The sequence below is a fragment of the Delphinapterus leucas genome, chromosome 1 (genome assembly GCF_059928025.1).
Source record: "Delphinapterus leucas isolate spDelLeu-1000000601 "Yukka" chromosome 1, BTC_Dleu_Yukka2, whole genome shotgun sequence".
Classification (NCBI taxonomy): domain Eukaryota; kingdom Metazoa; phylum Chordata; class Mammalia; order Artiodactyla; family Monodontidae; genus Delphinapterus; species Delphinapterus leucas.
In genome coordinates, this window is record NC_143129.1 from 114,756,863 (window position 1) to 115,797,420 (window position 1,040,558).

The following is a 1,040,558-nucleotide window of genomic DNA, read 5'->3' on the forward strand; positions in this document are numbered from 1 at the left end:
TTGAAACCTGGACTCAGTGGTGGCCTGCACTAAATAAAGTTGAGATGCTAGAAATCTCTCGATACATTTTAGAGGATTGATTTAAAAGACTTAGGGAGATAGGATGCTTGGAATGGATTTATCATTCCAGTCACCTATTCATTAGGTCAGTTAATCATCATGACCCAGTCGCCTATCTCCAAATATGTCCTGAGAAGGCCCAGAAGACCTTCTCTTCACTAATGCACTGAGAAAATAGTGAGGAGAATGCCAAAATCCTTTGAAATTACTGTAGCTTCTGTCCTCTAAGCACAGGGATGAAATTAGGAGATTATGCCATTGAAAGGGATCCCCAGTTCCCTAGTGGACATAATAGGATCCAAAAGTGGCAGAGACCAAATGACTGCATTTAACCATCAGAGATGAGGTAGTGGTGGTTACCATAATGGACAGGAGCGCCAGAGTAGTAATCATAGTCATTTGACTAAGAGGGATCTTTTTTTTTTTTTTCCTGCGGTACGCGGGCATTTCACTGCTGTGGCCTCTCCCGCTGCGGAGCACAGGCTCCAGACGCGCAGCCTCAGCGGCCATGGCTCACGAGCCAAGCCGCTCTGCGGCATGTGGGATCCTCCTGGACCAGGGCACGAACCCGTGTCCCCTGCATCGGCAGGCGGACTCTCAACCACTGCGCCACTAGAGAAGCCCCTAAGAAGGATTTTTAACAGTGGATAATTGATCATGATATCCCTACAATGAAATGGACGGACAATCTGCTAGGATCCTAATTGATCTGTATAATGAAAAGTTGATAGATCTGATAGAGACCTAAACTTCATTACCTTAGTGGGGACCTACAATATCTTGTCATTGGCTTCTTAACTCATGGCTATTAAAATAGGACCACCAGTTGGTAGCCCCTAGAACTGTCTTTTCTACAGAAATAGTAAGCCAAAGCAATACCATATACCTGGGGAAATTCTAGTGATTAGTGCCACCATCAAAGACTCGAAAAATGCAGGGTGATGATTCTCAACACACTAGCATTTAACCTACCATTTGGCCTGTGTAGAAGATGAATGGGTCGCCTAAGATGAATTGGTCTACATCCAGATGCAGTCTTTTTATTAGGTGAATAAGCACAATTCTTAACACCTAACGTTCAGATATCACTCTAAAAAATGTCTTTTATTCATCCTAATATGCATGAAACAACTGAAGTCATTCACTTTCATTTGGAAGTGAGAGAATGGGGGAGAATTTATTGCTTTATGTAAGGGCTTTGTTAATTCTTTAGCTCCCTGTCATAATTTAGTGTGCAGGAACAGTGATGATTTCCTCAACTTATGGGACATCACTTTTGTCTACTACATTTATGATATTGTGCTGATAGGACCTAATGATCAGGAAGTAGCACATACCATAGATGCCTTGTGTAGTAAATTGTCTTTCCCATAGATTCTATGGACCTTGACACTGTCCCATTCAGAGGTGGAATGTTTTACTCTTTCCCTCAGATTTGGGCTGGCTCTCTATTTTATTTTAGATAACAAAATGCAGCATAAGTGATTCTGTGTAACTTCTGTGGCCATAGAGCTGCAGCTTCTGCATTTGTTGCTTGGAACACTTACTCTTGGGATGAAGCTGCCATGAAAAAAGCTCAGTTCGGTCACATGGAGAACCAATAGATAGAATGGAAGAGGTCCTGGCCTCCTGAGTGAACCCACCAAGTCACCAGACATAAATAAAACCATCTTGATTAGTCCAGCTTCAGCAGCAATCTGGTTTCAGCTTGGTGAGAGACCTCAGCTATTGCCACATGAACCAAAAAAACCACCCAGCTGAACCCTGCCTGAACTTCTGAAAGAAGTTCAGAACAAATAAAACAGTTTTTGTTTCAATCCACTAAGTTCGATAAAATAAGAAAAGGAAACCAAAATATACTGGAAAGAACACATGCAATTCAGAGTGGGAAAATGACAATTCAGGGTTCTGCTACCTTACTAAAATTTCTTGGGCCCAGTGGTCTGGGATATATTAGGTTACCCCCTCAATATTAAAGTTGTTTCAACTTGCATCCCCTTGGATCACGATGTTGGCTAGGGTCACTTATACAGCTGCATTCAGGGAACAAGGCTGTGCCTTGAAAGTCAACTGGCTCACAGGTCTACCACCTCAGGTGAGTGGCTCAAACAGCTGGGATCTGGATGGGTTTCCCTCTGCAGCAGGGTAATTGGATTTCTTATATAGTACCTGGTTTCCAAGAGAGGAAAGCAGAACCTGCTCGGTCTCTCAAGGCCTAGGTCTGGAACTGGTCTAGGATCACTTTCACTACATTCTATTGTTCAAATTCAAGAGGAGGGGAAACAGACTCCACTTGTGATTTGTGTGCAGGGATGAGAAGAATTGTTTGTATGCCATTTTGGAAACAGTTTATTACACCACCAAACTTTTTTAAATTGCTTTTTTATTTTGCTAAGTATTGCTATTCATCCTGTAACTTTTAACTTTTTATTTCATTGTTTGCAATTTTTACATTATAACATACATTTGTTGTCATGAAGAAGAAAAACACAATTTTCATGCAACACTGCATTGCTGCATCTTACATACAAATGTCCCACTAATGAGTTTAATGATTTCAGGCACTTGATATTTTAAATGCTTTATATCAGAAGTTTGCACACCATGTCCTGTGGGCCAAATCTATCCTATTTATTACTTATTTTTGTAAATAAAGTTTTACTGGAGCACAGGGACTTCCCTGGTGGCACAGTGGTCTTAACCACTGCCTGTTAATGCAGGGGACACGGGTTTGAGCCCCGGTCTGGGAAGATCCCACACACCATGGAGCAACTAAGTCCGTGTGCCACAATTATTGAGCCTGCGCTCTAGAGGCTGTGAGCCACAACTACTGAGGCAGCATGCCCTAAGTACTGAAGACCACACGCCTACAGCCCATGCTCCGCAACAAGAGAAGCCACTGCAATGAGAAGCCCACGCACTGCAACAGAGTAGCCCCCGCTCACGGCAACTAGAGAAAGCCCACACGCAGCAACGAAGACCCAGTGCAGCCAAAAATAAATAAATAAATTTATTTTAACAAAAAGTTGTATTGGAGCACAGCCAAGCCATGTATTTATGTATCCTCTATGGCATCTTTTAAGCAACAGTGGCAGAGTTAAGTATGACAGAGGCTGTATAAGCCACAGAATTTAAAACATTTAATGTGTGACCCTTTATAGAAAAAGTATGCTGGTCTCTGCTTTAAATTATGCAGAAATCCTTGGTGCAATGTTTCACAGGTGGTCAAGTGCTTAATGATATTTGGGGAAACTGGGGGTTTTGAATGCGCTGGAATGAACTGTTATTTTCCCATTTATGTAAAAATGGAATAAGGGGGGCTTCCCTGGTGGTGCAGTGGTTGCGAGTTTGCCTGCCGATGCAGGGGACATGGGTTCTTGCCCCGGTCCGGGAAGATCCCACATGCCGCCGAGCGGCTAGGCCCGTGAGCCATGGCCGCTGAGCCTGCACGTCCAGAGCCTGTGCTCCGCAACGGGAGAGGCCAGAGGCCCGTGTACCGCAAAAAAAACCCCAAAAACAAACAAAAAGAAAACAAAAAACAAAAAAAAAATGGAATAAGGGATCTTTCTATCCAGAAGTTCACTATCCAACAAGATTTTAGCAACAGATTAGATTTAGAGGATGAGGGATGCCATATTTACTTTACCTGGACAATTCAGTTAAATAAGTCAATTTGAGAATCTTATGTAATCATTTTGAGATTTTGTGAATGTTTCCTCTTGAATGTCTTACACAGGTGGTAACTTATAATACCAATGCAATTTAATTAAAATAAGTTTTTTCTTAACAGCAGCCTAACATCTGTGTACAATTATTTTTCTAATTATGGCAAGTTAGCAAGGTTAGCTAGAATCCTAGCTTAGTGCTAGAAAAATCCCAAGAATTATGTTCCTTGCCCCCAACTCTACCTGTCGTCTTCCTCTTTTCTTTTTTATTTTTGCAGATGAGAGGACTAGCCCAGAGAAGCTAGTTGACTTGCCGAAGGTTATGATCCATCAGTGAGAGAGTAGGTACGTATATCCGCAGTTCCCCGTGCTTATTAACATTTGCATATATGGAAGCTAATGTGTTGGGGAAGCTAATGTGTTTTTTCACACACACACACACACACTGTATTTTATTTTTACAAGAGATAAATAAACTGGTTGGGGAACTTTTTGCTGGACAATCATAGCGCTGGGGGAGGGGGGGCGGCGGGGGGGGAAGCATTGCTGGAATCATCAGTGGAAAATATTCTTTAGTGAAACCAATAAGACGTACGCCATGGTTAAACTGCTCAGTTGATAGTGGCTCTATTTGTGAACCTAATGTGATAGCCTACGATTTTGAACGTTAGGTTGAGGCATTAGATAACTTTTTTTTTTTTTTACTTTTCCAAATAGAATCTGGCCTTTTCAGTTTATAAACCATACCAGCTGGCTGTAGCACAGATACAAATAATTTGTGACCTGAAAGATGCCTTCGAGATCACCGTCCGGTTCCCTCATTTAACAGGAGAAAATAGGCCCAGGAAATGATATCAGATAAACAGATTTTAGCTGTTTACATTTATAACGAGCTTTCTTCCAGTCGCGGTTGCCTTAGTTTTTTCAAATCTCCTCCTTTAAAAAGCAAAAGCAGGACACTTGCAGGCCAAGTGTCAGATAATTTGGAATCCATCAGCCTTACTTCCCTTTCTGGTTGAACTCAGTTAAGTTTTACTAACTACACACAAACGCTACCCTTCTCGGAAAACAAACGGTCGCCGGTCGGGGGAGTTCACTGGGAGAACCAACAGAAAGACAAAGCTGCTCTCCCGGGCTCCGCCCCCTCACTCCTGCCAATAGCAGCAGACGCCGGCGCTCGCTTTCCCGAGCTCGGCCAATTGGCTGCGCCGCTGCGAGCCCGACGGAAGGGGCGGGGCGGCCGTTGCCAGAGAAGCCATTTGCTGGTTACCAACTCGGCTTTGTTCCGCTTGCACCTTGTTGGGCGTTCTGCCACCGCGAGCCGCTCTAGGAGGTCGCCTGCTTCCCGCGTCGAGTTCTTACCTTCCTAGCTTTCACCCGCTGCACTGCCCCCCGCGTCCCGCTCCGTTCTAGCCGACCCAGGGCTGGAGAACACAGGTATGCTCACGGGCGGCTTACACTAACGTTCGCCGAGCATCAGCCTTGGCGGCCCTGGCGGACCCCTTTCACAGCGGAGCGGCGGCGGGCTGACGTCACGGCGACGTACTGACGCAGCGGTAGGGACGTCGGCGTGCTTTTGGAGGGGGAAGCAAGCTTCCTCGGCTTGCATGACCGAGGCTTAGTTACCGCGGGCAGCTCTGGGGGCGGGGCGGGCCAAGGTGGGTCACGGAAGTGAGAGGCCCTCGCGTCCACCCAAAACTGAGCTCAGCCGCTTTCTGCCTACACCATCCTCTCCCCGCAGACAGACAGCCTGGGCTTGGGAAAGGCAGCGAGGAAGTGTGTGGTCCCTGGGACAGCAGGGCAGATCTTAGCCGAGGTGGGCTTGTCCAGGACGGAGCCCTGACCCGGCCGGCCCCGGGCACTGCATCGTTGCTTACCGAAATAGTGCTCTCTTACGTATACGGCTGGTTTTTAAATGCCCACCATATAATGTGCCAGACTCTGGTAAGCTCCGGGGCTCCTTAAGTAAAGAATACTCCAGGCCTCGGGGAAATAATTCGTTCTCCAGGGTCCTAGAGTGCAGCCTCAATTCCTTTAAGTGTGTGGTTTGGGCAGGTCACTAACGTTACTGCCTTCAGCTTCCTTTTCTGTAAAATGAGGAGGATAAGTCACTTTAGAGTGGTTGTAATAAAAGAGATTAAGTTAACCAGTGCCAGGTTTTGAGTAGGTGGTCAGTAAGTGGTGCTTGTTTAGTGAGGAAACCATAGCCAGACTTTGGCTGGTGTTGGGATAAAGTCTATTGCAGAGACGAAGTTTCCCTATCATCTCACACATAGTAAGGTTTCAGGTGTTTTTGAATGAATGAGGTTCTTGGAGTAGTTTTAAGCACCACTTGGTTAGTTATGGTTAAAGGAATAGACTGCGGCAAGCCTGTCGGCTTTTAAAATGTGTTTGATACCTTTCTGCTTTAATAAGATTGTCACGGCAATGTTTGTCATGGCCCTTAACAGCCAGGTATCCATTTTTTTGCTTCTCATTTTCTTCTAATTTCACAATTGATGTGTATTAATAGGATAGTTTTTGCATCTCAAACACCCAGAGGTATGAGAAAATGGCTTTGTTTATATTGCTACTAATCACTGCTTAGTTTGTGCAAGTGACTGAGACCCAAGTATCTGGGTATAGCAATGAGGCTGACAGAACATCTATCCCCTTGGGCACAGTTCTGTTGGAAGTCAATAATTGTTCTCCTGGGCTCTGGTTTAATAGAACTCAGTCAGTTTTTGACTACATTGAAAATGACTTGTAATAATTCTGCAAAGAATAGATTTTGAAAGGATTGTTTTGAAGAGTTGGTTCTATACAGATAACTCAGGCCTGCAAGTAATTTCAGGAATGGTGAATGACTCAGGACGATTTTTTTTTTTTTTAAGATGAAAAAAATTAAGGAGAAGGCCTGGTGGGAAAGCAGCCCCAACAGAGTGACCAAAGGGGTCCTAAATTAAACAAACAAAACTCCCCACCTGTAAGTGTTTCTACTTCATTCTGTTCAAACCTCATGACAGCTTTGGCTGGCAAAGCTTATTCTCATTTTGTAGGAGAGAGAAACAAAGGGCTGTTGAAGCTAAGGGTTGTCTGTGTCAGGTGGCTCATAAGGACTGTGAACTGATGAATCTGGCCCAGTGTTCTTTCTTTTTAATATGCTGCCTCTGGGTCATCAGGAATGGTTAAATTATGTTCAGTCTATCTGTACTCTGAGAAGGAAGAAATAATACATACTTTTAAAAGATTTTCTTCAAACTGGTCTAAATTAATTTTTGTATTTAAAAGGATAAGTAATCATTTCCTGCAACTTAGATGTGGAGCAATCCATTCAGATGGTCATGGGTAAATGAGGGGTTACATTTGATCATTTCTTTCCATACTGATCTCTTGCTATTCCTGTATTCTAATTCCTTCATTGTTTTTCTTTTTTTTTTTTTTTAAATCACCAGTGGCAACAACTTTTGATTTCTTCAAAAATTTTTGTTGGAAAAGAATATTGGAATTTCATCTCTCTTGGGACCCTAATAACCTGATCACTGCTTCTCCTCTCGTCTCCTCCATATGCCGAGTCCATTTTCCAAAACACCACTGTACTTACCTTTTATTTATTTTATTTTATTTTTTTTTTTGCGGTACGCGGGCCTCTCAATGTTGCGGCCTCTCCCGTTGCGGAGCACAGGCTCCGGACGCGCAGGCTCAGCGGCCATGGCCCACGGACCCAGCCGCTCCGCGGCATGTGGGATCCTCCCGGACCGGGGCACGAACCCGCGTCCCCCGCATTGGCAGGCAGACTCTCCACCACTGCACCACCAGGGAAGCCCTGTACTTACCTTTTAAAGATGCACTTCTGATCTGTCATTCTCCTGCTTAAAATTATTTAATGGTCTGTCCTAACCTTTAGGAAAAAATTCAAGCTCTTGAGCTTGGTATACAGTGTCTACTTTCATGTGTCCAGTCTCATCTTTTGCCACGTGCCCTTTCAAATCATGTTCCGTCATGATTCCTTGTTCTTGCTGGTACTTTACCCTCTATCCGGAATGCCTGTTTTCTGTTCCCTTTTGCGAAGCTCAAACTTGTTCTGCTGGACTCTACTGAGGATCCATCTCTGGGAAGTCTCCCAGGATCCTGCCAGTTGCTTTTGCGGTACCTGATGAGTCCCCGTCATAGTCTTTAGAACACTGGATTTTAGTGGTCTGCTCACTGCTCTCTCTTTAGACTTGTAGTCTGTGCCTTCAAGGAGCTCAATCTTGTTCATCCTTCATTTCCTTGTACAGAACAATTGTCTTTTTTTTTAATATAAACTGAATTTATAAGAGTGCTAAAACACTCTTATAAAAGGGAAGTTTGTATGTTACTTTCAGCTGTGTAGATTCTTATATTTATATTTCAGTACCTGATGGCTTTCATTCAAAACTGAGTTCCACCACTTTCTTACTTGTAATCTTGGTCAAGCTGTTTTCTAAAACTTGGTTTCTTCAATGAGTAGCCTTTAGATGATAATAGCAACAGTGTAGGTTTTTGGTCAGTGAACCTGACCTATGCCTCTCACTGATTAATTTTTGAGGGTAGATGGTGATGGGTATATTTGCCCTCACAGATTTAGTAGCAAGTTTAAAGAAGAACTAAAATATTACCATTTATGGAGCAATTAAATTCTAAACTGTATGATTCTGAGAATATTATTAGATGTTTAGGATTCTTGGTGGGCTGGATCAGTCAGAGGAACATTTTGAGAAGGAGGGAGGACTTGGGCCTTGAAAGTATGTATGTATCCTTTATTTACAAATCAGTCACTCTTCCTGTCAACTTTTTTCCCCCGTATTATCCAATCTGCAACGCTTTTACTTTTAAATTCCTTTATTCATTGGACAGAAGCATTAGCTAATTACTTTTCAAAGTTAATCTCTCTATATCAGAAAATGTTTTTTCCAGTTTTGATAGCCTTTACTGATAAGTTCAGTTTTCCACTTCTGGTTATTTTTACTCTGCCTACTTCCAAATTTCGTATACCTTATTTTTTTTCACAATGGAGTCCAAAAAGGCATACAGTTACTTCTCTAGTAAACTTTTGACTAGTGTTTAGTGTGGGAAATTAGCAACATTCCTGTATCTACTTGGTATTCTTTGCTGAATATTTCATAGTGAATTTTTCAGTATAAGCTGTGTGCTTTTGTTTGAAGCCAGTGGGAGCTAGTTTTCCAAGGATTAGTGTTTGGCAAAACAAATTGAAATCTGCAAGATTCATATGCTAGTCTCTTTAGAGAGATTAGTTTTGAATACATACTTGGAGCTGGTTAGTTTATGTAGAACAATCTAGGTGCTGCGGAAGGTCATGGACTGATCTTTCTTTTCTCTTACCATGGCCAGCATCATGGTCCCTGAACAGCCATCCCTCAAATGCTTGTTGCTGGCCAAAATGGAACATAGTTAAATGAGTGTAGCTGGATCAGCATAAACCCATGACCACACCTGGAAGAAGCTTTAAGTACATGCCTTTTGGGTAGGGGACTGATAAAGTCATTTCTGTATAGGAAATTTAATTCTTTAAACATTAAAAATATTTTAAATTGCTATTCTTTAGGGATTTGATCATTAAGTATGTGTGCAGAATATGTGTCTTTGTTTCACCACTAACAAGTTATACAAAAGTGTATTACGTTTGTAAATTGGCAGTTTATTCTACATAATTGAAAACATTTTCTTGTGAAATGTCTGCTTTTCCACTCAAGAATACATTTGGTCTCCCAAAATGATAGCATTTTTTATAAAGGCAGGATTTTTTTTGCTAAAGAAAATTATTACATTGTTCAGCACACATATGTTTTTGGTTAAAGTATTGTCACAACACAAAAATAGTGGAGTACCTTGGAACCTCTCAACAATATTTATCCTATATTCATTTCTAGATTGTGAGAATATGATAGTTGATAATTTCTATGCAAATATTTGAGACATACCCAGTTCTCTGTTTCACGTTTTGAGAAATCAGTAATGAAGATACATTTTAGAATGTTGGGCTAAAAGTCATTCTAAAAATCCCTATTTTTGTAATATGTTAGTTTTATTTGTTTACCCTTTAAGATAAGATACAATTACTTATGTTGTATGATTTTATCATGTGACAAAACTTATAGAAAAATTATATAAATAGCTGCCAATAGCCCACAAAGCCAAGCAAGAACTAAAGTACTGATACCAAACTGAATCTTACCTCATAAAATGTTTTCAATAAATTGAAGATCTCTACCCTCTTACACTGATTTGTGAACTTTTATTTTAAATATATGAACTATTTTTCTTTTAATGATCCCTGAAAAGATAAGTAAAAAAGCAGCAGTCTTTATTCATCTTATTCATTAATTGCCCTAAGCCTTGAGTCCTCTCCTTGAAATATTGCTTAGCTTTTACAAGGCTTATAGGTGCTGAGAATTCCAATAAATAAGACGTTCTTTTTTGAGATTCCATTGTACAGAGAGACGAATATTTAAACAAGTGAATGGACAAAAGATGAGTACCAAAACTGAACAAATCAGTAGATGATAATTTTCTTGATGGCAGTGACTTATCCAAGCATATTCTTCTTCACCTTTAGGTTTGGGTTTTCATTTGATTTTGTGTATCCATATGTTTTTAATTTTTCTGGGCTACCAATAGCTCAAAATGTTGTTATGTCCTAATAACAGATGCGTGTTTGCAGCATTCAGGTAGATCATCTTAGACTATATGTATCTTATTCAACATTTCCATTTTGACGTGAGTTTCTACTATTGAAAAAATATGAGGATGCTTTTCACTGGCCTGTATCCTAAATATTTATCTTTCTGGTATACAGAACCTTTGGACAAAAAAAATAGATAAATTTTTACAGACATTTGAAAGGATTTCTGGATTGCTAATTAAATATAGTGAATAATTTTCAACCTTTAATTTCACATCTACTTAAAGTATTGAAAATTCTTGAACATATGTATTTTATGATACAGATAAATAAAAATAAATTACAAAGAGGTAAAATATCTCTGAAAAAATGCAGAAAACCTTAAATATCACATTTGATTTTGTATAAACAAAGTTAGGGAGACACATTTCCATATATTAGATTTGAAAAACTACAGCCTTAATGATTGCCAAAGCACTAACTCATTACTTAAAATGGAATCATTTTGAAGAAATTCATAAATATTCACATTTTAAAAATGACATCTCCAAGTTTGAGAGAAAACAATGAGATTATTTAGTAAAACTTAGAAGTAATGTCATCTGTCCATCCATTATTAACAAAGAATAACTTAGATTGAGCTTTTTTAAAAAATATGATTTATTTATAGGAATAAATGAATTTAATATTGAAAAGTCTACTTTAAGAAAATAACTTCTTTGTAGCTATTGTTGCCAAATACTTTCAAAAGTATCTTAAATTTTTACTGTTACAGGCATGAATAACATACATTTCCTATTGGATAAATCTAATGCAACTGAGAATGATAGTTATTCTGTGGGTTTTATATCCATTTTCTAGTCCGATTGGATTAGGATATTATTATAATACTTCAAGAAATAGACTAATAGTAATTTCTACATTCTTGTGAGTATGTAGAAAATAGTGGGCCTTTTGGAAACTGTGTGGAAGTTGGATGATTATGCTATGCAATTTTGATACTATTTTGAATTAGTATCACAATGAGTAGCAATTATAATTTCAAGTTTGTCTGTGAAATATTATTCTTTTACAGATCTTTAGGATTTTTATCTTATTGGGTAATAGCAGGAAAAAAGAATCTACTGAAATGACGTTTAATAATTAAAATATTTCCTAGATTTCAGCTTATGTGGAGAACTTGTTGTGGAAGCCACCTATAAATCCATTTACCGAATTTATGGAGAAGCCTATAAATGATGGAAGTCATTCAGAAGAACTCTTTTCCCATTTTAAAAGTATACCAGAGAAAGAACATTTACCACGGCATGCCAGTGAAAGTCATCTCAGCTGGTATTCTCAACAATAGCAGGGGATAGCTTAATTTTTTGATTTCAGGGTTTCATGTTTTGTCCATACTGTAAATTATTTGAATCAAATACAGCATTCTTTCAAGAATATCATCTAACAGCCTAGTAATTTATATTTATTTAATCTGATTACAGATGTACTCATTTAGCAGAATTTGCCTAGTTATTTTGGAATTTTAGTGAAAGCAATTAAAAATGAAAACCTTACTATAAAAAAATTTGTAAAGTATATATCTTTCTAACTAATGTAAATGAAAATGTAAATACTATGGAATATTGGAAATATAGTTAATGAGTACTACTTCACTGTCATTTGGGATATTGCTATCTAACAAATACCTGTCATATTTTGCTTCTTTAGTATGGAGAGTGCACTTGTTATTTGTATGACTCATTGCTCCCCAAAATAAGTCTTAAAATACCATGCTTGTTGCTGTGGATACTATAGTCCAACTTGTAGTTTAGCTTAAATGAAAATGATGTTTGGTCATATATAATCATTCTTGACTTTCTGTACATGGTTTTTAATAATGATAACTGTCTTTAGTAGCAACCATCTTCATTGGGCCCATCATTTTAAGACATCTTAAGTGGTGCTTAAGAATACAGTCTACTTCTTAGAGACATAGCCTCTAAGATGCCATTCATTGTTGCTGAGCCATTACATTATGTTCCATAAAAGAAAAAAGGTGTCAATTAAAGAAAGACACAGTGCTTTCTTATGGCTTGGAATTTTATTTATAAATATTGAAAAAACTCCTTCAAACTTATACATAGATTTTTAGTCCAAATAACTCTGCACTTATATAAAAATAAAATGTGAATGAAATAAAGTAGGTAAGGTATTCTCAAAACTTCTTTATACTCAAAGCCCAACTCTTATGAGTTACTTTTTGACTCAGAGTTATCCTTGCTATTAAGAGTATTGGTGATATGTGCTGGTATTTCTTAGGAGCATCTATAACTGAAATGAAATTTATTGGTGATGGGCTCTTACAATATACAGCAAGCCTACCTTGGGGTCTTGCTTCTAGAATGTTGCTAAACATTCCTACTTCAACAACTCCTCCAATCCCTCTCTATGACCCTTTGTTGTTACGGGTTAAAAAAGTGCTGTACCCCATCTCTGGGATCTTCTTCAAAACATTGGATGCTCATTCTGTAAGTTCTGGACCTGTACAGGAAAGACAGCTAAGGACTGCTTCCAGACTGACAGAGATTGTAAGAAGCATCCCAATTTCGGGATGTAAAAATGTGAGCCCCCATACCCGAAGATTTATCTTACAGTGATACACAGTAATGTCTGTGTAAAACGTAATCAAGAAAGCAAATATTATCAGTTTTGTTTTGAATGATAATAATGTTTTATAAAGCCAAATGTGAAGGATTTTTAGATATTTGGAGAGGTTTAGTTTTTTGTGTTCCATTTGTTTAGCTTACACATTTCTCTGGAGGAATTTTTTTTGTGAAAAACAATAGGTTTCAAGAAAGCATTTTGGAATAAGGTCTAGGAAGACAAATCTTTTGGCTTTGGAGTAAGGGAAGAAAAAAAGACACGAACACATTCACACAAATCATTTTACAAACAGGAGAAGAGATGTTCAATAATTATCAAATAGCACAGGGATAATTGCTGTTGGTAGTCTTTGTGTTTTACATATCTTAACATTTTAAAAACTGTCTTTCCATGTGTAGTTAAGTGTAGAAAAAATATGGAAGTACAGAAAAAATTCATTTTCAGTGAAAATTTACTGTTATATTTTGCAGAGCAATTTATGGAACTGTAGTATTTAATCATGCTTTGCATTAAAAGCATAACTAGTTTATGTAACAGCTTTAAATTAAATTTTATTTGTGCATATCTAATTAGCCTAAAGCAGGACATCCTATTTGAGAAGACCAAATTGGAAGCAACATTTAAGGAAGCCGAGTTAGCAACTTGTTCTGTAGAATTACTTTTGCCATTATTTAAGGACACCATTGAAGAGATTAGTTTTGAAAATGTGAGTACTTGCCTAGTGAATGTGTAATAAGATGAGAAGCTAGGATAATACTCAGAATTCATTAACTGAGGTCTCATATCTTGTAGTAGTTATGCTCACATACTGGTATTTGATATAAAAAATGCAGGTTTATTAGTGTTCTTCATTCCTGTGTCATTAATTGCAATTATTTTCCTCAAAGAGAATCTCAGGCATGTATTTGATGAGACGCTAAGCTAGAAAGTACCTTGGTGCTTGACTAGAAAGTACCTTGATGCTTGCCTTACCTGAGTTGAACTAGAGTCAACTTTTCTCAAGAGTGAATTTAAAATATTCTTCACTCTCACTCTTCACTTTCACTCTTGAGAAATGAAATATATTTTCTATAGTATTGTGTGGAATAGAAACCTCTATTCTAAAAGTTCAGTGTACTAAAGTTTGAGTTAAGGACAAAAAAAATAGATTGTATTCTGTTAGTTTTATTAAAATGAATGCCTGAAATACTTTAGGGTTTAAGCCCTTATTTTGATTTCATTTTACTTTAGAGCCATGTAACATATACTATTTACTGCTGAAAAACCTGGCATATCTTACTACTTCTATGTGCAAAAGAATGATTTTATTACTAGGAAAAGTATTCTTTGATAATAGTAGTATTATATTTTAGAGTGTCTTAATGCTATGTCTTAAAATGTGTATGTGCTTCTTATATTTTGTCAGACTGATCTTTCTGCATCCAATTTGAAGATTTCTAAACAGAAGGAAATATTAAGAAAAGAATTAGACTCCTTTAAACATTTAAAACAAACTTTGGAACATCTTCTTAGAAAGACAGAACACCAACAGGTAAGAAATACTAAGCACTATTTTAATAGTGATATTTCTCGCTTGAAGGTTATATTATTTCTTGAAATTAAAATATTGGTATATTTGAAATGGAAATGATTCTTGAATTTTTGTTTGAAATGGCAATCATTAACCCCCACTTTCAATGTTTCATAAATAGTTTTACATGAAAGCAGCATATTTTTATAGAAAATATATTTTTATTTTCAATCTCAAAAACTTTCATTATTTGTTATACTTCATTTCAATTGATTACAATAAAATACTCTTAGAATTTAAGCCCTGTGTACATTGTATTTATGCATTCATATATTCCTTTTTTAACAGTTTCACTGAGATATAATTCACATACCATACAGTTCACCGGTTTAAAGTATGCAATTCAGTGATTTTTAGTATATTCACAGAATTGTGTAGCCATCACCACTATCAACCTTAGAGCATTTTCATCACTACAAAAAGAAACCCATTGCCCTTTAGAATTTTACTTCCCATCCCCACTACCCCTCTTTAGCCCATTATCTACTTTTTCCTCTATGGATTTGCTGATTTCAGATATTTCATATAAATGAAGTCATACAGTATGTATGACCCTCAAAATGAATAAACATTTTTCGTTCTTATTTAAAATATCTACATGGAATTCTGTTATTGATTTGCTGTAATTTAAAAAAATTTTTTTATTTTATTTATTTATTTTTGGCTGTGTTGGGTCTTCGTTTCTGTGCGAGGGCTTTCTCTAGTTGCTGCAAGCGGGGGCCACTCCTCATCGCGGTGCGCGGGCCTCTCACTGTCGTGGCCTCTCTTGTTGCGGAGCACAGGCTCCAGATGCGCAGGCTCAGTAGTTGTGGCTCACGGGCCTAGTTGCTCCGCGGCATGTGGGATCTTCCCAGACCAGGGCTCGAACCCGTGTCCCCTGCATTGGCAGGCAGATTCTCAACCACTGCGCCACCAGGGAAGCCCCCTGCTGTAATTCTTTAAAACATTTCTTTTTGCTAGACTTTAGGCTGTTTATAATTTTTACCTGTTTACAATCAGCATTGTGAGCCTCCTTTGTATACAAGATTTTTATTTCATTGGCTTGTACTTTATGAGGCATTATTTAGAAATTAATTTAGTAAATTAACTGATTTCATAAATTATGGATTAAAAATTGATTTGGAACACTTAAGCAAAAATCTTTCTGATGGTTAACTTTTAAAAAAACTGAACTATGCATAGTAGTTGTCCATATTAATTTCTTAAGTGATGCTTATTCCATTTTCTACTTTTTTATGTAGAGAAATATAGTTTGTGAACACTGATTTACAACTTCTTTTTTCCACAGAGAGGGGACAGTTTATCCAACTTGTTAGAGAAGCTAGCTGATAATGAAAGTGAAAACACTGTAAGTCTTTTTAGACTTGGTGTCTATTTTTCTGAAATTTTTTGTTTGTATGCTGGTTGGTTTTATAAAATTAGCCAACATTATCCAAGTTGTGATATTTCTAACTTTTACATTGTATTTGCTGAAGACTCTTAAGACGAAGGTACTTGAAAAGGAGACCTATATCCAAGAACTTTCTTGTTTGTTTCAGAATGAAAAGGTAAGCAAATTTTGAGCTAATTCATCAAATTTTCTTAATATTGACTCCCTCTTTCTCTTCTTTCCATCCTGGCCCCCATATCCTCATAAATACATATAGAAATATTTTTAGATTATTTGGACATTTTTACAAGTTTATGCATCAAATATAATATCTTAATTTTTTAAGAGTTTTTTTTTTCTTTTTAGATTTTTGTGGTATTTCATTCAGGGTACTTGGCCTAAGTCAGGGACCTATGTATAAATATATATTTCAATTTTAGTATAAATTAAGGAATTTCTGTGTTTGTAGGAGCATTTTAGACATACCCATAATTTTACTTAGAAGGATAGACAGGAACTTTTAAAAAGAGATAATTAGGAGTTATTAAATTAAAAAGGGGAGGAGAAAACATCCCCCTGGTTTTATATAAAGTCCATTTGTAATTGGGGAAGTGTTGTACTTTGCTCTTTAGCAACTTTTTAGATCATGTCTAAGTACGGTAAAGTTTAATATTGTGAAAAAATACATCAAATAACACATTTTTGCTTTGTTTTGTTTTCTCTTATAGGCAAATGCTTTGAAAGCAAGCCGTTTGTCACAATCAGTAAAAGTAGTACATGAACGACTACAGTTCCAAATTCATAAAAAGGAAGCAGAGAATGATAAATTAAAAGAACACATAAAGGTTATAAATATTCACCCATTTTTATAGTTTAATTGATAAAACTAATGGACAACAATAAAGTCTTTGCTTAATTCTGGAATTTAGTGGTTTTGAAAGAATTCAATTTAAGTGTTGCCATGGGAAGTACATATTTGAGGTAAATCTTAAGATTTCTGGTCTGTCTAAAGATTTGGCTCCAAATACCAATATAAAAAAAAGAAAAATGCTGTGACTTTTTAGTACCAATCTGGGAAGGATTTATAAAGTTTGAATTACTTTAAAAATCTCTCCTATTATCAGTTAATTTATATTAACTTGGAAAATTAATTTGGAAAATTTGTTAAATATAAAAGAGAAAATTAAAATACTGAAACCATTAATATTTGGTATATAGTATTTAGTCTTTTATGCATCTATACATATACATACATACTCTCACCCATATTTAGTAAGCAGACAATATACTAATGGTAATAACGTTAAGATCAGTTAACCTTGCCTTGGTGTTTAGATAATTGAGTAACCTCCTTGTTACACAGTTTAGCAGGATAATTAAGAGGAATTTTCTGGTTTAAACTGAGCAGTTTAAATATTCTTGTGGAAGTCTCACAGTCACTTTGAGATGAGAGTTTGAGGTTGCTGTGGCATGACAAGCTAACTGGATCTACTGTCGTTATTTTTGTCAACGGAAAAGAAGCAGTGTTCTCGCTTTTGGAAGAAGTGTGTTCTCGCTTTTGGAAGAAGTGTGTAAAGACAAACCTCACTGAGCGTGAGGACTTCTGTGTTAAATTTCTGTTTGCTTTTATCCTCCTGAATCATGGCAGATGTCTGCAGTCCAGGCACATGTTTCAAGACTGCATATGGGGGGTTGTTTATTTTTTCTTCAATGGCAAAAAGCTTTTGCCCATCAAAGGGACATTAAGCAGGCTTATGTGGGATATAAATTTTGTCTTTTGTCTGCCTACAGGTGCTTTTAAGCACTTTCCCCCAAAGATTCCCTGTGTTTTTTGCATCGGTGTCCTAGGGCACTGCAGATGAACTAGAGTTGAAATTGTCTTGCTCTGTCATGGTAAATACAAGAGAATACATGTAATTTAACATCTCAGATCATATACTTCAGTTTATCTTACTTACACAATTTTTAATTTTGTCCTCAAATAGAAGTTGGGGAAGTTCTTGAAAATACTTTCTTCAGTTTAAAAATAAAATATTTAAATAACTTTTTAAAGTTAAGTTTAACAGTTCCTTTGAAATCCTAAGTTTTGCCATGATATTCACCAGTCTAATACTTTGAGTTCACATCCCCTTACAAAATGCTACTGTTTAGAAATGATTAGAAGAAGTTGCGTTAGGTCATGGATTCTTTTACATTCCTTCTAACACACAGTTTTGGAATTTATTTAGGTTTAACAAGTTTTTTCTTTTTCTTTAAGACTACAAACACAATGAACGAACTCAGTTTAGCAATATAAATTTCATTCTTTTAGTATTGTTGATGACTCAAAAATTGTATTGGGTCTTTTAAAATTTTTAATTACATTATAATTCTCTGAGAACTACCCCAAAGGTACTTTGAACTCATTTTTCTTCCTAGATCTTTAAACTATAGTAATTAGAGTTAGAATATTTTCACATTTTAGAAGAGACAGAGAATAATTATCTTTATAATATGCTGCAAATATAATTCTTAGGAAATAGGAAAAAGCAAATAGTTGACTCTAAATATACGTCCATTCGTTTGGCAAATGACTGTGAAGGGGTTATTTTGAAACTATAAAAATAATTTGATAGTTTCAGCACACTTCCTAATAGTGTTCAGGCATGGGATTTGATAAATCTAGTGGGAAAGTCTTTACTGGAACCTTGTTCAAAAAATTTTATTTCACCTTTAGTGATAAAGGTTTTTCAACTGAAAGCGTAGCTGTTATTCATGATGTGATGATGACACCCTGCGGTTTTTTAGAGGAATGACAGCTGTATTTCTTGGGTTGGTGGAGAGGGTTCTTCGCTTCTCTTAAGTACTTTTTATACTTATTTAAAATGTTTTCCCCAACTACGTATTAAAACGTTTCGTGGGATTTTTTAGTTTAGATAGATTTTTAAAGACAATTTAGGAATGTTTTGCTTCTTCTCTTAGTCTACCAAGTTACTTTTCAAAGAGATCAAGTCTTTAGATCTTGTTTAAGATGTACTTCTTTTTTTTTAATTTAATTTTTTTAACATCTTTATTGGAGTATAGTTGCTTTACAATGCTGTGTTAGTTTCTGCTTTATAACAAAGTGAATCAGCTATACATATACATGTATCCCCATATCTCCTCCCTCTTGCGTCTCCCTCCCACCCTCCCTATCCCACCCCTCTAGGTGGTCACAAAGCACTGAGCTGATCTCCCTGTGCTATGCGGCTGCTTCCCACTAGCTGTTTTACATTTGGTAGTGATATATGTCCATGCCACTCTCTCACTTCGTCCCAGCTTACCCTTCTCCCGCCCCATGTCCTCAAGTCCATTCTCTACATCTGCATCTTTATTCCTGCCCTGCCCCTAGGTTCTTCAGAACCTTTTTTTTAGATTCCATGTATATGTGTTAGCATATGGTATTTGTTTTTCTCTTTCTGACTTACTTCACTCTGTAGGACAGACTCTAGGTCCATCCACCTCACTACAAATAACTCAGTTTTGTTTCTTTTTATGGTTGAGTAATATTCCATTGTATATATGTGCCACATCTTCTTTATCCATTCATCGGTCGATGGACGCTTAGGTTGCTTCCATGTCCTGGCTATTGTAAATAGTGCTGCAGTGAACATTGGGGTACATGTATCTTTTCGAATTATGGTGTTCGCAGGGCATATGCCCAGTAGTGGGATTGCTGGGTCATATGGTAGTTCTATTTTTAGTTTTTTACGGAATCTTCATACTGTTCCCCATAGTGGATGTATCAATTTACATTCCCACCAACAGTGCAAGAGGGTTCCCTTTTCTCCACACCCTCTCCAGCATTTATTGTTTGTAGATTTTTTTTTTTTTTTTTTGCGGTATGCGGGCCTCTCACTGTTGTGGCCTCTCCCGTTGCGGAGCACAGGCTCCAGACGCGCAGACTCAGCGGCCATGGCTCACGGGCCCAGCCGCTCAGCAGCATGTGGGATCTTCCTGGATTGGGGCACGAATCCGTGTGCCCTGCATCGGCAGGCAGACGCTCAACCACTGCGCCACCAGGGAAGCCCTATTGTTTGTAGATTTTTTGATGATGGCCATTCTGACTGGTGTGAGATGATACTTCATTGTAGTTTTGATTTGCATGTACTTCTTAATCTCAATTTTAGTGGAAATTAAGCATACTTTTTGTTGATCAAAAAGTAGAAAAACTCCGTCTTTTACTATGAGTCCTTTAATTTTTTTTATTAAAATGTCCAAGGAATGGAAGACTAAAACTTAAATTCTGTAATAATTTTACATTCTTTTCAGAATTACACAACTTTCAAAAAATGTTAAGGCATTAAAATCTTAAGTCTTTAAATTCTTAGATAGTACTCAAATACTTTTAAATAGAAAGTCTTAAGATAATTTGAAGTGAAAACATGAGAGTTATCACACTAAATCATATCCATCTTTCACCCAACCTAATGTTCTGTGTCTAGTTATAGCCTCAAGAAATACATAAGGAAACAGTTATGTCAATTAACACTATCAAATTCAATGGATAGAAACATGCCGTCAAACATCTTTTTACCCTTTTTTTAATCCTAACTTTTTTATCCCAACTCTTATTGAACCCTGTGTAGTTTTAGAATAATAACTTCCACAAACTTACTACTTATTAGGCAAAGTAGTACTTTTATTCTCCTTGATGTAACTCTTTCAAATGTCAAAGCGTGCTCCTTAATTCTAGTAAATTAAAATTTGGTACATAAGTTTATGTTTATCTCATCTATACTCTTCATGATCTATAGATTTTGATCATATATCCTTTAAGCATTTATTATTTTAACTAAAGAGTCCTAATATATTTGGGGAGCTACTGATTCCTTTGAGCTTTTTGTACCTGTTGTTTGAATTGTCTCCAGCTAAATTATGTTTTTCGATTTGCAGTAACTAATACTATGTATAATCTAGATGGGAAATTTTTTAAAATTCTAGTTAATCAAAAAAGTTTTAAGGAAATTAGTGTTTTTACTATAATCACCAATATTAGTATCTTTAGTAAGAGTAGTATTAGTTTTATATAGGTTTATACATTTTAAATTTGCATTCTATAACTGGTTACAAATAAACATTGGTGAAATCACCTTTCTTCACTGTTTTGCTTTTTATTAATCTTATGATTAATCCTTTTGATAAATTCTGTGTGGAAGATTTTACATATTTTCACAATGTTTATGTAAACGTTGGCATTCTAAAATAATTTAATTACTGCTAATGTTTTTTTAGATCTTAGAAACCAAAATATCAGAATGGAACTTGCAATTGAAAAAGAGTACGCATGAGGCTGTAACGATGAAAGAATCAAGTAGGCAAAAAGCTATAGCTCTAAAAAAGGCATCTAAAATTTACAAACAAAGGATTAAACATTTTACTGGAGACGTGGAAAACCTTACTTCCCAAATTAGAGAGCAGGTAAGTTATATACATTCTTCCTTAAGGAATTGTTTTATGTACTTAGTTTATGTAGTTAACCTCATAATGCTTAATATAATAATTTTGTTAGAAAAACTTTACTCATACATTTTTGCTTTAGCCTTTATTTTGAAAGATTACGTAAAATGACAGATTTGCATATTGAATTATATCAGCATTTCCTTGGGGCTTTATTTAAAGGATATGTTAAGTCCCAAAGCATCTGTGGTCAACTAAGGGTAACACCACTTCAGTGCTAATAGCATATTAACATTGAATTAAAGCATATTAACATTGAATTAAAGCACATTAACATAATATTAAAGGCTCTGAGAAGGCCTTCAGAAAAAATAAAGCAGTGCCAAGGAGGGTATTGAATTCAGAATTTTCCACCACTTATTTAACCACAGAACTCTTGTTCTACCCACAAAGCAACTCTTGGAACTGGTTCTGAGGAATACCAGATTGGGAAATGCTGATTTATGTTATTAGACCGTATGACTTTATTCAGTAATTCACTTCACTTAAACTCCGTAATGCATTTAAAACCATTTGCTGACATAAACCCACCATGTGAAAGTTATCTTTGGGTGTATTAACAAAGTTGAAAAATGGACTTAGCGTTTTGTTGTTTTTGATGAATTATATTTATTCAATTACCAGTTAATAAAATATTTACTCTTTTTAATGTCTCACTGGTATCCTACCTCTTAAGAACTTACACTATGGATTGTAGAATTATCAGAGGCTTTTAGAAATGAAAACAGACATGCATAAATGCTTGTATAAACAAAACAACCTAATATTTTATAAGCTCAACTGTTAACATTTTAAAACTCTTAATATTTAAACTACATTCAGAAGAATTTAATTAGATGAAAGAATTGAGCATTAAGTGCAAAATCTATAAGGCTGTAGGCCTAGTTGAATGCCTGAAAATATTCTTGAGTGGTAAAAACTAATTGAGTCATTAACATTCTTGGGATTTTCCTGTTTAACTAGCACCATGTCACCCATGCCCCAGATCGTAGTATAGGAAGACTTCTCCATTTGTTAACCTTGTGACTTTGGGTAAGCTTCTTAACCTCTCTAAGCTTCAGTTTCCTTATTGACAAAATAGGGGATAATAATACTGCCTGTCTCATATGATTGTAAGGAGGAATAAAGGAGAAAATATATGTCAAAGCACAGTGCCTGGCCAGACTACATTTTTGCCATATTGGCCTCCTTTCTATTCCTCTAATGCATGGAGTGTGTTTGTTTCATTGTTTTGTGCTGTTGCCTGTGGCTGTAATGTTCTTCTCAGGCTCAATAATAGCTGATTCTTTTAAAAATCATTCTGGTATCTTTTTACTTGACATCTCTTCAGAGGGGCCTTCCTTGACTACTCCTTTAGAAGTAGTCCCACAACAATTAATTGCATCAGGGTCTTAAATTTTCTTCTTAGCCCTGATTTTATAGGTAAAATTTGTAAATATCTTAATTTATATTCTAATATAATTGCCCAACTTACACTTTATAATGCATCTTAATATTCATTTACATACAATATAAAAATAGAAAACTAGTCTTTTGTCAATATATTAAAAATATTGCTTTAAAAAATATAAACAAATGTCTTGCACATAATAAATGCTGAATAAATACTTGTTCAGTGAGTGCATAAATGATGGAAGGAAAGAAGGAAGCACCCAATAAATGTTAACTGTTCATATCACTACTTCTGAGTCTTCTGATTAATAATTATTGGCACTGTTGTCATTCTAGTGAATTTGTTTTTCTGTAGACTGTAGAGAAGGGGTACAATGGTTACAGATCTCTAGGTGGATTTGTAAAGAGTAGATTCATTTGACAGTTATTTATTGAGAATCTGCTTTATGCCAGGCACTGTTCAAGACCCTAGTAATGAACAAAACAGACAAAAATTTCTACCTCTGGTAGCTCACATTCAGAGTGGGTAACCAACCACTACCACTCTTACTTTCTTGCTGACAGTACTAGTGTTTGAAAGCCAATGGGGTGACTCTACAAAACAGCTTGGCATAGAACTACCATATGACCCAGCAATTTCATTCCTGGGTATTTATCCGAAAAAAACTGAAAACACTAATTCAGAAAGATATATGCACCCTAATGTTCATAGCAGCATTATTTATAATTACCAAGATATGGAAGCAACCTAAGTGTCCATCAACAGATGAATGGATAGAGAAGATGTGTGGTGTGTGTGTGTGTATACACATACACACACACACACACACACACACACACACACGGGTGACTATTACTCAGCTATAAAAAAAAATGAAGTTTTGCCATTTGCAACAACATGGATAGACTTGGAGGGTATTATGCTACATGAAATAAGTCAGACAGAAAGACAAATAAGAGTTCAGTAAATATAAAAGGAATTACCTTCAGTAATTACGAAACATTTTTTGAAAATAGTTCCATCAACATCCTTAATATGTTAAGTTGGAACTGCCACTATGTGCATATAAAGTAATAGTATTATCAAGTCATTATTAAAATTTACTTTAAAGTTTTCCTGTGTTCAGATTTGTACGCTGAAATTTTCTGTAACAGAAGTTCCATACTTTATAGGATGAGTGTTTCCTTGTTTATAATGTATTTATTTTTAGGACCCTGGACAAAACCAGTGTTATGAAATTACAAGATGAGTACTTTATGTATGTTTTAGGAAGCCAAGTTGTCTGAAACAGTTTCAGCTTCCAACGTCTGGAAAAGTCATTATGAGAAAATTGTAATAGAAAAAACTGAATTGGAAGTTCAGATTGAAACAATGAAAAAGTAAGAAAAAAAATTTAGAGCCTTTTTACTGTTTCATAAGAAGTGTTTTCTGTTCTTTCCAACTTGAGTAATTTGTACTTTGGTTCTTATGGATTACATGTGGTAAAGCTGTTTTCTATATGATTGGCTATTTTTGCTATTTATAATTTATAAACTTTCCTTAGTCTACTTTAAAAATGCAATAAAAAGGATTACCCATTAAAACTGCATTGGTGTTCACAAATTATTGTTCCTTAAAGTGTCTTACATGCATAACAAAGAAAAATCAAAAATTCACATATTTTATAAATATATGTATTTACATATATTTATATATGTAGTATAATATATTTTTTTATAGATAAGCAGATTTTAAAAAATGTTTTTAACAACAACATCAGCAACAACAGCAAGTTTTTAAATTAATTTATTTTATTTTATTTTTTTGGTTGCACCGGGTCTTAGTTGTGGTGGGTGGGCCTTTTAGTTGCAGCATGCACGTGGGATCTAGTTCCCTGACCAGGGATCGACCCTGGGCTTCCTGCATTGGGAGCATGGAGTCTTAACCACTGCGCCACCAGGGAAGTAAAAATACATATATTCTATACTTTGTAATTTATTATTAAGCTAACAATAACTATATATTTGTTTTTGAATGTTTTACTTTCTGTATATTTTCTTCAGTTTTATCATTGAAAACTAGTGTATATGATTTGCTTCTAAAGATTATTTATTGCCTCACTTGATCCTTTTATTTAACCTTTTCCCTGAAATTGTGTGTATGTGTGTGCACATGTATGAATGATAGAAAGAGAGACCTACCTGTGGATCATAGTTTAGATGTTCTACTGACTAGCAAAGAGAATGTTGTGTAATTTTTCATTGGCGTCATCAATGGATAATTATTTCTAATCAGTTACTCAGTAGTAGTAACCTTATATGTAGATTACGGCTTCCTATTTCATTTGCAGTATGAGTTCTAGTAACTTTTGAAACTACCCTACAAAAATAATTTCAGAAACACACTGTTTGAATGAAAATTTCTATGACTTTTATAAAGGCAAATTATTAATCTTTTGGAAGACCTGAAGAAAATGGAAGACCATGGAAAAAATTCACGCGAAGAAATTCTTAGAAAACTTCACTCAATTGAATATGAAAATGAAACTCTGAATCTTGAGAATACAAAATTAAAGGTACTATGTGTATGTGTGTATGTATATATGTATAGTATAATGACAACTTAGTCTACTTAGTAGAAGTAACTTGAAATAACAGCAGGTTTAGAGTAGTGCTCTTGTATCATTTTTTTCCTTTATGTTTCTCAGAGTTTTAGAGTATCATTATAAGAAACTTCTAAAACTATATCTATATATCTGTATGTACACATATATGCACACATACTTATATAGAGATATTTAGCTGTTTATAGTTGTATATACAAATACATGTAAAGGTTGTTTTCAGCAGTACTAAGATTTATGAAGTTGAATAACTGTCTCTTTGTCTCAACCTAAAAAAGTTTATTTACTCTCCAATTTTAGCAGTTAGGCGAATCATCCAAAATTACATTAACTTTAATGCATAAGATTATTTCTAGGTGTCACGGTTACAATAGGATATAGCCTCAGGCATGGTCCGTTTGAAACCAGAAAGTATGTTCTTGGCTGCTTCATAACCGGAAAGAATTTTCCAACTTAGTCAAATCCAAGGGATGATTGGTTTTTATGTGTACCCAGAGTAAAGATGGGGAAGAAGCTTTTATATATTCTGAGGAAAAGGGTATTTGAGTTCCTAGTCATAGATACATGTAACCTGATGAGACTTGACTAAAGATGATGGCGGCATTTTCAGTTCCTTAATACTGTTTTTGGAGGACAGTAAATAGAAGACAGAAAAGAATCTGTTTATGGAAAAGAAGGCCAGAATTGGCAGTTCAAAACCAGATACGGCATCAGAGAACCTAGCTACTTTTTAGCTCTCTACTCTGCCATTCAAATAGCTGATGGGGCTCCATCCATTATAGCCAAGATTCAAATAACAGGATGGAAGGAAACAAAAGAAGAATTATCTCCCCCTTTTTCCCCGTCTCCTCCTCTTTAGAGAGACTTCCTGAAAGTTCCATACCAGTCGACTCTTTTCCTTATTTAGGTATATGGCCCCACCTAGTTACAGGGGAGACTAGAGAATGTAGCCTTCTAGTTATCCTGAACTCTAGCCAAATACGAATACTCCTTATTTCCTGCAGCTTGTTTATGTTTTCCTCTATTCCTGTAGTTTTACTGTTCTTACAGTTTGGAATGCGTTTTTTCTCAGTATATAAATCCTACCTTTCCTTTAAAGTTCAGTTTAAATGCTGCTTCCTCCCAAAGTCTTCTCAATTAGGATGAATCTTTCCTCATAAACTCCCATCTTTGTATGCACAGGATAATCAGGGGAGGTGTGACATATAGTTAGCTCTTATTCAATATTTATTGAATTAATTCTTTAAATATTTTATTCTAGAAGAGGAAGCAATTTTATTTATTATGTTTATTTTCTTAATTTCCTTGGTATCCTTCAGAGAGGGGATTAGAAGGATATTTCATTAATTTTAAGTCTGGTTTTTAATTACATGGTAATGGAATTAATTTTAAATTACATATAAAAATCATTGAGTTAAAGTTTACATATTATATTCTATAAATAATTCAAAAACATGTATTTTTAACTCTCTGAATTTTGTTTAAGGAAAAACATCTAGGTATATTTGGCATATGTTATGTACAATGTAAAATTGTCTAGATGTTGTATTTCGTTACTTTCAATTATTTTAGATTTTAGTTTCAAATGAAGAAGATACTAGCTGATACTGTTTCTAGGGCCCCAGTGACCTCCTCTATTAAAAACAACAAAAGTTATTTGGAAGGTTACAAAGTTCTATTTGTTCATTATAGAAAGTTTGAAAAACAGAAAAGCACAAAAGGAAAAATTTAAAAATCACCTATAATCTCACAACTGAAAGATAAGTAAAGTTACTCTTTTAGCATATATATATAATTTGGGGGATTTTGGACTACTTCCAGTTTTGGTTTTTGTTTTTTTGTGCTATTATAATATAAATAAAAATGTGGATACGTTTAGTCTTTTTGCATGTATATTTTCTTAGGATAAATTTCTGCAAGTGGAATTATATGGTCAAACGGAAGACCCATTCTTAATGTTAGTTTTATATATTTCCAGGTCACCCATCGTAAATGGGTCCCTATACTTTTTCCCGTACTAGGCAATTTTAAAACAAATCTCTCCAAATTTGATAAGTGATCTTATCTAGTTTTGGGGATTTAAATACCATCTATATCCTGGGGGCTCTCAAATTTATATCTCTAGCCTAGACCTTGCCGCTGAATTCCAGACATGTATTCTACTGCTTACTTGAAATCTCCACTTGGGTATTTCATAGGTGTCTCAAAGTTATCATGTCCAAAATAGAGTTCCTATATTCCCCAATATGGTTCATCCTACAGTTTTCCTTGTCTCAGTTAATGGCAGTCATCCTTTCTGTTACTTGACTCCTTTCTCTCACACCTGCTTCCAGTCTGTCAGCAGATCTACTTCAAATATATCCAGAATTTGACCACTTCTCACCAGCATCACTGTCATCCTGGTTCAAGCCACCATCATGCCTCGTTGTTATAGTGACTTCCTACCTCTTCTCTTTGCTTCTGCCCTTGCCCCTGCCGTCAGCATTCAGTGTAGCAGTAAAGTAGTTCCTATAAAAATGTAAGTCAGACCATGTCACTGCTCTGCTCAAAACCCTTCAGTGATACCTTGATTAATAGAGTAAATATCTACAAGGCATTATACTATCTGGCTTTCCATTACCTCTCTGACCTCATATCCTTCCACGCTTCCCTTTGTTTTCTTGCTTTCTGCCACATTGGCCTTCTTGCTTTTTCCCCTGACTGGCCAGGCTTTCTCCCACCATTGCCTTTCTCTACAGGAATCCTCTTCCCTCAAAGAGCCATACTTCCTTTTGGTGTTTACTCCAAAGTCCCTTTCTCAGGAGGCCTCCCTGGCCCATTCCCAACTTGTCCTTACTGTCTTGCTTTTGTGTATGATATATTTTACTTCTTGTTTTTTGTCTATATACCCCTTATTTGTGTCTATCTATACATGGAGTACATTAAGCTCACAATGGAAGGGATTTTTGCTTCTTATGTTCACTACTAGAAGACTATCCATTGCCTAGAGCATTTTTTAATAACTAGTAAGTATAATTTTTCATGTATTTGTTGATCATTTACATTTCTGCCTTTTGGAATTACCTACTCATTATCCTTTACATGTCTTTTTTCCTAATTATTATATAAGACCTCTCTCTGTATTAATCTTTTGTCATAATCTTTTACTTTTTTCACATTTTGTTAGGCTCTTTAGTTTTTTGAGGGGCTATGAAATTTTGGAGATATATGTACATGTACATATGCATGTATATATATGCATGTGTGTGTTTGTATGTGTGTGTGTATATTATATCTTTTTTTCCTTTTCGGCTTCTGTTGGGAGTCTCACATTTCTGCACATCTGACTGCCTGTGATCCAGATACAGACTGTCTTTTCAAGGATGTTTGTATAGTGAACATCCTTGGAAGATAACAATGTTTCCTTCTACCAAAAGGCATGCTTACTGCCTGTTATAAGAGATTTGGGTTCCCTAAACTCAGAGTTGCTTCTGTATACAACCCACCGCATGTACACGTGTCATCTGGCCCTCTTGGTGTTGCTCTGCGGGAAGTGGGGCTTTGGAAATGAACACAAATGCTAATATCTGGCTACTGCTATTGCTTTGAGTAATAAAGAAATTAAGACTCTGACCCAGGAGTCTTGTGTCTTCTGCTAGCATGCATGAAACTGTGCTAGGCTAACTGGTAAACTTGGAGGATAAAATCTCAGAATCTTACAGTTCATGATATCATCTTTTGATTTTATGCTTAGTTAGGTTTTTGCTCTCCTAAAATCAAATCAAATTTTACCTGGATCTTCTGTGAAAAACTTTAAGCTTAACTTTTAAATATTTAATACATTAAAATAAATATATAATTGTTTAATATAAAAATCATGTTTGCTGAAGGCAAATAGTTAAATCTGCTTTTTTCCTAATAAATGGTTGTCTTATTACCATTATATAGTGATCCATATTTTCCCCATTTATTCAAAAATCCAACCTTTGTCATATACTAAATATAATCTTAGTGTATTTTTCTTTTTCTATTCCATAGACCTCTATATTATTATGTTAGTGTCTTAATAATTTTAGTTCTTTATACATTTTAATATCTAATAAGTACTGAGATTCTCTAGTATCTTTTAAAATTTTTATTAGTCTCTTTATTTTTCCATATGAATTTTAAATTAATTTTGTCATATTCCTCTTCCCCTCAACTGTTATACTTTTGGTTGTAATTACAGTAAAGTTTTATTGATTTGGAAAAAAGTGATATGTCAAGAGTATTGAGTCCTCCCTTCCAGGAACATGGTCTTTCTATTTTCCAAGTCTTTTTCATCAGTAAATTTTTAAAGTTTAAAAATAGGTCTTGGGGCTTCCCTGGTGGCACAGTGGTTGAGAGTCTGCCTGCCGATGCAGGGGACACGGGTTCGTGCCCCGGTCCGGGAAAAATCCCACGTGCCGCGGAGCGGCTGGGCCTGTGAGCCATGGCCGCTGAGCCTGTGCGTCTGGAGCCTGTGCTCCGCAACGGGAGAGGCCACAACAGTGAGAGGCCCACGTACCGCAAAAAAAAAAAAAAAAAGGTCTTGAATAAGTCTTATTAAGGTTGCTCATAAATATTACTAACTTCCTGAAATTCCTAATTTTAGATGGTAATTATATGCAATCAGAAATAATTATTTTATTAGCTTCATTGATAAATGAGTTATGTTTTTTAATGGTATAGCACTGGAGTACAAATGAATTCTAATGATTTATAAAATCTATTTATATATTCCTTAATAGACTACACTAGCTGCTTTGAAGGACGAGATTGCCTCTGTTGAAAATGAGCTCTTAGAATTGCAAGAAGTAGAAAAACAACAGAAAACCCTTATTGAAGTTTATAAAACTCAGGTGATCATTGCATTTATTTTAATGTTTGTTAAATTTGGTAGATAATTTAAAACACTGCATTTGTTTATGATCTAAAAAAGCAGAACTGAAGAAAGGTGGAGTTATTATTTGTGATAAAATATGATATATCCCAAATATTTCTTAAGGTCCCAAATACTTTTATAAAATGATGATTCTGCTGATTCCTGATTTAAATATCCTGTGTTTATATTGGTTATTCCTAAAAGTAGATCTAAAATTAATTACATAGGTGTAATGTGAACCTATAATAATCCTGTTAGTTAATTTTGGTTATATCTGTCATCTTGTATTTTTAATGGTATTGATTTAGAATAATGACTCCCTTCAAGGGTCATTAAAGCACAATATTTCCTCTTTCCAAATAAATAAAGTATAATTCAGATTTACTCACATGAAAGACCTGGAAAAGAACAGATGACAATATGTATGGAATAGAGAGTGTGTTAATTGGTAATTTATAGAAAAGCTTAAGTATTAGAAAGTATAAGAAAAACTTCATTTGAAGGATGGGACTTATGTAGGTCCTTGAGTGATGGGTAACAAACTGTCAATAAAGAGCTTGATTTTCTTGGAAGAGAGTGTTTGAATTGAAGAATAATGAACTAAAGGTTAAAACTTAAGGAGGGGCATAATGTAGGTAAGTAGGAAGCGCTCCATCCCAATGGTTTAGATAGGAAATTGGAGTTGAGACATCCAGTTAGAATATTGCCGTCATCCCAGCTGGAGGTAAGAATGGAGGCTGTGATGGACTGTGCAGTGCGTTACTGGGAATGTCATCTGGGTCTTCCAGCTGGTTGTTCTGGTTTAATCCCCCATCAAGAATACTGTAGATGAGTTACCATATTCTTGACTCTGGGCCTTGTATACAGTGCTCAGATATTTTTTGAGCAGAGTTTGATTCGGAGTGTGAAATAATTGGTTTGGGAGCTAGTTTGGACCAGAGACTGATTCTTTAAAGTGACGTGGACCTGCAAATGAGGATCTCTCTCTAATATTCAGAGCTCAGGTGAAGATTCTAGAAGTATTGATGGGAAAAGACAGGTAAATCATAAGAGGATTGTGGATTAGAGTAGAGCACTGAGTGATTCCTGTATTTAAAGAAGGAATAACATTAGATAAACATACTGAGAGTATTAATAGGAAAATGATAATGGGTTTAAAATTGAAATTTTAAAATTTAAATTCAATTTTTTAGCTTTTTATTTCATACAGTGGTCCTACTAATAAAATAATGCATCTTACTCTAATAATATATTTTATTTTCAGATACAGAAGTTGCAAGAAGCAGCTGAAATGGTGGAAAGCAGATGTGAAAGTTTGCTACAAGAGAATAACCTAATAACAAAAAACAAAAATAAAAAATTAAAGAAGGTAAGTTTGACATTTTAAACAATAAAATAATGTTTTATGTATGTTTTGTACTTTATGAATTTTATATAAATTCTTTAATTTGGTCATTTTCTTTAGTTTAGACCTAGAAATTATCTGTTCTCGATTTCTGTGGCAGTTTGTTTTCTAAGGACATGACGTTTCATCCAGGCTTGAAATGTTTGTTTGTGTGAATTTTTTTTTTTTACTTTTTCCAAAATATTTGGGAAATAACATAAATGTATAATTTTTCTGATACAAGAGCAGACTTAAGTAGCAGAAAAAATGGTTATTTGTCACTGAGCTTCATGCAGAGTTGAATACCTTTCATTTTTAATCTTACCTTTTTATTCTGGTAGTAAATCTTTTGTGTAAAAAAGCAAAGTAAATATTCTCTGCTAAATGCTTTTATGGAAGAAAAATAACATTAAAAAACCCAACATCATTTACTTTTTTTTTCACCCTATTGCCAAAGAATGAGGGGAAGTTCAGTGTTGGCAAGTTATGATGTTTTTGTGAATATTTTTAAGTTTTTAAATGAAACTGCATCCCTTTTTGGGTCTTTTCACGTTGTTTTGGTAAGGAAGCAGCAAAAGTTGTAGGACGCTGACTCCCCTGACTCCCGGCTGGGGACATCATGGGATGTTACTGGTCAGTTCCAACTGAGTGTAATAAGGTGACTGTCTCTGGGTCGTCCCCACATCTTGGAATTGAGAAGTCTGAGTGAGGCACCAATGTGAAGAAGAGGTCAGCCAGAGCAGACATTCTGCTGGTTAAAAGAGATAAAGGTAGCCTATCAAATGTGCAACTTACTACTTAGAATTATCAATACTTTTCACCTATTTTTAGCAGAGCAGAGAAGAAATCATTTCATACCTCTTGATCAGTTTTTCTCATGAGACATACCAATGCAAATGTCTCCTCTTTTGTAGGCAGCACTCTAAATAAATGTCTATTTAAAAAGCCTATTCAAAAGGCCAATGGGGCAGGAGCCTGTGGTTTTCAAATACTGTGAGGTCACAATGTTTTCTTACTGGTATTAAACCAGACAAGCCATTATTATTTTTTTTTTCTAATGAAATGCATCCTTTTTCTTTCCTACTGTTTTAAGTCTCCTGGTTTTCTCATGGGCTCTTAGATGTTTGGGGACCCAGAGGTAGGCTTTGTTCTACTTTTATCTTTTGTGATCAAGAATGCCAGATGTTGCACAACAGCTCTGTGTGTTTCCTGTCTCAGGGAAAGAGTCTAGCTCTTGTTTTCCCTCCCTATGAACATCCTAAGTGCCCTATGTCTTGTTATTTTTTCTTAACTAGCAGTACAAGCATTTTTTTAGGGCTGCTTCTTGTCACATCTCCACAAAAGTGCCACAGTGAAGAATTGCAGCAGCCAAAGAGATTAATATAGATACAGTTAGATTTGTTCTTAGCAACATATAACATTAATGATCAAAGTATAGTCTACTGAGTACTGATGATATTAGCTATTTTGAATTTATATACAGTAAACCCACTGATTTGGACTAAGCTGAGCACCGCAAGGCTGCTCTAATTGAAATATCTGAGTTACCAGATCGAATGACAGAGAGTCTAAAGTTACTTTAGCCTGATGGCTGGACAGCAGAAAACTACCATACCAGCTTTCTTAGTAATATCTATACTTGAATATAAATGACAGAATTCAAAAAAGTTTACTTTCCTAAGTAATTTAAACAGTCTCCCTGCAAGCTAATATTACCATAGTCGTTTATTCAGCAAGCTTTTTGGAAACTAATTGAAGTCCAGCCCACTTTTGAGTCATACATTCTTATTTAGCAGAGGCTAACTTAAAGTTTATTCTTATTTATTTGGTTAAATCTTTTTTAAAAAACTATTATACCTAAAACATTTACTATATTGCAAGCATATCTAGTATTTAAGATAGTAAAATCGTTAATGCTGAATGTGTGATCTTGCACTTATTTCCCTAATGCTACAACTCAGGTGAGAGGCCAGATGGAGTCTCATCTGAAGGAGTTAGAGCACGACCGCGATTCCTTGACAGCAGCAGAACAGAGGCTTCACGAGTGTCAGGAGAGCCTGCAGCACCACAAGGGGAAATGTGCAGACCAAGCACACGCCATTAGGGAGCTTCAGGGCCAGGTGTCCAGCCATCATTTTGATTTTTGCTAGATGTGTTAAATGCTTTGGAATAATTTCACCAGTTGAGGGTACTCATGTCAGGGGGTGATTATTTTACTCTCATCTAAATAATTTGATAAAAGATCAGTTTCATGCAAATACTATATTATTTTCAAGGTATTTTTTAAAATATTGGTAATTAAATTTGCTGATTTAGTTTATTCATACAAATCTGTATTTAGACATTTGAGGACATAGTAATAGCATGAGTGAAGGAACAAAGCTATGTTTACATGTATATTTTTTGATGTTAGGATAAGGTAAATTATTGTAATTTACCTTACAAAAACTAGAATTTATTTCAATTAGAATTATGTACCAAGTTTATTTGTATTATTCTCAATTATTTTTTTCAACATATACTTTTTTTACTCCATCAGAAGAGAGATCGTGGGTGCCATACAGCCATCTCTTAACTCAATGCCTAGCACATAGTAAACAATAAATCTTTTTTTAATTAATTATTTTTCAAAGAAGCTTGTTCAAAGGTGGTGGCAAGTCTTTTTCTTTATTTGCAGAATAATTTTAGGAAGGATTCCCTATCTTTCAAATGTAATCTGGATTTAATATTGAAATGCATCCTCATTTTAAAAACAGGCAAACAAAACTTTGCTGAGTTTAAGTTCCTGAAAAGAGATCTTTCTAGGAAAATGTCAGATCACATAGATAACCTAAATTACTAATTGAAATTATGAGAAAAATTCTATTTTTATTTTTCAAAACATCTTAAACTATTTAAATATAGCTTTTGAAGCAATGGGAAGAATATTCTGTCTTGGCATGGGCAGGTGTGTCTTTGGTTGATTTGCTTATCTATTTTATTTTGCTTCTCACAAATATGGTTTTTACTCAGAGTTACAACTTCACAGATATTCAATTATCAATCACTATCTGTAAGTGAAACAGAAAACTGTAAGAGTAACCCTAAGTATCCAACAATAGGAGATTACTGTTTAAAGTCTTCACATTTACTTAATAAATGTTCTTTTTCAATAAAACATTACTCAGAATGTTTTAATTGCCATCTTTCAGTAAAATTTTTCATAGATTTTCCGTGAGGCAACGTAGTTTTTTTTAAATTAACCAGGAATTTAAGAACTTGTATTTTAACAATGTAATATTTCTTGGTGTCTGTCTGTATAGGAGTAATAATAATATTTATACCTTCTTCTTTTTTATAATTGTTCTAATGATAAACTATATAGATTTCTTTGGAAGTTGATTATAAAGAAAATAACCAAGAAAACTTTTTTCTCTTTTAGGTTGATGAAAATCATGATCTTCTGACAAAGCTTTCTCTGGAAGAGGAAAATTATCTTATTCAGTTGAAATGTGAAAACCTTAAACAGTAAGTATTAAATTGACTTAAAATTGGTGTTACCTTTTTTTCTACACAGTATAATTTTAAAATATATGTCTTCTGTAAAAAGAAAATTAGAACAGATGGATGCAGAAAATAAAGAGCTTGAAAAGAAGCTGGCAAACCAAGAAGGATGTCTTAAGCATACCAATCTTGAGTTTAAAGAGAAATCTGCAGAATATAGAGCATTGGCCAGACAGCTGGAAGCTGCTGTAGAAGAAGGAAGACAAAAGGTACAGATGGCCTTTATTCAGAAACTTTTTAATTAGTTTACCAAAGAGTCATCTTTTGAAACAGACAATATCTCATCTTGCCAAACCTACAGTTATTGTTTTTATCCTGATGACAGGGTGAAGGGAGCAATTACATTTTTGTTTTTTACCTGCTTTTCCCTTTTGGAGCTAAACAGATAGATTACTGGTCCAGAGTTACTTCACTAAATAAATGATGATGTGGCAGGGTAAAGGGCAGAGATGGAAAACACTTTAAAGACGTCCCCCCTCTTTTTTTTTTAAATGAAACCACAGCAAATATGCAAATTATTGAACCGTTTGGTTTTGATCAGGATTCAGTGAGCTATAAAGCTCAACTCCCTTTTCTTTTGGCAAATGTTGTTGTATAAATAAATACAGACAAGAATTAATTTCCGGTTAAATCCATCTGGATAGCATTTAATAAATATCTCACTGTCTGTCAAGCATTCTGCTAGTGCTTATGATGCAAAGATGAATAAGACCTGGCCTCAGCTCTCAGGACACTCACAGTCCAGTAGGGAGATAACATGTGAACAAACAAATGTCATCCTGCAAGTAGGTGCTACAATGCAGGGAAGATACAAGGTACACCGAGGGGGTGTGGTTAGTTCAATCTGGAGAGGAGGGGAAAATGATTCAGGAAGATCTCAAAGAAGAGGTCAATTTATCAAGTGATTTGAAAATGTAATCTTGAAAGACATGAGGTGGGCTTTGGAATCCACAAGAAGTAGATTTGAATTCTGGCTCTGACACATTATACCCTGACCCAGGGCAAGCTACTTTCTAAACTTTAGTTTTTTAATTGATAAAATGGGGATGATGAATTTCCTCATAGGATTGAATGACGCCAAAAGGAGATTGTCTATACCCTGATGACTCTCAGAAGTATATCTCCGCCCCAGACTTTTCTCTATCCTGACATCTAAATTCATATATTCTGCTACTTATTTGACATCTCCACTTAACATAGGCATCTCAAACTTAACATGTCCAGCACCAAATTTTGAATCTATCTCTCTAGACTCTCTTCCACCCATGGTCTTTCCCAAGCCTGTTAAAGGCAGTTCCACAAGGGTGAGATAACATCTGATATCCTTGAAATGTGGCTCTTAAATTGTAAGTGTCATATAGATATATTTTGATTTTTTTTTTTTTAACTCCAGGAAAGCAATTTAAATTGACTTTGAAAGACACATCATTGAATGAAAGCTAAGTAGTAAAATGTACTGCCAATGATAAATGTGTAATCCAGATTTCTCAGTCCCAACCTTTGGGAGGAAAATAAGAAGTGACTTTATCCTGGGTTCAGACTAAATGGACTTTGGAAATGCTAGGTGCTCTCAGATTCCTTCTCACAAGAGTTCAGTTCCCAGAGATGTGTCTGCCCTCTCCTTTCTTTCCTGCTACAATGGAATATGGGGTTGTCTTTAGTTCCTACCACATGAGGAGTGCCATCACTGCACTGTCACCATTGTCTACACTGCTGGACATTGTAAAGGACACAGATACTTGTCCTGAGGGCCCTTTCTCCCACAGCTTCAACTCCTGCTATCCTCACAATCACCCTTGGAATTTGTGCACAAGAAATCTTTGTAAATAACTTAGAACTTAGTCCATGGGAGTGAGATTAGAGGACAGTCCTTTCTACTAGCTCCTTGCTCCTGAACTAGTCCCTGCGTCCACTGTCATTCTTATGGATCCAACCCAGCATTCCTGCAAATAGGCTCCAAAGTATCTGAATCCTTGGATGAATGTAGCTAAGCTAGACTTTCTGCTAAAATAAGCCATCGGAGAAATATGAAAACTCAAATTCAGAACATTTTGGAAGTGAATGAATGAAAAACCAATCTCGTGTGTGTGTGTTGTAAATATCACCTACCCTGCCCCCAGTTATGTCCATCCAAGTCTATAATCAGCGTTGGTTGTGGACTTTATATGTCCCACCACCACTCCAGACACCATGGTAAATATAAATACTGTAAAACATGGCAATTGGTCAACACGTTATAGAAATATAGTATTGAGGAAAACCTACCAACGTCACAGAGCAGTGCAAATACGTATACCTCTTCCACTTCAAGCTAATTTTTCAGGTACTTACACAGCAAAGAGGAGAATACATGCTTACACTATGCGTTTCTCAAGATAGAACATCTTTAAACACTTTCTAATTAAATTGTCTAATATCCAAATAATACCTGTTTGGAAAGAAGCGATACAGTATAACTATGTCAAGGCTTTAAATCATATTTTAAAGAAAGCACATTTAGTTTTTTCTTTTAATTGAAATTACAGGTTTCTGAAGAAATAGAGAAAATGTCATCTAGAGAAAGGGCTTTACAAATTAAAATATTAGATCTGGAAACTGAGCTTAGAAAGAAAAATGAAGAACAAAATCAACTTATTTGCAAAATGAACAGTGTAAGTATTAGTATGGCTTAATGTATTTTCATTAAAAATAAGTTAGCATTTAGCATTCTTACCTTGGAGTTTAGTTATAAACAATTAAAATACAAAGTGAGGGGAATCAAGGCTATTGCTTTACTGATAGTATTAAAAATAACAAATAATATAAATCATAAAAAATAACAATGGGGGCTTCCCTGGTGGCGCAGTGGTTGAGAGTCTGCCTGCCGATGCAGGGGACACGGGTTCGTGCCCCGGTCTGGGAAGATCCCACATGCCGCTGAGCGGTTGGGCCCGTCAGCCATGGCTGCTGAGCCTGCGCCTCCGGAGCCTGTGCTCCACAACGGGAGAGGCCACACCAGTGAGAGGCCCACATACCGCAAAAAAAAATAAAAAAAAGTCAGCATTTGGGCAAAGAATTATTATCCTGCATCCTTGGTAGCATCTATTACATTTCCCCCGAAGTCTCATCAGGCCCTTTCCCTGCATATTACTTTTACATGACAAATGCTTAATAAAAGTTACAGATATCATTGACTTATTTTCTTTCTAATATGAATTTTTCAGTTTTTAAGATAAACACTTATTATGAGTTAGTTTTGATATGTCCTAAATAATGCATATTATATTTTAGAAAGTTATAAGTTGGTGTTAAGTGAACATTTTACATCTGCATGTGAAGTGGATGCTTTGGTCCACTCAGCCATGAGATGAGAATACCAAATTGGCTGTGTTTAATTAGTCTTCTAATGTTTTTTCCTAACTATTCATGAAACAGTCAGATGACATAACAAACTGTGAAAGCTGGCACTAGTTGGGACTGAATTACTTGAAAACTATCTACTTAACAGTGACACAGGAAATAATACTTTATTTTTTCCAGGAGCCAAACTCCATGAAAACTATTTTTTCATTCCCAAGCATCTAAATCATTGAAAACCTGAAAGGTTCAAAAGTTAAATGAGTTTTGACGTGCAATATTTTAATTTTATTGCCATCAAAAGTTCCATGGCAATTTAATCAGAACAAAACATTTCTCATCTTTAATTTAGCACAGGCCTTCCCTTTATTTCAAAACTTTTTTTTTTAACTCACTGTCAGACTTTCTGTTGTAAAATATGTGTGACATTCTTTGTGTAATTGAAACTTCTGAAAAAATAAAATAAGTATTAAGATGAGGTGTGTTTGCTATAATATTCCCAGTACTTGGGAATATTAAAGCTGCTAAAATAGGTAGATTTAAGATCTGATGTTTTGCTAAACCTGATCATTTTTACAGTAGTAAAAAACTAGAATTCTAACCATAGATTTAGACATTGCTGAAAAATGGGTTTATGAGTTCTTTCCCTTCCAGGGGGCAGTTTAGTTGGCAATTCAGTATTTGTTTTGTATACAAGCCTTAGCTCCATCTGAACCGTAAGCACCCTGAGAGGCTGTCTCATAGTTAATTGTATGCTGGTGTCTTCTAGGGTGCCCTGCCCACAGTGGCAGGCCTCTACAGATTTTCTGCCCAGGTGCCCCGGGGGAGAGCGGAGTGCTTGCACAGACCCCCAAGGGTGACCCTCAGCAGCTTACCTCAGACCAAGAAGCCTGAAATGTCTTTGGAGTCTTATATATTATACTAAAACCCATGTATATTTTGCTTTCTACCTTACAGTATGTGTGTTTGTATTAATATTTTTCCCTCCCAAGTTGTTGAGTAAAATCAATGTTCCTCAAAGATTCACTATATCCATTCTGTGACTTTGTGTAGCTCAGCCTAGCAAGTTGTTTCATACCACCCACCACACTTCCCCTGGGGGCATCGCTCAGTTTCACAAGTTATTGGGTGTCATTGAACACCTGATAGGAAGGATATAAAAGATTTTTCTTCTCAAGGTGCCTACATTTTAGTTGGAAGCTAGGTGATATTTGCAGCCTGTCTATCTAAAGTATTTTCAGTGAACAGATCTCTTGGGAATTTATATGCAGCTGAATATTTTAAAAATACATTACATTTAAAATTTTTTCCTCAAAGAATACCTATGATATTGAGTTCATTTTATTTTTTAAAAGATTCTAAAAATAAAATATTCATATTATCAAAACTAGAATTCTATCAGTTTTTAAGATAGCAAAAGTCATTCTTTTAGGCAAAGAAAATGGCAAAAACTAGTATTAAAATATGTCATGTTAAATGTAATAGAAATTAATTGTGACAGTTTTAAGTAAAATTCATTTGAGTTAATCATGTTAAATATGTAATAATTTGGGGCTAAGTGAAGGTGTATTACAACAAACTCTGTCACAGTAGAGATCAACCATGTATGTGCTTTATTCTAGATTTTAAAGAAAAGTGAGCTCTAAGTTAATAACACATCAGATGTTAGGATTCTTTAAAAAAATTAAAAACCATGTATTCAATTATTGTGTATATAAATTTTGGATTATGACTATCCTTTGATATGAATGTCATTAATTATCTTTATTTCTTTTTTTGTTTAGAAAGCACAACATCAGGAAGTATGTTTGAAAGAAATACAGCATAGTCTTGAAAAGTCGGAGAATCAAAATGAGAGTATTAAGAATTATTTACAGTTTCTTAAAACTTCTTATGTAACAATGTTTGGATAAATTGTTGGATTTATTTTCTATAAGCAATAGGTTTTTACTATGAGTCTAAAAAGTAATTAGATAAAAATTAAATATACTATCTGTTGCTATATTTTATGATTTATGGGTGGTACTATTAGGGTTTTTATGTAAAGATTTTTGAAACATTTATTATCCAGTTGAAACTTTAAAACAAGATACATGTTAGTATTCCTTTTTTGCTGGATAATCTTCACTTAGCTCTGGATTAATATCTATTTAATTTATTTTGGTTTTTGGAATATTTTACACACAGAAAAGAAGCCAGAATCATTCTTTGTAGCAACCATTCAAGTGAATTTGTAATAAACCTAGGCCAATTATGAGCCAAATACATGATTTTAAATAATGTATATAATTGTTTTACATTATGGTGCTGTATATTTATATATTAATATAATAAAGGAAAATATTCTGGATACTATTTTTAATAATGATATAATTGCATACTTTCTAAAGATACCAAAGGTCTCAGTGTACTTAATATTGTTTCAAATATGCTGAGATGCCATTATAATTCCTGTGAGGTTTTAAATATAGAATTTTAAGTCATGGCTACTAAATGCCAACTGACGGTAACAGGTGAAAATATGTTGGCATGCATTGTTTCTTTATAAAGAATAGGCATTTAGGTTCTCCTATTAATTCATAGTCTCTTTTGTTCTTCATCTTATGTTAGTGATTGTCTGATATTATTAGTGTAGACATTCTGAAACCCCTGAGTTAAGTGAAAGATTAAAGGAGAATAACTTGTCCCACCCCTACCCATGGCCAACTCACATGGGATGATCAAAATAAACACTCTTAATCCCAGGAAGCTTTAGAATAAGGTGTTTGTTATTGGGATGATGTAGAAGAGCTACCAAGAACACGTTCTCTGTAACCTCCTAGCCTATGTGTCAAGGCAAGATACTCTAAAAGGGGATGGATGTAATTGACAAGGGATCAAGTAGTAGTGACTCCTCTCAGAGAAAGGCTTGAGAGCTGTTTATTCAAAGAACACTCAGGTCTCAAAAGATTGTTCAAAGAGGCAAGTTGTGTACTACACAGTCCAGCCTCTGAACAGAGCTTAGTCCCCGCAAGGTGTTTTATCCACTTCTGACCAGAAATGGGGGCCTGCTTATCTCTGGTCCCCTCACTCCTAAGACTGCCATGTCATCTGCAGGGGCTTACTTCCCTGTGACCCAAATAGCAAAATACAGTAATTTCAGAAACTGGCCACATTTCTTTCCCAGCAATTGCCAACAATATTAGAGTTGCCTTTTAATTTTAAATCATAGTACTTGTGGTACTAAAACACATGCTTGACCCTTGTGGTCCTTTCTTCATCTCCTAAGGCAAAGACAGCCTTAGGAAATACTCACGTGAAAGAAAACTAAGGTTCTTGAGTATATCCCACTAGACTGTGAACTCTTTAAGGGCAGAACTGTATCTTATTTATGATTCTGTTTCAGCCACCACATAATACCTGATATGGATACTCAGTTGATGTTTGTGAATAGGTAGATAGATGGGTGTTAAGAGAGGGAGGTATTCATATTCCTCCCTTAGATATGACAAAACGTAAGCATAAAGGGATTAACTTCTGTGGCTGTGATATAAGCAGCAGCATTACTGTTATTTATTGAGTACTAGTCTGTGCCAAAGTTCTGAGTGTAGTACATGTATTAATTCATTTAATCTTTATGTCTGATGAGAAAGGTGCTATTAATTAGGTTTACTCTTCAGGAAACCAAAACACAGAAAAGTTAAGTAACTTGCGCAAGGTCACACAGCTAGTAAGTAGCAGGCATCCAGAGTCTCTGCTCTTAACTATGACCGTACTACCTTCATGTATATTTCATAAATAAAGGTAATGGTTTCTTTTAACAATCATGCATTGCTTCATCGATGAACACTTTCTCTTTTTTATATTTTTAATTTTTATCAAAGTAATTTGTGCATATGGCGTTTAAAAATTGGTCCCCACAATATTTCAGCTGGACTGTGGAAGGAAAAGACTTACTGCAAAGTCCCTAAGGTTAGTACTCAGATGCTAGTGACACAGAATAACAAAGGAAGTTTGTGGGAGCCAGGAGAACTGTAACAATCTCTGTGCTTAATGTTTCCATGTGAAACATTAAGCACAGACATTCTGCTCTTCTGACGTTTGAACCAAACTCAGCGTCAGGTTCAGAGTCAGTCCCCTGGAGTCCCCAAGTAGTGTTTGCTTCCAACTTCCCATCATCCCAAAAAGCCCTTGTTCCCACAGTACTAACAGGCTGGCAGGATATTCTCTTTATCCTTGATACTCAGGGCCTCATGACTTTCTTAAGTTCTAAAAGTTTCCTTCCATTATTTGTGGGATTATTACCTCTCCACATGTTCCTTTCCTCTTCCTTGATTTGTCTCCTGGATCTGACCTCCACGCAGCTTACCTTTTCCCTCAGGGTATCTGTCACTGGGTTTCTTGTGAGGTATTTCTTCCACCTGATTTTTCTAACCACTTACATGGTTCTCAAGGGCAGTCATTCTCTTTTTCTGTTGGGTACTGAATTTCTAAATAAGTCAGGATTGATTTTTAGTTCCCGAAAGTGTTGGGGTTTTTCTCGTTTTTTTGTTTTTCAGCACTGTAATTCCATTCTTTGTTCATTAAAATTCTCTTGTTTCTTCCATTGGTTCTACCTCAGCAGCCATCTCCTGTTTCTATTGTGTTGGCCATCTTTCTTTCCGAGAGCGAGAGCCGTAAGTGAGTTTTAATTTTCCTTGCCTGTTCGTGGTTGTGTTTCCCTCAGTACCTGCTAGCAGCCAGCCTTGCACATTTCTGGGGCAGTATCAAACTAAGTGGTGAAAGGCATGATGGCTTCAATACTCATGGGCCTGAAACCTCTTACCCTCTGCTGCGGTGCTGTGAGCAGCCATTCTGCTCCCAGACTTTTTCAGTCACAAGTATCATTGTTTTTCCAACTACCAGTAATGGAAGCACTTTACTCCACTGAAGAGTCTCCTTCGAGGTTTTCTGGGGTCAGCAAGTTTGTTGCAGAAACAAGTGAAGTTCACGTTGGAGGGGAGCCCCGGGCAGTATCTGTACCTGGAACAATGTGCAGCACTTTAAAGAATGAATTCAGTCTATATCTACTGGCCTGAGATTTGTGCATGATTTTTATTTTTAGGGTAAAAAAATCACAGAATTTTTTATTAGGTATGATTCCCTTTTTATAATCAAAACAAGCATCTCTCCATTTGTGTGTATAAGTTCGCATATGTTGGTATGGGCATGGAGGAAGGCGTAGAAAAGCCTACATGCCTTGGTAGGGGTGGAGGAAATAGTAGTAACTTTTCACTTATTCTGATGAGATTATATTTCAGTTGTTTTTTCTAGTCAGATAGTAATTTAAAGGTTGAAGGACAGGCATGATAGGTATAGAGTGGAAGAAGAGTAGGCTTGGTGAGAGGTTATGGCCTGAGAATGGAATACTGGAATTTGATTTTCAGAGGTGGAGTAATTTGGGACAAGGAAAAAGTGGAGAGAATCCTGCTTGAGGAGGAGCTGGAGGTCACTGGAGTCCAGGATGTTGAGCTGAGAAGCCTTGGGTGTGAAGCTTTCTGGGATGCAGAAGGCATTGGGTAGAGCTGAAGGACAAGCATCCTGGTTAAATGTGAGTGGATGAGTAATGACTCCAGGGAGGAATGAAGCCTTGAAACTCTATCGGTGGTTTCTGATTGCATTTAGAATAAAATCCAGAGTCCTCAACATGACCCTCAAGGAACTGCATGTCCTGGCCCTCACATTCATGGCCTTAAGGCCTTGTCCCCCTCCTCAGTGTAATTATGTTTCATATTTGTCTCACTAGATTTTAACCCTTATGAGGATTTACTGTTCTGTAGCCTATAGCTAACACAGCGCCTGGCACATAACAGGCACTTAAGTACGTATTTGTTGGATGGACAGATAGATGATGGGTTAGTGATATTGCCACTAGATCTGATCTTCAAAGTAGGGAGAGGGGATTTGCCTCCTAAAGGGAAATTATATGGAGTCTGGGAGAATGAGTAGCTTTCATTCCTGAGGGCTGCAAGGGAAGCAGTTTCCTAGGTGAGGGGTCAGGTTTCTGTTCAGGCAGAGGTAGAGACTGAAGAGACTAGGGTGTAGAGACCTTGTCTATAATCAGATATGCTTTCCAGAGGCCACAGTGGAAAATGGGAGGGAGCTGGTATTGGGAGTCGGGAAGGTATTCAATAGAATGGGTTCACTTAATAGCTGTTTGCTTCAGATAATTTAACTGGAATTTCTCTCTTTTTTTCTTGTCTAAGAATTAATTAAAAAATCCCATATGTTGTCTTCTTTTCTTTTGATGCTACTGAATTGGGAATTGATTAAATCCCAAGTGTAACTTAGTAGTTTTGATTTATTTAACATTACAACTAGTTGCAGTACTTTCAGATAACACACACACACGCAGATGCACACACAAACATTTAAAAATAATATTTTCCTTGAAATTTAAGATTTCCTTAAAATGTTAAAGTTTAGTCTTATTTTTAAAAATAACTTTAGTATCTTCTTTTCTTCTTATGTAGGCATAGTTTGGGGTGGGCACTGGAGGGAAGAACTGTTAGGAGCCCTTTATATCTAGTTTGTTATTAGTAGATGAAAATATTGACAATTGATTATGGCTAAAACTATAAAAAGTAAACCTGTGATTAACTATCATACATTATTTGATTAGAAACATTTTAATTATATACTGTGAATGCTTTTGGCAAGCTTAAAGTTTATTTTTTGCAGCTGTTTTGTAAAATAGATGTCTTTCCCTATCACTTAAAAAAAAGAACTAACTAAAGAGGACATCTAAACCCAAGGTGGTAAGATATGTGTAAATGGTCCTTAAGTAAAAATAAATAATTTCATCTTAATAATTAAACTTCTTGAATAATAAAATAATAAAACTTCTTGAATGTTACCTGAATGTAATACTACCTAAAACTTTTTTATTTTTAAAAGATTTGTTTTCACTTCTACAGATAAGCACACTTAATTACCTTAAAACTTTATAAATTTTCATTTCTATGCTAGAAGTCTATCTTGGCTTTTACTATTTTGAACTTATCTTACTTGAAAAATTGTATTTTAACCTTTCTGATAGTATCCATGAAGTTGAAAACTATCAGAAGTTGAAGCATCTTAAGAAACAGGAATTGTAATTTCTAATGATCTGATTCATGCTAAAACTCCAAGCATAACACTTGAGGGTAAAACAGACACAAAGATTTCTATACTTTCTTTTTCCTGCCCAACATATAGAGAGCTGTTACAAATTAATAAAATATAAAGGTCCATCAGATAAAATGGCCAAAGGATAAAAACAGACAACTCATAAAATAAGAATTACTAATGACCAATAAACATTTTTACAAGATGTTCAGATTTGTTAGTAAAGAACTGTAAATGAAAACTAATCTTTTTTCCCTACAATAATTTAAAAGAGGTAATCCTAGTATTGACAAGATAGGGTAAAATGAGAATGATCACGCACTACCAATAAACTTACTGTCCCATTACCTCTGGATACATCATAATAATTATTGCTCCATTGTTGCATAGTTGTTTCCATGTTTCTGCAGTGAATATCGTCATCATGTACAATTCATTGCCTGCATCAAATTATGACTTTAAGATAAATGCCTAGATGTGAATTATTGTATCAAATGCCATGAGAAATTTCAAGGTTCTTGAAACACAGAATTGTTCATGCCATTTGCTACAATAATCTGCAATTTAGCCGTTTATCCTGAAGTAACAATTCAATGCTAGCAGAACTACTTCTGTTATGCCATTCCATTGCTTAGCTAGTGCCTGGCATCTAGTAAAAACAAATCTTCTCATTCGACATTAAAATGAATATAAATTTGGTCACATCATCTCTCGATTTAGTTATAACTGTCAAGTAGAAATCTGAACATGCTTTGAAAATTATATGGAATTCTATAATTGTAAATATTAATATTTGTTCATAATTTTAGAAGGCTATATTTTTATTTTTCACTAATATTTAGTTGTTAGCAGTTTAAGTAATACCCGGAGCTGGTGTTTATTCTCCCACATCTCTATTTATTGTATTATCCATTTGTATTAAAATTTTCTTTTGTTGTTAAAAGTCAGGTTAGGTTGTAGTTAGTATAAAATGAATTCCAGATATGAATTTCCATTGGACTTATATAAAATAGTTTCTACTTCTCTGTGAATTGCCTTTTCACTTTCTTAATTAGGACTTGCTGATCAGTATTTTTGTTTGGTCTTTTAATTCTACGTGAAGTTTATTAAGATGTGAACTAACCAGTCTTTTAAAATAAATATCAATAATATTTGTGGTCATGAGGGGTTTAGTCATATCTCTGGTTCTTTTTTCCCCCTCCTTCATTTACTTTGGAACTGCCTGAGTAACAGTTTTTTTTTTTATTAACATTGTGTTAGTTTAAGGTGTACAACTTTTTTTTTTAAATAAATTTACTTATTTACTTATTTATTTATGGCTGTGTTGGGTCTTTGTTGCTGTGCGTGGGCTTTCTCTAGTTGCGGCGAGCGGGGGCTACTCTTTGTTATGGTGTGCGGGCTTTTCATTGTGGCAGCTTCTCGTTGCGGAGCACGGGCTCTAGGCGCACAAGCTTCAGTAGTTGTGGCATGTGGGCTCAGTAGTTGTGGCTTGTGGGCTCTAGAGCGCAGGCTCAGTAGTTGTGGCGCACAGGCTTAGTTGTTCTGCAGCATATGGGATCTTCCTGGACCAAGGATCAAACCTGTGTCCCCTGCATTAGCGGGCGGATTCTTAACGACTGTGCCACCAGGGAAGTCCAGATTTTTTTTTTTTTAATTGAAGTGTAATTGACCTATAAATGATGTTACTTCCAGGTATACAACATAATGATTTGATATTTCTATACATTATAAAATGATCACCACAATAAGTCTAGTTACCATCTGTCACCATACAGAATTATTACAATATTACTGACTATATTCCCCATGTTGTACATTCCATCCCCATGACTCATTTATTTTGTAACTGGAAGTTTGTCCTTCTTAATCAGAGTTTAAAATTTTTTTTTCCACATCTTTTTGGGAGTATGAATGCTTTACAATATGTTAGTTTCTGCTGTGCAACAAAGTGAATCAGCTATATGTATACATATATCCCCATATCCCCTCCCCCTTGAGCCTCCCTCCCACCCTCCCTATCCCATCCCTCTAGGTTGTCACAAAGCACTGAGCTGATCTCCCTGTGCTATGCAGCAGCTTCCCAATAGCCATCCATTTTACATTTGGTAGTGTATATATGTCAGTGCTACTCTTGCACTTCATCCCAGGTTCCCCTTCCCCCCCGCCATGCCCTCAAGTCTGTTCTTTACGTGTGCGTCTTTATTCCTGCCCTGGCACTAGATTCATCAGTACCGCTTTTTAAAATTCCATATATATGCGTTAGCATACAGTATTTGTTTTTCTCTTTCTTACTTACTTCACTCTGTATGACAGATTCTAGGTTGTGTTAGTATTCTCCAGAAAAACAATATATATGGTATTGGCTCACGTGATTATGTATGGAGACTGAAAAGTCCCATGATCTGCTGTCTGCAGGCTGGAGTCCTGGGAATGCCAGTGGCATTCCTCAAAGGCCTGAGAGCCACTGGTATAGATTCCAGTCTGAGTCTAAAGGCCTGAAAGCCAAGAGTGCTGAGGGCAAAAGAAGATTGATGTCCCAGCTCATGTAGTCAGGCAAAGAGCCAATGAATCCTCCCTTCCTCCACTGTTTTTGTTCTGTTCTGGCCCTCAATGGATTGGATGATGCCCACCTACACTGGAGAGGACAGTCTGCTTTATATATGCTCTGGATATGGAATTTCCCTCTAAGCACTGGTTGTCTGTATCCCACAAGGTTTGGTATATCATATCTTCATTATCATTCAGTTTAAAATAATTTTAGATTTCTATTTTGACTTAATATTTAATCCATGTATTATTTATGAATGTAATCCTAGTTTCCAGGCAGTTGGTTATTTTCTACTTATCTAATTTCTAACTTCCTAACACATGGAGATGTTTCAGATATCTTTCTATAGTTGGTTTCCAGTTAAATTCTTTTGTGATTAGAGAATATACCTTGAATGGTTTCAGTCCTTTGAAGTTTGTTTTGATTTGTTTTAGGTCAAATTAGTTGATAGTATTTTTCAGGCCTTCTTATATTCTTAGCTATTTTCTGTCTACTTGTTTCAATTACTGAAAGAGTTGTATTAAATTCCCCAACTATAATTGGGAATTTGCCTATTTTTCCTTTCAGTTTGATCAGTTTTTGCATTATATATTTTGAAGCTCTATTGTTAAGTGTATATACAAGTAGGATTGTTATATCTTGTTGAATTGACAGTTAATATTATATAATGTCCCCCTTTATCTTTGATAATATTCATTGTTCAAAGTCTACCTTGTTTAGTATTAATAGAGCCACTCCAGCTTTCTTTTGATTAGTGATTGCATGCTATATTTACTTTTAATACTTTTATTTTAGGCTATCTATGCCTTTATATTTAAAGGAATTTTCTTGTAGATAGCAATATGAGAGTCTCTGCTTTTTAATTGAGGTGTTTAGACAATTTGCTTTTAATATAATTAATAATATGGTTGAATTTAAATCTACTATCTTGCTAATTGTTTTCTAATTGTCCCATTTGTTTAGTTTCCTTTTTCTCTCTTTTCCTTCCATCTTTTGGATTAATTAAATATTGTTTTACTATTTAATTTGTATCTCCACTATTGGCTTATTAGTTTTTTGTTTTTTTGTTTTAGCAGTTTAAAACATACATCTTTAAGTCCTTACAGTCTACCTTCACATAATAACATAACACTTTACCTATAACCTAAGAACTTTAAAATGGTATAATTTCATTGTCTCTCTCCCATCCATTTTGCTATTATTGTTATAACATTTTACTCCTGTATTTGCTATAAACCTCACAATACATTGTTACTATATTTGCTTTGACAGTTATCTTTCAAAGTGATTAAAAATAAGAAAAAATGTGTTTTATGTTTACCCTCATTCTTACCATTTCTGGCACTTTTTATTTCTTTTTTTTGATCTATTTTTCCAGTTGGTATCATACTCCTTATGTCTGAAAAACCCTTTAATGTGTTTTGCAGTGTAATTCTGTTAGAAGTAAGGTCTCCCACTTTATCTTTTTCTGGAAAAAAATATTTAGTCTTCATTTTGAAAGATATTTTCACTTTGCATAGAATTTTAGGTTGACTTTTGTTTTTCTTTAATTTCTCTAATGGAATTCATTGTCTTCTGATTTCCATAACTTCTGACAAGAAGTACAGTGTCAATCCTATCTTTGTCTCTGCATTGATTCTTGTTTTTTTTTCCCCACCCCGCTACTTTCAAGATTTTCTCTTTATCTTTGATTTTCTATAGTTTAACTATGATGTGTCTATTTTTCCTTTTTATTTTATTTTTTAAAAATCATCCTTAGTGTTCTCTAGGCTTCTCAGATCTTGGAGGGTTTTTGTCTTTCATTAATTTCAGAAGATTTTTAGCCATTGCATTTTCAAACGTTTCTCCTGCTTTGTTCTCTCTTTCTCCTCATTCTGGGACTCTCATTTCCTGTATGTTAGACTTTTGATATTGTCCCACAGGTCTTGGATGCTCTGTCTTCTCTTTCTCTTCCTTTCTTTCTCTCCCTCCCTCCCTCCCTTCCTTCCTTTCTCCCCCCACCCCCATCTCTCTCTCTCTCTCTTTTTTCTGTCTCTTTCTCTGTTTCTTCATTTTGGTCTGGATACTTTCTATTGATCTATCTTTCGGTTCACTGATTCTTTTCTTGGTTGGGTCTGGTCTATTAATAAGTCTTTTGAAGAAGTTCTTTATCTCTGATGTTGTGCTTTTTTTTAATTTGTAGCATATCTGTTTAACTTTTTTATAGTTTCCATTTGCTGAAATTTCTCATTTGTTTATGCATATTGTCTCCATTTTTTCACTAGTTCCTTTAACACAGTAATCATAGTTATTTTTAAGTTGCTGTCTAATAATGCCAACATTTAGATCTTTGCTAGATCTAGTTCTGTTATCTTGACAATGGATTTTTTTTAATCTTGCTTTTTTCTGCATCTTATAATTTTTGATTGAACAATGTACATTGTGGGTAGACAAATAGTAGACATATACATAGTATTTATGCCCAGGATTGGGTACAGCTCTTCTTCTGTCATGCCATTCGTGTGGAGGGATGAATCAATGTACTCAGTAGTTTAACTTGGTTTGAGTATCCTTGTTGTGATTACCTTCAGAGCCCACAAATTTCAAATCTCTCCAGCAGTTACCTTGTGTTTATTGTGGGGTTTGGGGGCGCCAAACAGTTTTTCTCAGTATGCCCCTCCCCTCTCAACTTTCAGCAGTCCCTGCACACCTGCACCATAGAGGGTGTCATTCTCCACTCTCTTGTCCCTTCCCCAATAGACTGTTGTTTGCTACTCCGTGCTAAGCTTGTGATGAAGCAAGAGGCTGTCTCAGTTTTGCTGGTCCTGCCTCAGTCTTCAGCAGTCCTTTAGGGCCTCATGGTGGGGAGGGTTATCAGTGTTCCTTTTCTTCCTCCTTATGGCAGCCAAATTCTGCTTTTTATCTGTGTGTTGGGAGGTGGGGTAGGAAGTAAGTCAGGAAAGCAGTTTTCTCTACGTCTCCCAGTTGTATCAAATTTCTAATAGTAAAGGTGTGTAAAAATCTCCTACTATTGTATGTTTTTCTATCTCTCATTTTAATTGTCAGTTTTCAGTGTTTCTGTTTTGACCTTTGTTACTGTATGCATACAAATTTAGAATTGTGATGTTTTCCTGTGGTTAACTCCTCTTATCATTATTAAATGTCTTTATTGATCTCTAATAATGCTTCTTGCCCTAATGCCTGTGTTGTCTGATATTAGTGTAGTCCTACCAGCTTTCATTCATTTAGTGGTTACATAGTGTATCTTTTTCCATGCTTTTATTTTCAACCCCTCTATGGCTTTATATTTTATTTTGTAAGTCACAAAATATATTTTGTTTGTTTGCTTGTTGCTTTTTCAGTTTGATAATCCCTATCTGAATATCTTAGCGTATTTGCATTTAATGTAATTTCCAATATAGTTGGATTTATATTGATCTTTTTTCTCTATTTGACCCACCTGTTTTATGTTCCTTTTTCTCTCCTTTGATTCCTCTTCTAGATCAGTCAAATATCATTTATTCTAAATTTTCTTCTATTAAAAAAGCTGTAGAAGCTAAAGATGCTTTATATTTCACCAAAGAAGGTCTACCCTTTTTCTGTTAAGTAGACTGAGTGAGGACAGGCCAATTGCCTTAATCCAATCAGCTGATTCAAGGCTGGGCTATTGTTTTGGTAAGACTCAGTCTAAGTCTACCTCTGGTCATCCCTTTTTCTATGACTTGTCTCTTTTGGACTTTGAACTAAGAATCTGATGGGTCTTTTTCTCTTCAGCATTGATTGAGTGCAGGTAATTCTGTTCTTCACAGATTTTCAGGTTAAGATTTTAGCCAGTTTGCCCCACCTAGGCTTCAGAGTTCAGGAAATGGCTTTATGAGCAAACATGCTGTATGTTTGAGACCCTTAAGTCTCCAGTGTTTTCCTCCATTTCTCACCAACCCACCCAAATCTCTGCTGGCTTCTCTGACCCCCAGAAGCAGTCTTCTGCCAGGGGCCAAGCCTGAATTCTCAGTGTCTAGCCATGTCCAGCACTGGCAACTGCCCCCTCAGAAAATATGACTTATTGAACGTACAAAGATGATTAAGACCTATTTCTTTCCCTTACAACGATGCTTGCTAACCTTTTGAAAACCATAACACATATGGAAAATAATATTCTTTATGTGAAATTATAGTAAATAGAGGAGGGTAGTTATAGCCAGAAGTTTCTGGCCCAGAGCTCTAGCCCACATAGGTCTTGACCAGATCACTTTACGGGTTGAGAAGATCAGTATCTCCATATCTGTAACCCACTTGTGGCACTGATTGGGACCCTTTGCCTTAAGAGATTCATGCTGAGCTGGTATTTGCTTTTATGTTCTAGCCTTTCTCTTGTGAAAGACACTGTGAATTTCTTCTTATGCCCCTTGGGGGAGAACTGGTACTAACTCCAGATGCCTTTGGATCTGAGATGGTAGATGTGTGGGCCAGAATCCCTATGCCCTTCCTCAATCAGGCTCTCTAATCCATGGCTCATCCAGACTACTTATATAACCTGTTATATGGAAGCAGAAATTGGTGTATTGTTAGCCTGTTTACCACCTCAGTTTCTCCTCTGTTCTCTCTCTGCATGTTACATATATTTTTTAATATTTATTTATTTATTTGGTTGCGCTGGGTCTTAGTTGCAGCTTGCTAGCTCCTTAGTTGCAGCACGTGGGTTGCTTGCTAGCTCCTTAGTTGTGGCAGGCGGGCTCCCTAGTTGTGCTTGTGGGTTCCTTAGTTGTGGCATGCGAACTCTTAGTTGTGGCATGCATGTGGGATCTAGTTCCCAGACCAGGGGTCGAACCCCAGGCCCGCTGCATTGGGAGTGTGAAGTCTTATCCACTGTGCCACCAGGGAAGTTCCCATATTTTTTTCTCTTCCAGAGAAACACATAGTTTACATTGTATGGTGTGCAGTGTGGTTTGGCTTTGAAATAGTGGGGGTAAAGTTATCATTTGCAATGGGAAAATGATTGAAGCAAAATCATATGTATGGTTGAGTTTTACACTTATTTGTAATTTTATTAACTTTTTAAATTCTAAGTCTGTGGATAACTTTTTTAGTATTTTACAGTTGATAAATGCAGGTTCTCTCTACAGTTCTGAGAAAACCTCTTGCTTTATTAAAAATGTAAGCTTATGTCTAGTCACAAGTGTTTTATTTAATTTATAAATAATTGAACCAATAATAAATTGAGAGTTTACTGTGATAGCTGATGATGTGCAAGATTATTAGAATGTATTCACACATTAGAGTTTAATTGATTCAATGCAATGTCCTTTTATGGCTTGATAAATATGTAAAGAGAGCAATAGCCTATGATTATGGCATTAATTCCTGCTATAAGTAGATTATAATGAGACAGTAATTCACCGTAAATGGTCAGTTGGGGGCAACTGGAATGGCTAGGACAACAAGATTCCCTAAGCTGATTTACAGTCATGGGGTTGGTGCTGATGGTGGGAGCATTATAAATGATGGGCTGCTATGTGTATGTTAGTTGTGAGCATTAGCCAAGCAGAGCTATGTTTAATGAATCTAGGCCATAGGAAATAATGAAGACTTTGGCCCCCATGATAAAGCTTTATGAGGCTGCAATAACTTCCTAATAAATAGTTCAGAAATAGATTAGCAAACCCCAAATCGTTAAAGGCAAAAGGATCCAGTTATGATTCTCTATCCAACTGCTAATAATGAGGCAATTCTGTAACCATTTACTTCAGTTAATGATTTTGGGTTCCCAAGTAAAGGGAGACATTTTTACTAAAAGAAACGAATAAGTTACCTATCATATGTTATTGATTAATGGATTGATAAGAGTAAAGAATGAGGTGTATGGTAAGATGGAGCACATTTAATGTTTAATGATTATTAAGGCAATGGGAGAGAGTATAAAATGGAGTTTCTTAACCCTAGTTCCCAATTAATTTAAGTATTTTTATCTATCAGTATAAGTTTTATAGTTTTCTTCAAACTGCTTACACATATTTCTCTGTAAAATTATTTCTAAGTATTTGGAGTTTTTGTGTAGCTATTAAGAATTGTTAGCTTCTAACTACTGACGAATAGTGTATACGAATACTATTAGTAATAATTTTTATATTGTTTTTAGTCACGTTACTAATTAATTCTGTTAGTTTTCCAGCTGATACTCTTGCCTTTTCTAAATAGGCAGTATAAGATTGTAATTAGCAGTATTACTATTTAACACTGTACTTTTGTTAAGTATCATTTGTGTTTAAAATGTCTTTTTACAAATGATTTATTTATATCAGGATACAGACAAAATCCACACATTGCATTTGGTGGGCATGTCTCCTAAGTCTATAACAGTTTCCCTTCCTTTATTTTTCATTTATTTATGGAACATTTGCATTTATTTATGGAATACATTGGGTCATTTGCCCTAGAGAATTTCTTACAGTTTGTACTTGGCTGATTATATCCTCATGACATTATTTAACATGTTTCTCCATCTCCTGTCTTTCCTGTAAACCAGTAGTTAGGTCCAAAATCTTGATTGAATTCAGCTTTCAGTGTTTTTGGCAAGAACACTTCATTGGTGGTGCTGTATGCTTTCAATTGCATCACGTTAGGAGCAATGTAATATCTGGTTGTCCTATTATTATTAACATTAAAATGGATCAGTGGATTCAGATGATGTCAGACTGATTCATTCATTAAAAAATAATTACATCAACTTTTTATCAAATGCTTTTAAGCAGCCATTGATGATCACTGACAAGTCTGTTATTTTATTAGAAAATCTTAATATGGTGATTTTCTAATTCTATTATTATTCTGCATTTATTTGTTACACCTTTTCTATTAAAAAAAAAAAATACTTTACCTCGTCAACTCTTTAATTATCCTGACACAGAAAGCTGAAATGCTTGATTCAGTTTTTAGAATAATGAGTGAGTGCCTAGCAGCCTCCAAAAGTGACAAATAAGGTTTTGGGTTCTTCAGTATATTCTTACAGACAGATTATATATGTATGTATATGTCTATTTTAACCCATTGCAGTAATTTATTTTCTGTTTAAGTAATGAAAGACTCTAATGCTTTCAATTTATATCTGGCCATTTCCTGTACTAGTGAGTGAGGTGTGTAGGTGGGTGTGTGTGTGTGTGTGTGCCTGGTTTTCATTTTTTGGCTTGTTTGTATTTTTCTTATTTCATATATGTGTTCTTAAAGATTTCCTTGCTTTCATTTTTATATTATAGTAAAAATATGGTCTTTGTAATTTCTGCTGTTGGGAATTCATTAAGTATCTTTTTTACTTCATTATTAATTTTCTAAATCTTCCTTATTTTGTCCATTTTATCTGTCATAGAGTAATGCTGATGTATATTAAAGTCTTCTACTGCATGTCTACTTCTGCCCATTTTTCCTTCTGCATGAAATATTTTTATTCTGTGTAATTTAATGTTGTTATTTGGATATTATCTATGCCTGTTAAATGATGGCTAAGGCCGTTCACTTTCTAATCCTTTCAGGGTAGCCACAAGGTTGATGACTTATGTCTTTATTACAAATTATACTATTTAAATAGGCTTCATTGTCTTGTTTTATGCTTTTTTTGCCTTGAATTATAATTAGATGGTATAAATATGTACCTCTGCATACTTTTTTCTTCATATTTGTCTGATAAATTGTGCCTATTCCATTGGTTTTATTTTGTTTCAGTGACTTTTCATGGAAACAAGGAATCTGCTACTTTTCCCATCCTCTCCCCTTCTCAGTCCTTGATAATTTAGTCTGGGACTGTAAACTCCATCATTTATTGGTTTTATAATAGTGCAATATAAAATTACTTTAAAAATAAAACTTAATGTTGTAAAATAATCATTTAAATTTATTTTTTTATCTTTAACTGACTTCATAGGGGTCCACACCTAGCCTGGAAACCCTGAGTCTCGTAATAAAAGCATGCTAATGAGACTTCAAAATTACTATGAAGAAGATGAGGAAAATGCTCTTTCCTTTTGTTAACAGGTAAACTGACATTTAGTAAGAAGGAATTTGGGGCTTCTTGATTTTTAGGATAGATTTAAAAAAAAAAAAACTAACATAAAATAACATATAATCATTTCAGTTTTTCTGTTTGTTCTTAAGATAATTCTAGATCTAGGTTGGGCCTTACTGTTTTGAAACTTGTTCTTATATATGAAGCTCCTTTTCAAGTTTCAGTCAAGGTAATTCTTTTTCATGACTTCTTTTTCAGTTTCTTCAGTGATTGTTGGTCTCACACAGTTTTTAACTTAATTTTATCATTAATAATTTAATTATGAAGATAATATATGTTTGTTTAAAAACAAATTCAGAGGGTACTGAAGAATATGATGTGACAAGTATTACTTCAGCTGCTTCTCATCCCAGATTCCACTCCCCAAAGTAGCCACTGATAATAGTTGCCTAATCATACTGTTTAACCTTTAAAAGATAGCCTAATTCTTTAAGTAATTTAGTCTAAGAAAGAAACAGTAGCTGGTTCTTTTACAACTAACAAAAATTAATTTTCAATACTTTTAAATTTTAGTAACTCACAAAGCTAGAGATTACTGAATAATATTTAAAATGTTTGTTAATGCTGAAATGGCTAAGTAAAAATTTGTCTGCAATTTATTTTCCTTTGTATTGAGTAAAAGCATAAGCTACCCTTTTTAAAAAGATGTTTTTCTATATTTCTAATAGGTGTAGCAAGTTTCACTATTCATGTAAAATCAGTGTAAAATTCTAGTGATTCAAGTTCTATTTAAAAATGAAAGTATGGTTTATCAGTGGCCTTTTACATGTTTTTCATCTTAATGCAATCCTTTTAAGGCCATACATTCCAGTATCCAGGTTTTAAAGTAGTTTGTATACACCCAGCAGGCAAGGCCATGACTTTAATCACTTCCTCACCAGAACTTCAATTATGTGAAGCACTTTTTAATTATCCAGCTGCCCACAGTCTATTCTTAGTAAACAGCCTGACTTGTACACAGGCAGTATATTCCTCTGTGGCAAAATTAAGCTCACCACTTTGCACCCCACCCATGAAAAAGCTCTGTGAATTAAAAGCTACTAAATTAAGTGTGTATTTTTAACAGCTTCAATTTTAAAGTCAATTTTGGTATGAAAGTAGAAGACATTTTTTTGAAGTACAAAAATGCTATGTTGGCCTTTCATGGTCTTTTCAGAATGCAGTTTGTTTTTCAGGTTGTCTATTTACAAAGTTAGTTTCTTTGGCCTAAACAAAACAAAAATACATTTTGTTTTTCTGAAGGGAATATATTTAATCATCTTGCCCTATCACTTTTATTTTTATGTTATTTAAGAAAGAAAATTCTGAACCAAAAAGAACAATTATAGAAAAAGAACTTATGTCTGAGGACAGGGCTGTAGGGTAGCAGAAAAGATTTGGAAGCCTGGGGGTGGCAGGGGAAGCATAGAGCTGAAGTGTAGCTGGGCTTAGCATTTCATGCACAGATCAAAGCCTGAAATAAAGTCCTAAAATTAAGAGAAAAGTAGACTACATAGAATTAGTGTGTTTTTTTACTTCCTAGTGATGGAAAACCTATTTTTCCCAATGAATGCAAATAGAATACAAAGTCATTTCAGGAAAAGCTTGTATAGGGTTAATGCTTATCTAACATATCCACTCAAGAAATGATTAATAAGAACCTGTTACATGTAAGGCCCTGTGCTTCTTTTATGTCATAATGTAGCTCCTATAATTTTTTACCTCGTGATCTGAAGAAAATGCAGCATTCAAAATCTGAACTTAGGAAACATGCTAGAAACTTGTGACCTCCATCAGTACAGTTTTCCTGCCTTTTCTTGCCTTCATCTACTATAGAGGCTAGAATATCTAAAAACTCAATGACCCAGCTTGCCTTACAGCTAGAAGTTGCTTGATGGGATTATGGCCAATGACGTGTAAAGGAAAGGAAGGCTGCTGGTGCCACATGGTCTCTTTCTGCCAAAGGGCTCTGGAAGTGCTGCTGTCATCACTAAGGGTGATAAAGCTAAAAGCCAGGAGCCTGGGTCCTTGAAGGTATCCTGGACCACCATACTAGCTACAGACTGCCTACTGTGGGACTTCTTGTGATGTGAAATAAAGAAACCCCTTCCTTGTTTAAATCACCATTGGCTGGGACTCCTATTACTCCTAGCTGCATGCATTACTAACTGACTCAAGGAAAAATTTAATTTGGCAATAAGCATGACAGTGGTCTTCATATTCCAGATTTGCGGTGGCCAGTCTCCAAGATGGCCCACAATGATCCCCGCCTCCTTCACACCCTTGTGCAGTCCCCTCCCACAGTCTGCCAGAGTCGCTGCTACAGCTCTGTGACACGGTAAAAATTACAAATTTAACAATAACTTTAAGATCATTTATATTTACTTTCTATGAATGTCACATTTTTCTTTTTACATATGACATGTTTTCTGGTCAATTATATATCCTTTTTTAAAATTGGAAAATAAAATTTTAAAAAATAATTTCTAAAATTTACTTATATAATACTATATGTCAGTCTCTCTTCTATGTTCTTCAACTTCATTAACCCACTTTTTTTCTTCAAATAACTTTTTGAGATATTATATCAACCACAACCACTTTGCATTTGGAGAAACCAGGCAGAGAGGTTAAAAATCCTGCCCAAGGCTACACACCTAGGAAGTGGCAGGGCTGGGATTTGAGTCTATAGATAGGCTGGTTCCAGCATTTGTGATCTTCTCGCCACATAAAAATCACCTGTAATCCTGCTAACCAGATAAAACCGGCCTCCTCTCTGTAGATATGCTAAAACAGTTGTACTGTGTAAGTTGCTTACTTCTTTAGCATAATAGTTCCCTGGTGGTCCTGCAGTTAAGACACCATGCTTCCACTGCAGGGGGTGCGGGTTTGATCCCTGGTCAGGGACGTTCCCACATGCTGTGAGGTGTGGCCAAAAAAAAAAAAGAAAAAAAGGTCAGTTCCTGCTGGCATTCACAGTTCCTCAAGTATCATTGCTCCTCCAATTTTTCAGCACTTATGACACTGCTGAATGCCATCTGTATTCTGCTGGTGAAGCCAACTGTCAGTCATTGTCCGCTCAGGCAGTGAGGACCAGTAGAGGGAATACAGTGCAGAAGAGTGGTTGGAAAGATTGGAGGAGCAAAAAAAGGAAGCTGTTAAGTTTACCTAAAGAATAGTAACTGCTGGCAGCCACTGCCATGCCTAAGACGGGAGAAGCAGGAAGGAAGATGCTGCTGCCCAGACCCCAGCCACAATCACATGCCTTGAGGCTGCTGGAACCCCACTGCAGCTGATGTACAGGGAGCAGGGGGTTGTGCAGCACTGGAAATGAAGCTACACAGCCTTTATAACATCCTACAATGCGGGGCATTTTATTCCGCTTGTGCAAGCCATCGGGGTTACGTTTCAATCATGATTACTGATAGGCTAACTTCAAAACAATGGCATCGAGAGCCCTTCTACGCTTCCTTGGTTGTGTATTGAGGATAGAACCTTTTTCTCAATTGTCCCTTGACCTGGATGGAAATGGAATGTAGTTAAAATTAAAAATGAAATGAAACAAAACATCCTGCCGATGTTACAGGATTCTAGGAACCCTCCTGTTCAAACCCTTTTGCTTGTCAGGAGCTCAGGCTTACCTGCTGCTGCTGTGTGTGGGAGCTGCCTCCAGAAGAAGGGAAATCCTCCACATTTCCACTCTGCCAGGGAATATGGAAAAGACTGGCATATACAGACTTCTGGCTTCCTGCAGTGGCAGGGTTTTTCCGGAGGGGGGTGGGAAGCATAGAAATGTGGAAATGCAACCACAAGCGAATGGCCAACAAGCAGACCAGTCTTTAAAACATATATCTTCCCTTAACACGTTTTTCACACGTGAATATTTTCACGTTGTTAAATAGTCTTCCACAATTAATGGCTGTATCATATTCTTTGTTAATTATTAATGTTCTGGTTGTTAAGTTTATTTGCTGTGTTTCCTAGTGTTAATTTTCCCCATTTTCTTTGAAATTTTAGTTGAAGGTTTATCTTATGTGGGTGTTTCATCCTCCTCCTCTCCAAGCTTCCATGTTTATCAGTTTTTTGGTTGCCTGCACCCTTTCTTCCCCCACCATCTGTAGCCCAGGATATGGTCTTAGTTGTAGCTTCAGCTCCTGTCCCTCGCTCCGTGACTGGAGATAATCAGAGATCTAGTCATTGAGCTGGAAAAGGATAAGACCGTCCTTGCCTCCAGCTTTAGGAAGGGGACCACGCTCTGTCACCCGACGCAAGTCCAACGCTGGGCTGCCTGAGGCTTCGGCTCCTGCATATTGCTGCAGGTTCTCTCTTATCCTGCTTTTGAATGTGACTATGATTTTTCTTTACATAAAAAAATCTATCATTGCTATGTTTACAGTAGAGGGAGGAATGTAAAGCACAAATGCATAGTGTCATAGCAATGATAAATCTGTCTTAATACATTTAGTTGACTTGCTTGGGTTTTCTACGTAAATAATCATATGACTCAAGAATAACAAGAACTGGAGCCACCATTTAATCAGTACTTACTGCATGGCAGGTACACCCTGCCGGGCACTTTGCCTACATGTCAGGACTTGGAAGTGGGCAAAGAGAATTACTGGTGTCTTTCAGTGGAGTGCTAGGCATTGGCCAGGCGACCCTCAGGGCATTATCTGATTCCAGTAATATGTACCTTCAATTGACTAGATTATTTTACAGTTCCATAGGGGTAGCTGTTAAATTGTGAAAAACAAATAGCAGTGCAAATAATTCCTGTTCATAACAAGGCAAATGCAGTTTGACTGGTAAATTATAAAGCTTTGTTAAGTCAGATTCTCATTTGGACAGGTCTTACCATCTTATTGGTTCCCTGAGTAAATGAAGAGTTGAATAAAATCTTTGATACATGTCCATTTTATATTTATATGAGTCATGATTTTACTCTTTTGAAAATTATGCTTTAGCATACATAGTATCTTCTAATAGGCACAACCTGAGAGATGGGTATTATTCACATTTAATAGATGAGAAAACTGAGACTCAGATCAAATGGCTTACCTGCTTAATGTCAAATTAACTAGTAAGTGGCCGAACTGGGATTTAAGTACCAAATTTTGCTGTCTTCAAGATCTATGCTCTTATATATTATTGCCTACCTTGGAAAAACTCCATCTGATCACAAATAAAATGATTTTTTTTCAAAAATATATTAACATCAACGAGACAGTAATATCTAAGTGTTTGCTCTATGCCATGCATCAAACTACATGTTTATGTGAATTAACTAATTTAATCAACAGATGAGAAAACTGAGCCTATAGAGGTTCAATAACTTGTTCATGGTTTTCCATGCTATTTCTGGTTTTTTCCCTTCTTTGTTCTAATGCAGCAGTACCCAGCATTAGCTGCACATTAGAATTATCTAGAGAGGTCTTAAAAAATCAGTTTATCAGAATTTCTTAAGAGGTTCTTAGGTGACTCTAATAATATGTAGAATCACTTTATAAATGAGCCCATTTAGCATCTTGCTTCCCTATCTAGCTGATACTTAAGAGAATTAGACAAACCTTTTTATTTTTCCTGAGACAGCTTAGAATGGGAATAATGGGGCTGAGATCTGTGCTGTCCTGAAGTCTGAGTGTCTAGAAGTGTCCAGGGTTTAAATAAAAGCATTTGAAGAATCGAACTCAGCTGAAGGTCAAATCATAATAGGACCTTAGCATATTGAGAAACCATCTCAGTAGTAAGTAATGACTGTTACATTGACTCGCTAAATCAATAAAATCTGCCTTGTACTGCCAAACAGTAACACTTATAAAAGTCAATATTTGCTAAGGAAATGTTCTCTTTCTGTGATTTAGAATATTTGGATGGCCTAGTAATATTTTTTTAATAAACTTCCTTCCTCATCTCCTTGCCCACAGAGGCAGACAAGGCGGCTTAAAAGCCATTCATAATCTTTCGTTCTTGCTTTTTTCTACACAGTGGCTTGAAAGCTAGAATATTCACTTTTCCAACGATCTTTCCACTAGAGCTGACTGTATGACCCAATTCTAGCCAGTAAGATGTAAGTCGTTGGATGAAACTTGGAAACAGCATTTTTAAAGGAATAAACTAAGCTTCCTTGGTTCCGGAGGCAGATGAATAATGAGGTGGTACAGCAGCCATCTCATGACCATGTGGGGAAAAGCCACCTGCCAAGAATGGTGGGGCAGGAGAGGAGGACCGCCCCCGGGTTCTTTTTTTTTTTGTTTTTTTCCGGTACGCGGGCCTCTCACCGCTGTGGCCTCTCCCGTTGCAGAGCACAGGCTCCGGACACGCGGGCTCAGCGGCCATGGCTCACGGGTCCAGCCGCTCCGCGGCATGTGGGATCTTCCCGGACCGGGGCACGAACCCGTGTCCCCTGCATCAGCAGGCGAACTCTCAACCACTGCACCACCAGGGAAGCCCCTGCCCCCTGGGTTCTTGATGGAATCAGGGAGTTCATGTACCAGCTCTCCACAGCCTTACATGAGACATTTTATTACGTAAAAATTAGCCCCTTCATTATTCAACCACTTTTAGTTGTTTTTTGTTGTTATTGCTTGCTGCTGAAGAAGAAAAAAAATAGGGGGGAAGGATGCTTACAAATCATTTGACTTTTTCTTCAGTTTTACTGAGATATACTTGACAAATAAAATTGTAAGGTATTTAAAGTGTGCATCATGAGGATTTAAAATGTATATACATTGTGAAAAGATTCCTCCCATCTATTCTAGTTAATTCCTCCCATCCATCACCTCACATATTTATCTTTTTAATTTTTTTTTTGGTAAGAACATTTAAGTTCTACTCTCTTAGCAAATTTCAATTATACATTGCAGTGTTATCAACTGTAATCACTGTGTTATACATTAGAGCCTCAGACCTTATTCATCTTACAGCTGAAACTTTGAGAAAGTTTTCTTATATAATTGTTACAAGTCTACAATTTCAGCCTTTTCATAAGAGGAGAGATTTTACTTCTCAAAAGTGAGTAAACTGTATATAAAACACGTTCTGATTGATGCAAGTAACTCATCCTTTTCTATATGGATTGTCATTATATTGATTATTGATGGAGAGGAACACAACCATTACAGTTTTCTCAAAGGAGATGGGTAAGCTGTGGTCAGGTGTTTTTGAATGAACATGTCATTTCATCATACGAGCTTTATTGAACATGTTCACTGATGTCTTGCACCCATGGAATTTTATATCTGTCAGAATCCATGATCCCATTCAGTCTACGTGAAATATAGGTTGACAGTATCAGTGATGCCAGAGGAGACTCTTCAGAGGATTGCACTCCACCCTCTACAGAAATGTTTCCTTGATAAAGGAGCTATGAAATTCCTTTGGCGTAATCTCATGGGGTGAGGTTTGCATATATAGTGAGCCATTTGTTATAAAGGTCCTTGATAGATCAATTCTCATGTATTATTTTTAATTTTTGAGCATATATTACTGCCATTTTAAGAGTTTAGGTATTACTAGGTCTCCGGAAAACAAGCACAAAGCATTACGTTGTACTGAACACCTCTTGGTCAGCAGGGAAGGGACGGGGAGCAGTGAGCCACATAAAGAGCTTGACTTGGGGGTGGGCAGGCAAGCCCAGGATGAGGGCCAAGAGAAGTAAGAGTCTCAGCCCTAATTGCAGTAAAGTTTGGACATGAGTGTTCAATAGGTGAGTTGGATACAGTGTTTGGGGAACCAACTTCACAGAGAGAACTGAAGAATGAGATAAGAACTCTCCAGCTTTCTTCCATTACACCCATAAGCTCACGTGTGTCCAACTCATCCTTCCTTGTAGCACTTCCACCACACTGGAATCACTCTGCCTCACCCTGTCTGAACCTAATCCCCACTCTGGGCCCTGAATCCCAGCCCTTTGGTGCATGCTCAGACCTTGCTCAGGACATCACCCCTCCTCTCTCCTCTGTCTTCACTTCATTCTCTACAGCATTTAAATGTATTTAAAGTTGGTCAATCCCACGCCTTGCCTCTCATTACCATCCTCTCTCCCCTTTCTAAAGCTAGTTTTCTTTATTCAGTTTTGAATATTTGCCTCCACTTGTGTACCTCCCATTCTCTCCTCAACCAGCTAAGCCTGCCTTCTGCTACCACGGCTTGACTGCAACTGCTCAAGCCACTCTGGCCGCTCCAGCTGTCTCCTCATGAGGCTTGCCAGCCCGTGTTCCAGCCCCTGCTTCCCCTCAGACTCATCTCCTGTGCTCTCCCCACTCGCTCCGGCTCATCCAGTCCCACCAACCTCCTTTTTATAATTCAAACCCCACAAACCCTTGTCCATTTCCAGGCCTGGGTACTTGTTCTTCCCATAGCCCCAGCTTCTCTCCCCCAGCTCTCACATGGATGGTTCATTCTCATCCCTCAGGTCTTGGCGCAGATATCCACTCTCAGAGAGACCTTTCCTGAACAACACATGGTGTGTGATCTTGGGAACATCACTTAACCTCTCTGTGGTTCAGTTTCTCGTCTATAAGTGAGGAAATAATTGTACCTCTACCCTACGGCTGTTATAAGGATTAAATGAAATTATACACATAGTCTTTAGAACAAGACCTATACCAGTAATTTAGGATTAATTATAGATAGCTGCTTACTATTATGGGCAACATTTTTGTCATCTCCCTATTTTCTTCCTTTGTCGCAATTATGAGCTGTGATTACATTGTTTATTTATTCATTTGCTGTGTGTGGCATGGTAGGAGGCAAGGTCCGGAATGACAAGGGACTCATCTGCCTTGTTGGTGTTTTTACCCCTTACGTCTTGCTTGAGACTACAGCACGGTAGGGCACAATACGTTAGGCACTTCAACAGCTCTTTTACCTCGTGCTACATTTGTCATTGTTGACCATGCTTTTCTTTCTGAAACTCTCTCTCTCTCTTTTCTTTCACTTCTTTGTCTTTCTCTGCTCATACCTTTAAAATGCTAGGACAGGTCTGAGAGGGTCCAGGACAGAACAGCAGTATGGGAATGGGTGGATGAGGTTTGGGTGACGTGCCACTGCCCCACACAGTGAGCTGGATTCACAGGAGCTCTGGTAAGAGGAGGGAAGGATGGGTGGAGCTGCTGATTATAACTGAAGAGGGAAACCTCAGACTGAGCCTACATGGGGTGAAGTTGGGAGCAAAGGGCTTGGGCTTCCTCTTAAAATTCTAGATTAATTCATCATGTATCAAGCACCCCATGTGCCCAACTGAGTTAGGTGTCAGATTAAAAAATATATACATCAAATATATAGATGTGTAAATAAGCACTAGCAGTTTATTATGGGAAGTGCTATGCAGAGGTGTGCACAAGGTACAAACTGGCAGTGGGGGGGTGATCAGTTGTCTGGGGGTGCTGGGAGATTCAAAGAAGAGTAAAAATATGAAATAGGCCTTACATTTATCAGATAAAGCAGGGAAAGAAATCCCAAGTTGAGGTAATAGCACATGCAAAAGTATAGGAAGATTTCTCATCAATATTCAGTATGGTGGTTAGAGCTGACATGAAGACCGGCCTTCCACTGTTCACCTCCCCAGCCAACCAGAAATATGTAGCATCCCTGTGATTGTTATAAAGTTGAAGCAACTTTCTGAGGAGAAAATTTTATATGGATTTTAGACTATATTTTGGAGTGAATCTCTAATCTATGGCTTGCTGTGGTAGATGGCTACTAGGCAATCTTAAGCCTTCTGAATATTAAATTCCAACTCATAACAGTTCCAGTTTTAGAAGAGAGAAAGGTTAGAGGGGTGAGTGGGAGGGTGGATGGGTAAATTGACTGGATTGGAGCATGGACAGCTGGGAGGATAGGAGATGGATGCCAAGGAATCCAATAGAGAATCGGAGTGGTGTTGCTTTATTTAAAGTTTTGGTTGGGTAATGTGACCTGGGAAAGCCATCCACATGTTTCTATACAAAATTTTTATTTTATTATAATAATAACAGTAGTTTTACTGAATATATACTATGTGTTATATACTGAATATATACTATGATATTATTCCAGGTTCTTTTTATATATTATCTTTACCCTGGAAGGAAAGTAAGAGGAACCTGAGACTTGGAGAAGTTAATTTACTTACTCAAGGTAATAAAGCAAGTAGATCTACTTAAATCTAAAGTAGATTTTTTTCATGTTTTCTTACCATATCAGGGGGACAATTTGTACTTTCTTAGCAAAGACACAATTTACTTAGATTCCCCACTTTCATATCTAATCACTGCTCTGCTTCAACAATCCTCTCCAACTCTTGTGATATAAAAGGGCAGTGAAGAATGGCACAGCTATTCTAATAATGCTTCTCCCTTAGTATAACTGGTTTTTCTTCTAGCACAGAATGAACTTCTCCAATATGAAGTGCTTTCTTTTGTGCCTGAACAGTGGCCACTGCAGTCAGTTTATTCCTGGAATCTTCCTATTTCATGCCTTTCCAGAGAGAATACTACTACTGTACCCATTGTGGTTTCTGTTGTTTGCAACTGAACTCTCCTGGTTGGGCTAAGGGAATTATTGCCAGTTATTTGATGGTTTGTAAAATTATTGAAGGGCTATAGGAGGAAGCTCTAGGCTGAATTTCTAGGAACAACTCCCAATTTCCAAAATCACACAGCTTCTGCGTGGCCAGGAACTTCACAAGCTCTTGAAATTTGCAGGAAACTGATGACAGGAGAACCTTAATGCCTTTGCCCAAATCCGCAGGCACAAAATGAAAGCCTCCCACCTTTTCTCTCCGCTCAGGACCAGCTTCATGAACACAGAACCTGTGCAGCCAGTCGAGGTCCCACCCTTAGAAGGGCGCCACTTTTGTAGTTTAACACTCCGAGGTTGCCACCCTAAAATTCTTGATTTAAAATTTGTGTTATGAGGAGAAGTCCTTTGGGACAGTGGATTATTAATGGGGAGCTTCGAGCCTCAGCTCCCTCCTCCTGCCACTTCCCTGTGACAGGTTCTCGGCCAGCCTGTCCCCTAGACCTAGCACCCCAGGGCTCTCCTTCCCTGCCACTGCCCAGTGACCATCGCCTCTCCGGCCCTGGGGTTGACCCGGCCCTGTGTGCGAGGAGGATTGGGATTGGTTCGCGTCAGGCGCATGCGCTCCTCGATCGCCGACAGGGCAACGCCGCACGGTCCGCGCTCCTGGCGGGTAGCAGCGCGCGTTCTTAGTTGCAGGGAGAGGTTCTTACGTGCCTCTATCCAGGTGCCTAGTGCATCTGGGCGTGGAGGTGGCAGTACTTTCAGAGTCATCCATCCTCCGTGGGTTGGGGTGCCAGCCCTTGGGAAAGAGAGATGTCTGACGGGACTTCTGGAAGCTTCGGTCGGTCCGGCAGCTGGTGGGAGAGGAAACCCAGCAGCCAGTGGGTCGCAAGTGCGCGCCCAGTCGTGGGCAGGGACCCTGGGCCCGGTGAGTGTCTGCACGCGTATCTGAGTGTCCTTGCTTTCTGAGATCACACCACAAAATAGCAAACAAAAAGAGGGGCTTAAAAAAAAAAAAAGAAAGAAAAAAGAAACCACCTTGATAAATTGTGGAAAAGACCACAAAAGGAGGGTAGAAGTTCCACCCCCTGCTTTCTGTACAGGGGCCTCGTGCTTTCATTTTACACTGGGCCCCACGAATTCTGTAGCTAGCCCGGTCTCCACTTAATTTAGTTTTAATCCAGGTCTTTGATAAGTGCACCTGATTAGTGGAATCCAAATCACATCCTAAACTCATTTACACGGAGTCTGGAAAGTAGTTTTTAGCTTTCTAACCTGAGTAGGACATGAAAGTACTGCAGTACAGGGAGGAGGTTGGAATTCGTATTGAGACATGCTGCTCTATGTGCCACAATCACCTGCATCGTGAGTCTGGCAAGAGTGGTACCTGGTCTGTACACTAGGCTCCGTGGGGCAGGGGCTGGATTTGGTTCATTCACTCCTCTGTCCCCAGTTCAGAATACAGGGCCTGTCGCATGGTATGATCCCAGTATTTGTAGAACTGAATTGCTAATCACCATTTTTTGTATATTCTAGTTATTAACCTATACATCTAATGGTATATTCTTTCTTGCCATAGTTCATATTAACTGGAGATCTTCATTGCTAGTGACAAATTCATATTCAAATGCAGTAGGTTAGTAAAAAAAAATAGGCATATGGATTATACTTAGTGATTTATTGTCATGTACTGGGCATAGCTAATATGAACATGGTACCATATGTCTACTGTGCTTAGGGAATTAAATCACTATGCCATTATGAAAACATTAATAATGTTTACCCAGCAACAGAAACCACCAATATGAAATTACATTCCTTCTAGTCTTCACCTTTCGAATTTCACAAACTGGAATTAATTTCAAAGGGAATGTGTCTGGCTGAAGTGTATTAAGAGTGGTCAAATCACAGAATATTCTATGGAAGAATTAGTTTGATTTAAAACAGGAATGCCCTGCACAGAATCAAAACTTTTCATATACTTCTCACCATCTGCAAAATGGAAAGTAAAAATATTTCCACAAAAGGTTTTAATTAAAAAGACTTTTGGCATGTGTGTGTATAAAAATGTCTCAATTACAAAGGTTAAAGTTTATACCTGAGATTTAATTAGCAGTCTACGTTGTGTAGCTGTGGATTGATGACAGTGAGGACAGTTGAGAATATGTTAGATGATCAGATCATCCAAAGCAATTCAGGAAGCAAAGCTACACCTTTCAGAACTTACCTGGCTATCCAGGAAGTGGTGTGGGGTGGAGGGCTTATCCCAAAACTTTGTTAAATAAAATAGGGTAAAAGAGGTCTTTGGGATCTCCATCCTTAAATGTTCTTTTCAGGGGCTGCATGCTGGAAATCTGGCCTGACAGTCTGACAGGTTCTGAATTAGATCTAGTTATAACTCAGAGCATATGAGTTACTTACTGGGAATCAATAAGGTAACTGTGTGAGTAACTGCTTGTGATTGCCTATAGGCACAGTCTGGCCTTTGAGCCAAAGAAGGGAATAATGGAATTCTGGTTCATTCGAGAAAGGTGGAGCAGAGAATGTTGACTTTTATAATCCAGGTAATCTTGTCTTTCACATCAATCTGACTGCAGGCTTCATCCTAATCCATTGTGTCTCTAAATTAAATAGTTACACTGACAAAGTGTTACTGTGATAACACTATAAATTATGGCAACAATAAAAGTTATCCACCCAGATAATCCAGAGTAATCTCCCCCATCTCAAAATCCTTAATTATATTCGCAGAGTCTGTTTTGGCCATGTAAGGCAATATTCATAGATTCCAGGGATTAGGACATGCTATTTTTGGGGGGAAGGGATATCATTCAGCCTAACATGCAAGTTGTCTGAAAATTTGCTAAAACTCAAATCTATTTACTTCCTACTATCTCCAAATAGAACATCAAAGGATGGAGATTCCAAAGACCTACTTTTGTTATGACTAGCAATCATAAACCTAGGTTTCTTTTATTTTAAAAGAGGGCTGTTTGGGGAACATCTGACAACATAATTTCTGTTTTAACTGTCCAGACTAATAGATATAGTCTTCAAAAATCCTGAGGGTCAGATTTGAATTAAATTTTATTGTGGTCATTTTGTATGTTATTGAACTTCCTAAATTATTATGTGCTTCTGCATGTTTTTGATCAGCCATGTGGAAGCTGTAAAACCTTGAATCTGGAATGATTCAATATTATTTAATTTTTATCGCCTTAGGACTGATAGGTTACACCTTGAACTAGATTATGGCTGAATTAATACATTTTTTTCAATGAATTTACACCTAACATACCATTTAGCATATCTGGACTCTGAGCATAGTTATTGAATTATTATTGTTGTAGTTTGAAAGAAATGGCAAGTGCCCTGTTTCGGGACCCAAACTTTAAATACAGGGCTATCTCATCTTTTTTCCTTCTTATGACATTCTGAATACTATGTACCTCACTAAACAATTTTGTTTGTCCTTTTTTTGTTAAATATTTTGGTGAATTAGAAAATGTAGCCTTCAGAAGCCCCTCATAATCTCTCTTGCACTTGAACTATTTTCTGCTGTTGTTTTCACTGTTAGTTATAACACCCGTGACTGTACTTGGGACTTGTAGTTCTAGTTCTTTTAGTTGCAAAGTGCCTGTGATATGCTTAGCACTTCTACTGAGCACAGAATCTATGCCAACCGCAATGCCAAGGGGAAGGTGAATATAAAGAGGTCTAAGACTTGTTCTGCTTTCTCCAGACTGATTTCTGCACTGAGACCTGGACTTACTTTACCTTAATTTCCAGCATCTTTTTTACTTTCCAGCACATAGTCAGCTCACAGTAAATGTCTGTGTTCTATTTTGTTTAAAAAATTTTTTAATTGAGATATAGTTGACATCATATTAGTTTCAAGTATACAACATAATGATTTGATATATGTATGTATTGCAAAGTGATCACTATAATAAGTATAGTTAGCGTCAGTCACTATACATAGCTACAAAAAATTTTTTTCTTGTGATGAAAACTTTTAAGATCTATTCCCTTAGCAACTTTCAGACATGCAACACAATATTATTAACTATAGTCACCACGCTGTACATTATATCCCCAGGACTTACTTGTTTTATAACTAGGAGTTTATACTTTTTGACTCCCTTCACCCAATTTACCACCCCTCCTGTAAATGTCTGTTTAATGAAAAAAAATTGTTTAATAAGTAGTTGTTGAATGAATAAACAGTTTAGAGATTGAGCTAGTTCTGAAATCAAATAACTGGGGTAAAATGCTTCTGTCTTCAGATCACTTCTAAGGGGTGTGATGGAGGTGTGAACAGGGTGTAACAGGACCCACCACTTCAACCGGGGAGAGTCAGAGAAGACTTTGTAGAAGAGCAGTCACATGAGTGAGGTCTGGGAGAAAATGAGTCCAATTTGTGGAATAACCACTTCTTTGAATTTACTTGTTTCGTTTCACTACTTAGAAACTAGATGGGCTAGTTTTCGTTTTGTCTCCATAATAGCACTCGAAGGAATGTTGGGTTTGTGTCTGCCCCAGCTCCTTCTGCTGGCACTGGAAGGAGCAGGGAGGGAATGACTACTTGGGAAGAGACAGGGAGCAGAGTCAGCGTATAGCACGGCCCTCCCAGGGAGGAAGGAGACTACAGAGATGAGGAGAAATGGGGCGAAATGTATGGGGAAACAAAGGAGGAACCTGTGGGCAGCTTCTTATTTAAGAATGTGTTTATAAAAAGTCATTGTATTTGAGAATCTGTTCTTTGTGAATATATGGTCCATGCATGTATCCTTTGTATTTTGACCACATCTTGCCTCTCTGGGAAGCAATGAATACTGACCCTCCTCTTCATCTTGCCCCTAGTAGAAGTCCCCTTTCTCTGTCCCAGCTCTTTCCAGCTGCAGCAGCAGGAATCTGGGTGGAGACAAATTAAACACTCCTTAAAATGCTGTTATGAAAACTGGTGAACTAAAAGTTTACATAAATTTTTAAAAGCTATTAAAACTATCCCATCCAATGTGAATTGTTGTAAACTTTATAAATAGTTCAAAGGAACAAGAATATTCGGCAAATCGGCCTTGTGGAAGGTTGGCTTTTTGCGGTTGACTTTTGGCAAATTGACCTAGAACCAGTTTTGAAGAATTAACACACATTCACCTAGCAAAAATGGGAAAGGGCATTCCAAGTACAGAGGCAAGATCAGAAGAAATAAGTTTGGCAGGAACAGGTATGTTCATTTATTCACCAAATATTTTAGAGCACAAAACCTGCCCTTGTGAAGTGAACAGTCGCACCCTCATGAAGCTTATGTTGTCTCTTTTACATAAATGTCTGCCAAATTATTGGTTTTAACTCCTTCCTTCCCTCTCTCCCCACCCCCTCCAGAGAGAAACATTTTAGATATTGGATATAAATTGTGATAGTTAGGGGAACAGTAGAGATAGAACTAGAATGAATGTAATTGAAGTGAAACAAACTAAGCTTTTGTCTGAAGAAGCTAGACGAGATCCCAGAAATTGAACAAAATTGCAATAGAAGGATAAAAAGCATAAATTGAATAAGAAAGCAGTAAAGCAAAAAAAAATTAATAAGTAATATCAAGAGCCAGTTTTTTTACAAAAGTCCATTAAAATGATGTGTTTGGCAAGTTCTGACCAACAAAAAAAGTTAAAAAACACAAATGCAAATAAATGTTTTGAATGATGAAGGATATATAACCATAGATAGAGATTAAAAATGTAATGAAAATGACGATGCACAACTTTGTCATTAAAAAAGAAAATTTAGATAGAATGGATTGTTTAAGCTAACCAACATTTCAGCACTCTAACCCAAATTTAAAGCATCTTCTTAATTTAAAATTTTTTCTCTTTACTCATTTTCAGTTATTGGTGAAGGGGTAACAAATAACTTTCCGTAATACTTACGAGCCAACACAATCCAGTGGCCGTAACAAATTGGTCAGAGTAGGCACAACAGGAGAGGAAGTATTTATTGTCTAGTTCTAATTCAATCATTTCCCTTTATTGTTAGCATTGTTTGCTACAGATGGAAAAGGAATCCTGCATTGGTTAGAATCAAAAGACACAGTTCCAGAATGACATAATATAAGAAAAATAAGTGAATTAGAATAGCTAACCTTTGACTAAAAAGGTTTGATTAATGACATAATTTTTTTTTTAAATGCATTATCTTGAAGCTATAAAACAATGGTCAAAAAGGAGAGTGGGAACATCTACTTCTGAGTAAGATGGAGTAATAGGGACTATATTCTCCTTCTTACCAGAAACAACCAACCCCCCCAAAAAAAAAGAAAATATAGGGAACAGTGGTTTTTAAGACACTGGGCATCAGGCAGCAAAGGATAGTGGTCCCTGAGAGACAGGAAACAAGAACAAGATGAGCCCTATAATTACCCTGCTTACCATTTGAGAGAGTTTTCAGGCCGCAGTACTGGGAGGGGGAGCTCAGGAGAGTACAATGGACTCTGTGAGTTGAGTAGATAAAGCTGAAAGTCCAGGGGACTGAGGTGGCTAGTGTTCACAGGGCAGAGTACTGGACAGGAGAGAGCTGCACAGAGAGAACTGAAGAGATCTGTAAAGGGTCCCCTCAAGTATTCAGCTGAGTAAAGATTAGCCGTTGCCTGTGAGCAGACCAGCTGGGGCTGGAGAAAGAAACATCTAAACGTATTAGAGGTAGCAGTGCCTGGTGTTCACACAGGATAAAAAAATATAGTTACCCCTCCCACCAGCCAGACTAGAAAACCCCAGGATTCACAGCACACTGGGTCCAGTACACAGAAAGATCTTGCCTTAGTGGTGGGGAATAAGCTCTAGAGTAATCATTGCTCTGGGCCAGTCTAGCAAGATGTAAAAAGGATAAAACTATTTCCAGGTAATTTAACTGCATCCCAGAACAAAGCTCTAGAATATTTAAAGGAACACAAAAATATACACTATGCAACAAGATAAAATTTACAATATCTGCTAGTTAATAAAAACTTACCATGCAAAGAAGCAGGAAAATATGAACCGTAGTGGGAAAACAAATCAATTAATTGAAACTGACTCTAAAGATTTAATGCAATCTCAGTCATAATCCCAGCAGCTCTTTTGTAGAAATTGATAAACCAATTCTAAAATTCGTATTGAAATTTAAAAGACCTAGAATAGCCAAAACAACTTAGAAAAAGAACAAAGTTGGAGGACCAACATTACTTGATTTAAAGGTTAATGTAATGTTGTAGTAATCAAGACAGTGTAGCATTAGTGTAAAGATAGAGAAATAGATCAGTGGAACAAAATAGAGTCCAGAAGCAGACCCACAATTTTATGGACAACTGATTTGCAGTTTTCTGAACAAATGGTGAGGGGGAAAAAAGGAACCTCAATCCATATTTTACACCATTTGCAAAAATTCACTCAGAATGGATCATAGACCTAAATGAAAAACCTAAAGCTATAGAACTTCTAGAAGAAAACATAAGAGAGAAGATTTTTGCTGCCTTGGATTAAGCAAAGATTTCTTAGATACATCACTGAAAGCAAGATCTATAGAAGAAAAAAAATATGTGCATAGATATATTTGATTCCTTCTCGCTGTGTCCTCATGTGGTTTTTTCCTCTGTGCGTGCCCATCCCTGTGTGTCTCTCTGTGGACAGCAGCCGGACTGGATTAGGACCCACCCTAATGGCCTCATTTTAATTTAATCGCCTCTTAAAAGTCTCTTTCTCCAAATATAATGTCCTATTCTGAGGTAATGGGGCTTAGGACTTCAACTTATGAATTTTAGGGGAATACAGTTCAGCCCATAACAGCATACAAACACTTGTATATAAAAGTGTAGCAGCTTTATTAGTAACAGCTTAAGAGCTAAAAACAGCCCAAATGTCTGTAAGCAGATGAATACACTGTGGTATAGCTATATTATACACTGCTACTCAGCAGTAAAGGAAATGAATTGCTGATGTGTGCTACAGCATGGATGGATCTCACAATAATCATGCTGAGTGAAAAAAATGACCAAAAAAAGAATACATGTTGTATGATTACATTTACTTAAAATTCTAGAAAATGCAAACTAATCTATAGTGGCATTAGGAGATCAATGGTTTCCTGAGGACCTGGGTTTTAGGATTACAAGGGAATGGAGGAAACTTTTGGGGGTGGTAGACATGTTCATTATCTTGATTGTGATGATGGTTTCATGGGTGTGTACATATATCAAAACGTACAAAGGTGTACACTTTAAACATACGTAGTTTATTGTATGTCAATTATACCTAAACAAAACTGTTTAAAAAAGAAGATTGTAACTAACAGCATAGTATAACCACTTTCTTTTGGAGGTCAGATTTCTACAGTTCTCAAGTCTCTGGTGCATAGATTATGCACCCAGAAAGTTTTTGAAAAACATGCTGGAATGGCTTTGACAAGCCAGCACTCTAGCTTACCAGAGTAAGTAAATTCGTTCCTTCCTAGATGAACTTAGAAACCCTCATTCAGAGCCTGCTTGATTTTACTTAACACACAAGTTCAATTAAGCTTGATAAGCTATAAAAAATATTTGAAAAGAGGAGGTGGCATCCACATATTTGATGGAGTATCGGTGAAAAGTGATTGCCAGTACAATAGGAAGAGAAAAGAACTTTGAAAAGTACTTAGAATTTCACTCTGCAAACACTGACTGGTGATGAGTATTCACTGAGATAACTGAAGACAGTATCTTTTGTTAATAAGGCAGGTAAGAATATAGTAGACTATAGAAAAATTTCTTACAAAAATGAGATGAAAAATGTTTTAAATACACAAGAGGTAATTTTCAGTTATGTGAAAAATCTGTGAAAGTAGATACCTTGCTGACTCACAACAAAGTGCCTTTGAGGAAAGTCATAAAAATTACAGAAAACACTGGACTTAAACTAAGTCAAACATTAGAAAGAGCAAAAGAATATCCCACCATTAAAAGTAAAATAGACAGGTCCACTCCAGTCTTTTTCCTTTACAAACATTAATGTTTCTTTGTTTTCCTGAAGTGCTCAGGGTGTTTAAGTTGACAGAGAGGAAAGAACTAGTCTTAATGTTTATGGCTCCAAGATCTGGTTTCCAGTTAATTCACATATAGCTCAGAATGTTAATAATTGAAAGTTGATCTATTTTGACTCTTTGCCAACTTTATGACTTAAACATATTCTTTGACCATAAATCTTGTCCTTTCAGGGACAGTTCTGGAATTAGGCTCAGAATTGTGACAGGATGATTCTTCCTTACTGAAAATTACGTTCCACTGTTTAAAGCATTTTACTATGCTAAACCTGTAATGAAAATTTTTGAAAGATCATGTTTCTAGGAATCCCTAAAGAAGAAATGGGCCGTTCAGTGATAACACTGAGAGCAACGGAAAGCACACTGCAGCAGACGGAAACAAAAGCTTCTTTACAAGAGACTTTGATTCCAGAAAGGAAAGAGAGCTAAGAAGATCAGTACGTTACAGTCAAAGCCCACCCTGGCATGGCCTAGAGAGGACAGGACTCAGTTGAGCTCTATGGGCAGCTCCCACGCTCATCTCTCACAGTCCAACAAGTCAGCATAGAATCCAACGAAATGGGTGATACGTTGGGGTGCTCTGTATAGCGCACAGGCAATAATGGGATTTCCTCTGGAATAAGCCTGGAGTGAGTTGGACATTTCTTCTGCCTGCATTGCTCTTGACAGTGTATAATCCAAGATAGTTTCCTTGGCATTCCAAAAAGCTACCTAATAGACTGCAGTAAATCCCTTTCTTCTTAAATTAGCTAGAGTGGATTTTGTTATTTGTAAAACATCCTGCAACTAAGAACCACGCCCGTAATTGTTGCCATTTTAAGGAATAAGCTAGCCACTGTAAGAAAAGTGACTCCAAGTACAGTGGTTTAAATGGTTTAGAAGCTTCCTTTCTCTTCGTATCACAACTCAAGATGGGTCATTGGGTTGTGCTCTACAAAGACATCAGAGGACCCAGGCTGGTGGGGCAACTCTGCTATCTGCTGCATTTGGCTTTTCTCTCTGGTGCTAAGGTGTTTGCTCCAATTGTCTTCAGCTGCACTGCTCTGTATGCACATTCCAGGCCATGGGAAGGAAAAAGAGAAAACTTAGAAGGACAACAGCTTTATTTTGAAGGACATGAAGCAGAAGTTGTTGCTAAAACCAAGTAGCTAAAACCAAGACTCAGAGCCTCTTGAAGATTCAAGGGAAGATGGAAATTGTAATGTCCAGCTGGAGTGGTCATTAGCCTGGCCAAAACTCGCAGGGTGTGGGGAGTTATCTTAGTAAAAGAAGAAGGGGAGACTGGATATGGGGAAAATTCCAAAACTTTATTCAAGAGCACATCATCACGCTCTTGAAACCTCAGAGATCCCCTGCAGATAGGCTCTTGCTCTAATCCTTTCTCCCAAAGCAAGGACACATGCGAGAAGCAGCACAGCAGTGGAAATGTCATAAAACATTTTTCTCAGCCCCTCTAAATGGCAGTGTAACAGTGAAATATGTCCATGGTTATTGTGACTCTGAATAAAGCAGAAATAAAACATCTAGGTTTTAAAACATACCAACTCCTTCACTGAATGTAATGAGTACCTGTTATATGTCCACACTGTAAGATACAGACATAAACCAGACAACCTGGGCTGCTGCCCTTGTGATGCTTACATTCTAGGATGGAGGACGTACACTAAAAAGTTTATTATGAATTTATTATTTAATTATGGTAAATGCTTCAAGGAAATAAAGGGGGGGACATAAGTATGTATATAAATACAGGAAGTTGACCTAGGCTGCAGAGATCAGGAATGCATTTTCTTCTTAAATTGATACTTATCTACAAAAAATTATGGACAGATTTACTAGTAAAATAAGTTTATCTCTGCAAGTTGGAAAATTGTCTACAGACCATCCTATTTCACCCTTTGGTTATAATTAGATTTTAAAATATGTATTAAAATTTAAAATATGCATTTTTTTATTGGAGTATAATTGCTTTACAATGTTGTGTTAGTTTCGGCCATAGAACAAAGTGACTCAGCTATATGCATACCTATATCTCCTCCCTCTTGAGCCTCCCTCCTACCACCCCCCCCCACCCCACCCAGGTGATCACAGAGCACCAAGCTGAGCTCCCTGTGCTTTACAGCAGCTTCTCACTACCTGTCTGTTTTACACATGATAGTGTATATATGTCAGTGGCTCTCCCCTTTCCCCCACTGTGTCCACAAGTCCGTTCTCTAGTCTCTGTCTCTTTTCCTGCCTTGCAAATAGGTTCATCAGTACCATTTTTCTAGATTCCATATATACGTCTTAATATACAATATATGTTTTTCTCTTTCTGACTGACTTCACTCTGTATGACAGACTCTAGGTTCATCTACATGACTACAAATGACCTAATTTCATTCCTTTTATGGCTGAGTAATATTCCATTGTATGTATGTACCACATCTTCTTTATCCATTCATCTATATATGGACACTTAGGTTGCTTCCACGTCCTGGCTATTGTAAATAGAGATGCAGTGAACACTGGGGTACATGTATCTTTTCGAATTATGGTTTTCTCAGGGGATATGCCCAGTGGTGGGATTGCTGGGTCACATGGTAGTTCTATTTTTAGTTTTTTAAGGAACCTTCATACTGTTCTGGATAGTGGCTATATCAATTTACATTCCTACCAACAGTGCAAGAGGGTTCCCTTTTCTCCACACCCTCTCCAGCATTTATTGTTTGTAGATTTTTTGATGATGGCCATTGTGACTGGTGTGAGGTGATACCTCATTGTAGATTTTTGGGTTTTTTTTGCCGTACGTGGGCCTCTCACTGTTGTGGCCTCTCCCGTTGTGGAGCACAGGCTCCGGACATGCAGGCTCAGCAGCCATGGCTCACGGGCCCAGCCGCTCCACGGCATGTGGGATCTTCCCGGACCGGGGCACGAACCCGTGTCGCCTGCATCGGCAGGCGGACTCTCAACCACTGTGCCACCAGGGGAGCCCTCATTGTAGTTTTGATTTGCACTTCTCTAATGATTAGTGATGTTGAGCATCCTTTCATGTGTCTGTTGGCAATCTGTATATCTTTTTAGGAGAAATGTCTATTTAGGTCTTCTGCCCATTTTTGTATTGGGTTGTTTGCTTTTTTGATATTGAGCTGCATGAGCTGCTTATATATTTTGGAGATTAATCCTTTGTCAAGTGCTTTGTTTGCAAATATTTTCTCCCATTCTGAGGGTTGTTTTTTTCTCTTGTTTACGGGTTCCTTTGCTGTGCACATTTTAAGTTTCATTAGGTCCCATTTGTTTATTTTTGTTTTTATTTCTCTTTCTCTAGGAGGTGGGTCAAAAAGGATCTTGCTGTGATTTATGTCATAGAGTATTCTGCCTGTGGTTTTCCTCTAAGAATTTTATAATGTCTAGCTGTACATTTAGGTCTTTAATCCATTTTGAGTTTATTCTTGTGTATGGTGTTAGGAAGCGTTCAAATTTCATTCTTTTACATGTAGCTGCCCAGTTTTCCCAGCACCACTTATTGAAGAGGCTGTCTTTTCTCCATTGTATATTCTTGCCTCCTTTATCAAAGATAAGGTGACCATATGTGTATGGGTTTATCTTTGGGCTTTCTATCCTGTTCCATTGATCTATATTTCTGTATTTGTGCCAGTACCATACTGTCATGATTACTGTAGCTTTGTAGTATAGTCTGAAGTCTGGGAGCCCGATTCCTCCAGGTCCGTTTTTCTTTCTCAAGATTGCTTTGGCTATTTGGGGTCTTTTATGTTTCCATACAAATTGTGAAATTTTTTGTTCTAGTTCTGTGAAAAATGCCATTGGTAGTTTGATAGGGATTGCACTGAATCTGTAGATTGCTTTGGGCAGTAGAGTCATTTTCACAATGTTGATTCTTCCAATCCAAGAACATGGTCTATCTCTCCATCTGTTTGTGTCATCTTTAATTTCTTTCATCAATGTCTTATGGTTGTCTGCATACAGGTCTTTTGTCTCCTTAGGTAGGTTTATTCCTATGTGTTTTATTGTTTTTGTTGCAGTGGTAAATGGGAGTGTTTCCTTAATTTCTCTCTCAGATTTTTCATCATTAGTGTATAAGAATGCAAGAGATTTCTGTTCATTAAGCTTGTATCCTGCTACTTTACCAAATTCATTGATGAGCACTAGTAGTTTTCTGGTGGCATCTTTAGGATTCTCTATGTATAGTATCCTGTCATCTGCAAACAGTGACAGTTTTACTTCTTCTTTTCCAATTTGGATTCCTTTTATTTCTTTTTGTTCTCTGATTGCTGTGGCTAAAACTTCCAAACCATGTTGAATAACATTGGTGAGAGTGGGCAGCCTTGTCTTGTTACTGATCTTAGTGGAAATGGTTACAGTTTTTCACCATTGAGAACAATGTTGGCTGTGGGTTTGTCATATCTGGTCTTTATTATGTTCAGGTAAGTTCCCTCTATGCCTACTTTCTGGAGGGTTTTTATCATAAATGGGTGTTGAATTTTGTCAAAAGCTTTTTCTGCATCTATTGAGATGATCATATGGTTTTTCTCCTTCAATTTGTTAATATGGTTTATCACATTGATTGATTTATCTATATTGAAGAATCCTTGCATTGCTGGAATAAACCCCACTTGATCATGGTGTATGATCCTTTTAATGTGCTGTTGGATTCTGTTTGCTAGTGTTTTGTTCAGGAGTTTTGCATCTTTGTTCTTCAGTGATATTGGCCTGCAGTTTTCTTTTTTTGTGACATCTTCGTCTGGCTTTGGTATCGGGGTGATGGTAGCCTCGTACAATGACTTTGGGAGTGTTCCTCCCTCTGCTATATTTTGGAAGAGTTTGAGAAGGATAGGTGTTAGCTCTTCTCTAAATGTTTGATAGAATTCGCCTGTGAGTCCATCTGGTACTGGGCTTTTGTTTGTTGAAAGATTTTTAATCACAGTCTCAATTTCAGTGCTTGTGATTGGTCTGTTTATATTTTCTATTTCTTCCTGACTCAGTCTCGGAAGGTTGTGCAGTTCTAAGAATTTGTCCATTTCTTCCAGGTTGTCCATTTTATTGGCATATAGTTGCTTGTACTAATCTCTCATGATCCTTTGTATTTCTGTAGTGTCAGTTGTTACTTCTCCTTTTACATATCTAATTCTATGGATTTGAGTCTTCTCCCTTTTTTTCTTGATGAGTCTGGCTAATGGTTTATCAATTTTGTTTATCTTCTCAAAGAACCAGCTTTTAGTTTTATTGATCTTTGCTATCATTTCCTTCATTTCTTTTTCATTTGTTTCTAATCTGATCTTTATGATTTCTTTCCTTCTGCTAATTTTGGGTTTTTTTTGTTCTTCTTTGTCTAATTTAGGTGTAAGTTTAGGTTGTTTATTTGAGATGTTTCTTGTTTCTTGAGGTAGGATTGTATTGCTGTCCTCTTAGAACTGCTTTTGCTGCGTGCCATAGATTTTGGCTTGTCGTGTTTTCATTGTCATTTGTGTCTAGGTATTTTTTTATTTCCTCTTTGATTTCCTCAGTGATCTCTTGGTTATTTAGTAGTGTATTGTTTTGCCTCCATGTGTTTGTATTTTTAACAGTTTTTTTCCTATAATTGATATCTAGTCTTACAGCGTTTTGGTCGGAAAAGATACTTGATACGATTGCAGTTTTAAATTTACCAAGGCTTGCTTTGTGACCCAAGATATGATCTATCCTGGAGAATGTTCCATGAGCACTTGAGAAGAAAGTGTATTCTGTTGTTTTTGGATGGAATGTCCAATAAATATCAATTAAGTCCATCTTGTTTAATGTGTCATTTAAAGCTTGTGTTTCCTTATTTATTTTCATTTTGGTTGATCTGTCCATTGGTGAAAGTGGTGTGTTAAAGTCCCCTACTATTATTGTGTTACTGTCGATTTCCCCTTTTATGGCTGTTAGCATTTGCCTTTTGTATTGAGGTGCTCCTATGTTGGGTGCATAAATATTTACAATTGTTATATCTTCTTTTTGGATTCATCCCTTGATGACTATGTAGTGTCCTTCTTTGTCTCTTGTAATAGTCTTTTTTGCGTGTGTGTGGTACGTGGGCCTCTCACTCTTGTGGCCTCTCCTGTTGCAGAGCACAGGCTCCAGACGCGCAGGCTCAGCGGCCACGGCTCACGGGCCCAGCCGCTCTGTGGCATGTGGGATCTTCCCGGACCGGGGCACGAACCCATGTCGCCTGCATCGGCATGCGGACTCTCAACCACTGCGCCACCAGGGAAGCCCTGTAGAACTATTTTAAGGCTATGATTTTCCTCAGAATTGTGTGAGTAATGTGTAGTTTTCTTATTTTTTTTCAGATGTTCTGCAATTTTAGTTTTGAGTTTTCCTCTTTGATTCAAGAGTTTTTTTAAGTGAGTCTTTAAAAATTTCAATAGATATAAGCTTTCTATTTTCTGATTTTATTGTTAATTTGTCTTGTCGTATTGCATATTGATCAGAGAATGTGGTTTGTACTATTTCTACTTTTTGTAATGTATTGAAGTTGTTTTTGATATTAGTGTATCATCAGTTTCTGTGAATGTTTCATGGACACTTAAACAGAAGGTATAAACTCTTTTTATTAGGATATAGGGTGTGATTTTTTTTTGTGTGTGTGTGTGATATGTGGGCCTCTCACTGTTGTGGCCTCTCCCGTTGTGGAGCACAGGCTCCGGACGTGCAGGCCCAGTGGCCATGGCTCACGGGCCCAGCCGCTCCGCGGCATGTGGGATCTTCCCAGACCAGGGCACGAACCCGTGTCCCCTGCATCGGCAGGTGGACTCTCAACCACTGCATCACCAGGGAAGCCCCGGGTGTGATTTTTAGAATCAGATTGGTCTAATTAATTGTATTAGGTTTTCTATATCATATTCTTAGTTAATTTTTTCCCCTCTTGATCTGTCATGGCCTGAGAGAGGTGAATTAACGTTTCCTATTGTAAGTAGGTTTTTGTTTCTCCTTGTGTAACCTCTAATTACTTGGTACATAAATAATCATAAATGTTATATGGTTACTGTGAATTACCCTTGGTATTATAAAGTTATAGTTTCCTTCTTTGCTTCATTTAATGCTTTTTAACCTGAGTGTTCTACCTTCTCTGATATTAGATTGAAACCTTTGCTTTCTCTTTCCCTCCCCTCCCCTCCCATCTCCTTCTGTTCTTTTTTTCCTTTCTTTCTTTCTCAGAGCATATCAGCCTTCTGGAGAATTTTGCCACACCCCAGCAATGTATCTTCACCTAGCTCATGCTATAACTGAGTTTTCAAAAGCTCATGCCACCATTCTATCAGGCCAGCTGCTTTAGGATGGTGGGGAACATGGTAAGAATAGTGAATGCCATGAACATGTTCCCATTGCCTCACTCTTTTGCTGTGAAGTGAGTTTCTTGATCAGAAGCAATACTGTGTTCAGTACCATGCTGGTGGATAAGGCATTCTATAAATCCATGGAATGTAATTTTGGCAGAAGTATTGCATGCAGAAAAGGCAAGTCCATATCTAGAGTGAATATCTATTCCACTAAGAACAAATCATTGTCCCTTTCATAATGGATGTCGTACAGTGTAATCAACCTGCCATCAAATAGCCGGCTAATCACCCCAGCGAATGGTGTCATATTGGGTACTCAGTGTTAGGCTCTGCTGCTAGCAGATTGGACGCTCAGCAGTGGCCATAGCCAGGTTGGCCTTGGTGAGTAGAAGTCTATGATGCTGAGCTGATGCATAACCTCCATTCCTGCCACCACAGGCACCTTGTTCATAAGCCCACTGGGCAATGACAGGGGTGGCTGGGGAAAGAGACTGACTGGTGTCTATAAAATGGGTCATCTTATCCACTTGATTATTACAATTCTTCTCTGCTAAGGTCACCCTTTGGTGAGTATTCACATGGGGCACAACTTCTTCATGGGGATTTTTGTTCATTCAGAGAGATATATCCACATACCTTTTTCATCAAATTTCCCCATCACAAATTTTCCAATCATGTTCTTACCAAGTTCCTGACCAACCAGCCAGCCCATGAGTCTGTGTACAGTTGCACATCTGGCCATTTCCCCTTCCAAGGAAAGTGAGCAACTGGGTGCACAGCTCAAAGTTCTGCTCACTGGGAGGATTTCTATTCACTGCTGTCCTTCAGGGATATCCCAGAAAGGGGCTGCGGTGCTGCAACTGTCCACTTTCTGGTGGTGCTTGCATACTGTGCAGAACCATCTGTCAGCCAGGCCTGGGTCTCCTCTCCCTCTGCCAGCTGATTCTAGGGAAGCACAGGTGCAGGCTGGGAGAGAGAAGGCTGCGTAGCAGAAGACCTGTTTTCTGTTTTCTTCATTTTGCTTTCTAAATGTGATTCTACTGAGATTAAGAAAGGTTTGGCATTTTGTTCTACTACTTTGTGATTATAGCGTCGTTTAATATTTTTAGTTCTTCATAAACTTAGACATTGTCTATTAGTTCTGTTTTTTGAGCAATGATAAAATTAAAAGCTTTCCTATTTCTCCTCTTTCCCTAGCTTATCTCCATCACCTGGCTTTAGAATTTACCTTTGTATTGTTAAATATTAATACAGATATTACATAGCATGTTCTTTAAATGATATCCTTTTACTACAGATACTACCCAAGGGAATCTATGTACTTTTCCTCCCACATTTTCCCCCTTTTTCTTGCAATTTTTGTTAATGGTATAATTTCTACTTTGTTAAGTCATACAGTGTTTATGTTCTCTTACGTCACTCTAATCTCCACGCTTGTTTTAGTCTTAGTTCACATTTAAGTATATTAAAACTCATGGCCAGTCCTTTGTGTTTAGAAGTTTAGTCAAGAAAGAATGGGAACAATATTCTCTAAATTCTTGCATGTTGTAATCTGTTGTCTGTAGCCTGTAAATTTAAAGCCCTATTTGATTTGATGTTAAATCCTCAGTTCTTGCTTTCTTTCCTTCAGTATTTTCTAGATTTTGTTACATTTTCTGGTGATGAATATTGCTCTGGAGAAATCCAAGATCACCCTGATTATTTCCTTCTTTATAACACACTTGATCTTTTTGCCTGGTCACCAAAAGTGTTCTTTCTTTATCTTTGAAGACAGGTAAATATGCTAGATTATGTCTCCATGTTGACTGTTTTGGGTAAATTCACACAAAATGGTGAAAGCACAGTCTGTGGCCTTTCATTATATAGAGTTTACTTGAATTATGTTTTTAAATATTTGTTCTGTTCCATCATTTAGATTTTCTTAGGGATTCTAGTTATGTGTGTGTTGGATCTCCTATACCTGTCATCTGTAGCTCTCATTTTCTCTCAGTCCTTCTTAGTTCTTCCTTTATTTTTATTTTACTGCATTTGCTGTTCTAATTTTATCTCCTATACCCCTTGTATATTTTCCATAATATGTTGCCCCTGATCTTTCTTTAGTCTTATTCTAATTTCTGTGGTGGTTTTAGTTTATTCCTCTACTTCTCCCCTCCATTCTTACAGCTCATGCTTCACCTTCTCTTTCTCAATATTTCCTTCTTAAGATCTGTTTTGTGGCTTTCTCTTATAGAGGAGGTTGTTTTTATTAATTCATGGCAAACCTTTACATTCACAACTTCATATGCTCTGTGGCAGTATTGCTGTGGTGAATGGTTTTCTCTGTTAATAAATTTGCCACTTTATTCCTTGTTTTTATAGCATCTTTGTATTGATGCTGTGCTATTTATTAAATTTTCCGTATTGAATGTATTGAATTTTGATTCATACAAAGATACATTCTTCAGGAATGTACTGAATTTTCCTATATCAGCTCTTTGCAAAACTTTTCTAAGGTGGGAAGAGGCCAGGACAATCTTCCACATTGGTGGTTTTAACAAAGACTCTCCACTTATTAGCTGACAACTAAGCTTCTGTGAATATAGCTTATCTGTATGGTTTTTAGCTACCCCTGATTCCTCTCTTTCTCTGAATGAACCAGCTTCAAGGGGGCTTCTTTTGATATTCGTCTCATCTCCAGTCTTGCACCTTGTGGGTTCAGGCAAGGGATATAGCTTCTGCCCCTTAGAATGTGTCTCTGAACTTCAGGAAGTGTTTTTGTTTGTTTGTTTGTGAATTTCTGATATTTGCCACTGCTGTGCCCTCTGTGTCCTGCTGTGCTCTCTGTCTCCTCCCATGGGGCTTCTGTGCAAACTCAGTTGCTTTTGACAAAATTTACAAATATTTTGGAGTCTGAGCTGGGTCCATCAAATATAGGTTTGAATTTTTGTTTCCTATACTTCCCTCTGCCTTTGTATGTGTTACAGGAATAAAGGGGGACTACTGAGTGTATGCAACCCTGTTCCTATAGGATCTCAGTGTTCCTTTTGTTAGTTGCTCAGGAATCTAATGATTCTGACATTGATTGGATATTTTATATATAAACCTACTTTCCTGCCATGTATTGAGTCATTTATGGATGAGTTTATGAGAATAATTTGTAGGCATCCAGTTATATGCGCTTTAAGCAAAATTAAATAAAAGCATCAGGAAATTATAAACACAGTGAAATAAGACTGAGCTCATGAATCCAGTGTTTTCAAAAGAAAGATGAACTAAAACATTTTTCTGGCAATAATTCTTTTCATTTGGTCTTTCATGTTCTCTTTCCAGAATGCAAAAAAAAAGCAACCAAGAAATCAAGAAACAGCTATACAGTATCATCAAATCCATGTTAAATCCACATATGGTTTGGAAGTATTTGAGACCTATAAGCAAAGGAGATGCTGAACATTTTTTTCTTTAGTTGACAGTATCAGCATTATTAACTGTTGGATGATGCTAGAAGTACTCTTAGCTCTACCCACTGGAATATACCCTTGTACCTTAACCCAATACCCCAGAATTGACATTCACTTTTACTTTCAGATCCCAAGACCTAGCCTACAGTCCACACTGGTCTTGACAAGAGGAGTGGACTTCTGAAGCCCATTCCAATCCAAATCTTGTTCCTTGGTATCCCTGCAGCTGGTCTGGCTACCAGTGGTGTGAGCCAAAGGTCTCCAGCTGTTTGCTGAGTCCCATAGTGGCCCTAATTTTTGTAGCTGTTCTGACATTTGGGCCACTTCAAGAGGAAGTTCCGGGTGTATTTCTGTATGCTTATTGCTACATTTTTGTATAGATCACTTTACCTTTCTTAGCTCTTAAAATTTTAATAGTAATGCTTTCCTTGCTAGTTTCACAAATTCCGTTTTATGTGGATGTGAGGGTTAAATGAGCAATGCATGTGAAAGTACTTTGTAAGCTGTACAATACTAAACAAACGGGAATAGCATTATCTAATTTTGTTTGGCAGCAGGTAGAAGGGGGTAGGTAGCACAAAACCACTTGTCCTATAATCTCAGTGATGGAAACCAGTGGAAGAGAGCACATGATAAGCTTCTAAAAATTGTGTTTAATTTTCTTTATTCAGTTACATGCTTCCAAGTGCTAAATGTCCAAGTCTCTCTTAATTATGCGTCAGAACTGGCAGTGTAGCTTGACATTTGATCTACACACCTGGCCTGGAGAGAATATCAGTCCCAACTATATTCTTAGGCTTGCTTTCCTGAATGACTTTTTTCAACACATTGGCACCAGCTGTGGCTGCAAAAACATTCAAAGCAGCCATATTTAAATGCTTTAAACTCTAGTGAATAGTTTTTATTGGACCTAACAAAACTATTGCCAAATGCAACGTATGACAGCAAGACAAACTTTTGAACAAATTTTTAAACACAATGTGTGTAAAACATTTTTTTTTAATCTTGCGAATTATGATAGTTTGATCAGTGTGTCATTGGAACCTTGATTCTGATTTTCAGAGCCAACTGGATTATAATGCAAATAGGCCTAACACATGAGTGAAATTTTTCTTTGGCACCAGACTTGGGCTCCACTGATTTGGCTTTGAACATCCACTAAGTTGCTGAGAAAATGCCCTCTAGTAGACAACCCTCTGTTCCCTGTTAAGGGTACTCTGCACCCTGTTTTAGAAACAGGGTTGGCTTTCCCAAACTAGGGCACAAGCATTGGATTGGACTTGCAAATAGAAGCCGGGAGTCCTGTAGAATCCTAGATTTTTAAGATTCTCCTCAGGTCATTTATGGGATGCAGTGAGAGTGGACCAGTAAATCTTTAGTTTTCAAGGTGTGCAAGGCTTTGGACTGCTAGCCCCCAGAAATCCCCTTGAACCACATACGACGGTAACAAAGACAATTCAGATTGAGTATTCAGTCATTCATTTTCTAGAATTAAAATTATTGATAAGGATATTCTGGTAACTGCATTTACCACTATGAGTCAGGCAGCGTACTAACTACTTGGCATACGTTATCTTTTATAACAACCCTGTGAAGTAAGTGTAATTATCCCACTTCACGGATCACAGAGACACACAAAGCTTAAGCGACTGGTAAGGTCTATCTACAGAGCTTGTTTTCTTAATCATGATGTTCCTCAGTTCTTTCATCTAAGCATGCCATCTATTGTATTAATTTAGGCTTTGTAATATTGTGGCATGGCAGAAATTCATCACTTTTCTTTCCAAAATTTAAGAATTATAAAGCTTTGAGTAAATACATGTGGACATTTGGAGAACAAATGCTGACTTTCAGACTTTGTGTTGGTATTTTACTTGAAGAATTCTTCTGGGATACATACATATGTATAACATTCTCTTCTGAGATATATATATATATAACATTAGGCCAGAGGTTGAATTCTCCTAATTCCCAGTGGGTGACAGCACTTCACAAACATCCATTTGACACACAAACATGCTGAACTCAGAAGCATATCTAAGACGAAAAATGTGGACAAAGAATCACCCTAAATTTGTGCTGACCCAAGGCAGTTGTTTATTGTCATCTCATCTAACCAAACACATTCCTCCTAGAAATGCAATCAGTTCTTTAGGTGAAAAGAATTACAGAATCCTGTATTTGCACACCAGCAGCCTCTCAAGGATAGAAATCTCAATTTGCTCACAACTCATGCAGTGGTGGTTCAGTCTCTGAATGAGCTTAGCCACTTCCCATCTTGGTATATTGAGGGTAACTTGAGTTTGAAAACTAATGTCAGTTTTACTGATTTTATATTTGACAGGGGGGGCATGAGGTAGTTCTGTTTTATTAAGTTTTTAATCTTATAGAGTTGATATGTTCCTGCATATAACCTGATTAACTTGAAATAAGATTTCCCGTAAGTAATATTTAATTTTATTTGATTTACTGTGTATTTTCAGTTCAGTGTTGACATCTGTTGAAGGTCACTAGTCCCATGGATATATGCAGACATAGTCTTGCCTAAAGCTGAGCATATATGAAAGTCAGGCAGCAGCTTAATAAACTATGGTGCATGCTGCCAGATGAATTCTTTCCTAAAGTAGATTTGAGAGGGCAGTTCTGTGTTCTGTTACCACGTACATGTTAAATATAAGGCTCGTATGACCTATATCCAGATGTGGAGATCACAAGGTCTCACTAATGATTAAAGTATAACTGCATTTCAATGGATGTTTTCTATTCTTTTTGTCATCAGTAATAATTTTGGTTATCCATTTGATAGGCAGGTCATCTTACCCCCATAACTGACTTTGGAAATGTAAGGGATTCTGCCATTTAAAAAAATAGGACGGAAGACCTGAACTCCTATACATTTAAAAAGTTACAGTCTTTTTAAGTCTTAAGCAAAACACACACTATTTCTGGCAATACACAATGACTATGTATACCAAAAGCAATACAGACACACCTTGTTTTATCATGCTTTGCTTTATTGCACTTTTCAGATAGTGCATTTTTTACAAATTAAAGTTTTGTATCAATCCTGTGTCAAGTGTCATTTTTCCAAAAGCGTTTGCTCACTTTGTGTCTGTGTCACATTTTGGTGACACAGAGTTTCGAAAATTTTTATATAAAATCATTGTTACATATGTTATGGTGATCTGTGATCAGTGATCTTTGATGTTACTAATTGTCATTGCTTTGGGTTTCTGTGAGCCAGTTCACTCATATAAGATGGTGAACTTAATCATGTGTTTTATCTGCTTCACCAATGGGTCATTTCTTTGTCTCCCTCCCTCTTCTCGGGCCTCCCTATTCCCTGAGATATAGCTGTATTGAAAATTAGACCAATTAATAGCCCTACAGTGACCTTTAAGTGTTCATGTGAAAGGAAGAGCCACACATTTCTCACTTTAAATCAAAAGCCAAAAATGATTAAGCTTAGCGAGGAAGGCATGTCAAAAGCTGAGGTGGGCTGAAAGCTAGGCCTCTTGCACCAAACAGTTAGCCAAGTTGTGAATGCAAAGGAAACATTCTTGAACGAAATAAAAAGTGCTACTGCAGTGAACACACAAATGATAAGAGAGTGAAAAAACCTTACTGCTGATATGGAAAAAGTTTTAGTGGTCTGCACAGAAGATTAAACCAGCTATGGTATTCCCTTAAGCCAGAGCCTCATCCAAAGCCAGGCCCTAACTCTGTTTAATTCCATGAAGGCTGACACGGGTGTGGAAGCTGCAGAAGAAAGTTGGAAGCTAGCAGAGGTTGGTTCATGAGGTTTAAGGAAAATAGCCATCTCCATAACATAAAAGTGCAAAGTGAAGCAGCAAGTGCTGATGTAGAAGCTACAGCGAGTTATCCGTAAAACCTAGCTCAGATAATTCATTAATATGGCCTCATTAAGCAACAGATTTTCAATGTAGATGAAGCAGCCTTATATTGGAAGAAGATACCATCTAAGACTCATAGCTAGATAGGACAAGTCAATGCCTGACTTTGAGAAGTCAAAGTTTCAAACTACAGGCTGACTCTCTTGTTAGGGGCTAGTGTAGCTGGTGACTTTGAGTTGAAGGCAGTGGTCATTTACCATTCTGAAAATCATAGGGTCCTTAAGAAGTAGGCTAAACTGGGCTGCCCTGGTGGCACAGTGGTTAGGAATCCGCCTGCCAATGCAGGGGACGTGGGTTTGAGCCCTGGTTCGGGAAGATCCCACATGCCATGGAGCAACTAAGCCCGTGAGCCACAGCTACTGAGCCTGCACTCTAGAGCTCGCATGCCTAGAACCCGTGCTCTGCAACCAGAGAAGACACCGCAATGAGAAGCCCACGCACCGCAACGAAGAGTAGCCCCCTGCTCACCACAACTAGAGAAAGCCCGCCTGCAGCAATGAAGACCCAATGCAGCCAAAAATAAATAATTAAAAAAAAAAAAAAAAGAAGTAGGCTAAATCTACTCTGCCCGCGCTCTATAAATGTAACAACAGAGCCTGGATGACACCAAATCCGATTACAACATGGTTTACTGAATATTTTAAGCCCACTGTTGTAGGAATTCTCTGGTGGTCCAGTGGTTAGGACTCAGCACTTTCATTGCTATGGCCTGGATTCAATCCCTAGTCAGGGAACTAAGATCCCGCAAGCCACGCAGCGTGGCCAAAAACAAACAGCCAAAAAGGCCACTGTTGAGACCTACTGCTCAGAAAAAAAGATTCATTTCAAAATATTACTGCTCATTGACAAGGCACCTCATCACCCAAGAACTCCGATGCAGATGTACAATGAGATTAATGTTGTTTTCATGCCTGCTGACACAACGTCCATTCTGCAGCCCGTAGATCAAGGAGTGATTTCAACTTGGATGTCTTATTATTGAAGAAATACATTTCGTAAGGCTTTGGCTACTGTAGATAGTGATTCCTCTTGGGCAGAGTAAATTGAAAATCTTCTGGAAGGGATTCACCATTCTAGATGCCGTCAAGAACATTTGTTATTCATGGGAAGAGGTCAAAATATCACTGTGAACAGGCGTTTGGAAGAAGTTAATTGCAGTCCTCGTGGATGAGATTTTGAGGGGTTCAAGACTTCAGGAGAGGAAGTAACTGCAGATGTGGTGGAAATAGCAAGAGAATTAGAAGTGGAGCCTGAAGATGGGACTGAATTGCTGCAGTCTCATGATAAAACTAACAGATGAGGAGTTGCTTTTTTTGTTTTTTTTGCGGTACGCGGGCCTCTCACTGCTGTGGCCTCTCCCGTTGCGGAGCACAGGCTCCGGACGCGCAGGCTCAGCGGCCATGGCTCACGGGCCCGTCCGCTCCGCGGCACGTGGGATCCTCCCAGATCGGGCACGAACCCGCGTCCCCGGCATAGGCAGGCGGACTCTCAACCACTGCGCCACCAGGGAAGCCCAGGAGTTGCTTTTTATGGACGAGCAAAGAAAGTGGTTTCTTGAGATGGCATCTTCTTCCTGGTGAAGATGCTGTGAAGATTGTTGAAATGACAACAAAAGATTTAGAATATTATATAAACTGAGTTGATTAAGCAGCAGCAGGATTTGAGAGGTTTGACTCCAATTTTGAAAGAAGTTCTACTGTGGGTAAAATGCTATCAGCATTGCATGCTACAGAGACATCGTTCATGAAAGGAAGAGCCAATCGATGTGGCAGACTTCATTGTTGTCTTATTTTAAGAAATTGCCATAGACACCCCAGCCTTCAGCAACCAACCATCCTGATCAGGCAGCTGCCATCAACATCGAGGCACGACCCTCCACTGGCAAAAAGATTATGACTCACTAAAGGCACTGACGATAGCATTTTTTAGCAATAAAGTATTTTTAAAATTAAGGTATGTACATTTTTTAAGATATAATGCTATTGCACACTTAATACATTACAGTATAGTGTAAACATAAATTTTATATGCACTGGGAAACCAAAAAATTCCTGTGGCTTGCTTTATTGCAGTATGCTTTATTGTGGTGGTCAGGAACCAAATCCACAATATCTTTGAGGTACATGAAATCAGGATTTTTGTTGTTGCTGGTGTTAAAAGAGTGTGGCTTAAAAGACTTACCCCAGGGGCTCCCCTGGTGGTGCAGTGGTTGAGAGTCCACCTGCCGATGCAGGGGACACGGGTTTGTGCCCCAGTTCGGGAAGATCCCACATGCCGCGGAGCGGCTGGGCCCGTGAGCCATGGCCGCTGAGCCTGTGCGTCCGGAGCCTGTGCTCTGCAACGGAAGAGGCCACAACAGTACAACAGTGAGAGGCCCACGTACCGCAAAAAAAAAAAAAAAAAAGACTTACCCCAATAAATTATTAATTTCTGCAACTTTTCCTTCACCTCATCGCCTTCTCAGACGTTTGGGGAATTAGCAAGTGGAGCCCGTTAAGTAGGAGGCTGGCTACTTCCTGGAACTCTTTGGCATTGTAAAACGTCTTGGTGCCAAGCACTGACACCTGTTGAGATGATCCTGTCAACATAGTGTTCCATCTGCGCAAGGCAAGGTTGAGTTAAAAGTACAGAAGCCCCATAGACCAGGCTTCTGCCCCTAGCATGTTTCACAGAATTCCAGCTCAGGTCAAGAGATGTTACTGGGAAGAATCTTTCTGACCCTCAGTAACTGTAGGAAGTGTTAGCGGAAAAGAGCTTGGTCTCTGTTGGCTGATTTAGAGCAAATAAATTAAACTCTAAGCCTCAGTTTCCTCTTCCAAAAAAAGGTAGGTGAAATATAGGTATCATAGGGCTGTTTGAGAGTTGAATGAAAAAAGCATGAAAATACTTAGCACAATGCCTAACATATATTAAGCCTTCACTAAATGACACCTCTACTTTATATTTTAAATAAAGACATACTGTGAATCAGCCTTTGGGTGGTCTGTGAAATTTTTGTTCTTGCTGGAATCAGTCAAACTGGGAATAGTAATTTATTGCATGGGGCGTGTGTCAAATTTGCTGTGGGGGAAAGTTTCAGAACACTGTCTGGTGCATCAGCAACAACCATGACAAACCCAAAGAAGCAAAATGCACAAAATTTTCATTATCACGTCCATAACCACCCTTGGAAACGTTTACTTGTGTGGCATATCTCCAATATTAGTTGAGTTAATAAGTCATCTGTGCTGGAAAAAAAAAATCACTTGTTTGCTATCAATAAATGCATTCCATGATTTGTCTTATCTTTCATTGCATTTTCTCTAGAGAATAGCTTCAGAAAATTGTTTTTTGTTTAAAGTTCAGTTTCAGTTTACACTCTAAAACTGTAAACAGAGAGGCAAATGAAACAGTAAAAACCCACAGCCCAACTCAATGTATTTGGTAAAAGAAACAATTGGGCACTTGACAGCTGTGGTAATAATGGGGTAATGTGAACTGTATTTCTGTTTGCTAAAAGTCCACAGATTGTCAAGAGCTTATCAGGAAGCCAGTAGTATCTCTTAACTAATATTTCCTAAACTTTCAAGGAAGGCCTGCTGTATCATATTATACCGTGAAATCTACAGTCCTTTGATAAAGTATGGTTCCTAATTTCAAAGCACTCATTTCTGCCAACATGAAATCTCAGACTACACTGAGAAACAAGTCTCCAGAGCAGTGGTTCTCGAATTGGCTTCATACTAATCGCCTGGGGAACTTTAAAAAATCTTGATGCCTCCAACACCCTTTTCGGGTGGGAAATTCCCCATCCCCACCGTAAGAATTTGGGAGCTTTGATGTCATCCTCAGGCTTCCTGGCCTCAATCAGTAGGGGTCAGGAGAGACCCACTTGCTTGGAGTAAGGCCACTCCACTCCAGGCTTGGGGATTTCACTTGTTGCCTGGAAGATGATGAAAAGGGGAGATGAAAGACAAGAATATGTGTCATTAGAATCATGCAGCCACTCAAGAAATGTTCTAGGTATCCCTCCAAGTCACATAATGAACCAAGGGTCTGTGGTGTTACCTAAGTATTTTTGAACAGCTTAAAAGAAATTGCATCTGTCTGAGTTTTCCATATTGGACTGTCATTATCTATTTGTAGTAGTCTCTTCCTGGTACATTAGTAGGTCTTAACGTTAGGGATTATATTCATGAAAGATAAATATTAGAATGGGGACAGAGGAAAATAAAAGCATGTCAATGACTTGTGTGTCAGCTACTAAGATAGAAGAGACAAAGGCAGATAATTTTCTGTAAGTACATCTCGTCTCATATTTTATTTTGAAAAATTAGAATCCTTCAGAAAAGTTGAAAAATTGGTACAATAGAACCCCTATGCCTTTCACATCGAGTCACCACTTTTAAATATTTTGCTATGTCCTCCCATTTTGTTGTTGCTGTGGAACCACTTGCAAGAAGAAACCACCATGGCACTCCACCCAATACTTCAGTACATGTCATCTGAGAGCAAACACGCTCTCCTGAATAACTATAATAGCATTATTGTGATGAAGAAATTTAATATATGAGGCATATTTGAATTTTCCCTATTGAAATCAAAATGTCTTTTATACCTCTCTATACTGACAGATTAATTTTTTGCATTTATTATTTATTTATATTTAAATTGAAGTGTAGTTTATTTATAATATTACATTAGTTTCAGGTGTATAGCATAGTGATTCCATATTTTTATAGATTATACTTCATTTAAAGTTATTACAAAATAATGGCTGTATTTCCCTGAGCTCTATCATATTATCCTGACACATTTTAAAAGAGACTCCTGTTTAGTTGTGAGGATAGATTTAATCATTCAAATTAGTTAAATATCAATAAGTCATGTAAGTTGACAATTCTTAAAGAGTTGTATTTCTTCCATTAGCAGAGTGGAGTTAAAATCTTTGTGCTTTTTTCCCCCAAATTTATAAAATAAAAAAAATACTACAATTAAGATGCAAGTAACTTTGCCTTGGATCAAGTAGTATTTATTTAGGGATTTCTTATCTTGGGCCAATTTATCATGATACCAAGATACCATATCTACTAAATAGATTAAAAGAACTGTAAAAGAATATTATGTGTGACGATATGATAATCAGTTTGAAAATCTGGAAGAATCATATGATTTTCTATAAAAATATAAAGTGCCAAAGGTGTTCTAAGAAAAGGTGAAAAAAAAAAAAACAAACCCCTGATAGACACCTAACTATATACTACTAGACTGGAAAGACAATTAAAGATTTCCCATAAGGAAAAAAAAAAAAAGATATGCCACAGAAGCAGGTACCAAAACCAGACACTTTTATAATTGGGTTCTATTTAATCTGTCAAAGCAGGTAATACCTATATTATTTGTGTTATTCCAAGCCATAGAAAAAGCTGGTAAACTCCCTGATTCATTTTAGGGAGTTAGCATAACTATAATCTTAAAACCTGATAACAGCAGTACAAACCATAGGAACAGTTATTGAAAAATGAACTCAAACCTATAAAAAAGGATCAATGGGAGCCATATTTGCAACAAATATATAAGAATAATATCAAGACCCCACTGGCTCGTGGTGCTGAGACAAGTTAGGTGGAAAGCACTCCATAGTGTCTGAGTAGGAAATCCTGGGATCAAACTCGGAGACCTTACCTGGGTGAATCCTGGAATGTATTGCTAAGATGAAATGGAGAAACCAAATTTTTCAGAAGATTTAGTTATCACTAGGAAAGTTCAATTCATAAAGGCTTCCTGACATAGTTTTTATCTTAGCTGAAACTTACTGAAACCTGAATATGTGCCAAGCATTGGGCAGAGTACTTTCACATTATTTTCTAATTTAATCCCCACAACATCCCCATAAGGTAGGTACTATTATCCCCATTTTGAAAGTGAGGAAACAGACTTTGCAAAGTCATACAGGAAAGGAAGTAGCAGAGCCAGATTTGAATCCTGATGTGAATCCAGTCCTGAACCACCCTGGGTATGTTCTCCCTAAATCCACCCTGCTGGCCTTCTCATACCCACCATCTTTGTACATGCTATTCCTTTTGCCTGGAACACTTAACCAAAATAATAGTAGTGGTAACAATAATAAAGGTTATTATTAAAATAATGGCTACCATCTATTGAGTGGTGAGGATGTTCCAGGCACTGTGTTAGGCATTATATACATTATACACATTGTTTCATTAAATCCTCCTAACAACCCTATGAGGTAGTTATTATAAGCCCATCATTCAACAAAATATGGTGGACTATGTGTTCCAAAACCACAGCGGCAGGATTTGGGAGAGCAGTGGTAGGTGAAGATTGGTTCTTTCATTTCTGAAAGAAAATGTCTTGGTAGGCAGCACCGTATTTTATCAGCCTAAAATACTTCCTGACAAGAGTAAAAAAAAAAAAGAGAAATCTCAATTTCTCTTTTTAAATTAATTTTTATTGGAATATAGCTGCTTTACAATGTTTTCTTTTTTTTTTTTTTTTCGGTACGCGGGCCTCTCACTGTTGTGGCCTCTCCCGTTGCGGAGCACAGGCTCCGGACGCGCAGGCTCAGCGGCCATGGCTCACGGGCCTAGCCGCTCCGCGGCATGTGGGATCTTCCCGGACCGGGGCACGAACCCGTGTCCCCTGCATCGGCAGGCGGACTCTCAACCACTGCACCACCAGGGAAGCCCAATGTTTTCTTAATTTTACCTGCTGTACAGCAAAGTGAATCAGTTATACATATACACATATCCACTCTTTTTTAGATTCTATTCCCATATAGGTCATTACAGGGTATTGAATAGAGTTCCCTGTGCTATACAGTAGGTTCTTATTAGTTATCTATTTTATATATAGTGGTGTGTATATGTCAATCCCAATCTCCCAGTTTATCCTTCCCCCCACCCTTTCCCCCTTGGTAATCATACATTTGTTTTCTACATCTGTGTCTCTATTTCTGTTTTGTAAATAGGTTCATTTGTACCATTTTTTTAGATTCCGCATATAAGCGATATCATATGTATTTGTCTTTCTCTGTATGACTGACTTCACTCAGTATGACAATCTCTAGGTCCATCCATGTTGCTTCAATTTCTAAGATTATATTTTTACATATAGTTTTACTACCACTGAAAGATCATGAATCAAGCTAAAAGAAGCTGTTGAAAAGTCTTGGTGGAGTAGCATTAAAAATATTTCACATGTAGCCATGGAGATACATGAATCAATTAATCATAAAAGAAAACTCTGCTTAGAAAAAGAGACATCCATCTTATCTGATAGCTATATTCTCACATAATTTCAGTATCTTCAGGTAAAGTTAGAAACTACTAATACAGCAGAAGATAACTACTACATATTAATTGTTCAATACTCCACATATATAATTTCCTGTCTTCCATGGATACCTGTCTTCAGTATCTGTGGTATCTTTCTCATTGCTAATCTCATGTGTTTTTTTTGTCTTTTTAATGAGACTTACTGGGTCTTTCAGTTTTTAATATTTTCTATCTTTTTCTTTTTGTTAGTTTCTATTTCATTATTTTAATCTTGTATCTTTATTAATTCATGTCTCCTACTTTCTATTGGTTTATTTTGGTATTTTTCTAATATTTAAAGTTAAATGATTTAATTTGAATCTTTATTTTGATAATAAAATTATTGAAGGAATAAATTTTCATCTGAATTTAGCCTTAGCCATATCTCATATATTTTAATATGAAGTGGTCCTTTGTTACTGTCTAAATAATTTGCTTTTACTTTGTTTTTCTTTTTGTTTGTTTGTTTTGCGTTACGCGGGCCTCTCACTGTTGTGGCCTCTTCCGTTGCGGAGCACAGGCTCCGGATGCGCAGGCTCAGCGGCCATGGCTCACAGGCCCAGCCGCTCCGCGGCATGTGGGATCTTCCCGGACCGGGGCACGAACCCGTGTCCCCTGCATCGGCAGGCGGACTGTCAACCACTGCGCCACCAGGGAAGCCCTGCTTTTACTTTGGCTTAAGATTATATAGAGTGTTTCCAGTAGTTAAGTTTTTATCCTCTTTTTATTGTTGATTTCTTGTTTTATTGGACTATAATCAGAAAGTAAGGCCTGGAAAATTTTGTTTTCAATAGTGTATTAAGGTTATTTGTAGCCAAATACGCAATCAAGTATCACAATTGGAAGAATGTGTATTCTTTGTAATGTAGATATTTCTATGTATACATCTATCAGATATATACGTATTATGTTTCTAAAGTTGTCCTTATTTTCAGTATTGTATTTGGGTTCATTAGCACCGAGGAAACCAAGAGTTTCTTTGGTGCTAATGTTGCTTGGCATAAAAATGTTGTATCCTGGTTGTGAATGATACCTTTTTTCATTTCGTAATGTCCTCTTTCTCCTTGAATGCTTGTTTAGTCTAATGTTAATATTGTAGCTATGTTTTCTCTTTGTGCATGTTCTTCCGTTTTCAGCAATCACTTATATTTGCCTTTTCCTTGTTCTTTCCTTTCAGGGGTGTTTCTTATTAATAACATTGAGCAGTTAGGGAGCAGATGCACTTCTCCTGGGGAACCTGCTGGTGACCACTGACCTAGTATTTGCACCAAGCTGTAGTCTCTCTCGTAGGTTTCAAGAAGGGTAGGTTTTCCCTGTGGCTGGTCCTTTTGCTCCCACCTGAGTCCACAGAGAATGAACTGAATCTGATGAGTCCCTGGAGGTATTTGGGAAACACGAAGGCTCAGACCCATTCTGAGTCACCGAGAAACCTTTTGGAAGGAGCCATACTTTAGTCATATTGAGATTCTGTCACTAATTTCACTAGCTGTGTAAGCTTGTTCAGGTTAACGTCTGTGAGACTGAGTTTCCTTATCTGTAAAATGCAGATAATGACTTCACAAGGTTGCTGTGAGGATTAGATGAGATGATATATCTGACAGTGCCCAGAGTGTAATAGTCATTCCCTGTTTCCTTTTTCACTCCTCAGGAAAATCTGACTGAACAATGGTAGCAACTGTTTCTGGGGACAGAGGGTCTTCAGAATTCTTCTAGGCCAGGGAGCATGTCACAGAACTGTAGTATAGGTTTGCTACAATGCTGTCACCCTAATGTTTATGTGAAATATCTAGTGGCTTGAAAAGGAGGAAAATACAGCAGACTGTGTCCTTCAGAAGCCTATAGCCATCCAACCAAGGGATGGTGCTACTGGTGGTCAGACTATCTGACTTAGGAGGCTTCTTCTTTCCTTAAGTCTGCTAGCCCATAAATGGGCCCCAGGGCGGCCCTCCTCTTCCCTTCAAGCTGGGTTCACTTTCACTGTCTCCCCAGCCGTGCGCATCTGACAGTTACTTCAGGCCTCAGACACGCTAGAAACTTGAATTGTTTTATGCAAGTCATTTGAAAACGCAGAGTATCAACTGTTCTTTCTTGGGTTTTCTTGTAAATCTGTTTCAAATTTATCTGATTTTCTTCTATCCAATTGGCGCCTAGGTCCTACTATAGATTCTTTGGCAATAAATAAAAGACTATCTGTAGCCATTTTGTTAAAATGAACATTTAGAAATATCCTATTGTGAAATAAGATTCCTTTGTTCTCTCTAAACCTCAGTTCATAAAAATCATCCCCGAAGAGCTATTCTATCAAGCAGCACCATTTATTGATATATATCTAATCTTAAACTAACAGAAGCTTTTTGGGATGACTTAGGGATGACTGCATTTGTACACACTAGATAAAATAGGACTCTCCCCCTAATCTGGCCTATGTAGTCCCTTACATAGAATATGACTTCATTTTTTTTTTTTTGGTCTATTATCTTTTGGGTTAAACTTTTAATGCACTGTCATTGTTTTTTCCTTTCATAGAATCATTAAGACCTTACATCAAATATATCACCTCAGATAAAATTTTTGTTTTATTTTTAACTAAACCACGTTGAAAGAACAGATGTGAATTAAGGTAGGTGGAGTTAGACTAAATTAAAAGTACACTGGATTACTGACTCTGTTGGAAATTTTTCTAAACTGCATGATGTAGTCAAACAAAATCATTAGCTCTCTTTTTTAAAGTAAACAGTGTCTACATATAAATTACACTGAGCAGTGTATGTGATTATGACGTATAAATAGAATTTCATGGCATTTACAGTGGCACACACAAATACCTATATGCAAATGTAGGGTGGTACCCAATGCCCTTTCATTTAGCAGTTGGAAATTGATCCCATCATGGGTGATTAATATTGGAATTAGGGTCTTGCTAGCAGAGCATGTAGAACATTTCATCTTCTATTTAGGATCTGAACTGCAGTCACACTGAGCCATGTTTCAGTCTCCAGGTTGATGCTCACCCTCTGCTGTTACCTGTTATGCCACCAAAGAAGCAGCAGCAGCAACCTCACAGCCACCTTCGGGATGAAGGCAGCACACTGGCTCAATTTTGTGCTGGCAAAGGGCAAGGCTGGTGGCTTAGCCCTGGGAAGTGCAGGCCTGCTGTGATATCTCCAATGCATGGACAGCACTAAAAAGGAACTGGGTTTCTGCATGAAACTAATTTATATCAAGGTGTCTTCTAGGAACAGCATTATTTTGATGAGTTTTTGGCTTCTGATTTCAGCCTCTTTCATTCACTTCAAAGAACTTTTAAAAAATGTGTCTGGACTTTGTACTTAGCAGAGCACCCCAAGGCAGGCAAGCCCACAAAGACCAAAGCTACAGAAGGCACAAGCATGGTACCAGGCACGTGGAAGTGCTCAACAACAGTAGCCATTATATTATGGGAGACAAGGGCAGATGTAGAAGTGGTCTGTAGACTTGGTACCAAGCTCAGATTTTTCCATTTCAAACTAGAATTAGTTTTACTAACTGAATCCTCATGGATAGAGGTGAAATCTACACACTTGCTTGGATTCCAACGAACAAGTCTATCAGAAGTGTCAACCATTCGCCTCTCTGGGCTTCAGTCTTTCCAGTATTCATTAAAACTCCCCACACAGTTGTCCTCTCTGATTCTTGTTCTGTCTGCCTTCCACAGCTTTTAGCACTCATTGTTTCCACTTCCTTACCATCCACTCTGGCCTTGGCTCTACCTCCATTGCCCTTGCCTGTGTCTAACTAGTTGTCAGATTCTTATCTTCCTTGATGTCTTTGTAGCAGTTGACACAGTGCATACTCCCTTCAACTTGAAACTCTGTCTTGGTCTCCATGACAGCACATGACTTTTTCTCTAACTCCTCCAAAGGTTCTGCCTCCTCCTTTTGACCCTTAAATATCTGTCCTCAGCTTTCTCCTCAGTCTGCATGCATTCTCTTAGCAATCTTGTCCATTTCCTTGACTCCAGCTACCACATACACACATGCCAAGATCTCCTTGGCAACAAGAGAACTCTAAATCTTTACATCCAAGCTCTTTTTCAACATCTATACTTGATTTTTTTTGCAGACACCACAAGCTTACGTGTTCAAAATGGAACTCATCATCCCACTTAAACCTACTCTTACTCCAGTTTCCCAAGCCAAAGTCTTCTTGTACCTCTCCCTCTGTGCCCCATAGCACCTTCCATATAATTCTTATACAGTATTGTGATGTCTTTTTTCTTAATCCACAAGAATATTTTTATCATTGTTTTCTTGAGATGTAGTATAACGCCTATTACAGAAGAAATCACTAAATAACCTCAGAATATAGGAATGCTAGAGAATGTTTCAAACTACCTGGGTTGTATTCAATTTAAATTGAAACACTCAAAATACCCACTTGAAGTGAAAAGTCATGTTTGAGTTCGTTTAGCAAACTCTATTTGTAAAAAAAATGCAACCCAATAATTTATATGTATATTCAGCGTTCACTTTGATTAAACATTGTTCCTTGGACTATAGTGACTTAAGTGCCTCCAGGTTCCTTCTTGTCATTGTCTTAGAGAGACCTGCTCTCATCTCCAAGAAGAGTAGTTCAGCCAGCCACCCAATCCCTTTACTGTCTTCAAGCACCAAACTGTATTTGATATTTCATATTCATTTATTTAGTATTAAATACCACATGCATTGAAATATTCATAAAATATTTTATTGTCTGGATCCTCACTTCTGGAGTGTAAACTTCAGGAGAGCTAGTACCTACCTATTCTATCTTGTTCATTGCCGTATCTTTGGCACTAAATCAATTGATGGTGCTGGGGCCACAGACATGTGTAGGTGTTCAATAAATACCTGGTGAGTGAATACTCAGTTGATACATCTGTTATTAAAAACAACAGGCACTAAGTCGTGGAGATATGAAGCATCATAGCCGATTCCAGGAACTGCAAGTTATTTAATGTAAGGGCTGTTGCTGAGGACTGTGTCAATGATAACAGCGTTCATTTAGCTCTTCTGTGTCTGCCGCTATCTAAGCTCCACTTACCTTATATCATTGAACCCCTATGGCAGCCTTGGAGATCAGTACTATTATTATCCTCATTTATGAATGAGGAGGCTGAGGCTCGAAGAGATTAAGGGCAAGTAGCAGTCAATGACAGAACCCAGAGAGAGAAATTCCCAGACCATCAAAGGCTCTTGGAAGGAGTTTGAACTCTCTCCTGTGGTCAATGACAGGACATTGGAGATTGGCAGGCAAGAGCCGACTTGTGTTTTAGAGGGATCATCGTGGGGCAGTGTAGAGAGAAGAATGGAAGAGAACAAAAGGGAAGTCAGGGAGCTCAGTGAGGAGACTGTGAAACACTCCTAGCAAGAGGCCATGGCAATGACTCCAAGTAAGGCAAGGGGGTTCAGATTTAGAGGATTTCCAGGAGGCAGGTAGAATTTAGCAGGCAGCTGGTTGTGGGTATAAAGCAGGGAGGCACTGAGCATAACTCAGGGGACAGGGTGTGATTTAGAGGGATGCGAGATAGCAGACATATATTCCCAGTCCTGATGTTTGGGCAGAGGCTCCCAAAGCCATATTGCTCATGCCTGCAGTTCCTCTGTGAGGTGGGAAGGCCTGAAAATCAGCACATGAAGTGTTTGGGCTGTTGGCAGTTAATGAGATCACGCTATACTGTGGAAATAAATCAGAGACAAATAGCTTTCTTCTATCATAGTTCCACATTGTAGACTTAATCATGTTTTCACTGATGTTGCAGAAGTAGCGTTTCAGGTCTTACTCCTCTCCCATAAAATCAGGGCAGAGGTTAAGGGTGTGTGTGTGTGTGTGTGTGTGTGTGTGTGTGTGTTGTTTTAGTTTATTTTTAAAGAATTCTGTTGGTAGATTTTTTAAAAGCTGCACTAGAGATTCAACTAGTTCATTGTCCGTTAGTGATTTACTCATTCTACACAGCCCATATCTCACACAGGCAGACCTCTGAGAAGGAACCGAGCCCTTTCAAAGGCCTGTGTCGCGGCGTGCTCAGCAATGTACTTCTGGCCGCCCTGTGATGGGAGTCAGAGCTCAGTTCCTCACAGCTGTGGCCTCCCTTTTCACTCCACCCAAAGCAACACTGCCTTTTTGCCTGGAGGACTTTCCTGAAAGATACTTCTGAGGCTCTGCTCAATACAGAGATGCTTTTGATTCCTGAACATGAATCAAGGCAAGTCTCCTACCAGCAAGCCAGGCTATCCTATGACACAGCTCACAGTACACGTGCTGGGCACGTAGACCCTGAAATTGAACTCTTCACTCTCTAAGTTGTTTTTATTGTCTCCAGCCAGTTAGACGGTTGAAGGGAAATGCTAAACCAACAAATAATGGTTTCCAAAGGAAACCTCCCAGTTCAATGAAAGAGTGTGTCTTCCTTATTATGGGAGATGTCGTGTCACAAGTGGGGGTTTTGTGCTCAGTTGAATTAAAAAAAAAAATAGATCGGTCTTAAAAACTGTTAATGATAGAACACGTGGCATAAATTATACTGTAAACTCCAGACAACTCGGAAATTATAAACATTGCTTAGTCAAGGCTTTTCTTTTAACGATGCCCTGATGTCTCTGGCACAGCCCAGAGATAATACTGATTTCAGTCAGTATTATTTTATTTGAAAGGAGGAATTTCTTTTCCAAAAATTGTCTCTCTAAGAAAAGCTGTCTTCCTGGCCAACTTCATGAAACATCTTGTGCCTATGGCCTGTATCATGTCTTGCCTACGGCCAGGGCCAGACAATATGAGATAGCACAGAAGGTTAGGGGAAGGAGAGTCATGGGATGAAAAGAAACTACAGGCTTGGTCCTGACATGGGCAGGAGGCTGACTCAAGACAGTGGGAACTATGACGAAATAAAGACTGTCAGGACTCTGTGCCAACATACTTGAGACCTGGTCAGAGTAAGCATTTAATTTAGAAGATCTTCCTTGGTTTGCCTATCAGAACAGCTTTCCAGGGGTGGGGAAGCAGAGAGATGTCTTTTAAATGATAAGAATAATATTTACAACTGGTTTTTTTTCAGCTTTTAAAATTTTTTTTCAAATTTTTAATTTTTTTTCATTTTTCAACTTTTTAAATTTTTTTCAAATAATTTTTTCAATTATTTTTATTTACAACTGTTTTTTATTAAGCACTTGTTATAGGTCAGGCACGTGTCCAGATACTTTATGTACAATATCGTATTTAATCTTAACAACCTTTGAGATAGGTACTATTATTACCTCCTTATTACAGATGGTAGCTGGGGCTCAGGGAGGTTAAATTTTTCCCAAGATCATATAGCAGGTACAGGGAAGCCAGGATTCTAACCCAGGTCAAAGCCTACACAACGAACTATTAACAGCTATGTTATACCTCTTCCCTGAGGATTAATTAAGAAAATGTGTGTAAAAGTGTTTTGGAAGCAGCAAATGCTGTAGAAATGCTAGTAGTGGGTTCTGGAGTCAGAAAAGCAGACCCATTCCACCTCTTAATAGCTCTGAGTATAAGTTTTGTTAATACTTTTAATCCCAGTCTTACAATATTGGAGAATCAAGTTGGAGGCCAAAGACCAAAGACCAGCTCATCTTTGGTCATCATGATGAGAGCCCTTTCTTTTGATACTGGTCTTTAACAAGTGTTCCACTTTCCTCGAGCCTAATTTAACTAGAGCCCCTTCATCACAGTCTTTTCTTGCATGCTCACCCCAGATTATGTTTTTACTTGAGACTTGTCAACCTGTAAATCACACAACTGGTTAGCAGAGGAAAGATGAAAGGGTGCGAAGGTTTGATCCAGCACATCCCACGGTTGGAACAGAGATGTATGCCTGCCCTCTGGTTTATGGAAAGGTAGCAACATATCTATAAACAAAGACTCTCTGTGATATGAAAAAGAAAATTTAAATGAACAGGAATATTATTTTTCTAATTCTAGAAGAACATTTTTTTCTTGGCCAGAAATGGTTTAGGCAGTTGATCTAGCCAGTGCACCTCTCCAATCTGACAGATCCCTGCCATATGGGGATGCTTTGGCGCAAATGTTCCATGAGTCTCTGAGTTCATTCACATGGCAGATCTCCCTATGCCATATTCATTCATTCACTCAGTAAATGTTCATTAGACCTGTACTCTGTGCCAGGTGCCGTGCGATTTAGATGATAACCAGTCCTGGCCTCAGAAGGGGTTACAATGTAGTGGGGAATTATAGTATAAACAAAAATAAATCATAATAAAACATGAATATGCTATGAGAAAACTGTGAATAAAGTGCTAAAGAAATGCAGGAAAGGGAGCCTGTAACTGCCTCTAACTCAGGCAAGATAGGGTGGGGTCAGGGTAGCTCCTTTCTGTGTTAGTCCAACAGCAGGCCTCAGAGAAGTAGGAGGTAATTTGGCGCCTAATTTCTGACTCGCTTCTCATTCTCAGCAGCAGACTGGGGCATGTTGAAAAGCTAGAGAAATAGACGTTTAAGTGAAATTCGATATTTTCACGCATTTGAATTTTAGTGAACGATAAGTTGGCAGTCACAGAGCCCACCCATCCCAGGTGTTGTGGCCTCAAGGGCAATAACTGCCCTCCACCTTCCAGGTGGTACCAATACCAGCACTGAGCCGATGCAAAAGCTTACATTCCAGTGGCACAGCATAGTCACATAACTAATGAGAGGCCGTTTATTGTCTAAAGAATTATTTGTGAAAAGCATGGCTGTGTCATAAATACAGCTCATGCTTCTGAATCAGCTCCATCACTTAGTAGCTGTGTGCGAAGTTGAGCAAGGTGGTTTGCCGATCCTCAGCTCCCCCGTGTGTAACAAAGATAACAAAAGCCACTTAAGAGGTTTAAACGTGGCATAGAGAGGAAAAGTATTTTTCAAGCCTTAAAATGTTACACAAGCAATAACTAACATTAAGTATCTCTTTCAGCTAGTGATTGCTATTTATATTCCCCAGAGACTTTTGTACACAGAATCCCACTAAGGAGACCAATGGTGGACAGGTTGGTCTTTAGAAGATGTTTTGGAAAAGTATATCCAATACAGAAGCTCTGAAATGTGAGCTCCTCTTCTGTCCACATCACATTTTCAGCAGGTTCCAGGATAGCAGTTCCTGATGACTTCCAATAGTTGATCTGTGCTATTTAGAACAATGATCTTTGAGAAAAGGTGCTTATGACCGTCACCAGTAACAATTTATAATAATTTGGACTTCTGACTTTTTTCCTCTTTCTACTTGAAAACTTAAAAAGGCCTTTGTGGAGAATTTTTTTTTTTCCTTTTGAATACGAGAATTGTGGTCAGAATTCAATCCAAACCAAATTTCAAATGTGGAATTATAACCCCTACCTCTGCATGGAAACCATGGAGCCCCTTAGCCAGAGTGGCAGTTGGCAGTTCTCCCTTGTTCTCCTAGGACACATGCAGCAGGATGCCAACGAAGAAAAAGAACGGGCAAGGAACATGAGGGGAAATGCTAAAACCATCTGTACAGAGTTGGGTTTTATACGCTGCTGGTACAACAGGGTCCTTCCTGTTAGCTTCACTAGAGTCCAGTCCCCCTCCCATGACTACAATAAAAAGAAGAACCAGTAAACCTCTCACCGTATTGATTTCAGAGAGTTAGTGTGGTTCAGTAGAGGGAAAATCAGGGTGGGGGTCAGGAAACAGGGTTCTAGCCTGGCTCTGTCATTAATGCACCCTTGGCATTTATGGAAATCCTATTAAAACCCTTTGCAGGGATTCCCTGGTGGCGCGGTGGTTGGGGGTCCGCCTGCCGATGCGGGGGACGTGGGTTCATGCCCCGGTCTGGGAGGATCCCACATGCCGCCGAGAGGCTGGGCCCGTGAGCCATGGCCGCTGGGCCTGCGCGCCGCGACAGGGGAGGCCACAGCAGTGAGAGGCCCGCGTACCGCAAAAAAAACCCCAAAAAAACCCACAAAAGAACCCAAAACCCTTTGCAGTAGGCCCCTTGTCCTCTCTGAGACTCAGAGGCATCGTCTATAAACTGTGGATGTTTACAGTTATAGCCACTTCAGAGATCACGGTGAGGAAAACACAGTGCAGTGTATATAGTATTACTTCAGGCTTTCTGCACTAGAAGGAGAGACCCAGGGCTAGCCTCTACAGATACTCAGACTCTAGGGTGCTGGGGAAGAGAGAACACAATTGTCCTGGAGCCCACGTTTATGACCTGTCTTCTGTTCCTCTTTCCCTAGGCCATGTCTAGAGTAGAGGAGAATTATCTTGCAGTGCGGGCACTACATAATTCTTCTGGGGTCTGTGCCCATCACCCCTGCCTTCAGATGGGCTAGACAATGCCAGAAAGACAAACCTGTAACTGCCTCACTCCCATCCATCCATGCCCCCCCTGGTGCTGGGGGCATGGCCCTGCACCTGCAGACTGGATGCTCTTTGCCTCTGCCAACCTGTGGTCTTGGTCGTGGACCAGCTCCTGTAACTCTGGTCCACAGTCTCAGTGGGTATTTTTATTTTCCAACAACAGTCGCCTGTTCACTTTGGACTTACTATTTTCTGAAACACTTAGACAAAAGGTTGTTCAAAAGTTGGTTATAATGAGCTTTAAATAAAGACAGAGAGATAAATGGAAAAACAGAGATAAGTGGAAAATCACCTGATAATTTAAAAAGTTATCTATAAATAATGTAAAATTTAAAAGATAAATAAAAATTGAAGCAAAAATTAACAAGTATGTCTTCTATCTGAATATGGAAGATTTAAGTCTCCAGTTGCAGTTGTGTTACAGCATAATCATTCCGGTTTGTTGGTTTATTGTCCCTTCAAGTGGCCATTAATATGCTCTCTTATGGGGCATGGGTCACCACGGGGTGGCCTCTGCTGAAGATATGCTTTAGCAACAACTGCTCAGTGAAATGGCCTAGATTTCTTGTAATACTGTCCTCAGGTCATGGCATCTTTCTTTTACCTTTCTTCCAAAATGCATTTATGCATAACTTGTGTGTAGTCTTCAAAGGAACCTAACTTCTAACCAGTACAGGCATAGGTACAAATAGAAACTTCCCTAGTGTTTACTTGTGGATTATTTTCTACATTTTTCCATTTCTAAATCCTCCCAACAGACCAATTTTCTTTGGTAACAAAGAATACATTTCTCTTTAAGTTTGTGAAAGGAGATACATAAAATTCTCCAGACACATGTTTAAAATGTGTGGTCAAACTGGCATCTGTCCTTGGAAATGGCCAGTGGTGGAGAATTTTTAAGTTTGTCTGATGATACCTCAAAGAGATTTTTTTAATGGAACATTAGGCCCTCAATTATGAATTGTTGCCACATTTCAGATCTGCCCAGCGGACCTTTCAACTTTATGCTGTTTTTGTTGTTAATGAAAAACTCCATTCGTTTATGAAGCCTGGTTCTTCTTAGTGCTTTGACTTTAGAGAAGGATTTAATTTAGAAATTTAACCTGTGGAATAAACTATGTTTCACGTGAAACCATTTAGAGACAAATGGGTTTTTGTAATGCTATGAGATCAATTTATATTTCGCCAACGAATTGCCGTATTCAATAGACTCAAAAAGCATACTGTTAATGCAAAATTTAAGCTATGGAAAACTTGCTTGTCCAAACACTAAGAAAGAATTTCCCCTCATAGCCTGGAGTCCTCTGCTTTGTTGATCTAAGATGTCAAGCACTGCTGCAGTTACCTGATGCAAGATAAGATTAAAACACAGCTAACACACAGCTGAAACACAGCTGAAGATTAAAAAACACTGAAGCACGGCAAATGATGGGAAAGTGAATGACCGAGGCAGGAAGGAGGAAAATAAACTCACATTTCTATGAAGTTATTAAAGGAAGGAATTGTGGGGAGTCAGGTAGTCTATTTCACATGTCAGACTAAGCCAGAATTAGTTTGCTTAGAAATCCACAGGCAGACACTAGGTGCAGTGATTATGAGCCTGGGCCTTGCTGCCAGACAAATACGGGTTCAGATCCCTGCTCTTCAGAGTGACCCTGGAGTTTTACTTATTATCTCTGTGGCTTTTTCCTTATATGTAAAATGGGAAAATAATTCCTACACTGGAGAGTTATTGTCATAATTAAATAAAAATGCTCCCCTTAAAGCTCTTAACACAGCACCTGACTTATTTCATGCTTAATGATAGGAGGAAGTCCAGAAACTTTTAGTTTTATTACAGTTAAGAACTATAGAACAATTTACCCTTTACTCTTTGTTTAAACAATGTTATGTTGAGACATTATTTACATACCATAAAATTTATCCAATGTTTAAGTGTATAATTCAGTTATTTTTTGTTTTTTTTGGTAAATTTATAGTCATTCAGCCATCACTGCAATCCAAATCCAGTTTTAGAACATTTTCATAACCACAAAAAAATGTCCTCATGTCTATTTGAAGTTGATCTATGCCTAGGCAACCACTGATCTGCTTCCTATCCCTACGTATTTACCTTTGCTGAACATTTCATATACATGCAGTTGTATAGTATGCAGTCAGTTGCAACTGTGTTCTTTCACTTAGCCTAATTTTTTTTTTTTTGAGATTCACTCATGTTGTGGCATGTGTCAGTTTCTTATTCCCTTTTATTGCTGAATAGAATTCCATTACATAATGGTATTCCCCGCTCTGTACAGTTTGCTTTACTCCGACTTGATTTTACGAAAAACCCACGTTAGTACCTGTTTTTGCTAACCAAAAGAAATCCAAAAAAGATGTTCGCTTTTGCAAAAATAGTGTTCAGAATTTGCTCTGCAGGGAGCCATTATACAGTCATCACCAACCCAAGCAGCAAGAGTGGCACTGCCAAGCTCCTTTCCCAGGAACTACACAGCATCAAGGCCCCATAGATTTTAACTGTGTCTGTGAGCATTTATGCTTTATCTTGATTTATTTTATGCATTCAGTTAGTAAGATGTGTCCTAAGGTAATTGCTCCTTCGCCTGCCACCATTTAGGCTTACAAAAGGTTTCTTAGAAACCCACTACTTTTGGATAGTGGAGGAAACCCATATATGGACATAACACATCTTGTGCATCCATTCACCAGTTATTGGATTGTTTTTAGTCAGTTTGGATTGTTTCCGGTTTGGGACCATTATGAATAATGCTTCTGTGTACATTTACATACATGTATTTGTGTGGACATATATTTCCTTTTTTTTTAATAAATTTATTTATTTATTTTATTTTTGGCTGCGTTGGATCTTCGTTGCTGCATGCGGGTTTTCTCTGGTTGCTGCAAGCGGGGGCTACTCTTCGTTGCAGTGCGCGGGCTCCTCACTGCGGTGGCTTCTCTTGTGGCAGAGCACGAGCTCTAGGCTAGCGGGCTTCAGTAGTTGTGGCTCGTGGGCTCTAGAGCGCAGGCTCAGTAGTTGCGGCGCATGGGCTAGTTGCTCTGCGGAGCTCAAACCGGTGTCCCCTGCATTGGCAGGCGGATTCTTAACCACTGTCCCACCAGGGAAGTCCCAACATATATTTTGTTTGGGTAGATTCTTAGGTATGGAATTTCTGGGTAGTATGAAAAGTTTATATTTAACAATTTAGTAAACTACCAAACTGTTTTCCAAGTTTCTGAACCATTTTACATTCCCACCAGACATGTAAGAAGGTTCTGTTTTCTCTACATCATCACCAGTGCTTGGAATTATCTGTCTTTTTTACTACAGTCATTCTAGTAGGTATGTAGTAGTATCTCATTATAGTTTTAATTTGCATTTCCCTAATGAGTAATGACATAGAGCATCTTTTAATGTACTTATTAGCAGCCCATATATCTTTGCTGGTAAAATATATTTTTAAGTCTTTTGTCCATTTCTTAATTGGGTGGTTTGTATTACTGAGTTGTAAGGGTTCTCTATATATACTGAATATATACCCTTTATCAGATAAAAATATTTGCTAATATTTGCTCCCGGTCTGTGGCTTATTTTTTGAACTTAAAAAGGCACCATGAAGAAAATGAAAAGTTTTAAATTTTGAAATGAGAAATTAAAATTTGTCTAATTTTATCGATTTTAATGGATTTAATGGATTATGCTTTTGGTGTCAGATCTAAGAACTCTTTATGTAGTCCAAGCCCACAAAGATCTTCTGCTACTATTTTTTCCCAGAAGTTTTTTTAGTTCTAGCTCTTAAATTTAGTTGTATGATATGTTTTGAGTTAATTTTTACATAAGGAGTAAGGATCTATAATATTTTTTCATCTGGAAGATAATATTTTTGTATGTGGTATCCAATTGTTCTTATACTATTTGTTGAAAAGACTAGCCTTTCCCGCATTGGATTATCATGGCACATTTGCTAAAAACCAAATGAGCATACATGTAAGAGTATTTTTTAGACTTTCAATTCTGTTCTATTGATCTAAGTGCATATCCTTGCGAGTGTCCTGATTATTGTGCAGAGAGTCTCCTCTTATATCAATACCACAGTGTCTTGATTACCAAGTGTTGAGATCAAGTAGTAAGGCAGTACAAGTCTTCCAACTTTGGTTTTTTCCTATTGTTTTGATCAGTGTAGGTCTTTTGTACTTCCATAAAAGTTTTAGGATCAACTAATCAAATTCAATTAAAATGTCAAGTAAGATTTTGATAAGGATTACTTTGAATCTATAGATCAATTTGGAGATAACTGTCATCCTGAGAATGTGGAGCCTCACAATTTACGAACATGAAGTATCTCTCCATTTATTTACATTTTCTTTAACTTCTCTCAGCACTGTTTTGTAGTTTTGGGGTACAAGTTCTTCATTTATTTTGTTAAATTTAGCTCTGAAGTCTTTCTTTTCTCTATTTTCTGAGAGTTTATGAATGATTGGTCTTATATCTTCTTTAAATATTTGATAGAATTCACCAGTGAAGCCACAGGGACCAGGTTTTTATTTGTGGGAAGATTATTAATTGCTAATTGCTAATCCAACTTATTTATATGTCATAGGTCTACTAATATTTTCTATTTTCTATTTTTCTTGAGTCAGTTTGATAATTTGTGTCTTTCTGTAAATTTTTCTACTTCATATAAGTTACCTAACTTGTTGGCATGAAGTTATTCCTTTTAATTTCTTTAGGGTCAGTAGTGTTGTCCTCTCTTGCATCTTTGATTTGGTTAATTTCTGTCTTTCTTTTACTAAGTCAGTCTAGCTAAGGGTTTGTAAATTTTGTTGATCTTTTTAAAGAACCAACTGCTGGTTTTATTGTTGCTCTTGTTTTTCTGTTTCCTGTTTCATTCATTTATGCTCAAATCCCTCAGAAATAAACACAGTATTCCAAAGTTTCACCTTTGTTCCATGCAGATCATTTTTTAACCTATAGTTACTGAAATTGAACCAAAGAGGATCCTGGAATATCGTGTTAGTCTTTGAGGGTATAAAGGTGTCTTCAGGCCTTCTCCAAGAGGCTTTTTAAATCCCTAAATCTCCAAATTACTCTCCTGCCATGTGCAAAGCTTTCACACCATTTAACCTTTATACTTAACCCTTTGCTCAGACAACCTCCCCCAGACATATTTTCCATAAATAGCCCAGACATGACTCCTCTTACAATTCTATTTGGGGGAAGTCCTCTCCTTAGGAAGAGAGTGTGAAAAAAAAATTTTGGCAAAGGTAAACATGATTATAATTGACAAAAAAAGATTTTTATCTTCATCTCCTTTTTCTGCCATCTCATAAATCCACTCAAAACACAAAAAGAATAAATGAAAGTGATCTTAGCCCTCAGTATACAAACTTCTGAAGGAAGCATATGCTTTATGCTTTTTTCTGCTGTTTTGAGGGTCTGTTGAGAGATGCTAGTGAAGTCAGTTTCCATCAAGGGCTTCTGCTTGAGGTTGAAGAAGGTAGAAAGGGACTGGCACTTTTCAAAGCATAATAACTTGACAACTGGTATCAGAAATGTGGCAAGATAAACAGGATGATTACATGTCTGCAGGATGTGAGTATAGTTTTTTTCAGGAAGCCTTCCAAATGGTCAAGTTTTTCCAAGGGAAACATCAGAGAAAGAAAGCAAACTACTTAGGAAAGTTTCAAAATCATAGACTTAGACTGAAAACATGGCTCCTTGTAAACTGAAAAATTTTAGTCTAGCCAGTTAAATGCTTCATGATCACCTGGCCAATTTCTCCTCCCTTCTTTAGCTTCAAAAAGAATTTTTTCCTTTTTCTTCTTTTTAAAAATAATTAATTAATTAATTTTATTTTTGGCTGCTTTGGGTCTTCGTTGCAGTGCACGGGCTTCTCACTGTGGTGGCTTCTCTTATTGCAGAGCACAGGCTCTAGGCATGCGGGCTTCAGTAGTTGTGGCACGTGGGCTCAGTAGTTGTGGCACACGGGCTTAGTTGCTCTGTGGCATGTGGGATCTTCCTGGACCAGGGCTCAAACCTGTGTCCCCTGCATTGGCACATGGATTCTTAACCACTGTGCCACCAGGGAAGCCCCCAAAATAATTTCTTAGTGATCTTGATGTATTTACAATTTGATCAATGATGCAAAAACAGCTGCCAGATCCTGCCTGCCCAAATCCTATCCTGTGATGGTGATGAAAGATCTGCATGCTGTGAACCAAGTCTGGCAGGTTACAAGGAGCAACTTCTGGACCTGAAAAAGGGTTCTAGAATTAGGGTAATATGAATCCATGGGTGCCTGGGAGCCTGCTGAGATGTCCTCCATAGTCATCTGTTACTGGGTTTCTACTCAGCTTTCTGCTTTGTCTTCTCTGTCATACCTATCTCACTCCTTCCAGTCTCCCTTTCCTAGGAGCTGGGTCAAGCTTCCTGCTTCAACGTGGACACATTACTTGGTGCTAAGGCCCTGTCACTCACATGAAGATGAGTCCCACCTCTGTCCAGAGAGCCCTGGAATTTCACCACCAGCCTGAATCAGACTGGTGAACTTGCTTGTGATACGGCTTGCAAGTGTGCCAACTCTCTCCCCTAACTATTATATCAGTGGTTACTCCTCTCTCCCTAGCAGCCCACAGTTCAGTGTGGAACTCATTGCTGAGGCCACACAGAACACGACTACATCCAGAGAGAGTTTTAAGAAGCCATAAAGCAGAGGTTTGCTAACTCTATGACAGAGAATGTGCTGGTTTTTGGGAAAGTCAGTGGGCTTAGCGGCCTCTGCTTTCTTCCTTCAGGTTTTAGGAGCAAAGCAGCAGAGAAGCCCTTCAAGCTGTAATAGAATAAAAGATTTTAGTTGAGAGGTAGTCATCTCCTTCTCTGCCTAGTCAGCCCACAGAATAGAAAGCCAACTCAGCATCCAGCATTCTACTGTACAGTATTAGGTTTCAGTAGTAGCTGCACATATGTAACCAAGCTAGGCACTGGCCCAGCAAACGCATCCCAGAATATAATCAGGGAGGTAGGATTTGCCTGGAGTAGAAGCTGGAAGGAATTAATGACAACTCATGGTAAAGCGGGTAATGCCAGGAAGACTGGAATATAGTGTAGGAACAGGGCATTAGGCACCAGAATGCCTACCCTATTTGCTGCTTCTCAACACTGCCCTACCCGATGCTTTACTTGTGGAAGCCTGGCATGTGACGGAGTCCCTCAGTGCTTTCAAAAAGAAAGAGGCATGGCTGCAATCTGAACTGAAATGTCCATGACAGCAATCATAAAAGACAACCCCTTAAGAAAAATTTGTGGTGGATTTTCCAAAGAGAAGAGGAATCTGTGAGTTGGCCTGTCTCTTAATGAATCTGTCTGCTTCTTTCTTGAGTGCGAACCAAGCGAACATCTGCTTGACAGAAGACCGAACACGATCCTCAGTAGAAGTTCTCAAGGGATTGCTGTTAAATGAAAGTGTTTTCGCCCCTTTAAAAAGTAAGTCTGAGTTAACAAAGAGTTTGTTTTGGTGGCAGTAGGAGACTCAGCTCTATGGCCAACAGCTCTCTTCCATTAAAGATAACCTGAGAACTTTCTTGGTGTGGAATTCCAAAAGCCATTCCCTTCCAGTTCCTGTTACAGTATTGTGAGTGATGCCATGTCCTGCCTGCCACAGGGGCTGTCCCTCTGCTCATTCCTCCATGAGCTATTGGGCATTTTGCCACTGTTTACATTCACCTGCAGGTGTGTGAGACAGGTATATTACCTCTCAGAGTTTATACGATTTAGTGAAGGTCTCATTTGAAATTAAACAGATGAGTAATAAATTCTACCCCGTTTCACAAGATAAGCATTAGGCAAATGCATGTTACAAATTTCCACCACACAGTAGACAGAAATGAGCAGTTTTATGTCGTTGTAGAACCATAGCTTGTTAGGAGTTGAAAGGGACCTAGTAGGCCATATAATCCATCCCTCACCATGGCATCTCCATTATACCTAGGAAGAATACCTCCAGCTCAAGTCCATGAGGAAAATGTGCTTTGCAAGATTTGGGGTGTTTCAGATCAACTCTGCATATTTAAGGAGGGAAAATGAAAGTTTCTCCCCTTCTTTTCAATGGGAGGTTAGCAATCTGCAAGTTTCCATTCCAGCTGGAAGCGCATGTGTGCTCTCGCTCTCTCTCATTCCCTCTCTCTCTTGCTGTCTGCACTGTATGCCTGCTATTCTCGTGTGTTTAATACTTTTCTGGCATTCATTTTATATGGTATTGATTGTAGCATCTTACATGTACATATATGACCCTCCTAATTAATTTGAAAATATAACTACATGAACTCTGGATGCATTGGTGCCTCCCACTTCATTTGGTCAGCTGGTTTGTAGAAAGTTTTTTAAATCTAATTTTTGACTCCTTGAACAGATCATAATTTTTTCAGATACTTCTGAAAAAGTAGGCCTTAGGGTACCTCATGACGAGTTATCCACTATCTCACTCTGACCTCAGATAAACCTTATGAAGAATCAGGGGCTGCTGAGTTTCTTTATCTGCAATGTGAAGATGCATTTAGATTCATTTGGTGCTTCTCAAACCTCTTCACTTTGGAACCCCTGATGACAGGAAAATAAGTACCTACTCCCTGAGTTTGAGGCTACTGGCTGCAAGTGAGATTCTTTTGAATCTCACTTTTTAAAATTAGAAATACAGGTAATTTCGCATTGTATTTTGCAATCTACTTGTACAGCAAAATAACTTTTGCTTCAATCTTCAAGTCAAATTAAGACTCAGGAAGATTTCACAGTGTTTATTCAATTGCTTTCTGCACCGCTGGTGCTGAGAAACGTCCTTCAGTTTGAGGTGCGTGAGTCATCACTCTGTGATCTTATACTTTGTATAGCCATTCATTAGTAGAATGCCTACTATATGCAAGGCACGTGGCCAGGCTCTAGTCTTGGACTAGGGCATTATATTCCACCACCGCCCTGAGGCTGATTGTTGGCCATGTTCATGATACAACTGCCATGCAGAGTGGGGTCTCAATAACTATTTATCGATGACTTGGTTCCATGGTTCCCAATGGCCTACAGGGATAATTTTCAAATCATGGCCCCTGGACACTCAGAGTTTAGTGGCAGTTCTCCTGGCTCCGCATGATGGGAGGCTGGGGGTGGGAGGTTGAACTTTTCCCTAGTCAAAACAGCTTTGCTTTTGTCTGTTTGCTGTAGTAGGTTTCTACTTACAGCTTTGTTTTTTGTAGATGTCCTTTATCCAGTTAAGAAGTAACCTATCTTCCTAGATTTCTGAGAGTTTTGGCCAATAATTGATGTTTGATTTCGTAAAATGCTTTTTAACCAACTGTTGAGATTATTATATAGTTTTTCCTTTTTACTTGGTTAATATGATAATCTACATTGCTTTTAATGTTAAACCAGACTTGGATTCCTAGGAAATTTGTGTTTTCCTTTTTATATATCATTGGATTCAGTTTGCTAATTTTTTTTGTTGTTCATTTAGTTTTCTTATAATGTCTTTGTCTCCTTTTTGTATCAGGGTAATGCTATGACAATTTTCTGGAAGACTTTGTGCAGAATTGGTATTATTTCTTCCCTAAATGTTTGGCAGAATTTACTAGTGAAGTCATCTGGGCTTGGTGATTATTTTGTGGGAAGGTTTTTAACAAAGTCAACTTATTAAATAAGTATAGGGCTAATCAAGTTATCTGTTTTTTCTTGAGTAAGTTTTGGTAGTTTCATGTCTTTGAAGAAACTTATCCGTTTCACCTAAGTTGGCAGATTTATTGGCATAAAGTTGTCATAACATTCCCTTATTATACTCTTTTAACATCTGTTGAATCTATAGTGGTGGTACCTCTCTACTCCTTGAGGTTGGTAATCGTGTCTTTCTTTTTTTCCTGATCAGTCTAGCTATATAGGTTTATACATTTTATAGACCTTCTCAAAGAACCAATGCTTTGTTTAATTGATTTTTCTCTATTCCCTATTTTATTGATTTCTGTACTGCTCTTTATTAGTTTCTTTCTTCTACAATTATCTTGGGTTTAATTTGTGCTGCTTTTTCTAGTTACTTAGGTAGAAGCTGAGGTCATTGATTTGAGACTGTTCTTCTTTTCGAATGTAAACATTTAATACTGTAAATTTCTCCCTTAGTACTGCTTTAACAGCATCCTACAAATTCTGATATGTTGTGTTTCCATTTTCATTCAGTTCAGAATATTTTCTAATATCTTTTTTGAGTTATTTAACCCCTACGTTATTTTGAAGTATGTTATTTAGTTTCCAGATATTTGGGGATTTTCCAGATATCTTTCTGTTATTGATTTCTTTACACACATGCACTGATAAGTATTCCACTGAATACTCAAGGGGAAACCTCTGCAGATTTCCAGTTTCTCTCTGTACAGCTGCCTCCTCTATAGTACTTTGTCCTATGAATTCTCACTGCCTTGATCACCCCTGGCTCTTAGCTACATCTCCTTAACTCAGGATGTCCTTTGGGTGCCTCCTGGCACCCTTTCCTCCCTGTATCTCCTTTCCCTCCCTGTATCACACCCTGGTAACTCTCAGAGTTTAAAGCTGGAATAATTGTAGGGCTCACCTTTTTTTTCTTCCCATCTGTCAGAGACCACTATTCTTCATTGCTGATACCTGTGTCTTGAAATGTTTGTTCTATGCATTCTGTTGGATTTCTGGTTGTTTCAGACAGGTGAGTAAATCTAATACCTGTGACTTCATCTTGCCTTGAAGTAGAAGTCTGGACTGTGTTCTTTAACATATGTATTCATCCCTTGCTATATCTAATATAGTACCATTTGCATGGAGAAAAAAATCCATGTGCACAGATGAAGTATACAGGGATAGGAGGCAGAAAGCCTAGGGTCTAGTCCCTGGTGCTTGGAACAACTGATTATGTGCCTTGGGCATTCATTTAACCTTCCGAATGTAGTCATCTACCCTACCCAGTCTAATAAGAAGAAGAATTACCATTTAATGAGCATGCGCCATATGACAGGCACTGTGCTGAGAGCTTTATGTAATTGTCTTATTTAATACTCACAAGGTAGCTTAGCAAAGATTATCTCATTGAATCCTCACAGCATTCCTGTGAGGTAAATTTTATTAACCCACATGTCATGATAAAGATAAAGATAAAGCCTTTGGCCCAATTAAGTGTCTTGTCCCAGGTCACTCATCTGGTCAGTTCCGTAGCAGAGTTCAAACAAATCCATTACCTATGTCCCACTGCCACAGACTTGACAGGTTTGTGAAAATTAAGAGAGTTAATGGATGCAAGCATGCCTTGCAGAATGTAAAACTTAGTAAAAAAAATAGTAACAGCTTGGTAATAATAATTCACTATCAGTGAATTAATCTCATTTCTGACTGTTTCTGTATATACCTCTAAGGAAAAAACAAATCAGTGTTCTCAATTTCGAGATGAAAGTTTCAAGCACTTTGAGATACTTTATTATTCAACATGTCTATAACTCATCGTGGTTGTAAGCAAAAAGAATTAGAAGTTTACATCACAGATTTGCTAAAAGTGAAGAATATTTCTCCTTATTGCCTTTTATCAAGATTGCACAGATACAGAGCCCAGTTCGATGGGGCCTTTGATTTTCTACCCTGTGCTAGTTAGTGAAGGACTCTAGTGAAAGGAATGTTTTATCTTGTCATCTGTTTATCAGACAGCTGGAGTCTACAACAAGTCCACTCTGCTTGCCAAGCCAGACTTCAGGCCAATTAGGGCCTCTGCTCCAAGGGGAGAAGAATATGATTTGACATGATTCAGGCGAGGTACATGTGGACTGGCTCACAGACAGTTTCACATTTTGTTGCCAACAGCTTAGGAATCTACAGTCTTTTTTCATATGAGGTTACATATGAAAAAAAAATGTGTGTTTTTCTTTTGTTTTTATTACTGAATTGTGCAAATAAGAAGAGGGAGCTAGTTGGCCCACTCATTTTTGTCTTCCTAAGAATGCTGACTTTCCAATTTTTAACAAAGGGATCTCAGACTTTAACTTCTTAAATGACCTAAGAAACGTGGTTGAGGTCACTAGAGGGAGAATACAATTATGGACTTTATAGAGAGCAAACAAATAGAAAACTCTTAGAGGACTGATGTGTTTTTAACTTTTTTTTTTTTTTTTTTTTTTTTCGGTACGCGGGCCTCTCACTGTTGTGGCCTCTCCCGTTGCGGAGCACAGGCTCCGGACGCGCAGGCTCAGCGGCCATGGCCCACGGGCCCAGCCGCTCCGTGGCATGTGGGATCTTCCCGGACCGGGGCACGAACCCGTGTCCCCTGCATCGGCAGGCGGACTCTCAACCACTGTGCCACCAGGGAAGCCCTCTTTTTAACTTTTAAGGGCATGTTCTCAAGTCAAATAGCTGATGGCACAGATCAGTGCAGCGTTTGCAATGTGTTCATGTAGAAAGCTGCTGACTTCTAAATGCCGCTCATCTGATAGGACTACAATGACAAACTAGAATGTTACTTATTTTTTCATGTTGGAAATAAGAACCTGCTTGTTTGCTGGTTGGTTTACTCTTTTGCCTCCAATCCTGTCTGGTAGAAGAACTTGCACATAGAGCTTGCACATATGGATTCCTGTCCATCACATACCTCTGGTTGTCCTGTAAGCTGTTTCATGCTAAGAATTTGTCTCAGGATAAAAAAGTCAGGCAAGTGGAATTATATTTTCCAATCAGAAAATGCCAACATACAGATTAAGAGGTCAATAGTGCCGCACTTGGCCAACCAATTAAAAATGTTTCTGTTGAAATAGTCCAGAGTCATTATATCTTCATGTATTCATTCATTCCACTTTGTTGAAAATATTTTTTCTCTTCTACTAACATGATACAATTCTTTAACTAAGCAGCCACTAGAAATTCTGGTCCAATCACACAGTCTTTTCCCAGTAAGAAATAGTTTCAGATTTCTGGTTCTGTCTTGAGAGTTTTGGTGGGCCTACTAAGGCAGTTCAGGAAGTAGATGGTTGCATCAGTATGTTCTTTAAATCATCCATGAACAGCAAAAGTGAGACATATCTCATTCATCTTTGGATTCCACGTATCCAGTTCAGTGCCTGCACATAGCACGTCCTCAGTAAAGGTTTGTAGTGTGAATAAATGATGAAGACTTTCCTGTCTGGCATCCTGTGAAAGATGACAAAAGAATCAGGAAATTATTTGCATGTTCCTTGAGGAAAACCTTTTGGTGATTCAGTGATGGTTCAGGTTGGAATTCTAAGGTCTCTCCCAGTCTTATGATTCTATCATTCTGTTTTTGTTTGTTTGTTTTGTTTTGCGGTACGGGGGCCTCTCACTATCGTGGCCTCTCCCTCTGCGGAGCACAGGCTCCGGACGCTCAGGCTCAGAGGCCATGGCTCACGGGCCTAGCTGCTCCGTGGCATGTGTGATCTTCCCGGACCGGGACATGAACCCGTGTCCCCTCCATCGGCAGGCGGACTCTCAACCACTGCGCCACCAGGGAAGCCCTGTACCATTCTTTTTAACATTGAGTTTTCAACATTTCATTGGATATAAGTTGAAGCATTTCTAAACCTTTTCACTGAAGAAAACCTTCTTGATCTTGATACTAAACTGCTTATGAGCGAGACCCAGAAAGTTACAGTGAGGTCTTCTGTCATGTTAGGCTTTCATTAGCTCAACATTAGCAGAGCCCAGCTGTCTGAAACCAAATAAGAAATATTGATTGAGTGTGAAATGATACTTGCTAAAAACATCTGAGCTCTAGAACCTATGTGAAGACAATGTGAAGTCATTTTTCATCACCAGCACACCCAGCCTTATCCTTGAAGCTTTATCTGTTGGGACTTCAGTCCTATCAGATTTTTTGAGCTTAGTAGGAATGCTTTAAAAAGGTGCTGCTATGAAATATATTGTAGTACTGGTTAATTAAGCTACGTATTTTTCTTTTGCCTCTTTTCACAGTTCTTCCAAGATGATGACTGACAAGGAATATTGTAAAAAGTCACATGAGTGGTACACTTGTAGATAATAAGAACAGAGAAATAAAACATGGGATCTCAGCCCAGCTTTGCGGATAGCTGCCAAATCCATCTTTTCTGTGGGCTGGCTGTGCCTCTTTGTACTCACCAGTGTGCCTTTCTCTCCTTCTTGCTGCACTCTACTTCTCTCTTTTCATTTTTGTATGATTAGGTCAGTGGACCATAAGCACCTGCCTGTTACACATGTTTTAGACCTTCTCATACTCTTAATACGCGTATGCTGTTAAAGTACAGATTCTGATTTAATAGTCCAGGGGTGGTAGGGTGGGAGAGGTTCTGCATTTCTAACAAGTTCCCAGATGATGCCTGTGCTGAAATCTGTACTTTGAGTACTGGGCTTTAGACTAGAGCAGTTGTACTTCGTTGTATGTTTGTACATAGTTTTAGTTTTTAAAATCCTGATACCCAGACTGTACCCCAGGCCAATTAAATCAGAATCCTTGAGGGTAGATCCAGGCAATGGCTGCTGGTAAGTGCTAGCAAACAGCTCTCCCTGATTTGTAGTATTTGCCAGTTTCCATGATGTAAATACCCCCATCATTTCAAGCCACAAACATAATGCCATGGAACATGGAGTTGGAAAGAAGTGCTAACATTCGGCCTGTGAGCCAGCACACACTGTCTTCAGCACACCACTGGATCCAGGCATCTTCATTTTTATAGCTCCCCAAGTGCGTGAGCTGTAACTGATTCCCTTTTGAGGCCAAAATGGAGAACTGCTGTTTTAAAGTTAAACTGTCTCTATTACTTAAAGATACGTTTCTTCATTCAGCGTTGGTGCCCTGGACTTTTGTATCTGCCCTCTACTCTCCTACCTCATTAGCCCACTTTCACTCTCAAAACCATGTTAGGATCTGACCAGTGTCACACCCCTCTCTTGTGCAGTATACAGTTAAGTGCTTAGAAATTCCAATATGATACTACTTCTGGAGCCTACTTCTACTCAGTCTCACCCCACCTGCATGAGTGTTACTCCATTCAACGATACCTGTTTTTGTGTAAGACAGTAGAATGGCGGCAGGCGTGTTGTTTTGAAATCCAAACTGAGAATTCTTCCAAAGTCAGAGTCAAGTCCTCAGGAACAGCGGCAACTTCTCCTTCCAAGTTTAACTTTCAGCAAGTCCACTCACTTTATTCAAGGGACATGTGGAGCAGGGAATGGATATCCTGAAGATTCAACTTCTGGCTCTGCTACTGATTGTTCAGTGACCCTGGCCAAGTAACTTATCCTTTCTGAGCTTCAGTTTTCTCACAGCAAAATGCAGATAATAACTGTACTTACTTCATAGGATCATCATGCCTGGCACAGAGTGGGCACTCGGTAAATGTTAATTATTACTACAGCTCATACTACTAGTATAATTCTACTGATGGTGATAACTTTGTGTTCTGACCGCGCAGGGACCCCAGATATATATCAGTATAGAGACATTCAGAAGGAAGGAGATAACCTAGCCCGGGTTCAAGCCTGGCTAACAGCTCACAGCTCAGGAACACCCCCAAGCCCTAGGAATACCCATACCCTCCACAGCACAGCACCACATATTTTTGTCTTTTATCTAACCCTGGCTCATAACCTCAACTTTCCTTTCTTAACTTCCTCACTCTCCTTTTATGAATTGAAACAAAGACCTCCTTCTTTTAGCCTCCCAGATACAGAAGCCTTTATATGATAATTTTTTGGTGGGAAGGTGAATGAGAATGAGGGAGAAAGAACGAATTATCATTTCCTTTGTTATAATTAGAAAGATGTCTTGGTTTCAGTGTCCATCTGTGGCTCCCAGGCTTACTGAGAACACCATGAGGACTATTTTAAAGGATGGACAGAATATTTGTACTCAGGAAGAATTGATGTTTCACAGGAAAGAAGCGTGGACAAGTGGCAATCTCCCACATGGAAACTTTCCCCCTAACTGTTCACTTCCTTAAACAGAAGCCACTTCCTTTGAATTGTGGGGTGTCACTTTTCTTCTGAAATACACCCCTGCTTCCTGGTTTATGACTGTTACGCATGAGAAAAAGTTTGTTTCAGAGAAAAATACAGCATACTTGTTACACGTGATAAAATGTATTGGTCATGGCAGTTTAATTCGGTGAGGGGTTACAGATTTCATTTTGCAAAGAAGCAAAATTTAACCTTTGGTAAATGGCACCTGTTTTATCACAGCGTATAAAATAAATCTAAGCAAAGGAATTTTCTCTTTCAAGGGCTGATTAAAATTCACCTCCTCCAGACTAACTCCTTGATCCAACCCCCAACAAAACAAACAAACAAACATCGTCAAATATGTTTTGGGAATCGTTATGTGCCACATATTATGCTGGGTTCTCTCACATGAGTCGCCTCTAGTCAGAACTAAGTGCTCTCCTTCAGTCTCCCATTATACTTCTCCCTCATTTAGAGTGGGGATAACCTGGGGAAAGGGAGATTGAATAAAGACACAGCATTGATCCCAGAGAAATATGCGTGTCTAAGCTAAGGCTGAGGGAATGGAGAGAAGGGAAGGTTAAAGAAGTGGAATTAGTAAGCCTTCAAGCTTGAATAGATGTGGAGGGAAAGGGCAGGGTGGGATCAACATTGCACTCCAGCTTTTAGCTTTGGGTGATTCAAAATTGAGAAGGTCGAGCAGATTGGAAGGTCTATGAAACTACTGACTTCAGGCAAAAATGAAAGAAGCTGATTACTATGCACTAAATTATAAAATGACTACTTCATTTTATAAACATTGATTTTGATTAATAGTGCCCCTCTAATGCTTTCTAATTAAACCATCAACCATCAGGACTTACTAAGGATGGGGAATTAGATACAGCCAAGTTTGTCCAGAAAGAACATGAAATACTCTTAATGTCTTAGCCTGAAACTAACAGGTTTGTTCACTACACATTTCTTGAGCATTGACTCTATGGCAGGTGCTGAGCCTGCACAGATGGGTGGTACTCACTACCTGTTGTGGTGAAGCTCTTCAGTCTGGAGAGACAGATGTGCAAATGATTAACTGCGATAGATGTGATAAATCCTATTGTAGAGCTACACAAGAGGCAGGGGCAAGGCACCCTCACCATCTACCCACAAGCCTAGGCCAGATGGTGCCACACCCCCCACTGGACATATTTGCAATGTAAAAGACCTGATCCTCGATTGTTACCACCTCCATTGTGCCCCCTTATAGTCATGTAAGGAAGAGAAGCTGAGAGGACTTAAAACTTTGGAGTCAGGCAAATCTGAGTTCCAAGCCCAGATCCAAACTTGTTACCTGTGTGACCTTGAGCAAGGTAGTCTATCCTTAAGCCTCAACTTCCTCATTTGTAAAATGGGGATGACTACCACTTCATCAGATTATTGTGAAAATAAAACTGGGTAAGGTATGTTAAGTGGATGTCATATAGTAGGTATTCAAGGAATATTAATTCTGAGACTGTATTCCCATTTTCACTAATGTTTATATAGTGTCATCAAGAAGGAGTAAAATTCTACAGATGAATATTTAATCATACTCTGAAAACTTTAGTGTAAACTAAAGTGGGCTAGAGTCAGCACATTGGGTCTGAGCAGTGTGTGTGTCTCTAGTAAATAGTTTAACCTTGAGAAAAGCCTCTTACACTGCCTGCTGATCTTATCTCCAAGCCTGGACTTTTCTCTTTCCAGGCCCCAGAAACTCCCCTGTTAAAAGGAGATATATACTGGTGCTAACATAATATTTCTTTTATTTTACTTGTTTATATATTGAATAAATTTTTATTTTTATGTAAGATGAACATGTAAGTTTAAAAAACTAGTAACTATGAATCATAAAATGGAAATGTTCATCCCCTCTGCATCCTCCACTCCGAATTTCAGTCAGCCACTTTTAGCATTCTTCACTGTTTATTTGGGAATTTACCTCTACGTATCTAAATAACATCCTTACACTACAATTCTTGGTTATTTGTATAATTTTAATCATTATTCATTGATTTCCCACTGTGGGAAAAAAGGATTTAACACTCCTTTCATAGATACACACACACACGCAGACACACACAGACACACAGACACACACACACCCCACTCCTCTTCCATCCTTCTTATATAGATCATAAATGTTGGTTAGATATTCAAATTTTACATTGTTATTCACAGTTAAGTCAGATAATGAATATGATTACATACAATTGCATTTCCTTCCTTACACAAATTTTTTGTTTCCCTAAAGGTAATAATTTCATTGCTTTCCTGTTTGCTTAGTTTTCCTCCTAGTAGCACTAGTTCGTCCCAAAATGCTTATAAAAAGTATGTGTCCTTTCACTACCTTTGAACACATCTGGCAATCTCTCAGTTTGTGGAAGACATTTCTCTTGAAGTCCTGCATCCTTGTGTTCCAAATTGGGCTAGTTGCTCTCCAGGCCTGCTATGTAACCAAATTCCTGGGATCTTAATCTCCTTTCACTGTCTTCCTGGGATACTCTTACCGTCACTATGGTGATGGGTTCTCTATTTCCTGGATTCCATGTGTTCTTCCTACTTGTTTTACTCCCTCATTTTGTAGAAGCACATTGTCCAGTAATGTTTTCTAAAAGGGGAAGAATGGCTTTTGTTTTTGGATACTGCATACCTGAAAATGTCTTTATTCCACTCTTACATTTGATTGATAGTTTGATTTGGTATAGAATTACCAATACAGGTCAGAAATATTTTTTTCTCCCAATTTTAAAGCATTACTCCATTGCTTTTATAATTGGGTGCTTTTCTGATTGTCAGTACTTTCTAGGTGAACTGGGTTTTTTTTGTTTTATGTATTTATTTTTTAATCACTGTAAACTTTAAACATGTTCTGTTTAACTCTGATGTCTTAAAATTTCACAATTACGTGTTTTAATGTAGGTCTATTTTCATTTATTGTTAGCGGGCCCTTTCAAACTGGAAAGTCATCTTTCTATTCTTAGTTAAGATAATTTTCTTTAAATAATACTAATATGCTCTGAAGTCATGAGTTCAAAAGTCACTTTCAGATTTGTTTTAATTCTTTTTGTATTGAAGTAGAGTTGGTTTACAATATTATATTAGTTTCATGTATAAAATATAGCAATTCGATATTTTCATAGATTATACTCCATTTAAAATTATTATAAAATATTGGTTATATTCTCTGTACTATATATTACATCCTAGTATATTATTTATCAGATTTTTAAAAATTTCTTATTAAAATTATTGCTTGACCTTTTTTTGTTTTTTTTTAAATTTTTTAAAAAGATTTTTATTGGAATTGTTGAACATCAGAATTACCAAAAATGTAATTTGGGTATTACTTCACAAATTACTTATTAATGCCAATTTTCATCATTTTTTCTGTCCAGAACTATAAAAGAAAAAAGTCTTTCTAATGTAATGAAAAAGATAAGCTAAAGATTAGTATATGTAGCATGTACTACACTTTAGCTAATTATGCTTATGAGGTCGATTGTTGTATGGAAACTCAACCTCATTTATTGGACATCTTTAGAAAATGATCAGTTCCACAGAGAAATTTATGTACACACCCTTATTTTCATTTTACCTATATTTAATTAAAATATGTTATTTATTTGCCTAACTGAAACCAGGACCGCCCTTTTAACAGACCCTACTGAGTATTTATTTATTCTTTCATTTAATTAGTCAACAAGTGTTGTGTAAATTTTTCTTGGTGAGTCAGGATCATCTTTATACATTATTGGTAGTGTTAAACTTCAAGACAGTTTTGCCCTTAGGTGCCGTGAAGTTGTGTAGTGGAATTGGCCTCAAATACAATGCTTTGAGAAAATTAACGCTTTTTGAGAAAAAGCTCATATGACTCAGTAAGGAAAAGAAAAACAACCCAATAGGAAAAATAATAAACAGGTATTTCACAGAAAAGGGATAACACATGGCTCATAAACATATGAAAAGATTCTCAATTTCTTAGGGACCAGAGAAATACAAATTAAAACCACAATGAGTTACCATTGTACACCACCACTAGCTAAGCCCGACAAATCCAAGTGTTACTGAGGATGTGGAGCTATAGACCTCTTTTATACTGCTAGTAGAAGTATAAATTTGTGTAATTCTGTGGAAAACAATTTGGCATTAGCCAGTAAAGTTGAACATGCACATCCCTGCTACCCAGTGATTCCATTCCTAAGTGTGAACCCTACGAAAAATCTTACATCTGTGTAGAAGATGTATATGAGAATGTTCTGCCAGTGTAGTTTATGGGGGAAAACTGAAACAACCTAAATATACATGTGCTGTAGAAAAGATGGATGAATTGGAGTGTATTCATACACTGGAATACCATCCAGCAGTGAAAATTAGTGCCTTATAACTATTTGCATCAATATGGATGAATGTTATAAATAATGTTGAGGGAAAAAAAAGGAAGTCTCAGAAGGAGACATACAAGTGTTTATCAATTTATATAAAGTTAAAAAGCTGACCTTACAGAATATATTTTGTAGGGATATATAAACCTCGATCCAACTATAAAGAAAAGCAAAAAAAAGAAAAAAAGATTAAGAAATAATGCCTAGGTATTATCCTACTGAAGATGTGCCTCGAAAGCTGTTGAGTCACTGCAGAAAACCCTTCAGTAAGCATGTGTGAAAACCGCGCGCTAGCATCACTCCTGGGACTGTTCTGATCACCCTCACTGGGCGCCACAGAGGCAAGAGGGTCATTTTCCTGAAGCAGCTGAGCAGTGACTTGCTACTTGTGACTGGGCCTCTGTCCCTCAATCAAGTTCCTCTGCGGAGAGCACACCAGAAATTTGTCATTGCCACATCCACCAAAATTGATTATCAGTGGTGTGAAAATCCCAGAACATCTCACTGACGCTTGCTTCAAGAAGAAGAAGCTGCGTAAGCCCAGGCACCAGGAAGGTGAGATCTTCGACACAGAGAGAGAGAAATACAAGATTACAGAGCAGCGCAAGGTTGATCAGAAAGCTGTGTACTCACAAATTCTGCGAAGAATCAAAGCTGTTCCTCAGCTCCAGGGCTACCTCCGCTCTGTGTTTGCTCTCACAAATGAAATTTATCATCACAAAGTAGTGTTCTAAACTTCTTACAAGGAACCTTAGTAAATAACTCGGTCCATTAAAAAAAAAAGAAATTATCCAGAGAGTATTTACATGGGAGGAGGGTGGGTTAGGGGTATGATTATAGAAGGACACAAAGAGGGATTCAAAGACATGGTAATGTTCTATATTACTTCAGTATCATTTCATTAAACCAATATTTCCTAAATGCCTGCTATGTGTTAGGTACTGCTATAAGCACGTAGGAGTACAAGAGCCCTTTATGGAGAACATATTCTACAAGAAAAGACAAAAAAATGAATGAAATAAATTATTAAATTATTATTGTTTTAGAAGGCGATAAGTTCTATGGAAAAAATAAGAAGGTGAGGGAGTTTAAGACAGAGCAGAGTGAGCGTATGGTTTGCAGAATTAAATGAGATGAGGCTTCATTGAGGTGACATTTGAGCCAAGATTTGAAGGGCATGAGAGAGTAAGCCACATGGCTTTCTGGGTGAGTAACATTTTAGGCAGAGGGACTAGCCAGTGCAATGGACTTACTATGGCAATATGTCTGATGTCTTCAGGAAGACATGGGGAGGGCACTGGAGCTGAAACAGAATAGGCAATATGGTCAGAGACGTGTCAGCAGGGCTTTATAGGGCTTTATTAGATGCTAGGTCAGAGATTGGCAAACTTCTTCTGTAAAGGACCAGATAGTAAATATTTTAAGCTTTATGGGCCATAGGGTCTCAGTTGCAAACACTCAACTCTGCTGTTGTAACATGAAAGTAGCATAGACAATATGTAATGAGTGGACATGGTTGTTTTTGTATTCCAGTAAAACTTTACAAAAATAGATGGTGACTGGATTTGATTTATAGGCTGTGGTTTGCTAACTCCCGTGCTAGGTCTCATGGGAGGCCATTGCAGGTTTTTGAACTGAAGAACAGCAGGCTCTGACTTAGTCATCTAAAAGAATCATTCTGGCTGTAGTGTTAAGAGTAGATTGTAGAGAGTGCCAAGGGTGAAGCAAGGAGATCTTCTCTTGGAATAATCAGGCGAGAGGTGATAGTGGCTTGAATCTTGACGGCACAGCTGAGGTAGAGAAAAGGGGTCCGTTTCTCTGCTTTTGACAGTAGAGTTAACTGAATTTGCTGATTGATTGGATGTGGGTGTTAGAAAAGAGTCAAGGATGGCTGTAAAGTTTTCAGCCTGAGCATCATTTAAGGAGAGAAATACCCTTTGTGGTTGCACATTATTTTTTAAATTATATATTATGTTTTATAAACTTTATGTCTGGTATATTTAACAATATTTGTTTTAAAAGAGAACGTGTTCCATCCAAGATCTGGTGTCTTATTCAGCAGCTTAACTAACCAGATTTTGCCTCCTTATCCTATTTCACAAACAGAAAATTCCGTTTTCCCTCCTTCCTATTGCATTTTTTCCCCAAGCATATGAGCTGCCAGAAATAGCACAAAATGACCAGACTGACTCGGGAGAGGAAGAAGCAAAATGTCTAGAAGAAATGGAAACTTAAGATTCAAGATTCTCTTGAGCATTGCAGTTTTTTCACCATTCTCCTGAAACCAATCCCCTATAAGGGAATATCACCAGCACTACAGGACAAGTAGGAAGGGAAAGAAAGCTGGAGGAAGGGTAGGCATGGGAAGAGAAAGGGAAGGAGAGAAGGAATGAAGGAGAACCCAAAGGACTGCTGGCTCTGTTGAGATGACACCAAAGCAATAGCTATAATTGACGAGAAGAATTTTTGTTAGATAAATTTCAGTTCTCCCAGCGTTTACTAAAAGGACAAGAGAGAAGCTTAGGAAGGGGAAGGAAAACAAGATCCATCCCTGGGACCCTATGCTGAAGTTGCTGTAGTGTATTCAATAGTGCTTTTTTTTTTTTTAATTTATTTATTTTTGCTGTGTTGGGTCTTTGTTTCTGTGCGAGGGCTTTCTCTAGTTGTGGCAAGCGGGGGCCACTCTTCATCGCGGTGCGCGGGCCTCTCACTATCGCGGCCTCTCTTGTTGCAGAGCACAGGCTCCAGACGCGCAGGCTCAGTAGTTGTGGCTCACGGGCCTAGTTGCTCCGCGGCATGTGGGATCTTCCCAGACCAGGGATCGAACCTGTGTCCCCTGCATTGGCAGGCAGATTCTCAACCACTGCGCCACCAGGGAAGCCCTCAATAGTGCTTTTGACGATGGTGGCGAATCCATTTACAGTGAAGTGATGTCACTGTAGAGGCAAAGAATTGGGGTTTTTTCAATATCATTCAAAAGAAGCAGACGAGAACAATGAGCCTTATAGAAGCTTAACATATTTATACAGATCTCGGAATTTTACGAAAAGGAAACTATGGTAGGATTGAAAATGATTCTTACTCCCATGGGAATTTATAATTTACAGGAAGAAGAAAAATACATACAAAAACAAAGAAGTGAATGAGGTGGGTGGGAATATGGGGCTGCCCCGGCAGGTTGTTCACACTGGAGCTCTGGTGCTCTGGTGTGGGCTGTTTCTAAATTCCAAGCATCTCCTGAGGCTCCTGAGGCTGAGGGCAGAAAGAATGTTTACAAACTATTTCTGGTCTAGAGCCTCCGTCCACACTTCATCTAAGTCAGCTCCATCCAACCTTAACATCCATAACATTCTGAGAGTCAAAGCTTGCCCTGGACTGAGATTCCAGACCAGATTTAGGTCTGAGAGGAAGTAAATGTGTCTTTCCCTGACACATCCGAGACAAGGAGAGATACCAAGGTAGAAAATTCAGACTAAGCCAGAAAACGCCAGGGAGCCAGAGGAGAAAGCCTCCATGGAAATGCCAGTAACAGCCCTAACCTGGGGTGCAGGGCAAGTACAGAGAGAGCCAGGGGTTCAGAATTGGACTGACGAGAGTGAGCTCAATTAGGCGGCATCAAAAGGGAGGTGAGAGCGGGAGCCCAGAGACTGTTGAACATCTGCTAGCATTTGCAACTTGAGTTTACGGATCGTGTGGGTGCGTTAGCCTGGCTTAAAAGTATCAGGGGGTGGAGTAGCCACTTGGCACAGACTGGAACCACATGGACCTCCAGTGGTGGAGTTGGGAGTTGAGGCTGGAAAAGGACTTGTGGGACTACTCACTCCTTGGGGCCGTACACCAGAAGCAGGGGAAGACATTTTAAAACAGGAAATGTTGAAAAAAAAAAAAAAAAAAAAAGGAGGGGAAAAGGGTATTTGTTGTAATTATAGGAATATGGGCCCTGAATATGGGAGAAGTTTTGTTCCAACTTCTCCACTTACTAGGCTGTGTGACTTTGTGCAAATAATGTAAAATTCCTGAGCCTAAATTTTCTCATCTTTAAAACTGAGATTATAATACCCAACTCACAGTTATTGACATGGTTCTATATAATAATATTACATATAGATACATACAGGTTTTATATACCTATATGGACTTACATAGTGCTTGGTATCGAATAGGTGCTCAATAATTGATAGTTCCCTTCCTCTTTTTTTTTATTGTCATGTTCCTTGACAAATGATTAGATTAGTCAGTAACTGATTAATTTATTGAGAAGTATTATTTGTATAAAAATGTAATACAACTATGGACTTCAGTTAATAATGTGGTAATATTAGTTTATCAGTTGTAACAAATGTATCACTAATACAAGTTGTTAATGACGAGAAACTTTATGTGCAGGGAAGAGGAGGTATATGGGAACTCTTTGTACTTTCACTCAATTTTTCTGTAATCATAAAACTACTCTAAAAAACAAAGCCTATTTTTTTTTTTTAATGTATGAGGTACAGCAGGTGAAGATAAAAAAGTAAAAGATATGGTCTCTGCTCTCTAGAATTTTACAGTTAGTTGAAAACACAGACACACAAAAGGGAAGAGCTAGTTTATGAGGGCAAGGCATAACTTTTTAAGAAGTTAAACCAGGGTTTCTCCACAGCAGCCCTGTTGACATTTTGGATTTATGTTGTCAGGGCTGTCTGATGCACTGTAGAGATTTATCAACAAGTTTACAGATTTTGCCCTATGTCCCTGCGAGGCAAAATTGCCCCTGGATGAGAATCACTTAGTTTTATAAGTTGTCCTCTTCTTTCATCCCCACCTTCCATTGACCCATCAGGAAGTTCTATATTATGTCCCTCTTGTTTACCTTGGATCTTATTTTGTACCATGAAGTATGCCCTGAGATATGCCCTCTACCACTAGAAAGCTGCTACATCAATTGAGGGCGAAATCACCCTACGTGATGTCCCTGCTTCTGCACTATCTCCTTCAATTCATTTTCCTCACGGGATCTCTGTTCATTTAAAAACATAAGTCCAAAGCATATCACCCCTCCTGTTTAAGCTCTTGTGCAGGGATTCTCAACAGGCTGCACAATGGATTCACAATTGAGGCCTGAAAGTACATAGTGATGCCTGTGTCCCACTCCCAAAAATGTTGATGTCATTCGGCATCAGGTTGTTTTTCTGAATTTTAGTCTTGGTGTTTTATACTGCTCCATCTTTCAGTTCATTAATACTCCGTTCACTTGTGTCTAACTGGCATTAAATCCATGTTCTTAATTTTTAATTTCACTTAGAGTATCTTTCAGTTCTAGAATTTCTATTTGATTCTTCTGTATCTTTTATTTCTTGAACACATTAATCATAGATGTTAGAGATATTAGATAGGTACTTTAAAGTAACTGAACCACCTGTAGGTATGTTTTAATTTTTTCTTTTTTTTAATTTTGAATTTATTTTTAATTGAGACTTTATTTTTATAAAGCAGCTTAAGGATCACAGCAAAATCGAAGGGAAGGTGCAGAGATTTTCCATATATGCCCTGCCCCACCCAACATGCACAGCCATCTCATCATCAACATCCCCCACCAGAACGGCACTCTCATTACAGTTGATGAACGTACATTGACACGTCATAATCACCCAAAGTCCATAGTTGACATTACTGTTCACTCTTGGTGTTGTACATTTAATGGGTTTGGACAAATGTGGGCTACATATTGTATGACTCCAAGTATATATGCCATTCTGGAAAAGGCAAAACTATGGAGACAGTAAAAAGATCAGTGGTTGACAGGGGTTTCAGAGGAGAGAGGGAGGGATGAATAGGCAGAGCACAGAGGATTTTTAGGGCAGTGAAAATACTCAGTATGTTTTTATTTTCTGTTGATTTTTAGTAATTTGCTTTGAGGGGAAATTGCACAAGACTTTTAGGTTTGCTTCTGCAGTCCTCACCACTCTGAGATTGCCTTTCAAGGGAAAAAAGCCAGTGTGACTATGAAACTGTGCTTCCCTTCTCTCAGTAATCATAGTCCCTTAAGTCCTACCAGAGTTGGTTGCTCTCCAATGACTTCACATAGTTGTTTTGTGTACTTTGTTTAGCTTTTAAAATTATTTTTTATGGAAGGATTACTCTAATTTAAGCTACTGTATAATATCTGGTACCAGAAGTCCTGGCATTGGAATTTTTTAACGCTTTCCAGGGGATTCTAAAGTATAGCCAAGATGGTGGTTTACCATTGTATTAGATTTAACAATTTATAACAACTTGTCTTGGCTTATAAATTCTGTAAACCCCAGGGACTTCTCTGCTTTATTCACTACTATATCCATATCATCAAGAACAGTATCTGGCACATAGTTGAATTGATTAATCAATAGTGTAAACATTAATATAAAAGCTATCATAAAAAATGCCCCACTTTAAGGACAAATGAGGGGCCTTAAGGAATGCAAACAGTAACAGTTTAGGGAAATGAAAAGAGGGCTGTGTCCTATTAATAAAAAGCTTTCCAAATAAAAAATAACTTAATGTCTCATCTCTCTATATGAGTCTAAGCTTTGGAATATTTATCTAACTGAACTCACTTTAAATGAAAGCTGAGGTCAATGGAGTATGAAGGATGGCTTTGATGATGCCATAAAATGTGTGGGTCAGTGTTAAACACTTCACTTCTGGGGTGAATGATATCAGGGAGACCTTGCCAAGAAATGACTTAAGCTAATGTGAGATAATAGAAAATATATTGGTCCCTGTCTCTGGTTCCTGGCACAGAACTCCTGAAACCCTTGTAATTGCCTAAGTGATAAGAACACTAGGAGAATCTTTTGTTCTAATATTTGGTCTTTGACCCCAGTTCCTGACATAGGGCTCCTGAAACCTTTGTAATTTCCTGGGTGATAGGAGTGTCTTTTGTTCTAATGAGGTGACTCTTGCTGGGCTCATGGATGAAGGCTGGTTACCAGAAAAACAAAGCTATGATTGGAAGCTTGGAATTTTCAGCCCTACCCCCCATTCTCTTGAGAAGAGAGAAAGCCTGAAAATGGAGTTAATGATGGACCATGCCTCTGTGACAACGCCTCCATAAAAATCCCCAAACTGTGGACTTTGGAGAGCTTCTGGGGTGGCAAATACATCCCCAACTCCACAGAGACAGAAGCTGCTGTGCGCAGGACTCTCCCAGACCTTTCCCTGTGCACCTCTTCATCTGACTGTTCATCTGTATTCTTTATCATATTCCTTAACAAACTGATAAACTTAAGTAAGTGTTTCCCTGATTTCTGTGAGCCACTGTAGCAAATTAATCAATCCCAAGAAGGGGGTTATGGGAACCTCTGATTTGTAGCCAAGTTGGACAGGAGTTGTGGGCAACCTGGAAATCTGTCACTTGCGATTGGCATCTCAAGTGAAGAGCAGTCTTGTGGGACTGAGCCCTTAACCTGTGGGATCTTACAATATCTCCAGGTAGGTAGTGTTAGAATTGAGTTAAATTGTAGGACACCCAGGTGGTGTCATGAAGAATGTTTGGTGTGGGGAAAACCTCCACATATTTGGTGACCAGAGGTGTCAGAAGTGAAGTGTTCTGTGTGCAAGTAAAAGAGAAAGGCACGGGAGGTAGACTGGACTGAGGTTTTTCCTTTACAGCTGAAAAGAAGCAGAAAACTCCAAAGAATGGGGTTGGTAGTTTAGAGTTAGAAAAATTGCAAATTAGAGGGACCAGCTGGCCCAGCATTTGAATTTGCTAAAATGTGAACTCCAATCAAACCCAGCTGAAACAGTCAAAACAAAACAAAACAAAACAAAACAAAATTTGCTCTTAGGATCTCAGAGTTTAAAGAGATTTACAGAAGACCAGGGCAGCATTCATCTCTCCTGTGGGTCCCATAACTTGTGATATTGACCTAAGAAAACGAGGACAGCATATTTTTCTCTGGATATCTGAGGACTGTGTTGGCCCCATATGCTTTACATCTCTTCTGGGGTTCTTGCTACTTGTCAACTGGAGGGTTTTTCACGTTGCTTCAGAATCTCAGAGGGACTAGTAACAGGTGAGGTCAGTGAAATGCCTTGGTGGCATTTACTATTCCAGTTAGGAGCCTTTACATTTCTTCTTTTTTTTTTTTTAACTTTATTTATTTATTTTTGGCTACATTGGGTCTTCGTTGCCGTGCGCAGGCTTTCTTTAGTTGCAGAGAGCGGGGGCTACTCTTCGTTGCAGTGCGCAGGCTTCTTATTGCGGTGGCTTCTCTTGTTGTGGAGCACGGGCTCTAGGCATGCGGTCTTCAGTAGTTGTGGCACGCGGGCTCAGTAGTTGTGGCTCGTGGGCTCTAGAGCGCAGGCTCAGTAGTTGTGGCACATGGGCTTTTGCTCCGCGGCATGTGGGATCTTCCCGGACCAGGGCTTGAACCCGTGTCCCCTGCATTGGCAGGCGGATTCTCAACCATTGCGCCACCAGGGAAGCCCTACATTTCTACAGTATAAATCTCTCCTCCTTCTTCCTCCTTGAAATTTCTAGTAAAGCCTGGTATAATCACTAACAAACACATGCAAAATGATCTTAAAAGCCAGGATGGGGCTGCCTAGCCCTTTGTAGAGCTTGTTACCGACAGCTCAAAGGTTAAACATTATGAACAGGAGTAAAGACAACTGGTAGGTAGCCTAGAATTGATAGTTTTAGAATTTCAACTGGGATATATTGTGATTTAGGAAAATAAATAGAGGGACTAACTCATGTGGAACTGTGTTTTCTTGTGGTCCTTGGAGGGAGACAAGGTTGAGGTAAGGAGAGAGGGTATTTCTGGTTGAAGCTCGGGGATGACCCAGCTCTGTATAACCTTCCTCCTTTTACAATGCTGATGTTACCGAGTCCAAGCTCACTCTGCTCGCGGCACAACAGGCCAATAAGCCGTAGACGAGGTGTTGAGGCAAGGAATATGACTTTATTTGGTAAGCCGGCAGACGGAGAAGATGGCAGACTGAAGTCTCAAAATAACCATCTTATCGGGCTTTGGATGCCAGTTTCTTTTATAGCACAGAGGGGGAGGAGATGAGGAAGTAAAGTAAAAAGGCCATAAGTTTTGTAAATATCCCCTGGAATGGCCAGCCTCAGGGAGGGGATGTGTTAATTTCTTCTTTCTTGCAGCCATCCATGGGGTGGACAGGGTCCGGATGTTTCCCTGAACAAAGGCACTTTGGTTTAACATTCAGGCAGAGAGACAGGGTTCCCCATGGCAGGCCGTTATGTATAGACAGTATCCTTTTAGTGAACAAAAGCAGTGGGAAGCAAGGGTTAAAGTAAAAGAAACAGTTCCAACAAGTAGTCAGATTTGGCTCTTCCCTGTTACACTGCTTCAAGGCTTCCATTGTGGCTATAATATATATTAGGCATTTGTCATTAAAATGAGAGCTATAGCCTCTAGAAACCACAGTACTCTTGGGCTAAATTCATTGCCTTTGACTGAACCCAAAGACCCTTGTATTAGTTTCCTTGAGCTACCATAACAAAGTACCATGAACTGGGCGGCTTAAAACAGAAATGTATAGTCTTCACAGTTCTGGAGGCTAGGATTCTGAAATCAAGTTGTGGGTAAGTTCATGTTCCCTCTGAAACCTGTAGGAGAATCCTTTCTTGCCTCTTCCTAGCTTCTGGTCCTTGGCTGGCACCTTTTGCATTTTGGGGCTTGCAGCTGCCTGATTCCAATACCTGCCGTTATCATCACATGGCACTCTCCCTGTGGTCTCTTCATATCTTTTTATAAGGACATCAGTCATATTGAAATAAGGACCCACCCTAACCAAGTATAATCTTATCTTGACTAATTACACCTGCAATGACTCTGTGTCCAAATAGGGCACATTCTGAGGTACTTCAAAGTTGTGTTAGGACTTGAACATATCTTTTTCGGAGGGACATAATTCAGCCCATAACAGCCCTCATGTGGGCAGCCACGTTAATCACACCAGAGATGAGAAGAAACTATCTCCTCCATGATGGAACCTAGTTCTATGTTAATAATATTTTACTGGGATGGAGACATATAGCTACATGAAACATATCTCATTTTCTCTGTAGGGCTCCCTCCTCCTCTTTTCCTCACAATTAACTCCTTTCTGCTTAATGATGTACAGATATACTACCCAATGGTGATAGTGCAAAATTTTTCTTGACTGAAGGAATGCCTCTATTGATATTTATAGGGAGTTATTGACCCAGACTTAATGTTTGCTACCACTTCCAAGGACTATGGCTTCAGGGTGAAAATCTACTATTTGGAGTGAGCTTAGTGGTGGAAATGAGAAAGTATCTGCCCTTTTTTTAATCTGCCTTTCCAATTTGTTTGCCAAGGTCATGTCTCCCTGTGATAGAAGCCATTCACTCTTCACATACCAGGCAGCTTACGATGGCTCTGAAGTTATTAGAAAGAGAGATGGGAGAGAAGTTGCCAGATGATTTTTTTTTCTGACCGTCTGGAAAAAAAGACCACTAAAGTCTGTCTTAGGAAAGAGCGTTAATCCCCAGAACCCGCACACACACCCTTGTCGTGGGTGAATATTTGAAATTTGCGGAGATGAGAAACAAGCATTCAGTTTATAGCACTGCTCTTAACCAGGATTTCCTCAAGGGCAACAGCTGTGTATGAAACTGTTAAGAAAAGCAAAGGAGGGTATTTACATAACAGGAGTGCTTAATTTGCATATGCCTATTCAAATTATATTGGCTGCCGTAAGGGCAAGCTGGCGCAAAGTGAGAGAGTGGCATGGACATATACACACTACCAAATGTAAAATAGATAGCTAGTGGGAAGCAGCCGCATAGCACAGGGAGATCAGCTCAGTGCTTTGTGACCACCTAGAGGGGTGGGATAGGGAGGGTGGGAGGGCGGAAGACTCAAAAGGGAGGAGATATGGGGATATATGTATAGCTGATTCACTTTGTTATAAAGCAGAAACTAACACACTATTGTAAAGCAATTATACTCCAATAAAGATGTTAAAAAAAAAAATAAGGCAGCTTAAGAAGTCCTTATTTCTATCTTGAAGCTTGGTAATGCAGCCGCATGCCACGGAAAGAGTATAGGTTCAGGAGTGAGAAAGATATGGTTGAATGCATGTACCTCAGTTGTCAACTTGGGCAATCCCTGAGTCTCAGTTTCCACATTCGGAAAATGTGTAAGTCAAGTTTCTCAGGCTTCAACAGCTGTGCTATAGAGTTCTTAGGAGAGTGTGCTCTTGAATCCGATGGTTCCTAATTCAAATCCGCTAGTCGTATTACTTAATCTCACTAAACCTCAGTTCATTAAAATGAGGGAGGATAATAGGACCTGTCTCGTAGGGTGAAAGGTTGGTAGAAGGTGTTTTAGGCTCTCTGTAAGTAAGAAAGGATAAATCATCCTCTTGATGATACTTGTGCACTGACCAAATGAATTTATTGAAATGATTTCAAGCTGAGTGATAGCTTTGCTCTAAATATGAATCTAGATTACATTCATACGTGAAGCATATGGTTTACTCAATAGAGAGCTGTCCACCCCTAGGCTACAAATGCTGTAGAATCATTACATTCCAAGGAGAGAATAGGAGTTTGTTTTCTCTCTGCTTTTCTGCTTTTTGTTTCGATTTTCCTGTGTCTCAGAGATGCTGAACATGGGGCATGGCCTTGGCAGAGACTCTCCATCCTGGGTAGCATTTTCTGGAGTCTAACCAAGTGCTGAACAAGAGATAAATGCTTTATCAGACATGAATAGCCCTTTCGCCTCTCCTCCCACCCCCACCCCCTACCTCATCTCATGCCATGACTCACCCAAGTTCAGTTTGGAAAGAGAACATGAGTTGGATAAAGGCTGATCTTGTCCTGGGGGTCCAGAGGACTGTTCCAGGATCAACTCATCTGAAACACTTCCTGGTCCATTCGGAGGGTACTTTAGGGGTGGCATGAAGTTTTCAAACCCCAGGGTGTCTTTGTGGGGTAGAGATGACCCCCTTCAAGAAACTGGATGGGCACAACCCCACCCTGAATCATTCTAAGAAGCTACACCCCAGAGCCCTCTTGCTTCTGGACTTGGCCTCCAGGCTGGCCTTCCATGACATCCTAACCTGCCTTCCTTGGCACTGCCAGCTCTGTGTTTCCAACCTTTGTGCTCAGAGGCACAAACGCCTTTTGTATAGAAAGCCATAAGAAGGCAGCTCGGGTGTCACTTGTCATTATTTTCACAAGGAGGACTCTGGTGCCCGTAGAAACTGTGGGTTTGACAGTTTCCCAGGATTTCTCGCAATCACTTTTTCTTTTTCTTCCACAGCTTAAAGCCACTCTGCTCCCCTTTCTGCCTCACTGTTACATCTATTAGGAACTGTGTTGTCACAGTTGCTTTCTCTATTTCGTTATTTGCTTAGGCTTAAATATCAGACTTGTTCTGGCATGGAGCTGGCCCAAATTGGAGAGAAAGGCAACAGAGTGGTCAGGATTAAAATCCCAAATCTTTGAGACTCTGCTGAGCTGCCAAGTTAACATTTCTATGGGAGTTGAATGAGCAGGCTCTCCACTCGTGAGTCTGGGAAGAAAGTTAATTTTCACCTCTGGATCTTCGATCAGATTTCATTCGTCTAGTTTGTTTAATTTAACTGTGCCTGCTGAGCACCTGCTGTGTGTCAAGCGCCATGCCATGTGCTGGGGATACAAGCTGAAAGAGGCATCATTCCTATCCCCAGGGCTCATTATGACAGCGCCCCCTCAGTGAGTTGAGAGTGTGCCACTTCAACCATGGGAAATCACAGTCCCCATGCCATGCTCACACTGTTTGATAGGCTGAATCCTGAGCATGCCTCACTTAGAATATGCCCCATTTTCAATCTGCCACAATGAACTGCTAACCCTTCCAAGGTAGGAGCAAGACCGCTTGCAATTTCCCAGCATCTAGGACTGTACATGTAGTGATAAGTCTACCTGACACCAGTGTGGCACTTTAGAGTCTGTAATATATTCTACTTACCCCTATAATGCAGTCAGGATAGATGCTATTTCCATTTTACTGATAACAAAATTGAGGCTCAGAAAGGTCACATGGCTCTCCCAAGGTCAGGCAATGAGGAAAGAAGTGACAGAGCTAAGACTAGAGCTCACGTCTAATAGTCACCGCCCCCCGCCCCACCGTTTTTCTTGCTACAATTTATTCAAACCCAACAATCTGATAATGATCGTTTAAAACTATTAATAATATTCTTGTATGTGTTTATGATGAATAGACAGGGAAAATACTACTTCAATTAATAATTTGCTACTGGTACACTGTAAATAACATCTCTACTTCAAACTCTCTTTTTAGAATAAGGCAAGAAATAAAATTAAAAGGACAGGAGAAAAAAAGAAAATGTGAGATGATATAACTTGGTTAAGAATTCACTTTGGGCAGGTTGATGAATTTACTAATCTTCTATTTCTTCACCTGTCAAATAGGAATAACGTTAGTACTGATTTCATACATAGTAAGCAACAAATTGTAGCTATAATGATTACTATTATCATTGTAATTGCAATTATACTAAACAAACAAAATAAAATCTTAAGCAACTCTGGCTACTTTGGTAGGTCTCCTGAGTCTCTTTGGAGAGCACTGAACTTCAAGCCTGGAGTTTCTCAACCAGGGCCTTTCCTTGTTTTTTTTTTTTGCTTTGTAGATGCTTTTGCCCAGAAAGGTATTGCTTTTGAAGAATTAGGAAAGAAGAGGATGGCGGAGGTGAGAAAAGAAAAAGAAAATTAGCAACAGCTTTGCCGGATCAGGCTAATTTCCTTTTAAAGACACTGTTGTTTCTAATGATGTGTCAGCACAATGGCATGTTTGGATGTTTTCTTTAGGAAAGAAAATGGGTACATTTCTACAGATGTGGATTCTGAGGTAGACAGAGGCTTCGAGCTGGCTGAGCTGGGAACTGTGGTTTGATGAAGAGTGTCAGAAGCTGGGTCTGGTTCAGGGTCTCCCAGGACATGTGCTGTGGGTGACTCAGTACCTTAAATACAGACACTAAACAATAGTACCAGTGACTGACACTAACACAACTCATGGACTTCCATGGAACCTATAGCTTAATAAGCTTCATGCTTATACCCTAAAGGAAGGTAAAGTAAGAGAAAGCTAAATGGAAAAGTGTCCAACATAGTTGTCCTCTGAAATCACTTGGGATTGTATAACTGAAATGTCAAAACACTGCAGGCCTTTTACTGCGCCACCAGGGAAGCCCACTGCAGGCCTTTTAAAAGAGCAATTACTAATTGTTTGTGAATAGAGTCTGGATAAGTTATTTTGTTTACTTTTTCCTAATTAAGTGATCCAAACAAAGTGGAAGGATTTTGAGTCTTATGATAGGTATTTTTGACCTGCACTGTGCAGAAGGGGTAGGGATACTGTGGTTTTCAAAGGGCGTGACCACGAGCATTCATTTACACGCCACAGGTATGTTCTGGTTTGGTCCAACAGTCCTTCCCCTAGGAGCCACCTACAGTGTCAGAGGGTCAAAGTTTATTTTGGATTGAATAAAAATGAGACATGTGAAAAGCTTACACATACAACCTCTTTTTTTACACGGGAACCACAGTCTTTTCCATTTCCTCTTTAAAACTGAGGACTGGGAAACTCATCAAGGAGACAAATTCATTCATTTTAAACATGTTATATAACACAGGATTGTGAGATCAGGAAATGAAATGGAAAAGCCATTTCTGCCATCAGGCTTGTAGCGGTGTGTGGTGGGGGTTTACTCTTCATACTGTAGTGTTGTGGATCTTCAGCCTCATGTGGCTTTACATTCAAAAACTCTAATCCGACCACTTGTACTTGCCATCTCGTATCTGGATATTTGCAAGGTTGTCTCATAATTATTTGTAGAATTCATAGCCTTTATCAAATTATGAAAATGGTCTAATCACTGACATACATTACACAGTGCTTGAGAAGTTACACACTTTCAATTATGCTAAAATGTTTTCCAAAGGAATCAAACATATCTGTTTTCCTGTTTCCTTTTCACATCCATTACTTAACAGAATCTAGAAACTTCCAGAAGTATTTTCATGTCATGAAAGGAGATTATTTATGTGAGAAGTATCCAGTCCAATTAGCCCTAATCCCTTTAAATTAGGCAGCTATATCTTTTGTTCTATATTATACATATACTATGGTGTAATAACATATGCTTCGTTTGTATAACTTGAAGTATTCATTATTTTGGTTTCAGTTACGCTTTCCTGACTAAACTGTTAAAAAGTCGTGATCTTTCCACTTTTGTTTCTCATGTTTCCTATTGACCCTGCTCCTCCAACCCCCTTTGTGAGAGATGAAAGTCAAAATGCATACATGTAGAATACAACATTGTTCCAATTTGTTTGAATTCTTAAGCGAAAACATTCACTCTAGAGTTCACAATAAAGTGAAGCAAAATCCCAAAATAAGTTTTGGCAATATAATCATCAGGAAATTCCTATGGAAGAAAGTCTAATATCTGTGCCTGTGAATGGGACACAGACCTTCTCAGAGAGGGTGAAGCAAGATTCCTGGAATAAAATAAGTGGTCAATATATGTTTTTTATATTTAAAAAAATTAATTGTGGCAAGAACACTTGACATGAGATCTACCCTCTTAACAAATTTTTAAGTGTGTAACTCAATATTGTTAACCATGCACACAGTGTTATACAGCAGATCTCTAGAATTTAACTGAAACTTTTGTTGAACGGAACCCTTGGTGTCACCTGGGAGATCTAATTGGTACCAACAGCGAAAGCAGGTTTGGGGAAATGAAGTGCCTAAAAAAGAAATGTAGGACATTAGAGAGTGTGGATGTTGACATCATCCCATGGGTTCACTTTGAAGAAAGGAAAGAAGATAATTGGAAGAGAGAGAATTTCAGAATGCTCTTCATTTGATAGTGAATGTGGACAAAACATGAACAGAGATTTGGGTTGTATCTTTATCATCTTTTGTTTTTTTAAAAAAGTACGTTCTTTCAGGAGTTAGCACTTACTACTTCACTCTGAAGAAGATAAATATTATTCTCAGCTCCAACAAAATGTGTTATTCCCCAAAGTCAAACAGGAACGGAGTGATCAGTATGATAATAAAATGCAAGTTTTACTACTCCATTTCCCTTGCCTTTCCTCCAGGAAGCTTGTATTTGGATAGGTTAGTTTTCAGATTTCTCAAAGTCTCTACCTATTATGTTCTGCTTATGACGAATTAGACTGTGGTAATTAGGAAGAAGGTCATCACATCCAAAAATATAAAAGTTAGATAGTGGTGGTAGAAGCAGTATTGGTATTAATTAACCAGATTCTTCCTGAGTCACAGTCCTTCCCTTGACACAAATGAAGAAAATGTCTAGAAACTGAACAATATATGTCCTTATGGCATAATTTTACATGTTACTTAGAATTCAACTTTGGAAGGACCTACCTCTGTTGCTAATGTTTTTGTTTTTAATTGAAGTATCATTTACTATGGTAAAGTGAGCAAATATAAATGTAGAGTTCAAAGCATCATCACAAAACAATAACCATGTAATTAACATTCCATTCAAGAAACAGAATATCTCCAGCTTCCTAGAAACCCATCTTGTGCTCTATTCCAATCACAAACTCTTCATTCCTCCCCTAAGGTAACCACTATCCCAAATGTTAGCACTACGGTTTAGTTTTTCCTGTTTTTAACCTTTCTGTATGTGGAAACCGAAGAGTCTATACTATTTTGTGACAGGGTTTTTCACTCAATATTATGGATGTAAGATTCATCCATGCTGTTTCACCATAGCAGCTATTTGTTCATTTTTATTGCTTGTTGTATTCCACTGTGTGAATATAGTAAATTTATTTATTTATTCTTTCTACTAATGATGGACATTTGGATTGTTTCCAATTTTTGGCTGTTATGAAGAGTGCTGCTAATGAACATTCATAAACATGTTTCATGGTGCACACGTGCATGCGTTTCTATTTAGTACATACCTGGGGTGGAATTGCAAAGTCGCCAGGTATGCCTGCATTCAGCTTTAGTAGATAATGTTAAAAAGGTTTCTAAAGTGGTTGTACCAATTTAGAGCTCCATAGTAGTGGTGAGCATTCCCATTGTTCCACATCCTTGCCAAAACTTTGTATAATCAATCTTTTACATTTTACTTATTCTTCTGGGTATTTAGAGATATTTCACACCGGTTTTAATTGCATTTTCCTGATGAATAATGAAATTGAGTACTTTCTCATTTGTTTATTGTCCATTTGGATGTCCTCTTTTGTGAGGTGCCTATTCAAGTCTCTTGCCTATTTTTCTATTGGATATTTCCTTTTTTCTTACTGATTTTTAGGAATTCCTTATATATTCTGAATATGAACACTTTGCTGGTTATATCTGTTATATAACTGATATATATATATATATATATATATATATATATATACACACACACACATTTTTTTCACTACATGACTTGCCTTTTATTTTCTTACTGGTGACTTTTCATGAATGAAAGTTTTTATTTTCGGGGTAGTCTATATCAGTCTTTCCCTTTATAGATAGTCCTTTTATATCCTGATTACAAAATCTTACCCTACCCCAAGGTCGTGAAGATATCCTCCTATGTCGTCTTCTAGAAGCTTTACTGTTTTGCCTCTTGCACTAAATTGGCAATCCATCTGGGATTTATTTTTGTGCATATGGTGTGAGGCCTTAAGTTTCATTGTTTTTCTGTATTAATGTCAGTGGGCTCAGCATGCTTTATTGAAAAGATCATCGCTTAACCACTGCTCCATAGTGTTGCTTCGTCACAATCAAATGCCCATGTATGTGTGGGTTTGTTTCTTCATTCTCTATCCTGTTCCCTTGGTCACTTTCTCTGTCCTTGAGCTATTGCTGTTACTACATTGTCTAAATTTCTGTAGCTTTATAATAACTGGGAGAGTAAGTCTCCTTCACACCTTGTTGTCTTCTCAGAGTATATTAACCATTCTTAGTCACTTGCATCTCCATATACATTTTAGAATTAGCTTGTTTATTTCTACAACAAACCAAAAGCCCTGAGCTTTTATAAGAGGTTGCATTGATTCTTTAGTTCCATGTGGGAAAAAGTACTGTCTTTGGAATAGTTAGTCTTCTAATTCATGAACATGGTAAGTACCTCGACTTATTTAGGTCTTCTGCTTTTTTTTTTTTTTTTTTTTAACATCTTTATTGGAGTATAATTGCTTTACAATGGTGTGTTAGTTTCTGCTTTATAACATAGTGAATCAGCTATACATTTACATATATCCCCATATCTCTTCCCTCTTGCATCTCCCTCCCACCCTCCCTATCCCACCCCTCTAGGTGGTCACAGAGCACCGAGCTGATCTCCCTTTGCTATGCGGCTGCTTCTACTAGCTATCTATTTTACATTTGGTAGTACATATAAGTCCATGCCACTCTCTCACTTCATCCCAGCTTGCCCTTCCCCATCCTCGTGTCCTCAAGTCCATTCTCTACGTCTGCGTCTTTATTCCTGTCCTGCCCCTAGGTTCTTCAGAACCATTTTTTTTTTTTTTTTAGATTCTGTATATACGTCTTAGCATATATGATAGTGTATATATGTCAGTGCTACTCTCTCAGTTGGTCCCACCCTCCCCTTTCCCCCACTGTGTCCACAAGGCCGTTCTCTAGTCTCTGTCTCTTTTCCCACCCTGCAAATAGGTTCATCAGTACCATTTTTCTAGATTCTATATATATGTGTTAATATACAATCTTTGTTTTTCTCTTTCTGACTGACCTCACTCTGTATGACAGGCTCTAGGTTCATCCACATGACTACAAATGACCCAATTTCATTCCTTTTATGGCTGAATAATATTCCATTGTATGTATGTACCACATCTTCTTTATCCATTCATCTGTCGATGGACATTTAGGGTGCTTCCATGTCCTGGCTATTGTAAATAGTGCTGCAGTGAACACTGGGGTACATGTATCTTTTCGAATAATGGTGTTCTCAGGGCATATGCCCAGTAGTGGGATTGTATGGTAGTTCTATTTTAAGATTTTTAAGGAACCTTCATACTGTTCTCCATAGTGGCTGTGTCAATTTACATTCCCACCAACAGTGCAAGAGGGTTCCCTTTTCTCCACACCCTCTCCAGCATTTATTGTTTGTAAATTTTTTGATGATGGCCATTCTGGCTGGTGTGAGGTGATACCTTATGGTAGTTTTAATTTGCATTTCTTTAATGGTTAGTGATGTTGAGCATCCTTGCATGTGTTTGACGGCAATCTGTATATCTTGTTTGGAGAAATGTCTGTTTAGGTCTTCTGCCCATTTTTGGATTGGGTTGTTTTTTTTTCATATTGAGCCGCATGAGCTGCTTGTAAATTTTGGAGATTAATCCTTTGCCAGTTTCTTCATTTGCAAATATTTTCTCCCATTCTGAGGGTTGTCTTTTGGTCTTGTTTATGGTTTCCTTTGCTGTGCAAAAGCTTTGAAGTTTCATTAGGTCCCATTTGTTTATTTTTGCTTTTATTTCCATTTCTCTAGGAGGTGGGTCAGAAAGGATCTTGCTGTGATTTATGTAATAGAGTGTTCTGCCTGTGTTTTCCTCTAAGAGTTTTATAGAGCCTGGCCTTACATTTAGGTCTTTAATCTATTTGGACTTTATCTTTGTGTATCGTGTTAGGGAGTGTTCTAATGTCATTCTTTTACATGTAGCTGTCCAGTTTTCCCAGCACCACTTACTGAAGAGGCTGTCTTTTCTCCATTGTATCTTCTTGCCTACTTTATCAAAAGTAAGGTGATAAATGCGTGTGGGTTTATCTCTGGGCTTTCTATCCTGTTCCATTGATCTGTATTTCTGTTTTTGTGCCAGTACCATAGTGTCATAATTACTGTAGCTTTGTAGTATAGTCTGAAGTCCAAGATCCTGATTCCTCCAGCTCCATTTTTCTTTCTCAGGATTGCTTTGGCTATTCGTGGTCTTTTGTATTTCCATACAAATTGTGAAATTTTTTGTTCTAGTTCTGTGAAAAATGCCATTGGTAGTTTGATAGGGATTGCATTGAACCTGTAGATTGCTTTGGGTAGTATAGTCATTTTCATAATGTTGATTCTTCCAATCCAAGAACATGGTATATCTCTCCATCTGTTTGTATCATCTTTAATTTCTTTCATCAGTGTCTTATAGTTTTGTGCATACAGGTCTTTTGTCTCCTTAGGAAGGTTTATTCCTAGGTATTTTATTCTTTTTGTTGCAATGGTAAATGGGAGTGTTTCCTTAATTTCTCATCATTAGTGTATAGGAATGCCAGAGATTTCTGTGCATTAATTTTGTATCCTGCTACTTTACCAAATTCATTGATTAGCGCTAGTAGTTTTCTGGTAGCATCATTAGGATTCTTTATGTATAGTATCATGTCATCTGCAAACAGTGACAGCTTTACTTCTTTTCCAGTTTGGATTACTTTTATTTCTTTCTGTTCTCTGATTGCTGTGGCCAAAACTTCCAAAACTGTGTTGAATAACAGTGGTGAGAGTGGGCAACCTTGTCTTTTTCCTGATCTTACTGGAAATGGTTTCAGTTTTTCACCACTGAGAATGATGTTGACTATGGATTTGTCATATATGGCCTTTATTATGTTGAGGAAAGTTCCCTCTATGCCTACTTTCTGGAGGGTTTTTATCATAAAAGGGTGTTGAATTTTGTCAAAAGCTTTTTCTGCATCTGTTGAGATGATCATATGGTTTTTCTCCTTCAATTTGTTAATATGGTGTATCACATTGATTGATTTGCATATATTGAAGAATCCTTGCATTCCTGGAATAAACCCCACTTGATCATGGTGTATGACCCTTTTAATGTGCTGTTGGATTCTGTTTGCTAGTATTTTGTTCAGAATTTTTGCATCTATGTTCATCAGTGATATTGGCCTGTAGTTTTCTTTCTTTGTGACATCCTTGTCTGGTTGTGGTATCAGGGTTTTGCTGGCCTCATAGAATGAGTTTGGGAGTGTTCCTCCCTCTGCTATATTTTGGAAGACTTTGAGAAAGATACATGTTAGCTCTTCTCTAAATGTTTGATAGAATTCACCTGTGAAGCCATCTGGCCTTTTTGTTTGTTGGAAGATTTTTAATCACACTCTCAATTTCAGTGCTTGTGATTGGTCTGTTTATATTTTCTATTTGTTCCTGGTTCAGTCTCGGAAGGTTGTGCTTTTCTAAAAATTTGTGCATTTCTTCCAGGTTGTCCACTTTATTGCCATATAGTTGGTTATAGTAATCTCTCATGATCCTTTGTATTTCTGCAGTGTCCATTGTTACTTCTCCTTTTTCATTTCTAATTCTATTGATTTGAGTCTTCTCCATTTTCTTCTTCATGAGTCTGGCTAATGGTTTATCAATTTTGTTTATTTTCTCTAAGAACAAGCTTTTAGTTCTATTGATCTTTGCTATTGTTTCCTTCGTTTCTGATCTGATCTTTATGATTTCTTTCCTTACGCTAACTTTAGAGTTTTTTTCTTCTTCTTTCTGTAATTGCTTTAGGTGTAAGATCAGGTTGTTTATTTGAGATGTTTCTTGTTTCTTGAGGTAGGATTGTATTGCTATAAACTTCCCTTTTAGAACTGCTTTTGCTTCATCCCACAGGTTTCGGGTTATCGTGTTTTCATTGCCATTTGTTTCTAGGTATTTTTGGATTTCCTCTTTGATTTCTTCAGTGATTTATTGGTTATTAAGTAGTGTATTGTTTAGCTTCCATGTGTTTTTATTTTTTACAGATTTTTTCACTAATTGATATCTAGTCTCATAGCACTGTGGTCAGAAAAGATACTTGATACAATTTCAATTTTCTTAAATTTACCAAGGCTTGATTTGTGGCCCAAATGATCTCTCCTAGAGAATGTTCCTTGAGCACTTGAGAAGAAAGTGTATTCTGTTGGTTTTGGATGGAATGTCCTATAAATATCAATTAAGTCCATCCTGTTTAATGTATCAGTTAAAGCTTGTATTTCTTTATTTATTTTCATTTTGGATGATCTGTCCATTGGTGAAAGTGGTGTGTTAAAGTCCCCTACTATGATTGTGTTACTGTCGATTTCCCCTTTTATGGCTGTTAGCATTTGCCTTTTGTATTGAGATGCTCCTATGTTGGGTGCATAAATATTTACAATTGTTATATCTCCTTCTTGGATCGATCCCTTGATCATTATGTAGTGTCCTTCTTTGTCTCTTGTAATAGTCTTTATTTTAAAGTCTATTTTGTCTGATATGAGAATTACTACTCCAGCTTTCTTTTGATTTCCATTTGCATGGAATATCTTTTTCCATCCCCTCACTTTCAGTCTGTATGCGTCCCTAGGTCTGAAGTGGGTCTCTTGTAGACAGCAAATATACGGGTCTTGTTTTTGTATCCATTCCGCCAGTCTATGTCTTTTGATTGGAGCACTTAATCCATTTACATTTAAGGTAGTTATCGATACGTATGTTCCTATTACCATTTTGTTAATTGCTTTGGGTTTCTTATTGTAGGTCTTTTCCTTCTCTTGTGTTTCCTGCCTAGAGAAGTTCCTTTAGAATTTGTTGTAAAGCTGGCTTGGTGGTGCTGAATTCTTTAGCTTTTTCTTGTCTGTAAAGGTTTTAATTTATCCATCAAATCTGAATGAGATCCTTGCTGGGTAGAGTAATCTTGGTTGTAGGTTTTTCCCTTTCACCACTTTATTATTATTATTTTTTTGTGGTACGCGGGCCTTTCACTGTTGTGGCCTCTCCCGTTGTGGAGCACAGGCTCCAGACACGCAGGCTCAGCGGCCATGGCTCACGGGCCCAACTGCTCTGTGGCATGTGGGATCTTCCTGGACTGGGGCACGAACCCGTGTCCTCTGCATTGGCAGGTGGACTCTCAACCACTGCGCCACCTGGGAAGCCCCGTTTCACCATTTTAAATGTGTCCTGCCAGTCCCTTCTGGCTTGCAGAGTTTCTGCTGAAAGGTCAGCTGTTAACCTTGTGGGGATTCCCTTGTATGTTATTTGTTGTTTTTCCCTTGCTGCTGTTAATATTTTTTCTTTGTATTTAATTTTTGATAGTGTGATTAATATGTGTCTTGGCATGTTTCTCTTTGGATTTATCCTACATGGGACTCTCTGTGCTTCCTGGACTTGATTAACTATTTCCTCTCCTGTATTAGGGAAGTTTTCAACTCTAATCTCAAATATTTTCTCAGTCCCTTTCTTTTTCTCTTCTTCTTCTGGGACCGCTATAATTCGAATGTCGGTGCGTTTAATGTTGTTCCAGAGGTCTCTGAGACTGTCCTCAATTCTTTTCATTCTTTTTTCTTTATTCTGCTCTGCAGTAGTTATTTCCACTATTTTGTCTTCCAGGTCACTTATCCGTTCTTCTGTCTCAGTTATTCTCCTGTTGATTCCTTCTAGAGAATTTTAATTTTCATTTATTGTGTTGTTCATCATTGTCTGTTTGCTCTTTAGTTCTTCTAGGTCCTTGCTAAACGTTTCTTGTATTTTCTCCATTTTATTTCTAGGATTTTGGATCATCTTTACTATCATTACTCTGAATTCTTTTTCAGGTAGACTGCCTATTTCCTCTTCATTTGCTTGGTCTGGTGTGTTTTCACTTTGCTCCTTCATCTGCTGTGTGTTTCTCTGTCTTCTCATTTTGCTTAACTTACTGTGTTTGGGGTCTCCTTTTCACAGGCTGCTTGTTCGTACTTCCTGTTGTTTCTGGTGTTTGCCCCCAGTGGCTAAGTTTGGTTCAGTGGGTTGTGTAGGCTTCCTGGTGGAGGGGACTAGTGTGTGTGTTGTGGTGGCTGAAGCTGGATCTTGTCTTTCTGGTGGGCAGGTCTGCGTCCAGTGGTGTGTTTTGGGTTGTCTGTGACCTTATTATGATTTTAGGCAGCCTGTCTGCTAATGGGTGGGGGTGTGTTCCTGTCTTGCTGGTTGTTTGGCATAGGGTGTCCAGCACTGTAGCTTGCTGGTCGTTCAGTAGAGCTGGGTCTTAGCGTTGTGATGGAGATCTCTGGGGGAGCTTTCGCCGTTTGATATTACATGGAGCCAAGAGGTCTCTGGTGGACAAATGTTCTTAACTTGGCTCTCCCAGCTCAGAGGCACAGACCTGACACCCGGCCGGAGCATCAAGACTGTCAGCCACATGTCTCAGAAGAAAAGGGAGAAAAAAAAAAAAAAAAAAGAAAGAAAGAAAAAAAGAAAATAAAGTTATTAAAATAAAAAATAATTATTAAAAATTAAAAAATTTTAAGTAATAAAAGAAAGAAAAAAAAAGAGAGCAGCCAAATCAAAAACCAAATCCACGAATGATAACAAGCGCTAAAAACTATACTGAAAAAAAAAAAACCCTAAAAAACGGAGAGACAGCACCCTAGGAAAAATGGTAAAAGCAAAACTATACAGACAAAATCACACAAAGAAGCATACACAGAAAAAGAGAAAGGGGAAAAAAAAAATATATATATATATATATATATCGTTGCTCCCAAAGTCCACTGCCTCAATTTGGGATGATTCATTGTCTCTTCAGTTATTCAAGAGATGCAGGGTACATCACGTTGATTGTGGAGATTTAATCCGCTGCTGCTGAGGCTGCTGGGAGAGATTTCCCTTTCTCTTCTTTGTTCGCACAGCTCCCGGGGTTCAGCTTTGGATTTGGCCCCACCTCTGCATGTAGGTTGCCTGAGGGCGTCTGTTCTTCGCTCAGACAGGATGGGGTTAAAGGAGCAGCTGATTCGGGGGCTCTGGCTCACTCAGGCCGGGGGGAGGGAGGGGCACGGAGTGCGGGGCGAGCCTGTGGCGGCAGAGGGTGGCGTGACGTTGCACTAGCCTGAGGCGCGCCATGTGTTTTCCCGGGGAAGTTGTCCCTGGATCCCGGGACCCTGGCAGTGGCGGGCTGCACAGGCTTCCGGGAGGGGAGGTGTGGAGAGTGACCTGTGCTCGCACACAGGCTTCTTGGTGGTGGCAGCAGCAGCCTTAGCATCCCATGCCTATCTCTGGGGTCTGCGCTGATAGCCGCGGCTTGTGCCCATCTCTGGAGCTCGTTTAGGTGGTGCTCTGAATCCCCTCTCCTCGTGCACCCCGAAACAATGGTCTCTTGCCTCAGGCTGTTCCAGACTTTTTCCCGGACTCCCTCCCGGCTAGCTGTGGTGCACTAGCTCCCTTCAGGCTGTGTTCACACAGCCAACCCCAGTCCTCTCCCTGGGATCCGACCTCCGAAGCCCGAGCCTCAGCTCCCAGCCCCCGCCCGCCCCGGCGGGTGAGCAGACAAGCCTCTCGGGCTGGTGAGTGCCGGTCGGCACCGATCCTCTGTGCGGGAATCTCTCTGCTTTGCCCTCTGCACCCCTGTGGCTGCACTCTCCTCCGCGGCTCCGGAGCATCCCCCCTCCGACCCCTGCAGTCTCTGCCTGCGAAAGACCTTCCTAGTGTGTGGAAATCTTTCCTCCTTCACAGCTCCCTCCCAGTGGTGCAGGTCCCTATTCTTTTGCCTCTGTTTTTTCTTTTTTCTTTTGCCCTAACCAGGTATGTGGGGAGTTTCTTGCCTTTTGGGAAGTCTGAGGTCTTCTGCCAGCATTCAGTAGGTGTTCTGTAGGAGTTGTTCCACATGTAGATGTATTTCTGATATATTTGTGGGGAGGAAGGTGATCTCCACGTCTTACTCTTCCACCATCTTGAAGGTCTCCTCTATTTGGGTCTTCTTAAATGTTTTCTAGTAATGTGTGTGTGTGTGTGTGTGTGTGTGTGTGTATGTATGTATAGAAGTCATGCACAACTTTTGTTAGATTAATTCCCAGGTATTTGATTTTTCGTATTTGCTATTGTGTATAGAAATTTTTAATTTTCTGTTTTCCATTTGTTGCCAGAATGTAAAAATCAATTAATTTTTAAAAATTTTACTTTGTATCCAGCAAGTTTGCTAAGCTCATTTATTTTTTCTAATAATTTATCTGTAGATTTTTTTGGATTTTCATTATAAACAATCATATTGTCTCTGAATAACAGGTTTTGTTTCTTCCTTTTCAATTGTATATTTTTTATTTGTTTTTCCTACTTTATTAAACTGGTTTGGAACATCTTGTGTTTGATAGCAGTAGAGAGTATAATTGTCTCCTCAATCTCAGAGAAAATACTTGCAATATTTCACCATTAAGTGTGTTGTTTGTAATAGATTTTTTTGGTAGATAGCCTTTTATCAAATTAAGACCATTTCTATTTCTAGCTTGCTTGTGAGTATTTTTCATGAATGGATGTTCAATATCATCTAAAGATTTTCTACACATTCTAGAGATAATCATATGGGGAGTTTTTTGCCTTTTATTCTATCAACATGATAAATTACATCAGTCAGTTTTTGAATGTTAAATCAATCTTGCAGTTCTGTAAATCTAATTTTGTCATGGTGTATTATCCTTTTTATAGACTGTCGGAGTCTGTTTACTAGTACTATTTTGTTTAGGATTCTTATCTCCAAATCATGCGTGCGGTTAGCCTGTAGTTTTTCTTTCTTGAAATGTTACTGCCAGGTTGTTTTGGTGGCAAGTTTTTGTTGGCTTCCTAGCAGACTGCTCTCATGCTCCTTCTGGCTTGAAGAAGTGAGCTACCATGAAGGAAGTAGTTCACATACCAAGGAATGACAGGGATCCTCTAGGAATTGATGTTGGTCACAAGCAGGAAACTTAAATTTCAGTCTAGTAGCTGCCAAGAAATTAATTCTTCCAACAACCTGTGGCAGCTTAGAAGTAGGTCTTTCCCTAGTCAAACCTTCAGATGAGAACACAGGCCAGATGACACTTTAATTGCAGCCTTGGAAGACCCTGAGCAGGGAATTCAGATAATTGGTCCCTGGACTCCTGTCCCATAGAAACTATAAGATAATAAACATGTATTATTTTAAGCTTCTAAGTTTGTTGTAAATTCTTATGTAGCAATAGAAAATTGATACATTTTCTGTCTTTTGACATGTCCCCTCATTATTTGAGCACTTCTATACTTTATGGCCCAACAAGATAGTCCAGACTCAGCTTGTCCTTTCTCTGAGTAAACTTGGAATTAACCATTTTTCCAAGGAACTCTGGTTCCTTTCAGTGGACACTGGAATTTAGAAAATAAGACCTGGGTGCCAGTTGTACTCAATAATATTGGGTGTCTTGTTCCTAGGCCTTCTCATTGGACAGAACTAAAGAATGTGTGTGTGGGTGTTCACATTTATATTCATACTTATTTCTGTATCAATCTATATATATTGAAAAACATGAGTTCACACTGAGCCCTCCCCCCTCTTCTAATCCATCACCAGAGGACTTACTCTAGTTTTCTTTCTTTCTATATTTATAATTCTCTTCTCTGACAGGAGAAACTTGGTTCCTACCATCTTCATTATGTTAATATATTGGGTAATTTCCTTCTTCATGTAACCTGTCTCCCATCATCTTCATCATTCTCCCTACTTCGTAGGTGCCTTCTTCACCCTGCTTAGTCTCCATCACCCAGTGCTAATGCCCCATCACCCTCAAACACACCTATTTTGCTAGGCCCTACCTAATGGATTATGAACTGAATTATCCAAGAAGGAGGTGAGGTCTAGTTATTTTTGATTGAGCACCAGACATGATGTATGAAAAATCATAGAAATGACGTGAAGCACAGAATGATTTTCTATTCCCCCAGGGAGTATTTATATTATTGCAGGCAGGTAGGGACCCTATCAATGCCAGATCACTGTAATAAATACTTGTGATTGGGATAATTTGAAACTAGGCCTCTATCACTACAAGGACCTGTTTCAAGTTGGCCGTTATTCCTAGTTTCCAACCAAAGCCTCTCCCTTTGGAAGTTCTTGAACTCCAATTTTTGTCCCCCTAACTCCATGAAGCTGACAAAAGCTCTGCTTGGCTTCTGCGGTTCTCAGCTACCACTTCCAGAATTAGAAGAAATCCCTTGGGGAAAAAGGCCCCCCAAAGCTAGGCTCTCTGAATTTGCTTCTTCCAGGTGTTACCCCCATAGCTTTCTGATGTGTTCAGGCAACTTTTTTAAAGTATATTTTGTCCAGTCTCCCAGTTATTATCAAGTTATATAGTCTGCCTTTATTGGGAGAAAAGTCCCCATTAGCAGCTTCTTATTTTTAAACTAACGTATAATCAGTAATGTATTGTGTTCTTAGGACCATTTAAGCACTTCATATGATTTTTCTCATTTAATTTTTACAACCACCTTATGAGATAGGTACTATTATTTATCCCATTTTACAAAGTTTAGTAAGATTTGGTAGCTTGCCCAAGGTCATACCGCAGTAAGCAGAGGTCAGCTCACGTCTGTCTGACTCCAAAGCCTAGGATTTAAAACACTCAGTTGTGATCTTTCCCACCATTAACCTTCATAGCCTAGAAACAAAACACCCTGTAGGGACAGTGTGGATATTAGCCTATTGAAACAAGTTTGAAAGGGAAGAATAGAGCAGAGACATTTTCTTTATTTGCTTAAATGACTCTGAGACAGGGCTCAAAATACTCAAGCACTCAAGTTTGGGCTCAAAGTGCCACATTTATCTCTTCCTGTTATCCAAACAAGAACTATGATGGATTTAACATTAAATTAAAAGACTTAAATGGGGAAAAATATCATCCTAAACTACCTTTATATACTTTGTGGCATCAATTAACTCCCTATTCAGGAGCTTGAGTTCCTTCCTCCTGTGGTAGGAATCTGTCGGTTCACATAAAATTGTGCACCATGACCAGATGTTATAGTGGCAGACAAGCAAGATGTGTCTCACTGATGCATCTGGACAGGAAACCTTAAATATGGTTTTCTTTTCTTAAAAAAAGAAATCCCAGCCACATATGTTTTTATTTTTCTTCTCAGCATTTGCTATATGAACATAGGACATGTTACTACAGGCACACACCTCAGGAGAGCAGTAGACTTATCAAAAGATTTGAGGGGCCCTAAAATTCTTTTAGGGATGAAGATTCAGGTATTTTCATCCCAGATACTTTTCTAAATACATTTATTTTTACTCCTTTATGTGCAAACTAGGACCAGTTGGCAAAATTTTCTTGAAAAATTTGGGAAGTTATTCTTCTTCCAGAAGGAGTTCATATTTTCCTATTGGCAGACTTTATTAGTGAGATCATGAAGCTAGTGTTCTGGACTCTCAGTTTCTCTGTGGATTATTACTTTTATTGTACCCCCTTGAATTTTTAAATATAATTAGTCTTCAAAGAAATCAGAACTCTTTCTAAGATGATAACTATCCTTCCTTACAAGGTGTTTGTGAAGTTTGTAAAGGATAAAGGGATGATTAGTGTTGATTACTTCTTCCTTGAAGACGGAGGCATTAAATACTGACCCCAATTACACAGCCAAATGTGGAGTGGTAAAAACTGTCGCTTGATATTCCAGGCTCTCTTTGCATTGTTTTTTTGTCCATTTGGTCTGCTTTTTGGTTTGTTTGTGCATTTTGGGGGGGGGGTTGGGGATCCAACCAGCTAGTAATGATTTTCTGAAGTAGATTCCCACTTGGTTAGTAATATATGATCATGCAAGTTATATCTTATCTAGACTTCAGCACTAGTAAATAAATGGATACAGAGGCACTTACACAATAGGAATCTCTTTTCTTTCTGCTAATCGAAATTCTTCTGGGAGAGGCAGCACATTAAGTCATCAGTACTCTTGTAGAGCTTCTTTAATTTTTTTTTTAATTTTTAAAAATTTATTTATTTTATTTATTTATTTTTGGCTGCATCGGGTCTTGTCTAATCTTGCAGGCAGGATTTGTCTAGTTGTGGCGAGAGGGGGCTACTCTTTGTTGCAGTGAGCGGCTTCTCATTGCGGCATCTTATCTTGTTGCAGAACACAGGCTATAGGCGCGTGGGCTTCAGTAGTTGTGGCGAGTGGGCTCAGTAGTTGTGGCTCGCGGGCTCTAGCGCGCAGGCTCAGTAGTTGTGGCTCACGGGCTTAGTTGCTCCGCGGCACGTGGGATCTTCCTGCACCAAGGCTTGAACCCATGTCCCCTGCATTGGCAGGAGAATTCTTAACCACTGAACCACCAGGGAAGCCCAAGCTTCTTTTATTGAATTTAGCATTGATATAATCAGGTCTAGACTGACAGGTGTGAACCCTAGGTAAGACGGTCATGGGACACTCCATCAAACCAATATTTTAAAAGTTGTTTTTTGGTTTTTTTTTGCGGTACGCGGGCCTCTCACTGATGTGGCCTCTCCCGTTGCGGAGCACAGGGTCCAGACGTGCAGGCCTAGTGGCCATGGCTCACGGGCCTATCTGCTCCGCGGCATGTGGGATCTTCCTGGACCGGGGCATGAACCCGTGTCCCCTGCATCGGCAGGCGGACTCTCAACCACTGCGCCACCAGGGAAGCCCTAAAAGTATTTTTTAATACTTAGTGGAGATGGTAAAAAATGATTCCTAATAATGGAAATAAAATAGAAATGACTTCCTGTTTAAAATAAGGAATTTATGAAATGTACTTATTACATGCAATTTTTGGAATTAGCTTCTTGGGAGGTATGTTAAATTATTTAACATGTGAATAAAATAAATCGCTCCTTCCCAGTATATGTACCAAGGCCATGAATTATTCAGATTCAGAATTTCAGCTTCAAGCTTCTGAGAGATGGCTGGTCTCAACTGTAAGTGTACTAAAGCAATGGTCCCCAACCTTTTTGGCAGCAGGGACCGGTTTCATGGAAGACAGTTTTTCCACGGATGGGGTAGGGGATGGTTCAGGCAGTAATGTGAGCGATGGGGAGCAATGGGGAGCGGCAGAAGAAGCTCCCCTCACTCGCCCGCTGCTCACCTCCTTATGGACGGCCTGGTTCCTAAAAGGCCACGGACCACTACTGGTCCGTGGCCTGGGGGTTGGGAACCCCTGTACTAAAGAACTTACTCATAGATACCACAACAGACTAAACTGAATTAGAGATAAGGTGTGGTTTTGACCCAAGAGCAGTTTTCTTCAGCAGATTCGCATTTGGTAAGTTCAACTTGTGTTTTACCAGATACACATGAAGTCATGGGTAAAAATCTGAGTTGACTGGCACTGAGTTTCCAATTTGTTGAAGACGGTGTTTTAATGATTCTTGTAAAGTAACAACCTTGGTAAATGCCTAGCAGGCTTGACCCTTTACCTCAGCCCTGGCTGTGATATTATCAGCTATACTGAGGCCTGAATAAGCTTATCTTTATGAGGGCATTTTTTAATGGTATTAAACTTCGTAGGATCATAAGAGCAGTTCTATTTTAGTCTTAATTCTAAGAATTACTTTCGAGCAATTGGTCTGTTTATACCATTCAAACACTATGAATTGGTCAATTGATTAGATTTCTCTTTTAGTTATTGTTACTTAGATGTTGAGCCAAATTAATAACCTATTCACAGAAAACTCATAGGACTTTATGGGTAGAAAGAAACCTTTTTAAAATTAGCCTTATCCCTGGCTTCATTTTATGTTCCTACCATTGTTTTTCTTTCCTACTTTCACTTAAGCTATCTTCCTTTATTTTAGGTATCTTCATAAGCTGCCCTTAATCCTTTCTGGAAGGAGAAGAGGTATATGTAAATAAGTCACTGCAGTTGCTAACTTAGTAAAGACCTTGCGTATTAAATTTGCAGAGAGAGAACAGAGTTCTGAGGGAACAGAATATTATTTCGTGAGAGTTGGAGGGAGGCTTCCAGGGGAAGGGGGGTAGTGGTTTGGGCTTGTGCTTGGCAGGGAGAAAGGGGGCTAACTGAGCAGAGGGAGAAGGACTCTGAAATCGAAGTTGGCACAGCACAGATGACTGACTTGACTTGTTTCACGTTTCTGCAGAGGTCAGGCCCTTTGAGACACAAAGCCATCAGATACGTTATTACTGGAAATGCTTGTGGAAAATTGTTGTATGCCTCAATTCTAGTAGCATCTACTCTCCTGTTCATTCCTGCTGTTCTCCAAGACATACACCTGGGGTTAATTATATTGAATTACTTCTAACATAAGTGGCTCATGATCCTCCTTCTCAGATACGTCCCTTCTCACTGACATATTTCCCTTCCCTTCTGTTTTGTCTCCCTGCTAAGAGAAGACTGAACCCAGTATGGACCCTGACCCAGATTCTCTCTCCTATAACGGTCAAGATGGAACTCAGAGGTGCTAGCTCTACTCCGTTCATTGCTTGAACAAAAATATGTAAGCTGAGAGTCTAGTTCTGTCACAGCTTTGCTTGTCCACAGAGCAGAGAAAACTGATCTGTATTGAGAGACCAGAATAAAGCTGGGCGCATAGAGGAGCAGGCAAGGATTCCAGTGGAGTTCCAGAGTGGGGGCTTCCTGATTTCTGTCCCGCAGGAGGTCCAGCTCCTGACTCTTGTTTCTTTGTCAATGTTTTTCACCTTCTGTAGTTGAGGTAGCTCAGGTAGCTGTCTATCACTCAAAGGTGAATGAGCCCCTACTGAGACATTAGGCCTGAAAAAAAATGCATCCAGTGAAAATCACCAAGGATATACTTAGAGATTTAAATATAACACCATCCATTCAACAGGTATTTGTTGAGGCCTGCTGTGTTTATCCTCACTTGGAATAAACCATTGGACCAGATATATCAAGTTGATTACTGTCTAGTAGGGGATAAATCCATAAAGTTGGTTAAATGGCAGTGCGGAAAAATGTTTACTGGCATGGAAACATGTTCATAGTAAATTGTTAAGTGAATTAAGGAATTTATAAAAATGTATGTATAATACATTTGCAAAACCATATATATGTGTATGTGTGTGTGTATATTTAAATACATGTATATATACATATATGTAAATATATGTATTTTCTCTTTCAATCTGTACATATATATTTGATATATATAACACACATATCATGCATATATCATGTATGTGTACAGATTGAGAGAAAAAAAATGAAAATAATGTGAGGACTTGAAGGTTACCAAAGCATTAAAAGTGATTGTCACTCTGGTGAGATGATCATGGGTATTTTTTTTATTGCCCCACTTTTTACTATCTGTATGTATTATTTTGAATAAAAATTATGAATAATTTAGAATGTACTCTTGGAAGTTCTTCAAACATGTAAAATAGTATGTATTTAGCAAAATCTGTCTGCATACATGCATCTTTGTAAACCACAGTAAAAAATAAAATCAATAATTAATTCACATCTGTATCCAATAAGAGGATGAGGGTTGGGAAACTCTAGATAAACACTAATGTAAAAATGCTTTTCATTGTAACATTTTTCCAACTAAATGACATTGTTAACAAATATAGATGAGTTTTATTTTGTTGTGTCATTCAACAAGCATTTATTGAGTTTTTCCAAGGTGCCAGGCCCTTTTCTAGGCTCTAGTGGTACATCAGAGAATAAAACTGACAAATGTCCCTGTTCTTGTGAAACATATATTCTTTCAGTGGCAATCTTTTTAGAAAAATAGAAACTTCCCTTGAGTATGGGAGACATCCCTTTTAAGTGTCGGGTCTCCTGATCCATCCCCGTATACATTCCCATGTGTAAGCCACAATGCTGCCATCATGACAGAATTCTTGCATTCAAGCATCTTTCTTTCCCAGAGAACATACAAATACGTAAAGGATAGGGGATTCAGATATGTGGAAGTATAGGGTCAATGGAAGTGTGTAAATGACAGACCCATCCTGGACTTTATGTTGGACGTAGGTGATGGCAAGAAGACGTATTGCTGGTTGCTGAAGCTATCTGAGCAAGATCTGAAAAATAAGTGGAAGTTATCCAGGTGAAGAGGCTGCAGGAAGGGCATTTCAAGAAAAGGAGGCAAGGAGAAACAGGACATGTGTCAGGGAATGCAAGTGGTTCATTGTAACTGGAGCTTAGTTTGCAGAGCTGGCAGTGACAAGAAATAAAGGGGTCAGCAGAGGCCATATGTTGTTCAAGAGGCAAAGTTGTGTAGTCAAGGGTGTGGCCTTTGAAGCCAGACTCGGCCACCTTTTAGCTGGATGACTCAGGGAAAGTTACCTAACAGCTCTGTGGGTCAGTTTTCTCACCTATAAAATCGGTTAATTGTACGTAACTCATGGGGATATTGTAAGGATCCCATGAAATGATCTATGTAAAGTGCTTAGAATAGTAAGAGTTCAATAGATGTTAAGTATTGGTGATGTCACAGGGCCTTGGTGTGCAATGATAGAAAACTTGATGTTCCTTTGGCATTTTTCAGTTTCTCATTCAAGGTGATAGCTAAATAGTACTGTGCAAACAGAAGCAACTCTGGGGCTAGCAAAGCACTAAGAGAAGGTTATATATGTGGCCACATTGTGTTTGTCCAAAGTTACTGAATTTAAGTTTTTATATATAGATAGTCGAATGTTCTTGTCTCTCCAGTAGGAGATAATTTTGTAAAGGTCATACCTTTTTTCATTAATTGAAAATTGGCCAATTTCTTGTATCTATGAATATATATGTTGCTCACATAAAATGCTACAACATCTATTACTATGGTTTTTGTTCTGAGAGATAAAGTAAACTAACAAGTCTGTTAGTGACTGAGATCTGACTGGTGGAAATTACTCATGGTCCAATAGGTCTAGGAGTTAATTAGTCATGCTCCTTGAGAAGAGTACAGGTTGCAGTAATTCTCTTTGCAATAATGTCATGCATTTTAGATTTGATGTGGCTGTAACAGCTTTTTTTGTTCTAAAAAAGTATCTGGCAACAGCCAGTTCAATGTTACTACTGAAACATCCTCAAAACATAAATAACTCTTCTTTTAACAAAAGCTGAAAATACCCTATTACATGGTTTATGCAAAGAGCACGTGTATGAATGATGCAGGAACATGTTCCTACATTAACAGTGGAGTCATTCTCATTCATGGTCTAGCGAGGCTCCTGTATCTGTGAGGTTCTAGCTGGTTGGCTAGTTTCCTTCACGGGAGAGCCACCTCTCTGTTTGCAAGAGGTACCAAGAGTTGACCTCCAATATCCACTTGTCTTTGAGTTTTAGCTGGGCCTGTGGTTATGCAGTTAGAGACTACATTTTCCAGCTTCCCTTGGAGCTAAGAGTGACCATATGATTGAGAAGTCCATGGGATGAGAGTGGAAGGCATGTGTGCAGTTCCCAAGTTATGCCCTTAAAAAGACACTGCCCTCGAGCTCCTCTGGGAATGGATGTGGTTGTAAGAGCCAACTTTGACCAGTGAATGAAGGCTACACCCTAGGAGATGTGGAAGCAGTAAAACAGAGAAAATCTTGGTCCCTAGACAACCCAAGTAGCAAAGTCATGACCCCATCCCAGCCCCTAACCACCTAACAGCTTAGACTTCCACATAAGAGAGAAATACATTTTTGCTTTGCTTAAAATAATCATTTTTACTTTGTTAAAGCAGACCTAATTAATACCCCAAATAATAGCATCCAAAATACCTTTTTTTTTTTTTTTTTTTTTTTTTGGTGGTGAGATGTGGACATGAAGTAGATGTCACACGTGCTATGTTAAAAACGTAATGTTGTCAGAGCAAAGTGATCAGAGAGCCCCCATCAGTGAGCACAGTCACCTGGAAGAAGATTTTAGAGCAAAGAGCTGTGTCTGCCTTTTTATTGCATTGCATCCCCATTATTAGGAGCAGTGCCTGGCACATAGTAGCCCTTCATAGATTATTGTTGAAAAAATGAATGACAGATCCAAAGCAAACCAAGCAAGACACACCAAACATGGGTGGAAACTGAGTACCTGATATAAAAGAAATAAAATAAGGAAACTTTAAGCAATGTAAGCAAAAGAAAGGGCATGCAAATAATAACGTTAGCATTAATGAGAATTAATGCCTCGCACCATGCTAAATGTTTTCTGCTCATTTTAGATTTAATCTCCACAAAAATTCCATGAGGTAAATATTATTGCCCTCATTTTACAGTAGGCAAAATCAAGACTCAGCGAGGCTGCTGCTACCACAGAGCCTCGCCAGGACTGGAACTCAGGTCGCCAAATTATGCTGCGCGTGACTGCACTGAAACATATTCTCAAACCCATCATGAAGCCAGTAGATTCAACCAACAAAACATCTTCCTTAGGGCGTTTAAGGATGAGGTGGTCTGTTCATGGCAAAGGGTGGTTATGACCTAGGAAGGTATGTTCAGAAGTTGAGAGGAGGAATATTATGCTTGAAAATATGGTGCTTTATTAAATAATTTTTAGTATAAACTTCTTAGTATTTTTCAAGTATTAAGACAGTATAGGGCATAGGAAGTCCAGAATGAGATTAAGGGTTTCAGTGTGACCTTGAGTACATTCTTGAAGTTCTTTAAGACTTGACTTTTCTTTGCTTTCCCCAAGGGCTGGGCCAGCTGGCAGCTCAGGTCACAGGCAGTTCTAACTCTCTGTGGTGCTGGGATCCCTGATGAGCTTCGGGAGGAAGAACATAAGGGACCCTTGGATGAGAGTGGGCTCGTTCAGGCTTTTATAAGTCACATACCTGCTTCTCTGACTTGTAACGAGCAGTTTAGGGGCTTAGACTTGTGGTTAGCAAGGCTGCGCCTAGAGAAAATTTGAGAAGTCAAGCAGAGTTGATTTAGGTGCTTTCTCAATTTTCAGTTTTTATCTTTTGTCTGGCCACCTTCCTAATCGCCTCCAGACTCCCAATATCTTTCTCCCACTTGTCTACACTGCAGAATTATTCTTATTTGAATTTCTCAGAACATTTTTCCAGGATGTCTTCCTTCCCCAGGCAATGCCTGAGCTTTCGGGCATTTTCAAATCTATTCCCCAAGCATCTGAATTTCACTTTCATCATTCCCCACCTGCTGGCTAACTAGCTACTCAGCTGCAGAAACTAATCAGGGCCATGGGGATAATGCTTGGAAATCACCTCCTTCCTTCTCCTATAACAGGGACCCTTCAGAGACTTTGCCCCAGGAGTCTAATGGGACATGGGTAGAGGAGCTTTTGGGGTTTGCATAAGAAAGTTTTACTTAAGACCAGATCTGTATGAAGAATTTACATACTGTTAAGAGAGTTTTCTTCAGTTCAAGCCAATGTAACAAATATTAATTAAATGTGACCGTGTGGCAGCTGTTGAAGTTTTTTCACTCTCATGTAAGCTCCAGTCCAAGTCTCAGGATAGTTAAAAAAGAAATGTAGGGTTCATTTCTAGAAAGGGTTTCTGCACTCGACTGCTGCCTCTTTTCCAAGTCTGGTAACCTGGGGAGTATAATCTAGGTAGAAACCCAGAGTCTCCTTTACTTATCTCTGTCTTAAACCCAAAGCAAGTCCCAAGAGATTAGCTTCCTGCTTCCCATTCTTCATGACTCTTCTTAGAGCTCCAGAATCACAAGGACTTCCTAAGGGAGAGTGCCTCTGCTGTCAAGTGACAGAGAAAGGAATAGAGCATAGAGATGAGAAAGTGGCACAGTTGCTTACAATCAGTGTATGTAATAAACATATGCATTTCTTTGGAAGTAGGGAATTATAATATCATGATAAATGCCACACTACATTTATACATTAATTGCCACTGACCACAGGGTTTGGAAGTTTTTACGGAGATGACTATTTTGAGCTGGGTTTTGAAGGGTGAATAGGAGTTGCCAGTTTAAGCAGTGGGGAAATTCCAGGCCCTGGAAAGTGCATGAGCAAAAGTCCGTAGGCGTGAGCATGCGTGGAGTGTTCAGGAAACAGCATGGAGTGGTGTGGGGCTGGATCATAGGATATATGGGACTGAAGCTGGGAATATAAGTGGAAAGATGACTGACAGTAGAGCTTATGTATTTGACCTGAAGAAATTGAATAAATGAGAGTAAATGGGAGTGAGTCTTGACATTCTCTGGGACCGGGGAAGCACTAATACTGTATGGGAGCCTAAAGGGATAATCTTAGAGTAGTTGGGAAGTATAGACTCTAATCCTGGTTTTGTCTAAACCAAGATCATTTGGTGGCAGGTTGCTCATGAATGCTGTAGGAACTGGACCAGGTGACCCCAGTTTCCTATCATCTGCCTGTCCTTTCCTATCTGCTTTTCCTGTTTTTAGGAATGTCAGACCTAAGCTAATATTATTTTGTTATGGTGCTACATGTGGCTCCAGGATGTGATGAGGGCGATTGTTATTGATTTACCATTATTGGACTCTGCCTGAAGCACCTTTATGGTAGTGACTATTTCAATTTCATTTTCTTCTCTAACTCTCCAGGAAACATTTACCAAGTCAGGGTCTTATGTTTCTTTACTGGAAAGCACTGACTGTTTTATTAAAGTATATGACCTCGATCCAAAAGCTTTGAGAGGGGTGTGTGTTTGTATGTAGAAACCACCATTATGTCTTGGAGTCACTGAGAGAGTTGAATTGAAAGTCCTTCTATAACCTGGCAATAAGTGTGACATCTATTTTCGGTAGGAAGGAATAAAGAGAGGTGTAATTGGTGCTGCCATTAGCCGACACAAGGCAACTAGAGGCTGTATCAGATGTTTATACAGACCACCTCCTACCCTTCTGGGATTGTAACCCATCTGTGAATAGGGTACGTTACAGAGCAATCCCTGCCATGTAGGGAAAGGCTGTAGCAGTCAAGCTGACTTGAAAGAAAATCCCAGCTTTGTCCATATTAGCTGTGTGATTTGAATAAATTGCTTAACTTTTGAGAGTTTCAGTTTCTTCATCCATTAGGTGATTCTTCTTAGGGTTAGTATTAAGATAAAATGGTGATCAAGTATGTGAAAATGCCTGGCTCATTGCGTAAGTGTTCAGTCAACCGTAGAATTATTTCCTCCTGCTGAGTCATACATAGCTCCCAATACATCTTGCTCAGCGTCTCTTTTTAGAATAAATCATCCCAGTCCTTAAACCTTTTGACCAAGTCTTGTTTCCCAGCCTCTTGTTATGTCTGTGGTTGTTCACAGACTTTACCTTTGGTTCTCTTTTGGTGACACTTGAGAACAGCCCAACCTTTTAGGAGCTGATAGCCACAGCTACATGCAGTTTCTTTCTCACCCATCATACTCCTTCTACTTTCAGTATCCTCCCTCCTTCTGGAACAGAGGCTAAGCTGAGACGCTCTTAGCCACCATCCTCACACCCCTCCAAATGAGGGTGATGACTCATCCTCACAGCAGCCATTCCTGAGAAAGGCTCTTGGCAAGACTTCAGCTGCTACCAAGATGCAAATAGTGCCCCTGCAGTTCCCTCCTTTCTGGGGATGGTGCAGTCATAAAAAAAGACGGAGGGTCTCTCAGTTGCAAATCCACCTATAGCATTGGTAATTCAGCAATGGATAGAATGACTGTATAAATTATTTGAAGGTCCAGAATTGACAGCACTGCCAAACAATCCTTCATTAATGTGTAACTAATGCAGAAACAACGCATGGCTGGACCTCCAATAGTGGATGGTTATTTCAACTGGAACTGAGCTGAAATACCAATTTTTGTGCTAATTGTGACCAACAACTGCCAAATAATGAAAGAATCTGAGAAAGTTTTCCCCATTACATAAAAGCAATCACATGCTTGTTTAATTAATATTTTTAGCAGACATTCAAGTGCCTGTTGTGTGTCAGTATGCCATTGTCAATATGTCAAGATGCTATTCTTAGGGACTTAATATCCCATTAAATGAGAACATTTGTGATACTTACAGTATAACCAAGTCTGTGTCGTTGCATTTAAATCTCTTACAATATTATTTGATTTCCACAAATGCCAGAACTGAGGCAACATCATTTATGCCTTTGTGTGAAGTAGATTGAGATTCCACGAGTGGAGTTTTGAGATAAGCCTTTTATTTATATGTAGCACCATAGCCTTCATGGATTCCAGGTTAGTGTAATGATCTAGCTTTCCTATCAAAAATGTTTTAGAATTACCACCACCATGCAAATTTCATTAATTTTTATCCTTTCAACTTAAAAATATGTTTGAGTGCTAAGACAGTGCTCTACACCTTATTTTGCTAACTCCTTGTGCCTTTCCAGAATGTTTATAGCATTAAAATGGTGGTGAGGTAGTTGTAATGGTAAGATGAGACTCAGAAATGGAACTTTCCACAATAGACCACTGACATTTGTCATAAGACTAGCAGAGGACCTACAAACTTGGTTGCTTGGCAAATTTAGATCTTTAAGAAAAAGGTCAAATCAAATTTTACTTGAAAACTTCAGATAAGAAAACTGAATTTAGAAGGTCCTTTTTGAGACAGAGTTATTAATGTGTTTAAATCCTACCCTAAATTTTCAGTTCTCCATTCTTATACTATTATTATGGTTTTCTTGAGCTTACTTTGTGATTTCTAATGTAATTCAGTTGATAATTGGATTACATTTCAGGTAATGCATTCCATAATTATTTCAATGCACATTCTAAGTACAAGGAACTGTTAAGAAGCTAAAAAATCTAAGTCATACAATATTAGACTCAAAGTCTTTTAGTCTATTTGTTTAATTTAAAATTGGCATGTCTCTACTCAAAACTATAAATCTTTGAAAAGAATTCCTGTGCTTTTCTTCCTTGCCTCTACCCTGAAAGTGGAGCAAACACCCCTCCCCCGCCCAAACAAACAAAAAGTTTCTAAAATATATGTTTGACTAATGAACAAAGGAATGAATCCTCTGAGCTCTATGCAGGCACTGTGGGGTTGTCATGAGTCACAGCACCATTTCTGGGGGTCAGTGGTTCTGCCTTTTTTTTCTTGAGTAAAGATCATGTGCTTGGGGATAACTCCCTCAGTATAGATTATGATGTAACATTTCAGGTTGGGGAGTTGTTATAAAGCAGACTTCTTTGCATTTGCAAAAATGTGGATGACCACTGAACTAGTCCAAATCATCTCTGGAGGGTAATTTAATTCAAATATGTCCTCTTCAAATCACTAGATAGTTGGACAGTATTAATGGGTTCTCCTTCCTGCTACAGTTGCTAACTTGACAAGACCTTTTCTTTCTACTATTTCTCAACCCCAGAAATTCAATGAAATGTGCCAGTAGGAAGATACTTCTCACTGCCTCCTTGCTCCCACAGCTTCTCTGTTTAAAAAAAAGGGGGGGGGGATATTAAGACAGTAGCCAAAAGTAAAATTTAGCCTTGACTTCTTCCCATCTGTGTGTTGAACTAGTTAATTTTTCTTTTTCTCCACAAAGGAGAAATTAATTACCAGTCTCTACTGAAACTGGCAGGCCAATTTATTGACTGATAACCAAACTGGTTTTCTCTTGACATATTTTGTTTTTTCTCTTTCTCATAACCAAACATTTCAACAAAGTATTTCTCCAGCTGTTAAAAAATACAGTTCTTATCACAAATGCCACATGACTTCATACATAGAATATGAAAAACATGATCTTTGGTCGTCATATCTTGTGATTTAGCTGAATGTGGGTGAATTTAAATGGCAGAGTCTGAAACTCTGAGATAGATCTGTCCATTGGCTTGGCCATCAAGTATTCAAGTAGGCCAAGTGAAGGAATTTTACAGATGTATCAGGGTTCTCCAGGGAAATGATAGATAGATAGATAGGGTCTTTTATATATATCACATACAAATATATATAAATAACATATATATATATATATATATATATATTTTTTTTTTTTTTTAAAGAAATTGACTGGTGTAGTTGTTGGGACTGGCAAGCTTGAAATTTGTAGAGCAGGCCAGCAGGCTGGAAACTCAAAAAGGAGTTAATGTTGTAGTCTTGAGGCAGAATATCTTTTTTTCCAGGAAAACTCAGTTTTTACTTTTTCAGTTTTCAACTGATTGGGTGAGGCCCACCTATATTATTGAAGACAATCTCCTTTACTTAAAGTTCACTAATTATAGATGTTAACCACATCTACAAAATATCTTCATAGCAATGCCTAGATTAGTGTTTTATTAAATAACTGGGTACTATAGCCTAGCTAGGTTGATGCATAAAACTAACCATATGGCAGGTATGGTAAAGAAAACATGGACTCAGATTGCACTGCTTCATGCCTCTCTGCTCTTGCAGAAGCTGTAACCACCATCTGGAAGGCACCCTCTCGTGTTGTCCACTTATTTTCTGAACAAGTTTCCTACTTGCTCATTCAGATTTCACCCCCTTACTAAAATATGGGTCATAGAGATGAAAAGAAGTTGGAAGATTCAAGAGCTATTCAGGAGGGAGAATCAATAGGACTTTGTGACTGATGGATTTTGAAAGTGAGAGAGGGAAAGAAAATGTGAGATAACAGCCAGGTGCCTGCCTTGGGCAAGGTGACTGGTGGTATTATTCACTGATGCAGAAAATGGAGGAGGAAAATAGATCTGGCAGAGAATAGGATCATTTGAGTTTGGGAATGGTGAGTTTGAATTGCCTGTGAGTCATGGTGAAAATGTCTAGAGGAAAGATAGTGCTCAGATCGGAGATCTAAGTGAAGCATACAGATCTGGACTGTGTCTTATGTAAACGAGAGTTGAAACCACCGGAAGAGAAGAAGTCACACAAGAAATTACAGGGAGTGAGAGGAAGACCAAGCGCAGAATCCTGGAAAAACATCAACATTGAAGAAACAGGCAGAGAGAAGTGCCAGTGAAGGAGACTGAGAAAGAATTGTCAAAGAAATAGGAAGAAAGCAGGAAATGTTGTGTCACAAAATGAAGGCAACCAGTCAGTGTCAGATGGAGCAGACCCATCAAATCAGATGAGGTCCAACATGCCGTCCATTAGAATTAGCAACAAGGTCATTGGTGATCCCGGAGAGAATATTTTCAGTGAAGTGGTGGGGGGTGGAAGTAGAGAGCAATAGGAGGAAGACTAGGTAGGATGTCAAGACATGGAAGCAGACAAACCTTCCACTGACAAGTTCCATCCTCTCTGTATAAATAAAGTGACTGGTTCTTGGATTCTAGCAGTCTGGATTCAGTTGCGAGATTGAAACCACATGGTGATTTAAACAGGGGTAGTTTAATATAAAGAATTATTAAACTGTGATAGTAGAGTAACTTTAGTTTTTAAGAATACTCGTTATGGTGTCCTAGGGCCAAAGGAGATGGGCAAACTTGGAAAAGGGCCCTCTCCCTAAGTGTGTGGTTCATATCTCATTGGACAAATGTGTGTTTGAGCCCACCGGATGGCAGAGAAGTTTGCTGATTTGCTGGCCAGAGCTGGTCTGCAGTCAGAGACGAGCAGTAATGAGCCCTCTGCAGCACCGGCAGGGCTGGCGAGCCACAGCTGGTGGCCACTGCGTGGGTTTGCAGTGCAGTAGGAGTGGGACACCAGGCCTGCTGCAGCCCGGGTGGACACCTGGTGTCCCTATGGGGAGGAATGTGAGGTTGGGAGGAGCACAGCATTGAGGGGACTATGGGAAACACCCCTGGAGAGGGGAGTGAGTTCAATCAGGGAGTCAGTGCCAGCAGGAGGCCCGAGGTCTGTATGGAGAGGGCAGCACAGACATGATCATCAGGCCGTGATGGGGGTGCAGTGTCCCTGAGGGACAGCGCCTTCTGGGTGAGTGGCCGGGGCTGAGTACCACCAGATGTCCTCACACCCACCTTGTTGATCCACCTTGCTACCGGCAGAAACCTCCGGAGAGCCCCTTCGTCCTGCAATGCTGCTCCAGTGCTGTCTACTGAGAAAGCTTAACATCATGCTTACTTTAACAGAGAAACGCTTAAAGCAATTCCATCCGTTATCAGAGAGCATATATTTGCAGGGTGAATTTGGAACTGAGAGACAATCAATTTATAGTGGCACAGACACCATGTAAGTTGCTACTTTGTTTACCAAAGACCTTTCTTTCCATCTCCAGTAAATATGAATGACATAGTACCAAGCTGGGAGATCACAAATTTGTAGCAGCTCCACTTCACAGAGTTGTTTGCTTTTTCAGCGGTTTTAGCCACCCAGGTATAAGATAGACAATGCAGATAAAGTATTGACCCGGATTTGGCTGGTGGGGAGAAAGAGGGAGAGAGTGAGCCATGTGCCAAAGTCTTCAGTGAAAGTGAGGAAGCCTTCCGGAGACAGTAAATGACATTACCAGGAAAGGATGGAAGTGGGACAGCGGAGTAACAGTCTCAAGAAGGAGAAGCTTTTACTAGAGTGGGGAGGATTGGAGAGGTTTGGAAGCAACTGAGGGAAGCCAGGAGAAGGGCAAGTCCTTCTCTAGGCCCAAGGGTTTGAAGAGACTAAAGATGTAAGGAAGTGAGTTAACAATGGAACAAAGGTCCAGAGACCATAGTAAGGGAAGGGAATGATCCACAGCAGACTGTCCCCGAGCTGAGGCATTCCATAGCAGTGAGAGTGTGACAGGGAAGGGTGCCTGGCCTTTCAGTAGGGAGTTGAGAAAAAACCTAAATGACAACGACTCACTTCAAATGTCCTCACTTTGCTCCAAGTCTTTTTGGTATTTGAAGTGTATTTCTGGTTTCAGTGATGTGATGAGGGCTGCCACAAGGCTTGCAAGAACACAGAGAGGGTCCCATTCAGGGCAGGGCTTTCTTGGTGTTCAGAGGAGTGGTCAGGGTCCTGGTTAGGGATCCAGGATGCTTGTGAAATATTTATTTATTTATTTGTTTTAAATTTAGACATTTTTTCAGTATAAGAATAACATAACTACGTTGTAGAAAATTTGGAAAGTGAGAAAAAAGGAAAAAATAATACTATAACAATTTAAACTTTCTCCTTCTAGGGCTTTTTCCTATGTACATTTAAAAATATTTTTATACTCTTAATGATACTCTTAACGATACACAATTTTATGTCTTTTTACCTTACAAATCATAAACTTTCTTCATGTGACTACATGATCTTCACAACTATAATTTTAAAGGTTTTCATAATAGCTCATTTGTCAGAAGCATTCTCATTATTTCTCTGCTGTTGAGTTGATTTTTTCAGAATTGTTAGCAAGTTGCTCAGTCAACTATGATTTGTGATTGTGAGTGAATATGACTGTTCATTCATTTTTGTGCCAGAGTCAGTACTTTTAAAATTCTGGTTTCAAAATCATAGCTATTCATGAAGAGTTTCCTAGGCTACATTTTGAATTCAGTATATCTTTGATGACATCATAGTGGAATGTGTCTTGTTCAAGAGGGAGGTACATAACTCTGATGTTTCTTTGACTCAGCATCAAAGGCTTTTGTGCATTTTTGGTCTTTTATAAATCAGAAGTAAAAGAAGATAAAGGAGCTCAATGTCTTTAGAAACAACACATTTCTATAGCAGCTATAGATCTGGAAGCTTATTCATTATGAGCATTTCTCACACTACCCCCATGCCTGCTTTCCCTGGTTCAACTGCAGCTGCCTCTCTCAGTGTTTCAGTTCTCACCTGTGCAACTGGATAAAATATTAGGCTAAAATAAATTCCTAAGTGTGTTTTGGGATGGATTTTAATTACCAGAAAGCCAGTCTCTGAGGAGCCTGGCTATTCTAACAGCAGAACGAAAGAGCGAGGCAGGGAACAGGGGTTTGAGGAACCCTGAAGAAATCGGTGCTCAGTTAGTGAACCTTAAGGCCTTTGCTCCCTGGGTCTAGGGACAGGATTAATCTCAGAACCTGGAATGGTGTCATATTCTCAGGTTGGGGTTAAGTGGTCTTACCTGTAAAGGTTAGCAATAGAACCAAGTAAGTGGTCCTTCCATTATCATTATCACTATAAAACCAGAGCTTTGTTGGAGGTGTGCTGGAGCTGACTGGTACCAGATCCCAAGAGCTGAATGTTAAATTTTAAGGAATTTTGCAGCTGGTTGATTCATGTTGGTAGTTTGAAATCAGCTATCATAGGAGTATTTATGCCTTAGGAAAGACCATCACAGAATTAAATCACAGAAATGCTTTTTTCTCCATCCCAGCTCCACCCCCCAACTCCAGAGATCTGTGTTAAACATTTACCAGCACATCTCTGATGGTACCTCCATCTTTGTCACTGGGCAACTTCACATTTTCTCTTTTTGTTGAAGAGTCAACCTCTCTGAGCTTCAGTTTTCTCCTCTGTATAATGTGAAACCCTGAATTTAGATCTGACAGAGATTTTAGAAATTATTTAGTCCAACCTTTTTATTTCACTAATGCTATTAGCATGTGGTATATTTTTTCCTCAGAGATAGAAGCCATGGATCTTGGTAGGATAATCAGCATGACCCACTCAGTCTGAAGCAGGATTCTTGGCAGTTGAAGCCTGAAGTGTTGCAGACCTTGTCATGGTGATGAGCTAAGCAGTAATAGGAATTCCAAAACTCAGAGCAAAGGCCTGGACTGGGAGCCCAGGTAAGCCAGTGGGATCCGAGGCGGGGTCAGTCGGTCATTCCAGGAAGAAGCAGGTGAGTTCTTGTGGTTTGATGAGTTAAGGTGATGGTTTGAGGTGGGAAAAGATAAGGTCCAAACCTGGGCTAAAATCAGGGTTTCATTTAAACAGGTGAGACAATCATTTGACAATGTCCAGGTGGTAGGACACTAGATACCAGAAAAAAAAAAAATCTGTTTTTCAGAAGTTGATGCTTAGGTTCAGGGAAAAAAAAAAGTCTAATCATTTGATATCCCTGGAGAATCCAGGGTCTTTTTCAAATTGCCCAGCATGCACACTACACACACAATATTAAAGCACGACATTTGCCAATAAAATCTTCTAGAATGGAAAGTCCACAGTGAACTTTGCCTTAATGATATAGAGGCTTTGTAACCAGGGAAATAGTCTTGGTTCCTCGTCCAAAAAGATTCTTGAAAGACATAACAGGAAAAAACAGGTGGGGAGACCTACTTTTTTCCTTAGGTTCTTCTATTCTTTTCATGATGTTAACCTCTACTTCCACATTTTTTTCTTTATTCCAGTAACTATTGGGGTTAATTTTGATTGCAGAAACCTATCTCGGAATTGGCTTGCTGCCTGAAGTTCAGACTGTATAGCTGAGTTCACTAGCCTTTCTTCACATGCTGAGCAATTAAAAACAATAAATCTTTTCATTTAAGTACAGTTTGCAGGTGAAGGAATAGAACACCATGATCAGACAAGGGCTGGCATCAAGATAGAAATCTGGTCTGAGGAACAGGTACTGAGGGGGAGACAGTTCACGTGAACTTGATTAGGAGTTAATCAAGTTAATCAAGCCCCTTAGGGGCCAACATCAGAGCCCCATTAATGGGAACTGGAGTTTTTAATTTAGAGGAAGATTCTCAGGTCACCTTGATGAGAGGCAGCATAACTCTTAAGAACAAAGGGTGAAAGTGAATCTTCATGTAGTGTGGATTTAGGGAAACACCATGAACTATGTTACTGCAGAGGAATTGGTTTAGAATAGTCTCATTTTTCTAGTAACTAAGTGATGGAAGGAAGGTGTCACATTCACAGGTATCACTAATAATAGCCAATGAATATTATTCTCCCATGAAACAGGAGTCATTTGCCATAGTTTAGTCATTGGAAGTTCTCTAGTACTGATGTCAGAATTCTCCACCTTACCATTCTGACACAAGGAGGCACCCTTAAGTTTATTTGCCATAAAGCTTGCATGTGATTTCTTCAGTGTTGGAAGATTGCATCATCTCTGTTTCCCCATGTGTTTTAATTTATCCTAATTTTTGCCAGTGTCACTTTTATTCCCTCTCTGTTGCCAAATTTATAGATCATACATTTATTTGAAATTCCATTAATTTGTTTATAGGATTAAATTATCTACATCATGCCAAATTAAGCAGTATTTGCTAAAATTTAATACCTAAAATACTTTATTAGGTTTTTTCTTTTTTAGTTTTAGCTTGTATTAGAGGGTGTTTGACTTGCTGTAATTTAAATGGTATTTGATGAAAATTCATTGGACATTTTACAAGCTAAACCAATTTTAGCTTGTAAACCGATTTATTGGACATTTTACAAGCTAAATCAACTGTAGTTTTTTTTAGAAAACCAATAAAAGTTTCTCACAATGTTTAACCTTTCCGCCTTATGAGATGCATATTGCATATTGATGAGATGCAAAATGCATTATGAGGATATTGTTATCGTGGATTTATATGGTCAGCTTTTCCCCGCAGGATTATCTACTCAAATATATACGATGGAACGTGTTTTTCAGCCTGTTCAACAATAGAAACATAAAATTTTGATCAGTGAGGGCCCAGAGTGGATGGGAGAGAAGGGGCTGGACTTGGGGCACTGGACACAAATTCTATCCTACCGTCCATTACACAATTCTAAATCGATATGACCAACGTGCTAATTTATAAAAGATGCCATGTGTGATGTTCAGTCAGGGAAACAGGATTTGGGTGAACTAATAAAGTTGAGATGAGAACAGTGCACAGCCTGAAATTAGGCACTTGGTATTATTAGTCATGGGCGCTAAAGGCAACGGAAAAAAATATATTAGTGGGGAAGAGGAAGGTACATGGCTAGTGTAAAATCACTGCTGGTTACGGAGTGAAACAGTTCTGTCTTAAGAAAGCATGCCGTATCGGGCTGTGTGGTTGTTGAAAAATTGGGGAATTGATTGATTGACCTTCACAATAGATGGCCTGTGTGGAATGTACCAAATGAGCACAAATGGAAAACAGCTGTTTGTGTATTCCAACGCCAGTCATCAAGGAGGCCAAATACAATCAAGAAGTTCTGCCGTAAAACAAAGACATCGTTGTAATCATCAGGCTGCTTTTTACACATTGTCCTAAGATCATTATGTAATTGACCCTCTTGATAAATTCTTTTCTGCCACTGAGCCAGTTCTTTTGAGAAGTTAAACATGATTTGATCTTGAAAGACTGAATGACTTACACATTAATAGCCATGCAAGGCAGGCATCAGTGGTGGAAGAAAGGGTACTGTTTCAGCACTTCTGCTCAGTAGTGTCTCAGGGCTTTCTTCTCTCATTCAGTGGTTTCACAACACCCACACCCGTTGTCCCCCGCCCACCCCCCCGACACCATAGTTCAATTCCCAAGGATATTAGATCAATTCTGAGCTGTTTGCTGTTGTCATTGTTTATGTTTCATAGGTGTTTCTAAGATGTTTCTACAACATCTACACAGTAAATAAGCTAACGTATAGTCAGCCTCATTATAGTCCACAGACAATTGAACATAAACCCTTTTCAATAAGAAAGATTCTGCAATAAATTAGGAATAATTGGGTTTAAAAAAAATCTTGGTCAGACCACTCTTGGTTAAACCAACCTAGTCAAATTTTCCTTGCCTTTTGAATTCTTCATTAATTAGAGTTAGAGTGGAAATTTAAACTCCAAACCAGAGGAATGTGTAAGTACCACATTCTCTAGCAGGCAAAGCTTATTTCAACCTTTTATCCTTAATTCAGCTCTCCAGCACCTTTAGAGGTTCTGGTTGTTCCTTTGAAGGTTATAGGAAACTTTCCAAGATATTATCTATAAAACCACTTGAAAAATCTGCTATAAAGTTAATATTTAATTCAAAGTATTTCTGCCCTCAGATTTTAAAACTTTTCTGTTTAGGAGAAAAATGGGTTACTTTATGTTTTAATCATTTTAATTTAATTTTTACATCAACATGTGTTTATGAAGTTCCAGCACGTGCTAGTGAGGTGTTACTGAGACCAGATTGTCATGTAAAAGGTAACACATCTTTGTACGAGTTTAAGACGTTTGCAGGTCACCTCTCAATCATCTATCGTGACATACAGGAACACTGAAACTCAAGGTAATTTCTGCTGCTCTCTAGACATGTCAGGGAAGGGGTTGCAGTGTTTGAGATGGACAGATGAAGCCAATTTCTGTAACCAGGAACCAAGAAATAGAAGGTCACCGGGGAACGGAAAAAAAATTGTATCTGGTTGAGAGCAGAGAAGTAAAGGGGAATGAAGGTTGAGCTGTAGAGCTTTATCTTTAAAGCTAAAGGTTCAGAGTTTGGTTTTGACTTGAGAAAAAGGTGCAGATCATGGTTTTCTTCTGCAACTTCGGATCCACTGCAACGATGGACAGGCCTGTGGAGGTTTCACCAGCAATTCCTAGGCCGCCATCGGGAAACACAGAATTGGGGAAATACTGGTAAGATCGTTTGACTTGCTTTTAGAGTGGAGCAGCACTGTACAGATGTAGGAATAAGCTATCCACCCACCCCTGTGTTTTAATCTAAGTAAATTCTTTAATACTATATGTTGCATTCTTTTACCTATGCAATACCATGGTTAGAGGGCTTTTTTTTTTTAAAAAATAGATATTTATTGGAGTATGATTGCTTCACAATACTGTGTTAGTTTCTCTTGTACAACAAACTGAATCAGCCATATGCATACATATGTCCCCATATCCCCTCCCTCTTGAGCCTCCCTCCCACCCTCCCTATCCCACCCCTCTAGGTCATTGCAAAGCACTGAGCTGATCTCCCTGTGCTACGCTGCTGCTTCCCACTAGCTATCTATTTTACATTTGGTAGTGTGTATATGTCGATGCTACTCTCTCTCTGCCCCAGATTCTCCCTTACACCCCGTGTCCTCAAGTCCATTCTCTATGTCTGTATCTTTATTCCTGCCCTGCAACTAGTTTCATCAGTACCATTTTCTTCCTTTTTTTTTTTTAGATTCCATATATATGCATTAGCATACGGTGCTTGTTTTTCTCTTTCTGACTTACTTCACTCTATACGACAGACTCTAGGTCCATCCACCTCACTACAAATAACTCAATTTCGATTCTTTTTATGGCTGAGTAATATTCCATTTTACATATGTGCCACATCTTCCTTATCCATTCAACTGTCAGTGGACATCTAGGTTGTTTCCATGTCCTGGCTATTGTAAATAGAGCTGCAATGAACATTGTGGTACATGACTCTTTTTGAACTATGGTTTTCTCAGGGTATATGCCCAGTAATGGGATTGCTGGGTCATATGGTAGTTCTATTTTTAGTTTTTTAAGGAGCCTCCATACTGTTTTCCATAGTGGTTGTATCAATTTACATTCCCACCAACAGTGCACAGGGGTTCTCTTTTCACCACACCCTTTCCAACATTTATTGTTTCTAGATTTTTTGATAATGGCCATTCTGACCGGCGTGCGGTGATACCTCATTGTGGTTTTGATTTGCATTTCTCTAATAATTAGTGATGTTGAGCATCTTTTCATGTGCTTCTTGGCCAGCTGTATGTCTTCCTTGGTGAAATGTCTGTTTAGGTCTTCCGCCCATTTTTTTAACTGGATTGTTTGTTTTTTTGATATTGAGCTCCATGAGCTGTTTTTATATTTTGGAGATTAATCCTTTGTCTGTTGTTTCATTTATTTAAATATTTTCTCCCATTCTGAGGGTTGTCTTGTTTATGGTTTCCTTTGCTGTGCAAAAGCTTTTAAGTTTAATTAAGTCCCATTTGTTTTTTGTTTGTTTGTTTGTTTTTCCATTACTCTAGGAGGTGGGTCAAAAAAGATCTTGCTGTGGTTTATGTCAAAGAGTGTTTTTCCTATGTTTTCCTCTAAGAGTTTTATAGTGTCTGGTCTTACATTTAAGTCTTTTAATCCATGGGAAGTTTATTTCTGTGTATGGTGTTAGGGAGTGTTCTGATTTCATTCTTTTACATGTAGCTGTCCAGTTTTCCTAGCACCACTTATTGAAGAGGCTGTCTTTTCTCCATTGTATGTTCTTGCTTCCTTTTTCGTATATTAGGTGCCCATATGTGCGTGGGTTTATCTCTGGGCATTCTATCCCGTACCATTGATCTATATTTCTCTTTTTGTGCCAGCACCATACTGTCTTGATTATTTTAGCTTTGTAGTATAGTTTGAAGTTGGGGAACCTGATTCCTCCAACTCCATTTTTCTTTCTCAAGATTGCTTTGGCTATTCGGAGTCTTTTGTGTTTCCATACAAATTGTAAAGTTTCTTGTTCTAATTCTGTGAAGAATGCCATTGGTAGTTTGATAGGGATTGCATTGAATCTGTAGATTGCTTTGGGTAGTATAGTCATTTTCACAATATTGATTCTTCCAATCCGAGAACATGGTATATTTCTCCATCTGTTTATGTCATCTTCGATTTCTTTCATCACTTTTTTATAGTTTTCTAAGTACAAGTCTTTCACCTCCTTATTCCTAGGTATTTTATTCTCTTTGTTGCAGTGGTGAATGGCAGTGTTTCCTTAATTTCTCTTTCTGATTTTTCATTGTTGGTGTATAGGAATGCCAGAGATTTCTGTGCATTAATTTTGTATCCTGCAACCTTACCAAATTCATTGATTAGTTCTAGTATTTTTCTGGTGGCATCTTTAGGACTTTCTAAGTATAGTATCATGTCATCTGCAAACAGTGAGAGTTTTACGTCTTCTTTTCCAATCTGTATTCCTTTTATTTATTTTTCTTCTCTGATTTCCGTGGCTACGACTTCCAAAACTATGTTGAACAAGAGTGGTGAGAGTGGACATCCTTGTCTTGTTCCTGATCTTAGTGGAGATGATTTAAGTCTTTCACCATTGAGTGTGATGCTTGCTGTGGGTTTGTCATATATGGTCTTTATTATGTTGAGGCAGGTTCCCTCTATGCCCATTTTCTGGAAAGTTTTTATCATAAACGGCTGTTGAATTTTGTCACAAGCCTTTTCTGCATCTGTTGAGATGATCATATGGTTTTTATTCCTTAATTTGTTAATATGGTATATCACACTGATTGATTTGCATATATTGAAGAATCCTTGCATCCCTGGTATAAATCCCACTTGATCATGGTGTATGATCCTTTTAACGTGCTGTTGGATTCTGTTTGCTAGTATTTTGTTCAGAATTTTTGCATCTATGTTATCGGTGATAGTGGTCTATAATTTTCTGTTTTTGTGATGTCTTTTTCTGGTTTTGGTATCAGAGTGATGGTGGCTTCGTAGAATGAATTTGGGAGTGTTTCTCCCTCTGCAATTTTTTTGAAGAGTTTGAGAAGGATCGGTGTTAGCTCTTCTCTGAATGTTTAATAGAATTCACCTATGAAGCCATCTGCTCCTAGACTTCTGTTTGTTAGAAGATTTTTAATTACAGTTTCAGTTACATTACTTGTGATAGGTCTGTTTATATTTTCTAATTCTTCCTGGTTCTGTCTTGGAAAATTGTACCTTTCCAAGTATTTGTCCATTTCTTCGTGGTTGTCCATTTTATTGGCATATAGTCGTTTGTAGTAGTCTCTTATCATCCTTTGTACTTCTGTGGTGTCACTTGTGATTTCTCCTTTTTCATGTCTAATTTTATTGATTTGCGTCCTCTCCCTTTTTTTCTTGATGAGTCTGGCTAGTGGTTTATCAATTTTGTTTATCTTCTCAAACAACCAGCTTTTGTTTTATTGAACTTTGCTATTGTTTTCTTTGTTTCTATTTCATTTATTTCTGCTCTGATCTTTATGATTTGTTTCCTTCTACTGACTTTGGGTTTTCTTTGTTCTTCTTCCTCTACTTGTTTTAAGTGTAGGGTTAGATTGTTTATTTGAGATTTTTCTTGTTTCTTGAGGTGAGATTGAATTGGTATAAACTTCCCTCTTAGAGCTGCTTGTGCTGCATCCTGTAGGTTTTGGGACGTTTTGTTTTCATTGTTATTTGTTTCTATGTATTTTTTTATTTCTTCTTTGATTTCTTCAGTGATCTCCTGGTTATTTAGTTGCACACTGTTTAGCCTCCATGTATTTGTGTTTTTTACCTGTAATTGATTTCTAATCTCATAGCACTGTGGTCAGAAAAGGTGCTTGATACGATTTCAATTTTCTTAAATTTTCCGAAGCTTGATTTGTGATCCAAGGTGTGATCTGTCCTGGAGAATGTTCCATGTGCACTTGAGAAGAAAGTGTATTCTGCCACTTTTGGGTGGCATGTTCTATAAATATCAATTAGATCTATCTGGTCTGTTGTATCATTTAAAAGCTTGTCTTTCCTTATTTATTTTCTGTTTGGATGATCTGTCCATTGATGTAAGTGGGGTGTTGTTAAAGTCCCCTACCATTTTTGTGTTACTGTAGATTTCTCCTTTCCTGGTTGTTAGCATTTGCCTTATGTATTGAGGTGCTCCTGTGTTGGGTGCATAAACGCTTATAATTGTTATATCTTCTTGGATTGATCCTTTTATCATTATGTAGTATCCCTCATCTCTTGTAACAGTCTTTATTTTAAAGTCTATTTTATCTTATAGGATTATCACTACTCCAGCTTTCTTTTGATTTCCATTTGCGTAGAATATCATTTTCCATCCCCTCACTTTCAGTCTGTATGTGTCCCTAGGGCTGAAGTGGGTCTTTTATAGACAACATATATATAGGTCTTGTTTTTGTATGCGTTCAGCCAGTCTGTGTCTTTTGGTTGGGGCATTTAATCCATTTACATTCAAGGTTATTATCGATATGTGTGTTCCTATTACCATTTTCTTAATTGTTTTGGGTGGTCTTTTTCTTCTCTTGTGTTTCCAGCCTAAAGAAGTTTCCTTAACGTTTGTTGTAAGGCTGGCTTGGTGGTGCTGAATTCTCTTAGCTTTTGCTTGTCTGAAAACCTTTTGATTTCTCCATCAAATCTGAATGAGATCCTTGCTGGGTAGAGTAATCTTGATTGTAGGTTTTTCTCTTTCATCACTGTAAGTATATTCTGCCACTCCCTTCTAGCCTGCAGAGTTTCTGCTGAAAAATCAGCTGATAACCTTATGGGGATTCCTTTGTATGTTATTTTTTGTTTTTCCCTTGCTGCTTTTAATATTTTTTCTTTGAATTTAATTTTTGTTAGTTTGATATGTGTCCTGGGGTATTTCTCCTTGAATTTATCTTGTATGGGACTCTCTGCACTTCCTGGACTTGATTGACTATTTCCTTTCCCATGTTAGGGAAGTTTTCAACTATACTCTCTTCAAATATTTTCTCAGACCCTTTCTTTTTCTTTTCTTCCTCTGGGACCCCTATAATTCAAATGTTGGTGCATTTAGTGTTGTCCCAGAGGTCTCTGAGATTGTCTTCAATTCTTTTCATTCTTTTTTCTTTATTCTGTTCCTCCGCAGTTATTTCCACCATTTTGTCTTCCAGCTCACTTATTCGTTCTTCTGCCTCAGTTATTCTGTTATTGATTCCTTCTAGTGTTTTTTTTTTCATTTCAGTTATTGTGTTGTTCATCTCTGTTTGTTTGTTCTTCAGTTCTTCTAGATCTTTGTGAAACATATCTTGTATTTTCTCAATCTGTGCCTCCATTATATTTCTGAGATTCTGGATCATCTTTACTATCATTACTCTGAATTCTTTCTCAGGTAGATTGCCTATTTCCTCCTCATTTATTTGGTCTTGTAGGTTTTTACCTTACTCTTTCATCTGTGACATATTTTTTTGTCATCTCTTTTTTTTTTTTTTTTTTTTTTTTAAATGAGTGGGATTGTGTTCCTGTCTTATTGGTTGTTTGGCCTGAGGCTTCCAACATGAGTTTGTAGGCTGTTGGGTAGAGCTGGGTCTTGGTGCTGAGATGAGGACCTCCATGAGACCTCACTCCGATGAATATTCCCTGGGGCCTGAGGTTCTCTGTTAGTCCAGTGGTTGGAACTCAGAGCATCCAGCGCAGGAGCTTCGGCCTGACCCCTGGCTCATGAACCAAAATCCTGCAAGCCGCGTGGGATGGCATAAAAAAAGAAAAGAAAAAGAAAGAAAAACAAGAGAACAATAACAAAGTAAAAAATAAAAGTAGACTAGGAAACTGATATGTTAGAAAGAATATAAAAATAAAAATATAGATGAATCAACAACAGGAAAGTACATCAGTACTACAATAGTAAAAAAGAAGAGGAGGGAAAAGAAAAAAGAAGAGGAGGGAAAAGAAAAAAGAAGAGGGAAAAGGCCTTGGCTGTGGAGGGTGGGGCCTAAGCAAGGGTGAGGTTTGGGTGGTGGACCTATGCTTAGGACCCACAAGGCTGGAAAAGGCCCTGGGGGCTGTAGGGGGTGGTGCTTAGTCTCAAGGAACAGAAGGGGCCCAGGCGTGCCCTCCACCCCTGGTCTCAGAGGGCAGGGGACCTCACCTGGGAGCCCAGCAGGACCCACAGGGGTCCTTCTATGCCCCCAGGACCCACGTGGCCTGGAGGAGACTTTGGAGGGGGGGATACCAGCCTGGGGGCTCAGCAGGCTCCCTGGGCCCAAGTGGGCGGGGCAATTGCCCCTGCTCCTCACCTGCTCTTCCCAGAGGGTCCCTCCCACCTGCCTCTCCTGATCTCCCCAGCCTCAGGGGTGCCAATCCTGTCTGGCCTCCCCTTCTCCTCCCCGCCCAGTCCCCCCACATCCTACCGGTTCACTTGGGGGCTCCTCCCGTCTCCTTGGGCATCAGGGTCCCCCACCAGTGGCCAGCAGGCACCCTAGTTGTGGGGACACGCTAACTCGGCATCTTCTCACACCGCCAGCTTGACTCCAACCCCACCCCCTCAAAGGCTTGTTTTTTAAAATCTTTTATGTACCCTTACTAATTTAGCAGTTCAGTTTCCTAAAATATGTGTGTGTTCACATTATTTGCACCTTTAACTGCCTTAGGGCATTTTCATTGCTTTCATCCCCATCTGTTTCAACTTGAATTTAGCTACTATTTTTAACTCAAGTGTTAATTGCCTTATTAACACCAGTTGGCTTCTCTCACAGTAGTTCATTGCTCCCAAGCAGCAATTAATTTATCCTGACCTAAAAGATTCCTCTGGCCCTCTTGCCTCTCCAGCTCTCTCTGAACTACCTTTTTAAAGGAATGGCTGCACCTAGCCCCTGTTGCTTTTAATTCTTTCACTGTTGGCTGTTCCCCTTGAGTGAGGGCTACACTCATACTTAAAGGACCCAGATTCTTATTATTTAGGAAACCATTTTTAAAGGACTAAGACACATTACAAGGTCTCATTACACAGTTTCAAAAACTGGTGAGTGTGGTGAGGGTGGAAGACAAACCTGTAACTTTTGTGGAGCCCTTATACACATCAGGAATTCTGCGGAGCACTTGTCATATGCTCTAGTATTTAATATTTACAATACCTACATTATCCCATTTTAGAAAAGAGGAAATATAGGTGCAGGCTCACAACTTCTAAGAGGAAAAACTAGGAACTGAGTGTAGATCTGCTCAACGCTAAGACTGTTGCACCGTTAAGAGGTAAAAGAAACAGTGGGGATGCGACATTGAGTGAGAGCCAGACAACAGTTTGGACAGGATGGGAAAGAGAGTGAACTGGTGCTGTGTTCATGTCATGGACTGAGCCTCTGTATTTCATCATTTGTGTGCTCGGTGCTTCAAGTTCAAATATTATTGGAAGGCAAAGGTCTACAAGCAAAACAGCCCCATGAAAGAACCCAAAGAACACTTATTTCCCAAGGCTTTTTTGGAGAACCTCAGGCTCAGAACAAACAACTCAGGACAGAAATTTAAGCTTGAACACAGAGATTCCTTAGAATGATACGCTGGATTTTTTGATTTAAAGGACCTTTGATCTCCTTCCCACTTCAGAAAGGCCTTTAAGGCTCCACAAAGGACTGCTGGAAAAGCAAGGATTCGGGTAAGGTCCATCTTATTTATTTTGTCATTAATTCTAATGAGTCACCCCTGTAAAAATGCAGTTCTGTCTCTTTGCTTTTGATAATTATTAGAGATAACAAAATTTGTGATCAAATATTCTAAAGTGGCTGCATTGCTGTGATAAACACAATGAATACACTTAATAATCTCATGTACTAATTAAAAAGCTTGAAACATCTGGAAGGGAAAATATGGTTCAGTGAACAAAACACCCTGAAGGTTATTTTAATAATAATAATGACAACAACAACAACAACAGTGGCAGCTAACACTTATTGTGGGTTTTCTACGTGCCAGGGACTTTTCAAAGTGCTGCAAGTGTATAACTCTCCTTAATCCTTATAATACCATACATGATATACCTGATAAGTGCTAGTATCCCATTTAACATATAATAAGTAAAATAAGTTATCCAAAGCTGGGGTTCAAATCCAGGAGGCCTCTTAACAACTATGTTATGCAAGAACACCATTATATTTTTGTGGGTTCAGTTAATTAAGTCTTCAGGCTTACAAAGGTCATGTTTTCTGTTATTTGGGAAGACATCTAAGCCTCCTGACAGAAAAGAAATATTAAACAAATTTTCAGAGCCCTAAAACTCCCTGGAAAGGATACCACATGCCAGTCTAGAGCAGGTCTGCCAACCTTTCTGTAAAGGGCCAGATAGCAAATATTTTAGGCTTTGTGGGTTACACAGTCTCTGTTGCAACCACTTGGCCATTGTACAAAAGCAGCTCTAGACAATATGTAAAACACTGAGCGTGTATGTTCCAGTAAAACTTTATTTACAAAGGCAAGCAGTGGACCAAATTGGGCCCAAGTGCCATAGTTTGCCAACTCCTGATCCAGGGCGTTGGTTTTCAAGGCGTGATCAGGAACATCACATGGGCACTTGTTAGAAATGCAAATTTTGGGACCTCTACTCTAGAGTTACTGAATCAGATACTATGGGGCATCACTTATGTGTTTTAACAAGCCCTCCAGGTGATTCTGATTCATGCTACAGTTTGAGAACCACTGATCTAGTGAAAGTGAGCTAATGTTTATCCAGTGCGTGCTTTGTGCCAGGTGCTTCCAATATTTTATTCTCATTGAGTCCTTACAATGATCCTTTCAATTAGGTATTACTCCCTGTTTTACAGTTGGTACAGCTAAGGCTCCAAGAGGTAAAAGGACTTGGCAAAGACTGAAATGCAATTAAGGAGTACAGCTGAGATTCAAAGCAATGGCTGCTCAACTGCAAAGCATACCTTAACCAACATACCTCCAAAATAATCTTGAAGATCAGTCTATTCTCACCTGCTGAATTTACAGTTGAAGGAATTAGGGACCAAATAGATTAGGAAGATTTACCCCAGCCTATTTCTCATTAGGGAAAGATTTATTGAGCTTCTGTGAACGTTAGAAATTATTCTATTCACTTTGTGTATTTTAGCTCAAATAATTCTTTCAAGAACCAATGGAGGTAAGAATTATCCCATTACAGAGGTGAGGAAACTAAAAGGTAAAATAAATGAAACTGAATTGGCCAATGTCCTTTAACTGTCTGGACTTTATATAACTTCAGAGCTCTTTCTTCTTCCTCATGCTGCCTGCTTACCCAAATTTTGTATACTCCTACTTAATGACCTCAGTTGTGTGTTCATAATTTAGGGAGGTGGTCGTGTGTCACCTATCCTAACTAGAACTGTGATATCTTAGAAAGTATTGTGTGCTTTTGGTTGAAAGGCTTTGTGTTGAAATTTGGATTTTTATTTCCAAAGGAGATTTTTTTTTTTTTTAACACAAGTAAAACCAACTCCGGAAATGTGAACAAAAAGAATTGAATAAGAATGCATTTGAAGGATGTTTATTAACACTCCCTAGAATTTGGCATTTTGGAACTTAATACAAGATCACTTTGTTATAACATCTTTCCCTTCCCCCAGTTTCAGTGTTTTCTCATACATAACACTTAAAAGTCCCAGCCAAAGACCCATAAAGCAATATTTTCCCCCATGTAATGGTTTCCTGCACATAGAGTTCAAAAACCTTGTCTTCTGGAAAAAATTATAAAGAACTTCCACAGTATTAGAATGTAACTCACACTCCTTAAAGATCAGTAACATTACTTAAACATATCCCCATGTTTAAAACACCTCTTCTTGTAGTTGTCTTTCCATAGTTTATAGTATTATTCCCCTCCAAAAAATTTAAAAAGGAAAATGAAGTGTGGCGTTCCTGCCTACAAACCATATATTTTGAACAAAATCCAACTAAGGATATTTTTTAAAGCTTTGTTTCACAATGAACTTAAAAAATGAAGAAAAAAATGCCCCCCCCTTTTCTGTAAGTTACTGTATTAGTTTCCCAAGGTGGCCATAACAAAGCACCAAAAATTCTGTGGCTTAAAATGACAAAAATGTCATAAACAAAACAAAAAGACAACCTACAGACTGGGAGAAAATATTCACAAATGATTCTACTGACAAGGGATTAATTTCCAAAATATACAAACAGCTCATACAACTTAATAACTAAAAAACAAACAACCCTATCAAAAAATGGGCAGAAGACATAAATATGCATTTCTCCAAAGAAGACATACATATGGCCAATGAGCACATGAAAAGATGCTCAACATCACTAATTATTAGAGAAATACAAATCAAAGCTGCAAGGATGTATCACCTCACACCAGTCAGAATGGCCATCATTAAAATGTCTACATATAATGCTGGAGAGGGTGTGGAGAAAAAGAAACCCTCCTACAGTCTTGGTGGGAATGTAAATTGGTGCAGCCACTATGGAGAAGAGTATGGAAGTTCCTTAAAAAACTAAAAGTAGAGTTGCCACATGATCCAGCAATCCCACTCCTGGGCATATATCCAGAAAAAACTATAATTCAAAAAGATACATGCAGCCCAATGTTCATAGCAGCACTATTTACAATAGCCAAGATATGGAAGCAACCTAAGTGTCCATTGACAGATGAATGGATAAAGAAGATGTGGTACATATATACCATGGAATATTACTCAGCCATAAATGAATGAAATAATGCCATTTGCAGCAACATGGATGGACCTATAGATTATCATACTAAGTGAAGTAAGTCAGCCAGAGAAAGACAAACATCATATGATATCACTTATATGTGGAATCTAAAAAAATGATACAAATGGCCTTATTTACAAAAGAGAAATAGACCCACAGACATAGAAAACAAACGTATGGTTACCAAAGGGGTTAGCAGGGAGGAGGGGGTAGATAAATTAGGAGTTTGGAGTTAACATATACACGCTACTATATATAAAATAGGTAAACAACAAGGACCTACTATACAGTACAAGGAACTATACTCAATATCTTGTAATAACCTATAATGGAAAATAATCTGAAAAAGAATATATATATATATATATATAACTGAATCACTTGAAACTAACATAACATTGTAAATTAACTATACTTCAGTTAAAGAAAATGACAGAAATGTATTCTCTTGCAGTTCTGGAGCCTTAAAGTCCAAAGCCAAGGTGCTGGTAGGCTCATGCTCTCCATGTGAAATACTAGGGAAGGATCCTTCCTTAGCTGTTCCTAGCTTCTAGGGGTTTTGGTGCTCCTTGCTTTCAGCTGCAGCGCTCCAGTCTCCGCCCCCATCATCACATGGCCTTCTTCCCTGTGTATCTGTGGCTCTGTGTCTGACTATCTCTCTTTCCTTTCTCATACGGACACCAGTCATTCTATTTAGGGCCCACCCTAATCCAATATGCTTCATCGTAACTTGGTTATATTTGTGAAGACCCTATTTCCGAAAAAGGGCACATTCACAGGTAATGGGTGTTAGGAATTCAACCTAGCCTTTTGGGGAGACACAATTCAGACAACCATAGTTATCAAGTAATTAAATATACATTACTTCAGCCATGAGAATACCTCTAAGCACTTCACAGTCATTGCTTATACAAGAACTAATTTATTATTTTCTAGAAGAAAAACTTGGTCAATAGTCAGATTTTTGGTTAATAACCAACTTATGTGTACTTATTGCTTCTGGTTGGCATTTATGAAGCTACTGGTTGGCATTTTAAAGCACTATCATTCTTATTAATATATCTCCTTAAAATTATTCAATAACAACAATAATAATTGTAATATCTATGAATTAAAATCTTCTTGTGCCCAGCACATGTGTAATGCTATTATTCTTTTAATCCTTGTGATAATCCTATGAAGTCAGTATAATTATTACCCATATTTTACAAATGAGAAAACTGAGGCCCAGGACATTAAGAAGCTTGTCCATTGTCACACAGCTAAGTAGTAACTGATGAGGCCAGGATTCAAGTTTCAAAGTTGGCAAACATCTGTTTCTCTGGTAAAGAGTACCTACTTCCTTCCAGTACTCAGGAAAGCACCTGAGGGCAGTTTGGACTGAAGTTGATGGAATGCCAACAGGTTACCTTTCTTTAGAGTCCCCTTGCCAAAGTAACTGGAACGGGTATGTTTTCCTGGTGTTCACTCAATAGCAAAGATTTGTGAAGCACATTCTCCATGGGTTAGGCACCGAGTTAGGCACCAGAAATTTAAATCAGTCAATCAGTCCATCAGTCAATAAACAAACAAGTAAATAAAATGCAGACTTTAAAGCAGCCTACTATCTAATGGTTACCACGCTAGCTAAATGAATTATGAATTATTTCACCTTCTGCTATAAGCTTCAAAGCACCCAACAGCACTTTTTGGAGTATATTCTGCAACAAAAAGAAAATTTAATGTACAACAACGTGGATGAGTCTCAGAAACAACTGAGCAGAAGAAGGCAGACAAGAGAATACATACTATATGGTTCCATTTATACGAAGTTCTAGAAAAGGTGAAGCTATAGAAGTAAAATCAGTGGCTGCCTGGGGCAGCGATGGGGGAGGAAATTAACTGCAGTGGGGCATGAGAGAATTTTCTAGGGCAATGGAAATATGCCATATCTTGTTTGGGGTGATGGTTTCACAGGAATATACATTTGTCAAAAATATCAAGTGGTGTACTTAAAGTGAAGCATTTAAAGAACATATCTGTGGAATCCATTCTCTTCTGCTTGGTAAGTGGCAAATCCAGGTAACTTGATCCCAGTCCAGGTTCTTTCTAGAATATCGTACTAATTCTATATAACCACTTGCTGACGCTTTCCAGCTTGTTTATTTAGTTTTTTAGTAGACCTTGGTTACTATTTGCTCATTTTCATCAAGAAAAAAACTTCTAGGAATCACACAGTGGTAGTTAGTACCAAAGAGTTACTGAAGTTTCCCTGTGTTTCTGAATTTTTCCCAAGTAAAATTCCATGTGTTGGAACCATCTGGCTTATTTCTTAGCAAGGGGAATACTAGAGTGGTTTTTTAAAGTGAAGTTTCCTTCCTGGGAAAGTAACTTTTTCCCTAAATAATGTAGAGAATTGGAGAAATTTATAAATTTTTAGAAATATGATTTCAAAGAGTTGTTTTGGTACTTTATTTTTTAATTTCAATTGCTTTGGCCATTCTTAAACAAACTTTTGAGGATTCCTAAGAAATGCAACATGCCGTAGCTATTGAAAAGTTGATTTTATTATCATTTTTCTCCTAATCATCTTGTATTGATGATTTCATATTTGATTTGGAAAAAATCCCGGTTTATCCAAGTTTAGATAATAATGTCTAGGCATTTTGATATTAATGTTTTCTTATTATTCACTTACTCGGTAGACTTTAATACTTATTTTCAAATTCACATACACATTCACACATATATGGTTGGAAAATATTGAATAGTAACATTGTGACAATTCTATTTGGAAAACTGTTTTTACTTAAAAGTCACATGTTGAATTATGTTTGGAAAATGTCAAAGTGTAATATGAAAAATACAGTCTATTTTGAAATATTTCTTAAGAGACTGGATTAGGAAAAGGACTTGTTGAGGGAAAGCTTGAGTGGATACTGAGAAGGGAATGAATGAATAACCTGTAAAATACATTTGAATATAAAAGGAATCCTAAAGAGAAGATAAACTAAGAAGCACAGAGAAAACAAGACGTGTGGCAGAGGAAGGGATGCTTCAAGTACATCACATTTAAGCTCCTCCTTGTAAATTCTGAAGACTGTCATGAGAACAGCTATCCTGTTTGGGGAAGGAAACAGATTTGACATAGGAAGTGTCACATTTCTGCCAACATGCACTAAATTCTGAGCACAGCATGACCAGTTCCGATTGTTATTTTTTTCCAATGTCCAATGTCATGTTCACCTCCCCCAGTGGTCCCATCCCTTGGTAAACTCTGTCTTCTAAATTCCCTTAGCCTGTGCTCTCTGCAACACTCATATAACATGGAATGTGATACTTTGTACAGTATTTGTGATAAGCTTTATGACCTTTGGAGGACAGCGATTGTGCTTTTTCACATTTGCATCCCTAGAGCCTAAGACAGCATTGATATAGATCAGGTCCTCCTCAGTGATGATGAGATGTTAACAGTAGACTGTAACAACTATAGCCCCTCTACACTTTCCACCCAACATTACAGCACTTCGTATTTACCACACTGTAGGATAATGGTCCATTTACTTTGTAGAATTCTCCTCTAGGCTATAAGATTCTTGAGGGCTGAGATGTTTTACTCACTTCCTTACTCTCAATATCTTGCACATCATAAGAATCTAAGAAGTATTTGTTGTATAAAAGTATGAATGAGGGAACTGAATCAGGAGGGATGGATTTTAGTCCTCTACCACTATTTGTTCAGAAATATTGAGCAAATGACCTAGCATCTCTGTGTCTCAGTTTCTTTATATACATATAAAATGAAGGTGTAGGATTTGATAAGAATCTAAGGTCTAAAAATCCATGATTTAATGATCATGGTGATAGCTTAAAATAGAAAGATGCTTTAGTTCAAATACTGAGTCAGTAAGCTAGATGATATCAGCTCTTAGCAATTGGTTTTCTCCTGCCTCCAAACCTCTCATCACCTGGAACTCTAAGGACCCCAGACAGATCTGCTTGCTGAAGATTTTGGGAATGTCATTATATCATAAATAGCAAAAAACTGGAGACCCCAGACCCTGGAGAACAAGTGTGAGAAGGTGATTCACACCAATAGTTCAGCAAATGAGGCAACCTATTTACACTTTTATCCAAAGGCTAATTTTCTAAGCACCTTGGTCTTCTTCCATTGCCTGCTCAGGAAGAGCATCAGTTGGTTTGAGGAATTCTTTAAATTGATAGGCACAGAAACCTTTATATAGCCTGCATACATTTGTTGAGCTCTGTGTACCCACACTATTGTAAGCTCTTTATGTATTTTAACTCATTTAATTCTCATAACAGCCCCATTTGACTGAGGCAAAAATAGCCAAGGTTATACAGCTAATAAATCATAGAGGCAGGGTTCAAATCCTCACTGACCCCAAAAGGATATTAAAATGGTGCAGTTTTAATAGAAACCTCACTTTCGCAGGCAGGGGTGCGTATGGGGGTGTCAAAAATGAATAATTTAGACTTCAAGACAACAAGGATTTATTGCCTTCATTCCCAAACAGCTTTGCCTATGCGTAGACTACAGAGATGATTCCCAGACTTTGCATGTGTTTGGAAAGCCAGTTACCAATTCCTCAGAAACCAATAATGGGATTATAGTAACGGGTGATCTGAACTTCATCCAGGTCTGGTGGGTCCCGGGAGCAGACCTTGTCTGACAGAATGCAGCTGTGCTGTCAGTCAGCGTGTTGAGGCAGGTGGACCTTGTTATGAATTACGGAACCAAATAGAGGACTTAACAGGCAAAGGTTGCTCTTTCCTTCTAGACAGAAGATGGGATATTTATCGGGTGGCTCTTTGGAGAGGTTTTACTCTGTTGCTTTCCATTCTCTCAGGATTCTGTAAACCTTATGATTTGGGACAGAGAACAAGAGTAATTCTGGTTTATACTCTTATTCGTATTTCCTTTATTCATTATGTTCCCATATTCATATTTAATAACTAAATAAAACTGTAACACACTGAGCCCCCTTCTTTGACACAGGGGGAGTTGTCTTCCAAAATGCTGGCAAGTTTTCTTACTGGAACCAAAGTGTTTTGGCCAGTATGTCTGAGTCTTTCAGCAAGCATTATTTATAAGAGAATCACAGTTATTGTTTTGGCTTATATTCCCAAAATATTTGCAGCAATTTCTGAGTGGGATATGCCTAACCCTTGATTTGGAAGACTAAAAAAGGCTCATGTATTTCTCCTTAATGAATTCAGTCAGGCCTGGAAACCTTAAATATTAAATAAGTAAAGATCTCCCAGGGTTTTCTCAATTCACATTGTTTTCTGATGAAGCAGTAGGTTTTTCTAGTCACCAAAAAGTGTACTCTTAGCGTGGAAACCAAATCCTCAACAGGGAATGAATCCCTCCGGTGACATCCAGGGACGTCGTTGTCCTGCTTCTGACAACAGCCACAGGGGCTGGGAACTCACTTTCAAAAAAGAGGATTTTTCCACATTTTTTGGACAACTCTAATTTGTAGAACGTTCTTTTTATATTGATCTGAAATTGTATCCCTGTAGATTTTACCTTCATGGATATTCTTTCTTGCTCTTCTTTGTGGGCTCCTCTTCTTTTACCAAGCCCATAAATTTTGGTGTTTCTCGGAAATCAATATACTTTTCTTACATCACGCACTGTCCTTGGACAACCTGTGGTTTCAGGGTTCACCTACATAGTGATGAGTGTATCTCAAGCCCAGCCTTTTATGCTGAGCTCCAGGTCACGTCTACCTGGCTACCTCACAGTCACCTCGTATTCAGTTTATTCCAAACTTATTTTACTCTTCCTTGGATTTTTGAATTTGGTGCGTGATGCTACTACCATCCACTCAGTATTCCTAAGAAGCCAGGAAGTTGTCTTGGGTTTCTCCCACTCACAGTCCGTTAATCATGCAGTCCTTTGATTATGCCATATTAAAATCTCATGTATTTCTCTACCTCCCCAACTCCACCACCAAAGGTCTTCATTGTTTGTTGACAGATAATTATAAAAGCTTATAATCATATGGTCTCTTTGCTTCAGCATTCACCCCCTTCAGTCTTTCTCCTTAACTTCTCCAGAGTGAACCACCTAATATTTAAACTTCATGACACCATCTGCTCAAAATTCCTAATGGTTTCATCTTGTGAGAGGATAATCCTAATTTGATGGCATTTACAATCCTATAGACACACCCATTGGGATGGCTATTTATAATATACAAAGAACTACAACTCAACAAACAAGCAGTCCAATTTAAAAAACGGGCAAAGACTTGAATAGACATTTTTCCAGAGAAGATATAAAAGTGGCGAATAAGCAAATGAAAAGGTGAAGAACATCATTAATCATTAGAGAAATGAAAATCAAACCACAATGAGGTACCTCTTCACGTCCGTTAAGATGGCTACCGTTTAAAAAAGCCAGAAAATAATGAATATTGGCAATGATGTGGCGATATTGGAACTCTTGTTCGCTGCTGGTGGAAATGTAAAATGGTGCTGCCACTATGGAAAATTGTATGGTGCTTCCTCAAAAAAATTAAAAGTGGAATTACCATATGATCCGGCAGTCCCACTTCTGGGAATATACCCAAAAGAACTGAAAGCTGGAACTCAAACAGATGTATTTGTATAACCATCTTATAGTGGCATTATTCACAACAGCCAAAAGGTGGAAGCAACCCAAGTGTCCATCAGTGGATGGGTGTGATGAATGGATAAATAAAATGTGGTATATACATACAATTAGTTAAAAAGGAAGGAAATTCTGACACATGCTACAGCATTGATGAACCTTGAAGATACCATGCTAAGTGAAATAAGTCAGTCACAAAAAAACAAATGCTGCATGATTTGACTTACATGAGGTACTTAGAGTAGGTAAATTCATAGACACAAAAAGTAGGATAGTGGTTGCTAGGGCCTGGTTGAGGGAGAAATTGGAGAAGTAATGTTTAATGAGTAAAGAATTTCACCTTGGGAAGATGAAAAAAGTTCGAGATTGGATGGTGGTGATTATTGTACAACAATGTGAATGTATTTAAAGCCACTGTACGCTTAAAAATAGTTAAGATGGTCATTTTACTATATATTTTACTATAATTAAAAAAAAGAAAGATCCTTTAGAGCCTGATTCTTAGCTATCTGTTCTTGTTTATCAACACTTGCTCTGGCAAACCTGAGCCACTTGTAGCTCCTCAAACACACTCAGCTCTCTCATGAGCCAGTGCCTCCCTGTGTGCTGCCTGGTGGTTTCTTACACCTTCTAGTCACTGCTCAAATACAGGCTGACTCTCACCCTGGTTTGCCTGGGACCGAGGGGTGTCTCAGAATTCAGGATTTTCAGTGCTCAAACCAGGAAAGCCTCGGGCAAATTGGGACAAGTTGGTCACCCCAACTTTATATCCCAACATTACATCAGTTCCAAATTTGCTCAGCATCCTCAAATGTCCCCAGTGTCTTCACTTAAGAACCTGAAAACTTTGACTTGGGAAGAGCCAAAATCAGAGCTCTGTGATGTGCTAGAAGATATTTATGAAGGTATCTATTTTTTAATTAACATCCCTTGAGTTCTTTGGCTTGTGTCATCGTAGAAAACATATTTATCTTTTTTTTCCATTAGATTATCATAAGAATGCCTTACTAAGATCCAGATATACTGAATCAAAATGCACTCCTTTTATCCACCAGTTTTGCCAACCTGTCCAAAAATGAAATTAGTCTGTCAGATCTTGTTCTTTTTTGAACTCATCCTGGCTTCACATTAGTCACAGTTTGTGTATGTGTGTGCACGTGTGTATCTGAACAATTCTTTCCACTAACCCCTCTAGAACCTTACCTTGGATCAATATTGATTCACTTATAAAGGAATATCATATTCTGCCCTGTACCCCCATTCCCACATATTTCATACCTGTTCAAAAATATTGAAGCCAACAAAGGGAACGAGAGATTTTCTTCTCCTGACTGTATTAGATTCAGAAGCCAGTATTCAGTAGTGTCTATGTTACTGAAATATGTCTCTCATAGCACAGACTTGGGCTCTGCCTGCTAATACCTGCTGAACTGGCTGAGTCCAAAGCAAACACAAAATCTAGGATTAATAGGAATGTTTGTTTTGCATGTAAGCTAGCTATATGAATACACATTCATTTATAGGGATATAAATACAGGTCTGATTAGTGGCAAGTCACCAACATTAAAACAGTAATTGTTACCATTTGGGGAGGTTTGGGGGCAGGTGGGTCCCAGTTTAAACTGATAGCTTAAGTAGTTGCAGCATTTGTTTTGTTTCCAAGTAAAAACAGGGCCTGCACCAAGCATCTGGGGAAGAGAGCTTTTTCCCTCTGTGACAGGACAGTTTATTTGCTGCCTTCAGTGTAAGTAAGCTTCATAGGGTTGCAGATAAGAAGCAAATGTCCAACATGAGGAAGAAAAAGGGTTTATATTTAATGTACAAACTAAATTCCTGGAATTGAAATCTTTAGCTGCTCAATATGTTCAATTCCAGAAACTTCTGCCCTGGTTCTTTATTGTGGCACAATGAATCAATTCAATTTCCTAATCATGGACACCATTTGTTAAGTATGTTTTAAGTCTTAGACTAAAATGTCAAACAACCAATAAGCATGAGAGTAATTATCTAATGATAGTAATAATAATGATACTACTGTTGTTATTATTATCATCATCAGGAAGACCTGCAATCCTAATATGGCTCTGCCAGTCGTTGGCTCTGTGACTTTAGTTTTGTCTTCAAGTTTGTTTCATAATTTGTAAAGTTGGGATAAACAGTACCTGGATTGCAGACCTCATAGGACGGTTAGGAGACAGTAACATTTATTGAGCATGTGCTATGTTCCAGAGATTATTTGGCACCTTTCATGGATTATTTCATTTAATCTTCATAGCACCCACATGAACATGAATAGTAGTATTACCCTTCTTTTGCAAACGGGAAAACTGAAGCTGAGAGAGATTAAATAATGTACCTGAGATCCCATGCCTTCTAAGTGGCAAAGCCAGGATTTGATTCCATACTGGGCTAAGGCCACACTTCCTATAGCAAACACATGGACTTTTTCAGCTATAAGCTATAGACCTACCTATAGAAATATAGGTACACGAAAAGAAAATGGATTCATCCAGAGTGGGCAGGGGATTTTACGCACTCCTGTGGACTTCCTAAAAAACCTATGTGATTTCACAAGCCCAAAGTAACAGAGCTGGCAGAATCTTTCAGAAGTATCATGTAACAAAGGTGATGTGTATATAATACTGAAACCGTCGTCCATTATTTCCATAAATGTGACTAATATCACAATGTATTTAAAAGAAGCATTCCACCCAAAGAAGATATTCATTCATGATATTCAAATGCTACTCAACTTTCACATAATGGAAACAGTCCTTTATACAATCTGGACCATGTGCTTAAAAATCCTGCCCTTCATATGCCTTCATTTATAAAATGCTGATGGGGGAGAAATTCATCTACTGCCGTCCAACACTGTTTCTTTTGCATTTTATTCAAACCAAAGATTTTTAAGAAGAACATCCATCTCTCCTAGAATTAGCTGGTTATCCTTGAAGACACACTCTAATTCTTTCCATTTCTTGTATTTCCTAAATATTTTCTATCCACACATAGTATTTCTTTAACCAAAGTAATGCTCCATACTTTTTGGGCTGGCACTAAGGGAATTCTAAATACTTTCCTCTTGATTATATATTCCAAAATATATTGTTCTGGCCCTAGGCTACAGATATTTTGTTTTACACACTGGAAATAGTGGTAATGAGGGTGGGGAAATTAAAAAAACTAATCTCTGAGAAGAAAACGATCAGTGATAACAGTGGGCACATACTATCCTAAATCCCTAATTTTGAGACAGCTTAAGCATCAAAGTGTGTTTACATTTCATTTAGTTTTATTCAGTATTGACACAAACTATTCCATTAATTTAAAGAGCTGTTAGAACCCTTAAAGGGGTTTTAAACACGACTAAAATTTTCTCTGAGAAGAGAAATGATTTATATGTGATCCAACTAATACCTTCCAGTCAACTTACTTCCTAAATTTAAAATGTGGAAATAAGAGCTGGATAAATAGACTTAAATAAAGAGCAGCAATGAAAGAGAAATTTGTTCTTGAGTCTTGTCTCTCTCTCCACACACACACACACACACACACACACACACACTCTCTCTACAGGTGCACAGGAAAAGAATTTTGATTTAATAATCTGTGTGCAAACATGACAAAAAATAAAATAGAAGGGAAATAACTCTACATGATTAGCTCATATGATTAGTATAAGCTTTCATATTTTCTTGAGCAAAGTAGGAGATGTATTATATCACAGTAAATATTAAAGCCTATGAATTTTATGTCAGGAAAAATAATTTTAGAAGGTGCAATTCGAAGGGTAAATTTAGAAAATTTCATCTTGGAATTCTTGCCAATCTGAAACCTTTGAGGTCTTTGAATAAATAAAAGTGTGACTATGTTGGAAATCTTATTTTAGAGCACAAGAGGGTCAAATATAATCATTTGGTTTCAGATTCCCTATTGGATGAGAGCCAATGGAATCAAATGTAGTTATATTGAGTACTGCTATTAATCACGCACTCCTCTTATTTTCAGGTCTGCCTGGAAACAACTGTGGCAGACAGATAGGGCTGGCACAGAGAGATCAGAAATGAGAGAGCCGTTTCCAAGCAAGGACCTAGATGGGCCTCAGAGGAGGAGCCATGGACAGACTGCAAAAGTGATTGAAACTAAAAAACAAAGCATTTACTTCTAGTGGGGAAGGAAATAATCTCTCACAAAACTTCCCACCGTAAGCGTTTAAGTAAATAGTAATCCTTCGTATACTTGCCAACACATTTTTTTCAGCCTAAATCTTAAAACTTTTTAAAAATATTAGAAATGTGACTAGGGGAGGGGTATGGCAATAGAGGGGAGGGGGACACACAGAGGCTTAAAGGTACTAATAATGTCATATTTCTTATATGGTACTGTTATTTTTTTAAAAAAAACTTACATACACACATGGTGTACTCGCGTTCAAGGATCTATTTCTTGATAAAATTTTTTCACATTAGGAGATGCCATTTAGTGGTGCTAATATGATTCTAAGCACCTCGATTATCTGTTAACATACCTTAAAACTTTTATTTGAAAGCTCTTTTATTTATGTACATCTAGAGCAGCATCGCACAAACGATGTAACATTAAGCTGCTTTTTTTTTTGTTTTTTCCCCAACAACTTTTAGACTAGAATTTTGTCCTGTGAAAAATGAAGGAAATTGCCGAGGAGAGTCAGGAGAAGTAAATCTGAGTAGAAATTCTCCTTTCTCTCCTGAAATACCTGTTACTCCCGTAAAATGGCTCCACAATAATAGGTCTGTAAAGAAATTTATGTGGAGATAGCATTAAGAGGGTTAGAAAATATATATCTCTTTACAGAATTCTCCCCCAATCAGTCTTTCTTCTATCTCCAGCATGCTACCACATCTGGTATCAGGAGCACATTGTTTGCAGCAATTATTTTTATTTTTTATTTTTTTTAACATCTTTATTGGGGTATAATTGCTTTACAATGGTGTGTTAGTTTCTGCTGTATAACAGAGTGAATCAGTCATACATATACATATGTTCCCATATCTCTTCCCTCTTGCGTCTCCCTCCCTCCCACCCTCCCTATCCCACCCCTCCAGGCGGTCACAAAGCACTGAGCTGATATCCCTGTGCCATGCGGCTGCTTCCCACTAGCTATCTACCTTACTACGTTTGGTAGTGTGTATATGTCCATGCCTCTCTCTCGCTTTGTCACAGCTTACCCTTCCCCCTCCCCATAACCTCAAGTCCGTTCTCCAGTAGGTCTGCGTCTTTATTCCTGTCTTACCCCTAGGTTCTTCATGACATTTTTTTTTCTTAAATTCCATATATATGTGTTAGCATACGGTATTTGCCTTTTTCTTTCTGACTTACTTCACTCTGTATGACAGACTCTAGGTCTATCCACCTCATTACAGATCGCTCAATTTCGTTTCTTTTTATGGCTGAGTAATATTCCATTGTATATATGTGCCACATCTTCTTTATCCATAATTATTTTTTTTAATGGAAAGAGGGAGGGGTCAGGAGAGAAATTCCTAAAGTTTCAAAGGCAAAGTTCCAGTTTTAATTTAACTTTTTATATATATGTTTGAAAATGAATGGCTCTCCGCTAATGCTGTATAGCTTTTGGAGTTCATTCAGAAAGGGTTTAAAAATGGAAATATTGACAGATTGTGAACTTCAGCGGTATAGGTGGTGCCACTGTAACACTTGACTACATAAGGCATGTTGCCCATTGTAACAAACATCCCTATGGCCATATTTAAAATGTTTTTAAACTTTATACATGCACACACACACATACATATTTGTTCGAAGGGTAGACCAAAATAAAATAGAGTACTTAGTGGGACACTCTGCTGTACATATGTGTCCCTTTTGTCTGGTGTTTGGACTCAGATTATCCTAGTCTCTTGGCTATGACCCTAGAACTGATTAAGGTTCCCTGCCAGAGAAAAGTGAGCTACCTTTTAATTGGTAGCCTCCATTTAGTTCACTTCACAAATGAACAACATAGAATCTGTGCTAAATGGCTAGAAAAATGAGCCATTACATGGGAGGGATGAGAAACAGGTAACTCGGATAGCAAAGATAATTCATTAACAGACAGTGGGCTCATCTTAGTTTTTGGTACTTCCGGGGTTTTTTTTTTTTTTTTTGAGCAGGAAGCTAGGCTACAGTAGGTGTGAAATGATCAAATTGGATAACCTTGAGATTCTGCTCAAAGGGAATGGGATCGTATAGGATTAGAATGGTGGACTCAGTATTATGCAAAATGTGTCAAGAGTATGTTACAATAAGTATGTTACACTTCCCACCGAAAGTCAGAATAAAACACTCTTCCTGCACCGCATGGCTCAAAGCACCTTGAAGAGCCTGGGCATCCACGTGGAAGAACATATTATGTAGAGCTCACTAGCTTCTGGACCAGCAAACCAAGAAAGGAAGATTATATTCTGCCAACTGTTTTAGATGCACATTTGAGTAAATTCATGAGACTGAGAATAAAGGACCAGAACAAAAGGAGAAAGATCCTAGCATAAACAGACTTGAGAAGGAAATAGTGGCAGCAAAGAAGATCAACAAAGCTTGCGTGGTAAGAGACAGGAAATATATATTGTATCAGAACTGAAACATTTTCTCACCATCCAAGCTAAGGGTTTTTCATCAGTTTCCCTAGTGAGGAGGGATTGAGGATTTTGTCACTCGTAATCTATTATATATAAACACGCCTTAGTTAGCTATGTGACAAGCATATATAGTTATCATCCCAAAGTGCTTCTTAAGTCATTTTTATGACTCTTTGTGTCACCTTCTTAAAGCCCGCAGGTAAAGAACCCTTCCAGCTATTAGCCTGGGGCTCCTGTCTGGTTATTGCAGCCAGAGTAAACACCCCTTATTACCTTAACAAAGTCTGTGTCTCTAACTAAGGTGCATCATGTTCTAAACACAAAAAGAAGTCAACTTCTAGGACCCATCTTTTAAAACAGGGGTCCCCAACCCCCTGTTAGGAACCGGGCCGCACAGCAGGAGGTGAGCAGCGGGCAAGCGAAGGAAGCTTCATCTGCCGCTCCCCATCGTCCCCCGTCGCTCGCATCACCGCCTGAACCATCCCCTCCCCCCGCCCCCACAATCCGTGGAAAAATTGTGTTCCATGAAACCGGTCCCTGGTGCCAAAAAGGTTGGGGACCGCTGTTTTAAAATGAGCAAAGTTTAAGCATTTATCTCTCAAATATTTTCTCAGTTTCAAAGGAATGATGGCCATTTGCACTAGTATAAAAGACTCTTCTAGACTAGTGGTTAGAGAAGAAAATTAGGCTAAGTCCAAATTCCTGAAAGATACTCTGTGATCTTTCCAGCCTCATCACTATATTGTAGCCATTCCAACTGCAGTTCCCTGATCATGTGCCAGAGCCTTTTGTACCTCAGTGCTGTTGCCTGCACTGCCACTTCCACGTGGCAGTCCAAGCTTGGCTTGAACTTTCCTGTCTATTTGGCAGATACTCATTCTTAAAGACCTGAGCTTTACCTGTTCCCACTCACTCTCAATAGAATTGTGTACTATCTCCTTTGTGCCTCAGCTGCCCTATATCACCAGTTGATTTTTCTTTCTTTTTTCCTATCATATATATCAGTTTGTTTTTTGTACTAGATTCTTTCCCTAGCAGGTTATAAGCTCCTTAAGAGTAGTAATTATGCCATATATCTTCATGACCCCAGGTCTTAGAACATTGCCAGGAACATAGTAGGCATGCCACTCTTTATTCATTCATTCAATAAATATCTAAGCATGGAATTTTAATTAAGCCATAGTTATTCTGTCCAGGTACATGTGAATAAGAGTATTTACTCATTAAAAGATTTTACAGGCAATCAATAAGTATTGTGTTCAGTAACTAAGTCAAGAATTGTTGGACATATCATTAGCCTATCTGCATCACAGTTTTTTGTAATACCTGTTAAAAATTCATATTCCTGAACTCCACCTCAAGCATAGAGGCTCTAGACATAAAATTCAGAAATTTGTAAAAAGCAACTCATGTGACTTATATACACACTAAAATTTGAGAATTGTTGGATTCCAAAGAGCACAGACTTCAGAATTTGATGGATCTGAGCCGGGGTTCCGGCTCTACTATTTATTAACTGAATGCCCTTGGAAAATAAACTCTCAGGGCCTCAGTTTTCTTACTTAGAAAATGAATATAATAATATCTCCTCATTGGGTGGTTGAGATAGTTGTAACATTAGATATGTTAAAGCACCTAGAACTGTGCCCATTACATCGAGGTGCTTGGGAATATCGGTTCCTTTCTTGTCTTCCTATCCCAGCTTCACTTTGCTCCTCCAGGTCCCTTCACCAATCAGAATACCTGAAAGTAAGCACCACACATGGCCCTTAGTCAGCCTCTGTGCAGAATCCAAATAATCTTGGCATCATCACAATAATTTTGAATATGATTGCTTGAACTCTATACACATGCTAAAATATTTATTTTGCTTTTTCATCTCATGGAACTAATCAGACTTCGATATGGGTTATATTAAATTTTTACTTTGGCAAAAATGGATATCCCCTTACTAAAGTACGCCAAGACTTTCAATCATGTGCCAGAAGCTGTAGACATTTGTTACTTCCCTACTAATTTGGGGGACTGGACCGGCAAATTAACTTTTCCTCCTCTTCCATGGAATAGCAAATATTTTTATGATCTTTCATAAATATTGCCATTATTGTTGCAAGAATCTTATTACAAAGTATGGAAAAGTTTCTTCGATTTCTATACCTCAAGAAATACTCTTACCATTAGTTTGTTTTGCCTTCTTTGAAAAAGTGTGGGACCTCTATTCACTTTGAAATTGTTGAAAAAGATCAAATAGATACGATTCAAAATTCCATATTGAATTTTCTCATGTTCTTAGTAAGCTGAGAGGAATTGAAACTGAAAGTGCTGATACAGAATCATGAGTAGGAGTTGCAGTTCTAATGAGTCGCTGCAGGCAGATAGCTATCCACAATCTGTTCTCATCTGGCTTTTGATGACGTTATTGCATCACTCGTTTCCATAAATTACGTTCTCTGTAAGTCTGTAGCATTTTGTATGAGTGTTCATGTCAAATACACTAAAGATATGACATGAATTGTTGGAAAATTGTAGCGCTGATTTCAGATGGGGAACATAAACCTTATTATAAAAGAACCAAAAATATAACGAAACACGAGAGCAGCAAGACATTCTATTTGGCCCTTTAATACTTCCAAGTGTTAACTATTACTCAAATGTTCTAAAGGAAAACTGTATATCATGTCCTGCCTTACGTTTGAAATTCAAAAACTTGATTTTTTCTCTACTGTGTTCTTTCCTCAGCCTCTTCACTCCTAAGTTACCTTCTAAATCAGATTCCATAGATACTCAAGCAAACATTTGTCAGTTGCCGTGCAACCTAATTGTGGATTCTCTGTAGTCCACTTCCATTCAGCCTATCCCTTTCATCAGTAAAATAACCTTTCCCCTTACAGTACATGATTTTGAGAAAATTAATATCCAGTTAGTAGAAAATTAGCCTTAGAAGTACTGAATATGAAAAACACTAAGTTTATTTCTGGATAGAGGCATGTAAACCTGTCATTTTATAATTTCAAATGTAAATTCTACCTGTCCTAGAAGACCATTCCAGTAGTGGGCTCCAGCTTGCTTTTACACATTATGGAGGAAAAATTACCAGAGGTTTTTGAAGATAAACTTGGCAGCACGACATTTAAAATGCAGAGTTTTCTCCTGGCATGACTATTCAAGTCTGTATCTGACTACCTGTTTGGTTGTCCTAGAGTCCAGCTCAACTTATGGATCTGCCTTTCTCTGGCTACACAAACTCATTTTAATCCATGTATTATAGCTTTTAGCTTCTTCCCTAGCGTATTCTCCAATGTTAGTTATTTTAAACCATCCGCATACTCCTCAGGAGTCCAGTCAGTCCAACTATCTCCTTCAATCTTGAAACTTTTATTAGTTTTTTTTCTGATTTATGTAAATAATACATGCTTATTGTATAAAATAAAAATAGAAAAATAAAAAAGAAGAAAGGATAAAATTTAATCCATCATCACTAATTTCACCACCCAGAAATTATTTACGCTACTATTAATTCTTTGGTATATTTCCCTTAAGTCTGTATTCTAGGATAAATAATATACACTGTACACACCCATATATTTTGTATTGTATATATTTTCTCATCCTGTCTTGAAATATTTTAAGAATTTTGTGTTAGGAAATATCTTTCAAAACATTATTTTTTCATTGTTGCATGATGTTACATTATATGAATGTACCATAATTTGTTTATGTAGAAATAGAATCATACTGTGATAATCATCCTTATGCATATGTTTTCATAGGCAAGTCTGATTATTATTTCTTCAGGATATATTTCTAGAATCAAAATCACCGATCAAAAAATATAGCTTTTAAAGTTTCTTAATCCATATTGGCAAATTTCCTCTAGTTTTACCTAATTTACCCTCCTCCAGCTGGTATAAAAGCACCAGCTTCAATCTACCTTTATCAATGTTGGATGTTATACTTTCTCTAAAAATCCTTGTCATTTGCTCTTTTTTTTTTTTAAATGGGAGCTTAATTATTTTAACTTGCACTTCTTGAATTGCGTTCATTAAATGTTTTAATATGTTTTGGGCCAACTTTATTGCATATTCCTTTTGCCCATTTTTCTACATTGCTATATTCATCTCTTTTCTTATTGATTATAAGAAATCTTCATGTATTAAAGGTCTTGATATTCTATTTAAAAAATGACCTAAACTCTTTGAAAGTATCAAGGTCATGAAGTGACCAACCGTCCCAGATTTCCTCTGTCTGAGTTGCACTCCCAGGACATGGCACTTTCAGTGATGAAAGCAGGAAAGTTGGGTAAATAGAGATGGGTTGTTTCCATCTCCTGGCTATTGTAAATAGAGCTGCAATGGACATTTTGGTACATGACTCTTTTTGAATTATGGTTTTCTCAGGGTATGTGCCCAGTAGTGGGATTGCTGGGTCATATGGTAGCTCTATTTGTAGTTTTTTTAAGGAACCTCCATACTGTTCTCCATAGTGGCTGTACCAGTTCACATTCCCACCAGCAATGCAAGAGTGTTCCCTTTTCTCCACACCCTCTCCAGCATTTATTGTTTCTAGATTTTTTGATGATGGCCATTCTGACTGGTGTGAGATGATATCTCATTGTAGTTTTGATTTGCATTTCCCTAATGATTAATGATGTTGAGCATTTTTTCATGTGTTTGTTGGCAGTCTGTATATCTTCTTTGGAGAAATGTCTATTTAGGTCTTCTGGCCATTTTTGGATTGGGTTGTTTGTTTTTCAGATGAATGGATAAAGAAGATGTGGCACATATATACAATGGAATATTACTCAGCCATAAAAAGAAACGAAATTGAGCTATTTGTAATGAGGTGGATGGACCTAGAGTCTGTCATACAGAGTGAAGTAAGTCAGAAAGAGAAAGACAAATACTGTATGCTAACACATATATATGGAATTTAAGAAAAAAAATGTCATGAAGAACCTAGGGGTAAGACAGGAATAAAGACACAGACCTACTAGAGAATGGACTTGAGGATATGGGGAAGGGGAAGGGTAAGCTGTGACAAAGTGAGAGAGTGGCATGGACATATATACACTACCAAACGTAAAATAGCTAGCTAGTGGGAAGCAGCCGCATAGCACAGGGAGATCAGCTCAGTGCTTTGTGACCACCTAGAGGGGTGGGATAGGGAGGGTGGGAGGGAGGGAGATGCAAGAGGGAAGAGATATGGGAACATATGTGTATGTATAGCTAATTCATTTTGTTATAAAGCAGAAACTAACACACCATTGTAAAGCAATTATACTCCAATAATGATGTAAAAAAAAAAAAATAGAGATGAGTTGGTCACCCTAACTGAGGAACTGTTCCAGATTAAAGGCGACTAAATGCAATTAAATGCAACATGGGATCTTGAAGCAGGAAAGATGAAGGTTTACTACAATGTAGGGAGAAAACTGGTGAAACTTGAATGGGTATGTAGATTAAAGAATAATACTGTATGAATATTAATTTCCTGATTTTGATAATTTAACTGTGTCTGTGGAAGAGAATAACCTTGTTTTTAGGAAATGCACATTTAAGTGCTTAGGGGTGAAGTGGCATAATGTCTGAAAATTACTTTCAAACAATTGGGAGAGAGAGAGAGAGACAAAGAGGGAGGAAATAATAAAGTCAACATGGTAAAATGTTAGCATTTGGGGAACATAGGAGGAAGGGTATTTGGAAAGTTTTCATGCTATGTTTAGTAACTTTTTATAAGTCTATAATTATTTAAACATAAAATGCTTTATAAAAAGAGATTAATTGCTATGCACTACAAATACTTTCCCCAGTTTTCCATTTGTTTCTTCATTTGTTTATATTGGGTGACATTTGTATTTTTTTTTTATTTTACCACTTGAAAATTTTAAATCATACTTCTGTTTTTCTGAAAACCTACAAGTCCCAGAGAACAGGCACGTCTGTCTGATGACTTTTCTCCCTAGTTCTTAGAACAGTGTTTGAAACCTATTGCTGCCCAATAAATATTTGATAGATAAATTAATAAATGTAATCTTTCCCACTCTGAAGAAGATATATTTTTACATATAATTACTTCTAAATCTTCACAGAGTTAAATATTTTTATAAACCCATTAATGCATTGGAATTTACTTTGGTTGTACACCATGAGGTGGAGATAAATTTATTTTCCCCTAGTAGTTTCAGCATTATTTGTAAAACAGATCTTATTTGTGGAGTTTTGAAATGCCACCTTCATCATATACTGAATTTTATATCCTTATGAGGATCTGTAGCAGAAGGTTATATTCTATTTCAGTAGCCCCTTGTCCTGAAATGGTTATATCTTGAAAAGAAGGGAGGGAGGGAGAGAAAAGGAAAGAGGGAGGAAGGAAAAATGGCAGAAAGAGGAATTATTGAGAACATCAACTTTATCCAGAGTCAGTCTGCATGAGTTTACATATTCATTGCCAGTTTTTTGACCTCAGGCAATTTAACTAAACTTTTTCTCCTCCTCTGTATAAAATGGATAATAAGTAGTACCTACTTAACAGGATTGGTAGAAAATAAAATGAGTTAATATATATATAAAATAATTAGAGCACTACTCATGCGTAGTAAGCATTATGAAGGATTTGCTATATTATTAGTTTTTGAGTTCCTGTACTCTTATTTAATAATGCTGTATGCTTTTTGTTCTTGCTCCTTTAGTTCTATATTGTTTCCTCCCACTTTCTGTAGTCTATGTCCTTGACTCTCTATTCTCCACTAAAATATTCACATCTTTGAAAACAGACTCTACTGTCAAGGCCTCAAATACCATTTTAGGCAGATAATGAAGAAGTCTAAAACTCTAGCTCTGGCCCTTCTCTTGAAGTCTAGCTTCTAACTCCAACAGATCTTTGGGTAGTTCCAAAACAGTGTCCTACCAAGATCTCAACATAGTATGTCTCAAACTGAGTTAGTTGTCTTCCTTTTGCCATTGGCCAATGGCATAATTTCTTAATCATTCAGACTTGAAATTTAATCTATATCTCTTCCCTTCCCAATCTAACCAGTTATCAGATCTTCCTGATTCCTTTTAATAACAATTCTCTCATTTAGCTTTTCTATTGTTCCTACCATAGTTCACAGTACAAACATATTTCAATACCTACACCGAACTTTCCCTCCAGCCTTCTCTTTCCAATCTTAGCATCTGACGTTAAGATCAGTCTTCTTAAAATGGGAATTTGGAACATAATCATTTAATTATGTTTCCTATTGCCCATAGATTAAATTTAAACAATAGAATGTAATCTCCATGAGGGGAAGAATTTTCAAGCATTTTGTTCACTGATGTAATTGAGTGCCTAGAAGAGTTCCTGGCACATAGTCGGTGACACAATAAGTGTTTATTGAATGACTGAATGAACCCTTATCCTGGCATTCAGGGACTTCCATAGTTTGCCCTCGACCTCTCTTCTAATGCACGAACCTGTAACCCAAGCTGATGAATCTACTCCTTTCCCCTGAATATAATTCAGATATCTTCCTCTTGTTCAATTGCTATTAGTCTCCTACTCAACATTTCTAAGCATACTGTCTTCTTTTAAAATATTTTATTTATTTATTTGTTTTTATTTTTGGCTGCATCGGGTCCTAATTGCAGGATCTTCGTTGCGGTATGTGGGATCTTTCGTTGCGGCGTGCGGGCTTCTCTCTAGTTGTGGTGTGCAGCGTTTTCCCTCTCTAGTTGTGGCATGCGGGCTCCAGAGCATGTGGGCTCCATAGCTGAGGCCCACAGGCTAAGTAGTTGTGGCCTGCGGGCTTAGTTGCCCCGAAGCATGTGGATCCCAGTTCCCCAACCAGGGATCGTCCCCTGCACTGGAAGGCAGACTCTTCACCACTGGACCACCAGGGAAGTCCCTCTAAGCATACTGTCTTTCTCTTCTCCACCTATGTAAATCCTCTTCACTTTTCAAGGCCCAGCTAAATCCCATGGTCTTTGGTTAAGCTGTATTAACTAATTTTATCTATGCTGAACTCTACCATCCTAAAAAGTCTATGTCATTTAAACTTTACATTGTTTATTTTTTTACTGGGCAAATGCCTCCTCTCCCACAATCAAATGTACTCTATTTGAGGGTATGCATACCCTTTGGATGCTTCTGCATGAAAAGGGCTCTAGTAACTCTAACTAGCAAATATTCTCTTCTTATATTCAAAGAACCTGAGATACATTTTAATGATAATTCCATTTCATACAGCTTTCAAATATTGATCAACATTGTGAACAGAAAAAAAATATTTTTAATCCTTAAGTAATTGAAGAGGAAATGGAGACAGAAATTGGGTGAGTTACTTGAGATCTGCTTAATTCATAGTCTATTCTTTCCACCAAACCAAATTACTTGTCATTTTTTAGTTGACCAGTAGTCAAAAATAGATACACTGTAGGAATAGAATACTGTAGAAATTCTTCAGGTTAAGAATGAATATCTTCCCTTGATACTGGGTTTCTAGGAGGATTCCAGAAAGCCGTGGCTATTTGTTACAAAAGTTGGGGGGGGGCAGGTAGTTACAGTGGCTGTTTGGCATGTGACACCTTAACTAAGTGATCAAAGTTAGCATCACTAGTCATAAAATACATCAACATTACGTATACTCAATACGATGCCCTGAGAAAGGCACAACATCACTTCAGTGGTATTTTAGCTGAAAATACAAAACCTGAATCATGGGACTACATCACACAAATCCAAATTTAGGGACCTTTTACAAAATGACTGACCTGTGCCCTTCAAAATTGTCAAAATGATGAAAGATTAAAGAAGACAGGGAATTCCACAGAGGGCAGGAGACTAAGGAGATATGGCAATTTATTTAATATCTTTGTTAATTAATTAATTAACTAACTAAACAACAGTGCAGGATCCTAGATGAGATCCTGGACAAGACAATGGACATTTGGGAAAACTGACAAAATTTAAATAAGATCTATAGATTAGGTCTATAGATTAGGTATTGTATCAGTGTTAATTTCCTGGTTTTGATCATTGTACCATGGTTATGTAAGATATTAACATTAGAGGAAGTCAGATGAAGGCTATACAGGAATTCTCTTTACTTTTTTAGCAACTTTTATGTAAATCTAAAATCATTTCAAGATGGAAAGTTGAAAAATTGAGGAAGAGGAAGATGGATTAAACTGTGTTCTTAGAGGAAAAAGTCCTCCAGATTCCAAGGGCCACACCAGTCATTTCCATTCATTAATATGGTCACCTTAACTTTTATAGTGTGTATGTAATGCGGGATGCCTTTCAGCCTGTGGAAGGGTCATTAGCTGTGGATGGTGCACAGTATAGACAAGGGAAACTTGGAGAAATGATATTCACTGGTATACAGCAGTCATTTATTAAACAGACATACCAAATACTATTTTAGGTGCTGAAAATACAATGATGAGCAAGATAATAGGTCCCTGGCCTTCTGGAATTTCCAGTCTTATTAATGAGAAGGATAAAAGCAGAATTTAAATTTTTTTTTTCTTCAAAGTAGACTTCTCAGTATGAAGAGGCTGTGGAGAGAATGGGGACTTACATCGAAAAAGAAATTTATTACAGAAATTGGAGAAGGTATTCAAATTGGTAAGGCCGAGGTGTGTTCCTATGCTTTTGTTGCATAACTGCAGAACATTAGTCCACGCTTGTAAGCAGGAGAAAGGCAGAGGGCAGAAAAGTGGATTACAGGAGAGAAAAATCAGTAGAAAGTAGTACGGGGACAGACTGAAAGGAAAGAATGAAGTGGAGGAGAGGAATTAATGAGAACTTTTTGCGGTCAATTAATAATACGACGTAGGCCACAAGCATAGCTGCAAAAAAAAGCAAGAGAGTCGGAGGACAGTGAAGGACTCCGCTGAGCTAAATGTGATTTCAGAAGGTGTGTGTGAAGAGGATAGAGAAAAGGGGGAATGGGAGACACTCAAGAGAGAAAACATCAAATTGGGGACTGCTGAAAAAGGAAACGGTACATGGACACTTGGAGGAAGGTTACTAGTCACCTACAAGCTTCGGGAATGTCGAGGGAGTACAGCGTGGGAAGCGAGAGGGTCGGAGCTGTGCCTGGGCGGCTGCGAGCGCGCCCCAGGCGCGGCGGGCCCAAGGGCTTGCGGACAGGGGCGCCCCAGCCGGGCGCGGGGTGGGGGGAAGGTTGCGGGGCGGAGGGGGAGGTGTGCACTACGTTTGGTGACGTCATTGCAAGTCAGTGAGCGGTGAAATTTAACACCAGCCGGATTTGCTTGGCTCCACTTCTTCCAGGGGAAGCAGCCGGCGTCAGTCAACGCCGAGCGCCTGCAGTTGCCACCGGTCCCCTCGCACGGACTAGATTTCCGAAGTGGGTGTGTGTACTTGTATGACAAATGTTCCAGCGCGGGTTGTTTCCAAGGACTTCCTCCCGCACTTCATCTCCTTCCCTCCCCCCACCCCTTTCTCCTCCCAGGCCCAAAGCAGAGGACTCCACTGGAGTCACGGAGTCGTCTTTGAACCGCAAGTGAACTCGAGGGCTGCACTCGCAGCCGAGCTCCCGCTTCTGCCGGCGCCCCGCCGCCTGCCCGTGAGGTCTCCTCGCCCGCCCTCCCAGGGCAGGACTACCCCCGGACTTGTCTGTTACCGAGCTAGGGAGCTAGGGAGCCTAGCTTCCTACCCTCCGGGTGCTATTTCTTTCCTCCTTCCCATCTCCCCCCTCCCCTTGTGGTTATTGTTGAGGTTTTGGAGCATCGTTTTCATGTGATTTTTCCCCCCCTTTTTCATGGACAGTACCTGCACCCTTAGCAGTTCGGAGCTGGCTTCTGTTTTCCGTTAGCGCTTCGCCGTACGGACAAATGCATACAAATGCATTTAGGAGCCCGCAGGACAAGGCGTGGACAGGTCTCCCACACAGCAAAAACGTAAGTAGCCCACACGCCAGGACAGGGGTTAGAGCACCCCCTCTCCCCACCCCCTGGATCCGCTGAGCCCGTTGGAGATCTGTGCACCAGCTCCCTGGCACTTTTTTGAAGTTGGGAGTCGCTGAACAGCCGTGGCATCCTCCTGTTGTCTCCTCAATTTGTAAAATACTGTGTTTGAAAGGAAGCCTCCTGCCAGTGGGTCTCTCAGACAGTTTATGCTAAAGAGATACTGCGGCTCGGGAGGAGAAGCTCGCTGGCTCGCGGCCCGACGCGGGCAGCCGTGGCTCCCGCAGCTCCGGAGCTGGACTCGGACGCCAGCCCAGGCTCTAGCTCCCGTCGCCCTCGCGCCCTCCTTCCCTTCTCCTCCCTCAGAGCCCTGGCTGAGGTCTTGTTTCCCTGCGGTGCTCCTCGGGGCGTGCACTCTGGGTATTGCTGGGGCGCTTAGGTGTCCCCTGGGTTCTGTGCGCGAAGCCTGGACCTGGGCACAGGCGTGAGGGCAGGGTTGCTGGGTAGGGGGAGAAGGTGCCCACAGAACCTCGGGCATCAGGGCCCTCCTGGACTCGTGGGACTCAGCGGCAGTCTCCTGTAGTTGTTAGGAGGCCAACAAGTGTGCTGCCCATCTGGGGCCCAGGCTGCGCCCTGGTCACTGGAGTGTCACTGCGGAAGGGGCTGGACGCGGGGAGGGGGGCGGGGCTGCTGCTCCCGGGGAGTGTTCGCGCCGACCCCGGCTGGCACCCCACCTTCTCTTTGGGCGCTGTACCTGCTCCCACTGCCTCACTCGGAAAAGAGCGTACATTGGGGGTGGGGTGGGGCGCATGGCCTTGGCTGGCTGCCCTGGTCCCCCTGGAAGAGGTCAGTGGGTTACGCAAGTTTGATTCTGGCCCCGGGGGCGGGAGGGACGAAAGCGACTGCAGTCGTTCTCTGCCACTAGGCTGCCCCTCGGGAGAGTAGGTAGGAGGAGGGCCGGGGGCAGAACTGACCGTGCAGCCAAGGGGAGGCGCGGTGCGGAGAAAGACCGCCTTGTGGCAGTGTTTGTGTGAACATGTGCTTCCCAGCCGCTTGCAGCCGAGCCTGGCTGGGGCTCGCGCCCTCTCTCCTCCGACTTCTGGAAGCCTGGGCAGGCAGCCGGCTTCCCCAGTGACAAGGATGCACATCCCCAGGCGCCCGCAGCGCGTGACTCAGTGAGCGGGAAAGCTCGTAACCTCAGCAACCGCGTGCGTGCGGCGAGGTGCCCAGGGCCCGGGAGACCTGACACTTCTCCACCAGGGTCCGAGAAGAGGCCAGACTCTGCCAGCCGCCTGACCCAGAGCGGCTCGCGCCGGTCTCATTAGTTTCCCAAGCAGGTTTCCCGCCACTTTTCTCCGGTGAAGTCCCTTGCATGGACCCTCCCGGAAAGAGGGGTGGGGAGCGCAAGGGATCCTGAGGGACCTGGCCCATCTTCCCGAGGGTCTAGGGCGGGTGGAACGGTGGAATGAGGCTTGGGTACCCGCGGATCCAGAGCCACCAGGAGCGGCTGGGTGAGGTCCTCCGCGTCCTGTCCAGCCTCCGCCTCCATCCATGTGCCCTTCTTGCTCTCCGTGTCAGCTCCGGCCCTAGGGCTTTACCTTGGCCACTACTCGAGGCCCACGTTGCTAACATTCCCCATGGTAGTTGTGACCAACCTCTCAGATTAAAGCAGATCTTCAGCTCCTAGCCCCTGTCTTGTCTGGTTTACACTTCCCTTCCAGACGCTCCCAGAAAAGGCCCTGCATAAATTCTTGGGCAGTTTGGAGTTTGTAAATTGGGTCCAGATGACTGCGGGGAGGGAGGCAGAGAAACCAAACAGAATGGATTACATCGAGGAACTTCTGAGGAAAAATTAGACTATGTGGAATGGGGAAAATAAAATCCTTGTGGAGAGACATCAAGGTGGGTAGGGGATCCTGCGTGAAGGCCCTGGTCTCCCCTGCACTCCTAGATGGGCTCCCAGCCAGGGGCCTTGCAGCCTCCTGCGATATCCAGTTTGTTCCATGACAGTTCCCAGTGGGGGTGGGCTGCGGAAAATTAACGGTAATTCAAGATTACATCAGATCGCAGCCCCTCACAGCTCCAATCACATACATGCAAAGTAGGGAAAGGTAGTTACTGATTGAGCTGAGAAAATTGTTTCTTGAAAAAATCCAGTTTCTGTGAAGAATTAAGAGTTCTTCAGTATGAAGTTAATGCTACCGGCCTCATAGGGAAAGGGACTTAGGAGAAGCAGCTGACTGGCTGATGATAATGTCAGGCCACTGAACTAAACCTTAGAGCGCCCCATGAAATCCCTGAGATTTTAACTTTCCGCCATCCTTTTGTGGTGATGTTTACTGTGAGAGCAGGAGCAGTTTTTTTTTATTTTTTTTGCGGTACACGGGCCTCTCACTGCTGTGGCCTCTCTTGTCGCAGAGCACAGGCTCCGGACGCGCAGGCTCAGCGGTCATGGCTCACAGGCCTAGCCGCTCCGTAGCATGTGGGATCTTCCCAGACCGGGGCACGAACCCGTATCCCCTGCATCGGCAGGCGGACTCCCAACCACTGAGCCACCAGGGAAGCCCAGAGCAGTTTTTTTAAAATCACAATTCTGATGGGTCACCCAGAAACATTTACAGTTTTAAAACTAGATCCTTAAAGACATTTTATTTCCAAGGGCTGCTCTTAGTTAGATTACCTAATGTGAATTTGTGGAATTAATAAAAAACAAAAATTAAAACCAAGAGTCAGTGTTAGATAGATTGATTTAACATGTTGTCGGAAAGTCTCCCAGGCAGGCTACTATGGTCATTAAAGCGTTTCTGTAACCAAAGGGGGAAACAAAGTTTGGTATATAAACATCTATTTCCTAGCTAGCATGAAATTCTATTTTTAAAGTTGCTTAGTTATCCTTGCATTCAAATAAATGTTTAAAGTAAACTGATGTCTCAGGGAGAGGAATTGTAATTTATAGAAAGTAACTTTGAGTGTTATTTATACATTCTGCTTGGTAATCGGTGAAGCTGCAGGAGAATAATAAATTTTATTATGGGAATTTGAACAGCTGTACTAGTTTCCTTGCCATGCTTTGCAACTGTGACTTGTTTTAGAATTTGTAATTCTGAGTAAGAAGTGAAGTAAAGACGATTTCATTTTCATTCTCATAAAAGGCTAACATTCTGCCATTCATTCACTCATCATTTACTCATTTATTCAGCAAATGTTTACTGAGCTCCAGTTAAGTGTCTAGCATGGTTCTAGGCAGAAGTGATACAATGATTGAGCAAGACAGAAGCCTAATTGCTGCCCTCCCAATGTGCCCAGTTTAGTATAGGAAACAGAAAATGAAACAACCAAGTATAACAAAATGAGATAAGGGTATACACAGAAGGACATCTAACAGTCTTGGTAGTTGGGGAAGGTCGGGAGGAGTACTACTGGAAGGAAAGGCTGACCAAAGGCAATGAAATCTAGACTCAGACCTAAGTGGAAAAGGTATGGAGCTTTACAGACAGAGAGAACAGTAAAAGGCTCAGAGGTGAGACAGCACAGTGCATTTGAGGGCCTGAAAGAAGTGAAGTTGGTTGGAGCACACATTCTAGGGGAGAAGTGACTGGAGCTGGATTGGGAGAGAGAAACAGAGACTAGATCATGCAAAGCTGTTACTTTCTTAGCTAAATAAATGGAGGTTAGGATCACCTGGCTTTTTGATCTTGGGGTCAGTGTGCAGGTGGAGAATGTCAGAGAAGTTATATATTTGTTGAAACTCAAGACCACCTGGTAGTCTCATTGACTGAAGATTGATACATTCATTCATTTAAAAATCTTTATTTAACAGTAGTGTATGCCAGAAACTTTGCTAAGCTAGGCAGTAATCAGTTTAACAATCTCTGTGGTACTGCAGGGAGAGACTATTTTAAGTGTATATTTCTTCCCTGCTACTGACTGGACTCTAGGCATTTTGATCACTTGAAGTCCTCAAGCATATTTATCTCCTTTGCATTTCATGAGTTGCCTGTATGCTTGGAATTTAACCAAAAGTTCTAGTATGTTTCACACTATATTAGTTATACAAGTACCTATTGAGTTGAATTCATTGTGTATAAGTTTTTGACAACACTTTACTCCCTACTGCTAGGATAAGAACCGTTTTTCAGTTATTTTGGGAACAAAGTACAGAAATTTTACTATTACTGGATCTTAGCAGCTAGTAAAGAGCAAAATCTGTAAAGCTGTCATGACTTAGAGAATTTTTTGGCTTGTAAACGCAGTGTGATGGAAATTGTTGAAATTCTTGACGTATATTACATGTATGTTTTTCAGATTAGTCTACTTTTTCCAATTGGTTTAAATGAAAATCGCCAATTCAGTAAAAGAAAAAAGTTTCTTATTCACAAATTGAACCTGTGTAGGAATGAGCATCGGTAACTTGAGGACATGTATCATAAAACCTGAAAGTCTCATGGGTGCCCTAAACAAAAAGATGCCTGAAATTCCCCTGAAGTAACTTAAACCCTTCAGATAAAGGGAAAGTTGAATAGCTCTAAGAATTATTTAGGGAAGATGCCTGGGATGGATATTAGTTCCTTAAATATTCTCAGTATGGTCTTTAGATATCTATTTCCTGCTTGATCCCCTCTAGGCCTTCACCCTTCACGTGTCTGGTCATGTTTTGACTGTGGCTTATGTCAAACTGAAAATGTGGCTAGCAGACCAGACACACAGAGTATTTCACATTTTGTTATATATCCTCAGTAATATTATGGGTTATATTTGCTGAACATTTATTGAATGTTTCTTACCATATTGTTAACTTCTTTCAGACCTGGTCTGATTTTGTTAAATGTCTGAGTATATGTACTTCTGTTACTTTATATTAATGACACGTGGTCCAGACATACAAAAAAATGAACAAAAACAGGCATGGTTTGAATATTTGAAAAATATTCATATTTAATACACTAACTAGACTTTTTATTAGGGTACACTAAATGTATGAACAAATTAGCAAAGTAGACTATTTTAGGTTACTTAATTTAAAAAGAATTGGCCAGAACTGTAAGAGGCCCTTTCCCCAGCTGTGGTTAAACGACATGCCCTTTATATATAGTGATTTATACCACACCTTGCTAAGAACGTAGCTTGATTTTTGTCCTCTAATGCCAGTATATTACTAGGATTCTGCCATACACACAAATTTGGGGGTTTTATATTTGGAATTTAAAATATAAAATTTATATTATGTCATCACATAATAGATGAGTCAGCTAAGACTCAGAAACTTGAAATAACCCACCCAAGGTCACAGAATGAGTTTGAAATAGAACCAGGATTAGCCTTTTGACTCCTAGTCTAGTGTTATTTTCTTATTAACCATGTTGTTCTCTCTGCAGCAACTTAATAGTTTTAATTTTAACCCATTTAAGGACTCCAGCATGTCTAGCATGATATGCACAGCATAACAGCGGCGAAGCCCAAAGCACAGCTGCTACCCTTGAGAACTCTATCATCTGCTAATGTGGAAATGTGATTTTTTTTCTTAATTAAGTAAATGTATCATAAGTGTAATATCATGGGGAGGGGGGGAGCAAAAGCCAAGAAATAAACAAGCCCAGCTCAACTAGACATTTCCCAGAAAGCTTGGATTCATTAGACATCCATTTTATTCAGTGATAGAGTTGGGCTCTTTATTCAACCTGATTATGTCAATTAAGCTTGATCTCTTCTCTGTGTTCCAACTTCAGAGATGAGAAAAAACAGTTAAAGTGAAAAAGAAGACTTCCACTTACCTTACCACAGCAGAATTTTTTTAAAAAAATTCTTCTTTCCCTCTTTGGACATCCAACTAAAAGTACCCTTAATTTACTTTACTTTTTCCTAATTGTTAAAAGAATTAGGTTCACAGGGAAGAACTGAATTCCTCAGTCATTGAGAGATCTTACTATTATTCCGTTCCTGTTTAAAAATATTTATTGTGTCAATTTTATGTAAGAAATTGATAAAAGGTGAAGACCTGTTACTTGCTCAGATATTTACTTACTAATTAAAAGGTACAACAGGGCTTCCCTGGTGGCGCAGTGGTTGAGAGTCCGCCTCAACCGATGCAGGGGACACGGGTTCGTGCCCCGGTCTGGAAAGATCCCACATGCCGCGGAGCGGCTGGGCCCGTGAGCCATGGCCGCTGAGCCTGCGCGTCCAGAGCCTGTGCTACGCGATGGGAGAGGCCACAGCGGTGGGAGGCCCGCGAACCGGAAAAACAAAGAAAGAAACAAACAAACAAAAAACAAAGAAAAAAGGTACAGTATATATGGGCTATATAATACAGTTAAAATTAAAGCATCAAGAGTACAGAGGTGAGGAAAAGATCCAGTCCTCTTTAGGGATGATGGGGAAATTCATGGAGCAGGTATTCAAATTAGGCTTTGATGATACTGAACATTGTGACAGGTGGAGACTGAGAGCTTTTCAGGCACTTACAAGGTCTGTCCATGGAGTAGAGAATAACATGATATGGCTGGAGCTTTGGGATGTCAGATGTAATTGGTCCATAGTGCTAAAAAAAGAAAGGAGGTTGAAGCTGAATGATAAGGGCCTTGAACACCTGGTGAGGAACTTGACTTTTCCTGCTCTTCCTTAGTTGTACGGTCAGGCCATTCAAGATGGCTGTTCTCTTGCTCTCTGTAAATCCCCTGCTCGACCAGGCCCTGCTTCACTCACATGACTATCCAATCTTCTTAATTATAGGACTTAATTAGTAACTGCCCACCTGTCCCCAGCCGCTGGTTTCCCTGGTAACTGATGAGCCAACCTGATGTCAATCCTCCCTATAAATGGTAGCCTCCTTCTCCTGCTGGAAGGTTGCTGTTTTGTCCTGCTTGCTGTCTGCTAGGTACGGTGCTGCGGGTGTTGCTCCAGGACCTTTTGCTTCAGACTTGTAAGATCTCCTATCCAACAAACCGTTGATGTCTCCTCTGTCGCTGTTTTGGGGCTCTTTTTTCAGTTTAGAGGTTGGGCAACTCTGAGGCTTGTCGGCCTGTGCGGTACAGCCCGACAGTTGGCCAGAAGTTTGGGGCAGAATTAGAAAAAGAGAAAGAAAATCACTATTTCATATCATTGATCTCTCTCTTAGTCATCAAATTAGTACATAGGTACGCTTACCTAAGGTGTGGCTCAACTGATTTGTCATAATCTCCTAAAATCACCCGGCTGAGGGATGATGTTTGATGTGTTCAGGTTTTCCTGCCTCACGTCAGGAGTAGACTTGTTAACATATCTAGAAAGAACTTTATTTTCCATTTTTTTCCCCTGAGGTCATGGGAAAGTCTGAGTTGGCTGAATTGCTATGTGAATAGTGCTAGTTACTGTACTCTTCACTAGTTAGCTTTATTCTGGATGGAACAGTGCCTGTGGGTTATTTCTAAGCTCTCAGTGAGCCAGATTACTTTGGCCAGGTGAGAAGTGCATCCTTTCATGTTGCATTTTCTGTTAAAACAGCATAATTCTGATATACTGTCCTTCAGTGACCGGAATCTTGAGCTATTTTCTAGCCTTACCGGTGTACGTCCTGCCAGTTGAAAATAGAAATTTGAAAGGAAAAGAGCCTCCTTTTACTCAAACTCTAGACCCCATTGGGATCCATCCTGGAGCACCCAAGGAAATTATTTTCATTTCACACTGTGGTCCTCAGCGTTGCACATTGGAATCACCTGAGAAGTGTTTAAAAATCCCTGTGGGACAAATTAAAATCAGAATCTCTGAGGGTGGGGGGTGAGGAGGGAAGAACCCAAGTATTAGTAGTTTTAAAAAATCACCAGGTGATTCCACCATGCAGCTCGGGTAAAAAGATGCAAAACAAGTAGGCCTCACATCATCTCTTGAGCATCATCTCTTCCAGTAACAGTGGTCCTCGGTGTGTGGTTCCCCAGATCTGCATCATCAGCATTGCCTGAGAACTTGTTATAATTGCAAATTTTTGAGTCCCACCCCAGACCTACTGAGTCAGAAACTCTCAGGGTGGAGCCTGAGAAATTTTTAACAAGCCCTCCAGGTGATTCTGATACCCACTCATGTTTGAAAACCATGATCTAGAGCAGTAGAAAAGGATTTTTTTTTAAAGGGTCAAATCTTATTTGTGTCGTCATAAAATTAGATATATGTGATTTAAGCAAAATATTAGGTTATTTTAAGTTCAGTGTAATTATCAATAGTAAATATTCTAAATTGTTTTTTCCTCAGAGTTTGGTACACATGCAATCAATATTAGAATCACCTAGTTAAAAATGTATACATGCTGAGGATCCACTTCAAATTTATGAATCATAGTCACTGTGGGACGGCCTGGAATCTGGATTTTTCAAAAAAGCCTCAGGTGGTTCTTTGGCAAACTAACATTTGAGAACCATCTCATGGATGACACCATATATGGGAATCTTTTATAGGCTTCATTAAAATATATGGTCCAGCTATTTGCCCATATCAGTTGAAATTTCTATAATGATTCAGTTGATTAGTTTGTAGAGTTAATGATTGTTAAGTATTCTATCAAAGTCTCATAAAAGCTGTGCTCTGTTTTAAGTATGACCATAGAATGTACATTTTTCACTTACTGAAAAAATGCGTAATACTATTCTAATACAAATGTCCATTATAGCAAAGAGGATAGTATAATTTTATATTGTGTATAAACATACAGTTTTAATAGTATAATTCTATATTGGCTTACTTTGTGACATTAACATGCTCCTTACTGTTGATAAAGGTAAAAACATAGTGATAAATAGAAAATGTACCAATTACTACTAGCACACCAGGAACTTAATAAAAATGATTTTCACAGGGTTCTGTAATCATTCCTTGCAGAAATGTATTTTCAGAAATGTCATTTGAGGAGTCTGAGTTAGACTAAACAGAATCAGTCTATATTGGCAAGAAAAACTAGGTAATAAAATAGTTTTCAGCATGCTCGTCATTACTTTGTGAAACTATCTCTGATTTTCGGTTGGTAGGTAAAGCCAATTATGAAGACTAATCAATAAAATCTATCAAAAGTTTGGTTAAACTAAAAAATCACAAAGTATTTTTACCTTGCTCATCAATGTGAATGAATACTTTGATTTGTAGCGGTTGAGAACTGTGTTCACAATTACTGCTCATCACAATGGTCAGTGTTGACATCTACAGGTCGTTAGTATTTTCAGAACCAACGAGTCGTGAATCTAGTGCGAGTGATTTGAATATGATCTGCAGATAGATTTTATATAAAAACATTTAAGCAAATAACTGGTTCCATCAATTTATAATCACTGTGGTTAAGTGACTGTAAGTTGTATTTTGTGCCAATCTGTAATACTTTGTAAAATTACATGTATGGTGATTTGACATAGTATATACTGCTAATAATAATTTCACCTGTACTAGTTCGCATTTATTGAGTTTTTCCTGTGTGCCAGGTACTGTTTGGGGTACTTTACGTGAAGTTTTTTAGTGAATATTCAAAAACCATTATGAGATAGACTTAATAGATGGAGACACTAGGGCACAGAGTAATATAAAGGGTGCCCAAGACACACAGTAAGTGGCAAAGCTGGAACTTGAATTCAGAGCCCTTGCTTTTAACCAATGAGTATTAAAATACTGTGTTAATTAAAATAATAGCTTAATTCTTAATCTTGCACTAGAGTTCATTTTGAATTTTATGATTTATAGGTCATAAATGTCCAACTAAGTTTTTCACAATTGTTTTTCTTTTTTTAGGAAACTGCTTCTTCATTTTATTGTACTATGTGTGTCAGGGGGTGCTGTTCATGCACAAGATCAAGGTAAGAATGTTACCTTGTTACTTATTTACTTATATAAAAAGTCAGCTTCCAGACAGCAAAAGTGCATGACTTTTCAAGTTGTCATGACCTTAAATTCAACATTAAACAATAAAAAATTCTACCCAGTACAATGAGAAAGTACGGATGAAGAAACCAATTTTGGGGGAAATATGACCTTTAAGGAATTACTCATATCTTCTGTCTGTGAAATTGCTTACCTTTTTAAGCACACTCTCTGTAAAAGAGAAGTTTTGTACAGTAAAAAGGCTTTGCTTGTGACTTCATTTTAAGTGGGAGTTCTTGGGGGTGGCAAACTGTGACTGAATTACCTTTGCACTTCTTGAAACAACACAGACATATACTAAATGTTCCGTCTAGATTTACATCATTAAGAAACAAAATAAAATGTGAATACCAGGGGGCTTGGGATTTCATTTAATTCAAATGGAGAGGTTTAGAAAGTAGTTGAAGGTTTTGTTTTGTTTTTGCTTGCTATCTAGTTGCTCTGGTGGTATGGTGATAGAGTTTGGGGAATCTATATACACCCTAATTTATTTATTAAACAACATTTAAATAATATTTTCTGTTTGCCACCATAATATCCTAATTGCCAGTGATTGAAATGTGAATAAGATAATGCCTGTGGCCCCAAAGTGAAAAAACAAGTGCCTTTGTCAAAGGTTAAAAAAAAAAAAAAAAAAAAGCCAAAGTCAAAGAGAAAAACCCGGGAACTGTCCTGGATCTACAGAAAATACCACTGTGGTCCTGATTTTTTTTTTTTTCCTCCTCTGCTTTGTATCAGCAGGGGTGCCGAATTTTTCACTTGACAGAACCAACTTTTCAATTCAATGACCAATTCAAGGTGTCACTTGTCAATGTAGTCAATTAATCAAATAATAGTAGAAAAAGACAAGTAAACAAAATAGATGTAGGTAGAGAGAGGGCACAAAGGAAGGGGTGGTACTCTATTGACCAAATTGACCAATGGACATAACGTTAAGTATTCCGTCGAATACCACATATATGAACTAAAAGGTATCACGGAAGGCATTTTCTAACTGTCTTTTATGGGAAGATCATTAAATCAGGTCACATGTAACTTCATAAATGCTATTTTTGACCAAGTCATTTCTGTTACTTTAGTTTGCTTTAAGTAGCCAAGAAGAGGAGAGAAACTCTCTCTTAATTTCTTGCTATCATTACTGTTACAGTTTCTGAGAACTTACGTTACCAGTCACTGTGCTAGTAGAATATACATTTTCTTCATCACTACCTCATTGCAGGGTTTTTATAATTATGCCCATGAATTGCTGAAACCAAGATTAAGAAGAATAAATAACTACCCCAAGGGTTGCAGGCTAATAAATGGAAGAACCAAGATTTGAACTCAGGTATTTAGACTATAAAGTCTACAAATTCTTTAAAATTAAGCCTCTTGGACAAGAGAGAAGATAAAGAGGATAATTGCCATTATTAAATATCTATTTTGTGTCTTGTCATTTGCTGGAATTTTACATATGTGATTCTAATCCTCGTAATGAACCTGTAGGGTAGGTATCATAGATGAAGAAACTGAGGCCCAAGGAAGAGGCTTGCCCAGGCTTATATAGCTAAAAGCTGAATTTGGGCCTGTCAAGTCTGACCCAAAAAAAACAACAACATCAAAAAAACCCTACTTCTTTCCATTACACATACCCTTGCTTTACAGTTGTCATCTGTTAGTGTTATGAGTTTAATAACTTACAAAATGTGTCATTATCCAAATATTAAAAAACCTGGACAAAGATATAAGGAAAACTGAATATTTATGAATAGATTTTTTAAAAAAAGTCAGAAGCAATGAAAGGAGTAAATGAAAGAAATAATATTTCTTTCAACCTTAAGATTCCATTTACAGAATACAAAATGTGCTTTATTTCAGGGTGAACATCTTTTCAGACTTCATAAAATTTTATTTTGAGTTCTTAACAAGAAGAAAAATACTTTACAAACCTCTTTGGCTTTATAAAATTTAGTACTTTTGAGAACAAAAATGAAATGAAAGTAGTGGTATGTTATTAGAGACTTAGAAGTACTGTTTTCCTAAGATAGTTTGCTGTTGAATTGGCATGATACAATAATATCTAATCAGGAGGTTATAAAAACATTTTCAGAGAAATTGTGATTTGATAATGATTACAAATATCATTTGCAACCTTAATACTGCTGAATATGTATACTTGAGCTAGAGATGATCCCAAAGTAGACTTCTCAGAAATACATATAAATACTTATTGGTGCTTATGATAGTTGCCAAAACTTAAAAAAAAAAGTAATACAAGTATATAGTTTAAAAAGTCAAGTTGTGCTACAAAATATATAACAGAAAATAATATCCCTTGACCTTACCTAGTCTTGCAATCCTTTACCCAAACTTTCTTTTGGTTTTACTCTCCATAGTTCTTAATAATATGCTTGTATATTGTATTGACTTCCTATTTTTGATGAAGAGGGTTTAACATTTTTACACCATTCTATGCCTCCTCTTCACCCTCTTATTCTATCCTCTCTGTATGGTTTTCCTCCTTTTTTGTTGTTGTTGTTTGTTTTGTTTTCTATTGCACTATGACTAATTCTTCTCAGATACTCCAAAAGAATTTTAAAACTTCTTTGAAAAATATTTTTTTACAAATACACCAAATACTCTAACCATTTGAGTTTTTTTTCTTGGAGATATTTCTTCTGGAAGCTAAGATTCTGTTCTGCCATGGATTGGTAGCTGTCTAAGCTTCTTGTAAAGTCGATGTCTCTCATCTGTGTTAGATCCAGTATCTTGGAACTCATATTTTCCTTTTGCATTGCCCATTTCCTAATTTGAGTGGAGCATATCATCCAATAGCATCCTGAGAATGTGTACTTAGGTGTTATACTTCTTGCAGCATTGCATTTCTGAGAATGTGTTTATTTCCCCCATATGCTTGAGGGTAGTTTGGGTGGGTATAGAATTTTAGGCTGTAAATAGTTGTCTCTCAGAATTTTAAAGACTTCCATCTATTGTCTTCTGGCTTGCACTTAAAAAATCTGATGTTATACTAATTCTTGATTCTTTATGACCTTTTAATTTTCCACTTTAAACCTTAAGATCAGCTGTTTATCCTTGATATTTTGAAATTTTGCAATAACGTGTTTTTTCAAGTTATTCTGATGGGTAGTCATTAGGCCTTTTCAATGGGGAAATATCTTTCATTTTTCTGGGAATTTTCCTGTGTTAGTTTTTTCTCTCTGACATATTTATTTCTTCTTTCTGTAAGTTCTATTGGTCAGATATTGGATCTGGATTGAACTCCGTATTTTCTTATTTTTAGCTCCGATTTCCCATCTTTGTTTTCTTTACATTTTATATCAGATTTTCATGAGTCACTATTCCCAAATACTTAAATTATTTACTTGTGCTGCATTTAAATTTTTAAGAGATTTTTCACTCAGATTGCATCTTAAAAAATAACATTTTGTTCTTGTTTCTTTGACATAATATCTACTCAGGTTTCCAAAGATAAAAATAATTTTTTTTGAACTTTTATTCTGCTCCCTGTATTGTCTTTGTTTCCCACAAATTTTGGTTTGCTTTGGTCTATTATGTTGGAAAAATTCTTCATAAGTCTATATTACCTGTGTTATCATTTAAAAGCAAGGCAATGAAAATATGCTTGGAAACTCTTTTTGCATGGGTGGGCTTGTTAACTGGTATATTCTATATAGAGCGTCATAAATGAGCATTGCTGACCATCTCGTTGTTGGACCGCAAATGTCTAAGGCTGTCCAGTTTCTTTAGAGAAGAATCCTTCAATTTCTTACTTGTAGAATATAATCCTGGTTGCCACTGTTATTGGAGTTAAATGATACAAAGAGGTTCTTGGGAGGGGGGGAGTTGCTGTCTCACCATTTAGTATGTAGATTTTTACTGAATTCCCTTGTTCTCATTATGGCGCTTCTTTTCCCTCTTCTGCTAGGATTGATTCAGTGTTTCTACATAAGAAAGCTCTAATCTTCAGTTTTGCTCTCAAAGCTTCTTATACAGATTTTCAGACCCTCCCCTCTCTCCCATATGATGCCTCATGCTTCTCTCCTGAATTCAGTGATTTGGAGCCTTCGGTTGTTGAGCCTTTTCAGGACTTTGAAGTGTGAACTGGCCTGCCCATCATTAGCACTTCCTTCTTAAAGCCCTTAGTGTTCGTCAGCTCTAATTCTTTCATGTGTTTTTCATCTTTCAAAAATTCGTTGATATCTCTTATCTGTTGTTTCTTCTACCCTTTCACTTTGCCTAGGTAGTTTTAAATGCCTAGGCATTTTAGTGAGACTTTAAGACTATGCAGAGATAAACATCTGTTATTTGCCATGTTTTCAGTTCTTCCTTTAACTTTTAGCACAGCTAAGAAAACCATTAAAATATCCTGTTCATAAATATAAACCTTTCTTTTATAACCGAGGTTTAGGTATAACCAAATGAATAGATGATTCTATTTCAAGAAAAAATTATTTAAGACTGAGTTTTCCAAGGATTTGACAGAAAGTTCCCTTTTCTTATATGATACAGTCTCCTTATAACTCTGTTGGTGGGCTGGCTGCCAGTGAGGTAGGCGTAGTTGCAACACCTCTGTGTGATACCTTACACCATATGAGATGTAAGCTAATTGTCAGCATACACAGCACTCCTCAGGTTCATGATCCCTAGGTGTGCAAACCACAGCTGTAGAAATCTCTGTGTAAAATGCGTGTCTCCAAGAAGAGTATTTTCTGTGGAAATTAACCCAAAAATGTGTTTGTTGTAAGAAGCAGCTCATTCTAGTTGCAGTAACTCCGAGCATTTTCTGCCAAAACTCCTTATGGACACTTAACCAAAAATTTTACACATAGGTTAAAGCTTCATTTCTCATTTTATAAATAAGTCGCTTTTATTTCTTTATCCAAAATAGATGTACTTACATTAAGAATACTGTTTTTTTTTTGTTTTTGTTTTTGTTTTTCGGTACGCGGGCCTCTCACTGCTGTGGCCTCTCCCGTTGCGGAGCACAGGCTCCGGACGCACAGGTTCAGCGGCCATGGCTCACGGGCCCAGCCGCTCCGTGGCATGTAGGATCTTCCCAGACTGGGGCACGAACCCGTGTCCCCTGCATCGGCAGGCAGACTCTCAACCACTGCGCCACCAGGGAAGCCCAAGAATACCGTAAAGTCAAAATTTCCTCTTCTAACATACCCAGTGACAGTGGTGCACAGGTATTCTGGAGCCAGAATCCTGGGTTTAAGCCCAGGTTCCACTGCCTACTAGTTACGTGACCTTGAGCAAGTTCCTTACGTACTTTGAGCCTCAATATCAGAAACTTAAAAGTGAGGATAAATAATTCTTACTACATAGGTTGTTGTGGGTAAAATGAGAACACATGTAAAGTGCTTAGTGCGTGGCTATTATATACATGATGAGCATACGATAAAGTTTAGTAGAAAAAAATACTCTGGATCCTTTCCTTTTCCTTTTTCTATATACTGATGATATTGAAAAAAATAAAATAAAATAGTTGGTCTTAAACAACTTCCTTTAGCTCCTTAACTCAGTGAGCTGGAATTCAAGAAGCCTCCTTATTTGAGTCTTAATTCTGGCACAGACGATTTGGCTGAGGCTATATAGAACAATGGAAAGTGGATATTAGGCACTTATTTAGTTATTTAGTCAATTTGGGTAAATTGGCAAGGAAAAGAAAAGTATATTGAGGCCTGTATGATCTTCCTCATGTACAACTCTGATTTTATTTTAAACAATCATTTTATTTTTTCATTCCTACAAACTAGAAAGAATATAGCTTTGGTGACTTAACTGACCCAGATACATGAAAATTTTAAACAGTGAGAATTTGTTAAAATTAAGTGCTTTTTGTATTAACTTAGTTAATTAATAATGCACAAATACTGTAATTTATTACACTCCTAAATGATATTACTCTATTTTTTAACTAAAAATTGATAACTTAAAAATCTTTTAAGCTACTAATTTCTAAGAAATGTAAGAATCCTTACATTTTGAAAGGTAACCATAATACTACCCTTGTTCCTCCAGTTTGTGATAGAATATTGTTGAATGTTGACAGGTAAAATGGTTCTTTGGCTCTCTGTACTTGTAAAAACAAGTGTAACCATTGGCTCTCCCATGTCTGTTTCTTTAGGCATATACTCTACTCCACCACAGAGTCAATTATGTAGCCACTGGAGTGAGTCAAATGCTTGGGTATGAGTCATAGTTTCGTCACCTATGGAGACGCAATTTCTCCTTTTTGTCTCCCTTTCTCCCCCCACTTCCTGTCTGTCTCTCTTTTCACCTCCCTCTCATCTTCCCTCTACCTGTCTCTTTTCTCCTAGCTAGTGATAATATCATACTTCTTATTATATAGGTTTCAAATGAAAGGCAAGTCAGGTTGGTGTCTGTGCCTATAGCTGAGCATTAGCCTTGCAGGCTTAGAAGACTGATTTTTTTTTTTTTGGTAGATAGCTTTTGCTTTTATTTGAATGATATTATACTTATCATATTGCTTTTCATCTAACAATATAATTTGGAGATCAGTGTAAGATAGGTGCTTGAGGGTGAGCAACTGAAATTGATTCTGGTTTATTAAAAAGCAGAAAGGTTTTTCTTGAAAGCTATTCTGCGGTTCACAGAATTGCCAGGAAGTCTAGAGAATCAGGTCACTAAGAACAGAAACCAGGGAAATTATGGACCAAGACCACAGGTAGAGCTACTCCCCAGGAGGAGTATGGGCCACTGTGGCCACCACTGGATGGTGGACACATTCTCCTCTGTCTGTCTCTTCGTATCACTTGTTTCAAATCCAAAGCCCAAAATGGAGATGTCTGTCCATATCGCCAGCTGCTAAGGTGTGGCAAAAGTGTGTAAATGGCCTTTTCCTGGTCTGTAAAGAAATGTGACAGCCAGTCTCTGTCTCCTAGAAGTTCCTTTTCCTGCTTCCATCGTGTCTGTTAGAGGTTGTCCTCACATGCTTGGTGATCCCTGGCTCGCTGTTAATATTGAAGAGGGGGACACCAAAGGGACGACTGAAAGCTCTGTGTGTGTGAGTGGGGCTGGTGGACTAATTGGTTTCATTGAGGGATCTCTGTACTTAACCTTCTCTAGGTCTTTCCTCTTGGGAAGTGTTGTTTTTTGGCAGAAGAATCCACCAGGTTTCTACCTGGGGATGCATGAGTCTGGTTTCCAGAGCTCTGGGACTTGGCTGGGAGGTTTCTGCAGAACAAAGTTTAATAATGGTCATCCTTGCCTCTGGCTGTACTGGAACTATTTATTTTTCCATTTTAAGATGTTTCTAGAAGACTGATTTTTATTAGCATACTGAGAAAGGATCTATTTGTTACTAGTATGTAACAAAACAACAACAAACCAAAACTTGAACTGAAGGCTTAAAGAGGAGGTAACACTTGAACTGAGTCTTGTAAGATGCGTAAACTTGGCAAGGAGGGACATACTTACCAGGACTCTGAAAGAATGAGTTTTTGTAAGCTTTGATATGGCAAGAAATTCAAGGAAAAGTTAAGTATCAAGAATAGGAAATACCATGGAGTGAGAAGATAAATCATTGAGAAGAAACGTGTAAACCAGTGTAAATTAGGGGGCAGTCCCAAAGACCACACTTACTTCTGACACCAACTGCAAGTTTGAGGGTCCCGTCCCCAAGACCAATTTCAGGCTCAATAATGCTCTAGAAGGACTCACAGAATTCATGAAATCTGTTATACTCTGTTATGGTAGATTACAGCAAAAGGATACAGATTAAAATCAGTCTAGGGAAGAGACTCGGGGAGAAGAGTCTAGGAAAGTCCTTATGTGGAGTGTCCAGTTATGCTTTCCCAGTGGAATCATGGTCAGTGCCAACCTTCCCAGCAATAATATGTGATAATATGCACAGGATATTGCCAATCAGTAAAGTTTATTAGGAAGGTATGGAATGTGAGACTAGAAATATAGGCAGGAGGTTATATCATTAAGGGCCTGAGGGCAGAAATAAGATGATTGAGTTTAGTACTAAAAGCTGTAAGAAATACTGATGTGTTGTTGTAGGAAGGAGTGTCATGAACTAATGTTCATTTTCTTCTGTGCTTTAGGAAGCTTTCTCTAGCAGCAGTGTGGATGATGGATGGGACAAGGATGTCTCACAAGAGACAGAGAAATCTATTAGGAGGCTAATATTAAAATCTGACTAAAGAGAGCCTAACTAAGGCTTGTGTTGGACTTGGTGACTGAATAGATATGGAGAATGGGCGGGAAGGGAAGTATCAAAGATAATTACCAGGTTTCTGGGTTAGATGACTGGATTGATTAATTCATTCAAGCAATACTGTGGACCTACTTTGTTTTTAGTCATTGTCCTAGTTGTTGGAATATTACTGTAAAACAAGATGAAGGTCTACTCTGAAGGACTTACATTTCAACTAGAGAGCCAAGTAATAAAGTTTATATATACATACATTTTTTTCCCCTAAATTTTCAGTGTTATGAAGAAATTATAAAGCTCAGTAAGACATTAGAGTTAGAGAGTTATTGGGGCAAGGAGGATAACTGTTTTATAGTTTAGGTAATGTGGCCAGGAAGAGCCTCTCTGAGGAGGTCACATTTGAGCCTAGATCAGAATGCACTAAGGGTTTAGAGCATTCTAAGCCAAGAGAAAAATAAGTGTAAATGCTGTGAGTTAAAAATGAGTTTAGTGGTTTTAAGGAATAAGAAAAGACCAGTTTGGATGGAGCAGAGGTGGGATGAAATGAAGGGAGAGACGAGATAGGTAAGAAGGGAACTGGTGACATAGGTTTCATGCACCCCGTAAAACTCTGGATTGCACTTTTAGTGTGATGGGAAGCCATTGAAGAATTTTGTTCAGGAGAATGCCATGATATAATTTACGCTATAAAAATGTTACTCAGACTCCTGGAGAGTGGGGATCTTCACTGAGAAACGCACTAAAGGAAAAGGAACGAATCTGGGGGAAAATGTATTGAGTTAGAAGTGTTTGTGGGATAACTAACCTCTACTGGATAAATTCAGTGGGCAATTGGTTATTCAAACCCAGAAGAGAGGTTTGTGAGTCAGCATATGTGGTTACTGAAACCATGGTTTGGATGAAGTCATTAGGCTTGATGTTTATAGTTAAAAGAGCAAGGCGTTGTCTTGGCAACACCATGATGTATTCTGTTTAAGAAGCAAATAGGTGGAGATACAGTCAGTTCTGCCATCAGGCTACATATGCATTCCGAAAAGTTGCCATGCTAATAGACTGGCTCTAGAGAACTGCCTACATTCAAATTCTGCCTCTGAACTTCCTAGTTGGGTGACGTTGGGAAAATCATTTAAATTCTCTGTGACTTGTTTTTATAACTGTCAGATGGATTAACAATAGCACATACTTCATTATGTTATGAGAATTATGTGGCTTAATACAGTAAAATTCTTAGCATAGTTCTTGGTACATAGAAACAGTTTAATAAATGCTATTATTCTTATTCTTTAAATAATATAAGCCATCTAATAAAGTGCCTGTTGATAAAGAGTATTCTTTAAATACTAATTTCCTAAGTGACACAAACTACATTGATTTCCTGGTTAGAGCCACTCATGAAACAAGTAACTTACTATAGACAACTAAGATTTTTCTTGCTATATTCATCAGTACCAAATATCTAAATTTAAATTTGCAATTTGGTGGTATCCAGGGCTAGGCTTAAATTAATGTAAAAATTCTGTATTCAGATAGAAGACATTTTCTTTTTTCTCCTGTTCTCCCCACCCCTCTTGTCTGTGCCTTTTTATCCTTAACAGTTCTCTACAGGCATACCTCATTTTATTGCACTTGACTTTATTGCATTTCTCATATTGCATATTTTACAAATTGAAGGTTTGTGGCAACCCTGTTTCAGTCAAGTCTATTGGTGCCATTTTTCCGACAGCGTTTGCTCACTTCATGTCTGTGTCACATTTTGGTCATTCTCACAATATTTAAAACTTTTTCATTCTATGTATTATGGCCTGCGATCAGTGTTTTTATTTATTTATTTTTTTTTGTGATACACGGGCCTCACTGTTGTGGCCTCTCCCGTTGCGGAGCACAGGCTCTGGACGCTCAGGCTCAGCGGCCATGGCTCACGGGCCTAGCCGCTCCATGGCATGTGGGATCTTCCCGGACCGGGGCACGAACCCGTGTCCCCTGCATCGGCAGGCGGACTCTCAACCACTGCGCCACCAGGGAAGCCCGCGATCAGTGTTTTTGATACTGTTTTGCAAAATGATTACAACTCGCTGAAGGCTCAGATGATGGTTAGCAATTTTTAGCAATAAAGTAGTTTTTAATTAAAGTATGTACATTGTTTTTTAGACATAATGCTATTGCAGACTTAATAGACTACAGTATAGTATAAACATAAATTATTATGCACTGGGAAACTAAGCAATTTGTGTAACTCACTTTATTCTGATACTGACTTTACTGTGGGGGTCTGGAACAGAACCTGCAATATCTCTGAGGTATGCCTGTGTTCTCTTCAGTCAACATCTACTCAAAGGATTTGCTAAACATTCACAGTGAGACATGAGAGGGTAAAACTAGAGTAACAGTTAGATTTCACATCAGATACCAACTCTGGTGGCTACCTAGAGAATATTTTCCACTGTGAGATTTCTGTTGGGAGAAATAACCCTGCCATGATTAATTAGGCTTGCCAAGGGAAACGAGGTGGTATGGAGAATACAGTGGCTGTGAGACAATGTGGCAGGTAGACTTTGAAGATGGTAGACTTTGAAGTCAGTCTGTGCTGAAATCCATTTCTACCGTTCATTAGCTGTGTGTCCTTGACCAAGTTACTTAATCTCTCTGGACCTCAGATTCTTCATCTGTGAAATGAGTATAGACTTTCAGTATAAACTTGAAACCATGAGATATTTTCTTTCCATTTCTGTTTCTGGATATCATACTAATGATACAAGGTGAATGAAATAATAAGTGAACCTGAAAACTGCATTTTCACCAAAACTAGGGGACTGGTATAATCTGCAGACTCCCAAAATCTGCTGAGAAAAGCAGGTGCCCTATGGAGTAAAATCAATAGTAAGATTTCAGAAAGCACCAGCAAAAGCCAACTTCCTAAAGGTGAGGAGCACACCCTGAAGTATTTAACCTTTAGCCTTTGTACAAAACAAGTGTCACAGGATCTGGGGAGGACCGAAGCTGCCCAGAAGGAAGTATAAGAAAGAATCACAGATAATAGCTAAATGGCTCAGTGGGGACAGAGCTCAGAAAATGTAAAAATCTGCTTCCTAAGGTGAAGGATTCATTCTGAAGTATATGCCAGTGGAAGGGAATACAGGGGAAGGAGAGAGGAGTTGTGAGTGGGGCTGGCTGTGGAAGTCCTCCTGGACCGGGTTTGGTTCAGAGAAGGAGGTGGGGCTGTATCAAGGAGCCATTTGAGAAGGAAACTCCGGTAATGCTGAAATGGAACCTTTGGGTTTTGAGATTGGGCAGGCATGGCCCTCCATCTTCTCTCCCAGCATCCTTCTGTAAATTGCTGGGCTATGAAACCATAAGTAACGAACATAGAAAGACACAACAAGGTAAAATGTAGGGAAAAACAGCAAAAACAAGAATGCATACATTAAAAAAAAAATCACCCCTGAAGGAAGATCATAAAGCAGAAATATAAGAACTCAGGAAAAGGAAGAGATGGTAAGATATTAAAAGGAAATGAACTGTGAGCTTGTAAAACTCAAAAGAAGTGGTAGGGAAAAAAACCCTTTTACAAATCGAAATGAAATTGGAACATGAAGAGATAAGACATAGGAAACACAAAGATATGAGAAAATCAAACAAATGGAACTGAAGATAAGGAACATTTATAGAGAAATGATATAGAGGATGGCAGTGGAGATTCAACATACTTATAATAGGAATTTTTGAAGGAGAAAATCGAAACTATAAAATAAAATAAATATTCAAGGGTGTAATTCATGAAGTTTAAAAAAAAAACCCCAAAACAAAAAAATGAGACTTGAATTTATACAACAAATGGGCATACTGTGTGCCTGGAAACATTTATCCAGAATGGTCAATATGAAGCCATATCATAATAAAAAATTGCTGTACTTTGAAGATAAAGAACAGATCTTTTGGGTATGCTGTTAAAAAATCGAGTCACTTGGAGAAAAAAATTGTCTGACTTCAGATTTTTCTCTCCTAACATTCAACACCTAAGGACAGTGGAACCATAACTACAAGATATCCAAGGAAAGAAAATACCAACAAAGAATGTTACATTCGGTGAAAATTAAGGTACAAAACTACTAACAATTAAGTCAGGAAAAGTTCTCATGAACCCTTCTTGATGAAGCTAATAGAACATAAACTTCAGCAAAAAGTAAATGAGAAAACAGCTACAAAAGACTGGCTCTATTTAACAAAAGAAAATATGGGAATGAAACAGAATCTAAATACCATATGAACTAACAATGTAGGAATGGTACAACCACTATAAAAATGGGAGGAAAGGGGAAAAAAACTCCGGGAAGTAGATTAAGTTTGCTGATTGGCTTATCAGAAGCTGGGAATTAAAAATTATCCAAAGCTTGTAAATCAAATACTGTAAGGATAGTATTTAATAATGAAAAGGTAAATACCAATAAAATCCTATTGACTAATATTAGGTGGTAAAGGGGGAAAAAGGAGAAAACAGAAAAGGAAACATTGTTCACTGAAAAATAGATATGTCTAAAGGGGACTAGGGATATTGTATACATTTATAATTTTAAAGGTCAACTTTAGAATAAAAATACAAACATTTCTAATTTCAAAAGAACTACATACAAAAGTAAAGTAAACAAAGCACAAAAACAAAGCAAAGGAAACAAAGCACATAGTGACTTTAAAAATTGGAAAACCTAAAATATGACAGATTAAACAAACCACATCAATAACTGTAAATAGATTTAATTTTATATTCAAAAAAATTTTTTTCAGATTAGATCACAAAACAAACTCCTTCCTCTTTACCTAAAGCAGTGTTTCAATGTAGGTGAAAATAAAAGCATGGGCAAAGGTATATCAGACAAATGCAAACAAAAAGTGGGGCAAGGGGTCTTAATCCCAGATAAGGTGCAGTACCCAATAAATGTATGAATTTTATGACTATCTCTGCATAGCAATCATAACATTAATATTCATAAAGTTAAGACCACATGAGATAAAAGGCCAAAAAGACATAATAGTGATGAGACTTTCTTTACCTCTTAGTCCATGAAAGATTAATTGTGTAAAAATAAGGGTATAGAGGATATAAAATAAACAGCGAGGTTCAGCCAACTGGTATTAAATTCTATGCCCTGAAACACCTTTGTAAGTGCTTACCAAACTCTATTGAAAATTGACCATTTATTAGGCTAAGTTTCAAAACCAAAGTGCAAATTAGACACTGTCTTCTGATCACAATTCTGTTAAGTTAGATTTTACTAACAAAATTAGAAAACAAACAAAAACCCTTCTAACTGGAAGATTTTGCATTTCCTCTTAAATCATTTGGTTCAATGGGAAAATACAAGTAAAAATTGCATAGTTTCTAGAAAACGACAAAAATGAAAATGTCACACAAAATGAAAATATCACATCAAAATCTATGGGATATAGCAAAAGCAGTATTGAGGAAATTTATTGCTTAAGTGCTATAAATAACTAAGTGCTCATTGCCAGAAACTAGACAAAGAATCAAATAAACCAAATGAAAATAGGAAAAGATAATAAAGATAAACGCAGAAATTAATGATACAGAAAGCAGACAAAAATAGCAGAAAGGATAAACAAATCCAAAGGCTATACTTTTGAAATAAGCAATAGTTATACTAGAGAACAAATAGAGGATTTCTCTGGTGGAGCAGTGGTTAAGAATCCTCCTGCCAATGCAGGGGACATGGGTTTGATCCCTGGTTCAGGTAGATCCCACATGCCACGGAGCAAGCCTGTGAGCCACGACTATGGAGCCTGTGCTCTAGAGCCTGCGAGCCACAACTACTGAGCCTGTGTGCCACAACTACTGAAGCCCACACGCCTAGGGCCTGTGCTCTTCAGCAAGAGAAGCGACCGCTATGAGAAGCCTGCGCACCGCAACGAAGAGTAGCCCCCACTCGCCGCAGCTAGAGAAAGCCCGCGTGCAGCAACGAAGACGCAAGGCAGCCAAAAATAAAAAAATAAAATAAATTAAGAGTTCTAGAGGCAGAGTGGGTTTGAATGCCACTCTGCCACTTATTTAAAAAAAAAATAGAGCAAAATATTCAAAATTGGAAAATTATATAGAGAACCACAGAAATAGGGAAACAAAAAGAATTGTAAGGGAATATTACATGAAGATCTCTGAGTAATACATTTGAAAGCCTAGAAGGAAGTTATTTCATATAAAAATATAAATTTAAAAAATTGATTAAAAATGTAGTTGAAAATTAGAATAAATCAATCAACGTAGAATAAATTAGGAAGGTGAATGAAGAGTTATCAATGAAAAAGCCAACATAAGTTTGGTTTACAACTGAGTTTTATCTAACTTCTGAAAAGAATTTTAAAGGTATTTAAACTGTTCTGGGCCATAAAAAATAATGAAGTTCAACATTATAGTCAGATAAAGATAAGGGAAATAAGAGGAAAACCACAGGCCAGTCTTAATTCAGAAATAGTGATGCAGAGAGTCTACATAAGATATTCTTGAAGAATCCAGTAAGGTATTAAAAGAATAAAATATAACCGTCAAGTAGATTTTATTTTAGAAATGCAAGGAAGGTTCAGTCAAGAAGTTTTTTGTGTAGTTAATGCTTTAAAACATTTGATTTTTAAAAAATCCTAGCTATTTGTCATTAAAACTCAGAAATAGGATTGAAGGAAATATATATGTATACATATATATTAGAATTGAAGGAAGCATATATATATATGTGTACATGTATATATATATAAATATCAAAAATGTATGTATACTAAAGTTTTAAAATAATACTCTTTCTAGTAGAATTTCATTCTAATAGAATCAGAAATTTGAGGCCGTACATAGTATGGGTTAAATACAAAGACTGGTTTTCTTCGGGCAAGTAGCAGCCCTGGATATCATACCACATAATTTTGACTCTTCCTTTATGTAAGAATAGCTGATCTGGCATCATAGAATGCCAGATCATGTTTCCCATACTTTATTATTATATATATTTTAAGCATTGTGATTTTCACATTAGCAGTGTTTCTTCCATAGTTTATTTCTTGGATTGAGAATATCCTTACAAGCAATTAGCATTGGTTAAGAGTACCCAAAGTCACAGTTTAAGTATGTTATGTTTCAGAAGTGTAAATTTTCATTGAAGATTAGGAATGATTTAGCTGGTAATTCATATTTTATGTTAAAACAAACAGCCATATTATGGAGTAAAATTAAATTTTTTTAAAAATTATAATTTTAAAACATGAGAAGTCAAAGATTTTTTTGTGTGTTTTTATGGGGCCTCTTTAAAGTATTTCCCCAAATTCCTGGAGATGCATATAATTTATAACTGCTGTTACGAATATTTTGGTGGACATTTGCCACTATATTTGCGATTTGTAATAAAAGTGAGTTATCAAATATCTACTAATTTCCTATAAAAGGAAAGTTAAGATGATGTGTAACCTTGCTGGCTAATCTTCAGAAATCTTTGTTTTTCCTCATTTATCATAGTGATGAATGAACAATTCTTTAACATTTCTTGTTGGAAATGATTATGTACATACAATGATACAAATGGGAGATTTATAACCCAAAGAATAATAAAGATCACATGGCTGACTAAGCTGTCCTGTATCCTTGAGAAGTTTATTATCTTTTACAAGTCCTAGAGTTATAGAACTCTAGAAGTAAATGTCACATCTGATTAGATTCTGTGGGGCAGATTCATTCATTCAGAAATTATAGAACTATTTGAAGGCAGGTATAGTAGATATCCAATAAGGAAGCAGACGTAGAATCTGTCTTCAAGAGTTTATAATTGGGTAAGGGAGATAAGCAGTATACTATCAATAACATTACAATGAAAACCAAAAAAATCATAATTATATAATGTATATAAAACCTATATTTTGTAATAAATATTGAGAAACTCCGCAAACTGTTTGGATTAACAATTACTCTGGAGGACTGAGAAAACAATGGAAGAGACAGAAATTTAGAAGGGAGAGAAAAAAATACAATGATCAGCAACAGTAAGAATTTAAGTTCTCTTGTCCAGGAGTTTCCAGGGTGACTGGGTACTTTATGTATAGCACACACTTAAGGCATTAGGCATAGGGAGAGCTCTTATGTGACCTGTAAATTCTCGGAAGGTAAAACGAAAAACAGCCTGAAAAATTATAGTTTAAACGGTTGTGTGAACTTAATTTATAAAATGGTTTCCAAATTAAAAATTTCTTTTTGTAAGTATGTCCCTAGTTTCTCTTTAACACAGAAGTCATAAAATTTTAAGTTCTAAATTAAAGATATAAATGACTATCTGGGAATCTTTGAACATGTAATTCATTGGAGTAACAAGTTTCCTAATTGGGAAGAATAAGAGAACATTTATTAAATTTTGGGTTTAGGAATATTGGGGTGTATGTATGTGTGTGTTTCAGATTATGAGTATAACATTTTATTTTCCCTTTCCATACCTCTCATTACCTAGAAATTAGTTATTGATAGAGCATGTTTATTTTAGGGGTTACTGTTGATACCTACAAGGAAGATTGTAGGTATACTCAAACATTTATATGAACACATGAATGCATAAGAGTAAGATTCTTTCTCTCTTTCTCTTTCTCTCTCTCTTTTTAATTTCCAGGCATAGATATGCTTCATCAACTAGGCCTTGGAGGCAAAGATGTAAGACATGCATCATCAGTGACTGCTGTACCATCATCATCTACACCATTACCTCAGGGGGTCCTTTTAACGGAATCGGGTGTCCTTTTAACAAATGATTCTTATATTGAGTCACCTCTCGTGAAAATTTTACCAGTCAACTTAGAAGAGCCATTTACAATATTAATTGGTTTACAGTCACATAGAGTAAGCAATGCATTTCTCTTCAGCATTAGAAGTAAAAATAGACTGCACTTAGGAGTACAGTTATTACCTAAAAAATTAGTGGTATACCTTGGAGGAAAGCAGTCTGCATTTTTCAACTACAGTGTTCACGATGAGCAATGGCACACATTTGCCATTGCTGTTAGCTATCAAGTTGTCTTAATGTTTGCTGAATGTGGAAAGAAATATTTTAGCAGAGAGACTCTTTCGAAAGTTCAGACCTTTGATTCTAACAGTGTATTTACCTTGGGAAGTATAAATAATAATTCTGTCCATTTTGAAGGAATAGTATGTCAGTTGGATATTATTCCTTCTGCAGAAGCATCTGCAAACTATTGCAGATATGTGAAACCGCAGTGTCTCCCCGAGACAAGCCTTCTTCATACAACTATTGTACCAGCTAAGATACCAGAAAACTCTCTCTTGCCCAAAAGATTTGGTGAAAAAGTACTGTCGGAGGACACACTTACCAAAGGCAGAAGCATTCTAGATTCCAGAAATGATTCTACGGCAGTGCATAAAGAACTAGAACACCAGATATCAAGATCTCAGTTAACTTCTCTTTGTTCAGAGAATGTCTCTGCTGTGGATCTTGTGAACCATGTGATTCAGGCCAAAGAAATGATCACTGAGCAACTTACTCAGGCAAATCTAAGCCTGCCAATGACACATCATAGCCTCAATGAGCCAAGGAAAAATAGCAAGGAGAAATTTAGTTCTCTTCTAAACGTGTTGGACAATATCACACAACATAATGATAAAGAAACTGGTCTGTCACCATTTAAGAAGATATCATCTATTCTTCCACATATAAAACAAGATACAATTGAGAATGTCAAGAAAGCTATCACAGCAAATCTACACACTAATGAACTTATGGAACTGCAGCAGACTTTGAACACAACTTTATACAGAGTGACAGATGAGCCATCTGTGGATAATCACCTTGATCTAAGGAAGGAAGGTGAATTTGATCCTGATGCTACTTATCCCTTCGAAAATAGCTATGAAACTGAGCTTTATGATTATTATTATTATGAGGATCTTAATACAATGCTCGAAATGGAGAATCTAAGAGGGCCAAAAGGGGACACTGGACCTCCCGTAAGTTACTGTTTTTAAAATGTGTCTTAATGCACTAATTTACCAAACATTTTGAAAGGAGTTCTCTAGGCTGAACAGCACAGAACAGATCTGTCTTAGAGACGTACCCTGGGTTACAGTGAGTACATTATGCTTGCTGTAATATATCCAACCGGAATGCAACCCTGGGTCAAATATTGTACTTTTTTTTTTTTTTTTTTTTTGGTTTTTATTGGAAGGCTGAAAAGTTTACCTAATTCTGGTAAAGTGGTGAGTAAACTATATGCTTTTCTTGTTCAGGTGAAATTCAATCAGGAATTCAACTGCTAAATATAGATCAGCATTCTTTTTTATGAAAAAAACCCATAGGCTTAATGCATAGTCATGTTAAGAGAAGGATATGAAAGTTATAGTAGACTAAATAAAAATACTTTAAATACATTATTAAATATACTTTCAACAAAATCATACCAAAAATGAATTAAAATAGAGTGTAAAATTTTAGATAGAGATATTTTATAGTGAGTCACTGGGGAAAAGCAAACCCTTACATTATAGAAATTAAAATATTTCACTTAGAATTGTAAACAGTAACATATTTCATTATATCTTTCATGATATAGCCAATTTACACTTATGGATTAATAAAAGTTCCATCTGCCTCATACAAAAATAGCCAGTCAGCCCATCAGTCCATCAGTAGAAAAAAAGCCAAGTCACTTACTTAATAATGCCTAAGTAAAACTATGAGATAATAGACTGATTTTTTTCTTTTAGCTCTGAAATTATTTCGTCATGTAGGTGCAATTATAGATGGACATTTGAAAATTTTTTAATCACTTAAAATTCATTTAAAGCTATTTAAAATCACATTAGGAACATTATGTTTTTGCCTTTCATATTTTTGAATACCTTAAACAATCAACTTATATGTTTTTAGAAATTGTTTTTTAGGTTGCAAGCAGACTAAAATATATCAAGGTATTTCCTTTATTTGATGAAAATAAAATTTGAATCATTTGTTTAGTTCCAGAAATCATAGGATAGGAGATGACACCACTTGCTGAGCTTGTGTTTCTTTTGCGGTTATTACTCAGTGATTTGATAGGTGTTGAGCAACTCTTATTAGTGTGAATGTTTAAAGGGTTTAATAAAATCTGAATAATATAGAGAAATAAACTTTTCAGCTGTGACAGTTATCAACATATTAGTAATAAAATTGAGCCATTAGGCAGGTCATATTAAACAAACAGTTATGTAAGCTATTTACTTTCTTCAAAAAAAGTCAGTGATGAGTGTTAATCTCTTCTCTAAATTCAAGAATAGTTGTTTCAGCATTGGTATATTCAACAGATACTAACTTAGTCTCTGCTTGGGCAAAGCAGAAACACAAGGTATGTATAACAGAGTTACTGCTCAGAAGGAGCTTACATTGTGGTAACGGGGACACAGGAAGTACATTTATAATTATATCTCAGGGTCAAGTAAGATTAAATGTCACTGAGAGATACAAACTAAGTATATGGAGTACACATTTTCAAAGGGAAGAAAAATAGTTTTTGAGGGGATCCCTATGAAAGATCACTTAAGGCTGAATGTGTTCAGGATAGGTTCTTGTGGACAAAGTTTTCAGAACGTCAGCCTCAAAGAATGGATACGATTTTGATAGGTGAAAGGAACTGGCATATCTTTTATGTAGGAGAAACAGCAAAATAGTTATAATTTGAGTTCTTATTAATTTTTGGTTACCTATAACCAAAATAGTTATAATTTATTGAGTTCTACCATGGTAGCAGGCACTCTACCATGCCCTTTACGTTTGTTATCTTAAAAGAACTTTGTAAGTTTGGTATTATTATCCTCATTTTTCAGGTTAAGAAACTGAGGCCCAGAGGAATTAGTTTACTTGTCCATAACCACATTGCTAACTAATGATAGAGCCAGGATTTTGACTCAGGTTTTCTGCCTCTAAAGCTCAAACTCTTTCATGATATTAGGCTGAATAATGTTAGACAAATATAAGACCCAAGACAGATGTGGACAGGTTGTAGAGGTCTTAATTTTCAAACTGATAGTTCTAACTTTATCTTGGTTCTCAGTGGGGAATTCTGTAGGTTCCTAAGCAGAGGCATGAATAGGGAAGTCAACCTGGTGGCAGTGCTCAGAGCAGACAGGAAATTCCTGTTATCATCTGGATGTTACAAGACTAGGACATTATCTAGGATGCCAGCGGTGAAAATGCAAAGGAGAGGTGGGATTCAAGAGGTATTTTGAAGGAAGGTTTGGTAGAAACCTAGGAAATTAATTGGACCTAGGGACCAAGTAAAAAGGTAGAGGATCCAAGATGGCTTCTAAGGTTTTAAGCCTGTGGATTGAGAGAATGGTGATACCATTACTAAAACCAATAATTAAGAGAGGAAGTTGATTTTAGGAGAAGAAATCAAGTTAAAACATCTAAGGTGCTGTTGGCAAATCAGTAAGGTGTTGGAAGAGTTGAAGAAGCTGAAGTAAAAAAGAGAGGTCAAAGTAGGGAGTATAGATATGGGAGTTTTCCTGTCAATATTATATCAATAGTTGAAGCTATAGAGTCAGATAATTTTCAAGGAAAGGAGTTCGGCATAGAGTCGAGAGCCAAATCATGAACCATGTTTGCTTTGTGGTTATAGAAGAAAGAAAAAAGACAGCAGAAATGTGACGGAGTAGTTAGAGAGATGGGAGAGAATACAGTATACTATCACAGAAGCCAAAGATGAGAGTTTTGAGAAGAAATTGATCAGCAGTGCTGAAAGCTACAGCTGAGGACTGAGAAAAAGTGGAGGAAATCCTTTGGATCTTCTGTTGGGAAAGTCATTATTGAACTTTGAGAATCTGACTTCAGCATAGTGTAGAAGTCTAAAGGTAGATTTTAGAAAGCTAATGAGAGAGTGAATGGTGATGAAATGATAAACTTTGTAGAGACTGCTGCACTGCTTCTTGAAGTGGATGTTACTGTGTGAAGTCTGAGGCCTGCCTGATTTTTCCTACTTGTAGGTGGCTGTTTTTCCTCTGTATGCCCATGCAGTTCTTTTGTTATCTTTGAAGTTCATTTCATCAAACCTGTTAGGTTCTGTATCAGTTTTTTCTGGTACTCTTTTGATCTGAAGATTATTTTTACTTATTATAGAAAAGTCTCTCCTTATATTCTCAGGTATTTTCTTTTCCATTTTTCTATATTATTCTTCAGGCATACCAGTATATGTTAAATGTCCTTTGTGATGATAGTATTTATTATCTTCTCTACAGTCATGTCCATGTGATTGCATTTTTCCACTTTGTTTCATGTGAATTCAGTTAAACTACATCTATATCCCTTAATTGATTTTTTCAGTTGTAGTCAGTTTTTATTGTTTCTGACCTGGCTTTCATCTATAATTGTTTCTTTTTTGCTCTTTCAATCTTTAAGCTCTCTGGCTCACATTTTATTACCTTGGTTGTTATTTTTAATGTCTTATAACTCTTCTTTGAGATCTCATTTTGTAGAAAAATAGCATCTTGAAATTTTTTGAATCTATAGTGAACTATATGAACTTTTTCTCTGTTGCATGGAGTGATTCCTCTTCTGGTAAACAGTTTTGATCTACTTTTAATTTACGTTTCTGTCCTCACACTTTCCCCTCCCCTCAATACGCATAGGTCCCTTGCTGGTTTCTTTCTGGTTATTACTCATTTTTAAAATAAAGACAACTCTATCTGGGTCACTATTTGCTTCAGAATTGTATAGGGAGAGGCAAAGGGAAGTAGTGGTACACAACATCAAATTTAAGTTGCTATCTTCAACACCTTCTTTCCATATTTATTTTGTCCTCTATCCAGAAACATGTCTCCTCTCATTTTCATGTACGTGAAGCCCTCTATATTGCTCTGAGAAGTGATATGATGATTTATGCTCTTGTCTTCTACCCCCTCTCACAACCAGAAATCTCCTGAAGTTAGGAGATTTGTTGCAGATCATGAAAATGGGTTCTTCCTCTTCAGCTCTACTTTCCTTACTCCTGGTTGTTTGAACTGGGTCTTTACAGGGTCATGAATTATATGTCCTGTGGCTTTCCCATTTCCTTAAACTTTACTATTGTTATTAAAGGATTGTTGGTATGAACTTTCTGGACTGATATACTTTTAGATATCTGTAGCCTGTCCAAGCTTTGACGTCTGAAGAGGTTTTTTGTTTGTTTTTTGTTTTTGGTCACCTCTCAGCATCTTTCCTTACTCCAAACTGTCTCAATATTTGGAAGAGAATTTTCATATTTTTGGTTTGTGGTTTTGGTCTTTTCCTTGTTTCATCAGAGGTGTTTTCTTCTTTTGGTGTTTTTTGTTGTTTTCAGTGGTTTTGAGGGAAGGAGGGTTCTCATTCTCCTATCTTTTATATAAATTCTCTAGTGATCGATTTAAAATATAAATTAGATCATGTCATTTATCTGCTTAAACTCTTCAGTGACTGAAGAGTAAAGCAGTTAGAATAAACTAAAAACTCTTTATCATGACCCATGCAGTCGTATATCATCTGGCCCCTGCTTTCCTCTGCAACCTCATTTTGTTCCACTTTTGCTTAATCGCACCGTTGGGTTTCTTTTATCTCCTTGATAAGACTGTAATTTTTCTTTGTTTTGTTTTATTTTACTCATGCCCTAATTCATTTTATTCCTATTTTCTGGAATTTTATTTTCTCCTCTTTCGTTACTCCTCTTCATTTTTTAGATATAACTTAGCACTTCCTCAGAGAAGCCTTCTCTGATACCACAATATAAATTATGTACACTGTTGATCTCTCTCGGTTGCTTGTTCTTTTCTTCATATCACTAAATAAAATGTATATTATGTGTTTATTTATTAATGGGTGTTTTTTTTTATCTCACTGCCACCTCCAGGAGGGTTTGATGTTTACTAATGTTTATTGAGTGAGTGAATGAATGAATGAGTGAATGAATTATAGAGAGAACTTTAGATGTAGGACTTCCAAGATTAATTGACCAGATATTACTATCTCTTAGAAGGACTGAATACATTTGCCTTAGTATATATATTACCCTAGTAATAATAGTATTATAACTAACATTAATTGAGTACTGCCTGTGCCCCAGCCATACCTTTTAAAAAATTGCTCTATAGTTTATTGGTTAAGTACTGTATATCAGACATAGTTACAGGTATTTTATATATTACAATATCTTTAATGCTTACAATAACACTGAAAAATAAATTTTTTATCATCAGCATTATAAAGATGAGGAAACTAAGGCTTAGATAGAGTAATTGACTTGTCTAGGGTCATTCAGCAAGTAAATGATTGAAGCATGATTTGAATCTAGATTGGATGATTGCCATACCATTGCTCTTTTAATTGAATTATACTTTCTCTTAATAACCAATAACCTGAAAGTTAAAGTGCCTTTTTTAGTACTTTATTTATCGAAAATAATTCATAAAAAACATCATATAAAATTACTTCTCTGGTTTCTAGAAAATGCCTATTAATAACCTGTTCTCAAAGATACGGAAATGCAAAATTGTGAAGACAAGTTAAAATTGAGTTTTATTTATTGCTCATTAAACAATTCAAATATTTCAGTCACAACATAAAATATAGTCTTTTCTCCTTAGTATCTAACATTAACTGTAATATTAACTTCTTTTTCAGTGTGAATGTAGTAGTGTTTTCTTATGTCACAAAGTAGCGTGACAGGGCAATAAACCAAACTAGATATTTTGTTTTAATTTTGCATTTAGTTTTTATTTTTAGTTCTTATTTTGGGGGACTTCAAATCATCAGCTGGTAAGTTCTGATGATAACAGCAGAACCAGAAATAATTTGAAAAGAATTTTAATTTTTTTGAAAATAAGTGAAAGTCAGTTTTTGATGGAAGCTAGTGATATAATAATGATGCAGAATATTTGAATGGCTCAGGAGGGAGAACAGAAATATTACTCTTCTGTGGTTGAATAGGAATATTCCTTTTCTCTTAATATTAGAGAATACATGAAAGGTTTTTATTAAGGAGTAGGAGAAGGAAAAAAATTAAAAGGAAAATGGACAGTTTGAAATATAAAGAGCATTAGAAAACTGCAAAATGACTGTAGCATTAATAAAGGAGAAAGTTTCAAAGATAAAAATGTTACATAAAAATGAGGATCAGTAGACCATGCTACTTGTTAATGGTAGGGCTAATATCTTAACCTTGATACGTCTCATTTCAAAACTTGTAGTATTTTTACTGCAGTAATGAATGAATGTTTGTAAAATGGAATGTGCGTATGCTCTGTAGACATCAAGAATAATGCCATGGCAGCAGAGTGCACAGTAACAATGAAACTAATGGACAGATGAATGAATGAATATGTATTAACCGTATCCCAAATGAACACTTATTCTTCTACAGTTGATTGTTAAAGCAAAAAAAGACGACATAAGGCATAATATGAGGAAACAAAGTAGTATTTCCTATTTCTTATTTGATATATTTAATAAGTGACATTTAAAGAACTCAGAATACTTTAAAAATTGACCTGTTTTTGCTTTCATATTTTGTTTTTACAAACCATTTAACTCTTATTAGTGACCTCCTGGTATGCTGCATTTTGTGTAAGGCAGATTTATTACTGAATATACTAGAAGGATCTCATTGTAACAGTTTAACGCATTACACAGATCCTTTGTATAAGCCTTTTAAAAGAACATAAAATGGTTAGTGCTTTAATTTTTCAAGGCAAGTCTTCTGTTGAAATGTGTTTGAAAAAACCTGTAGTTGTTTGTCTCTAAACGCTAAATTGAATTCCTCCTTCAGTAGTAAAAGTAAATTTAGGTAAAAAACTACCCACAAAACTACTAGTTATGGTCCCTGTGAAAACCAGATACAGTGGCCATAACCATAAGTCATAGACTTCCTGCTGCCATATCTAGCCAGATTAAAGAGGACATCTTGAGTTTCAGCTCTCACCCCTGCTGATTAGGGTGAGGGGTTTCATGTTGTTTGAAAATCATCAGTTGGTAACTAGGGATGGAAAAGGACCCCTGGACTGAGACTCTTAGCAAGACTTGTGAGAGAGGATGCATCTGTTATCATGCCTAATATCTCAGCATTTGTTTTCCAAGGGTCCTTCTGGCCCAGCAGGTATCCCAGGTCCATCAGGAAAGAGAGGTCCACGGGTAAGTAGATGGCCTCCGTTTCTCACTTGCTGTTAGAACTGGTAGCTTTCCAGTATGTTTTTTCCTAGTATTGTACAGTATGTACTTCCCTTGGAAATCTGCCCTGGATTGGCAAAGGTAGGAAATTAGCCCTACCTTTGCCAATTCAAGAGAAGCCTGGGAATACGTGCCAGCTGTTTATTCGAGTATGAACACCCAGCCCCAAAGCATTCTCTGTGAGCACGCTCAAGAAAGATAATCAAATTTGTAGATTAGTGACTGTTTGAGTGCTATTTGTAACATTATTCTTAGTTATAAAGTGATCTCATCTGCAGTTGATAGTCCAAGGTGGGGTTCATTTACTTTGGGAAATGAAAGAGTGGGCGGCCTTAAAATAGTACATTCCTGGATTATATAATGGAAAATATTGGAGCTATAAAGTAAAAAAGTAATTGTTCTGAGGAAAAAAAGCTGCCTTAAGGATAAGCAGTAGTTTCTCACATTACACAGGTCCAACAAAAGATTTATTGCTGTGTTAGAATTAGTTTCTTTCCAACCTCAAAAAAAAAAAAAAAAAAAGAATGGACTTCTACTAGCAGAAATTCTTCAAAGAGCTAGAAAAAGAATTGTGATTGTGTGTTATAAAGACAAATGCAAATGCCATAAATGATCCACTTTCTTTACTGATTTTTATTTATCACATAAACAATATAATGAAAAATCACCCTAAAATGTTACTCTAAATGGTCCCGTTCACATCAAGATCTTGTCCATATGAGGCTGAAGATGATTACTCACTCCCTTGTAGCTGTTTGACATTTCTTTCTTTATACTTGATGACCTACCACATTCCTCCCAGAGTGTCTTCTAAACTTGCCCCCTCTCTTCCAGCCAGCAGACCATTTCTGTCCTCCTACTTTTCTGTCAGGAGACCCTGGATCCTACTTCCCTGAGGGACTGAGTTCACCTTTACACTAATTGCATTCCCTCTCCACCATTAAGGCTGTTCTTCTCCCACAGCATGACCTTTTTCTCTCCTTAGATTCTATCTTATTTGGCAACAACCAGCAAGTCATCTTTTTTAAAAATCCCAAACTTTCATTGATGCTAATTTTTCCTAAAGTTATTGTCCTTGCTCACTCTTGCACTACTGAGCTTTGTGAAGTAATCCTTTATACCCATTGCACCCACATCTACATCAAAAACTCATTTGTTAATCCTTATAAATTTTTCCATCTGCTTTATTGAAATTTGTTTTTGAAGACTACATGAATGAGATGTCATGAAATCTAATTTTTGCCCTTAGTTTTCATCTTGCTAGATATACCTTCAGTGTTTGCATTGCCAGCACCCCTCTCCTTTCTGAAACATAATGCTCTATTAGTTCAGAAGTGAAAAGACAGATAAATAGATAATTAATAACTATTTATGTGTCAAGATGGAGGTGTAGCTGAAGAGCGCAGGGGTGTGGTACTAAGCCCAAATGAGTATAGGAGGCCTGGAAACCTGGAAGACCTTCTGGAGATGAATCTTAGTCTTCTACTTGCTGGTTGTGTGAACCTAAGGTTCCCCATTTATAAATGGGAGTAAATAACCACCTTGCAGGATTGTTATAAGGATTAGTAATTAAGAAGTAAAGCATTAGCACAGTTACTTGCACAATAGTAGGTATTTAGTAAATAGAAGCAGTTATTGAATTCAAATTGACAAATATCCCTTTTTCTTTTTTGGCCTCCCTTGTGTGGCTTTTGGGATCTTTATTCCCTGACCAGAGATTGAACCCAGGATATGGCAGTGAAAGCACCTAGTCCTAACCACTGAACCACCAGGGAACTCTCCAAATTGACAAATATTCATTGAGAGGTTGCTATGTGCTAAGTACTACGCTGGTAATATTAAAAACAGACTCTTGGGCTTCCCCGGTGGCACAGTGGTTGAGAGTGCGTCTGCCGATGCAGGGGACATGGGTTCGTGCCCTGGTCTGCGAAGATCCCACATGCCACGGAGCGGCTGGGCCCGTGATCCATGGCTGCTGAGCCTGCGAAAAACAGACTCTTTTCAAAGAATTTATAATTCTGAAACTAAACATATGTCATAAGGAAGTTAAAATAGCAATAAAATATTTAAATGACAGAAATATCCCAAGGCAATATACAACTAATTGCAAATAAATAATTTTACATGCCCCAATTTCTGTGGAAATGAGTAAGAAAGAGAAATCCCTTCATGCTGGTGTAGCCAGGATTTTAAAAATGAGGTGGTATCTCAGTTGATGCTTGAACGTGATTTGGGCAGGTGTAGGGGGGCAAGGTTAAATGAGGTAAGTCTTTAAGGTACGCATGATAGCATAAACAAAAACCCAAGTGCAGAAAGGGTTACCATATGTTGAGAGGAGAGTAACTAAACAATTGCACTTTGTTATTTTTAGGCTTCTTACTCTGCACAACTTTTAGAAGTAGCACTAAGCAATGTGGCTAGAGATAGGGGTGGTAAATAAGGGACGTAAACACCTCAAGGACAGTGTTTTGAAGCAGAAACAGAAACCACAGTTCTGCTCTATAATTAGTCTTCTCCAAGACTGAAATATCCAAGATCTCAGAAGAGATAAAGAACTTTGTAAAATAATATATCCATTTTAATGAATTACATAATATTTATTTGAATGTTATAATAACCACTGTCTGTTATTTGTATCTAGATCTGTGCTAAGAATGATCTTTCTTTTTTTTTTTTTCCACTATTTGCAGGGCATACCAGGGCCACATGGAAATCCTGGGTTACCTGGATTACCAGGTCCAAAGGTGAGTGATTATTAGTGAGTATCGTAAAGAAGATCTTTAACTTTTAAAAGCCGACCTTGGGATATTGAGGATCTCTGTCATTTCCAGAGCATGATTCTTCAGCAAGATGGTCTTAGCCTGGCAGAGAGCCAAGCTCCTCTGGAGCCCGCCGCACTTGGATTTATATATAGCTAGTGGTAAAGGCAAGCACAGCCCTGCTTTGGTATTCCAAAGTCTTTATTGTCAAAATATGATGGCAATATATGGAAACCCCTGAAATATACAGATTGTGATTTGAGTAATTTACCTTAAATCAAGGCTATTTTAATGTATAGATAAGTACTGAGGAAATAAAATATCATTCATTTCCCTGTTCCACACTTACCTAATATTTTTACCTGAAAAAGATCTGTGAGGATAATGCTTATAGGATACTCATATTTTTATGAGAACAATTAACCTGAAAGCCTGTATATATATATATGTATATATATATATGAGTATACATTGTTGTGTAGTGGTAGCATGGTAGATAATAGTGTGATAGATAGTAGTATGAGTATAGTAAAAATGGATGGAAGAATATATACCAGGCTGGTTACCTTGAGAGCAGATATGGAATTGGAAAGATAATTAAATTTATATATATGCGTTAAGCATTAGGGTTTTGGTTTCCAGTAACATCATGAATATTTTAGGGTCATTAATAACCACTCTGCTTATTAATTATCTCACTCAAAAGTAACCATATAGATGTTACCATATAGATATAGGTTAAGATAGGATAGAGCTTAAGAACACAGGTTTTGGAGTCTTAACTGATTGGGGTTCAGGTTTTAGCCCTCTTGATTTGTATGACTAGAAGAAAATTACTTGCTTAGCGGCTTTAAGCTTCACTTTCTTCTTCTCCAAAATAGGAAAAATCATAGTATGTCCTCAGAGGGCTGGAGTGAAGGCTAAATAAATTGTGAGTAAAGCCCTTAACAGTGTTAACATGTCATAAGTAGTATCATTATTATTAATATGTAATAATGATCACAGATATTTTAAATCTAAATTTTCCAAAGTTTCTCATCACTGTCAGCAATTTTTTGAGTTTAATAAAGTATCTCAGAGAGAAAAAAGACTTAACTAAAGTCTGGATGTGTAACAGTGAGAAAAATGACAAATGCCTTCTAAAGAAATTAGAAGTTTGTTCTTAAATTTGTGATTCCCTAGCCTTCACGCTTTTTGGGGGACTTTCAGGATATTTAGTGAAAGGCTAATGTAGTTGTAAAGACCCAGCTCGTGTTTTTCCACAGAGGTGAAGTTCTAGGGGGCTTGCCGTCCTGCTAACACCCTGATCTCCACAACAAGAAGGAAGACAGAATGGGGGAGGGGGGGTTCCACATGGTTTGTGTTGTCCTCCCCCTTCCGCTACCTTAGCCAGTAGCAAACAGATACTTGAAACAAAAAAGATAGAGAATAGGGTGAGGAGAGATGAAGGTAGAGATAGTGGAAAGCCTTTGATTTAATTGACTTCTTAAAATGTATGTACTTATTCAGGAGAAAATACTTGAGAAAATGATGAACTTTGTAACAAAAAATTTTCATTGTCCAAAGATTAAAAACAGGATATTTTTTCAGTGTTGACTGGTATGAATATGTGTCTTTGGTAAAATGAACTAGGAGAGATGAAATCTTAATCTCAAGATTTCTCTTTAATATTATATTTAGTAGTGTGAGTATAATTTTGACTATAACTATTTACCAATAACATATTTTTATGAACCCATATATTAGGGATTTTAAAACCTCCACTTTTAATTTGCAAGCAACTAACTGAACCTCTTGGGAACTTAGTTGTATAGACCTGAATATTAGCCTTTAATTCATATTTAATTTGATAATTTGATAACCATGTTCAAAATAGCCAAGACTGACTATGATTTGTTTTAACTGCACATATTTGTGGAGGACGTTAGATTGTGACAGGTGTTAAAAATCACCACTGTGTCTTAAATGAATCAAGTAAAGCTTGTAGCATGTGGTTTGTGAAACCAATTTTCCAAGATATTTAATATGCACTTTAAAGTAATCGGGATTAATAGAACATTCAAGGCTTATACTTTATAATCCTCTTATAGTATTTATTCAAGACAGTGCAATAAAAATGCAAATTTCATTCTCTCAACAATAAATTTTGACATGTAATCACAGGATTTATTTTTCTTCAGAGAACAAACATCCCTTTTAGATTAAGGGATTTTAGAGTATAAAGACATTTTCAGCATTTTTCTCTTTTCAGTTATTGTTTAGCAAGAATAACATAGAATTATTGGCCTCTAAGGAAATTGTATAAAGATTCATCTTGTCGCTTGGACAAGAAATGATCTGTCCATTTCAAAAGGGGTTACCTGAACCTATGAAAAGACCAAATTAAGGCAATTGCAAGTTTAGAAAGGTTTAACTGAAATGGAAAATACAATGCATTATGGAACCTTTATACAGTCATATTTGGATTAAGGTGCTTTATAAAAATTGTTAGAACTGATACCAGGGTTCTTGGCCTTCCCTAATCAATAGAAATTGCTAGTTCCTTATATGGGGTGAGGGTAGGGGTGTGTCCAAGGGTCGGGCCAGAGGGGTGGCTTAGGTGTTTTGCCCACCCCTTTGGTTGTGTTGAGTTCAGGGGGCATGAGCAGTACCTGGATTTTGCTCCCAGCTCTTCAAAAGTGGCAGTTGGGGTTTTTTTTTTGGTCTTTTTGTATCTTTTATCCATAATTTGTCCCAACTGCACATGCACACAGTTATTTTTAGTCCCTGATAGTGTCTTTGTTGCTTGAGGAGAGGTTTGTCCAGGTGCAGGCATTGCAGCACTGCAGCAAAGAGTCCCAGGTCCCAGCCTGTCTCAGAACCAAAAGGTATACCTTATATAAGTTAATGGCATGAAGCACGTAAAACACCTGGTAGAATACTTGTGTGTAGTTGACACTTAAGAAAACATTATTGCCCTTTTCTGGAGGAGCTACTTATAAGGTAACTAGGCTATTTAGCAATGAAACTTTTACTGAAAGTATCACATTTATTATTTGTTAAGTAAAAAAAAAAAGTCTTGTGGCTCTTATGAATGAAAATACCTTAATATAGTAAAGAAATATGTTCTATTTATAAGACTATTTAAAAGTTTATAAGAATAAAGCTTATTTTGCTAACATACTCTTGATTGATGCAAAAATTAATTTATTTTCTGTTATGCTCTTACAATTAAGTTAGTATTTATCATAAAGGACAAAAAGTGTAAACTGATCTTTGGTAGTTCTCAACTCTGTTCGAGCAAAATGAGTTTTCACACATCTGTTCGTCTTCCTTAGTAGATTCTGAGTTACTTGAATGCAGTGGCCAGATCTTACTCATCTTTGCCTTTGTGTCCAGCCCAGTGCCCAGCATGTGTTGGGCACTCAATAAATGTTAAACTGAAACAATAAGCAGACTTAACATTAGAAACAAGGCACTGGCATCATAAGGGAATGAGAACTAGCAGTTATTAAGCATATAATTATTTTATGTATGCCATCTCATTCAGTTCCACTTCAGTTAAGAGTACTGTTCAGAGCAGGCTTTATTACCTACAGAAGAAAACATATTCAGAGAGGTAAGTACTTAACCAAGGTAACACAGCTGTAACTGGCATCAGAATTAGATCTGTTTTACTCTTTCCCTTGCACCAATTTGTCTCTACTAACATAGTGAGTTCATTTATGAAACAGCACCTTAAAGAGGAAGGGTTTGGGTAGGGTAATAACCTAATGTAATTAAAGACTTTCTGAATTCATTTAGTAATAGTAACAAAATATGTCCATTCCAAGGTTCTAGCTTATCCTTTGGATACTGGTAATAACATATAAAGTCCATAAAGAGTGAAACTGAACTCTAGCCTCTCAGAACTGTGTTGTTAAATTGTTAAATAGTAGAAGAATAAAATGCCACACAAAAATTTAGTGGGTAATATAGCATTTTTCAGCATTATTAAGACTAATTGATTTAAAACAAAGACTATTGAGTTCTTTAGCTGAAATCATTAGTTGAAATCAGTAGACTAAGGGTAGAAATATTGTCTTCATAAAAAAAAACAACACAAGGAAGTGAATTCTGTTTCTCTATTTGCTAGAAAGAATGACTTTTTTCTTGCCACCAAATGCCTTCTGGGTCCACAGTTCATCATATTTACTTATTTAATATGAACTTTATTCGCAGGGTACTGGACATTTTTTATTACTATTAGTTAACACCTGATCAATTATGCAGTAGATCTTTGGACATGAGTCCAAATGCAGAATCTAGATCTTTGGCCTACCCTAGCCTACACTTATAATTCTAGTCCAGGCAAACTATTTGCGTCCAGATAGTTCGTTTCCCAAAAGCGCTTCTTAAAGGCAGCTTAAAACCTTCCCATGGACATTCATAGCTTATATTACTTTAGTCAGGTTCAATAGCTCCATCAAATTTGATCCAGTTAAATGAAAACATCTAACCTTAATAAGCTGCGATAACAATGTCCCATTAGTAATATTAAATGAGATGTTATCAATAATGTTAAATATTGAATTTCCAAGGAATATATCTTTGTGCTGTTTTATTCCTGGTTTTGACCCTCTGCTACCATGTCTCCATCGTTATTTCTCTAAACTGAAAGTCCCATTTTCCTTGTGTGTGAATTAAATAAATGTGTTGAGTATAGATGCTGACCCATTCTAAGAATTTTTTACTGAGTCAGATTGCTATGAATAATTTTCAGTCCAACATTCTGAAAATGTAAAGTATGATAAAATGGTGAAGACTGAGGTGCTCCTATTAGTCTACGCAATGTAGGGACCTTTTTGTAAAGGGCCAGACAAATATGACAAATACATTAAAATTTTTTCCTTCTAGCTATCAAAATCTGTTGGGTTCATGTTAGAAGGATTCAGGAGCCAATTTAAAAAGGCTTCCACTAGCCAAAGATTGGTATAATTTGAGCATCATTAAGGATAATAACTGTAGTGGATTGAATCATAACAAATATCTCTAAATCCATGAGTTATAATGTAGTTAAAAACAGACAAACCCTCATTGGTCACCTTTAGAGGATGCTGGGGAATTACATCTATGAGATTGTCAAATTCTCTGACACCAATTGAATATTCAACAATTCAATTCAGTTCTGACACTACCCCAATTTACTGTCAGACTCCACAGATTTAAGGGCTCAGTCCCACAAGACTCGCCACACTTGAGATGCCAGCAACAGATGTGTTGCCCAGGCTACTCACACTTCTGCCTGGCTGACTTACATGTTCAGGGATTCCCATAATCTCTTCCTCTCTCCCAGGTTTGATTTTTTGCTAGAACAGCTCACAGAACTCAGGAAAACACTTTAATTAGGTTTACCAATTTATTATTAAAAAAATACAACTCAAGTAGCTAAATGGTAGAGATGCATAGGGCAAAATGTGGAGGGTGGGAACCTGGAGCTTCCATGCCCTCCCCAGGTGTGTCATCTTCCCAGCACATCAGTGTGTTCACCTACTGGAAGCTCTTGGGATGTCTTTGTTCAAGAGTTTTTTTTTGTTTGTTTGTTTTTACATCTTTATTGGAGTATAATTTCTTTACAGTGGTGTGTTAGATTCTGCTTTATAACAAAGTGAATCAGTTATACATACACATATGTTCCCATATCTCTTCCCTCTTGCATCTCCCTCCCTCCCACCCTCCCCATCCCACCCCTCTAGGTGGTCACAAAGCACCCAGCTGATCTCCCTGTGCTATGCGGCTGCCTCCCACTAGCTATCTATTTTACATTTGGTAGTGTATACATGTCCATGCCACTCTCTCACCCCATCACAGCTCACCCCTCCCCCTCCCCATATCCTCAAGTCCATTCTCTAGTAGGTCTGTGTCTTTATTCCCGTCTTACCCCTAGGTCCTTCATGACCTTTTTTTTTTTCTTAGATTCCATGTATATGTGTTAGTATACGGTATTTGTCTTTCTCTTTCTCACTTACTTCATTCTGTATGACAGACTCTAGGTCCATCCACCTCACTACAAATAACTCAATTTCGTTTCTTTTTATGGCTGAGTAATATTCCATTGTATATATGTGCCACATCTTCTTTATCCATTCATCCGATGATGGACACTTAGGTTGTTTCCATCTCCTGGCTATTGTAAATAGAGCTGCAATGAACATTTTGGTACATGACTCTTTTTGAATTATGGTTTTCTCAGGGTATATGCCCAGTAGTGGGATTGCTGGGTCATATGGTAGTTCTATTTGTAGTTTTTTAAGGAACCTCCATACTGTTCTCCATAGTGGCTGTATCAATTCACATTCCCACCAGCAGTGCAAGAGTGTTCCCTTTTCTCCACACCCTCTCCAGCATTTATTCTTTCTAGATTTTTTGATGATGGCCATTCTGACTGGTGTGAGATGATATCTCATTGCAGTTTTGATTTGCATTTCTCTAATGATTAATGATGTTGAGCATTCTTTCATGTGTTTGTTGGCAGTCTGTATATCTTCTTTGGAGAAATGTCCACCCCCTCCTCTCCCTGGAGGTGGGGGAGGGAATGGGGCTAAATTCCTACGTTCCAATCACTTGTTAGCCTTTCCAGTGACTCACCCCCATCCTGAAGCTCTCTAGCTCCCTCTCTCGAGTCACCTCATTAGCATAAGCTCAGATGTTGTCGAAAAGGGCTTGTTATGAATAACAAAAGACACTCCTGTGACTCAGGAAATTCCAAGGGTTTTAGGAGCTCTGTGCTAGGAACCAGGGACAAAGACCAAATGTATATTTTTATTATACCACAGTGTCATTATTTTGAAAAATGGTAAATAGAAGAAAAATAAAGGGAAAGAATAAATTTTTTCTTAAGAAATTGCCTTGCTTTTCTTACAGAATTGAACCTTAGTGCAACCAAATAGTTGACAAAGGGAAGTTTCTCTTTACAGAAAAAGCTAGTAAATGAAGAAAGAATGCTAGAGTTAAAAATCACCGTTTTTGCAATCCTGATGAAGAAGAGGTTGAAAACAATAGAAACAACTCAGGAAGACCAAAGGCCTTGAGGCAGGAGACTGCTTGGCAGTCTTTGAGGAATATCTGAATGAGATAAGTGGTAGGAGATAGATCAGAGACATAGCAGGAGCCAGATTATGTTGAATCTTGTAGGTAAGGATTTTGGTTTGGATTTTACTCTGTGTTAGATATTTATTGGAGAGTTCTAAGTAGAAAGATGATACCATGCAATTTATGTTGTAGGAGGATGGTTCCGGCTATCACAGAGAATAGATTGGGGTAGGGGAAGGGTAGAAATAGGGGCACCAGTTTGGAGACTTCTTCACTGGTCTACCCAAGCTCATGCCATGGGTGAGGATGGCATGGACTAGAGTCTTAACAATGGAGATGGTGTAAAGTGGTCAAACTCTAGATGTATTTTGAGGTACAGTTAACATAATTGCTGATGAGTCACTTATATGGTGTGAGAGAGGAGTCAAAGGTAATCTAAGGCTTAAGCAGTGGAACAGCTGGTATTGTGGGAGCTGCCATCTACTGGAATGAGGAGGAACATGATTTCAGGTTTTTACTTGTTTTGTTTTTGCCTGGGAGGAAATCAAGGGTTCATTTTCATTAATTTTTTTTTTTTTTCCTTTTTCCCTGCTTTACGCGGGCCTCTCACTGCTGTGGCCTCTCCCGCTGCGGAGCACAGGCTCCGGACGCACAGGCTCAGCGGCCATGGATCACAGGCCTAGCCGCTCTGCAGCATGTGGGATCCTCCCGGACTGGGACACGCGCCCGTGTCCCCTGCATCAGCAGGCGGACTCTCAACCCCTGCGCCACCAGGGAAGCCCTCCATTAATGTTTTAAAAGAGCCAACTTTTGGCTTTGTTAAGTTTTTCTATGGACCATATAATATTTCATTGATTTTTAGCTCTATTGTAACATAAGCATTTAGAGCTATGAATTTCTCTCTAAGGACTGATTTAACTGCATCCCACAAAATTTGATGTGTTGTGTTTTCATTATCATTCAAGTTGAAATATATGCTTTCTTCATTACTCATGGGTTATTTAGAAGTATGTTGTTTTTTTTAATGTCCATCAGTTAGAAGCTTTTCTAGTGATCTTATTGTTGCTGGTTTCTAATTTAGTTCCATTGTGTTCAGAAAGCACACAGTGGAAGAGTTTAATCTTTTAAAATTTATTGAGGCATTTTATGGCCCAGCATGTGATTATCTTGATGAATAGTTCACGTGAACTTCAAAAGATTCTGTATAGTGTTCTGTAAATGTCAGTTCAATTATGGTGGCTGATGATGGTGGTCAAATTTTCTCTGTCCTTACTAGGTTTTCTCTTGTCTAGTTGTTCTGTTAATTACTGAGAGAAGTGTGTTGAAATACCCAACTCTGATTTTGGATTTTATTTCTTTAGTGTTTAGGAAGTGTTTAGTTAGTGTTTGCTTCATGTATTTTGCAGCTCTTGTGTGATGCATGCATATTTAAGGACTGTTATGTCTTCCTGATGGACAGACCTTTTTATCATTATCAAATATCTCTGTTTATCTTTAGTAATACTCCTCTTCTTGAAGTCTAGTTTGATAGTAATAGAGCCACACCAACTTTTTAATGCTTATTGTCTGCCTGGTATATATATTTCCTTTCCTTTACCTTTCTATATTTAAAGTTCATCTCTTATAGATACTGTATAGTTGGGTCTTTTTATATTTATCTTGGCTTGATAATCTCTGATTTTTAATTAGAATGTTAAGTTCATTTACATTTGTGTAATTTTGGTATGATTGGGTCTTGGCCTTCTGCATTGTCATTCCTTTTCCATTTATCCCAGGTGTTCTTTGTTCCTTTATTCCCTTTTTCTACCTTCTTTTGGGTTAATCAAATATATTTTAGTATTTTATTTAATTTCTCTTGGCATTTCAGCTGTATCTCTGATTGATTTTTAGTGGTTGCTTTAGGGATTACAGTATACCTTATTAACTTATTGTAGTTTACTTAGAGTTATTATGGTAATATTTCATGTAAAATATAAGACTCTTGTAACATTACAATTACATTTACCTACTATCCCCCATCCTTTGTGTTCTGTTGTCATTTATTTTACATCTATGTCGTTATAAACCCAACAGTAAAACGCAATAATTTCTGTATTAAGTAATCAGTCTTATAAGGAAATTAAAAGAAGAAACAAACAAGAGAGTCATTCATATTTCCTCATTTATTTTCATTTCCAAAGCTCTTAATTCCTTCCTATAGATCTGAGTTTCTATCTGGTGCCACTCCCCTTTAGCTAGCAGAAATTCTTTCAGTAATTCTTTGAGTACAGTTCTACTGGTGATGGTTTCTCTTGTTTTTTGTTTAGCTGGAATTTATTTTGTCTACGCTTTTTTGAAGGATAGTAAAAAAAATTTTTGTAGAGTAAAAAAATCTTGGTTGAGACTGTTTTTCTTCCAGCACTTTAAACATGTCTGATGTTCTCACATTTTGGCCTTTACTGTTTTTGATGAGGATTTAGCCAACATTTTTATTCCCCTCAATATAATGTGAAAATTTTCACCAGATGTCTTAATGTTTTTCTCTTTGTCTGGCTTTTAGCAGCTTTACTATGATGTCTGTAGGGGTGGTTTCCCTCAGATATTTCTTTGGGCTTCACTGAATGTCTTTTTACCCATAAAAAAATTTTTTTAAACAAATTTGGGACATTTTTGGCCATTATTTCTTCAAATAATCTTTCTGTCCCATTATTTCTCTCCTTTCCTTCTGGGACTCCATGTATGTTATACTATTAATATTGCCCCACAGGTCACTAGATGTCTGTTCATTTTTGCCATGTATTTTTTTTCTCTTCTTCAGATTAGATAACTTCTATAGATCTGCCTTTAATTTCATTAAACTTTACTTCTGCCTTCTCCAATATGATGTTAATCTCATCCAGTAAATTTTTATATTGAAGATACTGTATTATCAGTTCTAGGTTTTTAGTTGACTCTTTTTATATAGTTTTCATCTGTCTGCTGATATTTGTCTGTTCACTCATTATGATCATCTTTTCCTTTAAGCCCTTGAACATATTTATAATAGTTAATAAAATCTTCAACTGCTGGGCTTCCCTGGTGGCACAGTGGTTGAGAGTCCGCCTGTCAATGCAGGGGACATGGGTTCGTGCCCCGGTCAGGGAAGATCCCACATGCCGCGGAGTGGCTGGGCCCGTGAACCATGGCCGCTGAGCCTGCGTGTCCGGAGCCTGTGCTCCGCAACGGGAGAGGCCACAACAGTGAGAGGCCCGTGTACTGCAAAAAAAAAAAAAAAAAAATTTCAACTGCTAATTCTAACTTCTAGGTCCTCTTGTGGTCTGTTTGTATTGACTGCCTTTTTTCTTTACCTCAAGTCATATTTCCCCTTTTGCATGTCTAGAAAAATTTGATTACATACTGCATGTTGTGGATGATATGTGGATCTTTAGATGCTGTTACCTTTCTTTTTAATCCTTTGGAGACTTGATTTTTGTTCTGTAGGTGCTTAAATAACTGGCTCATCACCTTAAACTTGTACAGGTTTGGAAACTTTTATTTTTTTATTGGAGTATAATTGCTTTACAATGTTGTGTTAGTTTCTCCTGTAGAACAAAGTGAATCAGCTATATGTATACATATATCCCCTCCCTCTTGAGCCTCCCTCCCACCCCTCTAGGTCATCAGAGAGCACTGAGCTGAGCTCCCTGTGCTATACAGCAGCTTCCCACCAGCTATCTGTTTTACACATGGTAGTGTATATAGGTCAATGCTACTCTCTCAATTCGTCCCACCCTCCCCTTCCTGCCCCCTGTGTCCACAAGTCCGTTCTCTATGTCTGCATCTCTTTTCCTTCCCTGCAAATAGGTTCATCCGTACCATTTTTCTATATTCCATATGTGTGCATTAATATACAATATTTGTTTTTCTCTTTCTGACTTACTTCACTCTGTATGACAGACTCTAGGTTCATCCACATCAAGGTTTGGAAACTTTTTTAAAGGGCAGATCTCTTTCAGTTTCACTTATAGTATTAGTGCAAGTCCATTAGTCCAAGAATATAGTATTTGCTTCTAAAGTATAACTCTCCCTCAATTTCAATGGAAAGGTATTTATCGAACTATTTACCATGTTCTTCTAAAATGATGTGGCTCAAACCCCAAACTTTCTCCTTTAGTGACCAGCAGCTGAAATTTGTTAATTCTTTCAGCCTTTTAGTTGATTTCTGCTGAGTTCTTTAGGATCTATCTCATGAAAACACATGTCAGGATCAGCCAAGAATTAAAGAAAGTCTATATTCAAGCTTTGGGGGAAGCTGACTTTCTTTTTTTCTAGGATTTTCTCCCTCAGTTTGCGGTCGTTTTGGTACTCCTACACTCTGTCCTCTGATACCATTAGCCAAAAGGTTTATGTTTTTCTGCTTGAATTCCAGCCACTCTGTGCAGACTGGGAAGTGTCTTTAGGAGAAAGGCTCTATAAGTGTGTATTAAACCAAGTGTGGTTTCTTCTTTCAAGAGTTGAATCCCCTCCAGCCCTGTTTTTTATTGTTCTCCTGTGCATTCAAATAGTTGTTTTACATCTCTTGTCCTGACTTTACAATTGTAATCTTCAGGAGGATTAGTTGCATATATGCTACTCTGCCACTATCTGAACCAGAATTTCCAAGAGTTCCTTTTTGATCGTATTCAATTTGAGAGGACTATTTAACATCCAAGTGGAGATATAAAAAGGATATATGAATCTGGAGTTCAGGGAAGATATCATAGCTAAAAATATACATTTCAGAGTCATCAGTGTATATATGGAATTTAAAGCTATGGAACTGATGAGGTCACCTAGGGATGAATGTAGACAAAGAAGAGAAGTGTCAGAGGACTGAGTCTTGGGGTACTTCAGAGTTCAGTGTATTAGGAAGATGAAGAGGAACTAGCAAAGGAGACTGAGAAAGAATGACCGATGAGGTTAGGATAGTGGTAGGGACAAAAGCCTGAGTAGAGCAGGTCTAAGAGAGAATGGATGGAGAGGAAGTCTTTTAGTTAACATAGACAACTTTCTAGGAGTTTTTCTCTAAAAGGGGACAGTATAATGGAGCAGAGAAGGGAGATGTGGGCTCAAGGAAAGTTATTTTTTAAGATTGGAGAAATTACAGTGTGTTTACTTGATGATGGCAGTTATCTTAGAAGTAAAAAGTAAAATAATGTAGGGAAGACAGTTCACCAATAGTGTCCTGGTGAGAGACAATGTGGGGGTTTGGTTATGAAGGCAGAGTGTTTTGGAACAGGTTAAGGTGAGGTGTGGTGGATTTGGTTATGAGAGCTTGTGAAAGATGAAAGCAGGATAACCAGCTGAGAGTAAAGAGAGGGAAGTTATGAAATAATCGTCTATGAAAATGGGAAAGTCAATCGACTGAGGCAATTACTGGACACACCAAAAGACAAAGCAAAACAAAATCAATGTAAGAAGTCATGAATTTCAAGTGAGATTTGTCAGCATTAATTGTTTTCTCTTAATCACATTCAGCTGCTAGGGATAGGGTCAGAGTAGGTAGAGAGTTTATATTTAAGATTTTCCACGTAAGCTTATAAGACAGAGGGAGAAACAGGCAATGGTGTCATTTATGTATGCAAGGAAGTGATTAGAATATAAGACACTGGTATTTAGGCTGGCTAGGGATGGGAAGTGAGACCACGTGGGGGATGAAAGAGTGAAAACATGATGGGATCACATATTAGCAGTTCCAGTGGGTCAAATAATTGTTAAAATTATAAAGGCTTAGAGTGAGCTAAAAAGATAAGAAGTACTGGTTAGAGAGTATAGTGCTTAAAATTGAGATTATGGACTTGTGCAATTATTGCTAATATTAGAGCCAAGAATATTCAAATGGTGCTACCTCAAGATTGTCATTTAGTGTTTCCTTTATGATACTCTACCAGTTTAGCTCATTCATACTCTGAATTTTTTAATTCCAAATTCTTTCCATTAAAATTTTGCTGCACTGTCAGTAATTCACTCAAGAGTTGTGTTCTCTGCTTTTCAAGATGGCCATAATTGTAAAATTTATTTTAATGATTGTATTTAGTACTGTTATTTTTAATACTAACTACTAACATCTATGTAATCTATAGGGGACTTGATCCTAAATCTTTCAAGCTAATCTGAGTAGGTATTATTATCATTCCCATTTTACAGAGGAGGAAATTCAGGTTCAGAGAGATTAAATGACTTGTTCAGTCTTTTCACTCTAAATCCCAATGCTCTTTCCATTATATTATGTGGACTCCAATCTGATAAATTTGTTTGAACATCTTAATGGGTCTCATACCTTAGGGAGTTTCCCTCCTTATACAGAGAGCCATCTGGAGATCCATAACAGTCTAAAAGAGCTACTCTGATAATGAGGATTTTAGACTATAGCAGATCAGTAAGATAGGGGGGACTTTTGGAATCCTTGAGTAATAAAATGTAGGCAACTTCCTTTTCTTCTTATTCATACTCAAAAGGATATATAGCTCCTTCAACAAAAGTCGTGTAGGAGTAAGTAAAAGTCAGTATGGAAGGTCAATTATGATTAATTTATAAACATTTTTAATTCCAAGGAGTTTTTGAAAAGCCAATCAAGTGTGGCTAAAAGTGTGTCAGGAATCATAGAATAAATAAATAACAAATAAGTAAATATGATTTCCCTCATAAAAAGGAGGGAAAACGACAGAAATTTTGGAGTATTTTCCTTAAATGCAGAAAAGTATGCCCTACTTCCTTGACATTTCAGGCAAACTTGGCATGTTCAATAATCTCTTCCTCATGCATTTTATACTAGGATCAGTATACAACTGGCCAGGTTAAAAGCATTTTCTTCATACTGACTTAAATTTCTGGTTCTAGAATATGATGTAATCAATTAACTCAAGCATATTTGTGTGGCAATAAAAGAGATTTGACATATATCTCTTTACTTATGTTGCCAAGATGTATAAAGCTTCTGAACAAGAAAAAGGTCTGTCTTTACATCTGATTTTTATTGCTTAATTGACTACTTTCTCCCACTCTTTCAATTTTTTTAAAGTGGAAGATGAAATGTCAGATGATGATGTCAAGAAAGCTGAAAGATAATTATATTAAGGAAGTTGGTATATAATAGAAAATTCAGATAGGACCGAAAAATAAGAGTTTTTAGTGTGAGAATTCTAAGTAAAAACATTGGCCATAAAGAAGTTTTATTATATTCAAATTTCTCAAGGGTTATCATTTCTTAAGTTCCTTTTAAATTTGTTGTAAATATTGCCTCAAATCAATTAGTTAGGCTTTATAATAGATTAAAATATATAAAAATCAATAAGATCTTAATTTAACAGATGTTGTGATATGAGAAAGAAAATTGACCTGATTTACCAGTACTTTTCTAGGCAGTCTTAACCAATTCTGTTAACTTTTCTGGACCTTATTGCTTCTTTCTCTGTAAAGGGATTTGCTCTATAAAGGGATAAGCTCTAATCTCTCATAAATTCTAAATAGATTATCTTTTTTTTAGATGAAGAGTTGAGTTCTTAAATATTAAGATATCACTAAAGCTATTTGTCAGGTCTCATAATTTTGTAACGAGTGATCTAAAACTGTATTAGTGGTAGAAGTGGTAATAGCTATGAAAGGGAAGAGGTCAGACTGGAAAATAACCTTTTCCTTAAACATTTTTTTTTGATGCTTGGATATAGGACTCTGCCAATGAAGACTCATTTCTAATTTGTAAAATGAAAAGACTTACTGGGGAACATGAAGGACTTTTTGTCTTTCTTCTTTCATCAGTCAGTTTGAGAGCTATTTCAGGAGTATCCCTCCCATACCATTCCCCACCTCTAACTTTGAACTGTAAGCCTAACGTTTTATTTCACCGAGAAACTAGAAGCAATCAGATGAGAATTAGCTCTCATTTTTTTCCCCATTACCAAGGCTAGTGACCTAATATCTGTACCCATATATCCTACCTTTGAAATTGTTGTACCAGATTAATTGTTCCTACTGAAATGTCTCTGCTTGGACCCTGGATCCCCATCTCCTATGGCATACTCAAGAGAAATATGCATTTCTCCCAAATTACGCTCAATTTCTCCCTTTTTTCCTAGATCATTCGCATCAACAAAGTAACTTGCTATATTAGTTTCCATCTTGACAAAAAATTTTAAAAGCCTAAGCCCTCTCTTAGAACTCACATCTTCTTTCTCCTGAGATGTGGTGTACTCCTCTTATTTCTCTACTTGCCTTGCTACTCAAAGCTCCTGTCTTACCACCCATGACCTTCATGTGTTCTTCTTAACCACTCCACTGATATGGCACCTATCAAAGTCACCAACCACCTCCAACTCTCCCAGCAGCCTCTCCTCACATGACTCATTTTTTCAGCAGTAGTGGACACACACAGTTGGCCGTGCCTTCATTCTGAAAATGTCTTCTCTACACTTGGAGGCTCCACAATCACCTTGTTTGCCTTTCAACTTACATGCTGTGTCACCTCATTCTCTCTTGCTGTCTTTCCTCCTCCAATTTCTAAATATTAGAACATACTTAGTGAACCACCCTCCTTCCTCTTCTTTTCTCTATATTTACACTTTTTCTCAGTAGTCTCACCCTTTACCATGGTTTCAGATACAATTTATATTCTGGTGACTTTTGATATCCAGCCTCAGCATCCAACAGCACACACAGTATCTCCACTTAGAAGTCTAAGAGACACCTTGCTTTTAACATGTCTGAGAGAGAACTACAGCTGTCATCCAGTCCTACCGTTCTCCCCAATCTTTTCCATCTTTGTTGTTTTCCCATTGTACGTGGACTTGATGCCAATCTGTCTCTCTCACTTCTCGTCCTGGAAATTATGTCCGCTCTGCCTTCAATATGTATTCTGAGTTTGGAACCCCCATAATGTCTGTTCAACACTACAGCCAGTGGTATCTTGTTAAAAGTGAAGACAGATCTGAGTAAAAGCCAAGCCACAAATAAGGCTCTATAATTCTTTTTGTGTTCTGGCCGCTTTTGTCTCTGAAGTGCACGCCTGCTTCTCTCCACTTAGCACCTGTTACATCGGGCAGCCAGCTGTTTCTCAGACAAACCTCAGGCCTTTGCACTTACTCTTTTCTCTGCTGGGGATGCTCTTAGTGATCTCCCTTTAGATATATTTACAACTCCCTTCCTTACCTCTTTCAATTCTCTGGTCAGATCACTTTCTCAGGGACGGTTCCTCCCACTGCACCCAAGGAAAGAGTCCTCTGTGTCCCGGCTGGCCACAGTTCCCTTCCCCAGCTGCTGCTTTCTTCCTGATACTTATCTATACAAGAAATTGTATTTTTAAAAATTTCCATTTAGGGCTTCCCTGGTGGCGCAGTGGTTGAGAGTCCGCCTACCGATGCAGGAGACACGGGTTCGTGCCCCGGCCTGGAAGGATCCCACATGCTGCGGAGCGGCTGGGCCCGTGAGCCATGGCCGCTGAGCCTGCGCGTCCGGAGCCTGTGCTCCGCGACAGGAGGGGCCACAACAGTGAGAGGCCCCCGTAACGCAAAAAAAAAAAAAAAAAAAAATTCCATTTATTCTTTATTTTTTTCTCTCACACTGGAATGTTAGTTAGCCTAAAGAGGACAGATAACTTGCCTGTTTTGTTCATCCCTATGTGTTCAGGAAGTTGTTCAATAAATATCTGTGGAATGAAAGAAAAAAAAAAAGTATCCCTGAATATGTGAAGGAAGACATGACTGTTTCCCTACTTACCATAGGGTGAAAATAACATTTAGAAATGGAAAATTATTATTAGCTAAGAATGGTAATGAAGTCAGAATTTGAATGATAAAGAATCTCAATTCTGTATTTCATGAATCATGAAATAGAAAAGGAGATATTTTGCTAGTATGCAATAATAAGAAAGAAAGAATACTTTACTATTGTACCAAAAAATTTTGGTTGAAACCTAATGTCATGTTTCTCTTGATATATAAAAGATAACGATTCCCAAGTATGAAAAATACCTTTTTATAACAGAATAAAAAGAATTTTGGCAGTTAGAGGTTTTTTTATTTTATTATAAAAGTAATGCATGTACATTGCAAGATTTTGGAAAATATTTAAACTTGGAATGATGTTTTAAAATTTTGAGAATTATTATAAGCAGTTTTATTTTACTAAAAATAACTAGTTTTCCCAAGCTAAAATAGGAATTATAACTCAATATGTCACAAAAATGGAAAAGTTAATAGAGCCTTTATGTAGTTCCCTTGAAGAAGGATGTTTCATTTGTTCTCTACGTCTGCGTCTCTATTTCTGCTTTGCAAATAAGGTCATCTATACCATTTTCCTAGGTTCCACATATATGTGTTAATATACAATATTTGCTTTTCTTTTTCCGACTTACTTCACTCTGTATGACACCCTCTAGGTCCATGTATGGATATGTATGGATATGAAGGGGGAAAGGGGTGGGGTAGGAGGAATTGGGAGATTGGGATTGATACATATACACTATTGATACTATGTATAAAATAGACAACTGAGGGGAACATACTGTATAGCACAGGGAACTCTACTTAATGCACTGTGGTGACCTAAACGGGAGGGAAATCCAAAAGGGGGGGATATGTGTATATGTATGGCTGATTCATTTTGCTGTGCAGTAGAAGCTAACACAACATTGTAAAGCAACTATACTCCAATAAAAATTAATTTAAAAAGTAAAAGTGACAGTTACCTATAAAAAAAAAAGATGTTTCAATCGTAGTATAACTTTATTGATTAGAAAAATCAGGTATGTCTGGGGAATTTCTAGGAATCTTCTCAACATTTAAAATTAAGGATAAGTGAAATATACACTAAAAAGGTAAATAATCCTTGTACATCTCAATTTCAAATACGTAATTTTATTCAATACCGTATAATGTGTGTAGCATCTGCCAATGCATACAACCAAAGAAGTATGATATATGTAGTTTATGTTTCATCAAGTGTTTTATAACTGTTTTATTTAGGGCCCCAAAGGAGATCCAGGTTTTTCCCCAGGTCATGCTGTTTCTGGAGAAAAGGTAATTATTCGTCCATGAAATAAAATCATGGTGATATATTTCAAGCTTTTAAAAATCATTTTTATCTTTTTAAAATGTAGATTTTACTTGATTTCAGACAGAATATATAGATAACTATTGGATTTTAATGAAGGAAGAAATATTTGAAGAATCAAATAAACAGTATTATCAGCCCAACTTTTCACTTTAAATCATACCATTAATTTTTTTGAGTGTCTACTTTGTCATGCCCTTGTGCTACCTGTGAACTAGGAACAGATGGGGCAAAAAATTAGAACAAGATACTTTTGGTCCTAACCTTAAAAATGTTGCTGTTAGTATGGATGCCATTGTAAATTCTAATGCCATTTTACACCTTTATTTCTAGAATAGTTCTACATACTTATCTTGTTTAAGTACCACAGTAACAGTGAGGGAGGCGGTCATCATTATCTTTTTTCCAGCTGAGAAAACAAGATTCATAGAATTTAAGTGGATAGCAAGTAGATGAATTAATGATGTATCTAAGTTTTCTGACTTTCAGTACAGTATGCTTTTTATTTTATCATAATGCGCTCAAATACACATACACATTTAGATAAAAAGAAACGAATGTTTCAAAGTAAAGATAGCAGCGAAAATCTTTATTAAGAGGAAGATATTGTTTTCCAGTGAGGATGAATACAAGTCAAGTATTTAGGTATATATCTGGGAAGCTTTATTTAGACATGCACTTGATGAATGTGATACAATTATAGGATGTTTTTGTTTATGTAGTGTACATTCACAAACTTTTAAAATCCCTGAATAGTTTTTGTGGTTACTGGGTTGAAATCTTATCCTTTAATTGGTTTACAGAAACTCTTGTAAACATAAGAAAAATTACATCACATTAATGGATATTATACTAGTAATTAAATCCTCAAATTTAATCTAGAACTGTAAGAATTTCATTGCTGTGTTGGAACTGAGTTCACTGAATCTAAATAATTTAGAAAAAGAATGGAAGTTTATTGTTAGAAACAGTATTTTCATTGGTTCCTTATTTATTACAAGGAAAAAAATTCTGCAGTCTGAGAAACATAAATGCCATCTTTAAAAATCTCTAAATATAAAACATTTGGTTTCTTAAAATTTAGAAATTAGACATCCACTCTCTTTTGGTGACTGCTTTAAATAAAGTCCCCAAATTACGTATTCAGATTTTATCAGATGCTTATTTTTATCTTCCCTTGTGCCTTCTCTGTACAAAATATAGGGTGGTTCAGTATGTGTACAGTATCTGTATAAAATACAGGGTGATTCAGCCTGCGAATTGTGACTTGGAAGTATGTCAGTGGGTTTTTTTTTTTTAACTTTTTGAGTTACTCGTATACTAACCGTGGTCAATACTATATAGAAGAAATGGTAAGATATAGGATTTAATAGAATGTTTTCATTGAGCTTTAAGTGAAATCCAACTTTCAAAATGAGATATTTTTAAAACGGTAACATTTAAAAACAATTTCTCAGAAATTATATTTACATACAATTAGGTTCAAATTTACTGAAGAGACAGGATATTTATACATATACAATACAAATACAAATAAATAAAATACAAACATTAAATTGGTATGAGTATTGGGGGATTGGGAAACAGTTGAATTTTATTTTTAAACATTTAGCTATTTTTACAATAAATGTATAATCAATAATGAAACAATAAAAGCAATGCAGATTCTAGTCCTTCTGCATGTAATATCCAGTAAGTAACATCTCTCATAGAGCACACCTAAGCGTTTCTTGTGGGGCCTCAATGGCAAACGAAGATAACTTTTAAATAGTGGTAAGTTTTCCTTTCCCACAAGACGAGTGTGATATTATTATTCTCACTTTTCAGGTGGAGAAACTTTGAAGGGAAATCAAGTGATCTACCCTTGATTAGAGCTAGTAGAAGATGAGCCTCCAGTCTCCTGTTTCCTAGTACAGTTTTCTTTTCCTTCTATCAGAGAAATAAGTGTCAAAAAAAAAAATGTATAAACCCATCATCCCATAACAAATGGAAGCCATCCTAATAAAACACTGAGCAAAAAAAACATTAAAATATTAAACATATGGAAAAGCACTTTATAGTTAATCAGAAACATCCTTTTCCCTTCTGATTGTTTAATTTGATGACATATTAAAGTAGATAATACACTGAAAATTAAATAGTGCCTAAACAGTCATTAACGAGTTTATTTAGGGTTATTAACTAAGTACTCTTTTTCTCTTTCAAAGAACATACTTTTTATCATGCACAATAACTTTGCCACAGCAGGAAGAGGGAAAGGAACAGAGGCGAAGAACAAGTGTACCACGAGTAAACTGGTTTAAGATTATACCCCCATTCCACTTTGACATGTTTCATCCTTGTCAATTCACACAGCCTCCTCTATGTCGTTGTCCATTCTACCCACCACAGACACTCCTTCCCCCTCACTGGTATAATTTCTCCTTCCTACCCTGCTCACAGGCCTTCATCACATTTGGGGGAAGGGGTTGGGGTGTGGGGACAGAAGGCCCTAATTTGCGAAGTTGGGTCTGTGAAGTCAAACACACGGTCCTCCCAATAAATTTTCACTGCAGCCCCAGAAACGGAAGTGCCCCTTTCCCTGGTGCATGACGAGAGCCCAGTCCTGCCTCCCACCTCCCCCCCGCCATGCCATGAGGTTCCACATGGGAGTCCCATCAGGCTGTAGGTCCTCACCTAGAAGGGCAGGCCTGAGCTGTCCACAGCTGCCTCACAAAGCACTGGTAGAATTTTTAAGTAGATTCCTTTACATTTTTAAAGCACGGTAAACTTTGGGAAAGATGAGAATTTGGGAAGTAAGGACATTCCTAGAGAGAAGGACATCAGAGAAAAAGAAGCAAGGCCTTAGAGGTGGGGAAGTACTGTCCAGGTAATCAGCACTAGAAGAGATAAGGGCCGGGAGCCTCAGAAAAGGTCTCGAACAGTCCCAGAAACGAGGTGGACCTTGAGCCAGATAGAGGAGATCAGAAATGAGTGCAGTAAGATCTGGACGTCCAAGATGAAATCCTGCAGCAAGGAAATTATAATTTTCAATTCTCTTCCATAATATTAAACCTCTGTTTGTGTTTTGTTCTTAGGGTGATCAAGGTCTTTCTGGATTCATGGGGCCCCCTGGTATGCAAGGTGTTAAGGTAAGATGTCGTTTTACTTTGATGTATTTGGGTGCCATGTGGATCTGGGTGCTCCTCAGCTCCTAAGATCTCATTCTGAAGTTGAGCCCAAAGTCAATGTTTTAAATTCTTTTCTTCAGCAATAGGAATTAGGGTGCTGTCCTAATCCAGGGAAGTGGTGCCCACCAAAGACAGGGTCTTAAGAAAAATAAAAGAAAACCCTTCAGATAATGATGGGGACAAAATTCACATGTAGGAGAAAGTCACTGATAGAATTTTGGAGTTCTCTTTTTTTATTAGGGCAATAACTTACTTCTAAAACTTTGAAGTCACATTGTAACTTTTATATATCCAAAGTGAGGTGCATTTGGATGTAGGTAAAATACTTGGCTTTTTTTTAAAGAGTTTCTAATTTTATTAGGAAATAATAAGCTCTGCCATGATATATACATGAATGTGAGGCCTGAAGCGTAAATAGAGTAGAAGTGAGGGTTGGGGATAGCTAGTAAAAAATAGTAGTCATATGCATATGAGTTGGCCTTTTCTCGGGTAAAAAGGAATAGTAACACAGCTGCTATAATTATTTCATAAAATATGCTGTGCAGTTTCCTGAATTAACACAAGTGTAAATTCCTCTCAATATATTCAGCTTGTCTTTTTCTCAAACGCTGAGTTGTTGATTTTCTACAAGGGATGAAGAAGATACAAAATTTCTGTCTAAGGTATTAAAGGCCCCAAAATATTGGAGGGCAGTATTTGACTTGATATGGGTGCCTAAATACACTTCATAATGAGCTCTGTTGGTGTCTTAGTGTGTCATATTCTTTTCCTTTTGGGAGATTTAGAATGGAGATGGTTTTCTGGCTCTGGTTAATTTGTTCAAATTCTATCTGCCATTTTCTAGGTCCTGTCGACCTTGGGCAGGTTGCTTAACCTAAGCTTTAGTTCCCTCATGTGTAAAATATGAAGATAATACTACCCACTTCACAGGGAGCTGTTGGGAACATGGCATGGGATAATCCATGCAATAGAGTGTCAGAAAAATAGCAAGCCGTTAATAACTGTTAACCATCAGCTATTTATCTGGTTTTGGAAAGGATCCTGACCTTGTTTGCTTCCCTTCATAATCCCTTCTACAGGGCACAATTGTAAATTGATTAAAAAGGTTTTGATCTCATGGAGTATTTTTCCTCCCATGACCATACCACACCGTTATTCTTATGGCATTTAGACTAGTCTTCATCCTAGATAGTACTTAGAATCTGACAACTCCTTTGAGGTTGTTGGTTGCTTCCATGAAACTGCAGAGTGATCGTTCCTACCAGAATTGGTCTTGACATACAGTCATGAATCTGTCTGATTAATGCTACTTAGTATACCTCTGACTGCTAAGTGTACCTCTGAGGAAACTGTACTAACGAATCGCATCAAACAAAGAAAATCTCATAATATGAAAATTACCTTAATAAATTGTATTTGATATTAAATATACAGCTATTGCATCCTGAAGAATGCCACTGTGTATGAGAGAAAAACAAACTAATCATTACTTTCCAAGGTTAATAATGCCCATGGTTCATGAAATTAGCGTTCCAGAAAGGGAAAAATTATTGATAAATAAAGCTTGAGTCGTGATTGTGTAGAGGAGTATGTAAAGAAATACTATAGAGAACATTTTAAAAGACTGATTTTAACTATTAGAGCAGATTATCATTTTAACTTTGAAGTTTTACTTACTTAAAGCAGAAGATATTATCTTCCAAGGACTTATGCACATATTATATGAGCCTTGGCCCATCGATATTTTAAAATATTGAGAATATATTATTTTTGGTCTGTATAAGTCTAGTAAAGTGAAATAGCATTAAGTTAAACAAACTGGGTCATGGATGCATATCTTTCACAGACTTCTTTTCTCTTACACAGTTTTTTAAACTTTTAAAATCTGGCTTGTGTTGTTAACGAGTAGAAACAGACACTGTAGAAGTCAGGGATCTTGCTATGTTATCAATTAGCAACTATAGCTGAATTTTCTCTAGAGAAGGTTTGGTCGAAAGTAATTAGAAACCAAATTACTTTCTGATAAATGAAGCATCCACGGTTCACTATGCTTTGATAGTAGTTCAAAACAGTGTTAATATTTGAGATGATTTTGTAGTTTTTCTGAGAATGCTTTCCCTCTTTTCAGAGTGTGTCTAATAATGGAAACTGTATATAGATTTTTTAAAAACAAGTATTGCAGGAAACACACATAGGGGCTCAATCTAAACCTAAACTAACTCTCCACGTAGCAGGCTTGGAACAAGTTTCCATCACACTATCTACGTGCATGTCTTACTTTAATATGAATGTGCAGTAGAAATACTGTCACAATGAGCTTGGTAGACTCTTTCTGTTCCTATGGTTTGTATGAAAGGAAGAAGGACCAGACTGATTATTTATGGAATTTACTAATTTTGGTTCATTTTTTGAACCACCTAGGTCATTCTCAGAGTTACTTCCTGCAAACAGGATCCATTCTAGGAGTACCTAGAATAAAAGTTCATATTAGTTATGACCTAGGGACTCCTATTCCTTCATCCTTTCAGTTCTACCCCTAAAATGCTACATGAATTCTTAAGGTCAAGACAAGAACTTAAGGTATTCATTCTGTAAGTGATAAATCTAAGATAAGCCCAGAGAGGTTAAGAGAATTGCTCAGGGTCACTCAGAGTTACAGCAGGATCAAGAGATAATACTTGCTGATACTGAATCCACTGTGCTTTTAACAGTCTGTGCTTACTATAAAAGATGAATAAGGTACTTGGGATTTGATTAATATGAAGTTTATTACATATTTTATCTATCAAACTATTTTTGAATTATTATTATAACTATTATGGTAAATATTAACAGCTCCTTTCTTATGTGTAATATTATAGTCTATGTGCTGAACCCTGTATCTTTTTATCTTAAAAACAACCCATTGAGACAGATAGTATGTTCAATGTGTCATAAATAAGTTAATTGAGGTATAAAATGTTTAAGGCATTTACCCAAGGCCACATGATTATTAACTGACAGAGTTAGGACTCAAATCCAGGCATCTTTGACATGACTGTTCTCTTAATAACTTCAAATACTGTTTCCCCATATATTAGTTCATTATGCCAATATTTGTTATATGTGAGTTTGATTACTTCTGACTACCTCAAGCATGAATGCAAGAGAAAGTAAAATTTTGTTTTTTCCTGAAAGCCAAGGGAACAAATATAGTTTTGGATGACAGGTAATAATGACATCATTATTCCTTTTCTCTGGAAGTATCTGGAAATATTACAATTCTTTAAGTAGTCTTTGAAGTGGCTGCAAGAAAGTTGTGTGTAGAAATACTGACAACTCATGGAAACTGTTGAGATAAATAAATGGAAGATTAATATAAAATGTTCTGAAAACTAGAAGTAATATTGAGATAGAAATAACAAAGCAAGTAAATCAGCAGCAATATTTTTACTCACTCTTCAGTAGATTTTTTGGTTCGCTTCTGCCTTTTCCCTTTTATCTCTCACCCCTTGACTTTTTTTTAAAGATTAATAAATTTACTATATTAAAAATAAGGCTTTTTTTTTCACAACAAGGTACAACACAAATAGTGAAAATACAAGCCACAGACTGGGAAAAAATATTTGTAACACATGTAACTAACAAAGAACTAGCATCCAGAACATGTAAAGATTGCACAGAAATCAATAACCCAATAGAAAAATGGGCAGTTCACAAAACAGCAAATCCATTGGTCACTTAATATGTGAAAAGATATTTAACCTTACTAGGAATAAAGGAAATGAAATTAAAACAATGAGGTATCATTTCACAATTGTCAAATATCTAAAGTCTGAAAATACCTACTTTTGGCCAGATGAGATACAACAGGAATTCTCATTTACTGCTGATGGAACTGGAACAACCACCTTGGAGCACGATTTGCCATGTCTAGGAAAGGCGAAGATGCACACTGCCTAACACTTAGTAATTCTGCTCATACGTATATATCTTAGAGAAACTCTCTAACACACATACACAAGAAGAAATTTTAAAATGTTACCTGCAGCATTGTTTATGAAAACAAAACAGTAGAAACCCCAATGTATTTAAATTTTAAAAGGATATATTTTGATAGATTCATAAAATGTAACAGAGTGCAGCAGCTAAAATGAACAAACTAAATCTACCTATTTATGGCAACATGTATAAATCTCAAAAATATAACATTGACGAAATAGCCTCAAAGCATTTGTATAGTATAATATATATAAAGTTCAAAAACATGCAAAAATACATTATCAAAACAACTTACAGAAATTTATGCTTTACTGAACAGTGAAACATTGTATTTATATAAAAGTATAAAATCATGCATATTAAAAAAAAGTGCTTTTCTCTGAAGAGGGACAGATAAGAATGAAATCAGGGGGTTTCATAAGGAAAGGCCCTTGAATTTTTTCTTTTAAAAAATCTGAAATCAATATTCACACCTTGACTTTTTTTTAAAAAACCAGTATTACCACTTTAACAAGCTGTGTGTTTCCCCAGATTGACTGGTTACATTGCCTCAACTTAGCCACCTTAATATAACTCTTATTTACCTAGGAACTGAAGTATGTTTTCACTTCCCACTAAATGTCTAAATTTGTGCCAAAAATCAGATAAGTTAGATCCAGAGTTCATGCTGTGTTGGTTGGAACACAAGAGTCATAATTCTGAGCTTGGACTCCAGATGAATTTTTAAATTGGTTTTTAAATATAGCTGATCATTTGCTACATTACTGTTGGAAGTCTGCTTTTTAAAATTGTAAGAACATTAACAGCAATTTCAATTGAAGAAATTTTTCTGGGATCGAGAGGATAAGCCAGATGAGAGCAGTTAAGCACATCTTAGCATGAAGGTATAACTCAGAACAATTGTGAAATATGAGGCACACATTTTAAAACAGATGATTATGAATAATGTATGGCAATATTTTTCTGAATGTCAAAAAATTCAACTACTATACTTTTAGTAATAATTATAAATCAGTGTGAATTCTTATTCTAGTTTGATGGAATTATTTCAGTTAAAAAAATCTTTCCATTACATGGGAGGTACACAGTTAACATCTTTATAAAGTTGGAAGGGAAAGAAGAGCTGAAAAAATCAAGTGGAATGCATTATGATTTATCAGTCACTCAAAACCTATACAGCTTTTCATAATCTATTTAAAGCAAGGACAGTACTAAGGAAGTACAGCAATACTGAATGTTGATGAGAACAACAATAAAAATAAAATCCATGCCCGGAGAAAGAAATAAGGGGAATTCTTATGTTCCATAGTTAACGCTATAGATCATCTTCTCACCTGTGCAATATTCCTGTAAAAATCTGCAGAGCTACGTTTTCCTTTGCTTGGTTTGCAGTTCAGCCTTAGTACTGAAAGTCTAACATAAAAGCTGCTGCTTAGGGGCTGTGCTGTCACCACTGTGACCATCTACTCTGCCCTCTGCCATTTCCACTAATGGAAGGGGAAGCTAAGAACGAGGCAACACATACTGAACTCCCTCACAGGCAAGCCCGTGGCTACCAAAGTGATGTACTCTGTGGGACTTGGAAAACGTTCCTTCATCCAAAGATATTTTCCTCTTCTGATGACATCCTAACATTAACGATAAATTCATTTGGCTGAAAGTATTTCAGTTCCCAGAAGGTTTTAAAAAAAAAAGTCTGTGTCCTCAGAAAAAGCTGTTATCGGTCATTTAGCACCATCTTGAGAATTAGTGTCATACTGTTTTTCTCCACAAGAACTAGTTGAGAAGGACTACAACTAGAGTTGATGGGGCCAAGGTTAAAAACTGAGTACTGGGGCTTCCCTGGTGGCGCAGTGGTTGAGAGTCCGCCTGCCGATGCAGGGGACGCGGGTTCGTGCCCCGGTCCGGGAAGATCCCACATGCCGCGAAGCGGCTGGGCCCGTGAGCCGTGGCCGCTGAGCCTGCGCGTCCGGAGCCTGTGCTCCGCAATGGGAGAGGCCACAGCAGTGAGAGGCCCGTGTACAGTAAAAAAAAAACAAAAAAAAAACTGAGTACTAATTAATGTAGGTTAATTGGTCAATATTGTGAGGAGTTTGGGACAGAGGTGGGTAGGAGTCCGTTGTGTGCGTGAGGGAAGTATGTTCCAAGAAGAAGGGGAGGTGGGTAGGATAGAGAGGTCTGTGTGGTATTCATTCTCTAATTTAATTCTCTTCAATCTCTCCAGTTACCTGAAATCATTCTTCTATTTAATTTTTTGAAAACAGTTAAACTCCCTATTCTTAAAACTTCAGGAACTTTATTGCCTTACCTCAAGTAGTACTTACATGGTCATGGTTGTTGATTTTTTTTTTTTTTTTTATCTCATTCTGAATTCTTGCTTAAGCCTTCTTTTTCAATCAGCTATGGGCGTCTTGCCACTGTTTCTCTAGTTTGCCATAGGTTTCCCTGGTTATTTTGACCAAAACATGGCTACAAACCTTTGTATTCCTCAAGGCGTTGCTGACGTATGAGTCCTGTAGTGTTTGACAGATTTTATTAGATACTTGGAATCACCTGATCTGTAAAGGACTGCTATTATTACATTACAGAAGAGGACAATTTAATACTGGCTTTCAGATAACAGTGCAGTAGCAGTGGCCTAAAGGGAAATATATGAGTGATTTAGCAGTCCTTAAGTGCAAGGTCTATATTTTTGCACTGTGGTATTTCAGCCCAGTGAATGGTACATAGCAAGCACATATTAGTAGTGAATGAACATTGCTGCTCGTAAGTTTAATTGACTGTGCCCTTTCACCCGGTGCTAGTGGTTATTTTCCTCCTCAAGGGCTGCTTCTCAAGTCAGTGACCCTTCTCACCTGTCTTATTTTGCCTCGGTCCTCTGGCTCCAAACACCCTTCGTCCCATTTAGGTAGGGTGAGTAGAACTAGTTAATCTGCTACTAATGTCTCAGTGATGTTGCTTTTCACATGATCATGTATAAGGCTAGCCCACCTTTGCCTCAGCTTCCTGAGACTAGACAGAAGCAAAAGATACAAGGAAGTTGCTTCAACCAAAAGAGTAGTTTTGAGATGAAATTTGTCACTAACTCTGGAATGCTGCAGTTGTTTTAATCACATCCTTTTGTCCTACGGTTCATTCAGGAAACCAGTATTGGTAAACAAGGTATAGTTCCTGCCTTCAAGTAGCCTACCGTCTAAAAAAGGAAATAGATACTAAAGTAAATCACTAAAAGTATATTATGCTATAACAATTGCAATGATTAAGATGTGAAATTTTTATAGCAGCGGCTGAGGGATCCCTAAACTTCTTGGCAGTGGAGGTGGGGGAGTTTTTAGAGAACAGGGAAAGAGGCAACATCTGAGCTGCATCTTTTCTTTTTTTTTTTTTTTTTTTTTTTCGGTACGCGGGCCTCTCACTGTTGTGGCCTCTCCCGTTGCGGAGCACAGGCTCCGGATGCACAGGCCCAGCAGCCATGGCTCACGGGCCAAGCCGCTCCGCGGCATGTGGGATCTTCCGGGACCAGGGCACGAACCCGTGTCCCCTGCATCGGCAGGCGGACTCTCAACCACTGCGCCACCAGGGAAGCCCCTGAGCTGCATCTTGAGGATGCAAGTTATCCTAATGATACTATAGTTAGTAGACATGTATGCTGTTTACACACAGGTGATGACATAAACCAAGGCTTGGAGGCAAGAGCAGTTCCTTGTTTTGGGATTATGGAGTGTTAGGTAGGAGGTGTCAGGAGATAAAGTTTGAGGGACATTCAGGGGTCAAATTATAAAGGAACTTGTATGCCATGGTAAAGCATTTATCATATGGTAGAGAGCTACTGAAGGATTTTAAGAAGGAGAGTGCCAGAGGCAAATCATTTAGTCTCCGGAATTTCTTTGGCATTTTTGTGGATTCTACAGACAAATGCTCCTACCTTTCTGAAACCTAAAGTTTATGTAAGGAGGCCCAAGATAGAAAAGCAGAGTGGTAATAGAGAAGTTGTCTTATGCCATAGGGGATACTTTCTCATATGTAGGAAAAATCTTTTTTTTTTTTTTAAATCTCAGATTTTTTTTTTTTTAATTTTATTTATTTATTTTTGGCGGTGTTGGGTCTTCGTTTCCGTGCGTGAGCTTTCTTCTGGTTGCGGCAAGCAGGGGGCCACTCTTCATCGCGGTGCGCGGGCCTTTCACTGTCGCGGCCTCTCTTGCTGCGGAGCACAAGCTCCAGACGCGCAGGCTCAGTAGTTGTGCCTCACGGGTCTAGTTGCTCCGCGGCATGTGGGATCTTCCCAGACCAGGGCTCGAACCCGTGTCCCCTGCATTGGCAGGCAGATTCTCAACCATTGCACCACCAGGGGAGCCCTGTAGGAAAAAATCTTTATCTCAGTGAATATAAGTCCTTCGCATTTAGTGGGGGAAAGAACTGTTAAAAGAAGAAAACCATTTATATATGAAGTTGACAACATAGAGATTATATCATCGAGAATCTTTTCAATACATATATACAAGCATTCCTCACTTTACATGGTTCCAATATAGACAAATTTCACTTAACACGGTTTAATAACACCAGTCTCCCACCAACATGGTTCAGATTAATCACACTGTGATTAGCTGTGTAAAGTATAAACTTTGCTACTGGCTCTTCAGCTTACAAGTCACTACATAAATAGTAAATGTGCATCAAGATCAGTGATCAGTCACATTTCATTGAGAATCTGTTGATGATTGTACACGACACATCTGTTAGTTCATGCACAGACCGCAGAGTGTGTAGCTGTCTTGCTTCCTTCTCTCTGATAAACTCATGTGGCATTTTACACAAATGGATAATCAAAAAAAGTAACTGGTCAACAAAGATGAAAAGTACAACGAAATAAAGAAATAGTGATAACACAGAAATTGAAATTAGAATCAAATATAAATGGAGTTATAGAAGAAATAGCTGATCCTGGGGCACTGCTGCCATTTGAGAGACTCTACATATGCAGACAGAGGACCTTGGTAACGGCAAACTTGTTTTTATTATTTTTGTTTAAGGCAAATTTTTTGACATAAGAGGAAAGGGTTGTGATGAATAGGATAGACACGTCCCAGAGGAGGTTACAACAGCAAAAAAACTTCACGTTAGAAGAACTCTTGGAGCTATTTCATGACATTGAAAGTGCAAAGGATGGAATGTTGGGAGCTGACCCACACTTAGAAAGGAGTATGACAGTTTGCCAAAACATAGAATATATGCTTGCTCTGTATGGTTATTTATACAAGAAAAGCACTATTCAAACTACTCTTCATAAATTTTTTCTAAGAAATGGAACTTTAATTTCTCACTATTTCTAACGTTTTAAATTACACTGTACTAAACTAATATTTAACATATTTTTCATTTCCCTATACAAAGGTAACTGACAGTGAGACTTTTAAACATTTGACAAAAAGTTTTAAAGGTCACAGAACAATTGCAATTTTTCCCATTATTAAGATTGCTTGGCATGGTTTCAGCTTATATGGTCAGTTTCATGGTCCTCTAGTACCGTGCAAAGCAAGGATGGCCCTATATGTAAATGGTACCACTGTTTTCCTTATGGATAAACATTTATGTATCCAAATTTTAATTACTTGGGGGTAGTTCAGGTATATATTTGAAGTTTGTTTCTTTTCCATCCCTTAATATTTCTGATTTTGATTCAATTGTATCTCTTTTTTTTTTTGGTCCTGTGTGGTCACCTGTTGATAACGTATTTGTTAGGGTTTAAATTGTTGTTAAAATAAGTATTAAAATTAATATCTCTATATTAAAATTAGATTCTAAACCCTTTTTATTACTGGAATTCTTGGCAAGGCAAATTTATATCACAACAAAAATTGAAACAACCCTATAACTCATTATAATGAGTTTTTAATCTGTTCTAAAACAGAACTTGTACATTTTTCTATTGGCATTCCTTAAGAAATGTGTTTACATCAGTTTCAGTATATTTATCAGAGGAAAATCATGCATTGTTAGTTACTTGGCCTTTTTTGTTATTTTTCCTATGTGAGTATAGGAAGAACAATGACTCAAATAGTATTTTCAAAAGACTACAATATAAACAAATTTTTAAAAGTAAAGTGTCAGGGAGACTTCCCTGGTGGCCCAGTGGTTAAGACTCCGTGCTTCCAATTCAGGGAGCGTGGGTTTGATCCCTGGTTGGGGAACTAAGATTACACATGCTGCGCGGTGTGGCCAAAAAATTTAAAAAAAAATTAAAAATAAAGTGTCACGTCCTTAGATTGGAGCTATGCCAAAGCTTGAATGTAGGCATTCTTCCCAGGAACTTATTCCCTTTGTTTTTTAAAATATTACAGACTAGTATTTAAGTAGAAAACAAATGAGACCTGTAGTCACAAATTAGGGAATAAATGGAGGCTTTTATACAATAGTGGTGCTAACTCCAGTATATTACAGTAACATATTATTACATTGAAAAATAACAAGATATTTTTTCTCCCACTTATTACCTTTCATTTCAATATTAAGAGAATGGAGATATCATATTGAATACTTAGAATCTATTTTCCCCCAAGTAACCCTCAGATTCCTCTAAGTCTTTACATCAATTCATTTATTCATCCAAATCTTTCCATCAATTAATTAACAAGCACTTACTATATTCTAGACACTGGGGATACCACATTGAATAAAATAGTTCAGGAGCTTAAGTTTAAACTCTTTAAGGGGCATATATATCATCTCTAACTCTGCCCTCAAACCTAATGTATAATCATGTTTCTCCTAGACTCTCATAATAGCCTCCTACCTGACCCATTCTCTTTCCATTCTGCTCATCCCAGAGTCCCCATCTTTGTTTCAGGTCATATGCCCATGGGAACCTGAATCTGTTTTTTTCTGATACATACCTCAGTGATACATCAGTGTTACTTGAATTCTTCCAATGCCTCAAAGCCTGAATTGACTCTTATAAATGCCTTTGTTTTTCATTCAATGAAAGGTGAAAAAAAAAGTAGTGACTTTAACAGATTCAACTAATTGCAGAATGCTGGCAATTAAAAGGAGATTTAGCAGTAGTTTAATTCATTGCTGTCATTTTACAGATGAAGACTTTGAAACTCATGATATAGCTATTTAGTGGCAAAACTGGATCTAGAGCTCAGTGTGCTTGGTCTTTTCATTATTATTAGTAGTAAACCAAACCAAACCAAAACCATTTTGTTTCACTTCAGCTCTTTTGATGGCAAAGAATGGAGACTTAGGCTATCCCAAGGAAGAGAGAATTATTTCAATCCTCTCTACAGCATTAAGGGAAATCAGGGACCCATGGAATCTAAAAATGGTACTGTAATATGACTTAGCCTCACGGGGGCGGGCACTGATTCAAAGCAGCTCTGAGTATCTAGCAACATTAGCTTGTGGATCTTTTACTGTACTTTTCTATTAGCACTGCTACTCATCTCCTCTCTCTGCATCTGCCCTTTTGTGTTATCTGACTTTTCCTCTGACAAAAACTTTCTTTCTCAGCACAGTTTCTGCTTACTCTAAATTTTTTACTCATACTTTGGCTTTCTTCTCTTCCTCTTATCCTTTCTTTGTCAGTCTTTCTAGCTTCAGCTAAGTACCTGAATCAATCCTCCCTCCCTCCTTCCTTTCCTTCCTTCCTTCCTTCCTGTTGAACTTAATTTAAAAAAGAATTTGATTGGCCCAGCTTCACCCTGTTTAGGCAAAACTCTCCATTCCAAGTGGCCTCATAGGCTACTGGCCGGACTTCATATTGGCTTCCCTTAGGTTGAATGCCATCTCCTGGGGCTGAGGTGGAGTAGGAGGGAGCTCATGACTATTTGGTGCTGCCTTTGTATTAGAGTCTGTGGATGAGGAAGAATCTCTCCAGAGGGAGTTGTACATTCAGAGGATATTATGATCAACATGTCTAGTTCACTGTTATAAACTGCTTCAGGGAAAGTAAGCTAAAGAAGTTGTAGCACCACTGCATTCTGTTTCACCAGGGCTGGGGAGGGAAGAAACTCTGGTCAGAGAAACAGATAGTGGCCAAAGAAAGGGAAGCATGTAGCTAGCTAGACTCAGCAGTACACAGACATAAAAACAAGTAAGTAAATATATAAGCACAGTTGTTTTTTGTTTGTTTGTTTGTTTGTTTGTTTCTGGTACGCGGGCCCCTCACTGCTGCGGCCTCTCCCGCTGCGGAGCACTGGCTCCGGACGCGCAGGCCCAGCGGCCACAGCTCACGGGCCCAGCCGCTCCGTGGCACGTGGGATCCTTCCAGACCGGGGCACGCGGGATCCTCCCGGACCGGGGCACGAACCCGCGCCCCCTGCATCGGCAGACGGACTCCCAACCACTGCGCCACCAGGGAAGCCCCTATAAGCACAGTTTTTAATAAAAAAGAAAAGGAACTAGGCCCATGGCGGAGAGTTTCTCTACCTGTGTACCTCTCGCCCTGGTTCCTCATTTCTCATCTTCCTGACACTCTCTTAGGAACTCCATCCTTCTAGAGCTGCTGCCTCATCCGAGGGAGCCACCACCGCTATCTTAGTGCTGAGGACATTTCTTATTTCCCGTTATTAAAAGTGAAAAAACTTAGCTTTGTGGATATTTTATTTGGAGAATCTTGTGTAACATTTGGACAACTGAGAACAATGTACGTCTTCTATTTTGTAATTAGGCTGGTCTTTAGCTATCTTAAAAAATATATAAACTCAGTGAAATTGTGGGTATATGAGATGCAAGTGGTAAATGTGTAACTTTAATAATGCCATGATTCATGATCTATAATTCCTTTTGTTGGTTTGTCGTGGTTGTGTCTAAAATTAGTGTTTGAACATTTGATGAGAATGAGGACAGCCTGCATTTGAGTCTGAGACAAATATAGGCATATTAAGTAAATAGAAGGGCAGGTTACTCAATTCTTGATAAATCTAACTGTCAAACTGACATGATTCCACCTTACTACCTACATGACTTTGGTCATATCATTTAATTTCTCAGAGCTCAGTGTTCTCACCTGTAAAAATGAGGAAGATACCTACTTCACAGGATTGCCATAGAATTAGGTGAGGTATTTGGAAGTGGCTGGTGCAATGTCTGGTACATAGTGGCTCAGTGAAACTGCTTTGTGCCTTCGTTCCTTTTTCCCCCTCCTTTCTCATGGCCACGTCTCTGATCTCTAATAGCCTAATCATGAAAGAACAGAGCTCGCAGAGGACAGGGCATTTCCTCTGCCCTCTTGCTTTTTCTTCTGTTATTCCCTTGTTACAAATATGCTTACATATACAGATAACACAAAAATTTTTGTCTCCAACTTTCCTTCTTACATTTCTGGTCTTCTCTCTGGTTCCCAAGAGACCTCTCTACTTAAACATTTACTTTTGTTTTAAGTTTATCACCTCAAAACCTGCTTAAATCATTTCCTTATTTTTCAAATAGGTACCTCTTCTAATTTCCCCATTGTCCCAGAGTATCATTTCCTTCTCTAATTCATTAATCCAAGTTCATAAACCCTCCGTGATAGGGTGTAATCCTGAGTGACTCTTTTCACTCTGTTACTCTATATCTTAAAACCCCAAAAACTTATCTTCAGTTTGCAGTACATTAATTTGAAGTTTCTGATATTTGTAAACTAACTATAATTTATTTCAGGTTTTTGAGGTTTGCTTAAAATCCTAAAAGGTTCTTTTAAAAAGGAACTTTTTCTTGTTCTTTTATATACACCAAAATCTAGTAAACAGCAGGTTGATTTACTGATTGTTGATTAGAGCTGTACAAATATGCTCCAAAGTGTCCTTTATTTCTTTCTTCCCTTCCTTTCTTTTAGCTTCCTTTCTTTCGCTCATAGAATATCTTTCTAGAGGATAAAAGTTATTATCTCTTTTATATCTTTGGGTGTTAGTGATAGAAATTAAGATTTGATTTTGGTTCTTATTTGGAAAATTTTTTGTTACTAATTTCTGTTTTTTAATTGAGGTATGATTGATATAAAACATTTGTTACTGATTTCTTAGACAGATGGACCTGTGAGCAGCCTCTTTTTATTAGCTCATTCATAGAATGTTATGACAATGTTTTAGATTAGAGAAACTGCCTGAAACTGCCAGTTTTTCAATAATTACAAACAGATTATGCCTGAGGGCATTCTGTTTCAGCATTAATGAACTAAAACCAACTTTTAAAAAGCTTAAGCAAAATTTAGCAGATCCATTGCTAGATGCCAGCCTTTTATAAAAGATCCTGTTTTTTAAAATTCAGTACTATGTAACCATTTTAGTTGATAACAAATCATTCAAATTACACTCCAAATTAATTAAGAATTACTAATGCGAATTTATTATTTAATAAAAATTAAATTTTTATTAAATTTAAAAGATTACACTTAAGAAATAGATTAGTAGGAATTACATTTGTATTAATGGGAAAACCAAAAGTTGGGATGAAAGACAACTGTGGTTAGTTATTTGGCTCAAATGGGGTTACTTTTCATAGTATGTCTTCACCTTTACCCTTGCAGGGTCTCAAAGGACATCCAGGGCTCCCAGGACTCCGAGGTGAACAAGTAAGTATTCTTCCTTTATAAGACTTGCATCTTCTCCAGTGAAAAAGACATACGGTAGGGAACTCCATTGAGAGATTATTTTCCCCCGTGTAACTCTTTCAATTTTTCTTAATGCTTTTTACTCTGTTTAGTACAGGAAAAACTTCTAATTTATTATTAAATCTTGTGGGTTTTTTTCATATCTTAGACTGACTTTCACTGTCTGCCTAACATGCTCCAGCATTCTTAAACTTCCGTTGTTCATAAACCACTGTGAGAATCTCATAAATGCTGTGTATTCTGTCCGCGGATTATCCATGCATGCACACACACTCATATGCACACACATATATGCACTGATTTTTTTGTACGTTTCAGGGGCTTTCCTGTTTCCCAAAGTCTATCCACAGCTGTTAGTTCCCTACCATTGCATGAAGGAATGCAAATAAATTTTGATAACAATCCAAATTAGAATGGCACACCTGCTGTTTGTTGTCCATTCTACACATACACGTATATGTAAAAGTCAAAATAGTTTGGGAACTATTTAGTTTTTGATCATGTTATTCCTTCTCTCTCCCACCATAAAATAATGTATCATTATGTCATAGGAAGAAATAAAGTCATATCTCTTGTTTTCAATAGAATATATACTAGGCCAGTATGAATAAATCAGTGAAAAGGGTAGGAGATTAGATACTAACTAAGGTGACAAATCATTATTGGAGATTTAGCAAAGAGCCTCAGGAAACCCTAAAGGGAGCTCCAGAAAGAAAAGTGATGGATTATCCCTGAGGGAAAGATAAATGAAGAAATAAAGCCAGTTTTCCCTTTTATTCATGTAAGAGGGACAATACACTCTATTCAGTCCCTGAGGCACAATTTTTCAAGATTGCTAATTACTAGACATGGCAAGCAATATATGTATCTGTAGCAAGTAAAATCTCAGTTTCCTGAAGATCATACGAGTGCTGAAAAGCATTTGAGCATTTATGGGAAAAAAAAATCAGAAGGGCAGGAGGGATTAGTTCCTGGGGAGGAAAAGAAAATCCCTAGAATACTGCTTTGGCAGAAATTCTGTGTAGATTTCAATGAAGAAAACCTGACACATCACAAGTAAGTGAAAAATTGGCCATTTGTCAGTACTGACCAGTTTACTCGCAACTGTTCTATAACCTAGTTCTGTTAGTATACGTGTCATTGTTCTGAGGGTGGTATGCTTTTGAGAAGAGTCTGAAATCAGTTTTAAAGGTTGGAAAATGTATTATTGGAATCAGTTCTTTCTATTTTATTTATTTCCAGAAGTAAAAAGACAAAATTGGTGATAACTGTGAGGAACAACTAAAATCATTTTGCATTTTCACTGTGGAAACACTGTGGACATTAAGAGGAATGTAACTAATTAGCTAGGAGACATTCCCTTCTGGAAAATTTGTAGATATCTATAAACTGGCCAGCAAAGACTTAGGAAAGTAATTATATCATCTGGGCAAGCTCTAGTAATAGGAGCTTTCATTACGGAGTCTTTATTAGTTGCCAAACTGTACTACTGTTAACTGGAAGTTCAAGTAGTATAATTATTTATTTAATATTTCCATATGTTAACTCATTTAATACTCCACAACACTAAGAATTATTGCAGTTACCCCTGCTTTTAAATATATTTTTACACATTGTTCTCTTTTCTCTACGCAATAATCCTGTGACCTAGATATTATTATTGTATTTTACTAATGAAAAAAAACTAAGAGATAGGGAGGACCCATGCTGGCAGTGCTGGGACTCTCAGTGAAGTCTGACTGACTCAGAGCGTGTGCTTTAATTCTCAGAGTGAGAAGTGGGATTGGGGCAGGTTTACTATTCCTGATTTTTCCAGGGGTAGAGATATAACTTTGTGTCTGAATTCCTCCATTCGATCTACAGATTTAAGTGAGCCATTTTTTAAATGCAGAGTGAATTGAGGTATAGTGCTTTGTTTTGAGTTTCTTTGGAGCTGCTCTGGTTGTCCAAGTGATTTTAGGGTGTGGTTGGCTTAGAATATGTTTGTGCCACATAAGACTGCTGAAAGCTTACTCGTTGACTTTGTTTACTGTTATTCCAGTAGAGCAGGATTTAATCATCCAGTGGTGTCCTCTTGTGTATTTCTCTGTGCAGCTGGAATGTGTTATATCTCTACATGTTATCTTAACACCCTCTATGAAAATCCGTTCAAAATCAGATTTCATTTATGTCTTATAACAGATTGCTTTTTAGTTGAGGTCAGTTAACCTAAGTTGGCTAGGAAACTAATGAAAGGGATGGTGATTGGCATTAGCCAGAACCTACAGAATGAAAACAGCCTGTTACATTTATTTCAGTCTTTTCTATTGGCATAACCAAGTATAAAGTTTTGTGGATGTCTGGATATAGGCCTGTGTGTTTTAGAAATGGATGGGGAATAAAGGAAGCAGTTGTAAATAGACTGAAGCAAGTCTCATAATTAGAGGGCTTTCCCTAGAGTACTACTTTAAGTTATTTGCCCTTCAAACCTATACTAGGGAGGCAGCCTTGAATGGTGGTCTCTGGAGTTAGACTTGCTGATTTAAATTCTGGCTTTCTACTTACTAGCTGAGTGACTTCCCACTGGTGACAAACACTTCATGTCTTACTTTTCGCATCTGTAAAATAGGGATAATGGTATCTACCTTATAGGGTTTGAGCAGATTAAATAAGATAATACATATAAAATTCTTGAATTTTGGCACATGATAGGTGCTCAATAAATGCTGTTATAGGAATAAAGTATGTATTATATATAATATTAATAAGGTAATATCTAGTACATAAATATGGTTTCTGAAATTTATAGGATATAATCTCTCTACGTGTAGATGAAAATTTTTTGTTACTTCTTAGAAGACAACTGTTTATTCACATTCTGTTAAGTTGTTCATTGCCATATATATGTATAGGTGTCTGTATGTATATGTATATATGTATGTATGTGTGCACATGTATATATATGTGTGTTTGTGCATACACACACGTGACAACTTTTGTCAGATTGTCTGAGTTCACATCTAGGCTCTGCTACTTACTCACTGTGCCATCTTGGGCAGGTTTCATAACTTCTCTGTATCTTAGTTTCTTCAAATGTAAAATGGAGAAAATAGTATCTATCTCATAGATGTAAAGTAGACGTAAAGTGGTGGCGTAGGATTGGCACATAAAAAAGTGCTAAGTAGGGCTTCCCTGGTGGCGCAGTGGTTGGGAGTCCGCCTGCCGATGCAGGGGACACGGGTTCGTGCCCCAATCCGGGAGGATCCCACATGCCACGGAGCGGCTGGGCCCCGTGAGCCATGGCCGCTGAGCCTGCGAGTCCGGAGCCGGTGCTCCGCGACGGGAGAGGCCACAACGGTGAGAGGCCCGCGTACCGAAAAAAAAAAAAAAAAAAGTGCTAAGTAAATGATAATTGTTGGAGCAAGGGAAGGAAGTGGGAGACAACAGGGAGAAATGAGAGAAAACAAAACTGAGAGATGGATTCTGAGAAAAGTGGAGAGAAGGACAAATTAGGAGCCTACAAGTCTAGTGGAATGGGAGGGTAAAAACTTTCCACTGTGATGCTCCATTTGCCTTTTTCTTGGTCTGTTTTTTCTCTAGATTTTCCAAATTTTAGGAATTTCAACGTATTTCTATTGTTAAACCGGAGGTAACACTCTTCTGTATACTTCAGATCAGAGGGGCAAAAGAGCTAGTGTCTTTTATTATCTCTTTTCCAAACAACAAACCGGAAATGAATTTTACATAATAAAGAATCTATGAAATTTATCACTGCTGTCACCATTTTTGGTTAAGTAAAGACAGCTCAACACATATTCTTCTGGTATTTCCTTGGTTGACAAAATTTAACAGACCTAAACTTTGAATAAACTGAATGAATGAATGAATGAATCATATATCAATGGAAGAAAGTAACAGCGAGTGGAGGTATTTCTTCTCACTTTTCCACACAGTTCTGCAGCAAGTTTCCTTTCTTATGCCCTTGAGACTCGACATATCAGCCTTCCTTGAGCAATCCTTGTTTTAAATCAGGCATACAAAGTTGTCAGTGCAAAATGAATTTCCCATCCAAAGTTGCTATGTGACTATTTAGATAGACCTATGTCATGATACAGATATTTACCACTTAATATCCATTTGCTTATCTTCTGGAGCTCATGCTCCAATAGTTAAGGAGAGTTGCAGGATGACTGAGACAAGAAGGAGTTAAATCCATGAAGATACTGGTTATTATGAAACGTACCAACTCTTTCTCTAATATGTGTTTTAAAGGTTATGTATCACTGGATTTTTCCACCCTAGATTTATCATTACTAATAGTCAATGTCTCATTTAGGTCCCTAATGTAATGTGTTTATTTTTATTTAGCCATTTTATCTCATTTTCATTTTAAATAGATGACTTCAGTCAGATAAGCAATGTGCAGGACCCTTAGTATTTTTATATGGAAAAAATATTCTTTCCAAACTTGGGTATTATGAATGCACCAATTTTGTTTCCTTGGGTTTCTTTTGACTTTGTTGTACTGTTTTATTATTTTTCATTTTAGGGGATTCCAGGATTCACTGGTAATATTGGTTCACGTGGTTACCCTGGCAGGCAGGTGAGGTAACTATATTTAAACTTCTGTTTTTATGTGCCTCTTGGTTAATACATTGTATGTTCTGATTTCAAGAGTTAATGTTCAAATGATAATTGGTTTACTTTTATTAAATAATGAATTACTCATAACAAAATAATTCCAAAAATCCTAACATCAAAATTGTAAAAATCCTTCAAAAATTTTACTGCAGGAAATTTTGCTTAAAATGAGAGTAGGATTTTTAAACAGGTTTGATGTGAGTAATATACAATGGAACCTTCTAAGTTAAAATGCCCAGTGTGCTAATAAAATGTTAAAACAGCCCTGCTACTGATTTTACAGTACTGCCACTGACTAAAACGAAGTAATGGTATGAGTTAAGGCTCTATATGATAAGCAACATTTTTTAATAATACAACTATAAACACTTGGGACACAGTTGGCAACGCTACACATACCACTATCTGAATACTTTTATGTGAACTGGATTCAAGTCTTTATATACTGTTGTGAAAATTCATTCTAATCATTTCATATTTATTTCCCTTTAATTTCTAACTTTCTCTAGCTACTTCATGTAGATTAATAAGAGAACAAATTTTCTTTCTTAGGCTTTCATGAATTGATTACTTACTCTTGAAATTAATTATTCATTTAGCATACTGGAAAACTACATTTATATAAAATATCTTTTTATATTTTTTATATACTTTTTATATATCTAAAATGTATTTTAGATAAGTTAATTAGAAGTGTTTTAAAAGAACACAGTTTTCCAATAAGAAATAACGTAAAAAATAATTTTTGTTACTGACAATGTGTTAATCTACTTTATTTAGATATCTAAAATATATTCGTGTATAGATTATATACAGTGCTTCTTTTGGTTCTGAAATTCTAAAATTCCTTGAATAGATATAGTCTTCATTAAGTATACAGAGTTCTGAAGTTTATACTTGTGAAATGATACATTTTCTATGCCCTTTTTATTAATCTATTTATCTACAGCTCTTTAAAAAGTACTGTAGGATGATGATGATGCCTTTTATTCACACTAGGGTTTAGCTGGACCAGAAGGTAATCCAGGACCTGAAGGTGGACGAGTAAGTAAGCATTGTCATCATTTTGTTAAGTATGCTTGCATATGAGTAGAATGAAGTGTACAAAATACTTATTTTCACACTTCCATAGAAACTTTGAATGTAATGCAGGTTTAGCCTGGAAAGAAACACACTTATTAAATAGATATTTTCACTGTTAAGGCCATAGAGAGCAGTCTTATGGTGGTAGGTTTTACATCAGTCTTTGATAGCTCCTATATCTACATCATTTATTTTGCTAGCTCCTAGCAAAACGTCTGGTATGTTGAAAATATGCTCTTTAAGCATTTGTAGTATTATTTATGTGTGGACATATATAGACCTAAGAAATAATGATGAAAGAAATATGAAGAGGCAAAAAATTCGCACTCAAGGCTGAGATAATAATACAAAAACTATCTGGAGTAAAGAAATATCTGCAGAGAAAGAAATAGGCTTATCACATTCAAGTGTATACCATTGCACTTCCAACCGTTAAAGAAGTTGTTAGCCACTTTTAATCATTAAGGGAGCAAAACAAAAAAAATTACTGTGATGTGTTATGTTGTGTGCCACAAATTAAAATCAAAGCTGGTTCTAGGAAAAATTAGTAAACTAAAAATTTTTTTTAAATTCTCTATTTTTAAAGCCAGTTATTTTCTGGAATCTACATCTGCCTTATATTATCTTAAATACCTTTTTGAAATAAGGAAAACAAAAAGTATTTAGACAGTATGTACTATAATGATGCCTTAATTTTAAAAAATTCTTAAACACTTTCAAATACTTCATATTTCTTTTGCTATCAATCCTATGAAGTAGCAGAACACATGTATTGTCTCCATCTTACAGATGAGAAAACAGTAAGCTATGGAACCGACATGATTTGACAAAGTCATAGCAGAACTCACACCAGCGTTTCCTCACCTTCAGCTCTGTACTGTTTTAGTATCCCATGCTGTCTCCACCCTTGCATTAAGTGAAAACATAATGGGGAAAAGTCATGTATTCTTTATTAGAAACTGCACCGAAAGCACATATTGACTTGGATTTGGAAAGCAAGAAGAGATTAGTGGACAAAGAACATGGGCTTTGGAGCTCGACAAGGACCGCTTTTTTTTTTTTCTTAACCCCTTGTTTACTAGCTTTGTGACCTTAGATGTCGTTCAACCCTTCTGTGCCTCATTTTTCTTACCTTATTAAAAGGTGATAATGAAACCTACCTTTAGGTGGTTATGACAACTACCTGAGCTTAATTAATATTCTTAAGGCACAGTGCCTAGCACATGGCATGCACTTTCTATGCAGATTTTATCATTATTATTAGAATTTGGGAGTTTCTTCTGCATGTGAGCTAAACTCCTAGACCTGTTACTTGGCACTGTGCAGTTTTCTCTTACTACATTTTCTCATCTTGCTTCAGTGATTCCTATAACTTTTCTAATTCTTCTTTATATCATTTTTGTACTATATTATACATCCTTTTGTTGCTTTTTTCCCCATTTGTACTGACAATTATAGTGTAGGTTGTAACCCTTTTTAAGCTTTTTTTAGGTTTTGATGGCTGACTTCATAAAAGCATTAAAAAAAACAAATCTAATCCTTTTCTGACTAATTTAATTGATTTAATCCTTTAATTTTCCTTTGGGAGTGAGGGAAGAGTCAGAAGATTCACTTCTCTAGGTTTCATATTCACGAAGAGTCTCAAATGTAGACTTTAGACATTAACTCCAAATATGGTTAAAAAGACAAAAATCATAAAATCACACTGACAGGATTATGTTTTTCATTTAATTTGGGTCCTGTTACTGGTCTATACCACATGCTATACAATATGAATTAATATTTTTATAAATCATGATAAATTACCTTTTGACTGGCTCCATTGTTTGACTGCATTTTTTGGTGTTAAGATAATTATTTTAAAAATGTAAATGTTTAAAATAAATCATTTTGTAACCCTCCTTTGGTGTTTCTTTGTGTAATAACGTGCTAGGTGGCTCAAAAAGTAGAAGTATGTAGGCCTCCCCCGACCTTTTAGTGGCCCTGCTGGTGACACAAAATTGCCTCTACCTGGATATACAACCTTCAGTCCAAAAAAGCAAACACATATGTGCTTTTTGTTTAATTTTTTTTTTAAATTTTTTGGCTGTATGGCATGTGGGGTCTTACTTCCCTGACCAGGGATCAAACCCGAGTCCACTGCATTGGAAGCGTGGAGTCTTAACTGCTGGACTGCCAGGGAAGTCCCTTATTATTTTTTATGTTCCTTGTTTCATTACATACTAAACTCCAATTTAGTGGTAGTGTTTTGAGAATGACCACAACCCCATATGATTTCTTTGGTGGATGCAGCTGACATTTTATTTCTGTTAGAATCAGCATAATAATTATCAAAAAACCTTTATGAAACACCTACGTAATTACTCATAGCATTGTTCCCTTTAAAATCTTTACTTGTGGGCTTCCCTGGTGGCACGGTGGTTGAGAGTCCGCCTGCCAATGCAGGGGACACGGGTTCGTGCCCCGGTCCGGGAAGATCCCACATGCTGCAGAGCAGCTGGGCCCGTGAGCCATGGCCGCTGAGCCTGCGCGTCCGGAGCCTGTATCTTTACTTGTAAAATGTTGTGCTGGTACTCTGTGCAGACTTCGTTGAGTAGAGGTTTAGCTCCTGAGTCTTCAGTTGAGTATTTAGTTTACTGAGAAGTGTACATCAGTTAGGGTGTTTGTTCTTTTTATTTATAAGCAAAACTCCAGTTGTGTATATTAAAACAAAAGTTAACTGTTTTTAAACTTGAGGCCACCTGTAGTTGATATTTCTGAAAGTACATGTAGCTTGTCATCATAATCGTAAACGTTTTGGTATCAGAAATACTTTTGGATGCTTCATTTTAAAAGAAACCTTCTCCATCCTTCAGATGCTTGGCTTTCAAGCAAACAAATTATAGATGTTTTATCATTAAAGTTAATTAGAAGGAAACTATTTTTCTCTTTTATTTTATTTTTTGCTTATTCATTCATACACTCTGTAGAACATAGGAATTTTAAAGGTGTTTTTCCTTGTCAAAGAAAAGTGCTTGTCTTACTGTGGCAACACCCAACTAGCTTTCACCCTCAGGAACTAAATGCTTCCCATGGTTCTTATTCCAGGAAACTTGGAAATGATTCCTGAGACACTTACTTTTAAAAAAAATATTGTGGTAATACATATTTAATATAAAATTCACCATTTTAATTATTTTTAAATGTAAGTTCACTGGTGTCATAGTCCAGGCTGCTATAATAAAAATTACCATAGACTGGGTGACTTAAACAACAAACATTTATATGTCACGGTTCTTCAGTCTGGGAAGGCAGATCCAGTGTTTCATGAGGGCCCACCTCATGGCTTGTAGACCGCTGCCTTCTTGCTGTATCCTTATGTGGCAGAGAGAGCAATCATATTTCTTTCATATCTCTTTTTAGAAGGGCAGTAATCCCATTCATGAGGGCTCTACTCTCATGATCTAATTCCCTCCCAAAGGTCCCACCTCCAAATACCATCGTTTTGGGGATTAGGCTTCAATGTATGAATTTTGAGGGGGCATAAACATTCAGTCCATAGCGGGAGGCAATAAGTACATTCACATTGCAGTGCGGCCATCACCACCGTCCATCTCCAGAACTTTTTCATCTTTCCAAACTGAAACTTTGTATCTATTGAACAGTAACTCCCCATTCTCCCTTCCCCCCGGCTCCTGGCAACCATTCAACTTTCTGTCTCTATGAGTTTGACTACTCTATGTACTTCATTTAAGTGGAATCATATAATATCTATCCTTTTATGACTGGCTTATTTCACTTAGCGTGATTGTCTTTGAGATTCATCCACCTTGTGGAATGCGTCAAGATATCCTTACTTTTTCAGGCTGAATAATATTCCATTGTATGTATATGCCACATTTGTTTGTCTTTTCATCTGTTGAACATTTGGGTTGCTTCCACCTTTTGGCTATTGTGAATAATGCTGTTCTAGGTGTACAAATGACATTTACTTTTTCAAAACCTGAGTTCTTTCTTAATGTATACTATTATGGAAAAATTTACTCTGAAAAGGCACCCATTCTCTAAGTCAAAATAAGTAGACTTTATTTTGAATTTAGTCAAAATGGCCTCCTGTATCTCTTCTTCAAGTTCTTTTATACCTTGGGTTTCCTCTGTGTTCGTAAAACCATTTTTCTTCTCCCATCTCCATCCAGTTCAGCCTCTCAGTGGTTCAGGGAAATTTCTCTTTGTTTCCTCCTAAGGGCTCTATTCTACCCTTAAGTCTTCTGACCCATCTGCCCTTCAAATCTTACATCACTCTATGAGCTCTTTCTATGAGTCCCACATCTCCACTTCCTTGCCAAGATAATTAAATTTAAATGCCTCATCACCACAGTCTCAAAATGACTAACAGAACTCATCCTCTTTCTACTAAACTATTAGCTTTCCTATTTGTTTTCCATATTTCTATCAGTGGTTACCATTTGCTTATCAGTCCAGTATAAACCTTAGAATCATCTTTGCCTCAATCCTAGAGATAGATACAAAGACCAGTGGAACCACTGTAATCCAAATGAATTCTATAAACTGCAAATTTGATTATATCAAAACTCTGTCTAAATTTTTTTGAATGCTCAGTATAAATCACAAACTTGCCATCATCACATAAAAGACTTTTCATGATGTAGCCACTGTTGCCTTTCCAACCCCCACTCTTGCCTACCAATCACACAGAACTATTTGCAATTCTGTGAAAATGCCATGTCATTTTATTTTTATTGATTGATTGATTGATGACACATTGTTAGCCCTGCATAAAATGCCTTTCCTTTCCTTCAAGACTCAGCTTAAATGTTGCCTCCTCTGTAAAACTTTCCTAAATCTTCCCTCTAGGCAAAGTTGGTCATTCTGCCTTCAAAGCTTCTGTATCTTGTATTTATCACATCACATAATCATGTCACAATTATCTTATGATATTACAAATGTATGACTCTTTTTCCTAATAAACTATGAACTCCTTGAGGGCACTGATTTTCATATTCATTTTTATAATTCCAATTCTTGGCACACAGTGAGCACTAAAATGATGTTTTGTGAATGAGTGACCCAGACTCATATTCCTTCAAATTTGGACCATTGAAACAGCATTCTAACACATTTTCCTACATTCAGTGTTTCCTGTCTTGGGTGTATTCTGTATCCTGTCCACAGATTAATATTTTAGAAAAACAACTTAACATCAGGGCACTACCACACTCCCCCAAAGTCCAGTAGCTTCTTATCTAAACTATAAAGTCTAAAATTCTTAGTCTGAAATTTAAGGCTCTCCTTAATCCATTCTCTAAACTACTATACACTTTATTAAATTGATGAAACAGGTTATTATTTGCCACAGGTGAGATCTAACTAAAGTATGGTAGTATAAAGTAGCTTCAATTGTTATTTTACTCCTTGTTTCTCAGACCTATTGGAATCTCCCTGAGGGCACAATGGGTCTGCTTCTCTCCAAAGCATCTTACATGTAAGAAACTGTCAGTTAACCATTTACAAATGCTCCCTGAGTCCTCTCTATCTTGTCTCTGCTTACTGTAGTGCTGGTTGGAGCGTTCTTTCTCCATCCTCTGCTTATCAAGACTCTATCTACTCCACAGCCCTATCTCAAGTGCCAGTCTCCTTTGAAACCTCCTCTGACTGCTTTTACCTCCTGCCACATTGGAATGAATCTCTTCCTCCTCCATACTTCTTTTTCTTGGATACCTCCATTCTGCCTTACAACTTAGTTAATTGTGTATCTGTGTCTTCTGCCCTTTGTAATATTCAATGTAGAAAAGAATTTGGGCTTGTTGATTTTTATTAGCCACTATGCCTTAAGTTACATTTCCTACTTTTTTTTTTAATGAAAAGATTGAACTGTAATTTCTAGAAGAAAAGACACAAGATTATCCAAACTGTTATGCCTTATAATTTCATATTACTAGGAATAAATTTTAAGTATCTCTATTTAGAATTATTTACAGGGTGAATATTTAAGTGAGATAATACAAAGATTATTTGCTTACTTTAAGGGTTTCATTGGCTTTCCTGGAGAAGTAGGACAACTGGGACCTGAAGGAGAAAGAGTAAGTCTATTTCCTTCAAATATTATTTCTAACGTGATATACTTAGGATAAAGTATAACAGGGCTTATAAACCCAGATGTCGGGCAGTGAAACAAGCCAGCTTTAAGAAAAGTCACCTACCAGAATTATAATTAAACTCTCTTAAATTTTACTGAATTGTGTTTTAGGTAAGTGAGGTGATATAAATATTTATGGTTAGCAACTTTAAATTGAACTTTTAAAAAACACAAATTGATATTATCTAATTATGAAAATTTTATTTTGTAATTGATCTTTAATTTGAGTAGAAACTCTTGGCAGGGTTTGTATTTTACAATGCAATGTGTAATAGATCAACTTCAAAAGATATATTTTTTGGGGCTTCCCTGGTGGCGCACTGGTTGAGAGTCCTCCTGCCGATGCAGGGGACACGGGTTCGTGCCCCAGTCTGGGAAGATCCCACATGCCGCGGAGCGGCTGGGCCCGTGAGCCATGGCCGCTGAGCCTGCGCGTCCGGAGCCTGTGCTCCGCAACGGGAGAGGCCACAGCAGTGAGAAGCCTGCGTACCGCAAAAAAAAAAAAAAAAAAAAGATATATTTTTTTGTTTAATAGTGGAAGATAGCTGTTCATAAATGTAGGTACTTGTGAATAAAGTAGAATCTTTGCCAAATATTTTGTTATACTTATAAAAATTAACAAGGATACATACAGAGTTCTGGCATTCCATCTTCGTCATATCTAGTTTTCAGTGCCATATGCAGTTCAGTGATTTCTAGCTGCATTTCTTCATCTACACTGTCAATACTAATTTTTAAAAAAGTAGAATCAAACAATATTAGCATATTCTCAGGTTTGAAAACAATCATATTCCGAATTTAGCATTTAACTCTATTATTATACAAGTGCTGTTCGGACAAATTTTTTTTCATATCTGGAAACTGATTTTTGCAAATGAAAATAAATCGGATCATTCTTTGCTAGATGAATATTTCAGATGTATAGTTTTTTGAGTGAGTGAATTAAATCACATTTTCTTGTAGTTACTTGTGAATGCCTCCACAGAGAAGAAACATTCAGAGTTTACATGTGCTGTAATGACAATCAAAATGTTTAGTTGTCTTTGGTGAGAAGAGGTGAAGATATTCCTGTGGTGAGCGCACAGGTCATTTCTTTCACTTGCAAACAATATCTTCAGTGTGATCCTACAACTAAGCCCCTTAACTACTATGTAATACAGCAGACTTACAGATGATGTTTCCAATCTATCATGCAAAGAATTGAACTGCTTCTTATAGACCCAAAGGAGTATATATAGTTTACATTGTTAATTACTGTGCTGCTTATGATACAATCCTTCCCTGACCTGTTGGAATGAAGTTATTTCTAGTAATTGATGTAATAAATAAACGAAAGTTATATGTCCTTGCAAAATGTCATCATCTTGAATTCAAGGATCCCTGTGACACTGACTATCAATAGGCACAATGCCTATAATCATACTCAGTAATTTCGACTAGTTTATATGAATATATCAAGATTGTCTCAAACCATAAATATAAGACCCTTTTGTGATATTCTGCCTATTATAGGTACCATGTCCTAATATTATTAGGCTACTTCAAAATTCTCACTAAAACCGTGAATAGTATAGCTAACCGGGTGGTCTTATTATGTTATGAAATATTTAAGTAGAGAAAAGCCAAAGAAAATAATGTTCTAATCACTCCTGAAAACAAATGGGAAGAAAAAGTTCTTTCTGGAAGTCAATAATATACACATGCATGTATATATGAAAAAGTTCTTATATAATTCTATCCGCACTATCCTTAGGTTTTCTGCTGAGATTTACTGAAGCTACTAAAGTTTTAGAAAATAATTATTTTTCTTAAATGCTTGGCTATATTATGTAAAGATGCATGAAATCCTCATGAAATGAGTCATATTGCGCATCTTTGAACTCTTTTTTCAATAGAGAATATTAGATGAATATTTATTAAACACTGTTGAATTAAAGTAAATGGATTACTTTAACCATTGATATCTGCTAACTTGTCTGTATATACAAAAACCCCAAGCTACATGGTTCTGACATATTTCTTAGTCCCTGAGGCTTATAAAAGTGATTATAAGTCTCAAAGGATTTTATCAGTTAGTACACTTTGGACTGCAAGTGACAGAAGATCCCATTTCAAACTGGCTTCAAAATGAGGAAGTTTAAAATAAATGATGATAATGATAACAGCAAATGACTTATTGAATGGTTACATCTATATACAAGGCTCTATGCAAATACTACATACGAATTAGCTCCTTTAATCTCACAACACCCAGTGAGATAGGTAGTATTATTTTTCTCACTATAGATGAAGAAAATGAGGCATACAGAGAGACACACTTACCGAAGACTGTATATAGGTAATAAGAGCAGAGCCAGGATTTGAACATAGATATTCTGGCTCCAAAGACTGAGTACTTAAGTACTATGCCCTACAGCTGCTTCTTATGACCAGAAACCCATAGGTTAGGTGGGATCTAGGCACAATATGGTCCTGAGCACAGTGATATCATTATCCTTCTCTCTGCTTTGCCTTGACTAATGCTGGCTTTATCCTAAGGCTGGTTTCTCATATGATTGCAAGATTCCCAGTGCAAGGGCTAAATATGTCTTTGTTTATGTCCAGCCAGAGACAGGGAGACAGAGAGGAGGTAATTGTCTGTTGGGTACAGAAAATAAGACTTCCTGTTTGTCTGGTTGTACCAACTTTGGTTGCATGCCACCTCTGGACAAATAACTATCACCAGAGGAATGGCAGGATCCCATTTGGAAATACAGATGGGATGGATTTCTGAATAAAATCAGAATTTTTGTTATGAAGAAGGAAAGGGGCCACTTGAGTTAAAATAATACATTGAAGCTTTTCTGAATATCACACCAGTTTAAAGGATAACTTATTTTTCCCTTTGGCATACTTCATAAATTGACGGTTGAGAAAAAATAACTCATTAATTGATTCAACAAATATTTACCTTTTTGAAGTATAGTTGATTTACAATATTATATTAATTTTAGGTACACAGCATCTTGATTCAGTATTTTAATAGATTATATTCCATTAAAGGTTATTAAAAAATAATGACTATAATTCCCTGTGCTGTTGAATATATATCCCTGTTGCTTATCTATTTTAAACATAGTAAATTGTATCTCTTAATCCCATACCCCTATCTTGCCCCTCAATCCTTCCCTCTCCCCACTGATAACCACTAGTTTGTTTTCTGTATCTGTGAGTCTGTTTCTGTTTTGCCATATATATTTGTGTGTTTCATTTTTTAGATTCCACATATAAGTGGAATTATCACACAGTATTTATCTTTCTCTGACTTACTTCACTAAGCATAATATTCTCTAGATCCATCCACATTGCTGCAAATGTCAGAATTTCATTTTTTGTGGGCATGTAATACTCCATTGTGTGTATGTGTATATGCGTGTGTGTGTGTATACACAAGCACATATATCCATATGTGTGTGTGTATATATATATATATATATATATATATATATATATATACATGTATGGATATATTTATCCATTCATCTGTTGATGGACCCTAGGGTTGCTTTCCATATCTTGGCTATTGTAAATAGTGCTGCTATGAACATCAGGGTGCCTGAGTCTTTTCAAATTAGTGTTTTCATTTTTCCCAGATATTTACCCAGGTGTGAAGTTGCTGAATCATGTGGTAGTTCTATTTTGAGTTTTTTGAGGAACACCAATCCTGTTTTCCATAGTGGCTGCACCAATTTACATTCCCACCAACAGTGTAGGAGGGTTCCATTTTCTCCACATCCTCGCCAACATTTGTTATTTGTGTTCTTTTTGATGACAGCCATTCTGACAAGTTTGAGGTGATATCTCATGTGGTTTTGATTTGCATTTCTCTAATAATTAGCAGTGTAAGGAGTCTTTTCATGTGCCTGGTAGCCCACTGTATGTCTTCTTTGGATGCTGGGAAAACTGGACAGCTACATGTGAAAGAACATTAGAACATTTCCTCACACCATATACAAAAGTAAACTCAAAAGGGATTAAAGACCTAAAAGTAAGATCTGAAACTATGAAACTCTTAGAAGAGAACATAAGCAGAACACTCTGCCATAAATCACAGATCCAAAAATAAAATGTTTTTTTAGATCTGCCTCCTAAGGCAAAAGAAATAAAAGCCAAAATAAATGAATGGGACCTAATTAAACTTAAAAACTTTTGCTCAGCAAAGGAAACCATCAACAAAACAAAAAAACAACCTACTGAATGGGAGAAAATATTTGCAAATAATATGACTCACAGGGAGTTAATATCCAAAATATATAAATAGCTTATACAACTCAATATCAAAAAACCAAGCAACCCAATCGAAGAAGGGAACAAATATTTACTTTTGACTTTTTCATATTCTAGGGTGCTCCTGGGATCCGTGGAAAGAAGGGTCTTAAGGGAAGACAGGTAATTTGATTCTTGTTTTATGAGGTATGGTTTAGAGGAGTATAATCTAATTATATGCATATTTCTCACCTGTTAGACTACAAAGGTAGTTGTTGTTCTTGTTATCCACAATCCATCTCATTCAACAGAGTTTAAAATTTGCCACTTTAACAGCCTATCCAGTAATACCTGAGAATGTGAAGGAGTATTTAGATTAAAAAATAACTCGAAATGTAACACTTCTAAACCATTTAATATACCAGTGGGAGAGACCTTTATCCCCATGACAAGGTGCTAAAATTAAAATGTCACAGGAAATACATGAACAATGTAAAACACTAATGATAGCACTATTCACCCTCATGTTTTAGAGGTTTTTAAAATGCCTGCTTCAGATGTTAGCTCAGAAACTGGTTTCTTATATTTTCATGTTAAAAAAAAATCAAGTGAAGTAAATTCTTCCAGATAATATAATAATTTCAGAGGTGGGAGGAAATTTTGACATTATCTAATACTCCATTATTTAACAAATGAGAAAACTGTAGTTCAGAAAAAGCATCCTCGGGTTATCCTGGCTGTTAGTATAACTAATTAGCCACCTGCTTTTCACTTGTGCTGTTTTTTATTACAATTCAAAGATATTTATTAGGGTAAGACATTCTGTGCTATACTCTGCTCTCTACTCTGTGAGGAAGAAAACTGTCTTTAATAACAGCTTTTCTAAAACTTTGGTGTGTATAATTAAAATCCTGATTATAATACTAAAGGATTACAAATCTCACCAGAATGTTCATATCCTTTTAAAGCATTTTATTCTTTGAGCTTTGCAATATTTCTTGAAGATAGAATAGGACAATGACACTATTATATGGGTGAGGAGAACGAGGCTCAGTGACATTAAAATACTTGCTCAGAATCCCATAGTTAAAAGTGATAAAGAATTGAGCCCAGCTCCTTTGAATGTAAATCCAAGATCCTTTTCCTTACTACATAGATATTTCTGCTGTCTGTCTTCTACCTCACACTACTTAGAAGAACATGCTTTATGTTTTCATGACATATGGCCAAAATGTGATAAACTTATTTTATTTTTTATTGGAGTATAATTGCTTTACAATGTTGTGTTAGTTTGTGCCTTACAATGAAGTGAATCAGCTATATGTATACCTGTATCCTCTCCCTCTTGGACCTCCCTCCCACCCCCCACCCCCAATCCCACCCATCCAGGTCATCACAGAGCACTGAGCAGAGCTTCTTGTGCTTTATAGCATGTTCCCACTAGCTGTTTGACCCATGGTAGTGTATGTATGTCAATCCTAATTTCCTAATTTGTCCCACCCTCTCCATTCCCCCCGTGTCCACATATTCATTCTCTATGTCTACATCTCTATTACTGCCCTGCAAATAGGTTCATCTGTACCATTTTTCTAGATTCCACATATATGTGTTAATATACAATAGTTGTTTTTCTTTCTGGCTTACTTCACTCTGTATGACAGATTCTAGGTCCATCCACATCTCTACAGATGACCTAATTTCGTTCCTTTTTATGGCTGAGTAATATTCCATTGTATGCACATACCACATCTTCTTTATCCACTCATCTGTCGTTGGACATTTAGGTTGTTTCCATGTCCTGGCTATTGTAAATAGTGCTGCAATGAACGTTGGGGTGCATGTGTCCTTTTGAATTATGGTTTTTTCAGGGCATAGGCCCAGTAATGGGATTACTGGGTCATATGGTAGTTCTAGTTTTAGTTTTTTAAAGAACCTCTATACTGTTCTTCATAGAGGCTGTATCAATTTACATTCCCACCAACAGTGCAAGAGGGTTCCCTTTTCTCCACACCCTCTCCAGCATTTATTGTTTCTAGATTTTTTGATGATGGCCATTCTGACTGGTGTGAAGTGATACCTCATTGTAGTTTTTTTTTTTTTTTTTTTATGGTACGTGGGCCTCTCACTGCTGTGGCCTCTCCCGTTGCGGAGCACAGGCTCCAGGCGCGCAGGCCCAGCGGTCACGGCCCATGGGCCCAGCCGCTCCACGGCATGTGGGATCCTCCTGGACTGGGGCACGCACCCATATACCCTGCACCGGCAGGTGGACTCTCAACCACTGCGCCACCAGGGAAGCCCCCTCATTGTAGTTTTGATTTGCATTTCTCTAATAATCAGTGATGTTGAGCATCTTTTCATGTGCCTCTTGGCCATCTGTATGTCTTCTTTGGTGAAATACTTATTTAGGTTTTCTGCCCATTTTTTGATTGAGTTGTTTGTTTTTTTGATATTGACCTCCATGAGCTGTTTGTATATTTTGGAGATTAATCCATTGTCTGTTGCTTTGGTTGCAAATATTTTCTCCCATTCTGAGGGTTGTCTTTTCATCTTGTTTATGGTTTCCTTTGCTGTGCAAAAGCTTTTAAGTTTCATTAGGTCATTTGTTTATTTTTGTTTTTATTTTCATTACTGTAGGAGGTGGGTCAAAAAAGATCTTGCTGTGGTTCATGTCAAAGTGTGTTTTTCCTACATTTTCCTCTAAGAGTTTTATAGTGTCCGGTCTCACATTTAGTTCTTTAATCCATTTGGAGTTTGTTTTTGTGTATGGTCTTAAGTAGTGTTCTAATTTCATTCTTTTACATGTAGCTGCCCAGTTTTCTCAGCACAACTTATAGAAGAGGCTGTCTTTTGTCAATTGTGTGTTCTTACCTCCTTTGTCATAAATTAGGTGACCATATGTGCATGGGTTTATCTCTGGGCTTTCTATCCTGTTCCATTGATCTATATTTCTGTTTTTGTGCCAGTACCATACTGTCTTGATTACTGTAGCTTTGTAGTATAGTCTGAAGTCTGGGAGCCTGATTCCTCTGGCTCCATTTTTCTTTCTCAAGATTGCTTTGGCTATCAGGGTCTTTTGTGTTTCCATACAAATTGTAAAATTTTTTGTTCTAATTCTGTGAGGAATGCCGTTGGTAATTTGATAAGGATTGCATTGAATCTGTAGATTGCTTTGGGTAGTACAATCATTTTCACAATATTGATTCTTCCAATCCAAGAACATGGTATATTTTTTCATCTGTTTATGTTATCTTTGATTTCTTTCATCATTGTTGTGTCATTTTCTGAGTACAGGTCTTTTGCCTCCTTAGGTAGGTTTATTCTGAGGTATTTTAATCTTTTTGTTGTGATGGTAAATGGGATTGTTTCCTTAATTTCTCTTTCTGATTTTTCATTGTTAGTGTGCGTAGGAATGCAAGAGATTTCTGTGCTTTAATTTTGTGTCCTGCAACCTTACCAAATTCATTGATTAGTTCTAGTAATTTTCTGGTGGCATCTTTAGAATTTTCTCCGTATAGTATCATGTCATCTGCAAACAGTGACAGTTTTACTTCTTCTTTTCCAATCTGTATTTCTTTTATTTCTTTTTCTTCTCTGATTGCCGTGGCTAAGACTTCCAAACCTGTGTTGAATAGGAGTGGTTTCACTTTAAAGATTTTAACACATTAAGATAAACTTACAAAACTGTCAAGAAATGAAAAGTAAGCCAAACATTTTGTTTTCTTGCAATTTCATTCAACATTCAAGTTAATCTTGTAATAATTATAACAGCAGAAACTGTACCATCATCATTACCATCATCACCAATTTTTAGTCTCAAGCACTTTGTTAAATATTTTGTATGCCATCTCATTTGATTACACTCTATTGTACTTCTGAATGTTAGTATATTCTTTACATTTTATCTCTCTTACACATATCCCAATAGAAGTACCTCTCTTATGTGTCAAATATCTAATCTAAATATGCAGATTGGGCTGTCTCAAAATTGATAGTAGGTGAAGTTCATCTTCTTTATTCTTGTTCTCTATTCTATGTCTTGATTTTTTTTCATCCATCTCCTACCAAAGTATGCTGTCAGTAAAAGAACTAATTAATTTATTTATGCTATTATATTATTTCCAGTGCTTAAAGTGTTACCTTACCCATTAGTAATTATAGTTTAAGTATAGTTTAAGACAGAATAAGTAATCTTTAATGGTGGAATTTTAGGCATTGCTGAGGAAACATTTTCACAGAGTCTCTGTGATATATCACTTAAGTAGCTACCATCTTTATTTATTAATATAGCTGGTCTTATATAGATATTAACTTTATCTTTCCTTGGGGGGGGCTGCATTGGGTCTTCGTTGCTGCATGTGGGCTTTCTCTAGTTGCATCGAGCGGGGGCTACTCTTGGTTGCAGTGCGCGTGCTCTCTCATTGTGGTGGCTTCTCTATTGCTGCAGAGCACGGGCTCTAGGTTCGTGGACTTCAGTAGTTGCAGCATGTGGGCTCAGTAGTTGCAGCACACAGGACCTAGAGCACAAGGGCTTCAGTAGTTTTGGGACACAGGCACAGTAGTTGTGGCTTGTGGGCTCTAGAGCACAGGCTCAGTAGTTGTGGCGCATGGGCTTCGTTGCTCTGCGGCATGTGGGATCTTCCTGGAGCAGGGCTCGAACCCATGTCCCCTGCATTGGCAGGTGGACTCTTGACCACTGTGCCACCACAGAAGTCCCTTAACTTTATCTTGACAATGTGTAGGTATTATCTACTTCCCTACTCTATAATGAACTGTAAAACCGTCCATGGAAATTTATAGATAACTTCTGGTTTCTTACTCCATAGGGAATTATAATATTATCCAACAGATGCTATTGAGTTCAAAAGAGGAGTTCATGAAAACTGTGGAAAGATAGTGAATGGAATGATCACTGGGTTCTTTTTTTCTTGAGTGCACTGTTCTTTATATTAAAAAATTTGTAAAGTTTTATTTCTTTAAAGATATATCCCTTTGTAATAAATTTAGATCTTAGAAAAATTATATTTGAAAAACACATGCATTCCATTTTTCCTAAATAGTGTTATAAAAAAATCTGTCTAGTGCTGTACTGTGTCATGTATACTATATGTACTTTCTCGTTTTTACCACAGAATGATTTGACCATGTTTATGAGGAAATCACTGTATTTAGACTAAGATACAGTTACAACCACAAGTCAAATTATGCCAAGGTTGACCTCAGAGACTGTTCCAGAATATTATCCTATGCATAAATGCTCCACCATGTTATGTTTATTATAAGTAAAATCATCTTCAGATATCTTTGACATTAAGTAAGGGCAAACATATTATTATGGGATATTATGTGGCATGAGACACATATTTCAATTTAGATGATTCAAATTCCATGAGAAGAATGGTTACTTATTACTGTTTTAATAATAGTAAAAGGAAAATATCTTTTGATAACATTTCCACTCTCTTTGACGTGGAAAGATATTAGGTGTGTGAATATAAATATGGCCTTTTTCTCTTGGTCATTTATTAAATTATGTATACTGTTTGTTGTTATATATGAAGTAGATATTCAAATACGGAAGCAGAATTAAAGGATCCAGGCCAACATAAAGAGCTGACAGAAACCATACATGTGAAAGAAAATACAGAAACCTGGAAATGCTGAAATCTAAAAAGGACCCATTTAAGAAATTTTTGGCTATGCATATGTCAAAGACTGTTAGGTCCAATCTTCTGCTGGTTTCATAGCTATTTAGAAGTGTAGGTTGGTGCTTCATTAAGGTACAGCTATGTGGATCCCATCCATGTTATTTCATTTACTGTCCTTAGAATTTCTAAGATGTACTTTATTATAATCACCACTCCCCTTTAATTAATTTGATTAGTCTTACATTGTAAATGAGCTTGTTTCCTCAAATTTTAGGTAGATACAATTACTCAGCCTTTGAGCATAGCATATGATTCAGTTTTTTAAAAATTGAAGTATAGTTGATTTACAGTGTTGTGTTAGTTTCAGGTGTACAGCAAAGTGATTCAGTTATACATGTATGTATTCTTTTTCAGATTCTTTTCCATTATAGGTTATTATAAGATATTCACTCTAGTTCCCTATCCTATACAGTAATAGTTCCCTATCCTATACAGTAAGTCCTTGTTGTTTACCTATTTTATATATAGTAGTGTGTATCTGTTAATCCCAAACTCCTAATTTATCCCTCCCTTCTCCCCCTTTCCCCTTTGGTAACCGTAAGTTTGTTTTCTATGTCTGTGAGTCTGTTTCTGTTTTGTAAATAAGTTCGTTTGTATCACTTTTTTAGATTCCACATGTAAGTGATATCATATATTTGTCTTTGATTACTTCACTTCATATGATAATCTCTGTATCCATCCATATTGCTGCGAATGACATTATTTCATTCATTTTTATGGCTAAGTAATATTCCATTATATATAATTAATATGTATATTATATATATTCCATATAAAATGGAATATATGTGTGTATATATATATACACACATATACATATGTGTGTGTATATATATATATATATATATATATATATATATATATACACACACCACATCTTCTTTATCCATTCCTCTGTCAGTGGACACTTAGGTTACTTCCATATTTTGGCTATTGTAAATAGTGCTGCTATGAGCATTGGGGTACATGTACCTTTTCAAACTACAGTTTTAATCTTTTCTGGATACATGCCCAGGAGTGGGATTGCTGGATCATATGATAACTTTATTTTTACTCTTTAAGGAACCTCCATACTGTTATCCATAGTGGCTGCATCAATTTACACTCCCATCAATAGTGTAGGAAGGTTCCCTTTTCTCCATACCCTCTCCAGTGTTTATTGTTTGTAGACTTTTTGATGGTGGCCATTCGGACTGGTGTGAGGTGATACCTCATTGTAGTTTTGATTTGCATTTCTCTAATAATTATCCATATTGAGCATCTTTTCATGTGCATGTTGGACATGATTCAGTTTTAAATAATTATTGTAACATGTAATTTGTAGAATAATAGTAACTCCTTTTAGATAACTCCTTAAATTTTATGTAACATATTACACTTATATTTTTAGAGTCTCTGAAATTAAAGCCAGAAACTGGTAAAATAAATTACTTCACTTTCTGTATTATAAAATATGAAACACTCTGATAGTCAAAATAGTGAAGGTAGTAGGCATAGAAAACTTCAAAATCCAAGTTTAGGTCACTATAAATATAAGCTTTTTCGGATTACTGTATTGGTTTCTAACCTGAGTACTAAAGCTCTATGTGTGGTGTGAATAGTTCACAAAAATATGAAAGTGTATATGTATTGACATGACATCATATACCTGTGCAGCATAGAAATATATAGGGGAGTAGTCAAAGTCCTGTCCAAAATTGTTAGTAATATTGCTAAGCTTAAGTTTGGGAAGATGTTGCTATAAATCATATGCTCATACTGGTTGCCAAAGAATCACTTATTTCCCTGAGTAAACACTAAGCATGGAATTAAGTTGTTGTGAGCCAGCTTCCTTAGTGATGTCTATATTGTTTTAATGAAATTATAGACTTACAGGTAAGAGATATCCTCTCCTAGACAGTATAAATATTATGTGAATGCTATTGAAAATGGATACATTTTAAAATAACATATTATTTTGGTTGTTTGAGTTATTTATTACTTAGCCTTGTACTGGTATTTTTTACATTAATGTTTGTGTTAAGTTATTTCATTTTAAATCTTCCCAGAAAACTCTTTCTTCCCCAAAATAAAACATTATATTTATTCAGAGTTTGCAGATAAGAGTTAATATTTGTCACATAATGTGTTTTTGCTTTTTCAACCAGGAAAAGTAAAAAACTGGTTTTGTTAGGAATTTGGTATATTTTAGGATCAGACTGTGTAAAAGTAGTTTTATTAACAAATTCATTTGTTCCTTAGTCTTGGGTTGTTGACATTTGAGAAGTGGTTTTCTTCCTTGTATTGTAAACTATTTTTGATTTTTGGATCCTAGTATTAGGTACTCACTAATCACAATTATTTTAAAATGCCTTATGTAATCAGTTACATATTAGTCAGTGTTTGTGTGCTCGTGCTTTTTGATATTGAGATACTATAGTTCTTACCTCTTCCTTTTCTTCCCTCCTACACTCCCTATAATGTCACAATTGGATCAAAATCCTTGTTGTCAGTTAATATTAGAGATCTTAAAAACAAGGTAGTAGACCATCTTTATTGGTCAGGACTGTTTTTAAAATACCAAAGAACTCCTGTTCTATTTTACATGTTTTACTGTCTTTGAGAAGCTTCTTGGAGCATATGATATGAACCAAATTATTTAAAAGCATAAAACCATCCGCTGATTTATAATAGAAAAGAAGAATGCTGTTTAAAAAACTGGGAGACACAGGGAAAGAGGATATATATGTATTTGTTAACTTCATATTTTATATATGTTACTAATTCCAAGCAGCTCTCTTTTTAATGCAAAGTTTCCAAACTTCCTTCTGTAGTGTGCAGTCAGGAAATTCTATAGCTGCTATTAAAAAAGCATTTTACAGGGCTCCCAGATTGATTTAATCAGTAGTCTCTTGTAGTAAGTTGAAGCAAATTTATGTAGCTCCACGACCTAAAATATCTCTGCTAGAACTGATTTTTCCAGGATTGAAGGTAACATGATATTGGAGATTTGGACTGACTCTCAACAGTACCTAAAAAACTGTTGTCAGAATACACAGGTTTTCTAAGGACTTTTTCAGATCTGATAATAATAGATTATAAATAATCAAATCATATTATATTTGAAGTTTGACAAAGAGCAAAAGAGTACTCAGTTTTCTTCCTATGAATATCAAAGTATCGCAGCCTTAGAATAGTGGACAAAATAACACCCTTAAGGCACCGGAACTTCAGAGATGTTTACCTTTCCAACTATACAAAGGAGTGTCTCCTTTTCTCTTACAGCTTTCTGTTAGAAGAGTCTATTTAAAGTAAACTGTATTTTGGCTTCTAACTCCAGTGTTAGAATTTCAGAATATAAAATCCTTCTGTTAGACATCTGTTATTAGTTCTATCTTTAGCCCCAAACAATCTTAAATACGTATTGCACAGCCGTGTTTCAAATACATACATTTTATGGAGAATTTGGAGACAGTGTTTTCTTTGTCCCAGGAAAAGTTTGAAGTTAATTCATGAAGAAAGAACTACTGTTGCTAGAGCATTACAAAATATTGTCATTAATTTTTCAGTGATTCTGCCTCTTTCAGGAAAAATGTATTTTCTGGATTCTTCTTTACTGGGATGATCTGTAGTAACTATGTTTGGCTAACTATAGCTTGACAAGATGTATGAAGAGACCAGGACTTTGAATTAAACCCATCTTCAAGGTCGGGTCAGTTACTGAGAAGAGGGATGCCCAATGAACTGTAGTTGGTAACTTTGGGGAAGCTCAGGAAGAGCATGATTTCATAGAGGTATGACACCAACAAATGGGAATTCAGGCAGGCATTTATTTTCAGGGTGGATAATGTAAGGGAAAACTCAAGAGAGTCTTGTAGGTTATCAAAATCAGGAGTGTGGAAATGTGAGTGCAAATATGGAAGTGAGGTTTGGCTTGGCTTGTATTCTCAGTGTGGGAAAATGGCAAGAATGAGGCGTGACCCTTACGATTGAGGGATAATGTGTGGCAAAACTGGTTCTTGAACACAAGAAAAAGGAAGAGTCCAATTCCCAGAACTAGAGTACAAGCTGGTAACCAGTCTTTAAGAGCAAGGCAGGAACTTGAGCCTGAGAACTGAGGCCCAGATCATAGCTAGTTTAACAGCAAGCCTGACTTGATGCCAAATCTCCAAGAATTTGTCTAAAACCCATTAAATTCCTACCTAAGTTTAAAATTAGTCTCAACTGTTAGGACATGGTTGACCTTGAAATGTGGATCAAATTGTCTTACCTATAAGGAAAAGAAAGAGTCAGAGACTGGATTATCACAGAGCACTTTACACTCTAGCCTTTACCTACAATAATTGTGTTTCCCTTTGAAGGATTTTAAAGTATCAGGATTTTCTAGTAGTATGTATTCATGTGTAGAATGTGTAAAATTAACCTCTGGGTTTTATGTTAGTGTGTCTAGTCCTAGACAATTTAGTGCAGTCTTCTGTTTTCATTGCTTTGTCTTGGAAAAAGTTGAATTTCTGTTTTTATTGGTAATGCCTGTTTACTTTATCACTAATGCCTGTTTAGTATATATGTCTTTTATGATAATTTTAATTTATCTCTACTTTAGATTGAATATATTGTTTCTAAACATTTGTTCTTTAGAAAGAGCAAAATGTGTTCATAGTTAATTGTAGTCTTTAACAGAAAAATTTTGCAATGCTTTTATTTTTTAATTCCATAAATATAGTCACCGGTATTTTATGGTTATTTTAGTCCTCGTGTTTCTCTAGTTATTTTATATTCAGTGTTTATCTACTGTCTTTGTAGAACTAGGAAAATAATTCTTTTACTAGACTCCCTAAGCAATAAGTTTTCCACTGTTTCCTGATATTTAGCTATACCACCAAGTATAGTATCTGTGTGTAGTCTACAATATTAACACCACATATATATTCAGGCATACCAAGTCTAGAATACTTCTTTTGTTCTTAGTGTTTGATAACAGTACAGTAAGACCCAGGCAAGAGAGAAACTTGATCTGGGCTGTGCACTTTAGAGGACCCTGTACATCACAAACAAATAAAATGTATTTAAAAAACTCTTGATTTTCCCATCACTCAGGATTTAGCACTTAGCATTGGCATTGTATGACCTGTAATCCTAGACATCCATTCTTGTTATTACGTATTAGTTACCTATTGCTATGTAACAGATTGCTCCATGTTAGCAGTTTAAAACAATAATAATAAATATATATTATTTCTTATAGTTTCTGTGGGTCAGGAATTTGGGAGTGGCTTATTTGGGTGGGTCTAGCTTAGGGTTTCATATGAAGTTACAGTCAAGATTTTGGGCAGAACTGCAGTCATCTGAAGGCTTGACTGGGGCTGATCTGCTATTAAGGTGGCTCACTTACTGGCCGGTGGGAAGTCTCATTTCCTCCCCATGGGGAACTCTCCACATTGCAACTTGAGCGTCTTCACAGCATGGCTGTTGACTTCCACCAGAGCAAGTAGTCCATGGGAGCAAAGTGAAAGGTATAGTGCCTTTTATGACCTAGCCTAAGAAGTCACATTCTGTTATTTCTGTATTCTGTTAGTCACATAGGCCAGCCAGGAGTCAAAATGGGGGGTCACTACACAAGGGCATTAATACCAGGTAGTGAGAATCATGAGGGTCCATCTTTGAGGCTGGCTACGAAAGTATTTTAATAATGTTCAAGGCTCAGAGAAATTCTTCTCCACATCTCTTTCTTATAACCTCACATCTGAATACCATGAAGTTTTGTAGCTGGTACCACTGCCAACATTAGAGACGGAATGAGATTGTGATGAGGACTGAGCAGGCAGTAGAAGCACTTCGGTTGAGGAAAGATGAATTTACTTATCTAATTCTCCTTTTAGTATGAATGCAATAGGCTCTTGTATAATGAAGTACTGCTTCAAGTAATGCAAACCTTCTATTTTCTTGCTTCTCTTTGTGTTCTTTGTGTTCGGCTTCAGAGGTAGTAGAACTAGTGCAATATTTGCAATAGCTGAGACTGAGAAATTCCCAGAGACTGAGAAACATTTTGTATTATTAAACAATTCATATTACTCTTAAATTTTGTATGTCATAGGTATAGAAACAAAATTCATGAAGCATGATAAAAATTGTTTATGTAGGCAGCTAGATGGATAGGAAATTGTAGAATTATGCAGTTTTAAAAAGATATTTAATTAGATTACAGTAAAAATGTTAAAGTAAATATAAAATTTTAAATTTATTTAACTAATATTGATTATTCATTGATTATAATTTTCAATAGAGAATTGAAAGCAGTAGAAAATCTTCAAAAAGATTATTTCCTTAAATTCTTAAAATCTAGAAACAGTTTGAGTACTCTTACATTGAGCATTACCACATAGTAAATTCTGCAAATAGGACTTTATTTATAGGAGATTTGATTACCAATTATATTAGTTTTCTATCTGTTGCTACATAACAAATACCACAAACTTAGAAGCTTAAAATGCACCCCTTAATAAATCTCATAGTTATCATCAGTCAGCAGTCCAGATACTACTTAACTAGGTCTTCTGCAGTCAAAGTGTCAGCTGCTGCATTATCATCTGGACGCTTGACTGGGGAAGAGTTCACTTCCAAGCTCATTCAGGTTGTGAGAAGAATTCATTTCCTTGAGGTTGTAGAACTAAGAGGCGCTGGCTCTTTGCTGGCTTTTGGCTATCGTCCAACTTCAGGTCCTATGGACTGTCCACAGTTCTAGAGGTCATTCACAGTTCCCTGCTGTGTGGCCTCTCCAACACAGCTGCTTATTTCATCAAACTCAGGAAGACTCTAGCTTCAGGCTGCTAAGATGGACTCATATAGTATAACATAATCACATCATTGGCATCCCATTACCTTTGCTCTATTCTATTTGTTAAAAGAAGCAAGTCATAGTCCCACCACACACAGAGGGAGGGTATCATACAAAGATGTGGGCAACAGGAATCATTAGGATTCACCTCAAAATCTGTCCACTACATTGATCAAACAGTGGAAATGAGGAAGAACATTATTCATAACTTGAAGAGATCAAGTGAAATCCCTGAAATGTCATATTCTTTACAAAATAAAATTTTACAACTGATCAAAACAATGAAAATGTAAAAAAGAGACTTATGTTCACAGAAGTAACAATGCAACTCTGGCATGCCATTTATTTACTTGTTTATTTGTTTGTTATTGAAGTATAGTTGACACAACATACAGTGTTGTGTTAGTTTCAGGTTTATAGCAAAGTGAATCAGTTATACATATATCCACTCTTTTTTTTGGCTATCGTCCAACTTCAGGTCCTATGGACTGTCCACTCTTTCTTAGATGTAATGGCCTATATAGGCCATTACATAGTATTGAGTAGAGTTCCCTGTGCTATACAGTAGGTCTTTATTAATGATCTATTTTATATATAGTAGTGTGTATATGTCAGTCCCAGTCTCCCAGTTTATCCCTCCCCTCTTTCCCCTGGTAACCATAAGTTTGTTTTCTATATCTGTAACTTGATTTCTGTTTTGTAAATAAGTTCATTTGTACCATTTTCTTAGATTTCACATATAAGTGGTATCATATGATATTTGTCTTTCTCTGTCTGACTTACTTCACTCAGTATGACAGAGAAGATGATTATTACATTCATGAAATTGGCAAGTTGGGCAAAAAGGACAAAAACTCAAGCTTTCCTATGGATGATTATCCTGGAAAATGGCCATTATATCCTTTGGTAGTAGGAGGATATTTCTAAGAGAACACAGTTTGATTAAATTAGGGGTTATAATTTTCCACTAAGTAAATATGAGAGAAAATTTAGTGTTTCATTTTGCAACAAATTCTATCAAGTGGAGAAAGAAATTGTAGAAACTGTGTCATTTGTATTCCAAGTTCGAAGGCAGAGTGTTTTGTCACTACTCTTCCCTATTTCACAACCAACCTTTAAGATCATTTTTTTTACAATGAAGATATATGGTTGCAAATACTTAGGTTTATTTTATTAAAGGAATTCAGAGCTTTACCTGCAGTAAAAAAAAAAAAAATGCATATAGTTGCCAAAATTGAAATAACAACTGAATAACATTGTACAAGCAGTGACATATTTAACAATATAAAACATTGGCATGATTTTCTTCAGAAGAAAATATATGTCCAATATGTAGCCAAATATAATGATGCTTTTTATGGAATTAACTGTACTATATTTCATGAAACAAGAAAATGTAGGAATTATTTCAAATATTGATGACACGATGGTCAACATGTAAGATGGGTTAAAACAAAAAGATATCTCTATCTAGAATAGAGAGTTAAAAATGAACTGCTTAATGCATAGTAAAGTGAGAGGAGAAATAATACATAAAAAATGTTAAAGTAGGTGTATTCTCAGTTCACCTAAATTGTTTCGGGGGCAAAGTGAAGTTGAACAGCTAATATTTATTATACGTATTATTGAACTACCAAAAGAATAGGAAGTTGAAATCAATAAGTACTTATTTTGTTGTTTTTATGCTGGTTGTAGAAAATACAGGCTTTGTGATAAGTGGAGAACTAATCACGGTTCTCTCCCTTCTCCTAGCAGGGAGAAATCACTAGTTGTGTGGGATGCTGAACTGGAGAGCAGCTCCTCCCACTGGATGAGGGTGGGGGGCCAGTCGGTCCCAAAGAGCACATTCTCTAGGCAATCCTGAGTGAGTCCCCAAAGATGTTTTCAGCACTCCCACTCCTTGTTCAGACCAATTGTTTCCTTGTTTTTTGAGAAAAACTTTATTAAGATGTAATGTACATACCATAAAATTCACCCCTTTAAAGTGTACAATTCAGTGGTTATTAGTATATTCATAGACTTGTACAGCCATTGCACTAATTTTAGAACATTTTCATCACCTCAGAAAGAAACCCAACATTGTTAAGCAGTCACTCTCCAATTCTTCACCACATCACCAGGCCTCAACAACCACTAATCTACTTTCTACCTCCATAGATTTGCCTATTTTGAACATTCCACATTAATGGAATCATGTAGTATGTCCCCCATTCTCTATTATTTCACTGGGGTTTCTGGAAAACCTACTTATGATCCATCTAAAAAATCAATCATCTCTTATGTTTCAGATTTATTACAGTATTTTTCTTTTACTTTTTCCATTACCTGTGTATCACAAATACTTTCAAATACCCATAATAATTCACACTGAATGGAATGATGTATTGCAGATTTGTGAGCTTATGGTCAACAGGATTTGACTTCCAAGGACAATGAGAGCAAAATGCCTGCCTGAATTTCAACTGACTTTGAAGGGGGTATGGCTGCAATATGTTTGACTATACAGATGGTTTTTGCATTATCCTCTGATTACAAAATAAGAAAAACCACTCCTAGTACGAGTTAACTATGTCTTAGAAACATCATATCTTTTTTTCCATTGTTAAACCATCTTTTCAACTTAGCCCATTTGTGTTTATACTAGTGAACGAGTGATTATTGGCAGTCTGTTGAACACATAATATTTAATACTGACTTGCCTAAATAAAAGATTATAAAAATCTAATAATATACTTTATTTTGTTAGCCTTAAAAGTTTTTAAAACTGAGTGTTGTCAAAGTGTTCATAATAAGTATTATAAAGAATTTTGTAAAGTAGCCTTTTAAAAAGGGAGCTTTGAAGTTGATAAACTCAATGGTAAATCTCTCGAGAAAAACTTTGAGTATATAAAGCAAGAGTAACTGAGTAATTGAGTTATTTTACAATAGAATTTATAATGAGGAAGTGTGTTAATTTACTGTCCTTCACAGTTTTACTGTAGAATTCTCAATAGACCTTTGGGAAGCTTATATTTCAATCTCACTGCATTTTGTATTTACAATATTTATGTGCATTTTCCCTTTTCTTAAATGACGTTTTTACATGTTGTATTGTATCTTGGAATGGTGAGTTAAAGTGTTTAATATAGCATGGTAGAACGAGCACTGACTCTGCAATCAGACTGCCTGCATTCCAAGCTCAGTCCCACCCAACATTAGTGGGTGCAAGTGACTTAACCTCTCTGTGCTTTAACTTCCTCAACTATGAAGTGAGGATATTAGTACTCATTGATTTGACCTACTGTGAAGATGAAATGAAGTAGTGTATATATAATAATGTGTATAAAGCCTTTAGCCAAGGTAAGTGTGCTAAGCATATGCTAAATATTAATAGTCATTTCATTCTCTGTGGTGTGTGTATAGGAACAGCATGAAATAGTGCACAAAACTAACGGATTGGTCAGCTGGAAATCTTGGTTCTGTTTCCTCTCATTCAGTGATTCTTTACATAATGGATAGCAAATATCTATTTTCTCCAGCTTAGCTTTCTGTATATATTGAGTGGCATGTAAAATAATTTTATAAACTATAGAAATAGTGTACTTAAAATCAATTAAGTGTTATGTAAAACAAATACACATTTTTGTTGCACTATAATTTATAGGTTAGGAAATAAATATTTCCTATTACTAAGTTCCTTATCAGAAAACACAGCAAAAATGAATTCTTTATCTATTTTGGCTTTAATAGCATTTCTTTCTTTTTCCTTTGGGCCAGGGTTTTCCAGGTGACTTTGGAGACAGAGGCCCTGCAGGTCCTGATGGCAGTCCTGTGAGTAAATTGTGATGGTCCACTCTTGCAGTCTAACATCACTCAAGACTTCATAGCAACTGTACTTGCCATTCTCATTATCACATTCCTGACAAGCACTCTTGGCCAGAGAGTTTTGATACCACTGAGCACATTCCACTTTGTGGTTTTACAGCATAGAAAATAAGACAAAAGCGTTATAAATTCTGTTTTGAGAGATAATCATTAAAATTAATTATTTTGACCATGTTAAACATGACTGATTATTTAAAATATTAGAAGTATGCAATCACGATACTGACTTGTATATTTGTGGGGAGGGGCATGGGGAAAAAAGCCTTTCATGTACATCAAGGTACTAACAAGCCTCATGTAAAAATTGTGCATTTGGTGATTGCTCTTTTGGACTCAAACCTGTCATTGATCTACCTTACTTTTCAGTATTTTATAGAGAAGTCTTTTGGGGGGATTGTTTAGATATCTATGTTCAGATTAGGGAGTTAAAATTCTAAAATTAGTTTAATTATATTATCAAAGGATGATGATGGAATGCTATTTTTTGACACTAGGCAGAAATGTCTTTACTTTTTACCCTCAAAAAATGGCTATCCCCCGATATATGGCATGTACACATTCTTTTCATAAGATTTTTAAGGTGAATTAGAATCAGCTACTAAATCCTTGGATCATAAATTAGGAATAGTTCCTATATTTAGACTATGTAAATTATTAGCATTTATGCTTAAAATAAAGTGTTTGAAAATAGTTTCTTTTTTTATTTTTTTCTAAATTATAACTGTATTTTATTCAGTGAATTTAGCAAAAGTTTTATTTGTTATAAGGCTTGGAAAATAAAATAAGACTAGAACTGATTTCCAAACAAATTGTTAAAAAGTTGAATCATGTCTTAAGTAGAATGTTTACCATCTTATTCTTGCCCATGATTCTGGGGAGCTTCCCATTTCAGGCATAATAAAGTAAAGCATTATTTACATTTTTTCTTTAATACCATCTATGTCCTTGCATACCTAGTGTGAAGCCATCTTATTTAATGTTTTGTCAGTTAAATATACATGAAGTTCGTTAGGGTTGGACTCCTAACAATATTTAAAAATTTTCTCTTTGAAGTCTGCTGCTTATATTTAAAATATAATACTTCTGGAAGAGCATTTGGAGTCTTCTTTAGAATGCAAGAATAAATTGGATATTTTCAGTTTATTGGTTTATTATTCTCTATATTTTATACTGTACTTTTGTTTCAAAACAGAATTTGAAATGCAAAAATAAAGGGAGGGTGTATTCTTACACTTTGTACCCTGTAAATGATGTAACTCTGACATGGAGTAGATTAGGAATTATCACAAAGACTGTAATGATGAGTCTAAGACTGTCACAAAGACCCATCATGAATCAACTGGAAAAATTAATATAGATAATTTAAAATCTCATACAAATAATTTAACAAGGTTGCTAATTTCTTACATTTGTATAGTACTTTAAGAAAATTTTCAAAAGCTCATATATATATATATTAGAGTTTTATTATTAACTGTAATAATATATATATTACAGTTTTAATTCTTTACAAAATGAAAACAAATATTACTATTTCAGTTTCATAAATGAGAAGTTTAGAGAATTTAAGTAATGTACTTCAAAAGAGCTGATAGTGTTTTAAATCATCTGAAAATGTTCTTCTCACCTGACATGCTGACCACTTGTCTTTTCATACTACATATAGGCTAATTATGTTCATAATGCTGATTATTAATGGGATTCACTTCCTTTATTAGATACATAGGAGACACAGAGAAATCTATATCCTAGGCTAGGTGGTAGTCGTAGTATCTAAAAGCATGAAGCCAGGGCCACTTTTAAAGAATATAAGCTGCCACCAGAGGTTTGCACTTCTTAGGAGGATGCATAAGAGTAGGGAAGTTGCAGAAGTTAGCTAAAAGAAGGTAAATTTTGATATATGTTTTCCCAGAAATTTTTGTCTTCATCTTTAGAAAATACCCTTAGTAGTTTGGAATCATATTTAACCAATTTTGCACATTTCTCTTACTTAGGGACTTGTAGGTAGCACTGGTCCTCCGGGATTTCCTGGGCTTAGAGTGAGTATCAGATATCATCCTTCTTATCAAATATTTTTGTGTGTATTTATATTTGTTAGATGTGTTTTTAAAACTTTACAAAAATGAACAGTTTTAGTGTCATTGTTGAATATCAACCTTGCTCACATGTATTTCTCCACCAGATATGCAAATTAGACCAGTAGTATGAATTTAAAAATTAATTATACTTTAGGATACACTGAAATAACAAATTTCTACAGGTTGATGTGTATGTGTATTTGTCTTAAGGATACTTAATCAAGAATCAGTTTCTCCAGAAGTGTAAGACATAGAATAGCCACTTCTTTCCTTTGAGACAGTCTTTCATACCATCTGGTCTAGAGAGGCAGGTAGGTCTAAACAAAAGCACATGATAACAGTAGGCTTTATGAAATAAAATTGAATAAATGGTTAGGAAAACCATCCTGGACAAAAGGTAGGAGCTGGACTTCACCAGTGCCATTAAACGTTTTAATACCTAACTTATTCATTGTACTTAAAAAAAGTGACTATATTATTTGTTCACTTAGTCAGTTTTTATACAGTGAATTCAACTCTTGAGTTTCACTGAAGTTTCTGATGTCAGCAAAGTACAGTTTAAAAGCGATTCTGTGGAGGCCAAAACAATGTAGTCCAGATATGTAGCTCTCTGATAAATTTTTGATTATTCATTGGAGTAAACAGACTGTTACTTTTGATATATCTTCATAAATATATTTCTCTCATCCAAGCTTCTGGTTCATGACAGGAAGTAAATTACAGATATTTTAGATAAATTTAGAGCCATATGCTTTAACATTGAGCTAGCTAAAGATAAGATTGACATACTTTTATGACATGTAAGGAGCCTAATGAAAATAGAATCTTTAAACTATTTCTATCCATCTAAAAGTAGGGCGTGACCATTGGCAGAGGTAGGATTTTCTTTAAAAATCAATTTAGGGCTTCCCTGGTGGCACACAGGTTAAGAACCCGCCTGCCAATGCAGGGGACATGGGTTCGAGCCCTGGTCCGGGAAGATTCCACGTGCCACGGAGCAACTAAGCCCGTGTGCCACAACTACTGAGCTTGCGCTCTAGAGCCCACAAGCCACAACTACTGATCCTGCGTGCCACAACTACAGAAGCCCACGCACCTAGAGCCTGTGCTCCACAACAAGAGGAGCCACCACAATGAGAGGCCCACGCACCGCAACGAAGAGTAGCCTCTGCTCACCGCAACTAGAGAAAGCCCGCGCGCAGCAACAAAGACCCAACGCAGCCAAAAAATTTTTTAAAAATTAATTGATTAATTAAAAAAATCAATTTAGAGCTTGCTCTATTATGTGAAGTAGGTAATTAAGACTCTAGAGTTTTGTGCCATAAATTATAGCTATGGTATTTTTAGCTTGAACTTGAACACAGGTCCTCTGACTCCAAATTTAATGTTGTTTCCCCACCTTAACTGCCCCAAGTCAGAAGGTGGCAGCTAGGCCAAAGGAGTAAGTCAGGAGTTCAGTTATTGGAACTGTGGTAAAAATCATCATGAACTGTGGTAAAAATGGTAAAAATCAACACGATTTAACTTGCCCATTTGAGATGGCAAGAATATAGAATAAAGAGTTAAGGAACCTGAGTAAGTCTAGGACATTTAAAGTTTTCTCTTTCATAATAATATTAGTATAGTAATTATAATAAAATCAGCAATAACAGCTCACTTTCATTTAGTATTTTCTATGTGCTAGTCACATGGGTTAGGTCATTTAATTCTCAGAACAACCTAAGACCGCTTAGCTTATAAACGTTGAGCCCGGATTTGAAGCCAGATGACATACATCCAGAGTCCAAAAGTCTCTCTATTGTGCTATACCACCTCCTTAAAACTTACAATACCTTAAAATATATACTATCTTAAGAGATTTCTTTAGACGTCATGAGAAGCTCTATGTGAAGGTGGAACCCAAAGAACCAACTTTTTTTCTCTGAACTTAGAATAGGGCTAAACCTGTAAGTGGTGGTCACTGGTCCTATCAGTGGGGAGAGACAGGAAGTAGGGGAAGAGAATTGGACTCCAAAGATACTCTTTGTGCATTCTTGATTTAACCTATTAGCATTCAATTGGTTAGCTCCAAAGTTCTGTTATTATGCTTAAGATCAAGACCAAAATTCTTAACATGGTGGTTCTTCTCTGCATCTTGAGAACATACTCTGTGCACTAGCAAAGCTGTTTGTTCTCAGATGTCATGCAGCCTCCCTACCACATGGCCTTTGCACCCGTTTGTCTACCTGAAACACTTTACCTTTACTTTTCTGACTAATATTTAACTCTTACTCATCTTTCAGTGCCAGGACTTAAAACAGTTTCTGACACATAATAATGCTCAGTAAAAATGGGCATTCTGTCCTTTCCCTTTCTCCACTCACTCTTCGGTAGGTGTGCAGAGATTCTACAGAAGTGAAAATGGCTAATGACGCTAACAGTCATTTTTGTAGTCATCATCTCTTCTGTAGTGACATAGATGGTACTTTATACTTTTCAAAGTACTTTCACATGTGTATCTCATTTGTAAAGTAGGTAGAGCAGGTATTATTACTTCCTCTATTCTATATTTATTAAAAATTTTAATCAAAATAATGTGAGCACCTACTGTGTATCAAATGCTGAATTAGATGCTAGACCTAAAATTACAAATTAAGATTTCTGTTTTGGGCAGCTTTATAATCTAATGGCAATATCATACAATATGATTACTGCTATAATGGACTAAAGTAAAGCCACTGAGAATGGAGCAATTTGTGTTATAGCAGAAAGTCAGAATACGCTTCACAAAGGAGATGTCTTTTAAGCTGTTCTGAAGATTATATCTGAGTGGTGGTGGACTGGAAAAGGGAAAAGGGCTCTTAGGCAGAAGAACGCTGTATTCAAATGCACAGAAGAGGGGGAAACTGGAATGTTTGGGAAATGAAAAGAGGAGTAGCAGCATGGCAGCCTAGGAAGTATGGGGTGATGGGAGCAGAATGGAAGGAGGTGAGGTTTTGTAGACAATTGAGAAAGATTATGTGAACTTTTGTGTTTCCTAGTAAACAGCTTATCTGTTTGCCCAGAACTACAGCCTCTGCTTTATCTCTCAGGTGTTCCCTTCCAGCAGGCATAGTTTCTGACAAGAGATGATACTGCTTTCTTTAAATTATTTTTTTCCATGCAGTTGATTCTTATTCTCATTTGGTTTCTTAATTAGTGACAGTGATTATCGCCTGTGAGTGGGTGGGAATGGTTGAAAAGCCCAATATGGAATTCAGTCTTTTCCACTATGTGTTCACTCATGCACTGTGATTGGCCAGTGGCTGCTGTTTTGCACAAAGAACCTCTCCTTGGGTCTCTCTGTTTCTTTGACTGACTTTGACTCAAAAGTTCTCTGTTAGTTGTCACTGTGTGGGAGGCTTTTTTGCCTCTGTTGCTATATCCCTGACACCCTCAGCTAAACTCTTACACATGAAATTATTCCTTCTGTCTATTCCATCTTCTTATGGAAGAGAAGTGTGGTAGGTAGGTAGTGCTGAAGGACTTTCAGGTTATCTTTGTGGAACTGAAAACAGCTATTAACCTATCATGGATCACTTTCAGAGGGCTATAGTTTTTTAGGAATAGGATTTTCCATGCAACTTGTGACATGCCACAAAATGTCTTATGTTGCTTGGAAGTTTCTATACCCATACCATTTTACTTTCTAATTCTTCATTTTTCTAAGTCTTTTATAATGAATAATTTTTTATTTAATAGATCTTTCTTGGAGTATAATTGCTTCACAATACTGTGTTAGTTCTGTTGGGGATATCCCCAACAGAATATGGGGATATCCCCGTATCCCCTCCCTCTTGAGTCTCCCTCCCACCCTCCCTATCCCACCCCTCTAGGTGATCACAAAGCACCGAGCTGATCTCCCTGTGCAATGCTGCTGCTTCCCACTAGCTAACTGTTTTACTTTTGGGAGTGTGTATATGTTGATGTTACACTCACTTCGCCCCAGCTTCTCCCTCCCTCTCCATGTCCTCAAGTCCATTCTCTATCTCTACGTCTTTATTCCTGCCCTGCCACTATGTTCATGAGTACCATTTTTTAATTTTTAGATTTCATATATATGCATTAGCATATGGTATTTGTTTTTCTCTTTCTGACTTAATCACTCTGTATGACAGACTCTAGGTCCATCTACCTCACTACAAATAACTCAATTTTGTTTCTTTTTATGGCTGAATAATATTCCATTGTATATATGTGCCACATCATTATCCATTCATCTGTTGATAGACATTTAGGTTGCTTCCATGTCCTGGCTATTGTAAATAGTGCTGCAGTGAACATTATGGTACATGTCTCTTTTTGACTTACGGATTTCTCAGGGTATGCCCAGTAGTGGGATTGCTGGGTCATATGGTAGTTCTATTTTTTGTTTTTTAAGGAACCTCCATACTGTTCTCCATAGTGGTTGTATCAATTTACATTCCCACCAACAGTGCAGGAGGGTTCCCCTTTCACCACACCCTCTCCAGCATTTACTGTTTCTAGATTTTTTAATAATGGCCATTCTGACCTGTATGAGGTGATACCTCATTGTAGTTTTGATTTGCATTTTTCTAATAATTAGGGATGTTGAGCATATTTTCATGTGCCTCTTGGCCATCTGTATGTCTTCTCTGGAGAAATGTCTGCTTAGATCTTCTGCCCATTTTTTACTTGGATTGTTTGTTTTTTTGATACTGAGCTCCACGAGCTGTTTGTATATTTTGGAGATTAATCCTTGGTCCGTTGTTTCATCTGCAAATATTTTCTCCCATTCTGAGGGTTGTCTTTTTCATCTTGTTTATGGTTTCCTTTGCTGTGCAAAAGCTTTGAAGTTTCATTAGGTCCCATTTGTTTATTTTTGTTTTTATTTCCATTAGTCTAGGAGGTGGGTCAAAAAGGATCTTGCTGTGTGGTTTATGTCAAAGAGTGTTTTTCCTATGTTTTCCTCTAAGAGTTTTATAGTGTCTGGTTTTACATTTAGGTCTTTAATCTATTTGGAGTTTATTTTTGTGTATGGTCTTAGGGAGTGTTCTAATTTCATTCTTTTACATGTAGCTGTCCAGTTTTCCCAGCACCACTAATTGAAGAGGCTGTCTTTTCTCTACTGTATATTCTTGCCTTCTTTATCAAAAATAAGGTGACCACATGTGCCTGGGTTTATTTCTGGGCTTTTTGTCCTGTAACATTGATCTATATTTCTGGTTTTGTGCCAGTACCATACTGTCTTGATTACTGCAGCTTTTTAGTATAGTTTGCGGTTGGGTAGCCTGATTCCTCCAGCTCTGTTTTTCTTTCTCAAGATTGTTTTGGCTATTTGGGATCTTTTGTGTTTCCATAAGAATTGTAAAATTTTTTGTTCTAGTTCTGTGAAGAATGCCATTGGTAGTTTCATAGGGATTGCATTGAATCTGTAGATTGCTTTGGGTGGTATAGTCATTTTCACAATATTGATTCTTCCAGTCTAAGAATGTGGTATATTTCTCCACCTGTTTATGTCATCTTTGATTTCTTTCATCAGTGTTTTATAGTTTTCTGAGTACAAGTCTTTTATCTCCTTAGGTAGGTTTATTCCTAGGTATTTTATTCTTTTTGTTGTGATGGTAAATGGGATTGTTTCCTTAATTTCTCTTTCTGATTTTTTCGTTGTTAGTGTATAGGAATGCCAGAGATTTCTGTGCATTAATTTTGTGTCTTGCAACCTTACCAAATTCATTGATTAGTTCTAGTAGTTTTATGGTGGCATCTTTAGGATTTTCTCTGTATAGTATTATGTCATTTGCAAACAGTGACAGTTTTACTTCTTCTTTTCCAATTTGTATTCCTTTTATTTCTTTTTCTTCTCTTATTGCCATGGCTACGGCTTCCAAAACTATGTTGAATAAGAGTGGTGAGAATAGACATCCTTGTCTTGTTTCTTATCTTACTGGAAATAGTTTTTCACTATTGAGTATGATGCTTGCTGTGGGTTTGTCATATATGGCCTTTATTATGTTGAGGTAGGTTCCCTCTATGCGCATTTTTTGGAGAGTTTTTATCGTAAATGGGTGTTGAATTTTGTCAGAAGCTTTTTCTGCATCTATTGAGATGATCATATCGTTTTTATCCTTCAATTTGTTAAGATGGTGTATCACATTGTTTGATTTGTGTATACTGAAGACTCCTTGCACCCCTGGGATAAATCCCACTTGATCATGGTATATGATCCTTTTAATATGTTGTAGGATTCGATTTGCTAGTATTTTGTTGAGGATTTTTGCATCTATGTTCATCAGTCATATTGGTCTATAATTTTCCTTTTTTGTGATACCTTTTTCTGGTTTTGGTATCAGGGTCATGGTGGCTTCGTAGAATGAATTTGCGAGTGTTTCTCCCTCTGCAATTTTTTGGAAGAGTTTGAGAAGGATCAGTGTTAGTTGTTCTCTAAATGTTTGATAGAATTTGCCTGTGAAGCCATCTGCTCCTGGACTTTTGTTTGTTGGAAGATTTTTAATTACAGTTTTAATTTAATTACTTGTGATAGGTCTTTTTGTGTTTTTTAATTCTTTGTGGTTCTGTCTTGGAAAATTGTACCTTTCCAAGTATTTGTCCATTTCTTCGTGGTTGTCCATTTTATTGGCATATAGTTGTTTATAGTAGTCTCTTATCATCCTTTGTATTTCTGTCGTGTCATTTGTGATTTCTCCTTTTTCATTTATAATTTTATTGATTTGCATCCTCTCTGTTTTTCTTGATGAGTTTGGCTAATGGTTTATCAATTTTGTTTATCTTCTCAAAGAACCAGCTTTTAGTTTTATTGATCGTTGCTATTGTTTTCTTCATTTCTATTGCATTTATTTCTGCTCTGAAGTTTATGATTTCTTTCCTTCTTCTGACTTTGGGTTTTCCTTGTTCTTCTTTCTCTAGTTGTTTTAAGTGTACAGTTAGATTGTTTATTTGAGATTTTTCTTGTTTCTTGAGGCGAGATTGAATTGCTATAAACTTCTCTCTTAGAGTTGCTTTTGCTGTGTCCCATAGGTTTTGGGTTGTTGTGTTTTCGTTATCATTTGTTTCTATGTATTTTTTTAATTTCTTCTTTGTTGTCTTCAGTGATCGCTTGGTTATTTAGTAGCACACTGTTTAGCCTCCATGTATTTGTGTTTTTTACAGGGTTTTTTTCCTGTAATTGATTTCCAGTCTCATAGCATTGTGGTCAGAAAAGATCCTTGATATGATTTCACTTTTTTAAAATTTTCTGAGGCTTGATTTGTGACCAGCGTGTGGTCTATCCTGGAGAATGTTCTTTGTGCGCTTGAGAAGAAAGTGCATTCTGCCACTTTTGGGTGGAATGTTCTATAAATATCAGTTAAATCTATCTGGTCTATTGTGTCATTTAAAGCTTGTGTTTCCTTATTTATCTTCTGTCTGGATGATCTGTCCATTGGTGAAAGTGGGATGTTGTTAAAGTCCCCTACCATTATTGTGTTACTGTCAATTTCTCTTTTCATGGTTGTTAGCATTTTCCTTATGTATTGAGGTGCTCCTATGCTGGGTGCATAAACATTTATAATTGTTACATCTTCTTCTTGGATTGATGCTTTGATCATTATGTAGTATCCCTCATCTCTTGTAACAGTCTTTATTTTAAAGTCTATTTTATCTTATAGGATTATCACTACTCCAGCTTTCTTTTGATTTCCATTTGCATGGAATATCTTTCTCTATCCCCTCACTTTCAGTCTGTATGTGTCCCTAGGTCTGAAGTGGGTCTCCTGTAGACAGCATATATATGGGTCTTGTTTTTGTATCTGTTCAGCCAGTCTGTGTCTTTTGGTTAGAGCGTTTAATCCATTTACATTCAAGGTTATTATCAATATGTATGTTCCTATTACCATTTTCTTAATTTTGGGGGTTTGTTTTTATGGGTCTTTTTCTTCTGTTGTGTTTCCCTCCTAGAGAAGTTTCTTTAGCATTTGTTGTAAAACTGGTTTGATGGTGCTGAATTCTCTTAGCTTTTGCTTGTTTGAAAAGCTACTGATTTCTCTGTCAAATCTGAATGAGATCCTTGCTGGGTAGTGTAATCTTGGTTGTAGGTTTTTCTCTTTCATCATTTTAAGTATGTCCTGCCACTCCCTTCTGGCCTGCAGAGTTTCTGCTGAAAAATCAGCTGATAACCTTATGGGGTTTCCTTTGTATGTTATTTTTTGTTTTCCCCTTGCTACTTTTAATATTTTTTCTTTGAATGTAATTTTTGGTAGTTTGATTAATATGTGTCTTGGTGTGTTTCTCCTAGGGTTTATCCTGTATGGGACTCCGCATTTCCTAGACTTGGCTATTTGCTTTCCCATGTTAGGGAAGTTTTCGACTATACTCTCTTCAAATATTTTCTCAGACCCTTTCTTTTACTCTTCTTCTTCTGCGACCCCTATAATTTGAATGTTTATGCCTTTAGTGTTGTTCCAGAGGTCTCTGAGATTGTCTTCAATTATTTTCCTTCTTTTTTCTTTGTTCTGCTCGTAAGCAGTTATTTCCACGATTTCGTCTTCTAGCTCAGTTATTCGTTCTTCTGCCTCAGTTATTCTGTTATTGATTCCTTCTAGTGTATTTTTCATTTCAGTTATTGTTCATTTCAGTTTGTTCTTTTAGGTCTTGTGGTCTTTGTTAAACATTTCTTGTATTTTCTCGGTACATGAGTCCATTCTATTTCTGAGAGTCTGGATCATCTTTAGTACCATTATTCTGAATTCCTTTTCGGTTAGATTGCCTATTTCCTCTTCATTTATTTGGCCTTGTAGGTTTTTACTTTGCTCCTTCATCTGTGACATATTTTTTTGCCATCTCATTTTTTTTTTTCTTTTGGTGAGTTAGATTGTGTTCCTGTCTTACTGGTTGTTTGCCCTGAGTCTTCCAACACTGATGTTTGTGAGCTGTTGGGTAAAACTGGGTATTGGGGCTGTGATGAGGACCTCTGGCAGACCTCACTCTGATGAATATTCCCTGGGGTCTGAGGTTCTCTGTTAGTCCAATGGTTCACACTCGGAGCTCCCATCCCAGGAGCTTCAGCCCAAACCCAGGCTCATGAACCAAGGTCCCACAAGCTGCGAAGGGCAGAAAAAACAAAGTGGGGGAACAATAACAAAGTAAAAAGTAAAATTAGAGTAGGATACTAACAGATATGTTAGAAAGAATATAAAAATAAAAATATACTTGAAACAACAACCAGAAGGTAAAACAGAACCAGAGTAGTAAAAAAAAAAAAAAAAAGAGGAAAAACAAAGAAAAAAATAAAAAGGTGGAAAAGACATTGGCTATGGATGTTGGAGGACAGGGCCTATGCTTGGGATCCACAGGGCTTGAAAAGGTCCTGTGGGGGGGTGGGGGTGGGGCTTAGGCTCTACAGAACAGAAGGGGCCCAGGCGTGCCTCCTGCCTCTGGTGTCAGAGGGCAGGGGACCCCACCTGCAATCCCAGCAGGCTTCCTGGGTTCCAGTGGGTGGGGTGCTCTCCCTCTGCTCCTCTCCTGCTCTTCTGGTCCTGGAGGGCACCTCCTGCTTGCCTTTCCTGCTCTCCCTCCTGCTCCCCGAGGACCCACGTGGCCTGGACCTCCTGTTCTCCCTGGCCTCCCTCCTATGCCCCCAGGAGCAATGAGGCCCACAGGGGGCCTCTGAGGGGATAGGACCTGGCCTTTGAGAGCTGGTCAGACTTCCCCAGCCGATTGGGAAGGGGAAACGCTGTGCATGCTCCCTCCTGATCTGAGCCCCCAAGGGTCCCTCCAGGCATGGGAACCCCTCCCCACTCTCAGCCAACCCTAGAGGCACTGGTCCTTTCCAGCCTCCACTTCTACTGCCCCCTCAGTCCCGCCACATCCTACTGGTTCGCTTGGGGGTTCCACCAATCTCCTTGGACGTCAGGGTCCACCACCAGCGTCCGGCAGGTGCCGTACTTGTGGGGAGACACAACCTCTCTGACTTCCCACACCACCATCTTGACTCCGCCCTGAATATGTTTTTTGATACCTTCTGAAACTTACTATTTTGTGGTTTTTCTTTCAGAGTCACTAAAAAGTAAAATAGCATATTGTGCATACAAAGTACATTCATCTGAACATGCCAGACTATGCACAGTAATATATTTACTGAAACAAAAATTTAGGATATTGTGTATAGAAAAAACAACAGGACAATAAAGAAACATTTGTTTGTTTTTATGATATTCCTTTCCATTCCTTACATGAATTGTTGCTGTATAATTTCCACACAGAGATGTTTACTGTATTTTTTTAACATCTTTATTGGAGTATAATTGGTTTACAATGTTATGTTAGTTTCTGCTGTATAACAAAGTGAATCAGCTATATGCATACATATATCCGCATATCCCATCTCTCCCACCCTCCCTATGCAACCCCTCTAGGTGGTCAGAGAGCACCTAGCTGATCTCCCTGTGCTATGCGGCTGCTTCCCACTAGGTATCTGATTTACATTTGGTAATATGTATATGTCAGTGCCACTCTCACTTTGTCGCAGCTTACCCTTCCCCATCCCTGTGTCCTCAAGTCCATTCTCTACATCTGCATCTTTATTTCTGTCCTGGCCCGAGGTCCGTCAGAACTAATTTTTTTTTACATTCCATATATATGTGTTAGCATACTGTATTCGTTTTTCTCTTTCTGACTTACTTCACTCTGTATGACAGATTCTAGGTCCATCCACATCTCTACAGATGACGTAATTTCGTTCCTTTTTATGGCTGAGTAATATTCCATTGTATGCATGTACCACATCTTTATCCATTCATCTGTCGCTGGACATTTAGGTTGTTTCCATGTCCTGGCTATTGTAAATAGTGCTGCAGTGAACATTGCGGTGCATTTGTCCTTTTGAATTATGGTTTTTTCAGGGTATAGGCCCAGTAGTGGAATTGCTGGGTCATATGGTAGTTCTAGTTTCAGTTTTTTAAGGAACCTTCATACTGTTCTCCATAGAGGCTGTATCAATTTACATTCCCACCAACAGTGCAAGAGGGTTCCCTTTTCTCCACACCCTCTCCAGCATTTACTGTTCATAGATTTTTTGATGATGGCCATTCTGACCAGTGTGAGGTGATACCTCATTGTGGTTTATATTTGCATTTCTCTAATGGTTAGTGATGTTGAGCATCCTTCATGTGTTTTTTGGCCATCTCTATGTCTTCTTTGAAGAAATGTCTATTTAGGTCTTACGACCATATTTGGATTGGTTTGTTTGTTTTTTGATATTGGTCTGTATGAGCTGCTTGTATATTTTGGAGATTAATCCTTTTCAGTTGCTTCATTTGAAAATATTTTCTCCCATTCTGAGGGTTGTCTTTTGGTCTGGTTTATGATTTCCTTTGCTGGCAAAAACTTTTAAGTTTCATTAGGTCCCATTTGTTTATTTTTGTTTTTATTTCCATTTCTCTAGGAGGTGGGTCAGAAAGGATCTTGTTGTGATTTATGTCATAGAGTGCTCTGCCTATGTTTTCCTCTAAGAGTTTTATAGTTTCTGGCCTTACATTTAGGTCTTTAATCCATTTTGAGTTTATTTTTGTGTATGGTGTTAGGAAGTGTTCTAATTTCATTCTTTTGCATGTAGCTGTCCAGTTTTCCCAGCACCACTTATTGAAGAGGCTGTCTTTTCTCCATTGTATATTCTTGCCTCCTTTATCAAAGATAAAGTGACAGTATGTGCATGGGTTTATCTCTGGGCTTTCTATCCTGTTCCATTGATCTATATTTGTTTTTGTGCCAATACCATACTGTCTTGATTACTGTAAATTTGTAATATAGTCTGAAGTTTGGGAGCCTGATTCCTCCAGCTCCGTTTTTCTTTCTCAAGGTTACTTTGGCTCTTCAGGATCTTGTGTGTTTCCATACAAATTGTGAAATTTTTGGTTCTAGCTCTGTGAAAAATGCCACTGGTAGTTTGATAGGGATTGCATTGAATCTGTAGATTGCTTTAGATAGTATAGTCATTTTCCCAATATTGATTCTTCCAATCCAAGAACGTGGTATATCTCTCCATCTGTTTGTCTCGTCTTTAATTTCTTTCATCAGCGTTTTATAGTTTTCTGCATATAGGTCTTCTGTCTCCTTATGTAGGTTTATTCCTAGGTATTTTATTCTTTTTCTTGCAATGGCAAATGGGAGTGTTTCCTTATTTTCTCTTTCAGATTTTTTATCATTACTGTATAGGGATTCAAGAGATTTCTGTGCATTAATTTTGTATCCTGCTACTTTACCAAATTCATTGATTAGCTCTAGTAGTCTTCTGGTAGCATCTCTAGGATTTTCTATGTACAGTATCATGTCATCTGCAAAAAAGTGACAGTTTTACTTCTTATTTTCCATTATGGATTCTTTTTATTTCATTTTCTTCTCCGATTGCTGTGGCTAAAACTTCCAAAACTATGTTGAATAATAGTGGTGAGAGTGGGAAACCTCGTCTTGTTCCTGATTTTAGAGGAAATGGTTTCAGTTTTTCACCATTGAGAATGATGTTGGCTGTGGGTTTGTCATATATGGCCTTTATTATGTTCAGGTAACTTCCCTCTGTGCTTACTTTCTGGAGAGTTTTTATCATAAATGGGTGTTGAATTTTGTCAGAAGCTTTTTCTGCATCTATTGAGATGATCTTATGGTTTTTCTCCTTCAACTTGTTAATTTTCTCCTTCAATTTGTTAATTAATGGTGTATCACATTGATTGATTAGCATATACTGAAGAATCCTTGCATTCCTGGGATAAACCCCACTTGATCATGGTGTATGATCCTTTTAATGTGCTGTTGGATTATGTTTGCTAGTATTTTGTTGAGGATTTTTGCATCTATGTTCATCAGTGGTATTAGCCTGTAGTTTTCTTTTCTTGTGACATCTTTATCTGATTTTGGTATCAGGGTGCTAGTGGCCTCGTAGAATGAGTTTGGGAGTGTTCCTTACTCTGCTATATTTTAGAATACTTTGAGAATGATAGGTGATAACTCTTCTCTGAGTGTTTGATAGAATTCCCCTGTGAATCTATCTTGTCCTGGGCTTTTGTTTGTTGGAAGATTTTTAGTCATAGTCTCAATTACAGTGGTTGAGATTGATCTGTTTATATTTTCTATTTCTTCCTGGTTCAGTCTTGGAAGGGTGTGCTTTTCTAAGAATTTGTGCATTTCTTCCAGGTTGTCCATTTTATTGGCATACAGTTGATTGTAGTAATCTTTCATGATCCTTTGTATTTCTGCAGAGTCAGTTCTTACTTCTTTTTCATTTCTAATTCTATTGCTTTGAGTGTTCTCCCTTTTCTGGCTAGTGGCTTATCAATTTTGTTTATCTTCCCAGATATCCAGCTTTTAGTTTTATTGACTTTGCTATTGTTTCCTTCATTTCTTTTTCATTTATTTCTGCTCTTTATGATTTCTTTCCTTCTATTGACTTTGGGTTTTCTTTGTTCTTCTTTCTCTAGTTGCTTTAGGTGTAAGGTGAGGTTGTTTATTTGAGATGTTTCTTGTTTCCTGGGGTAGGACTGTATAGCTCTAAACTTCCCTCTTAGAACTGCTTTTGCTGCATCCCATAGGTTTTGGGTCATCATGTTTTCATTGCCATTTGTCTCTAGGTATTTTTTGATTTCCTCTTTGATTTCTTCAGTGATCTCTTGGCTATTTAGTAGTGTATTGTTTAGCCTCGATGGGTTTGTATTATTTACAGTTTTTTTCCTGTAATTGTGTTGTTGTAGGAAAAGATACTTGATACAATTTCAATTTTCTTAAATGTACCAAGGCTCATTTGGTGACCCAACATATGATCTATCCTGGAGAATGTTCCTTGAGCACTTGAGAAGAAAGTGTATTCTGTTGTTTTTGGTGGAATGTCCTATAAATATCAGTTAAGTCCATCTGGTCTACTGTATCATTTAAAGCTTGTGTTTCCTTATTTATTTTCATTTTGGATGATCTGTCCATTTGTGGAAGTGGGGTGTTAAAGTCCCCTTCTATTACAGTGTTACTGTCGATTTCCCCTTTTAGGGCTGTTAGCATTTGCCTTATGTATTGAGGTGCTCCTATGTTGGGTACATAAGTATTCAAAATTGATACACCTTCTTCTTGGACTGATTCCTTGATAATTATGTCATATCCTTCTTTGTTCTTTATAACAGCCTTTATTTTAAAGTCTATTTTTTCTGATATGAGTATTGCTACTCCAGCTTTCTTTTGATTTCCATTTGCATGGAATATCTTTTTCCATCCCCTCACTTTTAATCTGTATGTGTCCCTAGGTCTCAAGTCGGTCTCTTGTAGACAGCATATATACGGATCTTGTTTTTGTATCCATTTAGCCAGTCAGTGTGTTTTGTTGGAGCAATTAAACCATTTACATTTAAGGTAATTATCGATATGTATGTTTTTATTACCATTTTCTTAATTGTTTTGGGTTTGTTTTTGTTTGTCTTTTCCTTCTCTTGTGTTTACCACCTAGAGAAGTTCCTTTAGCATTTGTTGTAAAACTGGTTTGGTGGTGCTCTTAACTTTTGCTTGTTTGTAAAGGTTTTAATTTCTCCATCGAATCAGAATGAGATCCTTGCTGGGTAGAGTAACCTTGGTTGTAGGTTTTTCCCTTTCGTCACTTTAAATATGTCCTGCCACTCCCTGCTGGCTTGCAGAGTCTCTGCTGAAAGTTCAGCTGTTAACCTTATGGGAATTCCCTTGTATATTTTTTTTTTGGCTTGTCCCTTGTTGCTTTTAATATCTTTTCTTTGTATTTAATTTTTGATAGTTTGATTAATGTGTGTGTTGGCATGTTTCTCCTTGGATTTCTCATGTATGTGACTCTCTGCGCTTCCTGGACTTGATCGACTATTTCCTTTCTCCTGTTAAGGAGGTTTGCAAGTATACTCTCCTCAAATATTTTCTCAGACCTTTCTTTTTCTCTTCTTCTTCTGTGACCCCTATAATTTGAATGTTGGTGCATATAATGTTGTCCCAAAGGTCTCTGAGACTGTCCTCAATTCTTTTCATTCTTTTTTCTTTATTCTGCTCTGCGGTAGTTATGTCCACAATTTTATCTTCCAGGTCACTTATCTGGTCTTCTGCCTCAGTTATTCTGCTATTGATTCCTTCTAGAGAATTTTTAATTTCATTTATTTTGTTGTTCATCATTCTTTGTTTGCTCTTTAATTCTTCTAAGTCCTTGTTAAACGCTTTTTGTATTTTCTCCATTCTACTTCCAAGATTTTGGATCATCTTTACTTTTATTACTCTGAATTCTTTTTCCGGTAGACTGCCTATTTCCTCTTCATTTGTTTGGTCTGGTGGGTTTTTACTTTGCTCCTTCATCTGCTGCATATGTCTCTTCTCATTTTGTTCAACTTACTGTATTGGGCATCTCCTTTTCACAGGCTGCAGGTTCTAGTTCCTGTTGTTTTTGGTGTCTGACCCCTAGTTGTGAGGTTGGTTCAGTGGTTTGTGTAGGCTTCCTGGCGGAGGGGACTGGTCCCTGTGTTCTGGTGGGTGGGGCTGGATCTTGTTCTTCTGGTGGGCAGGGCCGCATCCAGTGGTGAATTTTGGGGTATCTGTGGACTTAGTATGACTTTAGGTGGCCTCTCTGCTAGTAGGTGGGGTTGTGTTCCAGTCCTGCTGGTTGTTTGGCATGGTGCATTCAACACTGGAGCTTGCTGGCTGTTGGTTGGAGCTGAGTCTTAGTGTTTAGACAGAGATCTCTGGGAGAGCTCTCACCAAATGATATTACTTGGGGCCAGGAGGTCTCTGGTGGTCCGGTGTCCTGGACTCAGTTCTCCCACCGTGGAGGCTCAGACCTGACACCTGGCTGGAGCACCAAGACCCTGCCACCCACATGGGTCAGAAGAAAAGGAAGAAAAAAGAAGGAAAAAAGAAGAAAAATGCACGAACAATAGAACCCCAAACCAAATGGTAAAAGCAAAACTAAACAGACAAAATCACACAAATAAACATATACACACACTCATAAGAAGAAAACAAACAACAACAACAAAAAAACGAACAGTCAGAACCCTAGGACAAATGGTAAAAGCAAATCTAAATAGACAAAATCATACAAAGAAACATACCACACTATAGACCAGGGCTTCAGAATATTTGGTCGTTTTCCAAACTACTCTCTGGTCCTCTGCGAAAGGACTTCAAGGTCATTTTGCTTAGACTTTGATTCTCAGCCTGCAATGGAATCACGTGGGAATCTTGAACCGATGCTGGGCCTCACTGGGGAGGAATCAAATCAGAAAATCTGGGGTAAGGCCCGGCATGAAACTGCTTTAAAGCTTCCTGCCCGACTCCACCAGTCTCCGCGGGCGAGAACCCTGTGTGTTTTAAACTACATAAGTTTTAAAGCTATGAACTTTGAATAAACTAGCCACTGTAATTATAAGAATAATTATTTCCTATTGATAGAATTTGTCAATGATGTATTAATACTGCATATCTGTTCATTAAGTTGGAAAGTATTACTCTGCCTCTAGCAGTCTCATGTATTTCAGGCTTACACATGTTGGAAATATATAGTAGTTATATTTTACAGACTTTAAGACTCACCCCAAAGTAAAGATGTCATATTTTCTGTTCTGAAATTTGTAGTTATATAAATGTGGACTATTAGAAATGGGCCATTATGTCAGGATGTAGACCTCTGGAAATCACTGTTTTAAATTTATTTTTGAAGTTGATTACTTCCTCCAGTGTTCATTCCATAGTTTATTTCAAAACTATTATGTGCCAGTTATTATGTTGGGTCAGAGATATAAAAAAATGAATAAAACATGCTTCTGCTCTCACATAATGCACAGATTAGGAAAACAGAAAAAAGAAAACAAAAAAACAAAAACAGGGCAGTATTCTCAGTACTGTAAGAAGAAGGACATTCCAGCAGTGGTAACTGTATCTTCAAAGGGTTGGAGCATGTGGTAAGGGAGAGCATGTTCAGAGGCTAGAACACAGCCCATTGTGTCTAGAATGTTGGGTTTGGAGGAGGAAGAAGTCAAAGGAGAGTAGGGACGAATGGAAGGACATGAGACTGAAAGGGTTGATGGAAAACTAGTAGTAAGGGCCTGGGATGCTATCCTAAAAAGTTTGGATTACAACTAAAAAGGGCAACATTTTCATCATTGCTGCAAATACACCTTTCAAAGTTCCTTAACATTTGGAAAGCAAGAAATGGAGGTTTAAAGCAACTCAGTATTTGAAGATGAAGGATGATACGTTAGCCAGGCACAGAGAGGTTGCAAGAGAAAGAAGGAAAGTGAAGGCATCAATAACACAAAAATTTAGTGGGCTCCAAACAATCAAGAGATTTCCACTATTTTTTAAAATTTTACTTTCAAAAACCCTTATAAATTGTCCTTTACATTCTAAGATGACATATTAAAGAAGTTTTTCTAGGTCTGTTGCTTGCAGGAGATGATAGTGGTAGTTAATGTTTTTGAGTAATCTTGCTTTGGAGCATTAAATTGAAAACCTTGACTTTGGTGTCTATGTCTCTTTCATGTTTGTTTCCTCAACACTACCATACAACACTACAATGTTTGATACATATTATGCTCAATAAATATTAAATGATGAATGAATGAGAGAAACCCAGAAGAGCAGAGCCTTTTGTTTACTACTCATTTCCCTAAAATTATGGTAATTTTTGTTGTCTGCAAGTTGTAAATCATGAAATAAAATCATTGGAATGCCTGACACATAGTAACTGCCCAATAAATGTTTGCTGAATAAACGGGTGAAAGAAAAATCTAAGACAAGCAAATGAAGTATTTATTGAATACTTCCTGGGAACATGGCACTAAAGTATTTCCCCTATCATCAAGATATTATCTCTCTGGAGAAATACTTCAAAATGAATGCTGTGGGTAGTAAGTATTATAGGAGCTCAAGGAAGGCAAGGAGGCTCATGGACAAGATCCGTATGAGTAGGCTTCAGGAAACAGGATAGACCTCATTAAAATTTGAATGATTGGTATGATTTATAAATGTGAGAAGGAAAAGAAGTAGTTGAAGAATAAGGCATGTGTGGGAGCTTAGTCAGATGAACCATTCAGGGTTAATTAAGTTTACCATGTTCTCTTTTAAATTCTAGTTGGGTGCTCAAGGATGACTTTCTTTCTTATTGCTTTTCAGGGCAGTGTTGGCCCTATGGGACCAGTTGGACTTTCTGGAATCCCTGGCCCAATGGTATGTTTCTATTTTTATAATGGATATTTCGCTTTGATTTTTCTATGGTGTCACAAAGTATCACTTTCTTTTTTAGGGTCTTTCGGGGAATAAGGGCCTACCTGGAATCAAAGGTGATAAGGTGATTTAAATACTTACATTGTCATAGAGATGATTTCTTATCACATTTTCTTTTGAATCCACACAACTTATAAAATACTTGTTTTAAAAAATATGGGATCTAATCTCTACTATCAAGTATATAATTTTTCTCAGAAGTAGGAAAAATAGAGAAATTACTCTTGTATAACTAGTATTTGCCTTCTTATAATATTGCCACATTTGCATTGCTTAAGTGTCTTCACGTGAAATTGTGCTCTCCAGGGTGAACAAGGCATTGTGGGAGAGCCAGGAGAACCAGGGTATCCTGGAGACAAGGTAATGTTTTTACCGTTAATTTTATATAAATACAACAAAAGCCAGTGAAAATGTATAAATTCTTTAAAAAGAAAGGAGTACTCATTATTTTAATCATTGATTATATGTTTTTTAGGATATGGTATCAATATGGTTTTACAAGTCTTGTTTAAAACAGTTTTCTCAATTATTTTAGAATAATTCCATGAATTTTTTTAGTAATTTGTAAATAGAGGTGTATCTGCCTTCTGTCGTATAATAGTTTTTCTCTTCACTGTACTGTTCTTTTCTTTTAGGGCGCTAGGGGTTTTCCTGGACCACCAGGGATGAGAGGAAAGCCAGGACCTTCAGTAGGTTTGAACTTTTGGTTTGCTCTTTCTGGTTCATGGAGTACACACACTATGGCATGAGTCTGGATACCTGTTGTTGTTTGTGGAATGTAAGAAGTAGGATGTAAGACTACCAGTATGGCGTTTTCTCTCCACTTTTAGAATATAGCTAATCCTTGAAGTTTTTAGCTCACATTGCATAGATTATTGGATCTCACCCTCCTCACCCCACCCCATCCCAAGCCAAAGCCAAATTTCTGTGAGCCTTAAAGATCTTGGTTGATCTATTATAGACAGTATTTAAACTAAGCAGTAGATTTTAAGTCAGAAAATATAAGGCACCTTAAATAATATTTTAATTTATCCAGATGTCTGTTTCATTAAGGAAACATTCGGAAGAAAAAATAGCATTGTCACACTCTTATGGGCCCAAATATTCTAGTTCCTTGTCTTTTTTTAACCTTTGACCATCAATTAATTGAAATAAAAGGATACCATGTATTGTAGTTAACTTGAAGCCTAAGAAGCTATAAAACTAAAGTTACTGGATAATTAAAAACATTTAAATGAAAAATGGTTAAAACATGAGTTAAAGGTATTTACCTGCATATTAAAAATCGTAATAATTATTATAGCTAACATTTACTGAGTGCTTACAAAGAGCCAAGTGCTCTTCTAAGGTCTATACGTCTAATTTAATCCTTAAAACAATCATATGAAGTTGGGACTATTATTATTCCTATTTTACCAATTAGGGAAACTGAGACACAGAGAGTTAAATAACTTGCCCAAGGTCCCATAGTTAGTTAGTTAGCCACCTGGGAAAACCTAGGAAATCACATATGTCAGAGCCCATGCACTTAGCCACTGTGCCATAGTGTTCTGGGCTTTAATGTTTTAAGATTGTTTTAGGGTTTTTTTTTTGTTTTTTTTTTTTGCGGTACGCAAGCCTCTCACTGTTGTGGCCTCTCCCGTTGCGGAGCACAGGCTCCGGACGCGCAGGCTCAGCAGCCATGGCTCACGGGCCCAGCCGCTCCGCGACATGTGGGATCCTCCCGGACCGGGGCATGAACCCGTGTCCCCCGCATTGGCAGGCGGTCTCTCAACCACTGCGCCACCAGGGAAGCCCTGTTTTAGGGTTTTAATATTGATTACAACTCTGTGAAGGTGATTGTAGATACAAAAACTTAGATATAATATCATAATTTATTAATATAACATTATAAAAGAGTGTTGTTTTCCCAAGCATTTCATCATGTTCCCTCTAACTCCACCCTCTCATCTTTGGATTGTTTATTTTTGCATCAACGGAAGCAGCATTAAGTTACGTAACTTTACATACACCATTCTTTATGACTTCTAACAGTGACAGCATTTCATATACATTTCCCAGGAATTATTTAATCCAAAGAACAATTTTTGGCATCTATTTATCTAATGACATGTTGGTGGTGAGTTTTGCCTTAACTAGTTTTCACTCAGTCAGCTATCTACCCAGACTTGTGCCGTGGTGTTGAATCTCAGAAGGGGCACGAGTATAGGTCAAGCTAACAAAAAGCTTCTGTTTTTCAAGGATGATTCTAAACCACGTAAAAGGGGCTTTCAATATCTGCAGTGATTGACCCTCTTCTTATATCTTATATCTTCATTGTTTTCTAATGTGAGGGTTTTCTAACTTTTGATAACAATAAAAGGAAGTGGCATGACACATTTTCTCAGGTCAATACTAAGTAATAAATAATTGATATTATTCTCTTACACTTTGTAATTAATTACTTGAGAAAACCAGAGTCAAATATCATGCTTATATAAGGTAAACCTTTTTAATGTCTTCCTTACTCTTTGATTCAGTTTATATTGATAACATGTTTATTGGGGTGGGAGAGGGAGAATTGCTGGTCTGAATAACATGTAGATTTTAGTTCCAGCCCTGACACTGACCTGCTGTGACCTTGGACATTTAACCACCATGGTATCCAATTTCTCGTGTTTAAAATGAGAGTCAGGCTATATCATATGTAAGGTTCCTTGCAGCTCTGTGACTCTTTAATCCTCTCTTAGTAATAATGCTTACCAACGTTGCTCTAGTCTAAGCTAAAGCAAAGACAGCCTGTTTTACCTTTAGCACATTGTCTTAAAACCTTAAATTTTTGTTTTTCCTGGAATCACCAGAAACTCTAATGTGGTTCTTTAAGGCAGTGATGCAGGGAACCTGAAATGGTGAGCGTGAGGCTTTTGCTTGCTCGTGTTATACCTTTTTTGTACTATTCTAATAAAAATATTTTAATGTCAGCAGGGATTAGTTTGGTAGGAAACAGTTGGCTATTTTTTGTTTCTTTCAATCAAATCTTCAAAATATACATACTTTGGACTGAAGATAGGATAGAGACTTATGAATTAATATTTATGAGATGGCCTTGCCTTTAGACTTTCACTTTATTTATCACTTGTTTCTATCTATTGTTAGAAAAAATTGTAGTTTGACTTTCCTCGTTATGGAAGGAGACACCTGTTTCATGAAAAATTACGTACACAGTATCAGCAATCATGTTAAAAATAGATTATACAAGTTAGTGCCTATCTAAATCATTTGTTTACTATCATGCAAAGAATGCCAGAGTCATGAGAATGTCTTTCTTATTTTATATCTCCTACTTTTGGTTTTCTGTTACATAAAATGTTGGTGTCACTGATACTGTTTCCAAATGGATCTAAGTTATAACATAAAAGAATGTTTTCAAGATAAGAGAATGTCCTGATCCAGAAGGATTTTAACATTCTGGAATAGGGAAGCTTTTACCCTGCAAGTATTTAAAAACTAAAGGAAACTACCAATCTGAAGTTGTTAAGAAATATTATTTTTTTAAAAAGAGAAAATAAATACAATTATGTCCTTTCCATTTTTTTTTAGCTAGAAGTTGCTGTCATTTGTAGAAGTTTACTTTTAATCATTATTCAATTCTCTAAAAGTTACTTGAAAACTCAGTTTTTCTAAAGGAGAATTGACATTCAAGGAAACTTGCCATTGAAGTTTTTCAAAATGAAAATTTTTTCTGAAGGATGAATAAAATTATTCCACAATTTATATTTTTAAATATCAGGTTGTCAATCAACTTTTCTGAAAACAAAGGCCTAGTGTATGCTGATTTTTCCTCAAGCTTGTAAATTTAGTGTCTTGTTTAGATTTTGCCACTAGAGGGCCTCAGTGAGAACTTCATCTCTATCTCTTGGAGGTAATACTCATTTTAAGAATTTGACTCCCTTAGATACTGATTATGATGGAGTATGATGGATTATAATTTTGTTTATTTAGGGGAACTTCAGTGAACTTCTGCATAATACTTTATTACTTTTCACTAGATTTGATTGCAGTAGTTGTATTGTGTACTGTTTAAGTCCAGATACTCTAGCACTCTACGAGACTGAATTTAGTACATATGGAAAACTGTGCTTTACTTCTTGGAAAGTGGATAAACCCATATTATACATAAAATTTTATGTATAAGAAATGCAAGCAATTTTATGTATTCTGAGACCTATTTAAGTCAAATTTAAAGCTCACATAGAAATTTAATATGACAAATAATGAATTCAATATTTTTTATGAAAACAAGGGTATCAGACTACCGGCCTTCCCTGTTCTGTAGTTTCCTCTCTTAAGAGCATCACCAGCCCTCTCTAGTAGCAGGCTTTTACCCACTTCTCTTTCCTCGGACCTTCTTCTGCATCCCTGATTTCACATTGTTAGCCTGAATGTCAGAAAATGGCTGCAGAGTTATTGAAACTGAATCCTCAGAAGTTTAGTGAAAGGATTAAAGCAATCTAGGAATTCTAGGTATCATCCAGGAGAGGAGAGAGGATGTGAAGGGAAGGATTAATGGTTATAAAATTGATTAACATTTAATGAGTACTTTCTATGTGCTAGGCATTGTGCTTAACACTTATACATTTATTGTCTCATTTAATCCTTACAATGACTCTGTAAGAATGTTACTACTGTTGTTATTATTCGTGTTTTATTGGTGAGACAACTGAGGCTGAGAGAGATTAAGCAACAAGGATTTAAATCCAGGTGATTCTTAATTACAAAATCAGCCCCCTTATAGTTATGAAAGGAGAAAGGAATTTTCAGAGACAATCAGAGGACCCTGGCTATTTATGGAAACAGTTCTTCATCTAGAGTTCCCTACTTTGTTAAGTCAAAGTTTACTGTCTTATCTCTGGGTAACACATACCCACACACACAATTTTTTTCCTTGATTTGATTTCCATTAATTTGTTTGTAGCCCTAACATTTAGGAGTAAATATAAATATATATATATATATATATATATGGACACCTGTCTCTATATAATAAGTTTTCTACAATGACGATGGTTATAAATTAAGTCTTTCTGAATAGTCATTAAAACTTTGGCATATTATCATATATTGAGTGTTGTTTGCCAGAAAGTCATTACAACTTTGTGTGGCATAATATATTTAGTGCTTTTTGCTTACCATATGTTTCCTTTTTAAATCATATTTATTAAATTAATGTTTATACTTTGATTTCTCCCACCCACCCCCACGTTTTAGGGCCAAACAGGTAACCCAGGACCCCAAGGACCATCTGGCTCTCGAGGACCAGAGGTAAAATGTTGGTGGGAATATAATTAATTTAAATAAATATAGAAATTAAACTTGACTAGTAAAACATGCTTTTACATAATAGGTTTAAGAAAGATTGTCTTTAAAGTTGATATCTTTGAAAATAGTTTGGACTAAATTTTTTCTGTTATGTCAGGAGGTAGGCAACAGTGATCTCTAGAAAATAGAAAAGGTATTAGCTGCATTATAGTCCTGGTTAGGTCACAGCTGATTTATTTGTTCTGCACAACGACTACTAATAACACATGCTTGGAGCTTGAAATCAAATTTCAGGACCTAAACGCCATTGAATTTTTAATGCAGAATGCTTCCAATTTTTTAATATGCATATATCATTTGGATCTCATATTCTAGGATAAATTCAATTAAGTCTGTAGCACATATATCAGATTTGCTTGTATATTTGAAATTCTTACTTTGGCTTAATGCTTGATGTAGAGGTGCTTTTTCTTAAGACTACATAGGACATGAGCTTCTGAGATGAAACATTTAAGTTTTTTTTTTAAAAAAATCATTTTATGAGTCGACGATATACTACATAGAGATAAAGCTTCTGAAGCTCACCGTAGTTCAAAAATATAAACCAAAACATATGCATACATAAACATATAAATACACATTCACATTTGATCCAGAGTCATAGATGCAGCATTAACAGTGAGAAAGTGAATTTGGCTTCACAATAAATAAATCAGAGCAATAAAGTCCCCATAGTGTCAAAGCAGTAGGCATAGTTTCTAGGAATAGTACAGTCCTGATGCTTTCTCCCTCTCTTTGTAAACTGTAAGGTCTATTTCTTATTCCACAGCTGTCTTTCAGGGTTGGTTGATTTCTTTAGCAGATACCTATTCTTACTTATTGTCTAATTTAAAAACGTATTGGATGTTGATAGTTCAAAAATCTAAAAAACTACATTGTATCTACTTTTAATAATAGAGAGGTAATAGGAGGTAAAATACAGCAATGTATTGATGTCATCATTCTGGGAAGAAGGAAATTGTTTTGAGTAATAAAAATGATTATTAACAGACAAAGTAGTAATTAACAGATTAATATAAGTTTATCTTTTATGAGCCTACATTCATTTAATCATTTGTCATGAAAACCTTCCTGGAACGAATCATATTTACCTGTGTTCTCATACTGAGGATGCAGAACCTAATTTATCTTTTATTATCTTTAAAGGTTAATTTTATGAACATGGATTATTCTCTTGTAATTTTAGTTACAGATGGTATGTGTCCTAGGAAGGACTGTGTCACCTCCTTGTTATCAGTATGGCTTTGGACCGTTTTCTTCTTTTATATAAAGCCAGGTTAAAGGATGCATGGGCCATGTTTTTACTTATTACTTAATTTTCCAAAAATTTTTTTTCCTCTGTTGCCTTTGGGATTTTATGATTTGCAGTCATGATTCAAAACATTGCCTCATTGTCTTTGACTCCTGCAAGGTAGTAAGCCCTAACCTATGCCCATTCTTCCTCCTTACCTATTTTAAATTTTTTGATGGGGCTAAAGATGTAACCTGTATTCTCTCAATAATTGGTGCCAGGTTGTTTGGGAAATGGGGCCTAATCCAAAGATCATAACTTCTTCTTGATCATAAGAATATAGGATGTAGGATATCGTATATGAGGCAACAGCTCTATTTAAATACTTCTTGACATTAGGCTTTTAATAGACTTGTATGTCTAAGAATTTAAAATAGCATGTTTAACAGTATATCAAGCCTGAAAAGTTTCTACTTGCACAGTAGATGAATTTTCTCAGGTAAAGGATCTTATATGTTGTGCTGTATTTTGACTTTATCCTGTAGACAGTGATCAAAGATTTTTAATCAAAGGAATGAACTTATCAGACATGCATTTCAACATAATTGTGGTAGAAGGAGTAAAGATAAAAGAGAACGAGAGAGGGAGAGATGACAGAACTAAGGCTGCTTGGGAGTATAATGCAAGGTCAGGGGATTAATGATGAGGGCCTGTAATAATAGAGAGGAAAGGGTGGCTTCAAGAAATAATTAGGAAATATAATTCACAGCAGTTGAATCACTCAGTTCAGTTCATTCAGCTTGTGTGAGAGAGGAATAAAAGACAAATTTAATAATTTTTGCTTGAACAGTTATGTAGAATGTAGATCACCATTCTAAAAATAGAGAATAAAAAAGGAGGAGGATACTCAGGGTGGGTGGAGATAATGCTTTGGTTTTGATTTTGTTAGGGCTGAAGTGCCTATAGGACATACAGGAAATTAGTCTCATAAGTGTATAGAAAATTGTAGACCTGACACTCAAAAGAGTGAACTAGAGATACATGTTTGTATAGTCATCCACATAAAGGTATTAGATGATGCAGTTGTAACAGATGAAATAATTTAGGCTTTATAAAACAAGGTTTGAAAATACTACACCTGGACCCTCAACTCCAGAAGGCTATATTCTCCGTTTACAGTGCAATTAAGTTTTAAATTGACAGTATTAAGAGCAGTAAAATAAACTTTGGTAACTTAAAAACATCATGAGAAGAAAAAAATCACAATGGAAATTAGAAAATATTTAGAATTAAGTAACAAATCACTATAAAATCTAGTGTTGTACGTAAAGAAGCACCTAGAGGGAAATTCACAGACGTCAGTGCATTTCTCTAAAAAGCAAGGAAGATCAAGAATAAATAAGTTATGCATAGCACAAGTGCAGGGATTTGTTTTAAAAGGAAAAAGATGTTGAAAAAGGTCAAATAGGATAGAGTCTGTGTTCTCTGTAAGTAGGATACTAAATCCCAGGAGTGGGAGAAAGGTGTGCATGCAGAAGGAGGGCGCTTGAAGAGTTATGTGAGGACTAAGCAGGGAAGGGAACCAGGGACTAGTAACAACTTCTGACTTGTGTTAAAAACTCAGCTGAGACTGAAAAACCTTTTCCCCAAAATACAGCCACAAAGTTCAGTACAGTTCACTAGAACCGAATTGCAAACTTGAGTCTCAACTTTCTACTGGGCAAAACAATGAAACATGGTCAGTTATATGCTTTTCTTCTCCCTTGGACAAAAACATATCACTTGTACAAAGGAAGGGCAACAATTCATGGTATTGTGTGATTTCCATATTTGAGTACAGATTGCTATCATAATGTCAAAGTACAATCCAGTAAAAGTAATCCTATTAGAGGTCAAAATGATGGTCCTAGGTATATACTTCTGTGATAGCTTTTGTTAATAATTGGGTGATGAAAGGCTTAAGTTAATATCTGGAAAGTACAGTGCTTTTGAGATATCTTCTGAATGAGAATTGAGGAGTTAGCCTGAGTACCTTGAGCAAATTACTTGGAGTTTTTTTATTGTGATATATATATTTAATTTTATCTTTTCCTAAATGGCTTATCCATTGTCCCAGAACCATTTGTTAAGCAATTTGTCTTTGCTTCAGTGATTTTAAGATGCCACCCCTATCATATAGTACATTTCCATGGTTATTGGGTCTATGTCTGGACTTTGTTTTCTATTTCACTTGAATGGTTGTCTATTCCTGTGCAATTGTCACATTATTTTAATGATAGAAGCTTTATGGTATTTTTAACTTTATTGAGAAATAACTGGGAATAATTGACCAATATAATTGCGTATATAGAAGTGTACAATGTGATGATTTGATATACATTGTGGAATTATTACCAAGATCAAGATAACACATCCATCACCTCACTTAGTTAATTCTTTTAAATTAAAAAAAAATCTTATTGGGGTATAGTTGATTTACAATGTTCCATTAGTTTCAGGTGTACAGCAAAGTGAATCAGTTTTATATATATATATATTTATATATATATATATATATATATATATATATATATATATATATCTCCACTGTTTTTCCCTGTGCTATACAGTAGGTCCTTATTAGTTATCTGTTTTACATATAGTAATGTGTATATGTCAATCCCAATCTCCCAGTTTATGCCTCCCCACTTTTCCCCCAGGTAACCATAAGATTGTTTTCTACACCTGTGACTCTATTTCTGTTTTGTAAATAACTTCATTTGTACCATTTTTTTAGATTCCACATATAAGCGATATCATACGATATTTGTCCTTCTCTGACTTATTGCCCTCAGTATGACAGTCTCTAGGTCCATCCCTGTCACTTCAACTGGCATTATTTTGTTCTTTTTAATGACTGAGTAATATTCCATTGTATATCTGTACCACATCTTTATCCATTCATCCATATGTAGATGGACATTTAGGTTGCTTCCATGTCCTGGCTATTGTAAATAGTGCTGCAGTGAACATTGGGGTGCATGTATGTTTTCGAATCATGGTTTTCTCCAGGTATGTGCCCAGAAGTGGGATTGCTGGATCATATGGTAGCTCTATTTTTAGTTTTTTAAGGAACCTCCATACTGTTCTCCATAGTGGTTGTATCAATTTACATTCCAGCCAACAGTGTAGAAGGGTTCCCTTTTCTCTACACCCTCTCCAGCATTTGTTGTTAATAGATTTTTTGATGATGGCCATTCTGACTGGTGTGAGGTGATACCTCATTGTAGTTTTGATTTGCGTTTCTCTAATAACTAGTTATATTGAGCATCTTTTCATATGCTTTTTGGCCATCTGTATGTCTTCTTTGGAGAAATGTCTATTTAGATCTTCCATCCATTTTTTGATTGGGCTGGGGTTTTTTTTTTGTTATTGAGCTGCATGAGCTGTTTGTGTATTTTGGAGATTAATCCCTTCTCAGTTGCTTCATTTGCAAATATTTTCTCCCATTCTGAGGGTTGTCTTTTTGTTTTGTTTATGGTTTCCTTTGCTGTGCAATAAATTTTTGTGGTGAGAATGCTTAAGATCTACTCTTAGCAACCTTCAAGTATATAATGCATATATTTTTTAACTATAGTAATGATGCTGTACATTAGATCCTCAGAACTTACTCTTCTTATAACTGAACATTTGTATCCTTTGACCTCCATCACCCCATTTCCTCACCCCACAGCCCCTGGCAACCACCATTCTATTATCTGTTTCTATAAAATTGACTTTTTTTAGATTCCATATATAAGTAATAACATACAATATTAGTCTTTCTCTGTCTGGCTTATTGCACTTAGCTTAATGCCCTCCGGATTCGTTCATGTTGTTGCAAATGACAAGATTTCATTCCTTTTTATAACTGAATAATATTTCACTGTGTTTGTGTGTATTTATCACATTTGTGAGATATATATATGATATATATAGATATGATATAATGATATTCACATTTTCTTTATACATTCATCTGTCGAAGAACATTTGTTTCCATACCTTGGCTATTGTGAATAATGCTGAATGAACATGGGGGTGCGTATATCTTAAAGAGTTAGTGTTTTCATTTTCTTTGGATAAATACCAAGAATTGGAATTTCTGGATCATATGGTAGTTCTATTTTTAATTTTGGGGGGAACCTTCTTACTGTTTTCCTTAGTGGCTGTACCAATTTATATTACCACCAACAGTGCACACGACTGTTCCCTTTTCCACATTCTTGCCAACACTTGCTATTTCTTGTCTTTTTGATAATAGCTATTTTAACAGATATAAGGTGGTATCTCATTGTGGTTTCGATTTGCATTTCCCTGATGATTAGGGTTGCTGAGCATCTTTTCATGTACCTGTTGGCCATCTGTATGTCTTCTTCGGAAATATGTCTATTCAGATCCTGCCCAATTTTTAACCCGATTGTATTTTTTTGATGTTGAGTTGTATGAGTTCTTTATATATTTTGGATATTAACCCTTTATTAGATATATGGTTTGCAAATATTTTATTAGGTTTGACTTACATCTATGAATTAATTTAGGGAGCAGTGACATTTTTATGATATTGAGTCATCCTCTTAAAGAACAATGGATGTCTTTCATTTGTTCAAATCTGCTTTTGTATTTTTCAGGAATGTTTTAAAGTTTTCCTCATAAAGGTTTTTGTACATGTCTCATTAAATTTGTTCCTATTTTTTTGTTGCTATTATAAATGGGATTTTTCTCTACCATTGTATTCTCTAACAGGTTTTTGTATGTATATGAAGATTATTGATTTCTGAATGTTAATTTTACATCCTGCTGCTTTAATGGTTTATTGTCTTTGAGTTATTTTTACCATTGATTTTCTAAAGTTTTCTAGATGTACTTTCATGTAATTTTCAAACTTTTTTTTATCAGTTCCCATACCTCTAATTCAGTTCTCTTGTCTAGTGGCATTGTAATACCTCTAGTACAATGCTGAAGAGTTGGAAGTAGTGTGCATCCTTGTCTTGTTCCTCATTTCAGTGGAAATGCTATAATGATTTCTCATGAAGTAAATGCTAAATTAAAATTAAAATATGCACATATTTTATCATGTTAAGAAATATCATCAATTCCTATTTCCTGAGTTTTTTAAATCAGGAATCATTTTTATAGTTTGTCAAATATATATAGAGAGTCAGATATTTGCTATATTTTCAACGTGTATAGAGATAATTATATATGTCTTTTTAGATATATTTATTGGTATATTATAGTAATGGATTTTCTATTAACTATTTTGTATATAATAACTATTTCTATATAATTTCTGTACATTGACTATTTCTATATGACTTTTCTATTGCATTCTTGAAAATATTCTACTTTATCATGGCACATTACTTTCCTAATGTAATACTAATTATACTAATATTCATTAGTACTTCTGCATCAGTATTTCTAAGTGATATTGGTCTGTAATATTCTTTCTTTTTTTGGTACTTCGTCAGGTTTAGATATCAGTGTTATATTTATTTCATCAAAATAAATAGAAAGTCTTCTTAGTTTTTAGTGCTCTGGAATAATTTATGGAATACTGGGATTATCTTACCTGTGAGGCTTTGGTGGAATTTTCCTGTGAAACCATCTGGAATTGATGCTTTTTTGTGGAGTAGTTTCTTGGTACCTTTCTGTGTTGCTTCTGTGAAAATTAGCCTGCTTAGAATTAAGCTTTTTATCTCTAAAGGGGTTAGCTTTGTTAAATTGTTATTTTCTTAGGAAATTAGCTGTTTCACCTAGGTTTTAAAATTTACTTCCATATAAATCTGCAAAATAGTCTCATAATTTTTAAACTTTGTTTTAAGAATTCTCTCTTGTGTGCTATTTAAAATTTGTTAAATTTTTTATATTTGTGTTTTCTCATTTTTTCTCTTGAATCAGCTCAATTCAGTTTGTCTAGTATGTCAATTTTTTTCTCAAAAAAACCCTGACATTTTTATTTATTGTCTTCTCTTTTTCTTTTCTTTACATAATTAGTTTCTCTTTGTATCTCCATTATTTTCTTGAGATTCTTTTGGTTTATGTTGTTCTTTTTCTTTTTGAGTTGGGAATTTAATTTATTCTTTTATTTTTATTCCTAAAACTATTAAGGGCCATGCCTTTCCCTCTGATCATTGCTTTAAATGTATCCCATGTATTCTGGTATTGAGTATTTTTATTACCATTATTTTTTAGATATTTTGTAATTTCAGCTTGTATCTCCCTCTTAACCCAAGAGTTATTTAAGAAGGCTTTTTAAAATTTCCAAGTGGGAGAGCCTGTTGGTTTTGATTTTGTTAATAATTCCTTGTTTCATTACACTGTTACCATAAACTGTTCTGTTTTATGGAACTTAGCAGTCTGATTTTTTCTTTGTGACCTAATGTATGATCCCTTTTTGTGACTGTTCAATATGAACTTGACAAAAAGGTATATTTTTATTATCAGATGTGAAGTTCAGTATATAGTGACTTGCTCTTCCTTATTGATTATGTTCTTTACTTTTTGGCTGTATCTTCACTTATTTTTGGTCTGATTGATCTGTTTTAATGGGATGGACTGTGGCTGTTGTCTACCCAGCTGCTTTAGGGCCACAAATGGTACTTATTTCTCCCTCCTTCACTATCCATTTTAAATTCCCCTCACCCTCAGCTGCCTCCTCAGTAGGTCTTGGTGACTTATCTGGTAGTATAACCTAAACCTTCAAGACTGTAGGGCAGTTCCAAGATGCGTTGATTGTATCACCTGTGTTTCATTTGTATTCCTTCCTGCCTTTTTTGTATAAAGCAGTCTTTCTTCCTTTTGTTTTTCAGAGTCAGTTAACCATGCCAGTTTGGTGACTCCTCTTTTTGTTTGCTCATATCTTGTCATAAAAAGTCTAAAGTGTCCTGGTAGCAGCTGTAACTTTTAGTTTGTTAGGACCTTTGATGTACCTCCTGTCAAGAGAGAGCCCCTTTGGGTATCAGGATCTCCAACCCTGAAGAGTCCAAGGTTGTGGAGACAGAACGCACAAAATGTACTGTTATTGGAAGTGATAGCAGATAGGACCACACCTGCTTCTACTTCTTGGTTTGGGACTCATATATCCTTCCTATTAGGGACAAAGCATCATATGGAGGTCTCTGATTTAATAAATACACTGTATCCCAAAGGGTGGTACTCCATCCTTTCATATTGTTTCCTCTGAGCTGGTTCTTCAGTTATATCTTTAGAAGGCAGTTCCAGTGTTCTGTGAGACTGGCTACCTCTAGATGGTGCAAGGTGGATTAAGACCAGTGGATCATATGATGGCTCACTCTTATACCTCCTTCAATGTAGGGATACTACGCTTTATGAGGTTCCATGCCTGTGGATCAGGCATTCTGTAATTCCCTAGATAGTGGTGCTAGTTAAACCTCTAAAGAGAGGAAAGGCACACTTTAAACTAAAATATGTATCTAACTCTGTAAAGATGAACTGCTGATACTGCCAGATTGAAAGGGGCCCACATGAATGTAAATTTTTTAAGTCTCTTTTTTAAAACATAAATTAAAAGGATGCATTTGCCAAATCAGTGACTACACACCATGTAAGGGAAGGCCTTAGTCATCTGCTTTGGTGATAATACTACACCTGACACAGCAGCTGCATTTGGGGCTGTGGTAGTCTACAGTTATCTCCAGAATAAAACTGATTTCTGTATTGGCCAGTCTGACAAATTAAACAGTGCTATGATAGAGACTGCCACCCGTACATATTTTAGATCTTAAATGGTGGCACTAATCTCTGATATGCTCTCCACACACAATGTGATTGGCCGTCATGTAATTGTGAGTGATTGGCTGATCCTTAGAACCAAAGGTCCACCAAACGATAGGAGTATCCCTGCCTTTTTGGCTCCTTTATAGAAAATCCAGTTCTAATTATTCATTTTCAGGAGGTCTTTTAGAGATACCTATTTTATGTTAATCACCAAAAACACAAAACGATGGTGAGTTAGATTAAGTCCTGACTTTAAGGAGTTTATATTCAAGAAATTAATACTAAATTCAGACTATGTCAAAGCCTCCACTGTCTGTCTTTTTCCCAGACATCAAGATTAATTAGGTTTGATAAAATTAAAAGTAAAAAATCAGGTCATTCTTTAATAGTCTAGAATCAGTGTAGTTCTCAGAGAAAATTATAAAACAGCCAAAGAATTTCTTTCCTGAGGTCTCTGGTCTTTCCTTTCTATATTCTCTCCCTGTTGGGTATGAGTTCTTTTCTATTTCAAACAACCAGTGTCTCTTTTTCTTTCCATAATTTACCCTTCTTATCAAAGCCTGTTTTTAGAGAAAGACCTGATAAATATATTTCACTCCCATCAGTAACTGGTTAACAGCTAACTGCAATATAATTCCCTCTCAAGGATATTTACATTTCAACACTAAACAGAAACCTGAAAGTAATGCAGTGAGTCTTGAGTATCTTTTAGTGAGCAGGGAAAAATTTGTGGTTGATTAGAAACTTTGATACCCCTCAAATTAATCATATCATACAAGTGGTCACCTACACTACCAATAAGACAGGACAAGACTGGCCAATATTTCTTGCTAGTGCTTTCTAGTTTGGAAATTCAAATCTTCATAAGAGTTAGTAAAAGCAAAGCACTCTGAAGTTTTTGTTGTAAATGCTAAGTTGTTTGCCATTAGCATTGAAGAGAATTGTTCATCATTAAAGGCCATCTGAACAAATGTCACTTCAAAGTTATTTTCTTGCTTATTCTAGGTGAATTATTAAATTGCTGTAACAAAGCAGTAAATATACCTGTGCATTTAGCTCTTCACAGAACTGTAAATATTAGAGGTGTCTCAAGGTAAAACATTATGTACTTTAAAACATAAGATTAAAAATTTTTCCATAATCGTTCTTTGTTTTTAAGAAAAACATATGGAGAATGCTGTACAGGACTCTTTTCTATTCCTTTAAGCATGGTAGTATCCATTTTAGCACTAATCACATGCTTCCTCCCAGTTCTGGCAGCAAACCACCTTCAAATGTGGTAGCAGGATAGTTACAATGTTTGTTGATTCAGCCGTTAACCTCCCTGGGCTACAGAGATTGCCAAATAGTTGAATTTTGGATGATGTTCTTGGTAAATGGGACCAGTTGTTTACTGTAAAAATGAGCTGAGACCACTAATCACAGAGATACCAGAAGTGGCCAAGCAGTAGGTCCTCTTTTTCCACCGTGGTGGTCTTCATTAGAGACAAAGACCAAAGTTTATTTGGAGAGTCTGCTCATTAGTGAAGGCGTGCTTCTAAATGTCCATTTTAGCACTTAAGTGAACTTAACTGGAATGAGGCTGCCTGTGGCCAGCTACATTAGTTGAGTAGATCTTAGTGCTAATGGATTCCCTTCACTTAAACCAGTTACATCTTTGGTATCTTTTATCAACTGAGTTTGGTTGAGTAATTTGGTGTTTTTAGTTGTTACTCAAAAAGTAGTGCTGAAAGAAAACATGTGATTAAATCAGTCAATAAAAAATTGTTTCTTGAGTTCCTACAGTGTGCAAGGCTGTGCCTAGTGAACACTGTGGGATATATACAAAAAGAATGTGTTATCCATAATTGGGGGAAATTTACAGCCTGCTTGAGAAAGACAAGATATATGCATATACTGTTAATAATGGTAACAGCATCATGTGAGAATTAAATAAATAGTTATTATAGTTCAGTGTTAGTACAGAGAGTTAACATAAGATAAAAGGATTAGGGAAAGGGTCTTGGAAAAGATGGATCTTGAATTAGACTGTTGATGAATAAAGGGCAGGAAAAGGGGAAAGCAATCCATGCAGGGTAAATCACATGAGCAGAGCTAGACATCTAGGTAATATGCTTGGTGGATTTACAGACAGTGAATAAAACTGGCTAGCTGATGCAGATTTCTTGTGTTGGTTTAGAGTGACAGATAAGGTTATAAAAGTAGATTGGTGCCAAATTGCATAAGGCCTTTGATTCTAAGCTATATCAGAGGCACAGTATTCAGTAGCTAGGTAGTCAGGCCTAATACCACAGTCGTATTGTGGAAAAAAATATGGAATCTTCCCCTTCATCTCCCAAGTAAACCAGCCAAAGTCTTATTGATTTGCCTGGTTTCTGTCCATAACAGTCACAAATTTCTATCCTTTCATACTCAGTATAAGTGGCAGTCTCTATAACTGTTATCTGAAAGGGGATGGAATCTTCTGCCAACCTAGGATGAATCTTAGTACTATTAGTTACTGTTAATAATAGTACTTAGTACTTTTGTTACAATGAGGTAGACCTGAAGCTGCTCACCAGATTTAGGAGGAAATCTTTCCATCCAGAGGAGAGTTAGCAACAACTAGGGCAACTGTCTTTGAAGATGCTTCCCGTTCCCAGTACTTGGTCTACAGCCATCTTTCCCAGTTCCTCCTTTTAGCAGGCAATAAAGTGCGGGACGATTTATTGCCTGGTTGACTGCACAATTTGGTCAAATTCACTGCCAATTCCCATTAACTCTCCTCATATCCTGTTATCATCTGGTGAAGCCCTCATACTTCCTCTTACAGAAAGCTATGTCTCCATCAGCATCCCATCCTCATGACCTGAACCGTCAGGGACTGTGAAGGATCTGAGATTTTATCCTGTTTGCAAGCCAACAAGTTAGCCTGACAGTTTCAAAGATTCTGGTAGAAGACACAAGATTCCTGGGATAGAGACAAATGATAGTTTATTACTCTCAGCAATAGTAGTTTCTGGAGTATCAACATTTCTGCACTGACTCACTGAGCTTCAGTTTCCAGAGGGTGATATGAAGAGACCTGGATGACCTTTGCATATACAGTGGGTTGCATTTCATAAGAAGAACTTGGAGCTTAGGGAAGCTGAATCTTTTATAATGGACAGCTATAAAAAATAATGGGTTCCAGAAAAAGACATTATTATATGGACAGTAAGTGTTCCTGACTTTTCCTATAGGGGGAGACACTATCTCTATGTTTACTATACAAAATTCCCTGAAAAGAGACTGGTATGAGAAATGGTAAGTACCTCATTTACATAATGTGCAGAAATTCAAGAGACTATGGAGAATTGTCTCCAGCAACATGTTAAGGTAAATGTTGGAGGTATAAAGATGAGTAAGATACATTCATTTTCCTCCATGAGCTCACATTATATTGGAATAAACACGTCCATAATTATAATATAGTGCAATAAGTACTAAACAGCCATGTTAACAGAGCTCTGTAGGAATATAAAGGAACAGCTACTGATTTTGACTAAGAGGAACTATGAAAGGCTTCACAGATCATGATACATTTGAGTTAGTAACAAATTGTATGATGAAGGAACCTCAGGGGTGGAGGGAGTTAAGAAAGACTTCTGAGAAGCATGGTTGCTTGACCAAAGATGAAGACGTAGTAGGGACTTACCAAATGCAAGCAGAGGGCAAGGGCATTCCAGAACAGATATATGAGGAAGCTGGGTGTATTTAGAAAACTGCAGACAGTTCAGTGTTTTAGTCAAGTCTGTTTCCATTAAAAATGACAGAAACCTAATTCAAACAGTTTTCAGCCAAAAAATCAGGACTGGCTAATGTAGTCAGGAAGTCCAGCAGTGCATGTGCCTAGAGGTTTGGCTAGATACAGGAGCTGGATGAATATAATCAAATTACTCTCATCTTCTAGCCTTATCTCTGTTGGCTTCATTTACAAACATTGTGGAACAGGTGGCTCTTGGCAACTCTAGGCTTATATTGCTCTAAGAGTTAGCAATCTTAGCAAAAAGAAAGCACTCTTCTTTCTCTGTAGCTCCAGCAGAAATTCTAAGGTAGGCTCCAGACAATCTGACTGGGATTACACGGTCATCTTTAAGTCAATCACAATAGCCATGAAACAGGAATACTGTAATTGGCAGGATTTGGATCACCTAGGGGTATAGGTGATCCTATACCCCTAAAAACTGGGATGGGGACCAGAAGCACATACACTGCAAACTGGGGAAGAGAGTAGTTCCCCAAACAGATGGTGAGCAGATAAAAAGAAATGCCGTCTACATTTCACATTTTTGGTGCCCAATATCTGTATATACCCTTCTTCCCACTTACACAGGTTTTAAAATGCCTTTGGTAACATAGTGCATGTGGCTACCCACACAGCTGAAAATACACTCTCCCTTCTCCAAAGAAAGATAACCCAATGTATTGGTCAGTTATTGGTTACAGCTCCAAGGCCAGGTTCTTTGGGTAAGGAGCATTCTCAGTGAGACCCAGATACAGGTCTACATCTCAACTAATCAGTATATGATTTTAGAAAGAAAACAAAATAGCCACACTATTCATTCCATTTGGAAAACGAGAGAATGAGAAACAACATAAGAGTGGCCCAGGCCCATAGTTGTGTATTTAAACCAAACGTAGGCAATGAATACATGACAGTTCCTCATAACAATATAAATCAGCTTTTTAAATCACCCAACTTCCCACTCCCTGCCACAAACTTACACACACTGAAATGAGAATCTGAGGTAAAGAGTCTCTGGAATATATCATACATTCTATGAAATAAGGGAATATCTTCATTCTCTAGTATATGTTCAGTACCAAGAACAATGCCTGACACATGGCAACTACGTGTTGAAGGAATGACTATATATTCTTAAAGATGCTCATAAGAATTCTAAATGAGTCATGTATATAGACAATGAGTACCTAAAATGATATTTATCTAAAGGTAAGTATCAAATCACAGTCATGTTATTATCTCCAAAACATTTTGAAATATGAGTTTCACTGATTTTTATCTGGGGACAGGTTTTCTAAGGTTGTTTCCGTGGTTGCAAGCTATTGTCTACCAAAAAGCAAGTGGTTATCTAAAACATCCAATGCCAACTACCTTTTTGCTTTACAGTTTTATTGAAGTATAATTTACATATAACAAAACTACCTATATTTAAATTGTACAATTTGATAATTTTTAGACATATGTTTAACTTGTGAAACAATCACTGAAATCAAAATAGTGAACTCATCCATCAAACCCCAAAATTTCTTTGTTTACCTTTGTAACCTTTCCTTTCTGTCCTTCATGTTCCTCCTTTCCTCAGTCTACTACTGATCTGCTTTTTGTTACTATAGGTTATCCAAACTTAAGTATCAAATAATGGTCGAAATAAATTATTTTAAAATTATAAGTTTAGTAGTAGTTTTCTGTAGATTTCAGTAGAATGAAAGTAGCCTTTGCAATTGACTTTGTAGGTTTTTTTGAGTGACTTCACATATACTGTGAATACTATTTAAGCAAAGTTTTATTTAGAAGAGAGAGTGTATGCTATGTCATAAAGGATTTTATTGTCTTTGTGGATTTTCTCTGAGCTTTTAGAATGTTACATATAAATGGAATTTAGAGTTCAGCTGTGCTATATTTATTGCTTAAATATATAGAATTACAAAAGGGGAAATATATAAATAGCAATAATCATTTGCAAAGATTTTTAACAGTATCATAATGAAAAAACTCTGGTTTTGATGGCTTTTTAGACCTAAAACAGCAAAAGAAAATGAAAGTGAGCCAGATACTTAGATGAATTCTTTATTCTGCATTTATTTTTCCAGAAACTCATATTTTCTATTTGTGGTTTTTTCAGAAGACAGAACAGTTCCTTAATTTGCAGTTGCACACTGCCCTGTGCTCAAGTTTAGTTTCTATAGTTTACTGGGAAAGTGAATTTATTATTTTAGTCCTTTCAAATATTTTTTTGGCATTAACTTTTGGATAGATTATTCTCACTCAGAAAAGGTCATTTAAATCTTCTTTTATTACTTTCCTACTTGGACTCAGTATATTCCCGACATGGCATGTACTTCCACAAATGCTAAAGAACAAAATCTTATGATTGTTTTTTGGATCCATGTCTCAAACTAAATTCTCTCCTTACAGAACCCCTCTCCCTCTGGATGCATTCATTCTTGTTTGCATATGAAAAATTTCAATCCTATCTATAGAAGCTATACTAGTTGGTTATTTTTTGTTGGGGTGGAGTTGTTTGCTTTTTCAGACAAAGGGTAACTTTTGAAATTGCATAATTGAAAATATAATTATTCAAATAGAATTTGTTTTTAATTTGTTCATCAATTCAGGCCATCAAATTTTTGTTGAATGTACTTTGAATGTACTGTATGCCCAGCACCAGACAAGGCTTTGCATAACTTTGCCCTTTAGGAATTCATAATTTTTATGTTGCCCTATCTTAAATGGTTTCTTAATTTTATCTTTTCTCAATATGACTATTTTCAAAGGAATATATTCATCTCTACTTTGTTCAGACTTATAAACTACTCAGAAGATAAATTTAAGTCAAATCATATTGTGTTCTTGTGTATTTAATGCGTAGTGTATATAAAAATCAATGAAAAAACTTGAAATTTTTCATGATAGTTAAATGACCTAAATGTCACTCTTATCTATAATAAGAGTATTTAAAGCTGTATTATAAAATATCAGAAAAATTTAAATTTCCCCAAATATGTACTTTACTTTTAACCTATTATAATTGAACGTGTTATTACCTCCAAAATAATACAAATTCTGAACTTCACTGATTTCATCTGGGGCCAAGTTCAATGAATAAATTCTACTTTCTCTCTAATGGTCTTCAAATCATTACAAACTGTTACCTACCAAAAAACAAATGATTATCTAAAACACCCAATACCAATTAACTTATTTTTGTATAGTTTTGTACAGGTATAATTGAGGTATATTATAATATAATAAGCTGTATATTTTAAATTGTATAATTTCATAATTTTTCATGTACGTATAACCTGTGAAACCATCACCAAGATCAAGATATAAAAGGTATTTGTCAAACTCAACACTTGTTCATTTTTTGTAATCCCTCATTTTGTTTTTCTGCCCCCACCCTTCCCAGATTACCACCGATCTGCTTTTTGTCACTTTAGATTAATTTGCATTTTTCTAAAGTTTTATGTAAATGAACTCATATAGTATATACTCTTTTTTGGTCTGGCTTCTTTTACTTAGCATAATGCATTTGAGATTCATCCAGGGTTGCCACATCCAGGTTGTTTCATCTTACCAATATACCATAATTAGTTTATTCATTGGATTTATTTATTTGTGGATTATTTATCAGTTTACCATTTTTAACTATTTTTTTAACTGAAAGGACTATATATTTCAAAATAAAACAGACTTACCACTCTTATTAAAGAATTACTAATGTGCTTAATTTATACCATAGAGCATCACATATTTATTCTGTTAGGAGCCTCTAGCTTCCAGACTTCTGACAGCTGCCAGAATAAGAATGACAATATTTTAGTTTTATGATTTCTTAGGAAACTAATGGAATCTGCTAGTGCTTTGGTTCCCAGGTTTTGTTTTAAAAATGCATGTGAACTAGACTCAGCCTTTAGTGATTAGAGAATAATAAAATGTTTTTACTGGAAAGGATACTGAATCACTCTTTTCAGTGCAGTAAACAAATGTTAGCAGTCCAAAAACAGAAGACACATTTTTATTATTTTTAAAGCTACTTGAGTTTCCTGCTTCTTAATAAAAATTGGTGATTAAACTATTTCTATTAAGAAGGCACCACATGCAAGATACAAAATCAATATACAAAAAGTATCAGCTGTTTCTATACACTAATAATGAACTATCAGAGAACTTAAGAAAACAACCCCATTTATAATTGCATCAAAACAAACAAACAAACAGAAAAAACCCCTAGGAATAAATTTAACCAAGGGGGTGAAAAACCTGTATGTTGAGAACTGTAAGACATTGATGAAAGAAATTGAAGGAGACACAAATTAATGGAAAGATATTCCATGTTCGTGGATTAGAAGAATTAATATTGTTAAAATGTCCATACTACCCAAAGCAACCTACAGATTCAGTGCAATCCCTACCACAACTCCAATGGCATTTTTCACAAAAATGGAACAAAGGATCCTAAAATTCATATGGAACCACAAAAGACCCCAAATAGCTGAAGCAACCTTGAGAAAGAACAAAGCTGGAGGCATCACACTTCCTAGTTTCAAACTATATTACAAAGCTATAGTAATCAAAACAGTATGATATTGCCATAAAAACAGACACATAGATTACTGGAACAGAAGAGAAAGGAAAAAATGACCAGAAATAAATCCATCCACATGTGGTCAGTTGATCTGTGACAGAGGAGCCAAGAATATACAGTGATGGAAAGGTCAGTCTCTTCAATAATGGTTTGGGAATATTGGACAGCCACATGCAAAAATATGAAACTTGACCCCCTATATTACACTATACACAAAAAATAAAATGGATTAAAAACTTGAATGTAATACCTGAAACCATAAAACTCATAGAAGACAACATAGGCAGAAAGCTGCTTGACATCGGTCTTGGTGATGATTTTTTTGGATTTGACACAAAAACACAGGCAACAAAAGCTAAAATAAGCAAGTAGGACTACATCAAACTAAAAAGGTCCTGCACAGCAAAAGAAACCATCAACAAAGTGAAAAATCAGACTATCAAATGGGAGAAAATATTTGCAAATTAAATATCTGATAAGGGGTTAATATACAGAATATATAAAGAACTCATATAACTCAATAGCAAAAAAAAATCTGATTAAGTATTATTCAGCCTTAAATTATTTGTAATAACCTGGATGCACCATGAAGCCATTATGCTAAGTGAAATAAGTCATACAGAGAAAGACAAATGCTACATGATCTCACTTTAATGTAGAATCTAAACTAAAACAAACACAAAAAATCCTCATAGATACAGAGAACAGATTGGTGGTTGCAGGAGGCAGGGGTCAGGTGGGGAAGGTGGGTGAAGTGGGTAAAAGGGTGCAGACTTCCAGTTACAAATAATTCATGGGGAGGTAATGCACAGTATGGTAACATAGTTAATAACACTGTATTGTACATTTGAAAGTTTCTAAGAGCAGATCTTAAAAGTTATCATCACACACACACAAAATTACAACTAAGCATGGTGATGGATGTTAACTAGATTTACTGTGGTGATCATTTCTTTCTCTCTATATTTATATACAGGTGTTTTACACCTGAAACTAATATGCTTTATGTCAATTATATCTCAATTTTTAAAACAAGCACCGCAAGTCAGACTGCTCATCCTTTTCCTCACTAAGGTGTTATATTTTCAATTGTGATGTGACAACTTAGATAGTGAAGCACATTGTGGGAGAAACCATTTTGACTTTTCAGTGTTTACTAAAGTATTTTAGATGAAAAAAAATAAAGCATTTTATCAGATTTTTGTTTTTAATTTTTTTCTGCATAGTTTCATGCCAATGTAGTTTTCTAATGAAAGTTATAGACTCTGAATGGTGTATTTTTAAATCTTTCAATCTCTGAGCTCTCTGAAATTTTGCTACTTGGCAAGGATGGCCACGTCCTGTCATTTGATTTACATTTTCAACAATGAATTAGTTAAAAAAAACTTTATTTTGTAGACATAGGTTATCATTAAAATTCAGTTGACCCAGTTAACTCTGATTTTTATATTTTAAATTTATTATTTAAAAGGTAAGATCTTTACTTGGTGGTAAACCAGGTACGGAATTTTTTTTTAAGGGCTTCAAATGCTTGGCTTTCTTATTTATTTATTTATTTATTAATTTATGGCTGTGTTGGGTCTTCATTTCTGTGCGAGGGCTTTCTCTAGTTGTGGCAAGCGCGGGCCACTCTTCATCGTGGTGCGAGGGCCTCTCACTCTCATGGCCTCTCTTGTTGCAGAGCACAGGCTCCAGACGCGCAGGCTCAGTAGTTGTGGCTCACAGGCCTAGTTGCTCCGCGTCATGTGGGATCTTCCCAGACCAGGGCTCGAACCCGTGTCCCCTGCATTATCAGGCAGATTCTCAACCACTGCGCCACCAGGGAAGCCCTGGAATTTTTTAAATAATAAAAATATTCCCATTAGCTCTCTGTTTTATGCATGGCAGTGCACATACATCAATCCCAGTCTCCCAATTCATCCCACCCCACACTGTGTCCACACGTCCGTTCTCTACATCTGGGTCTCTATTCCTGCCCTGCAAATAGGTTCATCTGTACCATTTTTCTAAATTCCACATATCTGTGTTAATATACGATATTTGTTTTTCTGACTTACTTCACATTTTATGACAGACTCTAGGTCCACTGCCATGTGTAAAACGGATAGCTAGTGGGAACCTGCTGTATAACGCAGGGAGCTCAGCTTGGTGCTCTGTGGTGACCTCGAGGGGTGGGATTGTGGGTGGGGGTTGGGAGGGAGGTCCAAGAGGGAGGGGATATATGTATACATGTAGCTGATGCACTTCGTTGTGAAGCAGAAACTAACACAACATTGTAAAGCAACTATACCCCAATTTTAAAAAAACAGTTTATTTAAAAAAATATATTCTTTGGCCAAGTTTCAAAGGTATCTTATTTGAGGAGATTTTTTTCCTCCTTTTAATAACTATACTGATGTGCTTCTGAACTTTTAAATGAAGTTTTAATTTTAAAATATTCAACTTACATGGCTATAATATAAGAACAGGTTTGCTGACATCTTTTGTCTCTTATCCCCTGGTCTTTGGTACTTTTTGTCTTTTAAATATTCCTTTACTATAATTTTAATGATTAAGAAGGAGCAGATATTCATGCATATATACTCAATAGTTCATATTTATCCAGAAGCCACCTCATAACGTTTTTCTTACTGTTTATTGAAAGTAAAGCACAGACACTAAAAACTATAAAACAAATGTATATCACAAACAGTTATAAGACAAACACTCTTATAACTACCACACAGGTCAGGAATAGAACTGCCAGTTATCCCCAGAAACTTTTATGGATCCCAACCCAGCCACAAGCCTATCTCTCCTGCAGTAAGTAAGCAGTTCCTCTTTTTTCTTTTATGGTTTATCACTCGGGTGTACATCTTTTAAAACTGTAGTTTAGTCTTGTTTGTTTTACTCTTGTGTCTTTCAGTCTACAAGTTCTCCTTCCATTGCCTTTTCCCCACTTTATAATTTAATTGTTGAAGATCCCGAGCCATTTAACCTGTAGAGATTCCCACAGCCTGGATTTTGCTGATTATAGTCTCATGGTGTAGTTAAGCATGTTTCTCCCTCTGTATTTCCTGCAAATTGGTAGCCACATATAGAGGCCTAGCCAAGGTCAGTTTTGCTTGTTTGTTTTTGGCAAGACTATGGGTGATATTGTGTTCTTTCATTAGGAAGCACAAAATATCTATCATCATTCTGTGATGTTAGTTAACAGTTGTGATTCCTCAACTCCCTACATACATTAGATCATTTAGGGGATTGCAAAATGGAGATATTCTTGTTCTTTCACTTCTTTTTCATTTATTGGCTGGAATACATCCCCTAATCTACTATTTGGTTAGTTGTGTTATTGTATGTATAGAAAAGGTGGAATAAATGCTTGATTCTTCACCTTTGTTTACCAGTTTTGGAAATAATGAGTTGGCTTTCTTTCATCTGCTAAATGTGAATAATTTTTTTTTGTATCATTTTGAACTTCTGAATTGAATCATATTTGACCTGTTGCAATCCATTGCAATTTTTTTCCTTACTGAAGTTCATATTGTCCCATTTCTGGCTGGTGAGATCCTCTTCAAGCTCGCAGAGTTCTTTTAACGTGACTCCAGGTTTGATACCTTTTACAGCTTGGTTTCTAGTATGACAAGGTGTTCCAGGCTCAGCTGGAGAATGGACAGGAATTATGAATTTATCTATGAGCATGCTGTGAACCAGTGGTTGTAAACTGGTATTGAGGGGCCAAAAGTAGCCACCAGCCATGTAGTCCCTTTTTATTGTCAAAAGAAACAAATCATTATTCAAGAGCAAAAAAAATCAATTTTTTTAGCATTTACTATGTGCCAGGTGTTGTACTAGTTTCTGGGAATATGGTGGTTAATAAGAGATAAAGCTGCCCTCAGGGAATTTACAATCTGATGAGGAAAACAATACAAGCCAAAACACTATCAAGTAAACTTGTAGGACCCTACGATGGTGTGAGTCTTAGAAGGGTCCTAACTCAGGGTATTGGAGGTCAAAGAAAGATTTGCAGGTGATATATTATTTAATCTCCTATTTAAAACTTAAGTGTTCCAGGTAAAGAAAGATAAGGGAAAATTACTCAAGGCAGAGAAAGTATAGATGAACCTGATTTCCTTTAGTTAGAAAAGCCATCAGCATGTCTGTATTAAACATATTCTGTTCCAAAACTTCCAGAAATCTGATCCTGTGTCCAGTCTTTCTGTTACCACTGCCTTTTCTCTTGCCAGAAACGACCACAAGTAATATTTTTCTCCACAGAATCCAAGTTTTAAATTGGAGTCATTTCTGTCCTAATCCAGACTGGATAAGTTGGTATCACTTACTGTTGATTTTTTCTTTTTTTCCAAGATGAGTTTTCCAGAATCAACCTTGCTATTCCATCTTACTTGTTGGCATTTTAATTACCATAATATTTACCCCTCCAATGAACTGTCTTTTCTAGCTGACATTCATACTTAATTGCAGCCTTCTTTACTTTTAAAGATATGATTCTTGTACTTATCCTACTTTTTATTCCTTTGTCCATGTCAGAAGGAAACACTGAAACAGCTTATCTGTGACAAAATACAAGGAAAACTATAATTATTAGCTTATTATCAATATTGAAACTGATCATGATGAAGTTCATTCTAATGTATTATTTCAGTAAGAATATCTACCTAACCATTTTGGAGCAACACTGTTGGCCTTTTCTCAGCACAGATTTTTCTGACACTTTGGTCCATTTCTATTTCTTGAGAAAACTGTTTTAGACTGCTAAAGTATAATTTCTGAAAAGGTAAAATTATGATTTTCAGGCAAATATGAAGTAAACATGGGTCAAAGATTTTATTCAATTTGTTAATTAATGATGGAACCAGTAAGATGTTAATACAAATTCAAAGAACATTGAGCTATTTACAGACAATTGAATATGGGAATGTTAGAATAAGATAGTTGAGTTCGATACAAAACTGATTAGTATCCTGTATGTTAAGCTATATAACCTTTGGGGTTATTGTTTTTTTCACCAAACAGAAGAATTAGCATATAGTTAGTAAACAGTGAGTCTAACAAAGTACATTTCCCTAATCCTTGGGTGGCTCTGTGTCCCATATGACACTGAAAAGACCTGTTACTTTTTTTTTTTTTTGCCTTTTTTTCAAGTTGTGAATGATTAGAGAATTTTCTTTGGGTCTGAGGATTGTTCATGAATAACTGATGAAGTAAGCTCTGTTTTAGTATACTTAGTAAGTTTTGTATTCCAATGTCAGACAACTGCCTAACGATTAATCTTTAATATTGAAGTTTTGAGGAGAATAAATCATTTTTATTGGACATCAAAGAAAGGCAAAGGGAATTTCTATATGCTTAATAGATTTAAAGTAATTTGCTATGGAATAAACTCTCTATATTTTTATGTTCCCTAGGGTTTTCCTGGAGATATTGGGATTCCTGGACAAAATGGCCCTGAAGGATCAAAGGTAAGGAAAAAAAAAAGAAAAAGAAAAACAGAAGAAGAAAAAAGTATGGTATCTGTAGTTTTCTAATGTCAACTCTCAATGAATGGGTAAAAAAATATTTTAGAAATATCAGAACATTTCTGGATATTTTTGAGCTGACTCGGTGCATTTAAAAAACCTTGTACAGCTTGTTTTGAGATAATCAGGAAGTAGTTTGCGTGTCTGGTTGTTCTTTTGGTATCATTTGTTTAGTAGGAGTATGTTTATACAGCCTCTTGGGTTCAGGTCATTGAAAATGATTTTCCTGGTTTGGTCTAGACTTAGATTAGGGTGACGATATTTGCAAAGCACGTAAATAACTGAAAAAAACGATTTCTTATAAGAGGTGAAAAAAATTTAAAAACCCAAAAACCTATAGCCTACACTGAATAGATGAGAGTTTTCTGACCACTAAAACCCTTTAGGGCCTATTAAATATCCACTGATTAAAATAAAAGAAAGCCTATGGTGTTCTGGAATTTATACATAGTACAAACTACCTGCAGAAACCTAATCATTTCTAACTTCCTTTACTGTTGTTGTGTATGTATACCAGAAATTATCCATAGAAAACCTTTAAATACCAAGCTTTGCCAAGCAGGCTGACATAGAATGAGCATCGTAAACAAATAAAGTATTGTGAATAGACACAGGACAATGAAATAGCCTGAAGTTTGGAGAACTGGCAGGTTATGAAGTGTAGCTGCTGTGGAAGGTTGTTAGTGTGAGTAGAGAGGAAGTGTTAGGGGATGAAGCTGGAAAGGATATTAATATAGCTATATTTGTTAGTGTACTATAGTGTCAAGTACTACGGTACTGTAGTAAATGTTTTACAGATACCTCATTTAATCTTCACAACATCTTTATGAGGTGGATTTTATCCCCATTTTATAGATAGTGAAGTTATTCCCTCAGTCACATAACTAACAGGTGACTTAGGATTCTCACCCAGACATGATTTCAAAGTCTGAGCTCTTAACCACTTAGTTTGGGGATTAAATTGTGGGGAAGGTTTAAGACCATGTTGAAGAGTTCCTACTTCTACCATGGGCATCATGGAGTAATCAAAGATTTTTAAATAGTAAAGTAATCTAGGTGATTTATGTTTTAAAAAAGATACCTCTTATGTCAGCATGGAGGATGGTTTAACAAGACAAAGAGATGAGGTAGAAAAAGCTAGAAAAGAAGTTATAAAGATCTGAAGTGAAATAGAACATTCATTTAATCAACAAATATTTACTGGCTGCCTCTTATGTGACAGCCACTGTGCTAGACCCTAGGGCTACAAAGATGAAAAGTCCTGCTTCCTACTTTCAAGAAACTTACAATCTAGAGAAATATATGCAGGAAATCCTTTATAATAACCATGTGAATAACATATAATATGTGATACTGTGTGAGTATATGGTTAGGGGACTTGGATTACACTTTGTAGAGAAGGTAGCACTTGAGCTGACATGATGAATGAGTCAGAATTTGTAGACAGACAAGTAAGATATATGGCATTCAGGAAAAGGAAACCTGTGAGAGGATGAAGGTGCAGTATTTGGAACACATTTGTACTAAAAGTTGTTCATTCTTTATGTGAAATTCAAATCTAACTGGGCATCCTGTGTGTTATTTGAAAACACTACTGGCCACCTAACAACTCTCCCTGTACATATTCAGCCATATTTCCCCCTCCCTTTCTGTCTCCACAGAAAAATTATTCCTCCCCCTCCCCAGTATTCAAATTTCACATATGTTTTGTATCAAACCCTCTCCTCACCCCTGAATGACCTCATGCCATCAATTATCACCTTTATCCTGATCTCTCCTTTGACTCAAAATTTCCTATCTTTGCCCTTGAAACCATTTTCACTGCCAATGTTTTAGTTTAGGCCCTATTTACTCTTCACCAGGATTAGTGCAATAGCCCTCTAATTGTTCTTGCCACCATTCTGGCATTTCTTCAAATCTACATCCAAACTACTGATGTAATAATGTTTGTAAAGTATAGATTTCATCATGTCATTCTTGTACTTAAATTCTTCAGTATCTCCATAGCTTCCAGGTTAAGGATTATAATTCTTTACTTTTTACACAAGGTTCTTTATGACCTACTCTCCCTCTCTAACTCTGTTGTCATCTAGTCACATCTCCCATTGCTCTTTCAAAAGCGTTACTCCAGGTAGACTATTTAGAGTACCAAACCATGCCATACTTGTTCAAATCTCACAGCTTCCTGCATGCTGTTTTTTAATCTGGATCTGTGCCCTACTTATCTAGCTAACACCTACACATCCCATGCCACATTGTCCAGGAAGCTTTTCCTGTTCCTCTCAAATCTAATTGAGATGTCTCTTCTCTGTATTTCTAAAAAAAATCTATCAAGCACTTATCTTCATATAACTGCTGATTTGCTTATCTCTCTATTAGACTATAAGCTTTTTGAGAAAGACACTAATTGGTTTTATACATATCACAATAACCATGATAATATTCATAGCACATAATAGGAACATAATAGATATTGGCTGAGTGGATGATTGATTGAATGACTATTTAAAAGCTAATTCAGAAATAGAAACAATACAACTTGGCAACTGATTAAATGAAGGTGATGGGAGAAAGAGAAGTCAAAGATAAAACCGGGACTATGACTTGGGTTACTGATGTCATTGACTTAACTAAGGAACTCAGAAGGAGGAGCAGGTTTAGAAGATGGGGAAGACAAGAAATTTGATGCTGGGTATATTCAGCCTGTGGTATCTGGTTGACGTCGAGACAGAAATAATCAATATCTAGTAGTAAACCAAATCCCAAAGTAGAAATAGTAGCATGAATGGACATTGAGAGAGAGAGGTAATATAGAGAACTGAGTTGAGAATATCTCATATGTAATTTAGCCCCTTACCTGCTGTATACTTAGGAACTTGAACTTGATGCATATATAAACACATTCCTTTTTCCATTCATTCAGAAATTCATTCGTTTAACATTTATTGAGTTTCTTTTATGTTTTAACCCAAGTACTAAATATGGGTTGATAACGATTTCTGAACTATGGTCCCTCCCCTTGATGAGATTACAGTTCAGAGAGAGGTTGGAAAAAAAAAAATCACAAAGTATTGTAAGACGTGCTATATAAAAGAGTTGGTGAAGGGCTATGAGAGCCTAGATAATTGAGCAACAGATTCTGCCTTAGGAAATTGGGAATTACTTCAAGAGGAAGTAATAATTGAACTTAATTTTTTTTTCTTCTGTAGGGTTTCCTAACTTTAAAAAAATGTTATTGAAGTATAGCTAATATACAATATTATATAAGTTACAGGTGTACAACACAGTGATTCACAATTTTCTAAAAATTAAAAAAATTAATTTTATATTGGAGTATAGATGATTAACAATGTTGTGTTAGTTTCAGGTGTACAGCAAAGTGATTCAGTTATACGTATACATGTGTATATTCTTTTTCAAATTCTTTTCCCATTTAGGTTGTTACAGAATATCGATCAGCATTCCCTGTGCTATACAGTAGGTCCTTGTTGGTTATCTATTTTAAATATAGCAGTGTGTACATATCAATCCCAAACTCCCAATCTATCCTTCCCCCCCACTTTGCCCCCCTGGTAACCATAAGTTCATTGTCTAAGTCTGTGAGTCTTTCTGTTTTGTAAATAAGTACATTTGTATCCTTTTTTTTTAAAGATTCCACATATAAGCGATATCATGTGATAGTTTTCTTTCTCTGTCTGACTTACTTCACTTAGTATGATAATCTCCAGGTCCATCCATGTTGCTGCAAATGGCGTTATTTCATTCTTTTTAATGGCTGAGTAATATTCCACTGTATATATGTATGACATCTTCTTTATCCATTCATCTTTTGATGGACATTTAGGATGCTTCCATGTCTTGGCTATTGTGAACAGTGCTGCAGTGCACACTAGGGTGCAGCTATCCTTTCAAACCATGTTTTTCTCTGGATATATGCCCGAGGGTGGGATTGCTGGATCATAGGGCAACTCTATTTTTAAGTTCTTAAGGAACCTCCATACTGTTCTCCACAGTGGCTGTACCAATGTACATTCCCACCAGCAGTGTAGCAGGGTTCCCTTTTCTCCACACCCTCTCCAGCATTTATTGTTTGTAGACTTTTTGATGATGGCCATTCTGACTGGTATGAGGTAATATCTCATTGTAGTTTTGATTTGCATTTCTCAAATAATTAGTGATGTTGAGCATCTTTTCATGCACCTCTTGGCCATCTGTATGTCTTCTTTGGAGAAACGTCTATTCAGATTTTTTGCGCATTTTTTGATTCAGTTGTTTGCTTTTTAAATATTGTGCTTCATGAGCTGTTTGTAAATTTTGGAGATTAATCTCTTGTCAGTCACATCATTTGCAAATATTTTCTCCGTTCTGTGGGTTGTCTTTGGTTTTGTTTATGGTTTGCTTTGCTGTGCAAAAGCTTTTGAGTTTAATTATGTCCCATTTGTTTATTTTTGCTTTTATTTCCATTACCCTAGGATATGGATCAAAAAGATATTGCTGTGATTAATGTCAAAGAGTATTCTGCCCATGTTTTCCTCTAAGAGTTTTATAGTATCCAAACTTACATTTAGGTCTTTAATCCACTTTGAGTTTATTTTTGCGTATAGTGTTAGAGAATGTTCTAATTTCATTTTTTTTTTTAACACGTATCTGTCCATTTTCTCCAGCACCGCTTATTGAAGAGACTGTCTTTTCCCCATTGTGTAGTCTTCCTTCCTTTGTCATAGATTAATTTACCATAGGTGCATGGGTTTATTTCTGGGCTTCCTATCCTGTTCCATTGATCTATATTTCTGTTTTTGTGCCAGTGCCACACGTTTTGGTGATTGTATCTTTTCTTTTTTTTTTTCAAAGAAGATGTTGGGGATAGGGGTTTATTAATTTATTTATTTTTGCTGTGTTGGGTCTTCGTTTCTGTGCGAGGGCTTTCTCTAGTTGTGACAAGCGGGGGCCACTCTTCATCGCGGTGCAGGGGCCTCTCACTATCGCGGCCTCGCTTGTTGAGGAGCACAGGCTCCAGATGCGCAGGCTCAGTAGTTGTGGCTCATGGACCTAGTTGCTCCGCGGCATGTGGGATCCTCCCAGACCAGTGCTCGAACCTGTGTCCCCTGCATTAACAGGCAGATTCTCAACCACTGCGCCACCAGGGAAGCCCTGGTGATTGTATCTTTGTAGAATAGTCTGAAGTCAAGGAGTGTGATTCCTCCACCTCCGTTTTTCTTTCTCAAGACTGCTTTGGCTATTCAGTGTCTTTTGTGTCTCCCTGTAAATTTTAAGATATTTGCTCTAGTTCTGTGAAAACTGCCATGTGTAATTTGATAGGGATTGCACTGAATCTGTATATTGCCTTGGGTAGTTTAGTCATTTTGACAATGTCGATGCTTCCAATCCAAGAACAGGGTATATCTTTCCAAATGTTTGTGTCGTCTTCGGTTTCCTTCATCAGTGTCTTATAGTTTTCAGAGTACAGGTCTTTTGCGTCCTTAGGTAGGTATATTCCTAGGTATTTTATTCTTTTTCATGCGATGGTAAATGGGATTGTTTCTTTCATTTCTCCTTCTGATGTTTCATTGTTACTATATAGAAATGCAACAGATTGCTGTGTATTAATTTTGTGTCCTGCAACTTTACCAAATTCATTGATGAGCTCTAGTAGTTTTCTGGTAGCATCTTTAGGATTTTCTATGTGTAATATCATGTCATCTACAAACAGTGACAGTTTTACTTCTTTTCCAATTTGGTTTCCCTTTATTTCTTCTTCTTCTCTGATTTCCATGGCTAGGACTTCCAAAACTATGTTGAATAAAAGTGGCAAGAGTGGATATCCTTGTCTTGTTCCTGATCTTAGAGGAAATGCTTTCAGTTTTTCATCATTGAGTATGATGTTAGCTGTAGGTTTGTCGTATATGGCCTTTATTATGTTGTTGGTGTGTTCCCTCTATGCCCACTTTCTGGAGAGTTTTTAATCATAAATGCGTGTTGAATTTTGTCAAAAGCTTTTTCTGCATCTATTGAGATGATCATTTGGGTTTTCAATTTGTTGATGTGTTGTATCACACTGATTGATTTGCAGATATGGAAAAATCCTTGCATCCCTGGGACAAATCCCCCTTGATCATGGTGTATGATCCTTTTAATGTAGCACTTTTTTATTTTATACATAATAGTTTGTACCTCTTAATCCCTACCCCATCTTGCACTCCACCCCCTAACTTTATGTTTTAAAGTATGCATATCATACTAGGTGAAGAACACAAGATGGCTTTGTAAATCCTCTTCAGTTTGTAAATTTTGTTTCTATTAAATTTTTGTTAAGAACAGTGTCAGAGAACTGAAGAAAGGCAGTTGACCTTTTGAATAGTATTATAATAGTGATCTTTAATACTTCTCATTACTTCCTTTTGTCTTAAAATTACAATATAAAAGTGGGACAAAAGATCTGAAAGCCAGACATTTTAATGAATATTAATGGTTGAATTTCCAGTGGGTAGTAGTTACTTTTTAGATTGCTTTATCTAAATTTTTTCAACAAACATGAGCTTTTAGCCTCATCAGCACCAACATTATGAGACTAATTGTTTTTCTACACATGACTGAATTTTAATATAATATCATAGATGATTTAATCAAAATAACCAGAGAATTTTAAAGGAAGAGGAATATTATTTTACATTTTATAGGTTGGGAAGGGTCTGTTTTTGTCTCTCTTTTTCGTCCTTCCTATTTGCCTCAAAATTGTTTCTAGAAACAGAAGGGAAAAGTAGAGGCAAACATAGTGACCCTATTTGCCTGATGTGTTTTTTTAGTTGTGTACACTATGTCATGGAAGCATCTTAAAACTTCCTTTATTTTCGTATATATGTCTTCTTTAGAAAGTGGGGACAATATAAATTATTCAAGTTATGTTTCAGTTATACAAGATGGCCATCAAAAAAATCATGCACACTCTGTTTGAAATACGTGGTTACGCTATTTGCAAACTTTTCCAGAGCAATTTGGCACAGCTCTAAAGTAGCCTTTTATTTTCTCCTCATTTTCTGCCAGTTGACTAAAAACCTCAAACTAACATTGGAAACTTGTGTTAACTATGGTTCTGTTGATTGTGGGACTGTGTGTGTACGTATATGTGTATATAGATACAAAGCATACTTCAACAAGCCTTCTTGAGAGCTACCCAGTTTGGCAATCTGCTTTCAAGCATCCCATAACATTAGCAAAACCACATCCCTTGCTGCTTACTGCAGAAAGTGAGTACCCAATAAATATTCTCTGTTCTCCAGTAAACAGAGGAGTAACTTATTTGTTGCCATAATGGTTTATGTTGTTACTGTGGTTATGGAATTAAGGATGGTAAAGCAGGCTGTTCTTGTTTGTTGTATAACATCCCTGGTAAGTTTTTTGAAAAAGCCTATTCGTGAGGTTATGTTACAGAATATATGGAAATAATTTTTACACTGAGTTATTAAAATATGTTATGTGTTTATCTATATAGCTAACAGATTAGTTATATTAGTTATAATAGATCTGGTGAACTAACTTAATAAGAGGAAAATGCATTCCTAAATAGTTCTCTGAGATCACCTCAAGCCAGCCCTGAAGATTCACATTCCAAAATCAAGATTTTGTTCGCAGATTTCTTATTTTAACCATTTTATATTCCAGGCAGCATTTAGTTAGCTGAGAAATATTTATTGAGTTATACAATGGGCAATGGACTTTGTTAAGCAATTACTTGGAAATAAGATTCAAACATGCTTTTCTGTCTACTAGGAACTTGTAATCCACTGGAAACATGAGATTTCCACGTGTGAAAAGTTAAAAAGTAAACTAGGCAGCACATAATAAATGGATAAGGAGCTCAGAGAAGAGAATAATTTGTGTGGCCATTTTTCTGAGAGTCTTCATAGAGAAATCAGGATTTGAGTTGGATGAGTTGGATTTGGCCAAGTAGAAGGAAGGAATGAGAGATTTTATGCAACAGGTACAAAACCAACACAATGATGGAGGTGTGGAAATAAGCCTACCTGACTTAAACAAAAAAAGTTAGTAGGTAGATTGTGACTGATCTTAAATATAAAGTTGAGGAGCTTGAATGCTAATAAGCCCATGGAAGTTTTTTTGTTTTAATTGTGGTAAAAAGCATATAACATAAAATCTACTCTCAAAAAATTTTTAAGTGTACAGTACAGTACTGTTAATATATGCATATTTTTGCACAGCAGATCTCTAGAATGTTTTTATCTTGCATGACTCAAACTCTATACCCATTTAACAGCAACTCCAATTTCTACCTCCCCCAACCACTGGCAACCATCACTCTCTTTCTGCTTCTATGAGTCTGACTACTTTAGATACCTCATACAAGTAGAATCATGCAATATTTGTCTTTCTGGGACTGGCTTATTTCACTTAGCATAAGGACTTAAGGGTTCGTCCATATTATAGCCTATGTCAAAATTTCGTTCTTTTTATTTTTAAAAACACAACATGTTTATATTTTAATACACAACCAAAATACAAAACACTATAGTAAATTGATGGCAATAAAATATGGTATTTCATTTGCATTGCATGACATACGGTTAACATCCTTAGTCGTAAATGAGTTCTTAGAAACCAGTAACGAAGATGTCGATATACCAAGAGGAATGGGAAAAAAAAAAAAAGAAAATGAAATAATACAAGTAACTAGGAAGGATTAAGCATATATGAAGATGACTGAGCTGAACAATAACAGAAGAAAAGCAATTGTTTTGTAATATCATATTACCAAAGATTAGAAATTTAACATTTATACAGTTTTAGGAAACATACCCACGTAAACACAGGGGGACAAGATTGATGAGGTCCTGTCTATATAGTAAGGGAAAATCTAGTTTGGACTCAAAAGTATAAATTTGGGATATCCTTAGTCCTAACAGTTCCGATTCATTGGAATTATTTCAACAAATTAGTTGGATAAATTTACAGTTTATATATAAACCATGTTTACTGCATAGAAAATTTGTAGCTAGTATTTGGACCCCCCCCCAAAATGACTTGCATATTAATTTGTTTATCAATACACCCAAAAGGATGTGCACAAAATTTACACAGTGAAACAAAATAGAATTTTGTTCATTTTAAAGGCTGCATAATAATAGTCCATTATCCAATAGTCCAAAACCCCACATTTTCTTTATTCACTCATCTGTCAATGAACATTAAGGTTGTTTCCACCTATGGGCATACCTTGGAGATTTTGCAGTTTCAGTTCCAGACCACTGCAACAAAGTAAATACCACAACAAATCCAGTCACACAAATTTTTTGGTTTCCCATGCATACAGAAGTTATGTTTATACTATACTGTCATCTATTAAGTATGCAATAGCATTATGTCTAAAAAATGTACATACCTCAATTAAAAAATACTTTATTAGTAAAAAATGCTAACCATCATCTGACAATGCAGGGTTGCCAAAAAGTTTCAATTTGTAAAAAATGCAGTATCTGTGAAGTGCAATAAGGTGAAGCTTAATAAAATAAGGAATGCCTGTGTGAACATGGTAGTGCAGATATCTCTTGAAATCCTGTTTTTTATTCTTCTGTATAATACCCAGAAGTGGGATGGCTGGATCATATGGTAGTTCTATTTTAATTTTTGGAGGAACTGTTTTCACAGTGGCTGTACCATTTTACATTCTCATCAACAGTACACAAGGTTTCAAATTTCTCTACATCTTTGACAATACTTGTTATTTTCTGTTTGTTTGTTTTATAATGGCCATCCTAACAGGTGTGAGGTGGTCTCTCATTATGGCTTTGATTTTCATTTCCCTGATGATTAGTGATGTTGAACAATTTTTCATGTGCCTCTTGGCCATTTGTACATCTTATTTCCAGAAATATGTGTTCAAGTACTTTGCCCATTAGTTTAATTGTGTTATTTGATTTTTGCTATTGGGTAGTGGGAGTTCCTTATATATTTCAGATATTAAACCCTGTCAGGTATTTGGTTTGCAAATATTTTCTCCCATTCTTTAGGTTGTCTTTTCACTTGGTTGATTGTTTTCTCTACTGTGCAGAAGCATTTAGTTTGATGTAGTCCCAGTAGTCTCTTTTTGCTTTTGTTGCCTTTGCATTTGGTGCCAAATCCAAAAATCATCACCAAGACTGATGTCAAGGAGATTTCTGCCTATATTTTCTTCTAGGAGTTTTATGGTTCAGGGATTACTAGTCTTTAATCCATTTGCTCATTGATGTAAGTGTATTTTAAGTTGATTTATGTGTATCGTGTAAGATGAGGTTCAATTTCATTCTTCTGCATGTGGATATCCAGTTTTCCTAACACCATTTGTAGAAGAAACTACCTTTTCTCCATTGTTTAGTCTTGGCACCCTTATCAAAGACCATTTGATGGTATAAGCATCAGTTTATTTCTGGGCTTTCTATTGTGTTCCATTGGTCTATATCTCTGTCTTTTTGCTGGTACAAAACTGTTTTGATGATTGTAGCTTTGTAATATGTTTTGAAGTCAAGAAGTGTTATTCTTTCTCAAAGTTGTTTTGGTCAGGGTCCTTTTTGTTTCCATATGAATTGTAGAATTCTTTTTTTATCTCTATCTGCAAAAAATTCCATTGGAATCTTGCTAAGGATTGCAATGAATCTGTAGATTGCTTTGGGCAGTATGGACATTTTAAGAATATTAAGTCTTCCAGTTCATGAATATGGGATGTCTTTCCATTGTTTGTGTCTTCTTTAATTTCTGTCAGTAATGTTTTATAGTGCAGGGGTCCCCAACCCCCAGGCCATGGACAGGTACCCTTTGGGGCCTGTTAGGAACTGGGCCCCACAGCAGGAGGTGAGGGGCGGGCAAGTGAGCAAAGGTTCATCTGCTGCTCCCATCACTCCGCATCGTTTGCATTACTGCCTGAACCATACCCTGCCCCCACTATCCGTGGAAAAATTATCTTCCACGAAACTGGTCCCTGGTGCCAAAAAGGTTGGGGACCACTGTTGTAGTGGACTATCTTTCCATTTATTTGTGTACTTTTTAATTTCTTGCGTCAATGTCTCATAGTTTTCAGTGTACAGGTCTTTCATCTCCTTGGTTACATTTACTCCCATGTGCTTTATTCTTTTGGGTGCAATTGTAAATGGGATTGTTTTCTTAATTTCACTTTTTGATGGTTATGAATGTGTAGAAATGCAGCAGTGTATTGATTTTGTATCCTGCAACTCTACTCAATCCATCTATTACTTCTAACAGTTTTTTGGTGGACTCTTTATGGTTTTATATATATGGTGTCGTGTCATCTGCAAATAGTGACCGTTTTACTTCTTTCTAATTTGGATGCCCTTCCTTCCTTCCTTCCTTCCTTCCTTCCTTCCTTCCTTCCTTCCTTCCTTCCTTCCTTCCTCCCTCCCTCCCTCCCTCCCTCCCTCCCTCCCTCCCTCCCTTCCTCCCTTCCTCCCTTCCTCCCTTCCTTCCTTCCTTCCCCTAATTGCTGTGGCTCAGACTTTCAATTCTATGTTGATTAAAAGTGGCAAAAGTGGACATCTTTTTATTGTTTCTGATCTTTGAAAAAAAAGCTTTCAACTTTTCATTGTTGAATATGATATACGCTGTGGATTTGTCATATATAGACTTTATTATGTGGAGGTACATTCCCTCTATACCCACTTTGTTGAGGGGTTCTTTTTAATCATAAGTAGATGTTTAATTTTGTCAAATGCTTTTTTTTACATCTATTGAGATGGTCATATGATTTTTATCTTTTATTTTGTTAGTGTGTTGTATCACCTTGATTTGATGCAGAGATTTTGAATCATCTTTGCATCCCTGGGATAAATCCCACTTGATTTTGGTGTATGATACTTTTAATGTACTCTTTTTTATTGAAGTATAGTTGACTTACAATACTGTGCTTTAGGGAGGCTGTGTCTCTGTGCACCCACTTGTGCTAGCAAGGTATAGGGAGAATGCAAAAATGGTGTTCACCAGAACCTCCATCTGCAAAGTCCCAACTCATACCTGCCCCTCCAGCAGTCACTTTAAGATTAATAAATTAATCTCCTTCACATATAGTCCAGGCACTTCTCTAACTACTGCCTTTACACTGAGTCTCAGGAAGTGTGAGACCATGTGTGAGTCACTCAAAAGGAGTATCTCAGATTTCACAGCCCCCCAGTTCCTCTGGATTGAGTCCCATTGGGTTTCCAAAGCCAGATGTTTTGGGGGACTCATTTTTTCAGTGCCAGTATCAAGGTTTGACACAAGCCCCTTGCATCTCAGGAAGTAGCTCCAGACCCATGAGAGCCCTCCCTATTGTGGGTTGCTTAATGGAGGTGGGTTTTTTGGTGAAACTACATGTCTACCTCTCCTACCTATTTAAATGTGCCTCTTTTATCCTTTGTCTTGGAGGAGCTATTTAGCTAGTTCTTTTTCAGTGGTAATTGTTTTGTATGTAGCAGTAGATTTGGTGTGTCCATGGGAGGAGATGCCATCTTGGACTGCCCCCCAATTGCTAGTTTTTCCAAGGACTTTTGCGTATATATTCATCAGAGATATTGGCCAGTGATTTTATTTTCTTGTAGTGTCTTTATTTGGCTTTGGTATCAGGGTAATGCTGGCCTCATAAAATGAGTTTGGAAGTATTCCCTTCTCCTCAGTTTTTTGGAAGAGTTTCAGAAGGATTTACATTAATTCTTTTTATAATGTTTGGTAGACTTATCCAGTGAAGTCATCTGGTCCTAGACTTTTATTTACTAGGAGTTTTTTGATTACTGATTTAATCTCCTTATTAGTTATAGATCTGTTCAGATTTTCTATTTCTTCATGATTCAGTTTTGGTAGGTTGTATGTTTCTAGGAATTTTATCTATTTCTTCTAGGTTATCCAGTTTGTTGCTGGTATTAGTCTCTTGTGATCATTTTTATTTCTGTGGCATTAGTTCTAATTTGCCTTGTTTCATTCTGATTTTATTTGAACCTTATCTTATTTTTCTTTAGTCTAGCTAAAGACATCAATTTTATTGATCTTTTCAAAGAATCAACTTCTAGTTTTGTTGATTTTTTTTCTATTGTTTTTCTACTCTTCATTCACTTATTTCTGTTCTAATCTTCATTATTTTATTTCTTATGTTAACTTCGGACTTAATTTGTTCTCCTTTCTCTAGTTCCTTGAGGTGTCAGGTTAGGTAATTTATTTGAGATCTTTCTCCTTTTATAATGTAGATGTTTACCACCATAAAATTCCCTGTTAGTATTGCTTTTGCTGCATCCCATAAATTTTGGTATGTTGTGTTTTCATTTTTATTTGTCTCAAGGTATTTTCTAATTTCCATTTTGATTTTGTCTTTGGTTCTTCAGAAGTGTGTTGTTTAATTTTCACCTAGTTGTGAATTTTTCACTTTTCCTTCTACTATTGATTTCTAGTTTGATTCCATTGTGGTTAGAAAAGATAGTTGGTATGATTTCAATCTTATATTTGTTAAAAACTCGCTTTGTGACCTAATATGTGAGCTATGCTGGAGAATGTTTTGTGTGTGCTTGAAAAGAATGTGTATTCTGCTACTTTGTTCTGTATATGTCTGTTAGGTCAATTTGGTCAATGCCATTGTTCAGATCCTCTGTTCCCTTATTGATCTTCTATCTGGTTGTTGTATCAATGATTGAAAGTAGGGTATTGAAATCTCTTGCATTTATTGTGTTGCTCTCTCTTTGTTCTATTCTGTCAGTTTTTGCTTAACATATTTGGGTACTCTGATATTGTGTGCATATTTATGAATAATAGTTATATTTTCTGGCAAATTAATGAAGAAAGTTATCATTGTTCAATGTCCTTATTTGTTTCTTGAGATAGTTTTGACTTAGTCTGTTTTATCTGATGTAAGTATGACACCCCTGCTCTCTTTTGGTTATCATTTGCATGGAGTATCTTTTCCATCCTTTCGCTTTCATCCTATGTATGTCCTTAAATCTAAATTTAGTCTCTCATAGATACAACTATGGATTTTTTTTTTTATTCAGCCACTTTAAATCTTGATTGCAGACTTTAATCCATTTACATTTAAAGTAATTACTGATCAGGAAGGACTTACTATAGTCATTTTGTTACTTGTTATTGCTTTCTGTCTTGTAACTTCTTTGTCCCTCTTACATTTCTTGCTATTTTCCTTTATGTTTCATTGTTTTTTTTTTTTTGTAGTGACATGCTTTGATTCCTTCCTGATTTCCTTTTGTGTATCTTTTATAGGTATTTTCTTTGTGATTACCATGGAGCTTACATAAAACAGCCTATGGTTACAATGCTCTATTTTAAGCTGATAACAACTTAACTTCAATTGCATACAAGAGCTCTACTCTTTTTCTCTGTGGAAGATATTGAGAGGAGTGAGATGATGAAAGAGATGTTTTAGGAAGAATAATAATAGTAAATTATTGTTAATGAATTTGGGGAATGCATAGGGAAGAAAAGCAAAATACCAGTTCAGAAACTGTTGCAAACACTAATCAATGTGCAGTGAATAAGAAGAAGGAAATAATATTTATTGAGTCTCTGTTATATTCCAGGTACCATTTTATTTGTTGTAACAAATAAAATTTATTACCTTATAATGCTTATGATAACATGATTCTACAGATAAGGATACTAAGGTCATGCCCCTAGTAAGCTTCAGAGCTGGAATTCAAACTCAATTTCAGATTTTATATATTTTACATTAAAAATTTTTATGTGTTTCCATTGTATATATCATACAGGGTGAAGTAAGTCAGAAAGAGAAAAACAAATATCATATATTAACGCATATATGTGGAATCTAGAAATATGGTAGAGATGAACCTGTTTGCAAGGCAGAAATAAAGACACAGATGTAGAGAACAAACATACGGACACCACACTAATACATATAAAATAGATAACTATTGAGAACCTGCTGTATAGCACAGGGAACTTAATGTTCTGTGGTGACCTAAATGGGAAGGAAATCCAAAAACGAAGGGATATATGTATACATATAGCTGATTCACTTCGCTGTACAGCAGAAACTAACACAACATTGTAAAGCAACTATACCCCAATAAAAAAAGACGAAAACCTTTAAAAACTCAAAAAAAATTTTTTTGTGTTTAACATGATAAATATAAAACATGTACACAGTTTTAAAAATAATAATGAAACAAACCCTATTATTGGTAAGAAATAGATCATTGGAATCCCCTTGTGCATCCCTTACTAATCATATCTGTCTCTTCCCTTCTGGCATTAACAGTTAACCATTCTCTTGTTTTCGTCATACTTTTACCATGTATATACTGATAATATTTGTTATTTTGCTTGTTTTTGAGATTCATATAAATAAAATCATACTACAGTAAGTCCCCTACATATGAACCTTCAAGTTGCAAACTTTCAAAGATGAGAAATGTGTATTTGCATGTCCAATCACGTAAGTTAGTTCATGTGTCTGGTGTACATTGTCACGTGCGTGTGTCCTCTACAAGTGGTTGTGCTTTTGTATACTGTACAGTACTGTACAGAGTACAGTAGTCCAGTATCTTTATTTCAAGCCCAGGATGTCCAGAAGCAAGCATAAAAGCAGCAGTGATATATATAGCCGATTATATTAGCTGGGTATCTAGGCTAACTTCGTTGGACTTAGGAATAAATTGGACTCACGAACGTGCTCTCGGAACAGAACTCATTCGTATATAGGGGACTTACTGTATATACATTCTTCAGTTACTTTCTTCTTTCACTCAATCTTATCTTTTCATCTCATTCTAGGTTGATCCATATTATTACAGCATGTTCATTTTCACTATATAGTAACACACTGTATAGATATACTACACTTTTTTAATTGATAGAACTGTTGATAGATATCCTTTCTTGTGGGTATCTTTTAGTTTTCATAAATCTTTCATGTATGCTTGTAAAGACTGTGTAAACTCCAATTTGGGGATTCAGTTTTCTATATATGGCCATTAGATCAAGTTCATTAATTTTGCTATTTAAGTTTTTTCTGTTCCTACTGATTTTTATCTGCTTGACCTACTAATTTCTGGCAGAGATGTGTTAAAATTTCCTCTCTAATAGTGGATTTATCAATTTATCCTTATCAGTTTTTAATGTATATATTTAGAAGTTGTGTTACTAAATGCATAAAAATTGTCTTTTCTCTTCCTAGTGAACATAGCCTTTTATCATTATTGAGTGACCCTCTTAATGCTAATAATCTGTTTTACCTTAAAACCTATTAGATCTAATGTTAATATAATTACTCCAGCTATTTTGGGGCTGGTAAATCACTTGCATATCTCTTCCCATTCTTTGAAATTTAACTTTCCTCATTTTTATGTTTTGGATGCGTTTCATGTAAACAGCATATAACTAGTTTTTTTCCCCCTTAATACAGCTTTTATTCTTTTAAGATTATAAAGTAGTCTTGGAAGAGAAAGGAAAAAGGAACCTGGGCTTATTTGCCTCCCTGAAAGGGTTATTTTTGGTTTTTAGTCAGGGTACCACTTCCCTAGGGTAAATAGCTGCAGTGAGGGAATAGCAGAATCTAGTTCTCTTAGATAACTCACCCCTCTTCTGGTTACACCCTGGGTATGGAGCTAAGCCAGTTTCTTAAACATATGCTCCAAACTAAAACTGTACCTTTATCAATGGCTTTTGAGACCTTGCAATTGTTGATAAGTTTTTGGTGTGTTCTTATTTTTAACTACATGTTTTATTAACCTATCATAATTCAATACAAAATTATTTTCACATGTTACAAAATTTCTGATCCTCCCAGAAAAGATTTTGCTTCTTCATCTAAGTCCCCCTTTTCACTTTGCTTATACTTCTATTTCTGTTACAACTCGTATTCTGATTTTTATTTTAAATTGCCTTCTCCCATAATAAATTATGAATTCATTGAGAACAGGGACTGTGTCTTATTTATATTTGTATACTCCAGGCCTCATGTTGTACTTTTTACTGGGCCTTACACATAGTAGAAAATTAATAAAATGTCAGATAAAAAAATGAATGAACACATGAATTAAATAACTAAACATTAGCTATCCTGTGGTGGAATTTAAATATCACAGCATTCTGATTCTGACCTTCAGTCTAAACATTTAAAAACCTATTACTTAGAGTTCTACAAGAGCATTTTGGATATTAAGATTTAGAAGTCATTGTATCCATTAGGATTCTTTCAGTTGTAAGTAATGGAAACTCAACTAAAATATGATTGTATAAATATGTGAGAAGTTTAGGAATTCAAACACAACTATACTCAGGACCCCCAAAAATATCGTAAGAACCCAATCACTCCATTTGTTAATTCATTGATTTCATTCTCAGGTTCTCTCCCCTTCATAGTTCCCTTCTGTTTAGGTTTACATCATCCTTAATGCTATTCTGTCTTCCCAGTTGTTCCACTGTAGTCCAAAATTTTCTTTAGTTGGACTAACTTGGGTTTCTGGCTCATTACTGAACCAACCACTGCTTCTAGGGATGTAGAATATGCTGACTTAGGTCCCTGTCACATGTCCACCCTTAAATTTAGTCAGGGGTAGAGTCATCTCCCCTCAAACCACATGGGGAAAGACTGTTTCCTTAAGGAAAATTAGGATGCTTTTGCCTGAAAAAAGATGAATATATGTTGGACTTGCATAGAACAGTATACGCTCATTTCAATAATCCATCTCTTCCTATTAAAAGTAAGAAACTGTGCAAAACTTCTAGGTTATTGCCTAAACTGTTGCAGTTTCTTGAATGGTGCTTATGTACAGAATAAGCCTGTGATAATATATTACAGACTTTTAAACCGATGACGTTTTTCATTTTTTGATTGTGTTAGAACACAGCAATGATAGACCAAGATATATCATGAAGGAAAGATTCTCATGCAGTTTTGTCACTCTGCTCCATTCCAAACTAAAGATCAGTCACCTGGGTAGAACTGCTACTTGGCATAGTTATTTGTTACAGTTAAAAATGAGATAAAACCATTTAATGGTTATAGACTTACTAAAAGCAATAATGCAAAGGTAGTTTTTAAAAGAGATTTACTTAAAACTTTGACACATTGCATAGTTAGGGGAACAGAACAAAATGAAAAATGTTGCCATGTTGAAGAGATGATATACAGTGTTTTCTGAAATAGGAAGATTTTTGTTTTAGTTACTTGGATGAATTGTTATTCAAAGAGCATTTGAGGACTTCCCTGGCGGTCTAGTGGTTAGGACACTGCACTTCCACTGTAGGGGGTGCAGGTTCGATCCCTAGTCAGGGAACTAAGGTCCCACATGCTGCGTGGCACAGCCAAAAAAAAGTAAATTAAAAAAATAGAGTATTTGATTTTTAACAACATGCATTTAGATTAACAAAAGTTTTCTTTTAATCTTGAAATTCCTAATCATGTTCAGATTGTTACTTTCTTCTGCAAATTTTCCTCTCTTTTCACTAGCCTGCATCAAGAAAGGAAGTAAGTTGAACATTTCATATGAATAATGTGTTCCAGACTTTGCTAGTCTCTTAACAGATATTAAAACACTATATATCTTCTCCATCTGTTTTCAGACTTTGTGGACACTCTATTATCTTTTTATTGTACTAGTATCAGATTAACAATTGGGCCTATTGCTTTAAATTTAGGAGTACTTTTTATGAAAAGGTGTCTCCATACAGAGCAGATTATGTGAACATTAACATACTGTTTAAAAGTAAGTTTATCATATATTTTCCAACTTTTTGGATGGCAGGCAGTTTTCTGCTTATCTATCCTCCCATCCCATTTTGATAACTTCCTAATGGGAAATGAGTGGTACCAAATAGTATTGCACATCTGAGATTAATGCCTATTGAAAATGTATTAATTGAGCTAAAAATTTTATTGTGTGTCCTTATATTGCTTTACAGGGACTCATTGGAAATAGAGGGCCTCCTGGACCTCCTGGTCTCAAAGGAACTCAGGTATGAAGTTCCTTTAAGCAACTTTTTAATTCAGATTTTCCTTTTTTATTTTTTGTGGGACTTCAGTTTTTGCTCAAAGAAAACTTTGCATTAGTATGGACAATTTTTGCCATCGAGGATTTCAAGTTACCATTTTATATTCACAGTTATGGAATGGAATTTGGAATCATTTTAATGTTCTGAATTCATTAAGTGATTTATGTAGTGGTGTCCATGGAATGTCCGAAGAATCTGAGCCTAGAATCTCACTTATATGTACCAGAATTTATATTTAACATTTGTGTCTATATTTCTAACCCATATATTATATTTTAATTGAATTATGGACTGAGCAAAATGTTTTAAAATAAATAAAATAGAATATATGATTTCTAAAGAGGTCTGTAAATGTTCAGATGTGGTAAATATGAACTATTTATTTAAAGGTAAAAAATCAGTATGTTTAGAAAATATGTCAATAAATAGAATAAACACATTTATTACTTTTTAATTCTCTTAGAGAAAAAGTATAAAAATTATTTAAGTTTTTCTATTCTCTATCCACCCATACAGCATTTAATCCTTAGAAGAATGCACAAAATTTTATATTTTATGACATTATAACTGATTTGATCCCGAAAATATTGGATCTGTAAATTAGACAAAAAGAAACTCTAAAAAAAAAAAAAAAAGAAAGAAAAAAAAAAGAAACTCTAGATATTAAGCTCCATTTGAGTAAGATCTGATATACCTTTATCTCTAAGGCTTAAGACAGAACTGAGACTCAAAAACATATTTGCTGAATGAATTAAGTATCAGAATGTGCCAAGAGCAAACATGTTCTGTACCAATAATTTTTTAATATACCAATGTGTATTGATTTCCATCTATTAAGAACTTGAGTTTCTCTCTATGTCAGAGATATTGAGACCAAGAAGGTAAAGGCTGTCCATAATTCACAATCTCAGTGATTCCTAATCCTGATTTTTGTGATACCCTAATCACTTTCACTCTTAGCTGCCCTCAATTTTCTATATTTAACTTATATCATCTACCAATTGAAAAATAACCCAGTAGTACGATACATATCCCCCTTAATGTAGATATGAGGTTGTCACACAAAAAATTTAAACATTATGGGGTGATATAGTTCTAAAATACAAGAAAATCACAGTATTATTTTCATTATATCTCAGAAAGAGCTTCAGATTTCAGGATAAATGGAATAAGGTTTACATCTTTAAATACTTATTATCAGGCCATGACATGTTCTGATCTTCTTTTTTAAGGGAGAAGAAGGACTAATTGGATCCTTTGGAGAACTGGGGCCAAGAGTAGGTATCATATAAATAATTTTCGAAGCATGCTTCTCTTAAAGCAACTGTTTTGTAAATGTTTTTTAATGGCACCAAATTTTAAGTTATAGCAAAGAGCCAAGATTATAACAAACTATAGCCATACAATCCCCCCAAATATAATAGACCTATAACTAAAATTTTCCAGGGATATTTTAAACGATATTATGCCTGTTACATATTTACTTATTCCTTCAGTTCCTTCAGTCTTACGGTCTTAGTAATTTGTACAATTTATTTATAAAGTTTCTCAAAATGTAATATGAAGCTAAATACATTAACCATTTTAGTAATATTTTGGAAATTTCTGTTTTCTGAGTTTGTCAGTAAAATTATGGAAAGCAAATAAGACGTATTTTCTGTCCAACTTTTTTTTTCCGATAATATTCTGTGGTAATACATGAATTTCATATTTTCAAGTTCTGAAAATGAATTTTTTAAGAATTTGGGACCTACTGGAGAACGGACTTGAGGATATGGGGAGGGGGAAGGGTAAGCTGTGACAGGGCGAGAGAGAGTCATGGGCATATACACACTAACAAACGTAGTAAGGTAGATAGCTAGTGGGAAGCAGCCGCATGGCACAGGGATATCGGCTCGGTGCTTTGTGACCGCCTGGAGGGGTGGGATAGGGAGGGTGGGAGGGAGGGAGACGCAAGAGGAAAGAGATATGGGAACATATGTATATGTATAACTGATTCACTTTGTTATAAAGCAGAAACTAACACACCATTGTAAAGCAATTATACCCCAATAAAGATGTTAAAAAAAAAAAAGAATTTGGGGATGCATGACAAAAGTTTACAATATCATGAAGTAATTAAGTTGTGTGCAACACATTTTAAGAGGCATTATTAGACTCACATGAAATACGTCTCACTCTTTACTTGAGAACATCATATTGTACAGGTTCTTACAGTATTTTTACATTTAAAGAGACAGTAATTCTTTCTTTTGCACCTTTACCTAACTAGCACATATACTGCCACTCTCTTATTGAAAGAAAAAGAAGAGTTGTTTTTGTTATTTTTTTTTCATTTTTTGTGAGGTGAGTTATATAATGGAAAGACCATTGTTATTTGTGCTCCAGCATAATTGGCCTTATTTAAAATTTACTTCCCTAGAAAACAGGAAAACCATGTTCACCTCTTGCCTACTCGGTCATAATATTTGTTATTAATTGTTGCTACTATTGGTTGAATATTAATTTAGGCCTAGTGTTGCTCTAAGTTTGTCACAGGAATCATCCCTAATCTGAAACCAACCCTGCAAGAAATTGACTGCATTTTTAGATTTAAAAAAATAAGGCTTTAATATTATATGCTTAAGCATAACATGCTCAAGATAACCATAATATGACAGAACTTAAACAGGACCAAAAGCGATGGCTCCAATACTGATGCTCTGAATCGCTTGATTTCAAAGAGATTATAAATATGCCAATGCCTGATACCAGTGAGATTCTTTCCATAATGTAGATAATGATGTATAACTATTTCTTAATATACTGCAGTGCCTGAGTATTACATTATTAAAGATGAAAGAAATATTCCTGCTAAGGCTTTTTCCAGACAGTGTGAATAAAATGTATTATTAATTATTTTGTAAATATCAAAGTCCTGTAATGATTTAGACTCTTAACTACATTTCTTCTTTTATATCTGCAAATTGATTAGAGAGCAATTGATATTTAACAATAATAGGATAATTTTTTTTATCCTGTGCTCTATTTTGTGCTTGGTAGGGAACCACTAGACAATTTCAAGCAAGGCAGAGACCAAAATTAGAACAACTTTTTTGGGTGGAAGTCCTAAATATAATTTTAAGTTGCTGAAGTTTTTGTAAGTAGTCAAAACAGAATGAGAGCCAGAGGGTTGTTTTGTTTTGCTTTATTTTATTTTAAGAAAGAAAAATATGTGAGTACTTGTTAATGAATAGGAGTAATAAAATCCAAATATATAATGCCTAGTAGATATTATAAATTAGTATTCTTTTTAGCAATCTCCCCACACACTTTTTCTACTCCTAGAACACATTGGTTGAGGTATAGTGATCTCCTTAATCAAATCTTGCATAATCAGACATCAATTGTTTGATATTAGAAACCACCTCCTGTAGATTACTCCAGGATATTGGCTTTCTCTCCTTCAGGGAACTTATCCTCTACTCTCTTCAGCTACTTACTGCTATGGTGAAACCCTTGACCTTGTCATTACCAGTAAGAGCAACCTCTTCATTTTCAAATTTAAACTTCTCATTCCCCAACCATCATCCCCTTTCTTTCTGGTGCCTTCTTTCTTGTAACCCAATCCAACCGTCCCAAGAGAAATTTCAATTCATTGATTCTAATGCCATTCCATTACTCCTTATCTCTCTCATCACCACATATCCCTACTCATCATGCTTAAAACATTGTAATTATCCCTTTGATAACATTCTGAATTCTATTTCTATAGCCATTTACTTTCACATTTTTAAATCATTATTTTATACTTCTCCTCAACTCCATTTACCTCTATTAGCCCTTTACCTCACATCTTAGTTCCCTGAGAAGATTGAAGTAATCAGAAGGGAACTTTCACAAGTTTCTACCGTCACTTCAATCCCACCTCCCTGTATCTATGCCATTTACTGTGCCTTCTCTCTTGTTAGTGGATGAACAGGCCATTTTTCTAGGTAAGGTCAAAACTTCCACTCATTCACTACATACTACATCATCTTGCCTACTGAAGAACATTGATCCAGCAATTTCCCCCACTCTCTCCTACATCTTAATTTTGTTCTCTTTAATGGATCAATCCTATCAGCATATAAACATACTATTATTTCTTCTGGCTTAAAAACAAAAACAAAATTTGTATTGACTCCAGTTTTCTTTCCAGGTTTTACTTTTCTCTCCTTCCCTTTTCAGGAAAACTTCTCAAAAGAATTGGATTTACATGCTTTTTCCAATTTTTCTCCTCACCCCATCTACTGAAACCATTCTTGTCCCCACCACTCTGAAACAGTTGATCTTATGAAGGTCATTAATGACCTCCATGTTGCTGAATTCAGTGATCATTTCTCAGTCTTCATATTACTCAATATTTATATCCCTCAGATTCGACAAGATCACTCTCCTCCTGGAAAGGCTTTCTTCACTTGTATTATCTTCCTTCTAGTTCTCTGGCAGCAGATTTGCATATTTTCCTCATTTCTTCAACTTCTAAATTTTAGAGTACCCCAGGGCTTGGTTTGCGGACTGCTCTTTGCTATCTACACTCACTGCCTAGATGAGCTGGTCCATTCTTATGGCTTTAAATGCCATCAAAATGCTGGTGATTTCCAAAACTGTATGTTCAGTTCAGAACCTTCTACCCCTAAGCTCTGCTGTTGTATTAACTACCACAAGATCTCTCCACTTAGATGTCTAATAAGATTATCAAACTGAAATGTCCAAAGCTAAGCTTTCAATTTACCCTTCAAACCTGTTCTCCCACAGTCTACCTCATTTCATTTGGCCCTTTAGTCAGGTTAAAGCTGAATGAACTCATTCTTTAGTTCATTCTTGACTCTTCTCTTTCTTTCACATTCCACACATGACCCATCAACAATTCCTGGAAGCTCTGCTTTCAAACTATATACAGAATCTTACCACTTCTCACAGCCGCCTCTGTTCCCACCCTGATAATGCCACTATCGTCTCTCACTTGGATTATTGCAGTAGACTCCTCTTTGGACTCCCTGCTTCTGCTCTTACATCAGAGTGATCCTGTTAAAACACAGATCCTGGTGCTTCTCTTCTCAAAGCCTGCTAAGAGTTAAAGCCACTGAGAGTTAAAACCAAAGCCCTTACTGTAACCTGCCAGGCCTTTCATGACCTGGCTTCATATCCCCCATTCCCTTCTTATCCCTCACCTTCTTACTCATCTCCTCTCTTACTGTCTCCAGCTGCATTGACTCTTCATCGTTTCTCCAACACACAGGCACATTCTTGCCTCAGGGCCTTTACACATGCTGTTCACCTCTGCTTGGAATGCTCTTCCTTCAAATATCCATGTAACTTGTGCCTTTTTAAAAGTCTTTACTCAATTGCCACCCTCTCAGTGAGGTCTTTTTTGGCAGTCTTACCAAAAATTTTAACAAAACTACCACAACAGTTTATATCTCCCTTCCTGCTTAATTTGATGTTCTTCAAATTTACCACTACCTAACATACTAAGTATTTTACTTATTTTTTTTAATTATCTTATCCTAGAGCTGTGCATGGCAAGTAGACAGTCAAACATAGTAGAATGAATGGCTAATGAGTTTGATGAAATGCATTTATCTAATAATTTTGAAGTGTTTCATCTCGTAGGATAGTCTGAATTTCATAAATTAGGAAACTTTCAAAAATGAGAATGATTAAACATATCTTTTTTTTTTTCCTGTTCTCTTCTAGGGAAAACCAGGTCCAAAGGGGTATGCAGGTGAATCAGGACCAGAAGGCCTGAAGGTAAAGCAACTGACTTTATTACCAGTTACAAAGTATAATTTTCAAAAAGATAAAGTTATGACTTTCGTAACAATATAAAATAAACACATGACAAAGATTTTATTCAACTCATTAATTGAAGGAACCAAGTGTTAAAACTTGTTCAAATATTGAATAGCATTTGAAATGCTATATGTCTTTATATCTGTATCTGTATATATGTCTATAAGTATCTATGACTATAACTATGTCTATGTAATTGGATATGCATTTTAGTAAAGGAATGTTCAGATGTGTAGTCAGATACAGGACAATAAACCATAACTTTGAGGGCTGTCTATTCCACTGGATAGAAATCTACAAGTTACTATAACTTCACTTAAAAAATTTATGTGTGTGTGTGTACTTCCACTAAGTCTGGGCCCTTTAATCAATAATATACAGTAAGTCTAAGTAAGCACATACCCTGCATAATCATTGGGTGTTCTTCATACTTGTATGACATTGAAAAAATGTGTTACCTACTTTCTTGCTTTGTTTTCAAGTACTGTATGATTTTTTTTGTAACACCAACAAATATAAAGTAAGGCAGTGGCTTTGTATGTACAGCATTAAGGTCTGAAAGAAAGTAACTTATAAGAATTGGTGATTTGTACAAATTTAAAATTCAATGAAAAATTGAATTGCATCACAGATTTATTGCTAAATTTCCTAAAGCTAGAGTTCATTATTTATTTTAAACTCTTCGTTTTTGTGATATAGAAACTAAGGAAAAAAACAAACAACACTTTTTGAGGTCAATTAATAAAGAAATATGAGCTAAAATATTTTTTATTGTGTCAGCATGTCTGTTGCTGAAATTATCTTGGGAGAGTATGTGTACCTGACTCTCAAGTTACATAGAAAAACTCCCAGAAAATAGAAGCACGATATTTATAAATAGAAGGCTTAATTCTCCTTTACTGTATTTAATCCCTGTACAGCCAAATAGCTCTAAGAAATCCACCTGTGAGCTACCATCCAGTCAAACTGGCAGGAGACCAATCTCAGTCATTATTGACATCCTGCCTTCTCCCTAGAATTACACCAGCATCTAGGTGGCATCTGTGTTACCTAGGAAGTGAAGGAAGTTCTTTAATGTTCAGTCCTCATACTTGTCTCTGAAATTTCTTCCTTGGTGTATTACATAGCTGTTCACTAGGACCTGGCACTTCCTTAGGGGAACCTGGCACTCTGGGGGAGCACTTGGGGGTTGGTTAAGGATCACTGCCTTTCACAGAACTCTAGGATCTCTATTCTCTCCCTAGGCCTGGGGAATTATTCCTCTCTGTATCTTTTTGCCCTCAAAGACAACTCACCTCCTACATTCAGGCTCTTTGAAAACTAAAGCATGAATGTGGGTAATCTGCAAGCAACTTTTGTTTTCTGCCTGTTAACACAGACCTCCCTTAAGACTACGTATCACAAAGGGTCCATCTCCCTAGTTGGAATTTGAGAGGGGCGTTGGGTAAGGAGGAGAAAATAAAAGAAAATTAATTATATATATGTATATATACACATACATATTATGTATATATTTGTATGTATATACGTAAAATCCTGCCACATTATTTTCTACAAAAGCTGTCTAATGAACTATCAGTCAAAAACTAGGATTTCCAACCTACTACTACAATGTTTTATTCTTTACTATTTATCTAAATGCGTACAGAAATAGAAAAGAAAATTTTTAGTCTTTGAAAGTTTATTTCAAACTGATTAGCTATATGAATATTAGGTTTCAGTGCTTAAAATCAGCACCATCCAATAGAGTATGTAATACGAATCACAGATGTGAGCCACAGTAAAAAAAAAAAAAAAAAAAAGTGAAAAATAGGAGAGATTAATTTCATTTTATATATATATTTTTTATTTATTTTATTTTTTTATTTTTCTGTGGTACACGGGCCTCTCACTGTTGTGGCCTCTCCTGTTGCGGAGCACAGGCTCCGGACGCGCAGGCTCAGCGGCCATGGCTCACGAGCCCAGCCGCTCTGCGGCATATGGGATCTTCCCGGACCGGGGCACGAACCCGTGTCCCCTGCATCGGCAGGCGGACTCTCAACCACTGCGCCACCAGGGAAGCCCTTCAGTAATATATTTTATGTAACCCAAGATATAAGAATATTATCATTTCAACATGTAATCAATATTAAAATTACTAATGAGATTTTTTATACAAAGTTTTTGAAATATAGTGTGTATATTATTCTTACACCACATTTCAGTTCAGACCAGTTAATTTCAAATGCTGAGTAGCTACATATCATGAGTGGCTACAGTATTGTTCAGTGAGTTTAACTACCCCACACTGCAATATAATAATTTTTAAGCAGCAGTTGATGGTTTAATTTCCTATCTCTGGTATAAATAAAATGTACATTCCTGTCAGATTAACTATATGTGGTACCCTGAACTTAATCTTCTACTTTCATTAATCTGTACTTTTGTTCAGCCTTTGCTCATGCCATTCCTCACCACTAAAAATGGCTCTTTCTCATCACCAGTGTAAAAATCACCTATTCTTCAGGGCCCAACTCAAATACAGTTTCATAATTTATTATTTGAAACCATTAATGTTTGGATTTTAAAAAGGTAATATATATATATATATACACACACATACATACTGTATTTTACTTAACACTGCCAGCAGGCTATGGGACAGCACAACCATAATTAGACACATTGATATTTCTATGGTGAAACGTAAGGATGTTCAGATTAATCAATCTATATCAAGACTATAAGTAGCCCCACTCAGATCAGGTAAAAGCATTATTATCAAATAAACACAAGTTAGGTTAAGTTTGCCACTAAATGTGTTGTGAAAAACTTTGGGTTTTCAGAGCTTTAGGGACGGCAGAACTGCAGTTAAGATTATGAACATGCATTTACTTCTCCAGTGAAGCCAGCTCTAGCTGCACGCGCACACAGGGTGCCTGCGCCTAGGAACTCCTTTACTACTTACCTGTAGTGTGTGTTCTGTTCTACTTGTTCTGCTCAGCATTGTGAGATACCTTATCTAATGAAGCAAAGAGAGTGTTCCTGCGCACAAGGGCTTTATTTTCATTCTTCTTAGTATCTTCTACAGTGGCAGCCTACCACTCTGCCATTTATAGAGTATACCTCAGTAGATATTTCATTTTTTTAATTTTATTTGTAAAAGTGTTTTAAAAGTGATTAAAAGTCATAAATAGAAGAATGTAATTTAAGAAAACAAGTTAATAGTATTTGAATGAAAATACAGGAAAGACTACGTTCCATACAAATACTGTAACAAGAGTTTTGAATAACTGAAAGTTTCTTTGTGATTTTCTAGGTTATAACTAGATAATTACATTAAAATGAAAACAGGAGCAATATTGAGAGTAATCTTGTTTGAAAAATAATCATTTTTGCAACTTTATATTCTTTATTAACAGGGAGAAGTAGGAGACCAAGGAAACATTGGGAAGATTGGTGAAACAGTAAGCTTATTTTATGCTCTTATCTTCAACTTTTAAATCATCTTGTGAGCATTTTTAGGAATCATGTTAGCATGATCTTTGCTTATAAAATTCAGAATACAAAATACTTATCCACTACAAATTTAAATTCATTGGTGATGTGACAAATAAAACCTACTCTACAAAAGAGAAATGAGGGAAAACACAGATACTGATAGTTTTATCCAATATAAATTACATTTGTGATCTCAGGAACATTCTTGTATCTAATATTTGGTCTTTACATTTAGTTCTGATCATCTCAAACTAAATTTGACCGTAATGTTTTTCATGATTAAAATGCTACAAATTATCAAACCATAAAATATTATAATAGGTGGAAGATATTTTTCCTTGTATTTGAAAGATTGGAGTAAACCATGAGGTAAGTCATTGGGAAACATAATTTCTTTCCTCGAAAGTTTGGCTTGTTTAAATTTACATTATTGAGGAAGTAGGAGGCTTCATGTTGTATTTGAATCAGGTATGTTAGGGGTAATTTTCTTTTTTTCTATGGGACAAGTCAGCTACAATATTCTCTAACAAATGAACCTACATAACACATAAAGTGGTGAATTAAATTAATGAAAGGCAAGTGACTTTATCTACAGAGTGTGCTGGGTTGTCACAAAGAAAGTCATACTGTTTAATAACAATATTTATTTAATAGGTTAAATGAGCAAATATAATTTTCTATAACCTATCTTACAACTTAAATAAAAATAAATTTTCTTAAAAATTGTTTTGTGAGCTTAAATAATTGAATATATTTTCTAGCCTGGTAGTAAAACAGCAATACATTTCTGATACTCTTAATTTTTGTCACTAATTATCAATAAAAATAGGGAGATGATCCATTTAGTCTTAAAAGATTATTGCCATACCATTTAATCCTGAGTCACTAGAAGATGAATATTTTTTTCCTTTTTTTTAACCAAAAGGGAAATTTCAATGGAGTATTTATATCAATTCAGTTATTCAAGGTTTCTCATCAAGCATGAATGTAATCTGTATTTCTCTGTCATTCAAATTTTTAAAAATTTAAAGAAATGAAATTCTGCCATTTCTGAGTGACAAATTGCTTAAAAATATATATAAACTAAAATTTATAGCCAAACTTAAAATAACAATGAAGAACATCTTTTCTTAAAATAACACATATCAAACTTCTACGTTTTATTTGCTTAATAATGTTGGACTGGTTCCACATAGTATAGGAGCCCATCACTGGTGCTGTCCAAAGAGGAAATGGACTATTTTGGCAGGTAGCAGATTTCTGTTATTGGAGGGAAATTAACAATTATGGACCATTCGCTGTGTGCCAGGCATAATGCTATGTGATATTTTATATTGCGGAATTTCGTTTAATTCTCAAACAATTTTAAAAGACACATTTTGTTATTCCAGTTTTTGAAATGAGGAAACTGAAGCACAGTAAGTAACCTGTTCAGAGTTACATAGCTGATCAATAGCTGAACTAAGATTTAAACCCATAGCTCCAAACTCAGAATCCAGATCTCAAAATCCAAAGCATTATACCATGCTGGGGATTTTTTTTCCAGCTTTATTGAGGTATAATTGACAAATAAAATTTAAGATATTTAAAATGTATGTGATGATTTGATACACACATATATATATAGATAGATAGATATACTGTGAAAGGATCCCCCCACTTCCATCAAGTTAATTAGCATAGCTGGGGATATTTTAATATTAGCTGAAAGCCACTTGGCCGAGATTTTATAGAGAGGTTCAGATAAGTTATGAAACAAAAGGACCTTTCCAACTTTGAGGTTCTATCTTCCTCATTAAGGATGGGAGATAAAGGCTTTTAAAAAACTCTAGTGGTTATATTGAATTAATTAAGATATATAAAATGCCTGAAGAATATTTTTGACTCTTGATAATTCCCAACTTCTATTTTATCGTGTTAATTTCAGAAACTTAGAAATATAGTTCATCTAATCCAGAGTTCTGTTAAAACTCTCAAGAGATATGGGAAAATATGATTGCACTTCATGATGTCAGTCTTGTAATTTGGGGATATCTAAGGTTAGTTGTAATTGCATAGCTAGTTTTTATTTTTCCCAAACTTTTTGTATGGTCATTTAATTCCCTTTTAATAGCCTCCTCCAGTTTTGTTCCTTTCTAGATTCATACAAATTAGAACCCGATTTGTGATAGAGAGTTCCAAACACAGTGGTCCCATCTCATGTCTATATACCTCTTGCATTTACTTACTATAGGCAAAGAATTAATTTCTATAAATGTGCCCTAAATCTCTAATTTCAAAGAAATTATCCTCTACGTTCTAGCATTCTTTTATGAATAAACCTGGAATTATCCCAACTTAATTGCCAGCCCTCTCTGTCTTTAATTCTCTAGGCTGAAAGCATTTGAAGAGCTGTAAAAGGGAAGAGAATATACTCTTTCAGTATTGGTCAAGAGACCAGAATTAAAATCAGTATATAGGCCTTATAAGGGAACAGACATTATAAGGGATAGACTTTATAAGGGAACAGAATTTTTTGTAGGCAAGAATATTTTAATAGAATTCCTAACACTCAGACTCTTCCATAGAGTGATTCAACACCTCACCCTTAGATTTGGATGACTTTCTGCAATCATTTGTTCAGCAGGTATTTATATTCAGGCACATTCATTGAACATTTGATCCCTGCCTTCATGAACTTTGTAGTCTATCAGAGGTTTGACAGACATTAAATAAATAATCACATAAAATATATAATTATAAACTGTAATACATTCTCTAGATGAAAATTTTAAGAGACTGTGACAAAGTTGCCAAATTTAGATCAGGAGATGAGAGAAGACTGTTTTGAAATGCCGTATGAGCTGTGACCGTAAAGAATGGTATGAGTTAGCTTGGGAAGAGTGGGGGGGAAAAAACTCCTCCTGGAATATGCAGTATAACATACTTCCCACCTGTGCCGCTTGCCTTGCTTTAGACAAGTCACTTAATTTCTCTAAATATTTGTTTTCTCAACAGTAAAAGTATGAAAATAATAACTACCTCATAGAGTTTCTTATGAGGATTAAACATGATAATGCACTTAAAGCACTTAGCACAGAGCTGGTCACATAGTGAAAACTTGATAAATGTTAGCTGTAATGGCCGTGGTGGTGGTTATTCTTATATGTGATGGTTCTAAATGGGAAAGCATTTAACTGTTTTGAGGAACTGAAAGAAAGCCAGTGTGGATAGACCTTGGTGAACCAAGGGAAAAGCAGTATTAGGTGGTATTAGTGAAGGAGGCAGGAGCCAAATTATTCAGGACCATGTTTATTATTTTGGACTTGGTCCTAAAGTAGATGGAGAATCATTGAAGTATTCTAAGTAAGCCAATGGCATGATTTAATTTGTGTTTTAAGATCACTCTGTAGCAGTGGATTGGGAACTTTGAACATGGTTGTGAGCAGCAGAAGTAGAAGAGGGTAACCAGTTAGGATGCTACTGCAGTAGACTAAACGAGGGAGAAAAATGACGGGCCAGATGATGGCAGTGGAGATAAGTGGATGTATTTGAGATCTGTTTAAGGTGACAGTTTGGACAAAGGCTGCAATAAAAGGGAATGATTCTAGTCAGTCCCCAGCATATAATAGACCTTTGATTACTATTTATGATTATCAGGAGAATTCTGGAAGCGTAAGGAATTGGTATTTATGATGTTTAAGGATAATTCCAATTCTAAGAATCTATGACTCTTTTCTAAGAATTGTAATGTTTTCTAGTCTTCCTCTCATCTGCCAATTTGGCTTCTTTTCTCTGGCTGTCTTTCTGGAGTTGGAACAAACAGAGCTAGAATAAATATTTTAGGGGCAGTGGATCCACAGCCTTCTTCATGAGTGGGATAACTTTATGTTTTCTTTATTTTTGATGATACTCAAAACTATGCAGCCTTTTTTCAATAGAAGGAAACTGGGCTGTCTTTGGAAAATGATCAGCAGTCACTCCCAGGATCCTTTTCTAGTCTGTTATTTTAAAGCTAAAATTTGGAATTTTTTTTTCATTAAGTGACCTTGATTACATTAAATTCAGATGCCATTTTTCTGCCCACTTGAAGAGCTCCTCATGATTCTCCTATACTCTGACCAGACTCTCTTTATATCTCTTAAAATATAATCCAACTATTTGATTTCACCTCATTTACTCCTTAATTTATCCATTTAGCAGATTTCATAAGTGATCTACCATGTCCTCTCTGTTATTCTGCCTGCCCCCTGGTGTGCTAGTGTATAGCAAATGACTGATGAACAGAAAGGAAGAGGAAGAGGAAAGGCCATGCATAATCCTCAAAATCAGGTAATCCAGTTCTCATTATAAAACTTTAGAATCAGAGAACTTCTGTTGGCTGATTCTAAACTGGATTATAACCAATTCATTCAAGACCAAGTAGAGGTGGAGTCAGAGGAGTAAATTAAAAGAAGTCTATTTTTTGAAGACCTATTATCTCATTTAATCTTGAAGCAACCCTTGTAACATAAATCTTACTGCCATTCTATAAGTGAGGAAACTGAGATTTATTGAAGTTATGTGATATGTTCAAATTCACAGCTAGTAAGCAAATGTGAATTCTCTAATTCCAGCTCTAAGGTTCTTTTCTCTGCATCAGGAAATCATCAGTTTGTCCTGTTTTTAAATGGAACCTTGAAGTGCATCTTTGTGAATCAATGGTTAGAAAGATTTAAAAGATTTTGAAGGATCTGGAAGAAAATATTTTAGAAGTGCTCAACACAAAATCTCATTTGATACAGTGGTTAGTTGTGCTGCTTTCTCGTAGCATTACTGTGAAATTATTATCAAACTTGATACAAGCTGATTTTATTTAACAAGTTTCATTCTTTCTTTCATTAAGAAGAGAATGGTGGCTTTATGTGGACATACCTAAATCATAAAAAGCGACTCATATTTCCTTGAGGAAAAGTCCCAGACTTGATGGCACCATTTAGCCAAACAGAAAGAACAAAGTAAAATTCTATCAATTGCCCCTCTGTAGGGCCTCTGTAGTGCCTTTATCTTTAAAAATGTCATCTACTCCCTTCTGTTTTCAAGCTGCACATACCTGTAGCACACTGCAAAGCTGTGTATATCTCCTACCTGGCAGGGTGTGGTAATTTTTCTCAGAGAATGGAAAGCTATATGAAATGTATATCCACGATGCATTCCATCACAAGAAGGATGTATACCTGAATATGATTAAAAAAATAGCTACAATTTATTGAAAATCTGTGATCTGCCAGATACTTTGCATATATTGTATCTTTTAATCCTTACAAAAGACACTGGGAAATATTCCTTTTTTATACAAAAGAAAACTTATGTTTCAGAGAAGTTAAACTTGTCTGAGGTCAGATAATAAAGTAGCAGAGCTGGGATTGAAAAGGAGTTATGACTAACTTCTCCATATCCCCATGCTTCCTCTTAACAGTGAAGTGAAGATTTCTAATTGTCTTTTAATGAATACATATCGTCCTGTTATTACTGTATGAAGCTGAAAATTATGGGGCCCCAATCACCACATGGTGGTTTGACAAGTGTCTCAAAAACATGTTTGGGTTAAATTGTTATGTTTTAGGATCATGTATTTGACATTTATCATCTTTGAAATGTTTTAATAGCATCATTTAGTCAATTAAGTGAATTAATTTCACTATACTATTAAGTCTGTGAAAGTGTAGAATGTTAAAAAAAGAATCAGTGAAATCAAAAGGGAAGATACAGAAAGTGTGTGGACATATTAGTGGATATGAACAGAGAAGATATATAATATTATAATTCCAGGTAAATTGAAGGGAAGTGAAGTAAACAATTCTAAAAACCCTACCATTCTCTAAAACCAGGTCCAAGGTGAACTATTACTTTAGAAATGAGATGCCAATAGTTTTTAAATCTCAAACACAAGAGATTTATCCAAGAAAATGGAGTCAGCAAATTTCTAGGAACAGTTGAGGTGCTTACAAAGGTAGAAGGATTTTTGAGTCTTTTGGACTATAAGATACACTATTTTCCTGACATTTATGACATCGTTTTGTAAAAAGCAAAATAAGTTACTAAGAAAATAGCAAATACTATATTAGATGTGGTCCTATAGAACTTTTTTCTACAGCTACGAAAATTAAAGAGTATGGGAAAAATGATGACTACGGAAAATCGTTCATATCACAAAACCAAATGTGATAAGAGGTAGACCAAGAATAAATCACATGTAAGTGGTTATTAAGGAAAAAGCAACAAAACTTTTTTTTTTAAATTCACATGATTATAATATAAAAGCTAAAAGGCAAAATTTATATCTATGGGGAAATGAGTGATACACATGATCCTGTGCAACAAGCTAAAAACACAGAAGTTATTGAAAGCCAGGCATATAAAGGCTTATATACTTTACTTTTTATTATTATTTTTTAAATGTTTATTTATTTATTTTCTTATTAGTCATCCATTTTATACACATCAGTGTATACATGTCAATACCAATCTCCCAATTCATCACACCACCACCACCACCCCCCCGCCACTTTCCCCCCTTGGTGTCCATGTTTGTTCTCTACATCTGTGTCTCAATTTCTGCCCTGCAAACCAGTTCATCTGTACCATTTTTCTAGGTTCTGCATATATGCGTTAATATGCGATATTTCTTTTTCTCTTTCTGACTTACTTCACTCTGTATGACAGTCTCTAGATCCATCCACATCTCTACAAATGACCCAATTTCATTCTTTTTTATGGCTGAATAATATTCCCTTGTATATATGTACCATATCTTCTTTATCCATTCGTCTGTCGATGGGCATTTAGGTTGCTTCCAAGACCTGGCTGTTGTAAATAGTGCTGCAATGAACGTTGGGGTGCATGTGTCTTTTTGAATTATGGTTTTCTCTGGGTATGTGCCCGGTGGTGGGATTGCTGGGTCATATGGTAATTCTATTTTTAGTTCTTTAAGGAACATTCATACTGTTCTCCATAGTGGCTGTATTAATTTACATTCCCACCAACAGTGCAAGAGGGTTCCCTTTTCTCCACACCCTCTCCAGCATTTGTTGTTTGTAGATTTTCTGATGATGCCCATTCTAACTGGTGTGAGGTGATACCTCATTGTAGTTTTTATTTGCATTTCTCTAATAATTTCATGTGCTTTTCACATGAAGCTTTTCATGTGCTTCATGGCCATCTGTATGTCTTCTTTGGAGAAATGTCTGTTTAGGTCTTCTGCCCATTTTTGGATTGGGTTGTTTGTTTTTTTCATATTGAGCTCCATGAGCTGTTTATATATTTTGGAGATTAAGCCTTTGTCCAATCATTCATTTGCAAATATTTTCTCCCATTCTAAGTGTTGTCTTTTCATCTTGTTTATGGTTTCCTTTGTTGTGCAAAAGCTTTTAAGTTTCATTAGGTCCCATTTTTTTTATTTTTGTTTTTATTTCCATTACTCTAGGAGGTGGATCAAAAAATATTTTGCTGTGATATATGTCAAAGAGTGTTCTTCCTATGTTTTCCTCTAAGAGTTTTATAGTGTCCAGTCTTTCATTTAAGTCTCTAATCCATTTTGAGTTTATTTTTGTGTATGGTGTTAGGGAGTGTTCTAATTTCATTCTTTTACATGTAGCTGTCCAGTTTTCTCAACACCACTTATTGAAGAGACTGTCTTTCCTCCATTGTACATCCTTGCCTCCTTTGTCATAGATAAGTTGACCATAGGTGTGTAGGTTTATCTCTGGGCTTTCTATCCTGTTCCATTGATCTATATTTCTGTTTTCGTGCCAGTACCATATTGTCTTGATTACTGTAGTTTTCTAGTATAGTCTGAAGTCAGGGAGTCTTATTTCTCCAGCTCCATTTTTTTCCCTCAAGACTGCTTTGGCTATTCGGGATCTTTTGTGTCTCCATACAAATTTTAAGATTTTTTGTTCTAGTTCTGTAAAAACTGCCATTGGTAATTTGATAGGGATTGCATTAAATCTGTAGATTGCTTTGGGTAGTATGGTCATTTTCACAATATTGATTCTTCCAATCCAAGAACATGGTATATCTCTCCATCTGTTGGTATCATCTTGAATTTCTTTCACCAGTGTCTTATAGTTTTCTGCGTACAGGTTTTTTGTCTCCCTAGATAGGTTTATTCCTAGGTATTTTATTCTTTTTGTTGCAGTGGTAAATGGGAGTGTTTCCTTAATTTCTCTTTCAGATTTTTCATCATTAGTGTATAGGAATGCAAGAGATTTCTGTGCATTAATTTTGTATCCTGCAACTTTACCAAATTCATTGATTAGCTCTAATAGTTTTCTGGTGTCATCTTTAGGATTCTCTATGTATAGTATCATGTCATCTGCAAACAGTGACAGTTTTACTTCTTCTTTTCCAATTTGTATTCCTTTTTGTTCTCTGATTGCCATGGCTAGGACTTCCAAAACTATGTTGAATAAAAGTGGCAAGAGTGGATATCCTTATCTTGTTCCTGATCTTAGAGGAAATGCTTTCAGTTTTTCATCATTGAGTATGATGCTAGCTGTAGGTTTGTCGTATATGGCCTTTATTATGTTGAGGTAGGTTCCCTCTATGCCCACTTTCTGAATTATCATAAATAGGTGTTGCATTTTGTCAAAAGCTTTTTCTGCATCTATTGAGATGATCATATGGATTTTATTCTTCAGTTTGTTAATATGGTGTATCACATTGATTGATTTGCATATATTGAAGAATCCTTGCATGTCTGGGATAAACCCCCCTCGATCGTGGTGTGTGATCCTTTTAATGTGTTGTTGGATTCTGTTTGCTAGTATTTTTTTGAGGATTTTTGCATCTATATTCATCAGTGATATTGTTGTGTAATTTTCTTTTTCTGTAGTATCTTTGTCTGGTTTTGGCATCAGGGTGATGGTGGCCTCATTGAATGAGTTTGGGAGTGTTCCTTCCTCTGCAAATTTTTGTAAGAGTTTGAGAAGGATGGGTGTTAGCTCTTCTCTAAACGTTTGATAGAATTCACCTGTGAAGCCATCTGGTCCTGGACTTTTGTTTGTTGGAAGATTCTTAACCATAGTTTCAATTTCATTACTTGTGATTGGTCTGTTCATATTTTCTGTTTCTTCCTGGTTCAGTCTTGGGAGGTTATACCTTTCTAAGAATTTGTTCATATCTTCCAGGTTGTCCATTTTATTGTCATAGAGTTGACTGTAGTAGTCTCTTAGGATGCTTTGCATTTCTGTGGTGTCTGTTGTAACTTCTCCTTTTTCATTTCTGATTTTATTGACTTGAGTCCTCCCCCCTCTTTTTCTTGATGAGTCTCGCTAATGGTTTATCAATTTTGTTTACCTTCTCAAAGAACCAGCTTTTAGTTTTAGTGATCTTTGCTATTGTTTTCTTTGTTTCGATTTCATTTATTTCTGCTCTGACCTTTATGATATCTTTCCTTCTGCTAACTTTGGATTTAGTTTGTTCTTCTTTCTCTAGTTCCTTTAGGTGTAAGGTTAGATTGTTTATTTGAGATTTTTCTTGTTTTTTGAGGTAGGCTTGTATAGCTATAAACTTCCCTCTTAGAACTGCTTTTGCTTCATCCCCTAGGTTTTGGATCATCGTGTTTTCATTGTCATTTGTGTCTAGGTATTTTTTGATTTCCTCTTTGATTTCTTTAGTGATCTCTTGGTTATTTAGTAACATATTGTTTAGCCTCCATGTGTTTGTCTTTTTTACATTTTTTCCCCTGTAATTGATTTCTCATCTCATATGGTTGTGGTCAGAAGTGATGCTTGATATGATTTCAGTTTTCTTAAATTTACTGAGGCTTCATTTGTGACCCAAGATGTGATCTGTCCTGGAGAATGTTCTGTGCACACTTGAGAAGAAAGTATAATCTGCTGTTTTTCAATGGAATGTCCTATAAATATCAATTAAATCTATCTGGTCTATTGTGTCATTTATTGTGTTTCCTTATTAATTTTCTGTTTGCATGATCTGTCCATTGGTGTAAGTGAGGTGTTACAGTCCCCCACCATTATTGTATTACTGTCGATTTCCTCTTCTATAGCTGTTAGCAGTTGCCTTATGTATTGAGGTGCTCCTATGTTGGGTGCATAAATATTTATAATTGTTATATATTCTTCTTGGATTGATCCCTTGATCATTATGTAGTGTCCTTCCTTGTCTCTTGTAACATTCTTTATTTTAAAGTCTATTTTATCTGTTATGAGAATTGCTACTCCAGGTTTCTTTTGATTGCTATTTGCATGGAATATCTTTTTCCATCCCCTCACTTCCAGTCTGTATGTGTCCCTGGGTCTGAAGTGGGTCTCTTGTAGACAGCATATAGATGGGTCTTGTTTGTGTATCCATTCAGCAAGCCTGTGTCTTTTGGTTGGAGCATTTAATCCATTCACATTTAAGGTAATTATCAATACGTATGTTCCTGTTACCATTTTCTTAATTGTTTTGGGTTTGTTTTTGTAGGTCCTTTTCTTCTCTTGTGTTTCCCACTTAGACAAGTTCCTTTAGCATTTGTTGTAGAGCTGGTTTGGTGGTGCTGAATTCTCTTAACTTCTGCTTGTCTGTAAAGCTTTTGATTTCTCCATCAAATCTGAATGAGATCCTTGCTGGGTAGTGTAATCTTGGTTGTAGGTTCTTCCCTTTCATCACTTTAAGTGTATCATGCCACTCCCCTCTGGCTTGTAGTGTTTCTGCTGAGAAATCAGCTGTTAACCTTATGGGAGTTCCCTTGTATGTTATTTGTCATTTTTTCCATTGCTGCTTTCAGCAGTTTTTCTTTGTGTTTAATTTTTGCCAATTTGATTACTATGTGTCTCGGCATGTTTCTCCTTGGGGTTTTCTTGTATGGGACTCTCTGTGCTTCCTGGACTTGAGTGACTATTTCCTTTCCCATGTTAGGGAAGTTTTCGACTATAATCTCTTCATATATTTTCTCGGGTCCTTTCTCTCTCTCTTCTCCTTCTGGGACCCCTATAATGCGAATGTTGTTGTGTTTAATGTTGTCCCAGAGGTCTCTTAGGCTGTCTTCATTTCTTTTCATTCTTTTTTCTGTATTCAGCTCTGCAGCAGTGAATTCCACCATTCTGTCTTCCAGGTCACTTATCTCTTCTTTTGCCTCAGTTATTCCGCTATTGATTCCTTCTAGTGTATTTTTCATTTCATTCATTGTATTGTTCATCTCTGTTTGTTTGTTCTTTAATTCTTCTAGACCTTGTTAAGCATCTCTTGCATCTTCTCAATCTTTGCCTCCATTCTTTTTCCGAGGTCCTGGATCATCTGCACTATCACTATTCTGAATTCTTTTTCTGGAAGAATGCTGATCTCCACTTCATTTAGTTGTTTTTCTGGGGTTTTATCTTGTTCCTTCATCTGGTACATAGCCTTCTGCCTTATCATCTTCTCTATCTTTCTGTGAATGTGGTTTTTGTACCACAGGCTGCAGGATTGTAATTCTTTTTGCTTCTGCTGTCTGCCCTCTCTATACTTTATTTTATATTAAGTATATTTTTCTTTATCCTTATTAAATATAAATCAAGTTACTATTAAAAAGTAAAATATTCTAGGAAAAGGAATGAGATCCAACATATATGGAGTTATATAGGGAACAAGGTATTTATCATACATGTCATGTTAAAGAGTAATAAGCAAAAGTACTCTTCTTAGTCTAATAAAGTCTCTCAGATTGCCCAAATTAGAATAAACTACTTCAAAGGAATCAAATAAAAGAGAAATTTAAATGGAACTTTGTGCCTCCAAAGTCACAATAACATCACTCATTTTAAGATGTAAACATTCAGTTTGTACACTGCCTAGGGCACTAAGCCTGTTAGCCTTCTGACTATGAAAATATAAACTTGATCACTTTACCTATTTTAGAATTGATTAAAAAAATAAGCATTTTTTAGTTCCCTTTGGTTTTAAAGGATTTGCTCCTAAGGATTATTTTTTAAAATCCTTAAAATATAATTCTGTATTTGAACCTGGGACTGAAGATTCAGAATCCTAATAGGTTTAAAAATTATTATCCTACAATTTGAAGTAAATTAGTTGTCTACACATATGTGTATCTCACATGTTCTTCATCATGTACTGTGTTCTGGAAGGATATTGTGATTTCTTACAGCCAACAAAAATGAAAGACACTAGTAAACTTCTTTTGTTTATTCTATCATTAGAAGGTACTTATTGAAAACTTACTGTGTGCTAGATATACAGCTAAATAAGGCTTGATCCTTAAGTGATTTAACTTCTTGAAACTGAGTAAAGATTTCTACACATAATTTTGCCCCAACACTAATCATGTTATATAAGATACTCTAAGACAAGGAAGTAAAAATTGTTTTGACAGTCATCATAAAGATATATATGTTGATAGAGAAACTATACCTTTGTTTGGCTAAAAATGTGTTACTATTTTTTTAGGTAGGGATACTACAAAGCAGTAATCCTTTAGAGCTAGATTTCTATATAGAAGAGCTCTGGAGGTGGTACTTTGGTTGGAAGGGGAACTTCCCTTGAATCGCTGTTTGCCTAGAAACTACACTATTTTCTTTTATTAGTGCACTATCCTATTTTTATTTAGATATTAACACATCAATTAAAATAGCAAAAATATCTAGTGGTGTTTTTATGCTTAGAATTTATATGATAGATAATACCTCATTTGTTTATATCAAAGAATAGGAGGGACTGATGGAAATAATGGTAGGGAATAGAGTTAAGGTTGCCTTGGGCCTCCCATTGGTGCTACCGCTTGAGAAGGTGAATGCAGAATTAAAATCTGAGAGTAAGGCTACTAAAAAATCTTGTGGCTCTGACTTAAAAAAAAAAAAAGTAAGATCTACGTAACCAATGTAACTACATTTTGAAATTTAAGGTTTACATTCATCCTAAACAAGAATCAGGAAATTTTTCTATAAAGAGCCAAATATTATATATAATTAGGCTTTGGGGCCATACAGTCTCTGTCACAACGTTTCAACTCTGCTATTGGAGTGCAAAAGCAGTCATAGACAGTAAGTAAATGAATGGGTCTGGCTATGTTCCCAATAAAACTTTATTTAGAAAAACAGACAGTGGACAGGATTTGGCCGACAGGCTTTAGTTTGCCCTTTCCTTTTCTAGAAGGTCATACTTTACTTGGAAGACACCAGTTTTATTAAATCAATCTGCCATATGAAGTTCTGCTTTATTATTAGTCATTTATTATTAACAGAAAAAAAAATCACTGAACACAAATGTGATTTTTTTCAAACCAGAAAACAGATTCAAACTAGCAGACAGATTGTGTTGCAATCAGGCATTGATTTTGTATGTTAAGTGTGAACATAGTGAATTAATTTGCATTTATATAGACCACATGTATATGCAGAGTAACCTACTAGAATTTATTGTTCGTTTTCCTTAACAGATACTTAAGAATCTCACCAGGAAATATTTTCCAAGAACAAGGAAATTTGCTCTTTATGTGCACATGTTCACTAGAACCATTTTTCTGAACATTGTACATGTTTTTTGAAGTTCTGTTTTAAGGGTCAAAGGATTTCCACATACTAAGTTTTAGTGAGTTTTTCTGTCATTACTTTGGACAAAGTTCTAAGGGAATGTCATTAGACCTGTATTCCCCTGTATACAGGAGGATATAGGTATTCCCCTGTATACCTATTCCTGCATTAGGCTGAGATATTTTGCATTAGCACTCTATCTTCTGTTTTTGAAACGTCTCTTTTTTCATCAATTCAACAAAGCAGCCTGATGGAGAGCATCACAGCATTTTTGCTCATAAATATGTATGGAACATTTAATGCTCTTTCTTTTTACTATAGGAAGAATAATTAAATGAAATCTGGATTTTCTACTAATGATAAATACAGCCAGCTTTGTGTTTTATAGAAAACTTTATGTAAGAATGTAACCTTTTCATTTCTTCAGTTCCAGGTAGAAAGATAGTAGCTGCTGAGATACAGAGCTTATATGTTCAGTTTTGTTTTTTGTTTTTTTGTTTTTTTTTTTCTGATTACTGGGTTTTGGAAAAACTATGTGACAAAATCTATGTTTTTCTGGTATGTTGATAATACCATTAGAAATTTTATAATCACTAAAATCAGGAAAGACCTAGATAATACAAGCTTCTCCAAAAATGCTAGGGGGATGGGACATAGTAGATTATAAGGGGGGGAAATCAGTCTATATAGGCCTTAAGAATATGGGTTGTAAGAATTTCTCACCCTGACTTTTAAGACCTCCCACAATGTATACCTCACCTATCTTTATAGTTGTTATTTCTCACACTTCCCAACTTACTAGGCCAAACCAGGTCATTCAACATACCTTCAGTGTAACCCACTTATTTATGCCATTGTTTCTATCACCTCTAAAGACCTTCACTTTCGCACTCCTATTGTCTGCCTAGCATCAACTTTCAAGGCGCATTTTAAATCATCTGCTCAACCTTGAGGTCTTTCCTGATCTCCTTGCCAAATTAGATTCAGTCTCTTCCTCCATTAAGCCTTTATCTACATTATTGTGGTCCTTAACTTATTTTGCTTTGTACCACAGTTACTTTTTTAATTTGAACTATCTCTACAGAAAACTGTCTCCCATGGCAATGAGCATATGCCTTAAATATTATACATTTGCAGTAAGTATAAGGTTATATGATGAACTGAGATAAATTAAGAAGTAAAAGGTGATTTTTCTAATTTATTTGCCATCTGTATCCTAAGAGGACTTTAGTGTACTTAAGCTAAGTCTGAAAATATGATGTATTCTTGTGAGACAGTCAGAATATGGAAGAACATTTCTTTGGGAACAACAGCATAAGAACAAAACATATGAAAGATCTGGAATGTTTGCAGAACTGTATTGTAAACAGCTCAGAATGGCTGGAGGGAGGTAAGACACAATATGTCACAGCTCACCTGGCTCTTGTTACTTACCTATAATGTCCTTTCTATCTTTTCTGGATTACAAATACCTACTCTTCTTCCACGAGTCAGCCCAAGTGTCACTTCCTTTAAAACTTGATTGCTTTATCCTCTACGACTTATACATGCTTCTGTCATCATTTATTGACCTTAATTATTTACATGTCTTTCTCATACTAGACTGAGTTCTTTAAGGACCAGGGTTTGTTAAGCAAAACCTAAATCATGAAGTGTAACTTCTGTTTAGGAAAACTAATAATGAATGAAGGTAAATCCAAAAGCTTCCTCTGACCTGTAACCTTCCCTAAAGTTGAAAATTGCATCTCAAACTTACTGGGTTCAAATCTGTATTCATCACCTCTCCTCCAAAAGCCATTCTAACCCCTCCTCTAAGCATTTTTTCTTTTTCTTTGTGAGGTCCTCCACTTCTTTACATTATTAAAGATCATTCAGAATGCCCAGTAATAAAATTTTTCATTATATCAGTTTATTTTTTCAGCTTTATTAAGGTGTAATTGACAAATAAAATTGTAAGATATTTAACGTATAAAATGTGATGATTTGATATACCTATACATTGTGAAAAGATTCTTTCCATTCAATTAATTAAGACACCCATCTCCTCACATATTTACCTTTTCTGTTTGTGTATGAGAAAATTCCAATTATACAATACACTGTTATCAACTATAGCCACTATGATATACATTAGGACCACATTAGAAGTATATGTTGTATACCTTATTTATTCTACAACCTTAATCCACTGACTTTTTGAGGCTCTCACTATTCCACAGGCATTGATTGTATACCAATTATTTGTCAAATATTCTGTTAGATACTACAGATATAAAGTAAAAATAATTGTTCTTGCTTTTGATATGTTAGTGGGAAATGTGTAAAAAAAACAGTTAAAATACAGTAATTGTATTTCTATAAGAAAAGATCACTGCATTCTGTATGTAAGATCAAGGAGAAGGCTTTGGAGAGGAATCCACAGTTGATCAGGACCTTGATAAATGTTGAGAGTTTTACTATAAATAGAGTAGGGCCTTAGGCAGCACTCCAGATAGGAGGCCAGACCTGTACAAAGGCTAAAAATCATGAAAGAACCCAGCATATACTGAATTGCTATTAGTGTATTTATTTATTTATTAAAATTTATTTTATCTGTTTATTTTTGGCTGAATTGGGCCTTCGTTGCTGTGCGTGGGCTTTCTCTAGTCACGGCGAGCGGGGGCTACTCTTCCTTGCAGTGCGTGGGCTTCTCACTGCTGTGGCTTCTCTTGTTGCGGAGCACGGGCTCTAGAGCGCAGGCTCAGTAGTTGTGGTGCATAGTTGCTCCGTAGCATGTGGGATCTTGCCAGACCAGGGCTTGAACCCATGTCCCCTGCATTGGCAGGCAGATTCTTAACAACTGCACCACCAGGGAAGCCCGCTATTAGTTTAGTACTACTGGATTGTACAGTGAAAAGCAAAGAGAGGGAAGAAAGAGTCTGAACAGGTAGACAATGATCAAATAATGAAGAGTTTTATGTATATGTATATGTCATCCACATTTTATCCTGTGGGTAGGACATGCTGACTTTATACTAATATTGTAAAATAATCATATTAGCCAATTAGAAATACCATGCTAGCTGCAAGGTGGAGGATAAATCATAGATAAAAGGACACAATGAAGAAGCAATTGTAGTAGTATTAGGGAGAGATGATAACCAGTACTTTAACTAGGGCAGTGGCAAAGGGGAAAGTTACGAAAAGATATTTAGGAGATAGAGTAAAAGCTCAATAAACTCAGGGACTATATCTTATGTACAGTGCATGCTCTATAATATGTATTATTAAATAAATATTTGTTCAAAGGTTAGTGATTGAGATAGGTTCTTAGTTCCCTTTTAAATGCCCTGCCCTTCCATCTCTGTACATCCAAATCTTATCTCTCCTTTAAAGACCCAACTCAAACACTGCCTGTAGGGAATTTTTCCTAAATAATTCAGTTGAAAATAAACTATACCTCCTGGTACATTTTATGAAATATAGTCTATTGTCATATTTAACACTTTAGTCTTTGTGTGTTAGATATTAATATATGTCCCTTGGCTCTCTGTTTTTATTATATATGTCTTGAGGGAAAAGTTCACATTTATATTCCTATTTATATCCCTCATACTGTCTAACACAAGAAGCTTTCACTTGCTGGGTGTTCTGTAAACATCTGTTGAATGAAATCATGAAGATCATATCTAGCTATAACTATGGAAACAAGATACCCTAGATCAGTATAATAAAGTGGTAAGAGTGAGTAAGGACTCTGAAACCAGACAGCTTTTTCAGTCTAGTAAAAGATACTGATATCAAATAAAAATCCAAATAGAAGTGAAGATGCTAAAAAGATTAAAAATTGTCAAAGTTGTGTCATGAAAGAATGTTAAGCAAAAGTTTCAAAAAACCCCATAAAGATGAAATAATTGACAATTCTTTGTATTTTTAATGCTGTATGGCTCATTCAACAAGATATCTTTTGAGTCCTTAGTGTTGCTGTGTAGTGTGGAATACAGAAAGACATGATTACATCCCTCTCCTTAAGGATTATAGAGTCTCAAAAAGTAACAAATTTATAATGGGAGATAATAGTGAATGGTTTATACCATACCAAAAAATGTATGATTATTTACTATAGAGGAGCAGAGCTTAGGTGCTTTAAAATAGTCAAGAAGTCTTCCTGAAAAAAGTGAAGAACAGATTGGTTATCCTCATCAGGGTACATGTTACTTCATGGAGTAATTGATATATTTTTTAATCTTCATGAATTATTTATTTTATAGCTAAAATTTGTACCTTTTGACTCCCTTCACCCATGTCACTCATTCCCCCACCCGCCATCACTGCCAACCACCAATCTATTCTCTGTATCTATGAGCTTGTTTTATTGTTGTTGTTTGTCTTCTTTTTTTAAAATTCTACCTGTAGTTGAAATCATAAAGTGTTTGTCTTTCCCTGTCTCATTTATTTCACTTAGCATAATGCCTTCAGGATCCATCCATGTTGTCACAAATGGCAAGATTTTATTCTCCTTTATGGCCAAATAGTGTTCTATTTTATGTAGATATCGATATGTTTCCCTCTGTCCCTCTCTCTCTCTATATATATATCTAGCTAGCTAGCTCTCTATATAGATAGATATCACGTAAATATGATATCTGTATATCTTGTGATATCTAGTGATATATAGATATCACATTTGTGTGATATCTGTATATCGTATTTTCTTCATCTGTTTATCCATCAACAGACATTTAGGTTGTTTCTATATCTTGGCTGTTGTAAACAATGCATCAATGAACATGAGAGTGTCATATATCTTTTCAAATTAGTGTCTTTGTTTTCTTCAGATAAATACCTAGAAGTGAAATTGCTGAATCATATGGTAGTTCTGTTTTCAGTGTTTTGAGGAGCCACCATACTGGTTTCCACAGTGGCTGTACCAATTTACATTCCCACCAACAGTGCACAGGGTTCCCTTTCCTCCACTTCCTTACCAGCACTTCCTATTGTTGTCTTTTCATTAACAGCCATTCTGACAGGTGTGGGGTGATAGCTCATTGTGGTTTGATTTGTATTTCCTTGATGATTAGTGATGTTGGGCATCTTTTCATGTGCCTGTTGGCCACCTGTATGTCTTCTTTGGAAAATTGCCTCTTCAGATCCTCTGCTTGTTTTTGAATCGGATTGTTTGAGGTTTCTCTTGCTACTGAGTTGTGAGTTTTTTGCATATTTTGGATATTAACCCCCTATCAGATATATGATTTGCAAATATTTTCTCCCATTTTATAGGTTGTTTTTCATTTTGTTGATAGTTTCCTTCACTGTGCAGAAGCTTTTTAGTTTGATATAGTCGTGCTTGTTTATTTTTGCTTTTGTTGCCTTGCTTTTGGAGTCAGATCCAAAAATCATAGTCAAGACAGATGTCGAGTGATATTTTAACAGCACAAAAAGTGATTGAGCAGAAAAATATAAACTACTTCAAAAACATCAATTTACAAAGAAATACAATTGGGGAAACACAGTGCTGACATAGATTTGCTTTCTCCATGTAACCTATACTGTTTCCCACTTCTTTCACTCTGTTGGGCACTAGATTGTAAACAGGGGGTTCCATGTTAGTTTCCTAATTATCTAGCACATATGCCTGGCATATGGCAGAAATTCAGTAAATGAGTTCTGGAAGAAATGTTTGCCAACCTGCTGGCAGCTGGAGTCAGTTCAGTTCCACATGTGTATCCTGAGACTACTGTGTGCTCATCTAGTTATGGTAGGCAAATCTAAAACACTTCAGTGTCACATAAGAGTAGGGACAAAGATGACAAGCAGTTGATCCAATCACCAAGGTGATTCCTTACCCATGAGAAAGTAGGAGCTAATACTTACTGAAGCATCTGTTGATGCCATGTGCTAACTAGTTTACATTTAATGTCTCACTTAATTCTAAGGTTTGGGAACCCAGGATTATCCCTTTTGCCCTGTGGAAAGAGCATGAAGTACACAGTGGATTTCTTTCTTTCTGTAGTCATTGTTTTACCATATTGGCTAGTCAGTACACATATATTACAGAGAAAAATAGGAATTTCAACTAAATAGTAATTCCCTTTCAGTTTGACTATTAAAAAGTAAACAAACTACCATACAAAAATGTGGTTCTTTAAATAATTGTTACATATGAAGGAGAATGAATGGGTGTGATATCTTAGATCAGGGGTTTTGAAGTAATATAGGTTTGAATCCTAATCGTGGATTTCTTCTTTCTCATTTGTAAAACTTAGGTGAAATATCTTTTTATGTTTATTGTCAGGGTTGGAAAAATAACTGTCTAAGATAAAGTATGCTTACAGGAGGTGTTTAATAAATGGCAATTGTTGTGTTAGTTGTTATTGCTGTTGCATAAAGAGAGGATAACAAGGAAGTTGTGTTTCATGTTTGTTGTTGTTCACGTTTCTCATGGAAATAATATTAACACAAGTACTCAAGGACATTATTTTGGAAAGTCCACTCCCAGGTTTGATGATTCATTAGAAGGACTCACAGAATTCAGCATAGAGTTGTACTCATGACTAAGGTTTATTACAGTGAAAGGGTACAAAGAAAAGTCAGCAGTGTGAAAAGGTGCATGGAGTTAAGTCTGTAAGAAACCAGTGCAGCTTCCCAGAACCTTCTCCCAGTGGGATTACGCAGGACTCAGTACTCCCAGCAGTGAGTTGTGACGTGTGTGAAGTATTGTCTATTAGGAAAGCTCATTAGAGACTCAGTGCCCATGGTTTTCATTAGAGGCTGGTCACATAGGTATCTCTGCCTAGCGCATACCAAAATTCCAAACTCCCAGAAGGAAAGCAGGTGTTCAGCATAAACCATACTGTTTGACCAAACAGGTTAGGCACTCTGACAAGAGGCATTCTTATCAGTGCCAGAAATGGTGGGAACCCCCCACAATCCAAGTCCCCAGACACCAGTGAAGAGCCATTGTTAGGAGAGTAATCCTTGCAAGCAGGCCATTGTGAGGATAATAATCTCACACCTGCTATGTTAACTCTTTTGTGCACAGACATGCAGATGCATTGCTCACAAGAGGCAGTAGTTGAACATGTTGTAATATCTTCTAGGTAACCAATGATTTACCAAACAAGTCATGAAAAACTATATTAATATCCCTCTAGAGAATATTTCAGAGACTTAAAGATGTAGGTAGTCACTCAAACTGCCTATAGGAAGTCTGAAAGTGGGTCTATTCACTTCATTCTTAAAATTCACAACCACCCAAATTTGGAACTGCCCTCTACCCTCCCTCTCTCCAAAATCTAGCTTAGAATATATCTGATTGCCATAATTAGACCAACCTATGTGGCATCTGTAGCAGTGGTTGGCAGATCAGTTGGTGATGGTCTCGAGGTTCCCATCATTAAAGGTGCCCTGGAATGAAAGCGTCATGGTACTCTCTCTAAGGAGAATCTACTTGTATTTGTACAGGGCTGCCACATTTCCACGTGCCCCAAGTTAAGTAACAGGGAAGATTCTATTACCAGCATTATGGTATACAGGGCCACTTTGCTAACATCTTTAGAGAAAGTCAGCAGTATGAGGAACCCTAGAACTCAAATGGAATTTTTGTGAAATTACTGCATCTTCTCAAATGGGCAAGTAGGGCATCATTAAGCTTCAGTATTTTCAGCACAGTGTTATTATGATTATCCTCAGCGCAGTAAATGTTCAGGGACCTGTTCTCTACCCAGAGGGAGTCTTCTATCTGTAAAGTACTAGTGAGATTATTACCTTAACCAGTGTATTCTACAGTGTAGCAAAACCAAAACCCAAGATCTAAAAATCAATAGGAGAGAATTAGTGAGCAACATCATACACAGTCTGGAAGGCACAGAATAAAGCCAAGAATAGGCCAGTTGCTTAGGGAGGTCAAACTATATAGGATTGATACTTAGAACTAGCAAGAATGAATGATACAAGAGGAGATCACAATGCAAGAAAGAAATGAGAAACTGTGACCCAGTATGATTTCATTCTGGCAAGTGATATCTTCACCTTTCAGAAAAACCTTCCAGGTTTTTCTGTAGCATATCTGAAAGATGCTCTCCTAAACCTGAGCCCTAAAACTGTCATATGTGTCAATCAAATGGTCTTGCAGACAACCATAGTCCAACCAGTTGGCAGAGAAATTCAAAGTATTTGTCATTGCCTAAAGTGAGAAGAAGGACAGTCTCTGAGGACACCCTTCTTTCTCTCTGGTCTCCACTTTTCCTTCCTTATTTTCTTGGTAACTTAAACCAGAGAGGTAAAGATCATCACATTTCTATGTGTAATTAACTATAGGAACTTCCTCAATTTCCATATTTTAATTAAGAAATCAGTACCCAATTTCTACTATGCATTCAGTCTACAGATATTTACTGAGCATTTGCTATGTGCAAAGTAAGGTGCTGGGCAATGAGAGGAGCATTGAGATGAACAAAACACAGGCTCTACCCTCAAAGAGCTCACATATATTTAGAAGATAAGCTTTTAAAAAATAAACAATGAGGGGCTTCCCTGGTGGCGCAGTGGTTGAGAGTCCGCCTGCCGATGCAGGGGACACGGGTGCGTGTCCCGGTCTGGGAAGATCCCACATGCCGCAGAGCGGCTGGGCCCGTGAGCCATGGCCGCTGAGCCTGCGCATCCGGAGCCTGTGCTCCTCAACGGGAGAGGCCACAACAGTGAGAGGCCCGCGTACCGCAAAAAAAATAAATAAATAAACAATGAGATTTTTAAAAATAAAGTAAGATGTATGAGAAGTCACAAAGTCTACCTCCTATAGATGTTGTCAGTAAATAGTTTCTTTAGTAATACTGAAGCTCCAGAATGCTAGACACACCTTCGTCACTATGAAATAAAAGTATTCCAGTTCTTTTTTATAATATAAATTTATTTATTTATTAATTTTTGGCTGTGTTGAGACTTTGTTGCTGCACGCAGTCTTTCTCTAGTTGCAGCGGGGGAGCTACTCTTCCTTGCAGTGCGCGGGCCTCTTGTTGCGGTGGCTTCTCTCATTGTGGAGCACAGGCTCTAGGTGTGCAGGCTTCAGTAGCTGTGACACGCAGGCTCAGTAGTTGTGGTTTGCAGTCTCTAGAGTGCAGGCTCAGTAGTTGTGGCACACGGGCTTAGTTGCTCCGTGGCACGTGGGATCCTCCCGGACCAGGGCTCGAACCAACGTCCCCTGCATTAGCAGGCAGATTCTTAACCACTGTGCCACCAAGGAAGTCCCCCAGTTTTTTTAAATTACATCTTTTCTCACCTGTTCAAAGATTTTCAATACCTTAAAATGCTGTAGGGATTTTCCTCTTCCTTATGTTTAAATTATAGAATTTTAGGACTGGAAAGTGTGCGAGAGATTATCTAGTTAATCCTTTGTCTTTTTAGAATTGGGAGAATGAGACCCAAACTGGTCCCATGACTTGCTTCAGAATCGAAGATCTAATCTGGAACTCAGGTCTTTATAGACTAGTACTTAGCAGTACCATCCTGTTATTTTCCTCATTTTTAGTTTATAGACATTGATGGGAGGCATCAGACAATAGATTTTCTGACTCTAATTTTATCTTCAGATAGAGTCCACAAAAAAACTCAATACCTATGAGGTCTGCATCAAAAAAACACAGAACTAATTAAATGCTTTGTATGTGAAAAAAAAAAAGTGCTGTGATTATAAGCACATATTCTTCCCTGTGAATGACCCTGCTAGTTATTAGAGTCCTAGGAAGAGCTTGCAATTCAAGTGTTTTGCCACACAAATGTCATAGTAGGAGAATTTCTCTTTTTTCTCATCCAACTTACATTTTTAAAAAAACTAATAATATAAGAATTTCATGGTAGCCCTGTGCTGATATTCACTTTATCACCTTTGGTTTATTGCCAAGAGACTCATTAAAAAGAGTGGAATATGTGAACAACATTACTAGGTGATTTAGTGCAGGGAGGACAGGACCAGTTGCCTTTCTATTCTCAAGCTAACCCGTAACATAAGTGTGAGTAAAAGCATCTGTTGAGTAGACATTCCAGGCATATTCTTTTAATCATTGCCAGACCTTCTCTAGGCAAAACTTCATTCTGAGCTTCTATTTCATGGCTACATGTATGATCCAAGGGAATACGGGTCAAATAGTTGTCAGGGAAATTTCAGAGGCTGAAATCCCTATTTGGGTACTGAGCAGACCATTTAGTTCTATCTTTTAGAAAACCTATATATCCAAATGTCAAGAGTCTGAAGTGGAGGAACTGTGATACCAAAATAAACTGTTTGTCCAATCAAGAATCTCTAAAATAATGAAGTGCTTGTCTATATTCTACATTTAACTGACTGTGTAAAATATTCCACATTATTCATTAATGTCTGACATGTATTATATCCTCAAACAATGTTTGTTGCCTAATAAATGAATGAATTTATTTTATGACACTTCTATACTTTTTAAAGTGTGAATGAATGCAGACTTTCTATATAAGTTTTAGTCACCAGTGTTTATAGATTATCTTCAATTTTCAGAAAAGTTAAATTAATAGAGCTAATTAGGCACATTCTTAGTTTCAAAGACTCAGTAGATAGCACAGGTGAGTAATCATTTTTTTTTTATTTACTTACACTCTTACCTCATTCTAGAAAACATTAAAATTAAGAGAGCTATATATCATCTGTGTGCAATTAACAGGTATGATTTAGCATAATCTCTGTGCTACATCATTTCCTCATTTGGTATATTTGAATACCTTAGGCACAAGGTATCAGTATAAGAAAATTGTCTACATATAGGTGCACTTCATTTGAAAGAATTTTTTACAAAGTAAGTCAAATATGCTGGAAAACAAATTACAATAAGCTATAATTTTTGCTGCCAAAGTGTGCTCAGTCTTTGGTGAGCTCCAGAAACTTCATCCTCAGCCTATCAAGAAAAGATTTATCACTGGGTACAAAGGGAAAGGGATGAATATCTCACTTCAGATGTTATCTCAAAGTCTCCCTCAGGTTCGCTTTGGAATATATCCCAAATGCTTTAGGCTTGGGACCCAAACCCCAAAAACATGTATGCAAGGTACAGTTTCCTCCCTTTTAGTAAAATAGGATAAAACATTCTGTTTATCCTAAGGATGGTAACAGTCATTACTCAAGCATTGAAAATAGGTTTACAGTATGTGCTTTAGTAGCCACACTATTAAATATGACAGTAGCACCTTGTGTTCATTAGACATAAGAAAGCACTGAATACAGGTAGAAATTACACATATTTTTCCAGAATCTCAGGTTTTGGTTAAAAAAGGTAATCTGCCTTTGTTTATTAATTTACACCTACTCTACCTTAGTGATTTCCAGTCTTTTCAAGAATGAGATTGTTTTTACAGACCAACAAGTAGCAGTTGTGTGTTTATGTATTTACTATACTCTCAGTACCTATATACAGACACACTGAGACTTTGCAGTAATCCCATGGCCCTCAGTGGATTGAGACCCACAGGTAGTGAAAAGCCGCGAGCACGAGTTGGAAATTCCAGAAGCAGACTGCTGAGATTGCATTTTGCTACAGGCTATTTATTAGGAAGCAACACTTGTGCAAGGAGGAAGAGGGAGCAGGATTGTGTAGAAGGAGAAGTCAAACTGATACTGAGTCTCAAGCATCCTTACAGAAAGCTGGGAATGCTTTGTAACTCATCATGCTGGGATGAATGGTTGGGCTTTTATACTCTAAATCAAGCAGTCATTGTACATAGGCCACCCTGGGAAGTGTGTGTCTTTGGTCAAGAAGGCACTCTAATGCTGAGGCAAACCATGAAGCTGACGACAGCTTGGACAATACGTTCTTCCTTGAAGGAGGACGGGCCATCTTAGTGTTCACTGCAGTTTATTCCTTGTATCACTTGGACCCATTTCTTCATATCCTTTCAGGGAGATGCTCCTCTAGGATTCTGGTGGATTCTCTTCCTGAGGTAAAACTTAAAAGAGGAGTTGGTAGTACAAATTAGTTCCTCTAATGCTGCAGCTACTTTTAGGACCACAAATGATATCATTCTTCTCCCTCTTCCTAATGATCAGGGTGAACTAACTGTACCAAGATGGTGACACTTTTCCTTGCCTGCTGGTGCCTGGATACAGGGAATTTGTAATGCTCAGGGAGCAGCCATAGCTTATAGTTCAAGAGGACTCTTACTTTGTCACCAGCTAAACATGTGTCCTCTTTAGGGACCAGCACCACCATTCCTACAGAACTTACATTTTGTGGAAATGTAAAGTACAGGGACCTCTTTGGAGACATTGGGAGTGATACTAAGTAGGGTGAATTCTGTTTCTGCCCCTTGGTTCTAAGACCAATGAATATATCCTGATGGAGACACAGTACCATATAAATATCTCTGATTCAGTATGTATATTTTTTTATCCTGTGGGATGGCGCTTTATCCTCATAAACTATCACCTCCTAGCTCGCACTTTAATGGCACCTTTAGCAGGCCATTCTGTCAGGCTGGAAGTTTCTTGTTGTCATGTGATATAACTATTAGACCCCATGTACATAGGCCCACTTCCATACCTTATTGGCTATAAAATGGGTCCCTTGGTCTGACACAACGTTTTGGGGATCCTGTATGGTAGATTACTTTGTAAGCCCTCAGATACTTCTAATAGTTGAGGCCTGAGTGTAGGAAAGCAACCCATTCCCAGAGTATGTGTCATTTCTGTTAGAATAAATCGTTGGCCCTTCCAGAGTGAACTTGCCCCCAAGTGGCTGGTTGGTCTCCTCAAAGTGTGGCAGCATATCACGGGCTCAACATTGTTCTCGGTTGTTGGCAGCCTGGATGTTCAGTGTCAGCAGTAGTTAATTTAGTCTTGCCAAATTGGAACTTGTGATGTCAGCCCCGTGTATACCTTCCATCTCTCCCACCATGCCTATTCATTCGTATACCTATCATCCAGCACTGAGGTGACTGATGACCAAGACTTGCTGATGTCAACTTTCTGAGTCATTCTATCTCTTTCCAAGTACGCTTCCACATTTGCCTTTCTCTGGTAGGCATTCATAGTTGATTCAAAGATTTTTGCACTTTGTGTCTAATGTACCCATCCAAAAGCTTTCTTCTCAAACCTTGTTCCCAGTCTTAGAGTCTTCTTCCATTCAGGCATCTTACCAAACAGCCAGGTCACTCACAAATGCCACTTAGTCTGTACATATTCTAACCTCAAGCCACTTCTCTTTCCCACAAAGTGGATGGTCTGGTACACTGCCAGAAACTCTGCCCAGTAGAAAGATGTCCTCTTGCCACTGCCTTTTAAGGCACTCCTGAGTGAAACTATAGTGCAGCTTCCATCCATTTTCAGTTTGTACCTACATACCAAGTGTCTTAGTCAGTTTGGGCTGCTATAATGAAATACCATAGTTTGGGTGGCTTAAACAAACTTATTTCTCACACTTCTGGAGGCTGGGCAATGTGAGATCAAGGCAGCAACAAATTCAGTGCCTGGTAACGGCCCTCTTCCTGGTTTGCAGATGGCTGCCTTCTCTCTGTACCTTACATGGTGACAAGAGAAAGGGTCAGATATTTTCTTCTTCTTATAAGAGACTAATTTAATCATGGGAGCCCCACTCTTATGACTAATTACCTCCCAAAGGCCCTACCTTCAAATACCATAACATTAAGGCTTTAATATATGAATTTTGAGGGAATACAAATATTCAGTGCATAGCACTAAGCCTGCCCATCTATAAATCAAGTTTATAGTGCTAAGCCTGCCCATCTATAAATCAAGTTGGCTTTTTCCTTTTCTATCATTTGGTCATAAGAGATCCTCCAGATAGCCAAAGGTGTTAGCTAAAAAAAGAGGTACTGGTTGGGGATCTGGACTACGTATTCATTCCATTTGCTTGTACCTCTATCCTGCTCGTGTCCCATCCCAGATTGCACTGGAACTGCTTGATCTTATATCTGATACAACTCAGCTTATGACAGCTAGATCCAAATGCTAATGTCACTTGTTGTCCCATTGTTAGGTGCTCAGTCTCTACTTGAGCCTAGTAGCACACTAGAATTTGTTTTTCAAAACACATGTAATTCTCTGCCACAGGTGGCATGTCCTTGTTCCCGAATCCCAGAAACCTGTGTTGTGTTCTTCCTATCAAGGCTTGCCATAAGCTCTACGTGGCTTCCTTTCTCACCATCAGTTTCTCTAATACCATAGCGTCTGCCAAGTCCAAGCAGCAGAGATGCATACCTCGCGGCTTAGACCCACTGCAGGAGTTTGCACAATCTCTTGATATCCTTGACAAGGTATTAAATCCTATGTCTTGGAAAAGTGCTCCCAAATTAATAAACTCTTCCATATCTAATTTTGTCTTATGTTTATGTTTTTTATATTATGTTATGTCTCCCTTGTTCAAGTACCTGTAGAATCAGTCCCATGCGTGTTCTCCAGGTTCCTACCAGTACATATTGGCTAGGTCTTTCATTCTTTAGGGTAGAGTCCCATTTTCCTCTATCAGGAACAGCAAGTTCCCAGATGGGTCATGCTGTGATTTACCCCTAGTTATTGACATATTGGCCAGAAGAGTTTTATGACAAATCCTAATTGGGGCATATGTTCTCTTATAGGGGAAGGTGCTAGCGTTAATGAGGAGGGATAGACCACTTCTGTAAGCTAATAGAGTTCAAAGGAGTCTCGTGGTTCAAAATCTTCAGGGACTTATATCAAGGTGTCCCCATCAAGGGTCAGGGTTCCATTTTTTTCCCCAGCCAAGGCCCTGACCTTGACATAACAGACTTGTCTTGGTTAGAGATATAACCTTCTCTGGAGTTTTGTCACTCTGACTGTTAAATCCTGGGCTTTTGCTCGATTTTCTATCTTTCCACTAGGGAGGTGAGAGCCAAAACAACCCTTTAGGAAGCTCTGGAGCATATATGGCCTATTAGAGTAGTACCATATTACATAAAAGTGGCCAGGCCTTTTTATACCCTCACTTTAATTAGTCTTTGGAGGTAAGCCTCTTTGCTCAAGCCTAAACTTTGAAGGAGTTGATTAGAAGGGCAATAAAATCTTTTTTTAATTTGATTTAATTTTTATTTTGTATTAGAGTACAGTTGATTTAAAATGTTGTGTTAGTTTCAGGTGTACAGCAGAGTGACTCAGTTATACATATACATATACCATTCTTTTTCAGATTCCTTTCCCATTTAGGTTATGACAGAATACTGAGCAGAGTTCCCTGTGCTGCACAGTAGGTCCTTGTTGATTATCTGTTTTATATATAGAAGTGTGTATATGTTAATCCCAACCTCCTAATTAATCCCTCCCCCGACCTTTCCCCTTTGGTAATAACCATAAGTTTGTTTTAGAAATCTGTGAGTCTATTTCTGTTTTGTACATAAGTTCATTTGTATAATTTTTTTAGATTCCACATATAAGTGATACCATGATATTTGTCTTTCTCTTTCCCTGTCTGATTTACTTCACTTAGTATGATAATCTCTAGGTCCATCCATGTTGCTGAAAATGGCATTATTTTGTTCTTTTTTATGGATGAGTAATATGCCGTTGTATATATGTACCACATCTTCTTTATCCACTCCTCTGTCGATGGACATTTTAGTTTTTTCCATATCTTGGCTTTGTAAATAGTGCTGCAATGAACATTGAGGTACATGGATCTTTGAAGTATGGTTTTCTCCAGATATACACCCAGAAGTGGGATTGCTGGATCATATGGTGGCTCTATTGTTAGTTTTTTAAGAAACCCCCATACTATTCTCTGTAGTGGATGTACCAATTTACATTCCCACCAACAGTGTAGAGGGTTCCCTGTTTTCCACACCCTCTCCAGCATTTATTGTTTTAGACTTTTGGATGATGGCCATTCTGACTGGTGTGAGGTAATATCTCATTGTAGTTTTGATTTGCATTTCTGTAATAATTAAAGATGCTGAGCATCTTTTCACATGCTTTTTGGGCATCTGTGTATCTTGTTTGGAGAAACATCTGTTTAGATCATCTGCCCAGTTTTTGATTGAGTTGTTTGTGTTTTTGATATTGACCTGCATGAGCTGTTTGTGTATTTTAGAGATCAATCGCTTGTTGGTTGCTTCATTTGCAAATATTTTCTCCTGAGGGTTGTCTTTTCTTTTTGTTTATAGTTTCCTTTGCTGTGCAAAAACTTTTAAGTTTAATTAGGTCCCATTTGTTTTGTTTTGTTTTGTTTTTATTTTCATTACTCTAGGAGGTGGATCCAAAAAGATATTGCTGGGATTTATGTCAAACTGCTTATGTTTTCCTCTAAGAGTTTTATAGGATCTGGCCTTACATTTACATCTTTAATCCATTTTGAGTTTATTTTTGTGTATAGTGTTAGAGAATGTTCTAATTTCATTCTTTTCCATGTAGCTGTCCAGCTTTTCCAACACCACTTATTGAAGAGACTGTCTTTCCTCCATTACATATTCTTTTTTTTTCAGTACGCGGGCCTCTCACTGTTGTGGCCTCTCCCGTTGCGGAGCACAGGCTTCAGATGCACAGGCTCAGCGGCCATGGCTCACGGGGCCCAGCCGCTCCGCGGCATGTGGGATCTTCCCGGACCGGGGCACAAACCCGTGTCCCCTGCATCAGCAGGCGGACTCTCAACCACTGCACCACCAGGGAAGCCCTCCATTACATATTCTTGCCTCCTTTGTTGTAGATTAATTGAATATAGGTGCATGGTTTTATTTCTGGGCTTTCTATACTGTTCCATTGACCTGTATTTCTGGTTTTGTACCAGTACCATACATTTTGATGACTGTATCTTTCTAGTATAGTCTGAATTCAGGGAGCGAGATTCCTCCAGCACTGTTGTTCTTTCACAGGATTGCTTTGGCTATTCACAGATCTTTTGTGTTTCTATACAAATTAACTATTTTTTGTTCTACTTCTGTGAAGAATGCCATTGATAACTTAATAGGGATTGCATTGAATCTGTAGATTGCCTTGGGTGGAATAGTCATTTTGCCAATATTGATGATTCCAATCCAAGAACATGGTATATCTTTCCATCTGTTTGTGTCATCTTCAATTTCTTTTATCAGCATCTTAATAGTTTTCAGATTACATGTCTTTTGCCTCCTTAGGTAGGTTTATTCCTAAGTATTTTGTTCTTTTTGATGCGATGGTAAATGGGATTGTTTACTTAATTTATATTTCTGATCTTTTGTTACTGTACAGAAATACAGTAGATTTCTGTGTATTAATTTTGCATCCTGCAACTTTACCCAATTCATTGATGAGCTCTAGTAGTTTTCTGGTAGCGTCTTTAGGATTTTCTATATATAGAATCATGTCATTTGCAAACAGTGGCTGTTTTACTTCTTCTTTTACATTTTAGATTCCTTTTATTTCTTTTTCTTCTCTAATTACCATAGCTAGGACTTCCAAAATGATGTTGAATAAAAGTGGTGAGAATGGACATCCTTGTCTTGTTCCTGATCTTAGAGGAAATGCTTTCAGCTTTTCACCATTGAGTATGATGTTAGCTGTGGGTTTGTTATATATGGCCTTTATTATGTTGAGGTAGGTTCCCTCTATGCCCACTTTCTGGAGGGTTTTATCATAAATGTGTGTTGAATTTTGTCAAAAAGTTTCCTGCATCTATTGAAATTATCATATGGTTTTTAATCTTTAATTTGTTAATGTGGTTTATCACACTGATTGACTTGTGGGTATTGAAAAATCCTTGCATCCCTGGGATAAATCTCACTTGATCATGGTGTGTGATCCTTTTAATGTAGGATTCAGTTTGCTAGTATTTTGTTGAAGATTTTTTGTGTGTATGTTTATCAGTAATGGTCTGTAATTTTCTTTTATTTTGGTATCTTTGGCTTTGGTATTAGGGTGATGGTGGCCTCACAGAAGGAGTTTGGGAAGTTCCTTCCTCTGCAATTTTGGAATATTTTCAGAAGGATAGGTGTTAAGTCTTCACTAAGTGTTTGATAGATTTCACCTGTGAAGCCATCTGGTCCTGGACTTCTGTTTGTTGGAAGTTTTTAAATCACAGTTTCAATTTCAATGCCTGTAATTGGTCTGTTCATATTTTCTATTTCTTCCTGGTTCAGTCTTGAGAGATTGTACCTTTCTAAGAATTTGTCCATTTCTTCCAGGTTGTCCATTTTTTTGGCATAGAGTTGCTTGTAGTAGTCTCTTATGATCCTCTGTATTTCTGTGGTGTCAGTTGTAACTTCTTTTTCATTTCTAATTTTAATGATTTGAGTCCTCTCCCTTTTTTTCTTCATGAGTCTGGCAAAAGGTTTAACCATTTTGTTTATCTTTTCAAAGAGCCAGCTTTTAGTTTCATTGATCATTTCTATTGTTTTCTTCGTCTGTATTTCATTTATTTCTGCTCTGATCTTTATGACTTCTTTCCTTCTACTAACTTTGGATTTTGTTTGTTCTTCTTTTTCTACTTGCTTTAGGTGTAGGGTTAGGTTGTTTATTTGAGATCTTTCTTGTTTCCTGAAGTAAGCTTGTATCACTATTAACTTCCCTTTTAGAACTCCTTTTGCTGTGTCCCATAGGTTTTGGATTGTCATGTTTTCATTTTCATTTGTCTCTAGGTATTTTCTGATTTCCTCTTTGATTTCTTCAGTGATCCATTAGTTGTTTAGTAGCATGCTGCTTAGCCTCCACGTGATTGTGTTTTTTAGTTTTTTTCTTGTAGTTGATTTCTAATCTCAGAATTGTGTTCAGAAAAGATGCTTGATATGATTTCAGTTTTCTTAAATTTACCAAGACTTGCTTTGTGGCCCAGCTTGTGATCAGTCCTGGAAAATGTTGCATGTGCACTTGAGAATGTGTATTCTATGGCTTTTGGATGGAAGGTTCTATAAATATCAGTTAAGTCCATCTGGTCTAATGTGTCATTTAAGGCCTCTGTTTCCTTACTGATTTTCTGTCTGCATGGTCTGTCCATTGATGTAAGTGGGGTGTTGAAGTCCCCCACTATTATTATGTGACTGTCAGTTTCTCCTTTTATGGCTGTTAGCATTTGCCTTTTATATTGAAGTGTTCCTATGTTGGGTGCATATATATTTACAATTGTTATATCTTCTTCTTGGGTTGATTCCTTGATTATGTAGTGTCCTTTTTTGTCTCTTGTAACAGTATTTTAAAGTCTATTTTGTCTGATATGAGTATTGCTACTCCAGCTTTCTTTTGATTTCCTTTTGCATGGAATACCTATTCCCATCCTCACACATTCAGTCTGTACATGTCCCTAGATCTGAAGTGGGTCTCTTGTAGACAGCATATATATGGGTCTTGTTTTTTATCCACTCAGCCAGTCAATGTCTTTTGGTTAGAGCATTTAATCCATTTACATTGAAGGTAATTACCTATATGTATGTTCTTATTGCCATTTCGTTATTTGTTTTGGATTTGTTTTTGTAGGTCTTTTTTCTTCCCTTCCTCCTTTGTTCTCTTCTCTTGTTATTTGATGACTATCTGTAGTGTTGTGTTTGGATGCTTTTTCTTTTCTGTGTTTTTATCTATTGTTCTTATCTATTTTTGATTTGCCATTACCATGAGGTTTTGATATAGCAGTCTATATATATACAAGTTGTTTTAAGTTGCTGGTCTCTTAATTTCAAATGCATTTTCAGTATCCTGCATCTGTACTGTCCTCTTCTCATGATTGCTGGTTTTGGTATCATATTTGTGTGTGGATGGTTTCCTACCTTTGCTGTATGTTTGCCTTTACTGGAGAGCTTTCCCATTCGTAATTTTCTTGTTTCTAGTTGTGGGCTTTTCTTTTCCACCTAGAGAAGTTCTTTTAGCATTTGTTGTAAAGATGGTTTGGTGGTGCTGAATTCTGTTAGCTTTTGCTTGTCTGTAAAGCTTTTGATTTCTCCATTGAATCTGAAGGAGAGCCTTGCTGGGTAGAGTATTCTTGGTTGTAGGTTTTTCCCTTTCATCACTTTAAATGTATCATGCCACTCCCTCTGGCCTGCAGAGTTTCTACTGAAAAATCAGCTGATAACCTTATGGGGATTCCCTTGTGTGTTATTTGTTGCTTTTCTATTGCTGCTTTTAGTATTTTCTCTTCAATTTTTGTCAGTTTGAATAAAATGTGTCTCAGCGTGTTACTCCTTGGGTTTATCCTGTATGGGACTCTCTGTGATTCTTAGACTTGGGTGAATGTTTCCTTTCTCATGTTAGGGAAGTTTTCAGCTATTATCTCTTCAAATATTTTCTCAGGCCCTTTCTCTCTTCTCCTCTGGGATCCTTATAATGCAAATGTTGGTGCTTTGAATGCTGTCCCAGAGGTCCCTTAGACCAGCAGTCCCCAACCTTTTTGGTACCAGGGGCTGGTTTCATGGAAGACAATTTTTCCATGGATGGGGTGGGGGGTGGGGGGTTGGTTCAGGTGGTAATGTGAGCAATGGGGAGCCACAGATGAAGCTTCACTCACTTGCCTGCCACTCACCTCCTGCTGTGTGGCCTGGTTCCTAACAGGCTGTGGACCGGTACCAGTCCACAGCCTGGGAGTGGGGGACCCCTCCCTTAGACTGTCCTTATTTCTTTTCATTCTTTTTTCTTTGTTCTGTCCTGCAGCAGTGATTTCCACCAATTTGTCTTCCAGCTCACTTATTTGTTCTTCTGCCTCATTTATTCTGCTATCAATTCCTTCAAGTGTATTTGTCATTTCAGATATTGTATTGTTCAATTTTTTGTTGTCGTTCTTTAAATCTTCTAGGTCTTTGGTAAGCATTTCTTGTATCTTCTTGGTCTTTGCCTCCATTCTTTTCCCAAAACCTTGGATCATCTTTACTATCTTTACTCTGAATTCTTTTTCAGGTAGATTGACTATCTCCTCTTCACTTAGTTGTTCTTCTGGGGTTTTATCTTGTCCCTTTATCTGGAATGTATTTCTCTATCATCTCATTTTGTCTAACTTTCTGTGTTTGTGGTCTCCATTCCACAGGCTGCAGATTGTGGTTCCTCTTGCTTCTGGTATCTGCCTCCTGATGGGTGAGATTGGTCCAGGGAGTTGTGCAGGCTTCCTGGTGGGCAGGACTGGTGCCTGCCCACTGGTGTGTAGAGCTGGGTCTTGTCCCTCTGGTGAACAGGGCCGTGTCAAGGGGTGTGTTTAGAGGTGGCTATGGGCTCAGGAAGACTTTAAGCAGCCTGTCTGCTGATGAGTAAGACTGTGTTCCCACCCTGTTGTTTGTTTGGCCTGAGGCGTTCCAGCACTGGAGCCTCAGCCAACTGGAGTTGGGTGGGGCCCGTTCTTGGTGCCACAATGGCGACCTCCAGGAGAGTTCACACTGATGAATATTCCCTGGGCCCTCTGCCACCAGTGCCTTTGTCCCTACAGTGAGCCACAGCCAACCCCTCCCTCCCCAGGAGGCTCTCCAAGTCCTGCAGGTAGGTCTGGCCCTCCAGGAGTGGAGTCTCTGTTTCCCCCAGTCCTGTGGAGCTCCTGCAACTCAAGCCCTGCTGGCTTTCAAGCCAAATGCTCTAAGAGCTCCTTCTCCCAATGGCAGACCCCCAGGCTGGGGATTCTGACATGGGGTCCAGATCTCTGGGTCCTGTGGGAGAAACTCTGTGATATAATTATTTTCCAGTTTGTGGGTCACCCAACCCGGCAGGTATGGGATTTTATTTTATCATGAACGTGCCCCCTCCTACCATCTCGTTGTGGCTTCTTCTTTGTCTTTGGATGTAGAATATGTTTTTTGGTAGGTTCCAGTCTTTTATCTCAATGGTTGTTCAGCAGTTTGTTGTGATTTTGGTGTTTTCATGAAAGGAAGTGAACTCAAGTCCTTCTACTCTGCCACCTTGTCCTTGTCTCCTGGCATTTATATTCTTGCAGCACCCAGCTCTACCCCATTTGCTAAAGCTGCTTATCCTGGGAAAGCTCACATGGGGCCCTGGAGCTAACACACAGACCAAGACCTTTCTTAAAGGGTGATGTGGGCAGCTTATCTCTGCTTCCACTACTGCTGCTCTATCTAACTTATTCACTCATTCAAATTTATTCACTCATTCATTCAACATATATTTATTTTCTTCTATATTCCAGGCAATGTATTAGACATAGGGGATTCAGTATGAGACAGGACATCATCCTGGCTTTACAAAGCATACAAACTGATAAACTTAAAGTCATGTCTTCCTAAATGGTGAAGGATGAGACACAGTGAGCTAAAGTAATTTAATCCAAGTCACACCGTCAAAGGAATATATCCTTAGCTTATGGATTTTGTTTGAAAATAGGAGTGAAATGGTCCATAGATTAGCTATTTGGAAACGGTGATGTATTTACAAATTAACAGAAAGTTTTATTCATTCTCGTCAAGTTATAAAATTACCCCCAAATGAAAAGGTCTGAAGAAACATTGTGGGTGATAAATAAATAAACGGACAATATCCTCCTTTTGACAGTACACTTTCTTTTTCACGTATAGGACAGTTCTTTAAGTTTTCTTTTTTTCATCCTGCTCTCTAAGTGTTATTGGTCTTGGCCTTTTCCTTTTCTCAATGTACATCCTTTCTTTGGTGACTCATTTACTCTCTTTACTACTTGCTGGTGATTCTCAAATATCTTTTTGCTCTAGACCTGCTTACACAATTGTATAGTGTCTCGTATTGTCTCATATTTATCATTTCTAAAAAGGAATTCCTCTTTCTTACCCAGATATGTTATACACGAAAGTTTCTTTCCACTTTTCTACATCTTCCTCTTATCTGTCTAGACTGACAGCCATCTGTATCATTCTCTTCTTGGACAGAAGCATGGGAACTTGAGGTAGAGAAATAAATGCTAGTTATGAACACACATTTTCCCATGGTGTGCTTGAAGTGATTTTCTCATGTCTGGCTGACCTTCTGTTTCTCCTACCCTCCAAGACTGTACTAGATTGAACCATGAAAAATTACCATTCTTAAGGTTAAAAAAATAGTCAAATATCAGCAGTTACATATAGTATAACTAACTACTACCTTTGTTGTGGTAAGATGACTTATAAAATTCTCTTATTTTTAAACAAAGAGTAAACACAGTAGTACTAATGCAAACATCGAAGTTAATATGTTTCTAAGATAAAACAGAACTAAATCCTAGGGAATTAGCTTTATATATTATATTTTCAAGTGAATTTGAGGAGGTTGGGGGTCTGAAATTCTTTATCCTATAAATACAGTTGTTTCTACATTGAAAAGAAAATTTGAAATAATATAGAGTAGTTTTAAACTACAGTTGAAGGCACAGTGATTTTTTAAAGATAATTGTCAAGTCTAAGAACTTCATGTAAAGTTTTTTAAACATTTTAGCTTCAACTAGGTAATATCCTAATTTTATATCAGTCTTCAGTGAATAAGTAGGATGTGGTTACTTTAAAAAATAGAACCTGAGTATTTTAGAGTTTTTACTGACTTTTGGGAAAAAATAGTATTTCTTTTCAATTCTAAGAAGTGATTTATTATACATAAGGCTTTTTGAGTTTCCACTTTAGCTAACAAAATCTTTAAATAGACTATTATATATTCCATTTTGCAAAAAGTGAATGTTTTCATTTATCGTAGAGTTATCTAGCTCTTGACACATAGCATGGCATGTTCTAGCTAAAAGCTTTTTTTTTTTTTAATGTGTGTTAGACATGGAATCAGTGTTTTGAAACTTCTTTTAATGAAAATTCTTGATCAAAAAGTATAAATTGCTGATAATTCTTATAAGCTGAGGCTATGGCTTCAGTGACTGCTTTGTAATTTCTCTTAAATACCCAACAGAAAGGGTTTGAGTTTTGTGGGCCATAAAATCTCTGTCCCAACTACTCAGCTCTGCCTTCATAGGGTGAAAGCAGCCATAGGCAATAGGTAAACAAAAGGTCATGGCTGTGTTCCAGCAAATCTTTATTTCCAAAAAACATGCAGCCAGCCCCTGGGGTCATGGTTTGCTGACTCCTACTTTGATATTCTATAGTGATTTATCCCACAGAAATTTTTGTTATCTGCTTTATATTTTAGTTATTAATTGACTAGTATAGTGTCTTATACATGATAAATAATTAAGAACTAATGAAATAAGAATGAAATTTTATGCATTTCATCTTTGGGAAAATGTACATCATTCTAATACTACTTAGAATATTTCTGCAGAAGTGTCTAACTTAACAACAGAGGTTAAAAAACTGAAGAAAAGTATTGGGAGGAATCAGTCTTAATAAAACATCAAATCAAGTCAAGAATAAAATTGAGTCATTGTGATGGTTTTAAAATATGTCTGCAAATTCTTTGATGTTCCCCCTTCCAAAAGATAGTCTTATTTCACTCTCAGTGTGGAGTGGACTTCATGACTCGCTTCTAATGAATAGGCTATGGCAGAATTAGCTGTGTGTGACTAGGTCATAATAGACATTGCAGCTTCTTCCTTGCTCACTCTCTCTCTTGGATTATTCACCTGGGGTGGGGGAGCGGGAACCTACTGCCATGAAGTCAGGCCATACAGAGGCCTACATAGCGAGAAACTGAGGCCTCCAGCTAACAGCCTTCTTGGAAATGGATTCCCTAGTCTCAGTCAAGACTTCAGATGACTGCAGCTTATGTCATATCTTGACTACAACCTCATGAAAAACTCTGAGCCAGAACTCAGAAAAATTCTGAGATAAGCACTAGTGAATTCTTGACTGACAGAAACTGTGAGATAAGTATTTATTGTTTTAAGCCACTGACTTTGGGGTAATCTGTTCTGCAGTAATAGATAACTAATACAATAATATAAAAGATTTCAACATTTGTTTTGAAATGAATAAGAATGAATTGAAAGGAACAGAAATGGAGGCCGTCCATATTTTTCTTCTGAGGATCCATGGATTAAAAATATGAATAAATTATGCCCATTTCCACATACCCATAATTTGCATTTGAGCACTTTAAAATTGAACAAATAACTTTCTGCCCTTGACTCTCATTGGCATATGTGGCACTTAAGGTTTCATGGGTAAAAATTAGAACAAGTCATAGCGCCATAATCTGTCCTTTTAAACAGTGTTTCTGCAATAAGGAAGAGAAGGTTATAGGGCACCTTTGCCTAATACGTGTCTCTCTGCTGTGAGTTCTGTAACTCACAAAGCATTCCCAGCGCAAGGAATCTGCCTAGAGACAACTGGCTAGGACATAGACCTTGGGAGCATGTAAAACCTGCCAATATCTCCTCTCTGATACAGATGTGTTGAATTAGTCTGTTTTCTTTTAAAAACAAAGCAAAACTCATTTTATGAAATAGAGCAAAAAAAAATTAAGTTTTGAATATAATTTCCTTCTATTTAGAAGAGTATTTTTCTATTGTAGATGAGTTTCTTTTATTTGGCAGATAGAACAAAAATTAGATTCTAAATAAAATAATTTTCAAACTATGTCCTCAAGCAATTATTGTGCCTCCTCCTTTTTGCTGTCAAACTTCTTAAAAGAATAAACTACACAGTTGTTTTCCACTTTCTCCTCACTTGTATTCTCTTTGGCAAAATTACATCCAAACACACAAAAGGTACTGAAATTGCTCTTAAAGGTCACCGCCAACCTTCTAATTGCCAAATCTTATGACTGTCTCAATATTCATCCTTCTCAACCCTTCCACATAACACTGATGTCTTGCTATCTGAAACTTTTCCCTTCTTAAACTTTCCTTGCACATTCCTGATTCTCCTCTCTCCCTTTTGTTTTTCCTTCTATCTCTTGCTTCCAAAGAATTTTCATTAAAATTCTCTCCTGTTTTTCTTCTGTTATTACTGTATGTACTGCATCATTCTTATGATTTCAGGAATTGATTTTTCTATGGACCCACAAATTAATATTTCAGGATAGACTCTCTGATTGTCCCATGAGCCATAATGTCAATTAAGAGCCATAATTGTCCCATGGCTTAATTCATCATCTCTCCTCTGACACTGGCTTCTCCCCTGAGCTACTGTTTCTTTGAGTCATGATACCATTGTCATAAGAGTCATTACACTTAAACTAGACTATTACAATAGCTTCTAACTGTTTACACCATTTTGTATCTTTCTCCCATTTCCACACATTGAACACAGTGTTGTTAAATTACTGTCCATTCAGTACAGATACGATTACATTCCTCCTTTACTCAAACCGACAATGATTCTTCAACAAACACAAATTTTTCTTCAAACACCACAAATACAAATACACTTGGCAGCCAAAGCCCTCAATAGTATATCACCATATCTATCCCAGTCTCTTTCCTACACATATCCTGTTTGCCAGACAATCTGGATTTGCTTTATGTTTGACATATGTTTCATCATTTGCTACCTCCCATTTTCTGTTCAGATCATTCCCTCTACGTTGAATACACTTTCACCATTTATCTTGTCAACAGTAGGCCGTACCTCAAATATTGTGTTCTCTGTAAAGCTTTTCCTTATGTTCTCAACCAGACATAATCTCTGCTGCCTTTGCATTATATAGGATTTTATTTTTCTTCTCTTAACTTACAGAAAATATGCTTTTCCTCACCCAACTTACTAGATTATGAACGCCTTATTATATTTCACTCATCTTTGTAACCTCTACCACTCTTAGCACAGAGCTTGTTACATGAACACATAAATATGTGTTTAATTTTATTTTCTTCAGATCATTTTGCACTTATTGAATAAGTTGATTTGCAATCGAAACCAGAGGTTGGTTCAGTGCACTTTATACCATCTTCATTTATAAAAAGATTTCTGTGAGACTAACTTTTGAATAAGCCAATTGAGATAGATTACAAAGTTCTTCAATTTTATGTCAACACATAGTTTAATTTAATGTATTTTTAGGAGAATATTAACAGCTATAACAAATAAACCTAAAAATTTTTGTAGGCTTAACTTGATAAGAAGTTGTTTTTGCTCATGTTAATAGTCCAGTGTGGGTATTACCAGGTAGCTCTTTCTGACAAAGTGACTGAGATGCCCGGCTTCCTTTTTTCTTATGGCTCCACCATCTCCTAGGGCCTTTAGTACATAGGTTAGAAGAAAGTGAAGGAAAATCACCTGTTTTTCAGGCAAACAAGTACCAGATTTCATCAATTCTAAAATGCAAGTTGCATCAGTCACATTAGGCTAAGTTTTGCTGCAGAAAGAAATACCCTCAAAATATCAGTGGCTTATGACAACAAGTTTGCTTGTTACTTGCACTCTGTCCGCTGTTGGTTGGCTGTGACTCTATCCATCTCTTCTGCATTCTGACACCTAGACTTCAGGAGCAGCTCCTATCTGGGACATGGCTGACCTCAGGGTAGAAGGAAAAAAAGAAACTGGCTTAAAAAAAAAAAGTGGCACGTATCACTACCACACACACTCACTTTTATTTGGTCAAAGTAAGTTACATAGAGAAGCCAGATGTCAACAAGATGGAGGATTATATTTTTGCCATTGACACTGCAAGCCACATGGCGAAGGCTGACATCAGAAATGTAGGGATGTGTACTCTTTCAACAGAAAGGAGCAGTGAATATTTTTAACAATAATACAATTTTTTTCCATTTTAGTATTTGTAAAATTAGGATGTTTCTTACAATCAGTGGTGAATTAAATTACTTGGAAGAATCTTTTTCTCTTTAGAGATACAAAAGTAATAGTGCATCTTACAATCAATAACATCCTAGGAAATTTGAGAGGCCTCAACTCTAAATGTGTTCATCTGATTCACCTGTTAATTTCCAGATGTGTGGATAGTTTTCAGATTAAACAGTAATATAGATTTAAAGAGTAAGTAGATATAAAGCCTGTGTAGTTCAGATTCTTTACTACTGATCTAAACCTGTTTTAGAGTGCTTATTTTCAGTTCTGTAGTAGGAATAGCTATAAAAACATTAGAAAAAAATGAGTGAGAGAATTTTCAAAGAGGAGAAAACAGAGAAATAATTAATGTACTAGAGTAGAGAGCTTAGAAATATGCCATGTATAAAATGTTATAAGAATGGCACCACAGGTTTTTTTGGATTTGACACCAAAAGCAAAGACAATAAAAGCAAAAATAAACAAGTGGAACTACATCAAACTCGAAAGCTTCTGCACAGCAAAGGAAATCATTAACAAAATGAAGAGGCAACCTAGTGAATGGAAGAAAATGTTTGCAAATCATATATCTGATAAGGAGCTAATATCCAAAATATATAAAGAACTCATACAGGGCTTCCCTGGTGGCGCAGTGGTTGAGAATCTGCCTGCTAATGCAGGGGACACGGTTTCGAACCCTGGTCTAGGAGGATCCCACATGCCGCGGAGCAACTAGGCCTGTGCGCCACAACTACTGAGCCTGCGCGTCTGGAACCTGTGCTCCACAACAAGAGAGGCCGCGACAGTGAGAGGCCCGTGCACCACGATGAAGAGTAGCCCCCGCTTGCCACAACTAGAGAAAGCCCACGCACAGAAACGAAGACCCAATGCAGCCAAAATAAATTAATTAATTAATAAACTCCTACCCCCAACATCTTCTTTAAAAAAAACAAACGACCAAAAAAAAGCTCATTAGAATACAGCAATAATTGACAGAATCTATAGAAAACACACTGGGCTACTTGAAGGGGTAGTATAACATTATAAAAAAGAAAAAAAAAGAACTCATACAACTGAATAGCAAAAAACAAGCAATTTGATTTAAAAATGAGCAGAGGGTCTGAATAGGTATTTCTCCAAATGTGATGTACGGATGGCCAACAGGCAAAGGAAAAGATGCTCAACATCACTAATCACCAGGGAAATGCAAATCAAAACCACAATGAGATATCACCTCACACTTGTTAGGATGGCTGTTATAAAAGATAAGAAATAACAAATGTTGGCAAGAATGTGGAGAAAAGGGAACCCTCGTGCACAGTTGGTGAGAATGTAAACTGGTGCAGCCACTGTGGAAAACAATATGGAGGTTCGTCAAAAAATTAAAAATAGAACTACCATATGATTCCACTTCTAGGTATTTATCTGAAGAAAACAAAAGCATGAATTTGAAAATATATATGCACCCCCATGTTCACTGAAGCATTGTTTACAATAACCAAGATATGGAAACAACCTTTTTAAGTTTCCATCGATGGATGAATGGGTAAAGAAGATGTGGTTTATGTGTACAATGGAACACTACTCAACCATAAAAAGGGTACATCTTGTCATTTGTGGCAACATGGATGAGCCTTGAGGACATTATGCTAAGTGAAATAAGTCAAAGACAAATACCATACCATCTCACATATATGTGGAATCTAAAAAAAATATTTTTTAAACCAAGCTCATAGATACAGAGAATAGATTGATGGTTGCCAGAGGCAGGGGCTGAGGGGTGGGCAAAATAGGTGAAGGGGGTCAAAAGGTACAAATTTCCAGTTATAAAATAAGTAAGCCACGGGGATGTAATGTACAGCATAGAAGCTATAGTTAATAATACTGTATTGCCTATCTGAAAGTCGCCAAGAGAGTCAATCTTAAATGTTCTCATCACAAGAAAAAAATTCTGTAACTGTGTATGGTGATGAGGGATATTAACTAGACTTGCTGTGGTGATCATTTCACAATATATACAAATATTGAATCATTATGCTGTACACCTAAAGCTAATATATTGTTGTGTGTCATTTATAGCTCGATATTTTTTTTTAAAAGATTGACACCACAAATTAATGGGAAAAGTAAATTTTAGTATGTATAGTATTTGGAAAACTGGGTCACTATGTGGAAAAAATTTAGTTGGATCTCTATCTCACCCCTGGTGAAAAAGATGGACTCCAGATGGATTAAAGACCTACCTTAAAAAGTTAACACTAGGGCTTCCCTGGTGGCTCAGTGGTTGAGAGTCCGCCTGCCAATGCAGGGGACACGGGTTCGTGTCCTGGTCCGGGAAGATCCCACATGCCGCCGAGTGGCTGGGCCCGTGAGCCATGGCCGCTGAACCTGCGTGTCCGGAGCCTGTGCTCCGCAACAGAAGAGGCCACAACAGTGAGAGGCCCGCGTACCACAAAAAAAAAAAAAAAAAAAAGTTAACACTAATAGAAAAGAATGCCTATTACCTAATGACATAAAGGTAGAGGAAGACTTCTTAAACAAGATCCAGAAAATACAAGTCATAAGGCAAAAAATGGTTGGATGTGGCTACGTCAAAATTAAGGATTTCTATCAATGAAGGATGTCAAAATAATCTCACAGGTGATGAATCACAAGAAGGAATTTATAACATCTAAAACCAGCAAGGAGTTTATACCTTGAATGAATAAGAATTCCAGAAAATTATCACAAAAAAATATAGGCAACCTCAGGAACAAAATTTGGACAAAAGATATGGATAGAAATTGCACAAAAATTGCATTCTTTTTGTAGTAGGTCTTTGAAATCTAGTGTGCCTTTTACATTTAAGTACATGTCAATTTGGACTAGCCACATTTCAAGTGTTCAATAGCCACTTACACTCATCTACCTTAGAAAGCTTCTTAACTCATCTGCCTCATCTGTTAAAGGGGAATCATGATAATACTACCAAATACAGTTGTTGTGAGGATTAAATCAGACACACAGGAAGTATTTAACGTATGTTAATGTATACATAGTCACCAGATAGAATGATAGATAGATATGGATGAGGATATAGATATTGGGTTGGCCAAAATGTTCGTTTGGGTTTTTCTGTAAGATCTTACGTAAGAGCGGGAAAAACACGAACAAACTTTTCGGCCAACCCAATTTTTGTGGATAAAATCATGCCCCATACATTAACTTCAGGTAGCTTCAACACAGCAAACCATTTTTTCATGATTCAGGTACCTTCTATATGCTAATATGTAATATTATATAATCTAAATAGTGTCTTTGCTTGGTAGCTATTGCAAAAGAAAATGTTTCATACATTTTTAAATAAAAGTAGAAAATAACTTCATAATTGAAGACAGTCAGGGAGAAGGTTTATACTCTCGTTGTAAAGCTTGTTCTGCGTTACCATTTTTGCTTTCTACACTGCTTGAAGTAGAATCCATAGAGACAAAGGTAGAGGCACCCTGAGCGTTGTTCATTCTGAAACAGTGGTACTGATTGCCTTCTTTCACTTCTTCTGCGAAATTCATTCTTTACTTCAAGCTATTTTCTCCACCTAGAACTCTCTTCCTCCTTTCTGCGCTCGGCTGGCTGGCCTCTTTTTATTCTTCAGCTTTCAGTTTAAATGTCAGGTCTCAGATTTACCCTGACCATCTTTCCTAAAATAGGTCTTGTCTTTTATTCCCCACCTCAGCATCACAGTTTCCTTTGTGAACCTGTATCATAATTTATAAATGTTCACTTTCTAATTTAGTTGTTCTTGTTTCTGTTACAAGACTTTTTGCCTCATCAGGGCAGGGCCTAGATCTCCTTTTGCTTCCTAATGAAATCTCAGCAAGCAGCATAGTGCATGGCACAAAGTAGGCACCAAATATTTTTGAATGAATTAACGAGTGGGTATGTGCTATTCCCTCATGTGTTGAGGAGCTTTCAAAGAAGGAAGTCACAGAAATGATTTCTTAAGCTAGTGTATCCACATCAAGAATCTACAAAAACAGCAGGAGTTTTTATGACATCCACTGGACTGTAAGTTCTACAAGGATAGGGACTATGTTTGAATTTGAAACTCAGTGCCTCCCAGCAGCCAGCCTATCACATATTAGACATTCATATATATTTGTTGATTAACTGAATAATTCTGATGTGAAGTCTTAGGCCGGACGCCTATACCAGGAGGAATTTTACTCTAAGATAAAATTTAGGATGAGTTAGAAAGAAACATCATGTTTATAGGTGATTTAAAACCAGGATGCTATAATAGTAATACAATATATGTGTATTTTCTGTTATATTTTTTCCTAAAAGGGACCTGTCGGTTCACCTGGAGAAGTTGGAATGACTGGAAGCACTGGTGAAAAGGTAATTTCTTTCATTGTTTTGTTTAATAGTAAGGATTCTAAGCTAAACTCAAAGGAGAGACAGTCATATGATATTTTATGAATTAGAAATTAGAAATTACTCATAACTTAATATGCATTACCTGTACTGAATCTCTTAAATATATTGAAATATAGCTGATAGCATGTATGTTTCTAATTTTTAAAAGGCAGAGTACTCTTTTGGCTATAATGATGTGCTCTGAAGAGAAAAGATGAAATTGATGGTCTAGGTTTATGACTAGAAAATATTTAAATCTACTTATGAGAACAAGCTCCTAAAGGAAACAGTTTTGAAAGTGAAGAATAAGTTATCACTTTCCCTAATCCAAGTTTCAGTCACAAACTCTTTATATCCTCTTGGAATTCAGTATGAAGTTTTTCAAAGATCTTTTTGGCTATTGTGATGGAAACTGTAATTTGCTTAAGAATTTCCTAGAAATCATTATCTTGGGAGTGATTTTCCATATTGAATTTCAAATCTAGGAAAGTCTTTTTTAAAAAAAAAATAAGTAATTCTTTATTTGAAACCAGCAAGGGCATTTTCTTGATTTTTTTTAATAGAATCTTATAATGAACTAGTAGGTAATAAACCAAAAACTTCAAGTCTTTGACTGAAACCTGACTTGCTGACTATAAAGCAGAAGCATGATAGTCTAATATGCAAGGCTACTGTTTGTGAATAATTAAGTAGAGCCAGGATTAGAAGTAAATTAGATAATATTCCAGTTATTTCCATCTGAAATTTTTAATTTAAGTCAAACTCAACATATTGGCTTGGCCCAAAGTTTCCTTCAGTTTTTAAGTAAAAAATAAAAGACACATTTTTCATTTTCACCAAGAACTTCATTGAACAACGTATTCACTGTTTTGTTCCACTACCTTCTCCCATTTTTCTGGCAACTTCATAATTCCATCTTCCCAAAACTTTTTATCTTTTTTGAGCAAAGAACTGTTCCAGGTGCCTTTTACAGTCTTCCAGGGAAGGTGCAATGTCTGGTGAATATGGCAGATGAATCAGAACTTCCCAGCCAAGTTGTAACAGTTTTTATTTCTTGTCATCAGAGAAACGTGTGGTCTTGCGTTATCCTGATGGAATATAATGAGTTTTCTGTTGACTAATTTCAGACACTTTTTATCCAGTGCTGCTTTCAGTTGGTCTAACTGGGAGCAGTACTTGTTGGAATTAATCGTTTGGTTTTCTGGAAGGAGCTCATAATAGAGAACTCCCTTCCAATCTCACCATATATACAGCGTCAACTTCTTTGGATGAGACTGGCCTTTGGTGTGGTTGGTGGTGGTTCATTTCACTTGCCCCACCATCTCTTTCGTTCCACATTATTGTACAGTTTCCACTTTTCATCGCCCATCACAATTTGTTTTAAAAACGGAACATTTTTATTATGTTTTACTAGAGAATCACATGCAGAAATATGGTCAAGAAGGTTTTTTGTGCTTAAATTATGTGAAACCCAAACATCAAAGCAATTAGTATAACGAAGCTGGTGGAAATGATTTTCAACGCTTGATTTGGATATTGTGCTATAACGTTGATTGTTCTCAATTAATGTCTTGATTTGATTGCTATCAACTTCAACTGGTCTACCCAACTGTGGAGCATCGTCCAGCAAGAAACCTCTAGCACAAAACTTTGCAAACCACTTTTGAGACGTTTGATCAGTCACAGCACCTTCTCCATACACTGCACAAATCATGTTTTTGCATTTCAGTTGTGTTTTTACCTTTCTTGAAAGAATAAAGCATAATATGCAGAAAAATGTTGCTTTTTTCTTCCATCTTCAATATTAAGATGGCTACACAAAAATTCACCAATTTTGATAATATTTTTAAATGCACGCTGATATGACAGCTCTCATAATACAATCTAACAAAATTGTTTCGAAAGAAGTTAAAGACAACTAAGTGCTACTAGAGCCATCTTACAGAAAAAAACAAACCTTTTGGCCAAGCCAGTATTTAAAATTCATCATTTTTTTCCCACATCCAAACTGGTCTCTTCACAATTATCTCATTTCTATTAGTATGCCTTATACCTATCTCTATTCTTCCAGTCTTCCAGAATAGATAGAGTGCACCCATCTTTGCATTTTCCTTTTCCTCCATCCTCTATGCCTAATCTTTTAGCAGGTCTTAGAGTTTTTTCTTTACAATTTGTCCTTTCTAATAGTCGATCCAAAGCTACCGCCTCAGATGTACTCTTATTAGTTTATCTTAAATTTACCCTCTATCATATTTACGCTACCCTTTCCCTATCTTTTAATCCAGCCTACATACTATAAGCAGAAGACTAATTCTGATGGGTCATGATAAAGCATTTTGAAGAACCTTCATTAGCCTCCCTATTGTTGAAGTCTGTTAAACGGCTCTACTTTGCTATCAAGATACTATGTGATTTTGACTTAATCAGTTCATCCAACAAATTTTCTAATATTCTCCAGTATAAACCTTTCTTGCTCCCCATCTCATATTTCATACTTGTCCCTATTCTTATTCTTACTGTTTTCTTGGTTTAGAGTATCCTCTCCCCTTCCCTCTATTTATTCAAAGCCAAACTACACTACTCAATTAAATTCCTATCTCCTCTGTAAAGTCTTTCCAGATTATTCTAATCCTTCCTGATTTCTTCCCTTCCTGGGCTTAGAAATAAGTACCACATGATTTAAAATTTCACTGTCCTTTAATTGATTCATCTTTGTTAATGTCATGTTTTCAATTACTTGAGGGTAGAGTCTAAGTCAAATATCTGTTATATCTCTCCAACTCTCACTTAGTACATTAAAAGTGATTGATATATACTTGTTGTTTTTTTATTAACAATACAACAAATATAAAATGACATCAGTTCAAAAAATTTAGATGGTTTTGTACTTTTTTCATTCTGGTTTAGTTACTTCTGTATTAGGTTAAATTTTCTACACTAACATGTTGAAAAGTCTTGGAATTTTAACGTAAATCAGTTTAGACCTTTAATCTGCTGTGGCATGTGTGATTATCATGATTATGCTTAATTGTGATGGACAGATTACAGAAATAAAATTTTGTTCAACGGTTATACACTTAATTTTTACAATATGCTTTCATACTTTTACAGTCCTTATATTTCATATGTCTCAAAATTATAAGAATTTCTACTTGCAAAACTAGAATACGATGCATGCTCAATTTTAAATGTTGATTATTCATAATTTCTGATTGCATCATTTTAATAAGACTTTTTAGTATTTTATCCCTTAAAAAGTATCTTGAGGATTTTTATTAAAAGTCTAGCAACTTTAAGGTAAAAATGCAAAATTTGTAAATTTAAAAATTACTGAAAATTAGGATGAGTTTCTTGTCTAGGCTTAGCTCATTCATGACTAATTAACATGCCTCAATGTTTTTCTTTTGTCTTTGTTTTAAAAGGGAGAACGTGGAAATCCAGGGCCACTAGGTCCCCAGGGGGAAAAGGGTGTTATGGTAAGAGCTCAGTGATTTGAAAGATATGTGTCCAAAGAACATAATAAAGTTAAGGCATTCCAGAGGTGGAATTGCCTTGAATGAAGTTTAAGGAAGTGAAAAATGCTATTTTGTAGTAAATTTCCATTCGAATATTCTTCTCTAAACAGTTTACCATTCAGAATGCTGATTGGCACTGAAAAGCATGCAAATCACATGGCTAGGTCTAATGAGCCTATAGTTTTAAGAGAAGAATTAAACCATCCTAAGTTAGCTTAAGTGGATGAAGAAGAAAATTCAATCAGGATTCTACTTTTTTTTTTATAGCTTATAGTTTATATGGCACATATCATCATTGCCACTTTTCCATGAGTTTGTGGTCACATTGTAATTATTTGATATGTGGAAGAGCAGAATGCAGAATTCATCTTACATTCTTTTATCTTTAAGATAGTAATAGCTGATAAATTTTATATCTGGATTGCAGTTTTTTCATTTCTTAAAGTTTCTAAATGTGATAGAAATGAACAATTATTTTCTATTAAAGAATCTTGCTTTCAGAAAATATCTTGTGATGGATCTGGTGTACCTAATGCTATCTACAAATTCATTGTACATAAATTTTTGCTCAGTTTTAACTTCTGTATTATGAGTAGAGCACTGTAAGATTATTTTTTTACCTATCTCCAATTGCTGTCAACAAGGAAGTTTAATATACCCATAAGGCTAATTAATTTCACGAATTATTGACTCCTAAGGCATTCTCCGAATCATTTGAATATGGTTAAACCACAAAGGGTGTGTTCCTTCTGAAATTTGACAGGCTAAAGTATTTGTACACATTCACATTTCTTTTATTTTTTAACATCTTAATTGGAGTATAATTGCTTTACAATGGTGTGTTAGTTTCTGATTTATAACAAAGTGAATCAGCTATACATATACATATATCCCCATATGCCCTCCCTCTTGTGTCTCCCTCCCAGATTCCCTATCCCACCCCTCTAGGTGGACACAAAGCACCGAGCTGATCTCCCTGTGCTATGCGGCTGCTTCCCACTAGCTAGCTATTTTACATTTGGTGGTATATATAAATCCATGCCACTCTCTCACTTAGTCCCAGCTTACCCTTCCCACCCCCCTGTGTCCTCAAGTACATTCTTTACATCTGCATCTTTATTCCTGTCCTGCCCCTAGGTTCTTCAGAACCATTTTTTTTTTTAAGATTCCATATATATGTGTTAGCGTATGGTTTGTGATTTTTTTCTTTTTGACATACTTCACTCTGTATGACAGACTCTAGGTCCATCCACCTCACTGCAAATAACTCAATTTCATTTCTTTTTATGGCTGAGTGATATTCCATTATATATATGTGCCACATCTTCTTTATCCATTCATCTGTCGATGGACACTTAGGTTGCTTCCATGTCCTGGTTATTGTAAATAGTGCAGCAGTGAACATTGTGGTACATGACTCTGTTTGAATTATGGTTTTCTCAGGGTATATGCGCAGTAGAGGGATTGCTGGGTCGTATGGTAGTTCTATTTGTAGTTTTTTAAGGAACCTCCATACTGTTCTCCATAGTGGCTGTACCAATTTACATTCCCACCAACAGTGCAAGAGGGTTCCCTTTTCTCCACACCCTCTCCAGCATTTATTGTTTCTAGATTTTTTGATGATGGCCATTCTGACCTGTGTGAGGTGATAGCTCATTGTAGTTTTGATTTGCGTTTCTCTAATGATTAGTGATGTTGAGCATCTTTTCATGTGCCGCTTGGCCATCTGTATGTCTTCTCTGGAGAAATGTCTGTTTAGGTCTTCTGCCCATTTTTGTATTGGGTTGTTTGTTTTTTGGATATTGAGCTGCATGTGCTGCTTATAAATTTTGGAGATTAATCCTTTGTCAGTTGCTTCATTTGCAAATATTTTCTCCTATTCTGAGGGTTGTCTTTTCGTCTTCCTTTGCTGTGCAAAAGCTTTGAAGTTTCATTAGGTCCCATTTGTTTATTTTTGTTCTTATTTCCATTTCTCTAGGAGGTGGGTCAGAAAGGATCTTGCTGTGATTTATGTCATAGAGTGTTCTGCCTATGTTTTCCTCTAACAGTTTTATAGTGTCTGGCCTTACATTTAGGTCTTTAATCCATTTTGAGTTTATTTTTATGTATGGTGTTAGGGAATGTTCTAATTTCATTCTTTTCCATGTAGCTGTCCAGTTTTCCCAGCACCATTAATTGAAGAGGCTGTCTTTTCTCTATTGTATATTCTTGCCTCCTTTATCAAAAATAAGGTGATCATATGTGTGTGGGTTTACCTCTGGGCTTTCTATCCTGTTCCAGTGATCTATATTTTCGTTTTTGTGCCAGTACCATACTGTCTTGATTACTGTAGCTTTGTAGTATACTCAGAAGTCCGGGAGCCTGATTCCTCCAGCTCCATTTTTCTTTCTCAAGATTCCTTTGGCTATTCGGGGTCTTTTGTGTTTCCATACAAATTGTGAAATTTTTTGTTCTGGTTCTGTAAAAAATGCCATTGGTAGTTTGATAGGGATTGCACTGAATCTGTAGACTGCTTTGGGTAGTATAGTCATTTTCACAATGCTGATTCTTCCAATCCAAGAACATGGTATATCTCTCCGTCAGTTTGTATCATCTTTAATTTTTTTCATCAGTGTCTTATAGTTTTCTGCATGCAGGTCTTTTGTCTCCTTAGGTAGGTTTATTCCTAGGTATTTTATTCTTTTTGTTGCAAGGGTAAATGGGAGTGTTTCCTTATTTTCTCTTTCAGATTTTTCATCATTAGTGTATAGGAATGCCAGAGATTTCTGTGCATTAATTTTGTATCCTGCAACTTTACCAAATGCATTGATTAGCTCTAGTAGTTTTCTGGTAGCATCTTTAGGATTCTCTATGTATAGTTTCATGTCATCTGCAAACAGTGACAGCTCAACTTCTTCTTTTCTGATTTGGATTCCTTTTATTTCTTTTTCTTCTCTGATTGCTAAGGCTAAGACTTCCAAAACTATGTTGAATAATAGTGGTGAGAGTGGACACCCTTGTCTTTTTCCTGATCTTAGAGGAAATGGTTTCAGTTTTTCACCACTGAGAATGATGCTGGCTGTGGGTTTGTCATATATGGCCTTTATTATGTTGAGGTAAGTTCCCTCTGTGCCTACTCTCTGGAGGGTTTTTACCATAAATGGGTGTTGAATTTTTTTGAAAGCTTTTTCTGCATCTATTGAAATGATCTTATGTTTTTTCTCCTTCAATTTGTTAATATGGTTTATCACATTGATTGATTTATGTATATTGAAGACTCCTTGCATTCCTGGGATAAACCCCACTTGATCATGGTGTATGATCCTTTTCATGTGCTGTTGGATTCTGTTTGCTTGTATTATGTTGAGGATTTTTGCATCCATGTTCACCAGTGATATTGGCCTGTAGTTTTCTTTCTTTGTGACATCCTTATCTGATTTTGGTATCAGGGTGATGGTGGCCTTGTTTAATGAGTTTGGGAGTGCTCCTCCCCCTGCTATATTTTGGAAGAGCTTGAGAAGGGTAGGTGTTAGCTCTTTACTAAATGTTTGATAGAATTCGCCTGTGAAGCCATCTGGTCCTGGGCTTTTGTTTGTTGGAAGATTTTTAATCACAGTCTCAATTTCAGTGCTTGTGATTAGTCTGTTTATATTTTCTATTTCTTCCTGGTTCAGTCTCAGATGGTTGTGCTTTTCTAAGAATTTGTTCACTTCTTCCAAGTTGTCCATTTTATTTGCATATAGTTGCTTGTAGTAATCTCTCATGATCCTTTGTATTTCTGCAGTGTCCGTTGTTACTTCTCGTTTTTCATTTCTTATTCTATTGATTTGAGTTTTCTCCCTTTTTTTCTTGATCAGTCTGGCTAATGGTTTATCAATTTTGCTTATATTTTCAAAGAACCAGCTTTTAGTTTTATTGATCTTTGCTATTGTTTCCTTAATTTCTTTTTCATTTATTTCTGAACTGATCTTTATGATTTCTTTCCTTTTGCTAACTTTGGGGTTTTTTTGCTCTTCTTTCTCTAATTGCTTTAGGTGTAAGGTGAGGTTGTTTATTTTAGATGTTTGTTGTTTCTAGAGGTAGGATTGTATTGCTATAAACTTCCCTCTTAGAACTGCTTTTGCTGATTCCTATAGGTTTTGGGTCATTGCGTTTTCATTGTCATTTGTTTCTAGGTATTTTTTGACTTGCTCTTTGATTTCTTCAGTGATCTGTTGGTTATTTAGTAGCATATTGTTTAGCCTCCATGTGTTTGTATTTTTCACAGATTTTTTCCTGTAATTGATATCTAGTCTCATAACATTGTGGTCAGAAAAGATACTTGACAAGGATTTCAATTTTCTTAAATTTGCTGAGGCTTGATTTGTGACCCAAGATATGATCTATCCTGGAGAATGTTCCATGAGCACTTGAGAAGAAAGTGCATTTTGTTGTTTTTGGACGGAATGTCCTATAAATATCAATTAAGTCCATCTTGTTTAATGTGTCATTTAAAGCTTGTGTTTCCTTATTTACTTTCATTTTGGATGATCTGTCAATTGGTGAAACGGGTGTTAAAGTCCCCTACTATGATTGTGTTAATGTTGATTTCCCCTTTTATGGCTGTTAGCATTTGCCTTTTGTATTGAGTTGCTCCTATGTTGGGTGCATAAATTTTTACAATTGTTATATCTTCTTCTTGGATTGATCCCTTGATCGTTACATAGTGTCCTTCTTTGTCTCTTGTAGTAGTCTTTATTTTAAAGTCTACTTTGTTTGATATGAGTATTGCTATTCCAGCTTTCTTTTGATTTCCATTTGTATGGAATATCTTTTTCCATCCCCTCACTTTCAGTCTGTCTGTGTTACTAGGTCTGAAGTGAGTCTCTTTTAGACAGCGTATATATGGTTCTTGTTTTTGGATCCATTCAGCCAGTCTGTGTCTTTTGGTTGGAGCATTTAATCCATTACATTTAAGGTCGTTGTCGATATTTATATTCCTATTACCATTTTCTTTATTGTTTTGGGTTTGTTATTGTAGGTCTTTTCCTTCTTTTGTGTTTCATGCCTACAGAAGTTCCTTTAGAATTTGTGGTAGAGCTGGTTTCGTGGTGCTGAATTCTGTTAGCTTTTGCTTGTCTGTAAAGGTTTTAATTTCTCTGTCGAATCTGATTGAGATCCTTGCTGAGTAGAGTAGATCTTGGCTGTAGGTTTTTCCCTTTCATCACTTTAAATATGTCCTGCCACTCCCTTCTGTCTTGCAGAGTTCTTCTGAAAGATCAGCTGTTAACCTAATGGGGATTCCCTTGTATGTTATTTGTTGCTTTTCCCTTGCTGCTTTTAATTTTTTTTCTTTGTATTTAATTTTTGATAGTTTGGTTAATATGTGTATTGGCATGTTTATCCTAGGATTAGTCCTGTATGGGACTCTGTACTTCCTGGACTTGATTGACTATTTCTTTTCCCATATTAGGGAATTTTTCAACTATAATCTCGTCAAATATTCTCTCAGTCCCTTTCTTTTTCTCTTCTTCTTACACGCCTATAATTCGAATATTGGTGCATTTAATGTTGTCCCAGAGGTCTCTGAGACTGTCCTCAGTTCTTTTCATTCTTTTTTCTTTATTCTGCTCTGCAGTATTTCTGTCCACTATTTTATCTTCCAAGTCATTTATCCATTTTTCTGCCTGAGTTATTCTCCTATTGGTTCCTTCTAGAGAATTTTTAATTTATTTATTGTGTTGATCATCATTGTTTGTTTGCTCTTTAGTTCTTCTAGGTCCTTGTTAAATGTTTCTTGTATTTTCTCCATTCTATTTCCAAGATTTTGGATCATCTTTACTATCATTACTCTGATTTCTTTTTCAGGTAGATTGCCTGTTTCCTCTTCATTTGTTTGGTCTGTTGGGTTTTTACCTTGCTCCTTCACCTGCTGTGTGTTTCTGTCTTCTCATTTTGCTTAACTCTCTGCGTTTGGGGTCTCCTTTTCGCAGGCTGCAGGTTTGTAGTTCCCGTTGTTTTTGGTGTCTGCCCCCAGTGGCTAAGGTTGGTTCAGTGGTTTGTGTAGGCTTCCTGGTGGAGGGGACTAGTGCCTGTGTTCTGGTGAATGAGGCTGCATCTTGTCTTTCTGGTGGGCAGGACCATATCCGGTGGTGTGTTTTGGGGTGTCTGTGACCTTATTATGATTTTAAGCAGTCTCTCTGCCAGTGGGTGGGGTTATGTTCCTGCCTTGCTAGTTGTTTGGCATAGGGAGTCCAGCACCGTAGCTTGCTGGTCCTTGAGTGAAGCTGGGTCTTAGCATTGAGATGGAGATCTCTGGGAGAGCTTTTGCCATTCAATATTACATGGAGCCGGGTGGTCTCTGGTCTACCAATGTCCTGAACTCTGCTCTTCCACCTCAGAGGCACAGCCCTGACACCCGGCCAGAGCACGAAGACCCAGTCAGCCACACGGCTGCTGGTCTTCGAGTCCCCCTGGAGAGGCCCACATTTCTTAATTATTGAATTCCCTGACATCTGAAAATGATATGGCTTCACAGTCTGTATAACATAATATACATCTATTCATAGCATAACACAACCTGCAGAGATGTGAGATGAATATTCTCTTCTTAGTAGGTTATAATATGTGATTCTGGCTAGCAAATTTCATTTCTAGGCAAAGAGTTTCTAATAAAAATGTACCCATCTTCTATGTAAACATTTTTTATTTCTGTTGTCTATCTCTGGAACATTTCCTGTGGCCTCTTACTTCTTGGATAGTAGAGGGAGATCTTATCACATTATCATTTTTAATTACTATTTATAATTTACTTGTTTGTCTTCAATGAAAATAATTAGATGTGATGGAGAATTTATGTCTTTTATATTTTTGCTTAAATTATAGGGATATCCAGGTCCTCCTGGGGCTCCAGGAGCCATGGGTCCACTGGGATTACCTGTAAGTATAGAAAAGACTTCTCTTCCCAGTCAATGCAAAACACTCTAGAATATATCATGGTATCTTGAACCTCCTCACTTCTACTTGCTCTATTATTTACTGCTCACTTCTAATAGTATAGCTATGCAACCTAAAATAAAAAATATCTAAACTTTCTTTTGAATAACCACATATAAGAAAACAGAGTCAGTAATCAAGCTTAGACCTATTGGACAAACAAATCACAAGCACAATTTCCAACATGTTGTTCTTAGAAATTTCCACATATTCTCAAACTGATAAAATTCATGGAAAATATACCTTTATTCAAAAACTGAGTTTTGAAAAACTCCATTTGTGGTTACAGAAAGATAGTGAAGCCTTGTCTCTACAGAGAAAGTTTGCTTATTAAAATTTGAGAGTTATTGTGAACTTAAATGTGAAGAATATCAGCCTTTGTGATCCCCTAAGCAGAACTATTATCAGAAATGGTTTATGCTGTTTTGTGAAGCTTCTGTTTTGAAGATATGCCCAATCTTCCAGCATACTGATAGATGTGTCATTGACTTCTAAAATGAGGAAGACTGATCTAGGGAACAGTTGCCAATCTTTTTACTCATGTAAGATAAGAAATAGATTTGAGATCCTGTGAAAGTTCACTGTTTTTATCTACCTGTGTTATATAGATAAATAAATTTTGTCTTCTAAACACTGGAGAACATTGGGTATAAAAATAATTCATTGTACTCGACTTAGTAACAAATAACAACTTAACCTTCTTTTAAGGCTATTTTTTTGTGGCATGTAAATTTGGAAAATTTTGTGGCATTTTTCATGGTAACAGAAAAAAATCTATTTTTATGTGATGGGATTATCATAAGTATCTAGAGTAATGAGAAAGAAATCTTGCAGAAGTAGCCATTGCTTCTTTGATGGACCAGGCATATTAGACTGGTCAGACTGGCTAAGTGGGTGTCTCTCTTATGTGTTGTGTCTCCCACCACCGTATGTGCTCATCCTAAAAACTATGTGGTCAGTGAATATTAAATACTTCCCATTCTTTTTCAGGGTGTAAACACTTAGAAATTAAATTTCTCCAAATAGTAGACTATGTCAGAAGCAGAATATTGGGGGAGGGTAGTATGGTATTTGTTTAATAATTAAAGCATATTTTTAAAGGAGACTAATCAATTTTATTTTAAGAATTCCCAAGGAGAATTACATATCATAAGAAAGGTTGTAACTACTGTTCTCATAACATTCCTGTTAATTCTATAACTGATTTTTAAATTTTCAACATGTAGGGTCCTGTGGGGGCAAGAGGACCACCTGGGAGTCCGGGTCCTAAAGGACGAAGAGTAAGTTATCTAATCAAGGAAGTGCATTAACCTTTTAAAAAATGGTGTCATAAATAGTGATGCGTTCAGCAAAAATAGCTCTATATCTTCTAGATCATGCTTAGAGGTTGTTGGGTTTTTTCTTGTTTTCATTATATTAGATGACCTACCTACATTAATTTAAAGGTAATTCATAATCATTTGTATTTATAAAACCATACTTTTCCATTTTGTGTTTTAGAAATTTCACTTATTGATAAAGAATTCTTCTTTCTTATTACCAACTTCCAGTTTCATTCTTTGGGGGAATTGTGAACACAAAGATGTTTAAATTATTCTTCTACTCACAAGAGACTTCTATAGCAAGGGATAGTAACAGCATGACAGAATAAGAGTGATAAGAAGTAGAATAAGAATACACAGGATGACTAAGAGTTTATTCACTGTAAATAAGAGATAATATGTCATCATTGTCTAATAATTATGCATAAGAATTAAATTAAAACCATTCACTCTTTAAGTCTTTTAAACATTAAATCCTTTTTTTTTCTTTAAAGAAATAAGAACTACCATTTATTGCATGCCTGTCACGTGCCAGGCACTTTTACATATACCATCTAACCTAATACTCAAAACCACTCTAGGAAGGAGAGGCATTTATCTCAGACATCACAGTTGAGGAAAACGGGGCTCAGAGAGTTTAAGTATATGAACTGTAGACACGCAGGTCTATGGCACAACCAGGATTCAAACCTTAGTGTGTCTGATTCCAAACCGTATGCTTATTCAATACCCCTATTGAATTTTAGAGTATTTTTCCTTGATTAATTTGAATATGTGGGCTTTAAGAACTCTGTTTTCTCCCTTGGCTTTACCTTGACTTTTACAGCTAGTGAAGAAAATATTATAAAATTCTAAAAGCATGGCCTCCAAATAACAAAGTTTTTTTTTTTTTTTTAAACTGCCGTTTTCCAGTTGGCAAATGGGAGAAAAAGGCTCAGTTTAAAGTAACAACTTTAGGAATTCACTGGCAGTCCAGTGGTTAGGATTTGGTGCTATCACTGCCGTGGCCCAGGTTCAATCCCTGGTCAGGGAACTAAGATCCTGCAAGCTGTGCAGCATGGCCAAAAGAAAGAAAAGAAAAGAAAAGAAAATAGGCAAAATAAATAAATAACGACTTTAATTTCATGTGCTGTGTTTTAGGTGAAGATTAAAGAAAGAGCAAATTTTTCTGTATTGTCATTTCTTTTCTGAAAAACAGTTTTCCTTTCTGGCTTATGGATTTACAGTCTATAAATAATCCTGATGGCCACATCTATTTTAGCCCAAATGAGATTTAAAATAATAAAATAAAAACTCATGGAAGATGATCTGTACTCTGTCATTTTAGTGGTCTGTACCCTGCCAGCATTCAGTACTTGGTTAGGTCAAATGTGTTTATTCAACTTTGTATTACTCATAGTGGGAAAGTTCAACGAGTTTTGTGAAAGATTTAAAAAAACAGAAATACTTACTTTGGTTAGCTAAGTAATTGAGGTCTTATTGATTATCCAGGCATAAGCCATGAACCTAAGCAAGATATGTTTCTGAACCACTTGTACTGTCTGATAAGTCATATGGAAAGTTCATATTCTCTGCAGTTTTCTAACCTCCCTGTGATCCTTGGGCAAATTATTACTCTTTTCTGATTTGACACTTTGTTTTCAATTCTCACCTCTTCAAGTGTCTATTTTCCTCTCATCCTCCAAATACGTTTTACTGATTTGTTCCCAAATGGCTTCTCATAATTATTTAAAGTTCACCAGTATTTTCTAAACAAGGTCTTTTTGTTTAGAAATAAGGGCTTTGTTTAATGCAAAAGTGCTTCCTTTATAGGAGAATATTTCAAATAATCAGTGAACATTGGGAATATCAAAAAGAACTAAAGACCAGAATATTTGGGAAAGAATATAGTATTATGAAGTTCCATTCTAATTATCACCTAATATCTTCTTCTCCCATCAATCCATTCTCCAATCTATTCTCCACTATAGATGTGATCATAATAAATATCCTTTCAAATATTTTTCACTCACAAAAAATGAGAATATATGTCCAGCCCACAGGGATAAATGAAAAAAGTATCTGGCTGGGAATTCCTGTGCCCCAGCCCTTCCTTGCTACCCCAAAGGCTGAATGAGTCAGTATTTCCAGCACACCTGTAACACTTTATGACACACAACTGTGTCACAGTACATTGGAGGGGAAGCTAGGCACATTTGCACTAGGAGGCCACACAAAGAACTCTCATTATGAAACTAGTGCTTGTGTGCCCTTGCTGTTCTGCCTGTGATTTGTACTATTATCATAGGTGAACATGCAAACATCATGAATGGTAGGACCACAACCCAAGGAGTCTGCCTGGCCTTCTGCTTCTCTCCTATCCATCCATCTGCCATTCATTTATCTAACATTCACTGATATAATACCATCTGTCAAACACTCTTTTACTATCATGGAGGATTCAAGGTTAACTTTTGCTTAGATCTAAACCACATGGATTTTACGGTTTAATGACTTACAGTCCAGTGGCTTTTAAAGTATCATACAATATTGACAGAGAATAGCAAAAGCTCAGACAAGCAACAATACCTGCCATCTCAGGAAATAACCTAAGCAACTTAGTATTATGAAAATTTTTCTAACTAGTTTTATGAAGATTGTGTAATCCTGCCCCTTATGTAACTGAAAAAAATAAGAGGATTGGCTGAAAATATTCATGTAGTTTGAGATTGTTTGATGAGAGCTACCCACATGTCATTTTAGAGAGCCTTCTCAGACCCTGATCTAAAGTGGGGCCCCCCACCTTGGACTCCTTCTAGTCCCTTAACCTCCTTTATTTTTCTTCATTACACTTGACTACCTATAGTCATTTTATATTTTAATTTTATATATCTATTTGCTTGATTATAAATTCAGGGATTTGTCTCTTCTCCCTACTGTATCCTCTGGGCCTAAAACAATACCTGTAGCCAACTTTTAACTTTTCCAAAAGAGGATAAAGAAAAGATTAGATTTTTTTTTTTAAACTTAACCAGAATACATTCTTCAAGAGCTTTATAGGTAGAGATTTTAAGGCAGGTATTAGAAAAAATAACTTTATACCCAATTAGGTACCTATTATAATATTGCTTGTATAATTTTCTTATAGCTTGTCCTGAAGCTTGTTATGTCTCAGGAGTCAAAGAATAACTCCAGGGATAACTTCTACAGCCAGCATCAAAGTGAAGCTTGCAGATATTGATAAAGCTAAGCTTTTAGCTAATTAACCAACCCTTAACTGAAGCACAGAGAAAACCAAACTTTCCTAGAGTTCTGCCAGCCTTAACCTCTTTAACTAGCAACCTCAGGCTTTATAGCCTTTAATTAAATATAATTGTTGTACTTAGACATTTTTTTTTAACTTAATGTGGTTACCTTAGTCATCACAGTGGGAGCAGAAACTTCTCTTTCGTTTTTCCCTGTCTAGTCCTGGTTTAGTAAATGAAATAATAAATGTGAAAGTACTTTTAAGTAAAAATATTTTTTAATGGAAAACATTAAAAAATGAGTGATTATCACTAAAGTATTTCTTAATTTTGGAGGGAGTTCCTTTCACCTATAATACCAATCAGCATTTTACTCGTGTTTAATATTCATTTTGTAAACTTCTTCTAAACTTCACGTCCTCTATTTCAGCCTGAATTCACTTGATAACAGGATTACATCTATTTATTTTTTAACATTTGAAAAAATATTATAAACTTAATAAAGCATAGTTATTCAAAGTCTTTAGACATTATGTGAATCAGGTGACTCACTTATATTGATATCTGCAGGCTTCAGTTGCTTCATCTTACAAAGCAGGGTTCAGACTAGTTCAGCCTTGACAGTGGGTGATCTATGTGCTGAGGCAGAAACTGGCAGTTAATTATGAGACTTTCTTCCTGAGCTCAATGCAGCCTTTTCTGCATATATATCTAGGCAACCACTTAATCTTATTTTTATCTAAGAAATGAGACTTTGTTCAATCATTTTTGGACCAAACAATTTTTAAAAATTCTTTTTAACTTATTACTCTATGTTTGGGGGCCTTTTGAAGCTTTATCCTTATGGCTGCTAACTTTTAAACCTAGACAGAATGACTTCTAACTCTAGCATTAGACTTGGAGGATTTACCATTGTGGTTGGTTGTCTAGAGTCAAAATTGTTACCTTCTCCCCACTCCCCCACCCTTCTACCCTAAACAAACTTACACTTCCAATTTGTTTTTATATTAATGCTGTCATAATTCCACTGGTTACTTACTAACAAAATATCCAAGAAAGAACTTTCATGTTGCAAAGGAGTTAAGTGCCTAGTTACCAGTGGATACATTTCTAGATCTTACTTGTTTTCTGTGGTATTTTAGAATGCTAACCACTGATTCCTTTTCATATTTTCTCAGCCACGTTCTGTTATTACTCCAAAAAAAATTGGAAAGTGTTTTCTTACAGGGCAGAAAAAAGAAAATAAGCACAGAAGGTGCTGGAGAAAGAGAATCAATACAGGCTACTGATAAGATGAAGGTGATTATTGGAGCAAGGTCCTGAGGGATCTTTGCACTTAAAACTTCAGAGTCATCCTTTAAACATTGTTCTTTTTTTCCATCTTCAGTTACTTCATTGTCAAACATTCCAAGGAAGCCCCCACCTCAGGACCTTTGCAGTTGCTATTTCTCCTGCCAGAATGATCTTCCCCAAGTTATTTGCATAGCCTGCAGTCTCAGCTCCTTCAGATCTACCCACATGTCACTTTAGAGAGCCTTCTCAGACCCTGATCTAAAGGGGCCCCCCACCTTGGACTCCTTCTAGTCCCTTAACCTCCTTTATTTTTCTTCATTACACTTGACTACCTATAGTCATTTTATATTTTAATTTTATATATCTATTTGCTTGATTATAAATTCAGGGATTTGTCCCTTCTCCCTGCTGTATCCTCTGGGCCTAAAACAATACCTGGCTTATAGTTGGCACTCAGTAAATGTTTGTTGAATGAACAACAACACACTTTGAAAGTCACTTATCTATTAAGTCCATACTCCTCAATTTGACATTCAATGTCCTGTACATTAATACTTTAACTTAGTTTTGCAGTCTTTTATGGGAAAATAGGATCAAAAAGTAAACTGGGGACAAATCATGGAGTACCTTAAATATAGACAGAAATTGTAGGGCTAGAGCTATGGCTTTAGCTTTAGTATGCCCAGTGGAGCTATAAATCCTCATGGAGTGTGAGTCTTCTCTCCAATCCTGTGGATGTGTCCAAGAGGATCAGGGCTTCACTTACCCTAAGGGCACCCAGGAAGAGAGTCCTGTTTACAGTAAGCAGTTTTTTTCTTTTTTTTTTTTGTGGGGGGGGTCTGGAGATTTTTATTTCAGAAGGATTTTATTTACAAAATCAATTTCTTTAATAGATACAAAGTTATGCAAATAATCTCTTTGTCCTTGACCTGTTTTGAGATTTTGCTTTTGAAGAATGGGTCAGTTTACTCCGAAGGAGTAGAATTTATGTGTGAAGAGTTGTTTCTATCAATAGTAGTCCCTTATTTTCCCTTTAATGTCTCAGCGGTCTGTAGTGATATCTTCTCCTTCATTTCTTTTTTTTTTTTAATTTATTTATTCAAATTTATTTATTTTTGGCTTCATTGGGTCTTCATTGCTGCACGCGGGCTTTCTCTAGTTGCACGGAGCAGGGGCTACTCTTCGTTGCGGTGCGTGGACTTCTCATTGCGGTGGCTTCTCGTTGCGGAGCACGGGCTCTAGGTGCGCGGGCTTCAGTAGTTGTGGCTCGCGGGCTCAGTAGCTGTGGTTTGCGGGCTCTAGAGCGCAGCCTGAGTAGTTTTGGTGCACAGGCTTAGTTGCTCTGCGGCATGTGGGATCTTCCCGGAAGTAAGCAGCTTTTTAATAGTATAAAGCTAAACTAAGCTGGCCTCAGATGGGATACAATAGAAGATATTGAAGCCTACAGGACTTCTTCAAATCAGCATGTTGTATTGGGAGATTTGTATCACTGTTTTGTATAGAAATCTTCAGCGCCTCCTCATTGCTTATCGATTCAAATATAAACTCAAGTCCTTCACGTTTTAAATCCCAGTCTTTTCACAATTATTTATTCGTATAGAAATACTAAAAAATACTCCATGTAATCACCAGCTCAGCTAAACAAACTAGTTTTTTCATTCTTAAGTATCTTTTTTCCTGCTTCTTTACCCTTTTCTCATACTATGCCTCCATCTAGAATTTCTTTTAGAGCATGATTTCTGACTGTCAAAATAATATCTTCATTCCCTTTACAAACATGTGAAAGCTCTCTCCCTCCTTTGATCCCTTTAGCCCTTAACACACAATATCTCTGCCTATTTTATAGTTATTTATATAATTTACCTTATCTCATAATGTGGATTCCCATAACACTTAATGCAGTGCCTTTTTCACAGTATATGTTTAGTTAATGGTTGTAGAATTAAATTAATTCCCTCGCAAAGGACTTTAAGATCTTCCAAGGACAGTTATAATTAGGCAAGGAACATATACTGTCCTCTTTCATTAGAGAATGACTTTTGCAACTAATGCTTCTTCATAACTAATTACTGAATTAATATTGATAGCAACATAGATGAGAAGTTTTAAATTTACAAGAACATTCTCAGCAACATTTTCTATTCCTTTTCTGTGCCCCTTGCCATCTTTCAGCTGCCAAGCAGGTGCATAGTGGGGAACAGTGCAGTCAGCATTCTGTTTCTAATAAAGTGATGAGAAGAGTTCCATTTCAAAAATATAAAACTTAGGAAGACTGTTTGGACAAACAAACCAGCCACTTTAAAGTTAATTTAGAGTTATTTTTAGAATAAATCCTGGATTTCTGCAGAGTAAAGGATAAGGTAAACAAAATACTCAAGTAACAAACCTATGCTATAGCTACCTCAACAACTGAATCAGCTGTTTTTGTGGTCATCTGATTTACTATTTGGCATTAAATCTTGAAAACACTGGCCTGATTCTCCCATGCAAATGGGTTCATCCATATACTCAGCTGTAGTCTTTACTGTGTTCATGGCACAGAAACAAGCAAAAGGAGTTTTTCAACTAAAAAAGAGTCCAGTGTCTCCATTTGTAAGGATGCATAACAGTAAAAAAAGAAACATTTAAAATTAACAACAAGATATTTTTTTCCATCTCTAGGGACCAAGAGGACCAGATGGTCTCTTAGGAGAACAAGGTATACAAGGTGCCAAGGTAATCACTTATTTTCTCATTTCATACACAGTTAAATATTTTTGAGCCCATATGTCCTACCTGTCTAAACACTGATGTATTTCCTTATAAAAGTATGGTTCTAAATTTTTTCTTAGTCTAAGTATGAAACATACATAAAGTTTTTACTACACACACAGAAATGTATTCTTTTTATTATTGAACTATGTATTTGATGTCTTATTTTTTGGTATGTGAGTGTATGTTAGTGTGTATAAGACCATAATTCACATTCTGATTAACTCACCTGGTATTGATTCTTGTTAGGGTGAAAAAGGAGATCAAGGAAAAAGAGGGCCTTATGGTCTTATTGTAAGTAGTAAAATATTTCACATTAAAGATGAACATATAATATCTTCCATTTTTCTTGGTGTGTGATTCATATTTGGGGAGGGAGTTGCTTGACCCAGGCATTTTCTTTCTTATGTAGGGTAAGACTGGAAACCCTGGAGAGAGAGGAGTTCAAGGGAAACAAGTAAGTAATTAAAAATTGCCAAGCTATAAGCAAATTTTATCCACTTTATTCTCTGATACAACTCTTGTTTAGTAATCAGTATTTTAGACTAAGAGAATACAAGTTCTTTTCCTCCTTCAGTCCTTGGGTCAGTCTTTTATTGAGGCAAATTGCTTACTCAATCTGGGCCTTTTTTGTACCTATCTATAAACCGGTGGTGATAACTGATACTTTTACTTCACCTCTGCTATCATAGTTTTTCTGTAAAATCCATTTCAAGATAAAGTGGTATGATGTCATGTAAATATAACAGAATATTAATAAAGCTAACATAAGAAACTTCTTTGAGGCTTCTTGCCTAGTTTCATTTTAACTCACCTTGAGTGTTGTTTGCACCCTTGGAGTGTGGAGCTATGTGTGTCATCATGTTTTCCCATGGCACTGCTCTAAGAGTTTTTAATACTATATAATGCTAAATATTTTCCTACCATCAAAAATCTCAGAATTATACAATTTCTTCTCTGGAACACAAGTTCTGTGGTTATCATCACTAACTGAGGGGGAGTAAAGTTTACTTTTTAAGAAAGAAAAATATATATACACACATACATATATATTACACATATATACATATATAATTTTGAGCACATGAGCTTAAATGTATGGGTTTTTAATTCCATTTGTAATCATAATTTTTAATGACATTTTGATTTGTCATATATATATGTATAATTTAAAGTTATTAAATTAGATCATAATTTAAATATACTGCAACTGAAGAGTCAGAAAAGGAGAGGACAAAAATGTTTTAGCTGCTGTAATAATTATCACTAATGTCACTGCATTTACTTGTTCCTCTATGAAATCTGCTGCCCCCTGCCGGTTGTTTCCCGTAATAGCATTATATTTACCAATGGTCAAATCTAAAGTAGCAGAGACTTAAAAGAGAAAAATGACTGTATCCAGGGAAAGAACTTGTGTGTGACATTATATTATTAATTGAAGTCATCGCCAAAGAACATTCCTTGAGTATTAATATTCATCATCTAAGTTTCTATTATATCAGTGTAAATGGTGTTTCTGGAGATTCTTTCCACTTTGCTACACTGTATACAAAACCAATATGTTGTAGTTGAGTGGAGAAATTTGGAATTTATCAGGTCCATTCCTCTTACTTTAGAAAAATGAGGCCAAGAGAAATAAAATTACTTACTCATTCTGTACATTGTTGACATTCCTTAGAGTTTTACCTTCATTTTCAGCCTATCAGATATGCATGGATAAATGTAAAATTTGATATTTGATTTTCTCAATCAAATAAAAGTTACTAGAACCATTTTGTAACAGTAGCTTATGGCAAACAAGTTTCATAGACTACCGGAAGAGTAAAGTTACCTTAGTGAGGGACAGTAAATCATGAGTTAATACTAGTTGTTGAGGTTTACTTAACTTTATACCTACATTGTCTCCTCGGTCTTGATTGAACTGAAAGAGACTTTTGAGATCTGAGGGAAGCTTGGATCAATTAATCCAAAAAATCCAGATGCCCCAAAGATTTATTTGATCCTGCACGGTAATCTCAGCGTCTCTCATCATTTATGCACTGTCAACAAGCAGGCAGTGCTGTATAATAGAAAGATACACTGGAGATCAGATTGACCTTTGTTCTAGTGCACGCTCCTAATAGCTGTATAGTCTTGGTTAGATTGGTTAGCTCTCTGGATCATATTTTCTTCATCTGTAACATAAAGATACATCTCTAAATTGTCATAATTCTAAAGCTAGGTATTACAAGGAAATTGGTAACACATATAGTACTCTGCTAGTCCAGATAAACAGAAGTATATTTGTCTGTGGGCCAACATTGTTTCCTATACTTGCCTTCCATCCACACGTATATCTGACTCAAAGGGCGAATCAAGAAGAAAGGATATGATTCATTGTGTTATTAAGGTGATAAAGCCTGAGTAACTTTTTAGTTTTCTAAATCTTATAAAAACTATAACAGCTCATACATTACTGATTTTTATCTAGATATTCTTTCAGTTGATTAGTTAAGGGTATTAAATTCTCCAGCTATGATTTTGTATTTGTCCGTGTCTCTCTTTAATTCTGTCAGAGTTTGCTTTATGTATTTTGAAACTATTTTTAGAGTATTCACATTATGATTACTATGTCTTCCCAATCAACTGAGCCTTTTATCATTACAAAATGTTCCTCTATATCTCTGGTAATACTTTTTATCCCTGGTAATACTGTTTGTTTTGAAATCTACTTTATTTGATATGTAAGTCTCTCTAGCTGTTTGCATGGCATATCTTTTACATTCATTTGTTTTCAAACCATCTGTGCCTTGATGTTTAAAGTGAATGTCTTAAAGTTAGATCTTGCCTTTTTATTCATTCCCAAAACCTCTGCCTTTTAATTCGTGTTTGCTCCATTTCCACTTAATGTAGTTATTGATGTGGTTGGATTTAGGTCTACCATTTTTATGGCTGTTTCTCCTCTGTCGTGGCGGCAGTGGTGGTGTGCAGTGCCTTCTTTAGGCACTGAATGATTTTGAGAACTCCACTCTAATTTAACTATTCGCTTTTTAGCTCTACTTCTCATTATTACTTTTAAGTGGTTATTCTAGGTCGGGAGTCAGTAAACTTTCTCTGTAGAGTGCCACAAAATATTTCAGGCTTTGTGGGCTGTATGGTCTCTGTCACAACTACTCAGCTCTAGTGTCATCATAGTGTGAAAGCAACCATAGACGGTATATAAAGCAATGAGCATGACTATTCAAAAAAAACTATTTACAGAATCAGGTGATGGTCCAAATTGGGCCCTCAGACTGTAGTTTGCCAACCCGTGGTTTAGGGATCACATTGTAACTTTCCACTGTCTATTTAGAGTCAATACAGTAATACTTAACACAGTTGTAAGAAACTTGCAGCCATAGAGGCCTGTTTACTAGCATCCTGTCTTATATGCTCTATTTGTTTTATATCTATATAAGTTATAAACCCCATTTTGCAAAGTTAAAATTCTACTTTAATATAAATGAAACATAAATTAGAGATATTTAGGAGGAAAGTAGTGATTTTTAAAATTATCCATGCATTTACTATTTCTGGTGTTCTTCATTCCTTTCTACAGATGCACATTTCTAAGTGGTATACTTCCCTGCAGCCTATAGAACTTCCTTTAGATTTCTTATAGTCAAGTTCTTCTAGTGATGGATTCTTTTAGTTTTTCTTTATTTCACCTTTATTCTTGAAGGATATTTTCACTGGTTATAGAATTCTGGGTCAACAGGGTTTTTTGTTTGTTTGTTTCCATTCAGCATTGTAAAGATGACATGCCATTTATTTTTGGCCTGCATTATTTCTGATGAGAAGTCCACACTTATCTTTATCATTATTCCTCTGCATATAATGTATCATTTTTCTCTGGCTGCTTTCAAGATTCTCTCTTTATCTTTGGCTTTCAGTAGTTTGACTATGATGTGTCTAGATGGATTTTCTTCACATTTATCCAGCTTAATGTTTGCTGAGTTTCTTGCATGTATAAATTTGCCTTCACTAAATTTGGAAAGTTTTCTTTTTTTTAGGATTTTTTTTCTACACCATTTTCTCTCTCCTTTCCTTCTTGTATTCTAATTAAATATATGTTAGTCATTTTGATTACCTTAGATCCCTGGGGCCCTGTTCATTCCTATTTCAACCTTTCTTTTTCCTGTTTGTTTGTTTGTTTTTTCCAATTGGGCAACCAGAATCTATCTTCTCTAACTTGTTAAGCCTTTCAATAAAATTTTATTTATGATATTGTATTTTTAAGTTTTATTTGGATATTTAATTTTCAGCTCTATAATTGTCATTGTTTCTTTTTACAAATGCTCTTCTGGGATTTCCTATTTGTTTATTCATCATGAGTACATTTTTATTTACATTATTGAGCATATTTATACTAACTACTTTAAAATCGTTGTGTGATACATAATAACATCTTTGTAATCTTGAGTTTGGTCTCCATTAATTTCCTTTTCTTATAAATATGGGAAATTTTCCCTGTCTGATAATTTTGAATTGTATCTTGAACATTTTAGCAACTCTAAAGTCTGTTATATTTCTTTGAAGAGTACTGTTTTGTTTTTAACTTGGCAGGCAGTTAACTTGACTGGTAAAACTCCAAGTTTTCTCTCCTCTGTGGTAGGTGGCTGCTGAAATCTCTATTAACTTCTTTTAGCCTTGTCTGAGCTACTTGGAGTCTACCATACCAACACAAACCTTAAATGTCAGCAAGAGCTATAAGCAGAGTTTATATTTGCAATATGAGGCTCCTCTTTGGCTCTTTCTTTCACCACTTTTCACCATCTATGGTCACTTCAAATTCTGCCCTAGGGTCCTCCATGCCAATAAGACTGAAGGTTTCTATCCTACTTTATCTTAATCATCTTGTATGGCTTCTCGTCTGGCTAAAATCCATATAAAAATATCAGAAGCTCACCTAGTGTCATTCCTTCTTTCAAGTGTAGACCCTACTACTCTAGTTCCTGACCGTTTTTGGTCTTTCTCCAGTGCTTTCATATCTTTCCTTTCTAATATTTTGTCTTGGGTTTATAGTTATCTCTATATAGATTAGTTTGATAGGAGCAACTTGGCCAATATTGGAAGTGGAAACACTTAGCATTTCTTCTTTAAATATAGTTTTCTCTGTAGTAACTCAGAATACTTGAGAAGCATTTATTTCATAATCTTTACAATACAAAAAGTATACAGAATTAACTCTATTCTTTCCCGTTCTTCAGACAATGAAGCAGAATGCACACATTTTCATGATCCTACAGTGAAAGTGTGGCAGTAGAAATAACATTTATATACTCCCTTGCTTATTCTCATAAAATGTCTTGATGATGCTCGAAACATGTTTATTTAAAATGGAAAGGCATTGAATGCTTGATTTCTCATGGAATTCAGTAAAAAGCAGTTTAGTGTAGTGGAAGACCATGGCACTGGAGTCAGACACATTCGAGGTCAGATTCTGGTTCTGTCACTTATAGCTGTTTTGACTTTGTACAAATTATTTAACCTCTCTGAGCCTCAGTTTCCCTATCATTAAAATGAGAAACCTTTTATAGTTATGACAAATGATGCTCATTATGTGCTCAGCACAGGCTCTCAATAAATAGCAACCACCGTAGTCATTATCCTCCTGGTCATCATTGTCATAATTGCTGAGATGCATCACAGAGCAAGGAGTTGTACTACAAATAATGTATTTCAGTAGCACCTGAAAAGCCTTAAAGGGAATTTTTATTTTGTGCCAGCTTTTGCTTTTCTTCTTCATCTCCAATAAAAATAATTAGAATCCATTTAGGTCATTTCATAGCTTTGCCTAACAGCATTTATGCACCATTAACAGTATTACAAGTACATATTAAGCTTAATATTGTGTACAAATACACTTTACAAAGCAAACTGGGCAGACATTATTTAAGGTTCTGAACTCTTGCTGTATGTGCAATTGGTATACCAGGCACAGAGGGATCCCTTATATTGATCCCTTAATTTAGGAGTCTGGAGTACATGAGTAGCAGATGATTTTCATGATTGAAACATGGTCTTACTCCAATAGGAGTCCATGAGATTTTGCATATCTCCCTTTATCTAACCAGACAATCATATGTAACTAAACATAGCATTGATAATCATAACTTAGAATATTCTTTGTTCCTAGAAATATTGAATGCCTTTACTTCTAATGTAATATCATAATTTTTTAGATTTCAATTTTAAGATAAAATGGTAATTGTGATCTGCTGTATAATTGCGAAACTTCCCAAGGTCAGTAATGTAGAAGAGTAGAAGAAGCAAATTGCAAATAAACAAGGGCAGTATTTTATACATCATTAGTAGTCATCAGTGTCTGGCACACAGTACATGCTCAGTTAATCTTTAAATGGAAGGATCAAAGAGGACCTGCAATTTAATTTAGAGTTTTACATACCATTTTAGAATATACCCCCATATCTAAGACTAAATTTTATGGTACCATAGGTGACATGATGTAAAAATGGAGGAAAATAAAGAACATTGGAGAGGTCCAATTTGATCATTTCTGGTCATCTAGGTTCTGAGAGCTTTGTGCCTTCCCAGGTTATGAGGGCATAAGTCGTACTTATTAATACATCACAAGTATATTATTTTTGAAAAAAACTTTTTATATTGATATTAAAAGTATAAAAGAATCCGAATCTAAAATAATTCTGGATGACAAATATTTGTCACTGTATAGGAGTGGAGATTAAATATAAAGAATACAGGTAGATATAAAGAACCCTTACAACTCAACAATAAAATAATAAACAACACAATGAAAAAATGAGCAAAAGGACTTGAGTAAGCATTCCTCTAAAGGAGATATACAAACGGCCAATAAATATATGAATATATGCTCAGTATCACTAGTTATTAGGGAAATACAAACCGAAACTATATTGAGATACCACTTCCCATCCAGAATGACTATTATTAAACACACACACACACACCTATATATACAGAAAAAATAACCAGTGTTGGCAAGGATGTGGAGAAATGGGAATACTTGTGCTATGCTGGTGGGAATGTAAAATGGTGGAGCTGCTATAGAAAACAGTATGCCTAGCTCCTCTAACAGTTAAACATAGAATTATGTATAATCCATCAATTCCACTTCTTCGTATATACCCCAAAGAAGGGAAAGCAGGGATAAAAACAGATACTTGTACACCAACGTTTATAGGAGCATTAGTCACAGTATCCAAAGGGTAGAAAACCCCAAGTGTTCATTGATGATGAATGGATAAACAAAATGTGGTATATGCATACAAGGGAATATTATTCAACCTTGAAAAGGAAGGAAGTCTTGACACATGTTACAAATGGATGAATCTTGAAGACATCATGAAATAAGCCAGACACAGAAGAACAAATATTGTATGATTCCACTTATATAAGGTACTTAAAGTAGTCAAATTCATAGAGACAGAAAGTAGAGTCATGTGTTGCCAGGGGAAGAGGGTAGGGGATAGGGAGTTATTTAATAGGTACAGAGTTTCACTTTGGGAACATAAAAAGTTCTAAAAATAGGTGGTGGTGATGGTAGCACAACAATGTGAATATACTTAATGCCACAGTACTGTAAATTTACACATACTATACACTTAAAAATTGCTAAAGCGGTGAATTTTATTTTAGGCATATTTTGCCACAAAAGAAAAAACAAATAGAGGTAGACAGAAAAATTAGATAGGAGGATCTTGAGGGAAAGCTGAGGTAGGGAAACTGACTAAAACATTTTCAAGCATCACTTTTTCTTCAAGTTTTGCCTTTGTTTATTCAGGGTTTACAAGGACCCCCTGGGAGCACAGGAGACAGGGGATTTGCAGGAGAACCAGTAAGTTTATCTTCATGTGTTTTTAATTGTGTTTTTTTTTTTTGTATAATGTATTTTACCTGTCTGTTATTATTGCCCTGTTGTACTGTGGCTGGTATGTTTTGGAAATCAGCATGTGTCATGGGCACCTAATTATAAGAATGAATATTTTGCTGTGAATATAATTTTTAGTGCCTTCCTGGTTTCATAAAGTCAAATTTGGTTCTGTTTGCCTGGAACTGTTAAAACTTCGCATATTTCTATTTTCAGCAAAGATAATTATTAAATCTCAGAATTTTTTTCTGAATGGCTTGCTGTTCATATAATAATTATTACACTGCCCACCCACACACAAAATCACATTTATGAGGGCAACTCTATAACAAAAGACCATATAGAGAAGCCAGACTCTAACTGTAATGGGCCAAAATGTGGAAACTTGACAGAAATGCTGTTAGGCCAATAATTCAAAAAGAGTCGCGTCTTTCTCCCTCACTGGGGAAACCAGCGGTGGCGGCACGTTTGGAGGCTGAGCAGCTGAGCTGCGAGCCTGTCACTGGGAGGTCAGACAGACTGACTGCAGAGCCGACAGATGGACGGACAGCGGGGCAGCCAGACGGCTCGAGTCACCTCAAGTTTGCCATGAGCTGGGGCACAGATCTTTGGCCGTGTGGATGAAAGGCTCTTGGTGCTGCAACCAGGAGTCAGTGCTGTGCCTCTGAGGTGGGAGAGCCAACTTCAGGACACTGGACCACAAGAGACCTCCCAGCTCCACATAATATCAAACGGCAAGAATCTCCCAGAGATCTCTATCTCAACAGCAGCACCCAGCTTCACTCAGCGTCCAGCAAGCTACAGTGCTGGACACATATGGCAAACAACTAGCAAGACAGGAACACAACCACACCCATTGGCAGAGAGGCTGCCTCAAGTCATAATAAGTCCACAGACACCCCAAAACACACCACCAGACGTGGACCTGCCCACCAGAAAGACAAGATCCAGCCTCATCCACCAGAACACAGGCACTAGTCCTCTCCACCAGGAAGCCTACACAACCCACTGAACCAACTTTGGCCACTGGGGACAGACACCAAAAACAACGGGAACTATGAACCTGCAGCCTGCAAAAAGGAGACCCCAAACACAGTAAGATAAGCAAAAGCAGAAGACAGAAAAATACACAGCAGATGAAGGAGCAAGATAAAAACCCACCAGACCTAACAAATGAAGAGGAAATAGGAAGTCTACCTGAAAAAGAATTCAGAATAATGATAGTAAAGATGATCCAAAATCTTGGAAACAGAATAGACAAAATGCAAGAAACATTTAACAAGGACCTAGAAGAACTAAAGATGAAACAAGCAACAATGAACAACACAATAAATGAAATTAAAAATGCTCTAGATGGGATCAATAGCAGAATAACTGAGGCAGAAGAACGGATAAGTGACCTGGAAGATAAATTAGTGGAAATAACTACTGCAGAGCAGAATGAAGAAAAAAGAAGGAAAGGAACTGAGGGCAGTCTCAGAGACCTCTGGGACAACATTAAATGCACCAACATTCTAATTATAGGGGTTCCAGAAGAAGAAGAGAAAAAGAAAGGGACTGAGAAAATATTTGAAGAGATTATAGTTGAAAACTTCCCTAATATGGGAAACAAAATAGTTAATCAAGTCCAGGAAGCACAGAGAGTCCCATACAGGATAAATCCAAGGAGAAACACGCCAAGACACATATTAATCAAACTGTCAAAAATTAAATACAAAGAAAACATATTAAAAGCAGCAAGGGAAAAACAACAAATAACACACAAGGGAATCCCCATAAGGTTAACAGCTGATCTTTCAGCAGAAATTCTGCAAGACAGAAGGGACTGGCAGGACATATTTAAAGTGATGAAGGAGAGAAGCCTACAACCAAGATGACTCTACCCAGCAAGGATCTCATTCAGATTTGATGGAGAAATTAAAACCTTTACAGACAAGCAAAAGCTGAGAGAGTTCAGCTCCACCAAACCAGCTTTACAACAAATGCTATACGAACTTCTCTAGGCAAGAAACACAAGAGAAGGAAAAGACCTACAATAAGAAACCCAAAACAATTAAGAAAATGGGAATAGGAACATACATATCAATAATTACCTTAAATGTAAATGGACTAAATGCTCCCACCAAAAGACAGAGACTGGCTGAATGGATACAAAAACAAGACCCATATATCTGCTGTCTACAGGAGACCCACTTCAGACCTAGAGACACATACAGACTGAAAGTAAGGGGATGGAAAAAGATATTCCATGAAAATGGAAACCAAAAGAAAGCTGGAGTAGCAATACTCATATCAGACAAGATAGACTTTAAAATAAAGACTATTAGAAGAGACCAAGAAGGACACTACATAATGATCAAGTGATCGATCCAAGAAGAAGATATAACAATTGTAAATATTTATGCACCCAACATAGGAGCACCTCATACATAAGGCAAATGCTAACAGCCATAAAAGGGGAAATCGACAGTAACATATTCATAGTAGGGGACTTTAACACCCCACTTTCACCAATGGACAGATCATCCAAAATGAAAATAAATAAGGAAACACAAGCTTTAAATGATACATTAAACAAGATGGACGTAATTGATATTTATAGGACATTCCATCCAAAAGCAACAGAATACACATTTTTCTCAAGTGCTCATGGAACATTCTCCAGGATACATCATATCTTGGGTCACAAGTCAAGCCTTGGTAAATTTAAGAAAATTGAAATTGTATCAAGTATCTTTTCTGACCACAACACTATGAGACTAGATATCAATTATAGGAAAAGATCTGTAAAAAATACAAACACATGGAGGCTAAACAATACACTACTTAATAACGAAGTGATCACTGAAGAAATCAAAGAGGAAATTTAAAAAATACCTAGAAACAAATGACAATGGAGACACGACGACCCAAAACCTATGGGATGCAGCAAAAGCAGTTCTAAGAGAGAAGTTTATAGCAATACAGTCCTAACTTAAGAAACAGGAAACATCTCGAATAAACAATCTAACCTTGAACCTAAAGCAATTAGAGAAAGAAGAACAAAGAAACCCCAAAGTTAGCAGAAGGAAAGAAATCATAAAGATCAGATCAGAAATAAATGAAAAAGAAATGAAGGAAACGATAGCAAAGATCAATAAAACTAAAAGCTGGTTCTTTGAGAAGATAAACAAAATTGATAAACCACTGGCCAGACTCATCAAGAAAAAAAGGGAGAAGACTCAAATCAACAGAATTAGAAATGAAAAAGGAGAAGTAACAACTGACACTGCAGAAATACAAAAGATCATGAGAGATTACTACAAGCAACTCTATACCAATAAAATGGACAACCTGGAAGAAATGGACAAATTCTTAGAAATGCACAACCTGCCAAGACTGAAACAGAAAGAAACAGAAAATATGAACCAAAATATGAGACCAATCACAAGCACTGAAATTCAAACTGTGATTAAAAATCTTCCAAAAAACAAAAGCCCAGGACCATATGGCTTCACAGGCGAATTCTATCAAACATTTAGAGAAGAGCTAACACATACCCTTCACAATTTCTTCCAAAATATAGCAGAGGGAGGAACACTCCCAAACTCATTCTACGAAACCATCATCACCCTGATACCAAAACCAGACAAGGATGTCACAAAGAAAGAAAACTACAGGCCAATATCACTGATGAACATAGATGCAAAAATCCTCAACAAAATACTAGCAAACAGAATCCAAAAACACATTAAAAGGATCATACACCATGATCAAGTGGCGTTTATCCCAGGAATGCAAGGATTCTTCAGTATACGCAAATCAATCAACGTGATACACCGTATTAACAAATTGAAGGAGAAAAACCATATGATCATTTCAATAGATGCAGAGAAAGCTTTCGACAAAATTCAACACCCATTTATGATAAAAACGCTGCAGGAAGTAGGCATAGAGGGAACTTTCCTCAACATAATAAAGGCCATGTATGACAAACCCACAGCCAACATCATCCTCAATGGTGAAAAACTGAAATCATTTCCACTAAGATCAGGAACAAGACAAAGTTGCCCACTCTCACCACTCTTATTCAACATAGTTTTGGAAGTTTTAGCCACAGCAATCAGAGAAGAAAAGGAAATAAAAGGAATCCAAATCGGAAAAGAAGAAGTAAAACTGTCACTGTTTGCAGATGACATGATACTCTACATAGAGAATCCTAAAGATGCTACCAGAAAACTACTAGAGCTAATCAATGAATTTGGTAAAGTTGCAGGATATAAAATTAATGCACAGAAATCTCTGGCATTCCTATACTGTAATGATGAAAAATCTGAAAGTGAAATCAGGAAAACATTCCCATTTACCATTGCAACAAAAAGAATAAAATATCTAGGAATAAACCTACCTAAGGAGACAAAAGACCTGTATGCAGAAAATTATAAGACACTGATGAAAGAAATTAGAGATGATTGAAATAGATGGATAGATATACCATGTTCTTGGATTGGAAGAATCAACATTGTGAAAATGACTCTACTACCCAAAGCAATCTACAGATTCAATGCAATCCCTATCAAACTACCACTGCCATTTTTCACAGAACTAGAACAAAAAATTTCACAATTTGTATGGAAACACAAAAGACCCCGAATAGCCAAAGAATCTTGAGAACGAAAAAAGGAGCTGGAGGAATCAGGCTCCCTGACTTCAGACTATACTACAAAGCTACAGTAATCAAGACAGTATGGTACTGGCACAAAAACAGAAAGATAGATCAATGGAACAGGATAGAAAGCCCAGAGATAAACCCACGCACATATGGACACCTTATCTTTGATAAAGGTGGCAGGAATGTACAGTGGAGAAAGGACAGCCTCTTCAATAAGTGGTGCTGGGAAAACTGGACAGGTACATGTAAAAGTATGAGATTAGATCACTCCCTAACACCATACACAAAAATAAGCTCAAAATGGATTAAAGACCTAAATGTAAGGCCAGAAACTATCAAACTCTTAGATGAAAATATAGGCAGAACACTCTGTGACATAAATCGCAGCAAGACCGTTTTTGACCCACCTCCTAGAGAAATGGACATAAAAACAAAAGTAAACAAGTGGGACCTAATGAAACTTAAAATCTTTTGCAAAGCAAAGGAAACCATAAACAAGACCAAACGACAACCCTCAGAATGGGAGAAAATATTTGCAAACGAAGCAACTGACAAAGGATTAATCTCCACAATTTATAAGCAGCTCATGCAGCTCAATAACAAAAAAACAAACAACCCAATCCAAAAATGGGCAGAAGACCTAAATAGACATTTCTCCAAAGAAGATATACAGATTGCCAACAAACACATGAAAGAATGCTCAACATCATTAATCATTAGGGAAATGCAAATCAAAACTACAATGAAATATCATCTCACACCGGTCAGAATGGCCATCATCAAAAAATCTAGAAACAATAAATGCTGGAGAGGGTGTGGAGAAAACGGAACACTCTTGCACTGCTAGTTGGAATGTGAATTGGTACAGCCACTATGGAGAGCAGTATGGAGGTTCCTTAAAAAACTAAAAATAGAACTACGATATGACCCAGCAATCCCACTACTGGGCATATACCCTGAGAAAACCATAATTCAAAAAGACTCATGTAGGGGCTTCCCTGGTGGCACAGTGGTTGAGAGTCCGCCTGCTGATGCAGGGGACACGGGTTCGTGCCCCAGTCCGGGAAGATCCCACATGCCACAGAGCAGCTGGGCCCGTGAGCCATGGCCGCTGAGCCTGCATGTCTGGAGCCTGTGCTCCACAACGGGAGAGGGCACAACAGTGAGAGGCCCGCGTACCGCAAAAAAAAAGAGTCATGTAGCAAAATGTTCATTGCAGCTCTATTTACAATAGCCAAGATATTGAAACAACTTAAGTGTCCATCATCGGATGAATGGATAAAGAAGATGTGGCACATATATACAATGGAATATTACTCAGCCATAAAAAGAAATGAAATTGAGTTATTTGTAGTGAGGTGGATGGACCTAGAGTCTGTCATACAGAGTGAAGTAAGTCAGAAAGAGAAAGACAAATACCATATGCTATCACATATATATGGAATTAAAAAAAAATGTCATGAAGAACCTAGGGGTAAGACGGGAATAAAGACACAGACCTACTAGAGAATGGACTTGAGGATATGGGGAGGGGGAAGGGTAAGCTGTGACAAAGTGAGAGAGTGGCATGGACGTATATACACTACCAAACGTAAAATAGATAGCTAGTGAGAAGCAGCCGTATAACACAGGGAGATCAGCTCGGTGCTTTGTGACCACCTGGATGGGTGGGATAGGGAGGGAGGGAGGGAGACGCAAGAGGGAGGAGATATGGGAACATATGTATATGTATAACTGATTCATTTTGTTATAAAGCAGAAACTAACACACCATTGTAAAGCAATTATACTCCAATAAAGATGTAAAAAAAGTTATTATATAATTTAGACAGTAAAAATATAAATTAAAAAAAAGAATTCAGAAAGTCACATCACCATTTCATAAATCTGACTCAGTTATAGAGTTTCCATGGAAAATGAATTGTGAAAATGAAATACCTTGCCATGCCTTATCTCTCACAATATATTCTTTATTGCCTATGAAGCCATTCTTCTGGCTAATAGTGTCAGATGTAATGTGCAGTAACATGCTTCTAAGATTTGCACTACAAATTGTCTTTCAAACTACTGGGTTGATCTTATCCATCAGTTGACACAAAAGTTTATAGGTGGTTTCTGCATAATTCATTTAGCTAGTAGGAAGTAGAAAATTCTAACAAAGAGCTCTTCTTACCAAACTGTGTTCATTTCCTCCTTTACATATTTAACCTATGGTATAAGCTCTCCAAACAGTAGTAAACGCTTGCCTATGGGTGTAATTTTTCCAAATATAGTATCTTAAATGTGGTGTTGATTTTATCAAACTAAGTTCTTCTCAGTGTTCTCTGTTTTGTATCTCTTAACCTACCATCCTAATTCTAATATTCATTTGATCATAAATCATGCAAATCTCTAAATACTTCTTTCTTCTAAAGAGTCTGTAGCTCCTTGAAGTCAGAGACCATTTTTTGCACCTTTACAGTCCTCTTTCCTGGTATAATGTCTGGCATGTTATATCTACCTGATGCATATTTGTTAAACAGCATTAACCAAAGATCATTTAGCCAAAGGTGTAATCATTCAGCCAGTAATATTAGATGAAGTGAAATGGAATTAAATCTAATTTTAAGAGAGAACACATTTAAGTCAAGATAAGTGTATCAACAGGGCTATGGCAACAGCACAGACAGTATCTTAGGCTTTATACAAGCAAAGATTTATTGTTGTAGTAATAAACGACTGAAATGGCTTAATAGCATCTAAAAATTGACATTCAGGTCACAGGGTCAGTGGGTCTGTTAAATAAAATAGAAATGAATTCGTAATGGATATAATGGGCTTTGTTTCACATATTTGAGCTACTTAGTTAGATCTGAGAAAATATATAACAAAGAAACTGTCCTAATCTGGGGTTAGGGAAACTTCCAGAGGAGGAGCATCTGAGTTGTGATCTGAAGGATGAACAGTAGTTACTTAAGCAAATATGGAGAAAAGTCATTCCAGAGAGAAGTCGTGAACTGGGAGACAACCCTACTTATTTATTTAAAGATCTAAAAGAAGGCCAGCATGGTGTGGCACAGAGAGCCAGGTGGGAAGTGAGTGCAAGATGAGGATGGAAAGGGAGGGAGGGGACAAAACGCATGCAGCTCAGTAAGCCCTACTCCCAAATATTTGTATTTTTATCCTAAGAACAAAGGGGTGTCACTGAAGGGATAAGGCTAGGTTTATGATCATATTACTGTTCTGTAAAGATCGCTCAAACCAAATTGGAAGGGACTAAGAATGGACAAGAATAGCTTTGTGCAGCACCAGTCTGGATAAGAGATAGTAGAACTGTTTATGATTAGCAGAAAGAAAGAGTAGATAGATGTAAAATATTCAGAAGGAGATAAAATCAACAGGAAATAGATATGCTATATGTGAAGTATGATTCCTAAGGTTGTGGCTTGAAGAATTAATGAGATAATGATATAACTCACTGAAAATGAGAATACCAGCAGAAATTTATGTTTGAAAATGGAAGATTATAAGTCAGTTTAGCTATGTTGAATTTGAGGTGCCTTTGAGAACTGTGAAGATGGCAGTTGGATGTGGAGCTCAAAGCAGAATAATATCCTGAAATTTAAAATATTGGAGCCATTGGTCTAGGGGAAAAGTATAGGAAAGAGAAAAGAACAGGATCTAAGGCTGAATTTTGAAGAAATGCTACATATGATAAATGTTGGTAGAAGAGGATGGAACTGCAGAGATGACTGAAAGAGGTAAGAGGAAAATCAGGTATATAAGTTTGAAGTTCAGCCCCAACCATAACGTACCTTAAAATCTTCATGACAATCTTAAATTCCTTTAGAAGTATGTAAGCAAAAATATATATCTAGATCAAACCAGAAGTATAATTGACATGCTAAAATAAGAGAGAAAATGGAATCAATTAAAAGTCTTAATTTTCAAAAGAGTGGGATAGCTAAAATGGGCAAAGATGTACTAATACTAACCAAAGGAAAGCTGGAGTAGTTATATTAATTTCCAACAAAATAGACTTCAGATCAAGAACAATTATCAGGGATAAAGAGGGACATTACATAGTGATAAGTGTATCAATTCTCCAAAGACATAATAATGCATCTTAAAGTGCTTAAAGTGTATGCATCTAACAACAGAGCATCAAATTATATGAGGCAAAAGCTGATAGAACTCCAAGGATAAATAGACAAATTTACTATTTCATTTGGAGATACTTATCTACCAGTAATTGAGAGATCCAGCAGGCAGATAATCAGTAAAATTATAGTTGAAGTGAACACCACCATCAGGACACTGGATCTAATTGACATTTATAGACTGCTTAATCCAGTAACAGCAGAATATACATTCTTTTCAAGTTCACATGGAATATTCACCAAGACAGACTGCGTTCTGGGTCATAAAACACACCTTAACAAATTTCAAAGAAAAGATATCATACAAAATACGCTCTTAGTCCATAATGGAATTAAACTATAAATCAATAAGAGAAACATAACTGGAAAATCTCAAACTATTTTGAGATTAAACTACACACTTCTGAATAACAATTGTTCAAAGAAGACATCTCAAGAAATTTTAAAAATATTTTGAACTAAATGAAAGTGGAAATACAACTTATCGGACTTTGTGGGATGCAGTGAAAGCAGTGCATAGAGGGAAATTTATAGTATTGAATGCATATACTAGAAAGGAAGAAAGATCTAAAATCAATAACAAGCTTCTACCTTAGGAGACCAGAAAAAGAAGAGAAAATTAAATACAAAATGAGCAGAAGAAAGTAAATGATAAAAATCAGAGCAGAAATCAATTAAAATAAAAACAGGAAAAATAGAGAAAATCAATGAACCAAAAAACTTATTTTTTTAAAAGATCAATAAAATTGGTCAAACCCCCTAGCCAGGATCATCAAGAATAAAAAAAAGAGAGAAGACACAAATTACTAATATTAGAAATGGAAGAGGGACCTTCACTACTGATCCCATGGACATTAAAAAAGGCAATAAAGGAATACTATGAATAATTCATTCTCACAAATTTGATAACCTAGATGAAATGGACAAATTCCTTGAAAGATGTAATCTACCAAAACTCACACAAGGAAAATTTGATAATCTGAATAGGCTTCTATTCATTAAAGAAATTGAGTCAACGATTAATAACCTTCCAAAACAGAAAGCAGCAGGCCCAGATGGTCTTACTGGTGAATACTACCAGAGATTTAAGGAACAAAATGATACCCATTTTCTACAATCTATTCCAGAAAATAGAAACAGAAGAAATACTTCCTAACTCATTCTGTGAGGCCAGCATTACCCTAATACCAAAACCAGACAAAGCTATTACAAGAAAAGAAAACTACAGACCAGTATCTCTCATGAACATATATTTTTAAATCTTCCACAAAATATTAACAAATTGAATCCACTAATATATAAAGATAATTATACACCATAACCAACTGGGATTTATCCGAGGTATGTAAGGCTGGTTCAACCTTCAAAAATCAATTAGTATAATCCATTACTTTAACAAACTAAAAAAGAAATTATATAAAATAGGTGCAGAAAAATAATTTTACAAAATACAATACCCATCTATGATAAAAATTCACAGTAAACTAGGAGGAAAGGGGAACGTCCTCAGCTTTATGAAGAATATATTTTAACAGGCTTATAGCTAACATCTTACTTAATGATGAAATGCTAGGTGCTTTTCCCCTAAGAACAGGGAAACAAGGAAAGGATGTCCCTCTTTTTTTAAACTCCTGTTCAGCATTGGGCTGGAAGTCCTAACTAATGCAATGAAACAAGAAAAGAAAAGAAAAAAGACTGGGAAATAAGATATAAAATTGTCTTTTTTGCAGATGACACAGTTGTCTATAAAGAAAAGCCCAAAGAATTAATTAAAAAGACCAACAACCAGTCACTTTCCTACATACCAGCAATAAACAATTGGAATTTGAAATTTAAAGTACAGTACCATTTACATCAGCATCAAAAAAAAGGCATAAATCTAAAAAATATATGCAAGATCTATTTGAGGAAAACTACAAAGCTCTGATCAAAGAAGATTTAGTAAATGGAGAGATATTCCTTGTTCATGGATAGGAAGACCCATTGTTAGGATGTCAGTTCTTCACAACTTGATTACAGATTTAATGCAATTCCAGTCAAAATCCTAGTGAGCTACTTTGTGGATACTGACAAACAGATACTAAAGTTCATATGGAAAGGCAAGAGACCCAGAATAGCCAAAATAATATTGAAGTCAGAAGACTGGAACTACCAAACTTAAAGATTTACTATAAAGCTGCAGTAATCAAGACAGTGTAGTATTGAAAAAAGATAATTGGAACAAAATGGTAAGCTCAGAAGTAGAACTCCACAAATATAGTCAATTGGTCTTTGACAAAGAACATGGGCAATTCAATGGATAGTCTTTTCAACAATGGTACTAGAACAGCTGGATATCCACAAGCAAAAAAATGGATTTAGACAAATACTATACATCTTTAACAAAAATTAACTCAAAATTAATCATAGACCTAAATGTAAAATGCATAACTGTGAAACTCCTAGAAGATAACAGAGGAGAAAACTTCAATGACTTTGGATTTGGCAATGGTTTTTAGATACAACAAAACAAAAGCATGATCCATGAATGAAAAATTTGGTAGGTTGTACTTCATTAAAGTGAAAAAACTTCTGCTCCATGACATGTTCAGAGAATGAAGACATGCCATTACTGGGAGAAAATAATTGCAAAACATATCTGCTAAAGGACTTGTATCCAAAATATAGAAAGAACTCTTAAGAGTCAACGATAAGAGAAACAATCCAATTAAAAAGTGGGCAAAAGATTTGAAGACACCATACCAAATAAGATGTACAGGTGGCAAAGAAGCATATTAAGATATTCACATCATATGTCATTAGAGAATTGCAAACTAAAACAACAATGACATTCCATTACACACCTGTAGGAATGGTTAAAATCCAAAACATTGACAATACCAAATGCTAGCAAAGATGTGGAGCAACAGGAGTTCTCATTCATTGTTGGTGGAAAGCAGCTTTGGAACACAGTTTGGCAGTTTCTTACAAAGCTAAACATACTCTTACCATGTGATTCAGCAGTCATGCTCCTTGGTGTTTACTGAAATGAGTGTAAATCTTATGTCTATATAAAACCTGCACATGAATGTTTATAGCAGCTTTATTCATAGTTGCTAAAAATTGGAATCAACCAATAATATCCTTCAAAAGTTAAATGGATAAACAAACTGTGGTACATCCATACAGTGGACTATTATTCAGCAATAAAGAGAAATGAGCTATTAGGCCACAAAAAGACATAGAGTAACCTTTAAATACACCCCACTAAATGAAAAAAAAAGCCAATCTGAAAAATCTAAATACCATATGATTCTGACTATGTGACATTCTGAAAAAGGCAAAACTATAGAGACAGTAAAGAACAGTGCTTGCCAGGGATTGGGGGAAGGGGACAAAGGATGAATCAGTGAAGGACAGGTGAATTTTAGGGCAGTGAAACTATTTTGTATGATACTGTAAAAGTGGATACATGATATTATACATTTCTCAAAACTCAGAACTGTACAGCACAGAGTGAACCCTAGGGTAAACTATGGACTTTAGTTAGTATTAGTGTCAATATTGGTTCATCAATTGCAACAAATCTACCATACCAATGTAAGATGTTAATAGTAGGGGAAACTGGGCAGGGGTAGTATATAGGAACTCTCTGTACTTTCTGTTCAATTTTTCTGTAAACCTAAAACTTCTTTAAGAAATAAAGTCTGTTAACTAAAACAAAATATTCTAGTAAAGTCAAGCATAATTCTGTAATATGGTAGTGTATCTATCTTGTGTCTGTGTCCAACCTACTAGGAAACACTGATATATGCTTAGGAACAACAAGATAAGATTACCAACTGTCACTATATCATCTAACATTATTTTAAAAGTTTTAGCTACTGTAGTGGGATATGATGCACAAATCATCATATAAGGAAATGAAAGCATTGTTATTTAGAGAAAATATAAACAAACCCAAAAGACTTATAAAACCCAAAGACAATTCTATTTTTTCAACTACTGATAGAGAGTAATATAACAGCAATACATATAATAAACAGTTTTTAAAAATCAGTTTCCCTACATACAAGTAATTAGCAGAAAATATAATAGGAAAAAGATTCCACTCAAGATAGAAACAGAACATAATAATTAAGAATAACCTTAGCGAGAATTAGATGGGACACTTACGAAGAAAATTTTGAAAATTTACTGAGACTTAGAAACTGACTTAAGCAGAAAGGCAATTTATCATCTAAACAGAAGACTGATTATTTTTTAGACTAATGAATTAGGTGTAATCCAATCCCATTCAAAATTCTCATTACCCATTATAAATTAGGTGTGGGATTTAATTATTCTCAGTATAGCTTATAAGAATGAGCAGGTGAAATAGCTTAATATTTTAAGAAGAGGAAGACTACTGCTACTAGATATTAAAATAAATAATAAAGACAGAATAATCCCTGTGACATTGATCCATCTAGATTTACAGACGTGGGACAAAAAAAAAGGTAGCTTTTCAATAACCAAGAATATGAAAGAATTTAATATTGATAGGGACAACATTACACATCAGTAGGGAAGATAAGAATTAAAAATGATGCTAGAATAATTGCATCACCCTTTCTAATCAGTTCAACAAATGTTTGTTGAGTGCTTACTATATATTAAGGACTGTGCTGGATTCTAAGGGGCTTATTGTTAAACCATGAAGAGTTTACAGTTAGTAGAGATATAGGTAACACGGTAAAAAATCATTTCAACATATTAGGATAAATGCTAAAATAGAGATTAATTTACGGTCCTAAATGAGCACAAAGGAGATACACTTAGCCCAAGCTGGGTTTCCCAGAAGACTTGACTTAGGAAATGACACTTGGTCTGAATAATGGATAAATTAGTAACCAGGTAAACAGGGTAGAAAGAGCACTCCAGGTGAATGGAACAGTATGAGGAAAGACATGGAGGCATGAAACAGCCTGATATTTTCAGGGGACTTTAATCTGTTGCATTCACTAGAGCGTAAAGTGAAAAGTAGGAAGTGTTGCTATTTGGTTAAAAGAGTTTATTTTGATACTCACCTCACACAGTACATCAAAACAATGGTTTAAATGGATAAGTATTTTAAAACCATAAGTAACAAAAGAGTAGGTGAAAATTTTTAATGGGAATAGATGTTTTAAACTGAAATATGGTAGAAAAAGCCATAAAAGACTGGACAGGTTTAACTACATACAAATTTTAAACTTCTCCCATTCAGATTTTTTAAAAAACACTAAAAGATTTAAGGAGCTACATTAAATGTTAAGTGGGTCAAGTGGTTATTTTGGGTCATTTTTATTTTTATTTATTATTTTTTTTTGCGGTACGCGGGCCTCTTACTGTTGTGGCCTCTCCCATTGCGGAGCACAGGCTCCGGACGCGCAGGCTTAGCGGCCATGGCTCACGGGCCCAGGCGCTCCGCGGCACGTGGGATCTTCCCGGACCGGCACACGAACCCGTGTCCCCTGCATCGGCAGGCGGGCTCTCAACCACTGCACCACCAGGGAAGCCCCATTTTTACTTTTATCTATTTCCATGTGTTCTACAGTGAGCTTATTTAGGGGTTAAAAGTTATCTTTAACATTATGTTTTTAAAATACAATGACAAACCACAAACTGGGCAGATGTTAGCAGTAAAATAGGGCAGAAAAAAGTTAATGTCTGCAACACATAAAGAACTCTACAAATTTTTTTTAAATGACCCCCAAAATACATGGGCAAAGGACATGATCAAGCAACATGTAGAATATTGCAGGTAGCTGATAAATAACAAAAAGAATATTCAGCCTCACTGGTAGTCAAGCATATATACATTTTAAGATACCAGATTGTCCATCAAATTAATGAAGAATTTAAAAAATAATATTCTGTGCTAGGATGAATTTAATGAAATAGATTCTAATTTTATACATTGTTTGTAGAATGTTAATTATTGCAGCCTTTCTGGAAATTGACTTCACTTTATGACCAAATAGCACTACATTTCATACTCTATTCCAGGGGTGGAAATGCACAATGCATACAAAGACTACTGCACAAAGATGTTTCTCTCAGTCTGTTTATAATAGGGTAAAACTACATTCTGAAGAGAATCCATGAATTTTAAAATATTATACATAATATTTAATAAGCCATAATTGAAAAACATTAGTGACCTCTTAATACCTTTAATGGCTGTGCTATTCAGTAGGGACAACATATGTGATGCTTACATACCAACCTTATAATTCTATTATTCATATACTTATCTCAACTATTCGGCAGTGTCATCTGATGTTACAGACGTTAACATTCACTTATAGTCTAATATGCATATAATAAATCCTATAAAGCAAAATTTTACTGTAAAGAAGACTTATAAACAATATAAATGTCTAGCATTAAGAAAATGATTAAATTATGGTACTGCAGAATGTTAGATGGAATATAATATTATGTAGCCATTGAACAATTTTGTTATGAAATATTTACAGTAACTTGGTAAAATATTTATATTTCAAATAGAATCTTAAACATAAAACAGATATAGTTAGGGGCTTCCCTGGTGGCACAGTGGTTAGGAGTCTGCCTGCCAATGCAGGGGACGCGGGTTCAAGCGCTGGTCCAGGAGGATCCCACATGCTGCGGAGCAAATGGGCCTGTACGCTGCAGCTACTGAGCCTGCGCTCTAGAACCCGCGAGCCACGACTGCTGAGGCCCGTGCACCTGGAGCCTGTGCGCCTGGAGCCCGTGCTCTGCAACAAGAGAAGCCACCACAATAAGAAGCCCATGCACCACAACGAAGAGTGGCCCTTGTTCACCACAACTAGAGAAAAGCCTGAGCGCAGCAACAAAGACCCAACACAGCCAAAAATAAAATTAATTAATTAAAAGAAAACAGATAAGTTTTATAAGTATGCTCCCACAAAAGAACTAGAAGGAAATATGCAAGTATATTTACAGTGTCATCTCTGTATGGTAGGATTATGGATTATTTACTTAATCTGGGGTTTTTTGTACTTTCAATACTTTTCAAATATTTTTAAATGAACATTAATGTAACAACTTAGAAAAAGTTTAAAATAACCAGCCATACCACAATTTTTCCCCATTAACACATTTTTTTTTAAGTGAGGTGTTCACAAATTGTGTTGGAGTACAAACTCATAGAATTTTAACTATCTTGTTATATTCTGAATCTTAAAAAAAACACCTTTATACTGTCTTTCCAGAAAGACCAAAATATTCAAACAGCTTCTTTAGATGGCTGGGCAAATAGCATTAAATTTTAGTTTCTAAATAAGTGTTAATCTATCTAGAGTAATTCTAGACAGTTAAATGGGTTCACACACTAAGATCCTTTAGGTTTAGCAATTTAATGTTCAGGCCATAAGCTAATTATTCAGTGTTTGTTTACTTATAATTACACTATTCAGTATTACAGGGGAAAAGATTTCCGTAAAGGTCCCACATACATTTTATTGCACCTTAGTGATTATCCCATGTAAACATTGTTACATTTATTCATATGAAACAGAGGAATTGTTCAATTGGACTCACTACTATGATAAAGTATGACATTAAGCAAACTCAAGCATATTTTTATTGCATTGGAAACCATATATTTGCTTCTTTAAAAATGCTGTTTTGTTTGTCATATGTTTTTCAGGAATATTAAGTGGATCTATAATTGTCCTACCCATTAAATAAGATAGCTCTGAAAGCCCTTAGCGCTCTATTTCATAATTATTAGATGCTTGATAAATGTTTATTGAATGAATGAGTGAATTAGGGAATGAAAGAATGAAAGGCACCATCCTTTCTTTGCTTTCCCTTTCTTTTGAATCCAAACAAAGCTTAATATTAGTAACAAAAAAAAGATGAATCAACTAAAGATTTAATTTTGTTTATACAGAGAGTAAAGTGATACATTGATAAATGTATTATGCGTTATATTACATATGATATAATTATATGCATATGTTAATTGTAATATAGAGTACATTTTAATTCTCACATCCTAAATTTTGTTTTAATATAGGGACCACGAGGACTGCAAGGTGATGCTGGACCTCCTGGAGAAATGGGTGCTGAGGTAATTTTTCTTGGGGCTCTTTCTTGTTAGTTCATCAATACTCAATACTTTTTGTAAGACTCCTCTTAAGGTTAAGTTGATATCTTAGGTATATATATTTTGAAGAATAATTTTATAGTGTTTTGTTTCATATTCAGGAAATAAAACCTAAAATTCTGTTAAAACCAGGGATGACTGTTGTATGAACCTAATTTTATGCATATAAAATTCCCTTAACAGTTCATTTAAATGACAGAACAAAAAGTGAATAAAACTTTCCCTTCACTGATTGAGAGTTAACTTTGATAACCCTTCACTCCATTATAGAAGAATATTGAAAAGTGACTCTTATTCAAGATATGTTTTAGAATAATAAACCATACTTGTTATAATTATAAAATCCAATTCATTTCTTTTGTTTGTTAACTTTAGCGCTAAAAAATTAGGCATAAATTCTCTCCTCCCTTGGCTTCTGTGAAACTGCTCCCTCTTGATTCTGCTTTTTACCTTCTGATTAGCCTCAGTCTTGATGGGAAGCTGTCCTTCCTCTTCCTCAGCTTACAATCATATTATCACATAGACTTTAATTACCAGTATTATTCTGATAGCTCTAGCTTGATAGCTCTAACTCATGCCTCTCTCCTTGGGGCTCCAGTTATTGATTTCCTGTTGTCTTTTATGTATGCACCTAGGTATCCCACAAACATCTCAAATTCAAAATATCTAAACCAAACCCATCGCTTTCCCACTGTTATTCCTCTTTTTATTCTCATCTCACTGAAAGATATCCCTTATGCCCAGTAACCCCAAACTGAGAGTCATCCTAGACTCCCCTTCCTTCAATCAGCTCTTTTCCCTTTGAATAATCTCCCACTAATGTCTCACCTCCATCCTTTCCTTTCCGTCCCCATTGCCGGTGCTCCAGTCCTCTGCTCTAATTCCATGTCTCCTCCAACTGCCATTATTCCTTAGCTACTTGTGGCCAGTTTACCTTTGTCATATCATTCTTGTCCTTGAAATTTTTCAATGGCTCTCATAGCCTTTAATAAAATGCCAATTTCTTAAGATGATAATGTTCTGCATTGTCTAATGTCTGCAGACCTTTTCAACCACATTCCAATAGAACTTTTCTCCTCCTCTAATTCCACGATTATGCCATGCTTTCTTGCTGTGTACTGTGTATCCACTGGGAGTCCAAGGGTGGCTGAGATATGGTCCCTGACTCCTTTAGCAGTTTATAATCTATTCCAGAAGATAATCATGTAAAAGCTCATTATACTTCTGTTAGACCCAATGATGGAGACATTCACAGGGCATTATAAGAGTACAGCAATGGGTATGTAACCTTACCTGGATAAGGGGAAAAAGAAGACTTGTCTGTGTTGAGGCAGCGGGAGGGTAATGAGTTTTAAGGAATGAGTATGAGTTAGCCATATGAAAAGAGGGAATAAGGATATGGCGATTCCAGAAAAAGGGGTAGTATGAGTAGAAACATGCAAACATGAGGCCGTATGGATTCTTTGATGTTTAAAGTCAAAACAAGGAGTGATGATAGACGAAATTACAGAGAAATGGTTAGATCAAACGAAAAATCTTATATACTCTGTTAAGAAGCTTGAACTTTTCATCTTACGGGCTACAGTAAGTCATTGTGAGGTAGGCATAGGGCAGTGATAAAGTCAGATTTGTATTTTTGGAAGATCATTTTAGCAGTCTCAGGGAAGATGTATTTGAGAAGACAAGAGTGCAGACATATATACCTTCTAAAAAGCTGTTGCATTCAACTAGTTAAGAAACAATGGAGGTCCGAACTAAAGTAGTCAGCATAAGTAAGAAGGGGATGTATTTGAGAAATGTTTGTTACATAAATTCTGGAGAACCTGCATATTTGTGGGATATGGAAAGTAAATGGGAAAGAGAAGTCAAAAATTATTTCCAGATTTCAACAGGATGGATGGCAATATCGTTTCCTGAGACAAGAAAAGAAGAATGTTAGTCATAATCTGCTACTCTGCCCAAGGTAAATGGTTAACAGGTAGCAGACCCTGGCTTTGAATCCACATCTGATTCAAAAGCCAATGCTGAAAAGCTGTACTATGCCACGTCCATCCTCTGAGTCTAAAAAAGCAGAGGAAAGTCATACCTCATAACTTGAAAAAAAAATTTTTAATAGGGTAGGAGACAAGAATCTGTCATGATAAGGAGTAGGGGTTGAACATATTTTCTATTGAGGAATATATGCTGGTTTAGAATAGTGGTTGAGGATAATGGAAGAGGGAAATGACTAAAGACATGTAAAAGCAGATATACCTTATTAAAAGTAAAACTGAAGTAGGAGACTTTGAATTTGCATTATATTAATAATAATGATGTTAATACTAGGTAACAACTTCAGAGAACTTTCTATGTTCCTAGCAGTATTTATGTACTTTACCATATTAATGAATTCTCACAATACCCCATGAGGTAATGCAATTATCCTCATTCTACAGATGAGGAAACTAAGCCATGAAATGGTTAAGCAACTTGTTCAAGAGCAATAGCTGTGCAATAGTAGTGCAATAGCAATAGTAGTGGTAGAGCCCACATTTAAATTTAGGCAGTCTCTCTCTGCAACCCATTCTCTTAGTCACTATGCCTCTCAATATGTAATGAAGCCACTTTGCACAAGAGTGTAATTTTTCCATTGATGTTCAACTGGGAATAGAAATGGAGAAGGCAATTTAAAGTGCTAATCCAAGATTGGCATAAGAAAAGAGATACCACAGAGATCAGAAGATCAACTATTGGATTTAGCCTAAGAATAAAAGAAGCCGAGAGGAGCTGACAGATTGGGTGAAACTGGGGAATAGACGAGGTCTAGGGAATTAAAAGCAATTTTGATGTGGAAGAAGTCCTGAGAGAGTTGGAATTCTCGCTTGAGAGATAATTTTAACCTTAGGTTAGGATATTAAATTCTATCATTTCTGAGGCAGAGCAGAAACTCAGGCAGTCTCACTTCGTAGTCCTTCCTCTTAAGTACTGTAATACACCGCCTCTTATAACAGTAAAGTCACAAAGGTAACCAACAGAAAATTTTAAATAATATAACTATTTAAAAATTGGTGAAATGATGGTAAAATGGAGGGAGTTTTAAGGGAACTAAACTTTTAGCAAGGTAATACATCAACAATTAGAGGTAGATTTCTTGGTTATAGAAATAACCATTAAGAGAACTAAAAACAAATTGTTTTATAAAGTAGTTGCCACTGAGGAATGGGGCTGGGGCTTTTCATTATAAGTCCATCTGTACTATTATGCCTGTATAGCTTTTATTTTGGAAAAAGCGAAGCGAGTCTGGATTGTGGAAGCTGAGTCAAAATGGAAAATTGAACTTCTCATCTAAAATACTGTAACAACATAAGAGATATTTTAATCACTAATAATTATTAGGAAGGTTATCACCCATGGATCAGAACTATTGAGGAATCCCTGGAAGACAGAAAGCAAACAGGAAACTTCTGGTCAAGATAGTATCATAGGTTAATGGCTTTAAACTACCCCTCTACTCTGAAAACATGGGGATTATAGAATGCATATGTATGTATTTATAATTGTGTGTGTATAAGTACACATACATACATACACACACATAGAGTAAGAGAAGAGAGTGAGGAAGTAGAGAAGGGAGAGGCAGGCAGAGTATTCTCAACAACAAGATAAATGTCTCCAAGAGAAAAAATAAATAAAACAATACAACAGCAATTATAGGAGCTCGAAGCTTATAAATAGCCAGAGGTTGCAAGAAGTTATATGTTTTCAAGATAAAAGCTTCAACCAAAATCTTCCCAACTGGACCCACCCATGAAAGGGGCGTGGGAAAAAATGCCGTATATATGTATATATATAATTCATATCTTCTTTGTGTGATATATTTTATAAAACCAATAAAGAAAATGGAATTTTTTTCAAGAAGTGTATTCCAAGAGGGATCAACATAAATAGATAGGAAGAATAAAAAGTGAAAAACGCAGGGAATAGTAAGGGTATGAGGGTAGAAAATTAGAAAAGGAAATGGGAAGTAGTTTGTCTTGAGCAAAGATCAAAGGACGAGAGGAAGGGTTAGAAGAAACTGGTCTAGGCAGTCCTGATTTCTGGTGATGTTGTTTTAGCATTTGAACTGTTAAACGGTCCCAGAAATTATCTGGTCTTACGCCATGATGTTTATAAAGGAGGAGCAAAAATCCTTTCCTGGACATAGATATCCCATCCTTGGGCTGAAAATTACTTCCATCTTCTTATGAGGTTGTTATTGCCTTTATGTTGGTGAAGGAATGTGTACAAACAATGTGTCAAATCATTCTATTCTAGGGAACTTCAGGTATTGAGGGAGAATCTGGTCTGCAAGGAGAGCCAGGTGCAAAGGTAACCTTCCTAAATAGTAAAGGAGGTCTCTAAACTTTCACCATTGACTCCCCGATGTTTGCAATATTTTGGCAAACAGCCACCATCTTGGAAGCAGGTAAAGGACAGCAGATAAAAATGGAAAGTGTTCTCAAATGAGTCAGAATAAAATATTACTGAGAAAAAAATATTATCTGTCTCTCTATATATGCAGATAAGTATGTGTGTGTATATCTATACACACACACATATATATATACAGTTATATATGGGAGGGAATACAAATGAAAAAGCAAAATATTATAAATAAATTAATCTGAAGAAAAGGAAAAAATAGTGTTTTGGAACTCCTGTCTTCATGATATACCCTCCATAACTATTAGACATGCAGTTTTAGTAGAAAAGAGTTTAATCTTTCCCTTTGTTTCTTCAGGGAGATGTTGGACCTGCAGGCAGTGTTGGAGTGACTGGGGAGCCAGGGTTACGGGTACGTGCCTACTAGAAACCATTTTAATGCACTGGCCCTCCTATTTTAGAGACTCAAGACTCAGCCTAAAGACTTCAAAGATTGTGTAATAAACTTTTCTGGTGCATTATAGAAAATGTTTGTCTTTATTTTATAATTTCAAAAGCTGCATGCTAAACCCTGTTCACATTGTAATTTAGTAGCATTGAGAGTCCTAACCACACACAACCTTTTTCTCAGAATCAGATGTACTCAGCAGAATCCTTGCCAAATGTGTGGAGTCACTGTGATTGTCACTAATGTTAGCATGAAGAAGAAATTCACAAATACTAGTGATCAACTCTCATGCTATTTCTGGACCTAACAAGACAGACAGACATTGAAATCTAATTTGTGTTTAGAAAAACAGCAACAAAAAACTAGAGTCATGCAAAGTTAACAAGATTCAAAGAAATAATTGTAGATTTTTGTAGACAAAAACAATTGTAGATAATTGTGATAAGGTAGCTTACAGAAGTTATTCTAATATAGACAGTGGTTAATTTAAGCTCTGGTAAGTTTTTTTCCAAGATAACAGGGACCAAGATAATTTTAAGAGACATTTGTTTACTAAAAGGTAAAGTTGGGAGATGTATTTTGCATTCGATTTCTTTCTTGTTCATTTTCCCCTTTTTTTCAGGGGGGTGGGAAGTATGAGGTCAGGGTAATGGAAGTGTCAGCAGTTGGAGCAATGAGCAACTGTGAAGACACACTGATTAATTTACTTGTAAATAGTTCAGGTGGCAAGAGAGCCAGTACTTCTTTAATAGCTTCATAAATTGTGGCTCTACATTTCTACAAGTTCTATGTCTAGAAGACAACTTCCAAATATACCAGGGCCTTGACAGTCACCTCTTCTCTGTAAGGGAGAAAATACAGACCTTAAAAATCCGGTACACTAATTTTAACTGAATTAAGTTGTATTAATCCATGTAAATTAAGAAAAGCAAGATACTATAATTTTATGAAATTCAGTATTTACAGTCTTTGAACTAAGAAACATAGGTATAGCTGTCTAAATATCCAAAGCTACCAAATGAATATATATTACCTTTAATTATCTAAAAGGTATTAATATTCTGAGACCATCTTGTGTTTGAATTTACAGTGCTATGACTCTTTAAATCATCTTCAGAGTTATTCCAGGCAAATTAAATCATGTTCATTATACTTTCAAATACTCCTTATAAATAAAGTAGAAGTAGGAATAAATGTATATAAACCTGCTACTTCTATAGATACCAGAGGCAAAAAAATAAATTTAGATAAATGATTTAGCGAAATAATAAATCTTACATTTCTGCTACCAAATAGGGTGAACCAGGAGCTGCTGGAGAAGAAGGTCTCCAGGGTAAAGATGGAATAAAGGTAAACTATACTTTTAACATTATGATTAAGGTAGATGTTTTTGAGAACTCTTTCAAATATTAAACGTAATTTTTTATGTGCCAACAAAAATCTCTTATTGCGTGGCATAATTATTTTACTACTTTCCCTTTCTCAAAAATTTTTACTGTGTTATAGGGGAACCCAGGAAGAAGGGGACTTCCTGGAGAGGATGGAGAAAAAGGAGAGACAGGCTTACCAGGGACCACAGGGCCCCTGGGTGGACCAGGTGTAATGGGTCCTCCGGTGAGTACTGCTGGGTTCAATACTCAGTGAACTCAGTCCTCTACACACCCACACCCCCACACACAAGTGTGAGCCATACACACACATTCTTGTCTCCCTTATATGTCCATTTGGTATTTGAAGGTATGGAACTATGGCTTGAGTAAAGAACAAACCAGGGACTGATTATCAGCCTTCCTAACATCCAAGGAAAAAAGATACTTTTCCCATGTGTCACACATGCTATTGAACTTCTTCATTTTTTTCTCACTTTATTGCGACGTAATTGACATGTATTATATAAGTTATATAAGTTTACAGTGCATGACCTGTTGATTTCTTGTGCATAAATATTGCTAAATGATTCCCATAATAAGTTTAGTTAGCACATCTATCACCTCACACAGTTGCCTTTTTGTGTGTGTGGTGAGAATTTTTAAGAGTTACTGTCTTAGCATCTTTCAAGTACACAATACGGTGGTGTTAACTATAGTCACCATGCTGTACATTAGATCTCCAGAACTTACTCATCTTATAACTGGAAATTTGTGCCCTTTGACCACCTTCACCTATTTTCCCCATCTCTTCACCCCTGGCAACACCAAACAACTCTGTTTCTATGAGTTCTTATGAGTTTCGTTAGGTAACACATATTCATGAGATCATACAGTATTTGTGTTTCTCTGACTTATTTCACAAGCATAATGCTTTCAAGGTCTATCCATGTTGTTTCAAATGGCAGAATTTCCTTCTGATTATGACTGAATAATATTACATTGTATACATAGAGAACATATATATGTGTGTGTATATGATCACATTTTTTCAAATATTAGTTGACCTTATATGCATGGGTTTATCTCTGGGCTCTTGATTCTGTTCTCTTGGTCTATATGTCTGTTTTAATGCTGGTACCATACTGTTTTGGTTAATATAGTTTTGTATTGATAAAGTCTGAAATTAGGAAGTGTGATGCCTCCAGCCTTGTTCTTCTTTCTCAAGATTGTTTTAGCTATTTGGTGTCTTTTATGGTTCCATGAAAATTTCAGAATTGCTTTTTGCTATTTTGATTAAAAAAAAACTGCCTGGAATCTTGATAGGGATTATACTGAATCTATAGATTGCTTTGGATAGTATGGACATTTTAACAATATGTGAAAATGAGATTTTTTTTCCACTTATTTGTATTTTCTTGAGTTTCTTTCATCAGTGTCTTCTAGTTTTCAGTGTATAGATATTTTACCTCCTGGGTTATATTTATTCTAAGTATTTTATTGATTTTGATACTATTGTAAATGGGATTATTTTCTTTATTTTTTTCAGATAATTTGTTGTTAGTGTGTGGAAATATGACTGGGTTTTAGTAGGTTGATTTTGTATCCTGCAACTTTATTGAAATCATTTATTAATGCTAACAGTTTTGTGGTACAGTCTTCAGAGTTTTCTGTATATTAAGATGTCACCTGCAAATAGACATGGTTTTACTTCTGTTTTACTTCTTCCTTTCTAACTTGGATGCCTTTTATTTCTTTTTCTTGCCCAATTGCTCAATCTTGGACTTCCAGTCACACTTGCCATGTTCCTGATCTTGGAGGAAAAGCTTTTTTTGAGTATGATGTTAGCTGTGGGTTTTTCATATATGGCTTTTATTATGTTGAGGTACATTCTTTCTATACCCAATTTGTTGAGACGTTTTATAATGAAAGGTTGTTGAATTTTTTCCAGGCCTTTTCTGCATCTATTCAGATGATCGTATGTTTTTTTCTTTAATTCTGGGAATGTGGTACATCACATTGACTGATTTGCAGATTTTTGAGTCATCTTTGCATACCTGGAATAAATCCCACTTGATCATGGTGTATGGTCCTTTTAATATGCTATTCAATTCAGTTTGCTAGTATTTTGTTGAGAATTTTTGCATCTCTATTTGTCAGGGATATTGGCTGGCCTGAATTTTTTTTCTTGTAGTATCCTTATCTGGCTTGGCATCAGAGTAGTGCTGGCCTTGTAAAATGTCTTTGGGAATGCTGGCCTTGTAAAATTTTTGGGAAAATTTGAGAAAGTTTAGCATTAATTCTTTAAATGTTTGATATGATTCAGCAGTAAAACCATTTGGTCCTGGGCTTTTCTTTGTTGAGAGGTTTTTCACTACTGATTCAATCTCCTTATTCATTGGTCTTTATAGATTTTCTATTTCTTCATGATTCAGTCTTGGTAGGTAGTATCTTTCTACTTCTCCATTTCTTCTAGGTTTTCAATTTGCTGGCAAATAATTGTATGTAGTAGTCTCTTATGATCCTTTTTCTTTTTGTGGTATCCTTTATGTCTCCTCTTTCATTTCTAACTTTGAGTCCTCTCTCTCGGTGAGTTTGGCTAAAGGTTTGTCAATTTTGTTTATCATTTTTTTTCTGACAGTTCAGATAATATTTTTTTTCATATTGTTAAGTCCATAAGCTTTATTTTTTTAACATCTTTATTGGCGTATAATTGCTTTACAATGGTGTGTTAGTTTCTGACGTATAACAAAGTGAATCAGCTATACATATACATATATCCCCATATCTCCTCCCTCTTCTATCTCCCTTCCATCCTCCCTATCCCACCCCTCTAGGTGGTCACAAAGCACCGAGCTGACCACCCTGTGCTATGTGGCTGCTTCCCACTAGCTATCTATTTTACATTTGGTAGTGTATATTTGTCCATGCCACTCTCTCACTTTGTCACAGCTTACCCTTCCCCCTCCCTGTGTCCTCAAGTCCATTCTCTACATCTGCATCTTTATTCCCGTCCTGCCCCTAGGTTCTTCAGAACCATTTTTTTTTTTAGATTTCATATATATGTATTAACATACGGTATTTGTTTCTCTCTTTCTGACTTACTTCACTCTGTATGACAGACTCTAGGTCCATCCACCTCACTTCAAATAACTCAATTTCGTTTCTTTTAATGGCTGAGTAATATTCCATTGTATATATGTGCCACATCTTCTTTATCCATTCATCTGTCGATGGACACTTAGGTTGCTTCCATGTCCTGGCTATTGTAAATACAGATGCAAAAATAGTTCTAAAAGGGAAGTTCATAGTGATAAATTCCACATTAGAAAAAGGGAAAGACCTCAAATAAGTAACCTGACTTTACTCTTCAAGGAAGTGGAAAAAGAAGAACAAAATAAGGCCAAAGTTAGCAAGAAGGAAGTGATAAAGATTAGAGCAGGAATAAGTGAAATAGAGGATAGGAAAACAATAGAAAAAATTAATAAGAGTTGGTTTTTAAAAATGATAAACATTGGAAGTTGTACACCATCATTCACACTGTAAGACCCTAACATGAAACTGTAGCCAAAAGGTCTAACAGCACTGTAGAGTGTATATGCATGTACATACATGGCCACTCTGTCTGCAAGATGCTTTAGTGGAATGTTAGATCTAAAGCTGGAAGCCTCTTCTCTTGCAGTGTCTGCTAAAGAACGAGCATCGCCAACAAACCTACTACTGCCATTCCAACATGCCGATCAACATTAAAAAGTCGTTTGTGGACTTCCCTGGTGGCACAGTGGTTGAGAGTCCGCCTGCCGATGCAGGGGACACGGGTTCATGCCTGGTCCGGGAAGATCCCACATGCCGCAGAGCGGCTGGGCCCGTGAGCCATGGCTGCTGAGCCTGCACGTCCGGAGCCTGTGCTCCGCAACGGGAGAGGCCACAGCAGTGAGAGGCCTGCGTACCGCAAAAAAAAAAAAAAAAAAGTCGTTTGTTAGCACCTTCTTCATAAAATTTAGAAAGGACTAATTTTTCTACCCCAAAGACAGCGCCATCTTTACATCTGATTCCAATAGCTGTACTACTCTTTTCCACAGGCTTCATAGCATACTCAACGTGAAAAACTCTCCCATCAGGAGAGAATGTAGAGACTGACAGGTCATACCCAGTGCCAATTGAGCTCATCGTGCTAAAACCACTGGGACACCTAGGGCTTCAGGGTCTGAGGCATATTTTTTAATTTCCATATATTTGTGAGTTTTACAACTTTTCTCTCCTGTTGTTGATTTCTAGTTTCATACCATTGTGGCTGGAAAGTTACTTGATATAATTTCTATTAACTGTATTTATAGAGACTTGTATTGTGGCCTTACATATGATCTATCTACAGAAATGTTCCATGTGAACATTTTTTGAGAAGAATGTGTATTCTGCTACTGTTGGATGGAATGTTCTTTATATGTCCATTACGTCTGTTTGGCCTGTAGTGTTCAAATCTTCTGTTTCCTTATTAATTTTCTGTCTGGAAGGTGTAGCCATTTTAGAGAGTAGGATATTAAAGTCCCCAAACAAGATAGTATTGCTGCTTATTTCTCCTTTTATTTCTGTTAGTATTTACTTTATATATTTAGATACTCCAAAGTTTGGCACATAAATATTTATAATTATTATATGTTATCAATTAATTGACCCATTTATCATTATTAATGACCTTCCTTATCTCTTGTGACTGTTTTCAGCTTAAAATCTATTTTATCTGATATAAGTTTATTCCTAGGTATTTTATTCTTTTTGTCGCAGTGGTAAATGGGAGTGTTTCCTTAATTTCTCTTTCAGATTTTTCATCATTAGCGTATAGGAATACAAGAGATTTCTGTGCATTAATTTTGTATCCTGCAACATTACCAAATTCATTGATTAGCTCTAGTAGTTTTCTGGTGGCGTCTTTAGGATTCTCTCTATATAGTATCATGTCATCTGCAAACAGTTACAGTTTTACTTCTTCTTTTCCAATTTGTATCCATTTTATTTCTTTTTCTTCTCTGATTGCCGTGGCTAGGACTTGCAAAACTATGTTGAACAGTAGGGGTGAGAGTGGACATCCTTGTCTTGTTCCTGATCTTAGAGGAAATGCTTTCAGTTTTTCACCATTGAGAATGATGTTTGCTATGAGTTTGTCATATATGGCCTTTATTATGTTGAGCTAGATTCCCTCTATACCCAAATATGAGAATTTTTATCATAAATGGGTGTTGAATTTTGTCAAAATCTTTTTCTGCATCTACTGAGATGATCATATGGTTTTCCTTCTTCAGTTTGTTAATATGGTGTATCACATTGATTGATTTGCATATATTGAAAAATCCTAGTATGCCTGGGGTAAACCCCACTTGATCATGGTGTATGATCCTTTTAATGTGTTGTTGGATTCTGTTTGCTAGTATTTTCTTGAGGAATTTTGCATCTATATTCATCAGTGATATTGTTGTGTAATTTTCTTTTTTTGTAGTATCTTTGTCTGGTTTTGGTATCAGGGTGATGGTGGCCTCATAGAATGAGTTTGGGAGTGTTCCTTCCTCTGCAAATTTTTGGAAGAGTTTGAGAAGGATGGGTGTTAGCTCTTCTCTAAACGTTTGATAGAATTCACCTGTGAAGCCATCTGGTCCTGGACTTTTGTTTGTTGGAAGATTCTTAATCACAGTTTCAATTTCATGACTTGTGATTGGTCTGTTCATATTTTCTGTTTCTTCCTGGTTCAGTCTTGGAAGGTTATATCTTTCTAAGAATCTGTCCATATCTTCCAAGTTGTCTATTTTATTGGCAGAGTGTTGATTGTAGTAGTCTCTTAGGATGCTTTGTATTTCTGCAGTCTGTTTAAACTTCTCCTTTTTCATTTCAATTTTATTGATTTGAGTCCTCTCCCTCTTATTCTTCATGAGTCTGGCTAATGGTTTATCAATTTTGTTTATCTTCTCAAAGAACCGGGTTTAAGTTCTGTTGATCTTTGCTTTTGTTTTCTTTGTTTCTATTTCATTTATTTCTGCTCTGATCTTTATGATTTCTTTCCTTCTGCTAACTTTGGGTTTTGTTTGTTCTTATTTCTCTAGTTCCTTTACGAGTAAGGTTAGATTGTTTATTTGAGATTTTTCTTGTTTCTTGAGGTAGGCTTGTATAGCTATAAACTTCCCTCTTAGAACTGCTTTTGCCACATCCCAAAGGTTTTGGATCATCGTGTTTTCATTGTCATTTGTCTCTAGGTATTTGATTTCCTCTTTGATTTCTTCAGTTATCTCTTGGTTTAGTAATATATTGTTTAGCCTCCATGTGTTTGTATTTTTTACAGATCTTCTCTTGGAATTGATTTCTATTCTCATAGCCTTGTGGTCAGAAAAGATGCTTGGTATGATTTCAATTTTCTTAAATTTACTGAGGCTTGATTTGTGACCCAAGATGTGATCTATCCTGGAGAATGATCTGTGCAGACTTGAGAAGAAAGTGTAATCTGCTGTTTTTGGATGGAATGTCTTATAAATATCAATTAAATCTCTCTGGTCTGTTGTGTCATTTAACGCTTGTGTTTCCTTATTAATTTTCTGTTTGGACCAATCTGTCCATTGGTTTGAGTGACATGTTAAAGTCCCCCACTATTACTGTGTTATTGTCGATATCCTCTTTTAGAGATGTTAGCTGTTGCCTTATGTATTGAGGTGCTCCTATGTTGGGTGCATATATATTTATAATTGTTATATCTTCTTCTTGGATTGATCCCTTGATCATTATATAGTGTCCTTCCTTGTCTCTTATAACATTTTAAAGTCTATTATATCTGATATGAGTATTACTACTCCAGCTTTCTTTTGATTTCCATTTGCATGGAATATCTTTTTCCATCCCCTCACTTTCAGTCTGTATGTGTCCCTAGGTCTGAAGTGGGTCTCTTGTAGGCAGCATGTATATATAGGTCTTGTTTTTGTATCCATTCAGCAAGCCTGTGTCTTTTGGTTGGAGCATTTAATCCATTCACGTTTAAGGTAATTATCCATATGTATGTTCCTGTTACCATTTTCTTAATTGTTTTGGGTTTGTTTTTGTAGGGTCTTTTCTTCTCTTGTGTTTCCTACTTAGAGAAGTGCCTTTAGCATTTGTTGTAGAGCTGGTTTGGTGGTGCTGAATTCTGTTAGCCTTTGCCTGTCTGTAAAGCTTTTGATTTCTCCATCGAATCTGCATGAGATCCTTGCTGTGTAGAGTAATCTTGGTTGTAGGTTCTTCCCTTTCATCACTTTAAGTGTATCATGCCACTCCCTTCTGGCTTGTAGAGTTTCTGCTGAGAAATCAGCTGCTAACCTTATGGGAGTTCCCTTGTATGTTATTTGTCATTTTTCCCTTGCTGCTTTCAATAATTTTTCTTTGTCTTTAATTTTTGCCAATTTGATTACTGTGTGTCTAGGCATGTTTCTCCTTGGGTTTATCCTGTTTGGGATTCTCTGCGCTTCCTGGACTTGGGTGGCTATTTCCTTTCCCATGTTAGGGAAGTTTTCGACTATAATCTCTTCAGATATTTTCTTGGGTCCTTTCTCTCTCTCTTCTCCTTCTGGGACCTGTATAATGCAAATATTGTTGCATTTAATGTTGTCCCAGAAGCCTCTTAGACTTTCTTCATTTCTTTTCATTCTTTTTTCTTTATTCTGTTCCACAGCAGTGAATTCCACCATTCTGTCTTCCAGGTCACTTATCCGTTCTTCTGCCTCAGTTATTCTGCTATTTATTCCTTCTAGTGTATTTTTCACTTCAGTTATTGTATTGTTCATCTCTGTTTGTTTGTTCTTTAATTCTTCTAGATCTTTGTTAAATATTTCTTGCATCTTCTAGATCTTTGCCTCCATTCTTTTTCCGAGGTCCTGGATCATCTTCACTATCATTATTCTGAATTCTTTTTCTGGTAGGTTGCCTATCTCCACTTCATTTAGTTGTTTTTCTGGGGTTTTATCTTGTTCCTTCATCTGGTACATAGCCCTCTGCCTTTTCATCTTGTCTATCTTTCTGTGAATGTGTTTTTTGTTCCACAGGCTGCAGGATTGTAGTTCTTTTTGCTTCTGCATCTGCCCTCTGGTGGATGAGGCTATCTAAGTGGTTTGTGCAAGTTTCTTGATAGGGGGGACTGGTGATGGGTGGCGCTGGCTGTTGCTCTGGTGGTCAGAGCTCAGTAAAACTTTAATCCACTTGTCTGCTGATGGGTGGGGCTTGGTCCCCTCCCTGTTGGTTGTTTGGCCTGAGGCAACCCAACACTACACCTACCCAGGCTCTTTGGTGGGGCTAATGATGGACTCTGGGTGGGCTCATGCCAAGGAGTACTTCCTAGAACTTCTGCTGCCAGTGTCCTTGTCTTTGCGGTGAGCCACAGGCACCCCCCACCTCTGCAGGAGACCCTCCAACACAAGCAGGTAGCTCTGGTTCAGTTTCTGTTGGGGGGTCAATACTCCTTCCCCTGGGTCCCGATGTGCACACTACTTTGTGTGTGCCCTCCGAGAGTGGAGTCTCTTTCCCCCTGTCCTAAGTCCTGCAATCAAATCCCGCTAGCCTTCAAATCTGATTTTCTAGGAATTCCGACTCCCGTTGCCGGACCCCCAGGTTCGGACGCCTGACGTGGGGCTCAGAACCTTCACTCCAGTGGGTGGACTTCTGTGGTATAAGTGTTCTCCAGTTTGTGAGTCACCCGCACAGAAGTTATGGTATTTGATTTTATTGTGATTGCGCCCCTCCTACCATCTCATTGTGGCTTCTCCTTTGTCTTTGGATGTGGGATATCTTTTTTGCTGAGTTCCAGTGTCTTCCTGTCGATGACTGTTCAGCAGTTGGTTGTGATTCCGGTGTTCTCACAAGAGGGAGTGAGAACACGTCCTTCTACTCCACCATCTTGAACCAATCCCATTATGGTTATTTCTAATAAACTTGTTTTTTAACTTTTTAACTAGAATTGTAAGTGATTTATGTACCACCATTACAATATTAGAGAATCTGGCTTTGAATATATATTTACCTTTAGTGGGGAGTTTCACACATTTATATGTTTTTACAATGTTATATTGTTATATTGCAGCTTCAAAAATGCCCTTTAGCATTTTTTGTAAGGCAGATTTAGTGGTGATAAACCCTTCAGCTTTTGTTTGTTTGGAAAAGTGTTTATCATGCCTTTATTCCTGAAGGACAGCTTTTTGGGTATAGTGTTCTTGGTTAACAGGTTCTTTTTTTTCCTTTCCATATTTTGAAGATGTTATTCCATTCTCTCCTGGTCTGCAAAATTTCTGCTGAGAAACCTACTTATAGTATTATTTAGGCTCCGTTATGTAATGAGTCACATTTCTCTTACTACTTTTAAAATTATCTCTTTGTTTTGACAATATAGTTACTGTCATCCCTCAGTATCCACAGGGGATTGGTTGCAGGACCCCCACAGGTACCAAAATCTGCACATGCTTAAGTCCCTTACATAAAATGGCATAGTATTTGCATATAACCTACATACATTCTCTCATATACTTTAAATCACCTCTAGATTACTTACAATCTTAATATAATATAAATGCTATGTAAATAGTTTTAAATACAGTATAAATGCTGTGTAAACCAGTGTCAGTTCATGGCAAATTCATGTTTTGTTTTGGAACTTTCTGGAATTTTTTTGGTAACATTTTTGATCCACAGTTGTTTGACTCTGCAGTTGTGGAACCTGCAGATACTGAGGGATGACTATAATGTGTCTCAAAGTGACCTTTTTTGGGTTTAACCTGTTTGGGATTTTTGAGCCTCAAAAATCTGGACGTCTATTTCTCTCCCCAAGTTTAGGACGTTTTCAGCCATTATATCTTTACGTAGTCTTTCTGCTCTTTTCTCTTTTTATTCTCCCAGTATTCACACAATATTGTTTTATTTCACACAGTCCCTTAAGTATCATAGTCTTTTCTTCATTCTTTTTCATCCTTTTTTCTTTTTGTTCCTTGGGATAATTTCAAATGACTTATCTTTGAGTTCACTGATTCTTCTGCTTGGTCAAGTCTGCTTTTGAAACTCTGTTGAGTTCTTCAGTTCAATCTTTATCTCTAGGATGTTTGTTTTATTTATTCACATGGTTTCTATTTCTTTGTTGAACTTCTCGTTTTGTTCATGCATTGTTTTTCTAATTTCATTTAGTTATCTGTGTGTGTTCTTGAAGTTCACTGAACTTCTTTAAGATGATTATTCTGAATTCTTTGTTAGGTAGTTCATAGATTTCCATTTCTTTAGTGTCAGTTATTGAAGCTTTATTAGTTTCTTTTGGTCTTGTCATGTTTACCTGATTCTTTATGCTCATAGTATCTTTGCATTGGTATTTACACATTTGAATAAGTGGTCTCCTCTTCCAGACTTTACAGGTTTGTTTTGGCAGGGAAAGGCCTTCACTAGTCGGCTTTGCTTAGGGGGAACTGGATGGATCAGCTTGTAGCATTTGTGGACATACCCAGCTTGCTATTGAGGTCTCCAGTTTGGTGAGGTTCCTACCCATGTTCTGAGGCAAGGGGAGAGTTGCCACTGGCTGGTCTCTGCAGTTGGGTTGGCCAGCTGGCTAGGCTCCACATTGTAGTGGGACCACTAACTAGGCATCCTCGTTGGGTAGGGGTGCTGGCTGGACTTCACAGTCAGATGGGTCCATTAGCTGGGTTCTGTAGTTACCTCTGGTAGGATATGGTCTCAGGCTGTGTTCCCTGGAAGGACAGTAGCACTTGTTGGATTCTGCAGTTGGGCAAGGCCTCACGTTGTACTCTCTAACCGGATGTGGCCCTGGCAGGACTCCATGTTCTGGTGGGGCCACTGACATGGTTTCACTGTTGAATGGAGTTACAGGCTGTGCCCCAAGTTTGGGCAGAGTTGCAGACTATGCTTTGTGATCAGTTTGGGTACTGGATGTGCTCCTTTGTTGGATGAGGTCACTTGCCAGGCTGTCTGGTCAAGTGGAGCCTCCAGCTGCATCTCACAGATAATGCTCCATGGTAAGATGGGGTTACCTTGCCTGGGCGAGGTTACAGGCTGTGTTTAGTAATTGGACAAGGCCGTAGGTGAAACTCTGCTGCTAGGTAGGGCTGTTAGCTGGGCCCCATAACTGGGAAGCACCTTAGACTGGGCTCCAAGCCTGCACAGGGTCACTGTTCAGGTTCCCTGGTCATGACAGGCCAGAGGCTATGCTCAACAGTTGGACAGGGCTGCTGGCTTGGCTCTCTGCCTGAGCAAGGCTGTAGTATGGACTCCACAGCCACCTAAGTTCTCTGGCCAGTCTTTCTGGTCGAGCAGGATGGGAGTCTATGCTTAGCTGTTGAGCAGGGTTGCAGATTTACTCCCTTGTCCAGGCAGGGCCACATGACAGGCTCAAGAGCGTGTATGACCACTTTTGGGGGGACACAAATCATGCAGAACTGCCAACCAAGCTCCCTGGCCAGACAGAGCCACCAGCTAAGGTCTACAGATCCCTGGCTAGGATCTCTGCTCAGGTGCTACTACAAGCAGGAATGCAGTCCACCAACATTCGAGTGCTGGTTGCTATAAGCCATGCCCCCTTTCCCCATCTCTATCTGATCCCCAGTGGTCAAGCCCCCAGGTTCCCCAAATGATCCTCATGAAGACCTGACTGGGCAACCCTGGAAGAATCCTGCAACAGTAGGGGAGCTGAATATCCACTTTGGGTTCTCCTTTTCCCACAGACAAACTATAGGCCAAGGGGATCACTCTGTGTGGTGCTGTGACTGGGGGAAATACAGTGCAATCCAAATGAAACCTCTCCTCTTACCCTTCTAATGTTCTTCTCAGTCTCTGTGGTTCAAGGACATGCTTCAGCCTCACCCTCAGGTTCTAAGCCATACTTCTAGAGATTTGGGCATATCTTTTGCCTTTCTAAGGTTCATGGTAGTTTTCATTATTTTAGAGGACTCATCAGGGCTAGACCCACAGAGAAGCCAAGTATCAAGTGCCAAGAAAGTGCAGTTATCTTCCTGAGAATTTTTATCAAATTTGTTTTTATATAAGAAAGTTATTAACAGTTATTAATGTTTTAACATGGACTTATTTTTCAGTCAACTAGCTTAGTTCCCTAAGAGAATGCTAAAGTTGATGGGGGGAGGTGGGGGGGACACAGAACTTAAAAAAAAGAAAGGCCTAACCATGCCATAGGACAACACAGGCAGAAATCCCAGAGAGGGATGACACAGTATGACAAATGGTGATGGGCAGAGCAGAGATGAAAAAGGGGATCAAAACAAAACATGGAAAAATGATAAACACAAATTTCATCTGCTTCATAATTTTTCCAGGAATAATCCTCTTGTACACATCTTTGGTGCCTTTTTTAGTAACAACACATGTGTGTTTCTTTTTTATTCTTTTTGTTGTTTCCTTGGAATTTTAAATGCCTTTTAGCTCATAAGCTTAATAAAAATACCACAGCATATTTTTTCAAAAGAATTTTCTGATCCAAGGAACTATTGCTTAATCAGACGGCCTGATGTTGGATTTATTTTTGCACTTCAGAAAAATTCTTCCTTAGGCAATGTCACAAAGATGCTACCTTAAAAATTCTTTAAAAAATAAACAAGAAAGAGATGTTCTTCTTTCTAAAAGATTGGAAAATGATATCTGGTTTGAAAAATAAGGCAAGAGAAACGTTAGTAACAAATTCCCAAATCCAAGATGTAGACTCTTTGAACAAAGGAAAATATTTTGTATTTTATGCTTGAGTTCTGTTCTAAAATATTCAGTTGTCTAAATGCATAACTCTATATGAGGAAAATAGTTTGGAAGTTTCTCAGAAGAAACATCTGCCTGACTTATGGTCCTTCATTCATTTCTTAAAAAGTCTATCATTCTGGTATCTAAGATCTAAACAGAGGTGAAGCTGTGCACTCCAAAACTGAGTATATATAAATGAAATTATCTCGTTTTATTCCTTTACAACAAAACTTGATTGGATTTATTGAAGTGTTAATTTTCCCATCTGTCTAGGGTGGTATGATATTAGGTTGAGGTGAATATCTTAAGAGAAGCTAAAATAAAATAATGCGTGCTTTTCTAAGAGGCTTTTCCGATAGACTCTTAAAAATGAAGTCAGAAAGATGAGAGGAATGAATATCAGCAGGTAGAAAAGAATGAAGTATACCTGACTCTTCTTTCTAAGACAGTTTCCTTGGTAGCCCTGAAAAATAATCACTTTGGAAATTTGAGGTCAGTGGCGTTAAGGAGTAAAGGATTATCTAAATCCTTATCTTCTGAATGATTCATATGACTCTGGTGTTAGACTTGTTTGTTCTGAACTGTTGTGTTGCAAAGCAGCACATAATAGAAAGAACCCTGCACTGACCACTGTGCAAGAATTGTTGAAACCCCTGCTCTTTCACTAAAGAGCTGTACATTGTTGGGTGAGTCATTCTTTGGTTTCTTGGTTTACACATTACACATAATAAAGGGGTTGGAACTATGCAGAACACCCCAAGAAGACTGTGCCAGGGAAGATGCTGAACTGGTAGGACTTTGCTCCTTCTTTTCCTGCTTGAATCAGAAAAGATCCTTGCATGTCTATTTAACATAGTAGCTTCAAAAAAAAAAAAAAAAAACATAGTAGCTTCTATATAGGCTTTTTTGAGACAGAAAGCTTAGCCTTAAAAAAGCATTAGCTTGGATGTTTCTAAATTTATGTTAGCCTTACAAACTGTGACTCTCTAAAATGTATTTGTCCATTCACTAATTCAGTGAAGTTTATGAGTTCTTTCAATGAGAGAACTCTGCCAAGAACTCTGCTAAGCCTTAGGGACACCACGGGGAATGAGAGGAGCAAGGTTCCTGATCTCAGATTTGATAATATCATGGAGAAAACTGACATTAGACAAGATCATTGAAGGTTGTGATAAATGCAATGATGAAAATAAACAGGCTGATGATAAAGAACAACTGGTTAAGGGAAGGGGGAAGCTAGTATGGATAGAGAAACTATTACACCAGGGCAGTGAGGAACGTCTTCTCTAGATAGGGGAGGATTGAATTGAGACCTGAGGAGTGAAAAGGAGCCAGTCATGCAGAGAACTTTGGGACATCCTTCAGGGTAGATAGAATAGCAAGGGCCAAGATGTAGAGGTGAGAATGATCTAGGTATTTTTGGAAAAGTTAAACGAAGCTATTATAGCATAGTGAATAGTGAAAAGTTGTTTGGATCAGCTTGAGGAAATAGGTAGAAAGCAGATCATGAAGGACCTTTTAAACCATGGTAAAAAATTGGGTTTTATTTAAAGTGTAGTAAGAAGCCACTGAAAGGTTTCAAGCAGAAGAAAAACATTGTCTCTGATGGGAGCACTCTCTATAACTTCCAGACTTTGTTTAACAATGTCTAGTGTTATTGGCTATCGCAAGGGATAAAATAAATTCCAAGAAAAAGAAATAGATAAAATAAATTTGAATTACCAAACTATGTGATGTACCAAGACAATTAAATGAGGGAAAGAATGGTCTTTTCAACAAATGATGCTCGAACTACTGGATATCCACACACAAAATAATTAAGTTGGATCCTCCCTTATATTATACACAGAAATTAACTCAAACTGTGTCATAGACCTAAATGTAAGAGCTAAAACTATAAATGTCTTGGAAGACACCATAGGAGTAAACCTTCATGACCCTGGGTTATGCAAAGCCTTCTTAGATAACACCAGAATTACAAGTAACAAAAGGAAAAATAGATAAATTGTACTCCATTAAAATTAAAAGTTTTATGCATCAAAGAGCACCATCAATAAAGTGAAAAGACTCCCATAGAATGGGAGAAAATATTATTTGCAAATTGTATATGATAAGGTACTGGTATCCAAAATATATAAAGAACTCTTACAACTCAATAATAAAAAGGCAACCCCATTGAAAAATGAGCAGTCTTTAAACAGATATTTCTCCAAAGAAAATATACAGTTGGCAAATAAGCACATGAAAAGATGCTCAACATCATTAGCTGTTAGGAAAATGCAAATAAAGCTACAATGAGATACCGCTTCACATCCACTAGGGTGGTTATAATAAGGAAGAGAAAACAGAAAATAACAAGTGTTGATGAGAATGTAAAGAAATTGGAATCCTTATACATCATTGGTGGGGTGTAAAATTGTGCAGCCACTTTGTAAATCAGTTTGGCAGTCTCTCAAAATGTTAAAAACAGAGCTACCATTTGACCCATCAATTCTTGGTATATACCCAAGAGAATTGAAAACAGGATTCAAACAAAAACATTTACATGAATGTTCATAGCAGCATTATTTATGATAGCCAAAAAGTAGAAACAATACAAATGGTCATCAATTAACAAATGTCTATTAGTTAATGTAGTATGTTCACACAATGGAATATTATTTGGAAAAAAAAGAAGTAATATACTGATCCATGCCACAACATTGATGAACCTTGAAAACATTATGCCTAGCAGCCAGTCATGAGAGACCACATATTATATGAAATGTCCCAAATAGGCAAATCGCTAGAGACAGGTAGTGAATTAGTGGTTGCCTAGGGCTGGGGAGGTTGGGAGGAAACTGGTAGTGACTGCTAGTGGGTGCAGGGTTTCTTTTTGGGATGATGGAAATTGATTCTAAAATTGATTGTGGTGATGGTTGCACAACTCTGTGAATATACTAAAAACCATGACCTGTACACTTTAAATGGATTTATAATATGGTATGTGAATTATATCTCAATAAAATTGTTTAAAAAATATATGTGATGTGTTACTTCTGAGACAATACAGCTACTCTCAACAAAGTTTAAAATAATCAGTAGGGAACCCCAAATGCTTCCTCTGTGTTATAAGTAGGCTGAACATCAAGCCAACTATTATCTGTCAACATGACATTTATTTAAAAGCATTCTTATTTCTTCAATCATTGAAGAAATCTATTAAAACATGCACATTGTAGAAACTGCTGCTTTTTTTTCCAGTCTCTTCTGCAAGCCTCTAATTATACAAACGGGTTGCAGTGCGTCTTGTTAAACTTTTAAAACCCAACATTTTGGAGCAAAATATTACTTACACATTTCAGAACAAGCACGAAAATAAACCAGCCTAATATCAATGGAGGTTTACCACCACCACTCCCCAAAAGAAAAACAAACTATCTTTAAAGAGGAAAAAAGTGAACAGAAGAACCAGGGGAGATCTTTCTGATTATAATGACAGAAGAAAATGCAGCTTAGAGCACAGGTAACCCCTTTTCTCACACATAATGAGCTCTTCAAATATGTATGAAAGTTTACTGTGCAAAAGGTTCCTAGTAGATCCATATGTTCTATTTCCTAGAAGCTAAAAGGTAGTATAAAAATCTGCCGCTACCCTTTGCCTTTTATTCACGAACTTTGGTTTTACTTCCAACAGATAGTAAAAGTTCTTTAAGGTGTTATTTATTTACAAATAAATACCTAGCAGACTAGCTACTGTCTGATTAAGGCTAAATATTTTCTACTTTGGGCATGCATTCTATCATTCATTTATTAAATATTTATTAAGCATCAATTATATGCTGGACACAGTTCTGGGCACTAATGTTACAACAATGAACTAAACAGACAAGGTCTCTGCTGTCATGCAACATGTAGTGTGGAAAGGCAGTGTGAACAAGAGTAATAATTTCTGATAGTGATAAGTGCTATGAAGAAAATAAAACATAGTAATGGGATAGAGAATGTCCTGATAAAGGGGCTACTTTAATTGGGATGGCCACAGAAGGATTACATGAGGTTACATTGAGCCAGATGCCTAAGGATAAGAAGCCAGTCATGTGAATATCTGAAAAAAAGCTTTCTAGGCAGAGGAAACACCTAATGCAAATGCTGCAAGGTAGAAAGGGCATTTATTAAATGCTCTGTTTATAAAAAGGGGGTGGTGGTGGTCAAGTAGCTAGAGTATAGTAAATAACTGGGAAACACAATGTCAGAGAAATAGGAGGGAGGCAGATCATGTAGGGGATTATAGACCATGATAAGAGGTTTGAAGATTACTCTACTTGCAATGGACAGCCATCTGGAAGGTTTTACACAGGGAGAGATGCTTGATTAACATTGTTGGTGATCATTTGTGTTATTTCGAAGAAATGGAATGTAAGGGTAAAAGTGGACCAAACCACTTAGAAGTCTGTGGCAGTCGTGTAGATGAAAAAATGATAGGGTGGTCTGGAACGCAGGGGAGCAATAGAGAGAGTAAATAATGATCAGATTCAAGACATCTTGGAGATAGAGTTGACTGGATTTGCTCATGGTTTAGATGTTGAGAAAGAGGGACAATATAATAAAGAATAAATCCTGGTTTTTAGGCAGAGCAACGGAGTGGTTGATCATACCATTAAGTGTGTAATAGGGTTACAAGTTGGTACTTACACATTTGCAAATATGTAATTTCTTTATTTCAGGTTCATATGGTTTTCCTCACAAGCCCTAACTTACTGATTAGTGAGGAGTGGTTGGGGAATTGGGGGAGACAGAGAGAAAATTTTTATATCCAATTCAGTTGAAAGCTTAATCTGTTCCTGTAATTTAGTCGTCTCTTTAGGTAGTGCTCAGACTCTTATGATGCTTAGTCTCTCAGATGTACCCATCTTCCACCTCCCTCTTTTACTCCTTTCTAATATTGAGTCTGTGTTTGCTGTGGTGACAAAGACGAGGAGGCCTTAGATCTAGAGGCAGGTGTTATTCATACTGATTGGGACGTGATGATGTCCCTTGTCAGTTTGCTTACTGCCCACCCTCGTGGCCGTTGATGATGATGTCTCTAAGCTGGTAATTTTCATTTCTTTTTGGGGGGGTGTTCCCTTGCTTAAATAGCCTGTCAGCCTCTGCTAATCATTAGATCCCTCTGAGGTCTGTCTGTGATTTTCATTCAGCTCTAGCCCAAGTAGTCTGCTCTTCAGCCCTTACTACAGAGCCACATCTTCCTAGAGTAATGGCCACCGATACACACATGCAAGCTCCCCAGGTGTTTCTTAGTTCCCTTCTACATCATATAGGAATCAAGGAGTAGCTCAGGAAAATATAACAATATGGTCTTCCTCATTTTGACTTTGCTGAGCAACCAAATTGATATAGCCATAAAGCATGTGATAGCTAGAGAAAAGGTACCTTTTCTGAATCCTGAATGAGTAGTAGGGAACAAGGGTCTCTTTCTGCCAAAACTCAGAATGAGGGAAATCTGAACACCAGTGTCTCTCTGTCTCCCTCTTTGCCTTCCCAGATTCTCTTGGGGGCAAAGAAAAAGTCTTAAGCTTTCTCTTTACTTCCCCTATGTCATATCCTCATCCTTCTACCATCTAGTAAAAGCCTTAGAGTTCTACTGTGATAAATAGAAAGTGTGTCTTCTCTACAGTTTAAGACAGCCTTGTGTGCTGGGTGCCCCAGGCTCAGCTTGTGAAATGTTAAAGTTAGAAACAAAGAAAATAGAAATATCATCTCTTAATATATTCAACCCCTATACATATGAATCCCTTGCGCTAAATAGGATGAAGTCCATGTAATCAAAAAGGCAAAGTAGAAAAGTTTTTTAATAATTTTCAAAATATTGCCCTATTAACAAAGGAGATGGGGAAAACTGAGAAGCAGTTTAGGGGTTCAAGGAGGGAATTCCAAGAGTTCAGTTTGGGACACACAAAGTTTAAGATGCCCATTAGAAGTTCAATAAGAGATGTTGAAGGTAGATCAGAAAGTCAGTGGTGCAGTCAGGACAGGTGATATAATTTTAGGAAACATTAGAATGTAGATGGTCTTTAAAGCCACAGGGACGGGATGAGATCACGTAAAAAGAGAAGAGGGCACTCCAACATTAAATGGCTGGGCAGAGAAGGAGCCAGCATATAAGGAGATATAAGTAAGTGGAAAACTGGGGAAGTGTGCTGCCATAAAAACAAAGGTTTAAAAAAGTTTCAAGAATGAAAAAGAAGTTTCCGATAAAATGAGTTGGATAACCAGCCATTGGAGATGGCTATATGGAAGTCAGTTGGTGACCTGAAAAAGAGCAATTTCAGAGGTGTGGTAAGAACAAAAGCCCACATGAAGAGAGAATGAGAGTAAGGAAATAGTGACAATGAGCAAAAACAAGTCTTTCAAAAGTTTTTCTGTGAAGGGGGAGCAGAAAATGTTGCTAGAAAAGTACATGAGAAATTGAATGAGAAAATGGAAAAGACAAAAGGAAGGTAGGAAGGAAGGGAAGAACATGAGATCAAGGAAGGATTTTTTTTAATGAGTAATATTTAGCATATTTGAATACTATTGGAAATGATCCAGTCAAGAGAGAAAAATTGATACTGCAAGTGAAAGGGGGATGTTTTCAGAAGAGAGAGCCTTGAATAGGTGAGAGGACATAGGCTTCTTATACGTGTAAGTGAGGAGCTGGCCTCAGGCAGGAAACAGAGACACTTCTTTTGTAAGAGAAAAGAAGCAGAATATGTGGATGCATAAGTAGGTGTATTGGAAAGTTGGGTGTTGGGAAGAGGAGATGGCTTTTGTTTAATTGCTACTATCTCTCAGATATGAAGCAAGGTTATTAACTTGAAAATGAGGAGGGAATGGAGGTTTGAAGATAGAGATGAATGTGTAAGTCATCTTTCAGAATAATAACAAATGTCTCAATTATACACATTTGTGAAACTTACTTATGCTTGTCACTTATGTCAGAGCTGTTATTTTTGCATTATCCACAAATTTTTCTTAATATTTAAATATATAATGTTTAAATATTAAATATATGATATTTAAATATATAACTTACAGTGATGCCTAAACTAAATTGTTGGTTGGCAGGTAGCATTGCCATGCCATGGTTTTCAGCTGATACCTGAGTGTTTGAATTCAATACCATTTTGGAGTACTGACAGGATAAAGGGATTTATGAATTCCCTGTTAGTATTGCAACAAAGGTCTAACATATTTTTTTAATTATAAAATTAAGTCGCATATTTACAAATTGAAGAAAAACTATCATCTCAATAGATGAAACAAAGAGCATTTAGTGTGCTTCCCTGGTGGCGCCGTGGTTGAGAGTCTGCCTGCCGATGCAGGGGACACGGGTTCGTGCCCCAGTCCGGGAAGATCCCACATGCCGCCGAGCGGCTGGGCCCGTGAGCCATGGCCGCTGAGCTTGAGCGTCCAAAGCCTGTGGTCCGCAACGGGAGAGGCCACAACAGTGAGAGGCCCGCGTACCGGAAAAAAAAAAAAAAAAAAAGCATTTAGTAAAATTTAACTTCCATACGTTGACTATGATACTTAATGGTGAAACTTAAAAGAAATGAGCAAAGGTCACTATTATTTACCATTTCTATTCCCCATTTACTCAGAGTCCCAGCCGGTACAGTAAAATAAGAGAAGTGATCTACAGACAGATTATTAGAATTCATGAGAGTTTAGCAAGATGCTATATATAAAATTAATATACCAAAAAAAGATTCCATTCTTTTCTACCAGCAAGAAACAGAAAACTTTTAAAAATACATTTAAAAATAAAATCCAATACAATCAGCAAAAATTAAGTACCTAGGAATAAATCTAACAAAAGATTTGCAAAATTTTATTGAAAAAAAAGTGTGTAGTAGTTTATTAACAAAGATCTAAATAAATGGAGAGATATTTCATGGATAGGAAAACTCAATATCAAAAAAATTTAACCCTCCTTATATATTCAGTACAGTTTCAGTCACAATCTCTACAGGATTTTTTTATATAACTGGATTGATGAAAAGTGGTTTTAAAATGTGTGTGGAAGATCAAAGGTCCAATATCAAGACAGTTTTCAAGAACAGGTTGTTGATGTTGGTGGGGAGTGGTATTTGAAAGGAAGAACTTGCCCTACCTGATATCGTAACTTATTATTGAAGCTAGTCATTTAGTCAGTGTCATTCATTCACAGATAGACAAAAAGACCAATGGAAATAGAATGTAGACTCAGATCTAAGTATATTTTGAAACTTAAAGTTTAATAAATTGATTATGCATTGCAGATTTATAAGGAAAGGATGAAATATTCAGTAAATGGTACTGGTACAATTGGTTATCCAAATGGAAAAAAACAAATCTCTCCTTCACATCAAAGTACAAACACACAAAAGAATGAAATCCCAATTAAAGACCTAATTATAAAAATCAAAATTTTAAATTGGAGAATATTTTATGACCTCATGGAGGAAGGGTAAGCAGTAAGGATCTCTTAAACACTAAAAAAATAAAACAAGAAGAAAATATTGATGAATTTGACTACATTAAAACTTCAAATTTGTGTTAGTGAAAAATTATAGTGGACAAAGTGAGAAAATAAGCTCCAGGCTGGGAAAAGATATTTGTGATATACAGAATGAATGAAATACAAGTATCAGGACATTAAGGACAGCCCAGTAGAATACTGGACAGAAGATGGGAACTAGAGATTCACATATAGATGTTGAATTACTGTATGAATAGATATTCATTCCTCCTTAATAATCAGGGACATGTGAATTGAAATCCCAAATAATACATCATTTTGCTCCCTTGAGACAGACAAATTTTAAGTCTGATAGTACCAAGCATTATGGAAGATTTGGAGTAATTGGAACTATTAAACGTTGCTTTGGGAATATAAATTGGCAAAAGCACTCTGGAGAACAAGTTGGCAAAATCTTGTATACTGAAAGGTGCATATATCCTACAAGCCAGCAATTCAACTCCAGGGTGTATACCCTCGCCCAAAAAACTCTTGAGGTGGGCACATAGTGATATGTACAAGAGTGTTTATTGCAGCATTATCTGTAACAGAAAAAACAAAAAAACTACCAAAAATTCTTCACTAGGAAAATGGTTGAATAAATTGTGGTTTGATAACAAAATGTAATCCTGTAGGAGTGAAAACAAAGTGTAAGTAAAGTAGAGACACTGAATAATTTCAAAAACAAAATGTTGTGTTCAAAAAATTTCAAAAGAATATATAAAGTGTGACACAGCTTATTGAAAGTTTGAAAAGATGCAAAATAACCATATAATATTTGGGAATATATACAAATGGAGTGAAAGTATAAAGAAATGCATGTGAATGATAAACAAATTGAGGACGATTGTTGCACCTGAGTGAGGGGGGAAGGTGATGTGTCTGCTAACATAAGTGTATATATGGGACTTCAGTTGTATGTATGTGTGTGTGTGTGTAGCTTCTGTTTCTTAAAGTGGGTGGTAGGTACATGGGTGCTCATTATACCTTTTAATATCTTCTATATATATTTATATTTATATATATTTAAATATTACATAATGCACTTTAAAAAGACAACAGAAATTAGTGAGAACTGACATTTATTGAGCTCTTCAGTATAAGTCTATTCCTTTCTAAGCTTTGAATGCATTATCTCATTCAATCTTAGTAACCCTTTGAAGAAGTATTAATATATCCCTGCTATGTAACAGGAAACTGAGGACTTTAGAAGTCAAATAGTCTACTTATGGTCATATAGCCGTTCGGTGACAGAGCCAGAACATGAAAGTACAGCTGTCTGACTTAAATGCTCATATCGTTAACCTCTATGAATGTTAATCAGCCTCTCTTAAAAAGTCCACGTTAACTACAAAGAAGTCTCATGTTAGTGCAACTATCATTTCAACCTCTGGATGCAGCTAGAACTACAGCAGTAGAACTTAACCACTTTGGCCTCTAAATTCAGCAGAGCAGACTTTCTGAAGCTAGAAGAACATTTGCTCAGGAGCACAGGGCATGACTCATTTCCTTAGGTATCTGTTTATTCGTTCAACAAATATTTATCAAGAGCCTCTGCAGCACAGTGGTAAACCACAATTTATTTCTTGTCTGCATCATTTTTGCAGTTTGCCAAGCTTTGGGACGCAAATTTGAAATTTCCATTTTCATTTCCAACTAATGCAAGGAATGCTATGATTAATTATTAGCTATTTTAGAACTTGCAGTCTGGCTTACTATGGATCTCATTTAAGCCTAACCATTGTTGACCTGCAAATTCACATGACATTTAAAATATTTTTGCCACTTCTTACTTTAATAAAGTGTTTATTGAAAACTTTTAGTCTACTTTTGTTTAAATAAAATACAGATTGAAGTGAAAATATTGTTTTAAACAGTTTGATATGACTGTCTCTTTTCTCTCCATGTATTTCCCCTCTCTCCTTTTTTTTTCCACAGATCAAATAATATTTGCTTAATCTTACACTTCATTGAGATTTTAAGATTCTCCTTGACAGTATGTTAGATATATGTTATAGTATTATACATTCAACAAGATGTTGAACCCATACTAGCTCATAGAACTGCTGAAATGGATGCATTTGGGTTAACTTTAATTACATTATCGTTAATTAAATGGGTGTACTAAAACCAAGTCGTTTTCCCTCTGTAGTTAAGAACAGTTTAATTTGGTCTATCTTGGCCAGTTTGTTTATGTGAACTTTACTCACTAGTAACAGCTGGGCTTCTAAATCATCATGACCTCTTTTAAAATAATTATACAAACATAATATTGTTAAGAAGTAACCCTTGTTTTTACTTAGTGTTCGATTCAGTGATTATGTGATATAAGTATTTAAACATTCTTTCTAGTCCTATCTTTAACAATGTATTTCCTTTTTCATACTCGATATTCAGGGACCTGAAGGAACAGTGGGACTGCCAGGACAAAGAGGTCGTCCAGGGAAGAAGGTAATTTTTTTTCACGTCTTTTCATGCTGGTTTTCTTTCTTCTGACGTGCCCAGAGCTCCATAGCATACTGTGGTGTTTTTATTTGCACTGGAGATAAAACAATAAAGAACGATAAATTTGGCTTAAAAGGCACATTTGTATAAATTAATATTTAATTCCACTTAGGAGTACTTATTACCTTATTACTTATTATCTGAAGTCAAATTTTCTACTTTGTAGTTTCTGAAAAGATCTTTGCCTTTTCTTCTCCTGTTTACCTTAGTAGACCATGGACAGGAAAAGAGAGAAAAGAAAAATACTATATACCATTTGTGCTATTTAGTAACAACATTAGTAAAATATTTAGGGGAGAGAAATATTAGAATTGTTTTTAGGTTTGTTTTAATTGTACTTTTCCAAATTGAAAAGGTTAATGATTGATTTTATCTTTCCTATACATTAACTAAGAAACACAAAACAATATGTTTTGTTTGCTTCCTTTATATTTTAGTAAGAAAACGTGATGCCTTTGTAGAATTTAGCACAATATAATGAATAATTCATCCTTGGATAGAGTCAATAATTTGTTCAAGTATTGGTGAGACATAAAAATGATTTTCACATTGTACTACAACAGTTTTGAATATATTTACTATAATTAACTACAAATTACACCATATTCTAGTTCCCAAAATCGGATCTGTCATTTCTGTGAATATGCACCTTGTCCATCTTTTTCATAATTTGGGGGCAGTATAAGATAATAAAAGATAAAAGTGAATGAGGTAAATTTTAGTTGCCATTCTTACCCATGAAAATAAGCCCAATACTGAAGTGTCTTTTCATCAAACATAATATTATGTCTAAATGATTTTACAAGTAGGACAGTGCAGGTCCTTACAACAGCCTGTGTCTTTGGGAGAGCCTGTGAATTATTATGAATGACCAAAAATTTCCTGACTGTGATCACTGTTTAATTTTTCTTTGTATCTACATGATTATCAATAATAGAACAGGTTGGTTCCAACATGCAGAAAATGAATTATAACATTTAATGTTTAAAAGCTGCTGTACTTTGGTATTAGACAATGATTAGTTAGCCTATTGGAAAACAGAAGGTAACTAGGTTTCAGAAGGATGTAAAATCATACAAAAACGTTACAGATTTTTAAACACAAACTCCAACCAAGTAAGTGATGATACTGAGTATACAGAACTGCACACTAGAGCCTTTTTGCATTAGACAGATCTTTGGGGCATTGAAATTCTCTGTAGAAACAGGTTTCTCATAGGGCCTGTGTTTTCTCATGTCAGGAATAAATACATGCATGCATGCATTCGTACATAAATGCATAACAAATTTCAAAATAATAAACTTGGTTTATTTGTAACTCAACATGAGCACCATATCTTCCCTGCTTGTTTGGCCAAAATTTTTGATATTCTTTTTTCCAAAATTACTTTTAATTATATCTTTAAGGTAAGCTAGGTAGCGATGGTATGTTATTATTGTCAGTGGTGGTCTGTAGTACTATTAAGTTAAAGCAAAGTTACTATTTATAGAATTTTGCTTACAGAATATCCTCTGGAGCCATTCAGGTATATGATATAGTTAATTAATCTGAGTATAAGTTTGTTTTTTTCTTACTTTTCTCTCTTACTAATGGCATCCACAGGGCGATAAAGGACAAATGGGGCCCACAGGAGAAATTGGAAGCAGAGGTGCTCCTGGACAAATTGGGGAAAGTGGTCCTAAAGGTGCCAGAGGAACTAGAGGTGCTGTGGTCAGTATTTGATTTGTCTCCAGAACTGAGTTCACTGTGGATGGAAAAGAAATGTATCCATGTCCTAAAGGCTCTGTCCCTTGATTAATTTTACAGAGAAAGCAATAGTTCCATTGAAAATAATCTACCTCCATGGGATGTGGAGAATTGTAAGCATTCCACAGTACTTAAATGGCTTAGTGGTTTCTGGACATGAAAGAGGAAAGGGGGAAAAGAATCTCAAAATGGAAATAAAATATGAAATAAGGTTTTAAAAAATCAGATTATAACTCCTAAGTAGGAAAGTATATATGCCTTGTACTTGAAATCAGGATTTAATATCTGTATAAAATTATGCTGCCATGGTTGACAAATTGCTTTGAAAATTACTTGAAAATGGGTTTTCTTTATATGCTTGGACTCCACATGCTTATCTGGAGATTATTTTTCTAACCAGCTGTGATAAGTCTCCAAAACATCTACTAATTTTTAATCTTTTGTATGAATTTTACATGATGTTGGAAACAAGGTAGCATGATGCTTTTGAACCTGTAATAGCAAAATTATATTGCTAATATATTTGGACCTGTTCAGAAAGTCACAGCAGAAGAGTTGCAAAATATTTAAGAGATTATCCAATTTAGTCTTTTGACTATTTCATAAACTTATTTACAAAATGCGTATGTATTCACTATCTCCGTTTGAATGTCACAAGTGACTTTTCACCAAGGCCTTCTGGAGAGCATTGCATAATCCATCTGTTGTCTGAGGAACATTTCCCTCAAGCTCATTTTAAGTGTTCCATTCCTTACTGCCATCTTACTATTCCAGGTCATTCTTACTTTCTTTTATTTTAATTACTAATATTTTCCTATCTTTGGCTTATGCACTCAAAAACATTATATAATGTGATTGATTTTTAAATATTTTTCCAGTTTTATTGAGATATAATTGACATATAGCATGTATAAGTTTAAAGTGTACGGCATAATGCTTTGATTTACATATATCATGAAATGATTATCACAATACGTTTAGTGAATATCCATCATCTCATACAGATATAAAATTAAATAGAAAAAATACATATTTTTCTTTGTGATGAGAACTCTTGGGATTTACTCTCTTAAGTTTCATATATAACATGTAGTAGTGATAATTATGTTTATCATGTTGTACATATATCCTGAGTACTTATTTATCTTAGAACTAGAAGTTTGTCCCTTTTGACTGTCTTCATCCCATTTCCCATCCCCTACCCTCCAGCTCTGTTAACCACAAATCTGATCTCTTTTTCTATGAGTTGGGTTTTTTTTTTGAAGTATAATTGACTTACAACACTAGAGTAGTTCCTTTTACACAACATAGTGTTCAATATTTCTATACATTTCAAAACAGTCACCACAATAAGTCTAGTTATGTCTAGTTACAATATTGCACATACAAAAATATCACATATTTATTGACTGTATTCTCCACACTGTACATTTCATAACTGTGACTCATTTATCTTGCAACTGGAAAATAGTCTCCCTTACCTATGTCTTTCCTCCTGCCATCACCCTGCCTTCTGGCAACCACCTACTTGTTCTCTGTATCTATAACTCTGTTTTTGTTTTCTGTTTGTCATTTGTTTTGTTTTTTAGATTCTACATATAAGTTATATCACACTGTATTTGTTTGATTTATTTCACTTAGCATAATTACCTCTAGGTCCATCCATGTTGTCACAAATATCACGATTTCATTCTTTTTATGGCTGAGTAATATGCCATAGTATATTTTTACCATATCTTCTTTATCCATTCATCTATTGATGGGCACTTAGGTTGCTTCCATATCTTGGCTATTGTAAACAATGCTGCAATGAACATAGAGGTGCTTATATCTTTTCTAATTAGTGTTTTCATTTTCTTTGGATAAATACTTGGGAGCAGAATTGCTGGATTATATGGTAGTTCTATTTTTAATTTTAATTTTTTGAGGAGCCTCCATACTGTTTTCCATAGTGGCTGCACCAATTTATATTCCTACCAACAGTGCACAAGGGTTCCCTTTTCTCCACATCCTCACCAACACGTGTTATTTGTTGTCTTTTTGATAATAGCCATTCTGACAGGTGTGAGGTGATATGTCATTGTGATTTTGATTTTGATTTGCATTTCCCTGATGACTAGTGATGTTGAGCATCTTTTCATGTGTCTGTAGGCTATCTGTATGTCTTCTTTGGAAAAATGTCTGTTTAGATCCTCTGCCCATTTTTAAATTGGGTTGTTTGTTTTTTTGATGTTGAGTTGTATGAGTTCTTTGTATATTTTGGATATTAACCCCCTATCAGATTTATTGTTTGCTACTTCTCCCATTCAGTAGGTGGCCTTTTTGTTTTATTGATAGTTTCCTTGGCTGCACAAAAGCTTTTTTGTTTGATATTGTCTATTTGTTTATTTTTGCTTTTGTTTATTTTGCCTGAGGATACATATCCAAAAAAAATATTACTAAGACCAGTGTTAAAGAACACACTGCATATGTTTTCTTCTAGAAGTCTATGGCTTCAGGTCTTACATTTACATTTACATTTCAGGTCTTCAGGTCTTTAATGAATGTATTTTTGTGCATGGTGTGAGAGTAGTCCAGTTTGATTCTTTTGTATGTAGCTGTCCAGTTTTCTCAGCACCATTTATTGAAGAGGCTGTCTTTTCCCATTGTGTATTCTTGAGGCCTTGGTCATAGATTGATTGCCCATAGAAGTATGGGTTCATTTCTGGACTCTCTATTTTGTTCCATTGATCTATGTGTCTGTTTTTGTGCCTGTACCATACTGTTTTGATTACTGTAGCTTTGTATAGTATTGTTTGAAATCAGGGAGTGTGATACCTCCAGCCTTGTTTTTCTTTCTCAAGCAATCTTGAAACTGATTGAAAATCTTGGAAAAAAAAAATCAGTTTTGGCTATTTGGGGTCTTTTGTGTTTCCATACAAATTTTTAAATTATGTGTTCTAGTTCTGTGAAGAATGCCACTGGTATTTTGATAGATATTGCATCAAATCTGTAGACTGCCTTGGGTAGTATGATCATTTTAACAATATTAATTCTTCCAGTCCATGAACACAGTATATCTTCCCATCTGTTTGTGTTGTTTTCAGTTTCTTTTCTTCAGTGTCTTATAGTTTTCTGAGTACAGGTCTTTTACCTCGTTAGTTAGATTTATAATAAAAGTGGTGAGAGTGGGCATCCTTGTCTTGTTCCTGATCTTGGAGGAAATACTTTCAGCTTTTCACCATTGAGTATGATGTTAGCTGTGGGCTTGTAATATGTGGGCTTTATTATGTTGAGATAATGTAATTAACTTTTAATAAACTTGAGAATGAATTGATCCAAAGAGTACTGTCTTCAAAGTAGGCTCCTACTTTGGATTTTCTCTAAAAGGAATAGTCACTTTTTAAATTTTGACACGTTTCCAAACTACCTTCCCAAGAGGTTTCACCAAATTTACATGCCCACCACCAGGAATACTTCATATTAATCCTTTTGATGTTTGCCAATCTGATAAATGAAAAAGTGTATCTCATTTTCTTTCTTACAATTTTCCTGATTGCAACTAAGTAATTTGTATTTTTTTCTCTAGAAATTACCTGTTCATATGCACTTTACATGTTTTTCTATTAGGTTGTTGTCTTTTTCTTAATTTCAGTAATACCTTACATAATTTAGATAATATACTTTTGTTAAAGTGTTGCTAATATATTACAAATATATTTCCCTTTCTGTCATTTATCTTTTAATATTGTTTATAGTATCTTTCACTGGACAGAGGTTTTAATTATTACAGTCAAATTTGTCAGTCTTTTTGTTTACATTCTAGGTTTTATTTGTTCATTAGAAATGACTTCCCTACATAAAGTGCATAAAAATATTCTTCCATATCCTTCTTCTAATATTTTTATAGCTTTATTTTTACCCTTAACCCTTTTAAAGCATACAGAGTTTTTGTTTTGTTTTGTTTGCTATGATATAAGTTGTAACGGACTAATTTTTCTTTTTCCCAAATTCTTAGCCAGTTGTCGCAATACTATTTATTTATTTAAATTTATTTATCTATTTATTTATGGCTGCTTTGGGCCTTCGTTGCTGTGCGCAGCTTTTTCTAGTTGTGGTGAGCGGAGGCTACTCTTTGTTGTGGTGCGTGGACTTCTCATTGTGGTGGCTTCTCTTGCTGCAGAGCATGGGCTCTAGGTGTGCGGGCTTCAGTAGTTGTGGCACACAGGCTCAGTAGTTGTGGCACACAGGCTTAGTTGTTCCACAGCCTGTGGGATCTTCCCAGACCAGGGCTGGAACCCATGTCCCCTGCATTGGCAGGTGGATTCTTAACCACTGTGCCACCAGGGAAGCCCCAATACTATTTTATGAACAATCTATTTCCCACTTTTCTGAAATGCTACCCTTACTGTAAGCTACTCTTAAATAATGGTCTGTTTTCACTTCTTTTCTCGATTTTTTAGTGTGTTCCTAGGTCAGTACCACACCATTTAAATAACTGTATCATTACAGTATCATTTGAGATCTATTAGGGCAAATACTTCATGATTTATATTTCTGAAAAGTTTGGCTGTTACTATGATCTTTTTCTTCTTTCATGTGAACTTCAGAATCAACTTAGCAAGTTCCTTTAATATTGAATCATTCACTGTAGAAACACCATATGTCTTTTTATTTACTTATATCTTGTATATCCTTCAATAAAGTTTTGTTATTTCCTTTATCTCTGTTCTTAACATCTATCTTATTAGGTTCATTGTTAGCTTCTTATAGATTTTGTTGTTTTTAAGGTAATCCTTTTTCTATTACATCTTCTAATTATGCTGTGTAAAATACCTTTTTTTAAAACTTTATATTCATTTGAATGAATTTTGATGATTCTCAGGGTTCTTTAGGTAAATAATCGTATCATCTCCTCATATTTATTATCCTTATTACATTGATTAGAACTTCTGGTTAGTGTGGTATTTGGCTAGTCACATACTTATTCTGTGCCTTAACTTCCTTATCTCCTATTTATTTGGGGACTCAAATAGGAGAGTTGATAGGGAAACTTTGATAATATTAAAGATAGGACATTTTTAAGAGTGTTATTCTTGCTTTTTTCAGTTGTCTGAGTTATCTTTTCAGTAGTTTAGGAACATTTACAGATTTGCCTTTAACTTACATGTTTCCTCATCTGTGTGATATTGATAATAAGAGTAATTAATAGGGTAAATATTATACATAAGTTTTCAACCAATTCTATTTTAACAACTTTGACCAGAGCTGAAACTGTGTTCATCAAAGCATCTGAAACTAGCAGTGAGTACAGTGTTCTTGATCCTATCATAACAATACTAAAAACTATCAGAATTCACTCTCTAGTATTTAGCGATGCATGTGTACCACAAACTTTAACAGATACAAACTATATTTCCAAGAATTTGCTGGAAGCCTACAGCATTCTGGCAACTGAAAGTATTTATCTTAATATGATTAAGGATGTTCATACCAGAAGTAAACCAAAGAAACGTATTTTTGTGGAACTTACGTGGTTCAGAAGTAAAATAAGATGAAAGTTGGAGAATTATGTTTTGTTTTCCCATTTCAGACTAGGTAAAATATCATACCTTAAAAATCTAAATTTTAAATAATAGGAATACAAGGTTAATGATTTAAACAATTGTCTGTTTTCTTTCTAACGTTTAATTTGTTTTTAGGGACAGTTAGGATTGATGGGACCTTCTGGAGAACCAGGAATTCCAGGATATAGGGTAAGCATTTCTAATTGGAAATAAGAAGTGTATATTTTTATAAAAACATTCCATGAAGATGTCATCCCAAATATACAAACTCAGATGAAATTTCCTGATAAACCTTTCTAACATATTTAGGTCTCATGCCCCTGTAGAGTGAATCCTGTTCTTCTTTCAGAATAGTGCAGTATCTAATAGTGTGGCCATGACGGTATTAGGTAGAGCACATACAAATGATATGGAGACTGTCTACTTACTTGTCCTTCTGTTAGGGCCATGAAGGTCAACCAGGACTTTCTGGGTTGCCAGGACCTAAAGGAGAAAAGGTGTGTATGAATATATTGACTTCTTTATCATAAAATTAAATATTGAATTCATGTGTTCTTTCTGAAAGTATGTATGGAAACATTTTCAAAGAATAAAAAAAGCACTTTAAACTTGGGAAGTATTATAAATTCTAGAAGAAAAATAAATATCAAGGGGCAAAAACTTAAACAAATTATTAAAAAATCTTTGATAGGTTGTTTCAAGATTGAGGTGAAATGATATATGTTATAGTACTTTGCAATCTGTAAAAGTTTGTAAAACTAATATTAATTACTGAAAGTGATTGTGAGACTATAGATTAAATGACTAACTATATACATTTATAGTAAAATTTTTTATGAATTAAGAATAACTGCAGCAGTACTCTTCTTGGTTTGTAGTATCATTGGAAAACAGACACTTTGAGAAAATTAGTAAAGTGCTTTTTACGTAATTAAAGCAGAATGACACTTCCAAAGAGAACCATGTATGAATTACAACCGTGTATAAATTATCATGTGCTAAGTTTTGTAGATAAAAGTTTTTCATTTAAAAAAGATAAAACCAGATTGCATATTTTATAACATATTAGGAAATAATAGGCTTCGTATTTCAAAGTTTATTTTATTAATTTAGTTTTGTTTATAAATCATCTTCATCATAGGGTTATCCAGGAGAAGATAACACAGTCCTAGGACCACCTGGGCCTCGAGGTGAACCAGTAGGTTTTTCCTAAAATTATTTTGATGTTTTAAGATAAAACACAGTTACTACAATAGATTCACAACACCAATTACATCTTTTCAAGGAGTTTTATTTAGTTACTTTTATAACATGGTTTTATACAAGAGCACTATTTGCAGTAATCTGCAACTTTATAATCTAAATATATAATCAATTTTATTATCTAAATATAAAAACTGTTTATATTCAGGTCAAGATCCTTAGCATAGTATAGAAATTTAAAACAGTAACTTTCCAAATCTAATTTGCGGCATTAAATGCATGATAACAACTTTTTTACAGAGATTATCAAAAAATCACATACTCTAGACATTTAGGGCAGATACTTCTTTATACATCAAATTCAGATTTATTTCTAACGGATTTTTAAAAATCTGATCTGTATCCTTTCCTATAGTAGTTTATACACAGTTACCAAATGATTTCAAAACTCATCTAACCGGTTATTAGAGCCACTGTTCTTTAAAGATTATCAGTCTATAGTCTTCTAATAAACATTGTAAAGACTAGCTGTAACCATGATTTTTTTAAAGTAGCTATTTTATCTTTGATTATCTGAATAACTGTCTCTCTGTTCATGTTTGATTAAAACAATCTTAAAGGCTATATGTAAATTAAATGGGTAAAACAAAAATGCCTAGTTCACAGAAATAATTGGTTAAATTTTCCATATTTCACATGATATAATATAGGATAAAAGAATCCTAAAACAGAAGAATCAAAATATATAGTCGCTCCTGATATTTTGATCTGACTCTTTGGAGATGGTTGAAAGGTATACTTTGTTTTAGAAACAGGAAAGATTCTAGAGTTTTTCTCATAAAATCAAGCCAACTCATATAGAGGCAAACTCATCTAATAAGAATATATAAAATTCTTTATCAGAAACGATCAACAAAATGAAAAGACACCTTCTGAATAAAGAAAATACTTGCAAATAATATAACCAATAAGGGGCTAATATCCAAAATATATAAGCATTTCATACAACTCAACAGCAAAAAAACAAACAACCCAATTAAAAAATGAGCAGAAGACCTGAATAGACATTTTTCCAAAGAAGACATACAGATGGCCAACAGGCACATGAAATGTTGCTCAACATCACTAATCATCAGGGAAATGCAAATCAAAACCACAATGAGATATCACCTCACACCTGTCAGAATGGCTATCATCAAAAAGACCACAAATTACAAACGATGGTGAGGATGTGGAGAAAAGGGAACCTTGTGCACTGTTGGTGGGAATGTAAATTGGTGCAGCCACTGTGCAAACAGTATGGAGGTTTCTCAAAAAACTAAAAATAGCACTACCATATGAGCCAGCAATTCCATTCCTGGGTATATATCCAGAAAAAAAATAGAAACTCTAATCAGAAAAGATATGTGCACCCCAATGTCCATAGCAGCAATGTTTACAATTACCAAGATAATGAAAGCAACCTAAGTGTCCATCAACAGATGAACTGACAAAGAAGATGTAGCATGTGTGTGTGTGTATATATATAGTGTATGTGTGTATATATGTGGTATGTGGAGATTATTGTGCTAAGTGAAATAAATCAGACAGAGAAAGACAAATGCTGTATGACATCACTTATATGTGGAATCTAAAAATGAAACAAAATAGTGAATAGAATACAACAAAAAAGAAGCAGACTCACAGATATAAAGAGCAAACTAGGGGTTACCGGTGGGGAGGGAGGAGTGGGGAGAGGCAAGATAGGTTTAGGGGATTAAAAGGTACAAACTACCATGTATAAAATAAATAAGCTACAAGGATATATTGTATGACACAGGGAATATAGCCAACATTTTATAATTACTATAAATGGAATATAACCTTTAAAAATTGTGACTCACTATGTTGTACACCTGAAACTTACATAATATTGTATATCAAGTATACCTCAGTTGAAGAAAAAGAATTCCAAGTTACCCCAAAACTTATGTAAATTTAGGAAATAAATCATTAAGAAATGGAATGATACTTTTTAAATTCTTTATCAAATGTATTCTAGTCTCTCTAAACCTCTGAGAGATAAAAATATGGAAATTGTGCAGAAATGTACAATGGAATATTAACTCAGCCATAAAACAGAATGAAATAATGCCATTTGCAGCAACATGAATGGACCTAGAGATTGTCATACTGAGTGAAGTAATTCAGATAAAGACAAATATATGATATCACTTATATGTGGAATCTAAAAAAAAATGATACAAATGAACTTATTTACAAAACAGAAATAGAGTCACAGATGTAGAAAAACAAACTTATGATTACCAGGGGGGAAAGCAGGGGGAGGGGGGCAGATAAATTGGGAGACTGAGATTGACATGTACACACCACTGTATATAAAACAGATATAACTAATAAGGACTGTACAGCACAGGGAACTTTTCGCAATACTCTGTAATGACCTATATGAGAAATAATCTAAAAAAGAGTGGATATATGTATATGTATAACTGAGTCACTTTGCTGTACAGCAGAAATTAACACAACATTGTAAATCAACTATACTCCAGTAAAAAAAATTTTTTTTTAAGTAAATGGTAAAATGTGGGCAAGTGAAGCATAGTAGTGCTTGTTTTCCCCAGATTCCGGTATTCCAGGGTCAAAGAATGTCACTGAAATATAATAAATGTATTAAAAGTCTAGTATAACAATGGTCATTTTATCTAGTAGGTGTGAAAATTAATCCAAGAATATTCTAAATAATTAAAGCAGAGTCAGAGATTATTGTCTTTACATTATGTCTAATATCTTTATCCACACAGGAGTAAGTTAAAATTTATCCATTAACGGTCCATAATAAATTTTAGGGTTTTGCTAATAATTTCAATTTAAGTTTCTTTTCAAACAGTAGGTCCTAATATGTGATAATTGATTTTTCAAGCGCATTTTAGAGTAGATAATTTGAACATCTTATCGTATCAAAGATTTTATATTAGGAATGTTTAGAAAAAGTTAAAAGTAGAAGTTTATTAGTTTCTGCCTTAAGGATTAAAATGAATAAATGTAATTTCTTTTAGGTTAATTTATATCTTAATAATTAGAATTTCACAGAGTAAAGAATAAATAATATAATTTCTAATGAAGAATGGTAAAGTAAGATTAGCTATTAGATACTTTTTAAAAGATGATCAAAGATAATATTTTCTAATTAATGGAATTAATTAAGTGACTGGTCCTGCTGAAATTTTTTTCAATCATTTTAACATTAAGTAAAAATGCAAGTTATTTTGATATCTTATATAACATACTTTACTCATCTGAAAATTCACATTGTTTGGACTTCATTTTTTCAATATTTTTTCTAGCAGAATCATTATGAGATTCTCTTTAAATAATTCAGTGCTTGTGAAGTTCTTGGTGTCACTAAAATCCAATCCTTTGAAATTATTTAGTGGAACTAAACAAACTGTTGTACATTTGGCTTCATATTTTTAGGGAAAAAATATTCCACATTAACTGTATCATCTGCATTCACAAATACTTAGACCCATTGATTGTTTTTGCCTGTGGTCTCTGTAGGGCCCAATGGGGGAACAAGGAGAGAGAGGAGAGCCTGGAGCAGAGGGATATAAGGTAATTACTGTAAATTTCACACCTTGCTTCTAAATTTGAATAGGGCTCTCTGTGGTTCTGCTCAGTTGCAAATGAAAATAAGCATCATTGAGATAATTAGTAATGTCTTATGTTTTGGATCCCAGAAGAAGCTCTTTGTATTTTCTGTTCCTTCTTTCTAAAATTACCATCATCTCCTTCCACTGCTGCTTCTTCTCATCATTCAGCTCTCAACCGAAATGTTACTTTCTGAGAGGCCTTCTCTAACTGTCCTTTCTGTCTGTCACTTTATATCTCATTACTCTATTTACCTTATGACATTTAATGCTATCTTACCACCTTTTTATACACTTGGGGTTTTTTTATCATCCGTATTCCCCCAACAAAATATAAGATCCATGAGAATAAGACTCTTGTCTTTTTCATCATTATATCCCCAGTTTCTAGAACACAGAGTTCCTAGTATATAATAGAAATTCATTAAAAGAGTTGTCAAATGGATGGATAAATGCCATTATATTCTTATGTCAATTCTTATCCTCTTCGATTCTTAGAAGGATTTTAAGAGACCAGCTTTATCAGCTCAAATTATATTAGGCTATGTATAGAATTTATTCAGTGTCATTATTTATTAGCATATTTGTGTTGAGCGTGTTCTGTATTCCTGCCCTATATCTCGTCCCTTTCTGTTTATAACGTCATATGCTAAACAAAATGGTCATTTGCTAACTCTCTCCCTATAGTTCTTGTCTTATTCCTTCGCTCACAACATTCTCTGCCTGCTCAAAAAATTATGTAATCTTTACTTACATAAATCCTGTCTGTCCTTTATAATCTAATTCATACTCCCTTTTCCCCTGTCTACACCAACAGCAATCTTTCCCTCTTCTGTAGTCCTATAGTATTTATTGTTGATGGAAGTCGTTCGGTACAAATATTTTACAATCTTCTGCTACTATAGTTTTTGCTAATTATTTTTAATGTGAAAATATCTTAGGTTCTCAATTTGAATATGACTTTTTAAAAATTAATTAATTAATTTACTTTATTTTTGGCTGCATTGGGTCTTCGTTGCTGTGCGCGGGCTTTCTCTAGTTGCAGCGAGCAGGGGCTACTCTTCATTGCGGTGCACGGGCTTCTCATTGCCATGGCTTCTCTTGTTGCAGAGCAGGGGCTCTAGGCGCTCAGGCTCAGTAGTTGTGGCTCCCGGGCTCTACAGTGCAGGCTCAGTAGTTGTGGCACACGGGCTTAGTTGCTCCACAGCATGTGGGATCTTCCCGAACCAGGGCTCGAACCCGTGTCCCCTGCATTGGCAGGCAGATTCTAAACCACTGTGCCACCAGGCAAGTCCTGAATATGACTTCTTTCCTTCTTGTACAGTGTCTTGTTTTGAGCCCTGTACATAATAGTATATAATATGTATGTAAACATAATTCATTTTTAACAATGAATTGATGGGTTATTTGATCCAACATATACCTTTCTATGTAAAATTTCTGTGATCATGTCTGCAATGAAGACTTAGGTTGCCAGATTGAAGGGACAAGCTGGTAGGTAGATAATTATCATTAATACACTGATTTATCTCAGGCCTGAAATCTGAAAAATCAACTTTCACTTCCCAAAACTCTCTTTGAAACAAATGTTGAAGGTGGTTCTAAATGTCTGTGAAATTCTGGGTGTGGCCATCTTATATTTTTTTCTATTTTCAGAGGAACATTTTTTAGAAGATTTTATATGTTCTGTCTCCAATTTACATAACATTTGTATCTACAATGTTTCCTAATGCAAGGAATCCAAATAGATTTACTTGAAATTAGCTTTTCTTGGGGTTGAGAAACCAACCCACTGCTTCCAGCATAATTTGAGAAGTTTCTTAAACTTCTTTAACTTTTTCTGTGCATAACTTCTCCACACAGTCTCAGGAAAATCAGGTTCTAATAATATCTTCTTTTGGCCTCTACCAACTACAGTCAGTAGCTACATCAGCGAATCTATTGGCAAACAAACAATTAACTATTCTATTGGGAGAAGAAAAGAATCTCTTCACCTGGCTAGGAAAAGAAAAATCCCGCCCCCATTTTTCTAGATAGTCATACATTCTTCAGAAATCCTTCATCAGAGGAAAGCTTTTCCCTAGGCTCGTTATGGAATCTGTTTTTCCTTCTTCATTCCATAAATAGTCCTGATTAAGTCTTCAATTGTGGATGTTTCATGAGCTAGTGTGAGCCACATTTTCCATTCTGTCTTATTCCATCCTATTCCTTAGGCTTTAGGAGTCATTTTATCATTTGTTGATAGATCTATTTTAAAAAGCCATTTAGTGCCAGACAATCACAGTAACTTTATTGCTTAGACATCTCAAAGTCACAAAATACCTACACTTGTCCCCTTCCATGTTTTTCCAAGCACAAGTTTGATTCATACAGGGGAACCATGCTTTATTTAGAGTTAGATTATACTGTTGTAGCTTTAGGTGATATTGCTAAATGTTTGCTTTTCTATATGGGCATTGTAGACACTATCATTTCACTCTAGTAAACTGATGGTCAGAATTATTGTCAATCTTTTTTTAATTGTGCTAAAATGCACATAACATAAAATTTACCATTTTAACCATTTTAAATTGTACAATTCAGAGACACTTAGTGTTGTATATTGGCAATATTGTACAACCATCACACACTGCCTAATTCCAGAACATTTTCATCACCCTGAAGAGGAAGCCCCATGCCCATTAAAGTTACTTTCCTTCTCCCAACCTCTGACAACCACTACTCTTCTTTCTATCTCTATTGATTTACCTATTCTGTATATTTCATATAAATAGAATCATACAATGTATAACCTTTTGTGTCTGGCTTCTTTCACTTTACGTAATGTTTTGAAGGTTCATCTGTGTTGTAGAATGTATCAATTCTTCATTCCTTTTTATGGTTGAATAATCACCAAGCTTTTAAAAACACTTCTCTGTTCACAAATATTCTTACCGTTGTGGTGAAACTCTTGTGGTGAATGATTACCCTCTTGGAGAAAAAAAAAATGGAATGGGTAATGAAAATTTTGTTCCCATTTGGCTACGAACAATTGAAAGACATTTTGTAATCCTTCCCACCATCCTTTGTTCTTTTTTCCTCTTGAAGAAAGTGAAAATCACAAAAGTCAAGTGTCTTGCTCATTATCATCAGTAAATCATTATTAGGCATCATTGTATATGACACATTTTATGTGTTACATATAATTAAATCTCTGGTCCCTTCAGCATATATTTTAGTATCTGCTATGGATTGGGAGCTATGAATGTAACACGGGGCACCCAAGACACAGTCCCTGACTCCATGGACATCACATACACAAGATAAGAATATTTAATCAGTATAAAAGCAGATATAGTGAAATCGCTGTCATCCAGAAAACTATACATCACATAGGTCAAGATAAATTCACTTGAGGCTTGAGAGAGGGTCAGAGGACATGGTATGAATAAGAATACTATAATGTCAACATTCACTTTTTAAAGATATGAGCAGAAACACACAGATTAAGTCAGGCTAAACTAATGTGAGCCAACCCTAGAAATACACTGAATAAATTAGGTACTGAGCTAAAGCCCTAGAAATACACTGAATAAGTTATGTACTGTCTTAAACTCCTTTTTACTTTGGTTTGGCAAAGGCCATAGAATTTTTTGCATACGATAAAATAACAACTAAATCCTCACTTGGCCTTCATTCCTTAGCATCAGACATACATATCCAAATAGCTATTGGACATCAGCACAGAAAACACAGCATGTCCCAAACCATAGTATCATCATCCTGTCCAAATCTGATCCTCCTCTTTTTGTCCTTGGTTCAGTGAATAGTACCACCAGACATCCAGATGTCTAGTAAATGAATCTTCCCTCTTTCTATCTCCCTCTGTCTCTCTTGCTTTCTCTTTCCTCCCTCCTCTCCCTCCTCTTTCTCTCCTTTCTCTATCCTCTCATTTCTCAACTTCAATTGGCCACTTCATTTGACCTCTTAAATACCTCTGGAGTCTATCCACTTTGCCCTACTTTAGTTTAGGCTTTCATCATTTTTTGCCTGAATTATTTTAGTAGCTTACTAACTAGACTCCCTATCCCCAGTCATAGCCCTCTCAAATCCATTCTCCACTTACCATGTTGTGTTAGATCAACCTCCATTTATTCTCCTATGCTGTTTCCTCTGCAGAACGCCTTCCTTTTACTTTACTGCCTGGAACACTCATCCTTTAAAATTCAGCTTATTATCACTTCCCATATAAAATCCTCTCCAAGCTCCCCTTGGCCATCCAACTCATCTCACCACTAATATCATGAGGAAAAATCAGTCACTTCCTGTAATCTTGCCCACGTAGCTTTATAATAATATTACAAAAGACCTAATATTTATAATTTTTACCACTGCAGAAAAACAGTCTGTCAATTTTTATTGGGGTGGAAAGGACCAAAGGAATTATAGTGAAGCTCCTAGAAAACAGGTTTGGTTTTCGTAAGATTTGTATCCAAACATCACAAAGCCAAGAGAGGCAGTTGACTATTCTATGATCATTCTAAAAAGGTCTCTGTAAAACTACAGATAGAGTGGTGGCAAAACCATAATAGGCCATGACGGTTTTAAGTTTTGTAGTTTACTCAGTATGCTTACTCTCACTTCACTTTGTAACCCCAGCTTTTCACCAATTGCTTCTCTCCTGAGAGGGGTTAATAAGTGACCTACAATAATCATATTTACTTGAACAAAGCTCCCTCTTGATTGACCTGATTCTGTTACTTTTGCTGACTCTGTTCATGTTCTGTTGGTAAAGGTCATGTGTAGTAATCGTCTTCTCTTTAGTTATGGCTGTGTGCTATATAGAAAGCTTTCCAAAATAACCTTTCTGTCTTGCAACTGTTCTCTCCCTTAAACAGGATTCATTTACTTTATCAGGAATTTGAATCTTAAAACCATGACCATTTGCCTCACAGAATGCAAACAAAGAAGGCTTCAACTGATCTTTCTGTGAGAATAAATATTGTTAGCCTTAAGTATGTAATCCCTTCTTCTCCTAGCCCAGAAAAAGGAGATGAGCCTAATAACTGTCCTTCCTATGGCATTCTTTCTGTAATACACAGGAAGAAAGGAATCTGAAGTGAAGAGGACAGTAGGGAAGGGGATAAAAGAAATTACGTGTGGAATTCTTCCTACATAACTCTCACCTGACATGCCCCTAGCATTACGTGTGGAATTCTTCCTACATAACTCTCACCTGACATGCCCCTAGTTTGTTGCTAGTTTCTGTTTACACACTTGAAAGGTGTAAAAATGTGGTAGGCCAGCATTCCTTCCTAGGAGAACTGGGGTGATGACAGATCGCCGAAGTCAGAATCACTTGATGTCTTGGCATATGCAGTAACGACTACCAGTCTTAAGCCCAGTAAATCTACTATCTAAATGGCTGTGACCTTAGTTTGTAAAAATGGAGACCATAGTACACTGGAAAAGGGTTGATAAAAGAAATTTGTTCTCAAACTCTTTATTCATTCGTTATTTGCTCTATTAGTTTCCTGAGGCTGCCATAACAAATTACCATAGACCAGGTGGCTTAAAACAACAGAAATTTATTCTCTCACGGTTGTGGAGGCCAGAAATCCAAAAGCAAGATATCAGCAGGGCTGTGCTCCCACCGTAGGCTCTAGGGAAGAATCCTTTCTTGCTTCTTCCAGCTTCTGGTGGCTAACAACTTCCCTTGTGGCTACATCACTCCTTTAGGGCCCACATGGATAATCCAAGATAATCTCCTTCTAAGATCCTTAATTTAATGATATTTGCAAAGACCCTTTTCTCCAAATAAGATCACATTCACAGTTTCTGAGGATTAGGGCATAGACATCTTTTGATGAGCCACCATTCAACCTATATGGGAAAAAAAAAAACAACTCTGCACTCTTTCTCAGTCATCATTATATCCAGTGGCTATTATGTTCTATACTCTTTCCAAGAGAGACGCATAATCTCTATAATATTTAAATTGAATTTTGCAACATTTTGCTACCACTTTAAGTGATACTACTCTATTCTCTAAGTCACATGTCTTTATTTATTCTAATAATATAACCTTTTTTATTCATAGGGTCACATGGGTATACCAGGACCAAGAGGTGCCACTGGACAACAAGGGCCCCCAGTATGTTTTGAAAGCATTCTTTGTAATTCTGGCATTTAAAAACATTAATGTTAACATATCTTATTTGGTGTCTGCTTTATATGTGATTTCTGTTTTGGCTCCTATTAAAGGGTGAGCCAGGTGACCGGGGTGAACAAGGACTAAAAGGAGAGAGAGGATCTGAAGTAAGTTGAAATCATTTAAGACAATTTGTAACTTATTGCTGGCTTGAGAAAACAGGGGCACAAGGAGTTGCTGTTCATTGTAACTTGAATGATCATTCATTCTTTCAGAGCAAGAATCACCACAGGCCTCTAAACAGGGTGTTTGTCAATAATTGTGCTAAAACATCATTATTGATTAATTCGTGCGTTTCGACTGCCATCCAAAGTTCCCTTCACCAGCAGACTACTCTGGCTTTGAGAAAATTGCCTAGAGTTGTCCCAGACTAATTGTCCTTCCTTAGGGTTTCAGGCAGAAATATCAACTAGCCTTAAAACCAGCACTGCAGAGCAAAATTTTAGCAGTCATACCTATTTAGTTGCTGTAGTAAGGTAGGGGTAGAAATAGTTTAACTATATGACACAGACTCACAATCGGTTTAAAAGATTTGTTTTCCATAACACAAGTCAATTATTTGTTATCAGGCGAACTAAAAATCTGTTGAGTTATTGAATTTAGCCACCTCTTTCCCTATATACCAATAAACGTTGCCTCAATCTTATGTAACAACTGGATTTGTAATTTGTACCATCACTTCACTGCTGCCCTACTTTTCATGGCATTCTGACTTTACCTGCTACTGATTTAAAATTAAATTCTTTAGAAAACGTACGGTATTTTAATAATAAATTAGGTGAGGATTGATAAAAAGTAATGAATTTGAGACCATGTTTCTCCTAATTTGTTAAGTGGCCTTCACCCATACTTGTGTTTCCCATTTGTGGGAGTTAGTAATAAAATTGAGTTGAGTCGGATATTACATAGGTTTTCATTCACACAAAAGCCATTTTAAATAGTCTTGGCAACTACCTAGTAACTTACTGTCAGGCTCCTTAATAAATAAGGACTAATAAATAATAAATAAAAATATCCCATTGGGACTTACCTGGTGGCACAGTGGTTAAAAATCCACCTGCCAATGCAGGGGACAGGGGTTCGAGCCCTGTTCCGGGAGCAACTAAGCCTGTGAGCCACAACTACTGAGCCCGTGTGCCACAACTACTGAAGCCCGTGTGCCCTAGAGCCTGTGCTCCACAAGAGAAGCCACCGCAGTGAGAAGCCCGCACACTGCTACGAAGAGTAACCCCAGCTCTCCACAACTAGAGAAAGCCTGTGCACAGCAACAAAGACCCAATGCAGCCAAAAATAAATAAATAAATGTATTTAAAAAAAAAAATCCCATTGAAGGCAAGCCTTAATTTTAAAAAGAAATTCAAAGAAAGAATACAGTTGTCCCATTCGCTTAGAATTTTTAATACCCAAATTGGAAAAAGTAGTGGAAAAAACCATGAACCTAGAACACTACTACTACTTTCATGTGACTTCCTTATACTTGCATTAAGTGCCTAAGGATGCAAATGCTCTCCCAAGGTTTGATCCTAAAATTTCTAATCCTTTACAATTAGTACTTTCATATTCTCAATGTTTTCTTTTTCCTTTTTTGATGTATCTCAGGAAGAAGAAATTTTTTTTATGTTTCTTAGTATCTGTTAAAATTATGCCAACGAAAATAAAATATTCTTACTAGACAACTGCAGCTCCAGCCTATATGGTCAGCTCTCCCTGGGTATTGGAGCTGAAAGGTCTTGAGGAGCCATGGTTTAAATTCTGTATAATCCACGAGAATTAGTTCTTTTCCCACTCTGGGCAATGCTGGTATACAGTCCGAGGTTACATTAAAAAGCCTCTTTGAATTTCAGATAGTAATGATTGCTACAAGAAAAATCACTGACTATGTGTTACTCACTAGGGACACTTTGAATGGCCAGGTGGATCCTACGGAATTGCCCTCATCTTGTTTTTGCAAAGCTTTAAATTTGTTTTTTAGATTTGGAAATGCCCTTTAAAATCGTTTGGACAACCCTCTCATTTTTCAGACGAAGAAATTTAGGTCCCAGAGGGATTATGAGTTACCTAAGATCACAGAACTAGTTAGCAACAGAACCAACACTAGAAACTTTATTTCCTGGCTCCCATTATACAAAAGCCTTCTATTACTTTGAAGTCTTTTATAAATTAAGTTAAATATTAATTTTACTTAACCAACTAATTCATTAATTGGTCTTTCAGACATGAAACTATGGAAACTCTAAAGAAAAAGTTGGAGCAAGTCAAGTTAAAACCAATTGCAAACCACTACATTTTTTTAGAGACTTTTATAATGCAAATGTAGTGAACTGTCCCATAATGGCTTTCAAATACAGAGACTCAAGCCAAAATCTTACTTTCCTCCCAAAGCAAAATTCCAGATTTTAGTGAATTTAAATTTCTTGGTTTAAAAAAAAAAAAAGACTTAACTCTCTAAATCTGTGTTTGTACTTTAAAGCTACCCTCTCTAACAAAGTTAGAACTAACAAAGTATTGTGATGACTGTCCTTCAGCTTCATTTGAATAAAAAACAAATGAGTGTTTGGACTATAATGGCATTTAAAATTTTCTGTTATCTAAAGAATTAGATTACCTTCTCTTGTAGTCTATGAAGTGGTACAATCCCAATGAATGGAATTCGTTGTTTTAAATGGATCTGATTTCAAGTGGGCTGTTCTATTTTTCAAAGCTAGCCAGACAAAAGAGAAAGCACAATTTTACATATACTCTAAAGAATAAATATGAAATTCATTCGCCTTTCCTATTATGAGAACAGGAAGTCTGTTGACTTATGAGGTACTTATATTTACATAAAATAGTATGAGTAAGTTAATTTTGAAAATAGCATAGAATGCTTCTAGCTTTATTATATTTGAACTCTGGGCATTGGTGGAAGAGTGATTTTTTTTTTTTCCTTTTTATGATACCAACTCAATTAATCATCTACAAACACCTTAGACGACAACATACTTTCTTTGTCTTTGGCCCAATCTTTAATTTCCTACTGAACAGACCATCTCTGTGTAGGATTAATATTGAGTAATGTTTGGCTCTTAATTTAGTTACAACACTACCCAGCAATTCCAACTGCAAGATTTTTTTAAATGCACAAATCAAAAAAATACCAATCTTCTACACTTTGTTGATCTTTATGTATTTTAAACCTCCATTGCAAGTCTGTCGTTTCTCTAACTAGCCTACTTCCTTTTAGTTACGGTGACAATAATTGTCATAAGGAAATCTTTCCTGAATTGACATCTAAAAACAGCAGAGACTGTTTTGTTATTTACTCTATGCTTTTTGTATTTAATAAGGAGATTTTGTCACAGTTGTACCATTACAAGTAGCAAAATATACATTAAAAATAATTTTCATAGTCATAATTTTCCTTTAGTGTTATTCTGTTGGAAGCTGCTTCCTGATGCCCATCCGAGTATTAATAACATTCTAGTTTTCACAATGATAGACCCATGTATCTAGGTTTTAGAGCAGTATTTAACTGTTCTGAAATAATCCCAACATAATGGTCACCCTAAAATGTAACTGATTTGTGATATGAGACTCTTTTTGTTTTTATTTTGTATTTGAATGTTTGGAATAAAACATGCACATACGTGTATAGCATATCTGAACCTTAAGCCATAAACTCAAGTATACAAAAAGTATAATTTTGTTTATGTTCTTTGTAATGGAACTTAACTTCTGTCCTGAGTACCCATCCTGCCTGGTGGTAGAAACCTAATTGATGGAAATCTAGTCAATTGATTGCCTTTAACTCCGTCCACTCAAATATCCTGCATTTGATTTAGAGTTTTTCCCATTTATCCTCTTTTCAAGTCTGCTGTTACATTCTGGGTGGCAATGTTAGGGAAGGGGAATAGGAAGTGAGATTGATCTTTAGCCATCATCTGTTCATACTAGCATCCACTGAAATGTACATCATCCCTTTTGGCCCCCATCTGCCATTATCCCACCATGTTGTCATCTACCTTGGCCCTCCGGACAAAAGTTCTTTGATCCCTGTTGGCTTGTACAGCTATTTTCTCAACTCAGGTGAAAGATCTCCTTAGATAAGACTCTAAGGGCCATATGCTTCTGTTCTTGGCCACATGGAAATAACATTCTACTGCTCCCCATACCATGCCGGGTGCTTGAGGGACTCAGACTTCCTCAGGTCCCCTGGCCTAGACATCTCATGCAGAAATTTCAACTCTATTGCTGCACTCAGTGCAACTTAGCGTTCATCTCAGTGAGGCCTTTAGTCTCTCTAGCCATCATCTCTGTGCCCAAATCCCCACACTTATCTGCAGATATTATTGTTTTGTTTTGTTTAGTTTATTAAGTTTTATTCAAATATAGTTGCTTTAAAATGTTGTGTTAGTTTCTTGCTGTACCACAAAGTGAATCAGGCATACGTATAAATATATCCACTCTTTTTTAGACTCACTTCCCATTTAGGTCACCACAGAGCATTGAGTAGAGTTCCCTGTGCTATACAGTAGGTTCTCATTAGTTATCTATTTTATACATAGTAGTGTATATAAGTCAGTCCCAACCTCCCAATTCATCCCAACCCCCCTCCTTCCGCCCTTGGTAACCGTAAGTTTGTTCTCTACATCTGTGACTCTATTTCTGCTTTGCAGATAAGCTCATCTCTACCATTTTTCTAGACTCCACATATAAGCAATATTATATGATACTTGTTTTTCTCTTTCTGACTTACTTCACTCTGTATGACAGTCTCTAGGTCCATCCATGTCTCTGCAGATGTCACTATTTTGTTCCTTTTTATGGCGGAGTAATATTCCATTGTATATATGTACCGTTTCTTCTTTATACATTCCTCTGTCGATGGACATTTAGGTTGCTACCATGTCCTGGCTATTGTAACTAGTGCTGCAATGAACATCATGGTGCATGCATCCTTTCGAATTACGGTTTTCTCCAGATATATGCCTAGGAGTGGGATTGCTGGGTCATATGGTAGCTCTATTTTTAGTTTTTTAAGGAACCTCCAAACTGTTCTCCATAGTGGCTGTACCAATTTACATTCCCACCAACAGTGTAGGAGCGTTCCCTTTTTTCCACACCCTCTCCAGCATTTATTGTTTGTAGAATTTTTGATGATGGCCATTCTGACTAGTATGAGGTTATACCTCATTGTAGTTTTGGTTTGCATTTCTCTAATAATTAGTGATGTTGAGCATCTTTTCATGTGTTTGTTAGCCATTTGTATGTCTTCTTTGGAGGAATGTCTGTTTAGGCCTTCCACCCATTTTTTGATTGGGTGGGTTGTTTTTTTAATATTGAGCTGTATGAGCTGCTTATATATTTCGGAGATTAATCCCTTGTCAGTTGCTTTGTTTGCAAATATTTTCTCCCATTCTGAGGGTTGTCTTTTCATTTTATTTATGGTTTCCTTTGCTGTACAAAAGGTTTTAAGTTTAATTAGGTCCCATTTGTTTATTTTTGTTTTCTTTTTCATTACTTTAGGCAGTGGATTGAAAAAGATCTTGCTGTGATTTATGTCACAGTGTTCTGTCTATATTTTCCTCTAAGAGTTTTATAGTATCTGGCCTTACATTTAGGTCTTTAATCCATTTTGGGTTTATTTTGTATATGGTGTTAGGGAGTGTTCTAATTTCATTCTTTTACATGTGGCTGTCCAATTTTCTCAGCACCACTTATTGAACAGACTGTCTTTTCTCCATTGTATATTCTTGCCTCCTTTGTCATAGATTAGGTAGCCATAGGTGCTTGGGTTTATCTCTGGACTTTCTATCCTGTTCCATTGATCTATATTTCTGTTTTTGTGCCAGTACCATACTGTTTTGATTACTGTAGCTTTGTAGTATAGTCCGAAGTCAGGGAGTCTGATTCCTCCAGCTCTGTTCTTCTTTCTCAAGATGGCTTTCATTATTCGGGGTCTTTTGTGTTTCCATACAAAGTGTAAAATTTTTTGTTCTAGTTCTGTGAAAAATGCCATTGGTAATTTGATAGGGATTGCATTGAATCTGTAGATTATTTTGGGTGTATAGTCATTTTCCCAGTATTGATTCTTGCAATCCAAGAACATGGTATATCTCTCCATCTGTTTGTGTCATCTTTGATTTTTTTTCATCAGTATCATATACTTTTCTCAGTACAGGTCTTTTGCCTCCTTAGGTAGGTTTATCCCTAGGTATTTTATTCTTTTTGATGTGATGGTAAATGGGATTATTTCCTTAGTCTCTCTTTCTGATCTTTCATTGTTAGTGTATAGGAATGCAAGAGATTTCTGTGTATTAATTTTGTATCCTCTGCAGGTATTACTGTTTCTACCCACCCCAGGACTTGACGGCAGATTGGTGTCAAGGTCTCTTCTCATAGATACCCATCAGTGTCTTAACAGTTTTCCTTCTCTTTTTACCTTTATCCAACTTGAAGATTTTTTATATCCCCTTAGGTAGGAAAAACTTTCTCTTACATTATTATAATTCTTCTAAATATGTTCTTTATGATATAAATTTTATGACTTGAATCCTTTATTACCTTGTTTTTTTATGTGCAATGATAGACTTTTAATATTTAAAAATCAAGCTTTTGTATTTAAAAATATATTCTTTTCAAACTATTCCCCCACCATGCGTTTCAGAGGACTGTTTTGAAATTCTTAAGCTAAAAAAGTCTATTTTGAAAATCAAAAGTTTAGAACAAATCTATTGCTTTACATAAAAAGAAATACTGTGAAGGAAAACACACGCCAGTTAACATATTTGAATATTATCACAATTCATGTACTGTTTAATTAGTGCTATTCAAGACAACTGAAATCAGAATTGTTTTCAATATTTAAAACAGTCTTTATTTGTCTATTTTACTTCTTTATTGTATTCTAAAAGATACATCTATTATAGGAATCATATGTTCCAGAAATTGTATTTACTTCAACTAAACCCAGTTCACCAACTATCCCCTTTTCTGGTTTCCTTACCCTTAGGAAAAATTTACATTGGTGACTTTTTAAAGCAAGTAAAAGAGCTTTTGAACTTGGAGGTAGAACCCTTGATGCATATAGCTCCCTATCATCGAATTCTAACAAAATTGGATGTTTATCTCTTACAGAAAATGCCCTTTTTCTCTCTGATTATATACGCTATTTCTTCTTAAAACATTTAAGCTCATTTTCAGAAGATGTAACATCTTCTGAAATTGTTTATTTTGTCATTGTTGTCAAATTGAATCTTTAGTACAACTGTGTTCAGATTTGAATAACTTAACATCTCATTTTGGTGGAATTATCCTGTTTCTGAGAACTTTTGATGATTTCTGAGAAATGTTTCTGGTAATGGCAATATGCTTCTTTTTCTTATTCGTGAACTCTTTAACACCTTTTTCTTCTTAAAATAATTTTAGGATATCATCAGAATAATGGCATGATTTGCAAGGGCAAATTTCTAACTATCCTGGTAGACCGTTACTGCTGAATCAATTATGATTTAAAATATCTCACACATGGAAAAACAAGCAATTATGTGGGAAATAAAGATCTTTTCTTTGATTTACACGTATGTTCTTCTCTGTGCTTCCAGGTAAGCACATTTTAGGTTATTGATTTATGTCCCTCACTACACTGTAAGTGCCTTGTGAACAAGAGCTTTGATTTTGCATCTCCAGCACATAACAGAATTCCTGATACCTAATAGTCAAGAAATGTTTACTGAATTAATTAAATAAGTACTTAACCACTTTCAGTAGGGAGACAAAGGCCTTGCCTGAAGTGGGGACTTTTATTTAAATAATCTATTCAGTTCCTTTTTAGAACTATAATTTAAATTCTTAAATCATAGAATTTGGAGCCAGGCAGAAATTCATAGATTATATAGTCAAATTCTTTCATTTACAGATGAAGAAAATGACTCTCAGGAAAGTGAAATGGCAATCCCAATGATAAACAGCTAGTTAGTGGCAGGACTTGCTGTAGCCTTCAGGTCTCAGAGTTCTTTTCTATGCCTTCAGTTTAATTAAATTTATAGCAATGAGTTGACAACTGTGCTTCACATTTTTAGGGTCCTAAGGGGAAAAAAAGAGCTCCTGGCCCTTCTGGGAAACCTGGGATTCCTGTAAGTAACAGGCCTTTTTCATCTTTATTGTTTTTCTAAATAGAACTTTAGCAAGCAGAAAAGTTTGGGGCCAGTTATGACGTGTTGGATAAATCAGATTGTCTTCAAAAAAATGTTTAAACCCATGCCGGAACACAGAGGGAACAAAATATGACTACTAGTTCAAAACCAAGCTTGGTGTTGAAACGGAAGTCACTGCAACTGAAGGTTGTTATTTTCCAGTGCAGGGAGATCTCTCTGTGGATTCGTGCTACTATTCTTTGATGGTGAACCACTAAAAAACAGGCAACTTGCAGTCATGACTAAATGAATGGTGACAGAGGTCAGAGATTTTCAAGCATAATTGAAAAGACATGAGCTGGATTTTAATTGAAGAACTCGGCCTCTCATTTTCCTGGGAAATAGAACAGAAAGTCTTAGAAAAAAGCTTTAAATCTTTTCATCACAGAACAAAGATTAATTTTACCTTAGCCATCCGTTTCCTCTTTGGCCAAGCAAATATGTGTAGACTAGCTTATTAGCAAAGACTTCCTGCTGGTCTCCCCTAGCCAACAGCCTGCTTTGGGTGGCCTGTGTTGTGTTGGTTCAAAAAAAGTAAGGAAAAGTGAACATAAATTATGAGCACATTGAGATCAGAGATTCCCTACAGATTAAATCCAGTTGCCCAAGAGTACAACCAAAATGTTCAGACCTTTCCTCAGTCATATAATTATCTAATTCAAAGTGGCAACTAAAAGAGCCGTAATTTATTTCTTGGGAAAATAATACAATACAGAGTTTTAGAGATGGTGAATGTCAGCCTATATCCTAAACTGACAGGTGCACATAGCTGATCTTTTCTCCACAGCTGGATAGAGCATGGGCTGGTACAATGAGAAATACCAGGAAATTACAGTAAAGTGGAAAAGGTTACACAATAAATTGCTGATTAGCTTGGCATTTCAGTTTAGGGAACAGTTACCTGATCTGTTGTATCCAAATAGTAAATTATTAAGGAATCCAGGAAACAGGAAAAATTTTCCTGGGACAGGGTTTTAAGAATGTAACCTCCCACCCCCCAATAAGTATAAAAGTGTTTGTCATTTAAACATCTGTACAGCATCTCTCTATAATCCAAGTAATTTTTAATTACCAAGGGACTTCCAGGCCTACCTGGGCCAAAAGGCATGCAAGGATACCCTGGAGCAGAAGGCATTTCAGGAAACCCTGGTAAAGTTGGGCTACCAGGAAAACAGGGACTTCCTGTGAGTAGATTGAATATTCTTTGCTCTTTATTTCTTATGCATAAGTATCTCTTTACTAAAACCATAGATACTTTGGCTGTCTTTCTTAACTTTGACATTGGTTCATATTGTGTTTATGATTTACAGGGAATGTCAGTGAGTACATGTTTGATGTTTTATAATAAATAACCCATATTATTAATAATTTATATTATTTTTACACATATAAAAGCTGGTACATAGGAACAATAAAGAAGTAAAATTTTAAGGGGGCTTCCCTGGTGGCGCAGTGGTGGAGAGTCTGCCTGCCGATGCAGGGGACACGGGTTCATGCCCTGGTCCGGGAAGATCCCACATGCCACAGAGCGGCTGGGCCTGTGAGCCATGGCCGCTGAGCCTGCGCGTCCGGAGCCTGTGCTCTGCAACGGGAGAGGCCACAACAGTGAGAGGCCCGCGTACCGCAAAAAAAAAAAAAAAGACAAAAAAAAAAACTTTAAGGGCTACACAACCTGTGTTTTGAGTTCATCAAATGTCTTAAGCCACCTTTGGAACATTTCAGGCTTGGCAATAACTCAAGGTAAGTTCTGCCAAAATCATTTTCCCTTTACTTTTATAGCCTCACTATTTTACAGAAATTGTGTGAACATTTTCTCTGTGTTCATCTAGTGGTGATGCAATGCGCAGTGATGTAGATTATTATTTTTATGCAGATTTCTATATTATTTATTTGATCAGAAATTTTAAAATGACATTTTTGTCTTCATTTAGCCATTTTCCCTCTTTCCTTCCTAAGTTCATCATAATCCAGATATTTTTTGTTATCTCATGTTGTGTTTCCATTTGAAATACAAGAATAATTAATCGCGTATTTCAGTAATCCAGTAAAATTTATCCTTTTACATTTCCACTATTTTTGGATATGATTATCTATTGACCTGTTTTTCTTTTCTTAAATGAATCAATCCTAGTTGTTTACTCACATGTAGCATGGGACTGTAGCAAAGCTCAAGCCCAAATTAATATTATTCTTTCACTATGATGAATTATCTCATTTGTTTAAAAATAAGTATCAAATTATGACCCAGCCAATTTAATTATTTCAGAAATAAGTATCTGGCCATATTCTATTTGGAAAGGTGAATATTTTTAAGGAGGCTTAGTATGGTTTCTATTTGCTTTGGGGACAGTATATCTGAACATCAGAGCATCAGGGTGTAAGCCCTAGAGAAATTTGACAGCCAGGCTGATATTTTGATTAAAATATATGTTTTCGAAACTTCTGCCATTAACATCAGTCTGGTTAAAAGAGGACTTCCATTTGAGATCCCAGTCTTAAAGGGAGCTCACGCCCTGAACCTTCATGTATGATGCTGCACTCTAGGCTCACCATATAAGAGTCTTAAAATGAGGTTGTGGAGTTTTAAAAATACAACAGTAAAACACTTTGAATTGGTCTGAGAGTCTGTACTTGAGTTTTACTGGGAAATGTTAGAGTGAATCTTACTGCTTTGAATAAGATTTTGAGAGCTGAAACAAGGAAAACCACATTTCAAAATATGTCATATTTCTTGCTGTGAACACAGGTTTAGTCATGGAGGTGGTATGTATGTGGATGTGTCCAGTAGTCGATAAGGCTAGAAACTGAATTGTAAATACTAATAACAGCAAATAGATTTGTTTAATTACTGGGAAGAGGGATTCATTTGTTTTCTGACTAAAATAATACTAATCCAGGTACTTATTCCAGATATGGATAATACAAATCAGGATCCTATATATATACATGTTTAATAAGAATTTCAGACATTTAGCATATAAGATATTCATCAGACACTAGTGACAGGTCAAAGTCATCCACGTTTTTTACACCAAGTCACTTAATACTTCATTGTGGCAAACAACTTCTTTCTGGCAGTATGTGACACCTGAAGGTCTTCCTGGAAAGGACTGAAAATTGGAAAATAAAAGGAAAACATTGATTCAGACTACAAAAATATGAACCATTTTCTCTTGCATAAAAACAGCAATGTGGCAAGTGATTGTTATCTGCTGCTAGTTTCCAGAAAGAAAGCAGACATTTTCTAACAACTCTACATCCTTCTTTAATGGGGTAATACTTAAAGGACAGTAATATAATGGCTAAGAGAAAGCCAATACAGAAAATGGTAGATACAAATAAGATACTGATTTCATTTTAATTCTGTCTAAGTTGCATTCTAGAATCTGCCACACGGTTTTGATTGGCTGTGTGGGTGGAGGCTCATGCATAAAACCAAATCACTGGTTCCACATAGAATAAAAAAGAATGAAGAGGACTTAAAGCCAGATGCTGAAGCCATTTGCACACTCAGGGCTATTCCAAGACCCAGTTAGAACTCTAGGGTATATCAACAGGGCTCTTTGGTTGCAAACAACCAAACATGGCTATATGGATTGCCTATGTATACAGATTGCCCCAAGTTCTGCCCACTGGGAAGAGTCTCCTTCACTGATATCTTTCAGGCTTAAATGCAGCAGCAATCCACTTCTAGCAGATGTTGACATTCCATGCAGATCTATCCATAAATCAGGCCTGAACTTTTTTCTACCCTACTAACTGGTAAGGGGAATTCTCTACGAAGGCTGAAGGAGCAGTGGTAAAGCAGTAGAACAAGTATCATGGAAGTCTCAGTTGCTTGCTTGCATATTTTGTTTGTGATTTCTGGACCTGTTAGGACCCAGTCTCGATATACACCATTTCCATTTAGGAGTGAACGCTGTTGTGCCCAGCCAATTTTATGATTTAGCGGATCAAATATCACTCAGATCATAATGGTCAGTTCAGGACACATAGTCATTTGATGTCTCAGGGTCGGTTATTCAGCTTCAACCAGAGCAAGCCCAGAACTGCTTTCCAAATGGGAAATTACATTTGACAAAGAAGGCATTGCTTATGTCCAAAACCTTATGGGTATAAGCTGTGATTCTCTTGTGGAGGTTATCAAAGTGTCCATATAGCATCTCTACCAGCCACAGACCCTTTTGATATTATTGGATCTGCTCAGTCATAGCAAGGTAGCTTACACAGCATCCTGAATCTGCTGCCGAGCATTTTCGTCGGGGGCCACCCAAAACTAGCAAGCTGGCAAAGAACTGGAATTTCTCCAGAGAAGATACACGAGTGACCAATAATCACATGGAAAGGTGCCCAGCATCACTAATCATTAGGAAAATGCAAATCAAAAACACAATTAGATACCACTTTTACAACCGCTAGGGTGGCTATTATCCAAAAAAATAAAAAATTGAAAGAGAGACAGAAAATTACAAGTGTTGGTAAATGTGTGAAGAAACTGGCACCCTGTGTATTGCTAATGGGAATGTAAGATGATGCAGCCGCTGTGGAAAACAGTATGACAGGTCTTGAAAAATTAAATACAGAATTACCGTATGATCCAGCAACTCGCCTCCTGGGTGTATATCCAAAAGAAATGAAAGCAGAAACTTGAACAAAAATTTTCCAAATGTTCATAACAACATCATTCACAGTAACCAGTAGGTGGAAACAACCCACATGGCTGTCAGCAGTGAAACAGATAAACCAAATGTGGTATATACATACAGTGGAATATTATTCAGTCTTAAAAAGGAAGGAAATTCTGACACACGTTACCACATGGATAAACCTTGGAGACATGCTAAGTGAACTAAGCCAGACACAAAAGTACAAATAGTATATGATTCCACTTATAATGAGGTACCTAGAGTGGTCAAATGCATAGACAGAAAATAGAATGGAGGTTGCCAGAGACTGGGAGGAGGAGGATTTGGAGAAGTTATTGTTTAATGGGTACAGAGTTTCAGTTTGGAACATAAAAATTTCTGGGGCTTCCCTGGTGGCGCAGTGGTTGAGAGTCCACCTGCCGATGCAGGGGACGCGGGTTCGTGCCCCGGTCTGGGAAGATCCCACATGCCGCGGAGCGGCTGGGCCCGTGAGCCATGGCCGCTGAGCCTGTGCGTCTGGAGTCTGTGCTCCGCAACGGGAGAGGCCACAACAGTGAGAGGCCCGTGCGCCGCAAAAAAAAAAAAAAAATTTCTGTAGATGGATGGTGGTGATGGTGGCACAACAATGTGAATGTACTTAATGCCACTGAACTATACATCTAAAAATGGTTAAAATGGTAAGTTTATGTTATATATATTTGACTGCAATAAAAACCTAGCAACTTTACAGGCTACCCAGTAAGTGGGTAAATGGGTTGTAGCAGCATACCCAAAGGTGGTATAGATTGACTCCAAAGTCCAGAGAGGCTCACCAAGCATTGTGCCTCTTTTATTGTGATGAGCAATGCAAAGTGCAACAACTTGTCTCTACTTTAGAGAGGATATCCTGATATACCCCCAAACCACTACCCCTAGGAACTTCTTCCATTTAGCAGTCCCATGAACTTTTTAATCCTATCCTCTGGTGTATCTTTAGGGTGCTTGTTCTCTTCCACTCTCCAGGTCCAGTTAGCATAGTGGCCTCAGTTTAATGGACCTGCCTGATATTTTGTGAGATGTCAAGACTATAAAGATATCACTCTGGTCTATTTTATGACAGAGAGGAAAATTGAGCTGACACAGCACTGAGATAAGGCATTGAAGTGATACAGCTCTTTCTGCCTTGTGAAGGCAAGCAAACTGCCTCTGATCATCTTCACTGATAGGAATGTTGGTAGGAAGTATTTTTACTAGGTCAGTAACTGCTGTTGCTAATTGCTGTACCGTTCAGTAAAGACACCACATCAGAAACTGCAGCTGTGATTGGCATCAACACACAATTGAGTTTGTAAGTTTAAGTCTTGGAGTTATCTGGTGTGTGCACCAAACAGATGAGTAAAATGGATATGGGATATGGTAGGATCACTGCTTTTGCATCTTTCAGGTCTTTTGGCCGTAGTACGTACAATTTTCCACAGGGATGTGGTGGTTAATATGAACAGTTTTCTACAGGGGTGTGGTGTTACCTTAGGTATACATTGTGGGGAAGGGGGCAGGAAGAGATAGTTGCAGGGGCTTCCACATGTCTCTTCCCTTCCTACCACAGTAGCATTTATTTTATAAGTGAGGGATTGTTACTATTCTCTGAGATTGGAGAAAATACAAAAACAAAAACTGGGCTCACAGTCCTACTGGACCCACTTGGGAAAAAAAATTGAGCCAAATCTGCATTTATCACTATTTATCCCTTGGCCTTCATAAACTTACACTCTGACCAGAGTGCCGTGATGATATTTTGGATTTCCAGGGTTTATTATCGGTTCAAATCCAATATCTAACAGCCCCCAGAAAGGCTGAGAGTTTCTGTTTCCCCAGTGTTCAGTCACCTGGTAAATGACCACATGTCCCTCTGCAGAAGGCTTAGGGCAGAAGTCATTGTGTACACCTATGACCATATTGCAGGGTTCTTCCTCAAAGAGAACCTGCCACCCCCTCAGTCAAGGGATTCTGATGTAGGAACTGGCTTGAGTCTGGGAACTGAGCAAGAGGCCATGAATCCCAAGTACAGTGACTTTAATTAGGATTATACCCATCAGACCTAGAATTTTTCTACCTATACATCAATATATTAGCATATGGTATATTTAATTCCTATGGATCTTTGATCAACTCACCATCAGCACAGATCTCTGCAGGTCAAAGCATCTAGTCAAAACATCTTATGGCTTAGTGTGATAATTGCTTCTACCTTTTCTCTGATAGTAAAGCACTGTCACCTAGAATCTACCACTCAGAGTCCAATATTCCTATTTAAATAAGGGAACTTTATCCTTATGACATTTCTTAACACCTTGGTAAGGAGTGTTCTTTGATCCCTTTCAGGGGCCATGGTTAGAGGGTGGTTGATCAGATTGCACGTGATAAATCTGTCTCCACACTTCTATCTTCCTGAGCATTTGAACCCCTTCCTACGAAGTATTCTAGGGGAGTTATAGCCTTCACCCTCATTAACTGTAGGCCGTAGTTGAGTCAAGGCTTCAAATTGCCAATCCATCAGACTATTAATGGTGCTCCCAGATGCTTGAGCAGGTGGCTATCTCCACAAGCGAGGAAGGCTAAGAGGGAGTTGAGCTTCACAGTTCTTAGTCTTGCCCATATCTGCTCAAATAGCCCCATCCCTTGTCTTGGAGTTCTACTCTTTCTCCACCCAGTGCCCTTATTTAGCATAAGATGTCTGGTTAGTTGAAGATGTATTTGTATACACATTCTGCAAATCTTACAGTAGTTTGCGTCCTCAGCCACATCTGCCTTGGACTATAGGAGATGAAAGACTCCTTCAAGCTGCCGTGGGGATTTTCTGATTTTTCATTATGTTCTAAGTTGAGCGAGCAAGACTTTTATTTTGTCCCTTTCTCTGTATTCTCTCTAGATCACTCAAGAGACTGCCCTCTGATCACGCAGTCTTTATAGTCACTATGTTCACCATAGTGAATACATGCCAAGGCCACATGATCTTCTGACACTTTGCCCTCCAGCAGCACTTAATCTAATGTCATGGCCAGTGCTAATTTGAATAATCATGATGCCACTGCATACCACAGATTAGCAGTGTCCGTTTACCCGCAACAAGGAAGTTATCTGAGCATTCCTTGATTATGAGCAAACCAATCTCAGAATCCCATTTGTGGGGTTAGTTTCCTGACTTCACTCTTATTACCAATTACATATCACAGTCTAGCTAAAAACTGTGGGGCAACTGAGGAAGGTTTAATAAAGGGACTACTTATAAAAATGTGAGCAGGGCTAAGGAAAACCAAGAAGAGATGCTGAAGCACCCGAGGGATAGCAACAATGGCGCATCATTACAACCCATAGGCCTGAAGAGACAAAGGAAAGGGGAACAAAAGTATAGAGAAAGTAGTTATTGCCATAGGAGAGAGCCATTTAGCAGGAGTTGAGACCTTCACTAGAAGGATTCAGCCAATCCACTGCAACTCAGCAAAGGGAGAGCCAGGGGAATAAGTATTTCAGTCTCCTCCTGTCTTCCAGTCCCCTAACAGTACATCCTGTTAGCCAAACTCAACCAAGTAAGAGTGATAATAGGAACAATCTGCCCTGGCAGGGAGGCCTATTTTATCACTGACATGGTTTAGAATTGCTAGTCTGTGATGGTGAAAACAAAAGCAATTTTAAAAATTATTTTAAAAATTCACTACTTTATACATATTAGTGTATATATGTCAGTCCCAATCTCCCAGTTCATCCTAATGAGAACCTGCTGTATAGCACAGGGAACTCTACTCAGTGCTCTGTGGTGACCTAAAGTGAAGGAAATCCAAAACAGAGGGGATAGGGCTTCCCTGGTGGCACAGTGGTTGAGAGTCCGCCTGCCGATGCAGGAGACACGGGTTCGTGTCCCGGTCCAGGAAGATCCCACATGCTGCGGAGCGGCTGGGCCCGTGAGCCATGGCCGCTGAGCCTGCGCGTCCGGAGCCTGTGCTCCGCAACGAGAGAGGCCACAACAGTGAGAGGCCGGCGTACCGCAAAAAATAAAAAATAAAAATAAAAAGGGGGATATATGTATACATATGGCTGATTCGCTTTGCTGTACAGCAGAAACTGACACAACATTGTAAAGCAACTACACCCCAATTAAAAAAAAATAATACCACACACCCCCGCCAAAAATTCACTACCAACAATGCATTCCCTTACTGCCTTCACCAAGGGGGGGGCTCCCTCCCATCCACGTGCCCTTGGTATGTCACTCACCAGTAAGGGAACCTGCTGGGTCACAGATCAGGCTGGAAAAGGGCAGATCTCAAAAGGCAAACAGAAAATATGCAGGCAACACTATTTAAGTTCATCAGCAATCTGTTCCCTGTGTCAAAAAACTACACCCGGTAAACCAAATCAGCCTATTTTCCTATGGCCAGTGAGCTAAATGGTTTTTACATTTTTAATGATAGAAAAAAATAAAAAGAATATTGCATTGTGGCACACGAAAATTACATGAAATTCAAATGTCAGCATTCATAAATTTATTGGCGCACAGCCACGGTCACTTGTTTACAGATAGCTGCTTTTGCACTACCTGACAGAGTTGAGTGGTTGCAACAGAGACCATGGGCTAACATATCTACTGTCCAGCCTTTTTACAGAACAAGTTGGCTGATCTCCGGTCTATCTGTATTATCACATCGTTTTTATTACTATGGCTTTGTCTTATGCCCCCATATTTAGTAGGGCAAGGCCCCTTCTTTACACTTCTACCACATATATTTGAGATTAGATTTGAGTTTCTTTAAAAACAGAACATAAACTTGAATTATCACTGGGTTTGCCTTAGATTTATTTGGGGAAAGTTAATATCTTAACCTTTTAATTATCTATGTGAGATAAAATATTCTTGTCATCTTATCAATATAAGATCTTATAATAGATTTTCTCCATAATAATAATGGTAAAAAGTTATATAATACTTAGTATGTGCCAGGTACCGTGATAAATGTTTTACTGTATTAACTCATTTAATCTTTACAATATTATAGATACAATTATCATCCTTATTTTATACCAAAAAAATTGTCATTTTCATAGTCACATAGCTACAAAGGCAGTCTAACTCCATATTCTTTGTTCTTATCAATATGCAATATGGCCCCTCAATAAAGGCCTTATGTATTCTTATTTTTTATTTTATTTTCTAGTTACTTATTACTTAAATATTACTGATTTAGATTACATTCTACACAACTGGATTTTTTTATTTCTAATAATTTGCTATTGTGATCCTATTGGATTTTTAGGTAGGTAATATCTTCAAACAATGGCAGCTTTAACTCTTTTCTTAAACTCATTTTTTTTTCTTTCCACATAGGTGGATAGGGACCCTCAATACTATCTTAAACAGTAGCAGTAATAGCAGACCTCCTTCTACTGCTTGAAATCTTAGAGAGAATGCATCTAAAATCCCTCTATTAAGAATATTTTGCCATGTTAATTCTGTATTTTCCTTGTCCTATACTGTCTTTGGGGGGTTTTGTTTCTTTTTTCTTATTTTCTGATTTCCATTGGATAGATTGAATTCTCTTCTGCAGGTTTAAAAGTTACCTATTCTCTTTCAGTTGATGTTCTTGTGGCAGCTGCCCCAAATTTAAGAACCAAATATGTCCTTGTTTAACTCTAGTGATTTGTTTAATAAATCAGTAACTGTATCTTCCCTCTAACAAAACAAGTACTTGTGTTTGTTCTCATGTCCTTTTGTTTCTATAAACCACTCTTTCCCTTCATCATTTTTTGATATTACCTTGAATCTTGACTTATAATTCTCATGCATTTACATTCTCTTTTTTTTAACTTATTCTGATTTTTAAAAAAATTTTTATTGGTGGGGCTTCCCTGGTGGCACCGTGGTTGAGAGTCCGCCTGCCGATGCAGGGGACACGGGTTCGTGACCCGGTCCGGGAGGATCCCACATGCCGTGGAGCGGCTGGGCCCGTGAGCCATGGCCGCTGAGCCTGCGCGCCCGGAGCCTGTGCTCCACAATGGGAGAGGCCACAACAGTGAGAGGCCCGCGTACCGCAAAAAAAAAAAAAAAATTTTATTGGAGTATAATTGATTTACAATGTTGTGTTAGTTTCAGGTGTACAGGAAAGTGAATCATTTATACATATACATATATCCACTCTTTTTTAGATTCTTTTCCCATATAGGCTGTTACAAGTATTAAGTAGAGTTCCCTATGCTATACAATAGGTCCTTATTAGTTATTTGTTTTATATATAGTAATGTGTGTATGTCAGTCCCCATCTCCCAATGTATCCCTCCCCCCTTCCCCACTGGTAACCATAAGTTTGTCTTCTACATGTGTAACTCTGTTTCTGTTTTGTAGATAAGTTCATTTGTACCCTTTTTTTAGATTCCACATATAAGCGATATCATATGGTATTTGTCTTTCTCTGTCTGACTTACTTCACTCAGTATTACAATCTCTCGGTCCATCCATGTTGCTGCAAATGGCAGTATTTCGTTCTTTTTTATGGCTGAGTAATATTCCATTGTATATATGTACCACATCTTCTTTATCCATTCATCTGTTGCTGCACATTTAGGTTGTTTCCATGTCCTGGCTATTGTAAATAGTGCTGCAGTGAACGTTGGGGTGCATGTATCTTTTTGAATTATGGTTTTCTCCAGATATATGTCCCGGAGTGGGATTGCTGGATCATATGGTAGTTCTATTTTTAGTTTTTTAAGGAACCTCCAAACTGTTCTCCATAGTGGCTGTACCAATTTACATTCCCACCAACAGTGTAGGAAGGTTCCATTTTCTCCACACCCTCTCCAGCATCTGTTGTTTGTAGATTTTTTGATGATGGCCATTCTGACCTACTTTCTCTTTTTATTTCCTTTGTTTCTTTTTTTAACATAGTAGTAAACTTAATTAAGCTATTTAGTCACTATTACTTTCAGTATTCCTTATAGAACCTCCTGAATTTGTTTTTATTATTATTTGAGTACTTCCTCCAAAAAGTATTTTCAATGTAGGTGTTTGTGAGATAAACCTTCCGAGGCCTCATATGCCAACAGATATCTTTATTATCCTCTTACATTTATATGATACATTCAGCACTGTACTGGAGCTTCTACTAATGGTTCTAGTCAGTAAAAGAAAAAGAAATAAAAGCCACCCAGATTGGAATGGAAGAAATAAAACTGTCTTTATTCACAGACAACACGATCATCTATGTAGAAAATCCTTCAGAATCTACCAAAAAAAAACCCACTAATAATTGAATTTAGCAAGACTGCAGGATACAATATCAATATACAAAAATGAATTGTAGGGGCTTCCCTGGTGGCAGTGGTTGAGAGTCTGCTTGCCGATGCAGGGGACACGGGTTCATGCCCCGGTCTGGGAAGATCCCACATGCCGCGGAGCGGCTGGGCTCGTGAGCCATGGCTGTTGAGCCTGCGCGTCCGGAGCCTGTGTTCCACAGCGGGAGAGGCCACAACAGTGAGAGGCCCGCGTACCGCAAAAAAAAAAAAAGAATTGTATTTCTCTATACTCAATGAACACTCAGAAATTGACATTTAAAAAGCAGTACTTACTGTAGTATCAAAATGGGATAAACTGACCCCCCCAAAAATGTGCAAACTTGATACTGAAAACTGTAGAACATTGCTGACAGAAATTAAAGAAGACCCAAATGCTAAATGGTGTATACACTATGTTCATGGATCAGAAGACTCAATACAAATAGCAACATAGAGAAGGGGCAGTGAATGGACATAGGGAGCAAATGAAGAAAAACACACACAAATATTAGATAAACAGTGGAAAGAAGGTCCAGAACCAAGTGGTGAGGAATTCTAACATTTAGAAGTCAGGTAAAGAAGGAAGAGGAGATGACAAAGGAGTCTGAGACGGAGTCGCCATAATAGATAGGAGAAAAAGAATGTAATGTCATGGGAGCTTAAGAATATATCAAGGAGAAGGTCATCGACTGTGTCTAATCATCATGAGAGAGTTTGTTGGACATGTGTTTTATTCTGTTTTTGGTTTTGTTTTTTGGCTACTCAGCATCTTGACCCCATTTTTATGTTCAAAAATTTTTATGTTTCCTTTCTTTTTTGAGTCTTGATGGCAAGCCACCTTCTACTACTGAAGTCAAAAAGTCTAGACTCTTACCTTCCACTCCCTCTTTGAAACAAGAATGTAGGCCTATGACCCAGGCCTAAGAAATCAGTTATATTCACCCACGCCTTCCATTGCAGAGTTAGTAAGACAGAAGCAGCGATAATGGAGATTCCGTTCTGGTGGCAGTTGCGTAACTTTCAGTGGCACTCAGTGTCCAAGGATGACTGCAGTCAATGTCCAGCAGCTGGTCTGGTGCTCACTACAGTATCTAAATTCTGGCTGCCTAGTCTTCTTTTAATTCTACCCATTTTCCAAACCTGGTTTTCTAGATTTATCTGTGATTATATGAGCTACTCAATATCTTTTCAGTAAATTTTTTGCTTAATTGGTTTCTGATGTTTGCAAATAAGGACCGCCCCCCCACCTAATACAGAAATCTAACAAGATAAAATTATCATCATTGTATTTTAGTATATGGAGGTCATTGGTAACTTCAGCAAGTGAGTATTTGATTTGATTAGTGGGGTCAGAAACAGGATTGGAGTGCTTGAGGAGTGAGAGGGTATGAGGAAATCAAGATATGCAGACAATCGAATGGAGAAAGTTGGCTCTGAAGGAGAAGGTAGGGCAATAACTGGAGAAGAAACTGAGGCTAAGGTAGAAAGTTATTTTTAAATGAGCAAGCCTTAACCATATTTAAATGCTAGAGGGACTTAGTAGAGATGGAGAGACTGAAGACTTAAAATCAAGGGAAAAAAGAATCTGAGTATGAATTGGTCAGATAACAAAACATGCATATTCTAACTCCACTTGGTAAGTTATTCTACTTCTAATTGGAGGTCATTAAAAAAAACAGATTCTGAGCCACATATCCCTTTATATATGACTAGTATAAAAAGCTCATTGAATTCTGTGGTGAAAAAATTGAAATGAATTACAATAATGTTGAATACTGCTGCAGTATACCTCACAGGGCCATGAAGTTGAGTGGCATCTGGTATTTCCATTAGTAAGCAATTAGGTATCAGATCGTAACTCATTGTCTCCTACTTTTTAGCATTTTCAAAGAATGTTAGAAAAGATTTACATGCATACTTAGAAATCAGGATGTCATAAGTATTGAAGCATTTTGTAACCATTGAAATAAAAACAAAATAACTTTCCCTTGAAGAATCCCCTTTCAACCCCAAGGTTTACACATGATATTGGTATTTATGAATACGGAAATACTTTCCACAAATGTTTCTGCTCCCTGTAGAATATCTGATATGAAATTAGTTATAATGCTTTATAAGGGACAAGTCTGTTCAGTGAAATTAGGTACAGTGGCTAAACTGGTCATTAGGAAAAGTGATTTCTAAGATAATTATTTCTGAAACCTACTATGGTAATAGAAAAACTGCTTAAGAGAAAGTAATACTAGCAAATTCCCTGGAATATTTTCAACAAGGATAAGGACATCTTTCCACTGGTCTTTTTTGTTGTTGTTGTTTTTTCTTTTTTTCAAATCATGGCACCATGGTGCTTTTTGGCTTACCTTTAAAGACTGCTGGATTTTTCCACTGAGAAAAATATTTATTCTGGGATTTCTAGCATTATGCAACTGCCTGATTTTCCTAAACAATGTTCTTTCTTTTTTTTGATGTGGCCAAAGGAGTTAAAGTATTCCTGGCACATTCACACTGCAGTTTCAATGTTTTTTTAAAGTCATGTGACTATAACTGAAGGATAGTATTGGGGAGGCTCACAGTTGACTGTGTGAATTTCCTTCTGTATAAATGAGTGTTTTGAGACTAGGCAACTTAGCACATCTGTAGTAAATGAGTCTACCATGCTGTTTTCATTTATGAAAAAGGAAAACAACTTTTCCCTGCAAAGATCATAAATCTATTTGTCATCAAAATGAAGCCTTACCCATTTTTTTTATTTTTCACTGCTGCAACTATAAAATTGGTTATTGGAAAAAAGGGAAAGAAACAAAACTAACAGCTTGACTTAGGACAAATCAAGGCCTTTCAATCTTTTTTTTTTGTTGTTTTTTTTTTTTGCGGTACGCGGGCCTCTCACTGTTGTGGCCTCTCCCGTTGCGGAGCACAGGCTCCAGACGCGCAGGCTCAGCGGCCATGGCTCACGGGCCCAGCTGCTCCGGTGCATGTGGGATCTTCGCGGACCGGGGCACGAACCCGCGTCCTCTGCATCGGCAGGCGGACTCTCAACCACTGCGCCACCAGGGAAGCCCAAGGCCTTTCAGTCTTGACTATGCACTTTCTCAGGTGAACACAGGCTTAAGTGTTGTCTAAAATGAGATGCTTGTCCTAAAAGAACGTTGAAATTCTTGCATTTTCCACTTGTGAATTGTGTCCAGTCTAAGAAGGAAAAACACACTTCATCAGCCCACTCATGATCCAAGCATAGAGTAGCAGGACCACTGTAGAAGCCTCTGTTAGGAACACCAGCAGCCCTGGCACCCCTCTGGGTTGTGTGTTCTCTAGTTTATGAGCTGGTCACCCTAAAGAAACTTCTGTTTCCAGGAAGATATATTTCTTAGTATTTTGGAGGAAGAAACATACCGGCATCAGCCAGATCTACATTCATCAAATCCGGTCACCTCTTGATTGTTAAGGGGTTGATTATCCAGTTAGGGTTTATCCTGATTGCTACTTTCTCTCTCCTCTCCACCCTCTGCTTGTTTTGGCCCGTTTACTGCTCATTAGGAACTGTTCCAGAGCAGACAGAGCTCAGCCTGTCTGGCTGCTTATTAGCAACAAAATGAAAGATTCGCTAAAGGAAGTAACCTTCCTAGTTGCCGCTTCAGTGACTCTGAATCCAATAAAGTTCATACTCTTTGTGGAATATTGTTCCTTTAGGATCTGGCCTGTTTTACATTTCCAGTCTTACATTCTACCTTGCTATTCACATGTGCTGTGTATTTTAGTCTAACAGTTATTAAACAGTTATTAAATAATATGTGCCAGGACGGGGAGATCAGCTTGGTGCTTTGTGACCACCTAGAGGGGTGGGATAGGGAGGGTGAGAGGGAGACGCAAGAGGGAGGGGATATGGGGATACATGTATGCATACAGCTGAGTCACTTTGTTACACAGCAGAAACTAACACAACACTGTATAGCAATTATACTCCAATAAAGATGTTAAAACGTGCAAAAAAATTTTTTTTAATACTATGTGCCATGCACTATTCCAGGTGCTGAATATATATGATGTTGTTTAATTCTCACCAAAACCCCATGACATAGGTATAGCTATTATCTTCAGTTTACAGAAAAGGAACCTGAGACTCACAGTAACTCGCCCAAGGTCACACAGACAACAAATAATAGAGCCAGGATTCAGAATCACACAATCTAGATTCAGAGCCTGTGTTTTAACCACTGTGCTATACTTTTTTCAAGTATGCTGAATTTCTTAGACATTGCCCCAAATTCTGTGTATTTCCCTCACTTTCATGGGTTTGTACGTGTAATTTATTCCCTCTGCTTGGAAGACTCTTCCATCTTTCCCTAGGAGGAACAACTTCTTGATCTTTCAGGACTCAATTGAACTGTTATCTCTTCCTTGGACTCTCCAGTCAAAGTTAAGCATGCCTGCTTGAACTTCTGTACACTCTGTACATTGATTCCATCAGAGCATGGCTCATATGGGTTCTAATTACTGATCTTCAGGTCTTTCTCCCCCAGGCATTTGTAAACTTCTATAGAACGTGGATTCTGTTTTATTTGTCTTTATATCCCTAGCACTTAGCATAGTGTCAGTCCCATTTAGAAGAAGCTCAATAAATATTTGAAGAATAAATGTCCTTTGCATAATAACTATGACTTTGGGAACCTGAGTTTAAAATTAAGATGTGTTCGCTACTTAAGAATCATCTATAAAATTAGTACAATAATATCTAATTCATATGGTTTTTATGAGACCAAATGAGATCTTGTATGTGAAGTGCTTAGTATGGTGCATGCGCTTATTGAGTTACTATCTTTTCATACTAATTTTCATGGCTAGTCTAACATTCAGTGAACAAATATTTGTTTAGTACGTAACAGTGTTATTGAATGAAACTTGGATCCACTAGCCTGCACACAGTAAAGCCAATCTACTGACACCACGCTGTGGTGAAGGAAAGTGCAACATTTATTGTAAGGCACCATACAAGGAGTCCTGGTCGGCTAGTGCTCAAAAAGCCCAAACTCCCGGATGGGTTTCAGCAAAGCATTTTTAAAGGCGAGGTGAGGGAGGGGTGTCACAGGATATGTGATTAGCTCATAAAAAATTCTCTGGTTGATGGTGAGGTTACAGGGTGGTGTGTCAGAGGGGTTAACATTATCAATACTTAGGCACCTGTGGGACTGGGGGCTATGTGCTCATGGTCATCAAGTAGTTAATTTCTTCCATTTAGTGGGGATTTTAGTATCTGTAAAGCAACTCAGGAAATGTGCATCAGATACTATAATCTAGATACTTCAGAGGGGAGCTAAAGCAGAGGCTATGGGGGATGGGTCTGTCCCGGGAAGGCCCCATAGAGTCCTGCTCAGTTACAATATGAGCCCGGAGTTAGGGAAGACAGCAGTGAACAAGATGGGCAAAGAAAAGCCCTCATGGAATATACGTGCAACAGCAGGAAATTGCTGACATTTGACCATTTTTGACGTTAAAAAAAGTCACAATTTAATATGAATCAACCTAATAATTGGGTAGTAGTCTCTAAACAAATCAAGTAATTCTAAATTGTGGAAGTGCTATGAAAGAAAGCATAATGGGAAATAGATTTTGAGATAAAGTGTAATGCGAAATAGCTTATAGATAGAATAGACTATAGCAGCCTTACTGAGGCGGCTTACACTTGAGCTAAGGACTGAAGGTAAGACTGACCCAAGTACTTAAGAATGAGGGAAGAACTTGCCATGTGAAAAACCCAAAATGAAAAGACCTGTAGGCAGGAAAAAGTTTGGCATGATAATAGGATTAGCCGAGGATCAAGCAAGATAGCATGGGTATGGATTTGTTATTTTTGAGAGAAGGATGGACATTCATTTCTTCATGGTGGTATGAATGCCTAGTCATGCTAAGAGTCAAAGAATAGATGAAATATCGTCCTTCACTCCCTGTTAGTCCCGTGATTATAGGCTGAGGCCTGGGTAAAGGAGATTTCATAGGCTACACTTATTTTGTCCAATATTATAGTGGCATTTGAAACTGTCCATTTTGCAAGAATGATAAACGACCAATTGTTCTATGAAAATGAGTAACTAATTTGTGTGAGGTATTACAATGTTGAAATGCCTGTATCCATTGAAACTGAACAAGAGTTAGTTGTGTATGCTCTTGGGAATGGACTTGAGTCAAGCAGACCTACCTTCACTACCTTAAGACTTGCCGCAATTCAATCCCACTCCAAGTTCCATAGGCATTAACATGTTTAGCGATTCAAAGCTAAAGTTACCTCCTAACTTTGGTATACAGCTCATTCATAAATCTTATTTCTAACATTTTGGCCACATTATTTATGATTGCCCCTACAGGAAAATGTTATGAATGCTACAGTATTTATTATAGTGTAGCCTTGCATATAATCACCTAATAATTACTACCCCACATATTTTTAAATAGCCAATTCTTTCCTAGGAGGGATATATTTAGTAAGCCAAATAAAATGAGAAATTCCTACTTAAACAGAAGTGCTTTTAGTTGCTTGGAGTAAAGGAAGCAAAGTATTACTTTTATAATCCACTGGTTTGCTGGCTTTAAAAATACTGTACTTACGTTGCCTCATATTACGCAAAAAAAAATTAGGTCGTCGCATTTATTTTTTATACTACAGAAAGTAAATTAGTTTTAATTACTATTTTCTCATACAGCAAGTAACTATATAAACATAAGCTATGAGCACAGAGGAGGGTGCTTGGCTGTAGGGAAAGGAAACAACTGTTTTCCTAGTAATTTTATTTTAGACTAAAACATCAACTAATTTAAGTTCAGTGTAGTTTTAAATTTATCAATCTACTATTGAAAAATCAGTGAAATTCACATTAAAAAATTTCATTTTACTCAAGACTTTAAAGATAGTATTCCTTTGCTAATCCTCTTTAAAATGTGGATTTCTATCGTTGCCTTTATTTAGCACATTCTATTTCTTCATATATTTGTTTTAATTCTAATGAGAATAAGACAGCTACACCAAGGGGCCGGGGGAATAACAAACAGCATAACGTTCTCTTTGGTATGTTTCACTATTAAATGCAAACCAGTCATCATTGTTCCAAAATTTGTCTCTGTGTCTGTCCTCTAATATGTGTAGTTAGCCCCATTTTCCTTACCAGATCTTTCCATTTAGTTCCAGGATGAAGGCAGACTTAAAACTATCCCTTCCTTTCTGCACGGGGAAGTCAAAGTGGAAAGCAACTTCCTTTTCTTTCCTTAACTGACATCAGAGTAAATAAAACAACACAACCATATTGCCATTACAGTTTCTTATACATAGAAGACACGCAATAAAAAGTAAGCAATAAAAAGTAACTCTTGTCGTTGTGGTTGACATTATTGTCATTACTGATCCAAGTACTTGTTTCCTTAGAAACCCAAGGCTTAAGCAGCCATCAGCTTCAGTCCTGTAAAAACTGACACTTTCTTACAGAGTCAAAACCAATTTCAGCAGGGAGACTGCCTTCTATCTGAGGATAATGGAAGTTTTTGGCCATGAGACATCATGTACTCTTATCATTTTACTAACTTTTTTAAGACTCAGGTAAACTATTGATTGGTCTCAGCATCTCTGAACAAATTAATGGTAATTCTGATTTTATTTACTTTTTAAAATTTGCTCGCAGTGACTTACGCTTTGCTGATTGGTTTTAGACAAATCATTTAGAAAACACTGGAAAGAATTCCTAGGGATTAGCATCTGTTTCTCTTGAAAGCAGAATTACTCATCCATCTGTATATTCATAAGAAATGTTTGTTCTCTACTTGTATGAAACATTGCTTGGAACTTTGTACAGAACACTCTGCTACTTTCCTCAAATTTCTCTCTAAGAAACCAATGTGAACAGTAAATGATTTGGAACATATTTATCGTGCTGTGTTACAATGTCTGATAGCGCTGCAAGTAAAATGAAGTTTCTCGTGTACAGTTAACCCTAAGGACTAGTCATATGGTCTTTATTATTCTCACTAAAAATACTTATTGACCTCAGGAATGTTCAGCCTTTGCATGTCCATTGTTCATGTATCACCCAAAAGATGCCTTTTTTTTTTCTGTTGGAGAATAAAGATTTTTAAAAATACCTAAACTTACAAGTAAAGTGAGGTAAAGTGGTACTATTTTAGAACTCCGGAATGTTGAGGTGTCCTGAAGTCATCTAGGGTGATCTTTCACGTGATACATCTCCTCTCCAACTGGGATCACTAGTTGTCTAATACAGCCAGACACAGGATACGCTCAGTCTTGAAAGACAACCCATTGTTATTTTTTTAAATTCTGTACTCATTCGTATTTTATAACCTTTCACCTAGTTTAATTCTGGAGCGACTTTGTTGGTCTATTTGTTTTCTTCCTGGCTTACATGTCCTTCCTTCCATCTTTTATTTATGACCTTGTAAAATCTGCTTTCTCTTTAGGCCACTGGTTTCTTCAGGTTTTTCAACCTCTTTTTGTTTTTATTGGGAAGGGCACTATTCATCTGAATTTTGTTTTTAAAACTTGCCTTTCCTATAGTCATATTCCCATTAGAATCCTGGCCATTGGTGTAACACTTATATCTTTCCTGAACATTTTTTTAAGTTTTTATTGAATTTGTTACAATACTGCTTCTGTTTTATGTTTTGGTTTATTGGCCCTGAGGCATGTGGGATCTTAGCTCCCCGACCAGGGATCGAACCCACACCCCCTGCATTGGAAGGCGAAGTCTTAACCACTGGACCGCCAGGGAAGTCCCTTCCCTGAACATTTTTGAAATTCTGTATCCCACAGTCTCAAATGACTATGACTGGATTTGCTTTCATTTGTATTGATGAGCTCTACAATGGCACCATCTCATGTCTCCAGGGTTCTCATAGTTCATATGGAAAGTACACTACCAGATAATCTATCCCAGAGATATGGAACCAAAAGGCTCCCAGACCAAATTAAATCAAATCGATGTAAAACACATAGCAAGAAGCAAAGGGAAAGAACTAGCGTAGGTTAATGACTTAGGATAAGGTGCAAGCAACGTGGAAGAACCACACCACCTGAATCCTTAAGTCCACAATGTGGATCTCTCTCTCTCTCCCTTGCCTCTCCCTCCCTCTGTCATGCCCCCCTCCCTTCCTCCCTCCCTATATAGATTTTGCCCTCATAATGGTTCCTTACAAATATTGAGAGCCACTAATATAGATAAATGGTGAGAGATAAAATGGTTGATGTAGATTGGGACAAAAAAAGATTTGAAGGTCAAGCTAAGGAATGTGAGCCTGTGTCCTAAGCACTGAGCATAGTACATGGCACCTAGTGATAGTGATAGAAAAAATGATTTTATTCATTATTTTAGTGAGTTTTGTGATCATGAAGAAAATCTGCTTAGAAAAGGTAATTTTTTAATATATTGAACTATTTTTTTACCACTAGTAAGAGAATAAAAAGATATGTGATAATTTGGAGGAAACATTTTTTAAAAAGAGGGAAAGTGCTTTAGCATTAAATTCAAAATTGGCTTTACCTTTTAAATCCTATTCTCCCAAGCAGGCCTTCCACAGAAATGAGTCTAGCGTATCTGGAGTCAGTTATCTCTCCTACCACATTTATAACTCTAAGGGAAACAGCTTTACCTTATGATCCAGTTAACCCTACCTTCTCAGTAATTTCTTTTCTAATTAGCACCAAAGGTAACTTCCCCTCTTCAGAACCTTTCTAGTATTTATATCTCTTTTCTCATCTGGTCTTTATTTTTTTTTACATTTCTGCCTTTATTATAACTATTTATGTTACAGTCTATTTAACTTAATTTTAAGCTTCTTAAAAATAAAAACCATATCTTATTTATATTTGTATTCTCCACAGGGCTTCTCATGATACCTTCTTTACACATAGATGATATTCAACAAATATTGTTGAATGCATGGAACAACTATTACACGACCCAATTTATTATCCCAGGAATCAACTCAGAAAGTAGCAATCATCTCCTAGAACAGGGGTCAGCAAAATTTTTCTGTAAATATTAATAACTGTTTTTGAGTTTGCAAGGCAAGAGGCAAAATCAAGGGTATTACTTAAGAACTTATGTAACAAGAAAGAAAATAAGTTTTCACAAAATTTTTATTTATGCAATTTAAAATATATTAATGTAGTATAATTTTTTGTGATACAAGTCTACTGATGAGAAAAACAGAATTCTTTTGCAAGGGGGATAACATTTAGCTTATTACAGTTTCCTATCATCAAAATTTCATTTGTTAATGTGACTTAGAATGAGTTTTGCATGTTTTACATAGTTCATCTTTGAAAATTCTTTTCACACAGATATGTACTGCCAAATACTGCAGTTCATGAGCATATGATTTTAACTGAGCATATTCATTGCTTGGAAGGAATTTATAAAATTCTGTTAGATTCTTCTCTTGGTAGTTGCCTTTTAGAATGTCATTATATTGTACATTAGTCATTTCCAATTGAAGTTATAGGTTGAACTCCTCAAGTGAACAGTTAAATGGATTTTGAATATAGAAATTTCTTGGATCTAGGTCTGAAAAATGCTTTAGAAATGCTTTTGAAAGTGAAAATGCTTTTCACTTTCAAAGGCTGAAAGTGTTTGAGCTCAGAAAATCTACCCACCGCAAATTTGTGTGGAAATGGAGATCTTACTTCTTGTTTTAATTTTTGACAGCACAGGAAGTGTATAAAGTTGTTTGACATTACTTGTGATTCAAACATTAGTTGTCATCAAAATGACTTTATCACAGTATGTTTCACATGTGAGCATTGTTTTGCCCTGCAATTTTTCGTTGAATTCATAGATAAGCATTAAATGAGTCTGCAGCAAAATCTAATTTCTAAAGCCATTTATCATTCCATAATAGAGGTTGAGGGCAGTTCTTCTCATTCAAAAAAACTTCAATCATAGTCTCAAAAATCTCAATAAAACTTTATCCCTGCTAAGCCATCAAACTGCTACATGTTAGAGAAAGTCAGGATATTCAGTTTCTATTTTGACAAAAAAAATTCACAGAACCACCGAAGGTTAAATTTACAAGAGTCAATGATAACATATGCTAGATTCAAGTATTTTCCTCAGAGTACCTGATAGTGAATAATACAATAAATAAACATAGCTCTAAATATCTTAACATTTTCACAAGTTTTGTTAATTCGTCTAGTTAGTCTTTCTCTTATCCATTGCCATCAGTTTTATCACATTTTAGCAGATACCACTTCAGGTTGAACTGATTTAATGTTTTAACTTACTTGAAAATATTCTTACCTATAGTCACTCCACAAACTATTCATACAGGTTAATGCTTCAGGCACTTCAAACTCAGCAATGACTCCTCAAATAAACAGCTGAGCAGTATTACTAACATCTGTCGATTAATCAAGAGGCAAGGAAAACCACTTGAAAGCATTTGCCTTATTTTTCAATTGACTATTGATGCTGCTCCAGTGTCCTTGACATTTTAAGCAACTGTTCTTGCCAAAATGCTAAGAAACGAGTTTATTTTTGCTGCACGATTTAATTAAATCTATCAATAAGCAACTTTGTTGGACTAACAAATGAGCCACTCAGAAACTTTAGTTGCAACTTCATTTTCAAATTTTTGTGAAGAATTTTTATTGTGATAAGATACTCCGTTTTAGGTTTCCTCATTTTTCTAACTGTTACACTTCTGTGAGGTGGGAATATTGTGTCAAGTGCTTGGTATGATAATGTTGATGTATATTGTACTTTTTTTAGCAAAACTATAGTGTCATTGCATAATAAATAAAGCTTTCACATCTAATTTGATCACAAAATAATCCACATTCCACTGTGCCTTAAAAATGCAACATTCAAAGCCAACTGTTTTCTTCTTTTCTTGTTTTGATACAACAGATATGCACTGATAATAAAATCTCACAATGAGTCAATATATGTTCCTCTCAAAACACTGTCAAGTTATAATTGCATCACTGTAATTTGCAGTGCAACAAGCAGTAGTGGGAAGCAATGAGTGCCTTTTAGTCTCTGCCACAACGACATTATAGCATAAAGCAGTCACAGACAATATATAAATGAATGAGCATGACTGTTTTCTAATAAAACTTTATTTACAGATTCTGAAACTCTAATTTCGTGTAATTTCCACATCTTGAAATATTATTCTTCTTTTGATTTTTTCAACATGTGAAAATGGTAATAACTATTCTTCGCTCACAAGCTCTACAAAAAGAGGGGATGGATTGGGTTTGGCTTGCAAACCATAGCTTACCAACTTTGATTTAGGATTTGGCTTTGAGGAAATACTGTTTGCTTACTTAACTTTATTCCCAATTAAGCTATTTGAAGCAAATTTTCTGGAGTCATGTGTGATTGAAAACTAGAATATTCTTTTTTACTGAGATATAATCAATATAACATCATATAAGTTTCAAGTGTACAATGTAGTGATTTGGTATTTGTATATATTGAGAAGTAATGACCACAATAAGAAGAATATTCTTCTTAAGGGTGTGTTCATTAGAGTTGTCATGCACACAGGAGTATAACACAAAAAGTTAGAATGTGACAAACATACTTCACATCTAGGCTACTTAGTCAGAAGATACTGACTTTGGTGGATAGTACAAAGGTGGACTTTGTGCTGCCTCAGTATTTTTATTTTAAAAACCCAAGACCATTACATTAACTATAATTAGAGATTTTAAACATCATTTAAACATTTCACTTATTTGGGAAAGAAGCCCAGGATAACTCCCAAACCTGGGCAGTGTATCAACAGTAGGCTTTCAGAACACCAACCCCTCCTTCATTTATTGAGCGTCTGGATGGATTTTCTAGGAGCTGCACCAGTCTTCATTTCTTATCTGTGTTATTTAGGGTGTCAGAGGCAGCCCAGGAAGAATGGGACTGGCTGGGTCTCCAGGTCCTCAAGGAGCAAGGGGTTCATCGGGTCTTCCAGGAAGCCCAGGAGTTCTAGGCCCGAAGGTACTTTCATGTTTGTTCTGATGGATGAGCAGTATTGACCATCCCTCCTGGCCCTGAGTTTACTGGCTAGATCACAGGATGGTAAGACTGATAGCTTTTAATAAAATTTGGCTAACATGAAAACACATTAGGAAAAAACGGAAGTGTGTGGCCTTGACATAGCCATCTCCCGTGATAGCCACAGTGCATGTCATTTGCCAAAACTACTCATAAACCCAGGACTGGTGATGCTTTAAAAAATGTTCTTTGACTCATTTTGGTTCTTCTTTCCTTTCTGTCATCCACCTTCTCCGCCAAAACAGAAAAATCTTATTTACTTCCAGTTGCATACTTTCTCAGTTATACTTCCTGTTCCCCTACTTCTGAACCTAACCAACCAATTAATAAATCTGATAGGAGTACAGATTATTTCTTAAGGTCGAAGTGATAGTAATTGTCTTGCCTTAACATTCATTGCCAGGAGTATTGCCACATGGCAATAGGCTTTCCATACAAAACCTCTCTTAGAAATATCTCAGTGCAGATCTGACCCAGACAACCAAGAGACTAGTCCCGTATCTAATGCTATTTCATAAAAGACTAGGATTAAGACATTGGCACCCTCATCATTATTACCTCTTAATTTGATTTTCAGAGTTCCACTTATAAAGAATTTCTAGGTATTCTGACCCATATGGGTAAACTGAAAATGATGACCCAGCAGCTTACTGTTTAAAGTTTGAGCCTTTCTGTTAATGTTTATACCATGAATATCCCTTTCCACTGAAATACAAGATAGCTGAGCAAATGCTAAAGCTAGGAAAATAAATAAGAAAGATCCCTACCTTTTATGTGTGAATCTGCAAAAAAAAAAAAAAAAAAGATCCAGTTTGTCAAGTCCCAAAGCTGTATCTTTATCTCAATACAGTGAAGGATAATTTGCTAATCTTAAAGCTTTGGTCAAAGTCTACCAAGCATCATTTTTCATTACCTTATCTATAAACTCCACATGATTCTTGTTTATTTTTAGAAATGGTAAAAGCTATTGCAACCCTCACTTCAAAAACAAAATAAAAATAAATTTTAAAAGGACTTGACTTTTTCAAATAAAATAATGATAATAAAGTATGTCTTAAAAGTGAACTTTTAGGGGATAAAGAGGACTGGTATCAAAGGAATCTTGGGAAACAGATAATTGAAATTTCTTAATGATGGAATTGAAAAGATACTCATGGCAAAAACCAGGGTTCACACTTCAAGAGATTCTGCTCTGTTTCTGATATCAGATAGCTGAATCATCTCTGTATGTAAGAAAAACACAGCAAAATAATTTCAATTCAAATAAAATACAAGTTCCATCGCATACAAACGCCTCCACACATCCTACACCCTCACTATTCTCTCTGTAGCCCCACTATCCTCCTCCTACTTTTGCAGGCCCCCTCTTCCCTCCTCTTTCCACAGTCATGACCACAATCTCTGGAATGTTATTTCCCTGCTGCCACACTTCTCATTCATTGTAATCAAATATTATGTATATGGAAACTATTGGTGGGGAGAATGATCATGCAGATTTTGACTTCTCTAGTGCCTTGTACACATGCCTGAGGATGGGCCAGTATTTAGATTTCATTTAAAAGCCAATATATTTATAGGTTCTAAAGTCAAGATAACCTTTCTTTTATTTTTTTGTCCGTAGGGTGAACAAGGGCTACCTGGTCAACCTGGAATTCCAGGTAAAAGAGGTCACCGAGGAGCACAAGGTGATCAAGGACCATGTGGAGAGCCCGGCATGAAAGGGCAGTCTGTAGGTGACAACTCAGAAATTCACTAAGTACTTGTTCTACAGACCAGGCCAACATCGTACAATAATGGTTATCATATCTATTCACATTGCAGGGAGAACATGGTATTCAAGGTTTGACAGGTTTCCAAGGATTCCCAGGCCCCAAAGTATGTTCACATATTTTCTGCTCATCTCTGGCTATGATGAAATACCAATGTTGAAATACCAATGTTCAACATCTGTTCAAGAAACAGATGTTGAAATACCAATATTTAATCTCTGACTTGAGCTTTTGTTTTTTTAATCGCAAAATTTCAGTTGGTACAGAGTAATATATTTGAGTTTTGAATATGTTAATTTTGACTTATGTAACTATATATTTTCCTAGCAATTTTATGGAATAATTAGCTTTTGTCTCTTCTCATTCTGTTTTCCCAAACATTTTATTTGAAAAATTTCAAACATAAAGTTGAGAGAATGAGTAAACACCTATATACCTATTACCTAAATTCTACCAAAACATTTTACTCTACTTGCTTGACTATGTACCTACCCATCTATTTATACCTCCTCCTCTCTCCATCCATTTTTGATGTCTTTTGAAGTAAATTGTAGACCTCAGTACGATTCCTCCAAAATACTTAAGCCTGTACTTCATTAACTATCAAGTTCCATTTTTAAGAGCCAATTCTTAATACGTTGGTACAAGGTTATTTCATGTACTAAATGTTCATATTTTGGCTTTTTTTAAATTGTGTTTCTAGGGTCCTGAGGGAGATGCTGGCATTGTTGGAATATCAGGTCCTAAAGGTCCTATTGGACAGAGGGTAAGTATGAAGTCATTCTGCCTTCCCAGATATTGTGATTCTTTGTTGACTACAGGAATTAGGGTTAAGAACTCTAAAATAAATATACTCCAAATTAATAACTTTAAAAAATGACTCTTAAAACAGAAACTCATTAGAGCACATGCAGACATTCTCAACCTTTTTCAGTTCGTTTGTTAGTTTGAGCAAAAGACCTCACAGACCACCTGTACTGCCCAGTTCTTACTTTAAAAAAAAAGAATTAATGTAACTACTGGATAATATATTAACTCATACCAGTTAATAAATATATTATAAAAAACATAAAGCAGTTTCATGTTATAAGCATTAATATAACCAGGGACTAGAGACCACCCCCATGTACCACCTGGAGGAGGCTTGTCTATGACCAGAGCTTCTCAGACCACACTTTGAAAAATGTTTCCCAATAGCTGTGTTTCCTCTGCTCAGGGGTGGGTATCCCCAGAGAGTAACGAGAAACTCCTTAAAGAGTTGGAAAGGTCAGGGCTCTGAAGAACTCCAGTTAGCTGTTTAGTGCCTGAAATTGCAAACTGTAGAGAACGTAAATAGGATAGATAAGTCACCAGCAGTAACTGGTTATTGTTTTTGTTTGTTTGTTTGCTTTTTTATTAACCACACTCTCCTAACTGATGAGATGATCTATAAAACTAAAGAGAAAAAAGGTTAAAAATAAAAGCCAAGCACTGGTTTGACTGTGGTAGTAGCACCTCTATGGCTAACAGCAGTTGCTAAGGCAAGGGTGGAGAGAGCTGAGAGGAAGGAGAGCAGTTCAGATAGAGGAGAACTGAGTCTTGAAGAAGAATTTTAAAACTGAAAACCATTATCTTGTGCAAATATTAAATGAAAAGTCATATTTTTAAAATCCTACGCCGCTTCCCTAACTCTTACAATAAATTATTTCCTATAATACAAAGAGCAGTGTTATCATGGGAAATGTTTATTTAAAGACCCGTCTCAACATTTCTCCAGGTGCAAATGTATTAGTTATTTTTATGATTTCTGAAGAACCATGGAAAGCTTGTGCTTTTAGGTAAAGTCCAATTCTTTATCATCCACAGGTGGGTTATGTATGGATAGGCTTCTCTGTGATAAATATTGGTTTTAAGTTCTTACATAAAGTTCCCCAGTAATTAAATTCATTCATTCTGATTTTATTAAGTTCTCAATTAATTAAATCCTTTCTTTATATTGTCAAAGAGAAGTTGGCTGCCTGCCTAGCCTCTGTCCTAAGCAAAGTCATATGAGGTGCTGTGTCTCTATAAGCCAGGATCTGAACCTATACTGCTTTGCAGCTCCAGAAATTTTATCAGCTCTCCAACAGTAAGGTTATGGTAACTAGTTCACAAATACTAATTTATAAGTACAGATATTCCTATTAAGTCATTGTAGAAACAAGTGAAAAGTCTTGCTAGGTTAATATTTAGCATAAAACTATTATGTACCAGGTACTGGTGTTCAGTTTATGTCCCTATATCATTTACTCCTCATAAAAATCCTGTGAGAGATGCTATTATCCCCATTTTGCTGGTAGGGAAACTAAATCTCTGAAAGGTAATTTGCTGAAAGCCATATGTGGCTAGTATGTAGAGGAGCTGGAATTTGAATCCACATCGATTGACTGAATAATACGTACCAATCATTATTTCTGCGAGTTAGATCATGGTCAAATTTATTAGATTGACACTTTCTTGGCTTTTTTTTTTTTCCCAGTAATAAGCCAATCTGGAGGATATATTTGATTAGGATAAGAAATCAAGCCTCTTGATTGTGGACCTTTGTGATTTGGGAACCATATTTAAAAATTATCACTTAAAGTAGATCTTCATATTTAAAAGTGCTTTCATTAGATTTACTTTTTAGAGTATCAGGTAACTTCTCTCATTCTAAGCCAACTTAATCTTAAAGCTATTTGTCAATAGACTGAATGGCATTATAATTATCTCCACTGAGTATTTTTCTGTATCTTGGCAGGAGTTGGACAAAAAGAAAGACTGTTAGATAGCCACATTTATATATGCCACGTTAAGTGGAGCTAGAAACATTGAAATTTGAAGCTAGTGGTAGCGGGGATGGAGGTTGAGGGAAAATAACTAAAACATGTATTTTGTATTCATTAAGAAATGATAGGCTCCATTTTTAGTTTGGGAGGAGTTGACCAGAGATCCAGCTTATTCAAGGTTACCTTCATAATCAAATAGCAGCTTACACTTTCAAAATTGTTTTTCACATTTAGTTCTCACAGTGGCCCTGTGAAGTAGGCATTCTTATTTTACTGATGAAGCAGCCAGAAGTTTAACTGGTCACAAATGATGCCCTCTGGTTCTTTCCCATAATTTCTCTCAATTCCATGCTGCATGTCACTCAAATATCTGCTTGTTCAACATCTGTAAATAAATTTATTCAAAATTTTGTCCATGACTCTACATAGTCTTTGTTACATAAAGTAATTGCATTTGTTATGCAATGACACATATATAAAATGGCACCACTGAAGCTATCACCACATAAAAATTGTAATGCTGATTTATCAGTTTGTTAGAAATTATAGAGATTAATTCTCCTAATGGGAAACCATAATAATATGCAGAATTGCATCAAATCAAAATTACTATGATTTCTGCCAATAACATAAGATTTTGTAATAAAAACTGGAATTATGTGGACATGGACTATTTTGCCATTGTGCAAGAAATTTTCTAGAATTTTCCTGAATTATACTGGCATTGAGACTGACTGTTTTCTTTTTTTTTTTTAACCCCAACAGGGAAACACTGGCCCCCTTGGCAGAGAAGGTATAATAGGCCCAACAGGTAGAACTGTAAGTTTGTCACAATACAGGTTTTTTTTTTTCCTTTTATATATATATATATATATATATATATATATATATTTTTTTTTTTTTTTTTTTTTTTTTTTTTTTTACTTAATCCTATTCTAGAGTAATCCACAAGGGATCACCCTGGGTATTTGAGAAGCAAGGATAAAAACAGATGTACATTTTCATCTGGAAGGTTATTCTTGAGAACTTATAAATCTAATGTAATGAAAAGGTGTACATAGTGAGGTAGGCACTTAAAACTGGAGTTGAGAAAGGAAAGTAGCACTGGGTGGCGGAGGAGGGGTTGAGCATTATAAGCACAGGGGTGATCACTAAAGCAACAGAAAGAATCCATTTTCTGAAAGAGGGAGAATAAGAAAAGGTACGCATACAGCCAAGATTTGAGTCTTTCTTTGGAGGTGCCCACAATAAAGGGATGAAATAGTTGGTGGGAAGAGCAGGAAAAACAGAAAAGCACAAGGTTAAGCTCAGTTTCGAGAAAGGAGTAGCTAACGGTGATCTTTAAGAGAATACATTGCAGTGGAAGACGGAGTACAGCTTTCAGTGAGGAAGGAAGTAAATAAAAATATTTAATAATAACTTTTCTCAAACTTTTGGAGTAGGTATGATTATTTGCATTCAAGACATAAGGAAACAGATGACATTTATAGAAGTTCACCTAGTTATTTAAGATAATACACGTAGTGAATCATATAGATGATATTTCCTACTTCAAGAGCAGTGCTCTTTCCACTCCATTCAAGCTATGTCTGGAGAGGAAACTGAGAGAGTTAACATATGCCAGGGCCTTAGGGAATCTTGCTATGAAATAAATAAGACAGTGAGGTGGTCACAGGAGGGTTTTACAATATTAACAGTAGTATAAACATACAAGAGGAAAATTGAGGCTTGGAAAGGAAAGATTCATTCTCTGCAGGGAATCAGTATTTTGAATGATTTGAAAGTGTTGTGTCTACAGACACAGAGTTTTAAAATATAAAAGAGAATGTTTCAAATATTAAGTATCACTGTTCTCATTGATAAATTTAGAGAAGAATTCACCACCAAAGCTTCTGGCTTTTTAATTTAAAAAAATGAAATGTGCAACTCAATATTTCTCTAGATTTGCAGCATTTACCACTCCGAGCTATACAGTCTAAGTGGGAGGTTATAAGTGGGAGAAATCTCATATTTCAGTGGGTGGTTGGTTCTTCAGCAAGCAAGCTAAGGAACACATACTGTTCTGATTGATTATGGAATGATTGTTCTCCTCTGTCAAAAATGTGAAATATTAATTGGTGAAGGAAAATATGATAAAGAAATGGCTCAATTAAAATATCTTACTGTGTTTTGTTTATAGATAGTTCTTAAAGGCCCTTATAATGCTCAGCATGTACATCAAATTTTTTCCATCTATTTTTTCTATTCTAAGAAGAAACTTCTAAGGAAAGCTCACTATGAAAGAATAAGAATTTGAGAATGGCCAAAACACACTGTGGAAAAAAATAGTGGTGGGGGATGGAGGACTTGCTTTTCCAAAAAGGAAAACATTACTTCAGAGTCTTTGTAAATGGCACTATGTGTTAGTACAAAGAATAGATCATTGTAACAGGCTAGAGCCCAGAATTAGATCTCAGACTAAATAGGAATTTAATTACAATGAAAATGGTATATCAGTTAGGATGATTTGGACTGCAAGTAATAGGAACCCTGAATCAAACTGGCATTAACAATAAGGAAACTTCTATCTCATTATGGGAATCGCAGAGTTAGGAAGGGCTTCAGATTTGGTTAATTTGGCGACTTAGTCATGTTATCCAAGACTATTTCCATACCTCTGCTCTGCCATCCTGAATGCTATCTTTATAATTAGGCTTAGGGCAAATGACTACAATTTCTCAGGAATCACATCTAGATATAATTATCCAAAGTAAAAAAGTGAACTGTATCCCTTGTCTTGGGAAAAATAAAACTTTTTCTATAAGTCTCAATTTACATTTCTTTTTCTCACGTCTATTAATCAGCCACACACCCATTCCTATAACAGTGATAGGGAAGGGAGACGAAATTCCTTTTAGTCCTACTACTGCTATAAGAAATTGTAACCCTATTTCACCCAATTTTTTAAAAATCTCAGATGAACTTTTAAAGACTTTGTTAAAAAAAAAAGAAAGAAAAGAGAGGAAAAAAAAGAAAGAAAAGAAGCAATTAAAAATCTCAGAAAAATCATCTAGGAAACTAAAGTATAGCTTAAGGATTGGGGAGACCTTTTATATAAGATAGGAAATGTGAAAACTATAAAAAAACAGAAGACATATTTGAATGCTTGAAAATTTTTAATTTTTATGGCAAAAGATTCCATAAGTAAAACTAATATAATTGAGAAAAAGTAATTGCAAAGCATATACCATATAATGGGTAATATAAAGAGCTTTACAAATTGGTATGAAAAAGAAAATTTAGTAGAGAATTGAAGAATAAATCCAAAAGGTCAGTAATTATTTGAAAAAAGTCTCCTTTTAGTCAGAGAAATGCAAATTAAGGTAATAATGAGATATTACATCTAACCTCTCAGAAAGGGCTGTAGGAAGAAAGGTATTTTTGTTTATCACTAATAGAAATGTGAATTACAGCCTTTATGGAAAGGTATTTGTTAAAAAATATGTACATATACCCTATGACCAAGCAGTTCCACTTTGAGGAATTTGTCCCATATAAATAAAAGTACCCAATACACTAGGGAAATTTTACAAAGCTTTTTTTCACAGCACTGTTTGTAATGGCAAAAAAAAAAAAAAAAAGTATGAAATCACATGAATGCTCATCTGTAGAGGAATGGTTGAGTAAACTCTGATCTATCCACTTTGTGGAATATTAATGCAACTATTAAAAATAATTATTTGTATCTAGTTTGGCTGACTTGCAATTGTTTCATGATGTATTATTAAGCGTGAAAAATATGATGCATAGAAGAGTATATGATATCAACATTATAAAACATGACCAATCAGCCCATACACATGTAAATACACTTGTCAATATCTGATTAGAAAAAAGTATGAAGCGATATGTACCACATTGTTAATACTGGATTGGAGGTGGAGGAGGGCATAAAAAAAGTTCTGTAAAGATATCTTAAAAATCAGCTTTTTAAAGTTGATATAGTAGTTTGAAATGAATTAAGGACAAGATAGGAAACACAAAAGAAGTAATATAAATAGTGAATAATAATGAAACAGTATTTTTAGCCTGCAAGATTAACAAAAAGTGATAGTACATCATAGCATGTATCAGAAGAAACATGCACTCCCATATATTGCAAGTGTGAATGCAATTTCAAACAAACTTTCTGGAGGACAATTTTTATCAAAAATTTTTAAGAGTGCAAGGATATTTATCACAGTGCTGTTTATCATGACAAAAATTAGAAAAAAAATTAATAGGCAATTCATTTAAAATATACTTTTTAAAATACTGGTAAGCATTATGGTTAGGTGGGAATTGTAGATTGATATAGAAAAGCATTAATATTTTGAAGGTGCAAATTCAGGTTACAGAAAAGATGAGTAGTAGTATCTCATTTTTTAATAAAAAAATACACAATTTCCATAAGGAACATGAAAATATTAACAGGAATAACAGTAGTGACATCCAGCAACAGCAGAGTTCACATTGTCTTCAAGTGCACATGGAACATTCACTGAAATAAACCATATTTTAGATCATAAAACAAATTTTACTAAACTTAAAATAACAGAAGTCATGTAAGGTATATTCTCTGGCCATAACAGAATTAAATTAAGAATCAATAAACTAGAAAGATAATAGGAAAATCCCCAAACACTTGAAAATTAAACCTCACACTTCTAAATAATTCAAGGACCAGAGTGTCTCAAAGAAAGTTAGAAAATATTTTGAATTGACTGAAACTGTATACACAACGTATCAAAATTTATGGGATATAGCTCAGAAGGAGGAATTTAAAAAAAGAAGATAAAAGAGAAGGAGGAAACCACCCTGGAAGCAGGGTTTTTCAAAGGCTGAGAGAAACAAATATTAGAAGAATTTAACTTTCTTAATTTTCTTTCTAAATTATTTTGCCTTTGATTGTCAGATCAGCTGTTTTGACTTAACTGAATAAGTAGCATAACCCTCACTTTAAGGTGGAACTAGGCATAGCAAAACAGACATGGTGAGTCAGTAGGTTGTATTTGTTTTGCTTTGCTTAACTTAGGAAAATCAGAATTTAGGTAACTTTAACTAAACAGGTCTTGCTAGATAGGAAAAAACCCAACAGAAATTATCATGTTTCTGGATACAGCCTCAACTACATTTGATAAATAACTATCAACAACACTAAACTAACATTTTATTTTTCTTTCAGGGACCCAGAGGTGAAAAAGGCTTTAGAGGTGAAACTGTAAGTTCAACTAAATTTGTGGTAATAGTATCACTGGTCACTAGGTTGTAAGCTCTATGAAAGCAAGGACCTTTTTTGATTTTTTCATTATTATGTCCCTGATACTTGTGGAATGAAAATAAAATTACAGTTTTCAGGAAGAAAACTATATATAGAACTAACCTATATGGTATATTGCAGTGAAACCTGATAAGCCCTAAACATGTTTAAGAATCTGTCAGTCACATTCTTTCCAAATCACTGTGTGAAGTTGAATATTTGCCTTCTCAGGCATCAGGAGAGGAGGTGTGAGCCTTCTTCACCGGTGCCAGAACAGGAGGACTGTCAAGTCACTTTAGATATATACCACTAGATCCAGTCAGCACCCAAGAGGGCTGCAAAGCAGAAGCAAACCATTAGTTGTATATTTCAGCCAACTGGAAACAATGGTGAGAGGATGGGCAAAAGGTACACAGCATTTTCAGGACTAAATGGCTTACACTGGCACTATTTCCTATTTTTCTTGGATGTCAATTCTTCCAAGTTAAAGAAGATATTTTGTAAAGGGGCCACTGTCCCAGCAGAACTTATTAAAGCAGCAGTCATAAACAGAGGGCATGCATGGAGTGAAATGAGGGGTACTGAAACCAAATATAGAAGGCATATAGGAATAAACTTGAAGATAGCATTAAAGTCTTGCTTAAAAGGTCATGATATTATATAGTGACAGCTGAGATCTTTGCTTTTCACCATAGGGTAAGCTTGGGGCTCAGAGTAAGTAAATTATAGTTATATTAGTTTGCTGAGGAAGGAAATTTATGTGATTTCAGATAGCCTAAGAATCCTCAAAGGGTATTAAAATAGATGTGTTTAATTTGCAGCAATGTGTCCCTTATATTTTCTCAGCAGACTTACTTAACAGGAAGCAAGGATGTTTGCACACAGTGAAGCTATATGCCCCCACCCCACCCCACCCCCCCCGCTCCCACAGGAGAAGTGGAAAGGGAAAAGAAAAAATAGGGAGGCTTGGAATTAACCCATATTCCATACCTGTCTCCAACTGCCTCCCTGACCTATCCTCTCCAAGTACTGTGGCTAGAACATAAGCTCCATCAAGATAGGAAACCTCGAGTGCCTATGACAATGGCTGTCACAAGCATTTCATGTGAAAAACATTCCCTATTTGTACACGTATGTGACCTTCTTTCTCCAGATACAAAACATTAAGAAGAAAAATGATAAAAGGCTTGAAAATCACAGTTCTAAAGTGAATCTTGGAGATTATCTTCACCAAACCTATTATGTTACACTCGAGATATCTGAGATCCAAATGTGCAGCAGCTCCCTCAAGGACATGCAGCTAATTAGGTACAGAGATAAGACCAGAGCCCAGATCTTCCAAATCCCAGGCTACTGTGCTTTTCTATTAATCATAGTACCTCTCAGAAAATAAGAGTTAGGAGCAACTTGGGTAAGGAAGATGGTATGTACACATCCTTCACCTACTTTAAGAGCAGCCCAAATACAGATTCCACATGAATGGATTCCTGATATGCAGTTATCCCCTAGGGCTTATAGGGCATAACTATATGAATTGTTATGCAGTTATGCCCCTAGGGCATAACAATAACTCATGAATTCACTCATTCCATCTTAATCACATTACTGTCTAATAATAAATCTTATTTAATATTACTAAACTCCCAATTAAACCCTCTAAACCAGTGGTTCTCAACCAGGAGCCATTTTGCTCCCCCTCCCAGGAGACATTTGGCAATGTGTGGAGACATTTTTGGTTGTCACAACTGGAGAAAAGGGAAAGGTTGCTAGTGGCATCTAGTGTGCAGAGACCAGGGATGCTGCTAAGCATCTACCGTGCAAGCTTCTCAGTTTAAGAATGAGGAAAGGGAAGCTCTCTGTACATAAGCCAGCCTAAAGTAAAGATCCTGAAACTAAAGATTGTATTTATGTAAAGGCAAAGTCTAACACAGTCAGGTTTAAGGACATACACTTACCAGTATTTTTCAAATTTAATGAAAAAAATATGTTACTTTTGAAGGATCATATGGGAATTGTGGGATTAAATGGAGAGACAGTCTATTTTCAAAGGTAGTGCTCTCACTACAGCCAAATAGCCACTATAACCATTCACATTAATTTGGTTCCCCTATAGGAAATTAACATAGACAATTGTAGTTTTATTATAAACTGTATGATAACCTTCTTTATATACTTGTTTATATAATATCTAGAGAGAGTGAATCACTTTTCCTTAGTGGTGGGTTAGGTAGAAGAATAAAAAAGAATAAATACTATATTGTTGGAATAATATTTTGTTTTACTTGGCCTTATTCTATGCATTTGCTTCATTGGGGTTGTCCTGTCCTGTCTTGTTTGAAGTATTTCATTTTATCATATTTGTGATGATCTGACTTGTTCTGGGTAGCAAGCTGAAGTGAACTCAGTAAAAATAGTTTCTTCTTTCTATGACAAAATGCTTTTTCACAGTCAAAGATAAGGTAGCTATTTTGTACTGAACCTTCAGTGAGATTTTGCAAATGTCAGAAATATGCTAAGTAGAGTAAAATGTCAACTGTTTATTTTTAACAATGCTGATCCAAAATGGAGAAACTTACTCAGCCAATTTCACTCTTGAGCCTCTGTATATTTAAATTTATTTATTTATTTTTGGCTGTGTTGGGTCTTCGTTTCTGTGCGAGGGCTTTCTCTAGTTGTGGCAAGCGGGGGGGCCACTCTTCATCGCGGTGCGCGGGCCTCTCACTGTCACGGCCTCTCTTGTTGCGGAGCACAGGCTCCAGACGCGCAGGCTCAGTAATTGTGGCTCACGGGCCCAGTTGTTCCGCGGCATGTGGGATCTTCCCAGACCAGGGCTCGAACCCGTATCCCCTGCATTGGCAGGCAGATTCTCAACCACTGCGCCACCGGGGAAGCCCGAGCCTCGGGATCTTCCCAGACCAGGGCTCGAACCCGTATCCCCTGCATTGGCAGGCAGATTCTCAACCACTGCGCCACCGGGGAAGCCCGAGCCTCTGTATATTTAAAAGGCTGTCTCCAACATGAGATCTCCCTAACTTACCATGCGACTTCTGAGGTAAAAGTTTGATGCATTTTCTGCTTTAACCTATAATCATAAACCATGCAAACTAAGAAATGTCCAGCAGGCATGGTGTTGGAGTACTCTATCCTTTTTAAGTTACTATGTGTTGTTTGTTCTTATTGTCACAGTATATTTAGAATCAACAGCTTTGGCAATAACAGATACTTAAGTCAAGCATAGCATTAACATTATTCAAAACTCAGTTGAAGATAAATTTTGCTTTGCCATCTTTTAACCATAATCTGAATTTGACTCGGCATAGTCTTAACATTCAATCGACCATCCAGTAAGTAAAATTTTGAGCATTCTTAACAGTGATTACTGTTGTTTCGTTTTGAAAAATGTCAGCATAACTTTTCACATTTTACTATATACCTTTCAACTATTCTAATTTCTAAATCAGTACTAGTTAATTTAAACATTATTCATTCATTCGTTACCAATCTTTGAACACCTACTATGTATTAGGCACTATTCCTGTTCCAGAAAATGAGAGGATGACTAAGACACTTTTAAAGGTCTGTAGGGACTTTCCCATTTGTTATGTACTATGGAATGCAGAAGTGGTTAGTTAAAGAAGAAGGTGGCAAGGTGGGTATATAGTTTTAAAGAAGTATTGGAAGAGGAATGGGAATTGAATAGACAGAAAAGGTAAGGAGAAGCATTCCTGGTCGAGGAAATAGCACATGCGGGAGAATTCATGTGTGAAAGAATCTGGACGATTCAGAGATCTGCAAGTGGTTGGTTATAGATGGGAGTGTAGGATGGGTTGGGGAGAGTAAGTGGAAATAAGGCCCAGACCTTGAAGAAGAGGCAGGGGTGCATATTGACTAAGAACATATACTTTTGTATTGAACTGACTTGGATCTTAATCCTATCTCTGCCCTTTACTTGCTGGTTACCTAGCCATTCCATTTTCTTAACTGCGAAGTAGAAATATAGCGTACAACTTGGCATACAGTGAGTTCTTAATAAATGAGCACACAGCTTGACACATAGTGAGCTCTCAGTAAATGGTATCTATCAGTGAAAAGAAGTTTATACTTTACCCACTAAACAGTAAAAAGCCACTGAATGATTTTAATTAAATAATGATATGATTAGATTTCCATTTTATAAGTAGAATGTAGTTAGCATAGTAGACAGAAGAAAGTCAGTAAGTCAAATGAGGAGTCCAGGCACAGCACGATATCTTAGTCAGCTGGGGCTCCTATAACAAATTGCTGTGGGCTGGATGGCTTAAACAACAAACATTTATTTTTCATAGTACTGGAGACAGGGAAATCCAAGGTTAAGGTGCTCACAGATTCCATATCTAATGAGGGTCCTCTACCTGGTTTGCAGATAGCTAGCTGCCTTCTTGCTATGACCTCACACAGTAGAGAGAGAGCATCTCTCTCGTGTCTCTTCTTATAAGGGCACTACCATTCACGAAGGCTCCACATGATTTAATTAGCTCCCAAAGACCCCACCTCTAAATATCATCACACTGGAGATTAGGGCTTCAATATATGCATGTAGGAGGGGACACAAACATTGAGTCCATAGCACATGATCAGCACTAAACTAAGAGAGTTGCTATGAGGAGGGAGTAGTAGTATTTTGGGAAGATTTGGAGGTCAAATCAACAGTAGTGGGTAACCAAATTATAGGTGGATGTTGAAGGAGAAGGAGATGTCTAAGGACACTGAAGTTTCCATTTTTTACAATTAGTTGTATGGTAGATAGAAATAACAGGAAAAACAGAATTAACATTGTTAAATGTTACATTTATAAGTTTATTAAAATGAATAAATTTAGTTTCTAGTAATATCAACAAAACATGAGAGTATGTATTCAGCTTGTTGATGAATGTGGGTGACAGCTGAGTTCAAGAACATATTACTTCAAAATACTAAAATAACTTTGAATCCTATCACTTGCCTCATATGAAAAGGCAATGATAGCAGTTGAATCTTAGTCATCTTGTTTATACCAAACCAAAAGCATAGTATATTCATATTGTGCTTTGTCTCCATTTCTTCTAGGGTCCCCAAGGACCGAGAGGTCAACCAGGGCCTCCAGTGAGTTTATTTACATTTATATCTGTTTACCATTGATGCTTATATGCCTGCTTGGTTTGAGATATCTAATTAATAAATACTTTAAAAATCTTTTTATGTTATAGGGTCCACCTGGAGCATCAGGCCCAAGAGTAAGTTTTCTTAGCTTTGTTTATTTTGTCTTAGTATAAGATAATTTTTTAGGGCTTCCCTGGTGGCACAGTGGTTGCGAGTCCGCCTGCCGATGCAGGGGACATGGGTTTGTGCCCCGGTCCGGGAAGATCCTCCATGCCGCGGAGCGGCTGGGCCCGTAAGCCATGGCCGCTGAGCCTGCGCGTCCGGAGCCTGTGCTCCGCAACGGGAGAGGCCACAACAGTGAGAGGCCCGTGTACCACAAAAAAAAAAAAAAAAAAAGGTAATTTTTTAAAGCTTCTTCTATTAACTCCCTGTTAAAAGGTATCCCTATTGCCTACCTCTGTTCCTTTTGTTAATCTGATATAGAGTCTTCCCAACTATAATAAAACTTGAAATCCAAGCCTCAGAGTTCTTGTCTATAAAATGAGGATGGTATCTCTTACTTTCTTGGGTGGATTTGAGTTTTAAATAAGAAGTAAAGTACTCAGCACAATGTCTGACATAATTAATGCTCCAAAATACTCACTCCCTCCATTTCTTCCTGTTTCTGGGTCCTAGCTCTCCTTTTTCAAATGTTCTTTTTTGCCAACCAGAGTTATACACTTTTTAGCCTTTACATGAACTCTTCTCAGTTGCTGCTGGCCATAGAAGCCCTGGGACTTCTCATGTATTTGCTTGTGACCGATCACAACCCAAAACTTGCTACTCCTATCTTTGAGGTGATACTTCCGTTACTTCATTATCAGCTATCATGTCCTGGCCTCAATGTTCCAAGACTGGTTTCTCTCATGCGTTGTATCCACTCTGCTACTCAGTAATATCTCTGTTTTCCTGCTTTCTACTAAAGGTCTCCTTCTATCTTCAACCTCACCCATGCCCCATTCCTGCAGAATCAGAATCCTGGTCAAATGCAGTGGTCCTTGGTCAGATTTCCTGCTTAAAGGAAATCCACTGTTGGCTACACTGTCCAAACAAATGGCCAGTCCTATGCCTTCCAAGCCTTACTTATTTCCACATGCTTCTCTGGTATCATTTGGATCTTTGAAAGTTCTACCTGGTGGGTCACTGCGGTCCACTCCCAGCAGGTCAGGAACTCTTCATTCCCCTCGGCTTTTCATCAGGGCAAGGAGTAACTTTCAAGCAAAGTGCCACAGGAAGATGGTCTCCTTGGAAACAAGACACCTATTTATTTCTCTATGATTTTTTAAAAATTACTCCCCCTTTCTGGCCATCTGACTGATGGGGATTGAAACCTTCCCTGGCATGAACATCAGTGGGCATGTCCTTTTTTAAATCTTTAGATTATTCTCCACTTCTCTGTTCTTCCTTTCCTCCTGGATCCTCACAATGCATGGGTGAGAAAAACCCTCATCAGTTGCCCTCTCACCTTATAATGACTTTGATGTATCATAGCTGCTTTCCTAATAAAGAACAAGTTCTAAAAGATCATATATCATTAGCAAATTAGAGGTGTTTAGTGAAAACTTTCACATTGAAGTGCCAAATTTTGGGGCACCACATCCCTCTCTCACTTGAAAAATGTTTGTATGTGTTCCTCTACAGCCAAAATGAATTAGGACATGTGAGAGGTTTCTGCTCTGAGAAAAATGTGGATAAGAATATATACTTTGAGGAATTATTAGGAGGATTAAATGAAAAAGTATATGTGCTTGACACATTATAGGTACTCAACTAACATTAGTTTCTTTGTTTCCTTCTTCCCTTTCTCTCCTTTCTGTCTTCCTTGTTCCTGGCCAGTATGAAACCCAGTTTCTTTATAGTCTTTCTGGGACTTGCAGAGACCATTGTAGGAAAGTGGCAGTGTAGCCTTGAAAAAAAGACTTTCAGAGTAGAAGTTTACATGCCAATAAGAAAATACCTACATATTCCTTCTGAACTCAAACTATGATCATATCTTCTGTGAAACTCTTAATTCCATCCCCTCGTTGCACTGCAAGATAGAACTGATCACTTCCCCTTCTTCATTCATACTCATTTATTTTCATGCCCATTTCCATGTATTAGACTGTGAACTCTCTGAAGTTAGCAATGTGTTCTGTATCTCTTTTCCATTCAAGCCCTTAAGAAGTGTCTACTGAATGAATGAATAAATGCAAACAGGCAAGTTGCAACTCTTAGAAAATTTCAGTGGGAATCCTCCAAGCCAGAAGACTTCACTTGGAGGCAAATAATGTCTAGAATGGAATAGGATCATATTAGAATTAGAGATAGAAGTCTTCTTAGTAATTATTTAGTAATTATTTCAGACTGTGAATTGTCACTCATTAGTTGGTGGATCATAAGATCAACATGGTGAGTCTCAGCATTCTTTTGAAATGAAATTAAAACAGAAAAATGTGGGGAGTGACTGTTTAACGGGTATAGGGTTTCTTTTAGAGGTGATGAAAATGTTGTGAAATTAAATAGTGGTAATGGTTGCACAACACAGTGAATCTACCAGAGCAATAAACTGGATACTTTAAAATGACTAAAATGGTGAATTTTATGTTATGTGAATTTTACTCAATTTTTAAGAAAAGCACAAAAAAAGAACACCCTAGGACCTACTGTACAGCACAGAGAACTATATTCAATATCTTGTAATAACCTACAATGGAAAAGAATCTGAAAAATAATAGATAAATAGAGATATAAATAGAGATATAGATTATAATATGTATAGCAATCACTTTGCTGTACATCTGAAACTAACACATTGTAAATCAACTATACTTCAATTTAAAAAAAACATAATAAGTATATCACCACTAGTAGGGAAAAATATGTTTTGTAAAAGTTTTCAGTTAAATATATGTTTGTGTGAACCTTATCATGATATAAAAATGTATTTATTACTATGGGTCAAGATAAGAAAAGTTTGAAAACCTCTAACCTAGTCCAGCCCCCTCTTTTTAAGACCTATAAGTAACTTGCTCAAGTTCCTAAAGTAGAATAGCTAAAAAGAAATGTTTCAGGAAAAGGAATATATATTGATGGTGCTTTTGAATTTGAGGATATTATCAGGGTGATGACCAGACCTCAGTGCACATGGTAAGATATTTAGAAACTGACCCAAAAAAATTACAACAGGATGTCAAAGTTAACCACAAATGGTTGGTGGGATAAAGGATGGGTGTGTGTGTGTGTGTGTGTGTGTGTGTGTGTGTGTGTGACGTGGGGAGTGGAAATAGTAAAAATTGAAAATCATTAAATGAGATAAGGAATTTTCAACTTAATGATACCAGTTAATGGGTCAGCTGTGAAACCTGGATTGGTGAATTGAGAGGTTGCAGCAGCTGTGGGTATCATCCTAGTTCCCTAGAACAAGCAATTTCCTCTACCATGGAGAGGTGCATGACCTGAAATCAGTTCCCACCCCATAAATGTTTTCACCATCCAGTGATCTTAAAATTTTAGATGGCTGGAAAATAACACTTCTTAAAGTACTGGGGTGCCCAGACTAGATCTGCATTTTACTCAAATAAATTGGAAAGGAACTGTGAATATTACGTCCCCTCAAGGTATAATGAATCCTCCTAATTTCCTTCATTTGTCCCACTAATCCTGATAACTCCTTATTCTTGGTGCACGTTTTTATAAACCTTAAGCGATTTTCATGTGAGAATATGTTCTAATTAGAGTACATGGAAGAAGCTATTTCTTTTGGATTCCCTTATTGGACCTAATGAGAGTTTCACACTTAGGTGGGGACACTTAGATGTTGCTGAATGACTTCCCAGGCAAATCATCTTAATACCATCTCTATGGGCCTGCCCTCCCTAAAGGCTATCCTTGGGAAAAAATAAATTCAGCAAATTGAATGCCTACTATGTGCCAGGCATGAGCTAGGATTTGGGAATACACTGGCATTATAGGAATTAAAAATTTTATGAGTAGCCAAGTTTTATGACATTCTTTTCTTTCTAATGCCTATTGTGGGGGAAAAAACCCTGCCTTTTTCATTGAGTTGACATTTGTACTGTTGGTGGCTAAAATTGCTAGTACCTTAGCTTGAATCTAGTACCAAATGCTACACTACTAATCTACTAAAAGTCACTGTATTCTCCATTGCCACATTCTCAAAGAAAACGAACCATGGTCATTTCAATTAAGAATATCCTACAGTTTATTCATCCATCCAGTCCTCTATTCATGGGTGGTGTTGTTTCCAATCTTTTTCCTAATACAAACAGTATGCATGTCTTGTCCATATACATATTTTGTGGAATATCTCTAAGACCTGTTCCCAGAAGTGGGATGGTTAGCTGTAAGGGATAATGAGCATACTTATTTACTTATTTTTTTTAATTGTGGTAAAATATACATAAAATGTATCATTTTAACCATCTTTAAGTGTACTCTTCAGTAGCATTAAGTACATTCACACCGCTGTGCAACTATCACCACCAGTCACATCTAGAACTTTTTTCATCATCTAAGACTGAAACTCTGATCCACTAAACAGTAATTCCCCATTCCTCCCTTCCCCAGTCCCTAAAAACCTACCATTCTACTTTCTATCTCTCTATTAATTTGACTACTCTAGATACCTCCTATAAGTGGAAGCATATAGTATTTGAACTTTTTTGTCTGGCTTTCTTCACTTAGCATAATGTCTTCAAGGTTAATCCATGTTGTAGCATGTGTCAGAATTTCTTTCCTTTTTAACGCTGAATAATTTCCATTGTATGTATATACCACATTTTGTTTATCCAGATGGACACTTGGGTTGCTTCCACCTTTTTCTATCGTGAATAATGCTGCTATAAACATAGGTGTACAAATATCTGTTTGAGCCCCTGCCTTTTTTTTTAAATATATCTTTATTGGAGTATAACTGCTTCACAATACTGAGCTAGACCCTGTGGCACAACAAAATGAATCAGCCATATGCATGTATACATCCACATATCCCCTCCCTCTTGAGCCCTCCTCCCACCCTCCCTATCCCACCCCTCTAGGTCGTCGCAAAGCACCGAGCTGATCTCCCTGTGCTACGCTGCTGCTTCCCACCAGCTAACGATTTTACATTTGGCACAGGACTCGTACTCGGAAAACTATAAAACACTGATCAAAGAAATCAAAGATGACATAAACAGATGGGGAAATATACCATGTTCTTGGATTGGAAGAATCAACATTGTGAAAATGACTATACTACCCAAAGCAATCTACAGATTCAGTGCAATCCCTATCAAACTAACAATGGCATTCTTCACATAATTAGAACAAAAAATTTTACAATTTGTATGGAAACACAAAAGACCCTGAATAGCCAAAGCAATCTTGAGAAAGAAAAACGGAGCTGGAGAAATCAGGCTCCCTGACTTCAAACTATACTACAAAGCTATAGTAATCAAGACAGTATGGGGCTTCCCTGGTGGCACAGTGGTTAAGAATCCTCCTGCCAATGCAGGGGACAGGGGGTTGAGCCCTGGTCTGGGAAGATCCCACATGCCATGGAACCACTAAGCCCGTGCACCACAACTACTGAGCCTGCGCTCTAGAGCCCATGAGCCACAACTACTGAGCCTGCGTGCCACAACTACTGAAGCCTGTGGGCCTAGAGGCCATGCTCTGCAACAAGAAAATCCACCGCAATGAGAAGCCCAAGCACCACAACAAAGAGTAGCTCCTGCTTGCCGCAACTAGAGAAAGCCCGCAAGCAGCAACGAAGACCCAACGCAGCCAAAAAAAAAAAGACAGTATGGTACTGGCACAAAAACATATGTCAATGGTACAGGATAGAAAGCCCAGAGATAAACCCACGCACATAACGGCCACCTAATTTATGACAAGGCAAGAACATACAATGGAGAAAAGACAGCCTCTTCAATAAGTGGTGCTGGGAAAACTGGACAGCTATATGTAAAAAACTGAAATTAGGACACTACCTAACACCATACACAAAAATTAACTCCATATGGATTAAAGAGTCCCTGCCTTTAATTCATTTCCATATATACCCAGAAGTGAAACTGCTGGATCATATGGTAATTTTATGTTTAACTTTATGAGGAATTGCTATACTGTTTTCCATAGCAAGTACACCATTTCACATTCCCACCAATAGTACACAGGGTTCCAATTTCTCCAAATCCTCCCTCACATTTGTTATATTCTGCTTGTTTGATAACAGCCATCCTAAGGGGTGTGAAGTGGCAGATAACTGTGTTTTGACTTGCATTTCCTTAATGATTACAGATGTTAAGCATCTTTTCATGTGCTCACTGGCTTATATGTATCTTCTTTGGCGAAACTGGCTTACATATCTTCTTCGGAAAAATGTCTTTTGCCCATTTTTGAATTGGGTTGCTTACTTTTGTTGTGTTGTTGAGTTATAGGAGTTCTTTATGCATTCTAAATGTTAATCCCTCATCATATATATGATTTGCAAATATTTTCTCCCATTCCTTTGGCTGCCTTTTCATTCTGTTGATTTTTGCACAGAAGTTTTTGATGTAGTCCAATTTATCAGGGTTTTGTTGTTGTTGTTTTACCTTGCTTTTGGTTTCATCTCCAAGAAATCAGTGCCAAATCCAATGTCATGAAGCATTTCCCATATATTTTCTTCAAGAGTTTTATAGTTTTAGGTCTTACAGTTAATTATCTGATCCATTTTGAGTTAATTTTTGTTTATGATGTAGGTAGGAGTCTAACTTCATTCTTTTGCATGTGGATATCAAATTTTCCCAGCACTATTCCTTCCTTAGGGAATGGCCTTGGTACCCTTCTCAAAAATTATTTAACCATATATGTGAGGGTTTATTCCTGCACTCTATTCCATTGGTCTGTATGTCTGTCTGTATGCCAGTACCACACTGTTTTGATTACTGTAGCTTTGTAGTAAGTTTTGAAAGTGAAGTGTGAGACCTCCAAGTTTGTTGTCCTTTTTCAAGATTGTTTGGCTGTTTGGGATCTATACTGTCTTTTATAGTTACCTGTATAGTTATCTTTACCAGTGCTCTTTATTTCTTCATGTGTATTCAAGTTTCTGCCTAGTATCCTTTATTTCAGTCCAAAGGACTCCCTTTATTATTTTTCTAGGGACGTTTGCTAATGATAAATTGCCTCAGCTTTTGTTTATCTGGGAATATCTTTTTTCCTCCTTTTTGAAGGATAGTTTTATTGGATATAGAATTTTTGGTTGATAGTCTTTTTCCTTCAGCACTCTGAATATGTCATCCTACTGCCTCTCACCTTTATGGTTTTTGATGAAAAATCTCATCCCTTGGATATGATGAGTCTCTTCTCTTTGCATTCAGGATTCGCTCTTCTCTTTGCATTCAGGATTCTCTCTTTGTCTTTAGCTTTCAACAGTTTGATTATGATGTGTCTAGGGGAATTCATTGAGCTTCTTGGATGTGGAGATTAATGTTTTTCATCAAATTTGGCACATTTTCAGCCATTATTTTTTGAAATATTCTTTCTACCCCTATTTCTCTCTTCTTCTCTTCTGAGACTCCCACCATTCATGCATTGGTATGTTTTATGATGTTCTGTACATCTCTGAGCCTGTTCATTTTCTGCTTCATTTTTCTTTATATGACTCTGACTGGATAATCTCAATAAACTGTTTTCAGGTTCACTGATTCTTTCTTCTATCTACTGAAATCTACAGTTGAGCCTCTGTAGTAAATTTTGATTTCAGTTATTATTCAACTACAAAACTTCTTCTACTTGGTTCTTTTCTATAATTTCTATTTTTTATTTGGTAAGACATCTTTTTCATACTTTCCTTTAGTTCTGTAGACATGGTTTACTTTAGTTCTTTGAACACACCTAAAATAGCTAAAGTTTTGTCTACTAAGTTCAACATCTGGGCTTCCTCAGGGACAATTTCTATTTCTGTTGATTGCTTGGCTTTTCCCCATGTATAGGGGTCATACTTTAATGTTACTCAGCATGTCTTGTCATTTTTTTCTTGAAAACTGGACATTTTGAAAAATATAAAATGGCATCTCTGGAAGTCAAATTCTTCACCCCAACCTCAGTGTTTATTGTTGCTATTTGTTGTTTTTGTTGTTAGCTTAGTGGTCAGCTAAGGATTGGAGAGAGATTTCCTTAAATGCCAGAACCAGGAAGTCTCCCAGTTTTTGCCAAGGGTCTCTGTGAGCATGTTGGAGCATTCCTTCAGTGCTCAGCCAGGCAACTGACAACTATACCCGAGTTTTAATTTCCTATTTTCACAGAGCCTGAAGGTCAGCCAGAAGACAGAACTTAGGGCCTTCTTATGTTTTTCCTGATCATGTGCACAGCCCTATGCATGTACATGGACTTCTAGATTCCCAGGAATATGTCAGAGTTTTTTAGAATCTCTATGGACATCTCATTCCCTAGCTTTTCTTAGCCTACTGTTTGCCCCGACTGTTTTCTAATGTTTCCAGTAGCCACAAAGTTAAACAATTCCATCTAAAAATTTTTTTTAATGTTCCTTGGGAAAGACTTTTTGCACTGAGTGAGCTCTGAGTCAGGTAAAATAAAGACAGTCCTGCAAGTCTTTAAGGGAACCACCAGAAAGGTCAAATAATGACATTTCGCTGGAAATAAGGCTTTGAAGCAACTCCAGCCCCATTCTGCTCCCTCCTGTGGTTTCCAGGCTTCTTGTTTTCAAGGCTGCCACAGAGCTGGAAAGAGAGGCATGGGAATAGGACAGATTAAAGCTTTACAAAGCTCACTGCCCTTACTGAAATTAAGCTATTTTTCATAAATGCTCCCCAGGTTGCTGCAAGCATTCTGTTAATTTCTGTAATTCTGAAAAACTTCATTCTTACATTTTTTTCCAGTTTTCTCATTGCTTTTATAGAAGAGAGAATTCTGGGAGGTCATTATGCCACCATTTTGCTGTCTCCTAGGTCTCTAATCTTTAGTACACATCTTTTTAATATTCTGTGTGATGAAATGGAAGAACATATAAAGCATTTCTGCATATTGAAGTACAATGGTTGCCTCAAATAAAAGCACTTGTAGAATTGTTTCAGTTGCAAACTGAACTAGCTGCTTTTTTCATGGAACACCATTTTTACTCGACAGAATGATAATGTTATTCAGACATGAGTATTTGGCAGATATTTTCTTGAAAATGAATGAAGTGAGCCTGTCATTTCAAGGAAAACAACTGACAATTTGATACCAATGGTAAATTTCAAACTTTCAAGCAACAATAACAACTGAGGAATGCTTGTATCTATTACAAGTTTGACAACTTACCAGTACTTACATTTTTCTGATGAGATTGGTGATGATGTTAACGAATGTAATCTTTTGATATGACATAATGAAATGTGTCACTCTTTGGAAAATCTGCATTATTTCATGAACCGTTATTTTCCAATGATCAATGCATGATTTTAACCAAAATCATGATTTTTACTAAAATCATGCATTGGTAAACGATTCTTTCAAAGTTTAAGATAGATCAATAGATTTTAATATAAAAGAATATAAAATAGATACATTGTAGATACGGTTTCAGATTTCACAGTTCAACTAACCTTCAAGAAACTACCACTTATCAAGTTCTGGTAGAATATCAAAGAAGAATATCCACAATTATCTGAAAAGGATACTAAAAGAATCTTTTTTCCAACTACATATCTTTTTAAGGCTGGATTTTCTTCATACAGTTCAGCTAAAGTAACACTTTAATAGACTGAATATAGAAGCAAATATGAGAATCTAGCTATCTCCTATTAATCCAGACATTAAAGAGATGTACAAAAGTGTAAAACAGTACCGCTCTTCTCACTAATTTTTTGTTTGGAAAATAGTTATTTTTCATTAAAAAAATGTTTATTTATATTAACATATAATGGATTTATTGTTTTAAGGCAATTAACACATAGTTTTAAAATTTATATTTTAATTCCTACTATGTTAAATATCAAAAGCTGTAAGGCACATAAATATAAGTCCTTTAAAGCCCTTAATAATATTTAAAAGTACAAAAGGGTCCTGAGTCTGAAGCGCCTGAGAACTGCTTATTGCTAGTTTTTCTAAGATCAAAGCCCTAACCACAAACAACTGGAAAATATAAAGGTGGCTATTGTTTACTACTTAATTCAGTTGCCCATATTTATTCCCAATATATTTTTGTGACCCATGTCCAAAGTCTGCCAATTCTCACAAGAATGATGGTCAGAATTATTTAATCTGCACAGAACATTTTATGCTAAGCCTTTCTTCTTCTTGAATAGGCCATGCTTTTCTATCTCACTGCCTTTGTGCAAAGTTGTTACCTCTGCCTGGAAAGCTCTCCCAGCCCTTCTCCTAACAATTCATATTTATTCTTCAGATCTCAGCTCAAATATCACCACCTCAGGGAAGCCTATGCTGATCTAGTCCTTCCAAATCTCTTATATCCCCCAGATTTCATACCCCGTAATTTCTCTCATAGGTCCATGCACTTTTCTTTTATAGCACGTATCACAATTTGTAAATGTGTATTTTTGAGATTATTTGATTAATGCCTTTATCGACCTCTAAACTTCAGCTCTACAAGGGCAAGGTTGTTTTGTTTTGTATTGTTTGCTTACCATTTTTTCCTCAATATGTGTTTGGCAGTGTACATATGCAGAATGAGTCAAGTATTTTCCAATATGAAAACCACATGTTGAGGCAAAGATGAGTACATTTTGTTGATTGTCCCATCATTTTAAATAGTTTTTCAAATTACCAACCATGAGTTATGAGAGATCTGTTGAAAAGAGTTTCTATTGTATGGGCTGCCAAGTAAAAAGATATCTCAGCAGTACAATCATTCTGAAAGAAATTAGATCGCTCGATTTGCTCACACAGATGCCATTTCACAGAACTTTCTCCCAACTCATGCTTCTTAGTTTCCAAGCTTTTTAAAAAATAAAATACGAAAAGACTTTTTACTAATGGTTAGGTTGGGTCTTTCTCTAAAAATATATTTTATTAAATGCAGGAGGAGATTGGATTCATGATGTATTATTTCTTTTGGGACTAATGATACTTTTTCCAACTTCAGAAATTGTTTTTAAGACCGCAGAAGTATCAGATTAAACTAATGTGGTGACTACCTCAGGACAGTAATATTTTATTCTATTTTCCTTCCAAGAATGTTAAAAATTACTACAGTTATTTATTCTTCACTTTACAATTTATTAACTGAGGGGATCATATTTCATTCTTCTTCCATGTGAGTAACTTTTTTCTGTGTTTTTATGCAGCAGAGACAAATAGTTTTTCATTTGAGAACTCTAGACTTTGGTCCTGTTTTAATTAGGAGACTTTTGAGATTTGGATGAAAGCAGCATATTGTCCTTTCGGATAGTCAGGCAATACTTGCAAGATCTGTCTAACCATAAGAGTTACAAACCCCTTTTAGATAATAAGTCTAGTATACTTTAACAGCAGTGCTTTCAGAATTTATAGGCTTTACTTTAGAGCACTCAGTGTTGATCTTATTGCTGATCTCAAATGGTTTTGTTTTACACAGAAACAAATGGATATCAATGCTGCTATTCAAGCCCTGATTGAATCACATACTGCCCTACAGATGGAGGTAATAGATCTGGCTTTATTTACACTGGCACTCTCAATCTACAAATTAAACAGAAATTTCTTTCAGAGGCCCAAATGTGACTTTATCTCAAAGCCTGTATTTAAAAGAGATTAAAAGTAATGAAAAAATTTTAAGGACAAAGTAAGCAATTTTAATAAACAGAAATGTATGCATCAGATGTTTTTTAAGGAAAACATTTGAAACAAAAATATAATATTGTTAAAGGATTTTTTAAAATAAGAATTTGGTACTATAGAAGAAACAGTTTAATGAAGTTAGCCATTTCTTAAAATGGGATCTATCTATCATCACTACTCATTTTTCCTACTTAAGCTCTATTTATTCATAATATAGGTTTTTTTCAAATTATGCAGTAGGCATAGTAATTAAGTTTTATGTCAGCTTGAAAACTAGACTTTTGAGTGTGAATTTAAGCTTTTATTAGGATCAAGATTAATAAAATATACAAATATGCCTATAGTTAAATATAAACTGTTCTTTACATCCTACTCCCAACTCCTTGCACACAACAGGAGTACATTTTTCTTCTGCCTTGCTCCGTGTTGATCATTTGGGTTACATGCTGGTAATGACTGCTCCAAGCTTCTTTGCTAATATGATTCTCACAATGACTTGGCAGAGCTACCAGAATACTGAAGTGACCTTAATTGACCACAGTGCAGAGATATTCGAAACCTTGAACTACCTTAGCAATTTACTGCACAGCATCAAGAATCCTCTTGGCACACGAGATAACCCAGCACGAATCTGCAAAGATTTGCTTAACTGTGAACACAAAGTATCAGATGGTAAGTTACTGGTTTCCTTAAACTCTGATATCTAATTTTGCTTCATCGTTTCAGTGTGTTTGAGATTTGCGGTGTATTTATTCCAAACCTTATCATTTTTGATAAATCCCTGGCAGAGGCATTTTAACATCAAGAACCAAATACGTACTCAAAGAGATAAACATGTTTCTGAGGTCAAAGTATCCTTTTTCAAGGGTTCACTTTACAAAAGGTTTTCCACTGCACAGCCTGACTTATGGCAACACGAAGAGGTCATAGAGCCCTCTCTACCACACTCTCTATAATTAGTTTTCACATAAAATGGAATTTAAATGCCTCATTTCAGTATCAGTGACTATAAAGATGGAGTGGCTTGTCATTCTTGGAATTTTCTCATCCTCACATTGATACCCCAAATCCATTAGCCAGAGGTGCAAAAACAGAACCATCAAGGAAAGGTTTAAAGCAAGTGGAAGAACCATCGCTATCTGATGATAAGTAGGGGAGACCCTGTCTGCTACAACATGTCATTTAATTTTAATTTCTATTGGGTCTACCTGGTCAGCTGTACAATCAATATTAGTAGTTATCATTTTTTGGTAAAAACTCTAGTCTTAACACACAATGACATATATGCTGATTTGAAAATAACTAAGTTATTTAATTCTGCAGGATGAATAGTAGTCCATATTTTATTTTATACACACACACATACACATATACATATATATGTATAAATATATGTTTGTCCAAAAACATCTTCCATTCTAGAATACAGTATAGTGAAAATATTCATTTTATTTATATTAATAAAATGCTTAACTTCTATAGATATTTCCTGCCCTAGATTATCACAAAAACAAATAATATTTACAGTTATAGCTGCCTACAATAATTCAAATTTGATTCTTTCCCATATCTGAGGGTATAAAAATGCAATTCTATAGAACTGAAAGGAACAAAGACACTACAGGACATACAAATTACTGAAATCTAATTCAAGGTCTGCCTTCCTCATAGGAGAAATAGCTAAGTGGTATGGCTTGTAAGGTATCAGAAAGGTCTTTATGCCCAAAAATACTTTCATCACTAGGAGATTGTAAGTGCAGTAGAGAAACACAAAACAGCAGGGAAGAGGGGATATGACAGAAAGTAGGGTGGGGGGTGAAGTGGTAAATAGAGTAGGTAGATAAAGCATCTCTGAGAAAGTGACATTTGAGCAATATCAGAAGGAGGTAAGGGAACAAGCCACAGGAAATCTGGGGAAAGAGCTTTCCAGGAAGAAAGAACAAACGCAAGGTCCTTGAACCTGACCGTGTACTTAGCATGTTCTACTATTAGCAAGAAGGCCAAGGTGACTGGAAGAAAGTGCATAAGGGGAAGAATGGTAGGAAATGAAGTCAGAAAGATGTCAAGAAACCAGATTATACAGGATCTTATAGATTACTCAAAAGACTCCAGCTTTTACTGAATAAGATGGGAAGCCTCTGGAAGATTCTGAGCAAAGGAATGACGTGACTTGACTTAAATTTTTTAAATGTTACTCTGGGTGTTGTACTGCAAATATGAGGACAGGGTAGAAGGAGACATTGAGAGGACTATTGAAATAATCCAGTAAGAGGTGATGATGGCTTGGACTAGAGTTGGTGGTGGGGAAGTGGTAAGAAATGGTCAAATCTTTGGATATGTTTTAAGGTAGAGCCAGCAGTTTTTTGTTGGTAATTCGGATGTGGCTTATGAGAGAAATAGAATGATAAAGGATGACTCTAAGATTTTTGACTAAGGGACTAGAAGAGTGGAATTGCTGTCAAAAGAGATAGAGAAGCAAGTTTGGAGTTCGGTTTTGGATGTATTTAATTTGAGATGTCTGTTAGGCATTCAAGTAAGGATGTCAAGTAGGTCATTGGCTATTCAGGAGTGAGGTCCTGGCTAGGGGTAAAATTTATGAAGTCATCTGCATATAAACAGTATCCAATGCCCTGAGACTGTTTAAGGCTATCTAAAGAACAGATAAATAAAGAAAAGAGAAGAGTTCTAAAAACTGTGCCTTAGAGCTCTCCAATGTTTACAGAGGTCAGGGAGTTGAGGGGGAACTAGCGAAGAAGACTAAGAAGAAGCTATCACTGAGATAAGAGGAGAACTAGATGAATGTGGAGTGAAGAAAATGTTTGCCTGAGGAGCAGGAGATCTACTGGGTCGATGTCAAGTTAGGTGAAGACTGAGAAAGGCTACTAGATTTAGTAATGGGAAGGTCTTTGATGATCTTCGCAAGAGCGGTTTAGAGGAATGGTAGTAGTTAAAACTGTATCAGGTTTTCAGAGAAAATGGTGGAGCTGGAGAGTTTCCACTCCCATTAATGAAGCAAGTAATTCAATTTGCCTGACGAAACTTTTTGAAAATTAAGTTAAAAGCATCAAATACTGACAAAGTAGTGAGGGACTTTCAAGCCAATATTCTGAAAAAGACAGCAGAGAGATGAACACATACTTAGAGCTACTTTGGCCCTGGGTGTGTTCAGAAACTGAGTAGTGCTTTTGGTCAAAGGTTGGAATCTGAAGTCCACAAAAGGTGGGGACTTAGGCTTTCAAAGGGCTCCACTTTAAGAGTAAAAATAAACGGAAAGAAAAGATATTCGTACAGATTGCAGCCTAGCTTCACATCGTCAAGACGGCTCAGAAAATCTCAAACTGTGAACTTGGATTAAGATGATTCCAGACTGCTAGTAGCCCCTCATACCTGATAGAAACAAACAAAACTCTTCTATGAAAGATAATATCATCCTAGGGCTCAAATTATTTCCACAAATTATTTTTCAAATATAGTGCCCAGCACACAATCAATGATAACTAAGCACACAAGTTGACAAAACACCACGAATGAGAACTGGCAGAAACAGCAGACAACAGAAGCTGACTGGAAAGAAAAAATAAGAGAGGAAAAGTTTGAAATGGAAGGTTTAACGGACAAGGTAAACCTTATTTAGGAACACGGTTTATTCACAATAATAAGAGAGAAGGCAGAATATATGTGTGCAAGTACAGATAGATGGGTAAAGGTCATAAAGGGAACTTATGTAAGTTTCCTTCAGTTTGCTTTAGTTGTCCCAGTGAAACTGAAAGGTTATCAGTCAAGAATAAGAATGAAGGAAAGGTATAATTAACTTGAGAGGACAGGAAAAGGTTTCAAATGGTTAACTATGAAAGTGACAGAGGAAATGAACTAGGGAAACATAGTAGTACTGTCTGGCAGCCTTTCAAACATTTAAATTTAAAGTGAGGCCAGTCAGCATAGTTGTGTTTTTCTCTAGGCACATTTAGCTGTGCAGGTACAGGCACAGATTAGGCACAAAACTGGATTTATGCAGGACTGGGATTTTATAAGACAAGCACAATGAAGTGAGGCAGGGCAAGAATGTTAAGGAAGTCTCTAAGGAAATGATCATAGCAAAGGACTGTGGGTTTTAAGCTAGGCAGGAAGAGAAGTGAACACATGATTATGAAGGACAATGAAAAAGTGGTAGTATCAATGGCTAGTAGGTCCTAATGAGATCAAAGAATTATTAGAGTCAGAACACTAGAGGGAATGAGCTGGAATGAGAAAAGAGGCGAAATCATGGAGGAGATCTAGCTGTAGGTAATAACAAAAACTAGGGTATGGCCTTATAAGTTAATGTTTAAAGTAAACAGGACAGGAGAAGGGTACAAAAACGTTGGTGGGAGAGAGTTCGAGGCACTGAGAAGTCGGTACTGCAAATATCAACCATGTGGATGTGAAAATCACGAAGAATTAGGTTATAAATAGATTTTCTGAAAGTGATAGCTAGAATCATCAAAGAAATAAATTTGGTGATAGCAACAGGAAGAGGTAACAGGTGACATAGTGCAATGACGGCAATTTTACCACAGAGTGTTTTTAGGGAGAAAGTGGGGAGAACGGTCTGAAAGTGGCAACGAGGAGCAAGAAAGATCCCTTCCCCACCCAGGCACAATGCTATAGAGGCTGTGGCAGAACTTGAAAGAGCTGCAGGGGAAGCAGTGTTCTCAGAAGAGAGCCAATTTGGAGTTAGAGCATTTAGGCCTATAAAAGACGTATTATGGTATAGTGCTTTATCTGTAGCTCAGCATACCCTGAAAAAAATATGAAGCCCCTACCAGTTCACCATTGTACAACATAATGCCTGAATTCAAAGCATTCCACCCCATGTAACAATGAGAACTTGCTTGAAGGAAAACGTTTTATAAAGAATATATTCACTCACATAGTAGGAGGAAACTATTTCTTGAGAGAGAAGAGATGATGAATCAAGATATGACTGTAAGCCTGGATCAGATCCTGGTTTAAAAAAAAACAAAAACCCAGCTATAATTTCTACAAACTACAAAATGTTCAACATTCTGAGGAAATGGGAAAAAACAGGATGGAGGTGGTATTAGGATCTTTTTCACCCCTTTCTTCCATATTTCAATAGATCAGTGATTCTCCAAATAGTCTGTGGACCAGAATTAGATGCAGATTCTCAAGCCCCATCCCAGATTTAATGATTCAGCAACTCTTGGGATGGAGTCCAGCTATCTGGACTGTCTGTGACAGTCCCCTACTCTTGGAAGTACCAATTCAACAAGTCTTCCCTTTGAAGAACTGGTAGAATAGTAGAGGGGAGAATAGTCGAGGATGTTGTGGAAGTCTAAAATGATACACCAGGTGAAGCCCAGGATGAGCTGGAGGAATCTTTGCTGTGGGATAGGAATGGAACAAACAAGGATTTCTACCTATTATAGAAAATGACATTTTACAAATACTGTTTGATTGTCTTGCCTTTTTAATGCAATAAGGCAGGGCCATCTCATTCAAAAATTCCTGCCCTTTGTGTTCAGAATAAGGTGCTATTTCAGTATTCTGAGCCTGTTATTCCGGAATTAAGACGCTAGCCCAGTACTTTTCAGTCTGAATATGTCTTGAAGTCTTTTACACACCATTTGATTCTCCTGGGCACTCAATGGAGGCAAAGGTTGGCAGGCTTACACTGGCTGTAGAGATTTCAGTTTTTTCCACTTACAGATCTGAAAAGAAAGCACAAAAATAACCATTTAATTGCACATTTCTCTTCTGGAAACAAAAAAATGTTTATTCCTTTCATTTTAATTATCAATATTACACATAAAGATATGTTTTTCCTCAGGGAGACTGAAGAAGTTGTTTCTGTTTTTTAAATATATATATTCATTTTTAAGCTCTGTAATGACATAGAACAAAAATACACACATATCCTATATTAATTTCAACTTTTCTATTAACTATGTAACTTTAGACAATTCACTTAAAGTTGCTGCGCTTATCTACAGAATGAAGCAACAGATTCAGCCATTCGGTTATTTTTTATTAAAATTATAAAATGTCCTTAAATTGATAGGTATGTGAAAAATACAGTATTTTCAGTATTGGTTTTACATAATGCTTGCAGCTTTCATTCTTTGACTAAATGTAAACATCTTTATAATCTAAGTTTTTTAAAAGGAAAAAGCGTGAAAAAATATATTGAAAGTATCATGATAATCTGTAAGGATAGTTCAAATATATTTTAGCATGGCATTTAAATATCTTTATGTTTTACAATAAATTAATAGGAAAATACTGGATTGATCCAAATCTTGGATGCCCTTCAGATGCCATTGAGGTTTTCTGCAATTTCAGTGCTGGTGGTCAGACATGTTTATCTCCTGTCTCTGTGACAAAGGTATGTTTTGAATTTAGTACTTGCCCGCTATCAGTAAACAGTGATTTTAAAAATTCTTTCATTTTAAATAATTATGAATTTTATGAATGGAAACAAGATATTCTCTACCATATATGAGGAAGAAATTTTTTGTTTTTAAAAAATAATCCTGTTAAATCTTGACATTTTGATTATGTATTTTTATGACTGGCTTAGCTTGGCTTACTCTACTGACTATGCTTTTTAAATTCCTTTTAAAAATGTAAAACATATGTTTTCATGCACATGCATTCATTAGAAAATTCCCAAACAGCTGCAGTGTTTGTACTCAGTAATCAGTTACCTTAAGTTTTACTGAAAAAGACATCATCATGATTAAAAGAGGAATTTCACCACAAAGCTTGCTATTTTTGGTGACTGGGCACAAAAATGACCTCTCCTAAACATCCACTGGATATTATTTAAAATTTCTTACAAGTATAATTCTATAAACCAAATGTTTAGAATGAATGAAAGTTAGTTTGGTATGTAACACTGGATATTATAACAAGCATTTCTAAACCCTAAAGCTTAGTTCTACCTACAACATGTACTGAAGAAACTAAAACTGCATTTCTTTCTTTTTCTGGTTAAACTACCTTGGCCTTCCCAAGAACTTTTCTCATTGACAAAGAACTGATACACGGACCTATTGTGTGTTTTGTCCACCACAGAAAGGCAGCAGCTAAAATATGCAGTGTGTCAGTCCCTCCCAGCTGCTTATCATTAGACTGCCCTCTCCTCCTAAAACGCTCCCCTTCGTTAACTAGGGTGTTTCACCAGCTCATCTCAATAGCCATTCACCACTGTTACCCAAAGCAGAGGAGGGGCGGATTCTTATGTTCCTATGGGATCTGTGGAACTAATGAGGAGCAGCATGATCGTCCTGCTTCCAAACTGTGCACAATCATCCTCACTCCCCTGGGTTTAGCCCAGGATTTTTTTTTTTTTTTTTTGCGGTACGTGGGCCTCTCACTGTTGTGGCCTCTCCCGTTGCGGAGCACAGGCTCCGGACACACAGGCTCAGCGGCCATGGCTCACGGGCCTAGCCGCTCCGCGGCATGTGGGATCTTCCCAGACCAGGGCACGCACCCGTGTCCCCTGCATTGGCAGGTGGACTCTCAACCACTGCGCCACCAGGGAAGCCCCAGCCCAGGATTTTTATTTGGATTATCGTGGAAGAAAAGGGGAGACTGGTGTGCAAAGAAGACAGGATCAAATGAAGGAGCTGCACTCCAGTTTCTTTCCTTGGCTGAATCAATTCTCCCATCTCTCCTATCCATAAACGCAACCTGAGAAAGACTGCGCAGGTAGTGGAAAGAACAGCAGACTTGCAATCTGGAACCTGGATTCTAATTTCTTTTCCCCTACAAACCTGGGGAATGATGCTGTGAGCCACCAGAGAGCCCACTCTGTGCCAGGTGCTGTGCTAGCTAAATGACAGTGGGCACCTCTCATCCTCATAACAACCCTGTCATGTCGGGGTTATACCCAGCTTTACCAACAAAGAAACTAAAGCTCAGAAAGGCTACATACGTCACAGGTTTGTGGTTCTCATCTGCAAAATGAAGGAATTTGAATTACTTCAGCTCTAATATTCCTCATGATGATCCTTCCATGTTTTCATCTTTATACTCTTCCTTTGCCTTTCCTCTCTTTCCCTGAAGTTTTGCTTTTTCGTTGTCATTTTATTTTTTTCCCTTCTCTGTTACCTCATAACTGATATTTCTCTGATTTTGTGTTTGGAGATTAACATAAATTCCTCAGTAGGAACTACTTCTATTCATTTATGTTATGACCATCCCCATGCTTGAATAATGCTAAAATAATAATGATGATGATGAGGTCTAAAGCTACAGAAAAACCTGTTTCCTTGTTCAAGCCTAGAAAACGTGCAGTCATACTTCCTTGCTCCAGTGTTGCCCTGTATCGTTCACTTTATTAGTAAATACTTGCTCACGCATTCATTCATTCATGCAATAAACATTTACTGATGACTCACTGTATGACTGGAACTGCATTAGGGGCTGGCAACACAAAGACTAAGATTCTGTCTTTGTCTGTGAAGGCTCTCATAGTTAAAATTAATCAATTTATTATTACAACTTTCAACTTATCTTTGGAAACTCAAAAATAAATCTTCAAATGAAAGTATAGACAGAATTTCAGATTTTTATGAAAAAATTTTAAGCAATAATCAACAACAAATTATTAATGCATCTTAAATAACATTATGCAAAGTATCTCCTTTTTTTTTTTTTGTTCATATCTAGTAGCCTAGTAGTATGCTAAAGCCAGCTCATACTGCTCAGGAGAGCCTATGATTAATGTCTCTTGTGAACTCCATGTTTAATGACACTACCTTGATAGCCTAAAACCAGCCACGGTAGGAGTATTTACAACTCCCACCAGAGGGGTGGAAATCAGAAAATGCTATAAATCAGGGATTCCCCCCTGCCCCACCCCTGGCCTGTCAAGGACTTTCTTCAGGTTTCCCCAAACTGTAAGGCTTTCAATTGCCATATCTTATAACTTGCATATTGTTTCAATGACATTAGTTGGAGTTTGGAGTTGGAAAAGTCCAGATGAACTTCCTTCATTTACTGAGCTCAGAAGCCACCCATATCATCACCATTCATTGTCTAAACACTCCAGTGTGGACAAGTGCTCAGACAAGTGGCTCAGGATTGACTATTGGTTTCAAGGGATGGAACAGCCAGATTTTCGAAGAAAACACTCTTCTTGAACCTAAAGTGCTCTCAGATGACTGCAAGGTAAGGGAATGGCACTTTTAGGATTGTTCAATATAACTAACGTAAAATTGATAAAACTGTATAAAATTAATATAATGAGTAAGACTTTAATTGCAAACCACAGATACAGAAGGTAGTAAGTTTTAACGTGCCTGATGTGTAATAACCGTACATTTTTCAGAGTCAATTATTTGCTTATATCATATCAACTTTTGTCACACCCATTGTTCATCCGTGAAGTTTTATATGCAAAACAGGTGTTAATACATAAATTTAATTTTTATTCCCCATATGAAATAATTATATCATAGATCGATGGATGGATAGACAGATGGCAGATAGGGCATATAGACAAATGATTTCTTTCCTATATTTTTAGCACTGTGATTCTGCATCTCATTACATCATGGAAGGCAGGTTATAGAGGCAAGTCAGCTTTATTTCATTTTGTCAGTCCCTATACCTGATACCAAATAATGGGCATAATGGCAGATTGACTGACCCTACAAATCTGTATTTGAACCACAGCCCATTTTTCCTATTAAATAATAGTGAAGAGTCTATAATTTTAAAACATTACGTTGTGGAGTAGGTGTCGCAAACTATAATCCACAGACCAGATCTAGCCCAGCACTCGTCTTCATACATATATGCTACTGGAACACAGCCACACTCATTCGTTTGTTTATTATCTAGGGCTGTTATCACACTACAATGGCTGAGTTGAGCAAGTGCGACAGAGACTGTATGGCCCACAAAACCTAGAACATTTATTATCTAACCCTTTACAGAAGAGTTTGCTGACTCCTGTTATATAGTATAGGGTTGTCCACTTTACATACATCCTAATTTCTTTAAGTAGCGCGGTTTCCTGTTCTGGTGTACTGTGATTTAGGATCTCTTACCATTTCTAGGGTGCTTTACTTTTTCACATTTCATTTTCAGATAAACAGCTCTTGATTTAGGATCTCTTACCATTTCTAGGGTGCTTTACTTTTTCACATTTCATTTTCAGATAAACAGCTCTTGATTTAGGATCTCTTACCATTTCTAGGGTGCTTTACTTTTTCACATTTCATTTTCAGATAAACAGCTCTTGATTTAGGATCTCTTACCATTTCTAGGGTGCTTTACTTTTTCACATTTCATTTTCAGATAAACAGCTCTTGGGTATTTGAAAAATCATAAGCAAACAGAAGTATACAGCTCACTCTCTATAGGTGAAGAGATCAATATTACCAACAAATTAATTTAACTTTCACAATTTTGTCCTGAAACTTTTAGTGACTCACTACTATCTCTGAGACACAATCAAAACTTATCAGCTCTTTATTCAGCAGTTAGAATAGTCAGGCCCCAAACCTACCTTTCTACCTTTCACTGACTGTGTACCCTAAAGTGTGGTCCACCTGATCTATTTATAATAATAATAACAACAAAAACAACAATTCCTACTACTAATTATTGGAGACTTATTAGATGACAGGTACCATGTACTGCATACATTATTTAATTATAACAGCTTTGTGAAGAAGTTCCTATTAGTATCATTTTATAGGTAAGAAAGTGAAGGCACAGAGGTTAAGTAACTTGTTCAAGGTCATACAGCTAATTAGCAGAGGAGCAAGAAATCAACCCCAGGTGTGTACAGTTCCAAAGTCAATGCCATGCTACACCGCTAGGGACTTTTAATTGAAGACTCATTTAATCCACACAATACTGTGAGGTAGGTTTTTATTCTTCCCATTTTATATGTGAAGAGAATAGCTCTACTTGGGTTTCTATCAAAATCTGTTCCAAGTCAAAATCTGTGCACTTAAACCCCATGCTAGGCTTATTTTCACAACCACATTCTACTTTTCCAACTTTTTGTTTTTTTCTATTCAGGTCATTCCCTTTCTCTGAAGTGCCGTTCTCTACCCCTCTAACCAAGTGGAAATTGTAGGCAAACTTTAAGGCCCATCTTAAATTCTGAATTCACAAAGCTTTCCCTGACACTTCCAGTTGGAAATGAGGGACTTAGCACTCATTGTCTACATTATTTATGTTGCATTTATCATATACAGTCTTATATTATGGCTGTTTCTCCTCTCCCCAACTAAATTTATAAGTTGCTAGAATTCAGAAGCCAGAACTAATTTATTCATCTTTGTATTTTCCAAGCACTGTAAGGAAATGAAGGATTACATCTTATTCAACTGTGCCAAATGTACTTAGTGTTCAACACATATTGTTTGAGATTTAATGAAGTTAATCTGACAGTGTCTTACACAGGGAACTCTATTCTAGTTATTATACCAAGCTTGTGACTTTGGTAATTTATCTTCTGTGAGCTTCAATTGCCTTAACATAAAATGGAATTTATAGTTTAGATAATTTCTAAAGCTCCTTCAAACTTTAAAATTTATACCATGATAATTCTGTGAATGAGTAAATGAATAAACTCCTGTATAAAAAGCTTCACAAAACTAGTCAACTGTGTTTCTCTATTTTGTCTTCTTGAATCTTAATCATGTAATAGTTTTTGATCCATAACAGAATTTACCAGAAACAAAAGAGCATACAGTAATAAAGAGAAACAGAAAGGCGTAGAAGGAAAGGAAGAGAGGAATGAAAGAAACTATATAAACAGTAACCACAGAATGGAAAAAAAAGAAACCTAAAAGATGATTCAATGTAATTATAATTTACTTCTACTGAAGTGATTCTGCTTATTTCCTGCCTAAAGTAAAGTACAGAGAGGTTGAGCTAGCTCATTCCCTTTCATCCAAGAAAAATGCCCATCCTGAAACATCGCTCCCAAATAAAGGAACACAAAACAGATGGGTATTACTCATATTAGGAATAGTGCAGTTTTTAAATTCATATCTGGTCCAATGATCCACAGACAACAGAAGCAGAAACCCTCAAAAGAAAAATCAGAACACACAATGCCATTTAGAGAAAGGAATAAGCACATATTTTCAATTATTCATAGTAATTGTTACCGTTTTTTGAGCATTTACTCTGTGCCAGGCATTGTTCTAGGCACTTTCTGTTCATTATTTCTAATCCTTAAAATAAGTCTACATTGTCTATGAAGGACACTGTCTGCTGCTAATGAAACAATTACAGATTAAAGCATTTCATTCTTATTTTACAGATTCAAGATGGCAGCTGGCATAAAGCAAAATTCCTTTTTCACACCCAGGACCCTAATCAACTTCCAGTAATTGAAGTACAAAAACTTCCTCATCTCAAAACTGAACGGAAGTACTACATTGAAAGCAGTTCTGTATGCTTTCTCTAAAGTCTCTGAATTAGTTCAGAATTCATGCTGTTGGCCAGGTAATTGCTGCAGAGGGAAAAATATAGACAGAAAGGTACTATTGGATATTATGAAATGCATGGAATAAAGCATTGGCTAAATCTTAAAGAATCTCAGGAAGAAAAGACTTCCTCCTAAGAAGGAGACGAGGCATTTTTTAAAGGACTATAAGTATTTAATTCTTTTAAAAATTATATTGATCTGAGCTTTCTTAGAGAATTCCCTAGAACTGAACATTTATAAACATGGAATTCTTCAGGATATTCTATATTTTTTGACTGTCTGAGAGCAAAGTACCCATTAGACAGCTGGAGACGCAAAGCACTATGGAGCAATACTGGCTAATGCTCCCAAACGTGCAATGCTTCTGTCTAAAAATTGCAAGCCACAGTCTGATATGTCTTATTTCCCCAAATACTAAGCTGTATTCAGGTCCCCAGTGGGCATATACATCTTAGCCGGTGATACACTACCTCTTACATGTTGCCTTTTTGTGTTGCTTGATGCTCTTTCTAAAACAAGGTGCTTGTGGCTTTCATAGACTATTTCTTTATTCGTCTCTGTCATTCTTTAAGAGTGTATGTACTGGTTACATCAAGATATATTTTGGTTGTTAGTACTTATTTTAATTTGTTTGGTCACATACTTAATAACAAGTAAAACATTATTTATGTGAAGTCCTTGTTTTATTTTAAAATTCTCTTTGTGGATATTAGAATCAAAGCCAGCACACTGTAACCGGTGCTTAAGCACAAGAGAATTGGGAGGGTTTTTTTTTTAACTGTTTTATTTTTAAATTGCTGTAAAAAATTGTAGGCCAGCTACATCCAGTAGTAGGTTTGGGTTAGAGTTTAGGGGTTGTGATATACTATTTTTAAAAATCCATGATCATCTGGGATGATATTTTGTGTATATATATTTTGTAAAGTTCTAATTAATTCAGCAAATCTTTTGAAATTGCTGATGTTTTAAATTATAAAAGCTTTATATTTCTGCTTCATAGAAATTACATGTTTTTGTAATTATTCATTGATTTTCTTTCACTGTTCTTAAATTTAATGTGTTGGGACCTAAAAGAATTCAATTTACCAGTCTTTAAAGTAACATTCAGGAAAACAAAAACAGGCCTTTGCTATTTAAAATAGGCTCAGCAAGTTCAGACTTTCCTTGTTGTCAGAGAAGTGTTAGTTACGTATTAAAAGAAAAATATTATACCTTTTGGTATATAGAAAAGCATGTACATCCATTATAAACATACTATTACCCACAGCAAACCACACTTGCCTATCTATAATAAAAATGTGCTTTAAAATCTTTTTTGGTGGTATTTGTTTTTCTTCTTTTTTTTACCATATCCTTTTATTATATATGATAGCCCTTCTGGCATAGACCTTCTGTACTATATATATTACATTACCAGAAAGTACCTATTGCATACCTATAAAAGGATTATAGGGCCTATTTCCTACTTGTACAAAATGAGGTCATGGCACAGAAATAAACTCTCTCATATATGGTCAACTGATTTCCAACAAGGGTGCCAAGATCATTCAGTGGGAAAAGTACAGTTTTTTCAACAAATAGTTCTGGGAAAACTGGATATCCACATGCAAAAGAATGAAGTTGGACCCTTATCTTAAATCATACACAAAAACTGACTCAAAATGATGAAAACTATTACTGTAACCCACATTTGGAATAAGTTCAAAAATTTAAAAAAACACTTAAAATGGATCAAAGTCCTAAATGTAAGAGCTAAAACTATAAAACTCTTAAAAGGAAACTTAGGTGAAAGGCTTCATGACATTAGATTTGGCAATGATTTCTTGGAGCTGACACCAAAAGGACATTCAACAAATGAAAACAATAAATTGGACTACAGCAAAATTTAAAACTTCTGTGCATCAAAGGACACTATCAAGAGAGTGAAAAGACATCACACTGAATGGGAGAAAATATTTGCATATTTTACGTTCGATAAGGGATTAATATCCAAAATATATGAAGAACTCTTAAAACCCCACACAAAAAAACAAAAAAAACCCCAAGCAATCCAATTTAAAAATGGGCAAGGGACTTCCCTGGTGGTCCTTCCCTGGTGGTCCTTCCCTGGTGGTCCCGCAGGTAAGACTCCGCGCTCCCAATGCAGGGGGCCTGGGTTCAATCCCTGGTCGGGGAACTAGATCCCACATACATGCCACAACTAAGAGTCCGCATGCTGCAACGAAGATCCCGTGTGCCACAACTAAGACGCGGTGCAGCCAAAATAATAAATAAATAAAAATGGGCAAAAGACTTAACAGACATTTCTCTGAAGAAGATATACAATGGCCAACAAATGAAAAGATGCTCAACATTGCTAGTCATTAGGTACAATTCAAAACCATAGTTAGATACCACTTTGTACCCATTAAGATGGCTATTACCATCCCCCCCAAAAGAGGAAAGTAACAAGTGCTGGTGAAGATATGGAGAAATTGGAACCCTTATACATTGCTGGTGGGAATGTATTATGGTATAGCCACTGTGGAAAATAGTTTGGCAGCTCCTCAAAAGTAAAGAGAGAATTACCATATATGACCCAGTAATTCTACTTCACATATATACCCAAAAGAATTGAAAGAAGGGACTCAAACAGATACTTGTATACCAGTGTTCACAGAGGTATTATTCAGGAGAGCCAAAAGGTAGAAACAACCCCAATGTGCGTCAACAGATGATATGATAAAATATGGTAGGTACATACAGTAGACTATTATTCAACCTTAAAAAGGAATGAAATTCTGATATATGCTCCAACATTGATGTACCTTGAAAACGTTATGCTATGTGAAATAAGCCAGACCAAAAGGGAAAATACTGTATGATTCCACTTATAGGAAGTACCAAGAACAGACAAATTCATAAACCAAAAATACAATAGAGGTTACCAGAGGCTGAGTGGGGTAGGAATGAGGAACTGTTGTTTTTTAATGAATATAGAGTTTCTGTTTGGAATGATTACAAAGTTCTGGAGATGGGTGGTAATGATGGTTGCACATCAATTTGAATACGCTTACTGCAACTGAATTGTACACTTAAAATGATTAAAATGACCAATTTTATGCTGTATACTTTACCACAATTTTTAAAATGAAGCTATGGCAAAGATGTCTGATTTCCTGCTTGAGAAACACAAATGTTTTTTAAAAGGAGCCAAGACTGATTCTAAATGAAAGAACCCATAGTCTATACTCTAGTTTCAGTTCATATGCTGTACCTTCTGTTTACCCTCCCCCCCAAAAAAAACTTATATCACAGACATAAATGAATTTCCTAGGTATCCTAGGTATCATTTAGGAAATATATATAAAACAGAAATTCCTTACTTTGTGTTTGTTTTGTTCCTGAAATATTAAATTTAAAGCAAATTTTAATCAACTTATTTATATGCAGTATAGTCTGGTGTTTTAAGAGTACTCTGAGGGTAAGCTATGTGACTTTGCGTGTATTATATATTCTTCATTGCCCCAGTTTCTTCACTGTAAAATGGGGACAATAAAAGTAAAAATCTATATTAATTAGGGGTTCTCCAGAGAAATAGAAACAGTAGGAGAGATAGACAAATGAAAGATAACAGATAAATTGATGAGAGATGACTAGACAGATATAAAGATATAGATTTAATATATATAATATACATATAACATTACATAATAAAACATGTTTTAAATATATACTATATTTAATATTAATATATTAAATACGTAAATTGTAATTAAAATTATATTAAAGTTAATATATTAATAAATTATATATATTATATGGAGATTTATTATGATGAATTGGCTCACATGATTCTGGAAGCTGAGATGTCCCACAACCTGCAAGCTAGAAACCCAGGAAAGCCAGTGGGGTAATGCATTTAAGTCTGAAGGGCTGAGAACCAATGGTTTAAAACCCAGTCTGGGGGCTAGAGAAGATGAGATGTCCCAACTCAAGCATGCAGACAGAAAGCAAAGAGGGGCAAATTCCTCCTTCCTTTGCCATTTCTACTCAGGCCCTCCACGGACTGGGTAATGCCCACACACATGGAGGCAGCATTTTACTTTACCAAGTCTACTGGTTGAAATCCTACTCCCATCCAGAAACACCCTGTCAGACACACCCAGAAATAAATTTTAACCTGGTCACCCTGTGACCAGTCAAACTGACACATAAAATGAACCATCACACTATCTTACCTGGAATGAAACAGAAATGTAGTTCTTTCTGTAGGAAGCAAAAAGGTGGTTTTCTCATTTGGTAACTTTGCAATAAGAGAGCGAATGCCACTAATGGCAAAGAAATGATTTGAGCAGTAGGAACACGTGTTTGGAAGCAAGCACTCTGGCAAACCTCACTTTCTGACCAAAATGTATGAGTTTGGCCCTCTCACACAAGACTAGCAGTTCCAAAAATAAGTGTTAAGCTAAGCCTTCAATGTATAGTGCTCTGTCCTATTAAAGCATAACTTTTCACTCTGACCTACACGGTAATTGGCTATGGTAAGTACGATGAAGTCATTGTCACCTAAGCCTAGGTACACAATTATGCAATCTGTGTGCTTTGGATTCAGAGTCCTGGTATAATTCAAAGCCAGATTAGAAAAATGGCACCTCTGTAGAGAAGAGCAACTGGCAGGGAGTCCGAACTATCATCTTGGCTGTACCTAGCGGGGAAATTTTAGCACTGCACACAAGTACAAAAAATAATCTCACTGACAATCCACTAAAAATAACTTGATTTTGCTGGGTATCTAGTTCAGGACAAATTTAGAGTTGGAATCAAGAAAACTTCTCACTTCTTGAAGCAAACACTGGAAATCCAGTTTCATGAAAAAGACATTCTTCATTAAGGGATAAAGATCTCCCTCATTCATTAGAAAAGAAAAAACTTTAGGGGCTCAAGATGGCGGAGTAGTAGGACGGGGAACTCACCTCTTCCCACAAATACATCAAAAAAACATCTACAAAGGTAACAATTCTCAAAGAACACCTAGTGAACACGAGCAGAAGACCTCAAACACCTGAAAGGACAAGAAAGAGCTCCAGGTAACTGGGAAGGACAAAAGGAAAAAAAAAAAGAGGACGCGAGATGGGACCTGTGCCCCTGGGAGGGAGCTGAAAGGAAAGAAGTTCCCACACCCTGGGAAGGCCCCTCACCAGCGGGGAGATCAGCCGCGACAGAAAAGAAACTTCAGAGGCTCAGAGGAGGCCGCAACCAGTTTGTGGTAGGCAGAAGAAAGAGAGACCTACAGACCTACACAGACAAGTCCGTGCCACTGCCCTGAACGCCCCAGTCTGAGACGCGCAGCTGCTAGTATGGGCGGGGGCGGGTGCTGGAACTCGGGATTTAGAGGATAGACATGGGGAGAGGCTGGCTGCTGGCTGCGCTGAGACAGCCTGAAGGGTCTGGAGTGTGGTACAGCCGCAACTGGGAGTGTTCACGTAAGAAGCACAGGCCTGCCACAGAAGCAAAGTGCCATTGTGAAGTGGCATGCAAAGGGAGGGGTGGGGCTGCCATTACAGCCTCCTTCTCTATGCGCTGGCTCCCGCCTCCGTGGGCTCCAAGGGAGTGCACCCCAGCCACCACCTCAGCCGGCTCCCACGCCATGTGCTGCCTCAGCAGGCCCTGGGAGCAGACACCAGCAGGTTCCCCATACGCAGACGTGAAGCTGAAACTAGAGCTGAGCCATGCAACTTAGGATGCAGGGCTGAAATCTCTTCCTGTGGCTGCATGAGCCATGGATTTACACCTCTGCCGCCAGCTTTGTAAATTCAGCACCTGTGAGACACCTGAACAGACAATGGGTGCTCCCGCAGCTGGGACAGGTCTGGCCTTCACAGCTGTGGGCTTTGTGGGCATGTGCACACGGGGGCTGGGCCAGGCCAGGGTCTCAGCTGCCTCCATAGCTCCCAGAGCAGGTCCAGGTGCACAACTACTGCAGTCCTAGGACCTGACTTCCGTGGATCTGTGCTGGTGGCCTTGTGAAAACAACGCCTGAAAGACACCAGGGCTGATTGCCAGAATTTCCACAGTTGAGGCAGGGCCAATGGCAGTCCAACAACAGTGTCCTCTGTGAGCCCACACAATAGGTGAAAGGTGACACAGCAGAGGATACTCACTGGTGAACAGCTCTGGCGGAGGAATACTCAGCAGCTTCTCTTAGTGGGAGTACTCTAATCCCACCTACCTCACACTGCAGATCAGAAACGCAGCTCAGAAATGTATCTGGGGGCTTCTACTCCAACAACTTAGGGAGCAGACCCTGCCCCTGACAGGGCAGTGACAACCATAGAGCCAACAGGAGGTCCCACTCAATATCCAGTGCAGGCTCTAGTCATCACTACACCAGTCACACCTCAGTCACACCTCTTATCCAGGGGATAACGACCAGCATACACTGAGGAAAGAGGCAGCAGCATCCATACGAAAAACAGTCCTCACACACAAAAAAACAGTAAACCCACACAGGCTGCACAGGGACGATGCCACATAAAATAGCCCTCCAAGACCACAGTAGATAAGTGTTTCTCCTAAACTCATAGTGCAAGAGAAATATAAATATTTATATACTTCTAAGAAGCAGATGAACCACTCCCAATTAAAAGATCAAGAGAATTCCCCTGAAAGAACAATGAAACAGACCTCTTCGGTCTAACAGACGCAGAGTTCAAAAAGGAGATAATGAAAATACTGAAGGAATTAAGAAAGGCCATCAACAGAAATGCAGATTACTGTAAAAAGTAACTAGAAGCTATAAGTTGGAGCCAAGAAAAATTATAAAATTCATTTGCAGAGACAAAAACTAAACTAAAGGCAATGAATAGCAGAATGAATAATGCAGAACAAATAAGTGACATGGAAGATAGAACAATGGAAATCACCCAATGAGAACGGCAGAAAGAAACCCAAATGAAAAAAAAAAAATGAAAGCAATATGAGAAGCCTATGGGATAATATAAAGCATGCCAGTCAACACATAATAGGGAGCCTAGAAGTAGAAGAAAGAGAAAAAGGGACTGAAGATATATTTGAAGAAACTATGGCTAAAACTTCCCAAATCTAGGGCTTCCCTGGTGGTGCAGTGGTCGAGAGTCTGCCTGCCGAGGCAGGGGACGCGGGTTCGTGCCCCGTTCCAGGAGGATCCCGTGAGCCATGGCCACTGAGCCTGCGCGTCTGGAGCCTGTGCTCCGCAACGGGAGAGGCCACAACTGTGAAAGGCCCGCGTATTGCAAAAAAAAAAAAAAAACTTCCCAAATCTAAAGAAAGAAACAGATATCCAGGTACAGGAAGCACAGAGGGTCCCAAACAAGATAAACCCAAACAGACCTACATCAAGACATACCATAATTTAAATGGCAAACATTAAAGGATAGCAATCCAGATGGTGAAAGAGTAGGGCATGGAGCTCACCTCCTCCCGCAAATACATCAAAACTACATCAACATGTGGAACAATTCACAAAGAACACCTACTGAACACTGGCAGAAGACCTCAGACTTCTAAAAGGGCAAAGAAATCTCCATGTAACTGGGAAGGACAAAAGCAAAGCAAAAAAAAAGAGAAAGGAATCAAGACAGGACTTGTACCCTAGGGAGGGAGCTATGAAAGAGGAAAGGTTCCTGCACCCTGGGAGGTCCCCTCACTGGCAGGGAGATGAGCCTGGACAGAGGGGGAGCTTCAGAGCCTTGGAGGAGAATGCAGCAACCGGTCTGCAGAAGACAAAACAGAGAGTGACCTGCACAGATGATTGGTACCAACGCCCTGCACTCCCCAGCCTGAGATGCTTGTCCACTGGTGTGGGTGGGGGCTGGATACTAAAGCTTGGGCTTCAGAGATCAGACGAGGGGAGAGGACTGGGGTTGGCTGCGTGGAGACAGCCTGAAGGGGCTAGACTGCGGCAACTGGGAGTGTATGCGGAAGAAGCCTAAGCCAAACAGAGAGGCAAGGCGCCATTGTTGGGGGGCACAGGAGGAGAGGGGCGGGACCGCCATAGGAGGTTCTTTCCCTGCATGTGCTCTCAGGCAAAAGGACACTACCAACACCAACGTGAGCTCTGGGGGTGGGCATGAGCTGACACTGCCATCGCAGGCTCCAGAGACAGAAGCAGGCCACTGCCGCTTCTGAGAGAACCAGGAGCAGGCACCATTCACTGCCCCCACCATCCTGGGAGCACCCATGGCTGCTGCTGAAAGACACACAAACAGGCGCCAATTGCTGCCCCTGCCCAGCACGGGCCCTGGGAGCTCGCACTACCCACTGCCGCCACCGAGAGACCCAAGAGCAGGTGCCAATCGCTGCCCCCATTGGCACGGGTCCCTGGCCGTTATCAAGGGGATAACAGCCAGCACACGGTGAAGAAAGAGGCAGCAAGCATCCATAATAAAAGCAGCCAAAGATATTAAACCCACACAAGCTATGCAGGGACACCTCCACATATACTCAGCCTTCCAAGACTACAGTAGATAATTGTTTCTCCTAAACTCACAGAGGAAAAGAAATGTAAGTAAAATGGAGAAGCAGAGGAACCATTCCCAGTTAAAAGACTTAGAGAATTCCCCTGAAGGAACAAACAATGAAACAGACCTCTTCATTCAAACAGACACAGAGTTCAAAAAGGAGGTAATGAAAATACTGAAGGAATTAAGAAAGGCTATTGACAAATATGCAGATTACTGTAAAAAGTAACTAGAACCTATAAGGAGGAGCCAAGAAAACATAAAATTCATCTGCCAAGATGAAAGCTGAGATAACAACAGTGAATAACAGAATAAATAACGCAAAAAAACAAATAAGTGATCAGAAAGAATAATGGAAGTCACCAGATCAGAACAGTAGACAGAAAGCCAAATGAAAAAAAAATGAAAGCAACATAAGAGACCTATGGGATAATATAAAGTGTGCCAGTACACACATAAGAGGGATTCCAGAAGAAGAAGAAGAGAAAAGGGGATTGAAAATGTATTTGAATAAATTATGTCTGAATACTTGCCAAACCTAAAGAAAGAAACAGATATCCAGATACAAGAAGCATAGAGGGTCCCAAACAAGATAAACCCAAACAGACCTACACCAAGACATATTATAAGAAAAATGGCAAAAGTTAAAGAGAGAATTCTAAAGGCCGCAAGAGAAAAACAAAGAGTTAAATTACAAGAGAACCCCAATAAAGCTATCAGCTGATCTCTCTACAGAAATGCTGCAGGCCAGAAGGGAGTGGCAAAATATATTCAAAATCTTGAAAGGGAAAAATCTGCAACTTAGAATACTCTATTCAGCAAGATTATCACTTAGAACAGGAGAGAGAAAGAATTTCTCAGACAAGCAAGAACTACAAAAGAATACAGCAATACTAAACCTATCCTAAAAGAAATATTGAAAGGTCTTCTCTACATAGAAAAGAAGCAAGAAGATATAGGAAAAAGAAAATCACAATTGGAAAGTAAATCACTTAATTAAGCCACTATACAGATCAAAAAGAAAAAAACCTCTGTGAAGGCAATGATAAACACAAGGAATAGCAAAGTAAACATGAAAATGTAAAAGAGGACATCAAAATCATAAAACGTGGGGTAGAAGAGTAAGAAAATGTAGATTCCTTTTTTTAGAATGTGTTTCAGCCTACATGACTATCAATCTAAAGCAAGTAGATATAGGTAGGGGTTAACATACTTGAAAAACAGGGTAACCACAAACCAAAAACATACAATAGATTCACAAAAATCAAAAAGAAGAAAACAGAAGCATAAAATAAAAGGAAATTATCAAACCAAAAAAGAAAGAAACATAGAATCAACTGGAAAACAAGGTTTAAAATGGCAATAAATAAATATCTATCAATAATTACATTAAATGTCAACGGACTAAATACTCCAATCAAAAGACACAGAGTGTGAGACTGGATAAAAAAACAAGAGCCTACAATATGCTGCCTAAAAGAGACCCACTTTAGTGCAAAGGATACACATAGATTGAAAGTGAGGGGACAGAAAAAGATATTTCATGCAAACAGAAATGACAAGAAAGTGGGGGTCACCATACACATATCAGACAAACTAAACTTTAAAAAAAAGTCTATAAAGAAAGATAAAGAAGAACACTATATAATGATAAAAGGATCAATACAAGAAGAGGATTCTACACTCAATACACATGTGCCTAGTATAGGAGCACCTAACACATAAAACAAATACTAACAGACAGAAAGGGAAAAACTGATGGGAATACAATAGCAGGAGACTTTAACCCCACTCACGTCAATGGACAAATCTTCAAGACAGAAAATCAATGAGGCAACAGAGATCCTAAATGATGCAATAGAAAGTTAGACTTAATTGATATTTTCAGGACATTATATCCCAAAAAAACAGAATACACATTCTTTTCAAGTGCACATGGAACATTCTCTAAGACTGACCACATAACTACGGCACAAAACAAAACCCAACAAATTTAAGAATACAGAAATTACTTCAAGCACCTTCTCAGCCCATAAAAACATGAAATTAGAAATCAACCACAGAAAAGGAAACAAGAAAAAAAAAACTTAACATGGAGACTAAACAACATGCTACTAAACTACCAATGGGTCAACAATGAAATCAAAGAGAAAATTTAAAAATACCTTGAAACAAATGACAATGAAAACACAACCTTACAAAAATCTATGGGATGCAGCAAAAGCAATTCTTGGCGGGAAGTTCATAGTTATATAGGCCTTGCTCAAAAAACAAGAAAAATCTCAAATAAACAACCTAACCTGCCACCCAAAAGAATTAGAAAAAGAACAAACAAAACCTAAAGTCAGCAAAAGAAAGGAAATAATGAAGATCAGAGAGAAAATAATATAAAATAGAGATTAAAAATAGAAAAAAAAAAATCAATAAAACCAAGAGGTGGTTCTTTGAAAGGGTAAGCCAAATTGACAAACCTCTGGCCAGGCTCACCAGAAGAAAAGAGAGAGAACCCAAATAAACAAACTAAGAAATGAAAGAGGAGAAATCACAACTAATACCACAGAAATACAAAAAAACATAAGAGAATACTATGAAAAATTATATGCCAAAGAATTTGACAACCTAGAATAGACAACTTTCTAGAAATATACATCCTACCAAAAATGAATCAAGAAGAAGTGGATAACATAAACAGACTGATCACTAGAAGTAAAATAGAATCTGTAATAAAAGACAAAAAAATAAATCTCCCAACAAACAAAAGTACAGGACCAGATGTCTTCATAGGCAAATTCTACCAAACATACAAAGAAGAACCTACACTGATCCTTCTCAAAATTTTCTATAAAGGTTGAAAAGAACAATCCCAAAGACATTCTATGACACCACCATCACCCTGATACCAAAACCAAACAAAAATACCACCAAAAAACAAAATTAGGGCTTCCCTGGTGGCACAGTGGTTGAGAGTCCACCTGCCGATGCAGGGGACACGGGTTCGTGCCCCGGTCCGGGAAGATCCCACATGCCGCGGAGCGGCTGGGCCCGTGAGCCATGGCCGCTGAGCCTGCGCGTCTGGAGCCTGTGCTCTGCAACGGGAGAGGCCACAACAGTGAGAGGCCCGCGTACCCAACAAAAACAAACAAACAAAATTAGAGCCCTATATATTTGATGAATATAGATGCAAAATTCTCAACAAACTGAATCCAACAACACATAAAAAAGATCATACAGCTTCAAGATGGCGGAGGAGTAAGACATGGAGATCACCTTCCTACCCACAAATACATTAAAACTACATCTACACGTGGAACAACTCCTACAGAACACCTACTGAATGCTAGAAGAAGACCTCAGACCTCCCAAAAGATGCCTGAGAGCGACCTACACACAGAGGTGGGGCCAAAACCAAAGCTGAACCCCAGGAGCTGTGTGAACAAAGAAGAGAAAGGGAAATTTCTCTGTGCAGCCTCTGGAGCAGCGGATTAAATCCCCACAATCAACTTGATGTACCCTGCATCTGTGGAATACCTGAATAGACAACGAATCAATCCAAAATTAAGGCAGTGAGCTTTGGGAATAACTGACAAGTGCAGACTTGGGGTTTGCTGTGACTGACTTGTTTCTGATTTTTATGTTTATCTTAGCATGGTTTTTAGTGCTTGTTATTGTTGGTCGATTTGTTTATTGGTTTGTTTGCTCTCCTTTTTTATTATTACTTTTCTGGTTTTTTACATTAATAATTTTTTTTATTTTAATTATTATGTATCTTTTGTTTTTTCTCCGTTTTCCTCTGAGCCATGTGACTGACGGGTCTTGGTGCTCCGGCCTGGTGTCAGGCCTGAGCCTCTGAGGTGGGAGAGCCGAGTTCAGAACACTGGACCATCAGAGACCCCCTGGCCCCACATAATAACAATCAGCAAGAGCTCTCCCAGAGATCTCCGTATCAACACTAAGACCCAGCTCCACCCAAAGGCCAGCAAGTTCCAGTGCTAGAAGCCCCATGCCAAACAACTAGCAAGATAGGAACACAACCCCACCCATTAGCAGAGAGGCTGCCGAAAATCATACTAAGTTCACAGACACCCCAAAACACACCACTGGATGTAGCCCTGCCCACGAGAAAGACAAGATGCATCCCACCCACCAGAACACAGGCACCAATACCCTCCACCAGGAAGCCTACACAAACCACTAAACCAACCTCACAAGTAGGAGGCAGACACCAAAAACAACAGGAACTACAAACCTGCACACTGCAAAAGGGAGACCCCCAAAACAGTAAGTTAAGCAAAATGAGAAGACAAAGAAATATGCAGGAGATGAAGAAGCAAGGTAAAAACCCACCAGACCAAACAGATGAAGAGGAAAAAGGCAGTCTACCTAACTACCTGAAAAAGAATTCAGAGTAATGATAGGAAAGATGATCCAAAATCTTGGAAACAGAATGGAGAAAATATAAGAAATGTTTAACAAGGACCCAGAAGAACTAAAGAGCAAAAAAACAACAATGAACAACACAGTAAATGAAATTAAAAATTCTCTACAAGGAATCAATAGCAGAATAACTGAGGCAGAAGAACAGATAAGTGACCTGGAAGATAAAATAGTGGAAATAACTACCACAGGGCAGAATAAAGAAAAAAAGAACGAAAAGAATTGAGGACAGTCTCAGAGACTTCTGGGACAACATTAAACGTACCAACATTCGAATTATAGGGGTCCCAGAAGAAGAGAAAAAGAAAGGGACTGAGAAAATATCTGAAGAGATTGTAGTTGAAAACTTCCTAATACAGGGAAGGAAATAGTCCAGGAAGCGCAGAGAGTTGCATACAGGATAAATCCAACGAGAAACACGTCAAGACACATACTAATCAAAGTATCAAAAATTAAATACAAAGAAAATATATTAAAAGCACCAAGGGAAAAGCAATAAATAACATACAAGGGAATCCCCATAAGGCTAAGAGCTGATCTTTCAGCAGAAACTCTGCAAGCCAGAAGACAGTGGCAGAACATATTTAAAGTGATGAAAGGGAAAAACCTACAACCAAGATCACTCTACCCAGCAAGGATCTCATTCAAATTCAACAGAGAAATTAAAACCTTTACAGACAAGCAAAAGTTAAGAGAATTCAGCACCACCAAACCAGCTTTACAACAAATGCTAAAGGAACTTCTGTAGGCAGGAAACACAAGAGAAGGAAAAGACCTGTAATAACAAACCCAAAACAATTAAGAAAATGGTGACAGGAACATACATATCAATAATTATCTTAAACGTAAATGGATTAAAAGCTCCAACCAAAAGACATAGACTGGCTGAATGAATACAAAAACAAGACCTGTATATATGCTGTCTATAAGAGACCCACTTCAGACCTAGGGACACATACAGACTGAAAGTGAGGGGATGGAAAAAGATATTCCATGCAAATAGCAATAAAAAGAAACCTGGAGTAGCAATTCTCATAACAGATAAAATAGACTTTAAAATAAAGACTATTACAAGAGACAAAGAAGGATGCTACATAATGATCAAGGGATCAATCCAAGAAGAAGATATAAAAATGGTAAATATTTATGCACCCAACATAGTAGCACCTCAATACATAAGGCAAGTGCTAATAGCCATAAAAGGAGAAATAGACATTAACACAATAAGAGTAGGGGACTTTAACACCCCACGTTCACAAATGGACAGATCAACCAAAATTTAAATAAATAAGGAAACACAAGCTTTAAATGATACATTAAACAAGATGGACTTAATTAATATTTATAGGACATTCTATCCAAAAAAAAACAGAATACACTTTCTTCTCAAGTGCTCATGGAACATTCCCCAGGACAGATCATATTTGGGTCACAAATCAAGCCTCGGTAAATTTAAGAAAATTGAAATCGTATCAAGTATGTGTTCTGACCACAGTGCTATGTGACTAGATATTAATTACAGGAAGAAAACTGTAAAAAATACAAACAAACGGAGGCTAAGCAATACACTACTAAATAACGAAGAGATCACTGAAGAAATCAAAGAGGAAATCAAAAAATACCTAGAAAAAAAAGACAATGAAAACACAATGACCCAAAACCTATGGGATGAAGCAAAAGCAGTTCTAAGAAGGAAGTTTATAGCAATAGAATCCTACCTCAAAAAACAACCTAAAATTACACCTAAAGGAATTAGAGAAAGAAGAACAAAAAAACCCCAAAGTTAACAGAAGGAAAGAAATCATAAATATCAGATCAGAAATAAATGAAAGAGAAATGAAGGAAACAACAGCAAAGTTCAATAAAACTAAAACCTGGTTCTTGCAGAAGACAAACAAATTAATAAACCACTAGCCAGACTCATCAAGAAAAAAAGGGAGAAGACTCAAATCAATAGAATTAGAAATGAAAAAGGAGAAGTTAACAACTGACACTGCAGAAACACAAAGGATCATGAGAGATTACTGCAAGCAACTATATGCCAACAAAATGGACAACCTGTAAGAAATGGACAAATTCTTAGAAAAGCACAACCTTCCCAGACTGAACTAGGAAGAAATAGAAAATATAAACAGACCAATCACAAGCACTGAAATTGAAACTGTGATTAAAAATCTTCCAACAAACAAAAGCCCAGGACCAGATGGCTTCACAGGCAAATTCTATCAAACATTTAGAGGAGAACTAATACCTATCCTTCTGAAAATCTTACAAGATACAGCAGAGCAAGACACACTCCCAAACCCATTCTACGAGGCCACCCTGATACCAAAACCAGGCAAAGATGTCACAAAAAAAGAAAATTACAGGCCAATATCACTGATGAACATAGATGCAAAAATCCTCAACAAAATATTAGCAAACAGAATCCAACAGCACATGAAAAGGATCATACACCATGATCAAGTGGGGTTTGTCCCAGGAATGCAAGGATTCTTCAATATACACAAATCAATCAATGTGATACACCATATTAACAAATTGAAGGATAAAAACCACATGATAATCTCAATAGATACAGAAAAAGCTTTCGAAAAAATTAAACATCCATTTATGATACAAACTCTGCAGAAAGCAGGCACAGAGGGAACTTACCTCAACATAATAAAGGCCATATGTGACAAACCCACAGCCAGCATCATTCTCAATGATCAAAAACTGAAACCATTTCCTCTAAGATCAGGAACAAGACAAGGTTGCCCACTCTCACCACTATTATTCAACATAGTTTTGGAAGTTTTAGCCACAGCAATCAGAGAAGGAAAAGAAATAAATGGAATCCACTTCAGCAAAGAAGAAGTAAACCTGTCACTGTTTGCAGATGATGTGATACTATACATAGGGAATCCTAAAGAAGTTACCAGAAGACTACTAGAGCTAGTCAATGAATTTGGTGAAGTAGCAGGATACAAAATTAATGCACAGAAATCTCTTGCATTTCTATACACTAATGGTGAAAAATCTGAAAGTGAAATTAAGGAAACACTCCCATTTACCACTGCAACAAAAAGAATAAAATACCTAGGAATAAACCTACCTAAGAAGACAAAAGACCTGTATGCAGAAAAGTATAAGACAGTGATGAAAGAAATTAAAGATGATACAAACAGATGGAGAGATATACCATGTTTTTGGATTGGAAGAATCAACATTGTGAAAATGACTATACTACGAAAAGCAATCTACAGATTCAGTGTTATCTGTATCAAACTACCAATGGCATTTTTCACAGAACTAGAACAAAAAACTTCATAATTTGTATGGAAACACAAAAGACCCCGAACAGCCAAAGCAATCATGAGAAAGAAAAATGGAGCTGGAGGAATCGGCTCCCTGACTTCAGACTATACCACAAAGCTACAGTAATCAAGACAGTATGGTACTGGCACAAAACAGAATTATACATCAATGGAACAGGATAGAAAGCCCAGAGATAAACCCACGCACATACAGTCACCTTATCTTTGATAAAGGAAGCGAGAATATACAATGGAGAAAAGACAGTCTCTGCAGTAAGTGTTGCTGGGAAAACTAGACAGCTACATGTAAATGAAATTAGAATACTTCCTAACACCATATACAAACGTAAACTCAAAATGGATTAAAGATCTAAATGTAAGGCCAGTCACTATAAAACTCTTAGAGGAAAACATAGGAAGAACACTCTTTGACATAAATCAAAGCAAGACCCTTTTTGACCCACCTCCTAGAGGAATAGAAGTAAAAACAAAAATAAACAAATGGGAAGGGGATATGGGGATATATGTATACATATAGCTGATTCACTTTGTTATACAGCAGAAACTAACACAGCATTGTAAAGCAATTATACCCCAATAAAGATGATTAAAAAAAAAAAAAAGATCATACATCATGCCCAAGTTGGATGCATCCCAGGGTCACAAAGATGGTTAAAAATATGCAAATCAATCAATGTGATACACCACATCAACAAAAGAAAAGACAAAACCACATGACCATCACAATAAATGCAGAATAAGCATTCGATAAAATTCAACATCCATTCATGTTAAAAACTCTGAACAAAGTGGGTAAAGAGGGAACATATCTCAACATTATAAAATCTATTTATGAAGCTTTTGCAAACCCACAGCCAATATAAAACTCAGCAGTGAAAAAGTGAAAGCCTTCCCACTAAAATCTGGAACAACACAAGGAATGCACTCTCACCACTTCTCTTCAACATAGTATTGGAAGTCCTAGCCACAGTAATCAGACAAGAAAAAGAAATAAATGGTATCCAAATCAGTAGGTAAGAGGTAAAACTGTCACTATATGCAGATGATATGATACTATATATAGAAAACCCTAGAGACTCCACACAAAAACTACTAAAACTGATAAATGAATTCAGCAAGGTAGAAGGATACAAGATGAACATACAGAAATCAGTTGCATTTCTTTACACTAAATGAAATAGCAGAAAGCAAGTGTAAACAAACAATCCCCTTTAAAATAGCATCAAAAAAAAATACTTAAGAATAAACCTCACCAAGGAGGTGAAAGCCTTACATGTTGAGAACTACAAAACATTAATAAAGGAAACTGAAGATGATTCAAAGAAATGGAAAGATATCTCATGCTCTTGGATTGCAAGAATTAATGTTGTTAAAATGGCAATACTGGCTTCCCTGGTGGCGCAGTGGCTGAGAGTCCACCTGCCGACGCAGGGGACACGGGTTCGTGCCCCAGTCCAGGAGGATCCCACATGCCGCGGAGCAGCTGGGCCCGTGAGCCATGGCTGCTGAGCCTGCACGTCTGGAGCCTGTGCTCCGCAACGGGAGAGGCCACAACAGTGAGAGGCCCGTGTACCGCAAAAAAAAAAAAAAAAAAGGTAATACTACCCAAAGCAATCTACAGATTTAATGCGAACTCTATCAAATTACCCATATTTTTTTCTTTCTTTTTTTTCTTTTTTTTTTGGCAGTACGCAGGCCTCTCACTGTTGTGGCCTCTCCCATTGCGGAGCACAGGCTCCGGACACGCAGGCTCAGCGGCCATGGCTCACGGGCCCAGCCGCTCCGTGGCATGTGCGATCTTCCCGTACCGGGGCACAAACCCGTGTCCCCTGCATCGGCAGGCGGACTCTCAACCACTGCGCCACCAGGGAAGCCCTACCCATGATATTTTTCTCAGAACTAGACCAAATAATCCTAAAACTTATATGGAACCATAAAAAAAAAAAGAATTGCTACAGCAATCCTGAGAAAAAAGAACAATGCAGGAGGCATAACTCTCTTAGACTTCAGACAATACTACAAAGCTACAGTATTCAAAACACTGTGGTACTGGCACAAAAACAGACAATCAGATCAACGGAACAAAATTGAGAGCCCAGAAATAAACACAATACCTACGGACAATTAATCTTCAACAAAGGAGGCAAGAATATACAATGGGGAAAAAAGACAGTCTCTTCAGCAAGTGGTGCTGGGAAAGTTAAACAGCTGCATGTAAATAAATTAAGTTAGAAGACACCCTCACACCATGCACAAAAATAAACTCAAAATGGCTTAAAGACTTAAATATAATACAAGACACCATTAAACTCCTAGAAGAGAACATAGCAAAACATTCTCTGACATAAATCGTACCAATGTTTTCTTAGGTCAGTCTCCCAAGGCAACAGAAATAAAAGCAAAAATAAAGAAATGGGGACTAATCAAACTCACACTCTTTGGTACAGCAAAGGAAGCCATAAACAAAACGAAAAGACAACCTACGTATTGGGAGAAAATATTTGCAAACGATGCTACCAACAAGGGCTTAATTTCCAAAATATACAAACAGCTCATACAATTCAATAACAAACAAAACAAACAAACAAACAAAAAAAAACAATTAAAAAGTGGGCAAAAGACCTAAATTGAAATTTCTCCAAAGGAGTCATACAGATGGCTTGTTAAGCACATGAAAAGATGCTCATCACCGCTAATTATTAGAGAAATGCAAATCAAAACTACAGTGAGATACCACCTCACACCAGTCAGAATGGCAGTCATTAAAAAGTCTATGAGTAACAAATGCTGGAGAGGGTGTGGAGAAAAGGGAACCCTCTTACACTGCTGGTGGGAATGTAAATTGGTGCAGCCACTATGGAAAATTATACAGAGATTCCTCAAGAAACTAAAATTAGAGTTGCCATATGATCCAGCAATCCCACTCCTCAGCATATACCCAGAAAAAAAACATAATTCAAAAAGATACATGCAGCCCTATGTTCATAGCAGCACTATTCACAATAGCCAAGACATGGAAACAATCTAAATGTACATTGACAGATGAATGGATAAAGAAGATGCGGTATGTATACACAATGGAATATTACTCAGCCATAAAAAACAACAAAACAATGCCATCTGCAGCAACATGGATGCAACGAGATTATCATACAAAGTGAAGTAAGTCAGAAAGAGAAAGACAAATACCATATGATATCACTTATACGTGGAATATAAACTACAACACAAATGAACATATCTATGAAACAAAAACAGACTCACAGACATAGAGAACAGACTTGTGGTTGCCAAGGGGTGCAGGAGGGAAGGATTGGGAGTTTGGAAATAGCAGATACAAACTATTATATATAGAATGGATAAACAATAAGGTCCCACTGTATAGCACAGGTAATATAGTCAATATCCTGTGACAAACCATAATGGAAAAAAATATATATATATAACTGAGTATATGTATCTTTTTCATATTCTATATATATATGAGTATATATATTCATATTCATACTCATATATATGACTGAGTCGCTTTGCTGTACAGGAGAAATTAACACCAGATTGTAAATCAACTATACTTCAATACAATTAAAAAAAAAAAGTGAAGCGAACAGAAAACTAAGAAAAACAATAATAATCATTATATTAATGATTTACTTATATATGTTAGGTATTTTCTTTATGTGAGGAACTGTACTAAATGCTTTAATGCATTTAATCCTAGACAAACTGACATATGAAGAACTGAGATTTTGCCCAAGGTCAAATGGCAAAAAAGTTGCAGAGACACAGTTCTAACCTAGCTCCCTATGATTTCACTGACCTTCCTCTGTAACCAGGATAACTTATTTCTTCCATGTATGTTCCATTATTATTCTGTAAATAGTTTGCATTAATTAAAAAACCCAGAAAATAGCTCCATTTTTTTCTATTTCAATTTGCTGTCATGTAATTGGTGTGAATTTTTTTTCAAAATACTACTATAAATATTTGCATTAAAAGTATTTCATTAAAAAAGGAAAACTTTAACTTTATTGATATTATATTCAGTTTTTCTCACAGACATGTTTTTGATTTGTAAGAGATTAAGCCATTTAATAACCAATACAAATGCCAAGATGCTATACAAAATATTCAGTTAAAATAATTTTAATTGTTTCTTAGTATTTCCTACATGATTCAATATACCACAGAAAAATACTATGTATTTTTCTTTCAAGTCTTCCTACAATGAAAAACTTAAAAACTTTGCACAAAACTTAATTAGTAAACACAAACAAGTTTTGGTTTAATAGTTGGAAGTGAGAAATTAAAACAATCAGATTTTTTTTAGTTTGCTTTCATAACTATTAGTCTAGCTAGTAAAAATTGCTGCTTTCAGACTTCAGGTATTTAAAAGGTAAAAATAAACATTTTTATAATTTTTTTTCAGAAATTTTTTTTCTAAAATCGTTTTAGGAATCTATTCCACATACTTCTTTGCAGCAAACTGTATGCCTTCTGTATTAGGTCCTGGATTCGTCTAATAGCAATGACCTAATTGTTGGATCCTTCTAAAGGCTCATCAATTATGATTGAACCTCCTGAATCATGATTTATTTATTTGATCCTAATCATGCTTTTGCCAATAAAAGATCCAGCCAATTCTTTGGGAACAGTTACTTGTGTTGTAATAATAAGTCCATCCAAATCACAGTATGTCATGCTCCCCTGCTGAAGAATAATCATACCCAGAATCAACCAGTGGTTTCTTCCCTGACCACTTACTTCTGTGTCCCAACCTCTGAATGCAAGCTCAGGAAATGAATCTGGTTCCTGATTACCCATGGGATGAAGACATGCAAGCTGCTCTGCAAAGCCTATTAGGCCTTGATGACCTGGCCTCTGACTACCTGTCAACCTTCTCTCCCTCCTTTCTCATCAGTCATTATACTCCAGTCATACCTAACTAATCTGCTGTTTCCTGAACATACTACACTTTTTCATTCCTCTGTCTGGAAAGCTTTCCCACCTTGACCTCCTGACCAACTCCTACTCATTCTTCAAGTTAGCTCCTCGGGAAGGCTTTTCTAATTTCCCCACAAAGGAATGCATGCTGTTTCCTCTTTAGGTCACATTCTATCTTCTACACTTGCTTCACTATGTTTTTATAGCTCTTCACATGTTTGTCTCCCTTAACGATGACTTCCCTGAAGGCAGAGTATAGATTTTAATGTTTATAATCACACAGAATAGCACAGTGCATGACACAAATAGGTGTTCAAGTCCTTCATGTCTTCTGTGTGTTGTGAACCAGACACTGAGACCCAAGTTGGCAATTCAAAATGAGCAAAAAGGCAAGGTCCCTGTGCTCAATGAGCTAACTATCTGGGAGAGAAACTGATGTTAATCAAATGATAATATTTATGAATATATCATTACAATTTGAAATAAGTGCTCTGAAAGACACACACACACACACACACACACACACACACACATTCCTACCTAGGCTGGAGCAGGAGGGAGGAGGAGTGGCTAAGGAAGGCTCCCCTAGGAAAGCAGTGCTTACTGGCCATCCAGAGGATGAGTAATTAGAGATGAGGCTGAGAAGAAATGGGCCAGAATATGAGGGATCTTTGCAAGGTCATAACAAGGATTTAGTTCTTTTGTCCTTAGAGCAACATTAGGCATTGAAGGATTTTAAGGAGCTGACTGACATTATCAGACGTGTGATTTGCAAAGATGCTCAGGCAGCAGTTTGGAAAGTGAATTGAAGAAACAAATATTTTTTGACCGCATTAACAAATTAATAAGTTAACTAACCTGCTTAGCTAATTCTTGATTATTCACATTATTTTAGGCCCATCTAATTAGAATTTAAATTTTAATAATATCTTCTAGTGTAGCATTGTCCAATGGAAATTTAACATGAGTCACATAAGTAATTTAAAATTTTATAGTACCTACATTTTAAAAAGTAAAATGAAACAGGTGAAAATTTTAATAATGTATTATACATAACCCACTGTATCTAAAATACTATTTCAACATGTACTCAATATAAAAATGTTATTAAATTTTGTACTAATCTTTGTAATCCAGTGTAAGTATTTTACATTTACAGTACATATCTATTTGGATCACCACACATCAAGTGCTTAACAGCCACTGTGGTCAGTGGTGACAGTGGACAGTGGACAGTGCAGTTGTAATGCCTTCCCCAAGTGGTTTCCAAAACTGATTATACATCAGAAGTATACACAAAGACATTTGTTAAAAAGATTTCCCAATAGCTCTCTCCATTTTTATTAAGCTCTCTCCATTTTGATTGGTCTCTAGGAAGAGACCCAGAAATCTGGTTCTGATCAAGTACACCAAGTGATGGTGATGTAACAGTCCATGGACCAGCATATGGGAATTACTGCATTGCCTCAAAGTTGGGAATATAACAAAACCTTTGTGAATATAATGAAACATCTTGCACCCTCGGAAAATTTGAGCAATGTCATGAGAAGCCCAGTAGGAAAGATGTTTCAGAATTTGAGACACCCTTGAAGTAATTTCAGAAATTCATTGCCATCACTGCTTCTTAAAAGTTCAATCTGTAGAATTCAGTTCCTGAAAAGATAGCAAACTAACAATACTACTACCTCCTGGAGTCCCCAGGTCTAATCCTGAAGATGTCATGTAAGTGACAGGATAATGATGGATCTTAGAGACTAACTCAGAAACACTGACAAACCCCTGGGAGATGAAAGGGAGTTGGGTACCATTGTGGTGGGAAAAGGAAAGCCTGGGGTCATAGATGGACCACTGATGAGGTAAGGAGTAGAATGGAGAGATGGGCTCCCTGACTGTGCCTTCTTCTAACCACATTACCCTGGGTGGATCACAGCCCACGCCAACTCGAGGTGGACATGAAAACAGCAGGTCCAGCCCAGCACCTGCCCAAGGAGGCAGAGTAACATGGGGAAGCTGATAACTATGCATACAGGTTGGCTTGCAACAGTTCTCTCCTTTACTTCCTTCCACCCTGGGGTCTAGGAAGTAGCAGAGGATACAGCAGCTCTTGGAAAAGGGATGGCAAATGCAGGGGAACTGGGAAATAACCTACAGGCATGTTCTCTTCCTGAAAGGGCAAAATGGAACTAGCAGAACCCAGACTGTAACACAAGAGGCTTTTCACTCTGAGGTTCATCCATGCTCCCCTTTAGCGAACCCTCTGAAAAAAAAAAAAAATCACAAGAAGAATCACAATCCTAGTCTCAGGCTTTTGATCCTCCAAGTATGAATTACAGCTGAAGTTGCTGACACTCCCAAGGGAATAAGAGATCACAGAGGAAAATATTACAGCATCTGAGGAGTATAACTCCACAAAAGAAATTTTTTTAGAAAACCAGACAATTTGTGCTAGAGGAGTAGAATTAATGGACCCAAAAAAATTGAGAAATTTTAAGTGAGTAAAAGAAATGCCACCAAAGAGATAAGGGAGAATATTAGCAATATGAAGCAATAATAAGCTGGAGATACTGGTTATGAAAAATATGGTGATTGAAATGAACTCAGTGGATGAGTTGGCTGACCGACTAGACACCATCAGATAACAAATCAGTAAGATAGAAATTAGTTGGGGATCTCTCCCAGAATGTATCTAGAAGCAATGAAGAGATGAGAAACATAAAAGTTAAAGGATAAAAAAAAAAAAGTTAAAGGATTTGGAGAGAACCCTGATAAAACCTGACAACATTATAAGAAAAGAGAGCAAATATCCTTCATTAACATTCATAAAAACGTAGGAACAAAATACTAGCTAATTGAATCAGACATATATATATATAATATATAACGTGTAATAAAATAAATGAATTTAGAAAGGTTGCAGGATACAAAATCAACATATAGAAAAATCAATTGTATTTCTATAAGCTAGCAATGAAAAATCCAAAAATTAAATTAAATAATCCCTTTCAAAATCACTTCAAAAAGAATAAAATACTTAGAAATATATATAGCACGACATGCAAACTTTTACAATGAAAACTACAAAGCATTGTTAAGTGAAATTAAAGACAATCTAAGTAAATGAGTGACATGACATTTTCATGGACTGTAAAACACACTACCATTAAGGTGCCAGTTTTCTACCAATAAATCTATCAATTCTATACAATCCTTGTCAAAATCCTAACAAGATCTTTTGTAGAAATTGGTAAACTGATCCTAAAATTTATATGGATATGCAAACGACCTAGAATAGCTAACACATTTTTGTAAAATTAGAAGGACTTAATTATCTGATTTTAGAACTTAATATAAAGTAATGATAATCAAGAGAGTGTGGTATTGGTACAAAGATAGACCTATAGTTCAATGAAATAGGGTAGAAATTCCAGAAATAAATTCTTACGTTTATGGTTACTTGATTTTTTACAAAATGTCAAGGCAATTCAAAAGCGAAGAATAATAATTTTAACAAATGATGGTAGAACAATAACATATCCATATGCAAAAAAGAACTCAAACCATTACTTTGTAGTATATATTAAAGAACAACTCAAAATGGATCACAGACCTAAATGTATGAACTAAACCTATAAAGCTTCTAGAAAATATATGAAAATATCTTTGGGACTTTGGTCTAGGCAAAAATTTATTAGTGTGACACAAAAAGCACAATTCATTTTAAAAATTGATGAAGTGAACTTCACTGAAATGTAAAACTTTTGCTCTTTAAAAGACACAATTAGGAAAATTAAAAATAAGTCTGGGGGAAAATATTTGCAAACCATACAAGGATTTGTCATTAATTATCTACTGCTGTGCAGCAATTGGCCCAAAAGTTAGTAGTTTAAAACAACAAATATTTATTATCTCACACAATTTTTGAATCTGAGGAATCTGAGTGCAGCTGTCAGTCAGAGCTGCAGTCATGTCAAGACTCGATTAGGACTAGAGAATTTGCTTCCAAGCTCACTCACATGGCTGTTATCAAGCCTCAGTTCCTTGCTGTTTGTTACCCAGTGTATTAGTCTGATAGGGCTACTATAACAAAATAGCACAAATTGAGTGGCTTAAATAACACAAACTTATTTTCCAAAAGTTCTGGAGGCTAGAAGTCCAAGATCACAGTGTCAGCAGGTTTTGTTCCTTCTGAGGCCTCTTTGGGTTGTAGATGACCTTCTTGCTGTGTCTTCGCATGGCTTTTCTCTGTGTGCCCACATCCCTGATGTCTCCTTTTGTGTCTAAATTTCCTTTTCTTAAAAGAATTGGATTAGGGCCCACCTGAACGGCCTCATTTTAATTTAATCACCTCTTTAAAGGCCCTATCTCCAAACAGCCGCATTTTGAGGTCCTAGGGGTTAGGGCTTCAACATTTGAATTTGGGAAGAACATAATTCAGCCCAGAACGGTCAGAGACTTCAGTTCCCTGACACATGGGCCTCCCTGTAGGGCTACTCACAACATGGCAGCTTATCTCCCCCAGAGTGAGTGATCTAGGAAACAGAGTAAGAGAGCAATTGCCTGAGACAGAAACCACAGCCTCTTTTCAAACCTAACCTCAGGAGCAACATATTACTTCTGCTGCACACAATTGGTAATACAGACCCATCCTGGGACAATTTGGAAAGGTTCTACACATCGGTATGAATGACAGAGCTGGAGATTATTGGGGAACACCTTGGTAACTATATAACAAAGACTTTTATCCATAATATATGAAGAACTACTACAATTTGATAATAAAAAGACAAATAACAAAAATAGGCAAAAGATTGTCTTCATTTTGTCAGTGCTTTCCTTTGCTGTGCAAAAGCTTTTAATTTTAACTAGGTCCCATTTTTTTATTTTAGCTTTTATTTCCTTTACTTTAGGAGACAGATCAAAAAAAATATTGCTGCAATTTATGTCAAGAGTGTTCTGCCTATGTTTTTCTCTAGGAGTTTTATAGTATCTGGCCTTATGTTTAGGTCTTTAATCCATTTTGAGTTTATTTTTGTGCATGGTGTTAGAGAATGTTCTGATTTCTTTCTTTTACATGTAGCTGTCCAGTTTCCCCAGTACCATTTATTGAAGAGACTGTCTTTTCTCCATTGTATAGTCTTGCTTCCTTTGTTGTAGATTAATTGACCATATACGTGCATGGGTTTATTTCTGGGTTCTCTATCCTGTTCCATTGATCTATGTGTCTGTTTTCATGCCAGTACCATAGTAGTTTGATTACTGTAAGTTCACAGGATAGTCTGAAGTCAGGAAGCATGATTCCTCAAGCTCTGTTCTTCTTTCTCAAGATATGACTGACAAAGAATTAATCTCCAAAATATACAAACAGCTCATACAGCTCAATATAAAAAAAAAAAATCAAAAAATGGGTAGAAGACCTAAATAGACATTTCTCCAAAGAGACATACAGATGGGTAATAGACACATGAAAAGATGCTCAACACCACTAATTGTTAGAGAAATGAAAATCAAAACTACAATAATGTATCACCTCACACCAGTCAGAATGGCCATCAAAGATGCAAATGTGTGTTCACATGTCCAATCATGAACTAATTTACATAAGTTAGTTCAAGTGTCTGGCGTACATCATCATGTGTGTGCATCCTCTACAAGTGGTTGTGCTTTTGTGTACTTTACCGTACAGTACTGTACAGGGTATAGTACAGTATCTTTATTTCAAGCCCAGGATGTCCAGAAGCAAGCATAAAAGCAGCAGTGATGTAGCTGGTACTGCTAAGAAGCACCAGGAATTGGAGGTCCAGAAATATGACGAAGAGAGACAAGAGGAAGAAGAAGTAACTGAAGGCATTCACAATGCAGGAAGTGGCAACAGGATTTTCTTTATCTGAGGAGGCACTATTAGTTTTTGAGGCACAGGACCCAAACGTAGAACGTACACGAAGGTTGCAGCAGCCGTCCAGAACGTAAATGAAGGTTGCAGCAGCCGTCCAGAATACAGTCCAGTGCTACTGTGTCATCTATGACAAGAAAATAAGAGCTACTACCCAGACATCACTGGATCATTTTTTCAAGAGGGTAGATAGAATTGAATCTGGCAAGGAACCAGAACCTGTGCCTGTGAGTGAAAATGCAGCTTTCCCTCCTTCTCCTATTGCTGATGATCCTTCAGCTCTACCACCTCCCACCTCCTCTACCTTCTCTAGTCAGTAACTCTTCTTGCCTTCACTTGATGCCAGCCCCTGTATACCAGCTGTTGTACTATAATACTGTACTTTTCAAGGTACTGTACTGTAAGGTTAAAAATGTTTATTTTGGGGTTTTTTTATGTATTATTTGTGTGAAAACTATTATAAACCTATTACAGTACAATACTATAGAGGTGATTGTATTAGTTCGGTACCTAGGCTAACTTTGTTGGACTTACGAACAAACAGGACTTACGTAGGTGCTCTTGGAATGGAACTCGCTCACATGTAGGGGACTTACTGTATTTACAATAGCCAAGACACAGAAGCAACCTGAATGTCCATCAACAGAGGAATGCATAAGGAAGATGTGGTACATATATACAATGGACTATTACTCAGCCATAAAAAAGAATGAAATAATGCCATTTGCAATAACATGGATGGACCTAGAAATTATCATATTAAGTGACGTAAGTCACACAGAGAAAGACAAATATCATATGATATCACTAATGTGTGGAATCTAAAAAAAGATATAAATTAACTTATTTACAAAACAGAAACAGACTCACAGACATAGAAAACAAACTTATGGTTACCAAAGGGGATAACAGGTAAGGGAAGATATAAATTAGGAGTTTGGAATTAATATATACACAGTACTACACATAAAATAAATAAGAAATACTACTGTATAGCACAGGAAACTACACTCAGTATCTTGTAATAACCTATAACGAAGAAGCTGAAAAACAGTGTATGAATTTTATGTATAACTGAATCACTTTGCTGTACACCTGAAACTAACACAACGTTGTAAATTAACTATACTTCAATAAAATAAAATTAAAAGAAAGAGAAACAAACATAAAAGTGGGCGAAAGAACTGAAAAGACATTTTTCCAAAGAGAAAATGCAGATGGCCAACAAACACGTGAAAAGATGCTCAACATCACTAATCATCAGGGAAATACAAATCAAAACCACAGTGAGATGTATCATCTCATACCTGTCAGAATGGATATCATCAAAAAGAACAGAAATAGATAAATGGCAAGACAAGATGGCTGAGCAGAAGGACTTGAGTTCACCTCCTATCACGAAAACACCAAAATCACGAATAACTGCTGAACAACCATCGACAAAAAAGACAGGAACCTACCAAAAAAGATATTCTACATCCAAAGACAGAGAAGAAGCCACAACAAGATGGTAGGAGGGGCACATTCATGATACAATCAAATCCCAAACTTGCCAGGTAGGCGACCCCAACACTGGAAAATAATTATATTGCAGAGGTTCTCCCACAGGAGTGAGAGTTCTGAGCTCCACATCAGGCTCCCCTGTCTGGGGGTCAGGCATCAGGAGGAGAAGCCCCCAGAGCATTTGGCTTTAAAGGCCAGCGGGACTTGATCACAGGAACTCCACAGGACTAGGGGAAACAGAAACTCCACCCTTAGAAGGCACGCATCAAGGTCTCATGTGCATCAGGACACAGCAAAAAAGCAGTAACTTCATAGGAGCTTAGGCCAGACCTACCTGCTGGTATTGGAGGGTCTCCTGGAGAGGCAGGGGGGTAGCTGTGGTTCACTGTGGGCACAGGGACACTGGTGGCGAAGGTACCAGGGATTATTCATAGGTGTGTGCTCTCCTGGAGGCTGCAATTTTGACACCAAGACCTGGCCCCACACAATAGCCCGTAGGCTCCAATGCTGGGATGCCTCAGGCCAAACCACCAACAGGGCAGGAACACAGTCCCACCCATCAGCAGACAGGTTGCCTAAAGTCTTCCTGAGCCTAGAGCCTACAGCTGGGATAAGACCCAGCTCCACCCACCAGTGGGCAGGTACCAGTCCTTCCTACCAGTAAGCTTGCTCAAGCCTCTAGACCAGCCTCACCCATGACAGGGCAGACACCAGAAGCAAGAGGAAGCAGAATCCTGCAGCCTGCAGAATGGAGGCTACAAGCACAGAAAGTTAGACAAAATGAGACGTCAGAGGAATATGCTCCAGATGAAGGAACAAGATAAAACCCCAGAAAAACAACAAAGTGAAGGGGAGATAGGCAATCTACCAGAAAAAGAATTCACAGTAATGACAGTAAAGATGATCCAAATCTCTGAAAAAGAATGGAGGCATAGACCAAAATATAAGAAATGTTTACCAAAGACCTAGAAGATTTAAAGAATAAACAAACAGAGTTGAACAGTACAATAACTAAAATAAAAAATACACTAGAAGGAATCAATAGCAAAATATCTGAGGCAGAAGAATTTATAAATGACCTGGAAGACGGAATGGTGGAAATCACTGCTGCAGAAGAGAATAAAGAAAAAAGAATGAAAAGAAATGAGGACAGTTTAAGAGACCTCTGGGACAACATTAAATGCACCAACATTTGCATTATAGGGGTCTCAGAAAGGGAAGAGAGAGAGGAAGAGCCTGAGAAAACATGTGAAGAGATAATAGCTGAAAAATTCCCTAACATGGGAAAGGAAACAGTCACCCAAGTCCAGGAAGCACAGGAAGTCCCATACAGGATAAACCCGAGGAGGAAGACACCGAGACATATATTAATCAAATAGACAAGAATTGAAAACAGAGAAAATATTAAAAGCAACAAGGGAAAAGCAACAAATAACATACAAGGGAGTCCCCATAACGTTATCAGCTGATTTTTCAGCAGAAACTCTGCAGGCCAGAAGGGAGTGGCATGATATATTTAAAGTGAAAAAAGGGAAAAACTTACAACTAAGAATACTCTACCCAGCAAGGCTCTCATTCAGATTTGAAAGAGAAATCAAAAGCTGTACAGACAAGCAAAAGCTAAGAGAATTCAGCACCACCAAACCATCTTTACAACAAATGCTAAAGGAACTTCTCTAGGCAGAAAAGAAAAGGCCACAACTAGAAACAAGAAAATTACAAATGGGAAAGCTCACTAATAAAGGCAAACATACAGTAAAGGTAGGAAATCATCCACAAACAAGTATGATATCAAAACGAGCAATCGTGAGAAGAGGAAAGTACAAATGCAGGATACTAGGGATACATTTGGAAATTAAGAGACCAGCAACTTTGAAACAGTCTTGTATATATATATATGGACTGCTATATCAAAACCTCACGGTAACCACAAACCAAAAATCTACAATAGATATACACACAAAAAAGAAATAGGAATCCAAACACAACACTAAACAGCGTCACCAAAGAAGAGAAGAGAACAAAAGAGGAAGGGAAGAAAAAGATCTACAGAAACAAATCCAAAACAATTAACAAAATGGCAATAAGAACATACATATTGGTAATTACCTGAAATATAAATGGAATAAACACTCCAACCAAAAGACACACTGGCTAAATGGATACAAAAACAAAGACCCATATATACGCTATCTACAAGAGACCCACTTCAGATCGAGGGACACACACAAACTCAAAGTGAGGGGATGAAAAAAGGCATTCTATGCAAATGGAAATCAAAAGAAAGCTGGGGTAGCAATACTCATATCAGACAAAATAACTCTAAAATAAAGACTGTTATAATTAACAAAGATAACACTACATAATGATCAAGGGATCGATTCAAGAAGAAAATGTAATAACTGTAAATATATATGCACCCAACATAGGAACACCTCAATATATAAGGCAAATGCTAACAGCCATAAAAGGAGAAATCCACAGTAACAAAATAATAGTGGGGGACTTCAACACCTCACTTATATCAATGGTCAAATGATCCAAAGAATCAATAAGGAAACACAGGCCTTAAGTGACACATTAGACGAGATGGACTAAATTATTACTTATATAGCATTCCATGCAAAAGCAGCAGAGCACACACTCTTTTCAAGTGCAGATGAAACGTTCTCCAGGATAGATCACATGCTTGGTCATAAAGCAATTTTCAGTAAATTTAAGAAAACTGAAATCTTATCAAGCATCTTTTCCGACCACAATGCTATGAGATTAGAAATCAACTACAAAGAAAAGACCATAAAAAACAAACACGTGGAGGCTAAACAATATGCTGCTAAAGAACCAATGGAATACTGAAGATATCAAAGCGGAAATCAAAAAGTATCTAGAGACAAATGAAAATGAAAATACAACGATCCAAAACCTATGGGACGCAGCAAAAGCAGTTCTAAGAGGGATATTTATAGCAATACAGTCTTACCTCAGGGAACAAGAAAAATCTCAAGTAAACAACCTAACCTTACACCTAAAGGAACTAGAGAAAAAAAGAACAAAAATTCCAAAGTTAGTAGAAGGAAAGAAATCATAAAGATCAGAGCAGAAATAAATGAAATAGAGATGAAGAAAACAACAGAAAAGATCAATGAAACTAAAAGCTGGTTCTCCGAAAAGATTAAAAAAAATTCTTAAACCTTTAGCCAGACTCACCAAGGAAAAAAAGGGAGAGGTCTCAAATCAATAAACTTAGAAATGAAAAAAGAGAAGTTACAACAGGCACCACAGAAATACAGAGGATCATAAGAGACTACTACAAGCAACGATATGCCAATAAAATGGACAACCTAGAAGAAAAGGACAAATTTTTAGAAAGGTACAATCTCCCAAGACTGAAACAGGAAAAAAATAGAAAATATGAACAGACCAATCACAAATACTGAAATTGAAACTATGATTTGAAAACTTCCAACAAACAAAAGTCCAGGACCAGATGGCTTCACAGGCGAATTCTATCAAACTTTTAGAGAAGAATTAACATATCCTTCTAAAAATATTCCCAAAAATTGCAGAGGAAGGAACACTCCAAACTCATTCTATGAGGCCACCATCACCCTGATACCAACACCAAAGATACCAAACACACACACAAAATTACAGGCTAATATCACTGATGAACACAACACAAAAATCCTCAACAAAATACTAGAAAACTGAATCCAACAATACGTTAAAACAATCATACACCATGATCAAGTGGCATTTATCCCAGGCATTCAAGGATTTTTCAACAACTGCACATTAAATAGTATGACACACCACATCAACAAACTAAAGAATAAAAAACATATGATCATCTCAATAGATGCAGAAAAAGCTTTTGACAAAATTCAATACCCATTTATGATAAAAACTCTCCAGGAAGTGGGCACAGAGGGAACATACCAACAACATAATAAAGGCCATATATGACAAACCTACAGCTAACATAATGGTGAAAAAATGAAAGCATTTCCTCTCAGATCAGGAGCAAGACAAGGATGCCAGGCTTGCCACTTTTATTCAACATGGTTTTGGAAGTCCTAACCATGGCAATCAGAGAAGAAAAAGAAACAAAGGGAATCCAAATTGGAAAACAAGTAAAACAGTCACTGTTTGTAGATGACATGATACTACACATAGAAAATCCTAAAGATGCCACCAGAAAACTACTAGAGCTCATCAATGAATTTGGTAAAGCTGCAGGATACAAAATTAATACACAGAAATCTGTTACATTTCTATAACTAACGACAAAAGATCAGAAAGAGAAATTAAGGAAACAATCCCTTATACCATCACATCAAAAAGAATAAAGTACCTAGGAATAAACCTACCTAAGGAAGCAAAAGACCTGTATACAGATACTGATGAAAGAAATCGAAGATTACACAAACAGATGGAAAGGTATACCATGATCCTGGATTGGAATAATTCATATTGTCAAAATGACTATGCTACCCAAGGCAATCTACAGATTCAATGCAATCCCTATCAGATTACCAATGGCATTTTATGCAGATCTAAAGAAAATATCTTAAAATTTGTATGGAAACACAAAAGAGCCCAAATAGCCAAAGCAATCTTGAGAAAGAAAAATGGAGCTGGAGGAATCAGGTTCCCTGACTTCAGACTATACTATAAAGCTACAGTATTCAAGACAGTATGGTACTGGCACAAAAACAGACTTATAGATCAAAGGAACAGAATAGAAAGCCCAGAAATAAACTCATGTACCTATGGTCAATTAATCTACACCAAAGGAGGCAAGACTATACAATGGAGAAAAGACAGTCTCTTCAATAAGTGGCACTGGGAAAACTGGACAGCTACATGTAAAAGAAAGAAATTAGAACATTCTTTAACACCATACACAAACATAAACTCAGAATGGATTAAAGACCTAAGTGTAAGGCCAGATACTATAAATCTCTTAGAGGAAAACATAGGCAGAACACTCTGACATAAATTGCACCAATATCTTTTTGGATTTACCTCTTAGAGTAATGAAAATAAAAACAAAAATAAACCAATGGGACCTAATTAAACTTAAAACCTTTTGCACAGCAATGGAAATTATAAACAGAACAAAAAGACAACCCATGGAATGGGAGAAAATACTTACAAATGAAGCAACTGACAAGAGATTAATCTCCAAAATATACAAATAGCTCATGCAGCTCAATATCAAAAAAACAAAAAATGGGTGAAAGATCTAAATAGATATTTGCCCAAAGAAGACATACAGATGGCCAGAAAGCACATGAAAAGATGCTCAACATCACTACTTATTAGAGAAATGCAAATCAAAACTACAATGAGGTTTCATCTCACACCAGTCAGAATGGTCATCATCAAAAAGTCTACAAGCAATAAAAGCTGGACAGGCTGTGGAGAAAAGGGAACCCTCCTACACTGTTGGTGGAAATGTAAATTGGTACAGCCACTATGGAGAACAGTATGGAGGTTCCTTCAAAAACTAAAAACACAGTTGCCATATGATCCAGCAATCCCACTTCTGGGCATACATCTGGAGAAAATCATGCTTCGAAAAAATGTATGCACCCCAATATTCATTGCAGCACTATTTATAATAGCCAAGACATGGAAGCAACCTGAGTGTCCATTGACAGAGGAATGCATAAAGAAGATGTGGTACATATATACAATGGAATATTACTCAGACATAAAAAAGAATGAAATAATGCTATTTGCAGCAATATGGATGGACCTAGAGATTATTACAGTTATGCAAGTCAGACAGAGAAAGACAAATATCATATAATAGCACTTATATGTAGAATCTTAAAAAAAAGATACAAAATAACTTAATTACACAACAGAAGCAGACTCACAGACACAGAAAACAAACATGTTTACCAAAGGGGAAAGGTGGGGGGAGGGATAAATTAAGAGTTTGGGATTAACATATACACACTACTATATATGAAATACATACTCAACAAGGACCTACTGTATAGCACAGGGAACTCTACTCAATATTCTTTAATAATATATATGGGAAAAGAATCTGAAAAAGAGAATTATACATATATGTATAACTGAATCATTTTGCTGTACACCTAAAAGTGACACAACATTGTAAATCAACTCTACTCCAATATAAAATAAAAATGTTAAAAAAAATCAAAAACAATATGTGAAACAAGCTTTACCTTGATTCAAACTATTCCAGAAGATAAATCTAAGAAAAAAGTTATAAAACCTATTTTTAAACAAGAGCATCAAGAAAAATAAGTATATGCAATCCCTAGTTGACTACTCAGAAGGGTAATATTCATTTAGATGTATCTAAAAATAAACAGTTTTACTATACTATGATCACACTTAATCCATGCATACCCTCCTGATAAGCCAAAAGAATTAGTCTCACTTTGTCCATTTCAGTAGAGACAACTACTTTGAACTCTAGCAACCCATAGCATTCTAAGGACCTCCAAGAATTCCACAATGTTTTTTACCTTCTCCTGGCTCAAAACTTTATGCATAAATGATTATGTAAAAAATCCAGAATCAGAGAGACAGAAAAAAAGAGAGAGAGAGAGGGACTCATTGAGAATGAGAAAAGAAAAACCATAACTCTAAAGCTCTAAAAAGCCTTGAATTTTAGGTGTAAGTTTCACATATTTTTTGGAAAAAGTCTCCCAATTCTGAATTCATTCAATTAAAACTAAGCAATTCAAAAACAACAAAAAACAAACAAACCTATGTACACTGTTGGTGGGAATATGAATTCACACAGTCACTGTGGAAAACAGTATGGAGGTTTCTCAAAAAACTAAAAATAGAAGTACTATATGACCCAGCAATTCCACTCCTGGGTATATATCTGAAGAAAACAAAAACACTAATTTGAAAGGACACATGCACCCCAATGTTCATAGCAGCATTATTTACAATTGCCAAGATATGGAAGCAACCTAAGGGTCCATCAACAGATGAACAGGTAAAGAGGAGGCGGTATGTCTTTACAATGGAATACTACTCAGCCATAAAAAAGAACGAAATTTTGCCATTTGCAGGAACATGGATGAACTTGGAGGGCATTATGCTAAGTGAAATAAGACAGATAATGCATGATATCACTTATATGTGGAATCTATAAAATACAACAAACTAGTGAATATAACTGTTACTCAATCCAAGTCCATGTGCCCAACACACAGTGAAGCCAAACAATATCAAAATGTTGGAGTCTGAAGCAGAGAAAGCAGGGCCATGCAAGGAGACAGGTGGCTCAGGCCTTAAAAACCCCAAACTCCCCAAAAGCTTCTAGCAAAGCCTTTTATAGGAAAGGTGAGGGAGGGGCGTGGTTAGTTGTTGCAAACTTCTTGGTGTCAGATCCTTCGTTTTTGAGGTCAGGTCATAGGTCATGATGTTCTGTAAACCTCCACTGAAACAGAGGTTATTCTCTGTCTGACGAGAAAGGGCAAGGACCCAAGGTTCAACTTTTGACCTCCGAGGTCCAAGCCCCGTCTAAAAGGAAGGGGTCCCTTTGCGGTCTGGTTACCCTGCCCAGGAGCCTTCGTCCAGTACCCAGTCTGGGTCCTCCCACCAGTGCCCAGATGCAGCTGAGGAGGCAGATCTCAGTTGGTGGCGCCCTCAGGGCCAAGTCCCAGACCCTGCCCAGCCATCACCAGTGAGGGAGCAAAGTGCCCAGGACTCAACTGGCCCTCAGGTTCCTCAGGCCACCCAAACGGGTGCCGGATTTCCCAGACTGCGACCCATGGTCATGCCTGCCACCGTTAGGTCACAGAGGTGGGGATGGGGGAGAGGGTCGCTGCTACTTCAAGGCCTGGGTCCGGCCAGTGGGTGGCTGTGGTGAGGGCTCTGGAGTCCTGCAGGACACAGCCCTCAGCCTGTCCCCAGCTCCCCAGCTCACCCGCCAGCCCAAGGCCAGGGGGCCTGGAGGGCCCCAGGGAGAAGGCCGAGATACGCCTCTCACGGCACTCTCTGCCCCGAGGAACACTGCATGCAGACTGTTGGCAGAGCGGGACCTCTAACCGCCAAGTGCTAACGGTCGTGGGCTAATAGCTGTGCGCTTGCCCCGCCGCTATTACATAACACAAAAGAAGACTCACAGATATAGAGAACAAGCTACTGGTAGCCACTTGGGTGGGGGGGGGGGCAGGAGGGGCAATATAAGAGTTGGGGAGTGCGAGGTACAAATTATTTGTTGTAAGGCAGGCTCAAGGATGTATTATACCAACACAGGGAATACAGCCAATACTGTGTAATAACTAAATGGAAAATAACCTTGTAAAATTGTATTAAATTTTTTAAACTTAAAAAGTAAAAGATAACATAAGAAAAAATAGGCAAAAGGTTTGAATAAACATTTCACATACAATGACCAGTAAGCACATGAAAAGATACTCAACATCATTGCTAGTCATTAAGAAAATGCAAATTAAATTCACAATGAGATACCACTATATACCCATTATCAAAAAGACTGACCATACCAAATTTGGGCAAGAAATGTAGAGAAACTGGAACCCTAATACTTTGCCAGTGGGAATGTAAAATGGAATAGCTATTTTGGGAAACAGTTTGACTATTTCTTAAAAAATTAAACATAAACTTTCTACATGGCCCAGAAATTCCACTCCCAGGTACCTATCTACTCAAGGGAAATGAAAATATATGTATACATAAAGACTTATATGTGAATGTGGAAGTAGAATTATTCATAATACCAAACCTGGAAGCAATCCAAATGTCCATCAGCTAGTAAAGGAATGAACAAAATGTGATATATCTATACAATGGAATATTATGCAGAAATAAAAAGGGAACAAACTACCAATACATGCTAAAACATGGGTAAGCTTCAAAAACTTTATGCTAAATGAAAGAAGCCAAACTCAAAAGACCACATATTGTATGATTTCATATGACACTTCCAAGAAAGGCAAATCTATAGAGAAAGCAAACAGATCAATGGTTGCCTGGGAACAGAGATTGACTGCAAATGGAAACAATGGAATTTGGGGCGAAGATGGAAATGTTCTAAAACTGGACTGTTGTGATGGTTGCACAGCTCCATAAATTTAAAGTTAGGTAAGTTTATAATAGGTGTATCTTTTTAATAGGTGTATTTTTATGTGAATTATACCTCAAGGAAGCTGTTACAAATAACACACAATAAAACAACACTATGTATTTCACAAAGACGTGTTTACGTAAGGAACCATATCAAATGCATGAGAGTGAGGGGGGGTAATGAGAGTGGAGATGGACAAATGACGAAAACATTAAAGAAAGGATTGTTGCACATGGTGAGAATGTGCCGAGAACTGGGGAATGTGATTATCTCAGCTTTGTCCTCCACAGTCTGAAAGAGAAAACAAGGAAGCTGTCACCAGTGAAGCTTTCAAAATTACTAGTAGAATGAGGAAAATAATACTTATAATTATAAAATGCTTTACTGTTTAAAAGCTCACATACATTTTCTCATTTAATTCTCAAAACAGCTCTGTTAAATAGGTATAACTATCTCCATTTTACAGATGAAGAAACCAAATTAGACGTGGTGTGGTCACACAACTAGTGGCTACTAGTAGCTAGTAGCACATAGCTTGGAGACTTAAACCCAGTACTTTTCCCATTGTCATCAGAGAACACTGCCCAGATCAAACTGGTCTTCCCTGACAACTCCACCATCATGTTTACACTAAGAGATCCTACCCCCTTTACTTTGCTTATCCAATCAGACTCTTCCCCAGACATTTGGAATTGGACAATAGTGAGTCTCCATGACTACACACACTGAGAATATATAAACCCGGGGGTTGTGGAGTGGCTGTATTTCTTAACAAGGTACATGGAAAAGAGAGACAACTGGCCTTAAAGAAAGAAGAACGCAGCGGATTCAGTGACAAAAGGCCCTGTGGCCACCGAGGCAAACACACATTCACACTGTGGTAGCCATGGAGAGGTGCCGCCGAGATCCCCCTTCGAAGAACTTGATACGAGCCACAAGAAGTGCAGTCATCAGCCTCCAGCTGTCAGCTCCAGCTGCAGAGAAGCCTACTGCCCAAGATCACGCCCTTTCTGGGGCAGCCTGCATCAGGTGACTGAGTGGGGTCAGATATAAAGCATGGAGCGGTTCCGCCTGATGCAGGACACTCGAAAGAAAACGCTTTCTCCAGAGCTACCCGGATTCGTCAGACCTGCATCACATCTTAAATTCTCTCTTTGACCTATCCTGTTTCCTCCTCCTTCCTTTCACAGGCATTGAACCCTAATAACTCCTATCAGCATCTGTTTCTCAGTAACCCAACATGCAACCCATCACAACACATGCCCACAGGATAAAATTCAGGCTTCCAGGCTTTCTGGTTCCTGCTTCTTGTGTGGGCCCAGCTGCACTTCCACTTTCCAGCCTTTATTTTAACCAGGCTCAGGTGCGAACAAAGGCTTTGACCAGATCATGAATTTTGTTCGAGTACTGCCACTAATAGCCACGTAATCTTGAGCAAATCATTTTATTTCTCTGGGTCTTCACTTTCTTCCCTGTCCATTAAGTGGTCAGGAAAGGCCCTCCTAATCTTTACCCTATAGTCAACCAGCCACCTGATTACACACTGCCTGCTGAGCCACCAAAATGGTTTTAACCGTCCGTAATATACACTCTCTCATGGTATTTCAGTCTTAGCTTAGATGCTTTCCTAGAAAGTATCCCCAGCTTTCTAGCTGTTAAATTGAACTTAACTATGATTTCGGCAAAGGGCCAGCTCCCAAAGTGAGTAGGAGAGCTGCACCATGGATGCCTGGTGCAGGGCTGGGAGACAGAGATGATAGAGGATGGCATGAAGGTTCAATCCTATACTGCAGGAGCTGGGCTTGTCCCTCTACTCCATTGAGGTAGAAAAGGGAGGGAAAGGGGTTTGAGGAACTGGATAGGAATTCAACGATAGCCCCACAAATAACTTCATCCCCCCGTCCCTGCCATGTCTGTCCCTGCAGGCAATACCCTTGCTCTATACTCCAACAACCCAAAGTTCTCTCCGGCAGGACCACTCAAATTCCCCTTTTCCTTCAAAACTGCCATTTAACAACATCACAACCTCTGATACCTCCATCAAAACTACAGTCCTAAAGTGCTGATTGTTTAACTTAGTTAAGTGACTAGCTGCGATACTCTCAAGAATCCTTACTGGTTTAACGATATTCCCTCCAGTGACTGTGAAAAAAACACACAGATTACAAGAACAAATGTAGGAAAATGACAAATATCCAAAATACCCCAAAGCGTCTTTGCTTCTGGTGTCTGATTTGTAGTTTCACAACTTCCTCTGTGATTTTAAATAGACATCCGTTATTCTCATGGGAATAAACACTTCCTCTTGTTCTCATGCCCCAAATGTTGTCTTTAGCAAGGCCACATGGATTCTTTCTGTCATTTAGCCCCTATTCCTAGTATAAACATGTAATCTGGCCTGCAAATCTGAGACAGGTGGGACCTGGGACCCTTTGCTGCAGTGCTTGCACCTGGACAAAGAGTAACAGAATACAAAGAAACTATAAGGGACTAAAAATAACTGTGTGCAGGTGCAGGTGGGGCAAATTAAAAACAAGAAGATACAAAAAGACCAAAAACCCAACTGCCACTTCTCAGGAGTCTGCAGCAAAAGCAGGGTACTGCACTTGCACCCTGCACACAGCACCACCAAGGAGATAGGCAGACCACCTAAGCCACCCCTCAGGTGGACTCCTGACCCACCCCTATCCTCACCGCATGTAAAGGAACCAGCTCCCTCCTGCCCCACCCCACGAGCCAACAAAGGCACCTGTTATTTGTTTTCGCTCCCTTGTGCTGCAGCACTAGTCCCAATAAACTCTTGCCTGATTTTCTTATCTGGCCTCTTATCAATCTCTATTGATTAAGGAGTCCAAGAATCCTGGTCGGTAACACGGTTACCAGTCAGGCTCTTTTTGACTCCATGGGTAGCTGGCACCTCTAAGTATATTGACAAAACACTGTCCATATGACTCCTTTGCAAGCCTCTTCCTCGTAACCCATAAAAAAAATTTTACGAAACTTTCCCAACTTACTTCAGTGCTCCTTCCAGTGCTACAGTATCAGTGGAGCCCCAACTAAGGTTTCAAAATTTCCTCATTCTGCTCACCCATTCAAAATTCCCATTCCCTGATGAACATGTGAATGAGTGATAACAGTTAAATGCCCTGCAAACCATAACAGGATTTGAGGGATTGGCACAAAGCAGCCCACAGCTAAAAATCCATTTCTTTGAAGTCTCCTTATGCAGAGAGAAAAATATGAATCTCACAGACATTACGTAAAGATTAGGTGAAAATGCCTAATGCTCAGTATGTAATATTAATTTTCAAAAGTAACTGAAACGGATGCCAGGCTAGTTTTTGTTTTCTGTGTTTTGGGTTTTTTTTAAGATGTTCTAGTCCTGGGGGTTGAATTTTTGGCCCAGTCTTTAAATATGTGATATATATATATATATATATACACATATATATATATAATCCTTGACTGTTGTATCTCTGCATTTATTTGGTTCTTTAAAATCTCTCTCTCTCTCTCTCTCTCTCTCTCTCTCTCTATATATATATATATATATATATTCTCTCTCTTAGAATCCTGTAAGATGCTGTAAATGGGGAACTGGCTGATGCCGGCTGTTACGGACAAAGAAGTGAAAGAATTAAAGTTCATGCCCTCTTTCCTACCTGAAACCTATCAGGATTCCCAATAATAATAGCGACCATATGTTGAGTTTCATCACTGCTAGCTTATTTCCATGCATGATTACACTTAATCATCAAAATAAACCGAAAGATTTGTAATACCATCGTCTCTGGAGTACTGCTGAAGAAACTGAAGCATGGAGAGGCGTAATATCAGGGGTTTCTTCCATTTTCATGCAAGTTCAGAACAGATTAGGGTGGTCTTCCAAATACAAAGCTGTGAGGGTCCCACTTCTCCCCCCGCCCCGGCGCGGAGACGCTCTCTTTAAGCGGAAGCGTGTGGCCACGTGCATAGGGCGCGGCCTCCCCAAGGGAGGGGTTTGGCGAAACCCCGCCCCGAAGGCGGGATGACAGTGGGCGTGGCCTCACGCGGAACCCGTAGGATCTGTGCCGGACTGCAGCAAGCCGTAAAGAGCTCCACAAGTCGTGAAGCGGCAATGTGCGGAAGCGTTGCTTTACGACTGTTTGGATAGACGCACTGGGCCGGCGTTTTCTGCTTGCTACTTCTCTGATCCACACGTGGGCCGCTGTCGGTGTTGTAGCCAGAAATTCATTCCTATTGGCGTGGACCAGCCATATTGAAGGACAGAGTGGCAACGGAGGTCAAGGATCTTGAGCTGATGGAGTTTGCTGCTGAAAATGGGGAGACGTCGGGAGGAGGTCTCCAGAGTGGAGCTGAAGGGGCGCGGCTACGTCTCGAGTCAGATGGAGAGAGAGCCAGGGGCACAGTAGGGACCGAGGAGGCCGGCAGTGGAGAGGCGGGGAATGGACCGACCGGAATGGGGAAGACAGGGGAAGGGGAAGAAGGAAATGGACCAAGGGCAGAGAAGATGCGAGTGGACCTAGCAGTTGTGAAGCAAGAAGTAATGGACTGGTCAGAAATGGAAGAAGGTATGCGGAATGACCAGTGGGTAAAGCAGGAGGTGGAGGATGCGCCTGAGGTGAAAGAGGAAAAACCAGGCACGTTGGAGGTGAAGCAGGAGACGGATAGTAGTTTGATGCTAAAAGAAGAGAAGGTGGAAGAACCAGAGCTAAAGGAAGAGAAAGTGAAGGTGAAGGAAGAAGTGATGGACTGGCTAGAAATGAAGGAAGAGAAGAAAGATAGCTTGAAGATTAAAGGGGAGGAGATGTTTCTTGATCAGAACGTAAAGAAGGAGGAAATAATGGATGAAGTGTGTGTAAAAGAAGAGAAATATTTCCCTAAAGAAGAAGTGATGGATGATACAAAGGTGAAAGAAGAGCCTCAGATAAATCCCCCAGTGGGCTCCAAGCGGAAACTGGCCATGTCAAGGTAGGGCAAGGAGAATTCCATTGGGGGAATAAAGCTATGGAATTCTCTGTTGTCTAGACTGAAAGAAATTACACTACCAGAAGGGTGTGGAATAATGATAAATAAGTGCCAGTTTGGGTCCCTGGAGCCTGAATGATGGGGGGAAGGGCGATTGGGAAGGGAGGGTTTTGTCAGATGACAATAAATTCAGTGAAAATATGTGAGGTTGGTACTAGTGTCCAGTGGCCAAGTTAGGAAGTGAAAATTCTTGGGACCAGAAAGCCCTTGTACCAGAATCTGGCTTGACTTAATATGCTCTTGGCTTAGTATTCTTTTGAGAGAGAATAGGTGTGAGGAAAAGTCTAATAAAACCAACAAGGGTAAAGTGGAGTAAGTTAAAATTAGACAAAATACACTTGAACTCACCCAACCGTCTAGTTTCTCTATGGGTACTATGAATATTTATTGCTTTTGATTTAATTTCCTTACAGTGTGATAATGAGGCAGCATAGGAAATAAGAGTAGTCAGTTTCTTGGGATTGTCGCTGTCTCGAACACAGTAAAACAGAAGTAGCTGTAGTTTGATTGTCAGTATCCCAAGATCCTAAAAGAACAGTTGAAGACAGATGCTGGATAATAGCATTTCTAGATTATTTTGACGCCCATTCTAGGTTGGGTGAGGAGTTGAGAAAGAAAGATGCAACTGCTACTCTCTAAATTTGCCTGGGTCTTATATCTTTTTCTGGTGTGTCTGCCTTTGAGATAAATAAACATAGCTCATGGATTGGACTTTTGGGTATGTGCACGCACACAATTGTTAACAGTGTCAATAGTTACAAGTTAAAATATCGAATGATCTCATTCTCAGATTATAGTAGGAAAGGAAGTCAAAGTGAGATGATTTTTTTTAATTGAATACGTGTTTTCTTGAATTACGTATCATTAACAACATTGTAAATGTAGTTGTCATTTCCTAGAGGAGAATTTTCTAATGATGTTTGACAGCTATCAAGTATTTCATAAGAGTTACTTGCATCTACTTTATTCACTATGATTACATGTCTGGAAATTGATTGTGATAGTAATTGACTCAGCATTAAAAGTTTATAAATAAACATGTAAAATTAATATTTGATAACTTATCAAGTTTCATGTGGGCTTTTGTAGATGTGAAACTTGTGGTACAGAAGAAGCAAAGTACAGATGTCCACGCTGTATGCGCTATTCCTGCAGGTATGTATGTCATTTCCTACCCTGTTATCTCTGCCTGTATCCTTTTTACCTCAAAGTGTAAAAGTACCTCCTCTTTTGTCTCTTCAGTTTGCCCTGTGTAAAGAAACACAAAGCAGAACTGACATGTAATGGAGTTCGAGATAAAACTGCATATGTTTCAATGCAACAGTTTTCTGAAATGAATCTCCTAAGTGGTAAGCCATCTTCTGCATAGCCGATTGATGCTTCCTGGCCATTGGCATATATCATTTGTTTATTTTTCTATTTCGATATTTGTAGATTATCGATTTTTGGAAGATGTGGCAAGAACAGCAGACCATATTTCTAGAGATGCTTTCTTAAAAAGACCAATAAGCAATAAACATGTAAGTATTTCTTCTACTCCCTTCCAGTTAGAATTTCTTCTAATGAATTAGATTCTTTTTTTTTTTTTCACTCATCAAATATATTAAGTTACTAGGGATACAGCAGTGACCAAAACAAAGTCCTTCTCCTCATGGAGCTTGTATTGTAGCAGGAGAGACAGGAGATGAGTAGAGGAACAAATATAATTTCAGGTAATGTTAAGTGCATCTGGAAGATAGGACACAGGAAATTAAAGAAAATGAAAATGGTGTTTGTTTGCTGGGGGAGGAGGGTGTTATAAGGGTACTATTTTCCGTACAGTAGTCAGGAAAGGCTTCTCTGAAAGATGACATTTAAGCAGCAGTCTGAATGATGAGAAAGAGGCAGTCATGTGAAGGTTTGGAGAAAGACTTTCCAGGTAGAGACAAAAGCAAAAGTAAAGAATGAGTCAGGGGCTTCCCTGGTGGCGCAGTGGTTGGGAGTCCGCCTGCCGATGGAGGGGACACGGGTTCATGCCCCGGCCCTGGAGGATCCCACGTGCCGTGGAGCGGCTGGGCCCGTGAGCCATGGCCGCTGGGCCTGCACGTCCAGAGCCTGTGCTCCGCGACGGGAGAGGCCACAGCAGTGAGAGGCCTGCGTACCGCAAAAAAAAAAAAAAAAGTCAGGGATGAAGTTAGGGTGTTTGAGGAGTTAAAAGAGGGGCAAGGTGACAAGCGTAGTTGAGTGAGGAGCATGTAGAATGGAGGTTAAAGAAACTAGTGAGGGCTCCTAATGTATTCGAAGTAAAAATGGAAGCCATGGGTGGACATTGAGCCTGTTTGCTTTTTGAAAGATCACTCTTGCTGCTCTCTGGAAAGTGGACTTGAGTAGGCAAGAGTGGAAGATTGGAAGCTGAGAGACCAGTTATAAGGCTGCTGTTGTGGTTCTAGTCAGAGAGGATGCTGTTAGAATTATTGGGAAGTGATTACACTTGAATTTTGAAGGAAGAGCTAACAGGACTTGCTGTTTTAATATACTTAATTTTCATACTTTCATCCCTTTTTCATTCCTTATGCACTATGCAAAATTAAAAACTTACATATTTGAAGTATTTTGCAACTGCTATTGTTCTAAAATAATATTATTAAATCACATCATGGAATTATGTTCATTTTTCAATACCATTTTGGTATTGGAGTTGCAGAATTTTAGTACCTTTTAAACAGTTTATTTTATTGGTGTTTTTGGTACAGACATGACATTACCCACATCTGAAAGAAAAATTACCATGCACCAAGTCTTTTTTTCCCTCAAGCTTAATTAGACATAATTAAATTCTACTTAAAAGATAAATTACTTTTTAAAATTTTTTTTGTGAAATATGACATGCATATATAAAAGCATAAAATAGAAATACACTTTTTTTTTTTTTGGTTACATTGGATCTTCATTGCTGCACGTGGGCTTTCTCTAGTTGCGGCGAGCAGGGGCTGATCTTCATTGCGGTGCATGGGCTTCACATTGTGGTGGCATCTCTTGTTGCGGAGCACAGGCTCTAGGCGCATGGGCTTCGGTAGTTGTGGTGCACGGGCTCAGTAGTTGTGGCTCACGAGCTCTAGAGAGCAAGTTCAGTAGTTGTGGCGCACAGGCTTAATTGCTCCGTAGCATGTGGGATCTTCCCAGACCAGGGCTCGAACCTGTGTCCCCTGCATTGGCAGGTGGATTCTTAACCACTGCGCCATCAGGGAGGTCCAGAAATACACAATTTAATGAATAATTATGCAGTAAACATCCATGTAACTACCACCTAGGTCTAAAATTAGAACATTACCAGCTTCTCAAAAGTTCCTGCCACCAGCTTATGCCCTTTCCTGAACCATTCTTATTTCTGGATTTTCTGTAATAAATGGACTCTGGGTTTTCTAATTTTAGAAACAGTGAACACTTCTGTTTAGGAATTGTGGTTTGCTTATACATATGTTTTTCTGGGGTTTATACCTAGAAGCTGAATTGCTTTGTTGTGGCGTATGCATATCTTCAATTTGACTATACGTTACCAAAACATTTTCCAAAGTGGTGATACCAGTTTATACTCACAGTAGTGTTTAAGTGTACCTGTTGTCGCATCCTCTCCAATACTTGACTTGGTCAGAGTTTCTGAGTTTTTGTCAGTTTGATGGCTGTGTTATTTTATTATGATTTTTAATTTGTAGTCTGATTCTTAAAGAGATTGAGCACCTTTCAAATATTTTATTGGCCAATTGGATATTCTTCTTTGTGGTATGCCTGTTAAGTCTTTTGTTCATCTTTTCATTCGTCAGTTGTTTTTTCTTACTGGTTTGTAGTAATTCTCTGTATTTTTAGATGCTAGTTGTTAGTTGGTTGTATGTGTTATAAATTCCTTCTTTCATTCTGTGGCTTGTCTTCTTACTCTCTTTAGTGTTTTATGGTAAACAGATGTTCCTAATTTTCATGTAGTAAAAATTGTTGTATGTTTCCTTTATAGTTAATAGTTTTATGAGTTTATAAAGAAATCCTTCCCTACCTTGTTATGAAGCTATTCTCCTGTAACTATTTTCTAAAAGCTTTACAGTGTTGCATCTCCCATTTATGTCTGTAAACATGGAATTGATTTTTGTCTAGCATGTCAAGTGGAGGTCCTATGTAATTTTCCACATGGATAATCTACTTTTTCTAGCACCATTTATTGAAAAAATTCATCCTTTCCCTACTGCTCTGCAGGACCATCTTTGTCATATATCAAGCATCCATATATGCTTGGGTCAGTTTCTGGCCTGTCTGTTCATTCTGGTGGTCCTCTTATCTATCCACACCAATGCTCAATACTCTAAACTATTGTAGTCTTTTACTGAAACTCACTGAAAAAGTAAGTCCTCCCACTTCATTCATTTTTTAGAATATAGCCATTTTTCTAGAATATTTTCTGGAGTATTTTCTAAAATATGGCTGTGGCTCTTTGTAATTTTATACAAATATGAAAAATCAGCCTATTGATTGTACAGTCCTACCTTCCCCACCTGGGAATTTTGATTGGGGTTGCATTTATTTTGTAGAGTTACTTGAGTGATTGGATTTTACAGCATTGAATGTTTAAATCCTTGACTGTTGTATCTCTGCATTTATTTGGTTCTTTAACATCTCTATAACTTTCTCAGTGAAGGTCTTGCATATTTCTTATTAGATTTATTCTTGGGCACTTTATTTTTTCATACTATTTTAAGTAGTGTTTTCTTTTTAATGTTTTATTATCTCTTTGCTGGTATTTAGGAATGAGATATTTTTGTTGTCTATTTTATAGTAGTAACCATATTAAAGTCTGTCCCAATACCTTATCTATAGATTCTTTGAGATTTTCTCTGTAAACAGTTCATCACAATTTGTTTCTATCCTTCTGTCCTTGTTCTTTTATCTCTTTTTCTTGCCTTGTTCGGTATAGCTAGGACTTCCAAGAATGTCAAATAGTGCTGATGACAGTAGATATTTATGTTGTAAGTAGAAGTGCATCCCTAGGTTTGATGATTTGCTGAAAGGATTCACAGGATGCAACATACAGTTGTACTCATGGCTAAAATTTATTACAGTGAAAGGATACAGAGCAAAATTAGCAAAAGGAAAAAGTATATGGGGCAAAGTCTGTAGGAATCCAGCCACAAGCTTCCCAAAGTCCTCTTCTATTGGAGTCACATCGTACACAGTTAATTCCTCGGGCAATGGGTTATGATAATTAATGTTTGAAGTTATTGTCTACCAGGGAAACTCACTGCCCAAGGTTTTTATTGGGGGCTGATCGCAGAAACACCCTCGCCCTAGCACTTGCCAAATTCCACACTCCCAGAAGGGAAGCAGATAAAACCACATTTTTGTGCAATTTCAGCACAGTGAACCACTCTTATCATTTTAGGAAAAGTTTTATGTCAGTGTAGGGTCCATTTACCAGTCAGTCAAGTTCCCAGACACCAGCCAAGAGCCAATCTTGCCAACAGAACTTTCTAAGGATAACAGTCTCGGGCCTGGTATATTAACTGTTCTGTACATCTTTGTTTCATAACTCCTGATCATAGAGGGAAAAGTTCCAAGATTTCACCATGATGTTTGCTTTTAAATTTTTTGTAGATACAGTTTGATATTTAGATTAAAGAAGTTCTGTTCCTAGTGTGCTAACAGATGTTAACATGAATGGTGGTTATATTTTATCAAATGCTTTTTCTGTATTTGATTATTTCTTCTTTTAATATATAATATTCTAGTATGAATAATAATCCTTTAATCAGTTTTCTATTGTAAGTTAAACTTGCATGGTATATTATTATCATACCTGCTTTTTATACTTTGCAGAATTCAGTTGTATTATGTATATGTACACATTATCCATTCATTCATTTTTGCATTTCTGTCCATGAGTGAAATGACTTCTGATTTTCCTTTTTGGTATTCTTCGGTTTCTATATCATTGTGATTTTAGTTTCATAAAATTATTTGGGAATGCTCCCATTTTGGTCCTGGATACATTAACTAACATTGGGATTATTTCTTCCATGGGAGTTTGGTAAAATTTATTAATGGGCTTGGGAAGTTTATTCTTTACTGTTTATTGGACTATTTAGGTTTTCTCTGTCTTCCTGAGTCATTGTTAGTAGACTACATTTTTCTAAGAATTTTTCCATTTTACTTAAATTTTCAAATGCATTGGCATAAAGTTCTTCATATTTTCTTTTACATGTCTGTAGAAGTTATATTATCATTTGTGATAATCCTTATTTGTGTCCTCTTCTTTTCTAGATCAGTTGCTATTGTGAATTCCTTTTCTATTTTGTTAATGTGTCCTCTTGACTTTTGTTATATCCTTTTATATTTTTAGCTTAATTGCATTGTGGTCAGAGAACATATTTTTTCTGAGTTCATTCTTTTAAAATATGTTAAGACTTGTGTTTATGGCCCAGCATGTGGTCAGATTTTGTAATGTTCTCTGTTTGCTTGGGAAAGAAAAATTATTCTGCATTTGCTAAATATAGTATTCTAAATATATTCCTTTTAGGTCAGATTTGTTAATTATGTTGTTCAAATTATTTATAGTGCTACTGGGTTTTTTTTGTTTTTTGTCTGTTTTTCTATCAGTTACTGAGAGAGGTGTGTTAACATTTCCCAATAGATAAAATCAAAAGGATTTGTATGTTTCTCCTTGTGGTTCAGTTAGCTTTGCTTCATATGCTTTAAGGCTAAATTATTAGATGCATACTTCAGGAAATTCTTGGTGTATTTAACCTCTGGCATTATGATGTGACCCTTTTTGTCTCAAGCTTTTTGTGTGCTTTATCTGGTATTGAACTATTTCAGTCCTTTGGTTGGTATTTGCATGGTGTATTTTGTCCCTTACTTTTACTTTAGGCCTTTTTGTATCTTCATGTTCTGGGTGTACCTTTTCAAAGTACCACATAATTGGGTTCCAGTTTTTCTCCATTTTGACAATCTGGAACTTTTAACTGAATCATCAAATTCATTTACTTTTTTAAAAAATTACCTATATATTTGACTTTAACTGTGTCACCTTACTTGTGCTATTTGTCCACTTGCTTTGTTTTGTTTTGTTCTTTTTCTTCTTGTCTTTTGGACTAATTGAGTAATTTCTTATCATTTGAATTTTTCTTCTATCAGTTTAGAACTTATACATCCTTTTTCTATCCTTTCATTAGTTAGGCTAGACATTGCATGCATACTTCATTTATCAGTATCTAAAGTTAATCAGTACCTTAAGCCTGTACTTAAACAATGCAATGACCTTAGAACAGGAGTTGGCCAACTTCTGTAAAGAGTCAGATAGTAAACCTTTTTTTCAAACCTTATGGTTTCTGTCACAACTACTCAACTCTGCCACTGTAGCAAAAAAGCAGCCATGAATAATACATAAACAAATGCACAGGGCTGTATTCCAACAAAATTTGTTTATAAAAATAGGCAGCAGGCAGGATTTGGCCCTAGTTTGCCCGCAGTTACCTTAGAACACTTAAATTCCATTTAACACTCTACTGACTTTTCGTATTGTTTTCAGGTATTTAGATTGTCTTTTTTGTTTCAATCTCCATACAATAATTACTGTTTTATCCAGTCAGTGTTTGTTTTGGTTTATCTTCATATTTCCCACTTTCTTTGCTCTTTATTTTTTCTGCCATCATCTTAGACTTTCTGTCTGAGAGATCACTTTCTACCTCAAGTAGATCTTTTAGAATGTCCTTTAGAGAGAGTTTGCTGGTTAGATTACTCTATTGGCATTTAAATCACTCTTAAATGATTTTTGTCTATAGAATTCTGGGTTCAGAATTACTCTTCCATTGTCTATGGCTTCCATTTTTATTGTTGTAAAGTCATTTGTCATTTTTAACTGCCTTTGAAATATTTTTTCTCTGAATGCATTCTTTTTATTGTTGGTCTTCTGCATTTTTTACTATACTGTGAAAATGCACCTTTCTTTTTATTTATCTTACTTGAGAATTATTAGATTTATTGAATCAGTGGAGTGTCTTTCATCAATTATGGGAAATTATCAGCTCATTTCTATTAAAATATTACTTGTGCTTTATTCATTCTCTCTTCTTCTAAAACTACCATTAAATGTGGCTTAGGCCTTCTCCCTATATCACACTTACCCCTTAACCTCTCCTGATTTTGTCATCTTTTTTATCTCTAATGCAAAATTTTAGTTTGGCTTATTTAAAAATCTGCTGAGTCACTTTTTATAGTTTCTCTTCACTGCACATATTTTCAGGCTTTCTTTTATTCCTTTAAATTTTGCAGAGCAGTTCTGTAATCTGTGTATGATTTTTTTAGTGTCTGAATATATAGGGAGCTCTCTCAGCTACATCTTTTTTCTCTTTTGGTTCCAGTACACTGAGCCTTGTTTTCTTATATTGTTTATACTTTTTTGTTTTTTGTTGAGTACTGCTTTTTTTTTTTTCTTTAAATATTATTTGTGGGAATTTTTTGAAGGTTAGAAGAAACAGGCCTTCCTTTATTCTACCAGGTACCTAAGAACATTGCAGATCTGGACTATCGTAAACCAAGTTGAAGGTTTAAGACTGTGTTAACCAAACAAGCAAGGCAGATCATTTCATGGGCTAGCATGGGCTCAACCAACCTACATGATCCATGGAGTAACACATGTCAGAGCTAGAATTCTCATATCCCATTTTGTACATCCTACATCAGTGGCTACTTTAAGTTAAGCCTTGTACTAGGCAGTGCCATAGTTCCTCCCTGAATGAAGCTACCTGACTAGTAATAGAAACAGGCATATATATATATATAGCTAACTATGGTATGAAACCATCAGTAAAAAAAGAAAGAACTGTATAGGTAATCCCTGTGATTGCTAAAACCTGTATTTTTTAAAGCCCCATAAAATTCTTCTTTTGGCTTATAGAGTATATGGTTAAAATCACAGGCTCTGGAATTAGACAGACCTGGATTTGAATGTAGGCTTTACATCTCAGAAATAGCTGAAATAGCAGAAATGGGAGTAATAATAGTACCTGCCTCATAGTATTGTGAGGATTAAATGAGACATTGCTGTTTAGGGCAGTTTGTGAAACATAAGTACTCAATAAATCTTAACTATTATGTTTTGAACATTGTTTTACGTGCTTTTGGAATTTAAGGCATTTTAATATTAATTTGCCTATTTGTTTCTGGTTGTTAGATGTACTTTATGAAAAATCGTGCTCGAAAGCAAGCTATTAACTTAAAACTTCTACCCAATGGATTCACCAAAAGGAAAGAAAATTCCACATTTTTTGATAAGAAGTAAGTGTCTGACTTCTTTCTTAGTATATCAGATGTTCTGATTTGATTAGGAACATCTTTTAAGATTTGGTTTACTATAGAACATTGCTACTCAAAGTGTGGTCTGTGAGGTGTTTGTTATTGGTACAGGACAAGATGACTGCACAAATTGGAAATAAACATTTAGGAACTTATGCTAATTTTATGTCATGTGACTTTAATAACAGTTTGGGTTTGCTGTGTGTGTGTGTGTGTGTGTGTGTGTGTGTGGTGAGAGATGGAGAGAGAGAGAAGAGAGTGTGTGTACGTGTCTGTCCTTCTCTCTGAGACCTAAGATACCGTGAAAGTATTTCAGAAGCTTCGAGTACAAAGCAATAAGTCAAAGCAGAATTCCTGCATATTTTTAACCAGAGCAGCTTGGCTTTTATAATCCTTTTACTTTGGGATTCCAAATAGAATTTCATTTGAGAGCCAGTGATGGAGAAGAAGGGGAACTTGGAAAACATTTAGTCTGTAGTGAATCTGTGAATACAGATAATACATTAGAGATGAGTTTCCTGCTCTCTGAAAGTGCTGCTTCAAAAAGGCCCCAGTAGTACAGAAAAGAACAGGATCCCAAAGTACTATAAGTAGCCCACTAAATTATTGGATAATACCTTTCAAAAGTCAATATTCTGGATTTAGAGTCCAAAAACCTGAGTGAGTCCTCACCGCTTCAGCCTCTTAGTAACTGTGAGGCCTTGAGCAAATTACTTCTTTTCTCCGGGCTGCATCTGCATAATGGTGGGGGTTGTACTAGGTAAACTGTAAGCTTCCCTCACAATTTTACTACATAAATTAAAGAGACAGAATGATCAGAATTATTCTAATAAACCTTCCATCTTTTCAGAAGATATTATATTATTAGAGAATGGTGTTATCCACTTATTTTATATGTTTCAAGACAAATATTTGTAAAGGTGGTTTTCCCTTTTTTTGGTTGGTTTCTAGGAGTAAAGTAATACTTTGCATTTATCAAATATGAGATGATTCTTTTGTGTATTTTGAAACTGACATATTTAGAAATAGACATAATTTGTTTGAAATTTAAGATAACTGGTTTGTGCCATCTGAAATATAAAATGTATTCCTGTTTTATGAAAGAAACCATTCAGAATGGTTTTACTACTACTAATATAGCCTCAAAATTTTAATTTTGGGGTCTCTAGACACATGAATGTATGTGGGAAGTTTTTTCCAAGAATACTACATTCGGTGTATTTTCTGGGTTCAGAACACAAATTTATACTGTTATTTTGGAACACCTCAGATCTCTGAAATGGCAAATTGGACTCTTCTTGCATTATGCCTTTTACTCATGAATTTACAATGATTTGGGCTTGATTTTCTTATATTTTTAGTGTCTTCCCATGCGGAGCTTAGCAACATAGTACACAGTAGACTTTAGAGTCAATTTCTTAGCTGCTTTCACATCTGTAAAATGGAGCTAATGATAGCTACTGTGTAGTTGTGACCTTAGTGTATTAATTTACCTAGACACTAACTGGAGTGTAGGAAGGAATCAGCATATAGTAGCAATTGTAAAAGTAATACATCCTCATCATTAAAAAAATTAAAGGAAAAATAGCACCTTTAATTCCACTACGCAGAGACAACCACTGATAATATTTTGTTTTCTTCTAATCATGTGTCCTTTTTTCAATTAATAAAGTAAAACATAATATTAAATACTTATATAAAAGTATAAAAAGTTACATGACTCTCCTCAAGTTAAACATTATTCATCTATGTGAATAAAGGCATACACTTTTTTCTACAGCTAGCTTTTTTCTATTTAACAATATATTATGGACATCTTACTTGTTAATGCAAATCTGCCTCACTTTGTTTAAGTAGTATATTTCAACTATGACTGTATCCTAATTTATTTATTCCTATATTCATGAACATTTTTAGCTAATTTCTAGATTTTAATTATTACAAATAATGCTGTTATAAACATCCTTGAATAAATTGTTTTGTGTGCTTATGTGACTTTTTCTGTATGATCAATTCCTAGAAAGTGGGTCAGAGACTACATGCATTTATACTTTGGAAGGAAACTCCAAATTGTCCTCCCCAAAAAAGTACCACTTTGTACCTTCCACAAAAATGTATGAGTGCCTATTTTAGTTATACTGCACTTTAATTGAATATTATTAGACTTTTTTGCATATCTGATTAGAGGTTGAACAGTTGAATTTTTTCATTTAATGTGCCTGCTTATATCTCATCTTGATCTGTTGCGTGCATTGTAAATGTTTTCACCAGTCTTTTCACCCTTAATTTTGTCTTCCAGTCATTTTTGATGCATCTTAAAGAGTTGTAAAAAGAATTCTATAAAACATAGAGACAGTAAAATGGAGTGGTTAAGAGCACAAACTGGAGCTAGGTTGCCTGGGTTCAGATTTCTAACCAGCTGCTTCCTAGCCATGTGATATTAAGCTAAGCCACCTAACTTTTTGTGCTTCAGTTTCCTCATCTATAAAGTAGGGCTAGTAATAATAAACTTGGGATAAGCCAGTTTTCATTTCCATTTGTAGTAAATGAGAATACCTGTTTAAACATCTCACTAGCACTGAGTTGTCTCTTTTTTAAAAAATTTTGTTGCTATTTTGGAAAGTGGAAATGATATTTTGTTTTAATTTGATTTTATTTAATTGCTACTTAGATATGGAATATTTGGCCACGTGTTTCAGAATAATATCTTAAAATTCAAGAGTGAAGTTTGACTTAATCCAATCTGTGGTAGTAAGATGATCTTTCGTTCTTATAACTATTTTGGTGAAATAAATAATTCAAAATAATTTGGTGAAATAAATAATTGAACTCTATGGAACCGAATTTTTCTATTCTTTGTTAAATTGCCCATTATTATTTATAAATGGAAAATGCCACGAACTGAATTTAAAATGTCTGTTTGGATGTTTGAATAGTAAAGCATTAAGGTGAATTCCCTGTTAGTTGATAGCCATACTTAGAATATTTTGCTTAGTTGGTTGATAGTCAGCTTGGAAATCTCTTTAGTGTGTTCCTATATTTTGTTCATTCTTGTTCAGCATTTTCATCAGTGATTTAGATCATGATTCCTTATCTTGGCACTGTGATGTTTTGAGCCACAGAGTTCTTTGTCGTGAGTGGCTGGCGTGTGTATTATAGGATGTTTAGCAGCATCCCTGGCTTCTACTGACTAGATTTTGGTCACACACACACACACACACACACACACACACATCCCCTGGGATGGGGGCAGTGGGGAGAGGCAAAATTTGAGAGCCACTGATTTAGATGAATACGGAAGACATACTTATTGAACTTGATGTTTGGCAAGATCAGGATTGCAGAAAATTTTGATTGCTAAAAGGTGATATATAAGTAGCAAGATAAATATATATGGTCCTGTACTTAACTCTTAGGGGGGAAAAGTGAAGGAAGGCATTTAGAAGTACCTTTTTTGTGATATCTGTGTTTTCTCAGACATTCATATGAAAACGGTAAAAATTTTAGATGATCGTAGTGTTATTTGCTGGAAGGAGGGAAGAAGAGGATGCTACATCTTATCAAAGAATTATCTTTACCTCCCACATCACCAGTATTGTGTTTTTAAGAGACTTGTTTTCAATGCTTTTTTAAACTTTCAAAAGTGGTTAAGGTTTTGACTGAGATAAACCTGAATTTGAATATTGCCTCTACATATGGTTCAAGGTGACCTCAGGCAAGAGCGAATTTACTGGGTTGTTGAGGGGAGTAAATGAAATAATACCTAAATTAATACCTGGCACTTAGTAGATAATGTGCAATGATAATAAACGATCTGCATTCTCTTACTGGAAATCTTTGAGGATATGTTATGTTTACTATATTATATTCATCCCTAGTAGGTCTGGGGCAGCATTATGTAATCAAACAATACTATTTCTGCAGTGAAACCTACAAATGTTTACATTTTAATGGGAAAATAATGACTGTAAATGAGCTCAGTCAGGTTTCTGCTGCTGGAGGAGTTATGAAAATTTTTCAATTTCAGAGATTCAGGGTTTGGAATTGTTCGTATGCAATCTTGGTCCTGTACTAAGATAATTACTCCCTAGGTATTAAATTGTTCCTTTGTTTGTTTAAGCAGCTTGAGCTACAGTATACACAAAAACTCAAACTGAAGTTCTTAAAAATTAAATGTTCCACAGTGTTCATTGCAGCACTATTTACAATAGCCAGGACATGGAAGCAACAGATGAATGGATAAAGAAGATGTGGCACATATATGCAATGGAATATTACTCAGCCATAAAAAGAAACGAAATTGAGTTATTTGTAGTGAGGTGGACGGACCTAGAGTCTGTCATACAGAGTGAAGTAAGTCGGAAAGAGAAAAACAAATACCGTATGCTAACACATATATATGGAACCTAAAAAAAAAAAAAAAGAAAAAATGGTTCTGATGAACCTAGGGGCAGGACAGGAATAAAGATGCAGACGTAGAGAATGGACTTGAGGACACGGGGAAGGGGAAGTGGGACGAAGTGAGAGAGTAGCACTGACATATATACACTACTAAATGTAAAGTAGATAGCTAGTGGGAAGCAGCTGCATTGCACGGGGAGATCAGCTCAGTGCTTTGTGACCACCTAGAGGGGTGGGATAGGGAGGGTGGGAGGGAGATGCAAGAGGGAGGAGATATGGGGATATATGTATACATATAGCTGATTCACTTTGTTATACAGCAGAAACTAACACAACATTATAAAGCAATTATACTCCAATAAAGATGTTAAAAAAAAAAATTAAATGTTCCAGTGGTAACTTTTGAGCATTCTGAGTGAAGAATTCTTTGTGGTGTTTTTGTAACTTTTCTGTAAAGTTTGAAATTACTTGAAAGTAAAACGTTTTTTAAAAACAATTAAATAGCCCCATATGAAGTGTGACTAAAGCACATTCTGCTTGAATTACCTCTGTAGGACTAACAGCAGGTTATGTGGTAGCAAGTGCATTAGGTACCTTAGAATCATAGGTTCATTTTAAGCCAGGCATCCTTTATGGTAGGAGTTTTTGACCAGTATGACTTCAAATCTCTTAAAATCATATGCAAAATTATGTGATATGTGAATTTTTCTAAGACTAGGAACCATAATTTTCATTTTATAGTCAAAGTGGCATATAACACTAACCAGCCTGTGATGTCAAAAGTGTATTTAATATCAGTAGCAACAAATTTTAGAGGACTGGTGAATTTGCTGGAATGTCATAATGGATAACTTTAATGAACAAAGAAAAGTTAAGGGATGCTTATATTAAGAATAAGTTGAGCCAATACGGAAAAGACATTCTTTGTTAAAAATAGAGGAGCTTAGTAAGGAAATGTGTGCAATATAAGGCTCCCCTACTTATTTTATAGCAGATCCCAAACTACTTCTTTTAAATTGTGACTCTTTCAAAGGTAACTTCTCTGCCTCATCTCTTACGCGGGGCATGTAACTTGATGTTTACTTTCACCCAATGCTAATCAAAAACTATTGAAAGAAATATGAAAGATCTCTATAAAGAAAACTTAAATTCTACTGAATGGCTTAAAAGAGTTGAGCAAATGGGGGGAAAGGACCATGTTATTAAGAGACTCAATATTATAGAAATAACATTTATTTCTTAAATGAGTGATCTTTAAATCTGATGTGATCCCAATGAAAATATTAATGGGATGTTGTTTGGTTTTGATTTCGGATTTTTTAATTTTTTTTTTGGAGAAGGAAAGGATTCATGATAAAAATGACTTAAGTTCATTTGGAAGAGTAAACGTGGGAGAAGCACCAACCAGGAGAACCTGGGAAAAGAAAGTAATAAGGCTGGACTCATTAAAATGTATGAAATTTTAATAAAGTTTTATGGTGTTGATGTAGAAATGAACAGTTAGTTCAGATAACAGAGAATAGACATGAGGCTATTTGGCACTCTAGTATATGATCAGATAGTATTTCAAATTAATACAGAGAATGACTTATTCAATAAATGGGGTTGACACTGTTTGCCATTTGACAGTTTTTTTACCGGAACTTCCAGGTGGAATTAAAATCTTTTTCTTCCCGTTTTATTGAGATATAATTGACATACAGCACTGTATAAGTGTAAGGTGTACAGCATAGTGATTTGATTTACATATATCATGAAGTGATTATCACAATAAATTTCATGAACATCCGTCATCTCATAGATACAAAATTAAAGAAATAGAAAAAAAAATTTTTTCTTGTGATGAGAGTGCTTGGGATTTACTCTTTGAACAACTTTCATACATAACACACAACAACCTTGATTATATTTACCATGTTGTATATTACATCCCTAGTATTTATTTATCTTATAACTGGAAGTTTGTACCTTTTGACTACCTTTGTCCAATTCCCCCTCCTCCCCTCTCTCTGGTAACCAGAAATCTGATCTCTTTTTCTATGAATAAGTTTATTTTTGAAGAATAAGTGACCTACAACATTATGTTAGTAAAATCTTAAACTTAAAATGAAATTAAAAATATGGGAATATTTTCATAATTTTGATGAGAGGAACATCCCATCCAAAGCCATAAAAGAAAAAAAACTAAATTTACATAATTTTTTTTAAAAAATTGGCCAAAAAAGACCATAATAAAATCAAAAGACTACCAGACCCGCTTCCAAAAAAAATCTTTAAACATATATGACAGTGCTTACACATTAATAAAAAAGACTAGTAACTAATTAGGAAAAGGGGCAAAGGATAAGAATAGATGGTCATAGAAAGATGTATACATATACATACACACACACACACAATATGTGTCTGACAAGCATATATTAACAATATCTGATATAATGAAGGTATGAGCTAGCCAGACCATTTTCTTCTTCCACTGTTCTTGAGAGTAAAACTTAGGTGTCATTTTAGAAGACAATATTTCTAAAAATGTTATACCTGCCTACTCAAGGAATTTAGCCTCAAATGTATTAGTACAGTTCACAGAGATATATGTACATGTATATCTATTGCAACATTGTTTTTAATAGTGTAAAAACTGGCAACAGCTTCGAGTATCCCTCAGTATTGGGCTGAGCTAAGTTAATAATGATGCCTTCATACAGTGGAATTCTATGCAACCATTAAACAAAAACAGTTAGATACAGATGTATTGTCATGGAATGACATCCATGATATTGAGTATGTTCAGTTAAAAAATAATGTTGGAGTTTAAATAGTTGTCTGAAAGATATGAAGCTCACGTTTCCTATTGACGTAAAATTTACAGGCAATAAAATGTACAAATCTTAAGTGTATATTTGTTGCGTTTTGACAAATGCATATACCAGTATAACCCAGTCCCTGTAAATATATAAAATATTACCATCACCCAAGAAAGGTTTTTCCTAGTTATCTCCTCTCCTCCTCAGATAACCTATTCTAATTTTCACCCTGAAGATGAATTTTGCCTGTTTTAAAATTTCATATATATGAATCATATAGGTCACCCTTACTTTTGAATGATAGTTTAGCTGAATATGAAGTATCTCAAGTTGACATTTATTTTAGTACTTCAGTTTATTTATTCCACTGTTTTCTTACTTCTTTTGCCATTATTGAGAACACTGATGTTTTATACAATCTTTCTATGTCAGTTGCTTTTAAGTTCTTCACTTTTGTCTTTGGGGTGATTTATCTTCCTTTGGATTTGCTCTGCTTTCTGCATAATTCTGGAAAATTCTAATACATTATCTTAATTTTTTATTTCTTTGTCGGTCTTACCTACATTCTGGGTAATTCATTCAGGTGTATCAACCAAGTCACTTTCCCTCCTTAGCTGTGTCTAATTAATCTGATATTTAGCCCATGTACTGAGTGGGCTTTTTGTTTGTGTTTCAGTTACACTTTTCATTTCTTGAAGTTCTGTTCCTTTCCCAAATCTACCTGGCCTTTTAGGTAGAATGTATTCCTTTCTCATGTTTTAACCTCCCTTTTTATTCAGTAATTTAGTGCATTTGTTATTTGTGTAAATAATTGTCTGAATTTCTTGGAAATTTGTTACTGCTGTCTGCTGTTTCTGCTGACTCTTCATTTTGATGGCTTGTTTGCTTGTTTTTTTCTAAAATGTAATTATGAACTCAAGTTCATGTAGGAGGTGGTATGCATTTGCTTATGCCAGATACCCATCGCACCAATCCAGAACCCTCTTTAATTTCTTAGTCTGAAGTTTATCAGACTATACTACTGATAATAATTTGAACCCCAAACCTATTTGAGGAGTCCATACTTATTCATTCTCAATTGAAACCTTTCCCCCACCTCCTATACCTCCTCTCCTTAGACCTCAAGCTGAGGTGGACAGGTTTCCTCATTGTCTCCGTTTGCTGGTTGGCAGAATTTTTCTGGTTCACTCTTTCACTGCATAGTTTTATGCAGTGATCTCAGTTTGAGGTCTCCAGCTTATGTGAGATCAGTATCTTGTCTCATGTCCCGCAGTGGCTGTTGAAACATAAGCCTTTTGGTTACCAAGCCTCTTGATTACTTGGAAGCAAAGGCCTCCAGAGCAGGTATAGCTTCCACATTCCACTATGGTTTTTAGTTCCTGCTTCCTTTTGGCCCCTGAATATTTTTCATACTTTTTGTTGAGCTCAGTATGTTTGCTGTATTTCTCCAGGATTTCTTATTGTGCGCCTTGAGAGAGTTTTCAGATGATCTTCTCCGCCAAGTTGCCCTAATTGCCTAAAATAAGTAGTGGCCCCAAAGGGAAGGTCAGTTGTCGAAGATAGATGGATCAGGAAGGCATGATAATTACTTGTTCACCTAACAATTCTACTTTTAGGAATTTATCTGATATATATAACCATACATATGGTGCAACATTGTTTGTAATAGCAAAAGAGTAGTATGAATCTAAATATCCATCAATAGTGGACTACTTAAATAAATTATGGTACGCCTTTAAAATGGGGAAAAAATTCAGCAGCTCTAAATGTATGAATATTGGAATGGTTGCCAGAAATACTAAGTGAATAAAGATAGATACAGAACTATGTTCATTGCGTGCTACCATTGTGTGAAAAGTAAAGGTTATATCCGTATATACTTATATTAAACTATTAATAGTAGTTATCTTAAGGGAGGGAAATTGGGTAGAGGGTGACAGGGATGGGAATTACGTGCCCTTTTGTACCTTTTTTGAATTTTAGACCATGTGCATGTAATACTTATTTTAAGAATAAATAAATGAATTTTTAAAATAATAATTTTAAAAGACATTGATGGATGTGGGCAGGACCATTATACATTTTGAGTTGTAAATATATTCAATAGTCTTTGAAAAGTATTCTGATACTGTCATATAAAATTCCATGTTTTTATCCATGGCTGCATCTTTTCAGTTGTGTTTTAGTGTTTTGCTACAGAAAGCCATGGATAGCAAACCTGGAGATTATCTTGGTTGTGTTTGAATATCACATCTCGTTTGGTTGCCTAAGTCTCTCCTTTTATTTTCCTGGCTATTTGGACCTGAGGATTCAGCAGTGAGGGGGAATATATTTTGACTTGTCATTTGGAAAAAAGAATTAGATTGAGAGACTCCTCCCCAATAATATCTTTAGCTTAACTCCAGGCATGTACTCTCTTGTGTGGTCTAACCTCCCATTCCCTAGGAATGGACCCAACTTTTGACCTTTGTCTTCTGGCAGTTTGTCTCCACATGACCTCGATCCTCATTTCGAAGCAGCCCAGTCCTTCTTCATTCCTTTACAACTGTCAGCTTAGAACTGAGTTGCTATCTTCCTTTCGGCCCAGAGTTCTTAGGCTCTCTGTCTAGGGGTCTCTCTTAAACTTAGAGTATTAAGATAGTGGAAGTGTGCCCATTATTAAACAACAGTGTGAATTGCTATTTGAGCTCCAGTCCTATTTTAGAAGCTAGCCACTAGATGTCTCTCTTGTAAAGAAATAACCTTTTATAGATTCTTAAAATTACTTTTTGTAAGAATGTCTGTATGTGTGTAACTGAGTCACTTTGCTGTACAGCAGAGATCGGCACAGCATTGTAAATCAACTCTACTTAAATAAAAAAATTTTTTTAATTACTTTTTGCTCTTTGCATAAAATTACAGTATTCAAATTTTATTGTGATGATATACCTATCCACTTCTGTATTAATGTCAGTAGCACTTTTTTCTTTAAACAATTATGTGGCAATACATTTCTTAAAGCACAGGTTTTGTGGGTTTGGTTTTTTTGGGGGGGTATGGTGTCTTATAAGTAGTATAGGTTTGTACTTTGTTGCAAACTAACTTTAGAAAAGAGCAAAGGAAAATGAAATGGATTTAGCAGTTGTGGTCATGGTGAGAGAGGTCGATTTGGTGGGATTACATAATAGGTGCTCAGTACAAACTTGTTAACTAATGTAAAATGATTAGCTCTATGGTTTCTCTCCAGTAACTGCTTTGATACAGTCTGATGAAAAAATTTCAAAGCAACAGCAAGGACTTAACACTTCTATTCTTTCACACTGGTTTTCTAATGGTTCCTCAGTCAATCAGGTATTTCCTTACTGGGGCCATGTAGACAATGGTAAGAAGGAGGTTCTTATGCCACAGCATCACAGAGGGTATATCTTTCCACAGCAACAGTTAGCCAGCATTCATACAAATGGAAACCAAACATTCTTGATCGTATCAGGGTCCCCATACTGGTTCAGTTAGGGAAGTCTTTCCTCAGTCACCAAGTCTGCTTCTTCATGATATGCCTCAGTAATGAGTCCCTTTCCACTTCCTTCACCGCAGCAACTATCAGCTGTCCTCTCCCATGCAGGCCCAACTGGTCTCACCTGGGACTATTGGGGAACTTCTGAGAGCTCTCCCTACCTTCAGTGTCTTCTCACCTCAGTCACTCTTACACATTGATGCCAGATACATGTTCCTAAAGCATGTTTTTAGTATGATGGTCACCTGCTCAGAATCTTTTAATGCTTCTTGTACCCACAGGAGTCATTAGTTCAGAGATACCTTCACTGGTCATAGGCAGGACTGCCAGTAGGTGAAATGTGTCATCTCATGTGGCTTTGGATGGACTGCCTGAAGCTCTCAAGTGTTGTACTCTATTCCATGGCCTAAAATTACCTTCCTTTCTTTATCCCCCTGCCATTTGAAATTGCTACTTTTCAGGCAGTTGGAAATATCTCTTTCAAGTATTTCTCATTACCCAAAATAATGAAGGGTCTTCCTCACTGTCTTTACTTTTTAAAAGAGGAATAATAATATATTTAATAATTTTCAAATGTTTATTTTGTATTAAACATGACAAAATTTAATTTAATTTTTATGTGTAAGGGAGTTTTCTTGGCAAGTTATTTACCTCTCTGTGCCCATTGCCTTATTTGTAAGATGCGGACAATAATGTGCCAGTTTTGTGGTTTTCAATCTAGAGTATACATCAGAATTAACTGGGACAATTTCAAAATGCAGATACCTGGGCCCGACCAACAGAATTCCTGAGTCATTGAGCCTAGGGTAGAGCTTAGGTATCTTTACATTATAAAAGAACCAGATGAGGCTGTGCATATGTAGGGGCAGAGGATATATGGGAAACCTGTACCTTCCTCTTGATTTTGCTGTGCACCTAAAGGGCTCTAAAATAATTTGTCTTTAATTTAAAAAAAAAAAAAGGCACTAGGTGATTCTGATGTTTATCTCTACCTAAAAACCACTGACTTATATGCCAGTAAGTCACTGTCCTTCTTCTCAAGTAGTTCAGTGGGAAGACAAGACAGCAAACTCATAACGTAGTGTGGTGAATGCTCTGATGGAAGATACATGGAGCGTTGTGGGAGCACAAAGGAGGGCTCAGTGCCCCAGCCTTGGGGAAGTGTTATTCCTCAGGAGCTGGGGACTGGAAAGTCCTCCCAAGAGAAGATAGAATTTGAGCAAATTATTGAAGGACAAGGAGGAGTTTTTAAGTCTAGGGTTTTATCCAGACAGAGGGAAGGATAGTCTATGGTGAGAATATCAAATGCAAAAAGAGTAGCAAATTGAAGACAATGTAAGTAGTCTGGTATATCTAGAAACTAGGGTGGGAGTTGGGAAGTGGTAGGGGATAAGACTGGAGATAGCCCCACTGGGGCTGGGCCTTGCAGGACCTTATATGCCATGCCAGGGAGTTGAGATAGAGCCATACTTTAAGCAGAATACGTTCCTGTTCCTCTAAAGGATCCATACCAAATAGTGGATCTTCATAGTTGTCCCCACCTGAAACTGGGGAGAATGAAAACCATAATTTTATGTCTCACATCATTATGAAAATACTTTGAAAAGTTCCAGTTATATATTATATTGTATGTATATGTATTTCCTAATATATTCAACTAAATGTGCCCAGGCTGGTTATATTCTTAATCCTTGAATGTCTTCCCCTTTCATATTTCCTAGACATCTGTGAAAGTACACATGGTAGTTCATCTTCTCCATTTTTTCTCCTTTGCCAGAGTTCCTATAGTACATATTTTCTCCAAAGTTAATGTGAAACAGATGCTGGCATTTAGTGCTGGTATTCAGTTTTTGTTATGCACATATCTGCTATCCTTTCTGTGTTCTGGTGTTTCTTAGTAGGGGCTCTATTGGCGTTTTGAACAGGACAATTTTTGTTGTGTGGGACTGTCCCGTGCATTACAGGAAGGTTAGCATTTCTGGTCCCCACCCGCTATATGCCTAAAGTGCTTCCCAGCCTTGGAACAATCAAAACTGCCTAGCCACTTCCAAATGAGATTGATGCCACTCCCAGTGGAGAACTGCTTTATTAAGTGCTCAAGTATTTACAGTTATTTGAAGCAAAATGTACTTTTTCATTTCGATCTTTACCTACTATATCCATTTTCTGAATATACTGTCTACTGAAGCCAATACCACATACTTAACCTGTTTCCTATTATCATGTAGTAGTGAAACTGATTTTTAAAAGAGCAAAATATAATATATAACGGGAACTTTTCAAAGTATTTTCATAATGATGTGAGACATAAAATTATGGTTTTGATTCTCCCCAGTTCCAGTAATTTTAATCCATGCTAAGTAACTACACAGATCCTTTGTATTCACTCTTCCAAAAACACTTACTATGGTACCAATCCTAATAAAATAGATGGATTATTTTTATGAAGTATAGTTACGTTTATGTTTGAAACTTTAAATTTTGATCTTGAAATACATTTCAAAAAGATAAAATGCCTATGAGTGAAGAATTATGTAGATATTTTGTACATTTGTTTTTTCTTGAAGGGTTTCACATTTTTGTAGATTTTCCTTCTGCTTTAAGTTAAAATAAGATTTCGTAACCCATAGTGGAACAAAATGCCTTTTTCCTGAAATTCCATCAGGTATTATTTGCTGTGTCCAAATTTTATAACAGTTGACAATATACAGATTAGTCTATCTTTTCCGTTGCTTAGAAATGCAAGATGACATCTAGGAAGAAAAATTTAATCCCTTGTATCAAAGTTAGGATGCTTTATTTTTCATGAAATAAAATATTCAGTTCAAACCGGTTTGAGCTATAAATAGGGTGTATTATTGGCTCTCATAACTGAATGTTCTGAGGTTGGATGGACTTCAGGGTGAATAGGTACAATGACTCAATTGTATCTTGAAGGACCCAGTTTATTGCTGATTCTCCATTGTATCTTCTATGGTGTCAGCTGAATCCTTGTAACAGTTTAGGTAAATATTTAGGAATGCTTCTTTCCCAGCATAACTGAACAGGAAACCTGAAATTCACCATGAGTGGACCGCCTAGGTCATCTGCCCAATCCTGAACCATTGTGTCCAGGAGGACATACGATGTGATTTTCTTAAGCCAGACAGTTAAGTGTATAGTCCTGGAGGTAGGGATGGGATCCATTCATCAAAATATGGTTATGGATTAGGAACGAGGATGGTGATAAGGGTTGCCAAGGAGACAAAATGTCCACTATAACTCTTAAAAGTGATTTTAAAATATGGAGGCAAATATTTAAAATAAAATATAATTGAGATCCATTTGAATTACCAGTACTTTCATTTCATAATGAAATGAACTTTCATTTCTTTTCATTTCTGGAAAGTTCATTTCTGGAAAGTTCATAATAGTATACTAGATTGGAGCATAGACTCTGGAGTTAATGTGCTGCCTGGGTTCAAATCCCAGCTCTGCCACCTTCCAGCTGAATAATCGTGTTGGAGGAGTGACTAACTTCTCTCTACCTTAGTGTTCTCACCTGTAAATAATAGCACTTATCCCACAGAATTACAAGAATGAAATACATTAACACATATAAAACATTTAGAACAATGCATGACATTCAAAAGGCACTTAATAAACTAGTCAGCCCTCTGTATCTGCAGGTTCTGCATCTACAGATTCAGTCAACCACAGATTGAAAATATTTGGGGGGAAAAAATCTCCAGAAGGTTCCAAAAAGCAAAACTTGAATTTGCTGCACACCAGCAACTGTTTACATAGCATTTATGTTGTATTAGGTATTATAAGCAATCTAGAGATGATTTAAAGTATATGTGAGGGGACTTCCCTGGTGGTCGAGTGGGTAAGACTCCGCACTCCCAGTGCAGGGCGCCCGGGTTCGATCCCTGGTTGGGGAACTAGATCCCGCATGCATGCTGCAACTAGGAGTTCGCATGCCGCAACTAAGAAGTCTGCATGCCACAGCTAAAAGATCCCACATAGCACAGCCTATATTAATTAATCAAATATTTTTTTAAATAAAAAAACTTTTTTAGATAAAGTATATGTAAGGGCGTGTGTAGGTTATATGCAAATACTACACCATTTTATATAAAGGACTTGAGCATCTTCAATTTTAGTATCTGTGCAGTGGAGTGTGGAGAAGGACTGAACCAATTCCCCCAGGATACCAGGGGATGACTATTGTTATTGCTACTTGCTAGTGCTCTCTGGTAAAAGGATCTACTGGTAGTCTTCATAACCTGTAGGCTTTTCTAACTTAATAAGTGGTATAGTATTCTGAAGATCAGACTTGTGGAAAATCTAGCTTTAGCTTACCTCGTGGAGTCACCTGTGTTTAAAAATCATAAGTAAAAATTTCAGGCATATTTAAACTGCACTATGTCAGTGAACTTCTCAAAAGTAGTAGGAAATACTTTCCTTAATAACTACAAACAAGGGCTAAAAAGTTAATGTCCTGAATATACTCTAGAAACAGTTATTAGAGTTAAATAGTAGGATGAGAGATCTCCTTGTAAGCCCCTCATTTCCCTCTTCTTTAAAAACCTTTGTTGTTAGTGCACTAACCACAGAATGAAATCCATATTGTTTGGCAGAACATTCAGAGCCCTTTATAATCTGGCATTAGCCCACATGTCCAGTTTCATAAACACTGAATTCCATGTAAGTAGAGTTTGGTTATAAATTCATGGCGCAATATTCTAAGCTAAAGGCCCCGTCAGTATTTCTGTTCTGAGCTTCATAACTCACAGGACATTAAACTGAATGTAAAATTATAACAATGGTAAAAATAGTAACTAGCATTTTTGATTACTATGTTCTGAGCTCTTGACGTGTATGTACTCATTTAATCCTATGATATAAATACTGTTCTCCCCATTTTACTGTGAGAACCCTGAGGCACAGAGATGTGTCTCTTGCTCAAGATCACATGAAATAATAAATTTTGTTAAGAATAGGTTTCAGACAGAGTCCACTTAATCTCTGCCCTCTCCTACCTCTGGGCATTACAGTATATTGGATATCCTTTCTGTGTACAGTGTCAATAAAGAACAGGGTTCTTTTATGTGAAACTCTATAAGCTTCTCACAGTGATTTGGAAGAAAAACGCAGTGGGTTGGTGGTTGACTCACTGCCCTAAAAAGAGGTCTGCTTTGGGCTCATCCCCTCGGTCTCTTTGCATCCCTAATGCCTAGCGAGCCCTTAGAAGTGTTTTTTGAGTAAATGTTGGTTAATCAGTGATGGAATGGAATGGGAATTGGTGATTTTTTTTTTTTTTAGGAACAAAAATATTCATGCTTATTTAAACTTTGTATTAGAAATCTTAGTTCTTAGAAGTCAGCCTCCATGTGTAACTCTTAGTCGTAGCATATTTCTTGAGGAAGATAGCTTTGAAGCTGTCAAATAATTAGATAAGTAATCATTTGATAGTTCTGTTGGATAATAATTTCTGAGATAAAAAGGGAACACCTTAAAATAACACTTCTAATAATAAAATGTTTTTAAGTTTAAAAAGAATATTAAAATTATTCCTGCCCTTTCTGTGACTACCATCCTGCACTTCCCCATGAAAACATATTTGATTTTTCTGATTATAAAAACTACTAGTCATTATGTCAACAATTTATTTAATACAGACACATAAAGTAAGAATTAAGTCCTTTCACAATGTTAAGAAATAACCGTAGTTAAAAGCTTGGGGCATATCCTTCATACTTATAAATATAAAGTCATGAAGTCAGAAGAATAATTGAGTATATAGGTATAGTACTTCCCCCCCAAATTTGTGTCTTCATCCACATATTACTTTCTTGAAACTGTGGGAGAAAATGATCCTTAATAGTTTCTAGTAAGCAAGAGTTGTTAAATAAGTGTCCTATATTAACTCACTAAAATCAAGTATAAAAAATATTTATTTTCGTCATTTAATACTTACACATGTAAGTATTTCTCAACTTTTTTTTCATTATTGCCTCCCAAGGAGGCTTTTTAAACATTTTCCCTCAAATTGCGCCCCCCCCCGATATTTTGATACCACAGTTATACTCTATATATCTGTTTATGTACAGGCGCCCTCTAAAGGGCCACAAACCATTATACTATCTACGATTTTTTTTACCCTCCTAAGAACCAGTTTTCAGCCTTTTTTGGGTGATGCTGCCCCCGTTGAAAATGCATGGGGTATGTGTGTGTGAGAGAGAGAATGTGTGTGTGTGTGTGTGTGTGTGTGTGTGTGTGTGTGTGTTGATATTTGGGGGAGGAGGAGAAAAGGCTTTGCTGTGCATGAATAGTTACTTCAGTTTCGTGGCACTCAGAGAGAAGGGGTCAGTTTTTCTGTTACTTTATCAGGCTGTCCAGAAGGGAACATTAGGTTTAATGATTACCACCATTACTTCACCAGTCTATTATCAAACTCTAAACATAGTGCCTTGGAGTGCCTAAGTGACTGAGAATATTCTGGGTACCATATTTCTATTCTTGAGAACGTTGATAAATACGACAAGGACACAATGACATTATTATAGTTGAAAGCATTTTATTGAATTTAGGGAATAGTAGTCCTAATGCATTAAGAACAATAATAAATGTTTAAACCTCTGTCCCAGTTGTTCTCAAAAATAGTGATTTTGCCTCCCGGAGGACATTTGCAATATTTGGGAGCATTTTTGGTTGTCACAACTAAGGGAGTGAGTGTTGCTAGTGGGATCTCATGGTTAGAGGCCTGGTATGCTGCTAAGCATCTTGCAATGCACAAGACAATGTACCTCCACCCCTCAAACCATAATAGAATTATCTGGTCCAAAATGTCAGCACTGCTGAAGTTGAGAAACCCAGCCTTATCCTAATGATTCTATTTCTTGGAATCTATCTTTAGAAAATAATCCAAAATACAGCAACAGTTATGTATATGCCTAAAGATACTCACCGAAGCATTCTTTAATTTTTTCCTTTACAAAATCTGTCCTTTCAGAAAACTTATAAGCAAAAAAGAGGGGGACTCAGAGTTCCCCTCATAAGTAATATTGTTGGGATTTTGATGTATGTGTATTTTTTTAAGTGGGACATATATCACACATATTCATATACTTATGAAAAATGAGAAACAAACTCAATTCTTTCAGGCGCAGGAAGAGATTTAGTTGCCTGTGTCAGGACCACATCAATTTCAGGAAAACTAAAGAACTACTTTAGAGATAATTAACTCACTCATTTCAGGAATTGTTTATACAACACCCTTCAACCTCTTTGTCCACTCTTAGATCTTATACTCTGCATTACTGTTCTCAAATGCCTCTTATACTACCATAGAGTAAAAAAGTACAGGCAGTTTTTCAATTAAGTTAACTTTTAGTTCTGGGCACCAGTTAAAGGTAAATGATGGTCCCATCCCTGAGGATATTCTTTTATTTTTTTCTTTACTGTGATTTAATATGGAAGAAAAAGAACAAATGGTAAAAAATCGGAAGCAATCATAAATGTCTATCAGTAAAGAGTAGATAAATAGATTTTAGCATTCTTCATGCAATGGAATACAATGTAGCAGTTAAAATTAATGAACTAATTTACGTGTGTATTCATAAATCTCTAAAGCATAATGTAAATGAAAAGCAAAGTATAAGATATTTAGAGTATAACACTGAAATAAATGTTGATATCACACAAAATACTGTATTATTTATAGATATGTATATATATGTATATGTGTATATATATATATATATATATATATAAAATCATGGATGACAAAAATAAACACCCAACCTCAGGATGGTAGTTACCTCTGATGATGAGAAGAGAATTGGATCAAGGAACAGTAAAAAGACTCATCAACCATATTTATAATCTTATATTTCTTAGAAGAAAAGTATCTCAAGCATATAAATATGGCAATATACAAGTTGGTTAAATCTGATTATGGTTACATTAAATGTTTTTATTCTCTTTTTGTTTTTGAAATATTGCAACATCACATTTTTTTAAAACTAAATGTACTTTTCAGATTTGTTCATATTTGAACTGAGGCCAAATATAGAAAGATTTTTATAATAGTCATAATTTAGCAATGTATATATAATAAAAGTAATGAATGATTTCCTTATAACCACAACTAACTACAGCAAATAAAATTATTTTCAAGGGCTTTTCTCTCTTTGTTTTTGGAATGTTAAGTACTTTCTGAAGGTATTTAGGGTCTACTGAATGTTAAGAAAGGTGAATGGTTCTTGAAATTACTCAAGCAATGGTTGGGGTAACTGAGTATGATTTACAGTTCCACAAGATGACAAGTTGGTCAACTTTTTTCTTCCCCATGTAACTTATAAAATTTATTTAGAAAGAAACCATATTGTGCATTAAGATTAAAAAATCAGTTTATTTCATAGTAAGAGAGAAATGTGGTATCTCTCAGCCTCTTGATAGTGATACTACGCGATGCCTGTGTCACAGATAACAAATATTGCAAGGTGTTTCATTTTAGAAGACTTCTTTGTTTAAAACCAGTAACTTTGTGGTTTGCATTCAGATTTTTTTTTTTAAGTTTTTTCCTCTGAGATTTTAGACATCTGACCTTTAAATTAGTAAGGGGTGCTTTACAACTTTATTCTATCCAAAAAAATATTAAACTTAACATGCTTGTTTCTTGTGTGATAAGTGGCACTATCAACATAAGCGTAATCAAGCATATTTTTCTCTAACTAGTGCTCAAAACTGTCTTGTTATTAACCAAATCTGTGATTACTTACCCTAATAGAAGGATTTTTACTTGATTTTATGCTAGTTGTCCTCAGACAAAAATTTGCTTAAATCATATAAATGTTTGGTGGGAGATACTCTGCTAGATTGTATTAAAAGAAAATTATTTTAGATTTTGGGCTCGTGCTGCTAAGGGATAGTTTTATAGGAGATGCTAGCCATTGCTTGGACATACAGCTGGCAATTAACTTGCCAGTGGGTTGTTAGAAATTTCTTCTAAGTAAGGAGAATGTGCAAAACGATCATGTAATGAAGATATTTAAATTTCTGTAATGGATTGACTATTTTGAGCATTAAATTTTTTTAAAAAGGAATGGTGTCTAGTGTCACCACATTTAGATATGTTAAATAGAGCATATGGCTATTTTTCTAAAATCACACATTTAGTGAATTATTACTGTTGATCCTGTTATCAAACCAAAGTTTAGACTGAAAGCGAAGGGACTAACTCAGAGTGCATTCTGCTTAGCAACCAACTTGTCTCCTGTTTTGCTACTGAATGCAAGTACTCATGGCTCAGAAGTGTATCTGCAGCCAGCTGGTCTCAACCAGACAATACTTCATTCACCTAATTTCCAGACTAGTCAGGCAGAGACATCAGCTCATTATTTTTAGTCATGAGGAAATTTATTTGTAAACTTCAAGCAGTAGCAAAGTGATCTCAGAAGCCCCTGAACTATGAGAAATTGCCTTCTAATTTAAGAATGCGAAGTCCTTGGAATTTCGAACTGCTCTGCCTAATGTTTTTTCCTCTTAAAACCTCTTGCAAGTATATTGTTTAAAAAACATAGCCTCTAGGGCTTCCCTGGTGGCGCAGTGGTTGAGGGTCCGCCTGCCCATGCAGGGGACGCGGGTTCGTGCCCCGGTCCGGGAAGATCCCACATGCTGTGGAGCGGACAGGAGAGGCCACAACAGTGAGAGGCCCACGTACCGCAAAAAAAAAAAAAAAAAAAAAAATAGCCTCTAAAATCCTAGAAAAGAGAAAATACTTTTTAGTAGAAAAAATACGTTAAATTCTAAGAATACTTTTAGAATTATTATCTGAAAACAAAAATTCAAGAAATCAGTTTTTTGTTCAGACTTTTATTGTCTGCCTTGATCTCCACATGATTATTTTCTGTCTTAGAAAACGACAGTTTTGTTGGCATGTGAAGCTCCAGTTTCCTCAGAGTCAAGCTGTGTATGTAGAAAAAAGGTATAGTATCACAACTGTCTGTTAAGAACTCACTTGTTTTCATTTTGTCTCCATATTTGAAATAAACTGTTAACTTAAACGTGATGTCAATAGTAGACTGGATAACTAAGTGTGGTATATTCATACAATGCAATGCTACACACCACTGAAAATGAATGAACTACATCTACACATATCAACGTGGATGAATCTCAAACATAATGTTGAATGAGAAAAACAAGTTAAGAATGCAGAGTATGATTTTTGTATGTAAATATGAAAAAAATGAAAGTATACTTTTTAGGAATACTTTTAGTGGTGGTAGAGCTCTAAGGGAAATGATTAGCACAGAAATCATGATGGTGTTTACTTCAGCGTGGGGACAGATGTTAAGGAGAGCGATGCAGGGAGAATCAAGAGGGCCGAATCAAGAGGAAGAATCTTAAGCAAGATGGTTATATAGGAAATGAAAAATAAGCCAAAATTCTGCTATGATAAAATTGCTGCTATTAACATCATAGTATGTTCTCAGAAAATACATGATTTTAGACATGTATATATGTGTATTCATAATTGGAAGTAATTTGCATAACAGTTTTTTATCCTACTTTTTTCATATTATGAACATTTCAAATGTCATTTAAAAATTTGAATGGTGATATACTATTTGATTCCTTGGGTTAGGAAAATTTTAAGTTGCTTTTTAAATAATATCTTTAGCATATATTCACATTATGCATAAATGTCCTCTCTTTGTAATTGTCATATGGATTTTAGGGAAGAACTTTCTTATTTAAGGTTGCATACCAGACTAAAGACAGGGAAAGGACTCATATTTTACAGGCGGGGTATGTAGCACGGTAGTGTATATGAATATGTATAAATGATTAAGGAAAATCGCTAGTTCAAAACAGTGTCTTAATTTTGTTTCTACAGCTTTATAGTATAAAACAATATGCATACATACATACAGGAAATTTGGTAAACCTAAAATGCTTTGTTTCCAGGGAGAGTAGTATCAATTTTTTAACCTGGTCTTATGATTTAGAATAAATAAATTTGAACATGCACTGAAACTAGCATCATCTGAAACCTTTTTTTCAGACTTTTGATTTCTGCAACTTTCAAATCTACTTCACTGTGATATCTTTCTTTTCATCTTTGAAAACAGGAGTGTGTTAAATGAGGCTTTGTATTTTTATAATTGATTTATAGGGAACTTCTCAAAATATTATTTTTAAGACTTGTTAAATGTGTCCAAGAAGTGTTTTTGAGCTTTTTTCCTAAGTAATTTTTGCTTAAAAGGATATTATATTTTGCCAAGACTAAAATAAAAGGTCCGTGTTCAGTTATTTTTTTAAAGCCACAATATTTAGTAATTCTAAATTAACACCTTTAATAGAAAATTATAAGTAATAAGTTTTGTTTTTGTTTTTGTTGGGAAGAGTACCAGATGATAAAACTATTAATGAAATCCTAAGACCTTACATTGATCCTGAAAAGTCTGATCCTGTAATTCGTCAAAGGTACGTTTCAAAAATCTTGTAACTTTCTGAAATTATTAAAAATGTTGAGGTATTTACTATATGCATATTTATTAAATAAAGCCATGTCTTTATTAGAGTATAATGTTTCTGTACTGTTTACTTTCTGTCCCATTTCCTTGGTGTGTACTCAAGGCTTTGTCAGTCAGAGATGATGCTCTGGGTAAGGATTTTGGTTATAGTAATAACAGCAGTACTTAACACTGTTTGCTGCATTCCAGATACTACTCTTTGAAGCTTATAATAATAAATGTATTAATTCATTTAATCCTCACAATAACCCTTTAAGGTAGATTATTGCCGTTATATCTATTTTACAGATGGGGAAACTGAGCCTTAAAGTGGTTAAGTGACTTCATATGGCTAATAAGTAGGGAAGCTAGGATTCAAATCCAGGTGGTCTGGAGTCAGAGTCTGTACTCTTACCCCTTAAACTAAACTGCCTTTCACAGTTGAACTAAAAACTCTGAAAATTGAGTTTCCAAGTAGTTAAAGACAGGAAATCCTATTTCAGCCAAGTCTTCATAAAACTGAGTAATACACACTCTGCCTCCTGTCCAGAAACACACCATGGACAAAAATGGTTAACATAGCATAGTGGAAAGATTCAGTTATGAATATCTGGGTTAGAATAGCTAATTCTGTCCCTTATTAGCTATGTGATCAGGAACCAACTTACTTCCGCACCTTAATTTTTTCCATCAGTAAAATGAGAACGATGATGTTTACTAGATAGAGTTGTTACGAAGCTTGTAAAAAATTACATATATACAGTTCTAGTACAGAGTCTAGCACATAGTAAGCAGCACTCAAAAAAGGAAACTATTAATATGTGAATTATTCATGTTTCTGAGCAGGAATTTCTTTTCACCGGCTGATACCTGCTTAGGTTATGAATACTTGTTTTGGTTAAAATTTGAAACAGAGTGGATTCTGAAGTGTCTGATTCAGTTCTAGTTAAATTTCATCTTCTACTTTTCATAGAAAGTGGTGCCCAGACTCAAACAAATCCATGTCACATATCAAGCGGTGTCTGTGGGACCGCTACCAGAGTTGAGTTTCTTTTCCTCTTATTACCAATAATCTAATTGTTATTGCTGGTCATATATTTAACAATAAGACAAAATACCTGCCACCAAATTGGATACATGTTTTAAAAATAAATAAATTAGCAAGATTAATCTGTACAGAGAGAAGAAAGGTAATTTTTAAAACAGATCCTTGGTTGAAAAATATCTTTAACACCGTTTCTGTGCTTGGATAGATAAATTTTAAGTATTATTAATAACTACTCATAGATGCTTAGTTTCCATAGGCACAGTTTTAAAATACACTAAAAATCAGTTTTGCTTCCTTTAATATGACATTTTTATTTCAGGTTGAAAGCCTACATTCACTCTCAGACTGGGGTCCGAATTTTAATGAAGGCAGAAAATATGCAGCAAAATTTAGTAAGGTAAAATTGCTTCCCTCTCCATTTCTTTAAATGTTTTCTAATTCTGTAATATAATTAAGTAGCTTGCTTAGCTTAAGTGGCTAGTTATTATGCTAATTATCTGGCAATCAACAAAGCCTAGGCTTTTCAAAATGACCTTCAAATTAAAATTTTTAAATAATCACACTTATCATAATACAGGATAAATTCAATTGAAAAATCACCCTGGTTAGAATATTTTAAAGTAACATCGTGTGCAACTGAAAGATTTTTAAATCCCATTTTAACTTATTTCAAGAAATATTCTGTACAACAGAGTTCCAAAGTTCAAGTTTTTGCTTTTGGAAATAAAAAATTCCTGTGATGAACTGACCATTGTATATATCACAGTGAAAAGAACTCTACATAGAAATGTGAAGAAAGCCAGGTTCTAAGAAACTATGTGATTTGAGAGTTTTTATATCACAGTGAAAAGAACTCTACATAGAAATGTGAAGAAAGCCAGGTTCTAAGAAACTATGTGATTTGAGAGTTTTAATATCACTGGGCTCCCTGTTCCTTCATTAATGGAATGATGAAGGAGGCTACACTAAAAGATCTCTGAGAGTCCCTTCAGTGTCTGCAGTTATGTGTCATTACATTGAATTGCAAAACCCTGATCTTTAATATCTGTGATGCTTTCCCTGTCTTCCATCGTTTCATTAACAAAACTACTAGATCCAGTTCAGACTAGATAGGATTGGCCTCATCTGCTAGTAGAGCTTAGAGATGTAAGCATCCAGGCTGTGAAAGCAGAGCTGGGTTTGAATCCCAGCTGTGCCTGCTTCCAGTTATGTTAACTTGAGTAAATTACATAGCCTAACTTGCCTTCGTTTCCTCATCTCTAAACTGGAGGTGATGATAATCAGTTTATCATGAGAGATTAAGATGATTATTTAGCACATGGTAAGTGCATGCTTTTATTATTTCTACTATTACTGTTACTACTACAGAAGATAAATGGATTCTTAAAAAACATCTTCTAAAATTCAAGGAAACCAAAGTTGTATGTGATAAAAGGTAAATGTAGGATACAGAATATTTTAAAGTTTATAATATAGGGCAGACTGCATAGGCCCAGATAGCATTCATTTTTGACTTGGAAATATGTACTGTAAATCTACGAAGAGGGAAAGGGAATGGCGATCTCAGCTTGTCCTAGGAGACAGGGTTTTCTAGGAGAGTGACAGAAATGCATGCAGCATGACGTGACCCAGAGGGGAGCATTTGGTAAAACTGTTTTGGGCAGTTGCATAGAAGGAAATGAGAACATAGAAAGACCAGAACACAGGAAGATACTAATAAGACTGGTAGGTTTTATTTAACAAAGAACCAAAGAGGATAAACCTTCACCAAAAAAAAAAGGTTAAAGGAGCGTACTGCAGTGAGATCAGATGACCTAATTCTAGACACTCAACTTCTCTGGGCTTCATGTCCCTTTAAGGTCCTTTACTTTCTCTTATTTTATGACTTTCCTTGTTTAGGAACCCAAAAAGGACTTTGGTTGGGCCTTGGGTTAACCTTCTTAATCCCCAAAGGGGAGGGAATGATAGATTAATAAAGTAAAAGATAAGTGGTATTGACTTTAAGGAATACCTAGAATAGGCTGTTTTGTTACTAAACCTGAGCCAAACTTAGTGACATGAAAAGTACTCTGACTTTACCTTATCTATGTAGAAAACATGTCTTCCAGATTTCCCCATTTGAGTTGTTTACTTGAACTCAATGATATATGAAAATACCGTCAAAGAAGAGGAAGCAGAAGTTTACAACCAAGATCTAAGAATTTTGTATTTAAAAATTGCCACCCTATTTAACTTTGACTAGTGATATTATCACTTTAAGGCAATAATAATGTTAGAAACTCCAATTGAGGTAGCTTTTATCATGAAGGTGGACCTAAGTTGGAGTAAGGTACATCCTTATATTTCTGACTGTTTAGTCAGCCTTAAGGTATAGTTATCCTAATTTCTACAAAACTTCCTAGTTTTATTAGGATTTTCTAATCATGAATAATGCAAGTAGATACTATGGAGATACATTTAGAAATAGATTTTTTTTAATTAAAGATTTTTTAACCAGTGTTCACCAGATAGTACATTCATAGATAGGCTAAGATGAGCATTCACATTTGATTGTGTGCTTAATCACAGTTATATCATTAAAGGGAAGTACATTCAGAGAACATCTAAGTAAGATTATTATAGGTTATAAAATGTGGGCTTCTAATTTAAGATAAGGAGGATTTTATTATTTCCTGAAAAGTACTTAGAAGGTAGAACCATGTATTTTCCTTGTGGCTTTCTGATTTTAAATGTATCATATGATTTATAGCATTCCAGTAAATTCAGAGTGGAGTCTTTTTACCAAATACTTGGTATTGCCAATTTCCATTGGTTGTGTTTTCCATTCTTGAAGAGTTTATGACAATTGTCCCATGATATACCTGATCAGCTAGAGCAATCTTAAATGTTTCCCAGGCTTTAGCTTTGCCGTATACAACTTTTATTTTTAGGTTTAGTTGATCATAGAATGTATGTCTAACTCTAAAGAATTTGTTGCTGATCTATTTCAGAGTTTTCTTTCCAGAATACACAGGGTTTGAATTTGTATCTTCTTATAAAAGCAAATATGTCTTCTTAAGTAAATCCATTCATTCATTCAGCAAACACTTAGTACCCATTGTGGTCCAGGTGTTGTTCAAGACATTAGGCTGATAGCAAGCAAAACCGTTCCTGTCTCTGTGGAGCTTACATTCCCAGTGGAGGAGAATTCATGTAAGGTACCCTCTTGCCACATCATTTCTCACCAGCTTTCTGTTCTCAGAAAGTAAGTGAGTGTTTTGAGGCAGAAAAGCCTATGTTGGTAACACCAGGCACCATCAGAGTCAGCCATTGTATTGCTCCTAACTTAAGTTATTACTGACAAGTTAGAATACTCCCAGCTTTGATACTGTCCATTTAATTGTAATTTTTCAAATCTATTGAATTTTAGACCTATATTTTACTTATTAATAGAATCATTTATTTTTCATGAAGAAATTCAGATACATTTTCTATTTTTTATGTTTACTTTGCTGCTTTGATGTTTATATAAGATCCTGATTTTGATAAAGATGTGATTTAAGCTATTGTGGGATGGTTCTTTCCAGATTTACTCAAAAGCCATTAATTAAGCACATTTACTCTCCTAGGCATATAAATAAAAATTGGGGTTTATACAAGAATGAGTAGGGTACAGTTCTGTTGTAGCAGAGAAAACAGACATGAAGTAAAGGTGACTGGGGTACCTGGCATGAATCTGTCTTCTGAGAGATGGAGGTAAGGCCTGGAGAGGCTTAGGGCACATTGAGTTTCAAGTAGAAGTGGCATCATTTTCTCGAACGTTATTTTCAAAAAGAATGGCCTTTCTATACTAATCCCTTATTACTAAGCTCCCTTCACAGTAAGATTATATCGCATTCCAACAAGAAATAGTAACTCCTTCCAGAATACATAATCTGTGGAGAAGTAGACCTTATTTTACTTTAAGAGGTTCCAGGTTAGACTTTGTAGACCAAAAGTTTTACCATTACAAATACTAAATTTATTAAATCACTACTTCTCAAACCTAACACAAATTATGAGATGTTCCAAAATAACCTTTTTGCTCTTATCCAAAAACCTACATCAAAGTAGATTTTCTATAAATTTGAAATAATGTTATAAATTTGATGCAGACCTTGGAAAGTTACTAAGTTTCTGTTTTCCCATCTGAAAGAGGGGATCAAGACAAAGGTATTGCACTGTTGTGAAGATTGCTTCCAGATAATGCATGTCAGCTACTTAGTATGGTGCCGGGCACATAGCAAATCAGTCTCAGTAAATATGTATTATTCATGTATTACAAGTTGCAGCATTTAGGTCAACATCTTGCTGAGTTGACTCAATGAATGTAAGAGTTTTTGTTGTTTTAATCCTAGAAATTACTTTTCTTAGTATCAATAAAAGGAGGAAATCTGTTTTTAAAAACAAGTTCTGTGTGGCTGGCAGTTGACTTACGTATTACTTTTTGAAAAATAATGGCTTCTTTCAGCCAAATGATTTCTTATACTTCTGGGAAGTACTCTAAGTTCAGTATTAGCTATGCTCCCAACAGGTCACTCACCACTAACCACAAGGGGGCAGATACCCAATCATGTTAGTTTACATTTCTTTTGACATAAATTAGTATTGGAAGAATATGAAGCTTCAGGGGCTACTTTATTTAAGATGTCATCAACTGTTATCTCTGTACAAATGACTCCCAAATCTAGAGATATTTTCAACCTTTCTCCCAGACTTCAAATGTTAGTTTGCATGTATCTTCACTTACACATCTCATTAAATCTTAAAACTCAACATGTTTAGATCTCATCACACCACATCCATTTGTTCCTAGTGTGTGTTTCTGTGTGTGTTGTTTTAAATGAGGATTAAATGGACCGCTGATATACCTGACATCTAGTAAACAGTCAATAAATGTTGACAGTCATTCCTTGTTATTGGCACTGTCATTCTTCTTGTAAGCAAGGCATATGACCTTAGAGCCATCTTTCTCTTCTCCCTCACCACCCTGCCTTACGTGGTCGGCCTCCATACGAGCCTTCTGTATGTTCTCTCCATTCTTTTGAGAAGATTATTGTTTATCAGTGTCTACAGTGGAGCCTATCCCTTCCCCCCAACTGGATGTAATCCTTATCCTTTGAGCCTCAAAAACTTCTCATAGGTTCCTGCAATCCTGTCTTATATTTTATCCCAATAAAACATCCCATATGATGATAAACTCCCTTTTGAAGACAGTGGCTGCCTTAGGCATCTTCATCTTTATATTTCCTGCAGTGCTGAGTCAGTGACTTTCCCATAATAGGAATTCAGTTTTCATTTTTTTAATAAGTAGTGTACTAACGCACTTAAATATATGTGTGCCTGCTATGTGCTAGGTGTTGATACCACTTTAATACTCTAAAGCAGGGTTTGGACAGCTTTTTTGCAAATGGCCAGACAGTAAATATTTTTGGACTTGTGGGCCATACAGTTGTAGTTGTCAATCCACCATTTGTAGCACATAAACAGCTATAGTCAATACATAAATGAATGGGCATGACTGTAAGACTTTATTTACAAAAACAGACAATGGGCAGGATTTGGCCTGCTGACCATAGTTTGCCAATTCCTGCAGGCTTCAATTCTCAATATGTAAAATGAAAGAGAGAGAGAGAGATTGTTAAAACTACCAAGTATAATTTAAAGTTTCTTCATGGATACATGTATATGTATGGCTGAGTCGCTTTGCTCTGCACCTGAAACTATCACAACATTGGTAATCGGCTATATTCCAATATAAAATAAAAAGTTAAAAATAAATAAAAATAAAAGTCTTCGCAGTCCATTAAAAATTAATTAATTAATTAATTTTCTTCAGAAAAAGTAGCACCTGTTCAGAGAACAGGCTTTCTGATATGTAACCTTGACCTAAAGTATCAATGGGTTAAGATTGATCAAGTCTTGAACCTGCTGTATAAAAAATAAATAAAATTCAAAAAAGAAAAAGAAAGATGAAGTCTTTATTTTTCATTTATTCAGATAATATTCATTGGGCACCTTCCATGTGCCAGCACAGCACTAAGCACTAGGAACACATAGACATCTAAAAGACTAGCCCTCAAGATGCTCACAGTCAAGGAGGGGAGATAGGTGTGTGGTACTGTTACTATAGATATGTGTTTAATACATACGGCATAGCAGGTGACCAGTGGAAAACATGGGCATCTTTGCATGTCAGTTTTTCATTGATGCACAGACCAGTTGCCTTTACTCTGCTTCCAAAAATTGGCATATAGAGCCAAGAGTTGAGACTTTAAACCCAAGCCAAATTAAAGCTTTATCTAAGCTTTGATTTCATGCACGTCACAGAAGATTATTACTCTTTTTGGGGGGACTACCCTATTGTATGTGCAGATTCTATTAGTTGTTTCCTGCTGTGCTGGTTGTAGTTAATCATTTTGGAACACTTTTTTCTTTTTTTATAAAAGGCAACCAGCAAAAGAACAAGCTATTTCTCTTGGATGATTTTATTTCCGTGCTGAGGATTTTTTTTAAATAAAAAACTAAGGTTACTTTACTTTCTTTGGATCTGTAACATGAAATATTTAAAAATCATTCACTCTGAAGTTAAGAGGTAAGACACTTTTTCCTACACCCTTTTAGAGAAATTGGTTTCTCTAAAGGCCTCAAGTAAGACCCACCTGACGTCTTTTTGACTTTTGCTAACACCCACCCACCAGCAAGCAAAGACCCCCTTCTACCTTAAAGCAGAGTGACCTCCCAGTTCACATTACTTGCTCAGATTCTGACTTCCTAGAGTCTCAACTCTGCCTGCAAGATACCACCTCTCAGACTTTGTTGATTCTAAGAGTCTAGTCTCTTGCCTGCCTCACCTCATAGTCCTGCCAGGTCCCTCCTTGCTTTTCACCTAGCCCATACCCCTACTGGCCAATTTTGCTACCTTACCATAGGCATCTCTTCAACTGATCATTTAACCAGTATTTCTTTTCTCAGAACATTGCTTCTCAGATTTCAGTGTCCATCATAATTATCTAGGACAGATGAAAATGTCGATTTTCAGCCCACCCTCAGAGTTTTTGGTTTAGTCAATCTTACCTAGTACCCAGAAACCTGCATTTGTTAAAGTCTCTGCCTCCTGAGGGACCCTGATATAAGCTATCCCTGGGACCACACTTTGAGAAACACTGCCGAGGATGATAAAATCCTTGAGGACATTTTTGAATCCCATACAAGTGTCTAGCATGTTTTCTATATAATAAATATTTGGTAGATGTTTATTCAGTTGAGTTGTTGAAGTTGTGTAAAGAAATATGTCATTTAATATTAGGATGAATTTTTGGAGTCAAATTTCTACATCCTTAAAGATACTAGTCTGTACCCTTTGCCTAATTGAACTGGAAGTAGAAAATTAAGTCTTATTTCAGGCTTACAGAGAATGATTGAAAAGTATATTTAAAGATACTCTAAATAGGAAATGTATAATATATATGTTAAAAGTTAGGATTTTTAAAAAAATATCCTGCCATTAGAACTGAAGACCTTGGAAGTTAAGATTATTTTGATAATAATGGTACAGAATTAAATATATGTCAGGGAACATTAAAGGAATTCCAGAATTTCTAAGAACAGCATTAACTACTTTCAGATGCCTTGTCTTATGTAAATAGCCAGAGACCATTTCTGCCTTTTAGTTAGATCCCTTGAAAATAACTGTGATGAAGGAAGTGTTAGTGAATAACAGCAGTGTGCTCTCTAGATGAGATTACTTAAACTTCCTTTTGTTTTCCTTCTGGAATTTAATTCTGGCAATGAGTTCTGCAGAGATAAATGGGGGAAATCACTTAATCTAAGAGTCAGTTGTAAACAGCCTTGCATGTAGTAGAAGATGCCATCATCAGCACCCACCCATCACATTAAGAAATGCATTTCCAGTGAAGTTTTACTATAAATGTTTGTAATATATTTGTGTTTTGATCAGTTTTGTACTAATAATAATTATTCAATCCAGAAGAAATTTTAACATTTAAAGCCTTAAGGTCATAGGTAATAAAATTAAATTTTTAGCTTACATACACATTTTTGTTACAGAGAAGTGTGATTGGGCTATAAGTAAAAGATTTTCAAGCATAAATGTATCAGTATTTAGGATAAAATTCTGTGGAGAATTGGAATGGAAATACAATCAAGGAGAAAAGGAAACTATATAAGATTTCTAACTATTAAGGAAGAACTTGTTCATGCAGTTTTTAAATTGATGATACTGGTACCATTTCCATTTTACTTAGATTCTAGTGAATTTTTATAAGAGTGATGTAACATTTTCATTCTAAACCATCAATATTTACACTACACCATAAATTACGTTCTTTATACCTATTTTAACTTGTGAGTAAAGAAATTAAATGAAATTTCAGATGTCTGTTTTAAAATCTACAAAAGTGTCATTGTTTTCTGAAATTATTTTAGGTTAGGTGTAAGCAGGAAAGTGTGAAGAACCTGAATAAGTTTTGCCAAATACACACACAAAAAAACGTTTGCTGCAAGGGTGATTTAAAATCGGGGTTAAATCTAGAGGCTGATGGATGTCTTTATGGAACATAATAAGTATTAATGACACCCTCTTTTTTTTTTAATATATATATATATTTAACATATTTATTTATTTTTGGCTGTGTTGGGTCTTCGTTGCTGTGCACGGTCTTTCTTCGTTGTGGTGTGCAGGCTCCTCGCTGCGGTGGCTTCTCTTGTCACGGAGCACAGGCTCTAGGCACACGGGCTTCAGTAGTTGCAGCATGCAGGCTCAGTAGTTGTGTCTCATGGGCTCTAGAGCTCAGGCTCTGTAGTTGTGGCACGCGGGCTTAGTTGCTCCACAGCACGTGGGATCTTCCCGGACCAGGGCTCGAACCCGTGTCCCCTGCCTTGGCAAGCGGATACTTAACCACTGTGCCACCAGGGAAGTCCTAATGACACCCTCTTATTGAGTGTCTCCTACTGTATTTTAGGTACTTTGTTAAGCATTTTATATACACTATAATTATGTTACACTGTACATACATTATACATTATAAATATGTTTAGTTGCACGGAGAGCCCTGACTGCAGCTTTGTAACCACTAACTGGTGAAACCTAGATCCAGACCTAGGCCCACCTGTCTCCAAAGCCTTTGCAATATAGCACATGCCTCTCAGCGCCATAAATGACCACAGTGCATGTTCTTAGATTATGTGGAACCCAGCCCCAGTTCTTTGTTATCCCTCTTTGGGATTATTGATTGTTTTCCAAAGTGAGAATCAAGATCAGGATGAGTACATGCTCAAAATGGTCTTAACCTTTGGCCACATTTTGGACATAGACTCTAGAACAGTGGAAGCAAGGGATCATTTAAGGACTAGAAAATGTTAGAATCAACCTGAAGAATGTCCACACACATAAAGAAAATATGTAGAGCAGGGTGCTAAATACTTCTATCATCTCAGAGATGACACGTCCAGTGATGGAATGGGTTTCATATGTGGCATTCTGCTTGAGGCAGTTTTATGAGAAGACTTGTAAACTTAGCTCTAGGGAAGTTTACTCTTAGGTAGCTCTAGGGAAGCTGAAACTCTACTAGTTGGCAGAGCTGGGTGAGTGAAGTTTCAGCTGCTGTGAACTTGAGAAATTTAATTTGAGAGGCTATACTGAAAAGTAGATCCAAAGTGATATGATGGTCAAATTCTTAACAGATTATAAAGACTACAATTTCCATAGTAATGATCTCATTTCAAATATGTACTATTTTGATCATTGATTAAGGGAATTATGTAAAATATAAAATGAGAGTTTTCTCTAAAAACTTGGAAAATAAATTTTAACCCTCAACTTAATCCACTAAATTTATCCATTCTAGTTATGTTACATAATAATTTATATCTAACTTTATATACTCTTCAGAGAGAGTAATGACATAATTAATTGAAATTTCTAGGTGATTCAGATACTTCATTTTAGCCAAAGTGCTTCACCTTTTCAAGCAGACCTCTCACTGAAATTTATACGTACCAAAACTGTATGAATTCTATGTGTATTCCCATATCCTCTACCTTGTATAGGTACTTTCTTCCTAGAAAGCCTTCATCTTTTCATCTCTAGTGAATACCTAATAGTTCACCATTGTATTCCCAGTTCCTGGAACAGCATCTGGTACATGGTAGACCTCCCTCAGTAAATATGTGTTGAGCGAGGAATGAGCAAACAAGAGTTGAGTGAAGAACTCAAAAGATTGGCTTTACAGTCCTAACTCTGCATCTCCTTGAGCAACCCTGAGTCAGATACTCCTCAGGGCTTCAGTGCCCTCACCTGGAAGACAAAAAAAAGTAGATTAAGTTCTTTGTAACTCTAAAATAATATAATTCTGTGGTGTAGTTAATTCATGAACTATTTAACTAACATTTAAGCAAAAGTTTTTCTGAGGAACGTGATCATATTTTCCAAAGTGATATACTTCCTAATAAAGATTGAAAATGTAAGAGTCTGTACTGATCAGACTCCTGCATTTAGTCTAGCACCAGAGGAAGCATATGTTTTGTTAACAAGAGTAAGGCTAATTAAAATTTCCTATGTTAATTAGGAGAAAATCCATGGAGGAGGAGGGATTTTAAGAACCAATTAAGGAGGAGGAGAGCTAGAGTTAGCAAATGAAGTGCCTAGATATTATAGGCACTATAATATTTGAAAGAACATTTGGAGGTGAATAAGGGTCAAGAAAGAAAGTTTATTGAGTATCTACTTAGCTTTACATTTCTGTCCTGACACTTATCCCAATGAAATGTGATAGTTTGTTTGTTGACTGGCACTCCCAATAAAATGTGGGGTTTATTTCTATGAACTTCCATTACCTAGCAGACTATCTGTAATGGTAGACACTAAATAAATATTTGAGGAATTGATTGATTAATGAAGCTAGGCACTGTTCACATTTTCACATGCATTAATTCTAATGAAGTACATACTATATCTCTACTTTACAAGATAGGAATCTTAGGCTCTGAGAAATTGACTTAGCCCAAAGAAACCAAGCTACAGCTACAAAGCCTGGATTTGGACTCAGGTCTTTTTGGCTTCAAAGTTCATGCTTTTTCTACTAACTAGCCCATCATATAGATCATGAAGATAATCCCTGATAAGTATGTTATTTCCCTGCTAAAGGTGCTAAATTACCTTCAAAGTATAAAGTCTTATTACTAATATCAGTTTGGCAAGTTACACTTTAGAAACATTTTCACCTGTTACATTTAATCTTTACAAGCTAGCTGATGAGTAGATAACCTTTCCATCATTATACTGATGAGGAAAACTGAGTACCCTTGAGGAGTCACAGCTTCTAAGGACCTGTGATAAGATTGGAACCCAAGCCTTCTGGATTTAAAAGTAATTGAGCTTACTAGTGAAGATAAGGAAAGCCTGAACAAATAGCACCTAGAACAAAAGCCTTGTAAGGCCCTCTTTAAAGCATGTTTTAAAATGTGTAATTAGTCACTTTATTTCACCGCATCCCATACCTTTTGTCATCAATAGACAGGATGATCTGCCAGCGCATTTCTGACCGTAGAGCTTTCTGAATGGAGGCGTGTGTCTGTGCTACCCCAGTCATGACGGGTGCCCCACGTCAAGTATGTGGAGCCCTCGTTTACACATTTACATAAATTACGTAAAAGTCCCAAAACAAAGTGCAGCAAACCACTAATTCAGTTACTGTTATCTTTTTAATATGAAAACTAGAGAAATTAGGTAAGAAAAAATTTAACTTTGACACAGTCTACTTCTAATGTGACGTGGACAGTCTGAGTTGCAAAAATTGTCACACAGGAGTATTTGGAGAAATTTTAAATAATACCTTTTACTTGTAAACAGAAGAGTTAAAAAACTCTCTGACCCCTGTACTTAGTTTGGTTTTATATGTTTTAGTTTGAATGTATGTATCTTTTTTCTCCTATTCTGGGTCTTCATTAACAATCTGGTTTCTTTCTTCCTTTTCATTTGGATTTTAAAAGCTAGTTTGTTCACTTAATCTGTTCTCTTTCTGCTCTATTAAAATAAGTTTAGTACTTTTAAATTACTTATTTTAAAGGAATTTGGTAAGTATGAATCTAAAACATGTAGTTTATAATACATTCAGGAACCTTACTGAATTCAGTTAATACCAAGATGAGCCATACTTTATAAATGTTTAGCTATCGGATAACAGTAAACTGATTTATATTAAGGTTAAGTTTTTTAAACAGCAAGAGATTCAACTGTGTACGTTTGGAATCAGTTAGTTGCACTTTTAACCTAGAAACCTAAGTTAAGAAATAAATACAAACGACTATTAGGAATATTGGTTAAGTGCTGCCTTTGGCAGACAAATATCAAAACTTGTACAATTTTAGAGCTGGAGGGATCTTGATGATCACCTCATCAGATGACCTTATTTTATAGTGGAAAAAATTCTGTGGCCTAGGGATTGCTATTAGATTGTTAAATTTGGAGAAAATTCAAATTTAGTTTAAGTATTTTATTAGGGGATAGAAGGGGAGATGATCTAAGGGGTGCCAGTGATCAGGTGGGAAATAGAATGGTTTGTGACTCCTTTTTTTTTTATTATTCTCTGTCTCCTTTTGAGTTATGGGAAGTTAAAAAATAAATCCTAATTTGCTAATGAAGTGCAGAGAAAGAAGTTCAAGAACTTGGCCAGTTTCTTTGAAAGTTAGTAACAGAGCCAAGATTAAAAGCATACCCTTGAGTATCAAGACAACTTTTATTTGTGTGATGTCAAACACTGTAACACCTGTTTAGCCTACTGAGCTATGCTGCCCTTACAATGCCCCTGTGAAGCTGCCTGGAGCAGGGTCAGCTAGTGAGCCTGTGAGAGTAAAGCAAGTGAAATAACAAGAGGAAATGTCTGAGAGGGTCCCTAAGGGTAAAATAAAAGACAAATGCTGGTATCTTAATTCTTTCAAGCCCAAGTAGTTTGTCTTGTGGTAGCAGAGCCCTTTTACTAATGGGAACACCAGAGTTCCTGAAAATTTCAAAAATAGATGAAGCTGCCCCTTAGGATTCAGTGACTTAATGACTTGCAGAGGAGCTAACACCTAAATGTTTTGGGCAATGCCAAGCTGGACTCTACACCTTGCCTCAAGATAATGGAAACAGGAGGATTCAACGTAGTTGTAGCCTCTTGGAAGTAAATGTAATATAAACTAATATAAAATAATAAAAAAATGAAAGTTATACGGAAAGTTGTAAGGCTACGTTTAAAATGCAAAATGCATAAAAAGGCAAATAAGTGTTTCAGTGCTTACGTAAGAAGTGCCATTCTTTGTTACTGAAGAAGTTCAGTGACTTTGTCCTGAACTAAAGTTTCTGTAAGAATGCGTTGTTATTTTAGGTAAATACAGCTGTAAAACTGTGTCCATGGCTTAAGTAAATGAGCTAACAGTTTCTGTGTTTTATCATTTAGCCCTCATAAAAACTCTCTGAAATGATACTGCTGTTATCTCCACTTTCAAGCATGGAAACTAGGAACTAGAGAAGTTAAGTAACTTGTCCAGAATCGCAGACCAGTAAGTGATGGAGCCAGGACTCTAACTCGGTGTTAGACTCCAAACCCAAGCAACCACTAAAAGTTACTGCTTCCTTTAACTAAACCCCATGTCCCACAATGTTACCCCATCTGTGTTTAATAGCCTTTCTTTATAAAACAGTTTACATAATTTACTTTTTAATTACTGGCAAATATTAATGGTAGACTAAGAGTAACCACTCGTAGTAGAAAAAGAAATTCAGAATTTCATTTAAAAATTATCTAGTGAAGTCTGACCTGTTTTAAGTGACAGACTGGAAAGCTGAGGCCTTGAAGCTTATTGACACTCAATAGCAATATTGCTATGATTAGAAGTTTACAACATCTTCGGGTAAACACTAAATAAAATTCAGTGGTTCCCATTAAAACCACACAACATACCAGATTTTCACTGCATTTGAGTGAAATATTTTAAAGTAATTCATTATAAATTCTTACATAAATCTTTACATTCTAAATACTTTGTACAGAGCCTGCATGGCACATAAAATAGGGACCAATTTTATTAATAAAACAAGTGTAATTAATTATAGTTTTAAGATTGAAAAAATGTATAACTTATTACATGGTAATTTTTAAGAATCTCTGAATGTTCCTCTGCTGGGATCATATTTTGTATTATATCAGCATTAATATTAGGTTCTGATTACCATGTGGCTTTTGAAGAATTCTTTTTTTTTTTAATTGTTTCAGCTTTGGAAATCTAGAGAAGCTTAATGAAGATTTAATATTTTAAAAAGAAATAAACTGCCTAAAACATTAGGTATACACTGAAAATTATTTACGAAAAAAATGAAATAAGTGTTGATAGAAAACATTCCCTGATTTGGGAAATGTCTCTTAATAGAAGCCTTATTATTCAGTTAAAATGCACAGAAGATAAGTTGCTACAAGTGTTTGTAGGATACCACTTGAAAAGTTCCTATTTGAAAATTCAAGTCTTGCTTTCTTTTAAGAAAAATTTAGTTATATCCACTTTATATTTTACTTTATAAGTTAATTTTATACTTTTATATCTAATTCAGCCTCTCTCTTTTTTGTATAATCACTGCTAACTTTTTAAAAAACACTGCTTCTTTCAAAGAGAAATAATGTGTAAAAAATGTGATGCATTTAATCCTTGAATGCTGGAAGAACACTTTTAAAGTATTGTAAGCACATCTGTATTATATTACACAGGGAAAAGAATGTATGCACTCTGTGGCCTATGGGCACGAGGGTGGCTGGTTTAGGAAAACTGAATATTTTGCATTTCAAGTTTCTTTTCCACATAAAAAATATTCTATGATTCTAAAATGAAGAATTTAATTCCAGGAGTGGGGCATGTAGTCAGGCAAACAGGAGTAAAGTCTTGGTTTTACAAGTCCTCTCACTTGTCACTCACTTCTTAAAAAGAAATCAGTTTTTATAATGGGCTCAGCTTTGCACTTTGTTAAGCACTTCTGCTTTCCCTTATTGGAAAAATATTGCACAGGACAGACTTAGAACACAGAGAAATCACTATACCAAGAGTTCTTAGTAAGTGTGCTGCATGTCTGAGTCAGCTGCAAGGTATGGTGCAAATAATTTGTCACTAATTAAGAAATATCAAAGTTTGTATGATTTACTCTTAAAATTACAGCAGATTCAAATGTATCCCGATGGTAACCTCACTCTTGATCACTGACTGGTATTCCAGTGTACTTTCTTGAGTGGAAGGGGAAGGGATGGAGTTCCAGCTGTCAGGCCTGGTATCCCTTGGGATGTATGTTTTGTATGTGAATATCATCTGTCATTGGTGGAGATGGAGAAAAAAAGTTGGAGAACTTCTGCACTACACTGGTGAAGGTGTTCTCTACTTTCTCCTCTTTGTCGTGACATGATAGTCACTTGCCAACACATTCCCTTATGCAGCTCCTAGTGAGCTAGCTGAAATTCCACCCCTTTATTCCTACCTCAGAAAACAAGCAAGGGAGAATGCTAGGGGCATGCAACTTTAATCAACTAAAAAAAAAAAATTTTTTTTTTTTTTAAGTAATGACTTGAGAATTTCATACTTTAAGGAGTATTACCATCTAATTACCTGTGACACATTTACTGGTTATGTCATGATACCATGACAAATGAACTCCATATTTCTTAAATTTTGTGCTTTTACCTCATTCATAAATTCAAACCTGTTTTTTTTTAATTTCAAAATAAAGGAAAGCCAAATTTAATTATATGGTAATATATATTTCCAGAAAGTATTTATAATTTAGAATTAAGTTTTTACAAAAGTATTTTGTAGCCATTTTAGCACCATATATTACTAGGAACTATCATGGGATAGTTGTTTGGTTTTCTTTTAAGACTCAAACTAAATGTATTTGAGGAATTTGAATTTTTAGCTAGTCAATATTTTATCCAAGAAAAATTCATTTTATAAAAGTTAGCCTTTATCCCTTATTGATATGAAAATGAATGACTTGTTCTAGAGCTTTCCTAATGTCAAATTATTTCACATACTTTTGATTTAGCTTTAGGACCTCTATAATAATAGCTCTTTTACCTGATTATTTTGGTAAAGTTACTATATTATAAGGAAATAACTGTTGAATTAATGTCATTACCATTTAAAATTTTTTAATGTAAGGGACTCATATTTTATTTACAAGTAATTTCAAATAAAATGGTATTTTTTGGTTTTGCTTTTTTACTATAAGATATTATGAAATGGATCCTGACAAAAGTCTCCTTGACAATTTGAGGAACAAAGTGATCATTGAGTACCCAACATTACATGTGGTATTAAAAGAATACAGTAATGACATGGAAGTTCTTCACCAAGGTAAGTGTAAATTTGTTCCTGTAATGCTTAAATAACTCTAGTGAACTGAAGCAATTACGTTATTGTCTTTATATATTTTCCCACTGTACTTACACACCTAACTGAATTTACTCTGTAACTACAGATAATACTGTAAAGAACCATATGATTGAGCTGTTGCTTCTATTCTGTTTCAGAGCATGTAAGCTTTCATCAACTGAAAATGAATGAATCGGTTTGAATGTCTGGCTGTAAAAGGATATACTTTGCCTCTGGGGAGTTTTGTGTGTTTTTGTCTTTTTTTAAGGTAATAGTCTTCAAGTAACAGTCTGCCTATGATCAGATAAATTTACTCCCTAATTAAAATTCTTTAGAGATTCCTAAAATGAGAGATTACAAACATTTTTAGTATTCTGCCTTATAGAAAAGGGAAATGTTTCAAGGGACATTGTGTTTAAAATTTGGACTGCATTTAGAATAAGCTGGTGCCATTGCCTTGACCCTTTATCTCCTTTTCTTTTAAACCGACTGGTTTTACTTTCTCTGATTTTGTTTCCTTGGCTATATTCCTTGGCATTTTAGTGATTCCTTAAAAGTAGATACTTTCCCCTCTTTGGTGAGTAGTGGAATTGGAAGAATTTATTAAAACCAGAAACGGTATATGTAAAATGTTAGTGTATAAAGTGACTTACCCATATCTGCATTTACTGATTATGTTTCAGTATGTAAATTCTAGAGGATGAATAAAATTTTAAAATTACTTCTAAAAAGAGAGAGAGCTACTTACTTAACTCAAAACCATTAGATAGCACTTTCAGCTAAGAGTTATAGGTACAGGACAAGTTTCATTGTAACAAACTCCAGAGGGCCATAGAATCCTTGGATTGGATTGAACTCTATTTTTTAAAATATCTTTTGAAATATGTGGTTCAGGTTTTATTGTTATACCATCATTATGGACTGTAATAGGCAGTAACCTTTGTTGTAAGGTCTTCTCTGTATGTGTGTATGATAGCTTTTTTCCTTTGTGAAAGTTAATAGAATTACTTTTTTTCCCTAAGTGGCCAAAATTTTGTCAGTGCCACAATGTGAAACCAGATTTTTAATTGTCACACACAAAGTTTCTAATAATCAATTATATGTCTCTAAATCTTTAGGTTAATTCTTTTTTTTTTTTTTAAACATTTTGAATCAATTGATTTTTTTTTGGCTGTGTTGGGTCTTCATTGCTGCGCACGGGCTTTCTCTAGTTGCGGTGAGCGGGGGGCTACTCTTCATTGCCGTATGCGGGCTTCTCATTGTTGTGGCTTCTCTTGTTGTGGAGCACGGTCTCTAGGTGCACAGGCTTCAGTAGTTGTGGCACGTGGGCTCAGTAGTTGTGGCTTGCAGGCGCTAGAGCTCAGGCTCAGTAGTTGTGGAGCACGGGCTTAGTTGCTCCGCGGCATGTGGGATCTTCCCGGGCCAGGGCTTAAACCTGTGTCCCTTGCATTGGCAGACAGATTCTTAACCACTGTGCCACCAGGGAAGCCTAGGTTAATTCTTGACTTTATATTTTTTAAAATTTGAGAACATCCATTTTTATTTTCTCAAATTAAGTTAGAAATTTCAGTTCTAAATGACCAATTTCACTTTTTTTTTAAGCTGTGTAAAACCTTACTTTTTCCTTAATATAATTCACATAGCTCTCTCTCTCTAAATGTTGGTTTCAGGGAAAGTTGTTTAGTAATGTGGGTTACTAGCCAGAGCAAACATTGTCTGTGTAAATAACCACAGCACACACAGTTCCTCTTTCACCTTGTTTAGGAATGCACATTGAAGTAAGGCTTCCTGTCATGAAGCAAAAAGAAAAGGCTACTTTTGTAGTGTATTTGGAACCTTATGAAGTAAAATTTGCTATTTTTTGATGGGTATACGATGTTTGGCTTATTTACAGGAAGCTCAAGTGACTCGTGCTTTCAGTATAGAAGATCATTTAGGGCTGCTGAAGCAAAGAACCAAAGAGGATCTAGCAGGATTTTAAGGACCATATCAGTGTTGTCACATAAATACACACACTTTAAAAATAATGCCAGGCCTTCCTGTAGATGCTTTTCTTTGTGTAAGCACTTCAAGTTGTCTGTTTCTTTGTACATTCCCACAGCGTTGGATGTTCTGCAGGGTGGTCCCTTAATGCAGGGGGAGGGTTATATAAGAACAGGGCATTTTCTTTGGAAAGCCTTGAAATTCTTTCTCTCTCCAGAGGCAAAAATGTTGGATTTTGATCTTGAGTTCATAGCAAAGGTGTCTCTCTTCTAGTTTGGGAAAAATGTGTTTCTGGACTGGGATTCAGTTGTTTTTCACACTTGATGATTATTATAATGTTTGTTGTAAGTCTAGATTGCCATAGTTTATTTTTTCAAAAGTCTGCCTTTTCTGATGGGCAATAGACAAGTTTTGTTTGCTTGCTTTTTGCTTTTTACAGAATGAAAAGGGTTGACTAGAAAAGGTTAAGCAGTTAAGGTAGCCCACTAGGTGTAGAGTGTAGAGAGCTGCTCACCCACCTTGTATCAATCCAGTGGGAGGTGCTCAGAATGGTGTTACTTGTCTCACAGGTCCTTGTTTGCCAAAGTTAGCTGGTAGATTTAAATGACACAATAAAAGCATCCTACATTTCAGTCTAAGGAAAAAAGAATGGAGTTCCATCAAAAGAAGAAAACTGGGCAACTTCAGTAAGCAGCGAAAGGAAAAGGTGTTTCCCAAACTGCAGTGCCAAACAGCACAAAGTCCATTAACTTAAAAATACCAGCAAAATATTTGTCTCTGTTATTCTAATATAACTCAAAATTAGAAAATATCTCTGTCTTTTGAGGAGTCCAACCCAAAAATGATTACTTGAATTAGTGAAAATAGTAGCATAGCAGTTACTTACATATCAGTCTCTTCTTTTTTAACTTCTTTTGATTTTGGCCACTCCATGCAGCTTGTGGGATTTTAGTTCCCTGACCAGGGATCGAACCCGGGCCCTTGGCAGTGAGAGCATGGAGTCCTAACCACTGGACTGCCAGGGAATTCCCACTTCAGTCTCTTCTTGGGCCAATAAATCCTTTCATCCATTCTTCCTCTCTCCTCCCTCACTCCTGCTTACCCCCTCTTTTTCTTCCTTCCTCTTTCTGTGTTTGTGTGTGTGTGTGTGTGTGTGTGTGTGTGGCAGTGGGATGGGGATGGAGTTTAGGCACAAGAACACACATGTAAATGCCACAGTGCAATAGGTTCTATAATGGTTTCAGTGCAGAGAAAGCCAGAGGAGAAAACAACTAACTTGTAATATCGTGGAGATACTTGAAGGACTCTGCTAGAGTTTATGAAATTCCACAAGGATCAGGACCATATCTTGGATAGAACCTATTTCAGTACCTTCCTCATAAAAAGGACTCAACGGACACCAATTTGGTTGCTGGTACAATTGTACATCTAGGTACCATCGGCATACCCCAAGGAACTTGGCAACTGGAATATGAGGCAAGATCCAAGTTTATGGTTCTGGCATCAGCTCTTATTAGCTGGGTCCTTGGCATTCACTCTGCTTCTCTGAGCTCTATTTTCTTTATCTACACAATGGAGATAAAGGGCTATAAGCCTCAAGCAAAATGATCTCTATTTTAACCTTAACAATTTTCAAAGTGTTTATGTGTTATTTCCTTTTAGCTTCACTATACAGTGAAATAAGTGGTGTGGTTACTCTGCTTCCCATTTTTCAAATTGAAAAAAGAAACCTAAAATTTGGAGTAACTTACAGTTATATTGATTCAGCATACATGCTACCCTGGGGGGGATAGATATAGGAAAGAAAGATCCAGTGTCTATCCTCAAGGAACTCTCAGTTTAGTTAGTGAATCATAGTCTTGCTGTAGTCAAGGCAGCTCCTTTAAAGGAGTTCCATTTCTGCTCTGAGTCTTCTTTCCTGTGAAAAGAAGGAGATGGAGATTAGCTAGTCTTCTGTCAGCCCACATTCACTCAACATATACTGACCCTCAATTTTAAGTTTAAAAAAAATCATGGAAAAAATTTATTCCAACCACACTTGGCCAGCCTCTGTGATAATAGTGGTCTGTTCAGTGGCACAAGTATTGGATCCTGCCCACACTGAGAAGTGACCATTCCCAAGTCTTCCACAGAGTCAGGAAGGATGTTACCTCACAAGATATAATTGCCACTTTCAGACATCATTTCTCTATTTATTGTGGCCAGAACTGTATATCCCAGCTGCCTGGGACATGACATGGTTTGTCTGTCACCATGAGCAGTGCTGTTGGTATGCATCAGAAGGGAGGAGAGAAGAGGGGAAAACAGAACAGGCTAAACAGAAACAGCATAAACACTTGACTGTATGTTTACTTATTTTTTTCAGTGAAAGGTGAATCTACTAAGAACATTGGCAATTAAAATTGAGCACTTCTTTTGGAGGAAGAACATGAAAATTCCCAGACAATTGCAGAGGACCTTGTTGGAAGATTTGGGGGTATTGTCGCTTGGTGGTTGGAATTTTTTGTTTCTCTGAAAAGTAATTAAACAGTCTTGAAAAAAAAATTTTTTTATGTATTTTCTAGCCTCTTGAATTGACTCGTAAGGCACAGGCTTTAATATGCTTCATCCTGTAGGCCGAAATTTTTTTTATTTGTTAGTTTGATGCAACACCAAACCCAAGGATCACCTGTGTCAGCCACAAAGTTGGCGTTCTCTTTAGTGGAACCTCACTAAACAGAAAGGCCATGTGGCAGACCATCTAGCCATAGGAGGACTGGTCCATCATTTGCCTATTCTTGTCTTTGGGATTATATGTAACTTAACCTCTTGAGACAACTGGATGAGTCTTTTATACTTGGGTAGCACCCAGTATGATGTCCTTTGTAAAAGGTTGTCTAAATACTATGAACTGCTATTTCTTATATTCATTTCAGAAAATCAGTGGCTCCACATTGTTTGAACCATCAGTGCTCATGAATTTGGCTTTACTTGTTCACACAGTGAGCTGTGTCTTACTATGAATTCTGTGCCTTTCATTCCATTCCCACTCTACTCTTGTCATTACCACACAGGGTGTTGTGATGAGCAGTTTTATGCTGTGTTTTGAAACATCTAGCAATAACTAAAGAAAAAACACTTGGAACTCATCAAAGTGTTACTGGAATGTATGTGTGTATTTATGTATATACATACATAATTTATGTATGTATATAAATTATTTTATATACATAATTTATACCTTATGACAGCTCTTTATACATTATGATCTCACATATTAAAATTAAAGTTTCCTAGTTTTATTGGAATTTATACAGTTATGAAATTGCAATATGACTATAAAAGATTATTACATCTGTATTGCATCTGTGCACTTAATGGTTAAAAAGACAATGACAAAATTGGACATTAGTGAAATTCGTTTTTAGTTTATAATTAGAATAAGTTTTAGACCAAAAGGAAACCAGAGGTATTAAAGAGACTTGGAAAGATTAGAAATATGAAAAGATAATGAGAACATGAGCATAGGAGAAACTTAGAACACAGATATATGTAACTTGGTGTACATATATATGAGAAGAGCCTCTAAAGACAATAGTGGCACAAAGACCCTTGGTATAAAAGTGATAGTGGAAATGTGATTCATAGACAGTAAGGCATTGCCATTTGAGAAATATATATACTTCCTAAAGCAGCTTCAGGAATCTTCTCATATAGCAAAAACTTTGTGTAGAATTATGTTTTGCACAGTATTACTGGAGAGACAATGAAATGGGAATTCAAAATTTAACAGTGAAGTTTGTCTTCTTGAGACAGGCAAGAAAGAGAATGAATTGAATCAAATGTGTCATAGAATTGTTATTGGGAAAAGTGGGATAAAGAACACAAAAAGAACATGTGATCTGAATATCAGGGTGGAGAGGAATTTCCTGACAGTGAAATCTGTTATGATGTAGTCTCATTTCCAAGAAAAGTGTTGAGTTCCATCCTGTTTAGAATTTAAATTGAAAACTGGACAAAAATCAAAGGATTTATCCTGTACTTTCCCTCCCCCTACCCAGGTGGAAAAAGAAAGGGAAAAACCCCTACATGATCTAATGCATCTTTACCATCCCTATTGTCTAGAATTCTATTAGACTTTAAATTATTATAGTCTATTCCTTAGGAAAGAATTTAACTAGCAGAGTTCCCTTGACATAACTATCAACTCATTTGATTAATATGCACATTTATTCCCACAGGATTTACAATAAACATGTGTTTTAGTGAATAACCATGTCAGCTGCTTGGAGGGGGTGAATTGGAATAATTCACTGAGAGCCCTAGAAGTTTGTAGTATTACAACCCAATTTCTTTTTTAGAGGCCTTCACCATTTTGGATTCCTGACAAATTCTGATGAATAAACAAACTCCCTGACCCATGTTAAGTTCAACATCCTGCATTTTGTTCACGAACCACATTTTAAAAGGAGAAAAGTTCCACCTGGCCTTCTTTATTTTTTAAACAATGATTTCAAAGGGAAGGTAGGCCTTCCGTAATTGCTAATTATTACATATGGGATTAATAGCCATAAATTTACAGTAAACAAAACTTGCACCTGTTCATATTATAAATATGAATTAAAGAGAGTTACTAGAATATTTAAGATTCCTAAGTGTAGTTGAGCCAATTTGTTTCTCTGTAGCAAGTGATGGGATTCAGGTTTCACAATGTATAGTAAAATGTTAAACACATAACTATGAGGCCAACAATTTCCTTTATACATTTTGTTTAATTTGGTTGGCATATACAGTGTGTTGTACCTGATTTCATATCAGTCATTAAATATTAAGTAAAGATGCCTACTCTGCTTTTATTTAATCATAAATTACTGTATTAAAGTGTGTTGTTTATTTTCAGGTAGATATTGTATACTTTTGATTATTAGCCAATCATCTTTCAATTGCAAGTGTCAGAAACTCAACTCAAACTAGTGTCAGCATGAAGGGCAGTTTACTGGCTCCTACACCGGGAAATTCAGGCATGGCTGGATCCAAAGAACCAAAGAAGCCATCTTTCCAGCCCCCATACTTGACCCTGATTTTTTTTTCCTGGATTGGTTTTCTCTTCCAGGCAAACTTTCTGTTTGGGGATGCCTTCTTTGAGGTGGGAAGCAGTGAGGTGAGGATGGTAGGTGACAGCTGTTGACAGTTTCAGCTTACATCATCATAACCAAAGCTTGGCAGCAAGTTATGTAAAATTTGGAGTAAGAACTTTTATTTTGCCCAGATTGGATCACATTCCATTCCTGAGCTGATGTGGAGTTCCCCCAGAGGAAGGGAAAATTATCAGAAAAGGGGAAGGTGTAGGGAGCAGGTGACGAAAGGTTGTTCCTGAGAATACAAAAGTAACAAACAGATGTACACTGCACACTTACTTGAATTTGAGTAGCAAGAGGTTTCTGATTTGAAATAGCATAAGGAGTAAAATTCAAAATTAACCTGCAAACCTTCATTGGCTTTAACTAGAGATTTCAGTTCCTATTTGATGCCACTGCTGCTTTGAGTTGCCATTACGGGCTTTTATTTTTTTTTAATGCTTCCCATTTGTGTTAGACATTATGTTGCTACTGGTTTGATCAGATGCACAGAGCACCAATCTGTTTCCATCATGGATTTGGAAATTTCCAGTTTCATGAACATTTGAGAAATACTGATTTTGAAATTAGAGTTGTACTGGAGGACAATGCTTCAAAAAATGAAGACCAGGGCTTCCCTGGTGGCGTAGTGGTTGAGAGTCTGCCTGCCGATGCAGGGGACACGAGTTCGTGCCCCGGTCCAGGAGGATCCCACATGCCGCAGAGTGGCTGGGCCCGTGAGCCATGGCCGCTGAGCCTGCACGTCCGGAGCCTGTGCTCCGCAACGGGAGAGGCCACAACAGTGAGAGGCCCGCGTACCGCAAAAAAAAAAAAAAATAAGACTATTTAAATAAAAATAGGCCCTTAAATAAACCTTTGGGGATCTGTACTTCATTACAAAGTATTTTCTTTCAACTTTGGTCAACTGGAAGCTATGTAAAGTATCTGTGCATATGTTTTTTAAAATGAACTAAAATGTAAACATTTTCCATATTGGAGTGTGGTGGGCTGCACTCATTTTGAACTGCATAACCGAATGCATCCTTTAAGCCTTTGATGAGTTACTACACAACTCTGCTGTTGCCGGTTTTATTTTCTTACTGAATAAAGTACCAAATGCTTACTCTTCATGACTTGGCCCCAAGCTAATATTGCAGCCATTTCTTTCTTTCATCTCCACCCTTTACTTCAGTATTGTAAAACAACAAAGAGGTTACCATATATACGTCCCAGCCTTTTCCCCCCTGAAGTGCCTTTCTCCTTGTTCATATTCTCCACGTGAGCATACTCTCCCTCTCCTTTGAGGCCCAGCTTGACCAGTAATTGCTATGATCCTCCCATGTAGAACCCATAGTTATGTTCACACTGCGTGTATCTCCTGATTGGCTGATGCTAATACTATACTGATGGTTAAGTGTTTTTAATATCACACTATAATAAGAGTAATAACCAATGTGTATTAATAGCTTACTAAATACCAAGCACAATTTCAACAGTTGTGAATCAGTCCTATGTCTGACTTCTAGGAAAACAGAATTAGTCCAGAAATCTCCCAGGTAGTCGATGCCCGTCTCATCAGCCTTCTCTGAGATTAACTCACCCTCTGCCTCTGCACTTCCTGAGACAGCCTGCCACTTCCTCACCCACCTTCACCCCCTCTTTCATATTCCTTGCTTCAACCAAGAGTTAAGGATTTGAGCCCACATGCATTTGTGAACAGGGGCTAAGTGGAAAATGGAACCGATTCATGTTACTGCAAGCAGTATTATTGACAGGGTTTATGATAAATGCATTTTACAGATGAGAAAATCAAGTCACATAGTGGTTAAAGCTTATCCTTAGGTAACACTGTTAAATGGTAAACGATGGTCATTGGGTTTTCTTCCTTCTCTTAATTCCTGTTGGTACCTGGTATTATCTTTCTTCCTGTCTATATAATTATTGATAAAATTCTTCATTGTTTACTTGGTCTTGAAGTCCAAAAGTGTGGGTGATAATTGCATCACCGTATCTGGCATAAAGTAAGCCCTCAATAAAGACTGGGTATTGAGATAAGGTGGGAGAAGTAGGGAAGCTCTCTAAGTTGAAAACAAATTTTTAAGGCTTTGTTATAGATTGATATCTCTCAATCTATAGCAAAGCCCCTGACTGATAGACTAATAGCTAAGGACATAGAACTTAGCATAAGCTAGGCCCCATTCTCAGCACATTAAAACATTAATCGCTGAATCCTCACAATCCTGTGAGGTAGGTACTGCTGAGTTTCATTGAATCCAAACTGTCATTAATTATAAGATGTGCCATTTTATATAACACTAAGAATGAAAACAATGCTGCCAATTAAATTATGACAATGCTTTTTAAAAACTCAATTTAGAATGCTTATACTTATGTAAAGAGCTCTTTTGGCATTTTATTTCAACAAATCTCAGACTCCATCAATTGTAAGACACACCATTTTGTATACCACTAAGAACAAAAAAACATGGCTTAATTAATTGTATGACACATCCTGACTTGAGATGTTAAAATATTGAAAAAATAGCTAGAATTGATGTAATGTGATATTGAGACAAACTTTGATATCATTCTGTGCTTATACTTTAAACAAGTGAAATTCACTGGGTAAGGCATTCCTAAAACTTTACAGCCTGACCATGACTCAGACCTCACGATGCAGCAATACTTAATGAAGTGCTCCCCCACTGTGCAATTTCCTTCAAAGTCATTGACACCCATTCTGCAAGTTCTAATGCTGGCGTTTTCTTGATCAGAAGATGTTAATAGAAGGGTTTCAGTCAACAGTTGTTAGGACGGTGGTCTGTGGAATGCAATATTGAAGGGTTGCTGATGTTGACTTGTGCCACCAGAATCAACCGCTAAGCCCACATATGCACAAGCAACGAATGACAGGTACATCATGACCGTGGCCTGGCCACTAGCCTTTTTAAGACCCTAAAGATATCAAGGATGTTAAAATGTGAGCTCTAGAGTCAATAAAATACAGTACCATCATCCCCATTTTATGTGGGAAAGGAAATTAAGGTCCAAACCAGATGGGTCACATGTAAGTAACTAGGCGAGCCATGATTTAAACCACGGCCAAGTGGGCTTCAGAGGTCATTTCCTTAACCATTAGGCTAATTGGCCTCCTAGGTGGGCTCTGCCCAGGTCACCAAGCCATCCTGAAGTCATACTATGTTTCATGATAATTTAGAGAGAATATTACAGTTTACTGCCACTTAAAAATGGATAATTATTTTAATCGGCTACTTTAATGAATTTTTTGAAAAAGTAGGACAGTTTTTTCGTGGTTTGTGAAGCCGCTTTTCTTGGAGGTTTCTTTGATGGACAGCAGGCTGTTTCTTCTAGCGTGTTTAGTTCTTCTCTTGAGTCTTTCATCCATGTTACTCACATATTTTGCTGGTTTGGGTATAAAGACTTCAATCACTTCGGTTAGTTTGAAACCAGCTGTTAATGCTAGCACCAGTTTCTTTCAGTGGATTCCAGCATAATAGCATCAGGTCTGTTTCATTGTCCATTATGAATTGTGCGCTGCTAAGTTAAACACTGCTCAAAGCTGTTACAGCAGACCTCAGGGAACATGGCTGTCCAGGACTATATTGTGAAGGGGACCCATGTGGAAAGGACATAAGGACACAAAGATAGCTGTTAATGATTGTCGAGTTGACCTTATGTTGAGCTGCGGAAGGAACATATTCTTGGTACAGTGGTGAATCCAATTGAGAGCTGCCGGGCATTGCCTCTGGACAGGACAGGCTTGGGGGTGCTAGGACAATCATGGGAGAGGAAGTATAATCTCAGGACCTGTAGGAAATCTTGGGAATGGCTTCAGAAGTGGAAATGGGATGGTTGGAAAAAATCCATGAAAAGACAAATGAAAGGCATTGTAAACAGTGAAATGTGAGTCTTAAATCTTAATTTCATGGAAGCAAGTGCTCTGAACTGTATAACCAAGGAGAAGTAAACTAAGCCTCGTGATTTTTAAAAGGGAAATTTCCATCCCCCTCGGGTGTAGGTAATGAAGGGACTATCAAATAATGGTTTCACTTTTTATTTCAGAAAAGTTTTCCTTCTCCCAGGTTTCTGCTAAGCACTCCAGGTTATTTTTACTGTGAGGAGAGATTGTCACACATCACCTCTTGGTATCATGATTTCTTTTGGCTCCTGAACAGTTGATTCTAGTTTAAGTCCATATGGTATGAATCTGTGGTGCAAAGACAGTCCTAAAGCCCAGTAACTTTTTATTTTTCCTAGAGCTCTGTGGTCCTACTCTTGACTGCTCCTCTGTGTTCCTAAAGAAAAAGAGTAGAGTCTGATCTCTGTGTTTTGAAGTTTCAGTGGTCGGTTAACCAGATGCTGTGATGCTGTGCTTTGGAGCTTCTGCCAACATAGAAGAGACAGCAAGTTTTTCCATGTTCCTGACGGATTGGAAGGTGTTTTTTCAAATTACCTTCTTCAGATCTCTCCCTGGAAAGGTTGGTCAGTTGTTCAGCCAACACCCTTGGCCTACGCAGCAAGTGCAGCTTAGAAGCCTGTAAATAGTTTCTGCGGCATTTGGACCCTCACAAACAAAACTTCTATGCGTTGGAAATGGAAAACTTGAGGTGGCCAGGAAAGCCAAGTGAGAGCAGGCATCCAATCTTCCAGGTAATGAATTCATGCAACTCGGTAAGAAGGAAGCTACTGTTTGTGGCTGACCTGTGTGTGGACAGTCTAAGGGAGAGTATGATCCAGATGTTCTTTTCTCACTTTCCTAAATGCCAAGGAGACGAGTTGTGAGGTTTGGTTTGATTTTTTTTTTTCCTAAGCAATCAAATCCTCCTTTCCCCTACCAAACATGTGTACCCCTTAGAAGTGAGAAGAAAATCAAGTTATTTCTTAGCCCATCAAAAAATACTTTCTTTGAAATCCTGTAACTTAGTCTACCCAAAAGTACTTTATAATATTTTGTAATCTCCTATAGTCTTGTTTAGTATTTCTCCAAAGGGTAGTAATGAATCTGTAAAGCTTAGGCCAAGTGATGGTACAAGTATAAATTATATTGAAGGGTATGGTAAAAATCTGCTGTTTGCTACTCAACATGCATCCCCCTTCTTGTAACCCTACTTGAGTTCCTTTGGGAAACTACCAGCTCCTTCCTGTTCACAGCCATCTGGTTTGGATGGGATTAAGCCCAACCCTATCTCCAGGGTGGGTTTTCATCAGGCTCAACAGATCAGAGTATCCCACTCCTGTGATCTTGTTTGGTTCAGAACTGTGCAGGTGACCTAAACTGGTACAATCTGAGGGACCTACAGGACAGGCAGATAGACTCTGTCCTGCTATAAAGATGTAAGGTTAAAAGCGGGTTAGCCTGTTTTTCTACTGTAAGGGGAGCCTGCCTGAGACTGGTGACAACTCAGAGGAGGCTGATTGGGTTTAGACTAAGCCAAGCCCATTTATCCCTCTGGAGTGTTCAGTTATATTAGCCAATACGTTCCTTTTTTTTTTTTTTTTCTTAATCAAGTTTGTGTAAGTTAGATTTTCTGTCAACTATGTCAGAATTTGACACCAGGAAATGAAGGATGGCAAGTTACAGCCCCTGGATTATAAAATTGGATGAATCAAGATAGGAAACCCTCTGTATCCTAGGCTAGGGTGTTAGTAAGGATTAGATTCGTCTGTAAAAGGAAAAATAATCTTAACTGGCCCTTTAAGGACAGTTTCTAGAAGTTGCACACAGCACTTCTGTTGACATCCCATATGCAGAACTTGGCCATGTAGCCACACCTGCTTTCGAGGGAATGGGAAGAAGTCTTTATTCAGGTTGGCAATGTGCCTAATTTAAAAATGTGGCTCTTCTTACTAAGGAGGAGGATTAAATGGGTATTGGGACAAGTAACAGTCTTTAACACAGCTGGTCATTGGCAATTCTTGTGGTACTGTAACAGTGGGTTACTCCATTGGCTAATGTATATTGGGACCTTCAGCCCATATGTCTCCCTGGGCTGCAGCATTAAGGGACTTGGACAGAAAGTTTAGGTTGTAGGAATGTATTGGTTACAGGTTGAAGCCTTTGTAAATTTTTACAAGAAAAAGAGGTTTTCTTTGAAGCTTATGCCTCTAAAAACAAGAAGGAATGAAATAGGGCTTTGCTACAAGAAACAATTTCTGCCTGTGACCTGCAATCCAAGTCAACTGAGTGCAGCCGTCTGGATCCTTGACTGAATGGAAAAGCCAGATTCCTGCATAAAGTTAAGTTAGTTTGAGCAAAAGAAGGAAGAAGGGAAAAGTACAATAAAGAAAGATTATGACCTAGAATAAGTGTGATCTCCCAGGCCTCTTCTAGAATCCTCTTGTTATAACCCCCCTCAACCTGTCAAAAGGGACATCCATGCCTCTTGAAAAGATGCAGCTGGTGTGCAGCTTTCCAGCAAAGGGAGAGTAGCTGTTCCTCCCTTCTCCAGGTCATTGCATTGTATTGTCCCCAAAAAGAGGCCAGTATAGATGCAGAAGCCATTAATTTACAGCCTTCCCATTTAGATGTGTTCTAAATGAAGGTATCAATCAGCTAGATCTCTACTTTTATTACTAACCCATGGACTTGACCAGTGTATTATCAGCATTCTCCAGGAAAACAGAACCAATAGAAGGTATACATGTAGAGAGAGAAGTAGATTTGTCAGGAATTGGCCCATGTGATTATGGAGTCTGGCAAGTCCCAAGATCTGCAGGGTGAGTGCTGGAGCTAAGACCCAGAAGAGCAGGTGTTTCAGTTTGAGTCTGAAGGAATGTCCCAGTTCAAAGGTGGTCAGGCAAGAGGAATTCTCTCTTACTCAGGGGATGGTCAGCCATTTGGTTCTATTCAGGCCTTCAACTGATTGGATGAGGCCCACCCACATTGGGGGGAGCAGTCTGCTTTACTCAGTCTTCTGATTTAAATGTTAATCTAATTCCAAAATATCCTTACAGAAACATCCAGAATAATGTTTTACCAAATATCTGGGTACCCCGTGGCCCAGTCAAGTTGATACATAAAATTAACCATCACAACCAGAAGCACATAGATGGGAGCCAACTGAAGTCATGAGGGATTTATACTACAGAGGAACCTTCAACTCTGATGAAAAATACTCCACAATTGCCCAACCCTGAAAGCAGTCCTTGGGACCCCTTCCTCCACCAAATATACATTCCCATTTATACCAAAGAGTAACGGCATTTAAAGCTGTCCTGTCCTATGAAGAGGCTCTTGCACAGAAATAATAGACAAGGGGGATCCTCTTGGAGAGTGAAACTGAAGCAGCCCCAGACCTCCACTTCACTGCAAGATAGAGGAGTCTGCCATTTCTGTCCAAAAAGGTTGTAATATGTGTGAGGACTGATAGCCACTGGATGTTCTACATTCTCCTCTTTGCAATTTGGAATTTTTATTGCAGTTCTCTTTTCTCTCTCCTATTATATATAGGATGTGGCTGAACTTATTATTTACCCACAGATCACTGAACCATGAAGAGTCACTTGACATAATTTGCACACTGATATGAAATACTGGACTTGGATCTAGATTTAGTAATAAAAAGATTTCACATGAAGTCCCTTTAGGGAAGGAATGTGACCTGTCTGTGTGGAACCTGTGGGTTGATGTTAGGCAGCCAAAGACTGGACTAGCCAATGTTGCTGAGTCCTTCTATGTGGTACTCCACATTTCCTTTGAGAGCCACTTCCCCACATCCTCAGCTGTATGGTCTAGTTGGGATTGATGCCCCCCTCCCCATTCTACCATCTCAGCCACAGTCATTGGTTCAAGAATGGGCATGGAAATCCATACTAGAGGGAGCCTCCGATTTTTGCTAGGAATGATAGAACTCCATCTCTCTTTCTCACTGGGCTAACTCATGTGGGGATGTGAGCTTTAGAACTGCTGTGACCATTTTTGGTGCCACCAGGGGAACAAGCCTGAGAATCAAGCTAGAAGCAAAGCTGAGAGATGGATCCTAGTTAAAACTTTTTGCTTTCATTTTGCAGTCATTCTGTAGGGCTTTTCCCTCAATTGCAGCAATGACAAAATTTCCCAAGTGACATAGAGAATGTGAGGAAATTCAAATGAGCATCTCCTTTTAGTGGTCTTGTCATCTTTCCAAACAGCTTTCCCCTGTGTGTCATGACCTTCAAAGTATATGATTGAAATCCGCAGAACCACAGAATCTTAGGATCTCAGAACCAAAAGGATCATAGAGATCAACTAGTCCAGGGCCTCCAAAGGTGACTCAGGGGGTTAAGCAAGGGGATTTTTACGTGATTCATGAATATTTTTTATTTAAAAAAGTACGTAATTATGAATCCTAGTGAAATATAACTAGCATTTTTCACATCAAACTTGTGATTTCACAGGTTTTATGTAATGCTTTTACCAAAGGGGAAATGGAAGCTTTGAGAGATTACTGGCTTTTTTAGGGATTGCCCAGATGGTGAATGAAGGGTGAGAGATATTAAATAGGGAATCATAACTGGAAGGGAGCCTAGAGGTCATGGAGTCACCTCCCCAGCCTCACCCACCTCCAATGTCAAAATTCCCTCCAAAGCATCTCTCACAAGTGGTCATCCAGCCTCTTTTTGAATATCTCCAAGGATGGAAGGCTTATCACCCTTTGAGGCAGCGCATTCTGTTTTGGCAGTTCTGATAGAAAATTCTCCCTTACACTGAGCCGCTTGAAATTGCTTTCCGTTTGGTTCCAGTTCTTCCCTCTGAAGCCGCTCCACCAACTTCAAATGTTTTAAGACAGTTAATTCCACTTCTCTCTCAACACACACACACACACACACACACACACACACACACACAGAGGTCTCTCTTCATGAAATGTGGTTTTCTCATCATTCTCATCATTCTTTTTTGATTTGTTGCTATTAAAGCTGTGTGTCTAGAACATGCCTTAATATATATACAGCGTAGACTAAACTAGAGCTCTCCCACCCTTTGTCCTAGGCCCTGTGTTTCTATTTGGGCAGCCTGAGATCACCACATCTATGGCTGACCATTGAGTGACAGCATCCATCTTTTTTCACCATCATTCTGTAGTCAGTTGGCTGACTAACTGAACCTCAGTTCATGACTTGTCATTTATTCTTACTTATTTTCATTCTTTCATTTCAGTCTATCGAGGGTTTTTGTTTTTGTTTTTGTTTTGGATCTTGATTCCATGAACCAATTTATTAAATGCAGGAGTAATAGAGAGTGAGGGCGTCCCTTGAAACGTAAAAGTAATTTCAGGATACATAAAAATGTAATAAATGTAGAAAATAATAAACATATGGAACCTAGTATTCAAGAGATTGATGTAGACTGAAAATATTAATGGGCTCAACATATGTCAATGAGAGATTAGGAGATATTTAGGAAATTATTCAACTTTTTAAATACAGTGTCCTAACCTTGCCTCTCTAATGTTCCTGCTGGTCGATGTCAGAGACAGAGCATCGAGTTATACTAGTTAAAGGTTCAGCTCAGCATCGGATTTCTTACCAATTTCTCCCTTCTGCAGAAATAAACCCGTCTTTGGTCCCAGGAGCCAATCCAGTATACGGATTGAAGGAACATGTTTGTGAGTGAAATAGAACTGAGTTCAAATCCTGACCATGATTTTCTAGTCATATATCCTCTTGCAAGCTGTATATCCTCTCTGAGCCTCAATTAACCCAGGAAATAATATGGTGCCTGTCTCAGGCTAAAAATTACATAAAGTAGTATATATAAAGCATCTAGCACGTGGTAAACACTCAATATGCTGTGGCTGATTGTTTGTAAGTCTATTGATACACACACAAAATAATTAGAAAGTTGAAAATAAAAATTAGCCCATGGAGACTGGAGCTGTCCATCATGACCTCGTGAACTTTGGTTGGTCACCGTCTGTCCTGAAGTAATTCAGTCAGGATACTCTGTTAAATTGGTAAAGAAAACTCTAAGCCTCCAAGGGCTTCCCCTGTAGAGAAGTTCAGAGAGCAGCTTTGATGAAGGAGCCAGCAGAAACCAGCTGGAGATGTTTCCTGCACCACCAGGCAAACTCAGCACTGTCTGGAAGCACAAAGGTGCCCTTCCACTAGGAGGCCACTCATTCTGAGTCACCTCCAGAGGCATTAAGGTCCTAGCTTTGCCATCCAAAGGGGCTTAGGGGACCAGAGGGCTTAGAAGTGAAGAGACCAAAGAGGTGCCGTAAGTGGGCTGTTTGTCTCCCGCTGTATTTTTCCCAACCCTGCGATTTGCTATCCCACCTGAACACAACTTTGAATGTAAGGCAGTTGTGGTGCACGTGTCTGGGCAGGCACAAGCTTCTAGGGGTGGTGCTTTCAAACACTGACAGGGCTTGCCAGAGATGGGCGAGGGTGGCCTCATCTGATCTGAGGATTATTGTCAGGCAGGAGGGTTTTAAAAATTTAAATCCGAGATTTTTAACAAATAGGAAGACACCTGGCTTCCTACCCTGTGAAATGGATTACTTCATTTGGCTTTTCTTTTTCTTTTTTTTTTTTGCAGAGTGTTTAGATCTAGTGCTTTTTTTTTTTCTCTCCGTCACCAAAAGAGCAATTGATGTCTAGATATCCATCTATGGCCCCCATTGTTAGGACTCGCAAAGGCTCCCATATTTGTACCTTCTCGAGACCCCATGATTTACAGCATGTCTCTTACTCGCTGCCATTCCTTTAGCGTTCAGTGCTGCCCTATTGAGACAGAAGTACCAACAGACTTTTTACGTGGAAGTTCTTAGGATATTTAATTAGTCATTCATCCTAGATATTCAGAGGGTGTATGTATGTGTTTCTGTGTGTTTTGTCCTTGGCCACACTGGTTGTGCTTTGTGTGTGTGTGTGTGTTTTTCCCCATTTGCACAAGGTCACACTCGGAGCTCTTCCTCCCTGAGGGGAGGTTGCACATTCATCACTTAATCTGCCTCCCATTTCCTTCATTTGGGATCACTCAGCCCTTCCTGAGGTATTACCATTTTTCCATTTCTTCTTTGCTCCCTCCTTTCTTTTAATAACTCTGGGAGACAGGGAGGCACCTTGTAAAGTTAATTTCCTCTGAAGCTTTCAAACTAAAGGCATCTCTCAGCCCAGACACCACCACCCATCTCCACCCCTCGGCGAGGACACACACCCCTCCTCGGAGCCTTAGTCACTCTGAGCTGTGCCCGCTGACCAGGACTCTCCACGCCTCAGCTCCGTCTCAGGAGCACAGTGAATTGCTCTGTCTAGTGGCTCTTTGGTCTGGGTGTGGGGAGCACAGTTGGGAAGAATCTCCCCATTTATTTTCCCTGCACCTTCCTCCCATTTTTCACTTCCCAGCTGCGCTCCCCCTTCCCTTTCACTGCTTTCTGCTTCTTTCTGGTCCTTTCAAGACTCGGGCTGGCTGCCTGCCTGTCCCAGGGATGGCATTTCCTCTTCAAAGGCCTGTGGCCTCAGCCACCCAGCTCTACCAAGCACACAAGCCTTTGGAATCGCTGTGGCTTTGCTGCCTGCCTACTTGGATGGCAGAGGGGCAGTTTTTTAAAACACCCCTTTGGTTTCTGGGGGTGAAGCTTTTCTCAATCCTATTTTATTTATGTGAACACGATCTGTGGCTTTTGAATGTTTGCTTTTGAATGTTTGTGTTAATGGACTAAGCTGAAAGGGTTTCCTCTTACCGGAGAGAGGGCCCTGCACAGCTGGGGGCCCGGCTGCTCAGCTCAGGCAAACACTGTCCCAAGAGGAACAAGTCGCCAGCCAAGGGAGTCTGGCGGCTCTGAGAGGAATTCATTGAGACTTGCATGGGCAGCAGTGGTCAGAGCTGGGATCGCAGGCCGGGCCATGGAGCTCAAGAAAATCCTTTGATTAATAGGGAGGGCTGGACTGGAAACACCTAGATTTTTGCAAATACGTTTTTTACAACGGTGCATATATTTACCAAAACTGTGGTTTTCAACAGCTTGTGTGCCTGATGTTTCCACCCGTACTCCCAGCCTTCTGAGTTACTCCTGGCAGTATTAAGCACTTCAGAAGCTTAGCTGATTCCTGAAACATTTGTAGGTGAACCTGTCATCTGAAAGTGTGGCAGCGTTCTCAGACAATTAATGGGCTTCCTGTGTATTTCCTTCCCCTTCTTCTCTCTCCGTGGTACCTAAGGGCACTTCAGATGGAAACAGAAACAAAGACCCAAAGGATCCACTGAATGTACAGTCTTTCCATATGACTAGATATCCTAACGCTGGTGTGAGGAAGGGAGATGAGTGGGGCAAGTGGCACCAGAGAGGACTGTCTGAAGGGAAGAGGATCCTCAGATTTGCCATGAAGACCAAGGAACAGAGTAGAAGGGACTCGGGGCTGGGATATCCTCAAGGGTAGACCCCAGCATCCCACTAACACCAACCCATAGCCTGTGTAGCCCTGTGTCCAGTGGCCCCGGAAACCTGTAAGCCCTTGAACCAAAGGTGGGAGACTTACCTGGACAATTTGTGTGAGGATGTGGGCATGATGAGGAACACGTCTCCCTCCAAACAAGATGGAACTGAACAGAACTAGCTGAGAATCTTTCTATGGTCTGGGCCAAATGGTGGGTCCACCATTAATGTTGCTTAAGTTATTAACCTCCTTAAATGAAGGGGCCGGCTGGTATTGGAGACTGTAGACAACTGTAGCAGAGAAGAATTAAGGTGGGGCTCCACAGAATATAGAAGTTACAGTTCCTGACGCAAACTATTCCAGAGTCCCTTTATTGAAGGTATGAGTCCAACGTTGGTGACCCATCTGTTCAGTCTACATCCTCTCCTTGGACACTGTCTTCTAACTCCTTGGCTTAGTGACCACCGATAACTCCACATTCTGAATCTCTCTCCTGACCTTCAGACCCGACCTAACTGCTTACCTGACACGACAGTCACACATGTACTCAGTGTGACCCACAGCTAATGCATCCTTTACTCCACTTGTCCCTAACCAGCTCCTCCTGGGTTACCCATTGTTGTCACTATTCAACCAGTTGCTTATGCCAGAAATGTCAGAGTTATCTTTGACTCTTTCCTTTTCTCTAACACTCCCACCACCTACAGGATCCTGTTCATTCTACCTCCTAAATATCTTTTTATTCTGTCCACATCTCTTTCTCTCTTTGGCCACCAAACTAGTCCAAGTTAACATCTTTTCTCATCCAGCTACTACATTGGTCCTCTGACTAGTCTCTTGGCCTCTGTTCTTATCGCCTTGTCGTCCATTCTCTACATGCCAATTCGAACAACATATCTAAAATATAATCTGATCATATTTCTTACCTGACCAAAACCTTGGAATAGCTTTCTATTGCTTTTCAGGTAAAATCCAAAGTACAAATTCCAACCTTGCTTACTCCTTCCAGTCTCATCTGTTACCAGGACAGAGACCTTGTCTTTCCATTTCATTGCTGGTCCCTCAGCACCTAGAACAATGTCCAGCACAAAGTTGCTTTCTATAAATAGTAGTTACATGGGTGAATGAATGAATTAATGAACACACAGAATTTCTATGCATTCAAGGATAACCAAGGGGAATGGAGAGTGAGAAAAAGCCAATATTATAACCTCTCAGGAAAATGGTTCTTATTCTAAGACTTAAGCGTTTTGATCCCAGGCCCAGAATAGTAGAAAGTACTTGAGCAAGCATAGCACAAAATGCAAGGAATAAGATGGTCTCTGTTGTTCTGCCCCATGAGGTCCCCATTCAAGCTGTGAGAGCAGCTTGCTATGCTGTCTGTCAGATTGTCTGTGATGACAGTGGGAACTGAAAGGTTTACAAGGTAAAGAGAAGAAATGGCAGTTGGAAAGATTAGTGTAGGGGATAGTTTTGTTTCTTTTGTTTTGTTTTTGGCTGACTAGCATCCACTTCACTTCCTAACAATACCCCAATTTCCTTCTGAAGAAGGATCTCTTCCTGTTGGATTCAGTCTGTTGGGACTGTAATTAAGAGCCTGCCTTCTCCTGGGGCCCAAGTTAAGCCAATAGATGCTTTCGCCCTAGAAGTAGATTCTTGAGCACAGAGATCAAGAAACTTAAAACATTTGCTGTGTGGAGGTGACCTCCCAGCCATACCATGCCTGCTATGAGACCACCATGGTGGTTCCTGGGGGCCAGTCATCCCATTAATTAGCCCAATCATGGGCTCCCAACCATTGTAGAATGAACTTATTATCCATAACTTGGTCAGAGTTGTTTCTGTTACTTGTAAGTGCTAGTATGATAATGTTGATACAAGGGAATATTGTCAGAATATAGTTCTGACATCTTTTAATTGTTTTGGGCCAAAGCCATTATGTGAATCCCAGAATAAACATCATGTGCAACTTGACCGCGGGAGTTCAATTACTACTGACTTTCCTAACATGGGAACGCATAACATTCCAACATGGATCTTCTTAGCGATCAGCAGCGGAAAATATCACTGTTTGGACTGGTCATCTGTATCTAAAAGAAATAAACCAAGACCACTCCTTCAGGTTTGTCTTTCATTGTAGCCATAGCAAAAGACTAAAAATGATCACGCTTACTACTCATCAGGAAAATACAAAGTTAAAATAATTACCATGCTCTTGCCAATCAGTTCTGCCAAAATTAAAAAAAAAATAACAAAAAAACCTGGCAATATCCATTGTTGATGAGAATGTGAACAAAGGCCACCCTTTCATAGTTAGTAGAAGTGTAAGTTGGTCAGTCTTTCTGGAAGGCAGTTTGGCAGTGCCAATCAAAATTCAATACATATGCATACCCTTTGACCCAGCGGTTCTGCTCTTAGGAATAAAAATGTAAAAGGTTACAGGTGTAAGGATGTTCGATGCAGCATTAATTTGTCCTACCAAAATATTAGAAACAACCTAAATGTCCCTTAATAGGCTGAATAAGTTATGGTATAGTTTCATGATTCATTCAGTAGCCATTATAAAGAATGTGGTTGATACGTCTGTAACAGAAGTAGAGTCCACAATGTTTTACTGACTGCAAAAAGCAAGTTACAGAGTAATGTGAATAGAAAAAATATTTTTTAAAAAGTAAAGCTATACACAGACTTTAGAAGCACATGTATGTGTATGTAAATATGTCTGAATGTGTATAGAAAAAATCCAGACGTATTCATACTATAGTTATTGGTGGTTACTTTTGATGAATGGGGAGGAGCATTGGAATGGGAGAAGAGAGGAAAAGAAGGGGAGGTTTGATTTTATATTTTACATATTTTGGTATCATTTGAATTTTTATTGCCTTTGTATTACTTTTGTAATTTTTTAAAAACAGAAAAAAGGAATAAAACTACTAAAATGTGAATCAGATTGCAGGCAGAGTAACCTTTCCAGAGGTCAAGGGTGGGTTCCGACCCACTTGTCTGGGCAAGAGTCTGGTCGATCCCAGTAGGTGGAAGCTGAGGAACTAGCCATGCCCAGGGTACAACCAAGTTTCTGTAAGAGAACCACCTAGACAGGCCAAAGGAGCTCCTCCTGGAAGGCTTTCCCAGGCTGGGTGGAAATCAACCCCTAAAGGAGTTGGAATTGCATAGCTGATTGTTTTTATTGGCTCTGCCCATCTAACCTTGAATACCTTCTCTTTTGTTCATGAACGTTTAATGTGCCATCGTGTTATAGCTGCAGCAAGATTCCCGTCTACCTATTGTCTAACAGACAGCAGTTAGAACCTGTTTGGTTCATTGAGATATCATAACACCACCAGGTACCTGTCTTTCATGCTGCCTGTTTGGGCAGAAAGTTTATATATTTTCTTGTATTCTACTTCATTCCAAAACACCTGGTATGTTAAATATACTGGTTTTTTAAAAATCATAAAATGGGGGAAAGAAAAATAAGGGTATAAAAACAAAATTAAGCCAACAATGAGGTGGTCACACAAGCTACATATTACCTGAAGTTTTATGTACTTACAAGTTAAGGGTGGGCCACAGTTTGGCTCTGAGTTTCCTAGTTGGCGGAGTGACATGATCAGGTACAGGATCAAGTGACAGTCTTGGTTTTCCTGAGAAATGAAAGGAGAAAAATTTCTTAGCAAGTATGAATATATATGTAGCTGAGAAGAAAAGTATTCTACTACAGTCTCATGGGTTTGAGAGCTGAATCCTAACTAATGTCAGTCAACTTACAGTCCTTTTCCAAGGCAGTGGTAGTTTCCTTCTTTCATATGAACTACCTTGAGTCACTTGGTCCCCTTGAATTGTGGTCCCTCCTCTCCAGAGAGGGATACTTGTCCTTTCTGCCAAAGCCATAAGCCTGGGGAAGAAAGCTACTTTGTTCAAGTTATCCTTGATTATTTTGGAACTTCCTAAAGCTCCTGTCATGTGGTTCCAAGTTTAACTGTAGTCACTTTGGACATGAGTTTATTTCCACAATGATGTATGTCAGCAACCACAGAGTGAGCTTCTTGTATTTTTATATCAATATGATACCCTTTGTTTATTTGTTCCTCAGAGGTTTCGCTTTCGCTTATGTAATGGGCTATGGCATTTTTTGGTCATTACCTCGTGCTGGGTTCTCCTTTTCCTTTGTATCTCTGATGTGTCATATTCTTGACACTCTACTCCTTTGGATCTCTGAGATATAATGCTCTGAGGTAGTGGGCGGGAGCTGGTGGGAGCCAGATTATATGATGACTTCTCCACCCTTCCCCACATAAGAACCGCCTGAGTTTGTCACTGAGTTGTTTCTGTACTCAGTCTTTTGGCATTCCCTCAAAAAGCACATTGGCTTAAAACTACAGCAGCTACCAAAGCATGAGGGTTAGGTGGGCCTGGAAGACTGTAGGCTCCACTGCTGAGTTGGGCAATGGGCCAGGAAGAGTCTCCTGAACTCCAGAGCTACATCGACCCTGTTCCCACAGAGTCCGTAGCTAGAAGTGGTCAGTCCCCTACATGTACCCCTGTCCAAGCCTACATTATAGGAAGATCCTGAAGGAAACATAAGCCTCAAAATAGGAACATCCCTTGGCTTGGGGCTCGTTTTCCTGAGCTCCTCCATATTCTCATATACATCTATCTGCTTAGATGTCTAACAGTAATCTCAAGCTTAACATGTGCAAAACAGAACTCCTGCTTCGTGTTCCCACCCCACACCCGCCCAGGGCTACTCTTCTACTCTTCTCCATCTGGAAAATGGCACCGCTATTCACCCAGCTGCTCAATCCCAAAACTTAGGAATCATGCTTGATCCCACCTCCCCTTTCCTTCACCTTTTATATCTACTCCAAATACCCTGTTTCTACTTCCAAAATATATCTAAATCCCTCCACTTTTCTCCATACTCATGGCCAGCAAGCTGGTCCAAGCTGCTGTCATCTCTTGCCTGAATGACTAAAATCACTAACTGGGATCCCTGCTCTCCATTCTTGATACCACTACAATCTATTACCACACCAGTATTCAGGGTGACAGAACACATCACTCTTGTGCTTAAAACCTTCCAATGGGGCTTCCCTGGTGGCGCAGTGGTTGAGAGTCCGCCTGCCGATGCAGGGGACACGGGTTCGTGCCCCGGTCCGGGGAGATCCCACATGCCGCGCAGCGGCTGGGCCCGTGAGCCATGGCCGCTGAGCCTGCGCGTCCGGAGCCTGTGCTCCGCAACGGGAGAGGCCACAACAGTGAGAGGCCTGCGTACTGCAAAAAAAAAAAAAAAAAAAAAAAAAAACACTTCCAATGACTTCCTGCTACTCTCAGGGGGAAAAAAATCCTATTGCTCCTGCCCACCTCTCAGATCACATCCCAGACCGCTTTTTGTGTCACTCACTGAGCTCTAGACACACTGACTTCTCCTCCTCAAACGTGCCACCTTATTTCTCACTCAGGGCCTTTGCACTTGCTGTATCCTTCACTTGTAATGTCTTCACTTGACTTCTTATCATTGAGCTCTCACTTCTTCAGTGATATCCTATTCCCAATCTTTCTGTTAAATGACCCTTTTACTTCCTTCATAGCATTTCTTACAATGTAAGAATATCTTGAATATTAATGTGTTCACTTATTTATTATTTGTCTTCTTCATCCAGAACATAAGTTCAATGAAGACAAGAATTTTGTCTGTTTTGTTCACACCTGTATCTTTGGTGAATATTTTTAAAATAAATAGGTGTATGAAGTAATGGATAAGCAAGAACATTTACTAGGCATCTATTATATTCCAGGCACTTGCCAAAGTGCTTTAGATTCAAAGATTAAACAAGTCCTATTTCTTACCCTTAACTCTGGAAACGTTTTAGCCATTTTATCTAAATGCTGCCTTTCTCATATTCTATTTTTTTCTTCCTGACCCCTTCAATATCTTATGTTTCCCATTTCTTTGCCTTTTTTTTTTTTTCTGTATCCTGAGCAAATTCTTCAGATATAACTTCCAGTTCCCTAACTCTGTTTTTACCTGTATCTCCTCTACTTTTATTTATTCACCATGTTTCTAATTTTAATAATTATGTATTTTTTATTTCCAGAAGTAGTATTTTGGTTCTTTCTCAATTCTGCCAGATCTTTTTAGATGTTATTTACTCTTTTTCATGTTTTTCTTTCCCCTTTTTATTTCTTTAAACATTTTAAGCAATTTATATTTCATATATGATAACTGTTCTAATGTCTAGTTTTGTAGTTTCTACTAGCTTTCATTCATGGTAGCTTGTTTCCTAGTGTTGTTTGTAATTTTAGATTGTGATCTCATGTTCAGTGGGGCTTTATCTGTTAGACTCCAGTGAGGAGACCTGGGTGACTATCCCTCCAGTGAAAATGCCAGGTGCTCTGAGATGTTACCAATCTGGGACCAATTTAAACTAATTTTCAGCTGAAGTTCCCAGACCATGTAGATAATATAAATTCAAACCCTAAACCTGTGAGATGGGAAGTTTGTGATTTTGACATCTTATGAGCACAGGCCAAGTTAGATATTTTCTTGTTTTTCTTCATTGCAGATAGGGTTTTTTTCTAGTCTACCGTTTCACTGAGTAGTATCCCTTGTGAGTCTCACTTTCATGAGAAGTCTCAGTTCCAACTCACCGTCGTTTGAGGGCACTAAGCCTTGTCTCCTGTCCTCCGTAAAGCCCCTGAAACCAAACCCCAAAGTCACTGAGATAGACAGACTTCCCAGAGCAGCAGAGTTTCAGTGGCAGTTTACCACTCTAAATTCCAGCCCCTCTTTATGTGTGTGTATGTGTGTGTGTGTGTCCATGAGGATTTCCCTAATTCACATGAGAGTTTGGCCAGGCATTCGAAGTATATTAATTGTATTTTATTTAGGCTATCCGGATGTTTAGTCTGCCTTATAGCAAGAAACACAATACTACCTGCCTTCTATGAGCATGGGATAGAGTTCTAGGAGACAGAAACATCCATTCATCCAACTATCCTCATTATTGAATGTGTTTTTCCGTGCCAGACACTAATAACCAGGTACACATAAGAATGTGCTGAGGCATGCCCACAGTGATGTGAGGATACAGAAGTAAAAGAGATCAATTCTGATGAGGGATCTGGGAAGGCTTTGCAGATAAAAAGGGATTGGAGGGTTTCCCTGGTGGCGCAGTGGTTGAGAGTCCGCCTGCCGATGCAGGGGACACAGGTTCGTGCCCCGGTCCGGGAAGATCCCACATGCCACAGAGCGGCTAGGCCCGTGAGCCATAGCCGCTAAGCCTGCGCGTCCGGAGCTTGTGCTGCACAATGGGAGAGGCCACAGCAGTGAGAGGCCCGCGTACCACAAAAAAAAAAAAAAAAAAGGGATTGGAGCTGGATAATAATAAGAATACCTAATTTTTATCTAGTGCTTACTCTGGACCAGGGCACTATGGCAAGTACTTCCCATGTATGGTCACCTTATCCTTACAACGAAGCATAAAATTGCCACCATTCTTATCACCCCAACTTTATACCTGAAGCACAGAGAATTTGAGTAATATGCTCAGTCATACAGAAAGTAATTGACACTGCCTGGATACGAATTCAAGGAGTTTTGAGTCCTGTTCCAAGGCTTTTAGCTATTATGCTACATTGTGCTTGAACAGACAGGGATTGGGGGAGGGCATTCCATCCATACATTAAGAAAAATCATTCTGACCTCCTAGATTGTTGTGAGGATTATCTGAAATACCGTAAGGAAAAGCAGGTAGCCCAGTGCATACTACACAATAAGCACTCAATAAATGCCGACGTTCTTCCCTCTTTAACCCTCTACCACCAACTTATCCACAAATTCCTTTAGGGATGGGACCATACTGTACATGAAGACATGTCCCACCCCCACAGAACCTAGTATTGATTGATGATTGATCCCTTGACTGATTCATTGATTGAATTAATACGTTAGATAGTAGTTTTGGTACTTCGGTTTATGTTGTGGTTTAGTTCTCAAAGTACTTTTATGTCTACCAGCTCAAGTTATCAGCACGTCATTTCTTAGAGATGGAATGGACATCTGGCTTTAGTGACAAATGTGAATTTTACTGAGGCGGGAATAGCTCAGTCTTGGGAAAAGGGTGAGTATGACGCACGTGCAACTGGATGAGAACGAACCAGAGGAGAAGATTCTGAGTGTGGCTCTGGAAGGAGGTGGTGGCAAGAGGCCAGGCTTCTACTCCCGAATGAGCTCTTTAGCTCCAGCCCTGTCATTGGCCTTATATGAGAGCTTGGGTAAGGTGTCCCATCTCTCAGAGTTGGCTGCCTCATCATTCAGCCATCACTCAGCACCTGAGTGTGGGTTTCCCTTCACATGACACCCAACACACTTCATGGGGGGTGTCCCTCATTAGACCGCAGACTCCGTGAGAGCAGAGGCTCCTTACTCACTTGTAACCGCAGCATCTAGCACATGTCTGACACATCGAAGGTGATCAAATATCTAGTAAATGAGTGGTGAATGAGTGGTTTAGATAAAAAGAAGAAAGAAGAGAGGAGAAACAATGCCAATGTCACAGATTCAGATCTAAGGTACAGAGAGAGGAAACAAGCAGAAGACAGTGAGAAGGCTAAACCAGAGAGATTGTCCCGTCCATTCAGTAAGCTGGGTACAGTCATGTCTGATTATGAAGCGCTTTAAGAGTCAGGGGGCTTCCCCAGTGACTATAATCACAGACTGTCCTTTCCATTTGTTTAGCCCGACCTTATTTCAAAGGTAGCACGGACATAAACTATAGCCCTGGCCTTGCCCAACGGGCCACAAACTGCTGTTAGTTGAGAAAGCTCTATCAGTGCAGCGTGTTATCAGTGAGAGTTTACACCAGTGAGGGATTGCAGAACACTTTGTGAACATGGCCCTGATCAATTTTCATCTGCCAAATAAGCCTCCGTTCCTTTGGGATCCCCTTTCTCTCACTCTTCAGAGTCCTAGTTCTAAGTCCAGCCTCTGTAATGGCCTGAGCATCTACATGCATTTCTGGGTTCACCTCTGGGGGCAGCTGGTCCTTCCTCCTCACCCTGTTAATGTCCTTTCCTTCTCCCTTGCCCAGGGTCTACCTCAGCAGACCTTCCACAGACCAAGAAGCCACAGGCCGCCAGGAAACAGTCCTTTCTTTTGTCTGGAGCATAGCAATACAGGGTTAGATTTGGCCCAAGGAACAGTATGATTAGATCAGCAAATCAACCCACAACTTATAGAAACAAGATGTGCTTACCCATCCATTACAGTGGATGCCGTGTTTCTTTCCACTTGGTTGGATGACTTACATTAAAACGTTTAGATGCTGGGTGCAGGTAGTGTCTTTGGGACCAAAGGGATGGGGATCTAAATACACATCCCAGGAGGGAACCAGCTACCAGCTGCAGCTCATCTTGAGTCTGCCATATCTCCTCACCCAACTATGAAAATGACCTAATTGTGTACAGACAACAGCAGTTGTACAGGGAAAAATAACACAGCAATGCAAATATTCAAACCAAATTGGAAAAGCAAAGCAAGAAGGAGCCAGAAAGCATTAGATCATTCAAATTGCAACCTGGCCAAGACAGCATCTGGGCATGCATCCTCTGTCCAGCTTTTGTTCACATATCATCCCTAATGCTTCTTTGCATTTATAGATAGAATCATGGCTTGGTATTTGCACAAAACCCTTTGTGCGGCTGCATTCTAAAGAACAAGGGTTTCTCACAGTGTCTCTCCAGAAGGGGCAGAGAATTCTCCAGTGGAATGCTTTAGTAGGCTTCCAGGTCAAAAAGGGCCCTTCTCTCTCCGAAGATGGGTGGACGAGTGATGTACCTTTGGCCAGCGTATATGTTTTAATTGTGGGACCAGTGCAGGCCGTGCTCATTTTCCTTCCTCACTGGGTCATTTCCACTTTAGTTCTGAAAACAAAAAACAGTTGATTAAAAAAAGGGCCTTCCTGACTGAACCTTGGATCCCGTCTTTGGATCTGGACAAGAAGCGGGGATGTTCCTACCCCTCTCCCCCTCCCCCCCCACCATATCGTAAAGCTGGTTCAAGTCCGCCTGAGTCTGAGGAATAATGCGGTCTCTCTTGGCACAATCTTGTGTGTGTCTTTGTTGAGTGGCCTCCACCCCCTTCTATGGGGAAATCACTCCTGGTCAGGCTCTGGAGTCCGAAGCCCTGGGCAGAACCGGCTCTGCCACTGCAGGATCTTGGACAGAACAGACGACCCCTTAGAGCTCTGGAACTCTCCTGTGTTAAGTGACAATAAATAATACTATCTGCCTCCCCGGATTTGTGAGGATGAAATATTATCACGAGCTTCTCAGAGCACCTGTCACCTAGTAAGTATTCCAGAAATGGGAGGTTTTCTTGTTATCACCACTTGGATGTCCCTCAACCTACCCACCCCCCGTCCCCTCAGTATTCAATTGGATACCTCAGCACAGGTCCAGTGAGGAAGCAGCCAAGGAGCATTCAGGTTTTAGCAGCTGATCCTAACAAGTTTCTCTGGTTCATGAATGTGAAACACAGAGAACAGCGCTTACTCAGTGAAATCCACCCCCGACCCCCATCAGCTGGTGAGTGCTGGGCCCTTCCCTGGGGAAACGTGAGCAAATCACTGCACAACCCCAGTTGCCTAGAGTTTGCTTGGGGTTGTCTTCATGTCGGTGGCATCTCCATTTGTCAAGACGTAGAAAGTCTTAAACAGCTGGGGCACTGGGAGGAGGGAGAATAAGAGAAGAGAAGCAGGGACCTCAGACAGACAGACCCGCCTTTACCTGCGTCACTCAGCACAGACGATGCCTCCACCCACAGAGCTCCCCAGGAGGTGCACCCGGCGGCTGCTCGCAGAAGAATCACAACCCGGGGCGCGAAGGGGCGCAAATTACCTTCCTTGGCGCCCTAGGATTCGGGAGCCACGCGAAATAGGGCGGAAAAAAAAAAAAAAAGTCCTGGATTCAAATCCCTGCTCCGCTGCTTTCCAGCGGAGTCTGCTTGGGCAAGTTGCTCTCCTCCGTGAGGCTGGAGGATTTCGTTTGGAAAAGTGGCTGAAAGCAACACCGCCCTGGGACGGTCGTGGGGAGGATGAATGAGGTGCGGAGGCAGCGCGCGGCGACTGCAGGAAAGGACGTCCCCGCATCCCCGGTCCCTCCCCTACCGCCACCCGCGCTCCTGCGGGTCAGGTCGCGCCCGGCCTCCAGCGTGGAGCTGACCCGGCTCCGTCGCGCAAGCGGCTCTCGGCTTCCACGAGGCCCGGGCCACTGCCCCGGGGGCTCCGCGTACGTCAAGCGCTGGTGGCCAGGGCTCCTGGGCCGGGTCTGACGCCCGCGCGGCCGGCAGGGGCCATTGTCCCGCGGGAGGGCCCGCGCCGCCCTGGCGGCTCATCGGTCACCGAACTGGGGCCCTGCTTAGTCACAAGTGTTAACAACCCAGTTTCTGATGTTCTAACATTATTTCCTGCAAAGAGAAGGAACGTCTTAAAGAGAAGAACCCTAGTTTGTGTTTGTATTTGTTGCCATGGGGTTCAGTTCAACTGTACACAGATGTAATTGTTTTTTTTTAACTTTTCAAGCTGTGTACTTCAGTGGGCAAAGATTACACACCATATTTGTGTTGCAGTGTTGCTATGGAAGTGCATATGGTTTTATTTGGTAGAAATTTGCAGAGAAATCTAAGGAAGTCATATGTATGCATGACAAACATGAAGTTTCAGAGGACAGGATTCCAAACAAATTAGAATTAAGAGGGCTTTTGACAATAGCTTGAAATCTGGAACGTGGGTGCATGGATGCTGCTCTACCTGCATGGGCTCTGACCCAGGAGGCAGAGGTTTTGGAGTCTGAGAGTCAAGAATTCAACCAGTTCTGCCACTTACTAGCCGTGTGAGTTACTTGGGTGAGTTACTAAGCCTTGGCTAACTTCTGCTTTCCTCATTTCTGAATCAGGGAGCCATTACCTCTACCTCGCATTGCTGATGTGGAGAGGAAACAAGATAACAGGTCTTGAGCACTGTATACAGTAAGTGCTCAATAAATGGTAGGCATCCTTGTGGAGTGGTGATAGCAGTCTATTAAGCTCCAAGGGTGTGGGCTCATTCATCAAACTATCTCTGGGGCATTGAGGCTTAGAGCGTTTGGGGGAAGCCAAGGAGGTTCAGTGCTGGCTAACCTTGGTTTTGTGGACAATTGTCATCAGACTGGACCATCACTGAAAAGTATAGACTTCAGCTGCCAAAGGAATTGAAAGGTAGTCTGCTGCAAACAATGAGGGTGGCTCATCGAGGCAAGCTGGTGACACTTGCTAGGAGAGGCCTCTCAGCGTCTGGCTCCAATTCCCCCGCCCCGCCACTCCATGTTGTCAGCAGTCATCTAGCCCCTCATAGGCTCCAGCACCCCTGAGAAAACACAAAACCATTCTCCAAAGTATTCACACCTGAACACTTTTAGAGGGCTGGGTAATGATTATAATTTTAACATTTTTAAATCTTCAAGTTAATTCATGTAGATTGAAATCTGCCAGGGAAGTACGCTACATACACTTTTTGTCTGGCTTACATTTTGAGAGGTTCACAGACCTGTTGGAATGCTGTCTTCCCCACCCTCACTCTTCTCCAATACACACAGTAGAGGTTGGCAAAACAGTGAGAGCTTGTGCTAACCTTGATTAAATTACTGGATCTATCTGGGGCTCTGTTTTCTGATCTGGAAAATGAAGATGCTGGATTAGGTGATTTCTGAGGTCCTTCTAGACCTAAGTGACTATAACTGTCATTCATCTACCTTGAATAGAAAACAAGAGGTCTCAGTATTCTAGATGTTCTAACTAACCTACATTAGAAAACAATGAGAAAAAAAGTCTATATCCTCCCACAACCTGGCGTTCTAGTTTCTCAGCCCCTTGAAGGGCCTTCAGAAATAAGCATCTAAAATATGCTTGGGATTGTCTTCATGTCAGTGGCATCTCCATTTGTCAAAACGTAGCAAGGCATGCCCTTCTCCCTTGCCCCAACCCAGGAACTCCACAGTTGGACAAACTCTTCCTCACCCTGCCAAGGCTGTTTGAATGGACTTTTGTCTTTGTGTCTGCTTTTTGAACACCTTCATTATGACTCAAGTCACTTTTTAAAAACTAATATATGCGAAAAAGGGGAGGGGGACCTAACAAATTTTATTTTTAAACTACAAGTCGTATAACTTTGTCATCATTCTGTGTATAATTCAAAGGAAGTTTTTTTTTTTATTCCTTCTGGCAAAATTAAAGGACAAATGTTCACTCATTCAATCTACATGATAAAATGATCAAGGTGTATATTTAGATAGTGACTATGTTATATAAATCCCTTTCTATTGAATATATATGTATTATTGCTAGACTCTTAAACTTGAAAGAAAAGTATCTGCCACAAAGGGCTAATGGTAACAGTCCCCTCCTTAGTCAGACAGATACTGCCTCTTTCACTGCGGACGTGGGACATTAGCAGAGTTAGCTGGCTAATGATTTCAACTGTGTATCTAATGATAGGGTTACTAATGACTCAAAACCCATAAATTTTCCTCTTCCTTCTGCCCCCGACTACTTTGCTCTCGGGTCACACGTTGGCTGAGGGATGGGAATGAAAGCTAGCTCACCTTCACGCTGTTCGAAGCTGTGCCATTACCCAGCTATGTGACCTGGGACGAGATTTTACCCTTTCTGGACCTAGGCTTCCTCACCTGTAAAGTGAAGGACTGGGGCTTGGGCCATCTCTAACCTTCTTGCACTAACAGTCAAGGGCTCAGCTATCCTCCGGCCTGGAGAGGTTATCTGCTGCCAGCTACTGTTGGTTCTTGGAACTTCTATTCACATGAGCCTGATTCTCAGACTCCAACAGCTCTAAAAGCCCTTGGCCCTTGCACTCTATACTGCCCTTCCAGGAATCAAGACTGAAGCTTTTGCTCAGACTTGGGTTCAAAACCCCAGAGTCAGTGAGAACCTCCTCCCATTTCAAGATGAATTCAAGGACTACAGCCCTTCCCAAGGTAGGTAGGTCATATTTCCTGTGTGTTTGTTCTGTCACCTGATGTTTGCTTATCTTCTGTTCAATCATTCGGGTGAACATTCCATTTTCTTTTTTTTTTTTTTTTTTTGCCTTCTTCAGATTCCAGCCAGTTGAGACTGTGGACCGCTATGAAAATGTTCCCTGTGGGCATTTCTCATCTCCATTCTCTTTTTAAAGACGTTTCCAGGAAGGACTGTGATATAATTCCGTGGAATAGCGCCAAACAGGGTGGTATGTATCCAGGAGTAGCCTCCACAGGCTCCTGGGCCAGAGAAATAGCAGCCCCTAGTGATACGACCTGAGAGTTGGCAATGGCCTTGGCAGACCCTTCCCATCCCTGACCCGCTGTGGGAGTGCATGCACCCTTTCCCCTTGTCTGCAATGGGTATCAAACACCTTTCAATACATACAAGGTTGAAAAGCCACTAGAAAGTAACACACCTTATACAGTACTCTACCACTCATCAAAGAAAACCTTTATATAGCACTTAAATGGAATATTCTTTCTGGACTTGGAGAAGACTTATTTTCAACTTCTCCCACGAGCTCTTTGCTCTTCTTTTCCTATGCTTATCCTTTCTTCCTTTTCTCTCTTTCCACATCCTAACTGAAAGCTGGGAGATGATTTTGGGATCATCTTGGGGTTTCTGTAACTTTTTTCGCTGCTAAAATAACTGAATGAGATCACGACCAGTTTGGAAGGATACCCGGCAGCCACTATAATTATTTGTTACAGGCTGGCAGGTAAATAGAGAAGAGGTCTTTTGGAGCTCCTGCAATGAAGCCTTGCGCGAGAAGGCCCATGTGGGGAAAATGAATGACTTCAGCCAAAGCAAGAAGCACAGTATTATTCTGGTAAAACAGAGTCTGCCGTAGGGCACGTCTTTGCCTCCCCCCTCTTCTGCTGGACCCAGTGCAGGGAGCATGTGGTGCTCGGGAAAGGCCTTTCTGGAAGGGCAAACCACAAGAATGCAGTCCTGCGTGTTGCCTCCTGAGCCAATCAGGGCAGCGATGACTGGCCCACATGAACGTGCAGATTGGTTCTGCTGTTTAACAACTCATTCTGGGAATAGATACTCCTGTCATTGCCAGGCTAGTGGTGGGAGTGAGGTTGGGGACTGATTTGAAGTTTGGGATTTCAAGTTCATACGTGGCCAACCCAGGTTGGACAGTGTGTCCAGCTTTGCCCTGTTGGTACCTTGTTCCTGCCCTGTATATACAATTCCTTTGCCAAACTGGTATTTTGTCCTGAGTCTTAGGGCACAAGAAAGCAAACAAACAGATGGAATACATTAGCTACATCTCTTTTCTTAGGCCCTTTGCCGATATTAGTTAAAGCTGCTTTGCTCTTTACTTGGAAGTAGTTTGAACTGCACTTTCAAAGTAACATTTGCAAAGGGAATACAGACCAGTGCTTTGTCATGATTCTTCATTTTCAGGGAATTTGAGATTTGAGTTTTTGGCTGAGTGGATGAGGCCTAAAAAGGCATCTCTTACCAAGCTGTGGCTGCAAAGATGCTGATCAGAAAGGAAGGCTGCCGCTTCTTCCTCCCCTCTGCTCACTCCCACATAAGCCCTCTCAACACCGGGCTGCTGGTTTTCATCATTAGCGGCACCTGGAGGTGAAGTTTGGCTGGCTGGGGACTCTTTCAGGCATTTACCAAGCCATTTAGAGAGAGCCCAGGGGTTGTGAGGGCCAGATTGAGTGAATGTGTGTATGACATGCAAAATCTCAAGCCGACAGGGATGGTCTCACCGGCAGCAGCAAGGGTCTTAGTTTATTCAGAGATGTTAAACGTCAGCTGAAGGTCAGTGACATGGATGGATCTCACCAGCATAATGGTGAGCAAAACGAGCCCTTCGCGGGAGTATATGCAGTACGATTCTTTTCATAAAAGCTACTTAAACAGGCAAACCTAATCTAGTCTGTTAAGATGTCAGGTGTGTGGTTACGCTTGGGGAGGGGATGGGTCATGCCTGGAAAGGAACCAGAGAGGGACTTGGTGGAACTGGTAATGTTCTGTTCCTTGATCAGGGTGCTAGTTATACAGGTGTGTTCAGTTTGTGAACATTTATTCAGAGGTACTCTCGCAGTATATGTACTTCCTATATGTATATTATATTTCAACTTGTTACTGAGAGGCTGTTCTATGTATAGAGGAGTGGAAAGATCTCCAAGGTATACAGTTAAATGGGAAATGCAAGAAGCAGAACAGAATGTAGAATATGCTATTATTGGTGTAAAAAATATATGTGGGCATATAATTGTATATGAATAGAGCATCTGGGCTTCCCTGGTGGCGCAGTGGTTGAGAGTCCGCCTGCCGATGCAGGGGACACGGGTTCGTGCCCCGGTCCGCGAAGATCCCACATGCCGTGGAGCGGCTGGGCCCGTGAGCCATGGCCGCTGAGCCTGCGGGTCCGGAGCCTGTGCTCCTCAACGGGAGAGGCCACAACAGTGAGAGGCCCGCGTACCGCAAAAACAAAAAAACCAAAAAACAAAAACAAAATGAATAGAGCATCTCTGGAAGGATACTGGGAAGAGTGAGTGCCCCGGGGGTGCCTGGACAGAGAGGTGGGAGAAGAACTTGATTTTTGCTCTATGTCCTTTTGTGCCTTTTGAATTTCATATGATGTGCTCGAATATTTTATTCAATAAAATTATTCATTAAAATATTAATTAAAGAGGACATTATGCTAAGTGAAATAAGCCACAGAAGGACAAATACTGTGTGAGTCCACTTATATGAGGTACCTAGAGTATTCAAATTCATGGAGACAGAAAATAGAATGGTGGTTGCCAGGGGCTGGAAGGAAGAGGGGATGGAGAGTTTTTGTTTCATGAATGGATGCAGAGTTTCAGTTTGGGAAGATGACACATGTTCTGGAGATGGATGTTGGTGATGGTTGCACAACAGTGTAAATGTACTTAGTGCCACTGAACTGCACACTTAAAAATGGTTAAAATGGTAAATTTTCTGTTATGTATATTTTGCCACAATAAAAAAATATATATTTGTTAAGGCTAAAGTCATTATGAGGGAAACTTCTATGTGCTAGCTCTGTCATTTGCAAGCTGTGTGACCTGAGGAAGTTACTTACCCTCCCTGTGTGTCCATTCCTTTGTTTCCTCATCTGTAAAGTGGGATAGTATTAGTACCTATCTTATGGGATTGTTGTAAGAATTAAACGAAAGAGTACATGTAAAAAGCTTAGAATAGTCCTTGGAACAAACGTGCTTAAGAAATGTTGCTTATGATTGTCATTTTTGCAGACTTCTAGGTGTAATACCATCCCTTTCATATTTTGTGGTAAGAATCTATATACGTGTGTGTGTATGTGTGTGAGTGTGTGTGTGTGTGTGTGTGCAGCTAATGTACTCACTCATGCATCCATCACGTATTTATCAAATACCTTCTGTGTGCCAGACATTGTGCTAAGGGTTGGGTAGACAGTGATGAGCATGGATTGTCAGGGTATCTAACGGTGGTGACGATGAGACTCCTGTTTAAATAGGGAGGTTGCAGGCGGCCTCTCTGAGCAGGTGACAGTTCTGAGTAGCTAGTAGCTGAGTCCTGAATGGGCCAGACACACAAAGACTAGAAGGACTTTCCTGACAAAAGAAGTAGAATGCTGCAAGATCCCAAGATTGAAGGCCCTTTGTGGGTGAGTTAAGGAGGAGAGTAATGTGAGAGGAGGATGGAAGGTACATAGAAAATTCTAGAAAGAGGTGGAGGGAACTGTTCAGAGCGGTTTCTGCTAGGGAGTGGGACTCAGGGAGGTGTGGGGAAGAGGGTGTGGAGTGGAGAAAAGGAATTTCGCTTTTCACCTCGTTCTCTTTTACACTGTTCGAATTATTTGCCATAAGCATGTATCTTATTATTAGGGGGAAAAGCTGGTTAATAAAAAAATTGAGGAATTTTGATGATTAATAGTAAGGAATCTAATAACCTTTCCTTCTTTCAAGAATCACCTCATCTCAACTCTCTAGTTACTTTCCATGCATCAAGAGAGTAATGTCATTGGTGTGAAGTTGCCTCCTCCTCCTATGTATTCAGCCATCTCTCTTTTTGAGCGGCTAATAATTTTTTTCAATTGCCTTCAGTGAAACCCTTCAATCCTCTCTTCCACTAGGACTATTTTTACTTTTTTAAAAAAGACCTTTCAAATTCATGTAGGATTCGTACTTTGTGGTCAACTGCAATGGCAGATGTGCCCAGGGGCAAGTGCTCAGCCTTTTGGCCAGTTGGAATAGGAGAGAGGCGAGGGGGACCAAGGGACTGAGGGAGAAGGAAGAAATAAAGCACTGGGCCTGCGAAACGAACCCCAGAGGCTCTCTGGGGCTGCATGCGTCCCTTGTCAGTACCTCCGCCGGGGCGCCCAGTGCCTTGTCTAAGTCAGGCAGGAGTGAGTTTCCCTGTAGAGTGTTCCGAAAGGCAAAGGGGTTCGCCTTGGCCAAATAGAATTCCAGCAGTGCTAAGACCACTTAGACTCAAACTTTTGAGTCGAGACAACTGATGACTGATGACCTGCTCTAGGACAGATCTCCAAATAGCCCGAGGCAGTGTCGGGGGAGGGGGGGGGTTGATCTGGAAGTCTCCTGGCATTTTCAATCCTCTAAAGTGAGCTGGAGTTAGGAAGGAGGAAAACAGAGCATCTGATCCGTTCTTGGCCTGCCTACCTTGCTGACAATGTCATTGCCTACATGGCCCAGGAGAAATAAGGTGAATAACACCAATTTGGAAACTTGCACTGGGCTATTTGTATGCCCAGCCCACGTCCTAAATGTCTCTTCAGTGTCCCCTTTGTTTATTCTCTGGACATTTTGATACATGTTTCCCATCCAGAAGAAGTATTTTAGTTGCAGCTTTGTCTTTGGCATCTGGTCAGATGTGACACTTAGGTTTCTTCTCTTCTGAGCCTTGGCACTACCCTTCCCACCGTGTGCCATGTCCCAGTCCTCTGCCAGACAATTCCACACACTGCAGGGGAGCTTTTCCTTTCAGGTGTAACCCATGCAATCCTATTCCAGGAAGACTTCCTCTCTCCCCATCACTGTGTTTAGAAAACTCACTCTTTGCCAACTATGAGTAATGATATTAATAATAAGTTAGTATTTATTGAGTGCGTATAATGTATCAGGCAATATTCTGAGTGCTTTGCATGGATTAACTCATTTAATCTTTATCTTTATCATGACTCTCCGAAGTAGGCATGGTTATTGTCCCTCTTTACAGATGAGGAAACTGAGGCCTGAAAGGATTGCTTCCACCGCTTTCCTTTCTGCTGGGGTCTCTGCTCTGAGCAAGCCAGCCGTTCTCTGTGCACATCAACAGCCCCTGCCTAGGGGCCTGGCTCTTGGTGAATAATCTCTCCTTGATCTCCTTCACTCCTCATCTACTTTCACATCCTAAGCAAAAAATGTGTCCCTGGATTCCTCCTGCCAGCTCCATCTGTGAAGCATGTGAACCGATGTTTGAATAAGAATGACTAAAGGGGAAAGCGGTTTTATGAACTTCGGACTGTGAGCTCAAGGAAGAGAGTGAGTCAGGCCTCCACATTCCTGAAATACTTTTGGGAGGCTCAGTGACCTCAGACAATAAGAACCTGAGGCAGAGCTCTCCGGACTTCCTTGGGAGGCCTCCCACGAGGAAGAACGCGAAGGCGGCCTCTCGTGTGCCGCGCTGTGCAGGGGGTTGAAGGCCACCACCCGGCAGAGTGGCCCGCAGCTACCGAGGACCTCCACGCTTCTGCCCAGGCTGTTCCCTCTGCCTGGGATGCCTTTCCCTAAGCTCTCGTCCACTCCTGTCTCCTCCTTGGACTGCTCCAGGCAGAATCAGGGGCTCCACAAGGCTTTGTGCATGCCTCTCTCACCCCCAGACTCTGGGCTCCTAGAGAAATGTGCTGGCAACGTGTCTGCCCAATACACTCCTTATACCTCTGAGGTTGGCGACAGCTCCAGGGTGGAGGGAAAAGTCCCGTCCTGGGAGGTGGGAGATGTGGGTTCTGGTCTCATCTCTGGCCCTGGCTATGCTGTGTAACCTCCTCTCACATTCCCAGGGAATTAAAATGATTTGTTTTGATCTGCTTCTTCCACAGATGGTGACCTGCCGAAGGACAGGGACATTTAACCCCAGACACTGGTCTCAGCAAGGAGTAGGCACACCTCTGTTAAATAAGTTTAAGTAATCGTGGACAAATCTTTCTCCTGGGCTCCTACCTCCATCCATCCCTTTCCTTACCAAGTTTAACCCCATAATTGGCCTGGTGTACAACCACCCTCAAAGGGAAAGGATCATCCACCAAGTCAAAAACAAACAAAAAAAAGTGATTTTTCACGTGTGTGTTGCGAGAGCAGAGCGAACCAGAGGCTGCACACGGCTGAGTTCTGGCACCACACGTGTGAATTGTGAAGAATGACTCTCGCTCAAGATGAACCACATGTTACTGCAGGGAATCCTTCTGAGATCCTTGAGCAGGGAATGAGTGAGAGGCTTTACTTGGGGCCCATTTTGTGGATTGAAAAGCTGAGGTCAGATTCACAAGCAAGAGAGTTCCAATAGCTACAGCCATTTTCCTTTTTTTATTTTTTTAATTATTTTTTTCTGTGTTTTTTATTTTTATTTATTTTAACATCTTTATTGGGGTATAATTGCTTTACAATGGTGTGTTAGTTTCTGCTTTATAACAAAGTGAATCAGTTATACATATACATATGTTCCCATATCTCTTCCCTCTTGCGTCTCCCTCCTCCCACACTTTCCTTTTTTTAAATAAATTTGTTTATTTATTTATTTTTGGCTGCCTTTGGTCTTCGTTGCTGCACGCGCGCTTTCTCTAGTTGCGGCAAGCGGGGGCTACTCTTTGTTGCGTTGCGCAGGCTTCTCATTGCGGTGGCTTCTCTTGTTGCAGAGCACAGGCTCTAGGCGCGCGGGCTTCAGTAGTTGTGGCTCGCGAGCTCTAGAGCGCAGGCTCAGTAGCTGTGGCTCCCGGGCTTAGTTGCTCCACGGCATGTGGGATCTTCCCGGATCAGGACTCGAACCCATGTCCCCTGCATTGGCAGGCAGATTCTCAACCACAGCACCACTAGGGAAGCCCATGCAACCACTTTCCAAAATGAGCAGTAAGTGAAGGGTAGAACCAGGACACGAAACTAAATAGGCTGTGAGTTGTTGGTCTAAAGGCCAAGACTTAGGCGCTCCAGTCCCCTGACTCCTTAGGAAAAGTGCTTTCCACGGTCTGCCCACCACACTGGTTAAAGCTACTGAGATTGGCAACAGCACCCAATGCCAAGGAAAAAGCCCTGCCCTAGAAGTGGGAGATGTGGATTCTATCCCAATCTCTGGCGCTAGTGAAGTCAGTGGCCTTGGCCATGTCACAACCTCCCTTGTCACCTCACCTGCGACCTGAAGAGGTTGGGCTAAGGGTCTGTGACTCCAGCTCACTTCTGCTCTCCTGTGTCATCTGCACAAATGTTTCTCCAGTGACCAATCTGGCGCTTGCCCCAGCCTTTTCTTTTACGTGTAAAAGGGCTGTCACCTGTCAGTTCCAGCCTCCATGACAGGTAGGAGGGAGTGTGGGTAAGTGCAGGTACATATTGGTACACATTCAATCATGCAAATGGGATTTTTATTGCCTAAATGAGTTTAAAATTTAAAAATGAGTTTCAGGCTGAACAGGGGAGGCCCCCTTCCCCCATCCCATCCTTGCCTTCATTCTTGCCCACTGGCCCATCCGCACCCCACACCCCCGCCCAGTGGGGGCCTTTCTGTCATTCCGGCCACCAGTGGAAGCTGCCTGAGGAAGCTCGGTTCTGCCATCCTAATCGGAGCTGCCCTGGTTCACCCTGCTGCACCTGCCAGATGCCTTCTGCTACCTCCCAGGTAGTTAATGATCTCCCCATTGGGCAGAAGAGCCCTTTAATAATTTACCAGAGTAGATAAAGAAAAAAGCATAGTTCTCTACTTGGAGGCCAGTTAGGCTGGCAATTCAGACAGTATGGATGGAGTTAAGATTGACTTCCATTTCAAACCTAGCTCTTTTGTATAGGATTCCTGCCTTATAGCTATGTATATAAAGTCTTATCAGAATCTTCATTCATATATTTAAACATCCCAGCCCCACTGTATGATCAGCACTTTGGGGCTCCTTCACTGCTTAGGGGAATTAGCTGCATAAAACAAAAGAAACCAAAATACCCTAGGACAAAATGAGATTATTTAAAGAACTCCAGAGAAAGAAAAGTTACTTTGCATTGTCTGACTTCTTGAGCTCCTTATTAGAATTTGAAAAACAATTTTTTGCAGGGAAATGTACATGCTTTGGAATTAGAGATCTAGGCTGAAATCCTGCCTTCAACAAATTGTGAGACTTTGAGGAACTTACTGAGGTTCTCTGAATCTGTTTCCTTATCTGTAAAATGGGAGTAATAATTCTGTCCTTGGGATTTTTTTCATGAACCATAAATATGTAAAGAACAACCTGGCACACAGTGGACAATAAATGAAGCATCTTCCTCCTCGTCTCCCTCACCATCATCAGGCTTGCCCCTATCCAGAAAAATCTGGATTTTGAAAAGACATGAGAAAAAAAAAAATACTCCCTCTCAAAAGTTTAACAATGAAGTTTAATAAGGGTAAATATGGTAGACTGTAACATTTGTGGCCCCCAGTGAACCACACCTCTTAGAATCCATGACTTTGTGCAGTTCCCTTCCACACTGACTCTGGGTTTGACCATGTGACTTGTTTTTTTTTGTTGTTGTTTGTTTTTTTGATGGTCCGCGGGCCTCTCACTGTTGTGGCCTCTCCCGTTGTGGAGCACAGGCTCCGGACGCGCAGGCTCAGCAGCCATGGCTCACGGGCCCAGCCGCTCCGCGGCATGTGGGATCTTCCCGGACCGGGGCACGAACCCGTGTCCCCTGCATCGGCAGGTGGACTCTCAACCACTGCGCCACCAGGGAAGCCCGATGTGACTTGTTTTGACCAATGATGCATCAGTAAGTGCCCCACTCAGAGGTTTAATAGGTGATTGCACACCGGGGCTTGTCTTCCTGGAACACACCCTCTCAGAAGCCAGCTTTTGGCTGTAAAGAAACTCAGGCTTGACTACGGATGATGAGAAGCCACAAAAAAGAGAGACCCTGGTGGATAAGGGCCCATCTCAGACATTCCAGCCCCAGCCAGGCTCCTAAATGAGTGAGGAACTGCAGGAGTAACCACCAAGCTAAACCTAGTCAAAAAACAAAATAAGTCACTGTTGTTTTAAGACACCAGATTTTGGAAGGGTTTGTTACACAAATGCCAAGTCCTAAATTTACATTAAGGAAGGTCAACCATGTAAGTAGAAATGGCAGATTATCCTTACAGAAGTTCACATGAGCTGGACCATGGGATTTCAGTTAACCATAAGCATTGACATACTGCTAAACAAACTAAATGCAAGCTTAGCCTGCTTTCATTAAACAGGTGAACTGGTTGATGGACCATACAGTTATTAAGTGCCTGCTGCTTACCAGACTTTGTGTCGGGGTCTGGGGAGACCAAGAAATTTAAGACCCAATTCTCCTGTACCATATTGTCTCTTGGATTCTGAAATTTAAGTCTTTACTTGCATTGGGGGCTGGGAAGACAAGAGAGTAAGTGCTCACAGTTTAGTAGGGAAGGTGGATATGTAAAGAGAAGGACACTTTTAGGTCCCTTAAGGAACCAGATAGACTTGCTGGAGTCGGCACTCAGGGAAGATCTAGTGGGCTCTGTTAACCCACCAATATCCCGTTTTTAGAGTGACCTTGACAAAACTCAAGTGTATCTGGAAGCAAACAACCAGGAAATGAAGGCCTGAAGACCAGATCATGTGAGGAATAATTGTAGCCACCATAAATGTTTCTCCTAGGAAAAAAACAAGGAAAGGAAAGAAAGGCTGGGAGTGCGGTTGGGGATGGAGGATGGAGCACATACTTAGAGGACTTTAACTATGACATAAGGAAGAGAATTAAATTCATTCTGAAAAGCACTAGGAGGGAACCCTAAACAGTTACTAAAAGCTATAGGGAGATGGGTTTCAACTTAATATCAGAAGAATGGCTAACATGTCTGGAGCATGAACTGCAGAAAGAGGCAGAGCGGGCACTATCTCTGTCAGTGACAAAGGCTGGGGTCACCCCCTGCCAAGCAGGTGGGGAGAGCCTTCTGACAGTAGGTGGAGTCAGAAACCTCTAAGTCTCTCCCAAGCGTAAGGTCCCCCAGTTCATTCCCAAAGTTCTGTCGTCCTCATCCTGACTGAATAATCTTATGAGGTAGAACAGATGACGCCGGTCTGCCAGCAGTGGGCGGGAGAATTGTCCACCGATGGTGCAGGAGGCCCAGCCCAGAGATTAGGGGTATGAGAATTCAAGCCTCAAAGAACCATACCCACTCCCTTAGATGTCTCTCACCACTCTGAAGGGCTCCTGAGAACTTGTGTTTTCCAGGAATTATTTATCACACCCTGGAGGCAGACTCAGAGGAACAGATCAGGCAAAGATGAGCCTGCAGATTTAGCAAGCGCAGACAGTTCAGGAAGGACGAGGGACGAGGAGTGAGCGAGCGTAAGGAAGTCATTTGGCATTTCTGATCAGGTATTCTGCTCTGTCCCAGAACCGTTGTCAGGGTACCTAACTGGCTCTCTCCTGCTTCTCTCACCCTCTAGCCTGTAAAACTATAGGGGAGATCTTTCCAGGGATGCGGGCCCCATTTCCTGTTGGTGGGTCCTGCAGCACCAACGGTACCAGGACTAGAGACAGGACTACAGATTCATAGGTTCATGGGAAACAGCACGTCTGGGAGGTCAAGTTTAGGATTTCCTGGAGACCTTGCAATTATGGGCCCAGTCAAGGGCCGTCTTCTACCTCTCAGTCACCGGCTCTGGCGAGAATGAAGGGAGGGACTGCAGAGAGGCCCTCTGACCTGTCTTTCTCGGGGGCTTCTCAGGCTCTTGCACAGCTGTGCCTTTTCACAGGCTGTTCTCACCACCCCGGTTTCCCTTTCTCCCTTCCCCTTTTCTACCAAGACCCAACTTCCAGATTCTACCCCCGGTAAAACCTGCCCCAACTCTCTCAGGCCGAGGCAGCCGCGTATCTTTCAGCAGAGCTTGCTGTAACTAGACTGTGAGGCCAGAAACCGTCTTGTTCACCTCTTTCTTCCCCAGAGGAAGGGGCCCAGAACCTGGAGTGTCTCTGATGCTCAGTACACATGGTGGAACATGTGGCGCGCTCCCTCACCCCCATACGCGTGGCACATGCTCACTGATGCTCTGCTCTGTGCAGGGCACATACCTGCATTATCGCTGTGGCCCATCTCTCTCAAGTTGGAATGCAACTCTGCTCAGAAATAACTTCATTCTAAAGTAAATGAAACAAAGGCAACTGTGGTTTCCATATGTTCCCTCTGCAGTGGGGAAGCCCTGGCACCTGGGGGAGGGGATTTGGTCTAACGGGGGCCTGAGCAGACCAGGAACCCTCAAAGAAGAGAGGCCAGTTGCGGCAGAAACCCTTCAAGCCACTGACCCAGCACAAAGGCTCTGCTGTGAGGAAACTCAATATAAGGGTGTGCCTTGCTCCGTGGGAACTCGATACACAAAAATCCGAAGTCATAAAATAGATAAATCTGTGGTGGTTACTGATTTTACAAGAGGACTCTCCAGCAGCACCTCTGAACAGCCAGCTCCCACAGTCTACTTTACCTCTGATTTTATTTTCAGGCGTTTGATATTACACACCGGTTTTCAAGAGAAACATAAATAGGTCCCCGGGGAGCCTGGTGTCACAGTGTTTCTGGCCAGCAGCTTGTTGACCAGGCCCTGAGGCGAGCGGGCCTGGAGCTGCCCTAAGCGCTGAAGGGGCTATGTTTCAGGAGCCCCCTCCAAGCTCCCCAAGTCTGACTGCTTCCAATGGCAGGAGCAATAGGAAGAACCAGGAACAATCTGGACCTTCTTGCCTCTACCTGAGTGGGCTGATTGATTGCTCAGGGGAACACAGGATTTGTATCAGATACTCATTCATTCATTCACTCACTCACTCATTCATTCAAGGTGTTTGCTATGGACTTGCTGTGTGACACTGTACTAGGTGCAGCAAAGCAGAGAAGACTGTAAGGGGGTGGGGGGTTCCTGTCCTCCAGGAACTCACAGTCTGGTGGGAAAGACAAGTCCCGGATTTCATTGCTTCTTGAAAGTACATGTTTTCACCCTTTAAGAGCTCCGAAATCACAATGCATCTTACTTCAGGTGTGACTAGTTTAACTGGCTGGGTTTTTCTTAGTGGTATGTAAAAGGATGATGTTACCTTGCAATCGTCAGCGTCTTAGATGAAACAGGGTAGATGAAAGTGCTAAGTAATGGTTTAATGCCACAGAACTCCAAGTGGGATGTGATGTTGGAAGGATGAAATTAGGCCCCTGTGTGAATATACCTCATGGGTTTCCTGTTGCCGAGAATGTGTGTCACAAGTTTGAAATAATGTCCCTTGTCCACAGTTATCCAGGGAATCCAGGCTGGAGTAGCCTTGCCCTTCCTCCATTCTGGGAGTGGGAAATGGTAGCCCCACACCCTGATTGCCTTCCACGTGGGTCCTGAGAAAACCAAAGGAGCAAAGCAGCAAGAACAGGTCTGGGTGGCAGCCCTTAAGGAATGAGGAAATTGGTGTTGGATCTCTGACTCTTAGATGGCAAGTCCTTAAGTCCTTGGTCAGCTGGACCTTCCAAGACCCAGCACTGTGCCTGGCCAATAATAAACAGGAATATAAACAACAACTCGTGTGTGTGTGTGTGTGTGTGTGTGTGTGTGTGTGTGTATGCAGATAGATGTAAATATATGTACAGATATATGTTAGATGAATGAATTTCTGTTATGGAGGCCAAATTTTTCTTACAAAAAGGTTCAACGTGACTGCTAATCTTGACTTTTTGGCCCAAATTCGGAATGATTTCTTACAGTCTGTCTAATGTTACAGGGGATTTCTTCCCTATCTCTTTTTGGCTTCATTATCCCTTACCCAAAAAAACAGTGGCTCCTGTTGCTGGTACTGAACTGTTGCCCTGTTCTATTTATTTAAATGGCTATGTTCCCATCGCAAGCCAAGAGATCTGGTCTCTAACTTTTGAAAGCATAATGGGGATGTACAGCTTCTAGGCAGATGACAGTGAAAGTGACGGTGGGGCTTAAATAAGTTCTTAGGAGCATATGCAGGTATCTGGAATGGTTCAGACCAAGTACATTGACATAATAACACAATCCAAATCCTCTGAGTTGGTTCTCATTGATGTAGCACAGAAAGACTATGAATTACTTTATAATTCTTGCCCATACAGAATGTGAAGATACTTGGTTGTTTAGTTATGCCTTTTCTTGACATTCACTTTATTGTGAGTGCAATTATGAGAGTTCTTTCTCATCTGGAAGAATAGATGGGGTTTCAGGAGCCAGCATGGAGCTGCCCCTGTGGCCTTTTGTTTACATGTCACACACTGCAGGCTTTAAAATCCTGGATGAGAAAGCTGTGTGCAGCTAGCAGGAAGCATGAACATCACTCGAGAAGCATCCGGAAGCCATTAATGAGCTGGCCTCCTTCGAGAATCTGACTGTGACACAAACACAAGAGCGTCAGGTGGCAGCGACCAAGTCATCCAGGCCGTTTCTCTCTGGGCTTTTTGCCTTCGCCACTGGATCCAAGCAGTCACAGGGCCCTCCTTGGGTGACCTACCAGTGGGTCAGGCCTAGGCTGGATCCTGTCAGTCTGAGATCAACCTGTCATACTGAGGCTGTCATGTAGGAGAAGCAGACTGATTTTCAGCTTGTATCTGGTGAAGTAGCACTGCTACTTCCCCTGCAGGATGGCAGCTCGTTACTGTGGCGGTGGGGGATTTCCAAAGGTAATTCCCATAGAAGGGACTGGCCTGTCCCCATCACCAGGTCAGGTCTTCTGTAGGTCCCTTCTGAGGGCTGCTTTTCTTCTTATCAGCTAGAAAAACTAAGATGCAAAATGGCTGTTACTACTCAGGTCTTGTCTGAGACCATGACTTTGCTGGGTTTGACAGAATTCCCAGGCTTCAAATACTTTCGGTTTTTTGGGCTTCCCTGGTGGCACAGTGGTTGAGAGTCCGCCTGCCGATGCAGGGGACAGGGGTTCGTGCCCTGGTCCAGGAGCCACGGAGCAGCTAGGCCCGTGAGCCATGGCTGCTGGGCCTGTGCGTCCAGAGCCTGTGCTCCGCAACGGGAGAGGCCACAACAGTGAGAGGCTCGTGTGCCGCAAAAAAAAAAAAAAAAAAAAAAACAACTTTCGGGTTTTTTTCCAGTTTTGGAGGTACTTCCAAGTAGCAAACTCTTATTCATCCCTCAAGACCCAGTTCAGATGTTTTGTCCTCTGTGAAGATTTCTCTGACTACCCTGTATGCTCTCATATTCCTAGGTTCTCTAATGCTGTCACTACGCACCAGAATTATTTGTATACATTGCTACCTCTGCTAGATGTTACAACCTTGTGGCCAGGGACCATGTCTCATTATTTCCTTGTTGGTCACCCATGTCTTGCTGGCCTGTAGCCTGTCAAGTGCTATATACCCGGCAACTGTTAGGTAAAGGAATGAAAGCATTATATTTCTGCCAAATATTTGTTTGTTGGTTCATTCACTTACATCTAAAAGTATTTTCTTCTCCTTTGGATGTGGTTATCTCTGTGTTGTTTATAAAGTCCATAGGCCTCAAAAAGGGCCAAGTGTAAAATCATCAGTTAGGATGATTTTAGCTGTACCAGTTGGTTTAACAATAAATAGCTTGAACAACAGGAGGTTTATTATCACACTAAACAGGAGGTGTGGATGTCAGGGGGCCCGAGGGTCGGGTGATTCAATAGTTCAGTGATCTCTTCAGGGACCCAGGGGCCTCCCACCTTCTGTTCTGCCATCTTCAGTGTATCAGTGATACCTCCCTCCTGAGCTCAAGGCGGGTGATGTCTGGCAAAGGAGAAAAGCATTGCCTCTTCTAGTCTCTTTTTGTTATCAGGGAAACCCTTTCTCAGAGGTTCCCCCAGGGGATATCTCCTTGAGTATCGGAATTGTCATAACCTATTGTTGATAAGGAAGTAAGACCATTATGCTGACTGAAGCCAGTCCTGATGCAATCCCTGGGGTTAGGGGGAAACAGGGGACTCCTTCCCTGAACACATGGAAGGGGGAACGCCTGAACAAAACTGGGGCTCTGCTAACAAAGAGTCAAGGAAATGGGGGGTGGCTGTGAGGTGAGCATGCAATAGTGTCCCCACACCAAGTATTTAAATAAATTATGGCACATCAATAATAGAGTGAAAGTCTATGAAACCATTACAATGACTGAGGAAGAACAACACATAGCAACACTAAATGACTTTCAAGGTATAGTAAATGTAAAGCTCTATGTATAGTCTAATCTTTTTTGTTCATAATAATAATACTAATAAATACCAGGTTAGGCACATCCCAAATCTAGAAGGATAATACACACCATGCTCTTAAAAGTGGCTGCGTGTGGGGATGTGTGTGAAGGGGAGGGTTTGCTAGAGAACTTCATTTTTGACATTCTGTATTTCTTATAGTATTGAATTTGTATAAGTATGCCTTCTTTTGTTAAGAAAAAACCCAAATATTAAAGAGAACATTTTAAAAGGCCAAGTATCATTTTGAATGCAAGAAGTCAATTAAAGACATGGACTCCTTTCCAAGAAAAATCTAATTTGGAACATGCGAGGGACCTCTCTGAAAGTTTCGCTCGTGAGCCCATAATTTAAACTCCTTCCATGAATGAGCAACTTTTTTTTTTTTTTAAAGCTAGCCAATCTCCTTAACATAAGACCTAATTTTTTACAATGTTGAATCATTCTCTGTTTGCTGGAGAATGGCGTCACCCTTGCCATGCGATGCTGAGGCTGCTGACCCTCCTATAGGAAATCCACTGGTGGAAGTCTACCCAGGAGCCATGGTGACACCAAAAACCAGCCAGACTTCCCTGTAACCCAAGCGCTTTCCTGTGCCCCAAATGCCTCTGTCAGGGATAAGCTTGGAGAATAAATCCTGAGGCCTAACTTCTACTCTGCTAACTAACTATAACTACTCAGGAAAGTCCTCAATCTCTCTGGAGTTCATTGAATGCCTCTGAAAAATGAGTGTTATTTATGTGACAGTACTTGAAGTAAGCATTTTGAGTCATTAAAAAGAAATTCTAGAGCAAACCCCCTGGCTATCTGTAATGATTCTACTGGCTCTTTGGTCACTATAAAAATAGATGGTTAAATTCAGCGGAGGTTCAGGATGTGGTGTGTATCTTTGATCAACTTACCCAGTGTCAGTTGGAAAATGTGACATGGTATTATAAATGGAATAGGTACACTTCTCCACAGAAATACACAGGCTGGAATGGTAGAAGGAAGCTGGGAGGCGGGGCATGTTTACAGCCCCGCAGCGACTTGAAATTAATGAAGTTGTCTCTATTCTTTCCCAGGTTTCTCAATGCCTAGCATCATTTTTCTAAGCATTTTCATAGTAAAAGTGGTGCTCTAGTTGTGCCTTTTTAGAAAGGGTCTGGATTTTTTCTTTTTCCTTTTTTAAAAAATATTTTATTGGAGTATAGTTGATTTACAATGTTGTGTTAGTTTCTACTGTACGGCAAAGTGAATCACCTATACGTATACATATATCCCCTCTTTTTTGGATTTTCTTCCCATTTAGGTCACCACAGAGCATTGAGTAGAGTTCCCTGTGCTATACGGTAGATTCTCATTAGAGTCTGGATTTTTTTTTTTTTTTTGCGGTACGCGGGGTCCTCTCACTGTTGTGGCCTCTCCCGTTGCACAGGCTCCGGACGTGCAGGCTCAGCGGCCATGGCTCACGGGCCCAGCCGCTCTGTGGCATGTGGGATCTTCCCGGACCGGGGCACGAACCTGTGTCCCCTGCATCGGCAAGCGGACTCTCAACCACTGCGCCACCCGGGAAGCCCCAGAGTCTGGATTTTTAAAGATCATCTCTGCTTGCCCTTCAACTCCTCCAACTGCAAGGATACACACGTATCTCTTCTCCATCCGTCTCCATCCATCACTGGTGAACTGCAGAGCACCCACTCTAAGGGGGGAAGCTGCAGCTCAGCTCCCACCATGTGCAAACTGCCATGTAGAAACCAAGGTCCACTGCTGCCAGATCTATGAATTTTTCCCAAAAAAACCCAGAAATTTGAACTTAAAAAAAAATACTCAGTTTTCAAATATTGGCAACAAACCCCAGTTTTTATAAACTCTCTTCAGGCTGAACAAAACATATTTATTGCCCCATCCTGCTTAAGCCACCAGCTAAGGACCTCTGCGGTAGAGCAATGTAGGACAAACTTGCTTTCTCTTCTGCATGAAGATCTGGAGACTTGGAAGCTCCAGATCTCCATGGAGAAGAGAAAAGCAAATTCTAGTTGTGCCTTTTCAAACTCCTTTCAATCTATTCTTAGTTGTACTCATTCATTGACAAAACTCTTTCAGAAATTTAAAATCTGGTAGGAAGAGTTAAACAGCCACTGACAGTGTTGTGGTTTCATTGCTACAATGAGGATTTACTTGCCTGACAAGCCAAAGGATGGAGCACTTTTTTTCTGTCTTACAGTATGTGCAAGCAAGGGACTGTGTCTTATTGTATTCATGCAGATTTGGAGAAGACTTTTCTCCAGAGATTTTATAAGGATCTCCCTCTATTCCCCCACCCTGCAGCCATTTCAGTTGAGGTGGGTCCTGCTGGTTTTGTATGGAATTTGGGGTTAGTGTTCTAGAAACCTTCTTAAGGTGCCCCATGCATCTATCTGGTCAATGCAAAATAAATCCCGGAGCTCTTCCCGCATACATGCACAAGCATGGTGAAAGGCCTAGGGGGATCGTAGGTATAACTAGCAAAGCTTTTGCTTTTTTCTGACTGCTCAAATGCATTCCAGTTTAGAGAGTGGACATGAGTTTCTTCTCCCCAAAAGGTTTTACTACACGGGTGCTGTGATGGTTAATTTTATGTGTCAACTTGGCTAGGCTATGGTGCTGGTTTGTTTGGTGGAACACCAGTCTAGATGTTGCTGCCATGTATTTCTTAGACATGATTTACATTTAAATCAGTCGACTCTGATGTAGTGAACCACTTTAGACTGGGTCTGGGTGGGGAGGGAAGGTTACTGAGAATGTGGCATTGATGCTGAGAACTGCATGATAGGAAGAAGCTTAGATCAGGGAGCTTGGCATTTGGGGCAAAGGAACAGCTAGTGCAAAGGTCCTGAGGAGGCATTTACTTGGCTTATTTCAAAAAGAGTTAAGTGGGAGCACAGTAAGCGAGGGTAAATGAAGGAAGTAGGCAGGTTCCAGGAGCTGTGTGCCGAGTAAGGAGATGAATCTTATTCCAAGAGCAATGGGAAGCCATGGAGCCTTTAAGCCTCCTGTTCTTAACAGGATTGACCTGTTCTGATTTACATTTTTAAAGAATTACTCTGGCTTCTGTAAGGAAAATGGATTATTGGAGGGCAAGAATGGAAACCACTGATGTTTCAGTTATCTATCGCTGTGTAACAAACAACACCCAAAATTTAGAGCCTTAAAATAATCATATTGGTTTGCTCATTACTTTATGGGTCAGGAATTCTGGGGACTCAACAGGCAGCTCATCTCTGATTTACAAGATGTCAGTTTGTAAGGCAGCTGGGGCTGGAGGATCCACTTCCTAGATGGTGTCTTCACATACATGTGGTATCCAAATGCTCCCTGATCTTCCTCTTTCTCCACACGGCATCTGATCCTCTCAGACCTATCCATGTGGCATGGGCTTCTCAGTCTGCTGGTCTCAGGGTACTCGTACCTCTTATATTGAAGCTGCTTTCTAAGAGAAAGGAAGTAGGAGTTCCTAGCCAGTGTTGTATTTGGAACTAGCACCATATCACATCACTTCCTAGATATTCATTGGTCAAAGAGTCCACCCAGCTCCAAGAGGGTAGAGAAGTAGACCCCATCTATTGATGGGAGAGCATCAGGGTCACATTGCAGAAGGGCATGTGGGTTGGAAGATATTGTTGCAGCCACCTTTGGAAAATACAATATGCCACAAGTAAGGAGGCCATTCCAGTAATTTAGGCAAGAGATGATGGTGTCTTAGATTTGGATGTTTGCACTAGGTTAAGAAAGGGGTGGATTCAGAATAAATGAGCAGAATATATGAGAACTGTAAAGTACTAACAAATGCAGCTAAGTACTTGTTTAATTAAATTGCACTTTGTAAGATTACATGGATGAGCGTTGCCCATCACCAATAAAGTAAGTCACAGGTAAGTCTGTTGTATTCATAGGACACTTGTATTATTGCTGTGCTTCACAATGTGCTTTGTTTCAGAGAATGAGTTATTTAGGACAGGGACTTAATGAGGCCCAGATATTGGGGCTACACAGGGAGAGGAAAAACTATGGACCTACATACTGTGAGATCCAGGGATTGTCACATCCTATAACCAGGGGTGCTTTAGAGAGTAAAGAGGGCCTTACATTTTCGAAGGCTTCATGGAGATGAGTGCTTTTGCCCACAGAAAGACCTGAGCAGTTTTCACCTCATGAGGAGACAAAGTTTTTAAGGTATGGGAGTCAATGCACCAAAGAGAGTATATAAAAGATAATTATTTTGGTGACAAAAATGTGAGAATCTATTGTTCCATTTTAAACAGCAGAGGAGAATCCAGAAACTCACCCAGAGGCACCCAGTAAACTAATGGCAGAGCTGGTGTAAAAGACATGTCTCCTGATTCTAGTCTGGGATTTTTTTCCATGGCGTCATCTGCCACCCTGCCCAGAGCACAGCTTCGTTCTCTACTATGATCCCACTGCACACTTGCTATTGCTCAAGTGACTTTCAAATAGCACCAGAAGGCAGAAAACAGGTTGTGAACAAATCATATCTGGTCTCTCTACTGGTAAAATAACTAAAATGTACTCTGCTAATTTTGATTCAGTTGCAACTCTTTGTGGAGTGGACAGCACATGCGCTTATGTGGGAATCATCACCATAAGACCACTCACTGTGCTGCTGAATGTCCCGAAGAATATTTCTTAGAATTCACTGAATTCCTAAGATTCTGGGGTCACATTATAACTCTCAATGCTTACACCTCTGTCAAAAACAAAAACAAAAAAAACAGCTCAAGAACACCAGGGTCTTTTAGATTGGAAAGTGGTTACAACACAAGATTTTTACCGTGTGTGGAGGTTACATATGATGTACATTATAACGAATGTTTATATACGCAACTTCTATTTTACATTTTCAATACACGGTTTTTTATTGTGTTTTCTCAATATTTGAAGTAGGCAGCATTCCATTCCAGATCTAGATAAAACTGATATGCTCTAAATTGCATAATTTTATTCTCAATTGCTTTTAATGTCTTCACTCTTTTTCTATAGCCAAATCAAATGGACATATTTTGTGTCTATTTGTGTTCTTTTAAATTAATTGAGATTAATGACCCAAAGATCCAGTGTTTTCCCATGCTAGGTTTGTTTCACATTTGAACTTAATTGGACAAATATTACCTCACTACATACTTAAAGGGTCTATAAAATATTGCTCCTTGATCTTTCTGTAAGAAGCAATTTGCTGGGCTCTAGTGTTGGAAGACAGTACCTCAGGATTGGTGCCTGGGAATGCGTAAATTTTGCCTATGGATTTAGATGTGTGTTTAACAAGATTGCACCACAAAATCCTCACAACTTTATTATATGTTTTACATGTTCTATTGCGCTGACAAGTTTAACTGCATCCAAGACTGAGCCAGGTGGTGTTTAAATTTCCAAATACCTTAAAATTTGAATGCCTCGGGCAGGAAAAACTGACTACTCAGTAGGCACAGTTGTAATATTTCAGGCAAGATATTGTCAGAATCAAAAGAGCAAAGGCCGGGCTTCCCTGGTGGCGCAGTGGTTGGGAGTCCGCCTGCCGGTGCAGGGGACACGGGTTCGTGCCCCGGTCTGGGAGGATCCCACGTGTCGCGGAGTGGCTGGGCCCGTGAGCCATGGCCGCTGGGCCTGCGCGTCTGTAGCCTGTGCTCCGCGGTGGGAGGAGCCACAAATGGTGAGAGGCCTGTGTACTGCAAAAAAAAAAAAAAAAAAAGTGAAGGCCTTTGCCCATAGATTTTACTATCACATTTACATGAACCTTTGTGCATTTCAGTAAGGCTCTAAAACAGGTGCTTAGGCAGTGCTTTTCTGTAGGTCTTAACGGAGCATCAATATTAAACTATTTTGAAAACTCACTTATAGGATCCCAGAAGCAGTCCCCCTCCTCCCCTTTGAAAGCACTTTCTCTTATTGCCTAAAAATTCAAGTACTCTCTTAACAAAGTGCAGACTGAAATATTTCACTATGGATTTGAACAGGAGCCAAGAGGGTTGATGAAAGGAAAACTTCTCTCTATAAAAGGTTTATTGTCAGTGCTTTCTAAAGATGTAGATTCTTCTAAAACCAGCTACCAGCATTTTCACAAACATTAACACAGCCTTCTCAACCTCTCCTAGACCTACGATTCGGGTCCTTTTAGGCAAGCTGTGCGTCTAGCCTCTGACCTTCTAGATAGCCAATTCAATCTAATTGCTCCCCCCACCTCAATATAACTTATATTCTAAAAAGGAAAGGGGGTGGGGTAGCGTGGTCCTCACGCTATTGGAAAAGTACTTGAAATTCCTTGCATTCCTTTGCATTTAACGGTATGTTTACCTAATCGTCAGCTTATTAGGATTAACACAAGTCATTGCTTCAAGCTCATTCAGTGAAAACAAACTGACTCCTATAGATTCCAAGATTTTTTCTCTGATCCCAACCATGGGTGAATTTTTAAGTCGTTCTCCCAAGTTTTAGGAACAATATTAGAAAAATATAAAGTTATAAACAAGGGACCTTATATCACATTATCCAACCATGCTTAATCTTGCCCATGGATTTCGAGGTAGGCAGCCTGAGTTATGGGCTGTTTTCATTAAAGTTTCCTCTACCGAAGGGACCTGCACAATTACCTAGTGATTAAAATGATAAATGACTCTACTATACCCACCTCAAAGAGCCTGGGTGATGGAGACCCTTAGGCTTTGAATTCTTATGAAAATAAAGCATTATTATTTAAATCACAAACTTAGCTTCAGATTCCTTCTTGTGCTTTGTACAATGCCTGGTGTTCAATACATGTTTTTAAAACAGATTACTCTAAATTCCAAGATTTTTTTTCTACTGAAGATATAAAAGCAATCATTGTTAGATTTTTAGAGGTTAGTTCCCTGCTCTATCCCAAGCACCTGGAACAGTTCCTGGTACAAAGTAGGTACTCAGTAAATCCTGTTTCAATGATTGAATGCATAAGCTAGATCGTCCCCAATGGTTTTGAACATTCTCTAAAAATACTGAATGCCATAAACTCAGATATTAGGTAAATATTTCTTTATTAAATGATTAATTCCATAAATAAATTCTTTTCACTGAATATAAAATTAAAATCATTTACAAATTATTCCAGTATTACATTTCCCCTCCCTCCCCGAAAGCTACATTTTGATAAATAAAAACATTCAGTCTTAAAACACCTGATTTCTGTTTGCAATTTAGAGGGCAGATAGCTGCCTCTCATGGACACTCACAGAGTGTCACCTTCTGGAAGGGATGGACCCCCCCTCCCATTTACTTCTGTCAAACGATGGAGTCTTTAAGTGTCCAACTAATCTTATTACCTTTTACAACTGTAAAACCGAAATGGAAAAAGCCTAGAGAAAAATACGCTTACCAAATAATTTACAAACAGAAAACAGAACGTCATCAACACCACAAGCTCCAAAATGAAGCAGTAACATGTGCTCCAATATTATGAAGCAAAGTATTCTCCAATTGCGGCTGCATTAGTGTCCATGTGCACCAGCACACCTGGCAGTTTCAAAATACCTTAATACTACTCAAGAATGAGCAGTGCATCCCTTCTACAATGAGTCCCTTCAGCCCGCCGCCCCCACCCACGCCTCCATGATGCTGACACTCTTCTCTCCCCACTTTGTCCGCCCTCGTGCTGGAAAACGCAGGTAGCATTTAGTCCCTAAATTTGTGAATGTCATTGAACAGTCTGTAGAAGGGAAAGGCTGCCTCGTTGGCATGTGGGCAGTTGTAGTTGCATCTGCAGGACTGGATCATCATGACGTTCTTGGAGAACGTCTCCCCATCTTCGCAGCGGAACCGCATCTTCACAGTCCTGGTCTGCTGAGGCGTGCAGCAGCGGCCATCCACGCAGGAACCGCAGTACTTGGGCCGGTATTTCTTCATACTCGAACATCCAGCGTAAGTAAACTTGACCGGTTCAGGGGATTTCTTGGTCTTGCTGCATTTCTTGCCCTTCTGTAAGAAAGAGAAGAGAAGGGAAGTTAGTGTTTCTCTTTCTTGGAAGAGATGCTCCCATCTCACCCAGGGGACCAGTCTACACGGCACCGCAGGCACTTACTTTCAGGCTGCTGTACACTGGCTGTCCACAAGGCCGCACTTCACAGATCCGGGTTTCCTTCAGCAGGCGGCATTCAGGGTTGTCATTGGTAACGCGTGTGGAGATACCAGTTCCACAGGTTTTTGAGCATGGGGACCACGAAGTCGTTTGGACGATACATTTCTGGCCATGTGAAGAAGGGCTGTACAGAATGCGAGGTTCCATTCCAAAAACTAGAGGGACAAACAAGAGGGATGATTCCTCAGAGGCATACCGACACAAACAGATTCAGGTTCTCATTTCTCTGAAGTTTCAAACTAGGAATGCGTTTCAGTACAATGTCTCAGTCTTCACTTACCGGGGAGCCGCTTCAGGGAGCCGCCTTTTCCAATTGCAATTAATTCATTGTTTCTCGTTAACTCCACCTCCGAGGCATCGAAGGCCAGCTCCTTGCCCAGGAGGCCGTCCCTGTCGTCCATGGGGTCCTTGGCACCATCCTCGTCGCAGACCCACTCCTCACAGCACTGCCCGGTAACTTTGACCAGCCGGGGGTTGGGACAGCCCAAGCTTGGGAGAGAGAGTTCTTGGGGACACAGAGGAATGCAGCCCACGGCGCCGTCAATACATGTGCACTGATGTTTACAGTTGGGCTGGAAACTTTCCCCATTCTGGTAGATTCTGGAGTTATATTCACAGGGTCTGCCCTCTGACTGAGCTACAAAGAGCACCAAAAAAGAAAGGGAGAAGAGAATAAAGTTAAGATTCCGTACGACGGCCTGAAACTCGGACATATTTTCTGCTGCTAAATTCAATTGATGGTAAAGTTTCCTATGATTCCCCGGAGACTCCAGAGCAGAACAATAAGTTAGTCAGGAATCACTTTTCCGTATGCGCTTTTCGTTGGGCCCAGACACACTGAATTGCATTCCAGACTGCTGAAATCATGTGCCTTTCTGCCAAGCTACCAACAACAAAGCATCACCATACATGGTCGCAAAATTACTAAACTTCTGGACTACGGGGACTATTCTTTTTTTAAAGGGGCCAAACCACAAGCATCTTACCTCTGCAGATCCCCTTCAGAGCGGTGGAGCTGGCGCCGAAGTTGCATTCCAGCCCCTTGGTGTGGTCGCAGGGCTGCGTTTTGCTGCAGTCCTCGTTGAGCTGCTTGGCGCAGACCTTACAGCAGCCGCAGGCGTCCCGGACCAGCCCGACTCCCGGGGCGCACTTGGGCGCCTCCAGGGGGCAGTGGCAGGCGGCGGGGCAGGTGGAGAGAGCCTGGAAGGGGGAGAGGACACGTGTGAGGCTCGGCGCGGTGCGCAGGAAGGACGCCCCGGGAAGGGACGGGGGTGTCTGACCCGGGCGGCAGGGGGTCTCTGATCCCGTCCAGCCCGGCCACCCCGGGCGGCTGCGTACGCCGGGAGGGCCCCCCGGCACGTCTTCAGGGCGGGCTTAAAGAAAGAGCTCCCCCGAAACGCCCCGCCGAACTTCCGAGTCTAGCTTTTCCGGTCACAGGCCATCTGGGGAAAGGCGAAGGGGCTGCTAGAGCGGACGGGGAAGCGGTGGCCAAAGAACTCACCAGCCTGGCCAAGTGGAGAAGGGTGACGGCGAGGGCGAGCGTCCTGGCGGTGCTGGAGCTCATCGTGGCGCGCAGGAGGGATCCGGACGAGCGCGGAGGCAAAGACGCCAACACACCGGTGCGTAGCGGCCGGGCCGGCGCGGCTGGGGCGGTGGGCCGGGCGGTGGGCCGGGCTGTGGGCCGGGCGGCGGGGAGGCGAGAGCCAGGCAGGCGAGCGGGCTGCGGGCGTCCTCCTCTCGAGGTCCTTGCCGGGGAGGGACGGAAGGCGCGGATGCTGCTCGGGGGCGCTCTCGCTCGCGGTCTGCCCCAGCGCCCAGAGCCCGCCTTTTATATGGGCCGGCCGCGGCGCCGCGTGTTGCAGTGACGTCGGCTCTGTCTGCGCGTTCCAGAATTCTCAAACATCTCAGGAATGCTGGTTGGCGCGGGCTCCTGCCAAGCGCCTCCCCTGGCTCCGTTGCACTTTTTTTTTTTTTTTTGTCCTGGACCCGTCAAGAAAACAATCTTCCGTTTTTTCCACTTTAAATAACGACTTCTATTGGGGAGGGCTCTTCTTGGAGTGATGGTGGTGATGGAGGTGGAAGGGCCGAGGGGGGCGAATTCAGAACTTTGCCTGGACTGGGAGGGTGGGAGGACCTGGAGGGAGGAACAAAAGTCGTTTTGTTTGGTGATGCCGAGTTGATTGGGCAGCCTTGGAACCCCTCACCCAGGAAGGCAGCGAACTGTTTGCTTGTTTACAGCGAAGGTGAGAGTCAAGTTATCTATTGAGAGAGGCGAACGGGGAGGGAGAGTGTCTGGGAGCCAGGACTCTATCTGAGGACTTCATAGAAGCGTGCTCGGATCAAGTCCCAAATCTTTGGCATGGTGTTTATTGGACAAGTGAAGTGTATTGCAAATTAATACCCGAGGTGGCATTTATGAATGAGAAGGGGAAAAAAAAAATCAACTTCCCCCATCGTCTGGCAGATTCCCAGGCAGAGGTCTTCCCCCGTCCGCCAACCCCCCCCCCGCCCCCTCCGCTTTTTGGTATGTCGTACTTGTTTGTTTTTGGAGGTTCCCACTTTAGTTCCAGCCCACTGCCTGGGTTGGAAGTCCGAGAGGAAACGAACGCAGGGAGCTCTCTGGGAGGCGGACTTACACTTCCTCACGGATGCGGGAGACTGGGTAAGCCCTTCCAGGCTCCCTCCGCGGGCGGGAGGCGACGCTAACTAAGCAGCCAGCCAGCAGCGGAGGGGACCACCGTGGAGTGATTTGTATTGAGATCATCACCTGTACATACTGCAAAACCAAACCAGATTCCAGCACCATTGTGCCCAGTGGATCTCTGGAAAAAGCAGACTCCTTGACGCTGAAAGTTTTGCGGGGCTTTTTAACTCCTTTCCTTGGGACTATTTAGAAGCCTCCCATTTCAAGTGAATTGCAATGCTTTGCTCTCTAAGTAAAGAAAAATAAGAGATTTAGGATGTAATATTCTGTAGTAAAAAAAAAAAAAGAAGTTAGCAATTTTAAGGTCCAATTCTACCCTATTCTACCAGCAACACATTCAGTAGAAGACCTCCTACAAAACAAGTTACTTGAACTTCAAATACCGTTAGTGTGATGGACAAATCTTCCCTCAAAGTTTAAAAAACTATCTTCTTGTGTAACTTTCATAAAAACATACACAGTAATTATGCCAGTTTCCCTTATATGTGCTCTGGGAGAAATCCTTGTCCTTTGGGCTGTTCAGTCTAAATGACTGAGAAGTCTTGCTGAAGAAGGCCTTCAGTGTGACTTTTCTGTGAATGACTCTAATGAACACAATAAGAAGCTATTGCAATGAAAACACTCTCCAATGGAGAGAACCGTGGCAGGAAAAAGTTAAGTTTCATTCATTCAAAAGTGCTCTTCCAGAAGTCTAAGAAGCTGTTACTAGAGGGAGCAGGATGTCTAAGGTTTGGTTGGAGGCATGTGGGGTGGGGAACTTACTTTTCAAGACAATAGACTGTCAGGTGTTCTAGGCCCTGCATCCTGCCCAAGCCAATTCATCAGTTATTATTTAGAAAACGGTTTTGTTGTGTTCCTGTGTCAGCTTTCGTTACTGTTTCCTTCTTAATGAAGTGACTGGGGATGGGGTGAGTAGGTACAGTACAGGGTGGGAGGAGGTGGCGAAGAGGGAATGGAGAGGAGCGTTCCTGGCTTCTGTTGTGGCGTCTCTTCTATTTGACTTCATGGTTGTAAGTATTTCCAGATGGTGAATCAGACACCAGACGTAACAATATTTCCATATTTGGGTATAGCAGTAGCCTGCGTTTTTAACATTTTTCTGCCTCTGTTATCCAGCCACAAAGCATTCTTGACAGCTTCAAATGTTGTTAAATATAGACTTAACTTCTGTTCCCAGAGCAGGAAATTCTTTGGAATTCCTTGTTTTTCACGCAATCTGTCTATCATAATCTAAAATAAAATTACAGTGGATGATCCAACTGGCTTGTGTATACACCTTGCTCCTTTATGGAAGTTTGTGTGTATGTGTGTGTGTGTGTGTGTGTGTGTGGAGGAGGGGGCTCAAAGAGACTCAGTCTGCTGCACAGCATTCAAAAGCACACCATTCCAGAGATTCCTTTAAAAATCAGATTAAAGTTTTCTAACAAGGGTTGTGTGCGTTTGTTTCTGGACTTCATTTGGGGAATCTTGGAGGATGAGTTTGCCCCAGAGGAGAAACTTACAGAACCTCACCGTCAGCTGCCCATTTAAAGCAGGGGGTGTGTGATGGGAGGGGGCGGGAAACTGCAGCAAACTGGGCCAGGACGCTGGGGAGCCGGAGAGACGGGAGTAACCTGTGTATACAGCCTTTCTATATACTATGTCCTGGTGAGACTGCTAGTAAACGACAGCCTCAGACAGGAGGAACAGCAGCTCCTCAAGTCCTGCTCAAAGAAGGTCCAGAAACCCCAGATGTCCCATCGCCTTCTCCCCTCCTCTGCTGAGAGCTGCAGATCAGTTCACGTTGACAGATTGAAGGGTAAATGTGCAAACGTTCATGGGTAAGTGTCTTCCGGTGCTAATTCTGCATGGCTCTTTTGCTCTCTTTCCTCTCTCCCTCCCTCTCTGGGAGCCCCAGGAGGGAATAAGGGGCCGCCTTGTTTCCTTGGGCTGCAAGGCAGGGAGAAGGGGCTGCTTGTCTTCTCAGCTCCTGGCTTTGGACTGAGCGATGGGAACGTCTCTCGCCCACTGATGCCAGGGAATTTTAGGTCACCAAAAGAAGGGTTCACTGTCTGGCGGCAACTGAGAATAATAATCACCCTAAACCTGGCGACTCCGGTTTCCTAGCCCTAGACCAGTGGTTCTCAAACTGTGGCCCGCGTCAGACTCACCTGGAGGGCTGGTTAAACGACTGACCCCACTGGCCCCACCCCCAAATTTCTTATTAGTTACATTTCTAAGCAGTCCCGAGGTGATGCTGAGGCTGTTTGTTCGGGGATTCACACCCTGAGAAACACTGCCTTGGACGGTGGGAGTGCCTGTAATAGCCGTGTGTGTGCGTGCGTTTGTCCTCAGAGGTACTCGGCGGTCTCACAACTCCACCTTTCATAGCCACCTTAAGGAACAGCATAACTTATTGTGACAGCGAAAGGCCAACGTTAAGGTGGCGCCCCTGCGCCATCCTATTGCCCTCCGCTCCCCCAAGCGCACCCCACCCCGAGTGACTGCAGGGAGAGCCGGAGAGAGCCGGGATGGCGGCGGGAACTGTGTGGCAGTGGCGCTGGGAAGGCCTCAGCCGCGCCCGGGACCCCTGCGGAGACGGCGGGCAGTGGGGATGAGGAGCGATCTGGGGCCCGAGCACCGGGACGCGCCCGGCCGCCTGCTGCCCGCCGCCCCCTGCCGGCTGCCCGGCCCGCGCTCCCGGAGTCGCCGCGGCGGCCAGGACTAGAGGTTTCCGGCGGCGCGCGGCGCAGGACGTTTCCAGCCCCAGCCCATATTTGGTGAAAGTCTTTCAAGACTCCGTCATCCAGCTCCGGGGGGCGGCGGCGGCGGCCCTAGGAGGAGGCCCGGCAGCGGCGCGGCCGCCGAGCTGCTGAAAAGTGCCCGCGCCCGGTCCTCGGGCCGCCCGGCCGCAGGCGTGGCTGGCGTGCGGGCGCGCGCGTGCCGGGGAGACCGCGGCCGCCTGGCTCGAGCCCGCACCCCTGAGAGGGCCCGGCCCGCCCTGGGCTGCGTGGGTGGCTGGCGGGGAGGGCGCCGGCCCGATTGTGTCACTTTTCCCGTCCACCCCGCTGTTGACTCGTCCTCCCAACGGAGCAGAGAGTTGCCGCGCTGTGCCAGACTTGGAGGGTACGCCCAGGTGCGGGGCTGTGTGTGCGTTGTCGGAGTGTGGCGTTCGTTCAGACATCAAGCCCATCCGAGAGCGGGGACGTGGAAATGACTTTGGGGAGAAGTCCCTAAGGGCCTGGATCCCGTTATCCCTAGAAGGGAGAGAGGCTGGAGCTCCCTCTTGGCTTCTCTTGGTCTCCCACATCCCTTCCTCCCTTCCTGGTCAGTAAGTTCCGTGGGGGCAGAACCCCTGGATAGGAAGCCCTAGCTCTGCCATCCACTAGCCTGCAGTCTTCAATAAACTGCACATCCTCTCTGGGCCTTGTATCCTTCATCAAAACTGGGAAAGGAGACAGCACGTAGTAAAACTGGAGCAGTCCCTTTCAGGGCTAAATTTCACGCCATCCTCTCCTTATAATAACAGAAGCCAACGCTTATATAGGGCTCACTCTGTGTCAGGCACAGTTTTCAATGCCTGCTATTTATTGACTTATTTCATTCTCCAGTGCCCCATTGAGGTAGATCCTCTGGTTAACACCATTTTCTATCTAAATGAAGAAATGGAGGCACAGGGCCACGTCTAGCCAAAGGGCACTCACCTAGCAGGTAGCAGAACTGAACCCAGGCATCTTGGTCCCAGCAGGCCTTGCCCTTAACCTCTGTGCCTACTCCCCATTTCTTACTTTAGATGTTCAGGCCTGTCCCTTCTTCTGGAACTTAACCTTTATTTAACTCTATCACAGCTTACCCAGATGTTTCAGGATAAATGCATCAGATAGAAAAGTAGTTGAGAAGTTAACTGAAGCTGTGTGAACCTCTAAGAATTGCCTAATGTACTGGCTCTTGGGGAAGAGGGGGAAAGGAGTGTTGCATTTCAACAGAAAAAGCCTTAACGCAAATAAGTTTACATAGTGGACTTCTAGACACCTTGGCAGAGGGTGGGGAAGATACCTTGGCCTTTGGAGTCCTTCTGATACCTTACAAGCCACATTGATCAGGCAGTTCCTACTTCTGGAATAAGGCTTGGCCCGGTAGGAACTACATTTGTCACTGAGGTGGGTTTCAGTGTCACTTACTTGATAGTTTATCAGTCTGAGTGTTCCTTATAGACCCAACCTACTGTTAACTTGTTTTTTCTAACTATATGTTATGAGTATAATTATCTATGTATCTGAGGACAAATTGTTTATCCTCTTTGAACTCCAGATCTATTCTGATCTCATGATATGTCATGGTACCATGGTAGGCACTGGTGACATAAAAAAGAGGACTTTAACATTGACCTTCCCCAAAGGACTTTACAGTCTGTTCCTGAAGTGAGTACAAAGTGCTGTGTGGACACTTTTGGCCCTGGGGAGTGAAAATGGAACTAATCTGAGTCTGTAAGGATGAGCAAGAGTCTGCTACACGGAAAGATATTTGAGACAGAGGGAACAGAGCCTTGACCATGCATAATGAGGATCCGCTAGTGAGGCTTGACCATAGAATCCCTTTGGGGAACTGGCAAGAGAGGTCAGCTGGGATCTTCTGCAAATGCCCTTGCCCGTGGCGTTGGGACTCTCTACAGCCAGTGGTGAGCTGTGTGTGTGAGGTTTTGCCTTGGTTTCCTCATTTACAAGATAATGGGGTTGCCCCAGCTCAGGGGATAGAGCGCTGAAGCGCTCACAGGGATCAGCCAGGTAAACAAAATGCCATTCCAAGGATTTTTGCCAGCTGACACTGGCCTCAGCCTGGGGGAACCGTGGGGAGAGTGTGGACTCTATGGGGGGGGAGGTGCAGTGGGGGCTAAGTGGTTGGTAGGTGAAAATGTAGGTCCAGTGTTTGCTTGTTTTCTCAGTTTTTAAAGAGATCTGGATCTTTAGGTGAAGGCTTTTACTTTTTAAAATGTTGGTAATTAATTAGAACAATGTTAAAATGCCATCAAAGTTAATCCTGGGAAAACCAAAGAAGACAGTGTGAGGGAGCTGCCAGTTGTGACCTCCAGACTGAATGTCTCTTAGAACCTGTCCTGCTCTGGCATTCTGTAACTCTCAGCCTCTTGTGAAATGTTAAGGAGTAGCACCGTGGGCTCCATTTAATTGTCAGTTTGACTAGATTCTCATTTGTTTAAGAATCATGGCTGTCACTTGACTCAGTTGTAAGAGTTTACACTTTATCAACAAAATTGGAATCAGTGTCTTTTTCTTATTTTCTACTTTCCACACTCCCCAAACACCCTCTTACTTCTCCCCTTGACTTTATGTTGTAAGCAGCAGGCACTCCTTTGGCAGCATGCTAGGAAACAATATTTTTAGGGCATTCGTATCCAGTGGGAGCTATATCTGTTTACTTCCTCCACCTGGCATCTGTCCACAGGAAGCCAGGCATTTCTAGCCCCTTTACCTTACAGAACTTCTTGTTTTGTGATAACACAGAAACATTTCAAAGGAATGGACTGGAAGGCACCTCTCCCACTCTGCCCTGCAGTCTATCTTCTAGACACGCTTGAGCAATATGAAATATATTAATTATAAGTCGCTATCAAATGGGTTGGTTCCAGATTTAGGGATTAAGAATTAACCTTCACCTCTTCTGGGTTTTATTTCCAGAGATACCTGTCTCTTAACTGCCCACTTAAAACCACACATACCACATTCAGCATCTAGAAAGGATTTGATCTGGGCACAGTACATGAGCACACAGATAGATCCTACAGAGAGACTGAAGCCATGTATTCATGCCAGATTTTGCGGGACCGAGGATTAAGTGTAAAGGAGGATTCTGGCAGTTGGGCTGATTATGTGAAAGAAGGCATAAGACATGTTTAATACTCAGCAGGAGGCTTGGCATATAGTAAGTACTTAATAAATTATAATTATTTCCACAGCAAGCACCACAGTTACCTTTACTTTTACTACAATTAGCATAGAATGAGCTAGACTTATTCTCTAGAGAATATTCTGTATTCTTTAGACTAGATGAAAAAACTTGATGAACTGTAGTTAAAAAATCATTTGATAAACGGTATATAGCTGATGTGATTTATAAGATCCACCCAGGCCAGGATCCTGGCTTGCACTGGGGCTCCAGCAGTCATCTAATAAAGCACTCAAATGGCCTTGCCTGTCACGGAATTGCAACTTTGCCTACAAGCAGTGTTGAGCCATGTGAGGTTTTGCCTTGGTTTCCTCATCTGTAAGATAATGGGGTTGTTCCAACTCAGGGTCATGCACTCAAGTGCTCCACAGATCAGCTAGATACAAAACACCACACCTGAGGATTAGTGCCAGCTGACACTTGGTCTCAGTGTTTGGGAGCCATGGGGTTCGCTATGTCTATGGAGCCTGGGTTTTGCCTACCAAAGGCTAAGCAGTTCATATATATATATATATATATATATATATATATATATATATATATATGAGATGTTAAGGTGGAGCAGAGTGTCTGTCTCCAAAGACCATTCTTTTGAGGAAGAACATGGTATTTGCCCTCCATGAAATCCATCTTAAAGTCTAAGCACTTGCCCCCAACTTCTTGACTTCCCCTTAAAAACTGATTGTGGATTCCTCACTTAAATATTTTTCTAAATGCGAGCTTATCTGTGTTTTCGGTCATTGTGGACCCCACTTACTTCAGGAGATTCTGGTAATGAATGAGTCAAATAATAAAAGAGGGTTTCCTCCTCAGGGACCCTTGCCTGAGCTTGTTCCTGTTTTCTCTGAAGAGAAAGAGATGTGTCAGAGCAGAGGAGGAACTCAGAGACTGAGAGATACTTCTAGCCTAACTTAGTCATCACCATTGACTTTATTACCTGAGGCAGATGGTGCTGCTACCGCCCATGGCCCATGGTCACCCTCATATCACAGCTGCTCAGCATGGAGCCCTCCAGGCACCCCCCAAGCACTCCCTCTGTGCACCTTGTGCAAGGTGTCCCTGAGTCTTGGATGTGGGCATGGGTGTGGTGCCCAAGGTTATGGCAAAAAATAAAAAGCATGGAGCAATTTGAGGCTAGTCCCAGATGTTTCTCTGATGTTTTTTTTTTAATCCCCTCTCCTTTAATTAGGTTTTAGCCTTCAAAAGAAAAACAAAGCTATTTTTAAACAGTTCTTTTTTTGGGTACTTGTTTCTAACTTTTTAAAAAATTGAGATATAATTGACGTACAACATTTTGTTCATTTTATGCGTACAACATAATGATTCAATGTATGTATATATTGGGAAATGATCACCACAGTAAGTCTAGTTCACATCCATCAGCTCACATAGTTACAGTATTTGTTTTGTTTTGTTTTGTTTTTTTGCTGAGTAGAACTTTTGAGATCTACTCTCTTAGCACCTTTCAAATATACAATACAGTATTATTAGCCATGCTGTACATTACATCCCCAGGATTTATTTATTTTATATTCTTTTATAACTGCAAGTTTGTTCCTTTTGATCACCTAAACAGTCAATTCTTAAAGGAAAAAGACAATATGTGTTCAATGCCTGAACCTTCTGAGGCTCTGGGAAATGCTGCTGGGGGATTATAAAGTGTGGCATATATACCAAAGCACGGCAGATCCAGGATATGATGGTTCAGTTCAATCCTATAAATATGATATGAATGACAGGCTTCATGCTAGGTGGCAATGCAAAGAGAAATAATATCTAGACTTTGCCACTGTGGCTCTCGTAGCCTAGGGGAGATCTAGATGTAGATGTTTAAACACATAATACAATATAGCGATCTATGTTCTATGTACAGTGTAGCCAAATTGCTCTGGGAGTACAGACAAGGGATGTCTAACTTTGAGTCCCCCCTTTAAAGATATGAGGTCTTGTTCAGTTTGTATTTTTTGATGGATGGGAGAGGTCAGACCCAGTTATACACAGGCACTAACATGTATGTTCCCGTTGAAGCTGGTGATTGCAGAGAACTTGGGCATCTTCATGACACAACAGACAAAACCTAAAAGTGGGAAACTTAGGATGAGCCTCTGAAAATGCATTAATCACAGAGAGGACCATCCCCGTGGGTGCTGTTGGAAATTATCACTATGGATCCTTCTTTCTGAGGTGGGAGGGAAGGGAACTGACATTTACAGGGCAACTGACATGAGCCAAATGCCTTAGAGGTTATCCCACCTAATGTTCAAGAAAATCCTCTAAGGCGAGCATTTTGAACATCTTTCTAAGCTTAGGAAGTCGGGGTTCAGAGAAGTTAAACAACTTGCCCAAGATCAAGCAGTTAGAATGCGACCAAATAAGGACTCCAATCCAGACCTGTCTGACTGCGTCCAGACACAAAGCCTGTGCCCTTTCTACCTTTCTGCTACACCATCCTGACTACCTGAGTTTCCACTCCCTTTATGAGTGTTTGCTCTTTTTCTATTTTCTTTTATTGTTACCACCTTGCTTTATAGAGTCAGCCCTTTTACCTTTTCTTAGCACATTCAGATCCATTGATGTTGAAGTTTTTGAGCCACTCACTGGCTTCTAAAAGGAGGTGCAAATTAAAGTGAATGGGATCATTATCATCATCATTATAATCAGAGAACAGGCATAGTGATCTTAAGCCTGCACTTACATTTGCTTCCTTGCTACGCACTATGTAGAATGATTTAGATATACATGATTTCTGCCTTCTAGGGACAGATGACACGTTCCTCAGGATGTGGAGTTTAATTGGAAATAATGAAGGAGGTATGATTTCAGGATTCTATGTTTCAAAGGCAGAGGGAAGTGCCATGGCAGTCTAAGGCTGCACTAAAGTGATACTGGGGCTCTATAAAGGCAAGGTGGTAACAATAAAAGAATACAGAAAAAGAGCAAACACTTATAAAGGGAGTGGAAATTCGGAAATTAGAGGACTATGTGAAAAGGGTATTGGACAAATGCACTGAAGTGTGTGTGAGTGTGCATGCTTGTGTGTTGGGGGAGGGAAGGTTGGGGGGGATGGAATGAGAAGAACATAGTGAATTATGACATTCTTGTGGATTCATTATCTTTTCTTGTTAGCACCGCTCACCCGGACTCCATTCACCTTTCTTTTCTCTGGGCTTTCTGCACTTTCTAGGTCCTTGCTCTGCTATTTTGAATAGAGAAGTCCTTGAGTCTCAGTCCAGGAGATGTGGCCAGAAAGGGCTACTTTCATAGTTGGGCCATCCTGCAAACACTGTTCTCAAGGGCCTGCAATCCGAAAAACTGTGGCCAAGGAAGCAGGTTGGGGATGAGGGTGGGTGTGGGGCAAGCTCAGGAAAGACTTCTGAAGTGACATAAAGTGAGAATTGAGACAATTTCCACTTGAAGTCACCTCTCCACTTATTACGCATTAACCATCTGGAACCAAATGCAGCTAATTTAGCATCATGTTGGAAAGTTTATAATGTGAACCACGTCCTAGGGCCAGGGCATCCAGGGTTTGATCCTTTGTAAGCATCTCTCTTTTGGAATTCAAACTGGTGTCAGCACATAGGAACTAAGAATGGTGCCAAGTTTTGAGTCACCACTCTGCTTTCTTCCAGAACACCGTGGGAAAAGGATGGGCAGACTAGTTAAGGTAAAACCCGGTCCCACCCAAATGCTCACTGAAGGCTGGAAACAAGTCCATTTTTTAAATGTTTTAAAAAGCAAATTGAACTCAGGAAAGAGGTAATAAGCCTCTGTTCTTTGGTTTCAACTTGGATCTGGAGGCTTGTTTTCTGAGTCTCCAGGCTGTCACATTGGGTGTTATCTATAACCCCTTTAGGTTTCTGGGGGGTTCCCGCTTGCCTTTTAAAGGACTTTTATTAAATGATTGCACCATGCTAGGGTTTAGGGATATAAAGGTGACTAAGATGTGGTCCCTGACTTTGAGGACAGCATAGTCTAGAGTGGTAAGAGCATGGGTAAATAATGTGTGTGTGCAATACTGTGTCCCTTCACAAGGGTGCAGTGCACCAAAACTGCTTCTGGATCCCTGTCTGAACATGGCCCTATACTAGGGGTGAGGTCTTCTCATTGTACTGGATGGTGTTGCTCCTGGAGCTTCCAGTACTTCTGCAAAGCTTGAAAGAACAGGCTATGCTTTTCTCTGCTTGGTTTAAACGACTATGCTTAGGACATAGTATCAGCATGAGCCTGGAGGGTCCTCTGATAACCTCTCCTTAATAAGGGGTTGGATAGTTTTGTTTTGAATGCCTTTCCTCTTCCCTTTGGTAAGCAATCCAGGCTTCCTGATGTCTATTCATGGCCTTTTAGGTATCTTATGTCATCTGGCATTCTGATGATAAGTAATGGATGTGTGAATTATATTCTTGGCCTTATCAGAAATGGTGCATAGTGAATCCCAGGATTTCTGTTATATAGTTTTAAAGGTAAGCCCAGTTACTTGAAGCCTTTCTCCTAGGCAGTGGACCACATTGGAAGTAGACAGGAAAGGAGAACTTATTGGGCAAGAGGACTGTGTCCTAGGATCCCATTACATTTGGTAGCATTTTAGAGTATTGTTTAATTTGATTCCCCCATTGTTTGTGGTGTGCCATCCGGTGTTATTTCTTTTCTTTTGTTTACTTTGGGTTCAGTTTTCTCTTACTTGTCAAGTTTCTTAATATGGAAGCCTAGATCATTGATTTAAGGTCTTTTTTCTTTCTATTATAAGCATTTATTTTATTTTTTTTTTACATCTTTATTGGAGTATAATTGCTTTACAAAGGTGTGTTAGTTTCTGCTTTTGTAGATTTCCCTATAGATACTCCAACTGCCTCCCACAAATTTTGATATATATGCTTTTATTTTCATTCATTGCAAAGGACTTTCTTTTTTTAAATATTTATTTGTTTATTATTTATTTACTTATTTTGTCTGCGCCGGGTCTTAGTTGGGGCACGCAGGATCTTCGCTGTGGCCTGCGGACTCTTAGTTGCAGCATGCATGCGGGATCTAGTTCCCAGACCAGGGGTTGAACCCGGGCCCCCTGCATTGGGAATGTGGAGCCTTACCCACTGGACCACTAGGGAAGTCCCTCAAAGGATTTTCTAATTTCCTTTTTTATTTCATTTTGACTCCTGGTTATTTAGTGTGTTATTTAGGATCCAAATATTTGGATATTTTCCAGGTATCATTCTGTTATTTATTTCTAGTTTGATTTCATTGTGGTCCAAAAATAAACTATTTGATTCTTTTAAAAATATCTTCCACTTCTCACTATGTTTATGTTTTACTTTAAATACTTGTACATAGTTATAATAGCTGTTTTAATGTTATCTTCTAGTCTCAGTATCCCTGTAATTTCTAGGTTTGTTTCTATTGATTACTTTTTCTCCTGATTCTGGATCACATTTTCCTGCTGCTTGACATGTCTAGTAATTTTTTACTTGGAAGCTGTTATAAATATTATGTTGTTGAGTTTCTGGATTTTTTTTCTTTCTTTAAATAGTGTGGGGCTTTGTTTTGGCAAGTCTTTAAGTTATATGCAGATCAGCTTGACCCATTCAAAGCCTTATACTTTCCTAGGGCAGGTCTAGAGAATCCTTTACAAGAGATAGTTCAGGCTTACTACTAAGATGTGACTGCTGGTGTCTCTATTGAATGACCTAGGATGTCACTGAGGTCTCTCTACTAGTCAACATCGAATGTCAGGAATGCAGTTTAAAGAAGATGGTCTAGGATGGCTTCACTGAGTAGGTGAAGGTTTACACTTTTCTTTTGCCTTTCATTACTGGAGCAGTGGGTATGAATTCTTTTAATGAAATTGATCTGTAATGTCAAACTGCTTTCCAGAAGGTCATAACATTTTCTACTTCTACCAAGAGTTTAGGAGAGTGCCTGCTTCACAATATCCTTGCCAGTATTGAGTTTATATTTAATAAATTATAGCATAATCTCTTGGAAGGAATATGATGAAGCCATTAGAATCATGTTTTATGAAAACTATTTAATAACTTGGGGGAAAACTCTCAAAACAATGTTAATTGAAAGCAGGACAAAAGCAGGACAAAAAATTCTATACACATCAAGATATCACTTTTATATAAAGATCATATGTATATATGTTCACTCTTTGTTAATAGCATTTATCTGTGGATAATGGGATTACAGCTGATTTTTATATTCTTATTTTCTTTTTAAAATATTAATTAATTAATTAATCAATTATTTATTTATTTATTTTGGCTGTGCTGGGTCTTAGTTGCAGCACGTGGGATCTTTGTTGCGGCATTCTGACTCTTAGTTGTGGCATGCAGGCAGGATCTAGTTCCCCGACCGGGGATCGAACCCCGGCCCTCTGCATTGGGAGGGTGGAGTCTTACCCACTGGACCACGAGGGAAGTCCCTCTCCTTATTTTCTTTTAGTATACCTTTTATACTAAAAACTACTTTACAATTTGAGGTACCTGATAAATGAGTGTATAGTAAAGAAAGGGCTTTACTCAGAACGTGGAAATACCTGGGGACAAGAAAATCTACAGATATAGAAATCATATACCCTCCACAAAGTCTAAGCGGAGTCACATTTTTCAGCCTTTGTATTCATTAAGGATCCTCTGAGAGTGAAGCTGTCTGGGACGTCGAAAGGAATGTCCTGACAGCACCTCCCACCTAATTGGGAACTTGCAACAGTTGCATAACTGGTCAGCCCATGTCCATGGAAGGGAAGCAACTTTCTGCCTTGAATTGTTGTATTTATTTTGACTCGTTTGGACCAAATGCATTTTCCTTGGTTTCCATTTTACACTTTAACACTGAACGTATTAGTTTGATAGGACTGGCATAACAAAAGATCACAGATTAGGTGGCTTAAACAACAGCAACTTATTTTCTTACAGTTATGGAGGCTAGAATTCCAAGATCAATGTGCTAGCAGGGTTGGTTTCTTCTGAGGCATCTTTCCTTGGCTTTCAGATGGTGATCCTTGTGTCTTCATATATACATGTACATGTCTGTATCCATTTCTTCTTATAAAGACACCAGACATATTGGATTACCCTTAATTGGACTACACCATAATGATCTCATTTTAACTTAATTACCACTTTAAAGACCCTATTTCTAAATATAGTCACATTATGAGGTACTAGGGTTAGGACTTCAACATATGAATTTTGAGAGGATACAATTCAAGCCATAATGCTAGGTTTAGCTGTTTCTTCCAATTCCTCATGGTTGTAGCAGAGGCACAAAACCCATTTCTTTACCCTGCAAGCGTAAACTCTAGATCCCAAAGTGCTTGATGTTGAATTCTGGCTCTCTCACTTAAGAGCTCTTTGACCTGGGATGAAATACCTAGACTCTCTATGCTTCAGTATCCTCATCTCTCAAATGGGAACAATACAAGCACATATCTCACAGGTTCGTTGTAAGCATTCAATGGTTTACTTTATGCAGATCTTGTAGAACAGTGCTTGTCACAAAGCCGTATACCAGGTGTTCAATAAAGGTTAGCTGTTATCGTTACATCAAATTATCTCATTAGTAGAGCTATCTATTTAACACTATACTTGACACAGAAGGTATAGTGATGAACATAAAAGATGTCTCTGTCTTCACCCACAAGGAATTTTTTTCCCTGGATCTATGTGCCCTTCTTATTTTTGGCAAGGGAACTTTTGTTCTCGTTTGAAAAATTCTGTGTAGAAATACTTTTCTAAGGGAAACTGAGCAGTCAAAGCATGCTTGATCTCTCTGCCATTCCCTCATTGTAGGCACTGACTCTTTAATATGGTTTGTAGATTTAGGGAGAGATAAAGTCTGGAAAAGAAAGCTGAAGTGATCAATCCTATGTCCTTTTTATGGTTGTCTCTCCTTTCTCTACCCCTTAAACAACACACACATTTATACCCCTTTATCTGTGCTGGACACAATTTCAAAATCCACATGCCCAGATTGTGCACCTAGATAACGCTGTCTTGTGAGGTTGTGGTATCTGCTACGTTAAGTCCTTGGTCCTTCTAGAATGCTTTGATGACTAAAAATATGGATGATGAATCTGTTCTCTGTACACCAGCTCCCTCACCCTCATGTGGGAACGTGTCCTTTGGGTCCTTTTTCAAGCAAAGACTTGTGCTGATCTACCTCATACATTAATTCTAGCTGTAGTAATACTTTGGGAAAGGAATAGGATCCCAAAATAACCACCAAGAGAAGTGTGTCATGAAAGGTCATGGCAATGGGGCAGAGGATACTGGACAGAAGAGTTCTAAAAATAGGAAGCAAGAGATCAAAGACCCAGCAGCAATGAGGAACCTTTTTTGGCTTTGATTCACAGAAGGGGGAGGCAACTTTCCCCAGCCCGCTCTGCCCTCTGCTCCACCTGCCACTCACGCCCCGCCAGCAGAACGGCCAGCGGTGGGAGGATGGTGAGCGCATTCTTCTGCCCTGGGTGCTGACTGCCTTTACATCATTTTGATGATAAGTGTATTTATATGATGCTTAAAAGCATGTCAAAATAAGTAACATTATGGAGAATTTTACCTTATTGCCATATTCCTAATATTGCAAGGAACGCAAACATTTCTGGGCAAGAATACTTAATTTCAGCTTTCTTTTGGAGCAGGTCTTTAGGTTTTACAAGCTAGAGTTGATTTTTCATTGTCTCCTGACATCGTACCTGATGATTAAGTGTTTGCAGAGCTAAGCACCAGATTTTAATTGGGCCAGCGGGATCAGCCACATCAGATCCCATGAGCCACTCTGTGTGTTCTGTGGGGATGGCGTTCGGGCATATCTAGCTGCCGTTGAAGGAGCTGATAGTTTAGATATGATGTCCAATGTTCTCCCGCTGTAGATAGAGCTTTGATGATAATGAGGCAGGTAGATTAAGACATTAAAAACATGGGCCTCTTGAATGAATTTGGGAGATCATTCTGTTTGTGTGTGTGGCTTTGTTTTTTAATTCCATGAACTAGAGAATCAGAAAATCTGAGGTGAATTCCATAATCTCTCTATAAATCAATTTCCTGTGCAGTAAAATAAGCTTTACTGACACTTGCTTAGAGACGATAAATGTACGGAAGTGCTTGCAAACTATGCAGGACTGTACGGGTGTTCCTTTTAAATCACATGGTTGTCAGAGAACTAGTCTACGCATTCACGTGGAATCCACCCCTTCCTCTTCAAAGAGGCTTCACTTCATTCATTCCAAAACTATTTACTTCACTGCAGTGTGCGAGGCACTGTGCCAGGCACCAAAAAGCATACAACGATGAATCATCCAGATCCTGCCCTCAAGGAACTTAGCGTACAAGGAGGCATATAAACCACTGAAAAAGGCACTGCTTGTTTTTTAAAATTTAGCTTCAAATGACTGCATAATTGAACATAATACCACATTTGAAAAGTGATTTAGCAGTCCCTCTTAAGTATTTAGATGATAATGTATGTGTTAATGAACATGCGTTAGTCTACCAGTAGACTAATTAGTACGTATACTATTAGTCAAGAATATGGAGAAACGCGTGTGAAACAAAGGTGTCCTGACTGAAGACAGGCGATTTGGGGTACTGAAGTGATTAATGATGACTGACAGTGCATTAATCCCACCCCTTGCTGAGGGATCCCTCTTCATTCGGCTCCCCAAACCAAAACTGACCGGGAAACAAATAATTGATTCTGTCTAGCCCTCAAGTCAATTTCTCCATGTGTTTTGACTCAAGGCTTTATTAGCCTGAATCCATGAGTAAACGGCCCTTTTGTTTAACCGTTTCTTTGCAGTATAGTTAACAAATCTCCGACTTTACTCTAAAAATAGAGGCAAAGTTGAGATTTCTCCGGGAGACTGGGAATCCTAAGATTTATATGAGGGAAATATGCAGTTATAATTCTAAAAATTATGCAGTTTGTTATCAGTTTAATGAAAATGAGATATTTGACTGATAAAATTTTTAGCCATTTGAAAAGCACAACAAAATCTTAACTCTTTTAAAAATCTAGCTTAAAGCACATTCTCAGTCAGGATTATGGCTTCAAAAATATTCATTGAATAAAAATATAAAAGACCTTCTGAAAATATAGGACATGATTCTGATCTCTCCTCCCAGTAAAAGAAAGCTGCTTTAGAGATCAGAAATCTCATAATTTCCTTTTCACGATAACTCTGAAGGCCTGTACATTGGTCTTGAGTCAGTCTCTCCTTCAGGCATTAATAGGTTTAAATTAGTATGGGAGATCTTAAATATGGTCCTGAGGAAAAGGAGGCTATTGTGAGCTCAGAAAAGAGGAACGTTTCATTTAGGGCTTAGAATAATGGTTGAAAATGATTACAGGATCTAATCTGTGGGTGCGAGCACTTATCTAATGAGTTCCACAGAATGGTGAGAAGAGAAAGGCAAATACTGTGTGAGCAACAAGTAGAACCTTCAAGTGAAGATGCTCATGGTAGGCAGAGGCCCGGGTTACCTTATGAGGGCAAGACATTCAACTCCTGGCCAGAACCCTTAGAAAGTCCCTCCACAGAGAGTCCAGCAGACTGGTCACAACTCTCCAACCTGCAATAACTCTGACTAAAATGCTCAGAAGAAGGAGAGTACAGATCTGCATCACATATCCAGTCATAACTCATATGGTGACCCATATTGCCTCAGTTGCCCGTTGCCTCTCAGTAAACTGTATCACCAATACTGCTTCCAATTTCTGAATTCAGTCAATTCACACAATGGCTATTTATCAAGCCTCTGGTCTCTACCATCTGCTGGGCACGAAGAATCTTTTCCTTCCTCTGACCTCTGATTTGTGCTTCTACAAACTGCAGTGAGCTTCCACGGGCCTACGATGGGACACCTTCTACTGGTCAGATCAGCAACAATGCCCTTTGAGGGTAGTCCCTGGGTTCCCAATGGCCTCTGGCCTCACATTCACAGTTAAGGACTCAAGTCACTCACTGGTTCTCACTAAGCACCCTAAATGTTTTCAGGAGATCCCAGAAGTTTTTGTTGGCCCATGATGACAACTATTTGAGAAGACTGATTCGCTTTCGGAATAAAAGGCAGGGTCAGGATTCATTCATTCCCTGGCTTTTCTGGTATTTACTGCTATATACCAAAGTACTCCAGAAGACAGTAACCTAAAACAGAACAGTACCCATTAACTTGCATCCCATCGATTCTGTGAGTCAGTAATTTGGCCAAGACTCAGCGTCTTCTGAGAAAAAAAGATTCTTCTGTACCTCCTGAGATGGCCAGGTCACTCAGTGGTACTCAGCTGGAGGATGGCTGGTCAAATGGGCCTAAGATGATTTTCCTCATGTGTCTGGCATCTTGGTGGGGATGTGGAAGTGGGAGCTCATCTGGGACTGTCTACTGGAGCACCTACACATGGTGTCTCCAGCACCGCAGTCTCGGAGGGGGCAGACATCTTACATGGAGGCTGAGCAATCAACCCAAGAGAACCGGGGGAGGCTGCAGGGACTTTTCTGCCTTCACCTCAGAAGTCATGCAGCATTACCTCTGCAGCATTCTCTTGGTTACAAGTGAGTCCTAAGGCCATCCCAGATTCAAGAGGAGAGAAATAGGATCCATTTCCTGGTAAGAGGCCACTTTGTAGAACAGCTGGAGAAATATTGTTGCAGCCATCTTGAGAAAATACAGTCTGCCACTTTGGCACCTGTGTCTCACTTATTTACTACTCAAACTGCCTCTACCAGATTCTTGTCTAGGAGTTAGTTACTCTGTCTACTCAGAAACCAACCTTCTTCCCTCCCTTCTTTCCCTCCTCCCTAGTCAAGATGTCTACTCTAATAAAAACTTCCCAGAGACTACCTAAAAGTTACAGGGTAGAGAAAATAGGTGCTTGGTTGTAACTAGCAAGAAAATATGGGTCAAAGAGGAAGGAATAATCATGATGAGAAGAATTAAGAGAGGTTTCATTGAGGCTGGACTTCATTGTGCTGGACTTCGGACAAGTAGAATTTTGACAGATTAAGAGTAGGGGAGAGAGACATGTCATTCCTACATGAGCAAAAACACAGAAGTGTAGAAAGGTATGTTGTATGAGGAAAAGCTAAGACTGCTAAAGAATTTGAGCTTCAGACTCTAGAGCCACTGAGAAGCCAGGTTTTAAAAGCTGTGTTTTCGGAAGATGACTCCGGCAGCAGTGTGGAAGATGCATTGGAGAGGTGAGATTTTGGGGAAAAAAGATGGCTAGTCTCTGTAGGGCTTAATATAGTCCCCCTTTGACAGGAAAGGAGAGAGGGCTTTCTCTCTTTTTTGGTCTATAAGAAACAGTAACAGTGACTCTTTCTCCAGAAATGGTGGCTTGAAATTGTATGATGCATCACTAGGTATGGACCTTCCTTTAGCGAAGACTTGTCCAGATGTATTTGGATTGGATTGGATACTTGGTAGGACTAGTCATCCCCTTGGGATTTCATCCCACCTTCCCTCATCCCAGTGAATCTGTGCCTCAGCAGCCCTTCAATTTCACTGCCTTCAATTTCCCATGTCCACCCCAAACCCTTGCCCTAGCTAAGAAGACCTAGAGTTTCTGCTGTTTCTTCCATCATTCCCTCAAACTCTTTGTGGCAACCACACAGAACTGCTCACCATTCCCTGGCATACCATGCCCTATCTCACTGCCAAGTCTTTGCATATGATCTTTTCTCTGCCTAAAGAGTTCTTTCAAAGTATCACCTCTTCCTCCAGCAGGCAAATACCTTGTCATCAATTAATACCCAACTGAAATGTCACCTCTGTGAAGCGTGATGCAGTAGGCTGCTACCTTCTTGTCTCCCATGATATTCTGTCTTCTACTATAACATCTGTCCTATTATAGTGTCATGTACATTTCATGTTTATTTTGTGAATTAGGTTGAGCCCCTCGAGGGAATAGACCACATCTTATCATCTTTGTCACTAGTGTCTCTCACAGGAGTAGGTGGTCAGTAATGTTACATCAAGGAAGGAAGGAAAGTAGGAACTTCATTTGACTCTTGCTAATGTAAATGTTGTAAATGTTGGTCTGTGTTTCTGATCTAGAAATTCTGATACTCTGAATGAGCAGGGAGTTGGCATCATTCTGTGCAGAACAGTAATGTTTAAGTCTGCTCAGAAGAAGCTGGATTTCTGTTGACATAAGGTTACCGAAGGAATCTGGAGAATTAACCACTGAAAACCAGCAGATCCCAGAGCTCTATTCACAAACATTGTTTGTTTCTAACAAACACTTTCCCAGAGGTGTCATGAGCAGCCAATGGCGTGTCTCTCACACCCCAGTAACTATTAAAACTGGCAGTTTCTTGCGTGGTTTCAAAGCTGTGGAGCAGCCCCGTGTAGCCTGGATTCATCAGTAATATTCTCTGAGCTGAAAGGCTGACATTAACGGTTAGTTTAGGTCATTGTCAACTTCTGTGGTCTCCTTTTAAAACCTAAGGTCACACATTCATAAAAAGCCTTCCTGACATAGTGTGGATAATAGCGGGGAACTCAGCTTACACATATACTAAGCCCTAAAGAATGCTCCGTGGGCAGAGCTCAGCTTACTTGGGAGAAATTTGTTTGCACGGGGTTTCAGAGCCCGCGTAGAAGGGATGTTCTCCCTTTTACCAAGAACCCTGCCATGAACTGCTTTATATAACCAAGGCGGTGCTAGCGAGTTGGTGGTGGTGGTGTTTTCAGTACAGGCAGAGTGGATAGACTAACACTGCATGTGCCTTCTTAAGGCTGAGATGAATGTGAAAGTGCTCATGGCGGACCTTTAAATTGTACCTTTTTTTTTTCGTTACACCCTTGGGTTGTTTGCTGGGCTTATTAAACAACAGTCTGTAAAGGTGTAACATTTTGCATCCTTCTGAGTAAAATGTTTTGATTTAATTTTATCCATTAGTTAGCACCCACCCTGCCTCTCACTTAGTTTCAGTACCAGATATTTTCACCTCTAAGGTGACACATGTGTGAAAATGATAATGTTAAAGCTTATAGGGCTTCCCTGGTGGCGCAGTGGTTGAGAGTCCGCCTGCCCGATGCAGGGGACGCGGGTTCGTGCCCCGGTCCGGGAAGATCCCACATGCCGCGGAGCGGCTGGGCCCGTGAGCCATGGCCGCTGAGCCTGCGCGTCCGGAGCCTGTGCTCCGCAAGGGGAGAGGCCACAACAGTGAGAGGCCCGCGTATGGCAAAAAACTAAAAAAAAAAAAAAAAAAAGAAAAGCTTATAAATTATGGGTAATTCATCCCTACACCAAATAATTCTCCCCTGTAGCTGTCCTTTAAAGAGGGAGCTCTCCTGTTCCATCCGAGAATCACTAAGGACTTGAAGCAGAGTGGTTGGCGAAGTGGGGTGAAAGAAGAGTGGACTCTGGACTGGTCACGGCTGCTTATGTCCTAATGCTGCCACTTATCAATGAGATGGGAACCTCTTGGCCTTAGCTTTTCTAGGGATCAATCCCTCATCACAGATTTGTTGTAGATGAAATGATGGAGCCCTCAGAAGATGCTCAGTAAAGATTAGTTTCTGTCCTTTCTTCCTTGACAGGTCAGTAGGGCTGAAGAGCAGATAAAAAGCAGGACTTCAAAGTAAAGGGTTAAGAAACTGTCAGTTGGGCATATTCAAACTTAGGATATGTAAATATATAAATAGGATCCAACTGATGGTAATTTGACTTGCAATTTCCCAGGAACACATTTATTATACCAGGCAGCGCCAATTTTGTGATTCTGTAGCTACATTTATAATCACTATTATTTTAATTTTTAATTTAATTTAATTTATTTATTTTTTACACAGCAAGTTCTTATTAATTATCTATTTTATACATATTAGTGTATATATGTCAATCCCAAACTCCCAGTTCATCCCACCCTCCCACCCCGCTTTCCTGCCTTGGTGTGCATACGTTTGTTCTCCACATCTGTGTCTCCATTTCTGCCTTGCAAACCGGTTCATCTGTACCATTTTTCTAGACTCCACATACATGCGTTAATATACGATATTTGTTTTTCTCTTTCTTTTTTTTTTTTTTTTTTTTAGCGGTACGTGGACCTCTCACTGTTGTGGCCTCTCCCGTTGCAGAGCACAGGCTCCGGACGCACAGGCTCAGCGGCCGTGGCCCACAGGCCCAGCCGCTCCGTGGTATGCGGGATCCTCCCGGACCAGGGCATGAACCCGTGCCCTGCATCCATCGGCAGGCGGACTCTCAACCACTGCGCCACCAGGGAAGCCCCGTGCAGTTGATTTTTTTATAGGTCTCTTTGGGCATGTTCAAAACCCATTTCCTCTGATCTAATCTTCTGCAGACCTGCACAGCTGGTAGGCATCTTCCTCACGGCAACATTTTATTCCGAGTAAAACCTCTCCCTAGAAAAACCACTCTATCAATCACTTAATAATATTATGTGCCCGGCATTTGAATAGACACTTGTGGATAGACAGAAGACACTTGAAACCTCTTTTATAACTTCAAGGAACTTATAATGTAGTTGAGGGAACAAATTTATCATTTGAGAGTATCCAAGTGCTATACTGATGGTACTAGTTGAAAATCATACTTTCTGAAAATGTTCAGAAAAGGGCAAAATCAACGTGGGAGAATGTTTGCAAAGCTCCATGGAGGCAGAAGCACATTTAGTGCAAAAATACAGAATTCGGAATCAGGATTTAGGTTCTAGTCCAGGCTTTGAAACTAACTATATAACCTTGGGCTAGATTTTAACTTCTCTAGATCTTAGTTTTCTTACCTATAAAATGAACAGTTGGATTGGGCTCTGCCTCCTGGTACTTAAGATGAGAGACCCTTCTCCCCACTGTGCATCTTCACATTGACTGTTTGCACAGCCCTCTGAGATAGATACTACTCAGGGGTGGTTGCCTCCATTTCTCAGATAAGGACACTGAGGCTAGCAAGGCTGTGTCATCTATTACCACCTAGCTAATAAGCGGTCGTTCCAGTACTCCCACGCGGGTTTTCCCTTCTCTGGCCTCTTTTCTCTTAACCACAAGGCCAATTTTCTCCTTTGAGGGGATGGGAAAGGGTTTAAGCTGGACCTTCGATGGGTAAGGGCAGAGATAGAGTTACACTGTGGGTCTAACTCAATCCCCAGAGTACATAGTAATTTATAGTGCAACTCCCTCCCTGAATCCCAGAAAGCCTGTAATACGAGGTTATTTCTGTCCCCGAACACTAGCATTATTATGGAGATCAGCTGAGCATGAAGTGAATTTCTTGCTTATTCATTAGCCTTTTCTTTTTTAAGCATTTCTCTTTTTCTTTTTTTAATTCTTCATTTTAAAATTGCTTTTCTCTATGGCACAGTGGTTGAGAATCTGCCTGCCAATGCAGGGGACACGGGTTCGAGCCTTGGTCTGGGAAGATCCCACATGCCGCGGAGCAACTAGGCCCGTGAGCCACAACTACTGAGCCTGCGCGTCTGGAGCCTGTGCTCCCAACAAGAGAGGCCACGATAGTGAGAGGCCCACGCACCACGATGAAGAGTGGCCCCTGCTTGCCGCAACTAGAGAAAGCCCTCTCACAGAAACAAAGACCCAACACAGCCAAAAATAAATAAATACATTAATTAATTAAAACTGTCCTCGTGTGGTCTGCTTGAATCTGTCTAGAGATGGAAAAGCCTGTGATAGTAATCATGGACTTTACTGAGTGCTTACTTTGCTTGGGGTACTAGGATGTTGCAGCCATCAAGCCATCACATTACAGCCACCCGGATGGTGAGCCCTGAGGGAATTTAGGATAGAAACGTAATGCCTGCCACCAAATCATCAGACTATGTAGCACCCGCTCCCCCCCATCCCCGCCCATCTTGCACCCTGAGGAAACTCAGAATGAGAAAACACAGGATACTGACCCCAGATAGTGCATATCAAAGGAATGATTTCAGTGAGCCCAGACTCCTGCATCTTCCCATACACAGAAAAGCGCTAAATTCCTTAACTTGAGATATCTGATTTTCTTAAGTAACAGTAATCTGATGTTCTGATTACCTGGTCTTTGTTGCAGAAACTCCTCTATATCCTGGCTCTCCACCTCACCTCTTTGGAACAGTCTTGCAGAGTTATCTGAGATGCTGTGTCCCAGGCTTTAGTCCTTAGTTTTGTCCGCCAAATAAACCATAACTCTGAACTTTTAGGTTGTGTATTTTTTTTTTTTTTTTTTTTTTTTTTTTGCAGTACGCAGGCCTCTCACTGTTGTGGCCTCTACCGTTGCGGAGCACAGGCTCCGGACGCGCAGACTCAGCGGCCATGGCTCACGGGCCCAGCCGCTCCGCGGCATGTGGGATCTTCCCGGACCGGGGCACGAACCCGTGTCCCCTGCATCGGCAGGCGGACTCTCAACCACTGCGCCACCAGGGAAGCCCAGTTGTGTACTTTTTTTCAGTCTACATATTCAAGGTGTGTTATGTTTAATCTTTACAACCACCCCAGTTAGGAACTACTGTTGTTCCCATTTTATAAATAAGGAAATTGATACAAATAAGAAAATTGAGATGAAAGTGATTTGTCCAGAGTTGCCGAGTCAATTTAGCAGAGTAAAGTCAAACTCATAGAGTTTGGCACCAAAACCTAGGTCCTTAACCTTGAGACTATTGCCTTCCTCAAAGGAAAGAAGTTGGACATATGTGGGAGGATCAGTTACCTCGTCTTCTTCTCCTTTTCAAGGTTGAGCTGATTTAGATGGAGTTTATTTGAGCAATGTAGGAAGGCTAATTATTTAGGCTAGGAGAAAATTAGCGGCAAGGGAAGGAAATTAAGAAAGGGAACATTTTGGATATACATTTGCATCTCATATACACCTGTCTCCTGAATGGAGAGCCATTTCCTGACCAATTTTTCTAGTGAAAGAGATTATTCACAGCTGGGAAAAGCAGACCCCACCACTGGCAAGATTGGACTGCCACTGACTGCTATCGCAATTAGTAGTGAGAGCGGGAGGTTACGGACATTTCTAACGTATTTTAATAATTGACAGAAAAAAAATGGATCCTTATCTTTAAAAAATCAAGAAGGGCTTCAGAAAATTACTTCCTTTAGCTTATCACCTCTGCTGTGTCTTATTGTCATGGTAAAATCATGTGTCTCACGTTTTCTTTCCCTCTGCTAATAGCAAGGCTTTAAATTATTGTTATTTTTAACATCTTTATTGTAGTATAATAGCTTTACAATGGTGTGTTAGTTTCTGCTTTATAACAAAGTGAATCAGTTATACATTTACATATGTCCCCATATCTCTTCCCTCTTGCATCTCCCTCCCTCCCACCCTCCCTATCCCACCCCTCTAGGTGGTCACAAAGCACGGAGCTGATCTCCCTGTGCTATGCAACTGCTTCCCACTAGCTATCTATTTTACGTTTGGTAGTGTATATATGTCCAGGCCACTCTCTCACTTTGTCACAGCTTACCCTTCCCCCTCCCCATATCCTCAAGTCCATTCTCTAGTAGGTCTGTGTCTTTATTCCTGTCTTACCCTAGGTTCTTCATGACCTTTTTTTTTTTTCTTAGATTCCATATATATGTGTTAGCATACAGTATTTGTTTTTCTCTTTCTGACTTACTTCACTCTGTATGACAGACTCTAGGTCCATCCACCTCACTACAAATAACTCAGTTTCGTTTCTTTTTATGGCTGAGTAATATTCCATTGTATATATGTGCCACATCTGCTTTATCCATTCATCTGTTGATGGACACTTAGGTTGCTTCCATGTCCTGGCTATTGTAAATAGAGCTGCAATGAACATTGTGGTACATGACTCTTTTTGAATTATGGTTTTCTCTGGGTATATGCCCAGTAGGGGGATTGCTGGGTCATATGGTAGTTCTATTTGTAGTTTTTTAAGGAACCTCCATACTGCTCTCCATAGTGGCTGTATCACTTTACATTCCCACCAATAGTGCAAGAGGGTTCCCTTTTCTCCACACCCTCTCCAGCATTTATTGTTTCTAGATTTTTTGATGATGGCCATTCTGACTAGTGTGAGATGATATCTCATTGTAGTTTTGATTTGCATTTCTCTAATGATTAATGATGTTGAGCATTCTTTCATGTGTTTGTTGGCAGTCTGTATATCTTCTTTGGAGAAATGTCTATTTAGATTATTAAAAGAGAGGAATGTTAAGGCTTCTACTTTGCTGTTTCTCTCCTCTCTGCTTTGAGAGTTGGTTGACTCTTCGGGTTTTCCTCTCTCTGCCTTGGAAAGGTTCCTTTTCTGTTGGGAGTCACGTCCCAGCCGTGTCTCGTGTCTGCAAACACGAAGGGCAGAGTTTAGGCTGCTGAATGAGACCAAGGAATGTTTGAGTGGCAGGGGCAGAGGGTTGTTGGCTTTACCTAAAATATTTTCTGAAAATATCTCATGTTATGTTTTGTAGCTCCCCCAGCTCTTCTCTGACCCCCACTTTTAAATAAACATGTAGAATTATAATGTGTACAGAGGAAGTTAGAAAATGAACCCCACTGTTCCTATCTCCACAGGCATCTGTACGGTTGGGACAGGGTGAATGGGCTCTTTGGGAATTCTAAGGGGAATCCACTAGAGTCAAATTCCTCAACCAGGGCAAACCTGCATCAGCTGTGTAAATAGTGTGGCACTGTGAGGGGGCCACAGGCAGCTACTGTGATAGTCAGCTACTGTGCCCAGGTAGTTAAAAGGATTCACGTTTCATCCTGAGCTTGCAGGATGTAGACTCTTGTAGTCCCTGATGAGTGGGTGGGTAGACATTTCCTTCACACTTTATTTAGGCGGGAAGGCAAGTCTGATTACGATAGGTAGGGCTGGCTGATAGAACCATAATGAAAAGAGGGCTTCTGAGGGAAGGAAAAAAACCTCTGAAAGCTGGGGACAGAATTGGGCACTCACTGGCAGACGTTTATCTCAGCTCAAGAAATTCCTGGGAGGAGGCATAGGACATTGTGCTCTGACATGATTTATTTAGCTGTTCTTTAGAACGGGAACTTATATGCGATTCATGTATCTAGTTTCTTTTCCCCTCAACATTTGAAAGAAGGCAGCAACCCTGAAGGCTTTCTGTCCATCAGGCAGTGCCGCCTGCCTGTGCCTGTGCCTCTTTTGGGTGTTGGTTTGAAGCTTCATTAACCTCGGCTCTTCCCCAGGCACAAATCTGAACGCTCGCCCCAGCTCCTGGATCTGCAGTTGTTTTAGTGTTCTTATGCTTCTTCTGCCGGCTTCATCACGCTGACATCCAATTTGTTTGTTTAGCTTAAATGCCCGGCACTGCCAAAAAAAAAAAAAGGTTATCTGTTTAGCTTAAATGAATGGGCATGGAAACAAAACAACTAGGTACAAGCAGCCTTCTATGTACATCTGTACATAATACACTCCTGAAAACATGAACAAATCCGCACGACTCAAATAATAGACTTAACCTGTTGTAAACAGCATCCTAGGACCAAAGAACTAAAAGTGCCATAAAGTTCCTAAATATATCTGGTTTTCAGAGATAGTTTTTAATTTGTATTTTTAGCATTTTGTCTGAGCTCTTTAATTTAATTCTTTTCCTTCACCCCTGGATACATGGAGTGCTGGCTGAAGTCCAACCATCCACCAACTGAGACAAAGGTTTGACAAAGGTTCTCTGCTTTTAGCTTGGCTACTGTTTTCTATCTTCATTGTAGTTGTATTAAATTTATAAGCTCTATCCTTATCAATAGTATCAGTATTTGTTTTTTCATTTTCAGTCCCACTTTTATAGATGTATATGGATAAAATCCATAATATCAGAGGATTTTATATTAATAAAATATTAAGATATTCAAATAATTACTTAAACAAGTATTCTTTTTTATTGAAGTATAGTTGTTTACAATTTTGCATTAGTTTCAGGTGTACAGCATAGTGATTCAGTATTTTTTCTGCAGATTATATTTCATTATATGTTATTACAAATATCAGGTATTATTCCCTGTGCTATACGGTAAATCCTTGTTGCTTATCTACTTTATGTATAGTATAAACAAGTACTCTTGTACAAAGATGGCACCATACGCCCAAACAGAACAACTATACCTGCCATTATCCATTTTCTCCATGCCAGTTTAAGTGCTATGTTTCTCCTTTCTTAAGAGTTCCCTTAACTTGCCTAAACCATTCCAGGAATTACCAGATACCAGAGAGCATGCAGCTGTGGGTATGTTTTCTTGAACTGATCAACTTTCTGACATTGGTCAATGGCCCAGAACCACAGGAATTGATGGAAGACAGTTTTAGAAACAGTTGCTTCTTTTCTGTGTACATTATGAACAAGTCTGCCTCATACTGGTCTGGGGGAAGCCTACCATCCAGGTAGATGTATCTTTTGTATACTGTAGTTGTTGTTTTCTTCAAAACAATAGAATGTTGGAACTGTTGCTGTTGTTTTCTTCTTGGTATTGTTTTTAAGGTTCAAATGTGTTAGACATGTATATAGATAGTTATGACTAAGAATTTAATTAAAAGTAATTCCAGAGAGGAGGGTCGTCTTTTGTTAGCACATTTACTGGTTCCTTGTGAGGATAATCTGATGATATATTATACTGGACTGCATCTACCTATTAATATCACACAAAAATAGATCCGAGAAGCAATGTGGTAGAATCAGTAACAGCATAGACTTTGAAGGAAGACATAGAGTTTGGATCCACCACTTTCTAACTGTATGACTTGGGTGAGTTATTTAACCGTGCTGAGCCTCAGTATCGTCATTTGTAAAGTGGGAATAATTATGCCTACCTCTCAAGGTCATGTCATCTGAAAAAAAAATGCACAACCTAAAAGTTGAGAATTCTGTTTTATTTGGTGGACTTTCTGAGGACTTCAAGCTCAGGAGGCAGCCTCTCAGAATAGCTCTGAGGGAGTGCTCTGCAGAGGTAAGGGAAGAGCCAGGCTATATGGGAGTTTTTGCAACAAAGACCAGGTAGTTGGAACATCGAAAGATTACTGTTAAATAAAGAAAACCAGATATTTCAACTCAATGAATTTAGCACTTTTCTATGTGTGGGAAGATGCGAGAGTCTGGGCTCACTGAAAGCATCCCTTTAATATGCACCTTAGCTGTCTAGGGCCAGTATCCTCTTTGTCTCCATCCTGAGTTCCCTCAGGACTCACTGTTGGGGCAGCTGTAGTGGCTTGATGGCTGCAACATTCACTGATATGGCAGCAACATTTTTCATTCACAGTCATTATAAAGATTAAACATATATTTTATAAATTTTTGTGATTTCACCCTGTGTTAATCAACCAACATAGGTTTATTTCAAAGATCTCCTGCTGTGGTCTGAAAACCTGTGTTTCTCTATTTCATCTTTAACAATTATTGGCCAAATAACAATACCAACCATGGTGGAGAGGGAATGGAGGATGGCTGAGAGCACATGTGGGCAAGTGTATTTTGGTGTTAGACTTGGTGGGGAGCCTGAGTAGTGGTACCATCATTTTCCCCATGTTTGTGGGTGGCTTTTCATAAATCAGTATGTTAGCTGAGAGGATGGTTAGACAAAGGGCTGTTTCCTTAAAACGGTTGGGACACTTGATCTAGGTTCAGATCCTCACATATGATCACTATTTACCTGAATTTATGGTGTTGGAAGGTTTTCAGAAATTGAGATAAGAGGCAACATAAACCACCTGTTTTCTTGTGACAGAATTCCAAGTCAGATAGCTGGAAATAGAACTTAGGAGGATTGAGAGGGTAGAGAATTCTGATTTCCTCAGAATCTAAGCAGTAATGGGCCGAGGGAACATTTTAACACTTCTAAATGACACAGATTCTTGCATGTCCAATCTGTAAGCTTTTAGGATTATTCACTCTTGGTTTCTTTTCAAAGGTCATGACACAGTAGCAGTTTGTCAGACTTTTCCATGAATAGTCTCATTTGAAAACACCGGTTTCTTGTATGAGCTTCCTTGTAGAATTATGAACAAAGTTCAGGTCCTGGAGTAAAGAGATCTGGATTCGAACCCAACCCCTGCCATTTATTAGTTATATGACCTTGGGTGAAAGGATTCTTTAGTGATTCTGAAAGGATTCTCAGTCGATTCATTCGTAAAATATGTATATCAATACCTACATCAATGAGTTGTTTTAAGAGCTAAATGAGAAAAAGTTTAAAATTTTTTTCAAGCTCTACCACTGTGATGAAGAGTTTTAGCAGTACAGTAGGTCGTCACAGAATTCTGCTGTATCCTGTAAAGCATAAACAAAAGATCAAACAAAGATCTATACCACATCGTTTACTAATGTCTGAGACATAATGAGTACAAATGAATGTCTGTGAAATACTTTTCTTTTTTCAAGGTAACACTTTCCTATGGAATACTGGGGCAAGGGCCAAGGCCAAGAAATATTGAGGTTTCCCTCAACAACCTTCCCTCCAGGAAATACTAAGAACGAGATGATAAAAAATTTCCACTTTAGCACACAGGGCGTTTCTTCTCTTTGTTGCTTAGAAGGATTTTATATTTTTAAAAGGAAGGTTGGCTTAGCCTAAGTTCTAAAGAGCCTCCTTCAACAAGAGTTTTATTCTTGGAGAAATGAAAAGGCTATCACTGAGGAAAAGTGCAGGTATGTAGTCCCATCAAGTTGGGACTTGATTGTGGCAAGAGAATGAATTTTTCTTGAAGCCCTGCACCTCGATTCTTGGCCGAGGAGCGGCAACGTGCTTGGGGACCATCGGTCTTCATTTGGTCATGATGAATGATAGAGGAAAATCACTAAATGAGTTCTAATTAGTCATCCAATTGATAAATAGGCTTAAGAGCTTATTATATGCAAGAAGTTGCTAAACTTTATAGTGGGGACAGGAGAAGGGCACTGGGGGTAGTTGTGCAAAGATGCATCAGTTACAGTTGCATCTCAAAGAAACGTACGCTCTAGTGAAGAGATGGAATATACATAACCCTATCACAAGACACTAAGAGCAGTTCCATGTCAGAGTGCAAAATTTACGATAGTTCAGAGGAATAACAGGTCATTTTCATTTGGGGAATGAGAAAAGAGTTAACGAAGAAGGGTGTGTTTGAGCCCGGTGTGGAGGCGTAGCTGTCTTTGGACAAGTGGAGTAAGGAGGACCAGGTACTCCTGGTATAGGAGAAACCAAGGCCAAGACACAAGAGTGGGTAAGTGTGACGAGCACGAGGACAAGAGAGGAAAATAAGACAAAAAAAAGTGAACCCTAGGTCAAAGGAAAAATGAATATAGTATGTTAGAAAGAGCATTGACTTGGTTTAAAATGGAAAGTTATTGTATTTCCTTGTTTGTAAGATTCACATTTTTCTTCCTCATATTTATTTATTTATTTATTGTTTTTGCTGTATGCGGGCCCCTCACTGTTGTGGACTCTCCCGTTGCGGAGCACAGGCTCCGGACGCGCAGGCTCAGCGGCCATGGCTCACGGGCCCAGCCGCTCCGCAGCATGTGGGATCTTCCCGGACCGGGGCACGAACCCGTGTCCCCTGCATCGGCAGGCGGACTCTCAACCACTGTGCCACCAGGGAAGCCCTCTTCCTCATTTTAATGTCTTTGAAATCAAGAAAAATCTTACAGTCAATATGTATATTTAGTGTAATATTTCTTTATTGCCTAAAAAAGTTTACTGAATCAGTGGTATTTCCACAAGTGATGGAAATAGTTTAATATTTTATATTTGTAATTATTTCACACACAAACTCCCACTTATAGGCTTTTTTTAGACATCTTTATTGGAGTATAATTGCTTTACATTGTTGTATTAGTTCCTGCTGTATAACAAAGTGAATCAGCTATACATATACATATATCCCCATATTCCCTCCCTCTTGCGTCTCACTCCCACACTCCCTATCCCACCCCTCTAGGTGGTCACAAAGCACTGAGCTGATCTCCCTGTGCTATGCAGCGGCTTCCCACTAGCTATCTATTTTACATTTGGTAGTGTATATATGTCCATGCCACTCTCACACTTCGTCTCAGCTTACCCTTCCCCCTCCCCGTGTCATCAAGTCCATTCTCTACATCTGCGTCTTTATTCCTGTCCTACCCCTAGGTTCTTCAGAACCCCTTTTTTTTTTTTTAGATTCCACATATATGTGTTAGCATACAGTATTTGTTTTTCTCTTTCTGACTTACTTCACTCTGTATAAGAGACTCTAGGTCCATCCACCTCACTACAAATAACTCAATTTCGTTTCTTTTTATGGCTGAGTAATATTCCATTATATATATGTGCCACATCTTCTTTATCCATTCATCTGTCAATGGACACTTAGGTTGCTTCCATGTCCTGGCTATTGTAAATAGAGCTGCGATGAACATTGTGGTCCATGACTCTTTTTGAATCATGGTTTTCTCAGGGTATATGCCCAGTAGTGGGATTGCTGCATCGTATGGTAGTTCTATTTTTATGTATGATCCTTTTAATGTGCTGCTGGATTCTGTTTGCTAGTATTTTGTTGAGGATTTTTGCATCTATGTTCATCAGTGATATTGGCCTGTAGTCTTCTTTCTTTCTGACATCTTTGTCTGGTTTTGGTATCAGGGTGATGGTGCCCTCGTAGAATGAGTTTGGGAGTGTTTCTCCCTGTGCTATATTTTGGAAGAGTTTGAGAAGCATAAGTGTTAGCTCTTCTCTAAATGTTTGATAGAATTCGCCTGTGAATCCATCTGGTCCTGGGCTTTTGTTTGTTGGAAGATTTTGAATCACAGTTTCAATTTCAGTGCTTGTGATTGGTCTGTTCATATTTTCTATTTCTTCCTGGTTCAGTCTTGGAAGGTTGTGCTTTTCTAAGAATTTGTCCATTTCTTCCAGGTTGTCCATTTTATTGGCATATAGTTGCTTGTAGTAATCTCTCACAATCCTTTGTATTTCTACAGTGTCAGTTGTTACTTCTCCTTTTTCATTTCTAATTCTGTTGATTTGAGTCTTCTCCCTTTTTTTCTTGATGAGTGGCTAATGGTTTATCAATTTTGTTTATCTTCTCAAAGAACCAGCTTTTAGTTTTATTGAACTCTGCTGTCATTTCCTTCATTTCTTTTTCATTTATTTCTGATCTGATCTTTATGATTTCTTTCCTTCTGCTAACTTTGGGGTTATTTTGTTCTTCTTTCTCTAATTGCTTTAGGTGTAAGGTTAGGTTGTTTATTTGAGATTTTTCTTGTTTCTTGAGGTAGGATTGTATTGCTATAAACTTCCCTCTTAGAACTGCTTTTGCTGCATCCCATAGGTTTTAAGCTGCTATGTTTTCATTGTCATTTGTTTCTAGGTATTTTTTGAGTTCCTGTTTGATTTCTTCAGTGATCTCTTGGTTATTTAGCAGTGTATTGTTTAGCCTCCATATGTTGGTGTTTTTTACAGTTCTTTTCCTGTAATTAATATCTAGTCTCATAGCATTGTGGTCAGAAAAGATACTTGATACGATTTCAATTTTGTTAAATTTACCAAGGCTTGATTTGTGACCCAAGATATGATCTCTCCTGGAGAATGTTCCATGAGCACTTGAGAAGAAAGTATATCCTATTGTTTTTGGATAGAATGGCCTATAAATATCAATTAAATCCATCTTGTTTAATGTGTCATTTAAAGCTTGTGTTTCCTTATTTATTTTCATTTTGGGTGATCCGTCTGTTGGTGAAAGTGTGGTGTTAAAATCCCCTACCATTATTGTGTTACTGTCAATTTCCCCTTTTATGGCTGTTAGCATTTGCCTTATGCATTGAGGTGCTCCTATGTTGGGTGCATAAATATTTACAGTTTTTATACCTTCTTCTTGGATTGATTCCTTGATCATTATGTAGTGTCCATCTTTGTCTCTTGTAATAGTCTTTATTTTAAAGTCTATTTTGTCTGATATGAGAATTGCTACTCTAGCTTTCTTTTGATTTCCATTTGTATGGAATATCTTTTTCCATCCCCTCACTTTCAGTCTGTATGTGTTCCTAGGTCTCAAGTGGGTCTCTGGTAGGCAGCATATATATGTGTCTTGTTTTTGTATCCATTCAGCCAGTCTATGTCTTTTGGTTGGAGCATTTAATCCATTTACATTTAAGGTAATTATCGATATGTGTGTTCCTATTACCATTTTCTTAATTGTTTTGGGTTTGTTATTGTAAGTCTTTTCCTTCTCTTGTGTTTCCTGCCTAGAGAAGTTCCTTTAGCATTTGTTTTAAAGCTGGTTTGGTGGTGCTGAACTCTGTTAGCTTTTGCTTGTCTGTAAAGGTTTTAATTTCTCTGTCGAATCTGAATGAGATCCTTGCTGGGTAGAGTAATCTTAGCTGTAGGTTTTTCCGTCTCATCACTTTAAGTATGTCCTCCCTTCTGCCTTGCAGAGTTTCTGCTGAAAGATCAGCTGTTAACTTTATGGGGAATTCCCTTATATGTTATTTGTTGATTTTCCCTTACTGTTTTTTAATATTTTTTCTTTGCATTTAATTTTTGATAGTTTGATTAATATGTGCCTTGGTGTGTTTCTTGGATTTATCCTGTATGGGACTCTGCACTTCCTGGACTTGATTGACTATTTCCTTTCCTATATTAGGGAAGTTTTCAACTATAATCTCTTCAAATATTTTCTCAGTCCCTTTCTTTTTCTCTTCTTCTTCTGGGACCCCTATAATTCAAATGTTGGTACATTTAATGTTGTCCCAGAGGTCTCTGAGACTGTCCTCAATTCTTTTCCTTCTTCTTTCTTTATTATGCTCTGCAGTAGTTATTTCCACTATTTTATCTTCCAGGTCACTTATCCGTTCTTCTGCCTCAGTTATTCTGCTATTGATTCCTTCTAGAGAATTTTTAATTTCATTTATTGTGTTGTTCATCATTGTTTGTTTGCTCTTCGGTTCTTCTAGGTCCTTGTTAAACATTTCTTGTATTTTCTCCATTCTATTTCCAAGATTTTGAATCATCTTTACTATCATTACTCTGAATTCTTTTTCAGGTAGACTGCTTGTTTCTTCTTCATTTGTTTGGTCTGGTGGGTTTTTACCTTGCTCATTCATCTGCTGTGTGTTTCTGTCTTCTCATTTTTCTTAACTTACTGTGTTTGGGGTCTCCTTTTCACAGGCTGCAGGTTCATAGTTCCTGTTGTTTTTGGTGTCCACCTCCAGTGGGTAAGGTTGGTTCAGTGGTTTGTGTAGGCTTCCTGGTGGAGGGGACTAGTGCCTGTGTTCTGCTGGATGAGGCCGGATCTTGTCTTTCTGGTGGGCAGGACCGCATCTTGTGGTGTGTTTTGGGGTGTCTGTGAACTTAGTATGACTTTAGGCAGTTTCTCTGCTAATGGGTGCCTAAAATCACCCATTTTAGCACCCATTTTAATGGGTGGGGTTGTGTTCCTGTCTTGCTAGTTGTTTAGTATAGGGTGTCCAGCACTGGAGCTTGCTGGTCGTTGAGTGGAGCTGATTCTTAACATTGAGAAGGAGATCTCTGGGAGAGCTCTCACCAATTGACATTATGTGGGGCCAGGAAGTCTCTGATGGTCCAGTGTCCTGAACTTGGCTCTCCCACCTCAGAGGCTCAGGCCTGACACCGAGCCAGAGCAACAAGACACTGTCAGCCACATGGCTTCAAAGAAAAGGGAGAAAAGAAAGAAAGAAAGAAAGAAAAATAAATAAAATAAAATAAAGTTATTAAAATAAAAAATTTAAAAAGTAATAAAAAAAAGAAGAGAGCAAATAAACCAATAAACAAATCCAGCAATGATAACAAGTGCTAAAAACTAAACTAAGATAAACGTATAAATCAGAAACTAGTCAGTTGCATACAGCAAACCCCAAGTCTACAGTTGCTCCCGAAGTCCACCGCTTCAATTTTGGGATGATTCCTTGTCTATTCAGGTATTCCACAGATGCAGGGTATGTCAAGTTCATTGTGGAGATTTAATCCACTGCTTCTGAGGCTGCATGGAGAAATTTCCCTTTCTCTTCTTTGTCCGCACAGTTCCTGGGGTTCAGCTTTGGATTTGGCCCCGCCTCTGCATGTAGGCCGCCTGAGGGCGTCTGTTCTTCACCCAGACAGGACAGGGTTAAAGGGGCGGCTGATTAGGGGGCTCTGGCTCACTCAGGCCGGAGGGAGGGAGGGCTATGGAATGTGGGGCGAGTCTGCAGCGGCAGAGGCCAGCATGATGTTGCAACAGCCTGAGGTGCACCGTGTGTTCTCCCAGGGAAGTTGTCCCTGGATCACGGGACCCTGGCAGTGGCGGACTGCACAGGCTCCCGGGAGGGGAGGTGTGGATAGTGATCTGTGCTTGCACACAGGCTTCTTGGTGGCTGCAGCAGCAGCCTTAGCATCTCATGCCCGTCCCTGGGGTGGGTGCTGATAGCCGCGGCTTGCGCCCGTCTCTGGAGCTCGTTTCAGTGGTGCCCTGAATCCCCTCTCCTCGTGCACCCCAAAACAATGGTCTCTTGCCTCTTAGGCAGGTCCAGACATTTTCCCGGACTCCCTCCCAGCTAGTTGTGGCACAGTAGCCCCTTCAGGCTGTGTTCACACAGCCAACCCCAGTCCTCTCCCTGGGATCTGACCTCTGAAGCCTGAGCCTCAGCTCCCAGCCCACACCCGCCCCGGCGGGTGAGCAGACATGCCTCTCAGGCTGGTGAGTGCTGGTCAGCACCGATCCTCCATGCAGAAATCTCTCCGCTTTCCCTTCTGCACCCCTGTTGCTGCGCTCTCCATGACTCTGAAGCCCGCCCCGCCCCCCCCGCTGCCCACCCCCATCTCCGCCAGTGAAGGGGCTTCCTAGCGTGTGGAAACTTTTCCTCCTTCACAGCTCCTTCCCAGAGGTGCGGGTCCTGTCCCTATTCTTTTGTCTCTGTTTTTTCTTTTATCTTTTGCCCTACCCAGGTATGTGGAGAGTTTCTTGCCTTTTGGGAAGCCTGAGGTCTTCTGCCAGTGTTCAGTAGGTGTTCTGTAGGAGTTGTTCCACATGTAGATGTATTTTTGATGTATTTGTGGGGAGGAAGGTGATCTCCATGTCTTACTCCTCCACCATCTTGAAGGTCCTCTCCTATAGGCTTCTTGGGGAAATAAGTAAAATGATATGTGTGTACCACTGGTCACATAGTGTGCTCAACAAATTTTACTATTTTTTAAAAATAGGGTTGAACTAACTTTGATAGGCAATGGAGAAGTATAGAAGGATTTCAAAAAGGAGAGAGGAGATCAATCAAATTGTGGCATCCAAATCACCTGCCAATAATTTTAAGAATCAGTTTAGAGAGGAACCCATCTGGGACACTATTATAGTCTAGGCAAGGGTTAGTGAAGGGCTAATCTAGGGGAGAACTAGTGAGAATGAATGTGACCTGTGCCTTGTCTTGGAGATGCCATCAGTAGGACTTGCTAAGCAATGGTGTACAGCAAAGGGAGAAGCAGATGTGATGGGAGAGGATTGTACTATTAGCAGAAATAGAAGATATGGGATGTGATATTGTGATTTATAAGAAAAATATGTATTTGGTCATTCAGATAATCAAAACCTATTTCTCATATATATTTGATCTTCATCCACAGTTCCTGACTCACAGCTCCACAAACCCTTGGAATTTTCTGTGTTGAGAGTGACAAAGGTGTCTCATGTTATGATAATGAAGTGACTTTTGGGTCTCACTAATGTTGAGGGCCAGTTGCCAGGAGAACCAACCATGTGATTAGAGGGTTGGGACTTTCAGTCTCACCCCTGACCTCCAAAGAGGGGAAAGGGCCTGGAGGTTGAATCAATCACCCATAGCCAATAATTTAATCAACCACGATTACGTACTGATGCCTCCATAAGAACCCAAGAGGACAGGGTTCAGAGAGCTTCTGGGATGGTGAACACATGGAAATTAGGGAAAGTGGTGCACTAAGAGAAGACGTGGAAGCTCCATGCCCTCTCCCCGTACCTATACAGCTCTTCTAACTGACTACTCCTGAGTTACCTCCTTTTATAATAAATTGGTAATCTAGTAAGTAAAATGTTGCTCTGAGTCTGTTAGCCATTCTAGAAAATTAATCAAGCTCAAGGAGGAGGTTGTGGGAAACTCTAATATATAGCTGGATGGTCAGAACTACAGGTAAAAACACGGGCTTGTAACTGGTGTCTGAAGTCCAAGGAGAGGGTCATGGGAACCGCTAATCTATAGTGTGGACTTGACTTGAGACTGAAGTGGCAGGGGTGGGGGTGGGCAATCTTGTAGGACTGAACCCTTCACCTGTGGAATCTGATGTTTAGGTTCATTTTCATAAGTGATACTTGAAGCCATGGATGCACATAAGATTTTTAAATAAAGGGAATATAGAGGGAAAAGAGAAAAGAATTAAGGATGGAAACTCTAGAGAAAAACAACATATAGACAATTCATGGAAAATAAAACAGAGGAACCAGGGAAAGAAGTTTGGAGAGGAACTAGAAAAGAACTATGTTGAGGTATGTTACCTCTATGCCCACTACAGATTCAATGCAATCCCTATCAAATTACCGATAGCATTTTTCACAAAACCAAAACAAAAAATTTCACAATTTGTGTGGAAACACAAAAGATCCTGAATAGCCAAAGCAATCTTAAGAAAGAAAAATGGAGCTGGAGGAATCAGGCTCCCTGACTTCAGACTATACTCCAAAGCTACAGTAATCAAAAGAGTATGGTACTGACACAAAAACAGAAATATAGATCAATGGAACAGGATAGAAAGTCCAGAGATAAACCCATGCACCTATGGTCACCTAATCTATGACAAAGGAGGCAAGAATATACAATGGGGAAAAGACATTCTCTTCAATAAGTGGTGCTGGGAAAACTGGACAGCTACATGTAAAAGAATGAAATTAGAACATTCTCTAACACCATAAACAAAAATAAACTCAAAATGCATTAGAGACCTAAACAGAAGACTGGATACTATAACACTCTTAGAGGAAAACATAGGTTTATGGTTACCAAGGGGGAAAGCAGGGAGAGGGATAAATTGGGAAATTGGGATTGACATATACACACTACTATATATAAAATAGATAACTAATAAGAACATACTGTATAGCACAGGGAACTCTACTCAATACTCTGTAATGACCTATATGGGAATAGAATCAGAAAAAGTGTGGATATGTGTATATGTATAACTGATTCACCTGGCTGTACGGCAGAAAACTAACACAACATTACAAATCCACTATACTCCAATAAAAATTTTAAAAAAAGGACTGTGATCCTGAATCCAAAGAGAAAAGTTAGTCAACAGTGCTAAGTATAATTGATCCCATGGGCACATATTCATGGACAAATTGGTACAAACAGATACCTCTTTTTTTTTTTAAATGAGATGTAACTGACATATAACATTATATTAGTTTCAGGTGTACAACATAATGATTAGACATTTGTGTGTATAAAGTACAGCGTGGTGACTATAGTTAACGATATTGTATTGTATATTTGGGAGTTGCCAAGAGAATAGATCTTAAAAGTTCTTATCACAGGAGATACCTCTTTCTTTGCACACCTGAGTTGTCTTTGAATATCTCAGCATTTGGCTGCCGTCTTTTGGCTACTTTCACTTCTTTCCTAGTGCAGCAATTTCTCAGCCCTTTCCTTTTCACCTGCATTTCTGTGGTTGCTTTAGTGTTTTTTTTCCCCTCTTGCCTGTGTGCTTGTGGGGAAATGCAGAGCACAGACTATCTGAGGCAGCCCCTTTGGGTAATCCAACACTGATGCTTAAGAATATAAGAGAAAGAAATGAAACCAAGCCCACCTGGGCAAATCATTGAGGCAGGCCCCTGGTGTTCCCCTTTTGTAGCTATCCAACACTAATAATAACAATACCACATGGTTTAGGATCTAAGCACAGACCTACCCTCATTCACCTTAAAATTTCCTGGAAAAGATGCTCTTGCCTCTCACATAGAACCTTCCAACTCCTCCTCAGCTGTTGCACTGTATTGACGTTTCTGTTTCTATGTCATTTTGTAGAGTAATTAGTTCTTTCTTTACCTTGCCACTCAGGGTCCTTTGAACGGGCTTATATCCTCAGAAACCAGCTTAAATTTTGAAAGTTGCTGCATAAATTATGTTGAATGCATTACATACTTGCAGGCAGTGGCAGTCTCGTATTTTTCATAATCACATTTTCACGTTATAATGTATTATACATCAAGAGCCTGTTGGCAGTGAATTAGTTCTAGTGTGGGAAACTTGTAGGCACGGATTAGGTTTGGTTTTGATTTTCCTGCTAATGGGGATTGTGATGTCGAACTTCAGTACAGCACCAAATACCTGATTCTGTTAATGTGTCAGTTTTAAGTGCAAAAGCAGAACTGACTTTATCAAGGAAGAAGACAACACATTTTTTTAGTGTGTTTTTTTGTTTTTGTTTCCATTTTTAATAATGGGCTTGATAACTTTCTTGTTAATCAAATTAAGACTTTTGAATGAGAATAATTGAAGGATGTCAGGGCCTTAAAGGTTATAATTTACTGAGTCTGGGTCAAGAGAGTTGGGCATCTTATTTTTAAGAAGCTTTGTTAATTTTCTGAGGTACACCAAAGTTTGATGATCACTTATTTTCTGAAATAAGTTTTAGAATGCTACAGAAAAATGAGCATAAGTAGGGAACTACCTGGTAAAAATAATTTTAACTAGCTATACTAAACTCTGCAATTACTTGTAGCTTAAAAGCCTTTAAAATATGGATAGGTCTTTCTGAAAATTTGTAGACAGGAGAACTTTCAGAAAACTGAAAAAAGGCCAATATCATATTTAAATATTTTTGAAGAAATAGGAGAGATCCAGGCAACTGTGGGCTGAAAAAAAATAAATAAACACAGTATTGAGAATATTCTCATAATGTTGGCTCTTCAACCATGCTAAGGCTGAACAAAAGGAAATGGGCTGAAACTAGAGCGTGAGGGATTTAGGTTAGAATGTAAGAGTTTTAAGACTGGGAGGAATATTGGAACAACTTCCTAAGAAACATTGTGCAACCTCTTCCTCTAGAGGTTGTTAAAAATAGGATAGATTTTCATGTCTGGTTTAAATCTGGTGCTGCCCAAAGGTGAAGGAAAGCCAAAGTGCTTTATTTTATGCCTCATATATACTTTGAAGACTTTTTAAAGTTGATTTCCTCATTTCAGATATTGGAAACCAAGGATTCGTGTTATAATATGGCATCACTAATTTTTAAAATATTCTTTCACCTTAAGTGAATTTTGCTTTATAAGCTATGTGTATATATATTGCTTTGCCTTAAGACTTTCATCTCATTTCCATGGAAAATAAGAATTTCTAAGCACATCCACTCCCACCCACCTCCTTTTTTTCTTCTGCTTTGGTACACTGTGTTTTTGGTCACATGTATATACAACAAAGTTCAAATAAGTAGTCACAGGAAGCTTTTCTGGCAGGCTTTGGCAAATCAAGTATATGCTATATAATGTATAATAATTATACGTGGAGAAAAGAGGCAGAGGGCCCAGAAGCTTTTTGGCAGCAGTGCTGTCTGGTTAGAAAAGGAAGCAAGTTACAGAGTTTGGACATTCAGTTCTGAGACGTTATTCCTGAGTCAACAGGATTTTAATTATGTATGTGGCCTAGAAGAGACATTTACGCAAGAGGAACATATTGTTGTCGAATGTGTTTGTGATTCTGGTCCCGTTTCAGAAGTGAAAAGAAGCCAAAAGTAATTTCTGAAGGTAAATAACTGGATTGAAGGAGCATAGAATAATGATTCGTCTCCCAGTGGGAGGGAAATAAGCAGTATCCCTGGCTTTCCCTTCTCACTCTCTTGTTCAGCACACTCCCTTTTCGTTTATTGTTATCTTTTTGTAAAAAAAAAAAAAAAAATCTATGTATCTAAATATAGATACTTATATAATTTTTTTTTTCCACACAACATTCATTCATTTTAAATCACACTATTTAGACAGAAATAAAGGGTGTGTTAAATATAACTTCATCTTTGAACATCTTTTTCTCCTGTCATGATGTTAAGGTCACTTAGAGTTTTTGCTTATAAATTTGGTGTGTTCTAGCATATATGTTAGTGTGGTTTTGGAAAAAGTTTAAAATTTACTGCTGAACTGAGTTACTGCATGAGCAATAGAAAGACTATTCTGAATTAGGGTGGATAACTTCTCTCTTATGGATGGATTAGGAGGGATCAAAAGGCCCGCAGAAGGCAAAGAATTAGCTTTTTTGAAAGCAAGCTTTTCTTCCTGAGACTCCATTCCTTGGTTCATTCACTGATTGATAGATTGAGTCAATCATTCACTATTTACTGAGCACCCACGATGTGTCAGTTCTACCATGAGGTCTCAGCAGTAGACCTAGGATTATTCTTGTTTTGTTTTAATTTACCTTTTCACTTAACTTCTCCACACCCCTTCCTGTGTTCTGCAGTGATCGTGACAACTGCTTTAATAGCTGGCAGTTGTTGAGCACTTATCAGATATTGTCCTTAGGGCTTTTATAAATTATCTTATTGAATTTTCACAGCAAGCAACCTTATGAAGTAGGTCTTGTTAACAACCTCATTTAGGGAGGAAGGAACTTAGTACAGGGAGAATGGGTATCTTGCACAAGGTCACATACCTAATGAGTGAACCCAGGCCGTGGGACTCTGAGCTTTTTCTTAACCGCATTCTGTACTGCCTCCCGGGATTATTTATTCTATGGTTTTTTGATTTAGAGATTTTCTTTAGGTGTAAATTCCCAAGACCACCTCTATGCCTCATTAAATGATTTTCTTTTTTTTTTTTTTTTGCGGTACGCGGGCCTCTCACTGTTGTGGCCTCTCCCGTTGCGGAGCACAGGCTCCGGACGCGCAGGCTCGGCAGCCATGGCTCACGGGCCCAGCCGCTTCGCAGCATGTGGGATCCTCCCGGACCGGGGCACGAACCCGCGTCCCCTGCATTGGCAGGCGGACTCTCAACCACTGCGCCACCAGGGAAGCCCCTCATTTTTTTTTAGATAATAAATTTTTTTTTTTTTTTTTTGGCTACGTTGGGTCTTTGTTGCTGTGCGGGCTTTCTCCAGTTGCGGCGAGCGGGAGCTACTCTTGGTTATTGTGCGTGGACTTCTCATTGCAGTGGCTTCTCTTGTTGCGGAGCACAAGCTCTGAGTGAACGGGCTTCAGTAGTTGAGGCACGCAGGTCCAGTAGTTGTGGCTCACAGGCTCTAGAGCACAGGCTCAGTAGTTATGACACACAGGCCTAGTTGCTCCGCGGCATGTGGGATCCTCCCAGACCAGGGCTCGAACCTGTGTCCCTTGCACTGGCAGGCGGATTCTTAACCACTGCGCCACCAGGGAAGCCCAAATGATCATTTTTACCTTCCGTTTTCATCTCTTTTACCTCCTTGAAATCCATCTATAGTTGTTTTTAAAGAAAACAATAAACTGCCTGAGTCTCCAGTTATTTTAGGTTTTTCAACACTTTCTTAATGCAGTCTTGATTGTCTTAAACGTTTAAAAATAACCAAATCAATGTGGCACATTTGCAAAGGTTAACGTAAAATAAATTATTTTAGAACATAAAATGACTTTTTCCTCTAATGTCCATACAGAGAAAAACAATCCTTGTTTTGAGTGCTTTGAGTAACTAAAAATACTAAAAACCCTGTGAAGTTCTTTGGTGCAGGGAAGAAAAGGGCAGATGTACCTAAGTGTGTACAGTATTGGTTTTAGCCAACTTAGCAAGAGATTGCAAAACAGTCTTCAGCAAACCTAGAAATGACAACTATGATTTTGTAAGCATGAGAACTCGAATCGTGTTTCTTTAATGCCATATTATTCAGTCATACCTTCAAAAAAACACTTCCTTTTAAGACAAGCCAGACCTGCCAAACCAACATATCATCTTGGAGCAATTAAAGGTTTTAGGGTTTCCCCCTCTGGAATCTTATTTCCAGTTGACAGGTTTTGAAGGTTCCCCAAGGGTAACCATTTAGTAGATGTCATGTACCTTTTAATGTGGGGCTTGCAAAAAGTAAATGATCCCTTTGTTAGAACCTGGGGGCTCATATTTGGCTTTGCTCTGTGCAGCCAGAGTTAGCATCTACAATGGCTGGGGACATGTAAAATCCAGGTTCCCCTCTTCACCTCTTGGCTCTACCATTTGCTAGATAGCTGTGTGATCTTGGGCAACTTAACTCCTAGTGCCTTTGGTTTTGCTTCAGGAAGTAGGAGGGGAATAACAACAGCATCTATCTCAGAGAGTTGTTGTGAAATAAGATAATCTATGAAAAGTATGTGGCAGAGTGCCTGGCCCATAATAAACACCCAATAAATGTTAGATTTTATCCATCCCAACGGTGGTGAGATTGAAGGTGACTTATATTGAACTCAGGCCCTTTACATTGCCTTAATAGAATGATTTGATGTTCACACTGCAATTTGTGGCTTCATAGCATTAGAGACTTCGAGGATTTTTGTATTCTTAGTTACTCAAAACACAAAAGGTTGTTTTTCTCTATAGGGACACTGGAGATAAAAGTCACTTTATATGCTAAAATAATTTATTTTATATTAACCTTTACAAATGTGCTATATTGATTCGGTTACATTGTAAGGGTTTTAGAGAGAATTAAGAGAGTAAATGGACAGTTTTTGACATCTAGCCTCTACAGCCAGGAGACTTAGTTAGTGAGATATGTAAATGGAGACTCTGGGATCTCTAAGAGGCCGAGAGAGTGTAATGGTAAAGGGCATGGACCCTGGGTTTGGAGAGGCTAGAGGTGCCTGGATCAAGGGGAGGGGGGTGGTCCTGTGATTCCCAAACTGTGTTCTCTCAAAGTGTAAACTGTAGTAGTAGGCATGACCTGCAAAAAATGATTCCCTAGTCAAACAAGTTTGGAAAGTCCTGGGTTAGACATAGTTAAATGGATTTCCTTATTGTAGAACCAAACAATAATCAGCCTTAGTCTGAATTCCAGCCCTGCCTCCTTTTAACCATAAGACTTTAGGCGGATTGGTTAACTTCTTCTGTTTCCCCAGTTGTCAAATGGGGATAGTAATGGTACCTTCATTGGTTTATAATGATTTAAATGAGTTAAAACTTGGTGGCTGGCTTGGAGTAAGCACTATATACGTGTCAACTCTTATTAATGTGGTAGAGGGAGCATAGGAAGTAGTGTTATTAAATCGCAGCTGTGGACTTTAGGCCACAAAATATCTTTGATGCTAAAGATTGTCTATAGAGTGGGAGCAAAAATACCTACTTCCTCAGCTCATTGTGAGCAATGTAATGTACATGACAGATATGGAAAACATGAAACATAGCACAGTGTGAAAAGTACATGGCAGATATACCATGGCAGGTATGATTATTCCCTAAGTCTCTATTAATATTATTCACTAAAATACATAAATGCTGGGTTCATGGCATGGTGAGACTTGCACAAACTGAATATAAAATCAGTAGAAAGCAACTTGTGTATTGCCATGGAGTATCCTGAGCTTCTGCCTTTTTCTGGCTGTTTGGGAACAGTGGGGAGAAGTGGAAATAAACCGCTGTCAGGGGCCTCTGTCTAGTTCAGGGTAAATATGAACCTGAACTGATTCAGGCCTAAGGAGCCAGGGTTGGGAGAGGCGAGACGTGCCTGGATCATGGGCAGAAGTCCTGCTAATCCCAAACTGTTAACTGTGATAGTAGACGTCACCTTTATGTATGGTTTCACTCGTCAAATAAATTTGGAATGTCCTGAATTCAACACGGGTAAGTGATGTTTTGATTGTAGAACCCTTCAGATTCTCTGATTTGTGAATGTGATACTTTAATATGAATTTTGAAACTTTAGGAAAGGAATATCGTTTGCAGCATTTCATAAATCAGTCCTTTTCTTCTTTCTTCATAAGCGTCCTGTGGAACTGGGGTGCCCTAGAATACACTTTAGAACAACTGACCGAGGGCAATTGTGCATCCTTCATGTTCACGTCAGTCCTTAGTTCTCCCAAAAGGCTGCTAACGGCCCGATACACCAACCAGGCTTTCTTAGTATCAGCAGGATTCAGCCTTGACTTGTTTCTAGCAGTGAAGTGGTACATTTAAACCTGTGATGGGTTGAACTATATGAAACTGCTGCTATTTGACCACCTTTGACCTATCAAAAGGACAGTTTCATCTGGTTCCAACTAATAGGATAGTGACTGCAAATGCCACGCATGTCCACCTGGTTCAGGTGTTCCTTCCTAATAATACCTGGACTAAGTGTTTAGAGACTGGATTATCCCACTTTGTACCTGCATTGAACAAATGTATGGAAAGCATATTATATACCTCAGACAACGCTGTCCATAGCAATTTACCTGTAAGCTATTACCTTCCTGCCTCTCATTTTAGCAGTGAAGTACTCGCTGCAAACAGTTTGGAGGAAGATGAGGCAAAAATGACACCTGAATTTTTCTTTCAGCCCCTGAGTGCCACCACTTCTGCTGCTTCTGGATTTTCCAGATGCTTGGGTCAGTGGTTTCCACCTGCTCTGAGACTTCCAGGGTGACTCTCATGGAGCTGTAACTGTAATTTAGATGCTGGCTGCAGGCCCCCTGGAAGTGGGTTCCCTGCTGGCCTTGGTGGAGAGGGCTTGGCACTTGCCTCCTACTGGGCCAGGTGTATCGAGAAGGTTGACTCTTGAAGGGGGCTACAAGTTAAATGGGTGATTAATTAAAAATTTGTTCACTTATCTGTTCTTTCCCTCAACACATGATTGTGGGTGCTCCCCAAATGTGCCCAGTTCACTGTGCTAGTTTGAGGAGGCAGTGGTGGACAAGGTCGACTCCCTGCCTTCCCTCAGCAACTTGGAATCTAGCGAGGGAGGCGGAAGTCGGCAGGCAGGTGCAGCCAGGTGTGGTGAGCATGGTGGTGGAAGAGTCAGGGAAGCTGGGAAGAAAGTGGGTGGGGACGGGGGCCAGGAGGACATGCTGAGCACTGTGTAGTCAAAATTCCCTGCTCTGGTGGGGAAGAAGTTGTACAGTGTTTCCACCCCACCTGTCACTGAGAAGAGGTCCTGTCCTGTAGGCAGTTCTCAAAGGGTCACTCTTATCCAAACATTCTATCTGTCCTGCTGTCCAGGGAATTCACACTGTGGTCTTTGGGGCTTTAAAATACCTATCGTTCAGCACCAATTTGTGAACTCTGTAGGCAGCATCGAGAAAAAGGACAAGTCAGGCCCATTTTAATTCATTCAATATGCAAAAAATAATTTTACAAATCAGATACGTCAAGGTGAAATACACAGTCGTTTCAAAAATAGACTTCTTGGGCTTCCCTGGTGGTGCAGTGGTTGAGTCCGCCTGCCGATGCAGGGGACACGGGTTTGTGCCCCGGTCCAGGAAGATCCCACATGCCGAGGAGCGGCTGGGCCCGTGAGCCGTGGCCACTGAGCCTGCGCGTCCGGAGCCTGGGCTCCGCAACGGGAGAGGCCACAACAATGAGAGGCCCGCGTACTGCAAAAAAAAAAAAAAAAAAAAAAAATAGGCTTCTTGATGTCTTCAGCTTACAGCGTTCCGACCAGCCCATCAATACAGAGCTCTGTATTGGGGAATCATTCACACTACAGAGTGATTCTCCATTTTCACAGATGGAGTCAGCACAAAGTTTCTCTAATAATTACTCTTTTTTTGGTAATTCATGTCTGATCTTATCTTCAGAGGTTAAATTTACCATCAATTCTAAGGAGCCATCGAGTGCCCAGAACCTGATTCTGCATTTATCCTCATGCTGCATATGGCCTTTTGATCATTCTGAAGTGAGCTAGTAGAAGTCTGCTATGGTAAAACCTAGAATTTTACTCTTAATTTTTGTATTCTATTAAATATCCTTGTCTTTCCCTTAAAAAATTTGGGGGTCTTGGAGATGGGATGGCTAAAGAAAGGAAATGTCTTAATTAAGTTTGAAAGGTTGCGTAAATGTTATTTTAAATGAAGAAACAGATTACATGACTATTCTCATTTTTTAGAAGTTAATATTCCCCAGAATATGATAACATAACAATAATGATTATAATTAGCTTCAGTCAAAGATAGAGTTCTTTTATTAGCACTCATGTATTTCCTTGAATCATGTCAAATGGATATCCACATTATTTCATTATGACACTTTATTTTCCTTAATAGCATTATGAAATTACTTAAAAGGCCAGGTAAAAAATGCTTCTCAAATTCCAGGTCATGACCCATTAGTGCATAGGCAAATTAATAAACTGAGTCATGATGATATTTCATACAAATGAAAAAGTAGAACAGAAAATATCAGAGTGCATCACACTTTGAAAGGATAGGTTTTGTTTCATATACATTTTTTTATATATATGTATATATAGCATAATAAACATATAATGTGAGTGTGCTGAATCAAAAATTTTAAATGTACTTCTTACAGTAGAATGCGGACAGAAAGTTTGAGAAATCTTAAGATAGAGAATGTCCAAAATAAAACGTAAAAAAAAAGGCCATATTACTCTACACACTAAATATTATCTTAAATGCTAAATATCTTTATTGAAGCAGTGTCCTCAGCTCAGCCTTAGCAAATTTACAGTTCTAATAAAAAAAGAGGTATTCAGGCAAAATATATTCATATACATGTATGTGTATGTGCATACAAACACTTACCTATATATAAAAATTTTAAAACCTTTAAATATATTTAAAACCTTTAAAATATAATTAGAAATAGAACTTCCCATCCTATGAATAACCACTGTTAATAGTGTAAATCAGGGGTGCAGTTATGCTGGTGTTTTAAGTGTTCACTCACTCATGTACTAAGCTAAATGGTATGAAAAAATTTACATGTAGTTGCTACATTTTTAGTTTAAAATTTAAAGCCTATTTAGCACCTACCCTCTCATTAGCCTGGGACTATAGTAGATGGTCTGTGTGATGCAGCTACAATTCAGAAAGAAATTCTGAAACTGCATTTAATGGTTGAGAAGAGTCAATCTTACGCCTCATCTTAATGGGTTTTTTTTCCCTGATCGCTCTCTGATCTGAATCGGTCTTGCTGAACATTGTAACACTGCTTTGCTCATTCTTCATTGTGGACCGTATAGGCTACCTGGGAACTCTCGGGACTAAAAACATTCCAGACATTCCTTAACACAATGTTCCTGAAAAGGTTGGTTTCTTAGGATCCGGCAGGAGCACTGCCTGCATGGTTCGCAGAGACTGCTGCATATAAGCCTTTCATTAGCAGCCGGCCAGACAGCAGCAGCTGTCTCTTTGCTCTGAAAGACTTGCTTCACTCAACTGCAAGTCCATCAAACTAGCTTTTAGAGGGGAAAACGAGGACACTGTGATTCTCCGTAAAGAAGAATCAATCAGTGGGGCCGAGTTTCCAGCAACACAGTGAAGCTACACGTACATTGTATATCTTGGTATGATGGTGTTTTCTTTGGAAAGAGGCATTTAAATGAAGTCTCCTACAGCAAAATCTTGGTCCCCCAGATCCAAGGGTCTCAATCACTTTGAACGAATTCAAGAAATAGAAATTCTACCCTGGAACTCTAATTAGCTGCCTTTCTTATAAAAATAATTACAGGATGCACCATTTCCCTCCTTTTCCCTATTAATATTTCCAAATCTGCCTCCCTCCCTCCCTTCTCTCCTCTTGCTTCTCAAATACTTCCTTTGAAGTTCTCTACTTCTCTTTTTAGACCAGAACACATTGATATCAAACATTCCAGCGTTGAAGGTTTTCAAGGAGAACACAAAAACCAAGAAACTTTTTTCACATAGAAGTGGGTCCCTTCACATTCTTTCTGGCGGATGGGCTATTCACTGCCAACCTCAGGGGTTTGGTTTGCCTAGAATTCTCTTTAACTCAGCCCCTCCTCTTGGTTTCCACATTCCTTGATAAACACAGTCAAGCTCAGCATCTTTCTCAAAAACACAAAACCCTAGTGTAAGGGCTTATGCACAATTCTCACTCCATGAAATATGAGTTCTTGGCCAAGTGTTATAGCCTGTGATCACGCAGCTGGACCTGGGTGATCGGACCAGTGGAGTTTGTCCTCAGGCCCTATTCTTTCTCAGTGACCCGTGAGGTACTGAACAAACTAGAGGTACTCTGTATTCAGCCTGTGACTGACTGCCAATGAAATGTGACTCAGCACCCAGGGGCTCATCACAGAACGAGATGATTGAGAAGCTAAGGGATCATTTCACACTCCTAATATACAGTACGATAGCTGGGAGGAAAGCCGTTAGCCTCAGGGATGAGCGTTTTTCTCTCCCCATCTCTCCCTCCAGGTGGTTGTCGGCTGAGGTTCACAGAAAGTGCTGTTAAAGTGAGAGTAAGGTGGGCAGTGCTTTTCCTGCAGCACATATAGGACACGTGCATTTCCATGTCCTTTGTTGCCTTATTTGTTAGTCACTTTTCTGGTGACATTTAACCAGAGGTCTTTTGACTTTGGAATCTGTGACAGAATTTTCTTTCTTTCTTTCTTTCTTTCTTTCTTTTTTTTTTAGTTGAAGTACAGTTGCTGTACAATATTATATGTTACAGGTGTACGATACAGTGGCTCACAATTTTTAAAGGTTATATTCCATTTATAGTTATTAAAAACTATTGGCTGTATTCCCCGTGCTGTACAATATATCCTAGTAGCTTATTTTATACCTAATAGTTTGTACCTGTTACTCTCCTACTTTTATATAGCCCCTCCCCCCGCCCTCTCCCCGCTGGTAACCACTAGTTTGTTCTCTATATCTGTGAGTCTGTTGCTTTTTCGCTATATTCACTAGTTTGTTGTAATTTTTAGATTCCACATGTAAGTGATATCATTCAGTGTTACATCTTTCTCTGTCTGACTTATTCCACTTAGCATAATGTATGGCAGAATTTTCAAATGCTGGCTTTGAAATAGAGAAACTCACCTAGACGAGTCCTGTAAGATGTCATCACCTAAAAATACCCCCAGTGGATCACTAGGGGCAGGAAATGAAGCCGAGATCGCAAGTTCATACTGACTTTTAAAAGAGTCACTGTGGAGTGTTTACAAAGATCCCACAGATGACTAAAATTAGTTTATTCTGTACAGCATTAGCCATTCCTGACTCAAGATGGTGATACAAGCAGTGTTAAGCTGTGAGCTCACCAGGAAACTCATTCGCTAAAATTATTCTCTGGCAAGGAAAGACCCCTAGTTCACATCAATGGATGGAAGATGAGGTATAAATAGTAACTTGTTATGCCATCACTCAGAAGCTGTGTTTTCCGCTTGTCTCCAGATCTCTGTTTCTTGAAAATGTGAAAGCCTCCTGATCAGTCTCAATGTGGTGTGGTGTGTGTGTGTGTGTGTGTGTGTGTGTGTCTGTGTGTGCATCATCCTTTTAGTAGTGCAATACAATAATTGGAAAACAGAGGCTAAGTGATCTGGTTAGTATCATTCAGCAACTCACTGACACTTAAAACTGAGTTTTGGGCCCTATAAAGGTCCTATGAGCTGATAAGTGTAAATGGTCAATTGATTAGAAGCATGTTCAAATAGGTGTAGGCAGAGAAGGCTATGCAGTCACGTGTGCTGCTGGGATGGCTTCTCTGTTACGAAAAACGTTTTCCTGTGTATAGCTGACCCTTGAACAACATGGGTGTTAGTGACGCCGATCTTCCTTGCAGTCAAAAATCCACATATAATTTATCGTGAGCCCTCAGTATCTGAGGTTCTTCCATATTCTCAGTTTCAACCAACTGCAGACTCTGTAGTACTGTGGTATTTATTATTGCAAAAAATCCACGTATAAGTGGACCTTCACAGTGCAAACCCACATTGTTCAAGGATCAACTGTGTTTAAAGGTCAGCTTATCAGAATAAAGCTGCATCCGCACTCTACTGAAGTTACTGCTCTGGTTGATTCACTCAAGTAGTCAATTCCGTAAAGAAAAAAATCATACAAATCAACCATGTAACTAAATGGGCTAATCAACCCAGTAAAACAGTGGCTCTAGCATTTCTGTACCAGCCCATAATCTGTTATGTGCGCTCTTCATGGCTGACTTCATATTTCTTTTCATACAGATTTTCTATAGCATTCATTTCAGGACACAACTAAATATTCTTTAGTGTGTGCCAGAGTCATTTTGGTCCTAAACCATTCTATTTCTCTGTAGGTGCCCATTCTCTGCCACTGCCACTTTCCCCCATCTGCTAAATCCATTTTCTGACTTATTAAGTACTGGGATTATTTCTTTAGTGACAAAGCCCTCAAACTATGCATCACTGATTTTCTATTTTTGAAGCCCTGGAATTTTCCTTGTTGGGACACCGAGTGCTTTATTTCTAATTAGGCTTTCCTTCTTACTCATATTTGGCATTATCAATAAATTACACAACCAATAATTAGGAACAGGATCCCAGCGTGTGCTGCAAACATGATTCCCAGTCAGTCACTGGCGGGAAAGAAGGGGCATTCAGGGAGAGATGGAATTCGGACTGCAATGCAGGCAAGATGACTCTCTGGTTTGATAATGGAATGAGAAGTGGTTCATTTTTAAGCAACTTACTCAGGTTGGTGGGAGTTCTCTTTTGTAGTCAGATGAAAGTTTTTAGTAGAAACCATCCCCTTTTATTGGCTATTTTCTTTAAAATAGCCTTTATACCAAGAGGCAGCTTTAGAAAAAGCCATTGGACCTGTCTGCTGGAAAACCAGGGTTGAGCGAAATGCTCCAGAAGTGAAGTATTCTCTAAGATTCTCTTCTAATACCTCCACTTCCATGAAGTCTTTCCTAATCTCCCCCGCTGGGAACCGTATCTCCATCCTATCAACGCCCACCGCACTTTGAGATAATTCAGGTAAGGTACTCAGCACAGAGCCTGGTGTAAAGCAAGCACTGATTATTATTGTCCCTGTCTCTTTGTAGTACGTATCACCTGCTGGAGGGTCTAATGAATCATTTTATCCTCAGCAGTGACTCACACTTTCTGGTACCTCTAAGCATGTGTTGAATGAATAATAGATTGTCAGTCCATCTCAGGTATATTTGACCCTCAGACTTGACATTCAGTAGACACTCGATAAGTACAGGGCTAATGAATATTCAATGAATGGATATAAACAAAAAATCCACCACCGAAGTTCAGCTTTTATGTTCACAGGGTTAACTTTCCCAGTCTCCTGTTAGTGCCAAAGACATTGAACAACAATAACTTTACTCCTGAGCCCAGTTCCTATAAATGACCTACCAGTTATTTAAATAACTGGCCAACTAGCTTCATCGGCATGTCCCATATGCAGAGTAAAATAATTATGGCTAATACTTACTGGGCATTTGCTTTGTGCCAGGCTCTGTTCTGAGCACTTTACATGCACTCACTTATTAAATTCTCGCTGCAATCTGTTCTAAAGACAAGGCACTGAGGCACGATGATGTTAAATCCTTTGCCCCAGGTCAGGCTCTTGCCAAATACTGCATGGCAGCCGGAACTGGGTTGGAGTTGCAGATGAGTTATGGTTTGATGGCATATATCTCCCTGCTTTGTGCAAAATGTAAAACGAGAGCAAATGCCGGAAACAGTCCAGCCAAGATGCTGCTGCTCAGAGGCTTTGTCTCTCTCAAATACCTCTCCACTTTCCTTTTCATTGAAAGTGTCCCAGGTAGAGAGGGAGAGGAGGGCCACAGAAGCTGTTGCTTGGCTTGTGAGCACAGAAAATGTTTACTTCATGACTCAGACTCCGTACCTTTGTAAAGGTCTGCTCCATCAGTAAGCACCACCCTGCCTCACCTTCTCCCACTTTCTCTCTCATACTCTGATATCTCCCTGCTCTTCCCTTAGCTTTGACTTTTCCTCTTCCCTACCCTCCTTCAATTGTCTGGGCCCTACAGGTCAGTCAAGATGCAATTTAAATGACACCTCTTGCTGGAAGCCCTCCCTGACCATCTCAGACAGGTGTCAGATCCCTACAACTCCTTGTGTACCCTCCTATCCTGGCTTATCATTCTACATTGTAATTGTTGGTTTAATCATCTCTGCTTCTAGACTGTGAACTCATCAAGGGTGGAGACCCTGTCTTGTCCACTGGTATCTGGAGATACCAGTGTCAATTCTGGGCACAGAGGTGCGTCATAAATATTTGCTGAGTGAACAAATAGGTGAATAAATAAAAGTGTTCCCTTGCAAGTCTATTCTACTCTGAAAGCATTACATAAACCAAATGCAGGGACTCTGCATATCCATATTCAGATGCCTGAGATTGGCCAGAAGGACACAGGCAAGAATAACAGGTTAGAGATATTATTTCTTTGTCCCTATGTATCAGAAAGAAAATATCCCGCTATCCAACCCGAAACCATAGGCGTAAATAACGTTTGATGAGGAGAAAAAAGTAAGCCTGAAAAATTTGTGGCTGGAAAAAAATGTTTCAAACAGCATTTTATTTTTCCCTTCTGCGGGCTTGTTGTGTAAATTATGTGTGAGACAAATATGTGATAGAGAGATTCAGTGGCAATTACTTGTTCTCAAATGTCTGGTTAACCACGCCTCTTAATCCCACATACAGTAGTTTAGCACAGAATTAAATTTTGCCCTTTAGGCAGGATTGGCACCTGGAATTTCGTGTTTCTGTAGTTTAAATGTTTTTTCCCACTATTTGTACTTTTCCATTTAGAATAAATGCACTGAGTGTGTGTGGGGAAATACAAATAGAATGGGATTTTTATGATTCAACTCATCATCCTTATTGGTTTGTGGTCGATTTTTGTAGATACTAATTTTTAAAATTACCTATCTCTAATTAGTTACAGGAACACAGTAAGAATTGCTGGGCCACTGTCCTCTAATGAATCGAGCATCTTCTCTTTGTCAATATTCAAAGTCTTCAATTTTATAAAGGAAAATCATTTCCTTCAACCTTTACTCCCAAAACACAGAGACTTCATGGGACAGTGTTGTTTGACGTAATTAGGGAGAAAGATTTTTCCCTGCTGCCATACATAGCAGGAATGGGGGAGGGGAAGAGGCATTGATCTAATTAACTGGGGACTCTCTTGCCCCCATATCAGTGGTAGTACTTATTTATTCATTCAACATCCATTAATGTTCACTGTGCACCTAGAATGTCCTGGAAGCTGCTATTTACTGGCGATATAGAAAGAACCAAGGCATGGTCTCTGTCCTCAAGGAGCTTACAATGCAGTGGGAGACAGTTGTATAAGTAACTGCCATCAAACAAGGCAAGTCTCACGTGGGAGTCTGTACAAGGTGCAGCAAGGCTTTAGGAGAATCTGAGCTGGCTGGGGAAGTCAGGGATGTGGGTTCACAGGGAGGAGAGCATCTGAGCTGAGACGTGCAGGAGCAACACTTTGCCAGGCAGCAGAGCCGGTGAATGAGTGACGGGGGAAGGTGCTCTAGACACAGGGCTGAGAAAAGTGGGTCCTTGGAATCTTTGGGGCTTTATTATCAGTGACATGTGGCCTGTGACCCACCTCACAACTCACAGAGACACATCAGTGTGAGGCTACCTGGGGAAGACACTAAGGTTGGCGAGGATCTGTTCAGATTGGCCTGGAAGCGGGTGGGGGGCGACGGAGAGAGTGGGAGAAAGAGGGAGAGAGAGACAGACAGAAAGTGTGTGTTAGTTCACTCTGGCAACCATATCAGAATGAGGAGGCAGAGGCAGCAGGACCTGTGTTGTAAGCCACAAGATCTGGACTGACTCAAGTTTCCAGTGCATGGTCATGGCCACCTACATCCTCCCAGTACAACTTAGGTTGAGCCTTTCACGCAAATTAATTTGAAGGCAGAAAGAGGAATTTAACACACCATTAGACTATTCTGATGGCGTGAGGTGGGATATTTTCAAAATAGAGTTTACTTTTTGAGGGGAGGATATTTGTGTGTGTTAATCTACTAAATAATGTATTTAACCTTAGAGAGGTAATTCCAACACTTCCAACAGAAAACCAACCGAGGCTCCTTCATCGTTCTCCATCAGCATTTCCCCCTTTTCTTTTCTTTTTAAAGACTATCAGTCAACCCTTTTGGTTTTTTAAATTTATTTATTTATTTATTTTTGTCTGTGTTGGGTCTTCGTTGCTGCGCGCGGGCTTTCTCTAGTTGCGGCGAGTGGGGGCTACCTTCCTCGCGGTGCGAGGGCTTCTCGCTTCTCACTGCGGTGGCTTCTCTTGTGGAGCGTGGACTCTAGGCGCACAGGCTTTAGGATTTGTGACACGTGGGCTCAATAGTTGTGGCTTGCGGGCTCTAGAGCTCAGGCTCAGTAGTTGTGGCACAGAGGCTTAGTTGCTCCGCGGCATGTGAGGTCTTCCTGGACCAGGGCTCAAACCCGTGTTCCCTGCATTTGCAGGTGGATTCTTAACCACTGCGCCACCAGGGAAGTCCTCTCCTTTCTCTTGAAAAGCAGTTCATAAATACCTTCTTTATGCTTTACACAAAGTAAAAAATTATGGCTCCATTGGAGCCAGCAAAAATATAGGGAAGAAGGTGATTTTTACAGTCCTTGTAAAATCTGTGATGTCAGATCTATTCTTCCAGGAGTTAAATCTTCTATTTAATTGTATATTGACATTTTTCTGTGCTTATGTCCATGTAAGTACTTATGTCTGTTTCCATAGCTCTTCAGAATTTCGGGAAGGAAATTCTGCTCCAACCACCCTAATCTACTACTGCCCCTGTGTTCTGTTGACGAGGTCCCTTTGTGCCATGGCACAGTCCATTTTCCTATCTGAATTGTTCCGTCTTAGAAATCCATGAATCTCTCCTCCTTCAGAATCTGGCTCAAAATTAAATTTCTCTGATAAATTTAATCACTATTCCAATTGTTTCTTGACAACATTTATGAACTATTAAAACTTGCATACAAGTTTCTGTTTAAGCCATCTTGAACATTTTAATGTACATATTTTGGGCATTTTCAAACAGTATCATCCTTAACCTAGTGTAAGTATTCAATAGGTGGTGACCCAAACTGATGGACAGAAAGTGGAAACACATTTTCATCTGTCTGTCCTAATTTTATGTTTACCTCTAAAATTTCAGAATTTTTTTCTAGAACCCAAAGTACTTGTTGCATCAGGACATAATCTCTAACTTCTCAGTACAGTTCTATAAAAATTAAAAAATATATATTTTATATGCACAGAAAAGTACAGAATATAAAAAAACAGAATTTTAAAAGGCAAATATCCTGTCATATATGTTCTAGATGTTTTATTTTTGTTAGAAAGAAATAAAATATTAAAGATATAATTGATATCCCTTTTGTAACCCTCTCTTACACTGTTTCCTTTCTTTTCTTCCTAGAGGCAACCATAGTCCTGAAATTGGTGCTTTTACTTCCCATCTCTGTTCCTATACATTTGCTAAATATGTATTTTTCCATACTTAATATATTTATTAATGTTTGTGTTTTAAAATTTTACCTAAAAGATATCTTCACATATCTGGATTTTGTTATTTTTTCCAATCTAAGAATCTCCGTATTTTATTAAACAGATGTAATCTATTCATATTTATTGTGATTATTGACATGTTTGGGATTGGAATTTTTTACTTACCAACATTTTTCAATGCTTTTTTTCTTCTTTCTTGTTATTTTATAAGTATTCATTTCTGTATTTGTTTGTTTGTTTGTTTCCACACTGTTTTGGACAATAAACACTCTATCTATCTTCCTAATGTGGTTACCGCTTTAAATTTTAAAATGTGCATCATTAGAAAAATTCCAAGTCTGTATTCACCTTCTCAATCTTAGTCTCTAGGTATTCATCCAGATATTTTATTCCCTATACAAATACAAATATCCTTTTTCCTTTTTATTTCTAAGAAAAATTGTTATATTATACACACTCTTCTATAGCTTACTTTTCTCAAATATATCTTTTGAACATTTTTCTATGTCAGTAATATGGTTCTGTCTCTTTTTCTTAATGGCTACATAGTAATGATGATGATGACCAACATTTGCTGAGTGATTACTCTGTGCCAAGAGTTTCTCTCATCTATAGTTTACAAGAACCATATGTGGAAGAAGCTCCATTTTGAAAATAAGGAACCTGAGGCTTAGAGGGGAGTGGTAGGTAAAATAATGCCCCCCAAAGATGTCCTCGTTTAAATCCCTGGAACCTGTGAATGTAATACCGTACAGGGCAAAAGGGATTTTGTAGATGGGTTAAAGGTTAAGACCTTGAGATAGGGAGATTATTCTGAATCATCTAGGTAGGCCTAATCTAATCACTTGAGTCCTTAAAAGTAGAACCTTTTTTGTCTGGGTTAGAGAGAGAGACAACAGTAGAAGCAGGGTCAGAGAGGTGACAGTGTGAGAGGGATTCAGTACTCTGTTGTTGTTTTTGAGACATAGGGGTCTACATGCAGGGACCGGCAAGAGGACTTTAGGAGCTAAGGGCTGACCTCAGCTAACATCCAGCAAGGTAACAGGGCCCTCAGTCCTACAACCACGTGGAACTGAAGTCTGTCAACACCTGAAAGAGCAAGGAAAGGAGTTCTCTCCTGGACTCTGAAAGAAGGACCTGAGCACTGCCAACACATTGGTTTCAGTCCAGTGAGACCCATACCAGACTTCTGACCTACCAAACTACAAGATTATAAATTTGGGTTGTTTTACACCTCTAAAATTGTGGTAATTTGTTATGATGGCAGTAATAGAAAGCAAATACAAGGAACCACAATGAGAAATTTACAGTGAAATGGGAATTCAGACTCAGGTGGTCTGACTCCAGGATGTGTGTACAGCTAAATCATTATTTATTAGCCAGTCCATATTGATGGGCATTTAGATTGCTTTCAATTTACAGTATGTCAGACAATGGGACAGTAGCTTTCCTGATATCTATATCTTCAAATACTTTAGCTAGAATTTCTACAGGAAAATTTCCTAAAAGTGAAATTATTGGGTCAGAGGAGAATCACATTAAGTATTTTTATAAGTACTGCCAAATTGCCTGGCAAAATGTTCCCAATGAAGCTCTTAGACTAGAACTGAAATCATCAGGGAAAGAATTAACAAAAAGTATGGATGGATCTGGGTTATTGGTGACCATTTCAGCAAAGAAAAGAACTGAAATGATCACATAACCGAAAGTGCCTTTCTCCTTCATTTTAACTGGAGGACTTGCAGACATCTGTTCCAGAAGAGTTCCTCTGGCTTTGTCTTCTCTCTGTGCATTGTGAACAGATTCACTTTGTGCTTTTACTTGTGAGTCTTGCTTTTTGGCCTTTTAGGCAATAATGACTGGCAAAAATAAATAGCCTTTTCAGTAAGGATCCCTTGTGCTACACATACATTCTAAAATACTCTATTACTTCAACTGAGGCTAGATTTTCTCACGTGCACAATAGGTACTTTAAAATACTAATAGCATTTCATTAATTTTGAATGATAGTCTTCTCAGCGGGGCCCTGGAACTCAACTTATGGAAGAAATCACTGGTTAAAGAAAACTAACATAGCAACCAGCTCACGTGTATGGGCTCTGTGACTAGATGGCATTTTATGGGAGTCACCAAAGCAGGCCCGATAAGATTTAATGGCCCATTCCTCACGTGACTCTACATCAAAACAACCTCCACATTGCTGGAAAAAACTTTTACTTTCTTTGGGCATCTTAACCCCAATCATTTATCTGGAAAGCGGTCTCCTTCACTCCTGGCTTACACCAATGCTTTTGTTGTGCTTGTAGATCTGATAGCATCCTTTTTTCCCAGGCTCTTTCTTTGTTCTAGAACTTCTTTATCTCTCACTCTACTGCCTCGGAGATTTTGGTTCTCTCCTTATGCTGTGATTTTTCCGTCTTTAGAGTTATGAAAACTTTGACTCAATTGTTCTGCTTGTTTCTTCTCTTTTGCTCAACTGCTAGATCCTGGGACATTGTAATAAACATCCTCATGGCTGTGAAATGGAAAGATGTCTAACTAATGATGTTTGTTTGTTTGCTTATTTATTTATTTTTGCTTCATTTTACCTAGGAAACCAGACTGGAAAATTTGAATTCTGATTAAATTTTGGATATTATAATGAATAATAATACCTCCTATTTATTGAACATTTACCATGAGCCTGATACTATTAATTTTTTTAAAAAATGCTTTAACTTAAAAGTCTTCAGGGCCATTCTGTGAGGTAGGTGCTACTATTATCCCCATTCCACTGTTGAGGAAATCGAGGCTTTAAGAAGTTAGGCAATCTGATCCAGGCTGTGTAGTAGTAAATGATAAAGCTGAGATTGAAACACAAGCTTGTTTGACCAGTCTGTACTCTTAACCACTATACCAGAATGTTCTTTGACATTTCAAAATCATTTGTAAGCAATACTTCCAAGAACATTTTTAACAGAAAAAAGTTAAACACAGAGCTACTTAGTTGTGATGAAGTAGAAAGAATACTGGAATAGGAGTCAAAAGAGGGAGTCTCAGCTGTGTCCTTAACTAACTGAGCAAGTCCCCAGGCAAGTCAGTTCACCAGCCCCTCCCTTATCTTTTTTTTCCCCCCGTCTGTAAAAGTGCCAGTCTTCTAGCATTCTTAAAAAAAAAACTTGATTTCCTCTTCTTGATTTCCTCTTCTTTAAGTTTTCCTATACTAAGATAGATGAAATCTGCTGCTGCCATATCATTTGTGACAGTTAAGGCTGGTATCAAATGAGTCAGTTGGCAGAGGGCTACTTGTTCTGAAAAAAGAAGAAAAAAGCAATGATTAAATGCCACCCCCACCCCCACCCCCAGGCAGAGAGCAAGCTGAACATAATGACTCAAGTTCAAACCCTAGAAAATCTAGGCGGAAATGGGGTGGATATATTCTTCTGTCTCTAATTTTCTCTGTGTATATTCATCTTTGATCGTAACGATGTGGATGAATGTGTGGCTCATCAGTTAATCATCATCTCAAATTTGCTCAAGCCATTGTATAGCAATAATGCTACCAAACTGTCTTTGTCCAGTTGGAAATGAGACCCAGCCGAGAAGACTTGCTAACTTTCTCAAGCATGTATCTTCATTCTATCACATAGCTTTTTCCTATCTCATGTGTTTTTGGCTGAATTGTGTCCCCACAAAACTCATATGTTGAAGCCCTAACCCTAATACCTCACCATGTAACTGTATTTGGAGATGGGGCCTTTAAAGGGGGTAATTAAGATAAAATGAGGTCATACGGGTGGGCCCTAATCCAATATAACAGGTGTCCTAATAAGAAGAGGAGATTAGGACACAGAAACACAGTTGGGAGGACGGCCATGTGAGGGCTTAGAGAGAAGGTGGCCATCAGCAAGCCAAGAAGAGAGGCCTCAGGAGAAAACAAACCTGTTAACACCTTGATCTTGGACTTCCAGACTCCAGAACTGTGAGAAAATAAAATTCTGTTGCTTAAGTCAACCTATCTTTGGTATTTTGTTATGGCAGCCCTCGCAAATTAATATACCATGTTTTAAATCCAGGGTTGTTTTTAGGTTTTTCCATTACTTCTCAGAAGATCTTTACCTTGATTTTTAATTTTCTTTCCTCCCTTGCCTGAGCTAGATTTCCTTGCCCTAGGAAGTCATACTCAGGTATCAAGCTTCATCCACATACTGGAGTACAGGTATTTCACAGATGTTAACAGTGTTTGAAGAGTACCCAGTGTTAGTGAATCTTGACTGGTATTTTGAATACAGCTTACATTTCTACACCTACGTAAAATCCTTGTCACTGCCTCACCTGTGGGTGTCAGTTCTTAAATAATTTAATTTTATAGCTAATAAAATAAAAAACTGAACCATATATAATTGATTTCTCACCCCTCACCAATACCCCATGAATTTTTCTTCTTTTTCTTACTTCCTCTCTTGGTAAAATGCAGAAGCATGCCCATTCATCTAAGTTCATGTTCTCAAGCTAAGAACTTAGGAGTCATACTTGATCTTTTCTTTGCCTCATACATCCAACTCATTACCCACTTCTGTTCATTCTTCCTTTAAAACACCTAATAGGAAAAGACTTGTAATATTAATCTATAATATTAAATTTGAATTACAAATATCAGTATGGACTAATGAAGTACAAATATCAGTATGGACTAATGTATTAAAAATATCTATGTATTTATGTATCTACCTATCTATCTATTCTAGCTCTGTCCACTGAAAGAACATAGAAGCTATGATATCCCCCTAGCAATAAGCACATCCAGAATCCAGATTTTGGTTTCTATTCATCATTAGCTACAAAAAGAATAATGGTCTTTGGAGAAATAGCTGATTCTAGGTGTTGGGCAGTGAACTTACAAGGTGAGTTTAGGATATCTTGTATCAGAAACCAAGGAAGTGCTCAGTGATTTATGCGGGCATGTTAAAAGGACCCAGGAACTAGTTTGAAAGGATTTCCACTACACAAATTTTGAACAATTTGAAGTATAATTTATTGTAAAACATTGAATACATAAAAATCTATTAGTCCATAGTGATACCCCAAAAAAGTGAAGGAAAGGAAAAAAAAATCATTTGGATCATTAGAGATGACTACTCAATAAATCCTTACTCTGAACTTGGTAGTAAAATGGAAAGAAGTAAACATTTACTGTACCTTTTTATGAGGAATTTTATATTATCCTAGTTAATGAGGGAAAACTCATCTTTAGAAAAGAATGAAAAAAAGGAGTGATACTATTTGAAAGTCATTATTTTGCAACCCCCAATGAAATAATTGATTCAGGCAAGGATCATCCGTGGTGAAAGTTTATTGCAGAACAGGATAGTCACACAGTGACAAACATCACCACACATATTACTTACTAATTGTAAAGAGCAGAAGGGAGAGATCTGGTAGTCACCACTTTGACCAAGTAATCGACCTAAAAGCATTGATAATACGCTATAATCTTGCATTATGTTTCTCCTGATGTGATGCAGATGAAATCCACAGAATTGTTTATGAACTACTCTTGCCAAAAGTGTTCAACCTGAATCTAATTAAGCCTTTGGACCTAACTTCAAATATATAGGAATTATAGGACACCAGAGAACAATCAAATTACAAGGAAACCTATGGAGGAATCCCAAATGTGAAATATTCTATACAACTTTTTGGATTCTTCCAAAAGTCACTATCATCAGTGAAGAAAGAGTAGGGGGGAACTGCTCTAGATGAAAAGAGATAAAGAGACATAACAACCAAATACAGTATATGAACCTTGATTGACTCTTGGCCTGATAAAAGCAGCTAAAAACCATTTTGGGAACAAGTGGAGAAAATGTGAATATGAGCCATATATTAAATGATATGACATACGATATTAAGAAACTAATATCAACGTGCTTAGATATAATAATGAATTGTGTGATACAGAAGAAAATTCTTATTTTTAGCAGATGTGTATTTGGGTGTGACTAGGAAGCAGGATCCTCCTCTCAAGGGGCAATATTACTCAGGATCAGTTGAATGGGGGCCCAGTGTTGCTAAATCTTTGTCTTGGACAATAAGTCAAAAATAAAGGTTTGTATACAAATTCTCATTTTAAACACTGACAAGTAATTTTCTTTAAAACACCACAGGCTGAAAAAAATTTGGGCTACAGTGTACGACTCCTCCACGCTCACTCTTTCATATTGGTCTTTGTATCATTCTTTATTCTCTCTTCTTGATCTAGAATACTTTCTCCATCCTTTTGCCATTGAAGTCCTGTGAGTCTTTCAAAACCCAGCAAGCAAGGCCATTCACCTTCTCAAACTCCCGTAGGCAGAGTCAGCGCTCCCTCTTTGGAGTGTCTGGCCGTTTATACAAACCTCCATCCTAGGACTTGTAATGGAATGACATATTTGGTTGTCCGTCTCCTCCCCCTGGGTTCTGAGCCCTCATGATCAAAAGCCACAGTTTATTCATTCTCGTCTACCCCGTAATGCTCACAGTGTCTAATATAAAGTCAGCGCTCGATGAACATCTGTTGATTGAGTTGCAGCCTGTTAAAAGAAATGCTGCAGAAAAATTTAGGACATGGTTTCTGTGGCATCCAGTTGGAAATGTACTTAAGAATGTCTGTGAATCAGTAAAAGAAATTTTCCTATTATTATATTCCAAGTAAGGCTGTCTCCTGGGATCATTTGTCTCTTATAGGAAGTCAGGTAAACAAGTTCAGTTTTGAAAAGAAAAAAATTGTCAAAATAAGGTTCTTTCTGACGTTTTAGTCCAAGAGAATGAGTAATAGAGAACTGTTTCAAGGATGGATTTTCTAGGACAATTTTGGCCAAGATCAGGCCAAGGATCTAGGCAGCTTCAGTAACCTACAAATACTCTAAACCTACTTGAACCTATACAAGAACTGAATGGTAGAGTGTGTACTAAATCAAGTCACCTCCTCCCTTTTGGGACATCAATTCCTATACACCCTACACACCCAGTTCTCTCCTTCCTGTCTCTTTCATGCATTTTTTTTTCTGCAATGCTTCCTTTCTTCCTTTCTTTCTCTCTTCCTTCCTTCCTTCCTTCCTCTCTCTTTCTTTCTGCATTCCTTTCAAAATCCAGCTCAAAATCTACTTCTTCCAGGGAATCTCTGATAAATGCCACATGCCTTGATTTTTCCTTTATATTGTATTCTCCATTTATCTGTATTCTTTTATGCTAGGTATGGTCTATTCCTGTGTAGGCTATATAATTAGAACGATTATGTTGTTAAGAATAAGATAATAATAATTTGGAGGGATAATAAGATTGTTAAAAATTCAGCGGGAATGTAAATTGATACAGCCACTATGGAGAACAGTATGGAGGTTCCTTAAAAAACTAAAAATAGAACTACCATATGACCCAGCAATCCCCCTACTGGGCATATACCCTGAGAAAACCATAATTCAAAAAGAGTCATGTACCACAATGTTCATTGCAGCTCTATTTGCAATAACCAGGACATGGAAGCAACCTAAGTGTCCATCGACAGATGAATGGATAAAGAAGATGTGGCACATGTATACAATGGAATATTACTCAGCCATAAAGAGAAATGAAATTGAGTTACTTGTAGTGAGGTGGTTGGACCTAGAGTCTGTCATACAGAGTGAAATAAGTCAGAAAGAGAAAAACAAATACCATATGCTAACATATATATATGGAATCTAAAAAAAAAAAAAAAAAGGTTCTGAAGAACCTAGGGGCAGGACAGGAATAAAGACGCAGACATAGAGAATGTACTTGAGGACACAGGACAGGGAGGGGGAAGGGTAAGCTGGGACGAAGTGAGAGAGTGGCATGGACAAATATACACTATCAAATGTAAAGTAGATAGCTAGTAGGAAGCAGCTGCATAGCACAGGGAGGTCAGCTTGGTGTTTTGTGACCACCTAGAATGGTGGGATAAGGAGGGTGGGAGGGAGATGCAAGAGGGAGGAGATATAGGGATATATGTATATTTATGTATATTTATAGCTGATTCACTTGTTATACAGCAAAAACTAACACATCATTGTAAAGCAATTATACTCCAATAAAGATGTTAAAAAAAAAACTCCAGACCCCTTCCTGGAGATTCTGATTCTGTTGGCATGGGATGGGGGATGGGTACAGGTATTTTGTGTGTGTGTGTGTGTGTGTGTGTGTGTGTGTGTGGTATGCAGGCCTCTCACTGTTGTGGCCTCTCCCGTGGTGGAGCACAGGCTCTGGACGCGCAGGCTCAGAGGCCATGGCTCACGGGCCTAGCTGCTCCGTGGCATGTGGGATCCTCCCGGACTGGGGCACGAACCCGTGTCCCCTGCATCGGCAGGCGGACTCTCAACCACTGCGCCACCAGGGAAGCCCAGGTATTTATATTTTTAACAAGCTAATTCTTATTTTATTTATTTATTTATTTTTTTGTGGCTGTGCCGAGCAGCTTGCAGAATCTCAGTTCCCTGACCAGGGATTGAACCCCAGCCACGGCAGTGAAAGCCCAGAATCCTAACCATCAGGCCACCAGGGAACTCCCGCAAGCTAATTCTTATCATCAGGCAACTGGGAAACACTAGCGTTATCCTTATAAAGTTTGGATTTTGGGTCAGATTAATTAGGATTTGAGGCTGGGCTCTAGAGGTTGTTAGCTGTGTGAAGCATTAGACAAGTTACCGTGTCCACAGACACGGCTTTTCATCTAGAAAATGTGGATGATAATCACTATTCCCCATTTTCCTGGGGAATTAAATGATTCATGTCGAGCATTAGTACAGTTCCCGGAATATTCTAAGTTCTCAGTAAATATTGAAAATTATGTTTATATTTGCTTGTAATTTGTTTGGTTATTTACTATGATTCAAGGTCTGGGTGATGGATTTTTGGTTCTTCTGTAACACTGGTGATTCAGGGTAGGGTGACCCATAAAATTTTGCCCCAGCCGAAGACTATTGTTGAGAGCCTGTTAACCTTTGCCAAGTTTTTATTGCCTCAACAAGGTATCTCTTTTCTTTGTCCTCTTTAATTTTACCTGTCACCTCCATTAAATTATAAAAAGACCTTTGAGGCCAGTGACCCAGACAGATACTTTTGTTACACAGTAAGTAGATCCAATACCTTGTATAGTGGGCTATCAGCAGAGGGCATTATCTAATAGAACCCACATTTATTTCATAGAGTTGTAGAACCATAATTTCTTATTTAGGTTACAACAGCTCCTAATGGGTCTTAGAGCCTTACACTCTTGCTCCCCTACAATCCAGTGTCTACACAGTAGCCAGTGTGATCGTTTAAAAATGTAATCACAGAAAGTCATTCCCTTTTGATCTTCCAATGCTTTTCACTGTATTTAGAATAAAATTGAAATTCCTTACCATGGTTTTGTAAGCCCTACCTGATTTGGGCTGGTCTGTCTGACCTCATCTCCTGTCATTAACTTCCTGTATCATTACATTCCTGTAACTTTGCTGTTCCTCCTGTCTGGGTTTTTTTCCCCTAGATATTCCCATGATTAAGCCCGGATGTCACCTTCTCAAGACCTTCCTTCTGCTCCCTATTCAAAGTTTTCCTCCCATTAGTTTCTATCCTATTAGTCTGCTTTATTTTCTTCTGATCACTTATCCACTGTCTGATATTGTATTTATCAGTAACTGTTGTTAACTTGCTTGTTCATTGGAAGCTCCATGAGAGCAGGCATCTTGCCCATCTTGTATTCCTAGCACTGGGGACAGAACGTGGCACATTGCATGCGCTCCATATATGTTTGTCAAATTGATAAATGAACTTTACAGATAGGCTGAAGTACATCTACAGAATCCAGTAGATTTCAACTTTTTTTAAAAACGCAGAAGACTCATCAAACAAAATATTTGGTTTTAAATAATTAATTTGTATGTTTGTTCAGTTCTTTTCACTCATTTCTTGACAATTAATAAGATTCTATACACAGAACAAGTTCTTAGCAAATACTTGGTAATTTAATGACTCCTTGTTCAACAAAAACTACCACCAGGGGGAAATCAATCCTCTGAGCAGTAGCTGCAGACAGTGAGAAAACCTGGCTAGAGGAGAAGCGGACCTGACCCCAGGGGACAAGGGCAGGTGAGAGGCACTTAGTGTTGCACAGCTCCTCCAGGGTTTCTCTGCAGCTCTATAGAGAGAGCAGTAGGAAGCAGAAGAAGCAGGGCCATCATTGAAGCACCCAGAGGAGAAGCAGCAAGAGAGGGCTCTTCAATGCTGCCAGAGCTGCAGTGAGAAGCTGCCTGGCCTGGAGTGGCCTTGGCCCAGTGGCTGCAGCACTGCAGAAAGGACGGCAGTGGTGGTGCTGGCAGCAGTGGTGGTGACACAAGGACAATATCTCAGGGAGGTAGGGACATGGGAAGCAGGCTCCCTCAAGGTGCAAGCCAGAAGGGACTTGGGAAGGAGCAATAACTGACAGATTACACTTTTATAATCTTAATTTTTTTAACATTTTAAAAACTAATTTCATAGAACATCTACATAGGAACAGTTACTGATACATTCTTTTACACTAACATTGTACGGTTTCAGTTCAGTAATTTTCCATTAACAAATATTTTTTCTACCTACTACAATTCCCTCCTTTTTCCTTAAGACAAGACAACTAAGGCTCAACAGAAATTACTCATTAGGTTATCACCATTCTTCTCTCTCCTTAAAGTTGCTATACCTTTATAGAATTTGTGTTTCCATTAATGCTTCAATTTTTTGATGCCACTTTGTATACAGCACTTAATTATGGAGAAAAGAAAAAGCACAACTAAAACAAGGAAGGATATATGCTATATCTTTAACAATATATTTTCTGGTTCCCTTTAGATGCCCAGTCAACCAGGATCACATACAGGTTTCACGCTTTATTGGAGATATGTGAAAGACTTACTGGTCTCACACATTTTATGTATGTTGACTTCTATGTTTTGACTCATCTAAATAAACACAGCAAGACTCATTTACAAGGGTACATATGCTTTCTATTCAACCAGAAAAAAATCTAAAGCTAGATGTAGAAAAACAATGATACTAAAAAACTCTTTAACTTCGGATTGTATTAGACTGAGATTTTCTGCAGTAAAGTTCTTTACAGTTAGAACGGTGCCTGAAAAGTTTGCCATGGATGTGGAAAGTGCATGAAGTACTGCTCCAGGAGACATTATACAGATGAAATACTTTATCCACTAGCATAAATGCTCTCTTAATTCTTTCCCAGTGGTCCTTTGGAATGTGTTTTATTTGCTCTTGGTAAAGTCTGGATGCCAAGATGCAGGAAATATATTCCCTACAGAACAGGTGTCTGTTTAACCCCCACGTATGATTTTATAAATGAGTTTAGCTAGAAACAGCCTGGTGGGAGCCTATATAATGTTTACGCTGTAATTTCAGGTCCCGTAATAGGTCTGGAATAGTGTAGGCTACTACTACACTACTGCACTCCCACCCCCCAAAATAGGAACTCCTAAAGGTTGCTATATGTAGGCCTATCAATATAAAAGCTGGGAGATACATCCATATTCCCACCATTTTTTTTGTCTAATTATTCAATTTAATTCAACTACTTCCCTAGAAATGAATATCAGAGAAAAGTATGCTCAGAAAGGTGATTTTGGGAGTAGCTGACTTATCACTTTCCACAATGGTTATTCTGAAGTTTGGGTAACAAATGGGGTAGTGGCCTCCTTTTCCTTCCCACTAAAAATTAGGTATCTAGTTAAGTCCATTAGACAGGCAGAGTAAATTACGGGGAGAACTGAGTGTGGAGAGTAGTTCACTTATCTTTTGTAATAAGGTCCCTTTTGACTAATTCTCTACTGAAGTTCTCACTTTATCCACAGGGTTCTTCAAAGGGAACGCTCACAATGCGCATCTTCTGTAGTCGAGTTACAGGACTCTTGGGTAAATATTCAGTACTTGATTGTATTTTGACATATCAGGACAGGACATAGTTGGGTTGAGAAGACTTTAGTTTCTCAACTGTGGGCTGTGTAACTGTATTCCTTTCTCAACTGCAACACGAGAGATATGAGAAGGAATGGTGGATCTCTATAGTGATGAAGTTAGGAGTTTGTTAAACTGCCTTTTGGAAGTCAGCGTAGGAGTAAGTAGTGCTGTTGGGTTCAGTGCGGGTTGTTTCCTTAACTGTTTTAGTTAACCAGCCACAGCAACAACCAGAAACACATGAATTAGGAATTTATTTTAGGTACTCAGGTATGGGAGTGGCTCTACTCAATGTTGGGCTTAACTCTTTGGTGGCAAATTGCAGTGCTCCATTTAGAGTGGCATGATCTCTAGAAAGCCGGCTGGGACTCATGAGGGGCTTTTGAAAAGGTGGGACTCGAGAAGCGAGAAGAACAACAATCCTGCAGCCTGTGGAAAAAAAAACACATTCATAGAAAGATAGACAAGATGAAAAGGCAGAGGGCTACGTACCAGATGAAGGAACAAGATAAAACAAGTAAATGAAGTGGAGATAGGCAACCTTCCAGAAAAAGAATTCAGAATAATGATAGTGAAGATGATCCAGGACCTCGGAAAAAGAATGGAGGCAAAGATCGAGAAGACACAAGAAATGTTTAACAAAGATCTAGAAGAATTAAAGAACAAACAAACAGAGATGAACACTACAATAATTGAAGTGAAAAATACACTAGAAGGAATTAATAGCAGAATACCTGAGGCAGAGGAACAGATAAGTGACCTGGAAGACAGAATGGTGGAATTCATTGCTGCGGAACAGAATAAAGATAAAAGAATGAAAAGAAATGAAGACAGCCTAAGAGACCTCTGGGACAACATTAAATGCAACAATATTTGTGTTATAGGGGTCCCAGAAGGAGAAGAGAGAGAGAAAGGACCCTAGAAAATATTTGAAGAGATTATAGTCGGAAACTTCCCTAACATGGGAAAGGAAATAGCCACCCAAGTCCAGGAAGCTCAGAAAATCCCATACAGGATAAACCCACGGAGAAACATGCCTAGACACACAGTAATCAAATTGGCAAAAGTTAAAGACAAAGAAAAGTTATTGAAAGCAGCAAGGGAAAAATGACAACATACAAGGGAACTCCCATAGGGTTAACAGCTGATTTCTCAGCAGAAACTCTACAAGCTACAAGGGAGTGGCATGGTATACTTAAAGTGATGAAAGGGAAGAACCTACAACCAAGATTACTCTACCCAGCAAGGATCTCATTCAGATTCGATGGAGAAATCAAAAGCTTTACAGACAAGCAAAAGCTAAGAGAATTCAGCACCACCAAACCAGCTCTACAACAAATGCTAAAGGAACTTCTCTAAGTGGGAAACACAAGAGAAGGAAAGGACCTACAGAAACAAACCCAAAATGATTAAGAAAATGGTAATAGGAACATACATATTGATAATTACCTTAAATGTGAATGGATTAAATGCTCCAACCAAAAGACACAGGCTTGCTGAATGGACACAAAAACATGACCTATATATACGCTGTCTACAAGAGACCCACTTCAGACCTAGGGACACATACAGACTGAAAGTGAGGGGATGGAAAAAGATATTCCGTGCAAATGGAAATGAAAAGAAAGCTGGAGTAGCTATACTCATATCAGATAAAATAGACTTTAAAAAAAAATAGACTTTGAAACAAAGAATGTTACAAGAGACAAGGAAGGACACTACATAATGATCAAGGGATCAATCCAAGAAGAAGATATAACGATTATAAATATATATGCATCCAGCATAGGAGCACCTCAATACATAAGGCAACTGCTAACAGCTATAAAAGAGGAAATTGACAGTGACACAGTCATAGTGGGGGCCTTTAACACCTCACTTACACCAATAGACAGATCATCCAAACAGAAAATTAATAAGGAAAAACAAGCTTTAAATTACACAACAGACCAGATAGATGTAATTGATACTTATAGGACATTCCTAGAGTAATGGAAATAAAAAGAAAAATAAACAAATGGGACCTAATGAAATTTAAAAGCTTTTGCACAGCAAAGGAAACCATAAACAAGGTGAAAAGACAACCCTCAAAATGGGAGAAAATATTTGCAAATGAATCAACAGCCCATGCAGCTCAATATTAAAGAAACAAACAACCCAATCCAAAAATGGGCAGAAGACCTAAATAGACATTTCTCAAAGGAAGACATACAAATGGCCAAGAAGTACAAGCAAAGCTGCTCAGCATCCCTAATTATTAGAGGAATGCAAATCAAAACTACAATGAGGTATCACCTCACACCAATTAGAATGGGCATCATAAGAAAATCTACAAACAACAAATGCTGGAGAGGGTGTGGAGAAAAGGGAGCCCTCTTGCACTGTTGGTGGGAATGTAAATTGATACAGCCACTATGGAGAACAGTATGGAGGTTCCTTAAAAAACTAAAAATAGTATTACCGTATGACCCAGCAATCCCACTACCGGGCATATACCCAGAGAAAACCGTAATTCAAAAAGACACATGCACCGCAATGTTCATTGCAGCACTATTTACAATAGCCAGGTCATGGAAGCAACCTAAATGCCCATTGACAGATTAATGGATAAAGCAGATGTGGTACATATATACACTGGAATATTACTCAGCCATAAAAAGGAACAAAATTGGGTCATGTGTAGAGACGTGGATGGATCTAGAGACTGTCATACAGAGTGAAGTAAGTCAGAAAGAGAAAAAAATATATCGTATATTAATGCATATATGTGGAAACTAGAAAAATGGTACAGATGAACCGGTTTTCAGGACAGAAATTGAGACACAGTTGTAGAGGACAAACGTATGGTCACCAAGGGGGGAAAGTGGCGGGGTGGTGGTGGTGGTGGTGTGATGAATTGGGAGATTGGGACTGACATGTATACACTGATGTGTATAAAATAGATGACTACTAAGAGCCTGCTGTATAAAAAAATAAATTAAATTAAATTTAAAAAAAAGAAAAAACTTAAATTACATGCTTACACTGAATTAAAAAAAAAAGAAAAGAAAAGCAAAGGTGGGACTCCACAGGAAGCTAGAGGAGGCCATTCAGGAATTGGTTCCAGTTTGGGTACACAATGGGAGCAATGAGAGAGTCTTAGAACTATCTCTTGAAGTATTCGGACCGGTGTGCTAGCATCCAAGAGTTTAGCATGATATAACCAGGAATTAGGATTTAAATGTTTCCAAGTTGTAGAATATTTTAAAAGGCACTTAACCTGCCGGGCAAGACTCTCAAGAGGTGTTAGGTTGGGCACCACAGGGTCCTCTTCTTCAGAGGAATCCTACTCTTCCCCAGAACTCTCCTTTACGTAGTTAGCGTTTTCTTTTTCCTCACTTTCTGATTCTGGTTAGGGATCAGGAGAGGGATTTCTAGGACACATTAGAATAGAACAACAGTATAGGAAAAAAGGTACCAGAGAAAGGTAATAATCTAAGCCCATAAAACACTAACATTGGCAGATAGATGCAGAAGATGAAAAATCCTTTTAGTAGGATTCATTTGTCCATTTCTCAGTCTGTTACACACACACAGTATGCCTCTGGCTCGTACCACTGTGCAGTCCTTCAAGATTATGTTGTATATTTTTCACTTACAAAGAAGACAGCTCAGTTCTCAGGACCAGTTCAGTGTGTAAAAGTTAGTCACTTACCAGTGGCACAGGTCAGAGTCTCTCCTTCAAATCCTGGCTACCCAAGAAGAGAAGGAGTCCTCGTCTAGGCAAGCTGATTTTCTTAGTGTGACCTCAACTGGTCGTGATATTATGGAGAGACACTTTGTGTGCTCTTTTTTGTTGGCAGGGATATTATATCTATCTGGTAATGAAAAGAAACTCAGTGGTCACCTTCTTTGTCCACTGGTACAGCAACTTTTGTGTGGGGGGATGGTGGGATGAGTTGTCAAGGATCTGTCTGGTGTGTACAGATCCAGTGTTTTCATAGGTGGTGCAAATGCCCTTGGAAACTAGTGACTTAGTTGTTGGACTATCTGGAAAGGTAGCCTTAACCCATGGAGGATCGTTTCTTCTTCCTTGCATCACCTCCAGCCGCAAGACCCGACTAGGCCTAGTGCTACCAGCTTTGTTCCCTATAATCTTAATTTTTTTGCATGTAAAACTGAGATTACCTTAAATTTGCAATGGACATGTTTGGATTAAAATTGCTTTCAACAACATACTATACACTTCCAAATCATCTAAATGTTTGCAATCACGCTGTAGCTCCATTAAAATGTACAATTACATTATATTTTAAATCGGTATTTCCTTGGGATGTTCTCATATTTTTTAAGAATAGAAAGCTTATCTAAGGCTTCTTCTGTAATGGAAATGGAAACCTTGCTAATATCTGAATCATGCTTAGTGTAAAAGAGAAAAATTGGACCATCTGAACACTCAGTATCCTTTCTTGGCATAGAATGGTAGAGTATTGGTGTAAAAAGAACTGCTTTTTTTTTTTTTTTTTTGCGGTACGCAGGCCTCTCACTGCTGTGGCCTCTCCTGTTGCGGAGCACAGGCTCCAGACGCGCAGGCTCAGCGGCCATGGCTCACGGGCCCAGCCGCTCCGCGGCATGTGGGATCTTCCCGGACCGGGGCACAAACCCGTGTCCCCTGCATCGGCAGGCGGACTCTCAACCACTGCGTCACCAGGGAAGCCCAAGAACTGCTTTTTTAAAAAAAATTCAAAGTGTTACTAAGTACCATAGTCCTTTGTCTTTGGAAATACTGTGGCTTTCGGGGTCACTGGCTGTTTGTCATATACCAATCGAGGACACGATTCATCAGCTGTGGACATTCTTTGCATTCTTAGTGTTGTTCATGGTTGTTTCTTTACCTCATGGGCTCTATGACACCTTTCACTAAAATAAGCCCTCGAGTTTGTGATTACTGTGCATCGGGTTATTGGGTTGGTGGCTGGCCTTCCAGCTGTCCTCCAGCCTGAGCTCATGAGAAAGCAGTCACAGTTGTCAGTGTCACAGTGCTGTTCTGTTAGATTAGATCCAAAAAAAACTGGTTGTATCCAAAAAACTTCTGGTATAAGATTTATATTTTTTTCTGTTTTGAATTAATGAAGCAGAAGCACAAGCTGTGAGCAATGTCTATAAACAGCCTTGGTTCTTCTATGAGGAATGTCCTCAATGTTAGCACCTGCAAGAAGATAGCGTGTGTCAGATTAATTTTATAACATTAGCGTTTGTACAGAATAATGGCAGGAAGTCAAACTGGGTTGTACTCCTTATTGGTTATTATTAGCTGATGATATTCCTATGAAGCCTTGAGTATTGGGTTAAATCACATGAAATTGCTATTTGTGTAGGCAATTTTATATGGCTCTAGGAGATAAGATATATTTTAATTAGTTCTCTCTACATAATTGTGAGTCTGCCACAAATATTTTAAATTAATACGTATAATTTAAAAATTAGAACATGAAAGGCAAGACTTGTTTGTTCTCATTCTTGCTGTTTTTACTCTGTCATTGCTCTCTTGCTCTCAAGGAAATGGAGTGGCTGCCTAAAAAAATATCGGGACGTTTGCCATTCTGTAGCCCCTTGAGAGGTAAACAAGCAAAAACCCAAATACTATATACTCAGTTGCAGGTTAAATTCATATTTAGATTCTTCTAATAATAATTTAAACTCATAGCTGTCTCTTTATGAATTTTTATCAAGTCTTTTCTTTAATAGAGAAGACAATTCCATCACAAGAATGTATTAGACATATTGAAATGCCTTACTCCTCCCCCTTCTTCTGTATTTCTCCATTTGCAGTTTCATCGGTGCAGAAAAGGAGCTCTGGCAACTTCTGCTGAGACTTTTCCATAGGAAATCCTTCCAAAAAAAAAGCAACAGCTATTTTGAAGACCAACTTTCCAAAAATTGTATTCAGGTAAGTTAAATTTTAGATGTTATCCCTTATAGCTAAAAGTGAACACATTTGACTTAATCATGTTAATCAAAAATGTATTTGCATTCAAGTGTTCTTATATATCAGTACTCTTGGATGAATTTAAATTATATTGACAGAAAACATCCATTTTCTCACATTTTCAAGTACCAAGAAAGTTTTAGAACCTGGCCTATAGCTTGGTTGTTTTGGGGAAAAAAGTATGATTCAGCCAAGGCTGATCTTGTTTTTCCTTTATTCTTTAAGCCAGAAGCAATTACTTTTCATTTCAGGATTAAGCGGCTGTAACATTGCCATTCGTCGCCGAGGCTCCTGGTTTCAGCATGTCTGCTTGGTTCCCAGCCAGTCCTGGGTGTTCAGGTAGCAGCTGTGGCTGGGAGTGCCTCTCCAGCCCACATTCCTTGGCTATGAATTTTGCAGCCCTGTTTATCTAATGAAGATCTCCCCATAGTGAGTTGCTCATGACGTTGTCACACAGATGTTAATGAATGGTATGGAAAGATACTGATTCTTTTTCCTCGTGGAATGCCAGCCAATCCTGAATCTCCCAGTCCTTTCACTCTGGCTGATCACCACAAAGGCCTGGTGCTAAGATCTGATGAGATCTGTCCTACATAAACCAAACTCCAACAGGATGCCTATACATCCTCTCTGTGAGGCTATCATCCAAACCTGTTCAGAGAATTTTTCTACAATTACGTTCACCCAAACACTGACTCACTACTCTGCCCTGATCATACTTTTAATCTATAAATGCTGTCACTGACTTCAGTGCCCAAAGACTTTCTTCCTTCTCTTGAAACTCATGAATTTACTTAGGATAGCTTGGGATGGCTTTAGAGTCTGGCTTTCTCACTATTTCACGTGTCTTCATTTTGCCTTCCCAAGCCGGACTGTGAATTCCTTGAGAGAGGAGCTCCTGAAAACTGGTAACACCTTATATAGACAGATAGGTAGGAAAAAAAAATTTTTGGACAGAAAAACATTTGTTGTGCTTAGTAATCCAGAAAATTTGCCTTAATATGTTCAGAACACTCTAGATGATGTGCTGTAGTATAGGACTCCTCTCCTTTCCCCTGGCTGCCCTCTGCTGGAACGGCTCACGAGCAATAAGATGGCCAGAGCAGGATATCGTATGGGGAATGTGGGAAAACAAGGGGCTTGTCTGGCTGAAAGGCTAGCAGAATAACTGTGATTTGTGAGTCTACAACCTAGATCTTTGAAGCTCCCCATTATGTGCCTTGGGATAACTAGCAGCCTCATTACAAGACCCCTAATGGGTTCAACCTTGCACAGGGATGTGATTCTCCCTGCTGGCATGAGATGGACCGAGTGACCTTGTGTGTCCTCCTCATCTGCTGTGCTTGTTTCATCTCCAGAACCACCCAATACATGGCAGGTAGCTGAGCCAGGTAGTGCCCCCTCCCAAACACAGAGGCCCTCCCTGTTCACCAGCCCCTCAAAGCCTTTACCACCTTCACATTTAACAGGCATTTACAAGGGTCTGGCAAGACTACCAGTTAGGTAATGCAATTCAGGAGGTGAGTTTGAAATTCTAGACTGGTTTCCTGTTTCGAAGGGCAGCAGGATATGACAGCTGCTGAGGCAGCCCATTTGCCCTTTGGAGAGGAGAAGCGAGAGTGTCTGATCACTAGGCGACCTCTTCCTCCTGCTGGCCCAGGCGAGGTGTGGGCAGTCCCCTTCCCTCTCCCGCTGTTACTCAGGTGGCTAGGTGTTATGAAAAAGAGAAGGAGAAACATGTTTTTTAAATTATTATTAAAAGGGAGCACTTTCTGGGGAGGCAGAATCCATTAGCTGAATCCATTTCAGTATCAATGGTTAATCAATTTAGGCAGCTTTAATGCACTTTTATTATGTAGCCTTTAAAAGCTGTTCTGGTCCATCCCATAAATACTAGCACTACTTTATATGTATGATATCCCTTTTGGAAGGGTGAATCTGAATTATCATCCAGATATTAATTTGCATACAATGCTGTCCAGGCAATGCAAAAATGCTTCCTCATAGTTTGAGCATTGTTCAATACATTTTGAAGTGGGGAAAAACTTTTCAGATGTGACTCTACATTTTAAGTCAGTGGATAAATCAGTCCGGTTGCCTCCCAAAACATAATTTTGAAAATCAATTTTACCGTACTACGAACTGAATAATTGATTTCCGCATTTCATTCTGTAAATTAAACACTAGGTTTTGAATTACTAGAAGAAATAGTACAGTTAGCCAATAAACCTTTCTCATAAAATGACAGCGTTTTAATTTATTATATGCATTAGCATTTATTCATGCCTAAGATTTCATCAATCAGTTTTCTATTTAAAAAAGATGTCTCTGGAAACAGCAGTGGAGAAATGCTGAGTTCCAAAAGCAATGTTGTGAAAGGCAGCAGGGCCAGCGTTCTGGGCACACATTGAACTAAATTATAGTCAATAACTATGCGGCTCCAAGTATAAGCCCACGTTTTTTTAAGTATCTACCTTATGAACTGACTCTCTTGGAATGTCAGAGTTTAAAAAAGAAAATATTTAGTTTTCACTATTTAAGAGGTGGGCTGTATTTGTTCAAAATTATAGCAACCTCTGATATTATTTTAAAATATTTATTTTGTCACTTTGACAGGCTTCTTATGCACTGCTCTTGAGTTTTAATTCTGTGTACCGTGGTGCATTTCAATAGTTGGCTTCAGATTAAATGAATATTAGTACTTTGTGATGATTTTATTAATTAGTTGTTTTTGAAAACTATTTTAAGCTGAGCATTACTCCAAAATAGAAGCTCTAAGAATCAGTACCATCAGATAGATGTTAATTTAAAATCATTTATTCATTTCATTCACTTTAAAAAATTGTATTTAACACATATCAGGACTGAGTTGTCCACAGGCAAGATAGGCATAGCTCCTGGCATAGCAATAGTTTTAGGGACCTGTGCAAATGTTTTAATTTCCTTTGAAACCAAAAGAAAAGATAAACTCTTAGGTCAAAGAAAATATTAAAATATATAATACTAATATATTCATCTTTATACCAAGGTATAAAATAAAATTTTTAATATTTTTATGGAGGAAGAGGTCCATGAAAACTAAAGTTCCTAGGACCCATGAAAATTATAATGTAACCTAGGCCATATTTCACCTATGTTAGATTCTAGAGATAAAAAGATGAGTAAGACACAATTTCTGTTCCCAAAGCATTCACAGTCTAATGAAGAAAATGGACATAAAACAGGTAGTTCATAATGTGGTTTCCTTGAAGTTATTTGAAATAGTAATTATAGCTTGAAGAACACAAGAGTTTTACTACAAAATGTCATTCAATACATAGACTCGGTCTTTTCCTTCTTTTAATTAAACTTTACAAAAATAGGACTTGCATATATTTTAATGGTACATAGACAGCATTACTACATATTTTTTCCAGACACTACTGATGTTAGCATTCAGATCTGTGAGTCAAAGTGTTCATATCTTATAAGCACACTTCATCAACAGGACCACAAAGGAAATGCCAGGTCCTAGGTATTGATGGTTCCATGGGGAAAATGAGAAGAGGTTCGGTTCTCCCTAGCTTAGCAAAGCTTGCTTACTTATGTCCTTCTGAGTTTTATTGAGGCTTCAGACATAGAACAGAATCTTGGCTGTACTTTCTCTCTTCATAAAATTTCTCATTTATATGAGATTCAGCACTCGTTTTCTTCAATTACTGTTTCTAAATGCCATAATTGAGGTAGTCAGAATGTTCTCCTTAACCTAAATCTTCCTTGCTAATATTTGGGCCCACTTCCACATTTTTTGTTATCAATTGGAGAATTATTTTTTACCATTTTCAATTTTACTTGCATTATCTTATTACACACATAAGCTTTTTGAATAAGCAAGGCATCATAGGACATTGGAAAGAATACAGGCTCAGACTAACCTGGGTAGGAATCAGAATTATGTCACTCAAGCTGTATGACCTTGGTCAATTCATTTAAACTCATTGCATCTCAGCATCCTCATCTATAAAATGGGGATCATTATGCACGTGGTAGAAAATTGCTGTAGGAATTAGAATAATATATGTTAAGCATTAGGCCAGTACCTGGAATATGGGGGATGTTTAAAAAATAGCTGCGGTTATTATTTGCCATGTTTTGAAAATTAAGAAACTGAAACACAGACGTATTAAATGACCTTTGCCAGTACTGTGGGGTTAGGGCACCCAATTATTACTGGAAAATTGCAGCCTTACTTTTGATCAAGCCTTATTAAGAATGAAGTTGTAGAACACAGAGAAAGTGCAGAAGCAAAAGGTACAGAAAAAGCACTGACATCAAAGCAACCAGATAATCAATATATATTTATTGAACACGTTGTAAGTATAAGATATTCTGTGCACAAGTTGGGCCACTTTGGTTTGCCAATGACTGAATCCTAACTTGCTCAAACGAAAAGAAGAACTTGTTGGCTGGTATAATCCAAACACATGATGTAGGGAACTGGTCCTGGGGGTGTCTGGATTCTGTGGCAGGAACACTTTCAGGGCTCACACTCTATTTCTAACAAGGGTGTCTGGTGCTCTTTGCAGATGGCTTTCTCCATGCCATGGGGCACATGGCTCCTATCAACCTTGGTCTCTCATCTCATCCTAGCAACTCTTCTATCAGCAAAGAAAGATTTTTTTCCTCTTTGGCTCCAGTCTGAAAACAATCCCAAGAATGACTTTCATGGGGCTAACTTAGGTCATATATTCCTTCCCAAACCATTCACAACCAGGAAGATAGGGTAATATGATTGGTCCAATTGAGGGCACATATCTGCCATTTTCATTAAAATATTTTTCCTATGGAAAGAGGTGCATTGGGCACACCAAAATAGTAACCTTTATCTTCTATCAGAGATAATAGAGTAATTAATATTTTAATGGTAGAGTTGGTTCAAAGAGCCAAAAGACTACAATCTCAGGATGTCTAGCTAAGATATTGCAAGGCCTGAATGGACATGTCCATTCTTTTCAGCCAAGAAAGGAAGCCTATCATACTTTTGTCTCCCAGTATGTTGGCTCATAGAGTTAAAATTTAAATTTATTTCTTAGTATACATAACTTTTAATGGAGAAAGTTATAAACACTTGGGTACTATCTTAGAAAAAGCAGAACCTCTAAAGAGGGTGATTGAAGGTGACATTGCTGTTGTTTGAAAAACTTCAGAATGTCATGTCCTGTGGGAATGCATTATTCTAACAATTTCCTTAATATTTTTGCTTGCTGTAGAGTGGGCTGTGGGTGGGAACTCAAAGCAGACTTGTAAATTGAATTCATAGTGGATGAGCTTGTCTTGAAGTCTTTGCTGGGTTGTTTAAGACACTGAACTGTTTGTTCTTGGCTCCAGTACTTTCAATGTCCACTCACCATTGTGTTAGTGGGAGGACTACTGTATTGTATAAGAGATCTGGAGAGCTTGTGACTGAGTAGAGTCAGTGTTTTGACTTTTTATGCCAACATCATCATTTCCCCACTTGTTTCACATTTCTCCTGTCAGTTGGGCCCTCAATTCAAGGTTACCTTGATTACTTTCAGGTCTTAAGTCATGAATCTCTCTAAATTCTTTTTACCTTGAAAATGTTCTTTCACCAACTCACTTTTTCTTCCTTCTGTTTCAAAATTAGAGGTATCCCTACCCTTTTCCAGCACTAAATTCTTCCCTCTTTCACCTCCTTAGAAAACTAACTCCATCCATTACTTCATCTTCTATTTGTATCTCCAATTATTCCTCTCTGATGCATCTCTCCCCACTTATCTACCTACAAGACTATCTCCTTGAGATATCATCAAAAGGGATAATGTATGTGGAAGTACATGGTTGCCCTAAAGTGGAATATAAATATGATGTAATATCACTGCTATCCTAACTTTCTCCTTTACCCCACAATCATCTAAAAAAAGTCAATATAAAGTATTTCTTGACTTTAATTTCTCACTGTTCAATTCATTATTTAATATCTTAAAATCTGACCTCATTCTCCTAACTTACTGTCCCAGGGTTCATATCACTGCTTGTCTTTCCTCTAGCATGTGACACAGTTGACTAGGCCCTCCTCTTGGTTTCTGTAACCTCACTACCTTGGTTTACTTTCTCTCTCTCTGACCACTCATATTTTAACAATCATCTTTTTCCTTCTGTCTCTGAATGTGAGTGGTCCCCATCATTCTGTCCTTGCTTCTTCTCCCTCTGCCTCCCCTCTCTCATTCTCACAAATACTTCTTTTTTTTTTTTTTTGCTGTACGCGGGCCTCTCACTGTTGTGGCCTCTCCCGTTGTGGAGCACAGGCTCCGGACGCGCAGGCTCAGCGGCCATGGCTCACAGGCCTAGCCGCTCTGCGGCATGTGGGATCTTCCCAGACCGGGGCACGAACCCGTGTCCCCTGCATCGGCAGGCGGACTCTCAACCACTGCGCCACCAGGGAAGCCCCTCACAAATACTTCTTGAAAGAACTTCCAGATCTTTCTCTTCACATCAATGTTTTTGTTAAATGCCTGCTGATAACTTTAACCTACATATCTCACCAGCCCCCAAACATAAGTACACTAAAATAAACTTTTACCCCATCCTAGGTATCTTCTACCCTATCTCAGCCAACAGTATTACTTTTCTACCCAGTCATTTAGGCTTAAAGCCTTGTGTTTGATCTTTGGTTCCTCTCTCTCCCTTATCCCCGAATCCAATTTAAGCCATATTTTAAGGACACATTGTTCTATTCACCTACTTTCACTTTGTCTCTCTTCCTTCAGGCAGTATAGTTCAGACTGCTGGAGTAGCACACAGTCTATTATTTTGCTTTCAGTGAGGTTGTCCAGAAGCATTTTGTGGCCATACTTTTTCTCTCTTCCTCATTCTTGATTCTTTCCCATTTCTGACAAGAATAACTATTTGAACTTTAATTGTAGAGATCACTAAATATTCTTCTACGCAAGTACCCTTCTCATAACCAGTATACACTAATGTGTTTAGAATGGCCTGTCTAACAAGTAACAGTCAAGTGTAAGCTGACTATTGTAAGCAGTGACATAGCAAAAATGCATTTCATGGCTATATGTTTTATTAATATAATTTGCATCTTCAAATAAGTATCTTCATATTAGAACAACATTTCTAACATAATTGATTTAGAAAGCTGAGGTTTTGAGGATCTAGTGATGAGCTAATGAATGTATATTGAACATACTGCTTGAGTTTTGATACTTTTCTAGCAATCATCAGAATATAATAATTCCAGCCTTTGAGGACCTTCATCAGAAACATCACCTATCAATCCCTAACACTTTTTCTGCAGCTCCTATTAACAAAGAATGATTAAAGACAACTTCAGTTTTCCCCGTTCCAACCTTAAAGATGTATGATGTAACAATAGCATACTGTGTAGCTGTAAAAAAAAAAAAGAATGTCTTGTGTCTTATATGGAAAGATCTCTGTGTGGACTAAGTTGTTTGTGTCTCCCCAAAGTTCATATGTGGGTGCCCTAATCCCCCAGTGTGATGATATTTGGTTATAGGGCCTTTGGGAGGTAATTAGGGTTAGATGAGGTCGTGCAAGTGGGGCGCTCATGGTGGGACTGCTGCCCTTATGCCCTTATAAGAGACACCGGTGAGCTTGCTGCCTTTCTCCACCATGTGAGGACACAGTGAGAAGACGGCTGTCCGTAAGCAGGAAAAGAGCTCTCCACAGAACCTGACCATACTGGCACCCTGGTCTATGATTTCCAGTCTCCAGAACTGTGAGAAAATAAATTTCTGTTATTTAAGCCACCCAGTGTACGGGATTTTGTTATGGGAGCCTGAACTGACTAATACAATCTCCAAGATTTATTTTTAAATGGGGAGAAAAGGGTGCCAAAATAGTGTACTATTGGGGTTAAAAAAAGAAGGGAACATAATCTATACTTGTACTGGCTTGTATATACAATTTAAAAATCCTGGGAAGTAAATGAGAAACTAATAATGTTGGTTACTTTTAAGGGGATAGGAACTTGGCAGATAGAAGACAGGGCTGGAAAAGAGACATTGCTGTACATCGTTTTATACTTTTGATGCTTGAAGTATGTGAATGTGCTACCACTTCAAGAAATTAAATAAATAAAATGTATTAAAAATAATAACAAAAACATTTTCTTTGGAAAAACAAGGTTATATTGATATAAGGAAAATATTGTTTACATTGAAAGAGGATTGCTGATTAGCAGAATAATTATAGCAGAAGCTGACAATTGATGCAGGCACAATTTGAAGATGAAGGAATTTGAACTATTAATTATATTAAATTGCTTTCCCAGTCAGTTCTTTAATAATCCCCATGACAGTATAGACCATTCTTATCATGTACTGCCCCTTTCTTGGATCTGCATTTGCTACTGCCTGTAGAGCTTGAAGTACCCCACATGCATGCATTTGATTGAAAGATGATAGCCACAGGTTCTCAAGTCCTCCCTCGGTAATGCCCAGATCGTCTCTGAGCATAATGCCTCCTCCTTCAACTTCCCTCAGTGGTTGATCCTATATTCAAGGATGCAACTGCTGAGAAAAGGACCTATCATTCATTTGAAAGAGGTCTATCTCCCTTCTGTGGACAAAGATATAACTTTTCTCACAACTGCTTTGGCCAATTAAGCATCCAGTTGTTCTAGAGACATTATATCATACTACCTCAAAGAGTTGCCCTTAAATGTAATTCTGGTCTTTTCATTTCTGTTTAGCATCTATCAAAGATTTCTTCTCCATTGGTCATCTAGCCTCCACCTATCTCTCTACACCAATTGACTCATTTTGAGTTGTTTTGCCATGACTCCAAAGTGCTTTTTTCCTGTCTCCATGCCTTTGTAAATGCCATGTCCATTGCCTGGACCACGCTTCTATTTGTTCCTTTTGATGAAGCCCCCCCAAATGGAAATAGTGTTTTTCCTGACATCATCCTGTATTTATTGAACCCCATTGAGATTTTCTATGTGCTTGTTCCTTCCTATTAGATTCAAGAAGTTCAGGAGCCATAGCATATTCATTTTGCATTCCCAATGCTGATATCCAGTAGGCACTTGATGGTTGAATGAATGAGTAAATATACAGTCTGGCTGAAATGTTAAAGACAAAAATATCATAGTACTCTCTAATAAAGTCCTATCCAATGCTTAGGAAAAATGCTTCACAGGAGGATTCTAACTCTGCATTGTAAATGTGTTATTCAACCCCTGATTGATTTGTGAGAACTGAATTCTGTCAGGACAATTCTCCATGAGCCTTTTGATTTCTTGGAATGCATTCAGTTTTTTAGATTTTTTTGGTGTGTGGTTTGAAAAGTCTGCTGGACATCCCCAAACTAAGGTATCTCTATAAGGATCTCCTCTGTTTAAGTGCACTTTATTTCTAACATTTTAAAGCAGAGATGACAGCTCTCAATCCAGTGGATTTTCATCCTTATCTCCAGAAAACCACATTTCTTATACTTTGTGGTAAAGTAAGTTACATATGTATAGATACTGCCTTGTGGAAGTGAGCCTTCGGCTAGAACCTGAGATCCACATTTGCTTGCCAGGGAGCAAGAGTGACAGCAGGGTAATCTCTATCACTTTGTAAATTAGATATCTTTCTCATGTGTCTTTCTCAAAGATGACCCCTTTTTTTTTTTTTTGCGGTACGCGGGCCTCTCACTGTTGTGACCTCTCCCGTTGCAGAGCACAGGCTCCAGATGCACAGGCGCTTCGCGGCATGTGGGATTTTCCCGGACCGGGGCACGAACCCGTGTCCCCTGCATCGGCAGGCAGACTCTCAACCACTGCGTCACCAGGGAAGCCCAAAGATGCCCTTTTAAAATGTGAAATTTGCAGAAAACAAATCATTAATATTTCCTAGCTGAAAGAATTCACTTTCCAAACTAAAGGAGCTGATTTTGGAGCGTTTCAGCTGTGTCAATAAGCCACTAGTGAGACAAATTTTAGAATTAGGCCTATTATCTTTTGTTAATTCAGTTTACCCTAAACAGAGTAGATAAAAATAAATGCTTGAACTTCCCCATATTAAGACATGTTTGTATAAATATGGCCTCATAATAACTTGTTTCCAGAGTTTATTGACTTTAATTGTCCTACTGATGCTGTGTCCATTGATATATCTGTTAGTATTCATTTTCTATAGTATCTTGAGATCTAATGTACAGCATGATGACTATAGTTAATAACACTGTATTGTATACTAGAAATTTGATAAGAGAGTAGACTTCAGGAGCCTTCACCACACACACAAAAAAATGCTAAATGTGTTAAGAGGTGGATATGTTAATTAGCTTGACCGTAGTAATCATTTCACTATGTATATGTATATCAAAACATGGTGTTGTACTCCTTTAAAATATACAATTGTTATTTTAAAAAAAACCAAGATTTGCAACAGATTAAATGCACAAGGAGATAGGAGAATGCAACTATCCTCCATTTTGCAAAAATGTAAAATAATGCCACTGTAATACATGTAATAATGTATATGTTCTTTGTTTCGGAGATTGTTTTTTCATTAAAAAAATTATTTGTGTTCCCCTAAAAAAAAGGCAAAACAAAACATTTTCTGTAGTAATAAGCACTGTCACAAGCCTAAGTCCAATATACATTTGAGCATAGTCCTGACACTTTTCTTAATATCAATAGCACGTTTGCTCTTAGCGACATGTGGTTGAAGGCAAAACTTAAATCCAACAGAATTTGCTGGATCTTAGTTCTAATGCCATTTATTATAAGTTTTGGAGATGAAAAGAATAGAAGTTCTGGAATATTTCTCCCACCCAAGAAGTTTAGTTATTTTGCAGTTACCAAAGCTGCAAAATCTCTGGATTTGCCCTCCTCCAGGAAAGAGTGTCTTAATTAAATAATTAGGCCCTTCTAAAAAATCAGTTCCCTGTGGGTTGCTTCTATAATTGCCTCTTCACTCATCAACTAAAAGTCTACCTAGGTTAACTGTCTTGTTTGTTCTCAACATAATGTTTTATCTATTTAATTCATGCAATTATTTATTGTATAGCTTATTTGTTTCTCTTCATTTGTCATCATCATCTGTTCAAAATTGTAAGGTCCCAGAAGATAAGACCCAACTGTCCTTCATTTATTTTTATGGCACTTACATAGCATTATATGGTATTCAACACCTAATAATTTTTCAGTTCGATGATTATGAAGACAGGAATCTATAGTAGGCTGATAAATGTGCATTTAACATGAAAAAAAAACTCACCGAAGCTCTGGTTGTGCTATTCATAGCACACTGCAGCCTGTATCAGCTGCTAAGAAGAGTTTAGTATTATGTGAAAGCACTGATGAAAATGTTCAAAATCACCAATTCCCAATGACTCACAAAGTACATATGTCTCTTAAGTTGCTCACCTGCTTTTACCCTAGGGCCATATTTCTGCTTTTATGACTCCAGCCAGAGGCTGAAAAGACATACAGGAAGTCAAATCAATCAATTTTCTAAATACTGGTAGTTAGGTTACTCAAAGAGAAGGTGGTAATGATGCGAAATCATTATTTCGAGAGATTATTGTGGAATTTAGATTTTTTTTTTTTTTTTTTTTTTGCGGTACGCGGGCCTCTCACTGTTGTGGCCTCTCCTGTTGCGGAGCACAGGCTCCGGACGCGCAGGCTCAGCGGCCATGGCTCACGGGCCCAGCTGCTCAGCAGCATGTGGGATCTTCCCAGACCAGGGCGCGAACCTGTGTCCCCTGCATCGGCAGGCGGACTCTCAACCACTGCGCCACCAGGGAAGCCCTGGAATTTAGATCTTGACGGTCAACTTGCATTAATAAATCAACATTCACTGACTGCATGGTTTGTAGAACCATGGAGAAATTCCTTTTTCTGTCAAAAGCTCTGTATGGTTAGTCTGACTGTGGACGATCTTGTATCCACAGGAGAAAATTAAATGGTTTGTCTTGATGTACTAGCAGAGCTTGGAAGAGTAAGCCCTAAAGACAAAGCAGTTTCCTAGAACTGAAGAATTTAACCTTTGTCCTAATCCTCCCTTCTGTCAGCCTCGTCAGCAGGAAAACTTTCAAGGTTGATTTCAAATGAATCATCCTTGGCATTTTTTCCCCCTAAAACTGCTTCACAGTCACTTCATGGAAATTGCTACTTGTCCTCAGTGGCATGCAATATTAGCTCAGACATTGCACACATTATACTACAAAGGTTGAAAAAAAAACCCCACATTTTATATATATATATATATATAAAATAAATTTTTTCTGAACTGTCTATATATCAATAAACTCAGCGGTTTTAGAGTTAAGGACTGAAACCACAGCTTTTTGGTCACTTAGCTGCCTATATTCATCCAAGAGTGATTAGGAAATGTTTGGCTTAGAGACAGCCTTTAAAAGAGTACTGAGAAATGCATTTTTGCCAGCTCTATTAATATTACTTCTACTTAGAAGATGTACATATTTTTAAAGCGTATTTTTTGATGCTTTAAAATGTTTGTAAAGTGTGTTTATTTTTTTTAATTTTATTTATTTATTTTTGGCTGCATTGGGTCTTCATTGCTGTGTTCGGGCTTTCTCTAGTTGCGGTGAGCAGGGGCTGCTCTTCGTTGAGGTGTGCAGGCTCTAGGCACGTGGGCTTCAGTAGTTGTGGCATGCAGACTCAGTAGTTGTGGCACGCGGCTCTAGAGCGCAGGCTTAGTAGTTGTGGTGCATGGGCTTAGTTGCTCCGCAGCATATGGGATGTTCCTGGACCAGGGCTCGAACCCGTGTCCCTTGCATTGGCAGGTGGATTCTTAACCACTGTGCCACCAGGGAAGCCCTCACCACATTATTTCTAAAATCCAAAAAAGTCTAAGTTTTGAAACACATCTGCACCAAAGATTTTCGATATGGAATTGTGAACTGTATATTTCCTTACAATACTAAATATATTTACAAAATCAGTGGGGGCAGTATCATATTAAATATTCCATCGCCTATATGGGTGATTAAATGTTCTCATAACACCTTGTGCAAAATAACATTTACCATAATATAACATACATTATAGTTTTTAATTGAGTATTATCTGGACTAGACTGACAACTCCTCCAGAGAGAAATTTCTCTCTTCCAGAGAGAAATTGTCTATTGTCTTCTTGTTAAATTGTTTATTTTCTGATTATAACACAGTATATGCTCCTTGAAGAAAACTGGAAAGTACATAGAAGTTTGAAGAAAATTAAAATCATATATAATCCCATTTCTTTAAGATAACCAAAGTTACTATTATATTTCATTGTCTTTTTTTCCTATGCACATTTAAAAAATAAAACTGGGATCATACTAAAGCATTATTGCCTTTTTTCCAATATTATTGATATAATTGACATACTACATACTACACTGTATAAGTTAAGGTGTATATATTATGATTACCACAGTAAGTTTAGTTGACATCCATAATGAATGGAAGCAGTATTTTCAAAAGCATTCTTCTGAGTGGCTACAGAGTATCCCACAGGTGTGGATATAACATGATTTATTTAACTGCTTCAGTAGGGCTTCCCAGTTGTTCCCAATTTTTTAAATGAATAGAGAAACTATTTCTTAAGCAGATAATTAACCACAGTGCCTAGCACACTTACTCAGTAAAAGGTATTGAATTGATTAAAGTTATTTTCATCTAGTAAAATCCTAGCACAAATAGGTTTATTAAGTTTAATTAGATGCTTAGGGAGAATCTGAAAGAATGAACTCCAGCGTGAATACATCTTGGTTGTGGAAGGGAGCATTTTAACCCTAGGCTGGGAGAGAGCCCACGGGGACTGGAGTGGCTGACTGACAGCATGAGGGGTGGGAGGGGGAGTGCTGAAGAACCTCTGTGTTGAATTGAGAGTATACCACAGCTTGAGGATAGAAGCGTTGAACTCTCCGCATTGGTTACATTCTCCCATTCTCCTGAAGAAGTTAGCTGTTTTGTTATGTGTTCTGTTTTCTCTTTTAATTGCTCGCAGTTGTTCCTCTGAGAGCAGATGTGCTCTTTGAATGTAATTGAATGTCTGCTTTAGAACAATGTGACAAGGAAATATTATCTTCTTAGATTCCAGTGTGTGTTAAGAAGGACATAGTCATTTCTGGAAATTTCCAAATCAGATCTACGTGAACTCTTCCAGGAAATGTGATTAGGCCAGCTCAACAGGACTCTCTCCCAAGCAGGGCCAAGCCCATGGGAGCTACAAGCACCATTTTCACCCTAAAGGGATGAGAACAAAGCCTATCAAACTGAACTAGCCATATTTAATTGTCTGGTGTTTTGATGATACTCACATGGGCTCTACCTCCAGGATACCTGTTTCCATACCATGTAGAACTAAAACTGCCTGTTTTGATTCGTGGCCAAACCTGTTCTATGTTCAGACTGTGTGAACACTGTCGTAATACTCAATAAGCAATTAGTGGTGCAAACACAGGTCATGGTAATACTAGTGTTCAGTTAAGTCGTTTGATTTAATTAAGCATTTAATTTCCTTCTTTTTTTTTTATAAAAGGAAAACAAGAGGGAGGAAAACTAATCTCAGGTTATTAATTACTTTAAGCTTTTCAGTTACTACCTCTTGGGCTATAACAAACAATGAATCTTTTAAAAGCAAAACACAAATTAAAGCAAAATAAAAATTACATTTAAATTTTCAAAGGGCAATGAAATTAGAATTCCTTTTAAAAGTATATTATTTTCACCATATTCCTTAGAATAAATATTATAAAGTAATATGAAATTATATAGAATGTGATATTGTAGGCCGATATAAAGTCCTGAGGACTATTCCCCAAAATGTTAACAGTTCATTCTTCATCAGTTGACATTCATCAGTCTTTCCTGACAGTGTCCAGCCTCTTCTCCTGATCTGCACCTTACCAGTGATGACCATTTGCGATGAGAATCGGAAACATATTGCAATGAGGCAGATGATATTGTAAAGCTCAAGAAACGTTAACAAAGTCACAAAAGGGAGAGTATACCTGAAAGGATAATTTCTAAAATTAATTAGGATATCAGAAAGTTCTTGGCAAAAAGCAAATTAGAGTTGAAATCTCTTTCCTTTCTTCTTAAAGTTGCATTGTGTGGTCTTTTTGTGGGGACCCATAGATTTTCCATAAAAGTGCGAGTCTGATTTTTCTATATAATATTCTTGTCCCGTTTCCCCCTAAAATGATGTAACTATTACAGCATTTCCACAAGAAAAATTGCTTTCCAAGGCAGTTTTCTTGCTTTTTTTTTCTTCTATATTTTTGAAAAAGTCTTCCTTTAAAGGCCTTTTAAATTTTTTTCCCACTTTTGAATTGGCAGATGGCATAGTTAATTTTTTCAAATATAAAAAAATACATTAAAAATAACTTAAGAACTGAACAGAAAATTGAAGCCCATGTACTGGGGTATAAAAACATAAAATATCCTAGGCCAGTAGCTTATAGATAAGCTGTGCAACATTTTGTACTGATGCATATACTGATTTGCTGGGATGTTCAAATAAATTCTCTGTAAAATTTAGTAAGTGGCTACATATGTGGCCTGTATGAACACAAATAACCATTTTCTTCTAGCTTTCGCATAAAAGTTATATATATATACATATATAATTATTTATATATAGTGAGACTAATGGAGATAGTAGTATGAATCATATGTTGTTTCTAAATTAGATAATCTTTGCATGAGTTAGTCTTGATTTACTTTTAACCTACACTCTTGTCTGTAATACTACCAGGATGTGTTATATTTTCTGCAGATAATGTTTTCTTAGGGTGATTTTTCATGCTGATTTCTCTGACTCTGGATAACTCTCAGGTAAGACATCACTAGGTTTGTAGGGGATGCTCTTCTAGTTGTCAAATGCTGAAGGAGAGGCCTGAGGGCAAATTCCCCACCAAGGGGAAGCACACTTGGTGGAGCCTTCTCCTGGTATCATGCTCTCAGCCGGGCTCTGACCCTCAATTTCCTCACTTTTAAAACAGGGTTAACAATGTCACCCACATTCCAGCTGTAGCACATGGATTTTTAAAAAAATTTCCTCAAACACATTAAGCTCCCTCTCACTTTTTAAAAAAAATTTTATTGAGGTATAATTGATTTACAATGTTGTGTTAGTTTCAGGTGTACAGCAAAGTGAATTTGTTATGCATATACATATATCCACTCTTTTTTTTTCGATTCTTTTCCCATATAGACCATCACAGAGTATTGAGTAGAGTTCCCTGTACTGTACAGCAGGCTCTTATTAGTTATTTACTTTATATACAGTAATGTGTATATATACAGTACTGTGTATATGTCAATCCCAATCTCCCAATTTGTCCCTCCCCCGCCAGGCCCTGGTAACCATAAGTTTGTTTTCTACATCTGTAACTCTGCTTCTATTTTGTAAAAAAGTTCATTTGTACCTTTTTTTAAGATTCCACGTATACGTGATATCATATGATATTCGTCTTTCTGTGTCTGACTTACTTCACTCAGTGTGACAATCTCTAGGTCCATCCTTTTTGCTGCAAATGGCATTATTTTGTTCGTTTTTATGGCTGAGTAATATTCCATTGTATATATGTGCCACATCTTCTTTATCCATTCCTCTGCTGATGGACACTTATGTTGCTTCCATGTCCTAGCTATTGTAAATAGTGCTGCAGTGAACATTGGGATACATGTATCTTTTTGAATTATGGTTTTATCTGGGTATATGCTCAGGAGTGGGATTGCTGGGTCATATGGTAGTACTATTTTTAGTTTTTAAAGGAACCTCCATACTGTTCTCCATAGTGGCTATACCAATTTACATTCCCACCAACAGTGTAGGAGGGTTCCCTTTTCTCCACACCCTCTCCAGCATTTATTGTTTGTAGATTTTTTGATGATGGCCATTCTGACCGGTGTGACGTGATACCTCATTGTAGTTTTGATTTGCATTTCTAGAGTAATTAGTGATGTTGAGCATCTTTTCATGTGCTTTTTGGCCATCTGTATGTCTTCTTTGGAGAAATGTCTATTTAGATCCTCCACCCATTTTTCGATTGGGTTATTTGTTTATTTGTTTTTATATTGAGCTACATGAGCTGTTTGTATATTTTGGAGATTAATCCCTTGTCAGTTGCTTCATTTGCAAATATTTTCCCCCATTCTGTGGGTTGTCTTTTTGTTTTGTTTATGGTTTTCTTTCCTGTGCAAAACTTTTAAGTTTAATTAGATCCCATTTGTTTATTTTTGTTTTTATTTTCATTATTCTAGGAGGTGGACCAAAAAAGATCTTGCTGCGATTTATGTCAGAGTATTCTGCCTATGTTTTCCTCTAAGAGTTTTATAGTGTCTAGCCTTACATTTAGGTCTTTAATCCGTTTTAAGTTTATTTTTGTGTATGGTGTTAGGAAGTATTCTAATTTCATTCTTTTACATGTAGCTGTCCAGTTTTTCCCAGCACCACTTATTGAAGAGACTGTGTTTTCTCTATTGTATATTCTTGCCTCCTTTGTCACAAATTAGGTGACCATCGGTGCATGGGTTTATCTCTGGACTTTTTAGCCTGTTCCATTGATCTGTATTTCTGTTTTTTTGCCAGTACCATACTGTTTTGATTACTGTCGCTTTGTAGTATAGTCTGAAGTCAGAAAGCCTGATTCCTCCATCTCTGTTTTTTTTACTCAAGATTTCTTTAGCTGTTCATGGTCTTTTGTGTTTACATACAAATTGTAAAATATTTTGCTCTAATTCTGTGAAAAATGCTATTGGTAATTTGATAGGGATTGCACTGAATCTATAGATTGCTTTGGGTAGTATAGTCATTTGCACAATATTGATTCTTCCAATCCAAGAATCACTCCATCTGTTTGTGTCATCTTTTATTTCTTTCATCAGTATCTTCTAGTTTTCTGAGTACAGGTCTTTTGCCTCCTTAGGTAGGTTTATTTCTAGGTATTTTATTCTTTTCGAGGGGATGGTATATGGGATTGTTTCCTTGATTTCTCTTTCTGATCTTTCGTTGTTAGTGTATAGGAATGCAAGAGATTTCTGTGTATTAATTTTGTATCCTGCATCTTTACCAAATTCATTGATGAGCTCCCTCTCAGTTTTTGTCTTTGCTCATATGCTCCCTTAGTTTGGAATGTTCTCTCCAATCTTAATTAATACCTACGCAGACTTCAAGTCTCAGCTCAAAAGTCACCTCCTCAGGAAAACCTCTCTTGATACCCCAGACAGATGGGATTTTTGTTATTATACATGCCCAGGGTATCCAGTCCTTTCCCTTTTTAGCACTTAGTTTGTAAGTATTGAATTATATGGTGTTTAATTAATAGCCATCTTCCATACAAGACCGCACTAGTGCCTAGCACTAGTCAGTAAATTGAGCTAGTTGTGTAAATAAATCTATAGTATGGACCCTGATTTTAATTCAAGAAAAGTTAGAAACTTCAGGAAATGGAAGGCAAATTCTCTGAAAAAGTTATAGAAATACTATACTGGAATAATAACAACTGGAGAATAAGAATGTGGTTGATTAATGTTGGGCATTCCTTCCATCAAGAAGTGGTGTCTAATTCCTCTCTGAATCTGGACAGGTCTGTGACTGCTTTGTCCAATACAGGATGGCAGACATGATGCTATACCAGTTCTGTGTGTAGCTCTTAAATGGCCTGGCAGCATCCACTTATCACCACTAGGAAGCCAACAGCTAATTAAGAAGGGAGACTACTTTGAGACCACCATGCTGTGAGTAGCCCAAGCCACACGGAAAGGCCCTGGAGGAAGAGATTTATTCCCATAGAGAGAGAGAGAGGCCAAGGAACAGGGAAGCAGCAGAGATGTGAGTGAGGGAGCCATCTTGGAAGTGGACCCTCCAGCTCCAGCTGCCCTGACAAAGTCCATGAGGATCTGAGATGAACCACCTGGATAAGCCTTTCCCAAATTCCTGATCCACAAATCATCAGCAAAATAAAAAGATTGTTTCCAGCCCCTAAGTTTGGGGGTGGTTTGTTATGTAGCAATAGATAACTGGAACGAAGAGTGAGAAAAGTGAATTCATGAAGAGGAGGAGCTGAGAAAAGATGATTCAGAGGAGAAAATAGGTGAAGGGTGAAATAAGAAATATATAACAACCACCTCAGCAGTAAGTGTTCAAGGAACAGGGATGGTGAGACTATCCATAAAACCACTAGAGGCTTGCAAACTCCCCATTTATGCATTTACCACATCCAGACTGGGGCAGGGGAGGGGGAGAAGGCTTCTTGGAAGGAGTGGTGCCTTCACTGAGTCTTAAAGAAGGATTAAGAGTTGCTCAAGCAGGGATGGGGTCAAGCATGTTCCAGGTGATAGAATATGATGTGCAGAGGCCCACATAAGAGAAAAATGGGGAAATGACCAGAATGAGGTTGGGGAGGGGTATCTTGTGGGCCATGATAAGGCATTTGGACTTCATTCTGAGGGTACTGGGAAGCCACTGGAGGATTTAGGCAAGAGAGTGGCATGGTCAGATTTGCAATTTAGAAAGATCACTCTGGATAGGAGGGCTGTGCAATAATCCAAGAGACCAATGATTATTTTCTGGACTTGGTGGTGGCAGAGTGGATGGAGAGACATGGATGGATCTGAGCCATTTTAAGGAGACTGATCTGTCAGACTTGATTGATTAAATTTGTAGACAAAGGAGAAACTGAAGCTAAGAATAAGCTTCAGTAAACTGGCTTGAGCAACAATCTGTGTGGATGGACAAGAGAATGGAAGGGGAGAAGTAGCAGACTGAACAGATCACGATGAACTCTGTTCTGGGCATGTTGACTTTGGAGTTCCTGTGGGACTAAACAGGGATGTCTCCCCTGCAGCTCTGAAGCTCAGGAGAGACCACAGCACCAGCAGTGATAGTTTGGGCACGAATGGCATTGAGGTGAGGTTGGAAGTCATGGGCCTAGATTAGTCCACCCATAGGAGGGAGCATTTAAAGTTGGAGGAAAGAAGAGTGAAGCTAGAGATCTAGCCTCTGGGAAACACCAACACTTAAAAGCAATGAAACAGAATCAGAGAGAGACAGAGGCAGAGAGACAGAGAGCTAGAGAAAAGAAGCCAGGAGACAGCAGTGTCACTGAGCAAAAGAGGAAAGCTGGAAGGAGAATTCCTGGGACATGTGTGATCTAATCCTATGTTAGTTAAAACAATTGTGGGTTGATACCAAATGAGCAAACATGACAATTCCCTGGTATTGCAAAACTAACATTTCATTGCGCTTCATAAGAAAATGAAGCAACTTCATTTCATAAGGAAATGAAGGGGGCTTATCAGAGCCTCAATCTGTGTCATCCCTACAAACATATATTTGAGTATGGTATAATCATGAAAATACTTCTGGAAAGATAATATTGCAAAAAGCTCTGAGAAACTGAAAAAAAAAAGATTAAATGGCAGGGTCACACTAATGTCTGCATATCATCATAATACATCACAAACTTGTTATTCAAACTCAATACATTTATGTAGTACTTTGGACTTTTCAGGATACTTTGATGATCTCATTAGCCCCTGATGTGGTTATAATGAACTAGATGACTCTGGCATCAATGGGTTATTACACTGCTAAGAGAACATAATAAGCAGCATAAAAAGAAGAATATAGACAGAGTTACAGAAGTTCAGAAAAGGGAAATGTTGCTTGTGTGGGAGAGGGTGAGCTTTGAAAAGCCAAGAGCACTTACTGAATGATTACACTGTGCCCTGTTGCTGAGGTAGGCACCGTATGTGTTATCTCATTTAAAGGACGTGGGTATGTTGAGTGTAGAAATGGGCATTTTACACAGAGGTAGATGGCAACTTTGGTATTCATCATAGTGTCTGGCACAAAAGCGCAATAGCTACTAATATTTGTGGCTGTCATTCATTGAGTACTTCCTGGTGCCAGGTGCAACCCTTCGTACACGCTGTCACATTTCAGCTTCAATGCAACCCACTTTACACATAAACTCAAGTGACTCACACAAGTGAAGTCCCTGGTGAAAAACAAATCGCATACTCAGCTAAGAATTTTGAGGAGAATTTAATCATGGGCTGGCCAAAAAGTTCGTTCGGCTTTAAGTAAAAAATAAAAGACATTTTTCATTTTCATGAAGAACTTTATCGAACAATGTATTCACTAACCGAGCTAAGTTTTTGGCCACCCCAATATTTCCTTTAAAAGGAGAAAGTTTTTAGAGGTGTGGGTAAAGAGAACCAGTAAGGGATGTTGAGGCACCCAGAGACTAGCAAAAACAGGAAGTCATTACCACCCTTAGATGGAGATCATTTAAGGAACGTCATTAAGCAGTTCAAGCTCAGCTGCAGTAAATTGGCCACTTTCCAGAGCATAGAAGTTAGCAATTCTCACTTTGCTGCTTTCATCGATATTTTTACGTCAAACATTATGTCACGGTTATGTTGGATCCCTTGATCCCTTCTGCAACTACTCTGACCAGCATTCACAGTGCCAGCAAATACTTTGAGAAACTGGTGAGGGTAGATGGCCCCAAGCACAGCCTCATTATGCATTGAATATTGCCAAATGCTCTTTCTGAAAATGCTGAATTGCCTTTTCTTTGCATCCTTTTTTTCTTTCTTTTTTTAAAAAATAAATTTATTTATTTATTTTTGGCTGTGTTGGGTCTTCGTTGCGGTGCGCGGGCTTCTCATTGTGGTGGCTTCTTTTGTTGCAGAGCATGGGCTCTAAGTTCGTGGGCTTCCGTAGTTGTGGCTCGCGGTCTCTAGAGCGCAGGCTCAGTAGTTGTGGCTCTCGGGCTTAGCTGCTCCACGGCATGTGGAATCCTCCCGGACCAGGGCTCCAACCCATGTCCCCTGCCTTCCCTGTGCCACCAGGGAAACCCCCTTATTTTCTTAATATTCATAATGTCGTGTGCTTAAAAGAGGACTTTAAAGTGTGCTGTTTACTACTTCCATGTAAGTAGTCACATAGGGTTATCAGAACCCAGCCAGGAGCTAGAATCGCCAAAAAGAGGGACCACCAGACAGAAGTTATGGTTATAGAAGGGTTGTTGCTAGAACCATGAAAAAGCAGGAAGGGAGTAAGAGGAATAAATATGTTAACCTTCCTTTCCTCTTGCCCTCCCATCTCCTGTAAGTGCCGCCCATTGGCCAAAGCCAACAATAACGGGATCCCAGGTGATACAGTCGATGAAGGTCAGTCCTCTCGGGCTCAGAGTAAGACAGAAAATAGTGAAGCATGGGTCTTGGGCACACCAAGATTACACAACTAGAATGCGGGAGGGACAGGAGTCAAAGTCAGGTTTATTATGCCTTATTGACTGCTTTTATGTATTTCTCTTCCATACATGTTGCAGGTGCTTGGTAAATATTTCTTTAAAGAATGAATTCCCAGGTGACAGCTGAAGAAACCAAGGTTAGGAGGGTATGCATCTTGACTTTAGGAACCAGAACCCTGGAACCATCTCCTAGTTTGTAAAATGCTGCCTGCCCATTTGACCAAACATAATTCACTGCTTGTATGTCAAAGGAAATCTGCAGCAGTCGGCTTCCTCCACAGTAAATCGTTTTGTGTCAAACATAATGATTCTTATCTGGCAGCACTGACTTAGTGTCAGAATGCAGACTTATGGAAGAAAAAAAAAAGAAGAATTCAGACTTATGGTATTTAACTTGATCTAGTATTTTTAGTACTTGGGATGGATGAGGACACTTGAGCCCTCATTCTCTTTAAGGACTCCAACCCCTACCCTCAAACACTGAACCCCAGTGAAAGCAAATCTTGTATTTGCTAAAAATGGAGTAAGAAAGGAGTAAGGCAGGAATGTCTCTTTTAATCCTGAAATAATTGCTATCTAAAATTGACTTCAAATGCAGGTCCAGAAATATTACCAATGGAAAAGAAAAATTGCCTCTTTATCAGTCAGTGTCTAGCTAGGAGAATATAAACAGCTCTAGGTATTTCAAATAGAGGGAATTTAAACAGGGAATTAGTTACAAAGATCTTGAAATGTGTGGAAGACAAAAAGGAGCAATTTGACCATAAGTCCCACAGTGTAATTCACAATTACATCCCCAGTACCTGGTATGTAGCAAAGGTTCAAAAATGTGTATTGAATCTATGATTACACTTGTGAGTGAGATTTGGTCTATCAACCTAGGAAGGCCATGGGTTCTGCTGGAAAGCATTAAGGTACCTATATGACTCTGATGATTCAATGGATGTATGTGGTTTGGCCTTAGGTAGGAAATCATGTTCAAAGCCTTCTGAACCTGTCAATGCTACTGTATAGCACAGAGAATTCTATGTTCTGTGATAACCTGTATGAGAAAAGAATCTGAAAAAAAAATGAATATAAGTATAACTGAATCACTTTGCTGTATACCTGAAACTAACACAACATTGTAAATCAACTATAATCCAATAAAATTAAACAAAAACAAAAAAACAAAAAAGCAAACAAAAAGAACCCAAAAGCTAAAACAAAAAACCCTCAAAACCTGTCAATGAATAATATTTAATGAGCAACTACTAGGTACGAGATACTATCCTAGGCACTTTTCTAAGCATTTCGTATTATTAACTTTAACCGTCCTAATAACCCTATGATAATGGATTCACTGTTTCCAATTTCATAAATTAGGATGAAACGGAGGCAAAGAGCTTTCAAGTAACACAACTAAGATCATACAACAAGAAAATAGCAGAGCCAAGCTTCCACCCACAAAGTTTGGCTTCAGAAGCTACAGACTCCACACCATATGTCTGTCCACTGCTCAAGTGATGAAAGCTTAGCCTACCTTTCTACCATTATTTTCCATTTCCCCCATTGTACTCTGGGGCATAAACCAGCTAGCTATTTCCCCAACCTGTTTCCTCTCCTTTCTGGGCTCATAGAAGACTATTTCCCAGCTCTTCCCTTTGGTTACTAAAGCTGTGTGACTGAGTCCCAGCCAGAGGAAAGTGAGCAGAGGTGATATGTACCACTTCCTGGCCTGGCCCATTAAGCCTCTCACATGTGGTGCTGAATGCTCTGTAACTTTCTTTCAGCTTGAGGAAGGTGAGCATGGTGAACTTGGATGCCATATTTGAAAGTGTTGGAGCCACAAAATGGAAGAAGGCCAGACCCCTGCATGTCACTTGGAGAAGAGTCAGGAACCAATCAAGACATTCTGCTAGCCTTTAAGTGAACAACAGATGAACTTCTATCAACTTTATTCCACTATATGTGTTGGGGTCATTTTGTTACAGCATCTAGAATTATCTTAACCAATACATACAGGATTTGAACTGATCTATCTATTGTTGCATGAACACGCATTTGGCTTTTGAACATACTTTTCCTTAGAATTCTCATTCTATCCTTCCAATTATTCACATCCTAAAAATTATTCAAGGCCTAAAAATTATTCAAGGCCTAAACCTTCAAGCAGCTCTTTTCCACTCCCACTAGCCACTGTGATTTCTTTTTCCCATAACTTCCTATAGCACTTTGTTGATTGTATCTCTCATGTGCCCTTAGCATAGCTCTCACTTTGGATGTCTTGTTTTCCCAGTAAGCTCTTCAAGGTCAAGGATCATGTTTTAATGCTTCTCATATGTCTCTGAAGTACATAACATGGTGTTGCGCCTTGAGAATTCTCAATATCTGTAGGGAAAATGAATTTATATATGTATTAGACTTAATAAAGCCCATTTTCCATTTGGGCTTTATTCCATTTCCATTTTCCCAAAAGTAGCCCTTTATCACTCAAGCAGGAAGGCATGTAAGAAGTGATTTACTGGAGTTCATGTCTTTATTATTCTTTTCACCAATATACACATTCTAACACTTTTGGACAACTGCTTAGAAGAGACAGAAGGCATGCTTATCAAATTTCAGATGACACAAAACTGGAGGTAATAAATAATGCACAAGATGACAGAATCAAAATGAGGCAAGTTGGAATGAAGATAACATTTAATAGGGATAACTGAAAAATTAGATTAAAAAAAAAGTGGCCCAATTTCAGTATGGAAAGACAGGGCTAACACCAATTTATAGGAAAAATCTTTCAGGTTTTAATTGGCTGCTGGGCTGACATGAGCCCAGAGTGGATACACGGGACTTTGTTTATAATTAGGTTCAGGGCACTTGGTGGCAAAGTATTCAGGCTCTAACAAGGCACGGGCATGAATTAAGGTTGCTAGGTGGAGACCAGCTGGAGGTGGATGAAACCTCAATGTTAGGTAATGGGGGAAAAAAGGTCCATATTTGGGCCTGGGCAAGCTCAGCACATAGGGCAACTTTCACCTGTAGCATTGGTGGGAATCCCCTGCTGAAAACACCATCAGGTGATTTCTGGACACTAATTTGGTGCCAATTTAGTATCAGCATGGATTCCCTGAGAGTTTTGCCTCAGAAGTAGAGCCCAGTAGGTCTCAAAGGTTTGTTATTTTACTTTTGGTCCCACTCCCCAGTGTCAGGGTGACAGCTGTCCTTCACTTAAGACCCCTCACTTTCAAAGCTGAGAAATGCCATGTCATCTGGATAAATTCAAGTCACCCTTGAGAGAGGGGAGAGAAGGCAGATCACATCTCCTCTGTTGCTCATTTGGGACAACTGTTCCAGGATCCTTAGCTAGATCTCTCCTAGAAACCTACATTTCCTAAAAACTGGTATCAGAGTTCTGACAAAAAGGCTGTGGCCTTGACCTTGGCACTGGACCAGCAAAAAAGCCAATACAATCTTAGGCAGTGTTAATAGAAGCCTAGCACCTGGAATAAGGGTCCTGCTGTAGTCTGTGCAGGTCAGGCCACAGGAAGAATTGTTTCTATTCCAGATACCATGATTTAAAAGGGATACAGGCAAACCACTGTGTATCAAAAGAAAGATGACCAGAATGTTGAAGGGATTTAGAAACCAATCACTAGTTACTTTTTGGTGGTTCAGGATCAAGGCTTGGAGTGGGTCAGGATGGCGGGTGGGATGCGGTGTCAGGTAGCATAGATAGCAGAACTGTCTTCAGATATGTGAATGCTGTCCTGTGAAAGAATGTTAGCTAATGCCAGAAGGCAGAACTGGGACCAGTGGGATTTAAGCCCACAATGAAGAATTTTTAACTGTGATAACTCTTCAAAAGTGGAATACACTTTGCAAGTAAGTGAGGTTTAGAATGTTCAAGTAAAGATCTGGTCACTGTCATAGATGTTTTAGCTGGAATTCCAGAACATTGAGTGGGAATTTAGATGAGAGGGTTTCTAAAGTCCTGTTCAAATCTAATGTTCTATGATCTCATCAATCTTAAAATTAGAAATATGCTACAGAACGTGAGGAAAGAAGATTATTACCTGAGATTATTTTGGAGTTACTACCTGAAGTGGATCTTCCCCTCAAAAAGAGCAGAACCCATGGATTATGTAATCTGCAATGCGTGAGAGAGGAAAAATAGAAGCTTAGTACCATTAAGAAGGGAAAGGAACTCCCTGAGGGGCATGAAAAAAGAAACGTTCAACAAATATCTCGGGAATTCCACGGAGTCTATACAGGCCTGAGGGAAAGGCAAGGGAGGAGTTTGGAAACCCTCTTTCCCAGTGACAAAAGAGTTGTGATGCTCCACGTCTGAAACTGCTCAAGGTGAGCGCACATCTATCGTGGAGGAAAGCACACTTGGTCTTTGCCTCCCTACCTCTGCGGGCCCTGTAGGCAAACAGAATCACATTCTTAGTAAGAACGGATTGTCCTTGAAATACTGTGAGTTTCCAGATGTCTATGTCTCTCTATATATGTGACTCTTGGGCTCCTCCTCTTTCTTTCAGACAGGAAGAAATAACATTCTTTTAATAATCTAGAGTCTCACGTGGGGTGAGGGGTCATCTGCAGAGAAAGTCAAGGTAAGGTGGACTTGGGTTTGAAGACAGATTCTCACACTAGGAAATGGGGGTGGAGGTGGGGCGTGGTACCACGTGCTGGGCAACCTGGGAGCAGGAGAGTAGGGAGAGAGGTCAAAGTATCTGTCCACAAAGGAATCCCATCCTTTGCTTCCCGACCACCAAGAAGATCCCACAGTCGTTCTGTCCAAAACATAGCCCGCTCTCCAAGTGCGCCTTGGGTCCACGTGAGGCGTGCACCTGCGGCGGAACACAGGTAACGTCAAGTCCGGGTACAGCGCCTTTTGGCCGAGCTCCCCTCACCAGCGCGCACCTCTTGCGTTGCCGGCTTCCTCGGCCGCCGCCTCTGGCCCCACTCCTCGTGCGATGCTCGCCACTACAACTCCCGCCTCAGCTGCCGCAAACCCGAGAGCGCCAAGTGGGCGCGCGGGTTGCGCGCGGGCCGGCGCCCGGAGGTCTGGGCATGCTCAGTCGCGCGGGCAGGGCTCCGGGCGCGAGCCGGGCTCCCGCTGCACCACATTCATCTGCTGCCAAGGGGAGCCGCCGGGCGCTCGCAAGCTCGGCGCGCGCTGCCCGCGGAAGACCCGGCTGCCGCGCCCCCCGCCGCCTCCCCGAGTCATGGCCTCGCTCGGCCATCCCGCCGCCTTCGGCCGGGCCACCCACGTCGTTGTGCGGGGACTGCCCGAGTCCCTCGGCCAGCACGCGCTGAGGAGCACCAAGGGCGACGAGGTGGATTTCGCCCGCGCCGAGCGGCAGCACCAGCTGTACGTGGGCGTGCTGGGCAGTAAGCTGGGGCTGCAGGTGGTGCAGCTGCCGGCCGACGAGAGCCTCCCGGACTGCGTGTTCGTGGAGGACGTGGCCGTGGTGTGCGAGGAGACGGCCCTCATCACCCGCCCCGGGGCGCCGAGCCGGAGGAAGGAGGTAACTGGCCGCCCGGAGACGCGAGGGGCGCGGCCGGGGACGCGCGCCGGGCCCTCCCGCGCCGCCCGAGCCGGACGTGCTGGGGGAAGCGCGGAAGTGGCCCCCGGGCTAGTTCCGAACTTCCCATTTGGGGGAGACGGTGTGTGTGCGAGAGAGAGAAGTTCATTGTTCACGCCTCCCGGCTGCCGGCGCAGCTTGGGTGCCTTCTAGAGGAGCCGACTGAGTGTGGTGGTGCGGACTTGGGCAGGTGGGTGGGGTGGGGAATCCGCCTCATAGGCATTTTATTTGTAAAGATTAAAAAGCAGCGAAGACAGTGCAACTCTGCTCGTTTCCCAGGGAGCGGGGGCAGGGAGGGGTGCCGTTCCAAGCGGGCGGGCGGAGCCTGGGCGAGGGCTCCGGGGGGGCCGGTTGATGACCCTAAACCCCCAAGTCCTGCCAGGAGCTGGGAGCAGGGAGGGCCAGATGAATTAACGGTCGATGCCCGCAGACGTGGGTCGTCCCGAGTTACTTTTCGGTGCTGGAGAGTGAGTCCCGCGAAGGGGACTGGCAAGTGAATGAATGTAAGAAGACTGGCCTGTTGCTGAGCCGCGGTGTCTGGGTTTGAAAAGCAGAACTCGGTGTAGGGTGTTGGGTGTGTGTATGTGTCTGTGTGTTTAATTGGAAATGGTGGTTTCACAAATTCAATAATTTTTATTCTCTGTATTTTTAAGCTCATAGCAATTAGAGCTTTTTGTGTTCTCAGAGGATGGTGACTACTTTAAAATATTGCAGCTTGTGAAAATGTCTGTGATTGCTTTAAACACAAGGTAGGTTAGTGGGGAGAGACAAATAAGAGTGAGATTGGATTTTAAAATGACTTCCGGCCTGGGATTCTTCTCATTGCCTGCTAAGAGCCCAGGGTCAAGATTCTTGGTTGCTATTGGCATCAAGTGGCATTGCAAGAAGCTGGTGGTTTCTTTCATATCTGGAGGGTTAAGGATTTTCCCTCCCTATTTTTCCTTTATTCGATTCGCATTGGAAATGCCTCATAGAGCTTGTAGTTAAAATATGCTTCTTCTCCACATGCTTCACTACTTGGTTGATAGAACTTTGCTTGGTCTGAGAGAATAAGTATATTTGATTTATTTCCCACTAAGATAATCAGCTTTTTTTTTTTTCACCCTGCCTTAGCAGAAAACCAAAAGAGTAACAGGTCTCATTCTCTTAGCTCTTTTATCTCCTTCGCCACCTCTCCATCTTTGAATCTGTGAGATGACCCACTCTATTTTAAACTGATAAGCATGTAACTCCATTTGAATACTTTCTAATGTGTCCTAGGCCATATGACAAAGCTGTGGTTTGTGCTTAAAAGAGTAACATAGATTTTAAAAACCCTTTCAAAATGATACTCATTTGATGTGGCTGGTCCAATTTCATGTTGAGACTGTCATATATTTAATCATCCATTTCATTTTATTCCTATAATAAAACCTTTCAAATTTTGGCCTTCCTGATACTAAAGTGGGCATTGATCTGTCTCCCTGTCAGATTTTGAGGCATACATTTTAAATGGGTTTCACTCTTCAGGCTGGTGGCCCACTGCCAGAGGCCACATAGTGTAATGGATAAGAACATCAGACTGGATCTAATTCTGTGACCTTAGCGAGTATCTCTTGCCTCAGTTTTCTCACCTGTAAAGTGGACATAATCATACCTATTTCATAGAATTGTGGTAATAAATTTATTAATCCATCAGAAATATAGAGGACAGGACATTTCATAAGTGTTGGTCGTTATTATTCACTTACCAATGGGTCGTGGAAGATTTACTCCTTGAGCAGCAAGAAGTCTCCTGTACACTGATGCAGTTACAGTGACATTTCCCTTTCCAAGGGTGAAGGGGAGTCTTCTTCAAGCCTTAGGTTCCAGCCTAATCTGCTCATTAGCACTGCCTCCCAGCTCAAGTTTTCTGCAGGTGTGTGGTCCCGCCCCAAAACACCTTTGCCATTGCACCTGATCTGGGTTCCCAGAGTAATGGGTCTTCCAGCCAGAGAGGGGAATGCGGGCAGTCATGTTGGGTGGGGTGCTTCAGAGATTTCTTTGAAATCTCTCACAGTTTGCTGCCTACATTGAAGTTAATAAATTCTTGTTAAATGAATGAACAAATGAATTAATGAAATGCTAATTAGCTAATACCAGCAAGCTGATAATAATTACTTCAAGGATTTCTTGGATTGTTTTATATATATATATATATATATATATATATATATATATATATATATGTATGTGACACCTAATTCCCTAACTGAAACTCCACAACAGCTGAGGCATTATATTAAAATTATTAACACTGATCTCCTGTCTTCTCCCTCTGCATTCCATTTTCCACACTGTAGCCAAGTTGGTCCTTCTAAAACTCAGATCTGATCCTGTTCCTCCTCTGATTAAAATTCTAGAGGGGCCTCCACTGAGCCTGATAAACCCGTTGAGCTGGGTTCTGCTTGCCTTTCCAGCTTCAGTTGCATCTCTGACCCCACCCGAGGTGCCTCCCAATTCTTGGCTCAAGCCAGGTTCTTTTTTCAAGCTCACCATGCTGTTGCTTTTATGGGTGTACATTCCTCCTTTGCCCAGGACATTCTTCCTCCTTCCTCTCCTGCATTTTACCTGGCTGTTTCTACTCATGCTTCAGTTCTCAGTTTACTCTTACCATTAATATTATTAGCTAATCTTTATTGGGTGCTTACCATTGGCCAGACATTGTGCCGGATTTATGACATGCGTTTCATTGAATGCTCACGTCAAATCTTTGAGCTCATTGCTATCATTATTCCTGTTTAAAAGTTGATGAAACTGAGTCTTAGATTAAATTGCCCAAGGTTATAGAGTGGAACTAGTGAAACCAGGATTTGAACTCAGATTTGCAGGACTCTAAAGCTCTAGTCCCAACTGTTGTGATATTAGATCTCACCTTCTCAAGCATTAGATTGGTTGTCCTTTTATGAGCACCTCTGTACTCCCTGTTATGGTATTTATCATACCATATGGTAATTGCCTGTTTATCTTTCTGTACCTCCCACTATTATGAAAACTGTGAGAGCAAGGATCATGTCTGCGTTGTTCAACATTTTATCCCCTGGGCCCTGAACACAATAATCATGTAGCAAATAAATTTTGTTGAACAAATTTGTTCATGATTTTAGGTCAACCTTCGTTCTCCCTCATTATGACATATTTGGTGTTTTGCAAGCATTTCTAGTCAGCGGAGTCCCACAAGTTTCATTACAACTATAGGTGATTTATAACTGTTTTTCTCTCCCTCTCCCTTTCCGTGCCTCTGTCTCTTGTTGTTGTTTTGTTTTAATTAAAATCCTGAGAAGTTTCTTCTTAATCAAAGCATCATGTTATATTTAATGACTTTTCTTCCTTGGAAGAAAGGACTGAGAACCAAACTAAAGAAAGTAACGCTTCTGTGAAAGCTCAGTGTTTGCGATAATGGGGCCTCCAAAGATTAATAAAACACAGACCCTGTCTGCAGCAAGCTTAAGTTTTAGTGAAGAAAACTGCATATAGAGAAAGCGAATAATATTACATGTCTAAGAACTTTGTGTCTTCCGGAATATGAATGTCTTAATACGCTTAATTTTTTTTTTTTTTTTGCAGTACGTAGGCCTCTCACTGTTGTGGCCTCTCGCGTTGCGGAGCACAGGCTCCGGACGCGCAGGCTCAGCAGCCATGGCTCACGGGCCTAACCGCTCTGCGGCATGTGGGATCTTCCCGGCCCGGGTCACAAACCCGTGTCCCCTGCATCGGCAGGCGGACTCTCAACCACTGCGCCACCAGGGAAGCCCTATGCTTAATAATTTGAAGACAAATTAGCCTTAAGAAACCAATCATTTTAAATGAATCCAGCTTACATTTTAGAGGGGGAAAAAAAAAGAAAGTTAACTTCTAAATGTCAAAGTCCAGTAAGCAAATATCTAAAAGCTATGACAGTGTGTGAGGATTGGGTTTTTTAAAAAATAAAAATTTTGTTTCAATTGTACATGTCCGCAGTACCAAATTCAAAAGGTACAAGAGGATACACGGTGAAAGTAAGTCTTGGACTTCCCTGGTGGTGCAGTGGTTAAGAATCTGCCTGCCAATGAGGGGACATGGGTTCAAGCCCTGGTCCGGGAAGATCCCACATGCTGCGGAGCAATTAAGCCCATGTGCCACAACTACTGAGCCTGCACTCTAGAGCCTGCGAGCCACAACCACTGAAGCCCAAGCACCTAGAGCCTGTGCTCTGCAACAAGAGAAGCCACCACAAGGAGAAGTCTGCACACGCAATGAAGAGTAGCCCCCGCTGGCTGCAACTAGAGAAAGCCCGTGCACAGCAACAAAGACCCAACTCAGCCCGAAATAAATAAATAAATAAATTTATTTAAACAAAGAAAGAAAGTCTTGCCACCCTTACCTCACCCTTGTACCTGACTACACAGTTCCTTTCCTCAGAGGCAACTACTAGTGCCATTTTCTTGAGTTTTTTTTTTTTTCCAGAAAGTTTTTAGTACTTAATAAATGATTAACTGACAGAGTTTACTCAGGAAAATTGTGAAATATATCCTGTGCCCTTTCACCCCTCTTTCAGGGCCATTCTGGGGTATTTGGTCTAAGAGAAAACCACACAGACTCATTCTCACAAAGTGATAATGGCTTTAATTATCCTTGCCTGGAGCATTTGCACTGTTAGGGACCTCTTTAGGAAGAAGGCGATATGCTTAGCACAAAGTAATAAATCTCCAAAGTGAAAATAAACATTGAGGGGGGGAAAGGAGGGCATAAACGGAAGAGGTAAGCAATACATATTTGCATAGTAATTCCCCTTCTATTGGGGCGCTTAACTACTTGGACTTACGTATTTGGGTCCTGGTTTATTCTTTGGTTAGGAAAAAAGCATAATTATATTGATCCCAGAGGCAAGGTGAGCATTAAGACCATGTCTAATGACCAGCCAACTTATGTGTGTGTGTGAATCCCCAAAGATGGTGTTATTATTAGCTCTATTTAAAAGATGAGGAGACTGAGTCTCTGGTAACCAAGGTTAAGTAACTTGTCCAAAGTCACACACAGATAATAAGTGGCAGAACTGAGCTTCTCATGAAAGTATGAAGGTCTTTTTTGCTTGACGTGCTTGTTGCCAGTTGTGCTTAATCATAATAGATCATTAAATCAATATAAAACTGCCACCTGAATATCATTTTACACACTAACGATATACAATATAACTTGGATATTAACTAAGTGAATCATTTTACTTCCCTCCTCTCCTAGATGAGAGTGGATTATTTTCATTTTAGTTAAAAAAATAATTCAGGCATTTACATGAAACCCACAAATTGCCCAGGCACACTTTACGCATAATTGTGCCTTATTTACCAGCCTACTGGATGATTGCTTTTTTAAATGCACACGTGTCCTCAAACTTCGGTTTAACTTCAGGTGAGTAAACTACCCTAAACCATAATTAAAAATTACCCTGATTCTCACCAAGCTGGAACGTGAAGGCGCTGGAGACTCTTCACATGGCGGCAGATTAAATGGTTCTTGATAAATTGTCACCTCCAACTGGTTAGAACAACTGTTCTCTTTCAGGGTGTTTCTTTTCCAACTCTTCTACATGGCCTTGGCAATAAACGTTTGGAAATTGACGTGTTGTCTTGGGAACTGGGACGCATCCCATAATGTAATCTACTCCCATGCAGTTGATCTTGAAAGCCTTGAAAAGAAAGAACATAATGATGAGTAGGGAGTGACTTCTATTAGATACTCTCAGCTGAAAATGAACTTTCTGCAGAGATTCCTAGAATCATTATAAGACTAAGAAGGCAGCGATGGATCCCTTATAATTCACATATGCTGGGAAATTGCTTTTGCATGTTTTGAATTCTTACTGAGCTCAGATTTCTTCAAAATTAGGTATCCAGTCCATTAATATAAACCACAACACAGAAAAATCTACTTAAGACTTTTGAAAAGATTTACCTTCTACTGTCTTTGCATCGTAAATAAATTATTCATGAACCTCAATATAAATTTGGAAATGCACGTTTAAAAAATGAGTGATGGTTATTATTTATTTTATGGCATTTGCTGTTAAAATCTGTAACCGCTTCAGAAAGCCTAGTTTTCTGACTGGAGATCTGGACACGTGGTAGAGTTCATTCCCCTAATCAAGAGGTGCCATAATAAAGGATAAAATAGCTGAAATCTTAATGAGAAAAGGTTTCATTTATATCTTATACAGAACACAGTGCATTGTTCACCCCAGGTAGTAGAAAAATATTTATTTACTGTAATGCAATCCCTGATGTTGCATCAAAATGCTCCCCTGACCTTTGAAGTTGACTTTCACTGCTGTCCTTAAACTGATACTAGGTATTTAATCTGTCAGAGTCCTCAGGTGCATTTCATAAACAGGCACTTTTCATCCAAATGGACAAGCAAGAGTAATCTCAAACAACAAATCGCATTTAAAAATGTGTGCGTGTAATGCCATCCCAGTTTACTTTGTCATTGTCAAATAATGTAATAATATACATTGTTTTCTTGAAACTGAGTGCTGAGGGGTAGTAGCACGTAGAAAGGAATAAATCACCAGACTTTAGACTGCTGTTTCTAAATGTCTAGATCATCTAAGCAAGTATGACCAGAGAAGTGAGCACAGCAGACTACGAAGATAGATGTACAAATTAGTATAGGGTTGGTTTAATTTTGCCCAACAAATCAAACTGAATTAGTTTAACATAGCAAATTAAAGCGAATACAACTTTTAGTCTGCTTTTGTAGCTAGATGGGCTTATGGGGTAAGCTGTCATTCTAATGACGATGAATATATCAGTATTTTGCTTGATCTGAATGTAAGTAAATCTTTGACTTCATTAAAAATATGTTTGCTTTGATTCCTTTATTCTTTTGTTTAAGAAATATTGAAGTTTTCTAATTTGCTTCTGGCAGTAATGATGAGTGCCATGATTGCGTTAAAAATGACTGTGTTGGGCTTCCCTGGTGGTGCAGTGGTTGAGAGTCCACCTGCCGATGCAGGGGACACAGGTTCGTGCCCCAGTCCAGGAAGATCCCACATGCCGCGGAGCGGCTGGGCCCGTGAGCCATGGCCGCTGAGCCTGCACGTCCGGAGCCTATGCTCCGCAACAGGAGAGGCCACAACAGTGAGAGGCCCGCGTACCGCAAAAAAAAAAAAATTAAAAAAATTTGTGTTTTTGAAGGCAAAGTCACAATAGTTGCGTCACTCATGTAGTATGTGCCTTCAGCAACTGCCTAGACCCAATGTTTGGTGGTGGGGAGATGTAGGTGAATTAGATACCACCGTTGCCCATAAGGACCTCACAGTCCAGCTAGGAAGGCAGACCAGTGGCAGACACTTGCAGAACAAGAGGACAGGGTTTTATGCCAGAGCTCTGTCTGGTGCTGTGGAACCTCCAGGGGGTGGATCTGACCCATACCAGGACTTCTCAGAAGAAGTGACAATTGAGTTAGAAGTAACCAAGGGAAGGCAGAGAGGGGCAGCCTTCAGAGATAGAGGGCACTGTGAGATTGGATGAGGGTGATGGTACAGTGAAAATTAATTTCACTCATGTCGGGAAGGATGCAGGATTGAGAAAAGCCCACCTGTGGTCCCCTGATCTCTGAGATTTCAATTCCTAGTTCCAGATTCACCAGGAGAACCGCATCCTTAACCATGTTTCCTGGTTGGGGCCCAGAGGGAACTGGCTGCCTCGCACACTGCATTTCTGACTGCACTCCCATCTTTTCTCCTACCACGTGCTCCATCGAGGTCTGGCATTCCTTCCAGGATTCCTGAATAGCACAGTTTGGGAGCGATATAGTCTGCCCTGGAGTGGACTGAAGTCCACTCCAAATCTGAGATTCATTTCTTGAGGTTGCTAGAATGTCATTTGGCTGGGTAGTAATTTTTCCCCTTTGGCCCAAAATGTGCACATTAGGGTGAGTCAAGCAAACCCAGCATCTGCCATGTACAGGTATATAATATTATCCATGTCAGTGGCAGGTAAGAGAAAACTTTCCTGTTTGCTGTTGAAATGTGTTTTTATTCACAAATCTTTCCATCTTGGCAGTAGACACCACTGAGTCTCACATTAATATAAATCAAGTGCAGCTGAAACTGAGCATGCATTTATAATCATAGGCTGAATTTTGTACAAGCTACAGAAGGCTGCACGGTTGGGATACAGCACTATTCTAGATATTAGGAGACACTGGTTTTTATTTTTGCAGTGATAATGAGATCTAATATTCTTTCCAGCTTGGAAATGCTGTACTTTCCTTTTGGAACTCAGGGTGTGTTAGGGTGGAAAGTGGAGGGTGGGAAAGTGATAGGGAGATGGGGACATTATAATAATTTACATTTGTGAGATGGGATTGGGGTTTGATGGATAAAAAAATACTGGATTTTATTCAACCCAAGGCATTATACTTGTTCTACTTAATTAACCAATCATTTAAACTCACGCCTTGCTAATGATAACCCATTATGAGATGAAGTTGAATTTGCTAACTCTATTTCAAAACCTCTGCTTACTCCGCCATTTATATAGCACATTTGATAAGAAATTTTTCCCATAGAAAATGTTAAATAAAGGCCATTGAAAGAGCATAAGATTCCTAGACCCACATGATTTCTCCCGTCACACATCACTGTCATCAGTGTCTACCAGCGGATGTTTCTGTGATGAGTGTGAATCAATGGCCCAAAGAAGTGGATAGAAGTAGATACAAGACATGTGCTGTGAGTTGTAACTAAAAGTCTTGACGTGCCCATAGCACTTCTTTCTTATAAATCCTCCTTACGTATGTACTGATTTCCATCTTGTGCTGAAAATTGACCTTTGTTTCCCAGATTTTGACTTCTGTCTTCCAAAAAATGCGTACAGTTATTTTTCTGAGTAAACATAAAAAAGTAAAAGATACTCATTTAAATGTAGCCTTTCTATAGTAAGCTGTGTACAGATTAAGACTGTGACACAGTAAGATATTGATGTAATTATTTTTTTAACTTGGAGATATGCTTGTTGGCAAACTTAGACATTTTTAGCCTGAAATGATTCAAAAAATTGAAGTTAGTTAAATAATCTTGGTACAGTTACAAGATAGAAGAAAAATACATCCATTTTATTCTTTGAATTTTTTTTGAATCATAAGGGAACTTTCATTTTACAAGGAAAGAGTAAGGTAACTAAAGCTTGGCTTTGGGTCATATTTTAGGACATTTGTGATATAGAGGTATTATCCAATTCAAGAGTTTTATGTGGAGGAGTTTAAATCTAGTGCTGTATTTTGAGGTACTCAAATCATTTTTGCTCTTGCTTTTGGTATTTTCCTAACTTTCTGTGTGCCATCTTAGTCCTTTATCAAGGGTCCTGGTTTTCTGGCTCCCTTTTCTCTGAAAGATGCACTGTTGGGAGAGAGAGGGACCCTAGTCAAAAAGGGCACTGGGGGCTTCCCTTGTGGTGCAGTGGTTGGGGGGTCCGCCTGCCGATGCAGGGGACACCGGTTCGTGCCCCGATCCTGGAGGATCCCACATGCCGCGGGGCGGCTGGGCCCGTGGGCCATGGCCATTGAGCCTGCGTGTCCGGAGCCTGTGCTCCACAACGGGAGAGGCCACAACAGTGAGAGGCCCAGGGGAAGGCAGAGAGGGGCAGCCTTCTATACCGCAAAAAAAAAAAAAAAAAAAAAAAAAAGGGCACTGATTTCTTCACTTTTCTCTGTTACTCTCAAATTAAACATCTCTAAAGCTTTAGGCCTCCCCTAATCTCCAAGCTTCCCCAAGCCACCCCAAATATATAAGTAGTTTAACTTGGAATAGAGCACAGCTTCAAGACAAGGCTTTTAGTACAGAGTGTGTGTGTGTGTGTGTGTATCTTCAAATTGCTGCTCTCCACGCACTATCATGGGGTCATGAAATCAATTTAGTGAGTCACGTCCAGCTCTTTTATTTTTACTGTAATAGAATCAATAGAAAATGTCAAGAGTACATGACAACATAAGGTCAGTATTTTTTCATGAAACCTTTCACTTTATACATTTGTGTTTGTATTAATTAGGAATATAAAATATGTTTCTTACTCTGAGTCATGGTAAGAAAACAGTATAAAAACCCACTGTATCTCCTTTCAACCAGACTGCACCACTCAGCCTTTTGTAAAAATTCTAGAGGGCTATGCCCATTGGCCCCAAAGTTCTCAGAATCATGGCCCAAATCCCAAACGCTTCTCTATGCATATCAAAGAATACCGATTTCCACTTGCTTGGGTTGACTTCTTACAGTGATGATGTCCTGGCTGTTTGGATCCCTGTCCATCCAACACCAACAGCAAAAAGCATAATTGGGGAACATGAGGAGGAAGAAGACTGTCAACTTGACTATTTGCTGGGAGCTGATTCTACTTCCCCTTCTTTGGTGACATTCTAAACCAGTTAAGGGATAGTTACATTGACCAAGACGGGAAAGCATAGTTTCCATCTGAACTTGCATCTTTTTCATGTTTTGGAGAGTAGATTTGGTGGCAGCATCAGACCCTGATCCCCTTGCGTCAGGAGGGGTTGTGCTCCTGCATCTTCCCAGCTGCAGCCCCCAGGTGGAAGCTGAGATCTGCACAGATGCCAGGAGACGTCAGGGACCAATGTCCGGATTTGTCCTCTTGGAATGAGGACAGAAACTCAGAACACTTTGTTGTTGTTGCTCAAAGAACCCTAGAATGTGTCAAAACACAGAAGGTGCTAAAACAATTATAATGTTCAAGTCATTCTCAGACCACTTCCTAAAAGGCCTAGAAGGGACCTTGAAAATCACTGCTTTCATCAATTTTTTCACACATCTGTGACACTAAATGGGTGTAAATCCAGCCTCTATGGAAGAATGCCCAAAGGAAATTTAGTTTTCTTCCCCAAGTAACTCATTTGGGGAGTTGGTGATGATGTCCATTAAATAGGAAACATCTGGATGGATGTATAGGTTGCAGTTCATTCTGAGAAAGTGTATTTGACTGGTGAGTAATGAGCTAGTTTGTGACTGTAGGGAAACAGAGCATCAGTTTTTCAGTGGTAACCCCCTTTTCACAGCTGAGCAGCCTATTACTAAGGGTGGAGTGTGCTCCCTCACACATGCTCTTTCGTCCCTGCCCCACCCCCAAAAGGAGTGCTTTAAAAATTTTGATAAGAGACATTAATGATAGAGGCAAACGGCGTGTGCCTATGACTGGACAAATCGTGTGTTTGTAGGGAAAGGGCTTAGAAATGTGCATCTTGGAGCTGTAATTACATGAGAAAAAATGGGTAGTGCGATTGTCATGTTTGTGTCTGCATGTTTCTTTGTGAGCACTCAACTGGATAACTGAAGCCTCTGAGTGGTTTGCAAGAAAACTGAGGATTAATATTGCTTTTAAACTGGACCCCGGAGAGAAGCTTCTTGGTGAGGGGGAGGAATGATAGGGATTTAAGTTAGGACATTTTCTTGAAAGTAAATGCAGGAAAACATACAAGATATGAGGCCCACTGGCCTCAATGCAGCTGAGGGCTCAATTATGATTTGATACACGCTCCCTGAAACACTCACCTGTCCTGAGGTCAGCCTAATGACTGGAAATTCCGCAAATGTAACAGCTACTGTCCATTGGCCTGTTTAAAACATAAACACAAATGCGTGCGTGCGCGCACACACACACACGTTCTGAATCAGGTTTGGATAAAATCAGTTTTCTAACAGCGCCTTCCTTGTTAATAATGCTTCGTAGTAATGTGGGTCATCAAAAATGATTAGAGGGAATCTTGAGTCACATTATTTTGGTGGAACACTAGCCAGGAGAACTGGGGTTTTTTTGTTTGTTTGTTTTTTTGCGGTGTGCGGGCCTCTCACTGTTGTGGCCTCTCCCGTTGCGGAGCACAGGCTCCGGACGCGCAGGCTCAGCGACCATGGCTCACGGGCCCAGCCACTCCACGGCATGTGGGATCTTCCTGGACCGGGGCATGAACCCATGTCCCCTGCGTCGGCAGGTGGACTCTCAACCACTGCACCACCAGGGAAGCCCGAGAACTGTTTTTTAAATGAATTCTACTTTTTCCCTGGGCTCTTTCAGTCTATGATCACCTCCATGTTGCCCTCCTTTCTTCTTGGTTTTACCCTTTTCTGGAGCTGTCAATGGAGAAGAAAGAGCGTGTGCAATTCCTGGAGCTTCCCCACCCTTCTTTACACCCCTCTGGTTGGGGAGTTCCTGCAACACCATGGATTTGTCCTCATATTCTGGGTCTGGCTAGTGACTGTCAAAGTACAAGTTTCAACTCATAAGTGGATCATAAAGTCAACCTAGTGCATCACTCTACATTTTGTTTTTTGTAATGAACTGGAATCAATATTTCTGATAGAAATATCAGAGTGTGTGCATAAGACAGCCATGTATTGTTTCATGTAACTTTTGTCTCCTTTATTCACATAGACACATATACATGTTCCTTTGTTTGTTGTGGATCCCAATGTAGTGTATTTCAATGACTGTGGGTCATTGACATCGAAATCTGCTTATCTAGCAGACCAACATGAAATGTAAATACTATCATTTTAGTTTTTGTTGACATTCTTCGCTGTTTGCAGCAACAATAGAATTTTGGTGTGTGTCAAAGGCACTTGACTTTCATTGAGCAAATGAGTAGCTTGATCTTAGGCACTCCTTTCATTACCTAATAGAAAGGTAAGGCCACTCATCTAAATGCAGCAAAGTGCTTGAGATGGAGAGGAAGAGAAGAAAAGCAAACAGTGGAAAGGTAGTGAAAAAAGAGTTGGAAAGTCTTGGGCTTTTCTCAGTGAATAAGCATTTTCAGATATCAAGGACTCCCTCGCATAAATGCTATAGAGTATTTCTGTACACTTAGAAGTGATATGTTCATTTGTAAAACCAAGTATGATGTTATGCTGTTACAGCCCAGGACGGCAGGTGTTCAGAAAGCACACCTCTTATTAAAAGGGCCGCATTAGAGCCCTGTGCACTTTCATGTTTTGTGGACTCCAGCCTCGTTTCCACTGATCCTACTCTCCCCTGCTGCCCACTGATATGTCCACTTGCATCTCCAGCTTGCTCCACTCCCCAAATCCATCATCGCTTGAGGTGCCTAATTGTCTTGGGTACTTCAGTCATCATCCCGGCATGCTCACGGGTCACACAGAGCCCGGCGTGTAGAGACACATGCCTGTTTTTAAACTGACTCAAGAGGCAGACTGACTCCTGCAACATTCCTTGAGCTGTGCTCTCTCCTCCTTTCCATTTGCCCTTAGAAGGGGTGGAAGAGGACAGCTGTGAATTCAAACTATGGTTCTCCTGCTTATTAGCTGTGTGGCCTTGAGCAAGTTGAGCTTCAGTTTCATCATTTGTGAAAACTGGAGTAGTTTTGATGACCCTATAACTTTGTTATGATGATTAGATCCATTTACATGTTCAAGTGTCTACATGTTCAAGTAGCTCTTGCAAGAGTATCTCTTCCATCAGTGATCAATCCCTCCTCTTTCCGTGGTTATCCGCTTTCTGTCTTTCTAGAGAGCAGTCATTCAAGCCCCTAAGGATGGAGGCTATGCTTTTCTCTTGCTACTTTCTCTCCCTGGAAATTGGAGACCTCTGTCTCTTTGGCTGTGGGCTTGCTGCCTGGGGCCTGCCCAGACGAGAGTCTGCCTAGAGTTGGGATTCACGGCTCTTGTATTTTGGTCTCCTGTGCTGACTCCTCCTGAAACCTGCCAGGAGGTTGCGAAAGCCATTAGAAATATCCACTTGAGCCTCAGTGGGGGGGCTGGGCCAGTCCCCCAAAGCTGGTGCTACCAAAAAAGGCAGGTGTAACGTGGGCCCTGGCTTTCTCTCAACCCCATTTTTTTAGGAGTACGTCATCATATTCAACTGAATCAAAATATACTACCCTTTCTATAATTCCTCTTCATCCTCTGATCTTCTGAGTAAATGAATAGTTAGAGAATTTCTCCCTTTAAGCTTACCATTTGAACTGGTTGTGTATGGGTGTTTAGATTTGAATTCACATTTACAACTCCTTTACACATTTAATATCTTTTCCATTTTTAAGAACTTTTAAAATTCTTCTTACATTACAAGGTGAAATTCCACCTGGAGTTGAGTCTTGGTTCCACTTCTCTGTTACATCATCTTGGGCAATTCACAAGTTTCAGTTTCCAGTAAAATATCTTTTTGCCTGTCTCCCAAGGATGTTGAAGATCAAAGTGTTCCGAATACTGTGACGCCCTCTACAAATATGATTCCACTGGTAACACTGTTATGTTGAGTGATAGATTGTATCTAATGGTAGTAGTAACATTATTATTTAGCAACTGGAGATGTCCAGCTTATTCTTGATGATGTCTCTGAATAGATTTGACCAATATCGCTATGACCACTGTGCTCTGATAACCCTTTGAGAGGGGGCCTGATAGAAAAGAGACTACCCTTAGCAAGCTCCAGGCAGCTCTAAAGATCTGCTACTTGTTAGCAAGGCCAACTTGGGCAGATAACATTTGGGCACAGTTTTGTCATCTGTCCAAAAGAGTACATGACTTTTGTTAGTTCAACAAGCAATTACTGTCATTGAGTGCCTGCTGTACGTAAAACTGAAGAAGTAAACAAATATGACGCCTGCCCCGATGGAACCTGAAGTCTAACTGGGGAGATAAACATAAAATAAATAATCACAAATATATGTGTACTTCACAACGGTGGTAAGGACCTACTGTATAGCACAGGGAACTATACTCAACATCTCGTAATAACCTATAATGGAAAAGAATCTGAAAAAGAATAGATATATATGTATAACTGAATCACTTTGCTGTACATGTAAAACATTGTAAATTAACTGTACTTCAATAAAAAATAATAAAATTTTAAATGAAAATATTTTTTAAAAAGTGGTAGGTGCTGCAAAAGAAAAGGATGACTTTCCTCATAATGTTGTAAAAGGTTCGTAAGAGACCTCAGCTGGAAAGGGCCTGAATGTCAGTTCTTAGGGAAAACCTCTTATTAAATAGCAGGCAATAAATGTTTGTTGGTCAAATGATAAATAGCTGGCTGAATATGGTGTTACCAGAGAACCTCCCCCCGGCAGTAAAGAGGTAGGTTGTCATTGAGCAGGACCTGGACTAGAAGTCTTCAGACATCTCTGCTTAAAAGCTGTGTAGCTGTGGGCTCATGGGCGATTGCTGTGGACTTCAGGATTCCCCCACCACCCCGTAAACTGGGGTGATGCTGCTGTCTGTCACCCTCTGTTGTGCTGAAGTGAAGAAGTGAATGAAAGCACTCTGTAAGGATCATGGTTGTGGGTATTATGTAATGGCTGCCTCTGAACTCTAAACCCAGCACCTGTAGGAACGGGCCATGGCCTGCCCTGTCACATCACCCGAAGACGGGTCCCCAGCCCCACAGTCCTCTGCAGAAGCCTTAGGACCAGCTCTTGGGGTCCCAGCCTGCCTGAGATGGCTCTCAGACCTTTGATAGCAAGATCTACAGCAGTGGCATGGAGTGTATCTGGCTTTTTACCCCATGTTAAGGGACTAGCTAGCTTATGGGACTCCTGGGAGAGCCCTCTAGCTATGAAAGACCAAGGAGACCAATCGTATCAGAATATGCACCCTCTAAGTAAAGTTTGGGCTCTAGGTAGGCTCCAAGCACATGGGTGACTACCACTTATCATGTGCTATGCTTGCTGCTTTGTTTACCCCACTTCATCCCACCCTTATAAATCCCCCCCATTTTACAGATGGGAAAACTGAGGAGAGGTTACTTGACTTACTTGTGGTCAAATGCTTACTAAATAGTGAGATAGGGAGACAGGTCTTTCTGACTCCCAAGCCCAGGCATTAGGACCCCTGGTCCTAATACCAGAGAGACAGCAAACTACCATGCTGACCATTAGAGAATTTGGGTTAGCGAGACCCACAGCCATAGGCAGCTGCCCCATCCGTTAGTGAGGACATCAAGAAGAATGAGACAAAGGCTTCCTTTCTGAAGACAGAGTTTCCTCTCGGCAACTGCTTATGCCTCTATCCCTCATCCATGAGGCCAGCCCAGAAACCTTCCCCACCCAGCAGAATCACAGAGGGCCGGCCAGTGTCTCCAGCCATGCATTTAGTCTGGGCTTAATATTTGTTGACAGGGTTCCTCGCCAAATAATTAAGCAACCCATGGAGAACTTTGACCTTACCTTGTATGTGCGGGAGGGCATGCTGAGTAAGAGTCTGAACAGGAATCCTGGGAATGGCCCCAGCTCGAGGAAGGAACCCCCTCCACCCCCGGCTCTTTGGAGTAAAGAACAAGGGTTAATTTCATCCATACACCCTCATTGACTCTTGCTCAGTCTCCCCAGAGTCGATTCAAAGGGAAAATTTATGTGAAAGGTAGGGGCACAGATTGTTACTATTCTGGAAATAGATGTTACCGTAACTCTGCGTGTCCCTGTTGATAACACAGACCCCAGGTCAACAACACAAACAGTACAAGCCCCAGTGCAAGCAATAAGACAGGCAAGCTGCAACTTTTCTAATTCCTGTGCACCTGCGTTTTGGTTGAGGGAGCGGGGATGCACATAGAAGTACGCCAGGACATTGTTCTCCCTGTATCTTAGGGGAGGGAGGGTAGGCTTGGCATGCCTGGCTTTGGGTCTCAGCATCCCTTCACCCCACAACTAAGATGCTGAGCTTTTGTGATGGCTGGGTAAACCCTTGTCTCCTTACCCTCCCTCCCTCTTTGGTCTTGCTCTGGAGACCAGTGTTACCCATATTCAGGCGAAACTAATGCATTACCCATGCCATTGCCCTGTTTGTACAGCTCTGGTTTTATTCTTATGAATATCCCCTCTCCCCTCTGTAGAGGACTAGAGTCTTGCCCCTGTACTCCAGCCCCCTGGGGACCTGCCTCTGGCCAGCTGTGACTTGCATACCCTGCAGTCTGCCTAACTCTGCACCATCACACGTCCTCACACCTCTCATCCCCACCTCCCACTGGTTCCTGCCACCCTGCTGTCCAGAGATTCTGCCCCACCTGCTTGGACTTCCACCCACCAAACATGTGTCTCCATGTGCCCCCATCTAGTTTTCAGGTTCATAGACCTGTTCCAGTGTGACCCACCTTCTCCCAGTTAATCCGTTCACAAGAAACAATAGCAGTAATAATATCGTTTATCATGTATTTATTGTGTAACAGCAGTTTAAATCTGTCATTCTCACCAGCTGTCTTGGTCCTGTTACAAGCTCTTGGAGCAGTCTGGCTCTTAGCAGAGGAAATTAAAGGACCCCTTGGTCAGTGGGTCAGTGGGTCAGCCTCATCATTCCTGCTGTTGGCCTGTCCTGTCATTACCCTTGCTCATTTCCTATGGTGAAGTTGTGCCCTGGTTCCATTAACTAGGTTTATATCTTGACCCTCTTTGCTGATTTTCTGCCTGGATCCTCCACAGAAGACCTCAAGACTGACCTCTAGTCCTTGTGTGAGAGAATCCCTGAAACTTATTGCCAAGCCCTCTGGTGCCATATTGTGCTAGCCCTCTCATACACCTGCCTGGTAAATGTGTCAGGCCAAACATCAGCCTGCCTTATGCTGGGGTGAACCCACCACCCCGATCCCTTTTGCTGGAGCTTCTGATGCCCCTGTGACTCTAGAAGTTTGGGGTAAGCTGCCTTGACTAAGGCATATACTTAATTTTTCTTCTCCCTCCCCACCTCCTGTAATAATGAGCTATCAATTAAATGCTACTTTTCTGGCTCAGTTTAATAAGTAAATTTATTCTTTGAATTCTCACTAAAGTGACTTTAGTATAATTTAGTTAACTGGCATTTTCTGGTAGAAAAGTAACCTTACTGTGTTTAATTGAACAGATTAAAATGTGATTATCTCAGTTGTCAAAAATATTTTCATAGATTTCCTAGTGGTTTTTTTAATAGAAGAAAAATTATTCACATTACTGTAATTCCATATGGTGCAAAACTAGAACAAAGTGATGCAAATCCTTGGACAGAAGGGTCATTTGAGTCACTGGAGTGTCCCGAACCACAGTGGGAACTTAGAGCTGTTATTGATGCACAGCACATTTCTTCGGATTCTGACACCACTTATTTATATAGATGTTTTTCATGTGAATATTTGCGCTGAAGGAGAGCAATAGACATTCACTTGTGAACAAAGGCGGGTGGTGGGAAGGGGAAATGAAGCCTTTGTAGAACTCTAAAATAAACCAGGTTCTCAGAACCTCTCACTCTTAATAATTCCTGCCATTCTTTATCTTAATAGGACAGAAGTCATTGAGAGAATTAGAGAGCAGGATTAGCAGCGATAAAAACATGAATTCTGACTGGTGATCCAGAATAACAACTTGAAACGAATGCACCTTGATGTTCTTACCAGAAAGGATGATGAAGATTCCGACTCCTGATCATAATTGGCTGTTATGTACTGCTGAACACACAGCACTGTACAAGGCCTCCATGTCTTCCTTGGGTTAATTAGAATAAGTGATGAACACAGGGGCACAGCTGGCTTGCTTGGATGATTGAATGTGAAGGAAGAGGGTAGTTTCGCAGAGGAGAAATGTTTCCTGTGTTTTCACTGAGGATTAGCCTGATGATGAGGAAATTCAGAGAGCAAAGGCCAGGTAGCTTTTGGTTAACATTTTGCATAATTCAGACTGAATAATCCTACAGTTCCTGGTAACGAAATTTGAATCTTTGGCAAACTTTGGAACTAGATGGGGAGTTATCAGATCTGCCAGCAGGCTAAAACTAGCAATCAATTACTGGGTCAATGATTTTTGCATTCTAGTCGGATTGTTTTAGGTTTTTTGCAAACAGCAGAGACCTAAGGACAGTAAGAAAAAGGAGGAAAATTGCCAGGATATACATACTCAAATTGAAACCACAAAATCATTAGGAACATGGAGTCGCTCTTTTCCCTCAAGCTCACCCTTGTCTCTATGGATCTGCTTCATTCTGTTCTGTTTTCTCATAACTTCATTTCCCTGTGGTTCAGAGTTTACCTCATATTCCTTTAATTTAGCTGCCATGTCAATCTGACTCAGCAGTTTCTCAATTTTAAATTCCCAAGTGGGGAGTCTCATGGGCTCATACTAATTTTTTGAGCCCGTCAACCAAGTCATAGGTGGTTGGCTAGCCTATGGATAGACTGGGTTTATGTCAGGTGCCTAATATTGGTTCAGTCAGCTGTGCTTCAGGGTCAAAGGCCAGAGTAGGTTTGAACAAAGCAGCAGAGTCTGTGGACAGGGCAGAGTCTTGCATATAAATAGACAGGCAATGGTTGGTGTCTCATGTATAGCTAGTTTCCTCCTGTTAAAAAGAGGTGAATCTGAACACTGAATTGTTGAGGAAAAAAATGCTCTGGGTAAGACCACCATCTTGGTCTTTTCTCTCTTTGAGTTTTGAAATTCAGTGATGATGACCTTCTTTTCTCTCCTGTTGAATGGTGTCCCCTGTACTACATCCCTTCAGTGAGAACACTTCTTTCCTGCCCCCACATAAAAATTGACATAATATAAAAAGCTACAGGAGAAGGGATTCTGAGAAGAAAATGGGCAAATGGGAAGAGAGGAGAAGAATGGGGGAAAAACTGGCTGGAAATGAGATCCGCAATTTCCACCTAGAAATTTGGTACATCCCACGATGCTAAGCCATAAATTAGATGATAAGGGGTGGTGATGGGAAGTTTGAGGAAGAGTAAGAGGGAAGCAGGGGGGGGTAAAACAAGGGACAAAAGAGCCTGAAGGAGAGGATTTGGGATATTGGGCCTCAGAAGGTGGGAATTCCACCTTGATGTCTTTGAAGTGATATTGCCAAAGGATAGGACAAAAGGTGAACTTGAAATGGAGATGAACAACAGAGTCAGGCTGGCTTTCAGCTTTCCCTCTTCTCAAAAGCACTCCAGTAGACAAGTTGATGAGCAATCTCTGGGGTAGTACAGCTCAGCAGGAGTACCTCAACTTCTAACCAGCCCCAATTAGAGATGCTCCAGAAAACAAACATAGGCATGTTGCAGATATTTTTACCGGGCTGTTAAATTCTGGTTTGCCATTCTAGCAAATGGTCAGAGTTGCAGATGACGTTTAACTGTTGGGATAAATTTGTCTGGCTTTAAAACATAACATGACATTTTCATGGAGCACATAACCTTTAGGAAAAAGAGAAGGACCTATTTATTTTTTCATGTATCTTTATTTGGTTCTAATATTAACCATCCCTTCTGATCTGATGTCCTATAGTCTGGCCTGCAAAAGCCACCTATGTCAATCTTCCTAGATATTTGGTCTTGGGCACAGTGCTTACGTTGCATGAATCACTAATCTTTTACCCTTCTTTATTGTCAATTAAAGAAGGGCCTGCCTGTTGAACTCCTGAATTTACCCTACTAAACCTAGCTCAGGTGCCCCTCCTCCTTGAAGCGTTCCTAGAGTTATGTGTCCCCTGTGCGGTCAGCACAAACTACTCTGTATCGCAGTTACTTATTTGCATGATGGTCTCTCTTGCTAATCTGTGAACTCCTTTCCTGCATCACCTGTGGCTTTTTCACTTCTGAGCCTCCAGTACTGAGTACAGTGAGTGGCGCACTGTAGGTGCTCAATGAACGTTAGTTGAATTGAGTTGACAGTGCTTAATATGGTTTAGCATTCACAATGTTCTCAGGGCCCACTCTTCTAGGGGGCAATTTTGGTGAAGTGGGAAGAGCATGGGAGTTGGAGTCAGGACACTTCTGTTCAAGCCTTTGCCTTGTTCTGTTTGAATGTATGGATTTGGTCACAGTCTCCCTGAGCTTTAGTTTCCTCATGTGTAAAATAGAAATAAGGATTCTTGCTGCTCAAAGCTTTGGTGAAGATGAAATGAAAAAAAAAAGTCTTTGTAATGTTAAAGTGCTATATATAAGCAGGATTTCATCAAAATCATCCTTTTGGAAATTCAGAAAGTAATCCTCCTTAGTGCTTGCTCCAAGACAGATCTTTCTTCTGCAGCTCTATAGCAAACATCATAGAGTTGAAAGCTGTGCTGTTGTGAGAATAATAAATAGGAAACATGTAGTATAGTGCCTAGCATACAGTAGTCACTCAAAGAATGAGAGCTGCCATTACTGTTATTTCTACTACTGTTACTAGGATAATGTAGAATTTCCTCGGCTGGCTCAGAGGAAAGCAGTTGGGTGATCCGAGAAGGGTAGTGGATCTCCAGTCTTCACATGGTTCTGTAACCCTCCATCCTTAACAAGCAACTGATTTCTTGGCTCCGTTCTCCATACCCTAATCTTCACTTGTGTGCTGGGAGGATGACTTTGAGCTCAGAGAAGAGGAGCTATAAAAATCCAGGTGAGTGCTGCTGTCCTCTTGAGCATGTACTTAATTCTCTTATTATCTGTGTCTGTCAGACAGTGGAGCCTCTATTGAGGATGGTGAGGCTATAAAAATATCTGCATTTATCTGCAAGACTGATACACTACTTTATTTGGAAGTTAAGGTGGAGACAGAAACCTTTCAACTTGATGCCATTGAGCCTTGTTAATTTGTGAAAGGGTTTTGTACTTGCCCTTTCTTTTCTTTTAACCATTCTTAATTTTCCAACCCTGCTTTTAGTTGGCTTCAAATGTGCTCACAAGAGTTCTGCCAGCTTTAGTTGGAAGGAATATATTTCCGAGCTTAGTTGGACATCAGTTGATTTTGGGCCCTGCCCAGACTTTTGACAGAGAAGGTAGTGTTAAGGGGGTTGATGGTGTCTAGACAGTAAAATCAGAAACTGTGTGATTTATGTTGTATTATAGACATTCAACTTCCCGGATTAGAAAAAGGAAACTGGTTTTTAATCTAAGGAAGTTACATTAAAAATCAAAGCCCTTGGGTATTTCTGACCTATGAAAAGTTACTGCTTGCCTAGTTTCACATAACATTCTCCAACCCCTTCAAAGACAAGAATTATTGAGAGTGTTACTGTGTAGAGCCAGAGACGAGAATAGACTTCCAAGTTTCAGGAGGCAGTTCACAGAACTATATAGTGATCTTCCCAGCTACTCACCTCTGGTTAGACCCCTATAAGCTCACCACACAGTTTGGTTATTGCACACCAGTTTCAGAGGGATAATGGAAAGTTGGAGAGGAGAGTGGCTAATAGCAAAAAAGGATGGAGTTGTTTGGGACTATAAAGAAGATTGAAGATCTGACTCAGGGATCCAAAAAATTGGACTTTGCCTTAAAGAAAAAGCATGCTCTTGATTAGGAAAAAGTATAATAAAAATTTTTTAAATTCCTCAATCATACCACAGTATTTTATGTTTCTTTTTAGGTTGCTTAATGCTTGTAAACATCAGATATTCATTACTGTGGAAAATACTGGAAAGACAGAATCTTAATAAGCTAGGCAAATTTGTGTGGAATTAAAGGTTTTTAAAGCCTATGATAGCTTTTGTTTTGCTTTGACCTGGATAATCATCCAGAGCTTCAACTAAAACTCTTCATTTCTTTCAGAAAAGTATAAATTCCTCTACGGAGAGCTATGAGACATCATATCAAAGGCTGCTCTCTGAACTTTTTTAGAACACATGCATTTAAAGTGCTGCAGTCTTATTAGTTTATGAATTAAACTGCTTTTCTATCATTCTTTTAAAAGTTATTAATCGCTCTTAAAACAGGAAAATTAGTCACCAAAATTCATTCATTACCAAGGACTTGTTTTATGTCCTTATCAGATCCTAGGTTACTCTACTAGATTTAATTTCAATTTAATAGTTTTCTTCAGATTGTACCGGAGTCCTAACAGGGCACTCAACCAGTGTTAGTTGAACTGTGTGTTGAGCTGTTTCTAAACCTTACATGGAAAGCACTTTTTTAGTGTGTAGTAGCTACATAATTAAAATTATTTTAAAGAGCAGTTTCAGAAATAGTCATTATTTGATATTAATATCAGATATAGAAAATAAAGAAGAGTTTAATGTATCAATATAATGTATTGATTGCTAAATACTCATGATATGTATGATATGCAGAACTCTTTTGTAGCAGCTGGGGATAGTGATAAAAGCCTTTTCCACAGCATTGTAGCCCTTTAGCAGGAAGACGTAGAGATCAGAACTCCATCAGACACCTGGGAAGCTGAAGACACTTGTTCAACATGTCACTCGAGTTCGTGATGTCTAGATTGTTGATTTCCTAGGGTGATAGTCTCCATCCTTCTGTAGTTGCCACAGGTTTAGCGCAATGCTGGGAATGTAAGGGATATACTGGGAGATTCTTGATTAATTGGCAAATTGTCTGTATAGAAGGAGGCTTTGGAAACTAGCATAAGCTGAAACGTTAGTATTTCACCAGTGCTAATTATGGTAGAATGCAACGATGGGAAAACTGCAGAAATAGCAATAATAATGGTCACCATTAATTAATGATAATAATAGTCACCATTAATTAAGCACTTATTATTAAGCACTTAATTCTTCTAACAGCTCTATGAATTTCATATAATTATCAGTCTTCCAGATGGGCAGATTGAAGTTCAGAGAAGCTAAGTAACTTGACTAAGATCACAAGCTTAGTAAATACTAGAGTTTTTAAGATTCAAATTTAGTCTGTCTTGAGTCCAAAAACCATCCTCATTTTTTATTGAAATATATTTGACATACAGTATCATGTTAGTTTGGGGTATACTACATAATGATTTGATGGTTGCATACATTATGAAATGATCACAACAATAAGTCTAGTAACCATCTGTCCCCACACAGAGTTATTACAATATTATTGACCATGTTCCTTGTGCTGTACATTACATCCCTGTGGCTTATTTTATATCTAGAGGTTTGTACCTCTTAATCTCCTTCACCTATATCACCCCCACCACACACACCCCTCCCCTCTGGCAGCCACCCATTTGTTCTCTGTACCTTTGAATTAGTATTCATTTTGTTTTGTTTATTTGTTTTGTTTTTATATTCCACATATAAACGAGATCATATGGTATTTTTCTTTCTTTGTCTGACTTATTTCACTTAACATAATACCTTCTAGATCCACCCATGTTGTCGCATATGGCAAGATTTCTTTTTTTATATGGCTGAGTAATATTCTATTATGAATATACACACACACATGTATATATATCACATCTTCTTTATCCATTCATCTATCAATGGATATTTAGGTTGCTTCTATATCTTGGCTATTATAAATAATGCTGCAGTGAATATTGGTGTGCATATATCTTTTTGATTAGCATTTTTGTTTTCTTCAGATAAATACCCAGAAGTGAAATTGCTGGATCATGTGGCAGTTCTATTTTTAATTTTTTGAGGAAAATCTGTACTGTTTTCCATACTGGCTGCACCAATTAACAATCCCACTAACAGTGCTCAAGAGTTCCCTTTTCTCCACATTCTCACCAACGCTTGTTATTTTTTGTCTTTTTGATGATAGCCATTCTGACAGGTGTGAGGTGGTATCTCATTGTGGTTTTGATTTGCATTTCCCTGATGATTAGTGACGTTGAGCATCTTTTCATGTGCCTGTTGGCCATCTCTATTTCTTCTCTGGAAAAGTGTCTATTCAGGTCCTCTGCCCATTTTTAAATCAGGTTGTTTGGTGTTTTGATGTTGAGTTGTGTATGGGTTCTTCGTATATTTTGGATATTAACCCCTTATCGGATATATCATTTGCAGTTATCTTCTCCCATTCAGTAGGCTGTCTTCATTTTGTTGAGAGTCTCCTTCACTGTGTAAAAGCTTTTTAGTTTGCTGTAGTCCCATTTGTTTATTTTTTATTTTGTTTCCCTTGCCAGGGGAGACAGATCCAGAAAAATATTGTTAAAACTGATAACAAAGAGCATACTGCCTATGTTTTCTTCTAGAATTTTGATGGTTTCAGGTCCTACATTTAAATCTTTAATCCATTTTGAGTTTATTTTTGTATACAGAATGAGGAAGTAGTCCAGTTTGATTCTTTTGCATATAGCTGTCTATTTTTCTCAACACCCACCACTTATTGTTTATTTAGTAGCATGTTGTTTACACTCCACACGTTTGTGGGTTTTGAAGTTTTTTCTCGTAGTTGATTTCTAGTCTCATACTGTTGTGGTTAGAAAAGATGCTTGATATGATTTCAATCTTCTTAAATTTACTGAGACTTGTTTTGTGGCCTAGCATGTGATCTGTCCTGGAGAATGGTACATGTGCACTTGAAAAGAATGTGTATTCTGCTGACTTTGGATGGAATATTATATATATTTTATATTTATCTATTAATTCCATCTGGCTAACATATTACTTAAGGTCAGTGTTTCCTTATTGGTTTTCTGTCTGGATGATCTGTCCATTGATGTGAGTGGGGTGTTAAAGTCCCCTACTATTACTGTATTACTGTAGATTTCTCCCTTTGTGTTTGTTAATAGTTGCTTTATGTATTTAGGTGCTTCTATGTTAGGTGCATATATTTTTACACTTGTTGTATCTTCTTATTGGATTGATTCCTTTATCATTATGTAATGTCCTTCTTTGTTTCTTGTTACAGTCTTTGTTTTAAAGTCTATTTTGTCTGAAATAAGTGTTGCTAACCCAGCTTTCTTTTTGTTTTCATTTGCATGGAATACCTTTTTCTCTCCCCTCACTTTAAGCTTGTGTGTGTTTTTCTATCTGAAATGAGTCTCTCATAGGCAGCATATATTTGGGTCTTGTTTTTGTGTCTATTCAGCCACTCTGTGTCTTTTGATTGGAGCATTTAGTTCGTTTACACTTATAGTAATTATTGATAGGTGTGTACTTATTTGCATTTTGTTAATTGTTTTCTGGTTGTTTTTGAAGTTCTTTTTTGTTCCTTTCTTCCCTTGTGATTTGATGACTATATTTAGTGTTATGTCTGGATTCCTTTCTCTTCTTTGTGTGTATTTATATAGGTTTTTGGACATTTGGTTTGTGGTTTCGGTGAGGTTCATATATAACAACATATATATGATTATTTTCAGTTGATGATCTTTTAAGTTTGAACACGTTATAACAACCTGATATTTTAACTCCCTGCACCATGTTTAATATTTTGATGTCATCTTTTTGTTTTGTGTGTTCCATAACTACTTATTGTGGATATAGATGATTTTGCTACCTTTTGTCTTTTAACTTTCCTACTAGCTTGTTAAGTGGTTGATCTACTACATTTATTGTATTTTTGCCCTTTCCAGTGAGATTTTTTTCCTTTTGTAATTTTCATATTTCTCATTGTGTCCTTTTCTTTTCCACTTAGAGAAGTCCCGTTAACATTTCTTATAAAGCTGGTTTAGTGGTGCTGAACTCTTTTAGCTTTTGCTTGTCTATAAAACTGTATCCCTCCTTCAAATCTGAATGATAGCCTTGCTGGGTAGAGTATTCTTGGTTGTAGGTTTTTTTCATTTCATCACTTTAAATATATCATGCCACTTCCTTCTGGCCCACAAAGTTTCTGCTGAAAAGTCAGCTTATTGTCTTATGGGAGTTCCCTTGTATATAACTTGTTGCTTTTCCCTTGCTGCTTTTAATATTCTCTCTTTATATTTCTGCCATTTTACGAAAAGACAACCTACAGAATGGGAGAAATATTTGCAAATGATGCGACAGACAAGGGCTTAATCTCTAAAATATATAAACAACTCATACAACTCAAGAACAAAAAACAACCCAATTGAAAAATGGTCAGAAGACCTTAATAGACATTTCTCCAAAGAAGACATACAGATGGCCAAGAGGCACATGAGAAGATGCTCAACACCACTAATTATAAGAGAAATGCAAATCAGAACTGCAATGAGGTATCACCTCACACTGGTTAGAAGGGGCATCATCAGAAAATCTACAAACAACAAATGCTGGAGAGGGTGTGGGGAAAAGGGAACCCTCTTGCACTGTTGGTGGGAATGTAAATTGATACAGCCCCTATGGAGAACAGTATGGAGGTTCCTTAAAAAACTAAAAATAGAATTACCATGTGACCCAGCAATCCCACTACTGGGCATATACCCAGAGAAAACCATAATTTAAAAAGACACATGCACACCAGTGTTCATTGCAGCACTATTTACAATACCCAGGTCATGGGAGCAACCTAAATGCCCATCAACAGATGAATGGATAAAGATGTGGTATATATATATACAGTGGAATATTACTCAGCTGTAAAAAGGAACGCAGTTGGGTCATTTGTAGAGACATGGGTGGTCCTAGAGACTGTCATACAGAGTGAAGTAAGTCAGAAAGAGAAAAACAAATATCATATATTAACATATATGTGGAATCTAGAAAAATGGCACAGATGAACCAGTTTGCAAGGCAGAAACAGAGATACAGATGTAGAGAACAAACATATGGACACCTAGTGGGGAAAGCTGGGGGGGGGCAGGGTGAGATGAATTGGGAGATTGGGGTTGACATATATACACTAATATGTGTAAAATAGATAACTAATAAGAACCTGCTGTATAAAAATAAATTAATTAAATTAAATTAAAAAAAAGAAGACATACAGATGGCCAATAGGTACATGAAAAGATGCTCAACATCACTAATTATAGAGAAATGCAAATCAGAACTACAGTGAGGTACCACCTAACACTGGTCAGGATGGCCATCATTAAAAAGTCTACAAATAACAAATGCTGGAGAGTGTGTGGAGAAAAGGGAACCCTCCTACACTGTTGGTGGGAATGTAAGTTGGTACAGCCACTATAGAAAACAGTATGGAGGTTCCTCAGAAAACTAAAAATAGAATTACCATATGATCCAGAAACCCCACTTCTGGGAATATACCCGGGCAAAACTATAATTCAAAAAGGTACATGCACCCCTATGTTCATAGTTGCACTGTTCACAATAGCCAAAAGATGGAGACAACCTAAATGTCCATCGACAGATGAATGGATAAAGAAGATGTGGTACGTATATACAATGGAACACTACCCAGCCATAAAAAAGAACGAAATAATGCCATTTGCAGCAACATGGCTGCAGCTAGAGATTATCATACTAAATGAAGTAAGTCAGAAAGAAAGAGAAAGACAAATACCATATGATATCGCTTATATGTGGAATATAAAATGTGGCACAAATGAACCTAGCTTAAAAACAGAAACAGACTCATAGACATAGAGAACAGATTTGTGGGTGCCACGGGAAGCGGGGGAGAGAGAGGCATGGACTGGGAGTTTGGGGTTAGTAGATGAAAACTATTACATTTAGAATGGATAAGCAACAAGGTCCTACTGTAGAGCACAGGGAACTATACTCAATATCCTGTGATAAGCCATAATGGAAAAGAATATAAAAAAGAATGTCTGTATGTGTATAACTGAGTCACTTTGCTGTACAGCAGAAATTAGCACAGCACTGCATCAGCTATACTTCAATAAAAAATATATAACCAATATATCTGCCATTTTAATTACAGTGTGTCTTAGTGTGGTCCTCTTTGGGTTGATCCTGTTTGGGGCTCTGTGATTCTTGGCCTTGGATATCTATTTCCTTCCCTAGGTTAGGGAATTTTTCAGATATTATTTCTTCAAATAAGTTCTCTGCCCCTTTCTCTCCTCCTTCGGGGAGCCTTATAATACAAATGTTAATACACTTGATGTTGTCCCAGAGGTCTTTAAAACTCCATATCTTTTAAAATTCTTTTTTCTTTTTCTGTTCAGCTTGGCTGATTTCCACTACTTTTGTCTTTCAGGTTGCTGATCCTTTCTCTGTATCATCTGATCTACTATTGATTCCTTCTAATGTATTTTTTATTTCAGTTACTGTATTCTTCAGCTCTGTTTGGTTCTTTATATTTTCTAATTTTGTTTGTTGAGCATCTTTATGATCATTACCTTGAACTCTTTATCAGTTAGCTTGCTATCTCCATTTTGTTTAGTTCTTTTTCTGAGGTTTTTGTCTTGTTCCTTCATTTGGAACGTATTTTTCTGTCTCCTCATTTTTGTTCAATTCTCTTTGTTTATTTCTATGTATTAGATAGGTCAGTTGGGTTTTCCAGTCTTGGAGAAGTCGCCTTATGTAGGAGACATCCTGTGGGTCCCAGCAGCACACTCCCCTTTGATCGCCAGAGCTATGTGCTCTAGGGGTGCCCCGTATATGGGCTGTGTGCAGCCCTCTGTTGTGGCAGGGCAGGCTACCATGGGTGCACTGGTAGGTAGGGCTGGCCCTGCCCGGGTTGGCTCTGAAGCCATGCCTTGTGTGGTGGTGGCAGACCCATTGCAGGACAATGCAGCCTTCTTGTGTGTTTGGCTGTGCGGCCCAGGAGGGTGTGGGGCTGCTGTCAGCCTGCTGGTATGTGGGGTCATAGTCCCTACATGCCTGTCTGCATGGCCCGGGAAGGCTTGGGCCTGGTTGCTCACATGACTGTTGGCAAGGCCCCAGGGGGCAAAATGCATCCTCTTAATTATCATCCTGTTATAGAATTTTTATTCACCTTCACCACTAGTTTCTCATAAGAAGTTTTCTTTTGACCTACCCTAGTCTGCTAAACAGAGCTCTCTGGGTATCCACATATCATATCCCAAAAGCTAAGGGCCCTTTGAAAATAGATCTTCCCCATTATCATCTTGATTTTTGTTCTGGTTATTTAATGCTGCCTAACAAATTATGCCAAAACTTAGTGGCTTAAAGCAATGACAGAATTTAACTTGCTCATGAATTTGCAACTTGGGCAGGACTTAGTAGGGATAGCTCATCTCTGCTTTGCTTGCTGTCAGCTGGGGTGGCTCAAACAGGAATAGAATAATTATTTACATTTCTGGCAAGTGATGCTGGAAAGACTCAAACAACTGGGGACTGGTGTAGCTGAGGCTTCACAGGCCTCTCTCTCCCTCTCTATGTGGATTTGCCTGTGGTCTCTCCAGTATGGTGGTATCAGGGTTGTTGGGCTTCCTATATGTCAGCTCAGGGCACCCAAGAGACAGAGGCACAGAGAAAAAGGGAGAGGGGGTAAAGGAGAGAGAGAGAGAGAGAGCGCACACACACATGTGCCAGGTGGAAGCTGTATTGCCTTTTCTAACCTAGTCTCGGAAATCTTGCATCATCACAGTTTTTTTTCATTAGAAGCAAGCCACTAAGGCAGACACATATTCAAAAGAAGGGGAGTTAATTCGTACCATTTGATGGAAGAACGTCAAAGAATATGTGAACTTGTTTAAAAACTCCATGGTACCACGCATCTTGCTTGAGTAGCTCCTCTGCTGTCTCAACTTCAGGCGATAGGGCTGGCCCTGGGCAGAAATGTGAAAGAAGTATGAGTTGTCAACAACATGCATCACTCCCCAGTTGTGGCCCTCGCCTCTTCCGGGGCCTCTCTTCCCACTGGTAATGGTCCTGCGTGGCTGTGGAGCTTCTCTGCTCTCTCAAACTCAGAACTTTCCAGCTCTCCTGCCCCACAGCCCTCCTTACCTCCATGGTAATACTCATCTAGATGATTGGACAGTGAAGCCCAGAGATACTGGGCACCATTACCAGTGCAGCCAGCAGAGCTCCTGCAGCACCAGCACCACCCAGTACCTGAGCCAGCTCTGACCAGGGCTCATGGTGTGCCAATATTGCCATAGTACACATTCTCATGAGCCATACATTATTGCTTTCTCAAATTTTTTTTTTTTTTTTGTGGTACGCGGGCCTCTCACTGTTGTGGCCTCTCCCGTTGCGGAGCACAGGCTCCAGATGCGCAGGCTCAGCGGCCATGGCTCACGGGCCCAGCCGCTCCGCGGCATGTGGGATCCTCCCAGACCGGGGCACCAACCCGTGTCCCCTGCATCGGCAGGCGGACTCTCAACCACTGCGCCACCAGGGAAGCCCCCTCATATTTTTTATTAACGATAAGCCACAGCTTTCCCAGGATATTTCTGCCAAAACCTTCATTGTCCACTTTAGTATATCACACCCTTGTGTTCTCTGAAATATTAAATCAACATGAGTGGCATAAATGGAAGACGTTAGCTTTGGTATGGCAAACACCTGTTTGATGGCATAGAAAAGAGGTGGGTTTGCCTTCCTAGGAAGAAAACAGTGGCTGCAGGAACAGAACAGGATTTTTCTTCTTTGGCTCCTTTGATGATTTTGATATGCTGGAAAATAAAATATAGCACCTCGGGATTTTCATAAATCTTGCTGCATATTTTTCTCAAGTTTATGAAAATGCATTTTTAGAAAATAAAATACTCAAAACTTTTTAGAGCTTTGAGGAATAATAGGGAATACTTTTTTGCGTTAGTAAAAGAAATTATTGTACAGTTGTCCCTTGGTATCCTTGAGGGATCCCTGCAGATACCAAAATCCACAGATGCTCAAAGTCCCTTATATAAAATGGAATAGAATTTGCATATAACCTACCCACGCACATTTTCCCTTGTACTTTACATCATCTCTAGATTACTTACAATACCTAATACAAAGTAAGTGCTATGAAAATAGTTGTAAATACAAGGTAAGTGCTATGTAAGTAGTTGCTGGTGCACAGCAAATTCAAGTTTTGATTTTTGAAACTTTCTGGAATTTTTAAAAAATATTTTTGATCCACAGTTAATTGAATCTGCAAATGCAGAACCCTCAGATATGGAGGGCCAACTGTTGTTCTGCCTGGAATTTCTTCCATTGTATTTCCCAAACATCGTATTTTCATTGTGTCCTCAAAGCTGAAATAATCTGCAGGAGTTATGTTGTAAGGGCCAGTGACTCTATACCTTGTTTTAATCATCTTATAAATTGCATAGTGGTCTATTAAGGCACGAATCAAGTCCATTTTCTGATTATAAAATATGGCACTTGATTTGGGGAGTGTAGACATGGTCCTTACGGCTTTGATTTAACTCCTGATTCTTAATCACTTCATCATACGTGAGCAGTGGGTCTTACGCTATTTAAGCCCGCTTCCATAAGCAGCTGTCTTCAATCTTTGCTATTGAGGAGGATGCAATACGCTGTACCAGGGATTCTGGTATGTTACTGCAGTGCCCGATTTTAAGGCTGAGTTCAGACACAGTTGAGTGTCACCATCACTAGTGGCCATTTAGTGAGTATTTACTGTGTGACAGGATCTTGAGATTTTTATCTCATGAAATCCTCTAAGGTAGATGTTAATATCCACATTTTACAAGTAACAAAACTAAGGCTCCAAGAGATTAAATAATTTTCCCAAGATTACTTACCAGCACATGTTGCAAACTTGATTCTAAACTGGACTTTCTGGGCTTCCCTGGTGGCGCAGTGGTTGGGAGTCTTCCTGCTGATGCGGGGGACAAGGGTTCGTGCCCCGGTCTGGGAAGATCCCACATGCCGCGGAGCGCCTGGGCCCGTGAGCCATGGCCGCTGAGCCTGCGCGTCCGGAGCCTGTGCTCCGCATCGGGAGAGGCCACAACAGTGAGAGGCCCGCGTACCGCAAAAAAAAAAAGAAAAGAAAAAAATAAAAATAAAATAAACTGGACTTTCTGACTCGCCAGCCCTTGCTGTTAGCCTAATATACTCTACTACCACCATTAGTTGTAAAGAATTACTTTACTAATTCTCCATTCTTTTACCCCCCTCCCACTGCCTTATCGTAATGCAGACAGCTCCCCGTTGCTAGAGGATGCTCTTTCTTTCCAGTGGTATTGCTATAAATAAATCCTTTTCCTCATGCACTGTGAGGTAACATTCATGTAAGAAGAGAATCCAAATAAAATTCTGGGAGTTTGCAGAGTTTCTATTTGTATGAGAGAGAAAGAAGCGTTATAGCGTTCAGTGACATTGTGTTGCCACATAATGAATACTTTTTTTTTTTTTTTTTTTTTTTTGCGGTACGCAGGCCTCTCACTGTTGTGGCCTCTCCCGTTGCGGAGCACAGGCTCCGGACGCGCAGGCCCAGCGGCCATGGCTCACGGGCCCAGCCGCTCCGCGGCATGTGGGATCCTCCCGGACCGGGGCACGAACCCGCGTCCCCTGCATCGGCAGGTGGACTCTCAACCACTGCGCTGCCAGGGAAGCCCATGAATATCTTTTTATAATTGAGTTGAACTCCTAGGAAGCACTGGAATTGATAGTCAGCCTTGGATTGAGACAGTGAAGCAAGGAGGAAGGACCTGGGCTGCTTCCCACTGCCCTGTGTTAATTGGACTATCATATGAGCAAGCCTGGGGGAGACTTATGCAGAGTTCAGTGAGATGATAAACTATGAGAAACTGAAAGAGTAACTCTAGTAAAAGGAATACTGCTAAGCAAGAAATACCTTTAAAAATTAGGAACCTGGAAGGTGTAGTGTGCTTCTTCCAACTCTTAGAAAACTTGCTGGAGAAAGAAAGGATGGAGCAGAGACTCCCAGATTGGTACCCACATTGAAGCAGTGAAAATCAGGATTCAAAGCCTCGTCAGCTGACTCTAAAGTCGGTGACAATGAGATGAGTTTGCCATACAAAAGTTCATGATAGTTGAGGGTCTGATGACAATTCCCTTTTAACTTCAGCTTGTGTTGTCATCTAGCCAACTCTTATGATAAAAGTCCTACAGGAGGTCAATGTGCTAGGTACTGCACCATAGTCTACTAGGGTTGGGGGTGGGAAGAAGAAAAAACAGACAACTGCAACAGTGATAAGAACTCTGATTGAGAGAAACACTGAGTACAGTGGTCTAAGATAGGTAGGTCTAGGAGGACTTACCGTAAGTGGTGTAATCTGAGATGAGATGAACATTTATTTGTTTTTAAGGGTATTTTTATTACTTTCAGATGTGTGTGTGTTTGTATACATTTATCGCAGAGAAATGAAAACTTTAAAAACTTATGTAGTACTATGTTGAATAAGAGTGAGTGATGACATTGAATATCCCTGCTTTGTTCCTGATCTAAAAAAGAAAGTAATTAGTCTATCACCACTAAGTTTAACATCATCTGTAAGGTTTTTATAGGTGATGTTTACCAAGTTGAGGAAGTTCTCCTCTATTCTTATGTTTTTGAGTGTTTTTATCATGAGTGAGTGTTGAATTTTTAACGTTTTTCTGCATCTATTGATATGGTAATATGATTTTTCTTTTTTAACCTGTTATATGGTAGATTGTATTATTTATTCTTGAAATATTGAACCAGCCAACTTGATTATAGTGTACAGTTTTTTATATATTTCTGAATTCTATTTGCTAATATTCACTTATGGATGTTTGTGTCTATGTTTATGAGGGATATTGGTCTGTAGTTTTCTGTGTGTGTGTGTGTACTGTCTTTGTCTGGTTTTGGTATTAGGATAACCCCAGCTTAATAAAATCAATTGGGAAATGTTCCATCATCTTCTTTTTTCTGGAAGACATTGTGTAAAATTGGTGTTAAATCTTCTTCAAAAATTTGGCAGAACTTTCCAGTGAAACCATCTGGGCCAGGAGAGTTCTTTTTTGAAGTTTTAAAATTATCAATTCAATTTCCTTAATAATTATAGCACTATTCAAATTATCCGTTTCATCTTGTGTAAGTTGTGGTGGTTCGTGTTTTCCGAGGGGTTGGTCTGTTTCAATCTAATTCGTCAAATTTATGAGTGTAGAGTTGTGGGTAGTATTCCCTTATTATTTCTTATATGTCTTCAGGGTCTGTAGTAATAGCCCCCATTTCATTCTTGATATTGGTAATCTGTGTCTTCTCTCTTTTTTTGTCAGTCTTGCTAGCGGACTGTCAATTTTATTGATCTTTTCAAAGAACCAGCGTCTTGTAACATTGATTTTCTCTATCGCTTTTTCTGTTTCGATGTCATTGATTTTTCTGCTCTTTTTTATTTTCTTCCTTCTACTTGCTGTGATCTCAGGGGGCTTTTGCTCTTATTCTGTGTTCTTGAGGTGAAAGCTTAGATTATATGTGACTTTTCCTCTTTTTCAATCTAGACCTTTAGTGCTCTAATTTTCCTTCTTAGCACTACTTTAGCTGTGTCCCACAAATTTTGATATTTTTATTTTCATTCATTTCACTGTATTTTTTAATTTCCCTGAGACTTTGTCTTTGACCCATTGACCACTTAGAAGTGTGTTGTTTAGTTTCCAGGTATTTGAAGCTTTTCCTGTTATCTTTCTGTTATTAATTTCAGGTTTGATTCCACTGTGGTCAGAGAACACACTGTATAAGTTCATTTTTTTTAACTGATGAGGTTTGTTATATGGCCCAGGATATACTAAGTTAACCATGTCTTAGTATATGTTTTGTGGGCACTTGAAAAGAATGTGTATTCTGCTGTTGTTGGACGTTCTATAAATGTCGATTAGATGCTGTTGGTTGATGGTGCTGTTGAGTTCTTTTGTGGCCTTCCTGATTTTACATGTAGTTGTTCTATCAATTGCTGAAAGAAGGGTGTTGAAGTTTCCAATCATATTTGTTGATTTGTCAGTTTCCCTTTTCCGTTCTATCAGTTTTGCTTAATATATTTTACAGCTCTATGGTTTGGTGGTTAGCTATTTAGGATTGCTAATGTCTAATGCTGATTGTTTATGTCTTCCGGACGGATTGTCTGTTTTAGCATTTTGTAATGTCTCACTATCTCTGGTAGTTTTCTTTGCTCTGAAGTCTATTTGGCATTTATATAACTACTCCTGTTTTGTTTTGACTAAGGTTTCCATGCTACATTTTCTGTCTTTTTTTCAAACCTACCTATGTCATTATGTTTGAAGTGAGTTTTTTGTGGACAACTTATATTTCTGTTAGATTTTTTAACCACTTTAGTCTCTGACTTTTAACTGGTATATTTAGATCATTTGCAGTTAATGTAATTATTGATATTTTAGAGCTAAGTCAGCCATTTTATTTTTTGTTTTCTGTTCTATTTTTCACTTTTCTGCTTTCTTCTTCCTACCTTCCTGTGGATTATGAACAATCTTTAGGACTTTATTTTTATTTATCTGTAGTGTTTTTGAGTATACCTCTTTGTATAGCTTTTTAAGTGATTGCTTTAGGTATATTACATATATGTAACTTATCAGTTTGAGACATTTTATCAGCTTGAGTGAAGTAACAAAGCCTTTCCTTCCTTTATTTCCCTTTACCTTCCTTAATTTATAATATAATTGTCTTAAATATTTACCTACGTTTGGAATCACATCAGAAGTTATTATAATTCTTGCTTCAAATGTCAAGCATTATTTAGAAAACTCAAGAGGAGAATGGCATTGAATTATTCATATTTTTATTGTATGTTGCTTTTCTTCTTTCCTAATGTTCTAAAATCTCTTCTTTTATTATTTCCTGTCTGTTAAGAGAACTTTCTTTAGCTGTTTTTTTTTTTTTTTTTAGGGTAGGCCTCCTTGTGACAAATTCTCATACCTTTCATTCATCTGAGACTGTCTTGTATTTCATTCCTGAAGAATATTTTCGTTGATATAGGATGTTGGATTGACAATTCTTTTTTTTTCGGCAGGGACAGTTATTTGAAAAAATGTTCTGTTTCCTTCTAGTCTTCACAGTTTCTGGTGAAAATCCACTCTTATTTGAATTGTTTCCCTTTATAGATAAGTTATTGTTTCTTGCTGCTTCTACGATTTTTGTGTGTTTTTAATTTTCAGAAGTTTGACCATGATGTGTCTTGGTGTGGATTTCTTTGAGTTTATTTTCTTCGGAATTTATTCAGCTTCTTGAATCTGTAGGTTTATGTCTTTTGCCAACTTTGGGAAGTTTTCAGCCGTTATTTCTTTGAGTGCTTTTTCAGCTGTACCCTCTTTCTCCTCTCCATCTGGGATTCAATGACATGAATGTTAGAATGTTTTTGTAGTCCCACAGGTTCATTTGGTTCCTCTTTATATCTCTATTTCTTTGCTACAACCTTCTGTTTTTCCCTTTGTTTCAGGCATTTTGTAATTGCTCATCAGAATATTTTTATGATGGCTGCTTTAAAATCTTTGTCATATAATTCTAACACCTCTGTCATCTTAGTATTGGTATCTGTTGATTCTTTTTAAAACTCAAATTGTGGTTTTCCTTGTCCTTGGGATAATGCATGACTTTTCAATTGAAACCTGAACATTTTAGGTGTTATAAGACTGTGGATTTTATTTAAACCTTTTGTTTTAATTAGCTTCCTCTGACACAGCTCTGGCAAGGGAAAAATGAGGGCACTGCTTCAGTACCTGTATCTGGCTTCTTTTGCTCAGTATAACCTCTTGAAATTCCTTTACCCATTGTGTTTATCTATTATGTTGAATCCGATCAATTTTGGGAGAAATGACATCTTAACAATATTGAATTATACAAAGAAGACCCAAATATTTATTTAGGTCTTATGTAGTGTCCCCCTGCAATGTTTTGTAATTTTGCACTTTCCTTAACTAGTTGATCTTTCTGGTGCTATTATATAGATGGTATTGTTTCTTAAAATTTATTTTCCAGTTGTTTATTGCTAGTATATAGAAATACAATTGTTTAAAGTGTGTATAGTGACTATATACACAACCTTGCTAAATATACTTATTAGTTCTATTAATTTTTTGTGGATTTTGTAGGATTTTTTATGTACATGATTATGTCATCCGAAAAAAAACCCATAGTTTTACTTCTTCCTCTCTCAACAATACGTCTTTCCTTCCTCCCTCCCTCCCTTCTTTCCTTTCTTTTTCTTTTTGGACTTAATGCTCTAACTAGGATGTTTAATACAACATTGAAAGAGGTTGTGAGAGTGAACCATCCTAGCCTATTTCTGATCTTTAGAGAAAAAGCATTTAGTGTTTCACCGTTAAATATGATATTAGTTGTAAGTTTTTCATAGAAGCCCCTTGTTAGGTTGATACTCCTAATTTGCTAAGGATTTTTCTGAATTTCATGAGAGGTATTAAATATTTTCATATAACTTTTCTGCAGCCATTGAGATAATCATATAATTTGCTATTCTGTTAATAGCAGAAGTGCTCTGTGAATTGACATATTTTTTAAGTGTAATAATAACTATTTAAATCAATGATCTTTTAAACATAAAAGTATTCTTATTAAAAATTATCACAAGTTAAGGAGACCCCTTTTCACCTCTATTTAATATTATTCTTGAATTTCTGGCCAATGCAATAAAATATAAAACAGAAATAAGTGGCCTAGCACCATCACATATGCTATGCTCACTTCCATCTAACCACTGGGCTTTGCACTGCCTGTTCTGTCTGCCTTGAACACTCCTCTCTTAGACATATGCATGGCCCACTTCCTCACTTTCATCAAGCCTTTCCTCAGGGAGGTCTACACAGACCACCTTATTTAAAATTGTGAAACCCTCCACCTCCTGCCTTCCTTGTCTCCCTTATTCTGCTCTGTTTTTCCATAGGATTTATCACCTTTTCACATACTATATTTATTATGTTTATTTATTGTTTTTATCCTCCACTAGAATGTAAGCTCCACTAAAGTAGGAATTTTTGTGTTTATTACTCATATATGTTCTCCTATTGTCTAGTATCATGCCTAGTATAGTAGATGCTCATTAGATATGTATTGAATGAGTGAATAATTATTGGAAAGGAAGAGACTAAAATCATGATTATTTGCCTTGTTAAATTGTCTAATTAGAAATCCCAAGGCAATCAAATAGAGAACTATTAAAACTAATAGACAACAACCTAAATGCCCATCGACACACAAATGGATAAAGAAAATGTGGTACACATATACAGTGGAATATTACTCATAAAAAGGAACGCAGTTGGGTCATTTGTAGAGATGTGGATGGACCTAGAGACTGTCATACAGAGTGAAGTAAGTCAGAAAGAAAAAAACAAATATCGTATATTAACGCATATATGTGGAATCTAGAAAGATGGTACAGATGAACTGGTTTGCAGGGCAGAAATAGAGACACATGCAGAGAACAAACATATGGACACAAAGGAGGGAAAGTGGGGTAGGGGTGGTGGTGGTGGTGGTGGGATGAATTGGGAGATTGGGATTGACATATATACACTAATATGTATAAAATAGGTAAGTAATAAGAACCTGCTGTATAAAAAAATAAATAAATATCACAATATATTATGAGGATATCCATTTTTTCTAAATGAATTTATAAATTTAATCATCTTTAATATTCATATTATTTAGTATTATATATCCAGTAAAATCCCAGCAGGATTTTTTTGCTTTGACAAATGAGTTAAAGGTTGTATAGATTCAAGAATAAGTGGGCAGAAGTAACCAAGAATACTTGTGAAGCAGGGGGGATTATATTGGGTTAGAGAATTTCCCTTATTATAAGGTATTGAAACATAATATTATACAATAATAATTCAAGTGGTACTGGTCCAAGAGTAGACATAAAAATTAATGAAACATAATAGGTAGCCTAGGACCTAGACTCGAATATACAGACGGATTTAATAAATGTGTTAGGAGACATCACAAATCACTGCGGCTGGGCAATTTATTAATCATTTTTTTAAATTAAGGTGTCACGTGACACATCAAAATAAATTCTACATGGATCAAAATGCTAAATATAAAAACTAAAAAATAATGAACCATGAAGGAAAAGAGAAACAAGTCATGTTATGTGTTATTAGGATGGGCGGGGGGAGCAGTGTAACTAAAACAGGGAAAGGAATCACAATGGGAAAAATCAATCACTTTCACTACTTTTTACACCCTAATATCATCCATTAAGTTGATTTTTAATTAATAAAAAATACAGTATACAAAAATGTTGAGTTGTTTTCTTTGAATCCTACATTTGATAAATAACGGAAATAGATAATCTGAGGTTTATGTGTTTCTTTTCTATAAAGTAAAATATCAAAAGCACTGAACATGTTATACATGGATTTTGAATTAAGTAAATCAGAAATCATAAAATATTTATTTTTCTCTTAAATTTAAAGCTTTCCTAGCATTTCCCTCCATAATTAACATAGCATGGGCTATAAATAATACATCTATGTTGCATTACATGGTTGTTAGCTTGTTGAGATTGTTGTTTTTATGAAAGAACATGGATGATTTTAATGATTTTCTTATGAAAGAATGGTACAAAATATGGAAGCTTCAGGTTTTTAAAAATTTGCTCATTTTTTCCAACTTAAGAATTTAGTACAAAGAGAGTAGATCTTAAAAGTTTTCATCACAAGAAAAAATTTTATAGCAATGTATGGTGATGAATGTTAACTAGACTTATTGTGGTGATCATTTCACAGTATACAAATAACAAATAATTTGTTGAAAACCTGAAACTAATATGTCAATTGTATCTAAATAAAAAATAATAATTTGATACAAGTTTTATGTATATTATTGAATATTTGTTTGCCTGGTTGTTGGATTAACAATAGTACTTGTGAAATTCCTTGCAATTTTGTATATTAATTAACCTTCTTTAGAAAATTCTATTGATGTTCTCAGAGTGTGTGCTGGATTGTTTTTGCATTATTACAGTTGTCATTGTTGTTTAGTGTTGAGGATGGAAAATCTCTACAGATGTCAACCCAGTACTTGATGCATTTTCCAGAAATCGTTGAGGGGAGGTAGATTTCATATGAAGAAGTGAAGAAGAAGGCCTCCTTCCTTCCCCACTCCAGGCAAGCTTAAACCCTACACTGCTTCGCTGCCACTCCCTTCCTCCAGGTCTGCCAACTCAGCTCCCTTGCCAGGTCCTTGATGTTTTACCTCCTAATTGCAACTCTTCTTGGCATCTCAGCCTTTCCACGAAAATTCTCTAAGTGGCACATAAAGGACCTTAAAAACAAAACCAAAAAAAAATGAGTACTTTGTGTATATGCATATATATATATATATATATATACACACACACACACACACACACACACACACACACAGCCTGGCCCCAAACCAGTTTTGTTATGTGGATTGGTATCACACAATGTAGAGTGTCATAGAGTGGATTCTATGGTTTGGAGTCATCTTCTTTGAACCTAAAAGTTTAAGCCAAATTTAAATGGAGAATTACAAGATATAGACTATTGTTTTGTTTTGTTGGTTTTGGTTTTTGGGAGTCAGTCCAAGTCCTGATCAGTTCACGCCCCTAATTTGCTTTCACCACATTATGCCTTCAAGATGCTAAAATACCAGAGTGAAAAGGAAAAAATTCTGTTGGATTTTTGGATGCCTTAAATACTAAACATTTGAATTAACTAATGGAAGGTGGAGTAGAGAAGCCAAATCATCAAGTAAACTAAAATGCATTTATATTTGTTTCTGGAGTATGTCTTGTGATATTTTCCTGAGAAGATTCACATTCTTAATTATGTTTGGTTTACAATAATATTTAAATAACCACATTTCCTGAGTACAATTCAATTGTGCCATTAAGGGATGTGGTATTCTTTCATCATTCCAGGCAGGGTGGAATCCACTGGGAATAAAAACTGGCCATGAATAAACCACAGAAATAAAATAGATTTGACCATATGTAGAAGCATCTATAACAACAGATTTTTGCATTATCTCTGAGTTCTAGTATTGATTAGACGTCTCAGATCATAACTTTGGGAGGGATGTTCGGGAGTCTTCGCATTGATTTAGAATAGGTTAGCTGAGGGCCTGCTTTATATCATGCACTGTGTTAGTCCATGGAGATAGGAAAATGGTAGATGGAGAGGCCACACCCTCAACAAGTTCTCTGTTTGATGGTGCTCCATCTAGCTATCTTGAGCCTTTGTTCATCCATTCATGCTCCAGGGCAACCAAGCAGGGCTAGACCACTGCCCTCAAGGAGCTCACAGTCTAGGAAAGGATGTGGAGGGAGATGGGCCTAAAAAATGGGGAAATGCCTCACACAGTCCTTTCAAAACTTTCTAACGCTGCAAAGTCATCTCACATTTCCTGAGGCTCTTTCAGAAATACCTTTTATTGTACTTAGGAATGAACAACATATTTAACTATAAAGCTTATCATGTTTGAGTTAACATAGATAGTACCCACTGGGGATGTTAGCACCAGATCCAGTGCCTCCGGTTGTGGGAAAGTATATCATCCTCTGAGGATCCTGCTCTTGTATTGATTCCAAAAGAAACCTCGTGTGAGAAATGGAGGGGCACCTTGAGACCCTTCACCTCACCTAGCTGGACTCTTCTGCTCATTTTTTGAGGCTGTAATAAATAAGTCTATGTAAGGAAGGTTGCTTATGCCTCCAAGCATAAGCAGGTTGGAGGTTCTGCTCACCCAGGAACAGATCAAGAGGTGCCCAATAGGACCAAATATGCTACTGCACAAGGAAAGACGTGTGTAAGTGTTTTTAAAACACTATCATAGAGTTTCATCTTAAAAAAAAGAAGGGGGCTTCCCTGGTGGCGCAGTGGTTGAGAGCCCGCCTGCCGATGTCAGGGGACGCGGGTTCATGCCCCGCTCCGGGAAGATCCCACATGCCGCAGAGCGGCTGGGCCCGTGAGCCATGGCCGCCGAGCCTGCGCGTCCGGAGCGTGTGCTCCGCAACGGGAGAAGCCACAACAGTGAGAGGCCCGCGTACCGCAAAAAAAAAAAAAGAAAGGAAGGAGGGAGAGAAACTGTTCCCTGGTAGACACAGGAGGAGGATTCTAGCTTAAGGAATAGCGTCCGTAGTTACTGAAGTCCCTGGAACTTCAGTCTTTTCACTATCAGGCAGGGAAAGTGAGGCATTTTCCCAGGGCCCTGCTCTGCAGACCTATCCTAGCTTATCCTCAGCAGGACTCGAAAGCCTCCTGTCCCTACAGCCCTCCCCATGTTCCCAGTCTTCTTGCCCACAGCTCTGGATTGTAGCAGTTGCCCTCTTTGCCTGTTTCACTTTCCTGTGCTCTTTCTAGCCACGTGGCCACAAATTCTTGGGTTTTATCATATATAATAGGAGAAGCCTTTACTGGAAAATTGTAGCCCAACAAAGCTAAAATGCTTGATCATCCTGAATAAAGCACTGCTTTCTTTGCTGTCCAGGCAAACACGAGTAAACAGCAAGCTGCTGGCTGTTGGTGTTGTCTGGAATTACTTGTCTTGAGTCTGCTGCAGGAAGTCGGTGGGGAACAGACCATTCCCACTGACTTCTCAGATATCTGTTCACTGACCTGGCAACAACCTTCCCCTTCTTAAGTGGTGTTTGTCTCCAAGCAAGCCTTTGCACATGCAATCATATCCCTCTCCTGAGCCTTGATTCTAAGAAGTCTGGAAAGGCAGATGGACAACTTGAAGGATCTTGGGTGACACAAACTACTTGGGTTCTGAATAGGGATAGACAACTTAGTGGCAATTAGCTGGGACTCAGCTAGTTAACTCCTGACTGCCACAGCAGTCTATGACTTTCCATAACCAGTGAGACCAGGATATGGGTTGGTGCCATGAATGTAAGGGTTGGGCTCAGTACCTCGGATTATTCTCTCACTCATGTTCAGATCTCAGTGTTGGAGGAGATATTTGACACCTGAAAGACCAGAGCCTTTCTGCCCGCTCCTTCACCTAGGTTATTTGGGAGGACAGTTCATTAGGAAACACATAAATGTTTATGAGGTGGGAAGGACGTAAAAAGAAAAAAAAAATATGCTCAAATATCAGGAACTCCTGTTGTGACCTTTTCTAACCCTTCTGCTTTTTCTCACTCTTCCTTCTGTCACACCCTTAGAGAGAAACAAAATATTTTCACTATGTTTATTTGTTTGTTTTTCAAGAGCAGTTTACAACAGACAGTCATGGAAACACAGCCAGTTTAGTGATCGTGTGAGGAGATAGATGACTATTCCAGTGTGTCCTCTGAGCTGGCCCTGCATGGACTGGCAAGACACGAGCATTTTGCACATGCCATTTCTATATAGAGATCTCACAGCTGTAAAAGTCTTGCTTGAATCCAAGTTAACATATGAAGCAGTTGGAATAAAAACCCCAAACAAAAGTTCCATAACTAGCTTGTTTCTCCTGAGCAGGATCCTTGATGGCTAGAAATCTGAAACTTCACGTAAAAAATTTCAGAAAACGAACAGATTTTCTGACATGCCATAATACAGAATGCCCTCTTCTCTAACTTGTTTTTCATTGTCTCTTCCACTGGAAAAAAATAATAAAACCCAAGAAACAAAAACAGAGCCACAAGAATGATGAGTTCTTTACACACTGTGGAACTGAGTAGAGTTTAAATGAGAATTGGAGACCTGTATTCCATTTTATATGTCTCCTGTATTCTATTTTATATGTCATTGCCCAGCATGTACTTGTCTTTGGTTAAATTATAAAATGGAAACTGGAGCTGATGCTAACTGGCTCTGATCCTGAGGAAGTTACTTGCTTCACCTGTAAAATAAGAACTTGAACTAAGGTCACCCATAAGATAATAGGGAGGTTTAAAAGTTTTAGCCCGAGTGGGTGTGCAAAGAAAATGTAATGTTTTTTGACACCTTTGAGAGCTCAGACTATTTATTGATAGTCAATAATAAATTAGCAGTTGTTTGGGTAAACTGGTAGCGAGTTACCTACTTATAAGGGGTTAGTGTCTTGAGTCTCAAGCACTTTCAAGACTGCTTGAACAGTGGCTAGGCAATTGCTTATGCAGTAAATTAATATTTAATTCGGTAAACATGTATTGAGGGACTTCTGAGTGCAAGGACTTATGCCAGAGGCTGCATAATGACATTTTTAATCTGTGTAGCACTTGATGGTTTAAAAAGCACTTTCATATGAATTTTTCATTTGATTTTTGTCCCAACATTGTGGACTAGAGAGGGCCGGTATCACCATTTTACAGATGATGAAATTGAGGCTTGGTGACGTCACATAGAATGCTAATTTCAATCTAGTTTCTGGTTCCAAGGAAACAGGAATGGGGAAAATATAAAAGAAAAGCTTTTTATGAAAATTAAATATTGGATGATGGTGATGGCTAACATTTAATGAGTTCTTACTGCGTACCTGACACTATTCTGTGTTTCATATGTAATTAACTAATTTAATTTACATAACAATCCTATGAAGGAGGTACTGAAATTATCCCTACTAATGATGAATATAATTTAAGATCCACTAGGACGGATTTTTTATCTCTTTTGTTCACTGCTATATCCCCAGCAGTTAGAATAGAGTCTAACACAATATGGGTACTCCATAAATATTTTTTAAATGAATGAAAGTTTCAATACGTTTTGAATGAGTGAGTCTCTGTATTTCAGATGGTAAAACTGAGGGACAGGATAATTAAGTAACTGTCCTTGACCAAGGTCACTCAGCTAATACAAGGTGGATGCAAGATTTGAGTTTACATAGCGTAATACAGGATTCTTTAAGACCACGAGCTATCCTTGTATTAAAACAGCCCACCAACCAAGCTAAGCTTATGCTTTGGGGGGAAGTTTTAAACTACCTTGGAAAATCATAATAACTTTTCTTATCCTTTGATTTAATTTCTTGCAAAGAAACATTTAATTGATGTAAAATCCCAGACTTGATATGTAAGCCTTATGTATTGATGGGGATGAGGGTTGGAAAACAGTTGTTTAACTGAGTGTTCTGGTACTTCTGCTTGAGAATGCATTCTCTAATTAAATGTGTGATGTTTTATGTTTGTGTTGACCGAGGTGCTCATTACAAACTAGAAAAGTCTAGCTCTAATTTATCCATTATAGAAATACAACTGTCTGAGAGATGGCATGACTACCCATAGAAACTTGAGGTGGAGGGGTGCAGGGGGGAGGAATGCAAATTCCAGTCAGTCAAAATAAAATGCTTAAGAAAAACTGAGTTACCAGAAAATTGCAAGCTTGCAAAGATGAACCAGTGAAAATCTAGAAAGAAAAGAAGCAAAGTCTTGCTTTTGAAAAGTAAAAATCTAAAACATACAATCTTGAAGTGAGATTTTGGTTTCAACATGAAAGAACTGCCGTGTGAACTATAAAGCCTGACTTCATCCAGCAGTTAATATGACATGACAGCTCACCTGGAAATGAACTGTAAAGCAATGTTTAATTTAAAAACAATATCGTATGATCTCAATAATTGAAATATTAAAAGCCTCTGAGCAGAGCATAAGTGTTTCAGTGAAAAGTATCTCTCCTGCACATAGCTTGTGACAATAGACTGGATGACTGTGATAATTTTCATTACTGTTTGTATAACTAACGCATTTCTTACTTATTTCCTATATGTTTACACTTACTTCTTGTTTTATACTGATAAACTAAACTAAAAAAGAAAGCCAAAGATGGATTCTTCCTTATTTTGCAATTTTTTTCTATATAAAACTAACTAGTACATATTCATTGGAGAAAATTGGGAAAATATAGAAAAATATTTAATATCTCAGAGTTTAGAAATTTCCTTTAGAGAGGTGATACATATGCCTATGTTAAGTTCTTTAGAAACTCAAAAGAATGTTATTTTCTTATTATATACCCATGTGAATTAGAGAGGAGGTAGATGACGGTACCCATTTTCACATTTGAGAAAATAGAGATACTGGCTAAGAAAAGAAAAAAAGAAAGAAATGGATTTTTTTAAAAAATCACGCTCACTAGACTATATCTGCATCTGCAAAGATCTTCTTCCCCATACTTATATCTGTACTTATATCATGTATTGACAGATATCCCCTTAGTTCATATTTGTACAGAAAAACAAGTGTATGTCAGGTTGCATAATCCACATTATACCCTAGTTTACTAGTCCCACAGTCTCTTTACCGTCTTGTCCCAATGTAATTAATAACCTTTAAAAACAAACCCCAAAAAACACAAAGCCCAATTGATTTCATTGGTCAATTCTACTCAACATATAAGGAAGAAATGACACCAGTTCTCCATAATCTCTTCCAGAAAATAGAAGCAGAGGAAACACTTCCTAACTCATTCTCTGAGGCCAGTATTACCCTAATACCAAAACCAGATAAAGACATTACAAAAAAGGAAAACTACATACAGGCCAATATCTCTTATGAACATAGACACAAACGTCCTCAACAAAATATTAGCAAACTGAATCCAACTATGTATAAAAATAATTATATACCATGACCGAGTGACATTTATTTTAGGTATGCAAGGCTGATTCAGCATTTGAAAGTCTCTCAGTGTAAACTACCACATGCAAAGGTTAACGAAAGAAAATTATATGATTATATTAATAACGAAGAAAAATTTGACAAAATCCAACACTCATTCATGATAAAAAAAAAAAAAGAAAGGCTTCCCTGGTGGTGCAGTGGTTGAAAATCTGCCTGCCAATGCAGGGGACACGGGTTCAAGCCCTGGTCCGGGAGGATCCCACATGCCGCAGAGCAACTAGGCCTGTGAGCCACAACTACTGAGCCTGCGTGTCTGGAGCCTGTGCTCCACAACAAGAGAGGCCGCTACAGTGAGAGGCCTGTGCACTACGATGAAGAGTGGCCCCCACTCGCTGCAACTAGAGAAAGCCCTCACACAGAAACGAAGACCCAACACAGCCAAAAATAAATAAATAAATAAATAAATTTATTTTAAAAAAAAGAAAAAAACTCTCAACAAAAATCTAGGAATAGAGAGGAATTTCCTCAACTTAATAAAGAACATCTATGAAAAAAAAAAACCCTACAGCTAACATATACTTGATAGTAACAACCTAGATGTTTTCCCCCTAAGATCAGGAATACTTGAGAACAAAGAAGTTCTCTCTCACCACTGCTATTCAACATTGTTCTGAAAGTCCTAGATAGTGCAGTAAGACAAGAAAAGGAAATAAATATATACAGATTAGGAAGGAAGAAATAAAACTGTCCTTTATTTGCAGGTGACATAATTGTCTACATAGAAAAATCCAAAAGAATTAACCAAGAACCAAAAACAAAAACTTCTGGGAATTAATGGAACATAGTAAGGTCTCAGGGCACAGTGTTAATACAAAAAAGTTAATTGCTTGCCTATATACCAACAACAAACAATTTGAATTTGAAATTAAAAAAAGAATACCATTTACAACAGCATCAAAAAAGGAAAGAAGAAATGGAAGGAAGGAAGCAAACTGACAGCAATCAAGATGTCCCTACATAGGTTAACGGACCTTTATGTGGTACATCCATATAAAGGAATGTTAATCATCGGTAAGAAGAAATGAGCGATAAAGCCATGAAAAGACATGGATGAATCTTGATGCATACTGGTAAGTGAAAGAAGCCAGACTAAAAAGGCTACGTACTGTATTATTCCAATTATATGATGTTCCGGAAAAGGCAAAACCGTAGTGACAGTGAAAAGATCAGTGGTTGCCAGGGGTTCAAGGAGAGAGGAGAAGAGTTAAATATGTGAAGCACAGGGGATTTTGTGGGGCAGTGAAACTATTCTGTATGATAGTCATTTTGGATCCATGACACTATGCATTTGTCAAAACCCATAGAGCCTTATAACACAAAAAGTAAACTTCAATGTATGCAGACTTAAAAAAAACATTTGAGGGCTTCCCTGGTGGCGCAGTGGTTGGGAGTCCACCTGCCGATGCAGGGGACGCGGGTTCGTGCCCCGGTCCGGGAGGATCCCCCGTGCCGCGGAGCGGCTGGGCCCGTGGGCCGTGGCCGCTGGGCCTGCGCGTCCAGAGCCTGAGCTCTGCGGCGGGAGAGGCCACAGCAGTGAGAGGCCGCGTACCGCAAAAAAAACAAAAAAAAAACATTTGAGAGGTTGGGAGTCCCAGGGTGGAAAGCAGAATATGATTTTTAAAACCATTTTATCTATATTACAAGGTATGAAACAACCTCACTGAAGGGAGGTGGGGAGAGAGCTGCTGACCTAATAAGTAACTGGAAATGAGTGGAATCTCTAAGATTAAAAGCGAAAGAAAAGCATATAAGCACTGTACAATAGCAGCTGACATTTCTTTCCCCTTGGAGATACAGGGATTATTGCTATACATGTGTACTGGAATTGAACGATTAAGTAAATGGATGGCAGATGGTAGAAGCTAAGTTTCTCACTGTTGGAGTGGGAGTTTACAGATAAGCAAGAAAAGCTAGAATGATCCCTATGGTAATAGATTAGAGTTGGAAACATCAGTATGAAGTCATGTTTAGCTTAATATAAATACAGATGGTTACATTTAGAAATATTTATAGATATGTGTATATGGATTAGTATATGGAAATATATTTCCCACTCTATCAACTGAGCGGGCCTAGCGGTAGCAACAGCCCAGCAGCAGTGATCATACCTAGCACCCAGATCTTGGTTTCTAACATCATCCTCCAATAAAAGGAACCAGGACTCCTTGGAGAAATAGCTGATTCTAGGACCAGATCAGGAAATATACAAGATGAGCCTGGATCATCTTGTAGTGCCAGAAAGTTAGGAAGTACCAATACTTAAAAACACACACACAATGATGGAGTATGGCAAAGGGACATAGGGGCCAGTCTGAGCTAAAGATCGAACGATTTGAGCCACAAAGTGAATAAAGTACTGTTGGATTATAATCCAAAGTATAAAATAAGTATACTTGAGTTCAATACTGAGACAAATAAATGATTGAATAAATAAATACACGTGGGGGAAAACACAAATATCCTATGCAGAAGAATTCCAAATAATGTACGTAGGTACTCTGCCCTCCAGGAAACAGCAAAATTCCCCACATCTTAAGTGTGGGCTGCACATAGTGACTTCCTCCCAAAGGTACAGTATCAAAAACGGGAGAAAAAAAGTAATTTTTCAGGGGAGAAACCTGACAAACACTGTCTCAGCCAGGTGATCAAGGTCAACATCAACAGTGACAAGTCATGTTGACAGTATGCTTTTGATATAATGTGATGAAAAAGGCACTTTACCTCTGTGGTCTTCCTCCCCCCAAACCAGATACCCAGTCTAATCGTGAGAAAAGTATCAGGCAAATTCAAACCAAGGTACATTCTACAAAACACCTGACCATCAGTCCTCAAAACTGTCAAAGTCATCAAAAACAAGGAAAATCTGAAAAATTGTCACAGCCAAGAGAAGTAGGAAGACATGATGACTAAATGCAGTGTAGTATCCTGGATGGGATGCTGAAACAGAAAAAGGACATTCGTTTAAAACTAAGGCAGTCCGAATAAAGTATGGACTTCAGTCAATAAGACAGTATCAGTATTAGTTCATTAACAACGGTTAGCTTCACAGTGTTTCTGTAGATCTAAAATTAACCTAAAAACAAAGTTTATTTTTAAAAAATGTTACCCAGACTTTCTCACCGCTGCTGTCCTTAGGGTCAGTACATCGCACAACTCCAGGAAACACTATTTGTATAAAATTCATTGTGAATTGCAAGGCTGCAATACTTCCCGAATTTAAGTGGCTTTTTCCTAAGAAAAATGATTACATTTGCCACGCATCAGCTTATGTTTTCCCTGTGAAATTTGCCATCCATTTATTACAGATCCTACCTCACTTGGTTTTCTCAGGAGGGGAAGGTTGGGCTGGATCAGTAACAAACCTTTTTTAGACAGAGGTATGAAAGACACTTTCTCTCTTGTTAAGCAGGCATCAACCCAACTAACATACGAGTGGAGAGGGACGTGGAGCCAAGTTGGGGAGACCCGACTGCTTCTCCTGTCCTGGCCTATGATCCACACTCCACACTTGACCACCTCTGACCTTGGTTGTAGGGTAGGAACCACAGCCTGGCACAAATGGCGGTCTTAGTGTCTCAACCTCCTGAACCAGGAACCAACCCAAATGGGCCAAGAAAGCCAGGGAGAGTGGGAATTGTGTTGAAAGTTGCAGCGGCAGCATTTCTGAACACCAAGAAGGGCTTTTTCTAACAGCTGAAGAAATGCTACATTTTTTTAGCCTGCTCAAATGAGAATGTGAAAGATGAAAACTTTTGTTGACTACTCTGAAAATTTGGCCATTTAACTGAAATATGTAAATGAATTATTAAATCCCCATGAAATGTGAGGCCTTCCCTGGTATTTGGTCCATAAATTGTATTCCTCCAGATTTGAGATCGTAAAGTTCCCCCATTTCAGACAAAATTAATGGCCTTAATCTTTCTGTTCCTATAAATTATAAACCCCAGATGTGTCAAATTATGTAATGAAAGCCATATAAAAAGAAATTTGTTTTTTAAAGAACTTCATAAATTTCTTGTTTTACTGAGGTTTATTGGTCTTATTTTAATGGGACAAAAGAGAAATTAACCTTTTGTATTTGTACTTTTTTCCATACTGAAGGGAGATCCTGAATTGTTAGGACAAAAAGGGAAAATGCTTTACTCGTGCCAGTTTTTTGAACCGAGTAGGTCCAGTTGCTGAGATAAGCCTCATGCTGAATCAAATGTATGTTTTTGTGTTTGGTCTTGGATCTTATCTGCCTGCAGCAGCAGCAAGCTTAATAACAAAGGAGGTTCAAAGAGATGAAGCTGTTTCAGCCTCTTATGCCAGTGTTTTCAAAAAGCTCTGTAGATTTGGTCATTATGCCCACCCTAATCAAACTCTTTGAAAGCTTATCTTCTGCCACCATTTCCTACAGTCTTTCCGCAAAGCAGCCATTATTTGTAATTATTAGTAGAATGGTATGTGGTGTGTAAATATACTTAATAGTTAAATTTCTAAGACATTGTTTAAGACCATCTTTTAAAGAATCTAATGAATTTTTGGTTTGTTTTTAAATTGGAACCTTTTGCACACATGGCAGTTGATTTCCTAAATTTGTTCTTCAATTCATGAGAGAGATGGCTTTTATAGTGCAAATAAGTTGAATCGATGCCATTTGGGGTTATAGATGACAGTCGAGTTAGTTTTACTGTTTTTCTGTTAGATAATTCTACAGGAAGATGCTGCTGATCATAGGGAAGTTATGTATTGGTACATGAAGATTGGTAAAGGGGAATATTTTAAGGCTTTAAGATTTCCCTAGAATGAGATGGGATTCACAGTCTAAGCTTGGTTTTCTTCAAAGGACCCTGTTTGTTTAAATTACCAGAAAATAAGATTGGAGTCCTCAGCCAACTAAGTTGTAAGAGTGGTCAGGAGCCCTGTGTGGAGGAGGGGGCCTGTCAACATTTGAGAGACCTGGGGGTGGTGATGGTGGAAATGAGACTGGTATGATGGGAGGGGTGGGGACCAAAATTCCTAGAACGCAAGCACATTGAGCCACTTGCCTCTCTGTGAATGGGGCTCGACCACAGGCTGGCTTGCCTCTCCTCCCTCCCACTCACCCAGCAGAGGTCTGACCCAGCCCTGCCAGGGGGCAGCTGTTCTTGGCTGGAGCCAGCTCCTGGCTGCACACTGCGCTCCACACCGCCATCCAGCCCCAGCCAGCTTGGCTACGGAGGCCTCGGATTTCACCTCCAAGTGCCGACAGAGTCCCTTCACGAATGTCAGATTTTTTCTCCTGGTAATTCCATCACTTCACAGTTGGTGGGTTTCATCCACAAAAATTGCCTTCTAGAAAATAAAATCCAGTGTTGTCTTGCATGGTGTTAATGTAGGAGCACTACCCAGTAAAAGCTACGGAGAGAACCTTGGTTAAAAATCCCAGTCCTGGGCTCCCCTGGTGGCGCAGTGGTTGAGAGTCTGCCTGCCGATGCAGGGGACACAGGGTTCGTGCCCCGGTCCGGGAGGATCCCACATGCCGCGGAGCGGCTGGGCCCGTGAGCCATGGCCGCTGGGCCTGCGCGTCGGGAGAGGCCGCAACAGTGAGAGGCCCGCGTACCGCAAAAAAAAAAAAAAAAAAAAAAAGGAGAAAAAGTAAAAAATTCAAAAAAGAGCTATTGTTTCCTCATACTTTGAAGGACATTTTATGCAAATACGTCCTAAAGCAAGCAAACTCAAAAGTATGAATAGCAACATAGATAAATTAGGAGATTATTTTAGTTGCTTTACTAAGGCTTTCATGATATAATTTATGTAAGTAGATAACTATGGTAGGATTCAGGTAGAATTTGATTTATTTAAAAATGCAGCTCACATATGATTTTTTTAATTATTGAAAAATATACATTCAGAAAGTGTTATAAAACATAACTGAACAGCTTAAAGAAAAATAGTAAAATGAACACGTGTATTTATTACACAGATTAAGCAATCAAAACCTAGAAGGCCCCTGAATACTCCTCCTCACTCAGAGTCCTCCCACAGGGATAAGTACTCATCTGAATTTGATATTAACTTATTTCCTTGTTTTTCTTATAATTTAATCATCTATATATTTTTCCTCCAAAATAATACAGTGTTTAGTTTTGTCTATTTTTGAACTTTTTATAAACAGAATGATACTTTATGTTTTTGTGTGACTTCTTAGCTTAACATTACTGTGTACTGTATTCTAGAGTATAAATACATTCAACTTGTTCATCCATTTTGCTGCTGACTTACATTTGAGTTGTTTCTGGTTTCTTGATGTTATGAGCAGTGTTGCAGTTAATGGTCTTAAAACGTGTCTTCTAGATCGCATGCACAAGAGATCCTCTTGTGCAGATACCTGGGAGTAGATCTGGGTTATAAGGTGTGTATATTTTCAGGTGTACTAAGTGATGCCAAAATGTTTTCCAAAGTGGTTGTTCCTGTTTATGTTCCCACAGCGGTAGATCAAAGTGCCCATTGCATCACATCACCTCCGGCACTTGATATTATTTGATTTTAGTTCTTTCCAGCTTAGTGAGTATGAAATGCTATCCCATTGTGATTTTCGGTTTTGTTTCCCTGATTACCAGTGAGGTTGAATATCTTTTTATATGTTTATGAGCCATTTGTGTTTTCATTCATTCAACAAATATTGCTTGAGTACCTCTCATATGCTAGGCACTGTTTGGGTCTCTTCCACTTCTTTGAAATATCTGTACATAACCATTGGCCATCTTTCTATTGGGTTGTTTTCCTTTTTCAAAGGAGTTCTTTATAAGTTCTGGAAACATCCTATGTTGGCTGTATGTTTTACAAATGTCGTTTCCAAGTTTGTGGCTTGTCTTTTTACGGTATTTTTTGATGAAAGGAAGCTCTTAATTTTAATGTGGTCAGATCCCTTTATTTTGTATTGTCTTTTTAAAGCTTTAATGATTTGCTTTCAAATTAAGACCTTACTCCCATTTGAAATGTATTCTTATATATTGTATGAGGAAGAGATCCAATTTCTTTTTATTTTATTCCCCATATGGAGAACTAACTCTTCTGGCATCATTATTGAATGGGGTTGCCTTTACCTGCTAACCTACAGTGTCCTCTTGGTAATGAGTCATGACCCTGTGTATATGTATGGATATATGTGCGGATCTGTTTCTGGGTTCCCCCTTCTATTTCATTGTTCTACTTGCCTCTCTCTGTGCCAGTTCCACTGTACCACTGTAGTAATTATTCATCATAAAAAAGAAAAGGATACAAATTACTTTGGAAGTCAAATGCACAGTGCCTGACACATGTTAAACACTCATTAGATATCCTCTATTATCAATTTAGTAGAGAACACATTTTAATATATTGTTTTAAACAACATCTAAACTCTGAAGAGAATTAGTGAACATTCAGGAGAAATAACCACTTATATTTGCGTTTGATCCGAGTTACCCAGCTGTCCAGAGACTTAAGACACACACGTCCGCAGTCATTGTCTTTGCCTTCTTCTTAAGCATGTGGGAAAGGTGAAAGATGAATTCTATAGATTCTTTACTCATCCTCACTCAACAGTCCCTTAGAAGGGCTAAATGAAGAAGGCTTCATTTGGATAATTTGTTTCTTTTCCAGAATTGAGTTTTGGAAGAAGAAGATGATATGGAAGAATAAAGAAGCATATTTGGGAGAGACTTATGGTGATAAATATCTAGAGCATCCAGTTTTCTACTCCTCGCTTCTCTTCCATATTTTATTATAAACCACCTCACAATCATTATAAAATAAACCCATTCATTTGATAAAGAGGGGGAAGTGCCACATTTTAACTGTTACTGAAAGAAATGTTCTTTATTCTGTTGGTCTTGGACTTCCACACAATACTTGATTCCAGATGTTAAATTGTTTTTTCAGAAGCCTTGTTAAAGTGCCAGAGCATTAGATTTTTGAAGGCATTTCCAAACCCCAGCTGATTATCACAACATACAGGAATCCAAACTTTCAAAGCTCAGCTTTGGCTCTGAAGTGTATTAGCAGCTGCAAAAAATATGTGCAAAGGCACAGGTTCACAGCACTGGGATCCAGTGTCCTTATATGGTCAAACTATAAGTAAATTTCCTTTAGTTCCTGGTTATGAGAGATTCAGTTTCTTAACTGAATTCAGTTATCAGATTCAGTTTCTTAAAGGGCACTAAATTTCCTTGGTTCCATGAAAAATCTGTAGCTCAGTAATGGTAATAATCATGTAGCAAGATGATATATAGGTTCTAATATGTGACATTATAGATTTTTAAAAATAATTTTATTAATTCTTCTACCAAAGTATTCACAATAATGAACTTATTTTACATTTTACTCGAGCTGTACATTCCAGAATCCATTAACAAAGTAAGTTTCTCTCAAATTATTTTATACATAGTCACTGCTTTTTTCTTGAGAGGCTTCATCATTCTCTAGGGAACCAACCTCGTGCTTTCCACCCGCCTCATCTCCCTACAGCTGATGGCACAGGGGTCATCTACAGATGCCCTGGACATAATGAGGGCAGGAAGATGTGGATTAGGAAAGAATCAAAGAGGGACTTTCGAGCTACAGCTCACCAATCGATAGTGAAGAAGAAGGGAAGACTTTTTAGATAGGGAAAATGACTAAACAAATACACAGAGGCTGTAATGACCAAGAGACGGTAGTCATAGGAGAGCAGTCTTGCCTTGAGTGAAGGGGATATTTTGTTTTCTTAAGGGGAGAAACAATTGGTAGAAGATCTTAAAAGGTAAAAATTCAGTGTGTTCCAACAGCAAATTGATTATTTTTGTGTTGGTCTGTATCATCTGACAAATAGCATTAGAGAATCTAGCATGGTATAGTAGACTCCACAATCAATAAGTTCTCGATGTCAGGTAGAGTTGAATTATAAAGGCAATTTATTGTAAATGAGAAACTATCCCAGGACTTAAAATAAAATGTTTTAAATTAATTTTTTTAAGTATATTCTATTTCCTACCACTGGCATTATGCCTGGAATTTGGTACATGTAGGAATTTAAAAATCAGCCTAATGCCTCTTTCTCTCCTAAATTCTACAAGTACATCCTACATTGGCAGGGTAATTTAGAAGACACCATGGTGATATCAGTGTAGAAAATTCCTCCAGGCCTGGGTGGGGTAGAAGTTCTGCTTTTATCCATTTCTAATTTCTTTTCTAGCTATTGATTAGCCTCTGTGGTGCTGAGGCAGAGGTCGAAGCTGATATTTCTCTGGTTTCTTAAGATTTCTCGTTTTAGGGCAGAAGCCAGCATGACCAGAATACTTCTAAGAAGTCCACAGCAGTAGTCTCCACGGGGAACCTCAGAATGATGGTGAAATATAACGTTTACCCTCAAATGGCTCAGCAGTTGTCATCATGGCAGCGCTCAGAAATGCAGATGTCTCTTTCACAGTCTTTATATTTGGACCCAGTAGGATTAATTGTCTGCTGTCCTGGCATCTGGATCTAGACAGATGTACCAAGCAGCCATTTTGCTAAGGGCTGGGATCTAGAAATGAAAGACACAGTGACAGCACATGATGATAAGCAACACAGCTTCAGTCCCCCCATCAGGGTCAGCATTTACTTTGTCAGGCAAAGGAGCCTCTTACTTTTGGCAGGTCTGTTATTGTTCTAATTGTTTCTCCAGCTGTGTGAAGTCTTTTCTTTGTCCTACTTGACCTTAACACTTGTAGGGTTTTTGTTTTTTTTTTGTCTTATTCTAAGCTACTTATTGGAATTGTTCCAGATATTTAATTTGTAATTCTTCTAGCTCCTCTACCTATTTTGTGAAAATAACTTCTAAAAACCAAGCCCTAAAAAGCCAAAAAACAAAAAATTTAAGACTTCCTTTCTTTAGGAAATAATTCTATTCTAAAAAACTGTGTGAAAATTTAATTCAGACAATTCATAACAATTTATTGCTATTTCTTAGACTACTCCTTCTCTGTCTAACTATTGTTGGTCTGTTTCATGGATGACAATGGTTGAATATTTTCACATGCCCTGCAGTGGTTTTTGTGATGCTGTGTTCACTTGTGGGCTAGAACAAGACTGGCTGGTCTGGGTCCCTGCCAGGCACACAGTAGGAGGACCTATGAAGAATATAATTGGATAGAGTCGGGTCTCAAGACATTATCTCAGATCAATGGATGGACAATACTGTCTATAGCTGACTCTGTGCTTTTATGGCACCTTCCTGCTTCATCAGAGTGCCTGCTCCTTATTGGTCCATATTTCCCGAGATAGTTGCACTAGAAGCAAGGGGTAATTTTTCTTTGCTTTATTTGCTTTGATGATCCACCAAGGAAGCAAAGATTTAACTACTTATGAGATAAAGGTAAGTAAAATTGAGAATCAAAATATTCATGGGAGTAGGTCATGTCTACCACTGCTATATTATCTTTAAGGATATATTCAAATTATGCATTCTAAACTAAATCATATTCAGTATCCAAGCCTAAAAATATTCAAATATTAATCTCATTTTTTCTTTTCTCAAAAGGAGATAAATGTTCAATTTTAAGGAAATTTCTTTAGTTGTATCTTTTCATAATCTATGTTGGCATGGACATAAAGAGAATTGTTATGATTATAATAGACATTGGATCTACCTAGTTAACTTTTAGCCCAACAACTCAAGCAGGGATGAAGACTAGTGAAGCTGTGAGTCATGGCTGATAGCTTAAGTTTTGATAAAGACTTTAACATAGAGCCCTCAACATTGGTTTTTAACTAATAAATAGCATTTCCTATAAAAAGAGTTGAAAGCTCATATATGCATTACAAATAATGCTGAAACATCATGAAATGCCATTATAGAGGTGAATGCAAACTACTTTGGGAGCACAGAAGTAAATATCTACTGTGTAGGAGTCGGGTAGCCCATCACAAAAGAGGCAATGTTTGAGCTGGGTCTAGAATGTTAAGTAGAAGTTCCAGATGGAGAAGGGTGAACAATATTTTAGGCTGTATGTGAAACAGCATAGAGATTTGACAGAGAATCTCTATAGAACAGTAGAAAGTTTGATGTGACTAGAACTTAAAGTAATAGGAAAAAAAATTGGAAAGTTAGACTATGAATGCCAAGCTGAGATGATTATGCTTTGTCCCGTATCGTAGTTTAATGGAAAATGATGAAGGTGTTTCATTAGGCAGTGATGTGCTTAGATCTTGTTGTTCGGGGATATGTCTGCTGTATAATAGAAGATCAAAGCTCTGAACTCAGAGAAACCACTTAGGGGCTCCTGCAACAGTTTATGCCAGAAACTGAGAGTCTAGACTAACAGTGACTATGGGAATAGAGAGGAGGAGATGAAGTTGGAGGGTATTTAGAGTTAGGCTGTTAGCTCTGTGAGATCAGGGACCATGTGTGTTTTATTCAGTTTTGCCCCATGAAATTCTCTACACCTGATGTGATCCCCAAGTTGGTATGGCCCCTTTCTTCCAAGAGCCCCATCCTTTCCACATCACTCCTCAGTTTTTTACTAATTGATCCACATTTTCCAATGGGACAAACCCATTCATTGCTTCTGCTGCTGTCAGATACATAGAATTGTCATCAGCAAAGTAAATAAAAATTACAGTAAATATTCTCACTCGTCTGTACTTTTTTGTACATTTTGTTTTATTCCATTTATCCATCGAACTTATGCTGGAAGAACAGCGTTTTTAGGATGTATGTAATTTGCCCATTTCAGAAAGTAAAATACATATTGTGAAATGATTTTTAGCAATCACTTAAATAGACTTGTATGTACAGATATGGAAAGATTGCCAAGAAGTGCTTTTTTAAAAAAGTAATTTGTAGAACAATACATGACAATATATTAAATGGAGAAAAACCAAAAATCAAAATTATATGGTTTATATGTATTGATATAATTACATAAATGCCCAGAAAACAGTATGAAAAAAAATATTCCAGTTTGATAATAGTGGTTACTTCTGAGGGAAAGACCAGAAGAGGACGGAGGACCTTTCAGTTAATCTTTTTTTTTTTTTTAACATCTTTATTGGAGTATAATTGCTTTACAATGGTGCGTTAGCTTCTGCTTTATAACAAAGTGAATCAGTTATACATAAACATATGTTCCCATATCTCTTCCTTCTTCCGTCTCCCTCCCTCCCACCCTCCCTATCCCACCCCTCTAGGTGGTCACAAAGCACCAAGCTGATCTCCCTGTGCTATGCGGCTGCTTCCCACTAGCTATCTATTTTATATTTGGTAGTTTATACATGTCCATTCTCTAGTAGGTCTGTGTCTTTATTCCTGTCTTATCCCTAGGTTCTTCATGACCTTTTTTTTTTCTTCTTAGATTCCATATATATGTGTTAGCATATGATATTTGTTTTTCTCTGACTTACTTCACTCTGTATGACAGACTCTAGGTCCATCCACCTCACTACAAATATCTCAATTTGGTTTCTTTTTATGGCTGAGTAATATTCCATTGTATATATGTGCCACATCTTCTTTATCCGATGATGGACACTTAGGTTGCTTCCATGTCCTGGCTATTGTAAATAGAGCTGCAATGAACATTTTGGTACATGACTCTTTTTGAATTATGGTTTTCTCAGGGTATATGCCCAGTAGTGGGATTGCTGGGTCGTATGGTAGCTCTATTTTTAGATTTTTAAGGAACCTCCATATTGTTCTCCATAGTGGCTGTATCAATTTACATTCCCACCAGCAGTGCAAGAGTGTTCCCTTTTCTCCACACCCTCTCCAGCATTTATTGTTTCTAGATTTTTTGATGATAGCCATTCTGACCGGTGTGAGATGATATCTCATTGTCGTTTTGATTTGCATTTTTCTAATGATTAATGATGTTGAGCATTCTTTCATGTGTTTGTTGGTAATCTGTATATCTTCTTTGGAGAAATGTCTATTTAGGCCTTCTGCCCATTTTTGTATTGGGTTGTTTGTTTTTTTGTTATTGAGCTGCATGAGCTGCTTGTAAATCTTGGAGATTAATCCTTTGTCAGTTGCTTCATTTGCAAATATTTTCTCCCATTCTGAGGGTTGTCTTTTGGTCTTGTTTATGGTTTCCTTTGCTGTGCAAAAGCTTTTAAGTTTCATTAGGTCCCATTTGTTTATTTTTGTTTTTATTTCCATTTCTCTAGGAGGTGGGTCAAAAAGGATCTTGCTGTGATTTATGTCATAGAGTGTTCTTCCTATGTTTTCCTCTAAGAGTTGAATAGTGTCTGGCCTTACATTTAGGTCTTGAATCCATTTTGAGCTTATTTTTGTGTATGGTGTTAGGGAGTGTTCTAATTTCATACTTTTACATGTACCTCTCCAGTTTTCCCAGCACCACTTATTGAAGAGACTGTCTTTTCTCCACTGTATATTCTTGCCTCCTTTATCAAAGATAAGGTGACCACCTGTGTGTGGGTTTATCTCTGGGCTTTTTATCCTGTTCCATTGATCTATATCTCTGTTTTTGTGCCAGTACCATACTGTGTTGATTACTTAGCTTTGTAGTATAGTCTGAAGTCAGGGAGCCTGCTTCCTCCAGCTCCATTTTTCATTCTCAAGATTGCTTTGGCTATTTGGGGTCTTTTGTGTTCCATACAAATTGTGAAATCTTTTGTTCTAGTTCTGTGAAAAATACCAGTGGTAGTTTGATAGGGATTGCATTGAATCTGTAGACTGCTTTGGGTAGTTTAGTCATTTTCACAATGTTGATTCTTCCAATCCAAGAACATGGTATATCTCTCAATCTGTTTGTATCATCTTTAATTTCTTTCATCAATGTCTTATAATTTTCTGCATACAGGTCTTTTGTCTCCTTAGGTAGGTTTATTCCTAGATATTTTATTCCTTTTGTTGCAATGGTAAATGGGAGTGTTTTCTTAATTTCACTTTCAGATTTCTCATCATTAGTGTATAGGAATGCCAGAGACTTCTGTGCGTTAATTTTGTATCCTGCTACTTTACCAAATTCATTGATTAGCTCTAGTAGTCTTCTGGTAGCATCTTTAGGATTCTCTATGTAGAGTATCATGTCATCTGCAAACAGTGACAGCTTTACTTCTTCTTTTCCGATTTGGATTCCTTTTATTTCTTTTTCTTCTCTGATTGCTGTGGCTAAAACTTCCAAAACTATGTTGAATAATAGTGGTGAGAGTGGGCAACCTAGTCCTGTTCCTGATCTTAGTGGAAATGGTTTCAGTTTTTCACCACTGAGGATGATGTTGGCTGTGGGTGTGTCATATGGCCTTTATTATGTTGAGGAAAGTTCCCTCTATGCCTACTTTCTGCAGGGTTTTTATCATAAATGGGTGTTGAATTTTTTCAAAAGCTTTCTCTGCATCTATTGAGATGATCATATGGTTTTTCTCCTTCAATTTGTTAATATGGTGTATCACAGTGATGGATTTGCATATATTGAAGAATCCTTGCATTCCTGGAATAAACCCCACTTGATCATGGTGTATGACCCTTTTAATGTGCTGTTGGATTCTGTTTGCTAGTGTGTTGTTGAGGATTTTTGCATCTATGTTCATCAGTGATATTCGCCTGTAGTTTTCTTTGTGACATCTTTGTCTGGTTTTGGTATCAGGGTGATGGTGGCCTCTTAGAATGAGTTTGGGAGTGTTCCTCCCTCTGCTATATTTTGGAAGAGTTTGAGAAGGATAGGTGTTAGCTCTTCTCTAAATATTTGATAGAATTCGCCTGTGAAGCCATGTGGTCCTGGGCTTTTGTTTGTTGGAAGATTTTTAATCACAGCTTCAATTTCAGTGCTTGTGATTGGTCTGTTCATATTTTCTATTTCTTCCTGATTCAGTCTCGGAAGGTTGTGCAGTTCTAAGAATTTGTCCATTTCTTCCAGGTTGTCCATTTTATTGGCATAGAGTTGCTTGTAGTAATCTCTCATGACCCTTTGTATTTCTGCAGTGTCAGTTGTTACTTCTTTTTCATTTCTAATTCTATTGATTTGAGTCTTCTCCCATTTTTTCTTGATGAGTCTGGCTAATGGTTTATCAATTTTGTTTATCTTCTCAAAGAACCAGCTTTTAGTTTTATTGATCTTTGCTATCATTTCCTTCATTTCTTTTTCATTTCTTTTTGATCTGATCTTTATGATTTCTTTCCTTCTGCTAATTTTGGGGGTTTTTTGTTCTTCTTCCTCTAATTGCTTAGGTGCAAGGTTAGGTTGTTTATTTGAGACGTATCCTGTTTCTTAAGGTAGGATCGTATTGCTATAAACTTCCCTCTTAGAAGTGCTTTTCCTGCATCCCATAGGTTTTGGGTCATCATGTCTCCATTGTCACTTGTTTCTAGGTATTTTTTGATTTCCTCTTTGATTTCTTCAGTGATCACTTGGTTATTAAGTAGTGTATTGTTTAGCCTCCATATGTTTGTATTTTTTACAGATCTTTTCCTGTAATTGATATCTAGTCTCATAGCGTTGTGGTCAGAAAAGATACTTGATACGATTTCAGTTTTCTTAAATTTACCAAGGCTTGATTTGTGACCCAAGATATGATCTCTCCTGGAGAATGTTCCATGAGCACTTGAGAAAAATGTGTATTCTGTTGTTTTGGGATGGAATGTCCTATAAATATCAATTAAGTCCATCTCGTTTAATGTATCATTTAAAGCTTGTGTTTCCTTATTTATTTTCATTTTGGATGATCTGTCCATTGGTGAAAGTGTGGTGTTAAAGTCCTCTACTATGATTGTGTTACTGTCAATTTCCCCTTTTATGGCTGTTAGTATTTGTCTTATGCATTGAGGTGCTCCTATGTTGGGTGCATAAATATTTACAATTGTTATATCTTCTTCTTGGATCGATCCCTTGATCATTATGTAGTGTCCTTCTTGGTCTCTTGTAATAGTCTTTACTTTAAAGTCTATTTTGTCTGATATGAGAATTGCTACTTCATCTTTCTTTTGATTTCCGTTTGCATGGAATATCTTTTTCCATCCCCTCACTTTCAGTCTGTATGTGTCCCTACATCTGAAGTGGGTCTCTTGAAGACAGCATATATATGGGTCTTGTTTTTGTATCCATTCAGCCAGTCTCTGTCTTTTGGTGGGAGCATTTAGTCCATTTACATTTAAGGTAATTATCGATATGTATGTTCCTATTACCATTTTCTTAATTGTTTTGGGTTTCTTATTGTAGGTCTTTTCCTTCTCTTGTGTTTCTTGCCTAGAGAAGTTCCTTTAGCATTTGCTGTAAAGCTGGTTTGGTGGTGCTGAACTCTCTCAGCTTTTGCTTGTCTGTAAAGGTTTTAATTTCTCCATCAAATGTGAATGAGATCCTTGCTGGGTAGAGTAATCTTGGTTGTAGGTTTTTCTCCTTCATCACTTTAAGTATGTCCTGCCACTCCCTTCTGGCTTGCAGAGTTTCTGCTGAAAGATCAGCTGTTAACCTTATGGGGATTCCCTTGTGTGTTATTTGTTGTTTTTCCCTTGCTGCTTTTAATATGTTTTCTTTGTATTTAATTTTTGATAGTTTGATTAATATGTCTCTTGGCGTGTTTCTCCTTGGATTTATCCTGTATGGGACTCTCTTTGCTTCCTGGACTTGATTAACTATTTCCTTTCCCATATTAGGGAAGTTTTCAACTATAATCTCTTCAAATATTTTCTTAGTCCCTTTCTTTTTCTCTTCTTCTTCTGGGACCCCTATAATTCGAATGTTGGTGCGTTTAATGTTGTCCCAGAGGTCTCTGAGACGGTCCTCTGTTCTTTTCATTCATTTTTCTTTATTCTGCTCTGCAGTAGTTATTTCCACTATTTTATCTTCCAGGTCACTTATCCGTTCTTCTGCCTCAGTTATTCTGCTATTGATTCCTTCTAGAGTATTTTTAATTTCATTTACTGTGTTGTTCATTGTTGCTTCTTTCCTCTTTAGTTCTTCTAGGTCCTTGTTAAATGTTTCTTGCATTTTCTATATTCTATTTCCAAGATTTTGGATCATCTTTACTATCATTATTATGAATTCTTTTTCAGGTAGACTGCCTGTTTCCTCTTCATTTGTTAGGTCTGGTGGGTTTTTACCTTTCTCCTTCAACTGCTGTGTGTTTTTCTGTCTTCTCATTTTGCTTATCTTACTGTGTTTGGCATCTCCTTTTTGCAGGCTGCAGGTTCGTAGTTCCCGTTGTTTTTGGTGTCTGTCCCCCGTGGCTAAGGTTGGTTCAGTGGGTTGTGTAGGCTTCCTGGTGGAGGGGACTAGTGCCTGTGTTCTGGTGGATGAGGCTGGATCTTGTCTTTCTGGTGGGCAGGACCACATCTGGTGGTGTGTTTGGGGGTGTCTGCGGCCTTATTATGATTTTAGGCAGCCTCTCTGCTAATGGTTGGGGTTGTGTTCCTGTCTTGCTCGTTGTTTGACATAGGGTGTCCAGCACTGTAGCTTGCTGGTCGTTGAGTGGACCTGGGTCTTAGTGTTGAGTTGGAGATCTCTGGGAGATTTTTGCCATTTGATATTACATGGAGCTGGGAGGTTTCTTGTGGACCAGTGTCCTGAAGTTGGCTGTCCCACCTCAGAGGCACAGCTCTGACTCCTGGCCGGAGTACCAAGAGCCTTTCATCCACACGGCTCAGAATAAAAGGAAGGGAGGAAAGAAAGAAAGAAAGAAAGAAAGAAAGAAAGAAAGAAAGAAAGAAAGAAAGAAAGAGAGAGAGAGAGAGAGAGAGAGAGAGAGAGAGAGAGAGAGAGAGAGAGAGAGAGAGAGAAAGAAAGAAAGAAAGAAAGAAAGAAAGAAAGAAAGAAAGAAAGAAAGAAAGAAAGAAAGAAAGGAAGGAAGAAAGAAAGAGAAAGAAAGGAAGGAAGGAAGGAAGGAAGGAAGGAGATAATATAAAAAATAATATAAAGTTATTAAAATGAAAAATAAATATTAAGAAAAAAAAATTTTTAAGTAAAAAAAACCCCAAACAACAACAAAAAAATGGACGGACAGAACCCTAGGACAAATGTTGAAAGCAAAGCTATACAGACAAAGTCTCACACTGAAGCATACACATACACACTCAGAAAAAGAGGAAAAGGGGAAAAAATAATATATCTTGCTCTCAAAGTCCACCTCCTCAATTTGGGATGATTCGTTGTCTATTCAGGTATTCCTCAGATGCAGGGTACATCAAGTTGATTGTGGAGATTTAATCCGCTGCTTCTGAGGCTGCTGGGAGTGATTTCCCTTTCTCTTTGTTCGCACGGCTCCCGGGGTTCAGCTTTGGATTTGGCCCCGCCTCTTCGTGTAGGTCGCCTAGGGCGTCTCTTCTTCGCACAGACAGGACGGGGTTAAAGGAGCAGCTGTTTCGGGGGCTCTGGCTCACTCAGGCCGGGGGGAGGGAGGGGTACGAATGCGGGGCGAGCCTGTGGCGGCAGAGGCCGGCGTGACGTTGCACTAGCCTGAGGCGCGCCGTGTGTTCTCCCTGGGAAGTTGTCCCTGGATCCCGGGACCCTGGCAGTGGCGGGCTGCACAGGCTCCCGGGAGGGGCGGTGTGGATAGTGACGTGTGCTCGCACACAGGCTTCTTGGTGGCTGCAGCAGCAGCCTTAGCGTCTCATGCCCGTCTCTGAGGTCCGCGCTTTTAGCCGCGGCTCGCGCCCGTCTCTGGAGCTCCTTTAAGCGGCGCTCTTAATCCCCTCTCCTCGTGCACCAGGAAACAAAGAGGCAAGAAAAAGTGACTTGCCTCTTTGGCAGCTGCAGACTTTTCCCCGGACTCCCTCCCGGCTAGCTGTGGCGCACTAGCTCCCTTCAGGCTGTGTTCACACAGCCAACCCCAGTCCTCTCCCTGGGATCCGACCTCCGGAGCCTCAGCTCCCAGCCCCGCCCGCCCCAGCGGGTGAGCAGACAAGCCTCTTGGGCTGGTGAGTGCCGGTCGGCACCGATCTTCTGTGCGGGAATCTCTCCGCTTTGCCCTCCGCAGCCCTGTTGCTGTGCTCTCCTCCGTGGCTCCGAAGCTTTCCCCCTCCGCCATCCGCAGTCTCAGTCCACGAAGGGGCCTCCTAGTGTGTGGACACCTTTCCTCCTTCACAGCTCTTTCCCACTGGTGCAGGTCCCATCCCTATTCTTTTGTCTCTGTTTTTTCTTTGTACTTTTGCCCCACCCAGGTATGTGGGGAGTTTCTTGCCTTTTGGGAGGTCTGAGGTCTGCCAGCGTTCAGCAGGTGTTCTGTAGGAGCAGTTCCACGTGTAGATGTATTTCTGATGTATCTGTGGGGAGGAAGGAGATCTCCGCGTCTTACTCTTACGCCATCTTCCTCAACTCCCCAGTTAATCTTCATTGTTTGAACCTTTTACTGAAAAAAACGATGCAAGAGAGGAAGAAGGAGAAGAGGAAGAGGAGAAGGAGGAGGAAGTAAAGCAGCCAAAAGCAGAGCTTTCAAGGCAGAAGGTTTCTTGTTCAGTGCTTCTGTTTGTCAAGAGCAAAAGAAATTGGGAAGTATGTCTTTGTTCAAAAAGAAAATGAAAGAAGGATTTGGTTTCATGAATTGTGTTTATTATTGCTGCCAAATTTGTGATTGGTGAAGCAGTGCAATGGATCTAATACCTAATTTTAAACTAGAAAATCTGTATGTCAACCTGGACCTGCCTTTGAATATCTAGGAGCTCAAGCAGACATTTAAATTCCATGTCCCTCGTCTTCCAGTTCTAAAGCAGGAGAAATAATACTTACCCCTAAAAAGGATATTGGAGGAGACAAAGGACAGATGTGAGCAAAACAACTGAACTCTTTTGAATTTTATGTAAACATCAGATAGGATGTTCTGGTATAATCTCTACATATATGCATGTACTGACAGATACCAGTATCTGTTTCATAATATTTACCAATTTTGAATGTGCAAGTTACTGTTTAGGGTACTCTTGCATAATCCTTGGGTCAATATTACAAAAAAAACCTAACAATCAGTTCTTTCAGTTTCAGATTTCAAAAAGCCTCCTTTCAGATTTAAATTGAATGGGCCACCATTATTTTTAGTGCTTAAAAACACAGTGGTGTCCCTTGGAAATCTCCAATTAGTAGCAGCTATTGTCTAATTAGGTGAAAGTGATAACCTAAGAAAGTCTATCGATTATTATAAAAGCAAGATATTATAATTCAAGCGTATTTCCAGATCCCAGTGAATTGCTGGAAAGCTACAAGTTTAACTTTCCACTCTGATAGGGTTTTAAAAGAGGTCAGAGTACATTTTACCAAAGCGTCTAGCAATGTGAGTTTATTCAGACCTTTTGGCAGTCATTCCTGCACACTCAAGCTAAATCAATGAATCATCCATTGTTGGCCAGCTCCACTCTTGGTTGCTAAGAGATTTTTCAAGCACACTGAGGCTTCATTCTACATGGTCTATAAAAATGGCAAAATGTATTAAATTTTAAAATGTGTCATTGTTCCTAAATTAGTAATTAAAACTTTGCCCAAAACTTTGTAATATTGGGGCAATGGGAAAGTCAATGTGCAGCTGGAGGAGTTTCTACTTGGGAAAATACAAGAGAAAAGTTCCTGTTCCTAGCTCTTCAGAAATATGTGTGTGAAGGAAATGGAAACGTTTAAAAAGTGGACAAAGGGCTTCCCTGGTGGCGCAGTGGTTGAGAGTCTGCCTGCTATGCAGGGGACACGGGTTCGTGCCCCGGTCCGGGAAGATCCCACATGCCGCGGAGCGGCTGGGCCCATGAGCCATGGCCGCTGGGCCTGCGCGTCCATAGCCTGTGCTCCGCAACGGGATGAGGCCACAACAGTGACAGGCCCGCGTACCGCAAAAAAAAAAAAAAGTGGACAGAAACACCAAAAACAAAAACTCAGCTAAACAGGTCTAAACTCTTTTACAGAAATATGTGTTTGTTCTTATATGTTTCAAATGAAGAAGATTGTCTTTCATTTTTATTAAATGTACTCTAATTTTCATCATTTCTCTTTCAGGCATAAAGACTTTCTTTGTAATTCAGCATGTTATTTTAAAGCTTTGATATAATAGTTTTTAACATAAAAATTAAAAACTACCATAAAAATGGAATGTAATTTTTTTCAGCTTGCTATTTATGAATGTGTGAAGTACATTATGTTCCGTATGTGTCCTTCCTGAATGTTTCAAGTTGTAAAATATAGAATTCCATAATTTATCACAGAGGTTAATGTTTCATTTTAATGAGAGGAAAAGGATAATTTGGACTAAAAATTTTTAAAGAAGGAAGAGAGCATAATGAATCTTAACTTAAAAGCAAGATTTTTCAAAAGTTATTGGATTTGGGTCTGTTCCTTAGTTTCTCAGGATGAAATTCTATTCCATAAACTTCTCATAAGGATGAAACTTATGAGATAGAATGTGGGCTTTGAAGTTGAACAGGCCTGAGTTACACTCCCGGGTGCCCCAGGTTCTAGATGGTGTGACCTTGAGCAAGTTACTCACCTTTTTTGGGCCTCAACTTCCACATCTGTACCATCATAATGCACATCACAACAGGTTGCTCTCGCATTTAAATGAGGAAACATCATAGTCCTGGCACATAGTGGGTCTGGATAAATGTCCATCCTCAACTTCTCTAAACCTCTTGGAGGCCGATATCAACATGCTCTTAAATGCTCATAACCAAACCCTGTTTGTTTTTTTGTTTGTTTGTTTTAATTATTTATTTTTGGCTATGTTGGGTCTTTGTTTCCATGCCAGGGATTTCTCTAGTTGCGGCGAGCAGGGGCCACTCTTCATCACGGTGCTCGGGCTTCTCTTGTTGCGGAGCACAGGTTCCAAACGCACAGGCTCAGCAGTTGTGGCTCACGGGCCTAGTTGCTCCGCGGCATGTGGGATCTTCCCAGACCAGGGCTCGAACCCGTGTCCCCTGAGTTGGCAGGCAGATTCAAAACTACTGCGCCACCAGGGAAGCCCCAACTCTGTTTGTTTTAAGCTGGCAACGTTAGTGCTTGTTTTACTTCTGATTTCGACAGAGCTGTATTCAGATGAGTGGGGGAGAATATTCGTCTCACGTTAGAGAATTTTGGGATAAGAGCACATGGAAGAGTCTTGCACCTTGGCCTTCTTTCTTGCAGAGGAGCAAAATATTTGTAATTCTTGGCATCTTACATCCCCTCTTTTGATGAGGTCCTCTCCTTCTCATTGTGGACCCCAGCTGCTTTCAAGACCTCTGTTCCAAAGTGCCATCTTCAGTTCACTATTCACTGCTATAAAGCAGGATTTCATTGAGGGCATTTTAGTTTTAGCCAACAACCAAGTATTTCTTCAGCCAATGTGGAGCAGGGAATGAGCCACACCTTAGTACTGGCCCTATTCTGTTGATCCAGGACATTACCTTTTAAGACTTTAAAACAAACTTACAGAAAAATAAGGAGTGACCTATTTACATGCTTAAGCTTCCTAACAGCTGTGTTTGTTTAGAGGAAATATCTCCATGTCTGTACTAACATTTGATGACACCCACCCTTTATAGTACCAAGTAAATTATTTTTACAGTAAGTTGTTTAATGTCAGGGAGAAACAAGATCTTTTCCTCAGGTGTTTGACTATTTCCCTCTGTAATCTTAGATACGGTTTAACCCCTGTTTCTTTTAGGTAATCTTTGTTATGCTAGAGTGTCGACCAAATGGAATCAAACCCATTTGGCCTATCTGTTTAATTAAACTGAAGAGAATTGCTAGCATCTCTGGTCTCAGAATAATATGAAGTGGCAGCTGTGTAGAACTGATAGAGAATCTAGTAGCCCCTGCCTAAAAAAGAGAAGGCCTCATGTAGCTTCACAGTGGTATCAGCAAAAATACACGTCTCTCCTTGCCAAGAGAAGATAAAGCAGTTGACAATGACAGAGGATTTAATGTGCAGGCTCTCCGAGGGCAGACTGTAGAGCCAGTCATTCTCTGGCAAAAATGAAGCAAAACAAAACCCAAAAGAAAGAAGTTTAGGCTTAATGCCTAAAGAAATGTTCCCCCCAAAATAAAGAAGATCAGCATAGACTGACTTAAATCATAGTGATAGTATTCAGTAAGAGCTCTAAATGGAACAACTCTTGGGGCTTTCTGGTAAAGTTTCACTTTGCAATTTTAATTTTTGTATAATTCAACTTTAGAGAGAGGGGGAAGGAGAGAGAGAGAGAGAATTTCCCTCACTTTCTAAATCATGGCTCAGTCGTGTGTTATAAAACACCAAGAACGGAAAAGCCATTACGTGGAATATAAAGTAATACTTGAGTCTACAATATCATTGAACCCTTGGATTCAGTTTCAGCAGACATGCTCTGTATTCCCACAAGAGTCTGGAAAATTAACTTCTATTTTTTTCTGTCTGGAGTTGCAGTTAGTGTTATTATTTGCTCCATGGCTCAATCCGGGTCATACTGTTCTGCAGTAACACAGGTGGATGTTAAAACAGGGAATCTGTTGAAAAGATTGCGGAGGAACTGCTTCCCTAAAGCAGTTTTGGATGGCAGTTTGATGGCAGTCAGCTATGGTAAGGACAGATGAAGCTTAGCAGTGCCTTCTAGAATTGGGTCTTGCAGGGTTTGTCACCTGCAATCCTATAGAGAGAAGTTTCGGGTATAATGGGTCGTTGTGACCTGGTGGCATCCTCTAAGACATGGATCCTAGAAATGAAGGTCATTGATTTTAAATACTTGTGAATTGTTATGTTGCTCTGAATTTTTCTGATTAGTTTTATTTGTGAAATACAATAATGCAGTTCTTAAAGGAAAGTTCCATAAACCTTTTATTCTTTTGTGTGGGCTTTAAAATTTTCTAGAAATTTACTGTTAAAAACTAATTATAGAAAGATTTCTTATCCTATTAACAGTAGCTAGAGAAATATAGTTATGATTTAAGATATAAAAATTGTTTTGTATTAACTAGTGTTTTATTGTCAGCAGTTACATTGTTAAAATGTAATGTGTAAGTTTTGCCAAGAGTACAGCATGTATCCGTTTGTAAGCAATCACACAAGGGAAACTATTTTATGATTCTACCCATTGAATGATTTTCCTAGTAAACAACTTGACATAAAATAGACAGAAACATCTATTTATTTTAACAATTATGTTAAATACAGATTAATGTTCTAAAATAAAATTGGAACTGATTTAATACATAATTGAGCAGTAGGAGGAAAATAGATCTTTGTCCAACTGAGGACAGGCATATTTTTTCTTTTCTGAAGAACTTATTTTCTCCTTAATAGGTTTAGGACTTGCCTGAACCACAGCCAGCCTTATGAATCCCTTTGTTCAGAAATGGTCGATGTTATATTGACGAGGAGCAACTTACGTGCGGGTTGAAAAATAGATCAGTATTTTCAGTTTCTGACTTTAGACTATTTTTAAAGTAAAGGGCTGAGAGTTCCAATTGAAAATTGCAAATGCTCCAGGACACTGTTCCTGGAAATAAGATTCCTAAATTCTAGAGCTTGGGGATGTTTAGGCGGTGCTTATAGAAATGAGCCTTCAAGTACATTTTAAGGACAGTGTGTCTCGCACGTTTTGAATGGTTCTTCTCAGATTTTTCTTGGAGGTAACTGTTCTATCTTGTTTTACTTCTTTTCTGTAATTCTGTCTGGTAAATCTGGGAGTTTACATGTTCAAGGAAAAAATTCCCTCAAACTTGCTATCATTAGCCTCCAGCTCAAACCCTAGGAGGCCCTGAGGGAGGGTCCCAGCCCTCTGCCAAAACACACAGCTTCCTTCTTATCACAGGGAACAGACACTCCTCCATGGGTGCATACACAGCTTCCTTAAGAGAGCAGGTATCTGTTGAGGTTAAACTAATATTTTTGGAGCAGAAACAAGAATTCTGAGAAGAACTTTATTAGTTAATTGTGTTTTCTAGAAATGAAACTTTAGGTCAGCTTTATTTACCAGAAAATTCAGAAAGCACTTTTATATCTTAATCTGTGTAACTGAAATTATAAATTTCAGAAGAAATTATCAAATAAATCCAAGTCTAAAACAGTGTGGGAAATTCACATATACCATCTTTTAAAAATATTTTGTCTGTACAAATTTGGAAAGTAATCTCATTTGCTATTAGGTGAAAGATTGATTGAGGAAAAAAAATTTCACACTTAGACTCTGGCTGGAAGAGAGAAATAAGTAAATTTTTAAAAGACTAAACTTTCAGAACACATTAAAAAAAGAACTAGGTACAAAACAGTTTATGAAAATGTCTTCTTTCAAATAAGATAGTAACAGTGCTTCTTTTTTTAAATGCATACAGAGCAATATCTGATTCTACAGTTGAATGAGGAATTTTGAAATATCTCAAACGATGCTTCTCTTAAAATTCAAAGTAAAATTATATTCACCCTTATTGCAACCTTTTTTCCTTGAGGTAATTATTAACCATGCTATTCTATGTATGCTGTTTGAACTATCTTTAGTAGTTCTGATTTATTTAGTCATTCCGTTGTGCTCCCAGAAAGTGAATGAATCTGGATAAAAAGAAGGTCAATAATGGAAGATTTCAGTTCTAATGAAGTTCAAGTTTTCATAGTAGTCTCCCTTCTCTCTTTGGAGCTCTAGACTCTTGGAAAAATAAAACGTTTCTGTCATTTTATTGTTAGACTGTGTCAACTCAGTGTATTATCGTAGCTGCTTTTAAGTACTCAAAGGCAGTTTCTACAACAGCACCAGAATTTACTAACGAGAGTGTCAGTCTAGCGTACTTGCAATGTTCGCTTGCAGCCCAGTGTTCTGGCACTGTATAAATAAAACTTTAGAAACTTCAGACATTTACCTACGCTGTCCCAAGTCCCATTTGTGTAATCACATTGTGAGCATGGATCGTATCTCTGCTTACATTGTCATGTTTCTCATTTATGCTGCAGAAGGGATATAAGATAGCTTAGAAGGATATGTAAAATACAGGGTAGAATCAATCAAAATATGGATAGAGGAAGAAAATAAGAATAATTACCATAAGGTAGAGCAGGGAACACAGTTAGTGATATGCATTATCTACCCTCTCTTCTGGGTAATGAATTGCAGTAGTGTTAAGAAATGAACCTTGCAGGTGTTTCAGCTGAGAGGACTGGAAGATACAGGCAAATCAGTTACTGATTTGAAAAGAAGTGAAAGTATTCTTACTACTAAGCTCAAAGAGGGATTTCCTCTTGGGGACCCCATGTGGACAGTGTGTGATAATGTAAATAGTATCATCTACTACATTTCTAGAGTAGGCACATCTCATTGAATTCAGCATTACAGTGGGGGAACTCTCTTAATTCAGATGTGCATTTTAGAATTTCTGGAAGAGTAGACTGTGTTCTTCTGGCAGTCCCCCCTGATTGTTTTTGACAAACAGTGCGAATGAGCCCAAGATTTTATTATGAAAAAGTGGCTGGGATACAGCAAAACAAGGCCAGGTTTTTCCAAAGGAAAAAAATCTTTGGGTCTACTCGGGCACATAGACCAAAAAACAAAAAACAAAAAAAACAAACAGAAAAGGCTTTTACAACCCCACAGTTCTGTTCCTTTAAGAGGGCTGACATAAATTCAATCTAAAAAGTATGTAAGGTCCTAAATCTGGACTCCCCATGACCAAAATAAAATCTCAATAAAACATGTATTGAATTTGGGCAATATTGTTTCCTTGCCTTGTCTCCAAGGTGAACTATTTGAGAACTGCACACCTAGGCAACTAAATAATTTAATTTCCTCCATATTATTATGTATAAGACAAACAGTAAAATAACTTTGGTTGCAGGGTGGTTGAGTCCCTTGTTTTGGTTATTACCATCTAGTAAGTTTATCTTATCAGGCCATTCTTAGTTAGAAATAAATCAGAACACTTGGCTTTCTGCTATCTGTAGCAGAAGAACAAGCATCTATTTTATCCAAAAACAGTATAACATCCTCTCTCTCCTAAATTAAAAGTTTCACGTGGCCTATGAGAGCCAGGGACCCTTTATTTATTTTCCTCATGTTTCCTTAAAGGAAACCATTGCAGTTAACCATTCTGGTCCTTTGATCCATGGCAGGAAATAGCTAATCCTATTGGCTAGCCACATTTTTGAGTGGATTGGCAGGTCACTTTGCCTCAAAAGTAGGGAACAGGTTCCACCTTTTTCTCTTTGCTCAGCAGAGCACACCCTCCCCTCTGTTTCCTGTTTCCTTGTGGAATGTTTTGGGACAGGTGGGTGGAGTGGGTTTTTTAATCAGATTCACCCTGCTTGTAGGCTGTGTTCAGTTCTGACTGGAAGGTAGGAGACCCCGCCAGTTCTTCAATTTGGCCATTGGATAAAGCTGATATCTGATCCCCATTTATCCTGGGTCTCTTCCTGATTAGCTACAGGGTGGAAGAGAGGAGGAAGTAGTGATTGGCACTCCTAACCACTGGCAAATTGGGCAAGGACACTGGGGCAGGATTGGGTTTGACCTAACAAACAAGACTATAGAACAGTATGTTCCTTTCTCTCCTTTGACTTCAGATATAAAATTTGAAGTTTCTTTTTTCTATGATAAGTGATAAAGATACTTCTGTTTTTTGTTAGAAATTAAGAAGTCTTCTAAAAATATTTGATTTTTTTTTTTTTTTTGCCTTTATCACCAAACTATGTTAGCACAACTGTAACAGAAATCTTTGTTATTTTACTCATGGTGATCCCACTACCTGAAATTCCCTCCCTAATCCACCCTGCTTCCATTCCCCCTTTTGAGGTTTAATTCCAACTCCAGCTAGAACATGAGTTCCCTGAGGTCAAGGACTTCATCTTAATTATCCATGTATTATACTCATTAATTCATTCCTTACTCATTTGTCAAAAAAACCCCACAAAACCTCATCAGCATCTCCTATCTGGTAGGTACCATGCCAGGCCCCATAGTGATGTAGCCATCAACATGAGAGCAGAGATACTGCCCTCCCAAGAGCTCACCGTCTCTGGTGAAGATCCTCATGACTAGAGGACTTCAACTAAGTAACGAAAGCATTGATCACAGACTTGGCACAGCATCAGCCACTCTGCACAGGTCTGTTTAGTGGATGATGAATCAGTATTGATGAAAGTGGCACATAGTCGCTGTTCTGTGTTTTTTGTATGGATTATCTGGACTCTCAGGTTAGAATTTAATAGATTGTAAGTATATAATGTTTATTAAATATTCACTGTGGATAGAGTGCCATGCTAAGTGCTTTATATATATATATATATATATATATATACCACTTTATTCATTACAACAACCTTATCAGATAAAAACATTTATAACTGAGGAAACTGAGGCTCAGAGTGTAAGTAATTTGCCCAATCAACTAGCAACTGTCAGAACAAGGATTGGAACCAAGTTGTTCACTTCTAAAGCTTGTGAACTTAAGCACTTTGCTATACAGCCTCTCGGGGGTTGTCTGTTTGAATTCCTTTTAGTGAATCCTGGGCCAGTGGGACCTTAACAAAGAAGCCATCCATCTGTCAGGAAACAGAATATTCTATATTGAAAGTAGATGAAAATAGCTTCATCAGGAGCACAGTGGAGGTGACGCTTTCTTCTTTTTTTGTCATTTTTCAGAGAGCCATTGATTGTCCTAAAATGGTAAAATATCCTAGGATTTTCCTGAGTGTTACTTTCAGATAAGTTAAAGAGGAGATGCCTATGGTTCTTTTGATGAAGTTGTCATCCTTTTTTTAATGTGAAGTGTAATTTTATACTTTATTAATGGACCTAGTGATTCTGGACAACACATTTAGAAATGGAACAAGGGGGAAAATGAGGCAAATTATATATATTGTTTTCCCTTTATGCTTCCAGTTTCATTTTTAAGGAAAAACAATGAATATGGTTAAAATTATTTTTATATAATTACCTTTCATTCAATCATTCAGATTATTTCTATAATCTCATAGTTTGTAACATTTACTGTCTCTCTCTCTCTCTCTCTCTCTGTGTGTATATATATATATATATATATACATATATATATAAAACTTGTATTTACAAAGCTAGTGTTCCAGAGGCGTTTTTTTTTTTTTTTTTTTTGGCAACAATAGTAGTAACAGTAACAATCGCTAAAATTGAGAGTTTGCTCTGGGCCAGGCATTATATTAAGGCTTTTGCATGCATTTTCTCACTTAATCATCACAGCAACCCTATGAAACAGTTATTATTATAATCTCCACTTTAAAAATAAGGACCCAAAAGATGGAGAGGTTGAGTAATATCTCAAGGTCACACAACCAGTAAGTGGCTGCTTGTCTATCCAAAATGAGGTCTGGCTGATTCCATGAACTCACTCTTCTAGACGGCCTCCTTGCAAGACTGACAAAACTGACATTAGGTTAGGCCTTCCTTGCAGTTGAAACAAATATTCCCAGTAACAAAATGATTTGAGGGGGAGGCTGGTACATTTTCCAATTTGGTAATATTATTTTTAAATGTGTTTCTAAATGAGACAGCTCTCCTAAAAGCAAATTATTAAAGAACACAGTCATTAGGATAAAATTTAGTACCTACTTTATGACTCCTTTATTTTCTTTTAAGATGTTCCTGGTTTTCCTCACCAGGCCTAAATGGAATGTTTTTTCTCAAGCCATTCTGAATTTGTTTTTGCTTCAAGTTAGGAAAGTTCCCTGGGTGTAGCTATGGTTTTATGTTTTTAGCTGCTTTGCTCTGTGTGGATGGCTCTGACTCCACCAAAGTTATTCTGGCATGCTAAGTCTCTCTTTTCAGGGGCTTAAATAGACATTGCAGAGGAGAAGAAGAAAAGAGCCAGCAGCCATTATTAATTATGCTTCTTGGTCTCTGTTAATTTTAATATAATGGTTACGTTTGCTTATTAATCCCTTTGTCACAGGTCCATTTCCCAAACACAGTCTAGACACAGACTGCTGTGTAGTTACAAATGGCCTCCTTAATTAACTGCCAAGCTCTGTTAGAGTTAACAGCTATATTAGAGCATAGCATTTTAAGTAAAATTTGCATAAACACTAAGGGAGTTTTATCACTGTCTGCTGCCTCTCTTGCAACATCACTAATACCATCAATAATCACTCTGCTTATTCTTAGAGAACTAATTTCTAGACCATCCATTTATTTATTAAAGGGGAAAATGTTGGTCCTCATTGTTTTAATGAGAAAAAAAAGGGTTACTTGAGTTATAATATAATTATGCAGTGTTGCCGTGGAGGTTGTCAGGGAAGCAGAGTAACAATGTTTAAGTTTACAGATTGAGCTTTCCACTTCTATCCAGGAAAACCTACAAGAATTTCCTCTTTTCTGTACACAGTTAGAAAACTGAACTGATTATATGAAACAATGGTTTTTAAACAGTGCACAACAGGAAGTGTAGGACTGTGATCCCTGAGGGAAGGGAAACAAATGAAATGAGATCTACAGTTGCCCCAACTTACTCTCTGAAGGCAGTTTCCAGGCCACAGAGGAGAGACAAGGGACAGAAAAGAGCTCAGTGATCTTACTGAGTTGAGAGAACAAAGATCAGCGTTTGGGGAGACCAAGATGGTAAAATTTGCAGGACAGAGTACAGGAGATGAGGGAGCTTCATAGAGAGAGCATTCCAGAGATCTGCAGAATTGTTCCTTTAGTCTTTGGCTAAGAGTTTGTCTGTGCGTACATAAGAGGAAGTGCATAAGGCTGGAGAAAGAACCAACAGAAAAAAGGCCAAACAATTCTCAGAATGCACACAAAGATGGAAAAAGTTCATATTCCCACCAGCCAGAATGGAGAGATATCAAAATACAGGACATTAGATAGAGCCTCAGAAGAGCCATGCCTTATAGTGAGGAGAGATCTCTGCCGGAATAAACACTGCCCTGAAATCATCATAACAAAGCCTAAAAGTAATACTCAAAAGGATCAAAATGATCTCAAAGTTATTTAACTACATGTCAAAACAAAAGCCAACATTCTTTAAAGAAATACAGTAAAATCTGGCACCCAAGAATGTAAAAGTTTACAATGTCCAGAATCTAATAAAAAATTAACAGTCATGCAAAGAAGCAGGAAAATATGACCCATATTCAGGAGAAAAATCAATTCAATAGAAAGACACATGTAAATGATAGAGATGGTGGAAGTAATTGGAAAGGACCTTAAAACAACTATCATAAAAAATCTCATAAGCATGGTTAAGGATGTAAAGGAAAACTCAGCAAGACATGAAAGATATATTTTTTAATAGACTTGAATGAAATTTCAAGAAATGAAAAAAAATCTTAAATGGAAAACAAACTGGATGGAGATTAACAACAGATGAGACACTGTAGAAGATCAGTGAACTTGAATATATTGCAATAGAAACTTTCCAAAATGAAACACACAGAGAAAAAAGAGTTAAAAAAAATAAAGAACAGTTGGAGGTGAGGAGAGGGCAGAAAAAATACTTGAAGGAATAAAGGCTGAACATTTTTCACATTTGATGAAAACTGTAAGCACACAGACTTAAAATGCTGAATGAATACCAAGCAGAAGAAACATAGAGAAAGCCAAACCAAGATACATTATAATCAAATTGCTGAAAACCAGTGATGAAGAGGAAATCTGAAAAGCAGTCAGAGGAAAAAAATGTGTCTCATATAGAGGAACAAAGAAAAGAATGACAGCAGAATTTTCATCAGAAACATTGCAGGCCACAAGACAATGTAATAACAATTGTTGAAGTGCTAAAAAAGAAAAAAAAAAAACTCAACCTAGAATTCTATATCCAGAGAAAATATCTTTCTAGTTCACATTTCCTTCCCTGAAACTCATGAGGCCAGATGTGTTTAAAAATTCAGAATTTTTCAGATTTTGAAAAGAAATAGGGTATGTAAACTCTGTATTTCAAAATATATCCAGACAAATCTGAGACAGCACCTATAATCCAACACATTAATATATAAGCAGCAATCTGACTTCCCTGGTGGCGCAGTGGTTGAGAGTTCGCCTGCCGATGCAGGGGACACGGGTTCGTGCCCCGGTCTGGGAGGATCCCACATGCCGCAGAGCGGCTGGGCCCGTGAGCCATGGCCGCTGAGCCTGCACGTCCGGAGCCTGTGCTTCGCAGCGGGAGAGGCCACAACAGTGAGAGGCCCGCGTACCGCAAAAAAAAAAAAAAAAAAAAAAAAAAAAAAATAAATATATATATATATATATATAAGCAGCAACGCATATCTTATTCATTCATAGAATAAATATATTTATAAAATGACTATGTATTATATTCATTCTAGGTGAGATAAAGCCTATATATACATTCACATCAATTCAGATTACATTTTGCCACCAAATTTTTGAAAAAAGATTCTTGGTTTTCAAATTTGATATTTCAGAATTTTAGATAAGAGATTTTGTGCCAGTCACTTTTTTATATGTTGTAGCTCTAATCTTTACAAAACATATATTATTATTTGAGTTTTACTCAAATGGAGGCTTAGAGTAAGTAAGTGATGGAGTTACTCCCAAGCAAGAAGAACCCCTGCCCACTCTTCGATGTGATTGAGGAAATCAAGAGGAGGGACCCTCTAGGCTCCTCCAATCAAAGGCATCCACTGCCATCATGTAAACCAGGGGTCCCCAACCCCTGGGCCATGGACCAGTACCGGTCTTGTGGCCTGTTAGGAACCGGGCCACATGGCAGGAAGTGAGTGGCGGGTGAGTGAACGAAGTTTCATTTGTATTTACAGCTGCTCCCTATCACTCGCATTACCTCCTGAGCTCCGCCTCTTGTCAGATCAGTGATGGCATTAGATTCCCATAGGAACATGAACCCTACTGTGAACTGCATATGCAAGGGATCTAGGCTGTGCGCCCCTTATGAGAATCTAATGCCTGATGATCTGACGTGGAGCTGAGGCAGTGATACTAGTGCTGGGAAGCAGCTGCAAATACCGATTATCATAGCAGAGAGGTTTGACTGCACAGAGACCATAATAAATCAATTGCTTGCAGACTCATATCAAAACCCTATCAGTGAGTGGCAGGTGAAAATTAAGCTGCATCTTACAAAGTAGACTGGATATAAGCAACACACTTCGGGTGTCACTGTCTCCCATTACCCCTAGATGGGACCATCTAGTTGCAGGAAAACAGGCTCATGGCTCCCACTGATTCTGCATTATGGTGAGTTGTATAATTATTTCATTATATATTACAATGTAATAAGAATAGAAATAAAGTACATAATAAATGTAATGTGCTTGAAACATCCTTAAACCATCCCCTCCCTGGTCTGTGAAAAAACTGTCTTGCATGAAACCGGTCCCTGGTGCCAAAAAGGTTGGGGACCGCTGATGTAAACTAAGGGCTCCATTTGCAAAGCCCAGAGATACTTCAAACCTCATGGAATCCAAGTGTTAACATGCGAAATCTTGAGTAGAATAGAAATAACTAACATCTTATCCTGGATTCTGGGTTGCAGGAGTGTGACACATATACTCTTGTGGCCTTGATTTTCATGTAACCATCCCTAGTTTACTGTCCCTTCACCGTGTGTAAGCAGAGAAGAAAGATGTGTGTGTGTGTGTGTGTGTGTGTGTGACAGAGACAGAGACAGAAGGAGAGACAGAGACAGAGAGAGAGAAAGACAGAGAGACAAAGGAGGGAGCCAACAGTGCAAAGGGATCTTACAGTTGGAATCAGGTTATATGACTGTGGAAGGCAGCAGGAACAATGTAACTGGAGACCAGAGCAAGTGTGACCATTTCAGCTACGATTATTCCAGGGACCAAGAATCTAGGAGTATGGTGGGATGATTGTACATCCTGAAAGAGCCAGCCCAGAGTTCTGTGTAAATGCTCAGTGCGAATAATACTTACAAAAAAAGCAGTGGAGAGGAAGGGGGAAGGATCTGAATTTAACTGAGTTTAAATTTTAAATGATTGAGAAATTACTGGCTATGACTGTATTTACCTGGATTGTTTTCTGTCTCTAGAAAATACGTGCAGTTTTAAGAAAATAAAGTTACATTTTTATATAGCAGAACTTGTGGTTTTTAAAATTATCTACTACATATCACTTAATGTCATGGGACCTGGTTCATCATCTTTGAGATAGACCAACTTCACACAATTGTATAAGATTTCAAAGAGTACTTTGTGGAAATAAAAAAGATTTAAACATTTAAAAGACACTTTCCAATGTTAATGTTAGGTAAGCTTAGATTTTTAAACTAATGAAATTTCTGTTGTTTTAGGAAAATTACTCTGGCTACAGTGTGTATGATGAATTGGAGAAGAGAAGGCCATTATGAGGAGACCAGTTAGGAGGCTTTCTAATTGTTCAGGCAGTGGGGAATGAGGCCATATTTAGGACATTTCAGTGCACATGGGTTCAAGAGCCTTTCCAGTGATGGAAATGTGGAGAAGGGTGAGGAATTACGTAGGAGTCAAAGATGACTCTAAGGTTCCAAGCTTGGGGACAGAAAGGACAGTGATGACATTAACTGAGTTGGAGAGTGAGGATGCCAGCAAGTTTGGGGGAAAGATGAGTTCCATTAGCGCACGCTGAATGTAGGGAACAAGGAGAAAGGAAAGTCAGCAGTAGTGTAATAGTTAAAGAGTGTGGTGTGGCTCTGGAGGCAGACTCTTTCAGGAGGTGCTTAAGCTCTCAGTGCCTCAGTTTCCTTTTCTGTAGAATGGTCTTGAAAATAGCACATACTTCTTGGATTTTTATGATGCTTGAATATAAAGTCATCCAAGAGGAGTGCTTAGAAGGGCACCATCCTTGAATGTAGCTACAGTGCTAAGGACATGATGGAAAGAGCACTGCCCACTGCTCTGGGTGACAGAAGATACAGCTCTGAACTATAACTAGCTGGTGACTCTGAACAAGGGATTCAGCTGGACCCCAGTCTGTTCATCTGGGAAAACAAGGGATTGGATAATTCTCTATAAGGTCCTTTAGAGCCGTTACCATTGTATGATTGTTTTGAGGCTGAAAGCAAAATTTGCTACAGATAAACCATAATGGAAATAATTCATTCACAGATAATGGAGCAATCAATGCCATTTAACACATTTTTTAATACCTGTGTGTCCAGGCTAAGGCATGTTTTTGCATTTAAAGCACATGAGGAAATGTAAACATGGTAAAGGTAAAAAAGCTTTGTGGGGCTTCGCTGGTGGCACAGTGGTTGGGAGTCCGCCTGCCGATGCAGGGGACACAGGTTCGTGCCCCGGTCCGGGAGGATCCCACATGCTGCGGAGCGGCTGGGCCCGTGAGCCGTGGCCGCTGAGCCTGCGCGTCCGGAGCCTGTGCTCCGCAATGGGAGAGGCCACAACAGTGAGAGGCCCGCGTACCGCAAAAAAAAAAAAAAAAAAAAAAAAAGCTTTTTGAAATTCGCCTCTGGAGATTTTTTTAAATTTAGAATTTCAACTGTGCATTATTCTAGTGGCTCTTTCTGTTTACTTGTCACTGTAAATTTTCTTCAGGGTCTCAGATGAATGTATGGAGTCTTTTCCTTGTATGCTTGGCTTAGCGATTCACAAAATAGCTGTCTGGGTGTATACTTCATTTGCAAGAATAAGGTGTTTCATTTGACAGAGTTTTCACTTGTTAAAAAATCCCTTGTAAAAAATTCCAGGGCTTCCCTGGTGGCGCAGTGGTTGACAGTCCACTTACCAACGCAGGGGACGTGGGTTCGTGCCCCGGTCCGGGAGGATCCCACATGCCGCGGAGCGGCTGCGCCCGTGAGCCATGGCCGCTGGGCCTGCGCGTCCGGAGCCTGTGCTCTGCAACAGGAGAGGCCACAACAGTGAGAGGCCCGCGTACCAAAAAAAAAAAAAAATTCCATAGACAGGGTACTAATTTACTGTTTTTCGATAATCCGTCTAGAACAGGGTGCAATCCTCTTCCCATTAGGTTACTAAAAATTTTTATTAAAATGAACATTCTAAGTACATAAACAAAGCTAAGATTACACTTGGCATATTTGGAGAAAAGGTTATGAGAAAGCAGCCTTTAAGGAGAAGAGAAGATACCAAAGCACTCCCTCTTAAAAGCTTACACTTGCCCTATCACTTTGCCTTTAGTAAGGGAAAGTTCATTCACCCTCATTAACTTCTTTTATCCCTTTTTGGTTTTCAGAATTTGACAGCCATCCGTATGTATTAAACAAACTCACTTTTCACTTATGCTTTTTGTAAATTGCAATATGCAGGATATGTTTGAAATAACAGGATGCAGTCCAGTAAGTCACCTATAAAAATCAGTCTAGGGGCTTCCCTGGTGATGCAGTGGTTGAGAGTCCGCCTGCCGATGCAGGGAACACGGGTTCGTGCCCCGGTCCGGGAAGATCCCACGTGCCGCGGAGCGGCTGGGCCCGTGAGCCATGGCCACTGAGCCTACGCGTCCGGAGCCTGTGCTCCGCAACGGGAGAGGCCACAACAGTGAGAGGCCCGCGTACCACAAAAAAAAAAAAAAAAAAAAAAATCAGTCTAATTACTTTATTACCTCATATTCATGCTGAAAGCTTTCTTCTTATGCCACATGTTTTGTATTCCTTTAGATACATTTTCAAAATATTCAGCTATCAGAAATTAGAAATCAAATACATAAACTGTGTCAGTTTATATTTTGTATTTTCCAGTTTTTTATGTAGGCAGGCTTCAAATATTAATGAAGAGGAAAAGAGGTTGTCAACCCAGGAAAGCGAATCTCCAGTCCTCAAACGGATTACTCGAAAGTCTTACTAAATATGTGTGTGTTGGGGGAGGGACGGGGATGGTGGGGAGGGAGACAGAGAGATTTTACCTCATGAAAGAAGCTTTTAGGGAAATCTGGCAGACATTGTGAAGAGCTTTGATTTTCAATTTTTTCTTATCAGTTGAAAAAATTGAAAAACACCTGGAACATTAACTCCACATTGTGTGGAAACCTCTAAAAATATGCCTGCCTGCATAGTGTCACAGAGAACCATGGTCCTCACCCTTGTCTTCCAACACCAAGCCACATTTATTCTGTGGTCTTTGGTTTCGTCAGATAGCAAATGCTTCCTCATTTGATGCCACGCAAAGTGAAATCCCAGCCAGTATGAAAACTTTAGATGAAATCTGGTAATCTGTACTTGAGTTTAAGAAGGCAGTTTAAATGTCTATGAACACATAATCAATCATGTGTTTATTAATTGTCTAAAACACATAATCAGTCATGTGTTTATTCTCAAACTGTTTAAGTGGAAACAACTTTTATTAATAGTCTTAACATTGACTTTTTGTCTCAAAAACATTTCTACTGTGTCAGGAATTTTATTACACTATAAATAAGGGGCCTTGCGTTCTAGTCCTGCTTTGGCCCCTGTGATTGGGTAAAGTTACTTAAACCTAGTGGGACTTGGTCCTCTGATCTATATGACAGCTAAGATCTCTTCTGATCTTAATATTCCATGATTCTGTGAGTTATATATCCTGTTCTAGTTTCTTTTGATTTAATTCTCCAGTCCAGAAATTTACCACACGTATATCTGCATCTAGCTTTGACATCTATAAGATGATGAAAAAATATTTGTTAAAGTAATGGTGTATTTTGCTATTTCTGATGGATTGTGAAATTACTGTAATTTCAAAGCTTTTTATATTGGGCTATTACTCATTTTTATTTTTGTTGAATGATATTATTGTTGCTTTAACATTTATTTCCTCTCTACTATGGCTTTGTGCATGCTTTAGAGTTGGTTTTTATGTGTTCTCACTAAGGTATTTCAGAGGGGAAGCTGCAGGAAAAATTCTTTCACTACACCTAATCTCAATTCCTCTAAAAAGATAGACACAAATATTTTCATAATCATAAAGTAATCCAGAGAGTGAATTTTGCTTTTATTCAGCTTGACTTTGCTGGTGGAAAGAAAAAGAAGAAAACATTCTGAGTACATTGGCAGGTTATTTTAAAACAGTTGCTCTATGGAAAGAAATGCTACCCCAACTCTACCCATTGGAAAACTGGCTGGTTAGAGACAACTATTTGGTACCCTGAGTTTGGGGAGACCTGTCCTTTCTTCTAAGGCTTTTAGATGGATATACCAAATAGAAAAAAAATACACCTAAACCATTGCTTCCTCTTGGATGAAAGAATTTTAAAATTAAGGCATTTGTTCCCCTAATGTTAGATTTTTCCATCATACATTTTCAATTAATCTTTAAATAGGGGATAAACTATTTAACTAAGTCATTCATCAGGTAGATAGTATAGATAGTGATAGTATAGATAGTGTATTAGTTCTTTAAAATGCCTAATTCTATCGGATATGTATTCAGGCTCACATATTTTCAGTATTTAACACTAATACAGCAGTGGCTTAATATACCATTTGTAATGGAGAGACAGTTAATCACTTACGCTAGTAAAAAGCGAGCTTTAAAGCATTTAATCCATTATATATTATTATTTGTTCTGAGAGACTAACTCAAGATTTATAGGGTTTAATTTTGAACCCCTGAATAAATGAAGGGAAAGGAAGCCAAAACTTCCCTGGTGTTGAGGAAAAACCCTTGCTTACTAGCTTCCTATGAATGGCAGTATTGTTCACCACCATTAGCACAGGGGAACCAGGACCTCTCCATTCCATACTTAGGCTTGTTTTTATTTTTAAGGAATGTCGGAAAATTGTGGAAATGAATGTTCTTTCTTTTCCTTTTCCTTAATACCTCATGGATCCTGACCTTTTCCTTTAAACTGGTTTAGTATGTGTTTCCTTTAAAATTGGTCATTGATCCAAAAATAAGTTTGATTTTCTTTTTCCATGATCTTCTCTAACGAATTGTATTAACAGCGTACTAAACTGGATTACAAACTTACTGAATAAGTGCTTTGAATTCTGGGCAACCTTGGAATAAAGGGCACAGAAAGAGTAATACTGCATAGAATGAAACTGAGCAAGTTAGTATAAAGGAAAGGAATGCAACTGTATGGCTGATGTGATCAACATCTTCTAGTAGGTTTATTAGCAATTTAATGGAATATGGTTATTCAAGCACAATAATGGCTTCAGTTGAAATGTCTGCTCTGCTCTTTTTCCCATACACTTTGGAATGGGTTGAATGTGACAGCTGAGCTTTCAACAAGCTTCATGAATTTTAAATCCTGTTTAGTCATAAAATGGGGTACATGGCATGTAGTCAGTGCAGACAAGGAGTTGGCAGCCTCGTCAGATATTATGGGATATCAGGTATCTTCAAGATAATGAGGTCTTGGATTACCAGGTGCATTCTGGGTCTGCTGTACATACCCACAAGGAACAGAGGACTTCTCTCTGTCCAACATTTAATAATTAATCATTTTGCAGTCTGGAATTCTTGAACCAGCAGATGGTTTAAGACTTAAACTTCATATCATCACAGAAGAAAATCTTTACTGATGTCTCAGAACAAATTATTTTTTGGCAGGTAAATATTTCTATTTTTTAAATTTCTCTTATCTGATTCATATATATACAGAGAAGGACTGCTCTCTGAATTGTGACATAGCTTTGTATCCTCAGATCTTAGCACATATCCTAATTGATCCTGAAGCATGTCTTCGAATGTTTAAATGTTTGATAAAGTTGCTCTCAAATTTTCTTACCATGATAAAAATCTTAATCTTTGCTTAGGGTTAAGTCTTGAATTCTGAAATTCAATACAAGGAGCTTCATTTATTGTATTTGGGATTACCTAACAACAAAAGACTGTTTTCAGAAGATAGTTTTTCAGTAAGTCTACTTTTAAGCAATCTCGAGTTAAAGTGTGGATGTATTTTTAAATCGCCCTATAATAATGCCCCATGTTTTATTTAAATATGGGACGTGTGTGCTTATAGTATACTTTTATAATAGTATGAGCAAAAAAAAAAAAAATGTTCTCGTCAACATACTTAACAGGAAATTCTGGGAGTTTATGTGCCAGATTATTAACAGTGGTATCTATGCATGGTATTACGATTAATGGTTTTATTTTTACTAACTATACTTTCTAATTGTTCTACTTTGAATGTGTGGGATGGGGATACGCTACCTTTTTCATCTCAAGTCTGGAGAGAGTAGGCTTTAAAGAGACCCCTCAGAGAGTTGATATATATTCCCTGCAGGTGGGAAACACCATGAACCAGAGCCTAGGAGATCTTGAGGGCAAGAAACTGGGTGACTGTTTAGATAGGGAGCCTGAAGAGTGCTACTGTGTTGGGCATAACCGCACTGCCAGAGTTCGTGGAAGTGTTTGCATGGACTAGAAATGGGTCATGCAGAGCAAAAGCTGAGCCGGGGATGTTTCAAGTCCAGTCCAGGGGATATCCCAGGGAAACAAGGAGACCCCAAAAGTGAAAGCCTGGATGGAGTGACCAACAGATAAACCAGGGGCTGATAACCCAAGCCAAAATACTCCTGCAGTACAGCTACAAGCGGTCCACTCTTTCTTACCCACAGTCACATTAATATTTGGATGTTTAGAATAATAGAAGGCATGCATTGACAAGCTGTGTCCTGTATGCATCCATCTGCCTTGGGAGCCAGAATGGGCAGTGGTTACTGTAGTTGTTGGTAGCTTATGAAGTTTTAAACGTTCAGGTATTTCTCAACTTCCACCAGTGACACAACAACCATTATCCACCGACCAACCATAGCTTTTTCATTTTTGTATGCTTCCTTTTAATCTTTATTAAAAATCACACTTTTAAAAAATTGTTGTAATCTAGTTTTTTGCCTAGTCTTTTAACTGCTAAATTTATCTACATTCTCCTTATTCTTAGAGATATCTCTTAGTTTTACCCTGGGTATTTATAAAGATACTCTTCAGTTCGTTGCACAAATACTAAATAACATTAATCACTAAAGAGGCAGTATGTTAAATTGTGCTCTGAAGACCTGAAAGAGTTAATCTACTTTTCAAGGTTCTGAGGTACTCTCGGGGAGAAACTGAAGCAACAAGAAGATCTGGCTAACTATATAATGTCAATAAGAAATACTGAGGGAGTATATTTGCATCATACTAAAATGCATTTAGTTTAGTTTTGACAGCATAAACATTACTGTGTTTACAGGGATTTATTTCAAGATTTGAGTGTCAACTTCTGTGATATTAAATTTAGTTCAGATACATCTGAACACTTTACAAGCTATTCCCACTGTTAAAGTGGTTTTTTGCTAACAAATCATATGCTTTGTTAGACTATAAGCTTTGTACATATAATAAGCACATTCCTGTTGTGAAACAGAATGCATCTGATCCATAATAAATCTGGTTGAGAGACAATGGAACCTAGCCAGCTCAGCCCTGGTTCAAGGAAAAAACAATAAATAGGGGCAATGACATTTATGAGAATCTAATTTCATCATGCTCTGCCTCATAGGAAGAGAATCTAGATAGCATTAAGGTTATTGTACTTTGAGAATTACTCAAAACCAGATACGAAGTCCCTTCTGTATTATAGAAGGGACTTGTAGCTATTCCTCAAATGAATGTTTTATTTAAAAGTTATTTAATACTTAGTGATGAATTGGAAGCAGAAATAAACTTTGTGGGGAAAAAAGGGAGAAAAACCGTAAGAGCAAGAAGGTTACCACATTTTTCTAAAGCAATTTGGAAAAGGCAAAACTCCTTAGCTAGACAATTATTTTTCCTTGGTAAAACATTGACTGGAATGTTTCTATTAGGAAAATATTATCAAACTGTTCCAGTCTTGGTCTAGCTGAGGATGCCCAGATTTGATAACCAAAAAGAGAAATTACTCAATATTTTTATTACCATCATGTTAGAATGTGGACAACTGTCCAAAACAAGGACAATTTCTTGAAGCTAGCCATTTCGTACAGCTATTGTTGGAAATAGCCTTTACTCAATAGCCATAAGCATACAAGTATTCAGCTGATGGCTTTTTACTAACATGTTTTAAATAGGCTCCAAAAGAAGCAAATGTTTGAACATATGACAGGGGGTGAATATTTACAAAATTATTTGCCATGCTACAGCCCGTAGGAATCAGAAGGCAACTTCTCAGAATGAATTACTATCTCCTTACTAGCCCCGACTGGAGCCTGTCACAGCCATCTTTAATGAAGGCTTCAATCACAACACACAAAAAAGCCCAGGGCTCGGAAGGAAAAAACAAAAAACTAGCATTCCAAAAACCATCCTGAATATTGTGTTCACAAACACTGGGCAATATGGTACAGTCAAAAGAGCACCAACTTGCACCAGTTGTGAAGAAAGCTTGTTACAAGTGGTAAAAAGTTAGTAATTACGGTATTTTTTAAAGAAATGCAGCCTTACTGATTTTTAGCACATACAGCAGTCATTTAGGCTTTACTAATGAAGGGTTTCTCAATCAAGACCTTTAGTGAACCTACTTGAATAAGGGAATAAAAATTTCTGTGTTTTTTTGGGTTTATTTTGCTGCACGCAGGCCTCTCGCTGTTGCGGCCTCTCCTGTTGTGGAGCACAGACTCCGGACGCGCAGGCTCAGCGGCCATGGCTCACGGGCCCAACCGCTCCGCGGCATGTGGGCTCCTTCCAGACCGGGGCACGAACCCGCGTCCCCTGCATCGGCAGGTGGACTCTCAACACTGCGCCACTAGGGAAGCCCTAAAAATGTGTTTTAATTGGCACAGCAGCATCCATTCAGTCCATGGTGCTATAGTGCAAATGTAGTTTGGACTGACTCATCTAAAACGTGTTAGAAACTTGTTATTCCTATAGCTTTGTGTTCAAGTGATCATAATTTCAAAACTGAAGGTTTCTGAAAGAATGAAATCTTATATTACCGCTATGTTGTATAGCTTCCACAAAACTGAATTTAACAAGAAGACGGACAGGCAATTGACAACAAGTAGCACTTGGAGACTTCACATACCTACCACATCTGGAAAGCTCATTACAATCCATTTATGTGTTTCCAGACCTTTTATCCCGGTGGTATCTGTGCAATCGTAATCAATGTGCATAAAGCAGGGCTTTGCTGCCAAAGGGAGATTTTTCTAACTATTGCTGCAAATAGCTACCATACCTTGCAGCAGCAATGGATCAAAAATATCTCTTGGAATCTCTTTCTTGGAATACTGTTGTTAGGACGAATTGTCACATCACTTCCAGAAGGACAGAGTTTGAGATAGTTCTAATGTCCCTTGGTTGTAGCTACTGTTTTTATGTCATTGACTCCAAATCTTATTTCCAGTTCTGACTACTCCCCAGAAGTCTAGATTAATATATTCAAATGTGTTGACCTCTCCATCTGAATATCTAGAAGGCATTTCAAACTCAACATGGCCGAAACAGAACTCTTGGATTTTCTCCCAAACTTGCCCCTTTCTTCCTGCAGTTTCCTCCATATAAAAATTGCTACCACCATTCACCCAACTGATCAAGACTAAAATCTGAGTCATTCTTGATTCTTTTCTTTCCTTCACCCCCACATCTAAAAGTCCTGTCAGCTCTCCAAAACACATCCCAAATTCAGCCACTATTCTTCTTCTCCACTGTCATCACCCTTGTTCAGGCGACCATTATCTTTCACTTGGACTACTGAACCTGCCTCTTAGCTATCCCTGCTTCATTGCTTGCCTTCCCATCCATTTTCCACAAAGCAGCTAGCCAGAATTATCTTTGTAAATGAGACTGTGTCACTCCCCTCCCTCAAATTTCCAGTGGCTTCTGATAACACTTAAAATTCCAACCCTTTATGCTGGTTTACTAAGTTCTGTGTGATCTGTCCCCATCCTATATCCCCAGCTTTATCTAATACCTTGCTGCATTTGTTTTCTAGAGATGCCATAACAAGGTACCATAGTCCAGGTGGTTTAAATAACAGAAATTTATTTTTTCACAAAGCTGGAGGCTAGAATTCTGAGATCGCAATGGTAGCAGGGTTGACTTCTCCTGAGGCCTCTCCTTGGCTTGCAAATGGCCACTTTCTCACTGTCTTCATAGCGTCTTCCCTCTGTACCTGTCTGTGCCATGATTTCTTCTTCACATAAGGACGCCAGTCATATTGGATTAGGGCTCACCCTAGTGACTTCATTTTAACTTAATTACCTCTTTAAAGGCCCTATCTTCAAATGCAGTCATATTCTGGGTTTAGGACTTCAACACGTAAATTTGGGGGTAGGGGGGAGACAGTTCAGCTCATAATACTTGCCCTTTTCATTTTAGTCCCACACAGGCTATCTTTCTGTTCCTTGAACAAGTTAAGCTTGCTCCCACCTAAGGGCCTTTGCACTGGCCTTTGTTGAAACATTCTTCTCCCTGTTGGTCCTTTAGGTTGTTTAGGTCTCAGTATACATGTCACATTTTCAGAAAGGTGTTCCTAGCCTCCCAATCTACAGTAACCACCACTCATTTTATATCACATTCCCTGAATTAAATCTCTGCATGGTACCTACCTCTACTTAATATTTTTTCTGTTTATTATTTATTGTCTATCCCTCCATATCCCCACCAGAATATACACAGGGATCTTCTCTCTTCAGTAATATATTTCCAGGGCCTAGAATAGTGCCAGATATGCTGAAAATGTTGAATAGGTACTTGTTTAATGACTAGGTAAATGAATGAAATTATTGAAGGAGGTAAAGAAAGAGTGGCAGTTAATGATTATTGTGACAAATAGACCAAGGGTAGTCCCCTCACTCGGAGGTCTTTAGAAATAAAAATGAATCTGCTTACCCTTGAAAGAGTAAGAGTTGTCCAGAAGAGGTCGCCACATCTGTGACTGTGCCTTGGCTAAACAAAGTGGCTATTTTTTACTTATGCATAACTTTGTTATAACATTTCTAGAAGTTATGTCTACTGTAACTTGCAAGGTTATTCAGCTGCTCATTCAGCGAACATATAGAAGAGTCTGTTGGGGCCAGATCTTTTGTTAGTAGAATGCCATGGAGGACACGGGAGCAGACAGAAGGCATATCTAATGCAGCCAGAGCCTGCAGTAGGGGTGGTGGGAGCAGGGGTCTGCTGGAAGGCTTCTGAGGCAGCTTACTGCCTACAATGTATTAATTGTGTACTGGACATACAAAATATTTCTCATACTTTCAGTCTGTTTACCTTTATAAATGGCAGCTGGCAACTTCTCTGAATTCATAGAAAATTATGGGCACTTCAAGCTCTATGCCTGGTGCTTATTTTGGACAGCATGCACAGCAAAATTTTGTACTTCTCAACTTTCAGGAAAATTAGTTTAAAATTTAAGAAACTTGTCAGTTCCATAGTTTTTAACATACGAAATCTGGCAGGCCTTTTGGCAGCTGACACTTATTTTCATTTGGTATTTGGTGATAAATCATATTTTTATTTGTTCTCTGCAGACAGAGAGAGTGTCAATGGCTCTTAGACACTTAATACGCGTACTGTGTCATTATCATCAACAAGGAAATGGACCTCTTGAATGAGTATGTTATACCCAGAGAGCAACAAGACCAGCAAGAGCTCCTGCTTGTTTTCATTTAAAAAGCTACACGTTGGGCTTCCCTGGTGGCGCAGTGGTTGGGAGTCCGCCTGCCGATGCGGGGGACACGGGTTCGTGCCCCAGCCCGGGAGGATCCCACATGCCGCGGAGCAGCTAGGCCCGTGAGCCATGGCCACTGAGCCTGCGCGTCCAGAGCCTGTGCTCTGCAACGGGAGAGGCCACAACAGTGAGAGGCCCGTGTACCGCAAAAAAAAAAAAAAAAAAAAAAAAAAAAGCTACATGTTGCTTCCAGCCTTCTTCCTGGAAACTGTCTTGCTGTGACATCTTAATGGAGGGGCCTTTGAACATCTAGAACTTTGCTGTTATGTCCTCATGTTCTCTCCAGATAATAAAAGGGTCTTGCCCAGTTTTCTTCAAAGCTGTTTTTATTTCTCCTGTGTACTATGACCCTACTGGTTTTCCTTCTGCATTTCTGTCTAACCTTTCTATTCACATTCCTCCAGACCTAAGCCCTGGATCAGAGATGAGAGTGTTGGAACATTAACTTCCAACTCTGCCATATGGAGCTATAACAATTGTGCTTTATCTACAGAATTGAGGCAGTGTAATACTTCCTGGGGTGCTTTTCGCTTTACAAATTATTATTTATAATCTGCTGTTTTCTACAAGCAGGATGGTCTTCATGTGACAAGTGACATTTGATCAACATTCTTATCAGCCAAGATAGCAGGTATTATCAGTTAAAATAACATCTTACATATTGTGTAATTTGTTGAATGGCAAGTCATGGTGTAGTCCTAGAGGAAGAAAGGTCCTCCATTAATAGTTGTTTCTACATCAGAATTTAATGAGTTTTAGTAACGTGGTCTTGTTATGCACTCTTTGGCTACTGCTTGTCAATTTTGTTATATAAGCAAATGAGTTGCTTTTAGCTGTAGCTAACAGAAAACTCAAATCTAATTGATTAAGGAAATGAAAAATCTCATATATCAGAACTCCAGGGCTCAAGGTTGGTCAATTTGTCAGCTCACAATGTCATCAAGGACCCAGACCCTTTCTGTCTCTCTGTCCTGTCTTGCTTGGTGGTGGTGTGTTCTCAGACCAGTCTAGTTCCAGGTACCATATCCAGACAGGACAATGTCCAAAGGAAGAAGGGGGATTATGTTTCTTTCCAGAAACCTCTCAACAGACTTCTCCTCAGTGGCCAAAATTAGGTCATTTGTACCAGTCCTTGCCAAGAGAGATGGAACTGCCACGACTGACTTAGACTAGGAGATACCTGAAAGGATATGGCATTATTAACTGAGATAATCCATGAAAAACCACCAACCACAATGCTTGGCACTTAGAAAGAGCTTAGTAAATTTTACTAAATGATGACAAATTAAGTCTGTGGCATTTAAATTGTAAAAGAGAGCCAGAGTTATGAGTAGTTAAGAGGTAGATTCCTCAGACCTTGGTGATACTGATCCTATGTTGAGGAGATGGCACCTGGAAAGCCCATCTGCAGTGCTGGGTTGTAGGACAAAGCCTCAAATTTTTAGGAAGAGCACAGAGAAGGACCCTACTCATAGGAAGAGACGGGGATAAGTTACTACAACAGGACTTTAGGGAAAAGAATCCAAGCAGCACCCAGGTGTATGGTTTAAAATGGGACAAAGCATAAAGAATGACTTAATGCTAAGTCCCAGAGCATTGGCCTGTAGCTTGTTAGATCCTCCTTTTTTCAGGTCATGATTGATCCTGGTTATTGGGTAGGGATGAACCCAAAGTTGATAAAATCTCCTATACTTTATATGGACATGAGAAAGCATGCAGAGGTTAGCAGCAAAGCAGGCCTGACATCTGTCTTTACATAGGAATGGCATTATCGAAGTTCTACATAGTATAATTTTTCTCACTGCTGGCAGGTAAAAAGCAGTACCTTGGGTTACTCAAAAATAAAATAAAATAAAATGTAAGTATCATAAGTTAGCACTGACACACACACACCTTGTTTTCTAGATACAGTTTTTCCCACTGCAGCAGAATCCTTCTGCTCATCTCTGAGGTTCCCATTCTTCTTGGATTTTTTTTTTAATTAATTTATTTATTTACTTATTTTTGGCTGCGTTGGGTCTTCATTGCTGCATGCAGCCTTTCTCTAGTTGCAGAGCAGGAGCTCCTCTTCGTTGTGGTACACGGGCTTCTCATTGCAGGGCTTCTCTTTGTTACAGAGCATGGGCTCTAGGCACGGGGGCTTCAGTAGTTGTAGCACACAGGCTTAGTTGCTCCGAGGCATGTGGGATCTTCCCAGACCAGGGCTCGAACCCATGTCCCCTGCATTGGCAGGCAGATTCTTAACCACTGCACCATCAGGGAAGTCCCCTTCTTGGATTTTTTAATCCACTTTTGGACCAGTCTTCTCTTTCCCCAGCATCCATATACCCAGCCTCTCGCTGCTTCTTTTTTTTTTTTTTTTTTTTTGCCTCTTAGCTTGCAGGATCTTAGTTCCCCCACCAAGGATAGAACCCACATCCCTTGCAGTGGAAGCGTGGAGTCCTAACCACTGGACTATCAGGGAATTCCCCAGCCTCTTGCTTCTTATTGAATTGGGTAAATACCAGAATACTTTACTCATGAATAACCATCTGGGGTGTTTTCAGTAAACTCTCTGGGGGCTAAATAGAATTACAGTTAGAGTCACATTTATGAATGCCAAAAATTGTTTTGCGACTACAACTCTTAGAAATCTAGAGCTGGAAATGACCTCATTCTTAAGCTCTGCCCCCTCATTTTACAAATATGGAAACCAAGATGCTAGATATCCTGGTTAATTTTTAGAACTTGTCACTGGAAATAAATGAGTAAGTTTAGAAATCCAAGAAATCAATGGGAAAAAATGCAATGGTTATTTAATAATCTGTGGGAAAAGAGATCAGTTTGTACAATAACTGTTTGTAACAGTTATTATTACAAAAGTTCAATAAGAGGGACATGAACTAGGTGGTTACAAAACTTTCATACATGTTGACCATCCTATAAATATCATGAGTTCCCAGAATAATCACAGAATTAATGACATTTACTTAAATGATAACTTTTAAAGATTTTAATGTATTAAATAATTTCCAGGGCTTCCCTGGTGGCGCAGTGGTTGGGAGTCCGCCTGCCGATGCAGGGGACGCGGGTTCCTGCCCTGGTCTGGGAGGATCCCACATGCCGCGGAGCGGCTAGGCTCGTGAGCCATGGCCGCTGAGCCCGCGCATCCGGAGCCTGTGCTCCACGACGGGAGAAGCCACAACAATGAGAGGCCCGCGTACAGCAAAAAAAAAATAAAAAATAAACTAATTTCCAGTTCTATTGACCATTTTCCTAATACAGTAAGCCTTCCTTAATTTTTCATAGACTAAGTTGAGCTGTTTATAATCTGAGGATCATCCAGAAACCCTTTTTGTTTCTAAGAAAGAATTCCAAATGACCCACCAGCAGGAACAGATAACTACTATTATCATTTTGATTCCGGAGCTTAAATGTTACTTCCTCAGAGTGACCTTCCTTGACCCACTGAATCATGTACCCCTCTTATTTCTCAAAGCACACTATTGTTTTCCTTCATAGCCCTTATCATAACATATAACTGTATACTGACTTGTGTGACTCTTTAATGTCTGTTGCCCTGAGGGACTATATAGTAGGGGTCATGTCTGTTTTTCGATGGCCACTGACCACTGTCTATCATGGTGTCTAGCTCACAACATACACTCAATATCTACTGAATGAATGAGACAAAATAAGATTGGAATGGCCCAAGGAGCAGTTTTGTTTTGTATTACTATTTACACATATAGGGTATTTTTTACATATATACTTTAATCATTTTAATTTTTATGAGCATGTATTAGATTTGTAACAGAATTGCAACTTGTTTTTTTTCATTTTAAAATTTAGTTGTACAAACATTTCAGTAAATAATGGATTAAGGAAGTTGGTGGGTCTGTAACCCTAAACTTATATAAAACATTGTTTTCTTGGAAATTTCTTAGGAACATTTTAAGAAATAGTGCCCCATATTCTGAACAAACAACTTGGAAATGAACATTTAGTTCAATATTTGCTTCTGATCAAAGGCCTTTTTAAATACATTTTTTAAAAATCTGTTTAAATTTGGGGGTTTCTCTATTAGTTTTCTACTGCTACCATAAACATAGCATTAAAAGAGCACCCATTTATTATCTCACAGTGTTTGTAGGTTGGAGGTCTGGGCATAGTGTACCTGGTTGTCAGCTGGACTGTTTTCACATCTGGAGCTTAGGTCCTCTTCCAAGCTCATTCAGGTTGTTGGCTGAATCCAGTTCCTTGGGGTTGTAGGACTAAGTTCCCTGGGTTTTTGCTGGCTGTCAACTGGGAGTTGCTCTCAGTTCCTAGAGACCACCCTGTAGACCCGCTCCATAGGCAGTTCGCAACATGGCTGTTTGCTTTCTTCCAGACGGTAAGAGAACATCTTTCTGACTTCCTCCATCTCTGACCTTTAAACCCTCTTTTAAGGGCTTATCTGACTAGATCAGGCCCACCCAAGATACTCTCTCTTTTGAGTAACTCAAGTCAACTGATTAGGGACCTTAATTACATCTGCAAAATATCTTTACCTGTGCCATGAAATGTAACCTAATCACAGGAGTGATATCTCATCATATTTACAAGTCCTTTTGACACTCAAAGGGAGAGATTTGTACATAGCACGTACATCAGGAGGTAGCCATCTTGGGTACCATCTTAGAATTCTGCCTACCATACTTCCCAATGTGGCAGAAACCCTTCTCAGAATCTCTCCAGAGTGATTGAATTGGTTTGGAATGTGTATGGTGTCTTGGTTTGAAGTGTGTCTACACGTCCATGTGCTTTTGTAATCTCACTATAATTAAAATACATTGTTGGGGCTTCCCTGGTGGCGCAGTGGTTGAGAGTCTACCTGCCGATGCAGGGGACACCGGTTCGTGCCCTGGTCTGGGAAGATCCCACATGCCGCGGAGCGGCTGGGCCCGTGAGCCATGGCCGCTGAGCCTGCGCGTCCGGAGCCTGTGCTCCGCAACGGGAGAGGCCACAACAGTGAGAGGCCCACGTACCACAAAAAAAACCCAAAAAACAAAAAAACATTGTTGACTATTTAAAGAGTTGTTTTTGCAAATAACTCCTGATCTAGAAATTGGAAGGATGAAGTAATGGCTCCTCAAATTCAGTAGCCTTAGTTTGTGTATGCTTAGGAAAACAAAATTTAGGATCTTTAGAAACCAAACCTAAGTTCACATTGCTGAAAATTTGTAGCTCTGTCCCTGCCTTCCTCCAGAATATCTTAGTTCACATTTTTGTTTAAACAAATAGATTAAAGTGAAAATACTATGTTTTTAAGAGTATTGTAGATTCTCACAGTCATTTCTAACATTAATTTTCATTTTAATGCACAGTAGATAGCTAAATTATCTTTTTGTTAGTGACAAATTGTGTAGGAAAGAACAACACAAACTTCAGAGTAAAGCTAAGTTCAAAACTCATCTCTGTTGCTATAAGACTGTGGACAAGTCACTACCCTGCCTCAGCTCCCTCATCTGGAAAACAGAAATAATGTTTGTACTTGTTTCATTAGATTATGAAGGTTAGATAAGTTGAATATGAGTTCTTAGTAGAGTATCTGGCACATAGGAGGACTATATGGATGTTTGCTATTATATTGCTAACTAAATCCCTCCTAAGAGCTTTTTCCTAAAATTATAATATAGAAGAGAATTTCAATATGTTTTTATTTAGGAATTTTTAAGTTTGAGTCATTTAGTATGTTAAACCTCTCTTTGATCTTTTTTTTTTTTTAGTAGCTTTGGTTAATTTTAGTAATTTCATTACCACATGTAGAAAAGTTAAGGAATAAACCAGTGAACAAATCTAAGGCATCCCAAAGTTGAAGGGTGGTTATTAAAATGCAGGCTATCCTTGGTGAACATTCTTGATGGGGCTTATACATCCTGTTCATATTACTTAGCGTTTTTTATTATACCACACCTTAGCATCCTAGGGCCCTAATGTACAGAAATTTCATCCATCTCTGATATGAAGAGATCATGGAATCCAGAGTCACCTTAGCATAGGACCGTCTAACACCCAGTAGACTTAAATATGCAGAGTTGGAAAAGAGAAGACATGAGCTTCAATTCTGACGTGGGCTGTGCTCTATGATATGACCTCAGGAGAATCATAATCACAAAGTGCAGTGAGATGAACATGAACATGGGAATGGGCTCAGGAGGCTTAACTCAAGTCAGTCAGCCTCCCTTAGCCTCAGTTTACTCATATGTAAAATAGGTATACCAATGCATACCCTTCCTACCTTTTGGAGTTATTCTGAGCATCCCAACAAATATTCTATTTTATTGTCACTATATATTCATAAGATATATCTGCCCTACTACATCGTTAACTTCTCAGGGACAAGGACTCTGGTTTTGTGGGGTTTTTTTTTAAATCTTGGCAGCTTGGTTTTTTAAAAAGTTGACATCCACTAAATGTTTATTGAACTTGAAATGTTTGGGTTTTTTTTTTAACTTTCTGTTTCCCATTAATTACTGAAATCTCTAACAATGACAAAACTGTCACATAGGACAGTAAACGTATACATTAATTCAATCAAACTTCTTGGAAAGAATACATTTAGCAATCTGGGATAATGCAGAATGACAGGAGATAAAACATAATTCAACACTGGTTCTTTTAGTCATTTTACACAGACATCATGTTAATATTAGACCAAAGCACAAAACATTTAGTGCATAAACCAGTTTCTTTGTTAAAATCTATCATTTTTATCTTGTTTTTGTTTTCTAATCAGCATTTTATTTTGGAATAACTTAAATTTACAGGAAAGTTACAAAGATAGCCCAAAGAGTCCTATATACCTTTTACTCAGCTTGCCCTAAAGTTGACATCTTGTATAACCATTTGTCAGAACTAGGAAATTAATGTTGCTACAATACTCTTAACCAAGCTATAGACTTTTTTGATCTCACTAGTTTTTTTTGGTTTTTTTTTTATACAACAAGTTCTATTAGTCATCCATTTTATACACATCAGTGTATACATGTCAATCCCAATCTCCCAGTTCATCACACCACCACGCCACCACCTGCCGCTTCCCCCTCCCTTGGTGACCATACATTTGTTCTCTACATCTGTGTCTCAATTTCTGCCATGCAAACTGGTTCATCTGTACCATTTTTCTAGTTTCCACATATATGCGTTAATATACGATATTTGTTTTTCTCTTTCTGACTTACTTCACTCTGTATGACAGTCTCTAGGTCCATCCACATCTCTACAAATAACCCAATTGAGTTCCTTTTTATGGCTGAGTAATACGCCATTGTATATATGTACCACATCTTCTTTATCCATTCATCTGTCGATGGGCATTTAGGTTGCTTCCATGACCTGGCTATTGTAAATAGTGCTGCAATGAATATTGGGGTGCATGTGTCTTTTTGAATTATGGTTTTCTCTGGGTATATGCCCAATAGTGGAATTGCTGGTCATATGGTAATTCTATTTTTAGTTTTTTAAGGAAAATCCATACTGTTCTTCATAGTGGCTGTATCAGTTTACATTCCCACCAACAGTGCAAGAGGGTTCCCTTTTCTCCACACCCTCTCGAGCATTTGTTGTTTGTAGATTTCCTGAGGATGCCCATTCTAACTGGTGTGAAGTGATACCTCATTGTAATTTTGATTTGCATTTCTCTAATAATTAGTGATGTTGAGCAGCTTTTCATGTGCTTCTTGGCAATCTGTATGCCTTCTTTGAAGAAATGCCTATTTAGGTCTTCTGCCCATTTTTAGATTGGGTTGTTTGTTTGTTTTTTAATATTGAGCTACATAAGCTGTTTATATATTTTGGAGATTAATCCTTTGTCCATTGATTCATTTGCAAATATTTTCTCCCATTCTGAGGGTTGTCTTTTCGTCTTCTTTATGGTTTCCTTTGCTGTGCAAAAGCTTTTAAGTTTCGTTAGGTCCCATTTGTTTATTTTTCTTTTTATTTCCATTACTCTAGGAGGTGGATCAAAAAAGATCTTGCTGTGATTTATGTCAAAGAGTGTTCTTCCTATGTTTTCCTCTAAGAGTTTTATAGTGTCCGGTCTTACATTTAGGTCTCGAATCCATTTTGAGTTTATTTTTGTGTATGGTGTTAGGGAGCATTCTAATTTTATCCTTTTACATGTAGCTGTCCAGTTTACCCAGCACCACTTATTGAAGAGACTGTCTTTTCTCTGTTGTATATCCTTGCCTCCTTTGCCATAGATTAGTTGACCATAGGTGCGTGGGTTTATCTCTGGGCTTTTTATCTTGTTCCATTGATCTATATTTCTGTTTTTGTGCAAGTACCATATTGTCTTGATTACTGTAGCTTTGTAGTATAGTCTGCAGTCAGGGAGTCTGATTCCTCCAGCTCCATTTTTTTCCCTCAAGACTGCTTTGGCTATTCGAGATCTTTAGTGTCTCCATACAAATTTTAACATTTTTTGTTCTAGTTCTGTAAAAAATGCCATTGGTAATTTGATAGGGATTGCACTGAATCTGTAGATTGCTTTGGGTAGTATAGTCACTTTCATAATTTTGATTCTTCCAATCCAAGAACATGGTATGTCTCTCCACCTGCTTGTGTCATCTTTGATTTCTTTCATCAGTGTCTTATAGTTTTCTGAGTACAGGTCTTTGACGTCCTTAGGTAGGTTTATTCGTAGGTATTTTATTCTTTTTGTTGCAACGGTGAATGGGATTGTTTCCTTAATTTCTCTTTCTGATCTTTTATTGTTAGTATCTAGGAATGCAAGAAATTTCTGTACATTAAGTTTGTATCCTGCAACTTTACCAGATTCATTGATTGGCTCTAGTAGTTTTCTGGTGGCATCTTTAGGATTCTCTATGTATAGTATCCTGTCATTTGCAAACAGTGACACTTTTACTTCTTCTTTTCCAATTTGTATTCCTTTTATTTCTTTTTCTTCTCTGATTGCCGTGACTGGGACTTCCGAAACTATGTTGAATAATAGTGGTGAGAGTGGACATCCTTGTCTTGTTCCTGATCTTAGAGGAAATGCTTTCAGTTTTTCACCATTGAGAATGATGTTTGCTGTGAGTTTGTTGTATATGGCCTTTATTATGTTGAGGTAGTTTCCCTCTACACCCACTTTCTGGAGAGTTTTTATCATAAATGGGTGTTGAATTTTTTCAAAAGCTTTTTCTGCATCTACTGAGATGATCATATGGTTTTCATTCTTCAATCTGTTAATATGGTGTATCACATTGATTGATTTGCATATATTGAAGAATCCTTGCATCCCTGGGATAAATCCCACTTGATCATGGTGTATGATCCTTTTCATGTGTTGTTGGATTCTGTTTGCTAGTATTTTGTTGAGCGTTTTTGTATCTGTATTCATCAGTGATATTGGTCTGTAATTTTCTCTTTTTGTAGAATCTTTGTCTGGTTTTCGTATCAGGGTCATGGTGGCCTCGTAGAATGAGTTTGGGAGTGTTCCTTTCTCTGCAGTTTTTTAGAAGAGTTTGAGAAGGATGGGTGTTAGCTCTTCTCTAAATGTTTGATAGAATTCACCTGTGAAGCCATCTGGTCCTGGACTTACGCTTGTTGGAAGATTTTTAATCACAGTTTCAACTTCATTACTTGTGTTTGGTCTGTTCATATTTTCTATTTCTTCCTGGTTCAGTCTTGGAAGGTTATACTTCTCTAAGAATTTGCCTGTTTCTTCCAGGTTGTCCATTTTATTGGCATAGAGTTGCTTGTAGTAGTCTCTTGGGGTGCTTTGTATTTCTGCGTTGACTGTTGTAACTTCTTTTTCATTTCTAATTTTATTGATTTGAGTCCTCTCCCTCTTTTGCTTGATGAGTCTGGCTAATGGTTTATCAATTTTATTTATCTTCTCAAAGAACCAGCTTTTATTTTTATTGATCTTTGCTATTGTTTTCTTTGTTTCTATTTCATTTTTCTCCTCTAATCTTTATGATTTCTTTCCTTCTGCTAACTTTGGGGTTTGTTTGTTCTTCTTTCTCTAGTTACTTTAGGTGTAAGGTTAGATTGTTTTTTTGAGATTTTTCTTCTTTCTTGAGGTGGGCTTGTATAGCTATAAACTTCCCTCTTAGAACTGTTTTTGCTGCATCCCATAGGTTTTGGATCATCGTGTTTTCATTGACATTTGTCTCTAGGTATTTTGTGATTTCCTCTTTGACTTCTTCAGTGATCTCTTGGTTATTCAGTAACATACTGTTTCGCCTCCATGTGTTTGTTTGTTTTACAGTTTTTTCCCTGTAACTGATTTCTAATCTCATAGCGCTATGGTCAGAAAAGATGCTTGATATGATTTCAGTTTTCTTAAATTTACTGAGGCTTGATTTGTGACCCAAGATGTGATCTATCCTGGAGAATGTTCCATGTGCACTTGAGAAGGAAGTGTAATCTGCTGTTTTTGGGTGGAATGTCCTTTAAATATCAATTAAATCTATCTGGTCTGTTGTGTCATTTAAAGCTTGTGTTTCCTTATTAATTTTCTGTTTGGATGATCTGTCCATTGGTGTAGTGAGGTGTTACAGTCCCCCACTATTATTGTGTTACTGTCGATTTCCTCTTTTATAGCTGTTAGCAGTTGCCTTATGTATTGAGGTGCTCCTATGTTGGGTGCATATATATTTATAATTGTTATATCTTCTTCTTGGATTGACCCCTTGATCATTATATAGTGTCCTTCTTTGCCTCTTCTAATAGTGTTTATTTTAAAGTCATTTTTGTCTGATATGAGAATTGCTACCCCAGCTTTCTTTTGATTTCCATTTGCATGTAATATCTTTTTCCATCCCCTCACTTTCAGTCTGTATGTGTCCCTAGGTCTGAAGTGGGTCTCTTGTAGACAGCATATATATGGGTCTTGTTTTTGTATCCATTCAGCGCGCCTGTGTCTTTTGGTTGGAGCATTTAAGCCATTCACGTTTAAGGTAATTATAGATATGTATGTTCCTATTACCATTTTCTTAATCGTTTTGGGTTTGTTTTTGTAGGTCCTTTCCTTCTCTTGTGTTTCCCACTTAGAGAAGTTCCTTTAGCATTTGTTGTAGAGCTGGTTTGGTGGTGCTGAATTCTCTTAGCTTTTGCTTGTCTGTAAAGCTTTTGATTTCTCCATCAAATCTGAATGAGATCCTTTCTGGGTAGAGTAATATTCGTTGTATGTTTTTCTCTTTCATCACTTTAAGTATATCATGCCACTCCCTTCTGGCTTGTAGAGTTTCTGCTGAGAAATCAGCTGTTAACCTTATGGGAGTTCCCTTGTATGTTATTTGTCGTTTTTCCCTTGCTGCTTTCAATAATTTTTCTTTGTCTTTAATCTTTGCCAATTTGATTACTATGTGTCTCGGTGTGTTTCTCCTTGGTTTTATCCTGTATGGGACTCTCTGTGCTTCCTGGAGTTGGGTGGCTATTTCCTTTCCCATGTTAGGAAGGTTTTCGACTATAAACTCTTCAGATATTTTCTCGGGTCCTTTCTCTCTCTCTTCTCCTTCTGGGACCCCTATAATGTGAATGTTGTTCCGTTTAATGTTGTCCCAGAGGTCTCCTAAGCTGTCTTCATTTCTTTTCATTCTTTTTAGTCTGTTCCGCAGCAGTGAATTCCACTATTCTGCATTCCAGGTCACTTATCCGTTCTTCTGCCTCAGTTATTCTGCTGTTGATTCCTTCTAGTTTATTTTTCATTTCAGTTATTGTATTGTTCATCTCTGTTTGTTTGTTCTTTAATTCTTCTAGATCTTTGTTAAACATTTCTTGTGTCTTCTCGATCTTTGCCTCCATTCTTTTTCCAAGGTCCTGGATCATCTTCACTATCATTATTCTGAATTCTTTTTCTGGAAGGTTGCCTATCTCCCCTTCATTTAGTTGTTTTTCTGGGGTTTTATCTTGTTCCTTCATCTGGTACATAGTGCTCTGTCTTTTCATCTTGTCTGTCTTTCTGTGAATGTGGTTTTTGTTCCACAGACTGCAGGATTGTAGTTTTTCTTGCTTCTGCTGTCTGCCCTCCGGTGGATGAGGCTAAGAGGCTTGTGCAAGCTTCCTGATGGCAGGGACTGGTGGTGTGTAGAGCTGGCTGTTGCTCTGGTGGACGGAGCTCAGTAAAACTTTAATCTGCTTGTCTGCTGATGGGTGGGGCTGCGTTTCCTCCCTGTTGGTTGTTTGGCCTGCAGCGACCCAACACTGGAGCCTACCCAGGCTCTTTGGTGGGGCTAATGGCAGATGCTGGGAGGGCTCATGCCAAGGAGTACTTCCCAGGCCTTCTTCTGCCAGTGTCCTTGTCCTCATGGTGAGACCAAGCCACCCCCCACCTCTCCAGGAGACCCTCCAACACTAGCAGGTTCAGTCTCCTATAGGATCACTGCTCCTTGCCCTGGGTCCTGATGCTCACACTTTGTGCGTGCCCTCCAAGAGTGGAGTGTCTCTTTCCCCCAGTTCTGTTGAAGTCCTGCAATCAAATCCTGCTAGCCTTCAAACCCTGATTTTCTCGGAATTCCTTCTCCCGTTGCTGGACCCCCAGGTTTGGAAGCCTGACGCAGGGCTCAGAACCTTCACTCCAGTGGGTGGACTTCTGTGGTATAAGTGTTCTCCAGTTTGTGAGTCACCCACCCAGCAGTTACGGGATTTGATTTTATTGTGATTGCGCCCCTCCTACCATCTCATTGTGGCTTCTCCTTTTTCTTTGGATGTGGGGTATCTTTTTTGCTGAGTTCCAGCGTCTTCCTGTTGATGATTGTTCAGCAGTTAGTTGTGGTTCTGGTGCTCTCGCAAGAGGGAGTGAAGCACGTCCTTCTACTCCACCTTTTTGAACCAATCTCCTTGAACTTGAAATGTTGACCAAATGAGAAAATACATGTGAAAGCATGATGTGGACATTAAGTACTGTTACAAAATCAGCCAAATGTACTAGTCCAAGTGGCCATAGTGACCAAAGATGTACTGATTAACAAAGAACATTAAGGTGGCATAAACAAATGAAAGTTTGTGTCTGACCAGGATCAACACAGTGTAATTTCGCTGCAAGTTCCAAACCATGTGTGTCATGACGTGCTGGAGACATCACATCTGCTTCTGGAGTGGCTTCCTCAGCATTATCCACATGTCATACCTAACATTAAACAGCCAAACACAGTCAGTGACAAGTTGAGAAAATGAAACCATCTCACTACCAACAAAGCTATGTTGCTGCTATTCAGCTCTTCAGAGGTAGATCAGAGTATGGATAGGATGACAGGATAATTTTAAAGCTCTTATAATATGATTAGTTAGAAGGGACTCAGAACATCTAAATGGATGGGCATTGAAAACATGCTAGTAATAGTGTTGACAGCACAGCTCCCAGCGCAGGGCACAACTGTGGGTGACTGAGATTTGTCGGCTGTGGACAGACCAATGCCAAGGGCTTCATTTGTAGTCAGAATATCTGGCAGCCCACTGAGCAGAAGCAGCTAAAGGAAAGTGGCTTGGCAAATGGAGGTGCAGGTTCTTAATGGAGCGCAGCACAGAGCTGTTCATCAGGCCCCGTGAGCACATTCACAGCATCCAAAGGGAAGATGTGAAACATTCAAAGTGGATGGTTGTTGAAAGTATGAAACGAAGTCAACTTTGGATAGGGCTAACTGGAAAATATTGGCATCTTAATGAAGAGTATTAAACTAATTATGGTGTATTGCAAACTATTATGGAATATATTCAATAACTTGCTAATAAAACTGTGAAAGTTTTTTTGTGTTTGTTTGGGCGGAATTTTGCAAGAAGAAAAGGAGAGTTGGTATCAAAGGATGTTTTATTTAATGATGAAAATGATATGTTTTATTTTTAATTTTAAGTTTTTTGAAAGGTAGCCAGAATCCAAAGCACTGAGTTAATTTAGGGCAAAATAATAATGATACCAGCAACTACTGGTTTTGAATACAATGTGTCAGGTGCTGAACTAGGTGCTTTATGTGTATGAGTTTATTTGTTACTCACATAATCCCCATTAGAGAGAAAACATTATCCCACTTGCAGATTAGGAAACTTGGGCTCAGAGAAGTTAACTCATCCCAAGTCATATTGTTAATACGTGATAGAGCCTGTATTCAAATCCCCAGTTCTCTCCATTCACCATGAGAACCCAAAAGCAGTGAAATGAGAAGGTAGGATGATGATATAAACATGATAGGGCAAATGAGGGAAAAGAAATGAGAGCTGTAAAAGAAAGTAAGAAGAGAGTAGAACAGAAAAGGAGACCAGGCATTGAGAAGGAGAGGGAATTCTTTAGACAAGCCCAAGTGTAATGTCTTCAGTAACTGTAATCATTCTGTATCATCTTGGCTGATGCTCTTTTGAGTCCTGTGGGACATCTTACCAGACAGGCCCACTTCCCACCTTGTGTATTACCTTCAGAGGGCTATTTCAAAGCAGACATTATACGAGAAATCTAGCATATAGCCTGACAACTTCCAGTGGAAAGAAATCAGATTGGAATGATTTAAATTTAAATGTGTCCTCAGTGTATGTGCTCTGACTTTACACTGGCTTTGCAGAAAAGACTAATTTTAATTCACTAGAAAGCAGATGGGATCTGTCATGGGGTGGTAAAAAACAAGAAACTCATCCAAATGTAAGAGAAAACAACAGCTTTTCCCTTGTGGGTCAATTTCATAGTACAAGTATTTGTCACTGGGTCCACACAAGCTGGTTTTCATCAAAATAACAAAAGTCACATCTAATGTTTATTGAACAGTTATCATGTGCTAAGTGTTTTACATGTATTTAATGTGCAGGAGGAGCCTAGGAAGTTGGTACTATTATGACTAACCACCCATTTTAAAGATGAGAAAACTGAGGCTCAGAAAGTTAACCAACCTAAGGTCACTTGGCTAATAAGTAGCAGAGTTGTGATTTGAACCCCAGGCCCTGGATCATAACACTACACTATACAGACATTCCCAGGAGTGATTGTGAATGTGTAACCCCAAGAACTCTACATTTTTTAACACTTGTACTCCAGAAAACAAAGAAAGGGAGTAAGGGAAGAAGAAAAGAAAAAGACAATTACCTCAAAAATAGTACCCACTCTAGACATATGGGTTGGAAGCAGCAGGGGTGGTCTGAACCCCCTATGGCCAGGGAAGGAATCTGTAGCAAAGGGTGGGAGGAGAAAAGATGGGGCAAGAAGAAATGGAAGTATAAAGTTTAAAAATGAAAAAGAAAGAAAAGAAAAAAAAGAATGCATTTAGAGTGAAAAGGGAAGGAAGAAGTTCTTATAAATTTTTTAGAATAGAGTATGAAAATAATATAGTTAAGTTTAAATTAAGGTTGTTTCTCTAATTTGCCCTTTTGTTTCTAATTTCATGGGCTAAAATGACCCATTCAACTCAGCCTTTGGAATTAATAATATTTGTTCTGACAGTTTCTCCCTACCCTGAGTAATGCTAATTTCCACTCTGCAAGATTACTGTCTCAGTGAAAGGTGGGTGTGTTTTTGGCCTTTTGTTTTTTTTTCCTCTTGAAGCTTAATTAAGTCAACATTAACCATAGCCATGTAACTACAGAATGGGCAGTTTCTTGAAGGCTCATGGTTTGGACATTTTCCAGCAAAAATTCCCACTTCTATAATTATATTTAGTGTTCTATTTACCTGAATAGCTGGCTTGTTATGGGACCATGTGTCAGGGCAACACTGGGCCTTGTTTGCAGCCGAGTTTGTCTGCTTCATGGAACCCCTGTGCCAAAGAGTGTGCAGTTCTCAATGGAGCTGAGCCTCTGGGTTCAGCCTCTCTTGTTTCTTCTTCAGAAATTTCATCCGGGTTAGCATTGCACATCTGATGCCATATGGCCCTGCAATTCTCAAGACTGTCTACTTAATGTTTAAAACATTTTTTAACTTGTCCATACCCTTAACTCTGAAAGTAATAGTATTACCCGTGTTTGTGGTATGGACCTATCCTGATGACTTTGTTTATATAGATGTGACTGAATTTTTTTTTTTAAGTACAGCCCTTACACAAAAGCCAGTTTTTTCATGTCAGTGCAGCTGTTTTAACTTTTAAGAAACTGCAAGAATTTTATCCCTAAAACGTTAATTTGAAAGACATAGGACCTATAAAGAAGTGCAATGTTCCTGAAACTGGTATCTGTTAATCTCCCTACTTATGTTCTCTTTGAACTCTTAATTAAGAGTTGAATAAAGTTCCTGAGCTATTACATATAAACTTTTCATGTTATTGCTGAATTCCTAGTAATCTCTGAAATGTTAACTTATAACGGAAGCAGTAGCATTCATAATAGAAACAAAAGGTAACAGTAGCTCAGTTCTCATGATTTCTCTAAACTCAATGACATTTCCATGGACACAGAGGCAGATGCTGGAACGAAGCTGTTGTGTGTTTTCCTGGGTCCACTGTAGCCCAGTGAGTCATGGTAGATATTGTTTTCCTTCTTTTTTATGCTCTAGCAACGATTTCACTTCCTGTTATATAGGAAAACCTATTCTACTGTTTAAAAGAGGTCACTAGATGTATTTATTACTTTAAGACCATTTTATCCATGGAAATAATTTTTTATTGTTCTGAGTCACTCTGGTTTGTGGAATTTTTACACGAGTTCCAGGACAAGGATGAGATGATATATTTATTTTATTTTGCATTCTCTTTAATTTTTTTGACTGCATGAATGTCAGGCTTGCTGTCAAAGTATTTCCATGTTTTTATTACTTTAGAAGTTACTCTGCTACATTTATGTCTTCTAAACTCTTCTTTGACGACTTCACTATGTGTACTGGGCATCCTGTATTTTGGCAGAACTTTTACTTTTCCCAGTGTCACGTGATCTCTTGTTTTTCCCTTAGTCCCTGTTCATGTCTTCTCAATGTAGACCTTTACCATGATAAAAGTTATACAGACCTTCAGAAATATTTAAATTGTTTTGTTGAACTGCTGGAAGGATTTCAAAGGGCATTTGTTATGCCTTACATTTTTTTCTTGCATTAATGTAAACCTTACTACAAGTGTTCCCTAGTTCGGCCCGGGATATCTCTGTGCTTTAGACTGTACCCTGGGATCATAGAAAGATCCCGAAATTCATTTTCAGGTATTCTTGGGTTTGATTACAATTTTTGTATTTGTTAATCACCTCTAGAGACCTAGGTTAAATTTAAATAACAGTTCAGATTTACAGAGAAGCCTTAGATGTTCTGACATTTTAGAAAATATTTGAATAGAAAACAGTGACTCTCCAATGGGCTGAGATTTCAAGTTATTGGCTATTGTCATTGATATTCCTTCCACATATTACTCTGTGTGTGCAATTCTGACTGAATGACTGACTTAAGATTTAAAATTAAATCTTCTGTTTTTCTGGGATGGGTAGGAAGGTTGGATATTCTGCCTCCCGCCTCTCTTGACTCTTGTGCCCTAATTAGTCACACCTTCAACCGTGTCCTCTAAATAGTCAGACTCCGACAGAACGATAGGAGTATAATATTGACTTGATGTTAGACTAGGAGACAAAATGGACAATTCCTAATAGATAATTTCTTCTCTTGCAAATGATCATGGCTGGTCCAAACTATACTACACACATTCACAAATTCATTAGGGTGTGCATTGTATATGTGTATGTGTGCACATGGGGGCATAATTCAGTGTTCTGAACTTTTAGATGATAGGTTTTCTTGTTAGAAAATGGTAGAATATTAATCTGAATCATTTTATTTTCAACAGGTTGACATGATGAAAGAAGCATTAGAAAAACTTCAGCTCAACATAGTAGAGATGAAAGATGAAAATGCAACCTTAGACGGTGGAGATGTCTTATTCACAGGTAGAGTTGTACTTACTTTTTCCTATCTAAAAATATTTCTAATACCTGGCCTATATCCCCTTGTTTAATTATAGTTTTTTTTTTTAATTACCAAAGTAAGGGTAATTTGGAAAATGCAGAAAAGCACAAAAGAGAGAAAATTAAAAATGACCTTTCATTCAAAGATAATCATTTCAATATTTGGGTTATTGAATACTTTTTTATTGAATATTAAAGTACCTTTAGTACTTTTGTATGCATGTATTTGCATATCTTTACACATTATCAGTATATACATATCATTTTATAGGTTGTGTCTACTGTGTTCTACAGTATTAGTTTATGAGTTGCATAGCTTTGCATTGTGTGACAGTATATCTGGGCTGTATTTGAAACTCTTAATTCAAGATGTGTCATTTACAAATAATTTTCTTCCCAGATGGCAAGATAGATTTAAATACTTTTCAGTGCAGATTGGCTTGGCTTAATGCCAAATGAATAATAGCAGAACTCAACAAAATAGAAACAGCTGATATTATTATTGATCTAACTGAAATCAGTTTTTATACTGCATATAATATAGCTACTAAAGAAATGGTAATTTTAGCATTTAACCTTTCCAACTCTTTATGATCATATTATTATTGTTTTTGTAAAGTCACGTGCTGAAATCTGGGTCACCAGGTTCATTCTAGTTATATTGACAAACAAGACAATCAATCATTTTTAATTGATAATGAGTTTATTTTCCCCTACTTGTCAAAGAATAAACACCTGTTTCACAGATGTAGCCCTAACAGCAGAGGCTGGTCCCCAGAGATTTGGGAATGTAGACCCATGTGGCCCACTGAAAGCATGGAGCTTCTTGGAAGTCCAATATTTTAGCTGATGTGAATTTTGTATCGAATCCCATGTATATAGACAAAATATAGCCATCTTCATTGTAATATAAAAATGTTTTATATAACTTAAATTTTGAAAAAATTAATGTTCCTGGAGGAGGAGGAGTCTTTATCCTGGGACATTCACATAGTTCCTTGCTTGGTGTCACATACTTGTGAGTGGGGACTGTGTCACCGAGCCCCAGGGGGCGCCATTTTTATCATAGGTTTGTGGAAAGCGTCCCCTGGAGTTGTGCCCAGCACAGCCTGTGCCACCACTGTCACAGGCAATGGGCCTCCCTCTGGGGTTTGATGTGCACACCCACTGAGCCATAAGAACACAGAACAAGGAGTCAGAGAGACCTACGCTGCATTCTCAGCTCCAGTTGTGTCCAAGCCAACTCAGGCATTCTTTGAATCTGCCTAGTAAGTTCCACTTAGAATATTCCTTTTTTTTTTTTTTTTTTTTGCGGTACGCGGTCCTCTCACTGCTGTGGCCTCTCCCGTTGCGGAGCACAGGCTCCGGACACGCAGGCTCAGCGGCCATGGCTTACGGGCCCAGCCGCTCCGCGGCATGTGGGATCTTCCCGGACCGGGGCACGAACCCGCATTCCCTGCATCGGCAGGCGGACTCTCAACCACTGCGCCACCAGGGAAGCCCCTAGAATATTCTTTGTGTCTCCCATTGATGGCACTTTTCATTCTTTTTAGTAGCACAGAACAACAGTCTGTTTCTCTTAGAAAACAGGCTTTTGTGAAAAGCTAGATGTGTTACTCACACTTCCTTACAAAAAAATTCTTTTTTACCAGAACATAGCTGTATAATAAATAACTTGCTGTGAGCAGGTACTGATGCTATTTGAAGAATGATTTAAAACAAAATGTAGGGGCTTCTCTGGTGGCACAGTCGTTGATAATCTGCCTGCCAATGCAGGGGACACGGGTTCGAGCCCTGGTCTGGGAATGATCCCACATGCCGCAGAGCAACTGGGCCCATGAGCCACAACTACTGAGCCTGTGCATCTGGAGCCTGTGCTCCACAACAGGAGAGGCCGCGACAGTGAGAAGTCCGCCCACCGCGATGAAGAGTGGCCCCTGCTCGCCGCAACCAGAGAAAGCCCTCACACAGAAACGAAGACCCAACGCAGCTAAATAAATAAATAAAACGAATTTATTAAAAAAAAAAAAAGAAACAAAGAAAAACAAGCTGTATTCACAGCCGTTTAGTTATCTCAACAGCTGAGCTGAACAAGATTCCCTAAAATCTTCTCATTGTTTCCGCAAAGTTTAGGAACCTCTTCCATTGGTCAAAGGTCTTTCCACAGCATCTCAAGCCTAATGTTTTTCCCATAACTTCTAATTAGGTACTAAGTATTGAGGTTTGCCTTGGACACTATCTGTAAGCTTTGTTTTGGTATTATTCAATACTGAATACCTTAAAAGTATTTTATTGAAAACTGAGATAGTGTTGTGATATTAAGATCTTTATCTGCTTGGCTTCTCATTCATACCTAATGTGTGGTCCTACCTTCTATTTCCTACTTCTCGATTTTTTCCCTTTTTAAAAATTGTAGTAAAATATATATAACATAAAATTTGCCATTTTAACATTTTTCTGTGTACAATTTGAGTGGCATTAATTACATTCACAACATTGTACAAACATCACCACTCAATTTTTAGATTACGCAGTTGAGTAAGAACCAAAATCTGGAGCGCTTCCCATACACTCTGTGTCTTCTTCCTTCTGTAACTCAGAGCTTCATTAATAATTCATCAGGAAATGGACAGAAGGAAAGAGGTTTCCAACTCCAGTTCTGCTGGGAAATCTGTCAGTCAAGCAAACAGCTACTGGTAGAAGTTGTTTCAGTCCTATTTCTCTTAAATAGACAACATCAACTTACCTCTACTTTCATTTATTTATTTTTGTGAAATATGGAGCATATAAAAAAGAGTTATAAAATGTTTAGGTACAGTTTAAAGACCAATAATAAAAATGATCACCTGAGTACCTAACACCTGGCTTAAGAAATAGAACATTGCCAGGACCATGGAAGCCCCACTCCCAAACTTCCTCTCCTCCCAGCTTGAGGTAGCCTGAATTTTGTGTTAATCACTGTCTTGTCTTTCTTTGAGTTTTACCTCAATATGTGCATTCCTAAAATTATATGTTGTTTAGTTTCGCTTTTCTTACGGCTTCTGTAATTAGGGTGATACTGTATGAACTCTTGTGTGATTTTTATGCTGTTGATCTAACTTGATCCATGTAGCTGGAGTTCATTCATTTTCACTGCTGTGTGGAATTCCATGGTAAGAATACCGAATGATGTATTTATTCATTTTACTGTTGGTGTATGTTTGAGTGCTTTTCAGTTTTTGTCTACTATCTTCAATGCTGCTATGTACAGTCTTGTGTGTGTCTCTTGGGGACGTGTATAAGAGTTTCTCTAAAGTAAACAGCTAGAAATGGAATTTCAGGTGGTGAACTCTTATTTTGATTCAATGATTATGTGATTTTTTTCTTTAATCTATTGATGCGGTTAATTACATTAATTGATTTTCTGATATCAATGGTCAAAGTTTACATCCCTGGGATGAAATCAAACTTGATGAAGATATATTCTCTTTTTATTAGTGTTGTATGTAGTGTGTATTTAATTGTTTAATTATCTAAACAATTAGATAATTGTTTAAGATTTTGTTTCTGTGGCCTATAATTTTTCTTTTTTGTTATCCTTGTCTGGCTTTGGTTGAAGCTATGTTAACCTCATATGAAATGTATTAGGGAATATTTCCTATGTTTCTGTTCTCTAAAATCAGTTCTCTAAAATCAACTTTAATTGTGCATTCCTTGAACTTTGGTAGAACTTACCTATAAACAGGCCCTGTGGACCTGGTGCTTTCTTTGTGGGGAGATTTTAAACCAGTTCTGTTTCTGTAATGATTATATGACTATTGAGGTTTTTCTGAGCAAGTTTTGGTGAGTTTTGTTTTCTGAGACTTTATTTATTTTATCTAAGTTTTTAAAATGTTGGCTATAAAGTTATTCATATTTTCTTAATATCTGTTTTAAGTTTCACGACAACTACAGCTATGTCCCCTTTTCGTTCATAATGTTTATTTGTGCCTTCTATTTCTTGCCAGAGATCTGTCAATTTTATTAATCTTTTCAGAGAACCAACTTTGGGCTTTATTGAACCCTCTCTCTTATATGTTTCCTTTTCTCTTCCTGTTTCTACCTGTATTTCCTTCCTTCAAATTCCTTTGTTTTTATTGTTCTTTTTTCCTTGAATTTCAAGGTGGAATTTTGTCTCTTTAATTTTGAACCTTTCTTCTTCTTAAAGTAAGCATTTAAGGCTGTAAAGCTTTTCAAGTACAGCTTTAGCTGAATCCTTTGTGTTTTGATATGAATATTTTTGTTATCATTAATTCCAAATATTTTCCGATTTCCATTATGATTTATTCTTTGGCTTATTAGTGGATAATGATGTTTTTTTAAAAAACATATTGATCATTATTATAAGTTGCTGGGATACCAACTCATTATTGTGATAATTGATAAATATAAAGGAAAGACTCAAGCATTTAGCCTATCTTTTCTTTGTGAATTCTATTTCAAGTAGACCAAATACTTGATTGAGAAAAGTTTTTATTTTTAGAATTCTAGCCAGTAATTGTAGATCCCTAATAAAACAATGGACCTGTGCAATGATCATCAAAGGATGTAAAAACTTTTATATGAGGGACTTCCCTGGCGGTCCAGTGGTTAAGAGTCCACACTCCCAATGCAGAGGGCATGGGTTCAATCCCTGGTCGGGGAACTAAGATCCCGCATGCCACACGGTGGGAAAAAAAAAAAAGATAAAGGAATGAAACAACAATTTTAAAAAAATGAGTGGGGGACTTTATAATGGAGGAATCCGGCTGGTACCACCTGAACACACTGATCATTCTAGCATCACTGAAAGTGTGACAGTCAGTCATGTGCCTCAGGATGTGATGCAGTAGAAGTACAGCCCCACCTCTGAAGTAGTCCTATCAAAAAAAAAAAAAAAAAAAATTGAACAAGAATCTAAAGAAGCATCTACATAGACTATCAGTTTGCCAAAAAATACAAAGGATAAAGGAACAATTTAATGTTAGATGGTACACAAGGAAGCAATCAACCAAATCCAGACTGTAGGAAAATCAGTAGGACAAATGACCTGATATCTCCTATGAAAGAATGAGGTAAGGAAGGAAAAAAAAAAAAAGACAGTGAATTGGTATAGAAGAAAATGACATAAGAGACCTAACACCAAAAAAAAAGCCTTTTTAATATTTTGATTCCAGTACTTCAGTTGTTTTTATCAGGAAGGCCATTTAAGGGATACAGCCCACCATACTGCTAGCAACAGAAGTCCAACTTAAACTTACTTTTTAAAGAGATAAGCAGTTTGTGTTTCTTTGTACGTTCCTATCTCATCTTACTCTTTTAAAATGGAAATCATGTGTAAGGCCCACTGTAAATGCATTTAAATTTGCTTAATGCATTAAATATTTTTCTTAAAAATGTAAATCTAATTTATGAATCTATATTTATCTTAAGACAATTAAGGAAATTTGATTTTTTTTTAAATTTCAACTGACTTTTTTAATTAAGTAAGTAATACTTTTGTTAAGTAAAGGATCTTTCTCTTACTTAAGTTTTGATTTGTATGTAGTTAGTTTTCTTAAGGGACAACACAATCATACCATTACCAAAAACACTGTCAACATGCCGTCAACAATTCCTGTGTCTGCTGACAGCATAAGCCAATGGAATTTATCATAACATCATTTGACCTATGTCTTTTACCCCTTTTATAGGGACACCACGAAGATAAAAGTTGTAATAGCTGTAAAGTCTATCAAGCAATTCTTTCTCCATGGCTACACTTCTTGTACTTGTTCTGAGGCAAAATATATACTGATTTCTCTTGGAATTTTTTATCCACATTTTATGTCGAATTCTTTTCCCAGGAATTAAGGGAGGATAAGAATTCCTACATTTATGTATTGCCTAACTCTATCTACTATAATTGTTTTCTTGCCTATAACTAGGAGACCATTTTTACTTAATGTTTTGCCTTCTGAGAAGAAAAATTGTAGAATTTCAGAAAAGCCAAATAAGTAGAAAGTTTCATTCTTCTAAACTTTAGTGCTCTGTAGATAGGCACTATCTACATCAACCTTTGATGGTTGATTTGAAATAAATGGGTGTATTGTTTTAAAAACAGCTGTTAGAGCTCAGACCTGAAGACCAGGCAGCACTAAACTCACTTTACCTAGATGGTTTCTTCAGCCCTTATATCAACATTATAGAAAAAGGTATTTGAGCTGATCAAGACTGTCTAGTATTGTTCTCTTAGGGGAAAAAAAGGAAGCTCTGCTAACTTGTCATTGCTATTGCTTAATTTCTGATTACAGGTTATTAATGTGTTTAATTCTATGGTTTCCTAAATAAAAACTTTATTCTCTTACTGTGGTAAAATATACATAACATAAAATTTACCATTTAACCACTTTTAAATGTACAGTTCAGGGTTATTAACTACATTCACGTTGTGCAACTATCACCACCATCCATCTCCAGCACTTTTCTGCCTTCCCGAAATGAAACGTCATACCCATTAAACACTGACTCCCCATTTCCCCCTCCCCCCTCCCCTGCATCAGCCCCTGGCAATCACCATTCTACTTTCTGCCTCTATGAATTTGAAAAAGTTTATTTTTAAAGGCAATAATTTGAAACCAGATTTGTGTAAAGAGAGCAGGGGTCAGAGTACAAGTGGAGCTGCCCCTCTACGGTAGGAAAGAACTGTGTGATGCTTTAAGGTCTTCATTTATAGATAGAGAAATAGTACGCCGTCTCTGTGGTGCCACCCACTGACTGTGTTCCATGACATTTATTACAGGCAGAGAGTTTTTTGTGGGCCTTTCCAAAAGGACAAATCAACGAGGTGCTGAAATCTTGGCTGATACTTTTAAGGTAGGTAAAGGATAATTTATGCCTGGCACAGAGTAACTACCTAATAAACATTCATAGACCCACTGAATCAATATGTCATGAATAACGGTATTTATATGTCACAGGCTTTGCAAAATAATTCCTAATGTTTGTATGCTTACTAGAAGTTTTAGAAGCTAGAACTTAATAAATAGGCTTCATGGGACTCCCACAGCAGCAACAGACAAAGTTATCATGGACATCTGTTTTCTCCCAGTGTATACTCATACAACCACCTGGCAGGTGTTTCTGGCACAATCGATGACTTAAAAAAAAAATCTGGAGTCCCAATTGCCTCTAACATGAAATGTGGATTTTTCAGATTGGAATCAAAGATCACCTGTACTTGGGTGCCTACTGTGTGCTGAAAACTCGGCTAGGCATTGCACATACATCCTCCCAAGGTCCCTTTACTCTATCGATCATTAGCAGATTGGCTCACCAGACTGCTTAGGAAGGGATGTAATCCCCAAAAAGCTCTGTTCCCCATGACGATGTGAGGCTCTTGTTTACACAGGATATTCATCCTTCCAGAGTAGCCCACTACATAGGTCAGCCAGTGAAGCTGTTGACGCAGTCACACGTCGGGAAGGGGGCTCTGCACTTTCTTTTTAGAAGCGATCTTCATTTAACTGGCAATATCCAAACTTGTGGGTCCCAGTTTTCCTTCCAGATGTTCAGGGACCCTGGCAGCCTCCAGAAGAGCAAGAATGTTTTGAGCAAATTTGAATGCGTTTTAGAATTATTCTGAAATGACAAACGACTTGTTTCTATTATATGCATAGGACTATGCGGTCTCCACAGTCCCAGTGGTCGAAGCTTTGCACTTGAAGAGTTTCTGCAGCATGGCTGGGCCTAACCTAATCGCAATTGGATCCAGTGAATCTGCACAGAAGGCTCTCAAGGTAAATATAAAACTTTGCTCTTTCTAAAGGCAGTAGGTGGTGCCTGCCGCATGGTTTTTCTAATTCTGTCTACTGGGTGGACAGCAAGCAAGGGTGGCAGGGAGAGAACAGGCTGGTACTTGAGCTTTCTGTGATGTACACTGTCACGACCTCACATTTATCAGGAACTGGGAACACCTAATAAGAACTCTTCCTGGGAAGTACACTTATAGGAAGAGTTCTTCACTGGTGAACCATTCTTACTTACACACCAGGTTACCTGGAAAGGCCGATTCAGAAAAATAAATACCAAACTCATCACAGTTATCTCTTCTGGGGAAAAGGAAGGCATCCCACCAGTAGAGCCCTTTGTAATGTTTTATCTAAGTCAGGTAATTGGTACACATGGGGTCATTACATTATTCTTATCCTTTTGTATTTCTGAACTATTTCATAATAATCTTTTAGAAAGACATGATTCAGAAGTACCTAAAAATCTTAACTTCTTCATTTGCATTGGAATACTTAAATTTTAGGAAAGGAAAGTCCAGAAAAATTACAACTTGCCCTGGGTCGCATAGCTAGATTGAGAGTGGAAGTCACTGATAGTGAAGAAGACCTTCCATCGTTACAGTGCTTTCCAGTTCAAAGGCACATTTCATCTCTGTAACTAACAACCTGGGAGATTATCTGGACACTTCATAAGGGCAAAAACCATGTCTGTTTTGCTCACCACGTGCGCCTTTGTGCTTGGCCCATGGTGGTCCTTAAATAAAGAGAATGATGAATAAATGAATGCAGGAGGTGGTTTTGTCTCTATTTTGCAGTTAAGAACTAGATCGAGTGGCTCGCCCCAGATCGCAAGGCTAATACTAAATGGTGGGCTGGGACTACTTTTTGCCCCCTCCTCTCAGGTGGTCCTGCACTACACATGACTTATTAGAGGACCAAGACAGTAACTCCTCTTAGGCAAAGAGAGGAAGTCTCTGTGCCCCAAGGTATACAATTTATTTTTTTGCCCTATCAGGTCTTTACTCTTCTGCCTCAGTGCTAGACTTGGTATGGTTTGTCTGGGAAGCAATCGTTGCCTCCCACTTGCTGACTTTCCCCTTTGCATTATCTGCAACTTCTTCAGTCAGCTCACTTGGCCTTTCTTCCTTTTCTCAAACTGTATCTCTGATTGTATTTCTAGGACCTTTAACAATTCTTGTTGAACAATCTACCTCAGAATTTGAATTTGGGGCTTTTTCTGTTGCCTTTAGAGAATGTCTTTTGTTCTGTTTCAGCTGGAAGGCTATGTCAACTTTCTGCATATTAAAAAAAAAATGGTGTCTTGAAGGAAAACATCTGATGAATGGTGTTACTTAGAGGATCTAGAAAGATTAAATTTCTCCTCAGAGACTAACTGTGGTTTCCCTCCATGGCAGCTGGGTTGGTCTGCACATGTCTGAAATTGATTACAAGAGAAGGAAAAGGCTGAAGTTGGTCTGTACTGTGTCTTTGTGTGAATTAGCAGAAAGAACCTCTCTGGGTAGACAAACTAGAAAAAGTAGCCCCATCTGCCATTTTGGGTAAACTAGGTCCCTAACTCAAATAGCTTGGTCTCTAACCAATAGGTCCCTAACTCAAATTGGTCCCTAACTTAAATAATCTGGAGAAACTAACATATAACAAACTAAGAGATAATACAATATGGTTAACTAGCACTGTTATATGAAATAGCCCTAACTATTATTCAGAGGAGAAGAGGAAACTCTTGAGGTTTAGATATTCAGAGAAAACTTCACGAAGAAAATGTGGCGAGATGTGGGTCTTGAAGGATTTATCAGGGTGGGATTCAGTGAGAGAGTGTTACAGGTGGGGACATGGAAAAAGCAAAAACTAAGCAAAATATATTCATGAGATGTGGGCAAACTAGCCCAACTAATGAAGAGTTTTCTTGTGGGCTCCCAGATAGCTGGATGGGGCAGGTGATGTCTAAAGAGTTTGGGACGTAAAAGTGAGCAAGAGATGAGTTTATCTCCATGAAGTAGGAGTCTGGGTACCCACAGGCTCTGAGCAAAAGAGGCTGTATTGCTACAGAGGTGTTGGACCATCATTCCTTTTGCAAAAAAAAAAAAAGTGGAAGGGAAAGACCCTGCAATCAGAAAAGAGGGCCACTGATGACCTGAAAAAAGAAAGCCAAGCCCCAAGTCCCATTGGATGCCTTGGCAACTCACTCACATTTCTCCCTTAATCTTTCCTTTCCCATTGTCAAGTCCTCTAAGACCACATCTTTTAAGGGCATCCTATGAGGATTTTATAGTCCTCCTTCCTTTAAAGTTCATTTGAGTTAGTGTTAATAGTGATGTTCACTCTAAACTTGAAAACTTCTGTGTCAGAAGCTATAAATAATCCTCACTGACTAGAAAGACATTTTTGGAGATTGAATTTTCCATCAGCAAATGTGCTTCATAAACTATGGGCCTGTGGAGTTAGCAAATGCCCACCCGCCATGTTCCTAGCATCAAAAACGTTCTCTTCCCTTGTAGCAAAAGCAGGAGAGCAAAGCAAACTGAAGAATAATGAGATCTCCACGAGGGCATGTTCTCAGGTCAGAAATAGGTGGGTTGGTGAAATTCAGATTTAGTGAATTGAACTGCTTATTTATTTGTGAACAGTTTGGGCTCCTGCATTAAATCAATCAGTAAAATTGATAGTGGGTAAGTCCTACTACTAATTTGGACATATAAATACTGATATAGACAGGCAGAAAGACAAATGGACAGAGACAAATACATCATTTACAAGTATTGAAAGCGTATTTTCTCCATTTCGCAAGTGAAAATACTGAGAACAGATGAAATAAGGCATTTTGAATAGGATCTCATGGTTCCAGAATCAGATTTCCTGGACCCTGATTCTCCTCTCCCCACTTGCCCACCCTACTCCATATCCATTCTTTTTCTGTTGGAAAGCCTTTTCTAATTATTTTGCCATGGATTGGTTCTAGCTAATCTCCCTCTTTATCCTCCCCTCTCTCCAACTATTCCCCTCTTCCCATTTTTTGCTATTATCAGGATCTGACCAGTTTCAGGGAAGATATGAGTTTGGTCTCAGATGTCTGTTTTTCCTTTGCAAATCTTGATGTCTCGGTCTTGTCTCTGTAGAGAAAACCCCTGGCCACTTGGGCCTTTCTTCGAAGGGCATAGCATTTAGACAGAGGTGAATTGTGCCTTCCTGTGCCACACACTGAAAGCCTGATTGCGTCCCACATCTGTCACTGCTTGCTGGGTACTTGCTTCCTTCAGAGTCTATAAAACTACTTCTTGCATATTCTTGCAAAGCTGAGAGCCCAAGGGTTTCTGGGTAGTCTTATTGCATTTGAAACACTTTGTAATGGGTCGCAATCTATTCTTGGTTAATGAAGTGGGTTCTTATGGAGATAGTCATCATGCCTGTCTCGGTTGTAGTAGATTTAATAGTGTATGCATTGTATATTTAAATGAAATAATCTATCTAGCAATTCTCTGCTAAAAAGCCCAGAATGCAGAGTACATTTAATACACACTTAAAACAGAGATTATCTAATACAGGGAAGGAAGAAAGGAGGACCTATTATTACCATATTTTACTGTTGATATGGCCAAAGTACTGGAGATTAGGTTGATTTGAAATTACTAAAGATATTTGATACCAAGTCTTACCCTACAAATACTATTATCTAAGCAAAATTAGCCTTTAGAGCAATCTGCCCTTGCTATAGTTTTTCTCCCACACTTTTCATCATTGCCTTTGTGCCCCTGGGCAATCACTACCTTCATCCTGCTCCTCTAGCTATAAAAGAAAATACTATAAGAGTAATTAATTCGTGTGTAGGCAGTAGATCTACTAGTACTCTTGCAGGAGGAATGTTTGTCTTCTCAAAAAGATGAGAATTCCAGTTGCCACCCAGCTGGAACTACTGCTCACAAACATAATTTGAGCAACAGAAGCCAACCTCCAAAAAGTACATATTGTATTATCTCATTCACTTAAAGTTAAACAAGAGATAAAACTACTCTGTGCTGTTAGCAGTCAGAATAGTAGTTACTTTAAAAAGAGGGAGGGAGGGCTTCCCTGGTGGCGCAGTGGTTGAGAGTCCGCCTGCCGATGCAGGGGACGTGGGTTCGTTCCCCGGTCCGGGAAGATCCCACATGCCGCGGAGCGGCTGGGCCCGTGAGCCATGGCCGCGGAGCCTGCGCGTCCAGAGCCTGTGCTCCGCAGCAGGAGAGGCCCACGTACTGCAAAAAAAAAAAAAAAAAAAAAAGAGGGAGGGAGTCATGGTGTGGAGGGCCATCTTGTATGTTACACTTTAATTTTTAAATTTTAATAAAAATACATATATTGTTGGAAGTGGGCTGTGATTAACTTACAGAAATAATTCTCCAGTAGCTGGGTCTAATTCTCAGATCCCTGCTTTATCGCCTATATGACGCCTGTCTTGTCCACAGACTAGCCTGGTGTTGTTGTTTTTTAACCAAGGAAAAAAAGACAAACTTGGTACCTCCTGACCAATATCTCCCCATTTCCCCTTGCCTGCCGGTCTTTGTAAACCTTAAATATATACAATTTTTAATTGTCCTTTGTATGTCGGTAAAGTTGGGGAGGAAAAAAGACATGATAAAGAGTAGATTTGCACCACATCTCACCTGTTCTTTTTCTAGATCTGTGACAAAATTGACTTGCTTTCCAGAAACCTGGATTAATTACATGCTCTCTGTCACGGAAGGACAGATCATAATTCTTGCCCTCAGGAGGGACTCACAGTAATGATTTTTAACTCAGTCTCCTTGGTAGCATTCAGCCTTCCAGCCAGCTGCCGGGGGGAAGAGAAAGGAAAGAAGGAAGGACAAAGGGAGGGAGTGAGGGAGAGAAGGAAAGGAGGTTGGGAAGAGTGACACTTAGCTAAAACGTTCCTGAAACTAATCAGATGAGGAAGCTGCCGCTCCACCCAAGCTTGGAGCTCCAGGATCTTGTGGTACTGACATGTTGTCGGGGTGGAGTGGGGTGTATCATCTGCTGGCCGGGAGGCAAGAGGCGCATCCCCACCTTCCTAACCTAACTCCACACAGGAGACCAGGTATTTTCTCCGTAGGGCATCTGCAGTTTTATTTAGTGGCCTTTCTTTTATTAATAATTTTATTCTTTTGTATCACAGTGAATTATTGTTTAGGAAGACTTTTAATAGAAGTACTAAAAGGATGTGGTAAGAAAAGAATTATGAGATCACCACTCCATTTTTTGTGCCTTTGTCATATAAATGGAACTGAAATATAGTACATGGAATTCCAGTATGCTTGTAATTTTAATTTAAATGATCATAATGCATTTGGATGGAAATGTCTTTAAGTTTTTTATCTACTTCCTGAAATAACGAATTACATTTGTAAGATTCCTTGAATGAGGACCTAGGCTGCTTGCTTTAAGCTAATTTAAATGGCATAGGATGCAGCGTGTTTTTCTTTTGAATGACTAACTATATAATAGAGGTCACTCAGTACTTCTTCTCGTTTTGACTCAGCTTCAGCATTGATTTTATGTCCAAAAATGTCCATGTTATTTTATAGGTGGTCATATAAAACATGAAGATGGAAAAACCCTTGATGTGTTTGGATTTTGTATGTTTTTTTAATTGCCTGGAATTTCCTTTAATGACAACTGGAACAGCAAGAGCAAAAACCAAAAGACAGAATGAGAGGTAACTAGTATCAACAGGGTGATTGAAATAGAAAAATAAAGACTTTGCATTTTCATTTGTTGCTACAGGGAATTACAGTCTGTAGCTACAAGATTTCCCGCTTTGGGTCTATACTGTGAAGGGCAAATTGACAATCCATTGCAGGTTTAATTTAGTCTCAGTATCAGGTTGTCTGTTCCAGTTGTATTCAGCAGATCCACAAGACAATAATTTTTAAAAAAAATAATCTACCATGCCTGAATTAAGAAATTAAAACACAAAAATCAAATAGACTCTGAGTTTGTAACAACTGTTTATGCTTCTTTTCCTAGCAGCAGTTGCCTTATCTGACAATATTCCCAGAGCTGTATGCCAACAAGGCTGGCAAGGCCAAATAAAATGATTTGGCATGATAGGGCAATAAATAATCTGAAGCTGTGAGACCAAAACAGCCTTGCTGATTATCAGCAGCAATTCCCAAGGCAGGAAGAAGGCAAAATTAGCCAAGTAGGAGAAAGGGAAAAATAATTTTTTTTCTCTTGAAAAAAAATTATTTTTTTTCTCTTGAAAAAAATTATTATTTCAAGAAAATGTCAAAGAAAAAAAAAGGAAAAATTATATTTAAAGCACTGTTAATTCCATCCATTATACGATGGACATCAAAAAGTATTCAACAGACTCTATGGTATGTCATTGCAGGAGCTCAAGCATCTTGTTAGGTGGTTGAGCAGATGGCCTTTTAAGGGGTCTTTCAATCCAAGACTCTTGCTTACTAAAGAAAAAGCCTCTGAGTGACCTTAAATTAGTGGTTCCCGGTGAGAGATGTGGATTAAAATCTCCTCAAGAACTTTCTGAAAACACACTGCCCTGGGCCTATCTCAGAAAATTCTGATGCTCTGGGTCTGGTATCCAGGCCAGGCATCTGCATTTTTTTAAATTTATTTTATTGAAGTATAGTTGATTTACAATCTTGTGTTATTTCTGCTGTACAGCAAAGTGATTCAGTTATACATATATATATATACATACACATTCTTTTTCATATTCTTTTCCATTATGATTTATCACAGGCTATTGAATATAGGTCCCTGTGCAAGATGGTAGGACCTTGTTGTTTATCCATTCTATATGTAATAGTTTGCATCTGCTATTCCCAAACTCCCAATCCTCCTCTCCCCGACCCACTCCCCCTTGGCAACCACACGTCTGTCCTCTACCAAGCATCTGCACTTTTAAAAGCACCACAGGTGATTCTGGTGCACAGACTAGGTTGAAAGCCATTGCCTTTAAGGATTCCTACAACTTCCAAAAGCACCTAGCTTAGGATCCTGAATAATGTGCACCACTAGAAGCAATCACTATGTCTATAATAGAGGTACAAAAGAACATCTTCCAAACAGCAGTAAAAGTTAGAGAAAGTGTCCAAATTAAAAACCATCGAAAGTTAGAAACTCCTTACTCTTTTGCTGCCTAGAGTTCAACATTGTATAGCTTAAAATACAACACCTAACTGGTTAGTAACTTGAATGGCATCACTCAATCCATTTGGTATGCTAAAATTTTTTATTAAAATATTCTGAGTTATTCAAGAAACAAGAAAAATCTCAAATAAACCACCTAACCTTACACCTAAAGGAACTAGAGAAAGAAGGACAAACAAAACCCAAACTTAGTAGAAGGAAAGAAATCATAAAGATAAGAGGAGAAATAAATAGAAACAAAGAAAACAATAGCAAAGATCAATCAAACTAAAAGCTGGTTCTTTGAGAAGATAAACAAAATTGATAAACCTTTAGCCAGACTCATCAAGAAAAAGAGGGAGAGGACTCAAATCAATAAAATTAGAGGGCTTCCCTGGTGGCGCAGTGGTTGAGAGTCCGCCTGCCGATGCAGGGGACACGGGTTCGTGCCCCGGTCCCGGAAGATCCCACATGCCGCGGAGCGGCTGGGCCCATGAGCCATGGCCGCTGAGCCTGCGCGTCTGGAGCCTGTGCTCCGCAATGAGAGAGGCCACAACAGTGAGAGGCCCGCGTACCCGCAAAAAAAAAAATAAATAAATAAAATTAGAAATGAAAAAGGAGAAGTTACAACAGACACCGCAGAAATACAAAGCATCCTAAGAGACTACTACAAGCAACTCTATGCCAGTAAAATAGACAACCTGAAAGAAATGGACAAATTCTTAGAGAGGTATAACCTTCCAAGACTGAACCAGGAAAAAATAGAAAATATGAACAGACCAATCACAAGTAGTGAAATTGAAACTGTGATAGAAAATCTTCCAGCAAGCATAAGTCCAGGACCAGAGGGCTTCACAGGTGAATTCTATCAAACATTTAGAGACGAGCTAACAGCTATCTTTCTTGAACTCTTCTAAAAAATTGCAGAGGGGGCTTCCCTGGTGGTGCAGTGGTTGGGAGTCCACCTGCCGATGCGGGGGATGCAGGTTCGTGCCCCGGTCCGCGAAGATCCCACATGCTGCGGAGCGGCTAGGTCCGTGAGCCATGGCCGCTGGGCCTGCGCGTCCGGAGCCTGTACTCCGCAATGGGAGAGGCCACAACAGTGAGAGGCCCGTGTACCACAAAAAAAAAAAAAAAAAAAAAATTGCAGAGGAAGGAACACTCCCAAATTCATTCTACGAGGCCACCATCACCCTGATACCAAAACCAGATAAAGATACTACAAAAAAAGAAAATTACAGACCAATATCACTGATGAATATAGATGCAAAAACCCTCAACAAAATACAGCAGAATCCAACAGCACATTAAAAGAATCATACACCATGATCAAGTGGGATTTATCCCAGGGATGCAAGGATTCTTCAGTATACGCAAATCAATGTGATACACCATATTAAAAAACTGAAGAATAAAAACCATATGATCATCTCAATAGATGCAGGAAAAGCTTTTGAAAAAATTCAACACCAATTTATGATAAAAACCCTCCAGAAAGTGGGTATAGAGGGAAGCTACCTCAACATAAAATAGGCCATATACGACAAACCCACAGCAAACATCATTCTCAATGGTGAAAAGCTGAAAACATTTCCTCTAAGATCAGGAACAAGACAAGGATGTCCACTCTCACCACTATTGTTCAACATAGTTTTGGAAGTCCCAGTCACGGCAGTCAGAGAAGAAAAAGAAATAAAAGGAATACAAATTGGAAAAGAAGAAGTAAAAGTGTCACTGTTTGCAGATGACAGGATACTATACATAGAGAATCCTAAAGATGCCACCAGAAAACTACTAGAGCTGATCAATGAATTTGGCAAAGATGCAGGATACAAGCTTAATGTACAGAAATCTTTTGCATTCCTAGACACTAACAACAAAAGATCAGAAAGAGAAATTAAGGAAACAATCCCATTCACCGTTGCAACAAAAAGAATAAAATACCTAGGAATAAACCTACCTAAGGACGTTAAAGACCTGTACTCAGAAAACTATAAGACACTGATGAAAGAAATCAAAGATGACACAAGCAGATGGAGAGACATACCATGTTCTTGGATTGGAAGAGTCAAAATTATGAAAGTGACTATACTACCCAAAGCAATCTACAGATTCAATGCAATCCCTATCAAATTACCAATGGCATTTTTTACAGAACTAGAACAAAAAATGTTAAAATTTGTACGAAGACACTAAAGACCCCGAATAGCCAAAGCAGTCTTGAAGGAAAAAAAATGGAGCTGGAGGAAGCAGACTCCCTGACTGCAGACTGTACTACAACACTACAGTAATCAAGACAATATGGTATTTGCACAAAAACAGAAATATAGATCAATGGAACAAGATAGAAAGCCCAGAGATAAACCCACGCACCTATGGTCAACTAATCTATGGCAAAGGAGGCAAGGATATACAATGGAGAAAAGATAGTCTCTTCAATAAGTGGTTATGGGTAAACTGGACAACTACATGTGAAAGAATAAAATTAGAACACTCCCTAACACCATACACAAAAATAAACTCTAAATGGATTCGAGACCTAAATGTAAGACCAGACACTATAAAACTCTTAGAGGAAAACATAGGAAGAACACTCTTTGACATAAATCACAGCAAGATCTTTTTTGATCCACCTCCTAGAGTAATGGAAATAAAAACAAAAATAAACAAATGGGACCTAACGAAACAAAAGCTTTTGCACAGCAAAGGAAACCATAAACAAAATGAAAAGACAACCCTCAGAATGGGAGAAAATATTTGCAAATGAATCAACGGACAAAGGATTAATCTCCAAAATATGTAAACAGCTCATGCAGCTCAATATTAAAAAAAGCAAACAGCCCAATCACAAAATGGGCAGAAGACCTAAATAGACATTTCTCCAAAGAAGACATACAGATGGCCAAGTGGCTCATGAAAAGCTGCTCAACATCACTAATTATTAGAGAAATGCAAATCAAAACTACAATGAGGTATCACCTCACACCAGTTAGAATGGGCATCCTCGGAAAATCTACAAACATCAAATGCTGGAGAGGGTGTGGAGAAAAGGGAACCCTCTTGAACTGTTGGTGGGAATGTAAACTGATACAGCCACTATGGAGAACAGTATGGATTTTCCTTAAAAAACTAAAGATAGAATTACTATATGACCCAGCAATCCCACTATTGGTCATATACCCTGAGAAAACCATAATGCACCCCAGTGTTCCTTGCAGCACTATTTACAATAGCCAGGTCATGGAAGCAACCTAAATGCCCATTGACAGATGAATGAATAAAGAAGATGTGGTACATATATACAATGGAATATTACTCAGCCATAAAAAGGAACACAATTGAGTCATTTGTAGAGACGTGGATGGACCTAGAGACTGTCATACAGAGTGAGGTAAGTCAGAAAGAGAAAAACAAGTATCGTATATTAACGCATATATGTGGAATCTAGAAAAATGGTACAGATGAACTGGTTTGCAGGGCAGAAATAGAGACACAGATGTAGAGAACAAACATATGGGCACAAAGCAGGGAAAGCAGCAGTGGGGGTGGGGGTGGTGGGATGAATTGGGAGATTGGGATTGACATGTATACACTAATATGTATAAAATGGATAACAAATAAGAACCTGCTGTATAAAAAATAAGTAAAATAAAATTCAAAAAAAATATTCTGAGTTATCAAAAATCACTCATTTTATCATTTTCTGAGAATAGGAAATTTGCATTTGGCTCATGTTTCCATACCCTCTCCCCCAACACATACACACATAAAAATCTAACAGGACCTGATCCTGATGTACAGAGATGTGTGTCAAAGAGGAAAAATAAGGTTAAACTTCATACTGATATTAGAGAACTTACTTTTAAAAATAATCATATGTTGATTCTACTAAAGAAGCATGGCTGTCAAAAGGGCCAAAATGGATTTGAGGGCAAAGCAGAGAACTTAGAATCCAAATTCACAGGTTGTCCTTCTGGCTCTGCCTCCTGCTGTCCCTGTGTGACCCCTGTCTCCTGTACTCAGTCTTGTCCTGAAAAACCAAAGTTGAAACAGCCTCTCTAGGGAATGAGAGCTTCGTTCCTCCTCACTGGAAATTTCATGACAGGCAGTCAAGGTGAAGGACTGTGTCTCAAACTTGGCAAAAAGTAGCAACCATTTAATTATAAAGCGCCCAATGATTTAGATAGTTCCAAAGTGGGTTCACTGTAGACTCTTGACCACTGTGACATCGTCCTTTCAGTGGCTGTAAATGATAGAAGACTTGTGCTTAGCTGAGTTTTTCATGCCTGCTTAAGGATAGAAAAGCGCAGAAGTCTCCATCCTAGTTCCATTTTTATTTGAGGAGGCTTCAATTGCATATATAACTATTAATTTTGATATCTGACAAACAACATCATATCCTAATTCATACATAAAAGTCTGATAGAAAGAAAAAAAAAGGGTTTCCAAAACCTTTTATTGCTGTCTCTTCTGCAAAAGAGGCTTTTCAAAAGGTGATTGAAAAGAGAGCACAGGGCTTCTCTGGTGGTGCAGTGGTTGAGAGTCCGCCTGCCAACGCAGGGGACGCGGGTTCGTGCCCGGGTCCAGGAGGATCCCACATGCCGCGGAGCAGCTGGGCACGTGAGCTATGACCTCTGAGCCTGTGCGTCCGGAGCCTGTGCTCTGCAACGGGAGAGGCCACAACAGTGAGAGGTGTGCTCTGCAGCGGGAGAAGCCACAACAGTGAGAGGCCTGCGTACCGCAAAAAAAAAAAAGAGCACAGCTGAGTTTGAAGCTCGGGCTTCTTGAGCATCATCAGCAATTTATTGAGCAGCAACTGTATGAAAGATAGTGTCTCACACACGGGGACACTGAGATGAATGAGAAACAGTCTCTGCCCTCAAGGCCCTTCCAGTTGAACTGGAGAAACAGAACAGTGTCGGTGTAAGATAAGGCAAACGCCTACTAAATGGCCCCAGGTCCTAGTAGAAGTGATGGGAGTTCCGAGGATGGAGTGATCACAGGAGGTGAGAGCCAAAGTCTGGGTGGACCTGAATGAACAGCAAGCCATATACGGGCACAGAGGATGAGTGGTCACTACAAACAAGATGACTGGGAGGATAGCTATTTTATAATCAGCAGACAATGGCTAGAACAAGGGGTATGTGCAGGGAAAGAAAGAGATTTAAGGTCTAAGCAATAAGCTGGGGCTGGTCCAAAAGTAAAGGAATTGGGGTCTTCTTATCTGCAGGCTGTGGGGAGCCACTCAAAGTTTTTTTAAGCAAAGGTGTAAAAGGTGGTGTTTCAAAAAGATCCGTCTGACATTATGCCTGGAATGATCAACAGGAAGAAAGATTAGTGGTAATAAAACTAGTTAGGTACCATCATACAGTCTGGAAATAAAGGACAGGAGGGTCTGGACTGGGGAAGCAGGCATGAAAATGAAGAGCCCCGTGCAGGAGGTGAGTTCTATGTAGAGAAATAACAGAACATTGTAACTGATGGGCTTGAAAGGGCAGGGGAAGGAAAAGGAGCAGGTCAACACTTGGACAGATATTTATAGAACTCCTGTTGTGTACCAGGCACTGTACTAGGCCCTAGGGAACAATGATCAACAAAATTACTTCAGAAATGACTACTAGATGGGGCGCCTTTGGTGGAATTCTCGGAAAAGAGTTCAAACCCTCACTGTCACCGTGAATTCAGTTCTCTCCATCAACACAGAAACAAACCACAGAAAATTGGTGGGCAGAATGTGTTGCTGGATCTCACTGAACTAGATTCACAGTTTGAGAACTGAGCTGTACTCAGACACATCCATCTGACAGCAACTCTGGTAGACGTCCTTCGTCTAAGCTTGTAAGACACTTAACGGGGTTGGCTTCCATTTCAGTGTCCATTGGCAGCACACAGCAGCTCATCTGAATTTGGAGTCTCTGTCCTTTACCCTTTTCCATTTCTTTTTTATTATCTTTCTACTCACTCTCAAAGCACACGAAAAAAATCACTTTAACATTTGCATGCCCTCCATCTCCAGCGGGGTCCTATTGTTTCTTGGCTGAATTGAGTTGGCAGAAGACTGCAAAACACCCAGGATGATTTCTGCCTCATGGGATGAAACTGTACATCACAGCATGACCTATGTGACAGTCTCACCAGGCCAACACCAGTACTCTTGATGTGGAACAGGTTAGGAAATGTGTCAGTTGAGCTGGAGGGAGAATGGTTGAGTTTTGGGTTACTGTTTCTCCGTGGACATCACATGTATTAAATGCCCTAGGTGTTGATGAGTATCCTATTGCTTGGCTGAAGGTTAATAAAGCATATGGTAAAACGTAGACACTAAATTAGAAGTGACATTTTAACCCTAAATTATTCTCCAGCTTCTAGGGAATACATCCACACTGCCAGATACAATACTGGGGTTTCAGCCATCCTTAGACATAATGACATGCAAGAGAAACAAATTAAAAGTAAATTTGGGGTAGGGGGGATAAATTCGGAGTTTGGGATTAAAATATACACACTACTATATATAAAATAGATAACCAACAAGAACCTACTTTATAGCACAGGGAACTATACTCAATATCTTGTAATAACGTATAAGGGAAAAGAACCTAAAAAAGAATATATATATTCATATATATATGAATAAGTGAATCGCTTTGTTGTACACCTGAAATTAACACAATATTGTAAATCAACTATATTTCACTAAAAATTTTTTTTAATTGTAAAGAAAAAGTAAATTTGCCACCGCCTTCTTGCAAAACCACTCCAGTAATACTACCCTGCTTTGAATAATTGCTTACTGTTTCTCCTTGTTTTCATCTTTCAAAATGTCACATTAGTCCAGCAACCTTTAAGAGCATTTCTAAATCTGTTTGTCATTTATGGTCACTGGATGCTGCAGTTGGGGCCCGGTATTACCCAAACACTACCTGTCTACAGATGTAAAAAGCTTTGGAGATAGGTTACAACAAGCCATTCCCTTTTATCCCTTTCTGAAGTGGAACCAAATTCAAAGGCGTGACCACATATCCAGAGGTGACTCTTGGTACAGAGTTTCAAAAAAAAAACCTATTAGGAGCTAAGTAAAAGGTGTTGAATCTGCTACATTCTGTGCACATTTTCTAATCGTCCATTTCTTTTTCCATCCATACCCTGGCAAGTGATAATAGTTCAGTATAGATTAGCTACTGGTAGTTGTAATATTAGTAGTGGTAATATGTGTGATGATGATGTTAATTTAATTGGAAAACCCTAAGTTAGTGGTTTTTAAACTTTAGCGTACCCAAGAATCACACAGAGTGCACATTTGAAACTCACATCACACTTCTGGGGTTCACCACAAGAAATTCTGATTCGGCAACCCCGGCATGGAGCCCAGGAACCACTGCATGATTCAGAGGCAGGTAATCTGTAGACCACACTGTGAGAAGCACTGACTCTGGAGTTCACCAGACATCAGTTTCTGTACATTAGCTTTTGAGGGCAGGGGGAGAAGATTCGTGCTAAAAGTAAACTGCATGTGTCTTTGGACAGAAAATGCCATTTAATATTCAGCATAGTATCTTATTGAATAACATAACTGGCACTGCAGAGAAATAACTCTCATGTAATAGAAAACCATGCAAAACTTCACTAGATTATTGAAATACAAGTGCCTATGAAAAGCTAATTTTCTTTAAAATACTGTGTCATTTTAGGGGGAAATGCTTCCAGAATAAACGATATCATGCGTTCCATCTAGTGCCTTTCTCTCTGTTGATAACATTTGCATATTAAAATACAGTATATCTACAGTGAGTGCCTATTGCTCTAATTCTCATTAGGCACGTAGGCTCTTAGACTTGAATAGAAAAGCCTGAAGGTGTGAAGTCCTGTGGCTTGAAAACAAGCAGGATACTAAATTCTTCAAGTAGGAATAGTGGAAAGAGGAAGGAAACTCAGATGTTTACTTGGGTGGGAAGTTGTGTGGTCCCATCCATGAGCTTGTTAGGGAGAATTTGAGAAGGGCCCCTGGAGAGCACCCAAAGCTGATTAAAGCTGGATCTTCAGTAACAAGTATTGATTGCACAAAAGGACGTGGCACAAGCGCCAACTGGCAGCTCTTCTTTGCTGTTCACTGAAGGTTGAGCTCTGAGTGAATGTGTGTTATAGGAAATTGCATCAGAAGATTTTAGGAGGATTTTAAGAGTTACTGAAATGCCAAAATGCACTGCTGAAAGATCAGTCATTCATTCAGTCAACATGTAACGAGTATGTATTGAGCGCCTACCCCATGCCAAGCCCTGCACTGAGGGCCAGTGATGTGACTGTGCCTCACTGGAAGCTTATAATAATCACCTGTCCGCCTGAGATGACTTGGATACCTTGACTCAATTAAATCCAAACAGTATGTCAATCACCTAAAGGGGCGGAGGTCAAAATATGAATAGTGGGGATGTAAAAAATATTACTCTCTGAACCAATTGATGACCAATTGAGTCAGTTGCCTTCTCCAACTTCCATACTACCCTTCCTTCTTATTAACTGAACCTTGAGTTTTAAATGAGCACATTTCCGGGACTTCCCTGTGTGGTGCAGTGGTTAAGAATTCGCCTGCCAATGCAGGGGACACGGCTTCAAGCCCTGGTCCGGGAAGATCCCATATGCCGTGGAGCAACTAAGCCCATGCGCCACAACTACTGATCCTGTACTCTAGAGCCCGTGAGCCACAACTACTGAGCCCACGTGCCACAACTACTGAAGCCCACATGCCTAGAGCCCGTGCTCCGCAACAAGAGAAGCCACCACAATGAGAAGCACAAGCACCACAACGAAGAGTAGCCCCTGCTCGCCACAACTGGAGAAAGCCCGCATGCAGCAACGAAGACCCAACACAGACAAAAATAAATAAATTTATTTATTTATTTAAAATATGTATATATGAGCACATTGCCACTTGAAATAGCGTCCACATTTCTCAGCTTTCTTTGTCCTACGTATAACAATGAGACAGTATTGCCCGATGATATGAAAGTAGAGGTGCTCTGTATGAGATCCAGGAAGCCTGGATTTGAAAGGAAAGAGTTGTGCCCTTCTCCCCTTCCTGAATCTTGAGAAAGGGATGTGATAGAGCATAAACAACTATTTTATACCATGAGGACAAGGGCTGTATCCCAGGTATGACACAGCAAAAAGCTAGAACTTCAGCCCATGGTGACTGTCGAGTCACTATACTGTACTACAACCTCAAAACACCTTTCACACGAGAGAGAAATAAACTTTTAAAAGTTGTTTTGAGGAGGCAGGTACTTCCTGTTACAACCAAATTTAGTTCTCAGTGATAAAAATCTATCTTCACCAGCCATGAACAGAAAACCCAGTTCAAGCTGGCCGAAACAGTGGAGGAGAGTTACTGGTCCATGTAGTTCCGAAGTAATACAGACTTTAGGGTAGGTTTGATGGGTCTGCTTAGTGATGCTGTCAAAGAACCGGATTCCTTTCCTCTCTCCTCACCTTCCACAGATGAGCTTCATTATAAAGCTGGCCCCTCTTCAGGGGAGCACAGTGTTGCCAGCAGCTCCTGGCTACTTGCCTCTTCACACACATTCAGGGAGGGGGACATGAGTCCTCTCAGAAAAGTAAGGAAGCTTCTTTCAGATCTTGTCCATTCTTAATAGTCCAAACCGATCATCTGTCCATCCCTGAGCCACTAATATAACCAGGGGGTGAATTTCTCTGGAGCTGCAGTTTCCTGACTGCATCGAGGCACACTGGGGCAGCACAAACAAACTCACAGGGGCACCGCGGCAGAAATTTAAATTTTTCAAAAAGAACACAGATATACCTGTCAGACATCACACACAATTCTACTATTAAGTTGTTTGGACCCAACTACTTAATAAACAAAAGTGTTAGATTTGTAGGGGTTTATTTTATTTGTTGGTTTGGGTTTGGGTTTCATTTTTTCTTTCTTGGCCTAAGGGCACCATGAAAATATTAATGAGACACTTACAGGTACTGTGAACCAAGAAAGGAACCTTTGGCCTAGAGTCTCAGTCCTGGAGTCAGAGGTGGAATTAGCTTCCCCCAGATTATGGGGGCTGCACAGAGAGGTGTGGATTTACAAGTGAAAACTGGGGTGATTGCTAAGAAAGCAGAGACTAGACATGTGGGAGGCAACCACAATGTCCATAGGCCCTTGGAAGAGCTAAACCCTGCATTCTTCTTACGAGAGAATTGCCTTTGTTTAGGAAAATACAATAAGTCCTTTGGGGTGAAAGGTGAGACCCTTGAAGGCTTGGGATCAGCAGGAGATAATACAGCAAAAGAGAAAGCAAAACGTCCTTTGTTAGAAGTAATAGGAATGTGGAGATAGGGAAAGAGGAGAGAAAAGGGAAAGAGAAGAGATCTGAACCACAAACCAGAGTTGTCAAATCTTTGAAGAACACCAGCATTTCGTATTCTATTTTAAGTATCTATATTACTGCAATATTCCAACCTGCCAAACTTGAGAAAAATCTATTACCCAGGTGAATAGGGTTTTCTTTTTCAGGAAATCAAAGAAAGGCTGAGGTCCCTGCTTACATTGACATCATTTAAAAGAGGAATAGCACCTGTAAAATAATTGTGTCTCTGCAGGGATCTAATTCAGTGGAGCCAGAGACAACAGGAGAATAACCTGCCTCCTTTCCCCTACCACCCTCTGCCCCCCAAATTAGTAGAAATTATAGAGAGGGCACAGAATAGTGGTTCTCAATCCTGCCTACATATCTAGAGTCACCTGGGGAAGCATTTAAAAAGAAACAGTGACGTTTTTCCCCACCCTAGACCAAGTAAATAAAAAATCTCTACGGTTGGGGCTCAGAAATCTATATATTTTTTAAAGCTCCCCAGATGATTCTAACGTGTAGCCAAGGTTGAGAACCACTGGTCTAGGACATTCCACAAATCAAGGAATAGACCTTGAAGGGAAGAGAGACTCCTTAACTTGGGAGTGGAGGAGGGGTTGATATGGCTCCTCTTTGTCCCACTTGAATTCTTTTTTTTTTTTCTTAATTTATTTATTTTTGGCTGCGTTGGGTCTTCGTTGCTACGCTCCCGGGCTTTCTCTAGTTGAGGCGAGCGGGGGCTACTCTTCATTGCGGTGCACAGGCTTCTCATTGCGGTGGCTTCTCTTGTTGCAGAGCATGGGCTCTAGGCAGGCAGGCTTCAGTAGTTGTGGCTCACGGGCTCAGTAGTTGTGGCTTATGGGCTCAGTAGTTGTGGCTCACGGGCTTCAGTAGTTGTGGCTCGTGGGCTCTAGAGCACAGGCTGAGTAGTTGTGGCACACGAGCTTAGTTGCTTCGCGGCATGTGGGATCTTCCCGGACCAGGGCTCGGACCCGTGTCCCCTGCTTTGGCAGGTGGATTCTCAACAACTGAGCCACCAGGGAAGCTCCATGTCCCACTTAAATTCTCTCCACCAAACCAAGGTCTATAGAAAAGGCCTGGACCGAGTCGTGAGATCCAGGATCTAGTCCTAGCTTTGCAGTTCACTACCTTTGCATGATTTGAGGTAAGTCACTTAATTTTTTATCTCTCCGAACCTCCGTAAAAGAGAAGTGGGCTTGATAAAATGACGTCACTTTCCCAAGTTCTCAGAGTACCTTATCGGCATTCACTGTCTGACACTAACAAAGGCCAAATCAGAGGGAAACCACGATTTCTCCTCCCCATTTCAGAAACGTAAAACCTGAAATGCAGAGAGCCCAGGTAACTCCCCACACAAGAGCAGGTGAGGTGAGGATGGCTGCTTTCTTCATTAGCCATGGTTTGGTTGTCATTTACAGGGGATTTGGGTTTCTTGTACAGGATATGTGGAGACAGCAGTGTTTTTCTTAAATACCAATCCATTTCTTATCAGGGATCTTATTAACTCTGAGGAAGAATAGAAGAGTAAATGGTATACTTATTTGGAAGTTTGATTTCTCTCTCTTTCTTTTTCTGGTTGTTTTTCCTGCTGTCTCCCATAAGTATCTGCTCTTCTTTTAAAATATGAATAGATTTGATAGCTTTCTCCTAAAAACAGTGATTCTCAACCAGAGACAAATTTGCCCCTCCCTCCCACCCAGGGGAGCATCCAACAATATCTACAGATATTTTTGTCATAATGTGGGGGGCGGGGAAGTGGGTGCTCCTGGCATGTAGTGGGTAGAAGCCAGGGATGCTGCTAAATATCCTACAATGCACAGGACAGTCCTCACAACAAAGAATTATCCAGCCCAAAATGTCAATAGTGCTGAGGTTAAGAAAACCCATCCTAAAACGTGAATGAGATTTGTCACCCCTGTTTCACAGGAATTTCAGTTTCTGAGCATATCACAGTTAAGGTGCTTTTATCCCTGATGCATTTAGCGACAGCAGTGACTCCTGAAGATCAAGTAGCTCATGACAGCAAGAGTGTTCTTCAGTAGGAGGGAATTAAATAGCTGTATAAAATCCCAATATTTATTCAGCTTTTGTGTAACATTATTTACAGGCACTGGAACTACTTACGGGCAAAAATGTCATAACTGTAAGACAATCACAGAAATTGCCTTCATGAGTACAAAACCTGCAGAGGCTTTTGTTTCCAGACTTTGAGAGAAGTGGACTTTGGGACCCCTAGAAATTGAGATGTTCAGGCTCCCTCACTGACAAGTTCCGTGGGAGATAAACAGGTTTTGTTTTAAGTATGTATATGTGTAAAAAATGATCTGAAGGACTCACATCAAACTTAATAGTGGTTTCCCATAGGGAAAGGGAGAAGAGAAAAGAGAAAGATGGGTTAGAGGGGGAGAAACAGGACTTCATCTTTTTCTTTTTTTTTTTTTTAAAGAAGATGTTGCGGGTAGGAGTTTATTAATTAATTTATTTATTTTTGCTGTGCTGGGTCTTTGTCTCTGTGCGAGGGCTTCCTCCAGTCACGGCAAGTGGGGGCCACTCTTCATCGCGGTGCGCGGGCCTCTCACTGTTGTGGCCTCTCCCGTTGCAGAGCATAGGCTCCAGACGCGCAGGCTTAGCAGTTGTGGCTCACGGGCCCAGCCGCTCCGCGGCATGTGGGATCCTCCCAGACCAGGGCTTGAACCCGTGTCCCCTGCACTAGCAGGCAGACTCCCAACCACTGCGCCACCAGGGAAGCCCCATCATTTTTTATAAATCAGCTTTATTGAAATATAATTTCCATACAGTAAAATTCACAAGCTTTAAATGTGCAATTCAGTGGGCTTTGACAAATGTATATAGTTGTGTTAAGTCCAATAGAATTTTTAATTTTTCATATTTGAATCTTGTACAAGAAACTTATGTTTTTTATTGTTTATAATTTGTATTTTGGTTTATAATTTAAAAACATGTTTTTAGAAAAACCGTTCAAAATTATGTAATCATACTGCCCCTCATTTTGTAAAAGCGACTTACAAAGATGCATGAAGCATAGCAAAATAACATAACTGGAAATGAAAGGGATGTAAAAGGAGAAACAATAATTTAAATTGGAGCCAAGTTTAAGAATGCAAACCATGAATTCTCATTTCCTCTTTATACGTAGGACATTCAGACTTTAAGCTTCCAATCAGTCATCCTCGCTTATATGTTTGAGAACTTCATTGAATTTAGGCTCCTATTTAGCAAATTCAATTTGCTCTCCTTCCTTTTAAGTATTCATGATAACTTATAATGTCAGTGTTTTTCATAAGCTCATTGAAGGCTAACCCCCAAATATTGTTTGCCCATGAGAAAGCAAGAGTTACATGAGCCAGGTTTTAAAACTAAAGTTATCCTTGGTACTAACAAAGAAGGTAGAGACTGACTTAAGGTAACTTTCTATGAAAAGCCAACTTCTGCTGGAATTCAGGAACCAAGTCTTGTAAAACCATGAAGTCCCCTGTGTAGGGCAGCGGTTTGCTGGAGCCAGCTTCTACTAGCTTACCAGGGTCAATTGTCACATTTTGGGGAATTTTGACAGCTGGTTGTTAAACACATCCATTATTAAAAATCAGATTACATAAACTTATGATTAAAGAAATTTCATTAAAAACAAAGGTAATAGGGCTTCCCTGGTGGCGCAGTGGTTGGGGGTCCGCCTGCCGGTGCGGGGGACGTGGGTTCGTGTCCCGGTCCAGGAAGATCCCACATGCCGCAGAGCGGCTGGGCCCGTGAGCCATGGCCGCTGGGCCTGCGCGTCCGGAGCCTGTGCTCCGCGACGGGAGAGGCCGCGGCAGTGAGAGGCCCGCGTACCACAAAAAAAAAAAAAAAAGGTAATAAATATTTAAAGCTCATCACTTCCTAATTATATTACTACATTTTTACCATTAGCTGTGCTCTTACAGTTATTTACATCTGTTTATGCGTGTATGGTGATGTTATGTAACAGTGTGCCCATGCACATTCCTTCCCAATGCCATATTCAGATGTCACTTTGGTAACTTGAAATTGCCTATGGTGAGAATGTTTGCACCACAGAAATCAGCAAATCTACAAAACAGGACTTGATTTATCACTTTATTGATTGTCTAGACATAAGAAAGTGATGGGGAAATTTTTAGTCACGCAGATTAAACTTAAAAATGTGGGCTTCCCTGGTGGCTCAGTGGTTGAGTGTCCGCCTGCCGATGCAGGGGACACGGGTTCGTGCCCCGGTCCGGCAAGATGCCACGTGCCGCGGACCGGCTAGGCCCGTGAGCCATGGCCGCTGAGCCTGCGCGTCCGGAGCCTGTGCTCCGCAGTGGGAGAAGCCACAGCAGTGAGAGGCCCACATACCACAAAAAAAAAAAAAAAAAAAAAATGTGTCATGTGTGTAGCCATTACATTGAGGGAAAAATGAGGAAATATTCTTCCAGTATTCAGAAACTACTATGCACTTCAGCAGAGAAGTCCCTCACATCATTGCCAAACAAGTAAAGTTCCAATATATATCTTCATTGTTTCATTTGTCTTACTCATTAGTGTAAACAAAATATCAACCAGCAGCCATGTTGGAACTACAGTGATTTGTCAATTGCAACTATTAGGTTGGCCTCAAACGCACAAGCTCTGCAAAAATCAACAGAAGCATTCTGTGAGAATCAATTGACAATATGAAATTTATAGTCAAGAGTATTGAAATTTTTATTATTATTTATAAATTGTAAAGGATGCTACCCATCCTTTATATCAGTAAAATGTATAATAAACTTCTGTAGGTATATTATGCATATGTTTTCCCCCATATTTACCAGCACACTATTGCCTGGAGCTGAAGATCTCAGGGCACTAAACATATGCTAAAGACTTTTTTGTTCGGCGCCCAGGCTAAGAGTACAGTTAGGTAGAGGGATATAGTTGAAAGTCCCAATGATGATTTTCTTCACACTATTCCAGAAAAAAAGAATGCTCTTTCCTGTGCATAGACTCTTCCCTAACTCCCAGGCAACCCTTTCACAAATGGCCAAGCAGACTGGGTAGAGGATTTTGAATGTCTCAAAGCAAAACAATTACAATTATTGCAAGGAAAATGTTTGAATGTGTGCCTTACTGATGAGATAACCAAGGAATCATTTGCTCATACAGAGACTAAGCATTAATCCACCAGTGGTGGGGTCTGAGTGAACAGGGCTGGTCCTGGGCATCATTGCAAAGTGTGTGTGTTTGGCCGTTTCTCATCTCTTACCTTGGAGCTTACCCCTCTACTGCTCTAGAGGTGATAATGCCTCTTCACCCACTGTCTTTTTCCATTCCCAAAGGCTTTGCTCTTCCTTCATCTACTTAAAAAATAGAGTAGCTAGCTCTGGAAACCAACCTATGTAGTCTAGTAGCAAACTCGGATGACTTCAGAGGCCAGACCTTCTCTGTCTAAGATGCACTTAAATGCAAACTTTTCAATATATGTGCACGTCAAATAAATTGTATCTACAAGAAAAATTAGCCCACAGGCTGTCAGTTAGTGAGCTCCAAGTCTAATCTTTCAAGGGCTATTGGCAAGGTGGTAGATTGGTGTGAAGTAAAAAGGTGGGCATTTGGAGGCTGACTCACCTGGACCTGAATCCTGGATTTCTGTCTTAATGTGTGACCTTGGAAAAATTACTGAATTATCTGAACCTTGGCTTTCTTATCTGTAAAATGAATTGTTAAAGAAAGAAATAAGTGAAGATAGATAAACCATCAATAAAGAGAAGACAGCTCAATAAACATTCCAATTCTTTCTTGCTATTGAATGACCCAGGGGAAAACTGAAAGATCACCCAGCTCCCAATACCCAACGAAGTTAATTTTTGATGATGAGATTTTAGGAGCTGAATTTAGGGTGCAGGTATCTGAAGAAACATAGCCAGGGCATGGCCTCAGTAGCCAAGTAGGCAGCTGTCTACTGTACTTATTCAAGACATAAGAATAAGACTGTGGGAGATTTGCTTCTGCTACAGAACTAGTCTTAGAGAAGCATGGCAGGGGTAAGAAGGGAAGGTAGGATGCCAGACCTTGCATTTTGGAAGTACTTTGGTCTGATTTTTTTCCTCTCCACTCCTTGAGTCAAAAACTTAAATTAGGGCTGTGACTACCCATAGAAGCTCCCCTTGTTCCTTCTGCCCATGCCCTGCTCCCCACCCCTCCGCAGAGCTCAGAGTGGTCCTGTAAGAGTATGGGGGGTTTTTCCCAGCCTTCCACAGAAACCACTGTGTTTGAAGATTCCTTCCAGAAATGGTTTATGTGACTTGTGGTTGTAGTTTGAATAGTAGAAGAATTCTTTCCTCTACATTTTCATGTGTGCCATATGATCTGAGTAAAGCAGCAGCTCCAAACATGAGATAATATGTGGAGGAAATGTCATCTAGCTTGGAAGGGAATATTTGGCATTGAAAGTTTGCCCAGATTTAACTAAAAAGAACCATGTAACCTCATTCTTAGGATCATAGCCCATCAATTCAGAGAGGTTGTTTAAAAGACAACCTCTCTCAGGTTATGTTCATTTTGAGCTGATCCATGGAAAAACCATTAAAAAATGAAAACATGATATCAATTCTAGAATGTTATTCATAGCTGTTTGACTCAGCCTTAAAAGGACTGCAAGGACTTGATGCCTGGTGTATTGTCAGACTCTCAATAAACTGTTGATGGATGGGTGGATAAATAAATGTATGAATGATTTTAGATATTCAGGAGCAACGAAAAGTGTGCTTGAGCATCATATATTGTATATCTCAATAGAATCTATAATGAGTTGCTTTATTGAGTTGGCTCCATTTTGATACGCTGAGATGAATACATATGTATATTTCATAGGAAGATCAATTATGAGCAAGCCAAAAATGTGCTCTGTTTCCTAAACATCTTTAAATACGTTCTATATAACTTTGCTTCGGTATTTGACCAATGCATCCAACATTGTTCTGTGAAACAACATAGCCTGGGAATTTTTTCAGAATAATTGATGTACTACAAAGAAACCATGAGTAACAAGTGGGAGAATGAAACTGCCTTCCAGACTTTTGGATGAGAAAATTCCCAGAAATGTTGGGAACTGCCGGAAATGCCTGGTTGTTAATGCAACTAGCCATGCAAATCATCTTGGGCTGGAAGCCAGACATTTCCCACTCTGTTTTGTGACAGCTCCCCTCTGGGGAGCAAGGCCGGTTCCTCCAAACCAGCAGCTGTGTAACAGACCACCACAACGTGGCCAAGATGATTCTCAGAGCCGTTTCCTCTCACGGCTGCATGCCTTCTTCGTTAAAGAGATGCCTCTGTCAGGAGTGAGGCTGACTTTCTTTTTACTGCTAGTTTACCCTTGACCTACCTTAAATTATAGATTATCATCTCCTGAAGGCAGAATCCGTGACCAAGTTACCTTTGCATCTCTTCCCGTTCCCACCTCCCACTGCCATCGCGCCCGGCCTGAAGGGGGCGCTCCAAGGGGACAGTTGAATTGAACGGAACACCAATTGTATCCAGTCCTGATGATATTCAATAATTACTCTCTTTTATACAAAGTGGAATAACTCCTTCGGGAAATGGCAGAAATCAGAAAAGACATTTAGAGCAGCGACTTAACCTCTCAGATACTCCCCCAAAGCCCTGTAGAACTGCTGCGTGTTACCCGGAGTCTGGGGCCTCTTGGGAGCTTGTGGCGTGGGGACGGATTAAAGGTTTTCTCCTTTCCGTGCTGGCTCCCAGCGCAGCCAGAAGCAGGAAGTATAGCCCCCGGTGTTAAAAGAACACTTTACACACAGCTCTGGAGCAATACACCGCCTCCACCCCTTTTTGGGAAAAAATGTTGGGACATGGAACTAAAGAGCCTAGCAGCCACATTCTCAGAATATTTGAAATGATACTCATCTTTTAACAAAGGCTTCTGTGCATCCACAAAGCGGAAGCAGACCCTGTTCCTCTGCCTCGCGCTGGCTCTGTCCTTGGGAGCCTGAGCTCTTTGAGGTGATGCCCTGCCAGGCGGGCCGGGAGCACATCCTCACATCCTCGCAGTGCCATTCCAACACCACAGGGGAGAGATGCTAGAGAGACACACAGTCTCCTGAACCTTTTTCTGTGTATTCCCCTCTGGATGGCAAGCACCCTGCATTGTGTATACACGTGCGTCTTCTGAACCCAGCCATAAATAAATGCAAGCTGTCTTATTCAGACAATAACAACATATAAGAGAAAGAAAAACAGTCACTAACAGGAAAAGAAAAACCTGTTCTTTGTCCCAAAAGAGAGAAACCCTTTGTGTTCAGAATAAACACCTTTAGCTTTTTCATGGAAAAAATGTATTTTTTGTTTATTATCTATAGTTACCACTTCCTAAATCCTTTTAGTTTAGAAAGACTACGCCTGACAGAGCTTTTGTATTTTTCTTCCCACAGTTAAGCAGAGCCACTCACTGCTCCACACAGGGTCTGTTCTAGTATTAAAAGTCATTTCTTTTGGCACAGATTTTAACCTGTCTTAAAATGATAACCATGCGGTCTTGATAAATTATTTGAAAAGCTTCTCCTAAGGTGGCTTTGGTGGTTTTGTTAAGACATTTATTTTAAGAGTATCTCTCAATAGAATTTATCAGTGAATTACTTTATGTATTCCCAGCATTAAATTATTTCCGCTCTAAGAATATTATAACTCCTTTCCTCACAGTGATGAAAAAAATGAAACTATCCTCAAACAGTGCTAGGCTGGGTACTGACCTTATGTCAGTAATTTTTGGAATGTTCCCACCAGAAGTTATAAATTATAAATATAAGGCCCAGAAGAGAGAGAAACATTAAAGAGTGAGGAAAACAGCAATTAGAGTTTCACATAAATACCATCAACTGGAGAACAACAAATCAAGCACATGGGAGGGGAGTGGTATTGTTCAAGCTAGGATGTGGGGAGATGGGAGGGAACATAGAGAGAGCTGAAGGCCGGGTAAATAAAGCACACCAGGAAAAGAAGGATTCAGTGTCCATTATTCCAGAGAAAATGGGCACTTTCTGAGGTAGGTTTCTCTGCAACCTTGGAGATTCTAGTTTGTTCCTTCACTGATAAACAAAAAGTTAGCAGTGATAACATCCTTGATAACACTTCCTCTGGAATGTATAACATTCCATGTTTCTGCTTCATAGTCACCACCGGACATGCATGAGTCAGACTGAGAGGTGGGGAATTTGCTGGGCTGCTCATGGGACCATTGAAGTTATAGTCAAGGCTTATGAGGTGTGGACTTGCTATGCTTCTTTCTCTTTCAGCTCATCTTGTACTAAGAGCCATAGGTGATTTCTTTATCTCAGAACAGGCTATCTTAAGTGTGAGGTTAAAGGGCAAAGCTTGCCAGAACAGTAGATGGGACTGCAGACTGGAAACCTGAACCTTGTTTGTCTGGTCATGCTGTCGTAAAATAATAGTAGCTAATTAAGGGCTTAGTACAGCGCCTAATTATATTCATTATCTTCACTTATCTTTCACAATAAGTATGTCAAAGACTATTATTATCCCAATTTTATAGATGAGGAAACTAAGAAGTCAAAAAAAAGCTTGCATTTCTATAGCTCACAAAGGATACAGCAGAGACTTAAACCCAGGTCTCTTTCCAGAGTTCACCGTCTTAATGTGTCCCCTCCTACACAATAATAAAGGGAAGTTACTATTATTTTTTTTCTGAAAGCAGCCAAAAGAAAGTCTGCCTAGGATATAATTAAATAGCAATTCATAATAGAGGAGAGCTACTTGTGTCTGGAAAATTTTCCCTTAAACAAGCCTCTTCATATTATTTTCGGGCACATCCATTTTATAAAGAGGGCTAAATTGAATATGTTGTTAATTTGCTTATAATAGTTCTAAATTGTCCATGTCCTTGAATAGATACAAGGTTTCTCAGGCTGGGCTCTAAGGAAGAACCCACCCCACCCGTGGGTGATCCACCCTATGGACCTATCCCCTCAGGGAACAATTTACATTAAAATGTGCGAAAGAGATGTCCAGTCAAGTCGAAACTGTACCGTGTCATAACAGGATTACACACAAAAAGAGAATGAATGGTACCATGATTAATTTTGACCATAAATTTAAAGTACCAAATAAGTGTGAAAAAGTAGATGATATGGTAGTTTGTAGGAGAGAGATTTTGCTGCAGCTCTGGAAGTCAAGAAAGAGCAAAGTGAGATGATTAATAAAGTTTTGAGTTGCACAGATCTGGGTTTAAATCTACCATTATGACCTTGAGCTAGTTATTTGACCTCTCTCAGTCCAACTTCTTCATCTGTAAAATGGGAATTTGGGGATTCAGTAATAAATGTAAAATGTTTAGCATGGTGCTCTGCCTGTTCTTATTGTAATATAATTGTCTATTTGTCTGACAGTCTCCTCCATTAGCCTGTGACCTCTTCAAAAACTGGATTTATGTCTTTATCTTTGTGTCTCTGAGCCTTTGATATAGTGCTTAAGCTCATCCCCACTCCTGTTGTTTCCTTCTATGTGAAGGATATTCCATTATCATATTATTCCTGGTTTCTGTCTGCTCTTGACATATTCCCCACTTGGAGAAGAGAATGGATTACCTGATTGATGAGTCAAGAAGGCCTTACCATCTGTACTCTTCACATCCTCTTGGGAGTGAAGTTTCTGCAGGGAGCGTGGCATCTCTTCTGCTCTTCCACACCGTAAATCTTACTGTTCAGTGCCTCCATGACTTAGTAGACAAGAGACCTAACTCTGGGGTCCTATAATATGAGGCCCATTTCCACACAAATCTTGAGGGGCAAAGGAAGACCTAGCTGGAAAGATAGATTAAAACCAGACAGTGAAAAGATCTTCTTATACCTCCATGGCATGACATTTTGGCAGATTCCTTAAAACATATAGATAATGATAAAGAATGGAAAGAGTCTACATGAGTAAGCCCAAAATCATACTTGTTTTTGTTTTTAATGTTTGGATATTTTTGGCGTGGGGGAGGGGTGCAGGGGAATGGGGAAGGTTGTTCTTTGCATTTTTGTTTTAATTTGTTGAGGGGCTGAAGATGAGATATCAATATTTTAAGTTCTTTGCAGAATTCATTTTTGTCTTATCTTTAAGTTATTTTATACTAAGGTACTAATAAACCCTTCATTTGATGAATGGACCTGCTAAGTCAGTTTTTCTCCAAGTGTGGTCCAGGGACCATCTGCCTCAGAATTACCTGGAGGGCTTCAGAATACAAATTACTATGCCTCACCTCAAACCTGCCAAACCAGAATCCCTGGGGGCATGGCCTTGGAATATGATTTTAACATTCTCCCCAAGGGATTTTTATGTTCATTGTATTAAGGGCAACACCTGCCAAAAGACAAGTGAATTCAATTTAAATGTACCTAGAAGAGGAAATTATGTTTGTGTGTGTGTGTGTGTGTGTGTGTGTGTGTGTGTGTGTGTGCAGTTATTGCTAAATCAGTTAACTGACCATTCTGATTACTGCTACCGACCGTTCTGATTACTGCTATGATCCTTTTTCCCTATAGACCAGAGCAGCCCTGCTTACTCAGCTGAGGATATCATCAAAACCCCAGCTGGGCCTTTTGTCTATGTGTCTTTCTGATAGATCTTATGAAAAAAATAATCGTTTTAAAACCCTTAAAAACTTAGAGACTGGGCTTCCCTGGTGGCGCAGTGGTTGAGAGTCCGCCTGCCGATGCAGGGGACGCGGGTTTGTGCCCCGGTCCGGGAAGATCCCATATGCCGCAGAGCGGCTAGGCCCGTGAGCCATGGCCGCTGAGCCTGCGCGTCCGGAAAACTTAGAGACAAACACATACTTTTAAAAGAACAAGAAGAACCCTTACAATTCTTCCAAAGAATCGTAGCTACATCCAGTTTTCCTCTTCTGGTTCTAAGTGTCTAGAGGTAATAGACGGGAACTTCAACACAGAGGAACATTCTTAGGTACGGATTGCAAGCTTTTATCCCACCACACTGCCCTCCTTCTGTTGGCAAGTGTGGGAGACGCTCTGCTTAGGCCTGCTTTGTTTCTCGTTATAGATCATGCAACAGATGAGTGACCACCGCTACGACAAACTCACTGTGCCTGATGACACGGCCGCAAACTGCTTATATCTAAATATCCCCAATAAAGGCCACGTCTTGCTGCACCGAACCCCAGAAGAGTATCCAGAAAGTGCAAAGGTAAAAAAAAAAGTCCTTCCTGCCACAGCAGCTGAGTAGGCCTCCCTTTGCAGCCTTCCTGCCTAGAGATTTTTTTCACAATAGAGTGACAAATAACAGGGCTTCCTTTTCCCCTATACACATCATTAGGAAAGCCAAAAGGATAACATAATTTATTTATTTATTTTTATATGATTTTTTTAACATCTTTATTGGAGTATAATTGCTTTACAATGGTGTGTTAGTTTCTGCTTTATAACCAAGTGAATCAGTTATACATATACATATGTTCCCATATCTCTTCCCTCTTGCGTCTCCCTCCCTCCCACCCTCCCTATCCCACCCCTCAGAATGGGAGAAAATATTTGCAAATGAAGCAACTGACAAAGGATTAATCTCCAAAATGTACAAGGATAACATAATTTAGGGCCGAAGGAAAGTTTATTTAAACTCGCTCTTCTCGTTAGTGTCATTGGTCACTAATGCATGCAAAGTAATTGAGATGATCATGCCTGGTATTCAGACCTTTTCAAATGAGTATTTGGATCTCCCAAGTCTGTGCTCCAGCTCTGATTAAATGTACTTCCTGACACTGACATGCTCATTAGGCATAGAGACCTACAATTAGATGGCCAACCGCGTCATTGTTTTCTGACAAATCTAAGCTGCCCCTCATCAGAGGGTCATTTGTTTCTTCAGTCAGAGAAGTAGGAATGACCCAAAGAGAAGGGTGCTCAAAAGCAGGGGCTACGCATCCTAGGCAACAAAGGCCTGAAAGGATAGAACAAGAAGAAATATAAATGCAGCACACTTGGAACCAGCCAACTGGTCCCTCCAAGCAGCTCTGCATTTATGTTCCAGCCAGGGAATTGCCCCCTCCGTATGGAATTCCTTCCTGGTCTGAGAAAATCTTCCCAGTCTTTCAGGGCACTCTGCCAGTCTCATCTGTATACTTTGGTAATTTCAATTTAATCATACCAAGCAGATTAAGGGTGTTGGTCCATAGATCCTTCAAGTGTTCATATCTTTTTTAGGCATTTCAGTATGTTCATCTCTGTCCAGAGGAGCAAGATATTTATAGTAAGCATTACAGAAGAGTCTTAGTAACCACTGATCTCTCTCTCTTTTCTTTAATCTTAAGCTTTAAAACTTTTAGGAAATAGTTTATGCTACTTTTTAAATATGCAATACTGTATAATTACTAGGCTTATCCTCCTAGTCAGGAAGGATCCCCCTCAGCAGATTAAAAAGAGAGCAGGGGAAGAGGATAAATAGATAATTTTTTTTTCTTCTTCCATGGCTGAAAGTGTGAACCTGAGGAAAATATAGGACCCCTGACCCCCTGGACTGGGGCTTAACCAGCTCTCAGATGAATAGTGGGTCTCACAATTTAATGTGCATCAGAGTTGTTAAAAATACAGGTTCCTAGACCTCCCCACCTTAGAATCTGCAATGTCAGTAAGCACCCTGGTCACTGAACTCACTTGAAGAAACACAGCTCTGGATCATTCGTCCCCCTTCAGCCACACCAATCATCCGATAACAAGATGATCGTTAACTGCTTCTGAATTCAGCCCTGGGTCTACCACCAAAAACAGTAACATCATGTTTATTGAGTGCTTCCCCTGTGCCAGGCACACCGCATGTACTGTCTTATTCATTCCTTACAGCAGCCCTGTGAGGGTGCTATTATTACTCCAGTCTTACAGAGAAATAATCCCAAGGGGATGCCACTTGACCGAAATTACACTTGGAGCAGTAAGTTGGCAGAACTGGGGCTGGAACCCAACTCTGTGTGGTTCCAGCACTCTTAATTAACCACTGTACCAAAGTACATCCTACAGAAGCATGGTAGATTGTTTTTAGGCAGTGTGTTTTCAAGTGATTTTGCCTTTTTTTTAAAAAAAAAAGTTCTTTGTTTTATCATCAGAGAAAAAATCTGTGGACTGTTAATTTGAAGGTTTGACACATGCTTTCTTTCTATTCGTGTCAAAAGATGCTCTAAAATTCACACACCTGTAATTTAAAAGCAGTTTGACCTGAAATCCTTCACTTAAATTATACTTTGTCAAGTTTTTCCAATGGTCTTATTAAGGAAAGGAACACTATAGTTGAGAGGGTTTTGAAGCGTGGAGAGAGAGTCATACTCAGCCTGTAAACACGTCCACCAACTTTCATATATCACTTAATCTAGCAATGACAAGGGCAGAGTAAAGGCCTTTCTAGTAACAACCACATTTCTGACACATCTTCGGCTTTGAGGTTAGAGCATAGAGCTAGTGGTTAACCAATGCTGCTAGCTCTCTGGGTATCGCTGTAGGCATGTGTGTGGTCTTGGTTCCATGCATATCTTGGGGTTCAATGGGTGAAAAGCCTAAACTTACAAGCTAAATGAATCCTCTACCCCAGGTGGAGGGGGTGGGCCTGGGGGCCAGGGAAGACAGAGGCAGAAACATAAGCCTTCTTCTCTACTTTTCCTTGATTCCTCCTGCAGGTTTATGAAAAGCTGAAGGACCATATGCTGATCCCCGTGAGCCATTCTGAAATGGAAAAGGTGGACGGGCTGCTGACCTGCTGCTCGATTTTAATTAACAAGAAAGTAGACTCCTGAGTCGCAGTCCCTCCCTTGTTGCCGGCAACACTGCACTTGTAAGGCCGATAACTGTACCCATTCCTACCGTTTTCATTGACAATCTTTTATGCCACTCTGCTACTAACACTGGTCTACAATTCTAAATTTAATTGCTTCGTTCTGCACCTCCCCCAGCCCCTCCCCTCGAGGTGGTACCTAAACTGTGGATTTGCTCAATGAATTAAGCAATCTAGAAAATATAGAGCTAATGAATTATTCAAATGTGATTAATAATTGTAAGGAAACACTCATTTTAGTGTTTGTATTATCAGTGTGAAAATTGTTTATTTGCCAATATAAACCGAAGAATGTCTTTTTGATCAGTCAGCTAAGCTGGATTTTCTTTCTGTATATCATTAATTATCTTTGGCTCCTATGAAATTCCCTGGTCTGTGGATCCTCCTCCTTTCCCTCTTTGTTTCCATCTGAAGTATGAAAACTTTCCCACTTCTATCACAGTCACCTTGACCTTGGGTAGAATCCGGGGTCTTGCCTTCTGCACATCTCCCTGCAGGTCGACCCTGTCTGCCAGCAGTCTTTCTGCCTCGCCGCTACATCTGCCACCACCACCACTTACCCGCAGAGGGTCAAACAGGCCCCTCAGCAGAACCGTGACCAAAATCAGAGCGGCTGTTTAGGGGAAGTTCACTGCACAGAGGCACATCCCAGTGGGGTTTGCCCCAGAGATCTAAATTCTAGAAGAAGTAGGGCACCACACCTAGGAAGGTGAATTCAGCACCAGATGGTTGCTAGGGGGTTGCAGATCAAGAAGCTTGGACACACCCCATGAGTACAACACTTTAGAAAGTCTTTAAGTCACATTCCGTGAATTTTTGTTTTATTACTGGCCATATACAGACCTTGGGGAATAGACTTATTTTTTTCTTTCAATTTACTTTCATTTCCCCCCATTATGACTCACCCTGTTTCCAGGCTTCTACCCCTTAATCTACAGAGTTATTTTTTTGCTGACCTACAGAGTTATTTCTTTCAAAAGACACATTACATCTAAAAATGATTATTGATGGTCTAGTGCGAGCCAGATGGAGCATGTTCAGGAAGTGATAGGCTTGGTGCTTGAAATCAGCCGCAGACAATGGACAATTCTACTTTGAAATATCCATGAATATTTACTGTGGAATTCAATTAAAACTTCTCTCCTCTGTAGCCTTCCAATTACACAACCTTAAACTGACACGAATCTCTTAATAAAGAACAATGCCGCAGTGAAGGGAGAGATGGTTGTCTTTTACTTAAATGAAAGAATCAGTCTTTTAGCAGACCAGGGAAATGGTACTTTCCAAGGAATGGTGACTGATCCAGGCATGTTATCAAACTTCCCAGTCATCTCCACCTTTCCTGTATTGCCTATGGCTAAGATTAAGATTCAGGGAGTTTAAGGAATGCTACTTCACGTCTTGCTAGGCTCACCTAACGTGTTTGTAATCAGACATTCCTCATGTTTGGTGACCAAGAGAGAATACCTTCATTCATTTCATCTCCCCCTGAACAAATGGAAGTGAGAAACCTCTGAGCAAACCAAGACAACCTTAACTACTATTTTTTTCATTTATTCGATCATTTTATGTCAGACTTAGAAGAAGTTCCTTCTCCTCCTTCTTTTTCTTTTTGCTTGACTTTAATATTCATATCACGTTCAAATATCTAATTTCATGCATCCTATGGCTGAAACGTATCTTGGTCACTGGCATATTTCCAACTGTCTCATCATGGGTGAATAATATGTTTTTGCCACAGAGAGAATGAATGTTACCCACATGCCCAAGTTAATAAAGAAAAATCGTCCTCAGTAGTTATGGTTGCCCTTTGGGGTTAAATCCGGCCCTATGCTGGCAAAAACAGAAATCCTCCCTCAAAAACAACCACAGGAAAACTCACTCAATCAGCCACTTCAGTCTTAAGAGTACAGGTAACTGGCATATAATTTCCAATATCTTTATTTCTAGCTTTCCAAACTAAAGAACTGTTCTCTATTATGTTTAGTAAATTGCAAGTGAATCAGTTTTTCTTTTGAACCATTTGTTCTACAGAAGGCTGTTTTCACTTTTCCTTTTCTTTTCATTGTTCCATCTTTCCTTCTCTTTGTCTCAAGAGATCACTTAGAATCTATGTGCCTCTTCTACAGAATCTTATTCTGCACTGCTACATCACCTACAAGGCTGGCTTCTTTGGGCTCTGTCTGCGATACGCTGATGTGAAAACCTACAATATTTGCAGCATACTAGTATTACGTCTTTGGTGTGCTCACCAGCATCACGTTATCTTTGAAGAGGAAAGACAACCCGCTACCCCGTTACCTAGGTTCCCCTCTTGTCCATTGTGATTTATAAGGAAAAGCTAACAGAAACTGCTTTTTGACGTTATAAAGACATTAGAGATTGTATTTAAGTAAATAAAAGCTGAGTCAGAATCACTTGGTCAGTAAGATTCAACTTACTAAGGACCATACAGAGAAAGTACATGATTTAGCATGATTTCTTCAACTGTGATGAATTGCTATAGAAATCAGCAGGCAGATCTCTCTACTGTGTATTGATTGCTCTTTTAAGCTACTGTGAACAGGCTACTAAGGCCATCTCTTCATCTAGAAGGGGAGAAATAGTCTGTAGATGAACAATGTGACTTATTTAGAGTTGCATGTTAGTCTTCGTAATTATTTACTCCTTTACGTTCTACAGAACTCAGACATGATTTCCACATGGTGTTAGATTCGTGCATTTTATCGTACTGACCATCCTGTTACAGCCAGTGTATGGTTATCCACTCTGTGTGCCAAAACCAGTAATGCCTTTCACGGTCCTTTAGTCCAGAGAAATTCTGCACTGATTTTAGTCTCTTGCTGTACTGATCCTACAAGTATACCAATCACGATGGAATAAAGTGTGAGTTGTACTGTGATCAATAGCCTATGTCTCTTTCTTGCAACAGAAACTGCTGTGGTGAATGAAGTCACCATTTCTTTGCTACCAGAGATGGGAAGTTTTTGTTTTTCTTTTCTCTTGTCCTATAAGCTATGGAATTAGAAATACTTACCTGTAAGTCAACTGCTATCAAAAGCTTGGATTTAAATGATAATCAAAGGATACTTCATACTTCTGGTGCTTTAAAAGTATGCATATTATCCACGTGTGGTCAGGAGATCTTGATTTCACATATGTTCCTCCTCAAAAAGGCTTCCCTTGTTCCTTTGACTCCTGTCGTCAGCACATTATAATATGGCTCAGTTATGGAGACAGTTGAAAGATGTTTTCCTGTGTTCATGCAAGAGTTTGCTTTTTGTTTTTGTTTATTTTATAGTAAGAGATTTTTAGGAAATATGAAGGTTTTTTTAATAAGACTTTTTATTTCCAACAATTTTTTTCAAACTGAAAGTAGCTTCATTGTTCTCTTTTTCTGACTGTAAAAATAATAACCGCTCACTGCAAAAATAAAAATCAAACCTTACCCCAAAAAACATAAAAACAAAAGTAAAGGAAAAAAATTACCCCAAATTTTATCACCTACAGACAGCTGCTATTAGCATCTTGGAGAATATCCTCACATCTAGGACTAGACACAGATATAAATATGGAATGATTGTACATCATCATGCTGTTCCATAGCATGCTTCCCTCACTCAGCAATACATTGTGGCCATCTCTCCATGTCAATAAATGTAGATCTACATCATCAACTTTAACAGCCCTGAATAATTCACAATAAGGTTGTCACAGCAGCTCTTTCTAAGTTATGTGGAGTGTTCTATCACAGATGTTTGGTGTGCCCACATTGCTAGTAGCCGGGGGTCTTTAGGCTATCAAACATGTTCTGCTTATAAGCTCTCACACACCCCGAGGGTTAGCTCAATCCGTAATCCTCTTACCATAACCGAAGGGTACATGCAAAAGCCCATCAGAAGCACAAACCAGTACTAAAATCCCTTGGAGAGGTCGTTGATTTAGTCACACCGCTCAGTTGACGATGCGTCAGTTAGTTCTCCGTTATTTAGGCTGCCATTAACATGGACGATGAAACTAAAAACTGCCAACTGCAAACCTGCTCTGGGCCGCCACAGGAAATGGAACCTTCCACCCACGTGCCAGAGTTCAGTGCTACTCTTAGAGGAGAGAGGGAGACACTTTTTAAAGCAAGAGTTAGCAGGGCTCCCCTGACTGGTCCCCCCCAGCCTTCCAGAGAGTGGAGGAAGCTGAGAATGAGCAAAATCCCCTCTCACGACAAGCTTCAGATTCTGGAAATGGGAATTTGCTGAATGAAGAATGCTGATCAACCATCATTTTAGACACATGAGCACATGTTTAGCAAGTTCCCACACTCTGCCAGGCTCCTGGGTGCAGCTCCTATCTTTCGAGAGCTGACAGTCTGGGAAGGGTGGGGAAGGAAGACCACACAAGCGCCCCGATGATCATAACACAAAAGAAGGTAAGGGAGGAACCAAAAAGAATGGTGCTGTGGTGGTTCCCAAGTAGGGGAGATCAGACAGAGGGCTCAGGGTTTAATCTGGGCTTGAAAGTTCAGCTCTGGCTTCGAGAAGCCAGGATAGAGTTCTGGGGGGCAGCAAGACAAAGGCATGGAGGTGGGAGAGCACGGTGTATGCTTCAGAAGCACCTACTGTGTGCCCGTTAACCTACCTAGGCCCTCAGGATACAATGGTGATTGTCTTTGCTTTCCTGGAACTTACATCCAAGTAGGAAGACAGACATTAAACAAGTTACAGCAAGCATGATAAACATTATGAAAGGAGAATGGGGTTCTCAGAGCGCATGGTAGAGGCAAGCAAGGGGATTTGTTTGGCTGAAACATGAGACAAATATAAGAGCACAGTGAGGCAATGTAGGTTGGAATGTCAAGGGCCTTGGGTATTTGGACAAAATTTGGCAGTCTGTGAGTGTCCCCTGAAGACGTTTGGGCCAGGGAGTTATACTAATGGAGTTGGATATGGCAGCATTGTATAGGATGAATGGGAACTGAGACTGGTGTTCTTCTAAACTTAATCTCCCCAAATTTAATTCATCATTTAAACACCTCAGCACCAAAATGGAACCTGAGAGCTCGGCAATTAACTCTATATTTTCTCTCCCGAAAAACAGATTCATAACACCTTTCCCTCCCAACTACAAAGGGACATTTTCAACGCAGATGAGATAAAAAGACTAAAAGGTTCTTTGGAAGAAAGGTATAATGTAAATATCATTATCATCGTCATTATCCTCATTAACTCCTATCACAGCAAGTCTGGAGCCCATCAAAATGTCATCTTCTATTTGAAACATCAATCACCTACTCCCGAAATAACTCAGGATTTTCATAATTGATGCCTGTAAGCTGGCCTGACAGCTTCCATGGTGAATTCACAGGTTTCCTTGGTACCCAGCAAGGCTGCTCCAAAGACATACCTGCCTTAGGGAACTGTTGGCAAATCTGAATGGCCCTCATCTCCCTTCCCCCTCCAAACACTCATTTTTAACTCAGTGAAAGCAGGACCACTTATAGCAGAAGATAACGGGAGTTATCAGGCTTTTAGGAGAACGTGTAAGTGCCAAGTATGTTAGTCACTATAAATAAATATAAGATTCAAACCAGTCTGCCCTCTAACCACTTGGTAAAATATAGCCTGGGCTGGCTTGTGACATGAATGCTTAAAAGCAGTGATGGGTCCCTAGGTCTCAGGAAGCCCCCTCTATTTATAAATAGAAAGTTTAGTCATTTGGCTATGAATAGCAAGAAAGAGCTTGGGTGAATTAACACAAGCCTCTGAAGGTAGTTTTGCTTTTCCTGTGCTTAAACTTTTTTAAAGAATTTTTTTTTAAGTTCCTAAGGACTCTTATTGATTAGACAGGGCTTTGAGCCAGAACTCAGAGGACAACTGCTCAAAAATTAAACTAGGAAAACGTGTGCTATGTGTTGAAATTTCCCATATCCCATCAGGGTACAAGACTGCATATTTCAGACTTTGCATATTTCACACTAACGCAGGAAAAGTTCAGGAACCAAACAAGTTCTCATTCCAAGCAACAGTCGAGCTATGTAGAAATGTTAGGCCTTCTACCTCTGGAAAGAGCTTGTGGAATAAACAGAGTCGTGGTCATGGATCCAACAGAGACTTAAAATTCCAGGGCAGGATATGAACAAAGTCATCTGTTTTGTTTACATGGGACTCAGATGAGCATATGAGGTCCCCCTAGGATTAATGTTAGGACAGCAACATGGGGCTTGCTTTCTTTCTAGGTTTAATAATAATTGAGGGAGACAGAAGGAACACTATTACCATGGCAAGGTGGTAACAAAGAGTCTATCTGATAAGAAATAGAATTCACCCCCACTTGGATCAAATTGAAGAGATTCTAACGAAGGTCTGTTTCAAAGGTATGGATATTCAGTGGACAAACAAGGGATGGTGGGTGAGACACCCAGAAACCAGCTGTCAGCATCACGCCTAGGCCCAACAGGACAAGGACAGGAAATCATACCACTGGATCTGGGACAGAGAAGGAAGGGCCACAGCTCTGGCCAGAGACCAGTTTCCAGAGCCTCTCTTCTCACTGTCTGACCTGCTGGCGCTCCCCATCGATTGAACACAATGGCAAGATGGTTAGTGAGGGGTCCCAGGTGATGCCCCTGCAGGGACCAGCACAGAGCTGGCAGAGAAGGGTAGAAAAAGGATCTGGAAAGGGTAGAAGATGATCAGCACAGTGCCGCTATGAAAATGAGCTCTCAGCCCTTCAGAGAATCGTCATCACCAACTCTGTCTCTCAAGGTTGGCATTTAAACCCTATTTCTTAGCAAATTCCTCAGGCACATGCCAGTTCTGTGGTCTGGTTCTCCCTCTTTCAGTATCAGAAAATGATTGGAGCAGAATCAACAGTAGAACATGAGTCTGCACAGCCTGAAGGTGAGAGAACGTCACATTCCAGACCCGTGAGTCCTGGACCGCTTTAGTAAGCAGTACGTTAGTTCTAAAATAAGCACAGTCGCTGGGGCACCTGGTGTCCAAAAAGAGCTAGTTGCCTTTTTACTGCATGCCCATGACCTGCTGGTGACATAAAGTTGCTTACGATTCCAAAGAACCTATTTTCTGTGTTCCCCCTTTTGTTTATACCTACAGCCAGCCTTGCTGGGCACAAGCTGTTTTGGTTTTACATGGTTATGTTGCTCATGGGGATAATATTCAGTCTAAACTAATAGTAGTGAGTTCCCCATTTTGGGAGGTGTTCAAGTAGAGACTAAAGGACCACATCCAAGATGGGTTGTAGAGATTGCTCTATCCAGTAAAATCTAATGTAAATAGCATCCAACATCCTTCATTACCCTGGAATTCTATGATTAGGTATTTGTACTGTTCTGATCCGGAGTGACTTTCTTTTCCCCTCTGATCCCCACTCCCCCAGTCTCCCTAATAGATGGACATCATCCTCATCTATTAAATAACAGTAATTACGGTTCCACTTCCAGCATGACAGCATGAGGAGATAGATCTGCAAAACTGAGAAGATTGTTTTTTTAAAAGAAACATTTAGAGTATCTGGAAATGGTCATAAGTGTAAACATCAAATGAAGACATTTAGTCAAGAAAATCTGCTAAACTCGGTAAGATCAGTGAGACTCTGTGGTATTTGAAGCTACACATTTCCTCCTCCCCTCCCAGCTCAGTGACATTAGTCCTCCACTCCAGAACACAGGGCCCTCTCTCCCTGCAGCACACCGAGGCGTGAAACATCAGTGTTGCTCATCTTGCCCTCAGCTACATATTGCTGACACTGATTTCTGGACAAGTGTGGCTGGGAGATGGGGACTCCTGTCTTTCTCCCAGCCCTACTAGTGGGACAGAGGCTCTACCCTGAGCACTGCACCAAGGAGAATACTGGGGCCCTGAACCCCTTGCCCTGGCTCCCAGGGTAGGGGTTCCAGCCAGGAGAAGGAAGTCAAAAAGACTCGAGGCTATTGCCCCCCACCTAGCACAGAGCAACTACAGCAAAGAGGTCACTCAGAGAGGAGCACACCATTGTCTCTACCCCCAGCTGTAGAACCTTCCCTCAAAAATTTTGCCCAGGGGAAGAGGCAGGCAGTAGAACAAAGAGTTCCAAATTGAGAAGCTGGTCTAAGGATACTCTCAAAAATAGAGGAGTTAGTAGTGAAATGCAACTGGGAGGAGATTGGTAGATTCCTTGGAGGTGTAGGCATCCAGATTGGAAAGGAAGAAGGAAAATTGTCTCTATTCACAGATGACATGATTTTGTATATAGAAAACTCCTAAGGGATCCACTAAAAAATGATTCAAATTAATAAATGAGTCCATCAAGGTTTTAGCATATAAGATCAATATAAAAAATCAATTGCATTTCTATATACTTGCAAAAAACAATCCAAAAATGAAACTAAGAAAAACAATTTCATTTACAATAGCATCAGAAAGAATAAAATACTAGGAATAAATTTAATAAAAGAAGTTCAAACCTTATACTCTGAAAATTATAAAACATTGTTGAAAGAAATTAGAGCTAAGTAAATGGAAATATCTCTCACGTTTATTTATTAGAAGACTTAATATTGTCAAGATGGCAATACTCCCCAAAATGATCTACAGCTTCAAAGCAATAGCTATTAGAATCCTAGCTGACTTCTTTGTAGAAATTGGCAAGCTGATTCTAAAATTCCTATGGCATTTCAAGAAGCCCCAAATAGTCAAGACAATACTGAAATGAAAAACAAATTTGGAGGACTCAGACTTCCCAATTTCAAACTTCGAAAGCAAGAGTAATCAAGACATTGTGGTACTGGCATAAGGATAGACACATAGATCAATGGAATAGAATTGAGAGTCCAGAAATAAACCCATGTGCCTATGGTCAACTTTTTCAACAGGAGGGTCAAAACTATTCAACAGGGGAAAGAATAGACTTCTCAACAAATGTTCCTGGGACAGCTGTATAACCACATGCAAAAGAATGAAGTTAGACCCTTCCCTTTCACCATATACAAAAACTAATTCAAAATGGCTCAAATACCTAAGTGTAAGAGCAAAAATATAATATAAAACTCTTAGAAGAAAACATAGGAGTAAATCTTCATGACCTTGGCTTTGACAATGGATTCTTAGATACGACACCAAAAGCACAAGCAACAAAAGAAAAAAGATAAATAGACTTCTCAAAATTAAAAACTTTTGTGCTTCAAAGGACACTATCAAGAAAGTTAAAGACAACTCATCAAATGAGAGAAAATATATCATATATCTGATAAGGTATTTTATCTAGACTGTCTAAAGAACTCTTACCACTCAATAATAAAAAATACAAATAACCCAATTTTAAAGTGAACAAAGGATCTAAAAAGACATTTCTCCAGAGAAGATATACGAATGACCAGTGAATACATGAAAAAATGTTTGACATCGTTTGTCATCAGGGATGTGCAAACCCAAATCACAATGTGATACCATTTCACACCCATTAGAGTGGCAAGAATCAAAAAGTCAGATAATAACAAGCATTGGCAAGGATGTGGAGAATATGAACCTTCATACATTACTGATGGGAATGTAAAGTGCAGCCACTGTGGAAAAAAATCTGGCAGTTCCTCAAATGCTTAAACATTGAGCTACCATAGGAACCAATAATTCCACTCTTAGGTATATATACCCAAGAGAAATGAAAGCATATGTCCATACAAAAACTTGTACATGAATGTTTATAGCAGCATTATTCAAAATAACCAAATGGTGGCAACAACCCAAATGTATACCAACTGATGAATGGATAAACAAAATGTGTTATCTCTATACAATAGAATAGTATAAAGCCACAAAAAAGAATTGAGTATGGATACATGCTACAACATGAATGAATCTTGAAAACATGCTAAGTGAAAGAAGCCAGTCAGAAAAGACCACATAGTATATGATTCTATTTATATGAAATAACAGAATAGGGAAATCTGTAGAGACAGAAAGTAGATTAGTGGCTGCTTAGGGCTGGGAGTGGGGGCAGGTGGAAAGGGAGAAGAAGAGGGAGTGATAGCTAAAGGACAGGGGGCTTCTTTTTGACATAATGAAAATGTTCTAAAATCGACTGGGGTGATGGCTGCCCGTATGTGTGAATATGCTTGAAACCACTGAATTGTATACTTTAAATGGCTGAATTGTTTGGTATATGAATTATATATCAATAAAGCTGTCTTTTTAAACGATAGTGATAATACTCTTTGTCATCTTCATATCTCAAAGCGTGGTTAGAATTATTAAATGAGAGAATTTATATAAAAGTACTTGGTAGCCTATGCAGTGCTGTGCAAATGTAGCCTATTATATTCTTGAAGGGGATTAATCAGCTTTTCACCAGCACCTGTCAGTACAAAACTGCCTGTCATAAGCTGCCATTCCTAAACCTACCTTTGCCCCCAATTAGATTTCCTTTTCTTTCATGGTTAAAATTCATTGACAGAGCCCAACCCTTGAAATAGTCCCACATAATGATTGCTTATGGAATGCTTCTTACCCTCACAGCCTTTTTAAAAGAGGAAGTAACGTTTCTTCCATATGTTTTCACAAAGCTCAACTCAAGTGTGCATAATTACTGCACATACCAAGCTCCTGGTTAGTCAGACCTGGAGTCCACGTGGGCTGTGTAACAGTTTGGCTAGCTGGTGATCGTTCCTTTCCTCTCAAATTCCCAAACCCTGAATTACATTTTGGCCACCACTGTGCTCTTTAAGCTGGGATGAGCAGCCGTCTGAATAAGCAAAAGGAGACGAGAAAAAATTTGCTCGAAGTGGCAAGTTTGAGAGTAATACTGAAGGAAGCTGGTTCTCGGCCAGGTGAGCCTATGAGCACTGCACCAACACAGCATTTTTATACGAGAGAAGGAGGGAGAAATCAAGTTCCCCTTTCTGGTGGCATTTGATTTGCTTCGCCTCGCCTGTCCTGTCCCATCCTGCTGTCTAAATACCCCTTTCTTTTTTTATCCAATTGTACAGCCTTGGACCCCAGCCCACCCTTTTTGGCTTGCAAGAAGCTGATGCCTTCATCATCTCTTTTTTTTAAATTTTAAAATAGTATTTAATGAGAATAGCTTTTTTTTTTTTAAGCTGTATGTGCCTGGCACGGTGCCAGGAAATGTTATGTGACTCTTTCCCTTAACCTTCACAAGTACCTGAAGAAGCAGATGACAAAACTGAAGCCCAGAGATAGTCACTGAACAAAGTCACACAGCTAGTGGGTGTGGCTCTGGGATTCAAACCCCCATTCCTGTCTGGGCAGTGTGGCCCTTGCCCTTCAACACTATTCTTTGTTGATCATTGAAAACAGGTGCCCTGTTAACATTTCAAAATGATAACACATCAAGGCATTTTCAGAACTTAGGAAGTGTTCTTACCTCTGCTCTTCCATATTAATGCAGACCCGGGAGTGTGTGTTACCCTCTTTCCCAGAGGCATCCCTTGGCTGAGCCTCAGAAACAAAAGCGATAGGGGACATCCCTGTTAGCAGACGGCAGTTTTTGCAGGAAAATTGTGGGGTAGTAGCGCCCTCACGTGGTCATTCTCATTTTCTCATGAGGCCTTTGGCGGGGAGAAGGGCTAAGAATGTGGCGGTCTCCGTGATACACGTGATCCCTGGGAAGCTGAGCCTTCTTAGGACCCGGCTGTGGACTTGGCTGTGGATCCGGCCTGGGCAGGTTCCGCGGCCTGGACTCTCTCACCTTGGCTGAAACCAGAAATGGAGTCAAAGTCCCTGCAGGGGTGTTTTAGAGCCTTACACACTGGAATCCGGAAGGCTCTGAGCCTTCATGGCCAGGAAACTACCCCCTCCTCCCACCCCAAACCCCAACCATTCCTTGACCCACGTCTGCGTGTCTGCCTTTAATCCCGTGGAACACCAGCTTTTTAGCTAATGATTTGTTCCTTTGCTGAAAAATAAAATCACCAACTCTGGGGTAGGGATCGGGGTGGCAACACTTTAATTCTTATTAATTATTCACATCTTGGTGTGAAATATGTCCATCTGACACCTACCTGGTAACAGGAGCTTTAAGAGATAGGAAAGAACCTTAGGATAATGAGATCCAGGAGTAGGTGGGGACAGCAAGAAATAGACAATGGCGGAAGAATCAAAGAGGAGAGACAAGGGGAGGGAGAGGAGGGAAGGAGAGAACAGGGGAAGGGAGGGCAGGGGAGGAGGCTGGCCCAGACCCAGGTGCAGTCTGACTCAGCCCTCATTGCCTCAGCCTTCAAAAGCATGGGGAAGCCACAAGGGCATTTTTGCTCAACGCACCAGACATTTCAATGTCTCCTACTGGACTCCCGTCATTGCTTGGTGTACAGTCTGAGATCTCCAGAGAAACAAAATTAATAGGATAGATGATGATAGATAGATAGGTAGATAGATAGACAGATACTAGATAGATAGATTTACTATAAGGAATTGGCTCATACAATCATGGAGGCTGAGAAGTCCAAGATCTGCAGTTGACAAGCTGGAGGCCCCAGGGAGCCAATGGTGTGGTTCCGGTCCAGGTCCAAGGGCCTCAGAACCAGGAGAGCTGATGATGTAATTCCAGTCTAAGTCTGGAGGCAGAAGAAGACCAATGTCCTAGCTCGAAGACAACAGGCAGAGGGAGGCCAATTCTTTCTTACTCAGCCTTTTATTCTATTCAGGCCCCCAACAGACTGGATGAGGCCCACCCATGTTGGGTGCTAACTCTTCCACCAATTCAAATGTGAATCTCCTCCAGAAATCCCCTCACAGACACACCCAGAAATAATGTTCAACTGATTATCTGGGCACCCTGTGGCCCAAATTGGCATCTAAAATTAACCATCTCGCTTGGCCACAGCTCTGGTTAGCACACTGCTTTTGGTTGGTTGTGCCCAGATTCACCTTAGACAGTAGACGCTGAGGGCAGATACAGTTTCCCAACATCATATCCCCAGCATCCAATACAGTCAGTGCTCAGGATGTTTGAAAAGTATAAAAATAGACAAACTCACAGATTTGGGCCCAATATAAAGAAAATACAGCATTTGTCTGATTACACAGCCGTGCCCTCTACAGAAGACAGCGGCCACTGAGGTGCGGACTATGCAAGTCATCGCATTCCCAGCGCTTAGTGTGGTGTTTGACACATAGTAGGAGCTCGATAAATATGTGACGACCCATGAGGGAATGGATCCATCAGTGAGTGAGAGAATGGGGGCAGCCGTCCACCTCCCTAGCTGCAGGGCTGGATTTGCTTTTCACTTGGAGCTGACCAAACACCACTCTTACTTAACCTCTGGTCAGAATCTGAAACAAGCTTTTATAAACTGGTATCTTTGACATTATCTTCAGAGCTGAGAAGCCTTCACTTGTAAAATTCCAGTCTTGCCTTGTTATCACTGTGTTATCACCACAGTTATCCAGAAACTCTCAGAACCTCATTGGACCCCTTCAGGGGTGAAGCCAGGAAGACTTTACAATTACTGCTGTCTGTGAAGAGCCTATGACAGCACCTTGAGTCCTTCCAGGGGAGAATGAAAATTCTGATTAAATGCAGAATGTCTGTCTGTCACAGCTGGCAGGTCTGCTGTGCTGACAGAAGATTTGCCCTAATGCTGTGAGACGGTTTCCAGAACAATTTGGAGAAGGGTGAAGAGACCCAGTCCAAGTTCATCTTAAGTGCTAGAATGCTGTTCAGGAAATAGAAGGAAGGGAAATCTACCTTGGGGGATTCTGTGCCTCGGTTTTGCTTGTGAGAAGCAGGAATGACGGTCCCAGAGAGACTCACAGAAGTGTGGGGAGGGTACCAACCCCCAACTCCTCAGGCGGGAGGCCCGGCTCGGGGAAAAAGGAACCCTCAGTTACTCAAGCTTCTGCCAACTCACAGAGGGTACAGGGTAGTAGCGAAGTCGTGGGCTCTAGAATCAGAACTGCTTTCAGATCCTAGCTTGGGCCATTACAGTAGGGGCACCAAGAGGTAGCTTGGAGGGGATTTAGCCATCCATGATTCTCTCAGACCTCAAGCTATTCCAAACGATGATCATAATCATCATTATAACAAACAGTTGAAATATTCTTGATCTTTTTTTTTTTTTTTTTTTTTTTTGCGGTACACGGGCCTCTCACTGCTGTGGCCTCCCCCGTTGTGGAGCATAGGCTCCAGGCGCGCAGGCTCAGCAGCCATGGCTCACGGGCCCAGTCGCTCCACGGCACGTGGGATCTTCCCGGACCAGGGCACAAACCCGTGTCCCCTGCATCGGCAGGCGGACTCTCAACCACTGCGCCACCAGGGAAGCCCGATATTCTTGATCTTATGCAAAGTATGAATATAACCTTATTCGAAATTTTTGGTATTTTTGTTATTCTCAAGCTAAGTGAACATGATATACTTTTTGTGCAAACACAGCTTCAACCAGAACAGTATCCCCAAAAGCCCAAACCAGATCACCACCTTAAGCCCCTTCTACGTGTAAATTCTGGAGCCAACACTGGCAAATCACTTGCCTTCTGTAAGCCTGTTTCCTCCTCTGTTAAAACAATAGAAGCTAATATAGTTATTGAGTACTTTCTGTTTTCCAGGCACTGAGCTAGATATTTTTATGTGAATTATCTAATGTAACCCTTTCAACAACGGTATAGTCAGTTCTTATCTCTCCATGCCTCAGTTTCTGAAGGGTAAGACAGAAATAATAAAGCCTATCTCTTGGAGTTGGAGTAGAGATCAAAAAAGATGATGTGTGTAGAATGCTTGGTGCTGACAGTACTCAATAAATGGAGGTCATAATGGTTATAATGATGCTAGAGAGGCTGAAGATGAGGGCGGTGGGGGGAAGAGGCAGATGAAATCATGTCTTCTGGTAGGCAGAGGCTCTAGCTCGTACCTGGACCCTCCCTCAAGTGTTCATTTCAACCACTTTCTCTCCCGAGCATAAGCCCTGAAATGTCTCCCCAACATCTCTTACGTGTTTTATTCATGTAAGCTGAATCCACACGTAACTGAAATAAGGAGGGGGCCTGCAACATCTGTAAAGTAGGTGGATCTGGCCTTGAATGGCCCCAACGTGGGCTGTCAGTGTTTTGTTTCTCTCTCTCTCTCTTTTTTTTAAATATCTTTATTGGAGTATAATTGCTTTACAATGGTGTGTTAGTTTCTGCTGTATAACAAAGTGAATCAGCTATATGCATATGTATATCCCCATATCCCCTCCCTCTTACATCTCCCTATCCCACCCCTCTAGGTGGTCACAAAGCAGCAAGCTGATCTCCCTGTGCTATGCGGCTGCTTCCCACTAGCTATCTATTTTACGTTTGGTAGTGTATATATGTCCATGCCACTCTCTCACTTCATCCCATCTTACCCTTCCCCCTCCCCGTGTCCTCAAGTCCATTCTCTACATCTGCTTCTTTTTTTTTTTAATTAATTTATTTATTTATGGCTGCGTTGGGTCTTCGTTGCTGTGCGCAGTCTCTAGTTGCGGCGAGTGAGGGCTACTCTTTGTTGTGTTGCGCGGGCTTCTCATTGTGGTGGCTTTTCTTGTTGCAGAGCACGGGCTCTAGGCACGCGGGCTTCAGTAGTTGTGGCTTGTGGGCTCAGGAGTTGTGGCGCGTGGGCTCTAGAGCACAGTCTCAGTAGTTGTGGCACACGGGCTTAGTTGCTCCACGGCATGTGGGATCTTCCCGGACCAGGGCTCGAACCCGTGTCCCCTGCATTGGCAGGCGAATTCTTAACCACTGCGCCACCAGGGAAGCCCTACATCTGCTTCTTCATTCCTGTCCTGCCCCTAGGTTCATCAGAACCATTTTTTTTTTTTAGATTCCATATATATATATGTTAGCATATGGTATTTGTTTTTTTCTTTCTGACTTATTTCACTCTGTATGACAGACTCTAGGTCCAACCACCTCACTACAAATAACTCAATTTCGTTTCTTTTTATGGCTGAGTAATATTCCATTGTATATATGTGCCACATCTTCTTTATCCATTCATCTGTCGATGGACACTTAGGTTGCTTCCATGTCCTGGTTATTGCAAATAGAGCTGCGATGAACATTGTGGTACATGACTCTTTTAGAATTATGGTTTTCTCAGGGTATATGCCCAGTAGTGGGATTGCTGGGTCGTATGGTAGTTCTATTTTTAGTTTTTTAAGGAGCCTCCATACTGTTTTCCATAGTGGCTGAATCAACTTACATTCCCACCAACAGTGCAAGAGGGTTCCCTTTTCTCCACACTCTCTCCAGCTTTTATTGTTTGTAGAATTTTTGATGATGGCCATTCTGACCGGTGTGTGTTTCTCTCTTGTTGACACCTTCTCCCATCAGAAGTCCCCCACCCCACCCCAAGCAAGTTTCTAACAGGGATTTAGAGGAAAAGCAAAGAGAACCAGTCAGGAGCAGGCCAGGGCCGGGAGTCCAGAGAGAGCCACAGGGTTAGGGCACGTGTGAATGAGATTTGAAGGCCAATAATACAAGGATGTGAGAACAAACTCGGCATAGGATAAAGGACTAAAGGGGTGTGTGATAGGGACTCATGATTGTCCAGCTGTATCCATTCTCCCCTTCTTCCTTTTGGTAATAGGCCCTTGAAATTTTACCAGGCATATGGCCACTCAGCTGGAGATTACATTTCCTAGCCTCCCTTTTTTTAAAATTTATTTATTTATTTTTGGCTGCACCGTGTGGCATGTGGGATCTTAGTTCCGCGCCCCCTGCATTGACAGGGCGGAGCCTTAACCCCTGGACCACCAGGGAAGTCCCCCCAGCCTCCGTTACAGCTAATTATTGCATTGGAGTAAGTTCTGGCCAATGGAGCATGAATGGAAGTGATGTGAGCAGTTTACAGGCCAGATGCCTGGCTCTGCCTTTTCTACCTTCCCATGGACTGAAACCCAGAGCCGGTCCTGGTGCGGCAGCTTCAGCCATGAAGGGGTTAGTGAAGCAACAAGATAGAAGGAGCCTGGCTTCCTAGATGACCTTAGCCTGGGCCACTCACTTATCATCTCTAGATTTTTCTCCGCCCCCCCCCCCCCCCCCCCCCCCCCCCCCCCCCCGGTACGCGGGCCTCCCACCGCTGTGGCCCCTCCCACCGCGGAGCACACTCCGGACGCGCAGTCCCAGCGGCCACGGCTCCCGGGCCCAGCCGCTCCGCGGCATGTGGGATCTTCCCGGACCGGGGCACGAACCCGCATTCCCTGCATCGGCAAGCGGACTCTCAACCACTGCGCCACCAGGGAAGCCCCTATCTCTGGATTTTTCCTTGAGAGTTTTATAAACTTCTATCTTAACCCTTTGATCCTCTGGTTAAAGCAGCATAGCTTGTACACATTTGTCAATTGTCCAAAATGAGCCCAACATCCAGGAATGGGATGAGTCTAGCTAGAATCCCAGTCAGAAGGCCACCAAGTCCAAAACAGTCTTGGGAAGCGGGAGCTGGATGCTTCCCACTTCCGAGTGCTGGGAAGTGGATACTAAAATCAGCTTGCTAGGCTTTTCTTGTCGCATCATGGACTGGGGTACTCACACTGTCCACTGACATTTGAAGCGTGGTGGTCATCTCTCCCAGAGCCTCCTTGACCTTGACCAGGTTGGAAGTGGGGAGTGGCCAGGCTAACTTGAAAGGAGGAAGACTGGAGGGTACCAGCCCTGGGCCTGCGGGTTGGGGCAGGAGTGGTAGAATGGGTAGGAGTGGAAGCAGAACACATAGGAAACTGTTAGAGAATTGGGTCAGAAAGCTTTTTATCAGAAAGCCTGTGTGTGTGCCGGTGGTGATGGTGGCTGTGAACACCATGGTATCAGGAAAGTACATGATGTCAGGAGAAAGTGATCACGGTCCACGCTGCCTACACATCAGGAGAGCCAACAAGAAGGAAAACAGGGAGCTTCCCTTCCCTGGTGGCGCAGTGGTTGAGAGTCTGCCTGCCGATGCAGGGGACACGGGTTCGTGCCCCGGTCCGGGAAGATCCCACATGCTGCAGGGCGGTTGGGCCTGCGGGCCATGGCCACTGAGCCTGCGCGTCCGGAGCCTGTGCTCCGCAACGGGAGAGGCCGCAGCAGTGAGAGGCCCGCGTACTGAAAAAAAAAAAAAAAAAAAAGTTATTTAGTTATCTCAGTTAACCTGCCTCATAAAATACCTCATTCCCATATTTCTGTAATTTTGTCTGCATTCTGTGAAAACTGGTCACTCCCCATACCGTGACATCAAGAGCAAATTTATCCCATGCTCAGTATCTGGGGGGTCACTGCCTTTAGTCTCTCAATCTGGGTGGTGCTCCTCTCTCAGAGACTTTTTCTCAGGAAGACTTTTTCTTTTTTTCCCTCTTGGGCAGTTTTCTTCTCAGGCAGGCACTTCACTGAATTGCTGCAAACTCAATCCATGGCTGGCAAGTATTCACGTAATTTTGTTCCTGGAATATCAAAGTATAATATCATACTCTGTGTGTCTGCACCTTTCTCTCTACCTATTTCATCCTTGTCTTCAGCAGGAATTCTCCTTTCCTTTTGCTAACTTCTTTCATTAGTCTGAACGTTTGTCCAGTTCCTCTTGGAGGTTTCAGATGCCATCTGATGCCAGTGTTGGATTGGATAGGGCAGTTAGCCTCTCTGAGTTTCAGAGTTTTCATTTATAAGATGGGGATAGCAGACACCTACCACATGGGTCATGAAGAGGATTGCAGAGGATGATATACATGTTCCTGCTCCGTGCGTTTGTGCGACGTTAGAGGTGCTCAGTAAATGGAACTTTTCCACCCTGGTCGGGCCTGCCCCAGAGAGCCCCATGTCGATGTACATGGAAAAAAATCTAGCTGTGGTGTGCAGGCCCAGCTAATGTGAGAAGCCCTGGCTCTGGCCAGCAAGTCTTCAGGGCCCTGTACGTGAGACCCAGGCAATGCATATTGCTGAGAGGCAGAATTGTTACCTCACTCAGTAGTGTAAGTTATATTTGGAACCTGATGTGGTTAGAGATATTAAACACGTGAATGTCATACTTCTATGATGTTTCTAAGCTGGCAGGTATCTCTGAGGCCATTATATATGACTGTGCAGTGCACAGCTCAGTACAGCTGCACGTGGTGGTCCACAGCATCTCCCCCTAGCCGTCCAGTCAAACTCAGTTCCTGCCTCCCTCGCTCTGGTCTCCTCTATTCCTTCCCATTCCTCCTTTCGTCCTCTCATGAAAGAGGAGATCATATTATTATGAGGTTTTTAAGTAGACCAAAGTAGATGTGTCTAAAAATGCTTCACTAACTGCAAAGTGCTATATAGAACCTATGTTTTATTGTTTTATTTTTCAGTACAGGAACTACCATATATGTGTCACACACCCATTAACCAGTTAAAGTGCTGGTTTTATTTATATGGAGTGGTTTGGATTATTTTGTTGGTTGGTTGGTTGGTTTTGGCTTTGAGGTTTTTTTGCTTTTTTGGTTGTTGTTCTGATTTCTGTTTGTTTTGATTTCCAGTCCATACTGAATTAGTGGTATTTTTAAAACCTAGCAGTCCTCCTAGCATAGCTGAGATAGAAACATGACTTTCCTGAGAGAGAATTCTCACCCTGAAGCATGTTATATAGACTTGCCCACATGAGAAGTGACTCAATTACAAATTCACACCTGGCACTCAGGGTGTCTGCCCTTGTGACTTTTGATTTGGGGATCACCTTAGAAACCACGGTGTGTTTCCTTTGTCCTAACATGTAAGACTTGTCTCTCCAAATTGGCAGGTGCATGGGCCTCTGACTGAATCTCAAATTCAACAACTACGGGGCTTCCCTGGTGGCGCAGTGGTTAAGAATCGCCTGCCAATGCAGGGGACACGGGTTCGAGCCCTGGTCCGGGAAGATCCCACATGCCACAGAGCAGCTAAGCCCGTGAGCCACAACTACTGAGCCTACATTCTAGAGCCCTCAAGCCACAACAACTGAGCCTTCGAGCCACAGCTACTGAGCCCGTGAGCCACAACTACTGAAGCCTGCGTGCCTAGAGCCCGTGCTACACAAGAGGAGCCACTACAATGAGAAAGCCTGCACACCGCAATGAAGAGTAGCCCCCGCTCGCCACAACTAGAGAAAGCCCGCGCGCAGCAACAAAGACCCAACACAGCCATAAATAAATACATAAATAGATGATAGATAGATAGATAGATAATTTCAACAACTGCAGAGGACTCCTTGAGGTGCCCCCCAGGACTCTATTAGAATCTCAGTAATGATGTCTTGCTTCCCAGCCTGAGCTCTGAACCTATTAAGAAATAAGACAAAAGACCAAGTAATTAGAGACCAAAATATCACATTTATTATTGACAAAGGTGAGGTTGGAAGAGCTCATGTGTATCTATGGGCAAAGAGAAGCAGGCTTAGGAATCACCATTCCAAGGCAGTGCTGGGCCAGAGCAAGCCTCCTGATGCAGGGGTGGAGCCTGCCCTGGGGATGCTGAAGGGGACGCACTCCCAGCCGATGAGCCTGCTCCCAAGAGGGAAAAGGCACGGAGCCAAGTTCCCAGTTTTCCCTCCCAAATTCACCAAGTAGAAGGAACTTTGCCATAGACCAGCCCTGATCAAGGACTATTCTTTTCCCACAAAGTCTTCTTGGGACAAATGTTTATAAAATGACAATCTCCTTCTAGAGGGACATCTGGTTACCCTATGATCTATTCTGTTCTCACATAGTGATTAAAATACCTCTATTCCATCCTCTTTCTGGTGTTTACCGCAAACCCAAGTTGCAGTCTGGCATTCACACCTCCCACCACTGAAGTCACTTCTTCCGTTTACCTAACATCCAACACCTACTCACACCAGCTGTCATCTGAAGGCATGCAGGACACAGTGGCTGGAGTTCACATTTCCTCTTAAACTGCTTACATGATACAACCTGTTCCTCTTTTGTCCTCACCTAGACACATTCTGTTGGCGGTTTCCATATTTTGGGGTTTCAATGTAGTTAAGTGTCCCAGGGACCCACAACAACAATAAATGTAAAACCTAATCACTGTGTGTGTGTTTCTTAAGTCGTTCCATTTAAATGAGTCACACCATGAAGTAAATACACAGTTTCCTTTAAACCTTTCATCAGTTATGTAAGTACCAGAGAGTTCACTCTGACCCTGTGTTATGTTAAGGTTTTTCCCTTGTTCTGTAAAATTTTTGTTCTTGGATTACGCATTTTCAGGGACAGCTAATTCCTCCCTTTGCCTTCAGTTCTCCAAGCATTGTGTGTGTGTGTGTGTGTGTGTGTGTGTGTGTGTGTTAATGTCAGTATCCTAGTCCTACAAATAAAAGTCACCTTTCCTGTTTTTCCAGCAACTTGGATCAATTCCAACTTTCTCCTGGATTTCCCTGCTAGCGTTTGGTACGCATACTTAGCTGGACTGTTCCAATAAGCTTCCCACTCTGCTTCGAACGCATCCACGGTAAAGGGCATCGCATTGGAAAGAACTGAACTTTCTGATCTTTCAGAAGCTCAGCCTTCTCCTTGGAGGACCGAGCTGCTGGGCAGATGCTTAAGAGGACCTGGTTGGTAGTTGCAGCCTCCTCTGTGCTCCCAACCATCTTCTCAATAACACTTTTTATTTCCTTCTGCTATGTACACACCACCTGTATTTTAATGACTTGCTTCTCTCTCTTTCTGCTCACCTGCTCTGTGAATTTCTCCAGGGCAAAAATTCTGTCCTACTCTTTTGATCTGTTCCAGCTAACTCCTGACTCCTAGTGAGAGCTCAGCTAATATTTGAGGGAAGGGGAAAAAAAAGAAAGAAGTGAGGGAGGTCAGGAGAGGATGGAGGGGTCCCAGTCCCCTTGAATATGCTGTACCCCTGTCTAGAAAGCTGTCCCCACACATTTCCTACAGCCAGCTCCTTCCTTATCTGTCATTCCCATCCACATCACCCTCTCAGAGTGCCCTTCCCTGACACCCTTCTTAAAGAAGCCACCACTCGGCCACATAGGTATACATACACACAGTCAGGCTGTATCTTCCTTCCCTGTTTTATCTACTTCATGGCTCTCCACTCTCTGAAATTATTTTAGCTGCCTGTTTATTTACTGTCTGTCTCCCTGCGCTATAACGTAACCTCCAGGAGGTACTACAGATTTAGTGTCTTAAATAAGCGCCTGGCGCATGGTAAGTGCCTAACAAGTTCCCATGGAATGGATAAACAGAGGAGAGGCAGGAAGGAGGGGACTGTCTCCCCTCTCCCTTTTGCCCTGTTTAATAAACTTAAAAATGTGGAGTGATGGGAACCTCCACAGAGAAAAAGGAGCTATTCTTCTGCCCTTTGCTGACCTGCCCCTTGGCGCTTCAATGTAGACTACAAGGTGCAGAGGCATCAAGAGGGAAAAACAGGTGAGGGAAGTGAGGAATGTCTCAAGCCGTTTGTCCTCCAAGTTGCAAAGAAAGACTGCTGTGAGGACTGTGGCTCCTGAGATGCGGAGCTTCTGATGGGGTAACGGGGATCCGGTTTGCTCAGACGCCCACAGGAGTTTAAGCAGAGATGGGCGTTGTTTTCAATGCATCAGGGTACCTGTGAGTAGGCGGCATAAGGAGGCCTGGAGCCAGACCTGGGAGGGCGGGGCCAGGGGCTGCAATGCTGCTGCTCAGCCGTCTGAATTGTCCTCCTTTCTCCTTCACTCTGTGCATCTGCTTCCTTCTCCTCTCTCACTGCAGCCCTGTCCACAGCAGCCAAATACCGCTGCTCAAGAGGCTCAGAGGCCCATTTCCGAATTTCACGGGGAAGAGTCTGATGGGTCCAGCTTGAGTCAAGTGTGCACAGCCCTTCCCGTGAGCTGGGGGTGAGGAGGTCACGTTGCATGGGCGTGGCAGCCGGTTCAGGGTGCAGAGGAGGGGAAATGCGGCTGGGGATCAGCCGAGGAGACATTTACCTTAGGCAACAGATGGTGTGCTCCAGGCTCCAACAACATCTGAGAAGCAATTTATTGTCATTTCCTTTCAATTGTCCAGATACTTTCCATCTGTTTTCCCCGTCATTAACTCACAGTCACCTAGCACTGGAAGCATAAAATATAAGAGGCTGCTCTCGGAAATATTTGCTGGGTCACTAGGGCATTAAACACTTGTTTCCAGTGTTAGTAGATCTAAAGCATCAGTCATGAGTCAATGAAAGAGACATTTTTACTGCCCTAAATTGGCCTAAGGATGCCTAATGCTACACAAGTCTTGAGGGCAGCTTTCCGCTTTCCTCTTCTTCGATCTTGGGGCCTGAGAAAACAATTCCTGGAATGTACCCACTGAATCCAACCGCCTCAACCAAACTAGACAGTGTATCCTGAATGTACCCAAGACACACGTTTCCGTGGGTAATTATGAAGCCAGCGCACACAGACTTCTGTCTTTCTCGCTGACTATTTCTGACTCATCCAGAGAGCTTCCTGGCTATTTAGCCCAGGCGTATGTGATACAAGGTGACACCAGGTGAGATCATACCTTGGGGGGTTTTTTAGCTATTTTTCAATTGATTTACCTTTGAGCAAACTCCTCCTCTGTTGTGGGAAGCCTATTCAATACCCTGGGGGTGGGGAATTTAATAACAAGGTGGCTTCAAGGAGAAAAGCTTCTCTGCACATTCATGTAAGGAGTTGTCATAACTGTGGACGGAGACATATTTCCTAATGATGCAGCTGTGTGTCTGCGACTGGCCTGGCTTTTTGAGAGGTTTCGGGCCAATTCTGTCTGGTCCCATGGTACTATTTGCCCAGGTACTACTCCAGGAAGACCTCTAGGTGACCAAGACTTTGATCCTGAGGCTTTTATGTGTCCTAGGCTGTTGGAAAAGAGCTTCACACAAGGTATGGGTGGGGCAGAGAGCTGAACAAAATCCTGGGGCACAGGTGCTGGGCTTTGGACCAAGCTAATCACCACTGTGACTGAAGCCCATGAGCAATCTTCGTCACAGGTGAACAGGACATCTAATCTAGGTCCTCAGGACAGGTTAGGTCTCCAGGGATGTGAGCTGATGGGCCGTGTACCCTGTTCCAGTGGAGCACAGCTACCTCTCTTTCTGCCCTTGAGGTCCTTCTCTGCCCTTCCCCCAGGCTGTGGAATCTTTAGTCTGGGGGATAGAGCTGCTTTGTAATTATGCAGTTAAGCATCTGGCTCTTTCTTACACCTGCACCAGTGACTTTTGAACTTAAATGCTATAAATTGGCCCCCTTTATTCTCTGGTTTAAGAATGACAACCTTCCCCTAAAGCAGTGGATGACATTATCTAGTTTTCCGGGCTAGGAGGAAGATTCTCAGGGTGCAAGTGAAGAAAATCAGAGAGCCCAGCATTGGAAGGGTTGTGAGGATTGAGGGGAGGGGCACATGTGAGAACACAGAAGTAATTTCTTTTTAATTTATTCAGAAGTAATTCTTTAAAATATTATCCCACTCCATGTGAATTAGAAATTGTGTCCAGAATATGAGGCTTGTTATTGTTGAGTTGTGTGTTCTTGGTCTCATGTTTCTTGAAGGCCGCAGGACAGACTTGTGGACCTTATATGGAGAACAAAGAAGGAAAAGTAGCTTTGGGCCAGCACAATTTGGGCTGAACTATGGATGTCCTGCTGCAAAGTTGACTAAGGAACCCAGATCTTGGGAAATGTCTTGATATTAGGCTTTGCATTCTTTTGTCTTTGGAAGACCATAATGCCAGACCTCACCTCCAGTAGCAATGGCTCCCCTGTCAATCATTTCTTGGGTGAGCTGACCTAGAGCCAAGTGAAGGGGAAAAAGTAAGCAAATACCTTCTGCTTTTCCCTGGGGTGAGTCAGGCCTAGATTCTGAGGATGAGCACGAGTGGAACCCTCCTGCTTGGGGAGATGGAGTTTGTTGGTTAGGATGGCCTTTGCTTTGGGAGGTAGGAAGGAGAGAGTGTACTGGGCACCGTTGTGCCCCTCCCAATGCCTTAGCACCCATTGCTTCTTACTGACTCCCTCCCTGGGGCTCTCTCCAGCTCAGAAGCACACTCTCCTCTGCATGGGGCAGCCAGAAGTACCAGGGAGTTGATGCGCCTGGGGGAGTATTCAGCCAGTGATGATTTGGAGCAAGTGGATAAATATACCCAGTTTCTTCAATTTTCAGGTAGCGCAATTCTGAGGCATGACCTACACCAGCACTGTTCAATAGAAATATAATTTGAATCACAGATGGAATTTTACATTTCCTAGTAGCCACCTTTTTTTAAAGTAAAATGAAACAGGTGACATTAATTTGAATAATATATTTTGTTAAACCACATTTTTCTAAAATATTATCACGTTAATGTGTAATCAATACAAAAATCATCAATGAGATGTTTGACATTTTTTTGTACTAAGTATGAGGAAACTCAATGGTGTTTTACATTTAGAGTAAATCTCAATCCCGATTAGCCGCATTTCAGATGCTCAGCGGCCATGTGTCCTTAGTGATTACCATATTGGCCAGGCAGCTCTATACTGTCTCTCAAAGTTTCCCAGTGGGACTGAGCCCCAGTTGCCCACAGTGGTAATCTTCTTATTGACACACCCAACCTAGACTTCCTTCCCTTCCCTGAATGACTTCTCCACTTTTCCCAACGCTTCCAACCAACCATCTGCCAGTGAACTACTCACATTCAGATGTGTGCCCGAGTCAGCTTCTGGGGAACATGACCTGAGACGTAGTGGCACGTCTCATATTCGTTGTTACATTATTCTCAGTTTTGAACTTTCCTCCTGTTATTTTTGCATGGAGTGAATCCATGCTAAAAGTTCCAGCAAGGTGTGTTTTATGCTGTGACAACTTCGGGGAAAGATCTATTTTCTAGCCTGAATAGCAAAGGACAGAACAATGTCCCCTCCCCAGAGGCTAAAGTGGTGATAGTAGTAGCAGTACCCACGGAGACACCTGTGCCCAGCAGAGGGCAATTTCCTGAGGGCCACCAGCAGCAATGTGGCTGAGTGACAAGGAGGCTCGGGCAGAAGAACGCAAGGGGCCTACTTGCTTTCCCACAAGATGTCTCTGGGGACCCTTGGACAGGCCAGGACAGTTTCTAGCCACCAAACCACTGGTGGGGGGATAGCTACCATAATTTTATATTTAAAAGGAAATTTTATTTTTGAGGGCATGTGTGGTAAAGTCAGGACAGGTGACTGGCTCAGTCAGCTGTGTCAGTCAGGATGACTTCAGAGAATCCTCCATCCATGCCTCTGAGAGCAACTAAGAAAAATGATGGCCAGTTGAGCTGCAGATCAACTCTGACAGTGTTCATAAATTCCCCTAGAAGAGGTGCTTCCTTCTAGAAGAAGTGCGTGTTTCTAGGAGTCAGAGCATGACTTAAGATGTTGTCAAACAACACTTAACACATCTCTGTCAGGGGATGGAGCAAAGATGAGAGAGAAATTTTATGTCAACAAGCACTAAAATATCCCTAGAAGAAATCTGACCCTGAAATGTCTACATAGATTAACAAAAATTTTTGTTGTTTATTTACCTAATGAAAATGAAATATCCATCTCTGCTTATTTGTACTCTGTCTCCAGTTCTCTTAGGTCAAATGGAACAGTTCTTTGAGAAACCAGCTGTATATTTCCAGGTATATTTTTCTCTCAAGGTATCATCCTCACCAAATATAGGACAATATAGTTCACCTTTCGAGCCAAACATGATAAATGAACAAAATATCATACAGAAGACCAGCCTAATCTTGTGGCCTTATTTCCTTACCTCCCCAAACCATGTTTTTCCAAAAAGTGAATTTAGAATGACAACAGTGGCAACATTTCATTTTTGCTTTCACAATATACTCTGCTGAAATTACTCTCAGGTCACCAGTGACCTCCTATCCTAAAACCAGGGATCGTCTCTGTGTTATTCTACTTGAACTTCTGCAGCATTTAATATCTCGAACAGCCTTTTCTTTGTTCATTCCATTTCGATAAATATTTACTCAGCACCTGCTATAAACTGAGCACTATTATACGCACCATGGATACATCAGAAAATAAAACAAAGACCTCTGCCCTGTGGAGCTCACATTATAGCAGGCGAGACCTCATAAACCATTAGCCTCAGTAAATGACAGAGTATGTTGGACGATGGAGACCAAACTGCCCTTTTGGAGAAGCAAGGAAAGGACTTGAGCTTTGGAGGCTCGAGACTGTGGGGCGATGTGTGATTTTTCACCTAACGTAACCCCAAACAGTCAGTAAATTCCTAAGCATCAGAAGTTGCCAAACACAATTGGGGTTCTTATGGGAAACAGAGTTGGGGTGTTTCTTCACATCTGGGTCTGGCAAGTTCCACCAGTTCTCTCAAAGTCACACCTTCCTTATGAGCTCAGGGCCTCAGCCTTCAAGCTGCTCTTCTCTCAAGCTCCAGTCTTAGACTTCTCTATCCTCCCCCCACCCCCTCACCCCAGCTTGCTGCCCAAGGGATTGTTCCCTAAAATACAAATCCAACCTGTCGCTGCCTTTTTCCTAAAATAAACGTCCTGAAATTGGTCATTTGCTTACCAAAGATGCCCTGATAATATACACACTGAGAGATGCAGGCTCATTTGTCAGTAGAATCATACCTAGAAAAAGTACAATGGAATCATCTCTTCTCTTGAAATAAGAGCAAAATGTTATTCCTATTTTAAAAGGTTTGACACACTTTTCACTGCTGTAGGAACTACCCAGAGTTGAAATAAACAGCAAAGATTCTAAGAAATTGCAGGTGGCTGATAGAGCTAAACTGATTTTGACAGCAACCCAGGTAATCACAGGTGGTGGGCTTGGGGCTTTTCGAGCTGGCACCAAGCAGTTTAAAGCACAGCACTGCCTGGAGGTTGAAGAGCTGCGAGTGAATCCTCCCATTCAGCAGCTTGACATGACTGGCAACGCCCGATCAGAAACACAGAATCAACAGCTGCTCTTTAGCAATAGCGAGGTTTGTTTCTGCTCAAAGGGTAGGTCAGCAATGTGTGGGCGCTCCCCAGAGGGAACCAGCCCTAGGGTAGTGGCCTGGGGCCTGAGTTTCCTCGGGGCAGCACAGTGGAGGGGAGAAACTGCCTTGTGGCCCAGAGGAGTCAAGGTCATCATCAAGAAGAAGGTGCTGGGCTTCCCTGGTGGCACAGTGGTTGAGAGTCCGCCTGCCGATGCAGGACACACGGGTTCGTGCCCCGGTCCGGGAAGATCCCACATGCCGCGGAGCGGCTGGGCCCGTGAGCCATGGCCGCTGAGCCTGCGCGTCCGGAGCCTGTGCTCCGCAACGGAAGTGATAATTGCTAATATTTACTGCCTGTGTGGTGTATGCAAGAAACTAAGCCCTTTATGTGCATTCAATCAATCTGAAATCAGATGTCGCTATTTCTTATTCTTTTTATGGTAGTATTTCCCAACATTCCACCTTTACTTCTCTTCCCGTCACATAAAATATTTAAGCTTTTTTCCTGGGTAGATGAGAAACCTGGGGAACAGAGCAATTAGGAAACTTGCCTGAACTTGAAAAGTAAATAGTAAAGGAATGATTCAAGCCCAAGGGAAGTAAGGCTGAAAATCAGAGAATGAGGTGTGAGTCAGAAAGCACAAGGACGGAGGTCAGGATGGAGGAGAGGAAGGGATGGGATGGGGCAAGTGTGTAGCGCTAAGGCCGGGAAGAGTTACAGAGCACTGACTTCTCCTTGAGCTGTGGTCTGGTGTGTTACAGAAGGGAGAATGGCTGCTGAGGGGGGAGCTGCAGAACTGGATGGGGGTAATGGGAAAAGCATGCTGACATGAAGACGTTAAGAATATTTTATTTTTTATTTTTTTATTTTATTGTGGTAAGAACACTTAACGTGAGATCTATCCTCTTAATAAAATTTTAGGTGTACAATACAGTATTGTTAACCACAGGCACAATGTTGTACAGCAGATCTCTAGAACATATTCATTTTGCATAACTGAAATTTTATACACGTCAAATAGCTTTTATTTCATCATTCAACATGTGTTTATTGTACACCTAGTTTCTTAGTCCTTTGGCTGTTATAACAAATTACCATAGACTGTGTGGCTTATAAAAAACAGAATTTTATTTCTTCCAGTTCTAGAGCTATAAGTCTGTGATCAGGGTGCCAACATGGTCCAGTTCTGCAGAGAGAGCCCTTCCAGGTTGCAGCCTGCTGACTTCTCGTTGTATCTTCCCTTGGCAGAAAGAGCAAGAGAGCTCTTGGCAGTCTCTGTCATAAGGGCACTCATCCCATTCATAGGGCTCCACCCTCATGGCCTAATCTAATCACATCCCAAAGGCCCCACCTAATATGATCACATTGAGGGTTAGGATTTCAACATATGAATTCTGGAGGATTCACAAACATTCATTCCATAGCACATACTATAGGCCAGGCACTGTTCCAGGAGCAGCATTGACAAAGTAACTAATGTGCTGGCTTTATTGAAGTTACAATCTAATTGAATAATAATGATTAAATTTTATACAATAAAAATAGTAGATCTGATATGCCCTGCTATCACAGCCACCTCTTTTCTCTCTTTTTTGTTTAACATCTTTATTGGAGTATAATGCCAGCTCTTTTCAAAGCAAAACCCCAGTGGAGATGGATTAGGAAAATTAGTGGAAAGATAAAGGAGAAAAACAACAATTTTTTATCCTGCAGGCCAAAACCCTTCCTCTGCCCAGCAGAGACCCTCCAGGTACAAGTGACTCTGCCAGTATGAACACCACGGTCTTCCAGAGGCTTCGAGTTGGGAGCACTGTCAAAATCACTTAAGCCAACTACCTCACCTTCTGGTTTTTAAATTCCCTCCTAGAAAAAGTTGTCTGGGTTATTTTGAATACCCTGCAGGAAAGAAAACCTTTTACTTCTCAATACAACCCACTTCAGAGGAGTTCACTTTTTGTTTTGTTTTGTTTACCTTTATACTGATTCCTGTTAGAGTTCATCTTGACCCTGAGTCTGTTATTAAAAGTATTTCATGTTCTTAGTTTCGGGTTACCTATACATTAATTAAAAAGTAACTTCTGGATCACTGGTTTTCAAACTATACTCTATAAAGCCCTGGGTGAGTAAGTGGGAGAGGAAGCTTCTACAGGGTCAGGAGACCGGACCCTGAGAATCTGGCCATTCTTCAGTGGTCCCAAGAACAGCTTCCCTTTTTTCTTTTTTTTTAAACTTTTACAGAGGATTTCATTGGGAGAAAAGGCTGTACAGTTAGAAATAAGTTTGAAAACTCCCGCTCCAGATATTCATCCACTGAGGTCATTAGTATAAATGTTGAATTGAATAGATTTGAGAACAGGGCGCTAAGGCATATTTCCCTGCATGTCAACAGCAATCACTAGCATCTTGGGTATAGCTGGAAAACCATCTATGAACCATCCTCACTCTTCTACACAGATCCTAAGGGATTAGAAGTGTCTCCCTAAAGCTGCAAATGTCTCCCTGAAACAGTCAACATGTGTCCTGTGATTCACCATTCTGTCAGTATCACTGAGGATCACTGGTTCTCAACCCTGACTGTGATTCTAATGATCTCATTAAAATCAACAAGGAAGCTTTCAAAACCACCACTGCTCCTCAAAAGGTTAAACATAGGGTTACTGGGCCTTCCCTGGTGGCACAGTGGTTAAGAATCCACCTGCCAATGCAGGGGACATGGGTTCGAGCCCTGGTCCAGGAAGATCCCACATGCCGCGGAGCAACTAAGCCCGTGAGCCACAGCTACTGAGCCGGCGCTCTAGAGACCGCGAGCCGCAACTACTGAGCCTACATGCCGCAACTACTGAAGCCCACGCGCCTAGAGCCCATGCTCCGCAG

At 38.2% G+C, this 1,040,558-nt stretch overlaps 6 protein-coding genes, 1 long non-coding RNA gene and 2 pseudogenes across 26 annotated transcripts; 6 read left to right on the forward strand and 3 right to left on the reverse strand.

Moving 5' to 3' along the window:
* The first annotated feature begins 4,957 nt into the window (after window positions 1-4,957).
* On the forward strand, window positions 4,958-89,288 carry ODF2L (outer dense fiber of sperm tails 2 like). 12 transcript variants are annotated; one of them, XR_016394824.1, is made up of 21 exons: window positions 4,958-5,162; window positions 11,528-11,700; window positions 13,588-13,720; window positions 14,420-14,545; window positions 15,873-15,932; window positions 16,060-16,131; window positions 16,682-16,798; window positions 21,207-21,392; window positions 24,094-24,203; window positions 25,243-25,378; window positions 30,175-30,285; window positions 31,573-31,677; window positions 33,654-33,812; window positions 35,114-35,199; window positions 35,282-35,444; window positions 37,761-37,886; window positions 40,356-56,245; window positions 56,366-56,445; window positions 58,482-58,593; window positions 81,889-82,077; window positions 86,411-89,288. XR_016394824.1 is itself a non-coding variant. In XM_089920070.1 (18 exons), exons 3-18 carry the CDS (start codon window positions 11,588-11,590, stop codon window positions 40,482-40,484), a joined length of 1,932 nt encoding a protein of 643 aa, XP_089776196.1. In that variant the 5' UTR covers window positions 4,958-5,162; window positions 6,599-6,690; window positions 11,528-11,587; the 3' UTR covers window positions 40,485-47,585. The 12 variants fall into 12 exon arrangements, 5 of the variants coding, with proteins under 5 accessions (XP_089776196.1, XP_089776192.1, XP_089776214.1 ...); XR_016394825.1 differs by lacking the exon at window positions 81,889-82,077; XR_016394831.1 differs by lacking the exons at window positions 81,889-82,077; window positions 86,411-89,288 and adding an exon at window positions 66,294-81,882 and having other exon boundaries at window positions 56,136-56,245.
* Window positions 89,289-111,199: 21,911 nt separating this feature from the next.
* On the forward strand, window positions 111,200-134,386 carry LOC149750714 (large ribosomal subunit protein eL6 pseudogene; annotated as a pseudogene).
* Window positions 134,387-177,888: 43,502 nt separating this feature from the next.
* Window positions 177,889-608,277, forward strand: COL24A1 (collagen type XXIV alpha 1 chain). The gene is made up of 60 exons (XM_022580934.3): window positions 177,889-213,082; window positions 222,824-222,888; window positions 239,777-241,125; window positions 248,231-248,284; window positions 251,011-251,064; window positions 269,085-269,138; window positions 272,250-272,303; window positions 286,834-286,878; window positions 291,446-291,499; window positions 292,537-292,581; window positions 298,647-298,700; window positions 303,140-303,184; window positions 319,277-319,330; window positions 321,379-321,423; window positions 339,589-339,642; window positions 339,719-339,763; window positions 340,006-340,059; window positions 340,335-340,388; window positions 344,947-345,000; window positions 367,812-367,865; window positions 386,823-386,876; window positions 388,145-388,189; window positions 392,634-392,687; window positions 396,131-396,175; window positions 441,539-441,592; window positions 445,033-445,086; window positions 451,969-452,022; window positions 453,306-453,359; window positions 460,580-460,633; window positions 460,919-460,963; window positions 461,082-461,126; window positions 468,474-468,527; window positions 485,379-485,432; window positions 489,762-489,815; window positions 490,228-490,281; window positions 491,614-491,667; window positions 491,824-491,931; window positions 515,335-515,388; window positions 517,045-517,152; window positions 522,870-522,923; window positions 523,178-523,231; window positions 523,876-523,932; window positions 527,499-527,552; window positions 533,667-533,720; window positions 533,831-533,884; window positions 541,838-541,891; window positions 543,028-543,135; window positions 566,784-566,891; window positions 568,570-568,677; window positions 568,770-568,823; window positions 569,421-569,483; window positions 572,269-572,322; window positions 576,707-576,742; window positions 581,867-581,902; window positions 582,007-582,033; window positions 593,481-593,546; window positions 594,187-594,355; window positions 599,959-600,068; window positions 602,645-602,860; window positions 605,982-608,277. Exons 1-60 carry the CDS (start codon window positions 213,027-213,029, stop codon window positions 606,126-606,128), a joined length of 5,124 nt encoding a protein of 1,707 aa, XP_022436642.2. The 5' UTR covers window positions 177,889-213,026; the 3' UTR covers window positions 606,129-608,277.
* On the reverse strand, window positions 572,419-647,646 carry LOC111178362 (uncharacterized). Of its 6 annotated transcripts, none has more exons than XR_016394844.1 (6): window positions 611,330-623,934; window positions 610,370-610,397; window positions 599,308-599,394; window positions 598,593-598,666; window positions 594,253-594,332; window positions 572,419-583,182 (listed from the first exon to the last, which is right to left on the reverse strand). It is a non-coding gene; the product is annotated as an uncharacterized LOC111178362 (long non-coding RNA). The 6 variants fall into 6 exon arrangements; XR_016394847.1 differs by lacking the exon at window positions 611,330-623,934 and having other exon boundaries at window positions 572,419-576,022; window positions 583,071-583,182; window positions 610,370-611,323; XR_016394843.1 differs by lacking the exons at window positions 610,370-610,397; window positions 611,330-623,934 and adding an exon at window positions 647,603-647,646 and having other exon boundaries at window positions 572,420-583,182.
* A 304-nt stretch (window positions 647,647-647,950) lies between these two features.
* On the forward strand, window positions 647,951-713,898 carry ZNHIT6 (zinc finger HIT-type containing 6). 2 transcript variants are annotated; one of them, XM_022580936.2, is made up of 10 exons: window positions 647,953-648,791; window positions 649,938-650,003; window positions 650,091-650,197; window positions 650,283-650,368; window positions 658,039-658,142; window positions 678,763-678,831; window positions 680,256-680,336; window positions 681,733-681,810; window positions 697,699-697,823; window positions 702,190-713,897. In XM_022580936.2, the coding sequence occupies exons 1-10, from the start codon at window positions 648,121-648,123 to the stop codon at window positions 702,222-702,224; spliced, it is 1,422 nt and encodes a 473-aa protein (XP_022436644.1). In that variant the 5' UTR covers window positions 647,953-648,120; the 3' UTR covers window positions 702,225-713,897. The 2 variants fall into 2 exon arrangements, with proteins under 2 accessions (XP_089776243.1, XP_022436644.1); XM_089920117.1 differs by lacking the exon at window positions 678,763-678,831 and having other exon boundaries at window positions 647,951-648,791; window positions 702,190-713,898.
* Window positions 713,899-753,817: 39,919 nt separating this feature from the next.
* Window positions 753,818-756,809, reverse strand: CCN1 (cellular communication network factor 1). Its single transcript, XM_022580938.2, has 5 exons — window positions 756,433-756,809; window positions 755,918-756,131; window positions 755,212-755,568; window positions 754,875-755,086; window positions 753,818-754,771 (listed from the first exon to the last, which is right to left on the reverse strand). The coding sequence occupies exons 1-5, from the start codon at window positions 756,493-756,495 to the stop codon at window positions 754,469-754,471; spliced, it is 1,149 nt and encodes a 382-aa protein (XP_022436646.1). The 5' UTR covers window positions 756,496-756,809; the 3' UTR covers window positions 753,818-754,468.
* LOC149750715 (uncharacterized) lies at window positions 756,742-858,654 on the forward strand. Of its 3 annotated transcripts, none has more exons than XM_089920165.1 (3): window positions 756,742-759,455; window positions 831,641-831,758; window positions 855,820-858,654. In XM_089920165.1, the coding sequence occupies exons 1-3, from the start codon at window positions 759,181-759,183 to the stop codon at window positions 855,859-855,861; spliced, it is 435 nt and encodes a 144-aa protein (XP_089776291.1). In that variant the 5' UTR covers window positions 756,742-759,180; the 3' UTR covers window positions 855,862-858,654. The 3 variants fall into 3 exon arrangements, 2 of the variants coding, with proteins under 2 accessions (XP_089776291.1, XP_089776300.1); XM_089920174.1 differs by lacking the exon at window positions 855,820-858,654 and adding an exon at window positions 832,049-841,479 and having other exon boundaries at window positions 757,454-759,455; XR_016394859.1 differs by lacking the exon at window positions 855,820-858,654 and adding an exon at window positions 841,495-846,365 and having other exon boundaries at window positions 758,963-759,455.
* LOC149750716 (DDB1- and CUL4-associated factor 16-like) lies at window positions 828,471-829,623 on the reverse strand (annotated as a pseudogene).
* A 241-nt stretch (window positions 858,655-858,895) lies between the features above and the next one.
* DDAH1 (dimethylarginine dimethylaminohydrolase 1) lies at window positions 858,896-1,012,729 on the forward strand. Its single transcript, XM_022580939.3, has 6 exons — window positions 858,896-859,560; window positions 969,584-969,683; window positions 976,480-976,553; window positions 977,357-977,476; window positions 1,007,056-1,007,199; window positions 1,009,673-1,012,729. Exons 1-6 carry the CDS (start codon window positions 859,006-859,008, stop codon window positions 1,009,787-1,009,789), a joined length of 1,110 nt encoding a protein of 369 aa, XP_022436647.1. The 5' UTR covers window positions 858,896-859,005; the 3' UTR covers window positions 1,009,790-1,012,729.
* Window positions 1,012,730-1,040,558: the final 27,829 nt, after the last annotated feature.

Bases quoted from the DNA above. Each gene is read 5' to 3' on its own strand.
- ODF2L (XM_089920066.1), top strand. From the start codon at position 11,588: ATGGAGAAGCCTATAAATGATGGAAGTCATTCAGAAGAACTCTTTTCC. The intron at 35,200-35,281 runs GTAAGTATTAAA...TTCTGTAAAAAG, and splicing joins AAATGTGAAAACCTTAAACA to AAAATTAGAACAGATGGATG. The intron at 35,445-37,760 runs GTACAGATGGCC...TTGAAATTACAG, and splicing joins TAGAAGAAGGAAGACAAAAG to GTTTCTGAAGAAATAGAGAA.
- DDAH1 (XM_022580939.3), top strand. From the start codon at position 859,006: ATGCTCGCCACTACAACTCCCGCCTCAGCTGCCGCAAACCCGAGAGCG. The intron at 969,684-976,479 runs GTAGAGTTGTAC...CATTTATTACAG, and splicing joins TGGAGATGTCTTATTCACAG to GCAGAGAGTTTTTTGTGGGC. The intron at 976,554-977,356 runs GTAGGTAAAGGA...TTATATGCATAG, and splicing joins TCTTGGCTGATACTTTTAAG to GACTATGCGGTCTCCACAGT.
- CCN1 (XM_022580938.2), bottom strand. From the start codon at position 756,495: ATGAGCTCCAGCACCGCCAGGACGCTCGCCCTCGCCGTCACCCTTCTC. The intron at 756,132-756,432 runs GTGAGTTCTTTG...TCCCCCTTCCAG, and splicing joins TTCTCCACTTGGCCAGGCTG to GCTCTCTCCACCTGCCCCGC. The intron at 755,569-755,917 runs GTAAGATGCTTG...TGCTCTTTGTAG, and splicing joins TCTGAAGGGGATCTGCAGAG to CTCAGTCAGAGGGCAGACCC.
- ZNHIT6 (XM_022580936.2), top strand. From the start codon at position 648,121: ATGGAGTTTGCTGCTGAAAATGGGGAGACGTCGGGAGGAGGTCTCCAG. The intron at 658,143-678,762 runs GTAAGTGTCTGA...TTTCTGTCTTAG, and splicing joins TCCACATTTTTTGATAAGAA to AAAACGACAGTTTTGTTGGC. The intron at 681,811-697,698 runs GTAAAATTGCTT...TTTTACTATAAG, and splicing joins ATGCAGCAAAATTTAGTAAG to ATATTATGAAATGGATCCTG.
- COL24A1 (XM_022580934.3), top strand. From the start codon at position 213,027: ATGCATTTAGGAGCCCGCAGGACAAGGCGTGGACAGGTCTCCCACACA. The intron at 522,924-523,177 runs GTAAGCATTTCT...TCCTTCTGTTAG, and splicing joins CAGGAATTCCAGGATATAGG to GGCCATGAAGGTCAACCAGG. The intron at 533,721-533,830 runs GTATGTTTTGAA...CTCCTATTAAAG, and splicing joins CTGGACAACAAGGGCCCCCA to GGTGAGCCAGGTGACCGGGG.
- LOC149750715 (XM_089920165.1), top strand. From the start codon at position 759,181: ATGGGAGGGGGCGGGAAACTGCAGCAAACTGGGCCAGGACGCTGGGGA. The intron at 759,456-831,640 runs GTAAGTGTCTTC...CTCCATTTGCAG, and splicing joins AAATGTGCAAACGTTCATGG to TTTCATCGGTGCAGAAAAGG. The intron at 831,759-855,819 runs GTAAGTTAAATT...ACTTTCTTTCAG, and splicing joins TTTCCAAAAATTGTATTCAG to CTTGAGGAAGGTGAGCATGG.